Below are 1,153,433 nucleotides of genomic sequence, written 5' to 3'. Positions count from 1 at the left end.
AAGAAGGATGAGAGGTGACTTGATGGAGGGGTACAAGATGATGAGAAGCATAGATAGAGTGGATAGTCAGAGACTTTTTCCCAGGGTGGAAAGGGATATCACGAGGGGGCATAAGTTTAAGGTGATTGGAGGAAGGTTTCGGGGAGATGTCAGAGGTAGGTTCTTTACACAGAGAGTGGTGGGTGCATGGAATGCGCTGCCAGTGGTGGTAGTAGAAGCAGATACAGTAGGGACATTTAAGCGACTCTTGGATAGGTACATGGATGATAGTTTGATCTTAGAGTCGGTTAAAGGTTCGGCACAACATCGTGGGCCGAAGGGCCTGTACTGTGCTGTACTGTTCTATGTTCTATATTCTTTCTTTGCTTTAGTAACCAGTCCCTCAATATGCTATCTTCAAAGATTGATGCCCACGCACTCCCAGGAGATGGGGCTTTAGTTTGCAAGGATGGCAGGGTAAAGGGTTTTTTTGAGGCAGGGGTGATAATGGCAAATTTAAAGGAGAGAGGGACAGCACCTGAAGAGAAAACCATGAACAATATCAGCTAACATGGGGAGGTTGGCTGGTCAGCAGTTTAGCGCGAATCGGGTCGAGGGAGCAAGAGGTGGGTCTCATGGACAAGAAGAGCTGAGAGAGGGCATGAGGGGAGAAATGAGGGAAACTAGAGAAAGATGTGGGTTCAGGGCTCGGTTGGGGGGGAGCTTTAGAGACAGTTTGTCCTGGTGGGCTAGTGGAAGGGAGGGAAGCAGCAGAGGCAGCTGATTGGATAATCTCAATCTTAGTGACAAAGAAGACCATGAGCTGCTCACACTTGTTGTTGAAGGTGAGGATCAAAAGGATGAAGGAGATGGGGAGAGGAAGAGCACTTCAAAATGAACTAACTTGTGTTCAAGATATTAAAAAGACTCGACACACTGTGTGTTTAACAAAAAACTGATATACGTAACTTTCATCCAGAATATTATAGCAATAACTGGGCTGGAGTTTAACATCAGCAGAAACAGATCCCAATGAAAATAGTTCATACCTGGAGGAGATTAACAGGAGAATCCAACATTGTAGTTACTTGTGAACTCGCTGGTGTCTCAGCAGGAGTGATGACCGAGTGAATCCCTTCCCACACATGAAGAAGGTGAACGGCCTCTCCAGGGTGTGACTGCGTGGATGAGTTTCCAGCTCAACTCGACAATGAAATCCCTTTTTACAGTCCTCAGATTTACATTCCCAGTGCACTTGTGTTTTGACAGGCCAGATGATCGGCTGAATCCCTTCCCACTCACAGAACACATGTACGTTTTCTCCACTGTGATCGATGCTTTTTCCTTCCATGTTCAAACTCCTTTGATATTCAGGTTGCTATATATGATATGATATTCCTACTATAAAGAAAAATTTTAAGGGGAGGACCCAACATCCATGGTTAACTAAAGAAGTTAAGGAAAGCATCAAACTTAAGGAAAAGACATATAATTGCACAAAGATGAGTGGCAGGTCAGATGATTGGTCAGAATATAAAGAATGACAGAGAATGACTAAAAGGTTAATCAGGAGAAAGAAATTAGAGTATGAGAGTAAGCTAGCTAGAAATGTAAAAACAGATAGCAAGAGTTTCAACAGGTATGTAAAAAGGAAAAGAGTAAATAAAGTGAGTGTTGGTCCTCTAGAGAGTGAGAATGGGGAGTTAATAGTAGATAATAAGGAAATAGCGATGAAATGAACAAATATTTTGCTTCTGTCTTCACTATAGAGGATACAAAAAACATTCCAGTAATAGCTGTAAATCAGGAGGTGGAAGAAAGAGAGGAACTTGGTGAAATTACAATCACCAGGGAAGCTGTACTGAGCAAACTGATGGAGCTGTGGGCTGACAAGTCCCCGGGTCCTGATGGACTTCATCCTAGGGTTAAAAGAGGTGGCTAATGAGGCAGCAGATGCTTTGGTGTTAATTTTTCAAAATTCGCTAGATTCTGGAAAGGTTCAATCAGACTGGAAAGTAGCAAATATAACCCCTCTATTCAAGAAAGGGGGAGGCAGAAAACAGGTAACTATAGGCCAGTTAGCTTGACGTCTGTCATGGGGAAGATGTTAGAATCGATCATGAGGAAGGTTGTAGCTGGAACTTAGAAAAACTCAGGGTAAAGAGAAATAGTCACCATCATCGTCACCATCACTCAGACCGCCTATTTCCACCTCAGTAACATCGCCCGACTTCGCCACTGCCTCAGCTCATCTGTCTCTGAAACTTACATCCATGCATTTGTTACCTCTCAACCTGACTATTCTAACACACTCCTGGCTGGTCTCCAACATTCTACCCCCTGTAAACTTGAGACCATGCAATACTCTGCTGCCTGTGTCCTTACTCAAACCAAGTCCTGTTCCCCCATCACCACAGTGCTCACTGACCTACACAGGCTCCCAGTTAAACAGCACCTCGATTTGAAAATTCTCATCATTGTTTTCAAATCCCTCTCTCTCTTGGTAATCTCCTTTTGCCCTACAAGGTATCAGGGCTCATCTAATTCTGGTATCTTGAGAATCCCCAATTTTCATTGCTCTACCATTGGGGCCGTGCCTTTAGCTGCCAAGACCATAAGCTCTGGAAATCCCTCCCGAAATCTCTCCGCCTCTTCTTCACTTTTCACATTTTAGACACTCCTTAAAACGTGCCTCTTTGGCCAAACTTTTGGTCATCTGCCCTAATATCTCCTTATGTGGCTCAGTGTCAGATGTTGCTTTATAACACTCCTGTGGAACACCTTCGAACATTTTATTACATTAAAGACGCGAGATAAATACAGGTTGATGTTGACTTGGACATATATCACCGTTCCTTCATCATTGCTGGGTGAAAGTCCTGTAACTCCTTCCCTAACACCATTGTGGGAGCACCTTCACCCCACGGACTGCAGTGATTCAAGGAGGCAGCCCACCATCACCTTCTCAATGGCCAACTGGGGTTTGATAATATATGCTGGTCTTACTAGTGACGCCCGTATCCCAATAATGAAGGAAAAAAGTCTGTATATGTAAAATGGCTTAAAAGCTTTTACAGAAATACTTGTTACTAAAACAATACTCTTTTATACTGAGCGGCTGGTGTCTGTTTAACAACCTCATCTCCTCTGGAATCTACCTCTCGACAGTCCCACATTGGATACTGTTGGGCCCAACTGGGCTCAAAAGTACTCAGTGTTAAATCCAGCAGCTTCTGCATCATCTCCACTCCAAATCAAACTGATGCAACAAAATAGACCTATACAGGAGGTCAAGAACCGACTTCTACATCCAACACCCAGCCTCATACAAACCAGCTCTTAATTGGTCTATATGTGTTTCTCGACTCAATTCTGTGAACAACGCCTGCAATAAAACAAAAGCAAAATACTGCAGATGGTGGAAATCTGAAATAAAAGGAGAAAATGCTGGAAATACTCAGCAGGTCAGGCAGCATCTGGGGAGAGAGAAACAGAGTTAACGTTCCAGGCACATCGAGCTGCTGGACCCTGCAGTCTGGAACTCGGAGTGGGAAAGAAAGAATGAGGAGAGGCAATATCGTCCAACACTCACAGCAACCTTCAATCCACCTACATTACTGGGACAGGGAGACAGAGTTGAGAAACACTCACCAACACAACTCCAGTAAAACATCCCAGGAGGAAAAGGGGGAGCAGTGTGTGTACCTGCCCTGATATCCCCCTCCCCAGGCCTGTCAGTCAAACCCCCCACTCCTCCCAGTCCACAGCTCAGCCTAGCAGCTTCCTGCACCTTGAGCCAGCCCTGCCCCAGTGTGGCCCAGTCCAAGGGGAGTCTTTGTGGAACCAGGGAGTGGGGGAGGGGGGACCTCCTGCCCTGTGCTGTGTCCCGAATGGTTCCTCCTTCCCCTCCCCTCCTCCAGGCCTCTTTATAACTGAGTTAAGTTTCCTTTAAGATTTTGTCCTTTGATGTTACAGTTTATAAATACTTAGTTCCTCCAAAAGAGCTGGAAAGCTGGTGGCTGTTAACCGGATCTGTCACCGGGAGAAGCCTCACAGCTGCCGTCCCGCTCGGTGCAAATGCAGGACCGGGAGCTTCTTATTGTGGGTGTTGAGCCTACACCGGGTGTTTCTGAAGCCCACCTGCCCACCCACCGGCTCCATCGTTCCCTTGGCACCGCTGTTGAAGTGGATTGTGTTTTTTTGCTATAATGAGATGAAGACTGGTGTCAGATCAATCAGTAAGATTCAAAACAAATTATACTAAATGCATAAACCTCCTATCGTGCTCAGGGGGCTCCTGTAGTGAGGATAAGGCACATTTTGCTACATGATGAATGCTGGGTAACAGACCCCACCACTGAAAGACCACTTTGGTAAACAGAAAATGATACATGACCCGATTGAGATGGAAGTCAGAAGGCTAAGACGCAAAATTAATAATCAATTTATGCAGAACCGAAGTGATGGCTTTTGTAAACACCTTTTACACAGATTAGAAGGGGAGGGATATACTGTCCCATCAAACTCTCCCAGGACAGTGTTGAGGAAACTATATTCTGTATCTAAACCATGTTGCCCCTTCCCTGCAAGTCTCAGATGCTGAAAAGAGCTGTTCTGACGAATAAAACTTCCACATTCCTTGCACTGACATCCATCACCTCAATGAGCAATATACTCACCTAAAGCAGGGAACACAAACCCCTCAGCTTCTCTCCCGGACACAGATACTGAGGGACAGGGAGTGTCCAGGACAATGACATCTCTCCCTCCACAAGGTAGAAATTGATCCTGTATCTCTCTCCATTAATCCTGGGCTCCACACAGCTCGAATCCTGCTCCTGTTTCCCATCCTGTAACAACAGAGTGAAACCCAGCCAACAATGAACCGGGCTCAGGGAGGTTGGTTACCAAGCAATGCAGTGATGTCATAAAGCAGCAGCATTCAGACCAGCTGGTCCCCTCCTTGTCCTTTTACAGGTGGAGAGCTGGGACATCCTGTCTCAAAACACATCCCACCCTGTTCATACTGAGAATCCCAGGGTGGAGAGCTGGGACATCCTGTCTGAAAACACATCCCACCCTGTTCATACTGAGTATCACAGGGCGGAGAGCTGGGACATCCTGTCTCAAAACACATCCCACCCTGTTCATACTGAGAATCCCAGGGTGGAGAGCTGGGACATCCTGTCTGAAAACACATCCCACCCTGTTCATACTGAGTATCACAGGGCGGAGAGCTGGGACATCCTGTCTCAAAACACATCCCACCCTGTTCACACTGAGAATCCCAGGGCGGAGAGCTGGGACATCCTGTCTGAAAACACATCCCACCCTGTTCACACTGAGAATCCCAGGGTGGAGAGCTGGGACATCCTGCCTCAAAACACACCCCCACTGTTCACATTGAGAATCCCAGGGTGGAGAGCTGGGACATCCTGTCTCAAAACACATCCCACCCTGTTCATACTGAGAATCCCAGGGCGGAGAGCTAGAACTTCCTGTCTCAAAACGCATCCCACCCTGTTCACACTGAGAATCCCAGGGTGGAGAGCTGGGACATCCTGTCTCAAAACACATCCCACCCTGTTCACACTGAGAATCCCAGGGCGGAGAGCTGGAACTTCCTGTCTCAAAACACATCCCACCCTGTTCACACTGAGAATCCCAGGGCGGAGAGCTGGGACATCCTGTCTCAAAACACATCCCCCCCTGTTCATACAGAGAATCCCACATCCCACCCTGTTTATACAGAGAATCCCACATCCCACCCTGTTCATACTGAGAATCCCAGGGCGGAGAGCTGGGACATCCTGTCTCAAAACACATCCCACCCTGTTCATACTGAGAATCCCAGGGGAAGGGCCAAGGCCCAGAGTGTGGAACTCAACCAAGGCGGGAAAGAGAAGGAGAGAACAGGAGGTAAATCAATGAGTAGGGACTGAGAGACACCAGGCTTCAGTTTTAAAGCCTGTAGACTTCAGGAGGGGAAGGCTGAGTTCAGCAGCTTTAAGATCCAGGGAGAGAACAAGGAGCAGATGGGGAGACTGGTGGGGATTCCAGCACAGTGAGGATGTGGGGGGAGGGAGATTGTGTAGGGCTGTGTATTAGGGGTGTAGGAGGGACAAGAGAGGAAAGGTCAGAGGAGCAATTACTGCAGCAGTATCTATAGTGAGAGGGATGGAGGGTGGGAGTTAGAGTGAACCATGGACAGTCTGTTAAACTGTCTGTTTGCTGTGACCAGTTCTCCTTCTGTTAAAAATAGCCTCCTGTAGCCCAGTGACAGAAACAGCCCATTAAACTCCACCAATGTCCTTTGGTCTGGTGAGGTATCCCTTTGTGAAACATCAGCTGTTGTTAAATCTTTTAAAAGTTAAAAAAATATGACGGTAGACAGGGCTCAATAGGGTTGATGTAGGAAGGATGTTTCCCCCGACTGGGGAGTCTAGAACCAGGGGACAAAGTCTCAGAATAAGGGGCAGCCATTTAGGACTGAAATGAGGAGGAATTTCTTCACTTCGAGTGTGGTGAATATTTGGAAGCCCAGAGGGCTGTGGAGGCTCAGTTGTTGAGTATGTTCAAGACCGAGATTTATAGATTTCGACATGTTAAAAATATCAAGGGTTACAGGATAATGCAGGAAAATGATGTTGAAGTAGAAGATCAGCGTTATGGCCAGATGTGAAAGAGGTCTAGGGTTCCCTTTCCACCTTCACCTGGTCTTACCATAACAGGGTTTAATTTTAAACACATCGATTTTTTTCGCTCACGCTTGGTGAATCCCTGTTCACCACTTTCCAGCTTTAAGGCAAAGAAACCAGCACAAACAGTCTTCCTTAGGTTTAAAGAAAAGTGGAAATTTATTAAACTTGAACTTAAACCCTAATTCAGTTGACGCCTGCGGATACATGATGTGCCCATGCATACGCAATACACACATGCAAATAGAGACAGAAAAGAGCAGGAAAAAAATAAAGTGGAAAAGTTTGAGGTAATATCTGAGGAGTTTTTTATGGTTCTTCTAGCTCACTGTAGAGTCCTTGATTGTAGGTAGATCTTGCTTTTCTTTGGGGCCCAGTATTCTTCTTAAACCTTGTTCGCTGTAGGAGACTTTTCTCTCTTGGGGTTCATGTGTCTTCAGTGGATTCAAAGGCTTGTGAGAAAGAGATGGGAGCAGACAGGAGAGATCTTCTCAGTCCAGGAGCAAACAATCTTCCTGAGTTCAAACTGTCTGTGGTCAGTTCAAAAGAGAACCCTGGAACAGCCAGGTAGTCACATGACCAGCTAGTCTAACCAGTCCTGGCCCTTGTGAACATACAAACATACGAATTAGGAGCAGAAGTCGGCCATTCGACTCCTCGAGCCTGCTCCACCATTCAGTAAGTTCATGGCTGAACTGATTACTCCACATTTCCACTTACCCCCGATAACCTTCCACCCCCTTGCTTATCAAGAAACTATCTACCTCTGCCCTAAAAATATTCTGCTTCCACTGCCTTTTGAGGAAGAGAATTCCAAAGACTCACGACCCTCTGAGAGGAAAAATTTCTCCTCATCTCTGTCTTAAATGGGCAACCCCTTATTTTTAAACAGTGACCCCTAGTTCAAGATTCTCCCACAAGGGGAAACATCCTTTCCACATCCAGCCTGTTAAGACCCCACAGGATCTTATATGTTTCAATTAAGTCGCCTTTTACTCTTCTAAATTCCAGCGGATACATGCCTAGCCTGTCCAATCTTTCCTTGTAAGACAGTCCACCCATTCCAGGTATTAGTCTATTAAACCTTCTCTGTACTGCCTCCAACACATTTACATCCTTCCTTAAATAAGGAAACCAGTACTGTACACAGTACTCCAGATGTGGTCTCACCAATGCCCTGTATAGCTGAAGCATAACCTCCCTACTTTTGTATTCAATTCAACTTGTGATAAAGGATAACATTCTATTAGCTTTCCTAATTACATGCTGTACCTGCATACTAACCTTTTGCGATTCATGCACGAGGACACCCAGAGCCCTCTGCATCTCAGAACTCTGCAGTCTCTCACCATTTAGATAATATGCTTTTTTATTCTTCCTGCCAAAGTGGACAATTTCACACTTTCCCACATTATACTCCATTTTCCACTCACTTAACCTATCTATATCCCTTTGCAGCCTCCTTATGTCCTCTTCACAAGTTACTTTTCTAACTATCTTTGTGTCATCAGTAAATTTAGCAACCATACCTTTGGTCTCTTCATCTAACTCATTTATATAAATTGTAAAAAGTTGAGGCCCCAGCACAGATCCCTGTAGAACACCACTCATTACATCTTGCCAACCAGAAAATGACACATTTATGCCTACTTCCTGTTTCCTGTTAGCTAGCCAATCTTCTATCCATGCCAATATGTTACCCACTACACTGTGAGCTTTTATTTGCTGCAATAACCTTTGATGTGGAAACTTATCAAATGCCTTCTGGAAATCTAAGTACAATACATCCACCGGTTCCCCTTTATCCACAGCACATGTAACTCCCGCAAAGAACTCTAATAAATTGGTTAAACATAATTTCCCTTTCACAAAACCAGGTTGACGCTGCCTGATTACCTCAAATTTTTCTAAATGCCCTGCGATAACATCTTTAATAATAGCTTCTAATATTTTCCCTAAGACAGATGTTAAGCTAACTGAAATGTAGTTTCCTGCTTTCTGTCTCCCTCCTTTTTTGAATAAAGGAGTTACATTTGCTATTTTCCAATCTGAAGGAACCTTCCCCAAATCTAGGGAATTTTGGAAAATTAAAACTAACGCATCAATTATCGCACTAACCACTTCTTTTAATATCCTAGGATGAAGTCCATCAGGACCCAGGGACTTGTCAACCCGCAGCTCCAACAATTTGTTCAGTACCACTTCCCTGGTGATTGTAATTGTCTTGAGTTCCTCCCTCCCTTCCATTTCCTGACTCACAGCTAACACTGGGATGTTACTTGTATCCTCAATAGTGAAGACCAATGCAAAATATCTGTTCAATTCATCTGCCATCTCCTTATTATCCATTATTAATTCCCCAGAATCATTTTTTACAGGACCAATGCTCACTTTGTTAACTCTTTTCTTTATATTTCTAGCTAGCTTTCTCTCATACTCTAATTTTACCTTCCTTATCAATCTTTTAGTCCTTCTTTGCTGTTTTTTATATTCTGTCCAATCTTCTGACCTGCCTCCCATCTTTGCACAATCATAGGTTTTTTCTTTAAGTTTGATACAATCTTTAACTGTTTTAGTTAACCATAGATGGCGGGTCCCACCCTTGGAATTTTTATTTCTCGTTGAAATGCATCTATTCTGTGTATTCTGAAATATTCTCTTAAATGTCTACCACATCCCTTAACCTGATTTGCCAGTTCACTTTAACTCGCTCTGCTTTCATGCCCTCATAATTGCCCTTATTTAAGTTTAAAATACTGGTCTTGGATCCACTCTTCTCTCCCTCAAACTGAATGTAAAGTTCAATCACATTATGATCGCTGCTACCTAGGGGTGCCTTAACTATTATTATTCCTATCTCGTTGCACAATACCAGGTCTAGTATAGCCTGCTCTTTGGTTGGCTCCAGAATGTATTGTTCCAAGAAATTATCCCGAAAACATTCTATGTACTCTTCATCTAGGCTACCTCTGCCCATCAGATTTTTCCAGTCGAGATGTGGGTTAAAATCCCCCATAATTATCGCTGTACCTTTCCGACAAGCAACCATTATTTCTTCCTTTATACCCCATCCCACAGGATGCTCAATATTAGGTGGCCTGTACTCCACTCCCACAAGTGACTTCTTGCTTTTTGTGATATCTCATCTCTACGCGAATTGGAGGATTGTATCCTCCTTAACAGGCCCTGCAATGCGCTTCCTCACTTTCGATGTCTGTTAGGATGTAAATGTTTTTTTTCCAGCTGCGGCTGATCTGATTAACAAATCATTTTCTTGCTCCAACAAGAGTTGCAAATCATGCTCATGACAAAATTGATGTGCCTCATTCTTGGCAGATGGGGACCTAGCATGACATCAGCCATGATCTCTTTGAATAGCAGAGCAGGCTCGAAGTGCTGAATGGCCTACTCTGGCTCCTATTTCTTATGTTCTTCTGTTCTTTTCATTCTGACACTCACACTGTGAAATGAGCTGCAGAACTGCCGACACCGTCAGCTTTAAGGAGACATTTCCCTTTGGAGATGGGATTGTTCATTGAGTTTGATCAGGGGGATATTGGAGAGGAAGCAGACAGCACAGACATTACACTGCAGCTGGGATATGTGAGAGTGTTACAGTGAGGCTTTCAGGCACTTTATTAAACACACACACAGCAGAAGCACATTAATCTGATAGGAGATCACTTACACACGAGCGGCCAGTGGTGTAGAGCCTGAGGTACTTCTTCAGTTACAGAGTCTATGCCTGCCTGGGTGACTGACGGGAGCTCCAGACCGATAGGAAGAGTTGGGGGGTGGGTGCTTCTGCCACGTGTGGACATTGCCCAGTTAAACGAGGTGACCTCCCTGTGGGCTTTGGGGGGTGGTTGGGCCCTCCTCCTTGGGTAATCTGTGGGCCACAGAGAATTCCCGCCCCTGTACGCAATGCTCACCTTCCCCCAACCCCTTGCTGGGCCTCCTGGACTGGCCCCAGTGACCCCGCCTCACTTATCTGAGGTCTGGGGTTTCAGTGCTGGGCCTGATTCCAAGGCCTCTGCAGTACCGGCAATGGCCACTGCTCCCAGTGGCACTGCAATACTACTATGATGCCAGCCCTGTGATTGGCTGGCAGCTTTTGGAGGCAGGATCCCTGTCTTTCAAGGGACCGGGATCCAAATGGCTGAAGTGGAATTCTCCCCACCTTTTCAGCCCAACACTGGGAGCCCTGCTGGTACAACAAAATTCATCCCAGGGGCTGGAGGACTGAACCCAGCCAGAGGAGAGGGAGGGAGAAAACTGGCACTGGAGGAAAGAAATGGTGCAGATGGTGCCATGGATTTGGATTTCAGCACAGGGAGGAGGGAGAGTGTGTGGGACAGGGATTTACAGCTTTGGGGGAATAAGAGAGGAATAAATGCTCCATCCAAACTAGAATTGTCTGTTCTGAATTTCTATCCTGTACTGACAGTGATGACTTGTGTAAACTCCTTTTAAACAAGTAATTACAAGAGGCAGATTTGCAGATGGGACACCCAAGAATCACGTCAGTATCAGAGACATAGAGTCATACGGCACAGACAAAGGCCCTTCGGTTCATCGTGTCCATGCCGGCCATCAAACACCTATCTATTCTAATCCCATTTTCCAGCACTTGGCTCGTAGCCTTGTATGCTGTGGTGTTTCAAGTGTTCATCTAAATACTTCTTAAATGTTGCGAGGGTTCCTGCCTCTACCACCTCTACAGGCAGTGTGTTCCAGATTCCAACCACCCTCTGGGTGAAAAAATATTTCCTCAAATCCCCTTGTAATTTTATTTAGTTTATTTTTATTTAGAGATACAGCACTGAAACAGGCCCTTCGGCCCACCGAGTCTGTGCCGACCAACAACCACCCATTTATACTAATCCTCTATTAACCCCATATTCTCTACCACATCCCCACCATTCTCCTACCACCTACCTACACTAGGGGCAATTTACAATAACCAATTCACCTATCAACCTGTAAGTCTTTGGCTGTGGGAGGAAACCCACACAGACACAGGGAGAACTTGCAAACTTTGCACAGGCAGTACCCAGAATCGAACCCGGGTTGCTGGAGCTGTGAGGCTGTGGTGCTAGCCACTGCGCCACTGTGCCACCCTTCTGCCCCTTACCTTAAATCTGTGCCCCCTGGTTATTGACACATCCACTAAGGGATAAAGTTTCTTCCTATCTATGCCCCTCATACTTTTGTATACCTCAATCAAGTCCCCCCTCAGCCTTCTCTGCTCTAAGGAAAACAACCCTAGCCTATCCAGTCTCTCTTCATAGCTGAAATGCTCCAGCCCAGGCAACATCCTGCTGAATCTCCTCTGCATCCTCTCCAGTGCAATCACATTCTTCCTATGACAGAGTCATTTGATTCAGCAGGACCAGAACATTGTCATTTGAATGTGGCAGGCAAAATGTTTGTTCTGTCTGTGGGAAAAGATTTCAAACATCAGTGTGACTGGAAAAGCACCGAGACACACACACCCGAGTGAGAGTGTTCCAGTGCACTGACTGTGGAAAGAGCTTTAACCAGTTACACAGCCTGAATGAACATCGCACTGTTCACAACAGGGAGAAATGTACACATGTTCTGTGTGTGGACGAGGTATCAACTGATCATCCAACCTGGAGAGACACAAGGACACCCATACCACGGAGAAACTGTGGATGTGGGGACTGTGGTAAGGGATTCAATTCGCCATCCCAGCTGGAAATTCATCGACGCACTCACACTGGGGAGAGGCCGTTCTCCTGCTCCTTGGGTGGAAGGGATTTACTCAGTCATTCTGCCCCCAGTCACGCCAGTGAAGTCGCACTGAGGAGAGGCTGTTCAGCTGCACTTACTGTGGAAGGAGATTAATGTGTTCATGCAATTTCATCGCACATCAGCGAGTTCAGACTAGGGGGAAGCCATTCACCTGCTCTGTATGTGTGAAGGGTTTCAGTCAGTCATCCCACCTCCTCACACTTCAACATTTTCACACTGCTAAGAGAACTTTCAAATGATATAGTTGTGAGAAGAACTTTGAAAGAAAAAAGGATCTGCTAAAATACCAGGGAGTTCACACTGGGCGGAGGCCAGTGTGTGGGAATGGATTCATTCAGTTATCCGCCCTGCTGCGACACCAGTGAGTTCACAAGTGACTGCAGGGGTTGGATTCTGCTGTTATTGCTGCTGTTAATCACATCCAGAAATGAACCGTGTTCATTCTGACAGTTGGGTTTGTTTCTGTTGATGTTAATAAGCCATATAAATGGGCTGCTGTTTAATATTCTGGGTAAATGTCAAATAACATGTCAAAATTTGTTTTGAACATGTCATTATAGATTTTTGTCTTTCCCAACGGAGTTTTTAGCATCACCTGGCTGGAGCTCAGAAAGGACAATCTGGGGGGAGGATCAAAAGGCAGGAACAGAACTTCAGCCTGGACACAGTCCATCAGGGTCACACTGAGAGGGACAACAGCACTTTGGTCTTTCTCGTCTCTCTTCACTGACAGCAAAGTCCCCGTGTGGGTTAATCCTGAGGCCTGTAAGAAATGTGTCCCAGACTCTCTTCCATGGTTCAGAGCTCCTGGGCAAGGAACAGAAGGCTCTTTTACAACTGTGTTTAGAGTCAGGAAGAACAACAGTGAATGTGCTGTCAAATCAGAGATTGGTGTAAAACTCTGATCTGTTCCTGACTTAAAGCGAAATGACAGGTTTAAGTTTCCAGTCTGAAAATAACTGCGATAAATATTCTATAAAAATTACCAGTCTGGATTTTACCGAGCCCGCGACATCGTGATCCGTCATGGGGGAGGGGCTTGTCCTGAAGATGATTCCGGATGAGGCCTGCCATGGATCTCAACACCGGCAGGGCCTGGCCTGATCCTCATGGCGACGGTGAGGCTCCATGGCGACTGCCCTCACTGCTGCTGGGCAACAGGACCTGCATTTAAATAAGTAAATTAATCAAATAAATAAATTAACATACACTCACCTGCAATCTTACCGGCGTGCCGCGCTCTTTGGCATGGTGTGGCTGGCACTCCCGCGCCTTCAGATCCCCATCTGGAAAAACATGGCACCATATTGGTGGGGAGGGGGGAGGAGGCAAGTTTGTCAGTGCAGAGGTGGGGGGAACAGAGTCAAATAAATGTAATGGGTGTAGGGGGTGGTAAGAAGGGTTGAACCTTAAACTTTGTGAAGTTTGTTGAGGGGGGGGGAAGGTCAGAAGTAAAAGATAAGCATTTTTGGGAGGGGGAAGGGAAAATAGATATTGTAATTGTTATTGGGGGGGGGGTTGGGACTTTTAAAATTTAAATTGGGCGGCAGGGCTGGCTGCCATTTAAAAATGGCACCAGCGCCTGCGCACAGGCAGCTGACGCCATTGCTGGGGACGGTCAGCTCACCCCTTCCATGAGGTTGCGTGGGGTGGGCAGCCCCAGGTATTTAAATGAGCTGCTGCTCTTGCGATTGCTGCGGCTCTTTGGCATTCGGCCCGCACGTACGGCCTGCCATTTTTTGAACTCACAGCCAAAACCGGTGATGGACTCTTAAAATCCAGCCCACTGTGTCTGTGTGACTGTCCTGCATCTACCATTTAAAAGAAACCTGTTGAAAATAAATTGGCTATAGTCTGTAGTAAAAATAGCTGATGGAGGAGTTCATGGAGGCCAATAGAAATTTGATCATCAGGGAATAAGGTGCAGCATGTTTCCAGGAGTTCCCTATTTTGTTGATGTATGCATGTTCGACACCGAGAATTTGTGTGTTGTATTATTATTGATTGTTTCATATTTGCGGCGCACTAGGACACTTACCTTAATGGTTTTTCTTCACATCTGATAACACTGGGGCAGGTTAGCATTACCTCAACAGAAGGTGAAGAAAGACCCAATGTCAATTGGATGACAAAAAATGAATTTTCTCTTCACCAGTTCAAGGTTTCAATGGCAAGGGCTTTACCCAGAATTCCCCATAGGATAGAAAGTCCCCTATTAAAGTCTACAGGGGCCCAGTGTGCCAGCAGAGGATCAGACTAAAGGCCTGCTCGGGTCTGCAAATGAAACCTGACCCGGCCCGAGTCCTTTCATTTTTTCCTGCACCCGACCCGATCCGACCCGAGCACCGGAACGTTCAGTTAACCTAGCTTCCATTTTTCACTTTTTAGTCTTGTGCAGATGAGCAATAGAAACTGTAACTGGACTTGAAAGGTTGTTTAAAAAGTGCATTAAGATTGGAGCCACGTACCGTAGGTGGTGAGTCGAAAATTGTTACCATAGAAGTTCGTGATTGTTTGGTCACGAGTTAAACAGAAACCCATGGAGTTGTGCCCAGACAGGTTGTCCCACACTGTACCAGTATCTGTATTGCTTAAAATAAACACAGCATTGCCCGGAGACTCAGAAAATATTATACATTACCTAGACTCCTGCTTTACAGGTTGAAATACAAGTTTATCCAGTGAGCAGCTGAGATGCAGAGACCAGGAAGGTCCTGAGTGATTAATTATTATAAAATATACATTCTTATATTAAAGCTCTACCTTCGATGGAATCGCTCACTGCAGACTCGTGCGGAGTGTTTCCCGCCTTGACATCCTGGCTATCGCTGGATCAGAAGTCTAGGCCTCTGGATTACTAGTCCAGTAATCTTTGAAATGTCTCTCCTTGATTTAATATTTTAATATGGTAGGTCAGATTTTACCAGCAAAAATATTAACTGATTTAAGACTTCTTTGTATTTAGCGGTGTCACATGAATTAAGAAATTAAAATATATTCAAAATTATATATCAACTATTAAGTACTAATGCCCAGCTTTGTATATAAAACATGCCTTTTAATTTCATGAATTATCCATAAACACTGAGGCCACATTAAACTAAAAGCAGCAATTTATCAGGTCTGATACTTAATTAATTATATATATTCCAAATTCAGAGCATAATTCATTGCCTTTCCCTTCAAATCTCTTAATTTACCTTACAAGCCTCCTTTACTTTACATTCTTTGTTCAATATAATATGTTTTGAGGCAGGCACAAGAAGTTTTGCCAACTCCTAACGGAATGCAGTCAATTCCTTTGAAAACTGTGTCATTAAAGAAAAGGACCAAGTTCCTATTAATGCAGATTGAAGCTGTTAAACTGCTTTTGTCACCGAGAATACAAAGTGCGAAGGAAAACCAAAACATAAAAGGTTAAATTTGTGTCAATGAAAAATAGAACTCATTAAAAACATCTTATTACAGAACAATGCAGCAACTGATAACATTGTGAATATTTCATTAAGATTAAAACGGCAAAGACCTTCAACACCCCGAGAATAAGGGAAGGGCAAGAAAGGGCTAATTGGATAATTATGAACCTGGGGCTGAGTTCTGCTACAATGTACACAAGAACCATCTATTAATTAGTACACAGTAAGTTGAAATATGAAGCAGAGTAGGAAGTACACTTCAAAAGATCAGTGTTTCACTAACACAATTGTAACACAAGGCTGTTTGAGTGCCCCCGACCCGACCCGAGCCCGAATGCCGGACCCGGAAGAGCGACCTGACCCGACCTGAACCTGACATGTCTCGTCGGGTCCCGTCGGGTTCGGGTCGGGTCGCCATGTTCTAGATCAGACTTCGCTTTGATCATGAGCGGTGCCGGTGCTGGAGATGGACTAAGGTGGGTTGGGAGGCTGGAGGAGATTATGGGCGTTGGGGAGGAATTGGGTTAGGAGGTGGGTGGGCTGGGAAGCCTCAAAAACACCTGACGTCAACCTGAGGCCCAGAATCAGAGCTCACAGGCTCCGTGTTTGCCTCGTGGTGACAGGCCCAGGGAGTGCGGGCGCTGGCTGCCATCTTGGACAGGGCGGGTCGGGGCCTATGCGCGGCCATCTTGGTTAAGTCACAGAGAGTAGGCGGGGCTTTAGGGTCCCAGTGACCAGAAGAGAAAATCATTGCTCATTGAATCATAGATTTGTTACAGCATAGACGGAGACCATTCAGCCCATCATGTTCATGCTGGATCTCTGCAAGAGCAACTCACCTAGTCTCACCCACCCGCCTTTTTCATGTAGCCTTGCAAATTTTTTCTCTTCAGATAATTAGATTGGGAAGACTGAAACCATTGTTTTCCGATCTCACTCCAAATTCTTTTCCCGAGCTACCGATTCCATACACCTTTCTGGCAACAGTCTGAGATTAAGCCAGTCTGGTCACAACCTTGGTGTAACATTTAACCCCTAGATGAGCTTCTGACTTCATATTTGTGCCATCACTAAGGCCACCTATTTCCACCTCCAGAACATTGCCAGACTTTGCCCCTGACTCAGCTCATCTGCTGTTGAAACCCTCATTCATGCCTTCATTACTTCTAGCCATGACTATTCCAGCACACTCCTGGCTGCTCTTCCACATTCAGCTTTGCATAAACTTGAGGTCATCTAAAATTCTGCTGCCCGTGTCTTAACTCGCACCAAATCCCGTTCCCCTAACACTCCTGTATTCGCTGATCTACATTGACTCCTGGTCAAGCAATGTCTTGATTTTTAAATTCTCATCCTTGTTTTCAAATCCCTCCATGGTCTCACCCTCCCTATCTCTGTAATCTCCTCCAGCCTCACTACTCTCCGATATATCTGCGCTCCTTTAATTCTGGCCTCTTGAGCATCCCTGATTTTAATTGCTTCACCACTGGTGGCTGCACATTCAGTTGCCTCGGCCCGAAGGTCTGGAATTTCCTCCCGACACCTCTCCAGCTCTCCACCTCGCTTTCCTCCTTTAACACTCCTTAAAGCCGATCTTTTTGACCAAGCTTTTGGTCATCTGACCTAATATCTCCTTTTGTAGCTGGGTGTCATATTTTATTTTATAATGCTCCTGTGAAGCACCTTGGGATGTTTTATTACGTTAAAAGTGCTACATAAATATAAGTCGTCGTTGTTCAGTTAACCCAGCCACAGCTGTGGTTGGCTGAAGCCCCTGAATCTTTGGTGCAGGCATTGTGAGCAGGTCAGGGAGGGCTGTATCAAGACGAACCTGAAAGAGTTCGACTCTCATATTCCTCAGTGTTCTCAATGGCCTTTTCTGTGCTGCAACCATTCTATGACTCCACAATCTCTGGTAGTGTTAAAGGAGGCAAAAGACTGGGCAAAGTGGCACCGTAAAGTGCTTGGTGATAATGTCCAGTTCATCACTGAACCAGCAATCTGCTACCTTGGCTCGCCGTGGTGGTGTCAAGCAGATCTCGGGGTTGATCTGCGAGGAGACTCGCAGGTTTCTGAAGGTTTACTGAGCGAATGTGATCAGGGACGTGATCACATACACTGAGCACACAAAGGGCAAGACAGTCACTGCAACGCATGTGGTGTACATTCTGAAACTGCAATTCTATGGATTTGGTGGTTGATCACGCGACCCTTTCTACCAAACACAGAATATAGGCTTGATTTTATTCTCTATCTGCACACAGGGGCTGAAGAACTGAACTCAGACAGAGCAGAGGGAGGGAGAAAACTGGCAGTGGAGCAAAGAAATGGTGCGGATGGTGCCAAAAGTAAAACAGGAAGGGTGGCTCAACCTTGGCTTACAAATGAAATGAGGGATAGTATTAGATCCAAGGAGAAGAAATATAAAATGGCCAGAACAAGCAGCAAACCTGAGGATTGGGAGCAGTTTAGAATTCAGCAAAGGAGGACAAAGGGATTGATTAAGAAGGAGAAAATAGAGTATGAGAGTAAGCTTGCAGAGAACATAAAAAGCTTCTTTCGATATGTGAAGAGATAAAGATTAGTGAAGACAAATGTGGGTCCCTTACAATCAGAAACAGGGGAATTTATAATGGGGGACAAGGAAATGCCAGACCAATTAAATACAGACTTTGGTTCTGTCTTCACAAAAGAGGACACAAATTACTTCCCAGAAATGTTGGAGAACATAGGGTCTAGTGAGAAGGAGGAACTGCGTGAAATCAGTATTGGTAGAGAAATGGTGTTAGGAAAATTGATGGGATCGAAGGCCAATAAATCCCCCGGGCCTGATAATCTACATCCCAGAGTACTTAGAACATAGAACATAGAAGAACATAGAAAAATACAGCACAGAACAGGCCCTTCGGCCCACGATGTTGTGCCGATCCTTTGTCCTCTGTCAAGGACAATTTAATCTATACCCCATCATTCTCCTTTATCCATATACCTATCTAAAAGCCGTTTGAAAGTCCCTAAAGTTTCTGACTCAACAACTTCCCCAGGCAAGGCATTCCATGCCCCGACCACTCTCTGGGTAAAGAACCTTCCCCTGACATCCCCCTTATATCTCCCACCCTTCACCTTAAATTTATGACCCCTTGTAACGCTTTGCTCCACCCGGGGAAAAAGTTTCTGACTGTCTACCCTAGCTATTCCCCTGATCATCTTATAAACCTCTATCATGTCACCCCTCATCCTTCTCCGTTCTAATGAGAAGAGGCCTAGAATGTTCAGCCTTTCCTCGTAAGACTTATTCTCCATTCCAGGCAACATCCTGGTAAATCTCCTCTGCACCCTCTCCAAGGCTTCCACATCCTTCCTAAAATGAGGCGACCAGAACTGCACACAGTACTCCAAATGAGGCCTTACCAAGGTCCTGTACAGCTGCATCATCACCTCACGGCTCTTAAATTCAATCCCTCTGCTAATGAACGCTAACACCCCATATGCCTTCTTCACAGCCCTATCCACCTGAGTTGCAACTTTCAACGATCTATGCACATAGACCCCAAGGTCTCTCTGCTCCTCCACATGCCCAAGAACCCTACCGTTAACCCAGTATTTTGCATTCGTGTTTGTCCTTCCAAAATGGACGACCTCACACTTTTCAGGGTTAAACTCCATCTGCCACTTTTCAGCCCAGCACTGCAACCTATCCAAGTCCCTTTGCAGACGACAATAGCCCTCCTCGGTATCCACAACTCCACCAACCTTTGTATCATCTGCAAATTTACTGACCCACCCTTCGACTTCCTCATCCAAGTCGTTAATAAAAATCACAAACAGGAGAGGACCCAGAACTGATCCCTGCGGCACGCCACTGGTAACTGGGCTCCAGGCTGAGTATTTACCATCTAAGACCACTCTCTGCCTTCTATCAGTTAGCCAATTCTTAATCCAACTGGCCACATTCCCCACTATCCCATGCCTCCTGACTTTCTCCATAAGTCTACCATGGGGGACCTTATCAAATGCCTTACTAAAATCCATGTACACCACATCCACTGGTTTACCCTCATCCACTTGCTTGGTCACCTGCTCAAAGAATTCAATCAGGCTTGTGAGGCAAGACCTACCCCTCACAAAACCGTGCTGACTGTCCCGAATCAAGCAGTGTCTTTCCAGATGCTCAGAAATCCTATCCCTCAGCACCTTTTCCATCAACTTGCCTACCACCGAAGTAAGACTAACTGGCCTGTAATTCCCAGGGTTGTTCCTATTCCCTTTCTTGAACAGGGGCACAACATTTGCCACCCTCCAATCACCTGGTACCACCCCCGTCAGCAGAGAAGATGAAAAGATCATTGCCAGCGGCTCTGCAATTTCATCCCTTGCTTCCCATAACATCCTTGGATATACCCCGTCAGGCCCGGGAGACTTGTCTATCTTCAAGTTATTCAAAAACCCCAACACATCTTCCCTCCTAACGAGCACTTCCTCGAGCTTACCAGTCTGTTTCACACCGTCCTCTTCAGTAATACACCCCTTCTCATTCGTAAATACCGAAGAGAAGTACTCATTCAAAACCTCACTTATCTCTTCCGGCTCAACACACAGTCTCCCGCTATTGTCCTTGACCGGACCTATGGTCCCCCTGGTCATCCTCATATTTCTGACATACGCGTAAAAGGCCTTGGGGTTTTCTTTTATCCTACCCGCCAAGCATTTTTCATGCCCTCTCTTAGCTCTCCTAATCCCTTTCTTCAGATCCTTCCTGGCCATCTTGTATCCCTCCAGAGCTATGCCTGTGCCCTTTTTCCTCAACTTTATATACGCATCCTTCTTCTTCCTAACAAGACTCTCAACCTCTCTTGTCAACCACGGTTCCCTCACATGACCATCCCTTCCCTGTCTGACAGGGACATGCTTATCAATGGCCCCTACTATCTGCTCCTTGAAAAAGTTCCACATTTCGACCGTGCCCTTCCCTGCCAGCATATGCTCCCAACTTATGCTCCTCAGTTCCTGCCTGACAGCATCATATCTACCCTTCCCCCAATTGTAAACCTTGCCCTGTTGCACATACCTATCCCTCTCCATTACCACAGTGAATGCTACAGAATTGTGATCACTATCTCCAAAGTGCTCGCCCACCAACAGCTCTATCACTTGCCCTGGTTCATTACCTAGTACCAAATCCAATATTGCCTCCCCTCTGGTCGGGCAGTCTACATACTGAGTCAGAAAAGCTTCCTGGACATACTGCACAAACACTACCCCATCCAAACTATTCGATCTAAAGAGTTGCCAATCAATATTTGGGAAGTTGAAATCCCCCATAATTACTACCCTGTGACTTCTGCTCCTTTCCAAAATCTGTTTCCCAATCTGCTCTTCCACCTCCCTGCTGCTATTGGGGGGCCTATAGAAAACTCCCATCAAGGTGACTGCTCCTTTCCTGTTCCTGACCTCAACCCACAGTGCCTCAGTCGGCAGATCCTCCTCGAAAATTCTTTCAGCAGTTGTTACACTATTTCTAACTAACAATGCCACCCCCCCACCTCTTTTACCACCATTCCTAATCTTATGAAAACATCTATAACCAGGTACCTCCAAAAACCATTCCTCCCCCTCACCTATCCACGTTTCAGTGATGGCCACAACATCGTAGTCACAAGTGCCCATCCACGCCTTCAATTCACTCACCTTATTCCTGATGCTTCTTGCGTTGAAGTATACGCACTTTAACCCTTCTCCGTGCCCATCTGTCCTCTGTGACAGTGCTACCTTCCCCAATACCTCACTACACTCTTTGTCTTTCTGAGTGGACCCACTGGTCCCTGGATTACAAGTCCGGTTCCCATCCCCCTCCCAAACTAGTTTAAACCCTCCCGAACAGTACTAGCAAACCTCCCTCCCAGGATATTGGTGCCCCTCTGGTTCAGATGCAGCCCGTCCTGTTTGAACAGGTCCCATCTTCCCCAGAATGCAGTCCAATTATCCAAGAACTGGAAGCCCTCCCTCCTACACCATTCCTGCAGCCACGTGTTCAGCTGTGCTCTCTCCCTATTCCTAGCCTCACTATCACGTGGCGCCGGCAACAAACCAGAGATAACAACTCTGTCCGTCCGAGCTTTCAGCTTCCAGCCTAACTCCCTAAACTCACTTCTAACATCTGTGCCACCCTTCCTTCCTACGTCGTTGGTGCCAATGTGCACCACGACCTCTGGCTGCTCCCCCTCCCCTTTAAGGATCCTGAAGACGCGATCACAAACATCACGGACCCTGGCACCAGGGAGGCAACAAACCATCCGTGCGTCTCGCCTGCGCCCACAGAACCGCCTGTCCGTACTCCTCACCATCGAGTCCCCGATGACTAGTGCTCTCCCATTCTCCCTCCTTCCCTTCTGAGCCACAGTGCAGGACCCCGTGCCAGAGGCCCGGTCACTGCAGCCTGCCCCCGATAGGCCGTCCCCCCCAACAGTATCTAAAACTGTATACTTGTTGTTGAGGGGAACGACCACAGGAGATCCCTGCACTGACCTCTTCCCACCTCTAACTGTTACCCAGCTGCCTTTGATTTGTGGAGTAACGACCTCCGTGTAGCTTCTATCTATCAACCCCTCAGCTTCCCGAATGATCCTCAGTTCATCCAGCTCCAGCTCCAATTCCCTAACACGGTCTGATAGGAGCTGGAGACGGATGCACTTCCAGCAGGTGAAGTCGGCAGGGTCACCGGAGGTTCCCCTCACCTCGAACATTCTGCAGGAGGAGCAATACACTACACTGGCTGCCATTTCTTTTATTCAATTACCCCTTAGTTAAGTACAACTATAGATATTAACAAAAACAGTAAATAGCTTACCTGCTCTGTCCTTTTTGGTTAGAGGAGGAGGGTAAAAAGGGTCTTATTATTAGGTTAGAGGAGGAGGATGGATGGGAGACACTACATGTGTAGTGGCTCGCCTTTCATGACTCATGCCTCCAGTTCCGGGCACCACACTTTAGGAAGGATATGAAGATGTTGGAAAGGGTGCACAGAAGATTCACGAAAATGCTTGAAAGGATGAGGAATTTCATTTATGAAGATACATTGGAGAAGTTGGGACTGATTTCCTGGAGGAAGAGAAGGCTGAGAGGAGATTTGATAGAGGTATGCAACATCATGAGGGATCTAGACAGAGTAGATAGGGAGAAACTGTTACCACTCATGAAAGGATCGAGAACGAGAGGGCACAGATTTAAAGTAATTGGTAAAATAAGCAAAAGTGACATTAGGAAAAACTTCTTCATGCAGCGTGTGGTTAAGGTCTGGAATGCACCGCCTGAGTGTGGTGGAGGCAGGTTCAGTTGAAGCATTCAAAAGAGAATTAGACTGTTATATGAAAAGGAAGAATGTGCAGGGAGAAGGTGAGGGAGTGGCACTCTGTGAAATGCTCATTCGGAGAGCTGGGGCAGACATGATGGGCTGAATGGCTTCCTTCTGTGCTGTAACAATTCTGTGATTCTATAAACAAGGACACCCGGGTTGCTTTGGACATCAACCTCTCACCATTTCAGAAATCCTCTTTATTTTGTTTTTTTTCTACCTAAGTGGATAACCTCACACTTATTCACATTGTATTCCATCTGCCATGTTGGTGCTCTTTCACTTAGTTTGTCCAAGTCACCTTGAAGCCTCCTTGCATCCTCCTCCCAACTAGTTTTGCGTTATTAGCAAATTTGGAAATATTATATGAGGTCCCCACATCCAAATCATTTATATAGATTGTCAACAGCTGTAGCCCCAGCACTGATCCTTGCGGTACCCCACTAGTAACAGCCTGCCACCCTGAGAATGGTCCATTTATTCCTATTCTCTGTTTTCTGTCTGTTAACCAATTCACAATCATACTAGTATATTACGCCCAATCCCATGTGCTGTAATTTTGTTTCCTGACCTCCTGTGAGGGGCCTTATCAAAAGCCTTCTGAAAATCCAAATACACCACATCCTCTGTTTCTCCTTTATCTATGCTATAAATAACATCCTCAAAACTCCAACAGATTTGTCAAATATGATTTCTCCTGAACTCCAAGTTGACTCTGCCCAATCAAATCATTATTTTCTAAGTGTCTAATTATCACATCCTTTTATAATAGGGGTGGCGCAGTGGTTACCCTCACAGCTCCAGCGACACGGGTTCAATTCTGGGTACTGCCTGTGCGGAGTTTGCAAGTTCTCCCTGTGACCATGTGGGTTTCTGCCGGGTGCTCTGGTTTCCTCCCACAGCCAAAGATTTGCAGGATAGGTAAATTGGCCATTGTAAATTGCCCCTAGTGTAGGTAGGTGGTAGGAGAATGGTAAGGATGTGGTAGGGAATATGGGATTAATGTAGGATTAGTATAAATGGGTGGTTGTTGGTCGGCACAGACTCAGTGGGCTGAAGAGCCTGTTTCAGTGCTGTATCTCTAAATAAATAAAATAAATAGGTTCTAACATTTTCCCAACTACTGACATCAAACTCACAGGTCTGTAGTTGCCCATTTTCTCTCTCCCTCCTTTCTTCAATAGTGGGGTTACATTTTCTACTTTCCAGTCTGCAGGAACCTTTCCAGAATCTGTCGAATTTTGAAAGATAACCACTAATGCATCCACTATCTCTATAGTCACTTCCTTCAACACTCTGGGATGCAGCTCATCTGGTCCAGGGAATTTATCAACCTCCAATACAGTTAATCTTTCAAGTACTACCTCTTTATTAATACTAATTTCTTTGAGTTCCTCATTTTCACAAGTCCCTTGGTCCCCTAGCATTTCTGGGAGATTTTCTGTATCTTCCTCTGTGAAGACAGACACAAAGTAATTGTTTAATTTCTCTGCCATTTCCCTATTCTGGATTATTACCTGAGCCATGAGCAAATTGGAGTTGGGTAAATAAGATAGAGAGTTAAATGCATGTCTCAAATATTAGTGTGGGAGAAATGGGTTTCGATTCATGGGGCACTGGCACCAGTACTGGGGAAAGAGGGAGCTGTTGGGACACTGCTGGAACCAGTGTGAGTTATACAATGAGGGGAGTGGAGAAGGCTTTAAATTAAATGGTGGGGGCAAGGCATTAAGTGAGGAAAGATGTGATAATTTCGAGGGAGGAGCAAGCAAAAGAGCAAGGTAGCAAATGTACATTCCTTTATGACACAAAAACCAGCAAAGGATGACCAAGAAACTGATAAAGAAGGGGAAAGGAGAATATGAATGCCAGCTCACGAGAAACCTAAAGATAGACTGTAAAAGTTTCTTCAGGTATGTGAAAAGGAAAAGATTAACAAGGACAAATGTGGGTCCATTACAGGAGGAGACTGGAGAATTTATAATGGAGAGTACGGAAACGGCAGAGACATTAAACAATTACTTTGTGTCTGTCTTCACAGAGAAAGATACAGAAAATCTTCCAGAAATACTAGGGAACCAAGGAACTTGTGAAAATAAAGCACTGAAAGAAATTGGTATTTATAAAGAGGTAGTGCTTGAAAAGTTAACTGGATGGAAGTTTGTAAAATCCCCTGGACCAGATGAGCTACATTCCAGAGTATGGAAGGAGGTGACTATATGGATAGTGGATGCATTGGTGTTTATCTTTCACAATTCTATAGATTCTGAAAAGGTTCCTGAAAGATGGAAAGTAGCAAATGTAACCCCATTATTTAAGAAAGGAGGGAGAAAGAAAACTGGGAACTAAAGACTTCTGAGTTTGATGTCAGTAGTTGGGAAAATGTTAGAATCTATTACAAAGGATGTGATAACGAGACACTTAGAAAATAATGCAATGATTCAGCGGATTTAACCTGAATTTAAAAAAGAGAAATCATGTTTGACAAATCTGTCTGAGTTTTTTTTTGAGGATGTTATTTGTCGCATAAAACAGAACAAGTGGATGTGATGTATTTGGATTTTCAGATGGCTTTTGATAAGGTCCCACACAGGAGGTCAGCAAACAAAATTACAGCACATGGGATTGGGGATAATATATTGGCGTGGATTGAGAATTGATTAACAGACAGAAAACAGAGTGTCTGAATAAATGGGTCATTCTCAGAATATCAGGCCATTTCTAGTTGGGTACTGCAAGGATCAATGCTTGAGCCACAGTTGTTCATAATCTATATAAATAATTTTGATGTGGGGACCAAATGTAATGTTTCCAAATTTTCTGATGACACAAAACTAGGGGGGATATTAAATTGTGAGAATCAAAGATGCTTCAAGAGGATTTGGACAGGCTAAGTGAATGGGCAAGAACATGGCAGATGGAATATAATGTGAATAAGTGTGAGGTTATCCAATTGGGTCGAAAAAACAGAAATATAAAGTATTTCTTAAATGGTGAGAAGTTGGGAAGTGTTGATGTTCAAAGAGACCTGGGTGTTCTTGGTCACATCACTAAAAGCTAGCATGCATTTGCTACAAGCAGTTTGGAAGGCAAATGTTATGTTGGGCTTCGACTCATGGGGATTTTGAGTACAGGAATAAAAATGGCTTGTTGCAATTGTGTAGAGCGTTGGAGCGACTGCACCCGGAGTATTGTGTACATTTTTGGTCTCATCGAAGGAAGATATACTTGTCATCGAGAGAGTGCAACAGAGGTTCACCAGACTAATCCCTGGGATGGTGGGATTGTCTTATGAGGAGAGATTGAGGAGGCTGGGCCGGTATTCTCCCGAGTTTTGAAGAATTAGAGGATCTCATTGACTCTTACAAAATTCTTACAGGATGTGACAGGGTGGCTGTAGATAGGATGTTTCCCCTGGCTGGTGAGTCTAGAACCAGGGGACATAGTCTCAGAATAAGGGTAGGTCATTGAAGACTGAGATGAAGGGGAATTTCTTCACTCAGAAGGTGGTGAATCTTTGGAATTCTCTATCCCAGAGGGCTGTGGAAGCTCAGTCGTTGAGCATGTTCAAGATAAAAATTGATAGATATCTGGATACTAATGACATCAAGAGATACAGGATTTGCACAGAAAAATGGCAGAGGTAGATGATCAGCCATGATCTAATTGAATGGCTGAGCAGGCTCAATGGGCTGAATGGCCTACTCTTGTTCCTATGTTCCTAACAGTCAATCTGTGTGTTAATGCTTTACTTTGTTACTAGATCAGTCTTGATTGATAATAAATGGATAATTTTGTTGTTTATTAAAGAAACCTGATTGGTGTATTTATTTCTGGGATAAAGAGTAGTGTACATGATTGACGGCATCAGTAACTGGGTAAAGATTTAAATATACATTGTGACCTGTGGAGAAGCGAAACTGGAAAAGACAGTGCACTCCTCCCACCTTGGTCAGAACATGCAAAGGATTGGAGGGAGAGGGTGACTGTGGATAATAGACAGTGGGAACAACTCATGGAAACAAAGCAACATAGAAAATAAGAGCAGGAGTCGGCCATTCTGCTCTTGAAACCGGCTCCGCCATTCATTATGATCATGGCTGATCATCCAACTCAATAACCTGTTCCCACTTTCGCCCCGTATCCTTTGATTCCTTTAAACCAAAGTGCGATATCTAACTCCTTCTTGAAAACATACAATGTTTTGGCCTCAACTGCTTTCTGTGGTAGTGAATTCCACAGGTTCACCACTCTCTGGGTGAAGGAATTTCTCCTCATCTCAATCCTGAAAGGTTTAACCCGTATCCTTAGACTATGACCCCTGGCTCTGGACTCCCCCACCATCGGGAACATCTTTTCTGCATTTACCCTGTCAAGCCCTGTTAGAATTTTATAGGCTTCTATGAGATCCCCCTCACTCTTATGAACTCCAGCGAATATAATCCTAACCGACTCAATCTCTCCTCGTACGTCAGTCCTGCCATCTCAGGAATCAGTCTGGTAAACCTTCGCTGCACTCCCTCTATAGCAAGAACATCCTTCCTCAGATAAGGAGACCAAAACTGCACACAATATTCCAGGTGTGGCGTCATCAAGGCCCTGTATAATTGCAGCAAGACATCCCTGCTCCTGTACCCGAATCCTCTCGCTATGAAGGCCAACGTACCATTTGACTTTTTTACCGCCTGTTGGACCTGCATGCTTACCTTCAGTGACTGGTGGACGAGAACACCCAGGTCACACTGCATATTCCCCTCTCTCAGTATATAGCTGTTCAGATAATAATCTGCCTTCCTGTTTTTGCTACCAAAGTGGATAACCTCACATTTATCCACATTATACTGCATCTGCCATGCATTTGCCCACTCACTCAACTTGTCCAAATCACCCTGAAGCCTCTCTGCATCCTCCTCACAATTCACCCTCCCACCCAGTTTTGTGTTGTCTGCAAATTTAGAGATATTACATTTAGTTCCCTCATCTAAATCATTCATATATATTGTGAATAGCTGGGATCCTAACACCGATCCCTGCCGTACCCCACTAGTCACTGCCTGCCATTTGGAAAAAGAACCATTTATCCCTGCTCTTTGTTTTCTGTCTGCCATTCGATTTTCTATCCATCGCAATACACTACCCCCAATCCCATGCGCTTTAATTTTACACGCTAATCTCTTATGTGGGACTTTCTCGAAAGCCTTCTGAAAGTCTAAATAAACCACATCCACTGGCTGTCCCTCATCAACTCTACTAGTTACATCCTCAAAGAATTCTATTAGATTTGCCAAGCATGATTTCCCTTTCGTAAATCCATGCTGACTCTGCCCGATTCTACCACTGTTCTCCAAGTGCTCTGCGATAAAATCTTTGATCACGGACTCTAGAATTTTCTCCACTACCGACCTCAGGTTGACTGGTCTATAATTCCCTGCTTTCTCTCTACCTCCCTTTTTAAATAGTGGGGTTACATTAGCTACCCGCCAATCTGTAGGAACTGTTCCAGAGTCCATAGAATCTTGGAAGGAGACCATCAATGTATCCACTATTTCTAGGGCCACTTCCTTAAGTACTCTGGGATGTAGATTACCAGGCCCTGGGGATTTATCGGCCTTCAATCCCATCAATTTCCCCAACACCATTTCTCTACTAATACTGATTTCCTTCAGTTCCTCCCTCTCACTAAACCCTGTGTTCCCCAACATTTCTTGTAGATAATTGTGTCCTCCTTTGTCAAGACAGAACCAAAGTATGCATTTAGTTGGTCAGCCATTTCTTTATTCCCCAAAATAAGTTCCCCTGTTTATGACTGTAAGGGACCTACATTTGTCTTCACCAATCTTTTTCTCTTCACATACCTATAGCAATTTTTACAGTCAGTTTTTATGTTCCCCAAAAGCTTACTCTCGTACTCTATTTTCCCCTTCTTAATCAATCCCTTGGTCCTCCTTTTCTGAATTCTAAACTGCTCCCAATCCTCAGGTCTGTTGTTTTTTCTAGCGAATTTATATGCCTCTTCCTTGGATCTAATGCTATCTCTAATTTCCCTTGTCAGCCATGGTTTGGCTACCTTTCCCGTTTTACTTTTGCGCCAGACAGGAATAAACAATTGTTGCAGTTCATCCATGCACTCCTTAAATGTTTGCCATTAACTATCCACCATCATCCCTTTAAGTAACATTTCCCAATCCTTCATAACCAACTCGCACCTCATACCTTTGTAGTTTCCTTTATGAAGATTCAAGACCCTTGTCTTCGAATCAACTCTTTGCACACTGATATATTCAGTATCTGGAGAAAAAGGAATATTAAATTTTGGTGCCTATTTATCCTGTTATTGGCAAAACCCATCACTTCTCAATGTTCTGCATCTTTCATACCACTTTCTGCTTTGCATTTAAGGCTGGACCTTTAACGTGTGAAGCAATTGATAATCACGACATTTAAGAAACTTTGGGACCTGAGCAACCATAGAACTTACCTAGAATGTTAAATACTGAATTAAGTAAAAGAAGATTGAAAGAGGTGCAGGAGCTTCTGCAGTGTTGATGAAGAGTATACGGTTAATGAAATGTATCTCTGACCCAAGGAAACCAAGAATTCTACATATATGCAATGTCCTGGATAGACCACACCTAGAGTACTGTGTATAGTTCAGGGCACGGCACTTCAGAAAGGTTATACATTGGCCTTGGAAACAGGGCAGTTTGTGTTCAGGAAGGTCTGCTGGTTTTGAATGGTTAGATTATGAGGCCATGTCCCCTCTTGCAGCAAGACAACTGTTCCTTTCCACCTGGTGCCGCAGCTTGTTCTGAATTTCAATGTTCAGAAGGCAATCAACCAACAAAAGCCCAAGGGTGCAATGCATTCCTCTCAATCATCAATAACATCATTCCCATCTTCTGCTTCTTAGATTCCTTCAAAACCTCCTGCCAAATATTTCAATCCATTTGACTCAGTAGTTGTTCTCTGATGCAATGTTTAATATTAATATTTTGATATTATTTCATCATGAAATGAGTTTCTCTCCAGTATCAGCAAGTATTGAATTGCAAACCTGATGCAGAAACAAAGGAAAACATGTCAGTAGGTAACACAAATCACATTGTGATTATTTTCAGATGCACACAGTCAGCTTGTAAATAAAATGAATAAAATGGAACTCCCTTCCTAACAGCACTGTGGGTGTACCTACCTCGCATGGACTGCAGTGGTTCAAGAAGGGAGCTCACCACCACCTCTCAAGGACAATTAGGGATGGGAAATAAATGCTGGCCTAGCCAGCGATGCCCACAACCTTGAATGAATAAAAAAAAATTGCAGAGCAAAAATATTTGGAAAGTAGGTGTTAATTGCTTTTGAGCCTTTCTTTGAAGCATTTTTGTTGATTTATGAAGCATACTGTGACAGAGGCGGAAACCTCATTGGAGAGATTCAAACATGGAGCTCCGGGAAAGAAGGGATTTGGAGGCAACAACACATTCAGGGACATTGGATAGGAAAGCGAGGTTGGAGATAGGGTGGTAGTTTGCAAGAACAGAGGGGGTCAAGGGTTTAATTTGGAGGAGAGTAGTGATGATGGCAGATTTAAAGGATGGAGTGACTACACGTGTTGAGAGAGAACTGTGAACAAGATCAGTTTACCTGGGAACCAGGAGGGAAGTTGCATGGTCAGGATTTTCGTAGGAATAGGGTCCAGGGAGCAGAAGATAGGTCTCATTGACAAATTGAGCTCCAAATAGGGCATATAGGATCATAGAATCGTCGAATTGTTACAGCATAGAATGAGGACATTCGGCCCCTTGTGTCTGTGCCATCTCTCTGTAAAAGCTATTCAGCTAATCCCACTCCCTGGCCTTTTCCCCGTAGCCCTACAATTTTTCTCCAGATAATTATCCAATTCCCTTTTTAAAGCCAGGATTGAATCTGCCTCCACACACTCTCAGGCAATCCAATCCAGATCCTAATCACTCACTGGATTAAAATGTTTTTCCTCAAGTCGCCTCTGGTTCTCTTGCCAATCACCTTAAATCGGTGTCCTCTGGTTCCTGATCCTTTCATCAATTGGAACAGATTCTTCCTATCTATTCTGTCCAGGACCCTTATTATTTTGGACACCTCTATCAAATTTGCTCTCAACCATTTCTTCTCTGAAGAGAGCAGACCCAGTTTCGCCAATCTATCCACATAACTGAAGTCTCTGGTGCCCTGAGCCATTCCAGTAAATCTTTTCTGCACTCTCTTCAATGTCTTCACATCCTTTCGAAAGTTTGGCTGCCAGTTTCTGTTCATACTCTCTGTTTGCTTCTCTTATTTCTTTTTACACCCTGCTCTGAACTTTCTATATTCAGCCTGGTTCTCAATTGTGTTATCCACCTGACATCTGACATATGCATCCTTTTTCTGCTTCCTATTACTCTCTATCTCTTTCGTCATCCAGAGGTGTCCTTCATTGTTTGTTCTATCTTTTCCTCTTGTGGGAATGCATTTCAACTGTACCCGAACAAGCTCCTCTTTAAAGGCAGCCCAGTGTTCCATTACAGTTTTGCTTGCTAGTGTCTGATTCCAATTTACCCGGGCCAGATCCATTCTCACTGCATTGAAGTTGGCCCTCCCCCAATTAAATATTTTTACTCTAGATTGCTCCTTGTCCTTTTCCATCATCAACCTAAATCTTATGGTACAATGATTACTGTCCCCTAATTGTTCCCTGACTGACAGTTGATTCACTTGACCCACCTCATTCCCCAGAACCAGATCCAGCAATGCCTCCTTCCTTATTGGATTGGAAATGTACCGATGTAGAAAATTCTCCTGAATTCTTGTCCCTCCCTCATTTCACACTATTACTAGGCCAGTCTATATTTGGTTACGTAAAGCCTCCATTTTAACTACTCTATAATTCTTCCACCTCTCTGTAATTTCCTTGTAAATGTGTTCATTTATATCTTCCCAATAATTGATGGCCTAAAGAATACATCCAGCAATGTAATGATATCTATTGTTTCTTAGCTCTAACCACATCGATTCTGTCCTTGACCTCTCTCGGACATCATCTGTCTCCAGGACTGTGATGATGATGGCAGATTCTTCAGAGGCTAATGTCATGGGTTGGCTTATCTCTGTGGTACTTTGCATGATTTTTGGTGACTGAACAGGTGAATTCTTGATCTGCAAGTCTTGTGCTGGTGGGGTACAAGAACTCTTATTTCAGAGGGAAGACTCCTTCAGTTTTTTGCCCCTTTCTTCAGCAGCCTCACGTCTGTTTGCTTTAAACTTGCAGGCTGTTGTCCTGCTTGTTGTGCACCAGCTGTCTCTGTCGACAGCCTCTTGCTCCCACTCTCGCTGGTCAGTGTCAGCCAGAGAGAGCTTTCTTTTCAGCTGGTCTTTGAAGTGTTTGTGAGGTGCACCTCAATCTCACTGACTGGAGCATAGTTCACCATAAAGCACTACTTTTGGTATTCTGGAATCCTCCATGTGTGACACATGTCTTGCTCAGTGCAATTGGCATTGTAAGAGAATGCATTCAATGCTGGGCAGATTGGCTCTGTTGAGGACTTCATTGTTTGTGATGTAGTCCTGCTATTTCATGTTCATGATGGATCGAAGACAGCCTTGATGGAAGGGCTCCAGTGGTCACATTTGTTTTCTGTACAGAACCCATGATTCTGACCCATACAAGAGGCTGGTGATGGCAACCACTCTGAATATTTGAATTCTGGTGAAAATGTATAGTGAATGGTTTCACCAGGAAAGTTTTGAGACGCGGCTAAAGGAGCTGTTGGCCTTGGACAGTTGATTGTCTTTGTCTTTGTTGACAGCGGCATCATTTGTGATAATGCTCCCTCGATAGGTAAACTGTTTCACTGCATTGAGGTTGCTGCTGTCAATGTTGATCTGGTGCGGATTGTAACTTTTTCGGGGCTATGGTTGGTCGAGCATTTCAGTTTACTTTCAGCTCATCATGAGGCCAAAGGCATTTGTTGTCTCACAGAAGCAGTTTATGATGAGCAGTATTGCCTCTTCCATGTGTGACAGAAGGGTGCCATTGTCAGCAAAGAGAAGCTCCATGATAAGCTCCCTCTGTGATTCTGGTCTGTGCCAGTGTTGTCGCAGGTTGAATAAACTGCCGTCTGTTCAGAAGCGGATGTATATGTCCTCTGCCAAACCTGCCTTTTCCTCTTGAAACATCATACTGAAGAAAATGGAGAAAAGGGTCGATGCCAGAACACATCCTTGTTTAACACCATTGGAGATAGAGAAGCTGTCTGAGAGGGCTCCATTCTGCTTGACCTGACCTTCCTTGCCTTCATGCAGTTGATGGAGAATGATAAGCAACCTTGGAGGGCACCCCAATCGAGAGAGTACCTTCCAAAATCCATCACAGCTGACTGTATCAAATGCTTTGATGAGATCCACAAAAGTAGTGTCCAGGCCCATGTTTTGTTCTCTACAGTTCTGGATCTGTCTCAGCACAAAAACCATGTCTATAGTTCTCCTATTGAATCAGAATCCGCACTGATTTCAGGGAAGCTTTCTTCAGCTTTTGTCAGAACAAGTCTATTTAGAAACATTCTGGACAAGATTTTGCCTGCAATGGACAGTAAGGTGATGCCTCTGTTGTTGAACAGTCAGACTTCTCTCCATTGTTTTTTGTGCAGGGAGACACTGACTGCATCTTAAAGGTCCTGAGGCACTGTCCCTTTCTCCCAACATACTGTACACAGATCTGTAAACCTATCAAACATCACACCTCCTCCCTGTGTATGGACCTCAGCTGGAATCCCATCTATTCAGGGAGCTTTGTGTGATTTTAATTGTTCCGTACTAATCTTAATCTCTGTATGGGTTGATGGTTCATCCAGCTCAGACTTCACTTCCCTCTGGGAGATATTTGTGATCAGTGTCTCCTGCATCATCCACTGGTCACCAGATAGGTGCAAGATGGACACTTTTTCTATGAGCAGGGTTGTGCCATCCAAAGATTTTAGTGGTGCCTGCAGCTGCTGGGAAGGTCCATATAAAGATCTCAAGGCTTCGTAGAAGGATTTCATATCTCCCAGATCCGACATTGTTCGGACATTCCAGCTAATTTTATGAGGTTTGGCTCTTTTTATTTTAGATTTTAGTTACATCTTTCTTTTGTACAGCTGGTAACCAACCAGTGAGTTGAGTCAAGCAATGTTTGGGCCCGTCCCCATTCGAAGTAGACAGTTCTATCCCCAGTGAAGGCTGCTTGGTCACTCAGGGTGCTGCCGGATGATGTTGTTGTCTCAGATCAACAGTCAAACAAGCCACATACATGCAGATTGAAGCTGCAGCCAACAGTACCAGTTTGCACTTGCTGTTTTTGCCTCTCTCCCATCGCTGTAGGAATTTACTTCCCACCTACACGAAGTCTGTTTAAAGTGGAGATCAGTTCACGCAGACTAATCCCATTCTTTAGGCTAAGTGTTTCTCCACAGTGGTTCAGCAGACTGAGACGGCTGCAATTACTACAAAGCTCTAGTTGCTCTATTGGCCTTTGGCTCAGGAGCTGCCCTCAATGCAGACGGGTTATTTGGCCATAGCTGGGTTTCCAGCCTCAGTTTCCTTATGCTTAGGTCGATGCTCTTGAGAGCTGGAAAGTTTGCTGCTTCACCTTGGTGGTTGCTGAAGCCATCAGGTTTGGTCTGCTCGGTCCACTGAAACAGGCTGAGTGCTGACCTCCAGCTGCAAGCCGATACAGTAAAGTGCAGACCCCACTGAGTTTTCGGATAGGGGCTCGCTCGGTAACGCAAGCCGCTCACTGCAACAACCACTGTCTTTCCTTCTCCTCTGCAGCGTCTGTTCAAGTCCAAAACTCCCCCAAATTCTGCACTAAATCCCCTCAATAAATAACCCTCTCAATAAAGCTCCTGCCTCAGCAATAAACCCCATCACACTTAACACTGCTCTTCCTCACTAAACCCCCATCTCAGCACCAAACCCCTCGAATAAAACCCTGTCTCAGCACTAAAGATCCTCAAAAAACCCTCCCCTCAATAACTAACCCCTCAATAAGCAACAAACACCCTCGGCAAAACTCTCCATCAGCAAACCGCCCTAATCCCCAGATTGACATTCACTCCCTAGGGCTGGGAAAACACAGCCCCTGACTTGCGACACAGGCCACCCACAGGCGAGACCCTGCACTCCACTTCCAATCTTTGTTATTCCCCTGCTGTTATTGCCCGAATTAATTTGATCACTCTCTCTCTATCACTGGTTGCTTCCCAGGACTCGGCCTTTGTTCTGGGGCCTCTGCTCAGCTCCCCACTACTCTATCCCCTTCCCACTCTCTGGTGAGCTATAAAATACACCAAGTAGTGTGAAAGCTCTTTTATTCTTTCTCAACTACAGCCAAATAGATTTTGTCTTTAATAAGTCGAGGACATTCTCACTTGCAGTGTAACGTTGTCTTCAACACAAACTGCTACACTCCCTCTTATTTATTCAGTCATGGGATGTGGGCATCGCTGACAATGCCATCATTTATTGCCCATCCCTAATTGCCCTTGAGAAGATTGTGGGAAGCCACCCTCATGAAACCCTTCAGTCCTTGAGGTGTATGTTGCAGTGAGACAGGGAGTTTCAGATTTTCACCTTGTGACAATGAAGGAATTATGTGATATGTCCAAGTTGGAATGGTGTATGACCGGCAGTGTAACCTTCAGGTGGTGGTGTTCCACATGCCTGCTGCCTTTGTTCTCCCACACCAGAGTTGTCCAACATATGACCGTGGGCCAGAATCTGGCTTACCACAGATTTCCATTGGCCTGTGGATATAACCTGCATCCAGCTGTTCTTTCTCCTCTTTGCTGCATGGTTTCTGCTCTCAACCATTTTCTTTGTCCTTGAATCATAATTTCAAACTTGGCTTCTCTTTCGCTCCAAGCACCAGCTACAGCGACTGCTCCGGGGTCAAACCCAGTGCTGCCGGAATATCAGGCACCTCGTGGGCAGCTGCAGGTTAGTCAGGACCCTGTTCCCACACAATGGGTCCCACATTTGAATATTTAAATATATTAAAATGAATAAATTAAAGATTCTCATGCCGCTGCCTGATCTCCTGCTGTGATCTTCAACCCTGTGGCTGACACTCCCACGCCTTCGGATCCCCGGCCAGGAAAACGAGGTTCCACACTGGTGGAGGAGGAGAAGGAGGTAATTTTATTAGTGCAGGGGTGGCGGCGGGGGGGGGGGGGAACGGGGTCAAAGTAACATCATGGGTGTAGGGGATGGTGGGAAGGGTTGGAGGTTAAAATTTGTGCAGTTTGTGAGAGAGATTCACAGAAAGAGAGTGGGGAGAGAGAGAGAGAGAGCACACACACACATAGGCTGGGGGATAATCACAGTAAGAGGGGTAGAGAGAGAGGACGGGCTCGAGTCACAGAGAGAGGGGGAGAGAGAGATAGTGGGGGTGAGAGTTACAGAGAGAGGGGGAAGAGAGAGAGAGGGAGAGTCACAGAGACACAGCAGGAGAGGGATGAGAAAGATAGACACAGAGAGGGGAGATAGAGGGGAGAGAAAGATATCCTCTGTATCGCTATATCAGGTGTGGGGGCTGAGACTGACTACTTATGCAAGCAAAAACAAAACCAAGTATGTCACTAAATCATTGTTCAACATAGTGATGAGAAAGTAAGTCATTAAATTAGTCTTCTCCTTTAAAGCTTCTTCACAAAAATGCACATTTGTTGTTGCTTTGCTCAATTGTAAGATAAATGTTTATGTCTTTATCTTTCTGAAATATTCTCCCTGCTCCCCTATCAAGGATAAAAAATTGAATGTGCCGCCCCACTTCCCACCCAGTGAGAAGGTTGGACACGCCTGTTCGACATGGTTGAGTGCACAGATTTAGAAGGTGCAAAAATGATTGGAGTGCCTGTGTACAAAACCACAAAGTGTGGTTACTAAGGTTGGTGATCAGTAGACACAAATAGTCATGCGGAAATATGATATTCTAATGACAACAGAGACCTGGTTCAAAACAGAGGACCAGTGAATGCATACCATTCCCAGACAGAATGTATTCAGGAAAGATAATTACCATTTCCAAAAAGAGAGAGTCTAACCACCTCTTATCGACAGGCAATACCATTGCTGAGTTCTAGACTCCCCAACCAGGGGAAGCATCTTAACTGCATCTATCCTGTCCGTCCCTGTAGGTATTTTGTAGATTTCAATGAGATCACCGCTCATTCTTCGAAACTCTAGAGAATACAAGCCCAGTTTCCCCAATTTCTCTTCAAAGGACAGTCCCACCATCCCAGGAACAAGTCTGGTGAACCTTCGTTGCACTCCCTCTATGGTAATAATATCCTTCCCAAGGTGATGGGACCAAAACTGCAGACAGTACTCCAAGTACGGTCCAACCAAGGTTCTATACAATTGAAGCAAGACTTCAGTACTCCTGTACTCAAATTCTCTTGTGATAAATGCTAACATACCATTAGCCTTCCTAATTGCTTGCTGCACCTGCATGTTAGCTTTCAGTGACTTTATTGACACCCAGTTCCCTTTGTACATCTACACTTTCTAATCTCTTACCATTTAAGAAATACTCAGCACATCTGTTCCTCCTACCAAAGTGCACATTTTTCCACATCATATTCCATCTGCCACATACTTGCCCACTCACTAAGTCTGTCCAAATCCTCTTGAAGCTGCTTTGCATTTTCCTCACAACACACATTCCCACCTAGTTTTGTGTCATCCGCGAAATTGGAAATACTACATTTGGTCCTCACATTCTAATCATTGATAGATATTGTGAACAGCTGGGGCCCAAGCACTGATCCCTGCAGTACCCCACTAGTCACTGCCAATGTTTATTCCTGCTCTCTGCTTTCTGCCTGTTAATCAATCTTCAATCCATTACAGTATATTACGTCCTATCCCATGTCCTCCTGTGGGGGACTTTATCAAAAGTTTTCTGAAAATCCAAGTATACCAAGACCACCAACTCCCCTTTATCAATTCTGTTAGTAGCATCCTCAAAAAACTCCACCAGCTTCGTCAAACATGATTTCCCATTCATAAATAAACATTGACTTTGCCCAATCAAGTCATTATTATCCAAGTGTCCATTTATCGCTTCTGTAACTCCCTGTTTTCTCTCTCCCTCCTGGATGAGTGTAACTCCAACAAAACTCAAGAAGTCCGACATCATCCAGGAAAAAGCAGCCCACATGATCAGCATCCTGTCCTCCCTGTTAAACTTACACTCTCTCCACCGCTGGAGCACAATGGCTGCCATGTGTACCATCTACGAGATGCACTGCAGCAACTCGCCAAGGATTCTACGACAGCACCTTCTAAATCTGTGCACTCAACCATGTCGAACAGGCGTGTCCAACCTTCTCACCAGGCGGGAAGGGGGGGGGGGGGCACATTCAATTTTTTATCCTTGATAGGGGAGCAGGGAGAAAATTTCAGAAAGATAAAGACATAAACATTTATCTTACAATTAAACAAAGCAACAACAAATGTGCATTTTTGTGAAGAAGCTTTAAAGGAGAAGACTAATTTATTGACTTACTTTCTCATTACTATGTTGAACAATGATTTAGTGTAATACCTGGCTTTGTTTTTGCTTGCATAAGTAGTCAGTCTCTGCCCCCACACCTGATATAGCGATACGGAGGATATCTTTCTCTCCCCTCTATCTCGCCTCTCTGTGTCTATCTCTCTCATCCCTCTCCTGCTGTGTCTCTGTGACTCTCCCTCTCGCTCTCTTCCCCCTCTCTCTGTAATTCTTAACCCCACTATCTCTCTCTCCCCCTCTCTCTGTGACTTGAGCCCGCCCTCTCTCTCTCTACCCCTCTTACTGTGATTATCCCCCACCCTATGTGTGTGTGTGCTCTCTCTCTCCCTCTCCCCACTCTCTTTCTGTGAATCTCTCTCACTCCCTGCTCCAATCTGTCAGTCTGTGCACAGAACATAAAGGTGGATATTAGAGACAGGCTGTGAATGTCACCTCTCCGCTGGGTACAGCCATATTGAGCCTTTGTACCCGTTGCCAATGTCGGCTGTGGACGACAGAAATGTGGGCGGGCCGCATGTCGCGGAGCTGCCGCAATCTTCTGTGCGACGGTTCATTTAAATAGCCAGGGTGGGCTGCTCCATCTCGATCACATAGAGGGCTGGCTTCCCGGCAATGGTGTTAGCTGCCTGTGCGCAGGCGCTGATACCATTTTTAATTGGCTGTCAGCCTATTGGGAAGATTAAATATTTAAAGGTGCAGTAAATTTTTAAAAATGAAGACATTTCTTCTGCCCTTCTCCCATCCCCGCAATAGCAATAAAATTAATTATTTGACCTTTCCTCCCCCCAAAATACTTACCTTGTCCATCTGAAATTTCCCTCCCAAACTGCACAAATTTTAACCTCCAACCCTTCCCACCATCCCCGACACCCATGATGTTACTTTGACCCCGTTCCCCCCCACCCCTGCACGAATAAAATTACCTCCTTCTCCCCCTCCACCAGTGTGGAACCTCGTTGTTCTGGCCGGGGATCCGAAGGCGTGGGAGTGTCAGCCACAGGGTTGAAGATCACAGCAGGAGATCAGGCAGCGGCATGAGAATCTTTAATTTATTCATTTTAATATATTTAAATATTCAAATGAGGGACCCATTGTGTGGGAACAGGGTCCTGACTAACCTGCAGCTGCCCACGAGGTGCCTGATATTCCGGCAGCACTTGGTTTGACCCCAGAGCAGTCACTGTAGCTGGTGCTTGGAGCTAAAGAGAAGCCAAGTTTGAAATTACGATTCAAGGACAAAGAAAATGGTTGAGAGAGGAAACCATGCAGCAAAGAGGAGAAAGAACAGCTGGATACAGGTTATATCCACAGGCCAATGGAAATCTGTGGTGAGCCAGATTCTGGCCCACGGATCATATGTTGGACAACTCTGGTGTGGGAGAACAAAGGCAGCAGGCATGTGGAACACCACCACCTGAAGGTTACACTGCCGGTCATACACCATTCCAACTTGGACATATCGCATAATTCCTTCATTGTCACAAGGTGAAAATCTGAAACTCCCTGTCTCACAACAACATACACCTCATGGACTGAAGGGTTTCATGAGGGTGGCTTATCACAATCTTCTCAAGGGCAATTAGGGATGGGCAATAAAGGATGGCATTGTCAGCGAGGCCCACATCCCATGACTGAATAAATAAGAGGGAGGGTAGCAGTTTGTGTTGAAGACAACGTTACAATGCAAGAGAGAATATCCTTGACTTATTAAAGACAAAATCTATTTAGCTGGAGTTGAGAAAGAATAAAAGAGCTTTCACACTACTTGGTGTATTTTATAGCTCAGCAGAGAGTGGGAAGGGGATAGAGTAGTGGGGAGCTGAGCAGAGGGCCCAGGACAAAGGCCGAGTCCTGGGAACCAACCAGTGATAGAGAGAGAGTGACCTAATTAATTCGGGCAATAACAGCAGGGGAATAACAAAGATTGGAAGTGGAGTGCAGGGTCTCGCCTGTGGGTGGTCTGTGACACCAGACAGGGGCCGTGTTTTCCCAGCCCTAGGGAGTGAATGTCAATCTGGGGATTAGGGCGGTTTGCTGATGGAGGGTTTTGCCGAGGGTGTTTGTTGCTTATTGAGGTGTTAGTTATTGAGGGGAGGGTTTTTTGAGGATCTTTAGTGCTGAGACAGGGTTTTATTCGAGGGGTTTGGTGCTCAGATGGGGGTTTAGTGAGGAAGAGCAGTGTTAAGTGTGATGGGGTTTATTGCTGAGGCAGGAGCTTTATTGAGAGGGTTATTTATTGAGGGGATTTAGTGCAGAATTTGGGGGAGTTTTGGACTTGAACAGACGCTACAGAGGAGAAGGAAAGACAGCGGTTGTTGCAGTTAGCGGCTTGCGTTACCGAGCGAGCCCCAATCCCAAAACTCAGCGGGGTCTGCACTTTACTGCATCTGCTTGCAGCTAGAGGTCAGCACTCAGCCTGTTTCAGTGGACCGAGCAAACCAAACCTGATGGCTTCAGCAACCACCAAGGTGAAGCAGCAAACTTTCCAACTCTCAAGAGCATCGACCTAAGCATAAGGAAACTGAGGCTGGAAACCCAGCTATGGGCAAAATAACCCGTCTGCATTGAGGGCAGCTCCTGAGCCAAAGGCCAATAGAGCAACTAGAGCTTTGTAGTTGCTGCAGCCATCTCAGCCTGCTGAACCACTGTGGAGAAACACTTAGCCTAAAAATGGGATTAGTCTGTGTGAGCTGATCTCCACTTTAAACACACTTAGTGTTGGTGGGAAGTAAATTCCTACAGCGATGGGAGAGAGGCAAAAACAGCAAGTGCAAACTGGTACTGTTGGCTGCAGCTTCAATCTGCATGTATGTGGCTTGTTTGACTGTTGATCTGAGACAACAACATCATCCGGCAGCACCCTGAGAGACCAAGCAGCCTTCACTGGGGATAGAACTGTCTACTTCGAATGGGGACGGGCCCAAACATTGCTGGACTCAATTCACTGGTTGGTTACCAGCTGCACAAAAGAAAGATGTAACTAAAACTAAAATAAAAAGAGACAAAACCTCATAAAATTAGCTGGAATGTCCGAACAATGTCGGATCTGGGAGATATGAAATCCTTCTACGAAGCCTTGAGATCTTTATATGGACCTTCCCAGCAGCTGCAGGCACCACTAAAATCTTTGGATGGCACAACCCTGCTCATAGATAAAGTGTCCATCTTGCACCTATCTGGTGACCAGTGGATGATGCAGGAGACACTGATCACAAATATCTCCCAGAGGGAAGTGAAGTCTGAGCTGGATGAACCATCAACCCATACAGAGATTAAGATTAGTACGGCACAATTAAAATCACACAAAGCTCCCTGAATAGATGGGATTCCAGCTGAGGTCCATACACAGGGAGGAGGTGTGATGCTTGATAGGTTTACAGATCTGTGTACAGTATGTTGGGAGAAAGGGACTGTGCCTCAGGACCTTTAAGATGCAGTGAGTGTCTCCCTGCACAAAAAACAATGGAGAGAAGTCTGACTGTTTAACTACAGAGGCATCACCTTACTGTCCATTGCAGGCAAAATCTTGTCAAGAATGTTTCTAAATAGACTTGTTCTGACAACAGCTGAAGAAAGCTTCCCTGAAATCAGTGCGGATTCTGATTCAATAGGAGAACTATAGACATGGTTTTTGTGCTGAGACAGATCCAGAACTGTAGAGAACAAAACATGGGCCTGGACACTACTTTTGTGGATCTCACCAAAGCATTTGATACAGTCAGCTGTAATGGGTTTTGGACGGTACTCTCTCGATTGGGGTGCCCTCCAAGGTTGCTTATCATTCTCCATCAACTGCACGAAGGCAAGGAAGGTCAGGTCAAGCAGAATGGAGCCCTCTCAGACAGCTTCTCTATCTCCAATGGTGTTAAACAAGCATGTGTTCTGGCATTGACCCCTTTCTCCATTTTCTTCAGTATGATGTTTCAAGAGGAAAAGGCAGGTTTGGCAGAGGACATATACATCCGCTTCTGAACAGACGGCAGTTTATTCAACCTGCGACAACCACTGGCACACACCAGAACCACAGAGGGAGCTTGTCATGGAGCTTCTCTTTGCTGACAATGGCACCCTTCTGTCACACATGGAAGAGGCAATACAGCTCATCATAAACTGCTTCTGTGAGGCAACAAATGCCTTTGGCCTTACGATGAGCCAAAAGTAAGCAGAAATGCTCGACCAACCATAGCCCCAAAAAAATTACAATCCACAACAGATCAACATTGACAGCAGCAACCTCAATGCAGTGAAAGAATTTAAATATCTAGGGAGCATTATCACAGAATAATACAGTGCAGAAGAGGCCCTTCAGCCCATCGAGTCTGCACCAATGCATTAAAGACACCTTACCTAAAATAAAAACAAGAAATGCTGGAACCACTCAGCAGATCTGGCAGCATCTGTGAAAAGAGAAGCAGAGTTAACGTTTCGGGTCAGTGACCCTTCTTTGGAACACCTTAAGACACCTTACCTGTCTACCTAATCCCATTTGCCAGCTCTTGGCCAAACGCCTTGAATGTTATGACGTGCCAAGTGCTCATCCAGGTACTTTTTAAAGGATGTGAGGCAACCTGCCTCGACCACCCTCCCAAGCAGTGCATTCCAGACTGTCACCACCCTCTGGGTAAAAAAGTTCTTCCTCAAATCCCCCTTAAACCTCCTGCCCCTCACCTTAAACATGTGTCCCCTCGTAACTGACCCTTCAACTAAGGTGAACAGCTGGTCCCTATCCATCCTGTCCATGCCCCTCATAATCTTGGACACCTCGAATAGGTCACCCCTCAGTCTTCTCTGCTCCAGCAAAAACAACCCAAGCCTATCCAACCTCTCTTCATAGCTTAAATGTTCCATCCCAGGCAATGTGTGGAACATGCAGCCTCCTGTACCCACCACGAAGCTGTCCTGTGTTCTAAAACCTTTTGCAAGGTGTGCAGCTTTGAGAGGACTTTGGGTACACCAGTGTAAGAAATGGGACCCTTTAAAAAATAATAAATCTCAGTGTAATATAGAATTCTTTAAGAAACAGTCAGCACAGTATGAAACAGACCCACAGAAAACCTGATTTTTATCTGTCTCTCTCGCTCTCTCAAAAAGGACAGAGAAGCAGTTCCTAACACCAGGATGATCACTGGTGTAAACAAAGACAGGGTCCAAGGAGTATGACATTCCCGAGGGGGTCATATAAGAAGCCACTAGACACCATAGACAGTCTGAAGCGGATACGAGGAAGTCTTCTAGTGCCTTGTGTAGCATCTCATCCGTACAAGTGTTTAATGCCTCCAGTATGAAGTAAACTGAAAGATGACCAAAAGCTGAAATGATGGACAAGGGGAGATGATCACTCGTGACAGCTCAGGTACCTGTCCTGTATTGATTGGCTAGAAGGGTTCAAACAAGTGATTGACACAGGGTGAACTACCAATGCCTAGAAATAAAGTATATAAACAAGTGCTCGGGTGATCAGTCTTTGAAGGACAGACAGGGAGGTTTCTGAAGCTCAGTTTTGGCTGAATGTTAGGCTTCAGCTTAACACTTTGGTTAGCTCGAGAAGATTGAGGACCACGAGGACCGGAGATCACCTAGACCTCATCCGCCTCATCCATCAGGGAGACTGCAAACACCGTTCTATATGATCTGAGATCAGTAATCCGTTCAATCTGTTACGTGCCATATGTCTTTTCTGTCTATTTAGCTTGTGCATCATCATAATTAAACTAAAAACAAGAAATGCTGGAATGCTGGAACTCCGAAGAAGGGTCACTGACCCGAAACGTTAACTCTGCTTCTCTTTCCACAGATGCTGCCAGACCTGCTGAGTGATTCCAGCATTTCTTGTTTTTATTTCAGATTTCCAACATCTGCAGTATTTTGCTTTTATCATAATTAAACTGTTGCTTCTGAATAAACTATTTAAAAATCACATTATGAGCTCAACCGCCTTCTTTGAGTATCTGTGACTCCCGAACCTAAATCTTACACCAGTGCAGGAAGTCTGGCTCTGATAGCAGAACCAGAGGGTACAGCAAGCCGTGACCCAGCAAGAAGTACGGGCAGCAACAATGGATGTACCAAAAAACAACAAACGTGCAAGCACATACATAAAGTTAGTGAGAAGACAGACCAGGGCAAAGATTCAAACAAGGGAAATCTTCAATTCGAAAGTGATCAGGCTTTTTGTATCGTCAATGTGACACGTCTTGTGGATGCAGTTACGCAATCCAAGGTGTACACTACAAATAGCATTATTTGCCCAAAGGAAAGCAGCAAACATAAACTCACCACCAAGATTGACAATGGGGTAAGTGCCAACATCTTGCCAGTTCAAATTCTAAAGGACATGTACCTTGACTGTTGGGAGTCAATGGTGCAACCTACAACAACCAAATTAACAGCTTACAAGGGATCACCCATCCATTGCATTGGCACAATAACACTGAAGTACAGTTGTGGCAGATCTGCATGGTCACCACAGGTTTTCTACTGAGTGTACACAGGTGGACTGCCAGTAACAGTGTGTGCAGGGAAGTGAACATTGTAACCATTCACAGGATTGCCAACGCAACAACTACACCAGTAGATGCCAGGAATGAACATATCGAGTCAGTCTGTGATTTTCAGCTGATGGACCTGGACAGATTCAATGCCATAGGAAATTTCAGAGGTGATGCCATGTTACACCTAAAGGAGGATTCAATTCCATCGAACGACCCTCCCAGGAAGTGCACTGTGCACATAGAGGAGAAGCTGAAGACCGAACTGGATGACATGGAATGTCACAGTATTATCTGCTGTGTGCATCAGTACACTGACTGGTGCAGCTCAAATACATGTGTGTTAAAGAACGATGGCACAGTCCGAGTGTTCTTAGACGATTGAATCTTTTGTTAAAACGATGCTTACACAAGATTCTAACATTAGAGGAGTTGAATCCCAAATTCCCAGGAGCAAATGTTTTCTCCAAGTTGGATGCAAAGCACGGATATTAGTCTGTTCATCTGGCAGAGGGATCTCAAGAGATAATTACTTTCAGGACGCCAGTTGGAAGATACTGCAGTCTGTGAAAGTTGGTAGATGCCAGTGTGATCCATGACAAACACAGCTGCAGGAAGTGTCGAGGAGCTTCGACTCAGTTAATGAGCTGGAAGCTGAACTACAAACATTGTGATGCATCAGGAAGGGGGAAAGTTACCTGGGCGCTTTGTTCTGGAAGGCAGTCACACCCCTTGAGACAGGGTTTTCTGATTTGGTCAGGGACAATGGAACATGGGAACAGGAGTAGGCCATTCAGCCCATTGAGCCTGCACCTCCATTCAATTAGATCATTCCTGTGCTATCCCCATATCCCTTATGGGATATCTGCCATATCCCAGGGATTAGTCTGGTGAATCTCCTTTGCACTCCCTCTATGTCAAGTCTATCCTTCTTTAGATAAGGAGACTGTTGGAGAAATCCAGATTATGCCCAATTGTTGAACAAATTCTCCAGACTCAGACATTGAAAATAAACACTTTATTGCATGATATCATGGGCAGCACACCTTACCTAAAGGTGGTCCAGTGTTATTCCAAAGAGCTACAGATCGCCGTGGACTTATATAGTATAACAGAGGCAGAGCTAACAGTTTCACAATGAGATAAACACCCACAAGACAATCACCATGCAGAGTCCGTTATGAGTCAAGCATTAGTTTCAACAATAACAAACTATTATTTTAACCTTATAACAAACCTTAATTCAATGCCCACTCCAGACAGCAATCTGGCCATAACGTCTGATTGTGGTTCGCTGCTCTGTCTACATTTTATGACCTTTGGTTATATTAGCTACAAGCTGTGTCCTGTTTTTCTGCTTCTGCAAAGTTACATAACAATTAGCAAAGCTCAGCAAAACTTCTCCCACAATCCCTCCTTTTATCATACCATGATAACACAACATCATCGTGTGTAGAGGGGGAGGCAGGGGCTTAAAGTAATCATTGAAGCATCCTGTCTTTTTCTGCCATCGCGCTGTATCAGTTGCACAGCCAAGCTAGCAATACTTGATTGATTAATCTCAGCTTAAATGTTCCCATAAACTTCTTGTTCTCAAAATTCTGAAATTCCGTTCTCACAGTCCCCCCTTTGACTCTTCAAAACCCTTTTAAGAATCCTTCCCTTGATCCCACCTCGGTGCCTTTAATGGTCTCTATTGTCTAGAAACAGCCTTCAACAGCCGGAGGGGTCGCACTCAATACGTTGCCTGCTTATATCATAAGGGGGCAGCGGGAACTCTGTAAAGGCATTAGTTTTGCAGGGGCTTCAATTACTTGTTTACAACATAAAAAGGGTGGAACACTTGTACAATTACCATCTCAATTAAGCATCACTGTTACATAATCGATTGTACAACATAATACAATTTCATAAAGTACATTGATCATTCATTTGCTCAATTCAAGTATGTATGAAAAGGTTATACAATTACCCTTTTATGGCATAACTAATTGTCCCTCCTTTTACAGAGCAAGTTCGAACAATAATTGCTTTTCGGGTAGCTGTCCAACCTGTGTTCATACATCCTCTTGCATTGCCTAATTAATTTCTTAAGTTGCCAAATTAAGTATGTCACATCTAACACCATGATACCCAAAACCACTATCAGGACATGGGAGATAATTCTAAACCAGGGGTGTATCTGCACGTCTGACCCCAGTTCCATAAGTTCTCCTGCCAGGTAGAATCATTTATCTTGTCAATCTCATCTTGTAGCATCTTCGACTGTTGTTCCAGATTGCAATGGCTTCTAACTGCTGTCTCTCTTTACCCAAGCGTGTGGGTAATGGCTGAATAGTATATTCATAGTCCCGGAGGTAATTTGTCAAATCCTCCTTAATACTTTCTGTCACAGTTATTGTTTCTGTCTTTTGTTTATGTATCTCTACCAACTCCATCTTCCCTACTCGGGTTGGTATTTGTGAGTTGAACCAAAATGTACTGTTGCTCACCGGCCAAGTCCGTTTATGTCCATACTGGTACTCCTTCGCTGTGGTGGTTAAGCAATATCTCCCCTTTCCCATATAGGCCACATGGGTTAGTCCTGACAATGCCTTCCTAGTTTCCATGGTGCAATTTACAGTGGTATTAAATCCACATTTTGATTCTGCCGTTTTATATATAGGATGAGGACATATGATCACCTGGTTTTCCAGACTACACTCAAACAATGGACAATGTTGTTCCAATTACCTCTTTTCCAATTTCCATAACATAGGGTAACATATCATTGTATTTTATGTAATCTTTTCCCCTTATCATTTTCTCATTACCAAATTCCTGTCTCAACAATTGTTACCTTGTGCAACTCTCGGGTCTTCTCAGGCACCAGCCAGGTAGCTGGATATCTGAGAAAATCAATATTACCGGTACCAACTCAAGCTTTACATTATCATATACAATTTTATTAGTTTTTTATTATCGCAAGTCCATTTTCTGGTCCTGTAGTCAAGGCCGGGCAAGGGAGACCAGTCACTTGTGGCTGTTGGGTCGTAACCGTACTCGTCGGTAATTCGGATGTGGGGTTAACCGTGGGGGTTGGTGCTTCTTGTCTGTTTAATCTCACAACCTGAAAGAGGAACTGTCCTTTTTTTAAAATCTTAGAGCTTTAATATCTTGCGCTAGGGGGAGTTCGAGGATTGTCTGCAATTAAATTTTTTTAAATTCTCAAAGCCGCTGGGATAAGAGATTCAGCAACTTTAAGAATCTAAAAACCCAACTGCTGAATCTCTTGTTGTGGCATCAGTTCTCATGTGGCCTTGGAACCTGCCGTCACCTGCTTAAAAAGAATCCATTGTGGCTCTGCCCCTGAGCCCAATGGGTTAATTTGTCCACTTATATCTGTCAATTTAGAAATGTAAAATTTAACAATGTCCAATATGTATAAATTTGTTTCTCAGCAATGCAAAAGCTGCAGCGGGTTAAGTTCTTTGTTTGTCTCCAAGGGGGTGGAGCAAAACATTCTCAGCTTCGTCACTTTACAAAACCTTTCTTTTCTGATCGAAAAGAACTGTCTATTTTAAACTTTTTCAATCCTTTTGGTATCCTTCGGGTTGGAAAACAACAAAATCATGTGTAACATTTTCAACTTTAAAGGAAAGCATCTCCATCAGGAAAGACAGCATTTTAGATTAAACTCCAATTGTTTCCAAACTTTTAGTATCTTTTGTAAGAGATTTCTATTCCAAGGATTTTTATAACAAAGATGATTCCAATTCCAATTCACTGCAATAATATTTAAATCAAAACTGCCAATGTTATATGAACGAGTCTTGTCCGGAACTTAAGACTCCCCCAAAACTCGACATGCTTCTTCAACTTAACAGGTCAATTAACCTTAACAGTATTAATTCAATTCAGACTTATTAACTTATAATACTTATTAACTACACACAGAACAGAATAGCACGTGCTTATTTTAAAAGATAGGTAAATTACATCATTTTCTTGCTCTTTCTTCAGGCGCCTTTTTCAAACAACTGCAATAAAACCAAAAACTAAAGATAAAGTTATTTAACATTCTTACATCAAAAAGACTTAACACTGGGTCCTTACACAAACTTTAATCTTTCCCATTATCTCCTTTTTTATCCTTTCTTTCCCTTAAAACAATATAACAGTCAGTAAAACATGTCTTCAAATTTAGACTGTAAAATAAAACAATAGCAGAGTTTCCAATTAAAACAATGTTCCAAACCCCAAATTAGATTTCTGCCAGACATCTTCAGACCTTCAAGGCTGAAGCTTATCTCTTCGAAAATTGTTCATTGCCGTTTCACAGTTGCAAAACCAACTAAAAATAAAACTTTAACTTAAAATATAATTCAATTTTATATCCCATTCCTGGGTGCACAACACTAAATCGAAATGAACACACTCAACAATCACTTTTCACACTCATTCAATTCCAAACAACTTAATAGACTCATGCTTTCAACATTAAAGCCAAACAACAAATAGTTAACGACAGTCAGTTCTACAGAACACAATCTGTACAGAACACAAGCTGTACATCCCAGATATTCAATTCATTTGTGGAAGCTTCCGACATTCTCACAGTCGAATCAAAGACACTGTAACTTGTTTTTACTCTAAAACATACCTATCTTTAAAACAGATATTTACCATGGCGCTTTTGCATCTCCTTCGATGGAGCAAACGGACGTGGGTCGCCTTTCTCCAGAGGACATGGTTTACTTGTCCCTGGGGGCAACTTCTCCTTCTTGGAAGCCATTGAGTCCATTCTTCCTTCTACTTTCTCAAACCTTCTTCACTTACGAGTTCTTTTCTATGAATCAAGTAGCATTAAAACAAAGGAAAACAAACAAGACACAACAAAACGAATAGACACAAGGATACGAACAGACGCAGTTAATGTTAAATTCTCACGGTCACCTGGCCGGCTGGGTCTGGCTCACCCCTGTCTCTCAGGCCAACGGTCTTTCATCCTCCTTCCGTCCCACAGGGTCGCTTTCTCTAGGGCTAGATCAACCCGTGAACTCAGGAGCAACGATCACGTGCCTGTCGGGTAAATTGGTATTGTTTCGTTACAGCCCCAGTCGTTCCAGTCCTAACCCTTTTGTCTCACGGCCTCTTTACTCCGCCCAGCGGAGGAACAGCTCGTGCAGACTCAAGTCCGGACCACTACTACGCCAAATTGTTTCTAAAATTTTCTGGATTTTCTACTTTAGGTTCCTGATCCCCGTTAGGTTCATTCAGGATCCCGTACAAAAGGGATCCTGCCGACTACGCCAAATTGTTGGAGAAATCCAGATTATGCCCAATTGTTGAACAAATTCTCCGGACTCAGACATTGAGATTAAACACTTTATTGCATGATATCATGGGCAGCACACCTTACCTAAAGGTGGTCCAGTGTTACTCCAAAGAGCTACAGATCGCCGTGGACTTATATAGTATAACAGAGGCAGAGCTAACAGTTTCACAATTAGATAAACACCCACAAGACAATCACAAGTCCGCCTCCGTGATGGTGCACCATGCAGAGTCCGTTATGAGTAAAACGTTAGTTTCAACAATAACAAACTATTATTTTAACCTTATAACAAACCTTAATTCAATGCCCACTCCAGACATCAATCTGGCCGTAACGTCTGATTGTGGTTAGCTGCTCTGTCTACATTTTATGACCTTTGGTTAGATTAGCTACAAGCTGTGTCCTGTTTTTCTGCTTCAACAAAGTTACGTAACAATTAGCAAAACTCAGCAAAACTTCTCCCACAGAGACCAAAACTGCACACAATCAACCAGGTGTGGTTTCACCACGGCTGTATACAATTGCAGCAAGACCTCTTTACTCCTGTACTCAAATTCCCTTGTGATGAAAACCAACGTACCATTCACCTTCCTAATAGCTTGCTGCACCTGTATACTCGCCTTTCATGACTCATGCCTCCAGTTCCGGGCACCACACTTTAGGAAGGATATGAAGATGTTGGAAAGGGTGCACAGAAGATTCACGAAAATGCTTGAAAGGATGAGGAATTTCATTTATGAAGATAGATTGGAGACGTTGGGACTGTTTTCCTGGAAGAAGAGAAGGCTGAGAGGAGATTTGATAGAGGTATTCAACATCATGAGGGATCTAGGCAGAGTAGATAGGGAGAAACTGTTACCACTCATGAAAGGATTCAGAACGAGAGGGCACAGATTTAAAGTAATTGGTAAAATAAGCAAAAGTGACATTCGGAAAAACTTCTTCATGCAGCGTGTGGTTAAGGTCTGGAATGCACCGGCTGAGTGTGGTGGGGGCAGGTTCAGTTGAAGCATTCAAAAGAGAATTAGACTGTTATATGAAAAGGAAGAATGTGCAGGGAGAAGGTGAGGGAGTGGCACTCTGTGAAATGCTCATTCGGAGATCTGGGGCAGACATGATGGGCTGAATGGCTTCCTTCTGTGCTGTAACAATTCTGTGATTCTATAAACAAGGACACCCGGGTTGCTTTGGACATCAACCTCTCACCATTTCAGAAATCCTCTTTATTTTGTTTTTTTTCTACCTAAGTGGATAACCTCAAACTTATTCACATTGTATTCCATCTGCCATGTTGTGCTCTTTCACTTAGTTTGTCCAAGTCACCTTGAAGCCTCCTTGCATCCTCCTCCCAACTAGTTTTGTGTTATTAGCAAATTTGGAAATATTATATTAGGTTCCCACATCCAAATCATTTATATAGATTGTGAACAGCTGTAGCCCCAGCACTGATCCTTGCGGTACCCCACTAGTAACAGCCTGCCACCCTGAGAATGGTCCATTTATTCCTATTCTCTGTTTTCTGTCTGTTAACCAATTCACAATCATACTAGTATATTACGCCCAATCCCATGTTTGTTTCCTGACCTCCAGTGTGGGGCCTCTCAAAAGCCTTCTGAAAATCCAAATACACCACATCCTCTGTTTCTCCTTTATCTATGCTACAAATAACATCCTCAAAACTCCAACAGATTTGTCAAATATGATTTCTCCTTAACTCCAAGTTGACTCTGCCCAATCAAATCATTATTTTCTAAGTGTCTAATTATCACATCCTTTTATAATAGGGGTGGCGCAGTGGTTAGCCTCACAACTCCAGCGACACGGGTTCAATTCTGGGTACTGCCTGTGCGGTGTTTGCAAGTTCTCCCTGTGACCGTGTGGGTTTCTGCCGGGTGCTCTGGTTTCCTCCCACAGCCAAAGATTTGCAGGATAGGTAAATTGGCCATTGTAAATTGCCCCTAGTGTAGGTAGATGGTAGGAGAATGGTGAGGATGTGGTAGGGAATATGGGATTAATGTAGGATTAGTATAAATGGGTGGTTGATGTTCGGCACAGACTCAGTGGGCTGAAGAGCCTGTTTCAGTGCTGTATCTCTAAATAAATAAAATAAATAGGTTCTAACATTTTCCCAACTACTGACATCAAACTCACAGGTCTGTAGTTGCCCATTTTCTCTCTCCCTCCTTTCTTAAATAGTGGGGTTACATTTTCTACTTTCCAGTCTGCAGGAACCTTTCCAGAATCTGTAGAATTTTGAAAGATAACCACTAATGCATCCACTATCTCTATAGTCACTTCCTTCAACACTCTGGGATGCAGCTCATCTGGTCCAGGGAATTTATCAACCTCCAATACAGTTAATCTTTCAAGTACTACCTCTTTATTAAAACTAATTTCTTTCAGTTCCTCATTTTCACAAGTCCCTTGGTCCCCTAGCATTTCTGGGAGATTTTCTGTATCTTCCTCTGTGAAGACAGACACAAAGTAATTGTTTAATTTCTCTGCCATTTCCCTATTCTGGATTATTAACTGAGCCATGAGCAAATTGGAGTTGGGTAAATAAGATAGAGAGTTAAATGCATGTCTCAAATATTAGTGTGGGAGAAATGGGTTTCGATTCATGGGGCACTGGCACCAGTAATGGGGAAAGAGGGAGCTGTTGGGACACTGCTGGAACCAGTGTGAGTTATACAATGAGGGGAGTGGAGAAGGCTTTAAATTAAATGGTGGGGGCAAGGCATTAAGTGAGGAAAGATGTGATAATTTAGAGGGAGGAGCAAGCAAAAGAGCAAGGTAGCAAATGTACATTCCTTTATGACACAAAAACCAGCAAAGGATGACCAAGAAACTGATAAAGAAGGGGAAGGGAGAATATGAATGCCAGCTCGCGAGAAAGCTAAAGATAGACTGTAAAAGTTTCTTCAGGTATGTGAAAAGGAAAAGATTAACAAGGGCAAATGTGGGTCCATTACAGGTGGAGACTGGAGAATTTATAATGGAGAATAGGGAAATGGCAGAGACATTAAACAATTACTTTGTGTCTGTCTTCACAGAGGAAGATACAGAAAATCTTCCAGAAATACTAGGGAACCAAGGAACTTGTGAAAATAAAGCACTGAAAGAAATTGGTATTTATAAAGATGTAGTGCTTGAAAAGTTAACTGGATGGAAGTTTGTAAAATCCCCTGGACCAGATGAGCTACATTCCAGAGTATGGAAGGAGGTGACTATATGGATAGTGGATGCATTGGTGTTTATCTTTCACATTTCTATAGATTCTGAAAAGGTTCCTGAAAGCTGGAAAGTAGCAAATGTAACCCCACTATTTAAGAAAGGAGGGAGAAAGAAAACTGGGAACTAAAGACTTGTGAGTTTGATGTCAGTAGTTGGGAAAATGTTAGAATCTATTCCAAAGGATGTGATAACGAGACACTTAGAAAATAATGCAATGATTGAGCGGATTCAACCCGGATTTAAAAAAGAGAAATCATGTTTGACAAATCTGTCTGAGTTTTTTTTTTGAGGATGTTATTTGAAGCATAAAACAGAACAAGTGGATGTGATGTATTTGGATTTTCATAATGCTTTTGATGAGGTCCCACACAGGAGGTCAGCAAACAAAATTACAGCACATGGGATTGGGGATAATATATTGGTATGGATTGAGAATTGATTAACAGACAGAAAACAGAGTGTCTGAATAAATGGGTCATTCTCAGAATGGCAGGCCGTTACTAGTTGGGTACTGCAAGGATCAGTACTTGGGCCACAGTTGTTCATAATCTATATAAATAATTTTGATGTGGGGACCAAATGTAATGTTTCCAAATTTGCTGATGACACAAAACTAGAGGGGATATTAAATTGTCAGGATCAAAGATGCTTCAAGGGGATTTGGACAGGCTAAGTGAATGGGCAAGAACATGGCAGATGGAATATAATGTGAATAAGTGTGAGGTTATCCAATTGGGTCGAAAAAACAGAAATATAAAGTATTTCTTAAATGGTGAGAAGTTGGGAAGTGTTGATGTCCAAACAGACCTGGGTGTTCTTGTTCACGTCACTAAAAGCTAGCATGCAGGTGCTACAAGCAGTTAGGAAGGCAAATGTTATGTTGGCCTTCAACGCAAGGGGATTTGAGTACAGGAATAAAAATGGCTTGTTGCAATTGTGTAGATCTTTGGAGCGACTGCACCCGGAGTGTTGTGTACATTTTTGGTCTCGTCTAAGGAAGATATACTTGTCATCGAGAGAGTGCAACAGAGGTTCACCAGACTAATCCCTGGGATGGTGGGATTGTCTTCTGAGGAGAGATTGAGGAGACTGGGCCGGTATTCTCTAGAGTTTTGAAGAATTAGAGGATCTCATTGACTCTTACAAAATTCTTACAGGATGTGACAGGGTGGCTGTAGATAGGATGTTTCCCCTGGCTGGTGAGTCTAGAACCAGGGGACATAGTCTCAGAATAAGGGTAGGTCATTGAAGACTGAGATGAAGGGGAATTTCTTCACTCAGAAGGTGGTGAATCTTTGGAATTCTCTATCCCAGAGGGCTGTGGAAGCTCAGTCGTTGAGCATGTTCAAGATAAAAATTGATAGATATCTGGATACTAATGACATCAAGAGATACAGGATTTGCACAGATAAATGGCAGAGGTAGATGATCAGCCATGATCTAATTGAATGGCTGAGCAGGCTCAATGGGCTGAATGGCCTACTCTTGTTCCTATGTTCCTAACAGTAAGAAGTGCGAGGCGAACGTGAGGCACATCAACTTTTTTGGCTTTATATCCTTCAGTTCTGGGATATGTCCTGATCCAGGGAAAATAGAGGATGTGAAAGCAATGCTGACTCCTCAGGACTTCCAGCACTGCATTGGATTATTTAACTTCTTGGCACCAAACATACCTAATTTAGCAGAATGAGCAGCATTAATGAGAGTTGCTCAGGAAGGCTGTTCCTTACTTATGGCAGGAGGACCATCAGCACATGTTTGAATTTCTGAAAGAGACATTGTTGGAGCAGACAGGTGTTCTGCAATATTATGACCCAACAAAGGAGATGGTCCTAGAGGTCGATGCATCTCAGGAAGGGCTAGGGGTGTGCATCATGCATGATAGAAAACTTACTGCATTTGGCTCAAAGCTTATCAAAAGTGCAATCAAATTATTCAAACAGAGTGCGAAACACTGGCTCTAGTGTTTGGGGTAACAAGATTCCACACATACCTCTTTGGTAAAAGACTGGTTGTAGAAACAAACCACAATCCATTGGAGGTAATGTGTTGCAAACCGTTGACAAGCGCACCACCTAGACTGTAGAGACTTCTCATAAAGGTTCAAGGACATGATTGTGAAGTCTGCTACAAACCAGGTAACACAATGATCACTTCAGACACTAAGCAGATTACCAAATCCAAAAGAAACTGTCAATGTTTCATTGAACTTGCAAGTGGATAGCTTGGATATCGAAGTCAAGGATACACTCAAAGTCGAGTTAGTGAGTTTTGGTCAACACCAATGCATCCAACGTCTAGAGATCCACGACTGATGGCACTGTGGAAAATCATTATCCAAGATTGTCCTGACATGATGCAGGAAGTGCAAGACAATGTGAAGTGCTTTTGGCCATAAAGAGATAAATTAGGCATCTCGAGAGGCATAATATTCAATGGAAAGCAGTTACTTATTCCTGAAGTTATTCATCAGAACATTTTGCTGCAGATGCACCAAGGGCATATGGTATAAAGCGGGCAAGGTGACTGCTGAGAGAAACTATGTACTGTCCAGGGATCAACGGTGGTATAAAAAAGGTCGTGATGATGTGTGAGGCGTGCCAGGACAACCAGCCGACTCAGCACCGGGAGTCTCAAAACCTTCAAAGTTCATTGCATTCTTGATGAATCTATTCACTGTTCATGGTGATTTTTCTCTTGGTCACGAACTACTTCTCCAAATTTACAATCATGTGGTAGTTGAAGGATACCTCGAGCTTGTCCATTGAAAACACAATAAGTGAGATATTCAGTCTGTGGTACACCGGAAGAGATCGTATCAGACAACAGGCTGCTGTACATTGGTAAGCCTTTCAGGGACATGTGTCCTAGATGGGGCATAAACTATATGACTGCCTTGCCACATGACCCTAGGTCAAATGGTCTTGCCGAGAGAATGGTCCGTACTGTTAAGGCATTGATCGTAAAGTGCAGACAAATCAAGACTTCCAATTCACCATGCTACATCTGAGATTGACACCTTTGGACATGGGCTTACCCTCACCAGCGGAAATTATGTTTGGGAGGAAAGTGGGAGAATGAAGTCTTCAACAGTGCAAGAGAAGTTTTTTGGAAAACGGGAAGTCGAAGGCTATATGTGACCAAAATGCGGGTGCCGAGTTGCCTAGACCAAATATGGGACAAAAGTTTCATGTGATCCATCTGACTGAAGGAACCTGGTTTCCCACATCAGTTTCTAGGGTGAGCAGGGAGCCTAGATCCTATGAGGTCATAAATCTAACAGAGCAACGTTAGAGGAACAGAAGCCAGCTGAAGGAGTTATCCTGCTGTGTATCATCCAACACTCCAGTTGTGTCAAGAATGTGCTCCAGAATGAGGTCAGTGAGATTGTGGAAGAACAATGCGAAGACAACCAGTGCAATGATAGCTTCCTTGTGTACTAACGTATCTACAAGTCAAGGACCATGGAATGATGAGTCTAGATCTCAAAGGTTTCACCATTCCGAGGTCCGGAAGCCACCTTTGTTATAGGGACTCTTAAACTCTTAAATGATAAGTGGAGATCCATCTTTTATATAAATAGTTTTTGTAACAATCCTATTGTATCTGTTATTACTGTGTGTAATGGTTATCTTTGGGGAAAAAAGGGGATGTTGTATTAGGGCTTTAAGAGAATGTGTAAATAATGGGCGTGCTCATCGCCGAAGGAAGTGATGTCATGTGGCCTGGTAGTTGTAGTCTTTTTAATACCCATTCTAGAAATGTGGGTCTCCTGTAATTTATATGTAACAGTCCTACTGTTCAAATAAAAGAACCTACATTATTCATACCAGTCATCTTGGTGTGATTGAGCTTATGCATAGCAAGCAAGAAACATATTACAAGTTCACAGGATAACACATCTTGCTTGTATTGTGCCTTTATTGAACTGAGCCTGTGATGGCTGCCCGCAGTGACTGCCTGATGGTAGAAGTCACATGACTACAGCAAGCCAGGAGGCACATTAGTACAGTATTGCATTTCTATCTCCAACATCCCCATTTTCATACAAAAAACAAAAAAAATTGCATAGATTATCATTTACACTGAGTCGCCCACATTACCCACTATGTGCACGACTGTTCTCATGCATTTAGCAGTTCGTTGTTCTTGTCAGTCTCGGCACGTGCATTGCACACATGGGGCTGTATCTTATAATCTTGCTTCAGATGAAAAAATGGTGGCCTACCTTTACGGGCCGCATGCCAAAGAGCTGCTGCAATCTTCCGTGTGGTGGCTCATTTGCATTCCCGGGGTGGGCTCCCCCCCACTACCCCCCCCTTCCCCCCACTCCCCCCCCTCCCCCCGATCACGTGGAGGGGGCAGGCTGTCCATCTCCAGCAATGACATTAGCTGTGCGGGCACTGAAGCTATTTTCAAAGGGCTGGCATCCCGACTGGCTAATTTAAATATTTAAAAGTAAATTGAGTTAAAATAAATACTTTTTTTTGTCCCTCTCCCATCCCTCCTGATAACAATGAAATTAATTATTTGCCCTGACCTGACCATCTATCCCAAACCACAAGCTGCACAAACTTTCAACTACAACCCGTCCCATCATCCCCCACACCATTACATTTCCCACCCCGCGCCCCACCCCCCCCCCCCACACCCACACGGCCGCCCTGATAAACTTGCCTCCCCACCAGGGTTGCACCTCAGTTCTCCGGACGGGGATCCGAAGGTCACCAGGCCAAAGATCACAGTGGGACATCAGAAGGTGACGTGAGCTTAATTCAGTCAATCATTTTAATTTAAATATTCAAATCGGGGTTCCGTCGATGAGCAATGGGGGGGGTCGCCATGAGGCCTCACCGCCATCGGGTATATCGGGCTGGGCACTTCCGGCATCGAGGTCCTTGGTGGGCCTTATCTGGGGCCATCTTCAGACCATCCCCACACCATGGATCCCAATATTGAAGGCTCCTTAAAATCCAGCCCTATGATAATCTTTAAATTGTGCCGGTCTCTCAATGGTGTATGCTGTCATTGGATGTTCATCTGGGTGATTTTCCTTTACATCTGAACCTACGTATTAGGAGCAGGTGTAGGCCACTCGGCCCCTCGAGCCTGCTCCGTGATTCAATAAGATCATGGCTGATCTGATTGTAACCTCAATGCCACATTCCCACCTGACCCCAATAACCTTTCACCCCCTTGCTTAGCAAGAATCTATCTTCCTCTGCCTTAAAAATATTAAGACTCTGCAACTCTCTTCCTCAAAACGCAGTGGAAGCAGAGACTCACGACCCTCAGAAAAAAGTTCTCATCTGTATCTTAAATGGGCGACCCCTTATTTTTAAACAGTGATCCCCAGTTCTAGATTCTCCAAGGGGAAACATCCTTCCAACGACCACCCTGTCAAGATCCCTCAGAATCTTATGTTTCAACCAAGTTGCCTCTTACTCTTCTAAACTCCAGGTGATGCAAGTCTAGCCTGAGTATCGTTCCCGTGTCACTTGTTGCCGCAGTAACTATTGTTCCATTTCCATTGTTGGGGTGTTGTGGACCTCTGGGACTGGTGGTTGATCTATGGTCTGTGCAGATGGTGAGTTCACATCTTCCTGATCGGGCATTGAAGGAACAGCTTCTCCGGTTATGCGTATGTGTCTGCGGTTGTGACGGTATATCTGGTCATTCACCTCTGCCACGTACGATCAAGGGACCTGCGTAGAGCAGTTGTCACCACGTTGCCACTTGGGCTGACTCTTGACTCTAGTGACTCTGTTCCTTTGTACAAGATGCCAACTTGGGATGTCAATTCATCTCCATATTCCCAATACGCTTTTGTGACCACAGAAGTGTCCTTGATGCTTTCAGGCCATCCTTTCATCACTACTTTGAGTGTGGAGAGTTGCATCTTGGGTAGTTGGCTTGATTTGAGCAAGGTGCTTGTTTGTCAGATTCAATGTCTCTGTTGGTTGATGACTTCCAGAGCATGGTGAGCTGCAGCTTCAAATTGGATCTGGAAAATTTCACACTGTCGTAGCATCCTCTACTTTCTTCATAGGGAGTGCTGCTCTCAACAGCATATTAGCCATGTACATCTGTTTCCTTTGCTTGTATCTCTCATCCAGCTGATATTTCTGTAACCAGAGTAACACACTTTCAAGATGCTTTGGAGCAGATAGTAGCGGCTTGAGGAAAATGCTTTGAAGTGGCTTGTGGTCGGCTCGACTGCCACTTTGTCTCTTCCAAGTAGGTACTGTTGAAATTGTTTCACAAGCAAAGACAATGGTCAGGCACTCTTTCATGACCTGAGTGTTGTGTCATTTTGTTTGCACTAACGCCTGGATGCAAATGCAACCAGTTGTTCTTGCTGCATTAGGGTTGCTCCAAGTCCTGTCTTGCTGGCATCACACTGCAGGGTGACTTCATCATTTACATCATAGTATTTCAGCAGTGGCGTTACCGTCACTGGTTGCTTGATTTTAGTGCCCCAATACCACTGCACATCCTTGGCAGTGAGTTGGCGTAAGGATTCACATTCCAGTAACAAATTGGGCAAAAACTTTGCAGAATAGTTGATGAGTCCAACAAATCATTGCACTGCTTTTACATCTGTTGGTCACTGCATCGCTGCTACTGCTCTCAACTTTTCGGGATCTGGGTGAAGATCTTTTGCTGTCAGTACATGATCTCTGTCCTTAACTTCGGACATCTTTTATTGTAATTATTTTCTTGTTCAGCTTCCAGTTCATCTGACGAGCTCTGTCCAGCAGTCGCACTAGATTTTGATCATGGTCAGCAATGACTTCTTCCATTGAGTCTCCGCATCCATAAACGAGCAGATCATCCATTATAGCTTCCACTCCAAGAAGATCACTATCTCTTGCTGTCTGTGTTGATCCTCCTCTCGAACCATGGAAATGCCAAACGCCATGCACAACCATCTGTATCTCCCGAACAGCATCCAGAAAGCTGCTGCTTTCATCCAGCTTCACTTGCTAGTAACCATCCTTCACATCTCGGGTGGTGAAGATTTTTGACTTTGCAAGTTGTGGCAAAATTCCTTCAATGGTTGGCCTGGGGTAGTGAGATCTCTTCAGAACTTTAGTTAGATCCTTTGGGTCGCTGCATACTCTCAGCTTTCCAGGTTGTTTCACTGCTACCTTGCTGTTAATCCATTCTGTCGGGGTTTTCACCTTCTTGATTATGCAGAACATCAAAGATAATCATCTCCAGAGTGTTACCTGAGCCATGTGCAAATCTGCACAGGGTCAAGCAGATTAGAGAACTAAACGCATGACTCAGTGGTGTGGGAAGAAGGGATTTAGATTCTTGGGGCACTGGCATCTATACTCGGGGAAGAGGGAGCTATTCCGTTGGGATGGGCTTCAGTTGAACTGGGCTGGGACCAGTATCCTGGCCAATTGCATAACTAAGGCTGTGGACAGGGCTTTGAACAGGGGGATTGAAAGGGTTTGGGTAAAGGGAAATTTAGAAATCTATAGAGTCATGGAATCATACAGCATCGAAACAGGCCCTTCAGCCCACCGTGTCCATGCCGACCATAATGCATATCTATAATAATCCCACCTGCCTGCATGAATTCCATATCCCTCTATGCCTTTCTCATTCGAGTACCTGTCCAGATGCCTCTTAAATATTACTACTGTTCCTGCCTCCACCACCTCCTCTGGCAGCTCATTCCAGAAACCCACTATTCTTTGTGTGAAACATTTACCCCTTTGATCCCCTTTAAACCTCCTCCCTCTCACCTTAAATTTATGCCCTCTAGTTTTAGTCACCCCTACCATGGGAAACAGACTCTGGCTATCTACCCTATCTATGCCTCTCATAATTTTATATACCTCTTTCATTTTCCCTCTCAGCCTCCTTCGCTCCAGGGAAAACAGACCCAGCCTATCCAATCTCTCTTTCTAACTCAAGCCCTCCAATCCAGGCAACATCCTGGTGAATCTTTTCTCTAGCTTAATCACATCTTTCCTGGAGTGCAGCGACCGGAACTGCACACAGTACTCCAAGTGCGGCCTAGCCAACGTAATGTACAACTGTAACATGATGTCCCAACTCTTGTACTCAGTGCCTCGGCTGATGAAGGCAAGCATGCCATACGCCTTCTTCACCACCCTGTCTACCTGTGTTGCCACTTTCAGGGAACTATGTACTTGCACCCCAAGGTCTCTCTGCTCAACAACACTCCCCAGGGCCCTGCCATTCACTGTATATATCCTGCCCTGGTTTAACTACCCAAAATGCATCACTTCCCACTTGTCTGCATTAAATTCCATTTGCCAATCCCTTGCCCACTTTCCCAGTTGACCTATATCCTGTTGTAACCTTAGACAAACTTCTTCACTGTCCACTATACCACCAATTTTGGTGTCATCTGCAAACTTACTAATCATGCCCACTACATTCACATCTAAGTCATTCACATATATGACAAACAACAGAGGGCCCAGCACCGATCACTGCGGCACACCACTGGTCACCGGCCTCCAATCTGAAAAACAACCCTCCACTACCACCCTCTGCCTCCTATCACCAAGCCAATTTTCTATCCAATTGGCTCGCTCACCTTGGATCCCATGTGTTCGAACCTTCTGGACCAGCCTACTATGCGGATTCTTGTCAAAGGCCTTGCTGAAGTCCATGTAGACAAAGAGAAGTCAGGGTATCAGAGCAGGATAGTGATGTGGGTAAATTCTAACAAAATGGGACAGGAAGGGACAGAGTTTAACAAAAATAGTATATTGGCAAATAAGGTCATCACAGGGAATAGAGGTTAAAAAATTGAAATTAAAGTTCCTTTATCTGAATGCACAAAGCATCTGTAATAAGATAGATGAACCAGTGGCACGAATAGAGGTAAATGATCTCGATCTAATTGCCATACCGAGACATTGTTGCAAGGAGATCAATGTTGAGAAAGGAATATTCCAGGGTACACAATATTTTGGAGAGACAGAATGTCAAAGGAGGAGGGGCAGCCCTGATAGTGAAGGATGGCATAAGAACATTAATAAGGAGGGATCTGGCCTCAAAATCATGAAGTCGAATGGGTTTGGCTGGAAATTAGGAATAGCAGGAGACAGAAAATGCTGGTGGGAGTAGTTTACAGACCCTTAACAGCAGTTATATTATTGGACAGAACATTATACAGAAAATTATTGGAGTTTGTAATAAAGGTACTGTATTAATTGTGGGGGAATTTAATCTGCATATAGACTGGGACAATCAAATTGGCAACAGTGGTCCAGAAGATGAATTTGCAGAGTTCTTTTGTGATAGTTTCTTGGAGCAATACATTGTTGAACCAGCGAGGGATAAAGCTATCTTAGTTCTCATATTGTGTAATGAAGCAGGGTTAATTAGCAATGTCATAGTAAAAGATCCACTGGGAAATAGTGATCATACCATTATATTTCATTTTAAGTTTGAAAGTGACACATTTCAATCACAAGCAAGAATATTAAACTTAAAGCCAATTACAAAGGTATGAGGGGAGAACTGGCTAAGGTTAATTGGATAAATAGACTGGAGGATATGGGGGTAAATGAACAGTGGGAAATATTTAAAGAAACAATTCAAGGGGTTCAACAAAAGTACATTCCGTTCAAAAACAAAAATGCGCCAAGAAAGACCCATCTGTGGATCACTCAGGAAGTTAAGAAGAGTGTTAAACTAAAAGAAGAGGCTTACAATGTTGCAAAGCATAGTACAAGTCTGAGGATTGGGAGTGTTTCAAAAACCATCAAAGGGTCACCAAAAAGTTGATAAGAAGGGAAAAAATAGAATGAGAGTAAACTAGCCAGAAATATAAAAATAGATTGCAAGAGCTTTGATAAGTACATAAAAAGGAAGAAAGTAGTTAAATTAGACGTTGGTTGTTTAGAAGCAAAGCCAGGATAAATTATCATGGGGTATGAGGAAATGGCAGAGACATTGAACAAATATTTTGTGTTTGTCTTCACAGTAGAAGACACAAGTTCCATACCTGAAACAGGCAGTAAATTAAGGGCTAAAAAGAGTGAGGAATTAAGGAAATTGATATCAGCCCAGAAAAATTATTGGAGAAACTTGATGGATTAAAATCTGACAAGTCCCCAGGACCAGATGGCCTACATACTTCAGTTCTAAAATAGGTCGCTGCAGAGATAGTGGATGCTCTGGCTATGATTTTCCAAAATTCCTTAGATTCAGGAATGGTCCCATCATATTGGAAGTTGGCAAATGTTGCATTGCTTTTCAAGAAAGAAGGTAGAGAGAAAACTGGGAACTACAGGCCAGTTAGCCTAACATCAATCATTGGGAAGATACTGGAATCTATTATTAAGGAAGTTTTAACATTGCCCTTGGAAAAGCATAGTATGATTAGAACAAGGCAGCATGGTTTTACGAAAGGGAAATCCTGTTTGACAATTTGTTTAGAATTGCTTGAGGATGTAACGAGTAGGCTCGATAAAGGGGAATCAGGAGATGTAGTATACCTGGATTTCCAAAAGGTATTCGATAAGGTGCCACATAAAAGATTAATAGGCAAGATAAGATGATGTTGGGGGTAATATATTAGCATGGATAGAGGATTGGTTAACAGACAGGAAGCAGAGAGTGGGCATAAATGGGGCATTTTTGAGTTGGCAGGCAGTGAATAGTGGGGTGCTGCAAGGATCAGTGCTCGGGCCTCAGCTATTTACACTCTATATTAATGACTTGGATGAAGAGACAGACAGTAATGTATCTAAGTTTGCTGATACGCAGCTCGGTGGAAAGGTAAACTGTGGAGAGGACATAGAGATGCTACAGAGAGATATAGATAGGTTAAGTGAGTGGGCAACAAGATGGCAAATGGAGTATAATGTAGGGAAGTGCGAAGTTGTTCACGTTGATCGTAAAAATAGAAAAGCAGAATATTTTTAAAGGTGTGTAACTGGTAAGTGTTGATGTTGAAAAAGACTTGGGTGTACTCGTACAAGGAACGCACAAAGTTAACATGCAGGTGCAGCATGCTATTAGGAAGGTAAATGGCATGTTGGCCTTTATTGCAAGGTGATTGGAGTACAGGAATAAAGAAGTCTTACTAAAATTGTGCAGAGCTTCAGTGAGACCGCGCCTGGAATACTGTGTGCAGTTTTGTCTCCACATTTAAGAAAGGATATAGTTGCAATGAAGGCAGTGCAGTGAAGATTTACTAAGTTGGGCCCTGGGATGAGGGGGGGTTGTCCTATGATGAGAGGCTGAGTAAATTAGACCGATGCTCTCTGGAGTTTGGAAGAATGAGGTGATCTAATTGAGACATACAAGATTCTCAAAGAGCTTGAGAGGGTAGAAGCTGAGATTTTTCTGCTGGTTGGGGAATCTAGAACAAGGGGACACAGTCTCAGGATAAGGGGTCGATCATTCAGGACTGAGATGAGGAGAAATTACTCAAAGGGTTGTGAATCTTTGGAATTCTCTACCCCAGAGGGTTATGGATGCTCCAATGTTGAATATATTTAAAGCTGGGATAGATCGAGTTTTGGTCTCGCAGGGAATTGAGGGATAAGTGGAATTGAAGCCCAATATTAGTCATGGTCGTATTGAATGGTGGAGCAGGCTCGATGGGCCATATCGTCTGCTTCTGCTTCTATTTCTGTGTTCTTGTGTTTTTATGTTCATACCCTACCCTCCAGATGCAAACAATAGACAGTGGAATATTGAGATTCCTTCAGTGAATAGTTAAACGTGATATATAATAACAGATCGGAGGTCACACTCACTATCTCCCACATGAATGTAGCGATACTCCGAGCCCTTGGGGCTGATGGGAATATACCATACCTGAGCCAACATGGGAAAAGAAATGTAAACTGAGAACAGATTACAACGCTGAATTATGTGGTGATGTGTGTTCCGAATACATTCTTAAGTTCACACAGTGAATAAGGATCTCAAAGCAGGTCATTTTATCTGGGAGGGGAGGTCATGTGTCACTTGGACAAGAGCAAACAACAGAATATAAGGTACAATTCATGTTGGGTTTGACGATTTTCTTCATTTAGCTAATTTAACAAATAGACGCAGTGGATATTTCACCCCATTCTTTAACTACTGTCTGAATTTACTCTGGGTCCCTGCATAAATAAACGGTTGATGCAGCAACTCAAAAGCTGAAGCATATATCCATTTTCCTCCAGAATAAATGTTGATTCACTGACATCAGAACCTGAGAAGTAAGAAACGTTTGTGATTTGGACATAGAGGAAAGTTACAAGTAGTAGGAAATATAAAAAGATGAAACTGCCTGAGACACAGAAGAGTAAAACAATGGACTTCCTCCGTTTCTCCATCTCCGGGTCACTCTGAGTCTCTCCATTGTTGTGGGCCCGGAGTCTCCTGCGTGCTCTGCTGGCCACTAGAATGTGTCTGACAGTCAGAGCATTGAGCAGTAAAATCAGAATGAATGGGAGACAAGGGGTTAAAATGTGATGGATCCAGTCATATGCAATCCATACAGGTGACATGTAAAATATTAATTTTATGCTGCAGAACCAGGGTATGTTATTAATTATGTACAAAGGTTCATATATAAAATACAAGAAGGTATTTTTTAGACAGCTCAGTGTGCAGACCGTTCCAATAACCCGTGCCGATGTCTTCTGAGTGCAATATTTTATTTTCAGCTTCTGGCAACGATTGGCCATAAATCGATCAAAGGTGAAAGCGACTGTTAACCAGGCAGAACTATCTATGGCTGCAAAGATTAGGGCAATACGGAGACTGCATATCGGTGTGATGGACATGAAACTGAGTGGAAAATAAATACCAGCAATCCGGTTTAATATCACTGCGGTGATTATGACCAGGAGATCCGTCACTGCCATAGACACCAGGTAGTAAGTGATACATTTGGAGAGACCACATCTTCCTCGTGATAGGATCACAATCACAGCCAGGTTAGCTGTAACAGAGAGAGAGATTGAGATAGTGTATGTGTGTCAGCAAGGGAGTACAGGAAATGTATTGGTCTGACTCTCAACAAAATCATCCATTTTATTGGATTCTGTGGGAAATTTATACCTTTAAGACATGATCTAGAGTTGGACGTGTAAACTATCCCTTATGCTACGGGAACTTGTTTTGGTGTTAAAATAATCATCTAGATTAAAAATGATAAGTCAGTGACATCAGAATGTGAAATAATACAAGGAAACCTAACAGAGAAGAAGAAGGCATCAAAAACCCGAGACCAACAGATGAAAATCAAATAAACAAGAAAAATAACATATCAGCAAAGAATTATATAAAATATCGAAGAGTGCAAATAAACACGTCAACTAACAATACGAATAGATAATTTTCATTTTCTGACTTTGTAGAAGGGATATTGACGATGGCACAGGGACATTTCTGAGCTCTTGCCTTGAGATCTTTGACACTGAGGATCTTCAGTGTCAGTCTGAATCACCGGACATGATATCCCATTCAAGGAAAGGTCCCTCCTATAAGACAACACTTCCTCAGCTGAATCCTAGAATGAATGCTGAAATTAAAACTTTGTGCCTCAGATGCGAGAGATGCCACCAGTTATGTGGCCTCACACAATTTGGCAATAAGATTGAAGGCGCGAACAGTCTGGGACATTGCCAGATGCTCGGAGCAGAAGGACAATCCAGACTCAGCAGTGGTCACTGCAAAATGGTCAGCAGCAGCTAAAGCAGAAGCGGAGAGCCAGGCTGAAGCAATGAGATTTAGAGACTGAGAGTAGAACCACTGTGCTCTGAGTTTGTGACAGAAATAGATCACTCCGAAACAGTCACTTTTAAATCGCTCATATTTCAGGCAACAACTCGATCCCAATAATATCCTTTCAATTAATGCATTCATAAAATGCAGTCGGCCATTAGTCATTGGTTCAATATCCTCAATCAATGAATGTTTTGTGGGAATTAATCTGCCAAAGGGCCTCTTCGGCACTGTATTATTCTGTGATTCTCTGCCAATGCCAAGAACACAATGGATCTGCATTACAGTGTAATAACAGTCAGATAATTCACTTGCAATGTCAATAACAGAATAGAACTACATTTATACTGTGATAACAGTATGATAATTCACCCACAGTAACAATGTCAGCAACACAGTAGAACTACATTGAGACTGTGATAACATTGTGATAATCTATCCACTGTAACAGTGTCAATAATGCAATAGAACTACATTTATATCGTGATACCAGTGTGATATTTCATGCACAGTGACAGTTTTAAGGGCAAAATAAAACTACGTTTACATCGTGAGATTGTAGCGGTAAATGGGAGAATTTATACAGTTTAATGGGTAAAATGGTACTGGTTAAATAAAGATAGCATACTGTTAAAGGGGAGAAATTATACCGGTAATGGCAAGAAATTGTCAATAAAGGGAAGAAGTCATGTCGTTAAAAGGAGAATTATTATTGATTAAGTGGATAAAAGCTACTGTAAAAGGAAATAAATTATCAAAGTTAAGAGGGAGAAATTGAATTCAAGGGGCAAAATTACCCCATTCAAGCAAAAAGGATATCGGCAATGCAGAGAAGTGCGATTGGTAAATGGAGGCAGTGATACAGCTAAACCATGATTACTTCAACAATAACTAACCAACAGCAATACTTTACCTGGAGCCCCAATAGCTGCAAGGATGGGATAGTAAATGGCAAACACCAGACCTTTTGGTGATCCGTGCATTTCTATCAGAAACTTTGAGCACATTCTGTACTACACTGAAAGATTGTCATATTTATACCTGATGTCAGGTATAGGGAGATAATTAGATGGTTTGATCTTTTACATTAATTACACTAATTGAAACAAACACATTAGTGCAGCTACTGCTGGGCTCGTGTTTATGTTTTGATGGAATGGAATGTTTTTCAAGGGATCTATCACAGCTCTGAAGTGAAATACCCCGAGACTACAGTATTATCCCAGTTACATTTCTTCATAAAAGATAATAAAAAGCGAAATAGGCAGTTGTAATGGTGAAAGTGAGCATTGTAAATGAGAAATTATTAGGATAAAGCCTCTGTCTGCTGAATTAAGTAATTTCAGCACAAGGTACAACTGACCAGAGATATTCTGGTCCTAAATAAAAATGCAATCATTGTTCAATCTGTGTGTTCACTGGTCACATGCAACATGGTTCTAAATCTCTGAGACTGTACAATCACTTTAACACAACTGTCTGCTTATTCAGAGTGGTCAGTTTACAATTGGTGTGCACAGGTCCAATTCTTCATGATTACTTTCACTGCAGACTTGTTCAGTCCTTGCTGATTGATTCAATGTGGACAGGTCCAATACAACAGTGGAGTTTGCAAGTTCTCCCTGTGTCTGCGTGGGTTTCCTCCGGGTGCTCCGGTTTCCTCCCACATGCTAAAGACTTGCAGGTTGATAGGTAAATTGGCCATTAGCAATTGCCCCTAGTATAGGTAGGTGGTAGGGAAATATAGGGACAGGCGGGGATGTGGTAGGAATATGGGATTAGTGTAGGATTAATATAAAATGGGTGGTTGATGGTCGGCACAGACTTGGTGGGCCGAAGGGCCTGTTTCAGTGCTGTATCTCTAAACTAAACTAAACTAACACAGTTACATTCGATGTGAACCTGGCCGGTTTAGTGCCATTGCATTCAGTTTTCAGCATCTTTAAATTCAGTGTAAACATGTTCCAGATGGGCTCAGTTACATTTTGTGTGCACAGGTTCATATCAGAGTAGTTACATTCACCATGGAGAAATACATTCCAGAAATGGTGCACACAGGCCGGGGCAGCCTGGTTAAATTCAGTGAGGACCAGTCCAGTAAATTATATTTATATCCAGTTGGGGCAGATCCAGGTCTGGGTGAGGACAATTATATTTGGTGTGAATGTTGCAGTTCAGCACCATTAATTTCAGTGTCGACAGACCCAGGTCAGCAAGGTTAAAATCCAGGTCAGAGCTGTTACAGTTCTGGTGGACAGGACCAGTTCAGTAAATTTAAATTCAGCATTGACAAAGTCCATTTCAGTTCAGCATGGTAACATTGAGTCTGGAATCGTCCAGTTCAACATGGTTACATTGAGTGTTGATAAGTCCAGCTCAAAGTGGTTACATTCAATCTGCACAGCTTACATAAAAGCAAAACACTGCAGATGCTGGAAATCTGAAATAAAAACAGGAAATGCTGGAAATACTCAGCAGGTCTGGCAGCATCTGTGGAGAGAGAAGCAGAGTTAACGTTTCAGGTCAATGACTCTTTATCAGAATCCATAATGAAGGGTCACTGACCTGAAACATTAACTCTGCTTCTCTCTCCACAGATGCTGCACAGCTTACATTCTGAATTGACAAGATCCCATTCAGCAAAGTTACTTTCAGTGTACGCAAGTCCAGCTGAACACGGCTACTGCCAGAGTGGGCTGGTCCATGTTAGCGAGGTTATATTTAAGCTGAAATGAAAACATTAAATACTGGAAATAGTCAGCAGGTCTGGCAGCATCTGTTGTCACTTCAGAGTTCCAACATCCACTATTTCCTGCGCACGCATATTGTGAAAACATCTCATTCATTGTCTTCCCACCTCCATCTGTGACTCGTCTGATGCCCTTTGCAACTTTGACAGTTTCCAGTTTCCTTGCCTAACTTTCTCCTTTTCACCATGGACATCCAATCACTCTATCCTTCCATCCATTACCAGAACCTTCTGAGGGCTCTTCCTGTCTTTCTTGAACAAAGACATAACCAATTCCTATCCAGTCCCAACTCCTTCTACCTGCCAGAACATGTTCACAAATTGAACCAATTCTCCTTTAACTCCACTCACTTCCTTCAACTTGACTGCAACAGGTTGCCTGTCTTCAGGCCCTCACCCTCACATCTATTTCCAGTATATTGATGACAGTATCAGCCTGTTCTCACCCTGGACTGTAAAATGCCATTAACTTTGCTTCCAATTTCCAAAGCCTTTAGAAGGCCCATCTCTGATATTTCCCTTTCCTTTCTCAACTTTGCTGTGTCCAATTCTGGGGATAGCTATTGAGCAATATTCAGGAGAAACCCAATAACTCCCACAACTATCTTTCTTTCTTACACTTTCTTACACCCCACTTCCTGCAAAGCCTCAATTCCATTCTTCTAGTTTCTCCATCTCTGTAGTATCTGTTCAGATGATGCAATCTTCCTACTCGCACTTTCAATATGTCTTCCTTTTCCCTCAGCCAGAATGTCCATGCCACCATGGTTGACAGAGTTAGTACAGTGTCCATCTAATTTCTCACACTTCTCCTTTCACAACTTCCCCTATCCCAGAACCATGATAGGGTCCCTTTTGATCTCACCTACCACCCCACCAGCCTCGACATTAATGGACTAGCCTCTGCAATTTCCACTACATTCAGCGTGATGCCACCACCAACACACCTTTCCTTGCCCTCCCCTTTCCGCATTTAGAAGGGACTGTTTCCTCCACAATGCCCTAATCTACACCTCAATCACCCCAAAACCACCTCCATTTCCTATTGGTATCTACTCATGCACGTGGTGGAAATGAAACACCTACCATTTTACCTCCGTCCTTCTCACAGTCCAAGGCTCCAAATACTCCTTCCAGGTGAAACAGTGATTTACTTGTACTTCTTTCCATTTACTATGCTGTATTCACTGCTCAAGATGCAGTCTCCTCTGCATTGGGGAGAGAAAATGCAGATTGGGTGAGTGCTTTGCAGAGCACCTTGTTACAAGCAGGTGAGGAAGGAGTCTTAGGCTCCCCTTTTGCCCCTTCTCTGGTTTGACTGCAACAGGGTTTATTCCTTTAACACAGTTATTTAGCTTACCCCCTCAGTGAGCACTTGCTCACTGTTCTTCTAATTATAACTGTAAATGAACCAATCAGACAGGTTTTCTTGAGTTTAAACAAGAAAGATGTAAGTTTATTAACCTTATCACTCTAAACTGGTTGAAATTACTAAAATATGCGACACATCCATGCTCACATTCATATGAGAGGCACACACACGCAAAATAGATACAGAGGGGAAAAAAGAGTTGGGAGGTTGAAGTAAAGTCCTTAATAAATGGAATTCAAATACTGAGCTTCAATGTCCTTTGTTGAAGTTAAAGTCTTGAAGTCCTTGCTGGGGCCACATGCACAACTCTAGCTTGCTTCTCTGATTCCGGAAGGCCAAAGAGAGGCTTTATCCATCTTCTTGCTTGTTGTCTGTAAGGTTCTGTCGTCTTTGGGCTTAGCAGCTGCCACTGAAGCTTCCCTGGGACTTTGCTGGAGAGAGAGAGACAGAGAGAGAGGTGCTTTCTTCCTGGAGTTCAGTAGCAGTCTCTTCCTTTCTGAGGTACAATTCACAAAACTCAGTGTTACACCAGCAGGTATGTCATGTGACTACCTCTGTTTGAAAGTAGAAGTTTCTGGAAGGTTGTTTGAAATTCAAAGTTCTTCAGACATGCTTGGTCGGGAGGTTTGGCTTTTTTTTAAAGTCAAAGGGTGTTGATGGTTTTTGATCACCACTGTTGACAAAACAATTCTCGTTAATTGAATCAGGGAGCACCCCCATTGTTCTCGCTAGACTGGGTAATTTCCCTCTTTTTCCTAGCCAGCTTTTTGGCTTCACATATGCAAATTGTGTGTGGCCTTCTTTACCTGTTCTGTTCTACTTTTCAAAAGGTATTTGAGAACATTTTACTGGACATTATCACAATCAAGGTTTCATATGGCAAAATTAATATTTTCCATTTGTCATGTGGATTTTTCCATTGCACCTCCATACCACACTAAATGTTAAAAAGAAAAGAAAATACAGGAAAACACTCCTGCATTTCTCTCATTCATTCAGAAATCTTCCAGTTGCTGCAGCCTGTCTTTTCTCTGCAGCAGTGCTGCTTTAAATGGCCCTTTTCCTTTGAGGTGGGTCTGAGATGGTTAGGTGTTGCCCAATGGGTTTAAAGTTTCTTTAGTATCATCTGGTAATAAGCTGGGAATGGGCAAGTCCAATAAACATATGGTTTTTGGGGGAGCTTGGTGCCTGCAAATTTCCATAGTTGTCTAGGGTGAGTTCTTCTTTGTGTACAACCTTTACCCCCTCAGCTGTTGTTTCTGTAACATGTGGTTGTAACTCTTTGGGTTTCAGTACCTTGCTAATTTCTCTGCTGAGGGTAATATTGGGTGACGAGAGTGTTTAAAGTCCCTGAGGTTTCATCTGGGCCTTTATTCTTGTTGGGGTCTGCAGGGAGATTGTTGGGTTTAATTAGCTCTGGGCTTCAGCTCTGATCATGGGAGTCTGCAGTTGGTGGATCCACCCTGACCTCACTTTCAGTATTCTGGTGAGTCATGCAAGTGCTGCTTACTTCAGGGCATGTTTGTTTCTCTTTTCTCCGGACCGTGGAGCGCGTCCCTTTGTTAATCTTCCCCATGCCCTCTGGGACATTCCTGCTCACAGGCATTTGTCCTGATTCCACTGCACTACCCTGTGGCAATTCAACTAGGCAAGGTATCACCCTCTCTGCTTCTCTGCGCTCTTGGGGACTTTTTGTCCCTGCAGGTTTCTGCAAATTCTGTTATCAGCCCTGGTAGGGTGCTCCTTTTGTCTGCATTTACACAGGAGGATGTGGGGTCTAATTTTCCCAATGTTTCAGAGTTGGCAGTAGTGGTTTCTTTTGGGAATGCTCCCGAACCTCTTTTAGCCTGTCCTCATGGTCCTTTTCATCCCCTTCCTCTCTAAATTGTTTGCCACCAGGGATTCACCTGATGTGTCTACTGGTTTTAGTCCTTTTGAATTAGCTGATGGACATGAGATAAGAGGTCCTCTAAAACTAATCAAAGAAAGGCTTTAAGAACAGAGCAAGAGAGAGATGAATCATCTGTGCTCGATTATGTATCTGTGTTCCAGGAATGGCTCATGTGAGCCTGAAAAGTGGCTCAGGAACACCTGAAAGTTTCTCAAAAAAGCATGAAGAAAGTGGCAGACAAGCATGCCAAAACCTGAGCATTTCAACCAGGGGATGAGGTGTTAGTATCACTGCTTTCACAGGGTGAACCGCTGAAAGCTCGGTTCAGTGGTCCATATAAAATGGTCAAGAGAAATGGTGAAGTAAATCATCTGATTGATGGCTCAGATTGCCAGAAAAAGAATGGGCTGTGTCATATCAATATGTTGAAACAAGATCATCACTGGGAGGAGGATAAACAAGCAGAGGTATGTCAGGTAGTGAGGACTGAGAGGATGAAAGGGTTAGTGAGGATGAGGCAGAAGGAGACCGAGACAATTCTCAAACTGAACCTCCTGCTGTCTGGTTAGTTAATGCTGAATTGCCAGGGCGATTGGACACTATGTTTTCATATTTAAATACAGAACAATGAGAAAACCTAACAAGGCTACTCAGAGCAATTAAAGGAGTCTGCAGGGACAAACCAGGATGTACAAACTTAACCAGACAAGATGTGGATGTAGGAAAATCCTTTCCTCAAAAACAGCATTCTTAACCCTTAAATCCAGCAAAAAAGTCCCAGGTAAAAGCAGAAATCCAATACATGTTGGAAAACCACCTCATTGAACCTAGTCAAAAGAGCTGGAGTTCTCCAGTAGTGTTACTTGCTCGACCTGATGGTTCAACTAGATTCTGTGTAGACGCCAGAAAGGTTTTATACAGTAACAAAGACAGACTCCTATCTGATTCCTTGCTTGGAAGACTGAGTGGGCAGTGCCACATTTCTTACAAAAATAGATTTGTTCAAGAGGTACCGGCAGGTTCCTTTAACAGCCCGAGCTAAAGAAATAGCGGCCTTTGTCACACCAGACAGTATTTTCCAATGCCAAGTGATGCTATCTGGGCTAAAAAAATGCCCAGACACTTTTCAGAGTTTAATGAATCAAGTGGTAGCCAGTGTTCCGAACTGTGTGGTTTACCTTGATGATGTGCTGGTATACTGTGACACTTGGAAGGACTACTTGGAGCAACTAGACGATCTGTTTAGAAAATTACAGCTGGCTGATTTGGTGGTAAACCTTGTCAGAAGTGAATTTGCAAAGGCGAGGGTAACCTACCTGGGGCATATAGTAGGGCAAGGACAAGTGTTGCGAGGAACAGCAAAAGTACAAGCATTAGTGGAGTTCCCTACCCGAAGACAAAATGAGAAATCATGAGGTTTTGGGGGATGTGCGATTTCTACTGCAAATTTGTACAAATTTTAATACTATAGCTGCTCCACTGACAGATTTGCTATAAATAAGGAAGTCAAAGTAGTGTGGTCAATCTGTGTGTTAATGCTTTACTTTGTTACTAGATCAGTCTTGATTGATAATAAATGGATAATTTTGTTGTTTATTAAAGAAACCTGATTGGTGTATTTATTTCTGGGATAAAGAGTAGTGTACATGATTGACGGCATCGGTAACTGGGTAAAGATTTAAATATACATTGTGACCTGTGGAGAAGCGAAACTGGAAAAGACAGTATATTACTCAAGCCTTGGTCATAACATGCAAAGGATTGGAGGGAGAGGGTGACTGTGGATAATAGACAGTGGGAACAACTCATGGAAACAAAGCAACATAGAAAATAAGAGCAGGAGTCGGCCATTCTGCTCTTCAAACCGGCTCCGCCATTCATTATGATCATGGCTGATCATCCAACTCAATAACCTGTTCCCACTTTCGCCCCGTATCCTTTGATTCCTTTAAACCAAAGAGCTATATCTATCTCCTTCTTGAAAACATACAATGTTTTGGCCTCAACTGCTTTCTGTGGTAATGAATTCCATAGGTTCACCACTCTCTGGGTGAAGGAATTCCTCCTCATCTCAGTCCTGAAAGGTTTACCCCGGATCCTTAGACTATGACCCCTGGTTCTGGACTCCCCCACCATCGGGAACATCTTTTCTGCATTTACCCTGTCAAGCCCTGTTAGAATTTTATAGGCTTCTATGAGATCCCCCTCACTCTTATGAACTCCAGCGAATATAATCCTAACCGACTCAATCTCTCCTCGTACGTCAGTCCTGCCATCCCAGGAATCAGTCTGGTAAACCTTCGCTGCACTCCCTCTATAGCAAGAACATCCTTCCTCAGATAAGGAGACCAAAACTGCACACAATATTCCAGGTGTGGCGTCATCAAGGCCCTGTATAATTGCAGCAAGACATCCCTGCTCCTGTACCCGAATCCTCTCGCTATGAAGGCCAACGTACCATTTGACTTTTTTACCGCCTGTTGGACCTGCATGCTTACCTTCAGCGACTGGTGGACGAGAACACCCAGGTCACACTGCATATTCCCCTCTCTCAGTATATAGCTGTTCAGATAATAATCTGCCTTCCTGTTTTTGCTACCAAAGTGGATAACCTCACATTTATCCACATTATACTGCATCTGCCATGCATTTGCCCACTCACTCAACTTGTCCAAATAACCCTGAAGCCTCTCTGCATCCTCCTCACAACTCACCCTCCCACCCAGTTTTGTGTTGTCTGCAAATTTAGAGATATTACATTTAGTTCCCTCATCTAAATCATTCATATATATTGTGAATAGCTGGGATCCTAACACCGATCCCTGCCGTACCCCACTAGTCACTGCCTGCCATTTGGAAAAAGAACCATTTATCCCTGCTCTTTGTTTTCTGTCTGCCAATCGATTTTCTATCCATCGCAATACACTACCCCCAATCCCATGCGCTTTAATTTTACACGCTAATCTCTTATGTGGGACTTTCTCGAAAGCCTTCTGAAAGTCTAAATAAACCACATCCACTGGCTGTCCCTCATCAACTCTACTAGTTACATCCTCAAAGAATTCTATTAGATTTGCCAAGCATGATTTCCCTTTCGTAAATCCATGCTGACTCTGCCCGATTCTACCACTGTTCTCCAAGTGCTCTGCGATAAAATCTTTGATCACGGACTCTAGAATTTTCTCCACTACCGACCTCAGGTTGACTGGTCTATAATTCCCTGCTTTCTCTCTACCTCCCTTTTTAAATAGTGGGGTTACATTAGCTACCCTCCAATCTGTAGGAACTGTTCCAGAGTCCATAGAATCTTGGAAGGAGACCATCAATGTATCCACTATTTCTAGAGCCACTTCCTTAAGTACTCTGGGATGTAGATTACCAGGCCCTGGGGATTTATCGGCCTTCAATCCCATCAATTTCCCCAACACCATTTCTCTACTAATACTGATTTCCTTCAGTTCCTCCCTCTCACTAAACCCTGTGTTCCCCAACATTTCTTGTAGATAATTGTGTCCTCCTTTGTCAAGACAGAACCAAAGTATGCATTTAGTTGGTCAGCCATTTCTTTATTCCCCAAAATAAGTTCCCCTGTTTATGACTGTAAGGGACCTACATTTGTCTTCACCAATCTTTTTCTCTTCACATACCTATAGCAATTTTTACAGTCAGTTTTTATGTTCCCCAAAAGCTTACTCTCGTACTCTATTTTCCCCTTCTTAATCAATCCCTTGGTCCTCCTTTTCTGAATTCTAAACTGCTCCCAATCCTCAGGTCTGTTGTTTTTTCTAGCGAATTTATATGCCTCTTCCTTGGATCTAATGCTATCTCTAATTTCCCTTGTCAGCCATGGTTTGGCTACCTTTCCCGTTTTACTTATGCGCCAGACAGGAATAAACAATTGTTGCAGTTCATCCATGCACTCCTTAAATGTTTGCCATTAACTATCCACCATCATCCCTTTAAGTAACATTTCCCAATCCTTCATAACCAACTCGCACCTCATACCTTTGTAGTTTCCTTTATGAAGATTCAAGACCCTTGTCTTCGAATCAACTCTTTGCACACTGATATATTCAGTATCTGGAGAAAAAGGAATATTAAATTTTGGTGCCTATTTATCCTGTTATTGGCAAAACCCATCACTTCTCAATGTTCTGCATCTTTCATACCACTTTCTGCTTTGCATTTAAGGCTGGACCTTTAGCGTGTGAAGCAATTGATAATCACGACATTTAAGAAACTTTGGAACCTGAGCAACCATAGAACTTACCTAGAATGTTAAATACTGAATTAAGTAAAAGAAGATTGAAAGAGGTGCAGGAGCTTCTGCAGTGTTGATGAAGAGTATACGGTTAATGAAATGTATCTCTGACCCAAGGAAACCAAGAATTCTACATGCATACAATGTCCTGGATAGACCACACCTAGAGTACTGTGTATAGTTCAGGGCACGGCACTTCAGAAAGGTTATACATTGGCCTTGGAAACAGGGCATTTTGTGTTCAGGAAGGTCTGCTGGTTTTGAATGGTTAGATTATGAGGCCATGTCCCCTCTTGCAGCAAGACAACTGTTCCTTTCCACCTGGTGCCGCAGCTTGTTCTGAATTTCAATGTTCAGAAGGAAATCAACCAACAAAAGCCCAAGGGTGCAATGCATTCCTCTCAATCATCAATAACATCATTCCCATCTTCTGCTTCTTAGATTCCTTCAAAACCTCCTGCCAAATATTTCAATCCATTTGACTCAGTATTTGTTCTCGGATGCAATGTTTAATATTAATATTTTAATATTTTTGTCATCATGAAATGAGTTTCTGTCCAGTATCAGCACGTATTGAATTGCAAACCTGATGCAGAAACAAAGGAAAACATGTCAGTAGGTAACACAAATCCCATTGTGATTATTTTCAGATGCACACAGTCAGCTTTAAATAAAATGTATAAAATGGAACTCCCTTCCTAACAGCACTGTGGGTGTACCTACCTCGCATGGACTGCAGTGGTTCAAGAAGGGAGCTCACCACCACCTCTCAAGGACAATTAGGGATGGGAAATAAATGCTGGCCTAGCCAGCGATGCCCACAACCTTGAATGAATAAAAAAAAATTGCAGAGCAAAAATATTTGGAAAGTAGGTGTTAATTGCATTTGAGCCTTTCTTTGAAGCATTTTTGTTGATTTATGAAGCATACTGTGACAGAGGCGGAAACCTCATTGGAGGGATTCAAACATGGAGCTCCGGGAAAGAAGGGATTTGGAGGCAACAACACATTCAGGGACATTGGATAGGAAAGCAAGGTTGGAGATAGGGTGGTAGTTTGCAAGAACAGAGGGGGTCAAGGGTTTAATTTGGAGGAGAGTAGTGATGATGGCAGATTTAAAGGATGGAGTGACTACACGTGTTGAGAGAGAACTGTGAACAAGATCAGTTTACCTGGGAACCAGGAGGGAAGTTGCATGGTCAGGATTTTCGTAGGAATAGGGTCCAGGGAGCAGAAGATAGGTCTCATTGACAAATTGAGCTCCAAATAGGGCATATAGGATCATAGAATCGTCGAATTGTTACAGCATAGAATGAGGACATTCGGCCCCTTGTGTCTGTGCCATCTCTCTGTAAAAGCTACTCAGCTAATCCCACTCCCTGGCCTTTTCCCCGTAGCCCTACAATTTTTCTCCAGATAATTATCCAATTCCCTTTTTAAAGCCAGGATTGAATCTGCCTCCACACACTCTCAGGCAATCCAATCCAGATCCTAATCACTCACTGGATTAAAATGTTTTTCCTCAAGTCGCCTCTGGTTCTCTTGCCAATCACCTTAAATCGGTGTCCTCTGGTTCCTGATCCTTTCATCAATTGGAACAGATTCTTCCTATCTATTCTGTCCAGGACCCTTATTATTTTGGACACCTCTATCAAATTTGCTCTCAACCATTTCTTCTCTGAAGAGAGCAGACCCAGTTTCGCCAATCTATCCACATAACTGAAGTCTCTGGTGCCCTGAGCCATTCCAGTAAATCTTTTCTGCACTCTCTTCAATGTCTTCACATCCTTTCGAATGTTTGGCTGCCAGTTTGTGTTCATACTCTCTGTTTGCTTCTCTTATTTCTTTTTACACCCTGCTCTGAACTTTCTATATTCAGCCTGGTTCTCAATTGTGTTATCCACCTGACATCTGACATATGCATCCTTTTTCTGCTTCCTATTACTCTCTATCTCTTTCGTCATCCAGAGGTGTCCTTCATTGTTTGTTCTATCTTTTCCTCTTGTGGGAATGCATTTCAACTGTACCCGAACAAGCTCCTCTTTAAAGGCAGCCCAGTGTTCCATTACAGTTTTGCTTGCTAGTGTCTGATTCCAATTTACCCGGGCCAGATCCATTCTCACTGCATTGAAGTTGGCCCTCCCCCAATTAAATATTTTTACTCTAGATTGCTCCTTGTCCTTTTCCATCATCAACCTAAATCTTATGGTACAATGATTACTGTCCCCTAATTGTTCCCTGACTGACAGTTGATTTACTTGACCCACCTCATTCCCCAGAACCAGATCCAGCAATGCCTCCTTCCTTATTGGATTGGAAATGTACCGATGTAGAAAATTCTCCTGAATTCTTGTCCCTCCCTCATTTCACACTATTACTAGGCCAGTCTATATTTGGTTACGTAAAGCCTCCATTTTAACTACTCTATAATTCTTCCACCTCTCTGTAATTTCCGTGTAAATGTGTTCATTTATATCTTCCCAATAATTGATGGCCTAAAGAATACATCCAGCAATGTAATGATATCTATTGTTTCTTAGCTCTAACCACATCGATTCTGTCCTTGACCTCTCTCGGACATCATCTGTCTCCAGGACTGTGATGATGATGGCAGATTCTTCACAGGCTAATGTCATGGGTTGGCTTATCTCTGTGGTACTTTGCATGATTTTTGGTGACTGAACAGGTGAATTCTTGATCTGCAAGTCTTATGCTGGTGGGGTACAAGAACTCTTATTTCAGAGGGAAGACTCCTTCAGTTTTTTGCCCCTTTCTTCAGCAGCCTCACGTCTGTTTGCTTTAAACTTGCAGGCTGTTGTCCTGCTTGTTGTGCACCAGCTGTCTCTGTCGACAGCCTCTTGCTCCCACATTCACTGGTCAGTGTCAGCCAGAGAGAGCTTTCTTTTCAGCTGGTCTTTGAAGTGTTTGTGAGGTGCACCTCAATCTCACTGACTGGAGCATAGTTCCCCATAAAGCACTACTTTTGGTATTCTGGAATCCTCCATGTGTGACACATGTCTTGCTCAGTGCAATTGGCATTGTAAGAGAATGCATTCAATGCTGGGCAGATTGGCACTGTTGAGGACTTCATTGTTTGTGATGTAGTCCTGCTATTTCATGTTCATGATGGATCGAAGACAGCCTTGATGGAAGGGCTCCAGTGGTCACTTTTGTTTTCTGTACAGAACCCATGATTCTGACTCATACAAGAGGCTGGTGATGGCAACCACTCTGAATATTTGAATTCTGGTGAAAATGTATAGTGAATGGTTTCACCAGGAAAGTTTTGAGATGCGGCTAAAGGAGCTGTTGGCCTTGGACAGTTGATTGTCTTTGTCTTTGTTGACAGCGGCATCATTTGTGATAATGCTCCCTCGATAGGTAAACTGTTTCACTGCATTGAGGTTGCTGCTGTCAATGTTGATCTGGTGCGGATTGTAACTTTTTCGGGGCTATGGTTGGTCGAGCATTTCAGTTTACTTTCAGCTCATCATGAGGCCAAAGGCATTTGTTGTCTCACAGAAGCAGTTTATGATGAGCTGTATTGCCTCTTCCATGTGTGACAGAAGGGTGCCATTGTCAGCAAAGAGAAGCTCCATGATAAGCTCCCTCTGTGATTCTGGTCTGTGCCAGTGTTGTCGCAGGTTGAATAAACTGCTGTCTGTTCAGACGCGGATGTATATGTCCTCTGCCAAACCTGCCTTTTCCTCTTGAAACATCATACTGAAGAAAATGGAGAAAAGGGTCGATGCCAGAACACATCCTTGTTTAACACCATTGGAGATAGAGAAGCTGTCTGAGAGGGCTCCATTCTGCTTGACCTGACCTTCCTTGCCTTCATGCAGTTGATGGAGAATGATAAGCAACCTTGGAGGGCACCCCAATCGAGAGAATACCTTCCAAAATCCATCACAGCTGACTGTATCAAATGCTTTGATGAGATCCACAAAAGTAGTGTCCAAGCCCATGTTTTGTTCTCTACAGTTCTGGATCTGTCTCAGCACAAAAAACATGTCTATAGTTCTCCTATTGAATCAGAATCCGCACTGATTTCAGGAAAGCTTTCTTCAGCTTTTGTCAGAACAAGTCTATTTAGAAACATTCTGGACAAGATTTTGCCTGCAATGGACAGTAAGGTGATGCCTCTGTTGTTGAACAGTCAGACTTCTCTCCATTGTTTTTTGTGCAGGGAGACACTGACTGCATCTTAAAGGTCCTGAGGCACTGTCCCTTTCTCCCAACATACTGTACACAGATCTGTAAACCTATCAAACATCACACCTCCTCCCTGTGTATCGACCTCAGCTGGAATCCCATCTATTCAGGGAGCTTTGTGTGATTTTAATTGTGCCGTACTAATCTTAATCTCTGTATGGGTTGATGGTTCATCCAACTCAGACTTCACTTCCCTCTGGGAGATATTTGTGATCAGTGTCTCCTGCATCATCCACTGGTCACCAGATAGGTGCAAGATGGACACTTTTTCTATGAGCAGGGTTGTGCCATCCAAAGATTTTAGTGGTGCCTGCAGCTGCTGGGAAGGTCCATATAAAGATCTCAATGCTTCGTAGAAGGATTTCATATCTCCCAGATCCGACATTGTTCGGACATTCCAGCTAATTTTATGAGGTTTTCTCTCTTTTTATTTTAGTTTTAGTTACATCTTTCTTTTGTACAGCTGGTAACCACCCAGTGAGTTGAGTCAAGCAATGTTTGGGCCCGTTCCCATTCGAAGTAGACAGTTCTATCCCCAGTGAAGGCTGCTTGGTCACTCAGGGTGCTGCCGGATGATGTTGTTGTCTCAGATCAACAGTCAAACAAGCCACATACATGCAGATTGAAGCTGCAGCCAACAGTACCAGTTTGCACTTGCTGTTTTTGCCTCTCTCCCAACGCTGTAGGAATTTACTTCCCACCTACACGAAGTCTGTTTAAAGTGGAGATCAGTTCACGCAGACTAATCCCATTCTTTAGGCTAAGTGTTTCTCCACAGTGGTTCAGCAGACTGAGACGGCTGCAGCAACTACAAAGCTCTAGTTGCTCTGTTGGCCTTTGGCTCAGGAGCTGCCCTCAATGCAGACGGGTTATTTGGCCATAGCTGGGTTTCCAGCCTCAGTTTCCTTATGCTTAGGTCGATGCTCTTGAGAGCTGGAAAGTTTGCTGCTTCACCTTGGTGGTTGCTGAAGCCATCAGGTTTGGTCTGCTCGGTCCACTGAAACAGGCTGAGTGCTGACCTCCAGCTGCAAGCCGATACAGTAAAGTGCAGACCCCACTGAGTTTTCGGATAGGGGCTCGCTCGGTAACGCAAGCCGCTCACTGCAACAACCACTGTCTTTCCTTCTCCTCTGCAGCGTCTGTTCAAGTCCAAAACTCCCCCAAATTCTGCACTAAATCCCCTCAATAAATAACCCTCTCAATAAAGCTCCTGCCTCAGCAATAAACCCCATCACACTTAACACTGCTCTTCCTCACTAAACCCCCATCTCAGCACCAAACCCCTCGAATAAAACCCTGTCTCAGCACTAAAGATCCTCAAAAAACCCTCCCCTCAATAACTAACCCCTCAATAAGCAACAAACACCCTCGGCAAAACTCTCCATCAGCAAACCGTCCTAATCCCCAGATTGACATTCACTCCCTAGGGCTGGGAAAACACAGCCCCTGACTTGCGACACAGGCCACCCACAGGCGAGACCCTGCACTCCACTTCCAATCTTTGTTATTCCCCTGCTGTTATTGCCCGAATTAATTGGATCACTCTCTCTCTATCACTGGTTGCTTCCCAGGACTCGGCCTTTGTCCTGGGCCCTCTGCTCAGTTCCCCACTACTCTATCCCCTTCCCACTCTCTGGTGAGCTATAAAATACACCAAGTAGTGTGAAAGCTCTTTTATTCTTTCTCAACTACAGCCAAATAGATTTTGTCTTTAATAAGTCGAGGACATTCTCACTTGCAGTGTAACGTTGTCTTCAACACAAACTGCTACCCTCCCTCTTATTTATTCAGTCATGGGATGTGGGCCTCCCTGACAATGCCATCCTTTATTGCCCATCCCTAATTGCCCTTGAGAAGATTGTGATAAGCCACCCTCATGAAACCCTTCAGTCCTTGAGGTGTATGTTGCCGTGAGACAGGGAGTTTCAGATTTTCACCTTGTGACAATGAAGGAATTATGTGATATGTCCAAGTTGGAATGGTGTATGACCGGCAGTGTAACCTTCAGGTGGTGGTGTTCCACATGCCTGCTGCCTTTGTTCTTCTATACCAGAGTTGTCCAACATATGACCGTGGGCCAGAATCTGGCTTACCACAGATTTCCATTGGCCTGTGGATATAACCTGCATCCAGCTGTTCTTTCTCCTCTTTGCTGCATGGTTTCTGCTCTCAACCATTTTCTTTGTCCTTGAATCATAATTTCAAACTTGGCTTCTCTTTAGCTCCAAGCACCAGCTACAGCGACTGCTCCGGGGTCAAACCCAGTGCTGCCGGAATATCAGGCACCTCGTGGGCAGCTGCAGGTTTGTCAGGACCCTGTTCCCACACAATGGGTCCCTCATTTGAATATTTAAATATATTAAAATGAATAAATTAAAGATTCTCATGCCGCTGCCTGATCTCCTGCTGTGATCTTCAACCCTGTGGCTGACACTCCCACGCCTTCGGATCCCCGGCCAGAACAACGAGGTTCCACACTGGTGGAGGGGGAGAAGGAGGTAATTTTATTCGTGCAGGGGTGGGGGGGGGGGTTTGACTTGAGGAAAGAGATAGAGTGTGACGGCATTGTCTAGCTTGGAGGAATGAAAGGTCTCAATAAAGAGTCCCCTAAAATAAAGTAATTAATAATAATCAACTGACAAAACCTCATAAAATTAGCTGGAATGTCCGAACAATGTAGGATCTGGGAGATATGAAATCCTTCTACGAAGCCTTGAGATCTTTATATGGACCTTCCCAGCAGCTGCAGGCACCACTAAAATCTTTGGATGGCACAACCCTGCTCATAGATAAAGTGTCCATCTTGCACCTATCTGGTGACCAGTGGATGATGCAGGAGACACTGATCACAAATATCTCCCAGAGGGAAGTGAAGTCTGAGCTGGATGAACCATCAACCCATACAGAGATTAAGATTAGTACGGCACAATTAAAATCACACAAAGCTCCCTGAATAGATGGGATTCCAGCTGAGGTCCATACACAGGGAGGAGGTGTGATGTTTGATAGGTTTACAGATCTGTGTACAGTATGTTGGGAGAAAGGGACAGTGTCTCAGGACCTTTAAGATGCAGTCAGTGTCTCCCTGCACAAAAAACAATGGAGAGAAGTCTGACTGTTTAACTACAGAGGCATCACCTTACTGTCCATTGCAGGCAAAATCTTGTCAAGAATGTTTCTAAATAGACTTGTTCTGACAATAGCTGAAGAAAGCTTCCCTGAAATCAGTGCGGATTCTGATTCAATAGGAGAACTATAGACATGGTTTTTGTGCTGAGACAGATCCAGAACTGTAGAGAACAAAACATGGGCCTGGACACTACTTTTGTGGATCTCACCAAGGCATTTGATACAGTCAGCTGTGATGGATTTTGGAAGGTACTCTCTAGATTGGGGTGCCCTCCAAGGTTGCTTATCATTCTCCATCAACTGCACGAAGGCAAGGAAGGTCAGGTCAAGCAGAATGGAGCCCTCTCAGACAGCTTCTCTATCTCCAATGGTGTTAAGCAAGGATGTGTTCTGGCATCGACCCTTTTCTCCATTTTCTTCAGTATGATGTTTCAAGAGGAAAAGGCAGGTTTGACAGAGGACATATACATCCGCTTCTGAACAGACGGCAGTTTATTCAACCTGCGACAACCACTGGCACATACCAGAATCACAGAGGGAGCTTATCATGGAGCTTCTCTTTGCTGACAATGGCACCCTTCTGTCACACATGGAAGAGGCAATACAGCTCATCATGAACTGCTTCTGTGAGACAACAAATGCCTTTGGCCTCACGATGAGCCGGAAGTAAACAGAAATGCTCGACCAACCATAGCCCTGAAAAAATTACAATCCATACCAAATCAACATTGACAGCAGCAACCTCAATGCAGTGAAACAATTTAACTATCTAGGGAGCATTATCACAGAATAATACAATGCAGAAGAGGCCCTTCAGCCCATCGAGTCTGCACCGATGCATTAAAGACACCTTACCTAAAATAAAAACAAGAAATGCTGGAACCACTCAGCAGATCTGGCAGCATCTGTGAAAAGAGAAGCAGAGTTAACGTTTCGGGTCAGTGACCCTTCTTCGGAACACCTTAAGACACCTTACCTGTCTACCTAATCCCATTTGCCAGCACTTGGCCCATAGAATTGAATGTTATGACGTGCCAAGTGCTCATCCAGGTACTTTCTAAAGGATGTGAGGCAACCTGCCTCGACCACCCTCCCAGGCAGTGCATTCCAGACTGTCACCACCCTCTGGGTAAAAACGTTCTTCCTCAAATCCCCTTTAAACCTCCTGCCCCTCATATTAAAATTGTGTCCCCTCTTCAACTAAGGGGAACAGCTGCTCCCTATCCACCTTGTCCATGCCCCTCATAATCTTGTACACCTCGATCAGGTCACCCCTCAGTCTTCTCTGCTCCAGCGAAAAGAACCCAAGCCTATCCAACCTCTCTTCATAGCTTAAATGTTCCATCCCAGGCAACGTGTGGGACATGCAGCCTCCTGTACCCACCACGAAGCTGTCCTGTGTTCTGAAACCTTTTGCAAGGCGTGCAGCTTTGAGAGGACTTTGGGTACACCAGTGTAAGAAATGGGACCCTTTAAAAAATAATAAATCTCAGTGTAATATAGAATTCTTTAAGAAACAGTCAGCACAGTGTGAAACAGACCCACAGAAACTCTGATTTTTATCTGTCTCTCTCTCTCTCTCAAAAAGGACAGAGAAGCAGTTCCTAACACCAGGATGATCACTGGTGTAAACAAAGACAGGGTCCAAGGAGTATGACATTCCCGAGGGGGTCATATCAGAAGCCACCAGACACCATAGACAGTCTGAAGCGGATACGAGGGAGTCTTCTAGTGCCTTGTGTAGCATCTCATCCGTACAAGTGTCTAATGCCTCCAGTATGAAGTAAACTGAAAGATGACCAAAAGCTGAAATGATGGACAAGGGGAGATGATCACTCGTGACAGCTCAGGTACCTGTCCTGTATTGATTGGCTAGAAGGGTTCAAACAAGTAATTGACATAGGGTGAACTACCAATGCCTAGAAATAAAGTATATAAACAAGTGCTCGGGTGATCAGTCTTTGAAGGACAGATGGGGAGGTTTCTGAAGCTCGGCTTTGGCTGAATGTTAGGCTTCAGCTTAACACTTTGGTTAGCTCGAGAATATTGAGGACCACAAGGACCAGAGATCACCAATACCTCATCTGCCTCATCCATCAGGGAGACTGCAAACACCGTTCTATATGATCTGAGATCAGTAATCCGTTCAATCTGTTACATGTCGTATGTCTTTTCTGTCTATTTAGTTTATGCATCATCATAATTAAACTGTTGCTTCTGAATAAACTATTTAAAAATCACATTATGAGCTCAACCCCCTTCTTTGAGTATCTGTGACTCCCAAACCTAAATCTTACACCAGTGCAGGAAGTCTGGCTCTGATAGCAGAACCAGAGGGTACAGCAAGCCATGACCCAGCAAGAAGTACGGACAGCAACAATGGATGCACCAAAAAACAACAAACGTGCAAGCACATACATAAAGTTAGTGAGAAGACAGACCAGGGCAAAGATTCAAACAAGGGAAATCTTCAATTCGAATGTGATCAGGCTTTTTGTATCGTCCATGTGACATGACGTGTGGATGCAGTTACGCAATCCAAGGTGTTCACTACAAATAGCATTATTTGCCCCAAGAAAAGCAGCAAACATAAACTCACCATCAAGATTGACAATGGGGTGAGTGCCAACATCTTGCCAGTTCAAATTCTAAAGGACATGTACCTTGACTGTTGGGAGTCAATGGTGCAACCTACAACAAACAAATTAACAGCTTGCAAGGGATCACCCATCCATTGCATTGGCACAATAACACTGAAGTACAGTTGTGGCAGATCTGCATGGTCACCACAGGTTTTCTACCGAGTGGACACAGGTGGACAGGGAAGTGAACATTGTAACCATTCACAGGATTGCCAACGCACCAACTACACCAGTAGATGCCAGGAATGAACATATCGAGTCAGTCTGTGATTTTCAGCTGATGTACCTGGACAGATTCAATGCCACAGGAAATTTCAGAGGTGATGCCATGTTACACCTGAAGGAGGATTCAATTCCATCGAACGACCCTCCCAGGAAGTGCACTGTGCACATAGAGGAGAAGCTGAAGACCGAACTGGATGACATGGAATGTCATAGTATTATCTGCTATGTGCATCAGTACACTGACTGGTGCAGCTCAAATACATGTGTGTTAAAGAACGATGGCACAGTCCGAGTGTGCTTAGACGATTGAATCTTTTGTTAAAACGATGCTTACACAAGATTCTAACATTAGAGGAGTTGAATCCCAAATTCCCAGGAGCAAATGTTTTCTCCAAGTTGGATGCAAAGCACGGATATTAGTCTGTTCATCTGGCAGAGGGATCTCAAGAGATAATTACTTTCAGGACGCCAGTTGGAAGATACTGCAGTCTGTGAAAGCTGGTAGATGCCAGTGTGATCCATGACAAACACAGCTGCAGGAAGTGTCGAGGAGCTTCGACTCAGTTAATGAGCTGGAAGCTGAACTACAAACATTGTGATGCATCAGGAAGGGGGAAAGTTACCTGGACGCTTTGTTCCAGAAGGCAGTCACACCCCTTGGGACTGGGTTTTCTGTTTTGGTCAGGGACAATGGAACATAGGAACAGGAGTAGGCCATTCAGCCCATTGAGCCTGCACCTCCATTCAATTAGATCATTCCTGTGCTATCCCCATATCCCTTATGGGATATCTGCCATATCCCAGGGATTAGTCTGGTGAATCTCCTTTCACTCCCTCTATGTCAAGTATATCCTTCTTTAGATAAGGCGACTGTTGGAGAAATCCAGATTATGCCCAATTGTTGAACAAATTCTCCGGACTCAGACATTGAGAATAAACACTTTATTGCATGATATCATGGGGTACACACCTTACCTAAAGGTGGTCCAGTGTTACTCCAAAGAGCTACAGATCGCCGTGGACTTATATAGTATAACAGAGGCAGAGCTAACAGTTTCACAATTAGATAAACACCCACAAGACAATCACAAGACCGCCTACGTGAGGGTGCACCATGCAGAGTCCGTTATGAGCAAAGCGTTAGTTTCAACAATAACAAACTATTATTTTAACCTTATAACTAACCTTAATTCAATGCCCACTCCAGACATCAATCTGGCCGTAACGTCTGATTGTGGTTAGCTGCTCTGTCTACATTTTATGACCTTTGGTTAGATTAGCTACAAGCTGTGTCCTGTTTTTCTGCTTCTACAAAGTTACGTAACAATTAGCAAAGCTCAGCAAAACTTCTCCCACAGAGACCAAAACTGTACACAATCAACCACGTGTGGTTTCTCCAGGGCTGTATACAATTGCAGCAAGACCTCTTTACTCCTGTACTCAAATTCCCTTGTGATGAAAACCAACGTACCATTCACCTTCCTAATAGCTTGCTGCACCTGTATACTCGCCTTTCATGACTCATGCCTCCAGTTCCGGGCACCACACTTTAGGAAGGATATGAAGATGTTGGAAAGGGTGCACAGAAGATTCACGAAAATGCTTGAAAGGATGAGGAATTTCATTTATGAAGATAGATTGGAGAAGTTGGGACTGATTTCCTGGAGGAAGAGAAGGCTGAGAGGAGATTTGATAGAGGTATTCAACATCATGAGGGATCTAGACAGAGTAGATAGGGAGAAACTGTTACCACTCATGAAAGGATCGAGAACGAGAGGGCACAGATTTAAAGTAATTGGTAAAATAAGCAAAAGTGACATTACGAAAAGCTTCTTCATGCAGCGTGTGGTTAAGGTCTGGAATGCACCGCCTGAGTGTGGTGGAGGCAGGTTCAGTTGAAGCATTCAAAAGAGAATTAGACTGTTATGTGAAAAGGAAGAATGTGCAGGGAGAAGGTGAGGGAGTGGCACTCTGTGAAATGCTCATTCGGAGATCTGGGGCAGACATGATGGGCTGAATGGCTTCCTTCTGTGCTATAACAATTCTGTGATTCTATAAACAAGGACACCCGGGTTGCTTTGGACATCAACCTCTCACCATTTCAGAAATCCTCTTTATTTTGTTTTTTTCTACCTAAGTGGATAACCTCACACTTATTCACATTGTATTCCATCTGCCATGTTGGTGCTCTTTCACTTAGTTTGTCCAAGTCACCTTGAAGCCTCCTTGCGTTCTCCTCCCAACTAGTTTTGCGTTATTAGCAAATTTGGAAATATTATATTAGGTCCCCACATCCAAATCATTTATATAGATTGTGAACAGCTGTAGCCCCAGCACTGATCCTTGCGGTACCCCACTAGTAACAGCCTGCCACCCTGAGAATGGTCCATTTATTCCTATTCTCTGTTTTCTGTCTGTTAACCAATTCACAATCATACTAGTATATTACGCCCAATCCCATGTACTGTAATTTTGTTTCCTGACCTCCTGTGAGGGACCTTATCAAAAGCCTTCTGAAAATCCAAATACACCACATCCTCTGTTTCTCCTTTATCTATGCTATAAATAACATCCTCAAAACTCCAACAGATTTGTCAAATATGATTTCACCTTAAGTCCAAGTTGACTCTGCCCAATCAAATCATTATTTTCTAAGTGTCTAATTATCACATCCTTTTATAATAGGGGTGGTGCAGTGGTTAGCCTCACAGCTCCAGCGACCCGGGTTCAATTCTGGGTACTGCCTGTGCGGAGTTTGCAAGTTCTCCCTGTGACCGTGTGGGTTTCTGCCGGGTGCTCTGGTTTCCTCCCACAGCCAAAGATTTGCAGGATCGGTAAATTGGCCATTGTAAATTGCCCCTAGTGTAGGTAGGTGGTAGGAGAATGGTGAGGATGTGGTAGGGAATATGGGATTAATGTAGGATTAGTATAAATGGGTGGTTGTAGGTTGGCACAGACTCAGTGGGCCGAAGGGCCTGTTTCAGTGCTGTATCTTTAGAACATTAGAACATTAGAACATGACAGTGCAGTACAGGCCCTTCGGCCCTCGATGTTGCGCCGACCTGTGAAACCATCTGACCTACACTATTCCATTTTCATCCATATGTCTATCCAATGACCACTTAAATGCCCTTAAAGTTGGCGAGTCTACTACTGTTGCAGGCAGGGCGTTCCACGCCCCTACTACTCATCTGTCCTATATCTATCACCCCTCAACTTAAAGCTATGTCCCCTCGTGTTTGCCATCACCATCCGAGGAAAAAGTCTCTCACTATCCACCCTATCTAACCCTCTGATTATCTTATATGTCTCTATTAAGTCACCTCTCCTCCTTCTTCTCTCCAACGAAAACAACCTCAAGTCCCTCAGCCTTTCCTCGTAAGACCTTCCCTCCATTCCAGGCAACATCCTAGTAAATCTCCTCTGCACCCTTTCCATAGCTTCCACATCCTTCCTATAATGCGGTGACCAGAACTGCACGCAATACTCCAGGTGCGGTCTCACCAGAGTTTTGTACAGCTGCAGCAGGACATCGTGGCTCCGAAACTCGATCCCCCTACGAATAAAAGCTAACACACCATATGCCTTCTTAACAGCCCTATTAACCTGGGGAGCAACCTTCAGGGATTTATGCACCTGGACACCAAGATCTCTCTGTTCATCTACACTACCAAGAATCTTCCCATTAGCCCAGTACTCTGCATTCCTGTTACTCCTTCCAAAGTGAATCACCTCGCACTTTTCCGCATTAAACTCCATTTGCCATCTCTCAGCCCAGCTCTGCAGCCTATCTATGTCCCTCTGTACCCTACAACATCCTTCGGCACTATCCACAACTCCACCGACATTACTAACCCACCCTTCTACACCCTCTTCCAGGTCATTTATAAAAATGACAAACAGCAGTGGCCCCAAAACAGATCCTTGCGGTACACCACTAGTATTTAAACTCCAGGATGAACATTTGCCATCAACCACCACCCTCTGTCATCTTTCAGCTAGCCAATTTCTGATCCAAAGCTCTAAAAATCACCTTCAACCCCATACTTCCGTATTTTCTGCAATAGCCTACCATGGGGAACCTTATCAAACGCCTTACTGAAATCCATATACACCACATCCACGGCTTTACCCTCATCCACCTGTTTGGTCACCTTCTCGAAAAATTCAATAAGGTTTGTGAGGCACGACCTACCCGTCACAAAACCGTGCTGACTATCACTAATGAACTTATTCTTTTCAAGATGATTATACATCCTGTCTCTTATAACCTTTTCCAACATTTTACCCACAACCGAAGTAAGGCTCACAGGTCTATAATTACCAGGGCTGTCTCTGCTCCCCTTCTTGAACAAGGGGACAACATTTGCTATCCTCCAGTCTTCCGGCACTATTCCTGTCGACAATGATGACATAAAGATCAAGGACAAAGGCTCTGCAATCTCCTCCCCAGCTTCCCAGAGAATCCTAGGATAAATCCCATCTGGCCCAGGGGACTTATCTATGTTCACACTTTCCAAAATTGCTAACACCTCCTCCTTGTGAACCTCAATCCCATCTAGCCTAGTAGCCTGAATCTCAGTATTCTCCTCGACAACATTTTCTTTCTCTACTGTAAATACTGACGCAAAATATTCATTTAACACTTCCCCTATCTCCTCTGATTCCACACACAACTTCCCACTACTATCCTTGATTGGCCCTAATCTAACTCTAGTCATTCTTTTATTCCTGATATACCTATAGAAAGCCTTAGGGTTTTCCCTGATCCTATCCGCCAATGACTTCTCGTGTCCTCTCCTTGCTCTTCTTAGCTCTCCCTTTAGATCCTTCCTGGCTAGCTTGTAACTCTCAAGCGCCCTAACTGAGCCTTCACGTCTCATCCTAACATAAGCCTTCTTCTTCCTCTTGACAAGCGCTTCAACTTCTTTAGTAAACCACGGCTCCCTCGCTTGACAACTTCCTCCCTGCCTCACAGGTACATACTTATCAAGGACACGCAGTGGCTGCTCTTTGAATAAGCTCCACATTTCGATTGTTCCCATCCCCTGCAGTTTCCTTCCCCATCCTACGCATCCTAAATCTTGCCCAATCGCATCATAATTTCCATTCCCCCAGCTATAATTCTTTCCCTGTGGTATATACCTGTCCCTGCCCATCGCTAAGGTAAACCTAACCGAATTGTGATCACTATCACCAAAGTGCTCACCTACATCTAAATCTAACACCTGGCCGGGTTCATTACCCAGTACCAAATCCAATGTGGCATTGCCCCTGGTTGGCCTGTCTACATACTGTGTCAGAAAACCCTCCTGCACACACTGGACAAAAACTGACCCATCTAAAGTACTCGAACTATAGTATTTCCAGTCGATATTTGGGAAGTTATCTCTAAATAAATAAAATAAATAGGTTCTAACATTTTCCCAACGACTGACATCAAACTCACAGGTCTGTAGTTGCCCATTTTCTCTCTCCCTCCTTTCTTAAATAGTGGGGTTACATTTTCTACTTTCCAGTCTGCAGGAACCTTTCCAGAATCTGTAGAATTTTGAAAGATAACCACTAATGCATCCACTATCTCTATAGTCACTTCCTTCAACACTCTGGGATGTAGCTCATCTGTTCCAGGGGAATTATCAACCTCCAATACAGATAATGTTTCAAGTACTACCTCTTTATTAAAACTAATTTCTTTCAGTTCCTCATTTTCACAAGTTCCTTGGTCCCCTAGCATTTCTGGGAGATTTTCTGTATCTTTCTCTGTGAAGACAGACACAAAGTAATTGTTTAATTTCTCTGACATTTCCCTATTCTGGATTATTAACTGAGCCATGAGCAAATTGGAGTTGGGTAAATAAGATAGAGAGTTAAATGCATGTCTCAAATATTAGTGTGGGAGAAATGGGTTTCGATTCATGGGGCACTGGCACCAGTACTGGGGAAAATGGGAGCTGTTGGGACACTGCTGGAACCAGTGTGATTTATACAATGAGGGGAGTGGAGAAGGCTTTAAATTAAATGGTGGGGGCAAGGCATTAAGTGAGGAAAGATGTGATAATTTAGAGGGAGGAGCAAGCAAAAGAGCAAGGTAGCAAATGTACATTCCTTTCTGACACAAAAACCAGCAAAGGATGACCAAGAAACTGATAAAGAAGGGGAAAGGAGAATATGAATGCCAGCTCGCGAGAAACCTAAAGATAGACTGTAAAAGTTTCTTCAGGTATGTGAAAAGGAAAAGATTAACAAGGGCAAATGTGGGTCCATTACGGGTGGAGACTGGAGAATTTATAATGGAGAATAGGGAAATGGCAGAGACATTAAACAATTACTTTGTGTCTGTCTTCACAGAGGAAGATACAGAAAATCTTCCAGAAATACTAGGGAACCAAGGAACTTGTGAAAATAAAGCACTGAAAGAAATTGGTATTTCTAAAGAGGTAGTGCTTGAAAAGTTAACTGGATGGAAGTTTGTAAAATCCCCTGGATCAGATGAGCTACATTCCAGAGTATGGAAGGAGGTGACTATATAGATAGTGGGTGCATTGGTGTTTATCTTTCACAATTCTATAGATTCTGAAAAGGTTCCTGAAAGCTGGAAAGTAGCAAATGTAACCCCACTATTTAAGAAAGGAGGGAGAAAGAAAACTGGGAACTAAAGACTTGTGAGTTTGATGTCAGTAGTTGGGAAAATGTTAGAATCTATTACAAAGGATGTGATAACGAGACACTTAGAAAATAATGCAATGATTGAGCGGATTCAACCCGGATTTAAAAAAGAGAAATCATGTTTGACAAATCTGTCTGAGTTTTTTTTTTGAGGATGTTATTTGCAGCATAAAACAGAACAAGTGGATGTGATGTATTTGGATTTTCATAATGCTTTTGATGAGGTCCCACACAGGAGGTCAGCAAACAAAATTACAGCACATGGGATTGGGGATAATATATTGGTATGGATTGAGAATTTATTAACAGACAGAAAACAGAGTGTCTGAATAAATGGGTCATTCTCAGAATGGCAGGCCGTTACTAGTTGGGTACTGCAAGGATCAGTACTTGGGCCACAGTTGTTCATAATCTATATAAATAATTTTGATGTAGGGACCAAATGTAATGTTTCCAAATTTGCTGATGACACAAAACTAGAGGGGATATTAAATTGTGAGGATCAAAGATGCTTCAAGGGGATTTGGACAGGCTAAGTGAATGGGCAAGAACATGGCAGATGGAATATAATGTGAATAAGTGTGAGGTTATCCAATTGGGTTGAAAAAACAGAAATAAAAAGTATTTCTTAAATGGTGAGAAGTTGGGAAGTGTTGATGTCCAAAGAGACCTGGGTGTTCTTGTTCACGTCACTAAAAGCTAGCATGCAGGTGCTACAAGCAGTTTGGAAGGCAAATGTTATGTTGGGCTTCGACTCATGGGGATTTGAGTACAGGAATAAAAATGGCTTGTTGCAATTGTGTAGATCTTTGGAGCGACTGCACCCGGAGTATTGTGTACATTTTTGGTCTAGTCTAAGGAAGATATACTTGTCATCGAGAGAGTGCAACAGAGGTTCACCAGACTAATCCCTGGGATGGTGGGATTGTCTTCTGAGGAGAGATTGAGGAGACTGGGCCGGTATTCTCCCGAGTTTTGAAGAATTAGAGGATCTCATTGACTCTTACAAAATTCTTACAGGATGTGACAGGGTGGCTGTAGATAGGATGTTTCCCCTGGCTGGTGAGTCTAGAACCAGGGGACATAGTCTCAGAATAAGGGTAGGTCATTGAAGACTGAGATGAAGGGGAATTTCTTCACTCAGAAGGTGGTGAATCTTTGGAATTCTCTATCCCAGAGGGCTGTGGAAGCTCAGTCGTTGAGCATGTTCAAGATAAAAATTGATAGATATCTGGATACTAATGACATCAAGAGATACAGGATTTGCACAGATAAATGGCAGAGGTAGATGATCAGCCATGATCTAATTGAATGGCTGAGCAGGCTCAATGGGCTGAATGGCCTACTCTTGTTCCTATGTTCCGAACAGTAAGAAGTGCGAGGCGAACGTGAGGCACATCAACTTTTTTGGCTTTATATCCTTCAGTTCTGGGATATGTCCTGATCCAGGGAAAATAGAGGATGTGAAAGCGATGCTGACTCATCAGGACTTCCAGCACTGCATTGGATTATTTAACTTCTTGGCACCATACATACCTAATTTAGCAGAATGAGCAGCGTTAATGAGAGTTGCTCAGGATGGCTGTTCCTTACTTATGGCAGGAGGACCATCAGCACATGTTTGAATTACTGAAAGAGACATTGTTGGAGCAGACAAGTGTTCTGCAATATTATGACCCAACAAAGGAGATGGTCCTAGAGGTCGATGCATCTCAGGAAGGGCTAGGGGTGTGCATCATGCATGATAGAAAACTTACTGCATTTGGCTCAAAGCTGATCAAAAGTGCAATCAAATTATTCAAACAGAGTGCGAAACACTGGCTCTAGTGTTTGGGGTAACAAGATTCCACACATACCTCTTTGGTAAAAGACTCGTTGTGGAAACAAACCACAATCCATTGGAGGTAATCTGGTGCAAACCGTTGACAAGCGCACCACCTAGACTGTAGAGACTTCTCATAAAGGTTCAAGGACATGATTGTGAAGTCTGCTGCAAACCAGGTAACACAATGATCACTTCAGACACTAAGAAGATTACCAAATCCAAAAAAAAACTGTCAATGTTTCATTGAACTTGCAAGTGGATAGCTTGGATATCGAAGTCAAGGATACACTCAAAGTCGAGTTAGTGAGTTTTGGTCAACACCAATGCATCCAACGTCTAGAGATCCACGACTGATGGCACTGTGGAAAATCATTATCCAAGATTGGCCTGACATGATGCAGCAAGTGCAAGACAATGTGAAGTGCTTTTGGCCATAAAGAGATAAATTAGGCATCTCGAGAGGCATAATATTCAAGGGAAAGCAGTTACTTATTCCTGAAGTTATTCATCAGAACATTTTGCTGCAGATGCACCAAGGGCATATGGTATAAAGCGGGCAAGGTGACTGCTGAGAGAAACTATATACTGTCCAGGGATCAACGGTGGTATAAAAAAGGTCGTGATGATGTGTGAGGCGTGCCAGGACAACCAGCCGACTCAGCACCGGGAGTCTCAAAGCCTTCAAAGTTCATTGCATTCTTGATGAATCTATTCACTGTTCATGGTGATTTTTCTCTTGGTCACGAACTACTTCTCCAAATTTACAATCATGTGGTAGTTGAAGGATACCTCGAGCTTGTCCATTGAAAACACAATAAGTGAGATATTCAGTCTGTGGTACACCAGAAGAGATCGTATCAGACAACAGGCTGCTGTACATTGGTAAGCCTTTCAGGGACATGTGTCCTAGATGGGGCATAAACTATATGACTGCCTTGCCACATGACCCTAGGTCAAATGGTCTTGCCGAGAGAATGGTCCGTACTGTTAAGGCATTGATCGTAAAGTGCAGACAAATCAAGACTTCCAATTCACCATGCTACATCTGAGATTGACACCTTTGGACTTACCCTCACCAGCAGAAATTATGTTTGGGAGGAAAGTGGGAGAATGAAGTCTTCAACAGTGCAAGAGAGGTTTTTTGGAAAACGGGAAGTCGAAGGCTATATGTGACCAAAATGCGGGTGCCGAGTTGCCTAGACCAAATATGGGACAAAAGTTTCATGTGATCCATCTGACTGAAGGAACCTGGTTTCCCACACCAGTTTCTAGGGTGAGCAGTGAGCCTAGATCCTATGAGGTCATAAATCTAACAGAGCAATGTTAGAGGAACAGAAGCCAGCTGAAGGAGTTATCCAGCTGTGTATCATCCAACACTCAAGTTGTGTCAAGAATGTGCTCCAGAGTGAGGTCAGTGAGATTGTGGAAGAACAATGCGAAGACAACCAGTGCAATGATTGCTTCCTTGTGTACTAACCTATCTACAAGTCAAGGACCATGGAATGATGAGTCTAGATCTCAAAGGTTTCACCATCACGAGGTCCGGAAGCCACCTTTGTTATAGGGACTCTTAAACTCTTAAATGATAAGTGGAGATCCATCTTTTATATAAATAGTTTTTGTAACAATCCTATTGTATCTGTTATTACTGTGTGTAATGGTTATCTTTGGGGAAAAAAGGGAATGTTGTATTAGGGCTTTAAGAGAATGTGTAAATAATGGGCGTGCTCATCGCCGAAGGAAGTGATGTCATGTGGCCTGGTAGTTGTAGTTTTTTTAATACCCATTCTAGAAATGTGGGTCTCCTGTAATTTATATGTAACAGTCCTACTGTTCAAATAAAAGAACCGACATTATTCATACCAGTCATCTTGGTGTGATTGAGCTTATGCATCGCAAGCAAGAAACATGTTACAAGTTCACAGGACAACACATCTTGCTTGTATTGTGCCTTTATTGAACTGAGCCTGTGATGGCTGCCCGCAGTGACTGCCTGATGGTAGAAGTCACATGACTACAGCAAGCCAGGAGGCACATTAGTACAGTATTGCATTTCTATCTCCAACATCCCCATTTTCATACAAAAAACAAAAGAAATTGCATAGATTATCATTTACACTGAGTCGCCCACATTACCCACTATGTGCACGACTGTTCTCATGCATTTAGCAGTTCGTTGTTCTTGTCAGTCTCTGCACGTGCATTGCACACATGGGGCTGTATCTTATAATCTTGCTTCAGATGAAAAAATGGTGGCCTACCTTTACGGGCCATATGCCAAAGAGCTGCTGCAATCTTCCGTGTGGTGGCTCATTTGCATCCCCGGGGTGGGCTTTTGTGACCACAGAAGTGTCCTTGATGCTTTCAGGCCATCCTTTCATCACTACTTTGAGTGTGGAGAGTTGCATCTTGGGTAGTTGGCTTGATTTGAGCAAGGTGCTTGTTTGTCAGATTCAATGTCTCTGCTGGTTGATGATTTCCAGAGCATGGTGAGCTGCAGCTTCACATTGGATCTGGAAACTTTCACACTGTCGTAGCATCCTCTACTTTCTTCACAGGGAGTGCTGCTCTCAACAGCATATTAGCCATGTACATCTGTTTCCTTTGCTTGTATCTCTCATCCAGCTGATATTTCTGTAACCAGAGTAACACACTTTCAAGATGCTTTGGAGCAGATAGTAGCGGCTTGAGGAAAATGCTTTGAAGTGGCTTGTGGGCGGACTCGGCTGCCACTTTGTCTTTTCACAAGCAAAGACAATGGTCAGGCACTCTTTCATGACCTGAGTGTTGTGTTGTTCTGTTTGCATTAACGCCTGGATGCAAATGCAACCAGTTGTTCTTGCTGCATTAGGGTTGCTCCAAGTCCTGTCTTGCTGGCATCACACTGCAGGGTGACTTCATCATTTACATCATAGTATTTCAGCAGTGGCGTTGCCGTCACTGGTTGCTTGATTTTAGTGCCCCAATACCACTGCACATCCTTGGCAGTGAGTTGGCGTAAGGATTCACATTCCAGCAACAAATTGGGCAAAAATTTTGCAGAATAGTTGATGAGTCCAACAAATCATTGCACTGCTTTTACATCTGTTGGTCACCGCATCGCTGCTACTGCTCTCAACTTTTCGGGAACTGGGTGAAGATCTTTTGCTGTCAGTACATGACCTCTGTACTTAACTTCGGACATCTTTTATTGTAATTATTTTCTTGTTCAGCTTCCAGTTCATCTGACGAGCTCTGTCCAGCAGTCGCACTAGATTTTGATCATGGTCAGCAATGACTTCTTCCATTGAGTCTCCGCATCCATAAACTAGCAGATCATCCACTATAGCTTCCACTCCAGGAAGATCACTATCTCTTTCCGTCTGTGTTGATAGTCCTCTCGAACCATGGAAATGCCAAATGCCATGCACAACCATCTGTATCTCCCGAACAGCATCCAGAAAGCTGCTGCTTTCATCCAGCTTCACTTGCTAGTAACCATCCTTCACATCTCGGGTGGTGAAGATTTTTGCCTTTGCAAGTTGTGGCAAAATTCCTTCAATGGTTGGCCTGGGGTAGTGAGATCTCTTCAGAACTTTAGTTAGATCATTTGGGTCGCTGCATACTCTCAGCTTTACAGGTTGTTTCACTGCTACCTTGCTGTTAATCCATTCTGTCGGGGTTTTCACTTTCTTGATTATGCAGAACATCAAAGATAATCATCTCCAGAGTGTTACCTGAGCCATGTGCAAATCTGCAGAGGGTCAAGCAGATTAGAGAACTAAACACATGACTCAGTGGTGTGGGAAGAAGGGATTTTGATTCTTGGGGCACTGGCATCTATACTCGGGGAAGAGGGAGCTATTCCGTTGGGATGGGCTTCAGTTGAAGTGGGCTGGGACCAGTATCCTGGCCAATTGCATTACTAAGGCTGTGGACAGGGCTTTTAACAGGGGGGTTGTAAGGGTTTGGGTAAAGGGAAATTTAGAAATCTATAGAGTCATAGAATCATACAGCATAGAAACAGGCCCTTCGGCCCACCGTGTTCATGCCGACCATAATGCATAGCTATAATAATCCCACCTGCCTGCATGAATTCCATATCCCTCTATGCCTTTCTCATTCAAGTACCTGTCCAGGTGCCCCTTAAATGTTGCTACTGTTCCTGCCTCCACCACCTCCTCTGGCAGCTCATTCCAGATACCCACTATTCTTTGTGTGAAACATTTACCCCTTTGATCCCCTTTAAACCTCCACCCTATCACCTTAAATTTATGCCCTCTAGTTTTAGTCACCCCTACCATGGGAAACAGACTCTGGCTATCTACCCTATCTATGCCTCTCATAATGTTATATACCTCTATCATTTCCCCTCTCAGCCTCCTTCGCTCCAGGGAAAACAGACCCAGCCTATCCAATCTCTCTTTATAACTCAAGCCCTCCAAACCAGGCAACATCCTGGTGAATCTTTTCTCTAGCTTAATCTCATCTTTCCTGGAGTGCAGCGACCGGAACTGCACACAGTACTCCAAGTGCGGCCTAACCAACGTAATGTACAACTGTAACATGACGTCCCAACTCTTGTACTCAATGCCTCGGCCGATGAAGGCAAGCATGCCACACACCTTCTTCACCACCCTGTCTACCTGTGTTGCCACTTTCAGGGAACTATGTACTTGCACCCCTAGGTCTCTCTGCTCTACAACACTCCCTAGGGCCCTACCATTCACTGTATATGTCCTGCCCTGGTTTAACTTCCCAAAATGCATCACTTCCCACTTGTCTGCATTAAATTCCATTTGCCACTCCCTTGCCCACTTTCCTAGTTGTCCTATATCCTGTTGTAACCTTAGACAACCTTCTTCACTGTCCACTATACCACCAATTTTGGTGTCATCTGCAAACTTACTAATCATGCCCACTACATTCACATCTAAGTCATTCACATATATGACAAACAACAGAGGGCCCAGCACCGATCCTTGCGGCACACCACTGGTCACCGGCCTCCAATCTGAAAAACAACCCTCCACTACCACCCTCTGCCTCCTATCACCAAGCCAATTTTGTATCCAATTGGCTCGCTCACCTTGGATCCCATGTGTTCGAACCTTCTGGACCAGCCTACTATGCGGGTTCTTGTCAAAGGCCTTGCTGAAGTCCATGTAGACAAAGAGAAGTCAGGGTATCAGAGCAGGATAGTGATGTGGGTAAATTCTAACAAAATGGGACAGGAAGGGACAGAGTTTAACAAAAATAGTATATTGGCAAATAAGGTCATCACAGGGAATAGAGGTTAAAAAATTGAAATTAAAGTTCCTTTATCTGAATGCACGAAGCATCTGTAATAAGATAGATGAACCAGTGGCACGAATAGAGGTAAATGATCGAGATCTAATTGCCATACCGAGACATTGTTGCAAGGAGATCAATGTTGAGAAAGGAATATTCCAGGGTACACAATATTTTGGAGAGACAGAATGTCAAAGGAGGAGGGGCAGCCCTGATAGTGAAGGATGGCATAAGAACATTAATAAGGAGGGATCTGGCCTCAAAATCATGAAGTCGAATGGGTTTGGCTGGAAATTAGGAATAGCAGGAGACAGAAAATGCTGGTGGGAGTAGTTTACAGACCCTTAACAGCAGTTATATTATTGGATAGAACATTATACAGAAAATTATTGGAGTTTGTAATAAAGGTAATGTATTAATTGTGGGGGAATTTAATCTGCATATAGACTGGGACAATCAAATTGGCAACAGTGGTCCTGAAGATGAATTTGCAGAGTTCTTTTGTGATAGTTTCTTGGAGCAATACATTGTTGAACCAGCTAGGGATAAAGCTATCTTAGTTCTCATATTGTGTAATGAAGCAGGGTTAATTAGCAATGTCATAGTAAAAGATCCACTGGGAAATAGTGATCATACCATTATATTTCATTTTAAGTTTGAAAGTGACACATTTCAATCACAAGCAAGAATATTAAACTTAAAGCCAATTACAAAGGTATGAGGGGAGAACTGGCTAAGGTTAATTGGATAAATAGACTGGAGGATATGGGGGTAAATGAACAGTGGGAAATATTTAAAGAAACAATTCAAGGGGTTCAACGAAAGTACATTCCGTTCAAAAACAAAAATGCGCCAAGAAAGACCCATCTGTGAATCACTCAGGAAGTTAAGGAGAGTGTTAAACTAAAAGAAGAGGCTTACAATGTTGCAAAGCATAGTACAAGTCTGAGGATTGGGAGTGTTTCAAAAACCATCAAAGGGTCACCAAAAAGTTGATAAGAAGGGAAAAAATAGAATGAGAGTAAACTAGCCAGAAATATAAAAATAGATTGTAAGAGCTTTGATAAGTACATAAAAAGGAAGAAAGTAGTTAAATTAGACGTTGGTTGTTTAGAAGCAAAGCCAGGATAAATTATCATGGGGTATGAGGAAATGGCAGAGACATTGAACAAATATTTTGTGTCTGTCTTCACAAAGAAGACACAAGTTCCATACCTGAAACAGGCAGTAAATTAAGGGCTAAAAAGAGTGAGGAATTAAGGAAATTGATATCAGCCCAGAAAAAGTATTGGAGAAACTTGATGGATTAAAATCTGACAAGTCCCCAGGACCAGATGGCCTACATACTTCAGTTCTAAAATAGGTCGCTGCAGAGATAGTGGATGCTCTGGCTATGATTTTCCAAAATTCCTTAGATTCAGGAATGGTCCCATCATACTGGAAGTTGGCAAATGTTGCATTGCTTTTCAAGAAAGAAGGTAGAGAGAAAACTGGGAACTACAGGCCAGTAAGCCTAACATCAATCATTAGGAAGATACTGGAAACTATTATTAAGGAAGTTTTAACATTGCACTTGGAAAAGCATAGTATGATTAGAACAAGGCAGCATGGTTTTACGAAAGGGAAATCCTGTTTGATAATTTGTTTAGAATTGCTTGAGGATGTAACGAGTAGGCTCGATAAAGGGGAATCAGGAGATGTAGTATACCTGGATTTCCAAAAGGTATTCGATAAGGTGCCACATAAAAGATTAATAGGCAAGATAAGATGATGTTGGGGGTAATATATTAGCATAGATAGAGGATTGGTTAACAGACAGGAAGCAGAGAGTGGGCATAAATGGGGCATTTTTGAGTTGGCAGGCAGTGAATAGTGGGGTGCTGCAAGGATCAGTGCTCGGGCCTCAGCTAGTTACACTCTATATTAATGAATTGGATGAAGAGACAGACAGTAATGTATCTAAGTTTGCTGATACGCAGCTCGGTGGAAAGGTCAGCTGTGGAGAGGACATAGAGATGCTGCAGAGAGATATAGATAGGTTAAGTGAGTGAGCAACAAGATGGCAAATGGAATATAATGTAGGGAAGTGCGAAGTTGTTCACTTTGGTCGTAAAAATAGAAAAGCAGAATATTTTTAAAGGTGTGTAACTGGTAAGTGTTGATGTTGAAAAAGACTTGGGTGTATTCGTACAAGGAACGCACAAAGTTAACATGCAGGTGCAGCAGGCTATTAGGAAGGTAAATGGCATGTTGGCCTTTATTGCAAGGGGATTGGAGTACAGGAATAAAGAAGTCTTATTAAAATTGGACAGAGCTTCAGTGAGACCACACCTGGAACACTGTGTGCAGTTTTGTCTCCACATTTAAGAAAGGATATAGTTGCAATGAAGGCAGTGCAGTGAAGATTTACTAAGTTGGTCCCTGGGATGAGGGGGGCTTGTCCTGTGATGAGAGGCTGAGTAAATTAGACCGATGCTCTCTGGAGTTTGGAAGAATGAGGTGATGTAATTGAGACATACAAGATTCTCAAAGAGCTTGAGAGGGTAGAAGCAGAGATTTTTCTGCTGGTTGGGGAATCTAGAACACGCGGACACAGTCTCAGGATAAGGGGTCAATCATTCAGGACTGAGTTGAGGAGAAATTACTCAAAGGCTTGTGAATCTTTGGAATTCTCTACCCCAGAGGGTTATGGATGCTCCAATGTTGAATATATTTAAGGCTGGGATAGATCGAGTTTTGGTCTCACAGGGAATTGAGGGATAAGTGGAATTGAAGCCCAATATTAGTCATGGTCGTATTGAATGGTGGAGCAGGCTCGATGGGCCACATGGTCTACTTCTGCTTCTATTTCTGTGTTCTTGTGTTTTTATGTTCATACCCTACCCTCCAGATGCAAACAATAGACAGTGGAATATTGAGATTCCTTCAGTAAATAGTTAAACTTGATATCGAAGAACAGTTTGGAGGCCACACTCGCTATCTCCCACATGATAGTAGCGATACTCCGAGCCCTTGGGGCTGATGGGAATATACCATACCTGAGCCAACATGGGAAAAGAAATGGAAACTGAGAACAGATTGCAACGCTGAATTATGTGGTGATGTGTGTTCCGAATACATTCTTAAGTTCACACAGTGAATAAGGATCTCAAAGCAGGTCATTTTACCTATGAGGGGAGTTCATGTGTCACTTGGACAAGAGGAAAAAACGGAATATAAGGTACAATTCATGTTGGGATTTCTTCATTTAGCTAATTTAACAAATAGACGCAGTGGGTATTTCACCCCATTCTTTAACTCCTGTCTGAATTTACTCTGGGTCCCTGCATAAATAAACGGGTTGATGCAGCAACTCAACAGCTGAAGCATATATCCATTTTCCTCCAGAATAAATGTTGATTCACTGACATCAGAACCTGAGAAGTAAGAAACGTTTGTGATTTGGACATAGAGGAAAGTTACAAGTAGTAGGAAATATAAAAAGATGAAACTGCCTGAGACACAGAAGAGTAAAACAATGGACTTCCTCCGTTTCTCCATCTCTGGGTCACTCTGAGTCTCTCCATTGTTGAGGGCCCGGAGTCTCCTGCGTGCTCTACTGGCCACTAGAATGTGTCTGACAGTCAGAGCATTGAGCAGTAAAATCAGAATGAATGGGAGACAAGGGGTTAAAATGTGATGGATCCAGTCATATGCAATCCATACAGGTGACATGTAAAATATTAATTTTATGCTGCAGAACCAGGGTATGTTATTAATTATGTACAAAGGTTCATATATAAAATACAAGAAGGTATTTTTTAGACAGCTCAGTGTGCAGACCGTTCCAATAACCCGTGCCGATGTCTTCTGGGTGCAATATTTTATTTTCAGCTTCTGGCAACAAATGGCCATAAATCGATCAAAGGTGAAAGCGACTGTTAACCAGGCAGAACTATCTATGGCTGCATAGATGAGGGCAATACGGAGACTACATATCGGTGTGATGGACATGAAACTGAGTGGAAAATAAATACCAGCAATCCGGTTTAATATCACTGCGGTGATTATGACCAGGAGATCCGTCACTGCCATAGACACCAGGTAGTAAGTGATACATCTGGAGAGACCACATCTTCCTCGTGAAAGGATCACAATCACAGCCAGGTTAGCTGTAACAGAGAGAGAGACTGAGATAGTCTATGTGTGTCAGCAAGGGAGTACAGGAAATTTATTGGTCTGACTCCCAACAAAATCATCCATTTTATAGGATTCTGTGGGAAATTTATACCTTTAAGACATGATCTAGAGTTGCAAGTGTAAACTATCCCTTATGCTACGGGAACTTGTTTTGGTGTTAAAATAATCATCTAGATTAAAAATGATAAGTCAGTGACATCAGAATGTGAAATAATACAAGGAAACCTAACAGAGAAGAAGAAGGCATCAAAAGCCCGAGACCAACAGAGGAGAATCAAATAAAGAAGAAAAATAACATATCAGCAAAGAATTATACAAAATATCGAAGAGTGCAAATAACACGTCAACTAACAATACGAATAGATAATTTTCATTTTCTGACTTTGTAGAAGGGATGTTGGCGATGGCACAGGGACATTTCTGAGCTCTTGCCTTGAGATCTTTGACACCTAGGATCTTCAGTGTCAGTCTGAATCACCGGACATGATATCCCATTCAAGGAAAGGTCCCTCCTATAAGACAACACTTCCTCAGCTGAATCCTAGAATGAATGTTGAAATTAAAACTTTGTGCCTCAGATGCGAGAGATGCCACCAGTTATGTGGCCTCACACAATTTGGCAATAAGATTGAAGGCGGGAACAGTCTGGGACATTGCCAGATGCTCGGAGCAGAAGGACAATCCAGACTCAGCAGTGGTCACTGCAAAATGGTCAGCAGCAGCTAAAGCAGAAGCGGAGAGCCAGACTGAAGCAATGAGATTTAGAGACTGAGAGTAGAACCACTGTGCTCTGAGAGTTTGTGACAGAAATAGATCACTCCTAAACAGTCACTTTTAAATCGCTCATATTTCAGGCAACAACTCGATCCCAATAATATCCTTTCAATTAATGCATTCATAAAATGCAGTCAGCCATTAGTCATTAGTTCAATATCCTCAATCAATGAATATTTTGTGGAAATTACTCTGCCAAAGGGCCTCTTCGGCACTGTATTATTCTGTGATTCTCTGCCAATGCCAATAACACAATGGATCTGCATTACACTGTAATAACAGTCAGATAATTCACTTGCAATGTCAATAACAGAATAGAACTACATTTATACTGTGATAACAGTATGATAATTCACCCACAGTAACAATGTCAGCAACACAGGAGAACTACATTGAGACTGTGATAACATTGTGATAATCTATCCACTGTAACAGTGTCAATAACGCAATAGAACTACATTTATATCGTGATACCAGTGTGATATTTCATGCACAGTGACAGTTTTAAGGGCAAAATAGAACTACGTTTGCATCGTGAGATTGTAGCGGTAAATGGGAGAATTTATACAGTTTAATGGGTAAAATGGTACTGGTTAAATAAAGATAGCATACTGTTAAAGGGGAGAAATTATACCGGTAATGACAAGAAATTGTCAGTAAAGGGAAGAAGTCATTTCGTTAAAAGGAGAATTATTATTGATAAAGTGGATAAAAGCTACTGTAACAGGAAAGAAATTATCAAAGTTAAGAGGGAGAAATTGACTTAAAGGGGCAAAATTACCCCATTCAAGCAAAAAGAATATCGGCAATGTAGAGAAGTGCGATTGGTAAATGGAGGCAGTGATACAGCTAAACCATGATTACTTCAACAATACTAACCAACAGCAATACTTTACCTGGAGCCCCAATAGCTGCAAGGATTGGATAGTAAATGGCAAACACCAGACCTTTTGGTGATCCGTGCATTTCTATCAGAAACTTTGAGCGCATTCTGCACTACACTGAAAGATTGTCATATTTATACCTGATGTCAGGTATAGGGAGATAATTAGATGGTTTGATCTTTTACATTAATTACACTAATTGAAACAAACACATTAGTGCAGCTACTGCTGGGCTCGTGTTTATGTTTTGATGGAACGGAATGTTTTTCAAGGGATCTATCACAGCTCTGAAGTGAAATACCCAGAGACTACAGTATTATCCCAGTTACATTTCTTCATAAAAGATAATAAAAAGCGAAATAGGCAGTTGCAACGGTGAAAGTGAGCATTGTAAATGAGAAATTATTAGGATAAAGCCCCTTTATGCTGAATTAAGTAATTTCAGCACAAGGTACAACTGACCAGAGATATTCTGGTCCTAAATAAAAATGCAATCATTGTTCAATCTGTGTGGTCACTGGTCACATGCAACATGGTTCTAAATCTCTGAGACTGTACAATCACTTTAACACAACTGTCAACTTATTCAGAGTGGTGAGGTTACAATTGGTGTGCACAGGTCCAATTCTTCATGAATACTTTCACTGCAGACTTGTTCAGTCCTTGCTGATTGATTCAATGTGGACAGGTCCAATACAACACAGTTACATTCGATGTGAACCTGGCCAGTTTAGTGCCATTGCATTTAGTTTTCAGCATCTTTAAATTCAGTGTAAACATGTTCCAGATGGGCTCAGTTACATTTTGTGTGCACAGGTTCATATCAGAGTAGTTACATTCACCATGAGAAATACATTCCAGAAATGGTGCACACAGGCCAGGGCAGCCAGGTTAAATTCAGTGAGGACCAGTCCAGTAAATTATATTTATATCCAGTTGGGGCAGATCCAGGTCCGGGTCAGGACAATTATATTTGGTGTGGAATGTTGCAGTTCAGCACCATTAATTTCAGTGTCGTCAGACCCAGGTCAGCAAGGTTAAAATCCAGGTCAGAGCTGTTACAGTTCTGGTGGACAGGACCAGTTCAGTAAATTTAAATTCAGCATTGACAAAGTCCATTTCAGTTCAGCACGGTAACATTGAGTGTGGACTCGTCCAGTTCAGCATGGTTACATTGAGTGTTGATAAGTCCAGCTCAAAGTGGTTACATTCAATCTGCACAGCTTACATAAAAGCAAAACACTGCAGATGCTGGAAATCTGAAATAAAAACAAGAAATGCTGGAAATACTCAGCTGGTCTGGCAGCATCTGTGGAGAGAGAAGCAGAGTTAACGTTTCAGGTCACTGACCCTTCATCAGAATCCATGATGAAGGGTCACTGACCTGAAACATTAACTCTGCTTCTCTCTCCACAGATGCTGCACAGCTTACATTCTGAATTGACAAGATCCCATTCAGCAAAGTTACTTTCAGTGTACGCAAGTCCAGCTGAACGCGGCTACTGCCAGAGTGGGCTGGTCCATGTTAGCGAGGTTATATTTAAGCTGAAATGAAAACATAAAATACTGGAAATAGTCAGCAGGTCTGGCAGCAGCTGTTGTCACTTCAGAGTTCCAACATCCACTGTTTCCTGCGCACGCATATTGTGAAAACATCTCATTCATTGTCTTCCCACCTCCATCTGTGACTCGTCTGATGCCCTTCGCAACTTTGACAGTTTCCAGTTTCCTTGCCCTAACTTTCTCCTTTTCACCATGGACATCCAATCACTCTATCCTTCCATCCATTACCAGAACCTTCTGAGGGCTCTTCCTGTCTTTCTTGAACAAAGACGTAACCAATTCCTATCCACTCCCAGCACCTTCTACCTGCCAGAACTTGTTCACAAATTGAACCAATTCTCCTTTAACTCCACTCACTTCCTTCAACTTGACTGCAACAGGTTGCCTGTCCTCAGGCCCTCACCCTCACATCTATTTCCAGTATATTGATGACAGCATCAGCCTGTTCTCACCCTGGACTGTAAAATGCCATTAACTTTGCTTCCAATTTCCAAAGCCTTTCGAAGGCCCATCTCTGATATTTCCCTTTCCTTTCTCAACTTTGCTGTGTCCAATTCTGGGGATAGGCTATTGAGCAATATTCAGGAGAAACCCAATAACTCCCACAACTATCTTTCTTTCTTACACTTTCTTACACCCCACTTCCTGCAAAGCCTCAATTCCATTCTTCTAGTTTCTCCATCTCTGTAGTATCTGTTCAGATGATGCAATCTTCCTACTAGCACTTTCAATATGTCTTCCTTTTCCCTCAGCCAGAATGTCCATGCCACCATGGTTGACAGAGTCAGTACAGTGTCCATCTAATTTCTCACACTTCTCCTTTCACAACTTCCCCTATCCCAGAACCATGATAGGGTCCCTTTTGATCTCACCTACCACCCCACCAGCCTCGACATTAATGGACTAGCCTCTGCAATTTCCACTACATTCAGCGTGATGCCACCACCAACACACCTTTCCTTGCACTCCCCTTTCCGCATTTAGAAGGGACTGTTTCCTCCACAATGCCCTGGTCTACACCTCAATCACCCCAAAACCACTTCCCTTTCCTATTGGTATCTACTCATGCACGTGGTGGAAATGAAACACCTACCATTTTACCTCTGTCCTTCTCACAGTCCAAGGCTCCAATTCCTCCTTCCAGGTGAAACAGTGATTTACTTGTACTTCTTTCCATTTACTATGCTGTATTCACTGTTCAAGATACAGTCTCCTCTGCATTGGGGAGAGAAAATGCAGATTGGGTGAGTGCTTTGCAGAGCACCTTGTTACAACCAGGTGAGGAAGGAGTCTTAGGCTCCCCTTTTGCCCCTTCTCTGGTTTGACTGCAACAGGGTTTATTCCTTTAACACAGTTATTTAGCTTACCTAAAATAAAAGCAAAATACTGCGGATGCTGGAAATCTGAAACAAAAACAAGAAATGCTGGATTCACTCAGCAGGTCTGGCAGCATCTGTGGAAAGAGAAGCAGAGTTAACGTTTCGGGTCAGTGACCCTTCTTCGGAACTACCAGCATTTCTTGTTTTTGTTTCAGATTTCCAGCATCCGCAGTATTTTGCTTTTATTTTAGGTAAGCTAAATCACTGTGTTAAAGGAATAAACCCTGTTGCAGTCAAACCAGAGAAGGGGCAAAAGGGGAGCCTAAGACTCCTTCCTCACCTGGTTGTAACAAGGTGCTCTGCAAAGCACTCACCCAATCTGCATTTTCTCTCCCCAGTGCAGAGGAGACTGCATCTTGAGCAGTGAATACAGCATAGTAAAGAAGGGTCACTGACCCGAAACGTTAACTCTGCTTCTCTTTCCACAGATGCTGCCAGACCTGCTGAGTGATTTAGCTTACCCCCTCAGTGAGCACTTGCTCACTGTTCTTCCAATTATAACTGTAAATGAACCAATCAGACAGGTTTTCTTGAGTTTAAACAAGAAAGATGTAAGTTTATTAACCTTATCACTCTAAACTGGTTGAAATTACTAAAATATGCGACACATCCATGCTCACATTCATATGAGAGGCACACACACACACAAAATAGATACAGAGGGGAAAAAAGAGTTGGGAGGTTGAAGTAAAGTCCTTAATAAATGCAATTAAAATACTGAGCTTCAATGTCCTTTGTTGAAGTTAAAGTCTTGAAGTCCTTCCTGGGGCCACGTGCACAACTCCAGCTTGTTTCTCTGATTCCGGAAGGCTGAAGAGAGGCTTTATCCATCTTCTTGCTTGTTTTATGTAAGGTTCTGTCGTCTTGAGGCTTAGGAGCTGCCACTGAAGCTTCCCTGGGACATTGCTGGAGAGAGAGACAGAGAGGGAGGTGCTTTCTTCCTGGAGTTCAGTTACAGTCTCTTCCTTTCTGAGGTACAATTCACAAAACTCAGTGTTGCACCAGCAGGTATGTCATGTGACCACCTCTGTTTGAAAGTAGAAGTTTCTGGAAGGTTTTTTGAAATTCAAAGTTCTTCAGACATGCTTGGTCAGGAGGTTTGGCTTTTTTTTTAAGTCAAAGGGTGTTGATGGTTTTTGATCACCACTGTTGACAAAACAATTCTCGTTAATTGAATCAGGGAGCACCCCCATTGTTCTCGCTAGACTGGGTACTTTCCCTCTTTTTCCTAGCCAGCTTTTTGGCTTCTCATATGCAAATTGTGTGTGGCCTTCTTTACCTGTTCTGTTCTACTTTTCAAAAGGTATTTGAGAACATTTTACTGGACATTATCACAATCAAAGTTTCAGATGACAAAATTAATATTTTCCATTTGGCATGTGGATTTTTCCATTGCACCTCCATACCACACTAAATGAAATGTGACAATGGGGAGCATTTCATTATCAGTTAAAAAGAAATGAAAATACAGGAAAACACTCCTGCATTTCTCTCATTCATTCAGAAATCTTCCAATTGCTGCAGCCTGTCTTTTCTCTGCAGCAGTGCTGCTTTAAATGGCCCTTTTCCTTTGAGGTGGGTCTGAGATGGTTAGGTGTTGCCCATGGGTTTAAGGTTTCTTTAGTATCATCTGGTAATAAGCTGGGAATGGGCAAGTCCAATAAACATATGGTTTTTGGGGGAGCTTGGTGCCTGCAAATTTGCATAGTTGTCTAGGGTGAGTTCTTCTTTGTGTACAACCTTTACCCCCTCAGCTGTTGTTTCTGTAACATGTGGTTGTAACTCTTCGGGTTTCAGTACCTTGCTAATTTCTCTCCTTAGGGTAGTATTGGGTTATGAGTGTGTTTAAAGTCCCTGAGGTTTCATCTGGGCCTTTATTCTTGTTGGGGTCTGCAGGGAGATTGTTGGGTTTAATTAGCTCTGGGCTTCAGCTCTGATCATGGGAGTCTGCAGTGGGTGGATCCACCCTGACCTCACTTTCAGTATTCTGGTGAGTCATGCAAGTGCTGCTTACTTCAGGGCATGTTTGTTTCTCTTTTCTCCGGACTGTGGGGCGGGTCCCTTTGTTAATCTTCCCCATGCCCTCTGGGACATTCCTGCTCACAGGCATTTGTCCTGATTCCACTGCACTACCCTGTGGCAATTCAACTAGGCAAGGTATCACCCTCTCTGCTTCTCTGCGCTCTTGGGGACTTTTTGTCCCTGCAGGTTTCTGCAAATTCTGTTATCAGCCCTGGTAGGGTGCTCCTTTTGTCTGCATTTACACAGGAGGATGTGGGGTCTAATTTTCCCAATGTTTCAGAGTTGGCAGTAGTGGTTTCTTTTGGGAATGCTCCCGGACCTCTTTTAGCCTGTTTTCATGGTCCTTTTCATCCCCTTCCTCTCTAAATTGTTTGCCACCAGGGATTCACCTGATGTGTCTACTGGTTTTAGTCATTTTGAATTAGCTAATGTACACGAGATAAGAGGTCCTCTAAAACTAATCAAAGAAAGGCTTTAAGAACAGAGCAAGAGAGAAATGAATCCTCTGTGCTCGATTATGTATCTGTGTTCCAGGAATGGCTCATGTGAGCCTGAAAAGTGGCTCAGGAACACCTGATTGTTTCCCCAAAAACCTATGATGAAAGTGGCAGACAAGCATGCCAAAACCTGAGCATTTCAACCAGGGGATGAGGTGTTAGTATCACTGCCTTTACAGGGTGAACCGCTGAAAGCTCGGTTCAGTGGTCCATATAAAATGGTCAAGAGAAATGGTGAAGTAAATTATCTGATTGATGGCTCAGATTGCTGGAAAAAGAATGAGGTGTGTCATATCAATATGTTGAAACAAGATCATCACTGGGAGGAGGATTAACAAGCAGAGGTATGTCAGGTAGTGAGGACTGAGAGGATGAAAGGGTTAGTGAGGATGAGGCAGAAGGAGACCGAGACAATTCTCAAACTGAACCTCCTGCTATCTGGTTAGTTAATGCTGAATTGCCAGGGCGATTGGACACTATGTTTTCATATTTAAATACAGAACAATGAGAAGAACTAACCAGGCTACTCATAGCATTTAAAGGAGTCTGTAGGGATAAACCAGGATGTACAAACTTAACCATACATGATGTGGATGTAGGAAAATCCTTTCCTCAAAAACAGCATCCTTAACCCTTAAATCCAGCAAAAAAGTCCCAGGTAAAAGCAGAAATCCAATACATGTTGGAAAACCACCTCATTGAACCTAGTCAAAAGAGCTGGAGTTCTCCAGTAGTATTACTACCTAAACCTGATGGTTCAACTAGATTCTGTGTAGACGCCAGAAAGGTTTTATACAGTAACAAAGACAGACTCCTATCTGATTCCTTGCTTGGAAGACTGAGTGGGCAGTGCCACATTTCTTACAAAAATAGATTTGTTCAAGAGGTACCGGCAGGTTCCTTTAACAGCCCGAGCTAAAGAAATAGCGGCCTTTGTCACACCAGACAGTATTTTCCAATGCCAAGTGATGCTATCTGGGCTAAACAAAATGCCCAAGCACTTTTCAGAGTTTAATGAATCAAGTGGTAGCCAGTGTTCCGAACTGTGTGGTTTACCTTGATGATGTGCTGGTATACTGTGACACTTGGAAGGATTACTTGGAGCAACTAGACGATCTGTTTAGAAAATTACAGCTGGCTGATTTGGCAGTAAACCTTGTCAGAAGTGAATTTGCAAAAGCGAGGGTAACCTACCTGGGGCATATAGTTGGGCAAGGACAAGTGTTGCTCAGAACAGCAAAAGTACAAGCATTAGTGGAGTTCCCTACCCGAAGACAAAAAGAGAAATCATGAGGTTTTGGGGGATGTGCGATTTCTACTGCAAATTTGTACAAATTTTAATACTATAGCTGCTCCACTGACAGATTTGCTATAAATAAGGAAGTCAAAGTAGTGTGGTCAATCTGTGTGTTAATGCTTTACTTTGTTACTAGATCAGTCTTGATTGATAATGAATGGATAATTTTGTTGTTTATTAAAGAAACCTGATTGGTGTATTTATTTCTGGGATAAAGAGTAGAGTACATGATTGACGGCATCGGTAACTGGGTAAAGATTTAAATATATGTTGTGACCTGTGGAGAAGTGGAACTGGAAAAGACAGTGCATTCCTCCCACCTTGGTCATAACATGCAAAGGATTGGAGGGAGAGGGTGACTGTGGATAATAGACAGTGGGAACAACTCATAGAAACAAAGCAACATAGAAAATAGGAGCAGGAGTCGGCCATTCTGCTCTTGAAACCGGCTCCGCCATTCATTATGATCATGGCTGATCATCCAACTCAATAACCTGTTCCCACTTTCGCCCCATATCCTTTGATTCCTTTAAACCAAAGAGCTATATCTATCTCCTTCTTGAAAACATACAATGTTTTGGCCTCAACTGCTTTCTGTGGTAATGAATTCCATAGGTTCACCACTCTCTGGGTGAAGGAATTCCTCCTCATCTCAGTCCTGCAAGGTTTACCCCGTATCCTTAGACTATGACCCCTGGCTCTGGACTCCCCCACCATCGGGAACATCCTTTCTGCATTTACCCTGTCAAGCCCTGTTAGAATTTTATAGGCTTCTATGAGATCCCCCTCACTCTTCTGAACTCCAGCGAATATAATCCTAACCGACTCAATCTCTCCTCGTACGTCAGTCCTGCCATCCCAGGAATCAGTCTGGTAAACCTTCGCTGCACTCCCTCTATAGCAAGAACATCCTTCCTCAGATAAGGAGACCAAAACTGCACACAATATTCCAGGTGTGGCGTCATCAAGGCCCTGTATAATTGCAGCAAGACATCCCTGCTCCTGTACCCGAATCCTCTCGCTATGAAGGCCAACGTACCATTTGCCTTTTTTACCGCCTGTTGGACCTGCATGCTTACCTTCAGCGACTGGTGTACGAGAACACCCAGGTCTCGTTGCATATTCCCCTCTCTCAGTATATAGCTGTTCAGATAATAATCTGCCTTCCTGTTTTTGCTACCAAAGTGGATAACCTCACATTTATCCACATTATACTGCATCTGCCATGCATTTGCCCACTCACTCAACTTGTCCAAATCACACTGAAGCCTCTCTGCATCCTCCTCTAAACTCACCCTCCCACCCAGTTTTGTGTTGTCTGCAAATTTAGAGATATTACATTTAGTTCCCTCATCTAAATCATTCATATATATTGTGAATAGCTGGGATCCTAACACCGATCCCTGCCGTACCCCACTAGTCACTGCCTGCCATTTGGAAAAAGAACCATTTATCCCTGCTCTTTGTTTTCTGTCTGCCAATCGATTTTCTATCCATCACAATACACTACCCCCAATCCCATGCGCTTTAATTTTACACGCTAATCTCTTATGTGGGACTTTCTCGAAAGCCTTCTGAAAGTCTAAATAAACCACATCCACTGGCTGTCCCTCATCAACTCTACCAGTTACATCCTCAAAGAATTCTATTAGATTTGCCAAGCATGATTTCCCTTTCGTAAATCCATGCTGACTCTGCCCGATTCTACCACTGTTCTCCAAGTGCTCTGCTATAAAATCTTTGATCACGGACTCTAGAATTTTCTCCACTGCCGACCTCAGGTTGACTGGTCTATAATTCCCTGCTTTCTCTCGACCTCCCTTTTTAAATAGTGGGGTTACATTAGCTACCCGCCAATCTGTAGGAACTGTTCCAGAGTCCATAGAATCTTGGAAGGAGACCATCAATGCATCCACTATTTCTAGGGCCACTTCCTTAAGTACTCTGGGATGTAGATTACCAGGCCCTGGGGATTTATCGGCCTTCAATCCCATCAATTTCCCCAACACCATTTCTCTCCTAATACTGATTTCCTTCAGTTCCTCCCTCTCACTAAACCCTGTGTTCCCCAACATTTCTTGTAGATAATTGTGTCCTCCTTTGTCAAGACAGAACCAAAGTATGCATTTAGTTGGTCAGTCATTTCTTTATTCCCCAAAATAAATTCCCCTGTTTATGACTGTAAGGGACCTACATTTGTCTTCACCAATCTTTTTCTCTTCACATACCTATAGCAATTTTTACAGTCAGTTTTTATGTTCCCCAAAAGCTTACTCTCGTACTCTATTTTCCCCTTCTTAATCAATCCCTTGGTCCTCCTTTTCTGAATTCTAAACTGCTCCCAATCCTCAGGTCTGTTGTTTTTTCTAGCGAATTTATATGCCTCTTCCTTGGATCTAATGCTATCTCTAATTTCCCTTGTCAGCCATGGTTTGGCTACCTTTCCCGTTTTACTTTTGCGCCAGACAGGAATAAACAATTGTTGCAGTTCATCCATGCACTCCTTAAATGTTTGCCATTGCCTATCCACCATCATCCCTTTAAGTAACATTTCCCAATCCTTCATAACCAACTCGCACCTCATACCTTTGTAGTTTCCTTTATGAAGATTCAAGACCCTTGTCTTAGAATCAACTCTTTGCACACTGATATATTCAGTATCTGGAGAAGCAGGAATATTAAATTTTGGTGCCTATTTATCCTGTTATTGGCAAAACCCATCACTTCTCAATGTTCTGCATCTTTCATACCACTTTCTGCTTTGCATTTAAGGCTGGACCTTTAGCGTGTGAAGCAATTGATAATCACGACATTTAAGAAACTTTGGGACCTGAGCAACCATAGAACTTACCTAGAATGTTAAATACTGAATTAAGTAAAAGAAGATTGAAAGAGGTGCAGGAGCTTCTGCAGTGTTGATGAAGAGTATACGGTTAATGAAATGTATCTCTGACCCAAGGAAACCAAGAATTCTACATATATACAATGTCCTGGATAGACCACACCTGGAGTACTGTGTATAGTTCAGGGCACGGCACTTCAGAAAGGTTATACATTGGCCTTGGAAACAGGGCAGTTTGTGTTCAGGAAGGTCTGCAGGTTTTGAATGGTTAGATTATGAGGCCATGTCCCCTCTTGCAGCAAGACAACTGTTCCTTTCCACCTGGTGCCGCAGCTTGCTCTGAATTTCAATGTTCAGAAGGAAATCAACCAACAAAAGCCCAAGGGTGCAATGCATTCCTCTCAATCATCAATAACATCATTCCCATCTTCTGCTTCTTAGCTTCCTTCAAAACCTCCTGCCAAATATTTCAATCCATTTGACTCAGTATTTGTTCTCTGATGCAATGTTTAATATTAATATTTTAATATTTTTGTCATCATGAAATGAGTTTCTCTCCAATATCAGCACGTATTGAATTGCAAACCTGATGCAGAAACAAAGGAAAACATGTCATCAGGTAACACAAATCCCATTGTGATTATTTTCAGATGCACACAGTCAGCTTTTAAATAGAATTAATAAAATGGAACTCCCTTCCTAACAGCACTGTGGGTGTACCTACCTCACATGGACTGCAGTGGTTCAAGAAGGCAGCGCACCACCACCACCTCTCAAGGACAATTAGGGATGGGAAATAAATGCTGGCCTAGCCAGCGACGCCCACAACCTTGAATGAATAAAAAAAAATTGCATAGCAAAAATATTTGGAAAGTAGGTGTTAATTGCATTTGAGCCTTTCTTTGAAGCATTTTTGTTGATTTATGAAGCATACTGTGACAGAGGCGGAAACCTCATTGAAGGGATTCAAACATGGAACTCCAGGAAAGAAGCGATTTGGAGGCAACAACACATTCAGGGACATTGGATAGGAAATCAAGGTTGGAGATAGGGTGGTAGTTTGCAAGAACAGTGGGGGTCAAGGATAGTTTTTGGAGGAGAGTAGTGATGATGGCAGATTTAAAGGATGGAGTGACCACACGTGTTGAGAGAGAACTGTGAACAAGATCAGTTCACCTGGGAACCAGGAGGGAAGTTGCATGGTCAGGATTTTAATAGGAATAGGGTCCAGGGAGCAGAAGGTAGGTCTCATTGACAAATTGAGCTCAAAATAGGGCATATAGGATCATAGAATCGTCGAATTGTTACAGCATAGAATGAGGACATTCGGCCCCTTGTGTCTGTGCCATCTCTCTGTAAGAGCTACTCAGCTAATCCCACTCCCTGGCCTTTTCCCCGTAGCCCGACAATTTTTCTCCAGATAATTATCCAATTCCCTTTTTAAAGCCAGGATTGAATCTGCCTCCACACACTCTCAGGCAATCCAATCCAGATCCTAATCACTCACTGGATTAAAATGTTTTTCCTCAAGTCACCTCTGGTTCTCTTGCCAATCACCTTAAATCGGTGTCCTCTGGTTCCTGATCCTTCCATCAATTGGAACAGATTCTTCCAATCTATTCTGTCCAGGACCCTTATTATTTTGGACACCTCTATCAAATTTGCTCTCAACCATTTCTTGCCTGAAGAGAGCAGACCCAGTTTCGCCAATCTATCCACATAACTGAAGTCTCTGGTGCCCTGAGCCATTCCAGTAAATCTTTTCTGCACTCTCTTCAATGTCTTCACATCCTTTCGAAAGTTTGGCTGCCAGTTTCTGTTCATACTCTCTGTTTGCTTCTCTTATTTCTTTTTACACTCTGCTCTGAACTTTCTATATTCAGCCTAGTTCACAATTGTGTTATCCACCTGACATCTGACATATGCATCCTTTTTCTGCTTCCTATTACTTTCTATCTCTTTCGTCATCCAGAGGAGTCTTTCATTGTTTGTTCTATCTTTTCCTCTTGTGGGAATGCATTTCAACTGTACCCGAACTAGCTCCTCGTTAAAGGCAGCCCAGTGTTCCATTACAGTTTTGCTTGCTAGTGTTTGATTCCAATTTATCCGGGCCAGATCTATTCTCACTGCATTGAAGTTGGCCCTCCCCCAATTAAATATTTTTACTCTAGATTGCTCCTTGTCCTTTTCCATTATCAACCTAAATCTTATGATACAATGATCACTGTCCCCGAATTGTTCCCTGACTGACAGTTGATACACTTGACCCACTTCATTCCCCAGAACCAGATCCAGCAATGCCTCCTTCCTTATTGGATTGGAAATGTACTGATGTAGAAAATTCTCCTGAATTCTTGTCCCTCCCTCATTTTACACTATTACTAGGCCAGTCTATATTTGGTTAAGTAAAGCCTCCATTTTAACTACTCTATAATTCTTCCACCTCTCTGTAATTTCCTTGTAAATGTGTTCATTTATATCTTCCCAATAATTGATGGCCTAAAGAATACATCCAGCAATGTAATTATATCTATTGTTTCTTAGCTCCAACCACATCGATTCTGTCCTTGAACGCTCTCGGACATCATCTGTCTCCAGGACTGTGATGATGATGGCAGATTCTTCAGAGGCTAACGTCATGGGTTGGCTTATCTCTGTGGTACTTTGCATGATTTTTGGTGACTGAACAGGTGAATTCTTGATCTGCAAGTCTTGTGCTGGTGGGGTACAAGAACTCTTATTTCAGAGGGAAGACTCCTTCAGTTTTTTGCCCCTTTCTTCAGCAGCCTCACGTCTGTTTGCTTTCAACTTGCAGGCTGTTTTCCTGCTTGTTGTGCGCCGGCTGTCTCTGTCGACAGCCTCTTGCTCCCACTCTCGCTGGTCAGTGTCAGCCAGAGAGAGCTTTCTTTTCAGCTGGTCTTTGAAGCGTTTGTGAGGTGCACCTCAATCTCACTGACTGGAGCATAGTTCCCCATAAAGCACTACTTTTGGTATTCTGGAATCCTCCATGTGTGACACATGTCTTGCTCAGTGCAATTGGCATTGTAAGAGAATGCATTCAATGCTGGGCTGATTGGCACTGTTGAGGACTTCATTGTTTGTGATGTAGTCCTGCTATTTCATGTTCATGATGGATTGAAGACAGCCTTGATGGAAGGGCTCCAGTGGTCACATTTGTTTTCTGTACAGAACCCATGATTCTGACCCATACAAGAGGCTGGTGATGGCAACCACTCTGAATATTTGAATTCTGGTGAAAATGTATAGTGAATGGTTTCACCAGGAAAGTTTTGAGACGTGGCTAAAGGAGCTGTTGGCCTTGGACAGTTGATTGTCTTTGTCTTTGTTGACAGCGGCATCATTTGTGATAATGCTCCCTAGATAGGTAAACTGTTTCACTGCATTGAGGTTGCTGCTGTCAATGTTGATTTGGTGCGGATTGTAACTTTTTCGGGGCTATGGTTGGTCGAACATTTCAGTTTACTTTCGGCTCATCGTGAGGCCAAAGGCATTTGTTGTCTCACAGAAGCAGTTTATGATGAGCTGTATTGCCTCTTCCATGTGTGACAGAAGGGTGCCATTGTCAGCAAAGAGAAGCTCCATGATAAGCTCCCACTGTGATTCTGGTATGTGCCAGTGGTTGTCGCAGGTTGAATAAACTGCCGTCTGTTCAGAAGCGGATGTATATGTCCTCTGCCAAACCTGCCTTTTCCTCTTGAAACATCATACTGAAGAAAATGGAGAAAGGGGTCGATGCCAGAACACATCCTTGTTTAACACCATTGGAGATAGAGAAGCTGTCTGAGAGGGCTCTATTCTGCTTGACCTGACCTTCCTTGCCTTCATGCAGTTGATGGAGAATGATAAGCAACCTTGGAGGGCACCCCAATCTAGAGAGTACCTTCCAAAATCCATCACAGCTGACTGTATCAAATGCTTTGATGAGATCCACAAAAGTAGTGTCCAGGCCCATGTTTTGTTCTCTACAGTTCTGGATCTGTCTCAGCACAAAAACCATGTCTATAGTTCTCCTATTGAATCGGAATCCGCACTGATTTCAGGGAAGCTTTCTTTAGCTTTTGTCAGAACAAGTCTATTTAGAAACATTCTGGACAAGATTTTGCCTGCAATGGACATTAAGGTGATGGCTCTGTAGTTGAACAGTCAGACTTCTCTCCATTGTTTTTTGTGCAGGGAGACACTCACTGCATCTTAAAGGTCCTGAGGCACTGTCCCTTTCTCCCAACATACTGTACACAGATCTGTAAACCTATCAAGCATCACACCTCCTCCCTGTGTATGGACCTCAGCTGGAATCCCATCTATTCAGGGAGCTTTGTGTGATTTTAATTGTGCCGTACTAATCTTAATCTCTGTATGGGTTGATGGTTCATCCAGCTCAGACTTCACTTCCCTCTGGGAGATATTTGTGATCAGTGTCTCCTGCATCATCCACTGGTCACCAGATAGGTGCAAGATAGACACTTTATCTATGAGCAGAGTTGTGCCATCCAAAGATTTTAGTGGTGCCTGCAGCTGCTGGGAAGGTCCATATAAAGATCTCAAGGCTTCGTAGAAGGATTTCATATCTCCCAGATCCGACATTGTTCGGACATTCCAGCTAATTTTATGAGGTTTTGCCTCTTTTTATTTTAGTTTTAGTTACATCTTTCTTTTGTACAGCTGGTAACCAACAAGTGAGTTGAGTCAAGCAATGTTTGGGCCCGTCCCCATTCGAAGTAGACAGTTCTATCCCCAGTGAAGGCTGCTTGGTCACTCAGGGTGCTGCCGGATGATGTTGTTGTCTCAGATCAACAGTCAAACAAGCCACATGCATGCAGATTGAAGCTGCAACCAACAGTACCAGTTTTCACTTGCTGTTTTTGCCTCTCTCCCATCGCTGTAGGAATTTACTTCCCACCTACACTAAGTCTGTTTAAAGTGGAGATCAGCTCACACAGACTAATCCCATTCTTTATGCTAAGTGTTTCTCCACAGTGTCTCAGCAGGCTGAGATGGCTGCAGCAACTACAAAGCTCTAGTTGCTATATTGGCCTTTGGCTCATGAGCCTTTCCTCAATGCAGACGGGTTATTTGCCCATAGCTGGGTTTCCAGCCTCAGTTTCCTTATGCTTGGGCATTCCCCAGGGCTTGGAAAACACGGCCCCTGTCTGGCGACACAGACCACCCACAGGTGAGACCCTGCACTCCACTTCCAATCTTTGTTATTTCCCTGCTGTTATTGCTCGAATTAATTCGGTCACTCTCTCTCTTTCACTGGTTGGTTCCCAGGACTCGGCCTTTGTCCTGGGCCTTCTGCTCAGCTCCCCACTACTCTATCCCCTTCCCACTCTCTGGTGAGCTATAAAATACACCATGTAGTGTGAAAGCTCTTTTATTCTTTCTCAACTCCAGCTAACTAGATTTTGTTGTTAATAAGTCGAGGACATTCTCTCTTGCATTGTAACGTTGTCTTCAATACAAACTGCTACCCTCCCTCTTATTTATTCAGTCATGGGATGTGGGCCTCGCTGACAATGCCATCCTTTATTGCCCATCCCTAATTGCCCTTGAGAAGATTGTGATAAGCCACCCTCATGAAACCCTTCAGTCCATGAGGTGTATGTTGCTGTGAGACAGGGAGTTTCAGATTTTCACCTTGTGACAATGAAGGAATTATGCGATATGTCCAAGTTGGAATGGTGTATGACCGTCAGTGTAACCTTCAGGTGGTGGTGTTCCACATGCCTGCTGCCTTTGTTCTTCTACACCAGAGTTGTCCAACATATGACCGTGGGCCAGAATCTGGCTCACCACAGATTTCCATTGGCCTGTGGATATAACCTGTATCCAGCTGTTCTTTCTCCTCTTTGCTGCATGGTTTTCTTTGTCCTTGAATCCTAATTTCAAATTTGGCTCTTCTTGAGCTCCAAGCACCAGCTACAGCGACTGCTCCGGGGTCAAACCCAGTGCTGCCGGAATATCAGTCACCTCGTGGGCAGCTGCAGGTTTTTGAGGACCCTGTTCCCACACAATGGGCTGGATTTTCTTCTCCCCCAGACATCAGGTTCCGTGGTTGAGGGTGAGGGTGGGCTGAAGATGCCTCTGGGAGAGGGCCGCCGTGCACCCTGATGTTGGGAAGGCCCGGACCAATATTGTCGGTGGTGGTGAGGCCTCATGGCGGTCCTCCCCACCCCTGCCGCTGGGTGCCGAGGCCTCTGAAAGTCAGAGGACTGTGGGTGGCCAGTCACATGCTGAGCCTCAGATTGATGATGACCCTCTGGTGTCGACACCACAGGCCGTGGTGGAGTTGCAGGGAGAGGTTAGGCAACATCTGGTGGAGATGCCACAGACCATGCGCAGCCATGAATGGATGATGGGGGAGTCCATCCAGACCATGACAGCTGCCAAGTCCCAGACAAATGAGCAAATGGCTTCCTCCATGGAGAGGCTGGTGACTCTCATGGAGAGTCACATCCCACCAGGTGCGTGCTGACCTGCAAACCCTCGCCTCGTCCATGAGCTGGATGCAGCAGTGGCTAGGTGAGAGAGGGAATGGGGCCTGAACACTGTCTCTGCACCTGGTCCTTTGCAGGAGAACAGGGAGGTTCCCACGAGACTTCAGAGGAGGAGAGCTAGCCGTCCATATGTGGTGTCTCTCCTCAGGGCAATTCCAATGTGGACACTGGCTCTCAGCCCCTCTGCCGGAGAGTCCAGCTCTAGTAGCCACAACATCTGAGGAGAGCCCTGCAGTGGTGCGGGAGGCCCTCAGGCAGCCGGGGCCTCCAGGCCTCGTGCACCCAGAGGACAACCACCCAAGTCATACAAAGCTAAAGGGCGCCCTGATCAGTAGCCTGCCTCCAGTCAAGCTGCTAGTGCACAGGTTGCACAGCAAAAGAGCACTCACAAGCGGCTAAAAAAGACACAATGACCCATATGGATTATCACGGGTGCAATGTATATGTTCTGTTAACTTCTCATTCAATGTGTTTTGTCCAACAGGTGTCTCCTTTTTACTGTGTTAATGACGCATGCCAGCATGTGCCGACAATGTCTCCTCCCATGACATTAATGCCCTGGAGCAGTGCCAGTGTATGGAAAGACATCACTGCCATGCCAGTATGCATGATGTGGCACTGCACGGGTGCAGTCACATGGGCAATGGCTCAGTCATGTGCTGCCAGTAATAGTGTTGACACAGATGTCAGATGCAGGAGACTGCCTGCCAGATGCAGCACGGTGATGTGTGACATGGAGAGCATATTCTGCACCTTAGGAATAATGGAAGTGCTCAGCAATAAGGTGTTGCTGAGCATCCCTTGCTCTTTGCTCACCCTGTCTGCGATGCCTCAATGATCTCCATCCTCCCATGTGCGTTTGCTGCTGCACTTCCTCTGTGTCCTCAGCGTGCGAGCATGTCTCCTGCTCCTGTCTCGCATCTTCCTGCAAGGCCTCCTCTCTCTGTATTGCACAGTTGTGCGGAGCACATCACACAGCGATGATGTGCAGTACCCTTTCTGGTGAGTACTGTAGCATTCCACCTGACATGTGTAGGCAGCGGAAGCACATCTTCAGCCTGCCGATAGCCTGCTATATGGTAGCTCATTTTGAGCCCTGGCAGGCGTTTCTTCTTTCCTCTGCATCGCTGGCAGTCTTTCTCACTGGCGTCAGGAGCCATGTCTGCAAGGGGTCGCCCTTGTCCCCAAGAATCCACCCCAGGATCTGAGCTGGTGCAGTGAAGAGCAGTGGCACCTGGGACTGGCACAGGATGAATGAGTCATGGCAGCTGCCTGGAAAGCAGGCACACACTTGCATTAAGCATTTCCTGTGGTCACAGACTAGCTGCAGGTCGAGTGAGCAGAAGCCCTTTCCATTCAGGAATGCAGCTGATTGTCCGACTGGAGCCTTGATGGGCACGTGCGTGCAGTTGGTGAACCCATGAACCAGTGGGACTCCCGCGATGGCCCTAAATCAGACGGCCCTTTGGGACTGACTCTCAAGGTCTGTCCTGAAGCAAACATATCCAGCGGCCCTCCTGTACAAGGCATTGCTGACTTCCCTGATACAGCTGTGCACCAGTGACTGTGAAATGCCACAGGCATAGGGTGTCCAGCAAACCCCATCGGCTGAAGCTCATCATTCAGCAGGGCACAGAAAGGTGTCACCACCTCGCTGGACATCCACAAATGCCTCTGTCACTGATTCTCCGACATCTGCAGGTATGTCATGAGGGGACTGTAGAGCCGCCGTCTTCGAAGGCATTGAAAGCGTCTTACTGGCTGCTGCTTCTCGATTCCATGAGCTTCCACGTGGGCTGTGCCTGCCTGTTGGTTGGGCCTCTGGAAGAAATGGCTCCTCACAGCACTTGTATTGAGAGAGACAGGATGGAGCAACCCCATCTGAATGCTGCAGGTGTACTCAGTGCCTTCAGTAGATCAATGGCGCCTATCAGGGCAGACAGTGATGGACATTGGTGCTTCAGCTGTGTTCCATCACCACCTATATGGTACGGCATGACATCGCCCAGACTAGCTTTGCATGAAGGCAGAGCAGCATGCACACGGTCATGTCACTGACGTTGAGAGGATGCAAACATGACGTTCGCACCAGACCATTTTTGGCCCCTACCCCACACAGAAGGGGTCATGGAGTGCTATTGCTCCCCCCTCCCCGAAACAGTGTTCGCTGATTGCAGGGTCAACCCCCTTCACGCCCTCCCCCCCCCTGCCAAGTGCTAGTGTGCACAGAGGAACCCTCTTTATGGTAGAAGGGCACGGGGTCCCTCTCTGATTTCATGCAGAGTTATGTCCCGGTTGTCGGAGATCGCCACCCACCATCGCCTGCTCCGAGGACTGACACTTCATTGCCGCCAGCTTTTCCTGGACGTGAATGTGAAGGCACGTGAATGCTGCATGTCTGAATGAAGATTGAAACCTGCTGCCTGAATCACTGCCGCCTGCATATTCATGAATGGTAAGTGGCCATTTACATATTTTAATGTGGGTCCCATCGCCGATCGGTAAGGGGCTTGCCGGTGTCCAGGTCGGTGGAGGGCCTCCTCTGTTAATATTTTCATTCCCCCTCCCCGGCACCATTCCTGGTGTCGGACAGCCTTTAAAATCCAGCCCCATCGTTGCAGGGGATCATGGGCAGGGGTGAACTTTCAACTTTGTACAGTCTGGGGGTGGGTGGGGGGTGGTGGGGGGCCAAGGTCAGAATTCAAAACTAAGTGTTTTGGGGGTTTTATGACAAAGTTTGCCATTTAACGGCCGAAACTTAACTGCACCAGCTATACAAAGGCTGTGGCTACAAGAGCAGGTCAGAGGCTCGGATTTCAGTGACAAGTAAATCACTTGCTGTCTCCACAAACTATCCACACCGAATGCAACTTCACTAACTGGATCTCTGCACACTAAATGTGAACATGCTGAACTGGACCTGTCCACACAGAATATAACTGTGAAACTGAACGTTTCCTGATGAAATAGGGCCCTCCACACTGAAAGTAACTTTTAGTTTGATTTTAGTTTTAGAGATACAGCACTGAAACAGGCCCTTCGGCCCACCAAGTCTGTGCCGACCATCAACCACCCATTTATACTAATCCTACGCCAATCCCATATTCCTACCACATCCCCACCTGTCCCGATATTTCCCTACCACCTACCTATACCAGGGGCAATTTATAATGGCCAATTTACCTACCAACCTGCAAGTCTTTTGGCTTGTGGGAGGAAACCGGAGCACCCGGAGAAAACCCACACAGACACAGGGCGATCTTGCTAATTCCACACAGGCAGTACCCAGAATTGAACCCGGGTCGCTGGAGCTGTGAGGCTGCGGTGATAACCACTGTGTCACTGTGCCACCCTGCAACTGTGTAGTACCGAGCCAGAGCATGCTGGCAGTAACTGTGCTCAACTAGCCATCTACATACTAGATATCAGCACGTTGACCTGGGCAAGATCATATTGGCAATAACCATGTTGAATTGGGCCTGTCCACATTCAATGGATTCAGGCAAAACTGAAGCTGCCCTCACTGAAAGTAACAATACACAACTGGATCTGTCCATTCTGAATGTGAGTCTGCTGAACTGGAACTTTTGATACTGAATATTACTGTGCAGACCTGGACCAGTCCACACTCAATATCACTGTGCTAATTAGACCTATCTCTACCAGACACAACTGTACTGAACTTGACCAGTCAACACTGAATGCACCCGTGTTAAATTAGACTTTTCAACACTGAGAATTCTGAGCATTCACAACTGGACCTGTCTGTGTACATGGAATGTAACTGGGCTGAACCCATTAACACTGAGATTAATTGTGCCAAACTAAACCTGTGTACACAGATTGTGACTGTGCTGAACATGACCTCTCTACACTGCATATATCCGGCCAACCTCGACCAGTCACACTAAATGTGACTAGGGCAGCACAGTATCTCAGTGGTTAGCACTGCAGTCTCACAGCTCCAGTGACCCGGGTTCAATTCTGAGTACTGCCTGTGTGGAGTTTGCAATTTCTCCCTGTGACCGCGTGGGTTTTCTCCGGGTGCTCTGGTTTCCTCCCACTGCCAAAGACTTGCAAGTGATAGGTAAATTGGCCATTATAAATTGCCCCTAGTGGTGGTAGGGAATGTGGGGTTAGTATAAATGGGTGGTTCTTGGTCGGCACAGACTCGGTGGGCCGAAGAGCCTTTTTCACTGCTGTATCTCCAAATAAATAAATACATTTAAAAAATAAATAAATGTAAATGTGCTCAACTGGTCATGTCTCCACTGAAGAGAATTGTACTGAACTTGATGATCAATACTGAAGGCAAGCTTGCTGAACTGGACATTTCCACATAAAAAAAGTATACAACTGCACCTATGCACACTGAAAATACCGTTTTGACCTAGACTGATCCACACTGGATACAGTCAGTTGTGTTGAAGTGGATGCACCATCTTCGAAGGATTTGGAGTCAGGTACATATGAGTCGAGATCACATGAACTGGAGCTGAATAATGATCAGGAGCGAGAACATGGCTGCAGTTTCCTTCAGGACCAGAATAACTCTGGTCAGTCATACCTTATACTGTGGGCACTTAACTCAGCATTAAAGGGTTTGAACCCAGGGATTCCTCATATACAAGGTTCACTTTCACCATTCCAACCACCGAATAAAAGTAACTGTAACTAGGATCATATTGTAGTCTCTGGGTATTTCCCTTTAGAGACTTGTCTCGTCTCTTGAAAAACATTCCATTCCATCAAAACAAAAACACTAATCTGGCAACTGCTTCACTAATGTGTTTGTTTCAACTACTGTAATTAATGTAAAAAGTGAACCCATATAATTCTCTCCCTGGAGCCTGACATCAGGTATAAATGTAACAATGTTTGAGTGCAATTCAGAGCATGCTTACAGCTACTGATAGAAATGCACGCAACAACCAAAGGCCCGGTGTTTGCCATTTACTATCCCTGCCTCGCAGCTATTGGTGTTCCAGGTAGAGTATTGTACTTAGTTATTAATTCGTGAAATCAGCGATTAGCTTTGTCACTGCTCTCATTTACCAGTAGTGTGACTCCACATTATGGATATCCTGTTTGCTTTTATTAATATGGATATTCATTCTCTCCTTTAATAGGATAATTTCTTAATGTTAATGAGAAAATTTCTTCCCTCCAATTGGTATAATTTACCCTCTTTTAACAATCATTTTTTCACTTTAGAGATATTATTTCTCCATTATAATTATATAATTTCTTCCATTTACTGATATAATTTGTTCCCTTTTATAAATGACATTTCTCCCCATTACTGATATATTTTCTTGACATTACCAATGTAATGTCTCCTGCGTTCCAGTTTCACTTTCCACTCTGGCAGCACAATTTTTCCTCTTTAGCGGTATAATTTTCCCATTAACTGGTGTACTTTTTCCTGTTTAACGGTATAATTTAGTGCTTCGAACTGTATAAGTCTGCCCCTTTTCTTGTGCCAGTTCACAGTGTGAATGCAGTTCTATTGTGTTCTTGACGCTGTCACAATAGGGTGGATTTTTACACTGTCATCACAGTGTAAATGTAGCTCTATTGTGTTATTGTCACTGTTACTGTGGGTGAATTGACACTTTTACCACAATGTACATCGAGTTCTTCTGTGTTGTTGACATTGACAGTGGCTGTCTGATTTTCACAGCTGATTCAATGATTGAAATTATTCAACAAATAAATAAATCCTGACTGAATTTAATGAATGAATTCATTGAAGCGAACTTTATTCGGCATGGAGTTATTAACAGAAATATTAACAATGTAACAAGTGGTCATTTTATGAATGAGTCTGCACTTAACCTTAACTCATAAGAGTTTCTGTTCTCAGTCTCTAATCTCACTGATTCAGTCTGGCTCTCCTCTTCCACATTACCTGCTACTGACTCTACTACAGTGATCACTACTGACTCCGAATGTTCCTTCTGCTCCAAGCTCCTGGTAATATCCCGACTGTTCCCATCTTGAATCTTTTCTCCATATTTTGTATAACTGGCGGCCTCGCTTGCATCTTTTTCCAACAGTGAATCATTTTATAGTAATTCATTTCTTCTAGGTCTTCAGCATGATATAATCTGTTTTGCTAATTGCCTGTTAGCTTCCATTTTTATTGTTGGTGGTAATAATATTCACACCTTAAATACCTGCTTTATGTTACAGATGTTATTTTTCTTCTCTGTTTGATGTTCCCATTTTGGTTTCAGTGGGTTTCTGATGCCTTCTTCTTCTCCATTATGTTTGTATTATTTTACATTCTGATGTTATTGACCTGTGTTATTTTTAATCTGGATGATTAATTTAAACACACAGAAACAATTGCCTGAAGGTTAAGTGATAGTTTTCCACTCAGGATAGTGCATCAAAGCTGTGAATTTCACACAATTCTGTAAAACAAATATTTTTATTGGGAATTAGAACATAGAACATTGAACATAGAACAATACACCACAGTACAGGCCCTTCGGCCCACGATGTTGTGCCGAACCGTTAACCGACTCCAAGATCAAACTAACTACCTACCCTTCATTCTACTATCATCTATGAACCTATCCAAGAGTCGCTTAAATGTCCCTAATGTATCTGCTTCTACTACCACCGCTGGCAGCGCATTCCACGCACCCACCACTCTCTGTGTAAAGAACCTACTTCTGACATCTCCCCGAAACCTTCCTCCAATCACCTTAAAATTATGTCCCCTGGTGATAGCCCTTTCCACCCTGGGAAAAAGTCTCTTACTATCCACTCTATCTATGCTTCTCATCATCTTGTACCTCTCTATCAAGTCATCTCTCATCCTTCTTCACTCCAATGAGAAAAGCCCTAGCTCCCTCAATCTTTCTTCGTAGGACATGCCCTCCAGTCCAGGCAGCATCCTGGTAAATCTCCTCTGCACCCTCTCTAAAGCTTCCACATCCTTCCTATAATGAGGCGACCAGAACTGAACACAATATTCCAAGTGTGGTCGAACCAGGGCCTTCTCGAGCTGCAGCATAACCTTGCGGCTCTTAAACTCAATGCCCCGTTAATGAAAGCCAACACACCATACGCCTTCTTAACAACCCTATCAACTTGGGTGGCAACTTTGAGCGATCTATGGACATGGACCCCAAGATCCCTCTGTTCCACCACACTACCAAGAATCCTGTCTTTAAGCCTGTATTCCGCATTCAAATTCGACCTTCCAAAATGAATCACTTCACACTTTTCCAGGTTGAACTCCATCTGCCACTTCTCAGCCCAGCTCTGCATCCTGTCAATGTCCCGTTGCAACCTACAACAGCCTTCCACACTATCCACAACTCCAGCAACCTTCGTGTTATCGGCAAACTTGCTAACCCAGCATTCCACTTCCTCATCCAAGTCATTTATAAAAATCACAAAGAGCAGATGTCCCAGAACAGATCCTTGCGGAACACCACTGGTCACCGAGCTCCATGCTGAATACTTTCCATCTACTACCACCCTCTGACTTCTATGGGCCAGCCAATTTTGTATCCAGACAGCCAACTTTCCCTGAATCCCATGCCTCCTTACTTTCTGAATGAGCCTACCATGGGGAACCTGATCAAACGCCTTGCTAAAATCCATATACACCACATCCACTGCTCTTCCTTCATCAACGTGTTTTGTCACATCTTCAAAGAATTCAATAAGGCTTGTGAGGCATGACCTGCCCCTCACAAAGCCATGCTGACTGTCTCTAATCAAACCATGCTTTTCCAAATAATCATAAATCCTGTCTCTCAGAATCCTCTCCAATGATTTGCCCAATACCGACGGAAGACTGACTGGTCTATAATTCCCAGGGTTATCCCTATTCCCTTTCTTGAACAAGGGAACAACATTTGCCACCCTCCAATCATCCAGTACTACTCCAGTGGAAAGAGAAGACGCAAAGATCATCGCCAAAGGCGCAGCAATCTCTTCCCTCGCTTCCCGTAATATCCTTGGGTATATCCAGTCTGGCACCGGGGACTTATCTGTCCTCATATCATTCAAAATTTCCAGCACATCCTCCCTCTTAACCTCAACCTGTTCGAGCATATCAGCCTGTTCCACGCTGTCCTCACAAACGACCAGGTCCCTCTCACTAGTGAATGCTGAAGCAAAGTATTCATTTAGGACCTCCCCTACCTCCTCCGACTCCAGGCACAAGTTCCCTCCACTATCCCTGATCAGCCCTACCCTCACTCTGGCCATCCTCTTGTTCCTCACATAAGTGTAGAACGCCTTGGGATTTTCCTTAATCCTACCAGCCAAGACTTTTTCATGTCCCCTTCTAGCTCTCCTAAGTCCATTCTTCAGTTCCTTCCTGGCTACCTTGTAACCCTCTAGAGCCCTGTCTGATCCTTGCTTCCTCAACCTTAAGTAAGCTTCCTTCTTCCTCTTGACTAGCTGTTCCACATCTCATGTCATCCAAGGTTCCTTCACCCTACCATCCCTTCCCTGCCTCATCGGGACAAACCTATCCAGCAGTCGCAGCAAGCACTCCCTAAACAACCTCCACATTTGTGTCGTGCATTTCCCTGAGAACATCTGTCTCCAATTTATGGGAACCAGTAATTTTCCTGTTCTCGCTTGCATACACATAGACACAGACACACACACTCCCTCTTTCTCTCAGTCTCTCTCTCTCTCTGTTACAGCTAACTTGGCAGTGATTGTGATCCTGTCCCGAGGAAGATGTGGTCTCTCCAGATGTATCACTTACTACCTGGTGTCCATGGCAGTGACAGATCTCCTGGTCATAATCACCGTTGTGATATTAAACCGGATTGCTAGTATTTATTTCCCAGTCAGTTTCCTGTCCATCACACCGGTATGCAGTCTCGGTTCGATCCTAAGCTATGCAATCATAGACTGTTCTGTCTGGTTAATGGTTGCTTTCACTGTTGATCGATGTATAGCCATTTGTTACCAGAAGCTGAAATTAAAATATTGCACCGAGAAAACGGCGATGCAACTCATTGGAACCATGTCTGCATTGAGCTGTTTAAAAAATATCTTCTTGTATTTTATATATGAACCTGCGTATATAATTGACAATATACCCTGGTTCTGCAGCATAAAATCGTTCTATTATACATCACCTGCATGGGTCGCATCTGACTGGATTCATCGTATTTTAACCCCTTGTCTCCCATTCATTCTAATTTTACTGCTCAATGCTCTGACTGTCAGACACATTCTAGTAACCAGTAGAGCACGCAGGAGACTCCGGGCCCACAGCAATGGAGAAAATCAGAGTGACCTGGAGATGGAGAAGCGGAAAAAGTCCATTATTTTACTCTTCACCATCTCGGGCAGTTTCATCCTGTTATATTTGCCACTTCTTATAAATTTCCTCTATGTCCGAATTGCGAAGCTTACTTATTTCTCCGGTTCCAATTTCAATGAATCAAATTATATTCTGCAGGAAAGTGGATTTATGCTTCAGTTTTTGAGTTCCTGCGTCAATCCATTTATTTATGCAGGGACCCAGAGAAAATTCAGAGAGGAGTTAAAGAATGGAGTGAAATATCCACTCAGTCTAATTGTCAAGTTGTTGAAATGATGAAATTGGGACTTAAGGGTAGGATAGGGTAGGATAATGGAAACATTTTTTATTCTTTCACGGATGTGGGTGTTGCTAGCTCAGCTAGCATATATTGCCCATTCCTAATTGTCCTGCTGGTGGTGAGCTGCTTTATTGACCGCTGCAATCCATGTGGTGTAGGTCCATCCACAGTGCTGTTCGGAAGGGAGTTCCATGATTTGGACCCAGTGACAATGAAGGAATGGCGATATAGTTCCAAGTCAGGATGGTGTGTGACTTGGAGGGGAACTTGCAGGTGGTGCTGTTCCCATGCAACTGCTGCCTTGTCCTTCTCGCTGGTAGAGGTTGCGGGTTTGGAAGGTGCGGCTGAAGGTACCTTGGTGAGTTGATGCAATGCATCTTGTAGATGGTACACACTGCTGCCACTCTGCATCGGTGGTGAAGGGAGTGAATGTTGAAGGTAGTGGATGTGGTGCCAATCAAGCAAGCTGCTTTGTTCTGGATGGTGTTGAGCTTCTTGAGTGCTGTTGGAGCTGCACCCATCCAGGCAATTGGAGAGTATTCCATCACACTTCTAACTTGGGCCTTGTAAATGGGCAGCACAGTGGTTAGCACCGCAGTCTTACAGCTCCAGCGACCTGGGTTCAGTCCTGGGTACTGCCTGGGTACTTTGCAAGTTCTCCCTGTGACTGTGTGGGTTTCTACCGGGTGATCCAGTTTCCTCCCAGAGCCAAAGACTTGCAGGTTGATAGGTAAATTGGCCATTGTAAATTGCCCCTAGTATAGGTAGGTGGTAGGAGAATGGTGGGGATGCGGTAGGGAATATGGGGTTAATGTAGGATTAGTATAAATGGATGATTGTTGGTCAGCACAGACCCTGTGGGCCGAAGAGCCTGTTTCAGTGCTGTATCTCTCAATATTAATATAATATAAAAATGGTGGACAGGCTTTGGGGAGTCAGGAGGTGAGTTATTCACTGCAGAATTCCAAGCCTCTGACCTGCTCTTGTAGCCACAGTAATATATGGCTACTCCAGTTCAGTTTCTGGTCTATGGTAGGTCCCAGGATTTTGCTAGTGGGGGATTCAGCAAGGATAATGCCATTGAATGTGAAGGGTAGATGGTTAGATTCTCTCTTGTTGGAGATGATAATTTCCTGGCACTGATTGGTGCAAATGCTACTTGCCACTTATGAGCTCAAGCCTGAATGTTGTCCAGGTCTTGTTACATATGGACTCTGACTGCTTCAGTATCTGAGGAGTTGCGAATGGTGCTGAAAATTATGCAATCATCAGCGAACATCCCCACTTCTGACCTTCTGATGGAGAGAAGATTATTGATGAAGCAGCTGAAGATGGTTGGGCCCAGGATGTTATCCTGAGGAACTACTGCAGTGATGACCTGGGACTGAGATGATTGACCTCCAACAATCACAACCATCTTTCTTCGTGCTCGGTATGACTCCAACCAGTGGGGTGTATTCCCCCGATTTCCACTGACTCCAGTTTTGCTACGGCTCCTTGTTGCCACAATCAGTCAAATGCAGCCTTGTGTAAAGGGCAGTCACTCTCACATCACCCCTTGACATCAGCTCTTTTCTCCATGAAGGCAGGTGCTGGGTGGCCCTTGTGGAACCCAAACTGAGTGTCAGTGAGCAGGTTATTGCTGAGTAAGTGCTGCTTGACAGCACTGTGACGACACCTTCCATCACTTTGCTGACGATCGGGAGTAGACTGGTGGGGCAGAAATTGGTTGGGTTGGATTTGTCCCACTTTTTTGAGAACAGGGCATATTTTCCACATTGTTGGGCAGATGCCTGTGTTGTAGCTGTTCTGGAACAGCTTGGCTATGGGCATGGCCAGTTCTGGAGCACAATTCTTCAGTCCTACTGCCGGATCATTGACAGGGCCCATATCCTTTGCAGGATCCAGTGCCTTCAGCCGTTTCTTGATATCACGTGGAGTGAATCAAATTGGCTGGAGACAGGTATTTGTGATCCTGGGGACTTCAGGAGGAGGCTGAGATGGATCATCCACTCAGCACTTCTGGCTGAAGATTGTTGCAAATGCTTCAGCCTTCTCTTTTGCACTGATGTGCTGGCTCCCCCATCAATGAGGAGCCTCGTCCTCCTGTTAATTGTTTAACTGTCCATCACCATTCATGAATGGATGTGTCAGGTCTGCAGAGCTGTTCATTGATTGTGGGATTGCTTAGCTCTGTCTATCACATGCTGCTTCCACTGTTTGGAATGCATGCAGTCCTGTATTGTAGCTTCACCTCATTTTTAGGTCTGAGTGGTGCTGCTCCTGACATGCCCTCCTGCACTCTTCATTGAACCAGATTTGATCCCTTGGCTTGGTAGTAATGATAAAGTGTGGGACGTGCTGGGCCCTGAGGTTACAGATTGTGTTTGAATACATTTCTCAAGTTGCTGATGGCCCGCAACACTGCATGGATGCCCTGTTTTGTGTTGCTAGATTTGTTCAAAATCTATCCCATTTCGCACGATGGTAGTGCCACACAACACAATGGAGGGTGTCCTCAATGTGATGATCCTCCAATCCATCGGCATTGCCCCACAGCCACAATCCTCGCCTGCAAACATGGGAACAGTGTAAATGCTGGAGGAGAAAGGCAAAACACCATCTTGTTCGAATTCTACACTTTTCATTGGCTAATTAGAACACACCTGTTTCATCAAACAAAATAAAATTATTCGAACAAAAGGGCCCTCTTTTTTGAAACAAAGTGACTCCTGACAATGCGGAGCATGCGCAGAGCGATCACGGATCATGTGAACATTTGCCAGCTTGCCAGTATGAATGCACCCATGATGTCACCACGCAATGATGTCTTCACCCCACAATAGCCGTCTCTATTCACCTGCCTCCATTCACCCGAACAGTATCCGCACCCTCCCACCATCCCTGCTTCAATCACTGTTTCACCCCGCTCGATCCCCGCCACACCACTGCCTTCCCTTGCCCCTCAGATCCTCGCTCCCACCCCACTGGCCGCTCGTCCCCCTTGGCCACTTGCTCCAGGCCTCCCCACTTCCCCCCTCTCAGCCATTTGCTCCTGCCCTCGACACTTTCTCCCCCCCGACCTACTCCCCAACGGCCGCTACCCCCGCCTCAGCTGCTCACTCCAGACTCACTGCACCTCCCTCCTCCCCTCGGTTGATCATTCCCCGCTCCTTGCTTCCCTGCCCCCGCCCCCGTCCCCAGTTGCTGGCTCCAGGCCGCGCCGCTTCCCTCCTCTCGGTCACTCGCTCCCACGTCGCTCGGTCACCCCTCACAGCCCGCCTTGCTTCTTCAGATGGCGCGGTGGGGAACGATTGAACATGATAGTGAAGTGGGGAGCTTGCAGCCGGAGAGCGGGGTGGGGACGGTGGGTGAAACGGGGAGGGTGCAGTTGGAGGCAGGGTGGGGGGAGCGGTGAGGCCAGAGTGAGTGGCTAAGGGAAGGCAGTGGGGAGCGAGCAGCGAGAAGACGGGTGCAGGAGGGAATTGCAAAGAGAAGTGTAATGGCAGGAGGGAGCGGGGTACTGTTGGCAGTGGGATGAAGGCGGTGATGGCAGCCATTGTGGGATTTCCGGGTTGGATTTGTTTTTTGCAATAAATTGAGCAGCGCCATCTTTAATCCTGGCACCTGCCTGAGACATCACAGACAGTGACGTTTCAGTGGAAGAGGCTGCATTTGCGCATGTGCTAGTACTATGCCACCTAGTGGTTGCATTGTCAGCAAACGCAGCCTTTTTAAAAACGAATACAAACAATATGCACGCAAATCATAAAAAAGAAACTTATCCAATTAATTGAGGATAGAATTTTCATTATCAACTATGCACGTCAGTCATTTTGCCTTCTACCATCCTTGTAGTCCCATTATCTGACATTAAACAAGTTTTTGACTAATAATAGCAATCAATCGGTATAAACTAGTCGACAACAGACAGAGACATGAAGCGAGGAAGACCCCAGTGGTGGAGAGCTTTCGGGACCATATTTACAAAGTCACCTGTTCCCTGCAAGCAATGCTGCACTTACCACAAGTCGTCTCAAATTTCTCACATGCTGTATTCTGAAATGGCATCCTGTGAATGATATCTGTCTAATTTGCAGAGTAAGAATCAATATTAAATGCTTCCACCTTATCTATAGGCAGTCTGCTCCACAGATCGACCACTCGGTGAAATATCATTTCAACAGATTGGCTTTGAATTCATCCCCTTCATTGCAGTCTGTGACCTCTGCTTCTACTGTTCTGGAAAACCTGTTGAGCTCTACATCATCTAGTCCCTTTAGAATCTGGAAAACAGAAAGCATCACTTCCCTTTTCCAATGAGAACATGCTCAATGTACATAATTGTTCCTCACAATCCAATCTAATCCATCCCCTTAATCATTCTGGTTATTCTCTTCAGTGTCAGTTCTATAGCTGCAACATCCTGTGCTGTCCAGAATGTACACAGCAATCTGACTGAGATTGTACCAATGATTTATAAAGTGGCAGGATTACCTCACAATCTCAACTCAATATTCTTTTTCTACATCCCAATGTCTGATTTAAATTGCTCATTGTTGCGATATCCTCAATTTATTGTCAATCCGAAACCAGAGATCGCTTTCATTTTTCATACAACTGAATTTCTTTTCATTTCAGTGATAGATCCTTTTTTAATTTCTTCTCTTCATGTGACGTACATGCATTTCTCTACATTCAATGTTATCTGTTGCCTGTCTGCCCAATTTCCAAGTATTTTAATCCTCCTGTAGATTATCCTCTTCAGCTTTTCAGTCTACCACCTACATTAGCTTTGCTTCACCTGCAAATGTAGTCGTTGTGTTGTGACTCCTCTTTCCAGATCATTTAAAAAGCGATTGACGAGGTCCAAAACTGATCTCTGTGGGACCCAGTGGTAACATTTTCCCAGGGCAATGACAATCCCTATATCACCAGCCTTGGGGTCTTCTTCTTTGGCCTCCTTGTCTCGGGAGACAATGGGTAAGCGTTGGGAGGTGGTCAGTGGTTTGTGAAGCAGCGCCTGGAGTGGCTATAAAGGCCAATTCTAGAGTGACAGACTCTTCCACAGGTGCTGCAGATAAAATTCGTTGTCGGGGCTGTTACACAGCCTTTGGGGTCTATCGATCAAACAATTACAAATACATTTTAAAATATTTTGACTGATTCTCGCTTCATTTCTTTTCAGTCCCATTGTTTCTCGAGGAAGTTTACAAAAGGCCTACACAAATCCAAGTGCACCACATCCACTGCCTTAAACATGTCAAGTTCATCTATTACACGCTCAAAGAAAACATGTGAACCAGGTTAGCAAATGTCTCCCATTGATGAATATATATTGATTATTTTGTTAAATTATATTTCTGTCCAGATGCTCCATGATCTTATCTTTAATAAGCATTTCCACAACTTTACATCTAACTCACTGGTCTGTAGTTTCCAGAGTCAAAATTAAAAAAAAGACATAACATCTGCTCTTCTCTCATTAAATATGTCTCCAGTATTCAATAATTTCTTCTAGATTTATTCCCAATGTCCTTCTATTTTCTCCCTTATTTCCATGTGGATCCTGGGATGCATCTCATCCATTCCCTGAGATGGATTCATCTCCAGTTTTCACAGCTGTTCATCATCTGTGTTGGTGCTAATGTGAATCATGTCACAATTAGCCTCTGAAAGACCCTCACCTTCCCATTTCAGATCAAATCTATTACCCGTTCCCTCCTTGATAAAAACTGAGGCAAAAAAGTATTTCGATTTTTTGCAGCCTCTGTTACCACAATCCATCCATCGTTTTAAATTTTTCTCTGAATGTAATTCAATTTATTGACCTTCTTCTCTTGCGACATTCAAGTTTTCATTGCTATCCATTTGTTATTTTTTTCCACTCCAGGCTTGCCTTTCAGTATTGAATCCATCTACACTATTTAATGTGCCACCTAATAGTGTCATCAGCAAACTTGGATATATGCCTCTCTCTTCCCTCATCTCCAAAGATGCCTTTTGGTATTAAATCCCTTTTAATGTGTGACATTTCCCTTAATTAACTGAAATGATTAATTCTTTTTGTTATACTTTCAGGGTCACGGTCCCACAGAAGTCTTCCCAACAAATCAAGGTGCAGTCACTGGGGAGCAGGATATCTGTTGGTGGAAACACAAATTCTTTAATAATATCAGACAATTAGATAATTGACGATAAATTGCTGTTAAAAATTGACTTCGAATGTAAATTTATTACATTAAATCTAAACAATCTGTGGCGGCACAGTGGCACAGTGGTTAGCACCGCAGCCTCACAGCTCCAGCGACCCGGGTTCAGTTCGGGGTACTGCCTGTGCGGAGTTTGCAAGTTCTCCCTGTGACCGCGTGGGTTTCCATCGGGTGCTCTGGTTTCCTCCCACAGCCAAAGACTTGCAGGTTGATAGAGTAAATTGGCCATTGTAAATTGCCCCTAATGTAGGTAGGTTGTAGGAGAACGGTGGGGATGTGGTAGGGAATGTGGGATTAATGCAGCATTAGTATAAATGGGTGATTGTTGGTCGGCACAGACTCGGTGGGCCAAAGGGCATGTTTCAGTGTTGTATCTCTAAAATAAAAAAAATAAAATAATTTGAATTTGTATTCACAGAAGAGGAGAAACCTGCCAGTGGTATGGTAACAAAGGACAGCCAGCACAATTGGACAAGATAAAAGTAGATAAATGGCTTGGCAATGCTCAATGTAGAAACGTCACTGGGTCTTGATGGGATGCACGCTCGCCTGCTGAAGGGAGTAAGAGTGGAAATTGTGGAGACTCTGGTCACAATTTGTCAACTTTCCATGGATACAGCAGAGATGCCAGAACACTGGAGAGCTCAAAATGTTACTACACTGTTCAGAAAAGCAGAGAGGCACAAACCCAGCAATACAGGGCAGTCAAACTAACATCAGTGGAAGATAATGTTCCAGTGAGCAAAATCCAGGATGAAGTTAACTCCCCTTGGAAGAGTGGGGGTTAATAAATGACAGTTAACAGGGATTTTTAAAAAGCAAATCATGTCATAAAAACCTGATTAATTACTGAAATGAAATAATGGAGAGGGTGGATTAAGATTGATATTTATAAGTGCTTTCAAAGGCTGTTTGATAAAGTGATATGTAATAGACTTATTGGCAATATTGAAGCCAATGGGATTAAAGAGGCAGTGACAACATGGATACAAAACTGGCTAAAGAGATACAGCAGAGAGTAATGGTGAATGGTTATGTTCAGACTGTGGGAGGTAAACAGGGTTGTCATCCAGGGGTTAGTATCAGGAACACTGCCTTTCGGATGAATATTTTATGAGTTAGATACTGAGGTGTAGTGGGTATAATTTCAAAGTTTACATGTACAGAAAACACAGAAATGTATCAATGTGTGAAGAAGAAAGTGTTAGACTTCAGGAGGACAAAGAGAGACTGGAGAAATGAGCACACACATGGCAGATTGCATTTCCTGCACAGAAACATGAAGTGATGCATTTGGTAAGAGGAATTATCAAAGGCAATACCATCTAAATGGTACAATTTTAAAGGGGATGCAGGAACAGAGAGATCTGAGGGTGCGTTTACACAAATATTTGAAGGAGGCAGGAAAAGTTAAGATTGTTTAAAAAAACATACAGGCCTGGGCTTTATAAATAGAGGCATGAAGTATAAAAGCAAGGAAGTTAGGCGAAACTTTTATGAATCACACATTCAGCTTTTCAAAGGTTGAACCTGACCAATTAACTTTGCTTGATTTGAAATTTATCCAGAACATTAAACAGTCCTGGATACAATTAACATCATTAATAACAGCAGAATCCAACCCCTGCAGTGTCAGGAAAACTCAGAAATTGATATAAACAACTGAATCCCTCCCCACCCATGGAACGTTTAAATGCCTTTGTTCCCTTGTGAATATACGGGGTGTGAGCAGCTAGGTGGAATGTTTGAATCCCTTCTAACACACGGAGCAGGTGAATGCCCCCTTCCCAGTGTGACTGCTTCGAGGAATATCCAGCTCAGGCGGGTAATTGAATCGCTTCCCACAGTCCACACATTTCCATAGTTTCTCCATGGTGTAGGTATCCTTGTGTCTCTCCGGCTATATTCACATCTAAATCATTAATGTACACTATAAACAGCAAGGGTCCCAGCACCGATCCCTGTGGTACACCACTGGTCACAGGCTTCCAATCACAAAAACAACCCTGGACCATCACTGTTGCCTCCTGCCACGAAGCCAATTTTGGATCCAATTTGCCAAATTGCCCTGGATCCCATGGGCTCTTACCTTCTTGACTAATCTCCCATGCAGGACCTTATCAAAAGCCTTACTGAAGTTCATGTAGACTACATCAACTGTTTTACCCTCATCTAAACACCTCGTCACATCCTCGAAAAATTCACTCCAGTTTGTTAGACAAGATCCCCCTCTGACAAAGCCATGCTGACTATCCCTGATTAATCCCTGTCTCTCCAAGTGGAGACTAATCCTGTCCCTCAGAACTTTTTCCAATAGTTCCCCTACCACTGATGTTAGACTCACCAGCCTGTAATTACCTAGTTTATTCCTACTACCCTTCTTGAATAATGGTACCACATTCACTGTGCTCCAGTCCTCTGGCACTTCTCCTGTGGCCAGAAAGGATTTGAAAATTTATGTCAAAGCCCCTGCTACCTCCTCCCTTTCATTATCCTTCATGTCCTTGCCTAACTAAAGGTTTATTAATCGCAGTGTTCAAATTTTCAATTGACCACCAATCTCAACAGCTGTTTGGAGAGAGAACTCCAGATATCCACTACCTTGTGTGTGAACGAGTGTCTTCCAAAGTCACCTAACAGCTTAACATTAATTTTACTTTAAGCTTCCTTGTCCTGGACTCCACAATCAGAAAAATAAGTTTCTCTCTACCTACCCTATCAAATCCGTTAATATTCTTAAACACTGTCGCTGGGTTCGGCTCTACACTTATTTGTTCCCCTCCCTCTCCTGTCCTGAAGGTGCTGATCTCTGGCTGGGTTCAGTTCTACTTTCACTGCTTCCTCTCTCTCTCCTCCCCTGATGGTGCAGTCTCTGGCTGGGTTCAGGTTTAAACTCACTGATTCCTCTGTCTCTCCTGTCCTGAAGGTGCTGATCTCTGGCTGGGTTCAGTTCTACTTTCACTGCTTCCTCTCTCTCTCCTCCCCTGATGGTGCAGTCTCTGGCTGAGTTCAGGTTTAAACTCACTGATTCCTCTCTCTCTCCTGTCCTGAAGGTCATCTTTCAAATTTCGATAGACTCTGAAATGGTTCCTGCAGATTGGATGGCCTACTCCTGCTCCTATTTCTAATGTTCTTATGAAACTATCATTGATTATACTAAAATCCCACCTGCTTCACTAATAACCTTTCGGGAAGGTAATCTGCTGTCTTTACCTGGTCTGGTCTACATATTACTCCAGACCCACAGCAATGTGGTTGACTCTTAACTGTCCTCTGAAATTGCTTCGAAAGCCACTCTGTTGTCAAGGGTAATTTGGAATAGGCAACAAATGTTGGCCGTGCCAACGATGCCCACAGCCATGAAAGGATTAAAAAAATCACATCATGGATATGAAACTGACTGAGTGACAGGAAACAGAATGTAGTGGTAAACGGTTGTTTCTCAGACTGGAGGAATGTATACAGTGAGGTTTCCCAGGAGTGAGTGTTCAGACCCCTGCTTTTCCTGATATATAATAATGATATAGACTTAAGTGTACAGGGTACAATTTCAAAATTTGAGGATGACACAAAATCTGGAAGAATTGTGAGGAGGATAATGATAAACTTCAAGAGCTGGTAGAATGGATGGACAAGTGACGGATGAAATTTCATGCAGATAACTGATTCATTTTGGTGGAACGAACTTGGAGAGGCAATATAAAATAAAGGTGACAAGTCTAACCCGAACCCTAACCTTAACCTTACGTTACTCACGGCAGAATTCACAACCTTTGACCTGCACTTGTAGCCATTGTATATATCTGGCTGTTCCAGTTCAGTTTCTGGTCAATAGTAACCTCCAGGATGTTGATGGTACGGGTTTCAGCAATGGTAATGCCATGAATGTCAAAGGGAGATGGTTAAATACTCTCTTGTTGAAGATGTTCATTATCTGACATTGTGTGGCATTAATGTTACTTGCCACTTATCAGCCCAAGCTTGAATTTTGTCCAGGTCTTTCTGCATGCGGGCATGAACTACTTGAGTATCCGAGGGGTCACGAACAGTGCTGAACATAGTGCAATCATCATCCAACATCCCCACTTCTGACGTTATGTTGCAGGGAAGGTCATCGATGAAGCAGCTGAAGATGGTTCAGCCTAGGACACTACCCTGAGGAACTCCTGCAGTGATGCCCTGGGACTGAGATGATTGACCTCCAGCAAAAAAAAACAACTTCCTTTGTGATAGATATGACTCCATCTTGTGGAAAGTTTTCCCTCTGATTCCCATTGACTTCAACTCTTCTCAACCTTCTTGATGCCAGACTCAAACAATTGCTGCATTCATGTTAAGGTCACTCACTATCACCTCAGCTCTTTGGTTCAAGTTCAGACCAAGGCTGTAATGATGCCTGGAGCTGAGTGGCCCTGGCGGAAGCCAAACTGAGCCTCAGTAAGGAGCTTATTGCTAAGTAAGTACCGCTTGATAGCACTGTTGATGATATCTTCCATCAGTTTGCTGAAGACTGAGAGTAGACAGATGGGGCGGTAATTGTCTGAATTAGATTTCTCCTGCTTTTTGTGGACAAATCATGCCTGGGCAATTTTCCACATTGTCGGGTAGATGCCAGTGTGCTACCTGTACTGGAAAAGCTTGGCTCAGGTCCCAGCTAGTTTTGGAGGGTAAGTCTTCAGTACTACAGCCGGATATTGACAGGGCCCGTAGTCTTTGCAGTATCCAGTGCCTTCAGCCGTCTCTTGATAGGATGTGGAGTGAATCAAATTGGCTGAAGACTGGCATCTGTGATACTGCTGGCTTCAGGACAAGGCCGAGATGGATCATCCACTCAGCATGTCTGGCTGAAGATTGTTGCAATGCTGCAGCCTTATCTTTAGCACTGATCTGATAGGCTCCGTCATCATTGAGGATGGGGATGTTAGTGCAACCCCCTCCTGCGGTTCGCCCCATCTTCACACAGAGGATACCCTAAATCGTGTGTGTGGCACTACCACCATGCTAAATGGGATAGATTCAGAATACATCAACAGCTCAAAAGGGGCATCCATGAGGTGCTGCAACCTCATAGCCAGGCATATCGCTCACTCTACGATTACCATGAAGCCAATTGTTTAATTACCCACCAGTATTCATGACTGTATGTGGTAGGAATGCAGAGTTTTGATATGATCTAATGGTTGTGGGTTCCCTTTGCTCTGTCTGTAGCAAACTGCTTCCACTAATTAGCAAGCGTATAGTCCTGTGTTGTAGCTTCACCAGGTTTGCATCTCATTTTCATGTATGCCTAGTGCTGCACCTGGCATGCTCTCCTACAGTTCACATTGAACCATGGTTGGTCCCTTGTCTTGATGGTAATGGTAGACTGAGAGATATGTCAGTGTGAAGACGGGACTTGGTCTCCACAAGGACTGTACGGTGCTCACTCCAACCAATACAGTCATGGACAAATGCATCTGCGAAGGACAGGCTGGTGAGGATGAGGTGATTTGTTTTTTCCCTTTGGATGGCTCTTTCTCCACTTGCCGCAGTTCCAGTCTGGCAGATATTCATGACTTGGCCAGTTCAGTCAGTGGTTGTGAAACATTGTAGTCCCCCACCCCTACTGGGCCTTTGCTACTCTCAGTGCTTCTTCCAAGCTGTGTTCCAGGTCCCTAAAGGTGGCAGGACAGGTAGATAAAGTGGTGAAGAAGGCATTTCGAATGCTTTCCTTTATTGGCTGAGGTATAGAATTCAAAAGCAGGGATGTAATGCTGGGGAACTATATAAAGTGCAGATTAGGCCAGAGCTGAAGTGTTGTGTCCAGTTCTGGTCACCACATTACAGGAAATACATAATTGCTCTGGAGAGAATACAGAGGTTTACAAGAATGTTGGCAGGGCTTGAAAATTGAAGCTATGAGGAAAGATTGGATAGACTGGAGTTGTTTTCCTTAGAATAAAGAAGGCTGAGAGGTGACTTAATTAAAGTGTACAAAATAATGAGGGGCCTAGATAGCGTAGACAGGAAAGACCTGTTTCCCCTCGTGGAGAGGTCAATTACCAGTGGGCACAGATTGAAGGTGATTGGTAGAAGGATGAGAGGGGACATGAAGAAAATTATTTTCACCCAGAGGGTGGTGGGTGTCTGGAATTCACTGTCTGGATTGGTGGTGGAGGCAGAAACACTCAACTCATTTAAAAGGTACCTGGACGTGTACTTGAAGTGCTGTAACCTGCAAGGCTACAGACCAAGTGCTGGAAGGTGGGATTAGATTGGGGCGCTAGTTTTTATCAACTGGTGCAATCATGATGGGCTGAATGGTCTCTTTCTGATCTGTAACTTTTCTATGGTTCTGTTTGTGGGGAGGTGTTTGCGGGGTCGACTGGGCAGGGTGTGCCTTTTTTGTTTCTGGTGCCCAAGACATGCCGGATGGTCCATACAGTTTTATTCTTATTTGATGTTTCTGTCGAGTTTTGATGAAGCTAATAGGCTTGTTCGTTATTGAGAGGAGAGTTAAGAGTTCACCACATTGCATATTTATCCTGTTACCTGCAAAACCCATCACTTCTCAATGTCCTTTAATTTTAATTCTCGCTCCCTGCTATCCAGATTATCATTGTTTTCACGAGGTTGCACTGTTTGCATCAGCAGCTAATTCACAGGGTGGTTGAGGAAAAGCAGTGATAGAAGTGGAAAGAGATCCCATGTGAAACTGGCAGAATTTAACGTATGCCAGTTGCTTCTATTGATGAATGACAGCTGTGCGTTGTCTCATGGTCCTGTAGTTTTTTTCTGTGAATATGCATTTTGCCTTTAAGGTTTGCAATGGATCAGTATTGCTTTAAGAACCAGCAAGTGTTCGAGGAAGGTGCATTTTCGTTGCCTTAGAAACAGCCATTTGGAGACTGCAATTGAAAAGGTGCATTTGCAATATCATGGAAACAGCCACTGGGAATGAGTCTCATGCAATACATTTGTTACAATTCAGTTTTGAACTGGCTTTTAGTTGAAGGTAGATTGTTTGAACAGAACACACATGCAGAGGACACAGCAGTGGTTTTTAGCACACCTGGAAAAAGTGCTCGCAACCATTTAAACTGAAGGAATAGGATTTTAGTCTGCTTAATTACCTCTTAAAATTCTAAAAATGTCAAGCCAAAACAGAGATCGCTGGTGATTTAAATTGAAGAAAGGGAAGTTAGAGTGTGACAATCCCTCAAAACCTCTAAAGTCAGATTGATTCTGTTGCAAGTGTTTGCAAGTCGTTAATTGTTGAAATTCGATGGAGAAAGAAAGCAACATTCTGTGAGGACTTCAAGCAACATTCTGTCAGGATTATTGGGGGGAAAAGCAGGAATCGGTTCCTGAGTTGGATGATCAGCCATGATCACATCAAATGGCGGAGCAGGCTCGAAGGGCCGAATGGCCTACTCCTGCTCCTATTTTCTATGTTTCTATGACTTCAAGCAACATTCTGCGAGGACTTCAAACAACACTTTGAGAGGACTTCAAGCAATATTGGACTGTAAATTTGCAAGGACTGTAATTTTTTCTGTTTTAAATGCTGTTTATATCTTCATAGTGTTGAAGAATTTAGTTCTTCTAATTAAAGAGTTAATTTGTTGATTTCAAGACACCTTGTTTGGTTAGCCTCATTTAGGGGTTAATAGATGGTACGATTTGGCTGGGTCTTCCTTTAATTTGGAAAGTTTTAAATGATATGTTTGCCGATCTATGGAGCGATGGGATTGAATTAACAGTGCGTTGGTCCCACCCCAATCGGAATCGTATATTTTGATTGGGGGCTTTGAGTGGAGTGGTTGGTCATAACAGTTGCCTTGCACGTTTCACAGAAGGCGCATTGATTAGGTTGTTGCGTTTTGGAAATTGAAACTTGTACATCTGCAGCTTGTGGTACTATTTCACCTCACTGTCCATTTCATGTTCATGCCAACAACACTCAGTGCTGAAATTGTCTGAACAAGCCTTTGTGTTCCAACTAAACATTACATTTTAAATGAGCAACTTGGCTGTGGCGAAAGTGGCCTGAAGCGAAGGAATTGGAAAAGCAGACCTGGATCAGCTAAAGCACAAGCAGGTGCAGCAAAGTCCCTGGTGGCCTAGTAGTTCAGATTTGGAGCTTTCAGAACTGCGGCCCAGGTTTCATTCTGTGACCAGGAATGAAATTTTCTCACACTGCACGAATGGCCAAATTAATAGGACATACTTGCTAAATGCAAGGAGAAAAGACTCAGCAGGTCTGGCAGCATCTGTGGAGTGAGAAACAGAGCTCACGTTCTGGGTAAATGATCTTTCATCAGAAGCAGAAAAGTCAGAGATGAAACAGATCTGGGACAAGTACAGAGGCGAGTGTAGGTCTGTGATAGTTTGCAAGGCAAGAGGGATAAACTGAGAAAAGGGTTGATGGTGCAAGGCAAAATATGGGTGGCAATGGGTAAGCCTTTTCCGCCTGCTGTTCAAACTGGTGCAAGTATCGCTCTTGATCAACCAATCACCGCTGCACTTTCAAAGAACCACAATGGGCCGAATGGCCTTCATCTGTGCTGTACGTTTCTATAATTGCATGTTTCTCAACTGCTGCTGTCTTCGCAGTCATTCTGCTATCTTACAACCCATTATAATGAAATGCACTTTCTTGCCTTATGTCTTGCTCTTTGACATTGTGACGCTGAGCAAATTCAGCAATAATTTTTCTTGTCATCTTGACAAAAACATAAATAGGATGGGAATAGCGGGATATGATCCCCGGAAGTGCAGAAGGTTTTAGTTTAGCCAGCCATCAAGATCGGCGCAGGCTTGGAGGGCCAAATGGCCTGTTCCTGTGCTGTACTTTTCTTTGTTCTCTGTTCTTGCTCTTCAAAAGGTTCCAGGAATTTTACCTTCATGTGTAGTGACCTGAGCAATGGCTAAACAAGTTCCATTGTCGGAGGTGAAATTGGCACCACAGACAGAGAGCCAAATATCTGAAACATTTTTGGTGGATTTGGATAATCCGAAGGAAATGTGCAGTAAGTCTTCTCTGATCAAGGTTCAGAAAGTCGATCCAGAGTTAAATGAAGTGGCACAATTGGCTCTAACTGAAGCTGAGGTGAAGGGAGCTCCGGAAGGCTACTATATTAAAAATGGGATTCTGATGAGACAATGGAGACCACCACACAGACCTGCAGATGAAGAATGGATGGTTGTTCACCAGATAGTGGTACTACCCAAGTATTGCAGGGAAATATTAAGGATAGGCCATGAAATTCCTATAGTATGACATGTGGTGATCCAGAAGATCCAATCATGTATGAGTCGACATTTCTACTGGCCAGGTCTTTCCAAGGATGTGGTGCAGTTTTGTAATACATGCCTACGTGCCAGGTTGTGCGAAAATTGCAACCTGCCATGAAACTGACACCTCTAATTCCAATAGCAGTTTTTGGGGAACCATTTAGTCGGGTGTTGGTAGACCTTTACTGAAAACAAAAGCGGGTCACCAATATACTCACTATCATGGATATGGCTATTTGGTTCCCAGAGGCCATTCCCTGGAGAACAATTTCTGTTAAGGTAGCGGTAGAGAAGTTAACCCAGTTCTTCACTAGATATGGATTATCAATTGAGATTCAGTCGGATCAAGGTTCCAATTTTATGTCTACAAGTTCTCAGGAAGTGATGGGTAATTTGGGTATAACACAGTTAAAGTCTTCACCATACCACCCATAGACACAAGGAGCTTTAGAAAGGTACCATCAGACACTCAAAGTGATGATCAGGGCATACTGTCATGAATATCCCCATGATTGGGATAAAGGGCCAGAATTTCTTTTGTTTGCCACTAGGGATTCACCTGATGTGTCAACTGGTTTTAGTCCTTTTGAATTAGCTAATGGACATGAGATAAGAGGTCCTCTAAAATTAGAGCGAGAGAGAGATGAATCCTCTGTGCTCGATTATGTATCTGTGTTCCAGGAATGACTCATGAGAGCCTGAAAAGTGGTTCAGGAACACCTGAAAGTTTCCCCAAAAACCATGATGAAAGTGGTAGACAAGCATGCCAAAACCTGAGCATTTCAACCAGGGGATGAGGTGTTAGTATCACTGCCTTTACAGGGTGAACCGCTGAAAGCTCGGTTCAGTGGTCCAAATAAAATGGTCAAGAGAAATGGTGAAGGAAATCATCTGATTGATGGCTCAGATTGCCAGCACCATTGACTCCCAACAGTCAAGGTACATGTCCTTTAGAATTTGAACTGGCAAGATGTTGGCACTCACCCCATTGTCAATCTTGGTGGTGAGTTTATGTTTGCTGCTTTTCTTTGGGCAAATAATGCTATTTGTAGTGAACACCTTGGATTGCGTAACTGCATCCACACGTCGTGTCACATTGACGATACAAAAAGCCTGATCACTTTCAAGTTGAAGATTTCCCTTGTTTGAATCTTTGCCCTGGTCTGTCTTCTCACTAACTTTATGTATGTGCTTGCAGGTTTGTTGTTTTTTGGTACATCCATTGTTGCTGTCCGTACTTCTTGCTGGGTCATGGCTTGCTGTACCCTCTGGTTCTGCTATCAGAGCCAGACTTCCTGCACTGGTGTAAGATTTAGGTTCGGGAGTCTCAGATACTCAAAGAAGCGGGTTGAGCTCATAATGTGATTTTTAAATAGTTTATTCAGAAGCAACAGTTTAATTATGATGATGCATAAACTAAATAGACAGAAAAGACATATGGCACGTAGCAGATTGAACGGATTACTGATCTCAGATCATATAGAACGGTGTTTGCAGTCTCCCTGATGGATGAGGCAGATGAGGTATTGGTGATCTCCGGTCCTCGTGGTCCTCAATATTCTCGAGCTAACCAAAGTGTTAAGCCTAAGCCTAACATTCGGCCAAAGCCGAGCTTCAGAAACCTCCCCATCTGTCCTTCAAAGACTGATCACCCGAGCACTTGTTTATATACTTTATTTCTAGGCATTGGTAGTTCACCCTATGTCAATTACTTGTTTGAACCCTTCTAGCCAATCAATACAGGACAGGTACCTGAGCTGTCACGAGCGATCATCTCCCCTTGTCCATCATTTCAGCTTTTGGTCATCTTTCAGTTTACTTCATACTGGAGGCATTAGACACTTGTACGGATGAGATGCTACACAAGGCACTGGATGACTTCCTCGTATCCGCTTCAGACTGTCTATGGTGTCTGGTGTCTCCTTATATGACCCCCTCGGGAATGTCATACTCCTGGGACCCTGTCTTTGTTTACACCAGTGATCATCCTGGTGTTAGGAACTGCTTCTCTGTCCTTTTTGAGAGAGAGAGAGACAGATAAAAATCAGGTTTTCTGTGGGTCTGTTTCATACTGTGCTGACTGTTTCTTAAAGAATTCTATATTACACTGAGATTTATTATTTTTTAAAGGGTCCCATTTCTTACACTGGTATACCCAAAGTCCTCTCAAAGCTGCACACCTTGCAAAAGGTTTTAGAACACAGGACAGCTTCGTGGTGGGTACAGGAGGCTGCATGTCCCACACATTGCCTGGGATGGAACATTTAAGCTATGAAGAGAGGTTGGATAGGCTTGGGTTATTTTCGCTGGAGCAGAGAAGACTGAGGGGGGACCTGATCGAGGTGTACAAGGCTGAGGGACTTGGGGTTGTTTTCGTTAGAGAGAAGGAGGAGGAGAGGTGACTTAATAGAGACATACAAGATAATCAGAGGGTTAGATAGGGTGGATAGTGAGAGTCTTTTTCCTCGGATGATGATGGCAAACACGAGGGGACACAGCTTTAAGTTGAGGGGTGAAAGATATAGGACAGATGTCAGAGGTAGTTTCTTTACGCAGAGAGTAGTAGGGGCGTGGAACGCCCTGCCTGCAACAGTAGTAGACTCGCCAACTTTAAGGGCATTTAAGTGGTCATTGCATAGACATATGGATGAAAATGGAATAGTGTAGGTCAGATGATTGGCGCAACATCGAGGGCCGAAGGGCCTGTACTGCGCTGTAATGTTCTAAAAAGATTATGAGGAGCATGGACAAGGTGGATGGGGTGCAGCTGTTCCCCTTAGTTGAAGAAGGGACACAATTTTAATATGAGGGGCAGGAGGTTTAAGGGGGATTTGAGGAAGAACTTTTTAACCCAGAGGGTGGCACTGCCTGGGAGGGTGGTCGAGGCAGGTTGCCTCACATCCTTTAAAAAGTACCTGGATGAGCACTTGGCACGTCATAACATTCAAGGCTATGGGCCAAGTGCTGGCAAATGGGATTAGGTAGACAGGTAAGGTGTCTTAAGGTGTTCCAAAGAAGGGTCACTGACCCGAAACGTTAACTCCTCTTCTCATTTCACTGATGCTGCCAGATCTGCTGAGTGGTTCCAGCATTTCTTGTTTTTATTTTAGGTAAGGTGTCTTTAAGGCATCGGTGCAGACTCGATGGGCTGACGGGCCTCTTCTGCACTGTATTATTCTGTGATAATGCTCACTAGATAGTTAAATTGTTTCACTGCATTGAGGTTGCAGCTGTCAATGTTGATCTGGTGTGGATTGTAACTTTTTCGGGGCTATGGTTGGTCGAGCATTTCTGCTCACTTTCGGCTCATCGTAAGGCCAAAGGCATTTGTTGCCTCACAGAAGCAGTTTATGATGAGCTGTATTGCCTCTTCAATGTGTGACAGAAGGGTGCCATTGTCAGCAAAGAGAAGCTCCATGATGAGCTCCCTCTGTGGTTCTGGTATGTGCCAGTGGTTGTCGCAGGTTGAATAAACTGCCGTCTGTTCAGAAGCGGATGTATATGTCCTCTGCCAAACCTGCCTTTTCCTCTTGAAACATCACACTGAAGAAAATGGAGAAAGGGGTCGATGCCAGAACACATCCTTGTTTAACACCATTGGAGATAGAGAAGCTGTCTGAGAGGGCTCCATTCTGCTTGACCTGACCTTCCTTGCCTTCGTGCAGTTGATGGAGAATGATAAGTAACCTTGGAGGGCACCCCAATCTGGAGAGTACCTTCCAAAATCCATCACAGCTGACTGTATCAAATGCCTTGGTGAGATCCACAAAAGTAGCGTCCTGGCCCATGTTTTGTTCTCTACAGTTCTGGATCTGTCTCAGCACAAAAACCATGTCTGTAGTTCTCCTATTGAATCGGAATCCGCACTGATTTCAGGGAAGCTTTCTTCAGCTATTGTCAGAACAAGTCTATTTAGAAACATTCTGGACAAGATTTTGCCTGCAAGGGAGAGTAAGGTGATGCCTCTGTAGTTAAACAGTCAGACTTCTCTCCATTGTTTTTTGTGCAGGGAGACACTGACTGCATCTTAAAGGTCCTGAGGCACTGTCCCTTTCTCCCAACATACTGTACACAGATCTGTAAACCTATCAAGCATCACATCTCCTCCCTGTGTATAGACCTCAGCTGGAATCCCATCTATTCAGGGAGCTTTGTGTGATTTTAATTGTGCCGTACTAATCTTAATCTCTGTATGGGTTGATGGTTCATCCAGCTCAGACTTCACTTCCCTCTGGGAGATATTTGTGATCAGTGTCTCCTGCATCATCCACTGGTCACCAGATAGGTGCAAGATGGATACTTTATCTATGAGCAGAGTTGTGCCATCCAAAGATTTTAGTGGTGCCTGCAGCTGCTGGGAAGGTCCATATAAAGATCTCAAGGCTTCGTAGAAGGATTTCATATCTCCCAGATCCGACATTGTTCGGAAATTCCAGCTAATTTTATGAGGTTTTGTCTCTTTTTATTTTAGTTTTAGTTACATCTTTCTTTTGTGCAGCTGGTAACCAACAAGTGAGTTGAGTCAAGCAATGTTTGGGCCCGTCCCCATTCGAAGTAGACAGTTCTATCCCCAGTGAAGGCTGCTTGGTCACTCAGGGTGCTGCCGGATGATGTTGTTGTCTCAGATCAACAGTCAAACAAGCCACATACATGCAGATTGAAGCTGCAGCCAACAGTACCAGTTTGCACTTGCTGTTTTTGCCTCTCTCCCATCGCTGTAGGAATTTACTTCCCACCAACACTAAGTGTGTTCAAAGTGGAGATCAGCTCACACAGACTAATCCCATTCTTTAGGCTAAGTGTTTCTCCACAGTGGTTCAGCAGACTGAGATGGCTGCAGCAACTACAAAGCTCTAGTTGCTCTATTGGCCTTTGGCTCAGGAGCTGCCCTCAATGCAGACGGGTTATTTGCCCATAGCTGGGTTTCCAGCCTCAGTTTCCTTATGCTTAGGTCGATGCTCTTGAGAGCTGGAAAGTTTGCTGCTTCACCTTGGTGGTTGCTGAAGCCATCAGGTTTGGTTTGCTCGGTCCACTGAAACAGGCTGAGTGCTGACCTCTAGCTGCAAGCCGATACAGTAAAGTGCAGCCCCGCTGAGTTTTGGGAGAGGGGCTCGCTCGGTAACGCAAGCCGCTCACTGCAACAACCGCTGTCTTTCCTTCTCCTCTGCAGCGTCTGTTCAAGTCCAAAACTCCCCCAAATTCTGCACTAAATCCCCTCAATAAATAACCCTCTCAATAAAGCTCCTGCCTCAGCAATAAACCCCATCACACTTAACACTGCTCTTCCTCACTAAACCCCCATCTCAGCACTAAACCCCTTAATAAATAACCCCCACCTCAGCACTAGACACCCTCACTAAACCCCCATCTCAGCACCAAACCCCTCGAATAAAACCCTGTCTCAGCACTAAAGATCCTCAAAAAACCCTCCCCTCAATAACTAACCCCTCAATAAGCAACAAACACCCTCGGCAAAACCCTCCATCAGCAAACCGCCCTAATCCCCAGATTGACAAGAGATAAAAACCCAACTGCTGAATCTCTTGTGGCATCAGTTCTCATGTGGCCTTGGAACCTGCCGTCACCTGCTTAAAAAGAATCCATTGTGGCTCTGCCCCTGAGCCCAATGGGTTAATTTGTCCACTTATATCTGTCAATTTAGAAATGTAAAATTTAACAATGTCCAATATATATAAATTTGTTTCTCAGCAATGCAAAATCTGCAGCGGGTTAAGTTCTTTGTTTGTCTCCAAGGGGGCGGAGCAAAACATTCTCAGCTTCGTCACTTTACAAAACCTTTCTTTTCTGATCGAAAAGAACTGTCTATTTTAAACTTTTTCAATCGTTTTGGTATCCTTCGGGTTGGAAAACAACAAAATCATGTGTAAGATTTTCAACTTTGAAGGAAAGCATCTCCATCAGGAAAGACAGCATTTTAGATTAAACTCCAATTGTTTCCAAACTTTTAGTATCTTTTGTAAGAGATTTCTATTCCAAGGATTTTTATAACAAAGATGATTCCAATTCCAATTCACTGCAATAATATTTAAATCAAAACTGCCAATGTTATATGAACGAGTCTTGTCCGGAACTTAAGACTCCCCCAAAACTCGACATGCTTCTTCAACTTAACAGGTCAATTAACCTTAACAGTATTAATTCAATTCAGACTTATTAACTTATAATACTTATTAACTACACACAGAACAGAATAGCACGTACTTATTTTAAAAGATAGGTAAATTACATCATTTTCTTGCTCTTTCTTCAGGCGCCTTTTTCAAACAACTGCAATAAAACCAAAAACTAAAGATAAAGTTATTTAACATTCTTACATCAAAAAGACTGAACACTGGGTCCTTACACAAACTTTAATCTTTCCCATTATCTCCTTTTTTATCCTTTCTTTCCCTTAAAACAATATAACAGTAAGTAAAACATGTCTTCAAATTTAGACTGTATAATAAAACAATAGCAGAGTTTCCAATTAAAACAATGTTCCAAACCCCAAATTAGATTTCTGCCAGACATCTTCAGACCTTCAAGGCTGAAGCTTATCTCTTAGAAAATTGTTCATTGCCGTTTCACAGTTGCAAAACCAACTAAAAATAAAACTTTAACTTAAAATATAATTCAATTTTATATCCCATTCCTGGGTGCACAATCTTAAATCGAAATGAACACACTCAACAATCACTTTTCACACTCATTCAATTCCAAACAACTTAATAGACTCATGCTTTCAACATTAAAGCCAGACAACAAATAGTTAACGACAGTCAGTTCCACAGAACACAATCTGTACAGAACACAAGCTGTACATCCCAGATATTCAATTCATTTGTGGAAGCTTCCGACATTCTCACAGTCGAATCAAAGACACTGTAACTTGTTTTTACTCTAAAACATACCTATCTTTAAAACAGATATTTACCATGGCGCTTTTGCATCTCCTTCGATGGAGCAAACGGACGTGAGTCGCCTTTCTCCAGAGGACATGGTTTACTTGTCCCCGGGGGCAACTTCTCCTTCTTGGAAGCCGTTGAGTCCATTCTTCCTTCTACTTTCTCAAACCTTCTTCACTTACGAGTTCTTTTCTATGAATCAAGTAGCATTAAAACAAAGGAAAACAAACAAGACACAACAAAACGAATAGACACAAGGATACGAACAGGCGCAGTTAATGTTAAATTCTCACGGTCACCTGGCCGGCTGGGTCTGGCTCACCCCATGTCTCTCAGGCCAACGGTCTTTCGTCCTCCTTCTGTCCCACAGGGTCGCTTTCTCTAGGGCTAGATCAACCCGTGAACTCAGGAGCAACGATCACTTGCCTGTCGGGTAGATTGGTATTGTTTAGTTACAGCCCCAGTCGTTCCAGTCCTAACCCCTTTGTCTCACGGCCTCTTTACTCCGCCCAGCGGAGGAACAGCTCGTGCAGACTCAAGTCCGGACCACTACTACGCCAAATTGTTTCTAAAATTTTCTGGATTTTCTACTTTAGGTTCCTGATCCCCGTTAGGTTCATTCAGGATCCCGTACAAAAGGGATCCTGCCGACTACGCCAAATTGTTGGAGAAATCCAGATTATGCCCAATTGTTGAACAAATTCTCCGGACTCAGCCATTGAGAATAAACACTTTATTGCATGATATCATGGGCAGCACACCTTACCTAAAGGTGGTCTAGTGTTACTCCAAAGAGCTACAGATCGCCGTGGACTTATATAGTATAACAGAGGCAGAGCTAACAGTTTGACAATTAGCTAAACACCCACAAGACAATCACAAGACCGCCGACGTGACGGTGCACCATGCAGAGTCCGTTATGAGTAAAACGTTAGTTTCAACAATAACAAACTATTATTTTAACCTTATAACAAACCTAGTTCAATGCCCACTCCAGACATCAATCTGGCCGTAACGTCTGATTGTGTTTAGCTGCTCTGTCTACATTTTATGACCTCTGGTTAGATTAGCTACAAGCTGTGTCCTGTTTTTCTGCTTCTACAAAGTTACGTAACAATTAGCAAAGCTCAGCAAAACTTCTCCCACAGAGACCAAAACTGCACACAATCAACCAGGTGTGGTTTCACCACGGCTGTATACAATTGCAGCAAGACCTCTTTACTCCTGTACTCAAATTCCCTTGTGATGAAAACCAACGTACCATTCACCTTCCTAATAGCTTGCTGCACCTGTATACTCGCCTTTCATGACTCATGCCTCCAGTTCCGGGCACCACACTTTAGGAAGGATATGAAGATGTTGGAAAGGGTGCACAGAAGATTCACGAAAATGCTTGAAAGGATGAGGAATTTCATTTATGAAGATAGATTGGAGAAGTTGGGACTGTTTTCCTGGAAGAAGAGAAGGCTGAGAGGAGATTTGATAGAGGTATTCACCATCATGAGAGATCTAGACAGAGTAGATAGGGAGAAACTGTTACCACTCATGAAAGGATCGAGAACGAGAGGGCACAGATTTAAAGTAATTGGTAAAATAAGCAAAAGTTGCATTAGGAAAAGCTTCTTCATGCAGCGTGTGGTTAAGGTCTGGAATGCACCGCCTGAGTGTGGTGGAGGCAGGTTCAGTTGAAGCATTCAAAAGAGAATTAGACTGTTATATGAAAAGGAAGAATGTGCAGGGAGAAGGTGAGGGAGTGGCACTCTGTGAAATGCTCATTCGGAGATCTGGGGCAGACATGATGGGCTGAATGGCTTCCTTCTGTGCTATAACAATTCTGTGATTCTATAAACAAGGACACCCGGGTTGTTTTGGACATCAACCTCTCACCATTTCAGAAATCCTCTTTATTTTGTTTTTTTTCTACCTAAGTGGATAACCTCACACTTATTCACATTGTATTCCATCTGCCATGTTTGTGCTCTTTCACTTAGTTTGTCCAAGTCACCTTGAAGCCTCCTTGCGTTCTCCTCCCAACTAGTTTTGTGTTATTAGCAAATTTGGAAATATTATATTAGGTCCCCACATCCAAATCATTTATATAGATTGTGAACAGCTGTAGCCCCAGCACTGATCCTTGCGGTACCCCACTAGTAACAGCCTGCCACCCTGAGAATGGTCCATTTATTCCTATTCTCTGTTTTCTGTCTGTTAACCAATTCACAATCATACTAGTATATTACGCCCAATCCCATGTGCTGTAATTTTGTTTCCTGACCTCCTGTGAGGGACCTTATCAAAAGCCTTCTGAAAATCCAAATACACCACATCCTCTGTTTCTCCTTTATCTATGCTACAAATAACATCCTCAAAACTCCAACAGATTTGTCAAATATGATTTCACCTTAAGTCCAAGTTGACTCTGCCCAATCAAATCATTATTTTCTAAGTGTCTAATTATCACATCCTTTTATAATAGGGGTGGCGCAGTGGTTAGCCTCACAGCTCCAGCGACCCGGGTTCAATTCTGGGTACTGCCTGTGCGGAGTTTGCAAGTTCTCCCTGTGACCATGTGGGTTTCTGCCGGGTGCTCTGGTTACCTCCCACAGCCAAAGATTTGCAGGATAGGTAAATTGGCCATTGTAAATTGCCCCTAGTGTAGGTAGGTGGTAGGAGAATGGTGAGGATGTGGTAGGGAATATGGGATTAATGTAGGATTAGTATAAATGGGTGGTTGTTGGTTGGCACAGACTCAGGGGGCCGAAGGGCCTGTTTCAGTGCTGTATCTTTAGAGCATTAGAACATTAGAACATTAGAACATGACAGCGCAGTACAGGCCCTTCGGCCCTCGATGTTGCGCCGACCTGTGAAACCATCTGACCTACACTATTCCATTTTCATCCATATGTCTATCCAATGACCACTTAAATGCCCTTAAAGTTGGCGAGTCTACTACTGTTGCAGACAGGGCGTTCCACGCCCCTACTACTCATCTGTCCTATATCTATCACCCCTCAACTTAAAGCTATGTCCCCTCGTGTTTGCCATCACCATCCGAGGAAAAAGTCTCTCACTATCCACCCTATCTAACCCTCTGATTATCTTATATGTCTCTATTAAGTCACCTATCCTCCTTCTTCTCTCCAACGAAAACAACCTCAAGTCCCTCAGCCTTTCCTCATAAGACCTTCCCTCCATTCCAGGCAACATCCTAGTAAATCTCCTCTGCACCCTTTCCATAGCTTCCACATCCTTCCTATAATGCGGTGACCAGAACTGCACGCAATACTCCAGGTGCGGTCTCACCAGAGTTTTGTACAGCTGCAGCAGGACATCGTGGCTCTGAAACTCGATCCCCCTACGAATAAAAGCTAACACACCATATGCCTTCTTAACAGCCCTATTAACCTGGGGAGCAACCTTCAGGGATTTATGCACCTGGACACCAAGATCTCTCTGTTCATCTACACTACCAAGAATCTTCCCATTAGCCCAGTACTCTGCATTCCTGTTACTCCTTCCAAAGTGAATCACCTCGCACTTTTCCGCATTAAACTCCATTTGCCATCTCTCAGCCCAGCTCTGCAGCCTATCTATGTCCCTCTGTACCCTACAACATCCTTCGGCACTATCCACAACTCCAACGACATTACTAACCCACCCTTCTACACCATCTTCCAGGTCATTTATAAAAATGACAAACAGCAGTGGCCCCAAAACAGATCCTTGCGGTACACCACTAGTATTTAAACTCCAGGATGAACATTTGCCATCAACCACCACCCTCTGTCATCTTTCAGCTAGCCAATTTCTGATCCAAAGCTCTAAATCACCTTCAACCCCATACTTCCGTATTTTCTGCAATAGCCTACCGTGGGGAACCTTATCAAACGCCTTACTGAAATCCATATACACCACATCCACTGCTTTACCCTCATCCACCTGTTTGGTCACCTTCTCGAAAAACTCAATAAGGTTTGTGAGGCACGACCTACCCGTCACAAAACCGTGCTGACTATCACTAATGAACTTATTCTTTTCAAGATGATTATACATCCTGTCTCTTATAACCTTTTCCAACATTTTACCCACAACCGAAGTAAGGCTCACAGGTCTATAATTACCAGGGCTATCTCTACTCCCCTTCTTGAACAAGGGGACAACATTTGCTATCCTCCAGTCTTCCGGCACTATTCCTGTCGACAATGATGACATAAAGATCAAGGACAAAGGCTCTGCAATCTCCTCCCCAGCTTCCCAGAGAATCCTAGGATAAATCCCATCTGGCCCAGGGGACTTATCTATTTTCACACTTTCCAAAATTGCTAACACCTCCTCCTTGTGAACCTCAATCCCATCTAGCCTCGTAGCCTGAATTTCAGTATTCTCGACAACATTTTCTTTCTCTACTGTAAATACTGACGCAAAATATTCATTTAACACTTCCCCTATCTCCTCTGATTCCACACACAACTTCCCACCACTATCCTTGATTGGCCCTAATCTAACTCTAGTCATTCTTTTAGTCCTGATATACCTATAGAAAGCCTTAGGGTTTTCCCTGATCCTATCCGCCAATGACTTCTCGTGTCCTCTCCTTGCTCTTCTTAGCTCTCCCTTTAGATCCTTCCTGGCTAGCTTGTAACTCTCAAGCGCCCTAACTGAGCCTTCACGTCTCATCCTAACATAAGCCTTCTTCTTCCTCTTGACAAGCACTTCAACTTCTTTAGTAAACCACGGCTCCCTCGCTCGACAACTTCCTCCCTGCCTCACAGGTACATACTTATCAAGGACACGCAGTGGCTGCTCTTTGAATAAGCTCCACATTTCGATTGTTCCCATCCCCTGCAGTTTCCTTCCCCATCCTATGCATCCTAAATCTTGCCCAATCGCATCATAATTTCCATTCCCCCAGCTATAATTCTTGCCCTGCGGTATATACCTGTCCCTGCCCATCGCTAAGGTAAACCTAACCGAATTGTGATCACTATCACCAAAGTGCTCACCTACATCTAAATCTAACACCTGGCCGGGTTCATTACCCAGTACCAAATTCAATGTGGCATTGCCCCTGGTTGGCCTGTCTACATACTGTGTCAGAAAACCCTCCTGCACACACTGGACAAAAACTGACCCATCTAAAGTACTCGAACTATAGTATTTCCAGTCGATATTTGGGAAGTTATCTCTAAATAAATAAAATAAATAGGTTCTAACATTTTCCCAACTACTGACATCAAACCCACAGGTCTGTAGTTCCCCATTTTCTCTCTCCCTCCTTTCTTAAATAGTGGGGTTACATTTTCTACTTTCCAGTCTGCAGGAAGCTTTCCAGAATCTGTAGAATTTTGAAAGATAACCACTAATGCATCCACTATCTCTATAGTCACTTCCTTCAACACTCTGGGATGTAGTTCATCTGGTCCAGGGGATTTATCAACCTCCAATACAGATAATGTTTCAAGTACTACCTCTTTATTAAAACTAATTTCTTTCAGTTCCTCATTTTCACAAGTCCCTTGGTCCCCTAGCATTTCTGGGAGATTTTCTGTATCTTCCTCTGTGAAGACAGACTCAAATTAATTGTTTAATTTCTCTGCCATTTCCCTATTCTGGATTATTACCTGAGCCTTGAGCAAATTGAAGTTGGGTAAATAAGATAGAGAGTTAAATGCATGTCTCAAATATTAGTGTGGGAGAAATGGGTTTCGATTCATGGGGCACTGGCACCAGTACTGGGGAAAGAGGGAGCTGTTGGGACACTGCTGGAACCAGTGTGATTTATACAATGAGGGGAGTGGAGAAGGCTTTAAATTAAATGGTGGGGGCAAGGCATTAAGTGAGGAAAGATGTGATAATTTAGAGGGAGGAGCAAGCAAAAGAGCAAGGTAGCAAATGTACATTCCTTTATGACACAAAAACCAGCAAAGGATGACCAAAAAACTGATAAAGAAGGGGAAGGGAGAATATGAATGCCAGCTCGCGAGAAACCTAAAGATAGACTGTAAAAGTTTCTTCAGGTATGTGAAAAGGAAAAGATTAACAAGGACAAATGTGGGTCCATTACAGGTGGAGACTGGAGAATTTATAATGGAGAATAGGGAAATGGCAGAGACATTAAACAATTACTTTGTGTCTGTCTTCACAGAGGAAGATACAGAAAATCTTCCAGAAATACTAGGGAACCAAGGAACTTGTGAAAATAAAGCACTGAAAGAAATTGGTATTTCTAAAGAGGTAGTGCTTGAAAAGTTAACTGGATGGAAGTTTGTAAAATCCCCTGGACCAGATGAGCTACATTCCAGAGTATGGAAGGAGGTGACTATATGGATAGTGGATGCATTGGTGTTTATCTTTCACAATTCTATAGATTCTGAAAAGGTTCCTGAAAGCTGGAAAGTAGCAAATGTAACCCCACTATTTAAGAAAGGAGGGAGAAAGAAAACTGGGAACTAAAGACTTGTGAGTTTGATGTCAGTAGTTGGGAAAATGTTAGAATCTATTACAAAGGATGTGATAACGAGACACTTAGAAAATAATGCAATGATTGAGCGGATTCAACCCGGATTTAAAAAAGAGAAATCATGTTTGACAAATCTGTCTGAGTTTTTTTTTTGAGGATGTTATTTGAAGCATAAAACAGAACAAGTGGATGTGATGTATTTGGATTTTCATAATGCTTTTGATGAGGTCCCACACAGGAGGTCAGCAAACAAAATTACAGCACATGGGATTGGGGATAATATATTGGTATGGATTGAGAATTGATTAACAGACAGAAAACAGAGTGTCTGAATAAATGGGTCATTCTCAGAATATCAGGCCATTACTAGTTGGGTACTGCAAGGATCAGTACTTGGGCCACAGTTGTTCATAATCTATATAAATAATTTTGATGTGGGGACCAAATGTAATGTTTCCAAATTTGCTGATGACACAAAACTAGAGGGGATATTAAATTGTCAGGATCAAAGATGCTTCAAGAGGATTTGGACAGGCTAAGTGAATGGGCAAGAACATGGCAGATGGAATATAATGTGAATAAGTGTGAGGTTATCCAATTGGGTCGAAAAAACAGAAATATAAAGTATTTCTTAAATGGTGAGAAGTTGGGAAGTGTTGATGTTCAAAGAGACCTGGGTGTTCTTGTTCACGTCACTAAAATCTAGCATGCAGGTGCTACAAGCAGTTTGGAAGGCAAATGTTATGTTGGCCTTCAACGCAAGGGGATTTGAGTACAGGAATAAAAATGGCTTGTTGCAATTGTGTAGATCTTTGGAGCGACTGCACCCGGAGTATTGTGTACATTTTTGGTCTCGTCTAAGGAAGATATACTTGTCATCGAGAGAGTGCAACAGAGGTTCACCAGACTAATCCCTGGGATGGTGGGATTGTCTTCTGAGGAGAGATTGAGGAGACTGGGCCGGTATTCTCCCGAGTTTTGAAGAATTAGAGGATCTCATTGACTCTTACAAAATTCTTACAGGATGTGACAGGGTGGCTGTAGATAGGATGTTTCCCCTGGCTGGTGAGTCTAGAACCAGGGGACATAGTCTCAGAATAAGGGTAGGTCATTGAAGACTGAGATGAAGGGGAATTTCTTCACTCAGAAGGTGGTGAATCTTTGGAATTCTCTATCCCAGAGGGTTGTGGAAGCTCAGTCGTTGAGCATGTTCAAGATAAAAATTGATAGATATCTGGATACTAATGACATCAAGAGATACAGGATTTGCACAGAAAAATGGCAGAGGTAGATGATCAGCCATGATCTAATTGAATGGCTGAGCAGGCTCAATGGGCTGAATGGCCTACTCTTGTTCCTATGTTCCTAACAGTAAGAAGTGCGAGGCGAACGTGAGGCACATCAACTTTTTTGGCTTTATATCCTTCAGTTCTGGGATATGTCCTGATCCAGGGAAAATAGAGGATGTGAAAGCAATGCTGACTCCTCAGGACTTCCAGCACTGCATTGGATTATTTAACTTCTTGGCACCAAACATACCTAATTTAGCAGAATGAGCAGCGTTAATGAGAGTTGCTCAGGAAGGCTGTTCCTTACTTATGGCAGGAGGACCATCAGCACATGTTTGAATTACTGAAAGAGACATTGTTGGAGCAGACAAGTGTTCTGCAATATTATGACCCAACAAAGGAGATGGTCCTAGAGGTCGATGCATCTCAGGAAGGGCTAGGGGTGTGCATCATGCATGATAGAAAACTTACTGCATTTGGCTCAAAGCTTATCAAAAGTGCAATCAAATTATTCAAACAGAGTGCGAAACTCTGGCTCTAGTGTTTGGGGTAACAAGATTCCACACATACCTCTTTGGTAAAAGACTCGTTGTAGAAACAAACCACAATCCATTGGAGGTAATTTGGTGCAAACCGTTGACAAGCACACCACCTAGACTGTAGAGACTTCTCATAAAGGTTCAAGGACATGATTGTGAAGTCTGCTACAAACCAGGTAACACAATGATCACTTCAGACACTCTAAGCAGATTACCAAATCCAAAAAAAACTGTCAATGTTTCATTGAACTTGCAAGTGGATAGCTTGGATATCGAAGTCAAGGATACCCTCAGAGTCGAGTTAGTGAGTTTTGGTCAACACCAATGCATCCAACGTCTAGAGATCCACGACTGATGGCACTGTGGAAAATCATTATCCAAGATTGTCCTGACATGATGCAGGAAGTGCAAGACAATGTGAAGTGCTTTTGGCCATAAAGAGATAAATTAGGCATCTCGAGAGGCATAATATTCAAGGGAAAGCAGTTACTTATTCCTGAAGTTATTCATCAGAACATTTTGCTGCAGATGCACCAAGGGCATATGGTATAAAGCGGGCAAGGTGACTGCTGAGAGAAACTATATACTGTCCAGGGATCAACGGTGGTATAAAAAAGGTCGTGATGATGTGTGAGGCGTGCCAGGACAACCAGCCGAATCAGCACCGGGAGTCTCAAAACCTTCAAAGTTCATTGCATTCTTGATGAATCTATTCACTGTTCATGGTGATTTTTCTCTTGGTCACGAACTACTTCTCCAAATTTACAATCATGTGGTAGTTGAAGGATACCTCGAGCTTGTCCATTGAAAACACAATAAGTGAGATATTCAGTCTGTGGTACACCAGAAGAGATCGTATCAGACAACAGGCTGCTGTACATTGGTAAGCCTTTCAGGGACATGTGTCCTAGATGGGGCATAAACTATATGACTGCCTTGCCACATGACCCTAGGTCAAATGGTCTTGCCGAGAGAATGGTCCGTACTGTTAAGGCATTGATCGTAAAGTGCAGACAAATCAAGACTTCCAATTCACCATGCTACATCTGAGATTGACACCTTTGGACATGGGCTTACCCTCACCAGCAGAAATTATGTTTGGGAGGAAAGTGGGAGAATGAAGTCTTCAACAGTACAAGAGAAGTTTTTTGGAAAACGAGAAGTCGAAGGCTATATGTGACCAAAATGCGGGTGCCGAGTTGCCGAGACCAAATATGGGACAAAAGTTTCATGTGATCCATCTGACTGAAGGAACCTGGTTTCCCACACCAGTTTCTAGGGTAAGCAGTGAGCCTAGATCCTATGAGGTCATAAATCTAACAGAGCAATGTTAGAGGAACAGAAGCCAGCTGAAGGAGTTATCCAGCTGTGTATCATCCAACACTCAAGTTGTGTCAAGAATGTGCTCCAGAGTGAGGTCAGTGAGATTGTGGAAGAACAATGCGAAGACAACCAGTGCAATGATAGCTTCCTTGTGTACTAACCTATCTACAAGTCAAGGACCATGGAATGATGAGTCTAGATCTCAAAGGTTTCACCATCACGAGGTCCGGAAGCCACCTTTGTTATAGGGACTCTTAAACTCTTAAATGATAAGTGGAGATCCATCTTTTATATAAATAGTTTTTGTAACAATCCGATTGTATCTGTTATTACTGTGTGTAATGGTTATCTTTGGGGAAAAAAGGGGATGTTGTATTAGGGCTTTAAGAGAATGTGTAAATAATGGGCGTGCTCATCGCCGAAGGAAGTGATGTCATGTGGCCTGGTAGTTGTAGTCTTTTTAATACCCATTCTAGAAATGTGGGTCTCCTGTAATTTATATGTAACAGTCCTACTGTTCAAATAAAAGAACCTACATTATTCATACCAGTCATCTTGGTGTGATTGAGCTTATGCATCGCAAGCAAGAAACATGTTACAAGTTCACAGGACAACACGTATTGCTTGTATTTTGCCTTTATTGAACTGAGCCTGTGATGGCTGCCTGCAGTGACTGCCTGATGGTAGAAGTCACATGACTACAGCAAGCCAGGAGGCACATTAGTACAGTATTGCATTTCTATCTCCAACATCCCCATTTTCATACAAAAAACAAAACAAATTGCATAGATTATCATTTACACTGAGTCGCCCACATTACCCACTATGTGCACGACTGTTCTCATGCATTTAGCAGTTCGTTGTTCTTGTCAGTCTCTGCACGTGCATTGCACACATAGGGCTGTATCTTATAATCTTGCTTCAGATGAAAAAATGGTGGCCTACCTTTACGGGCCATATGCCAAAGAGCTGCTGCAATCTTCCGTGTGGTGGCTCATTTGCATCCCCGGGGTGGGCTCCACCCCCTCCCCCCCCTCTCACCCCTCCCCCCCTCCCTCTCCCCTCCATCTCCCCTCCCTCTCCCCCCCTCTCCCCACTCCCCCCTCCCTCTCCCCTCCCTCTCCCCCCCTCTCCCCACTCCCCCGATCGCGTGGAGGGGGCAGGCTGTCCATCTCCAGCAATGACATTAGCTGTACAGGCACTGAAGCTATTTTCAAAGGGCTGCCATCCCGACTGGCTAATTTAAATATTTGAAAGTAAATTGAGTTAAAATAAATACTTTTTTTTTGTCCCTCACCCATCCCTCCTGATAACAATGAAATTAATTATTTGCCCTGACCTGACCATCTGTCCCACCCCACAAGCTGCACAAACTTTCAACTACAACCCGTCCCATCATCCCCCACACCATTACATTTCCCACCCCGCGCCCCTCCCCCCACCCCCCACACCCACACGGCCGCCCTGATAAACGTGCCTCCCCACCAGGGTTGCACCTCAGTTCTCCGGACGGGGATCCGAAGGTCACCAGGCCAAAGATCACAGTGGGACATCAGGAGGTGACGTGAGCTTAATTCAGTCAATCATTTTAATTTAAATATTCAAATCGGGGTTCCGTCGATGAGCAATGGGGGGATCGCCACGAGGACTCACCGCCATCGGGTCTATCGGGCTGGGCACTTCCGGCGTCGAGGTCCTTGGTAGGCCTTATCTGGGGCCATCTTCAGACCATCCCCACACCATGGATCCCAATATCGAAGGCTCCTTAAAATCCAGCCCTATGATAATCTTTAAATTGTGCCGGTCTCTCAATCGTGCATGCTGTCATTGGATGTTCATCTGGGTGATTTTCCTTTCCATATGAACCTACGTATTAGGAGCAGGAGTAGGCCACTCGGCCCCTCGAGCCTGCTCCGTGATTCAATAAGATCATGGCTGATCTGATTGTAACCTCAATGCCACATTCCCACCTGACCCCAATAACCTTTCACCCCCTTGCTTAGCAAGAATCTATCTCCCTCTGCCTTAAAAATATTAAGACTCTGCAACTCTCTTCCTCAAAACGCAGTGGAAGCAAAGACTCACGACCCTCAGAAAAAAGTTCTCATCTGTATCTTAAATGGGCGACCCCTTTATTTTTAAACAATTATCCCCAGTTCTAGATTCTCCAAGGGGAAACATCCTTTCCACGACCGCCCTGTCAAGATCCCTCAGAATCTTATGTTTCAACCAAGTTGCCTCTTACTCTTCTAAACTCCAGGTGATGCAAGCCCAGCCTGAGTATCGTTCCCGTGTCACTTGTTGCCGCAGTAACAATTGTTCCATTTCCATTGTTGGGGTGTTGTGGACCTCTGGGACTGGTGGTTGATCTATGGTCTGTGCAGATGGTGAGTTCACATCTTCCTGATCGGGCATTGAAGGAACAACTTCTCCGGTTATGCGTATGTGTCTGCAGTTGTGACGGTCTGCAGTCTGGTCATTCACCTCTGCCACGTACAATCAAGGGACCTGCGTAGAGCAGTTGTCACCAAGTTGCCACTTGGGCTGACTCTTGACTCCAGTGACTCTGTTCCTTTGTACAAGATGCCAACTTGGGCTGTCAATTCATCTCCGTATTCCCAATACGCTTTTGTGACCACAGAAGTGTCCTTGATGCTTTCAGGCCATCCTTTCATCACTACTTTGAGTGTGGAGAGTTGCATCTTGGGTAGTTGGCTTGATTTGAGCAAGGTGCTTGTTTGTCAGATTCAATGTCTCTGTTGGTTGATGACTTCCAGAGCATGATGAGCTGCAGCTTCAAATTGGATCTGGAAACTTTCACACTGTCGTAGCATCCTCTCCTTTCTTCATAGGGAGTGCTGCTCTCAACAGCATATTAGCCATGTACATCTGTTTCCTTTGCTTGTATCTCTCATCCAGCCGATATTTCTGTAACCAGAGTCACACACTTTCAAGATGCTTTGGAGCAGATAGTAGCGGCTTGAAGAAAATGCTTTGAAGTGGCTTGTGGTCGGCTCGACTGCCACTTTGTCTCTTCCAAGTAGGTACTGTTGAAATTGTTTCACAAGCAAAGACAATGGTCAGGCACTCTTTCATGACCTGAGTGTTGTGTCATTCTGTTTGCACTAACGCCTGGATGCAAATGCAACCAGTTGTTCTTGCTGCATTAGGGTTGCTCCAAGTCCTGTCTTGCTGGCATCACACTGCAGGGTGACTTCATCATTTACATCATAGTATTTCAGCAGTGGCGTTACCGTCACTGGTTGCTTGATTTTAGTGCCCCAATACCACTGCACATCCTTGGCAGTGAGTTGGCGTAAGGATTCACATTCCAGCAACAAATTGGGCAAAAACTTTGCAGAATAGTTGATGAGTCCAACAAATCATTGCACTGCTTTTACATCTGTTGGTCACTGCATCGCTGCTACTGCTCTCAACTTTTCGGGATCTGGGTGAAGATCTTTTGCTGTCAGTACATGACCTCTGTCCTTAACTTCGGACATCTTTTATTGTAATTATTTTCTTGTTCAGCTTCCAGTTCATCTGATGAGCTCTGTCCAGCAGTCGCTCTAGATTTTGATCATGGTCAGCAATGACTTCTTCCATTGTGTCTCCGCATCCATAAACTAGCAGATCATCCACTATAGCTTCCACTCCAGGATGATCACTATCTCTTTCTGTCTGTATTGATCCTCCTCCCGAACCATGGAAATGCCAAATGCCATGTACAACCATCTGTATCTCCCGAACAGCATCCAGAAAGCTGCTGCTTTCATCCAGCTTCACTTGCTAGTAACCATCCTTCACATCTCGGGTGGTGAAGATTTTTGCCTTTGCAAGTAAGGCAAAATTCCTTCAATGGTTGGCCTGGGGTAGTGAGATCTCTTCAGAACTTTAGTTAGATCCTTTGGGTCGCTGCATACTCTCAGTTTTCCAGGTTGTTTCACTGCTACCTTGCTGTTAATCCATTCTGTCGGGGTTTTCACCTTCTTGATTATGCAGAACATCAAAGGTAATCATCTCCAGAGTGTTACCTGAGCCATGTGCAAATCTGCACAGGGTCAAGCAGATTAGAGAACTAAACACATGACTCAGTGGTGTGGGAAGAAGGGATTTAGATTCTTGGGGCACTGACATCTATACTCGGGGAAGAGGGAGCTATTCCGTTGGGATGGGCTTCACGTGAACTGGGCTGGGACCAGTATCCTGGCCAATTGCATAACGAAGGCCGTGGACAGGGCTTTTAACAGGGGGGGTGAAATGGTTTGGGTGAAGGGAAATTTAGAAATCTATAGAGTCACAGAGTCGTGCAGCATAGAAACATCCCCTTCGGCCCACCGTGTCCATGCCGACCATAATGCCTATCTATACTAATTCCACCTGCCTGCATGAATTCCATATCCCTCTATGCCTTTCTCATTCCAGTACCTGTCCAGATGCCTCTTAAATGTCACTACTGTTCCTGCCTCCACCACCACCTCTGGCAGCTCATTCCAGATACCCACTATTCTTTGTGTGAAAAATTTACCCCTTTCATCCCTTTTAAACCTCCTCCCTCTCACCTTAAATCTATGCCCTCTAGTTTTAGTCACCCCTACCATGGGAAACAGACTCTGGCTATCTACCCTAACTATGCCTCTCATAATTTTATATACCTCTATCATGTCCCCTCTCAGCCTCCTTCGCTCCAGGGAAAACAGACCCAGCCTATCCAATCTCTCTTTATAACTCAAGCCCTCCAAACCAGGCAACATCCTGGTGAATCTTTTCTGCACCTTCTCTCGCTTAATCACTTCTTTCATGTAGTGCAGCGACCAGAACTGCACACGGTACTCCAAGTGCGGCCTAACCAATGTTTTGTACAACTGTAACATGACGTCCCAACTCTTGTACTCAATGCCTCGGCTGATGAAGGCAAGCATGCCATACACCTTCTTCACCACCCTGTCTACCTGTGTTACCAATTTCAGGGAACTATGTACTTGCACCCCAAGGTCTCTCTGCTCAACAACACTCCCCATGGTCCTGCCATTCACTGTATATGTCCTGCCCTGGTTTAACTTCCCAAAATGAATCACTTCGCACTTGTCTGCATTAAATTCCATTTGCCAATCCCTTGCCCACTTTCCCAGTTGACCTATATCCTGTTGTAACCTTAGACAACCTTCTTCACTGTCCTCTATACCACCAATTTTGGTGTCATCTGCAAACTTACTAATCATGCCCCTTACATTCACATCCAAGTCATTAATATATATGATAAACAATCGAGTGCCCACCACCAAGCCCTGCGGCACACCACTGGTCACCGTCCTCCAATCCGAAAAACAACCCTCCACAACACCCTCTGCCTCCTATGACCAAGCCAATTTTGTATCCAATTGGCTAGCTCACCCTGGATCCCATGTGTTCAAACCTTCCAAACCAGCCTCCCATGCGGGACATTGTCAAAAGCCTTGCTAAAGTCCATGTAGACAAAGAGAAGTCAGGGTATCGGAGCAGGATAGTGATGTGGGTAAATTCGAACAAAATGGGACAGGAAGGTACAGAGTTTAACAAAAATTGTAAATTGGTAAATAAGGTCATCACTGGGAATAGAGGTTAAAAAAATGAAATTAAAGTTCCTTTATCTGAATGCACGAAGCATCCGTAATAAGATAGGTGAACTAATGGGACGAATAGAGTTAAACGATCTGGATCTAATTGCCATTACCAAGACATTGTTACAAGGAGATCAATGTTGAGAGATGAATATTCCAGGGTACACAATATTTTGGAGAGACAGAATGTCAATGGAGGAGGGGCAGCCCTCATAGTGAGGGATGGCATAAGAACATTAATAAGAAGGGATCGGGTCTCAAAATCATGAAGTAGAATCGGATTGGGTGAAAATCAGGAATAGCAGGAGTCAGAAAATGCTGGTGGGAGTAATTTACAGACCCTTAACAGTAATTATATTGTTGGACAGAACATTATACAGAAAATTATTGGAGTTTGTAATAAAGGTAACGTATTAATTGTGGGGGAATTTAATCTGCATATAGACTGGGACAATCAAATTGACAACAGTGGTCTGGAAGATGAATTTGCAGAATGCTTTTGTGATAGTTTCTTGGAGCAATACATTGTTGAACCAGCCATGGATAAAGCTATCTTAGTTCTCATATTGTGTAATGAAGCAGGGTTAATTAGCAATGTCATAGTAAAAGATCCACTGGGAAATAGTGATCATAATACCATTAAATTTAATTTTAAGTTTGAAAGTGACACATTTTAATCACAAGCAAGAATATTAAACTTAAAGCCAATTACGAAGGTATGAGGGGAGAACTGGCTAAGGTTAATTGGGTAAATAGACTGGACGATATGGGGGTAAATGAACAGTGGGAAATATTTAAAGAAACAATTCAAGGGGTTCAACGAAAGTACATTCCGTTCAAAAACAAAAATGCGCCAAGAAAGACCCATCTGTGGCTCACTCAGGAAGTTAAGGAGAGTGTTAAACTAAAAGAAAAGGCTTACAATGTTGCAAAAAATAGTACAAGTCTGAGGATTGGGAGTGTTTCACAAACCATCAAAGGGTCACCAAAAAGTTGAGAAGAAGGGAAAAAATAGAATGAGAGTAAACTAGCCAGCAATATAAAAATAGATTGTAAGAGCTTTGATAAGTACATAAAAAGGAAGAAAGTAGTTAAAGTAGACGTTGGTTGTTTAGAAGCAAAGACAGGAGAAATTATCATGGGGAAAGAGGAAATGGCAGAGACATTGAACAAATATTTTGTGTCTGCCTTCACAGTAGAAGACACAAGTTCCATAACATAAACAGGCAATAACCTAAGTGAGGAATTAAGGAAATTGATATCAGCCCAGAAAAAGTATTGGAGAAACTTGAGGGATTAAAATCTGACAAGTCCCCAGGACCAGATGGCCTACATACTTCGGTTCTAAAAGAGGTAGCTGCAGAGATAGTGGATGCTCTGTGTTGGATAAAATCCAGATTACGCCCAATTGTTGAACAAATTCTCCGGACTCAGACGTTGAGAACAAACACTTTATTGCATGATATCATGAGGGAACACACCTTACCTAAAGGCGGTCCAGTGCTACTCCCAAAGAGCGACAGATTGCCGTGGATTTATAGTATAACAGAGGCAGAGCTAACAATTTCACAATTAGATAAACGCCCACAAGATGATCACAAGACCGCCTACTTGACTGTGCACCATGCAGAGTCCGAGGTCAGCAAAACATCAGTTTCAACAAAAACAAGCTAGTTCCTTAATTCAATGCCCACTCCAGACACCATATGTGCCAGTAACGTCTGATTGTGGTTAGCTGCTCTGTCTACATTTTATGACAGTTGATTGTGGTTAGATTAGCTACAAGCTGTGTCCTGCTTTTCTGCTTCTACAAAGTTAAGTAATAATTAGTAAAACTCAGCAAAACTTCTCCAACACTCTGGCTATGATTTTCCAAAATTCCTTAGATTCAGGAATGGTCCCATGAGATTGGAATTTGGCAAATGTTGCATTGCTTTTCAAGAAAGAAGGGAGAGAGAAAACTGGGAACTACAGGCCAGTTAGCCTAACATCAATCATTGGGAAGATACTGGAAACTATTATTAAGGAAGTTTTAACATTGCACTTGGAAAAGCATAGTCTGATTAGAACAAGGCAGCATGGTTTGACTAAAGGGAAATCCTGTTTGACAAATTGTTTAGAATTGCTTCAGGATGTAACGAGTAGGCTCGATAAAGGGGAATCAGGAGATGTAGTATACCTGGATTTCCAAAAGGCATTCGATAAGGTGCCACATAAAAGATTAATAGGCAAGATAAGATGATGTTGGGGGTAATTTTTTAGCATGGATAGAGGATTGGTTAACAGACAGGAAGCAGAGAGTGGGCATAAATGGGGCATTTTTGAGTTGGCAGGCAGTGAATAGTGGGGTGCTGCAAGGATCAGTGCTCGGGCCTCAGCTAGTTACACTCTATATTAATGAATTGGATGAAGAGACAGACAGTAATGTATCTAAGTTTGCTGATATGTAGCTCGGTGGAAAGGTCAGCTGTGGAGAGGACATAGAGATGCTGCAGAGAGATATAGATAGGTTAAGTGAGTGGGCAACAAGATGGCAAATGGAGTATAATGTCGGGAAGTGCGAAGTTGTTCACTTTGATCGTAAAAATAGAAAAGCAGAATATTTTTAAAGCTGTGTAACTGGTAAGTGTTGATGTTGAAAAAGACTTGGGTGTACTCGTACAAGGAACGCACAAAGTTAAAATGCAGGTGCAGCATGCTATTAGGAAGGTAAATGGCATGTTGGCCTTTATTGCAAGGGGATTGGAGTACAGGAATAAAGAAGTCTTACTAAAATTGTACAGGGCTTCAGTGAGACCACACCTGGAATACTGTGTGCAGTTTTGTCTCCACATTTAAGAAAGGATATACTCGCACTGGAGGCAGTGCAGTGAAGATTTACTAAGTTGGTCCCTGGGATGAGGGGGGGTTGTCCTCTGATGAGAGGCTGAGTAAATTGGACCGATGCTCTCTGGGGTTTAGAAGAATGAGGTGATCTAATTGAGACATACAAGATTCTCAAAGAGCTTGAGAGGGTAGAAGCTGAGATTTTTCTGCTGGTTGGGGAATCTAGAACAAGGGGACACAGTCTCAGGATAAGGGGTCAATCATTCAGGACTGAGATGAGGAGAAATTACTCAAAGGCTTGTGAATCTTTGGAATTCTCTACCCCAGATGGTTATGGATGCTCCAATGTTGAATATATTTAAGGCTGGGATAGATCGAGTTTTGGTCTCACAGGGAATTGAGGGATAAGTGGAATTGAAGCCCAATATTAGTCATGGTCGCATTGAATGGTGGAGTAGGCTCGATGGGCCATATGGTCTACTTCTGCTTCTATTTCTGTGTTCTTGTGTTTTTATGTTCATACCCTACCCTCCAGATGCAAACAATAGACAGTGGAATATTGAGATTCCTTCAGTAAATAGTTAAACGTGATATATAATAACAGATCGGAGGTCACACTCACTATCTCCCACATGAATGTAGCGATACTCCGAGCCCTTGGGGCTGATGGGAATATACCATACCTGAGCCAACATGGGAAAAGAAATGTAAACTGAGAACAGATTACAACACTGAATTATGTGGTGATGTGTGTTCCTAATACATTCTTAAGTTCACATAGTGAATAAGGATATCAAAGCAGGTCATTTTATCTGGGAGGGGAGGTCATGTGTCACTTGGACAAGAGCAAAAAACGGAATATAAGGTACAATTCATGTTGGGATTTCTTCATTTAGCTAATTTAACAAATAGACGCAGTGGATATTTCACCCCATTCTTTAACTCCTGTCTGAATTTACTCTGAGTCCCTGCATAAATAAATGGGTTGATGCAGCAACTCAAAAGCTGAAGCATATATCCATTTTCCTCCAGAATAAATGTTGATTCACTGACATCAGAACCTGAGAAGTAAGAAACTTTCGCAATTTGGACATAGAGGAAAGTTATAAATAGTAGTAAATATAAAAAGATGAAACTGCCTGAGACACAGAAGAGTAAAACAATGGACTTTCTCCGCTTCTCCATCTCTGGGTCACTCTGAGTCTCTCCATTGCTGTGGGCCCGGAGTCTCCTGCGTGCTCTACTGGCCACTAGAATGTGTCTGACAGTCAAAGCGTTGAGCAGTAAAATCAGAATGAATGGGAGACAAGGGGTTAAAATGTGATGGATCCAGTCATATGCAATCCATACAGATGACATGTAAAATATTAATTTTACGCTGCAGAACCAGGGTATGTTATTAATTATGTACAAAGGTTCATATATAAAATACATGAAGATATTTTTTATGCAGCTCAATGTGCAGACCGTTCCAATAACCTGTGCCGATGTCTTCTGAGTGCAATATTTTGTTTTCAGCTTCTGGCAACAAATGGCCACAAATCGATCAAAGGTGAAAGCAACTGTTAACCAGGCAGAACTGTCGATGGCTGCATAGATTAGGGCAATACGGAGACTGCATATCGGTGTGATGGACATGAAACTGAGTGGAAAATAAACACCAGCAATCCGGTGTAATATCACCGCGGTGATAATGACCAGGAGATCCGTCACTGCCATAGACACCAGGTAGTAAGTGATACATCTGGAGAGACCACATCTTCCTCGGGATAGGATCACAATCACTGCCAGGTTAGCTGCAACAGAGAGAGAGATTGAGATAGTCTATGTGTGTCAGCAAGGGAGTACAGGAAAGTTATTGGTCTGACTCTCAACAAAATCATCCATTTTATAGGATTCTGTGAGAAATTTATACCTTTAAGACATGATCTAGAGTTGGACGTGTAAACTATCCCTGATGCTATGGGGAACTTGTTTTGGAGTTAAAATAATCATCTTGATTAAAAATTATAAGTTAGTGACATCAGAATGTGAAATCATACAAGGAAACCTAACAGAGAAGAAGAAGGCATCAAAAACCCGAGACCAACAGAGGAAAATCAAATAAACAAGAAAAATAGCATATCAGCAAAGAATTATATAAAATATCGAAGAGTGCAAATAACACGTCAACTAACAATAACTTGTGGAAACTAACAAATAGGATTATATCCTGCCTAAAAACATAAAACTCACTTATTCAATGAATTCAAGTAAAATTATTCACTGTTGGAAAATTTGTTCAAAAAGATCCTCAAACAGAGAAATACGAATAGATAATTTTCATTTTCTGACTTTGTAGAAGGGATGTTGGCGATGACACAGGGACATTTCTGAGCTCTTGCCTTGAAATCTTTGACACTGAGGATCTTCAGTGTCAGTCTGAATCACCGGACATGATATCCCATTCAAGGAAAGGTCCCTCCTATAAGACAACACTTCCTCAGCTGAATCCTAGAATGAATGTTGAAATTAAAACTTTGTGCCTCAGATGCGAGAGATGCCACCAGTTATGTGGCCTCACACAATCTGGCAATAAGATTGAAGGCGGGAACAGTCCGGGACATTGCCAGATGCTCGGAGCAGAAGGACAATCCAGACTCAGCAGTGGTCACTGCAAAATGGTCAGCAGCAGCTAAAGCAGAAGCGGAGAGCCAGGCTGAAGCAATGAGATTTAGAGACTGAGAGTAGAACCACTGTGCTCTGAGAGTTTGTGGCAGAAATAGATCACTCCTAAACAGTCACTTTTAAATCGCTCATATTTCAGGCAACAACTCGATCCCAATGATATCCTTTCAATTAATGCATTCATAAAATGCAGTCGGCCATTAGTCATTGGTTCAATATCCTCAATCAATGAATATTTTGTGGGAATTACTCTGTCACTGCCAATGCCAATAACACAATGGATCTGCATTACACTGTAATAACAGTCAGATAATTCACTTGCAATGTCAATAACAGAATAGAACTACATTTATACTGTGATAACAGTATGATAATTCACCCACACTAACAATGTCAGTAACACAGTAGAACTACATTGAGACTGTGATAACATTGTGATAATCTATCCACTGTAACAGTGTCAATAACACAATCGAACTACATTTATATCGTGATACCAGTGTGAGTTTTCATGCACAGTGACAGTTTTAAGATCAAAATAGAACTATGTTTACATCATGAGATTGTAGCGGTAAATGAGAGAAGTTTTTAGTTTAATGGATGAAATGGTACTGGTTAAATAAAGATAACATACTGTTTAAGGGGAGAAATTATATCGGTAATGGCAAGAAATTGTCAGTAAAGGGAAGAAGTTACATTGTTAAAAGGAGAATTACTATTGATAAAGTGGATAAAAGCTACTGTAAAAGGAGAGAAATTATCGAAGTTAAGAGGGAGAAATTGACTTAAAGGGGCAAAATTACCCCATTCAAGCAAAAAGGATATCGGCAATGTGGAGAAGTACTATTGGTAAATGAAGGAATAATAGTGCTAATCAATGATTACTTCAACAATAACTAACCAACAGCAATACTTTACCTGGAGCCCCAATAGCTGCAAGGATGGGATAGTAAATGGCAAACACCAGACCTTTTGGTGATCCGTGCATTTCTATCAGAAACTCTGAGCGCGTTCTGCACTACATTGAAAGATTGTCACATTTATACCCGATGTCAGGTCTAGGGAGATAATTAGATTGTTTGATCTTTCACATTAATTACACGAATTGAAACAAACACATTAGTGCAGCTGCTGCTGGGCTCGTGTTTATGTTTTGATGGAATAGAATGTTTTTCAAGGGATCTATCACAGCTCTGAAGTGAAATACCCAGTGACTACAGTATTATCCCAGTTACATTTCTTCATAAAAGATAATGAAAAGCTAAATAGGCAGTTGCAATGCTGAAAGTGAGCATTGTAAATGAGAAATTATTAGGATAAAGCCCCTTTATGCTGAATTAAGTAATTTCAGCACAAGGTACAACTGACCAGAGATATTCTGGTCCTAAATAAAAATGCAATCATTGTTCAATCTGTGTGGTCACTGGTCACATGCAACATGGTTCTAAATCTCTGAGACTGTACAATCACTTAAACACAACTGTCTGCTTATTCAGAGTGGTGAGGTTACAATTGGTGTGCACAGGTCCAATTCTCCATGATTACTTTCATTGCAGACTTGTTCAGTCCTTGCTGATTGATTCAATGTGGACAGGTCCAATACAACACAGTTACATTCGATGTGAACCTGGCCAGTTTAGTGCCATTGCATTCAGTTTTCAGCATCTTTAAATTCAGTGTCAACATGTTCCAGATGGGCTCAGTTACATTTTGTGTGCACAGGTTCATATCAGAGTGGTTATATTCACCATGGAGAAATACATTCCAGAAAGGGTGCACACAGGCCGGGGCAGCCAGGTTAAATTCTGTGAGGACCAGTCCAGTAAATTATATTTATATCCAGTTGGGGCAGATCCAGGTCCGGGTCAGGACAATTATATTTGGTGTGGAATGTTGCAGTTCAGCACCATTAATTTCAGTGTCGACAGACCCAGGTCAGCAAGGTTAAAATCCAGGTCACTGCTGTTACAGTTCTGGTGGACAGGACCAGTTCAGTAAATTTAAATTCAGCATTGACAAAGTCCATTTCAGTTCAGCACGGTAACATTGAGTGTGGACTCGTCCAGTTCAGCATGGTTACATTGAGTGTTGATAAGTCCAGCTCAAAGTGGTGACATTCAATCTGCACAGCTTACATAAAAGCAAAACACTGCAGATGCTGGAAATCTGAAATAAAAGCAAGAAATGCTGAAAATACTCAGCAGGACTGGCAGCATTTGTGGAGAGAGAAGCAGAGTTAACGTTTCAGGTCACTGACTCTTCATCAGAATCCATGATGAAGGGTCACTGACCTGAAACATTAACTCTGCTTCTCTCTCCACAGATGCTGCACAGCTTACATTCTGAATTGACAAGATCCCATTCAGCAAAGTTACTTTCAGTGTACGCAAGTCCAGCTGAACACGGCTACTGCCAGAGTGGGCTGGTCCATGTTAGCGAGGTTATATTTAAGCTGAAATGAAAACATTAAATACTGGAAATAGTCAGCAGGTCTGGCAGCATCTGTTGTCACTTCAGAGTTTCAATATCCACTGTTTCCTGCGCACGCATATTGTGAAAACATCTCATTCATTGTCTTCCCACCTCCATCTGTGACTCGTCTGATGCCCTTCGCAACTTTGACAATTTCCAGTTTCCTTGCCCTAACTTTCTCCTTTTCACCATGGACATCCAATCACTCTATCCTTCCATCCATTACCAGAACCTTCTGAGGGCTCTTCCTGTCTTTCTTGAACAAAGACATAACCAATTCCTATCCAGTCCCAACTCCTTCTACCTGCCAGAACATGTTCACAAATTGAACCAATTCTCCTTTAACTCCACTCACTTCCTTCAACTTGACTGCAACAGGTTGCCTGTCTTCAGGCCCTCACCCTCACATCTATTTCCAGTATATTGATGACAGTATCAGCCTGTTCTCACCCTGGACTGTAAAATGCCATTAACTTTGCTTCCAATTTCCAAAGCCTTTAGAAGGCCCATCTCTGATATTTCCCTTTCCTTTCTCAACTTTGCTGTGTCCATTTCTGGGGATAGGCTATTGAGCAATATTCAGGGGAAACCCAATAACTCCCACAACTATCTTTCTTTCTTACACTTTCTTACACCCCACTTCCTGCAAAGCCTCAATTCCATTCTTCTAGTTTCTCCATCTCTGTAGTATCTGTTCAGATGATGCAATCTTCCTACTCGCACTTTCAATATGTCTTCCTTTTCCCTCAGCCAGAATGTCCATGCCACCATGGTTGACAGAGTCAGTACAGTGTCCATCTAATTTCTCACACTTCTCCTTTCACAACTTCCCCTATCCCAGAACCATGATAGGGTCCCTTTTGATCTCACCTACCACCCCACCAGCCTCGACATTAATGGACTAGCCTCTGCAATTTCCACTACATTCAGCGTGATGCCACCACCAACACACCTTTCCTTGCCCTCCCCTTTCCGCATTTAGAAGGGACTGTTTCCTCCACAATGCCCTGGTCTACACCTCAATCACCCCAAAACCACCTCTATTTCCTATTGGTATCTACTCATGCACGTGGTGGAAATGAAACACCTACCATTTTACCTCCGTCCTTCTCACAGTCCAAGGCTCCAAATACTCCTTCCAGGTGAAACAGAGATTTACTTGTACTTCTTTCCATTTACTATGCTGTATTCACTGCTCAAGATGCAGTCTCCTCTGCATTGGGGAGAGAAAATGCAGATTGGGTGAGTGCTTTGCAGAGCACCTTGTTACAACCAGGTGAGGAAGGAGTCTTAGGCTCCCCTTTTGCCCCTTCTCTGGTTTGACTGCAACAGGGTTTATTCCTTTAACACAGTTATTTAGCTTACCCCCTCAGTGAGCACTTGCTCACTGTTCTTCTAATTATAACTGTAAATGAACCAATCAGACAGGTTTTCTTGAGTTTAAACAAGAAAGATGTAAGTTTATTAACCCTATCACTCTAAACTGGTTAAAATTACTAAAATATGCGACACATCCATGCTCACATTCATATGAGAGGCACACACACGCAAAATAGATACAGAGGGGAAAAAAGAGTTGGGAGGTTAAAGTAAAGTCCTTAATAAATGCAATTCAAATACTGAGCTTCAATGTCCTTTGTTGAAGTTAAAGTCTTGAAGTCCTTGCTGGGGCCACGTGCACAACTCCAGCTTGCTTCTCTGATTCCGGAAGGCTGAAGAGAGGCTTTATCCATCTTCTTGCTTGTTGTCTGTAAGGTTCTGTCGTCTTGAGGCTTAGGAGCTGCCACTGAAGCTTCCCTGGGACTTTGCTGGAGAGAGAGACAGAGAGAGAGAGGTGCTTTCTTCCTGGAGTTCAGTTACAGTCTCTTCCTTTCTGAGGTACAATTCACAAAACTCAGTGTTACACCAGCAGGTATGTCATGTGACCACCTCTGTTTGAAAGTAGAAGTATCTGGAAGGTTTTTTGAAATTCAAAGTTCTTCAGACATGCTTGGTCGGGAGGTTTGGCTTTTTTAAAAGTCAAGGGGTGTTGATGGTTTTTGATCACCACTGTTGACAAAGCAATTCTCGTTAATTGAATCAGGGAGCACCCCCATTGTTCTCGCTAGACTGGGTAATTTCCCTCTTTTTCCTAGCCAGCTTTTTCGCTTCACATATGCAAATTGCGTGTGGCCTTCTTTACCTGTTCTGTTCTGCTTTTCAAAAGGTATTTGAGAACATTTTACTGGACATTATCACAATCAAAGTTTCAGATGACAAAATTAATATTTTCCATTTGGCATGTGGATTTTTCCATTGCACCTCCATACCACACTAAATGAAATGTGACAATGGGGAGCATTTCATTATAAGTTAAAAAGAAAAGAAAATACAGGAAAACACACCTGCATTTCTCTCATTCATTCAGAAATCTTCCAGTTGCTGCAGCCTGTCTTTTCTCTGCAGCAGTGCTATACTCTGCTATACTCTCAGCACTACATGAACTGCTATGCCTGTGCTGGGACGAGGGAGCAGTACCCCAGGACATGCGCGATGCCAACATCATCACCCTCTATAAAAACAAAGGTGACCGCGGTGACTGCAACAACTACCGTGGAATCTCCCTGCTCAGCATAGTGGGGAAAGTCTTTGCTCGAGTCGCTCTGAACAGGCTCCAGAAGCTGGCCGAGCGCGTCTACCCTGAGGCACAGTGTGGCTTTCGTGCAGAGAGATCGACTATTGACATGCTGTTCTCCCTTCGTCAGATACAGGAGAAATGCCGTGAACAACAGATGCCCCTCTACATTGCTTTCATTGATCTCACCAAAGCCTTTGACCTCGTCAGCAGACGTGGTCTCTTCAGACTACTAGAAAAGATCGGATGTCCACCAAAGCTACTAAGTATCATCACCTCATTCCATGACAATATGAAAGGCACAATTCAACATGGTGGCTCCTCATCAGAGCCCTTTCCTATCCTGAGTGGTGTGAAACAGGGCTGTGTTCTCGCACCCACACTTTTTGGGATTTTCTTCTCCCTGCTGCTTTCACATGCGTTCAAATCCTCTGAAGAAGGAATTTTCCTCCACACAAGATCAGGGGGCAGGTTGTTCAACCTTGCCCGTCTAAGAGCGAAGTCCAAAGTACGGAAAGTCCTCATCAGAGAACTCCTCTTTGCTGACGATGCTGCTTTAACATCTCACACTGAAGAATGCCTGCAGAGTCTCATCGACAGGTTTGCGTCTGCCTGCAATGAATTTGGCCTAACCATCAGCCTCAAGAAAACGAACATCATGGGGCAGGATGTCAGAAATGCTCCATCCATCAATATTGGCGACCACGCTCTGGAAGTGGTTCAAGAGTTCACCTACCTAGGCTCAACTATCACCAGTAACCTGTCTCTAGATGCAGAAATCAACAAGCGCATGGGTAAGGCTTCCACTGCTATGTTCAGACTGGCCAAGAGAGTGTGGGAAAATGGCGCACTGACACGGAACACAAAAGTCCGAGTGTATCAGGCCTGTGTCCTCAGTACCTTGCTCTACGGCAGCGAGGCCTGGACAACGTATGCCAGCCAAGAGCGACGTCTCAATTCATTCCATCTTCGCTGCCTTCGGAGAATACTTGGCATCAGGTGGCAGGACTATATCTCCAACACAGAAGTCCTTGAAGCGGCCAACACCCCCAGCTTATACACACTACTGAGTCAGCGGCGCTTGAGATGGCTTGGCCATGTGAGCCGCATGGAAGATGGCAGGATCCCCAAAGACACATTGTACAGCGAGCTCGCCACTGGTATCAGACCCACCGGCCGTCCATGTCTCCGTTATAAAGACGTCTGCAAACGCGACATGAAATCGTGTGACATTGATCACAAGTCGTGGGAGTCAGTTGCCAGCATTCGCCAGAGCTGGCGGGCAGCCATAAAGACAGGGCTAAATTGTGGCGAGTCGAAGAGACTTAGTAGTTGGCAGGAAAAAAGACAGAGGCGCAAGGGGAGAGCCAACTGTGCAACAGCCCCAACAAACAAATTTCTCTGCAGCACCTGTGGAAGAGCCTGTCACTCCAGAATTGGCCTTTATAGCCACTCCAGGCGCTGCTTCACAAACCACTGACCACCTCCAGGCGCATATCCATTGTCTCTCGAGATAAGGAGGCCCAAAAGAAAGAAAAAAAAGAAAAGAAGTGCTGCTTTAAATGGCCCTTTTCCTTTGAGGTGGGTCTGAGATGGTTAGGTGTTGCCCAATGGGTTTAAAGTTTCTTTAGTATCATCTGGTAATAAGCTGGGAATGGGCAAGTCCAATAAACATATGGGAGCTTGGTGCCTGCAAATTTCCATAGTTGTCTGGGGTGAGTTCTTCTTTGTGTACAACCTTTACCCCCTCAGCTCTTGTTTCTGTAACATGTGGTTGTAACTCTTTGGGTTTCAGTACCTTGCTAATTTCTCTCCTTCGGGTAGTATTGGGTTATGAGTGTGTTTAAAGTCCCTGAGGTTTCATCTGGGCCTTTATTCTTGTTGGGGTCTGCAGGGAGATTGTTGGGTTTAATTAGCTCTGGGCTTCAGCTCTGATCATGGGAGTCTGCAGTTGGTGGATCCACCCTGACCTCACTTTCAGTATTCTGGTGAGTCATGCAAGTGCTGCTTACTTCAGGGCACGTTTGTTTCTCTTTTCTCCGGACTGTGGGGTGGGTCCCTTTGTTAATCTTCCCCATGCCCTCTGGGACATTCCTGCTCACAGGCATTTGTCCAGATTCCACTGCATTTCCCTTTGGCAATTCAACTAGGCAAGGTATCACCCTCTCTGCTTCTCTGCGCTCTTGGGGACTTTTTGTCCCTGCAGGTTTATGCAAATTCTGTTATCAGCCCTGGTAGGGTGCTCCTTTTGTCTGCATTTACACAGGAGGATGTGGGGTCTAATTTTCCCAATGTTTCAGAGTTGGCAGTAGTGGTTTCTTTTGGGAATGCTCCCGGACCTCTTTTAGCCTGTCCTCATGGTCCTTTTCATCCCCTTCCTCTCTAAATTGTTTGCCACCAGGGATTCACCTGATGTGTCTATTGGTTTTAGTCCTTTTGAATTAGCTAATGGACATGAGATAAGAGGTCCTCTAAAACTGATCAAAGAAAGGCTTTAAGAACAGAGCAAGAGAGAGATGAATCATCTGTGCTCGATTATGTATCTGTGTTCCAGGAATGGCTCATGTGAGCCTGAAAAGTGGCTCAGGAACACCTGCAAGTTTCCCAAAAAACTATGATGAAAGTGGCAGACAAGCATGCCAAAACCTGAGCATTTCAACCAGGGGATGAGGTGTTAGTATCACTGCCTTTACAGGGTGAACCGCTGAAAGCTCGGTTCAGTGGTCCATATAAAATGGTCAAGAGAAATGGTGAAGTAAATCATCTGATTGATGGCTCAGATTGCTGGAAAAAGAATGGGCTGTGTCATATCAATATGTTGAAACAAGATCATCACTGGGAGGAGGATTAACAAGCAGAGGTATGTCAGGTAGTGAGGACAGAGAGGATGAAAGGGTTAGTGAGGATGAGGCAGAAGGAGACCTAGACAATTCTCAAACTGAACCTCCTGCTATCTGGTTAGTTAATGCTGAATTGCCAGGGCGATTGGACACTATGTTTTCATATTTAAATACAGAACAATGAGAAGACCTAACAAGGCTACTCAGAGCATTTAAAGGAGTCTGTAGGGACAAACCAGGATGTACAAACTTAACCAGACATGATGTGGATGTAGGAAAATCCTTTCCTCAAAAACAGCATCCTTAACCCTTAAATCCAGCAAAAAAGTCCCAGGTAAAAGCAGAAATCCAATACATGTTGGAAAACCACCTCATTGAACCTAGTCAAAAGAGCTGGAGTTCTCCAGCAGTATTACTACCTAAACCTGATGGTTCAACTAGATTCTGTGTAGACGCCAGAAAGGTTTTATACAGTAACAAAGACAGACTCCTATCTGATTCCTTGCTTGGAAGACTGAGTGGGCAGTGCCACATTTCTTACAAAAATAGATTTGTTCAAGAGGTACCGGCAGGTTCCTTTAACAGCCCCAGCTAAAGAAATAGCGGCCTTTGTCACACCAGACAGTATTTTCCAATGCCAAGTGATGCTATCTGGGCTAAAAAAATGCCCAAGCACTTTTCAGAGTTTAATGAATCAAGTGGTAGCCAGTGTTCCTAACTGTGTGGTTTACCTCGATGATGTGCTGGTATACTGTGACACTTGGAAGGATTACTTGGAGCAACTAGACGATCTGTTTAGAACATTACAGCTGGCTGATTTGGTGGTAAACCTTGTCAGAAGTGAATTTGCAAAAGCGAGGGTAACCTACCTGGGGCATATAGTAGGGCAAGGACAAGTGTTGCTCAGAACAGCAAAAGTACAAGCATTAGTGGAGTTCCCTACCTGAAGACAAAAAGAGAAATCATGAGGTTTTGGGGGATGTGCGATTTCCATCTCAAATTTGTACAAATTTTAATACTATAGCTGCTCCACTGACAGATTTGCTATAAATAAGGAAGTCAAAGTAGTGTGGTCAATCTGTGTGTTAATACTTTGCTTTGTTACTAGATCAGTCTTGATTGATAATGAATGGATAATTTTGTTGTTTATTAAAGAAACCTGATTGGTGTATTTATTTCTGGGATAAAGAGTAGAGTACATGATTGACGGCATCGGTAACTGGGTAAAGATTTAAATATATGTTGTGACCTGTGGAGAAGTGGAACTGGAAAAGACAGTGCACTCCTCCCATCTTGGTCATAACATGCAAAGGATTGGAGGGAGAGGGTGACTGTGGATAATAGACAGTGGGAACAACTCATAGAAACAAAGCAACATAGAAAATAGGAGCAGGAGTCGGCCATTCTGCTCTTGAAACCGGCTCCGCCATTCATTATGATCATGGCTGATCATCCAACTCAATAACCTGTTCCCACTTTCGCCCCGTATCCTTTGATTCCTTTAAACCAAAGTGCTATATCAAACTCCTTCTTGAAAACATACAATGTTTTGGCCTCAACTGCTTTCTGTGGTAATGAATTCCATAGGTTCACCACTCTCTGGGTGAAGGAATTCCTCCTCATCTCAGTCCTGCAAGGTTTACCCCGTATCCTTAGACTATGACCCCTGGCTCTGGACTCCCCCACCATCGGGAACATCCTTTCTGCATTTACCCTGTCAAGCCCTGTTAGAATTTTATAGGCTTCTATGAGATCCCCCTCACTCTTCTGAACTCCAGCGAATATAATCCTAACCGACTCAATCTCTCCTCGTACGTCAGTCCTGCCATCCCAGGAATCAGTCTGGTAAACCTTCGCTGCACTCCCTCTATAGCAAGAACATCCTTCCTCAGATAAGGAGACCAAAACTGCACACAATATTCCAGGTGTGGCGTCATCAAGGCCCTGTATAATTGCAGCAAGACATCCCTGCTCCTGTACCCGAATCCTCTCGCTATGAAGGCCAACGTACCATTTGCCTTTTTTACCGCCTGTTGGACCTGCATGCTTACCTTCAGCGACTGGTGGACGAGAACACCCTGGTCACACTGCATATTCCCCTCTCTCAGTATATAGCTGTTCAGATAATAATCTGCCTTCCTGTTTTTGCTACCAAAGTGGATAACCTCACATTTATCCACATTATACTGCATCTGCCATGCATTTGCCCACTCACTCAACTTGTCCAAATCACCCTGAAGCCTCTCTGCATCCTCCTCTAAACTCACCCTCCCACCCAGTTTTGTGTTGTCTGCAAATTTAGAGATATTACATTTAGTTCCCTCATCTAAATCATTCATATATATTGTGAATAGCTGGGATCCTAACACCGATCCCTGCCGTACCCCACTAGTCACTGCCTGCCATTTGGAAAAAGAACCATTTATCCCTACTCTTTGTTTTCTGTCTGCCAATCGATTTTCTATCCATCGCAATACACTACCCCCAATCCCATGCGCTTTAATTTTACACGCTAATCTCTTATGTGGGACTTTCTCGAAAGCCTTCTGAAAGTCTAAATAAACCACATCCACTGGCTGTCCCTCATCAACTCTACCAGTTACATCCTCAAAGAATTCTATTAGATTTGCCAAGCATGATTTCCCTTTCGTAAATCCATGCTGACTCTGCCCGATTCTACCACTGTTCTCCAAGTGCTCTGCTATAAAATCTTTGATCACGGACTCTAGAATTTTCTCCACTGCCGACCTCAGGTTGACTGGTCTATAATTCCCTGCTTTCTCTCGACCTCCCTTTTTAAATAGTGGGGTTACATTAGCTACCCGCCAATCTGTAGGAACTGTTCCAGAGTCCATAGAATCTTGGAAGGAGACCATCAATGCATCCACTATTTCTAGGGCCACTTCCTTAAGTACTCTGGGATGTAGATTACCAGGCCCTGGGGATTTATCGGCCTTCAATCCCATCAATTTCCCCAACACCATTTCTCTCCTAATACTGATTTCCTTCAGTTCCTCCCTCTCACTAAACCCTGTGTTCCCCAACATTTCTTGTAGATAATTGTGTCCTCCTTTGTCAAGACAGAACCAAAGTATGCATTTAGTTGGTCAGTCATTTCTTTATTCCCCAAAATAAATTCCCCTGTTTATGACTGTAAGGGACCTACATTTGTCTTCACCAATCTTTTTCTCTTCACATACCTATAGCAATTTTTACAGTCAGTTTTTATGTTCCCCAAAAGCTTACTCTCGTACTCTATTTTCCCCTTCTTAATCAATCCCTTGGTCCTCCTTTTCTGAATTCTAAACTGCTCCCAATCCTCAGGTCTGTTGTTTTTTCTAGCGAATTTATATGCCTCTTCCTTGGATCTAATGCTATCTCTAATTTCCCTTGTCAGCCATGGTTTGGCTACCTTTCCCGTTTTACTTTTGCGCCAGACAGGAATAAACAATTGTTGCAGTTCATCCATGCACTCCTTAAATGTTTGCCATTGCCTATCCACCATCATCCCTTTAAGTAACATTTCCCAATCCTTCATAACCAACTCGCACCTCATACCTTTGTAGTTTCCTTTATGAAGATTCAAGACCCTTGTCTTAGAATCAACTCTTTGCACACTGATATATTCAGTATCTGGAGAAGCAGGAATATTAAATTTTGGTGCCTATTTATCCTGTTATTGGCAAAACCCATCACTTCTCAATGTTCTGCATCTTTCATACCACTTTCTGCTTTGCATTTAAGGCTGGACCTTTAGCGTGTGAAGCAATTGATAATCACGACATTTAAGAAACTTTGGGACCTGAGCAACCTTAGAACTTACCTAGAAGGTTAAATACTGAATTAAGTAAAAGAAGATTGAAAGAGGTGCAGGAACTTCTGCAGTGTTGATGAAGAGTATACGGTTAATGAAATGTATCTCTGACCCAAGGAAACCAAGAATTCTACATGTATACAATGTCCTGGATAGACCACACCTGGAGTACTGTGTATAGTTCAGGGCACGGCACTTCAGAAAGGTTATACATTGGCCTTGGAAACAGGGCAGTTTGTTTGCAGGAAGGTCTGCAGGTTTTGAATGGTTAGATTATGAGGCCATGTCCCCTCTTGCAGCAAGACAACTGTTCCTTTCCACCTGGTGCCGCAGCTTGTTCTGAATTTCAATGTTCAGAAGGAAATCAACCAACAAAAGCCCAAGGGTGCAATGCATTCCTCTCAATCATCAATAACATCATTCCCATCTTCTGCTTCTTAGCTTCCTTCAAAACCTCCTGCCAAATATTTCAATCCATTTGACTCAGTATTTGTTCTCTGATGCAATGTTTAATATTAATATTTAAATATTTTTGTCATCATGAAATGAGTTTCTCTCCAGTATCAGCACGTATTGAATTGCAAACCTGATGCAGAAACAAAGGAAAACATGTCATCAGGTAACACAAATCCCATTGTGATTATTTTCAGATGCACACAGTCAGCTTTTAAATAGAATGAATAAAATGGAACTCCCTTCCTAACAGCACTGTGGGTGTACCTACCTCACATGGACTGCAGTGGTTCAAGAAGGCAGCGCACCACCACCTCTCAAGGACAATTAGGGATGGGAAATAAATGCTGGCCTAGCCAGCGACGCCCACAACCTTGAATGAATAAAAAAAAATTGCATAGCAAAAATATTTGGAAAGTAGGTGTTAATTGCATTTGAGCCTTTCTTTGAAGCATTTTTGTTGATTTATGAAGCATACTGTGACAGAGGCGGAAACCTCATTGAAGGGATTCAAACATGGAACTCCGGGAAAGAAGCGATTTGGAGGCAACAACACATTCAGGGACATTGGATAGGAAATCAAGGTTGGAGATAGGGTGGTAGTTTGCAAGAACAGTGGGGGTCAAGGATTGTTTTTGGAGGAGAGTAGTGATGATGGCAGATTTAAAGGATGGAGTGACCACACGTGTTGAGAGAGAACTGTGAACAATATCAGTTCACCTGGGAACCAGGAGGGAAGTTGCATGGTCAGGATTTTAATAGGAATAGGGTCCAGGGAGCAGAAGGTAGGTCTCATTGACAAATTGAGCTCAAAATAGGGCATATAGGATCATAGAATCGTCGAATTGTTACAGCATAGAATGAGGGCATTCGGCCCCTTGTGTCTGTGCCATCTCTCTGTAAGAGCTACTCAGCTAATCCCACTCCCTGGCCTTTTCCCCGTAGCCCGACAATTTTTCTCCAGATAATTATCCAATTCCCTTTTTAAAGCCAGGATTGAATCTGCCTCCACACACTCTCAGGCAATCCAATCCAGATCCTAATCACTCACTGGATTAAAATGTTTTTCCTCAAGTCACCTCTGGTTCTCTTGCCAATCACCTTAAATCGGTGTCCTCTGGTTCCTGATCCTTCCATCAATTGGAACAGATTCTTCCAATCTATTCTGTCCAGGACCCTTATTATTTTGGACACCTCTATCAAATTTGCTCTCAACCATTTCTTGCCTGAAGAGAGCAGACCCAGTTTCGCCAATCTATCCACATAACTGAAGTCTCTGGTGCCCTGAGCCATTCCAGTAAATCTTTTCTGCACTCTCTTCAATGTCTTCACATCCTTTCGAAAGTTTGGCTGCCAGTTTCTGTTCATACTCTCTGTTTGCTTCTCTTATTTCTTTTTACACTCTGCTCTGAACTTTCTATATTCAGCCTAGTTCACAATTGTGTTATCCACCTGACATCTGACATATGCATCCTTTTTCTGCTTCCTATTACTTTCTATCTCTTTCGTCATCCAGAGGAGTCTTTCATTGTTTGTTCTATCTTTTCCTCTTGTGGGAATGCATTTCAACTGTACCCGAACTAGCTCCTCGTTAAAGGCAGCCCAGTGTTCCATTACAGTTTTGCTTGCTAGTGTTTGATTCCAATTTACCCGGGCCAGATCTATTCTCACTGCATTGAAGTTGGCCCTCCCCCAATTAAATATTTTTACTCTAGATTGCTCCTTGTCCTTTTCCATTATCAACCTAAATCTTATGATACAATGATCACTGTCCCCGAATTGTTCCCTGACTGACAGTTGATACACTTGACCCACTTCATTCCCCAGAACCAGATCCAGCAATGCCTCCTTCCTTATTGGATTGGAAATGTACTGATGTAGAAAATTCTCCTGAATTCTTGTCCCTCCCTCATTTTACACTATTACTAGGCCAGTCTATATTTGGTTAAGTAAAGCCTCCATTTTAACTACTCTATAATTCTTCCACCTCTCTGTAATTTCCTTGTAAATGTGTTCATTTATATCTTCCCAATAATTGATGGCCTAAAGAATACATCCAGCAATGTAATTATATCTATTGTTTCTTAGCTCCAACCACATCGATTCTGTCCTTGACCCCTCTCGGACATCATCTGTCTCCAGGACTGTGATGATGATGGCAGATTCTTCAGAGGCTAACGTCATGGGTTGGCTTATCTCTGTGGTACTTTGCATGATTTTTGGTGACTGAACAGGTGAATTCTTGATCTGCAAGTCTTGTGCTGGTGGGGTACAAGAACTCTTATTTCAGAGGGAAGACTCCTTCAGTTTTTTGCCCCTTTCTTCAGCAGCCTCACGTCTGTTTGCTTTCAACTTGCAGGCTGTTTTCCTGCTTGTTGTGCTCCAGCTGTCTCTGTCGACAGCCTCTTGCTCCCACTCTCGCTGGTCAGTGTCAGCCAGAGAGAGCTTTCTTTTCAGCTGGTCTTTGAAGCGTTTGTGAGGTGCACCTCAATCTCACTGACTGGAGCATAGTTCCCCATAAAGCACTACTTTTGGTATTCTGGAATCCTCCATGTGTGACACATGTCTTGCTCAGTGCAATTGGCATTGTAAGAGAATGCATTCAACGCTGGGCTGATTGGCACTGTTGAGGACTTCATTGTTTGTGATGTAGTCCTGCTATTTCATGTTCATGATGGATTGAAGACAGCCTTGATGGAAGGGCTCCAGTGGTCACATTTGTTTTCTGTACAGAACCCATGATTCTGACCCATACAAGAGGCTGGTGATGGCAACCACTCTGAATATTTGAATTCTGGTGAAAATGTATAGTGAATGGTTTCACCAGGAAAGTTTTGAGACGTGGCTAAAGGAGCTGTTGGCCTTGGACAGTTGATTGTCTTTGTCTTTGTTGACAGCGGCATCATTTGTGATAATGCTCCCTAGATAGGTAAACTGTTTCACTGCATTGAGGTTGCTGCTGTCAATGTTGATTTGGTGCGGATTGTAACTTTTTCGGGGCTATGGTTGGTCGAACATTTCAGTTTACTTTCGGCTCATCGTGAGGCCAAAGGCATTTGTTGTCTCACAGAAGCAGTTTATGATGAGCTGTATTGCCTCTTCCATGTGTGACAGAAGGGTGCCATTGTCAGCAAAGAGAAGCTCCATGATAAGCTCCCACTGTGATTCTGGTATGTGCCAGTGGTTGTCGCAGGTTGAATAAACTGCCGTCTGTTCAGAAGCGGATGTATATGTCCTCTGCCAAACCTGCCTTTTCCTCTTGAAACATCATACTGAAGAAAATGGAGAAAGGGGTCGATGCCAGAACACATCCTTGTTTAACACCATTGGAGATAGAGAAGCTGTCTGAGAGGGCTCTATTCTGCTTGACCTGACCTTCCTTGCCTTCATGCAGTTGATGGAGAATGATAAGCAACCTTGGAGGGCACCCCAATCTAGAGAGTACCTTCCAAAATCCATCACAGCTGACTGTATCAAATGCTTTGATGAGATCCACAAAAGTAGTGTCCAGGCCCATGTTTTGTTCTCTACAGTTCTGGATCTGTCTCAGCACAAAAACCATGTCTATAGTTCTCCTATTGAATCGGAATCCGCACTGATTTCAGGGAAGCTTTCTTTAGCTTTTGTCAGAACAAGTCTATTTAGAAACATTCTGGACAAGATTTTGCCTGCAATGGACATTAAGGTGATGGCTCTGTAGTTGAACAGTCAGACTTCTCTCCATTGTTTTTTGTGCAGGGAGACACTCACTGCATCTTAAAGGTCCTGAGGCACTGTCCCTTTCTCCCAACATACTGTACACAGATCTGTAAACCTATCAAGCATCACACCTCCTCCCTGTGTATGGACCTCAGCTGGAATCCCATCTATTCAGGGAGCTTTGTGTGATTTTAATTGTGCCGTACTAATCTTAATCTCTATATGGGTTGATGGTTCATCCAGCTCAGACTTCACTTCCCTCTGGGAGATATTTGTGATCAGTGTCTCCTGCATCATCCACTGGTCACCAGATAGGTGCAAGATGGACACTTTATCTATGAGCAGAGTTGTGCCATCCAAAGATTTTAGTGGTGCCTGCAGCTGCTGGGAAGGTCCATATAAAGATCTCAAGGCTTCGTAGAAGGATTTCATATCTCCCAGATCCGACATTGTTCGGACATTCCAGCTAATTTTATGAGGTTTTGCCTCTTTTTATTTTAGTTTTAGTTACATCTTTCTTTTGTACAGCTGGTAACCAACAAGTGAGTTGAGTCAAGCAATGTTTGGGCCCGTCCCCATTCGAAGTAGACAGTTCTATCCCCAGTGAAGGCTGCTTGGTCACTCAGGGTGCTGCCGGATGATGTTGTTGTCTCAGATCAACAGTCAAACAAGCCACATACATGCAGATTGAAGCTGCAACCAACAGTACCAGTTTTCACTTGCTGTTTTTGCCTCTCTCCCATCGCTGTAGGAATTTACTTCCCACCTACACTAAGTCTGTTTAAAGTGGAGATCAGCTCACACAGACTAATCCCATTCTTTATGCTAAGTGTTTCTCCACAGTGTCTCAGCAGGCTGAGATGGCTGCAGCAACTACAAAGCTCTAGTTGCTATATTGGCCTTTGGCTCATGAGCCTTTCTTCAATGCAGACGGGTTATTTGCCCATAGCTGGGTTTCCAGCCTCAGTTTCCTTATGCTTGGGCATTCCCCAGGGCTTGGAAAACACGGCCCCTGTCTGGCGACACAGACCACCCACAGGTGAGACCCTGCACTCCACTTCCAATCTTTGTTATTTCCCTGCTGTTATTGCTCGAATTAATTCGGTCACTCTCTCTCTTTCACTGGTTGGTTCCCAGGACTCGGCCTTTGTCCTGGGCCTTCTGCTCAGCTCCCCACTACTCTATCCCCTTCCCACTCTCTGGTGAGCTATAAAATACACCATGTAGTGTGAAAGCTCTTTTATTCTTTCTCCACTCCAGCTAACTAGATTTTGTTGTTAATAAGTCGAGGACATTCTCTCTTGCATTGTAACGTTGTCTTCAATACAAACTGCTACCCTCCCTCTTATTTATTCAGTCATGGGATGTGGGCCTCGCTGACAATGCCATCCTTTATTGCCCATCCCTAATTGCCCTTGAGAAGATTGTGGGAAGCCACCTTCATGAAACCCTTCAGTCCTTGAGGTGTATGTTGTTGTGAGACAGGGAGTTTCAGATTTTCACCTAGTGACAATGAAGGAATTATACGATCTGTCCAAGTTGGAATGGTGTATGACCGGCAGTGTAACCTTCAGGTGGTGGTGTTCCACATGCCTGCTGCCTTTGTTCTTCTACACCAGAGTTGTCCAACATATGACCGTGGGCCAGAATCTGGCTCACCACAGATTTCCATTGGCCTGTGGATATAACCTGTATCCAGCTGTTCTTTCTCCTCTTTGCTGCATGGTTTTCTTTGTCCTTGAATCCTAATTTCAAATTTGGCTCTTCTTGAGCTCCAAGCACCAGCTACAGCGACTGCTCCGGGGTCAAACCCAGTGCTGCCGGAATATCAGTCACCTCGTGGGCAGCTGCAGGTTTTTGAGGACCCTGTTCCCATACAATGGGCTGGATTTTCTTCTCCCCCAGACATCAGGTTCCGTGGTTGGGGGTGAGGGTGGGCTGAAGATGCCTCTGGGAGAGGGCCGCCATGCACCCTGATGTTGGGAAGGCCCGGACCAATATTGTCGGTGGTGGTGAGGCCTCATGGCGGTCCTCCCCACCCCTGCCGCTGGGTGCCGAGGCCTCTGAAAGTCAGAGGACTGTGGGTGGCCAGGCACATGCTGAGCCTCAGATTGATGATGACCCTCTGGTGTCGACACCACAGGCCGTGGTGGAGTTGCACGGAGAGGTTAGGCAACATCTGGTGGAGATGCCACAGACCATGCGCAGCCATGAATGGATGATGGGGGAGTCCATCCAGACCATGACAGCTGCCAAGTCCCAGACAAATGAGCAAATGGCTTCCTCCATGGAGAGGCTGGTGACTCTCATGGAGAGTCACATCCCACCAGGTGCGTGCTGACCTGCAAACCCTCGCCTCGTCCATGAGCTGGATGCAGCAGTGGCTAGGTGAGAGAGGGAATGGGGCCTGAACACTGTCTCTGCACCTGGTCCTTTGCAGGAGAACAGGGAGGTTCCCACGAGACTTCAGAGGAGGAGAGCTAGCCGTCCATATGTGGTGTCTCTCCTCAGGGCAATTCCAATGTGGACACTGGCTCTCAGCCCCTCTGCCGGAGAGTCCAGCTCTAGTAGCCACAACATCTGAGGAGAGCCCTGCAGTGGTGCGGGAGGCCCTCAGGCAGCCGGGGCCTCCAGGCCTCGTGCACCCAGAGGACAACCACCCAAGTCATACAAAGCTAAAGGGCGCCCTGATCAGTAGCCTGCCTCCAGTCAAGCTGCTAGTGCACAGGTTGCACAGCAAAAGAGCACTCACAAGCGGCTAAAAAAGACACAATGACCCATATGGATTATCACGGGTGCAATGTATATGTTCTGTTAACTTCTCATTCAATGTGTTTTGTCCAACAGGTGTCTCCTTTTTACTGTGTTAATGACGCATGCCAGCATGTGCTGACAATGTCTCCTCCCATGACATTAATGCCCTGGAGCAGTGCCAGTGTATGGAAAGACATCACTGCCATGCCAGTATGCATGATGTGGCACTGCACGGGTGCAGTCACATGGGCAATGGCTCAGTCATGTGCTGCCAGTAATAGTGTTGACACAGATGTCAGATGCAGGAGACTGCCTGCCAGATGCAGCACGGTGATGTGTGACATGGAGAGCATATTCTGCACCTTAGGAATAATGGAAGTGCTCAGCAATAAGGTGTTGCTGAGCATCCCTTGCTCTTTGCTCACCCTGTCTGCGATGCCTCAATGATCTCCATCCTCCCATGTGCGTTTGCTGCTGCACTTCCTCTGTGTCCTCAGCGTGCGAGCATGTCTCCTGCTCCTGTCTCGCATCTTCCTGCAAGGCCTCCTCTCTCTGTATTGCACAGTTGTGCGGAGCACATCACACAGCGATGATGTGCAGTACCCTTTCTGGTGAGTACTGTAGCATTCCACCTGACATGTGTAGGCAGCGGAAGCACATCTTCAGCCTGCCGATAGCCTGCTATATGGTAGCTCATTTTGAGCCCTGGCAGGCGTTTCTTCTTTCCTCTGCATCGCTGGCAGTCTTTCTCACTGGCGTCAGGAGCCATGTCTGCAAGGGGTCGCCCTTGTCCCCAAGAATCCACCCCAGGATCTGAGCTGGTGCAGTGAAGAGCAGTGGCACCTGGGACTGGCACAGGATGAATGAGTCATGGCAGCTGCCTGGAAAGCAGGCACACACTTGCATTAAGCATTTCCTGTGGTCACAGACTAGCTGCAGGTCGAGTGAGCAGAAGCCCTTTCCATTCAGGAATGCAGCTGATTGTCCGACTGGAGCCTTGATGGGCACGTGCGTGCAGTTGGTGAACCCATGAACCAGTGGGACTCCCGCGATGGCCCTAAATCAGACGGCCCTTTGGGACTGACTCTCAAGGTCTGTCCTGAAGCAAACATATCCAGCGGCCCTCCTGTACAAGGCATTGCTGACTTCCCTGATACAGCTGTGCACCAGTGACTGTGAAATGCCACAGGCATAGGGTGTCCAGCAAACCCCATCGGCTGAAGCTCATCATTCAGCAGGGCACAGAAAGGTGTCACCACCTCGCTGGACATCCACAAATGCCTCTGTCACTGATTCTCCGACATCTGCAGGTATGTCATGAGGGGACTGTAGAGCCGCCGTCTTCGAAGGCATTGAAAGCGTCTTACTGGCTGCTGCTTCTCGATTCCATGAGCTTCCACGTGGGCTGTGCCTGCCTGTTGGTTGGGCCTCTGGAAGAAATGGCTCCTCACAGCACTTGTATTGAGAGAGACAGGATGGAGCAACCCCATCTGAATGCTGCAGGTGTACTCAGTGCCTTCAGTAGATCAATGGCGCCTATCAGGGCAGACAGTGATGGACATTGGTGCTTCAGCTGTGTTCCTTCACCACCTATATGATACGGCATGACATCGCCCAGACTAGCTTTGCATGAAGGCAGAGCAGCATGCACACGGTCATGTCACTGACGTTGAGAGGATGCAAACATGACGTTCGCACCAGACCATTTTTGGCCCCGACCCCACACAGAAGGGGTCATGGAGTGCTATTGCTCCCCCCTCCCCGAAACAGTGTTCGCTGATTGCAGGGTCAACCCCCTTCACGCCCTCCCCCCCACTGCCAAGTGCTAGTGTGCACAGAGTAACCCTCTTTACGGTAGAAGGGCACGGGGTCCCTCTCTGATTTCATGCAGAGTTATGTCCCGGTTGTCGGAGATCCCCACCCACCATCGCCTGCTCCGAGGACTGAAGCTTCATTGCCGCCAGCTTTTCCTGGACGTGAATGTGAAGGCACGTGAATGCTGCATGTCTGAATGAAGATTGAAACCTGCTGCCTGAATCACTGCCGCCTGCATATTCATGAATGGTAAGTGGCCATTTACATATTTTAATGCGGGTCCCGTCGCCGATCGGTAAGGGGCTTGCCGGTGTCCAGGTCGGTGGAGGGCCTCCTCTGTTAATATTTTCATTCCCCCTCCCCGGCACCATTCCTGGTGTCGGACAGCCTTTAAAATCCAGCCCCATCGTTGCAGGGGATCATGGGCAGGGATGATCTTTCAACTTTGTACAGTCTGGGGGTGGGTGGGGGGTGGTGGGGGGCCAAGGTCAGAATTCAAAACTAAGTGTTTTGGGGGTTTTATGACAAAGTTTGCCATTTAACGGCCGAAACTTAACTGCACCAGCTATACAAAGGCTGTGGCTACAAGAGCAGGTCAGAGGCTCGGATTTCAGTGACAGGTAAATCACTTGCTGTCTCCACAAACTATCCACACCGAATGCAACTTCACTAACTGGATCTCTGCACACTAAATGTGAACATGCTGAACTGGACCTGTCCACACAGAATATAACTGTGAAACTGAATGTTTCCTGATGAAATAGGGCCCTCCACACTGAAAGTAACTTTTAGTTTGATTTTAGTTTTAGAGATACAGCACTGAAACAGGCCCTTCGGCCCACCAAGTCTGTGCCGACCATCAACCACCCATTTATACTAATCCTACGCCAATCCCATATTCCTACCACATCCCCACCTGTCCCGATATTTCCCTACCACCTACCTATACCAGGGGCAATTTATAATGGCCAATTTACCTACCAACCTGCAAGTCTTTTGGCTTGTGGGAGGAAACCGGAGCACCCGGAGAAAACCCACACAGACACAGGGCGATCTTGCTAATTCCACACAGGCAGTACCCAGAATTGAACCCGGGTCGCTGGAGCTGTGAGGCTGCGGTGATAACCACTGTGTCACTGTGCCACCCTGCAACTGTGTAGTACCGAGCCAGAGCATGCTGGCGGTAACTGTGCTCAACTAGCCATCTACATACTAGATATCAGCACGTTGACCTGGGCAAGATCATATTGGCAATAACCATGTTGAATTGGGCCTGTCCACATTCAATGGATTCAGGCAAAACTGAAGCTGCCCTCACTGAAAGTAACAATACAGAACTGGATCCGTCCACTCTGAATGTGAGTCTGCTGAACTGGAACTTTTGATACTGAATATTACTGTGTAGACCTGGACCAGTCCACACTCAATATCACTGTGCTAATTAGACCTATCTCTACCAGACACAACTGTACTGAACTTGACCAGTCAACACTGAATGCACCCGTGTTAAATTAGACTTTTCAACACTGAGAATTCTGAGCATTCACAACTGGACCTGTCTGTGTACATGGAATGTAACTGGGCTGAACCCGTTAACACTGAGATTAATTGTGCCAAACTAAACCTGTGTACACAGATTGTGACCGTGCTGAACTTGACCTCTCTACACTGCATATATCCGGCCAACCTCGACCAGTCACACTAAATGTGACTAGGGCAGCACAGTATCTCAGTGGTTAGCACTGCAGTCTCACAGCTCCAGTGACCCGGGTTCAATTCTGAGTACTGCCTGTGTGGAGTTTGCAATTTCTCCCTGTGACCGCGTGGGTTTTCTCCGGGTGCTCTGGTTTCCTCCCACTGCCAAAGACTTGCAAGTGATAGGTAAATTGGCCATTATAAATTGCCCCTAGTGGTGGTAGGGAATGTGGGGTTAGTATAAATGGGTGGTTCTTGGTCGGCACAGACTCGGTGGGCCGAAGAGCCTGTTTCACTGCTGTATCTCCAAATAAATAAATACATTTAAAAAATAAATAAATGTAAATGTGCTCAACTGGTCATGTCTCCACTGAAGAGAATTGTACTGAACTTGATGATCAATACTGAAGGCAAGCTTGCTGAACTGGACATTTCCACATAAAAAAAGTATACAACTGCACCTATGCACACTGAAAATACCGTTTTGACCTAGACTGATCCACACTGGATACAGTCAGTTGTGTTGAAGTGGATGCACCATCTTCGAAGGATTTGGAGTCAGGTACATATGAGTCGAGATCACATGAACTGGAGCTGAATAATGATCAGGAGCGAGAACATGGCTGCAGTTTCCTTCAGGACCAGAATAACTCTGGTCAGTCATACCTTATACTGTGGGCACTTAACTCAGCATTAAAGGGTTTGAACCCAGGGATTCCTCATATACAAGGTTCACTTTCACCATTCCAACCACCGAATAAAAGTAACTGTAACTAGGATCATATTGTAGTCTCTGGGTATTTCCCTTTAGAGACTTGTCTCGTCTCTTGAAAAACATTCCATTCCATCAAAACAAAAACACTAATCTGGCAACTGCTTCACTAATGTGTTTGTTTCAACTACTGTAATTAATGTAAAAAGTGAACCCATATAATTCTCTCCCTGGAGCCTGACATCAGGTATAAATGTAACAATGTTTGAGTGCAATTCAGAGCATGCTTACAGCTACTGATAGAAATGCACGCAACAACCAAAGGCCCGGTGTTTGCCATTTACTATCCCTGCCTCGCAGCTATTGGTGTTCCAGGTAGAGTATTGTACTTAGTTATTAATTCGTGAAATCAGCGATTAGCTTTGTCACTGCTCTCATTTACCAGTAGTGTGACTCCACATTATGGATATCCTGTTTGCTTTTATTAATATGGATATTCATTCTCTCCTTTAATAGGATAATTTCTTAATGTTAATGAGAAAATTTCTTCCCTCCAATTGGTATAATTTACCCTCTTTTAACAATCATTTTTTCACTTTAGAGATATTATTTCTCCATTATAATTATATAATTTCTTCCATTTACTGATATAATTTGTTCCCTTTTATAAATGACATTTCTCCCCATTACTGATATATTTTCTTGACATTACCAATGTAATGTCTCCTGCGTTCCAGTTTCACTTTCCACTCTGGCAGCACAATTTTTCCTCTTTAGCGGTATAATTTTCCCATTAACTGGTGTACTTTTTCCTGTTTAACGGTATAATTTAGTGCTTCGAACTGTATAAGTCTGCCCCTTTTCTTGTGCCAGTTCACAGTGTGAATGCAGTTCTATTGTGTTCTTGACACTGTCACAATAGGGTGGATTTTTACACTGTCATCACAGTGTAAATGTAGCTCTATTGTGTTATTGTCACTGTTACTGTGGGTGAATTGACACTTTTACCACAATGTACATCGAGTTCTTCTGTGTTGTTGACATTGACAGTGGCTGTCTGATTTTCACAGCTGATTCAATGATTGAAATTATTCAACAAATAAATAAATCCTGACTGAATTTAATGAATGAATTCATTGAAGCGACTTTATTCGGCATAGAGTTATTAACAGAAATATTAACAATGTAACAAGTGGTTATTTTATGAATGAGTCTGCACTTACCCTTAACTCATAAGAGTTTCTGCTCTCAGTCTCTAATCTCACTGATTCAGTCCGGCTCTCCTCTTCCACATTACCTGCTGCTGACTGTACTGCAGTGATCACTACTGACTCCGAATGTTCCTTCTGCTCCAAGCTCCTGGTAATATCCCGGACTGTTCCCATCTTGAATCTTTTCTCCATATTTTGTATAACTGGCGGCCTCGCTTGCATCTTTTTCCAACAGTGAATCATTTTATAGTAATTCATTGGATGAGGACCTTCTAGGTCTTCAGAATGATATAATCTGTTTTAAATGCAATGTTTTGCTAATTGCCTGTTAATTTCCACTATTATTGTTGGTGGTAATAATATTCACACCTTAAATATCTGCTTTATGTTACAGATGTTATTTTTCTTCTCTGTTTGATGTTCCCATTTTGGTTTCAGTGGGTTTCTGATGCCTTCTTCTTCTCCATTACGTTTGTATTATTTTACATTCTGATGTTGTTGACCTGTGTTATTTTTAATCTGGATGATTAATTTAAACATACAGAAACAATTGCCTGAAGGTTAAGTGATAGTTTTCCACTCAGGATCGTGCATCAAAGCTGTGAATTTCACACAATTCTGTAAAACAAATATTTTTATTGGGAATTAGAACATAGAACATTGAACATAGAACAATACACCACAGTACAGGCCCTTCGGCCCACGGTGTTGTGCCGAACCGTTAACCGACTCCAAGATCAAACTAACTACCTACCCTTCATTCTACTATCATCTATGTACCTATCCAAGAGTCACTTAAATGCCCCTAATGTATCTGCTTCTACTACCACTGCTGGCAGCGCATTCCACGCACCCACCACTCTCTGTGTAAAGAACCTACTTCTGACATCTCCCCGAAACCTTCCTCCAATCACCGTAAAATTATGCCCCCTGGTGATAGCCCTTTCCACCCTGGGAAAAAGTCTCTTACTATCCACTCTATCTATGCTTCTCATCATCTTGTACCCCTCTATCAAGTCACCTCTCATCCTTCTTCGCTCCAATGAGAAAAGCCCTAGCTCCCTCAATCTTTCTTCGTAGGACATGCCCTCCAGTCCAGGCAGCATCCTGGTAAATCTCCTCTGCACCCTCTCTAAAGCTTCCACATCCTTCCTATAATGAGGCGACCAGAACTGAACACAATATTCCAAGTGTGGTCGAACCAGGGCCTTCTCGAACTGCAGCATAACCTTGCGGCTCTTAAACTCAATCCCCCTGTTAATGAAAGCCAACACACCATACGCCTTCTTAACAACCCTATCAACTTGGGTGGCAACTTTGAGCGATCTATGGACATGGACCCCAAGATCCCTCTGTTCCACCACACTACCAAGAATCCTGTCTTTAAGCCTGTATTCCGCATTCAAATTCGACCTTCCAAAATGAATCACTTCACACTTTTCCAGGTTGAACTCCATCTGCCACTTCTCAGCCCAGCTCTGCATCCTGTCAATGTCCCGTTGCAACCGACAACAGCCTTCCACACTATCCACAACTCCAGCAACCTTCGTGTCATCGGCAAACTTGCTAACCCAGCATTCCACTTCCTCATCCAAGTCATTTATAAAAATCACAAAGAGCAGATGTCCCAGAACAGATCCTTGCGGAACACCACTGGTCACCGAGCTCCATGCTGAATACTTTCCATCTACTACCACCCTCTGACTTCTATGGGCCAGCCAATTTTGTATCCAGACAGCCAACTTTCCCTGAATCCCATGCCTCCTTACTTTCTGAATGAGCCTACCATGGGGAACCTGATCAAACGCCTTGCTAAAATCCATATACACCACATCCACTGCTCTTCCTTCATCAATGTGTTTTGTCACATCTTCAAAGAATTCAATAAGGCTTGTGAGGCATGACCTGCCCCTCACAAAGCCATGCTGACTGTTTCTAATCAAACCATGCTTTTCCAAATAATCATAAATCCTGTCTCTCAGAATCCTCTCCAATAATTTGCCCAATACCGACGTGAGACTGACTGGTCTACAATTCCCAGGGTTATCCCTATTCCCTTTCTTGAACAAGGGAACAACATTTGCCACCCTCCAATCATCCAGTACTACTCCAGTGGACAGAGAAGATGCAAAGATCATCACCAAAGGCGCAGCAATCTCTTTCCTTGCTTCCCGTAATATCCTTGGGTATATCCCGTCTGGCACCGGGGACTTATCTGTCCTCATGTCATTCAAAATTTCCAGCACATCCTCCCTCTTAACCTCAACCTGTTCGAGCATATCAGCCTGTTCCACGCTGTCCTCACAAACGACCAGGTCCCTCTCACGAGTGAATGCTGAAGCAAAGTATTCATTTAGGACCTCCCCTACCTCCTCCGACTCCAGGCACAAGTTCCCTCCACTATCCCTGATCAGCCCTACCTTCACTCTGGCCATCCTCTTGTTCCTCACATAAGTGTAGAACGCCTTGGAATTTTCCTTAATCCTACCAGCCAAGACTTTTTCATGTCCCCTTCTAGCTCTCCTAAGTCCATTCTTCAGTTCCGTCCTGGCTACCTTGTAACCCTCTAGAGCCCTGTCTGATCCTTGCTTCCTCAACCTTAAGTAAGCTTCCTTCTTCCTCTTGACGAGCTGTTCCACATCTCATGTCATCCAAGGTTCCTTCACCCTACCATCCCTTCCCTGCCTCATCGGGACAAACCTATCCAGCAGTCGCAGCAAGCGCTCCCTAAACAACCTCCACATTTCTGTCGTGCATTTCCCTGAGAACATCTGTTCCCAATTTATGGGAACCAGTAATTTTCCTGTTCTCGCTTGCATACACATAGACACAGACACACACACTCCCCCTTTCTCTCAGTCTCTCTCTCTCTGTTACAGCTAACTTGGCAGTGATTGTGATCCTGTCCCGAGGAAGATGTGGTCTCTACAGATGTATCACTTACTACCTGGTGTCCATGGCAGTGACAGATCTCCTGGTCATAATCACCGTTGTGATATTAAACCGGATTGCTAGTATTTATTTCCCAGTCAGTTTCCTGTCCATCACACCGGTATGCAGTCTACGTAATGTCCTAAACTATGCAATCATAGACTGTTCTGTCTGGTTAACAGTTGCTTTCACTGTTGATCGATGTATAGCCATTTGTTACCAGAAGCTGAAATTAAAATATTGCACCGAGAAAACGGCGATGCAACTCATTGGAACCATGTCTACATTGAGCTGTTTAAAAAATATCTTCTTGTATTTTGTATATGAACCTGTGTATATAATTGACAATATACCCTGGTTCTGCAGCATAAAATCGTTCTATTATACATCACCTGCATGGGTCGCATCTGACTGGATTCATCGTATTTTAACCCCTTGTCTCCCATTCATTCTAATTTTACTGCTCAATGCTCTGACTGTCAGACACATTCTAGTAACCAGTAGAGCACGCAGGAGACTCCGGGCCCACAGCAATGGAGAAAATCAGAGTGACCCGGAGATGGAGAAGCGGAAAAAGTCCATTATTTTACTCTTCGCCATCTCGGGCAGTTTCATCCTGTTATATTTGCCACTTCTTATAAATTTCCTCTATGTCCGAATTGCGAAGCTTACTTATTTCTCCGGTTCCAATTTCAATGAATCAAATTTTATTCTGCAGGAAAGTGGATTTATGCTTCAGTTTTTGAGTTCCTGCGTCAATCCATTTATTTATGCAGGGACCCAGAGAAAATTCAGAGAGGAGTTAAAGAATGGAGTGAAATATCCACTCAGTCTAATTGTCAAGTTGTTGAAATGATGAAATTGGGACTTAAGGGTAGGATAGGGTAGGATAATGGAAACATTTTTTATTCTTTCACGGATGTGGGTGTTGCTGGCTCGCCTAGCATATATTGCCCATTCCTAATTGTCCTGCTGGTGGTGAGCTGCTTTATTGACCACTGCAATCCATGTGGTGTAGGTCCATCCACAGTGCTGTTAGGAAGGGAGTTCCATGATTTGGACCCAGTGACAATGAAGGAATGGCGATATAGTTCCAAGTCAGGATGGTGTGTGACTTGGAGGGGAACTTGCAGGTGGTGCTGTTCCCATGCAACTGCTGCCTTGTCCTTCTCGCTGGTAGAGGTTGCGGGTTTGGAAGGCGCTGCTGAAGGTACCTTGGTGAGTTGATGCAATGCATCTTGTAGATGGTACACACTGCTGCCACTCTGCACCGGTGGTGAAGGGAGTGAATGTTGAAGGTAGTGGATGTGGTGCCAATCAAGCAAGCTGCTTTGTTCTGGATGGTGTTGAGCTTCTTGAGTGCTGTTGGAGCTGCACCCATCCAGGCAATTGGAGAGTATTCCATCACACTTCTAACTTGGGCCTTGTAAATGGGCAGCACAGTGGTTAGCACCGCAGTCTTACAGCTCCAGCGACCTGGGTTCAGTCCTGGGTACTGCCTGGGTACTTTGCAAGTTCTCCCTGTGACTGTGTGGGTTTCTACCGGGTGATCCAGTTTCCTCCCAGAGCCAAAGACTTGCAGGTTGATAGGTAAATTGGCCATTGTAAATTGCCCCTAGTGTAGGTAGGTGGTAGGAGAATGGTGGGGATGCGGTAGGGAATATGGGGTTAATGTAGGATTAGTATAAATGGATGATTGTTGGTCAGCACAGACCCTGTGGGCCGAAGAGCCTGTTTCAGTGCTGTATCTCTCAATATTAATATAATATAAAAATGGTGGACAGGCTTTGGGGAGTCAGGAGGTGAGTTATTCACTGCAGAATTGCAAGCCTCTGACCTGCTCTTGTAGCCACAGTAATATATGGCTACTCCAGTTCAGTTTCTGGTCTATGGTAGGTCCCAGGATTTTGCTAGTGGGGGATTCAGCAAGGATAATGCCATTGAATGTGAAGGGTAGATGGTTAGATTCTCTCTTGTTGGAGATGATAATTTCCTGGCACTGATTGGTGCAAATGCTACTTGTCACTTATGAGCTCAAGCCTGAATGTTGTCCAGGTCTTGTTGCATATGGACTCTGACTGCTTCAGTATCTGAGGAGTTGCGAATGGTGCTGAAAATTATGCAATCATCAGCGAACATCCCCACATCTGACCTTCTGATGGAGAGAAGATTATTGATGAAGCAGCTGAAGATGGTTGGGCCCAGGATGTTATCCTGAGGAACTACTGCAGTGATGACCTGGGACTGAGATGATTGACCTCTAACAACCACAACCATCTTCCTTCATGCTCGGTATGACTCCAACCAGTGGGGTGTATTCCCCCGATTTCCACTGACTCCAGTTTTGCTACGGCTCCTTGTTGCCACAATCAGTCAAATGCAGCCTTGTGTAAAGGGCAGTCACTCTCGCATCACCCCTTGACATCAGCTCTTTTCTCCATGAAGGCAGGTGCTGGGTGGCCCTTGTGGAACCCAAACTGAGTGTCAGTGAGCAGGTTATTGCTGAGTAAGTGCTGCTTGACAGCACTGTGAGGACACCTTCCATCACTTTGCTGACGATCGGGAGTAGACTGGTGGGGCAGAAATTGGTTGGGTTGGATTTGTCCCACTTTTTTGAGAACAGGGCATATTTTCCACATTGTTGGGCAGATGCCTGTGTTGTAGCTGTTCTGGAACAGCTTGGCTATGGGCATGGCCAGTTCTGGAGCACAATTCTTCAGTCCTACTGCCGGATCATTGACAGGGCCCATATCCTTTGCAGGATCCAGTGCCTTCAGCCGTTTCTTGATATCACGTGGAGTGAATCAAATTGGCTGGAGACAGGTATTTGTGATCCTGGGGACTTCAGGAGGAGGCTGAGATGGATCATCCACTCAGCACTTCTGGCTGAAGATTGTTGCAAATGCTTCAGCCTTCTCTTTTGCACTGATGTGCTGGCTCCCCCATCAATGAGGAGCCTCGTCCTCCTGTTAATTGTTTAACTGTCCATCACCATTCATGAATGGATGTGTCAGGACTGCAGAGCTGTTCATTGATTGTGGGATTGCTTAGCTCTGTCTATCACATGCTGCTTCCACTGTTTGGAATGCATGCAGTCCTGTATTGTAGCTTCACCTCATTTTTAGGTCTGAGTGGTGCTGCTCCTGACATGCCCTCCTGCACTCTTCATTGAACCAGATTTGATCCCTTGGCTTGGTAGTAATGATAAAGTGTGGGACGTGCTGGGCCCTGAGGTTACAGATTGTGTTTGAATACATTTCTCCTGTTGCTGATGGCCCGCAACACTGCATGGATGCCCAGTTTTGTGTTGCTAGATTTGTTCAAAATCTATCCCATTTAGCACGATGGTAGTGCCACACAACACAATGGAGGGTGTCCTCAATGTGATGATCCTCCAATCCATCGGCATTGCCCCACAGCCACAATCCTCGCCTGCAAACATGGGAACAGTGTAAATGCTGGAGGAGAAAGGCAAAACACCATCTTGTTCGAATTCTACACTTTTCATTGGCTAATTAGAACACACCTGTTTCATCAAACAAAATAAAATTATTCGAACAAAAGGGCCCTCTTTTTTGAAACAAAGTGACTCCTGACAATGCGGAGCATGCGCAGAGCGATCACGGATCATGTGAACATTTGCCAGCTTGCCAGTATGAATGCGCCCATGATGTCACCACGCAATGATGTCTTCACCCCACAATAGCCGTCTCTATTCACCCGTCTCCATTCACCCGAACAGTATCCGCACCCTCCCACCATCCCTGCTTTAATCACTGTTTCACCCCGCTCGATCCCCGCCACACCACTGCCTTCCCTTGCCCCTCAGATCCTCGCTCCCACCCCACTGGCCGCTCGTCCCCCTTGGCCACTCGCTCCAGGCCTCCCCACTTCCCCTCTCTCAGCCATTTGCTCCTGCCCTCGACACTTTCTCCCCCCCGACCTACTCCCCAACGGCCGCTACCCCCGCCTCAGCTGCTCACTCCAGACTCACTGCACCTCCCTCCTCCCCTCGGTTGATCATTCCCCGCTCCTTGCTTCCCTGCCCCCGCCCCCGTCCCCAGTTGCTGGCTCCAGGCCGCGCCGCTTCCCTCCTCTCGGTCACTCGCTCCCACGTCGCTCGGTCACCCCTCACAGCCCGCCTTGCTTCTTCAGATGGCGCGGTGGGGAACGATTGAACATGATAGTGAAGTGGGGAGCTTGCAGCCGGAGAGCGGGGTGGGGACGGTGGGTGAAACGGGGAGGGTGCGGTTGGAGGCAGGGTGGGGGGAGCGGTGAGGCCAGAGTGAGTGGCTAAGGGAAGGCAGTGGGGAGCGAGCAGCGAGAAGACGGGTGCAGGAGGGAATTGCAAAGAGAAGTGTAATGGCAGGAGGGAGCGGGGTACTGTTGGCAGTGGGATGAAGGCGGTGATGGCAGCCATTGTGGGATTTCCGGGTTGGATTTGTTTTTTGCAATAAATTGAGCAGCGCCATCTTTAATCCTGGCACCTGCCTGAGACATCACAGACAGTGACGTTTCAGTGGAAGAGGCTGCATTTGCGCATGTGCTAGTACTATGCCACCTAGTGGTTGCATTGTCAGCAAACGCAGCCTTTTTAAAAACGAATACAAACAATATGCACGCAAATCATAAAAAAGAAACTTATCCAATTAATTGAGGATAGAATTTTCATTATCAGCTGTGCACGTCAGTCATTTTGCCTTCTACCATCCTGGTAGTCCCATTATATGACATTAAACAAGTTTTTGACTAATAATAGCAATCAATCAGTATAAACTAGTCTACAACAGACAGAGACATGAAGCGAGGAAGACCCCAGTGGTGGAGAGCTTTAGGGACCATATTTACAAAGTCACCTGTTCCCTGCAAGCAATGCTGCACTTACCACAAGTCGTCTCAAATTTCTCACATGCTGTATTCTGAAATGGCATCCTGTGAATGATATCTGTCTAATTTGCAGAGTAAGAATCAATATTAAATGCTTCCACCTTATCTATAGGCAGTCTGCTCCACAGATCGACCACTCGGTGAAATATCATTTCAACAGATTGGCTTTGAATTCATCCCCTTCATTGCAGTCTGTGACCTCTGCTTCTACTGTTCTGGAAAACCTGTTGAGCTCTACATCATCTAGTCCCTTTAGAATCTGGAAAACAGAAAGCATCACTTCCCTTTTCCAATGAGAACATGCTCAATGTACATAATTGTTCCTCACAATCCAATCTAATCCATCCCCTTAATCATTCTGGTTATTCTCTTCAGTGTCAGTTCTCTAGCTGCAACATCCTGTGCTGTCCAGAATGTACACAGCAATCTGACTGAGATTGCACCAATGATTTATAAAGTGGCAGGATTACCTCACAATCTCAGCTCAATATTCTTTTTCTACATCCCAATGTCTGATTTAAATTGCTCATTGTTGCGATATCCTCAATTTATTGTCAATCAGAAACCAGAGATCGCTTTCATTTTTCATACAACTGAATTTCTTTTCATTTCAGTGATAGATCCTTTTTTAATTTCTTCTCTTCATGTGACGTACATGCATTTCTCTACATTCAATGTTATCTGTTGCCTGTCTGCCCAATTTCCAAGTATTTTAATCCTCCTGTAGATTATCCTCTTCAGCTTTTCAGTCTACCACCTACATTAACTTTGCTTCACCTGCAAATGTAGTCTTTGTGTTGTGACTCCTCTTTCCAGATCATTTAAAAAGAGATTGACGAGGTCCAAAACTGATCTCTGTGGGACCCAGTGGTAACATTTTCCCAGGGCAATGACAATCCCTATATCACCAGCCTTGGGGTCTTCTTCTTTGGCCTCCTTGTCTCGGGAGACAATGGGTAAGCGTTGGGAGGTGGTCAGTGGTTTGTGAAGCAGCGCCTGGAGTGGCTATAAAGGCCAATTCTAGAGTGACAGACTCTTCCACAGGTGCTGCAGATAAAATTCGTTGTCGGGGCTGTTACACAGCCTTTGGGGTCGATCGATCAAACAATTACAAATCCATTTTAAAATATTTTGACTGATTCTCGCTTCATTTCTTTTCAGTCCCATTGTTTCTCGAGGAAGTTTACAAAAGGCCTACACAAATCCAAGTGCATCACATCCACTGCCTTAAACATATCAAGTTCATCTATTACACGCTCAAAGAAAACATGTGAACCAGGTTAGCAAATGTCTCCCATTGATGAATATATATTGATTATTTTGTTAAATTATATTTCTGTCCAGATGCTCCATGATCTTATCTTTAATAAGCATTTCCACAACTTTACATCTAACTCACTGGTCTGTAGTTTCCAGAGTCAAAATTAAAAAAAAGACATAACATCTGCTCTTCTCTCTCATTAAATATGTCTCCAGTATTCAATAATTTCTTCTAGATTTATTCCCAATGTCCTTCTATTTTCTCCCTTATTTCCATGTGGATCCTGGGATGCATCTCATCCATTCCCTGAGATGGATTCATCTCCAGTTTTCACAGCTGTTCATCATCTGTGCTGGTGCTAATGTGAATCATGTCACAATTAGCCTCTGAAAGACCCTCACCTTCCCATTTCAGATCAAATCTATTACCCGTTCCCTCCTTGATAAAAACTGAGGCAAAAAAGTATTTCGATTTTTTGCAGCCTCTGTTACCACAATCCATCCATCGTTTTAAATTTTTCTCTGAATGTAATTCAATTTATTGACCTTCTTCTCTTGCGACATTCAAGTTTTCATTGCTATCCATTTGTTATTTTTTTCCACTCCAGGCTTGCCTTTCAGTATTGAATCCATCTACACTATTTAATGTGCCACCTAATAGTGTCATCAGCAAACTTGGATATATGCCTCTCTCTTCCCTCATCTGCAAAGATGCCTTTTGGTATTAAATCCCTTTTAATGTGTGACATTTCCCTTCATTAACTGAAATGATTAATTCTTTTTGTTATACTTTCAGGGTCACGGTCCCACAGAAGTCTTCCCAACAAATCAAGGTGCAGTCACTGGGGAGCAGGATATCTGTTGGTGGAAACACAAATTCTTTAATAATATCAGACAATTAGATAATTGACGATAAATTGCTGTTAAAAATTGACTTCGAATGTAAATTTATTACATTAAATCTAAACAATCTGTGGCAGCACAGTGGCACAGTGTTTAGCACCGCAGCCTCACAGCTCCAGCGACCCGGGTTCAGTTCGGGGTACTGCCTGTGCGGAGTTTGCAAGTTCTCCCTGTGACCGCGTGGGTTTCCATCGGGTGCTCTGGTTTCCTCCCACAGCCAAAGACTTGCAGGTTGATAGAGTAAATTGGCCATTGTAAATTGCCCCTAATGTAGGTAGGTGGTAGGAGAACGGTGGGGATGTGATAGGAAATGTGGGATTAATGCAGCATTAGTATAAATGGGTGATTGTTGGTCGGCACAGACTCGGTGGGCCAAAGGGCATGTTTCAGTGCTGTATCTCTAAAATAAAAAAAATAAAATAATTTGAATTTGTATTCACAGAAGAGGAGAAACCTGCCAGTGGTATGGTAACAAAGGACAGCCAGCACAATTGGACAAGATAAAGGTAGATAAATGACTTGGCAATGCTCAATGTAGAAACGTCACTGTGTCTTGATGGGATGCACGCTCGCCTGCTGAAGGGAGTAAGAGTGGAAATTGTGGAGACTCTGGTCACAATTTGTCAACTTTCCATGGATACAGCAGAGATGCCAGAACACTGGAGAGCTCAAAATGTTACTACACTGTTCAGAAAAGCAGAGAGGCACAAACCCAGCAATACAGGGCAGTCAAACTAACATCAGTGGAAGATAATGTTCTAGTGAGCAAAATCCAGGATGAAGTTAACTCCCCTTGGAAGAGTGTGGGTTAATAAATGACAGTTAACAGGGATTTTTAAAAAGCAAATCATGTCATAAAAACCTGATTAATTACTGAAATGAAATAATGGAGAGGGTGGATTAAGATTGATATTTATAAGTGCTTTCAAAGGCTGTTTGATAAAGTGATATGTAATAGACCTATTGGCAATATTGAAGCCAATGGGATTAAAGAGGCAGTGACAACATGGATACAAAACTGGCTAAAGAGATACAGCAGAGAGTAATGGTGAATGGTTATGTTCAGACTGTGGGAGGTAAACAGGGTTGTCATCCAGGGGTTAGTATCAGGAACACTGCCTTTCGGATGAATATTTTATGAGTTAGATACTGAGGTGTAGTGGGTATAATTTCAAAGTTTACATGTACAGAAAACACAGAAATGTATCAATGTGTGAAGAAGAAAGTGTTAGACTTCAGGAGGACAAAGAGAGACTGGAGAAATGAGCACACACATGGCAGATAGCATTTCCTGCACAGAAACATGAAGTGATGCATTTGGTAAGAGGAATTATCAAAGGCAATACCATCTAAATGGTACAATTTTAAAGGGGATGCAGGAACAGAGAGATCTGAGGGTGCGTTTACACAAATATTTGAAGGAGGCAGGAAAAGTTAAGATTGTTTAAAAAAACATACAGGCCTGGGCTTTATAAATAGAGGCATGAAGTATAAAAGCAAGGAAGTTAGGCGAAACTTTTATGAATCACACATTCAACTTTTCAAAGGTTGAACCTGACCAATTAACTTTGCTTGATTTGAAATTTATCCAGAACATTTAACAGTCCTGGATACAATTAACATCATTAATAACAGCAGAATCCAACCCCTGCAGTGTCAGGAAAACTCAGAAATTGATATAAACAACTGAATCCCTCCCCACCCATGGAACGTTTAAATGCCTTTGTTCCCTTGTGAATATACGGGGTGTGAGCAGCTAGGTGGAATGTTTGAATCCCTTCTAACACACGGAGCAGGTGAATGCCCCCTTCCCAGTGTGACTGCTTCGAGGAATATCCAGCTCAGGCGGGTAATTGAATCGCTTCCCACAGTCCACACATTTCCATAGTTTCTCCATGGTGTAGGTATCCTTGTGTCTCTCCGGCTATATTCACATCTAAATCATTAATGTACACTATAAACAGCAAGGGTCCCAGCACCGATCCCTGTGGTACACCATTGGTCACAGGCTTCCAATCACAAAAACAACCCTGGACCATCACTGTTGCCTCCTGCCACGAAGCCAATTTTGGATCCAATTTGCCAAATTGCCCTGGATCCCATGGGCTCTTACCTTCTTGACTAATCTCCCATGCAGGACCTTATCAAAAGCCTTACTGAAGTTCATGTAGACTACATCAACTGTTTTACCCTCATCTAAACACCTCGTCACATCCTCGAAAAATTCACTCCAGTTTGTTAGACAAGATCCCCCTCTGACAAAGCCATGCTGACTATCCCTGATTAATCCCTGTCTCTCCAAGTGGAGACTAATCCTGTCCCTCAGAACTTTTTCCAATAGTTCCCCTACCACTGATGTTAGACTCACCGGCCTGTAATTACCTAGTTTATTCCTACTACCCTTCTTGAATAATGGTACCACATTCACTGTCCTCCAGTCCTCTGGCACTTCTCCTGTGGCCAGAAAGGATTTGAAAATTTATGTCAAAGCCCCTGCTACCTCCTCCCTTTCATTATCCTTCATGTCCTTGCCTAACTAAAGGTTTATTAATCGCAGTGTTCAAATTTTCAATTGACCACCAATCTCAACAGCTGTTTGGAGAGAGAACTCCAGATATCCACTACCTTGTGTGTGAACGAGTGTCTTCCAAAGTCACCTAACAGCTTAACATTAATTTTACTTTAAGCTTCCTTGTCCTGGACTCCACAATCAGAAAAATAAGTTTCTCTCTACCTACCCTATCAAATCCGTTAATATTCTTAAACACTGTCGCTGGGTTCGGCTCTACACTTATTTGTTCCCCTCCCTCTCCTGTCCTGAAGGTGCTGATCTCTGGCTGGGTTCAGTTCTACTTTCACTGCTTCCTCTCTCTCTCCTCCCCTGATGGTGCAGTCTCTGGCTGGGTTCAGGTTTAAACTCACTGATTCCTCTGTCTCTCCTGTCCTGAAGGTGCTGATCTCTGGCTGGGTTCAGTTCTACTTTCACTGCTTCCTCTCTCTCTCCTCCCCTGATGTTGCAGTCTCTGGCTGGGTTCAGGTTTAAACTCACTGATTCCTCTCTCTCTCCTGTCCTGAAGGTCATCTTTCAAATTTCGATAGACTCTGAAATGGTTCCTGCAGATTGGATGGCCTACTCCTGCTCCTATTTCTAATGTTCTTATGAAACTATCATTGATTATACTAAAATCCCACCTGCTTCACTAATAACCTTTCGGGAAGGTAATCTGCTGTCTTTACCTGGTCTGGTCTACATATTACTCCAGACCCACAGCAATGTGGTTGACTCAACTGTCCTCTGAAATTGCTTCGAAAGCCACTCTGTTGTCAAGGGTAATTTGGAATAGGCAACAAATGTTGGCCTTGCCAACGATGCCCACAGACATGAAAGGATTAAAAAAATCACATCATGGATATGAAACTGACTGAGTGACAGGAAACGGAATGCAGTGGGAAACGGTTGTTTCTCAGACTGGAGGAATGTATACAGTGAGGTTTCCCAGGAGTGAGTGTTCAGACCCCTGCTTTTCCTGATATATAATAATGATATAGACTTAAGTGTACAGGGTACAATTTCAAAATTTGAGGATGACACAAAATCTGGAAGAATTGTGAGGAGGATAATGATAAACTTCAAGAGCTGGTAGAATGGATGGACAAGTGACGGATGAAATTTCATGCAGATAACTGATTCATTTTGGTGGAACGAACTTGGAGAGGCAATATAAAATAAAGGTGACAAGTCTAACCCTAACCCTAACCTTAACCTTGAGTTACTCACGGCAGAATTCACAACCTTTGACCTGCACTTGTAGCCATTGTATATATCTGGCTGTTCCAGTTCAGTTTCTGGTCAATAGTAACCTCCAGGATGTTGATGGTACGGGTTTCAGCAATGGTAACGCCATGAATGTCAAAGGGAGATGGTTAAATACTCTCTTGTTGAAGATGTTCATTATCTGACATTGTGTGGCATTAACGTTACTTGCCACTTATCAGCCCAAGCTTGAATTTTGTCCAGGTCTTTCTGCATGCGGGCATGGACTACTTGAGTATCCGAGGGGTCACGGACAGTGCTGAAGATAGTGCAATCATCATCCAACATCCCCACTTCTGGCCTTATGTTGCAGGGAAGGTCATCGATGAAGCAGCTGAAGATGGTTCGGCCTCGGACACTACCCTGAGGAACTCCTGCAGTGATGCCCTGGGACTGAGATGATTGACCTCCAACAAAAAAAAACAACTTCCTTTGTGATAGATATGACTCCATCTTGTGGAAAGTTTTCCCTCTGATTCTCATTGACTTCAACTCTTCTCAACCTTCTTGATGCCAGGCTCAAACAATTGCTGCATTCATGTTAAGGTCACTCACTATCACCTCAGCTCTTTGGTTCAAGTTCAGACCAAGGCTGTAATGATGCCTGGAGCTGAGTGGCCCTGGCGGAAGCCAAACTGAGCCTCAGTAAGGAGCTTATTGCTAAGTAAGTACCGCTTGATAGCACTGTTGATGATATCTTCCATCAGTTTGCTGAAGACTGAGAGTAGACAGATGGGGCGGTAATTGTCTGAATTAGATTTTTCCTGCTTTTTGTAGACAAAGCATGCCTGGTCAATTTTCGACATTGTCGGGTAGATGCCAGTGTGCTACCTGTACTGGAAAAGCTTGGCTCAGGTCCCAGCTAGTTTTGGAGGGTAAGTCTTCAGTACTACAGCCGGATATTGACAGGGCCCGTAGCCTTTGCAGTATCCAGTGCCTTCAGCCGTCTCTTGATAGGATGTGGAGTGAATCAAATTGGCTGAAGACTGGCATCTGTGATACTGCTGGCTTCAGGACAAGGCCGAGATGGATCATCCACTCAGCATGTCTGGCTGAAGATTGTTGCAATGCTGCAGCCTTATCTTTAGCACTGATCTGATAGGCTCCGTCATCATTGAGGATGGGGATGTTAGTGCAACCCCCTCCTGCGGTTCGCCCCATCTTCACACAGAGGATACCCTAAATCGTGTGTGTGGAACTACCACCATGCTAAATGGGATAGATTCAGAATACATCAACAGCTCAAAAGGGGCATCCATGAGGTGCTGCAACCTCATAGCCAGGCATATCGCTCACTCTACGATTACCATGAAGCCAATTGTTTAATTACCCACCAGTATTCATGACTGTATGTGGTAGGAATGCAGAGTTTTGATATGATCTAATGGTTGTGGGTTCCCTTTGCTCTGTCTGTAGCAAACTGCTTCCACTAATTAGCAAGCGTATAGTCCTGTGTTGCAGCTTCAGCAGGTTTGCATCTCATTTTCATGTATGCCTAGTGCTGCACCTGGCATGCTCTCCTACAGTTCACATTGAACCATGGTTGGTCCCTTGTCTTGATGGTAATGGTAGACTGAGAGATATGTCAGTGTGAAGACGGGACTTGGTCTCCACAAGGACTGTACGGTGCTCACTCCAACCAATACAGTCATGGACAAATGCATCTGCGAAGGACAGGCTGGTGAGGATGAGGTGATTTGTTTTTTCCCTTTGGATGGCTCTTTCTCCACTTGCCACAGTTCCAGTCTGGCAGATATTCATGACTTGGCCAGTTCAGTCAGTGGTTGTGCGACATTGTAGTCCCCCACCCCTACTGGGCCTTTGCTAATCTCAGTGCTTCTTCCAAGCTGTGTTCCAGGTCCCTAAAGGTGGCAGGACAGGTAGATAAAGTGGTGAAGAAGGCATTTCGAATGCTTTCCTTTATTGGCTGAGGTATAGAATTCAAAAGCAGGGATGTAATGCTGGGAAACTATATAAAGTGCAGATTAGGCCAGAGCTGAAGTGTTGTGTACCGTTCTGGTCACCACATTACAGGAAATACATAATTGCTCTGGAGAGAATACAGAGGTTTACAAGAATGTTGGCAGGGCTTGAAAATTGAAGCTATGAGGAAAGATTGGATAGACTGGAGTTGTTTCCCTTAGAATAAAGAAGGCCGAGAGGTGACTTAATTAAAGTGTACAAAATAATGAGGGGCCTAGATAGCGTAGACAGGAAAGACCTGTTTCCCCTCGTGGAGAGGTCAATTACCAGTGGGCACAGATTTAAGGTGATTGGTAGAAGGATGAGAGGGGACATGTAGAAAATTATTTTCACCCAGAGGGTGGTGGGTGTCTGGAATTCACTGTCTGGATTGGTGGTGGAGGCAGAAACACTCAACTCATTTAAAAGGTACCTGGACGTGTACTTGAAGTGCTGTAACCTGCAAGGCTACAGACCAAGTGCTGGAAGGTGGGATTAGATTGGGGGGCTTGTTTTTATCAACTGGTGCAAACATGATGGGCTGAATGGTCTCTTTCTGATCTGTAACTTTTCTATGGTTCTGTTTGTGGGGAGGTGTTTGCAGGGTCGACTGGGCAGGGTGTGCCTTTTTTGTTTCTGGTGCCCAAGACATGCCGGATGGTCCATACAGTTTTATTCTTATTTGATGTTTCTGTCGAGTTTTGATGAAACTAATAGGCTTGTTCGTTATTGAGAGGAGAGTTAGGAGTTCACCACATTGCATATTTATCCTGTTACCTGCAAAACCCATCACTACTCAATGTCCTTTAATTTTAATTCTCGCTCCCTGCTATCCAGATTATCATTGTTTTCACGAGGTTGCACTGTTTGCATCAGCAGCTAATTCACAGGGTGGTTGAGGAAAAGCAGTGATAGAAGCGGAAAGAGATCCCATGTGAAACTGGCAGAATTTAACGTATGCCAGTTGCTTCTATTGATGAATGACAGCTGTGCGTTGTCTCATGGTCCTGTAGTTTTTTTCTGTGAATATGCATTTTGCCTTTAAGGTTTGCAATGGATCAGTATTGCTTTAAGAACCAGCAAGTGTTAGAGGAAGGTGCATTTTCGTTGCCTTAGAAACAGCCATTTGGAGACTACAATTCAAAAGGTGCATTTGCAATATCATGGAAACAGCCACTGGGAATGAGTCTCATGCAATACATTTGTTACAATTCAGTTTTGAACTGGCTTTTAGTTGAAGGTAGTTTGTTTGAACAGAACACACATGCAGAGGACACAGCAGTGGTTTTTAGCACACCTGGAAAAAGTGCTCGCAACCATTTAAACTGAAGGAATAGGATTTTAGTCTGCTTAATTACCTCTTAAAATTCTAAAAATGTCAAGCCAAAACAGAGATCGCTGGTGATTTAAATTGAAGAAAGGGAAGTTAGAGTGTGACAATCCCTCAAAACCTCTAAAGTCAGATTGATTCTGTTGCAAGTGTTTGCAAGTCGTTAATTGTTGAAATTCGATGGAGAAAGAAAGCAACATTCTGTGAGGACTTCAAGCAACATTCTGTAAGGATTATTGGGGGGAAAAGCAGGAATCGGTTCCTGAGTTGGATGATCAGCCATGATCACATCAAATGGCGGAGCAGGCTCGAAGGGCCGAATGGCCTACTCCTGCTCCTATTTTCTATGTTTCTATGACTTCAAGCAACATTCTGCGAGGACTTCAAACAACACTTTGAGAGGACTTCAAGCAATATTGGACTGTAAATTTGCAAGGACTGTAATTTTTTTCTATTTTAAATGCTGTTTATATCTTCATAGTGTTGAAGAATTTAGTTCTTCTAATTAAAGAGTTAATTTGTTGATTTCAAGACACCTTGTTTGGTTAGCCTCATTTAGGGGTTAATAGATGGTACGATTTGGCTGGGTCTTCCTTTAATTTGGAAAGTTTTAAATGATATGTTTGCCGATCTATGGAGCGATGGGATTGAATTAACAGTGCGTTGGTCCCACCCCAATCGGAATCGTATATTTTGATTGGGGGCTTTGAGTGGAGTGGTTGGTCATAACAGTTGCCTTGCACGTTTCACAGAAGGCGCATTGATTAGGTTGTTGCGTTTTGGAAATTGAAACTTGTACATCTGCAGCTTGTGGTACTATTTCACCTCACTGTCCATTTCATGTTCATGCCTACAACACTCAGTGCTGAAATTGTCTGAACAAGCCTTTGTGTTCCAACTAAACATTACATTTTAAATGAGCAACTTGGCTGTGGCGAAAGTGGCCTGAAGCTAAGGAATTGGAAAAGCAGACCTGGATCAGCTAAAGCACAAGCAGGTGCAGCAAAGTCCCTGGTGGGCCAGTAGTTCAGATTTGGAGCTTTCAGAACTGCGGCCCAGGTTTCATTCTGTGACCAGGAATGAAACTTTCTCACACTGCACGAATGGCCAAATTAATAGGACATACTTGCTAAATACAAGGAGAAAAGACTCAGCAGGTCTGGCGGCATCTGTGGAGTGAGAAACAGAGCTCACGTTCCAGGTAAATGATCTTTCATCAGAAGCAGAAAAGTCAGAGATGAAACAGATCTGGGGCAAGTACAGAGGCGAGTGTACGTCTGTGATAGTTTGCAAGGCAAGAGGGATAAACTGAGAAAAGGGTTGATGGTGCAAGGCAAAATATGGGTGGCAATGGGTAAGCCTTTTCTGCCTGCTGTTCAAACTGGTGCAAGTATCGCTCTTGATCAACCAATCACCGCTGCACTTTCAAAGAACCACAATGGGCCGAATGGCCTTCATCTGTGCTGTACGTTTCTATAATTGCATGTTTCTCAACTGCTGCTGTCTTCGCAGTCATTCTGCTATCTTACAACCCATTATAATGAAATGCACTTTCTTGCCTTATGTCTTGCTCTTTGACATTGTGACGCTGAGCAAATTCAGCAATAATTTTTCTTGTCATCTTGACAAATACATAAATAGGATGGGAATAGCGGGATACGATCCCCGGAAGTGCAGAAGGTTTTAGTTTAGCCAGCCATCAAGATCGGCGCAGGCTTGGAGGGCCGAATGGCCTGTTCCTGTGCTGTACTTTTCTTTGTTCTCTGTTCTTGCTCTTGAAAAGGTTCCAGGAATTTTACCTTCATGTGTCGTGACCTGAGCAATGGCTAAACAAGTTCCATTGTCGGAGGTGAAATTGGCACCACAGACAGAGAGCCAAATATCTGAAACATTTTTGGTGGATTTGGAAAATCCGAAGGAAATGTGCAGTAAGTCTTCTCTGATCAAGGTTCAGAAAGTCGATCCAGAGTTAAATGAAGTGGCACAATTGGCTCTAACTGAAGCTGAGGTGAAGGGAGCTCCGGAAGGCTACTATATTAAAAATGGGATTCTGATGAGACAATGGAGACCACCACACAGACCTGCAGATGAAGAATGGATGGTTGTTCACCAGCTAGTGGTACAACCCAAGTATTGCAGGGAAATATTAAGGATAGGCCATGAAATTCCTATAGTATAACATGTGGTGATCCAGAAGATCCAATCATGTATGAGTCGACATTTCTACTGGCCAGGTCTTTCCAAGGATGTGGTGCAGTTTTGTAAGACATGCCTACGTGCCAGGTTGTGCGAAAATTGCAACCTGCCATGAAACTGACACCTCTAATTCCAATACCAGTTTTTGGGGAACCATTTAGTCGGGTGTTGGTAGACCTTTACTGAAAACAAAAGCGGGTCACCAATATACTCACTATCATGGATATGGCTATTCGGTTCCCAGAGGCCATTCCCTGGAGAACAATTTCTGTTAAGGTAGCTGCAGAGAAGTTAACCCAGTTCTTCACTAGATATGGATTACCGATTGAGATTCAGTCGGATCAAGGTTCCAATTTTATGTCTACAAGTTCTCAGAAAGTGATGGGTAATTTGGGTATAACACAGTTAAAGTCTTCACCATACCACCCATAGACACAAGGAGCTTTTGAAAGGTACCATCAGACACTCAAAGTGATGATCAGGGCATACTGTCATGAATATCCCCATGATTGGGATAAAGGGCCAGAATTTCTTTTGTTTGCCACTAGGGATTCACTTGATGTGTCGACTGGTTTTAGTCCTTTTGAATTAGCTAATGGACATGAGATAAAAGGTCCTCTAAAATTAGAGCGAGAGAGAGATGAATCCTCTGTGCTCGATTATGTATCTGTGTTCCAGGAATGACTCATGAGAGCCTGAAAAGTGGTTCAGGAACACCTGAAAGTTTCCCCAAAAACCATGATGAAAGTGGCAGACAAGCATGCCAAAACCTGAGCATTTCAACCAGGGGATGAGGTGTTAGTATCATTGCCTTTACAGGGTGAACCACTGAAAGCTCGGTTCAGTGGTCCAAATAAAATGGTCAAGAGAAATGGTGAAGGAAATCATCTGATTGATGGCTCAGATTGCCAGCACCATTGACTCCCAACAGTCAAGGTACATGTCCTTTAGAATTTGAACTGGCAAGATGTTGGCACTCACCCCATTGTCAATCTTGGTGGTGAGTTTATGTTTGCTGCTTTTCTTTGGGCAAATAATGCTATTTGTAGTGAACACCTTGGATTGCGTAACTGCATCCACACGTCGTGTCACATTGACGATACAAAAAGCCTGATCACTTTCAAGTTGAAGATTTCCCTTGTTTGAATCTTTGCCCTGGTCTGTCTTCTCACTAACTTTATGTATGTGCTTGCACGTTTGTTGTTTTTTGGTACATCCATTGTTGCTGCCCGTACTTCTTGCTGGGTCATGGCTTGCTGTACCCTCTGGTTGTGCTATCGGAGCCAGACTTCCTGCACTGGTGTAATATTTAGGTTCGGGAGTCACAGATACTCAAAGAAGGGGGTTGAGCTCAAAATGTGATTTTTAAATAGTTTATTCAGAAGCAACAGTTTAATTATGATGATGCATAAACTAAATAGACAGAAAAGACATACGGCACGTAACAGATTGAACGGATTACTGATCTCAGATCATTTCGAACGGTGTTTGCAGTCTCCCTGATGGATGAGGCAGATGAGGTATTGGTGATCTCCGGTCCTCGTGGTCCTCAATATTCTCGAGCTAACCAAAGTGTTAAGCTGAAGCCTAACATTCGGCCAAAGCCGAGCTTCAGAAACCTCCCCGTCTGTCCTTCAAAGACTGATCACCCGAGCACTTGTTTATATACTTTATTTCTAGGCATTGGTAGTTCACCCTATGTCAATTACTTGTTTGAACCCTTCTAGCCAATCAATACAGGACAGGTACCTGAGCTGTCACGAGTGATCATCTCCCCTTGTCCATCATTTCAGCTTTTGGTCATCTTTCAGTTTACTTCATACTGGAGGCATTAGACACTTGTACGGATGAGATGCTACACAAGGCACTAGAAGACTGCCTCGTATCCGCTTCAGACTGTCTATGGTGTCTGGTGGCTTCTTATTTGACCCCCTCGGGAATGTCATACTCCTGGGACCCTGTCTTTGTTTACACCAGTGATCATCCTGGTGTTAGGAACTGCTTCTCTGTCCTTTTTGAGAGAGAGAGAGACAGATAAAAATCAGGTTTTCTGTGGGTCTGTTTCATACTGTGCTGACTGTTTCTTAAAGAATTCTATATTACACTGAGATTTATTACTTTTTAAAGGGTCCCATTTCTTACACTGGTGTACCCAAAGTCCTCTCAAAGCTGCACACCTTGCAAAAGGTTTTAGAACACAGGACAGCTTCGTGGTGGGTAAAGGAGGCTGCATGTCCCACACATTGCCTGGGATGGAACATTTAAGCTATGAAGAGAGGTTGGATAGGCTTGGGTTGTTTTCGCTGGAGCAGCTAAGACTGAGGGGGGACCTCATCGAGGTGTACAAGATTATGAGGGGCATGGACAAGGTGGATAGGGAGCAGCTGTTCCCCTTAGTTGAAGGGTCAGTTACGAGGGGACACATGTTTAAGGTGAGGGGCAGGAGGTTTAAGGGGGATTTGAGGAAGAACTTTTTTACCCAGAGGGTGGTGACAGTCTGGAATGCACTGCCTGGGAGGGTGGTCGAGGCAGGTTGCCTCACATCCTTTAAAAAGTACCTGGATGAGCACTTGGCACGTCATAACATTCAAGGCTTTGGGCCAAGTGCTGGCAAATGGGATTAGGTAGACAGGTAAGGTGTCTTAAGGTGTTCCGAAGAAGGGTCACTGACCCTAAACGTTAACTCTGCTTCTCTTTTCACAGATGCTGCCAGATCTGCTGAGTGGTTCCAGCATTTCTTGTTTTGATTTTAGGTAAGGTGTCTTTAATGCATTGGTGCAGACTCGATGGGCTGAAGGGCCTCTTCTGCACTGTATTATTCTGTGATAATGCTCCCTAGATAGTTAAATTGTTTCACTGCATTGAGGTTGCTGCTGTCAATGTTGATCTGGTGTGGATTTTAATTTTTTCGGGGCTATGGTTGGTCGAGCATTTCTGCTTACTTTCGGCTCATCGTAAGGCCAAAGGCATTTGTTGCCTCACAGAAGCAGTTTATGATGAGCTGTATTGCCTCTTCCATGTGTGACAGAAGGGTGCCATTGTCAGCAAAGAGAAGCTCCATGATAAGCTCCCTCTGTGATTCTGGTATGTGCCAGTGGTTGTCGCAAGTTGAACAAACTGCCGTCTGTTCAGAAGCGGATGTATATGTCCTCTGTCAAACCTGCCTTTTCCTCTTGAAACATCATACTGAAGTAAATGGAGAAAGGGGTCAATGCCAGAACACATCCTTGTTTAACACCATTGGAGATAGAGAAGCTGTCTGAGAGGGCTCCATTCTGCTTGACCTGACCTTCCTTGCCTTGGTGCAGTTGATGGAGAATGATAAGCAAACTTGGAGGGCACCCCAATCGAGAGAGTACCTTCCAAAATCCATCACAGCTGACTGTATCAAATGCTTTGGTGAGATCCACAAAAGTAGTGTCCAGGCCCATGTTTTGTTCTCTACAGTTCTGGATCTGTCTCAGCACAAAAACCATGTCTATAGTTCTCCTATTGAATCGGAATCCGCACTGATTTCAGGGAAGCTTTCTTCAGCGATTGTCAGAACAAGTCTATTTAGAAACATTCTGGACAAGATTTTGCCTGCAATGGACAGTAAGGTGATGCCTCTGTAGTTAAACAGTCAGACTTCTCTCCATTGTTTTTTGTGCAGGGAGACACTCACTGCATCTTAAAGGTCCTGAGGCACTGTCCCTTTCTCCCAACATACTGTACACAGATCTGTAAACCTATCAAGCATCACACCTCCTCCCTGTGTATAGACCTCAGCTGGAATCCCATCTATTCAGGGAGCTTTGTGTGATTTTAATTGTTCCGTACTAATCTTAATCTCTGTATGGTTTGATGGTTCATCCAGCTCAGACTTCACTTCCCTCTGGGAGATATTTGTGATCAGTGTCTCCTGCATCATCCACTGGTCACCAGATAGGTGCAAGATGGATACTTTATCTATGAGCAGGGTTGTGCCATCCAAAGATTTTAGTGGTGTCTGCAGCTGCTGGGAAGGTCCATATATAGATCTCAAGGCTTCGTCGAAGGATTTCATATCTCCCAGATCCGACATTGTTCAGACATTCCAGCTAATTCTATGAGGTTTTGTCTCTTTTTATTTTAGATTTTAGTTACATCTTTCTTTTGTACAGCTGGTAACCAACCAGTGAATTGAGTCCAGCAATGTTTGGGCCCGTCCCCATTCGAAGTAGACAGTTCTATCCCCAGTGAAGGCTGCTTGGTCACTCAGGGTGCTGCCGGATGATGTTGTTGTCTCAGATCAACAGTCAAACAAGCCACATACATGCAGATTGAAGCTGCAGCCAACAGTACCAGTTTGCACTTGCTGTTTTTACCTCTCTCCCATCGCTGTAGGAATTTACTTCCCACCAACACGAAGTCTGTTTAAAGTGGAGATCAGCTCACACAGACTAATCCCATTCTTTATGCTAAGTGTTTCTCCACAGTGGTTCAGCAGGCTGAGACGGCTGCAGCAACTACAAAGCTCTAGTTGCTATATTGGCCTTTGGCTCAGGAGCTGCCCTCAATGCAGACGGGTTATTTGCCCACAGCTGGGTTTCCAGCCTCAGTTTCCTTATGCTTAGGTCGATGCTCTTGAGAGTTGGAAAGTTTGCTGCTTCACCTTGGTGGTTGCTGAAGCCATCAGGTTTGGTCTGCTCGGTCCACTGAAACAGGCTGAGTGCTGACCTCCAGCTGCAAGCCGATACAGTAAAATGCAGACCCCACTGAGTTTTCGGATAGGGGCTCGCTCGGTAACGCAAGCCGCTCACTGCAACAACCACTGTCTTTCCTTCTCCTCTGCAGCGTCTGTTCAAGTCCAAAACTCCCCCAAATTCTGCACTAAATCCCCTCAATAAATAACCCTCTCAATAAAGCTCCTGCCTCAGCAATAAACCCCATCACACTTAACACTGCTCTTCCTCACTAAACCCCCATCTCAGCACCAAACCCCTCGAATAAAACCCTGTCTCAGCACTAAAGATCCTCAAAAAACCCTCCCCTCAATAACTAACCCCTCAATAAGCAACAAACACCCTCGGCAAAACTCTCCATCAGCAAACCGCCCTAATCCCCAGATTGACATTCACTCCCTAGGGCTGGGAAAACACAGCCCATTGACTTGCGACACAGGCCACCCACAGGCGAGACCCTGCACTCCACTTCCAATCTTTGTTATTCCTCTGCTGTTATTGCCCAAATTAATTAGATCACTCTCTCTCTATCACTGGTTGCTTCCCAGGACTCGGCCTTTGTCCTGGGCCCTCTGCTCAGTTCCCCACTACTCTATCCCCTTCCCACTCTCTGGTGAGCTATAAAATACACCAAGTAGTGTGAAAGCTCTTTTATTCTTTCTCAACTACAGCCAAATAGATTTTGTCTTTAATAAGTCGAAACATTCTCACTTGCAGTGTAACGTTGTCTTCAACACAAACTGCTACCCTCCCTCTTATTTATTCAGTCATGGGATGTGGGCATCGCTGACAATGCCATCATTTATTGCCCATCCCGAATTGCCCTTGAGAAGATTGTGATAAGCCACCCTCATGAAACCCTTCAGTCCTTGAGGTGTATGTTGCCGTGAGACAGGGAGTTTCAGATTTTCACCTTGTGACAATGAAGGAATTATGTGATATGTCCAAGTTGGAATGGTGTATGACCGTCAGTGTAACCTTCAGGTGGTGGTGTTCCACATGCCTGCTGCCTTTGTTCTTCTATACCAGAGTTGTCCAACATATGACCGTGGGCCAGAATCTGGCTTACCACAGATTTCCATTGGCCTGTGGATATAACCTGCATCCAGCTGTTCTTTCTCCTCTTTGCTGCATGGTTTCTGCTCTCAACCATTTTCTTTGTCCTTGAATCATAATTTCAAACTTGGCTTCTCTTTAGCTCCAAGCACTTGCTACAGCGACTGCTCTGGGGTCAAACCCAGTGCTGCCGGAATATCAGGCACCTCGTGGGCAGCTGCAGGTTTGTCAGGACCCTGTTCCCACACAATGGGTCCCACATTTGAATATTTAAATATATTAAAATGAATAAATTAAAGATTCTCATGCCGCTGCCTGATCTCCTGCTGTGATCTTCAACCCTGTGGCTGACACTCCCACGCCTTCGGATCCCCGGCCAGGAAAACGAGGTTCCACACTGGTGGAGGAGGAGAAGGAGGTAATTTTATTAGTGCAGGGGTGGCGGGGGGGGGGAACGGGGTCAAAGTAACATCATGGGTGTAGGGGATGGTGGGAAGGGTTGGAGGTTAAAATTTCTGCAGTTTGTGAGAGAGATTCACAGAAAGAGAGTGGGGAGAGAGAGAGAGAGAGAGCACACACACACATAGGCTGGGGAATAATCACAGTAAGAGGGGTAGAGAGAGAGGACGGGCTCGAGTCACAGAGAGAGGGGGAGAGAGAGATAGTGGGGGTGAGAGTTACAGAGAGAGGGGGAAGAGAGAGAGAGGGAGAGTCACAGAGACACAGCAGGAGAGGGATGAGAAAGATAGACACAGAGAGGGGAGATAGAGGGGAGAGAAAGATATCCTCTGTATCGCTATATCAGGTGTGGGGGCAGAGACTGACTACTTATGCAAGCAAAAACAAAACCAAGTATGTCACTAAATCATTGTTCAACATAGTGATGAGAAAGTAAGTCATTAAATTAGTCTTCTCCTTTAAAGCTTCTTCACAAAAATGCACATTTGTTGTTGCTTTGCTCAATTGTAAGATAAATGTTTATGTCTTTATCTTTCTGAAATATTCTCCCTGCTCCCCTATCAAGGATAAAAAATTGAATGTGCCGCCCCACTTCCCACCCAGTGAGAAGGTTGGACACGCCTGTTCGACATGGTTGAGTGCACAGATTTAGAAGGTGCAAAAATGATTGGAGTGCCTGTGTACAAAACCACAAAGTGTGGTTACTAAGGTTGGTGATCAGTAGACACAAATAGTCATGCGGAAATATGATATTCTAATGACAACAGAGACCTGGTTCAAAACAGAGGACCAGTGAATGCATACCATTCCCAGACAGAATGTATTCAGGAAAGATAATTACCATTTCCAAAAAGAGAGAGTCTAACCACCTCTTATCGACAGGCAATACCATTGCTGAGTTCTAGACTCCCCAACCAGGGGAAGCATCTTAACTGCATCTATCCTGTCCGTCCCTGTAGGTATTTTGTAGATTTCAATGAGATCACCGCTCATTCTTCGAAACTCTAGAGAATACAAGCCCAGTTTCCCCAATTTCTCTTCAAAGGACAGTCCCACCATCCCAGGAACAAGTCTGGTGAACCTTCGTTGCACTCCCTCTATGGTAATAATATCCTTCCCAAGGTGATGGGACCAAAACTGCAGACAGTACTCCAAGTACGGTCCAACCAAGGTTCTATACAATTGAAGCAAGACTTCAGTACTCCTGTACTCAAATTCTCTTGTGATAAATGCTAACATACCATTAGCCTTCCTAATTGCTTGCTGCACCTGCATGTTAGCTTTCAGTGACTTTATTGACACCCAGGTCCCTTTGTACATCTACACTTTCTAATCTCTTACCATTTAAGAAATACTCAGCACATCTGTTCCTCCTACCAAAGTGCACATTTTTCCACATCATATTCCATCTGCCACATACTTGCCCACTCACTAAGTCTGTCCAAATCCTCTTGAAGCTGCTTTGCATTTTCCTCACAACACACATTCCCACCTAGTTTTGTGTCATCCGCGAAATTGGAAATACTACATTTGGTCCTCACATTCTAATCATTGATAGATATTGCGAACAGCTGGGGCCCAAGCACTGATCCCTGCAGTACCCCACTAGTCACTGCCAATGTTTATTCCTGCTCTCTGCTTTCTGCCTGTTAATCAATCCTCAATCCATTCCAGTATATTACGTCCTATCCCATGTCCTCCTGTGGGGGACTTTATCAAAAGTTTTCTGAAAATCCAAGTATACCAAGACCACCAACTCCCCTTTATCAATTCTGTTAGTAGCATCCTCAAAAAACTCCACCAGCTTCGTCAAACATGATTTCCCATTCATAAATAAACATTGACTTTGCCCAATCAAGTCATTATTATCCAAGTGTCCATTTATCGCTTCTGTAACTCCCTGTTTTCTCTCTCCCTCCTGGATGAGCGTAACTCCAACAAAACTCAAGAAGTCCGACATCATCCAGGAAAAAGCAGCCCACATGATCAGCATCCTGTCCTCCCTGTTAAACTTACACTCTCTCCACCGCTGGAGCACAATGGCTGCCATGTGTACCATCTACGAGATGCACTGCAGCAACTCGCCAAGGATTCTACTACAGCACCTTCTAAATCTGTGCACTCAACCATGTCGAACAGGCGTGTCCAACCTTCTCACCAGGCGGGAAGGGGGGAGGGGGGCACATTCAATTTTTTATCCTTGATAGGGGAGCAGGGAGAAAATTTCAGAAAGATAAAGACATAAACATTTATCTTACAATTAAACAAAGCAACAACAAATGTGCATTTTTGTGAAGAAGCTTTAAAGGAGAAGACTAATTTATTGACTTACTTTCTCATCACTATGTTGAACAATGATTTAGTGTCATACCTGGCTTTGTTTTTGCTTGCATAAGTAGTCAGTCTCTGCCCCCACACCTGATATAGCGATACGGAGGATATCTTTCTCTCCCCTCTATCTCGCCTCTCTGTGTCTATCTCTCTCATCCCTCTCCTGCTGTGTCTCTGTGACTCTCCCTCTCGCTCTCTTCCCCCTCTCTCTGTAATTCTTAACCCCACTATCTCTCTCTCCCCCTCTCTCTGTGACTTGAGCCCGCCCTCTCTCTCTCTACCCCTCTTACTGTGATTATCCCCCACCCTATGTGTGTGTGTGCTCTCTCTCTCCCTCTCCCCACTCTCTTTCTGTGAATCTCTCTCACTCCCTGCTCCACTCTGTCAGTCTGTGCACAGAACATAAAGGTGGATATTAGAGACAGGCTGTGAATGTCGCCTCTCCGCTGGGTCCAGCCATATTGAGCCTTTGTACCCGTTGCCAATGTCGGCTGTGGACGACAGAAATGTGGGCGGGCCGCATGTCGCGGAGCTGCCGCAATCTTCTGTGCGACGGTTCATTTAAATAGCCAGGGTGGGCTGCTCCATCTCGATCACAGAGAGAGGGCTGGCTTCCCGGCAATGGTGTTAGCTGCCTGTGCGCAGGCGCTGATGCCATTTTTAATTGGCTGTCAGCCTATTGGGAAGATTAAATATTTAAAGGTGCAGTAAATTTAAAAAAATGAAGACATTTCTTCTGCCCTTCTCCCATCCCCGCAATAGCAATAAAATTAATTATTTGACCTTTCCTCCCCCCAAAATACTTACCTTGTCCATCTGAAATTTCCCTCCCAAACTGCACAAATTTTAACCTCCAACCCTTCCCACCATCCCTGACACCCATGATGTTACTTTGACCCCATTCCCCCCCCCCCCCCCCACCCCTGCACAAATAAAATTACCTGCTTCTCCCCCTCCACCAGTGTGGAACCTCGTTGTTCTGGCCGGGGATCCGAAGGCGTGGGAGTGTCAGCCACAGGGTTGAAGATCACAGCAGGAGATCAGGCAGCGGCATGAGAATCTTTAATTTACTCATTTTAATATATTTAAATATTCAAATGAGGGACCCATTGTGTGGGAACAGGGTCCTGACAAACCTGCAGCTGCCCACGAGGTGCCTGATATTCCGGCAGCACTTGGTTTGACCCCAGAGCAGTCGCTGTAGCTGGTGCTTGGAGCTAAAGAGAAGCCAAGTTTGAAATTACGATTCAAGGACAAAGAAAATGGTTGAGAGAGGAAACCATGCAGCAAAGAGGAGAAAGAACAGCTGGATACAGGTTATATCCACAGGCCAATGGAAATCTGTGGTGAGCCAGATTCTGGCCCACGGTCATATGTTGGACAACTCTGGTATAGAAGAACAAAGGCAGCAGGCATGTGGAACACCACCACCTGAAGGTTATACTGCCGGTCATACACCATTCCAACTTGGACAGATCACATAATTCCTTCATTGTCACTAGGTGAAAATCTGAAACTCCCTGTCTCACAACAACATACACCTCAAGGACTGAAGGGTTTCATGAGGGTGGCTTCCCACAATCTTCTCAAGGGCAATTAGGGATGGGCAATAAAGGATGGCATTGTCAGCGAGGCCCACATCCCATGACTGAATAAATAAGTGGGAGGTTAGCAGTTTGTATTGAAGACAACGTTACACTGCAAGTGAGAATGTCCTCGACTTATTAAAGACAAAATCTATTTAGCTGGAGTTGAGAAAGAATAAAAGAGCTTTCACACTACATGGTGTATTTTATAGCTCAGCAGAGAGTGGGAAGGGGATAGAGTAGTGGGGAGCTGAGCAGAGGGCCCATGACAAAGGCCGAGTCCTGGGAACAAACCAGTGATAGAGAGAGAGTGACCTAATTAATTCGGGCAATAACAGCAGGGGAATAACAAAGATTGGAAGTGGAGTGCAGGGTCTCGCCTGTGGGTGGTCTGTGACACCAGACAGGGGCCGTGTTTTCCCAGCCCTAGGGAGTGAATGTCAATCTGGGGATTAGGGCGGTTTGCTGATGGAGAGTTTTGCCGAGGGTGTTTGTTGCTTATTGAGGGGTTAGTTATTGAGGGGAGGGTTTTTTGAGGATCTTTAGTGCTGAGACAGGGTTTTATTCGAGGGGTTTGGTGCTCAGATGGGGGATTAGTGAGGAATGATAAGAGTTAGAACAGGGCCAATCAAGGATAGTAGTGGGAAGTTGTGTGCGGAATCAGAGGAGATAGGGGAAGCGTTAAATGAATATTTTTCGTCAGTATTTACAGTAGAGAAAGAAAATGTTGCCGAGGAGATTACTGAGATACAGCCTACTAGGCTGGATGGGATTGAGATTCACAAGGAGGAGGTGTTAGCAATTTTGGAAAGAGTGAAAATAGATAAGTCCCCTGGGCCAGATGGGATTTATCCTAGGATTCTCTGGGAAGCCAGGGAGGAGATTGCAGAGCCGTTGTTGTTGATCTTTAAGTCGTCATTGTCGACAGGAGTAGTGCCGGAGGACTGGAGGATAGCAAATGTTGTCCCCTTGTTCAAGAAGGGGAGTAGAGACAGCCCTGGTAATTATAGACCTGTGAGCCTTACTTCGGTTGTGGGTAAAATGTTGGAAAAGGTTATAAGAGACAGGATTTATAATCATCTTGAAAAGAATAAGTTCATTTGCGATAGTCAGCACGGTTTTGTGAAAGGTAGGTCGTGCCTCACAAACCTTATTGAGTTTTTCGAGAAGGTGACCAAACAGGTGGATGAGGGTAAAGCCGTGGATGTGGTGTATATGGATTTCAGTAAGGCGTTTGATAAGGTTCCCCACGGTAGGCTATTGCAGAAAATACGGAAGTATGGGGTTGAAGGTGATTTAGAGCTTTGGATCAGAAATTGGCTAGCTGAAAGAAGACAGAGGGTGGGGGTTGATGGCAAATGTTCATCCTGGAGTTTAGTTACTAGTGGTGTACCGCAAGGTTCTGTTTTGGGGCCACTGCTGTTTGTCATTTTTATAAACGACCTGGATGAGGGTGTAGAAGGGTGGGTTAGTAAATTTGCGGATGACACGAAGGTCGGTGGAGTTGTGGATAGTGTCGAAGGGTGTTGTAGGGTACAGAGGGACATAGATAGGCTGCAGAGCTGGGCTGAGAGATGGCAAATGGAGTTTAATGCGGAGAAGTGTGAGGTGATTCACTTTGGAAGTAGTAACAGCAATGCAGAGTACTGGGCTAATGGGAAGATTCTTGGTAGTGTAGATGAGCAGAGAGATCTTGGTATCCAGGTACATAAATCCCTGAAAGTTGCTACCCAGGTTAATAGGGCTGTTAAGAAGGCATATGGTGTGTTAGCCTTTATTAGTAGGGGGATCGAGTTTCAGAGCCACGGGGTCATGATGCAGCTGTACAAAACTCTGGTGAGGCCGCACCTGGAGTATTGCGTGCAGTTCTGGTCACCGCATTATAGGAAGGATGTCGAAGCTTTGGAAAGGGTGCAGAGGAGATTTACTAGGATGTTGCCTGGTATGGAAGGAAGGTCTTACGAGGAAAGGCTGAGGGACTTGGGGTTGTTTTCGTTAGAGAGAAGGAGGAGGAGAGGTGACTTAATAGAGACATACAAGATAATCAGAGGGTTAGATAGGGTGGATAGTGAGAGTCTTTTTCCTCGGATGAGGATGGCAAACACGAGGGGACATAGCTTTAAGTTGAGGGGTGAAAGATATAGGACAGATGTCAGAGGTAGTTTCTTTACGCAGAGAGTAGTAGGGGCGTGGAACGCCCTGCCTGCAACAGTAGTAGACTCGCCAACTTTAAGGGCATTTAAGTGGTCATTGGATAGACATATGGATGTAAATGGAATAGTGTAGGTCAGATGATCGGCGCAACATCGAGGGCCGAAGGGCCTGTACTGCGCTGTAATATTCTAATTCTAAAAAAAAAAAGAGCAGTGTTAAGTGTGATGGGGTTTATTGCTGAGGCAGGAGCTTTATTGAGAGGGTTATTTATTGAGGGGATTTAGTGCAGAATTTGGGGGAGTTTTGGACTTGAACAGACGCTGCAGAGGAGAAGGAAAGACAGCGGTTGTTGCAGTGAGCGGCTTGCGTTACCGAGCGAGCCCCTATCCCAAAACTCAGCGGGGTCTGCACTTTACTGCATCTGCTTGCAGCTAGAGGTCAGCACTCAGCCTGTTTCAGTGGACCGAGCAAACCAAACCTGATGGCTTCAGCAACCACCAAGGTGAAGCAGCAAACTTTCCAACTCTCAAGAGCATCGACCTAAGCATAAGGAAACTGAGGCTGGAAACCCAGCTATGGGCAAAATAACCCGTCTGCATTGAGGGCAGCTCCTGAGCCAAAGGCCAATAGAGCAACTAGAGCTTTGTAGTTGCTGCAGCCATCTCAGTCTGCTGAACCACTGTGGAGAAACACTGAGCATAAAGAATGGGATTAGTCTGTGTGAGCTGATCTCCACTTTAAACACACTTAGTGTTGGTGGGAAGTAAATTCCTACAGCGATGGGAGAGAGGCAAAAACAGCAAGTGCAAACTGGTACTGTTGGCTGCAGCTTCAATCTGCATGTATGTGGCTTGTTTGACTGTTGATCTGAGACAACAACATCATCCGGCAGCACCCTGAGTGACCAAGCAGCCTTCACTGGGGATAGAACTGTCTACTTCGAATGGGGACGGGCCCAAACATTGCTGGACTCAATTCACTGGGTGGTTACCAGCTGTACAAAAGAAAGATGTAACTAAAACTGATCACAAATATCTCCCAGAGGGAAGTGAAGTCTGAGCTGGATGAACCATCAACCCATACAGAGATTAAGATTAGTACGGCACAATTAAAATCACACAAAGCTCCCTGAATAGATGGGATTCCAGCTGAGGTCCATACACAGGGAGGAGGTGTGATGCTTGATAGGTTTACAGATCTGTGTACAGTATGTTGGGAGAAAGGGACAGTGTCTCAGGACCTTTAAGATGCAGTCAGTGTCTCCCTGCACAAAAAACAATGGAGAGAAGTCTGACTGTTTAACTACAGAGGCATCACCTTACTGTCCATTGCAGGCAAAATCTTGTCAAGAATGTTTCTAAATAGACTTGTTCTGACAATAGCTGAAGAAAGCTTCCCTGAAATCAGTGCGGATTCTGATTCAATAGGAGAACTATAGACATGGTTTTTGTGCTGAGACAGATCCAGAACTGTAGAGAACAAAACATGGGCCTGGACACTACTTTTGTGGATCTCACCAAAGCATTTGATACAGTCAGCTGTGATGGGTTTTGGACGGTACTCTCTCGATTGGGGTGCCCTCCAAGGTTGCTTATCATTCTCCATCAACTGCACGAAGGCAAGGAAGGTCAGGTCAAGCAGAATGGAGCCCTCTCAGACAGCTTCTCTATCTCCAATGGTGTTAAACAAGGATGTGTTCTGGCATTGACCCCTTTCTCCATTTTCTTCAGTATGATGTTTCAAGAGGAAAAGGCAGGTTTGGCAGAGGACATATACATCCGCTTCTGAACAGACGGCAGTTTATTCAACCTGCGACAACCACTGGCACACACCAGAACCACAGAGGGAGCTTGTCATGGAGCTTCTCTTTGCTGACAATGGCACCCTTCTGTCACACATGGAAGAGGCAATACAGCTCATCATAAACTGCTTCTGTGAGGCAACAAATGCCTTTGGCCTTACGATGAGCCGAAAGTAAGCAGAAATGCTCGACCAACCATAGCCCCAAAAAAATTACAATCCACAACAGATCAACATTGACAGCAGAAACCTCAATGCAGTGAAAGAATTTAACTATCTAGGGAGCATTATCACAGAATAATACAGTGCAGAAGAGGCCCTTCAGCCCATCGAGTCTGCACCAATGCATTAAAGACACCTTACCTAAAATAAAAACAAGAAATGCTGGAACCACTCAGCAGACCTGGCAGCATCTGTGAAAAGAGAAGCAGAGTTAATGTTTCGGGTCAGTGACCCTTCTTCGGAACACCTTAAGACACCTTACCTGTCTACCTAATCCCATTTGCCAGCACTTGGCCCAAAGCCTTGAATGTTATGACGTGCCAAGTGCTCATCCAGGTACTTTTTAAAGGATGTGAGGCAACCTGCCTCGACCACCCTCCCAAGCAGTGCATTCCAGACTGTCACCACCCTCTGGGTAAAAAATTTCTTCCTCAAATCCCCCTTAAACCTCCTGCCCCTCACCTTAAACATGTGTCCCCTCGTAACTGACCCTTCAACTAAGGGGAACAGCTGGTCCCTATCCATCCTGTCCATGCCCCTCATAATCTTGTACACCTCGATCAGGTCACCCCTCAGTCTTCTCTGCTCCAACGAAAACAACCCAAGCCTATCCAACCTCTCTTCATAGCTTAAATGTTCCATCCCAGGCAATGTGTGGGACATGCAGCCTCCTGTACCCACCACGAAGCTGTCCTGTGTTCTAAAACCTTTTGCAAGGTGTGCAGCTTTGAGAGGACTTTGGGTACACCAGTGTAAGAAATGGGACCCTTTAAAAAATAATAAATCTCAGTGTAATATAGAATTCTTTAAGAAACAGTCAGCACAGTATGAAACAGACCCACAGAAAAGCTGATTTTTATCTGTCTGTCTCTCTCTCTCAAAAAGGACAGAGAAGCAGTTCCTAACACTGGGATGATCACTGGTGTAAACAAAGACAGGGTCCAAGGAGTATGACATTCCCGAGGGGGTCATATCAGAAGCCACTAGACACCATAGACAGTCTGAAGCGGACACGAGGGAGTCTTCTAGTGCCTTGTGTAGCATCTCATCCGTACAAGTGTTTAATGCCTCCAGTATGAAGTAAACTGAAAGATGATCAAAAGCTGAGATGATGGACAAGGGGAGATGATCACTCGTGACAGCTCAGGTACCTGTCCTGTATTGATTGGCTAGAAGGGTTCAAACAAGTAATTGACACAGGGTGAACTACCAATGCCTAGAAATAAAGTATATAAACAAGTGCTCGGGTGATCAGTCTTTGAAGGACAGACGGGGAGGTTTCTGAAGCTCAGTTTTGGCTGAATGTTAGGCTTCAGCTTAACACTTTGGTTAGCTCGAGAAGATTGAGGACCACGAGGACCGGAGATCACCTATACCTCATCCGCCTCATCCATCAGGGAGACTGCAAACACCGTTCTATGTGATCTGAGATCAGTAATCCGTTCAATCTGTTACGTGCCATATGTCTTTTCTGTCTATTTAGCTTGTGCATCATCATAATTAAACTAAAAACAAGAAATGCTGGAATGCTGGAACTCCGAAGAAGGGTCACTGACCCGAAACGTTAACTCTGCTTCTCTTTCCACAGATGCTGCCAGACCTGCTGAGTGATTCCAGCATTTCTTGTTTTTATTTCAGATTTCCAACATCTGCAGTATTTTGCTTTTATCATAATTAAACTGTTGCTTCTGAGTAAACTATTTAAAAATCACATTATGAGCTCAACCGCCTTCTTTGAGTATCTGTGACTCCCGAACCTAAATCTTACACCAGTGCAGGAAGTCTGGCTCTGATAGCAGAACCAGAGGGTACAGCAAGCCGTGACCCAGCAAGAAGTACGGGCAGCAACAATGGATGTACCAAAAAACAACAAACGTGCAAGCACATACATAAAGTTAGTGAGAAGACAGACCAGGGCAAAGATTCAAACAAGGGAAATCTTCAATTCGAAAGTGATCAGGCTTTTTGTATCGTCAATGTGACACGCCTTGTGGATGCAGTTACGCAATCCAAGGTGTTCACTACAAATAGCATTATTTGCCCAAAGGAAAGCAGCAAACATAAACTCACCACCAAGATTGACAATGGGGTAAGTGCCAACATCTTGCCAGTTCAAATTCTAAAGGACATGTACCTTGACTGTTGGGAGTCAATGGTGCAACCTACAACAACCAAATTAACAGCTTGCAAGGGATCACCCATCCATTGCATTGGCACAATAACACTGAAGTACAGTTGTGGCAGATCTGCATGGTCACCACAGGTTTTCTACTGAGTGTACACAGGTGGACTGCCGGTAACAGTGTGTGCAGGGAAGTGAACATTGTAACCATTCACAGGATTGCCAACGCACCAACTACACCAGTAGATGCCAGGAATGAACATATCGAGTCAGTCTGTGATTTTCAGCTGATGTACCTGGACAGATTCGATGCCATAGGAAATTTCAGAGGTGATGCCATGTTACACCTAAAGGAGGATTCAATTCCATCGAACGACCCTCCCAGGAAGTGCACTGTGCACATAGAGGAGAAGCTGAAGACCGAACTGGATGACATGGAATGTCACAGTATTATCTGTTGTGTGCATCAGTACACTGACTGGTGCAGCTCAAATACATGTGTGTTAAAGAACGATGGCACAGTCCGAGTGTTCTTAGACGATTGAATCTTTTGTTAAAACGATGCTTACACAAGATTCTAACATTAGAGGAGTTGAATCCCAAATTCCCAGGAGCAAATGTTTTCTCCAAGTTGGATGCAAAGCACGGATATTAGTCTGTTCATCTGGCAGAGGGATCTCAAGAGATAATTACTTTCAGGACGCCAGTTGGAAGATACTGCAGTCTGTGAAAGTTGGTAGATGCCAGTGTGATCCATGACAAACACAGCTGCAGGAAGTGTCAAGGAGCTTCGACTCAGTTAATGAGCTGGAAGCTGAACTACAAACATTGTGATTCATCAGGAAGGGGGAAAGTTACCTGGGCACTTTGTTCTGGAAGGCAGTCACACCCCTTGAGACAGGGTTTTCTGATTTGGTCAGGGACAATGGAACATGGGAACAGGAGTAGGCCATTCAGCCCATTGAGCCTGCACCTCCATTCAATTAGATCATTCCTGTGCTATCCCCATATCCCTTATGGGATATCTGCCATATCCCAGGGATTAGTCTGGTGAATCTCCTTTGCACTCCCTCTATGTCAAGTCTATCCTTCTTTAGATAAGGAGACTGTTGGAGAAATCCAGATTATGCCCAATTGTTGAACAAATTCTCCAGACTCAGACATTGAAAATAAACACTTTATTGCATGATATCATGGGCAGCACACCTTACCTAAAGGTGGTCCAGTGTTATTCCAAAGAGCTACAGATCGCCGTGGACTTATATAGTATAACAGAGGCAGAGCTAACAGTTTCACAATGAGATAAACACCCACAAGACAATCACCATGCAGAGTCCGTTATGAGTCAAGCATTAGTTTCAACAATAACAAACTATTATTTTAACCTTATAACAAACCTTAATTCAATGCCCACTCCAGACATCAATCTGGCCATAACGTCTGATTGTGGTTCGCTGCTCTGTCTACATTTTATGACCTTTGGTTAGATTAGCTACAAGCTGTGTCCTGTTTTTCTGCTTCTGCAAAGTTACATAACAATTAGCAAAGCTCAGCAAAACTTCTCCCACAATCCCTCCTTTTATCATACCATGATAACACAACATCATCGTGTGTAGAGGGGGAGGCAGGGGCTTAAAGTAATCATTGAAGCATCCTATCTTTTTCTGCCATCGCGCTGTATCAGTTGCACAGCCAAGCTAGCAATACTTGATTGATTAATCTCAGCTTAAATGTTCCCATAAACTTCTTGTTCTCAAAATTCTGAAATTCCGTTCTCACAGTCCCCCCTTTGACTCTTCAAAACCCTTTTAAGAATCCTTCCCTTGATCCCACCTCGGTGCCTTTAATGGTCTCTATTGTCTAGAAACAGCCTTCAACAGCCGGAGGGGTCGCACTCAATACGTTGCCTGCTTATATCATAAGGGGGCAGCGGGAACTCTGTAAAGGCATTAGTTTTGCAGGGGCTTCAATTACTTGTTTACAACATAAAAAGGGTGGAACACTTGTACAATTACCATCTCAATTAAGCATCACTATTACATAATCGATTGTACAACATAATACAATTTCATAAAGTACATTGATCATTCATTTGCTCAATTCAAGTATATATGAAAAGGTTATACAATTACCCTTTTATGGCATAACTAATTGTCCCTCCTTTTACAGAGCAAGTTCGAACACTAATTGCTTTTCGGGTAGCTGTCCAACCTGTGTTCATACATCCTCTTACATTGCCTAATTAATTTCTTAAGTTGCCAAATTAAGTATGTCACATCTAACACCATGATACCCAAAACCACTATCAGGACATGGGAGATAATTCTAAACCAGGGGTGTATCTGCACGTCTGACCCCAGTTCCATAAGTTCTCCTGCCAGGCAGAATCATTTATCTTGTCAATCTCATCTTGTAGCATCTTCGACTGTTGTTCCAGATTGCAATGGCTTCTAACTGCTGTCTCTCTTTACCCAAGCGTGTGGGTAATGGCTGAATAGTATATTCATAGTCTCGGAGGTAATTTGTCAAATCCTGATTAATACTTTCTGTCACAGTTATTGTTTCTGTCTTTTGTTTATGTATCTCTACCAACTCCATCTTCCCTCCTCGGGTTGGTATTTGTGGGTTGAACCAAAATGTACTGTTGCTCACCGGACAAGTCCGTTTATGTCCATACTGGTACTCCTTCGCTGTGGTGGTTAAGCAATATCTCCCCTTTCCCATATAGGTCACATGGGTTAGTCCTGACAATGCCTTCCTAGTTTCCATGGTGCAATTTACAGTGGTATTAAATCCACATTTTGATTCTGCCGTTTTATATATAGGATGAGGACATATGATCACCTGGTTTTCCAGACTACACTCAGACAATGGACAATGTTGTTCCAATTACCTCTTTTCCAATTTCCATAACATAGGGTAACATATCATTGTATTTTATGTAATCTTTTCCCCTTATCATTTTCTCATTACCAAATTCTTGTCTCAACAATTGTTACCTTGTGCAACTCTCGTTCCTCTCAGGCACCAGCCAGGTAGCTGGATATCTGAGAAAATCAATATTACCGGTACCAACTCAAGCTTTACATTATCATATACAATTTTATTAGTTTTTTATTATCGCAAGTCCATTTTCTGGTCCTGTAGTCAAGGCCGGGCAAAGGAGACCAGTCACTTGTGGCTGTTGGGTTGTAACCATACTCGTCAGTAATTCGGATGTGGGGTTAACCGTGGGGGTTGGTGCTTCTTGTCTGTTTAATCTCACAACCTGAAATAGGAACTATCCTTTTTTTAAAATCTTAGAGCTTTAATATCTTGCGTAAGGGGGAGTTCGAGGATTGTCTGCAATTAAATTTTTTAAATTCTCAAAGCCGCTGGGATAAAAGATTCAGCAACTTTACAAATGTAAAAACCCAACTGCTGAATCTCTTGTTGTGGCATCAGTTCTCATGTGGCCTTGGAACCTGCCGTCACCTGCTTAAAAAGAATCCATTGTGGCTCTGCCCCTGAGCCCAATGGGTTAATTTGTCCACTTATATCTGTCAATTTAGAAATGTAAAATTTAACAATGTCCAATATGTATAAATTTGTTTCTCAGCAATGCAAAAGGTGCAGCGGGTTAAGTTCTTTGTTTGTCTCCAAGGGGGCGGAGCAAAACATTCTCAGCTTCGTCACTTTACAAAACCTTTCTTTTCTGATCGAAAAGAACTGTCTATTTTAAACTTTTTCAATCCTTTTGGTATCCTTAGGGTTGGAAAACAACAAAATCATGTGTAAGATTTTCAGCTTTCAAGGAAAGCATCTCCATCAGGAAAGACAGCATTTTAGATTAAACTCCAATTGTTTCCAAACTTTTAGGATCTTTTGTGAGAGATTTCTATTCCAAGGATTTTTATAACAAAGATGATTCCAATTCCAATTCACTGCAATAATATTTAAATCAAAACTGCCAATGTTATATGAACGAGTCTTGTCCGGAACTTAAGACTCCCCCAAAACTCGATATGCTTCTTCAACTTAACAGGTCAATTAACCTTAACAGTATTAATTCAATTCAGACTTATTAACTTATAATACTTATTAACTACACACAGAACAGAATAGCACGTGCTTATTTTAAAAGATAGGTAAATTACGTCATTTTCTTGCTCTTTCTTCAGGCGCCTTTTTCAAAGAACTGTAATAAAACCAAAAACTAAAGATAAAGTTATTTAACATTCTTACAACAAAAAGACTTAACACTCGGTCCTTACACAAACTTTAATCTTTCCCATTATCTCCTTTTTTATCCTTTCTTTCCCTTAAAACAATATAACTTTCAGTAAAACATGTCTTCAAATTTAGACTGTAAAATAAAACAATAGCAGAGTTTCCAATTAAAACAATGTTCCAAACCCCAAATTAGATTTCTGCCAGACATCTTCAGACCTTCAAGGCTGAAGCTTATCTCTTCGAAAATTGTTCATTGCCGTTTCACAGTTGCAAAACCAACTAAAAATAAAACTTTAACTTAAAATATAATTCAATTTTATATCGCATTCCTGGGTGCACAACACTAAATAGAAATGAACACACTCAACAATCACATTTCACACTCATTCAATTCCAAACAACTTAATAGACTCATGCTTTCAACATTAAAGCCAGACAACAAAGAGTTAACGACAGTCAGTTCTACAGAACACAATCTGTACAGAACACAAGCTGTACATCCCAGATATTCAATTCATTTGTGGAAGCTTCCGACATTCTCACAGTCGAATCAAAGACACTGTAACTTGTTTTTACTCTAAAACATACCTATCTTTAAAACACATATTTACCATGGCGCTTTTGCGTCTCCTTCGATGGGGCAAACGGACATGGGTCGCCTTTCTCCAGAGGACATGGATTATTTGTCCCCGGGGGCAACTTCTCCTTCTTGGAAGCCGTTGAGTCCATTCTTCCTTCTACTTTCTCAAACCTTCTTCACTTATGAGTTCTTTTCTATGAATCAAGTAGCATGAAAACAAAGGAAAACAAACAAGACACAACAAAACGAATAGACACAAGGATACGAACAGGCGCAGTTAATCTAACATTCTCAAGGTCACCTGGCCGGCTGAGTCCGGCTCACCCCTGTCTCTCAGGCCAACGGTCTTTCGTCCTCCTTCCGTCCCACAGGGTCTCTTTCTCTAGGGCCAGATCAAGCCGTGAACTCAGGAGCAACAATCACGTGCCTGTCGGGTAAATTGGTATTGTTTCGTTACAGCCCCAGTCGTTCCAGTCCTAACCCTTTTGTCTCACGGCCTCTTTACTCTGCCCGGCGGAGGAACAGCTCGTGCAGACTCAAGTCCGGACCACTACTACGCCAAATTGTTTCTAAAATTTTCTGGATTTTCTACTTTAGGTTCCTAATCCCCGTTAGGTTCATTCAGGATCCCGTACAAAAGGGATCCTGCCGACTACGCCAAATTGTTGGAGAAATCCGGATTATGCCCAATTGTTGAACAAATTCTCCGGACTCAGACATTGAGATTAAATACTTTATTGCATGATATCATGGGGTACACATCTTACCTAAAGGTGGTCCAGTGTTACTCCAAAGAGCTACAGATCGCCGTGGACTTATATAGTATAACAGAGGCAGAGCTAACAGTTTCACAATTAGATAAACACCCACAAGACAATCACAAGTCCGCCTACGTGACGGTGCACCATGCAGAGTCCGTTATGAGCAAAACGTTAGTTTCAACAATAACAAACTATTATTTTAACCTTATAACTAACCTTAATTCAATGCCCACTCCAGACATCAATCTGGCCGTAACGTCTGATTGTGGTTAGCTGCTCTGTCTACATTTTATGACCTTTGGTTAGATTAGCTACAAGCTGTGTCCTGTTTTTCTGCTTCTACAAAGTTACGTAACAATTAGCAAAGCTCAGCAAAACTTCTCCCACAGAGACTAAAACTGTACACAATCAACCACGTGTGGTTTCTCCAGGGCTGTATACAATTGCAGCAAGACCTCTTTACTCCTGTACTCAAATTCCCTTGTGATGAAAACCAACGTACCATTCACCTTCCTAATAGCTTGCTGCACCTGTATACTCGCCTTTCATGCCTCATGCCTCCAGTTCCGGGCACCACACTTTAGGAAGGATATGAAGATGTTGGAAAGGGTGCACAGAAGATTCACGAAAATGCTTGAAAGGATGAGGAATTTCATTTATGAAGATACATTGGAGAAGTTGGGACTGATTTCCTGGAGGAAGAGAAGGCTGAGAGGAGATTTGATAGAGGTATGCAACATCATGAGGGATCTAGACAGAGTAGATAGGGAGAAACTGTTACCACTCATGAAAGGATCGAGAACGAGAGGGCACAGATTTAAAGATATTGGTAAAATAAGCAAAAGTGACATTAGGAAAAACTTCTTCATGCAGCGTGTGGTTAAGGTCTGGAATGCACCGCCTGAGTGTGGTGGAGGCAGGTTCAGTTGAAGCATTCAAAAGAGAATTAGACTGTTATATGAAAAGGAAGAATGTGCAGGGAGAAGGTGAGGGAGTGGCACTCTGTGAAATGCTCATTCGGAGAGCTGGGGCAGACATGATGGACTGAATGGCTTCCTTCTGTGCTGTAACAATTCTGTGATTCTATAAACAAGGACACCCGGGTTGCTTTGGACATCAACCTCTCACCATTTCAGAAATCCTCTTTATTTTGTTTTTTTTCTACCTAAGTGGATAACCTCACACTTATTCACATTGTATTCCATCTGCCATGTTGGTGCTCTTTCACTTAGTTTGTCCAAGTCACCTTGAAGCCTCCTTGCTTTCTCCTCCCAACTAGTTTTGCGTTATTAGCAAATTTGGAAATATTATATTAGGTCCCCACATCCAAATCATTTATATAGATTGTGAACAGCTGTAGCCCCAGCACTGATCCTTGCGGTACCCCACTAGTAACAGCCTGCCACCCTGAGAATGGTCCATTTATTCCTATTCTCTGTTTTCTGTCTGTTAACCAATTCACAATCATACTAGTATATTACGCCCAATCCCATGTGCTGTAATTTTGTTTCCTGACCTCCTGTGAGGGACCTTATCAAAAGCCTTCTGAAAATCCAAATACACCACATCCACTGGTTCTCCTTTATCTATGCTACAAATAACATCCTCAAAACTCCAACAGATTTGTCAAATATGATTTCACCTTTAGTCCAAGTTGACTCTGCCCAATCAAATCATTATTTTCTAAGTGTCTAATTATCACATCCTTTTATAATAGGGGTGGCGCAGTGGTTAGCCTCACAGCTCCAGCGACACGGGTTCAATTCTGGGTACTGCCTGTGCGGAGTTTGCAAGTTCTCCCTGTGACCATGTGGGTTTCTGCCGGGTGCTCTGGTTTCCTCCCACAGCCAAAGATTTGCAGGATCGGTAAATTGGCCATTGTAAATTGCCCCGAGTGTAGGTAGGTGGTAGGAGAATGGTGAGGATGTGGTAGGGAATATGGGATTAATGTAGGATTAGTATAAATGGGTGGTTGTTGGTTGGCACAGACTCAGTGGGCCAAAGGGCCTGTTTCAGTGCTGTATCGTTAGAACATTAGAACATTAGAACATTAGAACATTGGAACATTACAGCGCAGTACAGGCCCTTCGGCCCTCGATGTTGCGCCGACCTGTGAAACCATCTGACCTACACTATTCCATTTTCATCCATATGTCTATCCAATGACCACTTAAATGCCCTTAAAGTTGGCGAGTCTACTACTGTTGCAGGCAGGGCGTTCCACGCCCCTACTACTCATCTGTCCTATATCTATCACCCCTCAACTTAAAGCTATGTCCCCTCGTCTTTGCCATCACCATCCGAGGAAAAAGTCTCTCACTATCCACCCTATCTAACCCTCTGATTATCTTATATGTCTCTATTAAGTCACCTCTCCTCCTTCTTCTCTCCAACGAAAACAACCTCAAGTCCCTCAGCCTTTCCTCGTAAGACCTTCCCTCCATTCCAGGCAACATCCTAGTAAATCTCCTCTGCACCCTTTCCATAGCTTCCACATCCTTCCTATAATGCGGTGACCAGAACTGCACGCAATACTCCAGGTGCAGTCTCACCAGAGTTTTGTACAGCTGCAGTAGGACATCGTGGCTCCGAAACTCGATTCCCCTACGAATAAAAGCTAACACACCATATGCCTTCTTAACAGCCCTATTAACCTGGGGAGCAACCTTCAGGGATTTATGCACCTGGACACCAAGATCTCTCTGTTCATCTACACTACCAAGAATCTTCCCATTAGCCCAGTACTCTGCATTCCTGTTACTCCTTCCAAAGTGAATCACCTCGCACTTTTCCGCATTAAACTCCATTTGCCATCTCTCAGCCCAGCTCTGCAGCCTATCTATGTCCCTCTGTACCCTACGACATCCTTCGGCACTATCCACAACTCCACCGACATTACTAACCCACCCTTCTACACCCTCTTCCAGGTCATTTATAAAAATGACAAACAGCAGTGGCCCAAAACAGATCCTTGCGGTACACCACTAGTATTTAAACTCCAGGATGAACATTTGCCATCAACCACCACCCTCTGTCATCTTTCAGCTAGCCAATTTCTGATCCAAAGCTCTAAAAATCACCTTCAACCCCATACATCCGTATTTTCTGCAATAGCCTACCATGGGGAACCTTATCAAACGCCTTACTGAAATCCATATACACCACATCCACGGCTTTACCCTCATCCACCTGTTTGGTCACCTTCTCGAAAAACTCAATAAGGTTTGTGAGGCACGACCTACCCGTCACAAAACCGTGCTGACTATCACTAATGAACTTATTCTTTTCAAGATGATTATACATCCTGTCTCTTATAACCTTTTCCAACATTTTACCCACAACCGAAGTAAGGCTCACAGGTCTATAATTACCAGGGCTGTCTCTACTCCCCTTCTTGAACAAGGGGACAACATTTGCTATCCTCCAGTCTTCCGGCACTATTCCTGTCGACAATGATGACATAAAGATCAAGGACAAAGGCTCTGCAATCTCTTCCCCAGCTTCCCAGAGAATCCTAGGATAAATCCCATCTGGCCCAGGGGACTTATCTATGTTCACACTTTCCAAAATTGATAACACCTCCTCCTTGTGAACCTCAATCCCATCTAGCCTAGTAGCCTGAATCTCAGTATTCTCCTCGACAACATTTTCTTTCTCTACTGTAAATACTGACGCAAAATATTCATTTAACACTTCCCCTATCTCCTCTGATTCCACACACAACTTCCCACTACTATCCTTGATTGGCCCTAATCTAACTCTAGTCATTCTTTTATTCCTGATATACCTATAGAAAGCCTTAGGGTTTTCCCTGATCCTATCCGCCAATGACTTCTCGTGTCCTCTCCTTGCTCTTCTTAGCTCTCCCTTTAGATCCTTCCTGGCTAGCTTGTAACTCTCAAGCGCCCTAACTGAGCCTTCACGTCTCATCCTAACATAAGCCTTCTTCTTCCTCTTGACAAGCGCTTCAACTTCTTTAGTAAACCACGGCTCCCTCGCTTGACAACTTCCTCCCTGCCTCACAGGTACATACTTATCAAGGACACGCAGTGGCTGCTCTTTGAATAAGCTCCACATTTCGATTGTTCCCATCCCCTGCAGTTTCCTTCCCCATCCTACGCATCCTAAATCTTGCCCAATCGCATCATAATTTCCATTCCCCCAGCTATAATTCTTTCCCTGTGGTATATACCTGTCCCTGCCCATCGCTAAGGTAACCCTAACCGAATTGTGATCACTATCACCAAAGTGCTCACCTACATCTAAATCTAACACCTGGCCGGGTTCATTACCCAGTACCAAATCCAATGTGGCATTGCCCCTGGTTGGCCTGTCTACATACTGTGTCAGAAAACCCTCCTGCACACACTGGACAAAAACTGACCCATCTAAAGTACTCGAACTATAGTATTTCCAGTCGATATTTGGGAAGTTATCTCTAAATAAATAAAATAAATAGGTTCTAACATTTTCCCAACTACTGACATCAAACTCACAGGTCTGTAGTTCCCCATTTTCTCTCTCCCTCCTTTCTTAAATAGTGGGGTTACATTTGCTACTTTCCAGTCTGCAGGAACCTTTCCAGAATCTGTAGAATTTTGAAAGATAACCACTAATGCATCCACTATCTCTATAGTCACTTCCTTCAACACTCTGGGATGTAGCTCATCTGTTCCAGGGGATTTATCAACCTCCAATACAGATAATTTTTCAAGTACTTCCTCTTTATTAATACTAATTTCTTTCAGTTCCTCATTTTCACAAGTCCCTTGGTCCCCTAGCATTTCTGGGAGATTTTCTGTATCTTCCTCTGTGAAGACAGACACAAAGTAATTGTTTAATTTCTCTGACATTTCCCTATTCTGGATTATTAACTGAGCCTTGAGCAAATTGGAGTTGGGTAAATAAGATAGAGAGTTAAATGCATGTCTCAAATATTAGTGTGGGAGAAATGGGTTTCGATTCATGGGGCACTGGCACCAGTACTGGGGAAAATGGGAGCTGTTGGGACACTGCTGGAACCAGTGTGATTTATACAATGAGGGGAGTGGAGAAGGCTTTAAATTAAATGGTGGGGGCAAGGCATTAAGTGAGGAAAGATGTGATAATTTAGAGGGAGGAGCAAGCAAAAGAGCAAGGTAGCAAATGTACATTCCTTTCTGACACAAAAACCAGCAAAGGATGACCAAGAAACTGATAAAGAAGGGGAAAGGAGAATATGAATGCCAGCTCGCGAGAAACCTAAAGATAGACTGTAAAAGTTTCTTCAGGTATGTGAAAAGGAAAAGATTAACAAGGGCAAATGTGGGTCCATTACGGGTGGAGACTGGAGAATTTATAATGGAGAATAGGGAAATGGCAGAGACATTAAACAATTACTTTGTGTCTGTCTTCACAGAGGAAGATACAGAAAATCTTCCAGAAATACTAGGGAACCAAGGAACTTGTGAAAATAAAGCACTGAAAGAAATTGGTATTTCTAAAGAGGTAGTGCTTGAAAAGTTAACTGGATGGAAGTTTGTAAAATCCCCTGGATCAGATGAGCTACATTCCAGAGTATGGAAGGAGGTGACTATATAGATAGTGGGTGCATTGGTGTTTATCTTTCACAATTCTATAGATTCTGAAAAGGTTCCTGAAAGCTGGAAAGTAGCAAATGTAACCCCACTATTTAAGAAAGGAGGGAGAAAGAAAACTGGGAACTAAAGACTTGTGAGTTTGATGTCAGTAGTTGGGAAAATGTTAGAATCTATTACAAAGGATGTGATAACGAGACACTTAGAAAATAATGCAATGATTGAGCGGATTCAACCCGGATTTAAAAAAGAGAAATCATGTTTGACAAATCTGTCTGAGTTTTTTTTTTGAGGATGTTATTTGCAGCATAAAACAGAACAAGTGGATGTGATGTATTTGGATTTTCATAATGCTTTTGATGAGGTCCCACACAGGAGGTCAGCAAACAAAATTACAGCACATGGGATTGGGGATAATATATTGGTATGGATTGAGAATTGATTAACAGACAGAAAACAGAGTGTCTGAATAAATGGGTCATTCTCAGAATGGCAGGCCGTTACTAGTTGGGTACTGCAAGGATCAGTACTTGGGCCACAGTTGTTCATAATCTATATAAATAATTTTGATGTAGGGACCAAATGTAATGTTTCCAAATTTGCTGATGACACAAAACTAGAGGGGATATTAAATTGTGAGGATCAAAGATGCTTCAAGGGGATTTGGACAGGCTAAGTGAATGGGCAAGAACATGGCAGATGGAATATAATGTGAATAAGTGTGAGGTTATCCAATTGGGTTGAAAAAACAGAAATAAAAAGTATTTCTTAAATGGTGAGAAGTTGGGAAGTGTTGATGTCCAAAGAGACCTGGGTGTTCTTGTTCACGTCACTAAAAGCTAGCATGCAGGTGCTACAAGCAGTTAGGAAGGCAAATGTTATGTTGGCCTTCAACGCAAGGGGATTTGAGTACAGGAATAAAAATGGCTTGTTGCAATTGTGTAGATCTTTGGAGCGACTGCACCCGGAGTATTGTGTACATTTTTGGTCTCGTCTAAGGAAGATATACTTGTCATCGAGAGAGTGCAACAGAGGTTCACCAGACTAATCCCTGGGATGGTGGGATTGTCTTATGAGGAGAGATTGAGGAGACTGGGCCGGTATTCTCCCGTGTTTTGAAGAATTAGAGGATCTCATTGACTCTTACAAAATTCTTACAGGATGTGACAGGGTGGCTGTAGATAGGATGTTTCCCCTGGCTGGTGAGTCTAGAACCAGGGGACATAGTCTCAGAATAAGGGTAGGTCATTGAAGACTGAGATGAAGGGGAATTTCTTCACTCAGAAGGTGGTGAATCTTTGGAATTCTCTATCCCAGAGGGCTGTGGAAGCTCAGTCGTTGAGCATGTTCAAGATAAAAATTGATAGATATCTGGATACTAATGACATCAAGAGATACATGATTTGCACAGAAAAATGGCAGAGGTAGATGATCAGCCATGATCTAATTGAATGGCTGAGCAGGCTCAATGGGCTGAATGGCCTACTCTTGTTCCTATGTTCCTAACAGTAAGAAGTGCGAGGCGAACGTGAGGCACATCAACTTTTTTGCCTTTATATCCTTCAGTTCTGGGATATGTCCTGATCCAGGGAAAATAGAGGATGTGAAAGCAATGCTGACTCCTCAGGACTTCCAGCACTGCATTGGATTATTTAACTTCTTGGCACCATACATACCTAATTTAGCAGAATGAGCAGCGTTAATGAGAGTTGCTCAGGAAGGCTGTTCCTTACTTATGGCAGGAGGACCATCAGCACATGTTTGAATTACTGAAAGAGACATTGTTGGAGCAGACAAGTGTTCTGCAATATTATGACCCAACAAAGGAGATGGTCCTAGAGGTCGATGCATCTCAGGAAGGGCTAGGAGTGTACATCATGCATGATAGAAAACTTACTGCATTTGGCTCAAAGCTTATCAAAAGTGCAATCAAATTATTCAAACAGAGTGCGAAACTCTGGCTCTAGTGTTTGGGGGAACAAGATTCCACACATGCCTCTTTGGTAAAAGACTCGTTGTAGAAACAAACCACAATCCATTGGAGGTAATTTGGTGCAAACCGTTGACAAGCGCACCACCTAGACTGTAGAGACTTCTCATAAAGGTTCAAGGACATGATTGTGAAGTCTGCTACAAACCAGGTAACACAATGATCACTTCAGACACTCTAAGCAGATTACCAAATCCAAAAAAAAACTGTCAATGTTTCATTGAACTTGCAAGTGGATAGCTTGGATATCGAAGTCAAGGATACACTCAAAGTCGAGTTAGTGAGTTTTGGTCAACACCAATGCATCCAACGTCTGGAGATCCACCACTGATGGCACTGTGGAAAATCCAAGATTAGCCTGACATGATGCAGGAAGTGCAAGACAATGTGAAGTGCTTTTGGCCATAAAGAGATAAATTAGGCATCTCGAGAGGCATAATATTCAAGGGAAAGCAGTTACTTATTCCTGAAGTTATTCATCAGAACATTTTGCTGCAGATGCACCAAGGGCATATGGTATAAAGCGGGCAAGGTGACTGCTGAGAGAAACTATATACTGTCCAGGGATCAACGGTGGTATAAAAAAGGTCGTGATGATGTGTGAGGCGTGCCAGGACAACCAGCCGAATCAGCACCGGGAGTCTCAAAACCTTCAAAGTTCATTGCATTCTTGTTCCAAGGTTGCAATGAATCTATTCACTGTTCATGGTGATTTTTCTCTTGGTCACGAACTACTTCTCCAAATTTACAATCATGTGGTAGTTGAAGGATACCTCGAGCTTGTCCATTGAAAACACAATAAGTATTCAGTCTGTGGTACACCAGAAGAGATCGTATCAGACAACAGGCTGCTGTACATTGGTAAGCCTTTCAGGGACATGTGTCCTAGATGGGGCATAAACTATATGACTGCCTTGCCACATGACCCTAGGTCAAATGGTCTTGCTGAGAGAATGGTCCGTACTGTTAAGGCATTGATCATAAAGTGCAGGGAGACGAATCAAGACTTCCAATTCACCATGCTACATCTGAGATTGACACCTTTGGACATGGGCTTACCCTCACCAGCGGAAATTATGTTTGGGAGGAAAGTGGGAGAATGAAGTCTTCAACAGTGCAAGAGAAGTTTTTTGGAAAACGGGAAGTCGAAGGCTATATGTGACCAAAATGCGGGTGCCGAGTTGCCTAGACCAAATATGGGACAAAAGTTTCATGTGATCCATCTGACTGAAGGAACCTGGTTTCCCACATCAGTTTCTAGGGTGAGCAGGGAGCCTAGATCCTATGAGGTCATAAATCTAACAGAGCAATGTTAGAGGAACAGAAGCCAGCTGAAGGAGTTATCCAGCTGTGTATCATCCAACACTCCAGTTGTGTCAAGAATGTGCTCCAGAATGAGGTCAGTGAGATTGTGGAAGAACAATGCGAAGACAACCAGTGCAATGATAGCTTCCTTGTGTACTAACGTATCTACAAGTCAAGGACCATGGAATGATGAGTCTAGATCTCAAAGGTTTCACCATCACGAGGTCCGGAAGCCACCTTTGTTATAGGGACTCTTAAACTCTTAAATGATAAGTGGAGATCCATCTTTTATATAAATAGTTTTTGTAACAATCCTATTGTATCTGTTATTACTGTTTGTAATGGTTATCTTTGGGGAAAAAAGGGGATGTTGTATTAGGGCTTTAAGAGAATGTGTAAATAATGGGCGTGCTCATCGCCGAAGGAAGTGATGTCATGTGGCCTGGTAGTTGTAGTTTTTTTAATACCCATTCTAGAAATGTGGGTCTCCTGTAATTTATATGTAACAGTCCTACTGTTCAAATAAAAGAACCTACATTATTCATACCAGTCATCTTGGTGTGATTGAGCTTATGCATAGCAAGCAAGAAACATGTTACAAGTTCACAGGACAACACGTCTTGCTTGTATTGTGCCTTTATTGAACTGAGCCTGTGATGGCTGCCTGCAGTGACTGCCTGATGGTAGAAGTCACATGACTACAGCAAGCCAGGAGGCACATTAGTACAGTATTGCATTTCTATCTCCAACATCCCCATTTTCATACAAAAAACAAAACAAATTGCATAGATTATCATTTACACTGAGTCGCCCACATTACCCACTATGTGCACGACTGTTCTCATGCATTTAGCAGTTCGTTGTTCTTGTCAGTCTCTGCACGTGCATTGCACACATGGGGCTGTATCTTATAATCTTGCTTCAGATGAAAAAATGGTGGCCTACCTTTACGGGCCATATGCCAAAGAGCTGCTGCAATCTTCCGTGTGGTGGCTCATTTGCATCCCCGGGGTGGGCTCCCCCCCCTCCCCCCCCTCCCCCCCCTCCCCCCAGGGGGTGGTCGGCACAGACTCGGTGGGCCGAAGGGCCTGTTTCAGTGCTGTATCTCTAAACTAAACTAAACTAAACTCCCCCCGATCACGTGGAGGGGGCAGGCTGTCCATCTCAAGCAATGACATTAGCTGTGCAGACACTGAAGCTATTTTCAAAGGGCTGCCATCCAGACTGGCTAATTTAAATATTTAAAAGTAAATTGAGTTAAAATAAATACTTTTTTTTTGTCCCTCTCCCATCCCTCCTGATAACAATGAAATTAATTATTTGCCCTGACCTGACCATCTATCCCAAACCACAAGCTGCACAAACTTTCAACTACAACCCGTCCCATCATCCCCCACACCATTACATTTCCCACCCCGCGCCCCTCCCCCTCCCCCCCCACACCCACACGGCCGCCCTGATAAACTTGCCTCCCCACCAGGGTTGCACCTCAGTTCTCCGGACGGGGATCCGAAGGTCACCAGGCCAAAGATCACAGTGGGACATCAGAAGGTGACGTGAGCTTAATTCAGTCAATCATTTTAATTTAAATATTCAAATCGGGGTTCCGTCGATGAGCAATGGGGGGATCGCCATGAGGACTCACCGCCATCGGGTCTATCGGGCTGGGCACTTCCGGCGTCGAGGTCCTTGGTGGGCCTTATCTGGGGCCATCTTCAGACCATCCACACACCATGGATCCCAATATCGAAGGCTCCTTAAAATCCAGCCCTCTGATAATCTTTAAATTGTGCCGGTCTCTCAATCGTGCATGCTGTCATTGGATGTTCATCTGGGTGATTTTCCTTTCCATATGAACCTACGTATTAGGAGCAGGAGTAGGCCACTCGGCCCCTCGAGCCTGCTCCGTGATTCAATAAGATCATGGCTGATCTGATTGTAACCTCAATGCCACATTCCCACCTGACCCCAATAACCTTTCACCCCCTTGCTTAGCAAGAATCTATCAACCTCTGCCTTAAAAATATTAAGACTCTGCAACTCTCTTCCTCAAAACGCAGTGGAAGCAAAGACTCACGGCCCTCAGAAAAAAGTTCTCATCTGTATCTTAAATGGGCGACCCCTTTATTTTTAAACAATGATCCCCAGTTCTAGATTCTCCAAGGGGAAACATCCTTTCCACGACCACCCTGTCAAGATCCCTCAGAATCTTATGTTTCAACCAAGTTGCCTCTTACTCTTCGAAACTCCAGGTGATGCAAGTCTAGCCTGAGTATCGTTCCCGTGTCACTTGTTGCCGCAGTAACAATTGTTCCATTTCTATTGTTGGGGTGTTGTGGACCTCTGGGACTGGTGGTTGATCTATGGTCTGTGCAGATGTTGAGTTCACATATTCCTGATCGGGCATTGAAGGAACAACTTCTCCGGTTATGCGTATGTGTCTGCGGTTGTGACGGTATATCTGGTCATTCACCTCTGCCACGTACAATCAAGGGACCTGCGTAGAGCAGTTGTCACCAAGTTGCCACTTGGGCTGACTCTTGACTCTACTGACTCTGTTCCTTTGTACAAGATGCCAACTTGGGCTGTCAATTCATCTCCGTATTCCCAATACGCTTTTGTGACCACAGAAGTGTCCTTAATGCTTTCAGGCCAGCTTTCATCACTACTTTGAGTGTGGAGAGTTGCATCTTGGGTAGTTGGCTTGATTTGAGCAAGGTGCGTGTTTGTCAGATTCAATGTCTCTGTTGGTTGATGACTTCCAGAGCATGGTGAGCTGCAGCTTCAAATTGGATCTGGAAACTTTCACACTGTCGTAGCATCCTCTACTTTCTTCATAGGGAGTGCTGCTCTCAACAGCATATTAGCCATGTACATCTGTTTCCTTTGCTTGTATCTCTCATCCAGCCGATATTTCTGTAACAAGAGTAACACACTTTCAAGATGCTTTGGAGCAGATAGTAGCGGCTTGAGGAAAATGCTTTGAAGTGGCTTGTGGTCGGCTCGACTGCCACTTTGTCTCTTCCAAGTAGGTACTGTTGAAATTGTTTCACAAGCAAAGACAATGGTCAGGCACTCTTTCATGACCTGAGTGTTGTGTCATTCTGTTTGCACTAACGCCTGGATGCAAATGCAACCAGTTGTTCTTGCTGCATTAGGGTTGCTTAAGTCCTGTCTTGCTGGCATCACACTGCAGGGTGACTTCATCATTTACATCATAGTATTTCAGCAGTGGCGTTACCGTCACTGGTTGCTTGATTTTAGTGCCCCAATACCACTGCACATCCTTGGCAGTGAGTTGGCATAAGGATTCACATTCCAGCAACAAATTGGGCAAAAACTTTGCAGAATAGTTGATGAGTCCAACAAATCATTGCACTGCTTTTACATCTGTTGGTCACTGCATCGCTGCTACTGCTCTCAACTTTTCGGGATCTGGGTGAAGATCTTTTGCTGTCAGTACATGACCTCTGTCCTTAACTTCGGACATCTTTTATTGTAATTACTTTCTTGTTCAGCTTCCAGTTCATCTGATGAGCTCTGTCCAGCAGTCGCACTAGATTTTGATCATGATCAGCAATGACTTCTTCCATTGTGTCTCCGCATCCATAAACGAGCAGATCATCCACTATAGCTTCCACTCCAGGATGATCACTATCTCTTGCTGTCTGTGTTGATCCTTCTCTAGAACCATGGAAATGCCAAACGCCATGCACAACCATCTGTATCTCCCGAACAGCATCCAGAAAGCTGCTGCTTTCATCCAGCTTCACTTGCTAGTAACCATCCTTCACATCTCAGGTGGTGAAGATTTTTGCCTTTGCAAGTTGTGGCAAAATTCCTTCAATGGTTGGCCTTGGGTAGTGAGATCTCTTCAGAACTTTAGTTAGATCATTTGGGTCGCTGCATACTCTCAGCTTTCCAGGTAGTTTCACTGCTACCTTGCTGTTAATCCATTCTGTCGGGGTTTTCACCTTCTTGATTATGCAGAACATCAAAGATAATCATCTCCAGAGTGTTACCTGAGCCATGTGCAAATCTGCACAGGGTCAAGCAGATTAGAGAACTAAACGCATGACTCAGTGGTGTGGGAAGAAGGGATTTTGATTCTTGGGGCACTGGCATCTATACTCGGGGAAGAGGGAGCTATTCCGTTGGGATGGGCTTCAGTTGAAGTGGGCTGGGACCAGTATCCTCTCCAATTGCATAACTAAGGCTGTGGACAGGGCTTTTAACAGGGGGGGTGAAATGGTTTGGGTAAAGGGAAATTTAGAAATCTTTCGAGTCATAGAGTCATAAAGCGTAGAAACAGGCCCTTCGGCCCAGCGTGTCCATGCCGACCATAATGCCTATCTATACTATTCCCACCTGCCTGCATGAATTCCATATCCCTCTATGCCTTGCTCATTCCAGTACCTGTCCAGATGCCTCTTAAATGTTACTACTGTTCCTGCCTCCACCACCACCTCTGGCAGCTCATTCCAGATACCCACTATTCTTTGTGTGAAAAATTTACCCCTTTCATCCCTTTTAAACCTCCTCCCTCTCACCTTAAATCTATGCCCTCTAGTTTAAGTCACCCTTACCATGGGAAACAGACTCTGGCTATCTACCCTAACTATGCCTCTCATAATTTTATATACCTCTATCATTTCCCCTCTCAGCCTCCTTCGCTCCAGGGAAAACAGACCCAGCCTATCCAATCTCTCTTTATAACTCAAGCCCTCCAAACCAGGCAACATCCTGGTGAATCTTTTCTGCACCTTCTCTCGCTTAATCACATCTTTCATGTAGTGCAGTGACCAGAACTGCACACGGTACTCCAAGTGCGGCCTAACCAATGCTTTGTACAACTGTAACATGACGTCCCAACTCTTGTACTCAATGCCTCGGCTGATGAAGGCAAGCATGCCATACGCCTTCTTCACCACTCTATCTCCCTGTGTTACCACTTTCAGGGAACTATGTACTTGCACCCCAAGGTCTCTCTGCTCAACAACACTCCCCATGGTCCTGCCATTCACTGTATATGTCCTGCCCTGGTTTAACTTCCCAAAATGAATCACTTCGCACTTGTCTGCATTAAATTCCATTTGCCACTCCCTTGCCCACTTTCCCAGTTGACCTATATCCTGTTGTAACCTTAGACAACCTTCTTCACTGTCCTCTATACCACCAATTTTGGTGTCATCTGCAAACTTACTAATCATGCCCACTACATTCACATCCAAGTCATTAATATATATGATAAACAATAGAGTGCCCAGCACCAATCCCTGCGGCACACCACTGGTCACCGTCCTCCAATCCGAAAAACAACCCTCCACAACACCCTCTGCCTCCTATCACCAAGCCAATTTTGTATCCAATTGGCTAGCTCACCCTGGATCCCATGTGTTCAAACCTTCCAAATCAGCCTCCCATGCGGGACATTGTCAAAAGCCTTGCTAAAGTCCATGTAGACAAAGAGAAGTCAAGGTATCGGAGCAGGATAGTGATGTGGGTAAATTCGAACAAAATGGGACAGGAAGGTACAGAGTTTAACAAAAATTGTAAATTGGTAAATAAGGTCATCACTGGGAATAGAGGTTAAAAAAATGAAATTAAAGTTCCTTTATCTGAATGCACGAAGCATCCGTAATAAGATAGGTGAACTAATGGCACGAATAGAGTTAAACGATCTAGATCTAATTGCCATAACCAAGACATTGTTACAAGGAGATCAATGTTGAGAAAGGAATATTCCAGGGTACACAATATTTTGGAGAGACAGAATGTCAATGGAGGAGGGGCAGCCCTCATAGTGAGGGATGGCATAAGAACATGAATAAGAAGGGATCGGGTCTCAAAATCATGAAGTAGAATCGGATTGGGTGAAAATCAGGAATAGCAGGAGTCAGAAAATGCTGGTGGGAGTAATTTACAGACCCTTAACAGTAATTATATTGTTGGACAGAACATTATACAGAAAATTATTGGAGTTTGTAATAAAGGTAACGTATTAATTGTGGGGGAATTTAATCTGCATATAGACTGGGACAATCAAATTGACAACAGTGGTCTGGAAGATGAATTTGCAGAATGCTTTTGTGATAGTTTCTTGGAGCAATACATTGTTGAACCAGCCATGGATAAAGCTATCTTAGTTCTCATATTGTGTAATGAAGCAGGGTTAATTAGCAATGTCATAGTAAAAGATCCACTGGGAAATAGTGATCATAATACCATTAAATTTAATTTTAAGTTTGAAAGTGACACATTTCAATCACAAGCAAGAATATTAAACTTAAAGCCAATTACAAAGGTATGAGGGGAGAACTGGCTAAGGTTAATTGGGTAAATAGACTGGACGATATGGGGGTAAATGAACAGTGGGAAATATTTAAAGAAACAATTCAAGGGGTTCAACGAAAGTACATTCCGTTCAAAAACAAAAATGCGCCAAGAGAGACCCATCTGTGGCTCACTCAGGAAGTTAAGGAGAGTGTTAGACTAAAAGAAGAGGCTTACAATGTTGCAAAAAATAGTACAAGTCTGAGGATTGGGAGTGTTTCACAAACCATCAAAGGGTCACCAAAAAGTTGAGAAGAAGGGAAAAAATAGAATGAGAGTAAACTAGCCAGCAATATAAAAATAGATTGTAAGAGCTTTGATAAGTACATAAAAAGGAAGAAAGTAGTTAAAGTAGACGTTGGTTGTTTAGAAGCAAAGACAGGAGAAATTATCATGGGGAAAGAGGAAATGGCAGAGACATTGAACAAATATTTTGTGTCTGCCTTCACAGTAGAAGACACAAGTTCCATAACATAAACAGGCAATAACCTAAGTGAGGAATTAAGGAAATTGATATCAGCCCAGAAAAAGTATTGGAGAAACTTGAGGGATTAAAATCTGACAAGTCCCCAGGACCAGATGGCCTACATACTTCGGTTCTAAAAGAGGTAGCTGCAGAGATAGTGGATGCTCTGTGTTGGATAAAATCCAGATTACGCCCAATTGTTGAACAAATTCTCCGGACTCAGACGTTGAGAACAAACACTTTATTGCATGATATCATGAGGGAACACACCTTACCTAAAGGCGGTCCAGTGCTACTCCCAAAGAGCGACAGATTGCCGTGGATTTATAGTATAACAGAGGCAGAGCTAACAATTTCACAATTAGATAAACGCCCACAAGATGATCACAAGACCGCCTACTTGACTGTGCACCATGCAGAGTCCGAGGTCAGCAAAACATCAGTTTCAACAAAAACAAGCTAGTTCCTTAATTCAATGCCCACTCCAGACACCATATGTGCCAGTAATGTCTGATTGTGGTTAGCTGCTCTGTCTACATTTTATGACAGTTGATTGTGGTTAGATTAGCTACAAGCTGTGTCCTGCTTTTCTGCTTCTACAAAGTTAAGTAATAATTAGTAAAACTCAGCAAAACTTCTCCAACACTCTGGCTATGATTTTCCAAAATTCCTTAGATTCAGGAATGGTCCCATGAGATTGGAAGTTGGCAAATGTTGCATTGCTTTTCAAGAAAGAAGGTAGAGAGAAAACTGGGAACTACAGGCCAGTTAGCCTAACATCAATCATTGGGAAGAAACTGGAAACTATTATTAAGGAAGTTTTAACATTGCACTTGGAAAAGCATAATATGATTAGAACAAGGCAGCATGGTTTTACTAAAGGGAAATCCTGTTTGACAATTTGTTTAGACGTGCTTGAGGATGTAACGAGTAGGCTCGATAAAGGGGAATCAGGAGATGTAGTATACCTGGATTTCCAAAAGGCATTCGATAAGGTGCCACATAAAAGATTAATAGGCAAGATAAGATGATGTTGGGGGTAATTTTTTTAGCATGGATAGAGGATTGGTTAACAGACAGGAAGCAGAGAGTCGGCATAAATGGGGCATTTTTGAGTTGGCAGGCAGTGAATAGTGGGGTGCTGCAAGGATCAGTGCTCGGGCCTCAGCTATTTACACTCTATATTAATGAATTGGATGAAGAGACAGACAGTAATGTATCTAAGTTTGCTGATATGTAGCTCGGTGGAAAGGTAAACTGTGGAGAGGACATAGAGATGCTGCAGAGAGATATAGATAGGTTAAGTGAGTGGGCAACAAGATGGCAAATGGAGTATAATGTAGGGAAGTGCGAAGTTGTTCACTTTGGTCGTAAAAATAGAAAAGCAGAATATTTTAAAGGTGTGTAACTGGTAAGTGTTGATGTTGAAAAAGACTTGGGTGTATTCGTACAAGGAACGCACAAAGTTAACATGCAGGTGCAGCAGGCTATTAGGAAGGTAAATGGCATGTTGGCCTTTATTGTAAGGGGATTGGAGCACAGGAATAAAGAAGTCTTATTAAAATTGTACAGGGCTTCAGCGAGACCACACCTGGAATACTGTGTGCAGTTTTGTCTCCACATATAAGAAAGGATATAGTTGCACTGGAGGTGATGCAGTGAAGATTTACTAAGCTTCTTACCTGGGATGGGTGGGGGTTTGTCCGATGATGAGAGGCTGAGTAAATTGGACCGATACTCTCTGGGGTTTAGAAGAATGAGGTGATCTAATTGAGACATACAAGATTCTCAAAGAGCTTGAGACGGTAGAAGCTGAGATTTTTCTGCTGGTTGGGGAATCTAGAACACGCGCACACAGTCTCAGGAAAAGGGATCGATCATTCAGGACTGAGTTGAGGAGAAATTACTCAAAGGGTTGTGAATCTTTGGAATTCTCTACCCCAGAGGGTTATGGATGCTCCAATGTTGAATATATTTAAGGCTGGGATAGATCGAGTTTTGGTCTCACAGGGAATTGAGGGATAAGTGGAATTGAAGCCCAATATTAGTCATGGTCGCATTGAATGGTGGAGCAGGCTCGATGGGCCATATGGTCTACTTCTGCTTCTATTTCTGTGCTCTTGTGTTTTTATGTTCATACCCTACCCTCCAGATGCAAACAATAGGCAGTGGAATATTGAGATTCCTTCAGTAAATAGTTAAACGTGATATCAAATAACAGATCGGAGGTCACATTCACTATCTCCCACATGAATGTAGCGATACTCCAAGCCCTTGGGGCTGATGGGAATATACCATACCTGAGCCGACATGGGAAAAGAAATGGAAACTGAGAACAGATTACAACACTGAATTATGTGGTGATGTGTGTTCCTAATACATTCTTAAGTTCACACAGTGAATAAGGATATCAAAGCAGGTCATTTTATCTAGGAGGGGAGGTCATGTGTCACTGGACAAGAGCAAAGAACAGAATATAAGGTACAATTCATGTTGGGTTTTACTATTTTCTTAATTTAGCTAATTTAACAAATAGACGCAGTGGATATTTCACCCCATTCTTTAACTCCTGTCTGAATTTACTCTGGGTCCCTGCGTAAATAAACGGGTTGATGCAGCAACTCAAAAGCTGAAGCATATATCCATTTTCCTCCAGAATAAATGTTGATTCACTGACATCAGAACCTGAGAAGTAAGAAACGTTCGTGATTTGGACATAGAAGAAAGTTACAAGTGGTAGTAAATATAAAAAAATGAAACTGCCTGAGACACAGAAGAGTAAAACAATGGACTTCCTCCGTTTCTCCATCTCCGGGTCACTCTGAGTCTCTCCATTGCTGTGGGCCCGGAGTCTCCTGCGTGCTCTGCTGGCCACTAGAATGTGTCTGACAGTCAAAGCATTGAGCAGTAAAATCAGAATGAATGGGAGACAAGGGGTTAAAATGTGATGGATCCAGTCATATGCAATCCCTACAGGTGACATGTAAAATGTTAATTTTATGCTGCAGAACCAGGGTATGTTATTAATTATGTACAAAGGTTCATATATAAAATACAAGGAGGTATTTTTTAGACAGCTCAGTGTGCAGACCGTTCCAATAACCCGTGCCGATGTCTTCTGAGTGCAATATTTTATTTTCAGCTTCTGGCAGCAAATGGCCATAAATCGATCAAAGGTGAAAGCGACTGTTAACCAGGCAGAACTATCTATGGCTGCATAGATTAGGGCAATACGGAGACTACATATCGGTGTGATGGACATGAAACTGAGTGGAAAATAAATACCAGCAATCCGGTTTAATATCACTGCGGTGATTATGACCAGGAGATCCGTCACTGCCATAGACACCAGGTAGTAAGTGATACATTTGGAGAGACCACATCTTCCTCGTGAAAGGATCACAATCACAGCCAGGTTAGCTGCAACAGAGAGAGAGACTGAGATAGTCTATGTGTGTCAGCAAGGGAGTACAGGAAATGTATTGGTCTGACTCTCAACAAAATCATCCATTTTATTGGATTCTGTGGGAAATTTATACCTTTAAGACATGATCTAGAGTTGGAAGTGTAAACTATCCCTGATGCTACGGGAACTTGTTTTGGTGTTAAAATAATCATCTAGATTAAAAATGATATGTCAGTGACATCAGAATGTGAAATAATACAAGGAAACCTAACCGAGAAGAAGAAGGCATCAAAAACCCGAGACCAACAGAGGAAAATCAAATAAAGAAGAAAAATAACATATCAGCAAAGAATTATATAAAATATCGAAGAGTGCAAATAAACACGTCAACTAACAATACGAATAAATAATTTTCATTTTCTGATTTTGTAGGAGGGATATTGACGATGGCACAGGGACATTTCTGAGCTCTTGCCTTGAGATCTTTGACACTGAGGATCTTCAGTGTCAGTCTGAATCACCGGACATGATATCCCATTCAAGGAAAGGTCCCTCCTATAAGACAACACTTCCTCAGCTTAATCCAATAATGAATGTTGAAATTAAAACTTTGTGCCTCAGATGCGAGAGATGCCACCAGTTATGTGGCCTCACACAATCTGGCAATAAGATTGAAGGCGGGAACAGTCCGGGACATTGCCAGATGCTCGGAGCAGAAGGACAATCCAGACTCAGCAGTGGTCACTGCAAAATGGTCAGCAGCAGCTAAAGCAGAAGCGGAGAGCCAGGCTGAAGCAATGAGATTTAGAGACTGAGAGTAGAACCACTGTGCTCTGAGAGTTTGTGGCAGAAATAGATCACTCCTAAACAGTCACTTTTAAATCGCTCATATTTCAGGCAACAACTCGATCCCAATAATATCCTTTCAATTAATGCATTCATAAAATGCAGTCGGCCATTAGTCATTGGTTCAATATCCTCAATCAATGAATATTTTGTGGGAATTAATCTGACAAAGGGCCTCTTCGGCACTGTATTATTCTGTGATTCTCTGCCAATGCCAATAACACAATGGATCTGCATTACACTGTAATAACAGTCAGATAATTCACTTGCAATGTCAATAACAGAATAGAACTACATTTATACTGTGGTAACAGTATGATAATTCACCCACAGTAACAATGTCAGTAACACAGTAGAACTACATTGAGACTGTGATAACATTGTGATAATCTATCCACTGTAACAGTGTCAATAACGCAATAGAACTACATTTATATCGTGATACCAGTGTGATATTTCATGCACAGTGACAGTTTTAAGGGCAAAATAAAACTACGTTTACATCGTGAGATTGTAGCAGTAAATGGGAGAATTTATACAGTTTAATGGGTAAAATGGTACTGGTTAAATAAAGATAGCATACTGTTAAAGGGGAGAAATTATACCGGTAATGGCAAGAAATTGTCAGTAAAGGGAAGAAGTCATGTCGTTAAAAGGAGAATTATTATTGATAAAGTGGATAAAAGCTACTGTAAAAGGAAATAAATTATCAAAGTTAAGAGGGAGAAATTGACTTAAAGGGGCAAAATTACCCCATTCAAGCAAAAAGAATATTGGCAATGCAGAGAAGTGCGATTGGTAAATGGAGGCAGTGATACAGCTAAACCATGATTACTTCAACAATAACTAACCAACAGCAATACTTTACCTGGAGCCCCAATAGCTGCAAGGATGGGATAGTAAATGGCAAACACCAGACCTTTTGGTGATCCGTGCATTTCTATCAGAAACTTTGAGCACGTTCTGTACTACACTGAAAGATTGTCATATTTATACCTGATGTCAGGTATAGGGAGATAATTAGATGGTTTGATCTTTTACATTAATTACACTAATTGAAACAAACACATTAGTGCAGCTACTGCTGGGCTCGTGTTTATGTTTTGATGGAATGGAATGTTTTTCAAGGGATCTATCACAGCTCTGAAGTGAAATACCCAGAGACTACAGTATTATCCCAGTTACATTTCTTCATAAAAGATAATGAAAAGCTAAATAGGCAGTTGTAACGGTGAAAGTGAGCATTGTAAATAAGAAATTATTAGGATAAAGCCCCTTTATGCTGAATTAAGTAATTTCAGCACAAGGTACAACTGACCAGAGATATTCTGGTCCTAAATAAAAATGCAATCATTGTTCAATCTGTGTGGTCACTGGTCACATGCAACATGGTTCTAAATCTCTGAGACTGTACAATCACTTTAACACAACTGTCTGCTTATTCAGAGTGGTGAGTTTACAATTGGTGTGCACAGGTCCAATTCTCCATGATTACTTTCACTGCAGACTTGTTCAGTCCTTGCTGATTGATTCAATGTGGACAGGTCCAATACAACACAGTTACATTCGATGTGAACCTGGCCAGTTTAGTGCCATTGCATTTAGTTTTCAGCATCTTTAAATTCAGTGTAAACATGTTCCAGATGGGCTCAGTTACATTTTGTGTGCACAGGTTCATATCAGAGTAGTTACATTCACCATGGAGAAATACATTCCAGAAATGGTGCACACAGGCCGGGGCAGCCAGGTTAAATTCAGTGAGGACCAGTCCAGTAAATTATATTTATATCCAGTTGGGGCAGATCCAGGTCCGGGTCAGGACAATTATATTTGGTGTGGAATGTTGCAGTTCAGCACCATTAATTTCAGTGTCGACAGACCCAGGTCAGCAAGGTTAAAATCCAGGTCACTGCTGTTACAGTTCTGGTGGACAGGACCAGTTCAGTAAATTTAAATTCAGCATTGACAAAGTCCATTTCAGTTCAGCACGGTAACATTGAGTGTGGACTCGTCCAGTTCAACATGGTTACATTGAGTGTTGATAAGTCCAGCTCAAAGTGGTTACATTCAATCTGCACAGCTTACATAAAAGCAAAACACTGCAGATGCTGGAAATCTGAAATAAAAACAAGAAATGCTGGAAATACTCAGCAGGTCTGGCAGCATCTGTGGAGAGAGAAGCAGAGTTAACGTTTCAGGTCACTGACTCTTTATCAGAATCCATGATGAAGGGTCACTGACCTGAAACATGAACTCTGCTTCTCTCTCCACAGATGCTGCACAGCTTACATTCTGAATTGACAAGATCCCATTCAGCAAAGTTACTTTCAGTGTACGCAAGTCCAGCTGAACACGGCTACTGCCAGAGTGGGCTGGTCCATGTTAGCGAGGTTATATTTAAGCTGAAATGAAAACATTAAATACTGGAAATAGTCAGCAGGTCTGGCAGCATCTGTTGTCACTTCAGAGTTCCAACATCCACTGTTTCCTGCGCACGCATATTGTGAAAACATCTCATTCATTGTCTTCCCACCTCCATCTGTGACTCGTCTGATGCCCTTTGCAACTTTGACAGTTTCCAGTTTCCTTGCCCTAACTTTCTCCTTTTCACCATGGACATCCAATCACTCTATCCTTCCATCCATTACCAGAACCTTCTGAGGGCTCTTCCTGTCTTTCTTGAACAAAGACATAACCAATTCCTATCCAGTCCCAACTCCTTCTACCTGCCAGAACATGTTCACAAATTGAACCAATTCTCCTTTAACTCCACTCACTTCCTTCAAATTGACTGCAACAGGTTGCCTGTCTTCAGGCCCTCACCCTCACATCTATTTCCAGTATATTGATGACAGTATCAGCCTGTTCTCACCCTGGACTGTAAAATGCCATTAACTTTGCTTCCAATTTCCAAAGCCTTTAGAAGGCCCATCTCTGATATTTCCCTTTCCTTTCTCAACTTTGCTGTGTCCAATTCTGGGGATAGCTATTGAGCAATATTCAGGGGAAACCCAATAACTCCCACAACTATCTTTCTTTCTTACACTTTCTTACACCCCACTTCCTGCAAAGCCTCAATTCCATTCTTCTAGTTTCTCCATCTCTGTAGTATCTGTTCAGATGATGCAATCTTCCTACTCGCACTTTCAATATGTCTTCCTTTTCCCTCAGCCAGAATGTCCATGCCACCATGGTTGACCGAGTCAGTACAGTGTCCATCTAATTTCTCACACTTCTCCTTTCACAACTTCCCCTATCCCAGAACCATGATAGGGTCCCTTTTGATCTCACCTACCACCCCACCAGCCTCGACATTAATGGATTAGCCTCTGCATTTTCCACTACATTCAGCGTGATGCCACCACCAACACACCTTTCCTTGCCCTCCCCTTTCCGCATTTAGAAGGGACTGTTTCCTCCACAATGCCCTGGTCTACACCTCAATCACCCCAAAACCACCTCCATTTCCTATTGGTATCTACTCATGCACGTGGTGGAAATGAAACACCTACCATTTTACCTCCGTCCTTCTCACAGTCCAAGGCTCCAAATCCTCCTTCCAGGTGAAACAGTGATTTACTTGTACTTCTTTCCATTTACTATGCTGTATTCACTGCTCAAGATACAGTCTCCTCTGCAGTGGGGAGAGAAAATGCAGATTGGGTGAGTGCTTTGCAGAGCACCTTGTTACAACCAGGTGAGGAAGGAGTCTTAGGCTCCCCTTTTGCCCCTTCTCTGGTTTGACTGCAACAGGTTTTATTCCTTTAACACAGTTATTTAGCTTACCCCCTCAGTGAGCACTTGCTCACTGTTCTTCTAATTATAACTGTAAATGAACCAATCAGACAGGTTTTCTTGAGTTTAAACAAGAAAGATGTAAGTTTATTAACCTTATCACTCTAAACTGGTTGAAATTACTAAAATATGCGACACATCCATGCTCACATTCATATGAGAGGCACACACACACACGCAAAATAGATACAGAGAGGAAAAAAGAGTTGGGAGGTTGAAGTAAAGTCCTTAATAAATGGAATTCAAATACTGAGTTTCAATGTCCTTTGTTGAAGTTAAAGTCTTGAAGTCCTTGCTGGGGCCACGTGTACAACTCCAGCTTGCTTCTCTGATTCCGGAAGGCCGAAGAGAGGCTTTATCCATCTTCTTGCTTGTTGTCTGTAAGTTTCTGTAGTCTTGAGGCTTAGGAGCTGCCACTGAAGCTTCCCTGGGACTTTGCTGGAGAGAGAGACAGAGAGAGAGGTGCTTTCTTCCTGGAGTTCAGTTACAGTCTCTTCCTTTCTGAGGTACAATTCACAAAACTCAGTGTTACACCAGCAGGTATGTCATGTGACTACCTCTGTTTGAAAGTAGAAGTTTCTGGAAGGATTTTTGAAATTCAAAGTTCTTCAGACATGCATGGTCGGGAGGTTTGGCTTTTTTTCAAGTCAAAGGGTGTTGATGGGTTTTGATCACCACTGTTGACAAAACAATTCTCGTTAATTGAATCAGGGAGCACCCCCATTGTTCTCGCTAGACTGGGTAATTTCCCTCTTTCTCCTCGCCAGCTTTTTGGCTTCTCATATGCAAATTGTGTGTGGCCTTCTTTACCTGTTCTGTTCTGCTTTTTAAAAGTTATTTGAAAACATTTTCCTGGACATTATCACAATCAAAGTTTCATATGACAAAATTAATATTTTCCATTTGTCATGTGGATTTTTCCATTGCACCTCCATACCACACTAAATGAAATGTGACAATGGGGAGCATTTCATTATCAGTTAAAAAGAAATGAAAATACAGGAAAACACTCCTGCATTTCTCTCATTCATTCAGAAATCTTCCAATTGCCGCAGCCTGTCTTTTCTCTGCAGCAGTGCTGCTTTAAATGGCCCTTTTCCTTTGAGGTGGGTCTGAGATGGTTAGGTGTTGCCCAATGGGTTTAAAGTTTCTTTAGTATCATCTGGTAATAAGCTGGGAATGGGCAAGTCCAATAAACATATGGTTTTTGGGGGAGCTTGGTGCCTGTAAATTTGCATAGTTGTCTAGGGTGAGTTCTTCTTTGTGTACAACCTTTACCCCCTCAGCTGTTGTTTCTGTAACATGTGGTTGTAACTCTTTGGGTTTCAGTACCTTGCTAATTTCTCTCCTTCGGGTAGTATTGGGTTATGAGTGTGTTTAAAGTCCCTGAGGTTTCATCTGGGCCTTTATTCTTGTTGGGGTCTGCAGGGAGATTGTTGGGTTTAATTAGCTCTGGGCTTCAGCTCTGATCATGGGAGTCTGCAGTTGGTGGATCCACCCTGACCTCACTTTCAGTATTCTGGTGAGTCATGCAAGTGCTGCTTACTTCAGGGCATGTTTGTTTCTCTTTTCTCCGGACTGTGGGGAGAGTCCCTTTGTTAATCTTCCCCATGCCCTCTGGGACATTCCTGCTCACAGAGATTTGTCCAGATTCCACTGCACTTCCCTGTGGCAATTCAACTAGGCAAGGTATCACCCTCTCTGCTTCTCTGCGCTCTTGGGGACTTTTTGTCCCTGCAGGTTTCTGCAAATTCTGTTATCAGCCCTGGTAGGGTGCTCCTTTTGGCTGCATTTACACAGGAGGATGTGGGGTCTAATTTTCCCAATGTTTCAGAGTTGGCTGACCAGACAGTAGGGGTTTCTTTTGAGAATGCTCCCGGACCTCTTTTAGCCTGTCCTCATGGTCCTTTTCATCCTCTTCCTCTCTAAATCTCTCACCTGTGCCTGCCTGTCTTTTGTTCTCGACAGGGGTCCCTTACAAGTCCACAGCCCTCTGCTGGAGGGTCTTCCAAACACCAGTACAGGAATTAGGGGTGCAGACATCACTGCAGGATGGGGCTTTCCCTCAACCTGGCATATGTGGCAACTCCTGCAGTACTCCACCACATCTTTATGGCGTTTTGGCCGGTCAAACTGCTGTCTTATGTGGCTTTGGTTTTTTGTTTCCCAACATGTACAGCCATTGTAAGCTCATGGGCCAGTCTTCGTATTTCTTTACGGTACCTCGTGGACACCACTGTTTGGTGAACTAATATCCACTCCTCTTTTGCAGGTCTGTGAGGGGGTCTCCATTTCCTCATCAGTACCTCATTTTTTGTATATAGTAGCACTCCGGGACTCCCTCCGCTTCGCTTTCGGTTTGGGCAGTCTGTGGTAACTTCTTTAATATGTGATAGGCTTGTTGAGCCTCGACCAGGGAAGCCCTGTCTAATCTATGCTTTGGGTTATCTAATTCCCCAAAGAAGGTTTCAGACAACTAGACAGCAGGATCAGCCGTCTGCAGCGCTAGTTCAGTCTCCCCTGAGGGAAGTGATTTGGCCATGGACCAAATTACCACACAGTCAGCGGAAATGCCGGGGACATTCTCCTGCAATTGTTCAGTCTCCCTGACCTCTTGCAGTCTTAGTAAAACTACTGGGAAGTCTACCACCTTTGCCCCCACCAGATCATTACTGAGGAGTAGGTCAACCCCATCCACAGGTAAGTAAGGGGCAATCCCCACTGTTACAGGTCCTGAAACTAGGTCACACTCCAGGTGCACCATATATAAAAGTATGGGCAAATACCGCCTTCTGATACTGTTCACTAACACCGTGGCATTCACTGAACTCTCTGGGGGCAAGGTCAGACCTTTTCCCAGCAGAAGGGATTTGGTGACCCCTGTCTTATGTGGCCTCTGAGTATAATTATGGGCTTGCTTGACCCACTGGAGGGGTATGGGGTGACACTCCCTTGGGATACAAAATCCTGATAGCCTTCAGGGATCCTAGTAGTTTTTCCCATACTCACAGCAGTAGGTCTACTGGACCTTACTGTTGCAGTTAAAGCCACGGCCTGCTCGGCTGTGCTTTCCAGGGTCCCTTCTCCTGCACTGAGCGGATGCGACCTGATTAACCCTACAGGCTTTCCCCGTAGTTTCCAGCAGTCAGCTTTGAGGTGACCTGCCTTGTTACAGTGGAAACACACAGGTCTCTGTGTCTCATTCCTACTTTCAGCACCCTTTTGGCTTGAGGGTCTCCTGTGTATCCTGCTTTTCTTTCTCTCTCAGGACTATTTGGGGATGTGGGGGTGACTAGGAAAGGTTTTCCTCAGGGAACCAACTTGTAAATCAGAGCAAACTCATCAGCCAGTACTGCGGCTGGCCTCACTCTGTTTTGTTCCTCCAAATGGGTTTTTACAGAGAGTGGAAGAGAGTTTTAAAATTCCTCAAGACGAATCACCTCTCTGAGATTTTCATATGTCGGCTGTTCTTTAACAGCCCTCAACCACTGGTCAAAAGCCAGCTGCTTACTTCTTTCAAACTCCAGGAAAGTTTGATCAGCGTGCTTCCGGAGGGTTTGGAATTTCTTGTGCCATGCTTCCGGTACTAGCTCATATGCCCTGAGGATAGCATTTTTAGTTGGTTGATAGTTTGATGAACTTTTGTCTGGCAACAGGGAATAAACCTCATGGGCTTTTGCTGTTAGCTTGCTTTGTAGCTGGAGGATCCAACTCTCAGCTGGCCATTTTAGCTGCCTTGCAAACTTTTCAAAAGTTATATAAAATACTTCCACGTCTCCCTCATTGGAACTTTGGGATCAATTAGAAGAATTTTAAAAGCTCAGCTCATGGCCCTCAGTTAAGTGTCGCCTCCATATTAGCCATGCTTTCACTGGGGTTACTTTGTCGCCCCCTAGCTAACTTAAGCTGCCATAGTTCCCTTTCCTCCTGCTCCTTTTGGAAAGTTCTGTCTCTTTCCATTTCCTGTCGCTCTTTTCTCTCTCTCTCTCTTTCTCTCTCTCTCTCTTTCTTTCTTTCTTTCTTTCTTTCTCTTTTTCCCTGTCTTCTAACTCAAGTTTCCTCTTTTCCAGTTCTATCTTTGCTACCATTATCCTGTCTGAGTCTAATTCTATCCCTGCCTCTGACTCTTCAGGTTCAAGGGAAAAATGGTTGGCCATTAGGAGTCTTGGGAGTTTGGATTTCTTAGCTTTGGCACGGAAAGTGATCCCATACTGCCCAGCCATATTCCTCAACTCTTCCATAGATAGTGCCTTTAAACTTATCCCAAGTTACTTCACCCTGGCTTGGGGAGGTACTGGCTTCGGGCGTAGACATGTTAGTATTCTAGCAACACAAACCACACGAAAACCTGTCTTGAAGTCTTTTCTCTTTTCATTGGGATCAACTTAGTTTCCCACTTCCAATTTCGCATTTGGCTGTGAGTCCAATCCCAGACCAGAGACCCCAAATTTCTGTATGACCAGGTGAGGAAGGGGTCTTAGGCTCCCCTTTCACCTCTTCTCTGGTTTGACCACAACAGGGTTTATTCTTTTAACACAGTGATTTAGCTTACCACCTCAGTGAGCACTTGCTCACTCTTCCTCTAATTATAACTGTAAATGAACTACACAGACAGGTTTTCTTGAGTTTAGACAAGAAAGATGTAAGTTTATTAACCTTATCACTCTAAACTGGTTAAAATTACTAAAATATGCGACACATCCATGCTCACATTCATACGAGAGGCACACACACACGCAAAATACATACAGAGGGGAAAAAAGAGTTGGGAGGTTGAAGTAAAGTCCGTAATAAATAGAATTCAAATACTGAGTTTCAATGCCCTTTGTTGAAGTTTTTTTTAGGGATACAGCACTGAAACAGGCCCTTCAGCCCACTGAGTCTGTGCCGACCATCAACCACCCATTATACTAATACTACACTAATCACATTTTCCTACCACATCCCCACCTGTCCCTATATTTCCCTACCACCTACCTATACTAGGGACAATTTATAATGGCCAATTTACCTACCAACCTGCAAGTCTTTTGGCTTGTGGGAGGAAACCGGAGCACCCGGAGAAAACCCACGCAGACACAGGGAGAACTTGCAAACTCCACACAGGCAGTACCCAGAATTGAACCCGGGTCGCTGGAGCTGTGAGGCTGCGGTGCTAACCACTGCGCCACTGTAGAACTGTTGAACTGTGGATTCACACTACTCGTGTCCCTCAATGTCTTGGGCTGTTCATGGGATCAGAACATGATGAGTTAAACCAGCTTTCTGCTGAACAGGGAATCTTTGTCAAGCAGGCTTAAGGCAAGGACAAGGAGCTGAAGGAATGTGTGAAGGACATGCATCCATGTCTTGATGGTCTGGGAGATGTTCTGGTCACTGTGTTTAGAGTAATAAAGTAACTGGAAGAATTTAAATGGACTGTATTACCGTAGTAACAGAATCATTAGGAAATTTTGAGATGGGCTAACTGCATCTTCTTGTCTCCATGTTATTACTTCGATGCCATTTTTATATGTCTTTTGATGTACTGAAATGTAGTGGTAGTATGCAAGAAATGTAATGATCCAAGGTAGAATTAGTATGAGTTTTGAGTGAACCACTGTATGTTGCAGGCATACAGGATGGTGGATTATGGTGTACCTGAGTTCTAATACTGAATCATGAGCTCAATAAAGAAGCGTGTAGACATGCTGGAATCATGTAGTATGGTTTACCAGAGTACTTGCATTGGATTGTGTAATTTGAGATTGTAAAAGACCTGATTTTGTGGCTGTCGCAACTGATGTCCATGTACTCTGATGTTTAAAGTAATGAAATTAATTAGAATAGGAAAGTAGCCAACACACCCATTCCTTCATTATGCTTCTGCCTGCCAGTCTTTGACTCCAGTTTAACCAGGCCAAATTCCTCCTCAATTTGCTGAAATTAGCTCTTTTCTAGTTAAGGATTTTTTAATTCTAGATTGCTCCTTGTCCTTCTAAACCTAATCTAAATCTTACACTACTATGATCACTATTTCCAAAATGCTAGCTCATTGTCAGATCCTCTACTTCTCCTGGAACAAGATCCAGCAATTCTTCCTTCCTTCTTGAGCTAGAAAATTCTCCTGAAAACACTTGAGAAACTCCTCTCTATCTCTGCCCTTAACACAATCACAGCATTATTCAATATTGTGGTAGTTAATGTCTCCCAATATAACTGCTCTATAGTTCTTGTACCTCTCAGTAATTTCTTTGCACATTATTCCTCTATCTCCTTCACACTAAAATGAGCCAAGTGGTGTGATAGCTCTTTTATTCTTTCTCAACTTCAAGCAAATAGATTCTGTCTTGGATATACCAAGGAAATTCTCTATGGTGTGTCTTCAATCAAAACTGCTACCCTCCTTTATTTATTTATTCATGGAATGTGATGTCACTGACAAGGCCAGCCTTTATTGCCAATCCCTAATTGCTCTTAAGAAGGTGGAGGTAAGCTGCCTCCTTAAACCCCTTCAGTCCCTCTGGTGTACATACACTCACTTTGTTGTGAGGCAGGGAGTTTCAGAATTTGACCTAGCGATGATAAAGGAACAGTGATATATTTCCAAGTTGGAATGGTATGTGACTTGGAAGATAACATGCAGGTGGTGGTGTTCTAGGCAGTAGAGTTCATGGATTTGGAAGGCTCTGTTGGCAAGTTGCTGCACTGTGTCTAATTGATGATACACGTGACAGCCATGGGGCTCCAGTGATGAACATAGTAAACATTTAACATGGTGGATGGGATGCCGATCAAACAGGCTTCTTTGTCCTGGATGTTGTTGAACTTGTTGAGTATTGTTGAAGCTGCACTTATCCAGGCAAGTGAGGACTATTCCATTATAATCCTGATGTGTATTGTAGATGGTGGCCAGAATCTGGGGAGTCAGGAAGTGAGTTACTCGTTGCAGAATTCTCAGCCTCAGATCTGCTCACATAGCCACAGTATTTATGTGGCTGGTCCAGTTAAGGTTCCGACCAATGGTAACCACCATCCCCCCACCCACCCCCCTGCCCCCCACAACACCAAAATGTTGAAGGTGGGGAACTCGGCAATTGTAATGTTGTTAAATGTCAAGGGGAGCTGGTTGACCCTCTCTTGTTGGAGATGGATATTGCCGGCTCTACCTTTCCTGAATGCATTCTATCCAGCAATAGTAAGTTCCGATCATCCTCTATTTTGAGCGGGTTTCTGTTACCAACAGAATATCATATTCCCACATTTGTGTCTGCAGCTACGAACCTTAGCAAGCACACTTTGTACTTTTACACACATACACTCTAAACATTTTGAAGAATGTTAGGGTCATTGAAGATTAGCTGATCAATGTACCTTTACATGGCCTCAGGTCTTTGTGGAAAGGGACAAAAGTTAGGGAAAAAATAGGATGACTGTTATTTATATAGCACCTTTCATGACCTCAGGATGTTCCAAAGTGCTTTACAGCCAATGCCGTACTTTTTAAGTGCATTCAATGTTGTTAGGTAGACAGCAAATTTGCATATATGCTACCACAAACAGATAATCTGCATCTCTGATGTTGTTTGTGGAATAAATATAGGCCAGGACACCGAAGATAACTCTGCTGCTCATCTTCGAAAAAGTGCCACCGTGATCTTTTACATCCACACAGGATGTCCCATCCGAAAGACAACACCTCCAATAGTGCAGCACTCCCATAATAATGCACTGAAAAGTCAGCCTTGATTCTGGTGCTCAAGTCCTGGAGCTGGAACTTGAATGAACAATCATTTAGGTCACGGTGAGAGTGCTACCAAATGAGCCACGGCTGACACAATTCTGAATATAGCCATACTAATGTGGACCACTCCACCCTGAATGTACCCGTGAGAAACCAGACGTTGCCCCAATAAATGTAACCCTGCTGAATTAGACCAGTCCACACTGAAAGAAATCGTGCAAAACTAGACATACGCGCATTGAATGTAACTGTGCTGAACTAGCCATGTGCACACTAAATATAACCACAATGACCTGGACAAGTTCACATTGGCAGCAACCGTGCTGAATTGGACCTGTACATTGGATACAATTGGGTTGAAATGGAACAGTCCACATGGAAAGTAACAATACAGAACAAAGCAGGCTGAATGAGCAGAACATGCCCACACTGATTATCATCATGCAGACCTGGACCAGTCCACACTAAATATGACCATGCCCAACTGGCCTTGTCTCCATTGAATATTACTGTACTGCATTTGAGTAGTCAGCCTTGAATGTAGCCATGTTGAACTGGACAGTTCTGCACTGAGAGCAAGCCTACACCATTGGACCTATGTACATGAAATATAACCAGGCATTGCCGATCCACACTGAAAGTAATCGTGCAGAATAGGACATCTTTACAGAATGTTACAGGACTGAACTGTACCTGTGCAAGCTGAGTGCAACCATGCAAAATTTGACCTGACCTCACTGAATGCAAGTTTACTGACTGAACCTGTACATTGAATGTAACCAAGCTTTACCCATCAACATTGAATGTAACTATGCTGAACTGGAACTTTCTACTTGGCATATAACCACATTGACCTGGAGTGATCCACAATAACTGCAACCGTGCTCAACTAGACCTATATCCACTGAGTGTAAGTGTGCTGAGCTTATCCAGCCAGCACTAAATGCAAACGTGCTGAACTGGAGTTTTCCACACAAAATGCAAACGTGCAAAACTGCACCTTTGCACACTCACTATAGGTGGGCTTTACACATCTACACTGAACATAACTGAATTGGACTAGTCCAAACTGAAAGTAACCATGCAGAAAATTCTGGAAATACTCAGAAGGCCAGGCAACATCTGTGGAGAGAGAAACAGTTAAGCCTTTCATCAGAACTGGAAGAAGTTAGAGATGGAATCGGATTTAAACAAGTATAGAGGCAAGGAAAGGATCAGAGGACGAATGAACAAAAGGCAAGGTCTGTGTTAAAGTGGATAGCAGGAGATTAAATGACAAAAGAGATAATGGGGCCTGGCAAAAGGAGGTTCTAATGAGAGAATCAAAGATACAAAAGTTATGTCTAGAAGAGGTGTAAATGGAAAAAGCAGTATCATTATCAAAAGCTGCTGCCCAAAAACAAAAACAAAACATGAAAAACACAACAAAAGAGAAAGAGAAAATGGGGGGGGGGGGGAATGTTTATGATCTGAAATTGTTGAACTCTATGCTAACTCCAGAAAGCTGTAAGGCACCTAATCAAAAGATGAAGTGCTGTTCCTCGAGCTTTTGTTGAGTTTCATTGGAATAGTGTAGATGGCCAAGGACAGAGAGATCAAAGTGGGAGCAGAGCAGGATTAAATGATAAGTGACCGGAAGCTTGGGGTCAGACTTACGGATTGAATGGGGGTTGATGGAAAAACCCACATGCCAACTGGAAAATATTAATTTCATCATATAGAACTTTGAAAATATTTTACTGGACATGATCACAAATAACACATTATCACAAAAAGCAGAACAGCTAAAAATGGCCAGGCACAATTTGCAGATGCAAAGCCAAAAGACTGGCTAGGAGAAAGAGATAAATTACCCAGACTAGCTAGAACAATGGGGGTGGTCCCTGATTCAGTTAACGAGAATGGTTTTGTCAACAGTGATGATCAAAAGCCATCAACACCCTTTGACTTTTAAAGAGCCAAACCCCTCCTGCCAAGTATGTCTGAAGAACTTTGAATTTCAAACAACCTTCCAGAAACTTCTGTTTTCAAACAGAGGTGGTCACATGACATACCTGCTGGTGTAACACTGAGTTTTGTGAATTGTACCTCAGAAAGGAAAAGATTTAACTGAACTCCTAGAATAAAGCTCTCTCTGTCTCTCTATTCAGCAAAGTCCCAGGGAAGCCTCGGTGGCAGCTCCTAAGCCTCAGGACGACAGAACCTTACAGGCAACAACCAGGAAGATGGATAAAGCCTCTCTTCGACCTTCCAGAACTAGAGGAGCAAGCTGGAATTGTGCACATGGCCTCAGCAAGGACTTCAAGACTTTAACTTCGCTCTGTCTTTTCAGCCTTGAATATACCTGGGTAACATTTGTACAGTCATTTTAGTCCTTTCAACATCATTGTCCTGGTTCTAAAACACACCATCCATAATAAATCAATATTACAAGCACAATTAAATGAAACAGCACCAGCATAGTAACTGGGTGTATCATCGTGCTCATCACATCAGTAGCTGTCGGACTCCATCCAAATAATGACTCCCACCAGCTCTCATGTCCAACCTGATCCAACGCTTTGTGATCATTCTCAATTTCAGTCACATGATGGTTACTGTCCACAACAATTGCTTGTTTCAAATGCTGATTCTGTTGAAAACATTTTTGTAGCTCCTTCTTCCAAATAGGCAACATGATTAGGGTTGAAGTAGGGTTGCTGTAATCTCAGATTCTCATGTTCCCATTGGAAAGCCTGTTGGTCTGTGATCACTTTGTGTCAATAGAATTGTAAACTACCATACTGCACACAATTAGAAGTGATTGAGTAGAACAATAAGGTCCAATTTCTAGATATAAGTATATCTGTGTATGATCATTATTAACAACAAACCCTTGATAAGGATGCAAATTTTGCATTACAATCTCCCAAACTCCATATCCACACTTGCACATTCATTTGATTTCCGCAGTTTAATATTACATGAGCTAGATTGTTGCATGACTCTTATCCTGATGGATACAATCACACACATATTTGTTGTCAAATATAAGACCTCAGATCAATTTGCATTGAAATTAGTAAGCCCACGCCAGCACTTTTGGATCCCTAAATAATATCAAACAATCCCAAAAGACTTCAGATAAATTTTCAAAACAAACTTTTTCCTCAATTAATTAAAAAGAGTTAATATGTTACTAGAAAGCACAAAAACACATGTTAACTTTTTTGTATTCCAAAAGAAGACAAACAAAAGCATCGTTAATCAATATCAGCTCGTGCCATCTTCTGATAACTTTCAAGTTAACCTAAAATCTTTAAACACACTGTGAAACAATTCTGTTTTACAATCCAACTAACACATGTTTTCAGATTGTTATCATACAGCAGTAGAGCTTCCTCCTCTTCTGTTTCTGGTCACACAAGCCAGGGATACCAAAATAATTAAATAATCAGAGTCACCTACTCATTGACTCCTGAAATTGGTCAGAAATTCAAAAATACCAATCATTTATGACAATCTCATGTCTGGAACGCGAGATTTTCACACAATTTACAACAGCCAGAATTTGGGTTTTTCAACTTAACAGATTAATCAACCTCAATAATTCCAACAATTCATCTTGTAAAAAGGTGAAGCAGCAAATACTGACATAGAAACATTCACATGTGATTTGCAAAAAAGTAACTTCACCTTTTTCTTTCCTATCTTCAGATGATGTTCCAAATTACTGCAATAGCACTGAATATAACTGAAGAAAAAAACAGTATTCACAGTGAAGTAAAAGCTTCAACATTTTAACACAAAAGAGATCGGAGTTTTCTGCATCATGTGAGCTGGACAACCAGCCTCTTCAACCTAAAATGCAATCCAAAATTTCAGCAACTCTGGGTGCACATTTTAAAACTGAAATGAACACATTCAAAAATCATATACAAATCTTCATACTTCTATGAATCTTAGGAATATTTATCCCCAGAATGGATCATGAACTCACATTGCCAAATGTTGTGTTATATGCCCATATCTTGAGCCGAAGGCATACAGGCTCTATTAGTTCAAAACCAAAAACACGACTCAATTTCCTCCGACATAATGATCATACATAGGATAAATAATTAACAAAATGAAAATAACACATGCTACTCACTACAATGGATTGAACAAAACAGTGAGAGATGATTACACTGAAAACAAACAAAACACACACACTTAGGGGAGGCGGTGGCGTAGTGGTATTATCACTGGACTAGTAACCCAGACATCCAGGGTATTTCTCTGGGGACATGGGTTCAAATCCCACCACAGCAGAAGGTGGAATTTGAATTTAATTAATAAGTATGGAATTTAAAAAGCTAATCCAATGATGGCCATGAAACCATTGTCAATTGGTCCACCTGGTTCACTAATGTCCTTTAGGGAAGGAAATCTGCTGTCCTTACCTGGTTTGGCCTACATGTGACTCCAGACCCACATCAATGTGGTTAACTCTTACATGCCCTCTGAAATGGCCCAGCAAGCCACTCAGTTGTACCTAACCGCTACGAAGTCAATAAAAAGGAATGAAACCGGACAGACCCCTGGCATCGGCCTTGGCACTGGAAACGACAACGGCAAACCTAGCCCTGTCGACCCTGCAAAGTCCTCCTTACCAACATCTGGGGGCTTGTGCCAAAGCAACAGCCTGACATAGTCATACTCACGGAATCATACCTTACAAACAATGTCCTAGACAGTGCAATCACTATCCCCGGGTATGTCCTGTCCCATCGGCAGGGAGGCAGTAGGGAGGGAGTTGCCCTAGGAGTCCTCAATAACGACTCCGGACCCTATGAAGTCTCATGGCATCATGTCAAACATGGGCAAAGTAATCTCCTACTGATTACCACCAACCACTCTCCCTCAGCTGATGAGTCAGTACTCCTCCATGTTGAACACCACTTGGAGGAAGCACTGAGGGTGGCAAGGGCACAAAATGTACTCTGGGTGGGGGACTTCAATGTCCATCACCAAGAGTGGCTCAGTAGCACCACAGCTGGCCGAGTACTAAAGGACATAACTGCCAGACTGGGTCTGCGGCAGGTGGTGGGGAACCAACACGAGGGAAAAACATACTTGACCTTGTCCTCACCAATCTGCCTGCCACTGATGCTTCTGTCCATGACTGTATTGGTAGGAGTGACCACTGCACAGTCCTTGTGGAGATGAATTCCCGCCTTCACATTGAGGATACCGTCCATCGTGTTGTGTGGCGCTATCACTGTGCTAAATGGGATAGATTTGGAACAGATCTAGCAATGCAAAACTGGGCATCCATGAGGTGCTGTGGGACATCATCAGCAGCAGAGTTGTAGTCAACCACAATCTGTAACCTCATGGCCCAGCATATCCCCCACTCTACCATTACCATCAAGCCACGAGACCAACCCTGGTTCAATGAAGATTGCAGGAGGGCATGCCAGGAGCAACACCAGGCATACCTCAAAATGAAGTGTCAACCTGGTGATGCTACAACCCAGGACTACTTGCATGCCAAACTGCATAAGCAGCATGCAATAGACAGAGCTAAGTGATCCCATAACCAATGGATCAGGTCGAAGCTCTGCAGTCCTGCCGCATCCAGTCATGAATAGTGGTGGACAATTAAACAACTAACTGGAGGAGGTGGCTCCATAAATATCCCCATCCTCAATGATGGGGGAGCCCAGAACATCAGTGCAAAAGATAAGGTTGAAGCATTTCCAACAATCTTCAGCCAGAAGTGCCGAGTTGATGATCCATCTCGGCCTCCTCCTGAAGTCCCCAGCATCACAGATGCCAGACTTCAGCCAATTCGATTCCCTCTGCGTGATATCAAGAAACAACTGAAGGCACTGGATACTGCAAAGGCTATGGGTCCTGACAATATTCCGGCAATAGTACTGAAGACCTGTCCTCCGGAACTTGCCGCACCCCGAGCCAAGCTGTTCCAGTACAGCTACAACACTGGCATCTACCCTGCAATGTGGAAAATTGCCCAGGTATGTCCTGTACACAAAAAGCAGGACATGTCCAACCCGGCCAATTACCCCCCCATCAGTCTACTCTCAATCATCAGTAAAGTGATGGAAGGTGTCATCAACATTGCCATCAAGCAGCACTTGCTTAGCAATAACCTGCTCAGTGACGCTCAGTTGGGTTCTGCCAGGGTCACTCCGCTCCTGATCTCATTACAGCCTTGGTTCAAACATGGGCAAAAGAGCTGAACTCAAGAGGTGAGGTGAGAGTGACTGCCCTTGACATCAAGGCAGCATTTAACCAAATATGGCATCAAGGAGCCCAAGCAAAACTGGAATCAATGGGAATCGGGGAAAACTCTCTGCTGGTTGGAGTCATACCTAGCGCAAAGGAAGATGGTTGTGAGTGTTGGAGGTAAATCATCTGAGCTTCAGGACATCACTGCAGGAGTTCCTCAGGGTAGTGTCCTAGGCCCAACCATCTTCAGCTGCTTCATCAATGACCTTCCTTCAATCATAAGGTCAGAAGTGGGGATGTTCGCTGATGATTGCACAATGTTCAGCACCATTCACAACTCCTCAAATACTGAAGCAGTCCGTGTAGAAATGCAGCAGGACCTGGACAATATCCAGGCTTGGGTTGATAAGTGGCAAGTAACATTTGCGCTACACAAGTGCCAGGCAATGACCATCTCCAACAAGAGAGAATCTAACCATCTCCCCTTGACATTCAATGGCATTACCATCGCTGAATCCCCCACTATCAACATCCTAGGGGCTACCATTGACCAGAAACTGAACTGGAGTAGCCATATAAATACCATGGCTACAAGAGCAGGTCAGAGGCTAGGAATCCTGAGGCGAGTAACTCACCTCCTGACTCCCCAAAGCCTGTCCACCATCTACAAGGCACAAGTCAGGAGTGTGATGGAATACTCTCCACTTGCCTGGATGGGTGCAGCTCCAACAACACTCAAGAAGCTCGACACCATCCAGAACAAAGCAACCCGCTTGATTGGCACCCCATCTACAAACATTCACTCCCTCCACCACCGGCGCAGAGTGGCAGCAGTGTGTACCATCTACAAGATGCACTGCAGCAACGCACCAAGGCACCTTAGACAGCACCTTCCAAACCTGCGACCCTCTACCACCTCGAAGGACAACAGCAGCAGATGCATGGGAACATCATCACCTGCAGTTTCCCATACAAGTCACACACCATCCTGACTTGGAACTGTATCGCCATTCCTTCACTGTCGCTGGGTCAAAATCCTGGAACTCCCTTCCCAACAGCACTGTGGGTTTACCTACCTCACATGGACTGCAGCGGTTCAAGAAGGCAGCTCACACCCACCTTCTCAAGGGCAGTTAGGGATGGGCAATAAATGCTGGCATAGTCAGTGAAGCCCACATCCCATGATTGAATAAAAAAACTCTTAAAACAGTCATACATTCGCAGACGAGGAAGTTTTATTGCACTCACACACACTCTTAGAAACAGAAAACAAAATCCAGTTGCCTTGTCGTTAAAAAACAAAACGTCCCACCTATTTCTTTCTCAACAGCAGTTTAACTTTTGCTGTAGACCTTTTAAACCTCTTTCTTTACCTCCTAACTGCTTTCTATAACCCAGGGTTTTTTGATGCAAAACTTTCACAACATTTGAATGTTGTGACACCACGTCCTCATGCAACATTTCTTTTCTGCCTTTCATTAGCTGTAACATTCCCCCTCCTCACTTGTACTAGGAATTGCCAAAGTTAGTGTTACCTTCATGACCTCAATAGGGAATGAAAACTTCATGGTCTTGTCCCCCCAAATATGCTTCTGCTACTCTCCATGTGCCTGGAAGGCTGTGCATGCTGTTCTGGGATAACACATGTCAGAGGAACCGAAGAGGCATTTAACAGCTCCTCCTCCATAACTAACATCACTGCAGGTTCAGAGATCCAAAGTTGATGAAAATAAAGGGGGCATAGAAGGGAACAATGACCATAATCCCTGTCCCAAAATCCCCTTTTCAACTTTTGAACAAAGAACAAAGAACAGTACAGCACAGGAACAGGCCATTCGGCCACCAAGCCTGCGCCGATCATGATGCCTGTCTAAACTAAAATCTTCTGCACTTCCGGGGTCCATATCCCTCTATTCCCTTCCTATTTATGTATTTGTCAAGATGCCTCTTAAACGTCGCTATCGTACCTGCTTCCACCACCTCCCCCGGCAGCAAGTTCCAGGCACTCACCACCGTCTGTGTAAAGAACTTGCCTCGCACATCCCCTTTAAACTTTGCCCCTCGCACTTTAAACCTATGTCCCCTGGTAACTGACTCTTCCACCCTGGGAAAAATCTTCTGACTATCCACTCTGTCCATGCCGCTCATAACTTTGTAAACCTCTATCATGTCGCCCCTCCACCTCCGTCGTTTCAGTGAAAACAATCCGAGTTTATCCAACCTCTCTTCATAGCTAATGCCCTCCAGACCAGGCAACATCCTGGTAAACCTCTTCTGTACCCTCTCCAAAGCCTCCACGTCCTTCTGGTAGTGTGGCGACCGGAATTGCACGCAATATTCCAAGTGTGGCCTAACTAAAGTTCTGTACAGCTGCAGCATGACTTGCCAATTTTTATGCTCTATGCCCCGACCGATGAAGGCAAGCATGCCGTATGCCTTCTTGACTACCTTATCCACCTGCGTTGCCACTTTCAGTGACCTGTGGACCTGTACACCCAGATCTCTCTGCCTGTCAATACTCCTAAGGGTTCTGCCATTTACTGTATACTTCCCACCTGCATTAGATCGTCCAAAATGCATTACCGCACATTTGTCCGGATTAAACTCCATCTGCCATTTCTCCGCCCAAGTCTCCAACCGATCTATATCCTGCTGTATCCTCTGACAATCCTCATCACTATCCGCAACTCCACCAAGCTTTGTGTCGTCCGCAAACTTACTAATCAGCCCAGCTACATTTTCCTCCAAATCATTTACATATACACTACAAAGAGCAAAGGTCCCAGCACTGATCCCTGTGGAACACCACTAGTCACAACCCTCCATTCAGAAAAGCACCCATCCACTGCTACCCTCTATCTTCTATGACTGAGCCAGTTCTGTATCAATCTTGCCAGCTCACCTCTGATCACATGTGACTTCACCTTTTGTACCAGTCTGCCATGAGGGACCTTGTCAAAGGCTTTACTGAAGTCCTATTGATAATATCCACTGCCCTTCCTTCATTAATCATCTTTGTCACTTACTCAAAAAACTCAATCAAATTAGTGAGACACGACCTCCCCTTCACAAAACCATGCTGCCTCTCGCTAATAAGTTCATTTGTTTCCAAATGGGAATAAATCCTGTCCCAAAGAATCCTCTCTAATAATTTCCCTACCACTGATGTCAGGCTCACCGGCCTATAATTTCCTGGATTATCCTTGCCACCCTTTTTAAACAAAGGAACAACATTGGCTATTCTCCAGTCCTCTGGGACCTCACCTGTACCCAATGAGGATGCAAAGATTTCTGTCAAGGCCCCAGCAATTTCTTCCCTTGCTTCCCTCAGTATTCTGGGGCAGATCCCATCAGGCCCTGGGGACTTATTTACCTTAATGCTTTGCAAGACACCCAACACCTCCTCCTTTTTGATAATGAGATGACTGAGACTATGTACACTCCCTTCCCTGGGCTCATCATCCACCAAGTCCTTCTCTTTGGTGAATATTGATGCAAAGTACTCATTTAGTACCTTGCCCATTTCCTCTGGCTCCACACATAGATTCCCTTCTCTGTCCTTGAGCGGGCCAACCCTTTCCCTGGCTACCCTCTTGCTCTTTATATATGTATAAAAAGCCTTGGGATTATCCTTAATCCTGTTTGCCAATGACTTTTCATGACCACTTTTAGCCCTCCTGACTCCTTGCTTAAGTTCCTTTCTACTGTCTTTATATTCCTCAAGGGATTCGTCTGTTCCTAGCTTCCAGCCCTTACGAATGCTTCCTTTTTCTTTTTGACTAGGCTCACAATATCCCACGTTATCCAAGGTTCCTGAAAATTGCCAAACTTATCCTTCTTCCTCACACGAACATGCTGGTCCTGGATTCTCATCAACTGACATTTGAAAGACTCCCACATGTCAGATGTTGCTTTACCCTCAAACAGCCGCCCCCAATCTAAATTCTTCAGTTCCTGCCTAATATTGTTATAATTAGCCTTCCCCCAATTTAGCAACTTCACCCGAGGACTTCTCTTATCCTTCTCCACAAGTACCTTAAAACTTATGGAATTATGGTCACTGTTCCCGAAATACTCCCCTTCTGAAACTTCGACCATCTGGCCGGGCTCATTCCCCAATACAAGGTCAGTACGGCCCCATCCCTAGTTGGACTATCTATATATTGTTTCAAGAAGCCCTCCTGGATGCTCCTTACAACCTCTGCCCCATTCAAGCCCCGAGCACTAAGTGAGTCCCAGTCAATATAGGGGAAGTTAAAATCACCCACCACTACAACCCTGTTACCTTGACATCTTTCCAAAATCTGTCTACATATCTGCTCCTCTACCTCCCGCTGGCTGTTGGGAGGCCTGTAGAAAACCCCCAACATCGTGACTGCACCCTTCCTATTCCTGAGCTCCACCCATATTGCCTCGCTGCATGACCTCTCTGAGGTGTCCTCCCGCAGTGCAGCTGTGATATTCTCCTTAACCAGTAATGCAACTCCCCCACCCCTTTTACATCCCCCTCTATCCCGCCTGAAGCTTCTAAATCCTGGAATATTTAGCTGCCAATCCTGTCCTTCCCTCAACCAAGTCTCTGTAATAGCAGCATCATAGTTCCAAGTACTAATCCAAGCTCGAAGTTCATCTGCCTTACGTGTTCTACTTCTCGCATTGAAACAAATGCACTTCAGACCACCAGACCCACTGTGCTCCGCAACATCTCCCTGCCTGCTCTTTCTCTTGGACTTACTGGCCTTATTTACTATGTCCCCCTCATTTATTTCATTTGCTGTCCTACTGCTCTGGTTCCCACTGCCCTGCCACACTAGTTTAAATCCTCCCGAGTGATGCTCGCAAACCTCGCAGCCAGGATATTTGTGCCCCTCCAGTTTAGATGCAACCCGTCCTTCTTGTACAGTTCCCATCTGTCCCTGAAGAGATACCAATGATCCAGATATCTGAAACCCTCCCTTCTACACCAGCTGTTCAGCCACGTATTTAGCTGCACTATCTTCCTATCTTTAGCCTCACTGGCACGTGGCACACGGAGTAATCCCGAGATTTCAACGCGAGAGGTCCTGTCTTTTAACTTTCTACCTAACTCCCTAAACTCCCCCTGCAGGACCTCCATCACTCTTCCTGCCTATGTCATTGGTACCGATGTTTACCACAACGTCTGGCTGTTCACCCTCCCCCTTCAGAATGCCCCCTGTCCATTCAGAGACATCCTTGACCCTGGCACCAGGGAGGCAACATACCATCCTGGAGTCTCTTTCACGTCCACAGAAGCGCCTATCTGTGCCCCTGATTATAGAGTCCCCTATAACTATTGCTCTTCTGCACTTTGTCCCTCCCTGCTGAACAACAGTTCCGGCCTTGGTGCCACTGCTCTGGCTGCTGCTGTTTTCCCCTGATAGGCCATCCCCCCCAACAGTATCCAAAACGGTATACTTGTTCGAGAGGGGGATAGCCACAGGGGATTCCTGCACTGACTGCCTACCCCTTCTAACGGTCACCCATCTATCTGCCTGCACCTTGGATGTAACCACTTCTCTAAAACTCCTGTCTGTGATGCTTTCTGCACCCGCATGCTCCTAAGTGCATCCAGTTGCCGCTCCAACTGATCCATACGGTCTGTGAGGAGCTGCAACTGGGTACACTTCCTGCAGATGTAGTCGTCCGGAACGCTGGAAGCGTCATGGACCTCCCACATCTCACAGGTGAAGCACTTCACCCCTCTAACTGACATTTCTAGCACTAATTAATAAATTAATTTCAGATAATAAGTACGTATTAAATCCTTACTAAATTATTATAACTATAGTGCTAGATTCCTACTATAAATATTAAATTCTAACTAAATACAGTAATCTCCTTCCAAGCTAATAGTCCCACTTTCTGCCCTTCCCTTTCTTTCACAGGACACAGGGTGATAGGAGCCTCTCCAACTACTATGCCTGCCCAGGTCTCTGCCAGCTTCACATGCTGCAATTTAGATTTTGTTTTTACTCTTTCATGGGATGTGAACATCGTCTGCAATTGTTGCCCAACTCTAATTACCCTTGAGAAGGTAGTGTTGAGCTGCCTTCTTGAACCGCTGCAGTCCATCTGGTGTTGGTACAACCACAGTGCTGTCTGAAGGGAGTTCCAGACTTTTGATCCAGTGACAGCAAAGGAACAGTTTTGTCCTGTGTCACGAACATCGGAGGTGCAATGATACAGTATTCGCCGAGTAACTCAGAAGAGTTATGAAAAACTGGACTTTGTCTTTAAAAAAATGAAGCTTTATTTTTAAAAAGTGAACAATGGTTCAAAATGGCTGCCAAAGAAACGGGTCTTGTATATTCAAACAATCTGACAAAGACAGAGGACAAATCTACAAAACCAAAAGATGTTAACGAAACCCATCTCACACCTATCCTAAACACATTCCAGAACTGAATGTCCTCTTCTAAAACAAAGGTAGTGTGAAGTATCCATGTCTTGGGCCATTGTGCGATCACCATGGGGAGAAACCAGAATGTCTTCTAGCAGGAGAAGTGAACGGTTTTACCTTAAAAAAGACAGCCAGAGGGGGAGAGAGAGAGTAAGAGACTGATCCAGAACATGAAGTTACTTGTATCTGCTGGCATTCCAGCAAGCCAGAAAGCATATGCCCTGCTGGCAAATCCAACATTTATATCATACAGTGGAGAGAGAGCTAGATGTGACCCACCATCTTCAACAGAACCTTCAACCAAGAGAGAAATCTACAATCAACTCAGGCCTGCGACCCTCTATAAATTGAGTCTCAAGAGAATTCAACAGCTTTATAACACTTCACCCCCAGTAAACCCTGCAATTTCTTTCCCTTCTCTGTTTCTCTTTTTGTGTGCATGTGTGTGTGTGCGTGTGTGTGTGTGTGTGTGTGAACATGTGAGTGAATGTGCTTGTGACAATTTTGGGATAACGCATTTTGATCAATAAACAGTTGACTTTGTTTCTTTTAAAAAAAACAATGAGAAAACCTGTTGCTGTCTGTTTATTCGAAAAATAAAACGACAAGGGGCTAAAAGCTAACACAAATACACTTACTGCGGTCAGGTGGGAAGTTGAACAGTGGAAACCAGCCATGTCACACCACATGGCCATAATGAATCGGGGGTTCATTTGGGATCGGAACCACCAGACAAACGAGACATCTGGAATATGGGAGGAAATTTGACCTCTAAAATTGTGGAAAAATAAACAAACAGGTTTTCTTTTATTCTTCTGTTTTTCTCTATGGTACTAGAAACAAAAGAGATGGTCACATTTAACTCTAAGGAGTTTGTGGAGATATCCCATGATAAGTTGAACAAGTTAAGTGAAGATTTAAAAAGCTTAGTTATAAAGGTGGGAATCACTTTCAAACAAAAAGCAAAGAAACCTGAACTGGTGAAAAGTCTAGCCAACTATTTCAAACTTACCCCTAAACTAGAATAAGTAAGTCTGGAATACGAGTGTGAAAAATAATTTTAGCTAGAATCCATTTGCAGATGAAAAGGGAAGAAATACAATTTCAACTTCAAAAGGAAAAAGAGGAGAGTTTCAGAAGGAAAAAAGATTATGAACAAACTAAATCTATAATTCTAAATGCATATGAGCTGGCATTGGAAGCATCTAGACAGAAATTCCAGTGCACCCGGAAAAGATCCACGCAGACTGACATTGAATTCAAAAGAATTAAACACATGGCTGTTGATCGCTGGATATGATCTCTCAAACTAGAACCTTTATATGAAAATTTGAGAGAAGTGATGTTACTGGAAGAGTTTAAAAATAGCATCCAAGTTGTATCAGAACTCACATCAAAGAACAAAGAATTCACAGGGTGAGAGAAGCCGCTGTCATGGTAGATGACTTTGAACTCACACATAAAACTCAGGGAAAAGCCTTTCATGGTAATTTCCAGAGGTTCACAAAGGGCAGAAAGTGTGAAAGTGATAAAAGATGGAATGTCAGCGACAGAGAAACAAAAGGTGAGCACACCAGCAAGGAAAGAAAATAAAGAGGGCAGGAATGTCTATCATAGACCTGTGTGTTCCCATTACAGCAAAACAGAGCATATCAAAGCTGAACGCTGGAAGGAAGCCTTGTAGGGGTGCCCCAGCAGATCTTTCCTCACCGTGGGAAAGGACTCCACAAACAATACTGCCATAGGTATGAGAGAAGTAGAGAAAATTCCTGAAGGCTATCAGGATTTTGTTTTAAAAGGAACGGTGTCTCCAAACATCTCTCATGAGGCAGCTAACCGCATTGTCCTGCTTCGAGACACCGGGGCCATACAATCCCTAATGCTGGGTAAAGGAATGACCTTCCAACCAGAGAGATCACTAAAAGCAAAGGTTCTGGTGAAAGGAATTGAAGGAGGATACATGTCTGTACCCCTGTTTTAGGTCCACTTGCAGTGCAACCTTGTTTCTGGGGCAGTTACTGTGGGGATTGTCCCTAGTCAAGTCATGCTGCAGCTGTACAGAACCTTAGTTAGGCCACACTTGGAATATTGCGTGCAATTCTGGTCGCCACACTACCAGAAGGACGTGGAGGCTTTGGAGAGGGTACAGAAGAGGTTTACCACGATGTTGCCTGGTCTGGAGGGCATTGGCTTTGAGGAGAGGCTGGATAAACTCGGATTGTTTTCACTGGAATGACGGAGGTGGAGGGGCAACATGATAGAGGTTTACAAAGTTATGAGTGGCATGGACAGAGTGGATAGTCAGAAGCTTTCTCCCAGGGTGGAAGAGTCAGTTACTAGAGGACATAGGTTTAAGGTGCGAGGGGCAAAGTTTAGAGGGGATGTGCGAGGCAAGTTCTTTACACAGAGGGTGGTGAGTGCCTGGAACTTGCTGCTGGGGGAGGTGGTGGAAGCAGGTACAATAGCAACGTTTAAGAGGCATCTTGACAAATACATGAATAGGATGGGAATAGATGGATACGTTCCCCGGAAGTGCAGAAGGTTTTAGCTTAGACAGGCATCAAGATCGGCGCAGGCTTGGTGGCCGAATGGCCTGTTCTTGTGCTGTACTGTTCTTTGTTCTTTAGTCTACCTGTGGCTGGCATAGACTTGCTACTCAACAATGATTTGGTTGGAGGTAATGTGGTCGCAGCCCTATTGATATTAGTCCAGCCAAACAAGGCTAAGGAGACAGAGCAAATACAGGAGGAAGTCCCTGGAATCTTTCCTGCCTGTGCAGTAACAAGGGCCATGGCCAAGCCAGCTCCCCCAGAGAGAGCTGAACCAGAAAATCAGCCACATGACTCAGAGGTCTGGCTGGCTAAAACTTTCTTTGGAGATTTAGGGGAATTATATGATGAACCCTCCATAATTGAAGCCCAAAAAGCTTTAAAACAGACAGCATAGACAGCTTATTGTGAGGCAGACGCAGAGAAGCTGCCTGAGTGTTACTACTTAAAAATAAAATTTTAATGAGGAAATGGAGACCCCCCCCCCACCCCACACACACACAGCGACCCTCAGAGGAGAAGCAGACAGTAGTTCACCAAATTGTGATCCCCACTAAATATCACAGAGAAATTCTGTGAATTGCCCATGAAATCCCTGTGGCTCGGCATGTAGGTATCTGAAAGACCCAAGCCTGAATTAACTGACACTTTTACTGGCCACAACTCCGCAAGGATTCTGTCAGACCTGCCGGATTATTGGGAAACCCCAACCTACCATTAAACATATCCCATTGATCTGCATTCTTGTTTTCGAAGAACCTTTCAGTAGAGTTCTAATCGATTGCATGGAACCCCTACCCAAAACCAAGACAGTTCATCAGTACCTGTTAACTATCATGGATGTGATCACCAGATTCCCAGAAGCCATACCCTTGAGGAAAATTACTACCAAAGCTGTAGTCGAGGAGTTAACCCAGTTCTTCACCAGATACAGAATCCCGAGAGAAATACAGTCCGAACAGGGAACCAATTTCATGTCCCAAATGTTCCAGGAGATGATACAAAGCCTTGGTATTGACCAGCTGAAATCCTTACCATATCCCCAAATCACAAGAGACTCTGGAACGGTACCATCAGACCCTAAAAACTATGCTCCGAGCATATTGCAGTGAATACCCCTACAACTGGGACAAAGGAGTAGTTTTCTTGCTATTTGCTACCAGGGATTCCCCCAATGAATCCACAGGCTTTACTCCCTGCGAATTGATTTTCGGATGTGAGGTGAGAGGCCCCTGAAATTGATCAAGGAAAAATTCCTAGAACAAAGGGAGGAAACTTCAATACGAAACTATGTGACCACATTCCGGGATAGACTTGCCCAGGATTGTTGGATAGCAAAGGAACAGATCAAAAGCTCTCAGAAAAAAATAAAATGGCGGGCAGGTAAGAAAGTTGCAGTCCATGAGTTTAAACCAGGGGACCAAGTTCTGCTGCTGCTACCTGTGCAGGACAAACCTTTAAAGGCCAGGTTTAGTGGCCCATATAGCAGAGGTAAGAAAAGGTGAATGAAATATACTACTTAATTAACACCCCTGACAGAAGGGAAAAACAAAGACTGTGTCATATTAACATGCTGAAAAGATACTACAGCTGGGAACTAGACCGATCAGTAAGTGTGTGCCAGGCAGTGAAAGTAATAGAGGAAGAGAGCAGTAGTTAGGATAAACTGGATGAGAACGAGAACCCTGAAAACTCTAAAATTGAACCCCCTAGCGCCAAATTGGAAAACACCAACATTTAAAAGGGATTGGACATAATGCTGGGTATCTCTCTGAACAACAGAGACAGGACCTAATCACATTATTAAAGGAGTTCTTGGAAGTCTGCAGGGACAAATCAGGTTGCACACCTTGAACAGTGCACCATGTGCTAGTAGGAGGGAACCCTTGTAGATTGAACTCCAATAAACTAGCTCAGGTCGGCCAGGAAATCCAGTACATGCAGGAAAATGATTTAATTGAACCCAGTCAGAGTACCTGGAGATCTCCAATAGTATTAGTTTCAAACCTGATAGTTCAACATGCTCTGTATTGATCATACATACGAACATACGAATTAGGAGCAGGAGTAGGCCACTCAGCCCCTTGAGCCTGCTCCGCCATTCAATAAGATCATGGCTGAACCACATTCCCACCTACCCCCAATAACCTTCCACCCCCTTGCTTATCAAGAATCTACCTACCTCTGCCTTAAAAATATTCAAAGTCTCTGATTCCACTGCCTTTTGAGGAAAGGAGTTCCAAAAACTCACAGCTCTTTGAAAGAAAAAAATTCTCCTCATCTCTGCCTTAAATGGGTGACCCCTTATTTTTAAAGTGACCCCTAGATTCTCCCACAAGAGGAAACATCATTTCCATATCCACCCTGTCAAGACCACTCAGAATCTTAGATGTTTCAATCAAGTTGGCTCTTACTCTTCTTACCTCCCATGGATCCAAGCCTAATGTGTCCAACCTTTCCTCATAAGACAACCACCCATTCCAGGTATTAGTCTAGTATCACAAGGCCAATGCAGTTACAAAACAGGTTCATACCCAATCCCCCATATCGAAACTACATAGATCAGGTAGGAAATTTCACCTACATCAGTAAAATAATCTTATTGAAAGGATACTGGCAAGTACCAATGACCCAGCAGGCAAAGGAAATCTCTGCATTTGTCACCTTTGATGGCTTATTTCAGTGCAAAGTAACGCCCTTCGGTCTGAAAAATGCCCCAGTCGCATTCCAAGTTTAATGAATCAAGTGATAGCTGGTCTAAATAATTGTGTTGTTTACCTCGATGATATGCTAGCTTTCAGCAACACCTGAGAGAACCATTTAAATCATTACAGGCCCTCTTCAAAAGCCTACAGAACACTCATCTAGTGACCAACTTGGCAAGAAATGAATTTGCCAAAGCCAAAATCACCTATTTAGACCACCTATTGTGGGTCAAGGTCGAGCGTTGCCAAGGACAGCAAAAGTGCAGGCCCGGGTGGATTTCCCCATTCCAAAAACCAAGGAAATCAACGCTTCCTAGGAATGTACGGATTCTACCACAAATGTGTTCCCAATTTCAGCACCTTAGCTGATCCCCTGAAAGTCCTGTTAAAGAAAAGTGCAAAAGTGGTATTGTCAAAGCCATGCCAGCTGGCATTTGAAAAGTTGAACGCAATTCGAAAAAACAACCCGGTATTAACAGCCCCAAATTTCAACAAACCTTTTAAAATGGCTATAGACATCAGTGCTGTTGGAGTAGGGGCCATCCTACTCCAGGATGATGATTCAAGTTTGGAAAGACCAATTAACTATTTCTCAAAAAACTGAACAGACACCAAAAGAAATGCTCAACGATAGAAAAGGAAACATTAGGGTTCCTCTTCACTCTTCAATGTTTCAAAGTCTATGGCAACAACAGGCACAAAGAGAATCAAATTCATACGGTCCACCAGCCACTCACCTTCCTGGAAAAATTCAAAGTAAAAAACACCAGGCTTTTTCGTTGGAGGTTACTCCTCTAACCATTCAACCTAAAAATTTCACACATCGTGGGAAAAGACAATGTCCGAGCTGATGCACTGTCCGGAATGTAAAGAACACTGTGTAAATCAAATTGATATCAGACTCGGGGCTGGAAGCCTGAGGAATAAATGAAATGAATGTGTAAAGTGATTTGACCGTAAAATGTCTTACTGTTTCGTTTGCCCTGCTCCTACACCCAAAGAACAACACAAAAATGAAATCCAAGAAATTTCATTTTTTCCCCCCTTTTGGGGGAGGTGTCACACACAGAGGGTGCAATGTTACAACATTCATGGAGTAACTCTGAAGTGTCACACACAGAGGTGCAATGTTACAACATTCATGGAGTAACTCTGAAGTGTCACACACAGAGGGTGCAATGATACAACATTCATGGAGTAACTCTGAAGTGTCACACACAGAGGGTGCAATGAGACAACATTCATGGAGTAACTCTGAAGTGTCACACACAGAGGGTGCAATGTCACAACATTCATGGAGTAACTCTGAAGTGTCACACACAGAGGGTGCAATGAGACAACATTCATGGAGTAACTCTGAAGTGTCACACACAGAGGGTGCAATGTCACAACATTCATGGAGTAACTCTGAAGTGTCACACACAGAGGGTGCAATGTCACAACATTCATGGAGTAACTCTGAAGTGTCACACACAGAGGGTGCAATGTTACAACATTCATGGAGTAACTCTGAAGTGTCACACACAGAGGGTGCAATGTTACAACATTCATGGAGTAACTCTGAAGTGTCACACACAGAGGGTGCAATGATACAACATTCATGGAGTAACTCTGAAGTGTCACACACAGAGGGTGCAATGTTACAACATTCATGGAGTAACTCTGAAGTGTCACACACAGAGGGTGCAATGTTACAACATTCATGGAGTAACTCTGAAGTGTCACACACAGAGGTGCAATGTTACAACATTCATGGAGTAACTCTGAAGTGTCACACACAGAGGGTGCAATGATACAACATTCATGGAGTAACTCTGAAGTGTCACACACAGAGGGTGCAATGTTACAACATTCATGGAGTAATTCTGAAGTGTCACACACAGAGGGTGCAATGAGACAACATTCATGGAGTAACTCTGAAGTGTCACACACAGAGGGTGCAATGTCACAACATTCATGGAGTAACTCTGAAGTGTCACACACAGAGGGTGCAATGTCACAACATTCATGGAGTAACTCTGAAGTGTCACACACAGAGGGTGCAATGTTACAACATTCATGGAGTAACTCTGAAGTGTCACACACAGAGCGTGCAATGATACAACATTCATGGAGTAACTCTGAAGTGTCACACACAGAGGGTGCAATGATACAACATCCATGGAGTAACTCTGAAGTGTCACACACAGAGGGTGCAATGTTACAACATTCATGGAGTAACTCTGAAGTGTCACACACAGAGGGTGCAATGTTACAACATTCATGGAGTAATTCTGAAGTGTCACACACAGAGGGTGCAATGAGACAACATTCATGGAGTAACTCTGAAGTGTCACACACAGAGGGTGCAATGTCACAACATTCATGGAGTAACTCTGAAGTGTCACACACAGAGGGTGCAATGTCACAACATTCATGGAGTAACTCTGAAGTGTCACACACAGAGGGTGCAATGTTACAACATTCATGGAGTAACTCTGAAGTGTCACACACAGAGGGTGCAATGATACAACATTCATGGAGTAACTCTGAAGTGTCACACACAGAGGGTGCAATGATACAACATCCATGGAGTAACTCTGAAGTGTCACACACAGAGGGTGCAATGTTACAACATTCATGGAGTAACTCTGAAGTGTCACACACAGAGGGTGCAATGTTACAACATTCATGGAGTAACTCTGAAGTGTCACACACAGAGGGTGCAATGTTACAACATTCATGGAGTAACTCTGAAGTGTCACACACAGAGGGTGCAATGTTACAACATTCATGGAGTAACTCTGAAGTGTCACACACAGAGTGTGCAATGATACAACATTCATGGAGTAACTCTGAAGTGTCACACACAGAGGGTGCAATGTTACAACATTCATGGAGTAACTCTGAAGTGTCACACAGAGGGTGCAATGATACAACATTCATGGAGTAACTCTGAAGTGTTATGAACTTTGTCTTTAAAAGTAAACAATGGCCCAAAATGGCTGCAGAAGAAAAGGGGATTAACATTTTCTGTATTCAAACAGTCTGATAAAGAAAAAGGACAAATCTTCAAAACCAAAATGTGTTAATCTCACACCTATCCTATAAACATTCCAGAATTGAATTGAATGGAATGTTTCTTCTAAAACAAAGGAGGTGTGAAAGATCCACATCCTGAGTCATTGTGCGATCACCATGGGAAAGAAACCAGAATGTCTCCTAACGGGAAGTGAGAAGTCACAGTTTTACCTTAAAAAAAGACAACCAGAGGGAGGGAGAGAGATAAAAAGAGACTGACCCAGAAGGTGAAGCTACTTGTAACTACTGTCATTCCAGCAAGCCAGCACATGCCCTGCTGGAAAATCCAACATCTACATCATACAGCAGAGAGAGAGGGAGAGCTAGAAGTGACCCACCGTCTTCAACAGAACATTCAATCAAGAGAGAAATCTATAATCATTTCAGGCCTGCAACCCTCTATAACTTGAGTCTCAAGAGAATTCAACAGGTTTGTCATAACCCTTCCCCACCCAGCTATAACCCACCTATCTCTTTCCCTTCTCTATGTGTTTCTTCTTGTGTGTGTGTGCGCGCATGCAAATGAACGCGTGGGAATGCGGTTGCGACAATTTTGGGATAATGCGTGTTGATCAATGAACAATTGACTTTCTGTTTTTTACAACCTACAAGAAAACCTGTTTGTTAGAAAAATAAAACACCTATGGTCAGGTGGGGAGTTGAACAGTGGGAACTACCCACGTCACACCACGTGGCCCTAACACCTGCTTTTTATGGACAGGGCATACCTGGGTATTATTCCACATTGTCAGATACATGCCAGTGTTGTTGCTGTACTGGAACAGCTTGGCTAAAGGCATGGCTTGGTCTGAGCACAAGTCTTCAGTACTACAGCCAGGATGTTGTCAGGGCCCTTAGCCTTTGCTGTATTCAGTACTTTTAGCCATTTCTTAATATCACATGGAGTGAATCGAATTGGCTGAAGACTGGCATCTGTGATGCTGGGGATCTCAGGAGGAGGCTGAGATAGATCATCCACTCGGCACTTCTCACTGAATGTGGTGCAAATGCTGCAACCTTTTCTTTTGTACTGATGTGCTGGGCTCCACTATCATTGAGGATGGGAATATTTGTGGAGCCCCCATCTCTAGTTAGCTTAATTGTCCACCACCATTCATGACCGGATGTGGCAGGACTGCAGAGATTAGATCTGATCCATTGGTTGAGGGATCACTTACCTCTGTCTATCGCATGCTGCTTCCACTGCTTAGAATTCATGGAATCCTTTGCTGTGGTTGCACCATATTGGTACCTCATTTTTAGGTATGCCTGCTGCTGCTCCTGGCATGTTTTACTAGACTTCTCATTGAACCAGGGTTGATCCCCTGGCTTGATGATAAAGGGTAGAGTGGGGTTATGTCGGGCCATGAGGTTACAGATTGTGGTTGAATACAATTCTGCTGCTGCTGATGGCACACAGTACCTCATGGATGCCCAGTTTTGAGCAGCTAAACCTGTTCTGAATCTATCCGATTTAGCACGGTGATAGTCTTCTTCTTCTTAGGCAGTCCCTCGGAATTGGAGGATGACTTGCTTGGGTTTGATGGGTTCTGAGATGGCTGATAAGTCCAATTTGTGATCTGCAGACTCTGCCACATGAAGTGCAAGTGGTGCTTGAAGGGTAAGGTAGATGAGTAGTTTGGAGGTCTTTGCCTCCGCATGTTCTCAACGAAGTCCTGCAAGGTGTACAATCCCTTCCCAAATGACCTTACTCCACCTAGGATGGTCACAAGCCAGGGACTCCCATGAGTCGACGGGGATGTCTGATCTCCGCAGGGATGCTTTGAGGACATCTCTAAAATGTTTCCTGTCCTCTTGGGAGTCTCCTGTCATGACCAAGTTCTGAGAAGAACAGCTCATCGGGCTTCTGGTGTCAGGCATCTGAGTGACATGTCCCACTGAGCGGAGCTGGTTTTAGGTGATTAGCGTCCCAATGCTGGGAGAGGACGCTGCTGTTTGGCTGCCTTTCTCACCACCGGATTTGGAGGATCTTGCAGAGGCGCCTCTCCAGTGCTTTGAGATGCATGCTGTATGTTGTCAAGTCTCCGAAGCTCCGTAGCAGCGCAGGGAACACTGCTGCCCAGTAAACCATGATCTTAGTCTCGGGTTTGAAATCCTGATCCTCAAATACTCTCTTCCTGTTGGCCAAATGAGCTGATACATTGGAGGTGATGGCGAACCTTGTCATCTATGTCTGCCTTCACTGAGAGGAGGCTGCCAAGATATGGGGAAAAAAACTACTCACAGGCACAGAGATAATGTACAGAATAGACGAGAAACTGTTCAACCTACGCTGCCTTCAATCCGAAACCAAAATCACTCCAACCTCAGTCATCGAGCTTCAGTATGCAGATTACACTTGCATGTGTGCTCACTCAGAAACTGAGCTCCAGATCATTGCCCACTTCTTCTCCAAAGCATACGAGAAACTGGGTCTTTCACCAAACACTTGGAAAACAAAGGTCCTCTTCCAACCATCTACCACAGAACAACACCTCCCCGTCAATTAAGATCAATGGTGAGATACTGCAAAATGTGCATGGTGGTAGTTCCACACAAGATGGAGGGTATCCTCAGTGTGTCTGTTTACACAAGGACTGTGCAGTGGTCACTCCTACTAATATTATCATGGACAGATGCATCTGCAACATGTAGATTGGTAAGGATGAGCTCAAGTATGTTTTGCCGAGGGAGGAGAAGTGGCGTGGCGGCAGGGAGCGAGCGGTGAGCAGACATTACAATACGCGATGATGTTATCACATGCATGCGCGTGTTATTCCTGGCAAGACATAGGCTGTGCGTGCGCAGTCCCATACTGACAGCAAAGGTCCATTCTGCGCATGTGCGAAGCTGGGAGCATTCTGATGACATTGGCACTGGGCTGGGTTGTCAGAAGTCACTCTGAAACAATAATCCACCAGAACATTAACAGCCACAGGACAGGCATAAGCTATTCATGGAAAGCCAGCAAAGATTTCTTTTAAGGACAATTCGTGTTTGAGTATCTTGATTTGAGTTTTTGATGAGCTCTCATCGAGGGTGGATGAGGGCAGTGCAGTTGATATTGCGCATATGGACACCAAAATGTAATTGATAAAGTACCAGATATTTGGCTTGTGAACAATTTTTAGCCCATGTAATAAAGCAGGCAGTAACAGCAACATTACAAAATTGGCTCAGGGATAAAAACAGAGACCAATATAAAATGTTTGCCAGACTGCTAAGAGAAGCAAGGGAGGACATATCAGAGGCTTTGACCATCATTTTCAAAACTTCTCTGGCTAAAGCAGTGTTGACAAAGGACAGAAGGACTGCTAACATTTTACTGTGGTTTGAAAGCCTAAACTTAGTGCTGTGCAAATTATTGGGGAAAAATGTTGAGGGACAATACATATCATCAATTAGAAAGGCACAAATTAATAATGGACAATCAGCATGGCTATTCAAAAATAGATCCTTTCTCACTGGCTTGATTACGTTTTTTGAGGAGGTAAGAATGAGGGTTGATGAGGGAAGCACATTTGATGTAGTCAACATGGTTTTTACTAAGGCTTCTAACATGGTCCAACATGACAGACTGGTCAGAAAAGTAAGTGCCCATGGGATCCAAGGCAAAGTGACAAATGGGATTCAAAATTGGCTCAGCAGCAGGAAGCAAAGCGTACTGGTCAATGGGTGTTTCTGTCTCTGGAGGGCTGTTTTCAGTGGGTCCCACAGGGCTCAGTACCAGGTCCCTGTTTTCTGTGGCATCTATCAATAATTTAGACTTAAACATAGGGAGCATGATTAAGAAGTTTGCAGATGATACAAAAATTGGCCTTAAGGAATAAAGCTTTAGACTGCTGGAAAATATCAACCAACTGGCTAGGTGGATAGAAAAGAGGTAAATAGAATTCAATTTGGAGAAGTGTAAGTTAATGCATTAAGGAACCGCTAACAAGGCAAGGGAATACACAATACATAATAGGATACTGATGGCTCGGTAACGTCTTCGCAGTCCGACATACTAAGGATCAGCAAATCCTTTTATACGCGAAGCCCACAGACAGCAGAGCCTCCCAGTCCTTCCTGTCACCTATCACAGAGGTCTTAGATGACAGAAGGAGGGAGAGACTGGACAAGCCGCTAACTCTGGACGAGCTGACAAAGGCCGTCGAGTCCTTCGAGACGAGTAAAACTCCCGGAAGCGACGGCTTACCGGTTGAGTTGTACTCGGCCCTGTGGGACTGGGTCGGCCCGGACCTGCTGGAAGTATACGAGAGTATTCCCCATGGCCGGCAGCATGTCAGAATCCATGAGGAAAGGCATCATCACCCTCATTTACAAGCAGAAGGGGGAAAAGGCAGAAATCAGAAATTGGCGGCCCATCTCACTGCTTAATGTTGACGACAAGATTCTGTCCAAAGTCATAGCCAGTCGAGTCAAGTCTGCTCTGGAGTTGGTGATTCACCCGGATCAGACCTGTACTGTACCCGGCAGGAAGATCTCTGATAGTCTCGCGCTACTCAGGGATACGATCGCCTACGTATGGGACAGGAGGGTGGACACCTGCCTCATCAGCCTGGACCAGGAGAAGGCTTTTGACAGGATATCGCACACCTACATGATGGACGTGCTTTCCAAAATGGGGTTTGGGGAGGGAATCTGCAACTGGATCAAACTGCTCTACACAAACATCAGTAGCATAGTCTCAATCAATGGGTGGGAATTGGAACGTTTCCCGATCCAATCCGGAGTCAGACAGGGCTGTCCTCTCTCCCCGGTCTTGTTTGTTTGCTGTATTGAACCCTTTGCTGAGTCTATTAAGAAGGATGCGAGCATAGGAGGGGTGACAATCCCAGGCAGCGGAGGCACTCAGGTTAAAACCTCCCTGTACATGGATGACGTCGCCGTCTTCTGCTCAGATCCGCTGTCTGTGTGCAGACTGATGAGCATCTGCGACCAGTTTGAACTGGCCTCGGGAGCCAACGTTAACCACGGCAAGAGCGAGGCCATGTTCTTTGGGAACTGGGCTGACCGATCCTTTGTCCCCTTCACCGTCAGGTCAGATTACCTGAAGGTGCTGGGGATATGGTTCGGAAGGGCTGGGGCGTGCACCAAAACCTGGGAGGAGCGAGTAGCAAAGGTACAACAAAAGTTGAGCATGTGGGGGCAGCAATCTCTCTCCATTGTGGGTAAGAACCTGGTCATCAGGTGCGAGGCCCTCATGTTGTTGCTGTATGTGGCGCAGGTCTGGCCCATACCCCACTCCTGCGCTGTGGCAGTCACCCGAGCCATTTTCCGCTTCATCTGGGGATCTAAAATGGACCGGGTCCGGAGGGACACGATGTTCAAATCTCTGGATAAGGGCGGGAAAAATGTACCCAACGTGGCCCTCATCCTGATGACCACCTTCGTGTGCGGCTGCACCAAGCTGTGTGTAGATCTCCAGTACGCAAACTCCAAGTGTCACTACGTGCTGAGGTTCTATCTGTCCCCAGTGTTGCAAAGGATGGGCCTGGTCACATTGCCGCGGAACGCTCCATGCAGTTGGACCGTGCCGTACCACCTTTCCTTCGTGGAGCAGTTTCTGCGGGAAAACACCTTTGACCACCGGTCCATCAGGCAGTGGTCTGCACGGAATGTCCTCAAGGCCCTATGTCTTGTTCCCCGAGCAGACCGCCAAAGTCATTTGGCGGAATGCCTCATCACCAGAACTTTCAAACAAGCACCAAGATGGAGCTTGGCTGGTGGTGAGAAGGGCCCTCCCCGTCAGATCCTTCATGCACACCCGAAGTCTCGCCCCCCCCCGCACAATGCCCCCGCGGTGGCTGTGGTGGGGAAGAGACGGTTGCCCACCTCCTCCTGGAATGTGTCTTTGCATAGCAGGTGTGGAAAGAGATGCAGTGGTTTTTGTCGAGGTTCATCCCAAGCAGCTCTGTAACACAGGAGTCTGTGCTCTCCGGGCTGTTCCCAGGGACGCACACCGAGACAAACATCAACTGCTGCTGGAGGACTATCAATTCGGTGAAAGACGCCCTTTGGTCTGCCCGAAACTAGCTGGTCTTCCAGCGCAAAGAGTTGTCCACGACCGAATGTTGCAGACTGGCGCATTCCAAGGTCCAGGACTACGTGCTGAGGGACGCACTAAAGCTTGGGGCAGCCGCAGCAAAGGCTCAATGGGGAAAGACCACAGTGTAAGGTCCCCCCACCAAGCTGAACTGAGGGGCTGGATCCATGGGAAACCCCTCGAACTGTATCGGGAAAGTTTTGTGTGCTGTAAAATGTAAAAATGTATTTGGCATAACAAATGAAATGGAAGGGTTGTGAGGCAACTCATGATTGTAATGAAGGAAACTGATCTCCCTTTGCAATGTTTGTATTTTTTGGTGCTGTTTGAAACTGTTTGGAAATGTATTTTTCACAGATTTTTATGAATAAAGTATATTTTGGAAATAAAAAAAAAATAAGATACTGAGGAGTGCATGGGGTGCATTGGAGCACCTGTCAACACACCCCTGAAGGTAGCAGGAGAGGTAGATAAGGTGGTTAAGAAGCATTATAGGATATTTTTCTTTATTACTCGAGGCATAGAATATTACAGGAAGGATATGATCGCATAAGTGAATAAACAAAGGAGATTTACAAGGATGTTGCCAGAAATGGAGAATTTTAGCTATGAGGGATGATTGCTTAGGCTGATTGTTTTCTTTGGAATAAAAGAGACTGAAGGGAGATTTAACTGAGGTACTGAAAATATTGAGGGGCCGAGCTAGTTTGGATAAGAAGGGCATATTTCCCTTAGCAGAGAGATTAATAACCAGAAGTCATAGTTTTAAAGTAATTGACAGAAGATTAAAAGGTAGTTGATATGCTCAGTGACGCTCAGTTTGGGATCCGCCAGGGCCACTCAGCTCCTGACCTTATTACAGCCTTGGTTCAAACATGGACAAAAGAGTTGAACTCAAGAGGTGAGGTGAGAGTGACTGCCCTTGACATCAAAGAGCAAACAACAAAGAACAGTACAGCACAGGAACAGGCCATTCGGCCCTCCAAGCCTGCGCTGATCGTGATGCCTGTCTAAATTAAAACCTTCTGCACTTCTGGGGACCATATCCCTCTATTCCCATCTTATTTATGTATTTGTCAAGATGCCTCTTAAACGTCGTTATCGTCCCTGCTTCCACCACCTCCCCCGGCAGCAAGTTCCAGGCACTCACCACCCTCTGTGTAAAGAACTTGCCTCGCACATCCCCTCTAAACTTTGCCCCTCTCACCTTAAAGCTATGTCCCCTAGTGACTGACTCTTCCACCCTGGGAAAAAGCTACTGGCTATCCACTCTGTCCATGCCGCTCATAACTTTGTAAACCTCTATCATGTCACCCCTCCACCTCCGTCGTTCCAGTGAAAACAATCTGAGTTTATCCAACCTCTCCTCATAGCTCATGCCCTCCAGACCAGGCAACATCCTGGTAAACCTCTTCTGTACCCTCTCCAAAGCCTCCACGTCCTTCTGGTAGTGTGGCGACCAGCATTGCACGCAATATTCTAAGTGTGGCCTAACTAAGGTTCTGTACAGCCGCAGCATGACTTGCCAATTTTTATACTCTATGCCCCGACCGATGAAGGCAAGCATGCCGTATGCCTTCTTGACTACCTTATCCACCTGCGTTGCCACTTTCAGTGACCTGTGGACCTGTACGTCCAGATCTCTCTGCCTGTCAATACTCCTAAGGTTTCTGCCATTTACTGTATACTTCCCACCTGCATTAGACCTTCCAAAATGCATTACCTCACATTTGTCCGGATTAAACTCTATCTGCCATTTCTCCACCCAAGTCTCCAACTGATCTATATCCTGCTGTATCCTCTGACAATCCTCATCACTATCCGCAACTCCACCAACCTTTGTGTCGTCCGCAAACTTACTAATCAGACCAGCTACATTTTCCTCCAAATCATTTATATATACTACAAAGAGCAAAGGTCCTAGCACTGATCCCTGCGGAACACCACTAGTCACATCCCTCCACATCAAGGCAGCATTTGAACAAGTATGGCATCAAGGAGCCCTAGCAAAACTGGAGTCAATGGGAATCAGGAGGAAAACTCTCTGCTGTTGGAGTCATACCTAGCGCAAAGGCTGTGGTTGTTGGAGGTCAGTCATCTGAGCTCCAGGACATCACTGCAGGAGTTCCTCATGGTAGTATCCTAGGCCCAACCATCTTCAGCTGCTTCATCAATGACCTTCCTTCAATCATAAAGTCAGAAGTGGGGATGTTCACTGATGATTGCACAATGTTCAGCACCATTCGCAACTCCTCAAATACTGAAGCAGTCCGTGTAGAAATGCAGGAAGACCTGGACAATATCCAGGCTTGGGCTGATAAGTGGCAAGTAACATTCTAACCATCTCTCCTTGACATTCAATGGCATTACCATCGCTGAATCCCCCACTATCAACATCCTAGGGGCTACCATTGACTAGAAACTGAACTGGAGTAGCCATATAAATACCATGGCTACAAGAGCAGGTCAGAGGCTAGGAATCAAGATGCACTGCAGCAATGCATCAAGGCTCCTTAGACAGCTCCTTCCAAACCCGCAACCTCTACAACCTCGAAGGACAAGAGCAGCAGATGCATGGGAACATCACCACCTGCAAGTTCCCATCCAAGTCACACACCATCCTGACTTGGAACTATATCGCCGTTCCTTCACTGTCACTGGGTCAAAATCCTGGAACTCCCTTCCTAACAGCACTGTGGGTGTACCTACCTCTCATGGACTGCAGCGGTTCAAGAAGGCAGCTCACCACCACCTTCTCAAGGGATTGGCAATAAATGCTGGCATAGCCAGCGACGCCCACATCCCATGAATGAACAAAAAAAATGTTTTTTTCAACCAGAGTGTGGTGGGGGCCTGAAACTCTCTGCCTGGAAAGACTGTAGAGGCATTAAAAAAATACTTGGCTATGCTCTTGAAATCCTGTACACTACAAAGCTAGTTGCCAAGTGTTAGAAAGCAGAAGTCGAGTGGATAGATGTTTTTGGACCAGCACAGACATAATGGTCTCCTTCTTTGTTGTAAATGTACTATGTCTCTACATTTCTAAAGATAATTTCAGCAGGTAAATTTGAATCAAAGATTGTCAGGCAAATCTGTAGGTAAACAATGGGCTGCCTTTGAAGAGAAGATGCTTTGGGTACAGTCTAGGTACATACCCATGCAGGGGCATGGTAGGGCAATCAAAGTCAGAGCATCCTAGTTGACCAAATAGATAGAGTAAGATGAAGCAGGAAAAGGTGGTGTATGACAGATGTGAGGTTGATAATATAAGAGAACCAGGTTGAATATAGAAATTTCAAAGGGGAACTGAAAAATGAAATAAAAGAGGAAAAGAGAGAGAATGAGACTCTCTTATATATAAAAGGGATTCCAAATGTCTTCCATAGTCAAACAAATAGCGAAAGGGTGCTAAAAGGGGTGGGGCTGGAGGGACCAAAAAGCGAATTTACGCATTGCTACGACCGACCGCCCCTGTCAAAGCCCCCAATCAAAATGTACGATTCTGACTGTGGTGGGACCAACGCACTGTTAATTCAATCCCGTCACTCCACAGATCGCCTAACATATCATTTAAAACTTTCCAAATTAAAGAAAGACCTAGCCAAATTGTACCATCTATTAACCCCTGAATGAGGCTAACCAAACCAAGTGGTTAGCACCGCAGCCTCACAGCTCCAGGGACCCGGGTTCAATTCTGGGTACTGCCTGTGCGGAGTTTGCAAGTTCTCCCTGTGACCGCGTGGGTTTTCACCGGGTGCTCCGGTTTCCTCCCACCGCCAAAGACTTGCAGGTGATAGGTAAATTGGCCATTGTAAATTGCCCCTAGTGTCGGTAGGTGGTAGGGAATATCGGATTACTGTAGGGTTAGTATAAATGGGTGGTTCTTGGTCGGCACAGACTTGGTGGGCCGAAGGGCCTGTTTCAGTGCTGTATCTCTAAATAAAATAAAAAATAAAATAAAAATAAAACCAGGTGTCTTTAAATCAACAAATTAACTCTTTAATTCGATGAACTAAAGTCTTAACCACTATGAAGATATAAACAACAATGTTGCTTGAAGTCATCACGGAATGTTGCTTCCCTTCTCCAGCAAATTTAAACAATTAATGACTTGCAAGCTCTTTCAACGGAATCAAGCTGGCTTTAGAGTTTTTGAGGGATAAAAGATTGTCACAGTCTAACTTCCCTTTCTTCAATTTAAATTACCAGAGATCTCTGTTTTGGCTTAATGTTTTAGAATTTTGAGAGATAATAATTAAACAGACTAAACTCATATATAATGGTTGAGAGCTCTTTTTCAGGTGTCCTAAATACCACAGCTGTCTGTGTCGGTGTCTTCTGTGTCTCTGTTCTGTTAGAACATACTGTCTTCAACTAAGAGCCAGTTCAAAACTGAATTGTAACAAATGCATCGCTTAATACTCACTCCCAGTGGCTGTGTCTATGGTAACGAGAATGCACCCTTTGAATCGCAGTCTCCAAATGGCTGTTTCTAAGGCAACGAAAATGCACCTTCCTATAACTCCTGAGGCTTGCTGGTGCTCAAAGCAATACTGATCCCTTGCAAGCCTTATAGGCAAACTGCATATTCTGAAGAAAAACTACAGGACCATGACAGCATAAGAGGGCATGTCTGAGGTACTAAACGATTACAATGGTTTTTACCAAGGAAGAAGATATAAAGCCATAGTGAAAGAGGAAATAGCTGAGATACAGGATGAGATAAAAATTAAGGAGGAAATATGAGAACTGTTGGCAGCGCTTAAAGCTGGTAGGATCAAAGGGTGCGATGGGAAGTAAGGGTGGAAATTGTAGAGGTGCAGGCCATAATCTTGCAATCCTCCTTAGATCCGAGTGGGGTGGGAGGCGGTGCCAGAGCACTGGAGATTTGCAAATGTTACACCCTTATTCAAAAAGAGTGTAAGGATAAACCCAAGAAATACAGACCAATCAGTTCAATCTCAGCGGTGGGAACACAATAATCTGGGACACAGTTAACAGTGACTTGGAAAAATGTGGGTTAATTAAGGAAACACAGCACAGATTTGGTAAAGGGAAATCATGTCTGATGAACTTGATTGTTTTTGATGCCGTTGATGTGGTTCATATGGACCTGCAAAAGGTATTTTTAAAAGTCCCACATAATAGATTTGCCAGAAAAGTAGAAGCCCATGAATAAAAGGAACAGTGGCAGCATGGCTACGAAGTTGGCTGAGTGACAGGAAACAGAGAGTAGTGGTGAATGGTTATTTTTCAGACTGGAGGAAGACACACAGTGGTTATCCCACAGGGGCCCAAAATAGGACCTTTGCTTTTCTTGATATATATTAATGACCTAGACTTGGGCGTAAGGGCCCAATTTCACAGATCACATAAAACTTGGAAGCATTGTGAACTGTGAGGAGGATATTAAATTAGTTTATTAATTAGTGCTAGAAATGTCAGTTAGAGGGGTGAAGTGCTTCACCTGTGAGATGTGGGAGGTCCGTGACGCTTCCAGCGTTCCGGGCGACTGCATCTGCAGGAAGTGTACCCAGCTGCAGCTCCTCACAGACCGCATGGATCGGTTGGAGCGGCAACTGGATGCACTTAGGAGCATGCAGGTGGCAGAAAGCATCATAGACAGGAGTTTTAGAGAAGTGGTTATACACAAGGTGCAGGCAGATAGATGGGTGGCCACTAGAAGGTGCAGGCAGTCAGTGCAGGAATCCCCTGTGGCTATCCCCCTCTCTAACAAGTATACCGTTTTGGATACTGTTGGGGGGGATGGCCTATCAGGGGAAAACAGCAGCAGCCAGAGCAGTGGCACCAAGGCCGGAACTGTTGTTCAGCAGGGAGGGACAAAGTGCAGAAGAGCAATAGTTATAGGGGACTCTATAATCAGGGGCACAGATAGGCGCTTCTGTGGACGTGAAAGAGACTCCAGGATGGTATGTTGCCTCCCTGGTGCCAGGGTCAAGGATGTCTCTGAACGGACAGGGGGCATTCTGAAGAGGGAGGGTGAACAGCCAGAGGTTGTGGTACACATCGGTACCAACGACATAGGCAGGAAGAGTGACGAGGTCCTGCAGGGGGAGTTTAGGGAGTTAGGTCGAAAGTTAAAAGACAGGACCTCTCGGGTTGTAATCTCGGGATTACTCCCTGTGCCAGGTGCCAGTGAGGCTAGAAATATGAAGATAGTGCAGCTAAACGCGTGGCTGAACAGCTGGTATAGAAGGGAAGGGTTCAGATATCTGGACCATTGGGATCTCTTCAGGGACAGGTGGGACCTGTACATGAAGGACGGGTTGCATCTAAACTGGAAGGGCACAAATATCCTGGCTGCGAGGTTTACTAGCATCACTCGGGACGGTTTAAACTAGTGTGGCAGGGGGATGGGAACCACAGCAGTAGGACAGCAAGTGAAATAAATGAGGGGGAACTAGTAAATAAGGCCAGTAAGACTAAGAGGAAGAGCAGGCAGGGTGATGTTGCGGAGCACAGTGGGACTGGTGGTCTGAAGTGCATTTGTTTCAATGCGAGAAATATAACAGGTAAGGCAGATGAACTTAGTGCTTGGATTAGTACTTGGAAATATGATGTTGTTGCTATTACAGAGACTTGGTTGAGGGAAGGACAGGATTGGCAGCTAAATGTTCCAGGATTTAGAAGCTTCAGGCAGGATAGAGGGGGATATAAAAGGGGTGGGGGAGTTGCATTACTGGTTAAGAAGAATATCACAGCTGTACTGCAGGAGGACACTTCGGAGAGGTCGTGCAGTGAGGCAATATGGGTGGAGCTCAGGAATAGGAAGGGTGCAGTCACGATGTTGGAGATTTACTACAAGCCTCCCAACAGCCAGCGGGAGGTAGAGGAGCAGATATGTAGACAGATTTTGGAAAGATGTCAAGGTAACAGGGTTGTAGTGGTGGGTGATTTTAACTTCCCCTATATTGACTGGGACTCACTTAGTGCTAGGGGCTTGGATGGGGCAGAATTTGTAAGCAGCATCCAGGAGGGCTTCTTCAAACAATATGTAGATAGTCCAACTAGGGATGGGGCCATACTGGACCTGGTATTGGGGAATGAGCCCGGCCAAGTGGTCGAAGTTTCAGAAGGGGAGTATTTCGGGAACAGTGACCATAATTCTATAAGTTTTAAGGTACTTGTGGAGAAGGATAAGAGTAGTCCTCGGGTGAAGGTGCTAAATTGGGGGAAGGCTAATTATAACAATATTAGGCAGGAACTGAAGAATTTAGATTGGGGGCGGCTGTTTGAGGGTAAATCAACATGTGACATGTGGGAGTCTTTCAAATGTCAGTTGATTGGAATCCAGGACCAGCATGTTCCTGTGAGGAAGAAGGATAAGTTTGGCAAGTTTCAGGAACCTTGGATAACGCGGGATATTGTGAGCCTAGTCAAAAAGAAAAAGGAAGCATTCGTAAGGGCTGGAAGGCTGGGAACAGACGAATCCCTTGAGGAATATAAAGACAGTAGGAAGGAACTTAAGCAAGGAGTCAGGAGGGCTAAAAGGGGTCATGAAAAGTCATTGGCAAACAGGATTAAGGATAATCCCAAGGCTTTTTATCCATATATAAAGAGCAAGAGGGTAACTAGGGAAAGGGTTGGCCCACTCAAGGACAGAGAAGGGAATCTATGCATGGAGCCAGAGGAAATGGGCGAGGTACTAAATGTGCACTTTGCATCAATATTCACCAAAGAGAAGGACTTGGTGGATGATGAGCCCAGGGAAGGGAGTGTACATAGTCTCAGTCATCTCATTATCAAAAAGGAGGAGTTGTTGGGTGTCTTGCAAAGCATTAAGGTAGATAAGTCCCCAGGGCCTGATGGGATCTACCCCAGAATACTGAGGGAGGAAAGGGAAGAAATTGCTGGGGCCTTGACAGAAATCTTTGCATCCTCATTGGGTACAGGCGAGGTCCCAGAGGACTGGAGAATAGCCGATGTTGTTCCTTTGTTTAAGAAGGCTAGCAAGGATAATCCAGGAAATTATCGGCCGGTGAGCCTCACGTCAGTGGTAGGGAAATTATTAGAGAGGATTCTTTGGGACAGGATTTACTCCCATTTGGAAACAAACGAACTTATTAGTGAGAGGCAGCATGGTTTTGTGAAGGGGAGGTCGTGTCTCACTAATTTGATTGAGTTTTTTGAGGAAAGGACAAAGATGATTGATGAAGGAAGGGCAGTGGATGTTCTCTAGATGGACTTCAGTAAAGCCTTTGACAAGGTCCCTCATGGCAGACTGGTACAAAAGGTGAAGTCAAACGGGATCAGAGGTGAGCTGGCAAGATGGATACAGAACTGGCTCAGTCAAAGACGACAGAGGGTAGTAGTGGAAGGGTGCTTTTCTGAATGGAGGGATGTGACTAGTGGTGTTCCGCAGGGATCACTGCTGGGACCTTTGCTCTTTGTGGTATATATAAATGATTTGGAGGAAAATGTAGCTGGTCTTATTAGTAAGTTTGCGGACGACACAAAGGTTGGTGGAGTTGCGGATAGTGATGTGGATTGTCAGAGGATACAGCAGGACATAGATCGGTTGGAGACTTGGGCGGAGAAATGGCAGATGGAGTTTAATCCGGACAAATGTGAGGTAATGCATTTTGGAAGGTCTAATGCAGGTGGGAGGTATACAGTAAATGACAGAACCCTTAGGAGTATTGACAGGCAGAGAGAGCTGGGCGTACAGGTCCATAGGTCACTGAAAGTGGCAACGCAGGTGGATAAGGTAGTCAAGAAAGCATACGGCATGCTTGCCTTCATGGGTCAGGGCATAGAGTATAAAAATTGGCAAGTCATGCTGCAGCTGTACAGAACTTTAGTTGGGCCACCCTTAGAATATTGTGTGAAATTCTGGTCACCACACTACCAGGACGTAGAGGCTTTGGAGAGGGTACAGAAGATGTTTACCAGGATGTTGTCTGGTCTGGAAGGCATGAGCTATGAGGAGAGGTTGGATAAACTCAGATTGTTTTCACTGGAACGACGGAGGTGGAGGGGTGACATGATAGAGGTTTACAAAGTTATGAGCGGCATGGACAGAGTGGATAGTCAGAAGCTTTTTCCCAGGGTGGAAGAGTCAGTTACTGGGGGACGTAGGTTTAAGGTGAGAGTGGCAAAGTTTAGAGGGGATGTGCGAGGCAAGTTTTTTACATAGAGGGTGGTGAGTGCCTGGAACTTGCTGCCGGGGGAGGTGGTGGAAGCAGGTACGATAGCGACGTTTAAGAGGCATCTTGACAAATACATGAATAGGATGGGAAAAGAGGGATACGGTCCCCGGAAGTGCAGAAGGTTTTAGTTTAGGCAGGCATCAAGATTGGCGCAAGCTTGGAGGGCCGAATGGCCTGTTCCTGTGCTGTACTGTTCTTTGTTCTTTGTTGCTAGTGATAGACTTCAAAACGACACAGGTTGGCGGACACGCAAGAGAGGTATGAAGTGATACATTTTGGAAGAGTCAATATGAAGGATACAATTCTAAAGGGGGCACAGGAACAGTGGAACCTCTGAGTATATGTCCACAAATCATTGAAGGTTGCAGGGCAGGTTGAGAAAGTGGTTAAAAAGGTATATTGGTTCCTGGGCTTTAAACACAGAGACTTAAAAGTACAAAAGCAAGGAAGTTGTGGTCAACCTTTATTAAACACTAATTTGGCTTCAACTGGAATATTGTGTCCAATTCTGAACACCGCACTTTAAGGAGTACAGAAAAGATTTACGAGAATGACTCCAGGGATGACGACCTTCTGTTACGAGGACAGATTGGGGAAGATGGAGTTTTCTCCTTAGAGAAGCCAAGGTTGAGAGGAGATTTGATAGAGGTGTTCAAAATCATGAGGAAAATTAGTGGCAAACAAATGGGAGGCATTCAAAAGCAAGATTGTTTCTGCTTTTAAAGTTCTTCTCACAGTCAGAACATTAAAAAGGTCTCTTATTAGTGTGAACATGGTGGTGTATCAGCTGGTGTTGCAACCGAATGAAACCTTTTCCACACACGGAGCAGGTGAACGGTCTCTCCCCAGTGTGACTGCGCTGATGTGTTTCCAGCTTGGATGGGTAATTGAATCCCTTCCCACATTTCCACAATTTCTCCATGGTGTGGGTGTTCTCGTGTCTCTCCATGTTGAACGATCGTCCACACACGGAACAAGTGTACAGTTTCTCCCCACTATGAATGGTGCAATGTATTTTCAGGCGGTGTAACTGGTTAAAGCTCTTTCCACAGTCAGTGCACTGGAACACTCTCACTTGGGTGTGCGTCTCACTGCTTTTCCAGTCACACTGATGTTTGAAATCTTTTCCCACAGACAGAACAGACAAACATTTCTCCTTCCACATTCAAAGGTTGACGATATTCAGAGAATCAGGTGACTGTCAGATCTTGATATGATCATCGGCTTGAGTTTCCTGTCCGTAAACCCTTCCCTTCCAATACCCTGTAACAGGAGTTTATAAAAGTTATCACTGTCAGTACAGGATAGAAATTCAGAACAGACAATGCTACTTTTTATGGAACACTCACAGTTCCAGCAGGATTGAGGGAAGCAGGGTGGTGATAAAGCCCATTTCTTCTCCATTTACAGACTCTCCCTGACGAGTCTCTATTTCTCCTCTATTCAGAAACGCCCCCTGCCTGGATCCCTCTTCTCCATTAGCAGATGCTCCCTAACCAGTCGTCTTTTCGCCCCCATTTAGAGACGCTCCCTGCCTCTCCTGGATTTTGGGACAGTTTCGGCTCTTTGTTGAGATTCGAACCAGAGGGAAGCGGTGGAAGCCGCGGCTGGGGGTTCATCTTGCGAAGTTCCGAAGAAGGGTCACTGACCCGAAACGTTAACTCTGCTTCTCTTTCCACAGATGCTGCCAGACCTGCTGAGTGAATCCAGCATTTCTTGTTTTTGTTTCAGATTTCCAGCATCCGCAGTATTTTGCTTTTATTTGGGGGTTCATCTTGTTGTTTGTTGTGATCTCGCTGTTTAGATTATCTCCTGGCCCCGCACCCGGTGTATCTGCAGCCTGCGAGCTGTAGGCTTTATTAACCCACCTTCCTCTCACCCACTGGAACCGCGCTCTCTCCCTCAACCTTTGACGGCTGCGCATGCTCAGCGCATACCGCCCGGCTGATTGACGGCAGTTCTGGACCAATAGGAAGAGAAGGTATGGGGCTGGAAGACCGTGCGGATGGTGGGTCCTCCAACCAATCGGAACGAGCGAGGGGCGGGGCTGCCGGCAAGGCGTGGGTGGTGTCGCACGAATGCTGCAGTCCCGCCCCCTCTTGCGATTAGTCGGGACCTGCCGTCAATCACCCGGGCATTGTGAACTGTCAGATGAGAGGTCGCGGGGCGGGAGCATGTGTTTAGTGCATGCGTAGTGTGCAACAGCGTTTGGAGCATGCGCCTTACGAGTGACGTGCTGGACAGACGCTAATGTGTCGCATCTGCAGCCAGGAAGTGGCGGTGGGCGGAGAGTGTTCAGTCACACTCGGTGTAGGCCTCAACAACCCCAATAAGAAGCTCCCAGTCCCGTGTTTGTACCGAGTGGGGCTTCTCCCGGTAACAGATCCGGGGTTAACGGCCGCCAGCTTTGCAGCTCTTTTGGAGGAACTAAAGATCAATAAACTAATATCAAAGGACAAAACTTTAAAGGAAACTTAGCTCAGTTATAAAGCGGTCTGGGGGAGGAACCATTTGGGACACAGCACAGGGCAGGAGTTCCCCCCTCCCCGGCTCCACAAAGACTCCCCTTGGACTGGGCCACACCGGGGCAGGGTTGGATCAAGGTGCAGGAAGCTGCTAGGCTGAGCTGTGGACTGGGAGGAGTGGGGGGTTTGACTGACAGGCCTGGGGAGGGGGATATCAGGGCAGGTACACACACTGCTCCCCCTTTTCCTCCTGGGATGTTTTACTGGAGTCGTGTTGGTGAGTGTTTCTAAACTCTGTCTCCCTATCCCAGTAATGTAGGTGGATTGTAGGTTGCTGTGAGTGTTGGACTATATTGCCTCTCCTCATTCTTCCTCCTTCGTCCACTCCGAGTTCCAGACTGTGGCTGCTTGATGTGCCTGGCACGTTAACTCTATTTCTCTCTCCCCAGATGCTGTCTGACCTGTTGAGTATTTCCAGCATTTTCTCCTTTTATTTCAGATTTCCAGCATCTGCAGTATTTTGCTTTTGTTTTACTGCAGGCGTTCACAGAATGGAATCGAGAAACACATATGGACCAATTAAGAACCAGTTTGTATTGGGGTGGGTGTGTGATGTGGAAGTTGATCCATGATCACCTGTGCAGAGCTTTTTTGTTGCATCAGTAACTTAAGGGAGGGGCACTAGTAACGTGGTAAAAACTAAAATGTCATTCCTCGTGGTCATGATACACTCCGCTCTGTTGCCCACTGGTCGCGGATGGCCTCAAGTGTACTGGCGACACTGTGTGCTCTCTCTCTCCAGGGACACCCAGGCACAGACGTAGCCACAGAAGAGAGGCAGATAGTCTGCCTAGATGACCACCTCAACTGCCCGCTGCCTGGACCTGTTGATGGCCACTTTGGCCAGGTCCAGGAACATCCCACGAGGACGTCCCTCGACTTGCTGTCATTTTTCTCGGGGCCGATGTGCAGCAGGGCGCATGTGCGGCCATCCTGGGCCAGGAAGCAGGAGGAGAGAATGTTGTGAATTTCTATCCTGGACTGACAGTGATGGCTTTTGTAAACTCCTTTTACAGGGGCTTAGAATGGGAGGATTTACGCACAGCAAACTCAAACCAAGAGAAGTGTTTGTCTCTTCTGAATTTCTATGCTGAACTACCAGTGGTCACTTTTGTAACCTCCTTTTACAGGTATTGGAAAGGGAGGATTTGCAGATGGGAAACTCAAACCAAACAACACATCAAGATCAGACAAAGTCACTCGATTTATCAGGACCTGAATATCATCAGCCTTTTCATGTGGAAGGCAAAAGGTTTGTTCTGTCTGTGGGAAAAGATTTTTGTATCAGTGTGACTGGAAAAGCACCGAGATACACAAAGCCCTGGTTAGACCACACCTGGAGTACTGTGTTCAGTTCTGGGCATCACACCTTGGGAAGGATATATTAACCTCGGAGGAAGTACAGCGTAGATTTACCTGAATGATATCTGGACTCCAAGGGTTAAATTACGAGGAGAGATTACAGAAATGAGTCAGAGTCGTTATGGCACAGAAAGAGGCCATTCAGCTTTTTGATTCCATACCAGCTCTCTGTAGGGCAATCCAGTCAATTCCATTCCACGACTTTATTCCTGTAGTCCTGCAGGTTTATTTCCCTCAACTGCCCGTCCAATTTCCTTTTGAAATCATTGTCTCTGCTTCCACCATCCTCATCGGCTGGGAATTCCAGATGATTACCACTCACTGTGTAAAATATGTTCTTCCTCACATCCCTCTTGTGTCTGCTGCCCAAAACCATAATCTATGTCCCCTAGTCCTTGTCCAATCAGCTAATGGGAACAGCTTTTCATTGGTTACTTTTTCTAATTTTGAACACCTCGGTCAGATATCCCCTCAATCTCCTTTGTGCCAAGGAGAAACACCCCAGCTTCTCCACACTGCACCCTCGCAAGGACCTTCATATCCTTCCTAGAGTGTGGTGACCAGACCAGTACTCTAGTTGGGACTTAACCAGAATTTTATAAAGGTTCAGCATAACTTCCCTGCTTCTGCATTCAAAACCATGATTTATGAGGCCCAAGATCCCAAATACTTTGCCAGCTACACTCTCAGTATGCCCTGCCACCTTCAAAGATCTATGAACATGAATCCTCAGGTCCCTCTGTCCCTGCACACTGTTTATAACTGTCATTAAGTATATATTGCCTCTCCCTATCCCTTCTGCCAGAATGCATCAGCTCACTGAAAGTTGTAGTCCTCGAATTTAGAAGATTAAGGGGTGATTTCATCAAAGTTTTCAAGCTATTAAGTGGAACTGATGGGGTAAATGGAGAGAAACTATTTCCGTTGGTTGGGGAATCCAGAACTAGTGGGCATAGTCTAAAACATAGACTGAGACCTTTTCATTAATCCACCACAGACCCTGTAAGCTTGAGCATTAATACAGCCCTGGGTCCTATAGACCTGAGCATTAATCCATCCCTGGGCCAGGTAATCCACTCCTGGGCCCAGTAAATCTGAGCATTAATCCACTCCTGGGCCATGTAAACCTGAGCATTAATCCATTCCTGGGCATGTCAGTTTAAAGATTAACCCACCCCTGCTGTATATGCACAGAATTACAGCCCCACTAGTCTTTGTTGGTGTTCATAATCCACATGAGCCTCCTCCCAATCTAATTACCTCATCCCACCCTACGTCCCTCTATTCCCTTCTCCCTCATAAATGTATTAAGCCTCTCCTTAAACACATTGCTATCTGCTTCAACCCACTCCACTTGGCAGCAAGTTCCACATTCTCACCACTCTCTGAGTAGAAAAATTCCTCAAGTTCTCTATTTGACCTGTTAATGTCTGTCTTATATTGCTGCCCGCTTGTTCTGACTTGCTGATAATTTTAAAGACCTCTATCAGATCTCCTCCTAGTCTTCTCTTTTCCAGAGAAAGGAGCCCCAGCCTGCTCAATCTTGCTGGACAGTAACATCCTCTCTGGTGACATCTTTGTAAATCTATTCTGCACTTTCTTCACTGCTTCAATATCCTTTTTTTAATATGGAGACCAAAACTACTCTCGGTTCTTCTAAACGAGGTTCTCTATAAATTTAACACTCCCTCCCTGCTGTTGCAGTGTATTTCTCTAGAAAAGAACATCAACTCTTTCTTTGCTCTCTTGTCGGCTGGTGTTGCTCCTTTTAGTGATTTATGTGGCTCTCCTTGCTGTCTGCTCCATTTAATTTCTTACATTCTAATTCTTATTCCTCCTCCCAAAAGCTCACATTTCACTATGTTGAATTTCATTTCCATTTATCTGTCCAGTCTGCCAGCCTGTTTGTCTTCCTGGATTTCAGTGCAGTCCTCCACATTATTAGTTCTACCACCCAATTTGGTGTCATCTGCAAATTGCGAAAATATCCCTCTAATTCCAAAGTCCAAATGTAGGTAATGAACTGAAGTCCCATTGTACTTCTCACCATAGTTGATGGCCCGGGCACTCTGTTTTCTGTATAATTTATTTAATAATTTCATTCATTGCCTCTCCAGCCCCAATCTCCATGGGATTACACAAAAACAGTCATCCATTCAACAATTAGAGTTTTCAGTGGCTGACTAATGACCTGCAGGGAGTCCTGGGCAAGTAAGTCCCCTATCAATGACTACAGGAGCCCAGTGTCCCGGCGCGGGATCGGGCTGTGCTCTGAGCATGTCCAGTGCAGGTGGCAGAGACAGACGGTGGAATAACAGCCTAGAGTCCATGGGCCATGGATATATTCAGTATGAGAGGCTGCAGTCCCTGTATAGTTACTCGAAGGAACTGCTCCTCAACTTAGCATCATAGAAATGCACAGCATGGAAGGAGCCCATTGTGTCCATGCCGGCCGAAAAGAAGCCATCCAGCCTAATCCCACTTTCCAGCTCTTGATCTGTAGCCTTATAGGTTAGAGCAGTTCAAGTACATATCCAAGTATTTTTTTAAAATGTTATGAGGGTTTCTGCCTCTACCACCCTCCCAGGCAGTGAGTTCCGGATCCCCCCCTCGAATCCCCTTTATACCTCCTACCTCTTACTCTAAATCTATGCCCCCGGTTATGGACCCCTCAACCAAGGGGAATAGGTCCTTCCTATCCACTGTATCCGGACCCCTCATAATTTTATACAATTAAGTCTACCCTCAACCTCCTCTGTTCCAAAGAAAATAACCCTCACCTATTCAATCTATCCTCGTCACTAAAAATTCTTCAGTCCAGGCAACATCCTCATAAATCTCCTCTGTACCCTTTCTAGTATAATCACATATTTCCTATATTGTGGTGACCAGAACTGCAGTACTCCAGCTGTGGCATAACCAGTGTTTTATACAGTTCCAGCATAACCTCCCTGCTTTTGTACTATGTGCCCCGGCTAATAAAGGCAAGTATCCCCTAACCCTAACCCTTCTTGACCACCTTATCTACCTGTGCACAGTCACCTTCAGGGATCTGTGGACATGCACTTCAAGGTCCTTTTCTTCCTCTACATTTCTCAGTATCCTACTATTTACCGTGTATTCCCTTGCCTTTTTTGCTTTCCCCAAATGCATTACCACACACTTCTCCGGTTGAATTCCATTTAACATTTTCTGCCCACCTGACTAGTCCATTGCTATCTTCCTGCAGTACAGCTTTCTTCTTCACTGTCAACCACAGAGTCATTTTTTGATCAGCTGCAAACTTCTTAATCATACCCCCTTCATTCAAGTTCAACTCCTTGATATAAACCACAAAAAGCAAGGGACCCAGTACTGAGCCTTGTGGAACACCACTAAAAACATCCTTCCAGTCACAAAAACACCCCTCAACCATTACCCTTTGCTTCCTACCTCTGAGCCAATTTTGGATCCACTTTTCCGCTTTTACCTTCATGAGCAGTCTGCCATGTGGGACCTTATCAAAAGCCTTAGTTACACTTTAGCCCCACTCCCCTAATCTTTGGTCGTTCGATGTAGAGGGGGGGAGGTGGGGTGGATAAGTCGGAGGATCTTCTCCTGGACCTGTTCTTGTGCCTAGTTAAAACATCAATGTCTGGGACTAGGATGTGCAGGGACCATGTTGGGAGTGAGGGTGTCACTCTGGCTGTCGACTTCTCTTCCGTGGTCTTGTCCGTGCTTGGGTGGCTCTAGAGATGGAGCATGCTTGATAACGTTCATGACCGGTGGGCACCTCAGGGTACAGAGTGTCTCATAGACACTGGTAATAATATTCTGGTTTAGTTGGGAAGATTCCCTTTGCTTTTGTTGTGACTTTCTTGCATATTTTGGTTTCTTTTAGTTTGAATGGACCACATGTTTGGGGGAACAAGAGAGGAAAGAATGTTCTATAGAAACTAGAATATTCTGTTCTGAATTTCTATCCTGTACTGACAATGGTGGCTTTTGAACATTCTTTTTACAGTGTTATGACCAGATGAGAAAGAGGTCTAGGGTTCCCTTTCAGCCTTCACCTGGTCTTACTGTAATACGGTTTAACTATAAACACATAGTGTTTTTAGCTCCCCCTTGGTGAGTCCTTGTTCACTGCTTTCCAATAATAAGGCAAAAAATCCAGCACAAACAGGTTTTCTTATGTTTAAAGAAGAAAGATTTAAATTTATTAAACTTAAACTCTGATTCGGTTGATGCCTTTGGATACATGACTCGCCCACGCTAGCATGCATATGTGATAAACACATGCAACTAGAGACAGAAAAGAGCAGAAGAAAAAAAAAAAGTGGAAAAGTTTCAGGCAATATCTGAAAAGTTTTTGTTACGGTTCTTTGAGTTCACTGTAGAGTCCTTGATTGTAGGTAAATCTTGCTTTTCTTTGGGGCCCAGTATTCTTCTTAAACCTTGTTCGATGTAGGAGATTTTTCTCTCTTGGGGTTCATGTGTCTTCAGTGGATTCAGAGGCTTGTGAGAAAGAGATGGGAGCAGACAGGAGAGATCGTCTCAGTCCAGGAGCAAACAGACACACTGAGCTCAAACTGTACAATTCAGAAAAACCCAGGTTGCCAAGCAGGTCATGTGACTAACTGGTCTGATCACGTCTTGGATTGTATCACCTTAGCAGTCTCTGGAATACTCCTCTTACACACAATACCTGGTGATCAAGGTCCATTATGGGGGAATGGCCCTTTGTCCTTCCAAGCAGTGTCTGTTAATATTCAAATGTCTTTTCCAGCCACAGCTGATCTGTTTAACAAGTCCTTTCTTCACTCTAGTAACAGTTTAAAATCAATGTTCATGACAAAATTAATGTGGCTCATTCTTGGCAGGCGGGTGCCGAGCATGACAACAGGGTACTAGAGGGGAGGATTTACAGATGGGAAACTCAAGATCTGACAGAGTGACTCAATTCATCAGGACCTGAATATCATCAGCCTTTGAATGTGGAAGGAGAAATGTTTGTCTGTTCTGTTTGTGGAAAAAGATTTCAAACATCAGTGTGACTGGAAAAGCACCGAGACACACACACCCGAGTGAGAGTGTTCCAATACGCTGACTGTGGAAAGAGCTTTTACCAGTTACACAGCCTGAAAACACCGTACAATTCATGTATTCTGTGTGTAGATGAGGCTTCAACTGATCATCCAACCTGGAGAGACACAAGGAAACCCACACCATGGAGAAACCGTGGAAATGTGGGGACTGTGGCAAGGGATTCAATTACCCATCTCGGCTGGAAGTTCATCGACGCAGTCACACTGGGGAGAAGCCGTTCACCTGCACTAGGTGTGGGAAGGGATTCAGTCGGTCATCACTCCTACTGAGACACCAGCGCATTCACACTGGGGAGAGGCCGTTTGCCTGTTCTGTGTGTGGGAAGGGATTCACTCAGTCATCTCATCTTCTGAGACACCAACTTGTTCACTCTGATGAGAGATGTTTTGCATGTTCTGAATGTGAGAAGAGCTTTAAAAGCAAAAAGGATCTTCTGACACACCAATGCAGTCACAGTGGGGAGAGGCCGTTCATCTGCTCTGAGGTTGGGAAGGGATTCACTCGGTCATCCCACCTGCTGAAACACCAACGAGTTAATTCTGATAGATGTTTTTTATGTTCTGAATGTGAGAAGAGCTTTAAACGCAAAGATGATCTGATGAAACACCAACGCATTCACACTGGGGAGAGGCCGTACACCTGCTCCGAATGTGGGAAGGGATTCACTCGGTCATCCCACCTGCTGACACACCAACGAGTTCACACTGGGGAGAGACCGTTCACCTGTTCTGAGTGTAGGAAGGGATTTACTCAGTTATCCCACCTCGCTGAACACCAACTTGTTCATTCTGAAAAGAGACCTTTTAAATGTTTTGACTGTGAGAAGAGCTTTAAAAGCAGAAATGATCTGATGAAACATGAACACACTCACACTGGGGAGAGGCCGTTCACCTGCTTCATGTGTGGGAAGGGATTCACTCAGTCATCCACCCTGCTGACACACCACAGAGTTCACACTGGGGAGAGGCCGTTCACCTGCTCTGTGTGTGGGAAGGGATTCACTCAGTCATCCCACCTGCTGAGACACCAGCGCACTCACACTGAGGAGAGGCCATTCACCTGCTCTGTGTGTGGGAAGGGATTCACTATATCATCCAACTTGCTGACACACCAGCGAGTTCACACTGGGGAGAGGCCGTTCACCTGCTCCGAGTGTGGGACGGGATTCACTCAGTCATCCCATCTGCTGAGGCACCAGCGAGTTCACAAGTGATTGCAGGGATTGGATTCTGCTGTTATTGCTGCTGTTAATCACATCCAGGACTGAACCATGTTCATTCTAACAGTTGGGGTTTATTTCATTGATGTTAATAATCCCTGTAACTTGGTTGGAGTTTAATATTCTGGATACATGTCAAAGAAATCAGCTTTGCATCAAACACACAGTGTTCGAGTCCTTGATTTCTCTAAAGATAAGAGGAGATTGATGTTCTGTTACTGACTGTTCCATTTTTGGGCTTTTCCTCCTTTGTTAATGAAAGACTTGTATTTGTATAGTGCCTTTCACCACTTCAGGATGTCCCATAGTGTTTTACAGCTAATTACGTTCTTTTGATGTGTACTCAGTGCTGTTGGCAGCTGTGACTCAGTGGGTAACACTCACCTCTGAGTCAGAAGGTTGTGGCTTCAAGTTTTCTCCAAGACTTGAGAACAAAAATCAAGGTTGACACTCCGGTGCAATGCTGAGGGAGTGCTGCATGGTCAGAGGTGCTGACTGTTTGTTTGATGGAACGTTAAACTAAGGCCCTGTATTCTCCTGCAAGTAGATGTAAAAGATCCCATGGCACTATTTCAAAGAAGAGCAGGAGAGTTATCTCCGGTGTCCTGGTCAATATTTATCCCTTCATCAACATCAGTAAAATGGATGATCTGCTCATTATGACAATGCTGTTTGTAGGAACTTGCTGTGTGCAAATTATCTGCTGTATTTCCTACATTACCACAGTGATGACACTTCACAAGTACTTCATTGGCTGTAAAATGCTTTGGAACATACTGGGGTCATGAAATGTGCTATATAAATGCAAGTCCTTCTTTTAATGTTGGAAATACAGCAGGAAAACAGCAAAGTCCCACAAACAGAAAGGTGGCTATGACCGCAGAATCTTTTTTTGTGATGTTGGTTGAGTGATAAATATTGGCAGCACTGGGGAGAACACCCCTACTCTTCAAAATAACTTTATGCAATCGTTTGCATCTGTATGAGTGAGCAGATGAGGTGTCACGTGAAAGACGGGACCTCTGACAGTACAGCACCCACTCAATGCTGCATTGCAAAATCAGCCTAGATTTTGTGCTCCAGTTTCTGGATATGGATTTGAATCCACAACCTACTGACTCAGATGAGAATACAACCACTGAGCCATGACTAACACCTCGCCAACAGTCAAGACTAGATGTTACAAAGATAGCAAAAAGACAAAACAAAAGGCTTTGTATCTGAATACCTCTTAACTTCTGGGAGCAGAGTGGACCTGTGGGGAGAACGCCGGCAGCGGAGCCTATAAATCGACCCGAGGATCGAGGCCCAGTCTCTTACCTTCAGGGAGCGGAGAGGAGCTCTTCCAATGCGCTGGAGTTTTGAAAAAAAAGGCAAACGGTGACGTCATGCAAGGTGATTGGTTGATGAGTAGCAGCTGTTAGAATATCTTAAAAAATAAAGGGAAAAGTTTTATTTGTTGGAAAAAAAACCTCTGGTGATAAGGTGAGTACTACTAAAGTGTTTTTCTTTAAAGGACTTTAGATTGAAGTGGGTAGAACAAGGCCCCTAATGTAATTAGTATTTTTTAATTAAGGGATAACTAATTAACCTAACGGTAAGTCATGGCAGGAGAGCTCAGCCCCGTGATATGCTCCTCCTGCGCTATGTGGCAAATCAGGAAGGCTTCCAGTGTCCCTGACGACCATGTGTGCAGGAAGTGTATCCAGCTGCAGCTACTGGTTACTCGCATTACGGAGCTGGAGATGCGGGTGGATTCACTGTGGAGCATCCACGATGCTGAGATCGTCATGGATAGCACGATTAGCGAGGTGGTCACACCGCAGGTAATGGCTGCACAGGCAGAAAAGGGATGGGTGACGACCAGATGGAGTAGTAGGCGCAGGCAGGTAGTGCAGGAGTCCCCTGTGGCCATCCCCCTCTCAAACAGATACACCGCTTTGGATACTGTTGGGGGGGATGACCTCCCAGGGGAAAGCAGCAACAGCCAAGTTCGTGGCACCACGGAGGGCTCTGCTGCACAGCAGGGGAGGAAAAGGGTTGGAAGAGCTATAGTGATGGGGGATTCTATCGTAAGGGGTGCAGATAGGCGTTTCTGTGGCCACAAACTATACTCCAGGATGGTATGTTGCCTCCCTGGTGCAAGGGTCAAGGATGTCTCGGAGGGGCTGCAGGACATTCTGAAAGGGGAGGGTGAGCAGCCAGAGGTTGTGGTCCATATTGGTACGAACAACATAGGCAGGAAGAGAGATGAGGTCCTGCAAAGTGAATTTAGGGAGTTAGGCAGAAGGTTAAAAAGCAGGACCTCTAGGGTTGTAATCTCAGGATTATTCCCTGTGCCACGTGTTAGTGAGGGTAGGAATAGAAGGATTCGGCAAATGAATGCGTGGCTGAAGAGCTGGTGCAGGCAGGAGGGCTTCAGCTACTTGGATCATTGGGATCTCTTCTGGTGCAGAGGTGACGTGTACAAGAAGGACGGGTTGCATCTAAACTGGAGGGGGACCAATATCCTTGCGGGGAGGTTTGCTAGTACTACTCGGGAGGGTTTAAACCAGTCTTGCGGGGGGAGGGGGGGTGGAGGGACCCAAAGTAATAGTCTCTCAGATGAGAGAGTTGAGGCAAATGTAGAGGTTAAAGCAAGCAAGTCCAGTAGGCAGGCCGGGCAGGGGCAGGACAGGGAGCGTGGAAGGTGTGTTAGGCTAAACTGCATTAACTTTGATGCAAGAAGCCTTACAGGTAAGGCAGATGAACTCAGAGCATGGATCGGTACATGGGATTGTGATATTATAGCTATTACGGAAACGTGGTTGAGGGATGGGCAGGGCTGGCAGCTCAATCTGGTACCGATCCTTCCGGCGTGACAGAGGTGGAGGTAAGAGAGGAGGGGGAGTTGCACTATTGATTAGGGAGGACATCACGGCAGTACTTAGAGAGGATATCCCGGGGGGAACGTCCAGTGAGGCCATATGGGTAGAACTTAGAAATAAGAAAGGGGTGATCATTTTGGGATTATACGATAGGCCCCCCAATAGTCAGAGGGGAGTGGAGGAGCATATATGTAGGGAAATCACAGATCGGTGTAGGAATTATAGGGTTGTAATAGTAGGTGATTTTAACTTCCCTAATATTGACTGGGACTGCCTTAGTGCTAAGGGATCAGATGGGGAAGAATTTGTTCATTGTGTCCAGGATAGTTTTCTGAAGCAGTATGTGGATGGCCCTACTAGAGAAGGGGCTACACTCGACCTCCTCGGAGGAAATGAGGATGGGCAGGTGATTGAATTGTCAATGGGGGAGAACTTTGGGACCAGTGACCATAACTCTATTAGCTTCAAGATAGTTATGGAAAAGGGTAGGACTGGTCCTCAGGTTGAAGTCCTAAATTGGGGGAAGGCTAATTTCGATGGCATCAGACAGGAACTCTCAAAAGTTGAATGGGAGAGGCTGTTTACAGGTAAAAGGACGTCTGGCAAGTAGGAGGCTTTTAAAAGAGAGATATGAAGAGTTCAGGGCCGGCATGTTCCTGTTAGATGGAAGGGCAGGGCTGGCAAGTTTAGGGAACCTTAGTTGACGAGGGAAATTGAGGGTCTGGTCAGGACAAAGAAGGAGGCATATGTCAGGTATAGGCAGCTGAGATCGAGCGAGTCCCTCGAGGAGTATAGGGGATGTAGGACTACACTTAAGAAAATTAGGGTGAAAAGGGGCCATGAGATTTCCCTGGCAGATAAGATAAAGGAGAATCCTAAAAGATTCTATAAGTATATTAAGAGTAAAAGGGTAGCTAGGGAGAGAGTAGGTCCCCTTCAGGATCAGTGTGGTAATCTGTGGAGCCACGGGAAATGGGCTTAAATGAATATTTCTCGTCCGTATTTACTGTGGAGAAGGTTACGGAGCGAGTGAGTTCTGGAGCATATCAACATTACAAAGGTGGAGGTGTTGGAGGTTTTGAAGCGCATTAAGAAGGATAAATCCCCAAGGCCTGACCAGGTGTATCCTAGGATGCTCTGGGAAGCAAGGGAGGAGATTGCTGGGGCCCTGGCAGAGATTTTTGTATCATCGTTAGCCACGGGTGAGGTACCGGAAGACTGGAGGATAGCTAATGTTGTGCCTTTATTTAATAAGGGCAGCAGGGATAAGCCAGGGAACTATAGGCCAGTGAGCCTTACATCAGTGGTGGGAAAGTTATTGGAAGGGATTCTGGGAGACAGGATTTATGTGCATCTGGAAAGGCACGATCTGATTAGGGATAGTCAGCATGGCTTTGTGCGTGGGAAATCATGTCTCATGAATTTGATTGAGTTTTTTGAGGAGGTGACCAAGAGGATAGACGAGGGCAGGGCGATGGACATTGTCCACATGGACTTTAGCAAGGCCTTTGACAAGGTCTCGCATGGTAGGTTGGTCCAGAAGGTTCGAACATGGGATCCAGCGTGAGCTAGCAAATTGGATACAAAATTGGCTTGGTGATGGGAGGGAGAGGGTAGTCGTGGAGGGTTGTTTTTCAGATTGGAGGCTGGTGACCAGTGGTGTGCTGCAGGGATCGGTGCTGGGCCCTCTGTTGTTCGTCATATATATTAATGACGAGAGAGGCCAAGAGAGTGTGGGAAAATGGCGCACTGACACGGAACACAAAAGTCCGAGTGTATCAGGCCTGTGTCCTCAGTACCTTGCTCTATGGCAGCGAGGCCTGGACAACGTATGCCAGCCAAGAGCAACGTCTCAATTCATTCCATCTTCGCTGCCTCCGGAGAATACTTGGCATCAGGTGGCAGGACTATATCTCCAACACAGAAGTCCTTGAAGCGGCCAACACCCCCAGCTTTTATACACACTACTGAGTCAGCGGCGCTTGAGATGGCTTGGCCATGTGAGCTGCATGGAAGATGGCAGGATCCCCAAAGACACATTGTACAGCGAGCTCGCCACTGGTATCAGACCCACCGGCCGTCCATGTCTCCGCTATAAAGACGTCTGCAAACGCGACATGAAATCGTGTGACATTGATCACAAGTCGTGGGAGTCAGTTGCCAGCATTCGCCAGAGCTGGCGGGCAGCCATAAAGACAGGGCTAAATTGTGGCGAGTCGAAGAGACTTAGTAGTTGGCAGGAAAAAAGACAGAGGCGCAAGGGGAGAGCCAACTGTGCAACAGCCCTGACAAACAAATTTCTCTGCAGCACCTGTGGAAGAGCCTGTCACTCCAGAATTGGCCTTTATAGCCACTCCAGGCGCTGCTTCACAAACCACTGACCACCTCCAGGCGCGTATCCATTGTCTCTCGAGATAAGGAGGCCCAAAAGAAAGATATTAATGACTTGGATGTGAATGGAAGGGGCATGATTAGTAAGTTTGCAGATGACACCAAAATTGGTGGTATAGTGGACAGTGAAGAAGGTTGTCTAAGGTTACAACAGGATATAGATCAACTGGGAAAGTGGGCAAGGGATTGGCAAATGGAATTTAACGCAGGCAAGTGCAAAGTGATGCATTTTGGGAAGTTAAACCAGGGTGGGACACATACAGTGAATGGCAGGGCCCTGGGGAGTGTTGTTGAGCAGAGAGACCTTGGGGTGCAAGTACATAGTTCCCTGAAAGTGGCAGCACAGGTAGACGGGGTGGTGAAGAAGGCGTATGGCATGCTTGCCTTCATCGGCCGAGGCACTGAATACAAGAGTTGGGACGTCATGTTACAGTTGTACGTAACGGTGGTTAGGCCGCATTTGGAGTACTGTGTGCAGTTCTGGTCGCCGCACTACAGGAAAGATGTGATTAAGCTAGAGAGGGTGCAGAAAAGATTAACAGGGATGTTGCCTGTTTGGAGGGCTTGAGTTATAAAGAGAGATTGGATAGGCTGGGTCTGTTTTCCCTGGAGCGAAGGAGGCTGAGAGGGGACATGATAGAGGTATATAAAATTGAGAGGCATAGATAGGGTAGATAGCCAGAATCTGTTTCCCATGGTAGGGGTGACTGAAACTAGAGGGCATAGATTTAAGGTGAGAGGGAGGAGGTTTAAAGGGGATCAAAGGGGTAAATTTTTCACACATAGAGTTGTGGGTATCTGGAATGAGCTGCCTGAGGAGGTAGGAACAGTAACGACATTTAAGAGGCATCTGGACAGGTACTTGAATGAGCAAGGCATAGAGGGATATGGAATTAATGCAGGCAGGTGGGATTAGTATAGATAGGCATCATGGTCGGCATGGACATGGTGGGCCGAAGGGCCTGTGTCTATGCTCTATGACTCTATGAAGGCATGTAGAATTCATAACAAAGTAGAGGAACTGATCGCGCACATTGAAATAAATATATCTGATAGCGATTCCGGAGACATGGCTGCATGATGACCAGGATTAGGTCCTCAATATTGAGGGGTATGTAACATTCAAGAAGAATAGGAAGCTCAGTAAAGGTGGAGGGGTAACACTGTTAATCAAGGATGGCATTGGTGCAATAATTAGAGAGGACCTTGGTTCAGGGGATCAGGATGTAGAATCGATTTGGGTGGAGATGAGGAATAGTAGGGGAAAAAAGTCACTAGTGGGAGTGGTCTACATGCCCCCTAATAGTAACCACAATGTAGGACGAAGTATCTGAGAAGAAATATTGGGTGCTTGTGATAAAGGGATGGCAATAATCATGGGTGATTTTAATCTACATATAAACTGGAAAAATCAGGTTGGAAATAGTAGCCTGGATGAGGAATTCATAGAATGCTTTTGAGATAGTTCTGGAACCAACCAGAGAGCAGGTTATATTAGACTTGGTATTGTGTAATGTGACAGGATTAATTAATGACCTCAGAGTAAAGGCACCTCTAGATATCAGCGACCGCAATATTATTGAATTTTACATCCTGTTTCAAAGAGAGAAGAGTGGGTCTAAGACTAGTATTTTGAACTTAAATAAGGGAAACTATGTGAGCATGAAAGCTGAGCTAGCTGAAGTGAACTGGATTATGAGGCTAAGAGATAGATCAATAGAGAAGCAGTGACAGACATTTGAGGGGATATTTCAGAAAACTCAGAATAAGTATATTCCTACTATAAAGAAAAATTCTAAGGGGAGGACGCACCAACGTGATTAACTTAAAAAGTTCAGGAAAGCATCAAACTTGAGGAAAAAGCATATAAGAACATAAGAACTAGGAGCAGGAGTAGGCAATTCAGCCCCTTGAGCCTGCTCCGCCATTCAATACGATCATGGCTGATCTCATCTCTGCCTCAACTCGACTTTCCTGCCCATTCTCCATAACCCTTCAACCCATTACTAATTAAAAACTCTCCTCCTTAAATTTACTGAATGTCGCGGCATCCTCCGCACTCTGGGGTAGTAAATTCCACAGACTCACGACCCTTTGAGAGAAGTAATTTATCCTCATCTCTGTTTTAAATCTGCTACCCCTTGTCCTATAACTATGACCTCTCGTGTTAGATTGCCCCACCAGAGGAAACATCCTCTCTACGTCTACTTTGTCAATCCCCTTATTCATCTTATATAACTCAATTAGATCTCCTCTCATTCTTCTAAACTCTGGAGAGTAAAGGCCTAAACTGCTCAATCTCTAATAATAATAATTGTGCAAAGATGAGTGGCAGGTCAGATGATTGGCCAGAATATAAAGAACGGAAGAGAATGACTAAAAGGTTAATGAGGAGAAAAAAATTAGGGTATGAGAGGAAGCTAGCTAATGTAAAAACAAATAGCAAGAGTTTCTACAGGTATTTAAAAAGGAAAAGAGTAAGTAAAGTGAGTGTTGGTCCTCTAGAGAGTGAGAATGGGGAGTTAATAGTAGATAATAAGAAAATGGCAGAAAAATGAACAAATATTTTGCTTCTGTCTTCACTATAGAGGATACAAAAAACATTCCAGTAATAGCCGTAAATCAGGAGGTGAAAGGAGGTGAGGAACTTAGTGAAATTACAATCACCCGGGAAGTGGCGACCAAATTAATGGAGCTGCAGGCTGACAAGTCCCCGGGTCCTGATCGGCTTCATCCTAGGGTCTTAAAAGAGGTGACTAATGAGGTAGTAGATGCATTGGTGTTACTTTTTCAAAATTCGCTGGATTCTGAAAAGGTTCCATCAGACTGGAAAATAGCAAATATAACCCCTCTATTCAAGAAGTGGGGGCAGGCAGATATAGGCCAGTTAGCTTGGTGTCTGTCCTGGGGAAAGTGTTAGAATCGATTATTAAGGAGGCTATAGCTGACCACTTAGAAAACCTCAAGGTAATCTGGAATAGTCAGCATGGTTTTGTGAAAGGGAATTTAACCAATTGTTTAACCAATTTATTGGACTTCTTTGAAGGAGTAACATGCACTGTGGATCAAGGGGAGCCAGTTGACGTACTGTACTTGGATTTCCAGAACGCATTTGACAAGCTGCCACATAAAAGGTTATTGTGCAAAGTAGGAGCTTATGGTGTAGGGGGTAACATATTAACATGGATAGAAGATTGGCTGGCTGGCAGAAAACAGAGAGGATGTATAAATGGGTCTTTTTCTGATTGGCAGGATGTGGAAAGTGGGGTCCCGCAGGGGTCTGTGCTTGGACCTTAGCCTTTTACAATTTATATCAATGGCTTAGATGAGGGGAGTGGTGGCATGGTAGCCAAATTTGCAGATGACACAAAGATAGGTAGGAAAGTATGTTGTGAAGAGGACATAGGTGGTTGCGGACTGATGTAGATAGGTTGAGTGAGTGGGCGAAAATCTGGCAGATGGAGTATAACGTGGCAAAAGTTCACTTTGGTAGGAAGTATAAAAAAGCAGAGTATTTCTTAAACTTCTTAAAGGTTAGTATGCAGGTACGGCAAGTAATAAATAAGGCTAATGGAATGCTATTATTTATTACGAGAGGAATTGAAAATAAAAGTAAGGATGTTATGCTTCAGTTATACAGGGCATTGGTGAGACCACATCTCGAATACTATGTGCAGTTTTGGTCTCCTTATTTAAGGAAGGATGTGAATGCGGTGGAGGTGATTCAGAGGAGGTTTACTAGATTGATACCTGGAATGAGCATATTGTCTTATAAGGAAAGGTTAGACAGACTGGGCTGTTTTCACTGGCGTTTAAAGAGTGAGGGGAGACTTGACTGAAGTATATAAAATCCTGAATGGTCTTGACAGGGTGAATGTAGAGGGGATGTTTCCTCTTGTGGGTGAGTCCAGAGCCAGGGAGCACTGTTTTAAAATTAGGAGTTGCCCTTTTAGGACAGAGACAAAGAGAAATTTTTTCTGAGGGTTGTGCGACGTTGAAATTCTCTGCCTCAGAAGGTGGTGGAGGAGAGGTCATTGAATATTTTTAAGGCGAATGTAGATAGATTCTTGTTAGGCAAGGGAATCAAAGGTTATCGGGGGTAGATGGGAGTGTGGAATTCGAGACACAAACACAGCCATGGTCTTATTAAATGGTGGAGCAGGCTCGATGGGCTGAATGGCCTACTTCTGATCCTAATTGGTATTGCTCCAGATTGTTTCAGTTCTCAGAGCTTCAGATATTCTCAGATTAGTCCGAGCTCCCTATTTATTCCAGAGAGCCTCTCCTGTTCTTGGTAGCATGCCTGTGTATCTGTCCTGGGAGCGTTTGATCAGACAGTTTAGACGGAGCTATGCGCTGTATCTAACCCTGCTGTATCTGACTGGAGATGCTTCAGTAGACGCTTGATTCTCAGAATGCCTCATTTATCGGCACTGACGTCCATCATCTGGATGAGAACAAGATTTAAACCAGAGATAAGAGAAACCCAACATTTTCTCCCCTGGATACAGATCCGCAGGGACAGTGAGTGTCCCAAACATTTTTGTACAGTCTGCTCAATGCTTCATAGAATCATAGAAAGTTTAAGACACAGCAAGAGGCCACTTGGCCCATCATGTCTGTGCTGGCCGAAAAACGATCCACATATTCTAATCCCTCTTTCCAGCATTTGGTTCGTAGCCCTGCAGACTATGGCATTTGAGGTGCATTTCCAGACTCCTTTTGAATGATTTGAGGGTCTCTGCCTCAACTACCCTTTCAGGCAGTGATGTCCAGACCCCCACCACCCTCTGGGTGCAAAAGCTTTTCCTCATCTCCCCTCTAATTTTTCTCCCAATCACTTTAAATTTATTCCCCCTGGTCACTGACCTCTCTGCTAAGATGAATAGAGCCTTCACCTCCACTCTATCCAGGCCCCTCAAAATTTCAATCAGATCTCCCCTCAGCCTTCTCTATTCCAAGGAGAATAACCCCAGCCTATCCAATCTTTCCTCATTGCTGCGTTTTTCCAGTCCCAGCAACATCCTCGTAAATCTCCTCTGTACCCTCTCTAGTGCAATTACATCCTTTCTATAATGAGGTGACCAGAACTGCACACAGTACTCAAGTTGTGGCCTAACCAATGAGTTATACAATTCCAGCAAAACCTCCCTGCTCTTATATTCTATACGTCAGCTAATAAAGGAAAGGATTCCATATGCCTTCTTAACCACCTTATTGATCTGTCCTGCTACCTTCAGGGATCTGTGGACATTCTCTCCAAGGTCCCTCACTTCCTCTACACTTCTCGGTATTTCCCATTGATGGTGTATTCCTTTGCCTCCCAAATGCATCACCTCACACTTCTCCAAGCTGAATTCCATTTGCCACTTTTCAGCCCATCTGACCAGACCATCAATATCTTCCTGCAGCCTAGAGTTATCCTCCCCGCTGTCTACCACACGGCCAATCCCTGTGTCTGCAAATCTCTTGATCAAGCCCCCTACATTTACATCCAAATCGTTAATATACACCACAAAGAGCAGGGGACCCAGTACAGAGCCCAGCAGAATGCAACTGGAAACAGCCTTCCAGTCGCTAAAACACCCGTCAACAATTACCCTTTGTTTCCTGTCACTGAGCCAACTTTGTATCCACCTTGCTGCATTTCCCTGGATCCCGTGGGATTTTTTTTTTTAACCAGTCTGTCATGTGGGACCTTGTCAAAAGCCTTGCTAAAATCCATGTAGACCACACCAACTGAACTACCCTTATCTATCTTGTTACTTCAAAACATTTGATCAAGTTGGTCAGACAAGATCTCCCTTAACAAATCCATGTTGACTGTCCTTTATTAATCTGCGCCTTTCTAAGTGACAGTTTATCCTGTCTCTCAATAGATTCCATTAATTTGCCCACTACTGAGGTTAGACTGACTGGCCTGTAATTATTCAGTCTATCCCTCACTCCCTTTTTAAACAGAGGTACAATGTTAGCAGTTCTACAATGCTCCGGCACCACAGCTGTATCCAATGAGAATTGGAAAATGATGGTCAGACACTCTGCTATTTCCTGTCTTGCTTCTTTTAACAGCCCAGGGTACTTTTCATCTGGCTTTGATGATTTATCAACTTTCAAGGATGCTAATCCTATTAATACTTCCTCTCTCCCGATTGTAAGATTATTAGGTTGCTAAAATCACTAAACTGCATATTAATTGCCAGCATCTAGCTATTACAAACTAACAAATGATATTATAAAGTAACATTTAGCTTTATTAGAATAAAAGCAAAATACTGCAGATGCTGGAAATCTGAAATAAAAACAAGAAGTGTTGGAAATACTCATCAGATCTGGCAGCATCTGTGGAGAGAGAAGCAGAGTTAACGTTTCAGGTCAGTAACCCTTCATCAGAACTGGCAGAGGCTAGAAATGTAATAGGTTTTAAGCAAATAAAGCAGGGGGTGGGGCAAGAGATAATCAAAAAGAAGGTGTTGAGAGGACAAGGTAGCAGAGAATAACTGACCAGAAGGTCATGGAGCAAAGGCAAATGGTATGTTAATGGTGTGGTGAACGATAAAGTGTTAGTGCAGAGAGGGTGTTAATTGACAGAAAAATAGAACAACCTGGCCCAAAGCACAAACATGACAAAAAAAGCAGTGGGTAGGCACATGCAAAAAAAATGAATGATGAAACAAAATGAAATTAAACAAATAAAAAAGAAAAAATAGCTAAAAATAAAAATGGAGCTTGTCATGCCCTGAAATTATTGAACTCAATGTTCAGTCCGGCAGGCTGTAGCTTACCGAATCAGTAAATGAGATACTGTTCCTCGAGCTTGCGATGATGTCACTGGAGCACTGCAGCAATCCCAGGACAGATATGTGGACATGAGTGCGGAGGGTGGGGGTGCAGGTGTTGAAATGGCCAGCAACCAGAAGCTCGGGGTCATGCTTTCAGACTGAGCGGAGGTGTTCAGCAAAGCGGTCACCCAGTCTGCGTTTGGTCTCCCCCAATGTAGAGGAGACCACATTGTGAGCAGCGAATACAGTATACGACATTGAAAGAAGTACAAGTGAATCGCTGCTTCACCTGAAAGGAGTGTTTGGGGACTTGGTTAGTGAGGAGAGTGGAGGTGAATGGGCAGGTATTACACCTCCAGCGATTGCATAGGAAGGGGATGAGGTGTTGGGAATAATGGAGGAGTGGACCAGGGTGTCGTGGAGGGAACGATCCCTTCGGAATGCTGACTGGAGGGGAAGATACGTTTTGTACTGGCATCACGCTGGAGGTGGCGGATATGGCAGAGGATGATCCTTTGGATGTGGAGGCCGGTGGGGTAGAAAGTGAGAACAAGGGAAACCCTGTCACGGTTCTGGGAGGGAGGGCAAGGGGTGAGGGTAGAGGTGCGAGAAATGGGCCAGACACGGTTGAGGGCCCTGTTAACCACTGGGGAGGGGAATCCTCAGTTGAGGAAAAAGGAAGACATATCAAAAGTGCTGTTGTGAAAGGTTGCATCATCAGAGCAGATGCGTCGGAGACGGAGTTTTCTCAGTTTCGCCGACCCGGCAGAGAAGAAAACGAGTCAGGTGGCAGAGCTGGATTACTACAGGATATGAAAGTGAGGGGATACTGATGTAAAAGGGGGCAATTGGGACTGGAGACACCGGAGATCAAACTCAGGGTGCCCGAGGTTCCATCCAGCAGGCTGATGTCATGTAAGTGACTGTGGACACGTGGGACTTACATGTTTACTCTGATTGATGGATCAATATAAGATACGGTAGAGGACAGAGAATCTGCTCAGCTTATATTTCTTAATAAGGAATTAAAGTTGCTGAGACTGGTGTGACAAATCGGCTAGTTAATAAGACAAGGTGTTGGCTAGAATCTTCCACCTCTTTACTGTTTGCTCCTCTAGTCCTTTTAAAATTTTACCACATTTCCTCCCTTTTCCTTCCTCCCAATATTGATCTTGTCACATTTCTCTGTCATATATTTCATCTGACATCTACCTACCCCAATTACCAATTTCTGTATTCACACACATTCCTCTTCACTGTTCCCCACGCTTCCTGTTTTAAAGTGAGCTGGAGATCTTGATCTTGTGTCCCATATACCCAAGCGAAGATCATTTCTCTATATTGAGGTCAGCAATGGTCCCAACACTTACCCTGGGGGACACCACTGTTTCCATCCCTCCAGTCTGAAGAACATCCATCAACCACTACTCTCTGTTTTCTGCCCTTTACCTAACTTCCTATGCACACTGCCCCACTCCCTTTAATATCGTGAGCTTTAATTTTATCAAACACCTTTTGACAATCCATCTACACAACATCCAGTGCATTTCCTTTCTCACTACACTGTGTTATTCCCGCAAATAATCCCTGCTGTCTGTCCTGAATGAATCCATTTCACGAACAAATGTTGACATGTTTGCTCCACACCCACAGGGTTTCATCTGTTTAAAGCCACAATAGAAAGGGCCAGTTTGCTGCTGGAGTTTGAGAGAAATCAGGTTGCAAAATGATGCAGAATTGCAGCCAATGAGGGAGATCCGAGCTCAGCCCTGCCCACTCGGTGCTGCAGCCCCAAGCTCTGATTAGTTGGAGGACCAACAGCCTGCTTGGTCATCCAGCCCTTCCCCACTCTTCCTATTGGCCATGAGCTGCCGTCAATCACCCAGGCAGCCGGAGTGTCTGTAAATGAAGGAGAATTAACTCAGTATTTTTGGGGTTGGTTTGTGTGAACAAATCTATCCCTGATTTTACTGAGTCTCTTTTCCGTGTCCCAGCTCCTGTAAATACTGGCTGGAAAGGGAGCGGACTCTCAGGAGGCTCCACACCGCTGGCTGCTCGTGTGCAAGTGATCTCCGATCAGATTAATGTGCTTCTGCTGTGCGTGTGTTTAATAAAGTGCCTGAAAGCCTCACTGTAACACTCTCACATATCCCAGCTGCAGTGTAATGTCTGTGCTGTCTGCTTCCTCTCCAATATCCCCCTGATCAAACTCAATGAACAATCCCATCTCCAAAGGGAAATGTCTCCTTCAAGCTGACGGTGTCGGCAGTTCTGCAGCTCATTTCACACTGTGAGTGTGTCAGAATGAAAAGCTTTAACAACAGCTGATGTTTCACAAAGGGAGACCTCACCAGACCAAAGGACATTGGTGGAGTTTAATGGGCTGTTTGTGTCACTGGGCTACAGGACGATATTTTTAACAGAAGGAAAACTGGTCAAAGGGAAACAGACAATTTAACAGACTGTCCATGGTTCACTCTAACCCCCACCCTCTCTCTCACTATTTATGGACACTACAGCAGTACTTGAATCATAGAATTATAGAACGTTTAGGGCACAGAAAGAAACCACTTGGCCCAACGTGTGTGTGCCAGCCGAAAAACGATCCCACTTTACAGCATTTGATCCATAGCTCTGAAGGTTATGGCACTTGAGGTCAGATCCAGACATCTTTTACATGAGCTGATAGTATCATCTTGCTCGTCTGGCCTTTACTCTCTTGTCCCTCCTGTACCCCAATACCCAGCCCGACACAATCTCCCTCCCCCTACATCCTCATTGTGCTGGAATCCACACCAGACTCCCCATCTGTTCCTTGTTCATCCTGGATCCTAAATCTACTGAACTCAGTCTTTCCTTACTGAAGTCTACAGGCTGCCAAACTGAAGACTGGTATCCCTCACTCCCCACTCCTCAATTTAAAGGCAGTCAATGGTGGCTAATAAAGGAAGTTAAGGATTGTATGAGATTAAAAGAAAAGGTCTATAAAGTTGCCAGAAATAGTAGCAAACCCGAGGATTGGGAGCATTTTGGAATATAGCAAAGGAGGACCAAGAAACTGATAAAGAAAGGGTGAACAGAATAAGAATGTAAACTAGCACAAAATATAAAAATGGACTGTAAAAGCTTCTATAGCTACGTAAAAAGAAAACATTTGGCTAAAACAAATGTGGGTTCATTACAGGCAGAGTCAGGAGAATTTATAATGGGGAATAGAGAAATGGCAAGGATGCTCAGTGATTACTTTGTGTCTGTCTTCACTGAGGAAGAAGCAAGAAATCTCACAGAATTAGAGATCCAAGGGACTAGGGAGAATGAGGGATTGAAGGAAATTAGTATTAGTAAGAAGGTTGTATTGGAGAAATTAATGGGGCTGAAGTTATACATCCCAGGGTGCTGAAAGAGGTAGCTATGGAGATAATGGATGCAGTGGTGATCATCTTCCAAAAAACAGAGAGTAGGAATAAGCAGGTCATTCTCGCGTTGGCAGGCTGTGACTAGTGGGGTACCACAGGGATCAGTACTTGGATCCCAGCTGTTCACAATATATATATAAATGATTTGGATGTGGGGACCAAATGTAATATTTCCAAGTTCGCAGATGACAGAAAACTAGGTGGGAATGTGTGTTGTGAGGAAGGAGCAAAGCAGCATCAAGGGATTTGGACAGACTTAGTGAGCGGGCAACAACATGGCAGATGGAATATTCTTTTGGGCCTCCTTATCTCGAGAGACAATGGATACGCGCCTGGAGGTGGTCAGTGGTTTGTGAAGCAGCGCCTGGAGTGGCTATAAAGGCCAATTCTGGAGTGACAGGCTCTTCCACAGGTGCTGCAGAGAAATTTGTTTGTTGGGGCTGTTGCACAGTTGGCTCTCCCCTTGCGCCTCTGTCTTTTTTCCTGCCAACTACTAAGTCTCTTCGACTCGCCACAATTTAGCCCTGTCTTTATGGCTGCCCGCCAGCTCTGGCGAATGCTGGCAACTGACTCCCACGACTTGTGATCAATGTCACACGATTTCATGTCGCGTTTGCAGACGTCTTTATAACGGAGACATGGACGGCCAGTGGGTCTGATACCAGTGGCGAGCTCGCTGTACAATGTGTCTTTGGGGATCCTGCCATCTTCCATGCGGCTCACATGGCCAAGCCATCTCAAGCGCCGCTGACTCAGTAGTGTGTATAAGCTGGGGATGTTGGCCGCTTCAAGGACTTCTGTGTTGGAGATATAGTCCTGCCACCTGATGCCAAGTATTCTCCGAAGGCAGCGAAGATGGAATGAATTGAGACGTCGCTCTTGGCTGGCATACGTTGTCCAGGCCTCGCTGCCGTAGAGCAAGGTACTGAGGACACAGGCCTGATACACTCGGACTTTTGTGTTCCGTGTCAGTGCGCCATTTTCCCACACTCTCTTGGCCAGTCTGAACATAGCAGTGGAAGCCTTACCCATGCGCTTGTTGATTTCTGCATCTAGAGACAGGTTACTGGTGATAGTTGAGCCTAGGTAGGTGAACTCTTGAACCACTTCCAGAGCGTGGTCGCCAATATTGATGGATGGAGCATTTCTGACATCCTGCCCCATGATGTTCGTTTTCTTGAGGCTGATGGTTAGGCCAAATTCATTGCAGGCAGACGCAAACCTGTCGATGAGACTCTGCAGGCATTCTTCAGTGTGAGATGTTAAAGCAGCATCGTCAGCAAAGAGGAGTTCTCTGATGAGGACTTTCCGTACTTTGGACTTCGCTCTTAGACGGGCAAGGTTGAACAACCTGCCCCCTGATCTTGTGTGGAGGAAAATTCCTTCTTCAGAGGATTTGAACGCATGTGAAAGCAGCAGGGAGAAGAAAATCCCAAAAAGTGTGGGTGCGAGAACACAGCCCTGTTTCACACCACTCAGGATAGGAAAGGGCTCTGATGAGGAGCCACCATGTTGAATTGTGCCTTTCATATTGTCATGGAATGAGGTGATGATACTTAGTAGCTTTGGTGGACATCCGATCTTTTCTAGTAGTCTGAAGAGACCACGTCTGCTGACGAGGTCAAAGGCTTTGGTGAGATCAATGAAAGCAATGTAGAGGGGCATCTGTTGTTCACGGCATTTCTCCTGTATCTGACGAAGGGAGAACAGCATGTCAATAGTCGATCTCTCTGCACGAAAGCCACACTGTGCCTCAGGGTAGACGCGCTCGGCCAGCTTCTGGAGCCTGTTCAGAGCGACTCGAGCAAAGACTTTCCCCACTATGCTGAGCAGGGAGATTCCACGGTAGTTGTTGCAGTCACCGCGGTCACCTTTGTTTTTATAGAGGGTGATGATGTTGGCATCGCGCATGTCCTGGGGTACTGCTCCCTCGTCCCAGCACAGGCATAGCAGTTCATGTAGTGCTGAGAGTATAGCAGGCTTGGCACTCTTGATTATTTCAGGGGTAATGCTGTCCTTCCCAGGGGCTTTTCCGCTGGCTAGAGAATCAATGGCATCACTGAGTTCCGATTTGGTTGGCTGTATGTCCAGCTCATCCATGACTGGTAGAGGCTGGGCTGCATTGAGGGCAGTCTCAGTGACAGCATTCTCCCTGGAGTACAGTTCTAGGTAGTGCTCAACCCAGCGGTCCATCTGTTTGCGTTGGTCAGTGATTATGTCCCCCGATTTAGATTTGAGGGGGGTGATCTTCTTGATGGTTGGCCCAAGAGCTCTCTTCATGCCATCATACATTCCTCTGATGTTTCCGGTGTCTGAGGCCAGCTGAATATGGCTGCATAGGTGTTGCCAGTAGTCGTTTGCGCAACGCCTAGCTGTTCTTTGTGCAGTACTTCTGGCTGCTTTAAGTGCTGCGGATGTTAAATCGCTGGGGGCTTTCTTGTAGTTCAAAAGTGCAATGCGCTTAGCGGCTATGACAGGTTCCAGCTCTTCATTATGAGATTGAAACCAGTCTGCATTTCTCTTCGCACTTTTGCCGTAGATGGAATATAATGTGGAAAAATATGAAGTTACCCATTTTGGAAGGAGGAATAGATGTGCAGAGTATTTCTTAAATGATAAGAGATTAGAAAGTGTACAAAGGGACCTGGGTGTGCTTGTCAATAAGTCACTGAAAGCTATCATGCAGGTGTAGCAAGCAATTAGGAAGGCCAATGGTATGTTGGCCTTTATCACAAGAGGATTTGAGTACAGGAGTAGTGAAGTCTTGCTTCAATTGTATAGAACCTTGGTTAGACTGCACTTGGAGTACTGTCTGCAGTTTTGGTCCCCTCACCTTAGGAAGGATATTATTGCCATTGAGGGAGTGCAACAAAGGTTCACCAGACTTGTTCCCAGGACGGCGGGACTGTCCTATGAAGAGAAATTGGGGAAAGTGGGCTTGTATTCTCCAGAGTTTCGACGAATGAGAGGTGATCTCATTAAAACCTACAAAATATTTAAAGGGATAGACAGGGTAGATGCAGGTAAGATGTTTCCCCTGTTTGGGGAGTCCAGAACCAGGGGACACAATTTCAAAATAAGGGGGAAGCCACTTCGGACGTAGATGAGAAGAAATTTCTTTACTCAGAGGGTTGAGAATCTTTGGAATTCTCTACCCCAGAGGGCTGAGGAAGCTCAGTCATTGAGTATGTTTAAAGTAGAGATTGACAGCTTTCTAAATAAATACCAATGACTTAAATGGATATGGGGATAGTCTGGGAAAAAGGCATTGAAGTGGATGATCAGCCATGATCATATGGAATGGTGGAGCAGGCTCGATGGGTTGAATGTCCTACTCCTGCTCCTATGTTCCATAAGCTGGGCATTGTTCCTTCCCCTAGGATTCTCAGTATGAGCAGCAGGGATGTGTTTTGATACAGGATGTCCCAGCTCTCCACCCTGGGATTCTCAGTGTGAACAGGGTGGGATGTGTTTTGAGACAGGATGTCCCAGCTCTCCACCCTGGGATTCTCAGTATGAACAGGGTGGGATGTGTTTTGAGACAAGATGTCCCAGCTCTCCACCCTGGGATTCTCAGTGTGAACAGGGTGGGATGTGTTTTGAGACAAGATGTCCCAGCTCTCCATCCTGGGATTCTCAGTGTGAACAGGGTGGGATGTGTTTTGAGATGGGATGTCCCAGCTCTCCACCCTGGAATTCCCAGTATGAACAGGGTGGGATGTGTTTTGAGACGGGATGTCCCAGCTCTCCACCCTGGGATTCTCAGTATGAACAGAGTGGGATGTGTTTTGAGACGGGATGTCCCAGCTCTCCACCCTGGAATTCCCAGTATGAACAGGGTGGGATGTGTTTTGAGACAGGATGTCCCAGCTCTCCACCCTGGGATTCCCAGTATGAACAGGGTGGGATGTGTTTTGAGACGGGATGTTCCAGCTCTCCACTCTGGGATTCTCAGTATGAACAGGGTGGGATGTGTTTTGAGACGGGATGTCCCAGCTCTCCACCCTGGGATTCTCAGTATGAACAGAGTGGGATGTGTTTTGAGACTGGATGTCCCAGCTCTCCACCCTGGGATTCTCAGTATGAACAGAGTGGGATGTGTTTTGAGACAGGATGTCCCAGCTCTCCACCCTGGGATTCCCAGTATGAACAGGGTGGGATGTGTTTTGAGACGGGATGTTCCAGCTCTCCACTCTGGGATTCTCAGTATGAACAGGGTGGGATGTGTTTTGAGACGGGATGTCCCAGCTCTCCACCCTGGGATTCTCAGTATGAACAGAGTGGGATGTGTTTTGAGACGGGATGTCCCAGCTCTCCACCCTGGGATTCTCAGTATGAACAGGGTGGGATGTGTTTTGAGACGGGATGTCCCAGCTCTCCACCCTGGGATTCTCAGTATGAACAGGGTGGGATGTGTTTTGAGACGGGATGTCCCAGCTCTCCACCCTGGGATTCTCAGTGTGAACAAGGTGGGATGTGTTTTGAGACGGGATGTCCCAGCTCTCCACCCTGGGATTCTCAGTGTGAACAGGGTGGGATGTGTTTTGAGACTGGATGTCCCAGCTCTCCACCCTGGGATTCTCAGTGTGAACAGGGTGGGATGTGTTTTGAGACGGGATGTCCCAGCTCTCCACCCTGGGATTCTCAGTGTGAACAGGGTGGGATGTGTTTTGAGACGGGATGTCCCAGCTCTCCACCCTGGGATTCTCAGTGGGAACAGGGTGGGATGTGTTTTGAGACGGGATGTCCCAGCTCTCCACCCTGGGATTCTCAGTGTGAACAGGGTGAGATGTGTTTTGAGACGGGATGTCCCAGCTCTCCACCCTGGGATTCTCAGTGTGAACAAGGTGGGATGTGTTTTGAGACGGGATGTCCCAGCTCTCCACCCTGGGATTCTCAGTGTGAACAGGGTGGGATGTGTTTTGAGACGGGATGTCCCAGCTCTCCACCCTGGGATTCTCAGTATGAACAGGGTGGGATGTGTTTTGAGACGGGATGTCCCAGCTCTCCACCCTGGGATTCTCAGTATGAACAGGGTGGGATGTGTTTTGAGACTGGATGTCCCAGCTCTCTACCCTGGGATTCCCAGTATGAATAGGGCGGGATGTGTTTTGAGACTGGATGTCCCAGCTCTCCACCCTGGGATTCTCAGTATGAACAGAGTGGGATGTGTTTTGAGACTGGATGTCCCAGCTCTCCACCCTGGGATTCCCAGTATGAATAGGGCGGGATGTGTTTTGAGACAGGATGTCCCAGCTCTCCACCCTGGGGTCCTCAGTGTGAACAGCTTGGGGTGTATTTTGGGACAGGATGTCCCAGATCTCCACCTTTAAAGGAACAAATAGAGGACAGCTGTACTGAAAGGTGTTTCTTTATTACATCACTGCATTGCCTAGTAACCAACCTCCCTGAGCCCTGCTCATTGTGGACTGAGAGTGTTTACAGGAACAGTGTAGAGGGAGTGTTACTCTGCATCTAAACCAGAGTCAGCACCTTCAGGAGAGGAACATAAGAACATGAATAGGGGCAGAAGGAGGCTACACGTCCCTTCAAGTCTGCTCCACCACTCGATAAGATCTTGGCACATCTTCTATCTCCAACACCACCTTCCCACACTATCACCATATTCCTTGACTCCCTTAGTATCCAAAAATCTATCAGTCTCTGTCTGGACTATATTAATGGCTTAGCATCCACAGCCTTTTGGGATGGAGAATTTCAATTCTTTTGTTGAAAATTTTCATCACATCAGCTCAGCATAAGAACATAAGAATAGAAGCAGGAGTAGGCCATTCGGCCCCTCCAGCCTGTTCTGCATTCAATGAGATCATGGCTGATCTTCTACTTCAGCATCATTTTCCTGCACTATCCCCGTAACCTTTGATGTTTTTAATATGTAGAAATCTATTGATTTCATTGTCAAACATACTCAACAACTGAGCCTCCACAGCCCTCTGGGGCAGAGAATTCCAAAGATCCACCATCCTGAGTGAAGAAATTCTCCCACACCTCAGTCCTAAATGCTCTGCCATTTATTCTGAGACTGTGTCCCCTGGTTCTGGACTCCCCAGCCAGGGGAAACATCCTTCCTGCATCACTCCTGTCGAGCCCTGTTAAGAATTTTGTATGTTTGAGTGAGATCACCTCTCATTCTTCTAAACTCCAGAGAATAAAGGCCCAGTATATTTAATCTTTCCTCAAAGGACAATCCCTCCATCCCAGGAATTATATTGGCAAACCTTTGTTGCACTCCCTCTGTGTCAAGTATATCTTTCCTCAGGTAAGGAGACCAAAACTGCACACAATACTCCAGGTGCGGTGTCACCAAGGGTCTATATCAATCTTCTCAAGGGCAATTAGGGATGGGCATCAAATGCTACCCTTTCAAACGATGCCCACATCCCATGAAAGAATAAAATTAAAAAATCCAAAATGTCTAGACTCACCAGCCAGAGGAAACATCTTCCCAGCATCTACTGTATCAAATTCTTTAAGGTTATTATATGTTTCAATAGATCAACTAAAATTCATCAAACTCAAAGGAATATAGGCCTCTTCTACTTCATCTCTCCTCAGAGGGCAATCATAGAATCAGGCTAGAGAGCCTTCGTTGCACTCCCTCTCAGGCAAGTATATCCAAAGTAATAGTAATCAAATCCAGGTCTCAACCTTAGCAGAGGGTCCATGCATTTGGGTTTCTGTATGAGTTGTTTAATAATTTCATCACAATCCAAAGACAGAACGGACAATGACGGAGCTCTTAGCCAGCATTCCCCACGGTCGTAAAGATGTCCTATTCATTCTACAGGAGCCCAGCGCGCAGGCGGAGTGCTAGCTTGTATCTGGAACATGCGCAGTGTCACAGTGATCAGAACTGTGTGAGTGCTGGAGTTGCTTTTGCCGCAGGTGAGCGAAGGAGGGTTCAGAAACACATGGTGTAGGCCGCAAGCCCTGACTAAGAAGCTCCCGGTATAAAAACAAGAAATGCTGGAAATACTCACCAGGTCTGGCAGCATCTGTGGAGAGAGAAGCCGAGTTGACGTTTTAGGTCAGTGACCCTTCTTCAGAACTGACAAAGATTAGAAATGCAATAGGTTTTAAGCAAGTAAAGCGGGGATGGGACAATAGATAACTAAAGAGAAGGTGTTGATAGGATGAGGTCACAGAGAATAACTGACCAGTAGGTCATGGAGCAAAGGCAAATGGTATGTTAATGGTGTGGTGAAAGACAAAGCATTAGTACAGAGAGGGTGTTAATTGACAGAAAAATGAACAAATATGAAAAAAAAGTGGATAGGCACAGTAGAAACAAAGTAAACAAACTAAAATAAAATAAACAAAGAAAATAAAAATAACTAAAAATAAAAAGGGGTGCCCCTCATGCTCTGAAATTATTGAACTCAATGTTCAGTCCGGCAGGCTGTAGTGTGCCTAATCGGTAAATGAGATGCTGTTCCTCGAGCTTGTGTTGATGTTCATTGGAATACTGTAGCGATCTCAGGACAGAGATGTGGGCATGAGAGCAGGGGGGTGTATTGAAATGGCCAGCAACCGGAAGCTCAGGGTTATGCTTTCGGACTGAGTGGAGGTGTTCCGCAAAGTGAACACCCAGTCTGCGTTTGGTCTCCCAATGTAGAGGGGACCACATTGTAAGCAGCAAATACAGTATACTAAATTGAAAGAAGTACAAGTAAATCGCTGCTTCACCTGAAAGGAGTGTTTGGGGCCTGGGATAGTGAGGAGAGAGAAGGTAAATGGGCAGGTATTACACCTCGTGCGATTGCATGGGAAGGTGCTGTGGGAAGGGGACGTGGTGTTGGGGGTATTAGAGGAGTGGACAAGGGTGTCATGGAGGGAACGATCTATTCGGAATGCTGACGGGAAAAAGGGGAAGATGCCTTTGGTAGTGGCATCACACTGGATGTGGCGGGATGTCGGAGGATGATCCTTTGGATATGGAGGCTGATGGGGTGGAAAGTGAGGACAAGGTTCTGGGAGGAAGGGGAAGGGATGAGGGTAGAGGTGCGGGAAATGGGCCGGACACGGTTGAGGGCCCAGTCAACCACAGTGGGGGGGAATCCTCGGTTGAGAAAAAAGGAAGACATATCAGAAGTGCTGTCGTGGAAGGTAGCATCATCAGAGCAGATGCATCAGAGACGGAGAAACTGGGAGAATGGAATGGAGTCCTTACAGGAGGCAGGGTGTGAAGAAGTGTAGTCAAGGTAGCTGTGGAAGTCATTGGGTTTATAATGAATATTAGTAGACAACCTATCTCCAGAGATGGAGACAGAGAAGTCGGGGAAGGGAAGTGACAGAGATGGACCATGTAAAGGTGAGAGATGGGTGGAAATTGGAAGCAAAGTTGATAAAAATTTTCTAGTTCTGGGCAGGAGCAGGAAACGGCACCGATACAGTCATCAGTGTACCGGAAAAAGAGATGGGGGACGGGGCCTGAGTAGGACTGGAACAAGGAATGTTCGATATATCCCACAAAGAGACAGGCATAACTAGGACCCATGCGGGTACCCACAGCAACAACCTTTACTTGAAGGAAGTGAGTGGAATTGAAGGAGAAGTTGTTCAATGTGAGAACAAGTTCAGCCAGGCGGAGGAGGGTGGTGGTGGATGGGGACTGGTTGGGCCTCTGTTCAAGGAAGAAGCGGAGAGCCCTCAAACCATCCTGGTGGGGGATGGAGGTGTAGAGAGATTGGACATCCATAGTGAAGAGGAGGCGGTTGGGGCCAGGAAACTGGAAATTGACAAAATGATGTACGGCGTCAGAAGAGTCACGGATGTAGGTGGGAAGAGACTGGACCAGTGGAGAAAAGATAGAGTCAAGATAGGAAGAAATAAGTTCAGTGGGGCAGGAGCAGGCTGACACAATGGGTCTGCCGGGACAGTCCCGTTTGTGGATTTTGGGAAGGAGGTAGAAGCGGGCTGTCCGGGGTTGCGGGACTATGAAGTTGGAAGCTGTAGAGGGAAGATCTCCAGAGGAGATGAAATCAGTGACAGTTCTGTGGACAGTAGCTTGATTTTCGGTGGTGGGGTCATGGTCCAGGGGGAGGTAGGAAGAAGTGTCAGATTTGGTGCTGAGCCTCTGCAAGGTAGAGGTTGATACGCCATACAACAACAGCACCACCCTTGTCTGCAGGTTTGATGACAATGTCGGGGTTAGACCTGAGAGAACGGAGTGCAGCAAGTTCAGAGGGAGACAGGTTAGAGTGAGCGAGGGGGGCAGAGAAATTGAGACAGCCGATCTCTCGCCGACAGTTTTCAATGAAGAGATCAAGAGTGGGTAGGAGGCCAGGGGGAGGGGTCCAGGTAGAGGGAGAATGCTGGAGGCGGGTGAATGGGTCTGCTGGTCGGGGGGAGGACTCCTGGTCAAAGAAGTGAGCCCGGAGACGGAGGCGCCGGAAGAAGTGCTCAACGTCATGCCGAGCATGAAATTCATTGAGGTGGGGGCATAAGGGGATAAAACTCAGTCCTTTGTTGAGTACAGAATGTTCAGCATCAGAGAGGGGGAGGTCAGAGGGTATAGTGAATACACGGCAAGGGGTCAGATCAGAAGGGGTGGGGTCAGAGGGAAATGAAGGGGAAGAAGGATCTGGAGGGGCATTAGTCCCCATCAGCTGCTGGAGCCTGTGTTCTTTAACACCTGAAAGGAAGAAAAAAAATTTTTGTTAATGCGTCAGATAAGACGAAAGATGAAATGAAACTGCGGAGTAGAACAGCTTTGAGATATGGTGAGACGGTGCTGCTGGAGAGAGAGGTCCAGTGTGTGCATGTGGCGGCGCATAGCACTGAGTGTGGATCTCGGGATACGGTGAGAATAGCAGTCCGAGGAACGCTGTATTTCTCGGAGATACCTGTAATCCTGGGTGGATTCAAAACAGGAAGGATGAAACTTCAGTTGGAATCCACGTGGAATAAGTCGGAGCTGGAGACAGTTACTGAGGAAGAGGATGTGGCTGTGAAAACGAGTTTTGGTAGACACTTTATCAACACCAGGAGGGAAATAGAAAGCAACGAAAGTGAACAAGGTAAAAGAGACAAAGGAAAATCCCGTCGGAGAGATGAGCAGAACTTCTTCAAGGTAGGCATTCCTGGAAGAGAAGTGGCAGTGAATTAAACACTAAAATAAAAGCAAAATACTGCGGATGCTGGAAATCTGAAATAAAAACAATACTGGAAATACTCAGCAGGTCAACTCAGCAGGCTATTTTAGATTTAGTTTTATGTAATGAGAAAGGGATAATTAATAATCTTATTGTAAAAGAACCTTTAGGGATGAGTGACCATAATATGATATAATTTTACATTATGTTTGAAAGTGAGGTAGTTCAATCTGAAGCCAGGATGTTAAATTTCAACAAAGGAAATTATGAAGGTATGAGGAGCAAGTGCTTTTTTTTTAGAACATTACAGCGCAGTACAGGCCCTTCGGCCCTCGATGTTGCGCCGACCTGTGAAACCATCTGACCTACACTATTCCATTTTCATCCATATGTCTATCCAATGACCACTTAAATGCCCTTAAAGTTGGCGAATCTACTACTGCTGCAGGCAGGGCGTTCCACGCCCTTACTACTCTCTGAGTAAAGAAACTACCTCTCACATCTGTCCTATATCTATCACCCCTCAACTTGAAGCTATGTCCCCTCGTGTTTGCCATCACCATCCGAGGAAAAAGACGCTCACTATCCACCCTATCTAACCCTCTGATTATCTTATATGTCTCTATTAAGTCACCTCTCCTCCTCCTTCTCTCCAACGAAAACAACCTCAAGTCCCTCAGCCTTTCCTCGTAAGACCTTCCCTCCATACCAGGCAACATCCTAGTAAATCTCCTCTGCACCCTTTCCATAGCTTCCACATCCTTCCTATAATGCGGTGACCAGAACTGCACGCAATACTCCAGGTGCGGTCGCACCAGAGTTTTGTACAGCTGCAGCATGACCTCGTGGCTCCGAAACCCGATCCCCCTACTAATAAAAGCTAACACTCCATATGCCTTCTTAACAGCCCTATTAACCTGGGTAGCAACCTCCAGGGATTTATGCACCTGGACACCAAGATCTCTCTGCTCATCTACACTACCAAGAATCTTCCCATTAGCCCAGTACTCTGCATTCCTGTTACTCCTTCCAAAGTGAATCACCTCACACTTTTCCGCATTAAACTCCATTTGCCATCTCTCAGCCCAGCTCTGCAGCCTATCTATGTCCCTCTGTACCCTACAACATCCTTCGGCACTATCCACAACTCCACCGACCTTAGTGTCATCTGCAAATTTACTAACCCACCCTTCTACACCCTCTTCCAGGTCATTTATAAAAATGACAAACAGCAGTGGCCCCAAAACAGATCCTTGCGGTACACCACTAGTAACTAAACTCCAGGATGAACATTTGCCATCAACCACCACCCTCTGTCTTCTTTCAGCTAGCCAATTTCTGATCCAAAGCTCTAAATCACCTTCAACCCCATACTTCCGTATTTTCTGCAATAGCCTACCGTGGGGAACCTTATCAAACGCCTTACTGAAATCCATATACACCACATCCACTGCTTTACCCTCATCCACCTGTTTGGTCACCTTCTCGAAAAACTCAATAAGGTTTGTGAGGCACGACCTACCCGTCACAAAACCGTGCTGACTATCTCTAATGAACTTATTCTTTTCAAGATGATTATAAATCCTGTCTCTTATAACCTTTTCCAACATTTTACCCACAACCGAAGTAAGGCTCACAGGTCTATAATTACCAGGGCTGTCTCTAGTCCCCTTCTTGAACAAGGGGACAACATTTGCTATCCTCCAGTCTTCCGGCACTATTCCTGTCGACAATGACGACATAAAGATCAAGGACAAAGGCTCTGCAATCTCTTCCCTAGCTTCCCAGAGAATCCTCGGATAAATCCCATCTGGCCCGGGGGACTTATCAATTTTCACACTTTCCAAAATTGATAACACCTCCTCCTTGTGAACCTCAATCCCATCTAGCCTATTAGCCTGAATCTCAGTATTCTCAACAACATTTTCTTTCTCTACTGTAAATACTGACGCAAAATATTCATTTAACACTTCCCCTATCTCCTCTGATTCCACACACAACTTCCCACTGCTATCCTTGATTGGCCCTAATCTAACTCTAGTCATTCTTTTATTCCTGATATACCTATAGAAAGCCTTAGGGTTTTCCCTGATCCTATCCACCAATGACTTCTCGTGTCCTCTCTTTGCTCTTCTTATCTCTCCCTTTAGATCCTTCCTGGCTAGCTTGTAGCTCTCAAGCGCCCTAACTGAGCCTTCACGTCTCATCCTAACATAAGCCTTCTTCTTCCTCTTGACAAGCGCTTCAACTTCTTTCGTAAACCACAGCTCCCTCGCTCGACAACTTCCTCCCTGCCTCACAGGTACATACTTATCAAGGACACACAGTAGCTGCTCCTTGAATAAGCTCCACATTTCGATTGTTCCCATCCCCTGCAGTTTCCTTCCCCATCCTACGCATCCTAAATCTTGCCTAATCGCGTCATAATTTCCTTTCCCCCAGCTATAATTCTTGCCCTGCGGTATATACCTGTCCCTGCCCATCGCTAAGGTAAACCTAACCGAATTGTGATCAGTATCACCAAAGTGCTCAACTACATCTAAATCTAACACCTGGCCGGGTTCATTTCCCAGTACCAAATCCAATGTAGCATCGCCCCTGGTTGGCCTGTCTACATACTGTGTCAGAAAACCCTCCTGCACACAGTGGACAAAAACTGACCCGTCTAAAGTACTCGAACTATAGTATTTCCAGTCAATATTTGGAAAGTTAAAGTCCCCCATAACAACTACCCTGCTGAGGTGGATTGGGAAAATACACTAAAAGGTATGACAGTACATAAGCAATGAATTGCCTTTAAAGAAATATTACATAGTTTACAGCAACTATACATTCCTTCACGGCACAAAAACCCTAAAAGGAAAGGCTGTCAACCATGGCTAACAAAGGAAGTTAAGGATTATATAAGTTAAAAAGAAAAGGCCTATAAAATTGCCAGAAATTGTAGTAAACCAGAGGGTTGGGAGGATTTTAGAATGCAGCAGAGAAGGACGAAAGAATTGATAAAGAGAGAATAGAATATGAATGTAAGCTAGCAAAAAATATAAAAATTGACTGTAAAAGCTTCTACAGGTACGTAAAAAGGAAAGTTTTGGTGAAGACAAATGTGGATCCATTACAGGCAGAGTCAGGAGAATTTATAATGGGGAATACAGAAATGACAGAAAATCTGAATGATTACTTTACGTCTGTCTTCACTGAGGAGGATACAAGAAATCTCCCAGAATTAGAGATCCAAGGGATTAGGGGGAATGAAGAATTGAAGGAAATTAGCAAGAAGGTTGTATTGGAAAAATTAATGGGGCTGAAGGTTGATAAGTCCCCAGGACCTGATATTCTACATCCCAGAGTGTTGAAAGAGGTAGCTATGGAAATAATGGATGCATTGGTGATCATCTTCCAAAATTCTATAGATTCTGGAGCAGTTCCTGCAGATTGGAAGGTCACAAATGTCACCCCACTATTTAAGAAGGGAGGGAGAGAGAAAACAGGGAATTACAGACCTGTTAGCCTTACATCAGTCATTGGGTAAATGCTAGAATCTATTCTAAAGGATGTGATAAATAGACACTTGGATAATAATGATCTGATTGGCCATAGTCAACATGGATTTATGAATGGGAAATCATGTTTGATGAACCTGTTGGAGTTCTTTGAGGATGTTACTGACAGAATTGATAAAGGGGAGTAGGTGGACATGGTATACTTGGATTTTCAGAGGGCTTTTGATAAAATCCCCCACAGCAGATTGGTTAGCAAAATTAAAGCACATGGGATAGGAGGTAATATACTGGCATGGATTAAGGATTGGTTAACAGGCAGAGAGTAGAAATAAATGGATCATTGTCGTGTTGGCAGGCTGTTACTAATGGGCTACCACAGGGATCAGTATTTGGGCCCCAGCTGTTCATAATATATATCAATGATTTGGATGAGGGAACCAAGTGTAGTCTTTCCAAGTTCGCGGATGACACAAAACTAGGTGGGAATGTGTGTTGTGAGGAAGATGCAAAGTGGCTTCAAGGGGATTTGGACAGACTTAGTGAGTGGGCAAGAATGTGGCAGATGGAATATAATGTGGAAAAATGTGACGTTATCCACTTTGGTAGGAGGAACAGATTTGCAGATTATTTCTTAAATGGTAAGAGATTAGAAAGTGTAGATATACAAAGTGACCTGGGTGTCCTTGTCATTAAGTCACTGAAAGCTAACGTGCAGGTGCAGCAAGCAATTAGGAAGGCTAATAATATGTTAGCCTTAATTGCAAAGAGGATTTGAGTACAGGAGTAGTGAAGTCTTGCTTCAATTGTATAGAACCTTGGTTGGACCGCACTTGGAGTACTGTGTGCAGTTTTGGTCCCCTTACCTTAGGAAAGATATTATTGCCATAGAGGGAGTGCAATGAAGGTTCACCAGACTTGTTCCCGGGATGACAGGACTGTCCTATGAAGAGAAATTGGGGAAACTGCAACTGTATTCTCCAGAGTTTCGAAGAATGAAAGGTGATCTCATTGAAACCTACAAAATACTTAAAGGGATAGACAGGGTAGATGCAGTAAAGATGCTTCTCCTGGTTGGGGAGTCTAGAACCAGGGGACACAATTTCAAAATAAGGGGGAAGCCACTTAGGACAGAGATGAGAAGAAACGTCTTTCCTCAGAGGGTTGTGAATCTTTGGAATTCCACAGGACTGTGGAAGCTCAGTCATTGAGTATGTTTAAAGCAGAGATTGACAGATTTCTAAATACCAATGACAGAAGGGGATATGAGGATAGTGTGAGAAAAAGGCATGATCAGTGGATGATCAGTGTCAGGCAAGCAAGCCCCCCACCTGCCAAGAATGAGAAAAATTAAAATCGCCACATGAACATTGATTTTGGACTGTTGTTGGTGAAGGAAGAACTTGCTTTAAAAAACAATTGGAGACTTTGGCTGGCGAGAGACGTTAGCATATCAGCAGACAGTACTTCAAAGGACAAAGGGGCTATTCCCTGCTCCAATTTAATCCACAATGGACTTTTGATTACCTGACGTTGAAGGTGGAAAACATTCCAGGTTAACTGCTAAGATGGCCGAATACACAAACAGAGACCGGTTTGGGTCACATGACTGTTGGAGTTTTTTGAATTTGAACTTCCAACAAGGAATCTGAAATCAGAAAGCTGTTTGCTCCTGGACTGACAAGACCTCTGGTGGCTGGCTTGCTGCAGCTTCTCCTGTCTGCTGCCATCTCTTTCCCAGGGAACTGAAAACCACTGAAGACATATGAACCCCGAGAGAGAAAAGTCTCCTACAGTGAACAAGTTTTAAGAAGAATACTGGGCCCCAGTGAAAAGCAAGACTACCTACAATCAAGGACCCTGGAGCGAGGTCAAAGCACAGTAAAAAAAACTCTCTTCAGAGATTCCCTCAAACATCTCTACTTTAATTTTTTTCTCTTTTGTCTCTATTTGCATATGTGTATTGCGTATGCTTGCTAGCGCGGGGCACAGCATGTATCTGTGGGTGTTAGCTGAATTAGAGTTTAAGTCTAAGGTTTCATAAATTTCACTTTTCTTCTTTAAGCCTAAGAAAACCTGGTTTGCTCATTTCCTTGCCTTATAATTGGAAAGTTGTGAACAAGGATTCACCAAAGGGGGAGCTCAAAACACAGGGTGTTTAAAATTAAACCCTGTTACAATAAGACGAGGTGAAGACTGTAAAAGACCACTCAACACCTTTCTTACCTGGTCATAACAGAAATTTGGCTGCTAGAGTCCGGAATTTTACCCACAGACGAACGAGTGAAATTCGAAGTGGGGCCAATCAAAAAAGAGCAAGATTAATCCAGGTTTTCTTGTGGTTGTATGTGATTGAATACTAACATGTCTGCAACTGAAGCGAGTAGCTCTCCAAGCCAGGGTGAAGTAACTCGGGATAAGATAAAAGCACTGTCTATGGAAGAGTTGAGGAAAATGGCTGAGCAGTGTGAGATCACTGTACATGGCAAGGCTAGGAAGTCTGAATTCCTAAGGCTGGTGGCCAACCATTTTTCCCTTGAATCTGAAGAAGCAGAAGCAGTGTTAGAAGCAGACCCAGGGAGGGTATTGTTAGCAAAGATACAACTAACATCGAAACATAGAAAATAAGAGCAGGAGGAGGCTATTCAGCCCTTCGGGCCTGCTCCGCCATTCAAAAAAGATCGTGGCTGATCTTCTAATTCAGTACCCTGTTCCCGCTTTCTCCCCATATCCCTTGATCCCTTTGGCATTAAGGAATATATCTATCTCCTTGAATATATTTAGTGACTTGGCCTCCACTGCCTTCCGTGGTGGAGAATTCCACAGGTTCACCACCCTCTGAGTGAAGAAATTTCCCTTCATCTCAGTTCTAAATGGCTTACCCTGTATCCTGAGACTGTGATCCCTGGTTCTGGACTCCCCAGCCATCGGGAACATCCTCCCTACGTCTAACCTGTCTAGTCCTGTTAGAATTTTATAGGCTTCTATTAGATTCCCTCTCATTCTTCTAAACTCTAGTGAATATAGGCCTGATCGACCCAATCTCTCATCATACGCCAATCCTGCCATCCCAGGAATCAGCCTAGTAAATCTTCTTTGCACTCCCTCCATGGCAAGAACATCCTTCCTCAGATATGGAGACCAAAACTACACCCAATACTCCAGATGTGGTCTCACCAAGGCCCTGTATAACTGCAGTAAGAAATCCTTGCTCCTGTACTCAAATCCTCTTGTAATGAAGGACAACATACCATTCGCCTTCCTAACTGCTTGCTGCACCTGAATGCTTGCTTTCAGCAACTGGTGTACAAGGACACCCAGGTTTCGTTGCACCTCCCCCTTTCCCAATCTATCACCATTCTTCCTTTCTGTTTTTACAACCAAAGTGGATAACCTCACATTTATCCACGTTATATTGCATCTGCCATGCATTTGTCCACTCATCTAACTTGTCCAAATCACATTGGAGCCTCTGTGCATCCACCTCACAGCTCACATTCCTCCCCAGCTTTGTGTCGTCTGCAAACTTGGAAATGTTACATTTAGTTCCGTCACCCAAGTCATTAATATATATTGTGAATAGCTGGGGCCCAAGCACTGATCCCTGCGGTACCCCACTAGTTACTGCCTGCCACCCGGAAAAAGACCCGTTTATTCCTACTCTCTGTTTCCTGTCTGTCAACCAATTCTCAATCCATGCCAGTATATTACCTCCAATCCCATGTGCTTTAATTTTGCACACTAACCACTTATGTGGGAACTTATCAAAAGCCTTCTGAAAATCCAAATACACCACATCCACTGGTTCTCCCTTATCTATTCTACTAGTTACATCCCCAAAAAACTCCAGTAAATTTATTAAGCATGATTTCCCTTTCGTAAACCCATGCTAACTTTGTCCAATCCCGTTTATGCTTTCCAGGTGTTCTGCTATCACATCCTTTATAGTAGACTCCAGCATTTTCCCCACTACTGATGTAAGGCTAACTGGTCTATAATTCCCTGTTTTTCTCTCCCTCCTTTTTTAAATAGTGGGGTTACATTTGCCACATGCCAATCGGTAGGAACTGCTCCAGAGTCTATAGAATTTTGGAAGATGACCACCAATGCATCCACTATTTCCAGGGCCACTTCCTTTAGTACTCTGGGATGTAGATTATCAGGCCCTGGGGATTTGTCAGCCTTTAACTCCATTAATGTTCCTGGCATAATTTTTTTACTAATACTGATTTCCTTCAGTTCCTCCCTCTCATTAGACCCTTGGTTCCCTAACATTTCTGGGAGGTTATTTGTGTCCTCCTTTGTGAAGACAGAACCTAAGTATGTGTTTAATTGTTCTGCCATTTCTTTTGTTCCCTATTACAATTTCCCCCGTTTGTGACTGTCAGGGACATTTGTCTTCACTAATCCTTTTCTCTTCACTAATCCTTTTCTCTTCACATATTGATAGACGTTTTTACAGTCAGTTTTTATGTTCCCTGCAAGTTTACTCTCATACTCTATTTCCCCCCGCTTAATCAACCTCTTTGTCCTCCTTTGCTGAATTCTAAATTGCTCCCAATCCTCAGACTTGCTGCTTTTTCTGGAAATTTTATATGCCTCCTCTTTGGATCTAATACTATCCCTAATTTCCTTTGTAAGCCACAGTTGAGCCACCTTTCCAGTTTTATTTTTGCGCCAGACAGGAATGAATAATTGTTGTAATTCATGCACACATTCTTTAAATATTATCTATTGCCTATCCACCGTCAACCCTTTTAGTAAAGTTCCCCAATCTACCAGAGCCAACCCGCGCCTCATACGTTTGTAGTTTCCTTTATTTAGATTCAGGACCCTAGTTTCAGATTCAACTACTTCATTCTCCAACTTAGTGAATAATTCTATCATGTTATGGTTGCTCCTCCCCAAGGGACCCCGCACAACAACATTGTTAATTAATCCTTTCTCATTGCACAATATCCAGTCTAGGATAGCCTGTTCTTTAGTTGGTTCCTCAACGTATTGGTCTAAAAAAACCGTCATGTACACACTCCAGGAAATCCTCCTCCACAGTATTATTGCTAATTTGGTTTGAACAATCTATATGTAGATTAAAGTCACCCATGATGACAGTTGTACCCTTATTGCATGCGTCTCTAATTTCCTGTTTAATGCCATCCCTTGCATCTCCACTACTGTTTGGGGGCCTATCGACAACCCCCACCAATGTTTTCTGCCCCTTGGTGTTTCTTAGCTCCACCCATACAGATTCCACATCGTGATTTTCCGAGCCAATATCCTTCCTCACTATTGCATTAATTTCCTCCTTTACTAACAATGCTGCCCCACCTCCTTTCCCTTTTGGCCTGTCCTTCCTAAATATTGAATACCGCTGGATGTTCAGTTTCCATCCTTGGTCACTCTGCAGCCATGTCGCCATCTTTGCAACAATATCATAACCGTTGATATCTATTTGCGCTGTTAATTCATCTGCCTTATTGCGAGTGCTCTGTGCATTAAGACACAATGCCTGGAACAAAGGAAACTTGAATTAGACGAAAGAGAGAGAGAGACAGGAAATAGAGAGAGAGAGGTAGGAGAGGGAGAAAGAGAGAGCCTTCCAAAAGGAACATGAAGAGGGCAAGAAAGAATATTCCAGAAAGAATTCGAAGACAGAGAGAGCCGGAAGCAGCTTGAGTTAACTAGGGGGCGACAGAGTAACCCCAGTGAAAGCATGGCCAATATGGAGGAGCATAATTCAGGGCTGGGTAGAAGATTGCTAAAACTCGCTCAATTAATTCCGAAATTCAATAAGGAAGATGTGGAAACATTTTTTGTGTCTTTTAAGAAACTGGCAAGGCAGCTAAAATGGCCAGCTGAGACCTGGTGTATTTTAATACAAAGCAAGCTAATTGGAAAAGCCCATGATGTTTATTCCTGTTGCCAGATGAGAGTTCATCAAATTATGAACTGGCCAAAAATGCTATCCTCGGGGCATAGGGCCCGGCAAGTGGTCCTTCTGGCTGATGAGTTTGCTTTAATTTATAAGTCGGTTTCCCGGGGAGAACTTTTCCTGATCACCCCCACAAATCTGAAAAGGACAAAGGGTGGGAAGGTGATATCCGCCCAGGCAGTCCTGGAAGACAAAGGAAAGCAGGAGACACAGGGGGTCCTTCTACAGCCAAAAAGGAAGGTGCTGTGAGCAAGAGTGAGACCCGGAGACTTGTGTGCTTCCTTTGTAATAAGGCAGGGCATTTAAAAGCTGACTGTTGGAAACTAAAGGGGAAACTGGTCGGGTTAATCAGGGCACACCTGCTCAGTGAAGATGGGACCCTGATGGAAAACACAGAACAAGCTGTGGCTTTAACTGCAGTAAGAGTGCAACACAGGAAGCTTACTATGGCCTGTGCAGGAAAAGTTAATAGGATTCCTGAAGGTTATCAGTGTTTTGTATTTGAAGGGAAAGTAACCCCATATCCCTCAAGTGGGGCAAGCAAGCTCATAGTGATTCTCAGGGACACTAGATCCCTTTTACTGGGAAAAGGCCTGACCTTTCCCTCAGAGAGTGCAGTGAACACCAGAATGGTGGTGAATGGTATTGGAGGGCAGTGTATGCCTGTACCTGTACACTGGTTGCACCTGGAGTGTGACCTAGTTTTGGGACCGGTGACCATAAGGATTGTCCCTAGTTTGCCTGTGGATGGGGTTGACCTGCTCCTGAGTAATGATCTGGTGGGGGTGAAGGTGGTAGCTCCCCAGTGGTGAAAGAAAGACCACAGGAGATCAGAGAGACAGGGCAGTGGCAGAGACAGACCCCTGCAGTTTCCCTGAATGTGTCGTGGGTCAGGCCATGATCAAACCAGCTCCCCGAGAAGAGACTGAATTGGCAGTGCAGGCAGATGACCATGAGGTCTGTCTGTCTGAGACTTTCTTTGGAAAGTTAGGAGACCCAGGGAATGAATTAAATAGATTTTCCCTAGCTGAGGCTCAGTGAGCTGACCCAGTATTGAGAGAGTTAGCACAGGCTGCCCAGTCTGAAAGTGAAGCAGAGGGAGTCCCTGATTGCTACTATTTAAAGAATGAGGTACTGATGAGGAAATGGAGTTCTCCTCACAGACCTGAGAGCAAAGACAGTAGTTCACCAGTTAGTGGTGCCACAGAGGTACCCGAGAGAAATATTAAGAAGGGCCCACGAGATTACAGTGACTGTACATGCCGGTATATGAAAGACCAAAGCCCGCATAAGACAGCAGTTTGACTGGCCAAAACTCCACAAAGATGTGGTGGAGTACTGCAGGAATTGCCACCTGTGCCAGGTTGAGGGGAAACCCCAACCTACAGTGAAACCTGCACCCCTAAGTCCTGTACCGGTGTTAGGAGGACTCTCTAGCAGAGGGCTGGTGAACTGGAAGGGACCCCCGCCGAGAACAAAAGGGGACAGGCAGGCACATGGCTGGCAGAAGTTTAGAAAGAGAAGGGGAAAAAGTGACCAAGAGGGCAGGTTAAAGGAAGTCTGGGAGGAATCCCGGATGAAAACCCCTACTGTCCGGTCAGCCAACCTCGTTAAAATGTGAAATGTTATGCCCCACATCCTCATATATAAATGTAGGCTCCAGAAGCACCCCACCAGAGTTGCTAACAGCATTTACAGGAACCTGCAGAGACAAGGAGAGATCTCCAGGGGGCAGAGAAACCATGAGGGTGATGCCTCACCTAGTCAAAATATCACAGGAGAGTGCAGTCAAGTCTGCACAAATACCTGCAGGTAGGAGTGTCGCAGAGAACAAAAGGGAGAGTAACAGAGACTTCTCCCCCACAGTCAGAGGAAAAGGGAACCACTCATCCCCTGAAGTCAAAAGTCTTTGCATTACTCAGAGTTCAGGATAGACCTGCACATTACTAAATCTCCCGAAAAAGGTGGGGGGTGGGGGGGGGGTGGGGGGTGGAAATTAAAGCAGCATTGGCACCTAGAAAAGACCATTTTAATAAGCTGTAAGGTTGCTGAATGAATGGAAATGAATGAGAGAAATGCATGATGTTTCTTTCTGGATCTTATATTTCTCTCAAACCCGGTAATGAAATGCGTCGGGTTTTTTTTCACATCGCATTTCATTCCCCTGGGTGTGGAGGTGTCAGGCAAACCCCCCCCCCCCCACACACACCTGCCAAGAATGAGGGAAATTAATTTTGCCACATGAACATTGATTTTAAACTGTAGTTGATGAAGAAAGAACTTGCTTTAAAAAAAACAAATGTAGACTTTGGCTGGAGAGAGACATTAGCATATCAACAGACAAGTACTTCAAAGGACAAGGGGACTATTCCCTGCTCCAGTTTAATCCACAATGGACTTTTGATTACCAGACATTGAAGGTGGAAAGGCTAGCATTCCAGGGTAACTGCTAAGATGACCGAATACACAAACAGAAGTGGTCAGACCAGTTTAGTTACATATTAGTCACAACAGAGAATTTGAACTCAGAAAGCTGTTTGCTCATAGACGGGACAAGACAGCCCTCTTGTCTGCTTCCATCTCTTACCTACGGAACTGAAACCACTGAAGACATATGAACCCCAAGAGAGAAAAGTCTCCTCCAGTGAACAAGGTTTAAGAAGAATACTGGGCCCCAACGAAAAGCAAGACTACCTACAAATGAAATCGAATCACAGTAAAAAGAAACCCTCTTCAGAGATTGCCCCAAACCTCTTCACTTTATTTTCCTTCTCTTTTCTATCTCTAGCTGCACGTGCTTTTTGCGTATGCATGCTCGTGTGGGGCGCGATGCGTATCTGTAGTTTAAATACCCTCTGTCCCCCGACCTTACCTTGTGAGCTCTGGCAAAGATCTGGATAAGACCTGGATGTGGTTTTCTCTCAAATCTGGCTTCAAATTCCTGGCTTCACTGGATATAAAGATTATGCTTCTGCACTGGACTACATTGGAAAAATGTAAGACCTTGCTTCCGTCTATAATCTGCTGCCTTTTTTGTTTTTCTGATCTGTGAACTGTGGAAAATATCTGGAAATATTTAGATCGAGATCTTCTTTGAAACTTAGCTTCCAAGTTCTGGACTTATCTCAACATCAATGCCATGCAGGCCCCCTCCTGCCAAAAATGAGGCACATTAATTTCACCACATGGACATTAAATTTCAAATTGTTGCTGGGAAGAAGAGAAGGCCTGTGACGAGGAATCACCAGGCCCCTGACCGGAAAGACATTTTTGCATATTAGCAGGCAGTGTTTGTAGACAAAGGATCATTCCCTGACACACACAATACACAGAGCCAAAACATGGTCAGACCAGTTAGTGACGTGACTAACCTGCTTGGCACCCTGGGGTTTACTGAATTTACAGTTCGAACTGAGAGCCTGCAGAAAACAGAATGCTCCTGGACTGAAGCAGACCTCCTCTCCTGTCTGTCTGCTCCCATCTCTTTCTCATGGAACTCCAAAACCTACAGAAGACACACGAACCCCAAGAAAGACAACTTGCCTATAGAAAACAAGGTTTAAGAAGAATACTGGGACCCAACGAAAAGCAAGATCTACCTACAATCAAGGATTCTACAGTGAGCTCGAAGCACAGTAATAAAAAAACTCTCTTCAGAGATTGTCTCAAACTTTTCCACTTTATTTTTCTTCTGCTCTTCTCTGTCTCTATTTGCATGTGTGAATGCTAACGTGGGGCGCGTTGTGTATCCATAGGCGTTAACCCAATTAGAGTTTAAGTTTAATAAATTTCACCTTTCTTCTTTAAACCTGAGAAAGCCTGTTTGTGCTCATTTCTTTGCCTTATAATTGGAAAGTGGTGAACAAGGATTCACCAAGGGGAATCTCAAAACACAGTGTGTTTAAAAATTAAACCCTGTTACAGTAAGACTGGACTCTGGACTACACTGGTTATAATGTAAGATCCAACTTTGTCTCTGGAATGCTGCTCTTTTTTGATATTTAAAGTAACTGTGATCAGTTTTCTGCCCTTCCCCCACCACTGCTGTGATTGAGAGACTTCAGTCTCCGACTGAATCTGTGATTGGTCACTGGTTATACTGGTTTTTTTTTGCTTCAGCCTATTCCTGTCAGCTCCAAGTGGGGTCCTGGGGAGCCTTTGTCACAGGAACCCTTGCAGCAGGCTTTTGGCCTCCCCTTCAAAAACACCCTAACGCAGATGCACACGGCCTGCATCCGGGCTCACTAGCTGGACGTATTGGCCATGCGTGTGTATTAGTTCCCATCCATGTAGTGGAGCCTGGTCTCCAATCGTCTTGGCCATCCCTGACATTGGACAAAGACCTTGCTTCACTTGGACCATGTGGTAGTCAGTGAGTAATGGCCACCCCACATTAAAAGAACCCACGCACAGGCATCTTCCACCCCCTTAAAATGAACTTCTGGACCTGGAATATCAGGACTCAGAGTGCCGACTCTATGGGGTTGGCTTCACCATAAAAAATGAACAAGCCGACCGGCACAGCGAGCCCCCTTGTGGATTAAATGATCGTCTCATGACTCTCCGGCTCACCCTAACCAGAAACAGCACACCACAGTCGTCAGTACGTACGCCCCAAACGGGGAAGCAACACATGTGGACAAAGAGGAATTCTACTCCAGCCTTGATCACTTGCTGTCCCATGTTCCCAAGGAAGACAAGCTGATCCTCGTCGGAGACGTCAATGCCAGAGTTGGGAGGGACACAAACCTTTGGAAAGGTGTGATGGCAAGGAAGGTGTTGGAAAGGGCCACACCAATGGAGTCCTTCTTCTGACGAAATGCCTTGAACATGTCCTGATCATAACGAACAACCTATGTCATCAGAGAGACAAATACAAGACCTCAGGGCAGCACCCTCACTCCAGGTATTGGCATTTTCTGGACTATATCATCATCTGAGTGAGGGACTGCAAGGATGTTCGTATCACCTGTGCTATGATAGGAGCCGATGACTGTTGGACCGACCATCGTCTAATCTGAGCTACTATCTCCATAAACCCAGTCCATAAATAGCAGCAGCAGCAGAGTCACTGCCGCAGGAAAATAAATGTCGATGGTATCAAGGACTCTGTGAAGAAAGACCTACTCAGGCAGAGTCTTACAAGCAACTTGGTGACGCTCAACAACCAGGAACCACAGAATGTCCACAATGTCTAGTCTGCCTTCAAAGCTACCATAATCAGCACTTGCAAAGATATTCTTGATTTCTCAAACAGGAAACATCAAGACTGGTTTGTTGAGAACAACCAGGAGATCCAGGAGCTTCTAAATCGCAAGCGCAAGGCGTTCCTGAACTGGAAGCATCACCAAAATTCGAGGGATAAAAAACAGGTATACAGACAATTGAAGCCGAGGTTCAACAAAAAACCTGTGACCTAAAGAACAGCTGGTGGGCTGCAAGAGCACAGGAAGTACAGAAACTCACTGACAGCCATGACATGCGTGGATTCTTCAGTATGGTCAAGACCATTTACGACCAAGGTACCCAAGGACCTATCCCACTGAGAGCAAAGAATGGAGTGGCGCTGATCAAGGACAGCGAGTCAGTCAGCGCTCGTTGGAAGGAGCACTTCGAAGATCTTCTCAATTGTGACTCAGTCCTTGATGCGAATGCCTTCGACCACATTCCACATCATGCTACCCGCCACAACCTCAGCACAATCCCAGATCGACATGAGATCAAAAAGGCCATCCGACAGCTAAGAAACAATAAGACCGCTGGCGTAGATGGAATTCCTGCTGAAATTCTAACATTCTTGACACAAATACGGTCATCAAAAATGGCTAAACAGGTTAGGCATTTATTCATTCGAGTGTAGAAGAATGAGAGGTGATCTTATTGAAATGTACAAGATTCTAAGGGGGCTCGACAGGGTAGATGTTGAGAAGATGTTTCCACTGGTGGGGGAATCTCGGACTAGGGAAACATAGTTACAAAATTAAGAGGTCACACTTTTGAAACTGAGATGCAAAGGAATTTCTTCTCTCAGAGGGTGGTGAATCTCTGGAATTCTCTACCTCAGAAAGTTGTGGAGGCTAGGTCACTAAATGTATTTAAGGAGGAGGTAGATAGATTTTTGAAATCTCGGGGAGTCGAGTGTTACACGGAGCAGGCCCGAAAGAGGAGTTGAGGCCTGGGACAGATCAGCCATGATCTAATTGTATGACAGGGCAGGCTTGAGGGGCTGAATGGCCTACTCCTGCTCCTCTTTCTTATATTCTTATGTTCTTAATACATGGACTCATCTCCCTCATCTGGAAGGAGGAGAGCATGCCAGGGGATCTCCGAGACGGCATAATTGTGACCATCTTCAAAAAAGGCGACAAGACCGACTGCGGTAACTACAGAGGGGTTTCCCTGCTGTCCGGCACAGGGAATGTCATCACAAGAGTCCTTCTCAACCACCTCCTCCCCGTGGCTGCAGAGCTCCTACCGGAATCACAATGTGGATTCCGTCCATCAAGATGCAAAATGGACATGCTCTTCACAGCAAGACAACTCCAAGAAAAATGTAGGGAACAGCAGCAACCTTGATACAGGGCCTTCTCTGACCTCATAAAAGCCTCGACTCTATCAACCGGGAGGGATTATGGAACATCCTCCTCAAATTTGGCTGCTCGGAGAAATTCGTCACCATCCTCCACCTGCTGCACGACCACATGCAAGCTGTAATCCTTACAACGGATCTGCCACTGACCCAATCCGAGTGCAAACTGGGCTCAAGCAAGGCTGTGTCATCACACCAATGCTCTTTACCATCTTCCTCACTGCAACACTCCACCTCATCTCCTTGCAGCTCCCAGCCGGAGTAAATCTACTCTACAGGACAAGCAGGAAACTATTTAACCTACATCACCTCCAGTCCAAAACCAAGGTCACTCCAACCTCTCATCGAGTTGCAGTATGCTGACAATGTTTGCGTATGCGCACAGAGGCCGAGCTTCAAACCCTCATTGATGTATTCACTGAGGCATATGAAAGAATGGGCCTTAAGCTAAACATCCAGAATGCAAAGGTCCTCTCGCAGCCTACACCCGCAGTGCAACCCCCTGACTACCAAGATCCACGGTGAACCACTAGCCAATTTGGACCACTTCTCATACCGTGGAAGCCCCCTTTCAATAAGGGCAGACATCAACGATGAAACTCAGCAAGGCCTCCAGTGTGTCAGCACAGCCTTCGATCATCTGAGGAAAAGAGTGTTTGATGACAAAGACCTCAAACTTGGCACCAAGCTCATGATCTACTGGGCCGCAGTGTTACCTGCCCTCCTGTATACGTCAGAAACAAGGACACTGTACAGCAGACATCTTAAAGCCTTGGAGAGATATTACCAGTGGTGCCTCCACAAGGCAGGACAGTCGCTCCAATATCAGTGTCCTCTCTCAGGCCAACATCCCCAGTATCAAGACACTAGTCAGTTATGCTGGGTGGGCCACATCGTCCGCGTGCCTGACACGAGACTCCCAAAACAAGCTTTCTACTCCGAGATCCATCACGGCAAGAGGTTACCAGGAGGGCAGAGGAAATGCTACAAGGATATCCTTAAAGCCTCCCTGAAAAAAATGTGACATCGTCACTGATTCATGGGAATCTCTTGCCTGAGACTGCCCAAAATGGAGAAGAGGCATCTGCGATGATGCCAGCCAGTTTGAACAACGTCGACATGCTCAGGCAGCGACCAAGTGCAAACAGCGGAAGGAGCGTTCAGAATTTCGAGCGTCCCATTCACTCACCTCACCAAACACCACCTGCCCCACCTGTGGCAGTGTGTGAGGATCCAGAATTAGACTGTTCAGTCACCTAAAGACCCACAACCCTGGAGTGGAAGAAAGTCATCCTCATTCCCGAGGGATTGCCCAGGAAGAAGGAGTGGGCCATTCTCCAAGCAATCACCAGGTTAAAGCAATCACACACAATTCTCACAAAACAAATACCGACAGAGAGAGAGAGAGTTATTGATCAAATGAAATACTTTCCATCATTCAGGGAACTGGAGTTCATCTGCACTTTGCCCAAGTAAGTTCACTCAGGTAAGATGCCAGAGGTACAGTTCACACCTGTATCAGGGAGGAGAGGGAGTGAGAGGCTGAGGGGAGAGCAGAAACAGGGCCAGCAGACAGCCAGAGGCACAGGGCAGAGCGGCACTGAGGGAGCAGAGAGAGAGAGCGGGGAGGGGGCGCGTGGAGAGATAGACACAGAGAGTGGAAAAGAGACACAGAGAGTGGAAAAGAGACAGGGGGGGGGGGGGGATAAAGAGAGAGAGGTGGAGAGAGATAGACGCAGAGATGGGGGAGAGACGGTAAGTGAGAGATAGACACAGAGAGTGGAGAGAGAAGGGGGAGAGAGATAGACAGAGAGAGAGGGAAAGAGATAGATACAGAAAGGGAATGAGAGCAGAGAGACATAGAAAAAGGGGAGGGGGGAAGATAGAGACAGAGAGGAGAGAGGGGGGAGACAGATAGACAGAGAGAGAGGGGACAGAAATCGGCACAGAAAGTGGACAGAGTTGGGGGGATAGAGTCAGAGAGGGGGAGAGAGAAAGGGCGACAGATAGACCGAGAGAGAGGGAGAGGGGAAGAGAGATAGACAGAGACAGGTGCAGAGAGAGGGGGGAGAGATAGAGAGAGAGGGGGAGAGAGATAGACAAAGAAAGAGGGGAGAGAGAGACAGAGAGAGGGGGAGAGAAATAGACAGAGAGAGACCAGCTAGACAGATAAAGAGAGAGTGGGAGAGAGATAGAGATTGACAGAGAGGAGGGAGAGCGATAGATAGAGAGACGGGGAGAGAGAGAGACAGAGAGAGGAGGCGGAGACAGATTGACAGAGAGAGAGGGGGTGAGAGGTAGACAGAGAGGGGGAGAGATAGAGAGAGAGAGAGGGATGGAGAGATAGAGACAGAGGGTGGAGAGAGGTAGATGGGGGGTGGGGGATGAGAGAGATAGGCAGCGAGAGGGAGAGAGATAGAGAGGGGGTAGAGAGGTAGATGAAGAGAGAGAGAAAGGGCGGAGTAAGTTAGAGAAAGGGAGCGAGATAGACAGAGAGAGAGGGGTTAGGGATAGTCAGAGAGAGAGAGGCGGGAAGAGAGATAGACAGAGAGAGAGATATAGAGAAAGAGAGAGGGGTGTAGAAGATAGACAAAGAGAGAAAGAGGGGAGAGTGATAGACAGAGAGAGACAGAGAGGGTAAGAGAGATCGTGGGGGGCAAGATAGACAGAGAGAGAGAGGGGGAGAGAAAGAGTTTATGATCACACCTTACAGATGGACATCTATCCGGAGTACTCGGCATCACTACCTCAATTGTGCGGGCAGTGATTTACTACTTGTGCAAGCAGAAACAATGCCAGGTATCTCACGACATCTGTGTTCAACACAGTAATGAGAAAGCAATTTAATAAATTAGTCTTCTCATTTAAAGCTTGTTCATAAAAATGCACATTTTTTTGTTATTTTGATTCATAGCAAGGTAAATTACTAATGCCTTTATCTTTCTGAGATTTGCTCACCGGCCCCCTATTTAAGACAAAAATTGTAATGTGCCCCGCCCCTCCCACCAGGTGAAAATGTTGAATGCCCCTGGTGTAGAGAGAGTTCTACTCTGTATCTAACCCTTGCCTAACCTGACTGGAGATGCTTCAAGTAGAGACTCGGTGCTCAGAATGCCTCAGTCCCCAGCACTGACATTCATCAACTCGATGAGAACAACATTTAACCCAAAGCTAAGACAAATCCATCAGTTTCTCTCCCTGGGCAAAGATTCGGAAGAACAGTGAATGTTTTATATCGCATTCTTGATATTCCATCCCTGTTTCTGAATCTTTTGGTGATGGTCTGAATTTGATCTCCTCTAGTTACTGACTCACTGACCAGTGGAAATAGTTTTTCCTCATTTACATGATGAAATTTTGAAGCCCTCCCTCAGATCTCCAATGGCCCTTTGTTCTAATGAAAAGAGCCCCAGTTTCTCTAATCTCTCCTGATAACTAAAGCCTCTCTTCCCCAGTATCTCTCAGTGAATCTCTTCTACACCCTCTCCATGGACTTGACATCCTTCCTGGTGTAAGATCCCCAAACTTGATCCAATATTCTAACTGCAGTTTAACCAATGATTTGTACAGGTTTACATGACCTCTGTCCTTTTGTACTCCACACCCCTAATTAGAAAACCTAGGAGCCCACATGCTTTTTAACCACTTTTAAATATTTGTGTATCTGAACCCTTTGTAGTTTTAGAAATATTAACTTAACATGGCTAAAATACATTGACATCAAAAGTCTGATGTAATGTGTATTATGGGATGGAGAAGTTTAGCCTGAGTTGGAAACTCAAACAGGTCACCATGGCAACACTGATAAGACATTCCATTAAACAGAATCAACTCACTGGAAACTCTCATCAGATTGGGGAAAAGGATAGGGTTTGTCAGTTATTAACCACAATATAAACTGAAACCAGAGTGAGTAATAGAACAGATTATAATGTGTCATGTTTAGATCTATAATTATGAAACTATAAGAAATAACAAATTTAACAGTAGGAAGGGTAATTTAGGGATAATGAGAAAATTACTGCCAAATCCCAGCAGAGAAGACAAAGAAGAGTCAGGTACCAGAGCTGGATCACTACAGGGTATAAAAGTGAGGGGATACTGATGTAAGGGGGCAGTCGGGACTGGAGACACCGAAGATCAAGCTCAGGGTGCTCGAGGTTCCATCCAGTGGGCTGACCTCGTGTAAGTGACTGTGGACACGTGGGACTTGCATGTTTACTCTGATTGATGGATCAATATAAGATACGGTAGAGGACAGAGAATCTGCTCAGCTTATATTTCTTAAGAAGGAATTAAAAGTTGCTGACACTGGATTCTCAAACCTGCTAATTTGATAGACAAGGTGTTAGCTAGAATCTTCCACCTCTTTACTGTTGTGCTCCTCAACTCCCTTCTAAACTTTTACCATTTAATGTCCATTTCCTCCCTTTTTCTTCCTCCCAGTATTTATCATCTCATATTTCTCTGTGATAAATTTCATCTGACATCTACCTGTCCCATTTACTAATCTGTATATTCACACTGAATCATTTACATTCCGATTCACAGTTCCCCTCACTCCCTATTTTAAAGTCATCTGGAGATTTTGATCTTGTGCCCCATATACCCAAGCCCAGATCATTTCTCTATATTGAGGTCAGCAATGGTCCCAACACTGACCCTGGGGGACACCACTGTTTCCATCCCTCCAGTCTGAAGAGCATCCATTAACTACTACTCTCTGTTTTCTGCCCTTTACCCAACTTCCTATCCACACTGCCCCACTCCCTTTAATACCGTGAGCTTTAATTTTATCAACAAGCCTCCTGTCCGGCACCTTATCAAACACCTTTTGACAATCCATCTACACAACATCCACTGCATTTCCTTTCTCACTACACTGTGTTATTCCCTCAAATAATCCCTGCTGTCTGTCCTGAATGAATCCATTTCACTAACAAATGTTGAAATATTTGTTCCACACCCACAGGGTTTCATCTGTTTAAAGCCACAACAGAAAGGGCCAGTTTGCTGCTGGAGTTTGAGACAAATCAGCTTTCAAAATGATACAGAGTTTCAGCCAATGAGGGAGATCTGGGCTCGGCCCCGCCCACTCGGTGCTGCAGGCCCCGCCCTTCATTCACTCCAATTGGTTGGAGGAAGAGCCGGCTGCTAATCCAACCCCTTTCCACTCTACTATTGGTCGAAACTGCTGTCAATCACCCAGGCAGTCAGAGTGTCTGTGAATAAAGGAGAAATAACTCAGTATCTTTGGAGGTTGGTTTGTGTGAACAAATGTATCCCTGATTTTACTGAGATTGTTTTCCGTGTCCCAGCTCCTGTAAATACTGGCGCCAAAGGCGTGCAGGTTGAGAGGTAAATTGGCCATTGTAAATTGCCCCGAGTGGAGGTAAGTGGTAGGAGAATTGAGGGAAGGTGGGCAATGTAGGATTAATGTAAGATTAGTAGTTGTTGGTCAGCACAGACTCGGTGGGCCAACGGGCCTGTTTTGGGGCTGCATCTCTCTATGAAAGGGAGCGGACCCTCAGGAGGCTCCACACCGCTGGCTGCTCGTGTGTAAGTGATCTCCTATCAGATTAATGTGCTTCTGCTGTGTGTGTGTTTAATAAAGTGCCTGAAAGCCTCACTGTAACACTCTCACATATCCCAGCTGCAGTATAATGTCCGTGCTGTCTGCTTCTTGTCCAATATCCCCCTGATCAAACTCCAAAGGGAAATGTCTCCTTAAAGCTAACGGTGTCGGCAGTTCTGCAGCTCATTTCACACTGAGTGTGTCAGAATGAAAAGGTTTAACAACAGCTGATGTTTCACAAAGGGAGACCTCACCAGACCAAAGGACACTGGTGGAGTTTAATGGGCTGTTTGTGTCACTGGGCTACAGGAGGATATTTTAACAGAAGGAGAACTGGTCAAAGCAAACAGACAGTTTAACAGACTGTCCATGGTCCACTATAACCCTCTCTCTGTCTCTCACTATTTATGGACTGCTGCAGTAATTGCTCCTCTGACCTTTCCTCTCTTGTCCCTCCTACACCACTAATACGCAGCCTTACACAACCTCCCTCCCCCCACATCCTCACTGTGCTGGAATCCCCACCAGTCTCCCCATCTGCTTCTTGTTCTCTCCCTAGATCCTAAAACTACTGAATTCAGCCTTCCCCTCCTGAAGTCTACAGGCTCTAAAACTGAAGCCTGGTGTCTCTCAGTCCCTACTCATTGATGTGCCTCCTGTTCTGTCCTCCTCTTCTCTCTCACTTTGGCTTTGTTCCAAATTCTGGGCCTTGGCCCTACCCCTGGGATTCTCAGTATGAACAGGGCGGGATGTGTTTTGAGACAGGATGTCCCAGCTCTCCAACCTGGGATTCTCAGTGTGAACAGGGTGGGATGTGTTTTGAGACAGGATGTCCCAGCTCTCCACCCTGGGATTCTCAGTGTGAACAGGGTGGGATGTGTTTTGAGACAGGATGTCCCAGCTCTCCACCCTGGCATTTTCAGTGTGAACGGGGCTGATGTGTTTTGAGACAGGATGTCCCAGCTCTCCGCCCTGGGATTCTCAGTATGAACAGGGTGGGATGTGTTTTGAGACAGGATGTCCCAGCTCTCCGCCCTGGGATTCTCAATATGAACAGAGTGGGATGTGTTTTGAGACGGGATGTCCCAGCTCTCCACCTTAGGATTCTCAGTATGAACAGGGTGGGATGTGTTTTGAGACAGGATGTCCCAGCTCTCCACCCTGGGATTCTCAGTATGAACAGGGTGGGATGTGTTTTAATAGAACATAGAACATTACAGCGCAGTACAGGCCCTTCGGCCCTCGATGTTGCGCCGACCTGTGAAACCATCTGACCTACACTATTCCATTTTCATCCATATGTCTATCCAATGACCACTTAAATGCCCTTAAAGTTGGCGAATCTACTACTGCTGCAGGCAGGGCGTTCCACGCCCTTACTACTCTCTGAGTAAAGAAACTACCTCTCACATCTGTCCTATATCTATCACCCCTCAACTTGAAGCTATGTCCCCTCGTGTTTGCCATCACCATCCGAGGAAAAAGACGCTCACTATCCACCCTATCTAACCCTCTGATTATCTTATATGTCTCTATTAAGTCACCTCTCCTCCTCCTTCTCTCTAACGGAAACAACCTCAAGTCCCTCAGCCTTTCCTCGTAAGACCTTCCCTCCATACCAGGCAACATCCTAGTAAATCTCCTCTGCACCCTTTCCATAGCTTCCACATCCTTCCTATAATGCGGTGACCAGAACTGCACGCAATACTCCAGGTGCGGTCGCACCAGAGTTTTGTACAGCTGCAGCATGACCTCGTGGCTCCGAAACCCGATCCCCCTACTAATAAAAGCTAACACTCCATATGCCTTCTTAACAGCCCTATTAACCTGGGTAGCAACCTCCAGGGATTTATGCACCTGGACACCAAGATCTCTCTGCTCATCTACACTACCAAGAATCTTCCCATTAGCCCAGTACTCTGCATTCCTGTTACTCCTTCCAAAGTGAATCACCTCACACTTTTCCGCATTAAACTCCATTTGCCATCTCTCAGCCCAGCTCTGCAGCCTATCTATGTCCCTCTGTACCCTACAACATCCTTCGGCACTATCCACAACTCCACCGACCTTCGTGTCATCCGCAAATTTACTAACCCACCCTTCTACACCCTCATCCAGATCATTTATAAAAATGACAAACAGCAGTGGCCCCAAAACAGATCCTTGCGGTACACCACTAGTAACTAAACTCCAGGATGAACAGTTGCCATCAACCACCACCCTCTGTCTTCTTTCAGCTAGCCAATTTCTGATCCAAAGCACTAAATCACCTTCAATCCCATACTTCCGTATTTTCTGCAATAGCCTACCGTGGGGAACCTTATCAAACGCCTTACTGAAATCCATATACACCACATCCACGGCTTTACCCTCATCCACCTGTTTGGTCACCTTCTCAAAAAACTCAATAAGGTTTGTGAGGCACGACCTACCCTTCACAAAACCGTGCTGACTATCGCTAATGAACTTATTCTTTTCAAGATGATTTTCAATCCTATCTCTTATACCCTTTTCCAACATTTTACCCACAACCGAAGTAAGGCTCACAGGTCTATAATTACCAGGGCCGTCTCTACTCCCCTTCTTGAACAAGGGGACAACATTTGCTATCCTCCAGTCTTCCGGCACTATTCCTGTCGACAATGACGACATAAAGATCAAGGACAAAGGCTCTGCAATCTCCTCCCTGGCTTCCCAGAGAATCCTAGGATATATCCCATCTGGCCCAGGGGACTTATCAATTTTCACACTTTCCAAAATTGCTAACACCTCCTCCTTGTGAACCTCAATCCCATCTAGCCTAGTAGTCTGTATTTCAGTATTCTCCTCGACAACATTTTCTTTCTCTACTGTAAATACATGTGTTTTGAGACAGGATGTCCCAGCTCTCCACCCTGGGATTCTCAGTGTGAACAGGGTGGGATGTGTTTTGAGACAGGATGTCCCCGCTCTCCACCCTGGGATTCTCAGTGTGAACAGGGTGGGATGTGTTTTGAGACAGGATGTCCCAGCACTCCACCCTGGGATTCTCAGTATGAACAGGGTGGGATGTGTTTTGAGACAGGATGTCCCAGCACTCCACCCTCGGATTCTCAGTGTGAACAGGGTGGGATGTGTTTTGAGACGGGATGTCCCAGCACTGCACCTTTAAATGGACAATGAGAGGACCAGCTGGGCTGAATAGTGCTGCTTTATGACATCACTTCATTGCCTAGCAACTAACCTCCCTGAGCCCTGCTCATTATGGGCTGGGTTTCACTCAGTGTTGTTACAGGAAGGGTTACAGAAGCAGGATTCGAGCCGAATGGAGCCCAGGATTAATGGGGAGAGATACAGGATAATTTCTACCCTATTGAGTGAGAGATGTCATTGTCCTGGACACTCACTATCCCTCAGTGTCTGTGTTCAGCGGAGAAGCGGATGGGTTTGTGTTCCCTACTGTAGGTGAGTATTGTGTTCATCGTAGTGATAGATGTCAGTGCAAAGGAACGAGAAATTTTCTCAATCCGAGCAGCTCTTTCCATCTTCCGAGACTCCCAGGGAAGGGACTGCATGGTCTAGGTACAGGATGTAGTTCCCTCTACACTGCCCTGGGAGTATTTGCTGAAACACAGATGAACCAATGAAGAGTTGGTTTGTATAGGGGTGGGTGTTGGATGTGGAAGTCGGGCCCTGACCTGTGTCTTCTTCTTTGGCCTCCTTCTCTCAAGAGACAATGGGTAAGCGCCTGGAGGTGGTCCTGTGTAGGTCTATTTTATTGCATCAGTTTGAACTGCAGTGGAGACGGCCCTACCCGTCTGGTTTTAACTCCGAGTACTTTTGAGCCCAGTTGAGCCCAACAATTTCCAATGTGAGACTGTCATAGAGTTATACAGCACTGAAACAGGCCCTTCAGCCCATCGTGTCTGTGCCGGCCAATCCCATTTTCCTGCACTTGGCCCATTGCCTTGTATGCTGTGGCATTTCGAGCGCTCATCTAAATACTTCTTAAATGTTGTGAGAGTTCCTGCCTCTACCACCCCTCCAGGCAGTGTGTTCCAGATTCCAACCACCCTCTGGTGTTTCTACAAATCCCCCCTAAACTTCCTGTCCCTTACCCTAAATCTATGCCCACTTGTTCTTGACCCCTCCGCTAAGGTAAAAACTTTCCTCCTATCTAACTTATCAATGCCCCTCAAAATTTTGTATACCTCAATCATGTCCCCCCTCAGCCTTCCTCAGGGAAACAACCCTAGCCTTTTCAGTCTCTCTTCATGGCTGAAATGCTCCAGCCCAGGCAACATCCTGGTGAATCTCCTCTGCACCCTCTCCAGTGAAATCACATCATTCCTATATTGTGGTGACCAAAACTGGACACAGTACTCCAGCTGTGGCCTAACTAGTGTTTTATGCAGCTCCATCATAACCTCCCTGCTCTTATATTCTATGCCTCGGCTAATAAAGGCAAGTATCCCATATGCCTTCCCAACCACCTTATCTACCTGTGCTGCTGCCTTCAGTGATCTATGGACAAATACACCAAGGTCCCTCTGACCCTCTGTACTTCCTAGGATCCTATCATCCATTGTATATTCCATTGCCTTGTTAGTCCTCCCAAAATGCATCACCTCACACTTCTTAGGATTAAATTCCATTTGCCACTGCTCCGCCCATCTTACCAGCCCATCTATATCGTCCTGTAATCTAAGGCTTTCCTCCTCACTACTTGCAACACCACCAATTTTCGTGTCATCTGCAAACTTACTGATCATACTTCCTATATTCACATCTAAATCATTAAAGTACACTATAAACAGCAAGGGTCCCAGTACCGAACCCTGCAGTCCACCACTGGTCACCGTCTTCCACTCACAAAAACAACCCTCAACCATCAGTGCCTCCTGCCACGAAGCCAATTTTGGATCCAATTTGCTGAATTGTCCTGGATCCCATGGGTTCTTACCTTCTTAACCAATCTCCCATGCGGGACCTTATCAAAAGCCTTACTGAAGTCCATGTAGGCTATATCAACTGCTTTACCCTCATCTAGACATCTAGTCACCTCCTCGAAAAGTTCAATCAAGTTTGTTAGACAAGATCTTCCCCTGACAAAGCCATGCTGACTATCCCTGATTATTCCCTGCCTCTCCAAGTGGAGATTAATCCTGTCCCTCAGAATTTTTTCCAATATTTTCCCTACCACTGATGTTAGACTCACTGCCCTGTAATTACCTGGTTTATCCCTGCTACCCTTCTTGAATAATGGTACCACATTCGCTGTCCTCCAGTCCTCTGGTACCTGTCAAGGGAGGTAGATTCCAGGGGAGATGAGGTTGCTTAACAGACACCAACCACTCAATGTAAAAGAGTATTGTTTTAGGAACAAGTATTTCTGTAGTGGCTTTTAATCCATTTTATATATGCAAATTTGTTTTACTTCGTTCTTGGGATATGGGCGTCACTAGCAAGACCAGGATATATTGTCAATCCCCAGTTGCCCATTAAGAACACAAGAAATAGGAGCAGAAGTTGACCATTTGGCCCATCGAGCCTGCTCTGCCACTCAATTCAATCATGGCTGATCTTAGGCTCCAATTCTACTTTCCCGCCCACTGCTCTTGTCCCGTGATTCCTTGAGAGATCAAAAATTTGTCTGTATCTCAGCCTTAAATATATTCAATGATGGAGAATCCACAACCCTCTGGGATAGAGAATTCCAAAGATTCACAACCCTTTGAGTGAAGTAATTTCTCCTCATCTCAGTCCTGAATGATTGATGCCTTATCCTGAGACTGTGTCCCCGTGTTCTAGATTCCCCGACCAGTGGGAACAATCTCTCAGCTTCTACCCTATCAAACCCTTTCAGAATGTTGTAATTCTCAATTAGATCACCTCTCATTCTTCTAAACTCCAGAGAATATAGGCCCAATTTACTCAGCCCCCCATCATTGGACAACCCCCTCATCCCAGGGACCAATTTAGTAAACCTTCGCTGCACTGCCTCCAGTGCAAGTATATCCTTTCTTAAATGTGGAGACAAAACTGCACACAGTATTCCAGGTGCGGTCTCACCAAGGCCCTGTACAATTTTAGTAAGACTTCTTTATTCCTGTACTCCAATTATCTTGCAATAAAGGCCAACATGCCATTTACCTTCCTAATAACCTGCTACACCTGCATGTTAACTTTGTGCATTCCTTGTACAAGCACACCCAAGTCTCTTTGAAGATCAACACTTACATGTTTCACAAAAAATATGCTTTTAAAAAATATTCTGCTTTTCTATTTTTAAAACCAAAGTGAATAACTTCACACTTCCCTACATTATACTTCATTTGCCATCTTGTTGCTCACTCACTTAACCTGTCTATATCTCTCTGCAGCATCTCCATGTCCTCTCTACAGCTTACCTTTCCACCGAACTTTATATCATCAGCAAACTTAGATATATTACCCTCTGTCTCTTCATTTAAGTCATTAATATAGAGTGTAAATAGCTGAGGCCCAGCACTGATCCTTGCGACACCCCTCTATTCACTGCCTGCCAACTTGAAAATGCCCCATTTATGCCCACTCTTTGCTTCCTGTCCATTTACCAATCCTCTATCCACGCTAATATATTACCCATCAGAAGGCGATGGTGAGCCTTCTTCCTGAATCGCTGCAGTCCGTGTGCTGAAGGTGCTTCCACAATAGTGTCAGGGAAGGAGTTACAGGATTTGCAATGATGAAGGAATGATGATATTTGTCCAAATCAACAACAACTTGTATTTATATAGCGCCTTTAAGGCAATAAAATGTTTCAAGGCATTTCATAGGACCCTGATCCATATAAGGAGATATCAGAGGAGATGACCAAAAGCATGGTCAAAGAGTTTTAAGGAGTGTCTGAAACAAGGAAAGTGAGGTAGAGAGGTAGAGAGGTTTAGGAAGGATTTCCAGAGCTTCTGGCCTTGGCAGCTGAAGCCACGGCCACCAATGGTGGAGCAATAAAAATCAGGGATGCTGAAGATGCCAGAATTAGATGAGCCCTGATATCTCGGAGGTTTGTAGGGCTGGTGGAGATTATAGAGATAGTGAGGACGAGGGCATGGAGGGATTTGAAAACAAGGGTGAGAATTTTCAAATTGAGGTGCAGCTTAACTGGGAGTCTGTGTAGGTCAGCGAGCACCGTGGTGATGGGTGAACAGGACTTGGTTCGAGTAAGGACACAGGCAGTAGAGTTTTGGATGATCTCAAGTCTACGGGGGGGGGGGAAGAATGTGGGAGACCAGCTAGGAGTGTGTTAGAATAGTCAGGTTGAGAGGTAACAAATGCATGGATGTAAGTTTCAGAGACAGATGAGCTGAGGCAGCGGCAAAGTCGGGCGATGTTACTGAGGTGGAAGTAGGCGGTCTGAGTGATGGTGACGATTTGCAGTTGGAAGCTTATCTCGGGGTCAAATATGACACCAAGGTTATGAACAGTCTGGTTTAGCCTCAGACAGTTGCCAGGGCGAGGGATGGAGTCGGTGGCTATGGAGTGGAATGTGTAACAGGCACCGAAGAGAATGGCTTCAGATTTCCCAATATTTAATTGGAGGAGTTTAATTGGAGTTTAATCCGGACAAATGTGAGGTAATGCATTTTGGAAGGTCTAATGCAGGTGGGAGGTATACAGTAAATGGCAGACCCCTTAGGAGTATTGACAGGCAGAGAGATCTGGGCGTACAGGTCCACAGGTCACTGAAAGTGGCAACGCAGGTGGATAAGGTAGTCAAGAAGGCATACGGCATGCTTGCCTTCATCGGTCGAGGCATAGAGTATAAAAATTGGCAAGTCATGTTGCAGCTGTACAGAACTTTAGTTAGGCCACACTTAGAATATTGCGTGCAATTCTGGTCGCCACACTACCAGAAGGACGTGGAGGCTTTGGAGAGGGTACAGAAGAGGTTTACCAGGATGTTGCCTGGTCTGGAGGGCATTAGCTATGAGGAGAGGTTGGATAAAGTCGGATTGTTTTCAGTGGAAAGACGGAGGTGGAGGGGCGACATGATAGAGGTTTACAAAGTTATGAGCGGCATGGACAGAGTGGATAGTCAGAAGCTTTTTCCCAGGGTGGAAGAGTCAGTTACTAGGGGACATAGGTTTAAGGTGAGAGGGGCAAAGTTTAGAGGGGATGTGCGAGGCAAGTTCTTTACACAGAGGGTGGTGAGTGCCTGGAACTTGCTGCCGGGGGAGGTGGTGGAAGCAGGTACCATAGAGACGTTTAAGAGGCATCTTGACAAATACATGAATAGGATGGGAATAGAGGGATACAGACCCCGGAAGTGCAGAAGGTTTTAGTTTAGGCAGGCATCAAGATCGGCGCAGGCTTGGTGGCCGAATGGCCTGTTCCTGTGCTATACTGTTCTTTGTTCTTTTTGAAATTTCTTTTCATCCAATACTGGATGTTAGACTAATCAGGGCAGTGTGTAACTTGGAGGAAATGTGGAGAAGATGGAGTTCACATACACCTGCTATTCTGGTCCTTCTAGATGGTGGAAGTTGAGGGTTTGGGAGGTTCTGTCAACATTTTGGTGGAGTTGTGGGTATGTAAAATCCCTCTCCTTCACTCCGTGTCCCTCCCTCCTCCCTCTCTCTCTCTTTCCTTCCATAGGGGGCAGAGTCTTGTATAGGCCCAGACTGGGTGACAGGTTCCTTTCCGTGAAGGACATTAATGAACCAGTTGGGTTTGTATAACAATCCAGCAGTTTTCATGGTCACTTTTTCCTAGTGCCAGCCCCAAATTACCAGATTCATTCAGCTCCATTTCACAACCTGATTTTGTGTTTTTATGGTTTCTCTTGCACTCCCTATTATCTGTTTTAAATCAATTTCACAAGGTATTAGAAGGGGAGGATTTGCAGCTGGGAAATTCAGACCAAACATCACATCAGGATCTGACGGATTCACCCGATTTATTGTAAGTTGAATATAGTAGAATGTTGAACATGGAAGGAAAAAGCACCGTTCACAGTGAGGAGAAACAGTACAAATGTTCTGTGTGTGCACGAGGTTTCAGCCAATCATCTGACCTGTGGAAACACAAGTGCAGTCACATTGGGAAGAGACCATGTAAATATGGGGACTGTGAAAAGGGATTTAATGATCCAGTTGAGCTGGAAACTCATTGATGCAGTCACAGCAGGGAGAGGCCGTTCATCTGCTCTGAGTGTGGGAAGGGATTCATTAAATCAACCAAACTCCTGACACACCGGCAAGTTCACTCCCGGGAGAGGTTGTACACCTGCTCCATGTGGAGGAAAAGATTCACTGATTCATCCAACCTGCTGACACACCGGCAAGTTCACACTGAAGAAAGGCCTTTTAAATGCCCAGACTGTGGGAATTGTTACAAATGTTTCACTGATCTGATGATCCATCAACGTGTTCACACTGACAAGAGACTGTTCAGGTGCTCTCACTGCGGGACTGTCTTCAGGCGATCATCTGAACTCACTATACACCAGTGTACTCACACTGGGGAGAGACCGTTCACCTGCTCAGAGTGTGGGAAGGGATTCACTCAGTCATCCACTCTGCTGAGACACCAGTGAGTACATAAATCAATACAGTGGTTGGATTCTGCTGTTAATCATATCCAGGACTGAATAATGTTTCTGTATTATTTCTGTTGATGTTAGTAAACTCCAGCCCAGTTATAGGGGTTAATTTTCTAGATAAAAGTTTAATAAATCAGTTTTGTGTTAAACAGACAGTATGTTGAGTCTTTTTAATATTTCGAACATAAGTTAGTTCCTTTTGAAGTGCTCTTCCTCTCCTCTGTTTCCTCCATCCTCACCTCCAACAATAAGTGCACAGAGTATATGGACTTCTTGAGATTATCCGACCAGCTGCCTCTGCAGCTTCCCTCCCTTCCACTAACCCAGGCCAAACTGCCTCTAAAGCTCCCCCTGCCCAAGCCCTGAACCCACATCTTTCTTTAGTTTCTCTCATTTCTCTCCTCATGCCCTCTCTGAACTCAACTTGTCCATGAGACCCACCTCCTGCTCCCTCGACCCTATTCCCACTAACCTGCTGACCAGCCAACTTCCCCATGTTAGCTGATATTGTTAACAGTTCTCTCTCTTCAGGTACTGTCCCTCTCTCCTTTAAATGCGCTACCATCACCCCCACCTCAAAAAAACCTTTTACCCCGCCGTCATTGCAAACTAAAGCCCCATCTCCAACCTCCCATTCCTCTCCAAAATCCTTGAACATTTTGTTGCCTCCCAAATCCGTGCCCATCTTTCCTGGAGCTCCATGTTTCAATCTCTCCAATCAAGTTTCTGCCCTTGCCGCAGTACCAGAATGGCTCTGATCAATGTCACAGATGACATCCTATATAACTGTGACAAAGATAAACTATCCCTCCTCATTCTTCTCAACCTGTCTGCAGGCTCTGATATGGTTGACCACACCATCCTCCTCCAACACCTCTCTACTGTTGTCCAGCTGGGTGGGACTACACCTTCCTGGTTCCATTCTTATCAATCTAATCATAGCCAGAGTATAACCTGCAATGGCATCTCTTCCTGCTCCTGTACTGTTACCTCTGGTGTCCCCAAGGATCTATCCTTGCCCCCCTCTTATTTCTCATCTACATGCTGACCCTCAACAGTACTGTCTGAAAACACAGTGTTAATTTTCACATGTATACTGATCGCGCCCAGCTCTACCTCAACACCGTCTCTCGACTAAATTATCACACTGCTTGTCCGATAATCAGTAGTGGGAGCAGAAAGTTTCTCCAATTAAATATTCTGCACAATCCATTTCCGAGTCTCCGACTCCATCCTTCTACCTGGCAACTGTCTGAGACTAAACCAGATGTTTTGCAACCTTGGTGCCCGATTCCCGACCCCAGGATGCGTTCCCACCACATATCCATCATTCAGACCATCTATTTCCATCTCTGTGACATTGCCTGTCTCCACCCCAGCCTCAGCTTATCTGCTGCTGAAACCTTCATCTATGCCTTTGTTACCTCTCGACTTGATCATCCCAACACACTCCTGGCCGGCCTCCCACATTCTACCCTCTCGAAACTTGAGGCCATCCAAAACTCTGCTGCCCGTGTCCCAACACATATCAAATCCTGTTCACTTATCACCCTTGTGCTCACTGGTCAAGCCTCCCACCTGTTGACACATCAGCAAATTCACACTGGGAGAGAGTTATAAATGTCTAGACTGTGGGAATTGCTATAAATATTCCAATGAACTGATGTCCTATCAACATGTTCGCACTAACAAGAAAGCGTTCAGGTCTTCTCACTGCAGGACTGGATTCGAGCGATCAGGTGACCTCACTGTACACCAGTGACTTCACACTGTGGAGAGGTCGTTCACTTGCTCTGACTGTGGGACAGGATTCACTCGGTCATCAAGCTGCTGAAACGCCTTCAACTTCACAAGTAATACAACAGATAGATATAGATAGGTTCAGTCAGTGGGCAAAAATTTGGCAGATGGAGTATAATGTAGGAAAATATGAAGTTCTCCCCTTAGGCAGGAAAGGTAGAAAAGCAGAAAGTTAATTAAATGGAGAGAAACTGCAGAATGCTGCAATACAGAGGGATCTGAGTGTCCAGGTACATGAATCACAAAAAGTTAGCATGCAGGTACAGCAAGTAAGTAGGAAGGTAAATGGAATATTGGCCTTTATTTCAAGGGGGATGAAGCATAAAAGTAGGAAAGTCTTGCTCCAACTGTACAGGGCATTGGTGAGACTGCACCTGGAGTACTGTATACTGTTTTGGTCTCCTTACTTAAGGGGGGATATATCTGCATTGGAAGCAGTTCAGAGAAGGTTCACTAGGCTGATTTCTGTGGTGAAGAGGTTATCTTATGAGGAAAGGTTGAGCAGGTTGGGCCAATACTCATTGGAGTTTAGAAGAATGAGAGGTGATCTTGTTGAAACATATATTCTGAGGGGGCTTGACAGGGTAGATGCTGAGAGGATGTTTCCCCTCGTGGGGGAATCTAGAACTAGGGGGAACAGTTTCAAAATAAGGGGTCTCCCATTTAAGATGGAAAATGGGGAGGAATTTCCTTTCTCAGAGGGTCGTTAATGTTTGGAATTCTTTTGCTAATGAACAGTGGATGCTGGGTCACTGAATATATTCAGTGCCGAGTTAGACAGATTTTTGATCTACAAGGGAGTCCAGGGTTATGGGGGCCAACAGGAAAGTGGAGTTAAAGCCACAATCAGATTAGCTATAATCTTATTGAATGTCAGAGTAGGCTTGAGGGGCTGAATGGCCTACCCCTGCTCCTATTTCTTATCATCTTAGTTTTTTCGCTCTTGTTCCCCAAAGCTGTAAATCCCAGTCTCACACATCCAAAAGACTTGCAGGTGATAGGTAAATTGGCTGTTGTAAATTGCCCCTAGTGTAGGGAGGTGATAGGGAATATGGGATTACTGTAGGGTTAGTATAAATGGGTGGTTGTTGGTCGGCACAGACTCGGTGGGCCGAAGGGCCTGTTTCAGTGCTGTATCTCTAAATAAATAAAAAAGTCACTCTCCCTCCTCCCTGTGCAGAAATCCAAACTCATCGCACCATCTCCATCATTTCTTTTCTTCATGCCAGTTTTCTCCTTCCCTCTACTCTAATTGGATTCTGTTATTCTTTCCCTGTGAGTAGAGTGAGAATCACACTGCACATGCTCAGAGTAAAGTCCAGTGCTGAGCATGCACACTCTGCTCCTGCAGCCATTGACAGGGCACATTCTGCCACGCCAAGAATCAGGGCTAAACACGTTGAACAACTTCTCCTTTAACTCCTCTCACTTCCTCCAAATAAAAGGTGTTGTTATGGGAACCCAGATAGATTCCAGCTATGCCAGCCTTTTTGCAGGATATGTGGAACACTCCTTGTATTCTCTAGAGTTTCCAAGATTGGGAGGTGTTCTTATTGAAATTTACAAAATTCTTACAGGACGTGACAGGGTGGAGAGGATGTTTCCTATGGCTGGTGAGTCTAGAACCAGGGGACACAGTCTCAGAAAGAAGGATAGGCCATTTAAGACTGAGATGAGGAGGAATTTCTTTACTCAGAGGGTGGTGAATCTGTGGAATTCTCTACCCCAGAGGGCTGTGGAAGCTCAATCATTGAGCATGTTAAAGATAGAAATCCATAGATATCTGGACAATAATGAAATCAAGTAATAGGGGGATAGTGCGGGAAAGTGGTGTTGAGGTGGATGATCAGCCGTGATCGAATTGAATGGCGGAGCAGCTTGATGGGCTGAATGGCCTACTCCTGTTCCTATGTTCCTACTCAGGTCCCCTCCCTCACCACTTTTTCAGATACATTGGTGTACAGGATACAAACAACATCCCAGAAATAATTGTGAATCAGGAGGTGAAAGGCAGGGAGGAATTTAAAACAATTACCATCACCAGGGAATGGGTACTGAAAAAATTATTAGAACGAAAAACTGACAAGTCCCAGATCCTGTTGGACTTCATCCTAACATCGTAAAAGAAATGGCTGCTGAGATAGTGTTTTTAATTTTCCAAAATTCCCTAGATTCTGGAAAGGTCCCATCAGATTGGAAAATAGTGAATGTGACTCCTCTATTCAAGAAAGGAGGGAGATAGAAAGCAGAAAATGACAGGCCAGTTAGTTTAGCATCTGTCACAGGGAAATCTATTATTAAGGAGGTTATAGCGGGGCACTTAGAAAATCTCAATGTAATCAGGCAGAGTCAACATGGTTTGATGAAAGGGAAATCATCTTTGACTAATTTATTGGAGTTCTTTGAGGAAGTAACAAACAATGTGGATAAGAGGGAACCTGTGGATGTGGTGTATTTGGATTTCTCGGAAGCATTTGACAAGGTGCCACATCAAAGGTTACTAAGCAAAATAAGAGCTCATGGTGTAGGGGATGACATTGGCATGCGTAGAGGATTGGTTATCTAACAGGAAGGAGAGAGTAGGGATAAATGTGTCTTTTTCAGGTTGGCAAGCTGTAACTAGTGGAGTGCCACAGGGATCAGTGCTGGGGCCTCAACTATTTACAATTTTTATCAAACATTTGGCCAAAGGGAATGAATGTATGGTTGCTAAATTTACTGCTAACACAAAGATAGGTAGAAAAGTAAGTTGTGAAGAGGACATAAGGAGTCTGCAAAGGGATATAGATAGGTTAAGTCTTCTTTGGCCTCCTTGTCTCGAGAGACAATGGGAAAGCGCCTGGAGGTGGTCAGTGGTTTGTGCAGCAGTGCCTGGAGTGGTTATAAAGGCCAATATTGAGCTGGACTTATAACCCGTAACTGCTGCCTTCCCTGTTGTTTTAGTCACTGTGAGGCGACTATGGAGTGACCTCTCCATGACGCATGCCTGGGCGGATGTATGGAGGTTGTGAGTTGCCCAAGCGTCAAAACCCCCCTCTCGGCCTTCCTGGTAGGGTCCAAAGGGGTGCAGAGCATGATGTTTGGCACCGGTATGGCTGCAGGAACTGCCGGAAACATGCCAAAGGTGACACATGACCGCCTACGGGGTTCCGTTCCGGATTTTCTTTTAGGGTTTACTCCTTTAGCCTTGGTCTCTCCCGAGACGCCCACAAGACAGTGGGGTTGTTAGGGCCCCTGCTCAGGGATAAGTGGATGCTGGTGGGAGGAAGGGGATTCAGTGGGGGCGGGGAGGGGGGCGGGGCTGCGAGGAGGAGGAGTGTGGTGGGAAGGGGTGGAGGGGAGGTGGTGCGGGGGCAGCTGGGGGTAGGGGTGCAGGGGAAGGGGGTGCGAGGGGAAGACGGTGCAAGGGTGGTGGGGGGAAGGGGGTGCGAGGGGGAGGTGAGCTGGGAGCGGGGTGGGGGGAGGGGGTGCAGGTAATAAAACATGGCATCAGCTCCCACCATTGTCCCTTTTACAATGGTGTACTACTACTGGGATCGGGATCCGGGAGCCAAGCCTCAGTTGTGGGGAAAGTTTGTGTGGAAGCAGCGCAGAGTCACCGAGTGAGGAGGATCCGCACCGTCTGCTGGAAGGAGGGAGATGGGGGGAGGGGGGGGGGGTGACGTTGAAGGGATGAAGACACCGAGTGAATGGCCGCCACTGGACCGGGGCCTAGCACGGGACCCGGCTCGCCCGCCGGGTGTTCCCTGAACAGGGTCCCCCTCCCCGGTCTGATCCACCTCACAAGCCGGGAGCTCATGTAATCGCCGCCCCCCAGGTAGCCTGCGACCCCGCTCCCGAAATAGAAAATAGAGCAAATACATACAAAGATGACAACACAAAAAGCTGAGAAACACTAACATCTAATTTTGCTTTGTAAAGCCAGGGGAGAGCGCGAACGCAGTCCCCCACTACCACAAATTTTGCAGTCGAGTATCCCGCATTTGGGGACATCGCAGGCGTCAGCACACCCGAAGTGCAATGGGCTAGCCTCGTCCTGGGAGAACCACCTTCTTGATCATGGTCTCTCCCCTGCCAGGTAAGTATGCTATATATTGCTACACACTGCCACCTGATATCACACACCACCTCTTACGGTCTCAAACACTCCATTTTTACACATCCCCTTGTCACTCCATTCACAATCTGCTGCTCTTCGCACATGTCAGTTCTTGGCAAATATTGCAATCTATCATTCATTACAACTTCCGACAAAATGCCGCATGAATCCAGAGCCTGTAATGATATTTGCATATTGCCCTTAATAGGAAATCAGCACCCTCCCTCCTCCCTCCTCCCTCCCCCCTCCCCCTCAGCTGCCTTCCTGCAGGCCGCGAGGCGTTTTCTGGTAAGAAATCTCTAGACGTATACATTGCAAAGGAAGGAAATGCTTGGCTTTTCTTCCTTTCAAACACCCTTAACAATCTGATGCCTTCAAAAAAGCACTTTTCAAGTTTTGCACCTCAACACCAATAGGGACATAGGGAGAAAGTTCTGGCCGTCAAGTCTTCCTCACTTGTCACATTCACTTCCTTTGCTTGAAATATTTCACCAGTTTCCCAAAGCCAGCAAACCTACCTCCCTTTGTTTAACTCTGGCTTTGCAATCTATCTTACTCTCTGCAGTATGATCATTGTCCACATAGCCAGTAATTGATTCAAGGAGAAGCCACATTAAAAGGTTGAAGAAAACAGACATTTTGTCAAAGCTCCTCATCCTGCACCCATCAGGACAACCCGCAAGAATACCAATGTAAGGGAATCAACAAATCCACACTGCACGAGAAGAGACTGCCGACCGGCCGGCAAGGGGACCCTGACCGGCAGAGGCGCCGACAGTTTTATGGTGACTGACAGTCAACTGTCAAGCCTTGTTTGAAATTTGGGTGGCGCATTTGCGTGTACGACAGTGCCCTGTTCTTTGCAGACAGAAAGAACATGTACACACACTGCGCCTATTTCAGGGAAACAAAATATGTTGATTTATTTTTATTTATTTATTTAGAGATACAGCACTGAAACAGGCCCTTCGGCCCACCGAGTCTGTGCCGACCAACAACCACCCATTTATACTAACCCTACAGTAATCCTATATTCCCGATCACCTCCCTACACGAGGGGCAATTTACGACAGCCAATTTACCTATCACCTGCAAGTCTTTGGATGTGGGAGGAAACCGGAGCACCCGGCGAAAACCCTCGCAGACACAGGGAGAACTTGCAAACTTCGCACAGGCAGTACCCAGAATCATTTGCTGGTTCATTCCTCAGGGCAGTGCCTTGACCAATCAGAGTCAAGCTGCCTGCTTTAAATTTCAAACAAAGCTTGGCAGTCAACTGTCAGTCACCATAAACTGGTGCATTCTCCATGGCAACGCCTCTACCAATCACAGTCCACCCGCCAACCAACCAGCACTCTCCTCCCACACAGTACAAATTCGTTGCCTCCCCTATGCTTGCGGGTTGTCCTGATGAGTGCAAGACGAAAAACTTCGACAACATTTCTCTGCTTTCAGCAATATTCAGGTTGTAGACACGCATGGGAAATAAATGTTTCCTAACATCTTTCGGATGAGACATTAAACCGAGGCCTTGTCCGTCTGCCCTCTCAGGTGGACGGATGCAAAAGATCCCGAGGCACTCTTTCCAAGAACAGGGGGCTTATCCACCACGACCTGGCCAATTTATCCCTCCATCGACAACACAAAAAGAAACACTACCCCGTCATCATCACATTGCTGTTTCTGGGAGCTTGCTGTGTGCAAATTGGCTGCCGCCTTTCCTAAGCTTCAAAAGTGCTTCATTGGCTGTATTTGGGATGAGCTGTGATCGTGAAAGGCGTTATAGAAATGCACATCATTCTTGAAGGTACCCGAGCCATCACGGTAGGAATCCTAACTTCCTCCAGCATGGTCGGGTGCTTCCAGCGAGGCTTCCTTGTGCTGTGTTTGAGTCAGGCCTTAAGTCAAAATGATGTCTCCTGTGGCAGGGAATATCTACGAGGAACCGTGGCATTTTCCTTCAAGAAGAATTTGTCTCATCAACAAATAAAGAAGTAACTGAGAAGGTTACTGCTCCAAAATTCTGCTGCCCATGTCCAAGCTGACACCAAGTGCAGTTCACCCATCACCCCTGTGCTCGCTGCCAGAGCAACACCACACGTTTCAATTGCTCATCCTTGTTTTCAAATTCTTCCACGGCGTTGCTCCTCTCAACCTCTGAAACCTCCTTGCGGCTCACTCCTCACCGCGATTCCTCCACTCCTCACCGAGATTCCTCCACTCCTCACCGAGATTCTTTCACTCCTCACCGAGATTCCTTCACTCCTCACCGAGATTCCTCCACTCCTCACCGAGATTCTTTCACTCCCTCACCGAGATTCCTCCACTCTTCACCGAGATTCCTCCATTCCTCACCGAGATTCCTCCACTCCTCACCGAGATTCCTCCACTCCTCACCGAGATTCCTCCACTCCTCACCGAGATTCTTTCACTCCTCACCGAGATTCCTTCACTCCTCACCGAGATTCCTCCACTCCTCACCGAGATTCTTTCACTCCCTCACCGAGATTCCTCCACTCTTCACCGAGATTCCTCCACTCCTCACTGAGATTCTTTCACTCCTCACCGAGATTTCTCCACTCCTCACCGAGATTCCTCCACTCCTCACTGAGATTCTTTCACTCCTCACCGAGATTCCTCCACTCCTCACCGAGATTCCTTCACTCCTCACCGAGATTCCTCGACTCCTCACCGAGATTCCTCCACTCCTCACCGAGATTCCTTACTCCTCACCGATATTCCTTCACTCCTCACCGTGATTACTCCACTCCTCACCGAGATTCCTTCACTCCTCACCGAGATTCCTCCACTCCTCACCGAGATTCCTCCATTCCTCACCGAGATTCCTCCACTCCTCACCGAGATTCCTCCACTCCTCACCGAGATTCGTTCACTCCTCACCGAGATTCCTCCACTCCTCACCGAGATTCCTCCATTCCTCACCGAGATTCCTCCACTCCTCACCGAGATTCCTCCACTCCTCACCGAGATTCCTCCATTCCTCACCGAGATTCTTTCACTCCTCACCGAGATTCCTTCACTCCTCACCGAGATTCCTCCACTCCTCACCGAGATTCCTCCACTCCTCACCGAGATTCCTCCATTCCTCACCGAGATTCCTCCACTCCTCACCGAGATTCTTTCATTCCTCCATTCCTCACCGAGATTCTTTCACTCCTCACCGAGATTCCTCCACTCCTCACCGAGATTCCTCCACTCCTCACCGAGATTCCATCACTCCTCACCGAGATTCCATCACTCCTCACCGAGATTCCTCCATTCCTCACCGAGATTCCTTCACTCCTCACCGAGATTCCTCCACTCCTCACCGAGATTCCTCCACTCCTCACCGAGATTCCTCCATTCCTCACCGAGATTCCTCCACTCCTCACCGAGATTCCTCCACTCCTCACCAAGATTCCTTCACTCCTCACCGAGATTCCTCCACTCCTCACCGAGATTCCTCCACTCTTCACCGAGATTCCTCCACTCCTCACCGAGATTCCTCCACCCCTCACCGAGATTCCTCCACTCCTCACCGAGATTCCTTCACTCCTCACCGAGATTCCTCCACTCCTCACCGAGATTCCTCCACTCTTCACCGAGGTTCCTCCACTCCTCACCGAGATTCCTCCACTCCTCACCGAGATTCCTTCATTCCTCACCGAGATTCCTCCACTCCTCACCGAGATTCCTCCACTCCTCACCGAGATTCCTCCACTCCTCACCGAGATTCCTCCGTTCCTCACCGAGATTCCTCCACTCCTCACCGAGATTCCTCCACTCCTCACCGAGATTCCTTACTCCTCACCGAGATTCCTCCGTTCCTCACCGAGATTCCTCCACTCCTCACCGAGATTCTTCCATTCCTCACCGAGATTCTTTCACTCCTCACCGAGATTCCTCCACTCCTCACCGAGATTCTTCCATTCCTCACCGAGATTCTTTCACTCCTCACCGAGATTCCTCCACTCCTCACCGAGATTCCTTCACTCCTCCAATTGTGGTCTCTCGAACATCGCTGATTTTTCTCGCTCCACCGCTGGTGGCCGTTCCTTCAGCTGCCCAGGCCCGAAGCTCCAGATTTCCCTCCCTGAGCCACTCCACCTCTCTACCTCTCTTCCCTCCCTTAGGACGCTCTTGGAAACCTACTTTGGTGACCAAGCCTTTGGACATCTGCCCTAATATGGCCTTATGCGGCTCGGCGTCCAATTTTGCTTTCTGACACCCCTGTGAAGCGCCATGGGACGTTGTATTACGTTAAAGGTGCTCTATAAATTTTTATACAAGTTATCATTGTTATTGGTCTGGAATGCATAGTCTGACAGGATGGCGGAAAGAGACTGAATCATAAAGTTGGAAAGGGAATTTCAAGAAATAGTTGGAAGGGAAAAAATAGCAGGTAAAGAAGAGAGAGGAGTAGGACTAATTGTATTTCCCTTTGAACGAGCTGCCATAGGCACAATGGGCCGAGTGGGCCCCCCTGCCCCCCGCGGTGTCCGGTTGTATATGTCAGCGGCGGCATCCTTCCACCAAGGTAAGATGATGGACGTGCAGCAAATCCATCGGCGATACGATAGTTTCATCTGCTGCACTTTGGCTGGTGGCTGAAAATGCCAATCTGAGAGACAGTGAGTGGGCAGAATTTGGCAAATGTAGTATAATGTGGGAAAATGTGAACTTATCACTTTGGCAGGAAGAATAGTAAAGCAGCATATTATTTAAATGGAGAGAGATTGCTCCAAAGTACAGCGGGATCTGGGTACAAAAACAAGAAATGCTGGATTCACTCAGCAGGTCTGGCAGCATCTGTGGAAAGAGAAGCAGAGTTAACGTTTCGGGTCAGTGACCCTTCTTCGGAACTCCAAGGTAGAGGTCGGTACGCCATACAACAACAGCACCACCCTTGTCTGCAGGTTTGATGACCATGTCGGGGTTAGACCTGAGAGAACGGAGTGCCTCAAGTTCAGAGGGGGACAGGTTAGAGTGAGTGAGGGGGGCAGAGAAATTGAGACGACCAATGTCTGGGTATCTGGGTATCCTGGTACATAAATCACAAAAGGGTGGTATGCAGATACAGCAAGTGATTAGGAAGGCAAATGGAATGCTGTCATTTATTAAAAGGGGAATAGAATATAAAATTAGAGATGTTTTGCTACAGTTCTGTAGGGTATTGGTAAGACCACATCTGGAGAACTGTGTGCGGTTTTGGTCTCCTTATTTAAAAAAGGATATCATTTCTTTGGAAGCAGTTCAGAGAAGGTTCATTCCACTGACTCCTGGGATGAGAGGGTTATTTTATGAGGAAAGGACAAGGGCGGGAAAAATGTACCCAACGTGGCCCTCATCCTGATGACCACCTTCGTGTGCGGCTGCATCAAGCTGTGTGTAGATCCCCAGTACGCAAACTCCAAGTGTCACTACGTGCTGAGGTTCTATCTGTCCCCGGTTTTGCGAAGGATGGGCCTGGTCACATTGCCGCGGAACGCTCCATGCAGTTGGGCGGTGCCGTACCACCTATCCTTCGTGGAGCAGTTTCTGCGGGAAAACACCTTTGACCACCGGTCCATCAGGCAGTGGTCTGCACGGAATGTCCTCAAGGCCCTACGGGAAAAGGAGACGGTGGAACCTGTCGGATGGTTCCCCAAGCAGACCGTCAAAGTCATTTGGCGGAATGCCTCATCACCAGAACTTTCAAACAAGCACCAAGACGTAGCTTGGCTGGTGGTGAGAAGGGCCCTCCCCGTCAGATCCTTCATGCACACCCGAAGTCTCGCCCCCTCCGCACAGTGCCCCCGCGTTGGCTGTGGTGGGGAAGAGACGGTCGCACACCTCCTCCTGGAATGTGCCTTTGCAAAGCAGGTGTGGAAAGAGATGCAGTGGTTTTTGTCAAGGTTCATCCCAAGCAGCTCTGTAACACAGGAGTCTGTGCTCTACGGGCTGTTCCCAGGGACGCACACCGAGACAAACATCAACTGCTGCTGGAGGACTATCAATTCGGTGAAAGACGCCCTTTGGTCTGCCCGAAACTTGCTGGTCTTCCAGCGCAAAGAGTTGTCCACCACCGAATGTTGCAGACTGGCACATTCCAAGGTCCAGGACTACGTGTTGAGGGACGCACTAAAGCTTGGGGCAGCCGCAGCAAAGGCTCAATGGGGAAAGACCACAGTGTAAGGTTCCCCCACCAAGCTGGACTGAGGGGCTGGATCCATGGGAAACCCCTCGAACTGTATCGTTAATATTCTCAATTGCTGTAAATGTAAAACTGTAATTGACATGACAATTGTGAAAAGGAAGGGTGGGGAAGAAATTCATGACAGTATTGAAGGAAACTGATCTCCCTTGCAATGTTTGTATTTTTTGGTGCTGTTTGGAAACTGTCTGGCAATGTAATTTTTACAGATGTTTATGAATAAAGTATATTTTGGAAATAAAAAAAAATAAAAAAGTTGGACAGGTTGGGTCTGTATTCATGGGATTCTCATGAGGAAGTGAAGACTTCCTCACAGACCTGTGGATGAAGAATGGACAGTTGTTCACTGGATAGTAGAACCATCCAACTATCGCTGGGAAATATTAAGGATAGCCCATGCAATTCCTATGGGGGACATGTGGAGATCCGGAAGACCCAATCACATATAGGTCGACATGTTTACAGGCCAGAACTTTTCAAGGACATGGTGCAGTTTTGTAAAACATGCCATAGTGCCAGACTGTGAGAAAATCACAACCTGCCATAAAACTGGCACCTTTAATTTCCATAGCAGTTATTGAGGAACCATTTAGTAGGGAATTGGTAGACTGTGCAGGACCTTTACCGAAAACAAAAGTGGGACATCAATATATACTCACGATCATGGATATGGCTACCTGGTTCCCAGAAGCCATTCCCTTGAGAACAATTTCTGTTAAGGTAGCGGTAGAGAAGTTACCCAGTTCTTCACTAGATATGGATTACCGACTGAGATTCAATTGGATCAAGGTTCCAAATTTATGTCTAAAATTTTTCACTAAGTTATGAGTAATTTGGGTATAACACAGTTAAAGTCTTCAGCATACCACCCATAGACACAAGGGACTTTAGGAAGGTACCATCAGACCCTCAAAATGATGATCAGGGCATACTGTCATGAATATGCGGGTGGCACAGTGGCGCAGTGGTTAGCACCACAGCCTCACAGCTCAGGGACCCGGGTTCAATTCTGGGTACTGCCTGTGCAGAGTTTGCAAGTTCTCCCTATGACTGTGTGGGTTTTCGCCGGGTGCTCCGGTTTCCTCCCACCGCCAAAGACTTGCAGGTGATAGGTAAATTGGCTGTTGTAAATTGTCCCTAGTGTAAGTAGGTGGTAGGGAATAGGGAATTACTGTAGGGTTAGTATAAATGGGTGGTTGTTGGTCGGCACAGACTCGGTGGGCTGAAGGGCCTGTTTCAGTGCTGTATCTCTAAATAAATAAATAAATAGAATTTCTTTTGTTTGCCACTTGGGATTCATCTAATGAGTCTACTGGTTTTAGTCATTTTGAATTAGCTTATGAGGTGAATTAGTATAAGAGGTCCTTGAAAAACTAATGAAAGAAAGGAATTTAGAACAGAGGGATGAATCTTCCATGTTAAATTATGTATCCGTGTTTCGGGAGCGGCTCACAAGAGCCTGCAGAGTGGCTCAGTAAGACCTTAAAGCTTCCCAAACAACCATGAGGAAATGGGCAGACAAGCGTGCCAAAACCTGAATATTTCAACTAGAGGATGAGATGTTAGTATTCCTGCCTTTACAGGGTGAACCACTCAAAGCAGGGTTCAGTGGTCCATATAAAGTGGTCAAAAGAATTGGGAAAGTAAATTATTTGATTGATACCCCAGATCACCAGAAAAGGAATTGGCTGTGTCATATCAATATGTTGAAACAATATCATCACTGGGAGGACGATAAGCAAGAACAGGTATGTCAGGTAATAGGGACAGTGAGGGATGAAAGGGATAGTGAGGATGAGGCAGAACGAGACTAAGGTAATTCTCAAATTGAACCCCCTACTATCCGGTTAGCTAACACTAGTCCATCAGGCAGTGGTCTGCACGGAATGTCCTCAAGGCCCTACGGGAAAAGGAAACGGTGGATCCTGTCGGATGGTTCCCCGAGCAGACCGTCAAAGTCATTTGGCGGAATGCCTCATCACCAGAACTTTCAAACAAGCACCAAGACGTAGCTTGGCTGGTGGTGAGAAGGGCCCTCCCCGTCAGATCCTTCATGCACACCCGAAGTCTCGCCCCCTCCGCACAGTGCCCCCGCGTTGGCTGTGGTGGGGAAGAGACGGTCGCCCACCTCCTCCTGGAATGTGCCTTTGCAAAGCAGGTGTGGAAAGAGATGCAGTGGTTTTTGTCAAGGTTCATCCCAAGCAGCTCTGTAACACAGGAGTCTGTGCTCTGCGGGCTGTTCCCAGGGACGCACACCGAGACAAACATCAACTGCTGCTGGAGGGCTATCAATTCGGTGAAAGACGCCCTTTGGTCTGCCCGAAACTTGCTGGTCTTCCAGCGCAAAGAGTTGTCCACCGCCGAATGTTGCAGACTGGCACATTCCAAGGTCCAGGACTACGTGCTGAGGGACGCACTAAAGCTTGGGGCAGCCGCAGCAAAGGCTCAATGGGGAAAGACCACAGTGTAAGGTTCCCCCACCAAGCTGGACTGAGGGGCTGGATCCATGGGAAACCCCTCGAACTGTATCGTTAATATTCTCAATTGCTGTAAATGTAAAACTGTAATTGACATGACAATTGTGAAACAGAAGGGTTGGGAAGAAACTCATGACAGTATTGAAAGAAACTGATCTCTTTTGCAATGTTTGTATTTTTTGGTGTGGTTTGGAAACTGTTTGGCAATGTAATTTTTACAGATTTTTATGAATAAAGTATATTTTGGAAATAAAAAAATAAAAAAAATTAAAAAAAACACTGAATTGTTAGGGAGATTGGACACTATGCTTTCATATTTAGAAGACCTAACAAGGCTCTTCACAGCATTTAAAGAGTCTGTAGGTGTAAGCCGGATGTACAACCTTAGTCACACATGATGTGGATGTAGGGGAATCCTTTCCTATAAAACAGCATCCTTACCACTTAGGTCCAGAGAAACAGGCCTAGGTAAAAGCAGAAATCCAATACAAGCTGGAAAACCATCTAAGTGAACCCAGTCAAAACAGCTGGAGTTTCCCAGTGGTGTTAATAACTAAACCTGATGGTTCAGATAGATTTTGCATAGACTACAGAAAGGTTAATGCAGTAACAAAGGCAGACTCCTACCCAACTCCTTGCTTGGAAGACTATATTGACAGTGGGCAGTGCCCTGTTTCTTCCGGCAGGTTCCTTTAACACCCCGAGCTAAAGAAATATCAGCTTTTGCCACACCAGATGATCTTTTCCAATGCTGAGTGATGCCATTCAGGCTAAAAAATGCCCCAGCCACTTTTCAGAGACTAATGAACCAAGTGGTAGCCAGTGTTCCTAACTGTGTGGTTTACCTTGATGATGTGCTGGTATACTGTGACACTTGGAAGGACTATTTGGAACAACTAGAAGCTCTGTTTCGAAAATTACAATTGGCTGATTTATTGATAAACCTGGCCAAAAATGAATTTGCAAAAGTGAGAGTGACCTATCTCAGGCATATAGTAGGGGAAGGACTAATGTTGCCAAGAATAGCAAACGTACAAGCATTGATGAAGTTCCCTACCCCTAAAACTGAGTGAGAAATCATGAGGTTTCTGGTTTCTACTGCCAATTTGTACCAAATTTTAGTACTCTAGCTGCTCCACTGACAGATTTTCTACAGAAAAAGAAAACCAAGGTACTGTGGTCAGGGGATTGCCAAGCATCTTTTGAGAGGCTGAAAGCTATTTTGATTAATGGCCCAATTGTTACGACCCTGCTGGGAGCAACGCACTCTCAATTCATTCCCGTCACTCCACAAGTTGCAGCATATTATTTAAAGTTTTCCACCCAACTGGAAAAGAGCCAAATTAAACACTCTAGTAACCCCCAGAATGAAACAGACCAAACCAGGTATCTTAAGACAACAACAAATTAACTATTTTTTATTCATTCATGGGATGTGGGCGTCGCTGGCTAGGCCAGCATTTATTGCCCATCCCTAATTGCCCTTGAGAAGGTGGTGGTGAGCTGCCTTCTTGAACCACTGCAGTCCATGTGGGGTAGGTATACCCACAGTGCTGTTAGGTAGGAAGTTCCAGGATTTTGACACAGTGACAGTGAAGGAACAGTGATATAGTTCCAAGTCAGGATGGTGTGTGACTTGGAGGGGAACTTGCCTTGTCCTTCTAGTTGGTAGAGTTCTGGATTTGGAAGGTGCTGTCTAACGGGCCTTGGTACGTTGCTGCAGTGCATCTTGCGGATGGTACACACTGCTGCCATTGTGCGTCGGTGGTGGAGGGAGTGACTGTTTGTGGATGGGGTGCCAATCAAGCGGGCTGCTTTGTCCTGGATGGTGTTGAGCTTCTTGAGTGTTGTTGGAGCTGCACCCATCCAGGCAAGTGGAGAGTATTCCATCACACTCCTGACTTGTGCTTTGTAGATGGTGGACAGGCTTTGGGGAGTCAGGAGGTGAGTTATCACCGCAGGATTCCAAGCCTCTGACCTGCTCTTGTAGCCACGGTATTTATATGGCTACTCCAGTTCAGTTTCTGGTCAATGGTAGCCCCTAGGATGTTGATAGTAGGGGATTCAGCGATGGTAATGCCATTGAATGTCAAGGGGAGATGGCTAGATTCTCTCTTGTTGGAGATGGTCATTGCTTGGCACTTGTGTGGCGCGAATGTTACTTGCCACTTATCAGCCCAAGCCTGGATATTGTCCAAGTTTTGCTGCATTTCTACACGGACTGCTTCAGTATCTGAGGAGTCACGAATGGTGCTGAACATTGTGCAATCGTCAGCGAACATCCCCACTTCTGACCTTATGATTGAAGGAAGGTCATTGATGAAGCAGTTGAAGATGGTTGGACCGAGGACACTACCCTGAGGAACTCCTGCAGTGATGTCCTGGAGCTCAGACGATTGACCTCCAAGAACCACAACCATCTTCCTTTGTGCTAGGTATGACTCCAACCAGCGGAGAAATTTCCCCCTGATTCCCATTGACCTCAGTTTTGCTAGGGCTCCTCGATGCCATACTTGGTCAAATGCTGCCTTGATGTCAGGTGATGTCACTCTCACCTCACCTCTGGCGTTCAGCTCTTTTGTCCATGTTTAAACCAAGGCTGTAATGAGGTCAGGAGCTGAGTGGCTCTGGCGGAACCCAAACTGAGCGTCACTGAGCAGGTTGTTGCTAAGCAGGTGCCACTTGATGGCACTGTTGATGACACCTTCCATCACTTTACTGATGATTGAGAGTAGACTGATGTGGCGGTAATTGGCCAGGTTGGACTTGTCCTGCTTTTTGTGTACAGGACAAACCTGGGAAATTTTTCACATTGCTGGGTAGATTATTTATTAAATTAATTATTATTTATTATTTATTAAAACTAAATCTTAAACGCAATTAAGAGAAACCTTTGTCTAAAGACCTTATAACCTCTTATTTTAATCTAACTTCCCTATTCACACACATACACACAAAAACAACAGCAGTTAACTGGTTTGAAAAGTGGTGTTTTAAAAAAATTGGCTGTTACTTAAGAATAAATAAATAAGTAAGACTTTGTGGGTTACATTCCTGATGGATGAGGAATTCCAATGTGAAAATAATCAAATGCCACTCGATGTCTTCACTTGGATTTGATGAAGCAGTCTGTGTTTGATAGTCATTCAAACTCTTCAGCTGTAGCAGGTGTCAAACAGTTCTTTCAACGGTGAGCACAACAATAAGTCAACTTGAATTTTAAAACTGAGTCTCTCTCAGTTGAAACTTTACTTCAAATTCCAGCAAACTCAATCAGTCAAGAGAGATTCAATCTTGAAGCAAATGCTTCCTGGCTTGGAAGTAAAAAATAGGAGTGTTTGCTACTCTCGGCAATAAAAACGGTCTCTTAAAAGAAAAGGCTTTTCTTCTTTCCTTAGTGAATTAACTTGGCCTGTAGTTCCTTGTAGAATTTCTGCTGAGAGAGAATGAACAACTCTTTTCTCTTCAGTACTCTATGCTGGTGAGTCTGGTTTCAGCTGGTTTTTGCCCGTTTTACGTACAGTTAAGTGGAAGCATTATACCATGTGACTTCTCTCTCCTGCTGTTGCCCAGGGGAACAAAATGCAGCTGTGACACACTGTGTTACCAGAAATCCAAACTTCTCCCTGTCTTAAAGGCGCATTATTTTTTAACAATCTTAAAGGCACACTATTTTAATCCAAGTAGAAAAATAATGCAAGTCCGTGACACAGTGTTGGCTATCCCAAATTTCACTCAGCCCTTCAAGGTAGCCATTAATGCTGGTGACCTGGGGGTCAATGCAGTCCTGTTACAAGACAATGAATCAGGCATAGAAAGGCCAATGGGATACTTTTCCAAAAAGCTAAATCAACACCAAAAGAGATACTCATCAGTGGAAAAAGAAACAGTTGTATGGGGTCTTGGTGAGATCACATCTGGAATACTGTGTGCAGTTTTGGTCTCCACATTTAAGACAGAATATACTTGCATTGGAGGTGGTACAGCGAAGGTTCAGTTATTTGTCCCTGGGATGAGGGGATTGTCCTATGATGAGATTGTTTTCACTGAAACGACGGAGGTGGAGGGGCGACATGATAGAGGTTTACAAAGTTATGAGCGGCATGGACAGATTGGATAGTCAGAAGCTTTTTCCCAGGGTGGAAGAGTCAGTTACTAGGGGACATAGATTTAAGGTGCAAAGGGCAAAGTTTAGAGGGGATGTGCGAGGCAAGTTTTTTACACAGAGGGTGGTGAGTGCCTGGAACATGCTGCCAGGGGAGGTGGTGGAAGTAGATACCATAGCAACGTTTAAGAGACATCTTGACAAATATATGAATAGGAAGGGAATAGAGGGAAACGGGCCCCGGAAGTGCAGAAGGTGTTAGTTTAGGCAGGCATCAAGATCGGCGCAGGCTTGGAGGGCTGAATGGCCTGTTCCTGTGCTGTACTGTTCTTTGTTCTTTGAGATGTTGAGTAAACTGGGCCTATATTCTCTGGAGTTTAGAAGAATGAGAGGTGATCTCATTGAAACATACAAGATTCTAAAGGGGCTGGAGAGGGTGGATACTGAGAGATCATTTCCGCAGGTTGGGGAATCTAAAACACAGGGGCACAATCTCAGGATAAGGGGATGATCATTTAGGACTGAGATGAGGAGAAATTACTTCACTCAAAGGGTTGTGAATCTTTGGAATTCTCTACCCCACAGGATTGTGGATGCTCCATCGTTGAATACATTTAAGGCTGGGATAGATAGATGTTTGGTCTCTCAGTGAATCAATGGATATGGAAAGCGGGCGGAAAAGTGGTGTTGAAGCCTAAGATGAGCCATAATCATATTGAATGGTGGAGCAGGCTCGATGGGTCTACTCCTTCTCCTATTTCTTCTGTTCTTGTGTTCTTGTATGCTACCACATGTCACAATGTCAAATCTCACATGTCCAATGCAAGCCAGAAATTCATCTGCACAGCCACACTGAGCGAGCCCGTTCACCTGCTCCATGTGTGGCAAGGGATTTACTCATGCATCCCAACTGCTGACACACCATTGAGTTCACATGCTGCAGAGACCATTCATTTGCTCTGTGAGTGTTCATCAAAGCTGCTGACACATCAACTTATTCACTCTGATAACAGACCTGTTAAGTGTTCTGAGAATGTGCAGAGCTTTAACAGTACAAGTTGTCTGCTGACACACAGATGCACTCAGACTGGGGAGAGGCCATTCACCAGCACTGTGTGTTGGAAATGATTCAATTCTTACTGCAGCTTGATTAGACACCATCTCGTTTACACTGGGGAGAGGCCACTCATCTGCTCCGTGTGTGGCAAGGGATTCACTCATTCCCAAGTGATTACAGGGGTTGGATTCTGCTGTTATTGCTGCTGTTAATCACATCCAGGACTGAACCCTGTTCACTGGGGTCTGTTTCTGATGATAATGAACTCCAGATTGGTTACAGGAGTTACTATTCTGGATAAATTTCAAATAAATCAGCTTTGTGTTAAACACATAGTGTGTTGAGTATTTCTTAAACTTATAATATATAATATAACTTATATTTATATAGCGCCTAACATAATAAAATGCCCCAAGGCATTAAGAAACAAAATATGACTCCGAGCCACAAAAGGAGATATTAGGTTAGATGACCAAAACCTTGGTCACAGAGGTAGGTTTTAAGGAGTGTCCGAAATGAGGAAAGCGAGGTGACAAGGTGCAGAGGTTTAGGGAGGGAATTTCAGAGCGTGGGGCCTAGGCAACGGAACAGAATGATTAAAATCTGGGATGTCCAAAAGGAGCCTAATTGATATCCTGTTATGGTCTGTTCCATTTTCTTTTCTCTAACTTTAGATTATTTCAGTTTTCATACCTTCAATTACTCTCCTGGACAAGTCCCATCTCTTCCAGAGTGCCTCTCCTGGCCTTGGTAACCAGAAAAGGTATCAGTAACACACCCAAGATCACTAAACAGAAAACCCAGTCTGTTAATCACTTCAAGCTACTGGAGTTAGTGTGTGTGCCACCTTTGATGTGTGAATAGAGCATCGCGCCTGCAAACCTGGGTGTCAGCCATGGCTCAGTCAGGAACACTCTGGTCTCTGACTCAGTAGGTTGTAGGCTCAGAGTCCCACTTCAGGACTTAAGCACATAAATCTAGGCTGATACTCCAGTGTAGTACTGAGGGAGTGTTGCACTGTTGGAAGTGCTGTCTTTCAGATGAGGCATTAAACCAAGGCCCAGACTGCCCTCTAAGGTGAATCAGTGACCAGTGGTGTGCCGCAGGGATCGGTGCTGGGCCCGCTGTTGTTTGTCATATATATTAATGACTTGGATGTGAATGTAGGGGGTATGATTAGTAAGTTTGCAGATGACACCAAAATTGGAGGTACAGTGGACAGTGAAGAAGGTTGTCTAAGGTTACAACAAGATATAGATCAACTGGGAAAGTGGGCAAGGGATTGGCAAATGGAATTTAACGCAGACAAGTGTGAAGTGATGCATTTTGGGCAGTTAAACCAGGGCAGGACACATACAGTGAATGACAGGGCCCTGGGGAGTGTTGTTGAGCAGAGAGACCTTGGGGTGCAAGTACATAGTTCCCTGAAAGTGGCAACACAGGTAGACAGGGTGGTGAAGAAGGTGTATGGCATGCTTGCCTTCATCGACCGAGGCATTGAGTACAAGAGTTGGGACGTCATGTTACAGTTGTATATAACGTTGGTTAGGCCGCATTTGGAGTACTGTGTGCAGTTCTGGTCGCCGCACTACAGGAAAGATGTGATTAAGCTAGAGAGGGTGCAGAAAAGATTCACAAGGATGTTGCCTGGTTTGGAGGGCTTGAGTTATAAAGAGAGATTGGATAGGCTGGGTCTGTTCTCCCTGGAGCGAAGGAGGCTGAGAGGGGATATGATAGAGGTATATAAAATTATGAGAGGCATAGATAGGGTAGATAGCCAGAGTCTGTTTCCCATGGTAGGGGTGACTAAAAATAGAGGGCATAGATTTAAGGTGAGAGGGAGGAGGTTTAAAGGGGATCAAAGGGGTAAATTGTTCACACAAAGAATAGTGGGTATCTGGAATGAGCTGCCAGAGGAGGTGGTGGAGGCAGGAACAGTAGCAACATTTAAGAGGCATCTGGACAGGTACTTGAATGAGCAAGACATAGAGGGATATGGAATTAATGCAGGCAGGTGGGATTAGTATAGATAGGCATTATGGTCGGCATGGACACGGTGGGCCGAAGGGCCTGTTTCTATGCTGTCCGACTCTATGACTGTATGAATATAAATGATCCCATGGGACTATTTTGAAGAAGGGCAGGGGAGTTATCACCAGTGATCTGGTCAATATTTACCCTGTAACATCACTGAAGCAGGTTATCTGTTAATTTTGACATTGCTGCTTGTGGGAGCTTGCTGTGCACAAAAATTGCCTGCTACAGTTCCTACATTTCAAAATGTGCTTCAATGACTGTAAAGCACTTTGAGACATCCGGTGGTTGTGAAAGGCGCTATATAAATGCAAGTCTTTTCTTTTTCAAATTTAAATTAAAACCCACACAGTAAATGTATTGAACAAAAGATGAACAAGCAAACAGATCACATCAAATAATTGACAAAAAGGCAGAGGGAGGAAACTTTGTAACTAAGTGAGTTGTGATCTGGAATGCACTGTCTGAAAGGGCAGTGGAAGCAGATTCAATGATAACTTTCAAAATGAAATTAGTTCTCGAGTTAAAAGGAGGAGTTTGCAGAGCTCTGGGGAAAAGGCAGGGTCGTGAGAGTAATTGGCAGGTCGATATTGACAGGAGACAGCCTGATGTTCAACTCCCCAAGAATAAAGAAAGATCCAAACTCTCTGAGAACTGCTTGAATTCTTTGCAAATCCCTTTCAAATGCTGAAAGATTCCTTCCTTCTTTTAAAATTCACTTCCATGTGATGGGGCTTCAGACAGTGCTGGGCACAGAGGAAGCAGCAAAACAGGTTCAGAGTGGACACGCTGGGTGTACCCTTCCCCTGGGTATTCCATTGAGCAGGTTAATAAAGCCATAAAACAGCAAACCAAGCACTGGGGCTCATTACCAGAGGGATGGAATTGAAAAGCAGAAAAGTTATGCTAAACTTACATTGAACCTTGGTTATGTGGTATGTTTTGAAACTGCAATTGCATTGTGATGTACATCTACAGTTGAGAACAAGTCATGGAGGCAAGAACTATATCACTTTCTTCGTAATTACAGAGCAACACCTCACTCGACTACTGGAAAACCTCCAGCTACCCCCATCTTTGCACATCCTTTGCACACACATCTACCTGAGCTACCCTGCGGACCTAATGATCAACATGTCCACAGTCGCGATCTTGAACAGAAGGATCGAATGAAAGTAGATGCAGAACGAAATACACCGCTAAAGCCAGAAGGTAATGTACTGGTGAAATGTGACGGCCATGTTGGAAAACAAACAACTCCTTATGACATCCAACCATTTGTTGTGACCAACACAAAAGGATCAATGATCACTGCTGAGCATGATTCACAAATCATCACAAGAAACGCATCATTCTTCAAAGCACTGAAAACACCACTCATAACCATTGAATCCGATTCCAACAGAGACACCTCAGATGAAGAACGTGAGTCAAATGAGACCACATCTGATATCAGACGATATCCTAATCATGAGAGAAAACACCCACAATGCTCAAGTGACTATGTTACAAAGTGAACTATTATGTTTAAGTTTATTGTGTACAGTTTTTGAAACAAACCAGTGAAACATGGTATGTCTCTCATTTACTAAGAAGGGACGGGATGTAGTGTTGTAGTGTTTTGAAACTGCAATTACATTGTGCATTGTGTACTCTAGAGGCTGCTGTAAAACACACATGCTAGCAAAGGGAATGTGAAAGTCAAACAGAATAAAGAAGACACCACTATGCTCAACAGCCTGCAGTCTCTGTCTCACATATACTCTACTAAAACAGGCTAATCCTCACAGGTTAGACCACATATAAAAGCAAAATACTGCAGGTACTGGAAATCTGAAATAAAAACAAGAAATACTGGAAATACTCAGAAGGTCTGGCAGCATCTGTGGAGAGAGAAGCAGAGTTAATATTTCAGGTCAGTGACCCTTCATCAGAACTGGCAAAGGTTAGAAATGTAATAGGTTTTAAACAAATAAAGCAGGGGTGGGGCAAGAGGTAACAAAAGTGAAGGTGTTGATAGGACAGGGTCACAGAGAATAACTGACCAGAAGGTCACGGAGCAGAGGCAAACGGTATGTTAATGGTGTGTTGAAATAACAAAGTGTTAGTTCAGAGAGGGTGGTAATGGACAGAAAAATGAACAGCCCTGGCCCAAAGCACAAACATGAAAAAAACAATGGGCAGGCACATGTTAAGGAAAATGAATGATGAAACAAACTAAAATAAAATTTAAAAAAAGAAAAAAGAAAAAAACAACTGAAAATAAAAAGGGGGCTTGTCATGCTCTGAAATTATTGAACTCAACGTTCAGTCCGGCAGGCTGTAGCGTGCCTAATCGGTAAATGAGATGCTGTTCCTTGAGCTTGCATTGATGTTCACTGGAACACTGCAGCAAGCCCAGGACAGAGATGTGGGTATGAGAGCAGGGGGTGTGTTAGACCATACTTGGAATACTGTGAACATTTCGGGGCTCTGTATTATAAGAAGGATACAGAGGCACTGGAGAAGGTACAAAAATGATTCACAAGGATGATACTAGAGGAGGATATACTTATCAGGAAAGACTGAGGGATAAGAGAATTGCACAGCTCTACTCCCCTTTGTGTGAAGAATTGCTGCCTGATTTCACTCCTTAAAGCTGGGCATTCAGATGATGCTCCCTTGTTCCTGATTCCCCCAGCAGAAGAAATAGTTTCTCTGCATGGACACATCAAATGGATTTTGGTCAGTTCCCTTTAATGCAGGTTACCAGTATAAATTTACCTTTCCATTCCTGGACCAGCAGACCTCCCAGACATGTTTATCACAGGGATTTCACAATTTCCACTCCATTTTCTATCACCAAATAGTTACAGCTATAATTCAGTTGAACTAGCTTGAGTGGTTAATACAGGATGTGGATGATTTATTGTTGCTGACTCTGGACACGGAAAGCCCTGTGAGATTCCTGAGAGAATTGTGACAATTATTAACCAAGGAAGGGCTGAAGGTTAATCCAAAGAAGACACAGATAGCACAGGATAAGGGAACCATTCCAAGAGTAAACATTAGTGGGGCAGGGCAGGGGGACATTGATGAAATGGAAATAAACATGGGACAGGAGTCACTTCTACCAACATGTTAAGGTGGTATGATCATTTTTGGAATTGGTGTTGTGCTGCTGAGATTTTATCGAGGATTTTGCCACATTAAGTGCCCTCTTTGCTTTGTTGAGACAGAAAGCTGAGTGGGAATGGACACCAGCCTGGGCAGTGCTGTCAAACCATTAAAGGAAACTTCACAGAAAGCACCTGTTCGAACCCCTGTTCAACCACAACATGCAGATTTGGATCAATGAAAAATAAACTGGCCCACTATTGGCCTGCGTGGGTTTAGGACACCAGGACATATCAACTTACAAATGACCAATAAACAGGAAAAGAGAAAAATGAAAAATGAAAATAAACCAAAAGATTGTCCTCTACGAGAAATAGGCCCTATGAATGGTTTAGTCATCACCTGTACTCACAGAGCCTTATATAATGATGTAAGATTTAAAATAGTTCCTGTAACATTTGTCTTGAGTACCATACACCTGCTGCAGTGTTAGTTATCTTGTGCTCCAGAATTTGCTGCACCCCTAGCCAAGCTGTTCCAGTACAACACTAGCATCTACCTGGCAATGTGGAAAATTGCCCAAGTATATCCTCTGCACAAAAAGCAGGACAAATCCAACGTGGCCAAATCCCGCCCTATCAGTCTACTTTCAATCATCAGTAAAGTGATGAAAGGTGTCCTCAACAGTGCTATCAAGCAGCACTTGCTTAGCAATAACCTGCTCACTGATGCATGGTTTGGGTTCTGCTTGGGCCACTCAGCTCCTGACCTCATTACAGCCTTGGTCCAAACGTGGAGAAAAGAGTGGAACTCCAGAGGTGAGGTGAGAGTGACTGTCTTGACATCAAGGCAGCATTTGACCGAGTATGGAATCAAGGAGCCCTAGCAAAATTGGAGTCAATGGGAATCGAGGTAAAACTTTCCGTTGGAGGTCAATCATCTCAGTCCCAGGACATCACTGCAGGAGTTCCTCAGGGTAGTGTCCTAGGCCCAACCATCTTCAGCTGCTTCATCAATGACCTTCCTTCCATAACATAAGGTCAGAAGTGGGGATGTTCACTGATGATTGCACAATGTTCAGCACCATTCGCAACTCTTCAAATACTGAAGCAGTCCGTGTAGAAATACAGCAAGACCTGGACAATATCCAGGCTTGGGCTGATAAGTGGCAAGTAACATTTGCGCCACACAAATGCCAGGCAATGACCATCTCCAACAAGAGAATCTGACAATCTCTCCTTGACATTCAAAAATTCCAGCTATTTGTAGGTGTTCAAGTCCACTGAAATCTTTTTTCCAGTTTTTAAAAAACACAGAATTCTAGGATTTTGTATAAAATAAAACCTTTTGTAACACTTCCGCCCTTGGTGAAATGAAACGCCATTCTTGAATGCATTTCATTACAATATAAAAACAGAAGTTGAAAACATTTTAAACATATTTTCGCACTTATGCCCCTCACTCACTCTACTGGTAGTTAACACAATTTTGCTTTGTATCATTGTTACTCATGTAACTCAACAAAGTTAAATTTGTGACAAAGCATCTACGATAACATTGTTTTTTCCTGAAATGTGTACAATCTTCAAGTGATAAAGCTGTACCAATAAACTCCATCGGAATATTCTGGCATTTTGGGTTTTAAATTTTTCACAAAGGTGAATGGATTATGGTCAGTATATATCAGTGTTTCTTTGTAGTCATGATGGACATATACTTCAAAACGTTTAAGAGCTAGCAATAGGTCTAATGTTTCTTTTTCCACAGTGGAATACTTTTTTTGGTGATGATTCAGTTTTTTTGAAAATTACGCTACTGGTTTTTCTATGCCTGATTTATCATCTTGTATTAGGACTGCATCAATCGCTTCCTTGAAGGGTTTAGTAAAATTTGGAGAGGCTAACACTGGTTCATTCGTTAAATTTGCCTTTAGCTTTTCAAATGATGCCTGGCACTCCCCTGACCACACTACCTTGGTTTTCTTTTTCTGTAGCAAATCAGTCACAATATTGAAATGTGGTACAAACTTTCTGTAGAAACCATACATCCCCAAAAACCTCATGATTTCACACTTAGTCTTAGGGATAGGGAATTCCACTAAGGCTTGTACTTTTGCCATTCTTGGCACACTCGCCCTCGCCCCTCTATATGCCTGGGGTAGGTCGCTTCTGCTTTTGTGAATCCGCTTTTTGCCAGGTTTACCACTAAATCAGCTGCTTGTAATTTTTTAAACAGAGTTTCTAGCTGTTTTAAATGTTCCTTCCAAGTGTTACTTTATGTTAGCACATCTTCAAGATACACTACACAGTTGGGAACACTGGCTACCACTTGATTCATTAGTCTCTGAAAGGTTGCTGAGGCATTTATTTTAGCCTGAATGACATCACTGAGCACTGGTAAAGACCCGTCTGGTGTTACAAAACCTGATATTTCTTTAGGTCGGGCATTGCAATCACCCCCAGGATAGTCATAGCCATGAAAAAGGATGGAGGGAAGAGAGGGATCGGTGAACGGATTGGAATTGGAACCAGGGCTAGCACGGCTGCTGGGAATCACTTAGATATGGAGAATGGGCCTGATCCTGTTCCCTTCCCAACGTCGGATTTCGTGACAGCGGTATTGGGGGAGGTGGGGGGTGGGGCGGGAGCCAGGCTGCTGGTTCTGATCTTCCCAGGGATGGCGAAGCTCTGTGGTGGCACCTCCACCGTTCTGTGACTGGATCCTACTTTAAATATGGTAAGTACCTCTTTGCACCCAATTCAATCCAATTCACCACAATTTTCCCATCAGTTTACAATCTTCAGCTCGATGAGCAGCACTCACACGCCTTCACTTTCCTGTCCATGAGAAGAAGGTGGCACCGAGGTGGGGAAGGGATCAACTCTGTATTGTGTGTATGGATAAGGCGGGGGGGGGGGGGGGGGAGTGGATTTTGTGACCCACATGGCCGCACTGCCGCGATTACGTGGCAGACGGCCACTTACTACTTGCGCCCCCACCCCCCCCCCCCAAATCACGTGGCGGGGGCAGCATTGGCAATGCCGTGCTAACAGTGTATCCAAATGCAGAGTTGCCCCTTCCCCCCACCTTATCTATCCACACAATGCAAGGTTGACCCTTTCCCCCCCTCGGTGGCTTCTCATGAATGGGCAAGTGAATGTGAGTGAGTGCCACGTGTCAAGCTCAAGATTGGGAACGGATGGTAGGACCGCGATGAATTACATTCAAATGGATGCAAAGAGGTACTTAGCATATTTAAAGTAGGGTCTCGTTGCAGAGTGGTGGAGATGCCACCCCCAGGAGGATCAGTACCGGTAATCCTGGTGTCGGGTTCCATGAAAGCCACTGCCACTCCGATTCTCCAACCCCCACTCCTCCCCTCCATGAAAGCTGATGTCAGGAGGAGAACAAGGTCCGGCCCAATATGTGGGAACATATCAAGAAAGTGAGGCAGCAATGAAAAGGAATCTGGAGTAAAACAAATAAAGGGCAGCAAGATGAAATCCTGGAACAACAAGAAGGACTGACGTCCAGAAAAGAGATGGTGGACAGTCTGAGCAAAGTAAAGGGAACAATCAATGAAATCATCCAGCAAAATAATAATGAGGGGAAAAGTCAGAAAATGTCTAAAGCCATTCCCTGTGTGATGCATGGAGGGATTTGCTGCAGTGAGGGTGGGTAGTCATTCTGTATTTGGATCATCTCCTGGAGCTGCTCTTTTTTTTAATCTGAAATTTCATAACAAAAACAGGCCTTTCAGCCCAACCGGTCTATGCTGGTATTCATGCTGCACACAAGATTCCTCCCACCTTACGCATTTCGCATTATTAGTGACTGTCTTATATTTCTGACCCCTAGTTTTGGACCTATCCACAAGTGGAAACATCTTCTCTCGGTCTATTGAACATCTTCATAATGTTCAAAGCATTTACCAGGTCATCCTCAGTCTGTCCAGATATTCATAACAATTTCGTTCTCTGGAGTAGGATACAGTTTGATAACAACAATCAACCCATTTACTGGTGCCCTCCCCCAATCACGAGGCCTCGTCACCGCCAGCAAGATCAGGACGGACCTTGCTGGTGTCGAGGTCAGTGGCGGGCCTTATCCAGAGTAATCTTCATGTCCCCCACCCCCCTGCCATGGATCCCGATGTCGAGGCCCCTATTAAATCTAGCCTCAAACATCTGTCTATCTTAGCCTTAAATATATTCAATGATGGAGCATCCACAACCCTCTGGAGTAGAGAATTCCAAAGAGTCACAATTCTTTGAGTGAAGAAATTTCTCCTCACCTCAGTCCACAATGATCACCCCTATCCTGAAACTGTGCCCCCGTGTTCTAGATTCCCCAGCCAGGGGAAAGAACCTCTCAGTGTCTTCCCTGTCAAGCCCCTTCAGAATCTTGTGTGCTTCAATGAGATCACCTCTCAGTTGTCATGAAGAACTCACCTGCCATGAATGAGGCATATTAATTTCATCATATGAAGCATTAATTTTAAATTGTTGCTGGACTGAAAAGATAACTTGTTTAAAGAGATCAGCATTGGCTGGGAGCATATGCATTCTGAGAGACAATACCTGGAGAGACAATGGAACTGCTCCCTGATCCAATTAACCCAAATGGATTTTTGATCACCAGACACTGAATGTGTAACAAACCAGCATTCCATCCATTCCCCCCCCGCCCCACCTCCACCCACTGAGGATGTCTGCTAAGATGGAGAATCCACAAAAAACGCAGGAGAGTTTGTTGACAAAAACCTAGTCAGATGACCAACCTGCTGACCCAGGATTTTTGAATCATGTTCACGCAGTTTTGTAGACAGAGACTGCTTTGAGTACAAAAGAGAAGGAAGGTCTCTTTCCCTGGCTCTCTCTTTCCGATGAATTTCCAGATCCACTGAAGCCATTGAAACCTCAAGAGAGAAGACACCTGCGTCGAAACAAGTTTGAAAACCTGCACTGGGCTCCAAAGAAACAGCAAAATTTAACTGCAACCAAGGACTCTACATCAAACTCAAAATAGTAAATGAACTCCAGCTATTGTTTCAAACTTTTCCCCTTTATTCTTTCTCCTTTTCTGTTTCTATTGGCATGTGTGTTTATCGTGTATGCATGTTAGTGTGGTTGCATTGCATACTCGTAGTAGTTTTAACTGAATTAGAGTTTTAAGGTTAATAAACTTACACCTTTCTTGTTTAAATCTAAGAGAACGTGTCTAGTTGATTTCTTTGCCTTACAATTGGACAGCAGTGAACATGGATTCACTGAGGGGGATCTAAAAATACAGTATTTTAATAATTAAACTCTGTTACGGTCAAACCAGGCAAAGGCTGAGAGGGAACCCCTAGACCCCTTTCTCACCTGTTCATAACACAGCCTTCTAAACTCCAGAAAATATAGACCAAATTTACTCAGCCTGTCATCATAGGGCAACCCTCTCATGCCAGGGACCACTCTAGTGAACCTCCAAGTCAAGTATATTCTTCCTCAAATATGGAGACCAAAACTGCACAGAGTATTCTAGGTGTGGTCTCACCAAAGCTGTGTACAATTACAGCAAGACCTCTTTATTCTTGTACTACAATTCCCTTGCAATAAAGACTAATGTGCCATTTGCTTTCCTAATTGCCTGCTGTACCTGGATGCTAACTTTCTGCGTTCCATGTACAAGTACACCCAAGTCTCTCTGAAAATCAAAATTTACAAATTTCATGCCTTTTAAATAATAATCTGCTTTCTATTCTTACTACCAAAGTGAATAACCTCACACTTTCCCAAATTATACTCCATCTGCCACCTTGATGCCCGTTCACTTAACCTGCCTATATCTCTTTGCAGCCTCTTTGTATCTTGCTCACAGCTTACATTCTCACATAGCTTTGTATTGCCAGCAAACTTAGATACATTACTCTCTGTCTCTTCATCTAAGCCATTAATATAGATTGTGCATAGCTGAGGCCCCGGCACTGATCTTTGTGGTACTTCACTAGTCACTGCCTGCCAACATGAAAATGCCCCATTTAACCCCACTCTTTGCTTCCCGTCTGTTACCCAATCATCTATCCATGCTAATATATCACTCCCAACTCCATGAGCCCTTATCTTGCTTATTAACCTTTTGTGTGGCACCTTATTGAATGCCTTTTGGATTTCCAGGTATACGACATCTATCTGTTCCCCTTTATCTACTCTATTAGTTACATCCTCAAAAACTCTAAAATATTTGTCAACCAGGATATCCCTTTTGTAAAACCATGTTGACTTTGTCTGATCATACTATGACTTTCTAAGTGCATTGTTAAGACTTCTTTATTAATAGATTCCAGCATTTCCCTGAAGACTGATGTCAGGCTAGTTGACCTGTAGTTCCGTTTTCTGCTTCCTCCTTTCTTGAACAGCAGTTTTACATTTGCAAGCTTCCAGTCTGCTGGGACCATTCCAGAGTCTAGGGAATTTTGGAAAATCACAACCAGCTCATCCACTATTGCTGGAGCTACCTCTTTAGAACCCTAGGGTGTAGGCCATCAGGTTCTGGGGATTTGTCAGATTTTAGTCTGTCAAGCTTCTCTGCTGACATTAATTACCTTAATTCCCTTAATTTTTTTTAGCTCCTAGGTTAGTCTATATTTCTGGTATGTAACTTGTGTCTTCCACTGTGAAGACTGACAAAATATTTGTTCAGTGTCTCTGCCACTTCCTCATTCCCCATGATAATTTCTCCTGTCTCTGCTTCTAAGGGGTAACATTTACTTCAGCTACTCTCTCCCTTTTTATATACTTGTAAAAGCTCACAATCTGTTTAATATTCCAAGCTAGTTTACTCTCATATTCTATATTTTTCCATTTTTATCAACTTTTTGGTAGCCCTTTGCTGGTTTCTAAAACATTGCCAATCCTAAAACTTACTACTATTCTTTGCAAGATTATAAGCCACAGGTCAGTACTCGGACCACTAGTTTTCTTGCTCTTTGTTAATGACCTGGACTTGGGTGTGCAGGGCACAATTTCAAAATCTGCAGATGACACAAATTGTGAGATGGATGGTGATAAACTTCAAGAGGACATAGACAGGCTGATGGAATGAATGGATAAGATGGAATTTAATGCAGAGAAGTGTGAAGTGATTAATTTTTTTAGGAAGAACGAGGAGAGGCAACACAAAATAAAGGGTACAATAGAACATAGAACATTACAGCGCAGTACAGGCCCTTCGGTCCTCGATGTTGCGCCGACCTGTGAAACCATCTGACCTACACTATTCCATTTTCATCCATATGTCTATCCAGTGACCACTTAAATGCCCTTAAAGTTGGCGAGTCTACTACTGTTGCAGGCAGGGCGTTCCACGCCCCTACTACTCTCTGAGTAAAGAAACTACCTCTGACATCTGTCCTATATCTATCACCCCTCAACTTAAAGCTATGTCCCCTCGTGTTTGCCATTACCATCCGAGGAAAAAGACACTCACTATCCACCATATCTAACCCTCTGATTATCTTATATGTCTCTATTAAGTCACCTCTCCTCCTCCTTCTCTCCAACGAAAACAACCTCAAGTCCCTCAGCCTTTCCTCGTAAGACCTTCCCTCCATACCAGGCAACATCCTAGTAAATCTCCTCTGCACCCTTTCCAAAGCTTCCACATCCTTCCTATAATGCGGTGACCAGAACTGCACGCAATACTCCAGGTGCGGCCGCACCAGAGTTTTGTACAGCTGCAGCATGACCTCGTGGCTCTGAAACTCGATCCTGGACACCAAGATCTCTCTGCTCATCTACACTACCAAGAATCTTCCCATTAGCCCAGTACTCTGCATTCCTGTTACTCCTTCCAAAGTGAATCACCTCACACTTTTCCGCATTAAACTCCATTTGCCATCTCTCAGCCCAGCTCTGCAGCCTATCTATGTCCCTCTGTAACCTACAACATCCTTCGGCACTATCCACAACTCCACCGACCTTCGTGTCATCCGCAAATTTACTAACCCACCCTTCTACACCCTCTTCCAGGTCATTTATAAAAATGACAAACAGCAGTGGCCCCAAAACAGATCCTTGCGGTACACCACTAGTAACTAAACTCCAGGATGAACATTTGCCATCAACCACCACCCTCTGTCTTCTTTCAGCTAGCCAATTTCTGATCCAAAGCACTAAATCACCTTCAATCCCATACTTCCCATACAATCCTAAAAGGGGTTCAGGAGCAGAGGGACCTGAGGGTATATGCGCACAAATCAATGCAGGTGGTAAGGCAGGTTAAGAAAGTGGTTAATAAAGCATATAGAATCCTGGGATTTCTAAATAGGGGCATAGAGTACAAAAGCAAGGAAGTTATGATAAACCTGTATGAAACATTGATTTGGGCTCAAGTGCAGTGTTATGCCCAGTTCACACTTCAGAAAGGATGTGAAGGCTTTAGAGAGGGTGTAGAAAAGATTTACGAGAATGGTTTCAGGGATGAGAGACTTCAGTTACAGGGATAGATTGCAAAAGCTGGGGCTGCTGTCTTTATAGATGAGAAGATTAAGAGGAGATTTGATAGAATCATGAGGGGTTTGGACAGAGTAGCTCAGATAGACACAACATGTATCATAGTTCAGTGAGATCAGATCACTTACCGAGTGAGTGAGTCTGTACCTGTGTTGTGAGCTGAATTATTTGGTATTATTAGATCATTGAGTGGGATTGACCCATCGCCTCATTCACCACTTTTGGAACAGGAAGTGAGAGAAGTTGGAGAGAAGAAAAGAATTTATTCTGAATCTGGAAAAATGAGCAGAGAGTGGGAGCAGTGTGTAAGACAGGGATTTATATATTTAGGGGAAGGAAAGGAGGGCATTAGAAGGAGAGGATTTGCAGACAGGAAACTCAAATCAAAAATCTCAACAAGGTCTTATGGAATTACTTAATTCATATATGATTGGCCTCTGATTATGGAAGGAGAAATGTTTGTTTGTTCTGTCTGTGGGAAAAAGATTTCAAATATCAGTGTGACTGGAAAAGCAGTGAGACACACACACCCGAGTGAGAGTGTTCCAGTGCACTGACTGTGGAAAGAGCTTTAACCAGTTACACAGCCTGAAAAAACATTGCACATTCACAGCGAGGAAAAGCCATACACGTGTTCTGTGTGCAGACGAGACTCCAACTGATCATCCAGCCTGGAGAGACTCAAGGACACCCTCACCAAGGTGGAACCATGAAAATGTGGGGATTGTGGGAAGTAATTCAATTAGCCATCCAAGCTGGAAACTCATTGACACAGTCACACTGGGGAGAGGCCATTCACCCGCTCCATGTGTGGGATAGGATTTACTTAGTTGTCCAACCTGCTGGGACACCAGCGAGTTCATACCAGTGAGAGGCCGTTCACATGCTCTGCAAATAGCAGAGAATTTTAGGAGCGGCGGTGGCATTGTGGTAATGTCACTGGAATAGTAATCCAGAGACCCAGGCTAATGCTCTGGAGGCATGGGTTTTAATCCCACCACAGCAGATGGTGAAATTTGAATTCAATTAATACATCTGGAATTAAAAGCTAGTCTAACGGTGACCATGAAACCATTGTTGATTGATGTAAAAACGCATTTGATTCACTAATGTCCTTTAGGGAAGGAAATCTGCCATCCTTACCTGGTCTGGCCTATCTGTGACTTCAGACTCACTGCTCTGAAATTGCCCAGCACGCCACTCTGTTCAAGGGCAATTAGGGATGAGTAATAAATGCTGGCCTAGTCAGTGATGCCCACAACCCACAAATGAATAAAAATATTCACTGTGTCAGGCAACCTTCTGCACACCAGGCAGTTCAGACTGGGGAGAGGCTGTTCAGTTGCTCTGAATTGTATTGTCCCACCTTCGAACACATCAACGAGCTCATACAGGACAGAGGCCATCCAACTGCTCTGTGTATGGGAAGGGATTCACTCACTCATTCAATCTGTAAAAACACCAGTGAGCTCACATGTGACTGCAGGGATTGGATTCCGCTGTTGCTGTTGTTAATCGCATCCAAAACAGCTTGTCTTCATAGAGCATTTGTAACGTGGTAAAACAACCCAAGGAGCGTTATCAAACAAAATTTGATACTGAGCTACAGAAGGAGAAATTGGAGCAGATGAACAAAAACTTGTTTAAAATGGTAAATGTGAAGGAGCATCTTAAAGGAGAAGAGAGTGTTAGAGAGGCGGAGAGGTGTGGGGAAGGAAATCTAGAACTTATGGAACAGGCAGCTGAAAGCACGGCTACCAAAGGCAGAACAAACATATTTGGAATGTCCAACAGGCCAGAATTGGAAGAGGGCTGATATCTCGGAGGCTTATAGGGCTGGAGGAAATTACAGAGATAGGAAGGGGCAAGGCCATGCAGGGATTGAAAGTAAGGACGAGAATTTTAAAATCAAGGCGTTGCTTGACCAGTAGCTAATGTAGGTCAGCGAGCACAGGGTTGATGGGTTAGCCAGACTTGGTGTATTGTAGCATATGGACAGCAGAGTTTTGGATGACCTCAAATTTACACAGCATAGAATGTAGGAGGTCAGCCAGTAATGCATTGGAATAATCAAGTCTAGAGATTACAAGGGTTTGGGTGAAGGTTTCAGCAACAGATGAGTTGAGGCAGGGGCAGAGACAGGCAATGTTATAGAGTTGGAAATAGGTATTAGTGATGGAGCAGAAATGTAGTTGGAAGCTCATCTCAGGGTCAAATAGGGAACCAAGGTCATGAACGGTCTGGTTTAGCCTCAGACGGTTCCCAGGGAGAGGGATGGAGTAGGTAGCTAAGGAACGTAAACGAATAGATTCAGTCTTTCCAATATTTAATCGGACGAAATTTTTGCACATCCAGCACTGAATGTCAGACAAGCCGTCTGATAATGTACCAAAAGTGGAGGAATCGAGAGAGATGGTGGTGAGTTAGAACTGGGTGTGGTCAGTATACATGTGAAAACTGACGTTGTGTTCTTGAATGGTGTCATTGAGGGGCAGCATGTAGATGAGAAATAGGAGGGGGACAAGGATAGATCCTTGGGGGACACCAGAGGTAACGGTGTGGGAGCAGGAAGAGATGCCATTGTAGGTGATACTCTGACTTTGATTAGATAGAAAAGAATGGAACCAGGAAGGTGCAGTCCCACCCAGTTGGATGACAGTGGAGAGGTGTTGGAGGAGGATGGTGCGGTCAACCATGTCAGAGCCTGCAGACAGGTCAAGAAGGATGAGGAGGGATCATTTGCCTTTGTCACCATTACAGAGGATGGCATTTGTGACTTTGATAAGATCCGTTTCTGCACTGTGACAGGGCAGAGACCTGATCGGAGAGATTCAAAAATGGAGTTCCAGGAAAGATGGGCATGGATTTGGGAGACGACAATGTGTTCAAGGATTTTGAGAGGAAGGGGTGTCATGAAGTCATAGAGTCACTTACAGCACAGTAGTCCATTCAGCCCATCGAGTCCATGATGACTCTCCACGGAGTTATCCAGTCAGTCTCACTCCGCTGCTTGATCCCCATTGCTCTGCAAGTTTATTTCCTTGAAGTAGCCATCCGATTTCCTTTTGAAGTCATTGATCGTCTCCAATTCCATCACATTTGTGGGCAGTGAATTCCAGGTCATTACCACCCACTGCATAAAAAGGTTCTTCCTCATATTCCCCCTGCAACTCGTGCTCAAACCCTTCAATCTGTGTCCCGAGTCCTTTTACCATTAGTTAATGGGAACAGTTTTTCCATGCCTAACTTATCAAAGCCTGACATAAACTTGTACACCTCGATTAAATCTCCTCTCAATATCCTTTGTTCTAAGGAGAATAACTCCAGCTTTTCCAACAGAATCTTGGAACTAAAATCCCCTCATCCCTGGAACCATTCTGGTTAAATCTCCTCTGCATCGTCTCGAGGACCCTCACTTCCTTCCTGGTGTGGTGACCAAAACTAGACACAATACTCCAGTTGGGGCCTAACCAGAGCTTTATGATGGTTTAGCATAACTTCCTCGCTTTTTTACTTAATATCTGGATTTATAATACCCAAGATCCCATATGCTGGGTGGAAGTCAGAAACAGGAAAGGAGCAGTCACTTTATTGGGAGTTTTCTATAGACCCCCCAATAGCAACAGAGACACGGAGGAACAGATTGGGAGGCAGATTTTGGAAATGTGCAGCAGTAACAGGGTTGTTGTCATGGGTGACTTCAACTTCCCTAATATTGATTGGAACCTCCTTCGTGCAAATAGTTTGGATGGAGCAGTTTTTGTCAGGTGTGTCCAGGAAAGTTTCCTGACTCAATACGTAGATAGGCCGACTAGAGGGGAGGCTATGTTGGATTTGGTGCTTGGCAACGAAACAGGCCAGGTGGCAGATCTCTCAGTGGGAGAGCATTTCGGTGATAGTGATCACAACTCCCTGACCTTTACTATAGTCATGGAGAGGGACAGGAGCAGACGGGATGGGAAAATATTTAATTGGGGGAGGGGAAATTACAATGCTATTAGGCAGGAACTGGGGAGCATAAATTGGGAACAGATGTTCTCAGGGAAATGCACGACAGAAATGTGGAGGTTGTTTAGGGAGCACTTGCTGCGACTGCTGGATAGGTTTGTCCCGATGAGGCAAGGAAAGGATGGTAGGGTGAAGGAACCTTGGATGACAAGAGATGTGGAACAGCTAGTCAAGAGGAAGAAGGAAGCTTACTTAAGGTTGAGGAAGCAAGGATCAGACAGGGCTCTAGAGGGTTACAAGGTAGCCAGGAAGGAACTGAAGAATGGACTTAGGAGAGCTAGAAGGGGACATGAAAAAGTCTTGGTGGGTACGACTAAGGAAAATCACAAGGCGTTCTACACTTATGTGAGGAACAAGAGGATGGCCAGAGTGAGGGTAGGGCCGATCAGGGATAGTGGAGGGGACTTGTGCCTGGAGTCGGAGGAGGTAGGGGAGGTCCTAAATGAATACTTTGCTTCAGTATTCACTAGTGAGAGGGACCTGGTCGTTTGTGAGGACAGCGTGGAACAGGCTGATATGCTCGAACAGGTTGATGTTAAGAGGGAGGATGTGCTGGAAATTTTGAAAGACATGAGGACAGATAAGTCCCCGGGGCCAGACGGGATATACCCAAGGATATTACGGGAAGTGAGGGAAGAGATTGCTGCGCCTTTGGCGATGATCTTTGCGTCCTCACTGTCCACTGGAGTATTACCGGATGATTGGAGGGTGGCAAATGTTATTCCCTTGTTCAAGAAAGGGAATAGGGATAACCCTGGGAATTATAGACCAGTCAGTCTTACGTCGGCAGTGGGCAAATTATTGGAGAGGATTCTGAGAGACAGGATTTATGATTATTTGGAAAAGCATAGTTTGATTAGAGACAGTCAGCATGGCTTTGTGAGGGACAGGTCATGCCTCACAAGCCTTATTGAATTTTTTGAAGATGTGACAAAACACGTTGATGAAGGAAGAGCAGTGGATGTGGTGTATATGGATTTTAACAAGGCGTTTGATAAGGTTCCCCATGGTAGGCTCATTCAGAAAGTAAGGAGGCATGGGATACAGGGAAAGTTGGCTGTCTGGATATAGAATTGGCTGGCCCATAGAAGACAGAGGGTGGTAGTAGATGGAAAGTATTCAGCATGGAGCTCGGTGACCAGTGGTGTTCCGCAGGGATCTGTTCTGGGACCTCTGCTCTTTGTGATTTTTATAAATGACTTGGATGAGGAAGTGGAAGGCTGGGTTAGCAAGTTTGCCGATGACATGAAGGTTGCTGGAGTTGTGGATAGTGTAGAAGGCTGTTGTAGGTTGCAACGGGACATTGACAGGGCTGAGAAGTGGCAGATGGAGTTCAACCTAGGAAAGTGTGAAGTGATTCATTTTGGAAGGTCGAATTTGAATGCAGAATACAGGCTTAAAGACAGGATTCTTGGTAGTGTGGAGGAACAGAGGGATCTTGGGGTCCATGTCCATAGATCACTCAAAGTTACCACCCAAGTTGATAGGGTTGTTAAGAAAGCGTATGGTGTGTTGGCTTTCATTAACAGGGGGATTGAGTTTAAGAGCCACGAGGTTATGCTGCAGCTCTATAAAGCCCAGGTTCGACCACACTTGGAATATTGTGTTCAGTTCTGGTCGCCTCATTATAGGAAGGATGTGGAAGCTTTAGAGAGGGTGCAGAGGAGATTTACCAGGATGCTGCCTGGACTGGAGGGCATGTCTTATGAAGAAAGGTTGAGGGAGCTAGGGCTTTTCTCATTGGAGCGAAGAAGGATGAGAGGTGACTTGATGGAGGGGTACAAGATGATGAGAAGCATAGATAGAATGGATAGCCAGAGACTTTTTCCCAGGGTGGAAAGGGATATCACGAGGGGGCATAAGTTTAAGGTGATTGGAGGAAGGTTTCGGGGAGATGTCAGAGGTAGGTTCTTTACACAGAGAGTGGTGGGTGCATGGAATGCGCTGCCAGTGGTGGTAGTAGAAGCAGATACATTAGGGACATTTAAGCGACTCTTGGATAGGTACATGGATGATAGTTTGATCTTAGAGTCGGTTAAAGGTTCGGCACAACATCGTGGGCCAAAGGGCCTGTACTGTGCTGTACTGTTCTATGTTCTATATTCTTTCTTTGCTTTAGTAACCAGTCCCTCAATATGCTATCTTCAAAGATTGATGCCCACGCACTCCCAGGAGATGGGGCTTTAGTTTGCAAGGATGGCAGGGTAAAGAGTTTTTTTGAGGCAGGGGTGATAATGGCAGATTTAAAGGAGAGAGGGACAGCACCTGAAGAGAAAATCATGAACAATATTAGCTAACATGGGGAGGTTGGCTGGTCAGCAGTTTAGCGCAAATCGGGTCGAGGGAGCAAGAGGTGGGTCTCATGGACAAGAAGAGCTGAGAGAGGGCATGAGGGGAGAAATGAGGGAAACTAGAGAAAGATGTGGGTTCAGGGCTCGGTTGGGGGGGAGCTTTAGAGACAGTTTGTCCTGGTGGGCTAGTGGAAGGGAGGGAAGCAGCAGAGGCAGCTGATTGGATAATCTCAATCTTAGTGACAAAGAAGACCATGAGCTGCTCACACTTGTTGTTGAAGGTGAGGATCAAAAGGATGAAGGAGATGGGGAGAGGAAGAGCACTTCAAAATGAACTAACTTGTGTTCAAGATATTAAAAAGACTCGACACACTGTGTGTTTAACAAAAAACTGATATACGTAACTTTCATCCAGAATATTATAGCAATAACTGGGCTGGAGTTTAACATCAGCAGAAACAGATCCCAATGAAAATAGTTCATACCTGGAGGAGATTAACAGGAGAATCCAACATTGTAGTTACTTGTGAACTCGCTGGTGTCTCAGCAGGAGTGATGACCGAGTGAATCCCTTCCCACACATGAAGAAGGTGAACGGCCTCTCCAGGGTGTGACTGCGTGGATGAGTTTCCAGCTCAACTCGACAATGAAATCCCTTTTTACAGTCCTCAGATTTACATTCCCAGTGCACTTGTGTTTTGACAGGCCAGATGATCGGCTGAATCCCTTCCCACTCACAGAACACATGTACGTTTTCTCCACTGTGATCGATGCTTTTTCCTTCCATGTTCAAACTCCTTTGATATTCAGGTTGCTATATATGATATGATATTCCTACTATAAAGAAAAATTTTAAGGGGAGGACCCAACATCCATGGTTAACTAAAGAAGTTAAGGAAAGCATCAAACTTAAGGAAAAGACATATAATTGCACAAAGATGAGTGGCAGGTCAGATGATTGGTCAGAATATAAAGAATGACAGAGAATGACTAAAAGGTTAATCAGGAGAAAGAAATTAGAGTATGAGAGTAAGCTAGCTAGAAATGTAAAAACAGATAGCAAGAGTTTCAACAGGTATGTAAAAAGGAAAAGAGTAAATAAAGTGAGTGTTGGTCCTCTAGAGAGTGAGAATGGGGAGTTAATAGTAGATAATAAGGAAATAGCGATGAAATGAACAAATATTTTGCTTCTGTCTTCACTATAGAGGATACAAAAAACATTCCAGTAATAGCTGTAAATCAGGAGGTGGAAGAAAGAGAGGAACTTGGTGAAATTACAATCACCAGGGAAGCTGTACTGAGCAAACTGATGGAGCTGTGGGCTGACAAGTCCCCGGGTCCTGATGGACTTCATCCTAGGGTTAAAAGAGGTGGCTAATGAGGCAGCAGATGCTTTGGTGTTAATTTTTCAAAATTCGCTAGATTCTGGAAAGGTTCAATCAGACTGGAAAGTAGCAAATATAACCCCTCTATTCAAGAAAGGGGGAGGCAGAAAACAGGTAACTATAGGCCAGTTAGCTTGACGTCTGTCATGGGGAAGATGTTAGAATCGATCATGAGGAAGGTTGTAGCTGGAACTTAGAAAAACTCAGGGTAAAGAGAAATAGTCACCATCATCGTCACCATCACTCAGACCGCCTATTTCCACCTCAGTAACATCGCCCGACTTCGCCACTGCCTCAGCTCATCTGTCTCTGAAACTTACATCCATGCATTTGTTACCTCTCAACCTGACTATTCTAACACACTCCTGGCTGGTCTCCAACATTCTACCCCCTGTAAACTTGAGACCATGCAATACTCTGCTGCCTGTGTCCTTACTCAAACCAAGTCCTGTTCCCCCATCACCACAGTGCTCACTGACCTACACAGGCTCCCAGTTAAACAGCACCTCGATTTGAAAATTCTCATCATTGTTTTCAAATCCCTCTCTCTCTTGGTAATCTCCTTTTGCCCTACAAGGTATCAGGGCTCATCTAATTCTGGTATCTTGAGAATCCCCAATTTTCATTGCTCTACCATTGGGGCCGTGCCTTTAGCTGCCAAGACCATAAGCTCTGGAAATCCCTCCCGAAATCTCTCCGCCTCTTCTTCACTTTTCACATTTTAGACACTCCTTAAAACATGCCTCTTTGGCCAAACTTTTGGTCATCTGCCCTAATATCTCCTTATGTGGCTCAGTGTCAGATGTTGCTTTATAACACTCCTGTGGAACACCTTCGAACATTTTATTACATTAAAGACGCTATATAAATACAGGTTGATGTTGACTTGGACATATATCACCGTTCCTTCATCATTGCTGGGTGAAAGTCCTGTAACTCCTTCCCTAACACCATTGTGGGAGCACCTTCACCCCACGGACTGCAGTGATTCAAGGAGGCAGCCCACCATCACCTTCTCAATGGCCAACTGGGGTTTGATAATATATGCTGGTCTTACTAGTGACGCCCGTATCCCAATAATGAAGGAAAAAAGTCTGTATATGTAAAATGGCTTAAAAGCTTTTACAGAAATACTTGTTACTAAAACAATACTCTTTTATACTGAGCGGCTGGTGTCTGTTTAACAACCTCATCTCCTCTGGAATCTACCTCTCGACAGTCCCACATTGGATACTGTTGGGCCCAACTGGGCTCAAAAGTACTCAGTGTTAAATCCAGCAGCTTCTGCATCATCTCCACTCCAAATCAAACTGATGCAACAAAATAGACCTATACAGGAGGTCAAGAACCGACTTCTACATCCAACACCCAGCCTCATACAAACCAGCTCTTAATTGGTCTATATGTGTTTCTCGACTCAATTCTGTGAACAATGCCTGCAATAAAACAAAAGCAAAATACTGCAGATGGTGGAAATCTGAAATAAAAGGAGAAAATGCTGGAAATACTCAGCAGGTCAGGCAGCATCTGGGGAGAGAGAAACAGAGTTAACGTTCCAGGCACATCGAGCTGCTGGACCCTGCAGTCTGGAACTCGGAGTGGGAAAGAAAGAATGAGGAGAGGCAATATCGTCCAACACTCACAGCAACCTTCAATCCACCTACATTACTGGGACAGGGAGACAGAGTTGAGAAACACTCACCAACACAACTCCAGTAAAACATCCCAGGAGGAAAAGGGGGAGCAGTGTGTGTACCTGCCCTGATATCCCCCTCCCCAGGCCTGTCAGTCAAACCCCCCACTCCTCCCAGTCCACAGCTCAGCCTAGCAGCTTCCTGCACCTTGAGCCAGCCCTGCCCCAGTGTGGCCCAGTCCAAGGGGAGTCTTTGTGGAACCAGGGAGTGGGGGAGGGGGACCTCCTGCCCTGTGCTGTGTCCCGAATGGTTCCTCCTTCCCCTCCCCTCCTCCAGGCCTCTTTATAACTGAGTTAAGTTTCCTTTAAGATTTTGTCCTTTGATGTTACAGTTTATAAATACTTAGTTCCTCCAAAAGAGCTGGAAAGCTGGTGGCCGTTAACCGGATCTGTCACCGGGAGAAGCCTCACAGCTGCCGTCCCGCTCGGTGCAAATGCAGGACCAGGAGCTTCTTATTGTGGGTGTTGAGCCTACACCGGGTGTTTCTGAAGCCCACCTGCCCACCCACCGGCTCCATCGTTCCCTTGGCACCGCTGTTGAAGTGGATTGTGTTTTTTTGCTATAATGAGATGAAGACTGGTGTCAGATCAATCAGTAAGATTCAAAACAAATTATACTAAATGCATAAACCTCCTATCGTGCTCAGGGGGCTCCTGTAGTGAGGATAAGGCACATTTTGCTACATGATGAATGCTGGGTAACAGACCCCACCACTGAAAGACCACTTTGGTAAACAGAAAATGATACATGACCCGATTGAGATGGAAGTCAGAAGGCTAAGACGCAAAATTAATAATCAATTTATGCAGAACCGAAGTGATGGCTTTTGTAAACACCTTTTACACAGATTAGAAGGGGAGGGATATACTGTCCCATCAAACTCTCCCAGGACAGTGTTGAGGAAACTATATTCTGTATCTAAACCATGTTGCCCCTTCCCTGCAAGTCTCAGATGCTGAAAAGAGCTGTTCTGACGAATAAAACTTCCACATTCCTTGCACTGACATCCATCACCTCAATGAGCAATATACTCACCTAAAGCAGGGAACACAAACCCCTCAGCTTCTCTCCCGGACACAGATACTGAGGGACAGGGAGTGTCCAGGACAATGACATCTCTCCCTCCACAAGGTAGAAATTGATCCTGTATCTCTCTCCATTAATCCTGGGCTCCACACAGCTCGAATCCTGCTCCTGTTTCCCATCCTGTAACAACAGAGTGAAACCCAGCCAACAATGAGCCGGGCTCAGGGAGGTTGGTTACCAAGCAATGCAGTGATGTCATAAAGCAGCAGCATTCAGACCAGCTGGTCCCCTCCTTGTCCTTTTACAGGTGGAGAGCTGGGACATCCTGTCTCAAAACACATCCCACCCTGTTCATACTGAGAATCCCAGGGTGGAGAGCTGGGACATCCTGTCTGAAAACACATCCCACCCTGTTCATACTGAGTATCACAGGGCGGAGAGCTGGGACATCCTGTCTCAAAACACATCCCACCCTGTTCATACTGAGAATCCCAGGGTGGAGAGCTGGGACATCCTGTCTGAAAACACATCCCACCCTGTTCATACTGAGTATCACAGGGCGGAGAGCTGGGACATCCTGTCTCAAAACACATCCCACCCTGTTCACACTGAGAATCCCAGGGCGGAGAGCTGGGACATCCTGTCTGAAAACACATCCCACCCTGTTCATACTGAGAATCCCAGGGTGGAGAGCTGGGACATCCTGTCTCAAAACACATCCCACCCTGTTCACACTGAGAATCCCAGGGTGGAGAGCTGGGACATCCTGTCTCAAAACACATCCCACCCTGTTCACACTGAGAATCCCAGGGTGGAGAGCTGGGACATCCTGTCTCAAAACACATCCCACCCTGTTCACACTGAGAATCCCAGGGTGGAGAGCTGGGACATCCTGTCTCAAAACACATCCCACCCTGTTCAAACTGAGAATCCCAGGGTGGAGAGCTGGGACATCCTGTCTCAAAACACATCCCACCCTGTTCATACTGAAAATCCCAGGGTGGAGAGCCGGGACATCCCGTCTCAAAACACATCCCACCCTGTTCACACTGAGAATCCCAGGGTGGAGAGCTGGGACATCCTGCCTCAAAACACACCCCCACTGTTCACATTGAGAATCCCAGGGTGGAGAGCTGGGACATCCTGTCTGAAAACACATCCCACCCTGTTCATACTGAGAATCCCAGGGTGGAGAGCTGGGACATCCTGTCTCAAAACACATCCCACCCTGTTCACACTGAGAATCCCAGGGTGGAGAGCTGGGACATCCTGTCTCAAAACACATCCCACCCTGTTCACACTGAGAATCCCAGGGTGGAGAGCTGGGACATCCTGTCTCAAAACACATCCCACCCTGTTCACACTGAGAATCCCAGGGTGGAGAGCTGGGACATCCTGTCTCAAAACACATCCCACCCTGTTCACACTGAGAATCCCAGGGTGGAGAGCTGGGACATCCTGTCTCAAAACACATCCCACCCTGTTCATACTGAAAGTCCCAGGGTGGAGAGCCGGGACATCCTGTCTCAAAACACATCCCCCCCCTGTTCATACAGAGAATCCCACATCCCACCCTGTTTATACAGAGAATCCCACATCCCACCCTGTTCATACTGAGAATCCCAGGGCGGAGAGCTGGGACATCCTGTCTCAAAACACATCCCACCCTGTTCATACTGAGAATCCCAGGGGAAGGGCCAAGGCCCAGAGTGTGGAACTCAACCAAGGCGGGAAAGAGAAGGAGAGAACAGGAGGTAAATCAATGAGTAGGGACTGAGAGACACCAGGCTTCAGTTTTAAAGCCTGTAGACTTCAGGAGGGGAAGGCTGAGTTCAGCAGCTTTAAGATCCAGGGAGAGAACAAGGAGCAGATGGGGAGACTGGTGGGGATTCCAGCACAGTGAGGATGTGGGGGGAGGGAGATTGTGTAGGGCTGTGTATTAGGGGTGTAGGAGGGACAAGAGAGGAAAGGTCAGAGGAGCAATTACTGCAGCAGTATCTATAGTGAGAGGGATGGAGGGTGGGAGTTAGAGTGAACCATGGACAGTCTGTTAAACTGTCTGTTTGCTGTGACCAGTTCTCCTTCTGTTAAAAATAGCCTCCTGTAGCCCAGTGACAGAAACAGCCCATTAAACTCCACCAATGTCCTTTGGTCTGGTGAGGTATCCCTTTGTGAAACATCAGCTGTTGTTAAATCTTTTAAAAGTTAAAAAAATATGACGGTAGACAGGGCTCAATAGGGTTGATGTAGGAAGGATGTTTCCCCCGACTGGGGAGTCTAGAACCAGGGGACAAAGTCTCAGAATAAGGGGCAGCCATTTAGGACTGAAATGAGGAGGAATTTCTTCACTTCGAGTGTGGTGAATATTTGGAAGCCCAGAGGGCTGTGGAGGCTCAGTTGTTGAGTATGTTCAAGACCGAGATTTATAGATTTCGACATGTTAAAAATATCAAGGGTTACAGGATAATGCAGGAAAATGATGTTGAAGTAGAAGATCAGCGTTATGGCCAGATGTGAAAGAGGTCTAGGGTTCCCTTTCCACCTTCACCTGGTCTTACCATAACAGGGTTTAATTTTAAACACATCGATTTTTTTCGCTCACGCTTGGTGAATCCCTGTTCACCACTTTCCAGCTTTAAGGCAAAGAAACCAGCACAAACAGTCTTCCTTAGGTTTAAAGAAAAGTGGAAATTTATTAAACTTGAACTTAAACCCTAATTCAGTTGACGCCTGCGGATACATGATGTGCCCATGCATACGCAATACACACATGCAAATAGAGACAGAAAAGAGCAGGAAAAAAATAAAGTGGAAAAGTTTGAGGTAATATCTGAGGAGTTTTTTATGGTTCTTCTAGCTCACTGTAGAGTCCTTGATTGTAGGTAGATCTTGCTTTTCTTTGGGGCCCAGTATTCTTCTTAAACCTTGTTCGCTGTAGGAGACTTTTCTCTCTTGGGGTTCATGTGTCTTCAGTGGATTCAAAGGCTTGTGAGAAAGAGATGGGAGCAGACAGGAGAGATCTTCTCAGTCCAGGAGCAAACAATCTTCTTGAGTTCAAACTGTCCTCATTTCCCGGCGGAGCAGCAGGAGAAGGTAGCAACTCTTCGGTGGGTAAGTGAAGGCACCAGGAACTGTGTTTTAAAAGTTGTACTTACTGTTTTCCTTGTGTTCAAGCTACTTTTGGCGCGGGAGGAACCGGAAGCTGGACGGCAGCAAGGACTCCTGGGTAGGTATTTTCTTTAAAGGTGCGGAGCAGAGTAGTGTCTCCCACCCATCCTCCTCCTCTAACCTAATAATAAGACCCTTTTTACCCTCCTCCTCTAACCAAAAAGGACTGAACAGGTAAGCTATTTCACTGTTTTTGTTAATATCTATATTTGTACTTAATTAAGGGGTAATTGAGTAAAAGAAATGGCAGCCAGGGGAGTGCAGTGCTCCTCCTGCAGTATGTTCGAGGTGAGGGGAACCTCCGGTGACCCTGCCGACTTCACCTGCTGGAAGTGCATCCGTCTCCAGCTCCTATCAGACCGTGTTAGGGAACTGGAGCTGGAGCTGGATGAACTGAGGATCATTCGGGAAGCTGAGGGGGTGATAGATAGAAGCTACAGGGATGTCGTTACTCCACAAAACAAAGGCAGCTGGGTAACAGTTAGAGGTGGGAAGAGGTCAGTGCAGGGATCTCCTGTGGTCGTTCCCCTCAGCAACAAGTATACAGTTTTAGATACTGTTGGGGGGGACGGCCTATCGGGGGCAGGCTGCAGTGAACGGGCCTCTGGCACGGGGTCCTGCACTGTGGCTCAGAAGGGAAGGAGGGAGAACGGGAGAGCACTAGTCATCGGGGACTCGATGGTGAGGAGTACCGACAGGCGGTTCTGTGGGCGCAAGCGAGACGCACGGATGGTTTGCTGCCTCCCTGGTGCCAGGGTCCGTGATGTTTGTGATCGCGTCTTCAGGATCCTTAAAGGGGAGGGGGAGCAGCCAGAGGTCGTGGTGCACATTGGCACCAACGACGTAGGAAGGAAGGGTGGCACAGATGTTAGAAGTGAGTTTAGGGAGTTAGGCTGGAAGCTGAAAGCTCGGACGGACAGAGTTGTTATCTCTGGTTTGTTGCCGGCGCCACGTGATAGTGAGGCTAGGAATAGGGAGAGAGCACAGCTGAACACGTGGCTGCAGGAATGGTGTAGGAGGGAGGGCTTCCAGTTCTTGGATAATTGGACTGCATTCTGGGGAAGATGGGACCTGTTCAAACAGGACGGGCTGCATCTGAACCAGAGGGGCACCAATATCCTGGGAGGGAGGTTTGCTAGTACTGTTCGGGAGGGTTTAAACTAGTTTGGGAGGGGGATGGGAACCGGACTTGTAGTCCAGGGACCAGTGGGTCCACTCAGAAAGACAAAGAGTGTAGTGAGGTATTGGGGAAGGTAGCACTGTCGCAGAGGACAGATGGGCACGGAGAAGGGTTAAAGTGCGTATACTTCAACGCAAGAAGCATCAGGAATAAGGTGAGTGAATTGAAGGCGTGGATGGGCACTTGGGACTACGATGTTGTGGCCATCACTGAAACGTGGATAGGTGAGGGGGAGGAATGGTTCTTGGAGGTACCTGGTTATAGATGTTTTCATAAGATTAGGAATGGTGGTAAAAGAGGTGGGGGGGTGGCATTGTTAGTTAGAAATAGTGTAACAACTGCTGAAAGAATTTTCGAGGAGGATCTGCCGACTGAGGCACTGTGGGTTGAGGTCAGGAACAGGAAAGGAGTAGTCACCTTGATGGGAGTTTTCTATCGGCCCCCCAATAGCAGCAGGGAGGTGGAAGAGCAGATTGGGAAACAGATTTTGGAAAGGAGCAGAAGTCACAGGGTAGTAATTATGGGGGATTTCAACTTCCCAAATATTGATTGGCAACTCTTTAGATCGAATAGTTTGGATGGGGTAGTGTTTGTGCAGTATGTCCAGGAAGCTTTTCTGACTCAGTATGTAGACTGCCCGACCAGAGGGGAGGCAATATTGGATTTGGTACTAGGTAATGAACCAGGGCAAGTGATAGAGCTGTTGGTGGGCGAGCACTTTGGAGATAGTGATCACAATTCTGTAGCATTCACTGTGGTAATGGAGAGGGATAGGTATGTGCAACAGGGCAAGGTTTACAATTGGGGGAAGGGTAGATATGATGCTGTCAGGCAGGAACTGAGGAGCATAAGTTGGGAGCATATGCTGGCAGGGAAGGGCACGGTCGAAATGTGGAACTTTTTCAAGGAGCAGATAGTAGGGGCCATTGATAAGCATGTCCCTGTCAGACAGGGAAGGGATGGTCATGTGAGGGAACCGTGGTTGACAAGAGAGGTTGAGAGTCTTGTTAGGAAGAAGAAGGATGCGTATATAAGGTTGAGGAAAAAGGGCACAGGCATAGCTCTGGAGGGATACAAGATGGCCAGGAAGGATCTGAAGAAAGGGATTAGGAGAGCTAAGAGAGGGCATGAAAAATGCTTGGCGGGTAGGATAAAAGAAAACCCCAAGGCCTTTTACGCGTATGTCAGAAATATGAGGATGACTAGGGGGACCGTAGGTCCGGTCAAGGACAATAGCGGGAGACTGTGTGTTGAGCCGGAAGAGATAAGTGAGGTTTTGAATGAGTACTTCTCTTCGGTATTTACGAATGAGAAGGGGTGTATTACTGAAGAGGACGGTGTGAAACAGACTGGTAAGCTCGAGGAAGTGCTCGTTAGGAGGGAAGATGTGTTGGGGTTTTTGAATAACTTGAAGATAGACAAGTCTCCCGGGCCTGACGGGGTATATCCAAGGATGTTATGGGAAGCAAGGGATGAAATTGCAGAGCCGCTGGCAATGATCTTTTCATCTTCTCTGTTGACGGGGGTGGTACCAGGTGATTGGAGGGTGGCAAATGTTGTGCCCCTGTTCAAGAAAGGGAATAGGAACAACCCTGGGAATTACAGGCCAGTTAGTCTTACTTCGGTGGTAGGCAAGTTGATGGAAAAGGTGCTGAGGGATAGGATTTCTGAGCATCTGGAAAGACACTGCTTGATTCGGGACAGTCAGCACGGTTTTGTGAGGGGTAGGTCTTGCCTCACAAGCCTGATTGAATTCTTTGAGCAGGTGACCAAGCAAGTGGATGAGGGTAAACCAGTGGATGTGGTGTACATGGATTTTAGTAAGGCATTTGATAAGGTCCCCCATGGTAGACTTATGGAGAAAGTCAGGAGGCATGGGATAGTGGGGAATGTGGCCAGTTGGATTAAGAATTGGCTAACTGATAGAAGGCAGAGAGTGGTCTTAGATGGTAAATACTCAGCCTGGAGCCCAGTTACCAGTGGCGTGCCACAGGGATCAGTTCTGGGTCCTCTCCTGTTTGTGATTTTTATTAACGACTTGGATGAGGAAGTCGAAGGGTGGGTCAGTAAATTTGCAGATGATACAAAGGTTGGTGGAGTTGTGGATACCGAGGAGGGCTATTGTCGTCTGCAAAGGGACTTGGATAGGTTGCAGTGCTGGGCTGAAAAGTGGCAGATGGAGTTTAACCCTGAAAAGTGTGAGGTCGTCCATTTTGGAAGGACAAACACGAATGCAAAATACTGGGTTAACGGTAGGGTTCTTGGGCATGTGGAGGAGCAGAGAGACCTTGGGGTCTATGTGCATAGATCGTTGAAAGTTGCAACTCAAGTGGATAGGGCTGTGAAGAAGGCATATGGGGTGTTAGCGTTCATTAGCAGAGGGATTGAATTTAAGAGCCGTGAGGTGATGATGCAGCTGTACAGGACCTTGGTAAGGCCTCATTTGGAGTACTGTGTGCAGTTCTGGTCGCCTCATTTTAGGAAGGATGTGGAAGCCTTGGAGAGGGTGCAGAGGAGATTTACCAGGATGTTGCCTGGAATGGAGAATAAGTCTTACGAGGAAAGGCTGAACATTCTAGGCCTCTTCTCATTAGAACGGAGAAGGATGAGGGGTGACATGATAGAGGTTTATAAGATGATCAGGGGAATAGATAGGGTAGACAGTCAGAAACTTTTTCCCCGGGTGGAGCAAAGCGTTACAAGGGGTCATAAATTTAAGGTGAAGGGTGGGAGATATAAGGGGGATGTCAGGGGAAGGTTCTTTACCCAGAGAGTGGTCGGGGCATGGAATGCCTTGCCTGGGGAAGTTGTTGAGTCAGAAACTTTAGGGACTTTCAAACGGCTTTTAGATAGGTATATGGATAAAGGAGAATGATGGGGTATAGATTAAATTGTCCTTGACAGAGGACAAAGGATCGGCACAACATCGTGGGCCGAAGGGCCTGTTCTGTGCTGTATTTTTCTATGTTCTATGTCTGTGGTCAGTTCAAAAGAGAACCCTGGAACAGCCAGGTAGTCACATGACCAGCTAGTCTAACCAGTCCTGGCCCTTGTGAACATACAAACATACGAATTAGGAGCAGAAGTAGGCCATTCGACTCCTCGAGCCTGCTCCACCATTCAGTAAGTTCATGGCTGAACTGATTACTCCACATTTCCACTTACCCCCGATAACCTTCCACCCCCTTGCTTATCAAGAAACTATCTACCTCTGCCCTAAAAATATTCTGCTTCCACTGCCTTTTGAGGAAGAGAATTCCAAAGACTCACGACCCTCTGAGAGAAAAAATTTCTCCTCATCTCTGTCTTAAATGGGCAACCCCTTATTTTTAAACAGTGACCCCTAGTTCAAGATTCTCCCACAAGGGGAAACATCCTTTCCACATCCAGCCTGTTAAGACCCCACAGGATCTTATATGTTTCAATTAAGTCGCCTTTTACTCTTCTAAATTCCAGCGGATACATGCCTAGCCTGTCCAATCTTTCCTTGTAAGACAGTCCACCCATTCCAGGTATTAGTCTATTAAACCTTCTCTGTACTGCCTCCAACACATTTACATCCTTCCTTAAATAAGGAGACCAATACTGTACACAGTACTCCAGATGTGGTCTCACCAATGCCCTGTATAGCTGAAGCATAACCTCCCTACTTTTGTATTCAATTCAACTTGTGATAAAGGATAACATTCTATTAGCTTTCCTAATTACATGCTGTACCTGCATACTAACCTTTTGCGATTCATGCACGAGGACACCCAGAGCCCTCTGCATCTCAGAACTCTGCAGTCTCTCACCATTTAGATAATATGCTTTTTTATTCTTCCTGCCAAAGTGGACAATTTCACACTTTCCCACATTATACTCCATTTTCCACTCACTTAACCTATCTATATCCCTTTGCAGCCTCCTTATGTCCTCTTCACAAGTTACTTTTCTAACTATCTTTGTGTCATCAGTAAATTTAGCAACCATACCTTTGGTCTCTTCATCTAACTCATTTATATAAATTGTAAAAAGTTGAGGCCCCAGCACAGGTCCCTGTAGAACACCACTCATTACATCTTGCCAACCAGAAAATGACACATTTATGCCTACTTCCTGTTTCCTGTTAGCTAGCCAATCTTCTATCCATGCCAATATGTTACCCACTACACTGTGAGCTTTTATTTGCTGCAATAACCTTTGATGTGGAAACTTATCAAATGCCTTCTGGAAATCTAAGTACAATACATCCACCGGTTCCTCTTTATCCACAGCACATGTAACTCCCGCAAAGAACTCTAATAAATTGGTTAAACATAATTTCCCTTTCACAAAACCAGGTTGACGCTGCCTGATTACCTCAAATTTTTCTAAATGCCCTGCGATAACATCTTTAATAATAGCTTCTAATATTTTCCCTAAGACAGATGTTAAGCTAACTGAAATGTAGTTTCCTGCTTTCTGTCTCCCTCCTTTTTTGAATAAAGGAGTTACATTTGCTATTTTCCAATCTGAAGGAACCTTCCCCAAATCTAGGGAATTTTGGAAAATTAAAACTAACGCATCAATTATCGCACTAACCACTTCTTTTAATATCCTAGGATGAAGTCCATCAGGACCCAGGGACTTGTCAACCCGCAGCTCCAACAATTTGTTCAGTACCACTTCCCTGGTGATTGTAATTGTCTTGAGTTCCTCCCTCCCTTCCATTTCCTGACTCACAGCTAACACTGGGATGTTACTTGTATCCTCAATAGTGAAGACCAATGCAAAATATCTGTTCAATTCATCTGCCATCTCCTTATTATCCATTATTAATTCCCCAGAATCATTTTTTACAGGACCAATGCTCACTTTGTTAACTCTTTTCTTTATATTTCTAGCTAGCTTTCTCTCATACTCTAATTTTACCTTCCTTATCAATCTTTTAGTCCTTCTTTGCTGTTTTTTATATTCTGTCCAATCTTCTGACCTGCCTCCCATCTTTGCACAATCATAGGTTTTTTCTTTAAGTTTGATACAATCTTTAACTGTTTTAGTTAACCATAGATGGCGGGTCCCACCCTTGGAATTTTTCTTTCTCGTTGAAATGCATCTATTCTGTGTATTCTGAAATATTCTCTTAAATGTCTACCACATCCCTTAACCTGATTTGCCAGTTCACTTTAACTCGCTCTGCTTTCATGCCCTCATAATTGCCCTTATTTAAGTTTAAAATACTGGTCTTGGATCCACTCTTCTCTCCCTCAAACTGAATGTAAAGTTCAATCACATTATGATCGCTGCTACCTAGGGGTGCCTTAACTATTATTATTCCTATCTCGTTGCACAATACCAGGTCTAGTATAGCCTGCTCTCTGGTTGGCTCCAGAATGTATTGTTCCAAGAAATTATCCCGAAAACATTCTATGTACTCTTCATCTAGGCTACCTCTGCCCATCAGATTTTTCCAGTCGAGATGTGGGTTAAAATCCCCCATAATTATCGCTGTACCTTTCCGACAAGCAACCATTATTTCTTCCTTTATACCCCATCCCACAGGATGCTTAATATTAGGTGGCCTGTACTCCACTCCCACAAGTGACTTCTTGCTTTTTGTGATATCTCATCTCTACGCGAATTGGAGGATTGTATCCTCCTTAACAGGCCCTGCAATGCGCTTCCTCACTTTCGATGTCTGTTAGGATGTAAATGTTTTTTTTTCAGCTGCGGCTGATCTGATTAACAAATCATTTTCTTGCTCCAACAAGAGTTGCAAATCATGCTCATGACAAAATTGATGTGCCTCATTCTTGGCAGATGGGGACCTAGCATGACATCAGCCATGATCTCTTTGAATAGCAGAGCAGGCTCGAAGTGCTGAATGGCCTACTCTGGCTCCTATTTCTTATGTTCTTCTGTTCTTTTCATTCTGACACTCACACTGTGAAATGAGCTGCAGAACTGCCGACACCGTCAGCTTTAAGGAGACATTTCCCTTTGGAGATGGGATTGTTCATTGAGTTTGATCAGGGGGATATTGGAGAGGAAGCAGACAGCACGGACATTACACTGCAGCTGGGACATGTGAGAGTGTTACAGTGAGGCTTTCAGGCACTTTATTAAACACACACACAGCAGAAGCACATTAATCTGATAGGAGATCACTTACACACGAGCGGCCAGTGGTGTAGAGCCTGAGGTACTTCTTCAGTTACAGAGTCTATGCCTGCCTGGGTGACTGACGGGAGCTCCAGACCGATAGGAAGAGTTGGGGGGTGGGTGCTTCTGCCACGTGTGGACATTGCCCAGTTAAACGAGGTGACCTCCCTGTGGGCTTTGGGGGGTGGTTGGGCCCTCCTCCTTGGGTAATCTGTGGGCCACAGAGAATTCCCGCCCCTGTACGCAATGCTCACCTTCCCCCAACCCCTTGCTGGGCCTCCTGGACTGGCCCCAGTGACCCCGCCTCACTTATCTGAGGTCTGGGGTTTCAGTGCTGGGCCTGATTCCAAGGCCTCTGCAGTACCGGCAATGGCCACTGCTCCCAGTGGCACTGCAATACTACTGTGATGCCAGCCCTCTGATTGGCTGGCAGCTTTTGGAGGCAGGATCCCTGTCTTTCAAGGGACCGGGATCCAAATGGCTGAAGTGGAATTCTCCCCACCTTTTCAGCCCAACACTGGGAGCCCTGCTGGTACAACAAAATTCATCCCAGGGGCTGGAGGACTGAACCCAGCCAGAGGAGAGGGAGGGAGAAAACTGGCACTGGAGGAAAGAAATGGTGCAGATGGTGCCATGGATTTGGATTTCAGCACAGGGAGGAGGGAGAGTGTGTGGGACAGGGATTTACAGATTTGGGGGAATAAGAGAGGAATAAATGCTCCATCCAAACTAGAATTGTCTGTTCTGAATTTCTATCCTGTACTGACAGTGATGACTTGTGTAAACTCCTTTTAAACAAGTAATTACAAGAGGCAGATTTGCAGATGGGACACCCAAGAATCACGTCAGTATCAGAGACATAGAGTCATACGGCACAGACAAAGGCCCTTCGGTTCATCGTGTCCATGCCGGCCATCAAACACCTATCTATTCTAATCCCATTTTCCAGCACTTGGCTCGTAGCCTTGTATGCTGTGGTGTTTCAAGTGTTCATCTAAATACTTCTTAAATGTTGCGAGGGTTCCTGCCTCTACCACCTCTTCAGGCAGTGTGTTCCAGATTCCAACCACCCTCTGGGTGAAAAAATATTTCCTCAAATCCCCTTGTAATTTTATTTAGTTTATTTTTATTTAGAGATACAGCACTGAAACAGGCCCTTCGGCCCACCGAGTCTGTGCTGACCAACAACCACCCATTTATACTAATCCTATATTAACCCCATATTCTCTACCACATCCCCACCATTCTCCTACCACCTACCTACACTAGGGGCAATTTACAATGACCAATTCACCTATCAACCTGTAAGTCTTTGGCTGTGGGAGGAAACCCACGCAGACACAGGGAGAACTTGCAAACTTCGCACAGGCAGTACCCAGAATCGAACCCGGGTTGCTGGAGCTGTGAGGCTGTGGTGCTAGCCACTGCGCCACTGTGCCACCCTTCTGCCCCTTACCTTAAATCTGTGCCCCCTGGTTATTGACACATCCACTAAGGGATAAAGTTTCTTCCTATCTATGCCCCTCATACTTTTGTATACCTCAATCAAGTCCCCCCTCAGCCTTCTCTGCTCTAAGGAAAACAACCCTAGCCTATCCAGTCTCTCTTCATAGCTGAAATGCTCCAGCCCAGGCAACATCCTGCTGAATCTCCTCTGCATCCTCTCCAGTGCAATCACATTCTTCCTATGACAGAGTCATTTGATTCAGCAGGACCAGAACATTGTCATTTGAATGTGGCAGGCAAAATGTTTGTTCTGTCTGTGGGAAAAGATTTCAAACATCAGTGTGACTGGAAAAGCACCGAGACACACACACCCGAGTGAGAGTGTTCCAGTGCACTGACTGTGGAAAGAGCTTTAACCAGTTACACAGCCTGAATAAACATCGCACTGTTCACAACAGGGAGAAATGTACACATGTTCTGTGTGTGGACGAGGTATCAACTGATCATCCAACCTGGAGAGACACAAGGACACCCATACCACGGAGAAACTGTGGATGTGGGGACTGTGGTAAGGGATTCAATTCGCCATCCCAGCTGGAAATTCATCGACGCACTCACACTGGGGAGAGGCCGTTCTCCTGCTCCTTGGGTGGAAGGGATTTACTCAGTCATTCTGCCCCCAGTCACGCCAGTGAAGTCGCACTGAGGAGAGGCTGTTCAGCTGCACTTACTGTGGAAGGAGATTAATGTGTTCATGCAATTTCATCGCACATCAGCGAGTTCAGACTAGGGGGAAGCCATTCACCTGCTCTGTATGTGTGAAGGGTTTCAGTCAGTCATCCCACCTCCTCACACTTCAACATTTTCACACTGCTAAGAGAACTTTCAAATGATATGGTTGTGAGAAGAACTTTGAAAGAAAAAAGGATCTGCTGAAATACCAGGGAGTTCATACTGGGCGGAGGCCAGTGTGTGAGAATGGATTCATTCAGTTATCCACCCTGCTGCGACACCAGTGAGTTCACAAGTGACTGCAGGGGTTGGATTCTGCTGTTATTGCTGCTGTTAATCACATCCAGAAATGAACCGTGTTCATTCTGACAGTTGGGTTTGTTTCTGTTGATGTTAATAAGCCATATAAATGGGCTGCTGTTTAATATTCTGGGTAAATGTCAAATAACATGTCAAAATTTGTTTTGAACATGTCATTATAGATTTTTGTCTTTCCCAACGGAGTTTTTTTTTTAATTTCCAAAATATACTTTATTCATAAAAATCTGTAAAAATTACATTGCCAAACAGTTTCCAAACAGCACCAAAAAATACAAACATTGCAAGGGAGATCAGTTTCCTTCAATACTGTCATGAGTTTCTTCCCAACCCTTCCGTTTCACAATTGTCATGTCAATTACAGTTTTACATTTACAGCAATTGAGAATATTAACGATACAGTTCGAGGGGTTTCCCATTGATCCAGCCCCTCAGTCCAGCTTGGTGGGGGAACCTTACACTGTGGTCTTTCCCCATTGAGCCTTTGCTGCGGCTGCCCCAAGCTTTAGTGCGTCCCTCAGCACGTAGTCCTGGACCTTGGAATGTGCCAGTCTGCAACATTCGGTGGTGGACAACTCTTTGCGCTGGAAGACCAGCAAGTTTCGGGCACACCAAAGGGCGTCTTTCACCGAATTGATAGTCCTCCAGCAGCAGTTGATGTTTGTCTCGGTGTGCGTCCCTGGGAACAGCCTGTAGAGCACAGACTCCTGTGTTACAGAGCTGCTTGGGATGAACCTTGACAAAAACCACTGCATCTCTTTCCACACCTGCTTTGCAAAGGCACATTCCAGGAGGAGGTGGGCGGCCGTCTCTTCCCCACCACAGCCAACGCGGGGGCACTGTGCGGAGGGGGCGAGACTTCGGGTGTGCATGAAAGATCTGACGGGGAGGGCCCTTCTCACCACCAGCCAAGCTACGTCTTGGTGCTTGTTTGAAAGTTCTGGTGATGAGGCATTCCGCCAAATGTCTTTGACGGTCTGCTCGGGGAACCATCCGACAGGATCCACCGTTTCCTTTTCCCGTAGGGCCTTGAGGACATTCCGTGCAGACCACTGCCTGATGGACCGGTGGTCAAAGGTGTTTTCCCGCAGAAACTGCTCCACGAAGGATAGCTGGTACGGCACCGCCCAACTGCACGGAGTGTTCCGCGGCAATGTGACCAGGCCCATCCTCCGCAACACCAGGGACAGATAGAACCTCAGCACGTAGTGACACTTGGAGTTTGCGTACTGGGGATCTACACACAGCTTGATGCAGCCGCACACGAAGGTGGTCATCAGGATGAGGGCCACGTTGGGTACATTTTTCCCGCCCTTGTCCAGAGATTTGAACATCGTGTCCCTCCGGACCCGGTCCATTTTAGATCCCCAGATGAAGCGGAAAATGGCTCGGGTGACTGCCACGGCGCAGGAGTGGGGTATGTCCCAACGGAGCTTTTAGCATCACCTGGCTGGAGCTCAGAAAGGACAATCTGGGGGGAGGATCAAAAGACAGGAACAGAACTTCAGCCTGGACACAGTCCATCAGGGTCACACTGAGAGGGACAACAGCACTTTGGTCTTTCTCGTCTCTCTTCACTGACAGCAAAGTCCCCGTGTGGGTTAATCCTGAGGCCTGTAAGAAATGTGTCCCAGACTCTCTTCCATGGTTCAGAGCTCCTGGGCATGGAACAGAAGGCTCTTTTACAACTGTGTTTGGAGTCAGGAAGAACAACAGTGAATGTGCTGTCAAATCAGAGATTGGTGTAAAACTCTGATCTGTTCCTGAGTTAAAGCAAAATGACAGGTTTAAGTTTCCAGTCTGAAAATAACTGCGATAAATATTCTATAAAAATTACCAGTCTGGATTTTACCGAGCCCGCGACATCGTGATCCATCATGGGGGAGGGGCTTGTCCTGAAGATGATTCCGGATGAGGCCTGCCATGGATCTCAACACCGGCAGGGCCTGGCCTGATCCTCATGGCGACGGTGAGGCTCCATGGCGACTGCCCTCACTGCTGCTGGGCAACAGGACCTGCATTTAAATAAGTAAATTAATCAAATAAATAAATTAACATACACTCACCTGCAATCTTACCGGCGTGCCGCGCTCTTTGGCATGGTGTGGCTGGCACTCTCGCGCCTTCAGATCCCCATCTGGAAAAACATGGCACCATATTGGTGGGGAGGGGGGAGGAGGCAAGTTTGTCAGTGCAGAGGTGGGGGGAACAGAGTCAAATAAATGTAATGGGTGTAGGGGGTGGTAAGAAGGGTTGAACCTTAAACTTTATGAAGTTTGTTGAGGGGGGGGAAGGTCAGATGTAAAAGATAAGCATTTTTGGGAGGGGGAAGGGCAAATAGATATTGTAATTGTTATTGGGGGGGGGGGTTGGGACTTTTAAAATTTAAATTGGGCGGCAGGGCTGGCTGCCATTGCTGGGGACGGTCAGCTCACCCCCTCCATGAGGTTGCGTGGGGTGGGCAGCCCCAGGTATTTAAATGAGCTGCTGCTCTTGCAATTGCAGCGGCTCTTTGGCATTCGGCCCGCACGTACGGCCTGCCATTTTTTGAACTCACGGCCAAAACCGGTGATGGACTCTTAAAATCCAGCCCACTGTGTCTGTGTGACTGTCCTGCATCTACCATTTAAAAGAAACCTGTTGAAAATAAATTGGCTATAGTCTGTAGTAAAAATAGCTGATGGAGGAGTTCATGGAGGCCAATAGAAATTTGATCATCAGGGAATAAGGTGCAGCATGTTTCCAGGAGTTCCCTATTTTGTTGATGTATGCATGTTCGACATCGAGAATTTGTGTGTTGTATTATTATTGATTGTTTCATATTTGCGGCGCACTAGGACACTTACCTTAATGGTTTTTCTTCACATCTGATAACACTGGGGCAGGTTAGCATTACCTCAACAGAAGGTGAAGAAAGACCCAATGTCAATTGGATGACAAAAAATGAATTTTCTCTTCACCAGTTCAAGGTTTCAATGGCAAGGGCTTTACCCAGAATTCCCCATAGGATAGAAAGTCCCCTATTAAAGTCTACAGGGGCCCAGTGTGCCAGCAGAGGATCAGACTAAAGGCCTGCTCGGGTCTGCAAATGAAACCTGACCCGGCCCGAGTCCTTTCATTTTTTCCTGCACCCGACCCGATCCGACCCGAGCACCGGAACGTTCAGTTAACCTAGCTCCCATTTTTCACTTTTTAGTCTTGTGCAGATGAGCAATAGAAACTGTAACTGGACTTGAAAGGTTGTTTAAAAAGTACATTAAGATTGGAGCCACGTACCGTAGGTGGTGAGTCGAAAATTGTTACCATAGAAGTTCGTGATTGTTTGGTCACGAGTTAAACAGAAACCCATGGAGTTGTGCCCAGACAGGTTGTCCCACACTGTACCAGTATCTGTATTGCTTAAAATAAACACAGCATTGCCCGGAGACTCAGAAAATATTATACATTACCTAGACTCCTGCTTTACAGGTTGAAATACAAGTTTATCCAGTGAGCAGCTGAGATGCAGAGACCAGGAAGGTCCTGAGTGATTAATTATTATAAAATATACATTCTTATATTAAAGCTCTACCTTCGATGGAATCGCTCACTGCAGACTCGTGCGGAGTGTTTCCCGCCTTGACATCCTGGCTATCGCTGGATCAGAAGTCTAGGCCTCTGGATTACTAGTCCAGTAATCTTTGAAATGTCTCTCCTTGATTTAATATTTTAATATGGTAGGTCAGATTTTACCAGCAAAAATATTAACTGATTTAAGACTTCTTTGTATTTAGCGGTGTCACATGAATTAAGAAATTAAAATATATTCAAAATTATATATCAACTATTAAGTACTAATGCCCAGCTTTGTATATAAAACATGCCTTTTAATTTCATGAATTATCCATAAACACTGAGGCCACATTAAACTAAAAGCAGCAATTTATCAGGTCTGATACTTAATTAATTATATATATTCCAAATTCAGAGCATAATTCATTGCCTTTCCCTTCAAATCTCTTAATTTACCTTACAAGCCTCCTTTACTTTACATTCTTTGTTCAATATAATATGTTTTGAGGCAGGCACAAGAAGTTTTGCCAACTCCTAACGGAATGCAGTCAATTCCTTTGAAAACTGTGTCATTAAAGAAAAGGACCAAGTTCCTATTAATGCAGATTGAAGCTGTTAAACTGCTTTTGTCACCGAGAATACAAAGTGCGAAGGAAAACCAAAACATAAAAGGTTAAATTTGTGTCAATGAAAAATAGAACTCATTAAAAACATCTTATTACAGAACAATGCAGCAACTGATAACATTGTGAATATTTCATTAAGATTAAAACGGCAAAGACCTTCAACACCCCGAGAATAAGGGAAGGGCAAGAAAGGGCTAATTGGATAATTATGAACCTGGGGCTGAGCTCTGCTACAATGTACACAAGAACCATCTATTAATTAGTACACAGTAAGTTGAAATATGAAGCAGAGTAGGAAGTACACTTCAAAAGATCAGTGTTTCACTAACACAATTGTAACACAAGGCTGTTTGAGTGCCCCCGACCCGACCCGAGCCCGAATGCCGGACCCGGAAGAGCGACCTGACCCGACCTGAACCTGACATGTCTCGTCGGGTCCCGTCGGGTTCGGGTCGGGTCGCCATGTTCTAGATCAGACTTCGCTTTGATCATGAGCGGTGCCGGTGCTGGAGATGGACTGAGGTGGGTTGGGAGGCTGGAGGAGATTATGGGCGTTGGGGAGGAATTGGGTTAGGAGGTGGGTGGGCTGGGAAGCCTCAAAAACACCTGACGTCAACCTGAGGCCCAGAATCAGAGCTCACAGGCTCCGTGTTTGCCTCGTGGTGACAGGCCCAGGGAGTGCGGGCGCTGGCTGCCATCTTGGACAGGGCGGGTCGGGGCCTATGCGCGGCCATCTTGGTTAAGTCACAGAGAGTAGGCGGGGCTTCAGGGTCCCAGTGACCAGAAGAGAAAATCATTGCTCATTGAATCATAGATTTGTTACAGCATAGACGGAGACCATTCAGCCCATCATGTTCATGCTGGATCTCTGCAAGAGCAACTCACCTAGTCTCACCCACCCGCCTTTTTCATGTAGCCTTGCAAATTTTTTCTCTTCAGATAATTAGATTGGGAAGACTGAAATCATTGTTTTCCGATCTCACTCCAAATTCTTTTCCCGAGCTACCGATTCCATACACCTTTCTGGCAACAGTCTGAGATTAAGCCAGTCTGGTCACAACCTTGGTGTAACATTTAACCCCTAGATGAGCTTCTGACTTCATATTTGTGCCATCACTAAGGCCACCTATTTCCACCTCCAGAACATTGCCAGACTTTGCCCCTGACTCAGCTCATCTGCTGTTGAAACCCTCATTCATGCCTTCATTACTTCTAGCCATGACTATTCCAGCACACTCCTGGCTGCTCTTCCACATTCAGCTTTGCATAAACTTGAGGTCATCTAAAATTCTGCTGCCCGTGTCTTAACTCGCACCAAATCCCGTTCCCCTAACACTCCTGTATTCGCTGATCTACATTGACTCCTGGTCAAGCAATGTCTTGATTTTTAAATTCTCATCCTTGTTTTCAAATCCCTCCATGGTCTCACCCTCCCTATCTCTGTAATCTCCTCCAGCCTCACTACTCTCCGATATATCTGCGCTCCTTTAATTCTGGCCTCTTGAGCATCCCTGATTTTAATTGCTTCACCACTGGTGGCTGCACATTCAGTTGCCTCGGCCCTAAGGTCTGGAATTTCCTCCCGACACCTCTCCAGCTCTCCACCTCGCTTTCCTCCTTTAACACTCCTTAAAGCCGATCTTTTTGACCAAGCTTTTGGTCATCTGACCTAATATCTCCTTTTGTAGCTGGGTGTCATATTTTGTTTTATAATGCTCCTGTGAAGCACCTTGGGATGTTTTATTACGTTAAAAGTGCTACATAAATATAAGTCGTTGTTGTTCAGTTAACCCAGCCACAGCTGTGGTTGGCTGAAGCCCCTGAATCTTTGGTGCAGGCATTGTGAGCAGGTCAGGGAGGGCTGTATCAAGAGGAACCTGAAAGAGTTCGACACTCATATTCCTCAGTGTTCTCAATGGCCTTTTCTGTGCTGCAACCATTCTATGACTCCACAATCTCTGGTAGTGTTAAAGGAGGCAAAAGACTGGGCAAAGTGGCACCGTAAAGTGCTTGGTGATAATGTCCAGTTCATCACTGAACCGGCAATCTGCTGCCTTGGCTCGCCGTGGTGGTGTCAAGCAGATCTCGGGGTTGATCTGCAAGGAGACTCGCAGGTTTCTGAAGGTTTACTGAGCGAATGTGATCAGGGACGTGATCACATACACTGAGCACACAAAGGGCAAGACAGTCACTGCAACGCATGTGGTGTACATTCTGAAACTGCAATTCTATGGATTTGGTGGTTGATCACGCGACCCTTTCTACCAAACACAGAATATAGGCTTGATTTTATTCTCTATCTGCACACAGGGGCTGAAGAACTGAACTCAGACAGAGCAGAGGGAGGGAGAAAACTGGCAGTGGAGCAAAGAAATGGTGCGGATGGTGCCAAAAGTAAAACAGGAAGGGTGGCTCAACCTTGGCTTACAAATGAAATGAGGGATAGTATTAGATCCAAGGAGAAGAAATATAAAATGGCCAGAACAAGCAGCAAACCTGAGGATTGGGAGCAGTTTAGAATTCAGCAAAGGAGGACAAAGGGATTGATTAAGAAGGAGAAAATAGAGTACGAGAGTAAGCTTGCAGAGAACATAAAAAGCTTCTTTCGATATGTGAAGAGATAAAGATTAGTGAAGACAAATGTGGGTCCCTTACAATCAGAAACAGGGGAATTTATAATGGGGGACAAGGAAATGCCAGACCAATTAAATACAGACTTTGGTTCTGTCTTCACAAAAGAGGACACAAATTACTTCCCAGAAATGTTGGAGAACATAGGGTCTAGTGAGAAGGAGGAACTGCGTGAAATCAGTATTGGTAGAGAAATGGTGTTAGGAAAATTGATGGGATCGAAGGCCAATAAATCCCCCGGGCCTGATAATCTACATCCCAGAGTACTTAAGGACGTGGTTCTAGAAATAGATGCATCGCTGGTCATTTTTCAAAATTCTATAGACTCGGGAACGGTTCCAACGGATTGGAGGGTAGTTAATATAACCCCACTATTTAAAAAAGGAGGTAGACTGAAAACAGGGAATTATAGACTGGTTAGCCTGATATCAGTAGTGGGGAAAATGTTAGAATCCATCATAAAAGATGTAATAGCAGAGCACTTGGAAAACAGTGACAAGATCGGACAAAGTCAACATGGATTTACGAAAGGGAAATCACACTTGACAAATCTACTGGAATTTTTTGAGGATGTAACTTCTTCTTCTTTGGCCTCCTTGTTTTGAGAGACAATGGGTAAGCGCCTGGAGGTGGTCAGTGGTTTGTGAAGCAGCGCCTGGAGTGGCTATAAAGGCCAATTCGAGAGTGACAGACTCTTCCACAGGTGCTGCAGATAAAATTGGTTGTTGGGGCTGTTACACAGTTGGCTCTCCCCTTGCGCTTCTGTCTTTATTCCTGTCAACTGCTAAGTCTCTTCAAGTCTCCACACTTTAGCCCCGCCTTTATGACTGCTCGCCAGCTCTGCTGATCACTGGCAGCTGACTCCCACGACTTGTGATCAATGTAACAGGACTTCATGTCGCGTTTGCAGACGTCTTTAAAGCGGAGACATGGATGGCCGGTGGGTCTGATACCAGTGTCGAGCTCGCTGTACAATGTGTCCTTGGGGATCCTGCCATCTTCCATGCGGCTCACATGGCCAAGCCATCTCAAGCGCCGCTGACTCAGTAGTGTGTATAAGCTGGGGATGTTGGCTGCCTCGAGGAGTCCTGCCACCTGATGCCAAGGATTCTCCAGAGGGAGTGAAGATGGAATGAATTGAGACGTCGCTCTTGGCTGACATGCGTTGTCCAGGCCTCGCTGCCGTAGAGCAAGGTGCTGAGGACACAGTCTTGATACACTCGGAATTTTGTGTTCCGTGTCAGTGCGCCATTTTCCCACACTCTTGGCCAGTCCGGACCTAGCAGTGGAAGCCTTTCCCATGCGCTTGTTGATTTCTGCATCGAGAGACAGGTTACAGGTGAACTCTTGAACCACTTCCAGCGCGTGGTCGCCGATATTGATGGATGGAGCATTTCTGACATCCTGATCCATGATGTTCATTTTCTTGAGGCTGATGGTTAGGCCAAATCCGTTGCAGGCAGCCACAATCCTGTAGATGAGTCTCTGCAGACACTCTTCATTGTGAGATGTTAATGCAGCATCGTCAGCAAAGAGGAGTTCCCTGATGCGGACTTTCCGTACTTTGGTCTTCGCTGTTAGACAGGCAAGGTTGAACAACCTGCCACCTGATATTGGACAACCGTGGAATCTCCCTGCTCAACATAGGATGTAACTAGTAGAATAGATAAGGGAGAACCAGTGGATGTGGTGTATTTGGACTTTCAGAAGGCTTTCAATAAGGTCCCACATAAGAGATTAGCATGCAAAATTAAAGCACATGGGATTAGGGGTAAGGGACTGACATGGATAGAGAACTGTTTGTCAGACAGGAAACAAAGAAGAGGAATAAACGGGTCTTTTTCCAAGTGGCAGGTAGGGACTAGTGGGTACCGCAAGGATCAGTGCTAGGACTCCAGCTATTCACAATATATATTCATGATATAGATGAGGAAATTAAATGTAATATATCCAAGTTTGCAGCTCACACAAGGCTGGGTGGGAGTGTGAGCTGTGAGGAGGATGCAGAGTGCTAGTGAGGGTAGGAATAGGAGGATAAGGCAAATGAATGCGTGACTGAAGAGCTGGTGTAGGTGGGAGGGATTCAGCTACTTGGGTCATTGGGATCTCTTCTGGTGCAGTGGTGACCTGTACAGGAAGGACGGGTTGAATCTAAACTGGAGGGAGACCAATATCCTTGAGGGGAGGTATGCTAGTACTACGTGGGAGGGTTTAAATTAGTCTTGCAGTGGGGTGGGACCCAAAGTAGTAGTCTCTCCGATGAGATAGTTGAGGCAAATGTAGAGGTTAAAGCAAGCAAGTCCAGTAGGCAGGCCGGGCAGGGGCAGGACAGGGAGCGTGGAAGGTCTGGTAGGCTAAACTGCATTTACTTTAATGCAGAAGCCTTACAGGTCAGGCAGATGAACTCAGAGCATGGATCAGTACATGGGATTGTGATATTATAGCTATTACGGAAATGTGGTTTAGGGATGGGCAGGACTGGCAGCTCAATGTTCGGGGGTACTGATGCTTCCGGCGTGACAGAGGTGGAGGTAAGAGAGGAGGGGGAGTTGCACTATTGATTAGGGAGGACATCACGGCAGTACTTAGAGAGGATATCCTGGGGGGAATGTCCAGCGAGGCCATATGGGTAGAACTTAGAAATAAGAAAGGGGTGATCACTTTGATGGGATTATACTATAGGCCCCCCAATAGTCAGAGGGAATTGGAGGAGCATATATGTAGGGAAATCACAGATAGGTGTAGGAATTATCGGGTTGTAATAGTAGGTGATTTTAACTTCCCTAATATTGACTGGGACTGCCTTAGTGCTAAGGGATCAAATGGGGAAGAATTTGTTAATTGTGTCCAGGATAGTTTTCTGAAGCAGTATGTGGATGGCCCTACTAGAGAAGGGGCTACATTCAACCTCCTCTGAGGAAATGAGGATGGGCAGGTGGTTGATGTGTCAGTGGGGGAGCACTTTGGGACCAGTGACCATAACTCTATTAGCTTCAAGATAGTTATGGAAAAGGATAGGACTGGTCCTCAAGTTGAAGTCCTAAATTGGGGAAAGGCTAATTTCGATGGCATCAGACAGGAACTCTCAAAAGTTGAATGGGAGAGGCTGTTTACAGGTAAAAGGACGTCTGGCAAGTGGGAGGCTTTTAAAAGTGAGATAGGAAGAGTTCAGGGCCAGCATGTTCCTGTTAGATGGAAGGGCAAGGCTGGTTGACGAGGGATATTGAGGGTCTGGTCAGGATAAAGAAGGAGTCATATGTCAGGTATAGGCAGCTGGGATCAAGCGAGTCCCTCGAGGAGTATAGGGGATGTAGGAGTACACTTAAGAAGGAAATTAGGAGGGCGAAAAGGGGCAATGAGATTTCCCTGGCAGATAAGATAAAGGAGAATCCTAAAAGATTCTGTAAGTATATTAAGAGTAAAAGGGTAGCTTGGAAGAAAGTAGGTCCCCTTAAGGATCAATGTGGCAATCTATGTGTGGAGCCACAGGAAATGGGCGAGGTCTTAAATGAATATTTCTCATCCGTATTTATTGTGGAGAAGGTCATGGAAGCTAATAAGTTCAAGGGAGGGAACACCGATATCCTGAAGCATATCAACATTACAAAGGAGGAGGTGTTGGAGGTTTTGAAGCGCATTAAGGTGGATAAATCCCCAGGGCCTGACCAGGTGTATCCTCGGATGCTATGGGAAGCAAGGGAGGAGATTGCTGGGGCCCTGGCAGAGATTTTTGTATCATCGTTAGCCACGGGTGAGGTACCGGAAGACTGGAGGATAGCTAATGTTGTGCTTTTATTAATGAAGGGCATCAGGGATAAGCCAGGGAATTACAGGCCGGTGAGCCTTACAGCAGTGGTGGGAAAGTTATTGGAAGGGATTCTGAGAGACAGGATTTATATGCATCTGGAAAGGCATGGTCTGATTAGGGATAGTCAGCATGGCTTTGTGCTGGGAAATCATGTCTCACGAATTTGGTTGAGTTTTTCGAGGAGGTGACCAAGAGGATTGACGAGGGCAGGGCGATGGACGTTGTCTACATGGACTTTAGCAAGGCCTTTGACAAGGTCCCGCATGGTAGGCTGGTCCAGAAGGTTCGAACACATGGGATCCAGGGTGAGCTAGCAAATTGGATAGAAAATTGGCTTGGTGATAGGAGGCAGAGGGTGGTAGTGGAGGGTTGTTTTTCAGATTGGAGGCGGTGACCAGTGATTTGCCGCTAGGATCGGTGCTGGGCCTTCTGTTGTTTGTCATGTATATTCATGACTTGGATGTGAATGTAGGGGGCATGATTAGTAAGTTTGCAGATGACACCAAAATTGGTGGTATAGTGGACAGTGAAGAAGGTTGTTTAAGGTTACAACAGGATATAGATCAACTGGGAAAGTGGGCAAGGGAGTGGCAAATGGAATTTAACGCAAACAAGTGTGAAGTGATGCATTTTGGGAAGTTAAACCAGGGCAGGACATATACAGTGAATGGCAGGGCCCTGTGGAGTGTTGTTGAGCAGAGAGACCTTGGGGTGCAAGTACATAGTTCCCTGAAAGTGGCAACACAGGTAGACAGGGTGGTGAAGAAGGCGTATGGCATGCTTGCCTTCATCGGCCGAGGCATTGAGTACAAGAGGTGGGACGTCATGTTACAGTTGTACATAACGTTGGTTAGGCCGCATTTGGAATACTGTGTGCAGTTCTGGTCGCCGCACTACAGGAAAGATGTGATTAAGCTAGAGAGGGTGCAGAAAAGATTCACAAGGATGTTGCCTGGTTTGGAGGGCTTGAGTTATAAAGAGAGATTGGATAGGCTGGGTCTGTTTTCCCTGGAGCAAAGGAGGCTGAGAGGGGACATGATAGAGGTCTATAAAATTATGAGAGGCATAGGTAGGGTAGATAGCCAGAGTCTGTTTCCCATGGTACGGGTGACTAAAACTCGAGGGCATAGATTTAAGGTGAGAGGGAGGAGGTTTAAAGGGGATCAAAGGGGTAATTTTTTTCACACAAAGAATAGTGGATATCTGGAATGAGCTGCCTGAGGAGGTGGTGGAGGCAGGAACAGTAGCAACATTTAAGAGGCATCTGGACAGGTACTTGAATGAGCAAGGCATGGAGGGATATGGAATTAATGCAGGCAGGTGGGATTAGTATAGATAGGCATTATGGTCAGCATGGACACAGTGGGCTGAAGGGCCTGTTTCTATGCTGTACGACTGTATGACTCTATGACTGTATAACCTCCAGTGTGATTTGGACAGGTTGAGTGAATGGGCAGATACATGACAGATGCAGTATAATGTGGATAAATGTAAGGTTATCCACTTTGGTGGCAAAAACAGAAAGGCAGATTACTATCTGAACGACGATAGATTGGGAAAGGGGGAGGTGCAGCGAGACCTGGGTGTCCTTGTGCATCAGCTGCTGAAAGTAAGCATGCAGGTGCAGCAGGCAGTTAAAAGGGCAAATGGTATGTTGGCCTTCATTGCGAGAGGATTCAAGTACAGGAGCAAGGATGTCTTGCTGCAATTACACAGGGCCTTGGTGAGGTCACACCTGGAATATTGTGTGCAGTTTTGGTCTCCTTATCTGAGGAAGGATGTTCTTGCTATGGAGGGAGTGCAGCGAAGGTTCACCAGACTTATTCCTGGGATGACAGGACTGACGTATGAAGAGAAATTGGGTCGATTAGGCTTGTATTCGCTAGAGTTTAAAAGAATGAGGGGGGAATCTCATAGAAACCTACAAAATTCCAACAGGACTTGACAGGCGAGATGCAGGAAGGATGTTCCCAATGGCGGGGGAATCCAGGACCAGTGGTCACAGTCTAAGGATAAGGGGTAAGCCATTTAGGACCGAGATGAGGAGAGATTTCTTCACCCAGAGACTGGTGAACGTGTGGAATTTTCTACCAAAGAAAGCAGTTGAGGCCAAATCATGAAATATTTTCAAGAAAGAGTTAGATATAGTTCTTAGGGATAAAGGGATACGGGGAGAAAGCGGGAACAGGGTACTGAGCTTGGATGATCAGCAATGATGGTATTGAATGGCGGAGCAGGCTCAAAAGGCCAAATGGGCTACTCCTGCTCCTATTCTTCTATGTTTCTATGTTCCATGGGTTTGGATTTCAGCACAGGGAGGAGGGAGAGTGTGTGGAATGGGGATTCACAGCTTTGGGGGAATAAGAGAGTAAAGAATATTCCATCAAAACGAGAATTGTCTTCTGAATTTCTATCCTGGACTGACAGTGATGACTTTTGTATTGGAAAGGACGGCATTACCCCTGAAATAATCAAGCCTGCAATACTTCAGCACTCCATGAACTGCTTTGCCTGTGCTGGGATGAGGGAGCAGTACCACAGGACATGCGCGATGCCAATATCATCACCCTCTATAAGAACAAGGGTGACCGCGGTGACTGCAACAACTACCGTGGAATCTCCCTGCTCAGCAGAGTGGGGAAAGTCTTTGCTCAAGTCATTTTAAACAGACTCCAGAAGGTGGCTGAGCATGTCTACCTTTCGAGCAGAGAGATCCACAATTGACATGCTGTTCTCTCCTCGTCAGCTACAGGAGAAAATCCACGAGCAACAGGTGCCCCTCTATGTTGCTTTCATAGATCTCACCAAAGCCTTTGACCTCGTCAGCAGATGTGGTCTCTTCAGACTGCTAACAAAGATTGGATGTCCACCAAAGCTACTAAGTATCATCACCTCATTCCATGACAATATGAAAGGCACAATTCAGCATCGCGGCGCCTCATCAGACCCCTTTCCTATCCTGAGTGGCGTGAAACAGGGCTGTGTTCTCGTACCCACACTGTTTGGGATCTTCTTCTCACTGCGTTCAAGTCTTCAGAAGAAGAAATTTTCCTCCACACAAGATCAGATGGCAGGTTGTTCAACCTTGCCTGTCTTAGAGCGAAGACCAAAGTACGGAAAGTCCTCATCAGGGAACTCCTCTTTGCTGTTAATGCTGCATTAATATCCCACACAGAAGAGTGTCTGCAGAGACTCATCGACAGGTTTGCGGCTGCCTGCAACGAATTTGGCCTAACCATCAGCCTCAAGAAAATGAACATCATGGGACAGGACATCAGAAATGCTCCATCCATCAATATCAGCGACCACGCTCTGGAAGTGGTTCAAGAGTTCACCTACCTAGGCTCAACTATCACCAGTAACCTGTCTCTCGAGGCAGAAATCAACAAGCGCATGGGAAAGACTTCCACTGCTATGTCCAGACTGGCCAAGAGGGTGTGGGAAAATGGCGCACTGACACGGAACACAAAAGTCCGAGTGTATCAAGCCTGTGTCCTCAGTACCTTGTTCTATGGCAGCAAGGCCTGGACAAGAGCAACGTCTCAATTCATTTCATCTTCACTGCCTGCAGAGAATCCTTGGCATCAGGTGGCAGGACTGTATCTCCAATGCAGAAGTCCTCGAGGCGGCCAAAATCCCCAGCACATACACCCTACTGAGCCAGCGGCACTTGAGATGGCTTGGCCATGTGAGCCGCATGGAAGACGGCAGGATCCCCAAGGATACATTGTACAGCGAGTTCGCCACTGGTATCAGATCCACCAGCTGTCCATGTCTCCACTTCAAAGATGTCTGCAGATGCGACATGAAGTCCTGTGACATTGATCACAAGTCGTGGGAGTCAGTTGCCAGTGATCGCCAGAGCTGGCAGACAGCCATAAAGGCGGGGCTAAAGGGGGCCGAGTCGAAGAGACTTGGCAGTTGGCAGGAAAAAAGACAGAAGCGCAAGGGGAGAGCCAACTGTGTAACAGCCCCGACAACAATTTTATCTGCAGCACCTGTGGAAGAGACTGTCACTCTAGAATTGGCCTTCATAGCCACTCCAGGTGCTGCTTCACAAACCACTGACCACCTCCAGGCGCTTACCCATTGTCTCCCGAGACAAGGAGGCCAAAGAAAGAAAGAGAAGAAAGATGGAGAGGATTTACGGATGGGAAACACAAATCAAACATCGCGTCAAGATCTGACAGTCACTCAATTTATCAGGATCTGAATATCATCAGCTTTTTAATGTGGAAGGAGAAATCTTTGCCTGTTCTGTCTGTGCAAAAAGATTTCAAACATCAGTGTGACTGGAAAAGCTCCGAGACACACACGCCCGAGTGAGAGTGTTCCAGTGCACTGATTGTGGAAAGAGCTTTAACCAGTTACACAGCCTGAAAAAAGATCATACCAGGGATTCAGTTATATTTCCCATCTGGAAAATCATCAGTGCAGTCACACATTCCCCCTTGGTGAATCCTTGTTCACCGCTTTCCAATTATAAGGCAAAGAAACCAGCACAAACAGGTTTTCTTAGGTTTTGAGAAGAAAGGTTGAAATTTTATTTAACATACTTAAACTCCAATGCGGTTAACGTCTTCAGATACACGACGGGCACACACTAGTATGCAGACGCGATACACATATGCAGATAAAGACAGAAAAGAGCGGAAGGAAAATAAAATGGAAAAGTTTGAGGCAATATCTGAAGAGTTTTTGTTGTGGTTCTTCGAGCTCTCTGTAGAGTCCTTGATTGCAGGTATGCCAAGGGGAGATAGTCACAGAGACCAGAGAGAGAGAGAGAGAGAAAACACAGTGGGAGCAGAGCTTTAAAAAGCACTCCAAAAGGAACAGAGTCGGAGACCAGAGAGAGAGAGAGAGAGGGTATTTTCAGGGAGTAAAAACAGAGGGAAAAAAAACAAAGAGTGACATCACAGGAAAACCGTAAGTTCATTGGTTGTAAAGGAACTGCTAGTTGAATTACCTTGTAGGGGCTGTTACACAGTTGGCTCTCCCCTTGCGCTTTTGTCTTTTTTCCTGCCAACTGCTAAGTCTCTTCGACTCGCCACACTTTAGCCCCGCCTTTATGGCTGCCTGCCAGCTCTGGCGAACACTGGCAACTGACTCCCACGACTTGTGATCAATGTCACAGGACTTCATGTCGCGTTTGCAGACGTCTTTAAAGTGGAGACATGGACGGCCGGTGGGTCTGATACCAGTGGCGAGCTCGCTGTACAATGTGTCTTTGGGGATCCTGCCATCTTCCATGCGGCTCACATGGCCAAGCCATCTCAAGAGCCGCTGACTCAGTAGGGTGTATAAGCTGGGGATGTTGGCCGCCTCGAACACTTCTGTGTTGGAGATACGGTCCTGCCACCTGATGCTGAGTATTCTCCGGAGGCAGCGAGGATGGAATGAATTGAGACGTCGCTCTTGGCTGAGATACATTGTCCAGGCCTCGCTGCTGCAGAGCAAGGTACTGAGGACACAGGCCTGATACACTCGGACTTTTGTGTTCCGTGTCAGTGCGCCATTTTCCCACACTCTCTTGGCCAGTCTGGACATGGCAGTGGAAGCCTTTCCCATGCGCTTGTTAATTTCTGTATCTAGAGACAGGTTACTGGTGATAGTTGAGCCTAGGCAGGTGAACTCTTGAACCACTTCCAGAGCGTGGTCGCCAATTTTGATGGATGGAGCATTTCTGACATCCTGCCCCATGATGTTCATTTTCTTGAGGCTGATGGTTAGGCCAAATTCATTGCAGGCAGCCACAAACCTCTCGATGAGACTCTGCAGACATTCTTCAGTGTGAGATGTTAAAGCAGCATCGTCAGCAAAGAGGAGTTCCCTGATGAGGACTTTCCGTACTTTGGACTTCGCTCTTAGACGGGCAAGGTTGAACAACCTGCCCCCTGATCTTGTGTGGAGGAAAATTCCTTCTTCAGAAGACTTGAACGCATGTGAGAGCAGCAGGGAGAAGAAAATCCCAAAAAGTGTGGGTGCAAGAATACAGCCCTGTTTCACGCCACTCAGGATAAGAAAGGGGTCTGATGAGGTGCCGCCATGTTGAATTGTGCCTTTCATATTGTCATGGAATGAGGTGATGATACTTGGTAACTTTGGTGGACATCCGATCTTTTCTAGTAGTCTGAAGAGACCACGTCTGCTGACGAGGTCAAAGGCTTTGGTGAGATCAATGAAAGCGTAGAGGGGCATCTGTTGTTCACGGCATTTCTCCTGTATCTGATGAAGGGAGAACAGCATGTCAATGGTCGATCTCTCAGCACCGAAGCCACACTGTGCCTCAGGGTGGACGCGCTCGGCCAGCTTCTGGAGCCTGTTTAAAGCGACTCGAGCAAAGACTTTCTCCACTATGCTGAGCAGGGAGATTCCACGGTATTTGTTGCAGTCACCGCGGTCACCTTTGTTTTTATAGAGGGTGATGATATTGGCATCGCGCATGTCCTGAGGTACTGCTCCCTCATCCCAGCACAGGCAAAGCAGTTCATGTAGTGCTGAGAGTATAGCAGGCTTTGCACTCTTGATTATTTCAGGGGTAATGCTGTCCTTCCCAGGGGCTTTTCCGCTGGCTAGGGAATCAATGGCATCACTGAGTTCCGATTTGGTTGGCTGTATGTCCAGCTCATCCATGACTGGTAGAGGCTGGGCTGCATTGAGGGCAGTCTCAGTGACAGCATTCTCCCTGGAGTACAGTTCTAGGTAGTGTTCCACCCAGCGGTCCATTTGCTTGCGTTGGTCAGTGATTATGTCCCCTGATTTAGATTTGAGGGGGGCGATCTTCTTGATGGTTGGCCCAAAAGCTCTCTTAATGCCATCATACATTCCTCTGATGTTTCCGGTGTATGAGGCCAGCTGAATATGACTACATAGGCGTTGCAGTAGTCATTTGCGCAGCGCCTGGCTGTTCTTTGGGCAGCGCTTCTGGCTGCTTTAAGTGCTCCGGACGTTAACTTGCTGGGGGCTTTCTTGTAGTTCAACAGTGCAATGCGCTTAGCGGCTATGACAGGTTCCAGCTCTTCATTGTGAGATTGAAACCAGTCTGCATTTCTCTTCGCACGTTTGCCATCGGTGGTCAAAGCTGACTCATAGATGGCGTCTCTGATGTGGGCCCACTTGGTCTCTGCATCCCCTGTGGGAGTGTTTTGAAGGGCTTTTTCATGTGAATTTAGAAACTTGCGTAACAGCTGTGGATGAGAGATTCTACTAGTGTTGATGCGCGGGTGGCCCTTCTGCTTGGAATGATGCAACTTCTTTGGTCTGAGTCTAACCTTGCTGCACACCAGGGAGTGGTCGGTGTCGCAGTCCGCACTGTGGAAGCTGCGTGTGATTTGAACACTGTTTAAGGAGGCTCGCCTTGTGACGATGAGGTCTAGCTGGTGCCAACGACGCGATCTTGGGTGCCTCCATGAAACCCGGTGACAGGGTTTAGTGTGAAAGAACGAGTTGGTGATGCAGAGGTTATGATAGGTACACAACTCAAGCAGTCTCTGCCCGTTCTCATTCATCCTTCCAACGCCATAGCGCCCAAGGCAGGAGGGCCATGAGTCATGGTCGGCCCCAACCCTGGCATTAAAGTCCCCCAGCAGGAACAGGTGTTCGGTGTTGGGGATGCTGCTAATGATGTTATGGAGTTCCTCGTAGAACTAGTCTTTAGCTTCAGGTGGGGAGCAGAGTGTTGGAGCATAGATGCTGAGGAGGTGTACTGGACCAGAGGTGGTGAGCAGTCGGATGGACAGTATGCATTCCGAGCCATTTGAGGGAGGCTCTATCATGCTGAGCAAGGAGTTTCTGATGGCGAAGCCCACTCCACGCTGTCTTGGTTCTTCAGGATCCCTACCCTGCCAGAAGAAGGTGTAGTCTTGCTCTGCTAGAGATCCACTCGCGGGGAGGCGTGTCTCCTGAAGTGCTGCAATGTCTACATTGAGTCTACTGAGCTCGTTGTTAATGATGACGGTCTTCCGAGAATCGTTGATTTGTGTAAGGTCTTTCGACAGGCCAGGACACATAGTTCTGACGTTCCAGCTTGCAAAACGAAGGGCTGGTAATTTCTTTCCTTTTTTCATGTTGTTTGGTGCGGTGTTGCAGTCCACTTTTTGGGCAATGACCCTGAGCTCCAACCACCCATTGAAGCAGGTGGACTGTGGCGGGACAGAACCTTATTGACCGGGGGCTGCGCGGTTTGAGGCGGGCGGTAGCTGTCCAGTGAGGTGCGATGACCTCTCCCACCGACAAAGGCAACCCATGGTGCCCAATCTCTATGCCAATTGAGCTGGACTTACAACCCATAACTGCTGCCTACCGTGTTGTTTCAGTCGCTGTGAGGCAACTATGGAGTGACCTCTCCATGGCGCATGCCTGGGCGAATGTATGGAGGTTGTGAGTTGCCCAATCGTCAAAACCCCCCTCTCGGCCTTCCTGGTGGGGTCCAAAGGAGTGCAGAGCATAACGTTTGGCACCAGTATGGCTGCAGGAACTGCTGGAAACATGCCAAAGGTGACACATGACCGCCTACGGGGTTCCGTTCCGGATTTTCTGTTAGGGTGTACTCCTTTAGCCTTGGTCTCTCCCGAGATGCCCACAAGGCAGTGGGGTTGTTGGGGCCCCTACACAGGTGTAGGAGGATGCCGGTGGGAGGAGGGGGTGCTGGGGGGAGGGGTGGAGGGAAAGGGGTGTGAGGGGGAGCTGGGAGGGGGCTGTAAGGGGGTGGGGGGGGCGCAGGGGAAGGTGGTGCAGGGGGAAGATGGTGCGAGGGGGGTGCTGGGAAGGGGTTGTGAGGGGGGAGAGGGGCGTTGGGGGGGTGAGCTGAGAGAGTGGAGCTGGGAAGGGGAAGGGGGGGTGGAAGGGGAAGGGGGGGAAGAGGGGGTGCAGGTAATAAGCCATTTCCTCAGTTCCCACCATCGACGCCTGGAAATCTCCACGTCCTTCGGGAGGTGAACGACATCCTCGGGCGCTGGTACCAGCATTGCCGACAGTGCGCTGCAGATGCTCTCCGAGCCATCTCCCGCGGGCGCTTTGAAGTTGCGGCCGAGGAACCGTTCGTTGATTTTTGGGTGTTCGGGGCACCTTTTCGCGAGGCTTCCCTGGGGTCCCGCTGCTCCTTCTTCTCTTCAATGGACTTACTGCACGCCGTGGCCGCGGACACTCTGGACAGTGAAGATTGAAGGATCGGAGATCAAAGTATCACCAGCTGTACTTTTCATTTAAAATTAAAATTTAAAATCTAATTATATAAAATAGAGATGCAGGGCCAGGTGATGTGTTGTACCTGCATGATTTGGGAGCTGGTGGACCCCATTGTGGTTCCTGGTGACCACATCTGTAGCAAGTGTTGGCTGCTCGAGGAACTCCGGCTCAGAGTTGATGAGCTGGAGTCTGAGCTTCGGACACTGCGACACATCAGGAAGGGGGAGAGTTACCTGGGCGCTGTGTTTCAGGAGACAGTCACACCCCTTAGATTAACTACCTTGAATTCGGCCAGTGTTCAGGGACAGGAGGGTGTGACTACGAGTGAGGCAGGTAGAGGGATCCAGGAGGTAGTGTTGCAGGAACCTCAGCCCTTGTCCTTGTCCAACAGGTTTGAGGTTCTTGCTCCCTGTGTGGACGAGAGCAGGGACTGTAGGGAGGATGAGCAAACTGACCACAGCACCGTGGTACAGGGAGCCATTCAAGTGGGGGGAGAAAAGAGAAATGTAATTGTAATCGGGGATAGTATAGTTAGGGGCATAGTCACTGTTCTCTGTGGCCAGATCGAGAGTCCCGAAAGCTGTGTTGCCTACCTGGTGCCAGGGTTCAGGATATGTCATCTGGGCTGCAGAGTAAGTTGGAGTGGAAGGGGAAAGATCCAGTTGTTGTGGTCCTTGTAGGTACCAACGATATAGGTAGAACGAGGTTAGAGGTTGTGCTGAGGGAATATGAGCAGCTAGGAGCTAAATTAAAAAACAGAACCAAAAAGGTAATAATCTCCAGAAGACTACCTGAGCTACGAGCTAATTGGCACAGGGTCAATAATATTAAAGAGGTAAATACGTGGCTCAAAGATCGGTGTGGGAGAAATGGGTTTAAATTCATGGGACATTGGCACCAGTACTGGGGAAGGAAGGAGCTGTTCCGATGGGGCGGGTCCCACCTGAATCATGCTGGGACCAGAGTTCTGGCGAATCGCATAACTAGGGCTGTAGATAGGACTTTAAACTAAATAGTGAGGGGGAGGGTTCAGTTGCATGGAAAATTAGGAAGTCAAAGTTAAAGGAGAAGGTAGGAGTGCAGGTTAGTGATGAGGCTGATTGTTACCAGAAAATAAAAGGTAGGGACCGAACTTGTGAACATTGTATTGCACCAAGGTATCGTACAAGAGTAGGGAAATTTGATAATAGAACAAACTTAAAGGCTTTGTATCTGAATGCACGAAGCATTCGGAATAAAATAAATGCGTTAACAGCGCAAATAGAGACAAATGGTCTGATTTAGTGGCAATTACTGAGACGTGGTTGCAGGAAAACCAGGATTGGGAATTGAATATCCAAGGGTACTCAGTATTTTGGAAGGATAGGCAGAAAGGAGAAGGAGGTGGTGGAGCTTTGTTAGTAAAGGAAGAGATCAGTGCTGTAGTGAGAAATGATATAGGCACTGGAGATCAAGACGTAGAATCAGTCTGGGTAGAAATAAGAAACAGCAAGGGAAAGAAGTCACTGGTGGGAGTAATCTATAGGTCCCCAAACAGTAGTTCCGCAGTGGGGCACAGTATAAACAAGGAAATACTGGGGGCTTGTAAGAAAGGTATGGTAATAATCATGGGTGATTTTAATATGCATATATTAATCAAATTGGCAAGGGTAGCCTCGAGGGAGAGTTCATTGAATGTAGTAGAGATTGTTTTTTGAAGCAATATGCTATGGAACCAACCAGGGAGCAGGTGATTCTAGATTTGGTATTATGTAATGAGGTGGGATTAATTAATGATCTCTTAGTTAAGGATTCTCTATGGAAAAGTGATCATAGCATGCTAGAATTTCAAATTCAGTTTGAGGGCGAGAAACTGGAGTCCCACACTAGTGTTCTGGAGTTAAACAAAGGTAATTACATAGGCATGAGGACAGATTTGGCTCTAGTGGACTGGGCAGGAAGACTAAAAGGTAGGACAGTTGATGAGCAGTGGGAGATGTTTCAGGAGATATTCAATTCCTCCCAACTAAAATTTATTCCAGAGAGGAAGAAAGATTCTAAGAGGGGAAAAAACATCAATGGCTAAGCAAGGAAGTTAAGGATATCATAACGACAAAACCTAAGGCATACCATATTGCAAAGGCCAGTGGCAGGATGGAAGATTGGGAAACTTTTAAAGATCAACTAAGGGTTACTAAAAAAGTAATAAAAAGAGCAAAGGTAAATTATGAAAGAAAACTAGCGCAAAATATAAAAACGGATAGCAAAAGCTTCTATAAGTATAAAAAAGGGAAGAGATTGCTAAAGTGAATGTTGATCCCTTGGAGAATGTGACTGGGGAGTTAATAGTGGGGGACACAGAAATGGCAGAGACACTAAATCAGTATTTTGCCTCAGTTTTCACGGTGGAGGACACTAGTACCATCCCAATAGTAACAGGTAATGTAGAGGTTATAGAAAGGGAGGAGCTTAGAACAATTATCATCACCAGGGAAAAAGTACTGAGCAAACTATTGGGATTGAAGGCAGACAAGTCCCCAGGGCCTGAGGGCCTACATCCTAGAGTCTTGAAGGAAGTGGCAGTGGAGATAGTGGATCCACTGGTTATAATATTCCAAAATTCCCTGGATGCGAGGAAGTTTCCAGTGGATTGGAAAAATGCTAATATAACGCCCTTATTCAAAAAGGGAGGGAGGCAGAAAGTAGGAAACTATAGGCCAGTTAGTTTGACATCTGCCATTTGGAAATTGTTAGAATCCATTAATAAGGAAGTAATAACAGGACATTTAGAAAGTCAAAACACAATCCATCAGAGTCAGCATGGTTTTATGAAGAGTAAATTGTGTTTGACTACTTTGCTGGAGTTCTCTGAAGATGTAACAAGTAAAGTGGATAATGGGGATCCTGTAGATGTCATCTATCTGGACTTCCGGAAGGCATTTGATGAGGTGCCACACAAAAGGTTAATACACAAGGTAAGTTCACATGGGGTTAGGGGCAATTTATTAGCTTGGATAGAGGATTGGCTAACCAACAGAAAACAGAGAGTCGGGATAAATGGGTCCTTTTCTGGTTGGCAAGATGTAACTAGTGGGATGCCGCAGGGTTTGGTCCTCGGGCCCCAACTATTTACAATCTATATTAATGACTTGGATGCAGGGATAGAAGGTACTATAGCCAAATTTGCAGATGACACTAAAATAGGTGGGATAGTAAGTTGCAATAAAGAAATAAGAAATTTACAAATGGATAGATTAGGTGAATGGGCCAAAATTTGGCAGATGGAGTTTAACGTGGATAAGTGTGAGGTTATCCATTTTGGTTGGAAGAATAGAAAGGTAAATTATTATCTAAATGGAGAGAAACTTCAGAGTGCTTCGGTGCAGTGTCCTCGTGCATGAATCGCAGAAAACTAGTTTACAGGTACAGCAGATAATAAGGAAGAGAAATGGATTTTTGGCATTTATTGCTAAAGGAACAGAATATAAAAGTAGGCAAGTGTTGCTGCTGCAACTGTACAAGGCATTAGTGAGAGCGCACCTGGAGTATTGCGTAGAGTTTTGGTCCCCGTACTTGAGGAGGGATGTAGTTGCATTGGAGGTAGTTCAGAGGAGGTTCACTAGATTGATTCCAGAGCTAAGGGGTTTGTCTAATGAAGAGAGATTGAGCAGTTTAGGCCTTTACTCTCTCGAGTTTAGAAGAATGAGAGGAGATCTAATTGAGGTATATAAGATGATTAAGGGGATTGACAAAGTAGACGTAGAGAGGATGTTTCCTCTTGTGGGGCAATCTAGAATGAGAGGTCATAGTTTTAGTATAAGGGGTAGCAGATTTAAAACAGAGATGAGGAGAAATTACTTCTCTCAATGGGTTATGAATCTGTGGAATTCACTATCCCAGAGTGCGGTGGATGCCGGGACAGTGAGTAAATTTAAGGAGGAGATAGACAGATTTTTAATTAGTAATGGGTTGAAGGGTTATGAAGAGCGGGCAGGAAAGTGGAGTTGAGGCCAAGTTGAGATCAGCCATGATCATATTGAATGGCGGAGCAGGCTCGAGGGGCTGAATTGCCTACTCCTGCTCCTAGTTCTTATGTTCTTATGTCATTTCTCTCTTGTTGGAGATGTTCATTGCCTGGCACTTTTGTTGGGCTAATGTCACTTGCCACTTATCAGCCCAAGCTTGAAACTATCCTGTGATTTGCTATGTTTACATCTGGCAGAGTAGAGAGGGAGGGGAGGATAGGAGAGAAAAGAGGATATAAGGAGAGAGGAGCGGAAAGTAAGGGAAAGAAGAGGGGGTGAGAGGAGAGGAGAGGATGGTAGCAGAGAGAAGTGGAGAGGTGTGGAGGGGAGAGGAGGGTAAAGAGACGGGAGAGGAGTGGGAGGGAGAGGAGGGAGAGAAGAGGAGTAGAGGAGAGAATAGGAGAGGAAGAATGGAGGGTGAGGAGGGTTGGGGGGAAGAGAAGAGAGCAGAGCAGGGGAGAGGAGGTAGAGGAGGGAGAGGAGAGGTTGGGAAAACAGAGAAGAGGTGTAGTGGATAGGGGAGAAGTAAGGAGGGAGAGGAGGGGAGAGGGGGATGGGGAGTGCAGAGGAGGGGTGAGAGCAGGAAGGGAGAGAAGAGGAGGAGATGGGTGATGTGTATAGAGGAGCGAAGTGGAAAGGCGAGGATGGATATTTGAGGGAGGAGCAGCGGTAACACAGAGGAGGGCTGGAGGGATGAGTAGGAGAGAGGAGGGGATTGAAGGGGAGAGGAGTGGAGAGTTGAAGAGTGGAGCAGAGAGGTGGGAAAGGGTGTGGAAGTGAGAGGAGTGGAGTGGAGAGTAGTGGAGGAGAGGGGAGAATGCAGAGATCAGAAGGTGAGGGATGGGTAGAGCTGAGGAAAGTAGTGTGGAGAGGGGAGGGGAAAAGAGGAGAGGGGAGAGGAAATTGTGAGAGAAGGGGAGAGGAGGGGTGAGGAGAGAGGAGATTGGGAGAGGAGAGGGTGGGAGAGGTGATTGGGAGAGGAGAAGAGAGGAGAGGGGAGGAGGGAAAATGAGGGAAGAAGAGAGGACAGGTGGGGAGGAGAGGGGAGGGGAGGTGAAGAATGGCAATTGGACAGGAGGCGATGATGCCCTCAGTCTTGCAACTTTCTGTGTAAAACAGTTTCCCTATTTGTAAAATCAGCAACAATTATCAAATGTTTCTGCCTGTCATGCAGCACCCCTCCCCCCCCACCCCCTGCAACCTGCTCAAGAATGAAGCACATTAATTTTATCATATGAACATTGATTTGAAAACTGTTGCTGAAGTGAAGAAAGGACTTGTTCAAAAAAAGAAATCACCAGGCCCTTGGCTGGAAAGAGATTTGCATATTAACAGACAGTGCTTGTGGAGACAAAGGGGTTACTTCCCTTGTCCAATTTAACCCACAATGGACTTTGAGCAGCAGACATTGAAGGTGAGGGAGCTCAAATTTCAGGAAGACAGCTGGGATGGCCGAATCCACAAACATAGTCAGACCAGGTGGTCACATGACTAGCCTGCTTGGCAATCTGTTTTTTCTGAGTTGTACAAACAGTTTGAACTGAGAGACTGCAGTATGCTGCTGGACTGAAGAAGACTTCTCTTGTCCGTCTGGCTCTCCCTCTCTTTCTCATGGAACTCCAAATCCACTGAAGACACATAAACTCCAAGAGAGAAAAGTCTCCGACAGCGAACAAGTTTTAAGAAGAATACTGGGCCCCAATGAAAAGCAAGATCGACCTGCAATCAGGGACTCTACAGACAGCTCGAAGAACCATAACAAAAATCTTCAGATATTGCCTCAAACTTTTCCATTTTATTTTTCTTACGCTCTTTTCTGTCTTTATCTGCATGTGTGTATCGAGCCTGCATACTATCGTGAGCTCGTCGTGTATCTTCAGGCATTAACCAAATTAGAGTTTAAGTTTAAGTTTAATAAAATTTCAACCTTTCTTCTTAAAACCTAAGAAAACCTGTTTGTGCTGGTTTCTTTGCCTTATAATTGGAAAGCGGTGAACAAGGATTCACCATGGGGGAGCTAAAAACAGTGTGTTTAAAAATTAAACCCTGTTACGGTAAGACCAGGTGAAGGCTGAGAGGAAACCCAAGACCCTTTTCTCACCTGGTTGTAACTCTGCCCCTGTATTTCCAAACATTTGTCAGTCACCCAGTGATTGTGTTGTACCCTCTCTGCTACCTCAGCACTATTCCTATGGTGTACAGCCTAACAACAACAAATATTTATATTTATATAGACGTAGTAAAATATCCCACAGCAGTTCACAGTAGCGTTATCAGCATAGCTTGGCACTAAGGCTCATAATGTGATATTAAGAGAGATGACCCGAATCTTTGTGAAAGAGGTAATTTTTCAACAGTGTCTTCAAGGAGGAGAGTGAAGGATAGAGACATAGAGTCTTAGGAGGCAATTTCAGAGTTTAGAGCCCAGGCAGCTGAAGGCATGACTGCCAAAGAGAGAGCGATTAAAATTGGAGATTCTATTTATTTAATTCACTCAGTTTGTGGGCATCAATGACAAGACCAGCATTTATTACCCATCCCTAAATGTCTTTGAGAAAGTAGTGGTGAGCTACCTACAACTGAAAGGCTTGCTAAGCCATTTCAGAGGGTAGTTAAGGCAACCACAATGGTGTGGGTCTGGATTCAAATGCAGGCCAGACCACGTAAAAACGGCAGAGGCGATAGACAGAGCTAAGCGATTCCACAACCAACGGATCAGATCTAAGCTCTGCAGTGCTGCCACATCCAATCGTGAATAGTGATGGACAATTAAGCAACTAACTGGAGGAGGTGGCTCCACAAATATCCCATCCTCAATGATGGGGGAGCCCAGAACATCAGTGCAAAAGATAAGGCAGAATCATTTTCAACAATCTTCAGCCAGAAGTACCGAGTGGATGATCCATCTCGGCCCCCTCCTGAAGTCCCCAGCATTACAGATGCCAGTCTTCAGCCAACCCGATTCACTCCGCGTGATATCAAGAAACAACTGAAGGCACTGGATATTGCAAAGACAATGGGCCCTATGGACAATATTCTGGCAATAGTACTGATTACCTGTGCTCCAGAACTTGCCGCACTCCTAACCAGGCTGTTCCAGTACAGCTACAGCACTGGCATCTACCCAGCAAAGTGGAACATTGCCCAGGTATGTCCTGTACACAAAAAAGAGCACAAATCCAACCCGGCCAATTACCGTCCCATTAGTCTACTTTTGATCAGCAGTAAAATGATGGAAGGTGTCGTCGACAGTGCCATCAAGCGACATTTGCTTAGCAATAACCTGCTCAGTGATGCTCAATTTGGGTTCTGCCAGGGCCACTCAGCTCCTGACCTCATTACAGCCTTGGTTCAAAGATGGACAAAAGAGCTGAACTCGAGATATGAGGTGAGAGTGACTACCCTTGACATCAAGGCAGAATTTGACAGAGTATGACATCTAGGAGCCCTAGTGGAACTAGAGTAAATGGGAATTAGGGGGAAAACCCTTCGCTGGCTGGAGTCATACCAAGCGCAAATGAAGATGATTGTGGTTGTTGGAGGTCAATCATCTGAGCTCCAGGACATCACTGCAGGAGTTCCTCAGGGTAGTGCCCTAGGCCCAACCATCTGCAGCTGCTTCATCAATGACCTTCCTTCAATCATAAGGTCAGAAGTGGGGATGTTTGCTGATGATTGCACAATGTTCAGCACCATTCACGACTCCTCAGATACTGAAGCAGAAACGCAGCAAGACCTGGCCAACATTCAGGCTTGGGCTGATAAGTGGCAAGTAACATTCACACCACACAAGTGCCAGGCAATGACGATCTCCAACAAGAGAGAATCTAACCATCTCCCATGATATTCAATGGAATTACCATCGCTGAATCCCCCACTATCAACATCCTGCGGGTTACATTGTCGAGAAACTGAACTGGAGTAGCCATATAAATACCGTGGCTACAAGAGCAGGTCAGAGGCTGGGAATCCTGCGGCAGGTAACTCACCTCCTGACTCCCCAAAGCCTGTCCACCATCTACAAGGCACAAGTCAGGAGTGTGATGGAATACTCTCCACTTGCTTGGTTGGGTGCAACTCCAACAACACTCAAGAAACTTGACACCATCCAGGACAAAGCAGCCCACTTGATTGGCATCTCTCCACAGCATTCACTCCCTCCACCACCAATGCACAGTGGTAGCAGTGTGTACCATCGATAAGATGCACTGCAGCAATGCACCAAGGCTCCTTAGACCGGATCTTCCAGTCCTGCGACCTCTACAACCTAGAAAAACAATGGCAGCAGATGCATGGAAACACCACCATCTGCAAGTTCCCCTCCAAGTCACACACCATCCTGACTTGGAACTATATCGCTGTTCCCTCACTGTCAAAGAACAAAGAACAGTACAGCACAGGAACAGGCCATTTGGCCTTCCAAGCCTGCGCCGATCATGATGCCTGTCTAAACTAAAATCTTCTGCACTTCCAGGGTCCATATCCCTCTTTTCCCATCCTATTCATGTATTTGTCAAGATGCCTCTTAAACGTTGTTATCGTACCTGCTTCCACCACCTCCCCCGGCAGCAAGTTCGAAGCACTCACCACCCTCTCTGTAAAATACTTGCCTCGCACATCCCCTCTAAACTTTGCCCCTCTCACCTTAAACCTATGTCCCCTAGTAACTGACTCTTCCACCCTGGGAAAAAGCTTCTGACTATCCACTCTGTCCATGCCACTCATAACTTTGTAAACTTCTATCATGTCGCCCCTCCACCTCCGTCGTTCCAGTGAAAACAATCCGAGTTTATCCAACCTCTCCTCATAGCTAATGCCCTCCAGACCAGGCAACATCCTGGTAAACCTCTTCTGTACCCTCTCCAAAGCCTCCACATCCTTCTGGTAGTGTGGCGACCAGAATTGCACGCAATATTCTAAGTGTGGCCTAACTAAGGTTCTGTACAGTTGCAGCATGACTTCCAATTTTTATACTCTATGCCCTGACCGATGAAGGCAAGCATGCCGTATGCCTTCTTGACTACCTTATCCACCTGCGTTGCCACTTTCAGTGACCTGTGGACCTGTGCACCCAGATCTCTCTGCCTGTCAATACTCCTAAGGGTTCTGCCATTTACTGTATACTTCCCACCTGTATTAGACCTTCCAAAATGTATTCCCTCACATTTGTCCAGATTAAACTCTATCTGCCATTTCACCGCCCAAGTCTCCAACCGATCTATATCCTGCTGTATCCTCTAACAATCCTCATCACTATCCACAACTCCACCAACCTTTGTGTCGTCCGCAAACTTACTAATCAGACCAGCTACATTTGCCTCCAAATCATTTATATATACTACAAACAGCAAAGGTCCCAGCACTGATCCCTGCGGAACACCACTATTCACATCCCTCCATTCAGAAAAGCATCCTTTCACTGATACCCTCTGTCTTCTTGAACCCTGCAGTCCATGTGGGGTAGGTACACCCACCATGCTAATGTGGAGGGAGTTGCAGAATTTTGACCCAGTGACAGTGAAGGAGTGGTGAATTATTTCCAAATCAGGATGGTGTGTGACTTGGAGGGGAACTTGCAGGTGGTGGTATTTCCATGCATCTGCTGCCCTTTTACTCCTAGGTGGTAGAAGTCGCGGGTTTGGGAGATGCTGTTGAAGAAATCTTGATGAGTTGCTGCAACATATTTTGTATATGGTAAATGCTAAAACCACTGTGCACCAATGGTGGAGGGAGTGAATGTTTAAGGTGCTGGATGGAGTGCCAGTCAAGCAGGTTGATTTTTCCTGGATGGCATCGAGCCTCTTGAGTGTTATTGAAGCTGCAATAATACAGGCAAATGGAGAGTGTTCCATCACACTCCTGACTTGTGCTTGCATATGTTGGAAAGTCTATGGAGGTTCAGTAAATGAGTTACAGCTGCAGAATTCCCAGCCTCTGACCTACTTTCATCGTCACAGTATTTATGTAGCTGTTCCAGTTAAATTTCTGGTCAATGTTGATGCCAATGGTATTGATGGTGGGAAATTCGAAGACGGCAATGCAGTTGAATGACAAGCGGAGTGCGTAGACTATATCTTGTTGTACCATATGATGGAAGGTAGGTCATTATTAATGCAACTAAAGATGGTTAGGCCGAGGACACTGCTCAGAGGAGCTCCTGCAGGGATGCCCTGGAGCGGAGATGATTGACCTCCAACAAACACAGCCATCTTCCTTTGTGCTACGTATGACTCCAGGCAGTGCAGGAAAAGATCCAAACTCCCGCTCACAAATACCAACCCCCAACCCCAATTCCCATTGACTTCAATTTTACTAGGACTCTTTGTTCAAATGCTGCCTTGATGTCAATGGCAGTCACTCTCACATCATATTTGTAATTCAGCTCTTTTGTACATATTGGGACCAAGGATGCTAAGAGGTCTGGAGCTGAGTTGTCCTAGTGGAACCCAAACTGAGCATCAATGAGCAGGTTATTCGGAGTAGATACCACTTTATAGCACTGTTGCTGACCCCATTCATCAGTTGGTAGATGAGTAGGCTGATAGGTTGGTAATTGGCTGGATTGTATGTGTACTGTTTTTATGGACAGGATATCGAACTAAATTGTCTGAACACTGGTACTTGTGATTTCAGGGACCGCAGGAGGTGGTCGGGTTGGAACATCCACTCGGCACTTCTAGCTGAAGATAAGTTCTATCTTGCTTGGTTCCCCCATCATTGATGTTGGGGATGTTCAAGGAAGCTCCTCCTTCCATACATTGTGGCCTCCTTCTGCGCTGTAACAATTCTGTGATTCTGTGATTGTTCACCGCCATTCATGACTGCGTGTTGCACTTCTGCAGAGCTGTGATCTGGTCGGTTGATTGTAGAGTCATTTACTTCTGTCTATAGCATTCTGCTTTCCACTGTTGAGCATGCAATGTAGTTCTGTGTTGTAGCTTTAACAGGTTGGTACCTTATGTTTAGTCTGCCTGGTGCTGCTCTGGGAATGCTCACCTGTATTCCCCATTGAACCAGGGTTAATCCCCTAGTTTGATAGTAATAGAGTGAGGGATATGCCAGGTCATGAATTTGCAGTTTGTGGTGTCAAGCAATTCTGCTGATGGCCCACAGCACCAAATGGATGACCAGTTTTGAGCTGCTAAATCTGTTCTGAATCTATTCCATTTTACATGGTGGTAGTACCACACAAGATGGTGCCCTCAGTGTGAAGGCAAGACCTCATCTCCACAAGGACTATGCTGTTGTCACTCCCACCAATACTGTTATGGTTAGATCTATGTGCGACAGCTACATTAGTGTGGATTTTTAAAACATTCTTTCATGGGATGTGGGCGTCATTGGTAAGGCCAGCATTTGTTGCCCATCCCTAATGCTCTTCACAAGGGTGTGGCTTGTTCGGCCATTTCAGAGGGCAGTTAAGAGTCAACCACATTGCTGTGGGTCTGGGGTCACATGTATGCCAGAGGTAAGGATGGCAGATTTCCTTCCCTAAAGGGGATTAGTGAACCAGCTGCTTTTTTTTCTGACAATCGACGATAGTTTCATGGCACCATTACTGAAACAAGCTTTCAGTTCCAGGTTTTTGTTCATTAGTTGAATTTAAATTCCACCGGCTGCTGTGGTGGGATTTGATCCTGTGCCCCCAGGGCATTAGCCTGCTGCTTTAGATTACTAGTTAAGTGACATTACCACTATGGCACCACTTCCCCTATTTGACATGGTCAAATCGATTTGCCCCTCCTGTTGGTTCTCTCATCACCTGCCACAGGCCCAGTCTACCAATTGTGAATTCCAGGACTTGGACAGCAGTGGTGTTACTGAGCCACTCTTGGTGATGGACATTGAAGTTCCCCATCCAGGGTGCATTCTGTGCCCTTGCTACCCTCAGAGCTTCTTCTAAGTGATGCTCAATATGGAGAAGTACTGATTTATCAGCAGATGGAGGGAGGTAGGTGATAATCAGCAGGAGGTTTCCTTGTCCATGTTTGACCTGATGCCATGAGACTTTATGGGGTCCAGAATTAATGTTGAGGGCTGCCAGGGCCACTCTATCTCGACAGTATACCATGAAGTCATGTGGCTGGATCATTAGTCAAGCCTTAGAATTACTAGCTCAGTAACATGAGTACTATGCTACCGTACTCCAATGTAATTCTTAGTTTAGTTTAGAGATACAGCAATGAAACAGGCCCTTCGGCCCACCGAGTCTGTGCCGACCATCAACCACCCATTTATACTAATCCTACACTAATCCCATATTCCTACCACATCCCCACCTGTCCCTATATTTCCCTACCACCTACCTATACTAGGGACAATTTGTAATGGCCAATTTACCTATCACCCTGCAAGTCTTTAGCTGTGGGAAGAAACTGGAGCACCCGGAGGAAACCCACACAGGCACAGGGAGAACTTGCAAACTCCACACAGGCAGTACCCAGAATTCAACCTGGGTCGCTGGAGCTGTGAGGCTGCGGTGCTAACCACTGCGCCACTGTGCCGCCCAAAGTACTATTGAAACTCGGGGTCAATTGAAAATTTCAAAACTGAGGATAGGCAAGTTTTTTTACGGGTTACAGAAGCAAGACAGGAAGATGGAGATAATATCGAGATTATCCATGATCAAACTGAATGACAGGGCAGCCTCGAGGGGCTGAATGACTAACTCCTGTTCCTATGTTTCTTTCTATGACCTTCAAGAGAGGAGAGCGGTGCCAGTCAGTGTAGAACTGAACCCATCCAGAGACAGTACATTCAGGGGAAGAGAGAGGGAGGGGAGCAGACGATTGTAGCACTCAATCCAGCCCGAGTCAGCACCTTCAGGGGATGCAAACAGAGGGGAATCAGAGAGTGTAGAACTGAACATGACAGACAGGAAAAATGTTTTCCCACACTGTCAGAGGGAAAATATTTCAGACTTCAGTGAGACTGGAAAAGCACTGAGACACACATTGAGTGCTGACTGTGGAAAGAGTTTTAATCAGTTACACAGCCTGAAAAAGAAATCTCACCATTCATGGTGGAGAGAAACTTATATTTTCTGCTTTGTTCCGTCTGCAAATGTAGCCATTGTTCTTGTGACACTCAAAGGGAGTAAAATCAAAACCAATCTGCAGAAACACTATTTCATTGAGTGAATGGTCAATCTATGGAAAAGGATCACTATAGACACAGTGAAACTCGATTGTACTGATTTCTACAATGCAAATTAGATAGATTACATTCATAGAATGCCAGTTTGGAATACAGTATATGAATAATTTGAGACATGACATGTAAGTGTAGCATTACTGAGGAGAAACAGGTGGCTTTGGTTCGATGGTTCCTAAAGCTCCCCATCATTGGGGCTTTCCCCAACCCATAACTGGGTCTATGATAGACTAACTGATAGAGATTAATTGCTGTGAATAGTCAACACTAACAGAGTATCATGGGACTAGCAGGATGGTAGAAGACTAAGTGACTGTAGTACATAATAGTGAAGATAATATCCACATTTAATTTGATAAGTTTCATTTTATGACTTGGGTGTTTATTCTTTGTGCCTCTTTAAAAAGGGGGCATTTTTGTTAGATTCGTTTCATTTGTTTGATGACACTGGGGATGTCTCCTAATTAGTCAATAGAAAGAGGAGAAGGTAAACAAGATGGTCTTTTGTCTTTTTCCTCCAGCAATTCCTCTGTTATTATGTTTATGGGAACAAGAGTGCAGCTGTGAGTGGAGAACAATGCATGGGAATAGTGTGTTTGCATTTCAGAGCGCATCCTCATGATCCAAACAATATGTAGGAGGGATATTGAAGTTCCTTCATTAAACAATTAAACTTGACATCTGTTCTGACCAGGCAAAGAAGGGGTCTCAGGTTCCCCTTTTGCCCTTCTCTGGTTTGACCTTTACTGGAGAGAGAGAGAGAGAGAGAAAGAGAGAGTGCTGCACCCTTGATGGCTTATAGTTACTGTTCTGCTTTCTGACTTACAAAAACTCCCAGTCTTCCCAGAGTTGCACAACAGTCACATGAAATTACCAAATCTCTTTGTGTTCTAATGAGGCCTTTTGGAATGTTCTCTGAGATTCAAGGCTATCCCCTCAGGCTGTCCAGTCACATTTGTTGGGAGTTGGCTCTTTCAAAGTCAATGGGTGTCAATGGCTGCTGATGACTGTGTTGAGAAAGCCATTTCAGGTAATTTAATCAGAAAGCACCCCTATTGTTCTAGCTGGGTTGCTTCAGTCATGTTGTCTCCAGTCTACTCTGTTGGTGTTTCATATGCAAATTGCCGTGGCCATCTTGGCTGCCCAATTTTCTTTTTGAAAAGTTATTTGCAACAATTTCCAGTAAAAGTCTCAGGCAATGTTCCAACTAATGAAATTTATATTTTCCATGTGGCAGGTGGGGTTTTCATGACAATATCCCATAACAGATCAGCGGTCGGAATCGCTCTCTCTCTCTCATATAAATGTAGATATACTTCAGGGCCCTGGGGCTGTGGTAATGTACTAAACCTGAGTAAGCAAGGGGAAGAGAACTCGAACTTAAAGGAAAACAGGTTACAACACTGAATTGTGCCACGCTGCAGTGTTCCTTATACATTCTTAAAATGACACAGTGGGTGAGGATCTCAGAGTGAGTGACTATATCTGGGAAAGAAGGTCATGTGAGACATGAACAAGAACAACAATGGATGGAATATAATGTGCAATTTATGTTAGATTTCACTATTGTCATCATTTAAATAATTTAACAATTAGACTGAGTGGATATTTCACCCCATTCTTTAACTCCTGTCTAAATTTACTCTGGGTCCCTGCATAAATAAATGGGTTGATGCAGCTACTTAAAAACTGAAGCATATATCCGCTTTCCTCTAGAATAAAGTTTGATTCATTGAAATTTGAACCTGAGAAATAACTAACTTTTTCAATTCGGACATAGAGGAAAGTTATAAGAAATAACAAATATAACAGGATAAAACTTCCCGAGACACAGAAAAGTAAAATGATGGACTTTCTCCGCTTCTCCATCTCTGGATCACTCTGATTTTCTCCATTGCTGTGGGCCTGGAGTCTCCTGCGTGCTCTGCTGGCCACTAGAATGTGTCTGACAGTCAGAGCATTGAGCAGTAAAATTAGAATGAATGGGAGACAGGGAGTTAAAATGCGATGAATCCAGTCAAATACGACCCATGCAGTTGATGTATAAAATATTAATTTGGCGCTGCAGAACCAGGGTACATTGTTAATTATATATAAAGGTTCATATATAAAATACAAGAAGATATTTTTTGAACAGCTCAGCGTACAGACCATTCCAATAACACGCGCTGCCGTGTTCCCAGTGCAATATTTAATTTTCAGCTTGTGGCAGCATATGGCCGTGAATCGATCAAAGGTGAAAGCAACCGTTAACCAGGCAGAACTGTCTATGGCTGCATAGTTTAGGGCAATACGGAGACTACATATCGGTGTAATTGACAAGAAACTGAAAGGGAAATAAATACCAGCAATCCGGTTTAATATCACAGCAGTGATAATGACCAGGAGATCCGTCACTGCCATAGACACCAGGTAGTAAGTGATACATCTGGAGAGACCACATCTTCCTCGGGACAGGATCATAATCACTGCCAAGTTAGCTGTAACAGAGAAAGAGAGAGAGAGAGAGAGAGAGTGAGACAAACTGGGCCAGTGCATGTCTGTGAGAGAGGGAAAACAGGAAATTCACTGGTCAGACTCCCAGCCAAATCATCTGTTTTACGAATTCTGCGTGAAATCTACAGTTTTGCCTGTGATTCTGAGATGGAAACTATCGCAAACCGATGAGCCCTTTGTCAGTGTTTAAAATGACCATCTGCATCAAAAAGAAGACAGAACAATAACATCAGAATGCAAAATATTACAATGAAACATAAAGAAAAACATGAAGTAATCAGGAAAACATCATACAAAAATCAAATAGACAAGAAAAATAACATCAGAGAGTAAGCAATACAATGACAATAAATGTGAAAATTAACAAGAAAATTGGAAAACAAATATTTGCATTTCAAACGGATTACATCCTACTGAGGGCCAGAAACATCCTCAGCCAATGAATTGTTTGTAAATTATTCATTGTTGGAAAATTCCACAGTCAATTTGCTCAAAAAGATGCTCAAACAGTGAGGATCGAATAGACAAAGCAGCGTTTTCTGACTTTGCACAAAGGATGTAAGTGAAGACGTAGTGATAACTCCCACGCTTCTCCTGACAGTCACCTGGGATCTTTGGTGTTGATCTGAACCACCAGAACTGGAAGATGATGAGGTCGTATTTGGAGAAATGTCCCTCCTATAATGCAGCACTTCCTCAGTACTGCGCTGTGCTGTCGGGATAAATGATCAGCTCAGGTCCAAGTGGACATTGAAATTAAAACTTGGTGCCTCAAATGCGAGAGATGCCAATAGTTCTGTGGCCTCATTCAATGTAGAGAAAGAAGTGAGGACTAACAGTCTGAGACATTGTCAAGTGCTAGGGTGAGAAAGAACACCCGGACTCTGCAGCAGTCACTATAGAACCATCAGCAGAAGGTATTTTGGAAGAGGAGAGCTGGAATGAATCAATGAGAGTTAGAGACTGAAAGTAGAAAAACTGTGTTCTGTGAGTTTGAGGCTGCTGCTTATATTTCTGTCAAAAACTCAATGCCTAATAATGTTCCTTCAATAAATTCTTTCAGTAAACACTGTCAGGAATTATCTATAGTTCAATGTTCTCAATCAATGAATCATTTGTGGGAATTACTCTGTCACTGTTAATGTCAATAACACAATAGAACTACATTTAAATTGTGATAACAGTGTGATAATTCACCATAGTTACAGTGTCAATAACTCAGTCAAACTACATTTACAGTGCAAGATGGTCAACAAAAATGGGAGAAATTCTACAATTAAAGGGATGAAATGGTACCAGTCACCTGAAGATATTATACCCTTAAAGGGGAGAAATTATACCTGTAATGTGAAGAAAATGTACCAGTAAAAATCAGAAATGACACTGTTAATGGGGAAAAATTATGCCATTCATGGAGAGAAATCCTGTCAGTAAAGGGATTAAATTCTATCATTAACATAGAGAATGAATGCCATTAAAGCAGAAAAATGATACTTTAGAAGCAGAGAAATTATATCAGTTAAAAAAGAGAAATTGTCTCATTAACTGTAACAGTTACCCATTAAAGGGGAGAAAGGATTTCAGTGCCATGGAAAAGCACTCCTAGTAAAGAAGAACAGTGACACTACTAATAGATGATTCCTGTAACTAATGGCTAACTAAAATACTTTACCTGGAACACCAATAGCTGCAAGGACAGGATAGTAAATGGCAAACACCAGACCTTTTGGTAATCCATGCATTTCTATCAGAAACTCTGAGCATGTTCTGCACTACACTGAAAGATTGGCACATTTATACCTTAGGCTCCAGGGAGATAATTGGATTGTTGATCTTTTACGTTAATTACTCTAATTGAAACAAATACATTAGTGAAGCTGCTGCAGGGGTTGTGTCTATGTTTTGATGGAATGGAATGTTGTTCAAGGGATCTGACATGGCTCTAAAATGAAATACTCAGAGACTACCTATGATCAGTTACATTTCTACAGAAAGGTTAATGAAAAGCTAAATAGATGGCTGCAACGGTGAAAATGAATCTTGTACATGAAATATTAGATTTTAATCCCTCAGGTTGACTTGTGTGGTCTCAGAACAAGGTATAACTGACCAGGGATATTCTAATCCTAAAGGAAAATGTTCCTGATCATTATTCAGTCCGTCACATGCAACGTGGTTCCTAATCTCTCTGAGACTGTACACTCACTTTAAAACAACAGTCTGTGTATTCAGTGTAGCCAGGTCCAGTTAAGCATGGTTACGTTAGGTGTGCACAGGCCCAGTTCATCACAATTACTTTCAGTGTGCACTTGTCCAGGTCAGTGTCATTACATTCAATGTGGACAGGTCCAATTCCGTGTAAACAGGTCCAGCTCAGAACAGTTCTATTCTGTACGAGCATGTACAGTGAAGTGCCATTGCATTCAGTGTGGGCTGGTCCTGTTCAGGGTGGTTACATTTAATGTAAACTGATGCAGTACAACATAGTTACACTCTGTGTATACAGGTTCAGATCAGCATGGTTACATTCACTACGGACAGGTTCATTCCAGGAAGGTTAAATGCAGTCTGGGACAGGTCCACGTCAGCATGGTTAAGATTCATTGTGGACAGGTATAATTCAATAAGTTATATGCAGTCTGGACAAATCCAGGCCCAAGCCAGGGCGGTTATTTTCAGCGTGGTCTCAGTAACCATTGTCAATTGTCATAAAAACCAGTCTGGTTCTTACGAACATACGAATTAGGAGCAGAAGTTAGCCATTCGGCCCCTCGAGCCTGCTCCACCATTCAATAAAATCATGGCTAATTTGTTTGTATCTCGAATTCCACACTCCCATCTACCCCCAATAACCTTTGATTCCTGGCTAACAAGAATCTATCTACCTCCGCCTTTAAAATATTCACTGACCCCGCCTCCACCACCTTCTGAGGCAGAGTTCCAAAGTCGCACAACCCACTCAGAGAAAAAAATTCTCCTCATCTCCGTCCTAAAAGGACGACCCCTAATTTTAAAACAGTGCCCCTGAGTTCTGGACTCACCCATAAGAGGAAACATCCTTTTCACAACCACTTTGTCAAGACCGCTCAGGATCTTATAAAGTTCAATCAAGTCTCCCTCACTCTTCTGAGCTCCAGTGAAAATAAGTCCAGTCTGTCAAACCTTTCCTCATAAGCTATCCTGCTCATTCCAGGTATCAATCGAATGAACCTCCTTTGAATCGCCTCCAATGCATTTACATCCTTCCTTAAATAAGGAGATGTAAAATGGCACACATTATTCGAGCTGTGGTCTCACTAATGCCCTGTATAACTGAAGCATAACATCCCTACTTTTATTTTCAATTCCTCTCATAATAAAGGATAGCATTCCATTAGCCTTCTTTATTACTTGCTGTATCTGCATACTAACTTTTTGTTACTCATGCACTAGAACACCTAGATTCCTCTGCACCTCGGAATTCTGCAGTTGTTCCCTGTTTAAGTTATGCTCTGCTTTTTTATTTTTCCTGCCAAAGTGAACAAATTCACAGTTTCCCAAAATATACTCCATCTGCTAGATTTTTATCCACTCACTCAACCTATCTATAATCGGTCTGCAAGCTCTTATGTTCTCTTCACAACATACTTTCCTACCTATTTTTGTGTCATCTGCAAATTTAGCTACCATGCCATTGCTCCCCTCATCGAAGTCATTGATATAAATTGTAAAAAGTTGAGGCCCCAGCACAGACCCCTGTGGGACTCCACTCGTCACATCCTGCCAATCAGAAAAGGACCCATTTATGCACACTCTCTGTTTTCTGCCAGCCAGTCAATCTTCTATCCATGCTAATATGTTATCCCCTACACCATGAGCTCCTACTTTGCACAATAACCTTTTATGTGGCATCTTGTCAAATGCTTTCTGGAAATACAAGTACAGTACGTCAACGGGCTCCCCTTTATCCACAACGCATGTTACTCCTTCAAAAAACTTCAATAAATTGGTTAAACCTGTCACAAAACCATGCTGACCATTCTCAATTACCTTGGGTTTTACTAAGTGCCCAGCTTTAGCCTCCTTAATGATCGATTCTAACACTTTCCCCACAACAGACGTTAAGCTAACTGGCCTATAGTTACCAGTTTTCTGTCTCCCCCCTTTCTTGAATAGAGGGGATATATTTGCTACTTTCCAGTCTGATGGAACCTTTGCAGAATCCAGTGATTTTTCAAAAATTAACACCAATGCATCTACTACCTCATTAGCCACCTCTTTTAAGACCCTAGGATGAAGTCCATCAGGACCCGGGGACTTGTCAGTCCACAGTTCCATCAGATTGCTCAGTACCATTTCCCTGGTGATTGTAATTTCACCAGGTTCCTCTCTTCCTTCCACCTCCCGATTTACAGCTATTAATGGAATGTTTTTGTATTCTCCATCGTGAAGACAGAAGCAAAATATTTGTTCATTTCATCGCCATTTCCTTATTATCCACTATTAATTCCCCATTCTCACTCTCCAGAGGACCAACACTCACTTTACTTACTCTTTTCCCTTGTAAATTCTTTTTTTTTATTTCAAAAATATACTTTATTCATAAAAATCTGTAAAAATTACATTGCCAAACAGTTTCCAAACAGCACCAAAAAATACAAACATTGCAAGGGAGATCAGTTTCCTTCAATACTATCATGAGTTTCTTCCCAACCCTTCCGTTTCACAATTGTCATGTCAATTACAGTTTTACATTTACAGCAATTCAGAATATTAACGATACAGTTCGAGGGGTTTCCCATTGATCCAGCCCCTCAGTCCAGCTTGGTGGGGGAACCTTACACTGTGGTCTTTCCCCATTGAGCCTTTGCTGCGGCTGCCCCAAGCTTTAGTGCGTCCCTCAGCACGTAGTCCTGGACCTTGGAATGTGCCAGTCTGCAACATTCGGTGGTGGACAACTCTTTGCGCTGGAAGACCAGCAAGTTTCGGGCAGACCAACGGGCGTCTTTCACCGAATTGATAGTCCTCCAGCAGCAGTTGATGTTTGTCTCGGTGTGCGTCCCTGGGAACAGCCCGTAGAGCACAGACTCCTGTGTCACAGAGCTGCTTGGGATGAACCTTGACAAAAACCACTGCATCTCTTTCCACACCTGCTTTGCAAAGGCACATTCCAGGAGGAGGTGGGCGACCGTCTCTTCCCCACCACAGCCAACGCGGGGGCACTGTGCGGAGGGGGCGAGACTTCGGGTGTGCATGAAGGATCTGACGGGGAGGGCCCTTCTCACCACCAGCCAAGCTACGTCTTGGTGCTTGTTTGAAAGTTCTGGTGATGAGGCATTCCGCCAAATGACTTTGACGGTCTGCTCGGGGAACCATCCGACAGGATCCACCGTTTCCTTTTCCCGTAGGGCCTTGAGGACATTCCGTGCAGACCACTGCCTGATGGACCGGTGGTCAAAGGTGTTTTCCCGCAGAAACTGCTCCACAAAGGATAGGTGGTACGGCACCGCCCAACTGCATGGAGCGTTCCGCGGCAATGTGACCAGGCCCATCCTTCGCAACACCGGGGACAGATAGAACCTCAGCACGTAGTGACAATTGGAGTTTGCGTACTGGGGATCTACACACAGCTTGATGCAGCCGCACACGAAGGTGGTCATCAGGATGAGGGCCACGTTGGGTACATTTTTCCCGCCCTTGTCCAGAGATTTGAACATCGTGTCCCTCCGGACCCGGTCCATTTTAGATCCCCAGAAGAAGCGGAAAATGGCTCGGGTGACTGCCACGGCGCAGGAGTGGGGTATGGGCCAGACCTGCGCCACGTAGGGCAACAACGTGAGCGCCTCGCACCTGATGACCAGGTTCTTACCCACAATGGAGAGAGATCGCTGCCCCCACATGCCCAACTTTTGTCGTACCTTGGCTACTCGCTCCTCCCATGTTTTGGTGCACGCCCCGGCCCTTCCGAACCATATCCCCAGCACCTTCAGGTAATCTGACCTGACGGTGAAGGGGACAAAGGATCGGTCAGCCCAGTTGCCAAAGAACATGGCCTCGCTCTTGCCGTGGTTAACTTTGGCTCCCGAGGCCAGTTCGAACTGGTCGCAGATGCTCATCAGTCTGCGCACGGACAGCGGATCCGAGCAGAAAACGGCGACGTCATCCATGTACAGGGAGGTTTTGACCTGAGTGCCTCCGCTGCCTGGGATTGTCACCCCTCTTATGCTCGCATCCTTCCTAATAGACTCAGCAAAGGGTTCAATACAGCAAACAAACAAGACCGGGGACAGAGGACAGCCCTGTCTGACTCCAGATTTGATCGGGAAACTTTCAGATTCCCACCCGTTGATTGAGACTGCGCAACTGATGTTTGTGTAGAGCAGTTGGATCCAATTGCAGATTCCCTCCCCAAACCCCATTTTGGAAAGCACGTCCATCATGTAGGTGTGCGATATCCTGTCAAAAGCCTTCTCCTGGTCCAGGCTGATGAGGCAGGTGTCCACCCTCCTGTCCCGTACGTAGGCGATCGTATCCCTGAGTAGCGCGAGACTATCAGAGATCTTCCTGCCGGGTACAGTACAGGTCTGATCCGGGTGAATCACCAACTCCAGAGCAGACTTGACTCGACTGGCTATGACTTTGGACAGAATCTTGTAATCAACATTAAGCAGTGAGATGGGCCGCCAATTTCTGATTTCTGCCCTCTCCCCCTTCTGCTTGTAAATGAGGGTGATGATGCCTTTTCTCATGGATTCTGACATGCTGCCGGCCAGGAGCATACTCTCGTATACTTCCAGCAGGTCCGGGCCGACCCAGTCCCACAGGGCCGAGTACAACTCGACCGGTAAGCCGTCGCTCCCGGGAGTTTTACTCGTCTCGAAGGACTCGACGGCCTTTGTCAGCTCGTCCAGAGTTAACGGCTTGTCCAGTCTCTCCCTCCTGCTGTCATCTAAGACCTCTGTGATAGATGACAGGAAGGACTGGGAGGCTCTGCTGTCTGTGGGCTTCGTGTCATACAGCCCAGCATAAAAGGATTTGCTGATCCTTAGTATGTCGGACTGCGAAGACGTTACTGAGCCATCTTCTTCCTTCAGGCTGCTGATAACAGAGCTCTCTGTGTACCTTTTGGAAGAAGTAATGCGAGCACGTCTCATCCTGCTCGATGGAGCGGACTCTGGACCGGAAGATGATCTTGGAGGCCTCCTTGGCAAAGAGCGAGGCCTGCTGGCTCTTCACCTCGTGGAGGTCCTCCTTGACCTCGACCCCCATTGACTGCAACCGGAGTAGATTTTGCATAATTTTCTGGAGTCGGGACATTTCCCTCTGTCTCTCTCTCGCCTTCTGAACACGTTTGTGGATGAAGAACCTCTTGATGTTCTCCTTAATCGCTTCCCACCAGTGAACTGGAGACTCAAAGAGGGGTTTCACGGTCCTCCAACCTTTGTAATCCCTTTTGAGTTCCTCAACGTTCTCTGGGCAGTGTCGCATTGAGCTTCCACGTCCCTCTGCCAACCCGCTGGTCGTCCTGTAAGTGACAGTCGGCCAGTAAGAGGCAGTGGTCGGAGAAGAACACCGGCTTGACGTCGGTGGATCCGACCGTGACAGCACGGGACACAAACAGGAAGTCAATCCTGGAACGGGCAGACCCGTCCGATCTTGACCATGTGTATCTGCGCTGCGCTCCATCTGCAGGTTTGCTGAAGATGTCATGCAGTTTGGCATCTTTAACTGTTTCTATTAGGAATCTGGACGTAGCGTCCAGTTTGCTGTCGTCACTGCCGGATCGTCCAGCCGCATCGATGATGCAGTTGAAGTCACCGCCTAGGATGACCGGCCTGGATGTCGCCAGCAGCAGTGGGAGCTGCTGGAAGACGGTCAGCCGCTCGCTGCATTGTACCGGGGCGTACACGTTGATCAACCGGAGCGGAGCGTTGTTGTACATCACGTCTGCTACGAGGAGGCGGCCGCCCACCACCTCCTTAACTTCGGAGATGGTGAAGTTACCTCCCCTCAACAGAATACCCAGGCCGGAGGAACGGCAGTCATTACCCCCCGACCAGATCGATGGCCCGTGGGACCACCATCGCGACCACTGCCTGAAGGTGCTGAGGTGTGGTATTCCACACTCCTGCAGAAACAGTAGGTCAGCTTTGACCTTGGCAAGGTAATCCAAGGTTGAAACACATTGCGTAGTAGATTTAATGCTACGCACATTAATGGAAGATATTCTTACACCCATTTTTTACTAAACATTAGTTGTTGCTTCCCATACCATTTGTCCTTGCTAGTCCCAGTCCTTCGGGATGTTCCTGCATACCCATCGTGTGCGCAAGCAGTTTCACGTTGGTTGGACTCAGAAACCCCTCCTGATTTTTCATGCAGGGTTTGTGCCGCTCGGGTGACATCGGGGGGGTCTTGTAGGCAGAGAGCATTGGGTTGTCCTCAGCTGCTTCCATCTGTTCCTCCCCGAAAACATCACAGCTCCCGGTCTCCCGGAGCTCAGGTGCGCCAGACGTGTCTTTGCTCCCGGTGTCCCGGAGCTGAGATGCGTTGGCCACGTCGTTACGTGTGGGACATTGGGGTTGGGGCACGCCGGGACCATCACAGCTTCCAGTGCCCGGGGGCTGGGATGCTTTATCATCCATCTCGGAGTTCTGCCGCCTCTTTTGAAGGGGCTGTCGTTCCAGCATTTCCCCGTCCAGTGAAGAGGAGTTGTTGCAGTCTGATTCAGAAGAGAGCCTCCTCTTGCCACTGGTTTGGGTGGTGGCTTTGGGATGTTTTTTCTTTGTGGTTTTCCTCTGGACCACTTGCCACTGACCTGTTTGTCCATCTGCTGCCTCCTCCTCCATTGATTCTGTCTGTGGAGGAGGGGTTTCCGGGCGCTGGGTAGGTGCTGGGTCGTTGGTTTCAGCCGCCTCCCCTTCCTTCTCAGGTTGAAGTTCCTCGCTGCGGAGAAGGTTGCTGGTCTCCTTTCGAACAGCGGACGCCTTCGTCGAACCTTCGCCCAGCCATTCCTTGGACCTTGCCGCCTGAGCATAGCTGAGACAACGTTTGGGGCAGGTCTTGTAGAGATGGCCTGCCGCACCGCACAAGTTGCAACACTTAGTCTGCTTACAGTCCTTGGTCTGATGGCCTTCCTCCTTGCAGTTCTTGCAAACAACCGTGCTGCAGTTGGCTGCCATGTGACCAGATTTGCCACAGGTGCGGCAAACTCTGGGCTGCCCAGCGTAGACCAAGAAGCCTCGACTTCCCCCGATAGCGAAGCTGGAGGGAGGGTGGATGATGGCTCCACTGGGATCTACCTTCAAGGTCACCTTGACCTGCCGCTTGCTAGTCCAGATCCCAAAGGGGTCCTTAACATCAGTGCTGCTGCCGGCCACCTCGACGTACCTGGCGAGAAAGGTGAGTACATCCAGGGGGGGGGTGTGCGTTTTAAATTTTTTTTTTTTTATTTCCAAAATATACTTTATTCATAAAAATCTGTAAAAATTACATTGCCAAACAGTTTCCAAACAGCACCAAAAAATACAAACATTGCAAGGGAGATAAGTTTCCTTCAATACTGTCATGAGTTTCTTCCCAACCCTTCCGTTTCACAATTGTCATGTCAATTACAGTTTTACATTTACAGCAATTCAGAATATTAACGATACAGTTCGAGGGGTTTCCCATGGATCCAGCCCCTCAGTCCAGCTTGGTGGGGGAACCTTACACTGTGGTCTTTCCCCATTGAGCCTTTGCTGCGGCTGCCCCAAGCTTTAGTGCGTCCCTCAGCACGTAGTCCTGGACCTTGGAATGTGCCAGTCTGCAACATTCGGTGGTGGACAACTCTTTGCGCTGGAAGACCAGCAAGTTTCGGGCAGGCCAAAGGGCGTCTTTCACCGAATTGATAGTCCTCCAGCAGCAGTTGATGTTTGTCTCGGTGTGCGTCCCTGGGAACAGCCCGTAGAGCACAGACTCCTGTGTTACAGAGCTGCTTGGGATGAACCTTGACAAAAACCACTGCATCTCTTTCCACACCTGCTTTGCAAAGGCACATTCCAGGAGGAGGTGTGCGACCGTCTCTTCCCCACCACAGCCAACGCGGGGGCACTGTGCGGAGGGGGCGAGACTTCGGGTGTGCATGAAGGATCTGACGGGGAGGGCCCTTCTCACCACCAGCCAAGCTACGTCTTGGTGCTTGTTTGAAAGTTCTGGTGATGAGGCATTCCGCCAAATGACTTTGACGGTCTGCTCGGGGAACCATCCGACAGGATCCACCGTTTCCTTTTCCCGTAGGGCCTTGAGGACATTCCGTGCAGACCACTGCCTGATGGACCGGTGGTCGAAGGTGTTTTCCCGCAGAAACTGCTCCACGAAGGATAGGTGGTACGGCACCGCCCAACTGCATGGAGCGTTCCGCGGCAATGTGACCAGGCCCATCCTTCGCAACACCGGGGACAGATAGAACCTCAGCACGTAGTGATACTTGGAGTTTGCGTACTGGGGATCTACACACAGCTTGATGCAGCCGCACACGAAGGTGGTCATCAGGATGAGGGCCACGTTGGGTACATTTTTCCCGCCCTTGTCCAGAGATTTGAACATCGTGTCCCTCCGGACCCGGTCCATTTTAGATCCCCAGACGAAGCGGAAAATGGCTCGGGTGACTGCCACGGCGCAGGAGTGGGGTATGGGCCAGACCTGCGCCACGTAGAGCAGCAACGTGAGCGCCTCGCACCTGATGATCAGGTTCTTACCCACAATGGAGAGAGATCGCTGCCCCCACGCTGTGCGTTTTAAATACCTGTAGAAACTCTTGCTATCTGTTTTTACATTTCTAGCTAGCTTTCTCTCATACTCTAATTTCTTTCTCCTGATTAACCTTTTAGTCATTCTTTGCCATTCTTTATATTCTGACCAATCATCTGACCTTCCCCTCATCTTTGCGCAATTATATGCTTGTTCCTTAAGTTTGATGCTTTCCTTAACTTCTTTAGTTAACCATGGATGTTGGTTCTCCCCTTAGATTTTTTCTTTATAGCAGGAATATAGTTATTCTGAGTATTCTGAAATATCCCCTTAAATATCTGCCACTGCTTCTTTCTTGATTTATGTCCTCGCCTAGTAACCCAGTTCACTTCAACTAGCTCAGCTTTCATGCCCACATAGTTGCCCTTATTTAAGTTTAAAATTCTAGTCTTAGACACACTCTTCTCTCTTTCAAACTGGATTTAAAATTTGTGGTTGCTATTACCTAGAGGTGCCTTTACTCTGAGGGTCATTAATTAATCCTATCACATTATAGAATACCAAGTCTAACATAACCTGCTCTCTGGTTGGTTCCAAAATGTGCTGCTCTAAAAAACTATCTCAAAAGCATTCTACAAACTCATCATCCAGCTACTATTGCCAATCTGATTTTCCCAGGTGATATGTAAATCAAAATCACCCATGATTATCACAAGAACCGAATATTTCTTCTTGTATCCTTTGTCCTTCATTGTGGTTACTGTTAGGGGCCTGTAGACCACTCCCAGTAGTGACTTCTTTCCCTGGTATTCCTCATCTCCAGCCAAACTGATTCTACATCCTGATCTCCTGAACCAAGGTCATCTCTAACTATTGCTCCAATGCCATCCTTGATTAATAGTGCTACCCCTCCACCTTTACCTAGCTTTTTATTCTTCTTGAGTTTCACATAACCCTCAATATTCAGGACACAAACCTTGTCATTCTGCAGCTACGTCTCGTAATGGCTATCAGATCATATTTATTGACTTCAATGTGCACGATCAGTTCGTCTACTTTGTTATGAATGCTACGTGCATTCAAATACAGAGCCCATAGTTTTGTCTTTTTGTTATCTTTCTAACATCTAGTCTTGACTGTCAGTGTGTTCTTAGGTTTTTTTCTCTCTCTGTCCCTTCCTGCCATTCATTTCCCATATTACTATTCTGCTCTCCTACCTTGACCCTACCCCTTGATTTGCGACATATATCCCAGCTTGAGCCCTCTCACTAATGTCCTTTAGGGAAGGAAATCTGCTGTCCTTACCGAGTCTGGCCTACATGTGACTCCAGACCCACATCAATGTGGTTGACTCTTAAATGCCCTCTAAAATTGTCTCGCAAGCCACTCAGTTGTACCAAACCACTAGCGAAAAGTCTAAGGAAAGGAATAAAACTGGATAGAAACATAGAAAATAGGAGCAGGAGTAGGCCATTCGGCCCTTCGAGCCTGCTCCTCCATTCATTATGATCACAGCTGATCATCCAACTCAGTAGCCTGTTCCCACTTTTGTCCCTTAGATCCCCTTAGACCCAAGAGTTATATCTAACTCCTTCTTGAAAACATACAATGTTTTGGCCTCAACTGCTTTCTGTGGTAGCGAATTCCACAGGCTCACCACTCTCTGGGTGAAGAAATTTCTCCTCATCTCAGTCCTAAAATGTTTACTCCGCATCCTTAGACTACGACCCCTGGTTCTGGACTCCCCCATCATCGGGAACATTTTTTCTGCATCTACCCTGTCAAGTCCTGTTAGAATTTTATAGGTTTCTAAGAGATCCCCCCTCACTTCTCTGAATTCCAGCGAATATATCCTAACCGACTCAATCTCTTCTCATATGTCAGATCCACCATCCCAGGAAGCAGTCTGGTAAACCTTCGCTGCCCTCATTCTATAGCAAGAATATCCTTCCTCAGATAAGGAGACCAAAACTGCACACAATATTCCAGGTATGGCCTCACCAAGGCCCTGTATAATTGCAGCAAGACATCCCTGCCCCTGGATGTACCACCTGGCATTGACCTCGGCACTGGAAATGACAATGGCACACCCAAGCATGTTGACTCTGGAAAGTCCTCTTTAGTAACATCTGGGGGGTTGTGCCAAAATTGGAGAGCTGTCCCACAGGCTTTGCCTGTCAACAGTGAATGTAATTATGCTGAACTGGACCTTTCTACACAGCATCATACCACTCTGACATGGAGCGATCAACAATAACTGTAACAGTTCTCAACTGGACCTGTCTTCACTGAATGTTTTTATTTGTTTCATGGGATGTGGGAATCGGCCATTCCTTATTGCCCTTGAGAAGGTGATGGTGAGATACCACCAATGGTCCTAGTATTTTTACTTTAGAACAGTGTTGACTTAGGTTAACCTCCTGGAGGTTTAGAAAATTAATAAAAGACTATATAGCTTGCATATTGATAGATTACAGTTTTATGAGGTGAAAGTAGGCAAGAATAGGCATAGACTGGCTGTTTGGCAGTTTATCTCTTCCTAGAGAGTAGTAAACCTTTAGAATATATTCCCAACTGGTGAGTGTTGACTGTCTGTATGTTCAAGAGGAAATTACCCCGGTTATTGACTGGGGCAGAGATCACATCATATAGAAGATAAGTATTTTATTGATAAGTCTTGGTCCATTTGATCTCCTGGAATGGTTTTGTTTGCCTGGGGGGAATCAGAAATGAATTTGCCAGAGGATTTAGTCTGTTATTGGCATTTTTCGCCTCGAGCAAGTGATTGCATGGATGCAGGACCAGGTGGGAGGTGGAGAGAAGAGGTTTTTACTCATGAGCCTCCAGCCATTATGGTTTGGCACGTCTTGGTGAACCAGCTGCTCTTTTCCTGCCCATCTATCTGTACACTTTGTATTTTCATATGATTTAGAAAGATATATAATACAAATACAATGATAATAGATTGAGAAAAGATAGCCGTAAATGAATACAAATGGAGCTAAAGAAGACAAAGGAGATTTTAAAAAAGGCCAGACAGAGAAGTAAAACAACAGTGGTCTTTATAGAAATGGCAGATCAGTAGGGATCAGGAGAAATATATTCCACTAAAAATAAGAACAAAACAACTAAGAATGGGATGCCTTGAATAAATAATGAGATGAGCATGACACTGAATCAACAGAAAAGGCATACACAAGGTACTTAAACGATGAAGGAGAGAATGAAGAAAGGGACTATGATGAACTAAGGAAAGAAGTCATAAGTCAATAAAAAAAACAAATGGGAAATTGGAAGTGAAAATGTCTACGGATATAAAAAGAAATAGTGCAGTGTTCCATAGGCACACAAGAAACAGAAGGAAAATTAAGATGTTGACAGTGCCACTAAAAGACAAGAAGCATAAAGGCACAAGAGATGATATTAAAATGACAGTGATACTGAATAGGAACATCATCTCACTTTTCACCGAAGAACAATGAAGAAATGAGAACTGTAGTACTATTCAACTGGGATATTATACAGAAGATAGAAAGAAAGGAGATAGGATAAAAACAAGCCAAACATAAAGAGGACACCACCCTAAGCAGGAAACATGAGAGCCACTGGTATCCATGTATGAAAAAGGAATAGTTCCAAAGAACAAATGTAATTGCTATGGTGAAAAAGAGAGATAGAACTCGTCCTGGAAACTACAGACCAGTTTGCTAATTTCACTTAAAAAAAAAAACACTTTAAAAATTTGATATTCTGAACCTCATCAAATAGGACAGTTGCTGGTGCTGGTAAAATGGAGACAATTGCTTCAGTCTGGCAGTAAATAATAAGCTGATACCAGTATAAACTGAGCATGAAGTTGTCAGATTGTCAGAAAATCCAACTGCTTCTTTAATAACCCCAATGAAGGAAACCTACCATCCTTACCCAGTCTGGCCAAAATGGGACTGCGGCCCCACTCCAAATTGATTGACGTTTAACTGCCCTCTAAAGTGGACGAGCACTTAGTTGCATCAATCCATGATTCAAGAAGATCCACCACCACCTATTCAGGCAATAGGGGTAGGTAAATAATGACAGTCCTGCCAGCAAAGCCCAGATCCAGAGACTGGATTTTTTGTAAGTAAAGAAGACCTATCAAGCTGACTAGTTATAACCCAATAGTTAAACCCAACAAAGTAACAGCACTTCATCTTTGGATCAGCAACTTTACAGTCTTGAGGAATCCACATTGAACAGATTTTCAGATCATAACCACTCCTCTTATTTTTTTCAGACAGCAGCTGTTGGTATTGATGCTGACGTTTCTCTGCATCCAGCTTTTGTTATTTTAGTTGCCCCACTATCATCTGTTTTGCCTTGCACCATCAACCTTTTTGTTATTTAATCTTGTCTTCCTTCCACCCTATCACTGGCTTTCCCTTTTATTCTTTCGTCCCCTCCCCCCTTCTCCTAACTCTGTACTTGCCTAAAACCTGCTACACCTCCAGCATTTTCTGCAGTTCTGATGAAAGGTCATCGACCTGAAATGTTAATTCTGCTTCTCTCCTCAACGATGCTGGCCGACCTGGTGAGAATTTACAACTTTTTCTGTTTATTTACTTTTATTTCAGATTGCCAGTGTACGCAGTATTCAGCCTTTGTAAACTTCATGCCAGTTACAGGTAATGGAAATCTGAAACTTCCCCAAGAAAGCTGTTGAGGCTGGAGGGAAGTTTCAAAATTCAGATTGATAGAATTTTGTTAGTGAAGAGTAGTGAGGCTTTTGGGACCAAGACATGTTGATGGAATTAAGATATAAATCAGACATGATCTAACTGAATGGCGGAACAAGCTCAGGAACTCAATGATCTCATGGGCCTGAATTGTTGTTGGCAGCCTTCATCTCTGAGAGATGATGGACATGCAGCAAACAATGTATTTAGATGGAGTATCTTCATATGGTGCACCTTTTGTGATGGCTGTGGAGGCCAAGCTACCAGGTGGCATTTTGGGTTGCTGCTTTCAGCATTAGCACCTGTTGCCAAGCTGCTGTAGCAACTGGTCATCGTAGTAGTGCATGCTAGCCCACAAGAGGTATCACTATTTCTCTCTTTCGCCAGCTAGTTACTCCAAGTGCCATAGACGATGTTCAGGGCCTTCATGTCATGCTTGTAAGCATCCTTGAAGAGGACCTTTGGACAACCCACTGGCCAGCTGGCCCCGGCTACCTCACCATACAGAAGATCTTTGGGTATATGACCATCTTCCATCCTGCGGACGTGACCGATCCACCAAAGCCACCTCTGTTTGATTAGTGCCAACACACTTGGGAGCTCGGCTTATGCTAGGACGGCCACATTCGTGATTTTGTCCTGCCAGGATATTCCTGTAATGTGCCACCGACAGCAAAGATGCAAATTATCAGCTTCTTTTCCTGGTAGCTGTAAGTCACCCCTGTTCCACGGCCGTACAGCAAGGTGCTGAGAACACAGGCCTTATAGACCGGAAGTTTGGTCCTAAGGGTCAGCTTGGTGTTATCCCATATGTGTTTTGTGAGTCAGCCAAAGGTGGTAGCTGCTTTCCCTATGTGTGTATCAAGCTCTGCATCAAGGGACAGATAGTCTGTCTCTGTGGACCCAAGGTAGCAGAATTTGCTAACCACTTCCAGTGGGGTTTATTTCGTGTGATCAGGGGCAGAGATGTAACACCTTATCCCATGACCACCGTTTTCTTGATGCTGATAGTCAAGGAGAACAACGTACAGGCATGGGAGAGACAGTCCATGAGTCTTTGTATCTGAGTTTCCGTGTGAGTAACTAGTGCAGCATCATCAGCATAGAGAAGTTCCCTGATCAGGATGCGATGTGTTTTTGTCTTCACTTTCAGCCTTGATAGATTGTTGAGCTTGCCGTCTGACCTAGTGTGCAGGAGTTTGGAGAATAAGATGCCAAACAGAGTGGGGGCTTGGACACAATCCTGTTTCACTTCATTCTTCACTCCAAAACTGTGGGAAATGGAGCCATCAAACTATGCAGTGCAGTGTATGTTGTCAAGGAAGGAGCGGATGAGACTAAGAAGCGTCGGTGGACCGACAACTTTTCCCAAAATCTTGTAGAGTCTTGCTTTGCTGACAGCATTGAATACCTTAGTGAGATCTACAAAAGTAAGGTAAAGGGGTACACTCTGTTTCCCATACTTATCTTGTCGCTGACGTAGGGAGAAGATCATGTCCACAGTCGATCCTGGCATGGAAACTGCATTGTGCTTTCGGGTGCATTCAGTCTGCAAGTAGATGGAGTCTTTCAAGTATGACCCCAGCAAAGGCCTTCGCCGTGACGCTGAGGAGTGAGATGCTTCCGTAATTGTTGCCGTCTCCTCTGTCGCCTTTGTTTTTGTATAGTATAATGAATTTGCATCACACATTTGTTGTGGAATGGAGCCTACTTTCCAGCAGAGAAGGAGAAGGTCATAAAAGTGTGTCAAAAGATGAGACCTTCCATTTTTGAACATTTCGGCTGAGATTTCATCACTAGTAATCTCTGGCCTTCTGGAGCTCAAGTAATGAGGGCTCTTCATCTAGCTTATCCATGTCAGGAAGTTCTGGGAGAGCATCAAGCGCAGACTGGGAGATGTCCGTTTCACAGGGGTACAGCTCACAGTCGTGTTCAGCCCAGCAAGACATCTGTTTACTTCTGTCGGTGAGTACTTCATCTGTCAACTTCAGGGGAGCAACTTTGGTAATGGCAGGGCCAAGCGCCCTCTTACATACATAGCTCATAGATTACCACTGTCACAGGCAGTTTGGATTTCTTCACATAAGTTGATCCAGTGCTTGTTTGCACTGTTTCTTCCCTGCCTTTTGCACAGCTGTCTTAGCTATTTTCAGGTTATGCAGTGTCTTAGCTGCTGGGTTTATGTTGTGCATCCTGTAAGATCAATTCGGATACAATTTATCAGGTATTTAAATGATAAGACACGGGTTGAGAATATAATATAATATATTTAAAGTGATAGGACTTTGATTTAAAATACAATAATTGGGCATATGATACAATATAATGTATTCAAAGTGTTATGAACAGGTAGTTAATTAATTTTTTAAAAGTTAAAACAAATTTCTCTGTATTTCCCACAAACAGTCCATAGGCAGATAGTGTTTGAATATTTCACCTCTTCTCCTCATGAAGTGCATAGGGATATTAAAGACGTCATGCAAGAGTAATGAGAATATGGAACTCGTTACCAAATGGCATGGTTGAATCATAAAACATGGAGCATTTAAGGGGACGCTAGATGCACACATGAGGGTGAAAAGAATAAAGGATATGTCATTAGGGTGAGATGAAGTTGGGGGAAAAAAGCTGCTGTAGAGTATAAATACCGGCATGGACCAGTTGCACCGAATGGCCTGTTTCTGTGCTGTATGTTCTATGTAATGTTATGTCAGATTTGAAGTTATAAGGCACATATTTAAGAAACAATATATTATATGTTAAGTGATCAGACAGGGTTTTAAATTAAATAGAATGAAGTTGAAGTGATAATACACCTTAGTGAGATACAATAGAAGTGATGGGGTATGGGTTTGTGATACAGTAGAGTGTGCCTTTACTGCTAAGACCCAGATTTAAGACACAATATTTGAAGTAATAAGACAGGACAGCCATAAGTCATGTGTTTAAGTTGCAGCATAGCGTACTTGATGTGATAATGCAACAGTATAAGATACAAGGTAAAGCATTAGATGTGATGATGCATGCGTTTAAGGTACAATATAATGTATTGAAGGGATAACACACAGGTTTAAGATACAAGATAGAAACATAGAAAATAGGAGCAGGAGTAGGCCATTTGGCCCTTCGAGCCTGCAGCGCCATTCAATATGATCATGGCTGATCATCCAAACTCAGTACCCTGTTCCCGCTTTCTCCCCGTATCTAACTCTTTCTTGAATATATTTAATGATTTGACCTCAACTGTTTTCTGTGGTAGAGAATTCCACAGGTTCACCACTCTCTGGGTGAAGAAATCCCTCCTCATCTCAGTCCTAAATGGTTTACCCCTTATCCTTAGACTGTGACCACTGGTCCTGGACTCCCCCGCCATCGGGAACATCCTTTCTGCATCTAGTCTGTCCAGTAGGTTTTGTAGGTTTCTATGAGATCCCCTCTCATTCTTCTAAACTCTAGCAAATACAAGACTAATTGACCCAATCTCTCTTCATACATCAGTCCAGCCATCCTAAAAATCAGTCTGGCGAACCTTCACTGCACCCCCTCCATAGCAAGAACATCCTTCCTCAGATAAGGAGACCAAAACTGTACACAATACTCCAGATGTGGTCTCACCAAGGCCTTGTATAATTGCAGCAAGACATCCTTGCTCCTGTATCGAATCCTCTTGCTATGAAGGCCAACATACCATTTGCCTTCTTGACTGCCTGCTGCACAAGGGCACCCAGGTCTCGTTGCACCTCCCCCTTTCCCAATCTATCGCCGTTCAGATAATAATCTGCCTTTCTGTTTTTGCCACCAGAGTGGGATAACCTCACATTTATCCACATTATATTGTATCTGCCATGTATTTGCCCACTCACTCAACTTGTCCAAATCACACTGGAGCTTCTTTGCATCCTCCTCACAGCTCACACTCCCACCCAGCTTTGTGTGAGCTGCAAACTTGGATATATGACATTTAATTCGCTCATCTATATCATTAATATATATTGTGAATAGCTGGGGTCCTAGCACTGTTCCCTGCGGTACCCCACTAGTCACTGCCTGCCACGGAAAGAGACCCTTTATTCCTACTCGTTGTTTCCTATCTGCCAACTAGTTCTCTATCCATGTCAGTACTTACCCCCAATCCCGTGTGATTTAATTTGAATGCTAATCTCTTATGTGGGACCTTATCGAAAGCCTTCTGAAAGTCCAAATACACCACATCCAGCCCTTATCTATTCCACTTGTTGCATTCTCAAAAAATTCCAGTAGATTTGTCAAGCATGATTTCCCTTTCATAAATCCATGTTGACTTTGTCCGATCCTGTCACTGTTTTCCAAGTGCTCTGCTATTACATCTTTTATAATGGACTCTAGCATTTTCCCCACTACTGATGTCAGACTAACCAGTCTATAATTCCCTGTTTTCTCTCTACCTCTGTTGTTAAATAGTGGGGTTACATTAGCTACCCTCCAATCCATTGTAACTATTCCAGAGTCTATAGAATTTTGAAAAATGACCAGCAATGCATCTACTATTTCTAGGCCCACGTCCTTAAGTATTCTGGGATGTAGATTATCAGGCCCTGGGGATTTATTGGCCTTCAATCCCATCAATTTCCCTAACACCATTTCCTTACTAATACTGATTTCATACAGTTCCTCTTTCTCACTAGACACTATGTTCCCCAACATTTCTGGGAGGTAATTTGTGCCCTCCTTTGTGAAGACAGAACCAAAGTATGTATTTAATTGGTCTGCCATTTCTTTGTTCCCCATTATAAATTCCCCCATTTCTGACTGTAAGGGACCCACATTTGTCTTCACTAATCTTTTTCTCTTCACATATCTATAGAAGCTTTTATAGTCAGTTTTTATGTTCTCTGCAAGTACTCGCATACTCAATTTTCTATATTTTTTAAATTTTATATGCACATATGAAGTGATCAGAAGAGCAATGGTCGTCATATCAACCCAAGAGGAAAATCATTGTTAACTTCCCTCCAGCCTGGTAAAAGATCTGTTCATTCTTCCTCTATGCTTTCTGTACCATTGACCAATTTCACTGCTCCTGTCCCTTTAATCCCACGGGCTTTAGTTTCACTAGCAAGTCCCTCTTGTGATACTTTATGGGAAACAGCTTATTCACATCATCAACCATGAATCCCGCGTCCATCCTCTCCTTTACTTTTGTTTTAATGTGGTTTTACATCACTTGAATATATTTGATTGTATCTTAAAGCTGTACTTTCTCACTTCAAGTACGTTCTATTGTATAAAAGCAAAATACTGTGGATGCTGGGAATCTGAACTAAAAACATTAAGTGCTGGAAATACTCAGTAGGGCTGGCAGCATCTGTGGAGAGAGAAAAACAGAGTTAATGTTTCAGGTCTGTGGTACCAGTATTTGCCAATTATTACCCTGTTCTTGCCATTTTCAGTGTTCCAGATAAAGTTTTGCAGTAAATGTCTAACTGGTCAAATCAATGTTTAACTGTGTTGTCACTGAGTAGCTGTTGATCATTAGTAACAAGAAATGCTAGAAATACTCAGCAGGTTTGGCAGCATCTGTGGAGAGAGAAGCAGAGTTAGCATTTCAGAAGTTCTGATGAAGGTTCACTGACCTAAAATGTTAACTCTACTTCTATCTCCACAGATGCTGTCAGACCTGCTGAGTATTTCCAGCACTTCTTGTTTTTATTTCAGATTTCCAGCATCTGCAATATTTTGCTTTTATTATAGCTGTTGATCATTATGTTGGTCAGCCACCTTCTGAACATTCAGTTCAATTACTGCAGTAGCCCAACTATCCACTGTGTGTTCATTGTGATCTCTTATTGAAATATGAAGTTCATTGAGCTTCTCACACAGAGAAAACTTTTACAATATCATTCTCTTCTGGAAAATTATTGTAAAGAGAGTTTGTTCGACAATCTTAACATCTATCTATGTCTACTCACTGATTTTATTATCGAGGCTGTGTGAGAGTCTCCTTTATATCACACAGCCACTTTATTTGGCGAACTGTATTCACAGAATCACAGAATTATTACCGTGCACAAGGAGGCCATTCGGCCTATCGTGTTTGCACCAGCTCTCCCAAAGAGCCACTCCCTCATTTCCATTCCACCACCTTGTTCCAGTAACCCTGCACATTATTCCTTTTCACATAACAGTCTAATTCCCTTTTGAATGCATCAATTGAACCTGCCTGCACCACACTCTCGGGCAGTGCATTCCAGACCTTAGCCATTCACCGTGTGAAAAAGTTTTTACAAGTTCATAACTTGTTCACTGATCACTGTTTCATGGATCTCCCTTCTGCTTTGATGATAGGATTGGTTTTCTCCCAATCCCCGCTGTTTTTCAACGGTTCAGCTAGCTGTGGAGGACAGTATTGCAAAATGAAATGTGTTGAAATATAGAATAACGTTTCTGACACTGCAATGTAACTAGGGATGTTAAACTAGATTCCGAGCACTGGAACACATCTCTATGTATGTTGTTTCCGTTCCTCTCTCCACAGATGCTTCCAATGACCTGCTGAGCATTTCCAGCATTTTCTATTTACATTTCATGTATTTGCAGTTTTAGTTTTGCATTAAGTAACTTTATCAAATCATTGTCAGCTCGAAACAGTTGTGAAGACTCACCTCCTCTCTGTTACCGTCAGCTGCTGCACTCAGTTCTATTCATAAATATATTTTATTGTCCAGGTTGTGTGAGAGCCTCCAGTCCAGAAGTTCATTATATCACACTCAGCCACTTTATTTGGCAAATTGTATTGTTAAATCACAGTGCTCATTCAGAAGGTGGTGGGTTGGAGCCCTATGTTAGGCCCATAGAGTCCATAACCTAGCTCCGTGCCCTCCCAGTGAACTACTGAGGGATCTGTCTGCCTTCCGAGGAGATGTAAACTGCTTCTTCGAGTAAAGGATCCTGTGACACTACTGGAGGAAGAGCAGAGCTCACTCCCTGTGCCATAAACAATATTCCTCCCTCAAACAACACCAAAAATAAGTACAGAGGAATCTGTCAATGTTCTCATTACTGTTTGCAGGACCTCACTGGCCACTACATCTCCCTCCATTACAGGAGTCATTGCAAAAAAAAGACTGCTGATACTCCTTGACCAGTTTTCACAGGAGCCAAACCTGCACTGTATCAATGTCATTCATTCAAGGCTTTTTCATGTATCTTGATCGTTTCTGATATTTATTTTAGTTATTACCCATATCGTATGTCCTGGCATTCACTTGATTCCAATATCATTATCACCTTTTTTCATTTCTTATTGTCATTATTTACCATGTTTAAATATGAACTCAGTGTATGGCTTTGTTATTTATTTCTTCTGCCATGTTTAAGATTATTATTTTGTCTATCTGGCGCTTTAATAATCCACCCAGTTTTCTTTTGGGACAATCATTTTTAATACACAAACTGTTATCCATAAGTAAACGGATCAGTTTCCATCACTGCATCAAGTATCAATGATGTAAATTTCATACCAGCCTCACACCAAACTGATGTTGTAGCTGTGAGTCTGATCATTTATTCCCTTCTTCTCTCTCCCCCAACCCTGCCTGCTGTCCCACAGCTAACTTGATGACGATTGTGATTCTGTCGTGAGGAAGGTGCGGTCTCTCAGGATGTATCACTCGGTACCTGGTGTCCATGGCAGTGACAGATCTCCTAGTTATTATCACCGCTGTGATATTCAGCCGGCTTTGTGAGACTTATTTCCCAGTTCATTTCCTTTCCACCATGCTGGGCTGTTGTCTCATTATTGTCCTAAGATGTGTTTCCAGAGACGGTTCTGTCTGGTTAACAGTCGCTTTCACCTTTGATTGCTTCATAGCCATTTGTTGCCAGGAGCTGAAAATGAGATACTGTGTTGACAAACTGGCAGCTGTGGTTATAGGAATGGTCTGCACGCTGTTAAAAAAAGATCCCCTTCGACTTCATACATGAGTCTATATATATCAACAGTAATATGCCCTGGCATGGCAGCATAAAAGAAATCACTTATGTTTCAATTCCATAGAGAGTGTTTGACTGACTGGACTATAATCCAACCCCATGTTGCCCGTTCATTCTGATTTTTCTGCTCAATGCTCTGACCGTCAAACACATCCTAGTGGCCAGTAGAATCTGCAGGAGACTCCAAGCCCACAGCAATGGAGAGAAACAGAGTGACCCAAGAGATGGAGAGCCAGGGAAAGTCCATTGTTTTACTCTTGGCCATCTCAGGTAGTTGACGTATGTTGTAAATTCCCTATTTGTACAAATTACAGTCAATAACTATTCGATATGGAAACAGGAAAGTTTCTGGGAATTATAAACCAGTTTTGTAATGCTATGAACTCAGAATATAATTGATGTAGGATCAGTGTTGTGATATTGTAAGGTGTGTTTATGGGCGAGAGGGTCAATAGTATGGACATAAGTTCTGTATATGGTTTATAGAATCAGGTTGTGAGTATAATGCCAGTATGTTATAGGGGCAATATTGTGCGTGTAAGTTCAGTAGTTAATTATCGGATCAGTATTGTGGGTACAAGGTCAAGATGTGTGTTCTAGGCTCCGTATTGTGGGGAAAGGCTGGTATATGTGTTTTCAGCTTAGCATTCCGGGGGTAAGGTCAGTAGATGCGTTACAGGGTTGGTATTCCAGGTGTTAGATCAGTATAATAAAAGCAAAATACTGCGGATGCTGGAAATCTGAAACAAAAACAAGAAATGCTGGATTCACTCAGCAGGTCTGGCAGCATCTGTGGAAAACAGATGCTGCCTTTTCCACAGATGCTGCCAGACCTGCTGAGTGAATCCAGCATTTCTTGTTTTTGTTTAGATCAGTATATGTGTTTTCATGTTGGTATTCCGGGTGTAAGGTCAGTATATGTGTTACAGGGTTAGTATTCCATGTACAAGGTCAGTATATGTGTTACAGGCTTGGTATTCCGGGTGTAAGGTCAGTATATGTGTTACAGGGTTAGTATTCCATGTACAAGGTCAGTATATGTGTTACAGGCTTGGTATTCCGGGTGTAAGGTCAGTATATGTGTTACAGGGTTAGTATTCCATGTACAAGGTCAGTATATGTGTTACAGGCTTGGTATTCCGGGTGTAAGGTCAGTAAATGTGTGACAGGGTTATTATTCTGGGTGTAAGGGCAGTCAATGTGTAACAGGGATAGTATTCTGGGTATAAGGTCAGTATATATGTTACAGGGTTGGTATTCCAGGTGTAAGGTCAGTAATATGTGTTATTGGGTTGGTATTCTGGAAGTAAGGTTAGTTTATGTGTTAGAGGCTTGGTAGACAACTCCTCTGACAGTGCAGCATTCGCTCAGTACTGCATAGGAGGGCCAGCTTGGATTATGGGCTGAAGTCTTTGGAGTGGTGTTGGAACTCACAACATTCTGACTCACAGGAGAAGGGAGCGATCAACTGAACCATGACGACATCTCCACTAGTGTAGATACCAATGGGGCACAAGATTCAGTGGCCATTTAAATAACCAATGGCTTTTCTGTTCCTGAGCGACAAAAATTAATTTTTTTCCCCTTTTGATCTCTTTCCAGATGAATGCAAACCCACCTCTGCTCAGGTCAGCTCTGCCATTCTTCATTCAATTTCTGTTTTTGTTGATGTGGTCGAGGGTTTGAGGAAGTGATGGCTGACAATTCATCGCCCTTCTCCTTGGAGAGATAAATGGGATTGTCGGTGCAAATTGAATCAGGACCCCTGTGATGAGGGGACGTTGGACTAAGCTAACACTGTGAGGCAATCTCAGTGCCCAGTACTGGACCCTGGCAGGCTGTTCATAACTAGCCAGCCCTGGTTCATTAATGGTATTGGGAGCAGGAGACACTATAATGTATGGTGGCCTGAACGGAACAAACAGTATGTCTGTACTGCTAGCAACATGGTTTTAAATAAGCTAAAATCTAGTGGTACCGCTCTGCTCACATAAAGTCCCTAACTCATGTCTTTTGCCATCCTGTGCCTACGCTCACTGTGCTTAGCTAATCAGGTGTCTTCTTACGAAGGGAGAGAAAGAATCCATAGGCTAAATGCTCGGGATTCTGAAAGCTCCATGAGGGTAGTGGAGATCTGGAACTCTCATCCTCAAAAGGCTGTGGATTCTGGGGGTCATCTGGAGTTTTCAAGACTGAGATCAATGGATTTTGCTGGTTAAAAATATCAAGGAATATGGAGTAAATTTGGGTGAATGGTACAGATTTGCCATGATCTAATTGAATGACTGAACTGGACTGAGGGGCTGAATGGCCTCCTCCTGTTCCTATGTGGATTGGTTTCACAGAGTGAACCATCAGAGCCTTTCCCAGTTTTTCAGGAAGTGATAGAATTGACAAGCAGTGGGGACACACAGCTAAATGCAATTTCAAATCTTTCTGCAGAACTGAACAGCGGAGCCTGTGCAGAAGGAAATCTGATGGAACAGTCAGTCGCTCCAACACTCTGCTCCATGCCTTTCTCCACGCACTTTGTAAACTGCTGTTACACAACCAGCTCGCAATAAAGTCAATAGTAATCATCTACAATCTCTGCCTGACTCCTTGTTGGCTTCTGTCGGGAGATTTGAGCACAGGAGGAGGTTATGTATTTAGTTCTGAACTGCCTCAAGAGAAGAGAAAGAGAAGTGATCTAGTGCAGGTCCCAGTGGGACGGGGAAGGAAGCAGTAATCTGCAGGCAGGATCTGTCTTAGATATCTGATCATGGTCAAAGCTTACCACATTACAGCAGAATTGATTTTTTAAAAATTCATTGATGGGATGTGGGCGACGCTGGCCAGGCCACCATTTATTGCCCATCCCTAATTGCCCTTGAGAAGGTGGTGGTGAGCTGCCTTCTTGAACCGCTGCAGTCCATGTGAGGTAGGTACACCCACAGTGCTGTTAGGAAGGGAGTTCCAGGATTTTGACCCAGTGACAGTGAAGGAACGGCGATATAGTTCCAAGTCAGGATGGTGTGTGACTTGGAGGGGAACTTGCAGGTTGTAGTGTTCCCATGTATTTGCTGTCCTTGTCCTTCTAGTTGGTAGAGGTCGCGGGTTTGGAAGGTGCTGCCTAAGGAGCCTTGGTGCATTGCTGCAGTGCATCTTGTAGATGGTACACACTGCTGCCACTGTGCGTCGGTGGTGGAGGGAGTGAATGTTTGCAGATGGGGTGCCAATCAAGCGGGTTGCTTTGTCCTGGATGGTGTCGAGCCTCTTGAGTGTTGTTGGAGCTGCACCCATCCAGACAAGTGAAGAGTATTCCATCACACTCCTGACTTGTGCCTTGCAGATGGTGGACAGGCTTTGGGGAGTCAGGAGGTGAGTTACTCACCGCAGGATTCCTAGCCTCTGACCTGCTCTTGTAGCCATGGTATTTATATGGCTACTCCAGTTCAGTTTCTGGTCAATGGTAACCCTTAGGATGTTGATAGTGTGGGATTCAGCAATGGTAATGCCATTGAATATCAAGGGGAGATGGTTAGATTCTCTCTTGTTGGAGTTGGTCATTGCCTGGCAAGAATGTTACTTGCTACTTATCAGTCCAAGCCTGGATATTGTCCAGGTCTTGCTGCATTTCTACACGGACTGCTTCTGTATCTGAGGAGTCGTGAATGGTGCTGAACATTGTGCAATCATCAGTGAACATCCCCACTTCTGACCTAATGATTGAAGGTAGGTAATTGATGAAGCAGCTAAAGATGGTTGGGCCCAGGACACTACCCTGAGGAACTCCTGCAGTGATGTCTTGGAGCTGAGAAGATTGACCTCCAACAAACACAACCATCTTCCTTTCTGCTAGGTATAACTCCAACCAGCAGAGAGTTTTCCGCCTGATTCCCATTGACTCCAGTTTTGCTAGGGTTCCTTGATGCCATACTCGGTCAAATGCTGCCTTGATGTCAGGTGATGTCACCCTCACCTCACTTCTGGAGTTCAGCTCTTTTGTCCATGTTTGAACCAAGGCTGTAATGAGGTCAGGAGCTGAGTGGCCCTGGCGGAACCCAAACTGGGTATCACTGAGCAGGTTATTACTAAGCAAGTGCCGCTTGATGGCACTGTTGATGACACCTTCCATCACTTTACTGGTGATTGAAAGTGGACTGATAGGGTGGTAATTGGCTGGGTTAGACTTGTCCTGCTTTTTATGTACAGGACATACCAAGGCAATTTTCCACATTGCTGGGTAGATGCCAGTGTTGTAGTTGTACTGGAACAGCTTGGCTGGGGTTGCGGCAAGTTCTGGAGCACAGGTCTTCAGTACTATTGCCGGAATATTGTCAGGACCCATAGCCTTTGCAGTATCCAGTGCCTTCAGTCGTTTCTTGATATCACGTGGAGTGAATCGAATTGGCTGAAGTCTGGCATCTGTAATGCTGGGGACTTCAGGAGGAGGCCGAGATGGATCATCAACCCGGCACTTCTGGCTGAAGATTGTTGCAAATGCTTCTGTCTTATCTTTCACACTGATGTTCTGGCCTCCCTCATCATTGAGGATGGGGATATTTGTGGAGCAACCTCCTCCAGTTAATTGTTTAATTGTCCACCACCATTCACGGCTGGATGTGGCAGGACTGCAGAGCTGAGATTTGATCCGTTGGTCATGGGATCGCTTAGCTCTGTCTATCGCACGCTGCTTACACAGTTTGGCACGCAAGTAGTCCCGTGTTGTAGCTTCACCAGGTTGACACCTCATTTTGAGGTATGTCTGCTGCTGCTCCTGGCATGCCCTCCTGCACTCTTCATTGAACCAGGGTTGGTCTCCTGGCTTGATGGTAATGGTAGAGTGGGGGTTATGTCGGGCCATGAGGTTACAGATTGTGGTTGAGTACAATTCTGCTGCTGCTGATGGCCCACAGCGCCTCATGGATGCCCAGTTTTGCATTGCTAGATCTGTTCGAAATCTATCTCATTTAGCACGGTGATAGTGCCACACAACACGATGGACGGTATCCTCAATGTGAAGGCATGACTTCGTCTCCACAAGGACTGTGTGGTGGTCACTCCTACCAATACAGTCTTGGACAGATGCATCTGCGGTAGGCAAATTGGTGAGGATGAGGTCAAGTAGGCTTTTCCCTCTTGTTGGTTCCCTCACCACCTGCCACAGACCCAGTCTAGCAGCTATGTCCTTTAGTACTCAGCCAGCTCGGTCAGTAGTGGTGCTACCGAGCCACTCTTCGTGATGGACATTGAAGTCCCCCAGCCAGAGTACATTTTGTGCCCTTGCTTCCTCCAAATGCTGTTCAACATGGGGGAGTTCTCACTCATCAGCTGAGGGAGGGTGGTCGGTGGTAATCAGCAGGAGGTTTCCTTGCCCATGTTTGACCTGATGCCATGAGACTTCATGGGGTCCGGAGTCGATGTTGAGGACTCCCAGGGCAACTCCCTCCCTACTTTATACCACTGTGCCACCACCTCTGTTGGGTCTCACCTGCCGGTGGGACAGGGCATACCCGGGGATGGTGATGGCAGTGTCTGGGACATTGTCAGGTATGATTCCGTGAGTATGACTATGTCAGGCTGTTGCTTGACTAGTCTGTGGGACAGCTCTCCCAACTTTGGCACAAGCCCCCAGAAATTAGTAAGGAGGACTTTGCAGGGTCGATGGGGCTGGGTTTGCCATAGTCGTTTCCGGTGCCTAGGTCGATGCCAGGTGGTCTGTCCTGTTTCATTCCTTTTTATTGTCTTCATAGCGATTAGATATAACTAGTGGCTTGCTAGGCTATTACAGAGGGCAGGTAAGAGTCAACCACATTGCTGTGGGTCTGGAGTCACATGTAGGCCAGACCAGGTAAGGACAGCAGATTTCCTTCCCTGAAGGACATTCGTGAACCAGATGGGTTTTTACAACAATCGACAATGGTTTCATGGCCATCATTAGACTAGCCTTTTAATTCCAGATTTTTTATTAATTGAATTCAAATTCCACCTTCTGCTGTGGTGGGATTCGAACCCATGTCCCCAGAGCAATACCCTGGGTCTCTGGTTTACTAGTTTAGTAACAATACCACTACACCACACCTCCCCAGTTTGTGCCCAGTTTACATCTCTGCTCAATTCGGAGCTCTACCGGGGACAGTGCCATAACAGGCACCAGTTGCCTCTGCAAAGCAGCCATTCATGACGTGTGAGATGAGAAAGGATCAATGCATATTTTAGGCCTGTTCCTACCCTCCGCTGGAATCCACAGGAGAACAGCTATGGCAGGATTGGGTCACCTGCTGTGTGCACCAGGCTGGCCATCTCAGGGCTGGGCAACTGAATTTTAGTTTTTAAAACACTTACACTGTGTGGCTTTTAAAATTTAAATAACTCCTCAACTGCCATAGTAACAGTGGAAGCCAGAATGCATCATGGTTCATCAATGATTCGGATGTGTGAATAGAGAGACGTGTATCTAAGTTTGCTGCCAACACTAAGTTAGGTGGCACAGTAAATAGTGTAGATGGAGCAGAAAGTTGCAAAGGAACATTGATAGATGAAGTGATCGGGCAAAACTGTGGCAGCTGGAGTTCAATCTGGGAAAGTGTGAGCTCATCCGGGGAAGATAGAGCAGAGTATCTTCCAAATGGTGAGAAGCTCGGAATGTGGATGAGCAGAGATTTAGGAATCCAAGTGCAGAAATCACTAAAAGAAAGTGGACAGGTACAAAAAATAGTTAAAAAGGCTAATGGGTGTAAGCTTTCATCTCAATAGGGCTGGAATATAAAGGGGAGGAAGTTATACTACAGCTGTACAGAGTTCTGGTAAGATCCCATCTGGAATATTGTGTTCAGTCCTGAGCACCACACCTCAGGTAGGAAATATCAGCCTTGGAGAGGGTGCTGTGTAGATTCATCGGAATAATAGCAGGGCTAAATTATCAGGACTAGTTGCACAGACTAAGCTTGTATTCCCTCAAATATAGAAGATTAAATTGAGGTATTCAAGATGATTAAAGGATTTGATAGGTTCTCTCTACCTACCCTATTTCCTCTTGTGGGAGAGTCCAGAACAAGAGAGCATCACTTTAAAATTGGCCATCATTTGTGAAGCCAGAGAGCTTGTCAACCAGAGAGAGCATCACATCCTCATTAAAGTTCAAACATGGCAAGAGGGATCATTGGATAATGATCACAAACTGGAACCCCAGATAAATTCCCCCTCAGTAACCCAAGGGGCAGTGAAACTCCTACCAATTTCTGAGTTGAGATCAGTGAATTGACAATAGGTCAGGACTGACCCTGTGACTTTCACAGTCTGGATGGTTCAGTGATGTCAGGAAGCTTTTCTTCACATGGTGGGTCGTGGAAATCTGGAACTTTCTTCTCCAAAAAGCGATAGAGCTGGGGGAGGTGGGGGGGGTGGGGAGTCAGTTGAAAACTTCAAAACTGAGATTAACAGATTTTTGTTAAGACAGGGTATTCGGGTATTCAGGGTTATGGAAACCAAGGCAGGTAGATAGAGTTCAGGTACAGATCAGCAATGATTTAATTGAATGGCCTCCTCCTGTTCCTAACGAAGAAGCAGGTTCATTCGGTAATCAATCTGTGTGTGATTACCCTCCAAGTGAACAAGTTCTAATCACATTTACACTCTCCCCACCCCCCAAACCCTGAGTATCCTCATATCCATCAGTTTTATTACATTTATAGAACTGGTCAAGGTATTAAAGAACTGAACCATACAGAATGTAAAGGTGAAAGGGTCGGTCCCTGGTCTCTTGTCAATTCACTGATCATGGAAATTGGTCGGAGCTTCAGTGCCCCTTGGGCTAATGAGGGGGAATTCTTCCCAGGTTCCAGTTCATGATCATTATCCAGTGATCCCTATTGCCATGTTTGAACTTTAATGAGGAAGTGATGCTCTCTATAGTCGACAAGCTCTCTGGCTTTACAAATGAAGAATATATCCATTATGAAACAGCAAAGTTAATCCATGGGCTTCAATGAGGGGTTTAATGTAACATAGGATGGGGCTTCAATGGGAGTCAGACCAGAGGGAAGGAACCTCCTCTTCTGCCCTGAGCTTGCTCACTCTGTTGGGTTCTAATTCACAGGCCCTCACATGCACCTCAGCCAAGGTTTGTTCATGTTTTCATGGAATGAGAGTGATACTGTCAAATTTAATTTCATTGCTCTTTCTAGTGACCATTGGTGAGTATGGAAAAGCTATTTCAGAGCCGGGCCTGAAGAAATACACACCCAGTGTCTGCACATGGATTTTCCACCTGGAGTCACTGGTCATTGGTCAGGAATGGGAATCTTGGCTCATTCATTTTCCTCTCCCTAATCTAGGGCCACTGAGGCTAACTGTTGGGCCCTAATACATGCCCCATCTCAGATCAGTGAATGCAGCACAGAGCTGGAAAAGGATGGGATGGCGAGCAATTTGAATCAACTGCAAGATGGTTGATGATAAGCAGGGAAGTGGGAAATTGGTCTCAACACGAGCTCAGTAGTTTCATGCTTTATTTTTCAAATTAAGTTGAAATCATCCCTGCTCCCTTTTTTTTGAATGAATCATTAACCAACAAAAACAGAAAGCAGGAGTCAATGACTGCCATTCTGCAGCCTCGGCCAAGGCAGTTGTTTGATCTTTGAGGTTTAGTTCTGCTGATCACAAGGACACATATCAAGGACAGTCGGTTAATGACACAAAGACCTTTGGAGAAGTTGGTTGCAGGTAATTTATGAGGGACTGGGAACAAGTTGCTGACTGCCATTCAAAGCTATGTGCCTGTGCTATCTGTCAGACCCTCGGGGTAAGGGAGCTGCCCGTGTTGATAGTTCTTGATCTTAACCACAAAATGATGGATTGAGGGGTGGGTGTCAGTGACGGGCAGGTGCTGACACTGAGGAGTGTAAAATCAGAGATAAAATTAACATGGTAAATTCAGATGCACCTCTATCACTAGTAGTTTAAAGGTGGCAGGTAACACTTGTCAGGCATCCTGTATGCCCAGAGAGAGAGAGAGGAAACCTAAACAAAATGTCATAAATACAAAAAACACTTTTAAACTTTGTGCTCATCAAGGTGACTGTTATAAACACAGAGTCATGCCTTGGATATTCTCTGGGATACAGCCGTGCTGCTCACTCCTGTAAGTGGTCTAAGTGCCTTATGTCCAGGTGCATGTCCATACTGCGGGTTAGCAAAACCCAGCTTGTATGAATAGGACCTCCTTTGTGATCAGGACCAGATATTGTGTCTCTCCCATTGTGCTCCTCTCACTCCTGTCTCCAACCTTCCCGATAGTGGACTCGGGGAAGATGAGGCCAGATTACAACTTGCTAAGTTGTTTATTTTCCAGACAGAAAGTGAACATACAGAGTAATGATCAAAATATATTCCATGTCTTTAGCTCAATCTCATTTCTCACCTCCACAAATGGATAAAATAAATCCTGCCTCTTTTGTGGGCTGATTTATTTGTTTCTGACTTTCACTCTAAATAACTGCAAGTGTAAGTTCAGTATATGTGTTACAGGGTTGGTATTTCTGGTGTAAGATCAGTATTTGTGTTTTCGGGTTGCTATTCAGGGTGCAAGGTCTCTATACGTGTGACAGGATTGGTATTCCGGGTGTAATGTCAGTATATGTGTTTCAGGTTTGATATTCTGGGTGTATGCTCAGTATATGTGTTTTTGGGTTGGTATTCCAGATGTAAGGTCGGTATATGTTTTACAGGGTTGGAATTCTGGGTGTAAGGTTAGTATATGTGTACAAGGTTAGTATTCTGGGTGTAATATCTGTATATGTGTTACAGGGTTGGTATTCCGGATGTAAGGTCAGTATATGTGTTACAGGATTGGTATTCCCAGTGTAAGGTCTGTATATGTGTTGCAGGGTTGGTATTCTGGGTGTAAGGTCAATATATGTGTTTTAGGGTTGCTATTCCGGGTGCAAGATCACTATATGTGTTACACGGTTGGTATTCCGGGTGTAAGCTCAGTATATCTGTTACAGGGTTACTATTCCAGATGTAAGATTAGTATATGTGTTACTGTGTTAGTATTCCGGATGTAAGATCAATCTATGTGTTTTTGGTTTGGTATTCCAGATATAAGGTCAGGAATATGTGTTTTTGGTTTGGTATTCCGGTTGTAAGGTCAGTATATTTGTTACAGGGTTGTTATTCTGGATGTAAGGTCAGTATACGGGTAGGCGGTGGCGTAGTGGTATTATCACTGGACTAGTAATCCAGAGACCCAGGGTATTTCTCTGGGGACATGGGTTCGAATCCCACCACAGCAGAAAGTGGAATTTGATTTAAATTAATAAATCTAGAATTTAAAAAGCTGGTCTAATGATGGCCATGAAACCATTGTCGATTGTTGTAAAAACCCATCTGGTTCACGAATGTCCTTCAGGGAAGGAAATCTGCTGTCCTTACCTGGTCTGGCCTACATGTGACTCCAGACCCACAGCAATGTGGTTAACTCTTACATGCCCTCTGAAATGGCCGAGCAAGCCACTCAGTTGTACCTAACCACTACGAAGTCAATAAAAAGGAATGAAACGGGATGGACCACCCGGCATCGACCTAGGCACCGGAAATGACAACGGCAAACCCAGCCCTGTCGACCCTGCAAAGTCCTCCTTACTAACATCTGGGGGCTTGGGCCAAAGTTGGGAGAGCTGTCCCACAGACGAGTCATGCAACAGCCTGACATAGTCATACTCACGGAATTATACCTTATAGACAATGTCCCAGACACTGCCATCACCATCCCTGGGTATGTCCTGTCCCACCAGCAGGTCAGACCCACCAGAGGTGGTGGCACAGTGGTATATAGTAGGGAGGGAGTTGCCCTGGGAGTCCTCAACATCGACTCCGGACCACATGAAGTCTCATGGCATCAGGTCAAACATGGGCAAGGTAACCTCTTACTGATTACCACCTTCCGACCTCCCTCAGCTGATGACTCAGTACTCCTTCATGTTGAACACCACTTGGAGGAAGCACTGAGGGTGGCAAGGGCACAAAATGAACTCTGGGTGGGGACTTCAATGTCCATCACCAAGAGTGGCTCGGTAGCACCACTACTGACTGAGCTGGCCGAGTCCTAAAGGACATAACTGCTAGACTGGGTCTGTGGCAGGTGATGGGAAAAACATACTTGACCTCGTCCTCACCAATCTGCAGATGCTTCTGTCCATGACAGTATTGGTAGAAGTGACCACCGCACAGTCCTTGTGGAGACGAAGTCCTGCCTTCACATTGAGGATACCGTCCATCATGTTGTGTGGCACTCTCACCGTGCTAAATGCGATAGATTTCGAACAGATCTAGCAATGCAAAACTGGGCATCCATGAGACGCTGTGGGCCATCAGCAGCAGCAGAATTGTACTCATCCACAATCTGTAACCTCATAGCCCAGCATATCCCCCACTCTACCATTACCATCAAGCCAGGAGACCAACCCTGGTTCAATGAAGAGTGCAGGAGGGCATGTCAGGAGCAGCAGCAGGCATACCTCAAAAGGAGGTGTCAACCTGGTGAAGGTACAACACAGGACTACTTGCATGCCAAACTGAGTAAGCAGCATGCAATAGACAGAGCAAAGCGATCCCATAACCAATGGATCAGATCTAAGCTCTGCAGTCCTGCCACATCCAGCCATGAATGGTGGTGGATAATTAAACAACTAACTGGAGGAGGTGGCTCCACAAATATCCCCATCCTCAATGATGGGGGAGCCCAGTACATCAGTGTGAAAGATAAGACTGAAGCATTTGCAACAATCTTCAGCTGGAAGTGCCGAGTCGATGATCCATCTCGTCCTCCTCCTGAAGACACCAGCATCACAGATGCCAGACTTCAGCCAAATCGATTCAATCCGCGTGATATCAAGAAACGACTGAAGGCACTGGATACTGCAAAAGCTATGGGTCCTGACAATATTCCGGCAATAATACTAAAGACCTGTGCTCCAGAATTTGCTGCGCCCCTAGCCAAGCTGTTCCAGTACAGCTACATCACTGGCATCTACAATGCGTTGTGGAAAATTGCCCAGGTATGTCCTGTACACAAAAAGCAGGACAAGTACAACCTGGCCAATTACCGCCCCATCAGCCTACTCTCAATCATCAGTAAAGTGACGGAAGATCAAGCGGCACTTGCTTAGCAATAACCTGCTCAGTGCCACTCAGTTTGGGTTCCACCATGGCCACTCAGCTCCTGACCTCATTACAGCCTTGGTTCAAACATGGACAAAAGGGCTGAACTCAAGAGGTGAGGTGAGAGTGACTGCCCTTGACATCAAGGCAGCATTTGACTGAGTATGGCATCAAGGAGCCCTTGCAAAACTAAGGTCAATGGGAATCAGGGGGAAAACCCTCCGCTGACTGGAGTCATACCAAGCGTAAAGGAAGATGGTTGTGTTTGTTGGAGGTCAATCAGCTGAGCTCCAGGACATCACTGCAGGAGTTCCTCAGGGTAGTGTCCTAGGCCCAACCATCTTCAGCTGCTTCATCAATGACCTTCCTTCAATCATAAGGTCAGAAGTGGGGATGTTTGCTGATGATTGCACAATGTTCAGCACCATTCGTGATTCCTCAGATACTGAAGCAGTCCGTGTAGAAATGCAGCAAGACCTGGACAATATCCAGGCTTGGGCTGATAAGTGGCAAATAACATTCACGCCACACAAGTGCCAGGCAATGACCATCTCCAACAAGAGAGAATCTAATCATCTCCCCTTGACATTCAACGGCATTACCATCGCTGTATCCCCCACTATCAACATCCTAGGGGCTACCATTGACCAGAAACTGAACTGGAGTAGCCATATAAATACCGTGGCTACAAGAGCAGGTCAGAGGCTAGGAATCCTGAGGTGAGTAACTCACCTCCTGACTCCCCAAAGCCTGTCCACCATCTACAAGGCACAAGTCAGGAGTGTGATGGAATACTCTCCACTTGCCTGGATGGGTTCAGCTCCAACAACACTCAAGAAGCTCGACACCATCCAGGACAAAGCAGCCCGCTTGATTGGCACACCACCCACAAACATTTACTCGCTCCACCACTGACGCACAGTAGCAGCAGTGTGTACCATCTACTAGATGCACTGCAGCAATGCACCAAGGCTCCTTCGACAGCACCTTCCAAACCTGCGACCTCTACCAACTAGAAGGACAAGGGCAGCAAATACATGGGAACACCACCACCTGCAAGTTCCCCTCCAAGTCACACCCTATCCTGACTTGGAACTATATCGTCGTTCCGTCACTGTCACTGGGTCAAAATCCTGGAATTCCCTTCCTAACAGCACTGTGGGTGTACCTACTTCACATGGACTGCAGCGGTTCAAGAAGGCAGCTCACCACCTTCTTCTCAAGGGCAATTAGGGATGGGCAATAAATGCTGGCCTGGCCAGTGATGCCTACATCCCATGAATGAATAAAAAAAAAAATGTCTTACACGGTTCGTATTCCTGACGTAGGGTCTGTATATGTGTTACAGGTTTAGTATTCCTGGTGTAATGTCAGTATCTGTTTTACAGTGCTAGTATTCCGGGTGTAAGCTCAGTATATGTGTTACCGGGTTGGCATTTCAGGTGTAAGGTCTGTATACGTGTTACAGGATTAGAATTCTGGGTGTAAACTCAGTATATGGGTTACAATGCTGTTATTCCGGGTGTAAGCTCAGTACCTTGCTCTACGGCAGCGAGGCCTGGACAACGTATGCCAGCCAAGAGCGACGTCTCAATTCATTCCATCTTCGCTGCCTTCGGAGAATACTTGGCATCAGGTGGCAGGACTATATCTCCAACACAGAAGTCCTTGAAGCGGCCAACATCCCCAGCTTATACACACTACTGAGTCAGCGGCGCTTGAGGTGGCTTGGCCATGTGAGCCGCATGGAAGATGGCAGGATCCCCAAAGACACATTGTACAGCGAGCTCGCCACTGGTATCAGACCCACCGGCCGTCCATGTCTCCGTTATAAAGACGTCTGCAAACGCGACATGAAATCGTGTGACATTGATCACAAGTCTTGGGAGTCAGTTGCCAGCATTCGCCAGAGCTGGCGGGCAGCCATAAAGACAGGGCTAAATTGTGGCGAGTCGAAGAGACTTAGTAGTTGGCAGGAAAAAAGACAGAGGCGCAAGGGGAGAGCCAACTGTGCAACAGCCCCAACAAACAAATTTCTCTGCAGCACCTGTGGAAGAGCCTGTCACTCCAGAATTGGCCTTTATAGCCACTCCAGGCGCTGCTTCACAAACCACTGACCACCTCCAGGCGCGTATCCATTGTCTCTCGAGATAAGGAGGCCCAAAAGAAAGCTCAGTATATGTGTTACTGGGTTGGCATTTCAGGTGTAAGGTCTGTATATGTGTTACAGGGTTAGTATTGCAGGTGTAAGGCCAGTGTCTGTTTTACAGGCTTGCTTTTCTGGGTGTTAGATCAGTATATGTGTTACATAGTTGGTATTCCAGATGTACGAAAAGTCCTGATCAGGGAACTCCTCTTTGCTGACGATGCTGCATTAACATCTCACACTGAAGAGTGTCTGCAGAGTCTCATCGACAGGTTTGCGGCTGCCTGCAATGAATTTGGCCTAACCATCAGCCTCAAGAAAACGAACATCATGGTATAGGATGTCAGAAATGCCCCATCTATCAATATCGGCGATCACACTCTGGAACTGATTCAAGAGTTCACCTACCTAGGCTCAACTATCACCAGTAACCTGTCTCTCCATGCAGAATTAAACAAGCGCATGGGAAAGGCTTCCATTGCTATGTCCAGACTGGCCAAGAGAGTGTGGGAAAATGGCACACTGACACGGAACACAAAAGTCCGAGTGTATCAAGCCTGTGTCCTCAGTACCTTGCTCTATGGCAGCGAGGCCTGGACAACGTACGTCAGCCAAGAGCGACGAATCAATTCATTCCATCTTCGCTGCCTCCGGAGAATCATTGGTATCAGGTTGCAGGACCGTATCTCCAACATAGAAGTCCTCGAGGCGGCCAACATGCCCAGCATATACACCCTACTAAGCCAGCGGCGCCTGAGATGGCTTGGCCATGTGAGTCACATGGAACCACTTCCAGAGTGTGGTCGCCAATATTTATGGATGGGGCATTTGTGACGTCCTGCCCCATGATGTTCGTTTTCTTGAGGCTGATGGTGAGACAAATTCTGTGCAGGCAGCCGCAAACCTGTCGATGAGACTCTGCAGACACTCTTCATAGTGAGATGTTAATGCAGCATCGTCAGCAAAGAGGAGTTCCTTGATGAGGACTTTCCGTACTTTGGTCTTCGCTCTTAGACGGGCAAGGTTGAACAACCTGCCATCTGATCTTGTGTGGAGGAAAATTCCTTCTTCTGAAGAGTTGAACGCATGTGAGAGCAGCAGGGAGAAGAAGCTCCCAAACAGTGTAGGTGCTTTTTCACACCACTCAGGATAGGAAAGGGGTCTGATGAGGTGCCGCTATGCTGAATTGTGCCTTTCATATTGTCATGGAATGAGGTGATGATACTGAGTAGCTTTGGTGGGCATCCAATCTTTTCTAGTAGTCTGAAGAGACCACGTCTGCTGACAAGGTCAAAGGCTTTGGTGTGATCAATGAAAGCAACGTAGAGGGGCATCTGTTGTTCACGGCATTTCTCCTGTAGCTGTAGAAGGGAGAACAGCATGTCAATGGTGGATCTCTCTGCTCGAAAGCCACACTGTGCCTCAGGGTAGACATGCTCAGCCAGCTTCTGGAGCCTGTTTAAAGTGACTTGAGCGAAGACTTTCCCCACTATGCTGAGCAGGGAGATTCCACGGTAGTTGTTGCAGTCACCGCGGTCACCCTTGTTCTTATAGAGGGTGATGATATTGGCATCGCGCATGTCCTGTGGAACTGCTCCCTCATCCCACAGGCAAAGCGGTTCGTCCAGTGCTGAGAGTATAGCAGGCTTGGCACTCTTGATGATTTCAGGGGTAATGCCGTCCTTCCCAGGGGCTTTTCCGCTGGCTAGAGAATCAATGGCATCACTGAGTTCCGATTTTGTTGGCTTTATGTCCAGCTCATCCATGACTGGCAGAGACTGGGCTGCATTGAGGGCAGTCTCAGTGACAACATTCTCCCTGGAGTACAGTTCTAGGTAGTGTTCCACCCAGCGGTCCATTTGCTTGCGTTGGTCAGTGATTGTGTCCCCTGATTTAGATTTGAGGGGGGCGATCTTCTTGATGGTTGGCCCAAAAGCTCTCTTAATGCCATCATACATTCCTCTGATGTTTCCGGTGTATGAGGCCAGCTGAATATGACTGCATAGGCGTTGCAGTAGTCATTTGCACAGCGCCTGGCTGTTCTTTGTGCAGCGCTTCTGGCTGCATTAAGTGCTACAGATGTTCACTCGCTGGGGGCTTTTTTGTAGTTCAGCAGTGCAATGCGCTTAGCGGCTATGACAGGTTCCAGCTCTTCAAAATGAGATTGAAACCAGTCTGCATTCTGCTTCACACGTTTGCCATAGGTAGTCATGGCTGACTCATAGATGGCGTCTCTGATGTGGGCCCACTTGGTCTCTGCATCCCCTGTGGGAGTGTTTTGAAGGGCTTTTTCAAGTGAATTTAGAAATTTTTGTAACAGGTTTGGATAAGAAATTCTGCTCGTTTTGATGCGCGGGTGGCCCTTCTGCTTGGAATGATGCAGTTTCTTTGGTCTGAGTCTAACCTTGCTGCACACCAGGGAGTGGTCGGTGTCGCAGTCCGCACTGTGGAAGCTGCGTGTGATTTGAACACAGTTTAAGGAGGCTCGCCTTGTGACGATGAGGTCCAGCTGGTGCCAACGACGTGATCTTGGGTGCCTCCAAGAAACCTGGTGACAGGGTTTATTGTGAAAGAACGAGTTGATGATGCAGAGGTTATGATAGGTACACAACTCAAGCAGTCTCTGTCCATTCTCATGCATCCTTCCAATGCCATAGTGCCCAAGGCAGGAGGGCCATGAGTCATGGTCGGCCCCAACCCTGGCATTAAAGTCCCCCAGCAGGAACAGATGTTCGGTATTGGGAATGCTACTAATGATATCATGGAGTTCCTCGTAGAACTGGTCTTTAATTTCACGTGGGAAGAAGAGCGTTGGAGCATAGACGCTGAGTAGGTGTACTGGACCAGAGGCAATGAGCAGTCGGATGGACAGTCTGCGTTCTGAGCCATTTGAAGGTGGCTCTATCATGCTGAGCAAAGAGTTTCTGATGGCGAAGCCCACTCCATGCTGTCTTGGTTCTTCAGGATCCCTACCCTGCCAGAAGAAGGTGTAGTCTTGCTCTGTTAGAGATCCGCTCGCAGGGAGGCGTGTCTCCTGAAGTGCTGCAATGTCCACATTGAGTCTACTGAGCTCGTTGCTGATGATGGCAGTCTTCCGAGAATCGTTGATTTGTCTAAGGTCTTCCGACAGGCCAGGACACATAGTTCTGATGTTCCAGCTTGCAAAACGAAGGGCTGGTACCTTCTTTCCTTTTTTCATGTTGTTTGGTGCGGTGTTGCAGTCCACTTTTCGGGAAATGACCCTGAGCTCCAACCACCCATTGAAGCAGGTGGACTGTGGCGGGACAGAACCTTATTGACCGGGGGCTGCCCAGTTTGAGGCGGGCGGTAGCTGTCCAGTGAGATGCGATGACCTCTCCCACCGACAAAGGCAACCCGTGGCGCCCAATCTCTACATCAATTGAGCTGGACTTTTAACCCGTAACTGCTGCCTTCCATGTTGTTTTGGTCACTGTGAGGCGACTATGGAGTGACCTCTCCATGGCGCATGCCTGGACGGATGTATGGAGGTTGTGAGTTGCCCAAGCGTCAAAACCCCCCTCTCGGCCTTTCTGGTGGGGTCCAAAGGAGTGCAGAGCACGACGTTTGGCACCGGTATGGCTGCAGCAACTGCCGGAAACATGCCAGAGGTGACACATGACCGCCTACGGGGATCCGCTCCTTGGTCTCTCCCGAGACGCCCACAAGGCAGTGGGGTTGTTGGGGCCCCTGCTCAGGGATAGGTGGATGCTGGTGGGAGGAGGGGGTGCGAGGGGGAGGGGTGGAGGGAAGGGGGTGCGAGGGGGAGCTGGGAAGGGGGCTGTAGGGGGGTGGGGAGGTGCAGGGGGAAGATGGTGCGAAGGGGGAGCTGGGAATGGGTTGCAAGGGGGGAGGGGGTGGGGGAAGAGGGTGCGGGAGGTGAGCTGGGAGGGGGGAGCTGGGAAGGGGAAGCTGGGCGGGGGGGGGAAGGAGTTGCAGGTAATAAAACATTTCATCAGTTCCCACCATCGACGCCGGGAAAGCTCATCCGCGTCCTCCGGGAGGTGGGCAACAGCCTCGGGCACCAGTACCAGCAGGAATTCGCCGACATTGCGCTGCAGATGCACTACAAGCCGCACATCTCCCGCGGGCGCTTTGAAGTTGTGGCCAAGGAGCCGTTCTGCGATGGAGTCAACTGGGGCCGGGTCGTGGCTTTTTACGTGTTCGGGGTTTTTCTCAATGCTTCCCCTCTGTACTAGGTCTTATTACCCTCGGATTTTGCTGCTCCTTCCTCTCTGCCTCTCTGCACTGGACGTACCACACGCCGTGGCCGCGGATGCTCTGGATGATGTAGACAACAGGATAGAAGATTAGAGTATCACCAGCTGTACTTTGCAATTTGGTATTCAAGGTATCAGGTGTTTTCGGGTTGGTATTCTGTGTGTCAGGTCAGTATATGTATTACAGGTTTGCTATTGCGGGTATAAGGTGAGTGTATGTTTTATAGGGTTAGTATTCTGGGTGTAAAATCAGTATATGTGCTACAAGGGTAGTATTCCAGATGTAACTTCAGTATATGCATTACAGGGTTGTATTCCAGATGCAAGGTCCGTATCTACGTTACAGGGTTAAGTCTTCCGAGTGTAAGATCAGTACATGTGTTTTAGGGTTGCTATTCCGGGTGTAAGGTCTTTATATGTGTTACAGGGTTGGTATTCTCTGTGTACGGTCAGTTTATGTATTACAGCTTTGCTATTCCGGGTATAAGGTGAGTGTATGTTTTATCAAAAGGAGGAGGTGTTGGGTGTCTTGCAAAGCATTAAGGTAGATAAGTCCCCAGGGCCTGATGGGATCTACCCTAGAATACTGAGGGAGGCAAGGGAAGAAATTGCTGGGGCCTTGACAGAAATCTTTGTATCCTCATTGGCTACAGGAGAGGTCCCAGAGGACTGGAGAATAGCCAATGTTGTGCCTTTGTTTAAGAAGGGTGGCAAGGATAATCCAGGAAATTATAGGCCGGTGAGCCTTACGTCAGTGGTAGGGAAACTATTAGAGAGGATTATTTTGGACAGGATTTCCTCCCATTTGGAAACAAACGAACTTATTAGCGAGAGACAGCATGGTTTTGTGAAGGGGAGGTCGTGTCTTACTAATTTGATTGAGTTTTTTGAGGAAGTGACGAAGATGATTGATGAAGGAAGGGCAGTGGATGTTATCTATATGGACTTTGGTAAAGACTTTGACAAGGTCCCGCATGGCAGACTGGTACAAGAGGTGAAGTCACACGGGATCAGAGGTGAGCTGGCAAGATGGATACAGAACTGGCTCAGTCATAGAAGACAGAGGGTATCAGTGGAAGGGTGTTTTTCTGAACGGAGGGATGTGACTAGTGGTGTTCCGCAGGGATCAGTGCTGGGACCTTTGCTCTTTGCAGTATATATAAATGATTTGGAGGAAAATGTAGCTGGTCTGATTAGTAAGTTTGCGGACGACACAAAGGTTGGTGGAGTTGCGGATAATGATGAGGATTGTCAGAGGATACAGCAGGATATAGGTCGGTTGGAGACTTGGGCGGAGAAATGGCAGATGGAGTTTAATCCGCACAATTGTGAGGTAATGCATTTTGGAAGGTCTAATGCAGGTGGGAGGTATACAGTAAATGGCAGAACCCTTAGGAGTATTGACAGGCAGAGAGATCTGGGCGTACAGGTGCACAGGACACTGAAAGTGGCAATGCAGGTGGATAAGGTAGTCAAGAAGGCAAACGGCATGCTTGCCTTCATCGGTCGGGGCATAGAATATAAAAATTGGCAAGTCATGTTGTAGCTGTACAGAACCTTAGTTAGGCCACACTTAGAATATTGCGTGCAATTCTGTTCGCCACACTACCAGAAGGACGTGAAGGCTTTGGAGAGGATACAGAGGAGGTTTACCAGGATGTTGCCTGGTCTGGAGGGCATTAGATATGAGGAGAGGTTGGAAAAACTTGGATTGTTTTCACTGGAACGACGGAGGTGGAGGGGCGACATGATAGAGGTTTACAAAGTTATGAGTGGCATGGACAGAGTGGATAGTCAGAAGCTTTTTCCCAGGGTGGAAGAGTCAGTTACTAGGGGACATAGGTTTAAAGTGAGAGGGGCAAAGTTTAGAGGGGATGTGCGAGGCAAGTTCTTTACACACAGGGTGGTAAGTGCCTGGAACTTGCTGCCAGGGGAGGTGGTGGAAGCAGATACGATAGCGACGTTTAAGAGACATCTTGACAAATACATGAATAGGAAGGGAATAGAGGGATATGGGCCCCGGAAGTGCAGAAGGTGTTAGTTTAGGCAGGCATCAAGATCGGCGCAGGCTTGGAGGGCCGAATGGCCTGTTCCTGTGCTGTACTGTTCTTTGTTCTTTATATGTGTTACAGGGTTATTCTTGCCTGTTGTTATGGCCTCATGGTGAACAATGTGGCTGGTTCCCACTGTTCAGCTCCCATCTGACTGCAGCAAGTAATTTTTTTTATTTGGGTTTCACCCATTTTTGTATTATTTGTCAAATAAACAGACAGCATCATTTTTTTTGTAGGTTTAAAACAGAATATCCATTATTTATTGATCAATACGCCTTAACCTGAAATTGTCATCGCCGCATTCACTCATGTATTCGTTCGGCACACACAGATATACACACACAGGAGATAGAGAGGGAAAAGGGGTAAGTGATTTTAAATGGGGGGTCATGGTAAACCTGATCGAGTCTCTCGGAATTCAAGTACTCGTCGGTTGCAGTTGTTTGTAGATTTCTCTTGGTTGAACTTCAGTTGAAGACAGACGACCACATAATTCACTTCTGTATCAGTTTAGATGTAGAATTCTAAGCAGGGATCATCCCTTCCTATTAGATGGATGTTCTCTAGCCCTTTAGTTGGAAAAGCATCTTGGATATTGCTTTCTGGGTGTCTCTCTCTCTCTCTCGCAGGGCTTCCTTTTAAGGTAAAGATCTGTTACATCTTGCCTGTTCTGGAAGACAGGTATTTCCTTCCCTTTAGTGATCAACAGTAGCCTAGCGTATGGCTACTTCTCACTTTCTTTGCTAAAGAAGAACCGAATCAATTCGGGAATATTTCAGGATGGGTTTCGACCTTCACTTACCTTCGGGAGCTGAGAGGAGTCAGATCTGCGTGGGAGCACCTAAAATCAGGACAGAATAAATACAGTGCCCAGGCTCCAGGCCTTCACTTCACTTACCTTCAGGACGCGGACAGGAGTCGGACCTGTGAGGGAGGACTAAACAGCTTCAGGACTTGGTGTGATCTGACTGAGTTTTCAAAAAAATGAATCGAAAAGTGACATCCCAGGGAAGCTGTGAGGTGATTGTTTGGTGAGTAACTACTGTTAGGGAACATCTGCAAATAGCTAGGTTACTACGCTGCTATTAGGGCATGTGTGTTTATAGTGTTAACAGCTGGAAATTAGAAAAATGTAAAATTAAAATTTAGGTCACTACCTAATAATTAATTCTAATTAATTAAGGCAGGCAAGTACAAGGGAAGTAAGCTGGTGAGTCTACTGTTCTGTTTTATTTTTAAGCTGTAAGGTTTATTTTATTACCAAGGTTTAAATTAGGGCAGTAAATGCTGGTGAGGGGAGGCATGAATTAAAAATATATATGAAGTAAATAATTAATTAATTATTTACAACACAATGAGGATGTCAGGGCAGGTGATGTGTTGCATCTGCAGAATGTGGGAGCTGGTGGACACCAATGTGATTCACAGCAACCACATCTGCAGTAAGTGTCTGTGGCTCGAGGAATTTTGGCTCAGAGTCAGTGAGCTGGAGGCCGAGCTACAGGCACTGCGATGGGTCAGGAAGGGGGAAAGTTACCTTCACACTTTGTTCCAGGAAGAAGTCACAACCCATAGGATAGGGTCTTCTGATTTGGTCAGTGGTCAGGGACAGGAGGATGTGACTGTGAGTGAGGCAGGTAAGAGAATTGAGAAGGCAAAAGTGAAGGAGCCTCAGCCCTTACAATTGTCCAGCAGGTCTGAGATTCTGTCAGCAAGTATGGTTGAGAGTGAGGGCTGCAGGGTGGATGAGCAAACGGACCATGGAACCATGGTACAGGAAGCCATTGAAGAGTGGGGAGGTAAATAGGAATGTAGTGGTAGTAGGGGACAGTAGACTCAGGGGGGGTTCTCTGCAGCCAAGAGCAAGAATCCAGAAGGCCGTGTTGCCTGCCTGGTTCCAGGGTTCAGAACATATGCTCAGGACTGGAGAGGAACCTGCAGTGGAAGGGGGAGGATCCAGTTGTCATAGTCCACGTAGGTACCAGTGACATAGATAGGACTAGGAAAGAGGTCCTTCATAGAGAATATGAGCAGCTTGGGGCTAAACTAAAAAGCAGAACCGCAACGGTAGATGGTGGCATAGAACCATAGAAAATTTATGGCACAGAAGGAGGCCATTCAGCCCATCATGTTTGCTCCGGCCGAAAAAACTAGCTGCCCAATCCAATCCCACCTTCCAGCACCTGGCTCATAGCCTTGCAGATTACAGACAAAAACTAAAAAGGCAGTGCTTGTGATAATAGGCCAGGCGTCTTCTGCAGGGTCTTCCATTGGCTTCAACAAGAGAGAAGAGATGGTCAGGAAAGAGCCATTGATTGACAAGAGAAACAGAAATAGCAGCCAGGAGCAGGCTTTGGAAGTCTTAGTTCGCACTGGCTGGACAACTCTTGTGAAAGAGGTAAACTGCATGCTGGAACCCTTCATTAGGCCTTGCAGAGCCACACCAAACCCTTAGGATGTGCTCCTAGGTGTTCCCACCAGGCATTGTGGGAATAGTGGTGCTGTCATCAATGACTTTCCCTCTATCATAGGATCAGAAGTGAGGATATTTGCCGATGATTGCACAATGTTCAGCACCATTCGCGACTCCTCAGATACTGAAGCAGTCCGTGTAGAAACGCAGCAAGACCTGGACAATATCCAGGCTTGGGCTGATAAGTGGCAAATAACATTCACGCCACACAAGTGCCAGGCAATGACCATCTCAAACAAGAATCTAACCATCTCCACTTGACATTCAATGACATTACCGTCACTGAATGCCCCACTATCAACATCCTGGGGTTTACCATTGACCAGAAACTGAGCTGGACCAGCCATATAAGTACTGTGGCTACAAGAACAGGTCAGAGGCTGGGAATTCTCCAGCATGTAACTCAGCTTCTGACACCCCAAATTCCGTTCACCACCTACAAGGCACAAGTCAGGAGTGTGATGGAATACTCTCCACTTGCCTGGATGAGTGTGGTTCCAACAACACTCAAGAAGCTTGACACCATCAGGAAAAAGCAGCCCATTTGATTGGCACCCATCCAGCACCTTAAACATTCACTCCCTCCATCACCGACGCACAGTACCATCTACAAGATGCACTGCAGCAACACACCTGCTTCGACAGCACCCTCCAAACCTGCGATTTCTACCACCTGGAAGGAAAAGGGCGGCAGACGCTAGGGAACACCACCATCTGCAAGTTCCCCTGCAAGGCACACCCCATCCTGACTTGGAACTATATCACCATTCCATCACTGTCATTGGGTCCATATCCTGGAACTTCCTTCCTAACAGCACTGCAGGTGTACCTACCCCACATGGACTGCAGCAGTGCAACATGACAGCTCACCATCACCTTCTCAAGGGAAATTAGGGATGGGCAACAAATGTTGACCTTGCCAGTGACCCCACATCTCGTGAAAGAATAATATAAAAATGTAGTGGGAGAGTTACTGCATCTAATTCTTGCTGTACCTGCCCAGGGAGTGTTTGATGGGGCAGTGTAGAGGAGCTTTACTCTGTATCTAACCTCTGCCGAACCTGCCCTGGGAGTTTTTGATGGGACAGTGTAAAAGGCTACGTGTATAGAGCATGCGCTCCATGGTTATTGATCCTCTGTATTGGGTTTAAACGCTGCAAATCCCATGAAAATAGATCTGTCCCTCTTTCCGATGGCTGTAGACTCAGTTCCTCCTGCACTGGTACACATGGATTTAGACCCAGTCCAATGGTATAAGTTTGGGCCCACTCTATCCCATTCATATGAATCATCATGTTACCCTGTGCGATAGGTTTGAAACCTTTCTCAAAATCTCACGGGTGCAGATCTTGTTCCATGTGTGTGTGTCATGTCCCATGGATATGGATTCAGTCCTGTGGTTACAGACCATGTCTCCCTAAGCCATGATTATAGACTCTGTCCCACTGTCCCATGCCTCAATACACAAACCCTGTTCTATCACCAGACAAGTCCTATGAATGTAGACTCCTGTCCAACATACAGCTATTGTGGTTTTCAACCCATTCCCAATTCTCTGGAACCTGTTCATCTCTACAGATTGTGACTGATGGGCATGGACACTGTTGCATGGGTCGAGATCATGTCCCCTTATCCAAGGGGTAAAACTGTATAAACCCTGTTCCCTTGTCCCATGGGTGGAGGCCTTATGCCATGGAAAAAGACCCTTACTCATGGATATAGATTCTGTGCTGTGGCAGGTCTCTTTTCATTTTAACCAACATACAGTAACACTCAATAAAGAAAGAATAGATTTGCATTTAGACAGCATCTTTTCCATGTTCAGGTCATTCAAAAACACTTCACAGCCAATGAATTATTCTTGAAGTATAGCCATAGTTGCAATTTGGGAAAATACAGCTACTAATTTAGCACAGCATCAACACAAACATCAACGTGATGATAACCAGATTCTTAGTGTTTCTTAATGATTTTGATAGAAGGGCAAATATTGGCAAGGACACCGGTGAGAACTCCTGTGTTCCTCTTCAAATACTGCATGACAATCTTTTACTTTCAACTGAGAAGGCAGATGGGACCTGACTTTAACATTTTGTCTGAAAGACAACTCCTCTGACAGTGCAGCACTCCCTCAGTACTGCACAGGAGGGCCAGCCTGGATTATGGGCTGAAGTCTTTGGAGTGGGGTTTGAACTCAAAACATTCTGACTCACAGGAGAAGGGAGCGATCAACTGAACCATGACGACATCTACACTAGTGTAGATACCAATGGGGCACTAGATTCAGTGGCCGTTTAAATAACCAATGGCTTTTCTGTTCCTGAGCGACAAAAATTAATCTTTTTTCCCCTTTTGATCTCTTTCCAGATGAATGCAAACCCACCTCTGCTCAGGTCAGCTCTGCCATCCTTTATTCAATTTCTGTTTTTATTAACGCAGTAGAGGGTTGGGGGAAATGATGGCTGACAATTCATCGCTCTTCTCCTTCGAGGGATAAATGGGATTGTCGGTGCAAGTTGGATCAGGACCCCTGTGGTGAGGGGATGTTGGACTAAGCTAACACTGTGAGGCAATCTCAGTGCCCAGTACTGGACCCTGGCAGGCTGTTCATAACTAGCCAGCCCTGGTTCATTAATGGTATTGGGAGCAGGAGACACTATAATGTATGGTGGCCTGAACGGAACAAACAGTATGTCTGTACTGCTAGCAACATGGTTTTAAATAAGCTAAAATCTAGTGGTACCGCTCTGCTCACATAAAGTCCCTAACTCATGTCTTTTGCTATCCTGTGCCTACGCTCACTGTGCTTAGCTAATCAGGTGTCTTCTTACGAAGGGAGAGAAAGAATCCATAGGCTAAATGCTCGGGATTCTGAAAGCTCCATGAGGGTAGTGGAGATCTGGAACTCTCATCCTCAAAAGGCTGTGGATTCTGGGGGTCATCTGGAGTTTTCAAGACTGAGATCATTGGATTTTGCTGATTAAAAATATCAAGGAATATGGAGTGAATTTGGGTAAATGGTACAGATTTGATATGATCGAATCGAATGACTGAAGAGGACCGAGGGGCCTATGTGGATTGGTTTCACAGAGTGAACCATCAGAGCCTTTCCCAGTTTTTCAGGAAGTGATAGAATTGACAAGCAGTGGGGACACACAGCTAAATGCAATTTCAAATCTTTCTGCAGAACTGAACAGCGGAGCCTGTGCAGAAGGAAATCTGATGGAACAGTCAGTCGCTCCAACACTCTGCTCCATGCCTTTCTCCACGCACCTTGTAAACTGCTGTTACACAACCAGCTCGCAATAAAGTCAATAGTAATCATCTACAATCTCTGCCTGACTCCTTGTTGGCTTCTGTCGGGAGATTTGAGCACAGGAGGAGGTTATGTATTTAGTTCTGAACTGCCTCAAGAGAAGAGAAAGAGAAGTGATCTAGTGCAGGTCCCAGTGGGACGGGGAAGGAAGCAGTAATCTGCAGGCAGGATCTGTCTTAGATATCTGATCATGGTCAAAGCTTACCACATTACAGCAGAATTGATTTTTTAAAAATTCATTCATGGGATGTGGGCGACGCTGGCCAGGCCACCATTTATTGCCCATCCCTAATTGCCCTTGAGAAGGTGGTGGTGAGCTGCCTTCTTGAACCGCTGCAGTCCATGTGAGGTAGGTACACCCACAGTGCTGTTAGGAAGGGAGTTCCAGGATTTTGACCCAGTGACAGTGAAGGAACGGTGATATAGTTCCAAGTCAGGATGGTGTATGACTTGGAGAGGAACTTGCAGATGGTGGTGTTCACATGCATTTGCTGCCCTTGTCCTACTAGTTGGTAGAGGTTGTGGGTTTGGAAGGTGCTGTCTCAGGAGCCTTGGTACGTTGCTGCAGTGCATCTTGTAGATGGTACACACTGCTGCCACTTTGTGTCGGTGGTGGAGGGAGTGAATGTTTGTAGAAGGGGTGCCAATCAAGCAGACTGCTTTGTCCTGGATGGTGTGCAGCTTCTTGAGTGTTGTTGGAGCTGCACCCATCCAGGCAAGTGGAGAGTATTCCATCACACTCCTGACTTGTGCCTTGCAGATGGTGGATGGGCTTTGGGGAGTCAGGAGGTGAGTTACTCACCAGAGGATTCCTAGCCTCTGACCTGCTGTTGTAGCCACGGTATTTAAATGGCTACTCCAGTTCAGTTTCTGGTCAATGGTAGCCCCTAGGGTGTTGATAGTGGGGGATTCAGCGATGGTAATGCCATTGAATGTCAAGGGGAGATGGTTAGATTCTCTCTTGTTGGAGATGGTCCTCGCCCAAGCCTGGATATTGTCCAGGTCTTGCTGCATTTCTACACGGACTGCTTCAGTATCTCTGGAGTCGTGAATGGTGCTGAACATTGTGCAATCATCAGTGAACATCCCCACTTCTGACCTAACGATTGAAGGAAGGTCATTGATGAAGCAGCTGAAGATGGTTGGGCCTAGGACACTACCCTGAGGAACTCCTGCAGTGATGTCCTGGAGCTCAGATGATTGACCTCCAACAAACACAACCATCTTCCTTTGCGCTAGGTATGACTCCAACCAGCGGAGAGTTTTCCCCCTGATTCTCATTGACCTCAGTTTTGCTAGGGCTCCTTGATGCCATACTCGGTCAAATGCTGCCTTGATATCAAGGACAGTCACTCTCACCTCACCTCTTGAGTTCAGCTCTTTCATCCATGTTTGAACCAAGGCTGTAATGAGGTCAGGAGCTGAGTGGCCCTGGCTGAACCCAAACTGGGTATCACTGAGCAGGTTATTACTAAGCAAGTGCTGCTTGATGGCACTGTTGATGACACCTTCCATCACTTTACTGATGACTGAGAGCAGACTGATAGGGCGGTAATTGGCCGGGTTAGACTTGTCCTGCTTTTTGTGTACAGGACATACCTGGCAATTTTCCACCTTGAAGGGTAGATGCCAGTGTTGAAGCTGTACTGGAACAGTTTGGCTAGGGGTGCAGCAAGTTCTGGAGCCCAAGTCTTCAGTACTATTGCCGGAATATTGTCAGGACCCATAGCCTTTGCAGTATACGATGCCTTCAGTCATTTCTTGATATCACGCAGAGTGAATCGAATTAGTTGAAGTCTGTCATCTGTAATGCTGGGGACTTCAGGAGGAAGCCGAGATGAATCATCAAGTCGGCACTTCTGGCTGAAGATTGTTGCAAATGCTTCTGTCTTATCTTTCACACTGTGAAAAATATTTTCTAATATTTGTCAGTTCCGATGAAGGGTCACTGACCCGAAATGTTACGCTGCTTCTCTTTTCACAGATGCTGCCAGACCTGCTGAGTAGTTCTAGCATTTCTTGTTTTTATTTCAGATTTCCAGCATCCGCAGTATTTTGCTTTTATCTTTCACACTGATGTTCTGGCCTCCCCCATCATTGAGGATGGGGATATTTGTGGAGCCACCTCGTCCAGTTAGTTGTTTAATTGTCCACCACCATTCACGACTGGATGTGGCAGGACTGCAGAGCTTAGATCTGATCCATTGGTTATGGGATCGCTTAGCTCTGTCTATCGCATGCTGCTTACACAGTTTGGCACGCAAGTAGTCCCGTGTTGTAGCTTCACCAGGTTGACACCTCATTTTGAGGTGTGCCTGGTGCTGCTCCTGGAATGCCCTCCTGCACTCTTCATTGAACCAGGATTGGTCTCCTGGCTTGATGGTAATGGTAGAGTGGGGGAACATGCCGGGCCATGAGGTCACAGATTGTGGTTGAGTACAATTGTGCTGCTGCTGATGGCCCACAGCGCCTCATGGATGCCCATTTTTGCATTGCTAGATCTGATCGAAATCTATCTCATTTAGCACGGTGATAGTGCCACACAACACGATGGACGGTATCCTCAGTGTGAAGGCGGGACTCCGTCTCCACAAGGAGTGTGCGGTGGTCACTCCTTCCAGTACAGTCATGGACAGATGCATCTGCGGCAGGCAGATTGGTGAGGATATGGTCAAGTAGCTTTTTCCCTCTTGTTGGTTCCCTCGCCACCTGCCGCAGACCCAGTCTAGCGGTTATGTCCTTTAGGACTTGGTCAGTAGTGGTGCTACCGAACCACTGTTGGCGATGGAAATTGAAGTCCCCCACCCAGAGTACATTTTGTGCCCTTGCCACCCTCCGTGCTTCCTCCAAATTCTGTTCAACAAGGAGGAGTACTGATTCATCAGCTGAGGGAGGGCGGTAGGTGGTAATCAGCAGGAGGTTAGCTTGCCCATGTTTGACCTGACGCCATGAGACTTCATGGGGTCCAGAGTTAATGTTGAGAATTCCCAGGGCAACTCCCTCCCAACGGTATACCACTGTGCCGTCACCGCTGCTGGGTCTGTCCTGCCGGTGGGACAGGACATACCCAGGGATAGTGATTACAGTGTCTGGGACGTTGTCTGTTCGGTATGATTCTGTGACTATGACTATGTCAGGCTGTTGCTTGACTAGTCTGTGGGACAGCTCTCCCAAATTTGGCACAAGCCCCCATAAATTAGTAAGGAGGACTTTGCAGTGTCGATGGGGCTGGGTTTGCCGTAGTCTTTTCCGGTGCCTGGGTCGATGCCGGGTGGTCTGTCCGGTTTCATTCCTTTTTATTGTCTTCATAGCGATTAGATATAACTGAGTGGCTTGCTAGGCCATTACAGAGGGCAGATAAGAGTTAATCACATTGCTGTGGATCCAGAGTCTAGGGTCTAGTGAATTGACAATAGGTCAGGACTGACCCTGTGACTGTCACAGTCTGGATTGTTCAGTGATGTCAGGAAGCTTTTCTTCACATGGTGGGTCGTGGAAATCTGGAACTTTCTTCTCCAAAAAGCGATAGAGCTGGGGGAGGTGGGGGGGAGGTCAGTTGAAAACTTCAAAACTGAGATTAACAGATTTTTGTTAAGACAGGGTATTCGGGTATTCAGGGTTATGGAAACCAAGGCAGGTAGATAGAGTTCAGGTACAGATCAGCAATGATTTAATTGAATGGCCTCCTCCTGTTCCTAACAAAGAAGCAGGTTCATTCGGTAATCAATCTGTGTGTGATTACCCTCCAAGTGAACAAGTTCTAATCACATTTACACTCTCCTCACCCCCCAAACCCTGAGTATCCTCATATCCATCAGTTTTATTACATTTATAGAACTGGTCAAGGTATTAAAGAACTGAACCATACAGAATGTAAAGGTGAAAGGGTCGGTCCCTGGTCTCTTGTCAATTCACTGATCATGGAAATTGGTCGGAGCTTCAGTGCCCCTTGGGCTAATGAGGGGGAATTCTTCCCAGGTTCCAGTTCGTGATCATTATCCAGTGATCCCTATTGCCATGTTTGAACTTTAATGAGGAAGTGATGCTCTCTATAGTCGACAAGCTCTCTGGCTTTACAAATGAAGAATATATCCATTATGAAACAGCAAAGTTAATCCATGGGCTTCAATGTGGGGTTCAATGTAACATAGGATGGGGCTTCAATGGGAGTCAGACCAGAGGGAAGGAACCTCCTCTTCTGCCCTGAGCTTGCTCACTCTGTTGGGTTCTAATTCACAGGCCCTCACATGCACCTCAGCCAAGGTTTGTTCATGTTTTCATGGAATGAGAGTGATACTGTCAAATTTAATTTCATTGCTCTTTCTAGTGACCATTGGTGAGTATGGAAAAGCTATTTCAGAGCCGGGCCTGAAGAAATACACACCCAGTGTCTGCACATGGATTTTCCACCTGGAGTCACTGGTCATTGGTCAGGAATGGGAATCCTGGCTCATTCATTTTCCTCTCCCTAATCTAGGTCCACTGAGGCTAACTGTTGGGCCCTAATACATGCCCCATCTCAGATCAGTGAATGCAGCACAGAGCTGGAAAAGGATGGGATGGCGAGCAATTTGAATCAACTGCAAGATGGTCGATGATAAGCAGGGAAGTGGGAAATTGGTCTCAACACGAGCTCAGTAGTTTCATGCTTTATTTTTCAAATTAAGTTGAAATCATCCCTGCTCCCTTTTTTTTGAATGAATCATTAACCAACAAAAACAGAAAGCAGGAGTCAATGACTGCCATTCTGCAGCCTCGGCCAAGGCAGTTGTTTGATCTTTGAGGTTTAGTTCTGCTGATCACAAGGACACATATCAAGGACAGTCGGTTAATGACACAAAGACCTTTGGAGTAGTTGGTTGCAGGTAATTTTTGACAGACTGGGAACAAGCTGCTGACTGCCATTCAAAGCTATGTGCCTGTGCTATCTGTAAGACCCTCGGGGTAAGGGAGCTGCCCGTGTTGATAGTTCTTGATCTTAACCACAAAATAATGGATTGAGGGGTGGGTGTCAGTGACGGGCAGGTGCTGACACTGAGGAGTGTAAAATCAGAGAGAAAATTAACATGGTAAATTCAGATGCACCTCTATCACTAGTAGTTTAAAGGTGGCAGGTAACACTTGTCAGGCATCCTGTATGCCCAGAGAGAGAGAGGAAACCTAAACAAAATGTCATAAATACAAAAAACACTTTTAAACTTTGTGCTCATCAAGGTGACTGTTCTAAACACAGAGTCTTGCCTTAGATATTCTCTGGGATACAGCCGTGCTGCTCACTCCTGTAAGTGGTCTAAGTGCCTTATGTCCAGGTGCATGTCCATACTGCGGGTTAGCAAAACACGGCTTGGATGAATAGGACCTCCTTTGTGATCAGGACCAGATATTGTGTCTCTCCCATTGTGCTCCTCTCACTCCTGTCTCCAACCTTCCCGATAGTGGACTCAGGGGAGATGAGGCCAGATTACAACTTGCTAAGTTGTTTATTTTCCAGACAGAAAGTGAACATACAGAGTAATGATCAAAATATATTCCATGTCTTTAGCTCAATCTCATTTCTCACCTCCACAAATGGATAAAATAAATCCTGCCTCTTTTGTGGGCTGATTTATTTGTTTTTGACTTTCACTCTAAATAACTGCAAACCCTGCCTTCCTGCGTCTTAGCATCCAGCTCCAAGAACAGGTCTGTGTTTCGCAGGCCTTTAAACCCCAAGACCCCACCAATATCAGTTTCTCCCTCGCTCTGTGTTAATCTGACCCCAGAAGGAATGGAGAGGGGGAGAGAGTATCTCTGACACCTTCCCCATGTTGGGATTCACCAGGGGGCTTATCAATTGGGGAGATGGTGGTGTAGTCATAGTATCACTGAGGCCCAGATTAATGCCCTGGGATAAAAGCAAAATACTGCAAATGCTGGAAATCTGAAGTAAAAACAAGAAATGCTGGAAATACTCAGCAGGTCTGGCAGCATCTGTGGAGAGAGAAGCAAAGTTAACGTTTCAGGTCAGTGCCCCTTCTTCAGAACAGAATGATCAGTTCTGATGAAAGGTCACTGACCTGAAATGTTAATGCCCCGGGATAAGGGTTCAAATCCGATTAATTCATAAATAATTCAATTGATAAATACACTGGAATTGAAGCTAGTCTCAGTAATGGTGCAATCATCGATTGTCATAAAAACCAATCTGGTTCACTAATGTCCTTTAGGGAAGGAAATCTGCCATCCTTACCTGGTCTGGCCTAGATGTGATTCCAGACCCACAGCAATGTGGTTGACCAAATTGCCCTCTGAAATGGCCGAGCAAGTCACTCAATTATCTTTTCAAGGGCAATTAGAGATGGGCAACAAATGCTGGCCTTACCAGTGATGCTCACATCGCATGAAAAAATAAAAAGACTCAAGTTGACTCCCTGCTTTCCCAGGAATATCAGCTTTGTAAAGACCCTGAGACTGGAATCATCCTCACCACGTTGAAAATGAATGTCTGTTGGTCACCTGAGATGAATGACTAAACATTTTGGTCAGTCTGGCTCATTGAGCTGGAATAAGTCTATAGCCCATGGTTGTCCAACATACAGCCTGCAGGCCAGAATCTGGCTTGCCAATCCTGTGTGATTGACAGCAGGCTGCCCGTGGCTCTGCCACTTTGGTGGAGTGGTGGTCACAACACTCACCCAGACTGGAGCACTGGATACCACACGCTTGTCCGACCTGCCTCCTAAACTGCTGAGGAAGGTGAAGAATTTAACCTGAGTGTGTGGGGACAGCTGCTGCATAGCCATTTGCTCTTCTAGTGGGATTAAGCACCTGTCTCAGTGGGGATTTAACATCTTATTTTTGATCCCTGTCCAGGGCTATGAAGCATCAATGTTACTGGCCTGGTACTGAGAACTGACACTGCAGGAATAAGGAACCCACTGGCAAGGCCCCGATCGAGAGTCTGGTTGGACAGGAGACTCAACAGAAAGTCAAGCAGCGATAATGTTCATCAGTTCTCTCTTCTGATGGGAAATGTCACGCAACTGCCTGGAGGCTCCCCGTTGTTCATATTGCCACTCCGAACCAATTACATTGTAAACACTTGTGAAATATTTACAGCACCGATGGATGTTCCACTGCATTGCTGTACAGGTGTAACTGTATAACACTGAGATACAGTACTGGTGGGGACAGGTTTTTTCTAAATTCTTTCATGGGATGTGAGCATCACTGGCAATGCCAGAATTTGTTATCCACCCCTCGCCGACATATTAGGCCACTTAAGAGTCAACCACATTGCTTTGGAGTCACATGAAGATCAGACCAGGTAAGGTCAGCAGACGGTGTGAATGAACCAAATGGGTTTTTACGACACTTGATTTCATGGTAACATTACTGAGACTAGCTTTTGAATTCCACCAACTGCCATGGTGGGATTTGAACCCATGTCCAAAGGGCCACTAGATTGCTAGTTCAGTGACAATACCACTGCCTCCCCATAAGATCAGTTACTGTATAACACTCAGGTATAGTACTGGTGGGTACAGGTCCGTTACTGTATAACACTGGCGTACAGTACTGGTGGGGATAGGGAGAGACACTGAGAGAGAGGGGAGACAAAGAGAGAAAGGTTGAGATAAACATAGAGAGTGGGAGACACAGAGAGAGGGGGAGACACATATAGAGAGGGAAGACATAGAGAGAGAGGCGGAGACACAGAATGGGTGGGAGACATATGGAGAGAGACAGAGGGAGAGACACACAGAGAGGGTCGGAGACACACTGAGAGGGAAGACAGAGAGAGAGAGGGGGAGACACACAGAGAGGGTCGGAGACACACTGAGAGGGAAGACAGAGAGAGAGAGGGGGAGACACACAGAGAGGGAACACAGAGAGAGAGAGGGGGAGACACACAGAGAGGGCGGGGAGACACAGAGGGGGAAGACACAGAGAGAGAGGGGGAGACACACAGAGGGTGGGGCGACACAGAGGGGGAAGACAGAGAGAGAGAGGGGGAGACACACAGAGAGGGTGGGGAGACACAGAGGGGGAAGACACATATAGAGAGGGGAAGACACACAGAGGGGGGAGACAGAAAGAGATCAAGATCAGTCCTGCAGATGGACATCTATTTGGAAGACTTCGCATCGCCACATCAATGTGGGGGCAGATGTTGTGCAAGGAAAAACAATGCCAGGTTTCTCACTCAATCAGTGTTCAACATATTGAAGAGAAAGTAAGTTAATAAATTAGTCATCTCATTTAAAGCTTGTTCACAAAAATGCACATTTGTTGTTGTTTTGATTAATAGATACATTTTTAATGCTTTTATCTTTCAGAAATTTGTCCACCGGCCCCTATGTAGGACAAAAATTGTGATAAACACATGTGGGTCCATTACAGGCAGAGTCAGGAGAATTTATAATGGTGAATAGAGAAATGGCAGAGAAGCTAAATGATTACTTTGTGTCTGTCTTCACTGAGGAAGATACAAGAAATCTCCTAGAATTAGAGATCCAAGTAACTAGGGAGAAAGAGGAATTGAAGGAAATGAGTACTAGTAAGAAGGTTGTATTGGAGAAATTAATGGGGCTGAAGGTTGATTAGTCCCCAGGATCTGATATTCTACATCCCAGAGTGCTGATGGAGATAACGGATGCATTGGTGATCATCTTCCAAAATTCTATAGATTCTGGAGCAGTTCCTGCAGATTGGAAGGCAGCAAATGTCACCCCACTATTTAAGAAGGGAGGGAGAGAGAAAACAAGAAATTACAGACCTGTTAGCCTGACATCAGTCGTTGGGAAAATGCTAGAATCTCTTCTAAAGGATGTGATAAATAGACACTTGGTTAGTTAGAGATACAGCACTGAAACAGGCCCTTCGGCCCACCGAGTCTGTGCCGACCATCAACCACCCATTTATACTAATCCTACACTAATCCCATATTCCTACCACATCCCCACCTGTCCCTATATTTCCCTACCACCTACCTATACTAGGGGCAATTTATAATGGCCAATTTACCTATCAACCTGCAAGTCTTTTGGCATGTGGCAGGAAACCGGAGCACCCGGAGGAAACCCACGCAGACACAGGGAGAACTTGCAAACTCCACACAGGCAGTACCCAGAATTGAACCCGGGTCGCTGGAGCTGTGAGGCTGCGGTGCTAACCACTGCGCCACTGTGCCGCCCTATTACTTGGGTAATAATGATTTGATTGGGCAAAGTAAAAATGGATTTATGAATGGGAAATCATGTTTGATGAACCTGTTGGAGTTTTTTGAGGATGCTACTAACGGAATTGGTAAAGGAGAGTTGGTGGACGTGGTATTCTTGGATTTTCAGAAGGCTATTGATAAAGTCCCCCACAGGAAGTTGGATAGCAAAACTAAAGCACATGGAACAGGAGGTAATATACTGACATGGATTAAGGATTGGTGAACATGCAGAAAGCAGAGAGTAGGAATAAATGGTTCATTCTCGTGTTGGCAGACTGTGAGTAATCCCATATCTTCCGTTCATTCTGACTTTCCTCCTGAATGCTCTGACCGTCAAACACATCCTTGTGGCCAGTAGATTCTGCAGGCGACTCCAAGTCCACAGCAATGGAGAGAAACAGAGTGACCCAAGAGATGGAGAGCCAGGGTAAGTCCATTGTTTTACTCTTCGCCATCTCAGGTAGTTTCCTCCTGCTGTAGTTGACGTATGTTGTAAATTCCCTATTTGTACAAATTACAGGCAATAACTATTCGATATGGAAACAGGAAAGTTAATGGGAATTATTAACCAGTTTTCTAATGCTGTAAACTCAGAATATAATTGATGTAGGATCAATATTGTGATATTGTAAGGTCTGATTATGGGCGATAGGGTCAATAATACAGACATAAGTTCTGTATATGGTTTATAGGATCGGGTTGTGAGTATTATGCCAGTATGTTATAGGGGTAATATTGTGGGTGTAAGTTCAGTAGTTCAGTTATCAGATTGGTATTGTGGGTACAAGGTCAGAATATGTGTTCTAGGGTCCGTATTTAGGGAAAAGGCTGGTATATGTGTTTTCAGGTTAGTATTCCGGGTGTAAGGTGAGTAGATGTGTTACAGGGTGGGTAATGATCTCACCAAAGCCTTTGACCTCGTCGGCAGATGTGGTCTCTTCAGACTACTAGCAAAGATCGAACATCCACCAAAGCTACTAAGTATCATCACCTCATTCCATGACAATATGAAAGGCACAATTCAACATAGCGGTGCCTCATCAGACCCCTTTCCTATCCTGAGTGGCGTGAAACAGGGCTGTGTTCTCGAACGTATACTGTTTGGGATCTTCTTCTCCCTGCTGCTCTCACATGTATTCAAGTCTTCAGAAGAAGGAATTTTCCACTACACAAGATCAGGTGGCAGGTTGTTCAACCTTGCCCATCTTAGAGCGAAGACCAAAGTACGGAAAGTCCTCATCAGGGAACTCCTCTTTGCTGTTGATGCTGCATTAACATCTCACACTGAAGAGAGTCCGCAGAAACTCATCGCCAGGATTGCGGCTGCCTGCAGTGAATTTGTCCTAACCATCAGCCTCAAGAAAACGAACATCATGGGACAGGATATCAGAAATGCTCCATCCATCAATATTGGCGACCACGCTCTGTAAGTGGTTCAAGAGTTCACCTACCAAGGCTCAACTATCACCAGTAACCTGTCTCTCGATGCAGAAATCAACAAGTGCATGGGAAAGGCTTCCACTGCTATGTCCAGACAGGCAAAGTGAGTGTGGGAAAATGGCACACAGACACGGAACACAAAAGTCTGAGTGTATCAAGCCTGTGTCCTCAGTACCTTGCTCTATGGCAGCAAGGCCTGGACAACGTATGTCAGCCAAGAGCGACGTCTCAATTCATTCCATCTTCGTTGCTTCCGGAGAATCCTTGGCATCAGGTGGCAGGACCGTATCTCCAACGCAGAAGTCCTTGAGGCAGCCAACATCTCCAGCATATACACCCTACTGAGCCAGCGGCGCTTGAGATGGCTTGGCCATGTGAGCCGCATGGAAGATGGTTGGATCCACAAGGACACATTGTACAGTGAGCTCGTCACTGGTATCAGACCCACCGGCCGTCCATGTCTCCACTTTAAAGACGTCTGCAAACGCGACATGAAGTCCTGTGACATTGATCACAAGTCGTGGGAGTCAGTTGCCAGCGATCGCTAGAGCTGGCGGGCAGCCATAAAGGAGGGACTAAAGAGTGGCGAGTCGAAGAGACTTCGCAGTTGGCAGGAAAAAAGACAGAAGCACAACGGGAGAGCCAACTGTGTAACAGCCCCGACAACCAATTTTATCTGCAGCACCTGTGGAAGAGTCTGTCACTCTAGAATTGGCCTTTATAGCCACTCCAGGCGCTGCTTCACAAACCACTGACCACCTGCATGTGCTTACCCATTGTGTCTTGAGACAAGGAGGCCAAAGAGAGAAAGAGAATGCAGGTGCAAGGTCAGTATATGTGTTACAGGGTTAGTATTCCGGGTGTAAGTTCAGTACATAGGTTTAAGGTGCGAGGGGCAAAGTTTAGAAGGGATGTGCAAGGCGCGTTTTTTCACAGAGGGTGGTGAGTGCCTGGAACTTGCTGCCGGGGGAGGTGGTGGAAGCAGATACGATAGCGACGTTTAAGAACCATCTTGACAAATACATGAATAGGATGGGAATAGAGGGATACGGATCCCGGAAGTGCAGAAGGTTTTAGTTTAGACAGGCATCATAATCTGCACAGGCTTGGAGGGTCGAATCGCCTGTTCCTGTGCTGTACTGTTCTTTGTTCTTTGTTCTTTATATGTGTTACAGGGTTAGTATTCTGGGTGTAAGGTCAGTATATGTGTTACAGGGTTAGTATTCCGGGTGTAAGGTCAGTATATGTGTTACAGGGTTAGTATTCCGGGTGTAAGGTCAATATATGTGTTACAGGTTTAGTATTCCGGGTGTGAGGTCAGTATATGTGTTACAGGGTTAGTATTCCGGGTGTAAGGTCAGTATATGTGTTACAGGGTTAGTATTCCGGGTGTAAGGTCAATATATGTGTTACAGGGTTAGTATTCCGGGTGTAAGGTCAGTATATGTGTTACAGGGTTAGTATTCCGGGTGTAAGGTCAATATATGTGTTACAGGGTTAGTATTCCGGGTGTAAGGTCAGTATATGTGTTACAGGGTTAGTATTCCGGGTGTAAGGTCAATATATGTGTTACAGGGTTAGTATTCCGGGTGTGAGGTCAGTATATGTGTTACAGGGTTAGTATTCTGGGTGTAAGATCAGTATATGTGTTACAGGGTTAGTATTCCGGGTGTAAGGTCAATATATGTGTTACAGGGTTAGTATTCCAGGTGTAAGGTCAGTATATGTGTTACAGGGTTAGTATTCTGGGTGTAAGATCAGTATATGTGTTACAGGGTTAGTATTCCGGGTGTAAGGTCAGTATATGTGTTACAGGGTTAGTATTCCGGGTGTAAGGTCAATATATGTGTTACAGGGTTAGTATTCCGGGTGTAAGGTCAGTATATGTGTTACAGGGTTAGTATTCCGGGTGTAAGGTCAATATATGTGTTACAGGGTTAGTATTCCGGGTGTAAGGTCAGTATATGTGTTACAGGGTTAGTATTCTGGGTGTAAGGTCAATATATGTGTTACAGGGTTAGTATTCCAGGTGTAAGGTCAATATATGTGTTACAGGGTTAGTATTCCGGGTGTAAGGTCAGTATATGTGTTACAGGGTTAGTATTCCGGGTGTAAGGTCAATATATGTGTTACAGGTTTAGTATTCCGGGTGTAAGGTCAGTATATGTGTTACAGGGTTAGTATTCCGGGTGTAAGGTCAATATATGTGTTACAGGTTTAGTATTCCGGGTGTGAGGTCAGTATATGTGTTACAGGGTTAGTATTCCGGGTGTAAGATCAGTATATGTGTTACAGGGTTAGTATTCCGGGTGTAAGGTCAATATATGTGTTACAGGGTTAGTATTCCGGGTGTAAGGTCAGTATATGTGTTACAGGGTTAGTATTCTGGGTGTAAGATCAGTATATGTGTTACAGGGTTAGTATTCTGGGTGTAAGATCAGTATATGTGTTATAGGGTTGGTATTGCCTGTTGTTACAGTTTCATGGTGAAGGATGAGGCTGGTTCCCACTGTTCAGCTCCCATCTGACCGCAGCCAGTAATTTTTCTTTATTAGGGTTTAAATCATTTGTGTTTTATTTGTCAAATAAACAGACAACATCAGGTTTTTTTTGTAGGTTTAAAACAGAATATCAATTATTTATTGATTAATACACCTTAACCTGAAATTGTCATAACCGCATCCACTCATGTATTCGCTCGTGCACACACACACACACACGAGATAGAGAGGGAAAAGGGGTAAGTGATTATAAATGATTGGTCATGGTAAACCTGATCGAGTCTCTCGGAAGTCAAGTTCTCATTGGTTGCAGGTGTTTGTCGATTTCTCTTGGTTGAAACTTTAGTTGAAGATAGACGATCACATAATTCACTGCTGTATCAGTTTAGATGTAAAATTCTAAGCAGGGAGTGTCCTTTCTGATTAGATGGATGTTCTCCAGCCCTTTAGTTGGAAAAGTATCTTGGATATTGCTTTCTGGGTCTCTCTCTCTCTCTAGATTTCCTTTTAAGGGAAAGATCTGTTACATCTTGCCTCTTCTGGAAACATAGAAACATAGAAAATAGGAGCAGGAGTGGGCCATTCGGCCCTTCGAGCCAGCTCTGCCATTCATTATGATCATGGCTGATCATCCAACTCAGTAACCTGTTCCTCCTTTGGCCCCATACCCTTTGATCCCTTTAAACCCAAGAGCTATATCTAACTCCTTCTTGAAAACATACAATGTTTTGGCCTCAACTGCTTTCTGTAGTAGCGAATTCCACAGGTTCACCACTCTCTGGGTGAAGAAATTTCTTCTCATCTCAGTACTGAAAGGTTTACTCCGTATCTTTAGACTATGACCCCTGTTTCTGGACTCCCCCACCATCGGGAACATCCTTCCTGCATCTACCCTCTCAAGTCCTGTTAGAATTTTATAGGTTTCTATGAGATCCCCCCTCACTCTTCTGAACTCCAGCGAACATAATCCTAACTGACTCAATCTCTCCTCATACGTCAGTCCCTCCATCCCAGGAATCAGTCTGGTAAACCTTCGCTGCACTCCCTCTCTAGCAAGAACATCTTTCCTCAGATAAGGAGACCAAAACTGCACACAATATTCCAGGTGTGGCCTCACCAAGGTACTGTATAATTGCAGCAAGACATCCCTGCTCCTGTACTCAAATCCTCTCGCTATGAAGGCCAACATACCATTTGCCTTTTTTACCACCTGTTGCACCTGCATGCTTACCTTCAGCGACTGGTGTACGAGAGGAAGACACGTATTTTCTTCCCTATAGTGATCCGCAATGGCCTAGGATATGGCCACATCTCACTTCCTTTGCTTCAGAGGAACTGATTCAATTCGGCAATATTTCAGGATGGGTGTAGGCCTTCACTTAACTTCGGGAGCTGAGAGGTGTCAGATCCACGTGGGAGCACCTAATATCAGGAGAGAATAAATACAGTGCCCAGGTTCCAGGCCTTCATTTCAGTTACCTTCAGGAAGCTGACAAGAGTCGGACCTGCGAGGGAGCACCTAAACAGCTTCAGGAGTTGGCGCTTTCTGACTGAGCTAAAAAAAAAATCAAGCAGTGACATCACAGGAAAGCTGTTAGGTGATTGTTTGGTGAGTAACTGCTTAGTGAGTGGGCAAGAATTTGGCAGATAGTGTATAATGCGGACAAATGTCAGGTCATCCACTTTGGTAGGGGGAATAGATGTGCAATGTATTTCTTTGATGGTAAGAGATTACAAAGTGTAGATGTACAAAGGGACCTGTGTGTCCTTGTCAATAAGTCGCTGAAAGCTAACATGCAGGTGCAAGTAATTAGGAAGGCTAATGGTATGTTAGCCTTTATCACAAGAGGATTTAAGTACAGGAGTAGTGAAGTCTTGTTTCAATTGTATAGAACCTTGGTTAGACTGCACCTGGAGTACTGTGTGCAGTTCTGCTCCCCTCACCTTAGGAAGGATATTATTGCCAGAGACGGAGTGCAATGAAGGTTCACCAGACTTGTTCCCAGGATGGTGGGACTGTCCTATGAAGAGAGATTGGGGAAACTGGGCCTGAATTCTCTAGTGTTCTGAAGAATGATAGGTGATCTCATTGAAACTTACACAATTCTTAAAGGGATAGACAGGGTAGATGCAGCTAAGATGTTTCCCCTGGTTGGGGAGTCTAGAACCAAGGGACACAATGTTAAAGTAAGGGGGAAGCCACTTAGGACAGAGATGAGGAGAGATTTCTTTACTCAGAGGGTTGTGAATCTTTGGGATTCTCTACCCCAGAGGGCTGTGGAAGCTCAGTCATTGAGTATGTTTAAAGCAGAGATTGACAGATTTCTAAATACAAATGACATAAGGAGGATATGAGGATAATGTGAGAAAAAGGCATTGAAGTGGATGATCAGCCAGGTTAAATTGAATGGCAGGGCAGGCTAGATGGGCTCAATGGCCTACTCCTGCTCCTATGTTCCTTTGTTCATTACATGAAAAGATTGGAAACTCCAGCTATAGCCCTTCATTTTATCAATCTGAATAGACTGTGAGTTGTGACATTCCATCCATTGCCTAGTCTGGCTTTAATACATGTCTTCAAGCCTTCATTCCACGACTCTTTTTTAACCCGTGCAAATTTACGTTGTTTTAAAATACAACATTTACGATGAACTCACTTCTAAAATCCTTTCAGCAGCAAAATGATGATTCATTGCCTCAGATCATCTGCTGCTTGAAACTCTCATCCATGCCTCTTTAATTAATTCATTCATTCATCATTAAAATTTCCTGTTTGCATCTCCATAACGTTGAGTCACTCCATCCTTGTTTCAGCTCATCCGTGCTTTTGTTACTTCTAGACTTGACCATTCCAGCACACTCCTGACCAGCCTCCCATCTTCAATCTTCATAATCTTGAACTCATCCAAAACTCTGCTGCCTGAATCTTACCTCGCACTGAATCCCATTCATCCCTATGCTTGGTGACTTACATTGGCTCCCGGTCCATTAAAATACCCATCTTTGTATTAAAATCCCTTCCCTGCCAAGCTCTAACCAATCTATGTAACCTCGTCCAGCCCTATAAACCTCTGTAATATCCATGCTCCTCTAACCGTAGAATCATAGAGCGGTTATAGCACAGAAGACGGCCATTCGGCCCTTCCTGTCTATGCCAGCTCTCTGCAAGAGCAACTCAGCCAATCCCACTGCCCCTCCCTTTCCCTGTAGCCCTGTAAATCTTTTCTCTTCAGATAATTATCCAGTGCCTTTTGAAACTCACGATTGAATCGGCCTCCTCCACACTCTTAGGGAATGCATTCCAGATCCAAATCACTCGCTGCATAAAAACATTTTTCCTCATGTCACCTCTGGCGACTTCTGGTCTCAACCCTTCAGCCAATGGGAACAGTTTCTCTCTATCTACTCTGTCCAGACTCCTCATGATTTTGAACACCTTTATCAAATCTCCTCTCAATCTTCTCTTCTCCAAGGACAGCCCCAGCTTCTCCAATCTATCCACATAACTGAAGTCCCTCATCCCTGGAACCATTCTCATAATCTTTTCTGCACCCTCTCTAAAGCCTTCACATTCTTCCTAAAGTATGATGTCCAGAATTAAACACATTACTCCACTTGAAGCTGAACAAGTGTTTTAAAAAGGTTCATCATTATTTACTTGTTTTTGTACTCTATGACCCTATTTATAAAGCCCAGGATCCCATATGTTTTATTAACCACTTTCTGAACCTGTCCTGCAACCTTCAATGAATTGTGCACATAAATCTCCAGGTCCCTCTGCTCCTGCACCCCCTCAAGAACTATATCCTTTATCTTACATTGCCTCTCCTCATTCTTCCGACTGAAATGTATCACTTCACATTAAATTCCATCTGTCACTTGCCCGCCCATTCCACCTGCCTGTCTATGTCCTCTTGAGGTTTATCACTATCTTCCTCACAGTTCACAATAACTCCAAGTTTTGTGTCATCTGCAAATTTTGAAATTGTGCCCTTTCTCTCCAAGTCTAGGTCATTGATATAGAACAAGAAAAGCAGTGGTCCTAGTGCTGACCCCTGGGAAACCCCACTGGTCTGGAAAACAAACATTCACCACTACTCTCTGTTTCCTGTCACTCAGTCAACTTCACATCCGTGCTGAGATTGTCCCTTTTATTTCATGGGCTTTGGCTTTGCTGACAAGACTGTTATGCGGCAAGTTATCAAACACCTTTTGGAAGTCCATGTACATCACATCAACTGGATTATCTTTGATGTTAGCTGCCAGTCCATTCTCATACTCTCTCTTTGCTTCTCATTACTGTTATGATCAGGTGAGAAAGGTGTCTAGGGGTCTTTTACTGTCTTCATCTATACGACGCGCCCATGCGAGCATGCACATGCGATACACACATGCAAATAGGGACAGAAAAGAAGAGAGCAAAATATAGTAGGGAGGGGTTTGAGGCAATATCAGAAGAGTTTCTTGTTTACTGTGCTTCGAGCTCACTTGATTGTAGGTAGTCTTGCTGTTCATTGGGGCCCAGGGTTCCTCTTACACCTTGTTCACGTACGTTACTTTTCTCTTTTTGAGGTTCATGTGTTTTCACAAGATTCAGTTCCATGGGAAAGAGATGGAAGCAGGCAGGAGGTTCTGATCCAACCAGGAGCACATGGCTTTCTCAGTACGAATCCTCTGTTGGAAGTTCAAATTCAAAACCTCCAACAGTCAGTCAGTCAGTCATGTGACAAAAACTGGTCTGACCACTTCTTCTGTGTATTGTGGAAGCAACGACTGCCTCCACACTGTTCCAACACTGTCGGTAACTATGCAAATGTCTTTCCAGTCAGAGCTTGCAATTTTAAGTTGTAACGTTCATGTGGCGAAATCATGTGTGCCTCAGTCTTGGTAGTTGGGGGGTTTGCCTGATATTTCCACACCCAGGAGAATGAAATGCGATTTGAAGAAAAATGGTGCATTTCGTTACAGAGTTTGAGAGAAATATAAGAAACAGAAAGAAAAATCATGCATTTCTCTCATTTATTTCCATTCATTCACTAATCTTAAAGATTATTAAAAATGGTCTATTCTGGGTGCCAGGGCTGCTTTCATTTTCTCTTTTTTTCTCATGAGAGTTAGTAGGGGGCGGGCCTATCCTGAACTCTGAGTCGTGCAAAGACTTTTGACTTCAGGGAATGGGTGGTTCCCTTTTCCTCTGACTGTGGGGTGGGGGGGTGAGGAGTCTTTGTTACTCTCCTCTTTGTTCTCTGGAACAATCCTACCTGCAGGTATTTGTGCAAACTTAACTGCATTCTCCTGTGACACTTCGACTAGGTGAGGTATCACCCTCATGGTTTCTGTGCCCCTTAGAAGTCTCGCTTTGTCTGTGCAGGTTCCTGTAAATGCTGTTAGCAACTCTGGTCGGGTGCTTCTAGATTCTACATTTACATAGGAGGATGTGGGGTCTAACTTTTCACATTTTTCGGGGTTGGCTGACTGGACAATAGGGGTTTTCATCGGGGATTCTTCCCAGACTTCCTTTAACCTGCCCTCTGGGTCATTTTTTCCTCTTCTCTTTCAAAATTTTTGCAGCCGTGTCCCTGCCTGTCCCCTTTTGTTCTCGGCCTGGGCCCCTTACAGTTCACCAGCCCTCTGCTGGAGGGTCCTCCTAACACCCATACAGGTCTAAGGGATGCAGGTTTCACTGTAGGTTGGGGTTTCAACTCAACCTGGCACAGGTGGCAATTCCTGCAGTATTCCACCACATCTTTGTGGAGTTTTGGCCAGTCAAACTGCTGTCTTATGCGGGCTTTGGTCTTTCGTATGTACAGCCACTGTAGTCTCACGGGCCCTTCGTAACATTTCTGTCTGGTACCTCTGTGGCACCACTAACTGGTGAACTACTGTCCACTCCTTGCCCTCCGTCTGGGAGGAGAACTCCATTTCCTCATCAGTACCTCATTCTTTAAATAGTAGCAATCAGGGACTCCCTCTGCTTCACTTTCAGACTGGGCAGCCTGTGCTAACTCTCTCAATACTGGGTCGGCTCGCTGAGCCTCAGCTAGGGAAAATCCATTTAATTCATTCCCTGGGTCTCCTAATTTTCCAAAGAAAGTCTCGGACAGGCAGACCTCATGGTCATCTGTCTGCACTGCCAATTCAGTCTCCTCTGGGGGAGCTGGTTTGATCATGGCCTGACCCACTAGACATTCAGGGACACTAAATGAGACCGTCTCCTGTCACTTCCCTGTCTCTCTGACCTCCTGTTGTCTTTCTTTCACTACTGGGGGGGGGGGCTAACACCTTCGCCCCTGCCAAATCATTACCTGGGAGCAGGTCAACCCCGTCCACAGGCAAACGAGGGACAATCCCTGCAGTCACCGGTCCCGAAACTAGGTTGCACTCCAGGTGCACCCGGTGTACAGGTACAGGCATACACTGCCCTCCAATACCATTCACCACCAGTCTGGAGTTCACTGCACTCTCTGGGGGAAAGGTCAGGCCTTTTCCCAGTAAAAGGGATCTGGTGGCCCCTGTGTCCCTGAGAATCACTATGGGCTTGCTGGCCCCACTCGAGGGATATGGAGTTACTTTCCCTTCAAATACCAAAACCCTGATGACTTCCAGGAATCCTATTAGCTTTTCCTGCACTGGCCATAGTAAGTTTCCTGGGTTGCACTCTTACTGCAGTTAAAGCCACAGCCTATTCCGTGTTTTCCATCAAAGTCCCGTCTTCACTGAGCAGGTGTGCCCTGATTAACCCAACTGGTTTTCCCTTTAGCTGCCAGCAGTCAGCTTTTAAATGCCCTGCCTTATTCCAATGGAAGCACACAGGTCTCTGGGACTCACTGTTGCTCACAGCACCTTCCTTTTTGGCTGGAGGAGGGCCCCCTGTGTCTCCTGCTTTCCTTTCTCTTCCAGGACTGCCTGGGTAGATATCACCTTCCCACCCTTTGTCCTTTTCGAATTTGTGGGGGTGATTAGGAAAAGTTCTCCCCTGGGAAACCGACTTATAAGTTAAAGCAAATTCATCGGCCAAAACGGCTGCTTGCCGGGCTCCCTGAACCCGCTGCTCCTCCACATGCGTCTTTGTGAAGAGTGGGAGAGAGTTTTTTAATTCCTGTAACAGGATTACTTCTCTGAGAGTCTCATAGTTCAGTTGTATTTTTAAAGCCCTCAGCCACTAGTCAAAAGCCAGCTGCTTTCTTCTTTCAAACTCCGGATAAGTTTGATTGGTTTGCTTTTTGAGGGTTCTAAACTTTTAGTGATAGGCTTCGGGTACGAATTCCTATGCCCCGAGGATAGCATGTTTGGTCAGTTCATAATTTGATGAACTCTCATCTGGCAACAAGGAATAAACCTCATGGGCTTTTCAGGTTAGTTTACTTTGCATTAAAACAGACCAGGGGCTGGATTTTACCATAGGCGGATGGGAATTCGCCACCGACGTAAATGTTGGTGGCGAATCGGCATCCGCCTTGCCCAGGGATCCGTCCTGCATTTTACGGGTCCCCATGCTTTAATTATCCCAAGGCGGAACATCCACCCGCTTGAGGGAGGAGGTCCTGCCTCAGTAAGCTGCCGGCCAATCAGCGGGCTGGCAGCTCTTAGTCTCAGCAGCGCCACCAGGAGCGGTGGCCACTGCTAGGACTGCAGCCCAGTGGGCACCATGAAGCCAGGACAGAAGGTAAGTTGGGCATGCCTCACGAGTGAGATCGGTCATGCCCTGGTGAGGCTAGAGTGGTTGTTTGTGGGGAGGGAGGGCATCTTGGGTCCCGGGGGTGGGTTGGGAGGTGGGGGATGCCCTCAATCAGGCACCTTGTGCCCGACTGCCATGGCACCCCCCGCACCCCAACGCAAGACCGGCAGCTCTCGTTGGGCGGCCTTTCACGTCCCCAGCATGCCTGCTTTCCATGGGTAAAATACCTGTGGAGGCGGGCGAGGGCCCTTAAGTGGCCACTTAAGGGCCTTAATTGGCCTTGGGCAGGCAGGCCACTCCCCTGCCATCAAGCTGACTGGAGGTGGGAACAGGGCGGCTAGACCACCTGGAGCCTCCCGCTCAATTTTACGCTGCCCCCATTCTCCCCCATTCCACTTACCGACCCACTGGGATGGCGTAAAATTCAGCTCCAGATCTCAGCTGGCCATTTTAGCTGCCTTGCCAACTTCTCAAAAGACATGAAAAACACTTCCACATCTTCCTTATTGAATTTTGGAATTAATTAAGCAGGTTTTAGCAATCTTCTACCCAGCCCTGAATTATGCTCCTCCATATTGGCCATGCTTTCACTAGAGTTACTCTGTCACCATCTAGCTCGCTCAAGCCGCTTCAGATTCTTTCCAGAATATTCTTTCCCTCTCTCTCTCTTTGCTTCTTCTGCCTTTCATTTTCTTCACATTCCCTCTGGAAGGCTCTCCCTTTCTCCCTCCCCCTTTCCTCAAATTCAAGTTTCCTCTGTTCCAATTGTATCTTTGCTCACAATACTCTGGGTCTGCTTCTAACACTGCTTCTGCTTCTTCAGATTCAAGGGAAAAATGGTTGGCCACTAGCCTCAGGAGTTCAGACTTCCTAGCCTTACCACATACAATGATCCCACATTGCTCAGCCATTTTCTTCAACTCCTCCATAGACAATGCTTTTAACTTATCCCAAGTTACTTCACCCTGGCTGGGAGTGTTACTAGCTTCAGTTGCACACATTTTAGTATACAATCAAACACAACAACAAGAAAACCTGTATTGATATTTTGCTCTTTTTGATTGGGAACAATTTGGCTTCCCATTTCCAATTTCACTTGTTCGTCTGTGGGTAAAATTCCAGTTTCTAGCACCCAAATTTCTGTCACAACCAGGTGAGAAAGGTGTCTAGTGGTCTTTTACAGTCTTCATCTGGTCTTATTATAACAGGGTTTAATTTTAAACACACTGTGTTTTGAGCTCCCCCTTTGTGAATCCTTGTTCACAGCTTTGCAATTATAAGACAAAGAAACAAATTCACTCAGGTTTTCTGAGGTTTAAAGTAGAAAGATGAAATTTTATTAAAACTTAAATTTAAACTCTAATACAGTTAACGCCAACGGATCTACAACCCGTCCGTGTTGGCATGCACACGCAATACATACATTCAAATAGGGACAGAAAAGAGGACAGCAAAATATAGTCGGGAGCAATTTGAAGCAATATCAGAAGAGTTTCTTGTTTACTGTGTTTTGAACTCACTTGATTGTAAGTAGTTTTGCTGTTCGTCGGGGCCCAGGGTTCCTTTTAAACCTTGTTCACATAGGAGACTTTTCTCTCTTTGAGGTTTGTATGTTTTCACAAGATTCAGTTCTGAGGGAAAGAGATGGAAGCAGGCAGGACTGGAGAGGAAGTTCTGTTCCAACCGGGAGCACATGGCTTTCTCAGTTCAAATCCTCTGTTGGAAGTTCAAATTCAAAATCTCCAACAGTCAGTCAGTCAGTCATGTGACAAAAACTGGTCTGACCACTTTCTTCTGTGTATTGGGGCAGCAATGACGGGGTCTCCATTGTTCCAACACTGTCGGTTACTATGCAAATGTATTTCCAGTCAGGGGCTTGCAATTTTAAGTTTTAATGTTCATGTGGCAAAATTATTTGTGCCTCAGGCTTGGCAGGTGGGTGTTTACCTGATGTTACTTTTTTCACTTCTCGACTGAGCTTTCTATATTCAACCTGGTTCGCATTTCTGTCGCCTGATATCTGTCATATGCACCATTTTTCTGCTTCATTTTACTCTCTATCTCTTTCGTCATTTAGGGAGCTCTGGCTTAGTTTGCCCTACTTGTCCCACTCTTGGGAATTTACCTCAACTGTGCCCGAACCATCTCTTCTTGAAAGACAGACCATTGTTCCATTACAGTTTTGCCCGCCAACCTTTATTTCCAATTTATCTTGGCCAGATCTGTTCTCACCCCACTGAAATTTTCCCTCTCCCGATTAATTATCTATACTCTGGATTGCCCTTGTCCTTTTCCATGGCAAATTAAACCTTATGATACTATAATCACTTTTTCATAAATGTTCCCCTACTGATACTTGATCCACTTGACCCGCCTCATTCCCAAGAACCAGATCCAACAATTCCTCCTTCCTCTTTGGGCCAGAAATGTACTGTTTTAGAAAATCCTCTTGAACACACTCTAGAAAATATCCCAGTTTATATTAAGATAATTAAATTCTCCCATTATAACTATTCTATAGCAGGCGTGTCCACCCTTTTCCTGTGGGGGGCCACATGACAATTTTTGTCTTATATAAGGGGCTAGTGAGAAAACTTCAGACAGATCAAGGCATTAAAAATGTATTTTACTATTAATCAAAACAACAACAAATGTGCATTTTTGTAAAGAAACTTTAAATGAGAAGATTAACTTATTGACTTACTTTCTCATCACTATGTTGAACACTGATTTAGTGAGCTACCTGGTATTGTTTTCTCTTGATTTAGCGATGCGGTGTATTCCAGATGAACATCCATCTGTCAGGAGTGATCTTGATCCCTTTTTCCTCCTTCTTAGTGTCTATCTCTCTCCCTTCCTCTCTCCACCTCTGTCCCTCCCCCTCTCCCCTTCTTTCTTCACCTCTCTCCCCCTTCCCCTCTCTCCTCTTCCCCTCTCTCTCGCTCCCCTTCTTCTCTCTCTATCAATCTCCCTCACCCCCTGCCCCTCCCCTTCCTCCTCTCTCCCCCCCTCTCTCTCTCTCCCACAACCTGGCTCCCTGGGCTGGTGCTGGATTAAATTTATGGAGAGAGACATGGTTTTCTGACACACACACTGTGGGACTAACTGCTGGCACTAATTTGCTACCAGCATTTATCCGGATCCACTGAGGGGACGGGAGGCTCTGTCCGATTATTTGATGGTGTTTTTCCTCCCCTAGCATTGATGATTGTTTCGTGGAGCTGGAAGGAGCAGGAATTCTCCTCCTGGCTCCACAAATACATTGTGAGCAGCTGTCGGCCACACTCAACCCCCACCCCACCCAGTAACTCTCTCTATCTCTCTCCCCTCAGTCTCTCTCTCTCTCCCCCGCCCTCGCTCTCTCTCACTCTCCTCAGTCTATCTCTCTCTTCCACCTTGCTCCCTCCCTCTTCCCCACAACAGCTCACTCCCCTGACCCACGCAAAAACAGCAGGGCAGCCAATCCCAGCGCACCTGTGCTACAAATCACCAATCAGTGCTCACCCCACCCGGGCAGACCGCTGTCAGTCATGGAGGATTGGTGGCTGGATTGAAACCTTTGGGGGATGGACTCTGACCCGCAGGCTGTATGCGGGACAACCCTGCTCTATTGTGTTCACACCTCTCTGTAATTTCCTTGCAAATTTGTTCCTCGATATCTTTCCCACTAGTTGCTGGCCTGTGGAATACATCCAGTAGTGTAATGGTCCCTCTATTTTAATTAGCTCGAAACAAAAAGATTCAATTCTTGACTCCTCTTGGACATCCTCTCTCTCCAGCACTGTAATATTCCCGTTCATCAATACTGCTGCCCCTCCTCCTTTCTTTCCTTCTCTATCTTTCCTGAACACCTTGCATCCAGGAATATGCAGAACCCACTTCTGCCCTTTTTTAAGCCATGTCTCTGTTACCAGCATGACATCCTATTCCCCCATGTCTATCTGTGCTTGCAACTCACCAACCTTATTTATCACACATGGAATATTTACATACAAGCACTGGCCTCTTGTCCAGCCCTGATTTTCATCGCTCCACCATTGGTGCTGTGTCTTCAGCTGCCAAGTTCCACAACTCTGGAATTTCATCCCTTAACCTTTCCACTTCTCTCTTCTCCTTGAAGATGCTGCTCCAAAAACACTTTTCCTAAGATCTTCTTAGAACAAAGAACATAGAACAGTACAGCACAGTACAGGCCCTTCGGCCCACGATGTTGTGCCGAACCTTTAACCTACTCTGAGATCAAACTAACTACCTACCCTTCATTCTACTATCATCCATGTACCTATCCAAGAGTCGCTTAAATGTCCCTAATGTATCTGCTTCTACTACCACCGCTGGCAGCGCATTCCACGCACCCACCACTCTCTGTGTAAAGAACCTACCTCTGACATCTCCCCGAAACCTTCCTCCAATCACCTTAAAATTATGCCCCCTGGTGATAGCCCTTTCCGCCCTGGGAAAAAGGCTCTGACTATCCACTCTATCTATGCCTCTCATCATCTTGTACCCCTCTATCAAGTCACCTCTCATCCTTCTTCGCTCCAATGAGAAAAGCCCTAGCTCCCTCAATCTTTCTTCATAAGACATGCCCTCCAGTCCAGGCAGCATCCTGGTAAATCTCCTCTGCACCCTCTCTAAAGCTTCCACATCCTTCCTATAATGAGGCGACCAGAACTGAACACAATATTACAAGTGTGGTCGAACCAGGGCCTTATAGAGCTGCAGCATAACCTCGCGGCTCTTAAACTCAATCCCCCTGTTAATGAAAGCCAACACACCATACGCCTTCTTAACAACCCTATCAACTTGGGTGGCAACTTTGAGCGATCTATGGACATGGACCCCAAGATCCCTCTGTTCCTCCACACTACCAAGAATCCTGTCTTTAAGCCTGTATTCCGCATTCAAATTCGACCTTCCAAAATGAATCACTTCACACTTTTCCAGGTTGAACTCCATCTGCCACTTCTCAGCCCAGCTCTGCATCCTGTCAATGTCCCATTGCAACCTACAACAGCCTTCCACACTATCCACAACTCCAGCAACCTTCGTGTCATCGGCAAACTTGCTAACCCAGCCTTCCACTTCCTCATCCAAGTCATTTCTCAAAATCACACAAAGAGCAGAGGTCCCAGAACAGATCCCTGCGGAACACCACTGGTCACCGAGCTCCATGCTGAATACTTTCCATCTACTACCACCCTCTGTCTTCTATGGGCCAGCCAATTTTGTATCCAGACAGCCAACTTCCCCTGTATCCCATGCCTCCTCACTTTCTGAATGAGCCTACCATGGGGAACCTTATCAAACGCCTTGCTAAAATCCATATACACCACATCCACTGCTCTTCCTTCATCAATGTGTTTTGTCACATCTTCAAAGAATTCAATAAGGCTTGTGAGGCATGACCTGCCCCTCACAAAGCCATGCTGACTGTCTCGAATCAAACCATGCTTTTCCAAATAATCATAAATCCTGTCTCTCAGAATTCCTCTCCAATAATTTGCCCACTATCGACGTAAGACTGACTGGTCTATAATTCCCAGGGTTATCCCTATTCCCTTTCTTGAACAAGGGAACAACATTTGCCACCCTCCAATCATCTGGTACTACTGCAGTGGACAGTGAAGACGCAAAGATCATTGTCAAAGGCGCAGCAATCTCTTGCCTCGCTTCCCGTAATATCCTTGGATATATCCCGTCTGGCCCCGGGGACTTATCTGTCCTCATATCATTCAAAATGTCCAGCACATCCTCCCTCTTAACCTCAATCTGTTCGAGCATATCAGCCTGTTCCACACTGTCCTCACAAACGACCAGGTCCCTCTCACTAGTGAATACTGAAGCAAAGTATTCATTTAGGACCTCCCCTACCTCCTCCGACTCCAGGCACAAGTTCCCTCCACTATCCCTGATCGGCCCTACCCTCACTCTGGCCATCCTCTTGTTCCTCACATAAGTGTAGAACGCCTTGGGATTTTCCTTAAGCCTACCCGCCAAGACCTTTCATGTCCCCTTCTAGCTCTCCTAAGTCCATTCTTCAGTTCCTTCCTGGCTACCTTGTAACCCTCTAGAGCCCTGTCTGATCCTTGCTTCCTCAACCTTAAGTAAGTTTCCTTCTTTCTCTTGACTAGCTGTTCCACATCTCTTGTCATCCAAGATTCCTTCACCCTACCATCCCTTCCTTGCCTCATCGGGACAAACCTATCCAGCAGTCGCAGCAAGTGCTCCCTAAACAACCTCCACATTTCTGTCGTGCATTTCCCTGAGAACATCTGTTCCCAGTTTATGCTCCCCAGTTCCTGCCTAATAGCATTGTAATTCCCCCTCCCCCAATTAAATATTTTCCCATCCCATCTGCTCCTGTCCCTCTCCATGACTATAGTAAAGGTCAGGGAGTTGTGATCACTATCACCGAAATGCTCTCCCGCCGAGAGATCTGCCACCTGGCCTGGTTCATTGCCAAGCACCAAGTCCAACATAGCCTCCCCTCTAGTCGGCCTATCTACATATTGAGTCAGGAAACCTTCCTGGACACACCTGACAAAAACTGCTCCATCCAAACTATTTGCACTAAGGAGGTTCCAATCAATATTAGGAAAGTTGAAGTCACCCATGACAACAACCCTGTTACTTCTGCACCTTTCCAAAATCTGCCTCCCAATCTGTTCCTCCATGTCTCTGTTGCCATTGGGGGGTCTATAGAAAACTCCCAACAAAGTGACTGCTCCTTTCCTGTTTCTGACTTCCACCCATAATGACTCAGTAGACAAACCCTCCTCGACGACCTCCCTTTCTGCAGCTGTGATACTATCCCTGATTAGCAATGCCACTCCCCCACCTCTTTTACCTCCCTCCCTATTCCTTTTGAAACATCTAAACCCCGGAACATCCAACATCCATTCCTGCCCCTGTGATATCCACGTCTCCGTAATGGCCACAACATCGTAGCTCCAAGTACTGATCCATGCTCTAAGTTCATCACCCTTATTCCTGACACTTCTTGTGTTAAAATAGACACACTTCAACCCATCATACTGGCTGCAATTTTGCCCTGTCAACTGTCTAACCTTCCTCACAGACTCTCTGCACTCTGTATCTACCTGTTCAACAGCTACCCCATCCACTGATCCGTAGCTCCGGTTCCCATCCCCCTGCCAAACTAGTTTAAACCCTCCCGAAGAGCTCTGGCAAACCTCCCGCCCAGGATATTGGTGCCCCTCCAGTTCAGATGCAACCCGTCCTTCTTGTCCTTCTTATGTGGGTCAATGTCAAATGTTTGAATGATTTCGCTCGTGTGAAACATCTTGGAATGTTGTACAACATTAAAGGTGGTAAATGAATCGAAGGTGTTGTAATATACAGGAGGAAATTCCCCAATTATCTACTGCTAACTATTTTCAGATTAAAGTGAAGAATTCTTTCTATTCAGCAAGGTGGCACCATGGGTCCATTTTACACCAAAACCCCAATGAGTCCAAACACCTCATAAACATTTGTAAACAATGGAATATTCTGAATTTGTGAGTCCCAGTAGGTCGGTATGATACCAAGTAATAACCATCACATGAATGTTATCCATCTAGTTTAATCCCTCTCTCCCCATACACTGTCTGAGCTGTCTGAATTCAGTTTGTCTGATCTGTCCTCTGGGATTTTGTTGATTTCTCAGTAGTTCTATCGAGTTGTGATTAATGATTAACAAGAAGCATCAACAGTGGATGTTTGATGAACTCTTGCTCGAAATAAACAGCGATTGGGACATCTCGAGGCAGACAGCTCCCTGCTGCTCCATGTTGTCAGTCTGTTCTGTTTTTGGAACACTGACCAGTGAAGATGAGGTGCGGTCTTGTGCTGCTGTTTGCTGTACTCTCCCCGGGACTCGGAGCTGCTGTCCCACTGAATACAACTCACGATGTTCAGGTCCAGGAAAACTTTGATTTAAATCAGGTAATCGATGTCATATTCAATGCAGTAACTCTGGGGACTGTAGTTAATACAGCAGTTCTGGGTCCTGGGTTTGGGGACCGCAGTTAATACAGCAGCTCTGGGTCCTGGGTTTCGTGACTGTAGTTAATACAGCAGATCTGGGTCCTGGGTTTGGGGCCTGTAGTTAATGCAGCAGTTCTGGGTCCTGGGTTTGGGGACTGTAGTTAATACAGCAGTTCTGGGCCCTGGGTTTGAGGACTGTAGTTAATACAGCAGTTCTGGGTCCTGAGTTTGAGGACTGTAGTTAATTCAGCAGTTCTGGGCCCTGGGTTTGGGGACTGTAGTTAATACAGCAGTTCTGGGGCCTGTGTTTGGGGACTGTAGTTAACACAGCAGTTCTGGGTCCTGGGTTTGGGGACTGTAGTTAATACAGCAGTTCTGGGTCCTGGGTTTGGGGACTGTAGTTAATACAGCAGTTCTGGGTCCTGGGTGCGGGCACTGTAGTTAATACAGCAGTTCTGGGTCCTGGGTTTGGGGACTGTAGTTAATACAACAGTTCTGGACCCTTGTCTCATGGACTGTAGTTAATACAGCAGTTCTGGGTCCTGGGTTTGGGGACTGTCGTTAATACAACAGTTCTGGGTCCTGGGTTTGGGGACTGTAGTTAATACAACAGTTCTGCTTCCTGGGTTTGGGGACTGTAGTTAATACAACAGTTCTGGGTCCTGGGTTTGGGGACTGTAGCTAATACAACAGTTCTGGGTCCTGAGTTTGGGGACTGTAGTTAATACAACAGTTCTGCTTCCTGGGTTTGGGGACTGTAGTTAATACAGCAGTTCTGGGTCCTGGGTTTGGGGACTGCAGTTGATACAGCAGTTCTGGGTCCTGCGTTTGGGTACTGTAGTTAATACAGCAGTTCTGGGTCCTGGGTTTGGGGACTGTAGTTAATACAGTAGTTCTGGGTCCTGGGTTTGGGGACTGTAGTTAATACAGCAGGTCTGTGTCCTGAGTTTGGGGACTGTAGTTAATACAACAGTTCTGGGTCCTGGGTTTGGGGACTGTAGTTAATACAACAGTTCTGGGTCCTGGGTTTGGGGACTGTAGTTAATACAACAGTTCTGGGTCCTGGGTTTGGGGACTGTAGTTAATACAACAGTTCTGCTTCCTGGGTTTGGGGACTGTAGTTAATACAACAGTTCTGGGTCCTGGGTTTGGGCTCTGTAGTTAATACAGCAGATCAGGGTCCTCAGTTTGGGGACGGTAGTTAATACAACAGTTCTGGGTCCTGAGTTTGGGGACTGTAGTTAATACAGCAGTTCTGGGTCCTTGGCTCATGTACTGCAGTTAATACAGCAGTTCTGGGTCCTGAGTTTGGAGACTGTAGTTAATACAGCAGTTCTGGGTCCTGAGTTTGGGGACTGTAGTTAATACAGCAGTTCTGGGTCCTGCGTTTGGGGACTGTAGTTAATACAGCAGTTCTGTGTCCTGAGTTTGGGGACTGTAGTTAATACAGCAGTTCTGTGTCCTGAGTTTGGGGACTGTAGTTAATACAGCAGTTCTGGGTCCTGAGTTTGGGGACTGTAGTTAATACAACAGTTCTGGGTCCTCGGTTTGGGGACTGTAGTTAATACAACAGTTCTGCTTCCTGGGTTTGGGGACTGTAGTTAATACAACAGTTCTGGGTCCTGGGTTTGGGCTCTGTAGTTAATACAGCCATTCTGGGTCCTGTGTTTGGGGACTGCAGTTAATACAACAGTTCTGCTTCCTGGGTTTGGGGACTGTAGTTAATACAACAGTTCTGGGTCCTGGGTTTGGGCTCTGTAGTTAATACAGCCATTCTGGGTCCTGAATTTGGCAAGTGTAGTTAATACAGCAGTTCTGCTTCCTGGGTTTGGGGACTGCAGTTAATACAGCAGTTCTGGGTCCTGGGTTTGGGGACTGCAGTTAATACAGCAGTTCTGGGTCCTGTGTTTGGGGACTGTAGTTAATACAACAGTTCTGCTTCCTGGGTTTGGGGACTGCAGTTAATACAGCAGTTCTGGGTCCTTGGTTTGGGCACTGCAGTTAATACAGCAGTTCTGGGTCCTGGGTTTGGGACTGTAGTTAATACAGCAGTTCTGGGTCCTGAGTTTGGGGACTGTCGTTAATACAACAGTTCTGGGTCCTGGGTTTGGGGACTGTAGTTAAAAGAACAGTTCTGGGTCCTGGGTTTGGGGACTGTAGTTGATACAGCAGTTCTGTGTCCTGGGTTTGGGAACTGTAGTTAGTACAACAGTTCTGGGTCCTGGGTTTGGTACTGTAGTTAATACAACAGTTCTGGGTCCTCGGTTTGGGGACTGTAGTTAATACAACAGTTCTGGGCCCTGGGTTTGGGGACTGTAGTTGATACAGCAGTTCTGTGTCCTGAGTTTGGGAACTGTAGTTAATACAGCAGTTCTGGGTCCTGGGTTTGGGGACTGCAGTTAATACAATAGTTCTGGGTCCTGGGTTTGGGCCCTGTAGTTAATACAGCAGTTCTGGGTCCTGGGTTTGGGGACTGCAGTTAATACAATAGTTCTGGGTCCTGGGTTTGGGCCCTGCACTTAATACAGCAGTTCTGGGTCCTGGGCGTGGGGACTGTAGTTAATACAACAGTTCTGGGTCCTGGGTTTGGGGACTGTAGTTAATACAGCAGTTCTGTGTCCTGGGTTTGGGCTCCGTAGTTAATACAGTAGTTCTGGGTCCTGAGTTTGGGGAATGTAGTTAATACAGTGGTTCGGGGTCCTGGGTTTGGGGACTCTAGTTCATACAGAAGTTCTGGGTCCTGGGTTTGGGGACTGTCGTTAATACAACAGTTCTGGGTCCTCGGTTTGGGGACTGTAGTTAGTACAATAGTTCTGGGTCCTGGGTTTGGGCTCTGTAGTTAATACAGCAGTTCTGGGTCCTGGGTTTGAGGACTGCAGTTAATACAGCAGTTCTGAGTCCTGGGTTTGAGGACTGTAGTTAATACAACAGTTCTGGGTCCTTGGCTCATGGACTGCAGTTAATACAACAGTTCTGGGTCCTGGGTTTGAGGACTGTAGTTAATACGGCAGTTCTGGGTCCTGAGTTTGGGGACTGTAGTTAATACAGCAGTTCTGGGTCCTGGGTTTGGGGACTGCAGTTAATACAACAGTTCTGGGTCCTGGGTTTGGGGACTGTAGTTAGTACAATAGTTCTGGGTCCTGGGTTTGGGCTCTGTAGTTAATACAGCAGTTCTGGGTCCTGGGTTTGAGGACTGCAGTTAATACAGCAGTTCTGGGTCCTGGGTTTGAGGACTGTAGTTAATACAACAGTTCTGGGTCCTTGGCTCATGGACTGCAGTTAATACAACAGTTCTGGGTCCTGGGTTTGAGGACTGTAGTTAATACGGCAGTTCTGGCTCCTGGGTTTGGGGACTGTAGTTAATACAGCAGTTCTGGGTCCTGGGTTTGGGGACTGTCGTTAATACAGCAGTTCTGGGTCCTGGGTTTGGGGACTGTAGTTAATACAGCAGTTCTGGGTCCTGGGTTTGGGGACTGTAGTTAATACAGCAGTTCTGGGTCCTGGGTTTGAGGACTGTAGTTAATATGGCAGTTCTGGGTCCTGGGTGCGGGGACTGTAGTTAATACAGCATTTCTGGGTCCTGAGTTTGGGGACTGTAGTTAATACAGCAGTTCTGGGTCCTGGTTTGGGGACTGTAGTTAATACAACAGTTCTGGACCCTTCTCTCATGGACTGCAGTTAATACAGCAGTTCTGCGTCCTGGGTTTGAGGACTGTAGTTAATACGGCAATTCTGGGTCCTGGGTTTGGGGACTGTAGTTAATACAGCAGTTCTGGGTCCTGGGTTTGGGGACTGTAGTTAATACAGCAGTTCTGGGTCCTGGGTTTGAGGACTGTAGTTAATACGGCAGTTCTGGGTCCTGGGTGCGGGGACTGTAGTTAATACAGCATTTCTGGGACCTGAGTTTGGGGACTGTAGTTAATACAGCAGTTATGGGTCCTGGTTTGGGGACTGTAGTTAATACAACAGTTCTGGACCCTTCTCTCATGGACTGTAGTTAATACAGCAGTTCTGGGACCTGGGTGCGGGGACTGTAGTTAATACAACAGTTCTGGGTCCTGGGTTTGGGATCTGTAGTTAATACAGCCATTCTGGGTCCTGAATTTGGGGACTGTAGTTAATACAGCAGTTCTGCTTCCTGGGTTTGGGCTCTGTAGTTAATACAGCCATTCTGGGTCCTGAGTTTGGGAACTGTTGTTAATACAACAGTTCTGGGTCCTGGTTTTGGGGACTGTAGTTAATATAACAGTTCTGCTTCCTGGGTTTGGGCTCTGTAGTTAATACAGCCATTCTGGGTCCTGAGTTTGGGAACTGTTGTTAATACAACAGTTCTGGGTCCTGGGTATGGGGACTGTAGTTAATACAACAGTTCTGGGTCCTGGGTTTGGGGACTGTAGTTAATACAGCAGTTCTGGGTCCTGGGTTTGGGACTATAGTTAATACAGCAGTTCTGGGTCCTGAGTTTGGGGACTGCAGTTAATACAACAGTTCTGGGTCCTGGGTTTGGGGACTGTAGTTAATACAACAGTTCTGGGTCCTGGGTTTGGGGACTGTAGTTGATACAGCAGCTCTGTGTCCTGGGTTTGGGGACTGTAGTTAATACAACAGTTCTGGGTCCTGGGTTTGGTACTGTAGTTAATACAACAGTTCTGGGTCCTCGGTTTGGGGACTGTAGTTAATACAACAGTTCTGGGTCCTGGGTTTGGGGACTGCAGTTGATACAGCAGTTCTGTGTCCTGAGTTTGGGAACTGTAGTTAATACAGCAGTTCTGGGTCCTGGGTTTGGGGACTGTAGTTAATACAACAGTTCTGGGTCCTGGGTTTGGGCTCTGTAGTTAATACAGCAGTTCTGGGTCCTGGGTTTGGGCACTGTAGTTAATACAGCAGTTCTGGGTCCTGGGTTTGGGGACTGTAGTTAATACAACAGTTCTGGGTCCTGGGTTTGGGGACTGTTGTTAATACAGCAGTTCTGGGTCCTGGGTTTGGGCTCTGTAGTTAATACAGTAGTTCTGGGTCCTGAGTTTGGGGACTGTATTTAATACAGCAGTTCTGGGTCCTGGGTTTGGGGACTGTAGTTAATACAGCAGTTCTGGGTCCTGGGTTTGGGGACTGTCGTTAATACAACAGTTCTGGGTCCTGAGTTTGGGGACTGTAGTTAATGCAACAGTTCTGGGTCCTGGGTTTGGGCTCTGTAGTTAATACAACAGTCCTGGGTTTGGGGACAGTAGTTAATACAGCAGTTCTGGGTCCTGAGTTTGGGGACTGTAGTTAATGCAGCAGTTCTGGGTCCTGGGTTTGGGGACTGTCGTTAATACAACAGTTCTGGGTCCTGAATATGGGGACTGTAGTTAATACAGCAGTTCTGGGTCCTGGGTTTCGGGACTGTAGTTCATACAACAGTTCTGGGTCCTGAGTTCGGGGACTGTAGTTAATACAGCAGTTCTGGGTCCTGGGTTTGGGGACTGTAGTTAATGCAACAGTTCTGGGTCCTGGGTTTGGCCTCTGTAGTTAATACAGCAGTTCTGGGTCCTGAGTTTGGGGACTGTAGTTAATACAGCAGTTCTGGGTCCTGGGTTTGGGGACTGTAGTTAATACAACAGTTCTGGGTCCTGGGTTTGGGGACTGTAGTTAGTACAATAGTTCTGGGTCCTGGGTTTGGCTCTGCAGTTCATACAGCCATTCTGGGTCCTGAGTTTGGGGACTGTAGTTAATACAGCAGTTCTGGGTCCTGGGTTTGGGGACTGTAGTTAATACAACAGTTCTGGGTCCTGGGTTTGGGGACTGCAGTTAATACAGCAGTTCTGGGTCCTGGGTTTGGGGACTGCAGTTAATACAGCAGTTCTGGGTCCTGGGTTTGGGACTGTAGTTAATACAGCAGTTCTGCGTCCTGGGTTTGGGGACTGTCGTTAAAAGAACAGTTCTGGGTCCTGGGTTTGGGGACTGTAGTTGATACAGCAGTTCTGTGTCCTGGGTTTGGGAACTGTAGTTAGTACAACAGTTCTGGGTCCTGGGTTTGGTACTGTAGTTAATACAACAGTTCTGGGTCCTCGGTTTGGGGACTGTAGTTAATACAACAGTTCTGGGTCCTGGGTTTGGGGACTGTAGTTGATACAGCAGTTCTGTGTCCTGAGTTTGGGAACTGTAGTTAATACAGCAGTTCTGGGTCCTGGGTTTGGGGACTGTAGTTAATACAGCAGTTCTGGGTCCTGGGTTTGGGCACTGTACTTAATACAGCAGTTCTGGGTCCTGGGTGCGGGGACTGTAGTTAATACAACAGTTCTGGGTCCTGGGTTTGGGGACTGTAGTTAATACAGCAGTTCTGGGTCCTGGGTTTGGGGACTGTAGTTAATACAGCAGGTCTGTGTCCTGAGTTTGGTGACTGTAGTTAATACAACAGTTCTGGGTCCTGGGTTTGGGGACTGTAGTTAATACAACAGTTCTGGGTCCTGGGTTTGGGGACTGTAGTTAATACAGCAGTTCTGGGTCCTGGGTTTAGGGACTGTAGTTAATATAACAGTTCTGCTTCCTGGGTTTGGGGACTGTAGTTAATACAACAGTTCTGGGTCCTGGGTTTGGGCTCTGTAGTTAATACAGCAGATCTGGGTCCTCAGTTTGGGGACGGTAGTTAATACAACAGTTCTGGGTCCTGAGTTTGGGGACTGTAGTTAATGCAGCAGTTCTGGGTCCTTGGCTCATGTACTGCAGTTAATACAGCAGTTCTGGGTCCTGAGTTTGGAGACTGTAGTTAATACAGCAGTTCTGGGTCCTGCGTTTGGGGACTGTAGTTAATACAGCAGTTCTGTGTCCTGAGTTTGGGGACTGTAGTTAATACAGCAGTTCTGTGTCCTGAGTTTGGGGACTGTAGTTAATACAGCAGTTCTGGGTCCTGGGTTTGGGGACTATAGTTAATACAACAGTTCTGCTTCCTGGGTTTGGGGACTGTAGTTAATACAACAGTTCTGGGTCCTGGGTTTGGGCTCTGTAGTTAATACAGCCATTCTGGGTCCTGTGTTTGGGGACTGCAGTTAATACAACAGTTCTGCTTCCTGGGTTTGGGGACTGTAGTTAATACAACAGTTCTGGGTCCTGGGTTTGGGCTCTGTAGTTAATACAGCCATTCTGGGTCCTGAATTTGGCAAGTGTAGTTAATACAGCAGTTCTGCTTCCTGGGTTTGGGGACTGCAGTTAATACAGCAGTTCTGGGTCCTGGGTTTGGGGACTGCAGTTAATACAGCAGTTCTGGGTCCTGTGTTTGGGGACTGTAGTTAATACAACAGTTCTGCTTCCTGGGTTTGGGGACTGCAGTTAATACAGCAGCTCTGGGTCCTTGGTTTGGGGACTGCAGTTAATACAGCAGTTCTGGGTCCTGGGTTTGGGACTGTAGTTAATACAGCTGTTCTGGGTCCTGAGTTTGGGGACTGTCGTTAATACAACAGTTCTGGGTCCTGGGTTTGGGGACTGTAGTTAAAAGAACAGTTCTGGGTCCTGGGTTTGGGGACTGTAGTTGATACAGCAGTTCTGTGTCCTGGGTTTGGGAACTGTAGTTAGTACAACAGTTCTGGGTCCTGGGTTTGGTACTGTAGTTAATACAACAGTTCTGGGTCCTGGGTTTGGGGACTGTAGTTGATACAGCAGTTCTGTGTCCTGAGTTTGGGAACTGTAGTTAATACAGCAGTTCTGGGTCCTGGGTTTGGGGACTGCAGTTAATACAACAGTTCTGGGTCCTTGGCTCATGGACTGCAGTTAATACAACAGTTCTGGGTCCTGGGTTTGAGGACTGTAGTTAATACGGCAGTTCTGGCTCCTGGGTTTGGGGACTGTAGTTAATACAGCAGTTCTGGGTCCTGGGTTTGGGGACTGTCGTTAATACAGCAGTTCTGGGTCCTGGGTTTGGGGACTGTAGTTAATACAGCAGTTCTGGGTCCTGGGTTTGGGGACTGTAGTTAATACAGCAGTTCTGGGTCCTGGGTTTGAGGACTGTAGTTAATATGGCAGTTCTGGGTCCTGGGTGCGGGGACTGTAGTTAATACAGCATTTCTGGGTCCTGAGTTTGGGGACTGTAGTTAATACAGCAGTTCTGGGTCCTGGTTTGGGGACTGTAGTTAATACAACAGTTCTGGACCCTTCTCTCATGGACTGCAGTTAATACAGCAGTTCTGCGTCCTGGGTTTGAGGACTGTAGTTAATACGGCAATTCTGGGTCCTGGGTTTGGGGACTGTAGTTAATACAGCAGTTCTGGGTCCTGGGTTTGGGGACTGTAGTTAATACAGCAGTTCTGGGTCCTGGGTTTGAGGACTGTAGTTAATACGGCAGTTCTGGGTCCTGGGTGCGGGGACTGTAGTTAATACAGCATTTCTGGGACCTGAGTTTGGGGACTGTAGTTAATACAGCAGTTATGGGTCCTGGTTTGGGGACTGTAGTTAATACAACAGTTCTGGACCCTTCTCTCATGGACTGTAGTTAATACAGCAGTTCTGGGACCTGGGTGCGGGGACTGTAGTTAATACAACAGTTCTGGGTCCTGGGTTTGGGATCTGTAGTTAATACAGCCATTCTGGGTCCTGAATTTGGGGACTGTAGTTAATACAGCAGTTCTGCTTCCTGGGTTTGGGCTCTGTAGTTAATACAGCCATTCTGGGTCCTGAGTTTGGGAACTGTTGTTAATACAACAGTTCTGGGTCCTGGTTTTGGGGACTGTAGTTAATATAACAGTTCTGCTTCCTGGGTTTGGGCTCTGTAGTTAATACAGCCATTCTGGGTCCTGAGTTTGGGAACTGTTGTTAATACAACAGTTCTGGGTCCTGGGTATGGGGACTGTAGTTAATACAACAGTTCTGGGTCCTGGGTTTGGGGACTGTAGTTAATACAGCAGTTCTGGGTCCTGGGTTTGGGACTATAGTTAATACAGCAGTTCTGGGTCCTGAGTTTGGGGACTGCAGTTAATACAACAGTTCTGGGTCCTGGGTTTGGGGACTGTAGTTAATACAACAGTTCTGGGTCCTGGGTTTGGGGACTGTAGTTGATACAGCAGTTCTGTGTCCTGGGTTTGGGGACTGTAGTTAATACAACAGTTCTGGGTCCTGGGTTTGGTACTGTAGTTAATACAACAGTTCTGGGTCCTCGGTTTGGGGACTGTAGTTAATACAACAGTTCTGGGTCCTGGGTTTGGGGACTGCAGTTGATACAGCAGTTCTGTGTCCTGAGTTTGGGAACTGTAGTTAATACAGCAGTTCTGGGTCCTGGGTTTGGGGACTGTAGTTAATACAACAGTTCTGGGTCCTGGGTTTGGGCTCTGTAGTTAATACAGCAGTTCTGGGTCCTGGGTTTGGGCACTGTAGTTAATACAGCAGTTCTGGGTCCTGGGTTTGGGGACTGTAGTTAATACAACAGTTCTGGGTCCTGGGTTTGGGGACTGTTGTTAATACAGCAGTTCTGGGTCCTGGGTTTGGGCTCTGTAGTTAATACAGTAGTTCTGGGTCCTGAGTTTGGGGACTGTATTTAATACAGCAGTTCTGGGTCCTGGGTTTGGGGACTGTAGTTAATACAGCAGTTCTGGGTCCTGGGTTTGGGGACTGTCGTTAATACAACAGTTCTGGGTCCTGAGTTTGGGGACTGTAGTTAATGCAACAGTTCTGGGTCCTGGGTTTGGGCTCTGTAGTTAATACAACAGTCCTGGGTTTGGGGACAGTAGTTAATACAGCAGTTCTGGGTCCTGAGTTTGGGGACTGTAGTTAATGCAGCAGTTCTGGGTCCTGGGTTTGGGGACTGTCGTTAATACAACAGTTCTGGGTCCTGAATATGGGGACTGTAGTTAATACAGCAGTTCTGGGTCCTGGGTGTCGGGACTGTAGTTCATACAACAGTTCTGGGTCCTGAGTTCGGGGACTGTAGTTAATACAGCAGTTCTGGGTCCTGGGTTTGGGGACTGTAGTTAATGCAACAGTTCTGGGTCCTGGGTTTGGCCTCTGTAGTTAATACAGCAGTTCTGGGTCCTGAGTTTGGGGACTGTAGTTAATACAGCAGTTCTGGGTCCTGGGTTTGGGGACTGTAGTTAATACAACAGTTCTGGGTCCTGGGTTTGGGGACTGTAGTTAGTACAATAGTTCTGGGTCCTGGGTTTGGCTCTGCAGTTCATACAGCCATTCTGGGTCCTGAGTTTGGGGACTGTAGTTAATACAGCAGTTCTGGGTCCTGGGTTTGGGGACTGTAGTTAATACAACAGTTCTGGGTCCTGGGTTTGGGGACTGCAGTTAATACAGCAGTTCTGGGTCCTGGGTTTGGGGACTGCAGTTAATACAGCAGTTCTGGGTCCTGGGTTTGGGACTGTAGTTAATACAGCAGTTCTGCGTCCTGGGTTTGGGGACTGTCGTTAAAAGAACAGTTCTGGGTCCTGGGTTTGGGGACTGTAGTTGATACAGCAGTTCTGTGTCCTGGGTTTGGGAACTGTAGTTAGTACAACAGTTCTGGGTCCTGGGTTTGGTACTGTAGTTAATACAACAGTTCTGGGTCCTCGGTTTGGGGACTGTAGTTAATACAACAGTTCTGGGTCCTGGGTTTGGGGACTGTAGTTGATACAGCAGTTCTGTGTCCTGAGTTTGGGAACTGTAGTTAATACAGCAGTTCTGGGTCCTGGGTTTGGGCTCTGTAGTTAATACAGCAGTTCTGGGTCCTGGGTTTGGGCACTGTACTTAATACAGCAGTTCTGGGTCCTGGGTGCGGGGACTGTAGTTAATACAACAGTTCTGGGTCCTGGGTTTGGGGACTGTAGTTAATACAGCAGTTCTGGGTCCTGGGTTTGGGGACTGTAGTTAATACAGCAGGTCTGTGTCCTGAGTTTGGTGACTGTAGTTAATACAACAGTTCTGGGTCCTGGGTTTGGGGACTGTAGTTAATACAACAGTTCTGGGTCCTGGGTTTGGGGACTGTAGTTAATACAGCAGTTCTGGGTCCTGGGTTTAGGGACTGTAGTTAATATAACAGTTCTGCTTCCTGGGTTTGGGGACTGTAGTTAATACAACAGTTCTGGGTCCTGGGTTTGGGCTCTGTAGTTAATACAGCAGATCTGGGTCCTCAGTTTGGGGACGGTAGTTAATACAACAGTTCTGGGTCCTGAGTTTGGGGACTGTAGTTAATGCAGCAGTTCTGGGTCCTTGGCTCATGTACTGCAGTTAATACAGCAGTTCTGGGTCCTGAGTTTGGAGACTGTAGTTAATACAGCAGTTCTGGGTCCTGCGTTTGGGGACTGTAGTTAATACAGCAGTTCTGTGTCCTGAGTTTGGGGACTGTAGTTAATACAGCAGTTCTGTGTCCTGAGTTTGGGGACTGTAGTTAATACAGCAGTTCTGGGTCCTGGGTTTGGGGACTATAGTTAATACAACAGTTCTGCTTCCTGGGTTTGGGGACTGTAGTTAATACAACAGTTCTGGGTCCTGGGTTTGGGCTCTGTAGTTAATACAGCCATTCTGGGTCCTGTGTTTGGGGACTGCAGTTAATACAACAGTTCTGCTTCCTGGGTTTGGGGACTGTAGTTAATACAACAGTTCTGGGTCCTGGGTTTGGGCTCTGTAGTTAATACAGCCATTCTGGGTCCTGAATTTGGCAAGTGTAGTTAATACAGCAGTTCTGCTTCCTGGGTTTGGGGACTGCAGTTAATACAGCAGTTCTGGGTCCTGGGTTTGGGGACTGCAGTTAATACAGCAGTTCTGGGTCCTGTGTTTGGGGACTGTAGTTAATACAACAGTTCTGCTTCCTGGGTTTGGGGACTGCAGTTAATACAGCAGCTCTGGGTCCTTGGTTTGGGGACTGCAGTTAATACAGCAGTTCTGGGTCCTGGGTTTGGGACTGTAGTTAATACAGCTGTTCTGGGTCCTGAGTTTGGGGACTGTCGTTAATACAACAGTTCTGGGTCCTGGGTTTGGGGACTGTAGTTAAAAGAACAGTTCTGGGTCCTGGGTTTGGGGACTGTAGTTGATACAGCAGTTCTGTGTCCTGGGTTTGGGAACTGTAGTTAGTACAACAGTTCTGGGTCCTGGGTTTGGTACTGTAGTTAATACAACAGTTCTGGGTCCTGGGTTTGGGGACTGTAGTTGATACAGCAGTTCTGTGTCCTGAGTTTGGGAACTGTAGTTAATACAGCAGTTCTGGGTCCTGGGTTTGGGGACTGCAGTTAATACAACAGTTCTGGGTCCTGGGTTTGGGCCCTGTAGTTAATACAGCAGTTCTGGGTCCTGGGTTTGGGCACTGTACTTAATACAGCAGTTCTGGGTCCTGGGCGCGGGGACTGTAGTTAATACAACAGTTCTGGGTCCTGGGTTTGGGGACTGTAGTTAAGACAGCAGTTCTGGGTCCTGGGTTTGGGCTCCGTAGTTAATACAGTAGTTCTGGGTCCTGAGTTTGGGGACTGTAGTTAATACAGCAGTTCTGGGTCCTGGGTTTTGGGACTCTAGTTCATACAGAAGTTCTGGGTCCTGGGTTTGGGGACTGTCGTTAATACAACAGTTCTGGGTCCTCGGTTTGGGGACTGTAGTTAATACAGCAGTTCTGGGTCCTGAGTTTGGGCTCTGTAGTTAATACAACAGCCCTAGGTTTGGGGACTGTAGTTAATACAGCAGTTCTGGACCCTTGGCTCATGGACTGTAGTTAATACAGCAGTTCTGGGTCCTGGGTTTGGGGACTGTAGTTCATACAACAGTTCTGGGTCCTGAGTTCAGGGACTGTAGTTAATACAGCAGTTCTGGGTCCTGGGTTTGAGGACTGTAGTTAATACGGCAGTTCTGGGTCCTGGGTGCGTGGACTGTAGTTAATACAGCATTTCTGGGTCCTGAGTTTGGGGACTGTAGTTAATACAGCAGTTCAGGGTCCTGGTTTGGGGACTATAGTTAATACAACAGTTCTGGACCCTTCTCTCATGGACTGTAGTTAATACAGCAGTTCTGGGACCTGGGTGCGGGGACTGTAGTTAATACAACAGTTCTGGGTCCTGGGTTTGGGCTCTGTAGTTAATACAGCCATTCTGGGTCCTGAATTTGGGGACTGTAGTTAATACAGCAGTTCTGCTTCCTGGGTTTGGGCTCTGTAGTTAATACAGCCATTCTGGGTCCTGAGTTTGGGAACTGTTGTTAATACAACAGTTCTGGGTCCTGGGTTTGGGGACTGTAGTTAATATAACAGTCCTGCTTCCTGGGTTTGGGCTCTGTAGTTAATACAGCCATTCTGGGTCCTGAGTTTGGGAACTGTTGTTAATACAACAGTTCTGGGTCCTGGGTTTGGGGACTGTAGTTAATACAACAGTTCTGGGTCCTGGGTTTGGGGACTGTAGTTAATACAGCAGTTCTGGGTCCTGGGTTTGGGACTGTAGTTAATACAGCAGTTCTGGGTCCTGAGTTTGGGGACTGTAGTTAATACAACAGTTCTGGGTCCTGGGTTTGGGGACTGTAGTTAAAAGAACAGTTCTAGGTCCTGGGTTTGGGGACTGTAGTTGATACAGCAGTTCTGTGTCCTGGGTTTGGGGACTGTAGTTAATACAACAGTTCTGGGTCCTGGGTTTGGGCTCTGTAGTTAATACAGCAGTTCTGGGTCCTGGGTTTGGGCACTGTAGTTAATACAGCAGTTCTGGGTCCTGGGTTTGGGGACTGTAGTTAATACAACAGTTCTGGGTCCTGGGTTTGGGGACTGTTGTTAATACAGCAGTTCTGGGTCCTGGGTATGGGCTCTGTAGTTAATACAGTAGTTCTGGGAACTGAGTTTGGGGACTGTATTTAATACAGCAGTTCTGGGTCCTGGGTTTGGGCTCTGTAGTTAATACAGTAGTTCTGGGTCCTGAGTTTGGGGACTGTATTTAATACAGCAGTTCTGGGTCCTGGGTTTGGGGACTCTAGTTCATACAGAAGTTCTGGGTCCTGAGTTTGGGGACTGTCGTTAATACAACAGTTCTGGGTCCTCGGTTTGGGGACTGTAGTTAATACAGCAGTTCTGGGTCCTGAGTTTGGGGACTGTCGTTAATACAACAGTTCTGGGTCCTGGGTTTGGGGACTGTAGTTAATGCAACAGTTCTGGGTCCTGGGTTTGGGCTCTGTAGTTAATACAACAGTCCTAGGTTTGGGGACAGTAGTTAATACAGCAGTTCTGGGTCCTGAGTTTGGGGACTGTAGTTAATACAGCAGTTCTGGGTCCTGAGTTTGGGGACTGTAGTTAATACAGCAGTTCTGGGTCCTGAGTTTGGGGACTGTAGTTAATACAGCAGTTCTGTGTCCTGAGTTTGGGAACTGTAGTTAATACAGCAGTTCTGGGTCCTGAGTTTGGGGACTGTAGTTAATACAGCAGTTCTGGGTCCTGGGTTTGGGGACTGTCGTTAATACAACAGTTCTGGGTCCTGAATATGGGGACTGTAGTTAATACAGCAGTTCTGGGTCCTGGGTTTCGGGACTGTAGTTCATACAACAGTTCTGGGTCCTGAGTTCGGGGACTGTAGTTAATACAGCAGTTCTGGGTCCTGGGTTTGGGGACTGTAGTTAATGCAACAGTTCTGGGTCCTGGGTTTGGCCTCTGTAGTTAATACAGCCATTCTGCGTCCTGAGTTTGTGGACTGTAGTTAATACAACAGTTCTGGGTCCTGGGTTTGGGGACTGTAGTTAATACAGCAGTTCTGGGTCCTGGGTTTGGGGACTGTAGTTAGTACAATAGTTCTGGGTCCTGAGTTCGGGGACTGTAGTTAATACAGCAGTTCTGGGTCCTGGGTTTGGGGACTGTAGTTAGTACAATAGTTCTGGGTCCTGGGTTTGGCTCTGCAGTTCATACAGCCATTCTGGGTCCTGAGTTTGGGGACTGTAGTTAATACAACAGTTCTGGGTCCTGGGTTTGGGGACTGTAGTTAATACAACAGTTCTAGGTCCTGGGTTTGGGGACTGCAGTTATTACAGCAGTTCTGGGTCCTGGGTTTGGGGACTGCAGTTAATACAACAGTTCTGGGTCCTGGGTTTGGGGACTGCAGTTAATACAGCAGTTCTGGGTCCTGGGTTTGGGACTGTAGTTAATACAGCAGTTCTGGGCCCTGGGTTTGGGGACTGTAGTTAAAAGAACAGTTCTGGGTCCTGGGTTTGGGGACTGTAGTTGATACAGCAGTTCTGTGTCCTGGGTTTGGGAACTGTAGTTAGTACAACAGTTCTGGGTCCTGGGTTTGGTACTGTAGTTAATACAACAGTTCTGGGTCCTCGGTTTGGGGACTGTAGTTAATACAACAGTTCTGGGTCCTGGGTTTGGGGACTGTAGTTGATACAGCAGTTCTGTGTCCTGAGTTTGGGAACTGCAGTTAATACAGCAGTTCTGGGTCTTGAATTTGGGCTCTGTAGTTAATACAATAGTTCTGGGTCCTGGGTTTGGGCTCTGTAGTTAATACAGCAGTTCTGGGTCTTGAGTTTGGGGACTGTAGTTAATACAGCAGTTCTGGGTCCTGGGTTTGAGGACTGCAGTTAATACAGCAGTTCTGGGTCCTGGGTTTGAGGACTGTAGTTAATACAACAGTTCTGGGTCCTTGGCTCATGGACTGCAGTTAATACAACAGTTCTGGGTCCTGGGTTTGAGGAGTGTAGTTAATACGGCAGTTCTGGCTCCTGGGTTTGGGGACTGTAGTTAATACAGCAGTTCTGGGTCCTGGGTTTGGGGACTGTCGTTAATACAGCAGCTCTGTGTCCTGGGTTTGGGGACTGTAGTTAATACTGCAGTTCTGGGTCCTGGGTTTGGGGACTGGAGTTAATACAGCAGTTCTGGGTCCTGGGTTTGAGGACTGTAGTTAATACGGCAGTTCTGGGTCCTGGGTGCGGGGACTGTAGTTAATACAGCATTTCTGGGTCCTGTGTTTGGGGACTGTAGTTAATACAGCAGTTCTGGGTCCTGGTTTGGGGACTGTAGTTAATACAACAGTTCTGGACCCTTCTCTCATGGACTGCAGTTAATACAGCAGTTCTGCGTCCTGGGTTTGAGGACTGTAGTTAATACGGCAATTCTGGGTCCTGGGTTTGGGGACTGTAGTTAATACAGCAGTTCTGGGTCCTGGGTTTGGGGACTGTAGTTAATACAGCAGTTCTGGGTCCTGGGTTTGAGGACTATAGTTAATACGGCAGTTCTGGGTCCTTGGTGCGGGGACTGTAGTTAATACAGCATTTCTGGGTCCTGAGTTTGGGGACTGTAGTTAATACAGCAGTTCTGGGTCCTGGTTTGGGGACTGTAGTTAATACAACAGTTCTGGGTCCTGGGATTGGGCTCTGTAGTTAATACAGCCATTCTGGGTCCTGAATTTGGGGACTGTAGTTAATACAGCAGTTCTGCTTCCTGGGTTTGGGCTCTGTAGTTAATACAGCCATTCTGGGTCCTGAGTTTGGGAACTGTTGTTAATACAACAGTTCTGGGTCCTGGGTTTGGGGACTGTAGTTAATATAACAGTTCTGCTTCCTGGGTTTGGGCTCTGTAGTTAATACAGCCATTCTGGGTCCTGGGTTTGGTACTGTAGTTACTACAACAGTTCTGGGTCCTCGGTTTGGGGACTGTAGTTAATACAACAGTTCTGGGTCCTGGGTTTGGGGACTGTAGTTGATACAGCAGTTCTGTGTTCTGAGTTTGGGAACTGTAGTTAATACAGCAGTTCAGGGTCCTGGGTTTGGGGACTGTAGTTAATACAACAGTTCTGGGTCCTGGGTTTGGGCTCTGTAGTTAATACAGCTGTTCTGGGTCCTGGGATTGGGCACTGTAGTTAATACAGCAGTTCTGGGTCCTGGGTTTGGGGACTGTAGTTAATACAACAGTTCTGGGTCCTGGGTTTGGGGACTGTTGTTAATACAGCAGTTCTGGGTCCTGGGTTTGGGCTCTGTAGTTAATACAGTAGTTCTGGGTCCTGAGTTTGGGGACTGTATTTAATACAGCAGTTCTGGGTCCTGGGTTTGGGGACTCTAGTTCATACAGAAGTTCTGGGTCCTGAGTTTGGGGACTGTCGTTAATACAACAGTTCTGGGTCCTCGGTTTGGGGACTGTAGTTAATACAGCAGTTCTGGGTCCTGAGTTTGGGGACTGTCGTTAATACAACAGTTCTGGGTCCTGGGTTTGGGGACTGTAGTTAATGCAACAGTTCTGGGTCCTGGGTTTGGGCTCTGTAGTTAATACAACAGTCCTAGGTTTGGGGACAGTAGTTAATACAGCAGTTCTGCGTCCTGAGTTTTGGGACTGTAGTTAATACAGCAGTTCTGGGTCCTGGGTTTGGGGACTGTCGTTAATACAACAGTTCTGGCTCCTGAATATGGGGACTGTAGTTAATACAGCAGTTCTGGGTCCTGGGTTTCGGGACTGTAGTTCATACAACAGTTCTGGGTCCTGAGTTCGGGGACTGTAGTTAATACAGCAGTTCTGGGTCCTGGGTTTGGGGACTGTAGTTAATGCAACAGTTCTGGGTCCTGGGTTTGGCCTCTGTAGTTAATACAGCAGTTCTGGGTCCTGAGTTTGGGGACTGTAGTTAATACAGCAGTTCTGGGTCCTGGGTTTGGGGACTGTAGTTAATACAACAGTTCTGGGTCCTGGGTTTGGGGACTGTAGTTAGTACAATAGTTCTGGGTCCTGGGTTTGGCTCTGCAGTTCATACAGCCATTCTGGGTCCTGAGTTTGGGGACTGTAGTTAATACAACAGTTCTGGGTCCTGGGTTTGGGGACTGTAGTTAATACAACAGTTCTGGGTCCTGGGTTTGGGGACTGCAGTTAATACAGCAGTTCTGGGTTCTGGGTTTGGGGACTGCAGTTAATACAGCAGTTCTGGGTCCTGGGTTTGGGACTGTAGTTAATACAGCAGTTCTGGGTCCTGAGTTTGGGGACTGTCGTTAATACAACAGTTCTGGGTCCTGGGTTTGGGGACTGTAGTTAAAAGAACAGTTCTGGGTCCTGGGTTTGGGGACTGTAGTTGATACAGCAGTTCTGTGTCCTGGGTTTGGGAACTGTAGTTAGTACAACAGTTCTGGGTCCTGGGTTTGGTACTGTAGTTAATACAACAGTTCTGGGTCCTCGGTTTGGGGACTGTAGTTAATACAACAGTTCTGGGTCCTGGGTTTTGGGACTGTAGTTGATACAGCAGTTCTGTGTCCTGAGTTTGGGAACTGCAGTTAATACAGCAGTTCTGGGTCCTGGGTTTGGGGACTGTAGTTAATACAGCAGTTCTGGGTCCTGGGTTTGGGCACTGTACTTAATACAGCAGTTCTGGTTCCTGGGTGCGGGGACTGTAGTTAATACAACAGTTCTGGGTCCTGGGTTTGGGGACTGTAGTTAATACAGCAGTTCTGGGTCCTGGGTTTGGTCTCTGTAGTTAATACAGTAGTTCTGGGTCCTGAGTTTGGGGACTGTAGTTAATACAGTGGATCGGGGTCCTGGGTTTGGGGACTGTAGTTAATACGGCAGTTCTGGGTCCTGGGTTTGAGGACTGTAGTTAATACGGCAGTTCTGGGTCCTGAGTTTGGGGACTCTAGTTCATACAGAAGTTCTGGGTCCTGGGTTTGGGCTCTGTAGTTAATACAACAGTCCTAGGTTTGGGGACTGTAGTTAATACAGCAGTTCTGGACCCTTGTCTCATGGACTGTAGTTAATACAGCAGTTCTGGGTCCTGGGTTTGAGGACTGTAGTTAATACGGCAGTTCTGGGTCCTGAGTTTGGGGACTGTAGTTAATACAGCAGTTCTGGGTCCTGGGTTTGGGGACTGTAGTTAATACAGCAGTTCTGGGTCCTGAGTTTGGGCTCTGTAGTTAATACAACAGTCCTAGGTTTGGGGACTGTAGTTAATACAGCAGTTCTGGACCCTTGTCTCATGGACTGTAGTTAATACAGCAGTTCTGGGTCCTGGGTTTGGGGACTGTAGTTAATGCAACAGTTCTGGGTCCTGGGTTTTGGCTCTGTAGTTAATACAGCAGTTCTGGGTCCTGAGTTTGGGGACTGTAGTTAATACAGCAGTTCTGGGTCCTGGGTTTGGGGACTGTAGTTAATACAACAGTTCTGGGTCCTGGGTTTGGGGACTGTAGTTAGTACAATAGTTCTGGGTCCTGGGTTTGGGCTCTGTAGTTAATACAGCAGTTCTGGGTCCTGGGTTTGAGGACTGCAGTTAATACAGCAGTTCTGGGTCCTGGGTTTGAGGACTGCAGTTAATACAGCAGTTCTGGGTCCTGGGTTTGAGGACTGTAGTTAATGCAGCAGTTCTGGGTCCTTGGCTCATGGACTGTAGTTAATACAACAGTTCTGGGTCCTGGGTTTGAGGACTGTAGTTAATACGGCAGTTCTGGGTCCTGGGTTTGGGGACTGTAGTTAATACAGCAGTTCTGGGTCCTGGGTTTGGGGACTGTACTTAATACAGCAGTTCTGGGTCCTGGGTTTGGGGACTGTAGTTGATACAGCAGTTCTGGGTCCTGGGTTTGGGCTCTGTAGTTAATACAACAGTCCTAGGTTTGGGGACAGTAGTTAATACAGCAGTTCTGGGTCCTGGCTTTGGGGACTGTCGTTAATACAACAGTTCTGGGTCCTCGGTTTGGGGACTGTCGTTAATACAACAGTTCTGGGTCCTGGGTTTGGGGACTGTAGTTAATGCAACAGTTCTGGGTCCTGGGTTTGGGCTCTGTAGTTAATACAACAGTCCAAGGTTTGGGGACAGTAGTTAATACAGCAGTTCTGGGTCCTGAGTTTGGGGACTGTAGTTAATACAGCAGTTCTGGGTCCTGGGTTTGGGGACTCTAGTTCATACAGAAGTTCTGGGTCCTGACTTTGGGGACTGTCGTTAATACAACAGTTCTGGGTCCTGGGTTTGGGGACTGTCGTTAATCCAACAGTTCTGGGTCCTGGGTTTGGGGACTGTAGTTAATGCAACAGTTCTGGGTCCTGGGTTTGGGCTCTGTAGTTAATACAACAGTCCTAGGTTTGGGGATAGTAGTTAATACAGCAGTTCTGGGTCCTGGGTTTGGGGACTGTAGTTAATACAACAGTTCTGGGTCCTGAATTTGGGGACTGTAGTTCATACAGCAGTTCTGGGTCCTGGGTTTGGGGACTGTAGTTCATACAACAGTTCTGGGTCCTGAGTTCGGGGACTGTAGTTAATACAGCAGTTCTGGGTCCTGAGTTTGGGGACTGTAGTTAATACAGCAGTTCTGGGTCCTGGGTTTGGGGACTGTCGTTAATACAACAGTTCTGGGTCCTGGGTTTGGGGACTGTAGTTAATGCAACAGTTCTGGGTCCTGGGTTTGGGCTCTGTAGTTAATACAACAGTCCAAGGTTTGGGGACAGTAGTTAATACAGCAGTTCTGGGTCCTGAGTTTGGGGACTGTAGTTAATACAGCAGTTCTGGGTCCTGGGTTTGGGGACTCTAGTTCATACAGAAGTTCTGGGTCCTGACTTTGGGGACTGTCGTTAATACAACAGTTCTGGGTCCTGGGTTTGGGGACTGTCGTTAATCCAACAGTTCTGGGTCCTGGGTTTGGGGACTGTAGTTAATGCAACAGTTCTGGGTCCTGGGTTTGGGCTCTGTAGTTAATACAACAGTCCTAGGTTTGGGGATAGTAGTTAATACAGCAGTTCTGGGTCCTGGGTTTGGGGACTGTAGTTAATACAACAGTTCTGGGTCCTGAATTTGGGGACTGTAGTTAATACAGCAGTTCTGGGTCCTGGGTTTGGGGACTGTAGTTCATACAACAGTTCTGGGTCCTGAGTTCGGGGACTGTAGTTAATACAGCAGTTCTGGGTCCTGAGTTTGGGGACTGTAGTTAATACAGCAGTTCTGGGTCCTGGGTTTGGGGACTGTAGTTAATGCAACAGTTCTGGGTCCTGGGTTTGGGCTCTGTAGTTAATACAGCAGTTCTGGGTCCTGAGTTTGGGGACTGTAGTTAATACAGCAGTTCTGGGTCCTGGGTTTGGGGACTGTAGTTAATACAACAGTTCTGGGTCCTGGGTTTGGGGACTGTAGTTAGTACAATAGTTCTGGGTCCTGGGTTTGGGCTCTGTAGTTAGTACAGCAGTTCTGGGTCCTGAGTTTGGGGACTCTGGTTAATACAGAAGTTCTGGGTCCTGAGTTTGGGGACTGTAGTTAACACAGCATTTCTGGGTCCTTGGCTCATAGACTGCAGTTAATACAGCAGTTCTGTGTCCTGAGTTTGGGGACTGTAGTTAATACAGCAGTTCTGGGTCCTGGGTTTGGGCTCTGTAGTTAATACAACAGTTCTGGGTCCAGGGTTTGGGCTCTGTAGTTAATACAGCAGATCTGGGTCCTGAGTTTGGGGACTGTAGTTAATACAACAGTTCTGGGTCCTCGGTTTGGGGACTGTAGTTAATACAGCAGTTCTGGGTCCTGGGTTTGAGGACTGTAGTTAATGCAGCAGTTCTGGGTCCTGGGTTTGAGGACTGTAGTTAATACGGCAGTTCTGGGTCCTGGGTGCGGGGACTGTAGTTAAAACAGCAGTTCTGGGTCCTGGGTTTGGGGACTGTAGTTCATACAACAGTTCTGGGTCCTGGGTTTGGGGACTCTAGTTCATACAGAAGTTCTGGGTCCTGACTTTGGGGACTGTCGTTAATACAACAGTTCTGGGTCCTGGGTTTGGGGACTGTCGTTAATCCAACAGTTCTGGGTCCTGGGTTTGGGGACTGTAGTTAATGCAACAGTTCTGGGTCCTGGGTTTGGGCTCTGTAGTTAATACAACAGTCCTAGGTTTGGGGATAGTAGTTAATACAGCAGTTCTGGGTCCTGGGTTTGGGGACTGTAGTTAATACAACAGTTCTGGGTCCTGAATTTGGGGACTGTAGTTAATACAGCAGTTCTGGGTCCTGGGTTTGGGGACTGTAGTTCATACAACAGTTCTGGGTCCTGAGTTCGGGGACTGTAGTTAATACAGCAGTTCTGGGTCCTGAGTTTGGGGACTGTAGTTAATACAGCAGTTCTGGGTCCTGGGTTTGGGGACTGTAGTTAATGCAACAGTTCTGGGTCCTGGGTTTGGGCTCTGTAGTTAATACAGCAGTTCTGGGTCCTGAGTTTGGGGACTGTAGTTAATACAGCAGTTCTGGGTCCTGGGTTTGGGGACTGTAGTTAATACAACAGTTCTGGGTCCTGGGTTTGGGGACTGTAGTTAGTACAATAGTTCTGGGTCCTGGGTTTGGGCTCTGTAGTTAGTACAGCAGTTCTGGGTCCTGAGTTTGGGGACTCTGGTTAATACAGAAGTTCTGGGTCCTGAGTTTGGGGACTGTAGTTAACACAGCATTTCTGGGTCCTTGGCTCATAGACTGCAGTTAATACAGCAGTTCTGTGTCCTGAGTTTGGGGACTGTAGTTAATACAGCAGTTCTGGGTCCTGGGTTTGGGCTCTGTAGTTAATACAACAGTTCTGGGTCCAGGGTTTGGGCTCTGTAGTTAATACAGCAGATCTGGGTCCTGAGTTTGGGGACTGTAGTTAATACAACAGTTCTGGGTCCTCGGTTTGGGGACTGTAGTTAATACAGCAGTTCTGGGTCCTGGGTTTGAGGACTGTAGTTAATGCAGCAGTTCTGGGTCCTGGGTTTGAGGACTGTAGTTAATACGGCAGTTCTGGGTCCTGGGTGCGGGGACTGTAGTTAATACAGCAGTTCTGGGTCCTGTGTTTGGGGACTGTAGTTAATACAGCAGTTCTGTGTCCTGATTTGTGGACTGTAGTTAATACAACAGTTCTGGACCCTTCTCTCATGGACTGTAGTTAATACAGCAGTTGTGGGTCCTGGGTGCAGGGACTGTAGTTAATACAACAGTTCTGGGTTATGGGTTTGGGCTCTGTAGTTAGTACAGCAGTTCTGGGTCCTGAGTTTGGGGACTCTGGTTAATACAAAAGTTCTGGGTCCTGAGTTTGGGGACTGTAGTTAACACAGCATTTCTGGGTCCTTGGCTCATAGACTGCAGTTAATACAGCAGTTCTGTGTCCTGAGTTTGGTGACTGTAGTTAATACAGCAGTTCTGGGTCCTGGGTTTGGGCTCTGTAGTTAATACAACAGTTCTGGGTCCAGGGTTTGGACTCTGTAGTTAATACAGCAGATCTGGGTCCTGAGTTTGGGGACTGTAGTTAATACAACAGTTCTGGGTCCTGGGTTTGTGGACTGTAGTTAATACAGCAGTTCTGGGTCCTGGGTTTGAGGACTGTAGTTAATGCAGCAGTTCTGGGTCCTGGGTTTGAGGACTGTAGTTAATACGGCAGTTCTGGGTCCTGGGTGCGGGGACTGTAGTTAATACAGCAGTTCTGGGTCCTGTGTTTGGGGACTGTAGTTAATACAGCAGTTCTGTGTCCTGATTTGTGGACTGTAGTTAATACAACAGTTCTGGACCCTTCTCTCATGGACTGTAGTTAATACAGCAGTTGTGGGTCCTGGGTGCAGGGACTGTAGTTAATACAACAGTTCTGGGTCCTGGGTTTGGGGACTGTAGTTAATACAACAGTTCTGCTTCCTGGGTTTGGGGACTGTAGTTAATACAACAGTTCTGGGTCCTGGGTTTGGGCTCTGTAGTTAATACAGCAGTTCTGGGTCCTGAGTTTGGGGACTGTAGTGAATACAGCAGTTCTGGGTCCTGGGTTCGGAGACAGTAGTTAATACAACAGTTCTGGGTCCTGGGTTTGGGGACTGTAGTTAGTACAATAGTTCTGGGTCCTGGGATTGGGCTCTGTAGTTAATACAGCAGTTCTGGGTCTTGAGTTTGTGGACTGTAGTTAATACAGCAGTTCTGGGTCCTGGGTTTGGGGACTGTAGTTAATACAGAAGTTCTGGTTCCTGAGTTTGGGGACTGTAGTTAACACAGCAGTTCTGGGTCCTTGGCTCATGGACTGCAGTTAATACAGCAGTTCTGTGTCCTGAGTTTGGGGACTGTAGTTAATACAGCAGTTCTGGGTCCTGGGTTTGGGCTCTGTAGTTAATACAACAGTTCTGGGTCCTGGGTTTGGCCTCTGTAGTTAATACAGCCATTCTGGGTCCTGAATTTGGGGACTGTCGTTAATGCAGTAACTCTCGGGCTGGGCTCAGGGACTGTAGTGAATGCAGTAACTATGGGTGTGGACTCAAGGACTGTAGTTAATGCAGTAATTCTGGGTCTGTGGTTTGGAGACTGTAGTTAATGCAGTAATTCTGGGTCTGTGGTTTGGAGACTGTAGTTAATGCAGTAAATCTGGGTCTGGGTTTGGAGACTGTAGTTAATGCAGTAAATCTGGGTCAGGGTTTGGAGACTGTAGTTAATGCAGTAACTCTGGGTCTGGGTTTGGGGACTGTAGTTCATGCAGTAAATCTGGAACTGGGTTTGGGGTTTGTAGTTAATGCATTAAATCTGGGTCAGGGTTTGGAGACTGTAGTTAATGCAGTAACTCTGGGTCTGGGTTAAGGAACTGCAGTTAATGCAGTAACTCTGGGAGTGGGTTTGGGGACATTAGTTAATGCAGTAACTCTGGGTCGGGGTTTGGGGACTGTGGTTACTGCAGTAACTCTGGGTCTGGGTTTGGGGACTGTAGTTAATGCAGTAACTCTGGGTCTGGGTTTAGGAAATGTAGTTAATGCAGTAACTCTGGGTCTGAGTTTGGGGACTGTATTTACTGCAGTAACTCTGGGTCTGGGTTTAGAAACTGTAGTTAGTGCAGTAACTCTCGTCTAGTTTTGGGGACTGTAGTTAATGCAGTCACTCTGGGTCTGAGTTTAATAACTGTAGTTAATGCAGTAACTCTGGTCTGGTTTTAGGGACTGTAGTTAATGCAGTCACTCTGGGTCTGGGTTTAATAACTGCAGTTAATGCAGTAACTCAGGTCTGGTTTTGGGGACTGTAGTTAATGCAGTAACTCTGGGTCTGGGCTCAGTGAGTGTAGTTAATGAAGTAACTCTGTGTCTGGGTTTGGGGACTGTAGTTAATGCAGTAACTCTGGGTCTGGGTTTAATAACTGTAATTAATGCAGTAACTCTGGGACTGGGTTTGGGGACTGTAGTTAATGCAGTCACTCTGGGTCTGGGTTTAATAACTGTAGTTAATGCAGTAACTCTGGTCTGGTTTTGGGGACTGTAGTTAATGCACTAACTCTGGGTCTGGGCTCAGGGAGTGTAGTTAATGAAGTAACTCTGTGTCTGGGTTTGGGGACTGTAGTTAATGCAGTCACTCTGGGTCTGGGTTTAATAACTGTAATTAATGCAGTAACTCTGGTCTGGTTTTGGGGACTGTAGTTAATGCAGTCACTCTGGGTCTGGGTTTAATAACTGTAATTAATGCAGTAACTCTGGTCTGGTTTTGGGGACTGTAGTTAATGCAGTAACTCTGGTCTGGTTTTGGGGACTGTAGTTAATGCAGTAGTTCTGGGTCTGTGTTTGGCGACAGCAGTTAATGCAGTAACTCTGGTCTGGTTTTGGGGACTGTAGTTAATGCAGTAACTCTGGTCTGGTTTTGGGGACTGTAGTTAATGCAGTAACTCTGGTCTGGTTTTGGGGACTGCAGTTAATGCAATAACTCTGGGTCTGGGCTCAAGGACTGGAGTTAGTGCAGTAACTCTGGGTGTCTGTTCGGTGACTGCAGTTAATGCAGTGACTCGAGGTCTGGGCAGAGGGAGTGTAGTTAATGCAGTAACTCTGGGTCTGGGTTTGGGGACTGTAGTTACTGAAGTAACTCTGGGTCTGCGTTTGGGGACTGTAGTTAATGCAGTAACTCTGGGTCTGGGCACAGGGACAGGAGTTAATGCAGTAACTCTGGGTCTTGGTTTGGGGACTGCAGTTAAGACAGTAACTCTGGGTCTGGGCTCAGGGACTGTAATTAATGCAGTAACTCTGGGTCTGTGTTTTGGGACTGGAGTTAATGCAGTAACTCTGGGTCTTAGTTTGGGGACTGTAGTTAATGCAGTAACTCTGGGACTAGGTTTGGGGACAGCAGTTAATGCAGTCACTCTGGGTCTGGGTTTAGGAACTGTAGTTAATGCAGTAACTCGGGATCTGGGTTTAGGAACTGTAGTTAGTGCAGTAACTCTGGGACGAGGTTTGGGGACTGTAGTTAATGCAGTAACTCTGGGTCTTAGTTTGGGGACTGTAGTTAATGCAGTAACTCTGGGACTAGGTTTGGGGACAGCAGTTAATGCAGTCACTCTGGGTCTGGGTTTAGGAACTGTAGTTAGTGCAGTAACTCTGGGACGAGGTTTGGGGACTGCAGTTCGTGCAGTAAACCTGGGTCTGTGTATGGCGACTGTGTTAATGCAGTAACTCTGGGACTGAGTTTGGAAACTGTCGTGAATACAGTAATTCTGGGTCTGGGTTTGGGGACTGTAGTTAATGCAGTAGCTCTGGGTCTGGGTTTAGGAACTGTAGTTAATGCAGTTACTCGGGATCTGGGTTTAGGAACTGTACTTAATGCAGAAACTCTGGGACTAGGTTTGGGGACAGCAGTTAATGCAGTCACTCTGGGTCTGGGTTTAGAAACTGTAGTTAAAGCAGTAACTCTGGGTCTGGTTTTGGGGACTGTAGTTAATGCAGTAACTCTGGGTCTGGGTTTGGGGACTGTAGTTAATGCAGTAACTCTGGGTCTGGGTTTAACAACTGTAGTTAATGCAGTAACTCTGGTCTGGTTTTGGGGACTGTAGTTATTGCAGTAACTCTGGGTCAGGGCTCAGGGAGTGTAGTTAATGAAGTAACTCTGTGTCTGGGTTTGGGGACTCTAGTTAATGCAGTAACTCGGGGTCTTGGTTTGGGGACTGTAGTTAATGCAGTAACTCTGGGTCTGGGTTTGGGGACTGTAGTTAATGCAGTAACTCTGGGTCTGGGTTTGGGGACTGTAGTTAATGCAGTAACTCTGGGACTGGGTTTGGGGACTCTAGTTCGTGCAGTAACTCATGGTCTTGATTTGGGGACTGTAGTTAATGCAGTAACTCTGGGTCTGTGTTTTGGGACTGTAGTTAATGCAGTAACTCTGGGTCTGTGTTTTGGGACTGTAATTAATGCAGTAACTCTGGGACTGAGTTTGGAAACTGTCGTGAATACAGTAACTCTGGGTCTGGGTTTGGGGCCTGTAGTTAATGCAGTAGCTCTGGGTCTGGGTTTAGGAACTGTAGTTAATGCAGTTACTCGGGATCTGGGTTTAGGAACTGTAGTTAATGCAGAAACTCTGGGACTAGGTTTGGGGACAGCAGTTAATGCAGTCACTCTGGGTCTGGGTTTAGAAACTGTAGTTAAAGCAGTAACTCTGGGTCTGGGTTTGGGGACTGTAGTTAATGCAGTAACTCTGGGTCTGGGTTTGGGGACTGTAGTTCATGCAGTAACTCTGGGTCTGGGTTTAACAACTGTAGTTAATGCAGTAACTCTGGTCTGGTTTTGGGGACTGTAGTTATTGCAGTAACTCTGGGTCTGGGCTCAGGGAGTGTAGTTAATGAAGTAACTCTGTGTCTGGGTTTGGGGACTATAGTTAATGCAGTAACTCTGGGTCTGGGTTTGGGGACTGTAGTTCATGCAGTAACTCTGGGTCTGGGTTTAACAACTGTAGTTAATGCAGTAACTCTGGTCTGGTTTTGGGGACTGTAGTTATTGCAGTAACTCTGGGACTGGGCTCAAGGACTGTAGTTAGTGCAATAACTCTGGGTCTTGGCTCAAGGACTGTAGTTAGTGCAGTAACTCTGGGTGTCTGTTCGGTGACTGCAGTTAATGCAGTGACTCTAGGTCTGGGCAGAGGGAGTGTAGTTAATGCAGTAAGTCTGGGTCTGGGTTTGGGGACTGTAGTTAAAGCAGTAACTCTGGGTCTGGGTTTGGGGACTGTAGTTAATGCAGTAACTCAGGGTCTGGGTTTGGGGACTGTAGTTAATGCAGTAACTCTGGGTCTGGGTTTGGGGACTCTAGTTAATGCAGTAACTCGGGGTCTTGGTTTGGGGACTGTAGTTAATGCAGTAACTCTGGGTCTGGGTTTGGGGACTGTAGTTAATGCAGTAACTCTGGGTCTGGGTTTGGGGACTCTAGTTAATGCAGTAACTCGGGGTCTTGGTTTGGGGACTGTAGTTAATGCAGTAACTCTGGGTCTGGGTTTGGGGACTGTCGTTAATGCAGTAACTCTGGGTCTGGGTTTCGGGACTGTAGTTAATGCAGTAACTCTGGGTCTGGGTTTGGGGCCTGTAGTTAATGCAGTAACTCTGGGTCTGGGTTTGGGGACTGTCGTTAATGCAGTAACTCTGGGTCTGGGTTTGGGGACTGTAGTTAATGCAGTAACTCTGGGTCTGTGTTTGGGGACTGTAGTTAATGCAGTAACTCTGGGTCTGGGTTTGGGGACTGTAGTTAATGCAATAACTCTGGGTCTGGGTTTGGGGACTGTAGTTATTGCAGTAACTCTGGGTCTGGGCTCAGGGAGTGTAGTTAATGAAGTAACTCTGTGTGGGTTTGGGGACGATAGTTAATGCAGTAACTCTGGGTCTGGGTTTGGGGAGTGTAGTTAATGCAGTAACTCTGGGTCTGGGTTTGGGGACTGTAGTTAATGCAGTAACTCTGGGTCTGGGTTTGGGGAGTGTAGTTAATGCAGTAACTCTGGGTCTGTGTTTGGCGACAGCAGTTAAAGAAGTAACTCTGGGACTGGGCTCAAGGACTGTAGTTAATGCAATAACTCTGGGTCTTGGCTCAAGGAGTGTAGTTAGTGCAGTAACTCTGGGTGTCTGTTCGGTGACTGCAGTTAATGCAGTGACTCTAGGTCTGGGCAGAGGGAGTGTAGTTAATGCAGTAAGTCTGGGTCTGGATTTGGGGTCTGCAGTTAATGCAGTCACTCTTGGTCTGGGTTTCGGGACTGTAGGTAATGCAGTAACTCAGGTCTGGGTTTGGGGACTGTAGTTAATGCAGTAACTCTGGGTCTGGGTTTGGGGACTGTAGTTAAAGCAGTAACTCTGGGTCTGGGTTTGGGGACTGTCGTTAATGCAGTAACTCAGGGTCTGGGTTTGGGGACTGTCGTTAATGCAGTAACTCTGGGTCTGGGTTTGGGGACTGTAGTTAATGCAGTAACTCTGGGTCTGGGTTTGGGGACTCTAGTTAATGCAGTAACTCGGGGTCTTGGTTTGGGGACTGTAGTTAATGCAGTAACTCTGGGTCTTTGTTTTGGGACTGTAATTAATGCAGTAACTCTGGGTCTGTGTTTGGGGATTGTAGTTAATGCAGTAACTCTGGGTCTGGGTTTGGGGACTGTAGTTAATGCAGTAACTCTGGGTCTGGGTTTGGGGACTCTAGTTAATGCAGTAACTCTGGGTCTTGGTTTGGGGACTGTAGTTAATGCAGTAACTCTGGGTCTGTGTTTTGGGACTGTAGTTAATGCAGTAACTCTGGGTCTGTGTTTTGGGACTGTAATTAATGCAGTAACTCTGGGTCTGTGTTTGGGGACTGTAGTTAATGCAGTAACTCTGGGTCTTAGTTTGGGGACGGCAGTTCGTGAAGTAAATCTGGGTCTGTGATTGGCGACTGTGTTAATGCAGTAACTCTGGGACTGAGTTTGGAAACTGTCGTGAATTCAGTAACTCTGGGTCTGGGTTTGGAGTCTGCAGTTAATGCAGTAACTCTGGGTCTGTGTTTGGGGACTGTAGTTAATGCATTAACTCTGGGTCTGGTTTTGGAACTGTAGTTATGCAGTTACTCGGGATCTGGGTTTAGGAAGTGTAGTTAATGCAGTAACACTGGGTCTGGGTTTGGGGACTGTAGTTAATGCAGTAACTCTGGGTCTGGGTTTGGGGACTGTAGTTAATGCAGTAACTCTGGGTCTGAGTTTGGGGACTGCAATTAATGCAGTAACTCTGGGTCTGAGTTTGGGCACTGTGGTTAATGCAGTAACTCTGGGACTGGGTTTGGAGTCTGCAATTAATGCAGTAACTCTGGGTCTGGGTTTATAAACTGTAGTTAATGCAGTAACTCTGGGTCTGGGTTTGGGGACTGTAGTTAAAGCAGTAATTTTGTGTCTGGTTTTGGGGACTGTAGTTAATGCAGTAACTCTGGTCTGGTTTTGGGGACTGTAGTTAATGCAGTAACTCTGGGTCTGGGTTTGGGGACTGTAGTTAATGCAGTAAATCTGGAACTGGGTTTGAGTTTTGTAGTTAATGCAGTAATTCTGGGTCAGGGTTTGGAGACTGTAGTTAATGCAGTAACTCTGGGTCTGGGTTTGGGGACTGCAGTTAATGCAGTAGCTCTGGGTCTGTGTTTGGGGACTGTAGTTAATGCAGTAACTCGGGATCTGGGTTTAGGAACTGCAGTTAGTGCAGTAACTCTGGGACTAGGTTTGGGCACAGCAGTTAATGCAGTAACTCTGGGTCTGGGTTTAGGAACTGTAGTTAATGCAGTAACTCAGGGTATGAGTTTGGGGACAGTATTTACTGCACTAACTCTGGGTCTGAGTTTGGGGACAGTATTTACTGCAGTAACTCTGGGTCTGGGTTTAGAAACTGTAGTTCATGCAGTAACTCTGGGTCTGAGTTTGGGGACTGCAATTAATGCAATAACTCTGGGTCTGTGTTTGGGCACTGTGGTTAATGCAGTAACTCTGGGACTGGGTTTGGAGTCTGCAATTAATGCAGTAACTCTGGGTCTGGGTTTATAAACTGTAGTTAATGCAGTAACTCTGGGTCTGGGTTTGGGGACTGTAGTTAAAGCAGTAATTTTGTGTCTGGGTTTGGGGACTGTAGTTAATGCAGTAACTCTGGTCAGGTTTTGGGGACTGTAGTTAATGCAGTAACTCTGGGTCTGGGTTTGGGGACTGTAGTTAATGCAGTAAATCTGGGTCAGGGTTTGGAGACTGTAGTTAATACAGTAACTCTGGGTCTGGGTTTGGGGACTGCAGTTAATGCAGTAGCTCTGGGTCTGGGTTTAGGAACTGTAGTGAATGCCGTAACTCTGGGAGGGGGTTTGGGGACATTAGTTAATGCAGTAACTCTGGGTCTGGGTTTGGGGACTGTAGTTACTGCAGTAACTCTGGGTCTGAGTTTGGGGACTGTAGTTAATGCAGTAACTCTGGGTCTGGGTTTAGGAACTGTTGTTCATGCAGTAACTCTGGGTCTGGGATTGGGGACTGTAGTTAATGCAGTAACACTGGGTCTGAGTTTGGGGACTGTAGTTAATGCAGTAACTCTGGGTCTGGGTTTAGGAACTGTAGTTAATACAGTAACTCTGGGTGTGGGTTTCGGAACTGTGGTTAATGCAGTAATTCTGGGACTGGGTTTGGGGACTGTAGTTAATGCAGTAACTCTGGGTCTGAGTTAGGGGACTGTAGTTAATGCAGTAACTCTGGGTCTGGGTTTGGGGACTGCAGGTAATGCAGTAACTCTGGGACTGGGTTTGGGGACTGTAGTTAATGCAGTAACTCTTGGTCTGTATTTGGGGACTGTAGTTAATGCAGTAACTCTGGGTCTGGGCTCAGGGAGTGTAGTTCATGCAGTAACTCTGGGTCTGGGTTTGGGGACTGTAGTTAATGCAGTAACTGTGGGTCTGGGCGCAAGGACTGTAGTTAATGCAGTAACTCTGGGTCTGTGTTTGGGGACAGTAGTTAATGCAGTAACTCTGGGTCTGTGTTTGGGTACTGTAGTTAATGCAGTAACTCTGGGGCTGGGCTCATGGACTGCAGTCAATGCAGTAACTCTGGGTCTGGGTTTGGGGACAGTAGTTAATGCAGTAACTCTGGGTCTGTGTTTTGGGACTGTAATTAATGCAGCAACTCTGGGTCTGTGTTTTGGGACTGTAGTTAATGCACTAACTCTGGGACTGAGTTTGGAAACTGTCGTGAATACAGTAACTCTGGGTCTGGGCTCAGGGACTGCAGTTAATGCAGTAACTCTGGGTCTGGGTTTAGGAACTGTAGTTATGCAGTTACTCGGGATCTGGGTTTAGGAACTGTAGTTAGTGCAGTAACTCTGGGACTTGGTTTGGGGACAGCAGTTAATGCAGTCACTCTGGGTCTGGGTTTAGGAACTGTAGTTAATGCAGTAACTCGGGATCTGGGTTTAGGAACTGTAGTTACTGCAGTAACTCTGGGTCTGAGTTTGGGCACTGTGGTTAATGCAGTAACTCAGGGTCTGAGTTTGGGGACAGTATTTACTGCACTAACTCTGGGTCTGAGTTTGGGGACAGTATTTACTGCAGTAACTCTGGGTCTGGGTTTAGAAACTGTAGTTAATGCAGTAACTCTGGGTCTGAGTTTGGGGACTGCAATTAATGCAGTATCTCTGGGTCTGAGTTTGGGCACTGTGGTTAATGCAATAACTCTGGGACTGGGTTTGGAGTCTGCAATTAATGCAGTAACTCTGGGTCTGGGTTTATAAACTGTAGTTAATGCAGTAACTCTGGGTCTGGGTTTGGGGACTGTAGTTAAAGTAGTAATTTTGTGTCTGGGTTTGGGGACTGTAGTTAATGCAGTAACTCTGGGTCTGGGTTTAAGAACAGTAGTTAATGCAGTAACTCTGGTCTGGTTTTGGGGACTGTAGTTAATGCAGTAACTCTGGGTCTGGGTTTGGGGACTGTAGTTAATGCAGTAAATCTGGAACTGGGATTGGGGACTGTAGTTAATGCAGTAACACTGGGTCTGAGTTTGGGGACTGTACTTAATGCAGTAACTCTGGGTCTGGGTTTAGGAACTGTAGTTAAAACAGTAACTCTGGGTGTGGGTTTCGGAACTGTGGTTAATGCAGTAAATCTGGGACTGGGTTTGGGGACTGTAGTTAATGCAGTAACTCTGGGTTTGGGTTTGGGGACTGCAGGCAATGCAGTAACTCTGGGACTGGGTTTGGGGACTGTAGTTAATGCAGTAACTCTGGGTCTGTATTTGGGGTCTGTAGTTAATGCAGTAACTCTGGGTCTGGGCTCAGGGAGTGTAGTTCATGCAGTAACTCTGGGTCTGGGTTTGGGGACTGTAGTTAATGCAGTAACTGTGGGTCTGGGCGCAAGGACTGTAGTTAATGCAGTAACTCTGGTGCTGGGCTCATGGACTGTAGTTAATGCAGTAACTCTGGGTCTGGGTTTGGGGACAGTAGTTAATGCAGTAACTCTGGGTCTGTGTTTTGGGACTGTAATTAATGCAGCAACTCTGGGTCTGTGTTTTGGGACTGTAATTAATGCAGTAACTCTGGGTCTGTGTTTGGGGCCTGTAGTTAATGCACTAACTCTGGGACTGAGTTTGGAAACTGTCGTGAATACAGTAACTCTGGGTCTGGGCTCAGGGACTGCAGTTAATGCAGTAACTCTGGGTCTGGGTTTAGGAACTGTAGTTATGCAGTTACTCGGGATCTGGGTTTAGGAACTGTAGTTAGTGCAGTAACTCTGGGACTTGGTTTGGGGACGGCAGTTAATGCAGTCACTCTGGGTCTGGGTTTAGGAACTGTAGTTAATGCAGTAACTCGGGATCTGGGTTTAGGAACTGTAGTTAATGCAGTAACTCGGGATCTGGGTTTAGGAACTGTAGTTAATGCAGTAACTCGGGATCTGGGTTTAGGAACTGTAGTTACTGCAGTAACTCTGGGTCTGAGTTTGGGCACTGTGGTTAATGCAGGAACTCTGGGACTGGGTTTGGGGACTGTAGTTAATGCAGTAACTCTGGGTCTGAGTTTGGGGACAGTATTTACTGCAGTAACTCTGGGTCTGGGTTTGGGGACTGTAGTTAATGCAGTAACTCTGGGTCTGTGTTTGGGGACTGTAGTTAATGCAGTAACTCTGGGTCTGAGTTTGGGCACTGTGGTTAATGCAGTAACTCTGGGACTGGGTTTGGGGACTGCAGTTAATGCAGTAACTCTGGGTCTGAGTTTGGGCACTGTGGTTAATGCAGTAACTCTGGGACTGGGTTTGGGGACTGTAAATAATGCAGTAACTCTGGGTCTGGGTTTATAAACTGTAGTTAATGCAGTAACTCTGGGTCTGGGGTTGGAGACTGTAGTTAAAGCAGTAATTTTGTGTCTGGGTTTGGGGACTGTAGTTAATGCAGTAACTCTGGGTCTGGGTTTGGGGACTGTAGTTAAAGCAGTAATTTTGTGTCTGGGTTTGGGGACTGTAGTTAATGCAGTAACTCTGGGTCTGGGTTTAAGAACAGTAGTTAATGCAGTAACTCTGGTCTGGTTTTGGGGACTGTAGTTAATGCAGTAACTCTGGGTCTGGGGTTGGGGACTGTAGTTAATGCAGTAACTCTGGGTCTGGGCTCAGGGAGTGTAGTTCATGCAGTAACTCTGGGTCAGAGTTTGGGGACTGTAGTTAATGCAGTAACTGTGGGTCTGGGTTTGGGGACTGTAGGTAATGCAGTAACTCTGGTTCTGGGCTCAGGGAGTGTAGTTCATGCAGTAACTCTGGGTCTGAGTTTGGGGACTGTAGTTAAAGCAGTAATTTTGTGTCTGGGTTTGGGGACTGTAGTTAATGCAGTAACTCTGGGTCTGGGTTTAAGAACAGTAGTTAATGCAGTAACTCTGGTCTGTGTTTTGGGACTGTAGTTAATGCAGTAAATCAGGAACTGTGTTTGAGTTTTGTAGTCAATGCAGTAAATCTGGGTCAGGGTTTGGAGACTGTAGTTAATGCAGTAACTCTGGGTCTGGGATTGGGGACTGTAGTTAATGCAGTAACACTGGGTCTGAGTTTGGGGACTGTACTTAATGCAGTAACTCTGGGTCTGGGTTTAGGAACTGTAGTTAAAACAGTAACTCTGGGTGTGGGTTTCGGAAATGTGGTTAATGCAGTAAATCTGGGACTGGGTTTGGGGACTGTAGTTAATGCAGTAACTCTGGGTTTGGGTTTGTGGACTGCAGGTAATGCAGTAACTCTGGGACTGGGTTTGGGGACTGTAGTTAATGCAGTAACTCTGGGTCTGTATTTGGGGTCTGTAGTTAATGCAGTAACTGTGGGTCTAGGCGCAAGGACTGTAGTTAATGCAGTAACTCTGGGTCTGTGTTTGGGTACTGTAGTTAATGCAGTAACTCTGGGTCTGGGCTCAGGGAGTGTAGTTCATGCAGTAACTCTGGGACTTGGTTTGGGGACAGCAGTTAATGCAGTCACTCTGGGTCTGGGTTCAGGAACTGTAGTTAATGCAGTAACTCGGGATCTGGGTTTAGGAACTGTAGTTAATGCAGTAACTCGGGATCTGGGTTTAGGAACTGTAGTTAATGCAGTAACTCGGGATCTGGGTTTAGGAACTGTAGTTACTGCAGTAACTCTGGGTCTGAGTTTGGGCACTGTGGTTAATGCAGTAACTCTGGGACTGGGTTTGGGGACTGTAGGTAATACAGTAACTCTGGGTCTGAGTTTGGGGACAGTATTTACTGCAGTAACTCTGGGTCTGGGTTTGGGGACTGTAGTTAATGCAGTAACTCTGGGTCTGTGTTTGGGGACTGTAGTTAATGCAGTAACTCTGGGTCTGAGTTTGGGCACTGTGGTTAATGCAGTAACTCTGGGACTGGGTTTGGGGACTGCAGTTAATGCAGTAACTCTGGGTCTGAGTTTGGGCACTGTGGTTAATGCAGTAACTCTGGGACTGGGTTTGGGGACTGTAATTAATGCAGTAACTCTGGGTCTGGGTTTAGAAACTGTAGTTAATGCAGTAACTCTGGGTCTGGGGTTGGGGACGGAAGTTAAAGCAATAATTTTGTGTCTGGGTTTGGGGACTGTAGTTAATGCAGTAACTCTGTGTCTGGGTTTGGGGACTGTAGTTAAAGCAGTAATTTTGTGTCTGGGTTTGGGGACTGTAGTTAATGCAGTAACTCTGGGTCTGGGTTTAAGAACAGTAGTTAATGCAGTAACTCTGGTCTGGTTTTGGGGACTGTAGTTAATGCAGTAACTCTGGGTCTGGGGTTGGGGACTGTAGTTAATGCAGTAACTCTGGGTCTGGGCTCAGGGAGTGTAGTTCATGCAGTAACTCTGGGTCAGAGTTTGGGGACTGTAGTTAATGCAGTAACTGTGGGTCTGGGTTTGGGGACTGTAGTTAATGCAGTAACTCTGGGGCTGGGCTCAGGGACTGTAGTTAATGCAGTAACTCTGGGTCTGGGTTTGGGGACTGTAGTTAATGCAGTAACTCTGGGTCTGTGTTTTGGGACTGTACTTAATGCAGCAACTCTGGGTTTGGGTTTGGGGACTGTAGTTAATGCAGTAACTCTGGGTCTGTGTTTTGGGACTGTAATTAATGCAGCAACTCTGGGTCTGTGTTTTGGGACTGTAATTAATGCAGTAACTCTGGGTCTGTGTTTGGGGACTGTAGTTAATGCAGTAACTCTGGGGCTGGGCTCATGGACTGTAGTTAATGCAGTAACTCTGGGTCTGGGTTTGGGGACAGTAGTTAATGCAATAACTCTGGGTCTGTGTTTTGGGACTGTAATTAATGCAGCAACTCTGGGTCTGTGTTTTGGGACTGTAATTAATGCAGTAACTCTGGGTCTGTGTTTGGCGACTGTGTTAATGCAGTAACTCTGGGTCTGGGTTTGGGGACTGCAGTTAATGCAGTTACTCGGGATCTGGGTTTAGGAACTGTAGTTAGTGCAGTAACTCTGGGACTGGGTTTGGGGACTGTAGTTAATGCAGTAACTCTGGGTCTGTATTTGGGGACTGTAGTTAATGCAGTAACTCTGGGTCTGGGCTCAGGGAGTGTAGTTCATGCAGTAACTCTGGGTCTGGGTTTGGGGACTGTAGTTAATGCAGTAACTCTGGGTCTGGGCGCAAGGACTGTAGTTAATGCAGGAACTCTGGGTCTGTGTTTGTGTACTGTAGTTAATGCAGTAACTCTGGGGCTGGGCTCATGGACTGTAGTTACTGCAGTAACTCTGGGTCTGGGTTTGGGGACAGTAGTTAATGCAGTAACTCTGGGTCTGTGTTTTGGGACTGTAGTTAATGCAGTAACTCTGGGACTGAGTTTGGAAACTGTCGTGAATACAGTAACTCTGGGTCTGGGCTCAGGGACTGCAGTTAATGCAGTAACTCTGGGTCTGGGTTTAGGAACTGTAGTTATGCAGTTACTCGGGATCTGGGTTTCGGAACTGTAGTTAGTTCAGTAACTCTGGGACTTGGTTTGGGGACAGCAGTTAATGCAGTCACTCTGGGTCTGGGTTTAGGAACTGTAGTTAATGCAGTAACTCGGGATCTGGGTTTAGGAACTGTAGTTAATGCAGTAACTCGGGATCTGGGTTTAGGAACTGTAGTTACTGCAGTAACTCTGGGTCTGAGTTTGGGGACAGTATTTACTGCAGTAACTCTGGGTCTGCGTTTGGGGACTGCAGTTAATGCAGTAACTCTGGGTCTGAGTTTGGGGACTGTAGTTAATGCAGTAATTCTGGGTCTGAGTTTGGGCACTGTGGTTAATGCAGTAACTCTGTGACTGGGTTTGGGGACTGTAATTAATGCAGTAACTCTGGGTCTGGGGTTGGGGACTGTAGTTAATGCAGTAACTCTGGGTCTGGGTTTGGGGACTGTAGTTAAAGCAGTAATTTTGTGTCTACGTTTGGGGCCTGTAGTTAATGCAGTAACTCTGGGTCTGGGGTTGGGGACTGTAGTTAATGCAGTAACTCTGGGTCTGGGCTCAGGGAGTGTAGTTCATGCAGTAACTCTGGGTCTGAGTTTGGGGACTGTAGTTAATGCAGTAACTGTGGGTCTGGGTTTGGGGACTGTAGTTAATGCAGTAACTCTGGGGCTGGGCTCAGGGACTGTAGTTAATGCAGTAACTCTGGGTCTGGGTTTGGGGACTCTAGTTAATGCAGTAACTCTGGGTCTTGGTTTGGGGACTGTAGTTAATGCAGTAACTCTGGGTCTGTGTTTTGGGATTGTAATTAATGCAGTAACTCTGGGTCTGTGTTTTGGGACTGTAATTAATGCAGTAACTCTGGGTCTGTGTTTGGGGACTGTAGTTAATGCAGTAACTCTGGGGCTGGGCTCATGGACTGTAGTTAATGCAGTAACTCTGGGTCTGGGTTTGGGGACAGTAGTTAATGCAGTAACTCTGGGTCTGTGTTTTGGGACTGTAATTAATGCAGCAACTCTGGGTCTGTGTTTTGGGACTGTAATTAATGCAGTAACTCTGGGACTGAGTTTGGAAACTGTCGTGAATACAGTAACTCTGGGTCTGGGTTTGGAGTCTGCAGTTAATACAGTAACTCTGGGTATGGGCTCAGGGACTGCAGTTAATGCAGTAACTCTGGTTCTGGGTTTAGGAACCGTAGTTATGCAGTTACTCGGGATCTGGGTTTAGGAACTGTAGTTAGTGCAGTAACTCTGGGATCTGGCTTTAGGAACTGTAGTTACTGCAGTAACTCTGGGTCTGTGTTTTGGGACTGTAATTAATGCAGTAACTCCGGGTCTGTGTTTTGGGACTGTAATTAATGCAGTAACTCTGGGACTTGGTTTGGGGACAGCAGTTAATGCAGTCACTCTGGGTCTGTGTTTAGGAACTGTAGTTAATGCAGTAACTCGGGATCTGGGTTTAGGAACTGTAGTTAATGCAGTAACTCTGGGATCTGGCTTTAGGAACTGTAGTTACTGCAGTAACTCTGGGTCTGTGTTTTGGGACTGTAATTAATGCAGTAACTCCGGGTCTGTGTTTTGGGACTGTAATTAATGCAGTAACTCTGGGTCTGTGTTTGGGGACTGTAGTTAATGCAGTAACTCTGGGTCTTAGTTTGGGGACTGCAGTTCGTGAAGTAAATCTGGGTCTGTGTTTTGGGACTGTAATTAATGCAGTAACTCTGGGTCTGGGTTTAGGAACTGTAGTTATGCAGTTACTCGGGATCTGGGTTTAGGAACTGTAGTTAGTGCAGTAACTCTGGGTCTGGGTTTAGGAACTGTAGTTATGCAGTTACCCGGGATCTGGGTTTAGGAACTGTAGTTAATGCAGTAACTCGGGATCTGGGTTTAGGAACTGCAGTTAGTGCAGTAACTCTGGGACTAGGTTTGGGCACAGCAGTTAATGCAGTAACTCTGGGTCTGAGTTTGGGGACTGTAGTTAATGCAGTAACTCTGGGTCTGAGTTTGGGGACAGTATTTACTGCAGTAACTCTGGGTTTAGAAACTGTAGTTAATGCAGTAATTCTGGGACTGGGTTTGGGGACTGTAGTTAATGCAGTAACTCTGGGTCTGAGTTTGGGGACAGTATTTACTGCAGTAACTCTGGGTTTAGAAACTGTAGTTAATGCAGTAACTCTGGGTCTGGGGTTGGGGACTGTAGTTAATGCAGTAACTCTGGGTCTGGGGTTGGGGACTGTAGTTAATGCAGTAACTCTGGGTCTGGGCTCAGGGAGTGTAGTTCATGCAGTAACTCTGGGTCTGAGTTTGGGGACTGTAGTTAATGCAGTAACTCTGGGTCTGGGCTCAGGGAGTGTAGTTCATGCAGTAACTCTGGGTCTGAGTTTGGGGACTGTAGTTAATGCAGTAACTGTGGGTCTGAGCGCAAGGACTGTAGTTAATGCAGTAACTCTGGGTGTGTGTTTGGGTACTGTAGTTAATGCAGTAACTCTGGGGCTGGGCTCAGGGACTGTAGTTAATGCAGTAACTCTGGGTCTGGGTTTGGGGACAGTAGTTAATGCAGTAACTCTGGGTCTTGGTTTGGGGACTGTAGTTAATGCAGTAACTCTGGGTCTGTGTTTTGGGACTGTAATTAATGCAGTAACTCTGGGTCTGTGTTTGGGGACTGTAGTTAATGCAGTAACTCTGGGGCTGGGCTCATGGACTGTAGTTAATGCAGTAACTCTGGGGCTGGGCTCATGGACTGTAGTTAATGCAGTAACTCTGGGTCTGGGTTTGGGGACAGTAGTTAATGCAGTAACTCTGGGTCTGTGTTTTGGGACTGTAATTAATGCAGCAACTCTGGGTCTGTGTTTTGGGACTGTAATTAATGCAGTAACTCTGGGTCTGTGTTTGGCGACTGTGTTAATGCAGTAACTCTGGGACTGAGTTTGGAAACTGTCGTGAATACAGTAACTCTGGGTCTGGGTTTGGAGTCTGCAGTTAATACAGTAACGCTGGGTCTGGGCTCAGGGACTGCAGTTAATGCATTAACTCTGGGTCTGGGTTTAGGAACCGTAGTTAGTGCAGTAACTCTGGGACTTGGTTTGGGGACAGCAGTTAATGCAGTCACTCTGGGTCTGGGTTTAGGAACTGTAGTTAATGCAGTAACTCGGGATCTGGGTTTAGGAACTGTAGTTAATGCAGTAACTCGGGATCTGGGTTTAGGAACTGTAGTTACTGCAGTAACTCTGGGTCTGAGTTTGGGCACTGTGGTTAATGCAGTAACTCTGGGTCTGGGCTCAGGGAGTGTAGTTCATGCAGTAACTCTGGGTCTGGGTTTGGGGACTGTAGTTAATGCAGTAACTGTGGGTCTGAGCGCGAGGACTGTAGTTAATGCAGTAACTCTGGGTCTGTGTTCAGGGACTGTAGTTAATGCAGTAACTCTGGGTCTGGGTTTGAGGACTCTAGTTAATGCAGTAACTCTGGGTCTTGGTTTGGGGACTGTAGTTAATGCAGTAACTCTGGGTCTGTGTTTTGGGACTGTAATTAATGCAGTAACTCTGGGTCTGTGTTTTGGGACTGTAATTAATGCAGTAACTCTGGGTCTGTGTTTGGGGACTGTTGTTAATGCAGTAACTCTGGGTCTTAGTTTGGGGACTGCAGTTCGTGAAGTAAATCTGGGTCTGTGTTTTGGGACTGTAATTAATGCAGTAACTCTGGGTCTGGGTTTAGGAACTGTAGTTATGCAGTTACTCGGGATCTGGGTTTAGGAACTGTAGTTAGTGCAGTAACTCTGGGTCTGGGTTTAGGAACTGTAGTTATGCAGTTACTCGGGATCTGGGTTTAGGAACTGTAGTTAATGCAGTAACTCGGGATCTGGGTTGAGGAACTGTGGTTAATGCAGTAATTCTGGGACTGGGTTTAGGAACTGTGGTTAATGCAGTAATTCTGGGACTGGGTTTGGGGACTGTAGTTAATGCAGTAACTCTGGGTCTGAGTTTGGGGACAGTATTTACTGCAGTAACTCTGGGTCTGGGTTTAGAAACTGTAGTTAATGCAGTAACTCTGGGTCTGAGTTTGGGGACTGTAGTTAAAGCAGTAATTTTGTGTCTGGGTTTGGGGACTGTAGTTAATGCAGTAACTCTGGGTCTGTGTTTAAGAACAGTAGTTCATGCAGTAACTCTGGTCTGGTTTTGGGGACTGTAGTTAATGCAGTAACTCTGGGTCTGGGGTTGGGGACTGTAGTTAAAGCAGTAATTTTGTGTCTGGGTTTGGGGACTGTAGTTAATGCAGTAACTCTGGGTCTGGGTTTGGGGACTGTAGTTAAAGCAGTAATTTTGTGTCTGGGTTTGGGGACTGTAATTAATGCAGTAACTCTGGGTCTGGGTTTGAGGACTCTAGTTAATGCAGTAACTCTGGGTCTTGGTTTGGGGACTGTAGTTAATGCAGTAACTCGGGATCTGGGTTTAGGAACTGTAGTTAATGCAGTAACTCTGGGATCTGGCTTTAGGAACTGTAGTTACTGCAGTAACTCTGGGTCTGTGTTTTGGGACTGTAATTAATGCAGTAACTCCGGGTCTGTGTTTTGGGACTGTAATTAATGCAGTAACTCTGGGTCTGTGTTTGGGGACTGTAGTTAATGCAGTAACTCTGGGTCTTAGTTTGGGGACTGCAGTTCGTGAAGTAAATCTGGGTCTGTGTTTTGGGACTGTAATTAATGCAGTAACTCTGGGTCTGGGTTTAGGAACTGTAGTTATGCAGTTACTCGGGATCTGGGTTTAGGAACTGTAGTTAGTGCAGTAACTCTGGGTCTGGGTTTAGGAACTGTAGTTATGCAGTTACCCGGGATCTGGGTTTAGGAACTGTAGTTAATGCAGTAACTCGGGATCTGGGTTTAGGAACTGCAGTTAGTGCAGTAACTCTGGGACTAGGTTTGGGCACAGCAGTTAATGCAGTAACTCTGGGTCTGAGTTTGGGGACTGTAGTTAATGCAGTAACTCTGGGTCTTGGTTTGGGGACTGTAGTTAATGCAGTAACTCTGGGTCTGTGTTTTGGGACTGTAATTAATGCAGTAACTCTGGGTCTGTGTTTTGGGACTGTAATTAATGCAGTAACTCTGGGTCTGTGTTTGGGGACTGTTGTTAATGCAGTAACTCTGGGTCTTAGTTTGGGGACTGCAGTTCGTGAAGTAAATCTGGGTCTGTGTTTTGGGACTGTAATTAATGCAGTAACTCTGGGTCTGGGTTTAGGAACTGTAGTTATGCAGTTACTCGGGATCTGGGTTTAGGAACTGTAGTTAGTGCAGTAACTCTGGGTCTGGGTTTAGGAACTGTAGTTATGCAGTTACTCGGGATCTGGGTTTAGGAACTGTAGTTAATGCAGTAACTCGGGATCTGGGTTTAGGAACTGTGGTTAATGCAGTAATTCTGGGACTGGGTTTAGGAACTGTGGTTAATGCAGTAATTCTGGGACTGGGTTTGGGGACTGTAGTTAATGCAGTAACTCTGGGTCTGAGTTTGGGGACAGTATTTACTGCAGTAACTCTGGGTCTGGGTTTAGAAACTGTAGTTAATGCAGTAACTCTGGGTCTGAGTTTGGGGACTGTAGTTAAAGCAGTAATTTTGTGTCTGGGTTTGGGGACTGTAGTTAATGCAGTAACTCTGGGTCTGTGTTTAAGAACAGTAGTTCATGCAGTAACTCTGGTCTGGTTTTGGGGACTGTAGTTAATGCAGTAACTCTGGGTCTGGGGTTGGGGACTGTAGTTAAAGCAGTAATTTTGTGTCTGGGTTTGGGGACTGTAGTTAATGCAGTAACTCTGGGTCTGGGTTTGGGGACTGTAGTTAAAGCAGTAATTTTGTGTCTGGGTTTGGGGACTGTAATTAATGCAGTAACTCTGGGTCAGGGTTTGAGGACTCTAGTTAATGCAGTAACTCTGGGTCTTGGTTTGGGGACTGTAGTTAATGCAGTAACTCGGGATCTGGGTTTAGGAACTGTAGTTAATGCAGTAACTCTGGGATCTGGCTTTAGGAACTGTAGTTACTGCAGTAACTCTGGGTCTGTGTTTTGGGACTGTAATTAATGCAGTAACTCCGGGTCTGTGTTTTGGGACTGTAATTAATGCAGTAACTCTGGGTCTGTGTTTGGGGACTGTAGTTAATGCAGTAACTCTGGGTCTTAGTTTGGGGACTGCAGTTCGTGAAGTAAATCTGGGTCTGTGTTTTGGGACTGTAATTAATGCAGTAACTCTGGGTCTGGGTTTAGGAACTGTAGTTATGCAGTTACTCGGGATCTGGGTTTAGGAACTGTAGTTAGTGCAGTAACTCTGGGTCTGGGTTTAGGAACTGTAGTTATGCAGTTACCCGGGATCTGGGTTTAGGAACTGTAGTTAATGCAGTAACTCGGGATCTGGGTTTAGGAACTGCAGTTAGTGCAGTAACTCTGGGACTAGGTTTGGGCACAGCAGTTAATGCAGTAACTCTGGGTCTGAGTTTGGGGACTGTAGTTAATGCAGTAACTCTGGGTCTGAGTTTGGGGACAGTATTTACTGCAGTAACTCTGGGTTTAGAAACTGTAGTTAATGCAGTAACTCTGGGTCTGGGGTTGGGGACTGTAGTTAATGCAGTAACTCTGGGTCTGGGGTTGGGGACTGTAGTTAATGCAGTAACTCTGGGTCTGGGCTCAGGGAGTGTAGTTCATGCAGTAACTCTGGGTCTGAGTTTGGGGACTGTAGTTAATGCAGTAACTCTGGGTCTGGGCTCAGGGAGTGTAGTTCATGCAGTAACTCTGGGTCTGAGTTTGGGGACTGTAGTTAATGCAGTAACTGTGGGTCTGAGCGCAAGGACTGTAGTTAATGCAGTAACTCTGGGTGTGTGTTTGGGTACTGTAGTTAATGCAGTAACTCTGGGGCTGGGCTCAGGGACTGTAGTTAATGCAGTAACTCTGGGTCTGGGTTTGGGGACAGTAGTTAATGCAGTAACTCTGGGTCTTGGTTTGGGGACTGTAGTTAATGCAGTAACTCTGGGTCTGTGTTTTGGGACTGTAATTAATGCAGTAACTCTGGGTCTGTGTTTGGGGACTGTAGTTAATGCAGTAACTCTGGGGCTGGGCTCATGGACTGTAGTTAATGCAGTAACTCTGGGGCTGGGCACATGGACTGTAGTTAATGCAGTAACTCTGGGTCTGGGTTTGGGGACAGTAGTTAATGCAGTAACTCTGGGTCTGTGTTTTGGGACTGTAATTAATGCAGCAACTCTGGGTCTGTGTTTTGGGACTGTAATTAATGCAGTAACTCTGGGTCTGTGTTTGGCGACTGTGTTAATGCAGTAACTCTGGGACTGAGTTTGGAAACTGTCGTGAATACAGTAACTCTGGGTCTGGGTTTGGAGTCTGCAGTTAATACAGTAACGCTGGGTCTGGGCTCAGGGACTGCAGTTAATGCATTAACTCTGGGTCTGGGTTTAGGAACCGTAGTTAGTGCAGTAACTCTGGGACTTGGTTTGGGGACAGCAGTTAATGCAGTCACTCTGGGTCTGGGTTTAGGAACTGTAGTTAATGCAGTAACTCGGGATCTGGGTTTAGGAACTGTAGTTAATGCAGTAACTCGGGATCTGGGTTTAGGAACTGTAGTTACTGCAGTAACTCTGGGTCTGAGTTTGGGCACTGTGGTTAATGCAGTAACTCTGGGTCTGGGCTCAGGGAGTGTAGTTCATGCAGTAACTCTGGGTCTGGGTTTGGGGACTGTAGTTAATGCAGTAACTGTGGGTCTGAGCGCGAGGACTGTAGTTAATGCAGTAACTCTGGGTCTGTGTTCAGGGACTGTAGTTAATGCAGTAACTCTGGGTCTGGGTTTGAGGACTCTAGTTAATGCAGTAACTCTGGGTCTTGGTTTGGGGACTGTAGTTAATGCAGTAACTCTGGGTCTGTGTTTTGGGACTGTAATTAATGCAGTAACTCTGGGTCTGTGTTTTGGGACTGTAATTAATGCAGTAACTCTGGGTCTGTGTTTGGGGACTGTTGTTAATGCAGTAACTCTGGGTCTTAGTTTGGGGACTGCAGTTCGTGAAGTAAATCTGGGTCTGTGTTTTGGGACTGTAATTAATGCAGTAACTCTGGGTCTGGGTTTAGGAACTGTAGTTATGCAGTTACTCGGGATCTGGGTTTAGGAACTGTAGTTAGTGCAGTAACTCTGGGTCTGGGTTTAGGAACTGTAGTTATGCAGTTACTCGGGATCTGGGTTTAGGAACTGTAGTTAATGCAGTAACTCGGGATCTGGGTTTAGGAACTGTGGTTAATGCAGTAATTCTGGGACTGGGTTTAGGAACTGTGGTTAATGCAGTAATTCTGGGACTGGGTTTGGGGACTGTAGTTAATGCAGTAACTCTGGGTCTGAGTTTGGGGACAGTATTTACTGCAGTAACTCTGGGTCTGGGTTTAGAAACTGTAGTTAATGCAGTAACTCTGGGTCTGAGTTTGGGGACTGTAGTTAAAGCAGTAATTTTGTGTCTGGGTTTGGGGACTGTAGTTAATGCAGTAACTCTGGGTCTGTGTTTAAGAACAGTAGTTCATGCAGTAACTCTGGTCTGGTTTTGGGGACTGTAGTTAATGCAGTAACTCTGGGTCTGGGGTTGGGGACTGTAGTTAAAGCAGTAATTTTGTGTCTGGGTTTGGGGACTGTAGTTAATGCAGTAACTCTGGGTCTGGGTTTGGGGACTGTAGTTAAAGCAGTAATTTTGTGTCTGGCTTTGGGGACTGTAGTTAATGCAGTCACTCTGGGTCTGGGTTTGGGGACTGTAGTTAATGCAGAAACTCTGGGTCTGGGTTTAAGAACAGTAGTTAATGCAGTAACTCTGGTCTGGTTTTGGGGACTGTAGTTAATGCAGTAACTCTGGGTCTGGGGTTGGGGACTGTATTTAAAGTATTAATTTGGTGTCTGGGTTTGGGGACTGCAGTTAATGCAGTAACTCTGGGTCTGGGTTTCAGAACAGTAGTTAATGCAGTAACTCTGGTCTGGTTTTGGGGACTGTAGTTAATGCAGTAACTCTGGGTCTGGGGTTGGGGACTGTAGTTAAAGCAGTAATTCTGTCTCTGGGTTTGGGGACTGTAGTTAATGAGGTAACTCTGGGTTTGGGCTCAAGGACTGTAGTTAATGCAGTGACTCTGGGTCTGGGCTCAGGGAGAGTAGTTAATGCAGTAACTCTGGGTCTGAGTTTGGGGACTGTAGTTAATGCAGTAACTGTGGGTCTGAGCGCAAGGACTGTAGTTAATGCAGTAACTCTGGGTGTGTGTTTGGGTACTGTAGTTAATGCAGTAACTCTGGGGCTGGGCTCAGGGACTGTAGTTAATGCAGTAACTCTGGGTCTGGGTTTGGGGACAGTAGTTAATGCAGTAACTCTGGGTCTTGGTTTGGGGACTGTAGTTAATGCAGTAACTCTGGGTCTGTGTTTTGGGACTGTAATTAATGCAGTAACTCTGGGTCTGTGTTTGGGGACTGTAGTTAATGCAGTAACTCTGGGGCTGGGCTCATGGACTGTAGTTAATGCAGTAACTCTGGGGCTGGGCTCATGGACTGTAGTTAATGCAGTAACTCTGGGTCTGGGTTTGGGGACAGTAGTTAATGCAGTAACTCTGGGTCTGTGTTTTGGGACTGTAATTAATGCAGCAACTCTGGGTCTGTGTTTTGGGACTGTAATTAATGCAGTAACTCTGGGTCTGTGTTTGGCGACTGTGTTAATGCAGTAACTCTGGGACTGAGTTTGGAAACTGTCGTGAATACAGTAACTCTGGGTCTGGGTTTGGAGTCTGCAGTTAATACAGTAACGCTGGGTCTGGGCTCAGGGACTGCAGTTAATGCATTAACTCTGGGTCTGGGTTTAGGAACCGTAGTTAGTGCAGTAACTCTGGGACTTGGTTTGGGGACAGCAGTTAATGCAGTCACTCTGGGTCTGGGTTTAGGAACTGTAGTTAATGCAGTAACTCGGGATCTGGGTTTAGGAACTGTAGTTAATGCAGTAACTCGGGATCTGGGTTTAGGAACTGTAGTTACTGCAGTAACTCTGGGTCTGAGTTTGGGCACTGTGGTTAATGCAGTAACTCTGGGTCTGGGCTCAGGGAGTGTAGTTCATGCAGTAACTCTGGGTCTGGGTTTGGGGACTGTAGTTAATGCAGTAACTGTGGGTCTGAGCGCGAGGACTGTAGTTAATGCAGTAACTCTGGGTCTGTGTTCAGGGACTGTAGTTAATGCAGTAACTCTGGGTCTGGGTTTGAGGACTCTAGTTAATGCAGTAACTCTGGGTCTTGGTTTGGGGACTGTAGTTAATGCAGTAACTCTGGGTCTGTGTTTTGGGACTGTAATTAATGCAGTAACTCTGGGTCTGTGTTTTGGGACTGTAATTAATGCAGTAACTCTGGGTCTGTGTTTGGGGACTGTTGTTAATGCAGTAACTCTGGGTCTTAGTTTGGGGACTGCAGTTCGTGAAGTAAATCTGGGTCTGTGTTTTGGGACTGTAATTAATGCAGTAACTCTGGGTCTGGGTTTAGGAACTGTAGTTATGCAGTTACTCGGGATCTGGGTTTAGGAACTGTAGTTAGTGCAGTAACTCTGGGTCTGGGTTTAGGAACTGTAGTTATGCAGTTACTCGGGATCTGGGTTTAGGAACTGTAGTTAATGCAGTAACTCGGGATCTGGGTTTAGGAACTGTGGTTAATGCAGTAATTCTGGGACTGGGTTTAGGAACTGTGGTTAATGCAGTAATTCTGGGACTGGGTTTGGGGACTGTAGTTAATGCAGTAACTCTGGGTCTGAGTTTGGGGACAGTATTTACTGCAGTAACTCTGGGTCTGGGTTTAGAAACTGTAGTTAATGCAGTAACTCTGGGTCTGAGTTTGGGGACTGTAGTTAAAGCAGTAATTTTGTGTCTGGGTTTGGGGACTGTAGTTAATGCAGTAACTCTGGGTCTGTGTTTAAGAACAGTAGTTCATGCAGTAACTCTGGTCTGGTTTTGGGGACTGTAGTTAATGCAGTAACTCTGGGTCTGGGGTTGGGGACTGTAGTTAAAGCAGTAATTTTGTGTCTGGGTTTGGGGACTGTAGTTAATGCAGTAACTCTGGGTCTGGGTTTGGGGACTGTAGTTAAAGCAGTAATTTTGTGTCTGGGTTTGGGGACTGTAGTTAATGCAGTCACTCTGGGTCTGGGTTTGGGGACTGTAGTTAATGCAGAAACTCTGGGTCTGGGTTTAAGAACAGTAGTTAATGCAGTAACTCTGGTCTGGTTTTGGGGACTGTAGTTAATGCAGTAACTCTGGGTCTGGGGTTGGGGACTGTATTTAAAGTATTAATTTGGTGTCTGGGTTTGGGGACTGCAGTTAATGCAGTAACTCTGGGTCTGGGTTTCAGAACAGTAGTTAATGCAGTAACTCTGGTCTGGTTTTGGGGACTGTAGTTAATGCAGTAACTCTGGGTCTGGGGTTGGGGACTGTAGTTAAAGCAGTAATTCTGTCTCTGGGTTTGGGGACTGTAGTTAATGAGGTAACTCTGGGTTTGGGCTCAAGGACTGTAGTTAATGCAGTGACTCTGGGTCTGGGCTGAGGGAGAGTAGTTAATGCAGTAACTCTGGATCTGGGTTTGGGGACTGTAGTTAATGCAGTAACTCTGGGTCTGGGCTGAGGAAGTGTAGTTAATGCAGTAACTCTGGGTCTGGGTTTGGGGACTGTAGTTAAAGCAGTAATTTTGTATCTGGGTTTGGGGACTGTAGTTAATGCAGTAACTCTGGGTCTGTGTTTAAGAGCAGTAGTTAATGCAGTAACTCTGGTCTGGTTTTGGGGACTGTAGTTAATGCAGTAACTCTGGGTCTGGGTTTGGGGACTGTAGTTAATGCAGTAAATCTGGAACTGGGATTGGGGACTGTAGTTAATGCAGTAACACTGGGTCTGGGTTTGGGGACTGTAGTTAATGCAGTAACTCTGGGTCTGGGCTCAGGAAGTGTAGTTAATGCAGTAACTCTGGGTCTGGGAATGGGGACTGTAGTTAATGCAGTAACTCTGGGTCTGGGGTTGGGGACTGTATTTAAAGAAGTAATTTTGTGTCTGGCTTTGGGGACTGTAGTTAATGCAGTAACTCTGGGTCTGGGGTTGGGGACTGTATTTAAAGAAGTAATTTTGTGTCTGGCTTTGGGGACTGTAGTTAATGCAGTAACTCTGGGTCTGGGTTTCAGAACAGTAGTTAATGTAGTAACTCTGGTCTGGTTTTGGGGACTGTAGTTAATGCAGTAACTCTGGGTCTGGGGTTGGGGACTGTAGTTAATGGAGTAACTCTGGGTCTGTGTTTAGGAACTGTAGTTCATGCAGTAACTCTCGGTCTGAGCTCAGGGAGTGTAGTTAATGCAGTAACTCTGGGTCTGGGAGTGGGGACTGCAGTTAATGGAGTAACTCTGGGTCTGTGTTTAGGAACTGTAGTTCATGCAGTAACTCTCGGTCTGAGCTCAGGGAGTGTAGTTAATGCAGTAACTCTGGGTCTGGGAATGGGGACTGCAGTTAATGGAGTAACTCTGGGTCTGTGTTTAGGAACTGTAGTTCATGCAGTAACTCTCGGTCTGAGCTCAGGGAGTGTAGTTAATGCAGTAACTCTGGGTCTGGGATTGGGGACTGTAGTTAATGCAGTAACTCTGGGTCTGGGAATGGGGACTGCAGGTAATGGAGTAACTCCGGGTCTGGGTTTAGGAACTGTTGTGAATGCAGTAACTCTGGGTCTGGGATTGGGGACTGTAGTTAATGCAGTAAACTGGGTCTGTATTTGGGGACTGTAGTTAATGCAGTAACTCTGGGTCTGGGCTCAATGAGTGTAGTTCATGCAGTAACTCTGGGTCTGGGTTTGGGGACTGTAGTTAATGCAGTAACTGTGGGTCTGGGCGCAAGGACTGTAGTTAATGCAGAAACTCTGGGTCTGTGTTTGGGTACTGTAGTTAATGCAGTAACTCTGGGGCTGGGCTCAGGGACTGTAGTTAATGCAGTAACTCTGGGTCTGGGTTTAGGAACTGTAGTTAATGCAGTAACTGTGGGTCTGGGCGCAAGGACTGTAGTTAATGCAATAACTCTGGGTCTGTGTTTGGGGACTGTAGTTACTGCAGTAACTCTGGGGCTGGGCTCAGGGACTGCAGTTAATGCAGTAACTCTGCGAATGGGTTTGGGGACTGTAGTTAATGCAGTAACTCTGGGTCTGGGTTTGGGGACTGTAGTTAATGCAGTAACTCTGGGACTGGGTTTGGGGACTGTAGTTAAAGCAGTAACTCTGGGCATGGGTTTAAGAACTGTAATTAATGCAGTAACTCAGGTCTTGTTTTGGGGACTGTAGTTAATGCAGTTACTCTGGGTCAGGGGTTGGGGACTGTAGTTAATGCACTAACTCTGGTCTGGTTTTGGGGACTGCAGTTAATGCAGTAACTCTGGGTCTGTGGTTTGGTGACTGTAGTTAATGCTGTAACTCTGCGAATGGGTTTGGGGACTGTAGTTAATGCAGTAACTCTGGGTCTGTGTTTAGGAACTGTAGTTCATGCAGTAACTCTCGGTCTGAGCTCAGGGATTGTAGTTAATGCAGTAACTCCGGGTCTGGGTTTCGGAACTGTTGTTAATGCAGTAACTCTGGGTCTGGGATTGGGGACTGTAGTTAATGCAGTAACTCTGGGTCTGGGCTCAGGGAGTGTAGTTCATGCAGTAACTCTGGGTCTGGGATTGGGGACTGTAGTTAATGAGGTAACTCTGGGTTTGGGCTCAAGGACTGTAGTTAATGCAGTGACTCTGGGTCTGGGCTGAGGGAGTGTAGTTAATGCAGTAACTCTGATCTGGGCTCAGGAAGTGTAGTTAATGCAGTAACTCTGGGTCTGGGAATGGGGACTGCAGTTAATGGAGTAACTCCGGGTCTGGGTTTAGGAACTGTTGTGAATGCAGTAACTCTGGGTCTGGGATTGGGGACTGTAGTTAATGCAGTAACACTGGGTCTGAATTTGGGGACTGTAGTTAATGCAGTAACTCTGGGTCTGGGCTCAGGGAGTGTAGTTCATGCAGTAACTCTGGAAATGGGTTTGGGGACTGTAGTTAATGCAGTAACACTGGGTCTGTATTTGGGGACTGTAGTTAATGCAGTAACTGTGGGTCTGGGCGCAAGGACTGTAGTTAATGCAGAAACTCTGGGTCTGTGTTTGGGGACTGTAGTTAATGCAGTAACTCTAGGGCTGGGCTCAGGGACTGTAGTTAATGCAGTAACTCTGGGTCTGGGTTTAGGAACTGTAGTTAATGCAGTAACTGTGGGTCTGTGTTAGGGGACTGTAGTTAATGCAGTAACTCTGGGGCTGGGCTCAGGGACTGCAGTTAATGCAGTAACTCTGGGTATGTGGTTTGGTGACTGTAGTTAATGCTGTAACTCTGCGAATGGGTTTGGGGACTGTAGTTAATGCAGTAACTCTGGGTCTGGGTTTGGGGACTGTAGTTAATGCAGTAACTCTGGGACTGGGTTTGGGGACTGTAGTTAAAGCAGTAACTCTGGGCATGGGTTTAAGAACTGTAATTAATGCAGTAACTCTGGTCTGGTTTTGGGGACTGCAGTTAATGCAGTAACTCTGGGTCTGGGGTTGGGGACTGTAGTTAATGCTGTAATTCTGGGTCTGGGTTAAAGAACAGTAGTTAATGCAGTAACTCTGGTCTGGTTTGGGGACTGCAGTTAATGCAGTAACTCTGGGGCTGGGCTCAGGGACTGTAGTTAATGCAGTAAATCTGGGTCTGGGTTTAGGAACTGTAGTTAATGCAGTAACTGTGGGTCTGGGCGCAAGGACTGTAGTTAATGCAGTAACTCTGGGTCTGTGTTTGGGTACTGTAGTTAATGCAGTAACTCTGGGGCTGGGCTCAGGGACTGTAGTTAATGCAGTAAATCTGGGTCTGGGTTTAGGAACTGTAGTTAATGCAGTAACTGTGGGTCTGGGCGCAAGGACTGTTGTTAATGCAGTAACTCTGGGTCTGTGTTTGGGGACTGTAGTTAATGCAGTAACTGTGGGTCTGGGCGCAAGGACTGTAGTTAATGCAGTAACTCTGGGTCTGTGTTTGGGGACTGTAGTTAATGCAGTAACTCTGGGTCTGTGGTTTGGTGACTGTAGTTAATGCTGTAACTCTGCGAATGGGTTTGGGGACTGTAGTTAATGCAGTAACTCTGGGTCTGGGTTTGGGGACTGTAGTTAATGCAGTAACTCTGGGTCTGGGAATGGGGACTGTAGTTAATGCAGTAACTCTGGGTCTGGGGTTGGGGACTGTATTTAAAGAAGTAATTTTGTGTCTGGCTTTGGGGACTGTAGTTAATGCAGTAACTCTGGGTCTGGGGTTGGGGACTGTATTTAAAGAAGTAATTTTGTGTCTGGCTTTGGGGACTGTAGTTAATGCAGTAACTCTGGGTCTGGGTTTCAGAACAGTAGTTAATGTAGTAACTCTGGTCTGGTTTTGGGGACTGTAGTTAATGCAGTAACTCTGGGTCTGGGTTTGGGGACTGTAGTTAATGCAGTAACTCTGGGACTGGGTTTGGGGACTGTAGTTAATGCAGTAACTCTGGGTCTGTGGTTTGGTGACTGTAGTTAATGCTGTAACTCTGCGAATGGGTTTGGGGACTGTAGTTAATGCAGTAACTCTGGGTCTGGGTTTGGGGACTGTAGTTAATGCAGTAACTCTGGGTCTGTGGTTTGGTGACTGTAGTTAATGCTGTAACTCTGCTAATGGGTTAGGGGACTGTAGTTAATGCAGTAACTCTGGGGCTGGGCTCAGGGACTGCAGTTAATGCAGTAACTCTGGGTATGTGGTTTGGTGACTGTAGTTAATGCTGTAACTCTGCGAATGGGTTTGGGGACTGTAGTTAATGCAGTAACTCTGGGTCTGGGTTTGGGGACTGTAGTTAATGCAGTAACTCTGGGACTGGGTTTGGGGACTGTAGTTAAAGCAGTAACTCTGGGCATGGGTTTAAGAACTGAAATATGCAGTAACTCTGGTCTGGTTTTGGGGACTGTAGTTAATGCAGTAACTCTGGGTCTGGGGTTGGGGACTGTAGTTAATGCTGTAATTCTGGGTCTGGGTTAAAGAACAGTAGTTAATGCAGTAACTCTGGTCTGGTTTTGGGGACTGCAGTTCATGCAGTAACTCTGGGGCTGGGCTCAGGGACTGTAGTTAATGCAGTAAATCTGGGTCTGGGTTTAGGAACTGTAGTTAATGCAGTAACTGTGGGTCTGGGCGCAAGGACTGTAGTTAATGCAGTAACTCTGGGTCTGTGTTTGGGTACTGTAGTTAATGCAGTAACTCTGGGGCTGGGCTCAGGGACTGTAGTTAATGCAGTAAATCTGGGTCTGGGTTTAGGAACTGTAGTTAATGCAGTAACTGTGGGTCTGGGCGCAAGGACTGTTGTTAATGCAGTAACTCTGGGTCTGTGTTTGGGGACTGTAGTTAATGCAGTAACTGTGGGTCTGGGCGCAAGGACTGTAGTTAATGCAGTAACTCTGGGTCTGTGTTTGGGGACTGTAGTTAATGCAGTAACTCTGGGTCTGTGGTTTGGTGACTGTAGTTAATGCTGTAACTCTGCGAATGGGTTTGGGGACTGTAGTTAATGCAGTAACTCTGGGTCTGGGTTTGGGGACTGTAGTTAATGCAGTAACTCTGGGTCTGGGTTTGGAGACTGTAGTTAATGCAGTAACTCTGGGTCTGTGGTTTGGTGACTGTAGTTAATGCTGTAACTCTGCTAATGGGTTTGGGGACTGTAGTTAATGCAGTAACTCTGGGGCTGGGCTCAGGGACTGCAGTTAATGCAGTAACTCTGGGTATGTGGTTTGGTGACTGTAGTTAATGCTGTAACTCTGCGAATGGGTTTGGGGACTGTAGTTAATGCAGTAACTCTGGGTCTGGGTTTGGGGACTGTAGTTAATGCAGTAACTCTGGGACTGGGTTTGGGGACTGTAGTTAAAGCAGTAACTCTGGGCATGGGTTTAAGAACTGTAATTAATGCAGTAACTCTGGTCTGGTTTTGGGGACTGCAGTTAATGCAGTAACTCTGGGTCTGGGGTTGGGGACTGTAGTTAATGCTGTAATTCTGGGTCTGGGTTAAAGAACAGTAGTTAATGCAGTAACTCTGGTCTGGTTTGGGGACTGCAGTTAATGCAGTAACTCTGGGGCTGGGCTCAGGGACTGTAGTTAATGCAGTAAATCTGGGTCTGGGTTTAGGAACTGTAGTTAATGCAGTAACTGTGGGTCTGGGCGCAAGGACTGTAGTTAATGCAGTAACTCTGGGTCTGTGTTTGGGTACTGTAGTTAATGCAGTAACTCTGGGGCTGGGCTCAGGGACTGTAGTTAATGCAGTAAATCTGGGTCTGGGTTTAGGAACTGTAGTTAATGCAGTAACTGTGGGTCTGGGCGCAAGGACTGTTGTTAATGCAGTAACTCTGGGTCTGTGTTTGGGGACTGTAGTTAATGCAGTAACTGTGGGTCTGGGCGCAAGGACTGTAGTTAATGCAGTAACTCTGGGTCTGTGTTTGGGGACTGTAGTTAATGCAGTAACTCTGGGTCTGTGGTTTGGTGACTGTAGTTAATGCTGTAACTCTGCGAATGGGTTTGGGGACTGTAGTTAATGCAGTAACTCTGGGTCTGGGTTTGGGGACTGTAGTTAATGCAGTAACTCTGGGTCTGGGAATGGGGACTGTAGTTAATGCAGTAACTCTGGGTCTGGGGTTGGGGACTGTATTTAAAGAAGTAATTTTGTGTCTGGCTTTGGGGACTGTAGTTAATGCAGTAACTCTGGGTCTGGGGTTGGGGACTGTATTTAAAGAAGTAATTTTGTGTCTGGCTTTGGGGACTGTAGTTAATGCAGTAACTCTGGGTCTGGGTTTCAGAACAGTAGTTAATGTAGTAACTCTGGTCTGGTTTTGGGGACTGTAGTTAATGCAGTAACTCTGGGTCTGGGTTTGGGGACTGTAGTTAATGCAGTAACTCTGGGACTGGGTTTGGGGACTGTAGTTAATGCAGTAACTCTGGGTCTGTGGTTTGGTGACTGTAGTTAATGCTGTAACTCTGCGAATGGGTTTGGGGACTGTAGTTAATGCAGTAACTCTGGGTCTGGGTTTGGGGACTGTAGTTAATGCAGTAACTCTGGGTCTGTGGTTTGGTGACTGTAGTTAATGCTGTAACTCTGCTAATGGGTTAGGGGACTGTAGTTAATGCAGTAACTCTGGGGCTGGGCTCAGGGACTGCAGTTAATGCAGTAACTCTGGGTATGTGGTTTGGTGACTGTAGTTAATGCTGTAACTCTGCGAATGGGTTTGGGGACTGTAGTTAATGCAGTAACTCTGGGTCTGGGTTTGGGGACTGTAGTTAATGCAGTAACTCTGGGACTGGGTTTGGGGACTGTAGTTAAAGCAGTAACTCTGGGCATGGGTTTAAGAACTGAAATATGCAGTAACTCTGGTCTGGTTTTGGGGACTGTAGTTAATGCAGTAACTCTGGGTCTGGGGTTGGGGACTGTAGTTAATGCTGTAATTCTGGGTCTGGGTTAAAGAACAGTAGTTAATGCAGTAACTCTGGTCTGGTTTTGGGGACTGCAGTTCATGCAGTAACTCTGGGGCTGGGCTCAGGGACTGTAGTTAATGCAGTAAATCTGGGTCTGGGTTTAGGAACTGTAGTTAATGCAGTAACTGTGGGTCTGGGCGCAAGGACTGTAGTTAATGCAGTAACTCTGGGTCTGTGTTTGGGTACTGTAGTTAATGCAGTAACTCTGGGGCTGGGCTCAGGGACTGTAGTTAATGCAGTAAATCTGGGTCTGGGTTTAGGAACTGTAGTTAATGCAGTAACTGTGGGTCTGGGCGCAAGGACTGTTGTTAATGCAGTAACTCTGGGTCTGTGTTTGGGGACTGTAGTTAATGCAGTAACTGTGGGTCTGGGCGCAAGGACTGTAGTTAATGCAGTAACTCTGGGTCTGTGTTTGGGGACTGTAGTTAATGCAGTAACTCTGGGTCTGTGGTTTGGTGACTGTAGTTAATGCTGTAACTCTGCGAATGGGTTTGGGGACTGTAGTTAATGCAGTAACTCTGGGTCTGGGTTTGGGGACTGTAGTTAATGCAGTAACTCTGGGTCTGGGTTTGGAGACTGTAGTTAATGCAGTAACTCTGGGTCTGTGGTTTGGTGACTGTAGTTAATGCTGTAACTCTGCTAATGGGTTTGGGGACTGTAGTTAATGCAGTAACTCTGGGTCTGGGTTTGGGGACTGTAGTTAATGCAGTAACTCTGGGTCTGGGTTTGGGGACTGTAGTTAATGCAGTAACTCTGGGACTGGGTTTGGGGACTGTAGTTAAAGCAGTAACTCTGGGCATGGGTTTAAGAACTGTAATTAATGCAGTAACTCTGGTCTGGTTTTGGGGACTGCTGTTAATGCAGTAACTCTGGGTCTGGGGTTGGGGACTGTAGTTAATGCTGTAACTCTGGGTCTGGGTTAAAGAACAGTAGTTAATGCAGTAACTCTGGTCTGGTTTTGGGGACTGCAGTTAATGCAGTAACTCTGGGTCTGGGGTTGGGGACTGTAGTTAAAGCAGTAATTCTGTGTCTGGGTTTGGGGACTGTAGTTAATGCAGTAACTCTGGGTTTGGGCTCAAGGACTGTGGTTAATGCAGTGACTCTGGGTCTGGGCTGAGGGAGTGTAGTTAATGCAGTAAGTCAGGGTCTGTGTTTGGGGACTGCAGTTAATGGAGTAACTCTGGGTCTGGGTTTGGGGACTGTAGTTAATGCAGTAACTCTGGGTCTGTGTTTAGGAACTGTAGTTAATGCAGTAACTCGGGATCTGGGTTTAGGAACTGCAGTTAGTGCAGTAACTCTGGGACTAGGTTTGGGCACAGCAGTTAATGCAGTAACTCTGGGTCTGAGTTTGGGGACTATAGTTACTGCAGTAAATCTGGGTCTGGGGTTAGGAACTGCGGTTAATGCAGTAACTCTGGGACTGGGTTTGGGGATTGTAGTTAATGCAGTAACTCTGGGTCTGAGTTTGGGGACAGTATTTACTGCAGTAACTCTGGGTCTGAGTTTGGGGACTGTAGTTAATGCAGTAACTCTGGGTCTGAGTTTGGGCACTGTGGTTAATGCAGTAACTCTGGGACTGGGTTAGGAGTCTGCAATTAAAGCAGTAACTCTGGGTCTGGGTTTAGAAACTGTAGTTAATGCAGTAACTCTGGGTCTGGGTTTGGGGACTGTAGTTAAAGAAGTAATTTTGTGTCTGGTTTTGGGGACTGTAGTTAATGCAGTAACTCTGGGTCTGGGGTTGGGGACTTTAGTTAAAGCAGTAATTTTGTGTCTGGGTTTGGGGACTGTAGTTAATGCAGTAACTCTGGGTCTGGGTTTAAGAACAGTAGTTAATGCAGTAACTCTGGTCTGTGTTTGGGGAATGTAGTTAATGCAGTAACTCTGGGTCTGGGGTTGGGGACTGTAGTTAAAGCAGTAATTCTGTCTCTGGGTTTGGGGACTGTAGTTAATGAGGTAACTCTGGGTTTGGGCTCAAGGACTGTAGTTAATGCAGTGACTCTGGGTCTGGGCTGAGGGAGTGTAGTTAATGCAGTAACTCTGGGTCTGGGTTTGGGGACTGTCGTTAATGCAGTAACTCTGGGTCTGGGCTCAGGAAGTGTAGTTAATGCAGTAACTCTGGGTCTGGGAATGGGGACTGCAGTTAAAGCAGTAATTTTGTGTCTGGGTTTCGGGACTGTAGTTAATGCAGTAACTCTGGGTCTGGGCTCAGGAAGTGTAGTTAATGCAGTAACTCTGGGTCTGGGCTGAGGGAGTGTAGTTAATGCAGTAACTCTGGGTCTGGGTTTGGGGACTGTAGTTAATGCAGTAACTCTGGGTCTGGGCTCAGGAAGTGTAGTTAATGCAGTAACTCTGGGTCTGGGAATGGGGACTGCAGTTAAAGCAGTAATTTTGTGTCTGGGTTTGGGGACTGTAGTTAATGCAGTAACTCTGGGTCTGTGTTTATGAACAGTAGTTCATGCAGTAACTCTGGTCTGGTTTTGGGGACTGTAGTTAATGCAGTAACTCTGGGTCTGGGCTGAGGGAGTGTCGTTAATGCAGTAACTCTGATCTGGGTTCAGGAAGTGTAGTTAATGCAGTAACTCTGGGTCTGGGAATGGGGTCTGCAGTTAATGGAGTAACTCTGGGTCTGTGTTTCGGAACTGTAGTTCATGCAGTAAGTCTGGGTCTGGTTTTGGGGACTGTAGTTAATGCAGTAACTCTGGGTCTGGGGTTGAGGACTGTAGTTAAAGCAGTAATTTTGTGTCTGGGTTTGGGGACTGTAGTTAATGCAGTAACTCTGGGTCTGTGTTTAAGAACAGTAGTTCATGCAGTAACTCTGGTCTGGTTTTGGGGACTGTAGTTAATGCAGTAACTCTGGGTCTGGGAATGGGGACTGCAGTTAAAGCAGTAATTTTGTGTCTGGGTTTGGGGACTGTAGTTAATGCAGTAACTCTGGGTCTGTGTTTAAGAACAGTAGTTCATGCAGTAACTCTGGTCTGGTTTTGGGGACTGTAGTTAATGCAGTAACTCTGGGTCTGGGCTGAGGGAGTGTCGTTAATGCAGTAACTCTGATCTGGGTTCAGGAAGTGTAGTTAATGCAGTAACTCTGGGTCTGGGAATGGGGTCTGCAGTTAATGGAGTAACTCTGGGTCTGTGTTTAGGAACTGTAGTTCATGCAGTAACTCTGGGTCTGGTTTTGGGGACTGTAGTTAATGCAGTAACTCTGGGTCTGGGGTTGAGGACTGTAGTTAAAGCAGTAATTTTGTGTCTGGGTTTGGGGACTGTAGTTAATGCAGTAACTCTGGGTCTGTGTTTAAGAACAGTAGTTCATGCAGTAACTCAGGTCTGGTTTTGGGGACTGTAGTTAATGCAGTAACTCTGGGTCTGGGGTTGAGGATTGTAGTTAAAGCAGTAATTTTGTGTCTGGGTTTGGGGACTGTAGTTAATGCAGTAACTCTGGGTCTGGGCTCAGGAAGTGTAGTTAATGCAGTAACTCTGGGTCTGGGCTGAGGGAGTGTAGTTAATGCAGTAACTCTGGGTCTGGGAATGGGGACTGCAGTTAAAGCAGTAATTTTGTGTCTGGGTTTGGGGACTGTAGTTAATGCAGTAACTCTGGGTCTGTGTTTAAGAACAGTAGTTCATGCAGTAACTCTGGTCTGGTTTTGGGGACTGTAGTTAATGTAGTAACTCTGGGTCTGGGCTGAGGGAGTGTCGTTAATGCAGTAACTCTGATCTGGGCTCAGGAAGTGTAGTTAATGGAGTAACTCTGGGTCTGGGTTTAGGAACAGTTGTTAATGCAGTAACTCTGGGACTGGGTTTGGGGAATGTAGTTAATGCAGTAACTCCGGGTCTGGGTTTAGGAACAGTTGTTAATGCAGTAACTCTGGGACTGGGTTTGGGGACTGTAGTTAATGCAGTAACTCTGGGTCTTAGTTTGGGGACTGTGTTAATGCAGTAACTCTGAGACTGAGTTTGGAAACTGTCGTGAATTCAGTAACTCTGGGTCTTGGTTTGGGGACTGTAGTTAATGCAATAACTCTGGGTCTGGGTTTGGAGTCTGCAGTTAATGCAGTTACTCGGGATCTGGGTTTAGGAACTGTAGTTGGTGCAGTAACTCTGGGACTTGGTTTGGGGACAGCAGTTAATGCAGTCACTCTGGGTCTGGGTTTAGGAACTGTAGTTAACGCAGTTACTCGGGATCTGGGTTTAGGAACTGTAGTTAGTGCAGTAACTCTGGGACTAGGTTTGGGGACAGCAGTTAATGCAGTCACTCTGGGTCTGGGTTTAGGAACTGTAGTTAATGCAGTTACTCGGGATCTGGGTTTAGGAACTGTAGTTAGTGCAGTAACTCTGGGACTAGGTTTGCGGACAGCAGTTAATGCAGTCACTCTGGGTCTGGGTTTAGGAACTGTAGTTAATGCAGTAACTCGGGATCTGGGTTTAGGAACTGTAGTTAAAGCAGTAACTCTGGGTCTGGGTTTAGGAAATGTAGTTAATGCAGTAACTCTGGGTCTGAGTTTGGGGACTGCAATTAATGCAGTAACTCCGGGTCTGGGCTCAGGAACTGTAGTTAATGCAGTAACTCTGGGACTGGGTTTGGGGGCTGTAGTTAATGTAGTAACTCTGGGTCTGGGTTTAGGAAATGTAGTTAATGCAGTAACTCTGGGTCTGAGTTTGGGGACAGTATTTACTGCAGTAACTCTGGGTCTGGGTTTGGGGACTGTAGTTAAAGCATTAACTCTGGGCATGGGTTTAAGAACTGTAATTAATGCAGTAACTCTGGTCTGGTTTTGGGGACTGTAGTTAATGCAGTAACTCTGGGTCTGGGGTTGGGGACTGCAGTTAATGCAGTTACTCGGGATCTGGGTTTAGGAACTGTAGTTGGTGCAGTAACTCTGGGACTAGGTTTGGGGACAGCAGTTAATGCAGTCACTCTGGGTCTGGGTTTAGGAACTGTAGTTAATGCAGTTACTCGGGATCTGGGTTTAGGAACTGTAGTTAGTGCAGTAACTCTGGGACTAGGTTTGGGGACAGCAGTGAATGCAGTCACTCTGGGTCTGGGTTTAGGAACTGTAGTTAATGCAGTAACTCGGGATCTGTGTTTAGGAACTGTAGTTAATGCAGTAACTCTGGGTCTGAGTTTGGGGACTGTAGTTACTGCAGTAACTCTGGGTCTGAGTTTGGGGACTGAGGTTAATGAAGTAACTCTGGGACTGGGTTTGGGGACTGTAGTTACTGCAGTAACTCTGGGTTTGGGGACTGCAATTAATGCAGTAACTCCGGGTCTGGGCTTAGGAACTGTAGTTAATGTAGTAACTCTGGGTCTGGGTTTAGGAAATGTAGTTAATGCAGTAACTCTGGGTCTGAGTTTGGGGACAGTATTTACTGCAGTAACTCTGGGTCTGGGTTTGGGGACTGTAGTTAATGCAGTAACTCTGGGTCTGGGGTTGGGGACTGTAGTTAATGCAGTTACTCGGGATCCGGGTTTAGGAACTGTAGGTAGTGCAGTATCTCTGGGACTAGGTTTGGGGACAGCAGTTAATGCAGTAACTCTGGGTCTGGGTTTAGGAACTGTAGTTAATTCAGTAACTCTGGGTCTGAGTTTGGGGACTGTAGTTAATGCAGTAACTCTGGGACTGAGTTTGGAAACTGTCGTGAATTCAGTAACTCTGGGTCTGGGTTTGGGGACTGTAGTTAAAGCAATAACTCTGGGTCTGGGTTTGGAGTCTGCAGTTAATGCAGTAACTCTGGGTCTGGGCTCTGGGACTGTAGTTAATGCAGTAACTCTGGGTCTGTGTTTGGGGACTGTAGTTAATGCAGTTCCTCGGGATCTGGGTTTATGATCTATAGTTAGTGCAGTAACTCTGGGACTAGGTTTGGGGACAGCAGTTAATGCAGTCACTCTGGGTCTGGGTTTAGGAACTGTTGTTAATGCAGTAACTCGGGATCTGGGTTTAGGAACTGTAGTTAATGCAGTCACTCTGGGTCTGGGTTTCGGAACTGTAGTTACTGCAGTAACTCTGGGTCTGGGTTTGGGGACTGTAGTTAATGCAGTAACTCTGGGTCTAAGTTTGGGGACTGCAATTAATGCAGCAACTCTGGGTCTGGGTTTAGGAACTGTAGTTAATGCAGTACCTCTGGTTCTGGGTTTCGGAACTGTAGTTAATGCAGTAACTCTGGGACTGGGTTTGGGGGCTGTAGTTAATGCAGTAACTCTGGGTCTGAGTTTGGGGACTGTCGTTACTGCAGTAACTCTGGGTCTGAGTTTGGGGACTGTGGTTCATGAAGTAACTCTGGTTCTGGGTTTGGGGACAGTATTTACTGCAGTAACTCTGGGTCTGGGTTCAGGAACTGTGGTTAATGCAGTAACTCTGGGACTGGGTTTGGGGGCTGTAGTTAATGTAGTAACTCTGGGTCTGGGTTTGGGGACAGTATTTACTGCAGTAACTCTGGGTCTGGGTTTAGGAACTGTGGTTAATGCAGTAACTCTGGGACTGGGTTTGGGGGCTGTAGTTAATGTAGTAACTCTGGGTCTGGGTTTAGAAACTTTAGTTAATGCAGTGACGTTGGGTCTGGGTTTGGGGACTGTAGTTATTGCAGTAACTCTGGGTCTGGGGTTGGGGACTGTGTTAATGCAGTAACTCTGGGACTGAGTTTGGAAACTGTCGTGAATTCAGTAACTCTGGGTCTTGGTTTGGGGACTGTAGTTACTGCAGTAACTCTGGGTCTGGGCTCAGGTACTGTAGTTAATGCAGTAACTCTGGGTCTGTGTTTGGGGACTGTAGTTAATGCAGTAACTCGGGATCTGGGTTTAGGAGCTGTAGTTAATGCAGTAACTCTGGGTCTGTGTTTGGGGACTGTAGTTAATGCAGTAACTCTGGGTCTGTGTTTAGGAACTGTAGTTAATGCAGTAACTCTGGGTCTGAGTTTGGGGACTGTAGTTAATGCAGTTACTCTGGGTCTGAGTTTGGGGACTGTAGTTAATGCAGTTACTCTGGGTCTGAGTTTGGGGACTTTAGTTAATGCAGTAACTCTGGGTCTGAGTTTGGGGACTGTAGTTAATGCAGTTACTCTGGGTCTGAGTTTGGGGACTTTAGTTAATGCAGTAAATCTGGGTCTGTGTTTGGGGACTGTAGTTAATGCAGTAACTGTGGGTCTGGGTTACGAACTGTAGTTAATGCAGTAACTCTGGTTCTGTGTTTGGGGACTGTAGATAATGCAGTAACTATGGGTGTGGGCTCAAGGACTGTAGTTAATGCAGTAACTCTGGGTCTGAGTTTGGGGACTGTAGTTAATGCAGTAACTCTGGGTCTGTGTTTAGGAACTGTAGTTAATGCAGTAACTCTGGGTCTGTGTTTGGGGACTGTAGATAATGCAGTAACTATGGGTGTGGGCTCAAGGACTGTAGTTACTGCAGTAATTCTGGGTCTGAGTTTGGGGACTGTAGTTAATGCAATAACTCTGGGTCTGAGTTTGGGGACTTTAGTTAATGCAGTAACTCTGGGTCTGAGTTTGGGGACTGTAGTTAATGCAATAACTCTGGGTCTGAGTTTGGGGTCTTTAGTTAATGCAATAACTCTGGGTCTGAGTTTGGGGACTTTAGTTAATGCAGTAAATCTGGGTCTGTGTTTGGGGACTGTAGATAATGCAGTAACTCTGGGTCTGGGCTCAAGGACTGTAATTAATGCAGTAACTCTGGGTCTGGGTTTAGGAACTGTAGTTAATGCAGTAACTGTGGGTCTGGGTTACGAACTGTAGTTAATGCAGTAACTCTGGTTCTGTGTTTGGGGACTGTAGATAATGCAGTAACTATGGGTGTGGGCTCAAGGACTGTAGTTAATGCAGTAATTCTGGGTCTGGGTTAGGGGACTGTAGTTAATGCAGTAAATCTGGAACTGGGTTTGAGTTTTGTAGTTAATGCAGTAAATCTGGGTCAGGGTTTGGAGACTGTAGTTAATGCAGTAACTCTGTGTCTGGGTTTGGGGACTGTAGTTAATGCAGTAAATCTGGAACTGGGTTTGAGTTTTGTAGTTAATGCAGTAAATCTGGGTCTGAGTTTGGAGACTGTCGTTAATGCACTAACTCTGGGTCTGGGTTTGGGGACTGCACTTAATGCAGTAGCTCTGTATCTGGGTTTGGGGTCTGTAGTTAATGCAGTAACTCTGGGTCTGGGTTTAGGAACTGTAGTTAATGCAGTAACTCTGGGGGTGGGTTTGGGGAAATTAGTTAATGCAGCAACTCTGGGTCTGGGTTTGGGGACTGTAGTTCATGCAGTAACTCTGGGTGTGGGTTTCGGAACTGTGGTTAATGCAGTAAATCTGGGACTGGGTTTGGGGACTGTAGTTAATGCAGTAACTCTGGGTCTGAGTTTGGGGACTGTAGTTAATGCAGTAACTCTGGGTCTGGGTTTGGAGACTGTAGGTAATGCAGTAACTCTGGGACTGGGTTTGCGGACTGTAGTTAATGCAGTAAGTCTGGATCTGGATTTGGGGTCTGTAGTTAATGCAGTCACTCTCGGTCTGGGTTTGGGGAATGTAGTTAATGCAGTAACTCTGGGTCTGCGCTCAGGGACAGGAGTTAATGCATTAACTCTGGGTCTGGGTTTTGGGACTGTAGTTGATGCAGTAACTCTGGGTCTGGGCTCGGGGACTGTAGTGAATGCAGTAACTCTGGGTCTGGGTTTGGGGACTGTAGTTCATGCAGTAACTCTGGGTCTGGTTTTGGGGACTGTAGTTAATGCAGTAACTCTGGGTCTGGGCTCAGGGACAGGAGTTAATGTATTAACTCTGGGTCTTGGGTTGGGGAATGCAGTTAATGCAGTAACTCTGGGTCTGTGTTTTGGGACTGCAATTAATGCAGTAACTCTGGGTCTGTGTTTGGCGACTGTGTTAATGCAGTAACTCTGGGACTGAGTTTGGAAACTGTCGTGAATTCAGTAACTCTGGGTCTTGGTTTGGGGACTGTAGTTAATGCAATAACTCTGGGTCTCGGTTTGGGGACTGTATTTAATGCAGTAACTCTGGGTCTGGGTTCAGGGACTGTAGTTAATGCAGTAACTCTGGGTCTGTGTTTGGGGACTGTAGTTAATGCAGTAACTCTGGGTCTGGGTTTAGGAACTGTAGTTAATGCAGTTACTCGGGATCTGGGTTTAGGAACTGTAGTTAGTGCAGTAACTCTGGGACTAGGTTTGGGGACAGCAGTTAATGCAGTCACTCTGGGTCTGGGTTTAGGAACTGTAGATAATGCCGTAACTCGGGATCTGGGTTTAGGAACTGTAGTTAGTGCAGTAACTCTGGGACGAGGTTTGGGGACAGCAGTTAATGCAGTCACTCTGGGTCTGGGTTTAGGGACTGTAGTTAATGCAGTAACTCGGGATCTGGGTTTAGGAACTGCAGTTAGTGCAGTAACTCTGGGACTAGGTTTGGGGACAGCAGTTAATGCAGTCACTCTGGGTCTGGGTTTAGGACTGCAGTTAATGCAGTAACTCGGGATCTGGGTTTAGAAACTGCAGTTAGTGCAGTAACTCTGGGACGAGGGGAGGGGACAGCAGTTAATGCAGTAACTCTGGGTCTGAGTTTGGGGACTGTAGTTACTGCAGTAACTCTGGGTCTGGGTTTGGGGACTATGGTTAATGAAGTAACTCTGGGACTGGGTTTGGGGACTGCAATTAATGCAGTAACTCTGGGTCTGGGTTTAGGATCTGTGGTTAATGCAGTAACTCTGGGTCTGAGTTTGGGGACTGTGGTTAATGAAGTAACTCTGGGTCTGGGTTTGCGGACTGCAATTAATGCAGTAACTCTGGGTCTGGGTTTAGGAACTGTGGTTAATGCAGTAACTCTGGGACTGGGTTTGGGGGCTGTAGTTAATGTAGTAACTCTGGGTCTTGGTTTAGGAAATGTAGTTAATGCAGTAACTCTGGGTCTGAGTTTGGGGACAGTATTTACTGCAGTAACTCTGGGTCTGAGTTTGGGGACTGTAGTTAATGCAGTAACACTGGGTCTGAGTTTGGGGACTGTAGTTAATGCAGTAACTCTGGGTCTGGGTTTAGGAACTGTAGTTAATGCAGTAACTCTGGGTGTGGGTTTCGGAACTGTGGTTAATGCAGTAAATCTGGGACTGGGTTTGGGGACTGTAGTTAATGCAGTAACTCTGGGTCTGAGTTTGGGGACTGTAGTTAATGCACTAACTCTGGGTCTGGGTTTGGGGACTGTAGTTAATGCAGTAACTCTGGGACTGGGTTTGGGGACTGTAGTTAATGCACTAACTCTCGGTCTGAGCTCAGGGATTGTAGTTAATGCAGTAAATCTGGGTCTGTGTTTGGGGAATGTAGTTAATGCAGTAACTCCGGGTCTGGGTTTAGGAACAGTTGTTAATGCAGTAACTCTGTCTCTGCGATTGGGGACTGTAGTTAATGCAGTAACTCTGGGTCTGTGTTGAGGAACTGTAGTTAATGCAGTAACTCTGGGTGTGGGTTTCGGAACTGTAGTTAATGCAGTAAATCTGGGACTGGGTTTGGGGACTGTAGTTAGTGCAGTAACTCTGGGTCTGGGCTCAGGGAGTGCAGTTCATGCAGTGACTCCGGGTCTGGGTTTGGGGACTGTAGTTAATGCAGTAACTGTGGGTCTGGGCGCAAGGACTGTAGTTAATGCAGTAACTCTGGGTCTGGGTTTAGGAACTGTCGTTAATGCAGTAACTCTGGGTCTGGGCTCAAGGACTGTAGTTACTGCAGTCACTCTGGGTCTGGGTTTGGAGACTTTAGTTAATGCAGTAACTCTGGTCTGGTTTTGGGGACTGTAGTTAATGCAGTAACTCTGGGTCTGGGGTTGGGGACTGTAGTTAATGCAGTAACTCTGGGTCTTAGTTTGGGGACTGCAGTTTGTGCAGTAAATCTGGGTCTGTGTTTGGCGACTGTGTTAATGCAGTAACTCTGGGACTGAGTTTGGAAACTGTCGTGAATTCAGTAACTCTGGGTCTTGGTTTGGGGACTGTAGTTATGCAGTAACTCTGGGTCTGTGTTTGGGGACTGTAGTTAATGCAGTAACTCTGGGTCTGGGTTTAGGAACTGTAGTGAATGCAGTTACTCGGGATCTGGGTTTAGGAACTGTAGTTAGTGCAGTAACTCTGGGACTGGGTTTCGGGGCTGTAGTTAATGTAGTAACTCTGGGTCTGGGTTTAGGAAATGTAGTTCATGCAGTAACTCTGGGTCTGAGTTTGGGGACAGCAGTTAATGTAGTAACTCTGGGTCTGGGTTTAGGAAATGTAGTTCATGCAGTAACTCTGGGTCTGAGTTTGGGGACAGTATTTACTGCAGTAACTGTGGGTCTGGGTTTAGAAACTGTAGTTAATGCAGTAACTCTGGGTCTGGGTTTGGGGACTGTAGTTAATGCAGTAACTCTGGGTCTGGGTTTAGAAACTGTAGTTAATGCAGTAACTCTGGGTCTGGGTTTGGGGACTGTAGTTAATGCAGTAACTCTGGGACTGGGTTTGGGGACTGTAGTTAATGCAGTAACTCTGGGTCTGTGTTTGGGGACTGTAGTTAATGCAGTAACTCTGGGTCTGGGTTTAGGAACTGTAGTGAATGCAGTTACTCGGGATCTGGGTTTAGGAACTGTAGTTAGTGCAGTAACTCTGGGACTGGGTTTGGGGACAGTATTTACTGCAGTAACTGTGGGTCTGGGTTTAGAAACTGTAGTTAATGCAGTAACTCTGGGTCTGGGTTTGGGGACTGTAGTTAATGCAGTAACTCTGTGACTGGGTTTGGGGACTGTAGTTAACGCAGTAATTCTGTGTCTGGGTTTGGGGTCTGTAGTTAATGCAGTAACTCTGGGTTTGGGCTCAAGGACTGTAGTTAATGCAGTAAGTCTGGGTCTGTGTTTGGGGACTGCAGTTAATGGAGTAACTCTCGGTCTGAGCTCAGGGATTGTAGTTATTGCAGTTACTCTGGGTCTGTGTTTGGGGAATGTAGTTAATGCAGTAACTCCGGGTCTGGGTTTAGGAACAGTTGTTAATGCAGTAACTCTGTCTCTGTGATTGGGGACTGTAGTTAATGCAGTAATTCTGGGTCTGCATTTAGGAACTGTAGTTAATGCAGTAACTCTGGGTGTGGGTTTCGGAACTGTAGTTAATGCAGTAAATCTGGGTTTGGGTTTGGAGACTGTAGTTAATGCAGTAACTCTGGGTCTGTCTTTGGGGACTGTAGTTAGTGCAGTAACTCTGGGTCTGGGCTCAGGGAGTGCAGTTCATGCAGTAACTCTGGGTCTGGGTTTGGGGACTGTAGTTAATGCAGTAACTGTGGGTCTGGGCGCAAGGACTGTAGTTAATGCAGTAACTCTGGGTCTGTGTTTGGGGACTGTAGTTAATGCAGTAACTCTAGGGCTGGGCTCAGGGACTAGTTAATGCAGTAACTCTGGGTCTGGGTTTAGGAACTGTAGTTAATGCAGTAACTCTGGGTCTGGGCTCAAGGACTGTAGTTAATGCAGTAACTCTGGGTCTGGGTTTGGAGACTGTAGTTAATGCAGTAACTCTGGGTCTGGGTTTAGGAACTGTGGTTAGTGCAGTAACCCTGGGACTAGGTTTGGGGACTGTAGTTAATGCAGTCACTCTGTGTCTGGGTTTAAGAACCGTTGTTAATGCAGTAACTCGGGATCTGTGTTTAGGAACTGCAGTTAGTGCAGTAACTCTGGGTCTGGGTTTGGAGTCTGCAGTTAATGCAGTAACTCTGGGTCTGGGCTCAGGGACTGTAGTTAATGCAGTAACTCTGGGTCTGAGTTTGGGGACTGTAGTTACTGCAGTAACTCTGGGTCTGGGTTTGGAGTCTGCAGTTAATGCAGTCACTCTGGGTCTGGGTTTGGAGACTGTAGTTAATGCAGTAACTCTGGGTCTGGGTTTGGGGACTGTGGTTAATGCAGTAACTCTGGGACTGGGTTTGGGGACTGTAGTTACTGCAGTAACTCTGGGTCTGGGTTTGGGGACTGTAGTTAGTGCAGTAACTCTGGGTCTGGGTTTAGGAAATGTAGTTAATGCAGTAACTCTGGGTCTGAGTTTGGGGACTGTAGTTAATGCAGTAACTCTGGGTCTGGGTTTGGGGACTGTGGTTAATGCAGTAACTCTGGGACTGGGTTTGGGGACTGTAGTTACTGCAGTAACTCTGGGTCTGGGTTTGGGGACTGTAGTTACTGCAGTAACTCTGGGTCTGGGTTTAGGAAATGTAGTTAATGCAGTAACTCTGGGTCTGAGTTTGGGGACTGTAGTTAATGCAGTAACTCTGGGACTTTGTTTGGGGACTTTAGTTAAAGCAGTAACTCTGGGTCTGGGTTTAGAAACTGTAGTTAATGCAGTAACTCTGGGTCTGGGTTTGGGGACAGTAGTTAATGCAGTAACTCTGGGACTTTGTTTGGGGACTTTAGTTAAAGCAGTAACTCTGGGTCTGGGTTTAAGAACTGTAATTAATGCAGTAACTCTGGTCTGGTTTTGGGGACTGTAGTTAATGCAGTAACTCTGGGTCTGGGTTTAAGAACTGTAATTAATGCAGTAACTCTGGGTCTGGGGTTGGGGACTGCAGTTAATGCAGTAACTCTGGTCTGGGTTTAAGAACTGTAATTAATGCAGTAACTCTGGTCTGGTTTTGGGGACTGTAGTTAATGCAGTAACTCTGGGTCTGGGTTTAGGAACTGTAGTTAATGCAGTAACTCTGGGAGTGGGTTTGGGGACATTAGTTAATGCAGCAACTCTGGGTCCGGGTTTGGGGACTGTAGTTACTGCAGTAACTCTGGGTCTGAGTTTGGGGACTGTAGTTAATGCAGTAACTCTGGGTCTGGGTTAAGGAAATGTAGTTAATGCAGTAACTCTGGGTGTGGGTTTAGGAACTGTTGTTCATGCAGTAACTCTGGGTCTGGGATTGGGGACTGTAGTTAATGCAGTAACACTGGGTCTGAGTTTGGGGACTGTAGTTAATGCAGTAACTCTGGGTCTGGGTTTAGGAACTGTAGTTAATGCAGTAACTCTGGGTGTGGGTTTCGGAACTGTGGTTAATGCAGTAAATCTGGGACTGGGTTTGGGGACTGTAGTTACTGCAGTAACTCTGGGTCTGAGTTTGGGGACTGTAGTTAATACATTAACTCTGGGTCTGGGTTTTGGGACTGCAGTTGATGCAGTAACTCTGGGTCTGGGCTCGGGGACTGTAGTTAATGCAGTAACTCTGGATCTGGGTTTGGGGACTGTATTTCATGCAGTAACTCTGGGTCTGGGTTTGGGGACTGTAGTTAATGCAGTAACTCTGGGTCTGGGCTCAGGGACTGTCGTTAATGGAGTAACTCTGGGTCTGTGTTTGGGGACTGTAGTTAATGCAGTAACTCTGGGTCTGGGTTTAGGAACTGTAGTTAATGCAGTTACTGGGATCTGGGTTTAGGAACTGTAGTTAGTGCAGTAACTCTGGGACGAGGTTTGGGGACAGCAGTTAATGCAGTAACTCTGGGTCTGGGCTCAAGGACTGTTGTTAATGCAGTCACTCTGGATCTCGGTTTAGGAACTGTAGTTCATGCAGTAACTCGGGATCTGGGTTTAGGAACTGCAGTTAGTGCAGTAACTCTGGGATTAGGTTTGGGGACAGCAGTTAATGCAGTCACTCTGGGTCTGGGTTTGGAGACTTTAGTTAATGCAGTAACTCTGGGTCTGGGCTCAAGGACTGTAGTTAATGCAGTAACTCTGGGTCTGGGTTTGGAGACTTTAGTTAATGCAGTAACTCTGGGCCTGGGCTCAAGGACTGTAGTTAATGCAGTCACTCTGGGTCTCGGTTTAGGAACTGTAGTTAATGCAGTTACTCGGGATCTGGGTTCAGGAACTGTGGTTAATGCAGTAACTCTGGGACTAGGTTTGGGGACTGTAGTTAATGCAGTCACTCTGGGTCTGGGTTTAGGAACTGTAGTTAATGCAGTTCCTCGGGATCTGGGTTTAGGAATCGTAGTTAGTGCAGTAAGTCTGGGACTAGGTTTGGGGACAGCAGTTAATGCAGTCACTCTGGGTCTGGGTTTGGAGTCTGCAGTTAATGCAGTAACTCTGGGTTGGGCTCAGGGACTGTAGTTAATGCAGTAACTCTGGGTCTGAGTTTGGGGACTGTAGTTACTGCAGTAACTCTGGGTCTGGGTTTGGAGTCTGCAGTTAATGCAGTCACTCTGGGTCTGGCTTTGGGGACTGTAGTTAATGCAGTAACTCTGGGTCTGGGTTTAGGAACTGTAGTTAATACAGTAACTCTGGGTCTGGGTTTGGGGACTGTAGTTAATGTAGTAACTCTGGGTCTGGGTTTAGGAACTGTCGTTAATGCAGTAACTCTGGGTCTGGGTTTGGGGACTGTGGTTAATGCAGTAACTCTGGGACTGGGTTTGGGGACTGTAGTTACTGCAGTAACTCTGGGTCTGGGTTTGGGGACTGTAGTTAGTGCAGTAACTCTGGCTCTGGGTTTGGGAAATGTAGTTAATGCAGTAACTCTGGGTCTGGGTTTGGGGACTGCAGTTAATGCAGTAACTCTGGGACTTTGTTTGGGGACTTTAGTTAAAGCAGTAACTCTGGGTCTGGGTTTAAGAACTGTAATTAATGCAGTAACTCTGATCTGGTTTTGGGGACTGCAGTTAATGCAGTAACTCTGGGTCTGGGTTTAAGAACTGTAATTAATGCAGTAACTCTGGGTCTGGGGTTGGGGACTGTAGTTAATGCAGTAACTCTGGGTCTGGGTTTAAGAACTGTAATTAATGCAGTAACTCTGGTCTGGTTTTGGGGACTGTAGTTAATGCAGTAACTCTGGGTCTGGGTTTAGGAACTGTAGTTAATGCAGTAACTCTGGGAGTGGGTTTGGGGACATTAGTTAATGCAGCAACTCTGGGTGTGGGTTTGGGGACTGTAGTTACTGCAGTAACTCTGGGTCTGGGTTAAGGAAATGTAGTTAATGCAGTAACTCTGGGTCTGGGTTAAGGAACTGTAGTGAATGCAGTAACTCTGGGTGTGGGTTTAGGAACTGTTGTTCATGCAGTAACTCTGGGTCTGGGATTGGGGACTGTAGTTAATGCAGTAACACTGGGTCTGAGTTTGGGGACTGTAGTTAATGCAGTAACTCTGGGTCTGGGTTTAGGAACTGTAGTTAATGCAGTAACTCTGGGTGTGGGTTTTGGAACTGTGGTTAATGCAGTAAATCTGGGACTGGGTTTGGGGACTGTAGTTAATGCAGTAACTCTGGGTCTGAGTTTGGGGACTGCAGTTAATGCAGTAACTCTGGGTCTGGGTTTGGGGACTGTAGGTAATGCAGTAACTCTGGGACTGTGTTTGCGGACCATAGTTAATGCAGTCACTCTCGGTCTGGGTTTGGGGACTGTAGTTGATTCAGTACCTCTGGGTCTGCGCTCAGGGACAGGAGTTAATGCATTAACTCTGGGTCTGGGTTTTGGGACTGCAGTTAATACAGTAACTCTGGGTCTGGGCTCAGGGACTGTAGTTAATGCAGTAACTCTGGGTCTGGGTTTGGGGACTGTAGTTCATGCAGTAACTCTGGGTCTGGGTTTGGGGACTGTAGTTAATGCAGTAACTCTGGGTCTGGGCTCAGGGACAGGAGTTAATGCATTAACTCTGGGTCTTGGGTTGGGGACTGCAGTTAATACAGTAACTCTGGGTCTGGGCTCAGGGACTGTAATTAATGCAGTAACTCTGGGTCTGTGTTTGGCGACTGTGTTAATGCAGTAACTCTGGGACTGAGTTTGGAAACTGTCGTGAATTCAGTAACTCTGGGTCTTGGTTTGGGGACTGTAGTTAATGCAATAGGTCTGGGTTTGGGGACTGTAGTTAATGCAGTAACTCTGGGTCTGGGCTCAGGGACTGTAGTTAATGCAGTTACTCGGGATCTGGGTTTAGGAACTGTAGTTAGTGCAGTAACTCTGGGACTAGGTTTGGGGACAGCAGTTAATGCAGTCACTCTGGGTCTGGGTTTCGGAACTGTAGATAATGCAGTAACTCGGGATCTGGGTTTAGGAACTGTAGTTAGTGCAGTAACTCTGGGACGAGGTTTGGGGACAGCAGTTAATGCAGTCACTCTGGGTCTGGGTTTAGGAACTGTAGTTAATGCAGTAACTCGGGATCTGGGTTTAGGAACTGCAGTTAGTGCAGTAACTCTGGGACTCGGTTTGGTGACAGCAGTTAATGCAGTCACTCTGGGTCTGGGTTTGGAGACTTTAGTTAATGCAGTAACTCTGGGTCTGGGCTCAAGGACTGTAGTTAATGCAGTAACTCTGGGTCTGGGTTTGGAGACTTTAGTTAATGCAGTAACTCTGGGTCTGGGCTCAAGGACTGTAGTTAATGCAATCACTCTGGGTCTCGGTTTAGGAACTGTAGTTAATGCAGTTACTCGGGATCTGGGTTTAGGAACTGTGGTTAGTGCAGTAACTCTGGGTCTGGGTTTAGGAAATGTAGTTAATGCAGTAACTCTGGGTCTGAGTTTGGGGACTGTAGTTAATGCAGTAACTCTGGGACTTTGTTTGGGGACTTTAGTTAAAGCAGTAACTCTGGGTCTGGGTTTAGAAACTGTAGTTAATGCAGTAACTCTGGGTCTGGGTTTGGGGACAGTAGTTAATGCAGTAACTCTGGGACTTTGTTTGGGGACTTTAGTTAAAGCAGTAACTCTGGGTCTGGGTTTAAGAACTGTAATTAATGCAGTAACTCTGGTCTGGTTTTGGGGACTGTAGTTAATGCAGTAACTCTGGGTCTGGGTTTAAGAACTGTAATTAATGCAGTAACTCTGGGTCTGGGGTTGGGGACTGCAGTTAATGCAGTAACTCTGGTCTGGGTTTAAGAACTGTAATTAATGCAGTAACTCTGGTCTGGTTTTGGGGACTGTAGTTAATGCAGTAACTCTGGGTCTGGGTTTAGGAACTGTAGTTAATGCAGTAACTCTGGGAGTGGGTTTGGGGACATTAGTTAATGCAGCAACTCTGGGTCCGGGTTTGGGGACTGTAGTTACTGCAGTAACTCTGGGTCTGAGTTTGGGGACTGTAGTTAATGCAGTAACTCTGGGTCTGGGTTAAGGAAATGTAGTTAATGCAGTAACTCTGGGTGTGGGTTTAGGAACTGTTGTTCATGCAGTAACTCTGGGTCTGGGATTGGGGACTGTAGTTAATGCAGTAACACTGGGTCTGAGTTTGGGGACTGTAGTTAATGCAGTAACTCTGGGTCTGGGTTTAGGAACTGTAGTTAATGCAGTAACTCTGGGTGTGGGTTTCGGAACTGTGGTTAATGCAGTAAATCTGGGACTGGGTTTGGGGACTGTAGTTACTGCAGTAACTCTGGGTCTGAGTTTGGGGACTGTAGTTAATACATTAACTCTGGGTCTGGGTTTTGGGACTGCAGTTGATGCAGTAACTCTGGGTCTGGGCTCGGGGACTGTAGTTAATGCAGTAACTCTGGATCTGGGTTTGGGGACTGTATTTCATGCAGTAACTCTGGGTCTGGGTTTGGGGACTGTAGTTAATGCAGTAACTCTGGGTCTGGGCTCAGGGACTGTCGTTAATGGAGTAACTCTGGGTCTGTGTTTGGGGACTGTAGTTAATGCAGTAACTCTGGGTCTGGGTTTAGGAACTGTAGTTAATGCAGTTACTGGGATCTGGGTTTAGGAACTGTAGTTAGTGCAGTAACTCTGGGACGAGGTTTGGGGACAGCAGTTAATGCAGTAACTCTGGGTCTGGGCTCAAGGACTGTTGTTAATGCAGTCACTCTGGATCTCGGTTTAGGAACTGTAGTTCATGCAGTAACTCGGGATCTGGGTTTAGGAACTGCAGTTAGTGCAGTAACTCTGGGATTAGGTTTGGGGACAGCAGTTAATGCAGTCACTCTGGGTCTGGGTTTGGAGACTTTAGTTAATGCAGTAACTCTGGGTCTGGGCTCAAGGACTGTAGTTAATGCAGTAACTCTGGGTCTGGGTTTGGAGACTTTAGTTAATGCAGTAACTCTGGGCCTGGGCTCAAGGACTGTAGTTAATGCAGTCACTCTGGGTCTCGGTTTAGGAACTGTAGTTAATGCAGTTACTCGGGATCTGGGTTCAGGAACTGTGGTTAATGCAGTAACTCTGGGACTAGGTTTGGGGACTGTAGTTAATGCAGTCACTCTGGGTCTGGGTTTAGGAACTGTAGTTAATGCAGTTCCTCGGGATCTGGGTTTAGGAATCGTAGTTAGTGCAGTAAGTCTGGGACTAGGTTTGGGGACAGCAGTTAATGCAGTCACTCTGGGTCTGGGTTTGGAGTCTGCAGTTAATGCAGTAACTCTGGGTTGGGCTCAGGGACTGTAGTTAATGCAGTAACTCTGGGTCTGAGTTTGGGGACTGTAGTTACTGCAGTAACTCTGGGTCTGGGTTTGGAGTCTGCAGTTAATGCAGTCACTCTGGGTCTGGCTTTGGGGACTGTAGTTAATGCAGTAACTCTGGGTCTGGGTTTAGGAACTGTAGTTAATACAGTAACTCTGGGTCTGGGTTTGGGGACTGTAGTTAATGTAGTAACTCTGGGTCTGGGTTTAGGAACTGTCGTTAATGCAGTAACTCTGGGTCTGGGTTTGGGGACTGTGGTTAATGCAGTAACTCTGGGACTGGGTTTGGGGACTGTAGTTACTGCAGTAACTCTGGGTCTGGGTTTGGGGACTGTAGTTAGTGCAGTAACTCTGGCTCTGGGTTTGGGAAATGTAGTTAATGCAGTAACTCTGGGTCTGGGTTTGGGGACTGCAGTTAATGCAGTAACTCTGGGACTTTGTTTGGGGACTTTAGTTAAAGCAGTAACTCTGGGTCTGGGTTTAAGAACTGTAATTAATGCAGTAACTCTGATCTGGTTTTGGGGACTGCAGTTAATGCAGTAACTCTGGGTCTGGGTTTAAGAACTGTAATTAATGCAGTAACTCTGGGTCTGGGGTTGGGGACTGTAGTTAATGCAGTAACTCTGGGTCTGGGTTTAAGAACTGTAATTAATGCAGTAACTCTGGTCTGGTTTTGGGGACTGTAGTTAATGCAGTAACTCTGGGTCTGGGTTTAGGAACTGTAGTTAATGCAGTAACTCTGGGAGTGGGTTTGGGGACATTAGTTAATGCAGCAACTCTGGGTGTGGGTTTGGGGACTGTAGTTACTGCAGTAACTCTGGGTCTGGGTTAAGGAAATGTAGTTAATGCAGTAACTCTGGGTCTGGGTTAAGGAACTGTAGTGAATGCAGTAACTCTGGGTGTGGGTTTAGGAACTGTTGTTCATGCAGTAACTCTGGGTCTGGGATTGGGGACTGTAGTTAATGCAGTAACACTGGGTCTGAGTTTGGGGACTGTAGTTAATGCAGTAACTCTGGGTCTGGGTTTAGGAACTGTAGTTAATGCAGTAACTCTGGGTGTGGGTTTTGGAACTGTGGTTAATGCAGTAAATCTGGGACTGGGTTTGGGGACTGTAGTTAATGCAGTAACTCTGGGTCTGAGTTTGGGGACTGCAGTTAATGCAGTAACTCTGGGTCTGGGTTTGGGGACTGTAGGTAATGCAGTAACTCTGGGACTGTGTTTGCGGACCATAGTTAATGCAGTCACTCTCGGTCTGGGTTTGGGGACTGTAGTTGATTCAGTACCTCTGGGTCTGCGCTCAGGGACAGGAGTTAATGCATTAACTCTGGGTCTGGGTTTTGGGACTGCAGTTAATACAGTAACTCTGGGTCTGGGCTCAGGGACTGTAGTTAATGCAGTAACTCTGGGTCTGGGTTTGGGGACTGTAGTTCATGCAGTAACTCTGGGTCTGGGTTTGGGGACTGTAGTTAATGCAGTAACTCTGGGTCTGGGCTCAGGGACAGGAGTTAATGCATTAACTCTGGGTCTTGGGTTGGGGACTGCAGTTAATACAGTAACTCTGGGTCTGGGCTCAGGGACTGTAATTAATGCAGTAACTCTGGGTCTGTGTTTGGCGACTGTGTTAATGCAGTAACTCTGGGACTGAGTTTGGAAACTGTCGTGAATTCAGTAACTCTGGGTCTTGGTTTGGGGACTGTAGTTAATGCAATAGGTCTGGGTTTGGGGACTGTAGTTAATGCAGTAACTCTGGGTCTGGGCTCAGGGACTGTAGTTAATGCAGTTACTCGGGATCTGGGTTTAGGAACTGTAGTTAGTGCAGTAACTCTGGGACTAGGTTTGGGGACAGCAGTTAATGCAGTCACTCTGGGTCTGGGTTTCGGAACTGTAGATAATGCAGTAACTCGGGATCTGGGTTTAGGAACTGTAGTTAGTGCAGTAACTCTGGGACGAGGTTTGGGGACAGCAGTTAATGCAGTCACTCTGGGTCTGGGTTTAGGAACTGTAGTTAATGCAGTAACTCGGGATCTGGGTTTAGGAACTGCAGTTAGTGCAGTAACTCTGGGACTCGGTTTGGTGACAGCAGTTAATGCAGTCACTCTGGGTCTGGGTTTGGAGACTTTAGTTAATGCAGTAACTCTGGGTCTGGGCTCAAGGACTGTAGTTAATGCAGTAACTCTGGGTCTGGGTTTGGAGACTTTAGTTAATGCAGTAACTCTGGGTCTGGGCTCAAGGACTGTAGTTAATGCAATCACTCTGGGTCTCGGTTTAGGAACTGTAGTTAATGCAGTTACTCGGGATCTGGGTTTAGGAACTGTGGTTAGTGCAGTAACTCTGGGACTAGGTTTGGGGACTGTAGTTAATGCAGTCACTCTGGGTCTGGGTTTAGGAACTGTAGTTAATGCAGTTACTCGGGATCTGGGTTTAGGAACTGCAGTTAGTGCAGTAACTCTGGGTCTGGGTTTGGGGACTGTAGTTACTGCAGTAACTCTGGGTCTGGGTTTGGAGTCTGCAGTTAATGCAGTAACTCTGGGTCTGGGCTCAGGGACTGTAGTTAATGCAGTAACTCTGGGTCTGAGTTTGGGGACTGTAGTTACTGCAGTAACTCTGGGTCTGGGTTTGGAGTCTGCAGTTAATGCAGTCACTCTGGGTCTGGGTTTGGGGACTGTAGTTAATGCAGTAACCCTGGGTCCAGGTTTAGGAACTGTAGTTAATACAGTAACTCTGGGTCTGGGTTTGGGGACTGTGGTTAATGCAGTAACTCTGGGACTGGGTTTGGGGACTGTAGTTACTGCAGTAACTCTGGGTCTGGGTTTGGGGACTGTAGTTAGTGCAGTAACTCTGGGTCTGGGTTCAGGAAATGTCGTTAATGCAGTATTTCTGGGTCTGTGTTTGGGAACTGTAGTTAATACAGTAACTCTGGGACTTTGTTTGGGGACTTTAGTTCAAGCAGTAACTCTGGGTCTGGGTTTAGAAACTGTAGTTAATGCAGTAACTCTGGGTCTGGGTTTGGGGACTGCAGTTAATGCAGTAACTCTGGGACTTTGCTTGGGGACTTTAGTTAAAGCAGTAACTCTGGGTCTGGGTTTAAGAACTCTAATTAATGCAGTAACTCTGATCTGGTTTTGGGGACTGCAGTTAATGCAGTAACTCGGGGTCTGGGTTTAAGAATTGTAATTAATGCAGTAACTCTGGTCTGGTTTTGGGGATTGCAGTTAATGCAGTAACTCTGGGTCTGGGTTTAAGAACTGTAATAAATGCAGTAACTCTGGGTCTGGGGTTGGGGACTGTAGTTACTGCAGTAACTCTGGGTCTGGGTTTAAGAACTGTAATTAATGCTGTAACTCTGGTCTGGTTTTGGGGACTGTACTTAATGCAGTAACTCTGGGTCTGGGCTCAAGGACTGTAGTTAATGCAGTAACTCTGGGTCTGGGTTTGGAGACTTTAGATAATGCAGTAACTCAGGGACTGGGCTCAATGTACTGTAGTTAATGCAGTCACTCTGGGTCTCGGTTTAGGAACTGTAGTTAATGCAGTTACTCGGGATCTGGGTTCAGGAACTGTGGTTAGTGCAGTAACTCTGGGACTAGGTTTGGGGACTGTAGTTAATGCAGTCACTCTGGGTCTGGGTTTAGGAACTGTAGTTAATGCAGTTCCTCGGGATCTGGGTTTAGGAATCGTAGTTAGTGCAGTAACTCTGGGGCTAGGTTTGGGGACAGCAGTTAATGCAGTCACTCTGGGTCTGGGTTTGGAGTCTGCAGTTAATGCAGTAACTCTGGGTCTGGGCTCAGGGACTGTAGTTAATGCAGTAACTCTGGGTCTGAGTTTGGGGACTGTAGTTACTGCAGTAACTCTGGGTCTGGTTTTGGAGTCTGCAGTTAATGCAGTCACTCTGGGTCTGGCTTTGGGGACTGTAGTTAATGCAGTAACTCTGGGTCTGGGTTTAGGAACTGTAGTTAATACAGTAACTCTGGGTCTGGGTTTGGGGACTGTGGTTAATGCAGTAACTCTGGGACTGGGTTTGGGGACTGTAGTTAATGTAGTAACTCTGGGTCTGGGTTTAGGAACTGTCGTTAATGCAGTAACTCTGGGTCTGGGTTTGAGGACTGTGGTTACTGCAGTAACTCTGGGTCTGGGTTTGGGGACTGTAGTTAGTGCAGTAACGCTGGCTCTGGGTATAGGAAATGTAGTTAATGCAGTAACTCTGGGTCTGGGTTTGGGGACTGCAGTTAATGCAGTAACTCTGGGACTTTGCTTGGGGACTTTAGTTAAAGCAGTAACTCTGGGTCTGGGTTTAAGAACTGTAATTAATGCAGTAACTCTGATCTGGTTTTGGGGACTGCAGTTAATGCAGTAACTCTGGGTCTGGGTTTAAGAACTGTAATTAATGCAGTAACTCTGGGTCTGGGGTTGGGGACATTATTTAATGCAGCAACTCTGGGTCTGGGTTTGGGGACTGTAGTTACTGCAGTAACTCTGGGTCTGGGTTTGGGGACTGTAGTTACTGCAGTAACTCTGGGTCTGGGTTTGGGGACTGTAGTTAATGCAGTAACTCTGGGTCTGGGTTAAGGAACTGTAGTGAATGCAGTATCTCTGGGTGTGGGTTTAGGAACTGTTGTTCATGCAGTATCTCTGGGTCTGGGATTGGGGACTGTAGTTAATGCAGTAACTCTGGGTCTGGGTTTAGGAACTGTAGTTAATGCAGTAACTCTGGGTGTGGGTTTTGGAACTGTGGTTAATGCAGTAAATCTGGGACTGGGTTTGGGGACTGTAGTTAATGCAGTAACTCTGGGTCTGAGTTTGGGGACTGTAGTTAATGCAGTAACTCTGGGTCTGGGTTTGGGGACTGTAGGTAATGCAGTAACTCTGGGACTGGGTTTGGGGACTGTAAGTAATGCAGTAACTCTGGGACTGTGTTTGCGGACCGTAGTTAATGCAGTAAGTCTGGGTCTGGGTTTGGGGACTGTAAGTAATGCAGTAACTCTGGGACTGTGTTTGCGGACCGTAGTTAATGCAGTAAGTCTGGGTCTGGGTTTGGGGACTGTAGTTGATGCAGTACCTCTGGGTCTGCGCTCAGGGACAGGAGTTAATGCATTAACTCTGGGTCTGGGTTTTGGGACTGCAGTTGATGCAGTACCTCTGGGTCTGCGCTCAGGGACAGGAGTTAATGCAGTAACTCTGGGTCTGGGCTCGGGGACTGTAGTTAATGCAGTAACTCTGGGTCTGGGTTTGGGGACTGTAGTTCATGCAGTAACTCTGGGTCTGGGTTTGGGGACTGTAGTTAATGCAGTAACTCTGGGTCTGGGCTCAGGGACAGGAGTTAACGCATTAACTCTGGGTCATGGGTTGGGGACTGCAGTTAATACAGTAACTCTGGGTCTGGGCTCAGGGACTCTAGTTAATGCAGTAACTCTGGGTCTGTGTTTTGGGACTGTAATTAATGCAGTAACTCTGGGTCTGTGTTTGGGGACTGCAGTTAATGCAGTAGCTCTGGGTCTGTGTTTGGCGACTGTGTTAATGCAGTAACTCTGGGACTGAGTTTGGAAACTGTCGTGAATTCAGTAACTCTGGGTCTTGGTTTGGGGACTGTAGTTAATGCAATAGGTCTGGGTTTGGGGACTGTAGTTAATGCAGTAATTCTGGGTCTGGGCTCAGGGACTGTAGTTAATGCAGTTACTCTGGATCTGGGTTTAGGAACTGTAGTTAGTGCAGTAACTCTGGGACTAGGTTTGGGGACAGCAGTTAATGCAGTCACTCTGGGTCTGGGTTTCAGAACTGTAGATAATGCAGTAACTCGGGATCTGGGTTTAGGAACTGTAGTTAGTGCAGTAACTCTGGGACGAGGTTTGGGGACAGCAGTTAATGCAGTCACTCTGGGTCTGGGTTTAGGAACTGTAGTTAATGCAGTAACTCTGGGTCTGGGTTTGGGGACTGTAGGTAATGCAGTAACTCTGGGACTGTGTTTGCCGTCCGTAGTTAATGCAGTAAGTCTGGGTCTGGATTTGGGGTCTGTAGTTAATGCAGTCACTCTCGGTCTGGGTTTGGGGAATGTAGTTGATGCAGTAACTCGGGATCTGGGTTTAGGAACTGCAGTTAGTGCAGTAACTCTGGGACTCGGTTTGGGGACAGCAGTTAATGCAGTCACTCTGGGTCTGGGTTTGGAGACTTTAGTTAATGCAGTAACTCTGGGTCTGGGCTCAAGGACTGTAGTTAATGCAATCACTCTGGGTCTCGGTTTAGGAACTGTAGTTAATGCAGTTACTCGGGATCTGGGTTTAGGAACTGTGGTTAGTGCAGTAACTCTGGGACTAGGTTTGGGGACTGTAGTTAATGCAGTCACTCTGGGTCTGGGTTTAGGAACTGTAGTTAATGCAGTTACTCGGGATCTGGGTTTAGGAACTGCAGTTAGTGTAGTAACTCTGGGTCTGGGTTTGGAGTCTGCAGTTAATGCAGTAACTCTGGGTCTGGGCTCAGGGACTGTAGTTCATGCAGTAACTCTGGGTCTGAGTTTGGGGACTGTAGTTACTGCAGTAACTCTGGGTCTGGGTTTGGAGTCTGCAGTTAATGCAGTCACTCTGGGTCTGGGTTTGGGGACTGTAGTTAATGCAGTAACTCTGGGTCTGGGTTTAGGAACTGTAGTTAATACAGTAACTCTGGGTCTGGGTTTGGGGACTTTAGTTAATGTAGTAACTCTGGGTCTGGGTTTGGGAACTGTCGTTAATGCAGTAACTCTGGGTCTGGGTTTGGGGACTGTGGTTAATGCAGTAACTCTGGGACTGGGTTGGGGACTGTAGTTACTGCAGTAACTCTGGGTCTGGGTTTGGGGACTGTAGTTAGTGCAGTAACTCTGGGTCTGGGTTCAGGAAATGTCGTTAATGCAGTATTTCTGGGTCTGAGTTTGGGGACTGTAGTTAATGCAGTAACTCTGGGACTTTGTTTGGGGACTTTAGTTCAAGCAGTAACTCTGGGTCTGGGTTTAGAAACTGTAGTTAATGCAGTAACTCTGGGTCTGGGCTCAAGGACTGTAGTTAATGCAGTAACTCTGGGTCTGGGTTTGGAGACTTTAGTTAATGCAGTAACTCTGGGTCTGGGCTCAAGGACTGTAGTTAATGCAATCACTCTGGGTCTCGGTTTAGGAACTGTAGTTAATACAGTTACTCGGGATCTGGGTTTAGGAACTGTGGTTATTGCAGTAACTCTGGGACTAGGTTTGGGGACTGTAGTTAATGCAGTCACTCTGGGTCTGGATTTAGGTACTGTAGTTAATGCAGTTACTCGGGATCTGGGTTTAGGAACTGCAGTTAGTGTAGTAACTCTGGGTCTGGGTTTGGAGTCTGCAGTTAATGCAGTAACTCTGGGTCTGGGCTCAGGGACTGTAGTTAATGCAGTAACTCTGGGTCTGAGTTTGGGGACTGTAGTTACTGCAGTAACTCTGGGTCTGGGTTTGGAGTCTGCAGTTAATGCAGTCACTCTGGGTCTGGGTTTGGGGACTGTAGTTAATGCAGTAACTCTGGGTCTGGGTTTAGGAACTGTAGTTAATACAGTAACTCTGGGTCTGGGTTTGGGGACTGTGGTTAATGCAGTAACTCTGGGACTGGGTTTGGGGACTGTAGTTACTGCAGTAACTCTGGGTCTGGGTTTGGGGACTGTAGTTAGTGCAGTAACTCTGGGTCTGGGTTCAGGAAATGTCGTTAATGCAGTATTTCTGGGTCTGAGTTTGGGGACTGTAGTTAATGCAGTAACTCTGGGACTTTGTTTGGGGACTTTAGTTCAAGCAGTAACTCTGGGTCTGGGTTTAGAAACTGTAGTTAATGCAGTAACTCTGGGTCTGGGTTTGGGGACTGTAGTTAATGCAGTAACTCTGGGACTTTGTTTGGGGACTTTAGTTAAAGCAGTAACTCTGGGTCTGGGTTTAAGAATTGTAATTAATGCAGTAACTCTGGTCTGGTTTTGGGGATTGCAGTTAATGCAGTAACTCTGGGTCTGGGTTTAAGAACTGTAATAAATGCAGTAACTCTGGGTCTGGGGTTGGGGACTGTAGTTAATGCAGTAACTCTGGGTCTGGCTTTAAGAACTGTAATTAATGCAGTAACACTGGTCTGGTTTTGGGGACTGTAGTTACTGCAGTAACTCTGGGTCTGGGTTTAAGAACTGTAATTAATGCAGTAACTCTGGTCTGGTTTTGGGGACTGTAGTTAATGCAGTAACTCTGGGTCTGGGTTTAGGAACTGTAGTTAATGCAGTAACTCTGGGGGTGGGTTTGGGGACATTAGTTAATGCAGCAACTCTGGGTCTGGGTTTGGGGACTGTAGTTAATGCTGTAACTCTGGGTCTGGGTTAAGGAAATGTAGTTAATGCAGTAACTCTGGGTCTGAGTTTGGGGACTGTAGTTAATGCTGTAACTCTGGGTCTGGGTTAAGGAAATGTAGTTAATGCAGTAACTCTGGGTCTGAGTTTGGGGACAGTATTTACTGCAGTATCACTGGGTCTGGGTTTGGGGACTGTAGTTAATGCAGTAACTCTGGGTCTGGGTTAAGGAACTGTAGTGAATGCAGTAACTCTGGGTGTGGGTTTAGGAACTGTTGTTCATGCAGTAACTCTGGGTCTGGGATTGGGGACTGTAGTTCATGCAGTAACACTGGGTCTGAGTTTGGGACTGTAGTTAATGCAGTAACTCTGGGTCTGGGTTTAGGAACTGTAGTTAATGCAGTAACTCTGGGTCTGAGTTTGGGGACTGTAGTTAATGCAGTAACTTTGGGTCTGGGTTTGCGGACTGTAGTTAATGCAGTAAGTCTGGGTCTGGATTTGGGGTCTGTAGTTAATGCAGTCACTCTCGGTCTGGGTTTGGGGACTGTAGTTAATGCAGTAACTCTGGGACTGGGTTTGGGGACTCTAGTTAATGCAGTAACTCTGGGACTGGGTTTGGGGACTCTAGTTAATGGAGTAACTCTGGGACTGGGTTTGGGGACTGTAGTTAATGCAGTCAATCCGGGTCTGGATTTGGGGACTGTAGTTAATGCAGTAACTCTGGGTCTGGGTTTTAGGACTGTAGTTGATGCAGTAACTCTGGGTCTGGGCTCAGGGACAGGAGTTACTGCAGTAACTCTGGGTCTGGGTTTGGGGACTGTAGTTAATGCAGTAACTCTGGGTCTTAGTTTGGGGACTGCAGTTCGTGCAGTAAATCTGGGTCTGTGTTTGGCGACTGTAGTTAATGCAGTAACTCTGGGACTTGGTTTGGGGACTGTAGTTAATGCAATAACTCTGGGTCTGGGTTTGGGGACTGTAGTTAATGCAGTAACTCTGGGTCTGGGCTCAGGGACTGTAGTTAATGCAGTAACTCTGGGACTGGGTTTAGGAACTGTAGTTAATGCAGTAACTCGGGATCTGGGTTTAGGAACTGTAGATAATGCAGTAACTCTGGGACTAGGTTTGGGGACAGCAGTTAATGCAGTCACTCTGGGTCTGGGTTTAGGAACTGTAGATAATGCAGTAACTCGGGATCTGGGTTTAGGAACTGTAGTTAGTGCAGTAACTCTGGGACGAGGTTTGGGGACAGCAGTTAATGCAGTCACTCTGGGTCTGGGTTTAGGAACTGTAGTTAATGCAGTAACTCGGGATCTGGGTTTAGGAACTGCAGTTAGTGCAGTAACTCTGGGACTAGGTTTGGGGACAGCAGTTAATGCAGTCACTCTGGGTCTGGGTTTAGGAACTGTAGTTAATGCAGTAACTCTGCATCTGGGTTTAGGAACTGCAGTTAGTGCAGTAACTCTGGGTCTGGGTTTGGGGACTGCAATTAATGCAGTAACTCTGGGTCTGGGTTTAGGAACTGTGGTTAATGCAGTAACTCTGGGTCTGAGTTTGGGGACTGTGGTTAATGAAGTAACTCTGGGACTGGGTTTGGGGACTGTAGTTAATGCAGTAACTCTGGGTCTGGGTTTGGGGACTGCAATTAATGCAGTAACTCTGGGTCTGGGTTTGGGGACTGTAGTTAATGCAGTAACTCTGGGTCTGGGTTTGGGGACTGCAATTAATGCAGTAACTCTGGGTCTGGTTTTGGGGACTGTGGTTAATGCAGTAACTCTGGGACGGGGTTTGGGGGCTGTAGTTAATGCAGTAACTCTGGGTCTGTCTTTGGGGACTGTAGTTAAAGCAGTAACTCTGGGTCTGGGTTTAAGAACTGTAATTAATGCAGTAACTCTGTGACTGGGTTTGGGGACTGAAGTTAATGCAGTAACTGTGAGTCTGGGTTTAGGAACTGTAGTAAATGCAGTAACTCTGGTTCTGTGTTTGGGGACTGTAGTTAATGCAGTAACTCTGGGTCTGGGCTCAAGTACTGTAGTTAGTGCAGTAACTCTGGGTCTGGGCTCAGGGAGTGCAGTTCATGCAGTAACTCTGGATCTGGGTTTGCGGACTGTAGTTAATGCAGTAACTGTGGGTCTGGGCGCAAGGACTGTAGTTAATGCAGTAACTCTGGGTCTGTGTTTGGGGACTGTAGTTAATGCAGTAACTCCAGGGCTGGGCTCAGGGACTGCAGTTAATGCAGTAACTCTGGGTCTGGGTTTAGGAACTGTAGTTAATGCAGTAACTGTGAGTCTGGGTTTAGGAACTGTAGTAAATGCAGTAACTCTGGTTCTGTGTTTGGGGACTGTAGTTAATGCAGTAACTCTGGGTCTGGGCTCAAGGACTGTAGGTAATGCAGTAACTCTGGGTCTGGGTTTGGAGACTTTAGTTAATGCAGTAACTCTGGGTCTGGGCTCAAGGACTGTAGTTAATGCAGTCACTCTGGGTCTGGGTTTGGAGTCTGCAGTTAATGCGGTAACTCTGGGTCTGTGTTTAAGAACTGTAGTTAATGCAGTTACTCGGGATCTGGGTTTAGGAACTGTGGTTTGTGCAGTAACTCTGGGACTAGGTTTGGGGACTGTAGTTAATGCAGTCACTCTGGGTCTGGGTTTAGGAACTGTTGTTAATGCAGTAACTCGGGATCTGTGTTTAGGAACTGCAGTTAATGCAGTAACTCTGGGTCTGGGCTCAGGGACTGTAGTTAATGCAGTAACTCTGGGACTAGGTTTGGGGACAGCAGTTAATGCAGTCACTCTGGGTCTGGGTTTAGGAACTGTAGTTAATGCAGTAACTCTGGGTCTGAGTTTGGGGACTGTAGTTACTGCAGTAACTCTGGGTCTGGGTTTGGAGTCTGCAGTTAATGCAGTAACTCTGGGTCTGGGCTCAGGGACTGCAGTTAATGTAGTCACTTTGGGTCTGGGATTGGGGACTGTAGTTCATGCAGTAACTCTGGGTCTGGGTTTAGGAACTGTAGTTAATGCAGTAACTCTGGGACTGGGTTTGGGGACTGTGGTTATTGCAGTAACTCTGGGACTGGATTTGGGGACTGTAGTTAATGTAGTAACTCTGGGTCTGGGTTTGGGGACTGTGGTTAACGCAGTAACTCTGGGACTGGGTTTGGGGACTGTAGTTACTGCAGTAACTCTGGGTCTGGGTTTGGGGACTGTAGTTAGTGCAGTAACTCTGGGTCTGGGTTTAGGAAATGTAGTTAATTCAGTAACTCTGGGTCTGGGTTTGGGGACTGTAGTTAATGCAGTAACTCTGGGACTTTGTTTGGGGACTTTAGTTAAAACAGTAACTCTGGGTCTGGGTTTAGAAACTGTAGTTAATGCAGTAACTCTGGGTCTGGGTTTGGGGACTGTAGTTAATGCAGTAACTCTGGGACTTTGTTTGGGGACTTTAGTTAAGGCAGTAACTCTGGGTCTGGGTTTAAGAACTGTAATTAATGCAGTAACTCTGGTCTGGTTTTGGGGACTGTAGTTAATGCAGTAACTCTGGGTCTGGGTTTAAGAACTGTAATTAATGCAGTAACTCTGGGTCTGGGGTTGGGGACTGCAGTTAATGCAGAAACTCTGGGTCTGGGTTTAAGAACTGTAATTAATGCAGTAACTCTGGGTCTGGGATTGGGGACTGCAGTTAATGGATTAACTCTGGGTCTGGGTTTAAGAACTGTAATTAATGCAGTAACTCTGGGTCTGGGGTTGGGGACTGTAGTTAAAGCAGTAATTTTGTGTCTGGGTTTGTGGACTGTAGTTAATGCAGTAACTCTGGGTCTGGGCTCAGGAAGTGTAGTTAATGCAGTAACTCTGGGTCTGTGTTTGGCGACTGTGTTAATGCAGTAACTCTGGGTCTGGGGTTGGGGACTGTAGTTAAAGCAGTAATTTTGTGTCTGGGTTTGGGGACTGCAGTTAATGCAGTAACTCTGGGTCTGCGCTCAGGGACTGTAGTTAATGCAGTAACTCTGGGTCTGGGTTTGGGGACTGTAGTTAATGCAGTAACTCTGGGTCTTGGGTTGGGGACTGCAGTTAATGCAGTAACTCTGGGTCTGGGCTCAGGGACTGTAGTTAATGCAGTAACTCTGGGTCTGTGTTTGGCGACTGTGTTAATGCAGTAACTCTGGGTCTTGGGTTGGGGACTGCAGTTAATGCAGTAACTCTGGGTCTGCGCTCAGGGACTGTAGTTAATGCAGTAACTCTGGGTCTGGGTTTGGGGACTGTAGTTAATGCAGTAACTCTGGGTCTGGGCTCAGGGACTGTAGTTAATGCAGTTACTCTGGGTCTGGGCTCAGGGACTGTAGTTAATGCAGTAACTCTGGTTCTGTGTTTTGGGACTGTAATTAATGCAGTAACTTTGGGTCTGTGTTTGGCGACTGTGTTAATGCAGTACTTCTGTGTCTGGGTTTAGGAACTGTAGTTAATGCAGTAACTCTGGGACTAGGTTTGGGGACAGTAGTTAATGCAGTAACTCGGGATCTGGGTTTAGGAACTGTAATTAATGCAGTAACTCTGGGACTGAGTTTGGAAACTGTCGTGAATTCAGTAACTCTGGGTCTTGGTTTGGGGACTGTAGTTAATGCAATAACTCTGGGTCTGGCTTTGGGGACTGTAGTTAATGCAGTAACTCTGGGTCTGGGCTCAGGTACTGTAGTTAATGCAGTAACTCTGGGTCTGTGTTTGGCGACTGTGTTAATGCAGTAACTCTGTGTCTGGGTTTAGGAACTGTAGTTAATGCAGTCACTCTGGGTCTGGGTTTAGGAACTGTAGTTAATGCAGTAACCCGGGATCTGGGTTTGGGGACTGCAGTTAGTGCAGTAACTTGGGACTAGTTTTGGGGACAGCAGTTAATGCAGTAACTCGGGATCTGGGTTTAGTAACTGTAGTTAATGCAGTAATTCTGGGTCTGAGTTTGGGGACAGCAGTTAATGCAGTAACTCGGGATCTGGGTTTAGGAACTGTAGTTAATGCAGTTACTCTGGGTCTGGGCTCAGGGACTGTAGTTAATGCAGTAACTCTGGTTCTGTGTTTTGGGACTGTAATTAATGCAGTAACTCTGGGTCTGTGTTTGGCGACTGTGTTAATGCAGTACTTCTGTGTCTGGGTTTAGGAACTGTAGTTAATGCAGTAACTCTGGGACTAGGTTTGGGGACAGTAGTTAATGCAGTAACTCGGGATCTGGGTTTAGGAACTGTAGTCAATGCAGTAACTCTGGGACTAGGTTTGGGGACAGTAGTTACTGCAGTAACTCGGGATCTGGGTTTAGGAACTGTAGTCAATGCAGTAACTCTGGGACTAGGTTTGGGGACAGTAGTTACTGCAGTAACTCGGGATCTGGGTTTAGGAACTGTAATTAATGCAGTAACTCTGGGACTGAGTTTGGAAACTGTCGTGAATTCAGTAACTCTGGGTCTTGGTTTGGGGACTGTAGTTAATGCAATAACTCTGGGTCTGGGTTTGGGGACTGTAGTTAATGCAGTAACTCTGGGTCTGGGCTCAGGGACTGTAGTTAATGCAGTAACTCTGGGTCTGTGTTTGGCGACTGTGTTAATGCAGTAACTCTGTGTCTGGGTTTAGGAACTGTAGTTAATGCAGTCACTCTGGGTCTGGGTTTAGGAACTGTAGTTAATGCAGTAACCCGGGATCTGGGTTTAGGAACTGCAGTTAGTGCAGTAACTTGGGACTAGTTTTGGGGACAGCAGTTAATGCAGTAACTCGGGATCTGGGTTTAGGTACTGTAGTTAATGCAGTAACTCTGGGTCTGAGTTTGGGGACTATAGTTACTGCAGTAACTCTGGGTCTGGGTTTGGGGACTGCAGTTAATGCAGTAACTCTGGGTCTGGGTTTAGGAACTGTAGTTAATGCAGTAACTCTGGGTCTGGGTTTGGGGACTGTAGTTAATGCAGTAACTCGGAATCTGGGTTTAGGAACTGTAGTTAATGCAGTAACTCTGGGTCTGAGTTTGGGGACTATAGTTACTGCAGTAACTCTGGGTCTGGGTTTGGGGACTGTAGTTAATGCAGTAACTCTGGGACTTTGTTTGGGGACTTTAGTTAAAGCAGTAACTCTGGGTCTGGGTTTAGAAACTGTAGTTAATGCAGTAACTCTGGGTCTGGGTTTGGGGACTGTAGTTAATGCAGTAACTCTGGGACTTTGTTTGGGGACTTTAGTTAAAGCAGTAATTCTGGGTCTGGGTTTAAGAACTGTAATTAATGCAGTAACTCTGGGTCTGGGGTTGGGGACTGCAGTTAATGCAGTAACTCTGGGTCTGGGTTTAAGAACTGTAATTAATGCAGTAACTCTGGTCTGGTTTTGGGGACTGTAGTTAATGCAGTAACTCTGGGTCTGGGTTTAAGAACTGTAATTAATGCAGTAACTCTGGGTCTGGGATTGGGGACTGCAGTTAATGGATTAACTCTGGGTCTGGGTTTAAGAACTGTAATAAATGCAGTAACTCTGGGTCTGGGGTTGGGGACTGTAGTTAAAGCAGTAATTTTGTGTCTGGGTTTGGGGACTGTAGTTAATGCAGGAACTCTGGGTCTGGGCTCAGGAAGTGTAGTTAATGCAGTAACTCTGGGTCTGGGATTGGGGACTGCAGTTAAGGGATTAACTCTGGGTCTGGGTTTGGAGACTGTAGTTAATGCAGTAACTCTGGGTCTGGGCTCAGGGACTGTAGTTAATGCAGTAACTCTGGTTCTGTGTTTTGGGACTGTAATTAATGCAGTAACTCTGGGTCTGTGTTTGGCGACTGTGTTAATGCAGTAACTCTGTGTCTGGGTTTAGGAACTGTAGTTAATGCAGTAACTCTGGGACTAGGTTTAGGAACTGTAGTTAATGCAGTAACTCGGGATCTGGGTTTCGGAACTGCAGTTAGTGCAGTAACTTGGGACTAGGTTTGGGGACAGCAGTTAATGCAGTAACTCGGGATCTGGGTTTAGGAACTGTAGTTAATGCAGTAACTCTGGGTCTGGGTTTGGGGACTGTAGTTAATGCAGTAACTCGGAATCTGGGTTTAGGAAATGTAGTTAATGCAGTAACTCTGGGTCTGAGTTTGGGGACTATAGTTACTGCAGTAACTCTGGGTCTGGGTTTGGGGACTGCAGTTAATGCAGTAACTCTGGGTCTGGGTTTAGGAACTGTAGTTAATGCAGTAACTCTGGGTCTGGGTTTGGGGACTGTAGTTAATGCAGTAACTCTGGGTCTGGGTTTGGGGACTGTAGTTAATGCAGTAACTCTGGGTCTGGGATTGGGGACTGCAGTTAATGGAGTAACTCTGGGTCTGGGTTTGGGGACTTTAGTTAATGCAGTAACTCTCGGTCTGAGCTCAGGGATTGTAGTTAATGCAGTAACTCTGGGTCTGTGTTTGGGGAATGTAGTTAATGGAGTAACTCCGGGTCTGGGTTGAGGAACTGTTGTTAATGCAGTAACTCTGGCTCTGGGATTGGGAACTGTTGTTAATGCAGTAACTCTGGGTCTGGGTTTGGGGACTGTAGTTAATACAGTAACTCTGGGTCTGAGCTTGGGGACTGTGGGTAATGCAGTAACTCTGGGACTGGGTTTGGGGACTGTAGGTAATGCAGTAACTCTGGGACTGGGTTTGGGGACTGTAGTTAATGCAGTAACTCTGGGACTGGGTTTGGGGACTGTAGTTAATGCAGTAACTCTGGGACTGGGTTTGGGGACTGTAGTTAATGCAGTAACTCTGGGGCTGGGCTCAGGGACTGTAGTTAATGCAGTAACTCTGGGTCTGGGTTTAGGAACTGTAGTTAATGCAGTAACTGTGGGTCTGGGCCCAAGGACTGTAGTTAATGCAGTAACTGTGGGTCTGTGTTTGGGGACTGTAGTTAATGCAGTAACTCTGGGTCGGGGTTTGGGGACTGTAGTTAATGCAGTCACTCTGGGTCTGGGTTTAGGAACTGTAGTTAATGCAGTAACTGTGGGTCTGTGCGCAAGTACTGTAGTTAATGCAGTAACTCTGGGTCTGTGTTTGGGGACTGTAGTTAATGCAGTAACTCTGGGACTGGGTTTGGGGACTGTAGGTAATGCAGTAACTCTGGGACTGGGTTTGGGGACTGTAGTTAATGCAGTAACTCTGGGACTGGGTTTGGGGACTGTAGTTAATGCAGTAACTCTGGGACTGGGTTTGGGGACTGTAGTTAATGCAGTAACTCTGGGGCTGGGCTCAGGGACTGTAGTTAATGCAGTAACTCTGGGTCTGGGTTTAGGAACTGTAGTTAATGCAGTAACTGTGGGTCTGGGCCCAAGGACTGTAGTTAATGCAGTAACTGTGGGTCTGTGTTTGGGGACTGTAGTTAATGCAGTAACTCTGGGTCGGGGTTTGGGGACTGTAGTTAATGCAGTCACTCTGGGTCTGGGTTTAGGAACTGTAGTTAATGCAGTAACTGTGGGTCTGTGCGCAAGTACTGTAGTTAATGCAGTAACTCTGGGTCTGTGTTTGGGGACTGTAGTTAATGCAGTAACTCTGGGTCGGGGTTTGGGGACTGTAGTTAATGCAGTAACTCTGCGTCTGTGTTTGGGGACTGTAGTTAATGCAGTAACTCTGGGTCGGGGTTTGGGGACTGTCGTTAATGCAGTAACTCTGGGTCTGGGCTCAGGGACTGTAGTTAATATAGTAAATCTGGGTGGGGGCACAGGGAGTGTAGTTAGTGCAGTAACTCTGGGTCTGGGCTCAGGGACTGTAGTTGATGCTGTAACTCCGGCTCTGGGTTTAGGAACTGATGTTAATGCAGTAAATCTGGGACTGGGTTTGGGGACTGTAGTTAATGCAGTAACTCTGGGTCTGAGTTTGGGGACTGTAGGTAATGCAGTAACTCTGGGACTGGGTTTGGGGACTGTAGTTAATGCTGTAACTCTGGGTCTGGGCTCAGGGAATGTAGTTCATGCAGTAACTCTGGGTCTGGGTTTGGCGACTCTAGTTCATACAGTAACTCTGGGTTTGGGCTTAGGGACTGTAGTTAATGCAGTAACTCTGGGGCTGGGATCAGGGACTGTAGTTAAAGCAGTAACTCTGGGGCTGGGCTCAGGGACTGTAGTTAATGCAGTAAATCTGGGTCTGGGTTTGGGGACTGTAGTTAATGCAGTAACTCTGGGTCTGGGTTTGGGGACTGTAGTTAAAGCAGTAACTCTGGGTCTTGGGTTGGGGACTGCAGTTAATGCAGTAACTCTGGGTCTGCGCTCAGGGACTGTAGTTAATGCAGTAACTCTGGGTCTGGGTTTGGGGACTGTAGTTAATGCAGTAACTCTGGGACTGGGTTTGGCGACTGTGTTAATGCAGTAACTCTGGGTCTTGGGTTGGGGACTGCAGTTAATGCAGTAACTCTGGGTCTGCGCTCAGGGACTGTAGTTAATGCAGTAACTCTGGGTCTGGGTTTGGGGACTGTAGTTAATGCAGTAACTCTGGGTCTGGGCTCAGGGACTGTAGTTAATGCAGTAACTCTGGTTCTGTGTTTTGGGACTGTAATTAATGCAGTAACTCTGTGTCTGGGTTTAGGAACTGTAGTTAATGCAGTAACTCTGGGAGTAGGTTTGGGGACAGTAGTTAATGCAGTAACTCGGGATCTGGAATTAGGAACTGTAATTAATGCAGTAACTCTGGGTCTGTGTTTGGCGACTGTGTTAATGCAGTAACTCTGTGTCTGGGTTTAGGAACTGTAGTTAATGCAGTAACTCGGGATCTGGGTTTCGGAACTGCAGTTAGTGCAGTAACTTGGGACTAGGTTTGGGGACAGCAGTTAATGCAGTAACTCGGGATCTGGGTTTCGGAACTGTAGTTAATGCAGTAACTCTGGGTCTGGGTTTGGGGACTGCAGTTAATGCAGTAACTCTGGGTCTGGGTTTAGGAACTGTTGTTAATGCAGTAACTCTGGGTCTGGGATTGGGAACTGTAGTTAATGCAGTAACTCTGGGTCTGAGCTTGGGGACTGTGGGTAATGCAGTAACTCTGGGACTGGGTTTGGGGACTGTAGTTCATGCAGTAACTCTGGGACTGGGTTTGGGGACTGTAGTTAATGCAGTAACTCTGGGACTGGGTTTGGGGACTGTAGTTCATGCAGTAACTCTGGGTCTGGGTTTGGGGACTGTAGTTAATGCAGTAACTCTGGGACTGGGTTTGGGGACTGTAGTTCATGCAGTAACTCTGGGTCTGGGTTTGGGGACTGTAGTTAATGCAGTAACTCTGGGGCTGGGCTCAGGGACTGTAGTTAATGCAGTAACTCTGGGACTGGGTTTGGGGACTGTAGGTAATGCAGTAACTCTGGGACTGGGTTTGGGGACTGTAGTTAATGCAGTAACTCTGGGACTGGGTTTGGGGACTGTAGTTAATGCAGTAACTCTGGGGCTGGGCTCAGGGACTGTAGTTAATGCAGTAACTCTGGGTCTGGGTTTAGGAACTGTAGTTAATGCAGTAACTGTGGGTCTGGGCCCAAGGACTGTAGTTAATGCAGTAACTGTGGGTCTGTGTTTGGGGACTGTAGTTAATGCAGTAACTCTGGGTCTGGGTTTAGGAACTGTAGTTAATGCAGTAACTGTGGGTCTGTGCGCAAGGACTGTAGTTAATACAGTAACTCTGGGTCTGTGTTTGGGGACTGTAGTTAATGCAGTAACTCTGGGTCGGGGTTTGGGGACTGTAGTTAATGCAGTAACTCTGCGTCTGTGTTTGGGGACTGTAGTTAATGCAGTAACTCTGGGTCGGGGTTTGGGGACTGTCGTTAATGCAGTAACTCTGGGTCTGGGCTCAGGGACTGTAGTTAATATAGTAAATCTGGGTGGGGGCTCAGGGAGTGTAGTTAGTGCAGTAACTCTGGGTCTTGGCTCAGGGACTGTAGTTGATGCTGTAACTCCGGCTCTGGGTTTAGGAACTGATGTTAATGCAGTAAATCTGGGACTGGGTTTGGGGACTGTAGTTAATGCAGTAACTCTGGGTCTGAGTTTGGGGACTGTAGGTAATGCAGTAACTCTGGGACTGGGTTTGGGGACTGTAGTTAATGCAGTAACTTTGGGTCTGTATTTGGGGACTGGAGTTAATGCTGTAACTCTGGGTCTGGGCTCAGGGAATGTAGTTCATGCAGTAACTCTGGGTCTGGGTTTGGCGACTCTAGTTCATACAGTAACTCTGGGTCTGTGTTTGGCGACTGTGTTAATGCAGTAACTCTGGGTCTGGGTTTGGGGACTGCAGTTAATGCAGAAACTCTGGGTCTGGGTTTAGGAACTGTAGTTAATGCAGTAACTCTGGGTCTGGGTTTGGGGACTGTAGTTAATGCAGTAACTCTGGGTCTGGGTTTGGGGACTGTAGTTATTGCAGTAACTCTGGGTCTGTGTTTGGCGACTGTGTTAATGCAGTAACTCTGTGTCTGGGTTTAGGAACTGTAGTTAATGCAGTAACTCTGGGACTAGGTTTGGGGACAGTAGTTAATGCAGTAACTCGGGATCTGGGTTTAGGAACTGTAGTTAATGCAGTAACTCTGGGACTAGGTTTGGGGACAGTAGTTACTGCAGGAACTCGGGATCTGGAATTAGGAACTGTAATTAATGCAGTAACTCTGGGTCTGTGTTTGGCGACTGTGTTAATGCAGTAACTCTGTGTCTGGGTTTAGGAACTGTAGTTAATGCAGTCACTCTGGGTCTGGGTTTAGGAACTGTAGTTAATGCAGTAACTCGGGATCTGGGTTTCGGAACTGCAGTTAGTGCAGTAACTTGGGACTAGGTTTGGGGACAGCAGTTAATGCAGTAACTCGGGATCTGGGTTTAGGAACTGTAGTTAATGCAGTAACTCTGGGTCTGAGTTTGGGGACTATAGTTACTGCAGTAACTCTGGGTCTGGGTTTGGGGACTGCAGTTAATGCAGTAACTCTGGGTCTGGGTTTAGGAACTGTAGTTAATGCAGTAACTCTGGGTCTGGGTTTGGGGACTGTAGTTAGTGCAGTAACTCGGAATCTGTGTTTAGGAACTGTAGTTAATGCAGTAACTCTGGGTCTGAGTTTGGGGACTATAGTTACTGCTGTAACTCTGGGTCTGGGTTTGGGGACTGCAGTTAATGCAGTAACTCTGGGTCTGGGTTTAGGAACTGTAGTTAATGCAGTAACTCTGGGTCTGGGTTTGGGGACTGTAGTTAATGCAGTAACTCTGGGTCTGGGTTTGGGGACTGTAGTTATTGCAGTAACTCTGGGTCTGTGTTTGGCGACTGTGTTAATGCAGTAACTCTGTGTCTGGGTTTAGGAACTGTAGTTAATGCAGTAACTCTGGGACTAGGTTTGGGGACAGTAGTTAATGCAGTAACTCGGGATCTGGGTTTAGGAACTGTAGTTAATGCAGTAACTCTGGGACTAGGTTTGGGGACAGTAGTTAATGCAGTAACTCGGGATCTGGGTTTAGGAACTGTAGTTAATGCAGTAACTCTGGGACTAGGTTTGGGGACAGTAGTTAATGCAGTAACTCGGGATCTGGGTTTAGGAACTGTAATTAATGCAGTAACTCTGTGTCTGGGTTTAGGAACTGTAGTTAATGCAGTCACTCTGGGTCTGGGTTTAGGAACTGTAGTTAATGCAGTAACTCTGGGTCTGGGTTTGGGGACTGCAGTTAATGGAGTAACTCTGGGTCTGGGATTGGGGACTGCAGTTAATGGAGTAACTCTGGGTCTGGGTTTGGGGACTTTAGTTAATGCAGTAACTCTCGGTCTGTGTTTGGGGAATGTAGTTAATGGAGTAACTCCGGGTCTGGGTTGAGGAACTGTTGTTAATGCAGTAACTCTGGCTCTGGGATTGGGAACTGTAGGTAATGCAGTAACTCTGGGACTGGGTTTGGGGACTGTAGTTCATGCAGTAACTCTGGGACTGGGTTTGGGGACTGTAGGTAATGCAGTAACTCTGGGACTGGGTTTGGGGACTGTAGTTCATGCAGTACCTCTGGGTCTGGGTTTGGGGACTGTAGGTAATGCAGTAACTCTGGGACTGGGTTTGGGGACTGTAGTTAATGCAGTAACTCTGGGACTGGGTTTGGGGACTGTAGTTAATGCAGTAACTCTGGGGCTGGGCTCAGGGACTGTAGTTAATGCAGTAACTCTGGGTCTGGGTTTAGGAACTGTAGTTAATGCAGTAACTGTGGGTCTGGGCCCAAGGACTGTAGTTAATGCAGTAACTGTGGGTCTGTGTTTGGGGACTGTAGTTAATGCAGTAACTCTGGGTCGGGGTTTGGGGACTGTAGTTAATGCAGTAACTGTGGGTCTGTGCGCAAGGACTGTAGTTAATACAGTAACTCTGGGTCTGTGTTTGGGGACTGTAGTTAATGCAGTAACTCTGGGTCGGGGTTTGGGGACTGTCGTTAATGCAGTAACTCTGGGTCTGGGCTCAGGGACTGTAGTTAATATAGTAAATCTGGGTGGGGGCTCAGGGAGTGTAGTTAGTGCAGTAACTCTGGGTCTGGGCTCAGGGACTGTAGTTGATGCTGTAACTCCGGCTCTGGGATTAGGAACTGATGTTAATGCAGTAAATCTGGGACTGGGTTTGGGGACTGTAGTTAATGCAGTAACTCTGGGTCTGAGTTTGGGGACTGTAGGTAATGCAGTAACTCTGGGACTGGGTTTGGGGACTGTAATTTTAATCATGTTGTTTCCTTTCAGTATCTTGGGACATGGTTTTCGATCGGAGCTGGCTGCAATTGTTCCTGGTTCATTAAATATAAGAAAATGATGACTATGAGCAAGATAGTTTTATCATCCACTGAGGATAAGAATGAACTCCACTGCAAATTTGTATATGATCGGTAAGATCTCTATATTTACACCTTGTCTACGGTGCTGCTTCTGACTCAGGGGCCATTATTACGAGAAATAAAAGCAGGAAATACTGGAATTACTCAGCAGGTCTGGCAGCATCTGTGGAGAGAGGAGCAGAGTTAACAATTCAGCTCACTGACATTCTATGAGAACGGATGGTACAGTGTGCACCTTGTGGAACTGATGGTACAGTGTACACCGTGTGCAACTGATGGTACAGTGTGCACCAAGTGGAACTGATGCTGCAGTGTGCACTATGTGGAACTGATGGTACAGTGTGCACTATGTGGAACTGATGGGACAGTGTGCACTATGTGCAACAGATGGTACAGTGTGCACTGTGTGGAACTGATGGTACAGTGTGCACCGTGTGGAACTGATGGTACAGTGTGCACTATGTGGAACTGATGGTACAGTGTGCACCGTGTGGAACTGATGGTACAGTGTGCACTATGTGGAACTGATGGTACAGTGTGCACTATGTGGAACTGATGGTACAGTGTGCACCGTGTGGAACTGATGGTACAGTGTGCACCATGTGGAACTGATGGTACAGTGTGCACCATGTGGAACTGATGGTACAGTGTGCACCATGTGGAACTGATGCTACAGTGTGCACTATGTGGAACTGATGGGACAGTGTGCACTATGTGGAACTGATGGTACAGTGTGCACTATGTGGAACTGATGGGACAGTGTGCACTATGTGGAACTGATGGTACAGTGTGCACTATGTGGAACTGATGGTACAGTGTGCACCATGTGGAACTGATGCTACAGTGTGCACTATGTGCAACAGATGGTACAGTGTGCACTATGTGGAACTGATGCTACAGTGTGCACTATGTGGAACTGATGGGACAGTGTGCACTATGTGGAACTGATGGTACAGTGTGCACTATGTGGAACTGATGGTACAGTGTGCACTATGTGGAACTGATGGGACAGTGTGCACTATGTGGAACTGATGGTACAGTGTGCACTATATGGAACTGATGGTACAGTGTGCACCATGTGGAACTGATGCTACAGTGTGCACTATGTGGAACTGATGGGACAGTGTGCACTATGTGGAACTGATGGGACAGTGTGCACGATGTGGAACTGATGGGACAGTGTGCACTATGTGGAACTGATGGTACAGTGTGCACTATATGGAACTGATGGTACAGTGTGCACCATGTGGAACTGATGCTACAGTGTGCACTATGTGGAACTGATGGGACAGTGTGCACTATGTGGAACTGATGGTACAGTGTGCACTATGTGGAACTGATGGTACAGTATGCACTATATGGAACTGATGCTACAGTGTGCACTATGTGGAACTGATGGGACAGTGTGCACTATGTGCAACAGATGGTACAGTGTGCACTATGTGGAACTGATGGTACAGTGTGCACCATGTGGAACTGATGGTACAGTGTGCACTATGTGGAACTGATGGTACAGTGTGCACTATGTGGAACTGATGGTACAGTGTGCACCATGTGGAACTGATGGTACAGTGTGCACTATGTGGAACTGATGGTACAGTGTGCACTATGTGGAACTGATGGTACAGTGTGCACCATGTGGAACTGATGGTACAGTGTGCACTGTGTGGAACTGATGGTACAGTGTGCACTATGTGGAACTGATGGTACAGTGTGCACTATGTGGAACTGATGGTACAGTGTGCACTGTGTGGAACTGATGGTACAGTGTGCACCATGTGGAACTGATGGTACAGTGTGCACCATGTGGAACTGATGGTACAGTGTGCACTATGTGGAACTGATGGTACAGTGTGCACTATGTGGAACTGATGGTACAGTGTGCACCATGTGGAACTGATGGTACAGTGTGCACCGTGTGGAACTGATGGTACAGTGTGCACTATGTGGAACTGATGGTACAGTGTGCACTATGTGGAACTGATGGTACAGTGTGCACTATGTGGAACTGATGGTACAGTGTGTACCGTGTGGAACTGATGGTACAGTGTGTACCGTGTGGAACTGATGGTACAGTGTGTACCGTGTGGAACTGATGGTACAGTGTGCACCGTGTGGAACTGATGGTACAGTGTGCACCATGTGGAACTGATGGTACAGTATGCACTATATGGAACTGATGCTACAGTGTGCACTATGTGGAACTGATGGGACAGTGTGCACTATGTGGAACTGATGGGACAGTGTGCACTGTGTGGAACTGATGGTACAGTATGCACTATATGGAACTGATGCTACAGTGTGCACTATGTGGAACTGATGGGACAGTGTGCACTATGTGGAACTGATGGGACAGTGTGCACTATATGGAACTGATGGTACAGTATGCACTATATGAAACTGATGCTACAGTGTGCACTATATGGAACTGATGGGACAGTGTGCACTATGTGGAACTGATGGGACAGTGTGCACTATATGGAACTGATGGTACAGTATGCACTATATGGAACTGATGGTACAGTGTGCACTATGTGGAACTGATGGGACAGTGTGCACTATGTGGAACTGATGGTACAGTGTGCACCGTGTGGAACTGATGGTACAGTGTGCTCTATATGGAACTGATGCTACAGTGTGCACTCTGTGGAACAGATGGGACAGTGTGCACTATGTGCAACAGATGGTACAGTGTGCACTGTGTGGAACTGATGGTACAGTGTGCACCGTGTGGAACTGATGGTACAGTGTGCACTATGTGGAACTGATGGTACAGTGTGCACCGTGTGGAACTGATGGTACAGTGTGCACTATGTGGAACTGATGGTACAGTATGCACTATATGGAACTGATGCTACAGTATGCACTATGTGGAACTGATGGTACAGTGTGCACCGTGTGGAACTGATGGTACAGTGTGCACCATGTGGAACTGATGGTACAGTGTGCACTATATGGAACTGATGCTACAGTGTGCACTATGTGGAACTGATGGGACAGTGTGCTCTATGTGCAACAGATGGTACAGTGTGCACTGTGTGGAACTGATGGTACAGTGTGCACTATGTGGAACTGATGGTACAGTGTGCACTATGTGGAACTGATGGTACAGTGTGCACTGTGTGGAACTGATGGTACAGTATGCACTATATGGAACTGATGCTACAGTGTGCACCATGTGGAACTGATGGGACAGTGCGCACTGTGTGGAACTGATGGTACAGTGTGGAACTGATGGTACAGTGTGCACCATGTGGAACTGATGCTACAGTGTGCACTGTGTGGAACTGATGGTACAGTGTGCACCATGTGGAACTGATGGTCCAGTGTGCACCATGTGGAACTGATGCTACAGTGTGCACTATGTGGAACTGATGGTACAGTGTGCACTGTGTGGAACTGATGGTACAGTGTGCACCATGTGGAACTGATGCTACAGTGTGCACTGTGTGGAACTGATGGTGCAGTGTGCACTGTGTGGAACTGATGGTGCAGTGTGCACTGTGTGGAACTGATGGTACAGTGTGCACTATGTGGAACTGATGCTACAGTGTGCACCATGTGGAACTGATGCCACAGTGTGCACCATGTGGAACTGATGCCACAGTGTGCACCATGTGGAACTGATGGTACAGTGTGTACTATGTGGAACTGATGCTACAGTGTGCAGCATGTGGAACTGATGGTACAGTGTGCACCATGTGGAACTGATGGTACAGTGTGCACCATGTGGAACTGATGGTACAGTGTGCACCATGTGGAACTGATGCTTCAGTGTGCACCATGTGGAACTGATGGTACAGTGTGCACCATGTGGAACTGGTGCAACAGTGTGCACTATGTGGAACTGATGCTACAGTGTGCACCATGTGGAACTGATGCTACAGTGTGCACCGTGTGGAACTGATGGTACAGTGTGCACCATGTGGAACTGATGCAACAGTGTGCACCATGTGGAACTGATGCAACAGTGTGCACTATGTGGAACTGATGCTACAGTGTGCACCATGTGGAACTGATGGTACAGTGTGCACCATGTGGAACTGATGCAACAGTGTGCACTATGTGGAACTGATGCTGCAGTGTGCAACATGTGGAACTGATGCGACAGTGTGCACTATGTGGAACTGATGCTACAGTGTGCACTATGTGGAACTGATGGTACAGTGTGCACCATGTGAAACTGATGCTACAGTGTGCACCATGTGGAACTGATGTGACAGTGTGCACTGTGTGGAACTGATGCGACAGTGTGCACTATGTGGAACTGATGCTACAGTGTGCACTATGTGGAATTGATGGTGCAGTATGCACGATGTGGAACTGATGATACAGTGTGCACCATGTGGATCTGATGGCACAGTGTGCACTATATGGAACTGATGGTACAGTGTGCACCATGTGGAACTGATGGTACAGTGTGCACTATGTGGAACTGATGGTGCAGTGTGCACTATGTGGAACTGGTGGTACAGTGTGCACTGTGTGGAACTGATGGTACAGTGTGCACTGTGTGCAACTGATGGTACAGTGTGCACCGTGTGGAACTGATGGTACAGTGTGCACTTTGTGGAACTGATGGTACAGTGTGCACTGTGTGGAACTGATGGTACAGTGTGCACCGTGTGGAACTGATGGTACAGTGTGCACCCTGTGGAACTGATGTTACAGTGTGCACTATGTGGAACTGATGGTACAGTGAGCACTGTGTGGAACTGATGGTACATTGTGCACTATGTGGAACTGATGGTACAGTGTGCACTGTGTGGAACTGATGGTACAGTGTGCACTGTGCGGAACTGATGGTACAGTGTGCACTGTGTGGAACTGATGGTACAGTGTGCACTGTGGGGAACTGATGCTACAGTGTGCACTATGTGGAACTGATGGTACAGTGTGCACCGTGGGGAACTGATGGTACAGTGTGCACTGTGCGGAACTGATGGTACGGTGTGCACTATGTGGAACTGATGGTATAGTGTGCACTGTGTGGAACTGATGGTACAGTGTGCACCATGAGGAACTGATGGTACAGTGTGCACCATGTGGAACTGATGGTACAGTGTGCACCATGTGGAACTGATGGTACAGTGTGCACCATGTGGAACTGATGCAACAGTGTGCACCATGTGGAACTGATGCTACAGTGTGCACTGTGTGGAACTGATGGTTCAGTGTGCACCTTGTGGGACTGATGTTACAGTGTGCACGATGTGGAACTGATGCTACAGTGTGCCCTATGTGGAACTGATGGTACAGTGTGCACTATGTGGAACTGATGGTACAGTGTGCACTATGTGGAACTGATGGTACAGTGTGCACCGTGTGGAACTGATGGTACAGTGTGCACCATGTGGAACTGATGGTACAGTGTGCACTATGTGGAACTGATGGTACAGTGTGCACTGTGTGGAACTGATGGGACAATGTGCACTATGTGGAACTGATGGGACAATGTGCACTATGTGGAACTGATGGGACAGTGTGCACCGTGTGGAACTGATGGTACAGTGTGCACCAAGTGGAACTGATGCAACAGTGTGCACCGTGTGGAACTGATGCAACAGTGTGCACCGTGTGGAACTGATGCTACAGTGTGCACTGTGTGGAACTGATGGTACAGTGTGCACCGTGTGGAACCGATGGTGCAGTGTGCACTATGTGGAACTGATGGTACAGTGTGCACTATGTGGAACAGGTGGTACAGTGTGCACTGTGTGGAACTGATGGTACAGTGTGCACCGTGTGGAACTGATGTTACAGTGTGCACTGTGTGGAACTGATGGTACAGTGTGCACTGTGCGGAACTGATGGTACAGTGTGCAGTGTGTGGAAATGATGCTACAGTGTGCACTGTGTGGAACTGATGGTACAGTGTGCACTGTGTGGAACTGAAGGGACAGTGTGCACTGTGTGGAACTGATGGTACAGTGTGCAGTGTGTGGAAATGATGCTACAGTGTGCACTGTGTGGAACTGATGGTACAGTGTGCACTGTGTGGAACTGATGGAACATTGTGCACCATGTGGAACTGATGGTACAGTGTGCACCATGTGGAACTGATGGTACAGTGTGCACTATGTGGAACTGATGGTACAGTGTGCACTATGTGGAACTGATGGTACAGTGTGCACCGTGTGGAATTGATGGTACAGTGTGCACCATGTGGAACTGATGGTACAGTGTGCACTATATGGAACTGATGCTACAGTGTGCACTATGTGGAACTGATGGGACAGTGTGCACTATGTGGAACTGATGGGACAGTGTGCACTGTGTGGAACTGATGGTACAGTGTGCACCATGTGGAACTGATGGTACAGTGTGCACTATGTGGAACTGATGCTACAGTGTGCACTGTGTGGAACTGATGGTACAGTGTGCACTGTGTGGAACTGAAGGGACAGTGTGCACTGTGTGGAACTGATGGTACAGTGTGCAGTGTGTGGAAATGATGCTACAGTGTGCACTGTGCGGAACTGATGGTACAGTGTGCACTGTGTGGAACTGATGGTACAGTGTGCACCATGTGGAACTGATGGTACAGTGTGCACTATGTGGAACTGATGGTACAGTGTGCACTATGTGGAACTGATGGTACAGTGTGCACCATGTGGAACTGATGGTACAGTGTGCACCGTGTGGAACTGATGGTACAGTGTGCACCATGTGGAACTGATGGTGCAGTGTGCACTATGTGGAACTGGTGGTACAGTGTGCACTGTGTGGAACTGATGGTACAGTGTGCACTGTGTGCAACTGATGGTACAGTGTGCACCGTGTGGAACTGATGGTACAGTGTGCACTTTGTGGAACTGATGGTACAGTGTGCACTGTGTGGAACTGATGGTACAGTGTGCACCGTGTGGAACTGATGGTACAGTGTGCACCCTGTGGAACTGATGTTACAGTGTGCACTATGTGGAACTGATGGTACAGTGAGCACTATGTGGAACTGATGGTACGGTGTGCACTGTGTGGAACTGATGGTACAGTGTGCACTGTGCGGAACTGATGGTACAGTGTGCACTGTGTGGAACTGATGGTACAGTGTGCACTGTGGGGAACTGATGCTACAGTGTGCACTATGTGGAACTGATGGTACAGTGTGCACTGTGTGGAACTGATGGTACATTGTGCACTATGTGGAACTGATGGTACGGTGTGCACTGTGTGGAACTGATGGTACAGTGTGCACTGTGCGGAACTGATGGTACAGTGTGCACTGTGTGGAACTGATGGTACAGTGTGCACTGTGGGGAACTGATGCTACAGTGTGCACTATGTGGAACTGATGGTACAGTGTGCACCGTGGGGAACTGATGGTACAGTGTGCACTGTGCGGAACTGATGGTACGGTGTGCACTATGTGGAACTGATGGTATAGTGTGCACTGTGTGGAACTGATGGTACAGTGTGCACCATGAGGAACTGATGGTACAGTGTGCACCATGTGGAACTGATGGTACAGTGTGCACCATGTGGAACTGATGGTACAGTGTGCACCATGTGGAACTGATGCAACAGTGTGCACCATGTGGAACTGATGCTACAGTGTGCACTGTGTGGAACTGATGGTACAGTGTGCACCTTGTGGGACTGATGTTACAGTGTGCACGATGTGGAACTGATGCTACAGTGTGCACTATGTGGAACTGATGGTACAGTGTGCACTATGTGGAACTGATGGTACAGTGTGCACTATGTGGAACTGATGGTACAGTGTGCACCGTGTGGAACTGATGGTACAGTGTGCACTATATGGAACTGATGCTACAGTGTGCACAATGTGGAACTGATGGGACAATGTGCACTATGTGGAACTGATGGTACAGTGTGCACTGTGTGGAACTGATGGTACAGTGTGCACTGTCTGGAACTGATGGTACAGTGTGCACTGTGTGGAACTGATGGGACAATGTGCACTATGTGGAACTGATGGGACAATGTGCACTATGTGGAACTGATGGGACAGTGTGCACCGTGTGGAACTGATGGTACAGTGTGCACCAAGTGGAACTGATGCAACAGTGTGCACCGTGTGGAACTGATGCAACAGTGTGCACCGTGTGGAACTGATGCTACAGTGTGCACTGTGTGGAACTGATGGTACAGTGTGCACCGTGTGGACCCGATGGTGCAGTGTGCACTATGTGGAACTGATGGTACAGTGTGCACTATGTGGAACAGGTGTTACAGTGTGCACTGTGTGGAACTGATGGTACAGTGTGCACCGTGTGGAACTGATGTTACAGTGTGCACTGTGTGGAACTGATGGTACAGTGTGCTCTGTGCGGAACTGATGGTACAGTGTGCAGTGTGTGGAAATGATGCTACAGTGTGCACTGTGTGGAACTGATGGTACAGTGTGCACTGTGTGGAACTGAAGGGACAGTGTGCACTGTGTGGAACTGATGGTACAGTGTGCAGTGTGTGGAAATGATGCTACAGTGTGCACTGTGTGGAACTGATGGTACAGTGTGCACTGTGTGGAACTGATGGAACATTGTGCACCATGTGGAACTGATGGTACAGTGTGCACCATGTGGAACTGATGGTACAGTGTGCACTATGTGGAACTGATGGTACAGTGTGCACTATGTGGAACTGATGGTACAGTGTGCACCGTGTGGAACTGATGGTACAGTGTGCACTATGTGGAACTGATGCTACAGTGTGCACTATGTGGAACTGATGGGACAGTGTGCACTATGTGGAACTGATGGGACAGTGTCACTGTGTGGAACTGATGGTACAGTGTGCACCATGTGGAACTGATGGTACAGTGTGCACTATGTGGAACTGATGCTACAGTGTGCACTATGTGGAACTGATGGTACAGTGTGCACCGTGTGGAACTGATGGTACAGTGTGCATTGTGGGGAACTGATCCAACAGAGTGCACTATGTGGAACTGATGGTACAGTGTGCACCGTGGGGAACTGATGGTACAGTGTGCACTGTGCGGAACTGATGGTACGGTGTGCACTATGTGGAACTGATGGTATAGTGTGCACTGTGTGGAACTGATGGTACAGTGTGCACCATGAGGAACTGATGGTACAGTGTGCACCATGTGGAACTGATGGTACAGTGTGCACCATGTGGAACTGATGCAACAGTGTGCACCATGTGGAACTGATGCTACAGTGTGCACTGTGTGGAACTGATGGTACAGTGTGCACCTTGTGGGACTGATGTTACAGTGTGCACGATGTGGAACTGATGCTACAGTGTGCACTATGTGGAACTGATGGTACAGTGTGCACTATGTGGAACTGATGGTACAGTGTGCACTATGTGGAACTGATGGTACAGTGTGCACCGTGTGGAACTGATGGTACAGTGTGCACTATATGGAACTGATGCTACAGTGTGCACAATGTGGAACTGATGGGACAATGTGCACTATGTGGAACTGATGGTACAGTGTGCACTGTGTGGAACTGATGGGACAATGTGCACTATGTGGAACTGATGGGACAATGTGCACTATGTGGAACTGATGGGACAGTGTGCACCGTGTGGAACTGATGGGACAGTGTGCACCGTGTGGAACTGATGCAACAGTGTACACCGTGTGGAACTGATGCTACAGTGTGCACTGTGTGGAACTGATGGTACAGTGTGCACCGTGTGGAACCGATGGTGCAGTGTGCACTATGTGGAACTGATGGTACAGTGTGCACTATGTGGAACAGGTGGTACAGTGTGCACTATGTGGAACTGATGCTACAGTGTGCACTGTGTGGAACTGATGGTACAGTGTGCACTGTGTGGAACTGAAGGGACAGTGTGCACTGTGTGGAACTGATGGTACAGTGTGCAGTGTGTGGAAATGATGCTACAGTGTGCACTGTGTGGAACTGATGGTACAGTGTGCACAGTGTGGAACTGATGGTACAGTGTGCACCATGTGGAACTGATGGTACAGTGTGCACTATGTGGAACTGATGGTACAGTGTGCACTATGTGGAACTGATGGTACAGTGTGCACCATGTGGAACTGATGGTACAGTGTGCACCGTGTGGAACTGATGGTACAGTGTGCACCATGTGGAACTGATGGTACAGTGTGCACTATATGGAACTGATGCTACAGTGTGCACTATGTGGAACTGATGGGACAGTGTGCACTATGTGGAACTGATGGTGCAGTGTGCACTATGTGGAACTGGTGGTACAGTGTGCACTGTGTGGAACTGATGGTAAAGTGTGCACTGTGTGCAACTGATGGTACAGTGTGCACCGTGTGGAACTGATGCTACAGTGTGCACTGTGTGGAACTGATGGTACAGTGTGCACCGTATGGAACCGATGGTGCAGTGTGCACTATGTGGAACTGATGGTACAGTGTGCACTATGTGGAACTGGTGGTACAGTGTGCACTGTGTGGAACTGATGCTACAGTGTGCACTGTGTGGAACTGATGGTACAGTGTGCACTATGTGGAACCGATGGTGCAGTGTGCACTATGTGGAACTGATGGTACAGTGTGCACTATGTGGAACTGGTGGTACAGTATGCACTGTGTGGAACTGATGGTACAGTGTGCACCGTGTGGAACTGATGGTACAGTGTGCACTGTGTGGAACTGATGGTACAGTGTGCACCGTGTGGAACTGATGGTACAGTGTGCACCCTGTGGAACTGATGTTACAGTGTGCACTATGTGGAACTGATGGTACAGTGAGCACTGTGTGGAACTGATGGTACATTGTGCACTATGTGGAACTGATGGTACAGTGTGCACTGTGTGGAACTGATGGTACAGTGTGCACTGTGCGGAACTGATGGTACAGTGTGCACTGTGTGGAACTGATGGTACAGTGTGCACTGTGGGGAACTGATGCTACAGAGTGCACTATGTGGAACTGATGGTACAGTGTGCACCGTGGGGAACTGATGGTACAGTGTGCACTGTGCGGAACTGATGGTACGGTGTGCACTATGTGGAACTGATGGTATAGTGTGCACTGTGTGGAACTGATGGTACAGTGTGCACCATGAGGAACTGATGGTACAGTGTGCACCATGTGGAACTGATGGTACAGTGTGCACCATGTGGAACTGATGGTACAGTGTGCACCATGTGGAACTGATGCAACAGTGTGCACCATGTGGAACTGATGCTACAGTGTGCACTGTGTGGAACTGATGGTACAGTGTGCACCTTGTGGGACTGATGTTACAGTGTGCACGATGTGGAACTGATGCTACAGTGTGCACTATGTGGAACTGATGGTACAGTGTGCACTATGTGGAACTGATGGTACAGTGTGCACCGTGTGGAACTGATGGGACAGTGTGCACTATATGGAACTGATGCTACAGTGTGCACTGTGTGGAACTGATGGGACAATGTGCACTATGTGGAACTGATGGGACAATGTGCACTATGTGGAACTGATGGGACAGTGTGCACCGTGTGGAACTGATGGTACAGTGTGCACCAAGTGGAACTGATGCAACAGTGTGCACCGTGTGGAACTGATGCAACAGTGTGCACCGTGTGGAACTGATGCTACAGTGTGCACTGTGTGGAACTGATGGTACAGTGTGCACCGTGTGGAACCGATGGTGCAGTGTGCACTATGTGGAACTGATGGTACAGTGTGCACTATGTGGAACAGGTGGTACAGTGTGCACTGTGTGGAACTGATGGTACAGTGTGCACCGTGTGGAACTGATGTTACAGTGTGCACTGTGTGGAACTGATGGTACAGTGTGCACTGTGCGGAACTGATGGTACAGTGTGCAGTGTGTGGAAATGATGCTACAGTGTGCACTGTGTGGAACTGATGGTACAGTGTGCACTGTGTGGATCTGATGGAACATTGTGCACCATGTGGAACTGATGGTACAGTGTGCACCATGTGGAACTGATGGTACAGTGTGCACTATGTGGAACTGATGGTACAGTGTGCACTATGTGGAACTGATGGTACAGTGTGCACCGTGTGGAACTGATGGTACAGTGTGCACCATGTGGAACTGATGGTACAGTGTGCACTATGTGGAACTGATGCTACAGTGTGCACTGTGTGGAACTTATGGTACAGTGTGCACTGTGTGGAACTGAAGGGACAGTGTGCACTGTGTGGAACTGATGGTACAGTGTGCAGTGTGTGAAAATGATGCTACAGTGTGCACTGTGTGGAACTGATGGTACAGTGTGCACTGTGTGGAACTGATGGTACAGTGTGCACCATGTGGAACTGATGGTACAGTGTGCACCATGTGGAACTGATGGTACAGTGTGCACTATGTGGAACTGATGGTACAGTGTGCACCGTGTGGAACTGATGGTACAGTGTGCACCGTGTGGAACTGATGGTACAGTGTGCACCATGTGGAACTGATGGTACAGTGTGCACTATATGGAACTGATGCTACAGTGTGCACTATGTGGAACTGATGGGACAGTGTGCACTATGTGGAACTGATGGGACAGTGTGCACTGTGTGGAACTGATGGGACAGTGTGCACTGTGTGGAACTGATGGTACAGTGCGCACCATGTGGAACTGATGGTACAGTGTGCACTATGTGGAACTGATGGTACAGTGTGCACTATGTGGAACTGGTGGTACAGTGTGCACTGTGTGGAACTGATGGCACAGTGTGCAACGTGTGGAACTGATGGTACAGTGTGCACCATGTGGAACTGATGCTACAGTGTGCACCATGTGGAACTGATGGTACAGTGTGCACGATGTGGAACTGATGGTACAGTGTGCACCATGTGGAACTGATGGTACAGTGTGCACCATGTGGAACTGATGGTACAGTGTGCACTGTGTGGAACTGATGGTACAGTGTGCACTGTGTGGAACTGATGGTACAGGGTGCACTGTGGGGATCTGATGGTACAGTGTGCACTGTGGGGAACTGATGGTACAGTGTGCACTGTGTGGAACAGATGGTACAGTGTGCACTGTGTGGAACTGATGGTACAGTGTGCACCGTGTGGAACTGATGGCACAGTGTGCACTATCTGGAACTGATGGTACAGTGTGCACTATGTGGAACTGGTGGTACATTGTGCAGTGTGTGGAACTGATGGTACAGTGTGCACCGTGTGGAACTGATGTTACAGTGTGCACTGTGTGGAACTGATGGTACAGTGTGCACCGTGTGGAACTGATGGTACAGTGTGCACTATCTGGAACTGATGGTACAGTGTGCACTATGTGGAACTGGTGGTACATTGTGCACTTTGTGGAACTGATGGTACAGTGTGCACCGTGTGGAACTGATGGTACAGTGTGCACTATGTGGAACTGATGGTACAGTGTGCACCGTGTGGAACTGATGGCACAGTGTGCACTATCTGGAACTGATGGTACAGTGTGCACCATGTGGAACTGATGGTACAGTGTGCAGCATGTGGAACTGATGCTACAGTGTGCACCATGTGGAACTGATGGTACAGTGTGCACCATGTGGAACTGATGCAACAGTGTGCACTATGTGGAACTGATGCTACAGTGTGCACCATGTGGAACTGGTGCAACTGTGTGCACTATGTGGAACTGATGCTACAGTGTGCACCATGTGGAACTGATGCTACAGTGTGCACTGTGTGGAACTGATGGTACAGTGTGCACCATGTGGAACTGATGCTACAGTGTGCACCATGTGGAACTGATGCAACAGTGTGCACCATGTGGAACTGATGCTACGGTGTGCACTGTGTGGAACTGATGGTACAGTGTGCACCTTGTGGGACTGATGTTACAGTGTGCACGATGTGGAACTGATGCTACAGTGTGCACTATGTGGAACTGATGGTACAGTGTGCACTATGTGGAACTGATGGTACAGTGTGCACCGTGTGGAACTGATGGTACAGTGTGCACTATATGGAACTGATGCTACAGTGTGCACAATGTGGAACTGATGGGACAATGTGCACTATGTGGAACTGATGGTACAGTGTGCACTGTGTGGAACTGATGGTACAGTGTGCACCAAGTGGAACTGATGCAACAGTGTGCACCGTGTGGAACTGATGCAACAGTGTGCACCGTGTGGAACTGATGCTACAGTGTGCACTGTGTGGAACTGATGGGACAATGTGCACTATGTGGAACTGATGGGACAATGTGCACTATGTGGAACTGATGGGACAGTGTGCACCGTGTGGAACTGATGGTACAGTGTGCACCAAGTGGAACTGATGCAACAGTGTGCACCGTGTGGAACTGATGCAACAGTGTGCACCGTGTGGAACTGATGCTACAGTGTGCACTGTGTGGAACTGATGGTACAGTGTGCACCGTGTGGAACCGATGGTGCAGTGTGCACTATGTGGAACTGATGGAACAGTGTGCACTATGTGGAACTGGTGGTACAGTGTGCACTGTGTGGAACTGATGGTACAGTGTGCACCGTGTGGAACTGATGTTACAGTGTGCACTGTGTGGAACTGATGGTACAGTGTGCACTGTGTGGAACTGATGGTAGATTGTGCACTGTGTGGAACTGATGGTACAGTGTGCACTGTGTGGAACTGATGGTACAGTGTGCACTGTGCGGAACTGATGGTACAGTGTGCAGTGTGTGGAAATGATGCTACAGTGTGCACTATGTGGAACTGATGGTACAGTGTGCACTGTGTGGAACTGAAGGGACAGTGTGCACTGTGTGGAACTGATGGTACAGTGTGCAGTGTGTGGAAATGATGCTACAGTGTGCACTGTGTGGAACTGATGGTACAGTGTGCACTGTGTGGAACTGATGGAACATTGTGCACCATGTGGAACTGATGGTACAGTGTGCACCATGTGGAACTGATGGTACAGTGTGCACTATGTGGAACTGATGGTACAGTGTGCACTATGTGGAACTGATGGTACAGTGTGCACCGTGTGGAACTGATGGGACAATGTGCACTATGTGGAACTGATGGGACAATGTGCACTATGTGGAACTGATGGGACAGTGTGCACCGTGTGGAACTGATGGTACAGTGTGCACCAAGTGGAACTGATGCAACAGTGTGCACCGTGTGGAACTGATGCAACAGTGTGCACCGTGTGGAACTGATGCTACAGTGTGCACTGTGTGGAACTGATGGTACAGTGTGCACCGTGTGGAACCGATGGTGCAGTGTGCACTATGTGGAACTGATGGTACAGTGTGCACTATGTGGAACTGGTGGTACAGTGTGCACTGTGTGGAACTGATGGTACAGTGTGCACCGTGTGGAACTGATGTTACAGTGTGCACTGTGTGGAACTGATGGTACAGTGTGCACTGTGTGGAACTGATGGTAGATTGTGCACTGTGTGGAACTGATGGTACAGTGTGCACTGTGTGGAACTGATGGTACAGTGTGCACTGTGCGGAACTGATGGTACAGTGTGCAGTGTGTGGAAATGATGCTACAGTGTGCACTGTGTGGAACTGATGGTACAGTGTGCACTGTGTGGAACTGAAGGGACAGTGTGCACTGTGTGGAACTGATGGTACAGTGTGCAGTGTGTGGAAATGATGCTACAGTGTGCACTGTGTGGAACTGATGGTACAGTGTGCACTGTGTGGAACTGATGGAACATTGTGCACCATGTGGAACTGATGGTACAGTGTGCACCATGTGGAACTGATGGTACAGTGTGCACTATGTGGAACTGATGGTACAGTGTGCACTATGTGGAACTGATGGTACAGTGTGCACCGTGTGGAACTGATGGTACAGTGTGCACCATGTGGAACTGATGGTACAGTGTGCACTATATGGAACTGATGCTACAGTGTGCACTATGTGGAACTGATGGGACAGTGTGCACTATGTGGAACTGATGGGACAGTGTGCACTGTGTGGAACTGATGGTACAGTGTGCACCATGTGGAACTGATGGTACAGTGTGCACTGTGTGGAACTGATGGTACAGTGTGCACTGTGTGGAACTGAAGGGACAGTGTGCACTGTGTGGAACTGATGGTACAGTGTGCAGTGTGTGGAAATGATGCTACAGTGTGCACTGTGTGGAACTGATGGTACAGTGTGCACTGTGTGGAACTGATGGTACAGTGTGCACTATGTGGAACTGATGGAACAGTGTGCACTATGTGGAACTGATGGTACAGTGTGCACCGTGTGGTACTGATGGTACAGTGTGCACCGTGTGGAACTGATGGTACAGTGTGCACCATGTGGAACTGATGCTACAGTGTGCACTATATGGAACTGATGCTACAGTGTGCACTATGTGGAACTGATGGGACAGTGTGCACTATGTGGAACTGATGGGACAGTGTGCACTGTGTGGAACTGATGGGACAGTGTGCACTGTGTGGAACTGATGGTACAGTGTGCACCATGTGGAACTGATGGTACAGTGTGCACTATGTGGAACTGATGGTACAGTGTGCACTATGTGGAACTGGTGGTACAGTGTGCACTGTGTGGAACTGATGGTACGGTGTGCACCGTGTGGAACTGATGGCACAGTGTGCAACGTGTTGAACTGATGGTACAGTGTGCACCATGTGGAACTGATGCTACAGTGTGCACCATGTGGAACTGATGGTACAGTGTGCACGATGTGGAACTGATGGTACAGTGTGCACCATGTGGAACTGATGGTACAGTGTGCACCATGTGGAACTGATGGTACAGTGTGCACTGTGTGGAACTGATGGTACAGTGTGCACTGTGTGGAACTGATGGTACAGGGTGCACTGTGGGGAACTGATGGTACAGTGTGCACTGTGGGGAACTGATGGTACAGTGTGCACTGTGTGGAACAGATGGTACAGTGTGCACTGTGTGGAACTGATGGTACAGTGTGCACCGTGTGGAACTGATGGCACAGTGTGCACTATCTGGAACTGATGGTACAGTGTGCACTATGTGGAACTGGTGGTACATTGTGCACTGTGTGGAACTGATGGTACAGTGTGCACCGTGTGGAACTGATGTTACAGTGTGCACTGTGTGGAACTGATGGTACAGTGTGCACCGTGTGGAACTGATGGTACAGTGTGCACTATCTGGAACTGATGGTACAGTGTGCACTATGTGGAACTGGTGGTACATTGTGCACTTTGTGGAACTGATGGTACAGTGTGCACCGTGTGGAACTGATGGTACAGTGTGCACTATGTGGAACTGATGGTATAGTGTGCACCGTGTGGAACTGATGGCACAGTGTGCACTATCTGGAACTGATGGTACAGTGTGCACCATGTGGAACTGATGGTACAGTGTGCAGCATGTGGAACTGATGCTACAGTGTGCACCATGTGGAACTGATGGTACAGTGTGCACCATGTGGAACTGATGCAACAGTGTGCACTATGTGGAACTGATGCTACAGTGTGCACCATGTGGAACTGGTGCAACTGTGTGCACTATGTGGAACTGATGGTACAGGGTGCACCGTGTGGAACTGATGGTACAGTGTGCACCGTGTGGAACTGATGGTACAGTGTGCACCATGTGGAACCGATGGTACAGTGTGCATCATGTGGAACCGATGGTACAGTGTGCACTATGTGGAACTGATGCTACAGTGTGCACAATGTGGAACTCATGCTGCAGTGTGCACCATGTGGAACTGATGGTACAGTGTGCACCATGTGGAACTGATGGTACAGTGTGCACCAAGTGGAACTGATGCTACAGTGTGCACCATGTGGAACTGATGCTACAGTGTGCACTGTGTGGAACTGATGGTACAGTGTGCACCAAGTGGAACTGATGCTACAGTGTGCACCATGTGGAACTGATGCAACAGTGTGCACTATGTGGAACTGATGCAACAGTGTGCACCATGTGGAACTGATGGTACAGTGTGCACCATGTGGAACTGATGCTACAGTGTGCACCATGTGGAACTGATGCGACAGTGTGCACCGTGTGAAACTGATGCGACAGTGTGCACTGTGTGGAACTGATGCTACAGTGTGCACTATGTGGAACTGATGCTACAGTGTGCACTATGTGGAATTGATGGTGCAGTGTGCACGATGTGGAACTGCTGGTACAGTGTGCACTATATGGAACTGATGCTACAGTGTGCACTATGCGGAACTGATGGGACAGCGTGCACTGTGTGCAACTGATGGTACAGTGTGCACCATGTGGAACTGATGGTAAAGTGTGCACGATGTGGAACTGATGGTACAGTGTGCACTATGTGGAACTGATGGGACAGTGTGCACTGTGTGCAACTGATGGTACAGTGTGCACCATGTGGAACTGATGGTACAGTGTGCACTATGTGGAACTGATGGTACAGTGTGCACTGTGTGGAACTGATGGTACAGTGTGCACTATGTGGAACTGGTGGTACAGTGTGCACTGTGTGGAACTGATGGTACAGTGTGCACTGTGTGGAACTGATGGTACAGTGTGCACCGTGTGGAACTGATGGTACAGTGTGCAGTGTGTGGAACTGATGGTACAGTGTGCACTGTGTGGAACTGATGGTACAGTGTGCACTGTGTGGAACTGATGGTACAGTGTGCACTGTGTGGAACTGATGGTAAAGTGTGCACCGTGTGGAAATGATGCGACAGTGTGCACTGTGTGGAACTGATGGTACAGTGTGCACTATGTGGAACTGATGGTACAGTGTGCACTGTGGGGAACTGATGGTACAGTGTGCACTGCGGGGAACTGATGGTACAGTGTGCACTGCGGGGAACTGATGGTACAGTGTGCACTGCGGGGAACTGATGCTACAGTGTGCACTATGTGGAACTGATGGTACAGTGTGCACTGTGGGGAACTGATGCTACAGTGTGCACTATGTGGAACTGATGGTACAGTGTGCACTATGTGGAACTGATGGTACAGTGTGCACTGTGGGGAACTGATGGTACAGTGTGCACTGCGGGGAACTGATGCTACAGTGTGCACTATGTGGAACTGATGGTACAGTGTGCACTGTGGGGAACTGATGCCACAGTGTGCACTATGTGGAACTGATGGTACAGTGTGCACAATGTGGAACTCATGCTGCAGTGTGCACCATGTGGAACTGATGGTACAGTGTGCACCATGTGGAACTGATGGTACCGTGTGCACTATGTGGAACTGATGGTACAGTGTGCACTATATGGAACTGTTGGTACAGTGTGCACTATGTGGAACTGATGGTACAGTGAGCACTGTGTGGAACTGATGGTACAGTGTGCACCATGTGGAATTGATGCTACAGTGTGCACTGTGTGGAACTGATGGTACAGTGTGCACCATGTGGAACTGATGGTACAGTGTGCACCATGTGGAACTGATGGTACAGTGTGCACCATGTGGAACTGATGCTACAGTGTGCACTATGTGGAACTGATGCTACAGTGTGCACTGTGTGGAACTGATGGTACAGTGTGCACCATGTGGAACTGATGGTACAGTGTGCACCATGTGGAACTGATGCTACAGTGTGCACTATGTGGAACTGATGCTACAGTGTGCACTATGTGGAACTGATGGTACTGTGTGCATTATGTGGAACTGATGGTACATTGTGCACTGTGTGGAACTGATGGTACAGTGTGCACCGTGTGGAACTGATGTTACAGTGTGCACTGTGTGGAACTGATGGTACAGTGTGTACCGTGTGGAACTGATGTTACAGTGTGCACCATGTGGAACTGACGCTCCAGTGTGTACCATGTGGAACTGATGGTGCACTGTGCACCATGTGGAACTGATGCTACAGTGTGCACCATGTGGAACTGATGCTACAGTGTGCACCATGTGGAACTGATGGAACAGTGTGCACCGTCTGGAACTGATGGTACAGTGTGCACCGTGTGGAACTGATGGTACAGTGTGCACCATGTGGAACCGATGGTACAGTGTGCATCATGTGGAACCGATGGTACAGTGTGCACTATGTGGAACTGATGCTACAGTGTGCACAATGTGGAACTCATGCTGCAGTGTGCACCATGTGGAACTGATGGTACAGTGTGCACCATGTGGAACTGATGGTACAGTGTGCACCATGTGGAACTAATGCAACAGTGTGCACTATGTGGAACTGATGCTACAGTGTGCACCATGTGGAACTGATGCTACAGTGTGCACTATGTGGAACTGATGCTACAGTGTGCACTATGTGGAACTGATGCTAGAGTGTGCACTATGTGGAACTGATGGTACAGTGTGCACCATGTGGAACTGATGGTACAGTGTGCACTATGTGGAACTGATGGGACAGTGTGCACTATGTGGAACTGATGGGACAGTGTGCACTATGTGGAACTGATGGTACAGTGTGCACTGTGTGGAACTGATGGTACAGTGTGCACCATGTGGAACTGATGGTACAGTGTGCACTGTGTGGAACTGATGGTACAGTGTGCACTATGTGGAACTGATGGTACAGTGTGCACCATGTGGAACTGATGGTACAGTGTGCACCATGTGGAACTGATGCTACAGTGTGCACCATGTGGAACTGATGGCACAGTGTGCACTATGTGGAACTGATGGTACAGTGTGCACCGTGTGGAACTGATGCGACAGTGTGCACTATGTGGAACTGATGCTACAGTGTGCACCGTGTGGAACTGATGGTACAGTGTGCAGTATGTGGAACTGATGGTACAGTGTGCAGTATGTGGAACTGATGGTACAGTGTGCACTATGTGGAACTGATGGTACAGTGTGCACCATGTGGAATTGATGCTACAGTGTGCACTGTGTGGAACTGATGGTACAGTGTGCACTGTGCGGATCTGATGGTACAGTGTGCACTGTGTGGAACTGATGGTACAGTGTGCACTGTGCGGATCTGATGGTACAGTGTGCACTGTGTGGAACTGATGGTACAGTGTGCACTGTGCGGATCTGATGGTACAGTGTGCACTGTGCGGATCTGATGGTACAGTGTGCACTGTGTGGAACTGATGGTACAGTGTGCACTGTGCGGATCTGATGGTACAGTGTGCACTGTGTGGAACTGATGGTACAGTGTGCACTGTGCGGATCTGATGGTACAGTGTGCACTGTGCGGATCTGATGGTACAGTGTGCACTGTGTGGAACTGATGGTACAGTGTGCACTGTGCGGATCTGATGGTACAGTGTGCACTGTGTGGAACTGATGGTACAGTGTGCACCGTGTGGAACAAACGGTACAGTGTGCACCGTGTGGAACTGATGTTACAGGGTGCACTATGTGGAACTGATGGTACAGTGTGCACTGTGTGGAACTGATGGTAAGGTGTGCACCGTGTGGAAATGATGCTACAGTGTGCACTGTGTGGAACTGATGGTACAGTGTGAACTATGTGGAACTGATGGTACAGTGTGCATTGTGTGGAACTGATGGTACAGTGTGCACTGTGGGGAACTGATGGTACAGTGTGCACTGCGGGGAACTGATGCTACAGTGTGCACTATGTGGAACTGATGGTACAGTGTGCACTGCGGGGAACTGATGCTACAGTGTGCACTATGTGGAACTGATGGTACAGTGTGCACAATGTGGAACTCATGCTGCAGTGTGCACCATGTGGAACTGATGGTACAGTGTGCACCATGTGGAACTGATGGTACAGTGTGCACCGTGTGGAACTGATGGTACAGTGTGTACCGTGTGGAACTGATGTTACAGTGTGCACCATGTGGAACTGACGCTCCAGTGTGTACCATGTGGAACTGATGGTACAGTGTGCACCATGTGGAACTGATGCTACAGTGTGCACCATGTGGAACTGACGCTCCAGTTTGTACCATGTGGAACTGATGGTACAGTGTGCACCATGTGGAACTGATGCTACAGTGTGCACCATGTGGAACTGACGCTCCAGTGTGTACCATGTGGAACTGATGCTCCAGTGTGTACCATGTGGAACTGATGCTACAGTGTGCACCATGTGGAACTGATGCTACAGTGTGCACCATGTGGAACTGATGCCACAGTGTGCACCATGTGGAACTGATGCCACAGTGTGCACCATGTGGAACTGATGCTACAGTGTGCACCATGTGGAACTGATGCTACAGTGTGCACCATGTGGAACTGATGCTACAGTGTGCACCATGTGGAACTGATGCTACAGTGTGCACCATGTGGAACTGATGCCACAGTGTGCACCATGTGGAACTGATGGTGCAGTGTGCACTATGTGGAACTGATGCTACAGTGTGCACCATGTGCAACTGATGCTACAGTGTGCACCATGTGGAACGGATGGTACAGTGTGCACTATGTGGAACTGATGCTACAGTGTGCACCATGTGGAACTGATGGTACAGTGTGCACCATGTGGAACTGATGGTACAGTGTGCACTGTGTGAAACTGATGGTACAGTGTGCACCATTTGCAACTGATGGTACAGTGTGCACCATGTGGAACTGATGGTACAGTGTGCACTGTGTGGAACTGATGGTACAGTGTGCACCATTTGGAACTGATGGTACAGTGTGCACTATGTGGAACTGATGGTACAGTGTGCACTGTGTGGAACTGATGGTACAGTGTGCACCATTTGGAACTGATGGTACAGTGTGCACCATGTGGAACTGATGGTACAGTGTGCACTGTGTGGAACTGATGCTACAGTGTGCACCATGTGGAACTGATGCTACAGTGTGCACCATGTGGAACTGATGCTACAGTGTGCACCATGTGGAACTGATGGTACAGTGTGCACTGTGTGGTACTGATGGTACAGTGTGCACTATGTGGAACTGATGGGACAGTGTGCACTGTGTGGAACTGATGGTACAGTGTGCACCATTTGGAACTGATGGTACAGTGTGCACTATGTGGAACTGATAGTACAGTGTGCACTGTGTGGAACTGATGGGACAGTGTGCACCATGTGGAACTGATGGGACAGTGTGCACCGTGTGGAACTGATGGAACAGTGTGCACTGTGTGGAACTGATGGTACAGTGTGCACCATTTGGAACTGATGCTACAGTGTGCACCATTTGGAACTGATGCTACAGTGTGCACCATGTGGAACTGATGGTACAGTGTGCACCATGTGGAACTGATGGTACAGTGTGCACTGTGTGGAACTGATGCTACAGTGTGCACTGTGTGGAACTGCTGGTACAGTGTGCACCGTGTGGAACTGATGGTACAGTGTGCACTGTGTGGAACTGATGGTACAGTGTGCACTGTGGGGAACTGATGCTACAGTGTGCACTATGTGGTACTGATGGTACAGTGTGCACTATGTGGAACTGATGGTACAGTGTGCACTGTGTGTAACTGATGGTACAGTGTGCACTGTGGGGAACTGATGCTACAGTGTGCACTATGTGGAACTGATGGTACAGTGTGCACCATGTTGAACTGATGGTACAGTGTGCACTATATGGAACAGGTGCTACAGTTTGCACTATGTGGAACTGATGGGACAGTGTGCACTAAGTGGAACTGATGGGACAGTGTGCACTATGTGGAACTGATGGTACAGTGCGCACTGTGTGGAACTGATGGTACAGTGTGCACCGTGTGGAACTGATGGTACAGTGTGCACTATGTGGAACTGATGCGACAGTGTGCACTATGTGGAACTGATGCTACAGTGTGCACCATGTGGAACTGATGCTACAGTGTGCACCATGTGGAACTGATGCCACAGTGTGCACCATGTGGAACTGATGCCACAGTGTGCACCATGTGGAACTGATGGTACAGTGTGCACGATGTGGAACTGATGCTACAGTGTGCACCATGTGGAACTGATGCTACAGTGTGCACCATGTGGAACGGATGGTACAGTGTGCACTATGTGGAACTGATGCTACAGTATGCACCATGTGGAACTGATGGTACAGTGTGCACCATGTGGAACTGATGGTACAGTGTGCACTGTGTGGAACTGATGGTACAGTGTGCACAATTTGGAACTGATGCTACAGTGTGCTCCATGTGGAACTGATGGTACAGTGTGCACCATGTGGAACTGATGGTACAGTGTGCACTGTGTGGAACTGATGGTACAGTGTGCACCATTTGGAACTGATGGTCCAGTGTGCACTATGTGGAACTGATGGTACAGTGTGCACTGTGTGGAACTGATGGTACAGTGTGCACTATGTGGAACTGATGGGACAGTGTGCACTGTGTGGAACTGATGGTACAGTGTGCACTGTGTGGAACTGATGGTACAGTGTGCACTGTGTGGAACTGATGGTACAGTGTGCACTATGTGGAACTGATGGTACAGTGTGCACTGTGTGGAACTGATGGTACAGTGTGCACCATGTGGAACTGATGCTACAGTGTGCACTGTGTGGAACTGATGGTACAGTGTGCACCATGTGGAACTGATGGTACAGTGTGCACTGTGTGGAACTGATGGTACAGTGTGCACCGTGTGGATCTGATGGTACAGTGTGCACTATGTGGTACTGATGGTACAGTGTGCACTATGTGGAACTGATGTTACAGTGTGCACTATGTGGAACTGATGGTACAGTGTGCACTGTGTGTAACTGATGGTACAGTGTGCACTGTGGGGAACTGATGCTACAGTGTGCACTATGTGCAACTGATGGTACAGTGTGCACTATATGGAACTGATGCTACAGTGTGCACTATGTGGAACTGATGGTACAGTGTGCACTGTGTGGAACTGATGCTACTTTGTGCACTGTGTTCAACTGATGGTGCAGTGTGTACTATGTGGAACTGATGGTACAGTGTGCACTGTGTGGAACTAATGGGACAGTGTGCACTGTGTGGAACTGATGTTACAGGGTGCACTATGTGGAACTGATGGTACAGTGTGCACTATATGGAACTGATGGTACAGTGTGCACCGTGTGGAACTGATGGTACAGTGTGCACCGTGTGGAACTGATGGTACAGTGTGCACCGTGGGGAACTGATGCTACAGTTTGCACTATGAGGAACTGATGGTACAGTGTGCACTATGTGGAACTGATGGTACAGTGTGCACCGTGTGGAACTGATGGTACAGTGTGCACCGTGTGGAACTGATGGTACAGTGTGCACTATGTGGAACTGATGGTACAGTGTGCACTGTGTGGAACTGATGGTACAGTGTGCACTGTGGGGAACTGATGCTACAGTGTGCACTATGAGGAACTGATGGTACAGTGTGCACTATGTGGAACTGATGGTACAGTGTGCACTGTGGGGAACTGATGCTACAGTGTGCACTATGAGGAACTGATGCTACAGTGTGCACTATGTGGAACTGAAGGTACAGTGTGCACCGTGTGGAACTGACGGTACAGTGTGCACTGTGTGGAACTGATGGTACAGTGTGCACTATGTGGAACTGATGGTACAGTGTGAACTATGTGGAAATGATGGTACAGTGTGCACTGTGGGGAACTGATGCTACAGTGTGCACCATGTGGAACTGATGCTACAGTGTGCACCATGTGGAACGGATGGTGCAGTGTGCACTATGTGGAACTGATGCTACAGTGTGCACCATGTGGAACTGATGGTACAGTGTGCACCATGTGGAATTGATGGTACAGTGTGCACTGTGTGAAACTGATGGTACAGTGTGCACCATTTGCAACTGATGGTACAGTGTGCACCATGTGGAACTGATGGTACAGTGTGCACTGTGTGGAACTGATGGTACAGTGTGCACCATTTGGAACTGATGGTACAGTGTGCACTATGTGGAACTGATGGTACAGTGTGCACTGTGTGGAACTGATGGTACAGTGTGCACCATTTGGAACTGATGGTACAGTGTGCACCATGTGGAACTGATGGTACAGTGTGCACTGTGTGGAACTGATGCTACAGTGTGCACCATGTGGAACTGATGGTACAGTGTGCACTGTGTGGAACTGATGCTACAGTGTGCACCATTTGGAACTGATGGTACAGTGTGCACCATGTGGAACTGATGGTACAGTGTGCACTGTGTGGAACTGATGGTACAGTGTGCACCGTGTGGAACTGATGCTACAGTGTGCACCATGTGGAACTGATGCTACAGTGTGCACCATGTGGAACTGATGCTACAGTGTGCACCATGTGGAACTGATGCTACAGTGTGCACCATGTGGAACTGATGGTACAGTGTGCACTGTGTGGTACTGATGGTACAGTGTGCACTATGTGGAACTGATGGGACAGTGTGCACTGTGTGGAACTGATGGTACAGTGTGCACCATTTGGAACTGATGGTACAGTGTGCACTATGTGGAACTGATAGTACAGTGTGCACTGTGTGGAACTGATGGGACAGTGTGCACCATGTGGAACTGATGGGACAGTGTGCACCGTGTGGAACTGATGGAACAGTGTGCACTGTGTGGAACTGATGGTACAGTGTGCACCATTTGGAACTGATGCTACAGTGTGCACCATTTGGAACTGATGCTACAGTGTGCACCATGTGGAACTGATGGTACAGTGTGCACCATGTGGAACTGATGGTACAGTGTGCACTGTGTGGAACTGATGCTACAGTGTGCACTGTGTGGAACTGATGGTACAGTGTGCACCGTGTGGAACTGATGGTACAGTGTGCACTGTGTGGAACTGATGGTACAGTGTGCACTGTGGGGAACTGATGCTACAGTGTGCACTATGTGGTACTGATGGTACAGTGTGCACTATGTGGAACTGATGGTACAGTGTGCACTGTGTGTAACTGATGGTACAGTGTGCACTGTGGGGAACTGATGCTACAGTGTGCACTATGTGGAACTGATGGTACAGTGTGCACCGTGTTGAACTGATGGTACAGTGTGCACTATATGGAACAGGTGCTACAGTTTGCACTATGTGGAACTGATGGGACAGTGTGCACTAAGTGGAACTGATGGGACAGTGTGCACTATGTGGAACTGATGGTACAGTGCGCACTGTGTGGAACTGATGGTACAGTGTGCACCGTGTGGAACTGATGGTACAGTGTGCACTATGTGGAACTGATGCGACAGTGTGCACTATGTGGAACTGATGCTACAGTGTGCACCATGTGGAACTGATGCTACAGTGTGCACCATGTGGAACTGATGCCACAGTGTGCACCATGTGGAACTGATGCCACAGTGTGCACCATGTGGAACTGATGCTACAGTGTGCACCATGTGGAACTGATGCTACAGTGTGCACCATGTGGAACGGATGGTACAGTGTGCACTATGTGGAACTGATGCTACAGTATGCACCATGTGGAACTGATGGTACAGTGTGCACCATGTGGAACTGATGGTACAGTGTGCACTGTGTGGAACTGATGGTACAGTGTGCACCATGTGGAACTGATGGTACAGTGTGCACTGTGTGGAACTGATGGTACAGTGTGCACCATTTGGAACTGATGCTACAGTGTGCACCATGTGGAACTGATGGTACAGTGTGCACCATGTGGAACTGATGGTACAGTGTGCACTGTGTGGAACTGATGGTACAGTGTGCACCATTTGGAACTGATGGTACAGTGTGCACTATGTGGAACTGATGGTACAGTGTGCACTGTGTGGAACTGATGGTACAGTGTGCACTATGTGGAACTGATGGGACAGTGTGCACTGTGTGGAACTGATGGGACAGTGTGCACTGTGTGGAACTGATGGTACAGTGTGCACCATTTGGAACTGATGGTACAGTGTGCACTGTGTGGAACTGATGGTACAGTGTGCACCATTTGGAACTGATGCTACAGTGTGCACCATGTGGAACTGATGGTACAGTGTGCACCATGTGGAACTGATGGTACAGTGTGCACTGTGTGGAACTGATGGTACAGTGTGCACCGTGTGGAACTGATGGTACAGTGTGCACTATGTGGAACTGATGGTACAGTGTGCACTGTGTGGAACTGATGGTACAGTGTGCACTATGTGGAACTGATGGGACAGTGTGCACTGTGTGGAACTGATGGGACAGTGTGCACTGTGTGGAAATGATGGTACAGTGTGCTCCATTTGGAACTGATGGTACAGTGTGCACTATGTGGAACTGATGGGACAGTGTGCACCATGTGGAACTGATGGGACAGTGTGCACTGTGTGGAACTGATGGAACAGTGTGCACCATTTGGAACTGATGGTACAGTGTGCACCATTTGGAACTGATGGTACAGTGTGCACTGTGTGGAACTGATGGTACAGTGTGCACCATTTGGAACTGATGGTACAGTGTGCACCATGTGGAACTGATGGTACAGTGTGCACTGTGTGGAACTGATGGTACAGTGTGCACCATTTGGAACTGATGCTACAGTGTGCACCATGTGGAACTGATGGTACAGTGTGCACCATGTGGAACTGATGGTACGGTGTGCACTGTGTGGAACTGATGGTACAGTGTGCACTGTGTGGAACTGATGGTACAGTGTGCACCATTTGGAACTGATGGTACAGTGTGCACTATGTGGAACTGATGGGACAGTGTGCACCATGTGGAACTGATGGGACAGTGTGCACTGTGTGGAACTGATGGAACAGTGTGCACTGTGTGGAACTGATGGTACAGTGTGCACCATTTGGAACTGATGGTACAGTGTGCACTGTGTGGAACTGATGGTACAGTGTGCACCATTTGGAACTGATGGTACAGTGTGCACCATGTGGAACTGATGGTACAGTGTGCACTGTGTGGAACTGATGGTACAGTGTGCACCATTTGGAACTGATGCTACAGTGTGCACCATGTGGAACTGATGGTACAGTGTGCACCGTGTGGAACTGATGGTACAGTGTGCACTATGTGGAACTGATGCGACAGTGTGCACTATGTGGAACTGATGCTACAGTGTGCACCATGTGGAACTGATGCTACAGTGTGCACCATGTGGAACTGATGCCACAGTGTGCACCATGTGGAACTGATGCCACAGTGTGCACCATGTGGAACTGATGGTACAGTGTGCACTATGTGGAACTGATGCTACAGTGTGCACCATGTGGAACTGATGCTACAGTGTGCACCATGTGGAACGGATGGTACAGTGTGCACCATGTGGAACTGATGGTACAGTGTGCACTGTGTGGAACTGATGGTACAGTGTGCACCATGTGGAACTGATGCTACAGTATGCACCATGTGGAACTGATGGTACAGTGTGCACCATGTGGAACTGATGGTACAGTGTGCACTGTGTGGAACTGATGGTACAGTGTGCACCATGTGGAACTGATGGTACAGTGTGCACTGTGTGGAACTGATGGTACAGTGTGCACAATTTGGAACTGATGCTACAGTGTGCACCATGTGGAACTGATGGTACAGTGTGCACCATGTGGAACTGATGGTACAGTGTGCACTGTGTGGAACTGATGGTACAGTGTGCACCATTTGGAACTGATGGTACAGTGTGCACTATGTGGAACTGATGGTACAGTGTGCACTGTGTGGAACTGATGGTACAGTGTGCACTATGTGGAACTGATGGGACAGTGTGCACTGTGTGGAACTGATGGGACAGTGTGCACTGTGTGGAACTGATGGTACAGTGTGCACCATTTGGAACTGATGGTACAGTGTGCACTGTGTGGAACTGATGGTACAGTGTGCACCATTTGGAACTGATGCTACAGTGTGCACCATGTGGAACTGATGGTACAGTGTGCACCATGTGGAACTGATGGTACAGTGTGCACTGTGTGGAACTGATGGTACAGTGTGCACCGTGTGGAACTGTTGGTACAGTGTGCACTATGTGGAACTGATGGTACAGTGTGCACTGTGTGGAACTGATGGTACAGTGTGCACTATGTGGAACTGATTGGACAGTGTGCTTTGTGTGGAACTGATGGGACAGTGTGCACTGTGTGGAACTGATGGTACAGTGTGCACCATTTGGAACTGATGGTACAGTGTGCACTATGTGGAACTGATGGGACAGTGTGCACCATGTGGAACTGATGGGACAGTGTGCACTGTGTGGAACTGATGGAACAGTGTGCACTGTGTGGAACTGATGGTACAGTGTGCACCATTTGGAACTGATGGTACAGTGTGCACTGTGTGGAACTGATGGTACAGTGTGCACCATTTGGAACTGATGGTACAGTGTGCACCATGTGGAACTGATGGTACAGTGTGCACTGTGTGGAACTGATGGTACAGTGTGCACCATTTGGAACTGATGCTACAGTGTGCACCATGTGGAACTGATGGTACAGTGTGCACCATGTGGAACTGATGGTACGGTGTGCACTGTGTGGAACTGATGGTACAGTGTGCACTGTGTGGAACTGATGGTACAGTGTGCACCACTTGGAACTGATGGTACAGTGTGCACTATGTGGAACTGATGGGACAGTGTGCACCATGTGGAACTGATGGGACAGTGTGCACTGTGTGGAACTGATGGAACAGTGTTCACTGTGTGGAACTGATGGAACAGTGTGCACCATTTGGAACTGATGGTACAGTGTGCACTGTGTGGAACTGATGGTACAGTGTGCACCATTTGGAACTGATGGTACAGTGTGCACCATGTGGAACTGATGGTACAGTGTGCACTGTGTGGAACTGATGGTACAGTGTGCACCATTTGGAACTGATGCTACAGTGTGCACCATGTGGAACTGATGGTACAGTGTGCACCATGTGGAACTGATGGTACGGTGTGCTCTGTGTGGAACTGATGGTACAGTGTGCACTGTGTGGAACTGATGGTACAGTGTGCACCATTTGGAACTGATGGTACAGTGTGCACTACGTGGAACTGATAGTACAGTGTGCACTACGTGGAACTGATAGTACAGTGTGCACTGTGTGGAACTGATGGGACAGTGTGCACCATGTGGAACTGATGGGACAGTGTACACTGTGTGGAACTGATGGAACAGTGTGCACTATGTGGAATTGATGGTACAGTGTGCACTGTGTGAAACTGATGGTACAGTGTGCACCATTTGCAACTGATGGTACAGTGTGCACCATGTGGAACTGATGGTACAGTGTGCACTGTGTGGACCTGATGGTACAGTGTGCACCATTTGGAACTGATGGTACAGTGTGCACTATGTGGAACTGATGGGACAGTGTGCACTGTGTGGAACTGATGGTACAGTGTGCACCATTTGGAACTGATGGTACAGTGTGCACCATGTGGAACTGATGGTACAGTGTGCACTGTGTGGAACTGATGCTACAGTGTGCACCATGTGGAACTGATGCTACAGTGTGCACCATGTGGAACTGATGCTACAGTGTGCACCATGTGGAACTGATGGTACAGTGTGCACTGTGTGGTACTGATGGTACAGTGTGCACTATGTGGAACTGATGGGACAGTGTGCACTGTGTGGAACTGATGGTACAGTGTGCACCATTTGGAACTGATGGTACAGTGTGCACTATGTGGAACTGATAGTACAGTGTGCACTGTGTGGAACTGATGGGACAGTGTGCACCATGTGGAACTGATGGGACAGTGTGCACCGTGTGGAACTGATGGAACAGTGTGCAGTGTGTGGAACTGATGGTACAGTGTGCACCATTTGGAACTGATGCTACAGTGTGCACCATTTGGAACTGATGCTACAGTGTGCACCATGTGGAACTGATGGTACAGTGTGCACCATGTGGAACTGATGGTACAGTGTGCACTGTGTGGAACTGATGCTACAGTGTGCACTGTGTGGAACTGATGGTACAGTGTGCACCGTGTGGAACTGATGGTACAGTGTGCACTGTGTGGAACTGATGGTACAGTGTGCACTGTGGGGAACTGATGCTACAGTGTGCACTATGTGGTACTGATGGTACAGTGTGCACTATGTGGAACTGATGGTACAGTGTGCACTGTGTGTAACTGATGGTACAGTGTGCACTGTGGGGAACTGATGCTACAGTGTGCACTATGTGGAACTGATGGTACAGTGTGCACCATGTTGAACTGATGGTACAGTGTGCACTATATGGAACAGGTGCTACAGTTTGCACTATGTGGAACTGATGGGACAGTGTGCACTAAGTGGAACTGATGGGACAGTGTGCACTATGTGGAACTGATGGTACAGTGCGCACTGTGTGGAACTGATGGTACAGTGTGCACCGTGTGGAACTGATGGTACAGTGTGCACTATGTGGAACTGATGCGACAGTGTGCACTATGTGGAACTGATGCTACAGTGTGCACCATGTGGAACTGATGCTACAGTGTGCACCATGTGGAACTGATGCCACAGTGTGCACCATGTGGAACTGATGCCACAGTGTGCACCATGTGGAACTGATGGTACAGTGTGCACTATGTGGAACTGATGCTACAGTGTGCACCATGTGGAACTGATGCTACAGTGTGCACCATGTGGAACGGATGGTACAGTGTGCACTATGTGGAACTGATGCTACAGTATGCACCATGTGGAACTGATGGTACAGTGTGCACCATGTGGAACTGATGGTACAGTGTGCACTGTGTGGAACTGATGGTACAGTGTGCACCATGTGGAACTGATGGTACAGTGTGCACTGTGTGGAACTGATGGTACAGTGTGCACCATTTGGAACTGATGCTACAGTGTGCACCATGTGGAACTGATGGTACAGTGTGCACCATGTGGAACTGATGGCACAGTGTGCACTGTGTGGAACTGATGGTACAGTGTGCACCATTTGGAACTGATGGTACAGTGTGCACTATGTGGAACTGATGGTACAGTGTGCACTGTGTGGAACTGATGGTACAGTGTGCACTATGTGGAACTGATGGGACAGTGTGCACTGTGTGGAACTGATGGGACAGTGTGCACTGTGTGGAACTGATGGTACAGTGTGCACCATTTGGAACTGATGGTACAGTGTGCACTGTGTGGAACTGATGGTACATTGTGCACCATTTGGAACTGATGCTACAGTGTGCACCATGTGGAACTGATGGTACAGTGTGCACCATGTGGAACTGATGGTACAGTGTGCACTGTGTGGAACTGATGGTACAGTGTGCACCGTGTGGAACTGATGGTACAGTGTGCACTATGTGGAACTGATGGTACAGTGTGCACTGTGTGGAACTGATGGTACAGTGTGCACTATGTGGAACTGATGGGACAGTGTGCACTGTGTGGAACTGATGGGACAGTGTGCACTGTGTGGAACTGATGGTACAGTGTGCACCATTTGGAACTGATGGTACAGTGTGCACTATGTGGAACTGATGGGACAGTGTGCACCATGTGGAACTGATGGGACAGTGTGCACTGTGTGGAACTGATGGAACAGTGTGCACTGTGTGGAACTGATGGTACAGTGTGCACCATTTGGAACTGATGGTACAGTGTGCACTGTGTGGAACTGATGGTACAGTGTGCACCATTTGGAACTGATGGTACAGTGTGCACCATGTGGAACTGATGGTACAGTGTGCACTGTGTGGAACTGATGGTACAGTGTGCACCATTTGGAACTGATGCTACAGTGTGCACCATGTGGAACTGATGGTACAGTGTGCACCATGTGGAACTGATGGTACGGTGTGCACTGTGTGGAACTGATGGTACAGTGTGCACTGTGTGGAACTGATGGTACAGTGTGCACCATTTGGAACTGATGGTACAGTGTGCACTATGTGGAACTGATGGGACAGTGTGCACCATGTGGAACTGATGGGACAGTGTGCACTGTGTGGAACTGATGGAACAGTGTGCACTGTGTGGAACTGATGGTACAGTGTGCACCATTTGGAACTGATGGTACAGTGTGCACTGTGTGGAACTGATGGTACAGTGTGCACCATTTGGAACTGATGGTACAGTGTGCACCATGTGGAACTGATGGTACAGTGTGCACTGTGTGGAACTGATGGTACAGTGTGCACCATTTGGAACTGATGCTACAGTGTGCACCATGTGGAACTGATGGTACAGTGTGCACCGTGTGGAACTGATGGTACAGTGTGCACTATGTGGAACTGATGCGACAGTGTGCACTATGTGGAACTGATGCTACAGTGTGCACCATGTGGAACTGATGCTACAGTGTGCACCATGTGGAACTGATGCCACAGTGTGCACCATGTGGAACTGATGCCACAGTGTGCACCATGTGGAACTGATGGTACAGTGTGCACTATGTGGAACTGATGCTACAGTGTGCACCATGTGGAACTGATGCTACAGTGTGCACCATGTGGAACGGTTGGTACAGTGTGCACTATGTGGAACTGAAGCTACAGTATGCACCATGTGGAACTGATGGTACAGTGTGCACCATGTGGAACTGATGGTACAGTGTGCACTGTGTGGAACTGATGGTACAGTGTGCACCATGTGGAACTGATGGTACAGTGTGCACTGTGTGGAACTGATGGTACAGTGTGCACCATTTGGAACTGATGGTACAGTGTGCACTATGTGGAACAAATGGTACAGTGTGCACTGTGTGGAACTGATGGTACAGTGTGCACTATGTGGAACTGATGGGACAGTGTGCACTGTGTGGAACTGATGGAACAGTGTGCACTGTGTGGAACTGATGGTACAGTGTGCACCATTTGGAACTGATGGTACAGTGTGCACTGTGTGGAACTGATGGTACAGTGTGCACCATTTGGAACTGATGCTACAGTGTGCACCATGTGGAACTGATGGTACAGTGTGCACCATGTGGAACTGATGGTACAGTGTGCACTGTGTGGAACTGATGGTACAGTGTGCACCATGTGGAACTGATGGTACAGTGTGCACTATGTGGAACTGATGGTACAGTGTGCACTGTGTGGAACTGATGGTACAGTGTGCACTATGTGGAACTGATGGGACAGTGTGCACTGTGTGGAACTGATGGGACAGTGTGCACTGTGTGGAACTGATGGTACAGTGTGCACCATTTGGAACTGATGGTACAGTGTGCACTATGTGGAACTGATGGGACAGTGTGCACTGTGTGGAACTGATGGAACAGTGTGCACTGTGTGGAACTGATGGTACAGTGTGCACCATTTGGAACTGATGGTACAGTGTGCACTGTGTGGAACTGATGGTACAGTGTGCACCATTTGGAACTGATGGTACAGTGTGCACCATGTGGAACTGATGGTACAGTGTGCACTGTGTGGAACTGATGGTACAGTGTGCACCATTTGGAACTGATGCTACAGTGTGCACCATGTGGAACTGATGGTACAGTGTGCACCATGTGGAACTGATGGTACGGTGTGCACTGTGTGGAACTGATGGTACAGTGTGCACTGTGTGGAACTGATGGTACAGTGTGCACCATTTGGAACTGATGGTACAGTGTGCACTATGTGGAACTGATGGGACAGTGTGCACCATGTGGAACTGATGGGACAGTGTGCACTGTGTGGAACTGATGGAACAGTGTGCACTGTGTGGAACTGATGGTACAGTGTGCACCATTTGGAACTGATGGTACAGTGTGCACTGTGTGGAACTGATGGTACAGTGTGCACCATTTGGAACTGATGCTACAGTGTGCACCATGTGGAACTGATGGTACAGTGTGCACCATGTGGAACTGATGGTACAGTGTGCACTGTGTGGAACTGATGGTACAGTGTGCACCGTGTGGAACTGATGGTACAGTGTGCACTATGTGGAACTGATGGTACAGTGTGCACTGTGTGGAACTGATGGTACAGTGTGCACTATGTGGAACTGATGGGACAGTGTGCACTGTGTGGAACTGATGGGACAGTGTGCACTGTGTGGAACTGATGGTACAGTGTGCACCATTTGGAACTGATGGTACAGTGTGCACTATGTGGAACTGATGGGACAGTGTGCACTGTGTGGAACTGATGGAACAGTGTTCACTGTGTGGAACTGATGGTACAGTGTGCACCATTTGGAACTGATGGTACAGTGTGCACTGTGTGGAACTGATGGTACAGTGTGCACCATTTGGAACTGATGGTACAGTGTGCACCATGTGGAACTGATGGTACAGTGTGCACTGTGTGGAGCTGATGGTACAGTGTGCACCATTTGGAACTGATGCTACAGTGTGCACCATGTGGAACTGATGGTACAGTGTGCACCATGTGGAACTGATGGTACGGTGTGCACTGTGTGGAACTGATGGTACAGTGTGCACTGTGTGGAACTGATGGTACAGTGTGCACCATTTGGAACTGATGGTACAGTGTGCACTATGTGGAACTGATGGGACAGTGTGCACCATGTGGAACTGATGGGACAGTGTGCACTGTGTGGAACTGATGGAACAGTGTGCACTGTGTGGAACTGATGGTACAGTGTGCACCATTTGGAACTGATGGTACAGTGTGCACTGTGTGGAACTGATGGTACAGTGTGCACCATTTGGAACTGATGGTACAGTGTGCACCATGTGGAACTGATGGTACAGTGTGCACTGTGTGGAACTGATGGTACAGTGTGCACTGTGTGGAACTGATGGTACAGTGTGCACCATTTGGAACTGATGCTACAGTGTGCACCATGTGGAACTGATGGTACAGTGTGCACCATGTGGAACTGATGGTACGGTGTGCACTGTGTGGAACTGATGGTACAGTGTGCACTGTGTGGAACTGATGGTACAGTGTGCACCATTTGGAACTGATGGTACAGTGTGCACTATGTGGAACTGATAGTACAGTGTGCACTACGTGGAACTGATAGTACAGTGTGCACTGTGTGGAACTGATGGGACAGTGTGCACCATGTGGAACTGATGGGACAGTGTACACTGTGTGGAACTGATGGAACAGTGTGCACTATGTGAAACTGATAGCACAGTGTGCACTGTGTGGAACTGATGGTACAGTGTGCACAATGTGGAACTGATGGTACAGTGTGCACTGTGTGGAACTGATGGTACAGTGTGCACTGTGTGGAACTGATGGTACATTGTGCACTGTGGGGAACTGATGGTACAGTGTGCACTGTGGGGAACTGATGGTACAGTGTGCACTGTGGGGAACTGATGGTACAGTGTGCACTGTGGGGAACTGATGCTACTGTGTGGAACTGATGGTGCAGTGTGTACTATGTGGAACTGATGGTACAGTGTGCACTGTGTGGAACTGATGGTACAGTGTGCACTATGTGGAACTGATGCTACTGTGTGGAACTGATGGTGCAGTGTGTACTATGTGGAACTGATGGTACAGTGTGCACTATGTGGAACTGATGCTACTGTGTGCACTGTGGGGAACTGATGCTACTGTGTGGAACTGATGGTGCAGTGTGTACTATGTGGAACTGATGGTACAGTGTGCACTATGTGGAACTGATGGTACAGTGTGCACTATGTGGAACTGATGGTACAGTGTGCACTATGTGGAACTGATGGTACAGTGTGCACTGTGTGGAACTGATGGTACAGTGTGCACCATGTGGAACTGATGCTACAGTGTGCACTGTGTGGAACTGATGGTACAGTGTGCACCATGTGGAACTGATGGTACAGTGTGCACTGTGTGCAACTGATGGTACAGTGTGCACTATGTGGAACTGATGGTACAGTGTGCACTATGTGGAACTGATGGTACAGTGTGCACTGTGTGGAACTGATGGTACAGTGTGCACCATGTGGAACTGATGCTACAGTGTGCACTGTGTGGAACTGATGGTACAGTGTGCACCATGTGGAACTGATGGTACAGTGTGCACTGTGTGCAACTGATGGTACAGTGTGCACTGTGGGGAACTGATGCTACAGTGTGCACTATGTGGTACTGATGGTACAGTGTGCACTATGTGGAACTGATGCTACAGTGTGCACTATGTGGAACTGATGGTACAGTGTGCACTGTGTGTAACTGATGGTACAGTGTGCACTGTGGGGAACTGATGCTACAGTGTGCACTATGTGCAACTGATGGTACAGTGTGCACTATATGGAACTGATGCTACAGTGTGCACTATGTGGAACTGATGGTACAGTGTGCACTGTGTGGAACTGATGGTACTTTGTGCACTGTGTTCAACTGATGGTGCAGTGTGTACTATGTGGAACTGATGGTACAGTGTGCTCTGTGTGGAACTAATGGGACAGTGTGCACTGTGTGGAACTGATGTTACAGGGTGCACTATGTGGAACTGATGGTACAGTGTGCACTATATGGAACTGATGGTACAGTGTGCACCGTGTGGAACTGATGGTACAGTGTGCACCGTGTGGAACTGATGGTACAGTGTGCACCGTGGGGAACTGATGCTACAGTTTGCACTATGAGGAACTGATGGTACAGTGTGCACCGTGTGGAACTGATGGTACAGTGTGCACCGTGTGGAACTGATGGTACAGTGTGCACTATGTGGAACTGATGGTACAGTGTGCACTGTGTGGAACTGATGGTACAGTGTGCACTGTGGGGAACTGATGCTACAGTGTGCACTATGAGGAACTGATGGTACAGTGTGCACTATGTGGAACTGATGGTACAGTGTGCACTGTGGGGAACTGATGCTACAGTGTGCACTATGAGGAACTGATGCTACAGTGTGCACTATGTGGAAATGATGGTACAGTGTGCACCGTGTGGAACTGACGGTACAGTGTGCACTGTGTGGAACTGATGGTACAGTGTGCACTATGTGGAACTGATGGTACAGTGCGAACTATGTGGAAATGATGGTACAGTGTGTACTGTGGGGAACTGATGCTACAGTGTGCACTATGTGGAACTGATGGTACAGTGTGCACTGTGTGGAACTGATGGTACAGTGTGCACTGTGTGGAACTGATGGTACAGTGTGCACTGTGTGGAACTGATGGTACAGTGTGCACTGTGTGGATCTGATGGTACAGTGTGCACTGTGGGGAACTGATGCTACAGTGTGCACTATGTGGAACTGATGGTACAGTGTGCACTATGTGGAACTGATGGTACAGTGTGCACTATGTGGAACTGATGGTACAGTGTGCACTGTGTGGAACTGATGGTACAGTGTGCACCATTTGGAACTGATGGTACAGTGTGCACGATGTGGAACTGATGGGACAGTGTGCACCATGTGGAACTGATGGGACAGTGTGCACTGTGTGGAACTGATGGAACAGTGTGCACTGTGTGGAACTGATGGTACAGTGTGCACCATTTGGAACTGATGGTACAGTGTGCACTGTGTGGAACTGATGGTACAGTGTGCACCATTTGGAACTGATGGTACAGTGTGCACCATGTGGAACTGATGGTACAGTGTGCACTGTGTGGAACTGATGGTACAGTGTGCACCATTTGGAACTGATGCTACAGTGTGCACCATGTGGAACTGATGGTACAGTGTGCACCATGTGGAACTGATGGTACGGTGTGCACTGTGTGGAACTGATGGTACAGTGTGCACTGTGTGGAACTGATGGTACAGTGTGCACCATTTGGAACTGATGGTACAGTGTGCACTATGTGGAACTGATAGTACAGTGTGCACTACGTGGAACTGATAGTACAGTGTGCACTGTGTGGAACTGATGGGACAGTGTGCACCATGTGGAACTGATGGGACAGTGTACACTGTGTGGAATTGATGGAACAGTGTGCACTATGTGAAACTGACAGTACAGTGTGCACTGTGTGGAACTGATGGTACAGTGTGCACAATGTGGAACTGATGGTACAGTGTGCACTGTGTGGAACTGATGGTACAGTGTGCACTGTGTGGAACTGATGGTACATTGTGCACTGTGGGGAACTGATGGTACAGTGTGCACTGTGGGGAACTGATGGTACAGTGTGCACTGTGGGGAACTGATGCTACTGTGTGGAACTGATGGTGCAGTGTGTACTATGTGGAACTGATGGTACAGTGTGCACTGTGTGGAACTGATGGTACAGTGTGCACTATGTGGAACTGATGCTACTGTGTGGAACTGATGGTGCAGTGTGTACTATGTGGAACTGATGGTACAGTGTGCACTATGTGGAACTGATGCTACTGTGTGGAACTGATGGTGCAGTGTGTACTATGTGGAACTGATGGTACAGTGTGCACTGTGGGGAACTGATGCTACTGTGTGGAACTGATGGTGCAGTGTGTACTATGTGGAACTGATGGTACAGTGTGCACTATGTGGAACTGATGGTACAGTGTGCACTGTGTGGAACTGATGGTACAGTGTGCACTGTGTGGAACTGATGGTACAGTGTGCACTATGTGGAACTGATGGTACAGTGTGCACTGTGTGGAACTGATGGTACAGTGTGCACCATGTGGAACTGATGCTACAGTGTGCAATGTGTGGAACTGATGGTACAGTGTGCACCATGTGGAACTGATGGTACAGTGTGCACTGTGTGCAACTGATGGTACAGTGTGCACTGTGGGGAACTGATGCTACAGTGTGCACTATGTGGTACTGATGGTACAGTGTGCACTATGTGGAACTGATGCTACAGTGTGCACTATGTGGAACTGATGGTACAGTGTGCACTGTGTGTAACTGATGGTACAGTGTGCACTGTGGGGAACTGATGCTACAGTGTGCACTATGTGCAACTGATGGTACAGTGTGCACTATATGGAACTGATGCTACAGTGTGCACTATGTGGAACTGATGGTACAGTGTGCACTGTGTGGAACTGATGCTACTTTGTGCACTGTGTTCAACTGATGTTACAGGGTGCACTATGTGGAACTGATGGTACAGTGTGCACTGTGTGTAACTGATGGTACAGTGTGCACTGTGGGGAACTGATGCTACAGTGTGCACTATGTGCAACTGATGGTACAGTGTGCACTATGTGCAACTGATGGTACAGTGTGCACTATATGGAACTGATGGTACAGTGTGCACTGTGTGGAACTAATGGGACAGTGTGCACTGTGTGGAACTGATGTTACAGGGTGCACTGTGTGGAACTGATGGTACAGTGTGCACCATTTGGAACTGATGGTACAGTGTGCACTGTGTGGAACTGATGGTACAGTGTGCACCATTTGGAACTGATGCTACAGTGTGCACCATGTGGAACTGATGGTACAGTGTGCACTATGTGGAACTGATGGTACAGTGTGCACTATGTGGAACTGATGGTACAGTGTGCACTGTGTGGAACTGATGGTACAGTGTGCACCATTTGGAACTGATGGTACAGTGTGCACGATGTGGAACTGATGGGACAGTGTGCACCATGTGGAACTGATGGGACAGTGTGCACTGTGTGGAACTGATGGAACAGTGTGCACTGTGTGGAACTGATGGTACAGTGTGCACCATTTGGAACTGATGGTACAGTGTGCACTGTGTGGAACTGATGGTACAGTGTGCACCATTTGGAACTGATGGTACAGTGTGCACCATGTGGAACTGATGGTACAGTGTGCACTGTGTGGAACTGATGGTACAGTGTGCACCATTTGGAACTGATGCTACAGTGTGCACCATGTGGAACTGATGGTACAGTGTGCACCATGTGGAACTGATGGTACGGTGTGCACTGTGTGGAACTGATGGTACAGTGTGCACTGTGTGGAACTGATGGTACAGTGTGCACCATTTGGAACTGATGGTACAGTGTGCACTATGTGGAACTGATAGTACAGTGTGCACTACGTGGAACTGATAGTACAGTGTGCACTGTGTGGAACTGATGGGACAGTGTGCACCATGTGGAACTGATGGGACAGTGTACACTGTGTGGAATTGATGGAACAGTGTGCACTATGTGAAACTGACAGTACAGTGTGCACTGTGTGGAACTGATGGTACAGTGTGCACAATGTGGAACTGATGGTACAGTGTGCACTGTGTGGAACTGATGGTACAGTGTGCACTGTGTGGAACTGATGGTACATTGTGCACTGTGGGGAACTGATGGTACAGTGTGCACTGTGGGGAACTGATGGTACAGTGTGCACTGTGGGGAACTGATGCTACTGTGTGGAACTGATGGTGCAGTGTGTACTATGTGGAACTGATGGTACAGTGTGCACTGTGTGGAACTGATGGTACAGTGTGCACTATGTGGAACTGATGCTACTGTGTGGAACTGATGGTGCAGTGTGTACTATGTGGAACTGATGGTACAGTGTGCACTATGTGGAACTGATGCTACTGTGTGGAACTGATGGTGCAGTGTGTACTATGTGGAACTGATGGTACAGTGTGCACTGTGGGGAACTGATGCTACTGTGTGGAACTGATGGTGCAGTGTGTACTATGTGGAACTGATGGTACAGTGTGCACTATGTGGAACTGATGGTACAGTGTGCACTGTGTGGAACTGATGGTACAGTGTGCACTGTGTGGAACTGATGGTACAGTGTGCACTATGTGGAACTGATGGTACAGTGTGCACTGTGTGGAACTGATGGTACAGTGTGCACCATGTGGAACTGATGCTACAGTGTGCAATGTGTGGAACTGATGGTACAGTGTGCACCATGTGGAACTGATGGTACAGTGTGCACTGTGTGCAACTGATGGTACAGTGTGCACTGTGGGGAACTGATGCTACAGTGTGCACTATGTGGTACTGATGGTACAGTGTGCACTATGTGGAACTGATGCTACAGTGTGCACTATGTGGAACTGATGGTACAGTGTGCACTGTGTGTAACTGATGGTACAGTGTGCACTGTGGGGAACTGATGCTACAGTGTGCACTATGTGCAACTGATGGTACAGTGTGCACTATATGGAACTGATGCTACAGTGTGCACTATGTGGAACTGATGGTACAGTGTGCACTGTGTGGAACTGATGCTACTTTGTGCACTGTGTTCAACTGATGTTACAGGGTGCACTATGTGGAACTGATGGTACAGTGTGCACTGTGTGTAACTGATGGTACAGTGTGCACTGTGGGGAACTGATGCTACAGTGTGCACTATGTGCAACTGATGGTACAGTGTGCACTATGTGCAACTGATGGTACAGTGTGCACTATATGGAACTGATGGTACAGTGTGCACTGTGTGGAACTAATGGGACAGTGTGCACTGTGTGGAACTGATGTTACAGGGTGCACTATGTGGAACTGATGGTACAGTGTGCACTATATGGAACTGATGGTACAGTGTGCACCGTGTGGAACTGATGGTACAGTGTGCACCTTGTGGAACTGATGGTACAGTGTGCACCGTGGGGAACTGATGCTACAGTGTGCACTATGAGGAACTGATGGTACAGTGTGCACCGTGTGGAACTGATGGTACAGTGTGCACCGTGTGGAACTGATGGTACAGTGTGCACTATGTGGAACTGATGGTACAGTGTGCACTGTGTGGAACTGATGGTACAGTGTGCACTGTGGGGAACTGATGCTACAGTGTGCACTATGAGGAACTGATGGTACAGTGTGCACTATGTGGAACTGATGGTACAGTGTGCACTGTGGGGAACTGATGCTACAGTGTGCACTATGAGGAACTGATGCTACAGTGTGCACTATGTGGAACTGATGGTACAGTGTGCACCGTGTGGAACTGACGGTACAGTGTGCACTGTGTGGAACTGATGCTACAGTGTGCACTATGTGCAACTGATGGTACAGTGTGCACTATATGGAACTGATGCTACAGTGTGCACTATGTGGAACTGATGGTACAGTGTGCACTGTGTGGAACTGATGCTACTTTGTGCACTGTGTTCAACTGATGGTACAGTGTGCACTGTGTGGAACTAATGGGACAGTGTGCACTGTGTGGAACTGATGTTACAGGGTGCACTATGTGGAACTGATGGTACAGTGTGCACTATATGGAACTGATGGTACAGTGTGCACTGTGTGGAACTGATGGTACAGTGTGCACCGTGTGGAACTGATGGTACAGTGTGCACCGTGGGGAACTGATGCTACAGTTTGCACTATGAGGAACTGATGGTACAGTGTGCACCGTGTGGAACTGATGGTACAGTGTGCACCGTGTGGAACTGATGGTAAAGTGTGCACTATGTGGAACTGATGGTACAGTGTGCACTGTGTGGAACTGATGGTACAGTGTGCACTGTGGGGAACTGATGCAACAGTGTGCACTATGAGGAACCGATGGTACAGTGTGCACTGTGGGGAACTGATGCTACAGTGTGCACTATGAGGAACTGATGCTACAGTGTGCACTATGTGGAACTGATGGTACAGTGTGCACCGTGTGGAACTGACGGTACAGTGTGCACTATGTGGAACTGATGGTACAGTGCGAACTATGTGGAAATGATGGTACAGTGTGTACTGTGGGGAACTGATGCTACAGTGTGCACTATGTGGAACTGATGGTACAGTGTGCACTGTGTGGAACTGATGGTACAGTGTGCACTGTGGGGAACTGATGCTACAGTGTGCACTATGTGGAACTGATGGTACAGTGTGCACTATGTGGAACTGATGGTACAGTGTGCACTATGTGGAACTGATGGTACAGTGTGCACTGTGTGGAACTGATGGTACAGTGTGCACCATTTGGAACTGATGGTACAGTGTGCACTATGTGGAACTGATGGGACAGTGTGCACCATGTGGAACTGATGGGACAGTGTGCACTGTGTGGAACTGATGGAACAGTGTGCACTGTGTGGAACTGATGGTACAGTGTGCACCATTTGGAACTGATGGTACAGTGTGCACTGTGTGGAACTGATGGTACAGTGTGCACCATTTGGAACTGATGCTACAGTGTGCACCATGTGGAACTGATGGTACAGTGTGCACCATGTGGAACTGATGGTACGGTGTGCACTGTGTGGAACTGATGGTACAGTGTGCACTGTGTGGAACTGATGGTACAGTGTGCACCATTTGGAACTGATGGTACAGTGTGCACTATGTGGAACTGATAGTACAGTGTGCACTACGTGGAACTGATAGTACAGTGTGCACTGTGTGGAACTGATGGGACAGTGTGCACCATGTGGAACTGATGGGACAGTGTACACTGTGTGGAACTGATGGAACAGTGTGCACTATGTGAAACTGATAGTACAGTGTGCACTGTGTGGAACTGATGGTACAGTGTGCACAATGTGGAACTGATGGTACAGTGTGCACTGTGTGGAACTGATGGTACAGTGTGCACTGTGTGGAACTGATGGTACATTGTGCACTGTGGGGAACTGATGGTACAGTGTGCACTGTGGGGAACTGATGGTACAGTGTGCACTGTGGGGAACTGATGCTACTGTGTGGAACTGATGGTGCAGTGTGTACTATGTGGAACTGATGGTACAGTGTGCACTGTGTGGAACTGATGGTACAGTGTGCACTATGTGGAACTGATGCTACTGTGTGGAACTGATGGTGCAGTGTGTACTATGTGGAACTGATGGTACAGTGTGCACTATGTGGAACTGATGCTACTGTGTGGAACTGATGGTGCAGTGTGTACTATGTGGAACTGATGGTACAGTGTGCACTGTGGGGAACTGATGCTACTGTGTGGAACTGATGGTGCAGTGTGTACTATGTGGAACTGATGGTACAGTGTGCACTATGTGGAACTGATGGTACAGTGTGCACTGTGTGGAACTGATGGTACAGTGTGCACTGTGTGGAACTGATGGTACAGTGTGCACTATGTGGAACTGATGGTACAGTGTGCACTGTGTGGAACTGATGGTACAGTGTGCACCATGTGGAACTGATGCTACAGTGTGCAATGTGTGGAACTGATGGTACAGTGTGCACCATGTGGAACTGATGGTACAGTGTGCACTGTGTGCAACTGATGGTACAGTGTGCACTGTGGGGAACTGATGCTACAGTGTGCACTATGTGGTACTGATGGTACAGTGTGCACTATGTGGAACTGATGCTACAGTGTGCACTATGTGGAACTGATGGTACAGTGTGCACTGTGTGTAACTGATGGTACAGTGTGCACTGTGGGGAACTGATGCTACAGTGTGCACTATGTGCAACTGATGGTACAGTGTGCACTATATGGAACTGATGCTACAGTGTGCACTATGTGGAACTGATGGTACAGTGTGCACTGTGTGGAACTGATGCTACTTTGTGCACTGTGTTCAACTGATGTTACAGGGTGCACTATGTGGAACTGATGGTACAGTGTGCACTGTGTGTAACTGATGGTACAGTGTGCACTGTGGGGAACTGATGCTACAGTGTGCACTATGTGCAACTGATGGTACAGTGTGCACTATGTGCAACTGATGGTACAGTGTGCACTATATGGAACTGATGGTACAGTGTGCACTGTGTGGAACTAATGGGACAGTGTGCACTGTGTGGAACTGATGTTACAGGGTGCACTATGTGGAACTGATGGTACAGTGTGCACTATATGGAACTGATGGTACAGTGTGCACCGTGTGGAACTGATGGTACAGTGTGCACCTTGTGGAACTGATGGTACAGTGTGCACCGTGGGGAACTGATGCTACAGTGTGCACTATGAGGAACTGATGGTACAGTGTGCACCGTGTGGAACTGATGGTACAGTGTGCACCGTGTGGAACTGATGGTACAGTGTGCACTATGTGGAACTGATGGTACAGTGTGCACTGTGTGGAACTGATGGTACAGTGTGCACTGTGGGGAACTGATGCTACAGTGTGCACTATGAGGAACTGATGGTACAGTGTGCACTATGTGGAACTGATGGTACAGTGTGCACTGTGGGGAACTGATGCTACAGTGTGCACTATGAGGAACTGATGCTACAGTGTGCACTATGTGGAACTGATGGTACAGTGTGCACCGTGTGGAACTGACGGTACAGTGTGCACTGTGTGGAACTGATGCTACAGTGTGCACTATGTGCAACTGATGGTACAGTGTGCACTATATGGAACTGATGCTACAGTGTGCACTATGTGGAACTGATGGTACAGAGTGCACTGTGTGGAACTGATGCTACTTTGTGCACTGTGTTCAACTGATGGTGCAGTGTGTACTATGTGGAACTGATGGTACAGTGTGCTCTGTGTGGAACTAATGGGACAGTGTGCACTGTGTGGAACTGATGTTACAGGGTGCACTATGTGGAACTGATGGTACAGTGTGCACTATATGGAACAGATGGTACAGTGTGCACTGTGTGGAACTGATGGTACAGTGTGCACCGTGTGGAACTGATGGTACAGTGTGCACCGTGGGGAACTGATGCTACAGTTTGCACTATGAGGAACTGATGGTACAGTGTGCACCGTGTGGAACTGATGGTACAGTGTGCACCGTGTGGAACTGATGGTACAGTGTGCACTATGTGGAACTGATGGTACAGTGTGCACTGTGTGGAACTGATGGTACAGTGTGCACTGTGGGGAACTGATGCAACAGTGTGCACTATGAGGAACCGATGGTACAGTGTGCACTGTGGGGAACTGATGCTACAGTGTGCACTATGAGGAACTGATGCTACAGTGTGCACTATGTGGAACTGATGGTACAGTGTGCACCGTGTGGAACTGACGGTACAGTGTGCACTGTGTGGAACTGATGGGACAGTGTGCACTATGTGGAACTGATGGTACAGTGCGAACTATGTGGAAATGATGGTACAGTGTGTACTGTGGGGAACTGATGCTACAGTGTGCACTATGTGGAACTGATGGTACAGTGTGCACTGTGTGGAACTGATGGTACAGTGTGCACTGTGTGGAACTGATGGTACAGTGTGCACTGTGGGGAACTGATGCTACAGTGTGCACTATGTGGAACTGATGGTACAGTGTGCACTATGTGGAACTGATGGTACAGTGTGCACTATGTGGAACTGATGGTACAGTGTGCACTGTGTGGAACTGATGGTACAGTGTGCACCATTTGGAACTGATGGTACAGTGTGCACTATGTGGAACTGATGGGACAGTGTGCACCATGTGGAACTGATGGGACAGTGTGCACTGTGTGGAACTGATGGAACAGTGTGCACTGTGTGGAACTGATGGTACAGTGTGCACCATTTGGAACTGATGGTACAGTGTGCACTGTGTGGAACTGATGGTACAGTGTGCACCATTTGGAACTGATGCTACAGTGTGCACCATGTGGAACTGATGGTACAGTGTGCACCATGTGGAACTGATGGTACGGTGTGCACTGTGTGGAACTGATGGTACAGTGTGCACTGTGTGGAACTGATGGTACAGTGTGCACCATTTGGAACTGATGGTACAGTGTGCACTATGTGGAACTGATAGTACAGTGTGCACTACGTGGAACTGATAGTACAGTGTGCACTGTGTGGAACTGATGGGACAGTGTGCACCATGTGGAACTGATGGGACAGTGTACACTGTGTGGAACTGATGGAACAGTGTGCACTATGTGAAACTGATAGTACAGTGTGCACTGTGTGGAACTGATGGTACAGTGTGCACAATGTGGAACTGATGGTACAGTGTGCACTGTGTGGAACTGATGGTACAGTGTGCACTGTGTGGAACTGATGGTACATTGTGCACTGTGGGGAACTGATGGTACAGTGTGCACTGTGGGGAACTGATGGTACAGTGTGCACTGTGGGGAACTGATGCTACTGTGTGGAACTGATGGTGCAGTGTGTACTATGTGGAACTGATGGTACAGTGTGCACTGTGTGGAACTGATGGTACAGTGTGCACTATGTGGAACTGATGCTACTGTGTGGAACTGATGGTGCAGTGTGCACTATGTGGAACTGATGGTACAGTGTGCACTATGTGGAACTGATGCTACTGTGTGGAACTGATGGTGCAGTGTGTACTTTGTGGAACTGATGGTACAGTGTGCACTGTGGGGAACTGATGCTACTGTGTGGAACTGATGGTGCAGTGTGTACTATGTGGAACTGATGGTACAGTGTGCACTATGTGGAACTGATGGTACAGTGTGCACTGTGTGGAACTGATGGTACAGTGTGCACTGTGTGGAACTGATGGTACAGTGTGCACTATGTGGAACTGATGGTACAGTGTGCACTGTGTGGAACTGATGGTACAGTGTGCACCATGTGGAACTGATGCTACAGTGTGCACTGTGTGGAACTGATGGTACAGTGTGCACTGTGGGGAACTGATGCTACAGTGTGCACTATGTGCAACTGATGGTACAGTGTGCACTATATGGAACTGATGCTACAGTGTGCACTATGTGGAACTGATGGTACAGTGTGCACTGTGTGGAACTGATGCTACTTTGTGCACTGTGTTCAACTGATGTTACAGGGTGCACTATGTGGAACTGATGGTACAGTGTGCACTGTGTGTAACTGATGGTACAGTGTGCACTGTGGGGAACTGATGCTACAGTGTGCACTATGTGCAACTGATGGTACAGTGTGCACTATGTGCAACTGATGGTACAGTGTGCACTATATGGAACTGATGGTACAGTGTGCACTGTGTGGAACTAATGGGACAGTGTGCACTGTGTGGAACTGATGTTACAGGGTGCACTATGTGGAACTGATGGTACAGTGTGCACTATATGGAACTGATGGTACAGTGTGCACCGTGTGGAACTGATGGTACAGTGTGCACCTTGTGGAACTGATGGTACAGTGTGCACCGTGGGGAACTGATGCTACAGTGTGCACTATGAGGAACTGATGGTACAGTGTGCACCGTGTGGAACTGATGGTACAGTGTGCACCGTGTGGAACTGATGGTACAGTGTGCACTATGTGGAACTGATGGTACAGTGTGCACTGTGTGGAACTGATGGTACAGTGTGCACTGTGGGGAACTGATGCTACAGTGTGCACTATGAGGAACTGATGGTACAGTGTGCACTATGTGGAACTGATGGTACAGTGTGCACTGTGGGGAACTGATGCTACAGTGTGCACTATGAGGAACTGATGCTACAGTGTGCACTATGTGGAACTGATGGTACAGTGTGCACCGTGTGGAACTGACGGTACAGTGTGCACTGTGTGGAACTGATGCTACAGTGTGCACTATGTGGAACTGATGGTACAGTGTGCACTGTGTGCAACTGATGGTGCAGTGTGCACTGTGGGGAACTGATGCTACAGTGTGCACTATGTGCAACTGATGGTACAGTGTACACTATATGGAACTGATGCTACAGTGTGCACTATGTGGAACTGATGGTACAGTGTGCACTGTGTGGAACTGATGCTACTTTGTGCACTGTGTTCAACTGATGGTGCAGTGTGTACTATGTGGAACTGATGGTACAGTGTGCTCTGTGTGGAACTAATGGGACAGTGTGCAATGTGTGGAACTGATGTTACAGGGTGCACTATGTGTAACTGATGGTACAGTGTGCACTATATGGAACTGATGGTACAGTGTGCACTGTGTGGAACTGATGGTACAGGGTGCACTATGTGGAACTGATGGTACAGTGTGCACTATATGGAACTGATGGTACAGTGTGCACTGTGTGGAACTGATGGTACAGTGTGCACCGTGTGGAACTGATGGTACAGTGTGCACCGTGGGGAACTGATGCTACAGTTTGCACTATGAGGAACTGATGGTACAGTGTGCACCGTGTGGAACTGATGGTACAGTGTGCACCGTGTGGAACTGATGGTACAGTGTGCACTATGTGGAACTGATGGTACAGTGTGCACTGTGTGGAACTGATGGTACAGTGTGCACTGTGGGGAACTGATGCTGCAGTGTGCACTATGAGGAACTGATGGTACAGTGTGCACTATGTGGAACTGATGGTACAGTGTGCACTGTGGGGAACTGATGCTACAGTGTGCACTATGAGGAACTGATGCTACAGTGTGCACTATGTGGAACTGATGGTACAGTGTGCACCGTGTGGAACTGACGGTACAGTGTGCACTGTGTGGAACTGATGGGACAGTGTGCACTATGTGGAACTGATGGTACAGTGCGAACTATGTGGAAATGATGGTACAGTGTGTACTGTGGGGAACTGATGCTACAGTGTGCACTATGTGGAACTGATGGTACAGTGTGCACTGTGTGGAACTGATGGTACAGTGTGCACTGTGTGGAACTGATGGTACAGTGTGCACTGTGGGGAACTGATGCTACAGTGTGCACTATGTGGAACTGCTGGTACAGTGTGCACTGTGTGGAACTGATGGTACAGTGTGCACTGTGTGGAACTGATGGTACAGTGTGCACTGTGGGGAACTGATGCTACAGTGTGCACTATGTGGAACTGATGGTACAGTGTGCACTATGTGGAACTGATGGTACAGTGTGCACTATGTGGAACTGATGGTACAGTGTGCACTATGTGGAACTGATGGTACAGTGTGCACTATGTGGAACTGATGGTACAGTGTGCACTGTGTGGAACTGATGGTACAGTGTGTACTGTGGGGAACTGATGCTACAGTGTGCACTGTGTGGAACTGATGGTACAGTGTGTACTGTGGGGAACTGATGCTACAGTGTGCACTATGTGGAACTGATGGTACAGTGTGCACTGTGTGGAACTGATGGTACAGTGTGCACTGTGTGGAACTGATGGTACAGTGTGCACTGTGGGGAACTGATGCTACAGTGTGCACTATGTGGAACTGATGGTACAGTGTGCACTATGTGGAACTGATGGTACAGTGTGCACTATGTGGAACTGATGGTACAGTGTGCACTGTGTGGAACTGATGGTACAGTGTGCACCATTTGGAACTGATGGTACAGTGTGCACTATGTGGAACTGATGGGACAGTGTGCACCATGTGGAACTGATGGGACAGTGTGCACTGTGTGGAACTGATGGAACAGTGTGCACTGTGTGGAACTGATGGTACAGTGTGCACCATTTGGAACTGATGGTACAGTGTGCACTGTGTGGAACTGATGGTACAGTGTGCACCATTTGGAACTGATGGTACAGTGTGCACCATGTGGAACTGATGGTACAGTGTGCACTGTGTGGAACTGATGGTACAGTGTGCACCATTTGGAACTGATGCTACAGTGTGCACCATGTGGAACTGATGGTACAGTGTGCACCATGTGGAACTGATGGTACGGTGTGCACTGTGTGGAACTGATGGTACAGTGTGCACTGTGTGGAACTGATGGTACAGTGTGCACCATTTGGAACTGATGGTACAGTGTGCACTATGTGGAACTGATAGTACAGTGTGCACTACGTGGAACTGATAGTACAGTGTGCACTGTGTGGAACTGATGGGACAGTGTGCACCATGTGGAACTGATGGGACAGTGTACACTGTGTGGAACTGATGGAACAGTGTGCACTATGTGAAACTGATAGTACAGTGTGCACTGTGTGGAACTGATGGTACAGTGTGCACAATGTGGAACTGATGGTACAGTGTGCACTGTGTGGAACTGATGGTACAGTGTGCACTGTGTGGAACTGATGGTACATTGTGCACTGTGGGGAACTGATGGTACAGTGTGCACTGTGGGGAACTGATGGTACAGTGTGCACTGTGGGGAACTGATGCTACTGTGTGGAACTGATGGTGCAGTGTGTACTATGTGGAACTGATGGTACAGTGTGCACTGTGTGGAACTGATGGTACAGTGTGCACTATGTGGATCTGATGCTACTGTGTGGAACTGATGGTGCAGTGTGTACTATGTGGAACTGATGGTACAGTGTGCACTATGTGGAACTGATGCTACTGTGTGGAACTGATGGTGCAGTGTGTACTTTGTGGAACTGATGGTACAGTGTGCACTGTGGGGAACTGATGCCACTGTGTGGAACTGATGGTGCAGTGTGTACTATGTGGAACTGATGGTACAGTGTGCACTATGTGGAACTGATGGTACAGTGTGCACTGTGTGGAACTGATGGTACAGTGTGCACTGTGTGGAACTGATGGTACAGTGTGCACTATGTGGAACTGATGGTACAGTGTGCACTGTGTGGAACTGATGGTACAGTGTGCACCATGTGGAACTGATGCTACAGTGTGCACTGTGTGGAACTGATGGTACAGTGTGCACCATGTGGAACTGATGGTACAGTGTGCACTGTGTGCAACTGATGGTACAGTGTGCACTGTGGGGAACTGATGCTACAGTGTGCACTATGTGGTACTGATGGTACAGTGTGCACTATGTGGAACTGATGCTACAGTGTGCACTATGTGGAACTGATGGTACAGTGTGCACTGTGTGTAACTGATGGTACAGTGTGCACTGTGGGGAACTGATGCTACAGTGTGCACTATGTGCAACTGATGGTACAGTGTGCACTATATGGAACTGATGCTACAGTGTGCACTATGTGGAACTGATGGTACAGTGTGCACTGTGTGGAACTGATGCTACTTTGTGCACTGTGTTCAACTGATGTTACAGGGTGCACTATGTGGAACTGATGGTACAGTGTGCACTGTGGGGAACTGATGCTACAGTGTGCACTATGTGCAACTGATGGTACAGTGTGCACTATATGGAACTGATGCTACAGTGTGCACTATGTGGAACTGATGGTACAGTGTGCACTGTGGGGAACTGATGCTACAGTGTGCACTATGTGCAACTGATGGTACAGTGTGCACTATATGGAACTGATGCTACAGTGTGCACTATGTGGAACTGATGCTACAGTGTGCACTATGTGGAACTGATGGTACAGTGTGCACTGTGTGGAACTGATGGTACAGTGTGCACTGTGGGGAACTGATGCTACAGTGTGCACTATGTGCAACTGATGGTACAGTGTGCACTATGTGCAACTGATGGTACAGTGTGCACTATATGGAACTGATGGTACAGTGTGCACTGTGTGGAACTAATGGGACAGTGTGCACTGTGTGGAACTGATGTTACAGGGTGCACTATGTGGAACTGATGGTACAGTGTGCACTATATGGAACTGATGGTACAGTGTGCACCGTGTGGAACTGATGGTACAGTGTGCACCTTGTGGAACTGATGGTACAGTGTGCACCGTGGGGAACTGATGCTACAGTGTGCACTATGAGGAACTGATGGTACAGTGTGCACCGTGTGGAACTGATGGTACAGTGTGCACCGTGTGGAACTGATGGTACAGTGTGCACTATGTGGAACTGATGGTACAGTGTGCACTGTGTGGAACTGATGGTACAGTGTGCACTGTGGGGAACTGATGCTACAGTGTGCACTATGAGGAACTGATGGTACAGTGTGCACTATGTGGAACTGATGGTACAGTGTGCACTGTGGGGAACTGATGCTACAGTGTGCACTATGAGGAACTGATGCTACAGTGTGCACTATGTGGAACTGATGGTACAGTGTGCACCGTGTGGAACTGACGGTACAGTGTGCACTGTGTGGAACTGATGGTACAGTGTGCACTATGTGGAACTGATGGTACAGTGTGCACTGTGTGGAACAGATGGTACAGTGTGCACTGTGTGGAACTGATGGTACAGTGTGCACTGTGTGGAACTGATGGTACAGTGTGCACTGTGGGGAACTGATGCTACAGTGTGCACCATGTGGAACTGATGGTACAGTGTGCACTATGTGGAACTGATGGTACAGTGTGCACTATGTGGAACTGATGGTACAGTGTGCACTATGTGGAACTGATGGTACAGTGTGCACCGTGTGGAACTGATGGTACAGTGTGCACCATGTGGAATTGATGCTACAGTGTGCACTGTGTGGAACTGATGGTACAGTGCGCACCATGTGGAACTGATGGTACAGTGAGCACCATGTGGAACTGATGCTACAGTGTGCACTATGTGGAACTGATGGTACAGTGTGCACTATGTGGAACTGATGGTACAGTGTGCACTATGTGGAACTGATGGTACATTGTGCACTGTGTGGAACTGATGGAACAGTGTGCACCGTGTGGAACTGATGTTACAGTGTGCACTGTGTGGAACTGATGGTACAGTGTGTACCGTGTGGAACTGATGTTACAGTGTGCACCATGTGGAACTGACGCTCCAGTGTGTACCATGTGGAACTGATGGTGCAGTGTGCACCATGTGGAACTGATGGTACAGTGTGCATCATGTGGAACTGATGGTACAGTGTGCACCGTGTGGATCTGATGGTACAGTGTGCACCATGTGGAACTGATGCTACAGTGTGCACCATGTGGAACCGATGGTACAGTGTGCACTATGTGGAACTGATGGTACAGTGTGCACTATGTGGAACTGATGCTACAGTGTGCACAATGTGGAACTGATGCTGCAGTGTGCACCATGTGGAACTGATGCCACAGTGTGCACCATGTGGAACTGATGCCACAGTGTGCACCATGTGGAACTGATGCGACAGTGTGCACAATGTGGAACTGATGGTACAGTGTGCACTATGTGGAACTGATGCAACAGTGTGCACCATGTGGAACTGATGGTACAGTGTGCACCATGTGGAACTGATGATACAGTGTGCACTGCGTGGAACTGATGCAACAGTGTGCACTATGTGGAACTGATGCTGCAGTGTGCACCATGTGGAACTGATGGTACCGTGTGCACCATGTGGAACTGATGGTACAGTGTGCACCATGTGGAACTGATGCAACAGTGTGCACTATGTGGAACTGATGCTGCAGTGTGCACCATGTGGAACTGATGGTACCGTGTGCACCAAGTGGAACTGATGGTACAGTGTGCACCATGTGGAACTGATGCTACAGTGTGCACCATGTGGAACTGATGCTGCAGTGGGCACCATGTGGAACTGATGCTACAGTGTGCACTATGTGGCACTGATGGTACAGTGTGCACCATGTGGAACTGATGCTACAGTGTGCACCATGTGGAACTGATGCGACAGTGTGCACTGTGTGGAACTGATGCTACAGTGTGCACCATGTGGAACGGATGGTACAGTGTGCACTATGTGGAACTGATGCTACAGTGTGCACCATGTGGAACTGATGGTACAGTGTGCACCATGTGGAACTGATGGTACAGTGTGCACTGTGTGAAACTGATGGTACAGTGTGCACCATTTGCAACTGATGGTACAGTGTGCACCATGTGGAACTGATGGTACAGTGTGCACTGTGTGGAACTGATGGTACAGTGTGCACCATTTGGAACTGATGGTACAGTGTGCACTATGTGGAACTGATGGGACAGTGTGCACTGTGTGGAACTGATGGTACAGTGTGCACCATTTGGAACTGATGGTACAGTGTGCACCATGTGGAACTGATGGTACAGTGTGCACTGTGTGGAACTGATGCTACAGTGTGCACCATGTGGAACTGATGCTACAGTGTGCACCATGTGGAACTGATGCTACAGTGTGCACCATGTGGAACTGATGGTACAGTGTGCACTGTGTGGTACTGATGGTACAGTGTGCACTATGTGGAACTGATGGGACAGTGTGCACTGTGTGGAACTGATGGTACAGTGTGCACCATTTGGAACTGATGGTACAGTGTGCACTATGTGGAACTGATAGTACAGTGTGCACTGTGTGGAACTGATGGGACAGTGTGCACCATGTGGAACTGATGGGACAGTGTGCACCGTGTGGAACTGATGGAACAGTGTGCACTGTGTGGAACTGATGGTACAGTGTGCACCATTTGGAACTGATGCTACAGTGTGCACCATGTGGAACTGATGGTACAGTGTGCACTGTGTGGTACTGATGGTACAGTGTGCACTATGTGGAACTGATGGGACAGTGTGCACTGTGTGGAACTGATGGTACAGTGTGCACCATTTGGAACTGATGGTACAGTGTGCACTATGTGGAACTGATAGTACAGTGTGCACTGTGTGGAACTGATGGGACAGTGTGCACCATGTGGAACTGATGGGACAGTGTGCACCGTGTGGAACTGATGGAACAGTGTGCACTGTGTGGAACTGATGGTACAGTGTGCACCATTTGGAACTGATGCTACAGTGTGCACCATTTGGAACTGATGCTACAGTGTGCACCATTTGGAACTGATGCTACAGTGTGCACTATGTGGAACTGATGGTACATTGTGCACTGTGTGGAACTGATGGAACAGTGTGCACCGTGTGGAACTGATGTTACAGTGTGCACTGTGTGGAACTGATGGTACAGTGTGTACCGTGTGGAACTGATGTTACAGTGTGCACCATGTGGAACTGACGCTCCAGTGTGTACCATGTGGAACTGATGGTGCAGTGTGCACCATGTGGAACTGATGGTACAGTGTGCACCATGTGGAACTGATGGTACAGTGTGCACCGTGTGGATCTGATGGTACAGTGTGCACCATGTGGAACTGATGCTACAGTGTGCACCATGTGGAACCGATGGTACAGTGTGCACTATGTGGAACTGATGCTACAGTGTGCACAATGTGGAACTGATGCTGCAGTGTGCACCATGTGGAACTGATGCTGCAGTGTGCACCATGTGGAACTGATGCCACAGTGTGCACCATGTGGAACTGATGCGACAGTGTGCACAATGTGGAACTGATGGTACAGTGTGCACTATGTGGAACTGATGCAACAGTGTGCACCATGTGGAACTGATGGTACAGTGTGCACTATGTGGAACTGATGGTACAGTGTGCACTATGTGGAACTGATGCTACAGTGTGCACAATGTGGAACTGATGCTGCAGTGTGCACCATGTGGAACTGATGCCACAGTGTGCACCATGTGGAACTGATGCCACAGTGTGCACCATGTGGAACTGATGCGACAGTGTGCACAATGTGGAACTGATGGTACAGTGTGCACTATGTGGAACTGATGCAACAGTGTGCACCATGTGGAACTGATGGTACAGTGTGCACCATGTGGAACTGATGATACAGTGTGCACTGCGTGGAACTGATGCAACAGTGTGCACTATGTGGAACTGATGCTGCAGTGTGCACCATGTGGAACTGATGGTACCGTGTGCACCATGTGGAACTGATGGTACAGTGTGCACCATGTGGAACTGATGCAACAGTGTGCACTATGTGGAACTGATGCTGCAGTGTGCACCATGTGGAACTGATGGTACCGTGTGCACCATGTGGAACTGATGGTACAGTGTGCACCATGTGGAACTGATGCTACAGTGTGCACCATGTGGAACTGATGCTGCAGTGGGCACCATGTGGAACTGATGCTACAGTGTGCACTATGTGGCACTGATGGTACAGTGTGCACCATGTGGAACTGATGCTACAGTGTGCACCATGTGGAACTGATGCGACAGTGTGCACTGTGTGGAACTGATGCTACAGTGTGCACCATGTGGAACGGATGGTACAGTGTGCACCATGTGGAACTGATGCTACAATGTGCACCATGTGGAACTGATGGTACAGTGTGCACCATGTGGAACTGATGGTACAGTGTGCACTGTGTGAAACTGATGGTACAGTGTGCACCATTTGCAACTGATGGTACAGTGTGCACCATGTGGAACTGATGGTACAGTGTGCACTGTGTGGAACTGATGGTACAGTGTGCACTATGTGGAACTGATGCTACAATGTGCACCATGTGGAACTGATGGTACAGTGTGCACCATGTGGAACTGATGGTACAGTGTGCACTGTGTGAAACTGATGGTACAGTGTGCACCATTTGCAACTGATGGTACAGTGTGCACCATGTGGAACTGATGGTACAGTGTGCTCTGTGTGGAACTGATGGTACAGTGTGCACCATTTGGAACTGATGGTACAGTGTGCACTATGTGGAACTGATGGGACAGTGTGCACTGTGTGGAACTGATGGTACAGTGTGCACCATTTGGAACTGATGGTACAGAGTGCACCATGTGGAACTGATGGTACAGTGTGCACTGTGTGGAACTGATGCTACAGTGTGCACCATGTGGAACTGATGCTACAGTGTGCACCATGTGGAACTGATGCTACAGTGTGCACCATGTGGAACTGAAGGTACAGTGTGCACTGTGTGGTACTGATGGTACAGTGTGCACTATGTGGAACTGATGGGACAGTGTGCACTGTGTGGAACTGATGGTACAGTGTGCACCATTTGGAACTGATGGTACAGTGTGCACTATGTGGAACTGATAGTACAGTGTGCACTGTGTGGAACTGATGGGACAGTGTGCACCATGTGGAACTGATGGGACAGTGTGCACCATGTGGAACTGATGGAACAGTGTGCACTGTGTGGAACTGATGGTACAGTGTGCACCATTTGGAACTGATGCTACAGTGTGCACCATTTGGAACTGATGCTACAGTGTGCACCATGTGGAACTGATGGTACAGTGTGCACCATGTGGAACTGATGGTACAGTGTGCACTGTGTGGAACTGATGCTACAGTGTGCACTGTGTGGAACTGATGGTACAGTGTGCACCATGTGGAACTGATGGTACCGTGTGCACCATGTGGAACTGATGGTACAGTGTGCACCATGTGGAACTGATGCAACAGTGTGCACTATGTGGAACTGATGCTGCAGTGTGCACCATGTGGAACTGATGGTACCGTGTGCACCAAGTGGAACTGATGGTACAGTGTGCACCATGTGGAACTGATGCTACAGTGTGCACCATGTGGAACTGATGCTGCAGTGGGCACCATGTGGAGCTGATGCTACAGTGTGCACTATGTGGCACTGATGGTACAGTGTGCACCATGTGGAACTGATGCTACAGTGTGCACCATGTGGAACTGATGCGACAGTGTGCACTGTGTGGAACTGATGCTACAGTGTGCACCATGTGGAACGGATGGTACAGTGTGCACTATGTGGAACTGATGCTACAGTGTGCACCATGTGGAACTGATGGTACAGTGTGCACCATGTGGAACTGATGGTACAGTGTGCACTGTGTGAAACTGATGGTACAGTGTGCACCATTTGCAACTGATGGTACAGTGTGCACCATGTGGAACTGATGGTACAGTGTGCACTGTGTGGAACTGATGGTACAGTGTGCACTGTGTGGAACTGATGGTACAGTGTGCACCATTTGCAACTGATGGTACAGTGTGCACCATGTGGAACTGATGGTACAGTGTGCACTGTGTGGAACTGATGGTACAGTGTGCACTGTGTGGAACTGATGGTACAGTGTGCACCATTTGGAACTGATGGTACAGTGTGCACTGTGTGGAACTGATGGTACAGTGTGCACTGTGTGGAACTGATGGTACACTGTGCACTGTGTGGAACTGATGGTACAGTGTGCACTGTGTGGAACTGATGGTACAGTGTGCACCATTTGGAACTGATGGTACAGTGTGCACTATGTGGAACTGATGGGACAGTGTGCACTGTGTGGAACTGATGGTACAGTGTGCACCATTTGGAACTGATGGTACAGTGTGCACCATGTGGAACTGATGGTACAGTGTGCACTGTGTGGAACTGATGCTACAGTGTGCACCATGTGGAACTGATGCTACAGTGTGCACCATGTGGAACTGATGCTACAGTGTGCACCATGTGGAACTGATGGTACAGTGTGCACTGTGTGGTACTGATGGTACAGTGTGCACTATGTGGAACTGATGGGACAGTGTGCACTGTGTGGAACTGATGGTACAGTGTGCACCATTTGGAACTGATGGTACAGTGTGCACTATGTGGAACTGATAGTACAGTGTGCACTGTGTGGAACTGATGGGACAGTGTGCACCATGTGGAACTGATGGGACAGTGTGCACCGTGTGGAACTGATGGAACAGTGTGCACTGTGTGGAACTGATGGTACAGTGTGCACCATTTGGAACTGATGCTACAGTGTGCACCATGTGGAACTGATGGTACAGTGTGCACTGTGTGGTACTGATGGTACAGTGTGCACTATGTGGAACTGATGGGACAGTGTGCACTGTGTGGAACTGATGGTACAGTGTGCACCATTTGGAACTGATGGTACAGTGTGCACTATGTGGAACTGATAGTACAGTGTGCACTGTGTGGAACTGATGGGACAGTGTGCACCATGTGGAACTGATGGGACAGTGTGCACCGTGTGGAACTGATGGAACAGTGTGCACTGTGTGGAACTGATGGTACAGTGTGCACCATTTGGAACTGATGCTACAGTGTGCACCATTTGGAACTGATGCTACAGTGTGCACCATTTGGAACTGATGCTACAGTGTGCACTATGTGGAACTGATGGTACATTGTGCACTGTGTGGAACTGATGGAACAGTGTGCACCGTGTGGAACTGATGTTACAGTGTGCACTGTGTGGAACTGATGGTACAGTGTGTACCGTGTGGAACTGATGTTACAGTGTGCACCATGTGGAACTGACGCTCCAGTGTGTACCATGTGGAACTGATGGTGCAGTGTGCACCATGTGGAACTGATGGTACAGTGTGCACCATGTGGAACTGATGGTACAGTGTGCACCATGTGGATCTGATGGTACAGTGTGCACCATGTGGAACTGATGCTACAGTGTGCACCATGTGGAACCGATGGTACAGTGTGCACTATGTGGAACTGATGCTACAGTGTGCACAATGTGGAACTGATGCTGCAGTGTGCACCATGTGGAACTGATGCTGCAGTGTGCACCATGTGGAACTGATGCCACAGTGTGCACCATGTGGAACTGATGCGACAGTGTGCACAATGTGGAACTGATGGTACAGTGTGCACTATGTGGAACTGATGCAACAGTGTGCACCATGTGGAACTGATGGTACAGTGTGCACTATGTGGAACTGATGGTACAGTGTGCACTATGTGGAACTGATGCTACAGTGTGCACAATGTGGAACTGATGCTGCAGTGTGCACCATGTGGAACTGATGCCGCAGTGTGCACCATGTGGAACTGATGCCACAGTGTGCACCATGTGGAACTGATGCGACAGTGTGCACAATGTGGAACTGAGGGTACAGTGTGCACTATGTGGAACTGATGCAACAGTGTGCACCATGTGGAACTGATGGTACAGTGTGCACCATGTGGAACTGATGATACAGTGTGCACTGCGTGGAACTGATGCAACAGTGTGCACTATGTGGAACTGATGCTGCAGTGTGCACCATGTGGAACTGATGGTACCGTGTGCACCATGTGGAACTGATGGTACAGTGTGCACCATGTGGAACTGATGCAACAGTGTGCACTATGTGGAACTGATGCTGCAGTGTGCACCATGTGGAACTGATGGTACCGTGTGCACCATGTGGAACTGATGGTACAGTGTGCACCATGTGGAACTGATGCTACAGTGTGCACCATGTGGAACTGATGCTGCAGTGGGCACCATGTGGAACTGATGCTACAGTGTGCACTATGTGGCACTGATGGTACAGTGTGCACCATGTGGAACTGATGCTACAGTGTGCACCATGTGGAACTGATGCGACAGTGTGCACTGTGTGGAACTGATGCTACAGTGTGCACCATGTGGAACGGATGGTACAGTGTGCACTATGTGGAACTGATGCTACAATGTGCACCATGTGGAACTGATGGTACAGTGTGCACCATGTGGAACTGATGGTACAGTGTGCACTGTGTGAAACTGATGGTACAGTGTGCACCATTTGCAACTGATGGTACAGTGTGCACCATGTGGAACTGATGGTACAGTGTGCTCTGTGTGGAACTGATGGTACAGTGTGCACCATTTGGAACTGATGGTACAGTGTGCACTATGTGGAACTGATGGGACAGTGTGCACTGTGTGGAACTGATGGTACAGTGTGCACCATTTGGAACTGATGGTACAGTGTGCACCATGTGGAACTGATGGTACAGTGTGCACTGTGTGGAACTGATGCTACAGTGTGCACCATGTGGAACTGATGCTACAGTGTGCACCATGTGGAACTGATGCTACAGTGTGCACCATGTGGAACTGAAGGTACAGTGTGCACTGTGTGGTACTGATGGTACAGTGTGCACTATGTGGAACTGATGGGACAGTGTGCACTGTGTGGAACTGATGGTACAGTGTGCACCATTTGGAACTGATGGTACAGTGTGCACTATGTGGAACTGATAGTACAGTGTGCACTGTGTGGAACTGATGGGACAGTGTGCACCATGTGGAACTGATGGGACAGTGTGCACCGTGTGGAACTGATGGAACAGTGTGCACTGTGTGGAACTGATGGTACAGTGTGCACCATTTGGAACTGATGCTACAGTGTGCACCATTTGGAACTGATGCTACAGTGTGCACCATGTGGAACTGATGGTACAGTGTGCACCATGTGGAACTGATGGTACAGTGTGCACTGTGTGGAACTGATGCTACAGTGTGCACTGTGTGGAACTGATGGTACAGTGTGCACCGTGTGGAACTGATGGTACAGTGTGCACTGTGTGGAACTGATGGTACAGTGTGCACTGTGGGGAACTGATGCTACAGTGTGCACTATGTGGTACTGATGGTACAGTGTGCACTATGTGGAACTGATGGTACAGTGTGCACTGTGTGTAACTGATGGTACAGTGTGCACTGTGGGGAACTGATGCTACAGTGTGCACTATGTGGAACTGATGGTACAGTGTGCACCATGTTGAACTGATGGTACAGTGTGCACTATATGGAACACGTGCTACAGTTTGCACTATGTGGAACTGATGGAACAGTGTGCACTAAGTGGAACTGATGGGACAGTGTGCACTATGTGGAACTGATGGTACAGTGCGCACTGTGTGGAACTGATGGTACAGTGTGCACCGTGTGGAACTGATGGTACAGTGTGCACTATGTGGAACTGATGCGACAGTGTGCACTATGTGGAACTGATGCTACAGTGTGCACCATGTGGAACTGATGCCACAGTGTGCACCATGTGGAACTGATGCCACAGTGTGCACCATGTGGAACTGATGGTACAGTGTGCACTATGTGGAACTGATGCTACAGTGTGCACCATGTGGAACTGATGCTACAGTGTGCACCATGTGGAACGGATGGTACAGTGTGCACTATGTGGAACTGATGCTACAGTATGCACCATGTGGAACTGATGGTACAGTGTGCACCATGTGGAACTGATGGTACAGTGTGCACTGTGTGGAACTGATGGTACAGTGTGCACCATGTGGAACTGATGGTACAGTGTGCACTGTGTGGAACTGATGGTACAGTGTGCACCATTTGGAACTGATGCTACAGTGTGCACCATGTGGAACTGATGGTACAGTGTGCACCATGTGGAACTGATGGTACAGTGTGCACTGTGTGGAACTGATGGTACAGTGTGCACCATTTGGAACTGATGGTACAGTGTGCACTGTGTGAAACTGATGGTACAGTGTGCACCATTTGCAACTGATGGTACAGTGTGCACCATGTGGAACTGATGGTACAGTGTGCACTGTGTGGAACTGATGGTACAGTGTGCACCATTTGGAACTGATGGTACAGTGTGCACTATGTGGAACTGATGGTACAGTGTGCACTGTGTGGAACTGATGGTACAGTGTGCACCATTTGGAACTGATGGTACAGTGTGCACCATGTGGAACTGATGGTACAGTGTGCACTGTGTGGAACTGATGCTACAGTGTGCACCATGTGGAACTGATGCTACAGTGTGCACCATGTGGAACTGATGCTACAGTGTGCACCATGTGGAACTGATGGTACAGTGTGCACCATGTGGAACTGATGGTACAGTGTGCACTATGTGGAACTGATGGGACAGTGTGCACTGTGTGGAACTGATGGTACAGTGTGCACCATTTGGAACTGATGGTACAGTGTGCACTATGTGGAACTGATAGTACAGTGTGCACTGTGTGGAACTGATGGGACAGTGTGCACCATGTGGAACTGATGGGACAGTGTGCACCGTGTGGAACTGATGGAACAGTGTGCACTGTGTGGAACTGATGGTACAGTGTGCACCATTTGGAACTGATGCTACAGTGTGCACCATTTGGAACTGATGCTACAGTGTGCACCATGTGGAACTGATGGTACAGTGTGCACCATGTGGAACTGATGGTACAGTGTGCACTGTGTGGAACTGATGCTACAGTGTGCACTGTGTGGAACTGATGCTACAGTGTGCACCGTGTGGAACTGATGGTACAGTGTGCACTGTGTGGAACTGATGGTACAGTGTGCACTGTGGGGAACTGATGCTACAGTGTGCACTATGTGGTACTGATGGTACAGTGTGCACTATGTGGAACTGATGGTACAGTGTGCACTGTGTGTAACTGATGGTACAGTGTGCACTGTGGGGAACTGATGCTACAGTGTGCACTATGTGGAACTGATGGTACAGTGTGCACCATGTTGAACTGATGGTACAGTGTGCACTATATGGAACACGTGCTACAGTTTGCACTATGTGGAACTGATGGGACAGTGTGCACTAAGTGGAACTGATGGGACAGTGTGCACTATGTGGAACTGATGGTACAGTGCGCACTGTGTGGAACTGATGGTACAGTGTGCACGGTGTGGAACTGATGGTACAGTGTGCACTATGTGGAACTGATGCGACAGTGTGCACTATGTGGAACTGATGCTACAGTGTGCACCATGTGGAACTGATGCCACAGTGTGCACCATGTGGAACTGATGCCACAGTGTGCACCATGTGGAACTGATGGTACAGTGTGCACTATGTGGAACTGATGCTACAGTGTGCACCATGTGGAACTGATGCTACAGTGTGCACCATGTGGAACGGATGGTACAGTGTGCACTATGTGGAACTGATGCTACAGTATGCACCATGTGGAACTGATGGTACAGTGTGCACCATGTGGAACTGATGGTACAGTGTGCACTGTGTGGAACTGATGGTACAGTGTGCACCATGTGGAACTGATGGTACAGTGTGCACTGTGTGGAACTGATGGTACAGTGTGCACCATTTGGAACTGATGCTACAGTGTGCACCATGTGGAACTGATGGTACAGTGTGCACCATGTGGAACTGATGGTACAGTGTGCACTGTGTGGAACTGATGGTACAGTGTGCACCATTTGGAACTGATGGTACAGTGTGCACTATGTGGAACTGATGGTACAGTGTGCACTGTGTGGAACTGATGGTACAGTGTGCACTATGTGGAACTGATGGGACAGTGTGCACTGTGTGGAACTGATGGGACAGTGTGCACTGTGTGGAACTGATGGTACAGTGTGCACCATTTGGAACTGATGGTACAGTGTGCACTGTGTGGAACTGATGGTACAGTGTGCACCATTTGGAACTGATGCTACAGTGTGCACCATGTGGAACTGATGGTACAGTATGCACCATGTGGAACTGATGGTACAGTGTGCACTGTGTGGAACTGATGGTACAGTGTGCACTGTGGGGAACTGATGCTACAGTGTGCAGTATGTGGAACTGATGGTACAGTGTGCACCATGTTGAACTGATGGTACAGTGTGCACTATATGGAACAGGTGCTACAGTTTGCACTATGTGGAACTGATGGGACAGTGTGCACTAAGTGGAACTGATGGGACAGTGTGCACTATGTGGAACTGATGGTACAGTGCGCACTGTGTGGAACTGATGGTACAGTGTGCACCGTGTGGAACTGATGGTACAGTGTGCACTATGTGGAACTGATGCGACAGTGTGCACTATGTGGAACTGATGCTACAGTGTGCACCATGTGGAACTGATGCCAAAGTGTGCACCATGTGGAACTGATGCCACAGTGTGCACCATGTGCAACTGATGGTACAGTGTGCACGACGTGGAACTGATGCTACAGTGTGCACCATGTGGAACTGATGCTACAGTGTGCACCATGTGGAACGGATGGTACAGTGTGCACTGTGTGGAACTGATGGTACAGTGTGCACCATGTGGAACTGATGGTACAGTGTGCACTGTGTGGAACTGATGGTACAGTGTGCACCATTTGGAACTGATGCTACAGTGTGCACCATGTGGAACTGATGGTGCAGTGTGCACCATGTGGAACTGATGGTACAGTGTGCACTGTGTGGAAGTGATGGTACAGTGTGCACCATTTGGAACTGATGGTACAGTGTGCACTATATGGAACTGATGGTACAGTGTGCACTGTGTGGAACTGATGGTACAGTGTGCACTATGTGGAACTGATGGGACAGTGTGCACTGTGTGGAACTGATGGGACAGTGTGCACTGTGTGGAACTGATGGTACAGTGTGCACCATTTGGAACTGATGCTACAGTGTGCACCATGTGGAACTGATGGTACAGTGTGCACCATGTGGAACTGATGGTACAGTGTGCACTATGTGGAACTGATGGTACAGTGTGCACTGTGTGGAACTGATGGTACAGTGTGCACTATGTGGAACTGATGGGACAGTGTGCACTGTGTGGAACTGATGGGACAGTGTGCACTGTGTGGAACTGATGGTACAGTGTGCACCATTTGGAACTGATGGTACAGTGTGCACTATGTGGAACTGATGGGACAGTGTGCACCATGTGGAACTGATGGGACAGTGTGCACTGTGTGGAACTGATGGAACAGTGTGCACTGTGTGGAACTGATGGTACAGTGTGCACCATTTGGAACTGATGCTACAGTGTGCACCATGTGGAACTGATGGTACAGTGTGCACCATGTGGAACTGATGGTACAGTGTGCACTGTGTGGAACTGATGCTACAGTGTGCACTGTGTGGAACTGATGGTGCAGTGTGCACCATGTGGAACTGATGGTACCGTGTGCACCATGTGGAACTGATGGTACAGTGTGCACCATGTGGAACTGATGCAACAGTGTGCACTATGTGGAACTGATGCTGCAGTGTGCACCATGTGGAACTGATGGTACCGTGTGCACCAAGTGGAACTGATGGTACAGTGTGCACCATGTGGAACTGATGCTACAGTGTACACCATGTGGAACTGATGCTGCAGTGGGCACCATGTGGAACTGATGCTACAGTGTGCACTATGTGGCACTGATGGTACAGTGTGCACCATGTGGAACTGATGCTACAGTGTGCACCATGTGGAACTGATGCGACAGTGTGCACTGTGTGGAACTGATGCTACAGTGTGCACCATGTGGAACGGATGGTACAGTGTGCACTATGTGGAACTGATGCTACAGTGTGCACCATGTGGAACTGATGGTACAGTGTGCACCATGTGGAACTGATGGTACAGTGTGCACTGTGTGAAACTGATGGTACAGTGTGCACCATTTGCAACTGATGGTACAGTGTGCACCATGTGGAACTGATGGTACAGTGTGCACTGTGTGGAACTGATGGTACAGTGTGCACCATTTGGAACTGATGGTACAGTGTGCACTATGTGGAACTGATGGGACAGTGTGCACTGTGTGGAACTGATGGTACAGTGTGCACCATTTGGAACTGATGGTACAGTGTGCACCATGTGGAACTGATGGTACAGTGTGCACTGTGTGGAACTGATGCTACAGTGTGCACCATGTGGAACTGATGCTACAGTGTGCACCATGTGGAACTGATGCTACAGTGCGCACCATGTGGAACTGATGGTACAGTGTGCACTTTGTGGTACTGATGGTACAGTGTGCACTATGTGGAACTGATGGGACAGTGTGCACTGTGTGGAACTGATGGTACAGTGTGCACCATTTGGAACTGATGGTACAGTGTGCACTATGTGGAACTGATAGTACAGTGTGCACTGTGTGGAACTGATGGGACAGTGTGCACCATGTGGAACTGATGGGACAGTGTGCACCGTGTGGAACTGATGGAACAGTGTGCACTGTGTGGAACTGATGGTACAGTGTGCACCATTTGGAACTGATGCTACAGTGTGCACCATGTGGAACTGATGGTACAGTGTGCACTGTGTGGTACTGATGGTACAGTGTGCACTATGTGGAACTGATGGGACAGTGTGCACTGTGTGGAACTGATGGTACAGTGTGCACCATTTGGAACTGATGGTACAGTGTGCACTATGTGGAACTGATAGTACAGTGTGCACTGTGTGGAACTGATGGGACAGTGTGCACCATGTGGAACTGATGGGACAGTGTGCACCGTGTGGAACTGATGGAACAGTGTGCACTGTGTGGAACTGATGGTACAGTGTGCACCATTTGGAACTGATGCTACAGTGTGCACCATTTGGAACTGATGCTACAGTGTGCACCATTTGGAACTGATGCTACAGTGTGCACTATGTGGAACTGATGGTACATTGTGCACTGTGTGGAACTGATGGAACAGTGTGCACCGTGTGGAACTGATGTTACAGTCTGCACTGTGTGGAACTGATGGTACAGTGTGTACCGTGTGGAACTGATGTTACAGTGTGCACCATGTGGAACTGACGGTCCAGTGTGTACCATGTGGAACTGATGGTGCAGTGTGCACCATGTGGAACTGATGGTACAGTGTGCAAAATGTGGAACTGATGGTACAGTGTGCACCGTGTGGATCTGATGGTACAGTGTGCACCATGTGGAACTGATGCTACAGTGTGCACCATGTGGAACCGATGGTACAGTGTGCACTATGTGGAACTGATGCTACAGTGTGCACAATGTGGAACTGATGCTGCAGTGTGCACCATGTGGAACTGATGCTGCAGTGTGCACCATGTGGAACTGATGCCACAGTGTGCACCATGTGGAACTGATGCGACAGTGTGCACAATGTGGAACTGATGGTACAGTGTGCACTATGTGGAACTGATGCAACAGTGTGCACCATGTGGAACTGATGGTACAGTGTGCACTATGTGGAACTGATGGTACAGTGTGCACTATGTGGAACTGATGCTACAGTGTGCACAATGTGGAACTGATGCTGCAGTGTGCACCATGTGGAACTGATGCCACAGTGTGCACCATGTGGAACTGATGCCACAGTGTGCACCATGTGGAACTGATGCGACAGTGTGCACAATGTGGAACTGATGGTACAGTGTGCACTATGTGGAACTGATGCAACAGTGTGCACCATGTGGAACTGATGGTACAGTGTGCACCATGTGGAACTGATGATACAGTGTGCACTGCGTGGAACTGATGCAACAGTGTGCACTATGTGGAACTGATGCTGCAGTGTGCACCATGTGGAACTGATGGTACCGTGTGCACCATGTGGAACTGATGGTACAGTGTGCACCATGTGGAACTGATGCAACAGTGTGCACTATGTGGAACTGATGCTGCAGTGTGCACCATGTGGAACTGATGGTACCGTGTGCACCATGTGGAACTGATGGTACAGTGTGCACCATGTGGAACTGATGCTACAGTGTGCACCATGTGGAACTGATGCTGCAGTGGGCACCATGTGGAACTGATGCTACAGTGTGCACTATGTGGCACTGATGGTACAGTGTGCACCATGTGGAACTGATGCTACAGTGTGCACCATGTGGAACTGATGCGACAGTGTGCACTGTGTGGAACTGATGCTACAGTGTGCACCATGTGGAACGGATGGTACAGTGTGCACTATGTGGAACTGATGCTACAATATGCACCATGTGGAACTGATGGTACAGTGTGCACCATGTGGAACTGATGGTACAGTGTGCACTGTGTGAAACTGATGGTACAGTGTGCACCATTTGCAACTGATGGTACAGTGTGCACCATGTGGAACTGATGGTACAGTGTGCTCTGTGTGGAACTGATGGTACAGTGTGCACCATTTGGAACTGATGGTACAGTGTGCACTATGTGGAACTGATGGGACAGTGTGCACTGTGTGGAACTGATGGTACAGTGTGCACCATTTGGAACTGATGGTACAGTGTGCACCATGTGGAACTGATGGTACAGTGTGCACTGTGTGGAACTGATGCTACAGTGTGCACCATGTGGAACTGATGCTACAGTGTGCACCATGTGGAACTGATGCTACAGTGTGCACCATGTGGAACTGAAGGTACAGTGTGCACTGTGTGGTACTGATGGTACAGTGTGCACTATGTGGAACTGATGGGACAGTGTGCACTGTGTGGAACTGATGGTACAGTGTGCACCATTTGGAACTGATGGTACAGTGTGCACTATGTGGAACTGATAGTACAGTGTGCACTGTGTGGAACTGATGGGACAGTGTGCACCATGTGGAACTGATGGGACAGTGTGCACCGTGTGGAACTGATGGAACAGTGTGCACTGTGTGGAACTGATGGTACAGTGTGCACCATTTGGAACTGATGCTACAGTGTGCACCATTTGGAACTGATGCTACAGTGTGCACCATGTGGAACTGATGGTACAGTGTGCACCATGTGGAACTGATGGTACAGTGTGCACTGTGTGGAACTGATGCTACAGTGTGCACTGTGTGGAACTGATGGTACAGTGTGCACCGTGTGGAACTGATGGTACAGTGTGCACTGTGTGGAACTGATGGTACAGTGTGCACTGTGGGGAACTGATGCTACAGTGTGCACTATGTGGTACTGATGGTACAGTGTGCACTATGTGGAACTGATGGTACAGTGTGCACTGTGTGTAACTGATGGTACAGTGTGCACTGTGGGGAACTGATGCTACAGTGTGCACTATGTGGAACTGATGGTACAGTGTGCACCATGTTGAACTGATGGTACAGTGTGCACTATATGGAACACGTGCTACAGTTTGCACTATGTGGAACTGATGGAACAGTGTGCACTAAGTGGAACTGATGGGACAGTGTGCACTATGTGGAACTGATGGTACAGTGCGCACTGTGTGGAACTGATGGTACAGTGTGCACCGTGTGGAACTGATGGTACAGTGTGCACTATGTGGAACTGATGCGACAGTGTGCACTATGTGGAACTGATGCTACAGTGTGCACCATGTGGAACTGATGCCACAGTGTGCACCATGTGGAACTGATGCCACAGTGTGCACCATGTGGAACTGATGGTACAGTGTGCACTATGTGGAACTGATGCTACAGTGTGCACCATGTGGAACTGATGCTACAGTGTGCACCATGTGGAACGGATGGTACAGTGTGCACTATGTGGAACTGATGCTACAGTATGCACCATGTGGAACTGATGGTACAGTGTGCACCATGTGGAACTGATGGTACAGTGTGCACTGTGTGGAACTGATGGTACAGTGTGCACCATGTGGAACTGATGGTACAGTGTGCACTGTGTGGAACTGATGGTACAGTGTGCACCATTTGGAACTGATGCTACAGTGTGCACCATGTGGAACTGATGGTACAGTGTGCACCATGTGGAACTGATGGTACAGTGTGCACTGTGTGGAACTGATGGTACAGTGTGCACCATTTGGAACTGATGGTACAGTGTGCACTGTGTGAAACTGATGGTACAGTGTGCACCATTTGCAACTGATGGTACAGTGTGCACCATGTGGAACTGATGGTACAGTGTGCACTGTGTGGAACTGATGGTACAGTGTGCACCATTTGGAACTGATGGTACAGTGTGCACTATGTGGAACTGATGGTACAGTGTGCACTGTGTGGAACTGATGGTACAGTGTGCACCATTTGGAACTGATGGTACAGTGTGCACCATGTGGAACTGATGGTACAGTGTGCACTGTGTGGAACTGATGCTACAGTGTGCACCATGTGGAACTGATGCTACAGTGTGCACCATGTGGAACTGATGCTACAGTGTGCACCATGTGGAACTGATGGTACAGTGTGCACCATGTGGAACTGATGGTACAGTGTGCACTATGTGGAACTGATGGGACAGTGTGCACTGTGTGGAACTGATGGTACAGTGTGCACCATTTGGAACTGATGGTACAGTGTGCACTATGTGGAACTGATAGTACAGTGTGCACTGTGTGGAACTGATGGGACAGTGTGCACCATGTGGAACTGATGGGACAGTGTGCACCGTGTGGAACTGATGGAACAGTGTGCACTGTGTGGAACTGATGGTACAGTGTGCACCATTTGGAACTGATGCTACAGTGTGCACCATTTGGAACTGATGCTACAGTGTGCACCATGTGGAACTGATGGTACAGTGTGCACCATGTGGAACTGATGGTACAGTGTGCACTGTGTGGAACTGATGCTACAGTGTGCACTGTGTGGAACTGATGGTACAGTGTGCACCGTGTGGAACTGATGGTACAGTGTGCACTGTGGGGAACTGATGCTACAGTGTGCACTATGTGGTACTGATGGTACAGTGTGCACTATGTGGAACTGATGGTACAGTGTGCACTGTGTGTAACTGATGGTACAGTGTGCACTGTGGGGAACTGATGCTACAGTGTGCACTATGTGGAACTGATGGTACAGTGTGCACCATGTTGAACTGATGGTACAGTGTGCACTATATGGAACACGTGCTACAGTTTGCACTATGTGGAACTGATGGGACAGTGTGCACTAAGTGGAACTGATGGGACAGTGTGCACTATGTGGAACTGATGGTACAGTGCGCACTGTGTGGAACTGATGGTACAGTGTGCACGGTGTGGAACTGATGGTACAGTGTGCACTATGTGGAACTGATGCGACAGTGTGCACTATGTGGAACTGATGCTACAGTGTGCACCATGTGGAACTGATGCCACAGTGTGCACCATGTGGAACTGATGCCACAGTGTGCACCATGTGGAACTGATGCAACAGTGTGCACCATGTGGAACTGATGATACAGTGTGCACTGCGTGGAACTGATGCAACAGTGTGCACTATGTGGAACTGATGCTGCAGTGTGCACCATGTGGAACTGATGGTACCGTGTGCACCATGTGGAACTGATGGTACAGTGTGCACCATGTGGAACTGATGCAACAGTGTGCACTATGTGGAACTGATGCTGCAGTGTGCACCATGTGGAACTGATGGTACCGTGTGCACCATGTGGAACTGATGGTACAGTGTGCACCATGTGGAACTGATGCTACAGTGTGCACCATGTGGAACTGATGCTGCAGTGGGCACCATGTGGAACTGATGCTACAGTGTGCACTATGTGGCACTGATGGTACAGTGTGCACCATGTGGAACTGATGCTACAGTGTGCACCATGTGGAACTGATGCGACAGTGTGCACTGTGTGGAACTGATGCTACAGTGTGCACCATGTGGAACGGATGGTACAGTGTGCACTATGTGGAACTGATGCTACAATATGCACCATGTGGAACTGATGGTACAGTGTGCACCATGTGGAACTGATGGTACAGTGTGCACTGTGTGAAACTGATGGTACAGTGTGCACCATTTGCAACTGATGGTACAGTGTGCACCATGTGGAACTGATGGTACAGTGTGCTCTGTGTGGAACTGATGGTACAGTGTGCACCATTTGGAACTGATGGTACAGTGTGCACTATGTGGAACTGATGGGACAGTGTGCACTGTGTGGAACTGATGGTACAGTGTGCACCATTTGGAACTGATGGTACAGTGTGCACCATGTGGAACTGATGGTACAGTGTGCACTGTGTGGAACTGATGCTACAGTGTGCACCATGTGGAACTGATGCTACAGTGTGCACCATGTGGAACTGATGCTACAGTGTGCACCATGTGGAACTGAAGGTACAGTGTGCACTGTGTGGTACTGATGGTACAGTGTGCACTATGTGGAACTGATGGGACAGTGTGCACTGTGTGGAACTGATGGTACAGTGTGCACCATTTGGAACTGATGGTACAGTGTGCACTATGTGGAACTGATAGTACAGTGTGCACTGTGTGGAACTGATGGGACAGTGTGCACCATGTGGAACTGATGGGACAGTGTGCACCGTGTGGAACTGATGGAACAGTGTGCACTGTGTGGAACTGATGGTACAGTGTGCACCATTTGGAACTGATGCTACAGTGTGCACCATTTGGAACTGATGCTACAGTGTGCACCATGTGGAACTGATGGTACAGTGTGCACCATGTGGAACTGATGGTACAGTGTGCACTGTGTGGAACTGATGCTACAGTGTGCACTGTGTGGAACTGATGGTACAGTGTGCACCGTGTGGAACTGATGGTACAGTGTGCACTGTGTGGAACTGATGGTACAGTGTGCACTGTGGGGAACTGATGCTACAGTGTGCACTATGTGGTACTGATGGTACAGTGTGCACTATGTGGAACTGATGGTACAGTGTGCACTGTGTGTAACTGATGGTACAGTGTGCACTGTGGGGAACTGATGCTACAGTGTGCACTATGTGGAACTGATGGTACAGTGTGCACCATGTTGAACTGATGGTACATTGTGCACTATATGGAACACGTGCTACAGTTTGCACTATGTGGAACTGATGGAACAGTGTGCACTAAGTGGAACTGATGGGACAGTGTGCACTATGTGGAACTGATGGTACAGTGCGCACTGTGTGGAACTGATGGTACAGTGTGCACGGTGTGGAACTGATGGTACAGTGTGCACTATGTGGAACTGATGCGACAGTGTGCACTATGTGGAACTGATGCTACAGTGTGCACCATGTGGAACTGATGCCACAGTGTGCACCATGTGGAACTGATGCCACAGTGTGCACCATGTGGAACTGATGGTACAGTGTGCACTATGTGGAACTGATGCTACAGTGTGCACCATGTGGAACTGATGCTACAGTGTGCACCATGTGGAACGGATGGTACAGTGTGCACTATGTGGAACTGATGCTACAGTATGCACCATGTGGAACTGATGGTACAGTGTGCACCATGTGGAACTGATGGTACAGTGTGCACTGTGTGGAACTGATGGTACAGTGTGCACCATGTGGAACTGATGGTACAGTGTGCACTGTGTGGAACTGATGGTACAGTGTGCACCATTTGGAACTGATGCTACAGTGTGCACCATGTGGAACTGATGGTACAGTGTGCACCATGTGGAACTGATGGTACAGTGTGCACTGTGTGGAACTGATGGTACAGTGTGCACCATTTGGAACTGATGGTACAGTGTGCACTGTGTGAAACTGATGGTACAGTGTGCACCATTTGCAACTGATGGTACAGTGTGCACCATGTGGAACTGATGGTACAGTGTGCACTGTGTGGAACTGATGGTACAGTGTGCACCATTTGGAACTGATGGTACAGTGTGCACTATGTGGAACTGATGGTACAGTGTGCACTGTGTGGAACTGATGGTACAGTGTGCACCATTTGGAACTGATGGTACAGTGTGCACCATGTGGAACTGATGGTACAGTGTGCACTGTGTGGAACTGATGCTACAGTGTGCACCATGTGGAACTGATGCTACAGTGTGCACCATGTGGAACTGATGCTACAGTGTGCACCATGTGGAACTGATGGTACAGTGTGCACCATGTGGAACTGATGGTACAGTGTGCACTATGTGGAACTGATGGGACAGTGTGCACTGTGTGGAACTGATGGTACAGTGTGCACCATTTGGAACTGATGGTACAGTGTGCACTATGTGGAACTGATAGTACAGTGTGCACTGTGTGGAACTGATGGGACAGTGTGCACCATGTGGAACTGATGGGACAGTGTGCACCGTGTGGAACTGATGGAACAGTGTGCACTGTGTGGAACTGATGGTACAGTGTGCACCATTTGGAACTGATGCTACAGTGTGCACCATTTGGAACTGATGCTACAGTGTGCACCATGTGGAACTGATGGTACAGTGTGCACCATGTGGAACTGATGGTACAGTGTGCACTGTGTGGAACTGATGCTACAGTGTGCACTGTGTGGAACTGATGCTACAGTGTGCACCGTGTGGAACTGATGGTACAGTGTGCACTGTGTGGAACTGATGGTACAGTGTGCACTGTGGGGAACTGATGCTACAGTGTGCACTATGTGGTACTGATGGTACAGTGTGCACTATGTGGAACTGATGGTACAGTGTGCACTGTGTGTAACTGATGGTACAGTGTGCACTGTGGGGAACTGATGCTACAGTGTGCACTATGTGGAACTGATGGTACAGTGTGCACCATGTTGAACTGATGGTACAGTGTGCACTATATGGAACATGTGCTACAGTTTGCACTATGTGGAACTGATGGGACAGTGTGCACTAAGTGGAACTGATGGGACAGTGTGCACTATGTGGAACTGATGGTACAGTGCGCACTATGTGGAACTGATGGTACAGTGTGCACGGTGTGGAACTGATGGTACAGTGTGCACTATGTGGAACTGATGCGACAGTGTGCACTATGTGGAACTGATGCTACAGTGTGCACCATGTGGAACTGATGCCACAGTGTGCACCATGTGGAACTGATGCCACAGTGTGCACCATGTGGAACTGATGGTACAGTGTGCACTATGTGGAACTGATGCTACAGTGTGCACCATGTGGAACTGATGCTACAGTGTGCACCATGTGGAACGGATGGTACAGTGTGCACTATGTGGAACTGATGCTACAGTATGCACCATGTGGAACTGATGGTACAGTGTGCACCATGTGGAACTGATGGTACAGTGTGCACTGTGTGGAACTGATGGTACAGTGTGCACCATGTGGAACTGATGGTACAGTGTGCACTGTGTGGAACTGATGGTACAGTGTGCACCATTTGGAACTGATGCTACAGTGTGCACCATGTGGAACTGATGGTACAGTGTGCACCTTGTGGAACTGATGGTACAGTGTGCACTGTGTGGAACTGATGGTACAGTGTGCACCATTTGGAACTGATGGTACAGTGTGCACTATGTGGAACTGATGGTACAGTGTGCACTGTGTGGAACTGATGCGACAGTGTGCACTGTGTGGAACTGATGGGACAGTGTGCACTGTGTGGAACTGATGGTACAGTGTGCACCATTTGGAACTGATGGTACAGTGTGCACTGTGTGGAACTGATGGTACAGTGCGCACTGTGTGGAACTGATGGTACAGTGTGCACCGTGTGGAACTGATGGTACAGTGTGCACTATGTGGAACTGATGCGACAGTGTGCACTATGTGGAACTGATGCTACAGTGTGCACCATGTGGAACTGATGCCAAAGTGTGCACCATGTGGAACTGATGCCACAGTGTGCACCATGTGCAACTGATGGTACAGTGTGCACGACGTGGAACTGATGCTACAGTGTGCACCATGTGCAACTGATGGTACAGTGTGCACGACGTGGAACTGATGCTACAGTGTGCACCATGTGGAACGGATGGTACAGTGTGCACTATGTGGAACTGATGCTACAGTATGCACCATGTGGAACTGATGGTACAGTGTGCACCATGTGGAACTGATGGTACAGTGTGCACTGTGTGGAACTGATGGTACAGTGTGCACCATGTGGAACTGATGGTACAGTGTGCACTGTGTGGAACTGATGGTACAGTGTGCACCATTTGGAACTGATGCTACAGTGTGCACCATGTGGAACTGATGGTGCAGTGTGCACCATGTGGAACTGATGGTACAGTGTGCACTGTGTGGAAGTGATGGTACAGTGTGCACCATTTGGAACTGATGGTACAGTGTGCACTATATGGAACTGATGGTACAGTGTGCACTGTGTGGAACTGATGGTACAGTGTGCACTATGTGGAACTGATGGGACAGTGTGCACTGTGTGGAACTGATGGGACAGTGTGCACTGTGTGGAACTGATGGTACAGTGTGCACCATTTGGAACTGATGCTACAGTGTGCACCATGTGGAACTGATGGTACAGTGTGCACCATGTGGAACTGATGGTACAGTGTGCACTATGTGGAACTGATGGTACAGTGTGCACTGTGTGGAACTGATGGTACAGTGTGCACTATGTGGAACTGATGGGACAGTGTGCACTGTGTGGAACTGATGGGACAGTGTGCACTGTGTGGAACTGATGGTACAGTGTGCACCATTTGGAACTGATGGTACAGTGTGCACTATGTGGAACTGATGGGACAGTGTGCACCATGTGGAACTGATGGGACAGTGTGCACTGTGTGGAACTGATGGAACAGTGTGCACTGTGTGGAACTGATGGTACAGTGTGCACCATTTGGAACTGATGCTACAGTGTGCACCATGTGGAACTGATGGTACAGTGTGCACCATGTGGAACTAATGGTACAGTGTGCACTGTGTGGAACTGATGGTACAGTGTGCACCATTTGGAACTGATGGTACAGTGTGCACTGTGTGGAACTGATGGTACAGTGTGCACCATTTGGAACTGATGGTACAGTGTGCACCATGTGGAACTGATGGTACAGTGTGCACTGTGTGGAACTGATGGTACAGTGTGCACTATGTGGAACTGATGGTACGGTGTGCACTGTGTGGAACTGATGGTACAGTGTGCACTGTGTGGAACTGATGGTACAGTGTGCACTGTGTGGAACTGATGGTACAGTGTGCACCATGTGGAACTGATGGTACGGTGTGCACTGTGTGGAACTGATGGTACAGTGTGCACTGTGTGGAACTGATGGTACAGTGTGCACCATTTGGAACTGATGGTACAGTGTGCACTATGTGGAACTGATAGTACAGTGTGCACTACGTGGAACTGATAGTACAGTGTGCACTGTGTGGAACTGATGGGACAGTGTGCACCATGTGGAACTGATGGGACAGTGTACACTGTGTGGAACTGATGGTACAGTGTGCACAATGTGGAACTGATGGTACAGTGTGCACTGTGTGGAACTGATGGTACAGTGTGCACTGTGTGGAACTGATGGTACATTGTGCACTGTGGGGAACTGATGGTACAGTGTGCACTGTGGGGAACTGATGGTACAGTGTGCACTGTGGGTAACTGATGGTACAGTGTGCACTGTGGGGAACTGATGCTACTGTGTGGAACTGATGGTGCAGTGTGTACTATGTGGAACTGATGGTACAGTGTGCACTGTGTGGAACTGATGGTACAGTGTGCACTATGTGGAACTGATGCTACTGTGTGGAACTGATGGTGCAGTGTGTACTATGTGGAACTGATGGTACAGTGTGCACTATGTGGAACTGATGCTACTGTGTGGAACTGATGGTGCAGTGTGTACTATGTGGAACTGATGGTACAGTGTGCACTGTGGGGAACTGATGCTACTGTGTGGAACTGATGGTGCAGTGTGTACTATGTGGAACTGATGGTACAGTGTGCACTATGTGGAACTGATGGTACAGTGTGCACTGTGGGGAACTGATGCTACAGTGTGCACTATGTGGTACTGATGGTACAGTGTGCACTATGTGGAACTGATGCTAATGTGTGCACTATGTGGAACTGATGGTACAGTGTGCACTGTGTTTAACTGATGGTACAGTGTGCACTGTGGGGAACTGATGCTACAGTGTGCACTATGTGCAACTGATGGTACAGTGTGCACTATATGGAACTGATGCTACAGTGTGCACTATGTGGAACTGATGGTACAGTGTGCACTGTGTGGAACTGATGCTACTTTGTGCACTGTGTTCAACTGATGGTGCAGTGTGTAATATGTGGAACTGATGGTACAGTGTGCACTGTGTGGAACTAATGGGACAGTGTGCACTGTGTGGAACTGATGTTACAGGGTGCACTATGTGGAACTGATGGGACAGTGTGCACTATATGGAACTGATGGTACAGTGTGCACCGTGTGGAACTGATGGTACAGTGTGCACCGTGTGGAACTGATGGTACAGTGTGCACCGTGGGGAACTGATGCTACAGTTTGCACTATGAGGAACTGATGGTACAGTGTGCACCGTGTGGAACTGATGGTACAGTGTGCACCGTGTGGAACTGATGGTACAGTGTGCACTATGTGGAACTGATGGTACAGTGTGCACTGTGTGGAACTGATGGTACAGTGTGCACTGTGGGGAACTGATGCTACAGTGTGCACTATGAGGAACTGATGGTACAGTGTGCACTATGTGGAACTGATGGTACAGTGTGCACTGTGGGGAACTGATGCTACAGTGTGCACTATGAGGAACTGATGCTACAGTGTGCACTATGTGGAACTGATGGTACAGTGTGCACCGTGTGGAACTGATGGTACAGTGTGCACTGTGTGGAACTGATGGTACAGTGTGCACTATGTGGAACTGATGGTACAGTGTGAACTATGTGGAAATGATGGTACAGTGTGCACTGTGGGGAACTGATGCTACAGTGTGCACTATGTGGAACTGATGGTACAGTGTGCACTGTGTGGAACTGATGGTACAGTGTGCACTGTGTGGAACTGATGGTACAGTGTGCACTGTGGGGAACTGATGCTACAGTGTGCACTATGTGGAACTGATGGTACAGTGTGCACTATGTGGAACTGATGGTACAGTGTGCACTATGTGGAACTGATGGTACAGTGTGCACCGTGTGGAACTGATGGTACAGTGTGCACCATGTGGAATTGATGCTACAGTGTGCACTGTGTGGAACTGATGGTACAGTGCGCACCATGTGGAACTGATGGTACAGTGAGCACCATGTGGAACTGATGCTACAGTGTGCACTATGTGGAACTGATGGTACAGTGTGCACTATGTGGAACTGATGGTACAGTGTGCACTGTGTGGAACTGATGGTACAGTGTGCACTATGTGGAACTGATGGTACATTGTGCACTGTGTGGAACTGATGGAACAGTGTGCACCGTGTGGAACTGATGTTACAGTGTGCACTGTGTGGAACTGATGGTACAGTGTGTACCGTGTGGAACTGATGTTACAGTGTGCACCATGTGGAACTGACGCTCCAGTGTGTACCATGTGGAACTGATGGTGCAGTGTGCACCATGTGGAGCTGATGGTACAGTGTGCACCATGTGGAACTGATGGTACAGTGTGCACCGTGTGGATCTGATGGTACAGTGTGCACCATGTGGAACTGATGCTACAGTGTGCACCATGTGGAACCGATGGTACAGTGTGCACTATGTGGAACTGATGGTACAGTGTGCACTATGTGGAACTGATGCTACAGTGTGCACAATGTGGAACTGATGCTGCAGTGTGCACCATGTGGAACTGATGCCACAGTGTGCACCATGTGGAACTGATGCCACAGTGTGCACCATGTGGAACGGATGCTACAGTGTGCACAATGTGGAACTGATGGTACAGTGTGCACTATGTGGAACTGATGCAACAGTGTGCACCATGTGGAACTGATGATACAGTGTGCACTGTGTGGAACTGATGCAACAGTGTGCACTATGTGGAACTGATGCTGCAGTGTGCACCATGTGGAACTGATGGTACCGTGTGCACCATGTGGAACTGATGGTACAGCGTGCACCATGTGGAACTGATGCAACAGTGTGCACTATGTGGAACTGATGCTGCAGTGTGCACCATGTGGAACTGATGGTACCGTGTGCACCATGTGGAACTGATGGTACAGTGTGCACCATGTGGAACTGATGCTACAGTGTGCACCATGTGGAACTGATGCTGCAGTGGGCACCATGTGGAACTGATGCTACAGTGTGCACTATGTGGCACTGATGGTACAGTGTGCACCATGTGGAACTGATGCTACAGTGTGCACCATGTGGAACTGATGCGACAGTGTGCACTGTGTGGAACTGATGCTACAGTGTGCACCATGTGGAACTGATGCTACAGTGTGCACCATGTGGAACTGATGGTACAGTGTGCACCATGTGGAACTGAAGCGACAGTGTGCACTGTGTGGAACTGATGCTACAGTGTGCACCATGTGGAACTGATGGTACAGTGTGCACCATGTGGAACTGATGGAACAGTGTGCACTGTGTGGAACTGATGCTACAGTGTGCACCATGTGGAACTGATGCTACAGTGTGCACTATGTGGAACTGATGGTACAGTGTGCACCATGTGGAACTGATGGCACAGTGTGCACTATATGGAACTGATGGTACAGTGTGCACTATATGGAACTGATGCTACAGTGTGCACTATGTGGAACTGATGGTACAGTGTGCACTATATGGAACTGATGGTACAGTGTACACTATATGGAACTGATGGTACAGTGTGCACTGTGTGGAACTGATGGTACAGTGTGCACCATGTGGAACTGATGGTACAGTGTGCACCATGTGGAACTGATGCTACAGTGTGCACTATGTGGAACTGATGGTACAGTGTGCACTATATGGAACTGATGGTACAGTGTGCACTATATGGAACTGATGGTACAGTGTACACTATATGGAACTGATGGTACAGTGTGCACTGTGTGGAACTGATGGTACAGTGTGCACTATATGGAACTGATGGTACAGTGTGCACTATATGGAACTGATGGTACAGTGTACACTATATGGAACTGATGGTACAGTGTGCACTGTGTGGAACTGATGGTACAGTGTGCACCATGTGGAACTGATGGTACAGTGTGCACCATGTGGAACTGATGCTACAGTGTGCACTATGTGGAACTGATGGTACAGTGTGCACTATATGGAACTGATGGTACAGTGTGCACTATATGGAACTGATGCTACAGTGTGCACTATGTGGAACTGATGGTACAGTGTGCTCTATGTGGAACTGATGGTACAGTGTGCACTGTGTGGAACTGATGGTATAGTGTGCACTATATGCAACTGATGGTACATTGTGCACTGTGTGGAACTGATGGTACAGTGTGCACCGTGTGGAACTGATGTTACATTGTGCACAATGTGGAACTCATGCTGCAGTGTGCACCATGTGGAACTGATGGTACAGTGTGCACTGTGTGGAACTGATGGTACAGTGTGCACTATGTGGAACTGATGCTACAGTGTGCACCATGTGGAACTGATGCTGCAGTGTGCACTATGTGGAACTGATGCTACAGTGTGCACTATGTGGAACTGATGCTACAGTGTGCACCATGTGGAACTGATGCGACAGTGTGCACAGTGTGGAACTGATGCGACAGTGTGCACCATGTGGAACTGATGCTACAGTGTGCACTATGTGGAAAAGATGCTACAGTGTGCACTATGTGGAACTGATGCTACAGTATGCACTGTGTGGAACTGATGGTACAGTGTGCACCATGTGGAACTGATGGTACAGTGTGCACTATATGGAACTGGTGCTACAGTTTGCACTATGTGGAACTGATGGGACAGTGTGCACTAAGTGGAACTGATGGGACAGTGTGCACTATGTGGAACTGATGGTACAGTGCGCACTGTGTGGAACTGATGGTACAGTGCGCACTGTGTGGAACTGATGGTACAGTGTGCACCGTGTGGAACTGATGGGACAGTGTGCACTATGTGCAACTGATGCGACAGTGTGCACCATGTGGAACTGATGCTACAGTGTGCAGCATGTGGAACTGATGCTACAGTGTGCACCATGTGGAACTGATGCTACAGTGTGCACCATGTGGAACTGATGCCACAGTGTGCACCATGTGGAACTGATGGTACAGAGTGCACCATGTGGAACTGATGCTACAGTGTGCAATATGTGGAACTGATGGTTCAGTGTGCACTATGTGGAACTGATACTACAGTGTGCACCATGTGGAACTGATGGTACAGTGTGCACCATGTGGAACTGATGGTACAGTGTGCACTGTGTGGAACTGATGGTACAGTGTGCACTGTGTGGAACTGATGGTACAGTCTTCACCATTTGGAACTGATGCTACAGTGTGCACCATGTGGAACTGATGGTACAGTGTGCACCATGTGGAACTGATGGTACAGTGTGCACTGTGTGGAACTAATGGTACAGTGTGCACCATTTGGAACTGATGGTACAGTGTGAACCATGTGGAACTGATGGTACAGTGTGCACTGTGTGGAACTGATGTTACAGGGTGCACTATGTGGAACTGATGGTACAGCGTGCACCGTGTGGAACTGATGGTACAGTGTGCACCGTGGGGAACTGATGCTACAGTTTGCACTATGAGGAACTGATGGTACAGTGTGCACTATGTGGAACTGATGGTACAGTGTGCACCGTGTGGAACTGATGGTACAGTGTGCACCGTGTGGAACTGATGGTACAGTGTGCACTATGTGGAACTGATGGTACAGTGTGCACTGTGTGGAACTGATGGTACAGTGTGCACTGTGGGGAACTGATGCTACAGTGTGCACTATGAGGAACTGATGGTACAGTGTGCACTATGTGGAACTGATGGTACAGTGTGCACTGTGGGGAACTGATGCGACAGTGTGCACTATGAGGAACTGATGCTACAGTGTGCACTATGTGGAACTGATGGTACAGTGTGCACCGTGTGGAACTGACGGTACAGTGTGCACTGTGTGGAACTGATGGTACAGTGTGCACTATGTGGAACTGATGGTACAGTGTGAACTATGTGGAAATGATGGTACAGTGTGCACTGTGGGGAACTGATGCTACAGTGTGCACCATGTGGAACTGATGCTACAGTGTGCACCATGTGGAACGGATGGTACAGTGTGCACTATGTGGAACTGATGCTACAGTGTGCACCATGTGGAACTGATGGTACAGTGTGCACCATGTGGAACTGATGGTACAGTGTGCACTGTGTGAAACTGATGGTACAGTGTGCACCATTTGCAACTGATGGTACAGTGTGCACCATGTGGAACTGATGGTACAGTGTGCACTGTGTGGAACTGATGGTACAGTGTGCACCATTTGGAACTGATGGTACAGTGTGCACTATGTGGAACTGATGGTACAGTGTGCACTGTGTGGAACTGATGGTACAGTGTGCACCATTTGGAACTGATGGTACAGTGTGCACCATGTGGAACTGATGGTGCAGTGTGCACTGTGTGGAACTGATGCTACAGTGTGCACCATGTGGAACTGATGCTACAGTGTGCACCATGTGGAACTGATGCTACAGTGTGCACCATGTGGAACTGATGGTACAGTGTGCACTGTGTGGTACTGATGGTACAGTGTGCACTATGTGGAACTGATGGGACAGTGTGCACTGTGTGGAACTGATGGTACAGTGTGCACCATTTGGAACTGATGGTACAGTGTGCACTATGTGGAACTGATAGTACAGTGTGCACTGTGTGGAACTGATGGGACAGTGTGCACCATGTGGAACTGATGCTACAGTGTGCACCATGTGGAACTGATGCCACAGTGTGCACCATGTGGAACTGATGGTACAGTGTGCGCTATGTGGAACTGATGCTACAGTGTGCACCATGTGGAACTGATGCTACAGTGTGCAATATGTGGAACTGATGGTTCAGTGTGCACTATGTGGAACTGATACTACAGTGTGCACCATGTGGAACTGATGGTACAGTGTGCACCATGTGGAACTGATGGTACAGTGTGCACTGTGTGGAACTGATGGTACAGTGTGCACTGTGTGGAACTGATGGTACAGTCTTCACCATTTGGAACTGATGCTACAGTGTGCACCATGTGGAACTGATGGTACAGTGTGCACCATGTGGAACTGATGGTACAGTGTGCACTGTGTGGAACTAATGGTACAGTGTGCACCATTTGGAACTGATGGTACAGTGTGAACCATGTGGAACTGATGGTACAGTGTGCACTGTGTGGAACTGATGTTACAGGGTGCACTATGTGGAACTGATGGTACAGTGTGCACTATATGGAACTGATGGTACAGTGTGCACCGTGTGGAACTGATGGTACAGCGTGCACCGTGTGGAACTGATGGTACAGTGTGCACCGTGGGGAACTGATGCTACAGTTTGCACTATGAGGAACTGATGGTACAGTGTGCACTATGTGGAACTGATGGTACAGTGTGCACCGTGTGGAACTGATGGTACAGTGTGCACCGTGTGGAACTGATGGTACAGTGTGCACTATGTGGAACTGATGGTACAGTGTGCACTGTGTGGAACTGATGGTACAGTGTGCACTGTGGGGAACTGATGCTACAGTGTGCACTATGAGGAACTGATGGTACAGTGTGCACTATGTGGAACTGATGGTACAGTGTGCACTGTGGGGAACTGATGCGACAGTGTGCACTATGAGGAACTGATGCTACAGTGTGCACTATGTGGAACTGATGGTACAGTGTGCACCGTGTGGAACTGACGGTACAGTGTGCACTGTGTGGAACTGATGGTACAGTGTGCACTATGTGGAACTGATGGTACAGTGTGAACTATGTGGAAATGATGGTACAGTGTGCACTGTGGGGAACTGATGCTACAGTGTGCACCATGTGGAACTGATGCTACAGTGTGCACCATGTGGAACGGATGGTACAGTGTGCACTATGTGGAACTGATGCTACAGTGTGCACCATGTGGAACTGATGGTACAGTGTGCACCATGTGGAACTGATGGTACAGTGTGCACTGTGTGAAACTGATGGTACAGTGTGCACCATTTGCAACTGATGGTACAGTGTGCACCATGTGGAACTGATGGTACAGTGTGCACTGTGTGGAACTGATGGTACAGTGTGCACCATTTGGAACTGATGGTACAGTGTGCACTATGTGGAACTGATGGTACAGTGTGCACTGTGTGGAACTGATGGTACAGTGTGCACCATTTGGAACTGATGGTACAGTGTGCACCATGTGGAACTGATGGTGCAGTGTGCACTGTGTGGAACTGATGCTACAGTGTGCACCATGTGGAACTGATGCTACAGTGTGCACCATGTGGAACTGATGCTACAGTGTGCACCATGTGGAACTGATGGTACAGTGTGCACTGTGTGGTACTGATGGTACAGTGTGCACTATGTGGAACTGATGGGACAGTGTGCACTGTGTGGAACTGATGGTACAGTGTGCACCATTTGGAACTGATGGTACAGTGTGCACTATGTGGAACTGATAGTACAGTGTGCACTGTGTGGAACTGATGGGACAGTGTGCACCATGTGGAACTGATGGGACAGTGTGCACCGTGTGGAACTGATGGAACAGTGTGCACTGTGTGGAACTGATGGTACAGTGTGCACCATTTGGAACTGATGCTACAGTGTGCACCATTTGGAACTGATGCTACAGTGTGCACCATGTGGAACTGATGGTACATTGTGCACCATGTGGAACTGATGGTACAGTGTGCACTGTGTGGAACTGATGCTATAGTGTGCACTGTGTGGAACTGATGGTACAGTGTGCACCGTGTGGAACTGATGGTACAGTGTGCACTGTGTGGAACTGATGGTACAGTGTGCACTGTGGGGAACTGATGCTACAGTGTGCACTATGTGGTACTGATGGTACAGTGTGCACTATGTGGAACTGATGGTACAGTGTGCACTGTGTGTAACTGATGGTACAGTGTGCACTGTGGGGAACTGATGCTACAGTGTGCACTATGTGGAACTGATGGTACAGTGTGCACCATGTTGAACTGATGGTACAGTGTGCACTATATGGAACAGGTGCTACAGTTTGCACTATGTGGAACTGATGGGACAGTGTGCACTCAGTGGAACTGATGGGACAGTGTGCACTATGTGGAACTGATGGTACAGTGCGCACTGTGTGGAACTGATGGTACAGTGTGCACCGTGTGGAACTGATGGTACAGTGTGCAATATGTGGAACTGATGCGACAGTGTGCACTATGTGGAACTGATGCTACAGTGTGCACCATGTGGAACTGATGCTACAGTGTGCACCATGTGGAACTGATGCCACAGTGTGCACCATGTGGAACTGATGCCACAGTGTGCACCATGTGGAACTGATGGTACAGTGTGCACTATGTGGAACTGATGCTACAGTGTGCACCATGTGGAACTGATGCTACAGTGTGCACCATGTGGAACGGATGGTACAGTGTGCACTATGTGGAACTGATGCTACAGTATGCACCATGTGGAACTGATGGTACAGTGTGCACCATGTGGAACTGATGGTACAGTGTGCACTGTGTGGAACTGATGGTACAGTGTGCACCATGTGGAACTGATGGTACAGTGTGCACTGTGTGGAACTGATGGTACAGTGTGCACCATTTGGAACTGATGCTACAGTGTGCACCATGTGGAACTGATGGTACAGTGTGCACCATGTGGAACTGATGGTACAGTGTGCACTGTGTGGAACTGATGGGACAGTGTGCACCATTTGGAACTGATGGTACAGTGTGCACTATGTGGAACTGATGGTACAGTGTGCACTGTGTGGAACTGATGGGACAGTGTGCACTGTGTGGAACTGATGGGACAGTGTGCACTGTGTGGAACTGATGGTACAGTGTGCACCATTTGGAACTGATGGTACAGTGTGCACTGTGTGGAACTGATGGTACAGTGTGCACCATTTGGAACTGATGCTACAGTGTGCACCATGTGGAACTGATGGTACAGTGTGCACCATGTGGAACTGATGGTACAGTGTGCACTGTGTGGAACTGATGGTACAGTGTGCACCGTGTGGACTGATGGTACAGTGTGCACAATGTGGAACTGATGGTACAGTGTGCACTGTGTGGAACTGATGGTACAGTGTGCACTATGTGGAACTGATGGGACAGTGTGCACTGTGTGGAACTGATGGGACAGTGTGCACTGTGTGGAACTGATGGTACAGTGTGCACCATTTGGAACTGATGGTACAGTGTGCACTATGTGGAACTGATGGGACAGTGTGCACCATGTGGAACTGATGGGACAGTGTGCACTGTGTGGAACTGATGGAACAGTGTGCACTGTGTGGAACTGATGGTACAGTGTGCACCATTTGGAACTGATGCTACAGTGTGCACCATGTGGAACTGATGGTACAGTGTGCACCATGTGGAACTAATGGTACAGTGTGCACTGTGTGGAACTGATGGTACAGTGTGCACCATTTGGAACTGATGGTACAGTGTGCACTGTGTGGAACTGATGGTACAGTGTGCACCATTTGGAACTGATGGTACAGTGTGCACCATGTGGAACTGATGGTACAGTGTGCACTGTGTGGAACTGATGGTACAGTGTGCACCATTTGGAACTGATGCTACAGTGTGCACCATGTGGAACTGATGGTACAGTGTGCACCATGTGGAACTGATGGTACGGTGTGCACTGTGTGGAACTGATGGTACAGTGTGCACTGTGTGGAACTGATGGTACAGTGTGCACCATTTGGAACTGATGGTACAGTGTGCACTATGTGGAACTGATAGTACAGTGTGCACTACGTGGAACTGATAGTACAGTGTGCACTGTGTGGAACTGATGGGACAGTGTGCACCATGTGGAACTGATGGGACAGTGTACACTGTGTGGAACTGATGGAACAGTGTGGACTATGTGAAACTGATAGTACAGTGTGCACTGTGTGGAACTGATGGCACAGTGTGCACAATGTGGAACTGATGGTACAGTGTGCACTGTGTGGAACTGATGGTACAGTGTGCACTGTGTGGAACTGATGGTACATTGTGCACTGTGGGGAACTGATGGTACAGTGTGCACTGTGGGGAACTGATGGTACAGTGTGCACTGTGGGGAACTGATGGTACAGTGTGCACTGTGTGGAACTGATGGGACAGTGTGCACTGTGGGGAACTGATGGTACAGTGTGCACTGTGGGGAACTGATGGTACAGTGTGCACTGTGTGGAACTGATGGTACAGTGTGCACTGTGTGGAACTGATGGTACATTGTGCACTGTGGGGAACTGATGGTACAGTGTGCACTGTGGGGAACTGATGGTGCAGTGTGTACTATGTGGAACTGATGGTACAGTGTGCACTGTGTGGAACTGATGCTACAGTGTGCACTATGTGAAACTGATGCTACTGTGTGGAACTGATGGTGCAGTGTGTACTATGTGGAACTGATGGTACAGTGTGCACTATGTGGAACTGATGCTACTGTGTGGAACTGATGGTGCAGTGTGTACTATGTGGAACTGATGGTACAGTGTGCACTGTGGGGAACTGATGCTACTGTGTGGAACTGATGGTGCAGTGTGTACTATGTGGAACTGATGGAACAGTGTGCACTATGTGGAACTGATGGTACAGTGTGCACTGTGTGGAACTGATGGTACAGTGTGCACTGTATGGAACTGATGGTACAGTGTGCACTATGTGGAACTGATGGTACAGTGTGCACTGTGTGGAACTGATGGTACAGTGTGCACCATGTGGAACTGATGCTACAGTGTGCACTGTGTGGAACTGATGGTACAGTGTGCACCATGTGGAACTGATGGTACAGTGTGCACTGTGTGCAACTGATGGTACAGTGTGCACTGTGGGGAACTGATGCTACAGTGTGCACTATATGGTACTGATGGTACAGTGTGCACTATGTGGAACTGATGCTTCAGTGTGCACTATGTGGAACTGATGGTACAGTGTGCACTGTGTGTAACTGATGGTACAGTGTGCACTGTGGGGAACTGATGCTACAGTGTGCACTATGTGCAACTGATGTTACAGGGTGCACTATGTGGAACTGATGGTACAGTGTGCACTATATGGAACTGATGGTACAGTGTGCACTGTGTGGAACTGATGCTACTTTGTGCACTGTGTTCAACTGATGGTGCAGTGTGTACTATGTGGAACTGATGGTACAGTGTGCACTGTGTGGAACTAATGGGACAGTGTGCACTGTGTGGAACTGATGTTACAGGGTGCACTATGTGGAACTGATGGTACAGTGTGCACTATATGGAACTGATGGTACAGTGTGCACCGTGTGGAACTGATGGTACAGTGTGCACCTTGGGGAACTGATGCTACAGTTTGCACTATGAGGAACTGATGGTACAGTGTGCACCGTGTGGAACTGATGGTACAGTGTGCACCGTGTGGAACTGATGGTACAGTGTGCACTATGTGGAACTGATGGTACAGTGTGCACTGTGTTGAACTGATGGTACAGTGTGCACTGTGGGGAACTGATGCTACAGTGTGCACTATGAGGAACTGATCGTACAGTGTGCACTATGTGGAACAGATGGTACAGTGTGCACTGTGGGGAACTGATGGTACAGTGTGCACTATGAGGAACTGATGCTACAGTGTGCACTATGTGGAACTGATGGTACAGTGTGCACCGTGTGGAACTGACGGTACAGTGTGCACTGTGTGGAACTGATGGTACAGTGTGCACTATGTGGAACTGATGGTACAGTGTGAACTATGTGGAAATGATGGTACAGTGTGCACTGTGGGGAACTGATGCTACAGTGTGCACTATGTGGAACTGATGGTACAGTGTGCACTGTGTGGAACTGATGGTACAGTGTGCACTGTGTGGAACTGATGGTACAGTGTGCACTGTGTGGAACTGATGGTACAGTGTGCACTGTGTGGAACTGATGGTACAGTGTGCACTGTGGGGAACTGATGCTACAGTGTGCACTATGTGGAACTGATGGTACAGTGTGCACTATGTGGAACTGATGGTACAGTGTGCACCGTGTGGAACTGATGGTACAGTGTGCACCATGTGGAATTGATGCTACAGTGTGCACTGTGTGGAACTGATGGTACAGTGCGCACCATGTGGAACTGATGGTACAGTGAGCACCATGTGGAACTGATGCTACAGTGTGCACTATGTGGAACTGATGGTACAGTGTGCACTATGTGGAACTGATGGTACAGTGTGCACTATGTGGAACTGATGGTACATTGTGCACTGTGTGGAACTGATGGAACAGTGTGCACCGTGTGGCACTGATGTTACAGTGTGTACCGTGTGGAACTGATGTTACAGTGTGCACCATGTGGAACTGACGCTCCAGTGTGTACCATGTGGAACTGATGGTGCAGTGTGCACCATGTGGAACTGATGGTACAGTGTGCACCATGTGGAACTGATGGTACAGTGTGCACCGTGTGGATCTGATGGTACAGTGTGCACCATGTGGAACTGATGCTACAGTGTGCACCATGTGGAACCGATGGTACAGTGTGCACTATGTGGAACTGATGGTACAGTGTGCACTATGTGGAACTGATGCTACAGTGTGCACAATGTGGAACTGATGCTGCAGTGTGCACCATGTGGAACTGATGCCACAGTGTGCACCATGTGGAACTGATGCCACAGTGTGCACCATGTGGAACTGATGCTACAGTGTGCACAATGTGGAACTGATGGTACAGTGTGCACTATGTGGAACTGATGCAACAGTGTGTACCATGTGGAACTGATGGTACAGTGTGCACCATGTGGAACTGATGATACAGTGTGCACTGTGTGGAACTGATGCAACAGTGTGCACTATGCGGAACTGATGCTGCAGTGTGCACTATGTGGAACTGATGCTACAGTGTGCACCATGTGGAACTGATGGTACAGTGTGCACTATGTGGAACTGATGCTACAGTGTGCACTATGTGGAACTGATGGCACAGTGTGCACTATATGGAACTGATGGTACAGTGTGCACTATATGGAACTGATGCTACAGTGTGCACTATGTGGAACTGATGGTACAGTGTGCACTATATGGAACTGATGGTACAGTGTACACTATATGGAACTGATGGTACAGTGTGCACTGTGTGGAACTGATGGTACAGTGTGCACCATGTGGAACTGATGGTACAGTGTGCACCATGTGGAACTGATGCTACAGTGTGCACTATGTGGAACTGATGGTACAGTGTGCACTATATGGAACTGATGGTACAGTGTGCACTATATGGAACTGATGGTACAGTGTACACTATATGGAACTGATGGTATAGTGTGCACTGTGTGGAACTGATGGTACAGTGTGCACTATATGGAACTGATGGTACAGTGTGCACTATGTGGAACTGATGGTACAGTGTACACTATATGGAACTGATGGTACAGTGTGCACTGTGTGGAACTGATGGTACAGTGTGCACCATGTGGAACTGATGGTACAGTGTGCACCATGTGGAACTGATGCTACAGTGTGCACTATGTGGAACTGATGGTACAGTGAGCACTATATGGAACTGATGGTACAGTGTGCACTATATGGAACTGATGCTGCAGTGTGCACTATGTGGAACTGATGGTACAGTGTGCTCTATGTGGAACTGATGGTACAGTGTGCACTGTGTGGAACTGATGGTATAGTGTGCACTATATGCAACTGATGGTACATTGTGCACTGTGTGGAAATGATGGTACAGTGTGCACCGTGTGGAACTGATGTTACAGTGTGCACAATGTGGAACTCATGCTGCAGTGTGCACCATGTGGAACTGATGGTGCAGTGTGCACCATGTGGAACTGATGGTACAGTGTGCACTATGTGGAACTGATGCAACAGTGTGCACCATGTGGAACTGATGCTGCAGTGTGCACTATGTGGAACTGATGCTACAGTGTGCACTATGTGGAACTGATGGTACAGTGTGCACCATGTGGAACTGATGCTACAGTGTGCACCATGTGGAACTGATGCGACAGTGTGCACAGTGTGGAACTGATGCGACAGTGTGCACCATGTGGAACTGATGCTACAGTGTGCACTATGTGGAAAAGATGCTACAGTGTGCACTATGTGGAACTGATGCTACAGTATGCACTGTGTGGAACTGATGGTACAGTGTGCACCATGTGGAACTGATGGTACAGTGTGCACTATATGGAACTGGTGCTACAGTTTGCACTATGTGGAACTGATGGGACAGTGTGCACTAAGTGGAACTGATGGGACAGTGTGCACTATGTGGAACTGATGGTACAGTGCGCACTGTGTGGAACTGATGGTACAGTGCGCACTGTGTGGAACTGATGGTACAGTGTGCACCGTGTGGAACTGATGCGACAGTGTGCACCATGTGGAACTGATGCTACAGTTTGCACCATGTGGAACTGATGCTACAGTGTGCACCATGTGGAACTGATGCTACAGTGTGCACCATGTGGAACTGATGCCACAGTGTGCACCATGTGGAACTGATGGTACAGTGTGCGCTATGTGGAACTGATGCTACAGTGTGCACCATGTGGAACTGATGCTACAGTGTGCAATATGTGGAACTGATGGTACAGTGTGCACTATGTGGAACTGATACTACAGTGTGCACCATGTGGAACTGATGGTACAGTGTGCACCATGTGGAACTGATGGTACAGTGTGCACTGTGTGGAACTGATGGTACAGTGTGCACTGTGTGGAACTGATGGTACAGTGTGCACCATTTGGAACTGATGCTACAGTGTGCACCATGTGGAACTGATGGTACAGTGTGCACCATGTGGAACTGATGGTACAGTGTGCACTGTGTGGAACTAATGGTACAGTGTGCACCATTTGGAACTGATGGTACAGTGTGAACCATGTGGGACTGATGGTACAGTGTGCACTGTGTGGAACTGATGGTACAGTGTGCACCGTGTGGAACTGCTGGTACAGTGTGCACCATTTGGAACTGATGGTACAGTGTGCACTGTGTGGAACTGATGGTACAGTGTGCACCATTTGGAACTGATGCTACAGTGTGCACCATGTGGAACTGATGGTACAGTGTGCACCATGTGGAACTGATGGTACAGTGTGCACTGTGTGGAACTGATGGTACAGTGTGCACCATGTGGAACTGATGGTACAGTGTGCACTGTGTGGAACTGATGGTACAGTGTGCACCATTTGGAACTGATGCTACAGTGTGCACCATGTGGAACTGATGGTACAGTGTGCACCATGTGGAACTGATGGTACAGTGTGCACTGTGTGGAACTGATGGTACAGGGTGCACTGTGTGGAACTGATGGTACAGGGTGCACCATTTGGAACTGATGGTACAGTGTGCACCATGTGGAACTGATGGTACAGTGTGCACTGTGTGGAACTGATGGTACAGTGTGCACCATTTGGAACTGATGCTACAGTGTGCACTATGTGGAACTGATAGTACAGTGTGCACTACGTGGAACTGATAGTACAGTGTGCACTGTGTGGAACTGATGGTACAGTGTGCACTATGTGGAACTGATGGGACAGTGTGCACTGTGTGGAACTGATGGGACAGTGTGCACCATTTGGAACTGATGGTACAGTGTGCACTATGTGGAACTGATAGTACAGTGTGCACTACGTGGAACTGATAGTACAGTGTGCACTGTGTGGAACTGATGGGACAGTGTGCACCATGTGGAACTGATGGGACAGTGTGCACTGTGTGGAACTGATGGGACAGTGTGCACTATGTGGAACTGATAGTACAGTCTGCACAGTGTGGAACTGATGGTACAGTGTGCACAATGTGGAACTGATGGTACAGTGTGCACTGTGTGGAACTGATGGTACAGTGTGCACTGTGTGGAACTGATGGTACAGTGTGCACTGTGGGGAACTGATGGTACAGTGTGCACTGTGGGGAACTGATGCTACAGTGTGCACTATGTGGAACTGATGCTACTGTGTGGAACTGATGGTGCAGTGTGTACTATGTGGAACTGATGGTACAGTGTGCACTGTGTGGAACTGATGGTACAGTGTGCACTGTGTGGAACTGATGGTACAGTGTGCACCATGTGGAACTGATGGTACAGTGTGCACTGTGTGGAACTGATGGTACAGTGTGCACTATGTGGAACTGATGGTACAGTGTGCACTGTGTGTAACTGATGGTACAGTGTGCACTGTGGGGAACTGATGCTACAGTGTGCACCGAGTGCAACTGATGGTACAGTGTGCACTGTGTGTAACTGATGGTACAGTGTGCACCATGTGGAACTGATGGTACAGTGTGCACTATGTGGAACTGATGGTACAGTGTGCACTGTGTGTAACTGATGGTACAGTGTGCACTATGTGGAACTGATGCAACAGTGTGCACTATGTGGAACTGATGCTACTTTGTGCACTGTGTGGAACTGATGGTGCAGTGTGTACTATGTGGAACTGATGGTACAGTGTGCACTGTGTGGAACTGATGGTACAGTGTGCACTGTGTGGAACTGATGTTACATGGTGCACTGTGTGGAACTGATGCTACAGTGTGCACCATGTGGAACCGATGGTACAGTGTGCACTATGTGGAACTGATGGTACAGTGTGCACTATGTGGAACTTTTGCTACAGTGTGCACAATGTGGAACTGATGCTGCAGTGTGCACCATGTGGAACTGATGCCACAGTGTGCACCATGTGGAACTGATGCCACAGTGTGCACCATGTGGAACTGATGCTACAGTGTGCACAATGTGGAACAGATGGTAAAGTGTGCACTATGTGGAACTGATGCAACAGTGTGCACCATGTGGAACTGATGGTACAGTGTGCACCATGTGGAACTGATGGTACAGTGTGCACTGTGTGGAACTGATGCAACAGTGTGCACTATGTGGAACTGATGCTGCAGTGTGCACCATGTGGAACTGATGGTACAGTGTGCACCATGTGGAACTGATGGTACAGTGCGCACCATGTGGAACTGATGCTATAGTGTGCACCATGTGGAACTGATGCTGCAGTGGGCACCATGTGGAACTGATGCTACAGTGTGCACTATGTGGCACTGATGGTACAGTGTGCACCATGTGGAACTGATGCTACAGTGTGCACCATGTGGAACTGATGCGACAGTGTGCACTGTGTTGAACTGATGCTACAGTGTGCACCATGTGGAACTGATGCTACAGTGTGCACCATGTGGAACTGATGGTACAGTGTGCACTATGTGGAACTGATGCTACAATTTGCACTATGTGGAACTGATGGTACAGTGTGCACCATGTGGAACTGATGGCACAGTGTGCACTATATGGAACTGATGGTACAGTGTGCACTATATGGAACTGATGCTGCAGTGTGCACTATGTGGAACTGATGGTACAGTGTGCTCTATGTGGAACTGATGGTACAGTGTGCACTGTGTGGAACTGATGGTACAGTGTGCACTATGTGGAACTGATGGTACAGTGTGCACTATATGGAACTGATGGTACAGTGTGCACTGTGTGGAACTGATGGTACAGTGTGCACCATGTGGAACTGATGGTACAGTGTGCACCATGTGGAACTGATGCTACAGTGTGCACTATGTGGAACTGATGGTACAGTGTGCACTATATGGAACTGATGATACAGTGTGCACTATATGGAACTGATGCTACAGTGTGCACTATGTGGAACTGATGGTACAGTGTGCTCTATGTGGAACTGATGGTACAGTGTGCACTGTGTGGAACTGATGGTACAGTGTGCACTATATGGAACTGATGGTACAGTGTGCACTGTGTGGAACTGATGGTACAGTGTGCACCGTGTGGAACTGATGTTACAGTGTGCACAATGTGGAACTCATGCTGCAGTGTCCACCATGTGGAACTGATGGTACAGTGTGCACCATGTGGAACTGATGGTACAGTGTGCACCATGTGGAACTGATGCAACAGTGTGCACTATGTGGAACTGATGCTACAGTGTGCACCATGTGGAACTGATGCTGCAGTGTGCACTATGTGGAACTGATGCTACAGTGTGCACTATGTGGAACTGATGGTACAGTGTGCACCATGTGGAACTGATGCTCCAGTGTGCACCATGTGGAACTGATGCGACAGTGTGCACAGTGTGGAACTGATGCGACAGTGTGCACCATGTGGAACTGATGCTACAGTGTGCACTATGTGGAAAAGATGCTGCAGTGTGCACTATGTGGAACTGATGCTACAGTATGCACTGTGTGGAACTGATGGTACAGTGTGCACCATGTGGAACTGATGGTACAGTGTGCACCATGTGGAACTGATGCTACAGTGTGCACTATGTGGAACTGATGTTACAGTGTGCACTATATGGAACTGATGGTACAGTGTGCACTGTATGGAACTGATGCTACAGTGTGCACTATGTGGAACTGATCGTACAGTGTGCTCTATGTGGAACTGATGGTACAGTGTGCACTGTGTGGAACTGATGGTACAGTGTGCACTATATGGAACTGATGGTACATTGTGCACTGTGTGGAACTGATGGTACAGTGTGCACCGTGTGGAACTGATGTTACAGTGTGCACAATGTGGAACTCATGCTGCAGTGTGCACCATGTGGAACTGATGGTACAGTGTGCACCATGTGGAACTGATGGTACAGTGTGCACCATGTGGAACTGATGCAACAGTGTGCACTATTTGGAACTGATGCTACAGTGTGCACCATGTGGAACTGATGCTGCAGTGTGCACTATGTGGAACTGATGCTACAGTGTGCACTATGTGGAACTGATGGTACAGTGTGCACCATGTGGAACTGATGCTACAGTGTGCACCATGTGGAACTGATGCGACAGTGTGCACAGTGTGGAACTGATGCGACAGTGTGCACCATGTGGAACTGATGCTACAGTGTGCACTATGTGGAAAAGATGCTACAGTGTGCACTGTGTGGAACTGATGGTACAGTGTGCACCATGTGGAACTGATGGTACAGTGTGCACTATATGGAACTGGTGCTACAGTTTGCACTATGTGGAACTGATGGGACAGTGTGCACTATGTGGAACTGATGGGACAGTGTGCACTATGTGGAACTGATGGTACAGTGCGCACTGTGTGGAACTGATGGTACAGTGTGCACTAAGTGGAACTGATGGGACAGTGTGCACTATGTGGAACTGATGGTACAGTGCGCACTGTGTGGAACTGATGGTACAGTGTGCACCGTGTGGAACTGATGGGACAGTGTGCACTATGTGCAACTGATGCGACAGTGTGCACCATGTGGAACTGATGCTACAGTGTGCACCATGTGGAACTGATGCTACAGTGTGCACCATGTGGAACTGATGCTACAGTGTGCACCATGTGGAACTGATGGTACAGTGTGCACTATGTGGAACTGATACGAGAGGGTGCACCATGTGGAACTGATGGTACAGTGTGCACCATGTGGAACTGATGGTACAGTGTGCACTGTGTGGAACTGATGGTACAGTGTGCACCATTTGGAACTGATGCTACAGTGTGCACCATGTGGAACTGATGGTACAGTGTGCACCATGTGGAACTGATGGTACAGTGTGCACTGTGTGGAACTAATGGTACAGTGTGCACCATTTGGAACTGATGGTACAGTGTGAACCATGTGGAACTGATGGTACAGTGTGCACTGTGTGGAACTGATGGTACAGTGTGCACTGTGTGGAACTGATGGTACAGTCTGCACTGTGTGGAACTGATGGTACAGTGTGCACAATGTGGAATTGATGGTACAGTGTGCACTGTGTGGAACTGATGGTACAGTGTGCACTGTGTGGAACTGATGGTACAGTGTGCACTGTGGGGAACTGATGGTACAGTGTGCACTGTGGGGAACTGATGCTACAGTGTGCACTATGTGGAACTGATGCTACCGTGTGGAACTGATGGTGCAGTGTGTACAATGTGGAACTGATGGTACAGTGTGCACTGTGTGGAACTGATGGTACAGTGTGCTCTGTGTGGAACTGATGGTACAGTGTGCACTATGTGGAACTGATGGTACAGTGTGCACTGTGTGGAACTGATGGTACAGTGTGCACTATGTGGAACTGATGGTACAGTGTGCACTGTGTGTAACTGATGGTACAGTGTGCACTGTGGGGAACTGATGCTACAGTGTGCACCGAGTGGAACTGATGGTACAGTGTGCACTGTGTGTAACTGATGGTACAGTGTGCACCATGTGGAACTGATGGTACAGTGTGCACTATGTGGAACTGATGGTACAGTGTGCACTGTGTGTAACTGATGGTACAGTGTGCACTATGTGGAACTGATGCAACAGTGTGCACTATGTGGAACTGATGCTACTTTGTGCACTGTGTGGAACTGATGGTGCAGTGTGTACTATGTGGAACTGATGGTACAGTGTGCACTGCGTGGAACTGATGGTACAGTGTGCACTGTGTGGAACTGATGTTACAGGGTGCACCATGTGGAACCGATGGTACAGTGTGCACTATGTGGAACTGATGGTACAGTGTGCACTATGTGGAACTGATGCTACAGTGTGCACAATGTGGAACTGATGCTGCAGTGTGCACCATGTGGAACTGATGCCACAGTGTGCACCATGTGGAACTGATGCCACAGTGTGCACCATGTGGAACTGATACTACAGTGTGCACAATGTGGAACTGATGGTACAGTGTGCACTATGTGGAACTGATGCAACAGTGTGCACCATGTGGAACTGATGGTACAGTGTGCACCATGTGGAATTGATGGTACAGTGTGCACTGTGTGGAACTGATGCAACCGTGTTCACTATGTGGAACTGATGCTGCAGTGTGCACCATGTGGAACTGATGGTACCGTGTGCACCATGTGGAACTGATGGTACAGTGTGCACCATGTGGAACTGATGCTACAGTGTGCACCATGTGGAACTGATGCTGCAGTGGGCACCATGTGGAACTGATGCTACAGTGTGCACTATGTGGCACTGATGGTACAGTGTGCACCATGTGGAACTGATGCTACAGTGTGCACCATGTGGAACTGATGCGACAGTGTGCACTGTGTTGAACTGATGCTACAGTGTGCACCATGTGGAACTGATGCTACAGTGTGCACCATGTGGAACTGATGGTACAGTGTGCACTATGTGGAACTGATGCTACAGTGTGCACTATGTGGAACTGATGGTACAGTGTGCACCATGTGGAACTGATGGCACAGTGTGCACTATATGGAACTGATGGTACAGTGTGCACTATATGGAACTGATGCTACAGTGTGCACCATGTGGAACTGATGGCACAGTGTGCACTATATGGAACTGATGGTACAGTGTGCTCTATGTGGAACTGATGGTACAGTGTGCACCATGTGGAACTGATGGTACAGTGTGCACCGTGTGGAACTGATGGTACAGTGTGCTCTATGTGGAACTGATGGTACAGTGTGCACCATGTGGAACTGATGGTACAGTGTGCACCATGTGGAACTGATGGTACAGTGTGCACTATATGGAACTGATGCTACAGTGTGCACTATATGGAACTGATGGTACAGTGTGCACTATATGGAACTGCTGCTACAGTGTGCACCATGTGGAACTGATGGTACAGTGTGCACCATGTGGAACTGATGGCACAGTGTGCACTATATGGAACTGATGGTACAGTGTGCGCCATGTGGAACTGATGGTACAGTGTGCTCTATGTGGAACTGATGGTACAGTGTGCACTATGTGGAACTGATGGTACAGTGTGCACTATATGGAACTGATGGTACAGTGTGCACTGTGTGGAACTGATGGTACAGTGTGCACCATGTGGAACTGATGGTACAGTGTGCACTATATGGAACTGATGGTACAGTGTGCACTATATGGAACTGATGCTACAGTGTGCACTGTGTGGAACTGATGGTACAGTGTGCTCTATGTGGAACTGATGGTACAGTGTGCACTGTGCGGAACTGATGGTACAGTGTGCACCGTGTGGAACTGATGTTACAGTGTGCACAATGTGGAACTCATGCTGCAGTGTGCACCATGTGGAACTGATGGTACAGTGTGCACCATGTGGAACTGATGGTACAGTGTGCACCATGTGGAACTGATGCAACAGTGTGCACTATGTGGAACTGATGGTACAGTGTGCACCGTGTGGAACTGATGGTACAGTGTGCACCATGTGGAACTGATGCTACAGTGTGCACCATGTGGAACTGATGCGACAGTGTGCACAGTGTGGAACTGATGCGACAGTGTGCACCATGTGGAACTAATGCTACAGTGTGCACTATGTGGAAAAGATGCTACAGTGTGCACTATGTGGAACTGATGCCACAGTATGCACTGTGTGGAACTGATGGTACAGTGTGCACCATGTGGAACTGATGGTACAGTGTGCACTATATGGAACTGGTGCTACAGTTTGCACTATGTGGAACTGATGGGACAGTGTGCACTAAGTGGAACTGATGGGACAGTGTGCACTATGTGGAACTGATGGTACAGTGCGCACTGTGTGGAACTGATGGTACAGTGCGCACTGTGTGGAACTGATGGTACAGTGCGCACTGTGTGGAACTGATGGTACAGTGTGCACCGTGTGGAACTGATGGGACAGTGTGCACTATGTGCAACTGATGCGACAGTGTGCACCATGTGGAACTGATGCTACAGTGTGCACCATGTGGAACTGATGGTACAGTGTGCACCATGTGGAACTGATGCAACAGTGTGCACTATGTGGAACTGATGCTGCAGTGTGCACCATGTGGAACTGATGGTACCGTGTGCACCATGTGGAACTGATGGTACAGTGTGCACCATGTGGAACTGATGGTACCGTGTGCACCATGTGGAACTGATGGTACAGTGTGCACCATGTGGAACTGATGCTACAGTGTGCACCATGTGGAACTGATGCTGCAGTGGGCACCATGTGGAACTGATGCTACAGTGTGCACTATGTGGCACTGATGGTACAGTGTGCACCATGTGGAACTGATGCTACAGTGTGCACCATGTGGAACTGATGCGACAGTGTGCACTGTGTGGAACTGATGCTACAGTGTGCACCATGTGGAACTGATGCTGCAGTGGGCACCATGTGGAACTGATGCTACAGTGTGCACTATGTGGCACTGATGGTACAGTGTGCACCATGTGGAACTGATGCTACAGTGTGCACCATGTGGAACTGATGCGACAGTGTGCACTGTGTTGAACTGATGCTACAGTGTGCACCATGTGGAACTGATGCTACAGTGTGCACCATGTGGAACTGATGGTACAGTGTGCACTATGTGGAACTGATGCTACAGTGTGCACTATGTGGAACTGATGGTACAGTGTGCACCATGTGGAACTGATGGCACAGTGTGCACTATATGGAACTGATGGTACAGTGTGCACTATATGGAACTGATGCTACAGTGTGCACCATGTGGAACTGATGGCACAGTGTGCACTATATGGAACTGATGGTACAGTGTGCTCTATGTGGAACTGATGGTACAGTGTGCACCATGTGGAACTGATGGTACAGTGTGCACCATGTGGAACTGATGGTACAGTGTGCTCTATGTGGAACTGATGGTACAGTGTGCACCATGTGGAACTGATGGTACAGTGTGCACCATGTGGAACTGATGGTACAGTGTGCACTATATGGAACTGATGCTACAGTGTGCACTATATGGAACTGATGGTACAGTGTGCACTATATGGAACTGCTGCTACAGTGTGCACCATGTGGAACTGATGGTACAGTGTGCACCATGTGGAACTGATGGCACAGTGTGCACTATATGGAACTGATGGTACAGTGTGCACCATGTGGAACTGATGGTACAGAGTGCTCTATGTGGAACTGATGGTACAGTGTGCACTATGTGGAACTGATGGTACAGTGTGCACCATGTGGAACTGATGGTACAGTGTGCACTATATGGAACTGATGGTACAGTGTGCACTATATGGAACTGATGCTACAGTGTGCACTGTGTGGAACTGATGGTACAGTGTGCTCTATGTGGAACTGATGGTACAGTGTGCACTGTGTGGAACTGATGGTACAGTGTGCACCGTGTGGAACTGATGTTACAGTGTGCACAATGTGGAACTCATGCTGCAGTGTGCACCATGTGGAACTGATGGTACAGTGTGCACCATGTGGAACTGATGGTACAGTGTGCACCATGTGGAACTGATGCAACAGTGTGCACTATGTGGAACTGATGGTACAGTGTGCACCGTGTGGAACTGATGGTACAGTGTGCACCATGTGAAACTGATGCTACAGTGTGCACCATGTGGAACTGATGCGACAGTGTGCACAGTGTGGAACTGATGCGACAGTGTGCACCATGTGGAACTGATGCTACAGTGTGCACTATGTGGAAAAGATGCTACAGTGTGCACTATGTGGAACTGATGCCACAGTATGCACTGTGTGGAACTGATGGTACAGTGTGCACTATATGGAACTGATGGTACAGTGTGCACTATATGGAACTGATGGTACAGTGTACACTATATGGAACTGATGCTACAGTGTGCACTATGTGGAACTGATGGTACAGTGTGCACCATGTGGAACTGATGGCACAGTGTGCACTATATGGAACTGATGGTACAGTGTGCACTATATGGAACTGATGGTACAGTGTACACTATATGGAACTGATGGTACAGTGTGCACCCCTCAGTCCCCCCGGAAACACTAACTCACCCCTCACTCGCCCCGGAAACACTGACTCATCCCTCACTCCCCCAGGAAACACTAACCCACCCCTCTCTCCCCCCAAAAACACTAACTCAGCCCTCACTCCCCCCAAAAACACTAACTCACCCCTCAACCCCCCCCGGAAACACTGACTCACCCCTCACTCCCCCGGGAAACTAACCCACCCCTCTCTCCCCCCAAAAACACTAACTCACTCCTCACTCCCCCCAAAAACACTAACTCACTCCTCACTCCCCCCGGAAACACTAACACACTCCTCACTCCCCCCGGAAGCACTAACTCACCCCTCACTCCCCCGGAAACACTAACCCACCCCTCACTCCCCCCAAAAACACTAACCCACTCCTCACTCCCCCCAAAAACACTAAATCACCCCTCACTCCCCCGGAGACACTAACCCACCCCTCACTCCCCCCAAAAACACTAACCCACTCCTCACTCCCCCCAAAAACACTAACTTACCCCTCAGTCTCCCCGGAAACACTAACTCACCCCTCAGTCCCCCCGGAAGCACTAACTCACCCCTCACTCCTCCCGGAAATACTAACTCACCCCTCATTCCCCCGGAAACACTAACTCACCCCTCAGTCCCCCCGGAAACACTAACTTACCCCTCAGTCCCCCCGGAAACACTAACTCACCCCTCACTCGCCCCGGAAACACTGACTCATCCCTCAGTCCCCCGGGAAACACTAACCCACCCCTCTCTCCCCCCAAAAACACTAACTCAGCCCTCACTCCCGCCCGGAAATACTATCTCACCCCTCAGTCCCCCGGAAACACTAACTCACCCCTCAGTCCCCCGGAAACACTAACTCACCTGTCACTCCCCCCGGAAACACTGACTCACCCCTCACTCCCCCCAAAAACACTGACTCACCTCTCACTCCCCCGGGAAACACTAACCCACCCCTCTCTCCCCCCAAAAACACTAACTCACTCCTCACTCCCCCCAGAATCACTAACTCACCCCTCACTCCCCCGGGAAACACTAACCCACCCCTCTCTCCCCTCCAAAAACACTAACTCACTCCTCACTCCTCCCAAAAACACTAACTCACCCCTCAGTCCCCCCGGAAACACTAACTCACCCCTCACTCCCCCCAAAAACACTAACTCACTCCTCACTCCCCCCGAAAACACTAACTCACCCCTCACTCCTCCCAGAAATACTAACTCACCCCTCAGTCCCCCCGGAAACACTAACTCACCCCTCACTCCCCCCAAAAACACTAACTCACCCCTCACTCCCCCCGAAAACACTAACTCACCCCTCACTCCCCCCGAAAACACTAACTCACTCCTCACTCCCCCCGAAAACACTAACTCACCCCTCACTCCCCCCAAAAACACTAACTCACCCCTCACTCCCCCCAAAAACACTAACTCACCCCTCACTCCCCCCAAAAACACTAACTCACTCCTCACTCCCCCCGAAAACACTAACTCACCCCTCACTCCCCCCGGAAATACTAACTCACCCCTCAGTCCCCCCGGAAACACTAACTCACCCCTCACTCCCCCCAAAAACACTAACTCACCCCTCACTCCCCCCGAAAACACTAACTCACCCCTCACTCCCCCCGAAAACACTAACTCACCCCTCAGTCCCCCCGGAAACACTAACTCACCCCTCACTCCCCCCAAAAACACTAACTCACCCCTCACTCCTCCCGGAAATACTAACTCACCCCTCACTCGCCCCGAAAACACGAACTCACCCCTCACTCCCCCCAAAAACACTAACTCACTCCTCTCTCCTCCCAAAAACACTGACTCACCCCTCACTCCCCCCGGAAACACTAACTCACCCCTCAGTCCCCCCGGAAACACTAACTCACCCCTCACTCCCCCCAAAAACACTAACTCAGCCCTCACTCTCCCCGGAAACACTAACTCACCCATCAGTCCCCCCGGAAACACTAACTCACCCCTCACTCCCCCCGAAAACACTAACTTACCCCTCACTCCTCCCGGAAATACTAACTCACCCCTAACTCCCCCCAATAACACTAACTCACCGTTCACTCCCCCCGGAAACACTAACACACCCCTCAGTCCCCCCGAAAACCTTAACTCACCCCTCACTCCCGCCGGCAACATTAACTCACCCCTCACTCCCTCCAAAAACACTAAATCACCCCTCACTCCCCCCGTAAACACTAACTCACCTCTCACTCCCCCGTAAACACGAACTCACCCCTCAATCCCCCTGGAAACACTAACTCACCCATCAGTCCCCCCGGAAACACTAACTCACCCCTCACTCCCCCCAAAAACACTAACTCACCCCTCTCTCCCCCGTAAACACTAAATCACCCCTCACTCCCCCTGAAAACACTAACTCACCCCTCACTCCTCCCGGAAATACTAACTCACCCCTCACTCCCCCAGAAACACTAACTCACCCCTCAGTCTCCCCGGAAACACTAACTCACCCCTCAGTCCCCCCGGAAGCACGAACTCACCCCTCACTCCTCCCGGAAATACTAACTCACCCCTCATTCCCCCGGAAACACTAACTCACCCCTCAGTCCCCCCGGAAACACTAACTCACCCCTCAGTCCCCCCGGAAACACTAACTCACCCCTCAGTCCCCCCGGAAACACTAACTCACCCCTCACTCCCCCCGAAAACACTAACTTACCCCTCACTCCTCCCGGAAATACTAACTCACCCCTAACTCCCCCCAATAACACTAACTCACCGTTCACTCCCCCCGGAAACACTAACACACCCCTCAGTCCCCCCGGAAACACTAACTCACCCCTCACTCACCCCGGAAACACTGACTCATCCCTCAGTCCCCCGGGAAACACTAACCCACCCCTCTCTCCCCCCAAAAACACTAACTCAGCCCTCACTCCCGCCCGGAAATACTAGCTCACCCCTCAGTCCCCCGGAAACACTAACTCACCCCTCATTCCCCCGGAAACACTAACTCACCCCTCAGTCCCCCCGGAAACACTAACTCACCCCTCAGTCCCCCCGGAAACACTAACTCACCCCTCAGTCCCCCCGGAAACACTAACTCACCCCTCACTCGCCCCGGAAACACTGACTCATCCCTCACTCCCCCGGGAAACACTAACCCACCCCTCTCTCCCCCCAAAAACACTAACTCACTCCTCACTCCCGCCCGGAAACACGAACTCACCCCTCAGTCCCCCGGAAACACTAACTCACCTGTCACTCCCCCCGGAAACACTGACTCACCCCTCACTCCCCCCAAAAACACTGACTCACCCCTCACTCCCCCGGGAAACACTAACCCACCCCTCTCTCCCCCCAAAAACACTAACTCACTTCTCACTCCCCCCAGAATCACTAACTCACCCCTCACTCCCCCGGGAAACACTAACCCACCCCTCTCTCCCCTCCAAAAACACTAACTCACTCCTCACACCTCCCGGAAACATGAACTCACTCCTCACTCCCCCCGGAAACACTAACCCACCCGTCACTCCCCCCAAAAACACTAACTCACTCCTCACTCCCCCCGGAAACACTGACTCACCCCTCACTCCCCCCAAAAACACTAACTCACTCCTCACTCCCCCCGGAAACACTGACTCACCCCTCACTCCCCCCAGAATCACTAACTCACTCCTCACTCCCCCGGGAAACACTAACCCACCCCTCTCTCCCCCCAAAAACACTAACTCACTCCTCACTCCTCCCGGAAACATGAACTCACTCCTCACTCCCCCCGGAAACACTAACCCACCCGTCACTCCCCCCAAAAACACTAACTCACCCCTCACTCAGACCTGCTGAGTATTTACTTCCATTTCTCGTTTTTAAGTTTATGGTAAACTTTGACACCTTTTTTATTTTGTTCTTAGGAATGGAACATGTGTTAACGTGTCTGTGGAATATGAGATTTTCGGTACTGCAGGACGCTATAAATTTACCTCCCTTTCAGGTAGGACAAAACACTCTATAAAAATAGACACAGAACTGCATAATGTTTCATCCATGTCCCTCGGCAATTCACTTAGGTGTGAAGAAAAATAAGAAACAGGAGAGATGGTTAAAGTGTTCCTCAGTGATCTGGTATTAAGGAGGTTTTTAAATGAGCGGAGGAAGGTGAATAAGCAGAGAGTTTTCAGGAGGTAAAACCAAAGAGAAGGACCTCGATGTCTGGGCCAACAGCTGCCAATATTGGGGTCAGTGAGGTGGCTGCACAAAAGGCTCGAGACTGGGGAACTGGAAGATTTGGGCCAGGGGTTTGGTGGGGGGGGTTAGTTTTAAGGCTGGAGAAGGTTGCAGAGATCGGGGAAAGGCCACGAAGAAATTAAAACAAAAGTAATTATTTTAAATGAATCTTTGATGAACTGGGTGCCAACTTCATCCTGGAGTTTAGTTACTAGTGGTGTACCGCACGGATCTGTTTTGGGGCCACTGCTGTTTGTCATTTTTATAAATGACCTGGAAGAGGGTGTAGAAGGGTGGGTTAGTAAATTTGCGGATGACACGAAGGTCGGTGGAGTTGTGGATAGTGCCGAAGGATGTTGTAGGTTACAGAGGGACATAGATAGGCTGCAGAGCTGGGTTGAGAGATGGCAAATGGAGTTTAATGCGGAAAAGTGCGAGGTGATTCACTTTGGAAGGAGTAACAGGAATGCAGAGTACTGGGCTAATGGGAAGATTCTTGGTAGTGTAGATGAGCAGAGAGATCTTGGTGTCCAGGTACATAAATCCCTGAAAGTTGCCACCCAGGTTAATAGGGCTGTTAAGAAGGCATATGGTGTGTTAGCTTTTATTAGTAGGGGGATCGAGTTTCGGAGCCACGAGGTCATGCTGCAGCTGTACAAAACTCTGGTGCGGCCGCACCTGGAGTATTGCGTGCAGTTCTGGTCACCGCATTATAGGAAGGATGTGGAAGCTTTGGAAAGGGTGCAGAGGAGATTTACTAGGATGTTGCCTGGTATGGAGGGAAGGTCTTACGAGGAAAGGCTGAGGGACTTGAGGTTGTTTTCGTTAGAGAGAAGGAGGAGGAGAGGTGACTTAATAGAGACATATAAGATAATCAGAGGGTTAGATAGGGTGGATAGTGAGAGTCTTTTTCCTCGGATGGTGATGGCAAACACGAGGGGACATAGCTTTAAGTTGAGGGGTGATAGATATAGGACAGATGTCAGAGGTAGTTTCTTTACTCAGAGAGTAGTAGGGGCGTGGAACACCCTGCCTGCAACAGTAGTAGACTCGCCAACTTTAAGGGCATTTAAGTGGTCATTGGATAGACATATGGATGTAAATGGAACAGTGTAGGTCAGATGGTTTCACAGGTCGGCGCAACATCGAGGGCTGAAGGGCCTGTACTGCGCTGTAATGTTCTATGTTCTATGTTCGGTTCACATGAAGCTGGGTGAGGAGTGATTGGACACAGCAGGTTTATGAAAGAACTGAAATCTTTGGAGGATGAGAGTGTGATCAGGAGAGTCCTGCTGAAGAATCTTAAACTGAAAATAATACAGGCTGACATTCAGTACCGAACTGTTAGAGGAGCATCTTTCAGATCAAACGTTAAACCGAGTCCCACGTCTTGAAGGTAGATGTAAAAGATTCCTGAACTCTATTTTGAAGAAGAGCAGGGGAGTTATTGCCAATATCCTGGTTAATATTTATCCTTCAATCAATATCACTAGAACAGATTATCTGGTAGTTACCACAATGTTGTATGTGGGATCCTGCTGTGTGAAAATTGACTGCTGCATTTCCTACATTACAACAGTAACTACACTTCATTGGCTGCAAAGAGATTTGGGATTTCCTGAGCTTGGGAGATATATACGAAGACTTTATTTTTCATTATTTCAGTCGTTTGTTTGTTTTCTTGACTTTTTTTTGTCATGGATATTTCCCATGTCAGCCTGTTGATCTCCCAGGTTCAATCAGGAGTGACGAGTAATATTTCCCAATCCAGCTCATTAAGCCCAGGATACATGGTCATTCTAATTGGCACCAAGAGTAACCATCTCACTAACCTGCGACAGCAAAAAGATTCAACACTCCTCTGTTAGATACAGAGTAAAATTCCCTCTATACTGTCACCATCAAACACTCCCAGGACAGATACAGCACAGGTTCGATACAAAGTAAAACTCCCTCTACACTGTCACCATCAAACACTCCCAAGAGCAGGTATATAACATGGGTTAGATGCAGAGTAAAGCTTCCTCTACACTGTGCCAAACACTCAAAGGGCAGGTAGAGCATGGATTAGATGCAGAGTGAAGATTGCACTAAACTGTCCTGTTAAACACTCCTCGGGAAGGAACAGCATAGGTTAGATACAGACTAATGTTCCCTGTAAACTGTCCCATCAAACACTCCCAGGGCAGGTGTAGCATGGTTTAGATAAGGGGTAAAATCACAATAAAGATTGAATTTTCAAAATGTAATAGTTTAGTTAACCTCAATAATTTCAATTTAATTCAGACCAATATTCTATCAACCAAACACAATACAGAATGGAAAATAATCAGTATAACTCCTGCTCACTAAAGAAACAGTCAAGTACATCAGCTTTTGTTTGCTTCAGGTGACGGTCCAAATGACTAAAAATATTGAATATAACTGAAGGAAAGGGTAATTTTTGCTGTGAAATGAAGCTTCATTATTCTTACACAAAAGGATTAAGGAGGGTGGAGATTCCCACAGTTTGTGGGCTCTAAAACATTGACACAGGCTTTTTTTTTAAAAAGAGACAAAGGTTGAAACCAAAAGAACTTCTGCAACTTGTGACAGTAGAAAAGGTTTGGAATCTTTCCCTTTTCTCCTTTCCTTCATCATTTATGATTTATGGTTTATACTTTCTCCTTCAACTCAATTTACAATCTCGGATGTTTCCTACTTGAACACATTCTTTCATAATCTAAAATCTCAAACTCACAGCCTGTGTCCTTATCCAAGCCCGTTACCTCCTGCACAATTGATATCACTTTTTCTGGTATCTGGGAGGGCGGTCACGACACTGAGTAAAGGGTGACGGGAACACTGATGATCCAGTCAGGAATCTGAATCCTTTTCTCATTTCAACTTCTGGCAACGTTACAACCACCTTCCTCAACATTTCCAACATTCCAACTCCCAATCCACATCCCGTTCGATCATGCTTATAATTTACACATTTTAGCTTTTTGCTGAATATTTTATCAATTCTGTGACACCCCATTCCTACCGAATGTTTAAGTACTTCTGAGGAAAGTTCTCCTGTTGCTTTTCACAGTTGCACATTTACATGCTTTATTCAAAATAAGTCCAATCCAGTGTCTTTCACTTAAAATGTATTCCAAAGCTTTCTAGAGGCAAAATCTTAAATTGCAATGAACATAATCAACAATCACATTCACTTCTGTACTTTCATGTAACTTAGAAATATTGATCCCTGTGATAAATTATGAACTCAAAACACCAAATCTTATGTGATGTTCCCAGGTCACAAGACCAAGAAACAATCACACCATTCAAATCAGTTCAAAATCAAAAACGTGATTCAAATTTCCCAAAAATAATACACAAGTGCGTACAAACAAGGAGCAAACAATCAACAATTTTAAACAGCACACGCTTGTGGGAAAGAGATTAGTTAAAATGCTTGATACTTCCAACATCACCGACAAGACTACAGAGCGTTAAATGGCATTTTGATCTCTGAACAGTGGGTGGCGCTGGCACCAAAAACAAACATTACAGAGATTATTTTAAGACAGTCTTTCATTCACAGTTCAGGAAACGTCTCCGCATTCGCACACAATCTCGGAAAGTGAAAACTAAATCTAGCCGCCTTTATCTTGCTGTCTATTTCTTTCTCAGCAATTCTAACATGTGCTGCAGGCTTTTTAACTCCTTCCCCTTTTTCCTAACCCTTTTGTTACACTTGAGAAGCCCAACCCAGGGTTTATTATGGAACTCTTTTACAATATTTGTATGTTGTGAAAGGCCTGATATTAACTCATAAGAACATTAGCAATATGAACAGGAGAAGGCCATTCGGCCCTTCCAGCCTGCTCTGTCATTCAATAAGGTCATGGCTGATTGTGTACCTCAACTCTGCCTTCCTGTACCATCCCATAGTCCTTAATTTCCTTAGTGCCCAATTAGCTGTCAATCTCTCTCTGACAACTGAGCACCCACAGCTCTCTGGGCGAGAGAATGCCATAGATTCACAACCTTTTGAGTGAAGAAATTCCTCTTCATCTCAGTGCTAAATGGCCGACCCCTTATTCTGAGACTGTGACCCCTGGTTCTACACTCCTCAGCCAGGATGAACATCCTACCAGCAACTATCCTGTCAAGCACCTCAGGAATGTATGTTTCAATGAGATCACCTCTCATTCTTTTACATTCCAGGCTTAGTTTACTCAATCTCTATTCACACGACTATCCTTTCATTCCAGGAATCAGTCTAGTAAATCTTTGTTACACCTCCTTTAGGGCAAGAATGACCTCCTTCAGGTAAGGAGATCAAAACTGCACACAGTGCTGCACTAGTGGTCCAACCAAGACCCGATATAATTGCAGTAAGACTTCTTCACTCTTACACTCCAATCCCTTTGTAATTAAAGCTAACTTACTATTTGCCTCCTTAATTGCTTGCTTCACCTGCTTGCTAACTTTCTGAGATTTGTGTACCAGCTCACCCAGGTCCCTCTGAATAGCAAGATTTGCCAGTCTGTTACCATTCAAAAAATATTCTGCTTTTCTATTTTTCCTACCATAGTGGAGAACTTCTCACTTCGCCATGTTGTACTCCATCCGCCATGTTTTTTTTGGCCTACTCACTCAACTTATCCATATCCCTTCGCAGCCGCTTTGCGTCCTCCTCAGAACTTACTTTTTCACCTAACTTTATATTGTCAGCAAACTTGGATACATCACACTTAGTCCCCTCATCTAAGTCATTAACATAGATTGTAAATAGCTGAGGCTCCGGAACTGGTCCTTGCTAGTTTCTGCCTGTCAGCCTGAAAATGACCAGTTTATTCCTACGCTCTGTTTTCTGTTCATTAATGAACCCTCAATCCATGCATATATATTACCTCCAATGCCATGAGTCCTAATTTTGTGTAATAACCTCTTGTGTGGCACCTTATCGAACGCATTTTGAAAACCCAAATACACTGCATCCACTGGATCCCCCTTGTCCATGTTATTAGTTACATCCTGAAAAAGCTCTAACAAATTTATCAAACATGACTCACTTTCATAAAGTTGTATTGACTCTGCTTAATCATATTAGGATTTTCTATGTGCTATATTGTCACATCCCGAACAATAGATTTTATCAGTTTCCTGCTCCTGATGTCAGGCTAACTGTCCTATAGTTCCATGCTTCTCTCTCTGAATAGTGGGGTTATATTTGCTACCTTCCAATCCATGGAGATTCTTCCAGAATCTACAGAATTCTGGAAAATCAAAACCAATGCATCCACTGGGCGGGGTTTTGTACAGGAGGCGGGGCTCCTGGTGCCAGGCCGAAAAGTCGGGGGAGCCCACCTCTGCAATTTTCAGATCCCTGGAGCAAACCTCCCGTCTTCTGGGGTCAATGTTTAAGGAGGCAGGATCCCCATCCCTTTCTCGACTTTATCGGGACAGGGATCCTGCCTCCAAGAGCTGCCAGCCAATCAGAGTGCCAGCAGCTCAGCAGTCTCAGCAGTACCACTGGCAGCGGTGGCCACTGCTGGTACTGCAGAGGCCTTGGACCCAGGCCCAGGTGGAATCCTGGAATACAGGTACGTGAGGCGGGGTTACTGAGGCCAGTCCAGAAGGCCCCGGCAAGCGGGTGTGGGAGGTTGGTCTTGCAGTCCAGAGCAGGGGGTTCCCGGGGAGGGGTAGGGGAGTGAATTGGTTCCCAGTGGGGCGTCTTCTGTTGGCCACAAATTGCCCATAGAGGAGGGACCCCCCCTTCCCCCGCAGGCCCGCAGGGGGAGCGCTTCATTTTCTAAGGCGTTCTACCTGTGCAGCAGAGGCACCCCCACTTCGATGCTGGTGAGATCTCAGTGGTGGAGGCTGCGGGGCGGGGGGGAGGGGATGTGGGAAGAGACCCTTATTTAGCCTATGGGTGGGATGGTCATCATTGGCCTATCATGTCTCCGGGAGAATCGAAACCGGGATTCCTGATGTCTGGTTCTGTGTCAGGTGATTCTACCCTGATTCGCCAGCACCCACCCACACCACCACCCCCGGCACAAAACCCGCTGTCGGGATGGGAACAAAATCCAGCCCACTATCTCTGTAATACCTCTTTTAAAACCCCAGAATGCTGGCCATCAGATCTAAGAGATTTGCCACCACTTGGTTCCATTAAATTCTCCCATACTATTTCCTTACTTCTACTGATATGTTTAAGGTCTTCATTCTCACCGTACCCTTAGTTCCTCATTATTTCTGGAAATGTTTTGTGTCTTCAACTGTGAAAACAGATACAAAGTATTTGTTTAATGTCTCTGCCATTTCCTTATTCCCCATTATAATTTCACCTGTCTCTGCCTCTAATGGAGCACATTTACTTTAGTTTGTAATCCTAAAGGAATGTCCATCTTGATTTTCTGAGCTGAGATCCTTTCTCTCTGCTGTCTTGATCCCTTCCTTTATTAACAGGGCTAACTGCACCTCCCCCCTCTCCTCACCCCACTGCCTTTTCCAGTTTGCTTATTTCTTCTAAAAGTTCAGTATCCTGGAATATTTAGTTCCCAAGCTTGGTCAGTCTGCAATCATGCCTCCATAATGGCTATTCAGTCATAGGAACATCGGAACGTAGGAGCAGGAGTAGGCCATTGAGCCCGTCGAACCTGCCCCACCATTCAATACGATCATGGCTGATCACCTACTTCAATGCCTTTTCCCCACACTATCCTCATATCCCCTTATATCATTTGTATTTAGAAATCTTTCAGTCTGGTTCAGTTCTGGGTACTGCTGGGCGGAGTTTGCAAGTTCTCCCTGTGACCGCGTGGGTTTTCGCCGGGTGCTCCGGTTTCCTCCGACAGTCAAAGACTTGCAGGTTGATAGGTAAATTGGCCATTATAAATTGCCCCTAGTGTAGGTAGGTGGTAGGGGAATTGTGGGGATGTGGTAGGATTATGAGATTAATGTAGGATTAGTATAAATGGGTGGATGATGGCCGGCCCAGACTCGGTGGGCCGAAGGGCCTGTTTCAGTGCTGTATCTCTAAATAAATTAAATTTGAAAAAAATCTCTGCTTTAAACTTACTGAGCTTCCACAACCCTCTGCATAGAGAATTCCAAAGATTCACAACCATCTGAGTAAAGAAATTTCTCCTCATCTCTGTCCTAAGTGGCTTCCCCCTTACTTTGAAATTGTGTTCCCTGGTTCTAGATTCCCCAACCTGGGGAAACATCTTGCCTCCATCCACCCTTTCTATCTCTTTAAGTGTTTTGTAGGTTTCAATGAGATCACCTCTCAATTTTCAAAACTCTAGAGAATACAGGCCCAATTTCCCCAATCTCTCTTCATAGGATAGTCCCGCCATCCCGGGAACAAGTCTGGTGAATCTTCATTGCACTCCATCTATCGTAATAATACCCTTCCTAAGGTAAGGGGACCAAAACTGCACACAGTACTCCAAGTGCGGTCTAACCAAGGTTCGATAAAATTGAAGCAAGACTTCACTACTCCTGTACTCAACTCTTCTTGCGATAAAGGCTAATATACCATTAGCCTTCCTAATTGCTTGCTACACCGGCATGTTAGTTTTCAGTGATTTATTGACAAGGACACCCAGGTCCCTTTTTACATCTACATTTTCTAATCTCTTACCATTTAAGAAATACTCTGCACATCTATTCCTCCTACCAAAGTGGATAACCTCACATTTTTCCACATTATATTCCATCTGCCACATTCTTGCCCACTCACTAAGTATGTCCAAATCCCCTTGAAGCCGCTTTGCATCTTCCTCACAACACACATTCCCACCTAGTTTTGTGTCATCCGCAAACTTGGAAATGCTACACTTGGTCACCACATCCAAGTCATTGATATATATTGTGAACAGCTGGGGCCCAAGCTGGACCCATGCGGTACCCCACTAGTCACCAGTACTCATGCCAGTGGCCCACCGAGCGAAAGCCCTGTCTCCCTCACCACTCTTGCAGCCAGGTTTATCCCCATGCCAATTTACTTGTGACTCAGGTGACAATCCAGAGAATATTACCTGTGAGGTTCTGCATTTTAATTTGGACCCTAACTCCTCAAACATTCTCAGCAGAATGTCATTCTTAGTTATACCTATGTTGTTGGTTCCGACATGGACCATGATAACTGGTTCCTCCCCCTCCCACTCCAAGGAGATGTCTTTAATCCTGGCACCGGGCAGACAACAGAACCTTCAGCAGTCCCAGTCATATCTGCAGAAAACAGTATCTATTCCATGGACTCTGCTACCCCATGTCTGTCTTATATTCCTTTTAATTCCCCCCACTTGAATGGCCTCCTGTACCACAGTGCCATGGTCAGTTTGCTCAGCCACCCTGCAGACTTTGCCCTCATCTACACAGGCAGCAAAAACCTCGTTGGATAAGGACAAAATCCGAGGCTCCTCCAATACTGCACCTAGGGTTCCCTCACCTGCCTCACTCACAGTCACACCCTCCTGTCCATGATCTCTAACCAGACCTCTATAACTACCTAACCTAAGGGGTGTGACTGCCTCCTTGGTCAAAGTGTCCAGGTAACTCCCCCCCCCACCCCCTCCCCCTCCCCCTCCCCCTCCCCCCCACTCTGATGCCCCACAATGTCTGCACCTCAGATTCCAGCTTAACAACTCTGAGCTGAAGTTCCTTGAGATGCAGACACTTACTGCAGACGTGGTTGTCCGGGATCATAATGCTCTCCACAACCTGCCACATGCTGTAGTTGTGGCGCCTGCACTGACATCCCTATGTAACCTAATTAGTTAATCTATGTAATTAATCAATGATAGTTTTTAGTATTTTGACTAATTATTTGATCTAGTTTAAGTTATAGGTAGATTAAATTAAATATTTACCTGTAAAATGAACCACTGCAAGTATTGGAGGCACAAACCAACACCTCCTTCCCCCTCTGCAGCAACCTCCCAGCTGTTACGCTCTGTCTGTGATGTTCTACAATCAGTCTGTGTAACCAGTCACATCAGCCATGATCGTATTGAATGGTGGAGCAGGCTCGATAGGCCATAAGGTTTACTCCAGCTCCTAGTTTTTATGTTCCTGCTGCTCTATAGGTTCTGCTCACTGCCCTATAGGTTCTGCTCATCGCTCTATAGGTTCTGCTCACTGCCCTATAGGTTCTGCTCACTGCCCTATAGGTTCTGCTCACTGGTCTATAGGTTCTGCTCACTGCCTTATAGGTTCTGCTCACTGGTCTATAGGTTCTGCTCACTGCCCTATAGGTTCTGCTCACTGGTCTATAGGTTCTGCTCACTGCCCTATAGGTTCTGCTCACTGCCCTATAGGTTCTGCTCACTGGTCTATAGGTTCTGCTCACTGCCCTATAGGTTCTGCTCACTGCCCTATAGGTTCTGCTCACTGCCCTATAGGTTCTGCTCACTGGTCTATAGGTTCTGCTCACTGCCCTATAGGTTCTGCTCACTGGTCTACAGGTTCTGCTCACTGCCCTATAGGTTCTGCTCATTGGTCTATAGGTTCTGCTCGCTGCTGTATAAGCTATGAAACCTCTTTCCTTCTGGCTTCACCAGCCTCTCCTGACTACTGGATCCCCATCGTTAGACACCGTAAACACTAACGCCGTACTCTTATCATCTCTTTTAAACTTTCGAACATTGATCTTTGTATCGCTTTTTAATCAACACTCTCCACTGTGAATTGTGTCTCTCTCCAAACTCCTGTCACTGTTTCTTTCTCTAACCCATGGGCCACCCTTCAGATTCAATTCATTTAGTAAGAAATAACTGGACCATGTCCAAAGTATTCCCTGTCCTTGCATCATTAACTTGAAATCCCCTTAGGTTGTGACCCCTAAGAGAATCCTCACAACATGAACTAATGTGTGGGAAACTTTTCAGCAAACCAACTCAAACTTAATGAAATTTGAAAATATTATGCAAAAGCAAAATGCTGCAGATGTTGGAAATTTGAAATAAAATCAGAAAATGCTGGAATTACTCAGCAGGTCTGGGAGCGTCTGTGCAGAGAGAAACAGAGTTAATGTTTCAGGTCGATGACCTTTCATTGAACCTGAAATGTTAACTCTATTTCATTCTCCACAGATACTGCCAGACCTGCTGAGTATTTCCAGCATTTTCTGTTTTTATTTGAAACTATCATGTTGGGGTTACCAGCATTTTGGACTGCTTTCTTGTTTTAATTGATACCTTAATCAATAGATTACGCGCACACATAAAGTTGTAACACTCAGGGTTCCTGTATGAATACTGCCACACAGTGATTCACTAACATTTAGAGATTTTACCTTCGTTCTCTACATTCCATACATAACACAATTAAGTCATAGTGAAATAAAGATACATACAAGTGACAATATGGATCCTGCAAAATGCACTTGGTCAGTCTCAATCTCTTTCAATCATCTTGTTACTGGTTATATAGTTATATAACCCACTTGAACTCATTCCGGTAGTTTACTGTCTTCAGCACAAGTGACTCACCCATTCCTTATCTGTAGAGATACATTTGCTTTCAGCCCCCTAACACAATACACAGCTTCCCCTCCCATGCTCAGCAGAAAGTTATTTTAACTCATTCTGTGCTGGATCCACAGGCTGTCCAGGACATAGAAACATAGAAAATAGGAGCAGGAGTAGGCCATTCAGCTCTTCGAGCCTGCTCCGTCATTCATTATGATCATGGCTGATCATCCAACTCAGTAACCTGTTCCCGCTTTCCCCCCATATCCTTTGATCCCTTTCGCCCCAAGAGCTATATCTAACTCCTTCTTGAAAACATACAATGTTTTGGCCTCAACTGCTTTCTGTGGTAGTGAATTCCACAGGCTCACCACTCTCTGGGTGAAGGAATTTCTCCTCATCTCAGTCCTGAAAGGTTTACCCCGTATCTTTAGACTATGACCCCTGGTTCTGGACTCCCCCACCATCGGGAACATCCTTCCTGCATCTACCCTGTCAAGTCCTGTTAGAACTTTATAGGTTTCTATGAGATCCCCTTCACTCTTCTGAACTCCAGTGAATATAATCCTAACCGACTCAATCTCTCCTCAGACATCAGTCCTACCATCCCAGGAATCAGTCTGGTAAACCTTCACTGCACTCCCTCTATAGCAAGAACATCCTTCCTCAGATAAGGAGACCAAAACTACACACAATATTCCAGGTGTGGCCTCACCAAAGCCCTGTATAATTGCAGCAAGACATCCCTGCTCCTGTACTCGAATCTTCTCGCCATTTGCCTTTTTTCCCACCTGTTGCACCTGCATACTTACCTCCAGCGACTGGTGTACGAGAACACCCAGGTCTTGTTGCATATTCCCCTCTCTCAGTTTATAGCCGTTCAGATAATAATCTGTCTTCCTGAATTTTCTACCATAGTGGATAACCTGACATTTATCCACATTATACTGCATCTGCAATGCATTTGCCCACTCACTCAACTTGTCCAAATCACCCTGAAGCCTCTCTGCATCCTCCTCACAACTCACCTTCCCACCCAGTTTTGTGTCATCTGCAAATTTGGAGATATTACATTTAGTTCCCTCATCTAAATGTTTAATATATATTGTGAATAGCTGGGGTCCTAGCACCGATCCCTGCAAACTCATTGCCTACCATTCGGAAAAAGACCCGTTTATTCCTACTCTTTATTTCCTGTCTGCCAACCAATTTTCTATCCATCGCAGTACACTACCCCCAATCCCATGCACTTTAATTTTACATGCTAATCTATTATGTTGGATTTTGTCGAAAGCCTTCTGAATGTCCAAATAAACCACATCCACTGGCTCCCCCTCAAATGGCAAATGGAATTCAATCTGGAGAAGTGGCAGGCAATGCATTTGGGGCAGACAAATAAGGCAAGGGAATACACAATAAATGGGAGGATACTGTGAAGTGTAGAGGAACAGAGGGACCTTGGAGTGGCTGGACAGGCAGATAAAGTGTTCAAGAAGTCACACGGGATACTTTTCTTTATGAGCTGAGGCATAAAATATAACAGCAGGGAGGTTATGTTTGAACTGTATAAAACACTAGTTAGACCACAGCTAGAGTACTGCATATAGTCCTATTCACCACATTACAGGAAGAATGTGATGGCACCAGAGAGGGTACAGAGGAGATTTACGAGGGATGTTGCCTGAACTGGAGAATTTTCGCTATGAGGAAAAATCAGATAGGCTGGGATTGTTTTCTTTGGATCAGAGGAGGCTGAGGAGAGATTTAATTATGGTGTATAAAATTATGAGGGTCCTAGACAGATTGGAAAGCAAGGATCTCATTTCCCATAGCAGAGAGGTCAATAACCTGGGGGAAATAGATTTAATGTAATTGGTGGAAGGATTAGACGCGAGTGGAGGACAAACTTTTTCACCCAGAGGGTAGTGGGGGTCTGGAATTCACTACCTGAAAGGATGGTAGAGGCAGAAACCCTCATAATATTTTAAAAAAACACTTGGATATGCGCTTGAGCTGTCACAACATATAGAGCTATGGACCAAAAGCTGGAAGGTGGGATTAAGCTGGATAGCTCTTTGTCAGCCAGCATAGACATGATGGGCCAAATGGTTGCCTTCAATACTCGAAATCTTTCTCTGCTTCTACATTAATCCCAGAGTAGGTAAAACATGTGTAAAGTAGAGGAATTCCTTAATATAATCTCATCAAGGCTCCTTGAGCAGGTCCAGCATGGTTTGGACAGAATAAAGATTCCTCTAGTATACCATGAAACATTCCCATGCCAGGTAAAGTACAAGTTAGAAAACATAGCAACACACCCTTTACACTGTCCATCAAACATTCCCAGGACAGATATAGTACAGGTTAGATACAGAGTAAAGCTCCCTCCACACTGACCCAACAAACACTCCCAGGACAGGAACAGCATGGGTTCGATACAGAGTAAAGCTCCCTCCACACTGACCCAACAAACACTCCCAGGACAGGAACAGCATGGGTTCGATACAGAGTAAAGCTCCCTCCACACTGACCCAACAAACACTCCCAGGACAGGAACAGCATGGGTTCGATACAGAGTAAAGCTCCCTCCACACTGACCCAACAAACACTCCCAGGACAGGAACAGCATGGGTTCGATACAGAGTAAAGCTCCCTCCACACTGTCTCATCAAAATCATGAAAATCTGGGATGCATAAAAGGCCAGAATTAGAGGTGTGCTGATATGTTGGAGGGTTATGGGGCTGGAGGAGATTACACAAATAGGGAGGAGCAAGGCAATGGAGGGATTTGAAACAAGGATGAGAATTTTCAGTTGAGTTATTGCTCAATTAGGAGCCATGTTGGTCAGTGAGCACAGGGTGATGGGTGAACAGGACTTAGTGTGAGTTAGGATACTGGCAGCAAAGTTTTGGATGAGTTGAAGTTATGGAGGGTTGAAGATGGGAGGGCAGCCAAGACTGAATTGGAATAGTCAAGTCTAGAAGTAACAAAGATGTGGATGATGGGTTCAGCAGCAGATGAGCTGAGACAGGAGCAAAGTCGGGTGATGTTACAGAGATGAAAGTAGGTGGTCTTAGTGAAGGCATGGATTGAAGTGGGAAACTAATCTCCAGTTTAAATATAGCACCAGGGTTGTGAACAGACTAGTTTAGTTGCCAGGGAGAGGGATGGAGGTAGTAGCTAGAGAACAGAATTTGTGGTGGGAACGGAAGACAATGGCTTTGGTCTTCCCAATATTTAACTGGAGAAGTTTCTGCTTGTCCAGTACTGGATGTCAGATAAACAGTCTGTTAATTTGGAGGAAGTGACGGGGTTGAGAGAGGCAGTGGTGAGGTAGAGCTGGGTGTCATCATTGTACACGTGGAATCTGATGTTGTCTTTACAGAAGATATCACCGAGGGGCAGCATGTAGATGAGAAATAGGAGGGTCCAAGGATAGATCCTTGGGGGACACCAGAGGTAACAGTGCAGGAGTGGGAATAGAAGACATTGCAAGTTAGTCTGTGGCTATGATTAAATTGATAAGAATGGAACCAGGTGAGAGCTGTCCCACGCAGCTGGACGACGGGGGAGAGGTGTTGGAGGAGTTTGGTGTGGTCAACTATGTCAAAGGCTGCAGACAGGTCGAGAAGGATGAGGAGGGAAAGTTTGCCTTTGTCACAGTCACATAGGATGTCCTTTGTGACTGGTAAGAGCTATTCTGGTACTGTGACAGGAGCAGAAACCTGATTGGAGGGATTCAAGCTTGGAGTTCCCGGATAGATGGGAATAGATGGGAGATGACAGCATGTTCAAGGAAAGGGAGATTGGAAATAGGATAGTCTTTTGCAAGGATGGAGGTGGTCAAACCAAACGATGAAAGTGATTAAACAACCAGTGTGTTTGTTTTGCAGCCTTAGATATGTCAGGTGATTTTCAAGTCGTTGAAACCAACTACCATGAATATGCTTTTATATTCTTCACCAAAGGGAAAGGCATGAATGAAACAAAGTCAGTGGCCCTGTATGGTAAGAGATTCTATATCAGCTCTTTCACACATCACTCTCTGAGGTTGATTTCTGTACATTTAACTGAATGCTCATCTCACAGGAAGGACACGGAAGCTGAGGAAGGAAATTCATGAACAGTTCAAAGCATTTGCACTGAAACAAGGGATTCCCGAGGACATGATCTTGTTTCTGCCTGAACAAGGTAAGCACATCATGAGCTCCTGAGGGCCGAAGAATGGGGGGACTTTCACCTGCTGGGTCATGGGATTTGGAATTCTATTTAAACACCCAGAGCTTGTAGAGAGGGTAAATGTTAGACATGGCGAGGGGTCACAGTCTGTAATGTGATAGCAATGATCAACCTGGATTCCTCTGACAATCAAACAACTATTAAAAGCCAAGCTTGGCATCACTGAGCTGCTGCTGGTGACCTGGTCTCCTCTCCTGCAGTGTAAACGTCCTCAATCAGAGAAAGACACAGACTAAGAGTTTGGGGAGTGCTGAAAGGTGAAGGGTTGCAATGTCAAGTTTGGACAAGTTAAAGATTATGGTAAATGTGAGTTCACAAGAAGACAGAAGGCTCTCATACATTGGGATTCCGTTGAAAATCTGCAGCCTGAGGACCAAGAGTTAACATTTCTCTACAGACAGGACATTTTATACCCCGAATATGATTGATTAAATTCCAGCCTGTAACACTCTCCCGGGTACCTGTTATTCTGTATATAAACCACCCGAACCCCTGTGTATATGTTATTGTATATTTAAACCACCAGAACCCCTCGATTAGATTGCAGCCTGTAATTCACTCTCAAGTATCTGCAATTTGATTCTCAAACACCCCACACTGCACAGTGGCGCAGTGCTTAGCACCGCAGCCTCACAGCTCCAGCGACCCGGGTACTGCCTGTGTGGAGTTTGCAAGTTCTCCCTGTGTCTGCGTGGGTTTTCTCCGGGTGCTCCGGTTTCCTCCCACCACCAAAAGATTTGCAGGTTGGTAGGTAAATTGGCCATTATAAATTGCCCCTAGTATAGGTAGGTGGTAGGGAAATATAGGGACAGGTGGGGATGTGGTAGGAATATGGGATTAGTGTAGGATTAGTATAAATGGGTGGTTTATGGTCAGCACAGACTTGGTGGGCCGAAGGGCCTGTTTCAGTGCTGTATCTCTAAATAAATAAATAGATTCCTTGATTAGATTCCAGCCTATAGTTCACCCCCACATATCCATTATTGTTTTTATCAACACCATAAACTCCCAATTAGATTGCAGCCTGTAACTCACTCCTAGCTATCTATTATTCTATATAAAAATCATCCCGTGCCCTTATCCAATAGGTACGAGGTTCTTGCTCCCGGTGTGGACGAGGGCACAGGCTGCAGGGAGGATGAGTGAACTGACCACAGCACCGTGGTTCAGAGCGGCATTCAAGTGGGGGGAGAAAAGAGAAATGTAGTAGTAATAGGGGATAGCATAGTTAGGGGAATAGATACTGTTCTCTTGCAGCAAAGACAGAGAGTCCCAAAGGCTGTGTTGCCTACCTGGTGCCAAGGTTAAGGACATCTTTTCTGGGCTGGAGAGGAATTTGAAGTGGGAGGGAAAGGATCCATGTAGGTACCAATGACATAGATAGATCTAAGAAAGAGGTTCTGCTGAGTGCCTATGAGCAGCTCGGGGTGAAATTAAAAAGCAAAACCACAAAGGTAATAATCTCTGGATTACTACCTGAACCACGTGCAAATTGGCATAGGATAAATAAGACTAGAGAGGTAAATGCGTGGTTCAAAGATTGGTGTGGGAGAAATGGGTTCCAATTTGTGGGACACTGGCACCAGTACTGGGGAAAGAGAGAGCTGTTCCGTTGGGACGGGCTTCACTTGAACCATGGTGAATCGTATAACTAGGGTTGTAGATAGGACTTTACACTAAATAGTGGGGGGGAGGGTTCAATTGAAAGGAAGTTTAAAAAGTCAATAAGTAACAAGAGAGCAGAGGTGCAGGGTAGTGAAGGGGCATTCATTAATCAGAGTGTGACAGGAAGGGACAGAGAATACAAGCATAAGAGTGCAGCAGAAATTAGAACCAGAGTAGGTAAAAATGGTAAAAAGTCAAAGCTAAAGGCTCTTTATCTGAATGCACGTAGCATTTGTAACAAAATAGATGAGCTGATGGCACAAATAGAAATAAATGAATATGATTTGATAGCTATCACAGAGACTTGGTTGCAGAGTGACCAGGACTGGAATCTCAATGTTCAAGGATATGCAATGTTCTGGAAGAAAAGGCAGAAAGAAAAAGGATGTGGGGTAGCTTTGTTATTAAAGGAAGGGATCAGTGCAGTTGTGAGTACTGATATAGGTGTAATAGATCGTGATGTGGAATCAGTTTGGATGGAAATAAGGAAAAGCAAGGGTAAGAAATCACGGGTGGGAGTGATCTATAAGCCCCCGAAGAGTTGCCTCTCTGTAGGACAAGATATTAATCAGGAAATAATGGAGGCGTGTAAGAAGGGCACTGCAATTATCATGGGTGATTTTAATCTGCATATAGACTGGACAAATCAAATTGGCAAGGGTAGCATGGAAGATTGCATCAGGGATTGTTTCTGAGAACAATACATTGCAGAACCGACTCGGGAACAGGCTGTTTCAGATCTGGTAATGTGTAATGAGGTGGGATTAATAAGAGATCTCGTAGTTAAGGATCCTCTAGGGGGAAGCGATCACAACATGGTAGAATTTCAAATTCAGTTTGAGGGTGAGTAACTCGGGTCTCAAACCAGTGTCTTCAACTTAAACAAGGGCAATTACAGAGGGATGAAGAAAGAATTGTCTAAAGCGGGCTGGGAAAATAGACTACAGGGGAAGTCAGTAGATGAGCAGTGGCAGACTTTTAAGCAGATATTTCATAACACTCAGCAAACATTTATTCCAGTCAGAAGGAAGGATTCAATGAGAATGATGAACCACCCATGGATAACAAAGGAAGTTAAAGAGAGTATCAAATCAAAAACAAAGGCGTACAAATCAGCAAAAGCTAGTGGTAGGCCAGAGGATTGGGACTTTTTTTAGAAACCAGAAGCGGATGACTAAAAAACTAATTAAGAGGGAGAAAATTGATTATGAGAGTAAATTGGCAAGAAATATAAAAACAAACAATGAGTTTTTTATTTATTTATACTTATTTAGAGACACAGCACTGAAACAGGCCCTTCAGCCCACCGAGTCTGTGCTGACCAAGAACCACCCATTTATACTAATCCTACATTAACCCCATATTCTCTACCACATGCCCACCATTCTCCGACCACTCTCCTACACTAGGAGCAATTTACAATGGTCAATTTACCTATCAACCTGCAAGTCTTTGGCTGTGGGAGGAAACCGGAGTACCCGGCAGAAACCCACAAAGACACAGGGAGAACTTGTAAACTCCGCACAGGCAGTACCCAGAACTGAACCCAGGTCGCTGGAGCTGTGAGGTTGCGGAGCTAACCACTGCGCCACTGTACCGCCCATGAGTGTCTATGGGTATATAAAAAGGAAGAGAGTAGCTAAAGTAAGTGTGGGACACATAGAGGATGAAACTGGGGAATTAATAACATGGAACAGGGAAATGGCAGATAATTTAAACCAATATTTTGCATCGGTCTTCACGGTGGAGCACACTATTAACATCCCGACAATAATAGATGAGCAAGGTGTAAATGGGAGAGAGGAACTTGTAACAATTCCTATCACAAGGGAAAGGTTGCTGGACAAATTGAAGGGACTAAAGGCAGACAAGTTGCCAGGACCTGATGGCCTGCATCCAAGGATTTTAAAAGAAATGGCTGCAGAGATAGTGGAGGCATTGGTCATAATATACCAAAACTCACTGGATTCCGTAGGGTACCAGCGAATTGGAAAACCATTAATGTGACACCCCTATTCAAGAAAGGAGGGAGACAGAAAGCAGGAAACTATAGACCAGTTAGATTAACATCTGTCATTGGGAAAATGCTAGAGTCGATTATTAAAGAAGAAATAGCAGGACATTTCGAAAAACATAATGCAATCAAACAGAGTCAACATGGTTTTATGAAAAGGAAATCATGTTTGACAAACTTGTTAGAGTTCTTTGAGGATATAACAAGGAGAGTGGATAGAGGGGAACCGGTAGATGTAGTGTGTATTTGCATTTTAAGAAAGTGTTCGATAAGGTGCAACATAAAAGGTTATTGCACAAAATAAGAGCTCAGGGTATTGGGGATAATGTGTTGGCATGGATTGAGGATTGGCTAACATACAGAAGGCAGCGAATCGGGATCAATGGGTCTTTTTCAGGTTGGAAAGCCGTAACTAGTGGGGTTCTACAAGGATCGGTCCTAGGGCATCAGCTATTTACTGTCTAAAGAAATGACTTAGAGGATGGGACAGAGTGTAGTGTATCCAAATTTGCTGATGATACAAAAATAGGTGGGAAGGCATGTTGTGATGAGGACACAAAGAATCTGCAGAGGGAGAGATAAGTTAAGTGAGCGGGCAAAAACTTGGCAGATGGAGTTCAATGTGGGAAAGTGTGAGCTAATTCACTTTGGTAGGAAGAATAAAAAAGCAGATTATTATTTAGATGGAGAAAGACTACAAAATACTGCAGTACAAAGGGATCTGGGTGTTCTTGTACATGAAACACAAAAAGTTAGCATGCAGGTACAGCAACTAATTAGGAAGGGAAATGGAATTTTGGCCTTTTTGCTAGGGGATTAGAGTTTAAAAATAGGGAAGTTTTGTTACAACTGTACAGGGTGTTGGTGAGGCCACACCTGGAGTACTGCGTATAGTTTTGGTCCCCGTATTTAATGAAGGATATACTAGTATTGGAGGCAGTTCAGAAAAGGTTCATTAGGCTGATTCCTGGGATAAAGGGGATTGTCTGATCAAGAACGGCTAAACAGGTTCGGCCTTTATTCATTGGAGTTTAGAAGAATGAGAGGTGATCTTATTGAAACATATAAGATTTAAAGGAGGCTCGTCAGGGTAGATGTTGAGAAGATGTTTCCAGTGGTGGGGGAATCTCGAACTAGGGAACATAGTTACAGAATAAGGGGGCACACATTTAAAACTAAGATGCAAAGGAATTTCTTCTCTGAGGGTGGTGAATCTCTGGAATCTCTCTCTGCCTCAGAGAGTTGTGGAGGCTAGGTCACTAAATGTTTTTAAGGAGGAGGTAGATAGATTTTTGAAATCTCAGGGAGTAAACAGGTATGCGGAGCAGGCCCGGAAGAGGAGTTGAGGCCTGGGACAGATCAACCATAATATTATTGAATGGCAGGGCAGGCTTGAGGGGCTGAATGGCCTAATCCTGCTCCTGTTTCTTATGTTCTTACGTTCCCAGGTATCCGTTATTCTATATATAAACCACCCAAGTCCTTTGATTAGATTCCACCCTGTATCTCTTGAGTGTCTATATAAACCAGCCAAACCCCTTGATTACACTCCGACCTATAATTCATTCCCGGCTATATGTTATTCTATATGTAAACACCCCGAGCTCCTCTTTGGATTCCAGCTACTTGAACATTCACTCCCTCCAACACCACAGTACTCTGGCTGCAGTGTGTATTATCTACAAGATGCACTGCAGGAACTTGCTAAGGCTCCTTCAACAGCACCTTCCAAACCTGGACCTCTACCACCCAGACGAACAAGGGCAGCAGATGTATGGGAACACCACCACCTGCAAGTTCCCCTCCAGGATACTCATCATCCTGACTTGGAACTATATCACTGTTCCTTCACTGTCGCTGGATCAAAATCCTGGAACTGCTTTCCTAACAGCACTGTGGGTGTAGTTACCCCACATGGACTGCAGTAGTTCAGGGCAGTGGCTCACTACCACCTTCTCAAGGGCAGTTACAGATGGGCAATTAAAGCTGGTTTTGCCAGTAACACTCACAACCCAAGAATGAATGCAGCACCAGACATTGGGTGACCTCAGCTGCTCTACATACCCAACTCATTGTGTTGCTATTCCGCAGAACATTTATAATCAATTTCAATTTAAAACAGAGAGAATAAGAGAGAGAAAAGGATGGAGAGTCAGAGAGAGAGAAGTAAAAGAGATGAGAGACAGTGAGAAGAGAAACCACTTGAAATCAGTTCATCTGCTTCTTATGTGATGTGGAATCATTGGGGTGCAATTGTTACTCTGCAGTTTGGATGAGAAATGTAATTCAGGCCTTTAATCATCCCAGACCTTCCCATTGCCTCTGGATTTTAGTGACCGTTATGAAGTGCTGATGTTTGATTGAGATTGTAGACATGCTCTTAACTCAGTTTCCATTCCAACAGGTGCATGTGTTCCATGGGACCCCATCCCAGACTCAATTGTCAAGGTGAGTCAAACCTTCATTCACTTCTTGGGTATACCAAGATGACAGATGCTGCTACGCAGAATGGTGCTGGGGGATGTACTGAGTGGAGTGTCCCAGGGATCAGCACTTGGAGTTGTACTGAGTGGAGTGTCCCAGGGATCAGCACTTGGAGTTGTACTGAGTGGAGTGTCCCAGGGATCAGCACTTGGAGTTGTACTGAGTGGAGTGTCCCAGGGATCAGCACTTGGAGTTGTACTGAGAGGAATGTCCCAGGGATTGGACTGGGAGTAGTACTGAGTGGGGTGTCCCAGGGATCAGCACAGGAAGTTGTACTGAGTGGAGTGTCTCAGGGATCAGTGCTGGATGATGTACTGAGTGGAGTGTCTCAGGGATCAGTGCCGGATGATGTTCTGAGTGGGGTTTCTCAGGCATCGGTCGGTGCTGGATGATGTACTGAGTGGGGTGTCTCAGGGATCAGTGCTGGATGATGTACTGAGTGGGGTGTCTCAGGGATCAGTGCTGGATGATGTACTGAGTGGGGTGTCTCAGGCATCGGTGCTCGATGATGTACTGAGTGGGGTGTCTCAGTGATCAGTGCTGGATGATGTACTGAGTGGGGTGTCTCAGGCATCGGTGCAGGATGATGTGCTGAGTGGGGTGTCTCAGGGATCGGTGCTGGATGATGTACTGAGTGGGGTGTCTCAGTGATCGGTGCTGGATGATGTACTGAGTGGGGTGTCTCAGGGATCAGTGCTGGATGATGTACTGAGTGGGGTGTCTCAGGGATCAGTGCTGGATGATGTACTGAGTGGGGTGTCTCAGTGATCGGTGCTGGATGATGTACTGAGTGGGGTGTCTCAGGGATCAGTGCTGGATGATGTACTGAGTGGGGTGTCTCAGGGATCAGTGCTGAATGATGGACAGAGTGGTGTGTCTCAGGGATCGGTGCTGGATGATGTACTGAATGGGGTGTCTCAGGGATCAGTGCTGGATGATGTACTGAGTGGGGTGTCTCAGGGATCGGTGCTGGATGATGTACTGATTGGGGTGTCTCAGGGACCAGTGCTGGATGATGTACTGAGTGGGGTGTCTCTGGGATCAGTGCTGGATGATGTACTGAGTGGGGTGTCTCAGGGATCAGTGTTGGATGATGTACTGAGTGGGGTGTCTCTGGGATCAGTGCTGGATGATGTACTGAGTGGGGTGTCTCAGGGATCAGTGTTGGATGATGTACTGAGTGGGGTGTCTCTGGGATCAGTGCTGGATGATGTACTGATTGGGGTGTCTCAGGGATCAGTGCTGGATGATGTACTGAGTGGGGTGCCTCAGGGTTCGGTGCTGGATGATGTATTGAGTGGGGTGTCTCAGGGATCAGTGCTGGATGATGTTCTGAGTGGGGTGTCTCAGGGATCAGTGCTGGATGATGTTCTGAGTGGGGTGTCTCAGGGATCAGTGCTGGATGATGTACTGAGTGGGGTGTCTCAGGGATCAGTGCTGGATGATGTACTGAGTGGGGTGTCTCAGGGATCAGTGCTGGATGATGTACTGAGTGGGGTGTCTCAGTGATCGTTGCTGGATGGTGTACTGAGTGGGGTGTCTCAGTGATCAGTGCTGGATGATGTACTGATTGGGGTGTCTCAGGGATCAGTGCTGGATGATGTACTGAGTGGGGTGTCTCAGGAATCAGTGCTGGATGATGTACTGAGTGGGGTGTCTCAGGGATCAGTGCTGGATGATGGACTGAGTGGGGTGTCTCAGGGATCAGTGCTGGATGATGTACTGAGTGGGGTGTCTCAGGGATCAGTGCTGAATGATGGACTGAGTGGGGTGTCTCAGGGATCAGTGCTGGATGATGTACTGAGTGGGGTGTCTCAGGGATCAGTGCTGGATGATGTACTGAGTGGGGTGTCTCAGGCATCGGTGCTCGATGATGTACTGAGTGGGGTGTCTCAGGCATCGGTGCTGGATGATGTGCTGAGTGGGGTGTCTCAGGGATCGGTGCTGGATGATGTACTGAGTGGGGTGTCTCAGGGATCAGTGCTGGATGGTGTTCTGAGTGGGGTGTCTCAGGCATCGGTCGGTGCTGGATGATGTACTGAGTGGGGTGTCTCAGGGATCAGTGCTGGATTATGTACTGAGTGGGGTGTCTCATGGATCAGTGCTGGATTATGTACTGAGTGGGGTGTCTCAGGGATCAGTGCTGGATGATGTACTGAGTGGGGTGTCTCAGGGATCAGTGCTGGATGATGTACTGAGTGGGATGTCTCAGGGATCTGTGCTGGATGATGTACTGAGTGGGGTGTCTCAGGGATCAGTGATGGATGATGTACTGAGTGGGGTGTCTCAGGCATCGGTGCTGGATGATGTGCTGAGTGGGGTGTCTCAGGAATCATTGCTGGATGATGTACTGAGTGGGGTGTCTCAGGCATCGGTGCTGGATGATGTGCTGAGTGGGGTGTCTCAGGGATCAGTGCTGGATGATGTACTGAGTGGGGTGTCTCCGGGATCGGTGCTGGATGATGTCGTGAGTGGGGTGTCTCAGGGATCAGTGCTGGATGATGTACTTAGTGGGGTGTCTCAAGGATCAGTGCTGGATGATGTACTGAGTGGGGTGTCTCAGGGATCAGTGCTGGATGATGTACTGAGTGGAGTGTCTCAGGGATCAGTGCCGGATGATGTTCTGAGTGGGGTTTCTCAGGCATCGGTCGGTGCTGGATGATGTACTGAGTGGGGTGTCTCAGGGATCAGTGCTGGATGATGTACTGAGTGGGGTGTCTCAGGGATCAGTGCTGGATGATGTACTGAGTGGGGTGTCTCAGGCATCGGTGCTCGATGATGTACTGAGTGGGGTGTCTCAGTGATCAGTGCTGGATGATGTACTGAGTGGGGTGTCTCAGGCATCGGTGCAGGATGATGTGCTGAGTGGGGTGTCTCAGGGATCGGTGCTGGATGATGTACTGAGTGGGCTATCTCAGGGATCGGTGCTGGATGATGTACTGAGTGGGGTGTCTCAGGGATCAGTGCTGGATGATGTACTGATTGGGGTGTCTCAGGGATCAGTGCTGGATGATGTACTGAGTGGGGTGTCTCAGGGATCAGTGCTGAAGGATGGACAGAGTGGTGTGTCTCAGGGATCGGTGCTGGATGATGTACTGAATGGGGTGTCTCAAGGATCAGTGCTGGATGATGTACTGAGTGGGGTGTCTCAGGGATCGGTGCTGGATGATGTACTGAGTGGGGTGTCTCAGGGATCAGTGTTGGATGATGTACTGAGTGGGGTGTCTCAGGGATCAGTGCTGGATGATGTACTGAGTGGGGTGTCTCAGGGTTCGGTGCTGGATGATGTATTGAGTGGGGTGTCTCAGGGATCAGTGCTGGATGATGTTCTGAGTGGGGTGTCTCAGGGATCAGTGCTGGATGATGGACTGAGTGGGGTGTCTCAGGGATCAGTGCTGGATGATGTACTGAGTGGGGTGTCTCAGGGATCAGTGCTGGATGATGTACTGAGTGGGGTGTCTCAGGGATCAGTGCTGGATGATGTACTGAGTGGGGTGTCTCAGTGATCGTTGCTGGATGATGTACTGAGTGGGGTGTCTCAGTGATCAGTGCTGGATGATGTACTGATTGGGGTGTCTCAGGGATCAGTGCTGGATGATGTACTGAGTGGGGTGTCTCAGGAATCAGTGCTGGATGATGTACTGAGTGGGGTGTCTCAGGGATCAGTGCTGGATGATGGACTGAGTGGGGTGTCTCAGGGATCAGTGCTGGATGATGTACTGAGTGGGGTGTCTCAGGGATCAGTGCTGAATGATGGACTGAGTGGGGTGTCTCAGGGATCAGTGCTGGATGATGTACTGAGTGGGGTGTCTCAGGGATCGGTGCTGGATGATGTACAGAGTGGGGTATCTCAGGGATCAGTGCTGGATGATGTACTGAGTGGGGTGTCTCAGGCATCGGTGCTCGATGATGTACTGAGTGGGGTGTCTCAGGCATCGGTGCTGGATGATGTGCTGAGTGGGGTGTCTCAGGGATCGGTGCTGGATGATGTACTGAGTGGGGTGTCTCAGGGATCAGTGCTGGATTATGTACTGAGTGGGGTGTCTCATGGATCAGTGCTGGATTATGTACTGAGTGGGGTGTCTCAGGGATCAGTGCTGGATGATGTACTGAGTGGGGTGTCTCAGGGATCAGTGCTGGATGATGTACTGAGTGGGATGTCTCAGGGATCTGTGCTGGATGATGTACTGAGTGGGGTGTCTCAGGGATCAGTGCTGGATGATGTACTGAGTGGGGTGTCTCGGGGATCGGTGCTGGATGATGTACTGAGTGGGGTGTCTCAGGAATCAGTGCTGGATGATGTACTGAGTGGGGTGTCTCAGGCATCGGTGCTGGATGATGTGCTGAGTGGGGTGTCTCAGTGATCGGTGCTGGATGATGTACTGAGTGGGGTGTCTCAGGGATCAGTGCTGGATGATGTACTGAGTGGGGTGTCTCAGGGATCAGTGCTGGATGATGTACTGAGTGGGGTGTCTCAGGGATCACTGCTGCATGATGTACTGAGTGGGGTGTCTCAGGGATCAGTGCTGGATGATGTACTGAGTGGGGTGTCTCAGGGATCAGTGCTGGATGATGTACTGAGTGGGGTGTCTCAGGGATCGGTGCTGGATGATGTAGTGAGTGGGGTGTCTCAGGGATCAGTGCTGGATGATGTACAGACTGGGGTGTCTCAGGGATCAGTGCTGGATGATGTTCTGAGTGGGGTGTCTCAGGGATCAGTGCTGGATGATGTACTGAGTGGGGTGTCTCAGGGATCAGTGCTGGATGATGTGCTGAGTGGGGTGTCTCAGGGATCAGTGCTGGATGATGTACTGAGTGGGGTGTCTCAGGGATCAGTGCTGGAAGATGTACTGAGTGGGGTGTCTCAGGGAACAGTGCTGGATGATGTACTGAGTGGGGTGTCTCAGGGATCAGTGCTGCATGATGTACTGAGTGGGGTGTCTCAGGGATCGGTGCTGGATGATGTACTGAGTGGGGTGTCTCTTGGATCAGCGCTGGATGATGTACTGAGTGTGGTGTCTCAGGGATCAGTGCTGGATGATGTACTGAGTGGGGAGTCTCAGGGATCAGTGCTGGATTATATACTGAGTGGGGTGTCTCAGGGATCAGTGCTGGATGATGTACTGAGTGGGGTGTCTCTGGGATCAGTGCTGGATGATGGACTGAGTGGGGTGTCCCAGGGATCAGTGCTGGATGATGTACTGAGTGGGGTGTCTCAGGGATCAGTGCTGGATGATGTTCTGAGTGGGGTGTCTCAGGGATCAGGTGCTGGATGATGGACTGAGTGGGGTGACTCAGGGATCAGTGCTGGATGATATACTGAGTGGGGTGTCACAGGGATCAGTGCTGGATGATGGACTGAGTGGGGTGTCTCAGGGATCAGTGCTGGATTATGTTCTGAGTGGGTGTCACAGGGATCAGTGCTGGATGATGGACTGAGTGGGGTGTCTCAGGGATCAGTGCTGGATTATGTACTGAGTGGGGTGTCTCAGGGATCGGTGCTGGATGATGTACTGAGTGGGGTGTCTCAGGGATCGGTGCTGGATGATGTACTGAGTGGGGTGTCTCAGGGATCAGTGCTGGATTATGTAGTGAGTGGGGTGTCTCATGGATCATTGCTGGATGATGTACTGAGTGGGGTGTCTCAGGGATCAGTGCTGGATGATGTACTGAGTGGGATGTCTCAGGGATCTGTGCTGGATGATGTACAGACTGGGGTGTCTCAGGGATCAGTGCTGGATGATGTTCTGAGTGGGGTGTCTCAGGGATCAGTGCTGGATGATGTTCTGAGTGGGGTGTCTCAGGGATCAGTGCTGGATGATGTACTGAGTGGGGTGTCTCAGGGATCAGTGCTGGATGATGTACTGAGTGGGGTGTCTCTTGGATCAGTGCTGGATGATGTACTGAGTGGGGTGTCTCAGGGATCAGTGCTGGATGATGTACTGAGTGGGGTGTCTCTTGGATCAGTGCTGGATGATGTACTGAGTGGGGTGTCTCAGGGATCAGTGCTGGATGATGTGCTGAGTGGGGTGTCTCAGGGATCAGTGCTGGATGATGTACTGAGTGGGGTGTCTCAGGGATCAGTGCTGCATGATGTACTGAGTGGGGTGTCTCAGGGATCGGTGCTGGATGATGTACTGAGTGGGGTGTCTCTTGGATCAGCGCTGGATGATGTACTGAGTGTGGTGTCTCAGGGATCAGTGCTGGATGATGTACTGAGTGGGGTGTCTCAGGGATCAGTGCTGGATTATATACTGAGTGGGGTGTCTCAGGGATCAGTGCTGGATGATGGACTGAGTGGGGTGTCCCAGGGATCAGTGCTGGATGATGTACTGAGTGGGATGTCTCAGGGATCAGTGCTGGATGATGTTCTGAGTGGGGTGTCTCAGGGATCAGGTGCTGGATGATGGACTGAGTGGGGTGACTCAGGGATCAGTGCTGGATGATATACTGAGTGGGGTGTCACAGGGATCAGTGCTGGATGATGGACTGAGTGGGGTGTCTCAGGGATCAGTGCTGGATTATGTTCTGAGTGGGTGTCACAGGGATCAGTGCTGGATGATGGACTGAGTGGGGTGTCTCAGGGATCAGTGCTGGATTATGTACTGAGTGGGGTGTCTCAGGGATCGGTGCTGGATGATGTACTGAGTGGGGTGTCTCAGGGATCGGTGCTGGATGATGTACTGAGTGGGGTGTCTCAGGGATCAGTGCTGGATTATGTAGTGAGTGGGGTGTCTCATGGATCAGTGCTGGATAATGTACTGAGTGGGGTGTCTCAGGGATCAGTGCTGGATGATGTACTGAGTGGGATGTCTCAGGGATCTGTGCTGGATGATGTACAGACTGGGGTGTCTCAGGGATCAGTGCTGGATGATGTTCTGAGTGGGGTGTCTCAGGGATCAGTGCTGGATGATGTTCTGAGTGGGGTGTCTCAGGGATCAGTGCTGGATGATGTACTGAGTGGGGTGTCTCAGGGATCAGTGCTGGATGATGTACTGAGTGGGGTGTCTCTTGGATCAGTGCTGGATGATGTACTGAGTGGGGTGTCTCAGGGATCAGTGCTGGATGATGTACTGAGTGGGGTGTCTCTTGGATCAGTGCTGGATGATGTACTGAGTGGGGTGTCTCAGGGATCATTGCTGGATGATGTACTGAGTGGGGTGTCTCTTGGATCAGTGCTGGATGATGTACTGAGTGGGGTGTCTCTGGGATCAGTGCTGGATGATGTGCTGAGTGGGGTGTCTCAGGGATCAGTGCTGGATGATGTACTGAGTGGGGTGTCTCAGGGATCAGTGCTGCATGATGTACTGAGTGGGGTGTCTCAGGGATCGTTGCTGGATGATGTACTGAGTGGGGTGTCTCTTGGATCAGCGCTGGATGATGTACTGAGTGTGGTGTCTCAGGGATCAGTGCTGGATGATGTACTGAGTGGGGTGTCTCAGGGATCAGTGCTGGATTATATACTGAGTGGGGTGTCTCAGGGATCAGTGCTGGATGATGTACTGAGTGGGGTGTCTCTGGGATCAGTGCTGGATGATGGACTGAGTGGGGTGTCCCAGGGATCAGTGCTGGATGATGTACTGAGTGGGGTGTCTCAGGGATCAGTGCTGGATGATGTACTGAGTGGGGTGTCTCTTGGATCAGTGCTGGATGATGTACTGAGTGGGGTGTCTCAGGGATCAGTGCTGGATGATGTGCTGAGTGGGGTGTCTCAGGGATCAGTGCTGGATGATGTACTGAGTGGGGTGTCTCAGGGATCAGTGCTGGAAGATGTACTGAGTGGGGTGTCTCAGGGATCAGTGCTGGATGATGTACTGAATGGGGTGTCTCAGGGATCAGTGCTGGATGATGTACTGAGTGGGGTGTCTCTTGGATCAGTGCTGGATGATGTACTGAGTGGGGTGTCTCAGGGATCAGTGCTGGATGATGTACTGAGTGGGGTGTCTCTTGGATCAGTGCTGGATGATGTACTGAGTGGGGTGTCTCAGGGATCAGTGCTGGATGATGTGCTGAGTGGGGTGTCTCAGAGATCAGTGCTGGATGATGTACTGAGTGGGGTGTCTCAGGGATCAGTGCTGGAAGATGTACTGAGTGGGGTGTCTCAGGGATCAGTGCTGGATGATGTACTGAGTGGGGTGTCTCAGGGATCAGTGCTGCATGATGTACTGAGTGGGGTGTCTCAGGGATCGGTGCTGGATGATGTAGTGAGTGGGTTGACTGAGGGATCAGTGCTGGATGATGTACAGACTGGGGTGTCTCAGGGATCAGTGCTGGATGATGTTCTGAGTGGGGTGTCTCAGGGATCAGTGCTGGATGAAGTTCTGAGTGGGGTGTCTCAGGGATCAGTGCTGGATGATGTACTGAGTGGGGTGTCTCAGGGATCAGTGCTGGATGATGTACTGAGTGGGGTGTCTCTTGGATCAGTGCTGGATGATGTACTGAGTGGGGTGACTCAGGGATCAGTGCTGGATGATGTACTGAGTGGGGTGTCTCTTGGATCAGTGCTGGATGATGTACTGAGTGGGGTGTCTCAGGGATCAGTGCTGGATGATGTACTGAGTGGGGTGTCTCAGGGATCAGTGCTGGAAGATGTACTGAGTGGGGTGTCTCTGGGATCAGTGCTGGATGATGTACTGAGTGGGGTGTCTCAGGGATCAGTGCTGCATGATGTACTGAGTGGGGTGTCTCAGGGATCGGTGCTGGATGATGTAGTGAGTGGGTTGACTGAGGGATCAGTGCTGGATGATGTACAGACTGGGGTGTCTCAGGGATCAGTGCTGGATGATGTACTGAGTGGGGTGTCTCAGGGATCAGTGCTGGATTATGTACTGAGTGGGGTGTCTCAGGGATCAGTGCTGGATGATGTACTGAGTGGGGTGTCTCTGGGATCAGTTGTGGATGATGGACTGAGTGGGGTGTCCCAGGGATCAGTGCTGGATGATGTACTGAGTGGGGTGTCTCAGGGATCAGTGCGGGATGATGTTCTGAGTGGGGTGTCTCAGGGATCAGGTGCTGGATGATGGACTGAGTGGGGTGACTCAGGGATCAGTGCTGGATGATGTACTGAGTGGGGTGTCTCTTGGATCAGCGCTGGATGATGTACTGAGTGTGGTGTCACAGGGATCAGTGCTGGATGATGGACTGAGTGGGGTGTCTCAGGGATCAGTGCTGGATGATGTACTGAGTGGGGTGTCACAGGGATCAGTGCTGGATGATGGACTGAGTGGGGTGTCTCAGGGATCAGTGCTGGATTATGTTCTGAGTGGGGTGTCACAGGGATCAGTGCTGGATGATGGACTGAGTGGGGTGTCTCAGGGATCAGTGCTGGATTATGTACTGAGTGGGGTGTCTCAGGGATCGGTGCTGGATGATGTACTGAGTGGGGTGTCTCAGGGATCGGTGCTGGATGATGTACTGAGTGGGGTGTCTCAGGGATCAGTGCTGGATTATGTAGTGAGTGGGGTGTCTCATGGATCAGTGCTGGATAATGTACTGAGTGGGGTGTCTCAGGGATCAGTGCTGGATGATGTACTGAGTGGGATGTCTCAGGGAACTGTGCTGGATGATGTACTGAGTGGGGTGTCTCAGGGATCAGTGCTGGATGATGTACTTAGTGGGGGGTCTCAGGGATCAGTGCTGGATGATGTACTGAGTGGGGTGACTCAGGGAACAGTGCTGGATGATGTACTGAGTGGGGTGTCTCAGGGATCAGTGCTGAATGATGTACTGAGTGGGGTGTCTCAGGGAACGGTGCTGGATGATGTAGTGAGTGGGGTGTCTCAGGGATCAGTGCTGGATGATGTACAGACTGGGGTGTCTCAGGGATCAGTGCTGGATGATGTTCTGAGTGGGGTGTCTCAGGGATCAGTGCTGGATGATGTTCTGAGTGGGGTGTCTCAGGGATCAGTGCTGGATGATGTACTGAGTGGGGTGTCTCAGGGATCAGTGCTGGATGATGTACTGAGTGGGGTGTCTCTTGGATGAGTGCTGGATGATGTACTGATTGGGGTGTCTCAGGGATCAGTGCTGGATGATGTACTGAGTGGGGTGTCTCTTGGATCAGTGCTGGATGATGTACTGAGTGGGGTGTCTCAGGGATCAGTGCTGGATGATGTGCTGAGTGGGGTGTCTCAGGGATCAGTGCTGGATGATGTACTGAGTGGGGTGTCTCAGGGATCAGTGCTGGAAGATGTACTGAGTGGGGTGTCTCAGGGATCAGTGCTGGATGATGTACTGAGTGGGGTGTCTCAGGGATCAGTGCTGCATGATGTACTGAGTGGGGTGTCTCAGGGATCGGTGCTGGATGATGTAGTGAGTGGGTTGACTGAGGGATCAGTGCTGGATGATGTACTGAGTGGGGTGTCTCTTGGATCAGCGCTGGATGATGTAATGAGTGGGGTGTCTCAGGGATCAGTGCTGGATGATGTACTGAATGTGGTGTCTCAGGGATCAGTGCTGGATTATGTACTGAGTGGGGTGTCTCAGGGATCAGTGCTGGATGATGTACTGAGTGGGGTGTCTCTGGGATCAGTGCTGGATGATGGACTGAGTGGGGTGTCCCAGGGATCAGTGCTGGATGATGTACTGAGTGGGGTGTCTCAGGGATCAGTGCTGGATGATGTTCTGAGTGGGGTGTCTCAGGGATCAGGTGCTGGATGATGGACTGAGTGGGGTGACTCAGGGATCAGTGCTGGATGATATACTGAGTGGGGTGTCACAGGGATCAGTGCTGGATGATGGACTGAGTGGGGTGTCTCAGGGATCAGTGCTGGATTATGTTCTGAGTGGGGTGTCACAGGGATCAGTGCTGGATGATGGACTGAGTGGGGTGTCTCAGGGATCAGTGCTGGATTATGTACTGAGTGGGGTGTCTCAGGGATTTGTGCTGGATGATGTACTGAGTGGGGTGACTCAGGGATCGGTGCTGGATGATGTACAGAGTGGGGTGTCTCAGGGATCAGTGCTGGATAAAGTACTGAGTGGGGTGTCTCAGGGTTCAGTGTTGGATAATGTCCTGAGTGGGGTGTCTCAGGGATCAGTGCTGGATGATGTACTGAGTGGGGTGTCTCAGGGATCTGTGCTGGATGATGTAATGAGTGGGGTGTCTCAGGGATCAGTGCTGGATGATGTACTGAGTGGGGTGTCTCAGGGATCGGTGCTGGATGATGTACTGAGTGGGGTGTCTCAGGGATCAGTGCTGGATGATGTACTGCGTGGGGTGTCTCAGGGATCTGTGCTGGATGATGTAATGAGTGGGGTGTCTCAGGCATCGGTGCTGGATGATGTGCTGAGTTTGGTGTCTCAGGGATCAGTGCTGGATGATGTGCTGAGTGGGGTGTCCTCAGGGATCAGTGCTGGATAATGTACTTGGTGGTGTGTCTCAGGGATCAGTGCTGGATGATGTGCTGAGTGGGGTGTCTCAGGGATCAGTGCTGGATAATGTACTGGGTGGGGTGTCTCAGGGATCAGTGCTGGATGATGTTCAGAATGGGGTGTCTCAGGCATCGGTCGGTGCTGGATGATGTACTGGGTGGGGTGTCTCAGGGATCAGTGCTGGATGATGTACTGAGTGGGGTGTCTCAGGGATCAGTGCTGGATTATGTAGTGAGTGGGGTGTCTCATGGATCAGTGCTGGATAATGTACTGAGTGGGGTGTCTCAGGGATCAGTGCTGGATGATGTACTGAGTGGGATGTCTCAGGGATCTGTGCTGGATGATGTACAGACTGGGGTGTCTCAGGGATCAGTGCTGGATGATGTACTGAGTGGGGTGTCTCAGGGATCAGTGCTGGAAGATGTACTGAGTGGGGTGTCTCAGGGATCAGTGCTGGATGATGTACTGAATGGGGTGTCTCAGGGATCAGTGCTGGATGATGTACTGAGTGGGGTGTCTCTTGGATCAGTGCTGGATGATGTACTGAGTGGGGTGTCTCAGGGATCAGTGCTGGATGATGTACTGAGTGGGGTGTCTCTTGGATCAGTGCTGGATGATGTACTGAGTGGGGTGTCTCAGGGATCAGTGCTGGATGATGTGCTGAGTGGGGTGTCTCAGAGATCAGTGCTGGATGATGTACTGAGTGGGGTGTCTCAGGGATCAGTGCTGGAAGATGTACTGAGTGGGGTGTCTCAGGGATCAGTGCTGGATGATGTACTGAGTGGGGTGTCTCAGGGATCAGTGCTGCATGATGTACTGAGTGGGGTGTCTCAGGGATCGGTGCTGGATGATGTAGTGAGTGGGTTGACTGAGGGATCAGTGCTGGATGATGTACAGACTGGGGTGTCTCAGGGATCAGTGCTGGATGATGTTCTGAGTGGGGTGTCTCAGGGATCAGTGCTGGATGATGTTCTGAGTGGGGTGTCTCAGGGATCAGTGCTGGATGATGTACTGAGTGGGGTGTCTCAGGGATCAGTGCTGGATGATGTACTGAGTGGGGTGTCTCTTGGATCAGTGCTGGATGATGTACTGAGTGGGGTGACTCAGGGATCAGTGCTGGATGATGTACTGAGTGGGGTGTCTCTTGGATCAGTGCTGGATGATGTACTGAGTGGGGTGTCTCAGGGATCAGTGCTGGATGATGTACTGAGTGGGGTGTCTCAGGGATCAGTGCTGGAAGATGTACTGAGTGGGGTGTCTCTGGGATCAGTGCTGGATGATGTACTGAGTGGGGTGTCTCAGGGATCAGTGCTGCATGATGTACTGAGTGGGGTGTCTCAGGGATCGGTGCTGGATGATGTAGTGAGTGGGTTGACTGAGGGATCAGTGCTGGATGATGTACAGACTGGGGTGTCTCAGGGATCAGTGCTGGATGATGTACTGAGTGGGGTGTCTCAGGGATCAGTGCTGGATTATGTACTGAGTGGGGTGTCTCAGGGATCAGTGCTGGATGATGTACTGAGTGGGGTGTCTCTGGGATCAGTTGTGGATGATGGACTGAGTGGGGTGTCCCAGGGATCAGTGCTGGATGATGTACTGAGTGGGGTGTCTCAGGGATCAGTGCGGGATGATGTTCTGAGTGGGGTGTCTCAGGGATCAGGTGCTGGATGATGGACTGAGTGGGGTGACTCAGGGATCAGTGCTGGATGATGTACTGAGTGGGGTGTCTCTTGGATCAGCGCTGGATGATGTACTGAGTGTGGTGTCACAGGGATCAGTGCTGGATGATGGACTGAGTGGGGTGTCTCAGGGATCAGTGCTGGATGATGTACTGAGTGGGGTGTCACAGGGATCAGTGCTGGATGATGGACTGAGTGGGGTGTCTCAGGGATCAGTGCTGGATTATGTTCTGAGTGGGGTGTCACAGGGATCAGTGCTGGATGATGGACTGAGTGGGGTGTCTCAGGGATCAGTGCTGGATTATGTACTGAGTGGGGTGTCTCAGGGATCGGTGCTGGATGATGTACTGAGTGGGGTGTCTCAGGGATCGGTGCTGGATGATGTACTGAGTGGGGTGTCTCAGGGATCAGTGCTGGATTATGTAGTGAGTGGGGTGTCTCATGGATCAGTGCTGGATAATGTACTGAGTGGGGTGTCTCAGGGATCAGTGCTGGATGATGTACTGAGTGGGATGTCTCAGGGAACTGTGCTGGATGATGTACTGAGTGGGGTGTCTCAGGGATCAGTGCTGGATGATGTACTTAGTGGGGGGTCTCAGGGATCAGTGCTGGATGATGTACTGAGTGGGGTGTCTCAGGGAACAGTGCTGGATGATGTACTGAGTGGGGTGTCTCAGGGATCAGTGCTGAATGATGTACTGAGTGGGGTGTCTCAGGGAACGGTGCTGGATGATGTAGTGAGTGGGGTGTCTCAGGGATCAGTGCTGGATGATGTACAGACTGGGGTGTCTCAGGGATCAGTGCTGGATGATGTTCTGAGTGGGGTGTCTCAGGGATCAGTGCTGGATGATGTTCTGAGTGGGGTGTCTCAGGGATCAGTGCTGGATGATGTACTGAGTGGGGTGTCTCAGGGATCAGTGCTGGATGATGTACTGAGTGGGGTGTCTCTTGGATGAGTGCTGGATGATGTACTGAGTGGGGTGTCTCAGGGATCAGTGCTGGATGATGTACTGAGTGGGGTGTCTCTTGGATCAGTGCTGGATGATGTACTGAGTGGGGTGTCTCAGGGATCAGTGCTGGAAGATGTACTGAGTGGGGTGTCTCAGGGATCAGTGCTGGATGATGTACTGAGTGGGGTGTCTCAGGGATCAGTGCTGCATGATGTACTGAGTGGGGTGTCTCAGGGATCGGTGCTGGATGATGTAGTGAGTGGGTTGACTGAGGGATCAGTGCTGGATGATGTACAGACTGGGGTGTCTCAGGGATCAGTGCTGGATGATGTTCTGAGTGGGGTGTCTCAGGGATCAGTGCTGGATGATGTTCTGAGTGGGGTGTCTCAGGGATCAGTGCTGGATGATGTACTGAGTGGGGTGTCTCAGGGATCAGTGCTGGATGATGTACTGAGTGGGGTGTCTCTTGGATCAGTGCTGGATGATGTACTGAGTGGGGTGACTCAGGGATCAGTGCTGGATGATGTACTGAGTGGGGTGTCTCTTGGATCAGTGCTGGATGATGTACTGAGTGGGGTGTCTCAGGGATCAGTGCTGGATGATGTACTGAGTGGGGTGTCTCAGGGATCAGTGCTGGAAGATGTACTGAGTGGGGTGTCTCTGGGATCAGTGCTGGATGATGTACTGAGTGGGGTGTCTCAGGGATCAGTGCTGCATGATGTACTGAGTGGGGTGTCTCAGGGATCGGTGCTGGATGATGTAGTGAGTGGGTTGACTGAGGGATCAGTGCTGGATGATGTACAGACTGGGGTGTCTCAGGGATCAGTGCTGGATGATGTACTGAGTGGGGTGTCTCAGGGATCAGTGCTGGATTATGTACTGAGTGGGGTGTCTCAGGGATCAGTGCTGGATGATGTACTGAGTGGGGTGTCTCTGGGATCAGTTGTGGATGATGGACTGCGTGGGGTGTCCCAGGGATCAGTGCTGGATGATGTACTGAGTGGGGTGTCTCAGGGATCAGTGCGGGATGATGTTCTGAGTGGGGTGTCTCAGGGATCAGGTGCTGGATGATGGACTGAGTGGGGTGACTCAGGGATCAGTGCTGGATGATGTACTGAGTGGGGTGTCTCTTGGATCAGCGCTGGATGATGTACTGAGTGTGGTGTCACAGGGATCAGTGCTGGATGATGGACTGAGTGGGGTGTCTCAGGGATCAGTGCTGGATGATGTACTGAGTGGGGTGTCACAGGGATCAGTGCTGGATGATGGACTGAGTGGGGTGTCTCAGGGATCAGTGCTGGATTATGTTCTGAGTGGGGTGTCACAGGGATCAGTGCTGGATGATGGACTGAGTGGGGTGTCTCAGGGATCAGTGCTGGATTATGTACTGAGTGGGGTGTCTCAGGGATCGGTGCTGGATGATGTACTGAGTGGGGTGTCTCAGGGATCGGTGCTGGATGATGTACTGAGTGGGGTGTCTCAGGGATCAGTGCTGGATTATGTAGTGAGTGGGGTGTCTCATGGATCAGTGCTGGATAATGTACTGAGTGGGGTGTCTCAGGGATCAGTGCTGGATGATGTACTGAGTGGGATGTCTCAGGGAACTGTGCTGGATGATGTACTGAGTGGGGTGTCTCAGGGATCAGTGCTGGATGATGTACTTAGTGGGGGGTCTCAGGGATCAGTGCTGGATGATGTACTGAGTGGGGTGTCTCAGGGAACAGTGCTGGATGATGTACTGAGTGGGGTGTCTCAGGGATCAGTGCTGAATGATGTACTGAGTGGGGTGTCTCAGGGAACGGTGCTGGATGATGTAGTGAGTGGGGTGTCTCAGGGATCAGTGCTGGATGATGTACAGACTGGGGTGTCTCAGGGATCAGTGCTGGATGATGTTCTGAGTGGGGTGTCTCAGGGATCAGTGCTGGATGATGTTCTGAGTGGGGTGTCTCAGGGATCAGTGCTGGATGATGTACTGAGTGGGGTGTCTCAGGGATCAGTGCTGGATGATGTACTGAGTGGGGTGTCTCTTGGATGAGTGCTGGATGATGTACTGAGTGGGGTGTCTCAGGGATCAGTGCTGGATGATGTACTGAGTGGGGTGTCTCTTGGATCAGTGCTGGATGATGTACTGAGTGGGGTGTCTCAGGGATCAGTGCTGGATGATGTGCTGAGTGGGGTGTCTCAGGGATCAGTGCTGGATGATGTACTGAGTGGGGTGTCTCAGGGATCAGTGCTGGAAGATGTACTGAGTGGGGTGTCTCAGGGATCAGTGCTGGATGATGAACTGAGTGGGGTGTCTCAGGGATCAGTGCTGCATGATGTACTGAGTGGGGTGTCTCAGGGATCGGTGCTGGATGATGTAGTGAGTGGGTTGACTGAGGGATCAGTGCTGGATGATGTACTGAGTGGGGTGTCTCTTGGATCAGCGCTGGATGATGTAATGAGTGGGGTGTCTCAGGGATCAGTGCTGGATGATGTACTGAATGTGGTGTCTCAGGGATCAGTGCTGGATTATGTACTGAGTGGGGTGTCTCAGGGATCAGTGCTGGATGATGTACTGAGTGGGGTGTCTCTGGGATCAGTGCTGGATGATGGACTGAGTGGGGTGTCCCAGGGATCAGTGCTGGATGATGTACTGAGTGGGGTGTCTCAGGGATCAGTGCTGGATGATGTTCTGAGTGGGGTGTCTCAGGGATCAGGTGCTGGATGATGGACTGAGTGGGGTGACTCAGGGATCAGTGCTGGATGATATACTGAGTGGGGTGTCACAGGGATCAGTGCTGGATGATGGACTGAGTGGGGTGTCTCAGGGATCAGTGCTGGATTATGTTCTGAGTGGGGTGTCACAGGGATCAGTGCTGGATGATGGACTGAGTGGGGTGTCTCAGGGATCAGTGCTGGATTATGTACTGAGTGGGGTGTCTCAGGGATCGGTGCTGGATGATGTGCTGAGTGGGGTGACTCAGGGATCGGTGCTGGATGATGTACAGAGTGGGGTGTCTCAGGGATCAGTGCTGGATAAAGTACTGAGTGGGGTGTCTCAGGGTTCAGTGTTGGATAATGTCCTGAGTGGGGTGTCTCAGGGATCAGTGCTGGATGATGTACTGAGTGGGGTGTCTCAGGGATCTGTGCTGGATGATGTAATGAGTGGGGTGTCTCAGGGATCAGTGCTGGATGATGTACTGAGTGGGGTGTCTCAGGGATCGGTGCTGGATGATGTACTGAGTGGGGTGTCTCAGGGATCAGTGCTGGATGATGTACTGCGTGGGGTGTCTCAGGGATCTGTGCTGGATGATGTAATGAGTGGGGTGTCTCAGGCATCGGTGCTGGATGATGTGCTGAGTTTGGTGTCTCAGGGATCAGTGCTGGATGATGTGCTGAGTGGGGTGTCCTCAGGGATCAGTGCTGGATAATGTACTTGGTGGTGTGTCTCAGGGATCAGTGCTGGATGATGTGCTGAGTGGGGTGTCTCAGGGATCAGTGCTGGATAATGTACTGGGTGGGGTGTCTCAGGGATCAGTGCTGGATGATGTTCAGAATGGGGTGTCTCAGGCATCGGTCGGTGCTGGATGATGTACTGGGTGGGGTGTCTCAGGGATCAGTGCTGGATGATGTACTGAGTGGGGTGTCTCAGGGATCAGTGCTGGATTATGTAGTGAGTGGGGTGTCTCATGGATCAGTGCTGGATAATGTACTGAGTGGGGTGTCTCAGGGATCAGTGCTGGATGATGTACTGAGTGGGATGTCTCAGGGATCTGTGCTGGATGATGTACAGACTGGGGTGTCTCAGGGATCAGTGCTGGATGATGTTCTGAGTGGGGTGTCTCAGGGATCAGTGCTGGATGATGTTCTGAGTGGGGTGTCTCAGGGATCAGTGCTGGATGATGTACTGAGTGGGGTGTCTCAGGGATCAGTGCTGGATGATGTACTGAGTGGGGTGTCTCTTGGATCAGTGCTGGATGATGTACTGAGTGGGGTGTCTCAGGGATCAGTGCTGGATGATGTACTGAGTGGGGTGTCTCTTGGATCAGTGCTGGATGATGTACTGAGTGGGGTGTCTCAGGGATCATTGCTGGATGATGTACTGAGTGGGGTGTCTCTTGGATCAGTGCTGGATGATGTACTGAGTGGGGTGTCTCTGGGATCAGTGCTGGATGATGTGCTGAGTGGGGTGTCTCAGGGATCAGTGCTGGATGATGTACTGAGTGGGGTGTCTCAGGGATCAGTGCTGCATGATGTACTGAGTGGGGTGTCTCAGGGATCGTTGCTGGATGATGTACTGAGTGGGGTGTCTCTTGGATCAGCGCTGGATGATGTACTGAGTGTGGTGTCTCAGGGATCAGTGCTGGATGATGTACTGAGTGGGGTGTCTCAGGGATCAGTGCTGGATTATATACTGAGTGGGGTGTCTCAGGGATCAGTGCTGGATGATGTACTGAGTGGGGTGTCTCTGGGATCAGTGCTGGATGATGGACTGAGTGGGGTGTCCCAGGGATCAGTGCTGGATGATGTACTGAGTGGGGTGTCTCAGGGATCAGTGCTGGATGATGTACTGAGTGGGGTGTCTCTTGGATCAGTGCTGGATGATGTACTGAGTGGGGTGTCTCAGGGATCAGTGCTGGATGATGTGCTGAGTGGGGTGTCTCAGGGATCAGTGCTGGATGATGTACTGAGTGGGGTGTCTCAGGGATCAGTGCTGGAAGATGTACTGAGTGGGGTGTCTCAGGAATCAGTGCTGGATGATGTACTGAATGGGGTGTCTCAGGGATCAGTGCTGGATGATGTACTGAGTGGGGTGTCTCTTGGATCAGTGCTGGATGATGTACTGAGTGGGGTGTCTCAGGGATCAGTGCTGGATGATGTACTGAGTGGGGTGTCTCTTGGATCAGTGCTGGATGATGTACTGAGTGGGGTGTCTCAGGGATCAGTGCTGGATGATGTGCTGAGTGGGGTGTCTCAGAGATCAGTGCTGGATGATGTACTGAGTGGGGTGTCTCAGGGATCAGTGCTGGAAGATGTACTGAGTGGGGTGTCTCAGGGATCAGTGCTGGATGATGTACTAAGTGGGGTGTCTCAGGGATCAGTGCTGCATGATGTACTGAGTGGGGTGTCTCAGGGATCGGTGCTGGATGATGCAGTGAGTGGGTTGACTGAGGGATCAGTGCTGGATGATGTACAGACTGGGGTGTCTCAGGGATCAGTGCTGGATGATGTTCTGAGTGGGGTGTCTCAGGGATCAGTGCTGGATGATGTTCTGAGTGGGGTGTCTCAGGGATCAGTGCTGGATGATGTACTGAGTGGGGTGTCTCAGGGATCAGTGCTGGATGATGTACTGAGTGGGGTGTCTCTTGGATCAGTGCTGGATGATGTACTGAGTGGGGTGACTCAGGGATCAGTGCTGGATGATGTACTGAGTGGGGTGTCTCTTGGATCAGTGCTGGATGATGTACTGAGTGGGGTGTCTCAGGGATCAGTGCTGGATGATGTACTGAGTGGGGTGTCTCAGGGATCAGTGCTGGAAGATGTACTGAGTGGGGTGTCTCTGGGATCAGTGCTGGATGATGTACTGAGTGGGGTGTCTCAGGGATCAGTGCTGCATGATGTACTGAGTGGGGTGTCTCAGGGATCGGTGCTGGATGATGTAGTGAGTGGGTTGACTGAGGGATCAGTGCTGGATGATGTACAGACTGGGGTGTCTCAGGGATCAGTGCTGGATGATGTACTGAGTGGGGTGTCTCAGGGATCAGTGCTGGATTATGTACTGAGTGGGGTGTCTCAGGGATCAGTGCTGGATGATGTACTGAGTGGGGTGTCTCTGGGATCAGTTGTGGATGATGGACTGAGTGGGGTGTCCCAGGGATCAGTGCTGGATGATGTACTGAGTGGGGTGTCTCAGGGATCAGTGCGGGATGATGTTCTGAGTGGGGTGTCTCAGGGATCAGGTGCTGGATGATGGACTGAGTGGGGTGACTCAGGGATCAGTGCTGGATGATGTACTGAGTGGGGTGTCTCTTGGATCAGCGCTGGATGATGTACTGAGTGTGGTGTCACAGGGATCAGTGCTGGATGATGGACTGAGTGGGGTGTCTCAGGGATCAGTGCTGGATGATGTACTGAGTGGGGTGTCACAGGGATCAGTGCTGGATGATGGACTGAGTGGGGTGTCTCAGGGATCAGTGCTGGATTATGTTCTGAGTGGGGTGTCACAGGGATCAGTGCTGGATGATGGACTGAGTGGGGTGTCTCAGGGATCAGTGCTGGATTATGTACTGAGTGGGGTGTCTCAGGGATCGGTGCTGGATGATGTACTGAGTGGGGTGTCTCAGGGATCGGTGCTGGATGATGTACTGAGTGGGGTGTCTCAGGGATCAGTGCTGGATTATGTAGTGAGTAGGGTGTCTCATGGATCAGTGCTGGATAATGTACTGAGTGGGGTGTCTCAGGGATCAGTGCTGGATGATGTACTGAGTGGGATGTCTCAGGGAACTGTGCTGGATGATGTACTGAGTGGGGTGTCTCAGGGATCAGTGCTGGATGATGTACTTAGTGGGGGGTCTCAGGGATCAGTGCTGGATGATGTACTGAGTGGGGTGTCTCAGGGAACAGTGCTGGATGATGTACTGAGTGGGGTGTCTCAGGGATCAGTGCTGAATGATGTACTGAGTGGGGTGTCTCAGGGAACGGTGCTGGATGATGTAGTGAGTGGGGTGTCTCAGGGATCAGTGCTGGATGATGTACAGACTGGGGTGTCTCAGGGATCAGTGCTGGATGATGTTCTGAGTGGGGTGTCTCAGGGATCAGTGCTGGATGATGTTCTGAGTGGGGTGTCTCAGGGATCAGTGCTGGATGATGTACTGAGTGGGGTGTCCTCAGGGATCAGTGCTGGATAATGTACTTGGTGGTGTGTCTCAGGGATCAGTGCTGGATGATGTACTGAGTGGGGTGTCTCTTGGATGAGTGCTGGATGATGTACTGAGTGGGGTGTCTCAGGGATCAGTGCTGGATGATGTACTGAGTGGGGTGTCTCTTGGATCAGTGCTGGATGATGTACTGAGTGGGGTGTCTCAGGGATCAGTGCTGGATGATGTGCTGAGTGGGGTGTCTCAGGGATCAGTGCTGGAAGATGTACTGAGTGGGGTGTCTCAGGGATCAGTGCTGGATGATGTACTGAGTGGGGTGTCTCAGGGATCAGTGCTGCATGATGTACTGAGTGGGGTGTCTCAGGGATCGGTGCTGGATGATGTAGTGAGTGGGTTGACTGAGGGATCAGTGCTGGATGATGTACTGAGTGGGGTGTCTCTTGGATCAGCGCTGGATGATGTAATGAGTGGGGTGTCTCAGGGATCAGTGCTGGATGATGTACTGAATGTGGTGTCTCAGGGATCAGTGCTGGATTATGTACTGAGTGGGGTGTCTCAGGGATCAGTGCTGGATGATGTACTGAGTGGGGTGTCTCTGGGATCAGTGCTGGATGATGGACTGAGTGGGGTGTCCCAGGGATCAGTGCTGGATGATGTACTGAGTGGGGTGTCTCAGGGATCAGTGCTGGATGATGTTCTGAGTGGGGTGTCTCAGGGATCAGGTGCTGGATGATGGACTGAGTGGGGTGACTCAGGGATCAGTGCTGGATGATATACTGAGTGGGGTGTCACAGGGATCAGTGCTGGATGATGGACTGAGTGGGGTGTCTCAGGGATCAGTGCTGGATTATGTTCTGAGTGGGGTGTCACAGGGATCAGTGCTGGATGATGGACTGAGTGGGGTGTCTCAGGGATCAGTGCTGGATTATGTACTGAGTGGGGTGTCTCAGGGATCGGTGCTGGATGATGTACTGAGTGGGGTGACTCAGGGATCGGTGCTGGATGATGTACAGAGTGGGGTGTCTCAGGGATCAGTGCTGGATAAAGTACTGAGTGGGGTGTCTCAGGGTTCAGTGTTGGATAATGTCCTGAGTGGGGTGTCTCAGGGATCAGTGCTGGATGATGTACTGAGTGGGGTGTCTCAGGGATCTGTGCTGGATGATGTAATGAGTGGGGTGTCTCAGGGATCAGTGCTGGATGATGTACTGAGTGGGGTGTCTCAGGGATCGGTGCTGGATGATGTACTGAGTGGGGTGTCTCAGGGATCAGTGCTAGATGATGTACTGTGTGGGGTGTCTCAGGGATCTGTGCTGGATGATGTAATGAGTGGGGTGTCTCAGGCATCGGTGCTGGATGATGTGCTGAGTTTGGTGTCTCAGGGATCAGTGCTGGATGATGTGCTGAGTGGGGTGTCCTCAGGGATCAGTGCTGGATAATGTACTTGGTGGTGTGTCTCAGGGATCAGTGCTGGATGATGTGCTGAGTGGGGTGTCTCAGGGATCAGTGCTGGATAATGTACTGGGTGGGGTGTCTCAGGGATCAGTGCTGGATGATGTTCAGAATGGGGTGTCTCAGGCATCGGTCGGTGCTGGATGATGTACTGGGTGGGGTGTCTCAGGGATCAGTGCTGGATGATGTTCAGAATGGGGGTGTCACAGGCATCGGTCGGTGCTCGATAATGTACTGGGTGGGTTGTCTCAGGGATCGGTGCTGGATGATGTACTGAGTGGGGTGTCTCAGGGATCAGTGCTGGATGATGTACTGAGTGGGGTGTCTCAGGCATCGGTGCTGGATGATGTACTGAGTGGGGTGTCACAGGGATCGGTGCTGGATGATGTACTGAGTGGGGTGTCTCAGGGATCAGTGCTGGATGATGTACTGAGTGGGGTGTCTCAGGCATCGGTGCTGGATGATGTACTGAGTGGGGTGTCTCAGGAATCAGTGCTGGATGATGTACTGAGTAGGGTTTCTCAGCTATCGGTGCTGGATGATGTGCTGAGTGGGGTCTCTCAGGGATCGGTGCTGGATGATGTACTGAGTGGTGTGTCTCAGGGATCGGTGCTGGATGATGTAGTGAGTGGGGTGTCTCAGGGATCAGTGCTGCATGATGTACTGAGTGGGGTGTCTCAGGGATCGGTGCTGGATGATGTAGTGAGTGGGGTGTCTCAGGGATCAGTGCTGGATGATGTACTGAGTGGGGTGTCTCTTGGATTAGTGCTGGATGATGTACTGAGTGGGGTGTCTCAGGGATCAGTGCTGGATGATGTACTGAGTGGGGTGTCTCAGGGATCGATGCTGGATGATGTACTGAGTGTGGTGTCTCAGGGATCGGTGCTGGATGATGTACTGAGTGGGGTGTCTCAGGGATCTGTGCAGGATAATGTAATGAGTGGGGTGTCTCAGGAATCAGTGCTGGAGGATGTACTGAGTGGGGTGTCTCAGGGATCAGTGCTGGATGATGTACTGAGTGGGGTGTCTCAGGGATCAGTGCTGGATGATGTACTGAGTGGGGTGTCTCGGGGATCGGTGCTGGATGATGTACTGAGTGGGGTGTCTCAGGAATCAGTGCTGGATGATGTACTGAGTGGGGTGTCTCAGTGATCGGTGCTGGATGATGTACTGAGTGGGGTGTCTCGGGGATCGGTGCTGGATGATGTACTGAGTGGGGTGTCTCTGGAATCAGTGCTGGATGATGTACTGAGTGGGGTGTCTCAGGGATCGGTGCTGGATGATGTCGTGAGTGGGGTGTCTCAGTGATCGGTGCTGGATGATGTACTGAGTGGGGTGTCTCAGGGATCAGTGCTGGATGATGTACTGAGTGGGGTGTCTCAGGGATCGGTGCTGGATGATGTACAGACTGGGGTGTCTCAGGGATCAGTGCTGGATGATGTTCTGAGTGGGGTGTCTCAGGGATCAGTGCTGGATGATGTTCTGAGTGAGGTGTCTCAGGGATCAGTGCTGGATGATGGACTGAGTGGGGTGTCTCAGGGATCAGTGCTGGATGATGTACTGAGTGGGGTGTCTCTTGGATCAGTGCTGGATGATGTACTGAGTGGGGTGTCTCAGGGATCAGTGCTGGATGATGTACTGAGTGGGGTGTCTCAGGGATCAGTGCTGCATGATGTACTGAGTGGGGTGTCTCAGGGATCGGTGCTGGATGATGTAGTGAGTGGCTTGACTGAGGGATCAGTGCTGGATGATGTACTGAGTGGGGTGTCTCTTGGATCAGCGCTGGATGATGTAATGAGTGGGGTGTCTCAGGGATCAGTGCTGGATGATGTACTGAGTGTGGTGTCTCAGGGATCAATGCTGGATGATGTACTGAGTGGGGTGTCTCAGGGATCAGTGCTGGATTATGTACTGAGTGGGGTGTCTCAGGGATCAGTGCTGGATGATGTACTGAGTGGGGTGTCTCTGGGATCAGTGCTGGATGATGGACTGAGTGGGGTGTCCCAGGGATCAGTGCTGGATGATGTACTGAGTGGGGTGTCTCAGGGATCAGTGCTGGATGATGTTCTCAGTGGGGTGTCACAGGGATCAGTGCTGGATGATGGACTGAGTGGGGTGTCTCAGGGATCAGTGCTGGATTATGTTCTGAGTGGGGTGTCACAGGGATCAGTGCTGGATGATGGACTGAGTGGGGTGTCTCAGGGATCAGTGCTGGATTATGTACTGAGTGGGGTGTCTCAGGGATCGGTGCTGGATGATGTACAGAGTGGGGTGTCTCAGGGATCAGTGCTGGATTATGTACTGAGTGGGGTGTCTCAGGGATCGGTGCTGGATGATGTACAGAGTGGGGTGTCACAGGGATCAGTGCTGGATGATGGACTGAGTGGGGTGTCTCAGGGATCAGTGCTGGATTATGTACTGAGTGGGGTGTCTCAGGGATCGGTGCTGGATGATGTACTGAGTGGGGTGTCTCAGGGATCGGTGCTGGATTATGTACAGAGTGGGGTGTCTCAGGGATCAGTGCTGGATGATGTACAGAGTGGGGTGTCTCAGGGATCGGTGCTGGATGCTGGTCTGAGTGGGGTGTCTCAGGGATCAGTGCTGGATGATGTACAGAGTGGGGTGTCTCAGGGATCGGTGCTGGATGCTGGTCTGAGTGGGGTGTCTCAGGGATCAGTGCTGGATGATGTACTGAGTGGGATGTCTCAGGGATCGGTGCTGGATGATGTACTGAGTGGGGTGTCTCAGGGATCGGTGCTGGATGATGTACTGAGTGGGGTGTCTCAGGGATCAGTGCTGGATGATGTACTGAGTGGGGTGTCTCAGGGATCGGTGCTGGATGATGTACTGAGTGGGGTGTCTCAGGGATCGGTGCTGGATGCTGGTCTGAGTGGGGTGTCTCAGGGATCGGTGCTGGATGATGTACTGAGTGGGGTGTCTCAGGGATCGGTGCTGGATGATGTACTGAGTGGGGTGTCTCAGGGATCAGTGCTGGATGCTGGTCTGAGTGGGGTGTCTCAGGGATCAGTGCTGGATGCTGGTCTGAGTGGGGTGTCTCAGGGATCAGTGCTGGATGATGTACTGAGTGGGGTGTCTCAGGCATCGGTGCTGGATGATGTACTGAGTGGGGTGTCTCAGGGATCGGTGCTGGATGATGTACTGAGTGGGGTGTCTCAGGCATCGGTGCTGGATGATGTACTGAGTGGGGTGTCTCAGGGATCGGTGCTGGATGATGTACAGAGTGGGGTGTCTCAGGAATCAGTGCTGGATGATGTACTGAGTGGGGTGTCTCAGTGATCGGTGCTGGATGATGTACTGAGTGGGGTGTCTCGGGGATCGGTGCTGGAGGATGTACTGAGTGGGGTGTCTCAGGGATCAGTGCTGGATGATGTACTGAGTGGGGTGTCTCAGGGATCAGTGCTGGATGATGTACTGAGTGGGGTGTCTCGGGGATCGGTGCTGGATGATGTACTGAGTGGGGTGTCTCAGGAATCAGTGCTGGATGATGTACTGAGTGGGGTGTCTCAGTGATCGGTGCTGGATGATGTACTGAGTGGGGTGTCTCGGGGATCGGTGCTGGATGATGTACTGAGTGGGGTGTCTCTGGAATCAGTGCTGGATGATGTACTGAGTGGGGTGTCTCAGGGATCGGTGCTGGATGATGTCGTGAGTGGGGTGTCTCAGTGATCGGTGCTGGATGATGTACTGAGGTGGGTGTCTCAGGGATCAGTGCTGGATGATGTACTGAGTGGGGTGTCTCAGGGATCGGTGCTGGATGATGTACAGACTGGGGTGTCTCAGGGATCAGTGCTGGATGATGTTCTGAGTGGGGTGTCTCAGGGATCAGTGCTGGATGATGTTCTGAGTGAGGTGTCTCAGGGATCAGTGCTGGATGATGGACTGAGTGGGGTGTCTCAGGGATCAGTGCTGGATGATGTACTGAGTGGGGTGTCTCTTGGATCAGTGCTGGATGATGTACTGAGTGGGGTGTCTCAGGGATCAGTGCTGGATGATGTACTGAGTGGGGTGTCTCAGGGATCAGTGCTGCATGATGTACTGAGTGGGGTGTCTCAGGGATCGGTGCTGGATGATGTAGTGAGTGGCTTGACTGAGGGATCAGTGCTGGATGATGTACTGAGTGGGGTGTCTCTTGGATCAGCGCTGGATGATGTAATGAGTGGGGTGTCTCAGGGATCAGTGCTGGATGATGTACTGAGTGTGGTGTCTCAGGGATCAGTGCTGGATGATGTACTGAGTGGGGTGTCTCAGGGATCAGTGTTGGATTATGTACTGAGTGGGGTGTCTCAGGGATCAGTGCTGGATGATGTACTGAGTGGGGTGTCTCTGGGATCAGTGCTGGATGATGGACTGAGTGGGGTGTCTCAGGGATCAGTGCTGGATGATGTTCTGAGTGGGGTGTCACAGGGATCAGTGCTGGATGATGGACTGAGTGGGGTGTCTCAGGGATCAGTGCTGGATTATGTTCTGAGTGGGGTGTCACAGGGATCAGTGCTGGATGATGGACTGAGTGGGGTGTCTCAGGGATCAGTGCTGGATTATGTACTGAGTGGGGTGTCTCAGGGATCGGTGCTGGATGATGTACAGAGTGGGGTGTCACAGGGATCAGTGCTGGATGATGGACTGAGTGGGGTGTCTCAGGGATCAGTGCTGGATTATGTACTGAGTGGGGTGTCTCAGGGATCGGTGCTGGATGATGTACTGAGTGGGGTGTCTCAGGGATCGGTGCTGGATGATGTACAGAGTGGGGTGTCTCAGGGATCGGTGCTGGATGATGTACTGAGTGGGGTGTCTCAGGGATCTGTGCTGGATGATGTAATGAGTGAGGTGTCTCAGGCATCGGTGCTGGATGATGTACTGAGTGGGGTGTCTCAGGGATCAGTGCTGCATGATCTACTGAGTGGGGTGTCTCAGGGATCGATGCTGGATGATGTACTGAGTGTGGTGTCTCAGGGATCGGTGCTGGATGATGTACTGAGTGGGGTGTCTCAGGGATCAGTGCTGGAGGATGTACTGAGTGGGGTGTCTCAGGGATCAGTGCTGGATGATGTACTGAGTGGAGTGTCTCAGGGATCGATGCTGGATGAGGTACTGAGTGGGGTGTCTCAGGGATCAGTGCTGCATGATGTACTGAGTGGGGTGTCTCAGGAATCAGTGCTGGATGATGTACTGAGTGGGGTGTCTCAGGAATCAGTGCTGGATGAGGTACTGAGTGGGGTGTCTCAGGGATCAGTGCTGGATGATGTACTGAGTGGGGTGTCTCAGGGATCGATGCTGGATGAGGTACTGAGTGGGGTGTCTCAGGGATCAGTGCTGCATGATGTACTGAGTGGGGTGTCTCAGTGATCGGTGCTGGATGATGTACTGAGTGGGGTGTCTCGGGGATCAGTGCTGGATGCTGGTCTGAGTGGGGTGTCTCAGGGATCTGTGCTGGATGATGTAATGAGTGGGGTGTCTCAGGGATCAGTGCTGGATGATGTACTGAGTGGGGTGTCTCAGGGATCAGTGCTGGATGATGTCCTGAGTGGGGTGTCTCAGGGATCAGTGCTGGATGATGTACTGAGTGGGGTGTCTCAGGGATCTGTGCTGGATGATGTAATGAGTGGGGTGTCTCAGGGATCAGTGCTGGATGATGTACTGAGTGGGGTGTCTCAGGGATCAGTGCTGGATGATGTCCTGAGTGGGGTGTCTCAGGGATCAGTGCTGGATGATGTACTGAGTGGGGTGTCTCAGGGATCTGTGCTGGATGATGTAATGAGTGGGGTGTCTCAGGGATCAGTGCTGGATGATGTACTGAGTGGGGTGTCTCAGGCATCGGTGCTGGATGATGTGCTGAGTTTGGTGTCTCAGGGATCAGTGCTGGATAATGTACTGGGTGGGGTGTCTCAGGGATCAGTGCTGCATGATGTGCTGAGTGGGGTGTCTCAGGGATCGATGCTGGATAATGTACTTGGTGGGGTGTCTCAGGGATCAGTGCTGGATGATGTGCTGAGTGGGGTGTCTCAGGGATCAGTGCTGGATAATGTACTGGGTGGGGTGTCTCAGGGATCAGTGCTGGATGATGTGCTGAGTGGGGTGTCTCAGGGATCAGTGCTGGATAATGTACTGGGTGGGGTGTCTCAGGGATCAGTGCTGCATGATGTACTGAGTGGGGTGTCTCAGGGATCGATGCTGGATGATGTACTGAGTGTGGTGTCTCAGGGATCGGTGCTGGATGATGTGCTGAGAGGGGTGTCTCAGGGATCAGTGCTGGATGATGTGCTGAGAGGGCTGTCTCAGGGATCAGTGCTGGATGATGTGCTGAGAGGGGTGTCTCAGGGATCAGTGCTGGATGATGTTCTGAGTGGGGTGTCTCAGGGATCAGTGCTGCATGATGTACTGAGTGGGGTGTCTCAGGGATCGATGCTGGATGATGTACTGAGTGTGGTGTCTCAGGGATCGGTGCTGGATGATGTACTGAGTGGGGTGTCTCAGGGATCTGTGCTGGATGATGTAATGAGTGGGGTGTCTCAGGGATCAGTGCTGGAGGATGTACTGAGTGGGGTGTCTCAGGGATCAGTGCTGGATGATGTAATGAGTGGGGTGTCTCAGGGATCAGTGCTGGAGGATGTACTGAGTGGGGTGTCTCAGGGATCAGTGCTGGATGATGGACTGAGTGGGGTGTCTCGGGGATCGGTGCTGGATGATGTACTGAGTGGGGTGTCTCAGTGATCGGTGCTGGATGATGTACTGAGTGGGGTGTCTCAGTGATCGGTGCTGGATGATGTACTGAGTGGGGTGTCTCGGGGATCGGTGCTGGATGATGTACTGAGTGGGGTGTCTCAGGAATCAGTGCTGGATGATGTACTGAGTGGGGTGTCTCAGTGATCGGTGCTGGATGATGTACTGAGTGGGGTGTCTCAGGGATCTGTGCTGGATGATGTAATGAGTGGGGTGTCTCAGGGATCAGTGCTGGAGGATGTACTGAGTGGGGTGTCTCAGGGATCAGTGCTGGATGATGTACTGAGTGGGGTGTCTCGGGGATCGGTGCTGGATGATGTACTGAGTGGGGTGTCTCAGTGATCGGTGCTGGATGATGTACTGAGTGGGGTGTCTCAGTGATCGGTGCTGGATGATGTACTGAGTGGGGTGTCTCGGGGATCGGTGCTGGATGATGTACTGAGTGGGGTGTCTCAGGAATCAGTGCTGGATGATGTACTGAGTGGGGTGTCTCAGTGATCGGTGCTGGATGATGTACTGAGTGGGGTGTCTCGGGGATCGGTGCTGGATGATGTACTGAGTGGGGTGTCTCAGGAATCAGTGCAGGATGATGTACTGAGTGGGGTGTCTCAGTGATCGGTGCTGGATGATGTACTGAGTGGGGTGTCTCAGGGATCAGTGCTGGATGATGTTCTGAGTGCCGTGTCTCAGGGATCAGTGCTGGATGATGTTCTGAGTGGGGTGTCTCAGGGATCAGTGCTGGATGATGTACTGAGTGGGGTGTCTCAGGGATCAGTGCTGGATGATGTACTGAGTGGGGTGTCTCAGGGATCAGTGCTGCATGATGTACTGAGTGGGGTGTCTCAGGGATCGGTGCTGGATGATGTAATGAGTGGGGTGTCTCAGGGATCAGTGCTGGATGATGTAATGAGTGGGGTGTCTCAGGGATCAGTGCTGGATGATGTACTGAGTGGGGTGTCTCAGGGATCAGTGCTGCATGATGTACTGAGTGGGGTGTCTCAGGGATCGGTGCTGGATGATGTAGTGAGTGGGTTGACTGAGGGATCAGTGCTGGATGATGTACTGAGTGGGGTGTCTCTTGAATCAGCGCTGGATGATGTAATGAGTGGGGTGTCTCAGGGATCAGTGCTGGATGATGTCCTGAGTGTGGTGTCTCAGGGATCAGTGCTGGATGATGTACTGAGTGGGGTGTCTCAGGGATCAGTGCTGGATTATGTACTGAGTGGGGTGTCTCAGGGATCAGTGCTGGATGATGTACTGAGTGGGGTGTCTCTGGGATCAGTGCTGGATGATGGACTGAGTGGGGTGTCCCAGGGATCAGTGCTGGATGATGTACTGAGTGGGGTGTCTCAGGGATCAGTGCTGGATGATGTTCTGAGTGGGGTGTCACAGGGATCAGTGCTGGATGATGGACTGAGTGGGGTGTCTCAGGGATCAGTGCTGGATTATGTTCTGAGTGGGGTGTCACAGGGATCAGTGCTGGATGATGGACTGAGTGGGGTGTCTCAGGGATCAGTGCTGGATTATGTACTGAGTGGTGTGTCTCAGGGATCGGTGCTGGATGATGTACTGAGTGGGGTGTCTCAGGGATCGGTGCTGGATGATGTACAGAGTGGGGTGTCTCAGGGATCAGTGCTGGATAAAGTACTGAGTGGGGTGTCTCAGGGATCAGTGCTGGATGATGTACTGAGTGGGGTGCCTCAGGGATCAGTGCTGGATGATGTAATGAGTGGGGTGTCTCAGGGATCAGTGCTGGATGATGTACTGAGTGGGGTGTCTCAGGGATCGATGCTGGATGATGTAATGAGTGGGGTGTCTCAGGGATCAGTGCTGGATGATGTAATGAGTGGGGTGTCTCAGGGATCAGTGCTGGATGATGTACTGAGTGGGGTGTCTCAGGGATCGATGCTGGATGATGTACTGAGTGGGGTGTCTCAGGGATCAGTGCTGGATGATGTACTGAGTGGGGTGTCTCAGCAATCTGTGCTGGATGATGTAATGAGTGGGGTGTCTCAGGCATCGGTGCTGGATGATGTGCTGAGTTTGGTGTCTCAGGGATCAGTGCTGGATAATGTACTTGGTGGGGTGTCTCAGGGATCAGTGCTGAATGATGTGCTGAGTGGGGTGTCTCAGGGATCAGTGCTGGATAATGTACTGGGTGGGGTGTCTCAGGGATCAGTGCTGGATGATGTTCAGAATGGGGTGTCTCAGGCATCGGTCGGTGCTGGATGATGTACTGGGTGGGGTGTCTCAGGGATCAGTGCTGGATGATGTTCTGAGTGCCGTGTCTCAGGGATCAGTGCTGGATGATGTTCTGAGTGGGGTGTCTCAGGGATCAGTGCTGGATGATGTACTGAGTGGGGTGTCTCAGGGATCAGTGCTGGATGATGTACTGAGTGGGGTGTCTCAGGGATCAGTGCTGCATGATGTACTGAGTGGGGTGTCTCAGGGATCGGTGCTGGATGATGTAATGAGTGGGGTGTCTCAGGGATCAGTGCTGGATGATGTAATGAGTGGGGTGTCTCAGGGATCAGTGCTGGATGATGTACTGAGTGGGGTGTCTCAGGGATCAGTGCTGCATGATGTACTGAGTGGGGTGTCTCAGGGATCGGTGCTGGATGATGTAGTGAGTGGGTTGACTGAGGGATCAGTGCTGGATGATGTACTGAGTGGGGTGTCTCTTGGATCAGCGCTGGATGATGTAATGAGTGGGGTGTCTCAGGGATCAGTGCTGGATGATGTCCTGAGTGTGGTGTCTCAGGGATCAGTGCTGGATGATGTACTGAGTGGGGTGTCTCAGGGATCAGTGCTGGATTATGTACTGAGTGGGGTGTCTCAGGGATCAGTGCTGGATGATGTACTGAGTGGGGTGTCTCTGGGATCAGTGCTGGATGATGGACTGAGTGGGGTGTCCCAGGGATCAGTGCTGGATGATGTACTGAGTGGGGTGTCTCAGGGATCAGTGCTGGATGATGTTCTGAGTGGGGTGTCACAGGGATCAGTGCTGGATGATGGACTGAGTGGGGTGTCTCAGGGATCAGTGCTGGATTATGTTCTGAGTGGGGTGTCACAGGGATCAGTGCTGGATGATGGACTGAGTGGGGTGTCTCAGGGATCAGTGCTGGATTATGTACTGAGTGGTGTGTCTCAGGGATCGGTGCTGGATGATGTACTGAGTGGGGTGTCTCAGGGATCGGTGCTGGATGATGTACAGAGTGGGGTGTCTCAGGGATCAGTGCTGGATGATGTAATGAGTGGGGTGTCTCAGGGATCAGTGCTGGATGATGTACTGAGTGGGGTGTCTCAGGGATCAGTGCTGCATGATGTACTGAGTGGGGTGTCTCAGGGATCGGTGCTGGATGATGTAGTGAGTGGGTTGACTGAGGGATCAGTGCTGGATGATGTACTGAGTGGGGTGTCTCTTGGATCAGCGCTGGATGATGTAATGAGTGGGGTGTCTCAGGGATCAGTGCTGGATGATGTCCTGAGTGTGGTGTCTCAGGGATCAGTGCTGGATGATGTACTGAGTGGGGTGTCTCAGGGATCAGTGCTGGATTATGTACTGAGTGGGGTGTCTCAGGGATCAGTGCTGGATGATGTACTGAGTGGGGTGTCTCTGGGATCAGTGCTGGATGATGGACTGAGTGGGGTGTCCCAGGGATCAGTGCTGGATGATGTACTGAGTGGGGTGTCTCAGGGATCAGTGCTGGATGATGTTCTGAGTGGGGTGTCACAGGGATCAGTGCTGGATGATGGACTGAGTGGGGTGTCTCAGGGATCAGTGCTGGATTATGTTCTGAGTGGGGTGTCACAGGGATCAGTGCTGGATGATGGACTGAGTGGGGTGTCTCAGGGATCAGTGCTGGATTATGTACTGAGTGGTGTGTCTCAGGGATCGGTGCTGGATGATGTACTGAGTGGGGTGTCTCAGGGATCGGTGCTGGATGATGTACAGAGTGGGGTGTCTCAGGGATCAGTGCTGGATAAAGTACTGAGTGGGGTGTCTCAGGGATCAGTGCTGGATGATGTACTGAGTGGGGTGCCTCAGGGATCAGTGCTGGATGATGTAATGAGTGGGGTGTCTCAGGGATCAGTGCTGGATGATGTACTGAGTGGGGTGTCTCAGGGATCGATGCTGGATGATGTAATGAGTGGGGTGTCTCAGGGATCAGTGCTGGATGATGTAATGAGTGGGGTGTCTCAGGGATCAGTGCTGGATGATGTACTGAGTGGGGTGTCTCAGGGATCGATGCTGGATGATGTACTGAGTGGGGTGTCTCAGGGATCAGTGCTGGATGATGTACTGAGTGGGGTGTCTCAGCAATCTGTGCTGGATGATGTAATGAGTGGGGTGTCTCAGGCATCGGTGCTGGATGATGTGCTGAGTTTGGTGTCTCAGGGATCAGTGCCGGATAATGTACTTGGTGGGGTGTCTCAGGGATCAGTGCTGAATGATGTGCTGAGTGGGGTGTCTCAGGGATCAGTGCTGGATAATGTACTGGGTGGGGTGTCTCAGGGATCAGTGCTGGATGATGTTCAGAATGGGGTGTCTCAGGCATCGGTCGGTGCTGGATGATGTACTGGGTGGGGTGTCTCAGGGATCAGTGCTGGTTGATGTTCAGAATGGGGTGTCTCAGGCATCGGTCGGTGCTGGATAATGTACTGGGTGGGGTGTCTCAGGGATCGGTGCTGGATGATGTACTGAGTGGGGTGTCTCAGGGATCGGTGCTGGATGATGTACTGAGTGGGGTGTCTCAGGGATCAGTGCTGGATGATGTACTGAGTGGGGTGTCTCAGGCATCGGTGCTGGATGATGTACTGAGTGGGGTGTCTCAGGAATCAGTGCTGGATGATGAACTGAGTGGGGTGTCTCAGGGATCAGTGCTGGATGATGTACTGAGTGGGGTGTCTCAGGGATCTGTGCTGGATGATGTAATGAGTGGGGTGTCTCAGGGATCAGTGCTGGATGATGTACTGAGTGGGGTGTCTCAGGCATCGGTGCTGGATGATGTGCTGAGTTTGGTGTCTCAGGGATCAGTGCTGGATAATGTACTGGGTGGGGTGTCTCAGGGATCAGTGCTGCATGATGTGCTGAGTGGGGTGTCTCAGGGATCGATGCTGGATAATGTACTTGGTGGGGTGTCTCAGGGATCAGTGCTGGATGATGTGCTGAGTGGGGTGTCTCAGGGATCAGTGCTGGATAATGTACTGGGTGGGGTGTCTCAGGGATCAGTGCTGGATGATGTGCTGAGTGGGGTGTCTCAGGGATCAGTGCTGGATAATGTACTGGGTGGGGTGTCTCAGGGATCAGTGCTGCATGATGTACTGAGTGGGGTGTCTCAGGGATCGATGCTGGATGATGTACTGAGTGTGGTGTCTCAGGGATCGGTGCTGGATGATGTGCTGAGAGGGGTGTCTCAGGGATCAGTGCTGGATGATGTGCTGAGAGGGGTGTCTCAGGGATCAGTGCTGGATGATGTGCTGAGAGGGGTGTCTCAGGGATCAGTGCTGGATGATGTTCTGAGTGGGGTGTCTCAGGGATCAGTGCTGCATGATGTACTGAGTGGGGTGTCTCAGGGATCGATGCTGGATGATGTACTGAGTGTGGTGTCTCAGGGATCGGTGCTGGATGATGTACTGAGTGGGGTGTCTCAGGGATCTGTGCTGGATGATGTAATGAGTGGGGTGTCTCAGGGATCAGTGCTGGAGGATGTACTGAGTGGGGTGTCTCAGGGATCAGTGCTGGATGATGTAATGAGTGGGGTGTCTCAGGGATCAGTGCTGGAGGATGTACTGAGTGGGGTGTCTCAGGGATCAGTGCTGGATGATGGACTGAGTGGGGTGTCTCGGGGATCGGTGCTGGATGATGTACTGAGTGGGGTGTCTCAGTGATCGGTGCTGGATGATGTACTGAGTGGGGTGTCTCAGTGATCGGTGCTGGATGATGTACTGAGTGGGGTGTCTCGGGGATCGGTGCTGGATGATGTACTGAGTGGGGTGTCTCAGGAATCAGTGCTGGATGATGTACTGAGTGGGGTGTCTCAGTGATCGGTGCTGGATGATGTACTGAGTGGGGTGTCTCAGGGATCTGTGCTGGATGATGTAATGAGTGGGGTGTCTCAGGGATCAGTGCTGGAGGATGTACTGAGTGGGGTGTCTCAGGGATCAGTGCTGGATGATGTACTGAGTGGGGTGTCTCGGGGATCGGTGCTGGATGATGTACTGAGTGGGGTGTCTCAGTGATCGGTGCTGGATGATGTACTGAGTGGGGTGTCTCAGTGATCGGTGCTGGATGATGTACTGAGTGGGGTGTCTCGGGGATCGGTGCTGGATGATGTACTGAGTGGGGTGTCTCAGGAATCAGTGCTGGATGATGTACTGAGTGGGGTGTCTCAGTGATCGGTGCTGGATGATGTACTGAGTGGGGTGTCTCGGGGATCGGTGCTGGATGATGTACTGAGTGGGGTGTCTCAGGAATCAGTGCTGGATGATGTACTGAGTGGGGTGTCTCAGTGATCGGTGCTGGATGATGTACTGAGTGGGGTGTCTCAGGGATCAGTGCTGGATGATGTTCTGAGTGCCGTGTCTCAGGGATCAGTGCTGGATGATGTTCTGAGTGGGGTGTCTCAGGGATCAGTGCTGGATGATGTACTGAGTGGGGTGTCTCAGGGATCAGTGCTGGATGATGTACTGAGTGGGGTGTCTCAGGGATCAGTGCTGCATGATGTACTGAGTGGGGTGTCTCAGGGATCGGTGCTGGATGATGTAATGAGTGGGGTGTCTCAGGGATCAGTGCTGGATGATGTAATGAGTGGGGTGTCTCAGGGATCAGTGCTGGATGATGTACTGAGTGGGGTGTCTCAGGGATCAGTGCTGCATGATGTACTGAGTGGGGTGTCTCAGGGATCGGTGCTGGATGATGTAGTGAGTGGGTTGACTGAGGGATCAGTGCTGGATGATGTACTGAGTGGGGTGTCTCTTGAATCAGCGCTGGATGATGTAATGAGTGGGGTGTCTCAGGGATCAGTGCTGGATGATGTCCTGAGTGTGGTGTCTCAGGGATCAGTGCTGGATGATGTACTGAGTGGGGTGTCTCAGGGATCAGTGCTGGATTATGTACTGAGTGGGGTGTCTCAGGGATCAGTGCTGGATGATGTACTGAGTGGGGTGTCTCTGGGATCAGTGCTGGATGATGGACTGAGTGGGGTGTCCCAGGGATCAGTGCTGGATGATGTACTGAGTGGGGTGTCTCAGGGATCAGTGCTGGATGATGTTCTGAGTGGGGTGTCACAGGGATCAGTGCTGGATGATGGACTGAGTGGGGTGTCTCAGGGATCAGTGCTGGATTATGTTCTGAGTGGGGTGTCACAGGGATCAGTGCTGGATGATGGACTGAGTGGGGTGTCTCAGGGATCAGTGCTGGATTATGTACTGAGTGGTGTGTCTCAGGGATCGGTGCTGGATGATGTACTGAGTGGGGTGTCTCAGGGATCGGTGCTGGATGATGTACAGAGTGGGGTGTCTCAGGGATCAGTGCTGGATAAAGTACTGAGTGGGGTGTCTCAGGGATCAGTGCTGGATGATGTACTGAGTGGGGTGCCTCAGGGATCAGTGCTGGATGATGTAATGAGTGGGGTGTCTCAGGGATCAGTGCTGGATGATGTACTGAGTGGGGTGTCTCAGGGATCGATGCTGGATGATGTAATGAGTGGGGTGTCTCAGGGATCAGTGCTGGATGATGTAATGAGTGGGGTGTCTCAGGGATCAGTGCTGGATGATGTACTGAGTGGGGTGTCTCAGGGATCGATGCTGGATGATGTACTGAGTGGGGTGTCTCAGGGATCAGTGCTGGATGATGTACTGAGTGGGGTGTCTCAGCAATCTGTGCTGGATGATGTAATGAGTGGGGTGTCTCAGGCATCGGTGCTGGATGATGTGCTGAGTTTGGTGTCTCAGGGATCAGTGCTGGATAATGTACTTGGTGGGGTGTCTCAGGGATCAGTGCTGAATGATGTGCTGAGTGGGGTGTCTCAGGGATCAGTGCTGGATAATGTACTGGGTGGGGTGTCTCAGGGATCAGTGCTGGATGATGTTCAGAATGGGGTGTCTCAGGCATCGGTCGGTGCTGGATGATGTACTGGGTGGGGTGTCTCAGGGATCAGTGCTGGATGATGTTCTGAGTGCCGTGTCTCAGGGATCAGTGCTGGATGATGTTCTGAGTGGGGTGTCTCAGGGATCAGTGCTGGATGATGTACTGAGTGGGGTGTCTCAGGGATCAGTGCTGGATGATGTACTGAGTGGGGTGTCTCAGGGATCAGTGCTGCATGATGTACTGAGTGGGGTGTCTCAGGGATCGGTGCTGGATGATGTAATGAGTGGGGTGTCTCAGGGATCAGTGCTGGATGATGTAATGAGTGGGGTGTCTCAGGGATCAGTGCTGGATGATGTACTGAGTGGGGTGTCTCAGGGATCAGTGCTGCATGATGTACTGAGTGGGGTGTCTCAGGGATCGGTGCTGGATGATGTAGTGAGTGGGTTGACTGAGGGATCAGTGCTGGATGATGTACTGAGTGGGGTGTCTCTTGGATCAGCGCTGGATGATGTAATGAGTGGGGTGTCTCAGGGATCAGTGCTGGATGATGTCCTGAGTGTGGTGTCTCAGGGATCAGTGCTGGATGATGTACTGAGTGGGGTGTCTCAGGGATCAGTGCTGGATTATGTACTGAGTGGGGTGTCTCAGGGATCAGTGCTGGATGATGTACTGAGTGGGGTGTCTCTGGGATCAGTGCTGGATGATGGACTGAGTGGGGTGTCCCAGGGATCAGTGCTGGATGATGTACTGAGTGGGGTGTCTCAGGGATCAGTGCTGGATGATGTTCTGAGTGGGGTGTCACAGGGATCAGTGCTGGATGATGGACTGAGTGGGGTGTCTCAGGGATCAGTGCTGGATTATGTTCTGAGTGGGGTGTCACAGGGATCAGTGCTGGATGATGGACTGAGTGGGGTGTCTCAGGGATCAGTGCTGGATTATGTACTGAGTGGTGTGTCTCAGGGATCGGTGCTGGATGATGTACTGAGTGGGGTGTCTCAGGGATCGGTGCTGGATGATGTACAGAGTGGGGTGTCTCAGGGATCAGTGCTGGATGATGTAATGAGTGGGGTGTCTCAGGGATCAGTGCTGGATGATGTACTGAGTGGGGTGTCTCAGGGATCAGTGCTGCATGATGTACTGAGTGGGGTGTCTCAGGGATCGGTGCTGGATGATGTAGTGAGTGGGTTGACTGAGGGATCAGTGCTGGATGATGTACTGAGTGGGGTGTCTCTTGGATCAGCGCTGGATGATGTAATGAGTGGGGTGTCTCAGGGATCAGTGCTGGATGATGTCCTGAGTGTGGTGTCTCAGGGATCAGTGCTGGATGATGTACTGAGTGGGGTGTCTCAGGGATCAGTGCTGGATTATGTACTGAGTGGGGTGTCTCAGGGATCAGTGCTGGATGATGTACTGAGTGGGGTGTCTCTGGGATCAGTGCTGGATGATGGACTGAGTGGGGTGTCCCAGGGATCAGTGCTGGATGATGTACTGAGTGGGGTGTCTCAGGGATCAGTGCTGGATGATGTTCTGAGTGGGGTGTCACAGGGATCAGTGCTGGATGATGGACTGAGTGGGGTGTCTCAGGGATCAGTGCTGGATTATGTTCTGAGTGGGGTGTCACAGGGATCAGTGCTGGATGATGGACTGAGTGGGGTGTCTCAGGGATCAGTGCTGGATTATGTACTGAGTGGTGTGTCTCAGGGATCGGTGCTGGATGATGTACTGAGTGGGGTGTCTCAGGGATCGGTGCTGGATGATGTACAGAGTGGGGTGTCTCAGGGATCAGTGCTGGATAAAGTACTGAGTGGGGTGTCTCAGGGATCAGTGCTGGATGATGTACTGAGTGGGGTGCCTCAGGGATCAGTGCTGGATGATGTAATGAGTGGGGTGTCTCAGGGATCAGTGCTGGATGATGTACTGAGTGGGGTGTCTCAGGGATCGATGCTGGATGATGTAATGAGTGGGGTGTCTCAGGGATCAGTGCTGGATGATGTAATGAGTGGGGTGTCTCAGGGATCAGTGCTGGATGATGTACTGAGTGGGGTGTCTCAGGGATCGATGCTGGATGATGTACTGAGTGGGGTGTCTCAGGGATCAGTGCTGGATGATGTACTGAGTGGGGTGTCTCAGCAATCTGTGCTGGATGATGTAATGAGTGGGGTGTCTCAGGCATCGGTGCTGGATGATGTGCTGAGTTTGGTGTCTCAGGGATCAGTGCTGGATAATGTACTTGGTGGGGTGTCTCAGGGATCAGTGCTGAATGATGTGCTGAGTGGGGTGTCTCAGGGATCAGTGCTGGATAATGTACTGGGTGGGGTGTCTCAGGGATCAGTGCTGGATGATGTTCAGAATGGGGTGTCTCAGGCATCGGTCGGTGCTGGATGATGTACTGGGTGGGGTGTCTCAGGGATCAGTGCTGGTTGATGTTCAGAATGGGGTGTCTCAGGCATCGGTCGGTGCTGGATAATGTACTGGGTGGGGTGTCTCAGGGATCGGTGCTGGATGATGTACTGAGTGGGGTGTCTCAGGGATCGGTGCTGGATGATGTACTGAGTGGGGTGTCTCAGGGATCAGTGCTGGATGATGTACTGAGTGGGGTGTCTCAGGCATCGGTGCTGGATGATGTACTGAGTGGGGTGTCTCAGGAATCAGTGCTGGATGATGAACTGAGTGGGGTGTCTCAGGGATCGGAGCTGGATGATGTACTGAGTGGGGTCTCTCAGGGATCAGTGCTGCATGGTGTACTGAGTGGGGTGTCTCAGGGATCGGTGCTGGATGATGTACTGAGTGGGGTGTCTCTTGGATTAGTGCTGGATGATGTACTGAGTGGGGTGTCTCAGGGATCAGTGCTGGATGATGTGCTGAGTGGGGTGTCTCAGGCATCGGTGCTGGATGATGTACTTTGTGGGGTGTCTCAGGGATCAGTGCTGGATGATGTACTGAGTGGGGTGTCTCTTGGATTAGTGCTGGATGATGTACTGAGTGGGGTGTCTCAGGGATCAGTGCTGGATGATGTACTGAGTGGGGTGTCTCAGGCATCGGTGCTGGATGATGTACTGAGTGTGGTGTCTCAGGGATCAGTGCTGGATGATGTACTGAGTGGGGTGTCTCAGGGATCAGTGCTGGATGATGTACTGAGTGGGGTGTCTCAGGGATCAGTGCTGGATGATGTACTGAGTGGGGTGTCTCAAGGATCAGTGCTGGATGATGTTCTGAGTGGGGTGTCTCAGGGATCAGTGCTGGATGATGGACTGAGTGGGGTGTCTCAGGGATCAGTGCTGGATGATGTACTGAGTGGGGTGTCTCAGGGATCAGTGCTGGATGATGGACTGAGTTGGGTGTCTCAGGGATCACTGCTGGATGATGTACTGAGTGGGGTGTCTCAGGGTTCAGTGCTGGATGATGTACTGAGTGGGGTGTCTCAGGGATTGGTGCTGGATGATGTACTGAGTGGGGTGTCTCAGGGATCTGTGCTGGATGATGTAATGAGTGGGGTGTCTCAGGGATCGGTGCTGGATGATGTACTGAATGGGGTGTCTCAGGGATCTGTGCTGGATTATGTAATGAGCGGGGTGTCTCAGGGATCAGTGCTGGAGGATGTACTGAGTGGGGTGTCTCAGGGATCAGTGCTGGATGATGTACTGAGTGGGGTGTCTCAGGGATCAGTGCTGCATGATGTACTGAGTGGGGTGTCTCAGGGATCAGTGCTGGATGATGTACTGAGTGGGGTGTCTCTGGGATCAGTGCTGGATAATGTTCTGAGTGGGGTGTCTCAGGGATCAGTGCTGGATGATGGACTGAGTGGGGTGTCTCTTGGATCAGTGCTGGATGATGTACTGAGTGGGGTGTCTGAGGGATCAGGTGCTGGATGATGGACTGAGTGGGGTGTCACAGGGATCAGTGCTGGATGATGGACTGAGTGGGGTGTCTCAGGGATCAGTGCTGGATTATGTTCTGAGTGGGGTGTCACAGGGATCAGTGCTGGATGATGGACTGAGTGGGGTGTCTCAGGGATCAGTGCTGGATGATGTAGTGAGTGGGCTTTCTCAGGGATCAGTGCTGGATGATGTACTGAGTGGGGTGTCTCTTGGATCAGTGCTGGATGATGTACTGAGTGGGGTGTCTCAGGCATCGGTGCTGGATGATGTACTGAGTGGGGTGTCTCAGGGATCAGTGCTGCATGATGTACTGAGTGGGGTGTCTCAGGGATCGGTGCTGGATGATGTACAGAGTGGGGTGTCTCAGGGATCGGTGCTGGATGATGTCGTGAGTGGGGTGTCTCAGGGATCAGTGCTGGATGATGTACTGAGTGGGGTGTCTCAGGGATCAGTGCTGGATGATGTACTGAGTGGGGTGTCTCAGGGATCAGTGCTGGATGATGTACTGAGTGGGGTGTCTCAGGGATCGGTGCTGGATGATGTAGTGAGTGGGGTTTCTCAGGGATCAGTGCTGGATGATGTACAGACTGGGGTGTCTCAGGGATCAGTGCTGGATGATGTTCTGAGTGGGGTGTCTCTTGGATTAGTGCTGGATGATGTACTGAGTGGGGTGTCTCAGGGATCGGTGCTGGATGATGTTCTGAGTGGGGTGTCTCTTGGATTAGTGCTGGATGATGTACAGACTGGGGTGTCTCAGGGATCAGTGCTGGATGATGTTCTGAGTGGGGTGTCTCTTGGATTAGTGCTGGATGATGTACTGAGTGGGGTGTCTCAGGGATCGGTGCTGGATGATGTAGTGAGTGGGGTGTCTCAGGGATCAGTGCTGGATGATGTACTGAGTGGGGTGTCTCTTGGATTAGTGCTGGATGATGTACTGAGTGGGGTGTCTCAGGGATCAGTGCTGGATGATGTACTGAGTGGGGTGTCTCAGGCATCGGTGCTGGATGATGTACTGAGTCGGGTGTCTCAGGGATCAGTGCTGCATGATGTACTGAGTGGGGTGTCTCAGGGATCGGTGCTGGATGATGTACTGAGTGTGGTGTCTCAGGGATCAGTGCTGGATGATGTACTGAGTGGGGTGTCTCAGGGATCAGTGCTGGATGATGTACTGAGTGGGGTGTCTCAGGGATCAGTGCTGGATGATGTACTGAGTGGGGTGTCTCAAGGATCAGTGCTGGATGATGTTCTGAGTGGGGTGTCTCAGGGATCAGTGCTGGATGATGGACTGAGTGGGGTGTCTCAGGGATCAGTGCTGGATGATGTACTGAGTGGGGTGTCTCAGGGATCAGTGCTGGATGATGGACTGAGTTGGGTGTCTCAGGGATCACTGCTGGATGATGTACTGAGTGGGGTGTCTCAGTGATCGGTGCTGGATGATGTACTGAGTGGGGTGTCTCAGGGTTCAGTGCTGGATGATGTACTGAGTGGGGTGTCTCCGGGATTGGTGCTGGATGATGTACCGAGTGGGGTGTCTCAGGGATCGGTGCTGGATGATGTAATGAGTGGGGTGTCTCAGGGATCGGTGCTGGATGATGTACTGAGTGGGGTGTCTCAGGGATCTGTGCTGGATTATGTAATGAGTGGGGTGTCTCAGGGATCAGTGCTGGAGGATGTACTGAGTGGGGTGTCTCAGGGATCAGTGCTGGATGATGTACTGAGTGGGGTGTCTCAGGGATCAGTGCTGCATGATGTACTGAGTGGGGTGTCTCAGGGATCAGTGCTGGATGATGTACTGAGTGGGGTGTCTCTGGGATCAGTGCTGGATAATGTTCTGAGTGGGGTGTCTCAGGGATCAGTGCTGGATGATGTACTGAGTGGGGTGTCTCTTGGATCAGTGCTGGATGATGTAATGAGTGGGGTGTCTCAGGGATCAGGTGCTGGATGATGGACTGAGTGGGGTGTCACAGGGATCAGTGCTGGATGATGGACTGAGTGGGGTGTCTCAGGGATCAGTGCTGGATTATGTTCTGAGTGGGGTGTCACAGGGATCAGTGCTGGATGATGTACTGAGTGGGGTGTCACAGGGATCGGTGCTGGATGATGTACTGAGTGGGGTGTCTCAGGGATCAGTGCTGGATGATGTCCTGAGTGGGGTGTCTCAGGGATCAGTGCTGGATGATGTACTGAGTGGGGTGTCACAGGGATCTGTGCTGGATGATGTAATGAGTGGGGTGTCTCAGGGATCAGTGCTGGATGATGTACTGAGTGGGGTGTCACAGGGATCTGTGCTGGATGATGTAATGAGTGGGGTGTCTCAGGGATCAGTGCTGGATGATGTACTGAGTGGGGTGTCTCAGGGATCGGTGCTGGATGATGTACTGAGTGGGGTGTCTCAGGGATCAGTGCTGGATGATGTACTGAGTGGGGTGTCTCAGCAATCTGTGCTGGATGATGTAATGAGTGGGGTGTCTCAGGCATCGGTGCTGGATGATGTGCTGAGTTTGGTGTCTCAGGGATCAGTGCTGGATAATGTACTTGGTGGGGAGTCTCAGGGATCAGTGCTGGATAATGTACTGGGTGGGGTGTCTCAGGGATCAGTGCTGCATGATGTACTGAGTGGGGTGTCTCAGGGATCGATGCTGGATGATGTACTGAGTGTGGTGTCTCAGGGATCGGTGCTGGATGATGTACTGAGTGGGGTGTCTCAGGGATCTGTGCTGGATGATGTAATGAGTGGGGTGTCTCAGGGATCAGTGCTGGAGGATGTACTGAGTGGGGTGTCTCAGGGATCAGTGCTGGATGAGGTACTGAGTGGGGTGTCTCAGGGATCTGTGCTGGATGATGTACTGAGTGGGGTGTCTCGGGGATCGGTGCTGGATGATGTACTGAGTGGGGTGTCTCAGGAATCAGTGCTGGATGATGTACTGAGTGGGGTGTCTCAGTGATCGGTGCTGGATGATGTACTGAGTGGGGCGTCTCGGGGATCGGTGCTGGATGATGTACTGAGTGGGGTGTCTCAGGAATCAGTGCTGGATGATGTACTGAGTGGGGTGTCTCAGTGATCGGTGCTGGATGATGTACTGAGTGGGGTGTCTCAGGGATCGGTGCTGGATGATGTCGTGAGTGGGGTGTCTCAGTGATCGGTGCTGGATGATGTACTGAGTGGGGTGTCTCAGGGATCAGTGCTGGATGATGTACTGAGTGGGGTGTCTCAGGGATCGGTGCTGGATGATGTACAGACTGGGGTGTCTCAGGGATCAGTGCTGGATGATGTTCTGAGTGCCGTGTCTCAGGGATCAGTGCTGGATGATGTTCTGAGTGAGGTGTCTCAGGGATCAGTGCTGGATGATGTACTGAGTGGGGTGTCTCTTGGATCAGTGCTGGATGATGTACTGAGTGGGGTGTCTCAGGGATCAGTGCTGGATTATGTACTGAGTGGGGTGTCTCAGGGATCGGTGCTGGATGATGTAGTGAGTGGGTTGACTGAGGGATCAGTGCTGGATGATGTACTGAGTGGGGTGTCTCTTGGATCAGCGCTGGATGATGTAATGAGTGGGGTGTCTCAGGGATCAGTGCTGGATGATGTCCTGAGTGTGGTGTCTCAGGGATCAGTGCTGGATGATGTACTGAGTGGGGTGTCTCAGGGATCAGTGCTGGATTATGTACTGAGTGGGGTGTCTCAGGGATCAGTGCTGGATGATGTACTGAGTGGGGTGTCTCTGGGATCAGTGCTGGATGATGGACTGAGTGGGGTGTCCCAGGGATCAGTGCTGGATGATGTACTGAGTGGGGTGTCTCAGGGATCAGTGCTGGATGATGTTCTGAGTGGGGTGTCACAGGGATCAGTGCTGGATGATGGACTGAGTGGGGTGTCTCAGGGATCAGTGCTGGATTATGTTCTGAGTGGGGTGTCACAGGGATCAGTGCTGGATGATGTACTGAGTGGGGTGTCTCAGGGATCGGTGCTGGATGATGTAGTGAGTGGGGTGTCTCAGGGATCAGTGCTGGATGATGTACAGACTGGGGTGTCTCAGGGATCAGTGCTGGATGATGTTCTGAGTGGGGTGTCTCTTGGATTAGTGCTGGATGATGTACTGAGTGGGGTGTCTCAGGGATCGGTGCTGGATGATGTTCTGAGTGGGGTGTCTCTTGGATTAGTGCTGGATGATGTACAGACTGGGGTGTCTCAGGGATCAGTGCTGGATGATGTTCTGAGTGGGGTGTCTCTTGGATTAGTGCTGGATGATGTACTGAGTGGGGTGTCTCAGGGATCGGTGCTGGATGATGTAGTGAGTGGGGTGTCTCAGGGATCAGTGCTGGATGATGTACTGAGTGGGGTGTCTCTTGGATTAGTGCTGGATGATGTACTGAGTGGGGTGTCTCAGGGATCAGTGCTGGATGATGTACTGAGTGGGGTGTCTCAGGCATCGGTGCTGGATGATGTACTGAGTCGGGTGTCTCAGGGATCAGTGCTGCATGATGTACTGAGTGGGGTGTCTCAGGGATCGGTGCTGGATGATGTACTGAGTGTGGTGTCTCAGGGATCAGTGCTGGATGATGTACTGAGTGGGGTGTCTCAGGGATCAGTGCTGGATGATGTACTGAGTGGGGTGTCTCAGGGATCAGTGCTGGATGATGTACTGAGTGGGGTGTCTCAAGGATCAGTGCTGGATGATGTTCTGAGTGGGGTGTCTCAGGGATCAGTGCTGGATGATGGACTGAGTGGGGTGTCTCAGGGATCAGTGCTGGATGATGTACTGAGTGGGGTGTCTCAGGGATCAGTGCTGGATGATGGACTGAGTTGGGTGTCTCAGGGATCACTGCTGGATGATGTACTGAGTGGGGTGTCTCAGTGATCGGTGCTGGATGATGTACTGAGTGGGGTGTCTCAGGGTTCAGTGCTGGATGATGTACTGAGTGGGGTGTCTCCGGGATTGGTGCTGGATGATGTACCGAGTGGGGTGTCTCAGGGATCGGTGCTGGATGATGTAATGAGTGGGGTGTCTCAGGGATCGGTGCTGGATGATGTACTGAGTGGGGTGTCTCAGGGATCTGTGCTGGATTATGTAATGAGTGGGGTGTCTCAGGGATCAGTGCTGGAGGATGTACTGAGTGGGGTGTCTCAGGGATCAGTGCTGGATGATGTACTGAGTGGGGTGTCTCAGGGATCAGTGCTGCATGATGTACTGAGTGGGGTGTCTCAGGGATCAGTGCTGGATGATGTACTGAGTGGGGTGTCTCTGGGATCAGTGCTGGATAATGTTCTGAGTGGGGTGTCTCAGGGATCAGTGCTGGATGATGTACTGAGTGGGGTGTCTCTTGGATCAGTGCTGGATGATGTAATGAGTGGGGTGTCTCAGGGATCAGGTGCTGGATGATGGACTGAGTGGGGTGTCACAGGGATCAGTGCTGGATGATGGACTGAGTGGGGTGTCTCAGGGATCAGTGCTGGATTATGTTCTGAGTGGGGTGTCACAGGGATCAGTGCTGGATGATGTACTGAGTGGGGTGTCACAGGGATCGGTGCTGGATGATGTACTGAGTGGGGTGTCTCAGGGATCAGTGCTGGATGATGTCCTGAGTGGGGTGTCTCAGGGATCAGTGCTGGATGATGTACTGAGTGGGGTGTCACAGGGATCTGTGCTGGATGATGTAATGAGTGGGGTGTCTCAGGGATCAGTGCTGGATGATGTACTGAGTGGGGTGTCACAGGGATCTGTGCTGGATGATGTAATGAGTGGGGTGTCTCAGGGATCAGTGCTGGATGATGTACTGAGTGGGGTGTCTCAGGGATCGGTGCTGGATGATGTACTGAGTGGGGTGTCTCAGGGATCAGTGCTGGATGATGTACTGAGTGGGGTGTCTCAGCAATCTGTGCTGGATGATGTAATGAGTGGGGTGTCTCAGGCATCGGTGCTGGATGATGTGCTGAGTTTGGTGTCTCAGGGATCAGTGCTGGATAATGTACTTGGTGGGGTGTCTCAGGGATCAGTGCTGGATAATGTACTGGGTGGGGTGTCTCAGGGATCAGTGCTGCATGATGTACTGAGTGGGGTGTCTCAGGGATCGATGCTGGATGATGTACTGAGTGTGGTGTCTCAGGGATCGGTGCTGGATGATGTACTGAGTGGGGTGTCTCAGGGATCTGTGCTGGATGATGTAATGAGTGGGGTGTCTCAGGGATCAGTGCTGGAGGATGTACTGAGTGGGGTGTCTCAGGGATCAGTGCTGGATGAGGTACTGAGTGGGGTGTCTCAGGGATCTGTGCTGGATGATGTACTGAGTGGGGTGTCTCGGGGATCGGTGCTGGATGATGTACTGAGTGGGGTGTCTCAGGAATCAGTGCTGGATGATGTACTGAGTGGGGTGTCTCAGTGATCGGTGCTGGATGATGTACTGAGTGGGGCGTCTCGGGGATCGGTGCTGGATGATGTACTGAGTGGGGTGTCTCAGGAATCAGTGCTGGATGATGTACTGAGTGGGGTGTCTCAGTGATCGGTGCTGGATGATGTACTGAGTGGGGTGTCTCAGGGATCGGTGCTGGATGATGTCGTGAGTGGGGTGTCTCAGTGATCGGTGCTGGATGATGTACTGAGTGGGGTGTCTCAGGGATCAGTGCTGGATGATGTACTGAGTGGGGTGTCTCAGGGATCGGTGCTGGATGATGTACAGACTGGGGTGTCTCAGGGATCAGTGCTGGATGATGTTCTGAGTGCCGTGTCTCAGGGATCAGTGCTGGATGATGTTCTGAGTGAGGTGTCTCAGGGATCAGTGCTGGATGATGTACTGAGTGGGGTGTCTCTTGGATCAGTGCTGGATGATGTACTGAGTGGGGTGTCTCAGGGATCAGTGCTGGATTATGTACTGAGTGGGGTGTCTCAGGGATCGGTGCTGGATGATGTAGTGAGTGGGTTGACTGAGGGATCAGTGCTGGATGATGTACTGAGTGGGGTGTCTCTTGGATCAGCGCTGGATGATGTAATGAGTGGGGTGTCTCAGGGATCAGTGCTGGATGATGTCCTGAGTGTGGTGTCTCAGGGATCAGTGCTGGATGATGTACTGAGTGGGGTGTCTCAGGGATCAGTGCTGGATTATGTACTGAGTGGGGTGTCTCAGGGATCAGTGCTGGATGATGTACTGAGTGGGGTGTCTCTGGGATCAGTGCTGGATGATGGACTGAGTGGGGTGTCCCAGGGATCAGTGCTGGATGATGTACTGAGTGGGGTGTCTCAGGGATCAGTGCTGGATGATGTTCTGAGTGGGGTGTCACAGGGATCAGTGCTGGATGATGGACTGAGTGGGGTGTCTCAGGGATCAGTGCTGGATTATGTTCTGAGTGGGGTGTCACAGGGATCAGTGCTGGATGATGGACTGAGTGGGGTGTCTCAGGGATCAGTGCTGGATTATGTACTGAGTGGTGTGTCTCAGGGATCGGTGCTGGATGATGTACTGAGTGGGGTGTCTCAGGGATCGGTGCTGGATGATGTACTGAGTGGGGTGTCTCAGGGATCAGTGCTGGATGATGTACTGAGTGGGATGTCTCAGGGATCTGTGCTGGATGATGTAATGAGTGGGGTGTCTCAGGGATCAGTGCTGGATGATGGACTGAGTGGGGTGTCCCAGGGATCAGTGCTGGATGATGTACTGAGTGGGGTGTCTCAGGGATCAGTGCTGGATGCTGGTCTGAGTGGGGTGTCTCTTGGATCAGTGCTGGATGATGTACTGAGTGGGGTGTCTCAGGGATCAGTGCTGGATTATGTACTGAGTGGGGTGTCTCAGGGATCGGTGCTGGATGATGTAGTGAGTGGGTTGACTGAGGGATCAGTGCTGGATGATGTACTGAGTGGGGTGTCTCTTGGATCAGCGCTGGATGATGTAATGAGTGGGGTGTCTCAGGGATCAGTGCTGGATGATGTTCTGAGTGGGGTGTCACAGGGATCAGTGCTGGATGATGGACTGAGTGGGGTGTCTCAGGGATCAGTGCTGGATTATGTTCTGAGTGGGGTGTCACAGGGATCAGTGCTGGATGATGGACTGAGTGGGGTGTCTCAGGGATCAGTGCTGGATTATGTACTGAGTGGTGTGTCTCAGGGATCGGTGCTGGATGATGTACTGAGTGGGGTGTCTCAGGGATCGATGCTGGATGATGTACTGAGTGGGGTGTCTCAGGGATCAGTGCTGGATGATGTACTGAGTGGGGTGTCTCAGCAATCTGTGCTGGATGATGTAATGAGTGGGGTGTCTCAGGCATCGGTGCTGGATGATGTGCTGAGTTTGGTGTCTCAGGGATCAGTGCTGGATAATGTACTGGGTGGGGTGTCTCAGGGATCAGTGCTGGATGATGTTCAGAATGGGGTGTCTCAGGCATCGGTCGGTGCTGGATGATGTACTGGGTGGGGTGTCTCAGGGATCAGTGCTGAATGATGTGCTGAGTGGGGTGTCTCAGGGATCAGTGCTGGATAATGTACTGGGTGGGGTGTCTCAGGGATCAGTGCTGGATGATGTTCAGAATGGGGTGTCTCAGGCATCGGTCGGTGCTGGATGATGTACTGGGTGCGGTGTCTCAGGGATCAGTGCTGGATGATGTTCAGAACGGGGGTGTCACAGGCATCGGTCGGTGCTGGATAATGTACTGGGTGGGGTGTCTCAGGGATCGGTGCTGGATGATGTACTGAGTGGGGTGTCTCAGGGATCAGTGCTGGATGATGTACTGAGTGGGGTGTCTCAGGCATCGGTGCTGGATGATGTACTGAGTGGGGTGTCTCAGGAATCAGTGCTGGATGATGAACTGAGTTGTGTGTCTCAGGGATCGGAGCTGGATGATGTAGTGAGTGGGGTGTCTCAGGAATCAGTGCTGGATGATGTACTGAGTGGGGTGTCTCAGCCATCGGTGCTGGATGATGTGCTGAGTGGGGTGTCTCTTGGATTAGTGCTGGATGATGTACTGAGTGGGGTGTCTCAGGGATCGGTGCTGGATGATGTAGTGAGTGGGGTGTCTCTTGGATTAGTGCTGGATGATGTGCTGAGTGGGGTCTCTCAGGGATCAGTGCTGGATGATGTACTGAGTGGGGTGTCTCTTGGATTAGTGCTGGATGATGTACTGAGTGGGGTGTCTCAGGGATCAGTGCTGGATGATGTACTGAGTGGGGTGTCTCAGGCATCGGTGCTGGATGATGTACTGAGTGTGGTGTCTCAGGGATCAGTGCTGGATGATGTACTGAGTGGGGTGTCTCAGGGATCAGTGCTGGATGATGTACTGAGTGGGGTGTCTCAGGGATCAGTGCTGGATGATGTACTGAGTGGGGTGTCTCAAGGATCAGTGCTGGATGATGTTCTGAGTGGGGTGTCTCAGGGATCAGTGCTGGATGATGGACTGAGTGGGGTGTCTCAGGGATCAGTGCTGGATGATGTACTGAGTGGGGTGTCTCAGGGATCAGTGCTGGATGATGGACTGAGTTGGGTGTCTCAGGGATCACTGCTGGATGATGTACAGAGTGGGGTGTCTCAGGGTTCAGTGCTGGATGATGTACTGAGTGGGGTGTCTCAGGGATTGGTGCTGGATGATGTACTGAGTGGGGTGTCTCAGGGATCTGTGCTGGATGATGTAATGAGTGGGGTGTCTCAGGGATCGGTGCTGGATGATGTACTGAGTGGGGTGTCTCAGGGATCTGTGCTGGATTATGTAATGAGTGGGGTGTCTCAGGGATCAGTGCTGGAGGATGGACTGAGTGGGGTGTCTCAGGGATCAGTGCTGGATGATGTACTGAGTGGGGTGTCTCAGGGATCAGTGCTGCATGATGTACTGAGTGGGGTGTCTCAGGGATCAGTGCTGGATGATGTACTGAGTGGGGTGTCTCTGGGATCAGTGCTGGATAATGTTCTGAGTGGGGTGTCTCAGGGATCAGTGCTGGATGATGGACTGAGTGGGGTGTCTCTTGGATCAGTGCTGGATGATGTACTGAGTGGGGTGTCTCAGGGATCAGGTGCTGGATGATGGACTGAGTGGGGTGTCACAGGGATCAGTGCTGGATGATGGACTGAGTGGGGTGTCTCAGGGATCAGTGCTGGATTATGTTCTGAGTGGGGTGTCACAGGGATCAGTGCTGGATGATGGACTGAGTGGGGTGTCTCAGGGATCAGTGCTGGATGATGTCGTGAGTGGGCTTTCTCAGGGATCAGTGCTGGATGATGTACTGAGTGGGGTGTCTCTTGGATCAGTGCTGCATGATGTACTGAGTGGGGTGTCTCTGGGATCAGTGCTGGATGATGTACTGAGTGGGGTGTCTCAGGGATCAGTGCTGGATGATGTACTGAGTGGGGTGTCTCTTGGATCAGTGCTGCATGATGTACTGAGTGGGGTGTCTCAGGGATCAGGTGCTGGATGATGGACTGAGTGGGGTGTCTCAGGGATCAGTGCTGGATGATGTACTGAGTGGGGTGTCTCAGGGATCAGTGCTGGATGATGTACTGAGTGGGGTGTCTCAGGGATCAGTGCTGGATGATGTAGTGAGTGGGCTTTCTCAGGGATCAGTGCTGGATGATGTACTGAGTGGGGTGTCTCTTGGATCAGTGCTGCATGATGTACTGAGTGGGGTGTCTCAGGGATCAGTGCTGGATGATGTACTGAGTGGGGTGTCTCAGGGATCGGTGCTGGATGATGTACTGAGTGGGGTGTCTCAGGGATCAGTGCTGGATGATGTACTGAGTGGGGTGTCTCAGGGATCGGTGCTGGATGATGTAGTGAGTGGGGTGTCTCAGGGATCAGTGCTGGATGATGTACAGACTGGGGTGTCTCAGGGATCAGTGCTGGATGATGTTCTGAGTGGGGTGTCTCAGGGATCAGTGCTGGATGATGTACTGCGTGGGGTGTCTCAGGGATCAGTGCTGGATGATGTGCTGAGTGGGGTGTCTCAGGGATCAGTGCTGCATGGTGTACTGAGTGGGGTGTCTCAGGGATCAGTGCTGGATGATGTACTGAGTGGGGTGTCTCTTGGATTAGTGCTGGATGATGTACTGAGTGGGGTGTCTCAGGGATCAGTGCTGGATGATGTACTGAGTGGGGTGTCTCAGGCATCGGTGCTGGATGATGTACTGAGTGGGGTGTCTCAGGGATCGGTGCTGGATGATGTACTGATTGTGGTGTCTCAGGGATCAGTGCTGGATGATGTACTGAGTGGGGTGTCTCAGGGATCAGTGCTGGATGATGTACTGAGTGTGGTGTCTCAGGGATCAGTGCTGGATGATGTACTGAGTGGGGTGTCTCAGGGATCAGTGCTGGATGATGTACTGAGTGGGGTGTCTCAGGGATCAGTGCTGGATGATGTACTGAGTGGGGTGTCTCAGGGATCAGTGCTGGATGATGTACTGAGTGGGGTGTCTCAAGGATCAGTGCTGGATGATGTTCTGAGTGGGGTGTCTCAGGGATCAGTGCTGGATGATGGACTGAGTGGGGTGTCTCAGGGATCAGTGCTGGATGATGTACTGAGTGGGGTGTCTCAGGGATCAGTGCTGGATGATGGACTGAGTTGGGTGTCTGAGGGATCACTGCTGGATGATGTACTGAGTGGGGTGTCTCAGTGATCGGTGCTGGATGATGTACTGAGTGGGGTGTCTCAGGGTTCAGTGCTGGATGATGTACTGAGTGGGGTGTCTCAGGGATTGGTGCTGGATGATGTACCGAGTGGGGTGTCTCAGGGATCGGTGCTGGATGATGTAATGAGTGGGGTGTCTCAGGGATCGGTGCTGGATGATGTACTGAGTGGGGTGTCTCAGGGATCTGTGCTGGATTATGTAATGAGTGGGGTGTCTCAGGGATCAGTGCTGGAGGATGTACTGAGTGGGGTGTCTCAGGGATCAGTGCTGGATGATGTACTGAGTGGGGTGTCTCAGGGATCAGTGCTGCATGATGTACTGAGTGGGGTGTCTCAGGGATCAGTGCTGGATGATGTACTGAGTGGGGTGTCTCTGGGATCAGTGCTGGATAATGTTCTGAGTGGGGTGTCTCAGGGATCAGTGCTGGATGATGGACTGAGTGGGGTGTCTCTTGGATCAATGCTGGATGATGTACTGAGTGGGGTGTCTCAGGGATCAGGTGCTGGATGATGGACTGAGTGGGGTGTCACAGGGATCAGTGCTGGATGATGGACTGAGTGGGGTGTCTCAGGGATCAGTGCTGGATTATGTTCTGAGTGGGGTGTCACAGGGATCAGTGCTGGATGATGGACTGAGTGGGGTGTCTCAGGGATCAGTGCTGGATGATGTAGTGAGTGGGCTTTCTCAGGGATCAGTGCTGGATGATGTACTGAGTGGGGTGTCTCTTGGATCAGTGCTGGATGATGTACTGAGTAGGGTGTCTCAGGGATCAGTGCTGGATGATGTACTGAGTGGGGTGTCTCAGGCATCGGTGCTGGATGATGTACTGAGTGGGGTGTCTCAGGGATCAGTGCTGCATGATGTACTGAGTGGGGTGTCTCAGGGATCGGTGCTGGATGATGTACTGAGTGGGGTGTCTCAGGGATCGGTGCTGGATGATGTCGTGAGTGGGGTGTCTCAGGGATCAGTGCTGGATGATGTACTGAGTGGGGTGTCTCAGGGATCAGTGCTGGATGATGTACAGACTGGGGTGTCTCAGGGATCAGTGCTGGATGATGTTCTGAGTGGGGTGTCTCAGGGATCAGTGCTGGATGATGGACTGAGTGGGGTGTCTCAGGGATCAGTGCTGGATGATGTACTGAGTGGGGTGTCTCAGGGATCAGTGCTGGATGATGTGCTGAGTGGGGTGTCTCAGGGATCAGTGCTGGAAGATGTACTGAGTGGGGTGTCTCAGGGATCAGTGCTGGATGATGTACTGAGTGGGGTGTCTCAGGGATCGGTGCTGGATGATGTAGTGAGTGGGTTGACTGAGGGATCAGTGCTGGATGATGTACTGAGTGTGGTGTCTCAGGGATCAGTGCTGGATGATGTACTGAGTGGGGTGTCTCAGGGATCAGTGCTGGATTATGTACTGAGTGGGGTGTCTCAGGGATCAGTGCTGGATGATGTACTGAGTGGGGTGTCTCTGGGATCAGTGCTGGATGATGGACTGAGTGGGGTGTCCCAGGGATCAGTGCTGGATGATGTACTGAGTGGGGTGTCTCAGGGATCAGTGCTGGATGTTGTTCTGAGTGGGGTGTCACAGGGATCAGTGCTGGATGATGAACTGAGTGGGGTGTCTCAGGGATCAGTGCTGGATTATGTACTGAGTGGGGTGTCTCAGGGATCGGTGCTGGATGATGTACAGAGTGGGGTGTCTCAGGGATCAGTGCTGGATAAAGTACTGAGTGGGGTGTCTCAGGGATCAGTGCTGGATGATGTACTGAGTGGGGTGTCTCAGCCATCGGTGCTGGATGATGTACTGAGTGGGGTGTCTCAGGGATCAGTGCTGCATGATGTACTGAGTGGGGTGTCTCAGGGATCGGTGCTGGATGATGTACTGAGTGGGGTGTCTCAGGGATCGGTGCTGGATGATGTCGTGAGTGGGGTGTCTCAGGGATCAGTGCTGGATGATGTACTGAGTGGGGTGTCTCAGGGATCAGTGCTGGATGATGTACAGACTGGGGTGTCTCAGGGATCAGTGCTGGATGATGTTCTGAGTGGGGTGTCTCAGGGATCAGTGCTGGATGATGGACTGAGTGGGGTGTCTCAGGGATCAGTGCTGGATGATGTACTGAGTGGGGTGTCTCAGGGATCAGTGCTGGATGATGTGCTGAGTGGGGTGTCTCAGGGATCAGTGCTGGAAGATGTACTGAGTGGGGTGTCTCAGGGATCAGTGCTGGATGATGTACTGAGTGGGGTGTCTCAGGGATCGGTGCTGGATGATGTAGTGAGTGGGTTGACTGAGGGATCAGTGCTGGATGATGTACTGAGTGTGGTGTCTCAGGGATCAGTGCTGGATGATGTACTGAGTGGGGTGTCTCAGGGATCAGTGCTGGATTATGTACTGAGTGGGGTGTCTCAGGGATCAGTGCTGGATGATGTACTGAGTGGGGTGTCTCTGGGATCAGTGCTGGATGATGGACTGAGTGGGGTGTCCCAGGGATCAGTGCTGGATGATGTACTGAGTGGGGTGTCTCAGGGATCAGTGCTGGATGTTGTTCTGAGTGGGGTGTCACAGGGATCAGTGCTGGATGATGAACTGAGTGGGGTGTCTCAGGGATCAGTGCTGGATTATGTACTGAGTGGGGTGTCTCAGGGATCGGTGCTGGATGATGTACAGAGTGGGGTGTCTCAGGGATCAGTGCTGGATAAAGTACTGAGTGGGGTGTCTCAGGGATCAGTGCTGGATGATGTACTGAGTGGGGTGTCTCAGCCATCGGTGCTGGATGATGTGCTGAGTGGGGTGTCTCTTGGATTAGTGCTGGATGATGTACTGAGTGGGGTGTCTCAGGGATCGGTGCTGGATGATGTAGTGAGTGGGGTGTCTCTTGGATTAGTGCTGGATGATGTGCTGAGTGGGGTCTCTCAGGGATCAGTGCTGGATGATGTACTGAGTGGGGTGTCTCAGGGATCAGTGCTGGATGATGTACTGAGTGGGGTGTCTCAGGGATCAGTGCTGGATGATGTACTGAGTGGGGTGTCTCTTGGATTAGTGCTGGATGATGTACTGAGTGGGGTGTCTCAGGGATCAGTGCTGGATGATGTACTGAGTGGGGTGTCTCAGGCATCGGTGCTGGATGATGTACTGAGTGTGGTGTCTCAGGGATCAGTGCTGGATGATGTACTGAGTGGGGTGTCTCAGGGATCAGTGCTGGATGATGTACTGAGTGGGGTGTCTCAGGGATCAGTGCTGGATGATGTACTGAGTGGGGTGTCTCAAGGATCAGTGCTGGATGATGTTCTGAGTGGGGTGTCTCAGGGATCAGTGCTGGATGATGGACTGAGTGGGGTGTCTCAGGGATCAGTGCTGGATGATGTACTGAGTGGGGTGTCTCAGGGATCAGTGCTGGATGATGGACTGAGTTGGGTGTCTCAGGGATCACTGCTGGATGATGTACTGAGTGGGGTGTCTCAGGGTTCAGTGCTGGATGATGTACTGAGTGGGGTGTCTCAGGGATTGGTGCTGGATGATGTACTGAGTGGGGTGTCTCAGGGATCTGTGCTGGATGATGTAATGAGTGGGGTGTCTCAGGGATCGGTGCTGGATGATGTACTGAGTGGGGTGTCTCAGGGATCTGTGCTGGATTATGTAATGAGTGGGGTGTCTCAGGGATCAGTGCTGGAGGATGGACTGAGTGGGGTGTCTCAGGGATCAGTGCTGGATGATGTACTGAGTGGGGTGTCTCAGGGATCAGTGCTGCATGATGTACTGAGTGGGGTGTCTCAGGGATCAGTGCTGGATGATGTACTGAGTGGGGTGTCTCTGGGATCAGTGCTGGATAATGTTCTGAGTGGGGTGTCTCAGGGATCAGTGCTGGATGATGGACTGAGTGGGGTGTCTCTTGGATCAGTGCTGGATGATGTACTGAGTGGGGTGTCTCAGGGATCAGGTGCTGGATGATGGACTGAGTGGGGTGTCACAGGGATCAGTGCTGGATGATGGACTGAGTGGGGTGTCTCAGGGATCAGTGCTGGATTATGTTCTGAGTGGGGTGTCACAGGGATCAGTGCTGGATGATGGACTGAGTGGGGTGTCTCAGGGATCAGTGCTGGATGATGTCGTGAGTGGGCTTTCTCAGGGATCAGTGCTGGATGATGTACTGAGTGGGGTGTCTCTTGGATCAGTGCTGCATGATGTACTGAGTGGGGTGTCTCTGGGATCAGTGCTGGATGATGTACTGAGTGGGGTGTCTCAGGGATCAGTGCTGGATGATGTACTGAGTGGGGTGTCTCTTGGATCAGTGCTGCATGATGTACTGAGTGGGGTGTCTCAGGGATCAGGTGCTGGATGATGGACTGAGTGGGGTGTCTCAGGGATCAGTGCTGGATGATGTACTGAGTGGGGTGTCTCAGGGATCAGTGCTGGATGATGTACTGAGTGGGGTGTCTCAGGGATCAGTGCTGGATGATGTAGTGAGTGGGCTTTCTCAGGGATCAGTGCTGGATGATGTACTGAGTGGGGTGTCTCTTGGATCAGTGCTGCATGATGTACTGAGTGGGGTGTCTCAGGGATCAGTGCTGGATGATGTACTGAGTGGGGTGTCTCAGGGATCGGTGCTGGATGATGTACTGAGTGGGGTGTCTCAGGGATCAGTGCTGGATGATGTACTGAGTGGGGTGTCTCAGGGATCGGTGCTGGATGATGTACTGAGTGGGGTGTCTCAGGGATCAGTGCTGGATGATGGACTGAGTTGGGTGTCTCAGGGATCACTGCTGGATGATGTACTGAGTGGGGTGTCTCAGTGATCGGTGCTGGATGATGTACTGAGTGGGGTGTCTCAGGGTTCAGTGCTGGATGATGTACTGAGTGGGGTGTCTCAGGGATTGGTGCTGGATGATGTACCGAGTGGGGTGTCTCAGGGATCGGTGCTGGATTATGTAATGAGTGGGGTGTCTCAGGGATCAGTGCTGGAGGATGTACTGAGTGGGGTGTCTCAGGGATCAGTGCTGGATGATGTACTGAGTGGGGTGTCTCAGGGATCAGTGCTGCATGATGTACTGAGTGGGGTGTCTCAGGGATCAGTGCTGGATGATGTACTGAGTGGGGTGTCTCTGGGATCAGTGCTGGATAATGTTCTGAGTGGGGTGTCTCAGGGATCAGTGCTGGATGATGGACTGAGTGGGGTGTCTCTTGGATCAGTGCTGGATGATGTACTGAGTGGGGTGTCTCAGGGATCAGGTGCTGGATGATGGACTGAGTGGGGTGTCACAGGGATCAGTGCTTGATGATGGACTGAGTGGGGTGTCTCAGGGATCAGTGCTGGATTATGTTCTGAGTGGGGTGTCACAGGGATCAGTGCTGGATGATGGACTGAGTGGGGTGTCTCAGGGATCAGTGCTGGATGATGTAGTGAGTGGGCTTTCTCAGGGATCAGTGCTGGATGATGTACTGAGTGGGGTGTCTCTTGGATCAGTGCTGGATGATGTACTGAGTAGGGTGTCTCAGGGATCAGTGCTGGATGATGTACTGAGTGGGGTGTCTCAGGCATCGGTGCTGGATGATGTACTGAGTGGGGTGTCTCAGGGATCAGTGCTGCATGATGTACAGAGTGGGGTGTCTCAGGGATCAGTGCTGGATAAAGTACTGAGTGGGGTGTCTCAGGGATCAGTGCTGGATGATGTACTGAGTGGGGTGTCTCAGCCATCGGTGCTGGATGATGTACTGAGTGGGGTGTCTCAGGGATCAGTGCTGCATGATGTACTGAGTGGGGTGTCTCAGGGATCGGTGCTGGATGATGTACTGAGTGGGGTGTCTCAGGGATCGGTGCTGGATGATGTCGTGAGTGGGGTGTCTCAGGGATCAGTGCTGGATGATGTACTGAGTGGGGTGTCTCAGGGATCAGTGCTGGATGATGTACAGACTGGGGTGTCTCAGGGATCAGTGCTGGATGATGTTCTGAGTGGGGTGTCTCAGGGATCAGTGCTGGATGATGGACTGAGTGGGGTGTCTCAGGGATCAGTGCTGGATGATGTACTGAGTGGGGTGTCTCAGGGATCAGTGCTGGATGATGTGCTGAGTGGGGTGTCTCAGGGATCAGTGCTGGAAGATGTACTGAGTGGGGTGTCTCAGGGATCAGTGCTGGATGATGTACTGAGTGGGGTGTCTCAGGGTTCGGTGCTGGATGATGTAGTGAGTGGGTTGACTGAGGGATCAGTGCTGGATGATGTACTGAGTGTGGTGTCTCAGGGATCAGTGCTGGATGATGTACTGAGTGGGGTGTCTCAGGGATCAGTGCTGGATTATGTACTGAGTGGGGTGTCTCAGGGATCAGTGCTGGATGATGTACTGAGTGGGGTGTCTCTGGGATCAGTGCTGGATGATGGACTGAGTGGGGTGTCCCAGGGATCAGTGCTGGATGATGTACTGAGTGGGGTGTCTCAGGGATCAGTGCTGGATGTTGTTCTGAGTGGGGTGTCACAGGGATCAGTGCTGGATGATGAACTGAGTGGGGTGTCTCAGGGATCAGTGCTGGATTATGTACTGAGTGGGGTGTCTCAGGGATCGGTGCTGGATGATGTACAGAGTGGGGTGTCTCAGGGATCAGTGCTGGATAAAGTACTGAGTGGGGTGTCTCAGGGATCAGTGCTGGATGATGTACTGAGTGGGGTGTCTCAGCCATCGGTGCTGGATGATGTGCTGAGTGGGGTGTCTCTTGGATTAGTGCTGGATGATGTACTGAGTGGGGTGTCTCAGGGATCGGTGCTGGATGATGTAGTGAGTGGGGTGTCTCTTGGATTAGTGCTGGATGATGTGCTGAGTGGGGTCTCTCAGGGATCAGTGCTGGATGATGTACTGAGTGGGGTGTCTCAGGGATCAGTGCTGGATGATGTACTGAGTGGGGTGTCTCAGGGATCAGTGCTGGATGATGTACTGAGTGGGGTGTCTCTTGGATTAGTGCTGGATGATGTACTGAGTGGGGTGTCTCAGGGATCAGTGCTGGATGATGTACTGAGTGGGGTGTCTCAGGCATCGGTGCTGGATGATGTACTGAGTGTGGTGTCTCAGGGATCAGTGCTGGATGATGTACTGAGTGGGGTGTCTCAGGGATCAGTGCTGGATGATGTACTGAGTGGGGTGTCTCAGGGATCAGTGCTGGATGATGTACTGAGTGGGGTGTCTCAAGGATCAGTGCTGGATGATGTTCTGAGTGGGGTGTCTCAGGGATCAGTGCTGGATGATGGACTGAGTGGGGTGTCTCAGGGATCAGTGCTGGATGATGTACTGAGTGGGGTGTCTCAGGGATCAGTGCTGGATGATGGACTGAGTTGGGTGTCTCAGGGATCACTGCTGGATGATGTACTGAGTGGGGTGTCTCAGGGTTCAGTGCTGGATGATGTACTGAGTGGGGTGTCTCAGGGATTGGTGCTGGATGATGTACTGAGTGGGGTGTCTCAGGGATCTGTGCTGGATGATGTAATGAGTGGGGTGTCTCAGGGATCGGTGCTGGATGATGTACTGAGTGGGGTGTCTCAGGGATCTGTGCTGGATTATGTAATGAGTGGGGTGTCTCAGGGATCAGTGCTGGAGGATGGACTGAGTGGGGTGTCTCAGGGATCAGTGCTGGATGATGTACTGAGTGGGGTGTCTCAGGGATCAGTGCTGCATGATGTACTGAGTGGGGTGTCTCAGGGATCAGTGCTGGATGATGTACTGAGTGGGGTGTCTCTGGGATCAGTGCTGGATAATGTTCTGAGTGGGGTGTCTCAGGGATCAGTGCTGGATGATGGACTGAGTGGGGTGTCTCTTGGATCAGTGCTGGATGATGTACTGAGTGGGGTGTCTCAGGGATCAGGTGCTGGATGATGGACTGAGTGGGGTGTCACAGGGATCAGTGCTGGATGATGGACTGAGTGGGGTGTCTCAGGGATCAGTGCTGGATTATGTTCTGAGTGGGGTGTCACAGGGATCAGTGCTGGATGATGGACTGAGTGGGGTGTCTCAGGGATCAGTGCTGGATGATGTCGTGAGTGGGCTTTCTCAGGGATCAGTGCTGGATGATGTACTGAGTGGGGTGTCTCTTGGATCAGTGCTGCATGATGTACTGAGTGGGGTGTCTCTGGGATCAGTGCTGGATGATGTACTGAGTGGGGTGTCTCAGGGATCAGTGCTGGATGATGTACTGAGTGGGGTGTCTCTTGGATCAGTGCTGCATGATGTACTGAGTGGGGTGTCTCAGGGATCAGGTGCTGGATGATGGACTGAGTGGGGTGTCTCAGGGATCAGTGCTGGATGATGTACTGAGTGGGGTGTCTCAGGGATCAGTGCTGGATGATGTACTGAGTGGGGTGTCTCAGGGATCAGTGCTGGATGATGTAGTGAGTGGGCTTTCTCAGGGATCAGTGCTGGATGATGTACTGAGTGGGGTGTCTCTTGGATCAGTGCTGCATGATGTACTGAGTGGGGTGTCTCAGGGATCAGTGCTGGATGATGTACTGAGTGGGGTGTCTCAGGGATCGGTGCTGGATGATGTACTGAGTGGGGTGTCTCAGGGATCAGTGCTGGATGATGTACTGAGTGGGGTGTCTCAGGGATCGGTGCTGGATGATGTAGTGAGTGGGGTGTCTCAGGGATCAGTGCTGGATGATGTACAGACTGGGGTGTCTCAGGGATCAGTGCTGGATGATGTTCTGAGTGGGGTGTCTCAGGGATCAGTGCTGGATGATGTACTGCGTGGGGTGTCTCAGGGATCAGTGCTGGATGATGTGCTGAGTGGGGTGTCTCAGGGATCAGTGCTGCATGGTGTACTGAGTGGGGTGTCTCAGGGATCAGTGCTGGATGATGTACTGAGTGGGGTGTCTCTTGGATTAGTGCTGGATGATGTACTGAGTGGGGTGTCTCAGGGATCAGTGCTGGATGATGTACTGAATGGGGTGTCTCAGGCATCGGTGCTGGATGATGTACTGAGTGGGGTGTCTCAGGGATCGGTGCTGGATGATGTACTGATTGTGGTGTCTCAGGGATCAGTGCTGGATGATGTACTGAGTGGGGTGTCTCAGGGATCAGTGCTGGATGATGTACTGAGTGTGGTGTCTCAGGGATCAGTGCTGGATGATGTACTGAGTGGGGTGTCTCAGGGATCAGTGCTGGATGATGTACTGAGTGGGGTGTCTCAGGGATCAGTGCTGGATGATGTACTGAGTGGGGTGTCTCAGGGATCAGTGCTGGATGATGTACTGAGTGGGGTGTCTCAAGGATCAGTGCTGGATGATGTTCTGAGTGGGGTGTCTCAGGGATCAGTGCTGGATGATGGACTGAGTGGGGTGTCTCAGGGATCAGTGCTGGATGATGTACTGAGTGGGGTGTCTCAGGGATCAGTGCTGGATGATGGACTGAGTTGGGTGTCTCAGGGATCACTGCTGGATGATGTACTGAGTGGGGTGTCTCAGTGATCGGTGCTGGATGATGTACTGAGTGGGGTGTCTCAGGGTTCAGTGCTGGATGATGTACTGAGTGGGGTGTCTCAGGGATTGGTGCTGGATGATGTACCGAGTGGGGTGTCTCAGGGATCGGTGCTGGATTATGTAATGAGTGGGGTGTCTCAGGGATCAGTGCTGGAGGATGTACTGAGTGGGGTGTCTCAGGGATCAGTGCTGGATGATGTACTGAGTGGGGTGTCTCAGGGATCAGTGCTGCATGATGTACTGAGTGGGGTGTCTCAGGGATCAGTGCTGGATGATGTACTGAGTGGGGTGTCTCTGGGATCAGTGCTGGATAATGTTCTGAGTGGGGTGTCTCAGGGATCAGTGCTGGATGATGGACTGAGTGGGGTGTCTCTTGGATCAGTGCTGGATGATGTACTGAGTGGGGTGTCTCAGGGATCAGGTGCTGGATGATGGACTGAGTGGGGTGTCACAGGGATCAGTGCTTGATGATGGACTGAGTGGGGTGTCTCAGGGATCAGTGCTGGATTATGTTCTGAGTGGGGTGTCACAGGGATCAGTGCTGGATGATGGACTGAGTGGGGTGTCTCAGGGATCAGTGCTGGATGATGTAGTGAGTGGGCTTTCTCAGGGATCAGTGCTGGATGATGTACTGAGTGGGGTGTCTCTTGGATCAGTGCTGGATGATGTACTGAGTAGGGTGTCTCAGGGATCAGTGCTGGATGATGTACTGAGTGGGGTGTCTCAGGCATCGGTGCTGGATGATGTACTGAGTGGGGTGTCTCAGGGATCAGTGCTGCATGATGTACTGAGTGGGGTGTCTCAGGGATCGGTGCTGGATGATGTACTGAGTGGGGTGTCTCAGGGATCGGTGCTGGATGATGTCGTGAGTGGGGTGTCTCAGGGATCAGTGCTGGATGATGTACTGAGTGGGGTGTCTCAGGGATCAGTGCTGGATGATGTACAGACTGGGGTGTCTCAGGGATCAGTGCTGGATGATGTTCTGAGTGGGGTGTCTCAGGGATCAGTGCTGGATGATGGACTGAGTGGGGTGTCTCAGGGATCAGTGCTGGATGATGTACTGAGTGGGGTGTCTCAGGGATCAGTGCTGGATGATGTGCTGAGTGGGGTGTCTCAGGGATCAGTGCTGGAAGATGTACTGAGTGGGGTGTCTCAGGGATCAGTGCTGGATGATGTACTGAGTGGGGTGTCTCAGGGATCGGTGCTGGATGATGTAGTGAGTGGGTTGACTGAGGGATCAGTGCTGGATGATGTACTGAGTGTGGTGTCTCAGGGATCAGTGCTGGATGATGTACTGAGTGGGGTGTCTCAGGGATCAGTGCTGGATTATGTACTGAGTGGGGTGTCTCAGGGATCAGTGCTGGATGATGTACTGAGTGGGGTGTCTCTGGGATCAGTGCTGGATGATGGACTGAGTGGGGTGTCCCAGGGATCAGTGCTGGATGATGTACTGAGTGGGGTGTCTCAGGGATCAGTGCTGGATGTTGTTCTGAGTGGGGTGTCACAGGGATCAGTGCTGGATGATGAACTGAGTGGGGTGTCTCAGGGATCAGTGCTGGATTATGTACTGAGTGGGGTGTCTCAGGGATCGGTGCTGGATGATGTACAGAGTGGGGTGTCTCAGGGATCAGTGCTGGATAAAGTACTGAGTGGGGTGTCTCAGGGATCAGTGCTGGATGATGTACTGAGTGGGGTGTCTCAGGGATCAGTGCTGGATGATGTACTGAGTGGGGTGTCTCAGGGATCTGTGCTGGATGATGTAATGAGTGGGGTGTCTCAGGCATCGGTGCTGGATGATGTGCTGAGTTTGGTGTCTCAGGGATCAGTGCTGGATGATGTGCTGAGTGGGGTGTCCTCAGGGATCAGTGCTGGATAATGTACTGGGTGGGGTGTCTCAGGGATCAGTGCTGGATGATGTGCTGAGTGGGGTGTCTCAGGGATCAGTGCTGGATGATGTGCTGAGTGGGGTGTCTCAGGGATCAGTGCTGGATGATGTTCAGAATGGGGTGTCTCAGGCATCGGTCGGTGCTGGATGATGTACTGGGTGGGGTGTCTCAGGGATCAGTGCTGGATGATGTTCAGAATGGGGGTGTCTCAGGCATCGGTCGGTGCTGGATAATGTACTGGGTGGGGTGTCTCAGGGATCGGTGCTGGATGATGTACTGAGTGGGGTGTCTCAGCGATCGGTGCTGGATGATGTACTGAGTGGGGTGTCTCAGGGATCAGTGCTGGATGATGTACTGAGTGGGGTGTCTCAGGCATCGGTGCTGGATGATGTACTGAGTGGGGTGTCTCAGGAATCAGTGCTGGATGATGAACTGAGTGGGGTGTCTCAGGAATCAGTGCTGGATGATGTACTGAATGGGGTGTCTCAGGCATCGGTGCTGGATGATGTGCTGAGTGGGGTCTCTCAGGGATCGGTGCTGGATGAGGTACTGAGTGGGGTGTCTCAAGGATCAGTGTTGCATGATGTACTGAGTGGGGTGTCTCAGGGATCGGTGCTGGATGATGTAGTGAGTGGGGTGTCTCAGGGATCAGGGCTGGGTGATGTACTGAGTGGGGTGTCTCTTGGATTAGTGCTGGATGATGTACTGAGTGGGGTGTCTCAGGGATCAGTACTGGATGATGTACTGAGGGGGGTGTCTCAGGCATCGGTGCTGGATGATGTACTGAGTGGGGTGTCTCAGGGATCAGTGCTGCATGATGTACTGAGTGGGGTGTCTCAGGGATCAGTACTGGATGATGTACTGAGTGGGGTGTCTCAGGCATCGGTGCTGGATGATGTACTGAGTGGGGTGTCTCAGGGATCGGTGCTGGATGATGTCGTGAGTGGGGTGTCTCAGGGATCAGTGCTGGATGATGTACTGAGTGGGGTGTCTCAGGGATCAGTGCTGGATGATGTGCTGAGTGGGGTGTCTCAGGGATCAGTTCTGGATGATGTACTGAGTGGGGTGTCTCAGGCATCGGTGCTGGATGATGTACTGAGTGGGGTGTCTCAGGAATCAGTGCTGCATGATGTACTGAGTGGGGTGTCTCAGGGATCGGTGCTGGATGATGTACTGAGTGGGGTGTCTCAGGGATCGGTGCTGGATGATGTCGTGAGTGGGGTGTCTCAGGGATCAGTGCTGGATGATGTACTGAGTGGGGTGTCTCAGGGATCAGTGCTGGATGATGTGCTGAGTGGGGTGTCTCAGGGATCAGGGCTGGATGATGTACTGAGTGGGGTGTCTCAGGGATCAGTGCTGGAAGATGTACTGAGTGGGGTGTCTCAGGGATCAGTGCTGGATGATGTACTGAGTGGGGTGTCTCAGGGATCAGTGCTGCATGATGTACTGAGTGGGGTGTCTCAGGGATCGGTGCTGGATGATGTAGTGAGTGGGTTGACTGAGGGATCAGTGCTGGATGATGTACTGAGTGGGGTGTCTCTTGGATCAGCGCTGGATGATGTAATGAGTGGGGTGTCTCAGGGATCAGTGCTGGATGATGTACTGAGTGTGGTGTCTCAGGGATCAGTGCTGGATGATGTACTGTTTGGGCTGTCTCAGGGATCAGTGCTGGATTATGTACTGAGTGGGGTGTCTCAGGGATCAGTGCTGGATGATGTACTGAGTGGGGTGTCTCTGGGATCAGTGCTGGATGATGGACTGAGTGGGGTGTCCCAGGGATCAGTGCTGGATGATGTACTGAGTGGGGTGTCTCAGGGATCAGTGCTGGATGATGTACCGAGAGGGGTGTCTCAGGGATCAGTGCTGGATGATGTTCTGAGTGGGGTGTCTCAGGGATCAGGTGCTGGATGATGGACTGAGTGGGGTGACTCAGGGATCAGTGCTGGATGATGTACTGAGTGGGGTGTCACAGGGATCAGTGCTGGATGATGGACTGAGTGGGGTGTCTCAGGGATCAGTGCTGGATTATGTTCTGAGTGGGGTGTCACAGGGATCAGTGCTGGATGATGGACTGAGTGGGGTGTCTCAGGAATCAGTGCTGGATTATGTCCTGAGTGGGCTGTCTCAGGGATCGGTGCTGGATGATGTACTGAGTGGGGTGTCTCAGGGATCGGTGCTGGATGATGTACAGAGTGGGGTGTCTCAGGGATCAGTGCTGGATAAAGTACTGAGTGGGGTGTCTCAGGGATCAGTGCTGGATGATGTACTGAGTGGGGTGCCTCAGGGATCAGTGCTGGATGATGTACTGAGTGGGGTGTCTCAGGGATCTGTGCTGGATGATGTAATGAGTGGGGTGTCTCAGGGATCAGTGCTGGATGATGTACTGAGTGGGGTGTCTCAGGGATCTGTGCTGGATGATGTAATGAGTGGGGTGTCTCAGGGATCAGTGCTGGATGATGTACTGAGTGGGGTGTCTCAGGGATCGGTGCTGGATGATGTACTGAGTGGGGTGTCTCAGGGATCAGTGCTGGATGATGTACTGTGTGGGGTGTCTCAGGGATCTGTGCTGGATGATGTAATGAGTGGGGTGTCTCAGGCATCGGTGCTGGATGATGTGCTGTGTTTGGTGTCTCAGGGATCAGTGCTGGATGATGTGCTGAGTGGGGTGTCCTCAGGGATCAGTGCTGGATAATGTACTGGGTGGGGTGTCTCAGGGATCAGTGCTGGATGATGTGCTGAGTGGGGTGTCTCATTGATCAGTGCTGGATAATGTACTGGGTGGGGTGTCTCAGGGATCAGTGCTGGATGATGTTCAGAATGGGGTGTCTCAGGCAGCGGTCGGTTCTGGATGATGTACTGGGTGGGGTGTCTCAGGGATCAGTGCTGGATGATGTTCAGAATGGGGGTGTCTCAGCCATCGGTCGGTGCTGGATAATGTACTGGGTGGGGTGTCTCAGGGATCGGTGCTGGATGATGTACTGAGTGGGGTGTCTCAGGGATCGGTGCTGGATGATGTACTGAGTGGGGTGTCTCAGGGATCAGTGCTGGATGATGTACTGAGTGGGGTGTCTCAGTCATCTGTGCTGGATGATGTACTGAGTGGGGTGTCTCAGGAATCAGTGCTGGATGATGAACTGAGTGGGGTGTCTCAGGAATCAGTGCTGGATGATGTACTGAGTGGGGTGACTCAGGAATCAGTGCTGGATGATGAACTGAGTGGGGTGTCTCAGGAATCAGTGCTGGATGATGTACTGAGTGGGGTGTCTCAGGAATCAGTGCTGGATGATGAACTGAGTGGGGTGTCTCAGGGATCAGTGCTGGATGATGTACTGAGTGGGGTGTCTCAAGGATCAGTGCTGGATGATGAACTGAGTGGGGTGTCTCAGGAATCAGTGCTGGATGATGAACTGAGTGGGGTGTCTCAGGGATCGGTGCTGCATGATGTACTGAGTGTGGTATCTCAGGGATCAGTGCTGGATGATGTACTGAGTGGGGTGTCTCAGGCATCGGTGCTGGATGATGTACTGAGTGGGGTGTCTCAGGGATCAGTGCTGCATGATGTACTGAGTGGGGTGTCTCAGGGATCAGTGCTGGATGATGTACTGAGTGGGGTGTCTCAGGGATCGGTGCTGGATGATGTACTGAGTGTGGTATCTCAGGGATCAGTGCTGGATGATGTACTGAGTGGGGTGTCTCAGGGATCGGTGCTGGATGATGTACTGAGTGGGGTGTCTCAGGGATCGGTGCTGAATGATGTACTGAGTGTGGTATCTCAGGGATCAGTGCTGGATGATGTACTGAGTGGGGTGTCTCAGGCATCGGTGCTGGATGATGTACTGAGTGGGGTGTCTCAGGGATCAGTGCTGCATGATGTACTGAGTGGGGTGTCTCAGGGATCAGTGCTGGATGATGTACTGAGTGGGGTGTCTCAGGGATCGGTGCTGGATGATGTCGTGAGTGGGGTGTCTCAGGGATCAGTGCTGGATGATGTACTGAGTGGGGTGTCTCAGGGATCAGTGCTGGATGATGTACTGAGTGGGGTGTCTCAGGGATCGGTGCTGGATGATGTAGTGAGTGGGGTGTCTCAGGGATCAGTGCTGGATGATGTACAGACTGGGGTGTCTCAGGGATCAGTGCTGGATGATGTTCTGAGTGGGGTGTTTCAGGGATCAGTGCTGGATGATGGACTGAGTGGGGTGTCTCAGGGATCAGTGCTGGATGGTGTACTGAGTGGGGTGTCTCTTGGATCAGTGCTGGATGATGTACTGAGTGGGGTGTCTCAGGGATCAGTGCTGGATGATGTGCTGAGTGGGGTGTCTCAGGGATCAGTGCTGGATGATGTACTGAGTGGGGTGTCTCAGGGATCAGTGCTGGAAGATGTACTGAGTGGGAAGTCTCAGGGATCAGTGCTGGATGATGTACTGAGTGGGGTGTCTCAGGGATCAGTGCTGCATGATGTACTGAGTGGGGTGTCTCAGGGATCGGTGCTGGATGATGTAGTGAGTGGGTTGACTGAGGGATCAGTGCTGGATGATGTACTGAGTGGGGTGTCTCTTGGATCAGCGCTGGATGATGTAATGAGTGGGGTGTCTCAGGGATCAGTGCTGGATGATGTACTGAGTGGGGTGTCTCAGGGATCAGTGCTGGATGATGTACTGAGTGGGGTGTCTCAGGGATCAGTGCTGGATTATGTACTGAGTGGGGTGTCTCAGGGATCAGTGCTGGATTATGTACTGAGTGGGGTGTCTCAGGGATCCGTGCTGGATGATGGACTGAGTGGGGTGTCCCAGGGATCAGTGCTGGATGATGTACTGAGTGGGGTGTCTCAGGGATCAGTGCTGGATGATGTACTGAGTGGGGTGTCTCAGGGATCAGGTGCTGGATGATGGACTGAGTGGGGTGACTCAAGGATCAGTGCTGGATGATGTACTGAGTGGGGTGTCACAGGGATCAGTGCTGGATGATGTACTGAGTGGGGTGTCTCAGGGATCAGTGCTGGAAGATGTACTGAGTGGGGTGTCTCAGGGATCAGTGCTGGATGATGTACTGAGTGGGGTGTCTCAGGGATCAGTGCTGCATGATGTACTGAGTGGGGTGTCTCAGGGATCGGTGCTGGATGATGTAGTGAGTGGGTTGACTGAGGGATCAGTGCTGGATGATGTACTGAGTGGGGTGTCTCTTGGATCAGCGCTGGATGATGTAATGAGTGGGGTGTCTCAGGGATCAGTGCTGGATGATGTACTGAGTGTGGTGTCTCAGGGATCAGTGCTGGATGATGTACTGAGTGGGGTGTCTCAGGGATCAGTGCTGGATTATGTACTGAGTGGGGTGTCTCAGGGATCAGTGCTGGATGATGTACTGAGTGGGGTGTCTCTGGGATCAGTGCTGGATGATGGACTGAGTGGGGTGTCCCATGGATCAGTGCTGGATGATGGACTGAGTGGGGTGTCTCAGGGATCAGTGCTGGATGATGTACTGAGTGGGGTGCCTCAGGGATCAGGTGCTGGATGATGGACTGAGTGGGGTGTCTCAGGGATCTGTGCTGGATGATGTAATGAGTGGGGTGTCTCAGGGATCAGTGCTGGATGATGTACTGAGTGGGGTGTCTCAGGGATCGGTGCTGGATGATGTACTGAGTGGGGTGTCTCAGGGATCAGTGCTGGATGATGTAATGAGTGGGGTGTCTCAGGCATCGGTGCTGGATGATGTGCTGAGTTTGGTGTCTCAGGGATCAGTGCTGGATGATGTGCTGAGTGGGGTGTCCTCAGGGATCAGTGCTGGATAATGTACTGGGTGGGGTGTCTCAGGGATCAGTGCTGGATGATGTAGTGAGTGGGGTGTCTCAGGGATCGGTGCTGGATGATGTACTGAGTGGGGTGTCTCAAGGATCAGTGCTGCATGATGTACTGAGTGGGGTGTCTCAGGGATCGGTGCTGGATGATGTACTGAGTGTGGTGTCTCAGGGATCAGTGCTGGATGATGTAGTGAGTGGGGTGTCTCTTGGATTAGTGCTGGATGATGTACTGAGTGGGGTGTCTCAGGGATCAGTGCTGGATGATGTACTGAGTGGGGTGTCCCAGGGATCAGTGCTGCATGATGTACTGAGTGGGGTGTCTCAGGGATCGGTGCTGGATGATGTACTGAGTGTGGTGTCTCAGGGATCAGTGCTGGATGATGTTCTGAGTGGGGTGTCTCAGGGATCAGTGCTGGATAATGGACTGAGTGGGGTGTCTCAGGGATCAGTGCTGGATGATGTACTGAGTGGGGTGTCTCAGGGATCAGTGCTGGATGATGTACTGAGTGGGGTGTCTCAGGGATCAGTGCTGCATGATGTACCGAGTGGGGTGTCTCAGGGATCGGTGCTGGATGATGTAGTGAGTGGGGTGTCTCAGGGATCAGTGCTGGATGATGTACTGAGTGGGGTGTCTCTTGGATTAGTGCTGGATGATGTACTGAGTGGGGTGTCTCAGGGATCAGTGCTGGATGATGTACTGAGTGGGGTGTCTCAGGCATCGGTGCTGGATGATGTACTGAGTGGGGTGTCTCAAGGATCAGTGCTGGATGATGTACTGAGTGGGGTGTCTCAGGGATCAGTGCTGGATGATGTACTGAGTGGGGTGTCTCTGGGATCAGTGCTGGATGATGGACTGAGTGGGGTGTCTCAGGGATCAGTGCTGGATGATGTACTGAGTGGGGTGTCTCAGGGATCAGTGCTGGATGATGTACTGAGTGGGGTGTCTCAAGTATCAGTGCTGCATGATGTTCTGAGTGGGGTGTCTCAGGGATCAGTGCTGGATGATGGACTGAGTGGGGTGTCTCAGGGATCAGTGCTGGATGATGTACTGAGTGGGGTGTCTCAGGGATCAGTGCTGGATTATGTACTGAGTGGGGTGTCTCAGGGATCAGTGCTGGATGATGTACTGAGTGGGGTGTCTCTGGGATCAGTGCTGGATGATGGACTGAGTGGGGTGTCCCAGGGATCAGTGCTGGATGATGTACTGAGTGGGGTGTCTCAGGGATCAGTGCTGGATGATGTACTGAGTGGGGTGTCTCAGGGATCAGGTGCTGGATGATGGACTGAGTGGGGTGACTCAGGGATCAGTGCTGGATGATGTACTGAGTGGGGTGTCACAGGGATCAGTGCTGGATGATGGACTGCGTGGGGTGTCTCAGGGATCAGTGCTGGATTATGTTCTGAGTGGGGTGTCACAGGGATCAGTGCTGGATGATGGACTGAGTGGGGTGTCTCAGGGATCAGTGCTGGATGATGTACTGAGTGGGGTGTCTCAGGGATCGGTGCTGGATGATGTACTGAGTGGGGTGTCTCAGGGATCGGTGCTGGATGATGTACAGAGTGGGGTGTCTCAGGGATCAGTGCTGGATGATGTACTGAGTGGGGTGTCTCAGGGATCTGTGCTGGATGATGTAATGAGTGGGGTGTCTCAGGGATCAGTGCTGGATGATGTTCTGAGTGGGGTGTCTCAGGGATCAGTGCTGGATGATGGACTGAGTGGGGTGTCTCAGGGATCAGTGCTGGATGATGTTCTGAGTGGGGTGTCTCAGGGATCAGTGCTGGATGATGGACTGAGTGGGGTGTCTCAGGGATCAGTGCTGGATGATGTACTGAGTGGGGTGTCTCTTGGATCAGTGCTGGATGATGTACTGAGTGGGGTGTCTCAGGGATCAGTGCTGGATGATGTGCTGAGTGGGGTGTCTCAGGGATCAGTGCTGGATGATGTACTGAGTGGCGTGTCTCAGGGATCAGTGCTGGAAGATGTACTGAGTGGGGTGTCTTAGTGATCAGTGCTGGATGATGTACTGAGTGGGGTGTCTCAGGGATCAGTGCTGCATGATGTACTGAGTGGGGTGTCTCAGGGATCGGTGCTGGATGATGTAGTGAGTGGGTTGACTGAGGGATCAGTGCTGGATGATGTACTGAGTGGGGTGTCTCTTGGATCAGCGCTGGATGATGTAATGAGTGGGGTGTCTCAGGGATCAGTGCTGGATGATGTACTGAGTGTGGTGTCTCTGGGATCAGTGCTGGATGATGTACTGAGTGGGGTGTCTCACGGATCTGTGCTGGATTATGTACTGAGTGGGGTGTCTCAGGGATCAGTGCTGGATGATGTACTGAGTGGGGTGTCTCTGGGATCAGTGCTGGATGATGGACTGAGTGGGGTGTCCCAGGGATCAGTGCTGGATGATGTACTGAGTGGGGTGTCTCAGGGATCAGTGCTGGATGATGTGCTGAGTGGGGTGTCCTCAGGGATCAGTGCTGGATAATGTACTCGGTGGGGTGTCTCAGGGATCAGTGCTGGATGATGTGCTGAGTGGGGTGTCTCAGGGATCAGTGCTGGATAATGTACTGGGTGGGGTGTCTCAGGGATCAGTGCTGGATGATGTTCAGAATGGGGTGTCTCAGGCATCGGTCGGTGCTGGATAATGTACTGGGTCAGGTGTCTCAGGGATCGCTGCTGGATGATGTACTGAGTGGGGTGTCTCAGGGATCGGTGCTGGATGATGTACTGAGTGGGGCGTCTCAGGGATCAGTGCTGGATGATGAACTGAGTGGGGTGTCTCAGGGATCGGAGCTGGATGATGTAGTGAGTGGGGTGTCTCAGGAATCAGTGCTGGATGATGAACTGAGTGGGGTGTCTCAGGCATCGGTGCTGGATGATGTACTGAGTGGGGTGTCTCAGGAATCAGTGCTGGATGATGAACTGAGTGGGGTGTCTCAGGATTCAGTGCTGGATGATGTACTGAGTGGGGTGTCTCAGGGATCGGAGCTGGATGATGTAGTGAGTGGGGTGTCTCAGGGATCAGTGCTGCATGATGTACTGAGTGGGGTGTCTCAGGCATCGGTGCTGGATGATGTGCTGAGTGGGGTCTCTCAGGGATCGGTGCTGGATGATGTACTGAGTGGGGTGTCTCAAGGATCAGTGCTGCATGATGTACTGAGTGGGGTGTCTCAGGGATCGGTGCTGGATGATGTAGTGAGTGGGGTGTCTCAGGGATCAGTGCCGGATGATGTACTGAGTGGGGTGTCTCTTGGATTAGTGCTGGATGATGTACTGAGTGTGGTGTCTCAGGGATCAGTGCTGAATGATGTACTGAGTGGGGTGTCTCAGGCATCGTTGCTGGATGATGTACTGAGTGTGGTGTCTCAGGGATCAGTGCTGGATGATGTACTGAGTGGGGTGTCTCAGGGATCAGTGCTGGATGATGTACTGAGTGGGGTGTCTCAGGGATCAGTGCTGGATGATGTTCTGAGTGGGGTGTCTCAGGGATCGGTGCTGGATGATGTACTGAGTGTGGTGTCTCAGGGATCAGTGCTGGATGATGTACTGAGTGGGGTGTCTCAGGGATCAGTGCTGCATGATGTACTGAGTGGGGTGTCTCAGGGATCGGTGCTGGATGATGTACTGAGTGTGGTGTCTCAGGGATCAGTGCTGGATGATGTACTGAGTGGGGTGTCTCAGGGATCAGTGCTGGATGATGTACTGAGTGGGGTGTCTCAGGGATCAGTGCTGGATGATGTTCTGAGTGGGGTGTCTCAGGGATCAGTGCTGGATGATGGACTGAGTGGCGTGTCTCAGGGATCAGTGCTGGATGATGTACTGAGTGGGGTGTCTCAGGGATCAGTGCTGGATGATGTGCTGAGTGGGGTGTCTCAGTGATCGGTGCTGGATGATGTACTGAGTGGGGTGTCTCAGGGATCAGTGCTGCATGATGTACTGAGTGGGGTGTCTCAGGGATCGGTGCTGGATGATGTAGTGAGTGAGGTGTCTCAGGGATCAGTGCTGGATGATGTACTGAGTGGGGTGTCTCTTGGATTAGTGCTGGATGATGTACTGAGTGGGGTGTCTCAGGGATCAGTGCTGGATGATGTACTGAGTGGGGTGTCTCAGGCATCGGTGCTGGATGATGTACTGAGTGGGGTGTCTCAAGGATCAGTGCTGCATGATGTACTGAGTGGGGTGTATCTTGGATTAGTGCTGGATGATGTACTGAGTGGGGTGTCTCAGGGATCAGTGCTGGATGATGTACTGTGTGGGGTGGATCTTGGATTAGTGCTGGATGATGTACTGAGTGGGGTGTCTCAGGGATCAGTGCTGGATGATGTACTGAGTGGGGTGTCTCAGGGATCAGTGCTGGATGATGTACTGAGTGGGGTGTCTCAGGGATCGGTGCTGGATGATGTACTGAGTGTGGTGTCTCAGGGATCAGTGCTGGATGATGTACTGAGTGGGGTGTCTCAGGCATCGGTGCTGGATGATGTACTGAGTGGGGTGTCTCAGGGATCAGTGCTGCATGATGTACTCAGTGGGGTGTCTCAGGGATCGGTGCTGGATGATGTACTGAGTGGGGTGTCTCAGGGATCGGTGCTGGATGATGTCGTGAGTGGGGTGTCTCAGGGATCAGTGCTGGATGACGTACTTAGTGGGGTGTCTCAGGGATCAGTGCTGGATGATGTACTGAGTGGGGTGTCTCAGGGATCAGTGCTGGATGATGGACTGAGTGGGGTGTCTCAGGGATCAGTGCTGGATGATGTACTGAGTGGGGTGTCTCTTGGATCAGTGCTGGATGATGTACTGAGTGGGGTGTCTCAGGGATCAGTGCTGGATGATGGACTGAGTGGGGTGTCTCAGGGATCAGTGCTGGATGATGTTCTGAGTGGGGTGTCTCAGGGATCAGTGCTGGATGATGGACTGAGTGGGGTGTCTCAGGGATCAGTGCTGGATGATGTACTGAGTGGGGTGTCTCTTGGATCAGTGCTGGATGATGTACTGAGTGGGGTGTCTCAGGGATCAGTGCTGGATGATGTGCTGAGTGGGGTGTCTCAGGGATCAGTGCTGGATGATGTGCTGAGTGGGGTGTCTCAGGGATCAGTGCTGGATGATGTACTGAGTGGGGTGTCTCAGGGATCGGTGCTGGAAGATGTACTGAGTGGGGTGTCTCAGGGATCAGTGCTGGATGATGTACTGAGTGGGGTGTCTCAGGGATCAGTGCTGCATGATGTACTGAGTGGGGTGTCTCAGGGATCGGTGCTGGATGATGTAGTGAGTGGGTTGACTGAGGGATCAGTGCTGGATGATGTACTGAGTGGGGTGTCTCTTGGATCAGCGCTGGATGATGTAATGAGTGGGGTGTCTCAGGGATCAGTGCTGGATGATGTACTGAGTGTGGTGTCTCAGGGATCAGTGCTGGATGATGTACTGAGTGGGGTGTCTCAGGGATCAGTGCTGGATTATGTACTGAGTGGGGTGTCTCAGGGATCAGTGCTGGATGATGTACTGAGTGGGGTGTCTCTGGGATCAGTGCTGGATGATGGACTGAGTGGGGTGTCCCATGGATCAGTGCTGGATGATGTACTGAGTGGGGTGCCTCAGGGATCAGGTGCTGGATGATGGACTGAGTGGGGTGTCTCAGGGATCTGTGCTGGATGATGTAATGAGTGGGGTGTCTCAGGGATCAGTGCTGGATGATGTACTGAGTGGGGTGTCTCAGGGATCGGTGCTGGATGATGTACTGAGTGGGGTGTCTCAGGGATCAGTGCTGGATGATGTAATGAGTGGGGTGTCTCAGGCATCGGTGCTGGATGATGTGCTGAGTTTGGTGTCTCAGGGATCAGTGCTGGATGATGTGCTGAGTGGGGTGTCCTCAGGGATCAGTGCTGGATAATGTACTGGGTGGGGTGTCTCAGGGATCAGTGCTGGATGATGTAGTGAGTGGGGTGTCTCCGGGATCGGTGCTGGATGATGTACTGAGTGGGGTGTCTCAAGGATCAGTGCTGCATGATGTACTGAGTGGGGTGTCTCAGGGATCGGTGCTGGATGATGTAGTGAGTGGGGTGTCTCAGGGATCAGTGCCAGATGATGTACTGAGTGGGGTGTCTCTTGGATTAGTGCTGGATGATGTACTGAGTGGGGTGTCTCAGGGATCAGTGCTGAATGATGTACTGAGTGGGGTGTCTCAGGGATCAGTGCCAGATGATGTACTGAGTGGGGTGTCTCTTGGATTAGTGCTGGATGATGTACTGAGTGGGGTGTCTCAGGGATCAGTGCTGGATGATGTACTGAGTGGGGTGTCTCAGGGATCAGTGCTGGATGATGTTCTGAGTGGGGTGTCTCAGGGATCAGTGCTGGATGATGGACTGAGTGGGGTGTCTCAGAGATCAGTGCTGGATGATGTGCTGAGTGGGGTGTCTCAGTGATCGGTGCTGGATGATGTACTGAGTGGGGTGTCTCAGGGATCAGTGCTGCATGATGTACTGAGTGGGGTGTCTCAGGGATCGGTGCTGGATGATGTAGTGAGTGAGGTGTCTCAGGGATCAGTGCTGGATGATGTACTGAGTGGGGTGTCTCTTGGATTAGTGCTGGATGATGTACTGAGTGGGGTGTCTCAGGGATCAGTGCTGGATGATGTACTGAGTGGGGTGTCTCAGGCATCGGTGCTGGATGATGTACTGAGTGGGGTGTCTCAGGGATCAGTGCTGGATGATGTACTGAGTGGGGTGTCTCAGGGATCGGTGCTGGATGATGTACTGAGTGTGGTGTCTCAGGGATCAGTGCTGGATGATGTACTGAGTGGGGTGTCTCAGGCATCGGTGCTGGATGATGTACTGAGTGGGGTGTCTCAGGGATCAGTGCTGCATGATGTACTCAGTGGGGTGTCTCAGGGATCGGTGCTGGATGATGTACTGAGTGGGGTGTCTCAGGGATCGGTGCTGGATGATGTCGTGAGTGGGGTGTCTCAGGGATCAGTGCTGGATGATGTACTTAGTGGGGTGTCTCAGGGATCAGTGCTGGATGATGTACTGAGTGGGGTGTCTCAGGGATCAGTGCTGGATGATGGACTGAGTGGGGTGTCTCAGGGATCAGTGCTGGATGATGTACTGAGTGGGGTGTCTCTTGGATCAGTGCTGGATGATGTACAGACTGGGGTGTCTCAGGGATCAGTGCTGGATGATGTTCTGAGTGGGGTGTCTCAGGGATCAGTGCTGGATGATGGACTGAGTGGGGTGTCTCAGGGATCAGTGCTGGATGATGTACTGAGTGGGGTGTCTCTTGGATCAGTGCTGGATGATGTACTGAGTGGGGTGTCTCAGGGATCAGTGCTGGATGATGTGCTGAGTGGGGTGTCTCAGGGATCAGTGCTGGATGATGTGCTGAGTGGGGTGTCTCAGGGATCAGTGCTGGATGATGTACTGAGTGGGGTGTCTCAGGGATCGGTGCTGGAAGATGTACTGAGTGGGGTGTCTCAGGGATCAGTGCTGGATGATGTACTGAGTGGGGTGTCTCAGGGATCGGTGCTGGATGATGTAGTCAGTGGGTTGACTGAGGGATCAGTGCTGGATGATGTACTGAGTGGGGTGTCTCTTGGATCAGCGCTGGATGATGTAATGAGTGGGGTGTCTCAGGGATCAGTGCTGGATGATGTACTGAGTGTGGTGTCTCAGGGATCAGTGCTGGATGATGTACTGAGTGGGGTGTCTCAGGGATCAGTGCTGGATTATGTACTGAGTGGGGTGTCTCAGGGATCAGTGCTGGATGATGTACTGAGTGGGGTGTCACTGGGATCAGTGCTGGATGATGGACTGAGTGGGGTGTCCCATGGATCAGTGCTGGATGATGTACTGAGTGGGGTGTCTCAGGGATCAGTGCTGGATGATGTACTGAGTGGGGTGCCTCAGGGATCAGGTGCTGGATGATGGACTGAGTGGGGTGTCTCAGGGATCTGTGCTGGATGATGTAATGAGTGGGGTGTCTCAGGGATCAGTGCTGGATGATGAACTGAGTGGGGTGTCTCAGGGATCGGAGCTGGATGATGTAGTGAGTGGGGTGTCTCAGGAATCAGTGCTGGATGATGAACTGAGTGGGGTGTCTCAGGCATCGGTGCTGGATGATGTACTGAGTGGGGTGTCTCAGGAATCAGTGCTGGATGATGAACTGAGTGGGGTGTCTCAGGATTCAGTGCTGGATGATGTACTGAGTGGGGTGTCTCAGGGATCGGAGCTGGATGATGTAGTGAGTGGGGTGTCTCAGGGATCAGTGCTGCATGATGTACTGAGTGGGGTGTCTCAGGCATCGGTGCTGGATGATGTGCTGAGTGGGGTCTCTCAGGGATCGGTGCTGGATGATGTACTGAGTGGGGTGTCTCAAGGATCAGTGCTGCATGATGTACTGAGTGGGGTGTCTCAGGGATCGGTGCTGGATGATGTAGTGAGTGGGGTGTCTCAGGGATCAGTGCCGGATGATGTACTGAGTGGGGTGTCTCTTGGATTAGTGCTGGATGATGTACTGAGTGTGGTGTCTCAGGGATCAGTGCTGAATGATGTACTGAGTGGGGTGTCTCAGGCATCGTTGCTGGATGATGTACTGAGTGTGGTGTCTCAGGGATCAGTGCTGGATGATGTACTGAGTGGGGTGTCTCAGGGATCAGTGCTGGATGATGTACTGAGTGGGGTGTCTCAGGGATCAGTGCTGGATGATGTTCTGAGTGGGGTGTCTCAGGGATCGGTGCTGGATGATGTACTGAGTGTGGTGTCTCAGGGATCAGTGCTGGATGATGTACTGAGTGGGGTGTCTCAGGGATCAGTGCTGCATGATGTACTGAGTGGGGTGTCTCAGGGATCGGTGCTGGATGATGTACTGAGTGTGGTGTCTCAGGGATCAGTGCTGGATGATGTACTGAGTGGGGTGTCTCAGGGATCAGTGCTGGATGATGTACTGAGTGGGGTGTCTCAGGGATCAGTGCTGGATGATGTTCTGAGTGGGGTGTCTCAGGGATCAGTGCTGGATGATGGACTGAGTGGCGTGTCTCAGGGATCGGTGCTGGAAGATGTACTGAGTGGGGTGTCTCAGGGATCAGTGCTGGATGATGTACTGAGTGGGGTGTCTCAGGGATCAGTGCTGCATGATGTACTGAGTGGGGTGTCTCAGGGATCGGTGCTGGATGATGTAGTGAGTGGGTTGACTGAGGGATCAGTGCTGGATGATGTACTGAGTGGGGTGTCTCTTGGATCAGCGCTGGATGATGTAATGAGTGGGGTGTCTCAGGGATCAGTGCTGGATGATGTACTGAGTGTGGTGTCTCAGGGATCAGTGCTGGATGATGTACTGAGTGGGGTGTCTCAGGGATCAGTGCTGGATTATGTACTGAGTGGGGTGTCTCAGGGATCAGTGCTGGATGATGTACTGAGTGGGGTGTCTCTGGGATCAGTGCTGGATGATGGACTGAGTGGGGTGTCCCATGGATCAGTGCTGGATGATGTACTGAGTGGGGTGCCTCAGGGATCAGGTGCTGGATGATGGACTGAGTGGGGTGTCTCAGGGATCTGTGCTGGATGATGTAATGAGTGGGGTGTCTCAGGGATCAGTGCTGGATGATGTACTGAGTGGGGTGTCTCAGGGATCGGTGCTGGATGATGTACTGAGTGGGGTGTCTCAGGGATCAGTGCTGGATGATGTAATGAGTGGGGTGTCTCAGGCATCGGTGCTGGATGATGTGCTGAGTTTGGTGTCTCAGGGATCAGTGCTGGATGATGTGCTGAGTGGGGTGTCCTCAGGGATCAGTGCTGGATAATGTACTGGGTGGGGTGTCTCAGGGATCAGTGCTGGATGATGTAGTGAGTGGGGTGTCTCCGGGATCGGTGCTGGATGATGTACTGAGTGGGGTGTCTCAAGGATCAGTGCTGCATGATGTACTGAGTGGGGTGTCTCAGGGATCGGTGCTGGATGATGTAGTGAGTGGGGTGTCTCAGGGATCAGTGCCAGATGATGTACTGAGTGGGGTGTCTCTTGGATTAGTGCTGGATGATGTACTGAGTGGGGTGTCTCAGGGATCAGTGCTGAATGATGTACTGAGTGGGGTGTCTCAGGGATCAGTGCCAGATGATGTACTGAGTGGGGTGTCTCTTGGATTAGTGCTGGATGATGTACTGAGTGGGGTGTCTCAGGGATCAGTGCTGGATGATGTACTGAGTGGGGTGTCTCAGGGATCAGTGCTGGATGATGTTCTGAGTGGGGTGTCTCAGGGATCAGTGCTGGATGATGGACTGAGTGGGGTGTCTCAGAGATCAGTGCTGGATGATGTGCTGAGTGGGGTGTCTCAGTGATCGGTGCTGGATGATGTACTGAGTGGGGTGTCTCAGGGATCAGTGCTGCATGATGTACTGAGTGGGGTGTCTCAGGGATCGGTGCTGGATGATGTAGTGAGTGAGGTGTCTCAGGGATCAGTGCTGGATGATGTACTGAGTGGGGTGTCTCTTGGATTAGTGCTGGATGATGTACTGAGTGGGGTGTCTCAGGGATCAGTGCTGGATGATGTACTGAGTGGGGTGTCTCAGGCATCGGTGCTGGATGATGTACTGAGTGGGGTGTCACAGGGATCAGTGCTGGATGATGTACTGAGTGGGGTGTCTCAGGGATCGGTGCTGGATGATGTACTGAGTGTGGTGTCTCAGGGATCAGTGCTGGATGATGTACTGAGTGGGGTGTCTCAGGCATCGGTGCTGGATGATGTACTGAGTGGGGTGTCTCAGGGATCAGTGCTGCATGATGTACTCAGTGGGGTGTCTCAGGGATCGGTGCTGGATGATGTACTGAGTGGGGTGTCTCAGGGATCGGTGCTGGATGATGTCGTGAGTGGGGTGTCTCAGGGATCAGTGCTGGATGATGTACTTAGTGGGGTGTCTCAGGGATCAGTGCTGGATGATGTACTGAGTGGGGTGTCTCAGGGATCAGTGCTGGATGATGGACTGAGTGGGGTGTCTCAGGGATCAGTGCTGGATGATGTACTGAGTGGGGTGTCTCTTGGATCAGTGCTGGATGATGTACAGACTGGGGTGTCTCAGGGATCAGTGCTGGATGATGTTCTGAGTGGGGTGTCTCAGGGATCAGTGCTGGATGATGGACTGAGTGGGGTGTCTCAGGGATCAGTGCTGGATGATGTACTGAGTGGGGTGTCTCTTGGATCAGTGCTGGATGATGTACTGAGTGGGGTGTCTCAGGGATCAGTGCTGGATGATGTGCTGAGTGGGGTGTCTCAGGGATCAGTGCTGGATGATGTGCTGAGTGGGGTGTCTCAGGGATCAGTGCTGGATGATGTACTGAGTGGGGTGTCTCAGGGATCGGTGCTGGAAGATGTACTGAGTGGGGTGTCTCAGGGATCAGTGCTGGATGATGTACTGAGTGGGGTGTCTCAGGGATCGGTGCTGGATGATGTAGTCAGTGGGTTGACTGAGGGATCAGTGCTGGATGATGTACTGAGTGGGGTGTCTCTTGGATCAGCGCTGGATGATGTAATGAGTGGGGTGTCTCAGGGATCAGTGCTGGATGATGTACTGAGTGTGGTGTCTCAGGGATCAGTGCTGGATGATGTACTGAGTGGGGTGTCTCAGGGATCAGTGCTGGATTATGTACTGAGTGGGGTGTCTCAGGGATCAGTGCTGGATGATGTACTGAGTGGGGTGTCTCTGGGATCAGTGCTGGATGATGGACTGAGTGGGGTGTCCCATGGATCAGTGCTGGATGATGTACTGAGTGGGGTGTCTCAGGGATCAGTGCTGGATGATGTACTGAGTGGGGTGCCTCAGGGATCAGGTGCTGGATGATGGACTGAGTGGGGTGTCTCAGGGATCTGTGCTGGATGATGTAATGAGTGGGGTGTCTCAGGGATCAGTGCTGGATGATGCACTGAGTGGGGTGTCTCAGGGATCGGTGCTGGATGATGTACTGAGTGGGGTGTCTCAGGGATCAGTGCTGGATGATGTAATGAGTGGGGTGTCTCAGGCATCGGTGCTGGATGATGTAGTGAGTGGGTTGACTGAGGGATCAGTGCTGGATGATGTACTGAGTGGGGTGTCTCTTGGATCAGCGCTGGATGATGTAATGAGTGGGGTGTCTCAGGGATCGGTGCTGGAAGATGTACTGAGTGGGGTGTCTCAGGGATCAGTGCTGGATGATGTACTGAGTGGGGTGTCTCAGGGATCGGTGCTGGATGATGTAGTGAGTGGGTTGACTGAGGGATCAGTGCTGGATGATGTACTGAGTGGGGTGTCTCTTGGATCAGCGCTGGATGATGTAATGAGTGGGGTGTCTCAGGGATCAGTGCTGGATGATGTACTGAGTGTGGTGTCTCAGGGATCAGTGCTGGATGATGTACTGAGTGGGGTGTCTCAGGGATCAGTGCTGGATTATGTACTGAGTGGGGTGTCTCAGGGATCAGTGCTGGATGATGTACTGAGTGGGGTGTCTCTGGGATCAGTGCTGGATGATGGACTGAGTGGGGTGTCTCAGGGATCAGTGCTGGATGATGTACTGAGTGGGGTGCCTCAGGGATCAGGTGCTGGATGATGGACTGAGTGGGGTGTCTCAGGGATCTGTGCTGGATGATGTAATGAGTGGGGTGTCTCAGGGATCAGTGCTGGATGATGCACTGAGTGGGGTGTCTCAGGGATCGGTGCTGGATGATGTACTGAGTGGGGTGTCTCAGGGATCAGTGCTGGATGATGTAATGAGTGGGGTGTCTCAGGCATCGGTGCTGGATGATGTGCTGAGTTTGGTGTCTCAGGGATCAGTGCTGGATGATGTGCTGAGTGGGGTGTCCTCAGGGATCAGTGCTGGATAATGTACTGGGTGGGGTGTCTCAGGGATCAGTGCTGGATGATGTAGTGAGTGGGGTGTCTCAGGGATCGGTGCTGGATGATGTACTGAGTGGGGTGTCTCAAGGATCAGTGCTGCATGATGTACTGAGTGGGGTGTCTCAGGGATCGGTGCCAGATGATGTACTGAGTGGGGTGTCTCTTGGATTAGTGCTGGATGATGTACTGAGTGGGGTGTCTCAGGGATCAGTGCTGGATGATGTACTGAGTGGGGTGTCTCAGGGATCAGTGCTGGATGATGTTCTGAGTGGGGTGTCTCAGGGATCAGTGCTGGATGATGGACTGAGTGGGGTGTCTCAGGGATCAGTGCTGCATGATGTACTGAGTGGGGTGTCTCAGGGATCGGTGCTGGATGATGTACTGAGTGTGGTGTCTCAGGGATCAGTGCTGGATGATGTTCTGAGTGGGGTGTCTCAGGGATCAGTGCTGGATGATGGACTGAGTGGGGTGTCTCAGGGATCAGTGCTGGATGATGTACTGAGTGGGGTGTCTCAGGGATCAGTGCTGGATGATGTACTGAGTGGGGTGTCTCAGGGATCAGTGCTGCATGATGTACTGAGTGGGGTGTCTCAGGGATCGGTGCTGGATGATGTAGTGAGTGGGGTGTCTCAGGGATCAGTGCTGGATGATGTACTGAGTGGGGTGTCTCAGGCATCGGTGCTGGATGATGTACTGAGTGGGGTGTCTCTTGGATTAGTGCTGGATGATGTACTGAGTGGGGTGTCTCAGGGATCAGTGCTGGATGATGTACTGAGTGGGGTGTCTCAGGGATGAGTGCTGGATGATGTACTGAGTGGGGTGTCTCAGGGATGAGTGCTGGATGATGTACTGAGTGGGGTGTCTCTGGGATCAGTGCTGGATGATGGACTGAGTGGGGTGTCTCAGGGATCAGTGCTGGATGATGTACTGAGTGGGGTGTCTCAAGGATCAGTGCTGCATGATGTACTGAGTGGGGTGTCTCAGGGATGAGTGCTGGATGATGTACTGAGTGGGGTGTCTCTGGGATCAGTGCTGGATGATGGACTGAGTGGGGTGTCTCAGGGATCAGTGCTGGATGATGTACTGAGTGGGGTGTCTCAGGGATCAGTGCTGGATGATGTACTGAGTGGGGTGTCTCAGGGATCAGTGCTGGATGATGTTCTGAGTGGGGTGTCTCAGGGATCAGTGCTGGATGATGGACTGAGTGGGGTGTCTCAGGGATCAGTGCTGGATGATGTACTGAGTGGGGTGTCTCAGGGATCAGTGCTGGATTATGTACTGAGTGGGGTGTCTCAGGGATCAGTGCTGGATGATGTACTGAGTGGGGTGTCTCTGGGATCAGTGCTGGATGATGGACTGAGTGGGGTGTCCCAGGGATCAGTGCTGGATGATGTACCGAGAGGGGTGTCTCAGGGATCAGTGCTGGATGATGTACTGAGTGGGGTGTCTCAGGGATCAGGTGCTGGATGATGGACTGAGTGGGGTGACTCAGGGATCAGTGCTGGATGATGTACTGAGTGGGGTGTCACAGGGATCAGTGCTGGATGATGGACTGAGTGGGGTGTCTCAGGGATCAGTGCTGGATTATGTTCTGAGTGGGGTGTCACTGGGATCAGTGCTGGATGATGGACTGAGTGGGGTGTCTCAGGGATCAGTGCTGGATTATGTACTGTGTGGGGTGTCTCAGGGATCGGTGCTGGATGATGTACTGAGTGGGGTGTCTCAGGGATCGGTGCTGGATGATGTACAGAGTGGGGTGTCTCAGGGATCAGTGCTGGATGATGTACTGAGTGGGGTGTCTCAGGGATCTGTGCTGGATGATGTAATGAGTGGGGTGTCTCAGGGATCAGTGCTGGATGATGTTCTGAGTGGGGTGTCTCAGGGATCAGTGCTGGATGATGGACTGAGTGGGGTGTCTCAGGGATCAGTACTGGATGATGTTCTGAGTGGGGTGTCTCAGGGATCATTGCTGGATGATGGACTGAGTGGGGTGTCTCAGGGATCAGTGCTGGATGATGTACTGAGTGGGGTGTCTCTTGGATCAGTGCTGGATTATGTACTGAGTGGGGTGTCTCAGGGATCGGTGCTGGATGATGTACTGAGTGGGGTGTCTCAGGGATCGGTGCTGGATGATGTACAGAGTGGGGTGTCTCAGGGATCAGTGCTGGATGATGTACTGAGTGGGGTGTCTCAGGGATCTGTGCTGGATGATGTAATGAGTGGGGTGTCTCAGGGATCAGTGCTGGATGATGTTCTGAGTGGGGTGTCTCAGGGATCAGTGCTGGATGATGGACTGAGTGGGGTGTCTCAGGGATCAGTACTGGATGATGTTCTGAGTGGGGTGTCTCAGGGATCAGTGCTGGATGAAGGACTGAGTGGGGTGTCTCAGGGATCAGTGCTGGATGATGTACTGAGTGGGGTGTCTCTTGGATCAGTGCTGGATGATGTACTGAGTGGGGTGTCTCAGGGATCAGTGCTGGATGATGTGCTGAGTGGGGTGTCTCAGGGATCAGTGCTGGATGATGTATTGAGTGGCGTGTCTCAGGGATCAGTGCTGGAAGATGTACTGAGTGGGGTGTCTTAGTGATCAGTGCTGGATGATGTACTGAGTGGGGTGTCTCAGGGATCAGTGCTGCATGATGTACTGAGTGGGGTGTCTCAGGGATCGGTGCTGGATGATGTAGTGAGTGGGTTGACTGAGGGATCAGTGCTGGATGATGTGCTGAGTGGGGTGTCTCTTGGATCAGTGCTGGATGATGTAATGAGTGGGGTGTCTCAGGGATCAGTGCTGGATGATGTACTGAGTGGGGTGTCTCAGGGATCAGTGCTGGATGATGTACTGAGTGGGGTGTCTCTGGGATCAGTGCTGGATGATGGACTGAGTGGGGTGTCCCAGCGATCAGTGCTGGATGATGTACTGAGTGGGGTGTCTCAGGGATCAGTGCTGGATGATGTGCTGAGTGGGGTGTCCTCAGGGATCAGTGCTGGATAATGTACTCGGTGGGGTGTCTCAGGGATCAGTGCTGGATGATGTGCTGAGTGGGGTGTCTCAGGGATCAGTGCTGGATAATGTACTGGGTGGGGTGTCTCAGGGATCAGTGCTGGATGATGTACTGAGTGGGGTGCCTCAGGGATCAGGTGCTGGATGATGGACTGAGTGGGGTGTCTCAGGGATCTGTGCTGGATGATGTAATGAGTGGGGTGTCTCAGGGATCAGTGCTGGATGATGTACTGAGTGGGGTGTCTCAGGGATCGGTGCTGGATGATGTACTGAGTGGGGTGTCTCAGGGATCAGTGCTGGATGATGTAATGAGTGGGGTGTCTCAGGCATCGGTGCTGGATGATGTGCTGAGTTTGGTGTCTCAGGGATCAGTGCTGGATGATGTGCTGAGTGGGGTGTCTCAGGGATCAGTGCTGGATGATGTAGTGAGTGGGGTGTCTCAGGGATCGGTGCTGGATGATGTACTGAGTGGGGTGTCTCAGGGATCAGTGCTGGATGATGTACTGAGTGGGGTGTCTCAGGGATCGGTGCTGGATGATGTAGTGAGTGGGGTGTCTCAGGGATCAGTGCCGGATGATGTACTGAGTGGGGTGTCTCTTGGATTAGTGCTGGATGATGTACTGAGTGGGGTGTCTCAGGGATCAGTGCTGGATGATGTACTGAGTGGGGTGTCCCAGGGATCAGTGCTGCATGATGTACTGAGTGGGGTGTCTCAGGGATCGGTGCTGGATGATGTACTGAGTGTGGTGTCTCAGGGATCAGTGCTGGATGATGTTCTGAGTGGGGTGTCTCAGGGATCAGTGCTGGATAATGGACTGAGTGGGGTGTCTCAGGGATCAGTGCTGGATGATGTACTGAGTGGGGTGTCTCAGGGATCAGTGCTGGATGATGTACTGAGTGGGGTGTCTCAGGGATCAGTGCTGGATGATGTAGTGAGTGGGGTGTCTCAGGGATCAGTGCTGGATGATGTACTGAGTGGGGTGTCTCTTGGATTAGTGCTGGATGATGTACTGAGTGGGGTGTCTCAGGGATCAGTGCTGGATGATGTACTGAGTGGGGTGTCTCTTGGATTAGTGCTGGATGATGTACTGAGTGGGGTGTCTCAGGGATCAGTGCTGGATGATGTACTGAGTGGGGTGTCTCAGGGATCAGTGCTGGATTATGTACTGAGTGGGGTGTCTCAGGGATCAGTGCTGGATGATGTACTGAGTGGGGTGTCTCTGGGATCAGTGCTGGATGATGGACTGAGTGGGGTGTCCCATGGATCAGTGCTGGATGATGTACTGAGTGGGGTGTCTCAGGGATCAGTGCTGGATGATGTACTGAGTGGGGTGCCTCAGGGATCAGGTGCTGGATGATGGACTGAGTGGGGTGTCTCAGGGATCTGTGCTGGATGATGTAATGAGTGGGGTGTCTCAGGGATCAGTGCTGGATGATGTACTGAGTGGGGTGTCTCAGGGATCGGTGCTGGATGATGTACTGAGTGGGGTGTCTCAGGGATCAGTGCTGGATGATGTAATGAGTGGGGTGTCTCAGGCATCGGTGCTGGATGATGTGCTGAGTTTGGTGTCTCAGGGATCAGTGCTGGATGATGTGCTGAGTGGGGTGTCCTCAGGGATCAGTGCTGGATGATGTACTGAGTGGGGTGTCTCAGGGATCAGTGCTGGATGATGTACTGAGTGGGGTGTCTCAGGGATCGGTGCTGGATGATGTACTGAGTGGGGTGTCTCAGGGATCAGTGCTGGATGATGTAATGAGTGGGGTGTCTCAGGCATCGGTGCTGGATGATGTGCTGAGTTTGGTGTCTCAGGGATCAGTGCTGGATGATGTACTGAGTGGGGTGTCTCTTGGATTAGTGCTGGATGATGTACTGAGTGGGGTGTCCCAGGGATCAGTGCTGCATGATGTACTGAGTGGGGTGTCTCAGGGATCAGTGCTGGATGATGTTCTGAGTGGGGTGTCTCAGGGATCAGTGCTGGATGATGGACTGAGTGGGGTGTCTCAGGGATCAGTGCTGGATGATGTACTGAGTGGGGTGTCTCTGGGATCAGTGCTGGATGATGGACTGAGTGGGGTGTCCCAGGGATCAGTGCTGGATGATGTACTGAGTGGGGTGTCTCAGGGATCAGTGCTGGATGATGTACTGAGTGGGGTGTCTCAGGGATCAGGTGCTGGATGATGGACTGAGTGGGGTGACTCAGGGATCAGTGCTGGATGATGTACTGAGTGGGGTGTCACAGGGATCAGTGCTGGATGATGGACTGAGTGGGGTGTCTCAGGGATCAGTGCTGGATTATGTTCTGAGTGGGGTGTCACTGGGATCAGTGCTGGATGATGGACTGAGTGGGGTGTCTCAGGGATCGGTGCTGGATGATGTACTGAGTGGGGTGTCTCAGGGATCGGTGCTGGATGATGTACAGAGTGGGGTGTCTCAGGGATCAGTGCTGGATGATGCACTGAGTGGGGTGTCTCAGGGATCTGTGCTGGATGATGTAATGAGTGGGGAGTCTCAGGGATCAGTGCTGGATGATGTTCTGAGTGGGGTGTCTCAGGGATCAGTGCTGGATGATGGACTGAGTGGGGTGTCTCAGGGATCAGTGCTGGATGATGTTCTGAGTGGGGTGTCTCAGGGATCAGTGCTGGATGATGGACTGAGTGGGGTGTCTCAGGGATCGGTGCTGGATGATGTAGTGAGTGGGTTGACTGAGGGATCAGTGCTGGATGATGTACTGAGTGGGGTGTCTCTTGGATCAGCGCTGGATGATGTAATGAGTGGGGTGTCTCAGGGATCAGTGCTGGATGATGTACTGAGTGTGGTGTCTCAGGGATCAGTGCTGGATGATGTACTGAGTGGGGTGTCTCAGGGATCAGTGCTGGATGATGTACTGAGTGGGGTGTCTCTGGGATCAGTGCTGGATGATGGACTGAGTGGGGTGTCCCATGGATCAGTGCTGGATGATGTACTGAGTGGGGTGTCTCAGGGATCAGTGCTGGATGATGTACTGAGTGGGGTGCCTCAGGGATCAGGTGCTGGATGATGGACTGAGTGGGGTGTCTCAGGGATCTGTGCTGGATGATGTAATGAGTGGGGTGTCTCAGGGATCAGTGCTGGATGATGTACTGAGTGGGGTGTCTCAGGGATCGGTGCTGGATGATGTACTGAGTGGGGTGTCTCAGGGATCAGTGCTGGATGATGGACTGAGTGGGGTGACTCAGGGATCAGTGCTGGATGATGGACTGAGTGGGGTGTCCCATGGATCAGTGCTGGATGATGTACTGAGTGGGGTGTCTCAGGGATCAGTGCTGGATGATGTACTGAGTGGGGTGCCTCAGGGATCAGGTGCTGGATGATGGACTGAGTGGGGTGTCTCAGGGATCTGTGCTGGATGATGTAATGAGTGGGGTGTCTCAGGGATCAGTGCTGGATGATGTACTGAGTGGGGTGTCTCAGGGATCGGTGCTGGATGATGTACTGAGTGGGGTGTCTCAGGGATCAGTGCTGGATGATGGACTGAGTGGGGTGACTCAGGGATCAGTGCTGGATGATGTACTGAGTGGGGTGTCACAGGGATCAGTGCTGGATGATGGACTGAGTGGGGTGTCTCAGGGATCAGTGCTGGATTATGTTCTGAGTGGGGTGTCACTGGGATCAGTGCTGGATGATGGACTGAGTGGGGTGTCTCAGGGATCGGTGCTGGATGATGTACTGAGTGGGGTGTCTCAGGGATCGGTGCTGGATGATGTACAGAGTGGGGTGTCTCAGGGATCAGTGCTGGATGATGCACTGAGTGGGGTGTCTCAGGGATCTGTGCTGGATGATGTAATGAGTGGGGAGTCTCAGGGATCAGTGCTGGATGATGTTCTGAGTGGGGTGTCTCAGGGATCAGTGCTGGATGATGGACTGAGTGGGGTGTCTCAGGGATCAGTGCTGGATGATGTTCTGAGTGGGGTGTCTCAGGGATCAGTGCTGGATGATGGACTGAGTGGGGTGTCTCAGGGATCGGTGCTGGATGATGTAGTGAGTGGGTTGACTGAGGGATCAGTGCTGGATGATGTACTGAGTGGGGTGTCTCTTGGATCAGCGCTGGATGATGTAATGAGTGGGGTGTCTCAGGGATCAGTGCTGGATGATGTACTGAGTGTGGTGTCTCAGGGATCAGTGCTGGATGATGTACTGAGTGGGGTGTCTCAGGGATCAGTGCTGGATTATGTACTGAGTGGGGTGTCTCAGGGATCAGTGCTGGATGATGTACTGAGTGGGGTGTCTCTGGGATCAGTGCTGGATGATGGACTGAGTGGGGTGTCCCATGGATCAGTGCTGGATGATGTACTGAGTGGGGTGTCTCAGGGATCAGTGCTGGATGATGTACTGAGTGGGGTGCCTCAGGGATCAGGTGCTGGATGATGGACTGAGTGGGGTGTCTCAGGGATCTGTGCTGGATGATGTAATGAGTGGGGTGTCTCAGGGATCAGTGCTGGATGATGTACTGAGTGGGGTGTCTCAGGGATCGGTGCTGGATGATGTACTGAGTGGGGTGTCTCAGGGATCAGTGCTGGATGATGTAATGAGTGGGGTGTCTCAGGCATCGGTGCTGGATGATGTGCTGAGTTTGGTGTCTCAGGGATCAGTGCTGGATGATGTGCTGAGTGGGGTGTCCTCAGGGATCAGTGCTGGATGATGTACTGAGTGGGGTGTCTCAGGGATCAGTGCTGGATGATGTACTGAGTGGGGTGTCTCAGGGATCGGTGCTGGATGATGTACTGAGTGGGGTGTCTCAGGGATCAGTGCTGGATGATGTAATGAGTGGGGTGTCTCAGGCATCGGTGCTGGATGATGTGCTGAGTTTGGTGTCTCAGGGATCAGTGCTGGATGATGTACTGAGTGGGGTGTCTCTTGGATTAGTGCTGGATGATGTACTGAGTGGGGTGTCCCAGGGATCAGTGCTGCATGATGTACTGAGTGGGGTGTCTCAGGGATCAGTGCTGGATGATGTTCTGAGTGGGGTGTCTCAGGGATCAGTGCTGGATGATGGACTGAGTGGGGTGTCTCAGGGATCAGTGCTGGATGATGTACTGAGTGGGGTGTCTCTGGGATCAGTGCTGGATGATGGACTGAGTGGGGTGTCCCAGGGATCAGTGCTGGATGATGTACTGAGTGGGGTGTCTCAGGGATCAGTGCTGGATGATGTACTGAGTGGGGTGTCTCAGGGATCAGGTGCTGGATGATGGACTGAGTGGGGTGACTCAGGGATCAGTGCTGGATGATGTACTGAGTGGGGTGTCACAGGGATCAGTGCTGGATGATGGACTGAGTGGGGTGTCTCAGGGATCAGTGCTGGATTATGTTCTGAGTGGGGTGTCACTGGGATCAGTGCTGGATGATGGACTGAGTGGGGTGTCTCAGGGATCGGTGCTGGATGATGTACTGAGTGGGGTGTCTCAGGGATCGGTGCTGGATGATGTACAGAGTGGGGTGTCTCAGGGATCAGTGCTGGATGATGTACTGAGTGGGGTGTCTCAGGGATCTGTGCTGGATGATGTAATGAGTGGGGAGTCTCAGGGATCAGTGCTGGATGATGTTCTGAGTGGGGTGTCTCAGGGATCAGTGCTGGATGATGGACTGAGTGGGGTGTCTCAGGGATCAGTGCTGGATGATGTTCTGAGTGGGGTGTCTCAGGGATCAGTGCTGGATGATGGACTGAGTGGGGTGTCTCAGGGATCAGTGCTGGATGATGTACTGAGTGGGGTGTCTCTTGGATCAGTGCTGGATGATGTACTGAGTGGGGTGTCTCAGGGATCAGTGCTGGATGATGTGCTGAGTGGGGTGTCTCAGGGATCAGTGCTGGATGATGTACTGAGTGGCGTGTCTCAGGGATCAGTGCTGGAAGATGTACTGAGTGGGGTGTCTTAGTGATCAGTGCTGGATGATGTACTGAGTGGGGTGTCTCAGGGATCAGTGCTGCATGATGTACTGAGTGGGGTGTCTCAGGGATCGGTGCTGGATGATGTAGTGAGTGGGTTGACTGAGGGATCAGTGCTGGATGATGTACTGAGTGGGGTGTCTCTTGGATCAGCGCTGGATGATGTGCTGAGTGGGGTGTCTCAGGGATCAGTGCTGGATGATGTACTGAGTGGCGTGTCTCAGGGATCAGTGCTGGATGATGTACTGAGTGGGGTGTCTCTTGGATCAGCGCTGGATGATGTAATGAGTGGGGTGTCTCAGGGATCAGTGCTGGATGATGTACTGAGTGTGGTGTCTCTGGGATCAGTGCTGGATGATGTACTGAGTGGGGTGTCTCAGGGATCAGTGCTGGATTATGTACTGAGTGGGGTGTCTCAGGGATCAGTGCTGGATGATGTACTGAGTGGGGTGTCTCTGGGATCAGTGCTGGATGATGGACTGAGTGGGGTGTCCCAGCGATCAGTGCTGGATGATGTACTGAGTGGGGTGTCTCAGGGATCAGTGCTGGATGATGTGCTGAGTGGGGTGTCCTCAGGGATCAGTGCTGGATAATGTACTCGGTGGGGTGTCTCAGGGATCAGTGCTGGATGATGTGCTGAGTGGGGTGTCTCAGGGATCAGTGCTGGATAATGTACTGGGTGGGGTGTCTCAGGGATCAGTGCTGGATGATGTTCAGAATGGCGGTGTCTCAGGCATCGGTCGGTGCTGGATAATGTACTGGGTGGGGTGTCTCAGGGATCGGTGCTGGATGATGTACTGAGTGGGGTGTCTCAGGGATCGGTGCTGGATGATGTACTGAGTGGGGTGTCTCAGGGATCAGTGCTGGATGATGAACTGAGTGGGGTGTCTCAGGGATCGGAGCTGGATGATGTAGTGAGTGGGGTGTCTCAGGAATCAGTGCTGGATGATGAACTGAGTGGGGTGGCTCAGGCATCGGTGCTGGATGATGTACTGAGTGGGGTGTCTCAGGAATCAGTGCTGGATGATGAACTGAGTGGGGTGTCTCAGGAATCAGTGCTGGATGATGTACTGAGTGGGGTGTCTCAGGGATCGGAGCTGGATGATGTAGTGAGTGGGGTGTCTCAGGGATCAGTGCTGCATGATGTACTGAGTGGGGTGTCTCAGGCATCGGTGCTGGATGATGTGCTGCGTGGGGTCTCTCAGGGATCGGTGCTGGATGATGTACTGAGTGGGGTGTCTCAAGGATCAGTGCTGGATGATGTAGTGAGTGGGGTGTCTCAGGGATCAGTGCTGGATGATGTACTGAGTGGGGTGTCTCAAGGATCAGTGCTGGATGATGTACTGAGTGGGGTGTCTCAGGGATCGGTGCTGGATGATGTAGTGAGTGGGGTGTCTCAGGGATCAGTGCTGGATGATGTACTGAGTGGGGTGTCTCAGGCATCGGTGCTGGATGATGTGCTGAGTGGGGTCTCTCAGGGATCGGTGCTGGATGATGTACTGAGTGGGGTGTCTCAAGGATCAGTGCTGCATGATGTACTGAGTGGGGTGTCTCAGGGATCGGTGCCGGATGATGTACTGAGTGGGGTGTCTCTTGGATTAGTGCTGGATGATGTACTGAGTGTGGTGTCTCAGGGATCAGTGCTGAATGATGTACTGAGTGGGGTGTCTCAGGCATCGTTGCTGGATGATGTACTGAGTGGGGTGTCTCAGGCATCGTTGCTGGATGATGTACTGAGTGGGGTGTCTCAGGGATCGGTGCTGGATGATGTACTGAGTGTGGTGTCTCAGGGATCAGTGCTGGATGATGTTCTGAGTGGGGTGTCTCAGGGATCAGTGCTGGATGATGTACTGAGTGGGGTGTCTCAGGGATCAGTGCTGGATGATGTTCTGAGTGGGGTGTCTCAGGGATCAGTGCTGGATGATGGACTGAGTGGCGTGTCTCAGGGATCAGTGCTGGATGATGTACTGAGTGGGGTGTCTCAGGGATCAGTGCTGGATGATGGGCTGAGTGGGGTGTCTCAGGGATCACTGCTGGATGATGTACTGAGTGGGGTGTCTCAGTGATCAGTGCTGGATGATGTACTGAGTGGGGTGTCTCAGTGATCTGTGCTGGATGATGTAGTGAGTGAGGTGTCTCAGGGATCAGTGCTGCATGATGTACTGAGTGGGGTGGATCTTGGATTAGTGCTGGATGATGTACTGAGTGGGGTGTCTCAGGGATCAGTGCTGGATGATGTACTGAGTGGGGTGTCTCAGGCATCGGTGCTGGATGATGTACTGAGTGGGGTGTCTCAGGGATCAGTGCTGGATGATGTACTGAGTGGGGTGTCTCAGGGATCGGTGCTGGATGATGTACTGAGTGTGGTGTCTCAGGGATCAGTGCTGGATGATGTACTGAGTGGGGTGTCTCAGGCATCGGTGCTGGATGATGTACTGAGTGGGGTGTCTCAGGGATCAGTGCTGCATGATGTACTGAGTGGGATGTCTCAGGGATCGGTGCTGGATGATGTACTGAGTGGGATGTCTCAGGGATCGGTGCTGGATGATGTCGTGAGTGGGGTGTCTCAGGGATCAGTGCTGGATGATGTTCTTAGTGGGGTGTCTCAGGGATCAGTGCTGGATGATGTACTGAGTGGGGTGTCTCAGGGATCAGTGCTGGATGATGGACTGAGTGGGGTGTCTCAGGGATCAGTGCTGGATGATGTACTGAGTGGGGTGTCTCTTGGATCAGTGCTGGATGATGTACAGACTGGGGTGTCTCAGGGATCAGTGCTGGATGATGTTCTGAGTGGGGTGTCTCAGGGATCAGTGCTGGATGATGGACTGAGTGGGGTGTCTCAGGGATCAGTGCTGGATGATGTACTGAGTGGGGTGTCTCTTGGATCAGTGCTGGATGATGTACTGAGTGGGGTGTCTCAGGGATCAGTGCTGGATGATGTGCTGAGTGGGGTGTCTCAGGGATCAGTGCTGGATGATGTACTGAGTGGCGTGTCTCAGGGATCAGTGCTGGAAGATGTACTGAGTGGGGTGTCTTAGTGATCAGTGCTGGATGATGTACTGAGTGGGGTGTCTCAGGGATCAGTGCTGCATGATGTACTGAGTGGGGTGTCTCAGGGATCAGTGCTGGATGATGTAGTGAGTGGGTTGACTGAGGGATCAGTGCTGGATGATGTACTGAGTGGGGTGTCTCTTGGATCAGCGCTGGATGATGTAATGAGTGGGGTGTCTCAGGGATCAGTGCTGGATGATGTACTGAGTGTGGTGTCTCTGGGATCAGTGCTGGATGATGTACTGAGTGGGGTGACTCAGGGATCAGTGGTGGATTATGTACTGAGTGGGGTGTCTCAGGGATCAGTGCTGGATGATGTACTGAGTGGGGTGTCTCTGGGATCAGTGCTGGATGATGGACTGAGTGGGGTGTCCCAGGGATCAGTGCTGGATGATGTACTGAGTGGGGTGTCTCAGGGATCAGTGCTGGATGATGTACTGAGTGGGGTGTCTCAGGGATCAGGTGCAGGATGATGAACTGAGTGGGGTGTCACAGGGATCAGTGCTGGATGATGGACTGAGTGGGGTGTCTCAGGGATCAGTGCTGGATTATGTTCTGAGTGGGGTGTCACAGGGATCAGTGCTGGATGATGGACTGAGTGGGGTGTCTCAGGGATCAGTGCTGGATGATGTACTGAGTGGGGTGTCTCAGGGATCGGTGCTGGATGATGTACTGAGTGGGGTGTCTCAGGGATCGGTGCTGGATGATGTACAGAGTGGGGTGTCTCAGGGATCAGTGCTGGATAAAGTACTGAGTGGGGTGTCTCAGGGATCAGTGCTGGATGATGTACTGAGTGGGGTGCCTCAGGGATCAGTGCTGGATGATGTACTGAGTGGGGTGTCTCAGGGATCTGTGCTGGATGATGTAATGAGTGGGGTGTCTCAGGGATCAGTGCTGGATGATGTACTGAGTGGGGTGTCTCAGGGATCGGTGCTGGATGATGTACTGAGTGGGGTGTCTCAGGGATCAGTGCTGGATGATGTAATGAGTGGGGTGTCTCAGGCATCGGTGCTGGATGAGGTGCTGAGTTTGGTGTCTCAGGGATCAGTGCTGGATGATGTGCTGAGTGGGGTGTCCTCAGGGATCAGTGCTGGATAATGTACTGGGTGGGGTGTCTCAGGGATCAGTGCTGGATGATGTAGTGAGTGGGGTGTCTCAGGGATCGGTGCTGGATGATGTACTGAGTGGGGTGTCTCAAGGATCAGTGCTGCATGATGTACTGAGTTGGGTGTCTCAGGGATCAGTGCCGGATGATGTACTGAGTGGGGTGTCTCTTGGATTAGTGCTGGATGATGTACTGAGTGGGGTGTCTCAGGGATCAGTGCTGGATGATGTACTGAGTGGAGTGTCTCAGGGATCGGTGCTGGATGATGTACTGAGTGTGGTGTCTCAGGGATCAGTTCTGGATGATGTTCTGAGTGGGGTGTCTCAGGGATCAGTGCTGGATGATGGACTGAGTGGGGTGTCTCAGGGATCAGTGCTGGATGATGTACTGAGTGGGGTGTCTCAGGGATCAGTGCTGGATGATGGGCTGAGTGGGGTGTCTCAGGGATCACTGCTGGATGATGTACTGAGTGGGGTGTCTCAGTGATCGGTGCTGGATGATGTACTGAGTGGGGTGTCTCAGGGATCAGTGCTGGATGATGTACTGAGTGGGGTGTCTCAGGGATCAGTGCTGCATGATGTACTGAGTGGGGTGTCTCAGGGATCGGTGCTGGATGATGTAGTGAGTGGGGTGTCTCAGGGATCAGTGCTGGATGATGTACTGAGTGGGGTGTCTCTTGGATTAGTGCTGGATGATGTACTGAGTGGGGTGTCTCAGGGATCAGTGCTGGATGATGTACTGAGTGGGGTGTCTCAGGGATCAGTGCTGGATGATGTACTGAGTGGGGTGTCTCAGGGATCAGTGCTGGATGATGTACTGAGTGGGGTGTATCTTGGATTAGTGCTGGATGATGTACTGAGTGGGGTGTCTCAGGGATCAGTGCTGTATGATGTACTGAGTGGGGTGTCTCAGGCATCGGTGCTGGATGATGTACTGAGTGGGGTGTCTCAGGGATCAGTGCTGGATGATGTACTGAGTGGGGTGTATCTTGGATTAGTGCTGGATGATGTACTGAGTGGGGTGTCTCAGGGATCAGTGCTGGATGATGTACTGAGTGGGGTGTCTCAGGCATCGGTGCTGGATGATGTACTGAGTGGGGTGTCTCAGGGATCAGTGCTGCATGATGTACTGAGTGGGGTGTCTCAGGGATCGGTGCTGGATGATGTCGTGAGTGGCGTGTCTCAGGGATCTGTGCTGGATGATGTACTGAGTGGGGTGTCTCAGGGATCAGTGCTGGACGATGTACTGAGTGGGGTGTCTCAGGGATCAGTGCTGGATGATGTACTGAGTGGGGTGTCTCAGGGATCGGTGCTGGATGATGTAGTGAGTGGGGTGTCTCAGGGATCAGTGCTGCATGATGTACAGACTGGGGTGTCTCAGGGATCAGTGCTGGATGATGTTCTGAGTGGGGTGTCTCAGGGATCAGTGCTGGATGATGTTCTGAGTGGGGTGTCTCAGGGATCAGTGCTTGATGATGGACTGAGTGGGGTGTCTCAGGGATCAGTGCTGGATGATGTACTGAGTGGGGTGTCTCTTGGATCAGTACTGGATGATGTACTGAGTGGGGTGTCTCAGGGATCAGTGCTGGATTATGTACTGAGTGGGGTGTCTCAGGGATCGGTGCTGGATGATGTAGTGAGTGGGGTGTCTCAGGGATCAGTGCCGGATGATGTACTGAGTGGGGTGTCTCTTGGATTAGTGCTGGATGATGTACTGAGTGGGGTGTCTCAGGGATCAGTGCTGGATGATGTACTGAGTGGGGTGTCTCAGGCATCGGTGCTGGATGATGTACTGAGTGGGGTGTCTCAGGGATCAGTGCTGCATGATGTACTGAGTGGGGTGTCTCAGGGATCGGTGCTGGATGATGTACTGAGTGTGGTGTCTCAGGGATCAGTGCTGGATGATGTACTGAGTGGGGTGTCTCAGGGATCAGTGCTGGATGATGTGCTGAGTGGGGTGTCTCAGGCATCGGTGCTGGATGACGTACTGAGTGTGGTGTCTCAGGGATCAGTGCTGGATGATGTACTGAGTGGGGTGTCTCAGGAATCAGTGCTGGATGATGTACTGAGTGGGGTGTCTCAGGGATCAGTGCTGGATGATGTACTGAGTGGGGTGTCTCTGGGATCAGTGCTGGATGATGAACTGAGTGGGGTGTCTCAGGGATCAGTGCTGGATGATGTACTGAATGGGGTGTCACAGGGATCAGTGCTGGATGATGGACTGAGTGGGGTGTCTCAGGGATCAGTGCTGGATTATGTTCTGAGTGGGGTGTCACAGAGATCAGTGCTGGATGATGTACTGAGTGGGGTGTCTCAGGGATCAGTGCTGGATGATGTACTGAGTGGGGTGTCTCAGGCATCGGTGCTGGATGATGTACTGAGTGGAGTGTCTCAGGGATCAGTGCTGCATGATGTACTGAGTGTGGTGTCTCAGGGATCAGTGCTGGATGATGTACTGAGTGGGGTGTCTCAGGGATCAGTGCTGAATGATGTACTGAGTGGGGTGTCTCAGGGATCAGTGCTGGATGATGTTCAGTGTGGGGTGTCTCAGGGATCGGTGCTGGATGATGTACTGAGTGGGGTGTCTCAGGGATCGGTCGGTGCTGGATGATGTACTGAGTGGGGTGTCTCAGGGATCTGTGCTGGATGATGTAATGAGTGGGGTGTCTCAGGGATCAGTGCTGGATGATGTACTGAGTGGGGTGTCTCAGGGATCAGTGCTGGATGATGTAATGAGTGGGGTGTCTCAGGCATCGGTGCTGGATGAGGTGCTGAGTTTGGTGTCTCAGGGATCAGTGCTGGATGATGTGCTGAGTGGGGTGTCCTCAGGGATCAGTGCTGGATAATGTACTGGGTGGGGTGTCTCAGGGATCAGTGCTGGATGATGTAGTGAGTGGGGTGTCTCAGGGATCGGTGCTGGATGATGTACTGAGTGGGGTGTCTCAAGGATCAGTGCTGCATGATGTACTGAGTGGGGTGTCTCAGGGATCAGTGCCGGATGATGTACTGAGTGGGGTGTCTCTTGGATTAGTGCTGGATGATGTACTGAGTGGGGTGTCTCAGGGATCAGTGCTGGATGATGTACTGAGTGGAGTGTCTCAGGGATCGGTGCTGGATGATGTACTGAGTGTGGTGTCTCAGGGATCAGTTCTGGATGATGTTCTGAGTGGGGTGTCTCAGGGATCAGTGCTGGATGATGGACTGAGTGGGGTGTCTCAGGGATCAGTGCTGGATGATGTACTGAGTGGGGTGTCTCAGGGATCAGTGCTGGATGATGGGCTGAGTGGGGTGTCTCAGGGATCACTGCTGGATGATGTACTGAGTGGGGTGTCTCAGTGATCGGTGCTGGATGATGTACTGAGTGGGGTGTCTCAGGGATCAGTGCTGGATGATGTACTGAGTGGGGTGTCTCAGGGATCAGTGCTGCATGATGTACTGAGTGGGGTGTCTCAGGGATCGGTGCTGGATGATGTAGTGAGTGGGGTGTCTCAGGGATCAGTGCTGGATGATGTACTGAGTGGGGTGTCTCTTGGATTAGTGCTGGATGATGTACTGAGTGGGGTGTCTCAGGGATCAGTGCTGGATGATGTACTGAGTGGGGTGTCTCAGGGATCAGTGCTGGATGATGTACTGAGTGGGGTGTCTCAGGGATCAGTGCTGGATGATGTACTGAGTGGGGTGTATCTTGGATTAGTGCTGGATGATGTACTGAGTGGGGTGTCTCAGGGATCAGTGCTGGATGATGTACTGAGTGGGGTGTCTCAGGCATCGGTGCTGGATGATGTACTGAGTGGGGTGTCTCAGGGATCAGTGCTGGATGATGTACTGAGTGGGGTGTATCTTGGATTAGTGCTGGATGATGTACTGAGTGGGGTGTCTCAGGGATCAGTGCTGGATGATGTACTGAGTGGGGTGTCTCAGGCATCGGTGCTGGATGATGTACTGAGTGGGGTGTCTCAGGGATCAGTGCTGCATGATGTACTGAGTGGGGTGTCTCAGGGATCGGTGCTGGATGATGTCGTGAGTGGGGTGTCTCAGGGATCTGTTCTGGATGATGTACTGAGTGGGGTGTCTCAGGGATCAGTGCTGGATGATGTACTGAGTGGGGTGTCTCAGGGATCAGTGCTGGATGATGTACTGAGTGGGGTGTCTCAGGGATCGGTGCTGGATGATGTAGTGTGTGGGGTGTCTCAGGGATCAGTGCTGCATGATGTACAGACTGGGGTGTCTCAGGGATCAGTGCTGGATGATGTTCTGAGTGGGGTGTCTCAGGGATCAGTGCTGGATGATGTTCTGAGTGGGGTGTCTCAGGGATCAGTGCTTGATGATGGACTGAGTGGGGTGTCTCAGGGATCAGTGCTGGATGATGTACTGAGTGGGGTGTCTCTTGGATCAGTACTGGATGATGTACTGAGTGGGGTGTCTCAGGGATCAGTGCTGGATTATGTACTGAGTGGGGTGTCTCAGGGATCGGTGCTGGATGATGTAGTGAGTGGGGTGTCTCAGGGATCAGTGCCGGATGATGTACTGAGTGGGGTGTCTCTTGGATTAGTGCTGGATGATGTACTGAGTGGGGTGTCTCAGGGATCAGTGCTGGATGATGTACTGAGTGGGGTGTCTCAGGCATCGGTGCTGGATGATGTACTGAGTGGGGTGTCTCAGGGATCAGTGCTGCATGATGTACTGAGTGGGGTGTCTCAGGGATCGGTGCTGGATGATGTACTGAGTGTGGTGTCTCAGGGATCAGTGCTGGATGATGTACTGAGTGGGGTGTCTCAGGGATCAGTGCTGGATGATGTGCTGAGTGGGGTGTCTCAGGCATCGGTGCTGGATGACGTACTGAGTGTGGTGTCTCAGGGATCAGTGCTGGATGATGTACTGAGTGGGGTGTCTCAGGAATCAGTGCTGGATGATGTACTGAGTGGGGTGTCTCAGGGATCAGTGCTGGATGATGTACTGAGTGGGGTGTCTCTGGGATCAGTGCTGGATGATGAACTGAGTGGGGTGTCTCAGGGATCAGTGCTGGATGATGTACTGAATGGGGTGTCACAGGGATCAGTGCTGGATGATGGACTGAGTGGGGTGTCTCAGGGATCAGTGCTGGATTATGTTCTGAGTGGGGTGTCACAGAGATCAGTGCTGGATGATGTACTGAGTGGGGTGTCTCAGGGATCAGTGCTGGATGATGTACTGAGTGGGGTGTCTCAGGCATCGGTGCTGGATGATGTACTGAGTGGAGTGTCTCAGGGATCAGTGCTGCATGATGTACTGAGTGTGGTGTCTCAGGGATCAGTGCTGGATGATGTACTGAGTGGGGTGTCTCAGGGATCAGTGCTGAATGATGTACTGAGTGGGGTGTCTCAGGGATCAGTGCTGGATGATGTTCAGTGTGGGGTGTCTCAGGGATCGGTGCTGGATGATGTACTGAGTGGGGTGTCTCAGGGATCGGTCGGTGCTGGATGATGTACTGAGTGGGGTGTCTCAGGGATCTGTGCTGGATGATGTAATGAGTGGGGTGTCTCAGGGATCAGTGCTGGATGATGTACTGAGTGGGGTGTCTCAGGGATCAGTGCTGGATGATGTACTGAGTGGGGTGTCTCAGGCATCGGTGCTGGATGATGTGCTGAGTGGGGTGTCTCAGGGATCATGGCTGGATAATGTACTGGTTGGGGTTTCTCAGGGATCAGTGCTGGATGAAGTGCTGAGTGGGGTGTCTCAGGGATCAGTGCTGGATAATGTACTGGTTGGGGTTTCTCAGGGATCAGTGCTGGATGATGTGCTGAGTGGGGTGTCTCAGGGATCAGTGCTGGATGATGTTCAGAATGGGGGTGTCTCAGGCATCGGTCGGTGCTGGATAATGTACTGGGTGGGGTGTCTCAGGGATCGGTGCTGGATGATGTACTGAGTGGGGTGTCTCAGGGATCGGTGCTGGATGATGTACTGAGTGGGGTGTCTCAGGGATCAGTGCTGGATGATGTACTGAGTGGGGTGTCTCAGGCAGCGTTGCTGGATGATGTACTGAGTGGGGTGTCTCAGGAATCAGTGCTGGAAAATGTACTGAGTCGGGTGTCTCAGGAATCAGTGCTGGATGATGTACTGAGTGGGGTGTCTCAGGAATCGGTGCTAGATGATGTACTGAGTGGGGTGTCTCAGGGATCGGTGCTGGATGATGTAGTGAGTGGGGTGTCTCAGGAATCAGTGCTGGATGATGTACTGAGTGGGGTGTCTCAGGCATCGGTGCTGGATGATGTGCTGAGTGGGGTATCTCAGTGATCGGTGCTGGATGATGTACTGAGTGGGGTGTCTCAGGGATCAGTGCTGCATGATGGACTGAGTGGGGTGTCTCAGGGATCGGTGCTGGATGATGTAGTGAGTGGGGTGTCTCAGGGATCAGTGCAGGATGATGTACTGAGTGGGGTGTCTCTTGGATCTGTGCTGGATGATGTACTGAGTGGGGTGTCTCAGGGATCAGTGCTGGATGATGTACTGAGTGGGGTGTCTCAGGCATCGGTGCTGGATGATGTATGAGTGTGGTGTCTCAGGGATCAGTGCTGGATGATGTACTGAGTGGGGTGTCTCAGGGATCAGTGCTGCATGATGTACTGAGTGGGGTGTCTCAGGGATCGGTGCTGGATGATGTATGAGTGTGGTGTCTCAGGGATCAGTGCTGGATGATGTACTGAGTGGGGTGTCTCAGGGATCTGTGCTGGATGATGTACTGAGTGGGGTGTCTCAGGGATCAGTGCTGGATGATGTTCTGAGTGGGGTGTCTCAGGGCTCAGTTCTGGATGATGGACTGAGTGGGGTGTCTCAGGGATCACTGCTGGATGATGTACTGAGTGGGGTATCTCAGTGATCGGTGCTGGATGATGTACTGAGTGGGGTGTCTCAGGGATCAGTGCTGGATGATGTACTGAGTGGGGTATCTCAGGGCTCGGTGCTGGATGATGTACTGAGTGGGGTGTCTCAGGGATCAGTGCTGGATGATGTACTGAGTGGGGTGTATCAGGGATCAGTGCTGGATGCTGGACTGAGTGGGGTGTCTCAGGAATCAGTGCTGGATAATGTACTGAGTGGGGTGTATCAGGGATCAGTGCAGGATGATGTACTGAGTGGGGTGTCTCAGGGATCAGTGCTGGATGATGTACTGAGTGGGGTGTCTCTTGGATCAGTGCTGGATGATGTACTGAGTGGGGTGTCTCAGGCATCGGTGCTGGATGATGTGCTGAGTGGGGTATCTCAGGGATCAGTGCTGGATGATGTACTGAGTGGGGTGTCTCTTGGATCAGTGCTGGATGATGTACTGAGTGGGGTGTCTCAGGGATCAGTGCTGGATTATGTACTGAGTGGGGTGTCTCAGGGATCGGTGCTGGATGATGTAGTGAGTGGGGTGTCTCAGGGATCAGTGCCAGATGATGTACTGAATGGGGTGTCTCTTGGATTAGTGCTGGATGATGTACTGAGTGGGGTGTCTCAGGGATCAGTGCTGGATGATGTACTGAGTGGGGTGTCTCAGGCATCGGTGCTGGATGATGTACTGAGTGGGGTGTCTCAGGGATCAGTGCTGCATGATGTACTGAGTGGGGTGTCTCAGGGATCGGTGCTGGATGATGTACTGAGTGTGGTGTCTCAGGGATCAGTGCTGGATGATGTACTGAGTGGGGTGTCTCAGGGATCAGTGCTGGATGATGTACTGAGTGGGGTGTCTCAGGGATCAGTGCTGGATGATGTTCAGAGTGGGGTGTCTCAGGGATCGGTGCTGGATGATGTACTGAGTGGGGTGTCTCAGGGATCGGTCGGTGCTGGATGATGTACTGAGTGGGGTGTCTCAGGGATCTGTGCTGGATGATGTAATGAGTGGGGTGTCTCAGGGATCAGTGCTGGATGATGTACTGAGTGGGGTGTCTCAGGGATCAGTGCTGGATGATGTACTGAGTGGGGTGTCTCAGGCATCGGTGCTGGATGATGTGCTGAGTGGGGTGTCTCAGGGATCAGTGCTGGATAATGTACTGGTTGGGGTTTCTCAGGGATCAGTGCTGGATGATGTGCTGAGTGGGGTGTCTCAGGGATCAGTGCTGGATGATGTTCAGAATGGGGGTGTCTCAGGCATCGGTCGGTGCTGGATAATGTACTGGGTGGGGTGTCTCAGGGATCGGTGCTGGATGATGTACTGAGTGGGGTGTCTCAGGGATCGGTGCTGGATGATGTACTGAGTGGGGTGTCTCAGGGATCAGTGCTGGATGATGTACTGAGTGGGGTGTCTCAGGCAGCGGTGCTGGATGATGTACTGAGTGGGGTGTCTCAGGAATCAGTGCTGGAAAATGTACTGAGTCGGGTGTCTCAGGAATCAGTGCTGGATGATGTACTGAGTGGGGTGTCTCAGGAATCGGTGCTGGATGATGTAGTGAGTGGGGTGTCTCAGGAATCAGTGCTGGATGATGTACTGAGTGGGGTGTCTCAGGCATCGGTGCTGGATGATGTGCTGAGTGCGGTATCTCAGTGATCGGTGCTGGATGATGTACTGACTGGGGTGTCTCAGGGATCGGTGCTGGATGATGTAGTGAGTGGGGTGTCTCAGGGATCAGTGCAGGATGATGTACTGAGTGGGGTGTCTCTTGGATCTGTGCTGGATGATGTACTGAGTGGGGTGTCTCAAGGATCAGTGCTGGATGATGTGCTGAGTGGGGTGTCTCAGGCATCGGTGCTGGATGATGTACTGAGTGGGGTGTCTCAGGGATCAGTGCTGCATGATGTACTGAGTGGGGTGTCTCAGGGATCGGTGCTGGATGATGTACTGAGTGTGGTGTCTCAGGGATCAGTGCTGGATGATGTGCTGAGTGGGGTGTCTCAGGGATCAGTGCTGGATGATGTTCAGAATGGGGGTGTCTCAGGCATCGGTCGGTGCTGGATAATGTACTGGGTGGGGTGTCTCAGGGATCGGTGCTGGATGATGTACTGAGTGGGGTGTCTCAGGGATCGGTGCTGGATGATGTACTGAGTGGGGTGTCTCAGGGATCAGTGCTGGATGATGTACTGAGTGGGGTGTCTCAGGCAGCGTTGCTGGATGATGTACTGAGTGGGGTGTCTCAGGAATCAGTGCTGGAAAATGTACTGAGTCGGGTGTCTCAGGAATCAGTGCTGGATGATGTACTGAGTGGGGTGTCTCAGGAATCGGTGCTAGATGATGTACTGAGTGGGGTGTCTCAGGGATCGGTGCTGGATGATGTACTGAGTGGGGTGTCTCAGGCATCGGTGCTGGATGATGTGCTGAGTGGGGTATCTCAGTGATCGGTGCTGGATGATGTACTGAGTGGGGTGTCTCAGGGATCAGTGCTGCATGATGGACTGAGTGGGGTGTCTCAGGGATCGGTGCTGGATGATGTAGTGAGTGGGGTGTCTCAGGGATCAGTGCAGGATGATGTACTGAGTGGGGTGTCTCTTGGATCTGTGCTGGATGATGTACTGAGTGGGGTGTCTCAGGGATCAGTGCTGGATGATGTACTGAGTGGGGTGTCTCAGGCATCGGTGCTGGATGATGTATGAGTGTGGTGTCTCAGGGATCAGTGCTGGATGATGTACTGAGTGGGGTGTCTCAGGGATCAGTGCTGCATGATGTACTGAGTGGGGTGTCTCAGGGATCGGTGCTGGATGATGTATGAGTGTGGTGTCTCAGGGATCAGTGCTGGATGATGTACTGAGTGGGGTGTCTCAGGGATCTGTGCTGGATGATGTACTGAGTGGGGTGTCTCAGGGATCAGTGCTGGATGATGTTCTGAGTGGGGTGTCTCAGGGCTCAGTTCTGGATGATGGACTGAGTGGGGTGTCTCAGGGATCACTGCTGGATGATGTACTGAGTGGGGTATCTCAGTGATCGGTGCTGGATGATGTACTGAGTGGGGTGTCTCAGGGATCAGTGCTGGATGATGTACTGAGTGGGGTATCTCAGGGCTCGGTGCTGGATGATGTACTGAGTGGGGTGTCTCAGGGATCAGTGCTGGATGATGTACTGAGTGGGGTGTATCAGGCATCGGTGCTGGATGATGTGCTGAGTGGGGTATCTCAGTGATCGGTGCTGGATGATGTACTGAGTGGGGTGTCTCAGGGATCAGTGCTGCATGATGGACTGAGTGGGGTGTCTCAGGGATCGGTGCTGGATGATGTAGTGAGTGGGGTGTCTCAGGGATCAGTGCAGGATGATGTACTGAGTGGGGTGTCTCTTGGATCTGTGCTGGATGATGTACTGAGTGGGGTGTCTCAGGGATCAGTGCTGGATGATGTACTGAGTGGGGTGTCTCAGGCATCGGTGCTGGATGATGTATGAGTGTGGTGTCTCAGGGATCAGTGCTGGATGATGTACTGAGTGGGGTGTCTCAGGGATCAGTGCTGCATGATGTACTGAGTGGGGTGTCTCAGGGATCGGTGCTGGATGATGTATGAGTGTGGTGTCTCAGGGATCAGTGCTGGATGATGTACTGAGTGGGGTGTCTCAGGGATCTGTGCTGGATGATGTACTGAGTGGGGTGTCTCAGGGATCAGTGCTGGATGATGTTCTGAGTGGGGTGTCTCAGGGCTCAGTTCTGGATGATGGACTGAGTGGGGTGTCTCAGGGATCACTGCTGGATGATGTACTGAGTGGGGTATCTCAGTGATCGGTGCTGGATGATGTACTGAGTGGGGTGTCTCAGGGATCAGTGCTGGATGATGTACTGAGTGGGGTATCTCAGGGCTCGGTGCTGGATGATGTACTGAGTGGGGTGTCTCAGGGATCAGTGCTGGATGATGTACTGAGTGGGGTGTATCAGGGATCAGTGCTGGATGCTGGACTGAGTGGGGTGTCTCAGGAATCAGTGCTGGATAATGTACTGAGTGGGGTGTATCAGGGATCAGTGCAGGATGATGTACTGAGTGGGGTGTCTCAGGGATCAGTGCTGGATGATGTACTGAGTGGGGTGTCTCTTGGATCAGTGCTGGATGATGTACTGAGTGGGGTGTCTCAGGCATCGGTGCTGGATCATGTGCTGAGTGGGGTATCTCAGGGATCAGTGCTGGATGATGTACTGAGTGGGGTGTCTCTTGGATCAGTGCTGGATGATGTACTGAGTGGGGTGTCTCAGGGATCAGTGCTGGATTATGTACTGAGTGGGGTGTCTCAGGGATCGGTGCTGGATGATGTAGTGAGTGGGGTGTCTCAGGGATCAGTGCCGGATGATGTACTGAATGGGGTGTCTCTTGGATTAGTGCTGGATGATGTACTGAGTGGGGTGTCTCAGGGATCAGTGCTGGATGATGTACTGAGTGGGGTGTCTCAGGCATCGGTGCTGGATGATGTACTGAGTGGGGTGTCTCAGGGATCAGTGCTGCATGATGTACTGAGTGGGGTGTCTCAGGGATCGGTGCTGGATGATGTACTGAGTGTGGTGTCTCAGGGATCAGTGCTGGATGATGTACTGAGTGGGGTGTCTCAGGGATCAGTGCTGGATGATGTACTGAGTGGGGTGTCTCAGGGATCAGTGCTGGATGATGTTCAGAGTGGGGTGTCTCAGGGATCGGTGCTGGATGATGTACTGAGTGGGGTGTCTCAGGGATCGGTCGGTGCTGGATGATGTACTGAGTGGGGTGTCTCAGGGATCTGTGCTGGATGATGTAATGAGTGGGGTGTCTCAGGGATCAGTGCTGGATGATGTACTGAGTGGGGTGTCTCAGGGATCAGTGCTGGATGATGTACTGAGTGGGGTGTCTCAGGCATCGGTGCTGGATGATGTGCTGAGTGGGGTGTCTCAGGGATCAGTGCTGGATAATGTACTGGTTGGGGTTTCTCAGGGATCAGTGCTGGATGATGTGCTGAGTGGGGTGTCTCAGGGATCAGTGCTGGATGATGTTCAGAATGGGGGTGTCTCAGGCATCGGTCGGTGCTGGATAATGTACTGGGAGGGGTGTCTCAGGGATCGGTGCTGGATGATGTACTGAGTGGGGTGTCTCAGGGATCGGTGCTGGATGATGTACTGAGTGGGGTGTCTCAGGGATCAGTGCTGGATGATGTACTGAGTGGGGTGTCTCAGGCAGCGGTGCTGGATGATGTACTGAGTGGGGTGTCTCAGGAATCAGTGCTGGAAAATGTACTGAGTCGGGTGTCTCAGGAATCAGTGCTGGATGATGTACTGAGTGGGGTGTCTCAGGAATCGGTGCTGGATGATGTAGTGAGTGGGGTGTCTCAGGAATCAGTGCTGGATGATGTACTGAGTGGGGTGTCTCAGGCATCGGTGCTGGATGATGTGCTGAGTGCGGTATCTCAGTGATCGGTGCTGGATGATGTACTGACTGGGGTGTCTCAGGGATCGGTGCTGGATGATGTAGTGAGTGGGGTGTCTCAGGGATCAGTGCAGGATGATGTACTGAGTGGGGTGTCTCTTGGATCTGTGCTGGATGATGTACTGAGTGGGGTGTCTCAAGGATCAGTGCTGGATGATGTGCTGAGTGGGGTGTCTCAGGCATCGGTGCTGGATGATGTACTGAGTGGGGTGTCTCAGGGATCAGTGCTGCATGATGTACTGAGTGGGGTGTCTCAGGGATCGGTGCTGGATGATGTACTGAGTGTGGTGTCTCAGGGATCAGTGCTGGATGATGTACTGAGTGGGGTGTCTCAGGGATCTGTGCTGGATGATGTACTGAGTGGGGTGTCTCAGGGATCAGTGCTGGATGATGTTCTGAGTGGGGTGTCTCAGGGATCAGTGCTGGATGATGTACTGAGTGGGGTGTCTCAGGGCTCAGTTCTGGATGATGGACTGAGTGGGGTGTCTCAGGGATCACTGCTGGATGATGTACTGAGTGGGGTGTCTCAGTGATCGGTGCTGGATGATGTACTGAGTGGGGTGTCTCAGGGATCAGTGCTGGATGATGTACTGAGTGGGGTATCTCAGGGCTCGGTGCTGGATGATGTACAGAGTGGGGTGTCTCAGGGATCAGTGCTGGATAAAGTACTAAGTGGGGTGTCTCAGGGATCAGTGCTGGATGATGTTCTGAGTGGGGTGTCTCAGGGATCAGTGCTGGATGCTGGACTGAGTGGGGTGTCCCAGGGATCAGTGCTGGATGATGTACTGAGTGGGGTGTCTCAGGGATCAGTGCTGGATGATGTTCTGAGTGGGGTGTCTCAGGGATCAGTGCTGGATGATGGACTGAGTGGGGTGTCCCAGGGATCAGTGCTGGATGATGTACTGAGTGGGGTGTCTCAGGGATCAGTGCTGGATGATGTTCTGAGTGGGGTGTCTCAGGGATCAGTGCTGGATGATGTACTGAGTGGGGTGTCTCAGGGATCAGTGCTGGATGATGGACTGAGTGGGGTGTCCCAGGGATCAGTGCTGGATGATGTACTGAGTGGGGTGTCTCAGGGATCAGTGCTGGATGATGTTCTGAGTGGGGTGTCTCAGGGATCAGGTGCTGGATGATGGACTGAGTGGGGTGACTCAGGGATCAGTGCTGGATGATGTACTGAGTGGGGTGTCACAGGGATCAGTGCTGGATGATGGACTGAGTGGGGTGTCTCAGGGATCAGTGCTGGATTATGTTCTGAGTGGGGTGTCACAGGGATCAGTGCTGGATGATGGACTGAGTGGGGTGTCTCAGGGATCAGTGCTGGATTATGTACTGAGTGGGGTGTCTCAGGGATCGGTGCTGGATGATGTACTGAGTGGGGTGTCTCAGGGATCAGTTCTGGATGATGGACTGAGTGGGGTGTCTCAGGAATCAGTGCTGGATAATGTACTGAGTGGGGTGTATCAGGGATCAGTGCTGGATGATGTACTGAGTGGGGTGTCTCAGGAATCAGTGCTGGATAATGTACTGAGTGGGGTGTATCAGGGATCAGTGCTGGATGATGTACTGAGTGGGGTGTCTCAGGAATCAGTGCTGGATAATGTACTGAGTGGGGTGTATCAGGGATCAGTGCTGGATGATGTACTGAGTGGGGTGTCTCAGGAATCAGTGCTGGATGATGTACTGAGTGGGTTGTCTCAGGCATCGGTGCTGGATGATGTGCTGAGTGGGGTATCTCAGGGATCAGTGCTGGATGATGTACTGAGTGGTGTGTCTCAGGGATCAGTGCTGAATGATGTACTGTGTGGGGTGTCTCTTGGATCAGTGCTGGATGATGTACTGAGTGGGGTGTCTCAGGGATCAGTGCTGGATGATGTACTGAGTGGGGTATCTCAGGCATCGGTGCTGGATGATGTACTGAGTGGGTGTCTCAGGGATCATTGCTGGATGATGTACTGAGTGGGGTGTCTCAGGGATCAGTGCTGGCTGATGTACTGAGTGGGGTGTCTCTGGGATCAGTGCTGGATGATGGACTGAGTGGGGTGTCCCAGGGATCAGTGCTGGATGATGTACTGAGTGGTGCGTCTCAGGGATCAGTGCTGGATGATGTTCTGAGTGGGGTGTCTCAGGGATCAGTTCTGGATGATGGACTGAGTGGGGTGTCTCAGGGATCACTGCTGGATGATGTACTGAGTGGGGTGTCTCAGTGATCGGTGCTGGATGATGTACTGAGTGGGGTGTCTCATGGATCAGTGCTAGATGATGTACTGAGTGGGGTGTCTCAGGGATCGGTGCTGGATGATGTACAGAGTGGGGTGTCTCAGGGATCAGTGCTGGATAAAGTACTGAGTGGGGTGCCTCAGGGATCAGTGCTGGATGCTGGACTGAGTGGGGTGTCTCTTGGATCAGTGCTGGATGATGTACTGAGTGGGGTGTCTCAGGGATCAGTGCTGGATGATGTACTGAGTGGGGTGTCTCAGGGATCAGTGCTGGATGATGTACTGAGTGGGGTGTCTCTTGGATCAGTGCTGGATGATGTACTGAGTGGGGTGTCTCAGGGATCAGTGCTGCATGATGTACTGAGTGGGGTGTCTCTTGGATCAGTGCTGGATGATGTACTGAGTGGGGTGTCTCAGGCATCGGTGCTGGATGATGTACTGAGTGGGGTGTCTCAGGGATCAGTGCTGCATGATGTACTGAGTGTGGTGTCTCTGGGATCAGTGCTGGATGATGTTCTGAGTGGGGTGTCTCAGGGATCAGTGCAGGATGCTGGACTGAGTGGGGTGTCTCAGGGATCAGTGCTGCATGATGTACTGAGTGTGGTGTCTCTGGGATCAGTGCTGGATGATGTGCTGAGTGGGGTGTCTCAGGGATCAGTGCTGGATGATGTACTGAGTGGGGTGTCTCAGGCATCGGTGCTGGATGATGTACTGAGTGGGGTGTCTCAGGGATCAGTGCTGCATGATGTACTGAGTGTGGTGTCTCTGGGATCAGTGCTGGATGATGTTCTGAGTGGGGTGTCTCAGGGATCAGTGCAGGATGATGGACTGAGTGGGGTGTCTCTTGGATCAGTGCTGGATGATGGACTGAGTGGGGTGTCTCTTGGATCAGTGCTGGATGATGGACTGAGTGGGGTGACTCAGGGATCAGTGCTGGATGATGTACTGAGTGGGGTGTCACAGGGATCAGTGCTGGATGATGGACTGAGTGGGGTGTCTCAGGGATCAGTGCTGGATTATGTTCTGAGTGGGGTGTCACAGGGATCAGTGCTGGATGATGGACTGAGTGGGGTGTCTCAGGGATCAGTGCTGCATTATGTACTGAGTGGGGTGTCTCAGGGATCAGTGCTGAATGATGGACTGAGTGGGGTGTCTCAGGGATCAGTGCTGGATTATGTACTGAGTGGGGTGTCTCAGGGATCGGTGCTGGATGATGTACTGAGTGGGGTGTCTCAGGGATCAGTTCTGGATGATGGACTGAGTGGGGTGTCTCAGGGATCACTGCTGGATGATGTACTGAGTGGGGTGTCTCAGGGATCAGTGCTGGATGATGTGCTGAGTGGGGTATCTCAGGGATCAGTGCTGGATAATGTACTGGGTGGGGTGTCTCAGGGATCTGTGCTGGAGGATGTACTGAGTGGGGTGTCTCTTGGATCAGCACTGGATGATGTAATGAGTGGGGTGTCTCAGGGATCAGTGCTGGATGATGTACTGACTGTGGTGTCTCAGGGATCAGTGCTGGATGATGGACTGAGTGGGGTGTCTCTTGGATCAGCGCTGGATGATGTAATGAGTGGGGTGTCTCAGGGATCAGTGCTGGATGATGGACTGAGTGGGGTGTCTCAGGGATCAGTGCTGGATGATGTACTGAGTGGGGTGTCTCAGGGATCAGTGCTGGATTATGTACTGAGTGGGGTGTCTCAGGGATCCGTGCTGGATGATGGACTGAGTGGGGTGTCCCAGGGATCAGTGGTGGATGATGTACTGAGTGGGGTGTCTCAGGGATCAGTGCTGGATGATGTACTGAGTGGGGTGTCACAGGGATCAGTGCTGGATGATGTACTGAGTGGGGTGTCTCTGGGATCAGTGCTGGATGATGGACTGAGTGGGGTGTCCCAGGGATCAGTGGTGGATGATGTACTGAGTGGGGTGTCTCAGGGATCAGTGCTGGATGATGTACTGAGTGGGGTGTCACAGGGATCAGTGCTGGATGATGGACTGAGTGGGGTGTCTCAGGAATCGGTGCTGGATGATGTACTGAGAGGGGTGTCTCAGGGATCAGTGCTGAATGATGGACTGAGTGGTGTGTCTCAGGGATCAGTGTTGGATAATGTACTGAGTGGGGTGTCTCAGGGATCAGTGGTGGTTGATGTACTGAGTGGGGTGTCTCAGGGATCAGTGTTGGATAATGTACTGAGTGGGGTGTCTCAGGGATCAGTGCTGGATGCTGGACTGAGTGGGGTGTCTCAGGGATCAGTGCTGGATGATGTTCAGAGTGGGGTGTCTCAGGCATCGGTCGGTGCTGGATGATGTACTGAGTGGGGTGTCTCAGGGATCTGTGCTGGATGATGTAATGAGTGGGGTGTCTCAGGGATCGGTGCTGGATGATGTACTGAGTGGGGTGTCTCAGGGATCGGTGCTGGATGATGTACTGACTGGGGTGTCTCAGGGATCGGTGCTGGATGATGTACTGAGTGGGGTGTCTCAGGGATCGGTGCTGGATGATGTGCTGAGTGGGGTGTCTCAGGGATCAGTGATGGATAATGTACTGGTTGGGGTGTCTCAGGGATCAGTGCTGGATGATGTGCTGAGTGGTGTGTCTCAGGGATCAGTGCTGGATGATGTACTGAGTGGGGTGTCTCAGGGATCGGTGCTGGATGATGTACTGAGTGGGGTGTCTCAGGCATCGGTGCTGGATGATGTACTGAGTGGGGTGTCTCAGTGATCGGTGCTGCATGATGTACTGAGTGGGGTGTCTCAGGGATCGGTGCTGGATGATGTACTGAGTGTGGTGTCTCAGGGATCAGTGCTGGATGATGTACTGAGTGGGGTGTCTCAGGGATCAGTGCTGGATGATGTACTGAGTGGGGTGTCTCAGAGTTCAGTGCTGGATGATGTACTGAGTGGGGTGTCTCTGGGATCAGTGCTGGATGATGGACTGAGTGGGGTGTCCCAGGGATCAGTGCTGGATGATGTACTGAGTGGGGTGTCTCAGGGATCAGTGCTGGATGATGTTCTGAGTGGGGTGTCTCAGGGATCAGTGCTGGATGATGTTCTGAGTGGGGTGTCCCAGGGATCAGTGCTGGATGATGTACTGAGTGGGGTGTCTCAGGGATCAGTGTTGGATGATGTTCTGAGTGGGGTGTCTCAGGGATCAGGTGCTGGATGATGGATTGATTGGGGTGACTCAGGGATCAGTGCTGGATGATGTACTGAGTGGGGTATCACAGGGATCAGTGCTGGATGATGGACTGAGTGGGGTGTCTCAGGGATCAGTGCTGGATTATGTTCTGAGTGGGGTGTCACAGGGATCAGTGCTGGATGATGGACTGAGTGGGGTGTCTCAGGATCAGTGCTGGATTATGTGCTGAGTGGGGTGTCTCAGGGATCATTGCCGAATGATGGACTGAGTGGTGTGTCTCAGGGATCGGTGCTGGATGATGTACATAGTGGGGTGTTTCAGGGATCAGTGTTGGATAATGTACTGAGTGGGGTGTCTCAGGGATCGGTGCTGGATGATGTACTGAGTGGGGTGTCTCAGGGATCGGTGCTGGATGATGTACTGAGTGGGGTGTCTCAGGGATCGGTGCTGGATGATGTGCTGAGTTTGGTGTCTCAGGGATCAGTGCTGGATAATGTACTGGTTGGGGTGTCTCAGGGATCATTGCTGCATGATGTACTGAGTGGTGCGTCTCAGGGATCAGTGCTGGATGATGTACTGAGTGGGGTGTCCCAGGGATCAGTGGTGGATGATGTACTGAGTGGGGTGTCTCAGGGATCAGTGCTGGATGATGTACTGAGTGGGGTGTCACAGGGATCAGTGCTGGATGATGTACTGAGTGGGGTGTCTCTGGGATCAGTGCTGGATGATGGACTGAGTGGGGTGTCCCAGGGATCAGTGGTGGATGATGTACTGAGTGGGGTGTCTCAGGGATCAGTGCTGGATGATGTACTGAGTGGGGTGTCACAGGGATCAGTGCTGGATGATGGACTGAGTGGGGTGTCTCAGGAATCGGTGCTGGATGATGTACTGAGAGGGGTGTCTCAGGGATCAGTGCTGAATGATGGACTGAGTGGTGTGTCTCAGGGATCAGTGTTGGATAATGTACTGAGTGGGGTGTCTCAGGGATCAGTGGTGGTTGATGTACTGAGTGGGGTGTCTCAGGGATCAGTGTTGGATAATGTACTGAGTGGGGTGTCTCAGGGATCAGTGCTGGATGCTGGACTGAGTGGGGTGTCTCAGGGATCAGTGCTGGATGATGTTCAGAGTGGGGTGTCTCAGGCATCGGTCGGTGCTGGATGATGTACTGAGTGGGGTGTCTCAGGGATCTGTGCTGGATGATGTAATGAGTGGGGTGTCTCAGGGATCGGTGCTGGATGATGTACTGAGTGGGGTGTCTCAGGGATCGGTGCTGGATGATGTACTGACTGGGGTGTCTCAGGGATCGGTGCTGGATGATGTACTGAGTGGGGTGTCTCAGGGATCGGTGCTGGATGATGTGCTGAGTGGGGTGTCTCAGGGATCAGTGATGGATAATGTACTGGTTGGGGTGTCTCAGGGATCAGTGCTGGATGATGTGCTGAGTGGTGTGTCTCAGGGATCAGTGCTGGATGATGTACTGAGTGGGGTGTCTCAGGGATCGGTGCTGGATGATGTACTGAGTGGGGTGTCTCAGGCATCGGTGCTGGATGATGTACTGAGTGGGGTGTCTCAGTGATCGGTGCTGCATGATGTACTGAGTGGGGTGTCTCAGGGATCGGTGCTGGATGATGTACTGAGTGTGGTGTCTCAGGGATCAGTGCTGGATGATGTACTGAGTGGGGTGTCTCAGGGATCAGTGCTGGATGATGTACTGAGTGGGGTGTCTCAGAGTTCAGTGCTGGATGATGTACTGAGTGGGGTGTCTCTGGGATCAGTGCTGGATGATGGACTGAGTGGGGTGTCCCAGGGATCAGTGCTGGATGATGTACTGAGTGGGGTGTCTCAGGGATCAGTGCTGGATGATGTTCTGAGTGGGGTGTCTCAGGGATCAGTGCTGGATGATGTTCTGAGTGGGGTGTCCCAGGGATCAGTGCTGGATGATGTACTGAGTGGGGTGTCTCAGGGATCAGTGTTGGATGATGTTCTGAGTGGGGTGTCTCAGGGATCAGGTGCTGGATGATGGATTGATTGGGGTGACTCAGGGATCAGTGCTGGATGATGTACTGAGTGGGGTATCACAGGGATCAGTGCTGGATGATGGACTGAGTGGGGTGTCTCAGGGATCAGTGCTGGATTATGTTCTGAGTGGGGTGTCACAGGGATCAGTGCTGGATGATGGACTGAGTGGGGTGTCTCAGGATCAGTGCTGGATTATGTGCTGAGTGGGGTGTCTCAGGGATCATTGCCGAATGATGGACTGAGTGGTGTGTCTCAGGGATCGGTGCTGGATGATGTACATAGTGGGGTGTTTCAGGGATCAGTGTTGGATAATGTACTGAGTGGGGTGTCTCAGGGATCGGTGCTGGATGATGTACTGAGTGGGGTGTCTCAGGGATCGGTGCTGGATGATGTACTGAGTGGGGTGTCTCAGGGATCGGTGCTGGATGATGTGCTGAGTTTGGTGTCTCAGGGATCAGTGCTGGATAATGTACTGGTTGGGGTGTCTCAGGGATCATTGCTGCATGATGTACTGAGTGGTGCGTCTCAGGGATCAGTGCTGGATGATGTACTGAGTGGGGTGTCTCTGGGATCAGTGCTGGATGATGGACTGAGTGGGGTGTCCCAGGGATCAGTGCTGGATGATGTACTGAGTGGTGCGTCTCAGGGATCAGTGCTGGATGATGTACTGAGTGGGGTGTCTCAGGGATCAGTGCTGGATGATGTACTGAGTGGTGTGTCTCAGGGATCAGTGCTGGATGATGTACTGAGTGGGGTGTCTCAGGGATCAGTGCTGGATGATGGACTGAGTGGGGTGTCCCAGGGATCAGTGCTGGATGATGTACTGAGTGGTGCGTCTCAGGGATCAGTGCTGGATGATGTTCTGAGTGGGGTGTCTCAGGGATCAGTTCTGGATGATGGACTGAGTGGGGTGTCTCAGGGATCACTGCTGGATGATGTACTGAGTGGGGTGTCTCAGTGATCGGTGCTGGATGATGTACTGAGTGGGGTGTCTCCGGGATCAGTGCTGGATGATGTACTGAGTGGGGTGTCTCAGGGATCGGTGCTGGATGATGTACAGAGTGGGGTGTCTCAGGGATCAGTGCTGGATAAAGTACTGAGTGGGGTGCCTCAGGGATCAGTGCTGGATGCTGGACTGAGTGGGGTGTCTCAGGGATCAGTGCTGGATGATGTACTGAGTGGGGTGTCTCAGGGATCGGTGCTGGATGATGTACAGAGTGGGGTGTCTCAGGGATCAGTGCTGGATGATGTACTGAGTGGGGTGTCTCAGGGATCGGTGCTGGATGATGTACAGAGTGGGGTGTCTCAGGGATCAGTGCTGGATAAAGTACTGAGTGGGGTGCCTCAGGGATCAGTGCTGGATGCTGGACTGAGTGGGGTGTCTCAGGGATCAGTGCTGGATAATGTACTGAGTGGGGTGTATCAGGGATCAGTGCTGGATGATGTACTGAGTGGGGTGTCTCAGGGATCAGTGCTGCATGATGTACTGAGTGGGGTGTCTCAGGGATCGGTGCTGGATGATGTGGTGAGTGGGGTGTCTCAGGGATCAGTGCTGGAGGATGTACTGAGTGGGGTGTCTCTTGGATCAGTGCTGGATGATGAACTGAGTGGGGTGTCTCAGGGATCAGTGCTGGATGATGTACTGAGTGTGGTGTCTCTGGGATCAGTGCTGGATGATGTTCTGAGTGGGGTGTCTCAGGGATCAGTGCTGGATGATGGACTGAGTGGGGTGTCTCTTGGATCAGTGCTGCATGATGGACTGAGTGGGGTGTCTCTTGGATCAGTGCTGGATGATGTTCTGAGTGGGGTGTCTCTGGGATCAGTGCTGGATGATGGACTGAGTGGGGTGTCCCAGGGATCAGTGCTGGATGATGTACTGAGTGGGGTGTCTCAGGGATCAGTGCTGGATGATGTTCTGAGTGGGGTGTCTCAGGGATCAGTGCTGGATGATGTTCTGAGTGGGGTGTCCCAGGGATCAGTGCTGGATGATGTACTGAGTGGGGTGTCTCAGGGATCAGTGTTGGATGATGTTCTGAGTGGGGTGTCTCAGGGATCAGGTGCTGGATGATGGATTGATTGGGGTGACTCAGGGATCAGTGCTGGATGATGTACTGAGTGGGGTGTCACAGGGATCAGTGCTGGATGATGGACTGAGTGGGGTGTCTCAGGGATCAGTGCTGGATTATGTTCTGAGTGAGGTGTCACAGGGATCAGTGCTGGATGATGGACTGAGTGGGGTGTCTCAGGATCAGTGCTGGATTATGTACTGAGTGGGGTGTCTCAGGGATCATTGCCGAATGATGGACTGAGTGGTGTGTCTCAGGGATCGGTGCTGGATGATGTACAGAGTGGGGTGTTTCAGGGATCAGTGTTGGATAATGTACTGAGTGGGGTGTCTCAGGGATCGGTGCTGGATGATGTACTGAGTGGGGTGTCTCAGGGATCGGTGCTGGATGATGTACTGAGTGGGGTGTCTCAGGGATCAGTGCTGGATGATGTGCTGAGTTTGGTGTCTCAGGGATCAGTGCTGGATAATGTACTGGTTGGGGTGTCTCAGGGATCGGTGCTGGATGATGTACTGAGTGGGGTGTCTCAGGGATCGGTGCTGGATGATGTACTGAGTGGGGTGTCTCAGGGATCGGTGCTGGATGATGTACTGAGTGGGGTGTCTCAGGGATCGGTGCTGGATGATGTGCTGAGTTTGGTGTCTCAGGGATCAGTGCTGGATAATGTACTGGTTGGGGTGTCTCAGGGATCGGTGCTGGATGATGTGCTGAGTTTGGTGTCTCAGGGATCAGTGCTGGATAATGTACTGGTTGGGGTGTCTCAGGGATCGGTGCTGGATGATGTGCTGAGTTTGGTGTCTCAGGGATCAGTGCTGGATAATGTACTGGTTGGGGTGTCTCAGGGATCAGTGCTGGATAATGTACTGGGTGGTGTGCCTCAGGGATCAGTGCTGCATGATGTACTGAGTGGGGTGTCTCTGGGATCAGTGCTGGATGATGGACTGAGTGGGGTGTCCCAGGGATCAGTGCTGGATGATGTACTGAGTGGTGCGTCTCAGGGATCAGTGCTGGATGATGTACTGAGTGGGGTGTCTCAGGGATCAGTGCTGGATGATGTACTGAGTGGTGTGTCTCAGGGATCAGTGCTGGATGATGTACTGAGTGGGGTGTCTCAGGGATCAGTGCTGGATGATGGACTGAGTGGGGTGTCCCAGGGATCAGTGCTGGATGATGTACTGAGTGGTGCGTCTCAGGGATCAGTGCTGGATGATGTTCTGAGTGGGGTGTCTCAGGGATCAGTTCTGGATGATGGACTGAGTGGGGTGTCTCAGGGATCACTGCTGGATGATGTACTGAGTGGGGTGTCTCAGTGATCGGTGCTGGATGATGTACTGAGTGGGGTGTCTCCGGGATCAGTGCTGGATGATGTACTGAGTGGGGTGTCTCAGGGATCGGTGCTGGATGATGTACAGAGTGGGGTGTCTCAGGGATCAGTGCTGGATAAAGTACTGAGTGGGGTGCCTCAGGAATCAGTGCTGGATAATGTACTGAGTGGGGTGTATCAGGGATCAGTGCTGGATGATGTACTGAGTGGGGTGTCTCAGGGATCAGTGCTGCATGATGTACTGAGTGGGGTGTCTCAGGGATCGGTGCTGGATGATGTGGTGAGTGGGGTGTCTCAGGGATCAGTGCTGGAGGATGTACTGAGTGGGGTGTCTCTTGGATCAGTGCTGGATGATGTACTGAGTGGGGTGTCTCAGGGATCAGTGCTGGATGATGTACTGAGTGTGGTGTCTCTGGGATCAGTGCTGGATGATGTTCTGAGTGGGGTGTCTCAGGGATCAGTGCTGGATGATGGACTGAGTGGGGTGTCTCTTGGATCAGTGCTGGATGATGGACTGAGTGGGGTGTCTCTTGGATCAGTGCTGGATGATGTTCTGAGTGGGGTGTCTCAGGGATCAGTGCTGGATGATGGACTGAGTGGGGTGTCCCAGGGATCAGTGCTGGATGATGTACTGAGTGTGGTGTCTCTGGGATCAGTGCTGGATGATGGACTGAGTGGGGTGTCTCTTGGATCAGTGCTGGATGATGTTCTGAGTGGGGTGTCTCAGGGATCAGTGCTGGATGATGGACTGAGTGGGGTGTCCCAGGGATCAGTGCTGGATGATGTACTGAGTGTGGTGTCTCTGGGATCAGTGCTGGATGATGTTCTGAGTGGGGTGTCTCAGGGATCAGTGCTGGATGATGGACTGAGTGGGGTGTCTCTTGGATCAGTGCTGGATGATGGACTGAGTGGGGTGTCTCTTGGATCAGTGCTGGATGATGGACTGAGTGGGGTGTCCCAGGGATCAGTGCTGGATGATGCACTGAGTGGGGTGTCTCAGGGATCAGTGCTGGATGATGTTCTGAGTGGGGTGTCTCAGGGATCAGTGCTGGATGATGGACTGAGTGGGGTGTCTCTTGGATCAGTGCTGGATGATGTTCTGAGTGGGCTGTCTCAGGGATCAGGTGCTGGATGATGGACTGAGTGGGGTGTCTCAGGGATCAGTGCTGCATTATGTACTGAGTGGGGTGTCTCAGGGATCAGTGCTGAATGATGGACTGAGTGGGGAGTCTCAGGGATCAGTGCTGGATTATGTTCTGAGTGGGTTGTCACAGGGATCAGTGCTGGATGATGGACTGAGTGGGGTGTCTCAGGGATCAGTGCTGCATTATGTACTGAGTGGGGTGTCTCAGGGATCAGTGCTGAATGATGGACTGAGTGGGGTGTCTCAGGGATCAGTGCTGGATTATGTACTGAGTGGGGTGTCTCAGGGATCGGTGCTGGATGATGTACTGAGTGGGGTGTCTCAGGGATCAGTTCTGGATGATGGACTGAGTGGGGTGTCTCAGGGATCACTGCTGGATGATGTACTGAGTGGGGTGTCTCAGGGATCAGTGCTGGATGATGTGCTGAGTGGGGTATCTCAGGGATCAGTGCTGGATAATGTACTGGGTGGGGTGTCTCAGGGATCAGTGCTGGAGGATGTACTGAGTGGGGTGTCTCTTGGATCAGCACTGGATGATGTAATGAGTGGGGTGTCTCAGGGATCAGTGCTGGATGATGTACTGAGTGTGGTGTCTCAGGGATCAGTGCTGGATGATGGACTGAGTGGGGTGTCTCTTGGATCAGCGCTGGATGATGTAATGAGTGGGGTGTCTCAGGGATCAGTGCTGGATGATGTACTGAGTGGGGTGTCTCAGGGATCAGTGCTGGATGATGTACTGAGTGGGGTGTCTCAGGGATCAGTGCTGGATTATGTACTGAGTGGGGTGTCTCAGGGATCCGTGCTGGATGATGTACTGAGTGGGGTGTCTCTGGGATCAGTGCTGGATGATGGACTGAGTGGGGTGTCCCAGGAATCAGTGGTGGATGATGTACTGAGTGGGGTGTCTCAGGGATCAGTGCTGGATGATGTACTGAGTGGGGTGTCACAGGGATCAGTGCTGGATGATGGTCTGAGTGGGGTGTCTCAGGAATCGGTGCTGGATGATGTACAGAGTGGGGTGTCTCAGGGATCAGTGCTGGATGCTGGACTGAGTGGGGTGTTTCAGGGATCAGTGTTGGATAATGTACTGGGTGGGGTGTCTCAGGGATCAGTGCTGGATGATGTTCAGAGTGGGGTGTCTCAGGCATCGGTCGGTGCTGGATGATGTACTGAGTGGGGTGTCTCAGGGATCTGTGCTGGATGATGTAATGAGTGGGGTGTCTCAGGGATCGGTGCTGGATGATGTACTGAGTGGGGTGTCTCAGGGATCGGTGCTGGATGATGTACTGACTGGGGTGTCTCAGGGATCGGTGCTGGATGATGTACTGAGTGGGGTGTCTCAGGGATCGGTGCTGGATGATGTGCTGAGTGGGGTGTCTCAGGGATCAGTGATGGATAATGTACTGGTTGGGGTGTCTCAGGGATCAGTGCTGGATGATGTGCTGAGTGGTGTGTCTCAGGGATCAGTGCTGGATGATGTACTGAGTGGGGTGTCTCAGGGATCGGTGCTGGATGATGTACTGAGTGGGGTGTCTCAGGCATCGGTGCTGGATGATGTACTGAGTGGGGTGTCTCAGGGATCGGTGCTGCATGATGTACTGAGTGGGGTGTCTCAGGGATCGGTGCTGGATGATGTACTGAGTGTGGTGTCTCAGGGATCAGTGCTGGATGATGTACTGAGTGGGTTGTCTCAGGGATCAGTGCTGGATGATGTAGTGAGTGGGGTGTCTCAGGGATCAGTGCTGGATGATGTAGTGAGTGGGGTGTCTCTTGGATCAGTGCTGGATGATGTACTGAGTGGGGTGTCTCAGGGATCAGTGCTGGATGACGTACTGAGTGTGGTGTCTCAGGGATCGGTGCTGGATGATGTACTGAGTGTGGTGTCTCAGGGATCAGTGCTGGATGATGTAGTGAGTGGGGTGTCTCAGGGATCAGTGCTGGATGATGTAGTGAGTGGGGTGTCTCTTGGATCAGTGCTGGATGATGTACTGAGTGGGGTGTCTCAGGGATCAGTGCTGGATGATGTACTGAGTGTGGTGTCTCAGGGATCAGTGCTGGATGATGTAGTGAGTGGGGTGTCTCAGGGATCAGTGCTGGATGATGTAGTGAGTGGGGTGTCTCTTGGATCAGTGCTGGATGATGTACTGAGTGGGGTGTCTCAGGGATCAGTGCTGGATGACGTACTGAGTGTGGTGTCTCAGGGATCAGTGCTGGATGATGTACTGAGTGGGGTGTCTCAGGGATCAGTGCTGGATTATGTACTGAGTGGGGTGTCCCAGGGATCAGTGGTGGATGATGTACTGAGTGGGGTGTCACAGGGATCAGTGCTGGATGATGGACTGAGTGGGGTGTCTCAGGAATCGGTGCTGGATGATGTACAGAGTGGGGTGTCTCAGGGATCAGTGCTGGATAATGTACTGGGTGGGGTGTCTCAGGGATCAGTGCTGGATGATGTTCAGAGTGGGGTGTCTCAGGCATCGGTCGGTGCTGGATGATGTACTGAGTGGGGTGTCTCAGGGATCGGTGCTGGATGATGTACTGAGTGGGGTGTCTCAGGGATCGGTGCTGGATGATGTACTGAGTGGGGTGTCTCAGGGATCGGTGCTGGATGATGTGCTGAGTTTGGTGTCTCAGGGATCAGTGCTGGATAATGTACTGGTTGGGGTGTCTCAGGGATCAGTGCTGGATGATGTTCTGAGTGGGGTGTCTCAGGGATCAGTGCTGGATAATGTACTGGTTGGGGTGTCTCAGGGATCAGTGCTGGATGATGTACTGAGTGGGGTGTCTCAGGGATCAGTGCTGGATGATGTTCTGAGTGGGGTGTCTCAGGGATCAGTGCTGGATGATGTACTGAGTGGGGTGGCTCAGGCATCAGTGCTGGAGGATGTACTGAGTGGGGTGTATCAGGGATCAGTGCTGGATGATGTACTGAGTGGGGTGTCTCAGGCATCAGTGCTGCATGATGTACTGAGAGCGGTGTCTCAGGCATCGGTGCTGGATGATGTACTGAGTGGGTGTCTCAGGGATCGGTGCTGGATGATGTACTGAGTGGTGTGTCTCAGGGATCAGTGCTGGATGATGTGCTGAGTGGGGTGTCTCAGGGATCAGTGCTGGATGATGTACTGAGTGGGGTGTCTCTGGGATCAGTGCTGGATGATGGACTGAGTGGGGTGTCCCAGGGATCAGTGCTGGATGATGTGCTGAGTGGGGTGTCTCAGGGATCAGTGCTGGATGATGTACTGAGTGGGGTGTCTCAGGGATCAGTGCTGGATGATGTACTGAGTGGTGTGTCTCAGGGATCAGTGCTGGATGATGTGCTGAGTGGGGTGTCTCAGGGATCAGTGCTGGATGATGTACTGAGTGGGGTGTCTCTGGGATCAGTGCTGGATGATGGACTGAGTGGGGTGTCCCAGGGATCAGTGCTGGATGATGTACTGAGTGGTGCGTCTCAGGGATCAGTGCTGGATGATGTTCTGAGTGGGGTGTCTCAGGGATCAGTTCTGGATGATGGACTGAGTGGGGTGTCTCAGGGATCACTGCTGGATGATGTACTGAGTGGGGTGTCTCAGGGATCAGTGCTGGATGATGTACTGAGTGGGGTGTCTCAGGGATCGGTGCTGGATGATGTACAGAGTGGGGTGTCTCAGGGATCAGTGCTGGATAAAGTACTGAGTGGGGTGTATCAGGGATCAGTGCTGGATGATGTACTGAGTGGGGTGCCTCAGGAATCAGTGCTGGATAATGTACTGAGTGGGGTGTCTCAGGGATCGGTGCTGGAGGATGTACTGAGTGGGGTGTCTCAGGGATCGGTGCTGGATGATGTACTGAGTGGGGTGTCTCTTGGATCAGTGCTGGATGATGTACTGAGTGGTGTGTCTCAGGGATCGGTGCTGGAGGATGTACTGAGTGGGGTGTCTCAGGGATCGGTGCTGGAGGATGTACTGAGTGGGGTGTCTCTTGGATCAGTGCTGGATGATGTACTGAGTGGGGTGTCTCAGGGATCAGTGCTGGATGATGTACTGAGTGGGGTGTCTCAGGGATCAGTGCTGCATGATGTACTGAGTGGGGTGTCTCAGGGATCGGTGCTGGATGATGTGGTGAGTGGGGTGTCTCAGGGATCAATGCTGGAGGATGTACTGAGTGGGGTGTCTCAGGGATCGGTGCTGCATGATGTACTGAGTGGGGTGTCTCAGGGATCAGTGCTGGATGATGTACTGAGTGGGGTGTCTCAGGCATCGGTGCTGGATGATGTACTGAGTGGGGTGTCTCAGGGATCGGTGCTGGATGATGTGGTGAGTGGGGTGTCTCAGGGATCAGTGCTGGAGGATGTACTGAGTGGGGTGTCTCAGGGATCGGTGCTGCATGATGTACTGAGTGGGGTGTCTCAGGCATCGGTGCTGGATGATGTACTGAGTGGGGTGTCTCAGGGATCGGTGCTGGATGATGTGGTGAGTGGGGTGTCTCAGGGATCAGTGCTGCATGATGTACTGAGTGTGGTGTCTCTGGGATCAGTTCTGGATGATGTTCTGAGTGGGGTGTCTCAGGGATCAGTGCTGGATGATGTACTGAGTGGGGTGTCTCTTGGATCAGTGCTGGATGATGGACTGAGTGGGGTGTCTCTTGGATCAGTGCTGGATGATGGACTGAGTGGGGTGTCCCAGGGATCAGTGCTGGATGATGCACTGAGTGGGGTGTCTCAGGGATCAGTGCTGGATAATGTTCTGAGTGGGGTGTCTCAGGGATCAGTGCTGGATGATGGACTGAGTGGGGTGTCTCTTGGATCAGTGCTGGATGATGTTCTGAGTGGGCTGTCTCAGGGATCAGGTGCTGGATGATGGACTGAGTGGGGTGTCTCAGGGATCAGTGCTGCATTATGTACTGAGTGGGGTGTCTCAGGGATCAGTGCTGAATGATGGATTGAGTGGGGTGTCTCAGGGATCAGTGCTGGATTATGTTCTGAGTGGGTTGTCACAGGGATCAGTGCTGGATGATGGACTGAGTGGGGTGTCTCAGGGATCAGTGCTGCATTATGTACTGAGTGGGGTGTCTCAGGGATCAGTGCTGAATGATGGACTGAGTGGGGTGTCTCAGGGATCAGTGCTGGATTATGTACTGAGTGGGGTGTCTCAGGGATCGGTTCTGGATGATGGACTGAGTGGGGTGTCTCAGGGATCACTGCTGGATGATGTACTGAGTGGGGTGTCTCAGGGATCAGTGCTGGATGATGTGCTGAGTGGGGTATCTCAGGGATCAGTGCTGGATAATGTACTGGGTGGGGTGTCTCAGGGATCAGTGCTGGAGGATGTACTGAGTGGGGTGTCTCTTGGATCAGCACTGGATGATGTAATGAGTGGGGTGTCTCAGGGATCAGTGCTGGATGATGTACTGAGTGTGGTGTCTCAGGGATCAGTGCTGGATGATGGACTGAGTGGGGTGTCTCTTGGATCAGCGCTGGATGATGTAATGAGTGGGGTGTCTCAGGGATCAGTGCTGGATGATGTACTGAGTGCGGTGTCTCAGGGATCAGTGCTGGATGATGTACTGAGTGGGGTGTCTCAGGGATCAGTGCTGGATTATGTACTGAGTGGGGTGTCTCAGGGATCCGTGCTGGATGATGTACTGAGTGGGGTGTCTCTGGGATCAGTGCTGGATGATGGACTGAGTGGGGTGTCCCAGGAATCAGTGGTGGATGATGTACTGAGTGGGGTGTCTCAGGGATCAGTGCTGGATGATGTACTGAGTGGGGTGTCACAGGGATCAGTGCTGGATGATGGACTGAGTGGGGTGTCTCAGGAATCGGTGCTGGCTGATGTACAGAGTGGGGTGTCTCAGGGATCAGTGCTGGATGCTGGACTGAGTGGGGTGTTTCAGGGATCAGTGTTGGATAATGTACTGGGTGGGGTGTCTCAGGGATCAGTGCTGGATGATGTTCAGAGTGGGGTGTCTCAGGCATCGGTCGGTGCTGGATGATGGACTGAGTGGGGTGTCTCAGGGATCTGTGCTGGATGATGTAATGAGTGGGGTGTCTCAGGGATCGGTGCTGGATGATGTACTGAGTGGGGTGTCTCAGGGATCGGTGCTGGATGATGTACTGACTGGGGTGTCTCAGGGATCGGTGCTGGATGATGTACTGAGTGGGGTGTCTCAGGGATCGGTGCTGGATGATGTGCTGAGTGGGGTGTCTCAGGGATCAGTGATGGATAATGTACTGGTTGGGGTGTCTCAGGGATCAGTGCTGGATGATGTACTGAGTGGGGTGTCTCAGGGATCGGTGCTGCATGATGTACTGAGTGGGGTGTCTCAGGGATCGGTGCTGGATGATGTACTGAGTGTGGTGTCTCAGGGATCAGTGCTGGATGATGTACTGAGTGGGGTGTCTCAGGGATCAGTGCTGGATGATGTAGTGAGTGGGGTGTCTCAGGGATCAGTGCTGGATGATGTAGTGAGTGGGGTGTCTCTTGGATCAGTGCTGGATGATGTACTGAGTGGGGTGTCTCAGGGATCAGTGCTGGATGACGTACTGAGTGTGGTGTCTCAGGGATCAGTGCTGGATGATGTACTGAGTGTGGTGTCTCAGGGATCAGTGCTGGATGATGTAGTGAGTGGGGTGTCTCAGGGATCAGTGCTGGATGATGTAGTGAGTGGGGTGTCTCTTGGATCAGTGCTGGATGATGTACTGAGTGGGGTGTCTCAGGGATCAGTGCTGGATGATGTACTGAGTGTGGTGTCTCAGGGATCAGTGCTGGATGATGTAGTGAGTGGGGTGTCTCAGGGATCAGTGCTGGATGATGTAGTGAGTGGGGTGTCTCTTGGATCAGTGCTGGATGATGTACTGAGTGGGGTGTCTCAGGGATCAGTGCTGGATGACGTACTGAGTGTGGTGTCTCAGGGATCAGTGCTGGATGATGTACTGAGTGGGGTGTCTCAGGGATCAGTGCTGGATTATGTACTGAGTGGGGTGTCCCAGGGATCAGTGGTGGATGATGTACTGAGTGGGGTGTCTCAGGGATCAGTGCTGGATGATGTTCTGAGTGGGGTGTCTCAGGGATCAGGTGCTGGATGGACTGAGTGGGGTGACTCAGGGATCAGTGCTGGATGATGTACTGAGTGGGGTGTCACAGGGATCAGTGCTGGATGATGGACTGAGTGGGGTGTCTCAGGGATCAGTGCTGGATGATGTTCAGAGTGGGGTGTCTCAGGCATCGGTCGGTGCTGGATGATGTACTGAGTGGGGTGTCTCAGGGATCGGTGCTGGATGATGTACTGAGTGGGGTGTCTCAGGGATCGGTGCTGGATGATGTACTGAGTGGGGTGTCTCAGGGATCGGTGCTGGATGATGTGCTGAGTTTGGTGTCTCAGGGATCAGTGCTGGATAATGTACTGGTTGGGGTGTCTCAGGGATCAGTGCTGGATGATGTGCTGAGTGGGGTGTCTCAGGGATCAGTGCTGGATAATGTACTGGGTGGGGTGTCTCAGGGATCTGTGCTGGATGATGTACTGAGTGGGGTGTCTCAGGGATCATTGCTGGATGATGTACTGAGTGGGGTGTCTCAGGGATCAGTGCTGGATAATGTACTGGGTGGGGTGTCTCAGGGATCAGTGCTGGATAATGTACTGGGTGGGGTGTCTCAGGGATCAGTGCTGGATAATGTACTGAGTGGGGTGTCTCAGGGATCAGTGCTGCATGATGTACTGAGAGCGGTGTCTCAGGGATCGGTGCTGGATGATGTAGTGAGTGGGGTGTCTCAGGGATCAGTGCTGGATGATGTACTGAGTGGGGTGTCTCTTGGATCAGTGCTGGATGATGTACTGAGTGGGGTGTCTCAGGGATCAGTGCTGCATGATGTACTGAGAGCGGTGTCTCAGGGATCGGTGCTGGATGATGTAGTGAGTGGGGTGTCTCAGGGATCAGTGCTGGATGATGTACTGAGTGGGGTGTCTCTTGGATCAGTGCTGGATGATGTACTGAGTGGGGTGTCTCAGGGATCAGTGCTGGATGATGTACTGAGTGGGGTGTCTCAGGCATCGGTGCTGGATGATGTACTGAGTGGGGTGTCTCAGGGATCAGTGCTGGATGATGTACTGAGTGGGGTGTCTCAGGGATCAGTGATGGATGATGTACTGAGTGGGGTGTCTCAGTAATCAGTGCTGGATGATGTACTGAGTGTGGTGTCTCAGGGATCAGTGCTGGATGATGTACTGAGTTGGGTGTCTCAGGGATCATAGCTGGATGATGTACTGAGTTGTGTGTCTCAGGGATCAGTGCTGGATGATGTACTGAGTGGGGTGTCTCTGGGATCAGTGCTGGATGATGGACTGAGTGGGGTGTCCCTGGGATCAGTGCTGGATGATGTACTGAGAGGTGTGTCTCTGGAATCAGTGCTGGATGATGGACTGAGTGGGGTGTCCCAGGGATCAGTGCTGGATGATGTACTGAGTGGGGTGTCTCAGGGATCAGTGCTGGATGATGGACTGAGTGGGGTGTCTCAGGGATCAGTGCTGGATGATGTACTGAGTGGGGTGTCACAGGGATCAGTGCTGGATGATGGACTGAGTGGGGTGTCTCAGGGATCAGTGCTGGATTATGTTCTGAGTGGGGTCTCACAGGGATCAGTGCTGGATTATGTACTGAGTGGAGTGTCTCAGGGATCAGTGCTGAATGATGGACTGAGCGGTGTGTCTCAGGGATCGGTGCTGGATGATGTACTGAGTGGGGTGTCTCAGGGATCGGTGCTGGATGAAGTACTGAGTGGGGTGTCTCAGGGATCTGTGCTGGATGATGTTCAGAGTGGGGTGTCTCAGGGATCGGAGCTGGATGATGTACTGAGTGGGGTGTCTCAGGGATCGGTCGGTGCTGGATGATGTACTGAGTGGGGTGTCTCAGGGATCTGTGCTGGATGATGTAATGAGTGGGGTGTCTCAGGGATCAGTGCTGGATGATGTACTGAGTGGGGTGTCACAGGGATCAGTGCTGGATGATGTACTGAGTGGGGTGTTTCAGGGATCAGTTTTGGATAATGTACTGGGTGGGGTGTCTCAGGGATCAGTGCTGGATGATGTTCAGAGTGGGGTGTCTCATGGATCGGTGCTGGATGATGTACTAAGTGGGGTGTCTCAGGGATCGGTGCTGGATGATGTGCTGAATTTGGTGTCTCAGGGATCAGTGCTGGATAATGTACTGGTTGGGGTGTCTCAGGGATCAGTGCTGGATGATGTGCTGAGTGGGGTGTCTCAGAGATCAGTGCTGGATAATGTACTGGGTGGGGTGTCTCAGGGATCAGTGCTGGATGATGTACTGAGAGCGGTGTCTCAGGGATCGGTGCTGGATGATGTAGTGAGTGGGGTGTCTCAGGGATCAGTGCTGGATGATGTACTGAGTGGGGTGTCTCTTGGATCAGTGCTGGATGATGTACTGAGTGGGGTGTCTCAGGGATCAGTGCTGGATGATGTACTGAGTGGGGTGTCTCTTGGATCAGTGCTGGATGATGTACTGAGTGGGGTGTCTCTTGGATCAGTGCTTGTTGATGTACTGTGTGGGGTGTCTCAGGGATCAGTGCTGCATGATGTACTGAGTGGGGTGTCTCAGGGATCGGTGCTGGATGATGTACTGAGTGTGGTGTCTCAGGGATCAGTGCTGGATGATGTAGTGAGTGGGGTGTCTCTTGGATCAGTGCTGGATGATGTACTGAGTGGGGTGTCTCAGGGATCAGTGCTGGATGATGTACTGAGTGGGGTGTCTCAGGCATCGGTGCTGCATGATGTACTGAGTGGGGTGTCTCAGGGATCGGTGCTGGATGACGTACTGAGTGTGGTGTCTCAGGGATCAGTGCTGGATGATGTACTGAGTGGGGTGTCTCAGGGATCAGTGCTGGATTATGTACTGAGTGGGGTGTCCCAGGGATCAGTGGTGGATGATGTACTGAGTGGGGTGTCTCAGGGATCAGGTGCTGGATGATGGACTGAGTGGGGTGACTCATGGATCAGTGTTGGATAATGTACTGGGTGGGGTGTCTCATGGATCTGTGCTGGATGATGTTCAGAGTGGGGTGTCTCAGGCATCGGTCGGTGCTGGATGATGTACTGAGTGGGGTGTCTCAGGGATCTGTGCTGGATGATGTAATGAGTGGGGTGTCTCAGGGATCGGTGCTGGATGATGTACTGAGTGGGGTGTCTCAGTGATCGGTGCTTAATGATGTACTGAGTGGGGTGTCTCAGGGATCGGTGCTGGATGATGTGCTGAGTTTGGTGTCTCAGGGATCAGTGCTGGATAATGTACTGGTTGGGGTGTCTCAGGGATCAGTGCTGGATGATGTGCTGAGTGGGGTGTCTCAGGGATCAGTGCTGGACAATGTACTGGGTGGGGTGTCTCAGGGATCAGTGCTGGATGATGTACCGAGTGGGGTGCCTCAGGGATCAGTGCTGGAGGATGTACTGAGTGGGGTGTCTCAGGGATCAGTGCTGCATGATGTACTGAGAGCGGTGTCTCAGGGATCGGTGCTGGATGATGTAGTGAGTGGGGTGTCTCAGGGATCAGTGCTGGATGATGTACTGAGTGGGGTGTCTCAGGGATCAGAGCTGCATGATGTACTGAGAGCGGTGTCTCAGGGATCGGTGCTGGATGATGTAGTGAGTGGGGTGTCTCAGGGATCAGTGCTGGATGATGTACTGAGTGGGGTGTCTCTTGGATCAGTGCTGGATGATGTACTGAGTGGGGTGTCTCAGGGATCAGTGCTGGATGATGTACTGAGTGGGGTGTCTCAGGCATCGGTGCTGGATGATGTACTGAGTGGGGTGTCTCAGGGATCAGTGCTGCATGATGTACTGAGTGGGGCGTCTCAGGGATCGGTGCTGGATGATGTACTGAGTGTGGTGTCTCAGGGATCAGTGCTGGATGATGTACTGAGTTGCGTGTCTCAGGGATCATAGCTGGATGATGTACTGAGTTGTGTGTCTCAGGGCTCAGTGCTGGATGATGTACTGAGTGGGGTGTCTCTGGGATCAGTGCTGGATGATGGACTGAGTGGGGTGTCCCAGGGATCCGTGCTGGATGATGTACCGAGAGGGGTGTCTCAGGGATCAGTGCTGGATGATGTACTGAGTGGGGTGTCACAGGGATCAGTGCTGGATGATGGACTGAGTGGGGTGTCTCAGGGATCAGTGCTGGATTATGTTCTGAGTGGGGTCTCACAGGGATCAGTGCTGGATTATGTACTGAGTGGAGTGTCTCAGGGATCAGTGCTGAATGATGGACTGAGCGGTGTGTCTCAGGGATCGGTGCTGGATGATGTACTGAGTGGGGTGTCTCAGGGATCGGTGCTGGATGATGTACAGAGTGGGGTGTCTCAGGGATCAGGGCTGGATAAAGTACTGAGTGGGGTGCCTCAGGGATCAGTGCTGGATGGTGTTCAGAGTGGGGTGTCTCAGGGATTGGTGCTGGATGATGTTCAGAGTGGGGTGACTCAGGGATCGGTGCTGGATGATGTACTGAGTGGGGTGTCTCAGGGATCGGTCGGTGCTGGATGATGTACTGAGTGGGGTGTCTCAGGGATCAGTGCTGGATGATGTTCAGAGTGGGGTGTCTCAGGGATCGGTGCTGGATGATGTACTGAGTGGGGTGTCTCAGGGATCGGTCGGTGCTGGATGATGTACTGAGTGGGGTGTCTCAGGGATCTGTGCTGGATGATGTAATGAGTGGGGTGTCTCAGGGATCAGTGCTGGATGATGGACTGAGTGGGGTGTCTCAGGGATCAGTGCTGGATGATGTACTGAGTGGGGTGTCACAGGGATCAGTGCTGGATAATGTACTGAGTGGGGTGTCTCAGGGATCAGTGCTGGATGATGTTCTGAGTGGGGTGTCTCAGGGATCAGTGCTGGATGATGGACTGAGTGGGGTGTCTCTTGGATCAGTGCTGGATGATGTTCTGAGTGGGGTGTCTCTGGGATCAGGTGCTGGATGATGGACTGAGTGGGGTGTTTCAGGGATCAGTTTTGGATAATGTACTGGGTGGAGTGTCTCAGGGATCAGTGCTGGATGATGTACAGAGTGGGGTGTCTCTTGGATCAGTGCTGGATGATGTTCAGAGTGGGGTGTCTCAGGGATCAGTGCTGGATGATGGACTGAGTGGGGTGTTTCAGGGATCAGTTTTGGATAATGTACTGGGTGGAGTGTCTCAGGGATCAGTGCTGGATGATGTACAGAGTGGGGTGTCTCTTGGATCAGTGCTGGATGATGTTCAGAGTGGGGTGTCTCAGGGATCAGTGCTGGATGATGGACTGAGTGGGGTGTCTCTTGGATCAGTGCTGGATGATGTTCAGAGTGGGGTGTCTCAGGGATCGGTGCTGGATGATGTACAGAGTGGGGTGTCTCAGGGATCAGTGCTGGATGCTGGACTGAGTGGGGTGTCTCATGGATCGGTGCTGGATGATGTACTGAGTGGGGTGTCTCATGGATCGGTGCTGGATGATGTACTAAGTGGGGTGTCTCAGGGATCGGTGCTGGATGATGTGCTGAGTTTGGTGTCTCAGGGATCAGTACTGGATAATGTACTGGTTGGGGTGTCTCAGGGATCAGTGCTGGATGATGTGCTGAGTGGGGTGTCTCAGAGATCAGTGCTGGATAATGTACTGGGTGGGGTGTCTCAGGGATCAGTGCTGGATGATGTACTGAGTGGGGTGTCTCAGGGATCGGTGCTGGATGATGTACAGAGTGGGGTGTCTCAGGGATCAGGGCTGGATAAAGTACTGAGTGGGGTGCCTCAGGGATCAGTGCTGGATGATGTACTGAGTGGGGTGTCTCAGGGATCGGTGCTGGATGATGTACAGAGTGGGGTGTCTCAGGGATCAGGGCTGGATAAAGTACTGAGTGGGGTGCCTCAGGGATCAGTGCTGGATGGTGTTCAGAGTGGGGTGTCTCAGGGATCGGTGCTGGATGATGTTCAGAGTGGGGTGTCTCAGGGATCGGTGCTGGATGATGTACTGAGTGGGGTGTCTCAGGGATCGGTCGGTGCTGGATGATGTTCAGAGTGGGGTGTCTCAGGGATCGGTGCTGGATGATGTACTGAGTGGGGTGTCTCAGGGATCGGTAGGTGCTGGATGATGTACTGAGTGGGGTGTCTCAGGGATCTGTGCTGGATGATGTAATGAGTGGGGTGTCTCAGGGATCAGTGCTGGATGATGTACTGAGTGGGGTGTCACAGGGATCAGTGCTGGATGATGTACTGAGTGGGGTGTCTCAGGGATCAGTGCTGGATGATGTTCTGAGTGGGGTGTCTCAGGGATCAGTGCTGGATGATGGACTGAGTGGGGTGTCTCTTGGATCAGTGCTGGATGATGTTCTGAGTGGGGTGTCTCTGGGATCAGGTGCTGGATGAGGGACTGAGTGGGGTGACTCAGGGATCAGTGCTGGATGATGTACTGAGTGGGGTGTCACAGGGATCAGTGCTGCATGATGGACTGAGTGGGGTGTCTCAGGGATCAGTGCTGGATTATGTACTGAGTGGGGTGTCTCAGGGATCAGTGCTGAATGATGGACTGAGTGGTGTGTCTCAGGGATCGGTGCTGGATGATGTACAGAGTGGGGTGTCTCAGGGATCAGTGCTGGATGCTGGACTGAGTGGGGTGTCTCAGGGATCAGTGCTGAATGATGGACTGAGTGGTGTGTCTCAGGGATCGGTGCTGGATGATGTACAGAGTGGGGTGTCTCAGGGATCAGTGCTGGATGATGTACTGAGTGGGGTGTCTCAGGGATCAGTGCTGGATGATGTTCAGAGTGGGGTGTCTCAGGCATCGGTCGGTGCTGGATGATGTACTGAGTGGGGTGTCTCAGGGATCTGTGCTGGATGATGTAATGAGTGGGGTGTCTCAGGGATCAGTGCTGGATGATGTACTGAGTGGGGTGTCTCAGGGATCGGTGCTGGATGATGTACTGAGTGGGGTGTCTCATGGATCGGTGCTGGATGATGTACTAAGTGGGGTGTCTCAGGGATCGGTGCTGGATGATGTGCTGAGTTTGGTGTCTCAGGGATCAGTACTGGATAATGTACTGGTTGGGGTGTCTCAGGGATCAGTGCTGGATGATGTGCTGAGTGGGGTGTCTCAGAGATCAGTGCTGGATAATGTACTGGGTGGGGTGTCTCAGGGATCAGTGCTGGATGATGTACTGAGTGGGGTGTCTCAGGGATCAGTGCTGGAGGATGTACTGAGTGGGGTGTATCAGGGATCAGTGCTGGATGATGTACTGAGTGGGGTGTCTCAGGGATCAGTGCTGCATGATGTAGTGAGTGGGGTGTCTCAGGGATCAGTGCTGGATGATGTACTGAGTGGGGTGTCTCTTGGATCAGTGCTGGATGATGTACTGAGTGGGGTGTCTCAGGGATCAGTGCTGGATGATGTACTGAGTGGGGTGTCTCAGGCATCGGTGCTGGATGATGTACTGAGTGGGGTGTCTCAGGGATCAGTGCTGCATGATGTACTGAGTGGGGTGTCTCAGGGATCGGTGCTGGATGATGTACTGAGTGTGGTGTCTCAGGGATCAGTGCTGGATGATGTACTGAGTGGTGTGTCTCAGGGATCAGTGCTGGATGATGTACTGAGTGGTGTGTCTCAGGGATCAGTGCTGGATGATGTGCTGAGTGGGGTTTCTCTGGGATCAGTGCTGGATGATGGACTGAGTGGGGTGTCCCAGGGATCAATGCTGGATGATGTACTGAGAGGGGTGTCTCAGGGATCAGTGCTGGATGATGTTCTGAGTGGGGTGTCTCAGGGATCAGTGCTGGATGATAGACTGAGTGGGGTGTCTCTTGGATCAGCGCTGGATGATGTAATGAGTGGGGTGTCTCAGGGATCAGTGCTGGATGATGTACTGAGTGTGGTGTCTCAGGGATCAGTGCTGGATGATGTACTGAGTGGGGTGTCTCAGGGATCAGTGCTGGATTATGTACTGAGTGGAGTGTCTCAGGGATCAGTGCTGAATGATGGACTGAGCGGTGTGTCTCAGGGATCGGTGCTGGATGATGTACTGAGTGGGGTGTCTCAGGGATCGGTGCTGGATGATGTACAGAGTGGGGTGACTCAGGGATCAGGGCTGGATAAAGTACTGAGTGGGGTGCCTCAGGGCTCAGTGCTAATGGTGTTCAGAGTGGGGTGTCTCAGGGATCGGTGCTGGATGATGTACTGAGTGGGGTGTCTCAGGGATCCGTGCTGGATGATGTTCAGAGTGGGATGTCTCAGGGATCGGTGCTGGATGATGTACTGAGTGGGGTGTCTCAGGGATCGGTCGGTGCTGGATGATGTACTGAGTGGGGTGTCTCAGGGATCTGTGCTGGATGATGTAATGAGTGGGGTGTCTCAGGGATCAGTGCTGGATGATGTACTGAGTGGGGTGTCACAGGGATCAGTGCTGGATGATGTACTGAGTGGGGTGTCTCAGGGATCAGTGCTGGATGATGTTCTGAGTGGGGTGTCTCAGGGATCAGTGCTGGATGATGGACTGAGTGGGGTGTCTCTTGGATCAGTGCTGGATGATGTTCTGAGTGGGGTGTCTCTGGGATCAGGTGCTGGATGATGGACTGAGTGGGGTGACTCAGGGATCAGTGCTGGATGATGTACTGAGTGGGGTGTCACAGGGATCAGTGCTGGATGATGGACTGAGTGGGGTGTCTCAGGGATCAGTGCTGGATTATGTTCTGAGTGGGGTGTCACAGGGATCAGTGCTGGATGATGGACTGAGTGGGGTGTCTCAGGGATCAGTGCTGGATTATGTACTGAGTGGGGTGTCTCAGGGATCAGTGCTGAATGATGGACTGAGTGGTGTGTCTCAGGGATCTTTGCTGGATGATGTACTGAGTGGGGTGTCTCAGGAATCGGTGCTGGATGATGTACAGAGTGGGGTGTCTCAGGGATCAGTGCTGGATGATGTTCAGAGTGGGGTGTCTCAGGCATCGGTCGGTGCTGGATGATGTACTGAGTGGGGTGTCTCAGGGATCTGTGCTGGATGATGTAATGAGTGGGGTGTCTCAGGGATCAGTGCTGGATGATGTACTGAGTGGGGTGTCTCAGGGATCGGTGCTGGATGATGTACTGAGTGGGGTGTCTCATGGATCGGTGCTGGATGATGTACTAAGTGGGGTGTCTCAGGGATCGGTGCTGGATGATGTGCTGCGTTTGGTGTCTCAGGGATCAGTGCTGGATAATGTACTGGTTGGGGTGTCTCAGGGATCAGTGCTGGATGATGTGCTGAGTGGGGTGTCTCAGAGATCAGTGCTGGATAATGTACTGGGTGGGGTGTCTCAGGGATCAGTGCTGGATGATGTACTGAGTGGGGTGTCTCAGGGATCAGTGCTGGAGGATGTACTGAGTGGGGTGTATCAGGGATCAGTGCTGGATGATGTACTGAGTGGGGTGTCTCAGGGATCAGTGCTGCATGATGTACTGAGTGGGGTGTCTCTTGGATCAGTGCTGGATGATGTACTGAGTGGGGTGTCTCAGGGATCAGTGCTGGATGATGTACTGAGTGGGGTGTCTCAGGGATCGGTGCTGGATGATGTACTGAGTGTGGTGTCTCAGGGATCAGTGCTGGATGATGTACTGAGTGGTGTGTCTCAGGGATCAGTGCTGGATGATGTACTGAGTGGTGTGTCTCAGGGATCAGTGCTGGATGATGTACTGAGTGGGGTGTCTCTGGGATCAGTGCTGGATGATGGACTGAGTGGGGTGTCCCAGGGATCTGTGCTGGATGATGTACTGAGAGGGGTGTCTCAGGGATCAGTGCTGGATGATGTTCTGAGTGGGGTGTCTCAGGGATCAGTGCTGGATGATGGACTGAGTGGGGTGTCTCTTGGATCAGCGCTGGATGATGTAATGAGTGGGGTGTCTCAGGGATCAGTGCTGGATGATGTGCTGAGTGTGGTGTCTCAGGGATCAGTGCTGGATGATGTACTGAGTGGGGTGTCTCACGGATCAGTGCTGGATTATGTACTGAGTGGGGTGTCTCAGGGATCAGTGCTGGATGATGTACTGAGTGGGGTGTCTCTGGGATCAGTGCTGGATGATGGACTGAGTGGGGTGTCCCAGGGATCAGTGGTGGATGATGAACTGCGTGGGGTGTCTCAGGGATCAGTGCTGGATGATGTTCTGAGTGGGGTGTCTCAGGGATCAGGTGCTGGATGATGGACTGAGTGGGGTGACTCAGGGATCAGTGCTGGATGATGGACTGAGTGGGGTGTCTCTTGGATCAGCGCTGGATGATGTAATGAGTGGGGTGTCTCAGGGATCATTGCTGGATGATGTACTGAGTGTGGTGTCTCAGGGATCAGTGCTGGATGATGTACTGAGTGGGGTGTCTCAGGGATCAGTGCTGGATTATGTACTGAGTGGGGTGTCTCAGGGATCAGTGCTGGATGATGTACTGAGTGGGGTGTCTCTGGGATCAGTACTGGATGATGTACTGAGAGGGGTGTCCCAGGGATCAGTGCTGGATGATGTGCTGAGTGGGGTGTCTCAGAGATCAGTGCTGGATAATGTACTGGGTGGGGTGTCTCAGGGATCAGTGCTGGATGATGTACTGAGTGGGGTGTCTCAGGGATCAGTGCTGGAGGATGTACTGAGTGGGGTGTATCAGGGATCAGTGCTGGATGATGTACTGAGTGGGGTGTCTCAGGGATCAGTGCTGCATGATGTAGTGAGTGGGGTGTCTCAGGGATCAGTGCTGGATGATGTACTGAGTGGGGTGTCTCAGGGATCAGTGCTGGATGATGTACTGAGTGGGGTGTCTCAGGGATCAGTGCTGGATGATGTACTGAGTGGGGTGTCTCAGGCATCGGTGCTGGATGATGTACTGAGTGGGGTGTCTCAGGGATCAGTGCTGCATGATGTACTGAGTGGGGTGTCTCAGGGATCGGTGCTGGATGATGTACTGAGTGTGGTGTCTCAGGGATCAGTGCTGGATGATGTACTGAGTGGTGTGTCTCAGGGATCAGTGCTGGATGATGTACTGAGTGGTGTGTCTCAGGGATCAGTGCTGGATGATGTACTGAGTGGGGTTTCTCTGGGATCAGTGCTGGATGATGGACTGAGTGGGGTGTCCCAGGGATCAATGCTGGATGATGTACTGAGAGGGGTGTCTCAGGGATCAGTGCTGGATGATGTTCTGAGTGGGGTGTCTCAGGGATCAGTGCTGGATGATAGACTGAGTGGGGTGTCTCTTGGATCAGCGCTGGATGATGTAATGAGTGGGGTGTCTCAGGGATCAGTGCTGGATGATGTACTGAGTGTGGTGTCTCAGGGATCAGTGCTGGATGATGTACTGAGTGGGGTGTCTCAGGGATCAGTGCTGGATTATGTACTGAGTGGAGTGTCTCAGGGATCAGTGCTGAATGATGGACTGAGCGGTGTGTCTCAGGGATCGGTGCTGGATGATGTACTGAGTGGGGTGTCTCAGGGATCGGTGCTGGATGATGTACAGAGTGGGGTGACTCAGGGATCAGGGCTGGATAAAGTACTGAGTGGGGTGCCTCAGGGCTCAGTGCTAATGGTGTTCAGAGTGGGGTGTCTCAGGGATCGGTGCTGGATGATGTACTGAGTGGGGTGTCTCAGGGATCCGTGCTGGATGATGTTCAGAGTGGGGTGTCTCAGGGATCGGTGCTGGATGATGTACTGAGTGGGGTGTCTCAGGGATCGGTCGGTGCTGGATGATGTACTGAGTGGGGTGTCTCAGGGATCTGTGCTGGATGATGTAATGAGTGGGGTGTCTCAGGGATCAGTGCTGGATGATGTACTGAGTGGGGTGTCACAGGGATCAGTGCTGGATGATGTACTGAGTGGGGTGTCTCAGGGATCAGTGCTGGATGATGTTCTGAGTGGGGTGTCTCAGGGATCAGTGCTGGATGATGGACTGAGTGGGGTGTCTCTTGGATCAGTGCTGGATGATGTTCTGAGTGGGGTGTCTCTGGGATCAGGTGCTGGATGATGGACTGAGTGGGGTGACTCAGGGATCAGTGCTGGATGATGTACTGAGTGGGGTGTCACAGGGATCAGTGCTGGATGATGGACTGAGTGGGGTGTCTCAGGGATCAGTGCTGGATTATGTTCTGAGTGGGGTGTCACAGGGATCAGTGCTGGATGATGGACTGAGTGGGGTGTCTCAGGGATCAGTGCTGGATTATGTACTGAGTGGGGTGTCTCAGGGATCAGTGCTGAATGATGGACTGAGTGGTGTGTCTCAGGGATCTTTGCTGGATGATGTACTGAGTGGGGTGTCTCAGGAATCGGTGCTGGATGATGTACTGAGTGGGGTGTCACAGGGATCAGTGCTGGATGATGTACTGAGTGGGGTGTCTCAGGGATCAGTGCTGGATGATGTTCTGAGTGGGGTGTCTCAGGGATCAGTGCTGGATGATGGACTGAGTGGGGTGTCTCTTGGATCAGTGCTGGATGATGTTCTGAGTGGGGTGTCTCTGGGATCAGGTGCTGGATGATGGACTGAGTGGGGTGACTCAGGGATCAGTGCTGGATGATGTACTGAGTGGGGTGTCACAGGGATCAGTGCTGGATGATGGACTGAGTGGGGTGTCTCAGGGATCAGTGCTGGATTATGTTCTGAGTGGGGTGTCACAGGGATCAGTGCTGGATGATGGACTGAGTGGGGTGTCTCAGGGATCAGTGCTGGATTATGTACTGAGTGGGGTGTCTCAGGGATCAGTGCTGAATGATGGACTGAGTGGTGTGTCTCAGGGATCTTTGCTGGATGATGTACTGAGTGGGGTGTCTCAGGGATCGGTGCTGGATGATGTACAGAGTGGGGTGACTCAGGGATCAGGGCTGGATAAAGTACTGAGTGGGGTGCCTCAGGGCTCAGTGCTAATGGTGTTCAGAGTGGGGTGTCTCAGGGATCGGTGCTGGATGATGTACTGAGTGGGGTGTCTCAGGGATCCGTGCTGGATGATGTTCAGAGTGGGGTGTCTCAGGGATCGGTGCTGGATGATGTACTGAGTGGGGTGTCTCAGGGATCGGTCGGTGCTGGATGATGTACTGAGTGGGGTGTCTCAGGGATCTGTGCTGGATGATGTAATGAGTGGGGTGTCTCAGGGATCAGTGCTGGATGATGTACTGAGTGGGGTGTCACAGGGATCAGTGCTGGATGATGTACTGAGTGGGGTGTCTCAGGGATCAGTGCTGGATGATGTTCTGAGTGGGGTGTCTCAGGGATCAGTGCTGGATGATGGACTGAGTGGGGTGTCTCTTGGATCAGTGCTGGATGATGTTCTGAGTGGGGTGTCTCTGGGATCAGGTGCTGGATGATGGACTGAGTGGGGTGACTCAGCGATCAGTGCTGGATGATGTACTGAGTGGGGTGTCACAGGGATCAGTGCTGGATGATGGACTGAGTGGGGTGTCTCAGGGATCAGTGCTGGATTATGTTCTGAGTGGGGTGTCACAGGGATCAGTGCTGGATGATGGACTGAGTGGGGTGTCTCAGGGATCAGTGCTGGATTATGTACTGAGTGGGGTGTCTCAGGGATCAGTGCTGAATGATGGACTGAGTGGTGTGTCTCAGGGATCTTTGCTGGATGATGTACTGAGTGGGGTGTCTCAGGAATCGGTGCTGGATGATGTACAGAGTGGGGTGTCTCAGGGATCAGTGCTGGATGCTGGACTGAGTGGGGTGTTTCAGGGATCAGTTTTGGATAATGTACTGGGTGGGGTGTCTCAGGGATCAGTGCTGGATGATGTTCAGAGTGGGGTGTCTCAGGCATCGGTCGGTGCTGGATGATGTACTGAGTGGGGTGTCTCAGGGATCTGTGCTGGATGATGTAATGAGTGGGGTGTCTCAGGGATCAGTGCTGGATGATGTACTGAGTGGGGTGTCTCAGGGATCGGTGCTGGATGATGTACTGAGTGGGGTGTCTCATGGATCGGTGCTGGATGATGTACTAAGTGGGGTGTCTCAGGGATCGGTGCTGGATGATGTGCTGCGTTTGGTGTCTCAGGGATCAGTGCTGGATAATGCACTGGTTGGGGTGTCTCAGGGATCAGTGCTGGATGATGTGCTGAGTGGGGTGTCTCAGAGATCAGTGCTGGATAATGTACTGGGTGGGGTGTCTCAGGGATCAGTGCTGGATGATGTACTGAGTGGGGTGTCTCAGGGATCAGTGCTGGAGGATGTACTGAGTGGGGTGTATCAGGGATCAGTGCTGGATGATGTACTGAGTGGGGTGTCTCAGGGATCAGTGCTGGATGATGTACTGAGTGGGGTGTCTCAGGGATCAGTGCTGGATGATGTACTGAGTGGGGTGTCTCAGGCATCGGTGCTGGATGATGTACTGAGTGGGGTGTCTCAGGGATCAGTGCTGCATGATGTACTGAGTGGGGTGTCTCAGGGATCGGTGCTGGATGATGTACTGAGTGTGGTGTCTCAGGGATCAGTGCTGGATGATGTACTGAGTGGTGTGTCTCAGGGATCAGTGCTGGATGATGTACTGAGTGGTGTGTCTCAGGGATCAGTGCTGGATGATGTACTGAGTGGGGTGTCTCTGGGATCAGTGCTGGATGATGGACTGAGTGGGGTGTCCCAGGGATCTGTGCTGGATGATGTACTGAGAGGGGTGTCTCAGGGATCAGTGCTGGATGATGTTCTGAGTGGGGTGTCTCAGGGATCAGTGCTGGATGATGGACTGAGTGGGGTGTCTCTTGGATCAGCGCTGGATGATGTAATGAGTGGGGTGTCTCAGGGATCAGTGCTGGATGATGTGCTGAGTGTGGTGTCTCAGGGATCAGTGCTGGATGATGTACTGAGTGGGGTGTCTCAGGGATCAGTGCTGGATTATGTACTGAGTGGGGTGTCTCAGGGATCAGTGATGGATGATGTACTGAGTGGGGTGTCTCTGGGATCAGTGCTGGATGATGGACTGAGTGGGGTGTCCCAGGGATCAGTGGTGGATGATGTACTGCGTGGGGTGTCTCAGGGATCAGTGCTGGATGATGTTCTGAGTGGGGTGTCTCAGGGATCAGGTGCTGGATGATGGACTGAGTGGGGTGACTCAGGGATCAGTGCTGGATGATGGACTGAGTGGGGTGTCTCTTGGATCAGCGCTGGATGATGTAATGAGTGGGGTGTCTCAGGGATCATTGCTGGATGATGTACTGAGTGTGGTGTCTCAGGGATCAGTGCTGGATGATGTACTGAGTGGGGTGTCTCAGGGATCAGTGCTGGATTATGTACTGAGTGGGGTGTCTCAGGGATCAGTGCTGGATGATGTACTGAGTGGGGTGTCTCTGGGATCAGTACTGGATGATGTACTGAGAGGGGTGTCCCAGGGATCAGTGGTGGATGATGTACTGAGTGGGGTGTCTCAGGGATCAGTGCTGGATGATGTTCTGAGTGGGGTGTCTCAGGGATCAGGTGCTGGATGATGGACTGAGTGGGGTGACTCAGGGATCAGTGCTGGATGATGTACTCAGTGGGGTGTCACAGGGATCAGTGCTGGATAATGTACTGGGTGGGGTGTCTCAGGAATCAGTGCTGGATGATGTTCAGAGTGGGGTGTCTCAGGCATCTGTCGGTGCTGGATGATGTACTGAGTGGGGTGTCTCAGGGATCTGTGCTGGATGATGTAATGAGTGGGGTGTCTCAGGGATCGGTGCTGGATGATGTACTGAGTGGGGTGTCTCAGGGATCGGTGCTGGATGATGTACTGAGTGGGGTGTCTCAGGGATCGGTGCTGGATGATGTACTGGTTGAGGTGTCTCAGGGATCAGTGCTGGATAATGTACTGGGTGGGGTGTCTCAGGGATCAGTGCTGGATGATGTACTGAGTGGGGTGTCTCAGGGATCAGTGCTGGATAATGTACTGGTTGAGGTGTCTCAGGGATCAGTGCTGGATGATGTGCTGGGTGGGGTGTCTCAGGGATCAGTGCTGGATGATGTACTGAGTGGGGTGTCTCAGGGATCAGTGCTGGATAATGTACTGGTTGAGGTGTCTCAGGGATCAGTGCTGGATGATGTGCTGGGTGGGGTGTCTCAGGGATCAGTGCTGGATGATGTACTGAGTGGGGTGTCTCTTGGATCAGTGCTGGATGATGTACTGAGTGGGGTGTCTCAGGGATCAGTGCTGCATGATGTACTGAGTGGGGTGTCTCAGGGATCGGTGCTGGATGATGTACTGAGTGTGGTGTCTCAGGGATCAGTGCTGGTTGATGTACTGAGTTGGGTGTCTCAGGGATCATAGCTGGATGATGTACTGAGTGGTGTGTCTCAGGGATCAGTGCTGGATGATGTACTGAGTGGGGTGTCTCTGGGATCAGTGCTGGATGATGGACTGAGTGGGGTGTCCCAGGGATCAGTGCTGGATGATGGACTGAGTGGGGTGTCTCAGGGATCAGTGCTGGATGATGTACTGAGTGGGGTGTCACAGGGATCTGTGCTGGATGATGGACTGAGTGGGGTGTCTCAGGGATCAGTGCTGGATTATGTTCTGAGTGGGGTCTCACAGGGATCAGTGCTGGATTATGTACTGATGGAGTGTCTCAGGGATCAGTGCTGAATGATGGACTGAGCGGTGTGTCTCAGGGATCGGTGCTGGATGATGTACTGAGTGGGGTGTCTCAGGGATCGGTGCTGGATGATGTACCGAGTGGGGTGTCTCAGGGATCAGGGCTGGATAAAGTACTGAGTGGGGTGCCTCAGGGATCAGTGCTGGATGGTGTTCAGAGTGGGGTGTCTCAGGGATCGGTGCTGGATGATGTACTGAGTGGGGTGTCTCAGGGATCAGTGCTGCATGATGTTCAGAGTGGGGTGTCTCAGGGATCGGTGCTGGATGATGTACTGAGTGGGGTGTCTCAGGGATCGGTCGGTGCTGGATGATGTACTGAGTGGGGTGTCTCAGGGATCTGTGCTGGATGATGTAATGAGTGGGGTGTCTCAGGGATCAGTGCTGGATGATGTACTGAGTGGGGTGTCTCAGGCATCGGTGCTGGATGATGTGCTGAGTTTGGTGTCTCAGGGATCAGTGCTGGATGATGTACTGAGTGGGGTGTCTCAGGGATCAGTGCTGGATAATGTACTGGGTGGGGTGTCTCAGGGATCAGTGCTGGATAATGTACTGGGTGGGGTGTCTCAGGGATCAGTGCTGGATGATGTACTGAGTGGGGTGTCTCAGGCATCGGTGCTGGATGATGTGCTGAGTTTGGTGTCTCAGGGATCAGTGCTGGATGATGTACTGAGTCGGGTGTCTCAGGGATCGGTGCTGGATGATGTACTGAGTGGGGTGTCTCAGGGATCAGTGCTGGATGATGTACTGAGTGGGGTGTCTCAGGCATCGGTGCTGGATGATGTACTGAGTGGGGTGTCTCAGGAATCAGTGCTGGAAAATGTACTGAGTCGGGTGTCTCATGAATCAGTGCTGGATGATGTACTGAGTGGTGTGTCTCAGGAATCGGTGCTAGATGATCTACTGAGTGCGGTGTCTCAGGGATCGGTGCTGGATGATGTAGTGAGTGGGGTGTCTCAGGAATCAGTGCTGGATGATGTACTGAGTGAGGTGTCTCAGGCATCGGTGCTGGATGATGTGCTGAGTGGGGTATCTCAGGGATCGGTGCTGGATGATGTACTGAGTGGGGTGTCTCAGGGATCGGTGCTGGATGATGTAGTGAGTGGGGTGTCTCAGGGATCAGTGCTGGAGGATGTACTGAGTGGGGTGTCTCAGGGATCAGTGCTGCATGATGTACTGAGTGGGGTGTCTCAGGGATCGGTGCTGGATGATGGAGTGAGTGGGGTGTCTCAGGGATCAGTGCTGGATGATGTAGTGAATGGGGTGTCTCTTGGATCCGTGCTGGATGATGTACTGAGTGGGGTGTCTCAGGGATCAGTGCTGGATGATGTGCTGAGTGGGGTATCTCAGGCATCGGTGCTGGATGATGTACTGAGTGGGGTGTCTCAGGGATCGGTGCTGGATGATGTACTGAGTGGGGTGTCTCAGGGATCAGTGCTGGATGATGTACTGAGTGGGGTGTCACTGGGATCAGTGCTGGATGATGGACTGAGTGGGGTGTCCCAGGGATCAGTGCTGGATGATGTACTGAGTGGGGTGTCACAGGGATCAGTGCTGGATGATGTTCTGAGTGGGGTGTCTCAGGGATCAGTGCTGGATGATGGACTGAGTGGGGTGTCTCAGGGATCAGTGCTGGATGATGTACTGAGTGGGGTGTGTCAGGGATCAGTGCTGGATGATGGACTGAGTGGGGTGTCTCAGGGATCACTGCTGGATGATGTACTGAGTGGGGTGTCTCAGTGATCGCTGCTGGATGATGTACTGAGTGGGGTGTCTCAGGGATCAGTGCTGGATGATGTACTGAGTGGGGTATCTCAGGGATCGGTGCTGGATGATGTACAGAGTGGGGTGTCTCAGGGATCAGTGCTGGATAATGTACTGAGTGGGATGTCTCAGGCATCGGTGCTGGATGATGTACTGAGTGGGGTATCTCAGGGATCGGTGCTGGATGATGTACAGAGTGGGGTGTCTCAGGGATCAGGGCTGGATAAATTACTGAGTGGGGTGCCTCAGGGATCAGTGCTGGATGGTGTTCAGAGTGGGGTGTCTCAGGGATCGGTGCTGGATGATGTACTGAGTGGGGTGTCTCAGGGATCAGTGCTGGATGATGTTCAGAGTGGGGTGTCTCAGGGATCGGTGCTGGATGATGTACTGAGTGGGGTGTCTCAGGGATCGGTCGGTGCTGGATGATGTACTGAGTGGGGTGTCTCAGGGATCTGTGCTGGATGATGTAATGAGTGGGGTGTCTCAGGGATCAGTGCTGGATGATGTACTGAGTGGGGTGTCTCAGGCATCGGTGCTGGATGATGTGCTGAGTTTGGTGTCTCAGGGATCAGTGCTGGATGATGTACTGAGTGGGGTGTCTCAGGGATCAGTGCTGGATAATGTACTGGGTGGGGTGTCTCAGGGATCAGTGCTGGATAATGTACTGGGTGGGGTGTCTCAGGGATCAGTGCTGGATGATGTACTGAGTGGGGTGTCTCAGGCATCGGTGCTGGATGATGTGCTGAGTTTGGTGTCTCAGGGATCAGTGCTGGATGATGTACTGAGTGGGGTGTCTCAGGGATCGGTGCTGGATGATGTACTGTTAGTGGGGTGTCTCAGGGATCAGTGCTGGATGATGTACTGAGTGGGGTGTCTCAGGCATCGGTGCTGGATGATGTACTGAGTGGGGTGTCTCAGGAATCAGTGCTGGAAAATGTACTGAGTCGGGTGTCTCATGAATCAGTGCTGGATGATGTACTGAGTGGTGTGTCTCAGGAATCGGTGCTAGATGATGTACTGAGTGGGGTGTCTCAGGGATCGGTGCTGGATGATGTAGTGAGTGGGGTGTCTCAGGAATCAGTGCTGGATGATGTACTGAGTGAGGTGTCTCAGGCATCGGTGCTGGATGATGTGCTGAGTGGGGTATCTCAGGGATCGGTGCTGGATGATGTACTGAGTGGGGTGTCTCAGGGATCAGTGCTGCATGATGTACTGAGTGGGGTGTCTCAGGGATCGGTGCTGGATGATGTAGTGAGTGGGGTGTCTCAGGGATCGGTGCTGGATGATGGAGTGAGTGGGGTGTCTCAGGGATCAGTGCTGGAGGATGTACTGAGTGGGGTGTCTCAGGGATCAGTGCTGGATGATGGAGTGAGTGGGGTGTCTCAGGGATCGGTGCTGGATGATGGAGTGAGTGGGGTGTCTCAGGGATCAGTGCTGGATGATGTAGTGAATGGGGTGTCTCTTGGATCAGTGCTGGATGATGTACTGAGTGGGGTGTCTCAGGGATCAGTGCTGGATGATGTGCTGAGTGGGGTGTCTCAGGGATCAGTGCTGCATGATGTACTGAGTGGGGTGTCTCAGGGATCGGTGCTGGATGATGTACTGAGTGGGGTGTCTCAGGGATCAGTGCTGGATGATGTACTGAGTGGGGTGTCACTGGGATCAGTGCTGGATGATGGACTGAGTGGGGTGTCCCAGGGATCAGTGCTGGATGATGTACTGAGTGGGGTGTCTCAGGGATCAGTGCTGGATGATGTTCTGAGTGGGGTGTCTCAGGGATCAGTGCTGGATGATGGACTGAGTGGGGTGTCTCAGGGATCAGTGCTGGATGATGTACTGAGTGGGGTGTGTCAGGGATCAGTGCTGGATGATGGACTGAGTGGGGTGTCTCAGGGATCACTGCTGGATGATGTACTGAGTGAGGTGTCTCAGTGATCGCTGCTGGATGATGTACTGAGTGGGGTGTCTCAGGGATCAGTGCTGGATGATGTACTGAGTGGGGTATCTCAGGGATCGGTGCTGGATGATGTACAGAGTGGGGTGTCTCAGGGATCAGTGCTGGATAATGTACTGAGTGGGATGTCTCAGGCATCGGTGCTGGATGATGTACTGAGTGGGGTATCTCAGGGATCGGTGCTGGATGATGTACTGAATGGTGTGTCTCAGGGATCGGTGCTGGATGATGTGCTGAGTGGGGTGTCTCAGGGATCAGTGCTGGATAAAGTACTGAGTGGGGTGTCTCAGGGATTGGTGCTGGATGATGTACAGAGTGGGGTGTCTCATGGATCAGTGCTGGATAAAGTACTGGGTGGGGTGTCTCAGGGATCAGTGCTGGATGATGTTCAGAGTGGGGTGTCTCAGGCATCGGTCGGTGCTGGATGATGTACTGAGTGGGGTGTCTCAGGGATCTGTGCTGGTTGATGTAATGAGTGGGGTGTCTCAGGGATCAGTGCTGGATGATGTACTGAGTGGGGTGTCTCAGGGATCGGTGCTGGATGATGTTCTGAGTGGGGTCTCTCAGGGATCGGTGCTGGATGATGTTCAGAGTGGGGTGTCTCAGGCATCGGTCGGTGCTGGATGATGTACTGAGTGGAGTGTCTCAGGGATCTGTGCTGGATGATGTAATGAGTGGGGTGTCTCAGGGATCAGTGCTGGATGATGTTCAGAGTGGGGTGTCTCAGGCATCGGTCGGTGCTGGATGATGTACTGAGTGGGGTGTCTCAGGGATCTGTGCTGGATGATGTTCTGAGTGGGGTGTCTCAGGCATCGGTGCTGGATGATGTGCTGAGTTTGGTGTCTCAGGGATCATTGCTGGATGAAGTGCTGAGTGGGGTGTCTCAGGGATCAGTGCTGGATAATGTACTGGGTGGGGTGTCTCAGGGATCAGTGCTGGATAATGTACTGGGTGGGGTGTCTCAGGGATCAGTGCTGGATGATGTTCAGAATGGGGTGTCTCAGGCATCGGTCGGTGCTGGATAATGTACTGAGTCGGGTGTCTCAGGAATCAGTGCTGCATGATGTTCAGAATGGGGTGTCTCAGGCATCGGTCAGTGCTGGATGATGTCCTGAGTCGGGTGTCTCAGGAATCAGTGCTGGATGATGTACTGAGTGGGGTGTCTCAGGGATCGGTCGGTGCTGGATGATGTACTGAGTGGGGTGTCTCAGGGATCTGTGCTGGATGATGTAATGAGTGGGGTGTCTCAGGGATCAGTGCTGGATGATGTACTGAGTGGGGTGTCTCAGGCATCGGTGCTGGATGATGTGCTGAGTTTGGTGTCTCAGGGATCAGTGCTGGATGATGTACTGAGTGGGGTGTCTCAGGGATCAGTGCTGGATAATGTACTGGGTGGGGTGTCTCAGGGATCAGTGCTGGATAATGTACTGGGTGGGGTGTCTCAGGGATCAGTGCTGGATGATGTACTGAGTGGGGTGTCTCAGGCATCGGTGCTGGATGATGTGCTGAGTTTGGTGTCTCAGGGATCAGTGCTGGATGATGTACTGAGTCGGGTGTCTCAGGGATCGGTGCTGGATGATGTACTGAGTGGGGTGTCTCAGGGATCAGTGCTGGATGATGTACTGAGTGGGGTGTCTCAGGCATCGGTGCTGGATGATGTACTGAGTGGGGTGTCTCAGGAATCAGTGCTGGAAAATGTACTGAGTCGGGTGTCTCATGAATCAGTGCTGGATGATGTACTGAGTGGTGTGTCTCAGGAATCGGTGCTAGATGATGTACTGAGTGCGGTGTCTCAGGGATCGGTGCTGGATGATGTAGTGAGTGGGGTGTCTCAGGAATCAGTGCTGGATGATGTACTGAGTGAGGTGTCTCAGGCATCGGTGCTGGATGATGTGCTGAGTGGGGTATCTCAGGGATCGGTGCTGGATGATGTACTGAGTGGGGTGTCTCAGGGATCGGTGCTGGATGATGTAGTGAGTGGGGTGTCTCAGGGATCAGTGCTGGAGGATGTACTGAGTGGGGTGTCTCAGGGATCAGTGCTGCATGATGTACTGAGTGGGGTGTCTCAGGGATCGGTGCTGGATGATGGAGTGAGTGGGGTGTCTCAGGGATCAGTGCTGGATGATGTAGTGAATGGGGTGTCTCTTGGATCCGTGCTGGATGATGTACTGAGTGGGGTGTCTCAGGGATCAGTGCTGGATGATGTGCTGAGTGGGGTATCTCAGGCATCGGTGCTGGATGATGTACTGAGTGGGGTGTCTCAGGGATCGGTGCTGGATGATGTACTGAGTGGGGTGTCTCAGGGATCAGTGCTGGATGATGTACTGAGTGGGGTGTCACTGGGATCAGTGCTGGATGATGGACTGAGTGGGGTGTCCCAGGGATCAGTGCTGGATGATGTACTGAGTGGGGTGTCACAGGGATCAGTGCTGGATGATGTTCTGAGTGGGGTGTCTCAGGGATCAGTGCTGGATGATGGACTGAGTGGGGTGTCTCAGGGATCAGTGCTGGATGATGTACTGAGTGGGGTGTGTCAGGGATCAGTGCTGGATGATGGACTGAGTGGGGTGTCTCAGGGATCACTGCTGGATGATGTACTGAGTGGGGTGTCTCAGTGATCGCTGCTGGATGATGTACTGAGTGGGGTGTCTCAGGGATCAGTGCTGGATGATGTACTGAGTGGGGTATCTCAGGGATCGGTGCTGGATGATGTACAGAGTGGGGTGTCTCAGGGATCAGTGCTGGATAATGTACTGAGTGGGATGTCTCAGGCATCGGTGCTGGATGATGTACTGAGTGGGGTATCTCAGGGATCGGTGCTGGATGATGTACAGAGTGGGGTGTCTCAGGGATCAGGGCTGGATAAATTACTGAGTGGGGTGCCTCAGGGATCAGTGCTGGATGGTGTTCAGAGTGGGGTGTCTCAGGGATCGGTGCTGGATGATGTACTGAGTGGGGTGTCTCAGGGATCAGTGCTGGATGATGTTCAGAGTGGGGTGTCTCAGGGATCGGTGCTGGATGATGTACTGAGTGGGGTGTCTCAGGGATCGGTCGGTGCTGGATGATGTACTGAGTGGGGTGTCTCAGGGATCTGTGCTGGATGATGTAATGAGTGGGGTGTCTCAGGGATCAGTGCTGGATGATGTACTGAGTGGGGTGTCTCAGGCATCGGTGCTGGATGATGTGCTGAGTTTGGTGTCTCAGGGATCAGTGCTGGATGATGTACTGAGTGGGGTGTCTCAGGGATCAGTGCTGGATAATGTACTGGGTGGGGTGTCTCAGGGATCAGTGCTGGATAATGTACTGGGTGGGGTGTCTCAGGGATCAGTGCTGGATGATGTACTGAGTGGGGTGTCTCAGGCATCGGTGCTGGATGATGTGCTGAGTTTGGTGTCTCAGGGATCAGTGCTGGATGATGTACTGAGTGGGGTGTCTCAGGGATCGGTGCTGGATGATGTACTGTTAGTGGGGTGTCTCAGGGATCAGTGCTGGATGATGTACTGAGTGGGGTGTCTCAGGCATCGGTGCTGGATGATGTACTGAGTGGGGTGTCTCAGGAATCAGTGCTGGAAAATGTACTGAGTCGGGTGTCTCATGAATCAGTGCTGGATGATGTACTGAGTGGTGTGTCTCAGGAATCGGTGCTAGATGATGTACTGAGTGGGGTGTCTCAGGGATCGGTGCTGGATGATGTAGTGAGTGGGGTGTCTCAGGAATCAGTGCTGGATGATGTACTGAGTGAGGTGTCTCAGGCATCGGTGCTGGATGATGTGCTGAGTGGGGTATCTCAGGGATCGGTGCTGGATGATGTACTGAGTGGGGTGTCTCAGGGATCAGTGCTGCATGATGTACTGAGTGGGGTGTCTCAGGGATCGGTGCTGGATGATGTAGTGAGTGGGGTGTCTCAGGGATCGGTGCTGGATGATGGAGTGAGTGGGGTGTCTCAGGGATCAGTGCTGGAGGATGTACTGAGTGGGGTGTCTCAGGGATCAGTGCTGGATGATGGAGTGAGTGGGGTGTCTCAGGGATCGGTGCTGGATGATGGAGTGAGTGGGGTGTCTCAGGGATCAGTGCTGGATGATGTAGTGAATGGGGTGTCTCTTGGATCAGTGCTGGATGATGTACTGAGTGGGGTGTCTCAGGGATCAGTGCTGGATGATGTGCTGAGTGGGGTGTCTCAGGGATCAGTGCTGCATGATGTACTGAGTGGGGTGTCTCAGGGATCGGTGCTGGATGATGTACTGAGTGGGGTGTCTCAGGGATCAGTGCTGGATGATGTACTGAGTGGGGTGTCACTGGGATCAGTGCTGGATGATGGACTGAGTGGGGTGTCCCAGGGATCAGTGCTGGATGATGTACTGAGTGGGGTGTCTCAGGGATCAGTGCTGGATGATGTTCTGAGTGGGGTGTCTCAGGGATCAGTGCTGGATGATGGACTGAGTGGGGTGTCTCAGGGATCAGTGCTGGATGATGTACTGAGTGGGGTGTGTCAGGGATCAGTGCTGGATGATGGACTGAGTGGGGTGTCTCAGGGATCACTGCTGGATGATGTACTGAGTGGGGTGTCTCAGTGATCGCTGCTGGATGATGTACTGAGTGGGGTGTCTCAGGGATCAGTGCTGGATGATGTACTGAGTGGGGTATCTCAGGGATCGGTGCTGGATGATGTACAGAGTGGGGTGTCTCAGGGATCAGTGCTGGATAATGTACTGAGTGGGATGTCTCAGGCATCGGTGCTGGATGATGTACTGAGTGGGGTATCTCAGGGATCGGTGCTGGATGATGTACTGAATGGTGTGTCTCAGGGATCGGTGCTGGATGATGTGCTGAGTGGGGTGTCTCAGGGATCAGTGCTGGATAAAGTACTGAGTGGGGTGTCTCAGGGATTGGTGCTGGATGATGTACAGAGTGGGGTGTCTCATGGATCAGTGCTGGATAAAGTACTGGGTGGGGTGTCTCAGGGATCAGTGCTGGATGATGTTCAGAGTGGGGTGTCTCAGGCATCGGTCGGTGCTGGATGATGTACTGAGTGGGGTGTCTCAGGGATCTGTGCTGGTTGATGTAATGAGTGGGGTGTCTCAGGGATCAGTGCTGGATGATGTACTGAGTGGGGTGTCTCAGGGATCGGTGCTGGATGATGTTCTGAGTGGGGTCTCTCAGGGATCGGTGCTGGATGATGTTCAGAGTGGGGTGTCTCAGGCATCGGTCGGTGCTGGATGATGTACTGAGTGGAGTGTCTCAGGGATCTGTGCTGGATGATGTAATGAGTGGGGTGTCTCAGGGATCAGTGCTGGATGATGTTCAGAGTGGGGTGTCTCAGGCATCGGTCGGTGCTGGATGATGTACTGAGTGGGGTGTCTCAGGGATCTGTGCTGGATGATGTTCTGAGTGGGGTGTCTCAGGCATCGGTGCTGGATGATGTGCTGAGTTTGGTGTCTCAGGGATCATTGCTGGATGAAGTGCTGAGTGGGGTGTCTCAGGGATCAGTGCTGGATAATGTACTGGGTGGGGTGTCTCAGGGATCAGTGCTGGATAATGTACTGGGTGGGGTGTCTCAGGGATCAGTGCTGGATGATGTTCAGAATGGGGTGTCTCAGGCATCGGTCGGTGCTGGATAATGTACTGAGTCGGGTGTCTCAGGAATCAGTGCTGCATGATGTTCAGAATGGGGTGTCTCAGGCATCGGTCAGTGCTGGATGATGTCCTGAGTCGGGTGTCTCAGGAATCAGTGCTGGATGATGTACTGAGTGGGGTGTCTCAGGAATCGGTGCTAGATGATGTACTGAGTGGGGTGTCTCAGGGACCGGTGCTGGATGATGTAGTGAGTGGGGTGTCTCAGGAATCAGTGCTGGATGATGGACTGAGTGGGGTGTCTCAGGCATCGGTGCTGGATGATGTGCTGAGTTTGGTGTCTCAGGGATCAGTGCTGGATGATGTACTGAGTGGGGTGTCTCAGGGATCAGTGCTGGATAATGTACTGGGTGGGGTGTCTCAGGGATCAGTGCTGGATAATGTACTGGGTGGGGTGTCTCAGGGATCAGTGCTGGATGATGTACTGAGTGGGGTGTCTCAGGCATCGGTGCTGGATGATGTGCTGAGTTTGGTGTCTCAGGGATCAGTGCTGGATGATGTACTGAGTCGGGTGTCTCAGGGATCGGTGCTGGATGATGTACTGAGTGGGGTGTCTCAGGGATCAGTGCTGGATGATGTACTGAGTGGGGTGTCTCAGGCATCGGTGCTGGATGATGTACTGAGTGGGGTGTCTCAGGAATCAGTGCTGGAAAATGTACTGAGTCGGGTGTCTCATGAATCAGTGCTGGATGATGTACTGAGTGGTGTGTCTCAGGAATCGGTGCTAGATGATGTACTGAGTGCGGTGTCTCAGGGATCGGTGCTGGATGATGTAGTGAGTGGGGTGTCTCAGGAATCAGTGCTGGATGATGTACTGAGTGAGGTGTCTCAGGCATCGGTGCTGGATGATGTGCTGAGTGGGGTATCTCAGGGATCGGTGCTGGATGATGTACTGAGTGGGGTGTCTCAGGGATCGGTGCTGGATGATGTAGTGAGTGGGGTGTCTCAGGGATCAGTGCTGGAGGATGTACTGAGTGGGGTGTCTCAGGGATCAGTGCTGCATGATGCACTGAGTGGGGTGTCTCAGGGATCGGTGCTGGATGATGGAGTGAGTGGGGTGTCTCAGGGATCAGTGCTGGATGATGTAGTGAATGGGGTGTCTCTTGGATCAGTGCTGGATGATGTACTGAGTGGGGTGTCTCAGGGATCAGTGCTGGATGATGTGCTGAGTGGGGTATCTCAGGCATCGGTGCTGGATGATGTACTGAGTGGGGTGTCTCAGGGATCGGTGCTGGATGATGTACTGAGTGGGGTGTCTCAGGGATCAGTGCTGGATGATGTACTGAGTGGGGTGTCACTGGGATCAGTGCTGGATGATGGACTGAGTGGGGTGTCCCAGGGATCAGTGCTGGATGATGTACTGAGTGGGGTGTCACAGGGATCAGTGCTGGATGATGTTCTGAGTGGGGTGTCTCAGGGATCAGTGCTGGATGATGGACTGAGTGGGGTGTCTCAGGGATCAGTGCTGGATGATGTACTGAGTGGGGTGTGTCAGGGATCAGTGCTGGATGATGGACTGAGTGGGGTGTCTCAGGGATCACTGCTGGATGATGTACTGAGTGGGGTGTCTCAGTGATCGCTGCTGGATGATGTACTGAGTGGGGTGTCTCAGGGATCAGTGCTGGATGATGTACTGAGTGGGGTATCTCAGGGATCGGTGCTGGATGATGTACAGAGTGGGGTGTCTCAGGGATCAGTGCTGGATAATGTACTGAGTGGGATGTCTCAGGCATCGGTGCTGGATGATGTACTGAGTGGGGTATCTCTGGGATCGGTGCTGGATGATGTACAGAGTGGGGTGTCTCAGGGATCAGGGCTGGATAAATTACTGAGTGGGGTGCCTCAGGGATCAGTGCTGGATGGTGTTCAGAGTGGGGTGTCTCAGGGATCGGTGCTGGATGATGTACTGAGTGGGGTGTCTCAGGGATCAGTGCTGGATGATGTTCAGAGTGGGGTGTCTCAGGGATCGGTGCTGGATGATGTACTGAGTGGGGTGTCTCAGGGATCGGTCGGTGCTGGATGATGTACTGAGTGGGGTGTCTCAGGGATCTGTGCTGGATGATGTAATGAGTGGGGTGTCTCAGGGATCAGTGCTGCATGGTGTACTGAGTGGGGTGTCTCAGGCATCGGTGCTGGATGATGTGCTGAGTTTGGTGTCTCAGGGATCAGTGCTGGATGATGTACTGAGTGGGGTGTCTCAGGGATCAGTGCTGGATAATGTACTGGGTGGGGTGTCTCAGGGATCAGTGCTGGATAATGTACTGGGTGGGGTGTCTCAGGGATCAGTGCTGGATGATGTACTGAGTGGGGTGTCTCAGGCATCGGTGCTGGATGATGTGCTGAGTTTGGTGTCTCAGGGATCAGTGCTGGATGATGTTCAGAGTGGGGTGTCTCAGGCATCGGTCGGTGCTGGATGATGTACTGAGTGGGGTGTCTCAGGGATCTGTGCTGGTTGATGTAATGAGTGGGGTGTCTCAGGGATCAGTGCTGGATGATGTACTGAGTGGGGTGTCTCAGGGATCGGTGCTGGATGATGTTCTGAGTGGGGTCTCTCAGGGATCGGTGCTGGATGATGTTCAGAGTGGGGTGTCTCAGGCATCGGTCGGTGCTGGATGATGTACTGAGTGGAGTGTCTCAGGGATCTGTGCTGGATGATGTAATGAGTGGGGTGTCTCAGGGATCAGTGCTGGATGATGTTCAGAGTGGGGTGTCTCAGGCATCGGTCGGTGCTGGATGATGTACTGAGTGGGGTGTCTCAGGGATCTGTGCTGGATGATGTTCTGAGTGGGGTGTCTCAGGCATCGGTGCTGGATGATGTGCTGAGTTTGGTGTCTCAGGGATCATTGCTGGATGAAGTGCTGAGTGGGGTGTCTCAGGGATCAGTGCTGGATAATGTACTGGGTGGGGTGTCTCAGGGATCAGTGCTGGATAATGTACTGGGTGGGGTGTCTCAGGGATCAGTGCTGGATGATGTTCAGAATGGGGTGTCTCAGGCATCGGTCGGTGCTGGATAATGTACTGAGTCGGGTGTCTCAGGAATCAGTGCTGCATGATGTTCAGAATGGGGTGTCTCAGGCATCGGTCAGTGCTGGATGATGTCCTGAGTCGGGTGTCTCAGGAATCAGTGCTGGATGATGTACTGAGTGGGGTGTCTCAGGAATCGGTGCTAGATGATGTACTGAGTGGGGTGTCTCAGGGACCGGTGCTGGATGATGTAGTGAGTGGGGTGTCTCAGGAATCAGTGCTGGATGATGGACTGAGTGGGGTGTCTCAGGCATCGGTGCTGGATGATGTGCTGAGTTTGGTGTCTCAGGGATCAGTGCTGGATGATGTACTGAGTGGGGTGTCTCAGGGATCAGTGCTGGATAATGTACTGGGTGGGGTGTCTCAGGGATCAGTGCTGGATAATGTACTGGGTGGGGTGTCTCAGGGATCAGTGCTGGATGATGTACTGAGTGGGGTGTCTCAGGCATCGGTGCTGGATGATGTGCTGAGTTTGGTGTCTCAGGGATCAGTGCTGGATGATGTACTGAGTCGGGTGTCTCAGGGATCGGTGCTGGATGATGTACTGAGTGGGGTGTCTCAGGGATCAGTGCTGGATGATGTACTGAGTGGGGTGTCTCAGGCATCGGTGCTGGATGATGTACTGAGTGGGGTGTCTCAGGAATCAGTGCTGGAAAATGTACTGAGTCGGGTGTCTCATGAATCAGTGCTGGATGATGTACTGAGTGGTGTGTCTCAGGAATCGGTGCTAGATGATGTACTGAGTGCGGTGTCTCAGGGATCGGTGCTGGATGATGTAGTGAGTGGGGTGTCTCAGGAATCAGTGCTGGATGATGTACTGAGTGAGGTGTCTCAGGCATCGGTGCTGGATGATGTGCTGAGTGGGGTATCTCAGGGATCGGTGCTGGATGATGTACTGAGTGGGGTGTCTCAGGGATCGGTGCTGGATGATGTAGTGAGTGGGGTGTCTCAGGGATCAGTGCTGGAGGATGTACTGAGTGGGGTGTCTCAGGGATCAGTGCTGCATGATGCACTGAGTGGGGTGTCTCAGGGATCGGTGCTGGATGATGGAGTGAGTGGGGTGTCTCAGGGATCAGTGCTGGATGATGTAGTGAATGGGGTGTCTCTTGGATCAGTGCTGGATGATGTACTGAGTGGGGTGTCTCAGGGATCAGTGCTGGATGATGTGCTGAGTGGGGTATCTCAGGCATCGGTGCTGGATGATGTACTGAGTGGGGTGTCTCAGGGATCGGTGCTGGATGATGTACTGAGTGGGGTGTCTCAGGGATCAGTGCTGGATGATGTACTGAGTGGGGTGTCACTGGGATCAGTGCTGGATGATGGACTGAGTGGGGTGTCCCAGGGATCAGTGCTGGATGATGTACTGAGTGGGGTGTCACAGGGATCAGTGCTGGATGATGTTCTGAGTGGGGTGTCTCAGGGATCAGTGCTGGATGATGGACTGAGTGGGGTGTCTCAGGGATCAGTGCTGGATGATGTACTGAGTGGGGTGTGTCAGGGATCAGTGCTGGATGATGGACTGAGTGGGGTGTCTCAGGGATCACTGCTGGATGATGTACTGAGTGGGGTGTCTCAGTGATCGCTGCTGGATGATGTACTGAGTGGGGTGTCTCAGGGATCAGTGCTGGATGATGTACTGAGTGGGGTATCTCAGGGATCGGTGCTGGATGATGTACAGAGTGGGGTGTCTCAGGGATCAGTGCTGGATAATGTACTGAGTGGGATGTCTCAGGCATCGGTGCTGGATGATGTACTGAGTGGGGTATCTCAGGGATCGGTGCTGGATGATGTACAGAGTGGGGTGTCTCAGGGATCAGGGCTGGATAAATTACTGAGTGGGGTGCCTCAGGGATCAGTGCTGGATGGTGTTCAGAGTGGGGTGTCTCAGGGATCGGTGCTGGATGATGTACTGAGTGGGGTGTCTCAGGGATCAGTGCTGGATGATGTTCAGAGTGGGGTGTCTCAGGGATCGGTGCTGGATGATGTACTGAGTGGGGTGTCTCAGGGATCGGTCGGTGCTGGATGATGTACTGAGTGGGGTGTCTCAGGGATCTGTGCTGGATGATGTAATGAGTGGGGTGTCTCAGGGATCAGTGCTGCATGGTGTACTGAGTGGGGTGTCTCAGGCATCGGTGCTGGATGATGTGCTGAGTTTGGTGTCTCAGGGATCAGTGCTGGATGATGTACTGAGTGGGGTGTCTCAGGGATCAGTGCTGGATAATGTACTGGGTGGGGTGTCTCAGGGATCAGTGCTGGATAATGTACTGGGTGGGGTGTCTCAGGGATCAGTGCTGGATGATGTACTGAGTGGGGTGTCTCAGGCATCGGTGCTGGATGATGTGCTGAGTTTGGTGTCTCAGGGATCAGTGCTGGATGATGTACTGAGTGGGGTGTCTCAGGGATCGGTGCTGGATGATGTACTGAGTGGGGTGTCTCAGGGATCAGTGCTGGATGATGTACTGAGTGGGGTGTCTCAGGCATCGGTGCTGGATGATGTACTGAGTGGGGTGTCTCAGGAATCAGTGCTGGAAAATGTACTGAGTCGGGTGTCTCATGAATCAGTGCTGGATGATGTACTGAGTGGTGTGTCTCAGGAATCGGTGCTAGATGATGTACTGAGTGGGGTGTCTCAGGGATCGGTGCTGGATGATGTAGTGAGTGGGGTGTCTCAGGAATCAGTGCTGGATGATGTACTGAGTGAGGTGTCTCAGGCATCGGTGCTGGATGATGTGCTGAGTGGGGTATCTCAGGGATCGGTGCTGGATGATGTACTGAGTGGGGTGTCTCAGGGATCAGTGCTGCATGATGTACTGAGTGGGGTGTCTCAGGGATCGGTGCTGGATGATGTAGTGAGTGGGGTGTCTCAGGGATCGGTGCTGGATGATGGAGTGAGTGGGGTGTCTCAGGGATCAGTGCTGGAGGATGTACTGAGTGGGGTGTCTCAGGGATCAGTGCTGGATGATGGAGTGAGTGGGGTGTCTCAGGGATCGGTGCTGGATGATGGAGTGAGTGGGGTGTCTCAGGGATCAGTGCTGGATGATGTAGTGAATGGGGTGTCTCTTGGATCAGTGCTGGATGATGTACTGAGTGGGGTGTCTCAGGGATCAGTGCTGGATGATGTGCTGAGTGGGGTGTCTCAGGGATCAGTGCTGCATGATGTACTGAGTGGGGTGTCTCAGGGATCGGTGCTGGATGATGTACTGAGTGGGGTGTCTCAGGGATCAGTGCTGGATGATGTACTGAGTGGGGTGTCACTGGGATCAGTGCTGGATGATGGACTGAGTGGGGTGTCCCAGGGATCAGTGCTGGATGATGTACTGAGTGGGGTGTCTCAGGGATCAGTGCTGGATGATGTTCTGAGTGGGGTGTCTCAGGGATCAGTGCTGGATGATGGACTGAGTGGGGTGTCTCAGGGATCAGTGCTGGATGATGTACTGAGTGGGGTGTGTCAGGGATCAGTGCTGGATGATGGACTGAGTGGGGTGTCTCAGGGATCACTGCTGGATGATGTACTGAGTGGGGTGTCTCAGTGATCGCTGCTGGATGATGTACTGAGTGGGGTGTCTCAGGGATCAGTGCTGGATGATGTACTGAGTGGGGTATCTCAGGGATCGGTGCTGGATGATGTACAGAGTGGGGTGTCTCAGGGATCAGTGCTGGATAATGTACTGAGTGGGATGTCTCAGGCATCGGTGCTGGATGATGTACTGAGTGGGGTATCTCAGGGATCGGTGCTGGATGATGTACTGAATGGTGTGTCTCAGGGATCGGTGCTGGATGATGTGCTGAGTGGGGTGTCTCAGGGATCAGTGCTGGATAAAGTACTGAGTGGGGTGTCTCAGGGATTGGTGCTGGATGATGTACAGAGTGGGGTGTCTCATGGATCAGTGCTGGATAAAGTACTGGGTGGGGTGTCTCAGGGATCAGTGCTGGATGATGTTCAGAGTGGGGTGTCTCAGGCATCGGTCGGTGCTGGATGATGTACTGAGTGGGGTGTCTCAGGGATCTGTGCTGGTTGATGTAATGAGTGGGGTGTCTCAGGGATCAGTGCTGGATGATGTACTGAGTGGGGTGTCTCAGGGATCGGTGCTGGATGATGTTCTGAGTGGGGTCTCTCAGGGATCGGTGCTGGATGATGTTCAGAGTGGGGTGTCTCAGGCATCGGTCGGTGCTGGATGATGTACTGAGTGGAGTGTCTCAGGGATCTGTGCTGGATGATGTAATGAGTGGGGTGTCTCAGGGATCAGTGCTGGATGATGTTCAGAGTGGGGTGTCTCAGGCATCGGTCGGTGCTGGATGATGTACTGAGTGGGGTGTCTCAGGGATCTGTGCTGGATGATGTTCTGAGTGGGGTGTCTCAGGCATCGGTGCTGGATGATGTGCTGAGTTTGGTGTCTCAGGGATCATTGCTGGATGAAGTGCTGAGTGGGGTGTCTCAGGGATCAGTGCTGGATAATGTACTGGGTGGGGTGTCTCAGGGATCAGTGCTGGATAATGTACTGGGTGGGGTGTCTCAGGGATCAGTGCTGGATGATGTTCAGAATGGGGTGTCTCAGGCATCGGTCGGTGCTGGATAATGTACTGAGTCGGGTGTCTCAGGAATCAGTGCTGCATGATGTTCAGAATGGGGTGTCTCAGGCATCGGTCAGTGCTGGATGATGTCCTGAGTCGGGTGTCTCAGGAATCAGTGCTGGATGATGTACTGAGTGGGGTGTCTCAGGAATCGGTGCTAGATGATGTACTGAGTGGGGTGTCTCAGGGACCGGTGCTGGATGATGTAGTGAGTGGGGTGTCTCAGGAATCAGTGCTGGATGATGGACTGAGTGGGGTGTCTCAGGCATCGGTGCTGGATGATGTGCTGAGTGGGGTAACTCAGGGATCGGTGCTGGATGATGTACTGAGTGGGGTGTCTCAGGGATCGTTGCTGGATGATGTAGTGAGTGGGGTGTCTCAGGGATGAGTGCTGGATGATGTACTGAGTGGGGTGTCTCTTGGATCAGTGCTGGATGATGTACTGAGTGGGATGTCTCAGGGATCAGTGCTGGATGATGTACTGAGTGGGGTGTCTCAGGCATCGGTGCTGGATGATGTACTGAGTGGGGTGTCTCAGGGATCAGTGCTGGATGATGTACTGAGTGGGGTGTCTCAGGGATCAGTGCTGGATGATGTACTGAGTGGGGTGTCTCAGGGATCAGTGCTGGATGATGTACTGAGTGGGGTGTCTCTGGGATCAGTGCTGGATGATGGACTGAGTGGGGTGTCCCAGGGATCAGTGCTGGATGATGTACTGAGTGGGGTGTCTCAGGGATCAGTGCAGGATGATGTTCTGAGTGGGGTGTCTCAGGGATCAGTGTTGGATGATGGACTATGTATGGTGTCTCAGGGATCAGTGCTGGATGATGTACTGAGTGGGGTGTCTCAGGGATCAGTGCTGGATGGTGGACTGAGTGGGGTGTCTCAGGGATCACTGCTGGATGATGTACTGAGTGGCGTGTCTCAGGGATCAGTGCTGGATAAAGTACTGAGTGGGGTGTCTCAGGGATCAGTGCTGGATGATGTACTGAGTGGGATGTCTCAGGGATCAGTGCTGCATGATGTACTGAGTGGGGTGTCTCAGGGATCAGTGCTGGATGATGTACTGAGTGGGGTGTCTCAGGGATCAGTGCTGGATGCTGGACTGAGTGGGGTCTCTCAGGGATCAGTGCTGGAGGATGTACTGAGTGGGGTGTATCAGGGATCAGTGCTGGATGATGTACTGAGTGGGGTGTCTCAGGGATCAGTGCTGGATGATGTAGTGAGTGGGGTGTCTCAGGGATCGGTGCTGGAGGATGTACTGAGTGGAGTGTCTCATGGATCAGTGCTGCATGATGTACTGAGTGGGGTGTCTCAGGGATCAGTGCTGCATGATGCACTGAGAGCGGTGTCTCAGGGATCAGTGCTGGATGATGTACTGAGTGGGGTGTCTCTTGGATCAGTGCTGGATGATGTAGTGAGTGGGGTGTCTCAGGGATCATTGCTGGATGATGTTCTGAGTGGGGTGTCTCAGGGATCAGTGTTGGATGATGGACTATGTGGGGTGTCTCAGGGATCACTGCTGGATGATGTACTGAGTGGCGTGTCTCAGGGATCAGTGCTGGATGATGTACTGAGTGGGGTGTCTCAGGGATCAGTGCTGCATGATGTACTGAGTGGGGTGTCTCAGGGATCGGTGCTGGATGATGTAGTGAGTGGGGTGTCTCAGGGATCAGTGCTGGATGATGTTCTGAGTGGGGTGTCTCAGGGATCAGTGTTGGATGATGGACTATGTGGGGTGTCTCAGGGATCACTGCTGGATGATGTACTGAGTGGCGTGTCTCAGGGATCAGTGCTGGATAAAGTACTAAGTGGGGTGTCTCAGGGATCAGTGCTGGATGATGTACTGAGTGGGGTGTCTCAGGGATCAGTGCTGGATGATGTAGTGAGTGGGGTGTCTCAGGGATCAGTGCTGGATGATGTACTGAGTGGGATATCTCAGGGATCAGTGCTGGAGGATGTACTGAGTGGGGTGTCTCAGGGATCAGTGCTGGATGATGGACTGAGTGGGGTGTCTCAGGGATCGGTGCTGGATGATGTACTGAGTGGGGTGTCTCAGGGATCGGTGCTGGATGATGTACTGAGTGGGGTGTCTCAGGGATCTGTGCTGGATGATGTAATGAGTGGGGTGTCTCAGGGATCAGTGCTGGATGATGTACTGAGTGGTGTGTCTCAGGGATCGGTGCTGGATGATGTTCTGAGTGGGGTGTCTCAGGCATCGGTGCTGGATGATGTGCTGAGTTTGGTGTCTCAGGGATCAGTGCTGGATGATGTGCTGAGTGGGGTGTCTCAGGGATCAGTGCTGGATAATGTACTGGGTGGGGTGTCTCAGGGATCAGTGCTGGATGATGTGCTGAGTGGGGTGTCTCAGGGATCAGTGCTGGATAATGTACTGGGTGGGGTGTCTCAGGGATCAGTGCTGGATGATGTTCAGAATGGGGTGTCTCTGGGATCAGTGCTGGATGATGGACTGAGTGGGGTGTCCCAGGGATCAGTTCTTGATGATGGACTGAGTGGGGTGTCTCAGGGATCACTGCTGGATGATGTACTGAGTGGGGTGTCTCAGTGATCGGTGCTGGATGATGTACTGAGTGGGGTGTCTCAGGGATCAGTGCTGGATGATGTACTGAGTGGAGTATCTCAGGGATCGGTGCTGGATGATGTACAGAGTGGGGTGTCTCATGGATCAGTGCTGGATAAAGTACTGAGTGGGGTGTCTCAGGGATCTTTGCTGGATGCTGGACTGAGTGGGGTGTCTCAGGAATCAGTGCTGGATAATGTACTGAGTGGGGTGTATCAGGGATCAGTGCTGGATGATGTACTGAGTGGGGTGTCTCAGGGATCAGTGCTGCATGATGTACTGAGTGGGGTGTCTCAGGGATCGGTGCTGGATGATGTAGTGAGTGGGGTGTCTCAGTGATCAGTGCTGGAGGATGTACTGAGTGGGGTGTATCAGGGATCAGTGCTGGATGATGTACTGAGTGGGGTGTCTCAGGGATCAGTGCTGCATGATGTACTGAGTGGGGTGTCTCAGGGATCGGTGCTGGATGATGTAGTGAGTGGGGTGTCTCTTGGTTCAGTGCTGGATGATGTAGTGAGTGGGGTGTCTCTTGGTTCAGTGCTGGATGATGTACTGAGTGGGGTGTCTCAGGGATCGGTGCTGGATGATGTAGTGAGTGGGGTGTCTCAGGGATCAGTGCTGGATGATGTAGTGAGTGGGGTGTCTCTTGGTTCAGTGCTGGATGATGTACTGAGTGGGGTGTCTCAGGGATCGGTGCTGGATGATGTACTGAGTGGGGTGTCTCAGGGATCAGTGCTGGATGATGTAGTGAGTGGGGTGTCTCTTGGTTCAGTGCTGGATGATGTAGTGAGTGGGGTGTCTCTTGGTTCAGTGCTGGATGATGTACTGAGTGGGGTGTCTCAGGGATCGGTGCTGGATGATGTACTGAGTGGGGTGTCTCAGGGATCAGTGCTGGATGATGTAGTGAGTGGGGTGTCTCTTGGTTCAGTGCTGGATGATGTACTGAGTGGGGTGTCTCAGGCATCGGTGCTGGATGATGTACTGAGTGGGGTGTCTCAGGGATCGGTGCTGGATGATGTAGTGAGTGGGGTGTCTCAGGAATCAGTGCTGGATGATGTACTGAGTGAGGTGTCTCAGGCATCGGTGCTGGATGATGTGCTGAGTGGGGTATCTCAGGGATCGGTGCTGGATGATGTACTGAGTGGGGTATCTCAGGGATCGGTGCTGGATGATGTACTGAATGGTGTGTCTCAGGGATCGGTGCTGGATGATGTGCTGAGTGGGGTGTCTCAGGGATTGGTGCTGGATGATGTACTGAGTGGGGTGTCTCAGGGATCAGTGCTGGATGATGTACAGAGTGGGGTGTCTCATGGATCAGTGCTGGATAAAGTACTGGGTGGGGTGTCTCAGGGATCAGTGCTGGATGATGTTCAGAGTGGGGTGTCTCAGGCATCGGTCGGTGCTGGATGATGTACTGAGTGGGGTGTCTCAGGGATCTGTGCTGGTTGATGTAATGAGTGGGGTGTCTCAGGGATCAGTGCTGGATGATGTACTGAGTGGGGTGTCTCAGGGATCGGTGCTGGATGATGTTCTGAGTGGGGTCTCTCAGGGATCGGTGCTGGATGATGTTCAGAGTGGGGTGTCTCAGGCATCGGTCGGTGCTGGATGATGTACTGAGTGGAGTGTCTCAGGGATCTGTGCTGGATGATGTAATGAGTGGGGTGTCTCAGGGATCAGTGCTGGATGATGTTCAGAGTGGGGTGTCTCAGGCATCGGTCGGTGCTGGATGATGTACTGAGTGGGGTGTCTCAGGGATCTGTGCTGGATGATGTAAGAGTGGGGTGTCTCAGGGATCAGTGCTGGATGATGTACTGAGTGGGGTGTCTCAGGGATCGGTGCTGGATGATGTTCTGAGTGGGGTGTCTCAGGCATCGGTGCTGGATGATGTGCTGAGTTTGGTGTCTCAGGGATCATTGCTGGATGATGTGCTGAGTGGGGTGTCTCAGGGATCAGTGCTGGATAATGTACTGGGTGGGGTGTCTCAGGGATCAGTGCTGGATAATGTACTGGGTGGGGTGTCTCAGGGATCAGTGCTGGATGATGTTCAGAATGGGGTGTCTCAGGCATCGGTCGGTGCTGGATAATGTACTGAGTCGGGTGTCTCAGGAATCAGTGCTGCATGATGTTCAGAATGGGGTGTCTCAGGCATCGGTCAGTGCTGGATGATGTCCTGAGTCGGGTGTCTCAGGAATCAGTGCTGGATGATGTACTGAGTGGGGTGTCTCAGGAATCGGTGCTAGATGATGTACTGAGTGGGGTGTCTCAGGGATCAGTGCTGCATGATGTACTGAGTGGGGTGTCTCAGGGATCGGTGCTGGATGATGTAGTGAGTGGGGTGTCTCAGGAATCAGTGCTGGATGATGGACTGAGTGGGGTGTCTCAGGCATCGGTGCTGGATGATGTGCTGAGTGGGGTAACTCAGGGATCGGTGCTGGATGATGTACTGAGTGGGGTGTCTCAGGGATCAGTGCTGCATGATGTACTGAGTGGGGTGTCTCAGGGATCGGTGCTGGATGATGTAGTGAGTGGGGTGTCTCAGGGATGAGTGCTGGATGATGTACTGAGTGGGGTGTCTCTTGGATCAGTGCTGGATGATGTACTGAGTGGGATGTCTCAGGGATCAGTGCTGGATGATGTACTGAGTGGGGTGTCTCTTGGATCAGTGCTGGATGATGTACTGAGTGGGGTGTCTCTTGGATCAGTGCTGGATGATGTACTGAGTGGGATGTCTCAGGGATCAGTGCTGGATGATGTACTGAGTGGGGTGTCCCAGGGATCAGTGCTGGATGATGTACTGAGTGGGGTGTCTCTTGGATCAGTGCTGGATGATGTACTGAGTGGGATGTCTCAGGGATCAGTGCTGGATGATGTACTGAGTGGGGTGTCTCAGGCATCGGTGCTGGATGATGTACTGAGTGGGGTGTCTCAGGGATCAGTGCTGCATGATGTACTGAGTGGGGTGTCTCAGGGATCGGTGCTGGATGATGTACTGAGTGTGGTGTCTCAGGGATCAGTGCTGGATGATGTACTGAGTGGGGTGTCTCAGGGATCAGTGCTGGATGATGTACTGAGTGGCGTGTCTCAGGGATCAGTGCTGGATGATGTACTGAGTGGGGTGTCTCTGGGATCAGTGCTGGATGATGGACTGAGTGGGGTGTCCCAGGGATCAGTGCTGGATGATGTACTGAGTGGGGTGTCTCAGGGATCAGTGCTGGATGATGTTCTGAGTGGGGTGTCTCAGGGATCAGTGTTGGATGATGGACTATGTGGGGTGTCTCAGGGATCAGTGCTGGATGATGTACTGAGTGGGGTGTCTCAGGGATCAGTGCTGGATGGTGGACTGAGTGGGGTGTCTCAGGGATCACTGCTGGATGATGTACTGAGTGGCGTGTCTCAGGGATCAGTGCTGGATAAAGTACTGAGTGGGGTGCCTCTGGGATCAGTGCTGGATGATGTACTGAGTGGGGTGTCTCAGGGATCAGTGCTGGATGATGTACTGAGTGGGGTGTCTCAGGGATCAGTGCTGGATGATGTACTGAGTGGGGTGTCTCAGGGATCAGTGCTGGATGATGTACTGAGTGGGGTGTCTCAGGGATCAGTGCTGGAGGATGTACTGAGTGGGATGTCTCAGGGATCAGTGCTGGAGGATGTACTGAGTGGGGTGTCTCAGGGATCAGTGCTGGATGATGTACTGAGTGGGGTGTCTCAGGGATCTGTGCTGGATGATATAATGAGTGGGGTGTCTCAGGGATCAGTGCTGGATGATGTACTGAGTGGGGTGTCTCAGGGATCGGTGCTGGATGATGTTCTGAGTGGGGTGTCTCAGGCATCGGTGCTGGATGATGTGCTGAGTTTGGTGTCTCAGGGATCAGTGCTGGATGATGTGCTGAGTGGGGTGTCTCAGGGATCAGTGCTGGATAATGTACTGGGTGGGGTGTCTCAGGGATCAGTGCTGGATGATGTGCTGAGTGGGGTGTCTCAGGGATCAGTGCTGGATAATGTACTGGGTGGGGTGTCTCAGGGATCAGTGCTGGATGATGTTCAGAATGGGGTGTCTCTGGGATCAGTGCTGGATGATGGACTGAGTGGGGTGTCCCAGGGATCAGTTCTTGATGATGGACTGAGTGGGGTGTCTCAGGGATCACTGCTGGATGATGTCCTGAGTGGGGTGTCTCAGTGATCGGTGCTGGATGATGTACTGAGTGGGGTGTCTCAGGGATCAGTGCTGGATGATGTACTGAGTGGAGTATCTCAGGGATCGGTGCTGGATGATGTACTGAGTGGGGTGTCTCAGGGATCTTTGCTGGATGCTGGACTGAGTGGGGTGTCTCAGGAATCAGTGCTGGATAATGTACTGAGTGGGGTGTATCAGGGATCAGTGCTGGATGATGTACTGAGTGGGGTGTCTCAGGGATCGGTGCTGGATGATGTAGTGAGTGGGGTGTCTCAGGGATCAGTGCTGGAGGATGTACTGAGTGGGGTGTATCAGGGATCAGTGCTGGATGATGTACTGAGTGGGGTGTCTCAGGGATCAGTGCTGCATGATGTACTGAGTGGGGTGTCTCAGGGATCGGTGCTGGATGATGTAGTGAGTGGGGTGTCTCAGGGATCAGTGCTGTATGATGTTCTGAGTGGGGTGTCTCAGGGATCAGTGTTGGATGATGGACTATGTGGGGTGTCTCAGGGATCAGTGCTGGATGATGTACTGAGTGGGGTGTCTCAGGGATCAGTGCTGGATGGTGGACTGAGTGGGGTGTCTCAGGGATCACTGCTGGATGATGTACTGAGTGGCGTGTCTCAGGGATCAGTGCTGGATAAAGTACTGAGTGGGGTGCCTCTGGGATCAGTGCTGGATGATGCACTGAGAGGGGTGTCTCAGGGATCAGTGCTGGATGATGTACTGAGTGGGGTGTCTCAGGGATCAGTGCTGGATGATGTAGTGAGTGGGGTGTCTCAGGGATCAGTGCTGGATGATGTACTGAGTGGGATGTCTCAGGGATCAGTGCTGGAGGATGTACTGAGTGGGGTGTCTCAGGGATCAGTGCTGGATGATGTACTGAGTGGGGTGTCTCAGGGATCTGTGCTGGATGATGTAATGAGTGGGGTGTCTCAGGGATCAGTGCTGGATGATGTACTGAGTGGGGTGTCTCAGGGATCGGTGCTGGATGATGTTCTGAGTGGGGTGTCTCAGGCATCGGTGCTGGATGATGTGCTGAGTTTGGTGTCTCAGGGATCAGTGCTGGATGATGTGCTGAGTGGGGTGTCTCAGGGATCAGTGCTGGATAATGTACTGGGTGGGGTGTCTCAGGGATCAGTGCTGGATGATGTGCTGAGTGGGGTGTCTCAGGGATCAGTGCTGGATAATGTACTGGGTGGGGTGTCTCAGGGATCTGTGCTGGATGATGTTCAGAATGGGGTGTCTCTGGGATCAGTGCTGGATGATGGACTGAGTGGGGTGTCCCAGGGATCAGTTCTTGATGATGGACTGAGTGGGGTGTCTCAGGGATCACTGCTGGATGATGTACTGAGTGGGGTGTCTCAGTGATCGGTGCTGGATGATGTACTGAGTGGGGTGTCTCAGGGATCAGTGCTGGATGATGTACTGAGTGGAGTATCTCAGGGATCGGTGCTGGATGATGTACAGAGTGGGGTGTCTCATGGATCAGTGCTGGATAAAGTACTGAGTGGGGTGTCTCAGGGATCTTTGCTGGATGCTGGACTGAGTGGGGTGTCTCAGGAATCAGTGCTGGATAATGTACTGAGTGGGGTGTCTCAGGGATCTTTGCTGGATGCTGGACTGAGTGGGGTGTCTCAGGAATCAGTGCTGGATGATGTACTGAGTGGGGTGTCTCAGGGATCTTTGCTGGATGCTGGACTGAGTGTGGTGTCTCAGGGATCAGTGCTGGATGATGTACTGAGTGGGGTGTCTCAGGCATCGTTGCTGGATGATGTACTGAGTGGGGTGTATCAGGGATCAGTGCTGGATGATGTACTGAGTGGGGTGTCTCAGGGATCAGTGCTGCATGATGTACTGAGTGGGGTGTCTCTTGGTTCAGTGCTGGATGATGTACTGAGTGGGGTGTCTCAGGGATCGGTGCTGGATGATGTAGTGAGTGGGGTGTCTCAGGGATCAGTGCTGGATGATGTAGTGAGTGGGGTGTCTCTTGGTTCAGTGCTGGATGATGTACTGAGTGGGGTGTCTCAGGGATCAGTGCTGGATGATGTACTGAGTGGGGTGTCTCAGGCATCGGTGCTGGATGATGTACTGAGTGGGGTGTCTCAGGGATCAGTGCTGCATGATGTACTGAGTGGGGTGTCTCAGGGATCGGTGCTGGATGATGTACTGAGTGGGGTGTCTCAGGGATCGGTGCTGGATGATGTACTGAGTGTGGTGTCTCAGGGATCAGTGCTGGATGATGTACTGAGTGGGGTGTCTCAGGGATCAGTGCTGGATGATGGACTGAGTGGGGTGTCTCAGGGATCGGTGCTGGATGATGTACTGAGTGTGGTGTCTCAGGGATCAGTGCTGGATGATGTACTGAGTGGGGTGTCTCAGGGATCAGTGCTGGATGATGGACTGAGTGGGGTGTCCCAGGGATCAGTGCTGGATGATGTACTGAGTGGGGTGTCTCAGGGATCAGTGCTGGATGATGTTCTGAGTGGGGTGTCTCAGGGATCAGTGCTGGATGATGGACTGAGTGGGGTGTCTCAGGGATCAGTGCTGGATGATGTACTGGGTGGGGTGTGTCAGGGATCAGTGCTGGATGATGGACTGAGTGGGGTGTCTCAGGGATTACTGCTGGATGATGTACTGAGTGGGGTGTCTCAGTGATCGCTGCTGGATGATGTACTGAGTGGGGTGTCTCAGGGATCAGTGCTGGATGATGTACAGAGTGGGGTGTCGTAGGGATCAGTGCTGGATAATGTACTGAGTGTGGTGTCTCAGGGATCAGTGCTGGATGATGTACTGAGTGTGGTGTCTCAGGGATCAGTGCTGGATGATGTACTGAGTGTGGTGTCTCAGGGATCAGTGCAGGATGATGTACTGAGTGGGGTGTCTCTGGGATCAGTGCTGGATGATGGACTGAGTGGGGTGTCTCAGGGATCAGTGCTGGATGATGTACTGAGTGTGGTGTCTCAGGGATCAGTGCTGGATGATGTACTGAGTGTGGTGTCTCAGGGATCAGTGCTGGATGATGTACTGAGTGGGGTGTCTCTGGGATCAGTGCTGGATGATGGACTGAGTGGGGTGTCTCAGGGATCAGTGCTGGATGATGTACTGAGTGGGGTGTCTCTGGGATCAGTGCTGGATGATGGACTGAGTGGGGTGTCCCAGGGATCAGTGCTGGATGATGTACTGAGTGGGGTGTCTCAGGGATCAGTGCTGGATGATGTTCTGAGTGGGGTGTCTCAGGGATCAGTGCTGGATGGTGGACTGAGTGGGGTGTCTCAGGGATCAGTGTTGGATGATGGACTATGTGGGGTGTCTCAGGGATCAGTGCTGGATGATGTACTGAGTGGGGTGTCAAAGTGATCGGTACTGGATGATGTACTGAGTGGGGTGTCTCAGGGATCGGTGCCGGATGATGTACTGAGTGGGGTGTCTCAGGGATCAGTGCTGGATGATGGACTGAGTGGGGTGTCTCAGTGATCGGTGCTGGATGATGTACTGAGTGGGGTGTCTCAGGGGTCTGTGCTGGATGATGTAATGAGTGGGGTGTCTCAGGGATCAGTGCTGGATGATGTACTGAGTGGGGTGTCTCAGGGATCGGTGCTGGATGATGTGCTGAGTTTGGTGTCTCAGGGATCAGTGCTGGATGATGTGCTGAGTGGGGTGTCTCAGGGATCAGTGCTGGATGATGTGCTGAGTGGGGTGTCTCAGGGATCAGTGCTGGATAATGTACTGGGTGGGGTGTCTCAGGGTTTGGTGCTGGATGATGTCCTGAGTGGGGTCTCTCAGGGATCAGTGCTGGATTATGTACTGAGTGGGGTGTCTCAGGGATCAGTGCTGGATAAAGTACTGAGTGGGGTGTCTCAGGGTTTGGTGCTGGATGATGTACTGAGTGGGGTGTCTCAGGGATCAGTGCTGGATGATGTACTGAGTGGGGTGTCTCAGGGATCGGTGCTGGATGATGTACTGAATGGGGTGTCTCAGGGATCAGTGCTGGAGGATGTACTGAGTGGGGTGTCTCAGGGATCGGTGCTGCATGATGTACTGAGTGGGGTGTCTCAGGGATCGGTGCTGGATGATGTAGTGAGAGGGGTGTCTCAGGGATCAGTGCTGGATGATGTACTGAGTGGGGTGTCTCTTGGATCAGTGCTGGATGATGTACTGAGTGGGGTGTCTCAGGGATCAGTGCTGGATGATGTACTGAGTGGGGTGTCTCAGGCATCGGTGCTGGATGATGTACTGAGTGGGGTGTCTCAGGGATCAGTGCTGCATGATGTACTGAGTGGGGAGTCTCAGGGATCGGTGCTGGATGATGTACTGAGTGTGGTGTCTCAGGGATCAGTGCTGGAGGATGTACTGAGTGGGGTGTCTCAGGGATCGGTGCTGCATGATGTACTGAGTGGGGTGTCTCAGGGATCGGTGCTGGATGATGTAGTGAGAGGGGTGTCTCAGGGATCAGTGCTGGATGATGTACTGAGTGGGGTGTCTCTTGGATCAGTGCTGGATGATGTACTGAGTGGGGTGTCTCAGGGATCAGTGCTGGATGATGTACTGAGTGGGGTGTCTCAGGCATCGGTGCTGGATGATGTACTGAGAGGGGTGTCTCAGGCATCGGTCGGTGCTGGATAATGTACTGAGTCGGGTGTCTCAGGAATCAGTGCTGCATGATGTTCAGAATGGGGTGTCTCAGGCATCGGTCAGTGCTGGATGATGTCCTGAGTCGGGTGACTCAGGAATCAGTGCTGGATGATGTACTGAGTGGGGTGTCTCAGGAATCGGTGCTGGATGATGTACTGAGTGGGGTGTCTCAGGGATCAGTGCTGCATGATGTCCTGAGTGGGGTGTCTCAGGGATCGGTGCTGGATGATGTAGTGAGTGGGGTGTCTCAGGAATCAGTGCTGGATGATGGACTGAGTGGGGTGTCTCAGGCATCGGTGCTGGATGATGTGCTGAGTGGGGTAACTCAGGGATCGGTGCTGGATGATGTACTGAGTGGGGTGTCTCAGGGATCAGTGCTGCATGATGTACTGAGTGGGGTGTCTCAGGGATCGGTGCTGGATGATGTAGTGAGTGGGGTGTCTCAGGGATGAGTGCTGGATGATGTACTGAGTGGGGTGTCTCTTGGATCAGTGCTGGATGATGTACTGAGTGGGATGTCTCAGGGATCAGTGCTGGATGATGTACTGAGTGGGGTGTCTCAGGCATCGGTGCTGGATGATGTACTGAGTGGGGTGTCTCTTGGATCAGTGCTGGATGATGTACTGAGTGGGATGTCTCAGGGATCAGTGCTGGATGATGTACTGAGTGGGGTGTCTCCGGGATCAGTGCTGGATGATGTACTGAGTGGGGTGTCTCTGGGATCAGTGCTGGATGATGGACTGAGTGGGGTGTCCCAGGGATCAGTGCTGGATGATGTACTGAGTGGGGTGTCTCAGGGATCAGTGCTGGATGATGTTCTGAGTGGGGTGTCTCAGGGATCAGTGTTGGATGATGGACTATGTGGGGTGTCTCAGGGATCAGTGCTGGATGATGTACTGAGTGGGGAGTCTCAGGGATCAGTGCTGGATGGTGGACTGAATGGGGTGTCTCAGGGATCAGTGCTGGATGCTGGACTGAGTGGGGTCTCTCAGGGATCAGTGCTGGATTATGTACTGAGTGGGGTGTCTCAGGGATCAGTGCTGGATGATGTACTGAGTGGGGTGTCTCAGGGATCAGTGCTGGATGATGTACTGAGTGGGATGTCTCAGGGATCAGTGCTGGAGGATGTACTGAGTGGGGTGTCTCAGGGATCAGTGCTGGATGATGTACTGAGTGGGGTGTCAAAGTGATCGGTGCTGAATGATGTAGTGAGTGGGGTGTCTCAGGAATCAGTGCTGGATGATGGACTGAGTGGGGTGTCTCAGGCATCGGTGCTGGATGATGTGCTGAGTGGGGTAACTCAGGGATCGGTGCTGGATGATGTACTGAGTGGGGTGTCTCAGGGATCAGTGCTGGATGATGTAGTGAGTGGGGTGTCTCAGGGATGAGTGCTGGATGATGTACTGAGTGTGGTGTCTCAGGGATCAGTGCTGGATGATGTACTGAGTGTGGTGTCTCAGGGATCAGTGCTGGATGATGTACTGAGTGTGGTGTCTCAGGGATCAGTGCTGGATGATGTACTGAGTGTGGTGTCTCAGGGATCAGTGCTGGATGATGTACTGAGTGGGGTGTCTCTGGGATCAGTGCTGGATGATGGACTGAGTGGGGTGTCTCAGGGATCAGTGCTGGATGATGTACTGAGTGGGGTGTCTCTGGGATCAGTGCTGGATGATGGACTGAGTGGGGTGTCCCAGGGATCAGTGCTGGATGATGTACTGAGTGGGGTGTCTCAGGGATCAGTGCTGGATGATGTTCTGAGTGGGGTGTCTCAGGGATCAGTGCTGGATGGTGGACTGAGTGGGGTGTCTCAGGGATCAGTGTTGGATGATGGACTATGTGGGGTGTCTCAGGGATCAGTGCTGGATGATGTACTGAGTGGGGTGTCAAAGTGATCGGTACTGGATGATGTACTGAGTGGGGTGTCTCAGGGATCGGTGCCGGATGATGTACTGAGTGGGGTGTCTCAGGGATCAGTGCTGGATGATGGACTGAGTGGGGTGTCTCAGTGATCGGTGCTGGATGATGTACTGAGTGGGGTGTCTCAGGGGTCTGTGCTGGATGATGTAATGAGTGGGGTGTCTCAGGGATCAGTGCTGGATGATGTACTGAGTGGGGTGTCTCAGGGATCGGTGCTGGATGATGTTCTGAGTGGGGTGTCTCAGGCATCGGTGCTGGATGATGTGCTGAGTTTGGTGTCTCAGGGTTTGGTGCTGGATGATGTACTGAGTGGGGTGTCTCTGGGATCAGTGCTGGATGATGGACTGAGTGGGGTGTCTCAGGGATCAGTGCTGGATGATGTACTGAGTGGGGTGTCTCTGGGATCAGTGCTGGATGATGGACTGAGTGGGGTGTCCCAGGGATCAGTGCTGGATGATGTACTGAGTGGGGTGTCTCAGGGATCAGTGCTGGATGATGTTCTGAGTGGGGTGTCTCAGGGATCAGTGCTGGATGGTGGACTGAGTGGGGTGTCTCAGGGATCAGTGTTGGATGATGGACTATGTGGGGTGTCTCAGGGATCAGTGCTGGATGATGTACTGAGTGGGGTGTCAAAGTGATCGGTACTGGATGATGTACTGAGTGGGGTGTCTCAGGGATCGGTGCCGGATGATGTACTGAGTGGGGTGTCTCAGGGATCAGTGCTGGATGATGGACTGAGTGGGGTGTCTCAGTGATCGGTGCTGGATGATGTACTGAGTGGGGTGTCTCAGGGGTCTGTGCTGGATGATGTAATGAGTGGGGTGTCTCAGGGATCAGTGCTGGATGATGTACTGAGTGGGGTGTCTCAGGGATCGGTGCTGGATGATGTTCTGAGTGGGGTGTCTCAGGCATCGGTGCTGGATGATGTGCTGAGTTTGGTGTCTCAGGGATCAGTGCTGGATGATGTGCTGAGTGGGGTGTCTCAGGGTTTGGTGCTGGATGATGTACTGAGTGGGGTGTCTCAGGGATCAGTGCTGGATGATGTACTGAGTGGGGTGTCTCAGGGATCGGTGCTGGATGATGTACTGAATGGGGTGTCTCAGGGATCAGTGCTGGAGGATGTACTGAGTGGGGTGTCTCAGGGATCGGTGCTGCATGATGTACTGAGTGGGGTGTCTCAGGGATCGGTGCTGGATGATGTAGTGAGAGGGGTGTCTCAGGGATCAGTGCTGGATGATGTACTGAGTGGGGTGTCTCTTGGATCAGTGCTGGATGATGTACTGAGTGGGGTGTCTCAGGGATCAGTGCTGGATGATGTACTGAGTGGGGTGTCTCAGGCATCGGTGCTGGATGATGTACTGAGTGGGGTGTCTCAGGGATCAGTGCTGCATGATGTACTGAGTGGGGAGTCTCAGGGATCGGTGCTGGATGATGTACTGAGTGTGGTGTCTCAGGGATCAGTGCTGGATGATGTACTGAGTGGGGTGTCTCAGGGATCAGTGCTGGATGATGTACTGAGTGGGGTGTCTCAGGGATCAGTGCTGGATGATGTACTGAGTGGTGTGTCTCAGGGATCAGTGCTGGATGATGTACTGAGTGGGGTGTCTCAGGGATCAGTGCTGGATTCTGGACTGAGTGGGGTGTCTGAGGGATCAGTGCTGGATCATGTACTGAGCGGAGTGTCTCAGGGATCAGTGCAGGATGATGTACTGAGTGGGGTGTCTCAGGGATCAGTGCTGGATGATGTACAGAGTGGGGTGTCTCAAGGATCAATGCTGGATAAAGTACTGAGTGGGGTGTCTCAGGGATCAGTGCTGGATGATGTACTGAGTGGGGTGTATCAGGGATCAGTGCTGGATGATGTACTGAGTGGGGTGTCCCAGGGATCAGTGCTGGATGATGTACTCACTGGGGTGTCTCAGGGATCTGTGCTGGATGATGTAATGAGTGGGGTGTCTCAGGGATCAGTGCTGGATGATGTACTGAGTGGGGTGTCTCAGGGATCAGTGCTGGATTATGTACTGAGTGGGGTGTCTCAGGGATCAGTGCTGGATTATGTACTGAGTGGGGTGTCTCAGGGATCAGTGCTGGATGATGTACTGAGTGGGGTGTCAAAGTGATCGGTGCTGGATGATGTACTGAGTGGGGTGTCTCAGGGATCGTTGCTGGATGATGTACTGAGTGGGGTGTCTCAGGAATCAGTGCTGGATGATGTACTGAGTGGGGTGTCTCAGGGATCAGTGCTGGATGATGTACTGAGTGGGGTGTCTCAGGGATCAGTGCTGGATTCTGGACTGAGTGGGGTGTCTCAGGGATCAGTGCTGGATGATGTACTGAGTGGGGTGTCTCAGGGATCACTGCTGGACGATGTACTGAGTGGGGTGTCTCAGTGATCGGTGCTGGATGATGTACTGGGTGCGGTGTCTCAGGGATCAGTGCTGGATTATGTCCTGAGTGGGGTGTCTCAGGGATCGGTGCTGGATGATGTACTGAGTGGGGTGTCTCAGGGATCACTGCTGGATGATGTACTCAGTGGGGTGTCTCAGGGATCTGTGCTGCATGATGTAATCAGTGGGGTGTCTCAGGGATCAGTGCTGGATGATGTAATGAGTGGGGTGTCTCAGGGATCGGTGCTGGATGATGTAATGAGTGGGGTGTCTCAGGGATCTGTGCTGGATGATGTACTGAGTGGGGTGTCTCAGGGATCGGTGCTGGATGATGTACTGAGTGTGGTGTCTCAGGGATCAGTGCTGGATGATGTACTGAGTGGGGTGTCTCAGGGATCAGTGCTGGATGATGTAATGAGTGGGGTGTCTCAGGGATCGGTGCTGGATGATGTACTGAGTGTGGTGTCTCAGGGATCAGTGCTGGATGATGTGCTGAGTTTGGTGTCTCAGGGATCAGTGCTGGATGATGTGCTGAGTGGGGTGTCTCAGGGTTTGGTGCTGGATGATGTACTGAGTGGGGTGTCTCTGGGATCAGTGCTGGATGATGGACTGAGTGGGGTGTCTCAGGGATCAGTGCTGGATGATGTACTGAGTGGGGTGTCTCTGGGATCAGTGCTGGATGATGGACTGAGTGGGGTGTCCCAGGGATCAGTGCTGGATGATGTACTGAGTGGGGTGTCTCAGGGATCAGTGCTGGATGATGTTCTGAGTGGGGTGTCTCAGGGATCAGTGCTGGATGGTGGACTGAGTGGGGTGTCTCAGGGATCAGTGTTGGATGATGGACTATGTGGGGTGTCTCAGGGATCAGTGCTGGATGATGTACTGAGTGGGGTGTCAAAGTGATCGGTACTGGATGATGTACTGAGTGGGGTGTCTCAGGGATCGGTGCCGGATGATGTACTGAGTGGGGTGTCTCAGGGATCAGTGCTGGATGATGGACTGAGTGGGGTGTCTCAGTGATCGGTGCTGGATGATGTACTGAGTGGGGTGTCTCAGGGGTCTGTGCTGGATGATGTAATGAGTGGGGTGTCTCAGGGATCAGTGCTGGATGATGTACTGAGTGGGGTGTCTCAGGGATCGGTGCTGGATGATGTTCTGAGTGGGGTGTCTCAGGCATCGGTGCTGGATGATGTGCTGAGTTTGGTGTCTCAGGGATCAGTGCTGGATGATGTGCTGAGTGGGGTGTCTCAGGGTTTGGTGCTGGATGATGTACTGAGTGGGGTGTCTCAGGGATCAGTGCTGGATGATGTACTGAGTGGGGTGTCTCAGGGATCGGTGCTGGATGATGTACTGAATGGGGTGTCTCAGGGATCAGTGCTGGAGGATGTACTGAGTGGGGTGTCTCAGGGATCGGTGCTGCATGATGTACTGAGTGGGGTGTCTCAGGGATCGGTGCTGGATGATGTAGTGAGAGGGGTGTCTCAGGGATCAGTGCTGGATGATGTACTGAGTGGGGTGTCTCTTGGATCAGTGCTGGATGATGTACTGAGTGGGGTGTCTCAGGGATCAGTGCTGGATGATGTACTGAGTGGGGTGTCTCAGGCATCGGTGCTGGATGATGTACTGAGTGGGGTGTCTCAGGGATCAGTGCTGCATGATGTACTGAGTGGGGAGTCTCAGGGATCGGTGCTGGATGATGTACTGAGTGTGGTGTCTCAGGGATCAGTGCTGGATGATGTACTGAGTGGGGTGTCTCAGGGATCAGTGCTGGATAAAGTACTGAGTGGGGTGTCTCAGGGATCAGTGCTGGATGATGTACTGAGTGGGGTGTCTCAGGGATCAGTGCTGGATGATGTACTGAGTGGGGTGTCTCAGGGATCAGTGCTGGATTCTGGACTGAGTGGGGTGTCTGAGGGATCAGTGCTGGATCATGTACTGAGCGGAGTGTCTCAGGGATCAGTGCAGGATGATGTACTGAGTGGGGTGTCTCAGGGATCAGTGCTGGATGATGTACAGAGTGGGGTGTCTCAAGGATCAATGCTGGATAAAGTACTGAGTGGGGTGTCTCAGGGATCAGTGCTGGATGATGTACTGAGTGGGGTGTATCAGGGATCAGTGCTGGATGATGTACTGAGTGGGGTGTCCCAGGGATCAGTGCTGGATGATGTACTCACTGGGGTGTCTCAGGGATCTGTGCTGGATGATGTAATGAGTGGGGTGTCTCAGGGATCAGTGCTGGATGATGTACTGAGTGGGGTGTCTCAGGGATCAGTGCTGGATTATGTACTGAGTGGGGTGTCTCAGGGATCAGTGCTGGATTATGTACTGAGTGGGGTGTCTCAGGGATCAGTGCTGGATGATGTACTGAGTGGGGTGTCAAAGTGATCGGTGCTGGATGATGTACTGAGTGGGGTGTCTCAGGGATCGTTGCTGGATGATGTACTGAGTGGGGTGTCTCAGGAATCAGTGCTGGATGATGTACTGAGTGGGGTGTCTCAGGGATCAGTGCTGGATGATGTACTGAGTGGGGTGTCTCAGGGATCAGTGCTGGATTCTGGACTGAGTGGGGTGTCTCAGGGATCAGTGCTGGATGATGTACTGAGTGGGGTGTCTCAGGGATCACTGCTGGACGATGTACTGAGTGGGGTGTCTCAGTGATCGGTGCTGGATGATGTACTGGGTGCGGTGTCTCAGGGATCAGTGCTGGATTATGTCCTGAGTGGGGTGTCTCAGGGATCGGTGCTGGATGATGTACTGAGTGGGGTGTCTCAGGGATCACTGCTGGATGATGTACTCAGTGGGGTGTCTCAGGGATCTGTGCTGCATGATGTAATCAGTGGGGTGTCTCAGGGATCAGTGCTGGATGATGTAATGAGTGGGGTGTCTCAGGGATCGGTGCTGGATGATGTAATGAGTGGGGTGTCTCAGGGATCTGTGCTGGATGATGTACTGAGTGGGGTGTCTCAGGGATCGGTGCTGGATGATGTACTGAGTGTGGTGTCTCAGGGATCAGTGCTGGATGATGTACTGAGTGGGGTGTCTCAGGGATCAGTGCTGGATGATGTAATGAGTGGGGTGTCTCAGGGATCGGTGCTGGATGATGTACTGAGTGTGGTGTCTCAGGGATCAGTGCTGGATGATGTACTGAGTGGGGTGTCTCAGGGATCAGTGCTGGATGATGTACTGAGTGGGGTGTCTCAGGGATCAGTGCTGGATGATGTACTGAGTGGGGTGTCTCAGGGATCAGTGCTGGATGATGTACTGAGTGGGGTGTCTCAGGGATCAGTGCTGGATTCTGGACTGAGTGGGGTGTCTGAGGGATCAGTGCTGGATCATGTACTGAGCGGAGTGTCTCAGGGATCAGTGCTGGATGATGTTCTGTGTGGGGTGTCTCAGGGATCAGTGCTGGATGATGGACTGAGTGGGGTGACTCAGGGATCTGTGCTGGATGATGTACTGAGTGGGGTGTCTCAGGGATCAGTGCTGGATAATGTACTGAGTGGGGTGTCTCAGGGATCAGTGCTGGATGGTGTTCTGAGTGGGGTGTCTCAGGCATCGGTCGGTGCTGGATGATGTTCTGAGTGGGGTGTCTCAGGGATCTGTGCTGGATTATGTACTGAGTGGGGTGTCTCAGGGATCAGTGCTGGATGATGTACTGAGTGGGGTGTCTCAGGGATCAGTGCTGGATGATGTACTGAGTGGGATGTCTCTGGGATCAGTGCTGGATGATGTACTGAGTGGGGTGTCTCAGTGATCGGTGCTGGATGATGTCCTGAGTGGGGTGTCTCAGGGATCGGTGCTGGATGATGTACTGAGTGGGGTGTCTCAGGAATCAGTGCTGGATGATGTACTGAGTGGGGTGTCTCAGGGATCAGTGCTGGATGATGTACAGAGTGGGGTGTCTCAGGGATCAGTGCTGGATTCTGGACTGAGTGGGGTGTCTGAGGGATCAGTGCTGGATCATGTACTGAGTGGGGTGTCTCCGGGATCAGTGCTGGATGATGTTCTGAGTGGGGTGTCTCAGGGATCAGTGCTGGATGATGGACTGAGTGGGGTGACTCAGGGATCAGTGCTGGATGAAGTACTGAGTGGGGTGTCTCAGGGATCAGTGCTGGATGATGTACTGAGTGGGGTGTCTCAGGGATCTGTGCTGGATGATGTAATGAGTGGGGTGTCTCAGGGATCAGTGCAGGATGATGTACTGAGTGGGGTGTCTCAGGGATCAGTGCTGGATGATGTACAGAGTGGGGTGTCTCAAGGATCAGTGCTGGATAAAGTACTGAGTGGGGTGTCTCAGGGATCAGTGCTGGATGATGTACTGAGTGCGGTGTATCAGGGATCCTTGCTGGATGATGTACTGAGTGGGGTGTCTCAGGGATCGGTGCTGGATGATGTACTGAGTGGGGTGTCTCAGGGATCAGTGCTGGATGATGTACTCAGTGGGGTGTCTCAGGGATCTGTGCTGCATGATGTAATGTGTGGGGTGTCTCAGGGATCAGTGCTGGATGATGTACTCAGTGGGGTGTCTCAGGGATCTGTGCTGGATGATGTAATGAGTGGGGTGTCTCATGGATCGGTGCTGGATGATGTACTGAGTGGGGTGTCTCAGGGATCAGTGCTGGATGATGTACTGAGTGGGGTGTCTCATGGATCGGTGCTGGATGATGTAGTGAGTGGGGTGTCTCAGGGATCAGTGCTGGATGATGTACTGAGTGGAGTGTCTCAAGCATCAGTGCTGGATGATGTGCTGAGTGGGGTGTCTCAGGGATCGGTGCTGGATGATGTACTGAGTGGGCTGTCTCAGGGATCAGTGCTGGATAATGTACTGAGTGGGGTGTCTCAGGGATCAGTGCTGGATGGTGTTCTGAGTGGGGTGTCTCAGGCATCGGTCGGTGCTGGATGATGTTCTGAGTGGGGTGTCTCAGGGATCAGTGCTGGATTATGTACTGAGTGGGGTGTCTCAGGGATCAGTGCTGGATTATGTACTGAATGGGGTGTCTCAGGGATCAGTGCTGGATTATGTACTGAGTGGGGTGTCTCAGGGATCAGTGCTGGATTATGTACTGAGTGGGGTGTCTCAGGGATCAGTGCTGGATCATCTACTGAGTGGGGTGTCTCAGGGATCAGTGCTGGATGATGTTCTGAGTGGTGTGTCTCAGGGATCAGTGCTGGATGATGGACTGAGTGGGGTGTCTCAGGGATCAGTGCTGGATGATGTACAGAGTGGGGTGTCTCAGGGATCAGTGCTGGATGATGTACTGATTGGGGTGTCTCAGGGATCAGTGCAGGATGATGTACTGAGTGGGGTGTCTCAGGGATCAGTGCTGGATAAAGTACTGAGTGGGGTGTCTCAGGGATCAGTGCTGGATGATGTACTGAGTGGGGTGTATCAGGGATCCTTGCTGGATGATGTACTGAGTGGGGTGTCTCAGGGATCGGTGCTGGATGATGTACTGAGTGGGGTGTCTCAGGGATCAGTGCTGGATGATGTACTCAGGGGGGTGTCTCAGGGATCTGTGCTGCATGATGTAATGTGTGGGAAGTCTCAGGGATCAGTGCTGGATGATGTACTCAGTGGGGTGTCTCAGGGATCTGTGCTGGATGATGTAATGAGTGGGGTGTCTCATGGATCGGTGCTGGATGATGTACTGAGTGGGGTGTCTCAGGGATCAGTGCTGGATGATGTACTGAGTGGGGTGTCTCATGGATCGGTGCTGGATGATGTACTGAGTGGGGTGTCTCAGGTATCAGTGCTGGATGATGTACTGAGTGGGGTGTCTCAGGGATCTGTGCTGGATGAGGTATTGAGTGGGGTGTCTCTGCGATCAGTGCTGGATGATGTACTGAGTGGAGTGTCTCAAGCATCAGTGCTGGATGATGTGCTGAGTGGGGTGTCTCAGGGATCGGTGCTGGATGATGTACTGAGTGGGCTGTCTCAGGGATCAGTGCTGGATAATGTACTGAGTGGGGTGTCTCAGGGATCAGTGCTGGATGGTGTTCTGAGTGGGGTGTCTCAGGCATCGGTCGGTGCTGGATGATGTTCTGAGTGGGGTGTCTCAGGGATCAGTGCTGGATTATGTACTGAGTGGGGTATCTCAGGGATCAGTGCTGGATTATGTACTGAATGGGGTGTCTCAGGGATCAGTGCTGGATTATGTACTGAGTGGGGTGTCTCAGGGATCAGTGCTGGATTATGTACTGAGTGGGGTGTCTCAGGGATCAGTGCTGGATGATGTAATGAGTGGGGTGTCTCAGGGATCAGTGCTGGATGATGTACTGAGTGGGGTGTCTCAGGGATCAGTGCTGGATGATGTACTGAGTGGGGTGTCTCAGGGATCAGTGCTGGATAAAGTACTGAGTGGGGTGTCTCAGGGATCAGTGCTGGATGATGTTCTGAGTGGGGTGTCTCAGGGATCAGTGCTGGATGATGGACTGAGTGGGGTGTCTCAGGGATCAGTGCTGGATGATGTACAGAGTGGGGTGTCTCAGGGATCAGTGCTGGATGATGTACTGATTGGGGTGTCTCAGGGATCAGTGCAGGATGATGTACTGAGTGGGGTGTCTCAGGGATCAGTGCTGGATGATGTACTGAGTGGGGTGTCTCAGGGATCAGTGCTGGATGATGTACTGAGTGGGGTGTCTCAGGGATCAGTGCTGGATGATGTAATGAGTGGGGTGTCTCAGGGATCAGTGCAGGATGATGTACTGAGTGGGGTGTCTCAGGGATCAGTGCTGGATGATGTACAGAGTGGGGTGTCTCAGGGATCAGTGCTGGATTCTGAACTGAGTGGGGTGTCTGAGGGATCAGTGCTGGATCATGTACTGAGTGGGGTGTCTCAGGGATCAGTGCTGGATGATGTTCTGAGTGGGGTGTCTCAGGGATCAGTGCTGGGTGATGGACTGAGTGGGGTGACTCAGGGATCAGTGCTGGATGATGTACTGAGTGGGGTGTCTCAGGGATCAGTGCTGGATGATGTACAGAGTGGGGTGTCTCAGGGATCAGTGCTGGATAAAGTACTGAGTGGGGTGTCTCAGGGATCAGTGCTGGATGATGTACTGAGTGGGGTGTCTCAGGGATCAGTGCTGGATGGTGTTCTGAGTGGGGTGTCTCAGGCATCGGTCGGTGCTGGATGATGTTCTGAGTGGGGTGTCTCAGGGATCAGTGCAGGATGATGTTCTGAGTGGCGTGTCTCAGGGATCAGTGCTGGATGATGGACTGAGTGGGGTGACTCAGGGATCAGTGCTGGATTCTGAACTGAGTGGGGTGACTCAGGGATCAGTGCTGGATGATGTACTGATTGGGGTGTCTCAGGGATCAGTGCAGCATGATGTACTGAGTGGGGTGTCTCAGGGATCAGTGCTGGATTATGTACTGAATGGGGTGTCTCAGGGATCAGTGCTGGATTATGTACTGAGTGGGGTGTCTCAGGGATCAGTGCTGGATTATGTACTGAGTGGGGTGTCTCAGGGATCAGTGCTGGATGATGTACTGAGTGGGGTGTCTCAGGGATCAGTGCTGGATGATGTACTGAGTGGGGTGTCTCAGGGATCAGTGCTGGATGATGTACTGAGTGGGGTGTCTCAGGGATCAGTGCTGGATGATGTACTGAGTGGGGTGTCTCAGGGATCAGTGCTGGATGATGTACTGAGTGGGGTGTCTGAGGGATCAGTGCTGGATCATCTACTGAGTGGGGTGTCTCAGGGATCAGTGCTGGATGATGTACTGATTGGGCTGTCTCAGGGATCAGTGCAGGATGATGTACTGAGTGGGGTGTCTCAGGGATCAGTGCTGGATGATGTACAGAGTGGGGTGTCTCAGGGATCAGTGCTGGATAAAGTACTGAGTGGGGTGTCTCAGGGATCAGTGCTGGATGATGTACAGAGTGGGGTGACTCAGGGATCTGTGCTGGATGATGTAATGAGTGGGGTGTCTCAGGGATCAGTGCAGGATGATGTACTGAGTGGGGTGTCTCAGGGATCAGTGCTGGATTCTGAACTGAGTGGGGTGTCTGAGGGATCAGTGCTGGATGATGGACTGAGTGGGGTGACTCAGGGATCAGTGCTGGATGATGTACTGATTGGGGTGTCTCAGGGATCAGTGCAGCATGATGTACTGAGTGGGGTGTCTCAGGGATCAGTGCTGGATTATGTACTGAATGGGGTGTCTCAGGGATCAGTGCTGGATTATGTACTGAGTGGGGTGTCTCAGGGATCAGTGCTGGATTATGTACTGAGTGGGGTGTCTCAGGGATCAGTGCTGGATGATGTACTGAGTGGGGTGTCTCAGGGATCAGTGCTGGATGATGTACTGAGTGGGGTGTCTCAGGGATCAGTGCTGGATGATGTACTGAGTGGGGTGTCTCAGGGATCAGTGCTGGATGATGTACTGAGTGGGGTGTCTCCGGGATCAGTGCTGGATGATGTACTGAGTGGGGTGTCTGAGGGATCAGTGCTGGATCATCTACTGAGTGGGGTGTCTCAGGGATCAGTGCTGGATGATGTACTGATTGGGGTGTCTCAGGGATCAGTGCAGGATGATGTACTGAGTGGGGTGTCTCAGGGATCAGTGCTGGATGATGTACAGAGTGGGGTGTCTCAGGGATCAGTGCTGGATAAAGTACTGAGTGGGGTGTCTCAGGGATCAGTGCTGGATGATGTACAGAGTGGGGTGACTCAGGGATCTGTGCTGGATGATGTAATGAGTGGGGTGTCTCAGGGATCAGTGCTGGATCATGTACTGAGTGGGGTGTCTCAGGGATCAGTGCTGGATGATGTTCTGAGTGGGGTGTCTCAGGGATCAGTGCTGGATGATGCACAGAGTGGGGTGTCTCAGGGATCAGTGCTGGATGATGGACTGAGTGGGGTGACTCAGGGATCAGTGCTGGATGATGTACTGATTGGGGTGTCTCAGGGATCAGTGCAGGATGATGTACTGAGTGGGGTGTCTCAGGGATCAGTGCTGGATGATGTACAGAGTGGGGTGTCTCAGGGATCAGTGCTGGATGATGTACTGAGTGGGGTGACTCAGGGATCTGTGCTGGATGATGTAATGAGTGGGGTGTCTCAGGGATCAGTGCAGGATGATGTACTGAGTGGGGTGTCTCAGGGATCAGTGCTGGATGATGTACTGATTGGGGTGTCTCAATGATCAGTGCTGAATCATGTACTGAGTGGGGTGTCTCAGGGATCAGTGCTGGATGATGTTCTGAGTGGGGTGTCTCAGGGATCAGTGCTGAATGATGGACTGAGTGCGGTGACTCAGGGATCAGTGCTGGATGATGTACTGATTGGGGTGTCTCAGGGATCAGTGCAGGATGATGTACTGAGTGGGGTGTCTCAGGGATCAGTGCTGGATGATGTACAGAGTGGGGTGTCTCAGGGATCAGTGCTGGATAAAGTACTGAGTGGGGTGTCTCAGGGATCAGTGCTGGATGATGTACTGAGTGGGGTGTCTCAGGGATCTGTGCTGGATGATGTAATGAGTGGGGTGTCTCAGGGATCAGTGCTGGATGATGTACTGAGTGGGGTGTCTCAGGGATCTGTGCTGGATGATGTAATGAGTGGGGTGTCTCAGGGATCAGTGCTGGATAAAGTACTGAGTGGGGTGTCTCAGGGATCAGTGCTGGATGATGTACTGAGTGGGGTGTATCAGGGATCAGTGCTGGATGATGTAATGAGTGGGGTGTCTCATGGATCGGTGCTGGATGATGTACTGAGTGGGGTGTCTCAGGGATCAGTGCTGGATGATGTACTCAGTGGGGTGTCTCAGGGATCTGTGCTGGATGATGTAATGAGTGCGGTGTCTCATGGATCGGTGCTGGATGATGTACTGAGTGGGGTGTCTCAGGGATCAGTGCTGGATGATGTACTGAGTGGGGTGTCTCATGGATCGGTGCTGGATGATGTACTGAGTGGGGTGTCTCAGGGATCAGTGCTGGATGATGTACTGAGTGGGGTGTCTCAGGGATCTGTGCTGGATGAGGTAATGAGTGGGGTGTCTCTGCGATCAGTGCTGGATGATGTACTGAGTTGAGTGTCTCAAGCATCAGTGCTGGATGATGTGCTGAGTGGGGTGTCTCAGGGATCGGTGCTGGATGATGTACTGAGTGGGCTGTCTCAGGGATCAGTGCTGGATAATGTACTGAGTGGGGTGTCTCAGGGATCAGTGCTGGATGGTGTTCTGAGTGGGGTGTCTCAGGCATCGGTCGGTGCTGGATGATGTACTGAGTGGAGTGTCTCAAGCATCAGTGCTGGATGATGTGCTGAGTGGGGTGTCTCAGGCATCGGTGCTGGATGATGTACTGAGTGGGGTGTCTCAGGGATCAGTGCTGGATGATGTGCTGAGTGGGTTGTCTCAGGGATCAGTGCTGGATGATGGACTGAGTGGGGTGTCTCATGGATCTGTGCTGGATGATGTACTGAGTGGGGTGTCTCATGGATCTGTGCTGGATGATGTACTGAGTGGGGTGTCTCAGGGATCAGTGCTGGATGATGTTCTGAGTCGGGTGTCTCAGGGATCAGTGCTGAATGATGGACTGAGTGCGGTGACTCAGGGATCAGTGCTGGATGATGTACAGAGTGGGGTGTCTCAGGGATCAGTGCTGGATGATGTACTGAGTGGGGTGTCTCAGGGATCAGTGCAGGATGATGTACTGAGTGGGGTGTCTCAGGGATCAGTGCTGGATGATGTACAGAGTGGGGTGTCTCAGGGATCAGTGCTGGATTCTGAACTGAGTGGGGTGTCTGAGGGATCAGTGCTGGATCATGTACTGAGTGGGGTGTCTCAGGGATCAGTGCTGGATGATGTTCTGAGTGGGGTGTCTCAGGGATCAGTGCTGGATGATGGACTGAGTGGGGTGACTCAGGGATCAGTGCTGGATGATGTACTGAGTGGGGTGTCTCAGGGATCAGTGCTGGATGATGTACAGAGTGGGGTGTCTCAGGGATCAGTGCTGGATAAAGTACTGAGTGGGGTGTCTCAGGGATCAGTGCTGGATGATGTACTGAGTGGGGTGTCTCAGGGATCAGTGCTGGATGGTGTTCTGAGTGGGGTGTCTCAGGCATCGGTCGGTGCTGGATGATGTTCTGAGTGGGGTGTCTCAGGGATCAGTGCAGGATGATGTTCTGAGTGGCGTGTCTCAGGGATCAGTGCTGGATGATGGACTGAGTGGGGTGACTCAGGGATCAGTGCTGGATTCTGAACTGAGTGGGGTGACTCAGGGATCAGTGCTGGATGATGTACTGATTGGGGTGTCTCAGGGATCAGTGCAGCATGATGTACTGAGTGGGGTGTCTCAGGGATCAGTGCTGGATTATGTACTGAATGGGGTGTCTCAGGGATCAGTGCTGGATTATGTACTGAGTGGGGTGTCTCAGGGATCAGTGCTGGATTATGTACTGAGTGGGGTGTCTCAGGGATCAGTGCTGGATGATGTACTGAGTGGGGTGTCTCAGGGATCAGTGCTGGATGATGTACTGAGTGGGGTGTCTCAGGGATCAGTGCTGGATGATGTACTGAGTGGGGTGTCTCAGGGATCAGTGCTGGATGATGTACTGAGTGGGGTGTCTCAGGGATCAGTGCTGGATGATGTACTGAGTGGGGTGTCTCAGGGACCAGTGCTGGATTATGTACTGAGTGGGGTGTCTCAGGGATCAGTGCTGGATGATGTACTGAGTGGGGTGTCTCAGGGATCAGTGCTGGATGATGTACTGATTGGGCTGTCTCAGGGATCAGTGCAGGATGATGTACTGAGTGGGGTGTCTCAGGGATCAGTGCTGGATGATGTACAGAGTGGGGTGTCTCAGGGATCAGTGCTGGATAAAGTACTGAGTGGGGTGTCTCAGGGATCAGTGCTGGATGATGTACAGAGTGGGGTGACTCAGGGATCTGTGCTGGATGATGTAATGAGTGGGGTGTCTCAGGGATCAGTGCAGGATGATGTACTGAGTGGGGTGTCTCAGGGATCAGTGCTGGATTCTGAACTGAGTGGGGTGTCTGAGGGATCAGTGCTGGATGATGGACTGAGTGGGGTGACTCAGGGATCAGTGCTGGATGATGTACTGATTGGGGTGTCTCAGGGATCAATGCAGCATGATGTACTGAGTGGGGTGTCTCAGGGATCAGTGCTGGATTATGTACTGAATGGGGTGTCTCAGGGATCAGTGCTGGATTATGTACTGAGTGGGGTGTCTCAGGGATCAGTGCTGGATTATGTACTGAGTGGGGTGTCTCAGGGATCAGTGCTGGATGATGTACTGAGTGGGGTGTCTCAGGGATCAGTGCTGGATGATGTACTGAGTGGGGTGTCTCAGGGATCAGTGCTGGATGATGTACTGAGTGGGGTGTCTCAGGGATCAGTGCTGGATGATGTACTGAGTGGGGTGTCTCAGGGATCAGTGCTGGATGATGTACTGAGTGGGGTGTCTGAGGGATCAGTGCTGGATCATCTACTGAGTGGGGTGTCTCAGGGATCAGTGCTGGATGATGTACTGATTGGGGTGTCTCAGGGATCAGTGCAGGATGATGTACTGAGTGGGGTGTCTCAGGGATCAGTGCTGGATGATGTACAGAGTGGGGTGTCTCAGGGATCAGTGCTGGATAAAGTACTGAGTGGGGTGTCTCAGAGATCAGTGCTGGATGATGTACAGAGTGGGGTGACTCAGGGATCTGTGCTGGATGATGTAATGAGTGGGGTGTCTCAGGGATCAGTGCAGGATGATGTACTGAGTGGGGTGTCTCAGGGATCAGTGCTGGATGATGTACTGATTGGGGTGTCTCAGGGATCAGTGCTGGATCATGTACTGAGTGGGGTGTCTCAGGGATCAGTGCTGGATGATGTTCTGAGTGGGGTGTCTCAGGGATCAGTGCTGGATGATGCACAGATTGGGGTGTCTCAGGGATCAGTGCTGGATGATGGACTGAGTGGGGTGACTCAGGGATCAGTGCTGGATGATGTACTGATTGGGGTGTCTCAGGGATCAGTGCAGGATGATGTACTGAGTGGGGTGTCTCAGGGATCAGTGCTGGATGATGTACAGAGTGGGGTGTCTCAGGGATCAGTGCTGGATGATGTACAGAGTGGGGTGTCTCAGGGATCAGTGCTGGATAAAGTACTGAGTGGGGTGTCTCAGGGATCAGTGCTGGATGATGTACAGAGTGGGGTGACTCAGGGATCTGTGCTGGATGATGTAATGAGTGGGGTGTCTCAGGGATCAGTGCAGGATGATGTACTGAGTGGGGTGTCTCAGGGATCAGTGCTGGATGATGTACTGATTGGGGTGTCTCAGGGATCAGTGCTGGATCATGTACTGAGTGGGGTGTCTCAGGGATCAGTGCTGGATGATGTTCTGAGTGGGGTGTCTCAGGGATCAGTGCTGGATGATGCACAGAGTGGGGTGTCTCAGGGATCAGTGCTGGATGATGGACTGAGTGGGGTGACTCAGGGATCAGTGCTGGATGATGTACTGATTGGGGTGTCTCAGGGATCAGTGCAGGATGATGTACTGAGTGGGGTGTCTCAGGGATCAGTGCTGGATGATGTACAGAGTGGGGTGTCTCAGGGATCAGTGCTGGATGATGTACTGAGTGGGGTGACTCAGGGATCTGTGCTGGATGATGTAATGAGTGGGGTGTCTCAGGGATCAGTGCAGGATGATGTACTGATTGGGGTGTCTCAATGATCAGTGCTGAATCATGTACTGAGTGGGGTGTCTCAGGGATCAGTGCTGGATGATGTTCTGAGTGGGGTGTCTCAGGGATCAGTGCTGAATGATGGACTGAGTGCGGTGACTCAGGGATCAGTGCTGGATGATGTACTGATTGGGGTGTCTCAGGGATCAGTGCAGGATGATGTACTGAGTGGGGTGTCTCAGGGATCAGTGCTGGATGATGTACAGAGTGGGGTGTCTCAGGGATCAGTGCTGGATAAAGTACTGAGTGGGGTGTCTCAGGGATCAGTGCTGGATGATGTACTGAGTGGGGTGTCTCAGGGATCTGTGCTGGATGATGTAATGAGTGGGGTGTCTCAGGGATCAGTGCTGGATGATGTACTGAGTGGGGTGTCTCAGGGATCTGTGCTGGATGATGTAATGAGTGGGGTGTCTCAGGGATCAGTGCTGGATAAATTACTGAGTGGGGTGTCTCAGGGATCAGTGCTGGATGATGTACTGAGTGGGGTGTATCAGGGATCAGTGCTGGATGATGTAATGAGTGGGGTGTCTCATGGATCGGTGCTGGATGATGTACTGAGTGGGGTGTCTCAGGGATCAGTGCTGGATGATGTACTCAGTGGGGTGTCTCAGGGATCTGTGCTGGATGATGTAATGAGTGCGGTGTCTCATGGATCGGTGCTGGATGATGTACTGAGTGGGGTGTCTCAGGGATCAGTGCTGGATGATGTACTGAGTGGGGTGTCTCATGGATCGGTGCTGGATGATGTACTGAGTGGGGTGTCTCAGGGATCAGTGCTGGATGATGTACTGAGTGGGGTGTCTCAGGGATCTGTGCTGGATGAGGTAATGAGTGGGGTGTCTCTGCGATCAGTGCTGGATGATGTACTGAGTTGAGTGTCTCAAGCATCAGTGCTGGATGATGTGCTGAGTGGGGTGTCTCAGGGATCGGTGCTGGATGATGTACTGAGTGGGCTGTCTCAGGGATCAGTGCTGGATAATGTACTGAGTGGGGTGTCTCAGGGATCAGTGCTGGATGGTGTTCTGAGTGGGGTGTCTCAGGCATCGGTCGGTGCTGGATGATGTACTGAGTGGAGTGTCTCAAGCATCAGTGCTGGATGATGTGCTGAGTGGGGTGTCTCAGGCATCGGTGCTGGATGATGTACTGAGTGGGGTGTCTCAGGGATCAGTGCTGGATGATGTGCTGAGTGGGGTGTCTCAGGGATCAGTGCTGGATGATGGACTGAGTGGGGTGTCTCATGGATCTGTGCTGGATGATGTACTGAGTGGGGTGTCTCATGGATCTGTGCTGGATGATGTACTGAGTGGGGTGTCTCAGGGATCAGTGCTGGATGATGTTCTGAGTGGGGTGTCTCAGGGATCAGTGCTGAATGATGGACTGAGTGCGGTGACTCAGGGATCAGTGCTGGATGATGTACTGATTGGGGTGTCTCAGGGATCAGTGCAGGATGATGTACTGAGTGGGGTGTCTCAGGGATCAGTGCTGGATGATGTACAGAGTGGGGTGTCTCAGGGATCAGTGCTGGATAAAGTACTGAGTGGGGTGTCTCAGGGATCTGTGCTGGATGATGTAATGAGTGGGGTGTCTCAGGGATCAGTGCTGGATGATGTACAGAGTGGGGTGTCTCAAGGATCAGTGCTGGATAAAGTACTGAGTGGGGTATCTCAGGGATCAGTGCTGGATGATGTACTGAGTGGGGTGTATCAGGGATCAGTGCTGGATGATGTACTGAGTGGGGTGTCTCATGGATCGGTGCTGGATGATGTACTGAGTGGGGTGTCTCAGGGTTCAATGCTGGATGATGTACTGAGTGGGGTGTCTCAGGGATCTGTGCTGGATGAGGTAATGAGTGGGGTGTCTCTGCGATCAGTGCTGGATGATGTACTGAGTGGAGTGTCTCAAGCATCAGTGCTGGATGATGTGCTGAGTGGGGTGTCTCAGGGATCGGTGCTGGATGATGTACTGAGTGGGCTGTCTCAGGGATCAGTGCTGGATAATGTACTGAGTGGGGTGTCTCAGGGATCAGTGCTGGATGGTGTTCTGAGTGGGGTGTCTCAGGCATCGGTCGGTGCTGGATGATGTACTGAGTGGAGTGTCTCAAGCATCAGTGCTGGATGATGTGCTGAGTGGGGTGTCTCAGGCATCGGTGCTGGATGATGTACTGAGTGGGGTGTCTCAGGGATCAGTGCTGGATGATGTGCTGAGTGGGGTGTCTCAGGGATCAGTGCTGGATGATGGACTGAGTGGGGTGTCTCATGGATCTGTGCTGGATGATGTACTGAGTGGGGTGTCTCATGGATCTGTGCTGGATGATGTACTGAGTGGGGTGTCTCAGGGATCAGTGCTGAATGGTGGACTGAGTGGTGTGTCTCAGGGATCAGTGCTGGATGATGTACTGAGTGGGGTGTCTCAGGGATCAGTGCTGGATGATGGACTGAGTGGGGTGTCTCATGGATCTGTGCTGGATGATGTACTGAGTGGGGTGTCTCAGGGATCAGTGCTGAATGGTGGACTGAGTGGTGTGTCTCAGGGATCTGTGCTGGATGATGTACTGAGTTGGGTGTCTCAGGGATCGGTGCTGGATGATGTACAGACTGGGGTGTCTCAGGGATCAGTGCTGGATAAAGTACTGAGTGGGGTGCCTCAGGCATCAGTGCTGGATGCTGGACTGAGTGGGGTGTCTCAGGGATCAGTGCTGGATGATGTTCTGAGTGGGGTGTCTCAGGCATCGGTGCTGGATGAGATACTGAGTGGGGTGTCTCTGGGATCAGTGCTGGATGATGTACTGCGTGGGGAGTCTGAGGGATCAGTGCTGGATGATGTACTGAGTGGGGTGTCTCAGGGATCGGTTCTATAAACACTGGTTCTCTCTGTCTCATAACCAACAAATTACATCATTGCATTGTGTTTGAATTTGTTTGTTTCAGTCATTTCCTCAATCCATGAGCCTGATAGAAATTATTGTAACATTTGTATGAAGTTTGTCAGGGTCCTGATTATAAGTGCAGTTGCTTTTTAACTCCAGATTGAATATTGTTTAACTGAATTAGAGAAGCACTACGAGCTTAAATCGACAAAAATGCTTCATGTTTCTGGTCATGATGTGATTACTGATATGTTTTCTTCACCCTCTCTCTGTATAAGGATCGTGCACGGAGAACACTCGGAGCAGAGGATGAGGAAGGGTCTGCCTTTGAGCCTCTCATGAACAAAACCCGTCGTGCAGGTGGGAACAGTATGGGATACAGTTTTAAGAACAATACTGTAATACAGTACAGAGTACAGCACTGAATACATGCACTTGTTACAGCTCTGGGTGGAGCTCTCAATACAGCACTGAGTCAGTATTGAAATAGCACAGGAAAATTATTGGGTATAGAACTGGGTATATGCCTGGCTCTGGCACTGGGTTTGGCAAATCTCTGCTGCAGCACTGGCTAGACAATGGGTACAGCAGTGCAAATCACTGGGTATAGCATTGAATAAATCACTGGTACTGCACTGGCATGGCACTGTAATGGCACAGAATGAATCAGTGAGTCGAGTTCTAGGTCCAGCACTGGGCTCTGAACAGTGTACAGCACCAGCTATGTTACTGAGAGCAAAACCGGGTACAACACTGGGTTAGACACTTTAAACAGCACTGTGCACTGAGAGTAACTGTCTGAGGGGAATGGGATACTGATCCCCGTGATATTGGAGTGTGAGAGAATGTGTTGCTGAATCCAGTGTTATTGGAGTGTGAGGGAATGTGTTCCTGATTCCCGTGTTATTGGAGTGTGAGGGAATGTGATCTTGATTCCAGTGTTTTTGGAGTGTGTGGGAATGTGTTCCTGATTCCCGTGTTATTGGAGTGTGAGGGAATGTGTTCCTGATTCCAGTATTATTGGAGTGTGAGAGAATGTGTTGCTGAATCCAGTGTTATTGGAGTGTGAGGGAATGTGTTCCTGATTCCCGTGTTATTGGAGTGTGAGAGAATGTGATCCTGATTCCAGTATTATTGGAGTGTGAGGGAATGTGTTCCTGATTCCCGTGTTATTGGAGTGTGAGAGAATGTGATCCTGATTCCAGTATTATTGGAGTGTGAGGGAATGTGTTCCTGATTCCAGTATTATTGGAGTGTGAGGGAATGTGATCCTGATTCCCGTGTTATTGGAGTGTGAGGGAATGTGTTCCTGATTCCAGTGTTATTGGAGTGTGAGGGAATGTGTTCCTGATTCCAGTGTTATTGGAGTGTGAGGGAATGTGTTCCTGATTCCAGTGTTATTGGAGTGTGAGGGAATGTGTTCCTGATTCCAGTGTTATTGGAGTGTGTGGGAATGTGTTCCTGATTCCAGTATTATTGGAGTGTGAGGGAATGTGATCCTGATTCCTGTGTTATTGGAGTGTGAGGGAATGTGTTCCTGATTCCAGTATTATTGGAGTGTGAGAGAATGTGATCCTGATTCCCGTGTTATTGGAGTGTGAGGGAATGTGTTCCTGATTCCAGTATTATTGGAGTGTGAGGGAATGTGATCCTGATTCCTGTGTTATTGGAGTGTGAGGGAATGTGTTCCTTATTCCAGTATTATTGGAGTGTGAGGGAATGTGTTACTGATTCCAGTGTTATTGGAGTGTGAGGGAATGTGATCCTGATTCCTGTGTTATTGGAGTGTGAGGGAATGTGATCCTGATTCTTGTGTTATTGGAGTGTGAGGGAATGTGTTCCTGATTCCAGTATTATTGGAGAGTGAGGGAATGTGTTCCTGATTCCAGTGCTATTGGAGTGTGAGAGAATGTGTTCCTGATTCCAGTGTTACTGGAGTGTGAGAGAATGTGTTCCTGATTCCAGTGTTATTGGAGTGTGAGAGAATGTGTTCCTGATTCCAGTGTTATTGGAGTGTGAGAGAATGTGATCCTGATTCCAGTGTTATTGGAGTGTGAGAGAATGTGTTCCTGATTCCAGTGTTATTGGAGTGTGAGGGAATGTGTTCCTGATTCCAGTGCTATTGGAGTGTGAGAGAATGTGTTCCTGATTCCAGTGTTACTGGAGTGTGAGAGAATGTGTTCCTGATTCCAGTGTTATTGGAGTGTGAGAGAATGTGTTCCTGATTCCAGTGTTATTGGAGTGTGAGAGAATGTGTTCCTGATTCCAGTGTTATTGGAGTGTGAGGGAATGTGTTCCTGATTCCAGTGTTATTGGAGTGTGAGGGAATGTGTTCCTGATTCCAGTATTATTGGAGTGTGAGAGAATGTGATCCTGATTCCAGTGTTATTGGAGTGTGAGGGAGTGTGTTCCTGATTCCAGTGTTATTGGAGTGTGAGAGAATGTGATCCTGATTCCTGTGTTATTGGAGTGTGAGAGAATGTGATACTGATTCCAGTGTTATTGGAGTGTGAGAGAATGTCATCCTGATTCCCGTGTTATTGGAGTGTGAGGGAATGTGTTCCTGATTCTTGTGTTATTGGAGTGTGAGAGAATGTGTTCCTGATTCCAGTGTTATTGGAGTGTGAGAGAATGTGATCCTGATTCCAGTGTTTTTGGAGTGTGAGAGAATGTGATCCTGATTCCTGTGTTATTGGAGTGTGAGGGAATGTGATCCTGATTCCAGTGTTATTGGAGTGTGAGAGAATGTCATCCTGATTCCTGTGTTATTGGAGTGTGAGAGAATGTCATCCTGATTCCCGTGTTATTGGAGTGTGAGAGAATGTGTTCCTGATTCCAGTGTTATTGGAGTGTGAGAGAATGTGATCCTGATTCCAGTGTTATTGGAGTGTGAGAGAATGTGATCCCGATTCCTGTGTTATTGGAGTGTGAGGGAATGTGATCCTGATTCCAGTGTTATTGGAGTGTGAGAGAATGTCATCCTGATTCCTGTGTTATTGGAGTGTGAGGGAATGTGTTCCTGATTCCAGTGTTATTGGAGTGTGAGAGAATGTCATCCTGATTCCTGTGTTATTGGAGTGTGAGAGAATGTGATCCTGATTCCAGTGTTATTGGAGTGTGAGAGAATGTCATCCTGATTCCTGTGTTATTGGAGTGTGAGGGAATGTGTTCCTGATTCCAGTGTTATTGGAGTGTGAGGGAATGTGTTCCTGATTCCAGTGTTATTGGAGTGTGAGGGAATGTGTTCCTGATTCCAGTGTTATTGGAGTGTGAGAGAATGTCATCCTGATTCCTGTGTTATTGGAGTGTGAGAGAATGTGATCCTGATTCCAGTGTTATTGGAGTGTGAGAGAATGTCATCCTGATTCCTGTGTTATTGGAGTGTGAGGGAATGTGTTCCTGATTCCAGTGTTATTGGAGTGTGAGAGAATGTGATCCTGATTCCAGTGTTATTGGAGTGTGAGAGAATGTGATCCTGATTCCAGTGTTATTGGAGTGTGAGAGAATGTCATCCTGATTCCTGTGTTATTGGAGTGTGAGGGAATGTGTTCCTGATTCCAGTGTTATTGGAGTGTGAGGGAATGTGTTCCTGATTCCTGTGTTATTGGAGTGTGAGAGAATGTGATCCTGATTCCAGTGTTATTGGAGTGTGAGAGAATGTGATCCTGATTCCAGTGTTATTGGAGTGTGAGAGAATGTGATCCTGATTCCTGTGTTATTGGAGTGTGAGAGAATGTGTTCCTGATTCCTGTGTTATTGGAGTGTGAGGGAATGTGTTCCTGATTCCAGTGTTATTGGAGTGTGAGAGAATGTCATCCTGATTCCTGTGTTATTGGAGTGTGAGAGAATGTGAGCCTGATTCCAGTGTTATTGGAGTGTGAGAGAATGTGATCCTGATTCCAGTGTTATTGGAGTGTGAGGGAATGTGTTCCTGATTCCAGTGTTATTGGAGTGTGAGGGAATGTGTTCCTGATTCCAGTATTATTGGAGTGTGAGAGAATGTGATCCTGATTCCAGTGTTATTGGAGTGTGAGGGAATGTGTTCCTGATTCCAGTGTTATTGGAGTGTGAGAGAATGTGATCCTGATTCCAGTGTTACTGGAGTGTGAGAGAATGTGATCCTGATTCCCGTGTTATTGGAGTTTGAGGGAATGTGTTCCTGATTCCAGTATTATTGGAGTGTGAGAGAATGTGATCCTGATTCCAGTGTTATTGGAGTGTGAGAGAATGTGATCCTGATTCCCGTGTTATTGGAGTGTGAGGGAATGTGTTCCTTATTCTTGTGTTATTGGAGTGTGAGAGAATGTGTTCCTTATTCTTGTGTTATTGGAGTGTGAGGGAATGTGTTCCTGATTCCAGTGTTATTGGAGTGTGAGGGAATGTGTTCCTTATTCTTGTGTTATTGGAGTGTGAGAGAATGTGATCCTGATTCCAGTGTTATTGGAGTGTGAGGGAATGTGTTCCTTATTCTTGTGTTATTGGAGTGTGAGAGAATGTGATCCTGATTCCTGTGTTATTGGAGTGTGAGAGAATGTGATCCTGAATCCAGTGTTATTGGAGTGTGAGAGAATGTGATCCTGATTCCTGTGTTATTGGAGTGTGAGAGAATGTGTTCCTGATTCCAGTGTTATTGGAGTGTGAGAGAATGTGTTCCTGATTCCAGTGTTATTGGAATGTGAGGGAATGTGTTCCTGATTCCAGTGTTATTGGAGTGTGAGGGAATGTGTTCCTGATTCCAGTGTTATTGGAGTGTGAGAGAATGTGTTCCTGATTCCAGTGTTATTGGAGTGTGAGGGAATGTGTTCCTGATTCCAGTGTTATTGGAGTGTGAGGGAATGTGTTCCTGATTCTTGTGTTATTGGAGTGTGAGGGAATGTGTTCCTGATTCCAGTGTTATTGGAGTGTGAGGGAATGTGTTCCTGATTCCAGTGTTATTGGAGTGTGAGGGAATGTGTTCCTGATTCCAGTGTTATTGGAGTGTGAGGGAATGTGTTCCTGATTCCAGTGTTATTGGAGTGTGAGGGAATGTGTTCCTGATTCCAGTGTTATTGGAGTGTGAGGGAATGTGTTCCTGATTCCAGTGTTATTGGAGTGTGAGGGAATGTGTTCCTGATTCCAGTGTTATTGGAGTGTGAGGGAATGTGTTCCTGATTCCAGTGTTATTGGAGTGTGAGGGAATGTGTTCCTGATTCCAGTGTTATTGGAGTGTGAGGGAATGTGTTCCTGATTCCAGTGTTATTGGAATGTGAGGGAATGTGTTCCTGATTCCAGTGTTATTGGAATGTGAGGGAATGTGTTCCTGATTCCAGTGTTATTGGAGTGTGAGGGAATGTGATCCTGATTCCAGTATTATTGGAGTGTGAGGGAATGTGTTCCTGATTCCCGTGTTATTGGAGTGTGAGAGAATGTGATCCTGATTCCAGTATTATTGGAATGTGAGGGAATGTGTTCCTGATTCCAGTGTTATTGGAATGTGAGGGAATGTGTTCCTTATTCCAGTGTTATTGGAGTGTGAGAGAATGTGATCCTGATTCCAGTGTTATTGGAGTGTGAGGGAATGTGTTCCTGATTCCAGTGTTATTGGAATGTGAGGGAATGTGTTCCTGATTCCAGTGTTATTGGAATGTGAGGGAATGTGTTCCTGATTCCAGTGTTATTGGAGTGTGAGGGAATGTGATCCTGATTCCAGTATTATTGGAGTGTGAGGGAATGTGTTCCTTATTCTTGTGTTATTGGAGTGTGAGAGAATGTCATCCTGATTCCCGTGTTATTGGAGTGTGACAGAATGTGATCCTGATTCCAGTGTTATTGGAGTGTGAGAGAATGTCATCCTGATTCCTGTGTTATTGGAGTGTGAGAGAATGTGATCCTGATTCCAGTGTTATTGGAGTGTGAGAGAATGTCATCCTGATTCCTGTGTTATTGGAGTGTGAGGGAATGTGTTCCTGATTCCAGTGTTATTGGAGTGTGAGGGAATGTGTTCCTGATTCCTGTGTTATTGGAGTGTGAGAGAATGTGATCCTGATTCCAGTGTTATTGGAGTGTGAGAGAATGTGATCCTGATTCCAGTGTTATTGGAGTGTGAGAGAATGTGATCCTGATTCCAGTGTTATTGGAGTGTGAGGGAATGTGATCCTGATTCCAGTGTTATTGGAGTGTGAGAGAATGTCATCCTGATTCCTGTGTTATTGGAGTGTGAGGGAATGTGTTCCTGATTCCAGTGTTATTGGAGTGTGAGAGAATGTCATCCTGATTCCTGTGTTATTGGAGTGTGAGAGAATGTGAGCCTGATTCCAGTGTTATTGGAGTGTGAGAGAATGTCATCCAGATTCCTGTGTTATTGGAGTGTGAGGGAATGTGTTCCTGATTCCAGTGTTATTGGAGTGTGAGGGAATGTGTTCCTGATTCCAGTATTATTGGAGTGTGAGAGAATGTGATCCTGATTCCAGTGTTATTGGAGTGTGAGGGAATGTGTTCCTGATTCCAGTGTTATTGGAGTGTGAGAGAATGTGATCCTGATTCCAGTGTTACTGGAGTGTGAGAGAATGTGATCCTGATTCCCGTGTTATTGGAGTTTGAGGGAATGTGTTCCTGATTCCAGTATTATTGGAGTGTGAGTGAATGTGATCCTGATTCCAGTGTTATTGGAGTGTGAGAGAATGTGATCCTGATTCCCGTGTTATTGGAGTGTGAGGGAATGTGTTCCTTATTCTTGTGTTATTGGAGTGTGAGAGAATGTGTTCCTTATTCTTGTGTTATTGGAGTGTGAGGGAATGTGTTCCTGATTCCAGTGTTATTGGAGTGTGAGGGAATGTGTTCCTTATTCTTGTGTTATTGGAGTGTGAGAGAATGTGATCCTGATTCCAGTGTTATTGGAGTGTGAGGGAATGTGTTCCTTATTCTTGTGTTATTGGAGTGTGAGAGAATGTGATCCTGATTCCTGTGTTATTGGAGTGTGAGAGAATGTGATCCTGAATCCAGTGTTATTGGAGTGTGAGAGAATGTGATCCTGATTCCTGTGTTATTGGAGTGTGAGAGAATGTGTTCCTGATTCCAGTGTTATTGGAGTGTGAGAGAATGTGTTCCTGATTCCAGTGTTATTGGAATGTGAGGGAATGTGTTCCTGATTCCTGTGTTATTGGAGTGTGAGGGAATGTGTTCCTGATTCCAGTGTTATTGGAGTGTGAGAGAATGTGTTCCTGATTCCAGTGTTATTGGAGTGTGAGGGAATGTGTTCCTGATTCCAGTGTTATTGGAGTGTGAGGGAATGTGTTCCTGATTCTTGTGTTATTGGAGTGTGAGGGAATGTGTTCCTGATTCCAGTGTTATTGGAGTGTGAGGGAATGTGTTCCTGATTCCAGTGTTATTGGAGTGTGAGGGAATGTGTTCCTGATTCCAGTGTTATTGGAGTGTGAGGGAATGTGTTCCTGATTCCAGTGTTATTGGAGTGTGAGGGAATGTGTTCCTGATTCCAGTGTTATTGGAGTGTGAGGGAATGTGTTCCTGATTCCAGTGTTATTGGAGTGTGAGGGAATGTGTTCCTGATTCCAGTGTTATTGGAATGTGAGGGAATGTGTTCCTGATTCCAGTGTTATTGGAGTGTGAGGGAATGTGTTCCTGATTCCAGTGTTATTGGAGTGTGAGGGAATGTGTTCCTGATTCCAGTGTTATTGGAATGTGAGGGAATGTGTTCCTGATTCCAGTGTTATTGGAATGTGAGGGAATGTGTTCCTGATTCCAGTGTTATTGGAGTGTGAGGGAATGTGATCCTGATTCCAGTATTATTGGAGTGTGAGGGAATGTGTTCCTGATTCCCGTGTTATTGGAGTGTGAGAGAATGTGATCCTGATTCCAGTATTATTGGAATGTGAGGGAATGTGTTCCTGATTCCAGTGTTATTGGAATGTGAGGGAATGTGTTCCTTATTCTTGTGTTATTGGAGTGTGAGAGAATGTGATCCTGATTCCAGTGTTATTGGAGTGTGAGGGAATGTGTTCCTGATTCCAGTGTTATTGGAATGTGAGGGAATGTGTTCCTGATTCCAGTGTTATTGGAATGTGAGGGAATGTGTTCCTGATTCCAGTGTTATTGGAGTGTGAGGGAATGTGATCCTGATTCCAGTATTATTGGAGTGTGAGGGAATGTGTTCCTTATTCTTGTGTTATTGGAGTGTGAGAGAATGTGATCCTGATTCCTGTGTTATTGGAGTGTGAGAGAATGTGTTCCTGATTCCAGTGTTATTGGAGTGTGAGGGAATGTGTTCCTTATTCTTGTGTTATTGGAGTGTGAGAGAATGTGTTCCTGATTCCAGTGTTACTGGAGTGTGAGAGAATGTGATCCTGATTCCTGTGTTATTGGAGTGTGAGGGAATGTGTTCCTTATTCTTGTGTTATTGGAGTGTGAGAGAATGTGATCCTGATTCCTGTGTTATTGGAGTATGAGGGAATGTGTTCCTGATTCTTGTGTTATTGGAGTGTGAGGGAATGTGTTCCTGATTCCTGTGTTATTGGAGTGTGAGAGAATGTGATCCTGATTCCAGTGTTATTGGAGTGTGAGGAAATGTGATCCTGATTCCTGTGTTATTGGAGTGTGAGGGAATGTGTTCCTTATTCTTGTGTTATTGGAGTGTGAGAGAATGTGATCCTGATTCCTGTGTTATTGGAGTGTGAGAGAATGTGTTCCTTATTCTTGTGTTATTGGAGTGTGAGGGAATGTGTTCCTGATTCTTGTGTTATTGGAGTGTGAGAGAATGTGATCCTGATTCCTGTGTTATTGGAGTGTGAGGGAATGTGTTCCTTATTCTTGTGTTATTGGAGTGTGAGGGAATGTGTTCCTGATTCTTCTGTTATTGGAGTGTGAGAGAATGTGTTCCTTATTCTTGTGTTATTGGAGTGTGAGAGAATGTGATCCTGATTCCTGTGTTATTGGAGTGTGAGGGAATGTGTTCCTTATTCTTGTGTTATTGGAGTGTGAGGGAATGTGTTCCTGATTCTTGTGTTATTGGAGTGTGAGAGAATGTGTTCCTTATTCTTGTGTTATTGGAGTGTGAGAGAATGTGATCCTGATTCCTGTGTTATTGGAGTGTGAGGGAATGTGTTCCTTATTCTTGTGTTATTGGAGTGTGAGGGAATGTGTTCCTGATTCCTGTGTTATTGGAGTGTGAGGGAATGTGTTCCTTATTCTTGTGTTATTGGAGTGTGAGAGAATGTGATCCTGATTCCTGTGTTATTGGAGTGTGAGAGAATGTGTTCCTTATTCTTGTGTTATTGGAGTGTGAGGGAATGTGTTCCTGATTCTTGTGTTATTGGAGTGTGAGGGAATGTGTTCCTGATTCCTGTGTTATTGGAGTGTGAGAGAATGTGATCCTGATTCCTGTGTTATTGGAGTGTGAGGGAATGTGTTCCTGATTCCAGTGTTATTGGAGTGTGAGGGAATGTGTTCCTGATTCCTGTGTTATTGGAGTGTGAGAGAATGTGATCCTGATTCCAGTGTTATTGGAGTGTGAGAGAATGTGATCCTGATTCCAGTGTTATTGGAGTGTGAGAGAATGTGATCCTGATTCCTGTGTTATTGGAGTGTGAGGGAATGTGATCCTGATTCCAGTGTTATTGGAGTGTGAGAGAATGTCATCCTGATTCCTGTGTTATTGGAGTGTGAGGGAATGTGTTCCTGATTCCAGTGTTATTGGAGTGTGAGAGAATGTCATCCTGATTCCTGTTTTATTGGAGTGTGAGAGAATGTGAGCCTGATTCCAGTGTTATTGGAGTGTGAGAGAATGTCATCCTGATTCCTGTGTTATTGGAGTGTGAGGGAATGTGTTCCTGATTCCAGTGTTATTGGAGTGTGAGGGAATGTGTTCCTGATTCCAGTATTATTGGAGTGTGAGAGAATGTGATCCTGATTCCAGTGTTATTGGAGTGTGAGGGAATGTGTTCCTGATTCCAGTGTTATTGGAGTGTGAGAGAATGTGATCCTGATTCCAGTGTTACTGGAGTGTGAGAGAATGTGATCCTGATTCCCGTGTTATTGGAGTTTGAGGGAATGTGTTCCTGATTCCAGTATTATTGGAGTGTGAGAGAATGTGATCCTGATTCCAGTGTTATTGGAGTGTGAGAGAATGTGATCCTGATTCCCGTGTTATTGGAGTGTGAGGGAATGTGTTCCTTATTCTTGTGTTATTGGAGTGTGAGAGAATGTGTTCCTTATTCTTGTGTTATTGGAGTGTGAGGGAATGTGTTCCTGATTCCAGTGTTATTGGAGTGTGAGGGAATGTGTTCCTTATTCTTGTGTTATTGGAGTGTGAGAGAATGTGATCCTGATTCCAGTGTTATTGGAGTGTGAGGGAATGTGTTCCTTATTCTTGTGTTATTGGAGTGTGAGAGAATGTGATCCTGATTCCTGTGTTATTGGAGTGTGAGAGAATGTGATCCTGAATCCAGTGTTATTGGAGTGTGAGAGAATGTGATCCTGATTCCTGTGTTATTGGAGTGTGAGAGAATGTGTTCCTGATTCCAGTGTTATTGGAGTGTGAGAGAATGTGTTCCTGATTCCAGTGTTATTGGAATGTGAGGGAATGTGTTCCTGATTCCAGTGTTATTGGAGTGTGAGGGAATGTGTTCCTGATTCCAGTGTTATTGGAGTGTGAGAGAATGTGTTCCTGATTCCAGTGTTATTGGAGTGTGAGGGAATGTGTTCCTGATTCCAGTGTTATTGGAGTGTGAGGGAATGTGTTCCTGATTCTTGTGTTATTGGAGTGTGAGGGAATGTGTTCCTGATTCCAGTGTTATTGGAGTGTGAGGGAATGTGTTCCTGATTCCAGTGTTATTGGAGTGTGAGGGAATGTGTTCCTGATTCCAGTGTTATTGGAGTGTGAGGGAATGTGTTCCTGATTCCAGTGTTATTGGAGTGTGAGGGAATGTGTTCCTGATTCCAGTGTTATTGGAGTGTGAGGGAATGTGTTCCTGATTCCAGTGTTATTGGAGTGTGAGGGAATGTGTTCCTGATTCCAGTGTTATTGGAGTGTGAGGGAATGTGTTCCTGATTCCAGTGTTATTGGAGTGTGAGGGAATGTGTTCCTGATTCCAGTGTTATTGGAGTGTGAGGGAATGTGTTCCTGATTCCAGTGTTATTGGAATGTGAGGGAATGTGTTCCTGATTCCAGTGTTATTGGAATGTGAGGGAGTGTGTTCCTGATTCCAGTGTTATTGGAGTGTGAGGGAATGTGATCCTGATTCCAGTATTATTGGAGTGTGAGGGAATGTGTTCCTGATTCCCGTGTTATTGGAGTGTGAGAGAATGTGATCCTGATTCCAGTATTATTGGAATGTGAGGGAATGTGTTCCTGATTCCAGTGTTATTGGAATGTGAGGGAATGTGTTCCTTATTCTTGTGTTATTGGAGTGTGAGAGAATGTGATCCTGATTCCAGTGTTATTGGAGTGTGAGGGAATGTGTTCCTGATTCCAGTGTTATTGGAATGTGAGGGAATGTGTTCCTGATTCCAGTGTTATTGGAATGTGAGGGAATGTGTTCCTGATTCCAGTGTTATTGGAGTGTGAGGGAATGTGATCCTGATTCCAGTATTATTGGAGTGTGAGGGAATGTGTTCCTTATTCTTGTGTTATTGGAGTGTGAGAGAATGTCATCCTGATTCCCGTGTTATTGGAGTGTGACAGAATGTGATCCTGATTCCAGTGTTATTGGAGTGTGAGAGAATGTCATCCTGATTCCTGTGTTATTGGAGTGTGAGAGAATGTGATCCTGATTCCAGTGTTATTGGAGTGTGAGAGAATGTCATCCTGATTCCTGTGTTATTGGAGTGTGAGGGAATGTGTTCCTGATTCCAGTGTTATTGGAGTGTGAGGGAATGTGTTCCTGATTCCTGTGTTATTGGAGTGTGAGAGAATGTGATCCTGATTCCAGTGTTATTGGAGTGTGAGAGAATGTGATCCTGATTCCAGTGTTATTGGAGTGTGAGAGAATGTGATCCTGATTCCTGTGTTATTGGAGTGTGAGGGAATGTGATCCTGATTCCAGTGTTATTGGAGTGTGAGAGAATGTCATCCTGATTCCTGTGTTATTGGAGTGTGAGGGAATGTGTTCCTGATTCCAGTGTTATTGGAGTGTGAGAGAATGTCATCCTGATTCCTGTGTTATTGGAGTGTGAGAGAATGTGAGCCTGATTCCAGTGTTATTGGAGTGTGAGAGAATGTCATCCTGATTCCTGTGTTATTGGAGTGTGAGGGAATGTGTTCCTGATTCCAGTGTTATTGGAGTGTGAGGGAATGTGTTCCTGATTCCAGTATTATTGGAGTGTGAGAGAATGTGATCCTGATTCCAGTGTTATTGGAGTGTGAGGGAATGTGTTCCTGATTCCAGTGTTATTGGAGTGTGAGAGAATGTGATCCTGATTCCAGTGTTACTGGAGTGTGAGAGAATGTGATCCTGATTCCCGTGTTATTGGAGTTTGAGGGAATGTGTTCCTGATTCCAGTATTATTGGAGTGTGAGAGAATGTGATCCTGATTCCAGTGTTATTGGAGTGTGAGAGAATGTGATCCTGATTCCCGTGTTATTGGAGTGTGAGGGAATGTGTTCCTTATTCTTGTGTTATTGGAGTGTGAGGGAATGTGTTCCTTATTCTTGTGTTATTGGAGTGTGAGGGAATGTGTTCCTGATTCCAGTGTTATTGGAGTGTGAGGGAATGTGTTCCTTATTCTTGTGTTATTGGAGTGTGAGAGAATGTGATCCTGATTCCAGTGTTATTGGAGTGTGAGGGAATGTGTTCCTTATTCTTGTGTTATTGGAGTGTGAGAGAATGTGATCCTGATTCCTGTGTTATTGGAGTGTGAGAGAATGTGATCCTGAATCCAGTGTTATTGGAGTGTGAGAGAATGTGATCCTGATTCCTGTGTTATTGGAGTGTGAGAGAATGTGTTCCTGATTCCAGTGTTATTGGAGTGTGAGAGAATGTGTTCCTGATTCCAGTGTTATTGGAATGTGAGGGAATGTGTTCCTGATTCCAGTGTTATTGGAGTGTGAGGGAATGTGTTCCTGATTCCAGTGTTATTGGAGTGTGAGAGAATGTGTTCCTGATTCCAGTGTTATTGGAGTGTGAGGGAATGTGTTCCTGATTCCAGTGTTATTGGAGTGTGAGGGAATGTGTTCCTGATTCTTGTGTTATTGGAGTGTGAGGGAATGTGTTCCTGATTCCAGTGTTATTGGAGTGTGAGGGAATGTGTTCCTGATTCCAGTGTTATTGGAGTGTGAGGGAATGTGTTCCTGATTCCAGTGTTATTGGAGTGTGAGGGAATGTGTTCCTGATTCCAGTGTTATTGGAGTGTAAGGGAATGTGTTCCTGATTCCAGTGTTATTGGAGTGTGAGGGAATGTGTTCCTGATTCCAGTGTTATTGGAGTGTGAGGGAATGTGTTCCTGATTCCAGTGTTATTGGAATGTGAGGGAATGTGTTCCTGATTCCAGTGTTATTGGAGTGTGAGGGAATGTGATCCTGATTCCAGTATTATTGGAGTGTGAGGGAATGTGTTCCTGATTCCAGTGTTATTGGAATGTGAGGGAATGTGTTCCTTATTCTTGTGTTATTGGAGTGTGAGAGAATGTAATCCTGATTCCAGTGTTATTGGAGTGTGAGGGAACGTGTTCCTGATTCCAGTGTTATTGGAATGTGAGGGAATGTGTTCCTGATTCCAGTGTTATTGGAATGTGAGGGAATGTGTTCCTGATTCCAGTGTTATTGGAATGTGAGGGAATGTGATCCTGATTCCAGTATTATTGGAGTGTGAGGGAATGTGTTCCTTATTCTTGTGTTATTGGAGTGTGAGAGAATGTGATCCTGATTCCTGTGTTATTGGAGTGTGAGAGAATGTGTTCCTGATTCCAGTGTTATTGGAGTGTGAGGGAATGTGTTCCTTATTCTTGTGTTATTGGAGTGTGAGAGAATGTGTTCCTGATTCCAGTGTTATTGGAGTGTGAGAGAATGTGATCCTGATTCCTGTGTTATTGGAGTGTGAGGGAATGTGTTCCTTATTCTTGTGTTATTGGAGTGTGAGAGAATGTGATCCTGATTCCTGTGTTATTGGAGTGTGAGGGAATGTGTTCCTTATTCTTGTGTTATTGGAGTGTGAGAGAATGTGATCCTGATTCCAGTGTTATTGGAGTGTGAGGGAATGTGTTCCTTATTCTTGTGTTATTGGAGTGTGAGAGAATGTGATCCTGATTCCTGTGTTATTGGAGTGTGAGAGAATGTGATCCTGAATCCAGTGTTATTGGAATGTGAGGGAATGTGATCCTGATTCCTGTGTTATTGGAGTGTGAGAGAATGTGTTCCTGATTCCAGTGTTATTGGAGTGTGAGAGAATGTGTTCCTGATTCCAGTGTTATTGGAATGTGAGGGAATGTGTTCCTGATTCCAGTGTTATTGGAGTGTGAGGGAATGTGTTCCTGATTCCAGTGTTATTGGAGTGTGAGAGAATGTGTTCCTGATTCCAGTGTTATTGGAGTGTGAGGGAATGTGTTCCTGATTCCAGTGTTATTGGAGTGTGAGGGAATGTGTTCCTGATTCTTGTGTTATTGGAGTGTGAGGGAATGTGTTCCTGATTCCAGTGTTATTGGAGTGTGAGGGAATGTGTTCCTGATTCCAGTGTTATTGGAGTGTGAGAGAATGTGATCCTGAATCCAGTGTTATTGGAGTGTGAGAGAATGTGATCCTGATTCCTGTGTTATTGGAGTGTGAGAGAATGTGTTCCTGATTCCAGTGTTATTGGAGTGTGAGAGAATGTGTTCCTGATTCTTGTGTTATTGGAGTGTGAGGGAATGTGTTCCTGATTCCAGTGTTATTGGAGTGTGAGAGAATGTGATCCTGAATCCAGTGTTATTGGAGTGTGAGAGAATGTGATCCTGATTCCTGTGTTATTGGAGTGTGAGAGAATGTGTTCCTGATTCCAGTGTTATTGGAGTGTGAGAGAATGTGTTCCTGATTCCAGTGTTATTGGAATGTGAGGGAATGTGTTCCTGATTCCAGTGTTATTGGAGTGTGAGGGAATGTGTTCCTGATTCCAGTGTTATTGGAGTGTGAGAGAATGTGTTCCTGATTCCAGTGTTATTGGAGTGTGAGGGAATGTGTTCCTGATTCCAGTGTTATTGGAGTGTGAGGGAATGTGTTCCTGATTCTTGTGTTATTGGAGTGTGAGGGAATGTGTTCCTGATTCCAGTGTTATTGGAGTGTGAGGGAATGTGTTCCTGATTCCAGTGTTATTGGAGTGTGAGGGAATGTGTTCCTGATTCCAGTGTTATTGGAGTGTGAGGGAATGTGTTCCTGATTCCAGTGTTATTGGAGTGTGAGGGAATGTGTTCCTGATTCCAGTGTTATTGGAGTGTGAGGGAATGTGTTCCTGATTCCAGTGTTATTGGAGTGTGAGGGAATGTGTTCCTGATTCCAGTGTTATTGGAGTGTGAGGGAATGTGTTCCTGATTCCAGTGTTATTGGAGTGTGAGGGAATGTGTTCCTGATTCCAGTGTTATTGGAGTGTGAGGGAATGTGTTCCTGATTCCAGTGTTATTGGAATGTGAGGGAATGTGTTCCTGATTCCAGTGTTATTGGAATGTGAGGGAGTGTGTTCCTGATTCCAGTGTTATTGGAGTGTGAGGGAATGTGATCCTGATTCCAGTATTATTGGAGTGTGAGGGAATGTGTTCCTGATTCCCGTGTTATTGGAGTGTGAGAGAATGTGATCCTGATTCCAGTATTATTGGAATGTGAGGGAATGTGTTCCTGATTCCAGTGTTATTGGAATGTGAGGGAATGTGTTCCTTATTCTTGTGTTATTGGAGTGTGAGAGAATGTGATCCTGATTCCAGTGTTATTGGAGTGTGAGGGAATGTGTTCCTGATTCCAGTGTTATTGGAATGTGAGGGAATGTGTTCCTGATTCCAGTGTTATTGGAATGTGAGGGAATGTGTTCCTGATTCCAGTGTTATTGGAGTGTGAGGGAATGTGATCCTGATTCCAGTATTATTGGAGTGTGAGGGAATGTGTTCCTTATTCTTGTGTTATTGGAGTGTGAGAGAATGTCATCCTGATTCCCGTGTTATTGGAGTGTGACAGAATGTGATCCTGATTCCAGTGTTATTGGAGTGTGAGAGAATGTCATCCTGATTCCTGTGTTATTGGAGTGTGAGAGAATGTGATCCTGATTCCAGTGTTATTGGAGTGTGAGAGAATGTCATCCTGATTCCTGTGTTATTGGAGTGTGAGGGAATGTGTTCCTGATTCCAGTGTTATTGGAGTGTGAGGGAATGTGTTCCTGATTCCTGTGTTATTGGAGTGTGAGAGAATGTGATCCTGATTCCAGTGTTATTGGAGTGTGAGAGAATGTGATCCTGATTCCAGTGTTATTGGAGTGTGAGAGAATGTGATCCTGATTCCTGTGTTATTGGAGTGTGAGGGAATGTGATCCTGATTCCAGTGTTATTGGAGTGTGAGAGAATGTCATCCTGATTCCTGTGTTATTGGAGTGTGAGGGAATGTGTTCCTGATTCCAGTGTTATTGGAGTGTGAGAGAATGTCATCCTGATTCCTGTGTTATTGGAGTGTGAGAGAATGTGAGCCTGATTCCAGTGTTATTGGAGTGTGAGAGAATGTCATCCTGATTCCTGTGTTATTGGAGTGTGAGGGAATGTGTTCCTGATTCCAGTGTTATTGGAGTGTGAGGGAATGTGTTCCTGATTCCAGTATTATTGGAGTGTGAGAGAATGTGATCCTGATTCCAGTGTTATTGGAGTGTGAGGGAATGTGTTCCTGATTCCAGTGTTATTGGAGTGTGAGAGAATGTGATCCTGATTCCAGTGTTACTGGAGTGTGAGAGAATGTGATCCTGATTCCCGTGTTATTGGAGTTTGAGGGAATGTGTTCCTGATTCCAGTATTATTGGAGTGTGAGAGAATGTGATCCTGATTCCAGTGTTATTGGAGTGTGAGAGAATGTGATCCTGATTCCCGTGTTATTGGAGTGTGAGGGAATGTGTTCCTTATTCTTGTGTTATTGGAGTGTGAGGGAATGTGTTCCTTATTCTTGTGTTATTGGAGTGTGAGGGAATGTGTTCCTGATTCCAGTGTTATTGGAGTGTGAGGGAATGTGTTCCTTATTCTTGTGTTATTGGAGTGTGAGAGAATGTGATCCTGATTCCAGTGTTATTGGAGTGTGAGGGAATGTGTTCCTTATTCTTGTGTTATTGGAGTGTGAGAGAATGTGATCCTGATTCCTGTGTTATTGGAGTGTGAGAGAATGTGATCCTGAATCCAGTGTTATTGGAGTGTGAGAGAATGTGATCCTGATTCCTGTGTTATTGGAGTGTGAGAGAATGTGTTCCTGATTCCAGTGTTATTGGAGTGTGAGAGAATGTGTTCCTGATTCCAGTGTTATTGGAATGTGAGGGAATGTGTTCCTGATTCCAGTGTTATTGGAGTGTGAGGGAATGTGTTCCTGATTCCAGTGTTATTGGAGTGTGAGAGAATGTGTTCCTGATTCCAGTGTTATTGGAGTGTGAGGGAATGTGTTCCTGATTCCAGTGTTATTGGAGTGTGAGGGAATGTGTTCCTGATTCTTGTGTTATTGGAGTGTGAGGGAATGTGTTCCTGATTCCAGTGTTATTGGAGTGTGAGGGAATGTGTTCCTGATTCCAGTGTTATTGGAGTGTGAGGGAATGTGTTCCTGATTCCAGTGTTATTGGAGTGTGAGGGAATGTGTTCCTGATTCCAGTGTTATTGGAGTGTGAGGGAATGTGTTCCTGATTCCAGTGTTATTGGAGTGTGAGGGAATGTGTTCCTGATTCCAGTGTTATTGGAGTGTGAGGGAATGTGTTCCTGATTCCAGTGTTATTGGAATGTGAGGGAATGTGTTCCTGATTCCAGTGTTATTGGAGTGTGAGGGAATGTGTTCCTGATTCCAGTGTTATTGGAGTGTGAGGGAATGTGTTCCTGATTCCAGTGTTATTGGAATGTGAGGGAATGTGTTCCTGATTCCAGTGTTATTGGAGTGTGAGGGAATGTGATCCTGATTCCAGTATTATTGGAGTGTGAGGGAATGTGTTCCTGATTCCAGTGTTATTGGAATGTGAGGGAATGTGTTCCTTATTCTTGTGTTATTGGAGTGTGAGAGAATGTGATCCTGATTCCAGTGTTATTGGAGTGTGAGGGAATGTGTTCCTGATTCCAGTGTTATTGGAATGTGAGGGAATGTGTTCCTGATTCCAGTGTTATTGGAATGTGAGGGAATGTGTTCCTGATTCCAGTGTTATTGGAATGTGAGGGAATGTGATCCTGATTCCAGTATTATTGGAGTGTGAGGGAATGTGTTCCTTATTCTTGTGTTATTGGAGTGTGAGAGAATGTGATCCTGATTCCTGTGTTATTGGAGTGTGAGAGAATGTGTTCCTGATTCCAGTGTTATTGGAGTGTGAGGGAATGTGTTCCTTATTCTTGTGTTATTGGAGTGTGAGAGAATGTGTTCCTGATTCCAGTGTTATTGGAGTGTGAGAGAATGTGATCCTGATTCCTGTGTTATTGGAGTGTGAGGGAATGTGTTCCTTATTCTTGTGTTATTGGAGTGTGAGAGAATGTGATCCTGATTCCTGTGTTATTGGAGTGTGAGGGAATGTGTTCCTGATTCTTGTGTTATTGGAGTGTGAGGGAATGTGTTCCTGATTCCTGTGTTATTGGAGTGTGAGAGAATGTGATCCTGATTCCTGTGTTATTGGAGTGTGAGGGAATGTGTTCCTTATTCTTGTGTTATTGGAGTGTGAGAGAATGTGATCCTGATTCCTGTGTTATTGGAGTGTGAGAGAATGTGTTCCTTATTCTTGTGTTATTGGAGTGTGAGGGAATGTGTTCGTGATTCTTGTGTTATTGGAGTGTGAGAGAATGTGATCCTGATTCCTGTGTTATTGGAGTGTGAGGGAATGTGTTCCTTATTCTTGTGTTATTGGAGTGTGAGGGAATGTGTTCCTGATTCTTGTGTTATTGGAGTGTGAGAGAATGTGTTCCTTATTCTTGTGTTATTGGAGTGTGAGAGAATGTGATCCTGATTCCTGTGTTATTGGAGTGTGAGGGAATGTGTTCCTTATTCTTGTGTTATTGGAGTGTGAGGGAATGTGTTCCTGATTCTTGTGTTATTGGAGTGTGAGGGAATGTGTTCCTGATTCCTGTGTTATTGGAGTGTGAGGGAATGTGTTCCTTATTCTTGTGTTATTGGAGTGTGAGAGAATGTGATCCTGATTCCTGTGTTATTGGAGTGTGAGGGAATGTGTTCCTTATTCTTGTGTTATTGGAGTGTGAGGGAATGTGTTCCTGATTCTAGTGTTATTGGAGTGTGAGGGAATGTGTTCCTGATTCCTGTGTTATTGGAGTGTGAGAGAATGTGTTCCTGATTCCAGTGTTATTGGAGTGTGAGGGAATGTGTTCCTTATTCTTGTGTTATTGGAGTGTGAGAGAATGTGTTCCTGATTCCAGTGTTATTGGAGTGTGAGGGAATGTGTTCCTTATTCTTGTGTTATTGGAGTGTGAGGGAATGTGTTCCTGATTCCAGTGTTATTGGAGTGTGAGGGAATGTGTTCCTGATTCCTGTGTTATTGGAGTGTGAGAGAATGTGATCCTGATTCCAGTGTTATTGGAGTGTGAGAGAATGTGATCCTGATTCCAGTGTTATTGGAGTGTGAGAGAATGTGATCCTGATTCCTGTGTTATTGGAGTGTGAGGGAATGTGATCCTGATTCCAGTGTTATTGGAGTGTGAGAGAATGTCATCCTGATTCCTGTGTTATTGGAGTGTGAGGGAATGTGTTCCTGATTCCAGTGTTATTGGAGTGTGAGAGAATGTCATCCTGATTCCTGTGTTATTGGAGTGTGAGAGAATGTGAGCCTGATTCCAGTGTTATTGGAGTGTGAGAGAATGTCATCCTGATTCCTGTGTTATTGGAGTGTGAGGGAATGTGTTCCTGATTCCAGTGTTATTGGAGTGTGAGGGAATGTGTTCCTGATTCCAGTATTATTGGAGTGTGAGAGAATGTGATCCTGATTCCAGTGTTATTGGAGTGTGAGGGAATGTGTTCCTGATTCCAGTGTTATTGGAGTGTGAGAGAATGTGATCCTGATTCCAGTGTTACTGGAGTGTGAGAGAATGTGATCCTGATTCCCGTGTTATTGGAGTTTGAGGGAATGTGTTCCTGATTCCAGTATTATTGGAGTGTGAGAGAATGTGATCCTGATTCCAGTGTTATTGGAGTGTGAGAGAATGTGATCCTGATTCCCGTGTTATTGGAGTGTGAGGGAATGTGTTCCTTATTCTTGTGTTATTGGAGTGTGAGGGAATGTGTTCCTTATTCTTGTGTTATTGGAGTGTGAGGGAATGTGTTCCTGATTCCAGTGTTATTGGAGTGTGAGGGAATGTGTTCCTTATTCTTGTGTTATTGGAGTGTGAGAGAATGTGATCCTGATTCCAGTGTTATTGGAGTGTGAGGGAATGTGTTCCTTATTCTTGTGTTATTGGAGTGTGAGAGAATGTGATCCTGATTCCTGTGTTATTGGAGTGTGAGAGAATGTGATCCTGAATCCAGTGTTATTGGAGTGTGAGAGAATGTGATCCTGATTCCTGTGTTATTGGAGTGTGAGAGAATGTGTTCCTGATTCCAGTGTTATTGGAGTGTGAGAGAATGTGTTCCTGATTCCAGTGTTATTGGAATGTGAGGGAATGTGTTCCTGATTCCAGTGTTATTGGAGTGTGAGGGAATGTGTTCCTGATTCCAGTGTTATTGGAGTGTGAGAGAATGTGTTCCTGATTCCAGTGTTATTGGAGTGTGAGGGAATGTGTTCCTGATTCCAGTGTTATTGGAGTGTGAGGGAATGTGTTCCTGATTCTTGTGTTATTGGAGTGTGAGGGAATGTGTTCCTGATTCCAGTGTTATTGGAGTGTGAGGGAATGTGTTCCTGATTCCAGTGTTATTGGAGTGTGAGGGAATGTGTTCCTGATTCCAGTGTTATTGGAGTGTGAGGGAATGTGTTCCTGATTCCAGTGTTATTGGAGTGTGAGGGAATGTGTTCCTGATTCCAGTGTTATTGGAGTGTGAGGGAATGTGTTCCTGATTCCAGTGTTATTGGAGTGTGAGGGAATGTGTTCCTGATTCCAGTGTTATTGGAATGTGAGGGAATGTGTTCCTGATTCCAGTGTTATTGGAGTGTGAGGGAATGTGTTCCTGATTCCAGTGTTATTGGAGTGTGAGGGAATGTGTTCCTGATTCCAGTGTTATTGGAAGGTGAGGGAATGTGTTCCTGATTCCAGTGTTATTGGAATGTGAGGGAATGTGTTCCTGATTCCAGTGTTATTGGAGTGTGAGGGAATGTGATCCTGATTCCAGTATTATTGGAGTGTGAGGGAATGTGTTCCTGATTCCCGTGTTATTGGAGTGTGAGAGAATGTGATCCTGATTCCAGTATTATTGGAATGTGAGGGAATGTGTTCCTGATTCCAGTGTTATTGGAATGTGAGGGAATGTGTTCCTTATTCTTGTGTTATTGGAGTGTGAGAGAATGTGATCCTGATTCCAGTGTTATTGGAGTGTGAGGGAATGTGTTCCTGATTCCAGTGTTATTGGAATGTGAGGGAATGTGTTCCTGATTCCAGTGTTATTGGAATGTGAGGGAATGTGTTCCTGATTCCAGTGTTATTGGAATGTGAGGGAATGTGATCCTGATTCCAGTATTATTGGAGTGTGAGGGAATGTGTTCCTTATTCTTGTGTTATTGGAGTGTGAGAGAATGTGATCCTGATTCCTGTGTTATTGGAGTGTGAGAGAATGTGTTCCTGATTCCAGTGTTATTGGAGTGTGAGGGAATGTGTTCCTTATTCTTGTGTTATTGGAGTGTGAGAGAATGTGTTCCTGATTCCAGTGTTATTGGAGTGTGAGAGAATGTGATCCTGATTCCTGTGTTATTGGAGTGTGAGGGAATGTGTTCCTTATTCTTGTGTTATTGGAGTGTGAGAGAATGTGATCCTGATTCCTGTGTTATTGGAGTGTGAGGGAATGTGTTCCTGATTCTTGTGTTATTGGAGTGTGAGGGAATGTGTTCCTGATTCCTGTGTTATTGGAGTGTGAGAGAATGTGATCCTGATTCCTGTGTTATTGGAGTGTGAGGGAATGTGTTCCTTATTCTTGTGTTATTGGAGTGTGAGAGAATGTGATCCTGATTCCTGTGTTATTGGAGTGTGAGAGAATGTGTTCCTTATTCTTGTGTTATTGGAGTGTGAGGGAATGTGTTCCTGATTCTTGTGTTATTGGAGTGTGAGAGAATGTGATCCTGATTCCTGTGTTATTGGAGTGTGAGGGAATGTGTTCCTTATTCTTGTGTTATTGGAGTGTGAGGGAATGTGTTCCTGATTCTTGTGTTATTGGAGTGTGAGAGAATGTGTTCCTTATTCTTGTGTTATTGGAGTGTGAGAGAATGTGATCCTGATTCCTGTGTTATTGGAGTGTGAGGGAATGTGTTCCTTATTCTTGTGTTATTGGAGTGTGAGGGAATGTGTTCCTGATTCTTGTGTTATTGGAGTGTGAGGGAATGTGTTCCTGATTCCTGTGTTATTGGAGTGTGAGGGAATGTGTTCCTTATTCTTGTGTTATTGGAGTGTGAGAGAATGTGATCCTGATTCCTGTGTTATTGGAGTGTGAGGGAATGTGTTCCTTATTCTTGTGTTATTGGAGTGTGAGGGAATGTGTTCCTGATTCTTGTGTTATTGGAGTGTGAGGGAATGTGTTCCTGATTCCTGTGTTATTGGAGTGTGAGAGAATGTGTTCCTGATTCCAGTGTTATTGGAGTGTGAGGGAATGTGTTCCTTATTCTTGTGTTATTGGAGTGTGAGAGAATGTGTTCCTGATTCCAGTGTTATTGGAGTGTGAGGGAATGTGTTCCTTATTCTTGTGTTATTGGAGTGTGAGAGAATGTGTTCCTGATTCCAGTGTTATTGGAGTGTGAGGGAATGTGTTCCTTATTCCAGTGTTATTGGAGTGTGAGAGAATGTGATCCTGATTCCTGTGTTATTGGAGTGTGAGAGAATGTGTTCCTGATTCCAGTGATATTGGAGTGTGAGAGAATGTGTTCCTGATTTCAGTGTTATTGGAGTGTGAGAGAATGTGATCCTGATTCCTGTGTTATTGGAGTGTGAGGGAATGTGTTCCTGATTCCAGTGTTATTGGAGTGTGAGGGAATGTGTTCCTGATTCCAGTGTTATTGGAGTGTGAGGGAATGTGTTCCTGATTCCAGTGTTATTGGAGTGTGAGGGAATGTGTTCCTGATTCCAGTGTTATTGGAGTGTGAGGGAATGTGTTCCTGATTCCAGTGTTATTGGAGTGTGAGGGAATGTGTTCCTGATTCCAGTGTTATTGGAGTGTGAGGGAATGTGTTCCTGATTCCTGTGTTATTGGAGTGTGAGGGAATGTGTTCCTGATTCCTGTGTTATTGGAGTGTGAGGGAATGTGTTCCTGATTCCAGTGTTATTGGAGTGTGAGGGAATGTGTTCCTGATTCCAGTGTTATTGGAGTGTGAGGGAATGTGTTCCTGATTCCAGTGTTATTGGAGTGTGAGGGAATGTGTTCCTGATTCCAGTGTTATTGGAGTGTGAGGGAATGTGTTCCTGATTCCAGTGTTATTGGAGTGTGAGGGAATGTGTTCCTGATTCCAGTGTTATTGGAGTGTGAGGGAATGTGTTCCTGATTCCAGTGTTATTGGAGTGTGAGGGAATGTGTTCCTGATTCCTGTGTTATTGGAGTGTGAGGGAATGTGTTCCTGATTCCAGTGTTATTGGAATGTGAGGGAATGTGTTCCTGATTCCAGGGTTATTGGAGTGTGAGGGAATGTGTTCCTGATTCCAGTGTTATTGGAGTGTGAGGGAATGTGTTCCTGATTCCAGTGTTATTGGGGTGTGAGGGAATGTGATCCTGATTCCCGTGTTATTGGAGTGTGAGGGAATGTGTTCCTGATTCCAGTATTATTGGAGTGTGAGGGAATGTGTTCCTGATTCCCGTGTTATTGGAGTGTGAGGGAATGTGTTCCTGATTCCAGTATTATTGGAGTGTGAGGGAATGTGTTCCTGATTCCAGTGTTATTGGAGTGTGAGGGAATGTGATCCTGATTTCAGTATTATTGGAGTGTGTGGGAATGTGTTGCTGATTCCAGTATTATTGGAGTGTGAGGGAATGTGTTCCTGATTTCAGTATTATTGGAGTGTGTGGGAATGTGTTCCTGATTCCAGTATTATTGGAGTGTGAGGGAATGTGTTCCTGATTCCAGTATTATTGGAGTGTGAGGGAATGTGTTCCTGATTCCAGTATTATTGGAGTGTGTGGGAATGTGTTCCTGATTCCAGTATTATTGGAGTGTGTGGGAATGTGTTCCTGATTCCAGTATTATTGGAGTGTGAGGGAATGTGTTCCTGATTCCAGTATTATTGGAGTGTGTGGGAATGTGTTCCTGATTCCAGTGTTATTGGAGTGTGTGGGAATGTGTTCCTGATTCCAGTATTATTGGAGTGTGTGGGAATGTGTTCCTGATTCCAGTATTATTGGAGTGTGTGGGAATGTGTTCCTGATTCCAGTATTATTGGAGTGTGAGGGAATGTGTTCCTGATTCCAGTATTATTGGAGTGTGAGGGAATGTGTTCCTGATTCCAGTATTATTAGAGTGTGAGGGAATGTGTTCCTGATTCCAGTGTTATTGGAGTTTGAGGGAATGTGTTCCTTATTCCAGTGTTATTGGTGTGTGGGGGAATGTGTTCCTGATTCCAGTGTTATTGGAGTTTGAGGGAATGTGTTCCTTATTCCAGTGTTATTGGTGTGTGGGGGAATGTGTTCCTGATTCCAGTGTTATTGGAGTTTGAGGGAATGTGTTCCTGATTCCCGTGTTATTGGAGTGTGAGGGAATGTGTTCCTTATTCCAGTGTTGTTTGAGTTTGAGGGAATGTGTTCCTTATTCCAGTGTTATTGGAGTGTGGCGAAATGTGTTCCTTATTCCAGTGTTATTGGAGTGTGAGGGAATGTTTTGCTGATTACGGTGTTATTGGAGTGAGAGGAAATGTGTTCCTGATTCCCGTGTCATTAGAGTGTGAGGGAATGTGTTCCTGATTCCCGTGTCATTAGAGTGTGAGGGAATGTGTTCCTGATTCCGGTGTTATTGGAGTGAGAGGAAATGTGTTCCTGATTCCCGTGTCATTAGAGTGTGAGGGAATGTGTTCCTGATTCCCGTGTCATTAGAGTGTGAGGGAATGTGTTCCCGATTCCCGTGCTATGGAGTGTGAGGGAGTGTGTTCCTGATTTCCGTGTCATTGGAGTGTGAGGGAATGTGTTCCCGTTTCCCGTGCTATGGAGTGTGAGGGAGTGTGTTCCTGATTCCAGTGTTATTGGAGTGTGAGAGAATGTGTTCCTGATTTCAGTGTTATTGGAGTGTGAGAGAATGTGATCCTGATTCCTGTGTTATTGGAGTGTGAGGGAATGTGTTCCTGATTCCAGTGTTATTGGTGTGTGAGGGAATGTGTTCCTGATTCCAGTGTTATTGGAGTGTGAGGGAATGTGTTCCTGATTCCAGTGTTATTGGAGTGTGAGGGAATGTGTTCCTGATTCCAGTGTTATTGGAGTGTGAGGGAATGTGTTCCTGATTCCAGTGTTATTGGAGTGTGAGGGAATGTGTTCCTGATTCCAGTGTTATTGGAGTGTGAGGGAATGTGTTCCTGATTCCTGTGTTATTGGAGTGTGAGGGAATGTGTTCCTGATTCCTGTGTTATTGGAGTGTGAGGGAATGTGTTCCTGATTCCAGTGTTATTGGAGTGTGAGGGAATGTGTTCCTGATTCCAGTGTTATTGGAGTGTGAGGGAATGTGTTCCTGATTCCAGTGTTATTGGAGTGTGAGGGAATGTGTTCCTGATTCCAGTGTTATTGGAGTGTGAGGGAATGTGTTCCTGATTCCAGTGTTATTGGAGTGTGAGGGAATGTGTTCCTGATTCCAGTGTTATTGGAGTGTGAGGGAATGTGTTCCTGATTCCAGTGTTATTGGAGTGTGAGGGAATGTGTTCCTGATTCCTGTGTTATTGGAGTGTGAGGGAATGTGTTCCTGATTCCAGTGTTATTGGAATGTGAGGGAATGTGTTCCTGATTCCAGGGTTATTGGAGTGTGAGGGAATGTGTTCCTGATTCCAGTGTTATTGGAGTGTGAGGGAATGTGTTCCTGATTCCAGTGTTATTGGGGTGTGAGGGAATGTGATCCTGATTCCCGTGTTATTGGAGTGTGAGGGAATGTGTTCCTGATTCCAGTATTATTGGAGTGTGAGGGAATGTGTTCCTGATTCCCGTGTTATTGGAGTGTGAGGGAATGTGTTCCTGATTCCAGTATTATTGGAGTGTGAGGGAATGTGTTCCTGATTCCAGTGTTATTGGAGTGTGAGGGAATGTGATCCTGATTTCAGTATTATTGGAGTGTGTGGGAATGTGTTGCTGATTCCAGTATTATTGGAGTGTGAGGGAATGTGTTCCTGATTTCAGTATTATTGGAGTGTGTGGGAATGTGTTCCTGATTCCAGTATTATTGGAGTGTGAGGGAATGTGTTCCTGATTCCAGTATTATTGGAGTGTGAGGGAATGTGTTCCTGATTCCAGTATTATTGGAGTGTGTGGGAATGTGTTCCTGATTTCAGTATTATTGGAGTGTGTGGGAATGTGTTCCTGATTCCAGTATTATTGGAGTGTGAGGGAATGTGTTCCTGATTCCAGTATTATTGGAGTGTGTGGGAATGTGTTCCTGATTCCAGTGTTATTGGAGTGTGTGGGAATGTGTTCCTGATTCCAGTATTATTGGAGTGTGTGGGAATGTGTTCCTGATTCCAGTATTATTGGAGTGTGTGGGAATGTGTTCCTGATTCCAGTATTATTGGAGTGTGAGGGAATGTGTTCCTGATTCCAGTATTATTGGAGTGTGAGGGAATGTGTTCCTGATTCCAGTATTATTGGAGTGTGAGGGAATGTGTTCCTGATTCCAGTGTTATTGGAGTTTGAGGGAATGTGTTCCTTATTCCAGTGTTATTGGTGTGTGGGGGAATGTGTTCCTGATTCCAGTGTTATTGGAGTTTGAGGGAATGTGTTCCTTATTCCAGTGTTATTGGTGTGTGGGGGAATGTGTTCCTGATTCCAGTGTTATTGGAGTTTGAGGGAATGTGTTCCTGATTCCCGTGTTATTGGAGTGTGAGGGAATGTGTTCCTTATTCCAGTGTTGTTTGAGTTTGAGGGAATGTGTTCCTTATTCCAGTGTTATTGGAGTGTGGCGAAATGTGTTCCTTATTCCAGTGTTATTGGAGTGTGAGGGAATGTTTTGCTGATTACGGTGTTATTGGAGTGAGAGGAAATGTGTTCCTGATTCCCGTGTCATTAGAGTGTGAGGGAATGTGTTCCTGATTCCCGTGTCATTAGAGTGTGAGGGAATGTGTTCCTGATTCCGGTGTTATTGGAGTGAGAGGAAATGTGTTCCTGATTCCCGTGTCATTAGAGTGTGAGGGAATGTGTTCCTGATTCCCGTGTCATTAGAGTGTGAGGGAATGTGTTCCCGATTCCCGTGCTATGGAGTGTGAGGGAGTGTGTTCCTGATTTCCGTGTCATTGGAGTGTGAGGGAATGTGTTCCCGTTTCCCGTGCTATGGAGTGTGAGGGAGTGTGTTCCTGATTTCCGTGTCATTGGAGTGTGAGGGAATGTGTTCCTGATTCCCATGTCATTAGAGTGTGAGGGAATGTGTTCCTGATTCCGGTGTTATTGGAGTGAGAGGAAATGTGTTCCTGATTCCCGTGTCATTAGAGTGTGAGGGAATGTGTTCCTGATTCCCGTGTTATTAGAGTGTGAGGGAATGTGTTCCTGATTCCGGTGTTATTGGAGTGAGAGGAAATGTGTTCCTGATTCCCGTGTCATTAGAGTGTGAGGGAATGTGTTCCTGATTCCCGTGTCATGAGAGTGTGAGGGAATGTGTTCCCGATTCCCGTGCTATGGAATGTGAGGGACTGTGTTCCTGATTTCCGTGTCATTGGAGTGTGAGGGAATGTGTTACCGATTCCCGTGCAATGGAGTGTGAGGGAGTGTGTTCCTGATTTCCGTGTCATTGGAGTGTGAGGGAATGTGTTCCTGATTCCCATGTCATTAGTGTGTGAGGGAATGTATTCCCGATTACCGTGCTATGGAGTGTGAGGGAGTGTGTTCCTGATTTCCGTGTCATTGGTGTGTGATGGAATGTGTTCCTTATTCCCGTGTAATTAGAGTGTGAGGGAATGTGTTCCCGATTCCCGTGCTATGGAGTGTGAGGGAGTGTGTTCCTGATTTCCGTGTTATTGGAGTGAGGGAATGTGTTCCCGATTCCCGTGCTATGGAGTGTGAGGGAATGTGTTCCTGATTCCCGTGTCACTGGAGTGTGAGGGAATGTGTTCCTGATTCCCGTGTCATTAGAGTGTGAGGGAATGTGTTCCCGATTCCCGTGTTATTGGAGTGTGAGGGAAGGTGTTCCTGATTCCTGTGTTATTGGAGTGTGAGGGAATGTGTTCCTGATTCCAGTGTTATTGGAGTGCGAGGGAATGTGTTCCTGATTCCCATGTTATTGGAGTGTGAGGGAATGTGTTCCCGATTCCCGTGCTATGGAGTGTGAGGGAGTGTGTTCCTGATTTCCGTGTTATTGGAGTGAGGGAATGTGTTCCCGATTCCCGTGCTATGGAGTGTGAGGGAATGTGTTCCTGATTTCCGTGTCACTGGAGTGTGAGGGAATGTGTTCCTGAATCCCGTGTCATTAGAGTGTGAGGGAATGTGTTCCCGATTCCCGTGTTATTGGAGTGTGAGGGAATGTGTTCCTGATTCCGGTGTTATTGGAGTGTGAGGGAACGTTTTCCTGATTCCCGTGTTATTGGAGTGTGAGGGAATGTGTTCCTGATTCCAGTGTTATTGGAGTGCGAGGGAATGTGTTCCTGATTCCCATGTTATTGGAGTGTGAGGGAATGTGTTCCTGATTCCCGTGTTATTGGAGTGTGAGGGTATGTGTTCCTGATTCCCGTGTCATTAGAGTGTGAGGGAATGTGTTCCCGATTCCCGTGCTATGGAGTGTGAGGGAATGTGTTCCTGATTCCCGTGTCACTGGAGTGTGAGGGAATGTGTTCCTGATTCCCGTGTCATTAGAGTGTGAGGGAATGTGTTCCCGATTCCCGTGTTATTGGGGTGTGAGGGAATGTGTTCCTGATTCCCGTGTTATTGGAGTGTGAGGGAACGTTTTCCTGATTCCCGTGTTATTGGAGTGTGAGGGAATGTGTTCCTGATTCCAGTGTTATTGGAGTGCGAGGGAATGTGTTCCTGATTCCCATGTTATTGGAGTGTGAGGGAATGTGTTCCTGATTCCCGTGTTATTGGAGTGTGAGGGTATGTGTTCCTGATTCCCGTGTCATTAGAGTGTGAGGGAATGTGTTCCCGATTCCCGTGCTATGGAGTGTGAGGGAAAGTGTTCCTGATTTCAGTGTTATTGGAGTGTGAGGGAATGCATTCCTGTTTCCCGTGTTATTGGAGTGAGGGAATGTGTTCCCGATTCGCGTGTTATTGGAATGTGTTGGAATGTGTTCCCGATTCCCGTGTTATTGGAGTGTGAGGGAATGTATTCCTGATTCCCGTGTCATTAGAGTGTGAGGGAATGTGTTCCCGATTCCCGTGCTATGGAGTGTGAGGGAGTGTGTTCCTGATTTCCGTGTTATCGGAGTGTGAGGGAATGTGTTCCCGATTCCCGTGCTATGGATTGTGAGGGAATGTGTTCCTGATTCCCGTGTCATTAGAGTTTGAGGGAATGTGTTCCCGATTCCCGTGCTATGGAGTGTGACGGAATGTGTTCCTGATTCCTGTGTTATTGGAGTGTGAGGGAATGTGTTCCTGATTCCCGTGTTATTGGAGTGTGAGGGAACATTTTCCTGATTCCGTTTTTGTTGGAGTGTGAGAGAACATGTTCCTGATTCATGTGTTATTGGAGTGAGAGGGAATGTGTTCCTGATTCCCGTGTTATTGGAATGCGAGGGAATGTGTTCCTGATTCCCGTGTTATTGGAGTGTGAGCGAATGTGTTCCTGATTCCCGTGTTATTGGAATGCGACGGAATGTGTTCCTGATTCCCGTGTTATTGGAGTGTGAGGGAATGTGTTCCTGATTCCCGTGTTATTGGAGTGTGAGGGAATCTGTTCCTGATTCCCATGTTATTGGAGTGTGAGGGAATGTGTTCCTGATTCCCGTGTTATTGGAGTGTGAGGGAATCTGTTCCTGATTCCCGTGTTATTGCAGTGTGAGGGAATGTGTTCCTGATTCCCGTGTTATTGGAGTGTGAGGGAATCTGTTCCTGATTCCCGTGTTATTGGAGTGTGAGGGAATCTGTTCCTGATTCCAGTGTTATTGGAGTGTCAGGGAATGTGTTCCTGATTCCAGAGTTATTGGAGTGTGAGGGAATGTGTTCCTGATTCCCGTGTTATTGGAGTGTGAGGGAATGTGTTCCTGATTCCCGTGTTATTGGAGTGTGAGGGAATGTGTTCCTGATTCGAACATTATTGGAGTTTGAGGGAATGTGTTCCTGATTCCAGTGTTATTGGAGTGTGAGGGAATGTGATCCTGATTCCTGTGTTATTGGAGTGTGAGAGATTGTGATCCTGATTCCCGTGTTATTTGAGTGTGAGGGAATGTGATCCTGATTCCAGTGTTATTGGAGTGTGAGGGAATGTGTTCCTGATTCCCGTGTTATTGGAGTGTGAGGGAATGTGATCCTGATTCCTGTGTTATTGGAGTGTGAGAGATTGTGATCCTGATTCCCGTGTTATTGGAGTGTGAGGGAATGTGTTCCTGATTCCACTGTTATTGGAGTGTGAGAGATTGTGTTACTGATTCCAGTGTTATTGGAGTGTGAGGGAATGTGTTCCTGATTCCCGTGTTATTGGAGTGTGAGGGAATGTGATCCTGATTCCTGTGTTATTGGAGTGTGAGAGATTGTGATCCTGATTCCCGTGTTATTGGAGTGTGAGGGAATGTGTTACTGATTCCAGTGTTATTGGAGTGTGAGGGAATGTGATCCTGATTCCTGTGTTATTGGAGTGTGAGGGAATGTGTTCCTGATTCCAGTATTATTGGAGAGTGAGAGAATGTGATCCTGATTCCCGTGTTATTGGAGTGTGAGGGAATGTGATCCTGATTCCAGTGTTATTGGAGTGTGAGGGAATGTGTTCCTGATTCCCGTGTTATTGGAGTGTGAGGGAATGTGTTCCTGATTTCAGTGTTATTGGAGTGTGAGGGAATGTGATCCTGATTCCAGTGTTATTGGAGTGTGAGGGAATGTGTTCCTGATTCCAGTGTTATTGGAGTGTGAGAGAATGAGATCCTGATTCCTGTGTTATTGGAGTGTGAGGGAATGTGTTCCTGATTCCAGTGTTATTGGAGTGTGAGAGAATGTCATCCTGATTCCTGTGTTATTGGAGTGTGAGGGAATGTGTTCCTGATTCCAGTGTTATTGGAGTGTGAGGGAATGTGTTCCTGATTCCAGTGTTATTGGAGTGTGAGAGAATGTGATCCTGATTCCTGTGTTATTGGAGTGTGAGGGAATGTGTTCCTGATTTCAGTGTTATTGGAGTGTGAGGGAATGTGTTCCTGATTCCAGTGTTATTGGAGTGTGAGGGAATGTGTTCCTGATTCCAGTATTATTGGAGTGTGAGAGAATGTGATCCTGATTTCAGTGTTATTGGAGTGTGAGGGAATGTGTTCCTGATTCCAGTGTTATTGGAGTGTGAGGGAATGTGTTCCTGATTCCAGTATTATTGGAGTGTGAGGGAATGTGTTCCTGATTTCAGTGTTATTGGAGTGTGAGGGAATGTGTTCCTGATTCCAGTGTTATTGGAGTGTGAGGGAATGTGTTCCTGATTCCAGTGTTATTGGAGTGTGAGGGAATGTGTTCCTGATTCCAGTGTTATTGGAGTGTGAGAGAATGTGTTCCTGATTCCAGTGTTATTGGAGTGTGAGGGAATGTGTTCCTGATTCCAGTATTATTGGAGTGTGAGAGAATGTGATCCTGATTCCAGTGTTATTGGAGTGTGAGGGAATGTGTTCCTGATTCCAGTGTTATTGGAGTGTGAGGGAATGTGTTCCTGATTCCAGTGTTATTGGAGTGTGAGAGAATGTGATCCTGATTCCTGTGTTATTGGAGTGTGAGGGAATGTGATCCTGATTCCTGTGTTATTGGAGTGTGAGGGAATGTGTTCCTGATTTCAGTGTTATTGGAGTGTGAGGGAATGTGTTCCTGATTTCAGTGTTATTGGAGTGTGAGGCAATGTGTTCCTGATTCCAGTGTTATTGGAGTGTGAGGGAATGTGTTCCTGATTCCAGTGTTATTGGAGTGTGAGGGAATGTGTTCCTGATTCCAGTGTTATTGGAGTGTGAGGGAATGTGTTCCTGATTCCAGTGTTATTGGAGTGTGAGAGAATGTGATCCTGATTCCTGTGTTATTGGAGTGTGAGGGAATGTGTTCCTGATTTCAGTGTTATTGGAGTGTGAGGGAATGTGTTCCTGATTCCAGTGTTATTGGAGTGTGAGGGAATGTGTTCCTGATTCCAGTGTTATTGGAGTGTGAGGGAATGTGTTCCTGATTCCAGTGTTATTGGAGTGTGAGGGAATGTGATCCTGATTCCCGTGTTATTGGAGTGTGAGGGAATGTGTTCCTGATTCCAGTATTATTGGAGTGTGAGGGAATGTGTTCCTGATTCCAGTGTTATTGGAGTGTGAGGGAATGTGTTCCTGATTCCAGTGTTATTGGAGTGTGAGGGAATGTGTTCCTGATTCCAGTGTTATTGGAGTGTGAGGGAATGTGTTCCTGATTCCAGTGTTATTGGAGTGTGAGGGAATGTGATCCTGATTTCAGTATTATTGGAGTGTGTGGGAATGTGTTCCTGATTCCAGGATTATTGGAGTGTGAGGGAATGTGTTCCTGATTTCAGTATTATTGGAGTGTGTGGGAATGTGTTCCTGATTCCAGTATTATTGGAGTGTGAGGGAATGTGTTCCTGATTCCAGTATTATTGGAGTGTGAGGGAATGTGTTCCTGATTCCAGTATTATTGGAGTGTGTGGGAATGTGTTCCTGATTCCAGTATTATTGGAGTGTGTGGGAATGTGTTCCTGATTTCAGTATTATTGGAGTGTGAGGGAATGTGTTCCTGATTCCAGTATTATTGGAGTGTGTGGGAATGTGTTCCTGATTCCAGTATTATTGGAGTGTGAGGGAATGTGTTCCTGATTCCAGTATTATTGGAGTGTGAGGGAATGTGTTCCTGATTCCAGTATTATTGGAGTGTGAGGGATTGTGTTCCTGATTCCAGTATTATTGGAGTGTGAGGGAATGTGTTCCTGATTCCAGTGTTATTGGAGTTTGAGGGAATGTGTTCCTTATTCCAGTGTTATTGGTGTGTGGGGGAATGTGTTCCTGATTCCAGTGTTATTGGAGTTTGAGGGAATGTGTTCCTTATTCCAGTGTTATTGGTGTGTGGGGGAATGTGTTCCTGATTCCAGTGTTATTGGAGTTTGAGGGAATGTGTTCCTGATTCCCGTGTTATTGGAGTGTGAGGGAATGTGTTCCTTATTCCAGTGTTGTTTGATTTTGAGGGAATGTGTTCCTTATTCCAGTGTTATTGGAGTGTGGGGAAATGTGTTCCTTATTCCAGTGTTATTGGAGTGTGAGGGAATGTTTTGCTGATTACGGTGTTATTGGAGTGAGAGGAAATGTGTTCCTGATTCCCGTGTCATTAGAGTGTGAGGGAATGTGTTCCTGATTCCCGTGTCATTAGAGTGTGAGGGAATGTGTTCCTGATTCCGGTGTTATTGGAGTGAGAGGAAATGTGTTCCTGATTCCCGTGTCATTAGAGTGTGAGGGAATGTGTTCCTGATCCCCGTATCATTAGAGTGTGAGGGAATGTGTTCCCGATTCCCGTGCTATGGAGTGTGAGGGAGTGTGTTCCTGATTTCCGTGTCATTGGAGTGTGAGGGAATGTGCTCCCGATTCCCGTGCTATGGAGTGTGAGGGAGTGTGTTCCTGATTTCCGTGTCATTAGAGTGTGAGGGAATGTGTTCCTGATTCCGGTGTTATTGGAGTGAGAGGAAATGTGTTCCTGATTCCCGTGTCATTAGAGTGTGAGGGAATGTGTTCCTGATTCCCGGGTGATTAGAGTGTGAGTGAATGTGTTCCTGATTCCGGTGTTATTGGAGTGAGAGGAAATGTGTTCCTGATTCCCGTGTCATTAGAGTGTGAGGGAATGTGTTCCTGATTCCCGTGTCATTAGAGTGTGAGGGAATGTGTTCCCGATTCCCGTGCTATGGAATGTGAGGGAGTGTGTTCCTGATTTCCGTGTCATTGGAGTGTGAGGGAATGTGTTCCCGATTCCCGTGCTATGGAGTGTGAGGGAGTGTGTTCCTGATTTCCGTGTCATTGGAGTGTGAGGGAATGTGTTCCTGATTCCCATGTCATTAGTGTGTGAGGGAATGTATTCCCGATTACCGTGCTATGGAGTGTGAGGGAGTGTGTTCCTGATTTCCGTGTCATTGGTGTGTGATGGAATGTGTTCCTTATTCCCGTGTCATTAGAGTGTGAGGGAATGTGTTCCCGATTCCCGTGCTATGGAGTGTGAGGGAGTGTGTTCCTGATTTCCGTGTTATTGGAGTGAGGGAATGTGTTCCCGATTCCCGTGCTATGGAGTGTGAGGGAATGTGTTCCTGATTCCCGTGTCACTGGAGTGTGAGGGAATGTGTTCCTGATTCCCGTGTCATTAGAGTGTGAGGGAATGTGTTCCCGATTCCCGTGTTATTGGAGTGTGAGGGAATGTGTTCCTGATTCCTGTGTTATTGGAGTGTGAGGGAATGTGTTCCTGATTCCAGTGTTATTGGAGTGCGAGGGAATGTGTTCCTGATTCCCATGTTATTGGAGTGTGAGGGAATGTGTTCCTGATTCCCGTGTTATTGGAGTGTGAGGGTATGTGTTCCTGATTCCCGTGTCATTAGAGTGTGAGGGAATGTGTTCCCGATTCCCGTGCTATGGAGTGTGAGGGAAAGTGTTCCTGATTTCAGTGTCATTGGAGTGTGAGGGAATGCATTCCTGTTTCCCGTGTTATTGGAGTGAGGGAATGTGTTCCCGATTCGCGTGTTATTGGAATGTGAGGGAATGTGTTCCCGATTCCCGTGTTATTGGAGTGTGAGGGAATGTGTTCCTGATTCCCGTGTCATTAGAGTGTGAGGGAATGTGTTCCCGATTCCCGTGCTATGGAGTGTGAGGGAGTGTGTTCCTGATTTCCGTGTTATCGGAGTGTGAGGGAATGTGTTCCCGATTCCCGTGCTATGGATTGTGAGGGAATGTGTTCCTGATTCCTGTGTTATTGGAGTGTGAGGGAATGTGTTCCTGATTCCCGTGTTATTGGAGTGTGAGGGAACGTTTTCCTGATTCCGTTTTTGTTGGAGTGTGAGAGAACATGTTCCTGATTCATGTGTTTTTGGAGTGAGAGGGAATGTGTTCCTGATTCCCGTGTTATTGGAATGCGAGGGAATGTGTTCCTGATTCCCGTGTTATTGGAGTGTGAGCGAATGTGTTCCTGATTCCCGTGTTATTGGAATGCGACGGAATGTGTTCCTGATTCCCGTGTTATTGGAGTGTGAGGGAATGTGTTCCTGATTCCCGTGTTATTGGAGTGTGAGGGAATGTGTTCCTGATTCCCGTGTTATTGGAGTGTGAGGTAATGTGTTCCTGATTCCCGTGTTATTGGAGTGTGAGGGAATCTGTTCCTGATTCCCGTGTTATTGGAGTGTGAGGGAATGTGTTCCTGATTCCCGTGTTATTGGAGTGTGAGGGAATCTGTTCCTGATTCCCGTGTTATTGGAGTGTGAGGGAATGTGTCCCTGATTCCAGTGTTATTGGAGTGTGAGGGAATGTGTTCCTGATTCCCGTGTTATTGGAGTGTGAGGGAATGTGTTCCTGATTCCCGTGTTATTGGAGTGTGAGGGAATGTGTTCCTGATTCGAACATTATTGGAGTTTGAGGGAATGTGTTCCTGATTCCACTGTTATTGGAGTGTGAGAGATTGTGTTCCTTATTCCTGTGTTATTGGAGTGTGAGGGAATGTGTTCCTTATTCCCGTGTTATTGGAGTGTGAGAGATTGTGTTCCTGATTCCACTGTTATTGGAGTGTGAGGGAATGTGTTCCTGATTCCACTGTTATTGGAGTGTGAGGGAATGTTTTCCTGATTCCACTGTTATTGGAGTGTGAGGGAATGTGTTCCTTACTCCAGTGTTATTGGAGTGTGAGGGAAAGTGTTCCTTATTCCTGTGTTATTGGAGTGTGAGAGATTGTGTTCCTGATTCCACTGTTATTGGAGTGTGAGGGAATGTGTTCCTGATTCGAGCACTTTTGGAGTGTGAGGGAATGTGTTCTTGATTCCCGTGTCATTGGAGTGTGAGGGAATGTGTTCCTGATTCCCGTGTCATTAGAGTACGAGGGAATGTGTTCCCGATTCCCGTGCTATGGAGTGTGAGGGAGTGTGTTCCTGATTTCCTTGTTATTGGAGTGTGAGGGAATGTGTTCCTGATTCCCATGTTATTGGAATGCGAGGGAATGTGCTCCTGATTCCCGTGTTATTGGAATGCGAGGGAATGTGTTCCTGATTCCCCTGTTATTGGAGTGTGAGGGTATGTGTTCCTGATTCCCGTGTTATTGGAGTGTGAGGGAACGTTTTCCTGATTCCAGTGTTATTGGAGTGTGCGGGAATGTGTTACTGATTCCCGTGTTATTGGAGTGTGAGGGTATGTGTTCCTGATTCCCGTGTTATTGGAGTGTGAGGGAACGTTTTCCTGATTCCAGTGTTATTGGAGTGTGCGGGAATGTGATCCTGATTCCCGGTTATTGGAGTGTGAGGGAATGTTTTCCTGATTCCGTTTTTGTTGGAGTGTGAGAGAACATGTTCCTGATTCATGTGTTATTGGAGTGTGAGGGAATGTGTTCCTGATTCCCGTGTTATTGGAGTGTGAGGGTATGTGTTCCTGATTCCCGTGTTATTGGAGTGTGAGGGTATGTGTTCCTGATTCCCGTGTTATTGGAGTGTGAGGGAATGTGTTCCTGATTCCCGTGTTATTGGAGTGTGAGGGAACGTTTTCCTGATTCCAGTGTTATTGGAGTGTGCGGGAATGTGATCCTGATTCCCGGTTATTGGAGTGTGAGTGAACGTTTTCCTGATTCCCTTTTTGTTGGAGTGTGAGAGAACATGTTCCTGATTCATGTGTTATTGGAGTGTGAGGGAATGTGTTCCTGATACCCGTGTTATTGGAGTGTGAGAGAATGTGTTCCTGATACCCGTGTTATTGGAGTGTGAGGGAATGCATTCCTGATACCCGTGTTATTGGAGTGAGGGAATGTGTTCCCGATTCCCGTGTTATTGGAATGTGAGGGAATGTGTTCCTGATTTCCGTGCTATGGAGTGTGAGGGAATGCCTTCCTGATTCCCGTGTTATTTGAGTGTGAGGGAATGTGTTCCCAATTCCCGTGTTATTGGAGTGTGAGGGAATGTGTTCCTGATTCCCGTGTTATTGGAGTGTGAGGGAGTGTGTTCCTGATTTCCGTGTTATTGGAGTTAGGGAATGTGTTCCCGATTCCCGTGCTATGGAGTGTGAGGGAATGTGTTCCTGATTCCCGTGTCACTGGAGTGTGAGGGAATGTGTTCCTTATTCCCGTGTCATTAGAGTGTGAGGGAATGTGTTCCCGATTCCCGTGCTATGGAGTGTGAGGGAATGTGTTCCTGATTCCCGTGTTATTGGAGTGTGAGGGAATGTGTTCCTGATTCCCGTGTTATTGGAGTGTGAGGGAACGTTATCCTGATTCCGTTTTTGTTGGAGTGTGAGAGAACATGTTCCTGATTCATGTGTTATTGGAGTGTGAGGGAATGTGTTCCCGATTCCCGTGCTATGGAGTGAGAGGGAATGTGTTCCTGATTCCCGTGCTATTGGAATGCGAGGGAATGTGTTCCTGATTCCCATGTTATTAGAGTGTGAGCGAATGTGTTCCTGATTCCCGTGTTATTGGAGTGTGATGGAATGTGTTCCTGATTCCAGTGTTATTGGAGTGTGAGGGAATGTGTTCCTGATTCCAGTGTTATTGGAGTGCGAGGGAATGTGTTCCTGATTCCCATGTTATTGGAGTGTAATGGAATGTGTTCCTGATTCCAGTGTTATTGGAGTGTGATGGAATGTGTTCCTGATTCCAGTGTTATTGGAGTGTGAGGGAATGTGTTCCTGATTCCAGTGTTATTGGAGTGTGAGGGAATGTGTTCCTGATTCCAGTGTTATTGGAGTGCGAGGGAATGTGTTCCTGATTCCCATGTTATTGGAGTGTGAGGGAATGTGTTCCTGATTCCCGTGTTATTGGAGTGTGAGTGTATGTGTGCCCGAACACGTGCTATGGAGTGTGAGGGAAAGTGTTCCTGATTCCAGTGTTATTGGAGTGTGAGGGAATGTGTTCCTGATTCCCGTGTTATTGGAGTGTGAGTGTATGTGTGCCCGAACACGTGCTATGGAGTGTGAGGGAAAGTGTTCCTGATTCCAGTGTTATTGGAGTGTGAGGGAATGTGTTCCTGATTCCCGTGTTATTGGAGTGAGGGAATGTGTTCCCGATTCGCGTGTTATTGGAATGTGAGGGAATGTGTTCCCGATTCCCGTGTTATTGGAGTGTGAGGGAATGTGTTCCTGATTCCCGTGTTATTGGAGTATGAGAGATTGTTTTCCTGATTCTTGTGTTGGAGTGTGAGGGAATGTGTTCCTGATTCCAGTGTTATTGGAGTGTGACGGAATGTGTTCCTGATTCCCGTGTTATTGGAATGTGAGGGAATGTGTTCCTGATTCCAGTGTTATTGTAGTGTGAGGGAGTGTGTTCCTGATTCCAGTGTTATTGGAGTGTGAGGGAATGTGCTCCTGATTCCCGTGTTATTGGAGTGTGAGGGAATGTGTTCCTGATTCTTGTGTTGGAGTGTGAGGGAATGTGTTCCTGATTCCAGTGTTATTGGAGTGTGAGGGAATGTGTTCCTGATTCCCGTGTTATTGCAGTTTGAGGGAATGTGTTCCTTATTCCACTGTTATTGGAGTGTGAGGGAATGTGTTCCTGATTCCAGTGTTATTGGAGTGTGAGGGAATGTGTTCCTGATTCCCGTGTTATTGGAGTGTGAGGGAATGTGTTCTTTATTACGGTGTTATTGGAGTGTGAGGGAGTGTGTTCCTGATTCCAGTGTTATTGGAGTGTGAGGGAATGTGTTCCTGATTCCAGTGTTATTGTAGTGTGAGGGAGTGTGTTCCTGATTCCAGTGTTATTGGAGTGTGACGGAATGTGTTCCTGATTTCCGTGTTATTGGAATGTGAGGGAATGTGTTTGCTGATTCCAGTGTTATTGTAGTGTGAGGGAGTGTGTTCCTGATTCCAGTGTTATTGGAGTGTGAGGGAATGTGCTCCTGATTCCAGTGTTATTGTAGTGTGAGGGAGTGTGTTCCTGATTCCAGTGTTATTGGAGTGTGACGGAATGTGTTCCTGATTCCCGTGTTATTGGAATGTGAGGGAATGTGTTCCTGATTCCAGTGTTATTGTAGTGTGAGGGAGTGTGTTCCTGATTCCAGTGTTATTGGAGTGTGAGGGAATGTGCTCCTGATTCCCGTGTTATTGGAGTGTGAGGGAATGTGTTCCTGATTCTTGTGTTGGAGTGTGAGGGAATGTGTTCCTGATTCCAGTGTTATTGGAGTGTGAGGGAATGTGTTCCTGAATCCCGTGTTATTGGAGTTTGAGGGAATGTGTTCCTTATTCCAGTGTTATTGGAGTGTGGTGGATTGTGTTCCTTATTCCACTGTTATTGGAGTGTGAGGGAATGTGTTCCTGATTCCAGTGTTATTGGAGTGTGAGGGAATGTGTTCCTGATTCCCGTGTTATTGGAGTGTGAGGGAATGTGTTCCTTATTCCAGTGTTGTTGGAGTTTGAGGGAATGTGTTCCTTATTCCAGTGTTATTGGAGTGTGGGGAAATGTGTTCCTTATTCCAGTGTTATTGGAGTGTGAGGGAATGTGTTCCTGATTCCTGTGTTATTGGAGTGTGAGGGAATGTGTTCCTGATTCCAGTGTTATTGGAGTGCGAGGGAATGTGTTCCTGATTCCCATGTTATTGGAGTGTGAGGGAATGTGTTCCTGATTCCCGTGTTATTGGAGTGTGAGGGTATGTGTTCCTGATTCCCGTGTCATTAGAGTGTGAGGGAATGTGTTCCCGATTCCCGTGCTATGGAGTGTGAGGGAAAGTGTTCCTGATTTCAGTGTCATTGGAGTGTGAGGGAATGCATTCCTGTTTCCCGTGTTATTGGAGTGAGGGAATGTGTTCCCGATTCGCGTGTTATTGGAATGTGAGGGAATGTGTTCCCGATTCCCGTGTTATTGGAGTGTGAGGGAATGTGTTCCTAATTCCCGTGTCATTAGAGTGTGAGGGAATGTGTTCCCGATTCCCGTGCTATGGAGTGTGAGGGAGTGTGTTCCTGATTTCCGTGTTATCGGAGTGTGAGGGAATGTGTTCCCGATTCCCGTGCTATGGATTGTGAGGGAATGTGTTCCTGATTCCTGTGTTATTGGAGTGTGAGGGAATGTGTTCCTGATTCCCGTGTTATTGGAGTGTGAGGGAACGTTTTCCTGATTCCGTTTTTGTTGGAGTGTGAGAGAACATGTTCCTGATTCATGTGTTTTTGGAGTGAGAGGGAATGTGTTCCTGATTCCCGTGTTATTGGAATGCGAGGGAATGTGTTCCTGATTCCCGTGTTATTGGAGTGTGAGCGAATGTGTTCCTGATTCCCGTGTTATTGGAATGCGACGGAATGTGTTCCTGATTCCCGTGTTATTGGAGTGTGAGGGAATGTGTTCCTGATTCCCGTGTTATTGGAGTGTGAGGGAATGTGTTCCTGATTCCCGTGTTATTGGAGTGTGAGGTAATGTGTTCCTGATTCCCGTGTTATTGGAGTGTGAGGGAATCTGTTCCTGATTCCCGTGTTATTGGAGTGTGAGGGAATGTGTTCCTGATTCCCGTGTTATTGGAGTGTGAGGGAATCTGTTCCTGATTCCCGTGTTATTGGAGTGTGAGGGAATGTGTCCCTGATTCCAGTGTTATTGGAGTGTGAGGGAATGTGTTCCTGATTCCCGTGTTATTGGAGTGTGAGGGAATGTGTTCCTGATTCCCGTGTTATTGGAGTGTGAGGGAATGTGTTCCTGATTCGAACATTATTGGAGTTTGAGGGAATGTGTTCCTGATTCCACTGTTATTGGAGTGTGAGAGATTGTGTTCCTTATTCCTGTGTTATTGGAGTGTGAGGGAATGTGTTCCTTATTCCCGTGTTATTGGAGTGTGAGAGTTGTGTTCCTGATTCCACTGTTATTGGAGTGTGAGGGAATGTGTTCCTGATTCCACTGTTATTGGAGTGTGAGGGAATGTTTTCCTGATTCCACTGTTATTGGAGTGTGAGGGAAAGTGTTCCTTACTCCAGTGTTATTGGAGTGTGAGGGAAAGTGTTCCTTATTCCTGTGTTATTGGAGTGTGAGAGATTGTGTTCCTGATTCCACTGTTATTGGAGTGTGAGGGAATGTGTTCCTGATTCGAGCACTTTTGGAGTGTGAGGGAATGTGTTCTTGATTCCCGTGTCATTGGAGTGTGAGGGAATGTGTTCCTGATTCCCGTGTCATTAGAGTACGAGGGAATGTGTTCCCGATTCCCGTGCTATGGAGTGTGAGGGAGTGTGTTCCTGATTTCCTTGTTATTGGAGTGTGAGGGAATGTGTTCCTGATTCCCATGTTATTGGAATGCGAGGGAATGTGCTCCTGATTCCCGTGTTATTGGAATGCGAGGGAATGTGTTCCTGATTCCCGTGTTATTGGAGTGTGAGGGTATGTGTTCCTGATTCCCGTGTTATTGGAGTGTGAGGGAACGTTTTCCTGATTCCAGTGTTATTGGAGTGTGCGGGAATGTGTTACTGATTCCCGTGTTATTGGAGTGTGAGGGTATGTGTTCCTGATTCCCGTGTTATTGGAGTGTGAGGGAACGTTTTCCTGATTCCAGTGTTATTGGAGTGTGCGGGAATGTGATCCTGATTCCCGGTTATTGGAGTGTGAGGGAATGTTTTCCTGATTCCGTTTTTGTTGGAGTGTGAGAGAACATGTTCCTGATTCATGTGTTATTGGAGTGTGAGGGAATGTGTTCCTGATTCCCGTGTTATTGGAGTGTGAGGGTATGTGTTCCTGATTCCAGTGTTATTGGAGTGTGCGGGAATGTGTTACTGATTCCCGTGTTATTGGAGTGTGAGGGTATGTGTTCCTGATTCCCGTGTTATTGGAATGTGAGGGAATGTGTTCCTGATTCCAGTGTTATTGGAGTGTGAGGGAATGTGCTCCTGATTCCCGTGTTATTGGAGTGTGAGGGAATGTGTTCCTGATTCTTGTGTTGGAGTGTGAGGGAATGTGTTCCTGATTCCAGTGTTATTGGAGTGTGAGGGAATGTGTTCCTGAATCCCGTGTTATTGGAGTTTGAGGGAATGTGTTCCTTATTCCAGTGTTATTGGAGTGTGGTGGATTGTGTTCCTTATTCCACTGTTATTGGAGTGTGAGGGAATGTGTTCCTGATTCCAGTGTTATTGGAGTGTGAGGGAATGTGTTCCTGATTCCCGTGTTATTGGAGTGTGAGGGAATGTGTTCCTTATTCCAGTGTTGTTGGAGTTTGAGGGAATGTGTTCCTTATTCCAGTGTTATTGGAGTGTGGGGAAATGTGTTCCTTATTCCAGTGTTATTGGAGTGTGAGGGAATGTGTTCCTGATTCCTGTGTTATTGGAGTGTGAGGGAATGTGTTCCTGATTCCAGTGTTATTGGAGTGCGAGGGAATGTGTTCCTGATTCCCATGTTATTGGAGTGTGAGGGAATGTGTTCCTGATTCCCGTGTTATTGGAGTGTGAGGGTATGTGTTCCTGATTCCCGTGTCATTAGAGTGTGAGGGAATGTGTTCCCGATTCCCGTGCTATGGAGTGTGAGGGAAAGTGTTCCTGATTTCAGTGTCATTGGAGTGTGAGGGAATGCATTCCTGTTTCCCGTGTTATTGGAGTGAGGGAATGTGTTCCCGATTCGCGTGTTATTGGAATGTGAGGGAATGTGTTCCCGATTCCCGTGTTATTGGAGTGTGAGGGAATGTGTTCCTGATTCCCGTGTCATTAGAGTGTGAGGGAATGTGTTCCCGATTCCCGTGCTATGGAGTGTGAGGGAGTGTGTTCCTGATTTCCGTGTTATCGGAGTGTGAGGGAATGTGTTCCCGATTCCCGTGCTATGGATTGTGAGGGAATGTGTTCCTGATTCCTGTGTTATTGGAGTGTGAGGGAATGTGTTCCTGATTCCCGTGTTATTGGAGTTTGAGGGAACGTTTTCCTGATTCCGTTTTTGTTGGAGTGTGAGAGAACATGTTCCTGATTCATGTGTTTTTGGAGTGAGAGGGAATGTGTTCCTGATTCCCGTGTTATTGGAATGCGAGGGAATGTGTTCCTGATTCCCGTGTTATTGGAGTGTGAGCGAATGTGTTCCTGATTCCCGTGTTATTGGAATGCGACGGAATGTGTTCCTGATTCCCGTGTTATTGGAGTGTGAGGGAATGTGTTCCTGATTCCCGTGTTATTGGAGTGTGAGGGAATGTGTTCCTGATTCCCGTGTTATTGGAGTGTGAGGTAATGTGTTCCTGATTCCCGTGTTATTGGAGTGTGAGGGAATCTGTTCCTGATTCCCGTGTTATTGGAGTGTGAGGGAATGTGTTCCTGATTCCCGTGTTATTGGAGTGTGAGGGAATCTGTTCCTGATTCCCGTGTTATTGGAGTGTGAGGGAATGTATCCCTGATTCCAGTGTTATTGGAGTGTGAGGGAATGTGTTCCTGATTCCCGTGTTATTGGAGTGTGAGGGAATGTGTTCCTGATTCCCGTGTTATTGGAGTGTGAGGGAATGTGTTCCTGATTCGAACATTATTGGAGTTTGAGGGAATGTGTTCCTGATTCCACTGTTATTGGAGTGTGAGAGATTGTGTTCCTTATTCCTGTGTTATTGGAGTGTGAGGGAATGTGTTCCTTATTCCCGTGTTATTGGAGTGTGAGAGATTGTGTTCCTGATTCCACTGTTATTGGAGTGTGAGGGAATGTGTTCCTGATTCCACTGTTATTGGAGTGTGAGGGAATGTTTTCCTGATTCCACTGTTATTGGAGTGTGAGGGAATGTGTTCCTTACTCCAGTGTTATTGGAGTGTGAGGGAAAGTGTTCCTTATTCCTGTGTTATTGGAGTGTGAGAGATTGTGTTCCTGATTCCACTGTTATTGGAGTGTGAGGGAATGTGTTCCTGATTCGAGCACTTTTGGAGTGTGAGGGAATGTGTTCTTGATTCCCGTGTCATTGGAGTGTGAGGGAATGTGTTCCTGATTCCCGTGTCATTAGAGTACGAGGGAATGTGTTCCCGATTCCCGTGCTATGGAGTGTGAGGGAGTGTGTTCCTGATTTCCTTGTTATTGGAGTGTGAGGGAATGTGTTCCTGATTCCCATGTTATTGGAATGCGAGGGAATGTGCTCCTGATTCCCGTGTTATTGGAATGCGAGGGAATGTGTTCCTGATTCCCGTGTTATTGGAGTGTGAGGGTATGTGTTCCTGATTCCCGTGTTATTGGAGTGTGAGGGAACGTTTTCCTGATTCCAGTGTTATTGGAGTGTGCGGGAATGTGTTACTGATTCCCGTGTTATTGGAGTGTGAGGGTATGTGTTCCTGATTCCCGTGTTATTGGAGTGTGAGGGAACGTTTTCCTGATTCCAGTGTTATTGGAGTGTGCGGGAATGTGATCCTGATTCCCGGTTATTGGAGTGTGAGTGAACGTTTTCCTGATTCCCTTTTTGTTGGAGTGTGAGAGAACATGTTCCTGATTCATGTGTTATTGGAGTGTGAGGGAATGTGTTCCTGATACCCGTGTTATTGGAGTGTGAGAGAATGTGTTCCTGATACCCGTGTTATTGGAGTGTGAGGGAATGCATTCCTGATACCCGTGTTATTGGAGTGAGGGAATGTGTTCCCGATTCCCGTGTTATTGGAATGTGAGGGAATGTGTTCCCGATTCCCGTGTTATTGGAGTGTGAGGGAATGTGTTCCTGATTCCCGTGCTATGGAGTGTGAGGGAATGTGTTCCTGATTTCCGTGCTATGGAGTGTGAGGGAATGCCTTCCTGATTCCCGTGTTATTTGAGTGTGAGGGAATGTGTTCCCAATTCCCGTGTTATTGGAGTGTGAGGGAATGTGTTCCTGATTCCCGTGTTATTGGAGTGTGAGGGAGTGTGTTCCTGATTTCCGTGTTATTGGAGTTAGGGAATGTGTTCCCGATTCCCGTGCTATGGAGTGTGAGGGAATGTGTTCCTGATTCCCGTGTCACTGGAGTGTGAGGGAATGTGTTCCTTATTCCCGTGTCATTAGAGTGTGAGGGAATGTGTTCCCGATTCCCGTGCTATGGAGTGTGAGGGAATGTGTTCCTGATTCCCGTGTTATTGGAGTGTGAGGGAATGTGTTCCTGATTCCCGTGTTATTGGAGTGTGAGGGAACGTTATCCTGATTCCGTTTTTGTTGGAGTGTGAGAGAACATGTTCCTGATTCATGTGTTATTGGAGTGTGAGGGAATGTGTTCCCGATTCCCGTGCTATGGAGTGAGAGGGAATGTGTTCCTGATTCCCGTGCTATTGGAATGCGAGGGAATGTGTTCCTGATTCCCATGTTATTAGAGTGTGAGCGAATGTGTTCCTGATTCCCGTGTTATTGGAGTGTGATGGAATGTGTTCCTGATTCCAGTGTTATTGGAGTGTGAGGGAATGTGTTCCTGATTCCAGTGTTATTGGAGTGCGAGGGAATGTGTTCCTGATTCCCATGTTATTGGAGTGTGATGGAATGTGTTCCTGATTCCAGTGTTATTGGAGTGTGATGGAATGTGTTCCTGATTCCAGTGTTATTGGAGTGTGAGGGAATGTGTTCCTGATTCCAGTGTTATTGGAGTGTGAGGGAATGTGTTCCTGATTCCAGTGTTATTGGAGTGCGAGGGAATGTGTTCCTGATTCCCATGTTATTGGAGTGTGAGGGAATGTGTTCCTGATTCCCGTGTTATTGGAGTGTGAGTGTATGTGTGCCCGAACACGTGCTATGGAGTGTGAGGGAAAGTGTTCCTGATTCCAGTGTTATTGGAGTGTGAGGGAATGTGTTCCTGATTCCCGTGTTATTGGAGTGTGAGTGTATGTGTGCCCGAACACGTGCTATGGAGTGTGAGGGAAAGTGTTCCTGATTCCAGTGTTATTGGAGTGTGAGGGAATGTGTTCCTGATTCCCGTGTTATTGGAGTGAGGGAATGTGTTCCCGATTCGCGTGTTATTGGAATGTGAGGGAATGTGTTCCCGATTCCCGTGTTATTGGAGTGTGAGGGAATGTGTTCCTGATTCCCGTGTTATTGGAGTATGAGAGATTGTTTTCCTGATTCTTGTGTTGGAGTGTGAGGGAATGTGTTCCTGATTCCAGTGTTATTGGAGTGTGACGGAATGTGTTCCTGATTCCCGTGTTATTGGAATGTGAGGGAATGTGTTCCTGATTCCAGTGTTATTGTAGTGTGAGGGAGTGTGTTCCTGATTCCAGTGTTATTGGAGTGTGAGGGAATGTGCTCCTGATTCCCGTGTTATTGGAGTGTGAGGGAATGTGTTCCTGATTCTTGTGTTGGAGTGTGAGGGAATGTGTTCCTGATTCCAGTGTTATTGGAGTGTGAGGGAATGTGTTCCTGATTCCCGTGTTATTGGAGTTTGAGGGAATGTGTTCCTTATTCCACTGTTATTGGAGTGTGAGGGAATGTGTTCCTGATTCCAGTGTTATTGGAGTGTGAGGGAATGTGTTCCTGATTCCCGTGTTATTGGAGTGTGAGGGAATGTGTTCTTTATTCCGGTGTTATTGGAGTGTGAGGGAGTGTGTTCCTGATTCCAGTGTTATTGGAGTGTGAGGGAATGTGTTCCTGATTCCAGTGTTATTGTAGTGTGAGGGAGTGTGTTCCTGATTCCAGTGTTATTGGAGTGTGACGGAATGTGTTCCTGATTTCCGTGTTATTGGAATGTGAGGGAATGTGTTTGCTGATTCCAGTGTTATTGTAGTGTGAGGGAGTGTGTTCCTGATTCCAGTGTTATTGGAGTGTGAGGGAATGTGCTCCTGATTCCAGTGTTATTGTAGTGTGAGGGAGTGTGTTCCTGATTCCAGTGTTATTGGAGTGTGACGGAATGTGTTCCTGATTCCCGTGTTATTGGAATGTGAGGGAATGTGTTCCTGATTCCAGTGTTATTGTAGTGTGAGGGAGTGTGTTCCTGATTCCAGTGTTATTGGAGTGTGAGGGAATGTGCTCCTGATTCCCGTGTTATTGGAGTGTGAGGGAATGTGTTCCTGATTCTTGTGTTGGAGTGTGAGGGAATGTGTTCCTGATTCCAGTGTTATTGGAGTGTGAGGGAATGTGTTCCTGAATCCCGTGTTATTGGAGTTTGAGGGAATGTGTTCCTTATTCCAGTGTTATTGGAGTGTGGTGGATTGTGTTCCTTATTCCACTGTTATTGGAGTGTGAGGGAATGTGTTCCTGATTCCAGTGTTATTGGAGTGTGAGGGAATGTGTTCCTGATTCCCGTGTTATTGGAGTGTGAGGGAATGTGTTCCTTATTCCAGTGTTGTTGGAGTTTGAGGGAATGTGTTCCTTATTCCAGTGTTATTGGAGTGTGGGGAAATGTGTTCCTTATTCCAGTGTTATTGGAGTGTGAGGGAATGTGTTCCTGATTCCTGTGTTATTGGAGTGTGAGGGAATGTGTTCCTGATTCCAGTGTTATTGGAGTGCGAGGGAATGTGTTCCTGATTCCCATGTTATTGGAGTGTGAGGGAATGTGTTCCTGATTCCCGTGTTATTGGAGTGTGAGGGTATGTGTTCCTGATTCCCGTGTCATTAGAGTGTGAGGGAATGTGTTCCCGATTCCCGTGCTATGGAGTGTGAGGGAAAGTGTTCCTGATTTCAGTGTCATTGGAGTGTGAGGGAATGCATTCCTGTTTCCCGTGTTATTGGAGTGAGGGAATGTGTTCCCGATTCGCGTGTTATTGGAATGTGAGGGAATGTGTTCCCGATTCCCGTGTTATTGGAGTGTGAGGGAATGTGTTCCTGATTCCCGTGTCATTAGAGTGTGAGGGAATGTGTTCCCGATTCCCGTGCTATGGAGTGTGAGGGAGTGTGTTCCTGATTTCCGTGTTATCGGAGTGTGAGGGAATGTGTTCCCGATTCCCGTGCTATGGATTGTGAGGGAATGTGTTCCTGATTCCTGTGTTATTGGAGTGTGAGGGAATGTGTTCCTGATTCCCGTGTTATTGGAGTGTGAGGGAACGTTTTCCTGATTCCGTTTTTGTTGGAGTGTGAGAGAACATGTTCCTGATTCATGTGTTTTTGGAGTGAGAGGGAATGTGTTCCTGATTCCCGTGTTATTGGAATGCGAGGGAATGTGTTCCTGATTCCCGTGTTATTGGAGTGTGAGCGAATGTGTTCCTGATTCCCGTGTTATTGGAATGCGACGGAATGTGTTCCTGATTCCCGTGTTATTGGAGTGTGAGGGAATGTGTTCCTGATTCCCGTGTTATTGGAGTGTGAGGGAATGTGTTCCTGATTCCCGTGTTATTGGAGTGTGAGGTAATGTGTTCCTGATTCCCGTGTTATTGGAGTGTGAGGGAATCTGTTCCTGATTCCCGTGTTATTGGAGTGTGAGGGAATGTGTTCCTGATTCCCGTGTTATTGGAGTGTGAGGGAATCTGTTCCTGATTCCCGTGTTATTGGAGTGTGAGGGAATGTGTCCCTGATTCCAGTGTTATTGGAGTGTGAGGGAATGTGTTCCTGATTCCCGTGTTATTGGAGTGTGAGGGAATGTGTTCCTGATTCCCGTGTTATTGGAGTGTGAGGGAATGTGTTCCTGATTCGAACATTATTGGAGTTTGAGGGAATGTGTTCCTGATTCCACTGTTATTGGAGTGTGAGAGATTGTGTTCCTTATTCCTGTGTTATTGGAGTGTGAGGGAATGTGTTCCTTATTCCCGTGTTATTGGAGTGTGAGAGATTGTGTTCCTGATTCCACTGTTATTGGAGTGTGAGGGAATGTGTTCCTGATTCCACTGTTATTGGAGTGTGAGGGAATGTTTTCCTGATTCCACTGTTATTGGAGTGTGAGGGAATGTGTTCCTTACTCCAGTGTTATTGGAGTGTGAGGGAAAGTGTTCCTTATTCCTGTGTTATTGGAGTGTGAGAGATTGTGTTCCTGATTCCACTGTTATTGGAGTGTGAGGGAATGTGTTCCTGATTCGAGCACTTTTGGAGTGTGAGGGAATGTGTTCTTGATTCCCGTGTCATTGGAGTGTGAGGGAATGTGTTCCTGATTCCCGTGTCATTAGAGTACGAGGGAATGTGTTCCCGATTCCCGTGCTATGGAGTGTGAGGGAGTGTGTTCCTGATTTCCTTGTTATTGGAGTGTGAGGGAATGTGTTCCTGATTCCCATGTTATTGGAATGCGAGGGAATGTGCTCCTGATTCCCGTGTTATTGGAATGCGAGGGAATGTGTTCCTGATTCCCGTGTTATTGGAGTGTGAGGGTATGTGTTCCTGATTCCCGTGTTATTGGAGTGTGAGGGAACGTTTTCCTGATTCCAGTGTTATTGGAGTGTGCGGGAATGTGTTACTGATTCCCGTGTTATTGGAGTGTGAGGGTATGTGTTCCTGATTCCCGTGTTATTGGAGTGTGAGGGAACGTTTTCCTGATTCCAGTGTTATTGGAGTGTGCGGGAATGTGATCCTGATTCCCGGTTATTGGAGTGTGAGGGAATGTTTTCCTGATTCCGTTTTTGTTGGAGTGTGAGAGAACATGTTCCTGATTCATGTGTTATTGGAGTGTGAGGGAATGTGTTCCTGATTCCCGTGTTATTGGAGTGTGAGGGTATGTGTTCCTGATTCCCGTGTTATTGGAGTGTGAGGGTATGTGTTCCTGATTCCCGTGTTATTGGAGTGTGAGGGAATGTGTTCCTGATTCCCGTGTTATTGGAGTGTGAGGGAACGTTTTCCTGATTCCAGTGTTATTGGAGTGTGCGGGAATGTGATCCTGATTCCCGGTTATTGGAGTGTGAGTGAACGTTTTCCTGATTCCCTTTTTGTTGGAGTGTGAGAGAACATGTTCCTGATTCATGTGTTATTGGAGTGTGAGGGAATGTGTTCCTGATACCCGTGTTATTGGAGTGTGAGAGAATGTGTTCCTGATACCCGTGTTATTGGAGTGTGAGGGAATGCATTCCTGATACCCGTGTTATTGGAGTGAGGGAATGTGTTCCCGATTCCCGTGTTATTGGAATGTGAGGGAATGTGTTCCCGATTCCCGTGTTATTGGAGTGTGAGGGAATGTGTTCCTGATTCCCGTGCTATGGAGTGTGAGGGAATGTGTTCCTGATTTCCGTGCTATGGAGTGTGAGGGAATGCCTTCCTGATTCCCGTGTTATTTGAGTGTGAGGGAATGTGTTCCCAATTCCCGTGTTATTGGAGTGTGAGGGAATGTGTTCCTGATTCCCGTGTTATTGGAGTGTGAGGGAGTGTGTTCCTGATTTCCGTGTTATTGGAGTTAGGGAATGTGTTCCCGATTCCCGTGCTATGGAGTGTGAGGGAATGTGTTCCTGATTCCCGTGTCACTGGAGTGTGAGGGAATGTGTTCCTTATTCCCGTGTCATTAGAGTGTGAGGGAATGTGTTCCCGATTCCCGTGCTATGGAGTGTGAGGGAATGTGTTCCTGATTCCCGTGTTATTGGAGTGTGAGGGAATGTGTTCCTGATTCCCGTGTTATTGGAGTGTGAGGGAACGTTATCCTGATTCCGTTTTTGTTGGAGTGTGAGAGAACATGTTCCTGATTCATGTGTTATTGGAGTGTGAGGGAATGTGTTCCCGATTCCCGTGCTATGGAGTGAGAGGGAATGTGTTCCTGATTCCCGTGCTATTGGAATGCGAGGGAATGTGTTCCTGATTCCCATGTTATTAGAGTGTGAGCGAATGTGTTCCTGATTCCCGTGTTATTGGAGTGTGATGGAATGTGTTCCTGATTCCAGTGTTATTGGAGTGTGAGGGAATGTGTTCCTGATTCCAGTGTTATTGGAGTGCGAGGGAATGTGTTCCTGATTCCCATGTTATTGGAGTGTGATGGAATGTGTTCCTGATTCCAGTGTTATTGGAGTGTGATGGAATGTGTTCCTGATTCCAGCGTTATTGGAGTGTGAGGGAATGTGTTCCTGATTCCAGTGTTATTGGAGTGTGAGGGAATGTGTTCCTGATTCCAGTGTTATTGGAGTGCGAGGGAATGTGTTCCTGATTCCCATGTTATTGGAGTGTGAGGGAATGTGTTCCTGATTCCCGTGTTATTGGAGTGTGAGTGTATGTGTGCCCGAACACGTGCTATGGAGTGTGAGGGAAAGTGTTCCTGATTCCAGTGTTATTGGAGTGTGAGGGAATGTGTTCCTGATTCCCGTGTTATTGGAGTGTGAGTGTATGTGTGCCCGAACACGTGCTATGGAGTGTGAGGGAAAGTGTTCCTGATTCCAGTGTTATTGGAGTGTGAGGGAATGTGTTCCTGATTCCCGTGTTATTGGAGTGAGGGAATGTGTTCCCGATTCGCGTGTTATTGGAATGTGAGGGAATGTGTTCCCGATTCCCGTGTTATTGGAGTGTGAGGGAATGTGTTCCTGATTCCCGTGTTATTGGAGTATGAGAGATTGTTTTCCTGATTCTTGTGTTGGAGTGTGAGGGAATGTGTTCCTGATTCCAGTGTTATTGGAGTGTGACGGAATGTGTTCCTGATTCCCGTGTTATTGGAATGTGAGGGAATGTGTTCCTGATTCCAGTGTAATTGTAGTGTGAGGGAGTGTGTTCCTGATTCCAGTGTTATTGGAGTGTGAGGGAATGTGCTCCTGATTCCCGTGTTATTGGAGTGTGAGGGAATGTGTTCCTGATTCTTGTGTTGGAGTGTGAGGGAATGTGTTCCTGATTCCAGTGTTATTGGAGTGTGAGGGAATGTGTTCCTGATTCCCGTGTTATTGGAGTTTGAGGGAATGTGTTCCTTATTCCACTGTTATTGGAGTGTGAGGGAATGTGTTCCTGATTCCAGTGTTATTGGAGTGTGAGGGAATGTGTTCCTGATTCCCGTGTTATTGGAGTGTGAGGGAATGTGTTCTTTATTACGGTGTTATTGGAGTGTGAGGGAGTGTGTTCCTGATTCCAGTGTTATTGGAGTGTGAGGGAATGTGTTCCTGATTCCAGTGTTATTGTAGTGTGAGGGAGTGTGTTCCTGATTCCAGTGTTATTGGAGTGTGACGGAATGTGTTCCTGATTTCCGTGTTATTGGAATGTGAGGGAATGTGTTTGCTGATTCCAGTGTTATTGTAGTGTGAGGGAGTGTGTTCCTGATTCCAGTGTTATTGGAGTGTGAGGGAATGTGCTCCTGATTCCAGTGTTATTGTAGTGTGAGGGAGTGTGTTCCTGATTCCAGTGTTATTGGAGTGTGACGGAATGTGTTCCTGATTCCCGTGTTATTGGAATGTGAGGGAATGTGTTCCTGATTCCAGTGTTATTGTAGTGTGAGGGAGTGTGTTCCTGATTCCAGTGTTATTGGAGTGTGAGGGAATGTGCTCCTGATTCCCGTGTTATTGGAGTGTGAGGGAATGTGTTCCTGATTCTTGTGTTGGAGTGTGAGGGAATGTGTTCCTGATTCCAGTGTTATTGGAGTGTGAGGGAATGTGTTCCTGAATCCCGTGTTATTGGAGTTTGAGGGAATGTGTTCCTTATTCCAGTGTTATTGGAGTGTGGTGGATTGTGTTCCTTATTCCACTGTTATTGGAGTGTGAGGGAATGTGTTCCTGATTCCAGTGTTATTGGAGTGTGAGGGAATGTGTTCCTGATTCCCGTGTTATTGGAGTGTGAGGGAATGTGTTCCTTATTCCAGTGTTGTTGGAGTTTGAGGGAATGTGTTCCTTATTCCAGTGTTATTGGAGTGTGGGGAAATGTGTTCCTTATTCCAGTGTTATTGGAGTGTGAGGGAATGTTTTCCTGATTACGGTGTTATTGGAGTGTGAGGGAAAGTGTTCCTGATTCCGGTGTTATTGGAGTGAGATGGAATGTGTTCCTGATTCCCGTGTCATTAGAGTGTGAGGTAAGGTGTTCCTGATTCCCGTGTCATTAGAGTGTGAGGGAATGTGTTCCCGATTCCCGTGCTATGGAGTGTGAGGGAGTGTGTTCCTGATTTCCATGTCATTGGAGTGTGAGGGAATGTGTTCCTGATTCCCGTGTCATTGGAGTGTGAGGGAATGTGTTCCCGATTCCCGTGCTATGGAGTCTGAGGGTGTGTGTTCCTGATTTCCGTGTCATTGGAGTGTGAGGAAATGTGTTCCTGATTCCCGTGTCATTAGAGTGTGAGGGAATGTGTTCCCGATTCCCGTGCTATGGAGTGTGAGGGAGTGTGTTCCTGATTTCCGTGTCTTTGGAGTTTGATGGAATGTGTTCCTGATTCCCGTGTCATTAGAGTGTGAGGGAATGTGTTCCCGATTCCCGTGCTATGGAGTGTGACGGAGTGTGTTCCTGATTTCCGTGTTATTGGATTGAGGGAATGTGTTCCCGATTCCCGTGCTATGGAGTGTGAGGGAATGTGTTCCTGATTCCCGTGTCGCTGGAGTGTGAGGGAATGTGTTCCTGATTCCCGTGTCATTTGAGTGTGAGGGAATGTGTTCACGATTCCCGTGCTATGGATTGTGAGGGAATGTGTTCCTGATTCCCGTGTTATTGGAGTGTGTGGGAATGTGTTCCTTATTCCAGTGTTATTGGAGTGTGAGGGAATGTTTTCCTGATGACGGTGTTATTGGAGTGTGAGGGAACGTGTTCCTGATTCCAGTGTTATTGGAGTGTGAGGGAATGTGTTCCTTATTCCAGTGTTATTGGAGTTTGAGGGAATGTGTTCCTTATTCCAGTGTTATTGGAGTGTGGGGGAATGTGTTCCTTATTCCACTGTTATTGGAGTGTGAGGGAATGTGTTCCTGATTCCAGTGTTATTGGAGTGTGAGGGAATGTGTTCCTTATTCCAGTGTTATGGGAGTGTGGGGAAATGTGTTCCTTATTCTAGTGTTATTGGAGTGTGAGGGAATGTTTTCCTGATTACGGTGTCATTGGAGTGCGAGAGAATGTGTTCCCGATTCCCGTGCTATGGAGTGTGAGGGAGTGTGTTCGTGATTTCCGTGTTATTGGAGTGAGGGAATGTGTTCCCGATTCCCGTGCTATGGAGTGTGAGGGAATGTGTTCCTGATTCCCGTGTCACTGGAGTGTGAGGGAATGTGTTCCTGATTCCCATGTCATTAGAGTGTGAGGGAATGTGTTCCTCATTCGCGTGTTATTGGAGTGTGAGAGAACATGTTCCTGATTCATGTGTTATTGGAGTGAGTGGCAATGTGTTCCTGATTCCCGTGTTATTGGAGTTTGAGGGAATGTGTTCCTTATTCCAGTGTTATTGGAGTGTGGGGGAATGTGTTCCTTATTCCACTGTTATTGGAGTGTGAGAGATTGTGTTCCTGATTCCACTGTTATTGGAGTGTGAGGGAATGTGTTCCTTATTCCAGTGTTATTGGAGTTTGAGGGAATGTGTTCCTGATTCCACTGTTATTGGAGTGTGAGGGAATGTTTTCCTGATGACGGTGTTATTGGAGTGTGAGGGAACGTGTTCCTGATTCCAGTGTTATTGGAGTTTGAGGGAATGTGTTCCTTATTCCAGTGTTATTGGAGTGTGGGGGAATGTGTTCCTTATTCCACTGTTATTGGAGTGTGAGAGATTGTGTTCCTGATTCCACTGTTATTGAAGTGTGAGGGAATGTGTTCCTGATTCCAGTGTTATTGGAGTTTGAGGGAATGTGTTCCTTATTCCAGTGTTATTGGTGTGTGGGGGAATGTGTTCCTGATTCCAGTGTTATTGGAGTGTGAGGGAATGTGTTCCTGATTCCCGTGTTATTGGAGTGTGAGGGAATGTGTTCCTTATTCCAGTGTTGTTTGAGTTTGAGGGAATGTGTTCCTTATTCCAGTGTTATTGGAGTGTGGGGAAATGTGTTCCTTATTCCAGTGTTATTGGAGTGTGAGGGAATGTTTTGCTGATTACGGTGTTATTGGAGTGAGAGGAAATGTGATCCTGATTCCCGTGTCATTAGAGTGTGAGGGAATGTGTTCCTGATTCCCGTGTCATTAGAGTGTGAGGGAATGTGTTCCTGATTCCGGTGTTATTGGAGTGAGAGGAAATGTGTTCCTGATTCCCGTGTCATTAGAGTGTGAGGGAATGTGTTCCTGATTCCCGTGTCATTAGAGTGTGAGGGAATGTGTTCCCGATTCCCGTGCTATGGAGTGTGAGGGAGTGTGTTCCTGATTTCCGTGTCATTGGAGTGTGAGGGAATGTGTTCCCGATTCCCATGCTATGGAGTGTGAGGGAGTGTGTTCCTGATTTCCGTGTCATTGGAGTGTGAGGGAATGTGTTCCCGATTCCCATGCTATGGAGTGTGAGGGAGTGTGTTCCTGATTCCCGTGTCATTAGAGTGTGAGGGAATGTGTTCCTGATTCCGGTGTTATTGGAGTGAGAGGAAATGTGTTCCTGATTCCCGTGTCATTAGAGTGTGAGGGAATGTGTTCCTGATTCCCGTGTCATTAGAGTGTGAGGGAATGTGTTCCTGATTCCGGTGTTATTGGAGTGAGAGGAAATGTGTACCTGATTCCCGTGTCATTAGAGTGTGAGGGAATGTGTTCCTGATTCCCGTGTCATTAGAGTGTGAGGGAATGTGTTCCCGATTCCCGTGCTATGGAATGTGAGGGAGTGTGTCCCTGATTTCCGTGTCATTGGAGTGTGAGGGAATGTGTTCCCGATTCCCGTGCTATGGAGTGTGATGGAGTGTGTTCCTGATTTCAGTGTCATTGGAGTGTGAGGGAATGTGTTCCTGATTCCCATGTCATTAGTGTGTGAGGGAATGTATTCCCGATTACCGTGCTATGGAGTGTGAGGGAGTGTGTTCCTGATTTCCGTGTCATTGGTGTGTGATGGAATGTGTTCCTTATTCCCGTGTCATTAGAGTGTGAGGGAATGTGTTCCCGATTCCCGTGCTATGGAGTGTGAGGGAGTGTGTTCCTGATTTCCGTGTTATTGGAGTGAGGGAATGTGTTCCCGATTCCCGTGCTATTGGAGTGTGAGAGAATGTGTTCCTGATACCCGTGTTATTGGAGTGTGAGGGAATGCATTCCTGATACCCGTGTTATTGGAGTGAGGGAATGTGTTCCCGATTCCCGTGTTATTGGAATGTGAGGGAATGTGTTCCCGATTCCCGTGTTATTGGAGTGTGAGGGAATGTGTTCCTGATTCCCGTGCTATGGAGTGTGAGGGAATGTGTTCCTGATTTCCGTGCTATGGAGTGTGAGGGAATGCCTTCCTGATTCCCGTGTTATTTGAGTGTGAGGGAATGTGTTCCCAATTCCCGTGTTATTGGAGTGTGAGGGAATGTGTTCCTGATTCCCGTGTTATTGGAGTGTGAGGGAGTGTGTTCCTGATTTCCGTGTTATTGGAGTTAGGGAATGTGTTCCCGATTCCCGTGCTATGGAGTGTGAGGGAATGTGTTCCTGATTCCCGTGTCACTGGAGTGTGAGGGAATGTGTTCCTTATTCCCGTGTCATTAGAGTGTGAGGGAATGTGTTCCCGATTCCCGTGCTATGGAGTGTGAGGGAATGTGTTCCTGATTCCCGTGTTATTGGAGTGTGAGGGAATGTGTTCCTGATTCCCGTGTTATTGGAGTGTGAGGGAACGTTATCCTGATTCCGTTTTTGTTGGAGTGTGAGAGAACATGTTCCTGATTCATGTGTTATTGGAGTGTGAGGGAATGTGTTCCCGATTCCCGTGCTATGGAGTGAGAGGGAATGTGTTCCTGATTCCCGTGCTATTGGAATGCGAGGGAATGTGTTCCTGATTCCCATGTTATTAGAGTGTGAGCGAATGTGTTCCTGATTCCCGTGTTATTGGAGTGTGATGGAATGTGTTCCTGATTCCAGTGTTATTGGAGTGTGAGGGAATGTGTTCCTGATTCCAGTGTTATTGGAGTGCGAGGGAATGTGTTCCTGATTCCCATGTTATTGGAGTGTGATGGAATGTGTTCCTGATTCCAGTGTTATTGGAGTGTGATGGAATGTGTTCCTGATTCCAGCGTTATTGGAGTGTGAGGGAATGTGTTCCTGATTCCAGTGTTATTGGAGTGTGAGGGAATGTGTTCCTGATTCCAGTGTTATTGGAGTGCGAGGGAATGTGTTCCTGATTCCCATGTTATTGGAGTGTGAGGGAATGTGTTCCTGATTCCCGTGTTATTGGAGTGTGAGTGTATGTGTGCCCGAACACGTGCTATGGAGTGTGAGGGAAAGTGTTCCTGATTCCAGTGTTATTGGAGTGTGAGGGAATGTGTTCCTGATTCCCGTGTTATTGGAGTGTGAGTGTATGTGTGCCCGAACACGTGCTATGGAGTGTGAGGGAAAGTGTTCCTGATTCCAGTGTTATTGGAGTGTGAGGGAATGTGTTCCTGATTCCCGTGTTATTGGAGTGAGGGAATGTGTTCCCGATTCGCGTGTTATTGGAATGTGAGGGAATGTGTTCCCGATTCCCGTGTTATTGGAGTGTGAGGGAATGTGTTCCTGATTCCCGTGTTATTGGAGTATGAGAGATTGTTTTCCTGATTCTTGTGTTGGAGTGTGAGGGAATGTGTTCCTGATTCCAGTGTTATTGGAGTGTGACGGAATGTGTTCCTGATTCCCGTGTTATTGGAATGTGAGGGAATGTGTTCCTGATTCCAGTGTAATTGTAGTGTGAGGGAGTGTGTTCCTGATTCCAGTGTTATTGGAGTGTGAGGGAATGTGCTCCTGATTCCCGTGTTATTGGAGTGTGAGGGAATGTGTTCCTGATTCTTGTGTTGGAGTGTGAGGGAATGTGTTCCTGATTCCAGTGTTATTGGAGTGTGAGGGAATGTGTTCCTGATTCCCGTGTTATTGGAGTTTGAGGGAATGTGTTCCTTATTCCACTGTTATTGGAGTGTGAGGGAATGTGTTCCTGATTCCAGTGTTATTGGAGTGTGAGGGAATGTGTTCCTGATTCCCGTGTTATTGGAGTGTGAGGGAATGTGTTCTTTATTACGGTGTTATTGGAGTGTGAGGGAGTGTGTTCCTGATTCCAGTGTTATTGGAGTGTGAGGGAATGTGTTCCTGATTCCAGTGTTATTGTAGTGTGAGGGAGTGTGTTCCTGATTCCAGTGTTATTGGAGTGTGACGGAATGTGTTCCTGATTTCCGTGTTATTGGAATGTGAGGGAATGTGTTTGCTGATTCCAGTGTTATTGTAGTGTGAGGGAGTGTGTTCCTGATTCCAGTGTTATTGGAGTGTGAGGGAATGTGCTCCTGATTCCAGTGTTATTGTAGTGTGAGGGAGTGTGTTCCTGATTCCAGTGTTATTGGAGTGTGACGGAATGTGTTCCTGATTCCCGTGTTATTGGAATGTGAGGGAATGTGTTCCTGATTCCAGTGTTATTGTAGTGTGAGGGAGTGTGTTCCTGATTCCAGTGTTATTGGAGTGTGAGGGAATGTGCTCCTGATTCCCGTGTTATTGGAGTGTGAGGGAATGTGTTCCTGATTCTTGTGTTGGAGTGTGAGGGAATGTGTTCCTGATTCCAGTGTTATTGGAGTGTGAGGGAATGTGTTCCTGAATCCCGTGTTATTGGAGTTTGAGGGAATGTGTTCCTTATTCCAGTGTTATTGGAGTGTGGTGGATTGTGTTCCTTATTCCACTGTTATTGGAGTGTGAGGGAATGTGTTCCTGATTCCAGTGTTATTGGAGTGTGAGGGAATGTGTTCCTGATTCCCGTGTTATTGGAGTGTGAGGGAATGTGTTCCTTATTCCAGTGTTGTTGGAGTTTGAGGGAATGTGTTCCTTATTCCAGTGTTATTGGAGTGTGGGGAAATGTGTTCCTTATTCCAGTGTTATTGGAGTGTGAGGGAATGTTTTCCTGATTACGGTGTTATTGGAGTGTGAGGGAAAGTGTTCCTGATTCCGGTGTTATTGGAGTGAGATGGAATGTGTTCCTGATTCCCGTGTCATTAGAGTGTGAGGTAAGGTGTTCCTGATTCCCGTGTCATTAGAGTGTGAGGGAATGTGTTCCCGATTCCCGTGCTATGGAGTGTGAGGGAGTGTGTTCCTGATTTCCATGTCATTGGAGTGTGAGGGAATGTGTTCCTGATTCCCGTGTCATTGGAGTGTGAGGGAATGTGTTCCCGATTCCCGTGCTATGGAGTCTGAGGGTGTGTGTTCCTGATTTCCGTGTCATTGGAGTGTGAGGAAATGTGTTCCTGATTCCCGTGTCATTAGAGTGTGAGGGAATGTGTTCCCGATTCCCGTGCTATGGAGTGTGAGGGAGTGTGTTCCTGATTTCCGTGTCTTTGGAGTTTGATGGAATGTGTTCCTGATTCCCGTGTCATTAGAGTGTGAGGGAATGTGTTCCCGATTCCCGTGCTATGGAGTGTGACGGAGTGTGTTCCTGATTTCCGTGTTATTGGATTGAGGGAATGTGTTCCCGATTCCCGTGCTATGGAGTGTGAGGGAATGTGTTCCTGATTCCCGTGTCGCTGGAGTGTGAGGGAATGTGTTCCTGATTCCCGTGTCATTTGAGTGTGAGGGAATGTGTTCACGATTCCCGTGCTATGGATTGTGAGGGAATGTGTTCCTGATTCCCGTGTTATTGGAGTGTGTGGGAATGTGTTCCTTATTCCAGTGTTATTGGAGTGTGAGGGAATGTTTTCCTGATGACGGTGTTATTGGAGTGTGAGGGAACGTGTTCCTGATTCCAGTGTTATTGGAGTGTGAGGGAATGTGTTCCTTATTCCAGTGTTATTGGAGTTTGAGGGAATGTGTTCCTTATTCCAGTGTTATTGGAGTGTGGGGGAATGTGTTCCTTATTCCACTGTTATTGGAGTGTGAGGGAATGTGTTCCTGATTCCAGTGTTATTGGAGTGTGAGGGAATGTGTTCCTTATTCCAGTGTTATGGGAGTGTGGGGAAATGTGTTCCTTATTCTAGTGTTATTGGAGTGTGAGGGAATGTTTTCCTGATTACGGTGTCATTGGAGTGCGAGAGAATGTGTTCCCGATTCCCGTGCTATGGAGTGTGAGGGAGTGTGTTCGTGATTTCCGTGTTATTGGAGTGAGGGAATGTGTTCCCGATTCCCGTGCTATGGAGTGTGAGGGAATGTGTTCCTGATTCCCGTGTCACTGGAGTGTGAGGGAATGTGTTCCTGATTCCCATGTCATTAGAGTGTGAGGGAATGTGTTCCTCATTCGCGTGTTATTGGAGTGTGAGAGAACATGTTCCTGATTCATGTGTTATTGGAGTGAGTGGCAATGTGTTCCTGATTCCCGTGTTATTGGAGTTTGAGGGAATGTGTTCCTTATTCCAGTGTTATTGGAGTGTGGGGGAATGTGTTCCTTATTCCACTGTTATTGGAGTGTGAGAGATTGTGTTCCTGATTCCACTGTTATTGGAGTGTGAGGGAATGTGTTCCTTATTCCAGTGTTATTGGAGTTTGAGGGAATGTGTTCCTGATTCCACTGTTATTGGAGTGTGAGGGAATGTTTTCCTGATGACGGTGTTATTGGAGTGTGAGGGAACGTGTTCCTGATTCCAGTGTTATTGGAGTTTGAGGGAATGTGTTCCTTATTCCAGTGTTATTGGAGTGTGGGGGAATGTGTTCCTTATTCCACTGTTATTGGAGTGTGAGAGATTGTGTTCCTGATTCCACTGTTATTGAAGTGTGAGGGAATGTGTTCCTGATTCCAGTGTTATTGGAGTTTGAGGGAATGTGTTCCTTATTCCAGTGTTATTGGTGTGTGGGGGAATGTGTTCCTGATTCCAGTGTTATTGGAGTGTGAGGGAATGTGTTCCTGATTCCCGTGTTATTGGAGTGTGAGGGAATGTGTTCCTTATTCCAGTGTTGTTTGAGTTTGAGGGAATGTGTTCCTTATTCCAGTGTTATTGGAGTGTGGGGAAATGTGTTCCTTATTCCAGTGTTATTGGAGTGTGAGGGAATGTTTTGCTGATTACGGTGTTATTGGAGTGAGAGGAAATGTGATCCTGATTCCCGTGTCATTAGAGTGTGAGGGAATGTGTTCCTGATTCCCGTGTCATTAGAGTGTGAGGGAATGTGTTCCTGATTCCGGTGTTATTGGAGTGAGAGGAAATGTGTTCCTGATTCCCGTGTCATTAGAGTGTGAGGGAATGTGTTCCTGATTCCCGTGTCATTAGAGTGTGAGGGAATGTGTTCCCGATTCCCGTGCTATGGAGTGTGAGGGAGTGTGTTCCTGATTTCCGTGTCATTGGAGTGTGAGGGAATGTGTTCCCGATTCCCATGCTATGGAGTGTGAGGGAGTGTGTTCCTGATTTCCGTGTCATTGGAGTGTGAGGGAATGTGTTCCCGATTCCCATGCTATGGAGTGTGAGGGAGTGTGTTCCTGATTCCCGTGTCATTAGAGTGTGAGGGAATGTGTTCCTGATTCCGGTGTTATTGGAGTGAGAGGAAATGTGTTCCTGATTCCCGTGTCATTAGAGTGTGAGGGAATGTGTTCCTGATTCCCGTGTCATTAGAGTGTGAGGGAATGTGTTCCTGATTCCGGTGTTATTGGAGTGAGAGGAAATGTGTACCTGATTCCCGTGTCATTAGAGTGTGAGGGAATGTGTTCCTGATTCCCGTGTCATTAGAGTGTGAGGGAATGTGTTCCCGATTCCCGTGCTATGGAATGTGAGGGAGTGTGTCCCTGATTTCCGTGTCATTGGAGTGTGAGGGAATGTGTTCCCGATTCCCGTGCTATGGAGTGTGATGGAGTGTGTTCCTGATTTCAGTGTCATTGGAGTGTGAGGGAATGTGTTCCTGATTCCCATGTCATTAGTGTGTGAGGGAATGTATTCCCGATTACCGTGCTATGGAGTGTGAGGGAGTGTGTTCCTGATTTCCGTGTCATTGGTGTGTGATGGAATGTGTTCCTTATTCCCGTGTCATTAGAGTGTGAGGGAATGTGTTCCCGATTCCCGTGCTATGGAGTGTGAGGGAGTGTGTTCCTGATTTCCGTGTTATTGGAGTGAGGGAATGTGTTCCCGATTCCCGTGCTATGGAGTGTGAGGGAATGTGTTCCTGATTCCCGTGTCACTGGAGTGTGAGGGAATGTGTTCCTGATTCCCGTGTCATTAGAGTGTGAGGGAATGTGTTCCCGATTCCCGTGTTATTGGAGTGTGAGGGAATGTGTTCCTGATTCCCGTGTTATTGGAGTGTGAGGGAACGTTTTCCTGATTCCCGTGTTATTGGAGTGTGAGGGAATGTGTTCCTGATTCCCGTGTTATTGGAGTGTGAGGGTATGTGTTCCTGATTCCCGTGTCATTAGAGTGTGAGGGAATGTGTTCCCGATTCACGTGCTATGGAGTGTGAGGGAATGCATTCCTGTTTCCCGTGTTATTGGAGTGAGGGAATGTGTTCCCGATTCGCGTGTTATTGGAATGTGAGGGAATGTGTTCCCGATTCCCGTGTTATTGGAGTGTGAGGGAATGTGTTCCTGATTCCCGTGTCATTAGAGTGTGAGGGAATGTGTTCCCGATTCCCGTGCTATGGAGTGTGAGGGAGTGTGTTCCTGATTTCCGTGTTATCGGAGTGTGAGGGAATGTGTTCCCGATTCCCGTGCTATGGATTGTGAGGGAATGTGTTCCTGATTCCCGTGTTATTGGAGTGTGAGGGAATGTGTTCCTGATTCCCGTGTTATTGGAGAGTGAGGGAACGTTTTCCTGATTCCGTTTTTGTTGGAGTGTGAGAGAACATGTTCCTGATTCATGTGTTATTGGAGTGAGAGGGAATGTGTTCCTGATTCCCGTGTTATTGGAATGCGAGGGAATGTGTTCCTGATTCCCGTGTTATTGGAGTGTGAGCGAATGTGTTCCTGATTCCCGTGTTATTGGAATGCGACGGAATGTGTTCCTGATTCCCGTGTTATTGGAGTGTGAGGGAATGTGTTCCTGATTCCCGTGTTATTGGAGTGTGAGGGAATCTGTTCCTGATTCCCGTGTTATTGGAGTGTGAGGGAATGTGTTCCTGATTCCAGTGTTATTGGAGTGTGAGGGAATCTGTTCCTGATTCCCGTGTTATTGGAGTGTGAGGGAATGTGTTCCTGATTCCAGTGTTATTGGAGTGTGAGGGAATGTGTTCCTGATTCCCGTGTTATTGGAGTGTGAGGGAATGTGTTCCTGATTCGAACATTATTGGAGTTTGAGGGAATGTGTTCCTGATTCCACTGTTATTGGAGTGTGAGAGATTGTGTTCCTTATTCCTGTGTTATTGGAGTGTGAGAGATTGTGTTCCTGATTCCACTGTTATTGGAGTGTGAGGGAATGTTTTCCTGATTCCACTGTTATTTGAGTGTGAGGGAATGTGTTCCTTACTCCAGTGTTATTGGAGTGTGAGGGAATGTGTTCCTTATTCCTGTGTTATTGGAGTGTGAGAGATTGTGTTCCTGATTCCACTGTTATTGGAGTGTGAGGGAATGTGTTCCTGATTCCACTGTTATTGGAGTGTGAGGGAATGTTTTCCTGATTACGGTGTTATTGGAGTGTGAGGGAATGTGTTCCTGATTCCACTGTTATTGGAGTGTGAGGGAATGTTTTCCTGATTACGGTGTTATTGGAGTGTGAGGGAGTGTGTTCCTGATTTCCATGTCATTGGAGTGTGAGGGAATGTGTTCCTGATTCCCGTGTCATTGGAGTGTGAGGGAATGTGTTCCCGATTCCCGTGCTATGGAGTCTGAGGGTGTGTGTTCCTGATTTCCGTGTCATTGGAGTGTGAGGGAATGTGTTCCTGATTCCCGTGTCATTAGAGTGCGAGGGAATGTGTTCCCGATTCCCGTGCTATGGAGTGTGAGGGAGTGTGTTCCTGATTTCCTTCTTATTGGAATGCGAGGGAATGTGTTCCTGATTCCCGTGTTATTGGAGTGTGAGGGTATGTGTTCCTGATTCCCGTGTTATTGGAGTGTGAGGGAACGTTTTCCTGATTCCAGTGTTATTGGAGTGTGCGGGAATGTGTTACTGATTCCCGTGTTATTGGAGTGTGAGGGTATGTGTTCCTGATTCCTGTGTTATTGGAGTGTGAGGGAACGTTTTCCTGATTCCAGTGTTATTGGAGTGTGCGGGAATGTGATCCTGATTCCCGGTTATTGGAGTGTGAGGGAACGTTTTCCTGATTCCGTTTTTGTTGGAGTGTGAGAGAACATGTTCCTGATTCATGTGTTATTGGAGTGTGAGGGAATGTGTTCCTGATGCCCGTGTTATTGGAGTGTGAGGGTATGTGTTCCTGATTCCCGTGTTATTGGAGTGTGAGGGAATGTGTTCCTGATTCCCGTGTTATTGGAGTGTGAGGGAACGTTTTCCTGATTCCAGTGTTATTGGAGTGTGAGGGCATGTGTTCCTGATTCCCGTGTTATTGGAGTGTGAGGGTATGTGTTCCTGATTCCCGTGTTATTGGAGTGTGAGGGAATGTGTTCCTGATTCCCGTGTTATTGGAGTGTGAGGGAACGTTTTCCTGATTCCAGTGTTATTGGAGTGTGCGGGAATGTGATCCTGATTCCCGGTTATTGGAGTGTGAGGGAACGTTTTCCTGATTCCGTTTTTGTTGGAGTGTGAGAGAACATGTTCCTGATTCATGTGTTATTGGAGTGTGAGGGAATGTGTTCCTGATTCCCGTGTTATTGGAATGCGAGGGAATGTGTTCCTGATTCCCATGTTATTGGAGTGTGAGGGAATGTGTTCCTGATACCCGTGTTATTGGAGTGTGAGGGAATGCATTCCTGATACCCGTGTTATTGGAGTGAGGGAATGTGTTCCCGATTCCCGTGTTATTGGAATGTGAGGGAATGTGTTCCCGATTCCCGTGTTATTGGAGTGTGAGGGAATGTGTTCCTGATTCCCGTGCTATGGAGTGTGAGGGAATGTGTTCCTGATTTCCGTGCTATGGAGTGTGAGGGAATGCCTTCCTGATTCCCGTGTTATTTGAGTGTGAGGGAATGTGTTCCCAATTCCCGTGTTATTGGAGTGTGAGGGAATGTGTTCCTGATTCCCGTGTTATTGGAGTGTGAGGGAGTGTGTTCCTGATTTCCGTGTTATTGGAGTTAGGGAATGTGTTCCCGATTTCCGTGCTATGGAGTGTGAGGGAATGTGTTCCTGATTCCCGTGTCACTGGAGTGTGAGGGAATGTGTTCCTTATTCCCGTGTCATTAGAGTGTGAGGGAATGTGTTCCCGATTCCCGTGCTATGGAGTGTGAGGGAATGTGTTCCTGATTCCCGTGTTATTGGAGTGTGAGGGAATGTGTTCCTGATTCCCGTGTTATTGGAGTGTGAGGGAACGTTTTCCTGATTCCATTTTTGTTGGAGTGTGAGAGAACATGTTGCTGATTCATGTGTTATTGGAGTGTGAGGGAATGTGTTCCCGATTCCCGTGCTATGGAGTGAGAGGGAATGTGTTCCTGATTCCCGTGCTATTGGAATGCGAGGGAATGTGTTCCTGATTCCCATGTTATTAGAGTGTGAGCGAATGTGTTCCTGATTCCCGTGTTATTGGAGTGTGAGGGTATGTGTTCCTGATTCCCGTGTTATTGGAGTGTGATGGAATGTGTTCCTGATTCCAGTGTTATTGGAGTGTGAGGGAATGTGTTCCTGATTCCCATGTCATTGGAATGTGAGGGTATGTGTTCCTGATTCCCGTGTTATTGGAGTGTGAGGGAATGTTTTCCTGATTCCTGTGTTATTGGAGTGCGAGGGAATGTGTTCCTGATTCCCATGTTATTGGAGTGTGATGGAATGTGTTCCTGATTCCCGTGTTATTGGAGTGTGAGGGAATGTGTTCCTGATTCCCATGTTATTGGAGTGTGAGGGAATGTGTTCCTGATTCCCATGTTATTGGAGTGTGATGGAATGTTTTCCTGATTCCTGTGTTATTGGAGTGCGAGGGAATGTGTTCCTGATTCCCATGTTATTGGAGTGTGATGGAATGTTTTCCTGATTCCTGTGTTATTGGAGTGCGAGAGAATGTGTTCCTGATTCCCATGTTATTGGAGTGTGATGGAATGTTTTCCTGATTCCTGTGTTATTGGAGTGCGAGGGAATGTGTTCCTGATTCCTGTGTTATTGGAGTGCGAGGGAATGTGTTCCTGATTCCCATGTTATTGGAGTGTGATGGAATGTTTTCCTGATTCCTGTGTTATTGGAGTGCGAGGGAATGTGTTCCTGATTCCCATGTTATTGGAGTGTGATGGAATGTTTTCCTGATTCCTGTGTTATTGGAGTGCGAGGGAATGTGTTCCTGATTCCCATGTTATTGGAGTGCGAGGGAATGTGTTCCTGATTCCCATGTTATTGGAGTGTGATGGAATGTTTTCCTGATTCCTGTGTTATTGGAGTGCGAGGGAATGTGTTCCTGATTCCCATGTTATTGGAGTGTGATGGAATGTTTTCCTGATTCCTGTGTTATTGGAGTGCGAGGGAATGTGTTCCTGATTCCCATGTTATTGGAGTGTGATGGAATGTGTTCCTGATTCCAGTATTATTGGAGTGTGATGGAATGTTTTCCTGATTCCTGTGTTATTGGAGTGCGAGGGAATGTGTTCCTGATTCCCATGTTATTGGAGTGTGATGGAATGTGTTCCTGATTCCAGTATTATTGGAGTGTGATGGAATGTGTTCCTGATTCCAGTGTTATTGCAGTTTGAGGGAATGTGTTCCTGATTCCAGTGTTATTGGAGTGCGAGGGAATGTGTTCCTGATGCCAGTGTTATTGGAGTGTGAGGGAATGTGTTCCTGATTCCAGTGTTATTGGAGTGCGAGGGAATGTGTTCCTGATGCCAGTGTTATTGGAGTGTGAGGGAATGTGTTCCTGATTCCAGTGTTATTGGAGTGCGAGGGAATGTGTTCCTGATTCCCATGTTATTGGAGTGTGAGGGAATGTGTTCCTGATTCCCGTGTTATTGGAGTGTGAGTGTATGTGTGCCCGAACACTTGCTATGGAGTGTGAGGGAAAGTGTTCCTGATTCCAGTGTTATTGGAGTGTGAGGGAATGTGTTCCTGATTCCCGTGTTATTGGAGTGTGAGTGTATGTGTGCCCGAACACATGCTATGGAGTGTGATGGAATGCATTCCTGATTCCCGTGTTATTGGAGTGAGGGAATGTGTTCCCGATTCGCGTGTTATTGGAATGTGAGGGAATGTGTTCCCGATTCCCGTGTTATTGGAGTGTGAGGGAATGTGTTCCCGATTCCCGTGCTATGGATTGTGAGGGAATGTGTTCCTGATTCCCGTGTTATTGGAGTGTGAGGGAACGTTTTCCTGATTCCGTTTTTGTTGGCGTGTGAGAGAACATGTTCCTGATTCATGTGTTATTGGAGTGAGAGGGAATGTGTTCCTGATTCCCGTGTTATTGGAATGCGAGGGAATGTGTTCCTGATTCCCGTGTTATTGGAGTGTGGGGGAATGTGTTCCTGATTCCCGTGTTATTGGAGTGTGAGGGAATGTGTTCCTGATTCCCGTGTTGTTGGAATGTGTGGGAATGTGTTCCTGATTCCAGTGTTATTAGAGTGTGAGCGAATGTGTTCCTGATTCCCGTGTTATTGGAATGCGACGGAATGTGTTCCTGATTCCCGTGTTATTGGAGTGTGAGGGAATCTGTTCCTGATTCCCGTGTTATTGGAGTGTGAGGGAATGTGTTCCTGATTCCCGTGTTATTGGAATGTGTGGGAATGTGTTCCTGATTCGAACATTATTGGAGTTTGAGGGAATGTGTTCCTGATTCCACTGTTATTGGAGTGTGAGGGAATGTGTTCCTGATTCCTGTGTTATTGGAGTGTGAGGGAATGTGTTCCTGATTCCCGTGTTGTTGGAATGTGTGGGAATGTGTTCCTGATTCGAACATTATTGGAGTTTGAGGGAATGTGTTCCTGATTCCAGTGTTATTGGAGTTTGAGGGAATGTGTTCCTTATTCCAGTGTTATTGGAGTGTGAGGGAATGTTTTCCTGATTACGGTGTTATTGGAGTGAGAGGGAATGCGTTCCTGATTCGAGCACTTTTGGAGTGTGAGGGAACGTTTTCCTGATTCCGTTTTTGTTGGAGTGTGAGAGAACATGTTCCTGATTCATGTGTTATTGGAGTGAGAGGGAATGTGCTCCTGATTCCCGTGTTATTGGAATGCGAGGGAATGTGTTCCTGATTCCCGTGATATTGGAGTGTGAGGGCATGTGTTCCTGATTCCCGTGTTATTGGAGTGTGAGGGTATGTGTTCCTGATTCCCGTGTTATTGGAGTGTGAGGGAATGTGTTCCTGATTCCCATGTTATTGGAGTGAGGGAACGTTTTCCTGATTCCAGTGTTATTGGAGTGTGAGGGAATGTGTTCCTGATTCCCGTGTTATTGGAGTGTGAGGGAATGTTTTCCTGATTCCCGTGTTATTGGAGTGTGAGGGAATGTGTTCCTGATTCCCGTGTTATTGGAGTGTGAGGGAACGTTTTCCTGATTCCGTTTTTGTTGGAGTGTGAGAGATCATGTTCCTGATTCATGTGTTATTGGAGTGTTAGGGAATGTGTTCCTGATTCCCGTGTTATTGGAGTGTGAGGGAATGTGTTCCTGATTCCCGTGTTATTGGAATGCGAGGGAATGTGTTCCTGATTCCCATGTTATTGGAGTGTGAGGGAATGTGTTCCTGAAACCCGTGTTCTTGGAGTGTGAGGGAATGCATTCCTGATACCCGTGTTATTGGAGTGAGGGAATGTGTTCCCGATTCCCGTGTTATTGGAATGTGAGGGAATGTGTTCCCGATTCCCGTGTTATTGGAGTGTGAGGGAATGTGTTCCTGATTCCCGTGCTATGGAGTGTGTGGGAATGTGTTCCCGATTCCCGTGCTGTGGAGTATGAGGGAATATCTTCCTGATTCCCGTGCTATGGAGTGTGTAGGAATGTGTTCCTGATTCCCGTGCTATGGAGTGTGAGGGAATGTGTTCCTGATTCCCGTGCTATGGAGTGTGACGGAATGCCTTCCTGATTCCCGTGTTATTTGAGTGTGAGGGAATGTGTTCCCAATTCCCGTGTTATTGGAGTGTGAGGGAATGTGTTCCTGATTCCCGTGTTATTGGAGTGAGGGAATGTGTTCCCGATTCCCGTGTTATTGGAGTGTGAGGGAATGTGTTCCTGATTCCCGTGTTATTGGAGTGTGAGGGAATGTGTTCCAGATTCCCGTGTTATTGGAGTGAGGGAATGTGTTCCCGATTCCCGTGTTATTGGAGTGTGAGGGAATGTGTTCCTGATTCCCGTGTTATTGGAGTGAGGGAATGTGTTCCTGATTCCCGTGTTATTGGAGTGTGAGGGAATGTGTTCCTGATTCCCGTGTTATTGGAGTGTGAGGGAATGTGTTCCAGATTCCCGGGCTATGGAGTGTGAGGGAATGTGTTCCAGATTCCCGGGCTATGGAGTGTGAGGGAATGTCTTCCTGATTCCCTTGCTATGGAGTGTGAAGGAATGTGTTCCTGATTCCCGTGCTATGGACTGTGAGGGAATGCGTTCCTGATTCCGTATCATTGGAGTGTGAGGGAATGTGTTCCTGATTCCCGTGCTATGGAGTGTGAGGGAATGTGTTCCTGAGTGTGCTTTCCTTCATCGGACGGGGTATTGAGTACAAGAGTTGGCAGGTCATGTTACAGTTGTATAAGAACTTTGGTTCGGCCACATTTGGATTACTGCGTGCAGTTCTGGTCGCCACATTTCCTAAAGGATGTAGATGCTTTGGAGAGTGTGCAGAGGAGGTTCACCAGGATGTTTCCTGGTATGGAGGGCGCTAGCTATGAAAACAGGTTGAGTAGATTAGGATTATTTTCATTAGAAAGACGGAGGTTGAGGGGGGACCTGATTGAGGTGTACAAAATCATGAGAGGTATAGACAGGGTGGATAGCAAGAAGCTTTTTCCCAGAGTGGGGGATTCAATTACTAGGGTCACGAGTTCAAAGTGCGAGGGGAAACGTTTAGGGGGGATATGCGTGGAAAGTTCTTTACGCCGAGGGTGGTGTGTGCCTGCAACGCGTTGCCAGCGGAGGTGGTAGACGCAGGCACGATAGCGTCTTTTAAGATGTATCTGGACAGATACATGAATGGGCAGGATGCAAAGAGATACAGACCCTAAGAAAATAGGCGACATGTTTAGATAGAGGATCTGGATCGGCGCAGGCTTGGAGGGCCGAAGGGCCTGTTCCTGTGCTGTAATTTTCTTTGTTCTTTGTTCTTTGTGCTGTTATGTGCTTGGAGCTTTCGTGTATCCATTAATAAATTAATCTTAAATAAAAGCAAAATACTGCGGATGCTGGAAATCTGAAGCAAAAACAAGAAATGCTGGAATCACTCAGCAGGTCTGGCAGCATCTGTGGAAAGAGAAGCAGAGTTAACGTTTCGGGTCAGTGACCCTTCTTCGGAACTTAATAAATTAATCTTGTTGCTTTTGTTTTTTTAAGAATCCTGCCAACTGATTCCTGATGCTGGACCCTGCTTTGGCCATGCTTCGAGATTCTACTATAACCACACCTCGATGACCTGTGAGAAGTTTAATTACGGCGGCTGTCTTGGAAATAGGAACAACTTTATAACTGAACGGGAATGTTTGCAGACCTGCCGGACTGTAGGTGAGATAACAAGCTCAATCACTGAGTGGACATTCCTCTGTCTCGATAGTTTCTACATTTCTGTCCCTGCAAGGAACATATATTGCTGTGTCTCTTGTGAGTGTACATTCCTGTAGCCCAATAGTGAGTGTACATCCAGTCCCGATAGTGAGTGTACATTCCACTCCCAAACGTGAGTGTACCTTCATGTGGCCCAATAGTGAGTGTACATTCCAGTCCCAACAATGAGTGTACATTCCAGTCCCAACAGTGAGTGTACATTCCAGTCCCAACAGTGAGTGTACATTCCAGTCCCAATAGTGAGTGTACATTCATGTGGCCCAATAGTGAGTGTACATTCCAGTCCCAATAGTGAGTGTACATGCCTGTGGCCCAATAGTGAGTGTACATTCCAGTCCCAACAATGAGTGTACATCCCAGCCCCAACAGTGAGTGTACGTTCCAGTCCCAATAGTGAGTGTACATGCCTGTGGCCCAATAGTGAGCGTACATTCATGTGGCCAATTGTGAGTGCACATTCCAGTCCCAAAAGTGAGTGTACATCCATTTGGCCCAATAGTGAGAGTACATGCCTTTGGCGCAAAAGTGAGTGTACATTCCAGTCCCAATGGTGAGTGTACGTTCCAGTCCCAATGGTGAGTGTACATTCCAGTCCCAATAGTGAGTGTACATTCCAGCCCCAACAGTGAGTGTACATTCCAGTCCCAATAGTGAGTGTACATGCCTGTGGCCCAATAGTGAGCGTAAATTCATGTGGCCCAATAGTGAGTGTACATTCCAGTCCCAACAGTGAGTGTACATTCCAGTCCCAATAGTGAGTGTACATGCCTGTGGCCCAATAGTGAGTGCACATTCCAGTCCCAAAAGTGAGTGTACATCCATTTGGCCCAATAGTGAGAGGACATGCCTTTGGCGCAAAAGTGAGTGTACATTCATGTGGCCCAACAGTGAGTGTACATTCCAGTCCCAATAGTGAGTGTACATTCCAGTCCCAACAGTGAGTGTACATTCCAGTCCCAATAGTGAGTGTACATTCCAGTCCCAATAGTGAGTGTACATTCCAGTCACAATAGTGAGTGTACATTCCAGTCCCAACAATGAGTGTACATTCCAGTCCCAATAGTGAGTGTACATGCCTGTGGCCCAATAGTGAGCGTACATTCATGTGGCCCAATAGTGAGTGCACATTCCAGTCCCAAAAGTGAGTGTACATCCATTTGGCCCAACAGTGAGTGTACATTCCAGTCCCAATAGTGAGTGTACATTCCAGTCCCAACAGTGAGTGTACATTCCAGTCCCAACAGTGAGTGTGCATGCCTGTGGCTCAATAGTGAGTGTACATTCATGTGGCCCAATAGTGAGTGTACATTCCAGTCCCATTAGTGAGTGTACATTCCAGTCCCAATAGTGAGTGCACATTCCAGCCCCAATACGGAGTGTACATTCCAGTCCCAATAGTGAGTGTACATTCCAGCCCCAACAGTGAGTGTGCATGCCTGTGGCTCAATAGTGAGTGTACATTCCAGCCCCAATACGGAGTGTACATTCCAGTCCCAATAGTGAGTGTACATTCCAGTCCCAATAGTGAGTGTACATTCCAGTCCCAATAGTGAGTGTACATTCCAGACCCAACAGTGAGTGTACATTCCAGTCCCAATAGTGAGTGTACATTCCAGTCCCAACAGTGAGTGTTCATTCCAGTCCCAATAGTGAGTGTACATTCCAGTCCCAAAAGTGAGTGTACATTCCAGTCCCAACACTGAGTGTGCATTCCAGTCCCAACAGTGAGTGTACATTCCAGTCCCAATAGTGAGTGTACATTCCAGTCCCAACAGTGAGTGTTCATTCCAGTCCCAATAGTGAGTGTACATTCCAGTCCCAACAGTGAGTGTTCATTCCAGTCCCAATAGTGAGTGTACATTCCAGACCCAACAGTGAGTGTACATTCCAGTCCCAACACTGAGTGTGCATTCCAGTCCCAACAGTGAGTGTTCATTCCAGTCCCAAAAGTGAGTGTACATTCCAGTCCCAACAGTGAGTGTACATTCCAGTCCCAACAGTGAGTGTACATTCCAGTCCCAACAGTGAGTGTTCATTCCAGTCCCAAAAGTGAGTGGACATTCCAGTCCCAACAGTGAGTGTACATTCCAGTCCCAATAGTGAGTGTACATTCCAGTCCCAACAGTGAGTGTACATTCCAGTCCCAACAATGAGTGGACATTCCAGCCCCAACAGTGAGTGTACATTCCAGTCCCAATAGTGAGTGTACATGCCTGTGGCCCAATAGTGAGCGTACATTCATGTGGCCAATTGTGAGTGTACGTTCCAGTCCCAATAGTGAGTGTACATTCCAGTCCCAACAATGAGTGGACATTCCAGCCCCAACAGTGAGTGTACATTCCAGTCCCAATAGTGAGTGTACATGCCTGTGGCCCAATAGTGAGCGTACATTCATGTGGCCCAATAGTGAGTGCACATTCCAGTCCCAAAAGTGAGTGCACATCCATTTGGCCCAACAGTGAGTGTACATTCCAGTCCCAATAGTGAGTGTACATTCCAGTCCCAACAGTGAGTGTACATTCCAGTCCAAATACTGAGTGTACATGCCTGTGGCCCAATAGTGAGTGTACATTCATGTGGTCCAATAGTGAGTGTACATTCCAGTCCCATTAGTGAGTGTACATTCCAGTCCCAATAGTGAGTGCACATTCCAACCCCAACAGTGAGTGTACATTCCAGTCCCAACAGTGAGTGTGCATGCCTGTGGCTCAATAGTGAGTGTACATTCATGTGGCCCAATAGTGAGTGTACATTCCAGTCCCAATAGTGAGTGTACATTCCAGCCCCAATACGGAGTGTACATTCCAGTCCCAATAGTGAGTGTACATTCCAGTCCCAATAGTGAGTGTACATTCCAGTCCCAATGGTGAGTGTACATTCCAGTCCCAATAGTGAGTGTACATTCCAGTCCCAACAGTGAGTGTACATTCCAGTCCCAATAGTGAGTGTACATTCCAGTCCCAACAGTGAGTGTACATTCCAGTCCCAACAGTGAGTGTGCATTCCAGTCCCAACAGTGAGTGTTCATTCCAGTCCCAATAGTGAGTGTACATTCCAGTCCCAACAGTGAGTGTACATTCCAGTCCCAATACTGAGTGTACATGCCTGTGGCCCAATAGTGAGTGTACATTCATGTGGTCCAATAGTGAGCGTACATTCCAGTCCCATTAGTGAGTGTACATTCCAGTCCCAATAGTGAGTGCACATTCCAGCCCCAACAGTGAGTGTACATTCCAGTCCCAACAGTGAGTGTGCATGCCTGTGGCTCAATAGTGAGTGTACATTCATGTGGCCCAACAGTGAGTGTACATTCCAGTCCCAACAGTGAGTGTACATTCCAGTCCCAATACTGAGTGTACATGCCTGTGGCTCAATAGTGAGTGTACATTCATGTGGCCCAATAGTGAGCGTACATTCCAGTCCCATTAGTGAGTGTACATTCCAGTCCCAATAGTGAGTGTACATTCCAGTCCCAACAGTGAGTGTACATGCCTGTGGCCCAATAGTGAGTGTACATTCCAGTCCCAACAGTGAGTGTACATGCCTGTGGCCCAATAGTGAGTGTACATTCATGTGGCCCAATAGTGAGCGTACATTCCAGTCCCATTAGTGAGTGTACATTCCAGTCCCAATAGTGAGTGTACATTCCAGTCCCAACAGTGAGTGTACATTCCAGTCCCAACAGTAGGTGTACATGCCTGTGGCCCAATAGTGAGTGTACATTCATGTGGCCCAATAGTGAGTGTACATTCCAGTCCCAATAGTGAGTGTACATTCCAGCCCCAATAGTGAGTGTACATTCCAGTCCCAACAGTGAGTGTACATTCCAGTCCCAACAGTGAGTGTACATGCCTGTGGCCCAATAGTGAGTGTACATTCCAGTCCCAACAGTGAGTGTACATGCCTGTGGCCCAATAGTGAGTGTACATTCATGTGGCCCAATAGTGAGCGTACATTCCAGTCCCATTAGTGAGTGTACATTCCAGTCCCAATAGTGAGTGTACATTCCAGTCCCAACAGTGAGTGTACATTCCAGTCCCAACAGTGAGTGTACATGCCTGTGGCCCAATAGTGAGTGTACATTCATGTGGCCCAATAGTGAGCGTACATTCCAGTCCCATTAGTGAGTGTACATTCCAGTCCCAACAGTGAGTGTACATGCCTGTGGCCCAATAGTGAGTGTACATTCATGTGGCCCAATAGTGAGTGTACATTCCCGTCCCAATAGTGAGTGTACATTCCAGTCCCAATAGTGAGTGTACATTCCAGTCCCAATGGTGAGTGTACATGCCTGTGGCCCAATAGTGAGTGTACATTCATGTGGCCCAATAGTGAGTGTACATTCATGTGGCCCAATAGTGAGTGTACATTCCAGTCCCATTAGTGAGTGTACATTCCAGTCCCAATAGTGAGTGTACATTCCAGTCCCAATACTGAGTGTACATGCCTGTGGCCCAACAGTGAGTGTACATTCATGTGGTCCAATAGTGAGTGTACATTCCAGTCCCAATGGTGAGTGTACATGCCTGTGGCCCAATAGTGAGTGTACATTCATGTGGCCCAATAGTGAGTGTACATTCATGTGGCCCAATAGTGAGTGTACATTCCAGTCCCAATAGTGAGTGTACATTCCAGTCCCAATACTGAGTGTACATGCCTGTGGCCCAATAGTGAGTGTACATTCATGTGGTCCAATAGTGAGTGTACATTCCAGTCCCATTAGTGAGTGTACATTCCAGTCCCAATAGTGAGTGCACATTCCAGCCCCAACAGTGAGTGTGCATGCCTGTGGCTCAATAGTGAGTGTACATTCATGTGGTCCAATAGTGAGTGTACATTCCAGTCCCATTAGTGAGTGTACATTCCAGTCCCAATAGTGAGTGCACATTCCAGTCCCAATAGTGAGTGTACATTCCAGTCCCAACAGTGAGTGTACATTCCAGTCGCAACAGTGAGTGTACATTCCAGTCCCATTAGTGAGTGTACATTCCAGCCCCAATACGGAGTGTACATTCCAGTCCCAATAGTGAGTGCACATTCCAGTCCCAATAGTGAGTGTACATTCCATTCCCAACAGTGAGTGTACATTCCAGTCCCATTAGTGAGTGTACATTCCAGTCCCAATAGTGAGTGCACATTCCAGTCCCAATAGTGAGTGTACATTCCAGTCCCAACAGTGAGTGTACATTCCAGTCCCATTAGTGAGTGTACATTCCAGTCCCATTAGTGAGTGTACATTCCAGTCCCAATAGTGAGTGCACATTCCAGTCCCAATAGTGAGTGTACATTCCAGTCCCAACAGTGAGTGTACATTCCAGTCCCATTAGTGAGTGTACATTCCAGTCCCAATAGTGAGTGTACATTCCAGTCCCAACAGTGAGTGTACATTCCAGTCCCAACAGTGAGTGTACATTCCAGTCCCATTAGTGAGTGTACATTCCAGTCCCAATAGTGAGTGCACATTCCAGTCCCAATAGTGAGTGTACATTCCAGTCCCAACAGTGAGTGTACATTCCAGTCCCAACAGTGAGTGTACATTCCAGACCCAACAGTGAGTGTGCATGCCTGTGGCCCAATAGTGAGTGGACATTCATGTGGCCCAATAGTGAGTGTACATTCCAGTCCCAACAGTGAGTGTACATTCCAGTCCCAACAGTGAGTGTACATTCCAGACCCAACAGTGAGTGTGCATGCCTGTGGCCCAATAGTGAGTGTACATTCATGTGGCCCAATAGTGAGTGTACATTCCAGTCCCAACAGTGAGTGTACATTCCAGTCCCAACAGTGAGTGTACATTCTAGACCCAACAGTGAGTGTGCATGCCTGTGGCCCAATAGTGAGCGTACATTCATGTGGCCCAATAGTGAGTGTACATTCCAGTCCCAACAGTGAGTGTTCATTCCAGTCCCAAAAGTGAGTGTACATTCCAGTCCCAATAGTGAGTGTACATTCCAGTCCCAACAGTGAGTGTACATTCCAGTCCCAATAGTGAGTGCACATTCCAGCCCCAACAGTGAGTGTGCATGCCTGTGGCCCAATAGTGAGTGTACATTCATGTGGCCCAATAGTGAGTGTACATTCCAGCCCCAATACGGAGTGTACATTCCAGTCCCAATAGTGAGTGTACATTCCAGTCACAATAGTGAGTGTACATTCATGTGGCCCAATAGTGAGTGTACATTCCAGCCCCAATACGGAGTGTACATTCCAGTCCCAATAGTGAGTGTACATTCCAGCCCCAATACGGAGTGTACATTCCAGTCCCAATAGTGAGTGTACATTCCAGTCCCAATGGTGAGTGTACATTCCAGTCCCAATAGTGAGTGTACATTCCAGTCCCAACAGTGAGTGTACATTCCAGTCCCAATAGTGAGTGTACATTCCAGTCCCAACAGTGAGTGTACATTCCAGTCCCAACACTGAGTGTGCATTCCAGTCCCAACAGTGAGTGTTCATTCCAGTCCCAATAGTGAGTGTACATTCCAGTCCCAACAGTGAGTGTTCATTCCAGTCCCAAAAGTGAGTGTACATTCCAGTCCCAATAGTGAGTGTACATTCCAGTCCCAATAGTGAGTGTACATTCCAGTCCCAATGGTGAGTGTACATTCAAGTCCCAATAGTGAGTGTACATTCCAGTCCCAACAGTGAGTGTACATTCCAGTCCCAATAGTGAGTGTACATTCCAGTCCCAACAATGAGTGGACATTCCAGCCCCAACAGTGAGTGTACATTCCAGCCCCAACAGTGAGTGTACATTCCAGTCCCAACAATGAGTGGACATTCCAGCCCCAACAGTGAGTGTACATTCCAGTCCCAACAGTGAGTGTACATTCCAGTCCCAATAGTGAGTGTACATTCCAGTCCCAAAAGTGAGTGTACATTCCAGTCCCAACAGTGAGTGTACATTCCAGTCCCAAAAGTGAGTGCACATTCCAGTCCCAACAGTGAGTTTACATTCCAGTCCCAATAGTGAGTGCACATTCCAGTCCCAACAGTGAGTGTACATTCCAGACCCAACAGTGAGTGTACATTCCAGTCCCAATAGTGAGTGTACATTCCAGTCCCAATAGTGAGTGCACATTCCAGTCCCAACAGTGAGTGTTCATTCCAGTCCCAACAGTGAGTGCACATTCCAGTCCCAACAGTGAGTGTACATTCCAGTCCCAACAGTGAGTGGACATGCCTGTGGCCCAATAGTGAGTGTACACTCCAGTCCCAATAGTGAGTGTGCATGCCTGTGACCCAATAGTGAGTGTACATTCCAGTCCCAACAGTGAGTGTACATTCCAGTCCCAATAGTGAGTGTACATGCCTGTCCCAATAGTGAGTGTACATTCCAGTCCCAACAGTGAGTGTACATTCCAGTCCCAACAGTGAGTCTACATTCCAGTCCCAATAGTGAGTGTACATTCCAGACCCAACAGTGAGTGTACATGCCTGTGGCCCAATAGTGAGTGGACATTCATGTGGCCCAATAGTGAGTATACATTCCAGTCCCAATAGTGAGTGTACATGCCTGTGGCCCAATAGTGAGTGTACATTCATGTGGCCCAATAGTGAGCGTACATTCCAGTCCCAATAGTGAGTGTACATTCCAGTCCCAACAGTGAGTGTACATGCCTGTGGCCCAAAAGTGAGTGGACATTCATGTGGCCCAATAGTGAGTGTACATTCCAGTCCCAACAGTGGGTGTACATTCCAGTCCCAACAGTGGGTGTACATTCCAGTCCCAACAGTGAGTGTACATTCCAGTCCCAACAGTGGGTGTACATTCCAGTCCCAACAGTGAGTGTACATTCCAGTCCCAACAGTGAGTGTACATTCCAGTCCCAACAGTGAGTGTACATTCCAGTCCCAACAGTGAGTGTACATTCCAGTCCCAAGAGTAAGTGTACATTCCAGTCCCAACAGTGAGTGTACATTCCAGTCCCAATAGTGAGTGTACATTCCAGTCCCAACAGTGAGTGTACATTCCAGCCCCAAGAGTAAGTGTACATTCCAGTCCCAATGGTGAGTGTACATGCCTGTGGCCCAATAGTGAGTGTACATTCATGTGGCCCAATAGTGAGTGTACATTCATGTGGCCCAATAGTGAGTGTACATTCCAGTCCCATTAGTGAGTGTACATTCCAGTCCCAATAGTGAGTGTACATTCCAGTCCCAATACTGAGTGTACATGCCTGTGGCCCAACAGTGAGTGTACATTCATGTGGTCCAATAGTGAGTGTACATTCCAGTCCCAATGGTGAGTGTACATGCCTGTGGCCCAATAGTGAGTGTACATTCATGTGGCCCAATAGTGAGTGTACATTCCAGTCCCAATAGTGAGTGTACATTCCAGTCCCAATACTGAGTGTACATGCCTGTGGCCCAATAGTGAGTGTACATTCATGTGGTCCAATAGTGAGTGTACATTCCAGTCCCATTAGTGAGTGTACATTCCAGTCCCAATAGTGAGTGCACATTCCAGCCCCAACAGTGAGTGTGCATGCCTGTGGCTCAATAGTGAGTGTACATTCATGTGGTCCAATAGTGAGTGTACATTCCAGTCCCATTAGTGTGTGTACGTTCCAGTCCCAATAGTGAGTGCACATTCCAGTCCCAATAGTGAGTGTACATTCCAGTCCCAACAGTGAGTGTACATTCCAGTCGCAACAGTGAGTGTACATTCCAGTCCCATTACTGAGTGTACATTCCAGCCCCAATACGGAGTGTACATTCCAGTCCCAATAGTGAGTGCACATTCCAGTCCCAATAGTGAGTGTACATTCCAGTCCCAACAGTGAGTGTACATTCCAGTCCCATTAGTGAGTGTACATTCCAGTCCCAATAGTGAGTGCACATTCCAGTCCCAATAGTGAGTGTACATTCCAGTCCCAATGGTGAGTGTACATGCCTGTGGCCCAATAGTGAGTGTACATTCATGTGGCCCAATAGTGAGTGTACATTCCAGTCCCAATAGTGAGTGTACATTCCAGTCCCAATACTGAGTGTACATGCCTGTGGCCCAATAGTGAGTGTACATTCATGTGGTCCAATAGTGAGTGTACATTCCAGTCCCATTAGTGAGTGTACATTCCAGTCCCAATAGTGAGTGCACATTCCAGCCCCAACAGTGAGTGTGCATGCCTGTGGCTCAATAGTGAGTGTACATTCATGTGGTCCAATAGTGAGTGTACATTCCAGTCCCATTAGTGTGTGTACATTCCAGTCCCAATAGTGAGTGCACATTCCAGTCCCAATAGTGAGTGTACATTCCAGTCCCAACAGTGAGTGTACATTCCAGTCGCAACAGTGAGTGTACATTCCAGTCCCATTACTGAGTGTACATTCCAGCCCCAATACGGAGTGTACATTCCAGTCCCAATAGTGAGTGCACATTCCAGTCCCAATAGTGAGTGTACATTCCAGTCCCAACAGTGAGTGTACATTCCAGTCCCATTAGTGAGTGTACATTCCAGTCCCAATAGTGAGTGCACATTCCAGTCCCAATAGTGAGTGTACATTCCAGTCCCAACAGTGAGTGTACATTCCAGTCCCATTAGTGAGTGTACATTCCAGTCCCATTAGTGAGTGTACATTCCAGTCCCAATAGTGAGTGCACATTCCAGTCCCAATAGTGAGTGTACATTCCAGTCCCAACAGTGAGTGTACATTCCAGTCCCATTAGTGAGTGTACATTCCAGTCCCAATAGTGAGTGTACATTCCAGTCCCAACAGTGAGTGTACATTCCAGTCCCAACAGTGAGTGTACATTCCAGTCCCAATAGTGAGTGCACATTCCAGTCCAATAGTGAGTGTACATTCCAGTCCCAACAGTGAGTGTACATTCCAGTCCCAACAGTGAGTGTACATTCCAGTCCCAACAGTGAGTGTACATTCCAGACCCAACAGTGAGTGTGCATGCCTGTGGCCCAGTAGTGAGTGTACATTCATGTGGCCCAATAGTGAGTGTACATTCCAGTCCCAACAGTGAGTGTACATTCCAGTCCCAATAGTGAGTGTACATTCCAGACCCAACAGTGAGTGTGCATGCCTGTGGCCCAATAGTGAGTGTACATTCATGTGGCCCAATAGTGAGTGTACATTCCAGTCCCAACAGTGAGTGTACATTCCAGTCCCAACAGTGAGTGTACATTCTAGACCCAACAGTGAGTGTGCATGCCTGTGGCCCAATAGTGAGCGTACATTCATGTGGCCCAATAGTGAGTGTACATTCCAGTCCCAACAGTGAGTGTTCATTCCAGTCCCAAAAGTGAGTGTACATTCCAGTCCCAATAGTGAGTGTACATTCCAGTCCCAACAGTGAGTGTACATTCCAGTCCCAATAGTGAGTGCACATTCCAGCCCCAACAGTGAGTGTGCATGCCTGTGGCCCAATAGTGAGTGTACATTCATGTGGCCCAATAGTGAGTGTACATTCCAGCCCCAATACGGAGTGTACATTCCAGTCCCAATAGTGAGTGTACATTCCAGTCCCAATAGTGAGTGTACATTCATGTGGCCCAATAGTGAGTGTACATTCCAGCCCCAATACGGAGTGTACATTCCAGTCCCAATAGTGAGTGTACATTCCAGCCCCAATACGGAGTGTACATTCCAGTCCCAATAGTGAGTGTACATTCCAGTCCCAATGGTGAGTGTACATTCCACTCCCAATAGTGAGTGTACATTCCAGTCCCAACAGTGAGTGTGCATGCCTGTGACCCAATAGTGAGTGTACATTCCAGTCCCAACAGTGAGTGTACATTCCAGTCCCAATAGTGAGTGTACATGCCTGTCCCAATAGTGAGTGTACATTCCAGTCCCAACAGTGAGTGTACATTTCAGTCCCAACAGTGAGTCTACATTCCAGTCCCAATAGTGAGTGTACATTCCAGACCCAACAGTGAGTGTACATTCCAGACCCAACAGTGAGTGTACATGCCTGTGGCCCAATAGTGAGTGGACATTCATGTGGCCCAATAGTGAGTATACATTCCAGTCCCAATAGTGAGTGTACATGCCTGTGGCCCAATAGTGAGTGTACATTCCAGTCCCAATAGTGAGTGTACATTCCAGTCCCAACAGTGAGTGTACATGCCTGTGGCCCAAAAGTGAGTGGACATTCATGTGGCCCAATAGTGAGTGTACATTCCAGTCCCAACAGTGGGTGTACATTCCAGTCCCAACAGTGGGTGTACATTCCAGTCCCAACAGTGAGTGTACATTCCAGTCCCAACAGTGGGTGTACATTCCAGTCCCAACAGTGAGTGTACATTCCAGTCCCAACAGTGAGTGTACATTCCAGTCCCAACAGTGAGTGTACATTCCAGTCCCAACAGTGAGTGTACATTCCAGTCCCAACAGTGAGTGTACATTCCAGTCCCAATAGTGAGTGTACATTCCAGTCCCAAAAGTGAGTGTACATTCCAGTCCCAACAGTGAGTGTACATTCCAGTCCCAAAAGTGAGTGCACATTCCAGTCCCAACAGTGAGTTTACATTCCAGTCCCAATAGTGAGTGCACATTCCAGTCCCAACAGTGAGTGTACATTCCAGACCCAACAGTGAGTGTACATTCCAGTCCCAATAGTGAGTGTACATTCCAGTCCCAATAGTGAGTGCACATTCCAGTCCCAACAGTGAGTGTTCATTCCAGTCCCAACAGTGAGTGCACATTCCAGTCCCAACAGTGAGTGTACATTCCAGTCCCAACAGTGAGTGGACATGCCTGTGGCCCAATAGTGAGTGTACACTCCAGTCCCAATAGTGAGTGTGCATGCCTGTGACCCAATAGTGAGTGTACATTCCAGTCCCAACAGTGAGTGTACATTCCAGTCTGAATAGTGAGTGTACATGCCTGTCCCAATAGTGAGTGTACATTCCAGTCCCAACAGTGAGTGTACATTCCAGTCCCAACAGTGAGTCTACATTCCAGTCCCAATAGTGAGTGTACATTCCAGACCCAACAGTGAGTGTACATGCCTGTGGCCCAATAGTGAGTGGACATTCATGTGGCCCAATAGTGAGTATACATTCCAGTCCCAATAGTGAGTGTACATGCCTGTGGCCCAATAGTGAGTGTACATTCATGTGGCCCAATAGTGAGCGTACATTCCAGTCCCAATAGTGAGTGTACATTCCAGTCCCAACAGTGAGTGTACATGCCTGTGGCCCAAAAGTGAGTGGACATTCATGTGGCCCAATAGTGAGTGTACATTCCAGTCCCAACAGTGGGTGTACATTCCAGTCCCAACAGTGGGTGTACATTCCAGTCCCAACAGTGAGTGTACATTCCAGTCCCAACAGTGGGTGTACATTCCAGTCCCAACAGTGAGTGTACATTCCAGTCCCAACAGTGAGTGTACATTCCAGTCCCAACAGTGAGTGTACATTCCAGTCCCAACAGTGAGTGTACATTCCAGTCCCAAGAGTAAGTGTACATTCCAGTCCCAACAGTGAGTGTACATTCCAGTCCCAATAGTGAGTGTACATTCCAGTCCCAACAGTGAGTGTACATTCCAGCCCCAAGAGTAAGTGTACATTCCAGTCCCAATGGTGAGTGTACATGCCTGTGGCCCAATAGTGAGTGTACATTCATGTGGCCCAATAGTGAGTGTACATTCATGTGGCCCAATAGTGAGTGTACATTCCAGTCCCATTAGTGAGTGTACATTCCAGTCCCAATAGTGAGTGTACATTCCAGTCCCAATACTGAGTGTACATGCCTGTGGCCCAACAGTGAGTGTACATTCATGTGGTCCAATAGTGAGTGTACATTCCAGTCCCAATGGTGAGTGTACATGCCTGTGGCCCAATAGTGAGTGTACATTCATGTGGCCCAATAGTGAGTGTACATTCCAGTCCCAATAGTGAGTGTACATTCCAGTCCCAATACTGAGTGTACATGCCTGTGGCCCAATAGTGAGTGTACATTCATGTGGTCCAATAGTGAGTGTACATTCCAGTCCCATTAGTGAGTGTACATTCCAGTCCCAATAGTGAGTGCACATTCCAGCCCCAACAGTGAGTGTGCATGCCTGTGGCTCAATAGTGAGTGTACATTCATGTGGTCCAATAGTGAGTGTACATTCCAGTCCCATTAGTGTGTGTACGTTCCAGTCCCAATAGTGAGTGCACATTCCAGTCCCAATAGTGAGTGTACATTCCAGTCCCAACAGTGAGTGTACATTCCAGTCGCAACAGTGAGTGTACATTCCAGTCCCATTACTGAGTGTACATTCCAGCCCCAATACGGAGTGTACATTCCAGTCCCAATAGTGAGTGCACATTCCAGTCCCAATAGTGAGTGTACATTCCAGTCCCAACAGTGAGTGTACATTCCAGTCCCATTAGTGAGTGTACATTCCAGTCCCAATAGTGAGTGCACATTCCAGTCCCAATAGTGAGTGTACATTCCAGTCCCAATGGTGAGTGTACATGCCTGTGGCCCAATAGTGAGTGTACATTCATGTGGCCCAATAGTGAGTGTACATTCCAGTCCCAATAGTGAGTGTACATTCCAGTCCCAATACTGAGTGTACATGCCTGTGGCCCAATAGTGAGTGTACATTCATGTGGTCCAATAGTGAGTGTACATTCCAGTCCCATTAGTGAGTGTACATTCCAGTCCCAATAGTGAGTGCACATTCCAGCCCCAACAGTGAGTGTGCATGCCTGTGGCTCAATAGTGAGTGTACATTCATGTGGTCCAATAGTGAGTGTACATTCCAGTCCCATTAGTGTGTGTACATTCCAGTCCCAATAGTGAGTGCACATTCCAGTCCCAATAGTGAGTGTACATTCCAGTCCCAACAGTGAGTGTACATTCCAGTCGCAACAGTGAGTGTACATTCCAGTCCCATTACTGAGTGTACATTCCAGCCCCAATACGGAGTGTACATTCCAGTCCCAATAGTGAGTGCACATTCCAGTCCCAATAGTGAGTGTACATTCCAGTCCCAACAGTGAGTGTACATTCCAGTCCCATTAGTGAGTGTACATTCCAGTCCCAATAGTGAGTGCACATTCCAGTCCCAATAGTGAGTGTACATTCCAGTCCCAACAGTGAGTGTACATTCCAGTCCCATTAGTGAGTGTACATTCCAGTCCCATTAGTGAGTGTACATTCCAGTCCCAATAGTGAGTGCACATTCCAGTCCCAATAGTGAGTGTACATTCCAGTCCCAACAGTGAGTGTACATTCCAGTCCCATTAGTGAGTGTACATTCCAGTCCCAATAGTGAGTGTACATTCCAGTCCCAACAGTGAGTGTACATTCCAGTCCCAACAGTGAGTGTACATTCCAGTCCCGTTAGTGAGTGTACATTCCAGTCCCAATAGTGAGTGCACATTCCAGTCCAATAGTGAGTGTACATTCCAGTCCCAACAGTGAGTGTACATTCCAGTCCCAACAGTGAGTGTACATTCCAGTCCCAACAGTGAGTGTACATTCCAGACCCAACAGTGAGTGTGCATGCCTGTGGCCCAGTAGTGAGTGTACATTCATGTGGCCCAATAGTGAGTGTACATTCCAGTCCCAACAGTGAGTGTACATTCCAGTCCCAATAGTGAGTGTACATTCCAGACCCAACAGTGAGTGTGCATGCCTGTGGCCCAATAGTGAGTGTACATTCATGTGGCCCAATAGTGAGTGTACATTCCAGTCCCAACAGTGAGTGTACATTCCAGTCCCAACAGTGAGTGTACATTCTAGACCCAACAGTGAGTGTGCATGCCTGTGGCCCAATAGTGAGCGTACATTCATGTGGCCCAATAGTGAGTGTACATTCCAGTCCCAACAGTGAGTGTTCATTCCAGTCCCAAAAGTGAGTGTACATTCCAGTCCCAATAGTGAGTGTACATTCCAGTCCCAACAGTGAGTGTACATTCCAGTCCCAATAGTGAGTGCACATTCCAGCCCCAACAGTGAGTGTGCATGCCTGTGGCCCAATAGTGAGTGTACATTCATGTGGCCCAATAGTGAGTGTACATTCCAGCCCCAATACGGAGTGTACATTCCAGTCCCAATAGTGAGTGTACATTCCAGTCCCAATAGTGAGTGTACATTCATGTGGCCCAATAGTGAGTGTACATTCCAGCCCCAATACGGAGTGTACATTCCAGTCCCAATAGTGAGTGTACATTCCAGCCCCAATACGGAGTGTACATTCCAGTCCCAATAGTGAGTGTACATTCCAGTCCCAATGGTGAGTGTACATTCCAGTCCCAATAGTGAGTGTACATTCCAGTCCCAACAGTGAGTGTGCATGCCTGTGACCCAATAGTGAGTGTACATTCCAGTCCCAACAGTGAGTGTACATTCCAGTCCCAATAGTGAGTGTACATGCCTGTCCCAATAGTGAGTGTACATTCCAGTCCCAACAGTGAGTGTACATTTCAGTCCCAACAGTGAGTCTACATTCCAGTCCCAATAGTGAGTGTACATTCCAGACCCAACAGTGAGTGTACATTCCAGACCCAACAGTGAGTGTACATGCCTGTGGCCCAATAGTGAGTGGACATTCATGTGGCCCAATAGTGAGTATACATTCCAGTCCCAATAGTGAGTGTACATGCCTGTGGCCCAATAGTGAGTGTACATTCATGTGGCCCAATAGTGAGTGTACATTCCAGTCCCAATAGTGAGTGTACATTCCAGTCCCAACAGTGAGTGTACATGCCTGTGGCCCAAAAGTGAGTGGACATTCATGTGGCCCAATAGTGAGTGTACATTCCAGTCCCAACAGTGGGTGTACATTCCAGTCCCAACAGTGGGTGTACATTCCAGTCCCAACAGTGAGTGTACATTCCAGTCCCAACAGTGGGTGTACATTCCAGTCCCAACAGTGAGTGTACATTCCAGTCCCAACAGTGAGTGTACATTCCAGTCCCAACAGTGAGTGTACATTCCAGTCCCAACAGTGAGTGTACATTCCAGTCCCAACAGTGAGTGTACATTCCAGTCCCAAGAGTAAGTGTACATTCCAGTCCCAACAGTGAGTGTACATTCCAGTCCCAATAGTGAGTGTACATTCCAGTCCCAACAGTGAGTATACATTCCAGCCCCAAGAGTAAGTGTACATTCCAATCCCAAAAGTGAGTGTCCATTCCAGTCCCAATAGTGACTGTACATTCCAGTCCCAACAGTGAGTGTACATTCCAGTCCCAATCGTGAATGTACATGCCTGTCCCAATAGTGAGTGTGCATTCATGTGGTCCAACAATGAGTGTACATTCCAGTCCCAACAGTGAGTGTATATTCCAGTCCCAACAGTGAGTGTACATTCCAGTCCCAATAGTGAGTCTGCATTCCAATCCCAAATGTGAGTGTACATTCCAGTCCCAATAGTGAGTGTACATCCAGTCCCAAGAGTGAGTGCACATGCCTGTGGCCCAATAGTGATTGTACATTCCAGTTCCAATAGTGAGTGTACATTCCAGTCCCAACAGTGAGTGTCCATTCCAGTCCCAATAGTGAGTGTACATGCCTGTCCCAATAGTGAGTGTACATTCCAGTCCCAACAGTGAGTGTACATTCCAGTCCCAATAGTGAGTCTCCATTCCAGTCCATATAGTGAGTGTACATGCCTGTCCCAATAGTGAGTGTACATTCCAGTCCCAACAGTGAGTGTGCATTCCAGTCCCAGCAGTGAGTCTACATTCCTGTCCCAACAGTGAGTATACATTCCAGTCCCAATAGTGAGTCTACATTCCAATCCCAACAGTGAGTGTACATTCCAGTCCCAATAGTGAGTATACATTCCAGTCCCAATAGTGAGTCTACATTCCAATCCCAATAGTGAGTGTACATTCCAGTCCCAACAGTGAGTGTACATTCCAGTCCCAAAAGTGAGTGTACATTCCAGTCCCAATAGTGAGTTTACATCCAGTCCCAAGAGTGAGTGTACATGCCTGTAGCCCAATGGTGAGTGTACATTCCTATCTCTTCAGTGTGTTTACATACTAGTCCCTACAATGAGCGGACATTGCTGTCCTTGTAGTGAGTGTACATTCCAGTCCCAATACTGAGTGTACATACCAGTCCCAAGACTGAGTGTACATGCCTGTGGCCCAATAGTGAGTGTTCATTCATGTGGCCCAATAGTGAGTGTACATTCCAGTCCCAACAGTGACTGTACATTCCAGTCCCAACAGTGAGTGTACATTCCAGTCCCAACAGTGAGTGTACATGCCTGTGGCCCAATAGTGAGTGTACATTCCAGTCCCAATAGTGAGTGTACATTCCAGTCCCAACAGTGAGTGTACATGCCTGTGGCCCAATAGTGAGTGTACATTCATGTGGCCCAATAGTGAGTGTACATTCCAGTCCCAACAGTGAGTGTACATTCCAGTCCCAATAGTGAGTGTACATTCCAGACCCAACAGTGAGTGTACATTCCAGTCCCAATAGTGAGTGTACATGCCTGTGGCCCAATAGTGAGTGTACATTCCAGTCCCAATAGTGAGTGTACATTCCAGTCCCAATAGTGAGTGTACATTCCAGTCCCAACAGTGAGTGTACATGCCTGTTGCCCAATAGTGAGTGTACATTCATGTGGCCCAACAGTGAGTCTCCATTCCAGTCCCAATAGTGAGTGTACATTCCAGTCCCAACAGTGAGTGTACATTCCAGTCCCAACAGTGAGTGTACATTCCAGTCCCAACAGTGAGTCTGCATTCCAGTCCCAATAGTGAGTGTACATTCCAGTCCCAATAGTGAGTGTACATGCCTGTGGCCCAATAGTGAGTGCACATTCCAGTCCCAATAGTGAGTGTACATTCCAGTCCCAATAGTGAGTGTACATTCATGTGGCCCAATAGTGAGTGTACATTCCAGTCCCAATAGTGAGTGTACATTCCATGCCCAATAGTGAGTGTACATGCCTGTGGCCCAATAGTGAGTGTACATTCCAGTCCCAATAGTGAGTGTACATTCCAGTCCCAATAGTGAGTGTACATTCCAGACCCAACAGTGAGTCTCCATTCCAGTCCCAATAGTGAGTTTACATTCCAGTCCCAACAGTGAGTCTCCATTCCAGTCCCAATAGTGAGTCTACATTCCAGTCCCAACAGTGAGTCTCCATTCCAGTCCCAATAGTGAGTGTACATTCCAGTCCCAACAGTGAGTCTCCATTCCAGTCCCAATAGTGAGTGTACATTCCAGTCCCAACAGTGAGTGTACATTCCAGTCCCAATACTGAGTGTACATGCCTGTGGCCCAATAGTGAGTGTACATTCCAGTCCCAATAGTGAGTGTACATTCCAGTCCCAACAGTGAGTCTCCATTCCAGTCCCAATAGTGAGTGTACATTCCAGTCCCAACAGTGAGTGTACATTCCAGTCTGAATAGTGAGTGTACATTCCAGTCCCAACAGTGAGTCTCCATTCCAGTCCCAATAGTGAGTTTACATTCCAGTCCCAACAGTGAGTCTCCATTCCAGTCCCAATAGTGAGTCTACATTCCAGTCCCAACAGTGAGTCTCCATTCCAGTCCCAATAGTGAGTGTACATTCCAGTCCCAACAGTGAGTGTACATTCCAGTCCCAACAGTGAGTCTACATTCCAGTCCCAATAGTGAGTGCACATTCCAGACCCAACAGTGAGTGTACATTCCAGTCCCAATACTGAGTGTACATGCCTGTGGCCCAATAGTGAGTGTACATTCCAGTCCCAATAGTGAGTGTACATTCCCGTCCCAACATTGCGTGTATTTTCCAGTCCCAATAGTGAGTGTACATTCCTGTGGCGCAATAGTGAGTGTGCAATCATGTAGTCCAATAATGAGTGTACATTCCAGTCCCAACAGTGGGTGTACATTCCAGTCCCAATAGTGAGTGTTTATTCCAGTCCCAATAGTGAGTGTACATTCCAGTCCCAACAGTGGGTGTACATTCCAGTCCCAACAGTGAGTGTACATTCCAGTCCCAACAGTGAGTGTACATTCCTGTCCCAACAGTGGGTGTACATTCCAGTCCCAACAGTGAGTGTACATTCCAGTCCCAAGAGTAAGTGTACATTCCAGTCCCAACAGTGAGTGTACATTCCAGTCCCAACAGTGAGTGTACATTCCAGTCCCAAGAGTAAGTGTACATTCCAATCCCAAAAGTGAGTGTCCATTCCAGTCCCAATAGTGAGTGTGCATGCCTGTGGCCCAATAGTGAGTGTACATTCCAGTCCCAACAGTGAGTTTACATTCCAGTCCCAACAGTGAGTGTACATTCCAGTCCCAACAGTGAGTGTACATTCCTGTCCCAAGAGTAAGTGTACATTCCAGTCCCAACAGTGAGTGTACATTCCAGTCCCAAGAGTAAGTGTACATTCCAATCCCAAAAGTGAGTGTCCATTCCAGTCCCAATAGTGACTGTACATTCCAGTCCCAACAGTGAGTGTACATTCCAGTCCCAATCGTGAATGTACATGCCTGTCCCAATAGTGAGTGTGCATTCATGTGGTCCAATAATGAGTGTACATTCCAGTCCCAACAGTGAGTGTACATTCCAGTCCCAACAGTGAGTGTATATTCCAGTCCCAAATGTGAGTGTACATTCCAGTCCCAATAGTGAGTTTACATCCAGTCCCAAGAGTGAGTGTACATGCCTGTGGCCCAATAGTGAGTGTACATTCATGTGGCCCAATAGTGATTGTACATTCCAGTCCCAACAGTGAGTGTACATTCCAGTCCCAATAGTGAGTGCACATTCCAGACCCAACAGTGAGTGTACATTCCAGTCCCAATACTGAGTGTACATGCCTGTGGCCCAATAGTGAGTGTACATTCCAGTCCCAATAGTGAGTGTACATTCCAGTCCCAACAGTGAGTCTCCATTCCAGTCACAATAGTGAGTGTACATTCCAGTCCCAATAGTGAGTGTACATTCCAGTCCCAACAGTGAGTCTCCATTCCAGTCCCAATAGTGAGTCTACATTCCAGTCCCAACAGTGAGTCTCCATTCCAGTCCCAATAGTGAGTGTACATTCCAGTCCCAACAGTGAGTGTACATTCCAGTCCCAACAGTGAGTCTACATTCCAGTCCCAATAGTGAGTGCACATTCCAGACCCAACAGTGAGTGTACATTCCAGTCCCAATACTGAGTGTACATGCCTGTGGCCCAATAGTGAGTGTACATCCCAGTCCCAATAGTGAGTGTACATTCCCGTCCCAACATTGCGTGTATTTTCCAGTCCCAATAGTGAGTGTACATTCCTGTGGCGCAATAGTGAGTGTGCAATCATGTAGTCCAATAATGAGTGTACATTCCAGTCCCAACAGTGGGTGTACATTCCAGTCCCAATAGTGAGTGTTTATTCCAGTCCCAAAAGTGAGTGTCCATTCCAGTCCCAATAGTGACTGTACATTCCAGTCCCAACAGTGAGTGTACATTCCAGTCCCAATCGTGAATGTACATGCCTGTCCCAATAGTGAGTGTGCATTCATGTGGTCCAATAATGAGTGTACATTCCAGTCCCAACAGTGAGTGTACATTCCAGTCCCAACAGTGAGTGTATATTCCAGTCCCAAATGTGAGTGTACATTCCAGTCCCAATAGTGAGTTTACATCCAGTCCCAAGAGTGAGTGTACATGCCTGTGGCCCAATAGTGAGTGTACATTCATGTGGCCCAATAGTGATTGTACATTCCAGTCCCAACAGTGAGTGTACATTCCAGTCCCAATAGTGAGTGCACATTCCAGACCCAACAGTGAGTGTACATTCCAGTCCCAATACTGAGTGTACATGCCTGTGGCCCAATAGTGAGTGTACATTCCAGTCCCAATAGTGAGTGTACATTCCAGTCCCAACAGTGAGTCTCCATTCCAGTCACAATAGTGAGTGTACATTCCAGTCCCAATAGTGAGTGTACATTCCAGTCCCAACAGTGAGTCTCCATTCCAGTCCCAATAGTGAGTCTACATTCCAGTCCCAACAGTGAGTCTCCATTCCAGTCCCAATAGTGAGTGTACATTCCAGTCCCAACAGTGAGTGTACATTCCAGTCCCAACAGTGAGTCTACATTCCAGTCCCAATAGTGAGTGCACATTCCAGACCCAACAGTGAGTGTACATTCCAGTCCCAATACTGAGTGTACATGCCTGTGGCCCAATAGTGAGTGTACATCCCAGTCCCAATAGTGAGTGTACATTCCCGTCCCAACATTGCGTGTATTTTCCAGTCCCAATAGTGAGTGTACATTCCTGTGGCGCAATAGTGAGTGTGCAATCATGTAGTCCAATAATGAGTGTACATTCCAGTCCCAACAGTGGGTGTACATTCCAGTCCCAATAGTGAGTGTTTATTCCAGTCCCAAAAGTGAGTGTCCATTCCAGTCCCAATAGTGACTGTACATTCCAGTCCCAACAGTGAGTGTACATTCCAGTCCCAACAGTGAGTTTACATTCCAGTCCCAACAGTGAGTGTACATTCCAGTCCCAACAGTGAGTGTACATTCCTGTCCCAAGAGTAAGTGTACATTCCTGTCCCAAGAGTAAGTGTACATTCCAGTCCCAACAGTGAGTGTACATTCCAGTCCCAACAGTGAGTGTATATTCCAGTCCCAAATGTGAGTGTACATTCCAGTCCCAATAGTGAGTTTACATCCAGTCCCAAGAGTGAGTGTACATGCCTGTGGCCCAATAGTGAGTGTACATTCATGTGGCCCAATAGTGATTGTACATTCCAGTCCCAACAGTGAGTGTACATGCCTGCAGCCCAATGGTGTGTACATTCCTATCCCTTCAGTGTGTTTACATTCTAGTCCCTACAATGAGCGTACATTGCTGTCCTTGTAGTGTGTGTACATTCCTGTCCCTGCAGTGAGTATACATTCCCCAGTCACCACAGTGAGTGTACATTGCTGTGTCCCTACAGTGTGTATACCTCGTGTGTCAAATTTCCTGTCTGCTCCCCCTGACCCTAGTCCTGAATTCACTTCTTTCTCTAGTTTCTCTCCTATCTCCCCTCCAGCCCTCTCTGATCTCATCTTGTCCATCAGATCCCCTTTTTTCCTCGATCTAATTCCCACTGAACAGCTGATCACCCAACTTCCTGTCCTGGTCTCCATGTTAGCCAATATTGTAAACAGTTCTCTCTCTTCAGGTGTTGTCCCTCTCTCCTTTAAATCTGCTGTTATCGCCCCTTTCCTCAAAATACCTACCCTTGACTCCATTGCCCTTGTAAACTATCGTCCCATCTCCAACCTTCCCTTCCTCTCCAATGTCTTTGAACATGTTCTCATTTCCCAAATCCATTCCCATCTTTCCCAAACTCCATGTTTAAATCCATCCAAGCAGGTCTCCGCCCCTGCCACAGTACCAAAATAACTCAAAACCACAAATGACATCCTATGTGACTGTGAGAAAGGTAAACTTTCCCTCCTCGTCCTTCTCGACCTGTCTGCAGCCTCTGACATAGTTGACCACACCATCCTCCTCCAACACCTCTCCCCTCTCATCCAGCTGGGTGGGACTGCTCTCACCTGGTTCCATTCTTATCTATCTAATCATGGTCAGAGTATCACCTGCAATGGTTTCTCTTCCTGCTCCTGTACTGTTACCTCTGGTGACCTCAAGGATCTATCTTTGGCCCCTCCTATTTCTCATCGACATGCTGCTCCTCCGTGACATCATCTGAAAGCACGGCGTTAGTTTTCACATGTGCACTGACGACTCAGCTCTTCCTCATCACCATCACTCTCGTCGTCTCCACTGTTGCTAAATTATCAGACTGCTTATTCAACACCCAATACTACATGAGCAGAAATTTCCTGCAATTAAATATTGGGAAGACTGAAGTCATTGTTTTCGATCTCCAATCTAAACTCCATTCTCTAGCTGTCGACTCCATTCCTCTCCCTGGCAACAATCTGAGATTAAGCCCGTCTGTTCACAACTTTGGTGTCACATTTGACCCCGAGATGAGCTTTTAACCTCATTCGCACCATCACTATGACCGCCTATTTTCACCTCCATAACATCGCCCGACTTCATCCAGTGTCAGCTCATCTGCTGCTGAAATCCTCAATCTGCCTTTGTTAACTCGAGACTTGACTATTCTAACTCACTCCTGGCTGGTCTCCCACATTCTACCCTCTGTAAACCTGAGGTCATTCAAAACTTTGCTGCCCGTGTTCTGACTCACACTGAGTCCCATTCCATTATCACCCCTTTGCTTGCTGAACTACATTAGCTCCCAGTCAAGCAACGTCTTGATTTTAAAATTCTCATCCTTGTTTCCAAATCCCTCCAAGGTCTCACCCTTCCCTATCTCTGTAATCTCCTCCAGCCCCACAACCCTCCGAGACCTGCACTCTTCTAATTGTGTGGCCTTTTGCATCCCTGATTTTAATTGCTGCATCATTGGTGGCCGTGCCTTCAGTTGCCTAGACTCTAAGCTCTGAAATACCCTCTCTGCCTTGCTTTCCTCCTTTAAGACACTCCTTCACACCTACCTCTTTGACCAAGTTGTTGGTCATCTGACCTAATATCTCCTTTTGTGACTTGGTGTCAAATTTTATTTTATAATCCTCCTGTAATGCACTTTGGGATGTTTCATTACATTAAAGGCACTATATAAACATAAATTGTTGCTGTTGTCCATACACTGAGTGTACATTTCTGTTTTTACAGTGAGTGTTGATTCCTGGTCCTACAATGAGTGTACATTCCTGTCTCTACAATGAGTGTACATTGCTGTCCCTATCGTGAGCGTATATGTCTTTGTCCCTGCAATGACTGTAGATCCCCTGGATCCTAGAGTGAGTGTACAGGCCCCTCTCCCTACAGTGAATGTACATTCCTGTCTGCCTATAATGTGTACAATCCCCTGTTCCTTCAATGAGTGTAGATTCCTTTGTTCCCGACAATGAGTGTACTATCCCCTGTCCCTAAAGTGAGTGTGCTTGTGTTACTTGTTTCTTCACATAAACTTACCAAACACACACCAATAAATGGTAATAAATATTTTGGGTTCTTTTATTATTGAAGATTCACAACACTATTTACAAGTACAGGAGAACTCTATATACACAACACAACAATCAACACAGCTCCAACTCCCATGCCACTGCTGTATGACATCACTTCCTGCAGTGATGATACACATTCACTATTTCCCTTAAAGTGATATCACAACATCCCCTTTTACTGCTGAGTAGAAAATTACACAATAAGAATAAATCACATAATGTAACAGGATTGCTGTGAACACTATTTACATAAAAGTTAGACCTTCATCCATCATTTCAGAGTCTCTAAAATGAATAGGTGGTTTACTAATACATCAGACCTTGTAATAGTAAAACTCTTCTGAGATCTAGAGTCATCATACGGTGTTCTTGACTTATCAATGTCGATTTTTGGATATCCTGCACATTAGCGTTGTGCTGATTGTCTTCACAGTGTCTTCCACAGTTTCACTCTCAGACATCATCTGTGAACATGCTCTCAATGCTATTGGAGTATTGGATAAGATACAGCTGGACAATTCCTTTAGTTGACATAAAAACAAGAAATGCTGGAACCACTCAGCAGGTCTGGCAGCATCTGTGGAAAGAAAAGCAGAGTTAACGTTTCGGGTCAGTGACCCTTCTTAGGAACTGACAAATATTAAAAATGTCACAGGTTATAAGCAAGTGAGGCGGGGGTGGGGCAAGAGATAACAAAGGAGAAGGTGTAGATTGGACAAGGCCACATAGCTGACCAAAAGGTCATGGAGCAAAGGCAAACAATATGTTAATGGTGTGTTGAAAGACAAAGCATTGGTACAGAAAAGGTGTTAACGGACTGAATATTGAATAGCAAGTGTAAACATGAAAAAAAAACAGTGGGTAAGCAAACTGAACAAACTAAGATGAAATGAAATAAATGCAAAAAAAAAGGTTGTAAAAAAGAAAAAAGAAGAAAAAAGAAAAAACAACTAAAAATGAAAGTAAAATGGGGGGCTGTTTTTTTTCTTTTTTACAACCTTATTTTTGCATTTATTTCATTTCATCTTAGTTTGTTCATGTCACCCCTCCACCTCCGTCGTTCCAGTGAAAACAATCCGAGTTTATCCAACCTCTCCTCATAGCTAATGCCCTCCAGACCAGGCAACATCCTGGTAAACCTCTTCTGTACCCTCTCCAAAGCCTCCACGTCCTTCTGCTAGTGTGGCGACCAGAATTGCACACAATATTCTAAGTGGCCTAACTAAAGTTCTGTACAGCTGCAGCATGACTTGCCAATTTTTATAATCTATGCCCCGACCGATGAAGGCAAGCATGCCGTATGCCTTCTTGACTACCTTATCCACCTGCGTTGCCACTTTCAGTGACCTATGGACCTGTACGCCCAGATCTCTCTGCCTGTCAATACTCCTAAGGGTTCTGCCATTTACTGTATACCTCCCACCTGTATTAGATCTTCCAAAATGCATTACCTCACATTTGTCCGAATTAAACTCCATCTGCCATTTCTCCGCCCAAGTCTCCAACCGATCTATATCCTGCTGTATCCTCTGACAATCCTCATCACTGTCTGCAACTCCACCAACCTTTGTGTCGTCTGCAAACCTACTAATCAGACCAGCTACATTTTCCTCCAAATCATTTATATATACTACAAACAGCAAAGGTCCCAGCACTGATCCGTGCGGAACACCACTAGTCACAACCCTCCATTCAGAAAAGCACCCTTCCACTGCTACCCTCTGTCTTCTATGACCGAGCCAGTTCTGTATCCATCTTGCCAGCTCCCCTCTGATCCCATGTGACTTCACCTTTTGTATCAGTCTGCCATGAGGGACCTTGTCAAAGGCTTTACTGAAGTCCATGTAGATAACATCCACTGCCCTTCCTTCATCAATCATCTTTGTCACTTCCTCAAAAACCTCAATCAAATTAGTGAGGTACGACCTCCCCTTCACAAAACCAAGGAACAACATTGGCTATTCTGTACTGATAAAACATCTTCAGGTTTTAGATTCCATCTGCCAAATTTTTCCCACTCACTTTACATATCTTTATCCAAATAGTCATGGTACTGAACTGGAGTATTGCTGAAAATAGAGACATGTTGTCGAAGCTTTTCGCCTTGGACTCATCAGCACTCATTTCTGAGGGACAGGATAAACTGCCACATAGAAAGGCATGGATTAATCAGAGATAGTCAGCATGGATTTGTTAAGGGAAGGTCATGTCTTACTTCCTCAAACAACTCAATTAAGTTAGTAACAAGAAGGATTGATGAGGGTTGTGCAGTGGATGTGGTCTACATGGAATTTAGTAAGGCTTTTGACAAGGTCCCACATGGCAGACTGGTCAGTAAAATAAAAGCTCATGGGATACAGGGGAATGTGGCAGGTTGAATCCAGAATTGGCTCAGGGACAGGAAACAAAGGGTAGTAGCCGACAGATGTTTTTGCGAATGGAAAGCTGTTTCCAGTGGCGTTCCACAGGGATCAGTGTTGGGTCCCTTGCTGTTTGTGGTATATATTAATGATTTGGACTTAAATGTGGGAAACATGATTGGGAAATTTGCTGATGACACAAAAATTGGCCGTGTAGTTGATAGTGAGGAGGATAGCTGTAGACTCCAGAATGTTGTCAATGGTTTGGCGGAATGGACAGAAAAATGGCAAATATAATTCAATCCAGAGAAGCGTGAGGTAATGCATTTGGGGAGGGCAAATAAAGTGAGGGAATACGCAATTAAACACGAGGATATTGAGAGGGGTAGAAGAAGTGAGAGACCTTGGAGTGCATGTCCACAGGTCCCTGAAGGTGGCAGGACAGGTAGATAGAGTGGTGAAGAAGGCATATGGAATGCTTTCCTTTATTGGCCGAGGTATAGAATTCAAAAGCAGGGATGTAATGCTGGAACTGTATAAAACGCTGGTTAGGCCACAGCTGGAGTATTGTGTACAGTTCTGGTCACTACATTACAGAAAGGACATAATTGCTTTGGAGAGAGTGCAGAGGAAATTTACAAGAATGTTGCCAGGGTTTGAAAGTTGCAGCTATGAGGAAAGATTGGATCAGCTAGGGTTGTTTTCCTTAGAAGAGGAGGCTAAGGGGTGACTTAATTGAGATGTACAAAATTATGACAGGCCTAGATAGAGTAACCAGGAAGGATCCGTTTCCCCTAGCAGAGAGGTCAATTACCAGCGGGCACAGATTTAAGGTGATTGGTCGAAGGATTAGAGGCGACACGAAGAAATACTTTTTCACCCAGAGGGTGGTGGGTGTCTGGAATTCACTGCCAGGAATGGTGGTGGAGGCAGAAACCCTCAATTCTTTTAAAAGGTACCTGGACATGCACCTGAAGTGCTGTAACCTGCAAGGCTATGGACAGGTGCCAGAAAGTGGCTGGATTCTCTTTGTTTTTCTTCTTGGCCGGCACGGACACGACTGGCTGAATGGCCTCCTTCTGTGCTGTAATGTTTCCATGGTTCTATGGTTCTATAATGTAGAAAGATGTGAGGTTGTCTGGTGGAAAGAATAGAAAAGCTAAATATTATTTACTTGGAGAGAGACTGCAGAATTCTGTGGTACAGAGGGATCTGAGTGTCTTTGTACATGAATCACAAAGTTAGCATGCAGTTACAGCAAGTAATTTGGAAGGCAAATGGAACGTAGGCCTTTATTGCAAGGAGGATGGAGTATGTTTGGGAGAGAAATGCAATACTGTACTATTGTGCCTCCTGGCTTGCCATAGATATGTGCCCTCTACCATGAGGCACTCACTGCAGGCATCCATTAGAGGGTAGTTCAATAAAGACACAGTACAAGCAAGTCTGTTGTCCTGTGAGCTCATAACAGTATCTGTCAGTCCCATTTACTGAAGGTGACCAGCGTTTCCCTCCAGTATTAGACACTGTTAATTCCTGCTAAAATCTATGCCTATGTCTGCATGGGTCCTCATTCATGGCTTTATCTACTTGTAACCAATAGAGGTCTGTTGTGCATTGTTTAATAAAGATCACATGGAAGTACAGACAGAGCCGATGTAACAAAGCCTTGTACCAATCTGTGTGCAGCAGTATCTGATCAATGGAGAGCCATGTGACATTAAGATTTATTTTGGAGGGTACTTTACGTAAAGCACAAGCGTTACAGTAGAGTTTATGCCTGTATGTTGGTTTGTGTTCTGTAGTACCAGTGAGATTGTAGAATGCCTCAAAGCACACTTCATTCCAGACATTGTAATGAGTGACAATGGCCCTCAGTTCACCAGTGAAGAATTTAGCCGCTTCATAAAGGATTGGCAAATTCAACACCATACCTCATCGCCACACTATCCCCAGACCAATGGGAAGGCTGAGGTGTCAGTGACCAAAGGAATCCTAAAGAAATCAAGCAAATCCAGCACAGATATATACAAGGCAATCCTTGAGTGGAGAAACATCAACTGAAGGCAAGGAAAGTAGTCCAGTACAATGACTAATGTCACACTACACCCCAAACTACTCTTCCAACAGCAAAAAAGCTACTGAAGGCAGAAGTAGTAACAGGTGTGAGTGACAAAATCAAGATGAAACAGCAGAAAGCCAAATTTCATTTTGACAAAACTGTCAAACCATTATCAGAATTGAGCATTGGAGATCCAGTCAGGGAACAAACCTTCAACGCTCACAACAAGAGTCAGCCCAAGTGGTAACTTGGGACCTGCGTAGTGCAGTTGTCACCTCAACTGGATGCGTTGGAAGTGAACAACCAGATATACCGTCACAACCACAGGCACATACACACAACTGGAGAAGCTGTTCCTTCACTGCAGGTGGCCGATCAGGAAGATGTGAACTCACCATCTGCACAGACCACAGATCAACCATCAGTCCCAGAATCCACAGCACCCCAACAACGGAAATGGAACAACAACAGTTACTGCGGCAACAACATGTGACATGGGAACGACAGCCCGGAGAAGGAAAATCGACCAGATGAACAGCCAATGACAATGTGCACGCACACTATTAAGAGACTGGCATGATTTAAACACTGTGTGCAATGCATGTGCAGAGACTGACAAATAACAAACTGCTAATGAATGAATGTGCATAATGGGTAGCTAGGGCAACTAGTGCAAATGATAATGCTTGAAAAAAAAATTTTGTCTCTCAAGGGGGATGTTTGGGAGAGAAATGCAATACTGTACGAATGTGCCTCCTGGATTGCCGTAGTCATGTAACCTCTACCATGAGGCACTCACTGCAGGCATCCATTAAAGGGCAGTTCAATAAAGGCACAGTACAAACAAGAGCTCAAAGTACAAATGTGGGGAAGTCTTGCTACAATTGTACAGGACATTGGTGAGACTGCACCTAGAGTACTGTGTACAGTTTTGGTCACCTTATTTAAGGAGGGATATATTGCATTGGAGGCAGTTCAGGGAAGGTTCACTGGATTGATTCCTGGGATGAAGGGGTTGTCTTATGAGGAAAGGTTGAGCAGGTTGGGCCTATTTTCATTGGACTTTAGAAGAATGAGAGGTGATCTTATATATTTCAATAAGATTCTGCAGGGACTTGACAGGGTAGATGCTGAGAGGATGATTCCCTTCATCAGAGAATTTAGAACTAAGGGGGCCCAGTGTCAAAATAAGGGTCTTCCATTTAAGACAGAGACGAGGAGGAATTTCTTCTCCCAGAGTGTCGTTAATCTTTGGAATTCTCTTCCCCAGAGAGCAGTGGATGCTGGGTCATTGAATATATTCAAGGCTGAGTTAGACAGATTTTTGATCCACAAGGGAGTCAAGGATTATGGGGGGCCAGCAGGAAAGTGGAGTTAAGGCCACAATCAGATCAGCTGTGATCTTATTAAATGGTTGAGCAGGCTCGAGGGGCCAGAATGGCATATTCCTGTGTTCCTACACTGAGTATACATTTCTGTCACTACACTGAGCGTACATTGCTGTGCCCCTGTAGTATACATACCTGTGACCCTAGAATGTATACATTCATCTTCCTACAAAGAGTGTACATTACTCTATCCTCACAGTGCGTTTGCATTCCTGTTTCCCTACAGTAAGTGGATGTTCCACTGTCCCTACAGTGACTGTACATTTCTGTATCCCTACAGTGTGTGTTGTGTGGACATACATGTGTCCCCATATTGAGTGTACATTTCTGCCCATACTGTGCATTCCTTTGTTTCCAGATGAGCATAAACTCCTTCCCTGCAATGAACGTAGCTTTCTCCCCCTACAGTGATTTCACATTCTTCCTCCTACAGTGAGTTTACCTTTCTGTGCCCCTGCAGTGGGCGTGCACACCTGGGCTCCTGCAGTGAGTGTATATTCCTATAAGTCTGTCCCAGTTCTCAATTTGATGCAGAGTCTGTGCCTTTCAGTTGGGGTACACCAGCCTGTGTATATATCTGGGGTGGGGTATACACATCTGTGTGTACGTCGATCAGAGTACATATGTGTACTCTGTATATGTGTATCTGGGTCCTGGTACACCAGTCTGTGTGTCTCTTGGTCAGGCTACATCAGTAGGGGTAGACCAGTCTGCGTATATATCAGTTGGGATAAACTAGTATGTGTATTTATCTTGGTTAGGGTGATCCAGTCTGTGTGTATACTGGTCGGGGTGCGTAAGTCTGTGCGTACGCTTTGTTTGGGTACACCAGTTTGTCTGCATATTGGTCGGTGTTGTGTTGTTATTGTATTTAGTAGTGTAACAGGGATGTTCTGGAGAAAGTCTCAGACTTGGGATAAGGTCAACTAAGAACTGTTTATTATTTACGTTATACGATATACACTCTCATGAAGCCTCCTAAGCTGGCATCCTTCGTGCTGCTCTCTCCTCTTCAGCCTAACCTCGTGTGACTATGATATTATCACTCTTACAGTGGAGGGGTTTCTCTCACTGTCTTCAGCATTAACCCTTTACATCCTTATAATACAGTCAGGCTACACCAGCCCATGAGTATCTGGGTCGGGGCACACCTCTGTGTATCTGGGTCAGGTTACGCTAGTCTGTGCAAACTCTCGGATGGGGTACACCTATGAACAGGTGCGTTATGAGCCAATGGACACAGTGACTGCTCCAGACAAATGGGGGAGAAAAGCTGCACAACACTAACCCTGGTCGGGAGACAGATAATATTTTCCTCCAATTTCTTCCCTGTTGCTCCCAATGGCCATGAAATTCCAGGTTCTAACTGTGCTGATAGGCATCTGGTACCTGGTCCTCGGTCAGTTTCACATCTGTGTCTAAACAGTGAATGTTGCCAGGCCATTCCAACATGCAAGTTTCAGAGCAACTCTAATCGTGAACTTAACCAATGTTGGAGATTCTCAGTCTCACTGCCCACAACCTCTGTTTAACTAGACTTACTGATCCTCTTTCCACCATGTCTTTTGTTCCTCTGTTGCAGCTGCCTGTAGATTGCCCATAGAAGCTGGACCATGTAGATCCATTGTTAATCTCTGGGCATTTGACTCGGTTATCGGTAAATGTGTTGCCTTCAAGTACAGTGGGTGCCAAGGAAATGGAAACAAGTTCTACACCAGGAAGGAGTGTGAAGAGTACTGTGATGTCATCCCGGAAGGTACAGGAAATGTTCCTTTGAATCTCTGTCCCAGCTGAACCCCTGGTATATGACAGCTGGGAGTAGCTCTGCATCCTGATCACTTCAGTTTCATGGGGTTGGACATGGTTGAACTCTCAGTCACCAACCAAAGCTCTGCTGGTGGCTGAAGTGAGACCACAGGTGCTCAAAGGAAGAAATGGATGTAGAAATCTGAGGGGTCGTGCCTTTCATGGGATGAGGGCTAAATATTGTTAAAAGGACAGAGACAGAGGGCAGGACAGGACAGAAAGATGTTGCACTGTGGCACTAGCCTGTAATGGGTTGTGAAGTGACTGATCTTACTCTTTTTTTCCAGGAGAGGATGACCTTCTGGCTGTTGCAAAGAAAGTGTAACTGAAAATGAAAGAAGAAAAAGTTGAATGCAACGATAGAAATAATCATTAGAAGTGATGCTTAAAATAATCTGTCAGACACATCACATCGGTCTGATTGTAAACACAATGGGCAGAAGGGAGGGAGTTTAACAAATTCAACTCAATTTTGTGATGATGCTTTCAAACAAATTGATCAATAAAACTACACAAGTCAATCATTTGCCTTGAGTCTCCAGATTACTAAATGTACAATGCTCTATTCTACACAGGAATTCACAGACCCTCTCATAGACTCATAGGTCTGGAATTGCTGCTCGATTGCGCGATTGTTCTGGAACAATTTGCCTGATATCAGCATAATTAGTGCAAAAGAATGTGGAATTTTAAGCACTGGAAGCAGACCCTGCCCACAAACTGGCCACACCCCATTGTGAATAAATCACCACGGCAAGTTTTCACAAACTGCACCCATTTGTGGACCTTCAAGGAGGCGCCAAAGATTAAGTTGGATCTTCTGGACACACGGAGACTCATAAAAACATTGTGAAAGGTTTTGAATGAAATTATTTTTTAAACTTACTGCGAAACTGACCACTGTGCCCTAATCTAACTAGAAAATAGTTTTGTATATTTTCTTCAGTCATTTTCAGCAATTTAAATTTGGTTATTCCAAGGTGTTGAACTGACTGTGATTTTAAAATGCAGATGAGTTTGAGTGGAATCCCAGGGAAAAACAAATGTCATTTTGGGCGCATTTTGCACTGGAATTGCTGATTTTTCCCAAAGCAGAAACTCTACCCCACGGAATCCTACAGCACAGAGGGAGGCCATTCAACCCATCATGCCTGTGCTACCTCTTTGACAGAGCAATCTAATTAGTCCCACTCTCCTGCTCTGTTCCTGTAACCCTGCAATTATTTCCCTTCAAATATTTGTCCATTTCCTTCCTAAAGTTATTATTGAATCTGCTTGCACTACCCTTTCAGACAGTTCATTCTGGATCATAACAACTTGCTGTGTAAAAAAATAAAACTTATGTCCCCTCTGGTTCTTTTGCCATTTATTTTAAACCTGTGTCTGCCAATGAAACAGTTTCTCCCTATTTCCTCTATCAAAAAGCTTCAGAATTTTGAATGCCTCTATTAAATCTCCCCCTAACCTTCTCTGCTCTCAGGAGAACAACCCCAACTTCACCTTATATTTTGTTTAGTTTCTACTCTTTAATTCTTTTATTTTTTATTCTTTATTCATGGCCAGCAATCATTTCCTATTCCACATTGCCCTTGAGAAGGTGGAGGTGAGCGGCCGCCTTGAACTGTTCCTGTGAATGCTGGGATTTTGACCCAGTGGCAGTGAAGAAACAGCGAAATATTTTCAAGTCAGTGATGGTGAATGACTTGGAGGGGAACTTGCAAATGGTGGTGTTCCAATGCACCTGTTGTCCTTGTCCTTCGAGGTAGTAAAGGTCATAGGCTTGACAGGAGCTGTGGAAGAGTCCTTGGTGAGTTGCTGCAGTGTATCTTGTAGATGGTACACACTGCTGCCACTGTGCACCAGTGGAGGAGGGAGTGAATGTTTAAGGTGGTGGATGGGATGCCAATCAAGTAGACAGCTTTATCCTGGAAGGCATCAAGCTTCTTGAGTGTTGTTGGAGCTGCACTTATCCAGGAAAGTGGAGAGTATTCCATAACACTCCTGACTTGGGGCTTGTAGATGGTGGACAGGCTATGAGGAGTCAGGAGGTGAGTTACTTGCTGCAGAATTCCAAGCCTCTGACCTGCTTTTGTAGCCACAGTATTTATATGGCTGCTCCAGTTATGTTTCTGGTCAATGGTTTGACGAAATACCACACAAAAGGCTGGTTAACAAAATTGAGGCACATGGAATAGGAGGATCAGTATCAGCTTGGATTTAAAAAATTAGTTTAAGGACAGAAAACAGCGTGACATGGTAAATGGTTGTATTTCAGACTGGAGGATGGTAGACAGTGGTGTTCCCCAAGGGTCAGTGCTAGGATCACATTTTTTTAGGTATATGTAAATGACTTGGATATTCGAATACAGAGTAGAATTTCAAAATGTGTCAATGATACCAAATTTGGAGGTGTAGCAGAGAGTGAGGATGATATGAATCACCTGCAACAGGACATAAATAGGTGAGCAGAATGGGCAGACAAGTGGCAGATAGAATTTAATACAGAGAAGTTTGAGGTGATGTATTTTGGCACAAGCGATAGGAAATGGCAATATATACTTAATTACACAGTTGTAAAGAATGTGCAGTGACAGAGAGTGATGGGGATGCATGTGCATAGATCTTTGAAGGTGACTGGACATATTGAGAGAATAGTTCACAAAGCATATGGGATCTTTGGCTTCGTAGATAGAGGCATTGAGTACAAAAGCAAGGAAGTTATGCTGAACCTGTTTACAGCTCTGGTTAGGCCACAAATAAAGTATTGTGTCCAGTTCTGGTCACCACACTTTAGGAAAGATGTGAGGGTCCTTGAGAGGGTGCAGAGGAGATTTACCAGAATGGTTCCAGGGATGAGGGGATTTAGCTACAAGGTTAAATTGGAGAAGCTGGATTTGTTCTCCTTGGAGCAAAGGAGATTGAGGAGAGATCTGATAGAAACGTACAAGATTATGACAGGTTTAGACAAGATAGACAAAGAAAGGTTGCTCCCATTAGCTGATGGTACAAGGATCAGGGGACACAGATTTAAGGTTTTGGACAAGAGATACAGGGGGATATGAGGAAGAACATTTTTAAATAGTGAGTGTTAATGACCTGGAACTTGCTGTCTATGACGGTAGTGGGAACGGAACCAATGAATGATTTGAAAAGGAAATTAGATGGGCACTTGAAAGAAATAAATGTGCAGGCTATGGGACTAGAGCGAGGAAATGGGACTGACTGGATTGTGCTGTAGAGAGCTGGCATGGACTTGATGGGTAGAATGGCCTCTTTCTGTGCCATCATGACTTTACTACTCTATGACTCTATGGTGACGCCCAGGATGTTGATTGTAGGAGATTCAACAATGGAGATGCCATTTGAAAGAGTAGACTCTCTTTGTTGTAGATGCTCATTGCCTGGCCCTTAGGTGGCAAGTAATATTCATGTCACACATCAGCTCAAGCCTGGACAATGTCCTGGTCTTTCTGCATGTGGGCACAGACTGAGGAGTTAAGGATAAAACTGAAAACTGTGCAATTATCAGCAAACACCCCCACTTCTGTCCTTACGATTGAGGGAAGGTTATTGAAGCAATTGAAGATGATTGGGTCTGGGACATTGCCCTGAGGATCTCCTGCAGCAATGTCCTGGGCCTGAGATGATTGGCTTCCAACAACTATAACCATCTTCCTTTGTGCTGGATATGATTGCAGCCAGTGGAGAGTTTTCCCCTGATTCTCATTAACTTCAATTTTATTGTGACTCCTTGATGCCACACTCAGTCAAATGCTGCCTTGATACCAGTCACTCTCACCTCATCTCTGGAATTCTGCCCTTTTGCCATGAAGCCTGGAGATGAGAGATCCTGGCAGAACCCAAACTGGGCATCAATGGACAGACTATTGGTGAGTAAGTGCCATTCACTGATAACATAGATGTTGATTTACTGCTTATTGATACTAGAGACTGATTCACAGCTCAATGACAAAATAGAGACTGATTTACAGATCTCACATAATCTAATACAATAATAATCTCACATAATATAGCTCATTGAAAATACAAAGAAGGATTGAAAGCTCACTGATAATGTAAGAATTGATTTTCTGCTCACTGATGATATAGAGACTGATTTAGAGCACACTAATATAGAGACTGATTTAGAGCACACTAATATAGAGATTGATTTAGAGCACACTAATATAGAGACTGATTTAGAGCACACTAATATAGAGACTGATTTAGAGCACACTAATATAGAGATTGATTTAGAGCACACTAATATAGAGACTGATTTAGAGCACACTAATATAGAGATTGATTTAGAGCACACTAATATAGAGACTGATTTAGAGCACACTAATATAGAGATTGATTTAGAGCACACTAATATAGAGATTGATTTAGAGCACACTAATATAGAGATTGATTTAGAGCACACTAATATAGAGACTGATTTAGAGCACACTAATATAGAGACTGATTTAGAGCACACTAATATAGAGATTGATTTAGAGCACACTAATATAGAGATTGATTTAGAGCACACTAATATAGAGACTGATTTAGAGCACACTAATATAGAGACTGATTTAGAGCACACTAATATAGAGATTGATTTAGAGCACACTAATATAGAGATTGATTTAGAGCACACTAATATAGAGACTGATTTAGAGCACACTAATATAGAGATTGATTTAGAGCACACTAATATAGAGACTGATTTAGAGCACACTAATATAGAGACTGATTTAGGGCACACTAATATAGAGATTGATTTAGGGCACACTAATATAGAGATTGATTTAGGGCACACTAATATAGAGACTGATTTAGAGCACACTAATATAGAGATTGATTTAGAGCACACTAATATAGAGATTGATTTAGAGCACACTAATATAGAGATTGATTTAGAGCACACTAATATAGAGACTGATTTAGAGCACACTAATATAGAGACTGATTTAGAGCACACTAATATAGAGATTGATTTACATCTCACGGATAATGTAGGGACTGAACTATAGGACACTGATAACATAAGGACTGATTTACAGCACATTGATAATAAAGAGACATGATTTACAGTTCACCAATAATATGTTTTTGTCGTTGATTGTCCTTTGAGGTGAAGGTAACCATGTCTATTTTCTGGGGTGTTTGGTCGGGTTCCAGTGGGTAAAGGCCTGCTCAGGTCGGGAAAAAGAACCCGACCCGAACCTGACCGATCCACAGCGGACCTGAGCCCGACCCGGCCCGAGTCCCTCCAATTTTGCCCCGAGCCGAGCCCGCCCACGACTCGGCCCGACCCAAGCCCAACCTGACCATCTCTTTACTTACCTTCCGACTGGGAAGCTCCACAAAGCTGCAGCACATGCGTGATGAAGTCAAAGTGCCATCACTCGCTCACTGCACAGGCTCAGTTTTGTCCCGGACTCCCAGCTCAGGTGAGCTTTTTAATTTCAATACTTACCAGCAGAACACTTACCGTGTGTGTCCGGCCTGACCCAACCCAAGCCTGACAGCCAGAACCAGAACAGAGGCCGGACCCGACCCGAACCTGATGCATGTCGTCAAGTCCCTTCAGGTTCGGGTCAAGTATTAGGCCTTTACCGGTGGGCATGTAGGTGACTGCTAAGGCCATCTGCTCCCGGAAGGTTCTACTGTAAATAAGGCAGGATTGTGCAGACAATTGAGTTTTAGATGAGCTGCTGGCGTGGGATTTCCTCTCTTTGTGTTTTCTCTCTGCCTCTGAATATGCGCCTGCTTTCAAAGGAGGCCAGACTCATTTTTACTTGTTTGCGCCAGGTGCAGTGATCCTGGGTGAGCTTCTCCCAGGACTCGGGGTCGATATCAAAATCCCTAAGTGAAGCCTTCGGAGTGTCCTTGTAGCGCTTCCTTTGACTGCCATGAGAGTGTACCCCAGACTCTAGCTCTCCACTGAAGATTCACTTTGGTGAGCGAGTGTCGAGCATTCTGGCGACATGAACAACTCAGCTCAGCTGTGACTGTCTCACTATGGTGTGGATGCTTGGTATGCCAGCTTGGGTGAGCTCCTCACTGTCTGGTATTTTGTCCTGCCATTGGATCTTCAGAAGCTTCCGAAGGCAGCTCAGGTGAAAGTGGTTGAGCCTCTTGGCATGACGCTGGTACACAGTCTAAGTTCCATATGCGTAGAGCACAGTGGGCAGGACTATTGCTCTATAGACTTCCAGTTTTAGGCAGATTTACTCCTGTGCATTCCCAGATTGATGATTGAAGTCTGCCAAAGGCATTTGCTTTGGTAATTCTTTCATGTGTCTCATCAGCGGTATAGACAGCTCGAGAGAGTGTGCTGCTGAGAGAGGTGTCAGGTTCTGGTCATGGACTCGAGATAGGGTTTTCCTGGAGCAGGCTGGTACATGACTTCTGTTTTCTTTATGCTGCTCATTAAGGTCAAAATTGTCTCATGCATTGGAGAACAAGACCATTCTACATTGTATGTCCAGCTCTGAACCAGCAACTTGTGCACAGTCATCAGAAAACAGGAAATCGTGAAGTATGTCCTTGGAGACCTTGGATTTTGCCTCAGATCGAGCAGCTTCCTGTCCATACAATATCTGATTTCAATGCAAGGAAAACCATCCTGGAAGGCACCGGAGAGTATGGAGATGAAAAACATGCTGAAGAGGGTTGGTACTGGTACACAGCCCTGTTTAACTCCATTATTAACTGCGAATGGGTCAGAAGATTTACCATTATCCAGGACATACTCGAGCATGCCGTCATGGAATTGTCAATCCATTGTGATGTATTTCTCAGGGAGGTGAATTTCTCCATTACCTTCCAAAGGCAATCATGACTGGCTGTGCCAAAGGCCTTGGTCAGGGGCAGAGATCCATGTTCTGTTCTTGGCATTTCTCCTGCAAACACCATATCAGTGATTCCTCGATCTGTTCTGAAACCGTACTGTCTCTCGAGTAACAGGTCCTGGTCGAGATGTTGCACTAAATGGTTCAGAGTGATTCTGGTGAAGATTTTGCTGACAATGTGGAGGAGTGAGATTCTTCTGTGATTGTCACAAGATTGGTGAGTTCCTTTCTGCTTGTATAGGTTGGCAATGGAAGCATCTCTGTATTCTTGCAGGATGGTTCTTTGCTTCCTGTTTGGGATAGAAATGCAATACTGTACTAATGTGCTTCCTGGCTTTCTGTAGTCATGTGACTTCTACCATGAGGCACTCACTGCAGGCAGCCATCACAGGCTCAGTTCAATAAAGATGCACTACAAACAAGACTGTTGTCCTGTGAGCTCGTAACATGGTGTTAGACTAGAGTTGAGATTGAGTGTTGAAGAGCTGTATAGAAGCACAAGAATGTTCAGAGCTGCTAAAAGCTGCTAAAAGCCACAACCAGCCACAGAAAAGGAACACAGAAGCAGGCCACAGCTGAAAATACTAGGTAAGACACAATGGCTGCAAACATTTCCCCCTCTGCACCATTTGAAATGAACAGTGATATGAAGCAGAATTGGCAGTTTTTCCATCTGTAATGTCAAAATTACAAAATTGCAACAGTTTTAATAAACAAACCAGAGCACCTACAAGTAACTACACTGTTATCACTGTTGGGGAAAGACTGTTACAAAATGTCTACCACCCGAAATCTCTCTGAAGAACAAAAAAAAAGACAACAGATATTTTGAAAGCCTCGAATGCATGCTTTGAACCACAAGTTAATGTAACTTATGAACGGTGTGTGCTCAATATTAGGGCCCAAGGTGAAAAAGAGTCCACTGATCAATATGTGACTGCATTAACACAGCTCGCAAAATCCTGTGAATTTGCACAATTAAAAGATGATGTAATTAAAGATAGGATTGTATTAGGGCATAAGAGATCCCGCAGTCAGTGCACGTCTACTGAGAGAAGACAAACTCACTCTCAGGAAAGCAATCAATATGTGCAGAAGCGTTGAGGTTGTAAATCAATAGCTGGAGCGTACAATAGCAGAACAGACCAGGCCTTGCATTATGCTGATAAACATTCCAGGCCAAAAGGACAAAAAGATCACAGACAAAGTGCAGGATACAAATACTGCGGAGGACATCACACAAAGGAAAAGAAGGCGTATCCAGCATGGAGAGAGCAGTGTTCTCACTGTAAGAAGCCGAATCATTTTGCACACAAGTGTTTGCCTAGAAGGAAGCACAACAAGCAGGTACAGATATAAAAGCAAAATACTGCAGATGCTGGAAATCTGAAATAAAAACAAGAAATGCTGGAAATACTGAACAGGTCTGGCGGCATCTGTGGAGAGAAAAGCAGAGTTAACGTTTCAGTTCTGATGAAGGGTCACTGACCTGAAACGTTAACTCTGCTTCTCTCTCCACAGATGCTGCCAGACCGGTTCAGTATTTCCAGCATTTCTTGTATTTATTATTAAAGTAGGTACAGATGACCACTGGAGAGATATCAGCTGAAGATTCTGTCGAATCACTATACACCATACAACTTGTTGGTTCAGTCAGGTCAATAGGTGATAAATGATTTGTTACTGTTGGAATGATGACTGCAGAAGGAGAATAATCAAGTCAACATAAAGTGTCAGATAGACACCGGTGCATCATGCAACATCATGACCTGCACAGACCTGTGTGAAATGGCTCAACATGATGATCCAAAAATGAAGCCCTCGAAAGTAAGGTTGAGGCTATATGACAGCACCAGACTAGTGCCGAGAGAGCAAGTTACTCTGAGAGACCAATGCAATGACAAGAACAAAGAACTGGAGTTCCAGATCATAGCTGGCAAGCAAAAGCCACTCATCTCAGTGGAAGCAAGTTTAAAGCTTGGACTGGTATCCCTCAACATGCAAAAAGAGATTTGCAACATGTCACAGCACACTAAACCATTGACTACAGAACAGATCCTAGAGGAGTACAACGATGTGTTTACAGGTTTACGATGTCTTCCTGGAGAATATCATTGAAGTAGATGCTATCGGATGTCAGAGCACCAGTGTCAGAGGCAATTGCACATCTAGAGAGGGTGGTGACACGTCTCTGTGCCCTGCTCAAGGATGACCTGCAGCCCATGGGCTCCAGTGGACATCCCATGCCTTTGTTCCTCATAGTGGTAGCGATTCTCAAGCCGTGACACCTGTACAGCTTTTCAGGGGCCTACCAGAGACCTTTGTGGGGTCACACAGTCAGCAGTGCACTGCTGCATCAGGGAGGTCACCAATGCCCCGCTCCGGAGGGCCAGTGAGCATGTCCGCTTCAGGATGGACTCTCACAGCCAGGCCCAGAGGTTTCAGTACCAGTGCCAGAGAGCCATAGGTTGTAATGTTCATAGACTGCATTCATGTGGCCATCAGGCCTACTGCCAGGCTACCAGCTGCAGACGTCACCATTAAAGGAGCCCTCTCAATCTAGGTGAGGCTAGTATGTGAATACCGCAGATGCTTGCAGCGACTGTGTGACCGCTTCTCAGGCAGCTGCCATGACACCTGGGTCTTGTGCCAGTCCCGGCTGCCATCGCTGTTCACTGAACTGGCTCAGATGGAGGGGTGGCTGCTTGGAGATAAGGGCTATCCTTTGCAGACATGGCTCCTGACACCAGTGAGAGACTCCACCACTGCTGCAGAGGAGAGATACAATGCCAGCCACAGAGCTACATGAACCATCATTGAGCAGGAGATCTGCATGCTGAAAGAGCGCCTCCAGTGCCTGTATGGATAGGGTGTTGCCCTGTACTATGGGCCGAAAAGGCCAGCTCCTTTCTTTGCTGCTCTGTACAACTACGCACCCAATAGGGGCCAGACCTGGCATGATGAGGAGAGACATCAACAGGATTCCTCATCGGACTATGAGGACACTGAGGATCTACAACATGAATGACGCATGGGAGGCCAGATGGCATCTAGGCTCTGCATGAAGGGCTAGAAGTGAGCTAGGGATGTACGGCAGTGGCTTATCAGACAAAGGCTGTCTTCACCATAGGAACCGACATGAGCTTTGCAAGCGACATATCACCCTCGCTCACCTGCAGTGCACCAGTCCACATCTGCAGCATCTCTGTGTAAACCATTAGAGGCAGCAGCTGACTGAGCCAATGTCCATGTCACTGCATCTGTGGAGATGCTCATGAGTAATGTGGCATAGCAATGATGTTATTGCATACGTTGGCTCTTCTGAAGGGCCGACAGTGCAAAGGGATGTGACATTGGCGCTACATGCTGGCACACATCATTCACACAGAGAAAAGGACACACATGTTGGTGAGGAACATTTAGTGAAAGACGTATTTACTTTGCTGTGACACCCGTGCATTCCCATTTGTGTCAGTGTGTTCTCTGTAAACCTCTGCAATACCTTTTATGGTGTATTTAAGTCTCACATCCTGGAATGTGCAAATTTAAGATTATTCACCCTGATGCAGCACGCCTACAAGAAGGAATGTTACACTTGAGTGGGAGAAGAGGATCACAACTTCACAGGACACTGGGACACAGCAGGGTAAGTATGTGGCAGCAAAGCGGAAAGTGCTGGGATCACTCAGCAGGTCAGGCAGTATCTGTGGAGAGAGAAGCAGAGCTAACTTTCAGGTCTGTGAACTTAGACAAGTTAACTCTGCTTCTCTCTCCACAGATGCTGCCTGACCTGCTGGATTTCTGCAGCACTTTCTGCTTTGCTGCCAGATTGACAGCAGCCTCAAACTTCAGCAGTCAGGTAAGTATTTATTTGACAGCTGTCAGGAAGCAGGTGCTGGGATGCTTAAAATAGGGTCCCAGTACCCGCTGCATAGCTGGCAAAGATACTCTCACTGCGCTGAATGTCCTGTCTCTCCCCACATAATATGGGGAGGGCAGCTCGGCGCAGTGATGCTAATGAGCCCCCGTGCGTAATATCGCGGGGGCTCTGCAGCAGCCGCTAAATGCGGGCACCCCACTGAGTTTAAAGGGCGCCACTGCACAGCTCGGCACTCAAATAAAATTCAGCCCTATGTGTGCAATACATGTGTAGAGATTAATGAGAATAACAAACTGCTAATGCATGGGAGCAGTTGTGTGCATAGTGGGTAAGTTGGGCAACTCACAGTGTAAATGATAATGCGTGCAATTTATTTTTGTTCTTTTTTGTTTGTAAAGGGGGATGTTTGGGATTGAAATGCAATACTGTACTAATGTGCCTCCTGGCTTGCCATAGTCATGTGACTGCACCATGAGGCACTCACTGCAAGCAGCCATCACAGGATCAGTTCAGTAAAGACACAGTACAAGCAAGAATTTTGTCCTGTAAGCTTGTAACACTCCCACACAGACAGGAGGAGTTCAGAGAACTTCTTGACCAGACATTGGCTTCCAGCCTTGTACACCTCAGCTGGGATAGAATCACCTCCTGGAGCTTTGCCATCAGAAAAGCATTTCATAGCTTTTGTTGTTCCTAATAATCGAGAGAACAGTTGATGGCAACCTGTGGTAGCCTATTGATAGCTTCTTCGTTGGTGGATGAAGGCTGATTGAGGATGTGGTTAAAGTGCTTTGCCCATCTTTCTCGAATTTGGGTTTTTTCTGGGAGCAGTGTTGACCTGTTGGCAATGAGGATTGTGATGAACCAGTAGACTGGGGCCTGTAGACTGATTTCAGAGCATCATGGTTGGCATATGACTTGAACGTGTCTACTTTCTGATGCAGTCAAGTGTCTTGCCACTCTCTGAGCTTGCACTGGATAGTCCTGCAGATGTTTTGGTAGACATTGTGCTTGGATAGTGATGACTTGTCATTGCGGTAAGCCCTATGGAGGCGATGTTTCTCCTCCAGTAGTTTCTGGATCACCTCAGTGTTTTTGTTGAACCAATCTTGATGCTTACGAGAGGTAAGGCCAAGGACCTCTAGAGCAGTGGAGGACACCATATCCATGAAGGTCCTCCAGTCATCCTCGATGCAGTGAGTGTCCATTTTCACTGTACACAGGTGACTCTCGAGTTTCTCTGAGAGAGATTCCTTCATGACCGTCCGTTTGACCCTTGAGACATTGAAACGCTTCTGGACCTTCATGCCTTGGGGACCTCTAAGAGGATGGATCTTGATGCTTAGCTTTGAGATGCTGAGATGGTGGTCAGTCAAGAGTCAGCACCACACATGAACTGACCACCATCTCATTAAGCTAAATATCGATAATATAAGAATAATAATATACAGTTCCCTGATAATAAAGAGACTGATTTACAGCTCAGTGATATGTTATGATCCTCATGGAGACCACCAATGAATCAAAAGAATCAAATCCACCAACTGATCCCAATTTAGGAAACCAAAGCAAAATTTACATAAATTAAACATGAACTAACAGTTAAATCACGATCAATGTATGTATATCTTAAATGTTACACATTAACACCCAGATGCAACAAAGGTTGTCCTTACGGATCCACTGAGCAGTCTTATCAGCAAAAGGGCATAAAAAGTCTCACAGTACAACAAAATCAGGATCTTCCTCAGGTAGTTTTTTAAGTTCTGTCCTCCAGGATGCAGAGATGGAAGTAATGAGGTCCCATCGATAGCGAGCAATGCAATCTTCCTTTTAATGATTTGGTTTTGTCGCCTCGCAATAGAACCAGATCTTGTTACTTCTCTTAAAGTTTCCAAACAGCTCAATGAAAGTATAGGCATGGATTACAAGCTCATTGACAATCTAGGGACTGATTTACAGCTCACTGATAACATATTGATGGATTTGTAGCTAAGTGATAATATGGGGACGGAGATGCAGCTCAGTGATAATACAGAGAGGGAATTAAATGTCAGTGATAATATATGGATTAATTTATAGCTCATTGAAAATACAGAGACTGATTTAAAGTTACCTGATAACATAGGGATTGATTTACACATCATTATTAACATACTACTGATTTACAGCTCGCTGACGATATAGACATAGATTTAAAGTTCACTGACAGTGTAGGGATTGAATTATAGGCCACTGATAATATTTACAGTTCACCGATAATATAGGGACTGATTTACAACTCACTGATAATAGGGGGAGAGATATACAAATCATAGATATTATAACCAATGATTTACTGTTGATAGTAATCTAGATGGAAATACAACCTACTGATACTTTAGGGCTAAAATTTCAAGTCTCGCCTGGGATGGAAACAGAGGTGGGCTGGGAATGAAAATACCGGTGCCAGCTGTTGTATTATACCTTTAAGTGGGTGTAGTTACATTTTCAATGGACCTTGCTAGGGAGGAAATGATGTAACATACCATGTGACTGTCTCACTCTCAGTCTGCTGCTGATCACGAAACAGACCAGAGATGTTTTCTTGCAATGTAATGCCATGCTACTATCCTCAATAAAGGAACTCACCATTCAAGTGTTAACTGATGTGTGGTTAGTGCCTTGATGTCAGAAGTCTCAGTAAGCACAAGGAAAAGAAAACACAATATGGCAGCAGCAGTGGAGATTTTTTAAATTTTAGAGTCCATCAAATACAACATCAGCCAGCGGTGGTGAAGAGTTGAAGACTCAAAGATTCTGGAAATCTAAGCTTGACAGGCGCAGCATAGAACCATCGATAGTGAAGATACTGGAAATGACTGGTAAGCAATAATTAACTGTGGAGTCAAATTCAGTCAACAAAGAGTGTGTGGTGTAAAAACTGAAGACTACGCAGCAAATTCTGTAAGTTTTAAAAATTGGAGCAGTGTGTTGGGAGGTATAGCGCTGCTCAGCTAGGGAAGGAGAGTTACTGGGGCACAGGCAGCCGGATCGATCACAAGCAAGGGAAATCAGAACCATCGTTGCCATTGGGCAGAGAAGGGTTGTGATTGTTAACAGTGAAAACTAAAGTAAAAGTCTGTGTTGCCATTACAGGCTGTGCAAGCATTGAGGTGCATTCCCATCACAGCCGAGCTTCGCGAGAGGAGTCAGGAATAAGTGTGCAAAAGCAACAACAACGCCATCCATCTCAACTACTGCTTCAGCAATAGGAAAAGCTGTGGCAAGCTGAGGAACTGCAGTGTGTACAGTGACTGCAGCATTCAGGCTCTGAGCAGTGAAACGACAGGGACATCGTTTTAAAACACAGAAAGCAGCAGGAAAGTCATGAAAAAACAGAAAAAATTACCGCAAAATTTGCAAGCATCAATTGGAAAGCAGCCCATTTATTATTGGAGGCCAGATTGTTCAAGCAAAGAACAGAGCTTTGGTTCATCGACCTGGGAGTCTCTGAGCCAGATAATCATGCTATCAAAATCAAAATCAGTGTTTTGATTGGAAATGAAGGCCTACATTGACTAAATACATCTGGGTTCACAGAAGAGGACCAAGGGAATCCAAAGAAAATCTGGACAACTCTAAAAGACCAATTAAGAGTCCAAATTAATTTTCGCATTCATAGACTAGAGTTTATGGCATTCTGCCAGCAACTCCAAGAGCCCATTGAACACTTTATTAGTAGGAGCAGGGAAAAGGGTGCATCCTGCAACTTTTCAGACACCAAGCGAGCAGAAAGAATTACCGAGCTGGGTGAATCGATACATTTCAGAAAGACCCGCGAGAGAAACCCAAAGATTGTAGCATTGGTGAACTGTTTAAGGACGGATGTAAATATGAAGCCACCATTGTGTGCCGACAGAGTCTACAAGGTCTATGTACAACCTCGATGGTGAACACATTGATGGGAGTATCCAAGCCTGGGAAGCCGTGTAAGAGATGTGGACTTTCCAAAAGGTTGCCCAGCATTCTTGGATTTCTACAAAGCATGTAGCATGGAGGATCACTGGCAGAAACAATGTAGAAGAGTAAAGGTTGAAGGAACAGTGATGAGTCATGTAAAGGTTCCAGCGGATCACAAGCAGACTGTATCTTCAGGTAGCAATAAAGACTGGACCAGATTTGGCAGGAAAAGCATACATGAGGTAACAGAATAGTGGCAATTGTTATGACCAGGTGAGAAAGGTGTCGAAGGGTCTCTTTCAGCCTTCACCTGGTCTTATTGTAACAGGATTTCATTTTTAAACACACTGTGTTTTGAGCTCCCCCTTTGGTGGATCCTTGTTCACTGCTTTCCAATTATAAGGCAAAGAAATGAGCAACAACAGGCTTTCTTAGATTTAAAGAAGAAAAGTGGAATTTATTAAAACTTAAACTTAAACTGTAATTTGGTTAATGTCTAGCTCTACACGACGCGCCCATGCAAGCATGCACATGCGATACACACATGAAGTGTCTGATGAAAGGTCACTGAACTGAAACGTTAGCTCTGCCTCTCTCTCCACAGATGCTGCCAGACCCCTGTTGAGCATTTCCAGCATTTGTTTTTATTTCATGCGATACACACAAGAAATAGGGACAGAAAAGAGAAGATAAATAAAGTGAATAAGCTTGAGGCAATCTCTGAAGGGGGTTTGTTACTGTGCTTCGAGCTCACTGTAGGGTCCTTGATTGTAGGTAGATTTTGATTTTCGTTGGGGCCCAGTATTCTTCTTAAACCTTGTTCACTGTGGGAGACGTTTTTCTCTTGGGGTTCATGTATCCTCAATGGGTCTTCAGTTCAGTGAGAAAGAGATGGGAGCAGACAGGAGAGAGATGTTCTCAGTCCAGGAGCAATGAGCTTTCTGCCAGTTTAAAATTCTGTGGCAAGTTCAAATTCAAGAGACTCCAACAGCCAGATAATCATGTGACTAAACTGGTCTGACCACGTTTGTTTGTGTATTCGGCCATCTTAGCAGTTAACCTGGAATGTGAGCTCCTCCACCCTCAACGTCTGGTAATCAAAAGTCCATTGTGGATTAAATTGGAGCGAGGAATAGTCATTTGTCCTCTTTAAGCACCGTCTGTTAATATGCCAATGTCCTTCCCGTCAAGGGTCTGGCATTGCTTTCTTTTAAAAAGCAAGTTCTTTCTTTACTCCAGTAACAGTTTAAACATCAATGTTCATGTGGCAAAATTAATGTGCCTCATTCTTGGTAGTTGGGGCTCTGCATGACACAATGAAAAGCAAGCTGATGGTAGGTGAGGTGAGCACACTTCCCATACTGTCCGCATCACAGAATGCATAGATGTCATTGCATCATCTGAAGTTTTTGCCACGATCCAGATTACCTGTCCATAAAAAGTTGGCAAACGTTCGTTATTGGCCAAAATAGATACAAGGGCATGTGCAAACAGAGTCCCTCTGTGGATTCTACAAGAAATGTGCCCAAAGAAATGGAAGGTCATGGTGAAACCAACTGCTGTAAAATTGTTAGATTCCATCGTGATAGAATGTAAATATAACCAGTCATCCTGGGCGCTGCAAACATTCTACACCATAGAGACAAAAGGCCCAGTAATTGTGGATCCACTGGCATGCCGAGATTTAACCTTGGTGACGATACATGGCATCAACCAGGTGCCGTGGGCAAACCAGTATCAGAAGATACACCCATCACTTCAGTCAGTAATGTAACAGCACAGTACCCAGATTGCTTTGAGAGAATTGGCAGTTTCAAGGAAGCTGCAACTGTACATGTATCAGAGGGCAACATGCCATCCATCAACCCACAATGCAAATGCTGCATCACATTCAGTCCAAGTTGAAAGTCGAAATGGACAAGATGGAAACCGGTGGGATCATCAGAAAAGTGCAAGAACACATGGATTGATGCAGCCCAATCACAAGTCTAGTCAAGAAAGTCGGACTTAGAGTCTGCCTGGACCTGAGAAGGTTAAACAAAGCACTCAAGCATTGTCCACACAAGATTCCCAGACTGGAAGAGCTCAACCTGAAGTTTGCAGAAGCCAAATTTCTCAAAATTTGATTTGAAGAATTGGTCGGCACATTTGGCTGAGAGGTCTCAGAGCTGACTAGATTCTGCACCTCATTCGGTTGTTATTGTTTTCAATGTCTTCCATTTGGGCTATCAATTAGCCAAGATCTCTTTCAGGTGTATATGGATCGTATATCTTGGCATATCCCAAATTTTGTGCAGAAAGCATTGTCTCTATGAGAATTATTGAAGTACAAGGTGCTTGGAATTCACTGCCTGAAGGGGTGTTCGAGACAGAAAACCTCATCTCATTTAAAAGGTGCCTGGATGTGCAGCTGAAGTATTGTAACCTGCAGGGCTACAGACCAAAAGCTGGAAAGTGGGATTCGGCTGGGTGGCTTTTTTTGTTTTATTTTGGTCGGTGCATACATGATGGACCAAGTGGCCTCTTTCAATGTCATGAACTTTCTATGATTTTATGATTCTTTTCATTGTCACGAAGACCACCAACCTATTTTCCAGGAACTGAAGAAGTCAATATTGAAAGCATCGTTGTTACAGTTCTATGACCCCAGAGAGCTGACCACTCTTGAAGTGGACACATCCCAGAAAGGATTAAGAGCATGTATCCTGCAGAAAGGCAAGCCTATTTTATTTGCATCAAGAGAATCCAACCATCTTCCCTTGACAGTCAGTCACATTGCCATAACTGAATTCCCCCACTATCTACCTCACCTGCTGACTCCCAGAGTCTGACTACCATCTACAAGGCACAAGTCAGGAGTGTGATGGAATACTCTCCACTTGCCTGGATGGGTGCAGCTCCAACAATACTCAAGAAGCTCAACACCATCCAGGACAAAGCAGCCCATTTGATTGGCACCCCATCTACCATCTTCAACATTCACTCCCTCCATCTCCAACGCACAGTGGCAGCAGTGTATACCATCTACAAGATGCAATGCAGCAACTCACCAAGGCTCCTTCGACAGCACCTTCCAAACCCGCGACCTCCACCACCTAGAAGGACAAGGGCAGCAGATGCATGGGAACACCACCACCTGCAGGTTCCCCTCCAAGTCACACACCATCCTGACTTGGAACTCTAACACCATTCCTTCACTGCCATTTGGTCAAAATCCTGGAACTCCCTTCCAAACAGCACTGTGGGTGTACCTACCCCACATGGACTGTAGCAGTTCAAGAAGGCAGCTCACCACCACCGTCTCAAGTGTAATTCACAATCACAGAATTGTTACAGTGCAGAATGAGGCCATTTGGCCCATCGTGTCTGCATCAGCACTCTGAATGAGCAATTCACCGAATGCCATTCCATCGTCGTCTTCTTGTAACGCTGCACATTCTTCCTTTTCATTTAACAATCTAATTCCCTTTTGAATGCTTCGATTGAACCTGCCTCCACCACACTCTGAGCCAGTGCATTCCAGATCATAACCACTCGCTATGTGAAGAAGTTTTTCCTGATATCACTATTGCTTCTTTTGTCAATCACTGTAAATCTGTGCCCTCTCATTCACAATCCTTTTTCTAGTGGGAACAGTTTTTTCCCTATCCACTCTGTCCAGACCCCTCATGATTTTGAATATCACTATCAAATTTCCTCTCCGCCTTCTCTTCTTCGAGGAAAACAGACCCAGCTTCTCCAATCTGTCTTCATACCTAAAGGTCCTCATCCCTGGAACCATTCTTGTGAATCTTTTCTGCACTCTGTCCAAGACCTTCACTTCTTTCCAAAAGTGAGGTGCCCAGAACTGGATGTAATACTCCCTATATTCCCTACTGCAACCCCACAATTCTCCTACCACCTACCTACACTAGGGGCAATTTACAATGGTCAATGTACCTATCAAACTGCAAGTCTCTGGGAGGAAACCAGAGCACCCAGCAGAAACCCACGCAGTCACAGGGAGAAATTGCACACTCCACACAGGCAGTACACAGAATCAAACCTGGGTCACTGGAGCTGTGAGGCTGCGGTGCTAGCTACTGTGCCACTGTGCCGCCCAATTGGTTTATACATCTTGTCATCTTCAATAACTTAAGCACATATATTCCTAGGTCCCTCTGCTCTTGCACCCGCTTTAGAATTGTACACTTTATGTTATTATTGTCTCTCCATGTTCTTCCTACCAAAACAAATGACTTCACATTTCTCTGCATTGAACTTCATCTGCCACTTGTCCGCCCATTCCACCAACATGTCTATGTCCTTTCCAAGTTCTACACTATCCTCCTCACTGTTCACAATTATTCCAAGTTGTGTATCATCTGCAAACTTTGAAATTGTGCCCTGTCCACCAAGGTCTCGGTTATTAATATATATCAGGAAGAGCAAGAGTCCCAACACTGACCTCTGGGGAACTTCATTACAAACTTTCCTCCAGCCCAAAGAACATCCATGAACACTGCTCTGTTTCCTGTCACTCAGCCAATTTCATATCCATGTGCTACTGTCCCTTTTATTTCATGAGCTGTAATTTTGCTCACACGTCTGTTGTGTAGCACTGTATCAAATGCCTTCTGGAAGTCTATGTACACCACATCACCAGCATTGCCCTCATCTACCCTCTCTGTTAACTCTCCAACAAGTTAGTTAAACATGATTTTCCCTTAACAAGTCCATGCTGGCTTTAATTAAATAGCCTGCATTTGTCCATGTGACTATTAATTTGGTCCCAAATTATTGTTTCTAGGAGTTTCCCCACCACTGAAGTTAAACTGACTGGCCTGTAGTTGTTGGGCTGATCTTTACATTGACATTAGTGATGGGGAATAAATACTGGCCTAGCCAGCAACGCCCACATCCCATGAAAGAATTAAAAAAGAAATCTTTGCCTCCAGTGCAGTCAAACCACTAGAAAATTGAAAGACAAACATTAGCCTTGGTGTTTGGAATTATGCATTTTCACAAATACCTATTTGGGAAGAGATATGTAATAGAAACAGACCACAAACTGCTCAAGATAATTTGGAAGAAGCCATTGACTAGCACGTCCCCGAGATTGCAATGCCTACTTACCTTCAGGAGCAGAGAGCAGTCGGACCTGTGTGGAAACACCGAGAACCGGCAGAGTACAAATCCAGCACGAGGTTCGGGGCCTTCACGTACCTTCAAGAGCGGAGAGTAGTCGGACTTGTGTGGAAACGCAGTCGGACCTCTTCAAGCGCACCGGAGTTTTGAAAAAAAAAGCCAACAGTGACATCACAGGAAAGCTGCAAGGTGATTGGTTGGTGAGTCACTGCTGTTAGGGAATAACTCTAAATAGCTGGGGAAGTAACTAAAGTAAAGGGAAAGGTTACAGTTTTTTTTAATATAGTAGGTAATTGTTTTTTAGGGAATCAAGGTCCCTAGTGTAAATAATCTAAGGTAATTTAAGGGGATAAATTAAGGGTAGGTCACAGCAGGGTAGCTCGGCAACATGGAGTGCTCTTCCTGTGCAATGTGGGAAGTCAGGGACACTTTCACTGTCCAGGGCGAACACGTGTGCAGGAAGTGTCTCCAGCTGCAGCTACTCAAAATCTGCGTTTCGGATCTGGAGTGGCAGCTGCAGACACTGTGGAGCATCCGCTACTCTGAGAACATCGTGCATAGCATGTACAGAGAGGTGGTCACACCGCAGGTAAAGACTGCTCAGGCAGAAAGGGAATGGGCGACTGCCAGGCAGAGTAGAAGAACTAGGCAGGTAGTGCAGGAGTCCCCTGGGTCCAACTCCCTATCGAACAGATTTTCCACTTTGGATACTTTTGGGGGAGATAGCTTCTCAGGGGACTGCAACAAAAACCATGTCTGTGGCACCACGGGTGGCTCAGCTGCACAGGAGGGGAGGAAAAGGAGTGGGAGAGCTATAGTGATAGGGGATTCTATCAGAAGGGGTACAGATAGGCATTTCTGTGGCGTCAAACATGACTCCAAGATGGTATGTTGCCTCCCTGGTGCTAGGGTCAAGGATGTCACGGAGCGGCTGCAGGACATTCTGAAAGGGGAGGGTGAACAGTCAGAGGCTGTGGTACACATTGGTACCAACGACATAGGTAGAAAGAGCGATGAGGTCCTGCAACAAGAATTTAGGGAGCGAGGTAGCAGATTAAAAAGGAGGACCTCAAAGGTTGTAATCTCTGGATTACTCCCAGTGCCACGTGTGAGTGAGTATAGGAATAGGAGGATAGAGCAGATGGATGTGTGGCTGCGGAGATGGTGCGGGAGGGAGGGCTTTAGATTCCTGGATCACTGGGACTGTGTCTGGCAAAGGTGGGACCTGTACAAGTTGGACGGGTTGCACCTGAACCGGAACGGGACCAACATCCTTGCTGGGAGGTTTGCTAGTTCTGTTGGGGAGGGCGGGGGCGTGGTTTAAACTAATTTGGCAGGGGGATGGGATACAGAGTGGAGATACAGTAGAACGTGATGCACAGCCAAATATAGAAGAGAAACTGAGTCAGTCTGGAAGGCAGAGCAAATAGAGACCTGTTAAGGCACAAGTGAAAAATGCAAGACTGGATTGCATCTATTTTAATGCAAGGAGTCTTACTAGTAAGGCAGATGAATTGAGGGTGTTGATTAGCACATGGGAATATTACATTATTGCTATCAGAGACATGGTTGCGAGAGGGACAGGACTGACTGATCAATATTCCAGGGTATAGAATCTACAGGCATGACAGGGGAGGGGATAAAAGAGATGGTGGCATTGCACTGTTGATCAAGGAGTCAATTACTGCAGTAAGGAGGGATGATATCTTAGAAGGTTCCTGAAATGAGGCCATATGGGTAGAACTTAAAAACAAAAAGGGGGCAATCACTTGCTGGGAGTGCACTACAGGCCTCCAAACAGTCAGGGAGAGATAGAGGAGCAGATATGTAGGCGCATCTCAGAGAGGTGTAAAAATAATAGGGTAATAATAGTAGGGGATTTCAACTTCCCCAATATCAACTGGGATAGTCTTAGTGCAAAAGGCTTACAGGGGGCAGAATTCTTAAAATGCAAACAGGAGAGCTTTTTGAGCCTGTGCTTAGAAAGTCCTACAAGAGAAGGGGCAATACTGGACCTAATCCTAGGGAACGAAGCTGGACAAGTGGTAGACGTGTCAGTGGGGGAGCATTTTGGGGATAATGACCATAACTCTGTAAGATTTAAGGTAGTTATGGAAAAGGACAAAGAATGACCTGAAATAAAGGTACTGAATTGGGGGAAGGCCGATTTCAATATGATAAAACAGAATCTGGCCAAAGTGGACTGGGAACAGCTACTTGTAGGAAAGTCTACATCAGACCAGTGGGAGTCATTCAAAGAGGAAATAGTGAGAGTTCAGAGCCAACATGTACCCATTAAGGTGAAGGGTAGGACCAACAAGTCTAGGGAACCCTGGATGTCAAGGGATATAGAGGATTGGATAAGGGGAAAAAAAGGAGGCTTATGGCAGATTCAGATCGCTGAAAACAGCGGAGGCACTACAGGAGTATAGAAGGTTTAGGGGGGTACTTAAAAAAGTAATTAGGAGGGTGAAGAGGGGACATGAAAAAACACTGGCAGGCAAGATAAAGGAAAATCCTACGGCATTTTATAAGTATATTAAGGGCAAGAGGATAACCAGGGAAAGAGTAGAGCCCATTAGGGACCAAAGTGGCAATCTGTGTGTGGAGCCAGAGGATGTAGGTGAGGTTTTAAATGATTACTTTTCATCTGTGTTCACTATGGAGAAGGACGATGTAGGTGTAGAGATCAAGGAGGGGGATTGTGATATACTTGAACAAATTAGCTTTGAAAGGGAGGAAGTATTAGCTGTTTTAGCGGGCTTCAAAGTGGATAAATCCCCAGGCCCAGATGAGATGTATCCCAGGCTGCTATGTGAGGCAACGAAGGAGATAGCAGGGGCTCTGACACAAATTTTCAAATCCTCTCTGGCCACAGGAGAGGTACCAGAGGACTGGAGGACAGTGAATGTAATACCATTATTCAAGAAAGGTGCAGGGATAAACCAGGTAATTAAGGTCGCTGAGTCTAATGTTATTGGTTGGGAAACTATTGGAAAATATTCTGAGGGACAGAATTAATCTCCACTTGGAGAGGCAAGGATTAATCAGGGATAGTCAGCATGGCTTTGTCGGGGGAGATCGTGTCTAACTAACTTGATTGAATTGTTCGAGGAGGTGACTAGATGTGTAGATGAGGGTAAAGCAGTTGATGTAGTCGACATGGACTTCAGTAAGGCTTTTGATAAGGTTCCGCTTGGGAGATTGGTTAAGAAGGTAAGAGCCCATGGGATCCAGGGCAATTTGGCGAATTGATCCAAAATTGGTTTAGTGGCAGGAGGCAGAGGGTGATGGTCGAGGGTTGTTTTTGTGATTGCAAGCCTGTGACCAGTGGTGTACCGCAGGGATAGGTGCTGGGACCCTTGCTGTTTGTAGTGTACATTAATGATTTTGACGTGAATATAGGAGGTATGATCCGTAAGTTCGTGGATGACACGAAATTGGTGGTATTGTAAATAGTGAGGAGGAAAGCCTTAGATTACAGGACGATATAGATGGGCTGGTAAGATGAGCGGAGCAGTGACAAATGGAATTTAATCCTGAGAAGTGTGAGGTGATGCATTTTGGGAGGACTAACAAGGCAAGGGAATATACAACGGATGGTAGGACCCTAGGAAGTACAGAGGGTCAGAGGGACCTTGGTATACTTGTCCATAGATCACTGAAGGCAGCAGCACAGGTAGATAAGGTGGTTAGAAAGGCATATGGGATACTTGCCTTTATTCGCTGAGGCATAGAACATAAGAGCAGGGAGGTTACGATGGAGCTGTATAAAACGCTAGTTAGGCCACAGTTGGAGTACTGTGTACAGTTCTGGTCACCACACTATAGGAAGGATGTGATTGCACTGGAGAGGGTACAAAGGAGATTCACCAGGATGTTGCCGGGGCTGGAGTATTTCAGCTATGAAGAGAGACTGAAAAGGCGAGGGTTGTTTTCCTTGGAGCACAGAAGGCTGAGGGGGGCATGATTGAGGTGTATAAAATTATGAGGGGCATTGATAGATCAGGTAGGAAGAAACTTTTTCTCTTTGCAGAGGGGTCAATAACCAGGGGGCATAGATTTAAGGTAAGGTGCAGGAGGTTTAGAGGGGATTTGAGGAAAAAAATTTCACCCAGAGGGTAGTTGGAATCTGGAACGCACTGCCCGAAGAGGTGGTAGAGGCAGTAACCCTCACAACATTTAAGAAGTATTTAGATGAGAACTTGAAATGCCATAGCATACAAGGCAATGGGCCAAGTGCTGGAAAATGGGATTAGAATAGTTAGGTGCTTGATGGCCAGCACAGACACGATATGACTCTATTGGTAAAAATGCAATTTTACGACTGTGACGTGGGATACAAACTTGGCAATCTGATGGTTATGTTCGACACGCTAAGCAGGTTACCCAGTCTGGCAAAAGCTGCAGAAGTAAACATTTACAAGTCAATTTGATAGATGTGGAGCTAATGGATGTACTCCATGTGGACCATATGAACTTCAGGCAGCAGAAATGTCAACAATTGCAGTTTGAAACAGCGATGATTCAACACTAACACAACCGTAGAAGATTGGCCAGACTCGATTCAGGATGTCCAGGAGCCCGTGAGCCAGTTTTGGACATACCCAGATAAACTTGGTGTATTCCGAGGAGATATTTTTAAATGTAAACAGGTTTTCATACCGGGAGCATTGAGACATGACATACTACAACAACTACACGAATCTCATATGGGCATTGATCGGACCAGAAGATTGGCCAGAGAAACAGTCTGTTGGTCAGGCATCCACAACAACTTTGAGGTTACAGTGAAGCAGTCTGAGGCATGCCAAGAAAGCATGCCAAGTCAGCAAAAGGAATCATTCATGCCTCACGAGGTGCCTACTTATCCATGGGCCAAGATTGTGTTTAATTTATTCCATGTCCATGGGGATAATTCTTAATTGTCACTGACTACTTCTCAAAGTATTCTATTAATTGCACAATACATCACACACAATGATTGCCAAAATACTAAGTGCCATTTGCAGCCTATTTGGAGTTCCCAGGTAGGTCATATCGGACAATGGACCCCAGTTCATGGGGAAACCACTCAGGGACATGTGAAAAATGGGGCATTGACTAGCCAGGTAAAGAGAGCTACATGTGATAGTCTTGCAACTAGCCGATACATTGGGACCATGCAGAGGGAGATAAGTAAAGATCTCAGACAGACACCAGCAACCCCCCACCCCGCCCTCCGTCATCCTTGATCTTTTGATAAAATCACCGGAGAGTCAAGAATGAGTGACATGATACTGGGATACCAGTGTAAGTATGCAGATGTGATTTGTTACATGTGAAGCAACTAACATGAAAATGCATGGTGAAATGCTCTGAAGAGTGGGTCTCAGACATGTTCACCTACTTGACAAACAGCATGGCATGAAATGGTTGATCTGGCCAGTACAGTGAGACAACATTTCAAATTATCAAGGCATTGATACATGCTTTATAGGGAAAATGACTTGACAATAATCAGGATAAATTAAACACATTGGTAATGATCAGACAGAGTAAAATTAAAGTTCAGAGAGACAGTTGAAGGGCTAGGAAAATAATACTTAGCAAGAACGATCCACAAAATGGATACAGGTAAAAAGAGAGCTGGAGCATCTTTTAAGTCAATATATGATGGAAGGATGGTATCATTATAATGAATGTAACATGACCTTTTTGTGTCCAGTGTCAGTGAGCAATTGTGTGCTCAATGTATGGGAGTTACATGTTAGATCAGATAGCGGGAACAATCACATCCCCTCTTTTGTCAATGAAAATAAGCTTAATGGCTGGCTGGTAGAACACGATTATTCTTCAGAGGCCAGACAGCATGGGTTGTCATTCTTGGTTAAAGCAGGCAGGGATTATGGGAAAGAAGCCATAGTTCCAGTGGTAATGTGGTTATCCTGCCTATGGGTAGAAGATGAGTGGGAAGTTTTAATGTAGAGTCAATCGGGATGATGGACCAAGATATCCATCCCGCTTAATCAAAATGAATCTAACATGGGACAGTCCAAATATGGAGCGTTGGTCAGAAAGGGGAGGGGCATACATATGTCAGTGTGACACCAGGAATCCAGCGAAGCCTGCGTGTGGGTTTACCTTGGACCGAGTCACCAACGTGTGACATAACCGTCCACAGATGGGGTAGGAATAGCACTAACTACGCTTACCTTCAGATGGGCAAGTATTGTGTTACAGCTAATGCTCAGACAATGACCCATGGAAGGAGAGAATGCCCCATTTTAGAGTCCACTGGAGAGGGAGAGTATAAATCCAGCCCAAGTTACGGGCCTACAGTTACCTGGGAGACTGGAGAGGTAGCGGACCTGCAAGGAAACACACTAGAGAGGGAGCATATAAATCCAGCCCATGGCTTGGGGCCTACACATTCCTGGGAACCAGAGAGGCAGCGGACCTGTGAGGAAACATGCTGGTGACGGAGCGTATAAATCCAGCCTGAAGCTCGGAGCTACACATACATGGGAGAATGGAGATGCAGCAGACCTGCGAAGAAACGCACTGGAGAGGAAGAGTATAAAACCAGTCAGAGGTTCTGGACCAACACTTACCTGGGAGAGCAGAGAGGCGGCTTACATGTGAGGAAATATGTTATGGCAGGGGCGTGTTAGGGTATAGTATAAATCCAGCCCAAGGTTCAGGACTTACACTTACCTGGGGGACCGGAGGCAGTGGACCTACGAGGAAACACACTGAACAGGGAGAATATAAATCCAGCTTGAGGATCGGGGCCTACACTAACCTGGGACACCAGAGAAGCAGGCTGGCTGGAAGTTGGCACGCCCTGGGTTTGAAGGAAGGATGTAAAAGTAAAACTAACAGTGACATTACAGGAAAGCCATAAATTGATCGGTTGGTGAGTAATTGCTGTTAGTGTTTGTGTGTAAATAGCTGGAATATTAAAAAAACATAAAATATTCTTTAAAAAATAACCCTCAAGTAACTACCTTATCAGTGGTAACATTTATTAATATTACTAAGGTTTAAATTAGTTACATGAATGATTGGTGAGCAAAGGCAATAATTTAAAAAAAATAAACTTTATTTTTGAATTAATGAAATCATTAATCAAATAGTTAATTAAAACACAATAAAGATGGCAGGGCAGGTGATGTGTTGTAGCTGTAGCTTTGGGAGCTGGTGGACACCAGTGTGATCCACGACTACCACATCTGCAGTGTCTGCAGCTCGAGGAGCTTCGGCTCAGAGTCAGTGAGCTGGAGGCCGAGCTACAGACACTGCGATGCATCAGGGAGGGGGAAGGTTACCCAAATACTTTGTTCCAGAAGGCAGTCATGCCCCATACGATAGGGTCTTCTGATTTGGTCAGTGTTCAGGGACAGTAAGGTGTGATTGTGAGTGAGGCAGGTAAGGGGATTGAGAAGCAAGTAGAGGAGCCTCAGCCCTTGCAATTGTCCAGCAGGTTTGAGGTCCTTTCAGCTTGTGTAGATGAGAGTGAGGGCTGCAGGGTGGATGAGCAAACCGACCATGGAAGCCATTCAAGTGGGAGGAGTAAATAGGAATGCAGTGGTATTAGAGGACAGTATAGTCAGGGGGGATAGACATAATTCTCTGCAGCCTAGAGCGAGAGTGCAGATGGCTGTGCTGCCTCCCCACCGCCAGGGTTCAGGACATCTGCTGGAGAGGAACCTGCAGTCGGAGGGGGCGGATTCAGTTGTCATGATCCACGTGGGTACCAATGACATAGATAGAACTAGGAAAGAGGTTCTGCACAGAGAGTATGAGCAGCTCGGAGCTAAATTAAAAAGCACAACCTCAAAGGTATTAATCTTTAGGTTATTACCTGAGCCACAGACAAATTGGAGTAGGGTAAATAAGATTAGAGAGTTAAATGTGTGGCTCAAAGATTGGTGTGGAAGGAATGGGTTTTGATTCATGGGCCACTAGCACCAGTCCTGGAAAGTGGGAACTGTATCATTGGGACATCTTCATCTGAACCGTGCTGGGACTAGTGTTCTGGTGAGTCATATAACCAGTGTGCTAGAGAGGTCTTTAAACTAAATAGTGGGGCAAGGGACCAAGTGAGGGAAGATGTGATAATTTAGAGAAAGAGGAGAAGGCAAGAGAGTAAGGTAGCAATAAGGGAATTGATAATCTGAGTGTGGCAGGAAGGGAAGATTGGAGGGAAGCAAAACTGGTAACAGGAAGTAGAAAAGTAGTAAGCAAAATGAGAAGACAGACGAAGTGAACACATGCATCAAATAAGATCAGAATGCAGAATAATGTTAAAAAGACAAAGTTCCAACACCCGTCTGAATGCACACAGCATTCACAACATGGTAGATGATTTGAAGGCACAAAAAGAGGTAAATGATTTAATTGCCATTACAGAGACATGGTTACAGGGTGACCAAGACTGGGAACTGAATATTCAAGGCTATTTATCATTTAGGAAGGATAGGCAAAAAGGAAAAGGAGCTGGGGTAGCACTCTTAATAAGGGATGAGATCAGTACATTAGTGAGAGAGGATCTTAGATCAAAGGATCAAGATGTAAAATCAGTTTGGCTGGAGCTGAGAAACAGCAAGGGACAGCAAACATTGGTGGGAGTTGTTTATAGGCCAGAAAACAGATAAACACGGTATAAATCAGGAAATTAGAGCTGCATGTAACATGGGTAATACAGTAATAATGGGTGTCTTCAGTTTACATTTAGACTGAGTAAACCAATCAGCACTAATGCTGTGGAGGATGAATTCGTGGAGTGTGTACGAGATGGGTTTCTGGAGCAGTACTTTGCAGAACCAACTATGGATCGGACTATTTTAGATTTATATTATGTAATGAGAAAGGGCTAATTAATAACCTTGCTATTAGGGAGCCTTTGGGAAATAGTGACCATAATATGATATAATTTTATATTAAGTTTGAAAGTGATATAATTCATTCTGAAACTGGGATCTTAAATCTGAACAAAGGAAACCATCAAGGTATAAAGGCCAATTCACTATGGTGGATTGGGAAAATACACTAAAAGATTTTACAGTAGACAAGCATTGACTGGTATTTAAAGAAGTATTACATGGTCTACAACAAATATAAATTCCTCGAAGACACAAAACCCCAACAGGAAAGATGAATCAACCATAGCTAACAAAAGAAGTTAAAGATTGCATTAGATCAAAGGAAGTGACTTATAGGTTGTCAGAAAAAATGGAGGATTGGGAGCAATTTAGAATCCAACAAAGGATGACCAAGAAACTGATAAAGAAAGGGAAAAGAGAATATGAATGCCAGCTCGCGAGAAACATAAATACGGACTCTAAAAGCTTCTTCAGGTATGTGAAAAGGAAAAGATTAGCAAGGACAAATGTGGCTCCATTACAGGTGGAGACAGGAGAATTTATAATGGAGAATAGGGAAATGGCAGAGACATTAAACAATTACTTTGTGTCTGTCTTCATGGAGGAAGAAACTGATAATCTCCCAGAAATACTAGGGAACCAAAGGCCTTGTGAAAATGAGGAACTGGATGAAATTGGTATTAATAAAGAGGTAGTACTTGAAAAATTAACTGTATTTAAGGTTCTTCATGAGTCACTAAAAGCTAGCATGCAGATGCAGCAAGCAGTTAGGAAGGGAGATCTTATGTTTGCCTTCATCGCAAGAGGTTTCGAGTACAGCAGTAAAGAAATCTTTCCGCAATTGTATCGAGTCTTGGTGAGACCTCACGTGCAGTATTATGTACAGTTTTGGTCTCCTCATCAAAGGAAGGATATACTTACCATAGAAAGAGTGCAATGGAGGCTCACCAGACTAATCCCTGGAATGGCGGGATTGTCTTATGAGGAGATATTGAGGAAACTAGGCCTATATTCTCTAGAGCTTCGAAGAATGAGGTAATCTCATTGAAACTTACAAAAGTCTTACAGGCGTGACAGGGTGTATGTAGATGGGATGTTTCCATTGACTGGTGAGTTTAGAACCAGGAGACATCTTCTCAGAATAAGGGGCAGGCCATTTAAGACAGAGATTAAGAGGAATTTCTTCATTCAGTGGGTGACGAATCTTTGGAATTCTCTACCCCAGAGGGCTGGGGAAGCTCAATCATTGAGTATGTTCAAGACAGAAATCGATAGATATCTAGATATTAATGAACTCAAGGGATATTGGGATAGTGTGGGAAAATGGCATTGAGGTAGATGATCAGCCATAATCTAATTGAATGGCAGAGCAGGCTTGATGGGCAGAATGGCCTACTCCTACTCCAATGTTCCTATGGATAAAGCTCATTTAGGAAGGCATCGTTCACTTCGCGGGACTTTGTCGGGAACATGCAGAGGTGAAGTTGAGGTTTCGGAGAGAGCAATGAAACTTCCAAACTATTCATGTGGCAGAATCTGCAGATCACACATTGGATTTCGCAGCCATATCAGAACCAAACAAACCGGAGTGGAAGCAAGTCATCCCTGATCCCGTGGGACTGCCAAAGAAGGAGGGATTAATTTACAGCTCTCTGTTCATATAGGGACTGATGTAAAGCTGATATAATAAACTTATATAATAGTTTCCATCTGTCTGCATTTTCTGATTGGTGGGTTGATTAGGTGGGTGGATCCTGGTGCACGTACCTGACTTACTGGCCCCTGGCATCCGCTGCTCCCCACCCTCACTCACTGGGCCCTGGCACCGCTGTTCCCCACCCTCACTCACTGGGCCCTGGCACCGCTGCTCCCCACCCTCACTCACTGAGCCCTGGCACCGCTGTTCCCCACCCTCACTCACTGGGCCCTGGCACCGCTGTTCCCCACCCTCACTTGGCCCTGGCACCTGCTGCTCCCCACCCTCACTCACTGGGCCCTGGTCCTGCTGCTCCCCACCCCCACTCACTGGGCCCTGGTCCTGCTGCTCCCCACCCTCACTCACTGAGCCCTGGCACCGCTGTTCCCCACCCTCACTCACTGGGCCCTGGCACCGCTGTTCCCCACCCTCACTTGGCCCTGGCACCCGCTGCTCCCCACCCCCACTCACTGGGCCCTGGTCCTGCTGCTCCCCACCCTCACTCACTTGGCCCTGGCACCCGCTGCTCCCCACCCTCACTCACTGGGCCCTGATCCCGCTGCTCCCCACCCTCACTCACTGAGCCCTGGCACCGCTGTTCCCCACCCTCACTCACTGGGCCCTGGCACCGCTGTTCCCCACCCTCACTCACTGGGCCCTGGTCCCTCTGCACCCCACCCTCACTCACTAGGCCCTGGCCCCGCTGCTCCCCACCCTCACTCACTGAGCCCTGGTCCCGCTGCACCCCACCCTCACTCACTAGGCCCTGGCCCCGCTACTCCCCACCCTCACTCACTGGGCCCTGGCACCATCTGTTCTCCACCCTCTCTCACTGAGCCGTGGCCCCACTGCTCCCCACCCTCACTCACTGGGCCCTGGCACCATCTGTTCCCCACCCTCTCTCACTGAGCCCTGGCCCCGCTGCTCCCCACCCTCACTCACTGGGCTCTGGCACCATCTGCTCCCCACCCTCACTCACTGGGCCCTGGCACCATCTGCTCCCCACCCTCACTCACTGAGCCCTGGCCCCGCTGTTCCCCACCCTCACTCACTGGGCCCTGGCCCCGCTGCTCCCCACCCTCACTCACTGGGCCCTGGCACCGCTGTTCCCCACCCTCACTTGGCCCTGGCACCCGCTGTTCCCCACCCTCACTCACTGAGCCCTGGCCCCGCTGTTCCCCACCCTCACTCACTGAGCCCTGGCCCCGCTGCTCCCCACCCTCACTCACCGGGCCCAGGCCCCGCTGTTCCCCACCCTCACTCACTGGGCCCTGGCACCATCTGTTCCCCACCCTCTCTCACTGAGCCCTGGCCCCGCTGCTCCCCACCCTCACTCACTGGGCCATGGCACCATCTGCTCCCCACCCTCACTCACTGGGCCCTGGCACCCGCTGCTCCCCACTCTCACTCACTGAGCCCTGGCCCCGCTGTTCCCCACCCTCACTCACTGGGCCCTGGCACCGCTGTTCCCCACCCTCACTCACTAGGCCCTGGCCCCGCTGCTCCCCACCCTCACTCACTGGGCCGTGGCACCCGCTGCTGCCCACTCTCACTCACTGAGCCCTGGCCCTGCTGTTCCCCACCCTCACTCACTGGGCCCTGGCACCGCTGTTCCCCACCCTCACTTGGCCCTGGCACCCGCTGTTCCCCACCCTCACTCACTGAGCCCTGGCCCCGCTGTTCCCCACCCTCACTCACTGAGCCCTGGCCCCGCTGCTCCCCACCCTCACTCACCGGGCCCTGGCCCCGCTGTTCCCCACCCTCACTCACTGAGCCCTGGCCCCGCTGTTCCCCACCCTCACTCACTGAGCCCTGGCCACGCTGCTCCCCACCCTCACTCACTGAGCCCTGGCCCCGCTGTTCCCCACCCTCACTCACTGAGCCATGGCCCCGCTGCTCCCCACCCTCACTCACTGAGCCCTGGTCCCGCTGTTCCCCACCCTCACTCACTGAGCCCTGGCCCCACTGCTCTCCACCCTCACTCACTGGGCCCTGGCCCTGCCCTCCCTCCCTGGTCCCACTGCTCCCCGCCCTTGCTCACTGGCTCCCAGATCCCCAGCCTTAGTTTCTGTACTCTTGACAAAGATGGTTAAGGAGGGCGTAGGGAACGGCATGGATGGAGAGAGGGTGGGGTGAGGAAGGCATGAGTGGAAAGTGTGGAATGGGAATAGGATGGGATGTCATGCGAGGGATGGAGTTGGGGATGTGGATGGCATAGAAAGAAGGAATGGAATGGGCGATGGGATGGGGATGTGACAGAGATGAAAGGAATGGAGTTGAAGGGAGTATGGTATGAGAGGGATGGCATGGGAAGATGCAATTGCATGGGATGAGGATTGAAAGAAGTACCATTGCAATAAAGATACTCATTTCACTGTAAATGTTTACCGAGTCTCTGCTAGTATAAGGACTGATTTACAGTTTGTCAAGAACATAGGGACTGATTAACAGCGCACTGATAATTCAGAGTTGGATTTAAAGTTCACTAACAACATAGGCACTGATTAAAAGCTGAGAATATAATGACTGATTTGCAGGTCTGATAATATAGAGACTGATTTCCCGCTCAGTAATAATATGCAGTCTGATTTATAACACACTCATAATATAAGGACTGATCTGTATTCCACTGACACTACAGGAATGGAATTACAGTGCACTGATAATCTATAATAATAACGTGGGGTGCACGGAGGACTGGAGCGTGTGATGTACATGTGTCTGCTGGTGTGTCACTGTTCCCAGGTAAAGATGGAGTCTGTATGTGCAGAGAATGGTGCTGATTCTCACTGACAGTTTGAAGGTCGGTTGTTTTCTTTAAAGTTGGAGCAGAAGTCAGTGAAAAGCACCAGGATTTGTCCCTTCTTCTACCTCCCTCCTGTGGGGTCAACGTACAGCCACTGAGAGTTGAGCATGTGCGAGCATTACCACAAATCACCTCAGTAATGACTCCCAGCTCAGTCAGCAGCCCCACACTGGCTGTGACTAACAGTCAGGACTGCAGTGAGACGAACCCGGGAACCCGGGAAGGGATCCCATCCTCCCTATTGCGTTGAGTGAAGCTGAGAACTGTTCCACTTTGTGAGTCAGCACTGCCTTGTGTTTAGTTCTGGCATAATGGATCCTGTCGAAATTTAATTGGATAATTTTCAAAATGTCAGTGAAGGAACTGCTGCTTGTGGGGATGGGTGGAGGAAGTCAGGGTCAATATGGAAATCTGAAAGGATGGGGATGACATGAGAGGGAGCTTTATCTCGCTTTTCCCAGAGTTCGAAGTTTCAACTCTGTTAAAGTCTTTGATGAAAGAATAATTAGAAATCCTGGGCTGAATTTTACACCACCACAGCAGGTCGGATGGTGGCATGGGGGTGGCGTAAAATTGAGCGGGAGGCTCTGGGAGGCCTTCCCGCTCCGCTCTCACCTCCGGCCAACTGTACGGTGGTTAAGCGAGGGTTGGGGGGCTGGGGGGAGAACGGCCCATCCGCCCGAGGCCAAACAAGAGCCATAAGTGAAGACCTAACTGCCACGTAATGGCCCTCACCCGCGTCCAGTTTACCCATGGCAAGCGGGCATGCTAGGGACATGAAAGGCTGCCCAACGATAGCTGCCAGCTGACCCCGCCTCTCGAAACTCCCCGATTTACAGCTTATGATTAATACAGAGACTGGTTTACAGATCACTGTTAAAAGAGACACTGATTCACAGCTCACTGATAATATAGAGACTGATTTACAACTCACTGATAATACAGAAACTGATTTACAACTCACTGATAATATAGAAACTGATTTATAGCAAACTGATTATATAGAAACTGATTTATAGCAAACTGATAATATAGAGACTGATTTAAAGCACACTGAAAATATAGAAACTGATTTACAACTCACTGATAATATAGAAACTGATTTACAACTCACTGATAATATAGAAACTGATTTACAGCTCAATGACAATATAGAGACTGATTCACCGCTCACTGATAATATAGAGACTGATTTAGAACTCACTGATAATATAGAGACTGATTTACAACTCACCGATAATATAGAGACTGATTTACAAATCACCGATAATATGGAGACTGATTTACAACGCTGATAATACAGAGACTAATTTACAACTCACTGATAATATGGAGACTGATTTACAGCTCACTGATAATATAGAGACTGATTTACAACTCAATGATAATATAGAGACTAATTTACAACTCACTGATAATATAGAGACTGATTTACAACTCACTGATAATATAATCAGTGAGTTGTAAATTAGTCTCTATATTATCAGAGTTGTAAATCAGTCTCTATATTATCAGTGAGTTGTAAATCAGTCTCTATATTATCAGTGAGTTGTAAATCAGTCTCTATATTATCATTGAGTTTTCAATCAGTCTCTGTATTATCAGTGAGCTGTATATCAGTCTCTATATTATCAGTGAGTTGTAAATCAGTCTCTATATTATCAGTGAGCTGTAAATCAGTCTCCATATTATCAGTGAGTTGTAAATTAGTCTCTGTATTATCAGCGTTGCAAATCAGTCTCTATATTATCAGTGAGTTGTAAATCAGTCTCTATATTGAGACTGATTTACAAATCACCGATAATATGGAGACTGATTTACAACGCTGATAATACAGAGACTGATTTACAACTCACTGATAATATAGAGACTGATTTACAACTCACCGATAATATAGAGACTGATTTACAACTCACTGATAATATAGAGACTGATTTACAGCTCACTGATAATATTGAGACTGATTTACAGCTCAATGATAATAGAGACTGATTCACAGCTCACTGATAATATAGAGACTGATTTACAACTCCCTGATAATATAGAGACTGATTGACAGCTCAATGATAATATAGAGACTGATTTACAGCTCAATGATAATATAGAGACTGATCTACAGCACACTGATAATATAGAGACTGATTTACAACTCCCTGATAATATAGAGACTGATTTACAGCTCAATGATAATAGAGACTGATTCACAGCTCAATGATAATATAGAGACTGATTTACAGCTCAATGATAATATAGAGACTGATCTACAGCACACTGATAATATAGAGACTGATTTACAATTCCCTGATAATATAGAGACTGATTTACAGCTCAATGATAATATAGAGACTGATCTACAGCTAACTGATAATATAGAGACTGATTTACAACTCACTGATAATATGGAGACTGATATACAGCTCAATGATAATATAGAGACTGATCTACAGCTAACTGATAATATAGAGACTGATTTACAACTCACTGATAATATGGAGACTGATCTACAGCTAACTGATAATATAGAGACTGATTTACAACTCCCTGATAATATAGAGACTGATTTACAGCTCACTGATAATATAGAGACTGATTTACAGCACAATGATAATATAGAGACTGATTTACAGCTCACTGATAATATAGAGACTGATTTACAGCTCACTGATAATATAGAGACTGGTTTACAACTCACTGATAACATGGAGACTGATTTACAACACATTGATAATATAGAGACTGATTTACAGCTCACTGATAATATTGAGACTGATTTACAGCTCACTGATAATAGAGACAGATTCACAGCACACTGATAATATAGAGACTGATTTACAACTCCCTGATAATATAGAGACTGATTTACAACTCACTGATAATATAGAGACTGATTTACAACACATTGATAATAGGGAGACTGATTTACAGCTCACTGATAATATAGAGACTGATTTACAACTCACTGATAATATAGAGACTGATTTACAGCTCACTGATAATATAGAGACTGATTTACAACTCACTGATAATATGGAGACTGATATACAGCTAACTGATAATATAGAGACTGATTTACAACACATTGATAATAGGGAGACTGATTTACAGCTCACTGATAATATAGAGACTGATTTACAACTCACTGATAATATAGAGACTGATTTACAGCTCACTGATAATATAGAGACTGATTTACAGCTCACTGATAATATGGAGACTGATTTACAACTCACTGATAATATGGAGACTGATTTACAGCTCACTGATAATATGGAGACTGATTTACAACTCGCTGATAATATGGAGACTAATTTACAACTCACTGATAATATAGAGACTGATTTACAACTCACTGACAATATAGAGACTGATCTACAGCTAACTGATAATATGGACACTGATTTACAACTCACAGATAATAAACAGACTGATTTACATCTCACTGGTAATATAGAGACTGATTTACAGCACACTGATAATACAGAGACTGATTTACAACTCACTGATAATATAGAGACTGATTTACAGCACACTGATAATATAGAGACTGATTTACAACACATTGATAATATAGAGACTGATTTACAACTCACTGATAATATGGAGACTGATTTACAACTCACTGATAATATAGAGACTGATTTACAACACATTGATAATATAGAGACTGATTTACAACACATTGATAATATAGAGACTGATTTACAACTCACTGATAATATAGAGACTGATTTACAACACATTGATAATAGGGAGACTGATTTACAGCTCACTGATAATATAGAGACTGATTTACAGCTCACTGATAATATGGAGACTGATTTACAACTCACTGATAATATGGAGACTGATTTACAACTCACTGATAATATAGAAACTGATTTATAGCAAACTGATAATATAGAGACTGATTTAAAGCACACTGATAATATAGAAACTGATTTACAACTCACTGATAATATAGAAACTGATTTATAGCAAACTGATAATATAGAGACTGATTTACAGCACAATGATAATATAGAGACTGATTTACAGCTCACTGATAATATGGAGACTGATCTACAGCTAACTGATAATATAGAGACTGATTTACAACTCCCTGATAATATGGAGACTGATTTACAACTCACTGATAATATAGAAACTGATTTACAGCTAACTGATAATATAGAGACTGATTTACAACTCACTGATAATATAGAGACTGATTTACAGCACACTGATAATACAGAGACTGATTTCCAACTCACTGATAATATAGAGACTGATTTACAACTCCCTGATAATATAGAGACTGATTTACAGCACACTGATAATACAGAGACTGATTTACAACTCACTGATAATATAGAGACTGATTTACAGCACACTGATAATATAGAGACTGATTTACAACTCACTGATAATATAGAGACTGATTTACAACTCACTGATAATATAGAGACTGATTTACAACTCACTGACAATATAGAGACTGATCTACAGCTAACTGATAATATAGAGACTGATTTACAACTCACTGATAATAAACAGACTGATATACATCTCACTGATAATAGAGAGACTGATCTACAGCTAACTGATAATATAGAGACTGATTTACAACTCACTGATAATATAGAGACTGATATACAGCTCAATGATAATATAGAGACTGATTTACAGCTCAATGATAACATAGAGACTGATTTACAGCTCAATGATAATATAGAGACTGATATACAGCTCAATGATAATATAGAGACTGATCTACAGCTAACTGATAATATAGAGACTGATTTACAACTCACTGATAATATGGAGACTGATCTACAGCTAACTGATAATATAGAGACTGATTTACAACTCCCTGATAATATGGAGACTGATTTAAAACTCACTGATAATATACAGATTGATTTACAACACATTGATAATATAGAGACTGATTTACCACTCACTGAAGGGACAGAGACTGATTTACAAATCAATGGTAATATGGAGACTGATTTAAAGCTCAATGATAATAGCGAGACTGATTCACAGCTCACTGATAATATAGAGACTGATTAACAACTCACAGATAATATAGAGACTGATTTACAACTCACTGATAATATAGAGACTGATTTACAGCACACTGATAATATAGAGACTGATTTACAGCACACTGATAATATAGAGACTGATTTACAGCACACTGATAATATAGAGACTGATTCACAGCTCAATGCTAATATAGAGACTGATTTGCAACTCACTGATAATATAGAGACTGATTTAAAACTCACTGATAATATAGAGACTGATTTAAAACTCATTGTTAATCAAGAGACTGATTTACAACTCACTGATAATATAGAGACTAATTTACAACTCACTGATAATATAGAGACTGATTTAAAACTCATTGTTAATATAGAGAATGATTTAAAACTCACTGATAATATAGAGACTGATTTAAAACTCACTGATAATATAGAGACTGATTTAAAACTCATTGTTAATATAGAGAATGATTTAAAACTCACTGATAATATAGAGACTGATCTACAGCTAACGGATAATATAGAGACTGATTTACAGCAGACTGATAATATAGAGACTAATTTACAGCAGACTGATAATATAGAGACTGATTTACAACTCACTGATAATATAGAGACTAATTTACAGCACACTGAGAATATAGAGACTGATTTACAGCACACTGATAATATAGAGACTGATTTACAGCACACTGATAATATGGAGACTGATTTACAACTCACTGATAATATGGAGACTGATTTACAACTCACTGATAATATAGAGACTGATTTACAGCTCACTGATAATACAGAGACTGATTGAAAACTCAATGATAATATAGAGACTGATTTACAACTCACCCATAATATGGAGACTGATTTACAACTCACTGATAATACAGAGACTGATTTACAACTCAATGATAATATAGAGACTGATTTACAGCTCACTGATAATACAGAGACTGATTGAAAACTCAATGATAATATAGAGACTGATTTACGACTCACAGATAATATAGAGACTGATTTACAACTCACCGATAATATAGAGACTGATTTACAACTCACTGATAATATAGAGACTGATTTACAACTCACCGATAATATAGAGACTGATTTACAACTCACCGATAATATAGAGACTGATTTACAACTCACTGATAATATGGAGACTGATTTACAACACATTGATAATATAGAGACTGATCTACAGCTAACTGATAATATAGAGACTGATTTACAACTCACTGATAATATAGAGACTGATTTACAGCTCAATGATAATATAGAGACTGATATACAGCTCAATGATAATATAGAGACTGATTTACGACTCACAGATAATATAGAGACTGATATACAGCTCAATGATAATATGGAGACTGATCTACAGCTAACGGATAATATAGAGACTGATTTACAACTCCCTGATAATATAGAGACTGATCTACAGCTAACGGATAATATAGAGACTGATTTACAGCACAATGATAATATAGAGACTGATTTACAGCTAACTGATAATATAGAGACTGATTTACAACTCCCTGATAATATAGAGACTGATTTACAGCTCAATGATAATATATAGACTGATTTAAAACTCACTGATAATATACAGATTGATTTACAACACATTGATAATATAGAGACTGATTTACCACTCACTGAAGGGACAGAGACTGATTTACAAATCAATGGTAATATGGAGACTGATTTAAAGCTCAATGATAATAGCGAGACTGATTCACAGCTCACTGATAATATAGAGACTGATTAACAACTCACAGATAATATAGAGACTGATTTACATCTCACTGATAATACAGAGACTGATTTACAACTCACTGATAATATAGAGACTGATTTAAAACTCACTGATAATATAGAGACTGATTTAAAACTCATTGTTAATCAAGAGACTGATTTAAAACTCACTGATAATATAGAGACCGATTTACAACTCACTGATAATATAGAGACTGATTGACAGCTCAATGATAATATAGAGACTGATTTACAGCTAACTGATAATATAGAGGCTGATTTACAACTCCCTGATGATATAGAGACTGATTTACAGCTCAATGATAATATAGAGACTGATTTACAACTCACTGATAATATAGAGACTGATTTACAACTCACCGATAATATAGAGACTGATTTAAAACTCATTGTTAATATAGAGAATGATTTAAAACTCACTGATAATATAGAGACTGATTTACAGCACACTGATAATATGGAGACTAATTTACAGCACACTGATAATATAGAGACTAATTTATAGCACACTGATAATATAGAGACTAATTTACAGCACACTGATAATATAGAGACTAATTTACAGCACACTGATAATATAGAGACTGATTTACAGCACACTGATAATATAGAGACTGATTTACAACTCACTGATAATATGGAGACTGATTTACAACTCACTGATAATATGGAGACTGATTTACAACTCACTGATAATACAGAGACTGATTGAAAACTCAATGATAATATAGAGACTGATTTACAACTCACCGATAATATAGAGACTGATTTACAACTCACTGATAATACAGAGACTGATTGAAAACTCAATGATAATATAGAGACTGATTTACAACTCACCCATAATATGGAGACTGATTTACAACTCACTGATAATATAGAGACTGATTTACAGCTCACTGATAATATAGAGACTAATTTACAGCAGACTGATAAAATAGAGACTGATTTACAACTCACTGATAATATAGAGACCGATTTACAACACATTGATAATATGGAGACTGATTTACAACTCACTGATAATATAGAGACTGATTTCCAACACATTGTTAATATAGAGACTGATTTACAACTCACTGATAATATAGAGACTGATTTCCAACACATTGATAATATAGAGACTGATTTACAACTCACTGATAATATAGAGACTGATTTACAACTCACTGATAATATACAGACTGATTTACAACTCACTGATAATATAGAGAATGATTTACAACTCACTGATTATATAGAGACTGATTTACAACACATTGATAATACAGAGACTGATTCACCGCTCACTGATAATATAGAGACTGATTTACAGCTCACTGATAATATGGAGACTGATTTACAACTCACTGATAATATGGAGACTGATTTACAACTCACTGATAATATAGAGAATGATTTACAACTCACTGATAATACAGAGACTGATTTACAGCTCATTGATAATATACAGACTGATCTACAGCTAACTGATAATATACAGACTGATTTACAACTCACTGAAAATATAGAGAATGATTTACAACTCACTGATTATATAGAGACTGATTTACAGCTCATTGATAATATACAGACTGATCTACAGCTAACTGATAATATACAGACTGATTTACAACTCTCTGATAATATAGAGACTGATTTACAACTCACTGATAATATAGCGACTGATTTACAACTCACTGATAATATAGAGACTGATTTACAACTCACCGATAATATGGAGACTGATTTACAACTCACTGATAATATGGAGACTGATTTACAACACATTGATAATATAGAGACTGATTTCCAACACATTGATAATACAGAGACTGATTTACAGCTCACTGATAATATGGAGGCTGATTTACAACACATTGATAATATGGAGACTGATTCACCGCTCACTGATAATATAGAGACTGATTTACAGCTCACTGATAATATGGAGACTGATTTACAACTCACTGATAATATGGAGACTGATTTACAACTCACTGATAATATAGAGAATGATTTACAACTCACCGATAATATCGAGACTGATTTACAACTCACTGATAATATATAGTCTGATTTACAGCTCAATGATAATATAGAGACTGATTTACAGCACACTGATAATCTCGAGACTGATTTACAGCACACTGATAATATAGAGACTAATTTACAGCACACTGATAATATAGAGACTGATTTACAACTCACTGATAATATGGAGACTGATTTACAGCACACTGATAATATAGAGACTGATTTACAGCACACTGATAATATAGAGACTGATTTACAGCACACTGATAATATAGAGACTGATTTACAACTCACTGATAATATGGAGACTGATTTACAACTCACTGATAATATGGAGACTGATTTACAACTCACTGATAATATGGAGACTGATTTACAACTCACTGATAATATAGAGACTGATTTACAGCTCACTGATAATACAGAGAGTGATTGAAAACTCAATGATAATATAGAGACTGATTTACAACTCACCCATAATATGGAGACTGATTTACAACTCACTGATAATACAGAGACTGATTTACAACTCAATGATAATATAGAGACTGATTTACAGCTCACTGATAATACAGAGACTGATTGAAAACTAAATGATAATATAGAGACTGATTTACGACTCACAGATAATATAGAGACTGATTTACAACTCACCGATAATATAGAGACTGATTTACAACTCACTGATAATATAGAGACTGATTTACAACTCACCGATAATATAGAGACTGATTTACAACTCACCGATAATATAGAGACTGATTTACAACTCACTGATAATATGGAGACTGATTTACAACACATTGATAATATAGAGACTGATCTACAGCTAACTGATAATATAGAGACTGATCTACAGCTAACTGATAATATAGAGACTGATATACAGCTCAATGATAATATAGAGACTGATTTACAGCTCACAGATAATATAGAGACTGATATACAGCTCAATGATAATATGGAGACTGATCTACAGCTAACGGATAATATAGAGACTGATTTACAACTCCCTGATAATATAGAGACTGATCTACAGCTAACGGATAATATAGAGACTGATTTACAGCACAATGATAATATAGAGACTGATTTACAGCTAACTGATAATATAGAGACTGATTTACAACTCCCTGATAATATAGAGACTGATTTACAGCTCAATGATAATATATAGACTGATTTAAAACTCACTGATAATATACAGATTGATTTACAACACATTGATAATATAGAGACTGATTTACCATTCACTGAAGGGACAGAGACTGATTTACAAATCAATGGTAATATGGAGACTGATTTAAAGCTCAATGATAATAGCGAGACTGATTCACAGCTCACTGATAATATAGAGACTGATTAACAACTCACAGATAATATAGAGACTGATTTACAACTCACTGATAATATAGAGACTGATTTACAGCACACTGAAAATATAGAGACTGATTCACAGCTCAATGCTAATATAGAGACTGATTTACAACTCACTGATAATATAGAGACTGATTTAAAACTCACTGATAATATAGAGACTGATTTAAAACTCATTGTTAATCAAGAGACTGATTTAAAACTCACTGATAATATAGAGACCGATTTACAACTCACTGATAATATAGAGACTGATTGACAGCTCAATGATAATATAGAGACTGATTTACAGCTAACTGATAATATAGAGGCTGATTTACAACTCCCTGATGATATAGAGACTGATTTACAGCTCAATGATAATATAGAGACTGATTTACAACTCACTGATAATATGGAGACTGATTTACAACTCACCGATAATATAGAGACTGATTTAAAACTCATTGTTAATATAGAGAATGATTTAAAACTCACTGATAATATAGAGACTGATTTACAGCACACTGATAATATGGAGACTAATTTACAGCACACTGATAATATAGAGACTAATTTATAGCACACTGATAATATAGAGACTAATTTACAGCACACTGATAATATAGAGACTAATTTACAGCACACTGATAATATAGAGACTAATTTACAGCAGACTGATAATATAGAGACTGATTTACAACTCACTGATAATATAGAGACTAATTTACAGCACACTGATAATATAGAGACTGATTTACAGCACACTGATAATATAGAGACTGATTTACAACTCACTGATAATATGGAGACTGATTTACAACTCACTGATAATATAGAGACTGATTTACAGCTCACTGATAATACAGAGACTGATTGAAAACTCAATGATAATATAGAGACTGATTTACAACTCACCGATAATATAGAGACTGATTTACAGCTCACTGATAATACAGAGACTGATTGAAAACTCAATGATAATATAGAGACTGATTTACAACTCACTGATAATATAGAGACTGATTTACAGCTCACTGATAATATAGAGACTAATTTACAGCAGACTGATAAAATAGAGACTGATTTACAACTCACTGATAATATAGAGACCGATTTACAACACATTGATAATATGGAGACTGATTTACAACTCACTGATAATATAGAGACTGATTTCCAACACATTGATAATATAGAGACTGATTTACAACTCACTGATAATATAGAGACTGATTTCCAACACATTGATAATATAGAGACTGATTTACAACTCACTGATAATATAGAGACTGATTTACAACTCACTGATAATATAGAGACTAATTTACAGCACACTGATAATATAGAGACTGATTTACAGCACACTGATAATATAGAGACTGATTTACAGCACACTGATAATATAGAGACTGATTTACAACTCACTGATAATATGGAGACTGATTTACAACTCACTGATAATATGGAGACTGATTTACAACTCACTGATAATATAGAGACTGATTTACAGCTCACTGATAATACAGAGACTGATTGAAAACTCAATGATAATATAGAGACTGATTTACAACTCACCGATAATATAGAGACTGATTTACAACTCACTGATAATACAGAGACTGATTGAAAACTCAATGATAATATAGAGACTGATTTACAACTCACCCATAATATGGAGACTGATTTACAACTCACTGATAATATAGAGACTGATTTACAGCTCACTGATAATACAGAGACTGATTGAAAACTCAATGATAATATAGAGACTGATTTACAACTCACAGATAATATAGAGACTGATTTACAACTCACCGATAATATAGAGACTGATTTACAACTCACTGATAATATAGAGACTGATTTACAACTCACCGATAATATGGAGACTGATTTACAACTCACTGATAATATGGAGACTGATTTACAACACATTGATAATATAGAGACTGATTTCCAACACATTGATAATATAGAGACTGATTTACAGCTCTCTGATAATATAGAGACCGATTTACAACACATTGATAATATAGAGACCGATTTACAACACATTGATAATATGGAGACTGATTTACAACTCACTGATAATATAGAGACTGATTTCCAACACATTGATAATATAGAGACTGATTTACAACTCACTGATAATATAGAGACTGATTTCCAACACATTGATAATATAGAGACTGATTTACAACTCACTGATAATATAGAGACTGATTTACAACACATTGATAATACAGAGACTGATTTACAACTACTGATAATATGGAGACTGATTAACAACTCACTGATAATATAGAGACTAATTTACAACTCACTGATAATATAGAGACTGATTTACAACACATTGATAACATAGAGACTGATTTCCAACACATTGATAATATAGAGACTGATTTACAGCTCACTGATAATATAGAGACTGATTTACAACACATTGATAATATGGAGACTGATTTACAACTCACTGATAATATAGAGACTGATTTCCAACACATTGATAATATAGAGACTGATTTACAACTCACTGATAATATAGAGACTGATTTCCAACACATTGATAATATAGAGACTGATTTACAACTCACTGATAATATGGAGACTGATTAACAACTCACTGATAATATAGAGACTGATTTCCAGCTCACTGATAATATAGAGACTGATTTACAACTCACTGATAATATATAGTCTGATTTACAGCTCACTGATAATATAGAGACTGATTTACAGCTCACTGATAATATGGAGACTGATTTACAACTCACTGATAATATAGAGAATGATTTACAACTCACTGATAATACAGAGACTGATTTACAGCACACTGATTATATAGAGACTGATTTACAGCTCATTGATAATATACAGACTGATCTACAGCTAACTGATAATATACAGACTGATTTACAACTCACTGATAATATAGAGAATGATTTACAACTCACTGATTATATAGAGACTGATTTACAGCTCACTGATAATATGGAGGCTGATTTACAACACATTGATAATACAGAGACTGATTCACCGCTCACTGATAATATAGAGACTGATTTACAGCTCACTGATAATATGGAGACTGATTTACAACTCACTGATAATATGGAGACTGATTTACAACTCACTGATAATATAGAGAATGATTTACAACTCACTGATAATACAGAGACTGATTTACAGCTCATTGATAATATACAGACTGATTTACAACTCACTGATAATATAGAGAATGATTTACAACTCACTGATTATATAGAGACTGATTTACAGCTCATTGATAATATACAGACTGATCTACAGCTAACTGATAATATACAGACTGATTTACAACTCTCTGATAATATAGAGACTGATTTACAACTCACTGATAATATAGCGACTGATTTACAACTCACTGATAATATAGAGACTGATTTACAACTCACCGATAATATGGAGACTGATTTACAACTCACTGATAATATGGAGACTGATTTACAACACATTGATAATATAGAGACTGATTTCCAACACATTGATAATACAGAGACTGATTTACAGCTCACTGATAATATGGAGGCTGATTTACAACACATTGATAATACAGAGACTGATTCACCGCTCACTGATAATATAGAGACTGATTTACAGCTCACTGATAATATGGAGACTGATTTACAACTCACTGATAATATATAGTCTGATTTACAGCTCACTGATAATATAGAGACTGATTTACAGCTCACTGATAATATGGAGACTGATTTACAACTCACTGATAATATAGAGAATGATTTACAACTCACTGATAATACAGAGACTGATTTACAGCACACTGATTATATAGAGACTGATTTACAGCTCATTGATAATATGGAGACTGATTTACAACTCACTGATAATATGGAGACTGATTTACAACTCACTGATAATATAGAGAATGATTTACAACTCACCGATAATATCGAGACTGATTTACAACTCACTGATAATATAGAGACTGATTTACAGCTCACTGATAATATAGAGACTGATTTACAACTCACCGATAATATCGAGACTGATTTACAACTCACTGATAATATAGAGACTGATTTACAACTCACTGATAATATAGAGACTGATTTACAACTCACCGATAATATGGAGACTGATTTACAACTCACTGATAATATGGAGACTGATTTACAACACATTGATAATATAGAGACTGATTTCCAACACATTGATAATACAGAGACTGATTTACAGCTCACTGATAATATAGAGACTGATTTACAACACATTGATAATATAGAGACTGATTTCCAACACATTGATAATATAGAGACTGATTTACAGCTCACTGATAATATAGAGACTGATTTACAACACATTGATAATATGGAGACTGATTTACAACTCACTGATAATATAGAGACTGATTTCCAACACATTGATAATATAGAGACTGATTTACAACTCACTGATAAAATAGAGACTGATTAACAACTCACTGATAATATAGAGACTGATTTACAACTCACTGATAATATAGAGACTGATTTACAACTCACTGTTAATATAGAGACTGATTAACAACTCACTGATAATATAGAGACTAATTTACAACTCACTGATAATATAGAGACTGATTTACAACACATTGATAATATAGAGACTGATTTACAACACATTGATAATACAGAGACTGATTTACAACACATTGATAATATAGAGACTGATTTACAACTCACTGATAATATAGAGACTGATTAACAACTCACTGATAATATAGAGACTAATTTACAACTCACTGATAATATAGAGACTGATTTACAACACATTGATAATACAGAGACTGATTTACAACACATTGATAATATAGAGACTAATTTACAACTCACTGATAATGTAGAGACGGATTTACAACACATTGATAATACAGAGACTGATTTCCAACACATTGATAATATAGAGAATGATTTACAGCTCACTGATAATATAGAGACTGATTTACAACACATTGATAATATGGAGACTGATTTACAACTCACTGATAATATGGAGACTGATTTACAACTCACTGATAATATAGAGACTGATTTACAACACATTGATAATATAGAGACTGATTTACAACACATTGATAATATAGAGACTGATTTACAGCTCACTGATAATATAGAGCCTGATTTACAACTCACTGATAATATAGAGACTGATTTACAGCTCACTGATAATATAGAGACTGATTTACAGCTCACTGATAATATGGAGACTGATTTACAACTCACTGTTAATATAGAGACTGATTCACCGCTCACTGGTATTTTAGAGACTGATTTACAGCTCACTGATAATATGGAGACTGATTTACAACTCACTGATAATATGGAGACTGATTTACAACTCACTGATAATATAGAGAATGATTTACAAATCACTGATAATACAGAGACTGATTTACAGCACACTGATTATATAGAGACTGATTTACAGCTCATTGATAATATACAGACTGATCTACAGCTAACTGATAATATACAGACTGATTTACAACTCTCTGATAATATAGAGACTGATTTACAACTCACTGGTAATATAGAGACTGATTTACAACTCACAGACAATATAGAGACTGATCTACAGCTAACTGATAATATAGAGACTGATTTACAACTCACTGATAATAAACAGACTGATTTACATCTCACTGGTAATATAGAGACTGATTTACAACTCACTGATAATATAGAGACTGATTTACAACTCACCGATAATATAGAGACTGATTTACAACTCACTGATAATATAGAGACTGATTTACAACTCACTGATAATATAGAGACTGATTTACAACTCACCGATAATATGGAGACTGATTTACAACTCACTGATAATATGGAGACTGATTTACAACACATTGATAATATAGAGACTGATTTCCAACACATTGATAATACAGAGGCTGATTTACAGCTCACTGATAATATAGAGACTGACTTACAACACATTGATAATATAGAGACTGATTTCCAACACATTGATAATATAGAGACTGATTTACAGCTCACTGATAATATAGAGACTGATTTACAACACATTGATAATATGGAGACTGATTTACAACTCACTGATAATATAGAGACTGATTTCCAACACATTGATAATCTCGAGACTGATTTACAACTCACTGATAAAATAGAGACTGATTAACAACTCACTGATAATATAGAGACTGATTTCCAACTCACTGATAATATAGAGACTGATTTACAACTCACTGATAAGATAGAGACTTATTTACAACTCACTGATAATATAGAGACTAATTTCCAACACATTGATAATATAGAGACTGATTAACAACTCACTGATAATATAGAGACTGATTTACTGCTCACTGATAATATAGAGAATGATTTACAACTCACTGATAATACAGAGACTGATTTACAACTCACTGAAGGGACAGAGACTGATTTACAAATCAATGGTAATATGGAGACTGATTTAAAGCTCAATGATAATATACAGACTGATCTACAGCTAACTGATAATATACAGACTGATTTACAACTCACTGATAATATAGAGAATGATTTACAACACACTGATTATATAGAGACTGATTTACAGCTCACTGATAATATGGAGGCTGATTTACAACACATTGATAATACAGAGACTGATTCACCGCTCACTGATAATATAGAGACTGATTTACAGCTCACTGATAATATGGAGACTGATTTACAACTCACTGATAATATGGAGACTGATTTACAACTCACTGATAATATAGAGAATGATTTACAACTCACCGATAATATGGAGACTGATTTACAGCTCATTGATAATATACAGACTGATTTACAACTCACTGATAATATAGAGAATGATTTACAACTCACTGATTATATAGAGACTGATTTACAGCTCATTGATAATATACAGACTGATCTACAGCTAACTGATAATATACAGACTGATTTACAACTCTCTGATAATATAGAGACTGATTTACAACTCACTGATAATATAGCGACTGATTTACAACTCACTGATAATATAGAGACTGATTTACAACTCACCGATAATATGGAGACTGATTTACAACTCACTGATAATATGGAGACTGATTTACAACACATTGATAATATAGAGACTGATTTCCAACACATTGATAATACAGAGACTGATTTACAGCTCACTGATAATATGGAGGCTGATTTACAACACATTGATAATACAGAGACTGATTCACCGCTCACTGATAATATAGAGACTGATTTACAGCTCACTGATAATATATAGTCTGATTTACAGCTCACTGATAATATAGAGACTGATTTACAGCTCACTGATAATATGGAGACTGATTTACAACTCACTGATAATATAGAGAATGATTTACAACTCACTGATAATACAGAGACTGATTTACAGCACACTGATTATATAGAGACTGATTTACAGCTCATTGATAATATGGAGACTGATTTACAACTCACTGATAATATGGAGACTGATTTACAACTCACTGATAATATAGAGAATGATTTACAACTCACCGATAATATCGAGACTGATTTACAACTCACTGATAATATAGAGACTGATTTACAGCTCACTGATAATATAGAGACTGATTTACAACTCACCGATAATATCGAGACTGATTTACAACTCACTGATAATATAGAGACTGATTTACAACTCACTGATAATATAGAGACTGATTTACAACTCACCGATAATATGGAGACTGATTTACAACTCACTGATAATATGGAGACTGATTTACAACACATTGATAATATAGAGACTGATTTCCAACACATTGATAATACAGAGACTGATTTACAGCTCACTGATAATATAGAGACTGATTTACAACACATTGATAATATAGAGACTGATTTCCAACACATTGATAATATGGAGACTGATTTACAACTCACTGATAATATAGAGACTGATTTCCAACACATTGATAATATAGAGACTGATTTACAACTCACTGATAAAATAGAGACTGATTAACAACTCACTGATAATATAGAGATTGATTTACAACTCACTGATAATATAGAGACTGATTTACAACTCACTGTTAATATAGAGACTGATTAACAACTCACTGATAATATAGAGACTAATTTACAACTCACTGATAATATAGAGACTGATTAACAACTCACTGATAATATAGAGACTAATTTACAACTCACTGATAATATAGAGACTGATTTACAACACATTGATAATATAGAGACTGATTTACAACACATTGATAATACAGAGACTGATTTACAACACATTGATAATATAGAGACTGATTTACAACTCACTGATAATAGAGACTGATTAACAACTCACTGATAATATAGAGACTAATTTACAACTCACTGATAATATAGAGACTGATTTACAACACATTGATAATACAGAGACTGATTTACAACACATTGATAATACAGAGACTGATTTACAACACATTGATAATATACAGACTAATTTACAACTCACTGATAATGTAGAGACGGATTTACAACACATTGATAATACAGAGACTGATTTCCAACACATTGATAATATAGAGAATGATTTACAGCTCACTGATAATATAGAGACTGATTTACAACACATTGATAATATGGAGACTGATTTACAACTCACTGATAATATGGAGACTGATTTACAACTCACTGATAATATAGAGACTGATTTACAACACATTGATAATATAGAGACTGATTTACAACACATTGATAATATAGAGACTGATTTACAACACATTGATAATATAGAGACTGATTTACAGCTCACTGATAATATAGAGACTGATTTACAACTCACTGATAATATAGAGACTGATTTACAGCTCACTGATAATATGGAGACTGATTTACAACTCACTGATAATATGGAGACTGATTTACCGCTCACTGATAATATAGAGACTGATTTACAACTCACTGATAATATAGAGACTGATTTACAGCTCACTGATAATATGGAGACTGATTTACAACTCACTGATAATATAGAGACTGATTTACAACTCACTGTTAATATAGAGACTGATTCACCGCTCACTGGTATTTTAGAGACTGATTTACAGCTCACTGATAATATGGAGACTGATTTACAACTCACTGATAATATGGAGACTGATTTACAACTCACTGATAATATAGAGAATGATTTACAAATCACTGATAATACAGAGACTGATTTACAGCACACTGATTATATAGAGACTGATTTACAGCTCATTGATAATATACAGACTGATCTACAGCTAACTGATAATATACAGACTGATTTACAACTCTCTGATAATATAGAGACTGATTTACAACTCACTGGTAATATAGAGACTGATTTACAACTCACAGACAATATAGAGACTGATCTACAGCTAACTGATAATATAGAGACTGATTTACAACTCACTGATAATAAACAGACTGATTTACATCTCACTGGTAATATAGAGACTGATTTACAACTCACTGATAATATAGAGACTGATTTACAACTCACTGATAATATAGAGACTGATTTACAACTCACCGATAATATAGAGACTGATTTACAACTCACTGATAATATAGAGACTGATTTACAACTCACTGATAATATAGAGACTGATTTACAACTCACCGATAATATGGAGACTGATTTACAACTCACTGATAATATGGAGACTGATTTACAACACATTGATAATATAGAGACTGATTTCCAACACATTGATAATACAGAGACTGATTTACAGCTCACTGATAATATAGAGACTGACTTACAACACATTGATAATATAGAGACTGATTTCCAACACATTGATAATATAGAGACTGATTTACAGCTCACTGATAATATAGAGACTGATTTACAACACATTGATAATATGGAGACTGATTTACAACTCACTGATAATATAGAGACTGATTTACAACTCACTGATAAGATAGAGACTTATTTACAACTCACTGATAATATAGAGACTAATTTCCAACACATTGATAATATAGAGACTGATTAACAACTCACTGATAATATAGAGACTGATTTACTGCTCACTGATAATATAGAGACTGATTTACAACTCACTGATAATATAGAGACTGAATTACAACACATTGATAATACAGAGACTGATTCACCGCTCACTGATAATATAGAGACTGATTTACAACTCACTGATAATATAGAGACTGATTTACAACTCACTGATAATATGGAGACTGATTCACCGCTCACTGATAATATAGAGACTGATTTACAGCTCACTGATAATATGCAGACTGATGTACAACTCACTGATAATATGGAGACTGATTTACAACTCACTGATAATATAGAGAATGATTTACTACTCACTGATAATACAGAGACTGATTTACAGCTCATTGATAATATACAGACTGATCTACAGCTAACTGATAATATACAGACTGATTTACAACTCACTGATAATATAGAGAATGATTTACAACTCACTGAGTATTTAGAGACTGATTTACAGCTCATTGATAATATACAGACTGATCTACAGCTAACTGATAATATACAGACTGATTTACAACTCTCTGATAATATAGAGACTGATTTACAACTCACTGATAATATAGAGACTGATTTACAACTCACAGACAATATGGAGACTGATCTACAGCTAACTGATAATATAGAGACTGATTTACAACTCACTGATAATAAACAGACTGATTTACATCTCACTGGTAATATAGAGACTGATTTACAGCTAACTGATAATATCGAGACTGATTTACAACTCACTGATAATATGGAGACTGATTTACAGCTCACTGATAATATAGAGACTGATTTACAACTCACTGATAATATAGAGACTGATTTCCAACTCACTGATAATATAGAGACTGATTTACAGCTCACTGATAATATAGAGACTGATTTACAACTCACCGATAATATAGAGACTGATTTCCAACACATTGATAATATAGAGACTGATTTACAACTCACCGATAATATAGAGACTGATTTCCAACTCACTGACAATATAGAGACTGATTTACAACACATTGATAATATAGAGACTGATTTACAACACATTGATAATATGGAGACTGATTTACAACTCACTGATAATATAGAGACTGATTTACAACACATTGATAATATAGAGACTGATTTCCAACACATTGATTTCCAACACATTGATTTACAACTCAATGATAATATAGAGACTGATTTACAACACATTGATAATATAGAGACTGATTTCCAACACATTGATAATATAGAGACTGATTTACAACTCACTGATAATATAGAGACTGATTTCCAACACATTGATAATATAGAGACTGATTTACAACTCACTGATAATATAGAGACTGATTTACAGCTCACTGATAATATAGAGACAGATTTACATCTCACTGATAATATAGAGACTGAATTACAACACATTGATAATACAGAGACTGATTCACCGCTCACTGATAATATAGAGACTGATTTACAACTCACTGATAATATAGAGACTGATTTACAACTCACTGATAATATGGAGACTGATTTACAGCTCACTGATAATATAGAGACTGATTTACAACTCACTGATAATATGGAGACTGATTTACAGCTCACTGATAATATAGAGACTGATTTCCACTTCACTGATAATATAGAGACTGATTTACAGCTAACTGATAATATAGAGACTGATTTACAACTCACTGATAATATGGAGACTGATTTACAACTCACTGATAAAACAGAGACTGATTTACAGCTCATTGATAATATACAGACTGATCTACAGCTAACTAATAATATACAGACTGATTTACAACTCACTGATAATATGGAGAATGCTTTACAACTCACTGATTATATAGAGACTGATTTACAGCTCATTGATAATATACAGACTGATCTACAACTAACTGATAATATACAGACTGATTTACAACTCTCTGATAATATAGAGACTGATTTACAACTCAATGATAAAATAGAGACTGATTTACAACTCACAGACAATATAGAGACAGATCTACAGCTAACTGATAATATAGAGACTGATTTACAACTCACTGATAATAAACAGACTGATTTACATCTCACTGGTAGTATAGAGACTGATTTACAGCTAACTGATAATATAGAGACTGATTTACAACACATTGATAATAGCGAGACTGATTTACAGCTCACTGATAATATAGAGACTGATTTACAACTCACCGATAATATAGAGACTGATTTCCAACACATTGATAATATAGAGACTGATTTACAACACATTGATAATATAGAGACTGATTTACAACACATTGATAATATAGAGACTGATTTACAACTCACTGATAATATAGAGACTGATTTACAACACATTGATAATATAGAGACTGATTTACAACTCACTGATAATATGGAGACTGATTTACAACTCACTGATAATATAGAGACTGAGTTACAACACATTGATAATATAGAGACTGATTTACAACACATTGATAATATAGAGACTGATTTACAGCTCACTGATAATATAGAGACTGATTTACAGCTCACTGATAATATGGAGACTGATTTACAACTCACTGATAATATGGAGACTGATTTACAGCTCACTGATAATATGGAGAATGATTTACAACTCACTGATAATACAGAGACTGATTTACAGCTCACTGATAATATGGAGACTGATTTACAGCTCACTGATAATATGGAGACTGATTTACAACTCACTGTTAATATAGAGAATGATTTACAACTCACTGATTATATAGAGACTGATTTACAGCTCAATGATAATATAGAGACTGATCTACAGCTAACTGATAATATAGAGACTGATTTACAGCTCAATGATAATATAGAGACTGATATACAGCTCAATGATAATATAGAGACTGATCTACAGCTAACTGATAATATAGAGACTGATTTACAACTCACTGATAATATGGAGACTGATCTACAGCTAACTAATAATATAGAGACTGATTTACAACTCCCTGATAATATAGAGACTGATTTACAGCTCACTGATAATATAGAGACTGATTTACAGCTCAATGATAATATAGAGACTGATTTACAGCTAACTGATAATATAGAGACTGATTTACAACTCCCTGATAATATAGAGACTGATTTAAAACTCACTGATAATATAGAGACTGATTTCCAACTCACTGATAATATAGAGACTGATTTACAGCTCACTGATAATATAGAGACTGATTTACAACTCACCGATAATATAGAGACTGATTTCCAACACATTGATAATATAGAGACTGATTTACAACTCACTGATAATATAGAGACTGATTTACAACACATTGATAATAGGGAGACTGATTTACAGCTCACTGATAATATAGAGACTGATTTACAACTCACCGATAATATAGAGACTGATTTCCCACTCACTGACAATATAGAGACTGATTTACAACACATTGATAATATAGAGACTGATTTACAACACATTGATATTATAGAGACTGATTTACAACTCACTGGTAATATAGAGACTGATTTACAACACATTGATAATATAGAGACTGATTTACAACTCACTGATAATATGGAGACTGATTTACAACTCACTGATAATATAGAGACTGATTTCCAACACATTGATAATAGAGACTGATTTACAACTCACTGATAATATAGAGACTGATTTCCAACACATTGATAATATAGAGACTGATTTACAACTCACTGATAATATAGAGACTGATTAACAACTCACTGATAATATAGAGACTGATTTACAGCTCACTGATAATATAGAGACAGATTTACATCTCACTGATAATATAGAGACTGAATTACAACACATTGATAATACAGAGCCTGATTCACCGCTCACTGATAATATAGAGACTGATTTACAACTCACTGATAATATAGAGACTGATTTACAACTCACTGATAATATGGAGACTGATTTACAGCTCACTGATAATATAGAGACTGATTTACAACTCACTGATAATATGGAGACTGATTTCCACTTCACTGATAATATAGAGACTGATTTACAGCTAACTGATAATATAGAGACTGATTTACAACTCACTGATAATATGGAGACTGATTTACAACTCACTGATAAAACAGAGACTGATTTACAGCTCATTGATAATATACAGACTGATCTACAGCTAACTGATAATATACAGACTGATTTACAACTCACTGATAATATGGAGAATGCTTTACAACTCACTGATTATATAGAGACTGATTTACAGCTCATTGATAATATACAGACTGATCTACAACTAACTGATAATATACAGACTGATTTACAACTCTCTGATAATATAGAGACTGATTTACAACTCAATGATAAAATAGAGACTGATTTACAACTCACAGACAATATAGAGACAGATCTACAGCTAACTGATAATATAGAGACTGATTTACAACTCACTGATAATAAACAGACTGATTTACATCTCACTGATAATATAGAGACTGATTTACAGCTCACTGATAATATAGAGACTGATTTACAACTCACCGATAATATAGAGACTGATTTCCAACACATTGATAATATAGAGACTGATTTACAGCTCACTGATAATATAGAGACTGATTTACAACACATTGATTATATAGAGACTGATTTACAACTCACTGATAATATAGAGACTGATTTACAACACATTGATAATAGGGAGACTGATTTACAGCTCACTGATAATATAGAGACTGATTTACAACTCACCGATAATATAGAGACTGATTTCCAACTCACTGACAATATAGAGACTGATTTACAACACATTGATAATATAGAGACTGATTTACAACACATTGATAATATAGAACATAGAACATAGAACATAGAACATACAGCACAGAACAGGCCCTTCGGCCCACAATGTTGTGCCGATCCTTTGTCCTCTGTCAAGGACAATTTAATCTATACCCCATCATTCTCCTTTATCCATATACCTATCCAAAAGCCTTTTGAAAGTCCCTAAAGTTTCTGACTCAACAACTTCCCCGGGCAAGGCATTCCATGCCTCGACCACTCTCTGGGTAAAGAACCTTCCCCTGACATCCCCCTTATATCTCCCACCCTTCACCTTAAATTTATGACCCCTTGTAACGCTTTGCTCCACCCGGGGAAAAAGTTTCTGATTTACAACTCACTGATAATATAGAGACTGATTTACAACACATTGATAATATAGAGACTGATTTACAACTCACTGATAATATGGAGACTGATTTACAACTCACTGATAATATAGAGACTGAGTTACAACACATTGATAATATAGAGACTGATTTACAACACATTGATAATATAGAGACTGATTTACAGCTCACTGATAATATAGAGACTGATTTACAGCTCACTGATAATATGGAGACTGATTTACAACTCACTGATAATATGGAGACTGATTTACAGCTCACTGATAATATGGAGAATGATTTACAACTCACTGATAATACAGAGACTGATTTACAGCTCACTGATAATATGGAGACTGATTTACAACTCACTGTTAATATAGAGAATGATTTACAACTCACTGATTATATAGAGACTGATTTACAGCTCAATGATAATATAGAGACTGATCTACAGCTAACTGATAATATAGAGACTGATTTACAGCTCAATGATAATATAGAGACTGATATACAGCTCAATGATAATATAGAGACTGATCTACAGCTAACTGATAATATAGAGACTGATTTACAACTCACTGATAATATGGAGACTGATCTACAGCTAACTGATAATATAGAGACTGATTTACAACTCCCTGATAATATAGAGACTGATTTACAGCTCACTGATAATATAGAGACTGATTTACAGCTCAATGATAATATAGAGACTGATTTACAGCTAACTGATAATATAGAGACTGATTTACAACTCCCTGATAATATAGAGACTGATTTAAAACTCACTGATAATATACAGATTGATTTACATCACATTGATAATATAGAGACTGATTTACCAATCACTGAAGGTACAGAGACTGATTTACAAATCAATGGTAATATGGAGACTGATTTACAGCTCACTGATAATATAGAGACTGATTTACAACTCACTGATAATATAGAGACTGATTTCCAACTCACTGATAATATAGAGACTGATTTACAGCTCACTGATAATATAGAGACTGATTTACAACTCACCGATAATATAGAGACTGATTTCCAACACATTGATAATATAGAGACTGATTTACAGCTCACTGATAATATAGAGACTGATTTCCAACACATTGATAATATAGAGACTGATTTACAACTCACTGATAATATAGAGACTGATTTACAACACATTGATAATAGGGAGACTGATTTACAGCTCACTGATAATATAGAGACTGATTTACAACTCACCGATAATATAGAGACTGATTTCCCACTCACTGACAATATAGAGACTGATTTACAACACATTGATAATATAGAGACTGATTTACAACACATTGATATTATAGAGACTGATTTACAACTCACTGGTAATATAGAGACTGATTTACAACACATTGATAATATAGAGACTGATTTACAACTCACTGATAATATGGAGACTGATTTACAACTCACTGATAATATAGAGACTGATTTCCAACACATTGATAATATAGAGACTGATTTACAACTCACTGATAATATAGAGACTGATTTCCAACACATTGATAATATAGAGACTGATTTACAACTCACTGATAATATAGAGACTGATTTACAACTCACTGATAATATGGAGACTGATTTACAGCTCACTGATAATATAGAGACTGACTTACAACTCACTGATAATATGGAGACTGATTTACAGCTCACTGATAATATAGAGACTGATTTCCACTTCACTGATAATATAGAGACTGATTTACAGCTAACTGATAATATAGAGACTGATTTACAACTCACTGATAATATGGAGACTGATTTACAGCTCACTGATAATATAGAGACTGATTTACAACTCACTGATAATATGGAGACTGATTTACAGCTCATTGATAATATACAGACTGATCTACAGCTAACTGATAATATACAGACTGATTTACAACTCACTGATAATATGGAGAATGCTTTACAACTCACTGATTATATAGAGACTGATTTACAGCTCATTGATAATATACAGACTGATCTACAACTAACTGATAATATACAGACTGATTTACAACTCTCTGATAATATAGAGACTGATTTACAACTCACTGATAATATAGAGACTGATTTACAACTCACAGACAATATAGAGACAGATCTACAGCTAACTGATAATATAGAGACTGATTTACAACTCACCGATAATATAGAGACTGATTTCCAACACATTGATAATATAGAGACTGATTTACAGCTCACTGATAATATAGAGACTGATTTACAACTCACAGACAATATAGAGACAGATCTACAGCTCACTGATAATATAGAGACTGATTTACAACTCACCGATAATATAGAGACTGATTTCCAACACATTGATAATATAGAGACTGATTTACAGCTCACTGATAATATAGAGACTGATTTACAACACATTGATTATATAGAGACTGATTTACAACTCACTGATAATATAGAGACTGATTTACAACACATTGATAATAGGGAGACTGATTTACAGCTCACTGATAATATAGAGACTGATTTACAACTCACCGATAATATAGAGACTGATTTCCAACTCACTGACAATATAGAGACTGATTTACAACACATTGATAATATAGAGACTGATTTACAACACATTGATAATACAGAGACTGATTGAAAACTCAATGATAATATAGAGACTGATTTACAACTCACCCATAATATGGAGACTGATTTACAACTCACTGATAATATAGAGACTGATTTACAGCTCACTGATAAAATAGAGACTGATTTACAACTCACTGATAATATAGAGACCGATTTACAACACATTGATAATATGGAGACTGATTTACAACTCACTGATAATATGGAGACTGATTTACAACTCACCGATAATATAGAGACTGATTTACAACTCACTGATAATACAGAGACTGATTGAAAACTCAATGATAATATAGAGACTGATTTACAACTCACCCATAATATGGAGACTGATTTACAACTCACTGATAATATAGAGACTGATTTACAGCTCACTGATAATACAGAGACTGATTGAAAACTCAATGATAATATAGAGACTGATTTACAACTCACAGATAATATAGAGACTGATTTACAACTCACCGATAATATAGAGACTGATTTACAACTCACTGATAATATAGAGACTGATTTACAACTCACCGATAATATGGAGACTGATTTACAACTCACTGATAATATGGAGACTGATTTACAACACATTGATAATATAGAGACTGATTTCCAACACATTGATAATATAGAGACTGATTTACAGCTCTCTGATAATATAGAGACCGATTTACAACACATTGATAATATGGAGACTGATTTACAACTCACTGATAATATAGAGACTGATTTCCAACACATTGATAATATAGAGACTGATTTACAACTCACTGATAATATAGAGACTGATTTCCAACACATTGATAATATAGAGACTGATTTACAACTCACTGATAATATAGAGACTGATTTACAACACATTGATAATACATAGACTGATTTACAACTCACTGATAATATGGAGACTGATTAACAACTCACTGATAATATAGAGACTAATTTACAACTCACTGATAATATAGAGACTGATTTACAACACATTGATAATATAGAGACTGATTTACAGCTCACTGATAATATAGAGACTGATTTACAACACATTGATAATATGGAGACTGATTTACAACTCACAGATAATATAGAGACTGATTTCCAACACATTGATAATATAGAGACTGATTTACAACTCACTGATAATATGGAGACTGATTAACAACTCACTGATAATATAGAGACTGATTTCCAGCTCACTGATAATATAGAGACTGATTTACAACTCACTGATAATATATAGTCTGATTTACAGCTCACTGATAATATAGAGACTGATTTACAGCTCACTGATAATATGGAGACTGATTTACAACTCACTGATAATATAGAGAATGATTTACAACTCACTGATAATACAGAGACTGATTTACAGCACACTGATTATATAGAGACTGATTTACAGCTCATTGATAATATACAGACTGATCTACAGCTAACTGATAATATACAGACTGATTTACAACTCACTGATAATATAGAGAATGATTTACAACTCACTGATTATATAGAGACTGATTTACAGCTCACTGATAATATGGAGACTGATTTACAACTCACTGATAATATAGAGACTGATTTCCAACACATTGATAATATAGAGACTGATTTACAACTCACTGATAATATGGAGACTGATTAACAACTCACTGATAATATAGAGACTGATTTCCAGCTCACTGATAATATAGAGACTGATTTACAACTCACTGATAATATATAGTCTGATTTACAGCTCACTGATAATATAGAGACTGATTTACAGCTCACTGATAATATGGAGACTGATTTACAACTCACTGATAATATAGAGAATGATTTACAACTCACTGATAATACAGAGACTGATTTACAGCACACTGATTATATAGAGACTGATTTACAGCTCATTGATAATATACAGACTGATCTACAGCTAACTGATAATATACAGACTGATTTACAACTCACTGATAATATAGAGAATGATTTACAACTCACTGATTATATAGAGACTGATTTACAGCTCACTGATAATATGGAGGCTGATTTACAACACATTGATAATACAGAGACTGATTCACCGCTCACTGATAATATAGAGACTGATTTACAGCTCACTGATAATATGGAGACTGATTTACAACTCACTGATAATATGGAGACTGATTTACAACTCACTGATAATATAGAGAATGATTTACAACTCACTGATAATACAGAGACTGATTTACAGCTCATTGATAATATACAGACTGATCTACAGCTAACTGATAATATACAGACTGATTTACAACTCACTGATAATATAGAGAATGATTTACAACTCACTGATTATATAGAGACTGATTTACAGCTCATTGATAATATACAGACTGATCTACAGCTAACTGATAATATACAGACTGATTTACAACTCTCTGATAATATAGAGACTGATTTACAACTCACTGATAATATAGCGACTGATTTACAACTCACTGATAATATAGAGACTGATTTACAACTCACCGATAATATGGAGACTGATTTACAACTCACTGATAATATGGAGACTGATTTACAACACATTGATAATATAGAGACTGATTTCCAACACATTGATAATACAGAGACTGATTTACAGCTCACTGATAATATGGAGGCTGATTTACAACACATTGATAATACAGAGACTGATTCACCGCTCACTGATAATATAGAGACTGATTTACAGCTCACTGATAATATGGAGACTGATTTACAACTCACTGATAATATGGAGACTGATTTACAACTCACTGATAATATAGAGAATGATTTACAACTCACCGATAATATCGAGACTGATTTACAACTCACTGATAATATAGAGACTGATTTACAGCTCACTGATAATATAGAGACTGATTTACAACTCACCGATAATATCGAGACTGATTTACAACTCACTGATAATATAGAGACTGATTTACAACTCACTGATAATATAGAGACTGATTTACAACTCACCGATAATATGGAGACTGATTTACAACTCACTGATAATATGGAGACTGATTTACAACACATTGATAATATAGAGACTGATTTACAACTCACTGATAAAATAGAGACTGATTAACAACTCACTGATAATATAGAGACTGATTTACAACTCACTGATAATATAGAGACTGATTTACAACTCACTGTTAATATAGAGACTGATTAACAACTCACTGAAAATATAGAGACTAATTTACAACTCACTGATAATATAGAGACTGATTAACAACTCACTGATAATATAGAGACTAATTTACAACTCACTGATAATATAGAGACTGATTTACAACACATTGATAATATAGAGACTGATTTACAACACATTGATAATACAGAGACTGATTTACAACACATTGATAATATAGAGACTGATTTACAACTCACTGATAATATAGAGACTGATTAACAACTCACTGATAATATAGAGACTAATTTACAACTCACTGATAATATAGAGACTGATTTACAACACATTGATAATACAGAGACTGATTTACAACACATTGATAATATAGAGACTAATTTACAACTCACTGATAATGTAGAGACGGATTTACAACACATTGATAATACAGAGACTGATTTCCAACACATTGATAATATAGAGAATGATTTACAGCTCACTGATAATATAGAGACTGATTTACAACACATTGATAATATGGAGACTGATTTACAACTCACTGATAATATGGAGACTGATTTACAACTCACTGATAATATAGAGACTGATTTACAACACATTGATAATATAGAGACTGATTTACAACACATTGATAATATAGAGACTGATTTACAACACATTGATAATATAGAGACTGATTTACAGCTCACTGATAATATAGAGACTGATTTACAACTCACTGATAATATAGAGACTGATTTACAGCTCACTGATAATATAGAGACTGATTTACAGCTCACTGATAATATGGAGACTGATTTACAACTCACTGATAATATGGAGACTGATTTACCGCTCACTGATAATATAGAGACTGATTTACAACTCACTGATAATATAGAGACTGATTTACAGCTCACTGATAATATGGAGACTGATTTACAACTCACTGATAATATGGAGACTGATTTACCGCTCACTGATAATATAGAGACTGATTTACAACACATTGATAATACAGAGACTGATTCACCGCTCACTGGTATTTTAGAGACTGATTTACAGCTCACTGATAATATGGAGACTGATTTACAACTCACTGATAATATGGAGACTGATTTACAACTCACTGATAATATAGAGAATGATTTACAAATCACTGATAATACAGAGACTGATTTACAGCACACTGGTAATATAGAGACTGATTTACAACTCACAGACAATATAGAGACTGATCTACAGCTAACTGATAATATAGAGACTGATTTACAACTCACTGATAATAAACAGACTGATTTACATCTCACTGGTAATATAGAGACTGATTTACAACTCACTGATAATATAGAGACTGATTTACAACTCACTGATAATATAGAGACTGATTTACAACTCACCGATAATATAGAGACTGATTTACAACTCACTGATAATATAGAGACTGATTTACAACTCACTGATAATATAGAGACTGATTTACAACTCACCGATAATATGGAGACTGATTTACAACTCACTGATAATATGGAGACTGATTTACAACACATTGATAATATAGAGACTGATTTCCAACACATTGATAATACAGAGACTGATTTACAGCTCACTGATAATATAGAGACTGACTTACAACACATTGATAATATAGAGACTGATTTCCAACACATTGATAATATAGAGACTGATTTACAGCTCACTGATAATATAGAGACTGATTTACAACACATTGATAATATGGAGACTGATTTACAACTCACTGATAATATAGAGACTGATTTCCAACACATTGATAATCTCGAGACTGATTTACAACTCACTGATAAAATAGAGACTGATTAACAACTCACTGATAATATAGAGACTGATTTCCAACTCACTGATAATATAGAGACTGATTTACAACTCACTGATAAGATAGAGACTTATTTACAACTCACTGATAATATAGAGACTAATTTCCAACACATTGATAATATAGAGACTGATTAACAACTCACTGATAATATAGAGACTGATTTACTGCTCACTGATAATATAGAGACTGATTTACAGCTCACTGATAATATGGAGACTGATTTACAACACATTGATAATACAGAGACTGATTCACCGCTCACTGATAATATAGAGACTGATTTACAACACATTGATAATACAGAGACTGATTCACCGCTCACTGGTATTTTAGAGACTGATTTACAGCTCACTGATAATATGGAGACTGATTTACAACTCACTGATAATATGGAGACTGATTTACAACTCACTGATAATATAGAGACTGATTTACAACTCACTGATAATATAGAGACTGATTTACAACTCACCGATAATATGGAGACTGATTTACAACTCACTGATAATATGGAGACTGATTTACAACACATTGATAATATAGAGACTGATTTACAACTCACTGATAAAATAGAGACTGATTAACAACTCACTGATAATATAGAGACTGATTTACAACTCACTGATAATATAGAGACTGATTTACAACTCACTGTTAATATAGAGACTGATTAACAACTCACTGATAATATAGAGACTAATTTACAACTCACTGATAATATAGAGACTGATTAACAACTCACTGATAATATAGAGACTAATTTACAACTCACTGATAATATAGAGACTGATTTACAACACATTGATAATATAGAGACTGATTTACAACACATTGATAATACAGAGACTGATTTACAACTCACTGATAATATGGAGACTGATTCACCGCTCACTGATAATATAGAGACTGATTTACAGCTCACTGATAATATGCAGACTGATGTACAACTCACTGATAATATGGAGACTGATTTACAACTCACTGATAATATAGAGACTGATTTACAGCTCATTGATAATATACAGACTGATCTACAGCTAACTGATAATATACAGACTGATTTACAACTCACTGATAATATAGAGAATGATTTACAACTCACTGAGTATTTAGAGACTGATTTACAGCTCATTGATAATATACAGACTGATCTACAGCTAACTGATAATATACAGACTGATTTACAACTCTCTGATAATATAGAGACTGATTTACAACTCACTGATAATATAGAGACTGATTTACAACTCACAGACAATATGGAGACTGATCTACAGCTAACTGATAATATAGAGACTGATTTACAACTCACTGATAATAAACAGACTGATTTACATCTCACTGGTAATATAGAGACTGATTTACAGCTAACTGATAATATCGAGACTGATTTACAACTCACTGATAATATGGAGACTGATTTACAGCTCACTGATAATATAGAGACTGATTTACAACTCACTGATAATATAGAGACTGATTTCCAACTCACTGATAATATAGAGACTGATTTACAGCTCACTGATAATATAGAGACTGATTTACAACTCACCGATAATATAGAGACTGATTTCCAACACATTGATAATATAGAGACTGATTTACAACTCACCGATAATATAGAGACTGATTTCCAACTCACTGACAATATAGAGACTGATTTACAACACATTGATAATATAGAGACTGATTTACAACACATTGATAATATGGAGACTGATTTACAACTCACTGATAATATAGAGACTGATTTACAACACATTGATAATATAGAGACTGATTTCCAACACATTGATTTCCAACACATTGATTTACAACTCACTGATAATATAGAGACTGATTTACAACACATTGATAATATAGAGACTGATTTCCAACACATTGATAATATAGAGACTGATTTACAACTCACTGATAATATAGAGACTGATTTCCAACACATTGATAATATAGAGACTGATTTACAACTCACTGATAATATAGAGACTGATTTACAGCTCACTGATAATATAGAGACAGATTTACATCTCACTGATAATATAGAGACTGAATTACAACACATTGATAATACAGAGACTGATTCACCGCTCACTGATAATATAGAGACTGATTTACAACTCACTGATAATATAGAGACTGATTTACAACTCACTGATAATATGGAGACTGATTTACAGCTCACTGATAATATAGAGACTGATTTACAACTCACTGATAATATGGAGACTGATTTACAGCTCACTGATAATATAGAGACTGATTTCCACTTCACTGATAATATAGAGACTGATTTACAGCTAACTGATAATATAGAGACTGATTTACAACTCACTGATAATATGGAGACTGATTTACAACTCACTGATAAAACAGAGACTGATTTACAGCTCATTGATAATATACAGACTGATCTACAGCTAACTGATAATATACAGACTGATTTACAACTCACTGATAATATGGAGAATGCTTTACAACTCACTGATTATATAGAGACTGATTTACAGCTCATTGATAATATACAGACTGATCTACAACTAACTGATAATATACAGACTGATTTACAACTCTCTGATAATATAGAGACTGATTTACAACTCAATGATAAAATAGAGACTGATTTACAACTCACAGACAATATAGAGACAGATCTACAGCTAACTGATAATATAGAGACTGATTTACAACTCACTGATAATAAACAGACTGATTTACATCTCACTGGTAGTATAGAGACTGATTTACAGCTAACTGATAATATAGAGACTGATTTACAACTCACTGATAATATAGAGACTGATTTACAGCTCACTGATAATATAGAGACTGATTTACAACTCACCGATAATATAGAGACTGATTTCCAACACATTGATAATATAGAGACTGATTTACAGCTCACTGATAATATAGAGACTGATTTACAACACATTGATTATATAGAGACTGATTTACAACTCACTGATAATATAGAGACTGATTTACAACACATTGATAATAGCGAGACTGATTTACAGCTCACTGATAATATAGAGACTGATTTACAACTCACCGATAATATAGAGACTGATTTCCAACTCACTGACAATATAGAGACTGATTTACAACACATTGATAATATAGAGACTGATTTACAACACATTGATAATATAGAGACTGATTTACAACTCACTGATAATATAGAGACTGATTTACAACACATTGATAATATAGAGACTGATTTACAACTCACTGATAATATGGAGACTGATTTACAACTCACTGATAATATGGAGACTGATTTACAGCTCACTGATAATATAGAGACTGATTTACAGCTCAATGATAATATAGAGACTGATCTACAGCTAACTGATAATATAGAGACTGATTTACAGCTCAATGATAATATAGAGACTGATATACAGCTCAATGATAATATAGAGACTGATCTACAGCTAACTGATAATATAGAGACTGATTTACAACTCACTGATAATATGGAGACTGATCTACAGCTAACTAATAATATAGAGACTGATTTACAACTCCCTGATAATATAGAGACTGATTTACAGCTCACTGATAATATAGAGACTGATTTACAGCTCAATGATAATATAGAGACTGATTTACAGCTAACTGATAATATAGAGACTGATTTACAACTCCCTGATAATATAGAGACTGATTTAAAACTCACTGATAATATACAGATTGATTTACATCACATTGATAATATAGAGACTGATTTACCACTCACTGAAGGTACAGAGACTGATTTACAAATCAATGGTAATATGGAGACTGATTTACAGCTCACTGATAATATAGAGACTGATTTACAACTCACTGATAATATAGAGACTGATTTCCAACTCACTGATAATATAGAGACTGATTTACAGCTCACTGATAATATAGAGACTGATTTACAACTCACCGATAATATAGAGACTGATTTCCAACACATTGATAATATAGAGACTGATTTACAGCTCACTGATAATATAGAGACTGATTTACAACACATTGATAATATAGAGACTGATTTACAACTCACTGATAATATAGAGACTGATTTACAACTCACCGATAATATAGAGACTGATTTCCCACTCACTGACAATATAGAGACTGATTTACAACACATTGATAATATAGAGACTGATTTACAACACATTGATATTATAGAGACTGATTTACAACTCACTGGTAATATAGAGACTGATTTACAACACATTGATAATATAGAGACTGATTTACAACTCACTGATAATATGGAGACTGATTTACAACTCACTGATAATATAGAGACTGATTTCCAACACATTGATAATATAGAGACTGATTTACAACTCACTGATAATATAGAGACTGATTTCCAACACATTGATAATATAGAGACTGATTTACAACTCACTGATAATATAGAGACTGATTAACAACTCACTGATAATATAGAGACTGATTTACAGCTCACTGATAATATAGAGACTGATTTACATCTCACTGATAATATAGAGACTGAATTACAACACATTGATAATACAGAGACTGATTCACCGCTCACTGATAATATAGAGACTGATTTACAACTCACTGATAATATAGAGACTGATTTACAACTCACTGATAATATGGAGACTGATTTACAGCTCACTGATAATATAGAGACTGATTTACAACTCACTGATAATATGGAGACTGATTTACAGCTCACTGATAATATAGAGACTGATTTCCACTTCACTGATAATATAGAGACTGATTTACAGCTAACTGATAATATAGAGACTGATTTACAACTCACTGATAATATGGAGACTGATTTACAGCTCACTGATAATATAGAGACTGATTTTCACCGCTCACTGATAATATAGAGACTGATTTACAACTCACTGATAATATGGAGACTGATTTACAACTCACTGATAAAACAGAGACTGATTTACAGCTCATTGATAATATACAGACTGATCTACAGCTAACTGATAATATACAGACTGATTTACAACTCACTGATAATATGGAGAATGCTTTACAACTCACTGATTATATAGAGACTGATTTACAGCTCATTGATAATATACAGACTGATCTACAACTAACTGATAATATACAGACTGATTTACAACTCTCTGATAATATAGAGACTGATTTACAACTCACTGATAATATAGAGACTGATTTACAACTCACAGACAATATAGAGACAGATCTACAGCTAACTGATAATATAGAGACTGATTTACAACTCACTGATAATAAACAGACTGATTTACATCTCACTGGTAGTATAGAGACTGATTTACAGCTAACTGATAATATAGAGACTGATTTACAACTCACTGATAATATAGAGACTGATTTACAGCTCACTGATAATATAGAGACTGATTTACAACTCACCGATAATATAGAGACTGATTTCCAACACATTGATAATATAGAGACTGATTTACAGCTCACTGATAATATAGAGACTGATTTACAACACATTGATTATATAGAGACTGATTTACAACTCACTGATAATATAGAGACTGATTTACAACACATTGATAATAGGGAGACTGATTTACAGCTCACTGATAATATAGAGACTGATTTACAACACATTGATAATACAGAGACTGATTCACCGCTCACTGATAATATAGAGACTGATTTACAACTCACTGATAATATAGAGACTGATTTCCAACACATTGATAATATAGAGACTGATTTACAACTCACTGATAATATAGAGACTGATTAACAACTCACTGATAATATAGAGACTGATTTACAGCTCACTGATAATATAGAGACAGATTTACATCTCACTGATAATATAGAGACTGAATTACAACACATTGATAATACAGAGACTGATTCACCGCTCACTGATAATATAGAGACTGATTTACAACTCACTGATAATATAGAGACTGATTTACAACTCACTGATAATATGGAGACTGATTTACAGCTCACTGATAATATAGAGACTGATTTACAACTCACTGATAATATGGAGACTGATTTACAGCTCACTGATAATATAGAGACTGATTTCCACTTCACTGATAATATAGAGACTGATTTACAGCTAACTGATAATATAGAGACTGATTTACAACTCACTGATAATATGGAGACTGATTTACAGCTCACTGATAATATAGAGACTGATTTCCACTTCACTGATAATATAGAGACTGATTTACAGCTAACTGATAATATAGAGACTGATTTACAACTCACTGATAATATGGAGACTGATTTACAACTCACTGATAAAACAGAGACTGATTTACAGCTCATTGATAATATACAGACTGATCTACAGCTAACTGATAATATACAGACTGATTTACAACTCACTGATAATATGGAGAATGCTTTACAACTCACTGATTATACAGAGACTGATTTACAGCTCATTGATAATATACAGACTGATCTACAACTAACTGATAATATACAGACTGATTTACAACTCTCTGATAATATAGAGACTGATTTACAACTCAATGATAAAATAGAGACTGATTTACAACTCACAGACAATATAGAGACAGATCTACAGCTAACTGATAATATAGAGACTGATTTACAACTCACTGATAATAAACAGACTGATTTACATCTCACTGGTAGTATAGAGACTGATTTACAGCTAACTGATAATATAGAGACTGATTTACAACTCACTGATAATATAGAGACTGATTTACAGCTCACTGATAATATAGAGACTGATTTACAACTCACCGATAATATAGAGACTGATTTCCAACACATTGATAATATAGAGACTGATTTACAGCTCACTGATAATATAGAGACTGATTTACAACACATTGATTATATAGAGACTGATTTACAACTCACTGATAATATAGAGACTGATTTACAACACATTGATAATAGGGAGACTGATTTACAGCTCACTGATAATATAGAGACTGATTTACAACTCACCGATAATATAGAGACTGATTTCCAACTCACTGACAATATAGAGACTGATTTACAACACATTGATAATATAGAGACTGATTTACAACACATTGATAATATAGAACATAGAACATAGAACATAGAACATACAGCACAGAACAGGCCCTTCGGCCCACAATGTTGTGCCGATCCTTTGTCCTCTGTCAAGGACAATTTAATCTATACCCCATCATTCTCCTTTATCCATATACCTATCCAAAAGCCTTTTGAAAGTCCCTAAAGTTTCTGACTCAACAACTTCCCCGGGCAAGGCATTCCATGCCTCGACCACTCTCTGGGTAAAGAACCTTCCCCTGACATCCCCCTTATATCTCCCACCCTTCACCTTAAATTTATGACCCCTTGTAACGCTTTGCTCCACCCGGGGAAAAAGTTTCTGATTTACAACTCACTGATAATATAGAGACTGATTTACAACACATTGATAATATAGAGACTGATTTACAACTCACTGATAATATGGAGACTGATTTACAACTCACTGATAATATAGAGACTGAGTTACAACACATTGATAATATAGAGACTGATTTACAACACATTGATAATATAGAGACTGATTTACAGCTCACTGATAATATAGAGACTGATTTACAGCTCACTGATAATATGGAGACTGATTTACAACTCACTGATAATATGGAGACTGATTTACAGCTCACTGATAATATGGAGAATGATTTACAACTCACTGATAATACAGAGACTAATTTACAGCTCACTGATAATATGGAGACTGATTTACAACTCACTGTTAATATAGAGAATGATTTACAACTCACTGTTAATATAGAGAATGATTTACAACTCACTGATTATATAGAGACTGATTTACAGCTCAATGATAATATAGAGACTGATCTACAGCTAACTGATAATATAGAGACTGATTTACAGCTCAATGATAATATAGAGACTGATATACAGCTCAATGATAATATAGAGACTGATCTACAGCTAACTGATAATATAGAGACTGATTTACAACTCACTGATAATATGGAGACTGATCTACAGCTAACTGATAATATAGAGACTGATTTACAACTCCCTGATAATATAGAGACTGATTTACAGCTCACTGATAATATAGAGACTGATTTACAGCTCAATGATAATATAGAGACTGATTTACAGCTAACTGATAATATAGAGACTGATTTACAACTCCCTGATAATATAGAGACTGATTTAAAACTCACTGATAATATACAGATTGATTTACATCACATTGATAATATAGAGACTGATTTACCAATCACTGAAGGTACAGAGACTGATTTACAAATCAATGGTAATATGGAGACTGATTTACAGCTCACTGATAATATAGAGACTGATTTACAACTCACTGATAATATAGAGACTGATTTCCAACTCACTGATAATATAGAGACTGATTTACAGCTCACTGATAATATAGAGACTGATTTACAACTCACCGATAATATAGAGACTGATTTCCAACACATTGATAATATAGAGACTGATTTACAGCTCACTGATAATATAGAGACTGATTTACAACACATTGATAATATAGAGACTGATTTACAACTCACTGATAATATAGAGACTGATTTACAACACATTGATAATAGGGAGACTGATTTACAGCTCACTGATAATATAGAGACTGATTTACAACTCACCGATAATATAGAGACTGATTTCCCACTCACTGACAATATAGAGACTGATTTACAACACATTGATAATATAGAGACTGATTTACAACACATTGATATTATAGAGACTGATTTACAACTCACTGGTAATATAGAGACTGATTTACAACACATTGATAATATAGAGACTGATTTACAACTCACTGATAATATGGAGACTGATTTACAACTCACTGATAATATAGAGACTGATTTCCAACACATTGATAATATAGAGACTGATTTACAACTCACTGATAATATAGAGAATGATTTCCAACACATTGATAATATAGAGACTGATTTACAACTCACTGATAATATAGAGACTGATTAACAACTCACTGATAATATAGAGACTGATTTACAGCTCACTGATAATATAGAGACAGATTTACATCTCACTGATAATATAGAGACTGAATTACAACACATTGATAATACAGAGACTGATTCACCGCTCACTGATAATATAGAGACTGATTTACAACTCACTGATAATATAGAGACTGATTTACAACTCACTGATAATATGGAGACTGATTTACAGCTCACTGATAATATAGAGACTGACTTACAACTCACTGATAATATGGAGACTGATTTACAGCTCACTGATAATATAGAGACTGATTTCCACTTCACTGATAATATAGAGACTGATTTACAGCTAACTGATAATATAGAGACTGATTTACAACTCACTGATAATATGGAGACTGATTTACAGCTCACTGATAATATAGAGACTGATTTTCACCGCTCACTGATAATATAGAGACTGATTTACAACTCACTGATAATATGGAGACTGATTTACAACTCACTGATAAAACAGAGACTGATTTACAGCTCATTGATAATATACAGACTGATCTACAGCTAACTGATAATATACAGACTGATTTACAACTCACTGATAATATGGAGAATGCTTTACAACTCACTGATTATATAGAGACTGATTTACAGCTCATTGATAATATACAGACTGATCTACAACTAACTGATAATATACAGACTGATTTACAACTCTCTGATAATATAGAGACTGATTTACAACTCACTGATAATATAGAGACTGATTTACAACTCACAGACAATATAGAGACAGATCTACAGCTAACTGATAATATAGAGACTGATTTACAACTCACTGATAATAAACAGACTGATTTACATCTCACTGGTAGTATAGAGACTGATTTACAGCTCACTGATAATATAGAGACTGATTTACAACTCACCGATAATATAGAGACTGATTTCCAACACATTGATAATATAGAGACTGATTTACAGCTCACTGATAATATAGAGACTGATTTACAACACATTGATTATATAGAGACTGATTTACAACTCACTGATAATATAGAGACTGATTTACAACACATTGATAATAGGGAGACTGATTTACAGCTCACTGATAATATAGAGACTGATTTACAACTCACCGATAATATAGAGACTGATTTCCAACTCACTGACAATATAGAGACTGATTTACAACACATTGATAATATAGAGACTGATTTACAACACATTGATAATATAGAGACTGATTTACAACTCACTGATAATATAGAGACTGATTTACAACACATTGATAATATAGAGACTGATTTACAACTCACTGATAATATAGAGACTGATTAACAACTCACTGATAATATGGAGACTGATTTACAACTCACTGATAATATAGAGACTGATTAACAACTCACTGATAATATGGAGACTGATTTACAACTCACTGATAATATAGAGACTGATTTACAACTCACTGATAATATAGAGACTGATTAACAACTCACTGATAATATGGAGACTGATTTACAACTCACTGATAATATAGAGACTGAGTTACAACACATTGATAATATAGAGACTGATTTACAACACATTGATAATATAGAGACTGATTTACAGCTCACTGATAATATAGAGACTGATTTACAGCTCACTGATAATATGGAGACTGATTTACAACTCACTGATAATATGGAGACTGATTTACAGCTCACTGATAATATGGAGAATGATTTACAACTCACTGATAATACAGAGACTGATTTACAGCTCACTGATAATATGGAGACTGATTTACAGCTCACTGATAATATGGAGACTGATTTAAAACTCACTGTTAATATAGAGAATGATTTACAACTCACTGATTATATAGAGACTGATTTACCACTCACTGAAGGTACAGAGACTGATTTACAAATCAATGGTAATATGGAGACTGATTTAAAGCTCAATGATAATAGCGAGACTGATTCACAGCTCACTGATAATATAGAGACTGATTAACAACTCACTGATAATATAGAGACTGATTAACAACTCACTGATAATATAGAGACTGATTTACAGCTCACTGATAATATATAGATTGATTTAAAACTCTCTGATAATATAGAGACTGATTTACAACTCACTGATAATATGGAGACTGATTTACAACTCACTGATAATATAGAGACTGATTTAAAACTCTCTGATAATATAGAGACTGATTTACAACTCACTGATAATATGGAGACTGATTTACAGCTCACTGATAATATAGAGACTGATTTACAGCTCAATGATAATATAGAGACTGATTTACAGCTAATTGATAATATAGAGACTGATTTACAACTCCCTGATAATATAGAGACTGATTTAAAACTCACTGATAATATACAGATTGATTTACATCACATTGATAATATAGAGACTGATTTACCACTCACTGAAGGTACAGAGACTGATTTACAAATCAATGGTAATATGGAGACTGATTTAAAGCTCAATGATAATAGCGAGACTGATTCACAGCTCACTGATAATATAGAGACTGATTAACAACTCACTGATAATATAGAGACTGATTAACAACTCACTGATAATATAGAGACTGATTTACAGCACACTGATAATATGGAGACTGATTCACAGCTCAATGATAATATGGAGACTGATTTACAACTCACTGATAATATCGAGACTGATTTAAAACTCACTGATAATATAGAGACTGATTTAAAACTCATTGTTAATAAAGAGACTGATTTAAAACTCACTGATAATATAGAGACTGATTTACAACTCACTGATAATATAGAGACTGATTTACAGCTCAATGATAATATAGAGACTGATTTACAGCTAACTGATAATATAGAGACTGATTTACAACTCCCTGATGATATAGAGACTGATTTACAGCTCAATGATAATATAGAGACTGATTTACAACTCACTGATAATATAGAGACTGATTTAAAACTCACTGATAATATAGAGACTGATTTAAAACTCATTGTGCATATAGAGAATGATTTAAAACTCACTGATAATATAGAGACTGATTTACAGCACACTGATAATATGGAGACTAATTTACAGCACACTGATAATATAGAGACTAATTTATAGCACACTGATAATATAGAGACTGATTTACAGCACACTGATAATATAGAGACTGATTTACAGCGCACTGATAATATAGAGACTGATTTACAGCACACTGATAATATAGAGACTAATTTACAGCACACTGATAATATAGAGACTGATTTACAACTCACTGATAATATAGAGACTAATTTACAGCACACTGATAATATAGAGACAAATTTACAGCACACTGATAATATAGAGACTAATTTACAGCACACTGATAATATAGAGACTGATTTACAACTCACTGATAATATAGAGACTAATTTACAGCACACTGATAATATAGAGACTGATTTACAGCACACGGATAATATAGAGACTGATTTACAGCACACTGATAATATAGAGACTGATTTAGAACTCACTGATAAAAAACATACTGATTTACAACACATTGATAATATAGAGACTGATTTACAGCTCAATGATAATATAGAGACTGATCTACAGCTAACTGATAATATAGAGACTGATTTACAACTCACTGATAATATAGAGACTGATTTACAGCTCAATGATAATATAGAGACTGATATACAGCTCAATGATAATATAGAGACTGATCTACAGCTAACTGATAATATAGAGACTGATTTACAACTCACTGATAATATGGAGACTGATCTACAGTTAACTGATAATATAGAGACTGATTTACAACTCCCTGATAATATAGAGACTGATTTACAGCTCACTGATAATATAGAGACTGACTTACAGCTCAATGATAACATAGAGACTGATTTACAGCTAACTGATAATATAGAGACTGATTTACAACTCCCTGATAATATAGAGACTGATTTAAAACTCACTGATAATATACAGATTGATTTACATCACATTGATAATATAGAGACTGATTTACCACTCACTGAAGGTACAGAGACTGATTTACAAATCAATGGTAATATGGAGACTGATTTAAAGCTCAATGATAATAGCGAGACTGATTCACAGCTCACTGATAATATAGAGACTGATTTACAGCACACTGATAATATAGAGACTGATTTACAGCGCACTGATAATATAGAGACTGATTTACAGCGCACTGATAATATAGAGACTGATTTACAGCACACTGATAATATGGAGACTAATTTACAGCACACTGATAATATAGAGACTGATTTACAACTCACTGATAATATAGAGACTAATTTACAGCACACTGATAATATAGAGACAAATTTACAGCACACTGATAATATGGAGACTAATTTACAGCACACTGATAATATAGAGACTGATTTAGAACTCACTGATAAAAAACATACTGATTTACAACACATTGATAATATAGAGACTGATTTAAAACTCACTGATAATATCGAGACTGATTTACAGCACACTGATAATATGGAGACTGATTCACAGCTCAATGATAATATGGAGACTGATTTACAACTCACTGATAATATAGAGACTGATTTAAAACTCACTGATAATATAGAGACTGATGTAAAACTCATTGTTAATAAAGAGACTGATTTAAAACTCACTGATAATATAGAGACTGATTTACAACTCACTGATAATATAGAGACTGATTTACAGCTCAATGATAATATAGAGACTGATTTACAGCTAACTGATAATATCGAGACTGATTTACAACTCCCTGATGATATAGAGACTGATTTACAGCTCAATGATAATATAGAGACTGATTTACAACTCACTGATAATATAGAGACTGATTTAAAACTCATTGATAATATAGAGACTGATTTAAAACTCATTGTGCATATAGAGAATGATTTAAAACTCACTGATAATATAGAGACTGATTTACAGCACACTGATAATATGGAGACTAATTTACAGCACACTGATAATATAGAGACTAATTTATAGCACACTGATAATATAGAGACTGATTTACAGCACACTGATAATATAGAGACTGATTTACAGCGCACTGATAATATAGAGACTGATTTACAGCACACTGATAATATAGAGACTAATTTACAGCACACTGATAATATAGAGACTGATTTACAACTCACTGATAATATAGAGACTAATTTACAGCACACTGATAATATAGAGACAAATTTACAGCACACTGATAATATAGAGACTAATTTACAGCACACTGATAATATAGAGACTGATTTACAACTCACTGATAATATAGAGACTAATTTACAGCACACTGATAATATAGAGACTGATTTACAGCACACTGATAATATAGAGACTGATTTACAGCACACTGATAATATAGAGACTAATTTAGAACTCACTGATAAAAAACATACTGATTTACAACACATTGATAATATAGAGACTGATTTACAGCTCACTGATAATATAGAGACTGATTTACAGCACACTGATAATATAGAGACTAATTTAGAACTCACTGATAAAAAACATACTGATTTACAACACATTGATAATATAGAGACTGATTCACAGCTCACTGATAATATAGAGACTGATTTAAAACTCACTGATAATATACAGATTGATTTACATCACATTGATAATATAGAGACTGATTTACCACTCACTGAAGGTACAGAGACTGATTTACAAATCAATGGTAATATGGAGACTGATTTAAAGCTCAATGATAATAGCGAGACTGATTCACAGCTCACTGATAATATAGAGACTGATTTACAGCACACTGATAATATAGAGACTGATTTACAGCGCACTGATAATATAGAGACTGATTTACAGCGCACTGATAATATAGAGACTGATTTACAGCACACTGATAATATGGAGACTAATTTACAGCACACTGATAATATAGAGACTGATTTACAACTCACTGATAATATAGAGACTAATTTACAGCACACTGATAATATAGAGACAAATTTACAGCACACTGATAATATAGAGACTAATTTACAGCACACTGATAATATAGAGACTGATTTACAACTCACTGATAATATAGAGACTAATTTACAGCACACTGATAATATAGAGACTGATTTACAGCACACGGATAATATAGAGACTGATTTACAGCACACTGATAATATAGAGACTGATTTAGAACTCACTGATAAAAAACATACTGATTTACAACACATTGATAATATAGAGACTGATTTACAGCTCAATGATAATATAGAGACAGATCTACAGCTAACTGATAATATAGAGACTGATTTACAACTCACTGATAATATAGAGACTGATTTACAGCTCAATGATAATATAGAGACTGATATACAGCTCAATGATAATATAGAGACTGATCTACAGCTAACTGATAATATAGAGACTGATTTACAACTCACTGATAATATGGAGACTGATCTACAGTTAACTGATAATATAGAGACTGATTTACAACTCCCTGATAATATAGAGACTGATTTACAGCTCACTGATAATATAGAGACTGACTTACAGCTCAATGATAACATAGAGACTGATTTACAGCTAACTGATAATATAGAGACTGATTTACAACTCCCTGATAATATAGAGACTGATTTAAAACTCACTGATAATATACAGATTGATTTACATCACATTGATAATATAGAGACTGATTTACCACTCACTGAAGGTACAGAGACTGATTTACAAATCAATGGTAATATGGAGACTGATTTAAAGCTCAATGATAATAGCGAGACTGATTCACAGCTCACTGATAATATAGAGACTGATTTACAGCACACTGATAATATAGAGACTGATTTACAGCGCACTGATAATATAGAGACTGATTTACAGCGCACTGATAATATAGAGACTGATTTACAGCACACTGATAATATGGAGACTAATTTACAGCACACTGATAATATAGAGACTGATTTACAACTCACTGATAATATAGAGACTAATTTACAGCACACTGATAATATAGAGACAAATTTACAGCACACTGATAATATGGAGACTAATTTACAGCACACTGATAATATAGAGACTGATTTAGAACTCACTGATAAAAAACATACTGATTTACAACACATTGATAATATAGAGACTGATTTAAAACTCACTGATAATATCGAGACTGATTTACAGCACACTGATAATATGGAGACTGATTCACAGCTCAATGATAATATGGAGACTGATTTACAACTCACTGATAATATAGAGACTGATTTAAAACTCACTGATAATATAGAGACTGATGTAAAACTCATTGTTAATAAAGAGACTGATTTAAAACTCACTGATAATATAGAGACTGATTTACAACTCACTGATAATATAGAGACTGATTTACAGCTCAATGATAATATAGAGACTGATTTACAGCTAACTGATAATATCGAGACTGATTTACAACTCCCTGATGATATAGAGACTGATTTACAGCTCAATGATAATATAGAGACTGATTTACAACTCACTGATAATATAGAGACTGATTTAAAACTCATTGATAATATAGAGACTGATTTAAAACTCATTGTGCATATAGAGAATGATTTAAAACTCACTGATAATATAGAGACTGATTTACAGCACACTGATAATATGGAGACTAATTTACAGCACACTGATAATATAGAGACTAATTTATAGCACACTGATAATATAGAGACTGATTTACAGCACACTGATAATATAGAGACTGATTTACAGCGCACTGATAATATAGAGACTGATTTACAGCACACTGATAATATAGAGACTAATTTACAGCACACTGATAATATAGAGACTGATTTACAACTCACTGATAATATAGAGACTAATTTACAGCACACTGATAATATAGAGACAAATTTACAGCACACTGATAATATAGAGACTAATTTACAGCACACTGATAATATAGAGACTGATTTACAACTCACTGATAATATAGAGACTAATTTACAGCACACTGATAATATAGAGACTGATTTACAGCACACTGATAATATAGAGACTGATTTACAGCACACTGATAATATAGAGACTAATTTAGAACTCACTGATAAAAAACATACTGATTTACAACACATTGATAATATAGAGACTGATTTACAGCTCACTGATAATATAGAGACTGATTTACAGCACACTGATAATATAGAGACTAATTTAGAACTCACTGATAAAAAACATACTGATTTACAACACATTGATAATATAGAGACTGATTCACAGCTCACTGATAATATAGAGACTGATTTAAAACTCACTGATAATATACAGATTGATTTACATCACATTGATAATATAGAGACTGATTTACCACTCACTGAAGGTACAGAGACTGATTTACAAATCAATGGTAATATGGAGACTGATTTAAAGCTCAATGATAATAGCGAGACTGATTCACAGCTCACTGATAATATAGAGACTGATTTACAGCACACTGATAATATAGAGACTGATTTACAGCGCACTGATAATATAGAGACTGATTTACAGCGCACTGATAATATAGAGACTGATTTACAGCACACTGATAATATGGAGACTAATTTACAGCACACTGATAATATAGAGACTGATTTACAACTCACTGATAATATAGAGACTAATTTACAGCACACTGATAATATAGAGACAAATTTACAGCACACTGATAATATAGAGACTAATTTACAGCACACTGATAATATAGAGACTGATTTACAACTCACTGATAATATAGAGACTAATTTACAGCACACTGATAATATAGAGACTGATTTACAGCACACGGATAATATAGAGACTGACTTACAGCACACTGATAATATAGAGACTGATTTAGAACTCACTGATAAAAAACATACTGATTTACAACACATTGATAATATAGAGACTGATTTACAGCTCAATGATAATATAGAGACTGATCTACAGCTAACTGATAATATAGAGACTGATTTACAACTCACTGATAATATAGAGATTGATTTACAGCTCAATGATAATATAGAGACTGATATACAGCTCAATGATAATATAGAGACTGATCTACAGCTAACTGATAATATAGAGACTGATTTACAACTCACTGATAATATGGAGACTGATCTACAGCTAACTGATAATATAGAGACTGATTTACAACTCCCTGATAATATAGAGACTGATTTACAGCTCACTGATAATATAGAGACTGACTTACAGCTCAATGATAATATAGAGACTGATTTACAGATAACTGATAATATAGAGACTGATTTACAACTCCCTGATAATATAGAGACTGATTTAAAACTCACTGATAATATACAGATTGATTTACATCACATTGATAATATAGAGACTGATTTACCACTCACTGAAGGTACAGAGACTGATTTACAAATCAATGGTAATATGGAGACTGATTTAAAGCTCAATGATAATAGCGAGACTGATTCACAGCTCACTGATAATATAGAGACTGATTAACAACTCACTGATAATATAGAGACTGATTTACAACTCACTGATAATATATAGACTGATTTAAAACTCACTGATAATATCGAGACTGATTTACAGCACACTGATAATATGGAGACTGATTCACAGCTCAATGATAATATGGAGACTGATTTACAACTCACTGATAATATAGAGACTGATTTAAAACTCACTGATAATATAGAGACTGA

At 46.4% G+C, this 1,153,433-nt stretch overlaps 8 protein-coding genes, 1 long non-coding RNA gene and 1 other non-coding gene across 10 annotated transcripts; 5 read left to right on the top strand and 5 right to left on the bottom strand.

The window, feature by feature from the left end:
- Positions 1-105,049: 105,049 nt before the first annotated feature.
- On the bottom strand, positions 105,050-107,725 carry LOC137347493 (probable G-protein coupled receptor 139). Its single transcript, XM_068011937.1, has 2 exons — positions 107,656-107,725; positions 105,050-105,957 (listed from the first exon to the last, which is right to left on the bottom strand). Exons 1-2 carry the CDS (start codon positions 107,723-107,725, stop codon positions 105,050-105,052), a joined length of 978 nt encoding a protein of 325 aa, XP_067868038.1.
- A 24,794-nt stretch (positions 107,726-132,519) lies between these two features.
- On the top strand, positions 132,520-133,350 carry LOC137347492 (probable G-protein coupled receptor 139). The gene has a single exon (XM_068011936.1). It carries the CDS (start codon positions 132,520-132,522, stop codon positions 133,348-133,350), a length of 831 nt encoding a protein of 276 aa, XP_067868037.1.
- A 41,322-nt stretch (positions 133,351-174,672) lies between these two features.
- LOC137347491 (probable G-protein coupled receptor 139) lies at positions 174,673-177,439 on the bottom strand. Its single transcript, XM_068011934.1, has 2 exons — positions 177,370-177,439; positions 174,673-175,580 (listed from the first exon to the last, which is right to left on the bottom strand). Exons 1-2 carry the CDS (start codon positions 177,437-177,439, stop codon positions 174,673-174,675), a joined length of 978 nt encoding a protein of 325 aa, XP_067868035.1.
- A 26,047-nt stretch (positions 177,440-203,486) lies between these two features.
- On the top strand, positions 203,487-204,317 carry LOC137347490 (probable G-protein coupled receptor 139). Its single transcript, XM_068011933.1, has one exon. The coding sequence runs from the start codon at positions 203,487-203,489 to the stop codon at positions 204,315-204,317; it is 831 nt and encodes a 276-aa protein (XP_067868034.1).
- Positions 204,318-259,972: 55,655 nt separating this feature from the next.
- On the bottom strand, positions 259,973-262,659 carry LOC137347489 (probable G-protein coupled receptor 139). The gene is made up of 2 exons (XM_068011932.1): positions 262,590-262,659; positions 259,973-260,889 (listed from the first exon to the last, which is right to left on the bottom strand). The coding sequence occupies exons 1-2, from the start codon at positions 262,657-262,659 to the stop codon at positions 259,973-259,975; spliced, it is 987 nt and encodes a 328-aa protein (XP_067868033.1).
- A 48,985-nt stretch (positions 262,660-311,644) lies between these two features.
- Positions 311,645-319,763, top strand: LOC137347842 (zinc finger protein 3-like). The gene is made up of 3 exons (XM_068012889.1): positions 311,645-312,151; positions 313,065-313,186; positions 318,159-319,763. Exon 3 carries the CDS (start codon positions 318,506-318,508, stop codon positions 319,595-319,597), a length of 1,092 nt encoding a protein of 363 aa, XP_067868990.1. The 5' UTR covers positions 311,645-312,151; positions 313,065-313,186; positions 318,159-318,505; the 3' UTR covers positions 319,598-319,763.
- Positions 319,764-382,054: 62,291 nt separating this feature from the next.
- Positions 382,055-382,218, bottom strand: LOC137347864 (U1 spliceosomal RNA). The gene has a single exon (XR_010969037.1). It is a non-coding gene; the product is annotated as a U1 spliceosomal RNA (small nuclear RNA).
- Positions 382,219-467,594: 85,376 nt separating this feature from the next.
- Positions 467,595-470,260, bottom strand: LOC137347534 (probable G-protein coupled receptor 139). Its single transcript, XM_068011988.1, has 2 exons — positions 470,191-470,260; positions 467,595-468,502 (listed from the first exon to the last, which is right to left on the bottom strand). The coding sequence occupies exons 1-2, from the start codon at positions 470,258-470,260 to the stop codon at positions 467,595-467,597; spliced, it is 978 nt and encodes a 325-aa protein (XP_067868089.1).
- A 21,643-nt stretch (positions 470,261-491,903) lies between these two features.
- On the top strand, positions 491,904-494,477 carry LOC137347533 (uncharacterized). Its single transcript, XR_010968974.1, has 3 exons — positions 491,904-492,181; positions 493,514-493,539; positions 494,354-494,477. It is a non-coding gene; the product is annotated as an uncharacterized lncRNA (long non-coding RNA).
- A 52,379-nt stretch (positions 494,478-546,856) lies between these two features.
- Positions 546,857-1,069,195, top strand: LOC137347841 (protein AMBP-like). Its single transcript, XM_068012887.1, has 10 exons — positions 546,857-547,053; positions 643,842-643,984; positions 752,228-752,307; positions 766,895-767,008; positions 767,091-767,192; positions 773,324-773,367; positions 966,304-966,385; positions 1,036,887-1,037,054; positions 1,068,451-1,068,624; positions 1,068,962-1,069,195. Exons 1-10 carry the CDS (start codon positions 546,940-546,942, stop codon positions 1,068,997-1,068,999), a joined length of 1,059 nt encoding a protein of 352 aa, XP_067868988.1. The 5' UTR covers positions 546,857-546,939; the 3' UTR covers positions 1,069,000-1,069,195.
- The last annotated feature ends 84,238 nt before the right edge of the window (positions 1,069,196-1,153,433 follow it).

The sequence above is a fragment of the Heterodontus francisci genome, chromosome 32, assembly GCF_036365525.1.
Source record: "Heterodontus francisci isolate sHetFra1 chromosome 32, sHetFra1.hap1, whole genome shotgun sequence".
Taxonomy (NCBI): Eukaryota; Metazoa; Chordata; class Chondrichthyes; order Heterodontiformes; family Heterodontidae; genus Heterodontus; species Heterodontus francisci.
This window is presented reverse-complemented; position numbering and strand designations above follow the sequence as displayed.

Bases quoted from the DNA above. Each gene is read 5' to 3' on its own strand.
- LOC137347490 (XM_068011933.1), top strand. From the start codon at position 203,487: ATGGCAGTGACAGATCTCCTGGTCATAATCACCGTTGTGATATTAAAC.
- LOC137347492 (XM_068011936.1), top strand. From the start codon at position 132,520: ATGGCAGTGACAGATCTCCTGGTCATAATCACCGTTGTGATATTAAAC.
- LOC137347534 (XM_068011988.1), bottom strand. From the start codon at position 470,260: ATGCATGGATTACCAAAAGGTCTGGTGTTTGCCATTTACTATCCTGTC. The intron at 468,503-470,190 runs GTAAAGTATTTT...TCTCTGTTACAG, and splicing joins TGCAGCTATTGGTGTTCCAG to CTAACTTGGCAGTGATTATG.
- LOC137347841 (XM_068012887.1), top strand. From the start codon at position 546,940: ATGAGGTGCGGTCTTGTGCTGCTGTTTGCTGTACTCTCCCCGGGACTC. The intron at 643,985-752,227 runs GTAAGATCTCTA...TTTTGTTCTTAG, and splicing joins TGCAAATTTGTATATGATCG to GAATGGAACATGTGTTAACG. The intron at 966,386-1,036,886 runs GTGGGAACAGTA...TGTTTTTTTAAG, and splicing joins GAACAAAACCCGTCGTGCAG to AATCCTGCCAACTGATTCCT.
- LOC137347489 (XM_068011932.1), bottom strand. From the start codon at position 262,659: ATGCACGGATCACCAAAAGGTCTGGTGTTTGCCATTTACTATCCCATC. The intron at 260,890-262,589 runs GTAAAGTATTGC...TCTCTGTTGCAG, and splicing joins TGCAGCTATTGGGGCTCCAG to CTAACCTGGCTGTGATTGTG.
- LOC137347491 (XM_068011934.1), bottom strand. From the start codon at position 177,439: ATGCACGGATCACCAAAAGGTCTGGTGTTTGCCATTTACTATCCCATC. The intron at 175,581-177,369 runs GTAAAGTATTGC...TCTCTGTTGCAG, and splicing joins TGCAGCTATTGGGGCTCCAG to CTAACCTGGCAGTGATTGTG.
- LOC137347493 (XM_068011937.1), bottom strand. From the start codon at position 107,725: ATGCACGGATCACCAAAAGGTCTGGTGTTTGCCATTTACTATCCAATC. The intron at 105,958-107,655 runs GTAAAGTATTGC...TCTCTGTTACAG, and splicing joins TGCAGCTATTGGGGCTCCAG to CTAACCTGGCTGTGATTGTG.
- LOC137347842 (XM_068012889.1), top strand. From the start codon at position 318,506: ATGGAGAAACCGTGGAAATGTGGGGACTGTGGCAAGGGATTCAATTAC.